The 1,096,798-nt window shown below is 42.3% G+C and overlaps 8 protein-coding genes, 1 long non-coding RNA gene, 4 other non-coding genes and 7 pseudogenes across 57 annotated transcripts in view; 10 read left to right on the top strand and 10 right to left on the bottom strand.

Moving 5' to 3' along the window:
* Positions 1-51,169: 51,169 nt before the first annotated feature.
* LOC118633724 lies at positions 51,170-64,413 on the top strand. The gene is made up of 3 exons (XR_004960257.1): positions 51,170-51,280; positions 62,732-62,858; positions 64,348-64,413. It is a non-coding gene; the product is annotated as an uncharacterized LOC118633724 (long non-coding RNA).
* Positions 64,414-92,970: 28,557 nt separating this feature from the next.
* Positions 92,971-93,752, top strand: LOC118634058 (annotated as a pseudogene).
* Positions 93,753-148,476: 54,724 nt separating this feature from the next.
* Positions 148,477-174,250, bottom strand: TBX4 (T-box transcription factor 4). 2 transcript variants are annotated; one of them, XM_036269270.1, is made up of 8 exons: positions 174,047-174,250; positions 173,195-173,289; positions 165,031-165,150; positions 163,727-163,874; positions 154,282-154,434; positions 153,306-153,394; positions 152,975-153,207; positions 148,477-149,522 (listed from the first exon to the last, which is right to left on the bottom strand). In XM_036269270.1, the coding sequence occupies exons 1-8, from the start codon at positions 174,230-174,232 to the stop codon at positions 148,906-148,908; spliced, it is 1,641 nt and encodes a 546-aa protein (XP_036125163.1). In that variant the 5' UTR covers positions 174,233-174,250; the 3' UTR covers positions 148,477-148,905. The 2 variants fall into 2 exon arrangements, with proteins under 2 accessions (XP_036125163.1, XP_036125162.1); XM_036269269.1 differs by having other exon boundaries at positions 148,906-149,522; positions 152,972-153,207; positions 174,047-174,232.
* Positions 174,251-186,960: 12,710 nt separating this feature from the next.
* On the top strand, positions 186,961-191,408 carry LOC118634059 (histone H3.3A-like). Its single transcript, XM_036268373.1, has 2 exons — positions 186,961-187,455; positions 191,242-191,408. Exons 1-2 carry the CDS (start codon positions 187,050-187,052, stop codon positions 191,406-191,408), a joined length of 573 nt encoding a protein of 190 aa, XP_036124266.1. The 5' UTR covers positions 186,961-187,049.
* A 24,330-nt stretch (positions 191,409-215,738) lies between these two features.
* TBX2 (T-box transcription factor 2) lies at positions 215,739-225,119 on the bottom strand. The gene is made up of 7 exons (XM_036268551.1): positions 224,403-225,119; positions 223,041-223,308; positions 221,909-222,055; positions 220,648-220,724; positions 220,382-220,545; positions 219,312-219,946; positions 215,739-217,129 (listed from the first exon to the last, which is right to left on the bottom strand). Exons 1-7 carry the CDS (start codon positions 224,795-224,797, stop codon positions 216,674-216,676), a joined length of 2,142 nt encoding a protein of 713 aa, XP_036124444.1. The 5' UTR covers positions 224,798-225,119; the 3' UTR covers positions 215,739-216,673.
* A 7,602-nt stretch (positions 225,120-232,721) lies between these two features.
* Positions 232,722-750,355, bottom strand: BCAS3 (BCAS3 microtubule associated cell migration factor). 14 transcript variants are annotated; one of them, XR_004960281.1, is made up of 28 exons: positions 750,302-750,348; positions 748,522-748,609; positions 745,160-745,214; positions 740,096-740,171; positions 729,813-729,919; positions 697,361-697,442; positions 671,663-671,735; positions 643,860-643,925; positions 638,338-638,445; positions 636,788-636,864; positions 625,953-626,029; positions 619,733-619,816; positions 611,519-611,689; positions 606,437-606,530; positions 587,905-588,038; positions 572,475-572,739; positions 547,251-547,401; positions 533,098-533,187; positions 529,948-530,072; positions 527,834-527,999; positions 525,204-525,304; positions 496,546-496,646; positions 493,905-494,101; positions 489,532-489,629; positions 352,372-352,428; positions 349,315-349,636; positions 348,276-348,400; positions 346,914-347,123 (listed from the first exon to the last, which is right to left on the bottom strand). XR_004960281.1 is itself a non-coding variant. In XM_036268039.1 (26 exons), exons 2-26 carry the CDS (start codon positions 748,590-748,592, stop codon positions 232,782-232,784), a joined length of 2,841 nt encoding a protein of 946 aa, XP_036123932.1. In that variant the 5' UTR covers positions 748,593-748,609; positions 750,302-750,349; the 3' UTR covers positions 232,767-232,781. The 14 variants fall into 14 exon arrangements, 9 of the variants coding, with proteins under 9 accessions (XP_036123934.1, XP_036123935.1, XP_036123932.1 ...); XR_004960283.1 differs by lacking the exon at positions 349,315-349,636 and adding an exon at positions 400,963-401,066 and having other exon boundaries at positions 346,917-347,123; XR_004960282.1 differs by lacking the exon at positions 346,914-347,123 and adding an exon at positions 347,985-348,153.
* Positions 411,403-411,950, bottom strand: LOC118633874 (annotated as a pseudogene).
* On the top strand, positions 460,627-460,689 carry LOC118635124. Its single transcript, XR_004960464.1, has one exon. It is a non-coding gene; the product is annotated as a U7 small nuclear RNA (small nuclear RNA).
* LOC118633977 lies at positions 500,949-501,372 on the top strand (annotated as a pseudogene).
* Positions 686,178-689,549, bottom strand: LOC118633979 (annotated as a pseudogene).
* Positions 750,356-778,334: 27,979 nt separating the features above from the next.
* On the bottom strand, positions 778,335-812,249 carry PPM1D (protein phosphatase, Mg2+/Mn2+ dependent 1D). Its single transcript, XM_036268912.1, has 5 exons — positions 811,997-812,249; positions 806,695-806,819; positions 791,632-791,822; positions 783,810-784,052; positions 778,335-779,793 (listed from the first exon to the last, which is right to left on the bottom strand). The coding sequence occupies exons 1-5, from the start codon at positions 812,206-812,208 to the stop codon at positions 779,236-779,238; spliced, it is 1,329 nt and encodes a 442-aa protein (XP_036124805.1). The 5' UTR covers positions 812,209-812,249; the 3' UTR covers positions 778,335-779,235.
* A 50,058-nt stretch (positions 812,250-862,307) lies between these two features.
* Positions 862,308-862,452, bottom strand: LOC118635159 (annotated as a pseudogene).
* Positions 862,453-864,860: 2,408 nt separating this feature from the next.
* On the top strand, positions 864,861-864,997 carry LOC118635191. Its single transcript, XR_004960518.1, has one exon. It is a non-coding gene; the product is annotated as a U4 spliceosomal RNA (small nuclear RNA).
* A 2,304-nt stretch (positions 864,998-867,301) lies between these two features.
* On the top strand, positions 867,302-867,364 carry LOC118635120. The gene has a single exon (XR_004960460.1). It is a non-coding gene; the product is annotated as a U7 small nuclear RNA (small nuclear RNA).
* Positions 867,365-883,833: 16,469 nt separating this feature from the next.
* Positions 883,834-938,266, top strand: APPBP2 (amyloid beta precursor protein binding protein 2). 2 transcript variants are annotated; one of them, XM_036268416.1, is made up of 13 exons: positions 883,834-884,262; positions 899,784-899,872; positions 904,272-904,423; positions 908,690-908,813; positions 914,824-914,992; positions 919,172-919,261; positions 922,089-922,156; positions 922,234-922,339; positions 923,198-923,322; positions 925,964-926,049; positions 928,990-929,180; positions 930,384-930,549; positions 933,366-933,918. In XM_036268416.1, the coding sequence occupies exons 1-13, from the start codon at positions 884,125-884,127 to the stop codon at positions 933,617-933,619; spliced, it is 1,758 nt and encodes a 585-aa protein (XP_036124309.1). In that variant the 5' UTR covers positions 883,834-884,124; the 3' UTR covers positions 933,620-933,918. The 2 variants fall into 2 exon arrangements, with proteins under 2 accessions (XP_036124309.1, XP_036124310.1); XM_036268417.1 differs by lacking the exon at positions 883,834-884,262 and adding an exon at positions 893,964-894,049 and having other exon boundaries at positions 933,366-938,266.
* Positions 916,620-916,726, bottom strand: LOC118635210. The gene has a single exon (XR_004960533.1). It is a non-coding gene; the product is annotated as a U6 spliceosomal RNA (small nuclear RNA).
* Positions 938,267-945,006: 6,740 nt separating the features above from the next.
* CUNH17orf64 (chromosome unknown C17orf64 homolog) lies at positions 945,007-954,750 on the bottom strand. Its single transcript, XM_036268375.1, has 6 exons — positions 954,700-954,750; positions 953,241-953,342; positions 952,786-952,961; positions 952,233-952,332; positions 948,413-948,605; positions 945,007-945,092 (listed from the first exon to the last, which is right to left on the bottom strand). The coding sequence occupies exons 1-6, from the start codon at positions 954,748-954,750 to the stop codon at positions 945,007-945,009; spliced, it is 708 nt and encodes a 235-aa protein (XP_036124268.1).
* A 12,539-nt stretch (positions 954,751-967,289) lies between these two features.
* On the bottom strand, positions 967,290-968,841 carry LOC118634061 (annotated as a pseudogene).
* A 14,861-nt stretch (positions 968,842-983,702) lies between these two features.
* Positions 983,703-1,096,798, top strand: part of USP32 (ubiquitin specific peptidase 32) — a 160,951-nt gene continuing 47,855 nt past the window's right edge. For 6 of the 30 annotated variants that reach the window (XM_036267902.1, XM_036267906.1, XM_036267909.1 and 3 more), the window contains exons 1-17: positions 1,014,746-1,014,824; positions 1,020,047-1,020,174; positions 1,024,581-1,024,686; positions 1,030,988-1,031,106; positions 1,033,384-1,033,426; positions 1,037,334-1,037,449; positions 1,038,000-1,038,159; positions 1,054,560-1,054,691; positions 1,056,961-1,057,068; positions 1,058,556-1,058,671; positions 1,059,534-1,059,596; positions 1,064,273-1,064,356; positions 1,065,606-1,065,667; positions 1,082,400-1,082,502; positions 1,092,819-1,093,014; positions 1,094,712-1,094,887; positions 1,095,441-1,095,581. In XM_036267902.1, the coding sequence (XP_036123795.1) occupies positions 1,014,761-1,014,824; positions 1,020,047-1,020,174; positions 1,024,581-1,024,686; positions 1,030,988-1,031,106; positions 1,033,384-1,033,426; positions 1,037,334-1,037,449; positions 1,038,000-1,038,159; positions 1,054,560-1,054,691; positions 1,056,961-1,057,068; positions 1,058,556-1,058,671; positions 1,059,534-1,059,596; positions 1,064,273-1,064,356; positions 1,065,606-1,065,667; positions 1,082,400-1,082,502; positions 1,092,819-1,093,014; positions 1,094,712-1,094,887; positions 1,095,441-1,095,581 (1,917 nt within the window). In that variant the 5' untranslated portion in view covers positions 1,014,746-1,014,760. Of the gene's footprint in view, positions 983,929-1,000,978; positions 1,001,024-1,002,904; positions 1,002,946-1,014,745; positions 1,014,825-1,015,732; positions 1,015,854-1,017,313; positions 1,017,394-1,020,046; positions 1,020,175-1,024,240; positions 1,024,328-1,024,580; positions 1,024,687-1,030,987; positions 1,031,107-1,033,383; positions 1,033,427-1,036,841; positions 1,036,946-1,037,333; positions 1,037,450-1,037,999; positions 1,038,160-1,054,559; positions 1,054,692-1,056,960; positions 1,057,069-1,058,555; positions 1,058,672-1,059,533; positions 1,059,597-1,064,270; positions 1,064,357-1,065,605; positions 1,065,668-1,071,840; positions 1,071,865-1,075,203; positions 1,075,269-1,082,399; positions 1,082,503-1,082,767; positions 1,082,832-1,092,818; positions 1,093,015-1,094,711; positions 1,094,888-1,095,440; positions 1,095,582-1,096,798 lie in introns of those variants that run through there. The other 24 variants (XM_036267914.1, XM_036267918.1, XM_036267922.1 and 21 more) reach the window with 21 other exon arrangements.
* LOC118633834 lies at positions 1,062,004-1,063,617 on the top strand (annotated as a pseudogene).

Here is a 1,096,798-nt window from a genome sequence, read left to right on the forward strand (position 1 = left end):
GAATCTAACCGGCGACCTCTTGGTACAACGTGGGTTGATGCCACAGTAGCCAGGCAAAAAAATGCATGCATTTTATTTTTTATTTTTTTATCCTCACTCGAGGATATTTTTCCATTTTTTTGTACAGATAGAGTGGGAGGGAGAGAGAGAAACATCGACGTGAAGGGACACATCGAGTGGCTGCCACCCGCACGACCAACCAGGGCCGGGGACAAACTGCAACCGACGTACGTGCCCTTAGCGGGATCCGAACCTGGGTCTCTCTGGACCGCAGGCCGACGCTCTAACCACTGAGCCAAACTGGCCAGGGCAAAAAAATGCATGCATTTTAAATTGACATTGTTCTACATTTGTTTGTTTGATAAACTAAAATCAAGTATATTTTAAACAAACTTATGCAAAGTTATAAAGTGCCAATTGAAGGAGTTCAAATTTTCCATTCTAATTATCTAGCTTCATCATCACTGGGGGGGAAGTGACATCTTCTAGCATAAAGGCTTTATTTTGCAGCTGTTAAAATAGAAAACTTCATATGCAAATTTGATAAGTAAATGTAAACATGTAACTGTAGCTGGAAAAATGTTTCCTTAAAACTCACTAGGTCTTTCTGTAAGTTTTGACAATTTTTTTTTTAATGAAGCTATACTTATCAAAAATGATTGTAAAAGGTATTCTTCTCTGACATCATTTCAAAATTACATTCACTAATCTTTTAAGAAACATGTTATTTTATGGACATTTAGGCTTCTTGTGAGTTACTGGAATTGAAATTTTATGAGCTGTTCAAGTTATGGATGTGGTTTATTATTTTCAAGTCAGAATTCCCAGCAATCAAGTTTCTATTATATTTATTTGGGTAATGAATTATTATATGTGTATATGTTTACTGTTATTTTGATGGTATTTAGATTGAATACAGCTTAACTGTGTCTATAGCATTGGATGTTACACTGTAAGCATAGTTCAAAGAAATTTAAATTGATAATTTTCAGTTAAAGAAGTCATCTGTAGATTTGTATGTATTATATCCCACCTAGTATTACATATTTTTTGAGTTGATCAGTAAGTAATCCTACAAAACATTACATTAGAAGATAATTTCTAAATTACCTTTTTGAAAGAGTGTAACCATGTCTTCTCTCTGGTATATTTTTAAATTCACAAATAAGAGTAGTGGGGTAGTAGAAGCAATACCAAGGTGGAGGAAGAGATTTTGGCTCTATTCCTGGCTCTCCCACTAATTCGCTTAATCATGTTGGCAATTACTATGCCTTTTGGGGAATGTTTTAACTGTGAAATGCAGAATGTAGTACTACAAAATCATGAAAATCTGTCAGCTTTAAAAATCCATAATTTAGAGGTATTTTACTCTAAATTCATCTTCAATTACTTGAGTAAAGTAAAGCAAACCATTTTATAGAATAGGTGAAATGACACTCATCTACCTTCAGGGAATAATTATATGACTATATCCATAATAACTTGAGAAGCAGGATATTTATTTGAACAATGCTGTGATTAAAACACTTTCTGGACCCTGTGATTAAAACATTTTTTGGATCTACATGAAAAAAAAACAAACATTCTGGTTTTTAATCATATCTTAGTGTTATTATCCAACTTGATCTCAAGTACCATCCCCTCTCCCTAAGTAATATTTATTCCTTCCAAGCTCTGTCCAATGCTAAAAATTTCTATCATTTGGAATGTATGTAGTGATGTACCACAGCTTTTAGTAATTTCAAAAATTTTGTACAATGATGTCAGTTTTCAATCAGGTATATGGTCTCCTTAGATCATAACTTTGACCAGGATAACATTGCAATAAGTAAAGTACTAGCCTTTATAATAGGGGAGGAGTTAGAACATTTTCATTAGTGATTACATACTTTTTAAAGAGCTCTTTTAGAGAGTTAAATAAGTTAAAACATGTAAATGCATTTAAAAGAATATCTGGCACATGGCAAGTTATCAGTTATTAGTAAATCAATAATGTATCTGGAGTATACCCTTTCTTTCTATGGAGCTTTTCCTAATGGTGATGATAAAGATAGATAGATAGATAAACCAACAATAAAGAATCTTGTATGTGATGGCCAGAGGGAAGGGAGGGCAGGATCTGGGTGGAGGTGAGCAAATGGGGCATGGGGTGGGGACATCTGTAATAGTGTCAATAAAAATGAAGTTAAAAAGTGAATAAATAAAATAATTGTTATATGGTAGGAAGAAAAAATTATTTGGTTTATCCTTTACGACTTTTGAGATATTTAAGATAGAAATTGCTTATCAGGTAATTTGCCTTACCTATTTAATGCATATGAAGTAATTGTCCAATACTGAATTTATTTAAGGGCTGAAAGTATATAGAGCATACAGGCCACGAACCAGGAAAACTACCAGTTAGAAAAAGTGCTTTATTCATGGAAGAAAGGTACAATATAAAGCGTAGATGTTTCCTTTCTTGACTTTTGAAATTTAGAATCATTTAAAACTTGTTATAGCTATGTTGGAAATTAATGACAACTCTTACCAACTACTATGCCTTTAATTATTACATGGTTTTTAATTTGGCACTGTTTCAGAGTTCACATAAGGCTTTGTCTTATGATCTCGCAAGACATTAATTTCTTAAAAGGCTTTCCCATATTATTTTCCCGCAATATGACCATGTCATGTTATTTTCCTATAGTAAAACACGTTAAAAATATTTCATGCTTTAGGATTGCTTATCAAATTTTACAAAAACAAAGTGCTTGATGTAAAATCACTGGAAAGACTGGTTATTGTAGTTATTCAGTCTTAGTGATGTCATTTTTTGGTGTGTGTATATCTTTACCTTAACAATTGCTCGCGCTCTTAATCTCAGATTTATTAATGAGCTAAACAAGATTTTACTTTAAACTTTATGAATTCTTGGTAGTTTTTTGTCTATTTTCATAGACAAATGCAGTCAATCTTTTGTATATAGAAAGTATTAATACTGAAAATTTTCATACTAAAAAGTAAACTTAATATTGTTATCAGACAATGAATGTGTAAGGAAGATAAAACCATAGCATGAAGTATCGGTGCAGCTGTTAAGCATACCATAGAGGCTATCACTTTAGGAAATGGAAATTTAGACAGATGACCTAGGCTTATTGATTCTCTAGCCTTAAATGATTTTCATGCCTACCAAAAAAATGGAATTTTCTTTCTTAAGCTTTCACTTGAAAGAACAAACCATTAGCTGCCTGGCTTCCTGTACTCTACAGTGGAGCCTTGTTATAATATCCAAAGGATCTGAGCCAGTGGATCACCGTATTGGTGAAACCTCCTAATAATGAAGTGCTTTCAGTAGCTAAACTATTGGACTAGGTCCAGAACAGTCCATCTTATACCAAATTCCACTCTATAGTAAACAATCTTCAATGTATTAGAAGGAAAAGCTGTATGAAACTTACCATTTCCAGAAATTAACCTTTGAAAATCTAATGGTAAATATTGATTAAAAGGAATACTTATTAAGAAGGCATAGTCATGTAGATAGATATCTTAGTAGTCTTCATAATAAATTTGTAATTTTTTTTATCTTGGTCTTTTCTAAGCAGTTTATATGATTTTTGATTCTCATGTTTTTTCCCAGAATTTCATCACTTCACATTAAATTATTTTGTATCAGTATTTACAAAACTCAATATTAAAATGTTTATTTTAATTTGGCTTCTTGCTATTATAAAGTATAAGATTGTATATGCAGAGTATAATTCATGCAAACTAAGTTAGATGCCATCATTTATATATTATTCTTAGTACTTGAAAAGATTTAAGGATATTAAATACTAATTATTATTATTATTTTGTATCAAGTATTACCCTGGTATATTTTCTCTTTTTTTTCAAACTGTCTTATGGTATTCATACCTAAATATTAACCATTCTTCCAAACATTGACTGTGTAAAAGGACCCAAGTAACCCGACTTGCCAGTCAGGACTTTATTGTATTGCTTGTGGAACTGAATTAATACCTAAAGCAGAAGGAGGTAGGAAATATAAAAATTACTTTGTTCATCCTTAGTATAGGTTTGCCTAAATTGCAATGAAGTAGACTGATGTATTATTTTCATATTTTAGTCTTTAAAGTTGATTGTTAATATACATGGACCTTGTTATCATTAGACTAGGAAACATCTTCCAGTTCCACCTGCTGACTTACTTCGGGCAAGTTACTTCTCGGAATTTCTTTGTTTTTCATTTTAGAATGAAGATTAATTTCATAAATAAATTAAACATTATAAATATGAAAGCTTTTTTTTTTTTAACATCAGGCAAAGAGAAAGATTTACAGAATTTGGGGCCAAACGAATGAATTTGAGTTTTGGCTCTGCTCTTTATTGGGTGGCCTTCTTCATTGTATTTTACTTTATTGAGCCTTAGCTTTATTTTCTTGAGGGGGAGAGGTGAGCAATACATACATAAGAAAATTATTGTGGGGATTAAATGAGGTGATATACAATATGTGAAAGTGCTCTATAAATTTTGAAGCACTGTCCAAATATTAGTTGTTATGAAACTGAAACAATAATCTGTGATTGTTATCAGCATTGCACCTTCTAACTTGGTTCATGTGGCTGAAAAGTACTTAGAGCTTCTTTGAAAAAAAATTCTATATAGTAATTCTTTTACTAGCAAGATTTAAATATTATAAAATTTTATTTTCTGTTTTTTACATTTCCTGTTTATATCTTCAAATGTATGCCCATTGCAAACAAAAATGTTACCAAAGGAACACTGAAATCCATTGAGAACATTCTATATAATATTCATATGGCAGGGCAGATTTTTTTGTTTGTTTTTTGTTTTTTATTTATTCTTTTACTCCCAACACTATATTAACTGACTATGACTAAACAAATTGAATGGAGCATTCTATTAATATATTCGTTTTCTGTCAGGACTTTATCATATGATACTTGGCCCTCAAATACCTTTTTCATTTGACTAATTTCTATTCTAGTGACCTTTTTCTTTCCAAATGTTTTATTCTTATTACCCAAACAGCATTAAATTCCTCATACTTTATTCCTTCTGTTGTGGGCTAGAGATTTTCTTATCTCTCTTTTTTACTCAAAAGGGTGTATTTTTACCAACTCTACCTATAGTGTTGAACTTTTGCAAGTTTTGTATGAGATGTCCATAAACAGCATTATTCTGACCCAGTTGGATTCTAAAAATGAATTTCATATTAACTGATTAGCCAAAATGTTGCTATTTTGTAAGCTTTTCAAGCCCATTATCCCCCTGGAATAAAAGAATTTTTTCTGTCTGTTCCCAATGTAATATTGTATGATATTGCAGTTAATTGTGTAGAAATCTATTTCTGGCACACTGAATATGGACAGCTTTCCATATTACCTAGTATTTATGCATCCATCCACTCATTCATCTAACATTTTGAGAGCCTGCTTTCCAGTAAGAGCTGCGCTATGCTCTAGAGATACCAAAGATGAGTAAGACAAAGATCATATCCACCAGGAATACATAGCCTAATTCACATTCTAGTAAACACAGGGTACAATGTGATAAAAGCTGTAACAGTGGCGAGGCACACAGCAGCGTTTTTTTAGTATATGCATACTGGTACATAAAATTATGATTCTAGTTAGAGGATCTATAAGTTAATGGCAAAATTTTTTTAACACAGGAAGCAACTTGACAGATTTTTTCTTATTTTTTAATCTTCACCCAAGGATATGTTTTTATTGATTTTTAGAGAGAGAGAGAGAAACATCTGTGTGAGAGAAGACACGTCAATTAGTTGCCTCCCACATGTGCCCCAACGGGGGCCGGGATTGAGCCTGCAAACCAGGTATGTGCCCTTGACCGGGAATCGAACCCACAACCCTTCAGTGTGCAGGCCAACACCACTGAGCCACACCAGCCAGGGCAGTGATAATAGATTTTATTTTATTTGTTTTTTATTTAATTAATTTATTTTTGTTACAGATGTTTCTCCTTTTTCCCCCACTCATTCCTCCTTCCCCCTCCCTCCCCACCCTGTCCCCAGCTTTGTTGTCCATGTCCATTGTTCATGCATACATGCATATAGGTTCTGTGGTTTATCTCCGCCCCCCATCCCCTCTTCTGGGGATTGTCAATCTGTACCCCACTTCCACGTCTCTGGGTCTACCCCATTCCTCAGACTGTTATGTTCATTATATTCCACAGATAAGTGAGATCATGTGATAATTTGTCTTTACCTGCTTGGCTTGTTTCATTTAGGATAATACTCTCCAGGTCCCCCCATGTCGTCTCAAAGGATAAGAGATCTTTCTTTCTTACCGCTGCATAGTACTCCATTGTGTATATGTACCACAGCTTTTTTATCCATTCGTCTACTGATGGACACTTGGGCTGTTTCCAGATCTTAGCTATTGTAAATAGTGCTGCTACGAACATAGGGGTACATATATTCTTTCTGATTGGTGTTTCAGGCTTCTTAGGGTATATTCCTAGAAGTGGAATCACTGGGTCAAATGGAAGTTCAATTTTTAATTTTTTGAGGTAACACTATATTGTTTTCCATAGTGGCTGCACCAGTCTGCATTCCCACCAGCAGTGTACTAGAGTACACTGCTTTTCTTCACACCCTCCACACCCTTACCAACACTTGTTTGATGATTTATTGATGGTGGCCATTCTGACAGGTATGAGGTGATACCTCATTGTTTTAATTTGTATCTCTCTGATGATTAGTGATGTTGAGCATTTCTTCATGTCTCTTAGCCATTTGTATGTCCTGTTTGGAGAGGTGTCTGTCTAGTTCCTCTGCCCATTTTTTAATTGGGTTCTTTGTCTTCCTTTTGTTAAGTTGTATGAGCACCCTATATATTTTGGAAATTAACCCCTTATCTGATGTATCGTTGGCAATTATGCTCTCCCGTAGAGTGGGTTGCCTTTCCATTTTGGTGGTTGTTTCTTTTGCTGTGCAGAAGCTTCTGAGTTTGATGTAGTCCCGTGTGTTCATTTTCTCCTTTGTTTCTGTTGCCTTAGGTGATGTATCAGTGAAAATTCTGCTGCATATGATGTCTGAAATTTTGTTGCCTACATTATCTTCTAAAATTTTTATGGATTCATGAGTCACATTTAAGTCTTTTATCCATTTTGAGTTTATTCTTGTGTCTGGTTTAAGTTGATGGTCTAGTTTCATTTTTTTGCATGTAGCTCTCCAATTTTCCCAACACCATTTATTAAAGAGGCTGTCTTTACTCCACTCTATGCTCTTACCCCTCTCCTAAATATTAATTGAGCATATTGTCTTGTGTCCATTTCTGGGTTCTCTATTCTGTTCCATTGATCTATCTGCCTGTTCTTGTGCCAGTACCAGGCTATTTTGATTATGGTGGCTTTGTTGTATAATCTGAAATCTGGTAATGTGATTTCTCCAACTTTGTTCTTTTTCAAGATTGCTGTGGCTATTCAGGGTCTTTTTTGGTACCATATGAACTTTTGAAGTATTTGTTCTAGTTCTGTGAAGTATGTCATTGGTATTTTGATGGGGACTGCATTGAATCTATAGCTTGCTTTGGGTATTATGGACATTTTAATTATGTTAATTCTTCTAATCCATGAACAAGGTATATGCTTCCACTTTTTTTATTTCTTCCTCTATTTCTTTTTTCAATGACCCGTAGTTTTCTGTGAATAGGTCCTTTATTTCTTTGGTTAAGTTTATTCCTAGATATCTTAATTTTTTTTTGCTGTGATGGTAAATGGGATTTTTTTTTTAGTTTCTCTTTCTGTGACTTCATCATTGGTGTATAAGAATGCCGTCGATTTCTTAACGTTAATTTTGTATCCTGCTACGTTGCCAAATTCATTTATTAAGTCTAGTAAATTTTTATGAAGTCTGGAGTTTTCTACGTATAGTATCATGTCATCTGCGAATAATGACAGTTTCACTTCCTTTTTTTCCAATTTGGATCCCTTTTATTTTTTCTTCATGTCTGATTGCTGTGGCTAAGACTTCCATTACTATGTTAAATAAGAGTGGCGAAAGTGGGCATCCTTGTCTTGTTCTTGTTAAGGGAAATGCTTTTAGTTTTTGCTCATTGAGTATGATGTTGGCTGTAGGTCTTTCATATATGGCTTTTATTATGTCGAGATATGATCTGTCTATTCCCAGATTGCTGAGCGTTTTTATCAGAAATGGGTGCCGGATTTTGTTGAATGCTTTGTCAGCGTCTATTGATATGATTATATGATTTTTATCTTTCAATTTGTTTATGTGGTGTATCACATTTATTGATTTGCAAATATTGTACCAGCCTTGCATCCCTGGGATGAATCCCACTTGGTCATGGTGAATAATTTTTTGAAGTGTTGCTGGATCCGATTTGCTAGTATTTTGTTCAGGATTTTGGCATCCATGTTCATCAGGGATATTGGCCTGTAGTTTTCTTTCTTAGTAGTGTCTTTTTCTGGTTTTGGAATTAGAATTATGCTGGCCTCATAAAACGAATTTGGAAGTCTTTCTTTTTCTTGAATTTTTTGAAAGAGTTTGAGGAGAATATGTATTAGTTCTTCTTTGAATGTTTGCTAAAATTCCCCCGTGAAGCCTGGGCTTTTGTTTGCTTGGAGTCTTGATTACATCTTCAATTTCTTTTGTTGTTATTGGTCTGTTTAAGTTTTCTATCTCTTCCCAGTTCAGTTTTGGGAGACTATGTGTTTCTAGAAATTTGTTCATTTCGCTGAGATTGTCAAATTTGTTGCCATATAATTGTTCATAATATTTGTTAATGATCTTTTGTATTTCTGTGGTGTCAGTTATTATTTCTCCTCTTTCATTTCTGATTTTGTGTATTTGGGTTCTCTCTCTTTGTTTCTTGGTGAGTCTAGCTAAGGGTCCATCAATCTTGTTTATCTTTTCAAAGAACCAGTTCTTTGTTTCATTGATTCTTTGATTGTCTCCATGTCATTTATTTCTGCTCTGATCTTTACTATTTGCTTTCTTCTACTTGCTCTGGGGTTTTCTTTTTGTTTGCTTTCTAGTTCTTTAAGTTGCGAGGTTAGGTAGTCTATTAGAAATTTTTCTTGCTTCTTGAGGTAGGCTGTAGTGCTATGAACTTCCCTCTCAGAACTGCTTTCGCTGCATCCCTTAGATTTTGTGTTGTTGTGTGTTCATTTGCATTGGTTTCCAGGAAATTTTTTTTTTCTCCCTTGATCTACATGGTAACCCATTCGTTGTTCAATAACATGCTATTTAGCCTCCATGTTTTCAAAGGTCTTTGCATGTTCTTGTTGCAATTGATTTCTAGTTTCATGCCATTGTGATCTGAGAAGATGCTTGATATGATTTCAATCTTCTTGAACTTCTAGAGACTTAGTTTGTGCCCTAACATGTGGTCTTTCTTTGAGAATGTCCCATGTGCACTTGAGAAGAATGTGAATTTTGCAGTTTTGGGGTGTAATTCTCTGTAGATATCTATTAAATCCATTTGATCTAGCGCTTCATTTAGAGTCTGTGTTTCCTTGTTAATTTTTTGTCTAGAAAATCTATCCAGTGATGTCAGCAGGGTATTGAAGTCCCCTGCTATGATTGTATTGCTGTCGATTTCTCCTTTGAAGTCCTCCAAAAGATTTTTAATATATGTTGGTGCTCCTATATTGGGTGCATATATGTTTACCAAGGTTATATCTTCCTGTTGGACAGATCTTTTCGATACTATGTAATAGCCTTCTTTGTCTTTAGTTACGGCCTTCATTTTGAAATCTACTTTATCAGATATGAGTATTGCTACCCCAGCTTTTTTTCCCTTTCTGTTTGCTTGAAAGATTTTTTTTCCTGTCCTTCACTTTCAACCTATGTGAGTCTTTTGTTGTGAGGTGGGTCTCTTGTAAACAACATATATGTGAATTATGCTTTCTTATCCAGTCAGCTCCTCTATGTCTTTTTTTTTTTTTTTATCCTCACCCGAGGACATTTTTCCATTTTTTGTTCAGATAGAGTGGGAGTGAGAGAGAGGAACAGAGAGAGAGAGAGAAACATCGATGTGAAAGGAACACATCGAGTGGCTGCCACCCGCACGACCGACCAGGGCCGGGGACAAACTGCAACCGAAGTACATGCCCTTAGCGGGAACTGAACCCGGGTCTCTCAGGACCGCAGGCCGACGCTCTAACCGCTGAGCCAAACCGGCCAGGGCTCTCTATGTCTTTTTATTGGAGCATTCAAACCATTCACATTTAAGGTGATAATTGATATGTACTTATTTATTGCCATTTTTGTTTAGTGTGGTTCTATTTTTTTCCCCTATTTCTTCTACTAATTACAGCAGTCCTTTTAGCATATCTTGCAGTGCTGGTTTGGTGTTAATATATTCCCTTAACCTTTTTTTTTTTTTTTTTTCTGTCTGGAAAGCTCTTTATTTGACCTTCTATTTTGAATGATAGCCTTGCTGGATAGAGTAGTCTTGGATTCAGATCCTTATTTTTCATGACCTTGATTACTTTATGCCACTCCCTCTGGCCTGTAGTGTTTCTGTTGAGAAGTCAGCTGAGAGCCTTATGGGGTTTCTTTGTAGGTAACCCATTGCTTATCTCTTGCTGCCTTTAGGATTCTCTCTTTGTCTTTAATTTTGGGCATTTTAATTACTATATATCTTGGTGTGGGTCTGTTGGGTTCTTCTTACTTGGGGCTCTCTGTGCTTCTTGAACTTGAATGCCTTCTTCCTTCGCCAAGTTAGGAAAGTTTTCTGTCACTATTTCTTCAAATATATTCTCCAATCCTTGCCCATTTTCTTTCTCTTCGAGGACTCCTGTGATGCGAATGTTATTACGTTTCTAGTTGTCACATAGTTCTCTTAAGCTATCTTCCTATTTTTTAATTGTTTTTTCCTTTTAGTTTTCTGATTGGTTGATTTTTTTCTACCCTGTCTTCTAATTCACCATTCTGGTCCTCAGCTTCCTCTACTCTGCTGGTTAGTCCTTCCAATGTGTTCTTTATTTCTGCTATGTCATTCTTCATTTCCACTTGGTTGGTTTTCAATGTTTCTATATCTTTACTCATGGTGCTGATGTCCTTACCCATGCTGTTGAGCTTCCTCATGATCCTGGCTCTGAACTCTACCTCTGATGATTTGCTTAACTGAATTTTATTTATCTTATCGTCAATAGAGTTCTCTTGTTCTTTCATTTGGGATTTGTTTCTTTGTTTCACCATTTCGGCTATCTCAGTGGGTTTTGGAGCCTGCCAAATTTTCCCCGTGGGTGTTGGTGTTCTGCTGTTTGTGGCTCCCTCTACTGGGTTTGGAAGGGGCCTGTGCGGGCCCACGTTAAACACCACTGTCAAGTCTTATTTTCCTGTGTAGATTTGCAAGCCCTGGAAAGGTTCAGTTATCCTGTACCTTTTTCCTGGAGGCTAGTAGTCTCAGTTACTGAGTGCCTTGGAATGTAGCCTGGTGTTCTGCATAAGAGGATTTTCAGAGGGTGAGATAGATGCTGGTTGTTAATGAGCCTCAATTTGCATTTCTGTGCCTCACCTGGGAAAGGCTGACTATCCTAGAGGGAGCTGCTGCTTTTCCCACAGCTCTGGGAAGGAGCACCCTGGCCACCGTACTTTGTGGCTGCAACTCAGCAAAAACTCTGAGTGCCCTCCAAATCCCGGTTGTCCCCACAGAGTTCCAGCCCAGTCTGCCCTCCCTCTGCTGTAGCCCCCAGGTGAGTGGCTGTGGCTATTTTAGTGCTCTGTCCCAGGTCTCTGCACTGTGGAGCTGGCTTGGTCTTTATTCCCCAAGGGCGCTGCTCACAGCTAAGACTGCTGCTGTCCATAGGCTCCCAGCTTGCCACCCTGGCACCTCTGCAGATCCTACCAGTGTCCCTGGTTATATGGTCCTGTTCTGCTGCTTTTCTGTTGCTTTTTTTCCGAGGATTTGTCTTTATTTTAGTTGTAATTCCTGTTTGGTCCTGGGAGTTTGTGTAGCTTCCATTCACTCCGCCTCCATTTTCACATCCTCAAAGCCTATCTTGTGCGCAGCTGGGTCGCACAGGCCTCTCTGGTGCCTCCGCACCCTGCAGGTCCCGCGGGTAACTAGATCACACAGTCCCTTTGGGGACCCAGCTCTATGCCTATGTTATGGGCTGCTGGGTAGCACAGGCCTTTCTTGGTGCTTCAGCACCCCACAGGCCCCGCGGGTCACTAGATTACACTGTCCCTGCTGGGTTGCACAGGCTCTTTGTGCTTCAACACCCCACAGGTCCCATGGGTAACTGGATCACACAGTCCCTGCTGGGTCGCACAGGCCTCTCTGGTGCCCCCACACCCTGCAGGTCCCGTGGGCGGGCAGCTGGATCACATCAGTCTCTCTGGGGCTCAGGCTTCCCACTGCTCTGGTGAGCTACCGGACAGCACAGGCCTCTGTGGAGCCCCAGGTCCCACAGCTGGCGGCTGGGGAGTGCTGCTGCCCCGTGGGGCTCAACTCCTGCTCAGCTTTTGCTGTAGTTTTGGGGGATGGGTCTCAGCTGCTGGTCTGTGCTTCTGTTGCCTGGGGAGGGTTGTCTGCTCCCCAGCCTCTGTTGTTGGGGGCATATCTCGACTCTGATCTGGCTGCTACTATGGGGGATGGTGCCGGACTCCCAGCTGTCCGCGGCTTTCGCAGCCAGCACCTTGGCAGCTCCACTACTGTGCACCGTTCTGTGTTGACACAGTGTCCACTTGTCCCAGGGTGCCAGGTGCTCTGGTGGGCTCAGGTTGGTGGGCCCTTGCTGCTCCCACTGCCTCCTCCCAGGGAAGACCTGGGATCTTCCCAAATGTTGGGACCTTCCCGTGGTGCAGGGAGAAGCGCCCTGAAGAGCCGCTCACCGCGGTAGCCGGTGCTCCGTCCACAGCACAGGAACCTCTGCTCCGCGGCTCTGCACTGCTCGGGTTTGGTCGTCCACCTTCACGTCCACTCACACTCCCTCACACTAGCTCACTCTCTCACACTCACCCTCCCCCCGGTCCTGCCCGCCACCATCTTCCCTGATTATAGATTTCAATACCAATATATTTATTTGTCTTATTGTTACCGCTATGAGCAGTAATTCTCCAGTGAGTTGTCTTCTGATCGACTAACATACATGCACAAACTTATTACTACAACCAGCAGTATATTTCTAGAAAATTAATATAATTGTTAGTGTGATATTCCTTCCATAAATCATTTTCACCTTATTTTTTCATAGGAATTTTTTAAAAAATTTTTTCCAAGAATGCTGTGCTTATAAAAATCCAAAGAATCTTCCTGAATGTTAGATTAAGTCGCACAGAATCCCTTTTCCATTGCTTAACTGAGTCCGAGTACCATTCAGAAGAAGAAACTTTCACTGGGGACAGTGCTGCCCTTAACCATTTAAAAACCACATTAATGGTTTATCAGACGTCAGTAAAGAATGAAGCTAAACTTATTTAATAGCTACGTTGTTTTCTTGTCACTTTCTAAACCCCTCAAATGTAAATAAGGCACCTTTTTATTTTCATGTGAATTCTCAAATAAAATGTAATTTTTAAATTGCTTTTTAAAATATATTCCACTGTCTTAAGAATTGCAAAGGAAGAAAAATAAAACAAAATCTCAAATTCTGTTCAAAACAGAAAAATGTATAAATAAGAAATGTCACACTAGGACAAATGAGGCATTGATCTATCTGTGTCTGATAATGACCAAAAAAAAGCATTGCAAGGCACACAAATCCAGATCCCATGCATACTTTCAGCCTTGACCTGGGTAAAGGATGGGCAGTAACTCCTGGGAGCAAGCTCCAGGATAAAAGCAGTTTAATCCCACCAGCTCTTCCTAAAAAACAATGGGGTAGATGCTAAGAGACAAACAAATGACCCATAAACCCAAGTGTTTTTTCCTTTGCATAAATATGTCTCAGATTGCTGACTGCCCTTGTACAATTCCCCAGCTACTTTCAAGTATGCTCATCATGTTCATTTTTATGCTGCCAATACCTGTTTCTAACGTTGGATAGAAAAGAGTAGGCCAGACATTATTTATCCCAGGCACTGCACTCGCCTAGAAATAAGTCTAAGTAAGCTCTACTCATCCTAGAAGCAGTAGGACAAGGAGAAGCATATTACTTCTAAAATGCTGACTTCAGATAACCCAAGCATCCATTATTTACATCAGTGATTCTTCTACACTCTTCTACCCATTTAAAACCTTAAGGTAACAAGCTCTATGATAATATCCATTCACTCAATACTTAAGCATAAAAGACCCTTAAAACTAAAACTTGGGATTTCTTTTTGTTGCTACCCCCTCAAAGGTGGACCATTCATGACAAGTCTGAATGTTTACTTTGGTTACAAATTTCTGCAGAAACATATGGTCAGATCATATGGTTCTAATAATGTTCCCGTTAGTACTTTGCAGCTTTGACCAATTTCAATATTTTTTCTGGAATTGGAAATTCTTTCTTGTGGGAATGTACTCATTTATCAAAAAATGAATATGTAGTTGTTAAAATTTCTTGGCCGAGAGCAAAATGGAAGATTGTAAGAAGTTTTTTTTTTGAGAACTACAACTTTGCATAGATTCATTGTCATCTTTTACACAATTCTTCCCAGTTCAACTACATACACTTGAGCTTGAAGTAAAAAGCTGTGTTGTTAATTTTTTTTTTTTTTTCTAAACTGCATCATCCAACGTCTCCTCATTCTGAGTTTCCACTCCCTTATTTTAGTGACTTCCAGGCACAAATTAATTCAATCACAAAAGAGATTGGGGAGTGCACTGTGTAAGAGGCTCTCTCTTGGTCTGTTGTCTCTTCTCTGCCATAACTCTACACCTTTGTCATCTAGTACCATTACTTCCTACAGAAGGTGGCAAGTACTCATTCAACACCTGTAACTCTCATTTCCTCCATGAAAACTTGGAGTTTTACTCACTTTATACAAAAGGCAGTCCAATGCAAAGATTGTCCTTGCATATTTGAGTTTTGTTTGATGGATTTTTCAACTAAAGAATGTGGAGAAACTTTTTGTCCTGAAACCAGATATATAATAGTGATATCTATTATTGTTATGAATGCACTGTAAAAGCAATGCTACTGCAGATGTATTACAATATGAAAGCCTGAACAAAATTACTTTGATATGTTAATTGTGGGAAATTACATTCTCATACGTTTGTATGATAAACAAATTTCTGTTTTAAACTAACTGGTGTTAAGTTTCTGAAAAGTACCATTTCACAATTAATCTAGATAGGTTTTTTTATAGTAGAATATGGAGATATATAGTATTCTTAATTATACATAGTTTTTTGAAAACAAAGAATTATGTTTTCCTCTTGAAAACCCTCTTGATTCTTACGAAGGCACCAAGCCAAAGGGACTGGAGCATGAGTTTTGGATTTGGACATTTTAAATCCCAGCCTACTGCTTTCTAACTTTAATGTATACTCCCTGAGACAGTTTCCTCACCCATAAAATGAAGACAATAATACTTACCTCATAGAGTTGCTATGAGAATAAGATAATGAATTTACATAATGAGCATTAGCAAATGTAAGCTATTACTCTTTTTTTAAAACGTATTTTCTGTACTCTGTTAGACTAAAGATTGTAAAAGTTAAATATGTTAAAGTAATGGTTTTCAAAAATATTGTCCAGTCTTCACATCCACTCCACTTTCTGTTAGACCTTTATAAGTGAAATTGAGATGTTGAATCTGGTAGTTCAGGGTTTATGAAAGGCCTTTTTTAAAAATTTTTTTGTAGGCATGGAGACAGGTTTATCTTTAAATGCCATCTGGAATATGAAAGAATGTTCTTTAACCAGCTACTTACAGTGTAGAAATTGTATCAACCAGTCTCTATTCCCATGTCCTTTAATTGGTGCTGAAATAAGTGACCCTAGAAACATTACTGAATCAAGGGTAAGTTTATGTATGTTTGTTCTTGAAATTTAATGTGGAGCTTGCTTATGCATAACTATGCTTATGATGAAGATATATAAAGTATTGCTAATGCTGCACATAAACATATTACTAAGGCCTATTCTCTCTTTTAATAAAAAAAATATAAAGTATGATATACTATTAAAGACTATTCCTAGATATAGTGCTTTAGTAAATTTGGCATTGAAACCAAAACTAAAAAGCCATTTTGTATGGCTGCATAGAAAAATTAGATACATTGTTTCCACATTGCAGTGAAATTATACTTTAAGAACTTGCACTGTTAAAGTAATTTTATCTTACCTCTTTGTGTGTTTTTTAATCTGCTCATTTAAGCCTAATCAGGATTAAATATACATTGGAGACAGACATGACCCAAAGATTAGCCTTGTAAAATAAGGATCAGATTTCCACTCAATGTAAACTGCTGGTGCACATCCCTAAACCAAGTAGATTCAAGTTATCATAATAATGTAAACAATTTGGTTATAAATACAGCAAATGTGTTCTAGGAATAAGACTAGATATGTTCTTAAAGAACTATGAATAACTTCACTTTTAAAGACATCAAATTCCAGGTAAATACATGTAGTAAGATTTTTTAAAATGTTTTCTTAGTGTAACACAGTGTGGCAGGTAAGAATGTAAACTGCAGTGAGACCAGTTGGATATCAGATTTTACTTCTGCCTCTTTATTAGTTCCATGAGCTAGAGCAAGTTACTTCTCTGAGATTTAGTTTCCTTTTGTGCAAAACTGGGGAAGTAATAATACCTAACCAATAGGGTTGTTATAAGGATTAAATAAGTTAATTCCTATAAACCACATAGAATAGTGCCTGGCATGATGCACGAGCTCATGCAACAATAATCATATTGATGATAATGCTTTATTATTGTTATTGATACTACTTTAAAAGTAGTTAGTTTTTAAAAAGTACAGGATCTTTCATTATCCTAACATTAAATAAGGTAATTAGAGGTTAGAATATTTATCTGTTTTAGTATTTAAATTGATGATAGTTAGGCACATGAACAATTTAAACTATAATGTTCCTGTTTTAGCATCATGAAAGTGTATCATAGTCCCTTAGCAACAAGAAATGCTCTACTGTTGTGGATTTTATAAGGTGAGTTTCAATACACATTCAGAGGAAATGCCATTTATAAGCATACAGTTAATTGAATGCTCACAGGAAGAGTACTGTTCCTTTGTGGGCTGGCGAATTATGCCTTACAATGAATACTTCTCTGTGGGGAAGGAAAAAAAAGCTTGTCTTTCTTCCAAGGAAGGTAAAATTGGCAGTATGGGAACATTGAAAAGTTCTGGCAGGATTATATATTTTATTTTTTTAAATTTACTCTTCCCAATTGGAAATGTAATAAAAATTTTGTAACAAGGTTTTGTTACATTGTTTTGCCTGATAAGAAATTTAGACAGTAGGGTAAGAATAACCTTATTTTGGTTGGGACAACTGGGAATTAGCTTTCAAATATAACTTTCATTTTTATAGTTATGCCCATATCATATCCATTCATATCACACACTCTTATATTTGTGAGTTAGGAAATTACATCATTTATCCTAGTACACCAAAATTCAGATATTATATTTTGTTTTAATATAATGATTGTCTTTAAATAGTGAATTTATTTGGAAATCTAAAATCTGAAATGACTGCACATGCAAATGTACTTTTCAAATGAAGGATTAGTTTGGCTGTTTCTGGTTTTGTGAAGATGGTTTTTATAGCTATTGTTGACATTCTTATTGATGAAATAAGATGTGTTTGGAGATGTTAATATTTTTAACCCAGATACATCATATGTAACTTAATAAATAGTCAGCTTGAAGAAGATACTGTTTTAATATTTTTATTATCACCAGAGTGAACAAACTACATTTTCTCTGATTTATAGTTCTTTTTTTTTTATCCTCACCCGAGGACATTTTTCCATTTTTTGTTCAGGTAGAGTGGGAGGGAGAGAGAGGAACAGAGAGAGAGAGAGAGAAACATCGATGTGAAAGGGACACATCGAGTGGCTCCCACCTGCACGACCAACCAGGGCCGGGGACAAACTGCAACCGAGGTACGTGCCCTTAGCGGGAACCGAACCCGGGTCTCTCAGGACCGCAGGCCGACGCTCTAACCGCTGAGCCAAACCGGCCAGGGCTTGATTTATAGTTCTTAACATATCTCCTTTCCTTTTATATCTTTAAACACACCCATTGTTTTAAATTTTCTATAAATTTATTTTTTGTTGTCTTATTTCACTCATTTATGCCTATTTATACCCCCCTCTCTATTTTTGCTACTTATTATTTATACCAAATTAGAGTCTGCTTAGTGCTCCTTAAATGACTGCATCAATTGAAATTATATTACTCCATAAAAATATTTTGTATATTGTAGAAACCTAAAATATTATGGAGAGCACCTTTATCCTATTTGACAACTATTAAAAGAGAACGTTGTATCAACCCAAAACAAATCTTCCTCGCTTAAGACAGCACTTCTGCCTAAGAACTAAATATACCCTGGGATTATTATGTCACTTCCATAACAATATCTCTAAAGTGTGATGAAGGATGAATTAAAAATCTCGGATTGCATCCTAAGATTGACAGGAGTAACAGTTCAATAGGTAACCAGTAAAATCTTTCTTTTACATCTCCCATGATTTTAAAATGTTCTTTTTAGCTCTGGATGAGTGGCTCAGTTGGTGGAAGCTTTGTCCCATACGCCAGAAGGTTGTGGGTTGGTTCTCCTCCTGGTCATACTTAGGTTTTGGGTTCAATCCTTGGTCAGGGCATGTATGTGAAGCAACTGATTGATTTTTCTCTTTCTCCCTTCCTCTCTAAAATTAATAATGACAATAATAACAAACATATCCTTGGGTGAGGATAAAATGTTTTTATTTTATTTTGTTTTCAATTTTTATTAATTTTTGTTACAGATGTTTCTCCTTTTTTCCTCCTAGAGACCCTCCTCCCCATTCTGCCCCCCACCCCAGCATTGTTGTCTGTGTCCATTGGTTCTGCATACATGCTTATAAGTTCTTTTGTTTATCTCGTCCCTCCCTCTTGCCCCTCTCCTCTGAGGTTTGTAAGTCTGAACCATACTCCTTTCTATGTCTCTGGGTCTATTTTGTTCATCAGCCCACCTTGTTCAGTATATTCCACAAATAAGTGAGACCATGTGGTATTTGTCTTTCTCTGATTGGCTTATTTCACTTAGTATAATACTCTTGAGATCCCTCCATGTCGTCTCAAAGGATAAGAGATCTTTCTTTCTTACAGCTGCATAGTATTCCGTTGTATATATGTACCACAGCTTTTTTATCCACTCATCTATTGATGGACACTTGGGCTGTTTCCAGATCTTAGCAATTATAAATAGTACTGCTATAAACATAGGGGTACATACATTCTTTCTGATTGGTGTTTCAGGCTTCTTAGGATATATTCCTAGAAGTAGGATCACTGGGTCAAATGGCAGATCAATTTTTAATTTTGGGGGGAAACACCATACTGTTTTCCATAGTGGCTGCACCAGTCTGCATTCCCACCAGCAGTGTACTAGAGTCCCCTTTTCTCCACACCCTCACCAGCGCTTGTTGTTTGATGATTAGTTGATGGCAGCCTTAAATGTTCTTTTTAATCATTCATTCATTTCATTAAAGCTTCAGAAATTTTGTTGTTATGCTTAGAATTTATCATTTTAAACTTGTAGATTCTTTAGAAGATACCTTGATACTATTGAGAAACCATTCACATACTTTTAGTGATCTTTAGTGAAAGGATTAAGCAATTATACTCTATTATAAATTGATCATCTAAATTTTTCAGTAATTATTTTAAATAATTACCTGATTCAAATTTGTTGGGTATGTTCTCCAGTTAGTTAAATTTTTACATATTTGTTATTATGCAAACCTTTTAGTACATTTCTATTTTAATCTTGAACTCTAACACTAACACCATAATTTTAAACCAATCACTTCAAATCTTTCTTAATGAGTATATAACCTATGTTTAGATTATAACTCCTGCCTTTTTGTAAAACAATATATACCTGTGACAAAAGCCATAATTAAAATAACTTCTATCCAAGGAGGAAAGAACTGAAATAATTAATATTCAAGATAAATTTTACTTTTACCTTTAGTATTTAAGAATGTGTAAGGCTATTTAGAGGATATCAGGAATAGTAAATTTCTCATACAAGATGGAAAAGTCCATTGAAATGTAGAAACTATGTGATGAAAATTATAATACTTTTCTGAAAGATGTTAAGCAGTGATTCTCACATGGAAGAAAGAGTAGGAACATCTACTCCCAAGAACCCTGCATAATGAAAGCTACTACTGATGGAAGTTTATACACATGTGAATGGCATGGATGCTAAGAAGAAATTTGAGAATAAAAACTTTAAATGCTGTGTTATAGGATGAGAAAAATATTGTAAAGATGTTCACTTCTTTACAAATTAAGGTATAAGTTTAACTGATTTGCATGTAATGACTAATGAAGGGATCTCACCTTATCAGATGTTAAAAACATACAGCAAAGTTAAAAATTAAAACATAGGAGATCAACTTCTGGAAGGTGGTATGAGGATCTTGGTGAAACAGTCTCCCACAAAAACAATGAAAATACTGGCAAAATGACTAACAGCTATGTCAGAACTCTGAAGATGAACCACAGTTACAGAATGAACTGAAAAAGCATCTATCCAAGAGAAACTACTGTACTGTAGTAAGACAACACTGCCGGTGACATTTTAATGTGGAGATACTCCCATCCCCCCCACCCCTTCCCTACGCATAAGTATAGTAGCCATTAGAAGCAAACAGTTTCACAGTCAGTAGAGAGGATTGACTACTTTGGAAATCAGTTAAAAAACAGTATGACTCCTCAAAAATTAAAAATAGAATGGTGGATCATATAGCAATTCCACTTCTGGGTATAGCCAAAAGAATTGAAAGTAGGGTCTCAGAGATGCTTGTATACTCATTTATCATAGGCTCATAATTCACAATAGCTAAGAGATGGTGGCAGCCTAAATGTCCATTAGTGGATGAATGGAAAAAGAAAATGTGGTTTATATGTACAATAGAATATAATTCAGCCTTAAAGTAGAAGGAGATTCTGACACATGACCTTGAGGACATTATGCTAAGTAAACTAACCCAGTCACAAGGAAAAATGTGTCGCGATTCCACTTATATGAACTATCTAGAATAGTCAGATCCATAGGAACAGAAAGTAGAACGGTAGTCGCCAGGGACTGGGGGAGGAGGGAAATGGGGAATCTTTTAATGACTATTAAGTTTCAGTTTTGCAAGATGAAAAAGTTCTGGATATTGGTTGCACAACAATGTGACTGTATTTACTTCTGTGGTTATGTGCCATCTAACAACAGGGATATGTTCGGAGAAATGCATCGTTAGGTAATGTCATCATTGTGTGAACATCATAAAGTGCACTTACACAAACCTAGGTGGTATAGCCTACTACATAACTAGGTTATATGGGATAGCCTATTGCTCGTTAGGCTGCAAACCTGTATAGAATGTTACTAGACAAAACAACATGAGATTAAATCAAGCATCAGTAAAAATGATACCATCAAGAGATAAGGTAAACATGAGATATAAGAGACTGCTGCCAGCGGAACATGGCATACTCTTTCACAGCAAACCTTTTTTTTTTTTTTAATCCTCATCCGAGGACATTTTTCCATTTTTTGTACAGACAGAGTGGGAGGGAGAGAGAGGAAGAGAGAGAGAGGGAAACATCAACGTGAAAGGGACACATCGAGTGGCTGCCACCCGCACGACCAACCAGGGCCGGGGACAAACTGCAACCGAGGTACATGCCCTTAGTGGGAACCGAACCCGGGTCTCTCTGGACCGCAGGTGGACGCTCTAACCGCTGAGCCAAACCGGCCAGGGCAGCAAACCTTTTTTTATAGAGTATTCACCAAAATGATGATAAAAGTGTAGTACAGTAAGTACATAAACCAACCAGTAACAGTCATTTATTATCATTATCAAGTATTATATACAATACATAATTGTATTGTTACACTTCTATCCAACTGCAGCACAGTGGGTTTGTTTACACCACCACCACCAGCATGTAATGCATTGCGCTACAACATTAAGATGCCTATGATGTCACTAGGCACAGAGATGTTTCAGCTCCAATATAATCTTACGGGACCATAGCCATATATATGGTCCATCACTGACTGAAAAGTTAAGTGACACATGACTGTATTAAACTGTACACTTAAAAAATTGTTAAGATGGTAAATTTTATATATTGTGTACTTCAGCACAATTTTAAAAAGTAAAGCAACTTCCTCACGGAATAGTGAAACTTTTGTCTGAACTTGTAGCCCCCTAGGAAATTCTCTATTCCCAGAATGTTGTAGCTATTGGATTTAAATCAGAGTGAAAATAAAAATTTTAAAAAGCCCCACTGTCAGGACATTACTGAAACAATAGCAACCTTCTGGCAACCTCAGACTTACCTAAGGCTTTGATTTCATTTGGTGCAAATGAGTCTGGCCAGGAATTTAACAGGAAATCCTGGTGAACTAGAAAGTCTTAGGGAACTTTGAAAACTTCTGATGTATTCCTGGGGATTTAAAAGTCTGCATGCATGAATGTGCATGTTCACGAAACACAAGGAGAAGGTCCCAGTTAATTACCTCTATCTGACTTTGAGGTCTTACAAAAGAAGGAAGTGAAGGGTTGATCTGTCTTATAAACTGCCAGAAGTTTGAAGGCATGCCTTCTTCCACAGATGCTCTTGGCAGAGGGTGGAAACAAAAAGTCGAGATATTTAACGAAATCTTCTAACTGGTTATTAGAGGACCACTAAATTATGGTGACTTATAAGTGACCCCCAGGTTTAAAAAAATTTTTTTTAAGAACTTAAAAAAAAATAGCTAGAGGAGAACTCAGTGACAGAGAATACAGAACCTACACAATTAGTCCAAGAAATTGCTAAACATATAAACAACAATTACACAACAACAAAACCTAAAGGGGAATGGATTAAATCCCAGAGTTGCTATAGGTATTCTCTAAATTATCGAATTTTCAACCAAAAATAATTACTGGGCATGCAAAGAAAGAGGGATTTATGCAAAACATACATGATTAAAAAAAAAAAAAAAAACAGCCAAAGAAAATGTCCTTGAGCTGCCCCTGATTTTGGATGTAGTAGACAAAAGACTTTAGATCGGCTATTATTTATATACACTTGACTCTTGAGCAACACAGGTTTAAACTGCACAGGTCCGCTTATGTGTGATATGTTTTCAATATCTATACTGTTTTTGATCTGTGGTTGGGAGTCCATGGATGCAGAAGGCTGACTGAGCATTTGTCCATGCCATTTTATATAAGGGACTTAAGCATCTGTGTATTTTGGTATCCACAGGGGGCCCTGGAACCAGTCCCTGTGTATACTGACAAACAATTTAACTTTTTCGGGAGTCAAATTATTGACTATATTTCCAATGCCATACTTTACATCCCCATAACTATTCTGTAACTACTAATTTGTACTTCTTAATTCCTTCACCTATTTCACCATCCAACAACCCCCTTCCTATCTGGGAACTGGCAAAATGTTGTCTGTATCTGTGAGCCTGTTTCTGTTCTGCTTGTTCATTTATTTTGTTTTTTAGAGTCAAGTGTTGATAGATATGTATTCATTGCCACTTTATTATTTTTATCTTTTTTTTTTTTTAAGGAAAACCCTTTACCATTTTATATAATACTGGTTTGGTGGTGATGGACTCCAGCTTTTTCTTGTCTGGGAAGCTCTTTATCTGTCCTTTGATTCTAAATGATAGCTTTGCTAGGTAGAGTATTCTTGATTCTTGATCAAGTAGGTCCTTGATCTTCATCACTTTGAATATTTCTTGCCAGTCCCTTTTGACCTGCAATGTTTCTGTTAAGAAATCAACTGACAGTCTCATGGGAGCTCCCTTGTAGGTAACTAACAGCTTTTGCGGATTTTAAGATTCTCTGCCTTTAACCTTTTGCATTTTAATGAAAAGTCTTGGTGTGGCTCTCTTTGGGTTCATCTTGATGGGGACTCTCTGCGCTTCTTGGACCATGTGTCCATTTTCTTCACAAGGTTAGGGAAAATTTCTGTTGTTATTTTTTCACATAGGTTTTCAATTCATTGCTCTCTCTTTTTCTGGCACCCCCATTCTAGGAGAGTTATGGTTTCAGGTCATACATGTGAGTCTTCAGTCCATTAAAAACATTTTTTTTCTTTATTGATTTTAGAGAGAGAGGAAGGGAGGGAGAGAGAGAGATAGAAACATCAATGAGAGGGAACATCAATCGGCCGCCTCCTGCATGCCCCCCACTGGGGATTTGGCCCACACCTGGGCATGTGCTCGACCAGGAATTGAACTGCATGGGTAGACGTTTAACCACTGAGTTGGGTCTTTAATTCATTTTGAGGTTGTTTTTTTTTTTTTTTATAAAAGTGGTCCAGCTTCATTTTCTGCATATATCTGTTCAGTTTTCCCAGCACTATTTATTGAAGAGACTATCTTATCCCCATTGTTTATTACTGCCTCATTTGTTGTAGATTAATTGACCAAGGAAATGTGGGTTAATTTCTGGGCTTTCTATTCTGTTCCATTTATCTATATATCTGTTTTTGTGTCAGTACCATACAATTTTGATTTACTTAGCTTTGTAGTATAGTTTGAAATCAGGGAATGTGATAACTCCAATTGTCTTCTTCTTTCTCAACATTATTCTAGGTATTCAGGGTCTTCTGTGGTCTTATATTAATGTTAGGATTATTTATTCTACTTCTGGGAAAATGCCATTGGTAGTTTTATAGGTATTTCATTGAATCTATAGATTGTTTGGGGCAGTATGGACATTTTAACAATATTCATTCTTCCATGCCCTGGCCAGTTTGGCTCAGCAGTTAGAGCGTCAGCCCAAAGACCAAAGAATTGTGGGTTCGATTCCAGTCAAGGGCATGTACCTTGGTTGCAGTTCTGTCCCCGGCCTTGGTCAGGGTCCTTTGGGAGGCAGCCAGTTGGTGTGTCTCTCTTACATTGATTTTCTCTTTCTCTGTCTCTCCCTCTCTCCTTTCCTTCCTCCCTCCTTCCCAGTCTGTCTGAAAATAAATGGAAAAATATCCTCAGGCAAGGATTTAAAAAAAAAATTAATTCTTCCAATCCATGAGCATGTATATCCTTCCACTTATTTGTAGATTCTTCAGTTTCTTTAATTAATGTCTTATAGTTTTAAGAGTAGAGGTACTTTGCCTCTTTGGTTATTCTTTTTTATGTAATTATAAATGAGATTTACTTAGTTTCTCTTTCTGTTTGTTATTGGCATATAAAAATGCAAGCAATTTCTGAATATTAATTTTGTATCCTGCAACTTTCCTGAATTCATTTATTAGTTCTAATAGTTTTCGGTGGAGTTTTTAGAGTTTTGTGTATATATATATATACATACATTTCATCTGCAAATAGTGACAGGTTCACCTCTTCAATTTGGATGCCTTTTCTTTTTCTTGACTGATTGCTGTGACTAGGAATTCCAATACTATGTTGAGTAAAAGTGGTGAGAGTGGGCATCCTTGTCTTGTTCCTGATCTTAGGGGAAAAGCTTTCAGGTTTTCAACATTTAGTCTGATGGTATCCATGGGTTTGTCATATATGGCCTCTATTATATTTAGGTATGTTCCCTATGGACCCACTTTTTTGAATGTTTTATGACAAATGGATGTTGAATTTTGACAAATGCTTTTCTCATATCTAATGAAATGACAAAATGAGCCCTGGGCGGTTTGGCTCAGTGATTAGAGCATCGGCCTGTGGTCCAGAGAGACCCGGGTTTGGATCCCACTAAGGGCATGTACCTCGGTTGCAGTTTGTCCCCGGCCCTGGTTGGGTCGTGAGGGTGGCAGCCACTCGATGTGTCCCTTTCACGTAAATGTTTCTCTCTCTCTCTCTTCCTCTCTCTCCCTCCCACTCTATCTGAACAAAATATCAAAGGTGTCCTCTGGTGAGGATTAAAAAAAGCAAAAAAACAAAACAAAACAAAACAAAACTGAAATGCCCAAATGATTTTTAACCTTTGTTTTTTTAATGTGGTTTTTTACATTGATTGATTTGTGAATATAAAATCATCCTTATTCCTTGGCCGGTTTGGCTCAGCGGTTGGAGCATCAGCCTGTGGTCCAGAGAGACCCGGGTTCGGTTCCCGCTAAGGGCACGTACCTCGGTTGCAGTTTGTCCCCGGCCCTGGTTGGGTTATGTGGGTGGCAGCCACTCGATGTGTCCCTTTCATGTCAACGTTTCTCTCTCTCTCTCTCTCTCTCTCTCTCTTTATCTCTCTCTCTCTCTCTCTCTCTTTCTCTCTCTCCCTCCCTCTCTCTCTCTCTCTCTTCCTCTCTCTCCCTCCTACTCTATCTGAACAAAAAGTGGAAAAGTGTCCTTGGGTGAGAATAAATTAAATTAAATTAAATTAAATAATCCTTACATCCTTAGAATAAATCCCATTTGATCATGGAGTATGATCCTTTTAATGTGTTTTTTACTTTGGTTTGCTAATATTTTGTTGAGAATTTTTGCGTCTAATTCATCAGAGATATTGGCCTGTAGTTTCTTTTTTCATAGTGTCTTTGTTTGATTTGGGTGTCAGGGTAATGCAGGCCTCATAGAGAATGAGTTTGAAAGTATTTCTACCTCTTAGATTTTTTGGAATAGTTTGAGAAGGGTAGGTATTAATTCTTCTTTAAATGTAGAATTCAACTGGGAATCCATCTGGTGCTGGACTTTTGTTTTCTGGGTTTGGGATTTTTGGTTCTTTGTTTGTTTTTTACTAATTTGATTTTGTTACTAATAGTTGGCTTGTTCATATTTTCTGTTTCTTTCTGATTCAGTTTTGGAAGAATTTATATTTCAAGGATTTTATTCATTTCTTCTAGGTTGTCCAGTTTGTTGGCATATATTATTTGTAGTATTCTCTTATGATTCTTTGTATTTCTGTGGTGTCAGTTGTAACTACTCCTCTTTCCTTCCTGATTTTATTTATTTGGGTGCTCTTTTTTTTCTTGATGAAATTGGCTAAGGGTTTATACATTTTATTTATCTTTTCAAGGAACTAGCTCTTTCTTTCATTGATCTTTTCTATTTTTAATAACTAAGTTATTTCTACTCTGATCTTTATTATTTCCTTCCTTCTACTAACTTGAGGCTTTGTTCTTCTTTTTCTAGTTTCTTTAGGTATAACGTTATTTTTTGAAATTTTTCTTCTTTCTTGAGATATAACTATAAACTTCCTCTTAGAACTGCTTTTACTGCACCGCACAGATTTTAGAATGTTGTGTTTACATTTTCTTTTGTCTCAAGGTTTTTTTAAAATTTGCTCTTTGGTTTCTTCAGCAACTCATGGGTTGTTTAGTAACATGTTGTTTAGCCTCCACATGTTCGTTTATTTTTCCTAGTTTTCTTCTTGTAATTGATTTCTAGTTTCATACCATTGTTGTCAGGAAAATTGGTTGGTATGATTTAAGTCTCTTTAAATTAATAAATATAATTGTTTTGTGGCCTAACATGTGATCTATCCTGGAGAATGTTCCAGATGCGCTTGAAAAGGAGGTGTATTCGCTGTTTTTGGATAGAGTGTTCTATAAACATCTATTAAGTCCATTTGGTATAATGTGTTATTTAAGGCCAATGTTTCCTTGTTGATTTTCTGTCTGAATGATTTGTCCATTGTATGTTGGGTGTTAAATTCCCCTACTAGCACTGTACTACTGTCAATCTATCGCTTTATGTCTGTTAATATTTGTTTTATGTATTTAGGTGCTGTTCTGTTGAATGCATAGATGTTTACAAGTGCAACGTCCTCTTCTTTGATTTGTCCCTTTTTCATTATGTAATGCCATTTTCTCTTGTCACAGTCTTTGTTTTAAAGATTGTTTTGTCTGACATAAGTATTACTATCCCAACTTTCTTTTCATTTTCATGAAATATCTTTTTTCATTTTTACACTTTAAGTCTGTATGTCTTTAAATTTGAAGTGTGTCTCTGATAAGTAGCATATATATGAGACTTGTGTGTTTTTTTTTAATTTTAAAAATATGTTTTTATTGATTTTTAGAGAGAAAGAGACAGAAAAATCAATGTGAGAGAGAAACATCCCATTTATATTATAGATATAAATGATTTTACTACCTTAGATTTTAACTTTTATACTAGCTTTATAAGTGGTTGATCTGCTACTTTTACTAAATGTTTGCTTCTACCAGTCAGATTCTTTTAATTATATTTTCTAATTTATAGTTTTGGCCTTTTCTTTTCTGCTTAAAGAAATCCCTTTAACTTTCTTATAGTGTCAGTTTAATGTTGATGAACTCGTTTCGCTTTTACTTGTCTGAGAAACTCTTGCTTCCTTCTTCACTTTGAATATATTGTGCCATTTCTTTATGGCCTGCAAGGTTTTGTGGGTTTTTGTCTTTTAGTATGCCTAGTAGTTTTTCATGATGTCTACTTTATAAAGTGATACTGTATTCTTCCATCAAGAGGTATATATTGGTATATCTCTCTTTTTTTTTTTTTATCCTCACCCGAGGACATTTTTCCATTTTTTGTACAGATAGAGTGGGAGGGAGAGAGAGGAAGAGAGAGAGAGAGAAACATCGCTGTGAAGGGACACATCGAGTGGCTGCCATTCTCACGACCAACCAGGGCCGGGGACAAACTGCAACCGAGGTACGTGCCCTTAGCGGGAACCGAACCCGGGTCTCTCAGTACCGCAGGCCGATGCTCCAACCGCTGAGCCAAACCGGCCAGGGCATATCTCTCTTTTGATGATGTTAACAGCCATTCATGTTCAACCCTTAGGGCCATTAATTCATTATGGGATGAAAAATGATGATATTCCAATTCTATCATCCCTTATTCAGTTTTTATATAAAGTACTTTTAGGAAGAGGAACATCTCCCTGTCTGCTATTTGGTTACTCAGAAGTAAGTTGAAATAGGAAAGTCAGAATAAATACTTGATGTCTTTCTTTACAATAATTATTATAAGAAGTTCATTTCCTAGCATCCTGTAGTAGTGATTTTTTGTTGTTGTTGTTATTTGTTTTTTAGTTTCACTGTGAGCTGAGAAGTTTAAACATAGTGCTATATTTAAACTCCTTTCACGTTTAAACAATAGAATAAAAACTCAACTTTTATTTACATGCTGGTTAACAAAACCACTTTCAGGAGACATTACAGTTTGCCTTAGAATACAAAATATAGACCAAAGAGTTGACTAGCAATTCACAAAAAGAAAGTATTCCATGGCCAATAAATATATTATTAGATGTTCAATCTCTTTAGTTATCAGTGGAGTGCAAATTAAAAACCCTAATGCAACACCACTGTACAGCTACTAGAATGCTAAAATGAAGACAGAAAATGCTAAGGATTGGTGAGAATGTAGAACAGCCAGAACACTCATTACACTGGTAATGGGAATGGGAATTGGTAGAACCATTTTGCAAAATTGTTTTTACGGCATCTAATAAAATTGAATATAGATGTATCCTAAACCCCAGAAATATTCCTGGTATATGCCCACCAGAAATGCATACATATGTTCACCGAAAGACATTTACAAGATTGTAGCAGCACAGTTCATTAGAGCTGGAAAGTGGCAACCACAGTGGAAAGGATAAGTAACCCAAAATCTATCATCAGCAATAGAAAGGGTCTATATTGTGGTATATTTGCACAAAGAGAATGAATGAACTATAACTATGTTCAAAAAGAATCTCACAAACATAATGTTGGGAGAAAAAGACAGACACAAGTTCATAAACATGCCAAACTAATTGATGTTGTTTAAAGCCAGGTTAATGAGCTGGCAGGGAGGGGTCTGGGGGCTGAAAGGGACGTCCAGGATGCTGTTTCTTGAAGTGCAGTTTTTAAAATCCAGTTATTGGTTAATGGGTGTTTTCATTATGAAAATTTAGTGAGCTCTTAATTTATTATTTGTAAACTTTTCTAGATGTATGCTCTTCTTAAATAAAACATTAAAAATATTTTGTGATATCCTCATCTAACGTCTTTCATACTTTATTAATTAGTGCTTACTTAGATAAAAAACAATTATCAAACCAAATTGGATCCAAGGCATTTTAGGAATAGAAGTATGAGTAAAACAGAATCACTTCAAGTTATTCAGAAAGGCTCATTGGTAGAAAAACTTAAGCAATGGATCTGCTAAATGTCCTATGGCATGATTTTATCATGTTTCCAGAGTTGGGAGATTAAACCAAATTGATTTAAAACTTCTCTAAAAAATTAAGTACATATAACACATAAAGAAGGTTGGTCTATTATTTTCCTAACTGATCAGACAAGTCAGTTGTTAAAAAGGTGTCCTTTGTGTAATAGGGATTTTGTGTGTGTGTGTGTTGTGTGTGTGTGTGTGTGTGTGTGTGTTTTTAAGGGGATCCATGTTAACACATTTGATAAACATTTTTATCTTAATGCGCCTTTCTGGAATACCAGTCTGACCTCAATCTGAACAAAGCCTTAGTTGATGTTTGCAGGAGGTGCTTGGTCATTTTCTCAGCCTGTATGTTTATTATTGAATGTTAATCAGATTCATCATTAAAGATTTCATCCGCCACACAAATGCATAATTGGCTATGTCTGAGTGGTCACCTTTGTCTTGAGCAGATTGCTAAAACTGTATTAAGCATCATTAAACCAAATTGTGACCTTATTAATTTGTCCTTTATTTGTTTTCTAACAGATTGGATCTTATTATGCAAACACTATAAAGTGCAATCTTAGAAAAACCTCATATGAAGTCCTCTTAGTTCAAAACAGGCTTTTATATTGAAGAATGCATGAAATAATTGCTATTTATCTTTATTAAGCAGTTTCCTTTTATGTATATTATAGAACACCATTCAGAATCTATGCATTAAAAGTATATAAGGGTGAGAATTTTGTAAGCACTGGTCTTCTATGTTGATATATTTTATCATCCACTTTAATTGATGAAATGATAGAGAGGGGAAAATATTAAATATATTAATTAAACCTACATGTTAGTTTTCCCTTAAAATTAATCAGTGAGATAGAAATAAGCAGAACATAATCATAAAGTATAATTTATAAACAATATATTTATAAATTCACATTTTCCCTACAACATATTTTCTTAAAATCATATTTGCTGACCCACAGAATTTTGTTTGTAAAATATTCATCTAAGGTTTGATTTTCCAGAAGATTTATATGTGTGACATCTTTCTTGTTCAATTTATATTATTGTTGTGATTAAGCGAATTTAATGGCTATAAAATGCATAATATTGGCTGTCATGGGCAATCTGACAATTTCATCATAATTGGTTTAAGCAGAATGTGCTTCATACTGATCTCAGGATGTCTTTGGTAATCTGTCTGCTCCTGGAACTGAGACTTGGCCACAGATGAAATTATTGCAGCCTTAGAAATAAAATCCTCACCAGATAAGGATTAAGGTGGGCTTAGCTGTTTAATCTGGTTTAAAAGTTTTGAATAGATGGAATTAGATGGTTGTCCTTCTTGTTTTCTGACCAGTGAGTTTTAGGGGAAAGATATTTATTATTTTATATTTTATTAAGGAACTGAGTTTCTCATTCATATATTGCAAATTATATTAGGAATGAGTCATTGTCGAGCATCTTATAAATAAAGCAATTATTATAGGCTGTAATAAATATCTCTCTTTAAGAGTGAAAATACTCACTTTAAGAAAATTGTCTGGTACCTTTATTGTTTAACTACTCTCATTTAGATTTACAATGCATGTATCCGGGATTTTTCTAGCTTTCTGAAGTATAATTGACAAAAGTTGTATATATTTAATATGTACAACATGATGTTTTGATATTTGATATATTGTAAAATGATTACAACAATCAAACTAATTAATGTGTCAATCACCTCATAAGTAAGTAACCTTTTTTTATGTGTGGTGGCACAATTAAGATCTACTCTCAGCAAATTTCAAGTATGCAATAAATTATTATTAACTACAGTCACTATGTTGTACATTAAGTCTCTGGAACTTATTCATCTCATAACTGAAAGTTTGTACCCTTTAACCAACACTTCTCCATTCCCCCCACGCCTGGTAACCACCATTCTATTCTCTGTTTCAATGAGTTAGACTTTTTTAGAGTCCACAATGTCAGTGAGAAGTATTTAGTTTTTGAGTCTGGCCTATTTACAACTGCCTCCTGCATGCCTCCTACTGGGGACCAAACCCACAATCTGGGCATGTGCCCTGACGGAATTGAACAGGTGACCTCTCAGAGCATGGGACAGCACTCAACCAACTGAACCACACTGGCCAGGGCTACCCAGGAGTCTATTTTAAAATGTTTGAGGAACTGCCTTACTTTTTTCCACCATGGATTCACTGGTGAATTTTACCAAACATCTAAGGAAGAAATTATACTGGTTCTCTATAATCACTTTCAGACCATAGAAGCAATATTGTGTGAAGCCTAATTTCTGTAAGGCCAGTATTAGTCTAATATCAAAACTAGATAAAATCATTACAAGAAAAAGGAAATACAGACTAATATTTCTTATGAACACAGATGCAAAATCCTTAACAAAAGATTATATTAAATTCAATAATGTATAAAAAGAATTATTTACCATATCCAAGTGGGATTTATCCCTGCTATGCAAGGACGGTCCAACATTTGCAAATCAGTTAATGTAATTCATCATATCAAAAAGCTAAACATTAATAATCACTTGATCATATCAATAGATGCGGAAAAATATTTGGCAAAACCCAATAGCCATTTATGATAAAAACTTTCAATAGACTAGAAAGAGAGGGGACTTTCCCAACTTGATTAAGAGTATTTTTTAAACTCAAAGTTTTTTTTACTAAGATCATATACAAAAGCAAGGATGTCCCTTTTCAACATTGTACTGGAAGTTCGGGCTAATGCAACAAGACAAGAAAAGGAAATAAAAGGTAGACAGATTCAGAAGAAATAAATAAAACTGTTTTTTAAAACCATCCCCCCCAGACCTGGCCAGGTGGGTTAGTTGGTTGGAGTGTTGTCCCATATACCAAAATGTTGCAGGTTCGACTCCCAGTCAGGGCACATACATAGGTTGTGGGTCAATCCCTGGTCAGGGTGTGTATAGGAGGAAACCTATTGATGTTTCTCTCTCACATTATTATTTCTCTCTCCCTCCCCCTTCCTCTCTCTCTAAATATATATATATATGTAGGATATGAGGTTAATATGCAAAAGTTAATTGCTTTCCTATATACCATCAATGAACAAGTAGAATTTGAAATTAAAAACACTGTACCATTTACATTAGCATTCTCAAAAATGAAATACTTAGGTATAAATCTAACAAAATATGTATAAGATCTATATGAGGAAAACTACAAAACTCTGATGAATGAAATCAGAGAACTAAATGGAAAGATATTTCATGTTTATGGTCAGGAAGACTCAGTGTTATCAAGATATTTGTTCTTCTGACTTGATCTATAGATTCAGTGAAATCCCAATGAAAATATCAGCAAATTATTTTATGGATATTGACAAACTGATTCTAAAGTTTATAATAATAAGAGACAAAAGACTGAGAATAACCATTGAAGGAGACAGTATTGAAGGAGTTACTATACCAGACTTTAAAATTTACTATAAGGCTATAGTAATCAACTTAGTGTGGTATTGATGAAATAATAGACAAATAGATTGATAGAACACTTTAAGAGCCCAGGAACAGATCCCCCCCCCCCCCAATAAATATAGTCAACTGATACTTGATGAATAAAAAAAAGCAGTATGATGGAGCAAAGATAAATTGTTCAACAAAGGGTACTGGAACAACTGGATATCCACCTGAAAAAAAAAAAGAAAGAAAAGAAAAGAATCTAGACCCTTCACAAGAATTTGTTCAAAATGGACTGCAGACCTAAAGGCAACCCCAAAGTATAAAATTCCTAGAAATAGCATAAGAGAAAAATCTAGAAGACCTTGGGTATGGTAATGACTTTTTAGATAAAACACCATGAAAGAAATAATAAGCTAAACTTCATTGAAATTTAAAACTTCTGCTCTGTAAAAGACAGTGTCAAGTGAATGAGAAGACAAATCATAGCCTGGAAGAAAATATTTGCAAAAGACACATCTGATAAAGAACTGTTATCTAAAAAATATGAAGAACTCTTAAAACTCAACAAGAAAACTAACAATCCAATTTAAAAATGGGTCAAAAACCTTAACAGACACGACACCAAAGAAGGTATACAAGTTTCAAGTAGCATATGAAAAGATGCTTAACAGCCTATGTCATCAAGGAAATTTGTATTAAAACAACAATTCCACACATCTGTGAGAATAACAAAATCAGGAACACTGACAATGTCAAATGCTGGCAAGGATGTGGAGCAACAAGAACTCATTCATTGCTGGTGTAATGCAAAATGGTACAGCCACTTTGAAAGACAGTTTGGCAGTTTCTTACAAAATTAAACATATTCTACAATACAATCCAGCAATTACACTGCTTGATATTTACTCAAAGGAGTTGAAAACTTATGTCCAAACAAAAACCTACACATGGATGTTTATAGCAGCTTTATTCATAATTGTCAAACCTAGTAAGCAACTAAGAGATAAGGAAGAAAGATACTGAAGGAAGCCTTATACCCTTTAGAAAGTGAATGGATAAGTAAACTGTGGTACATCCATTCAATGAAATATTATAATGGAATATTATTCAGCACTAAAAAGAAATGAGGTATTAAGCCTTGTAAAGATGTGGAGGAAACTTAAAAGCACATTACTAAGTAAAAGAAGCCTATCTGAAAAGGGTACATATATACTGTGTGAGTCCAACTATATGATATTCTGAAAAGGGAAAAACTATGGACACAGTAAAAGATCAGTGATTACCAGGATTGGAATGGGGGATGAATAGGCAGAGCACAGAAGATTTTTAGGACAGTGAAAAATACTCTGTTGGTATTATAATGAAAGATACATATCATTATACGAACTTTAAGGTAAACTATGGATTTTGAGTAATTATGATGTGTTGTGGAAGGTTCATCAGTGGTAACAGATGTGAATGATGGTGATAATAGGAGAAGCTATGCATGTATTGGGGCAGGGAGTAGATGGGAAATCTCTGTACCTTCCTCTTAATTTTTCTGTGAAGCTAAAACTGCTCTAAAAAGGTCAATAATAATAATAATAATAATAATAATTACAGCCAGCAATATACTGAATCAAAGATCAAATACTTTTACCTAAGAATAGGAACAAAATAAAGATATATGCTCTAAACACTTCTATTCAGCACTGTACTGAATTTCCTAGCTAGTGCAATGAAGGAGGGGAAACTAAAGCAGATTGTAAAGGAATAAGTAGGACTTTTTATTCATAGACAACACGATTATCTATGTAGAAAATAATAAAGAATCTACAAAAAGTTACTAGAACTAATCAGTGTGTTCAACAAGGTCTCACAATACAAGATCAAAAATATTATTTATTGTTTTATTTTATTTAAATTATGTTTCTATATAGTTTTTCTTTTAGTTTTTCCTAGTGATGAATTCTTTTTGTATTTAGTTGTCTGAAAATTTATTTTTTTACATTCATTTTTGAAGGATATTTTCACTGGGTATAGAATTCTAGGTTGGAGTTATTTTCTATAACCACTTTGAAAATAATAATCTATTGTCTTCTTACTTTGATTGTTTTCATTGAAATGTCATATGTACTTTCTTTCATCTGGCTACTGCCAAGATTTTCTTTGTCTTTGGTTTTCAGCTCTTAGTCTTTGGTTTGATGCTCCTAGTATACTTTTCTTTGTTTTATTGTTCCTGGGGTACGGTTTGAGGTGTTTTGTGAGTGTGGGAAAATTCTTAAGCATTATCTCTTCAGATATTTTCTGTCATACTCTCCCTCTCCTCTTCTTCTGGGACTCCAAAAAGAGTTTCAGAACTTTTGTACTCAATGTATATTACATTACATTTTCACTGGAATAAATTGGCTCAAAATGCCCTCATCTATGTTAACATTTTTAAAGAATGTTGTACTATAATTTTGTTGAATATTATAATGAAAATAATTTCTTACTTAAGAAGAGCACCAAAATTTCTGAATAGCTCTCAAAAAAATATATATATAATCTTTCTTTCTTTGATTTATACCTTCTTATGAAGTAAATGGGTATTTTGGCTTTAAAAAAAGAAACATCAATCTCAAATACTGTTTTGGTACTTACACTGATTTTATAAACATTATCTTCTATTCACCCATTCTTATGGAAAAAGTCTGTATCCTTCATTTATTACTACCAGCCAGGGATATATGATTGTGGATGCATATTTCTGTTTCAGCTTTTGTTTGAGCAGCTTCCAAAACATCACCCTATAGGTTTTTAGAATCTGTGCCAAGTTCAGCTCAGATTAAGTTTCTTTGTTAGAACTGCTTTTTAAAGCATCTGGAGCAGAAATCATATACTTCTGCTGCATAGCAAAGAAACATTTGGAAATCATCAGGGACATCATAATAGAGGATGTTAGTACTGTATGTGTTTTCTCAAGGTAGGTAATGGCTACAACAAAAAATAATTTTATTAAGAATTTAGAAAATGCTGGGTTGATATTATTAAAACATTTTAAGCAGCTGATAGCTTGCTTTGAAAATAATATTATTCTACATATTATTGCACCTAAAGCTATCATGAGGAGACTTCAGTTTCTAATGTAGTAGTACAGTACCATTTTCATAAATGGGCCAGAATTTCAAAAATAGTCTCAGAACTTTTGTATCTATGAAGTAAACTTAAACTATGGGTTTTAGGCTTTCCAATAGTTTATAAAATGATTGATGGGTTTTGGAGAGATCATTTGATTATCCTGTATATAACCACGAGAAGGTATATTTTAGGTTGTGGTCTGGAAAACCCAATGATTTCGTGGATAAGCTCCAGGCTATGGAACCAGAGAAAATAGTGATTTCTCTGGTTGGATTGTGACTTTTGTCTTGCTTCTGTCTGTGCTATTCTTAAATTTAGAAATATTTTTTTCTTTATGTTTATTACAAAGGATAATGTGAGCCTTTGAAGTCATCAAGGTACATCACAACCTAAATGTACCTTCTAATGGCTATATATGGAATAATCAAATGATCACTCCAAATCTCATCAATCATGAAATCATACTACTTATAATTAGTATGACCATCTTGGTACCAATTAAAACCTGTAGTTTTTATTTTTGTGAATAAGATCCTTCATACCGGTAGAGCTGTTTTTTCAAAATCCCTAATACTTGTTTCTTGTTTCTTATTTCTCATCTCATTAGCCAAGGAAGATATTGGAGAAAAGGTGGGCAGATCCTTCAGGGAGTAAGGATATACACTTTTGCTTCTTTACAGCCTACCTTATCCCCACCTAAAAGACATGGCTAAAATGTGATGTCTGAAATATGTGTAGCAATGAAGTTTTTATTGACTGATATAAATATGGATGGCTTTGTTCAGCTGAATACTGGTGGTAGGAGTTACTGGCGTATGTAATACATTATCTTATTACACTCATTTTATGGAAGCTGATCCTGATGGGACAGTGGAAGGAGAGCTTACTCCAGCTTTCTGGAAAAGCAATTAATCCTACTGCTTATGTAGCAACCATGTCTTGGATTGCATTGGTGTGCTGGCACCTTTTCTCCTTTTATTAAAACAAGAATGCAGCTGCTGACCAGAAGTGCAGTTCTACAAGTGGGGCTTTCATCGTGTTGGTCCGAGATTCATATCCAGGGTTGACATCATTTCAGTTATGGCCTTTTCATTATTAAAGTTTGGAATTTCGAGTTTGTTTATTAAAGATTTAAAGCTATAGGTTAAATCACCAAATTGAAATTCATGTATTTTCCTATACTCTGATAAGTGGATAAGGTGTGCTGGGAAATGCATTTTTCAGATTTTGCCACCAGATGAATTATTTTAATTGTGAAATGCATTGTATCATAAAGAAACTGACACTTTACCCCCACCCTTAATCTTTAGCATTTCTTCGTTGTAAGTAACTCTCCACATACCTCAGTTTCTAGTAAGTAAATTTAGCAAATGTTTTTAGAATTATTGACTATTAAATGTTGGTAAAAATAGTGGCCAAGACTTTTACTTAGCCCTTGTGGCAACTTTACCGTGTACTTCATCTGTTTCTCATCAGTCTCTAAAATTGATAATTCTGTAAAACACATGGCATTCACCAATGTTTACAAAGATTTTTTTTTTTAAATTCAGTATGGTCTTGTATATAAGGGCTCTCTTAATTTGTAATTCAATATTTTTCCTGGCAGTACATCTTTTATTGCAAAACAAAAATTAGCAAAATGCTTTTTATCTAGGGTTTAATATAAAGTCTATTTTAAATTACATAATTAACACTGTATAGCTCACCAAGACATTAATGAGACAGAAAGTTCCAACTGCAATATATTTTATATTTTAAAATTGCTAGTGTTTGGGGTTTTGGCATTTTAGCTCTTTTTCATTAAATCAAAGTCTATTGGGCTTCAGTTTTGACTGCTATAAAAATCAATGTAATAAAGACCATTTACTATATATACAATGGATTTTATGCTCATCCTGTGTGTGTTCTGCATATGTATTAGTAGGTTGGGTTTTTAAATTTTAAAAATTAAAAAAAAATTTTGTTTAAACACAAACTCTTTTTAAAATATTTTTTAAAATTGTTTTTTAGAGAGAAAGAAAGGAAGAAAGAGGGAGAGAGAGAGAGAAACATCAATGGGAGAGAAACATCAATGGGCTGCCACCTATGCCTCCCACTGGAGACCGAGCCTGAAAACCGGACCTGTGCCCTGACCAGAAATCGAAATGGTGACCTCTTGGTCCATGGGTCAATGCTCAACTACTGAGCCACACCAGCTGGGCTGATGGTTTTTTGTTTGTTTTTTAAATTATCTGTTTTGTTATTTAAGATACAAATATTTCAAAGAAGCAAGTAGAGTAATGGCTGTGACATCACACTGACATACTTTCTTTAAAGGCTATTTAAGCCCTGGCCAGTTTGGTTCAGCGGTTAGAGCGTCGGCCTGCGGTCCGGAGAGACCCGGGTTCGGTTCCCGCTAAGGGCACGTACTTCGGTTGCAGTTTGTCCCCAGCCCTGGTTGGTCGTGCGGGTGGCAGCCACTCGATGTGTCCCTTCACATCGATGTTTCTCTCTCTCTCTCCCTTCCTCTCTCTCCCTCCCACTCTATCTGTACAAAAAATGGAAAAATATCCTCGCGTGAGGATAAAAAAATAAATAAATAAATAAATAAAGGCTATTTAAATTTTTTGGTTACATATTGCAGGAGTCAGAGAAGAAATAAATCCAAAAGTTTACAATTCTTAAGATAAAAATGTTTGTTGGTATGTTCCAACACCAATCCTCTGACACCACTGGGTGACCTACAGATTAATTTAGTTCTGACACCAATTACCCAAAGTTAGAGTCAGACTCTTCAGGTTTGGAACAGAGTCCACTTCAAGATAACAGTCACATATTTTGGGTGTCACCCAAACACCCACGCTTTGTTTGGTCTGGCCTACTACAAATTCAGGCAGAACTTCCCACAACCTCCTCAGGTTCAATAATTAACTAGAGTAACTCACAGAACTCAGGCAGTGCTATATTTATAACTGCTGTTATATTATAATGGATACAAAAGAACATTCAGATGGAGAGGCACATAGAGCAAGGTCTGAAAAGGTCCTCAGTACAGGAGCATCTGTCCCTGTGGAGTCAGGGTGTGCCACTGACAGGCTGAAATGTTCACCAACCAGGAAGGTCCCCCAGGCCTGAGTGTCCAAATAGTTTTGTTGCGTAAGCATGATCGATTAAATCATGGGACCCTGTGATTGAACCCAGCCTTCCTCCTTTCCCTGAAGGTCCAAAATTCCAGCTCTCCAGTAATGTGATTGGTGTCTCTGGGGACTAGCCCTCCTCTGAAGCTATCTAGGGCCCAGTCTAGAGTCACCTTGTTAGCATAACAACAACGCTCGATGACTCAGGAAATTCCAAGGGTTTTGAAGCTCTGTGCCATGAACTAGGGACAAAGGTCAGATCTAGTTTTTCATTATACCACAGTTGCCTATTATAATCATTATAATTACAAATACCTATCACTGAGATTTAAAAACACACACAAAGGCCCTGGCCAGTTTGGCTCAGCGGTTGGAGTGTTGGCCTATGGACCAAAGAGTCTCGGGTTTGGCCCCCCAGTAGGGGCATGTACCAAAAAAAACACAAAAAATAAAAAATACGCAAAGAGGTATTTTAAAAGATGATTCTGATGAAATTTCACCTGCAGAGGTAATCAGTTAATTGACAGCAGCGTGTACTAAACAGTTTCTTGTAGTTTTGATGTTTTATTGATTTATTTTTATCCCCACCTGAGGACTTTTTTTTTTTTTGCATTTATCTTCAGATAGCGCTGGAGGGAGAGAGGGGGGAAGAGAGAGAGAGAAACATCAATGTGAGAGAGACACATCGAGTAGTCGCCACCCACACGACCCCAACTGGAGCCGAGGACACACCGCAACCCAGGTACATGCCCTTAGCGGGAACTGAATCTGGGTCTCTCTGATCCGAGGGCCGGGGCTCTAACCTCTGAGCCAAACATGCCAGGGCAAGTTTCAATGTTTTAAATTTGACGTTTACATTGAAAGTAGGTGATGATATATCAAATAAGTAACCAGTTATTATAGATCTTTAAAATAATCATGAAAATAATGTTCTGATTCCAGTTTTATATTTTAAGAAACCTTAAACTAAACAAAGTAAATGCCAAACACTGTTTGGGGTACTTGAAAATGAAGTTTCTACCCACTGAAAATTGTTATTATTTATCATAAGTCAACTTATATTTATGACATCCATATCATTGCAGTTTGCTAACTTAAAGGTCAACTTATTTCTTCAGCCACACATTGTTAGTGCCAGAAACTCAAATTGAATACTAACTTTCCATATACCTATTCTCAACATGCTTATCCACAGTGTGATTCAAATCACTAAATATAATTTTCTGTAAAATATTTTGATGTTCACATGGTGGCATAAGGTAATAATGATTGCATTACTAGATCTTATTTGTCCTTTTGTGGATATCACTTCCAATTGACACAATATGTTTCCTTATAAATAATGGAAAACAGTGTTCAAATTTAGTAGACACAGACACTGAGCAACCTACTTTTCTTTATTTTTAAAAGGGTAAGAATTGAATTTAAGTTTCCTACTAAGTTTCAGGTCAGTGTATCAATTACCATACTAAATGTACCTTCTTTATTCTCAAATAATCATAAATCACAAAAGATAAGAGGATTTATAATCTAGACATGACCGACTGAGCATTAGAGCCGAGATAAAACTGCTAACACCACCATGAGAAGAAATCAAGAATTAGTTTCTAATCCCCTTTTATCAGGAACAGCCATCGCTTTCTTCCAGTGGAATCAGCAGATGCAGCAAAACACACGTTTATCAAGAAAGTAATAAAATTAAATATTTTAGGTAGGGAATGTGACATTTGACTGAAATCATTGCTGTGTTCTGAGATCATGAAAACCAACCATTAGAGAGAGGACCAGTGATTTTGGTGGGAAAAAAATCAATTTAAGATAGCCTAAAAAAAATCATCTTTATTTAGTTTTCTAGATTTCTTTTAAAGCAACAGATAGGAACAAAGTATAATCATTATGATGAATCAATTACATAAAATTATAATATATTTTATATATAATTTTGGTGAGAATATTTTATATTTTGGTGTGTGTGTATGTGTGTGTGTGTGTGTGTGTATCTCCTGGCAGGAGGACGGCAAAAAAAAGAAAGATCGGGAGTAATAAATAGATAAAATGAAGGAAAAGTCAGACTCAGAATTAGTCATAAGCAGAAAAGGAAGACAAACTTATTTAATAAAATTGGGTTTGAGGTACAAAATACATCTAGATTTTTTAACAGGTAAATATTGCTAACATTTTACAATCAAATATTGAATACCTAATCTGTGCTGAACACTAAGCTAATAAAGGGAAAGAAGGGGAAGTTTAAGACATGGTCCCTACTTTCAAAGGATGTCAAATCCAATGGGAGTGACTGAATTAACATACGTGAGACTGGACACTAGAGGAAAAAGCTATGTGGTACCGGTGTGAACTGAGTCAGTTTCCTAAAGGAGGTAAAATTTTCAAGTTTTAAACAAAGAACGTACAAATTCCTTCCTTAAGTTTGATACAGTCATTCCTGAAATCGGGTCTTCTTTGTTTCCATTAGGAAATTATAACTTCTTTGCAAAGAAAAATTTGATGACTACAATCCCTGTTGCTGAGAAGCAGGTCTATTTTAATGCTATAACATCACTCTTTTTTTTTTTTTTTGTATAAAAGAAATTTTATTTATTTATTTATTTTTTATTATTTATTTATTTAATTAATTATTTATTTATTTTTTTGTTACAGATATTTTACCTTTTTACCCCATTGGCACCCCCCTCCCCACCCCACCCCCGCCCTGTCCCCGGCTTAGTTGTCCATGTCCATTGGTCATACATACATGCATATAAGTTCTGTGGTTTATCTCTTCCCACACCCCCACACCCTCTTCTGAGGGATGTCAGTCTGTGCCCTACTTCCATATAACATCACTCTTATGTTTTTATAGAATGTAGCTGCTAAAGATTTAGAGCCTTGCTTTTGCAACCTTTCCTGCTCCAAGAGCCAGCTAAAAAGTTAAGCTGATGGGTTTTTTTTTTGTTTGTTTTTTTTTGTTTTTATCCTCACCCGAGGACACTTTCCCATTTTTTGTTCAGATAGAGTGGGAGGGAGAGAGAGGAACAGAGAGAGAGAGAAACATCGACGTGAAAGGGACACATCGAGTGGCTGCCACCCGCACGACCGACCAGGGCCGGGGACAAACTGCAACTGAGGTACGTGCCCTTAGCGGGAACCGAACCCGGGTCTCTCAGGACCGCAGGTCGACGCTCTAACCGCTGAGCCAAACCGGCCAGGGCTAAACTGATGTTTTGACTCAAACCCTGATATGAGGCTGGAAGTTCTCCTTCCTCTGTTGCCCCTCCCCACTGTACATTAGATAACGAAAAAATATTAACAGAAAGTACCTTCAGAAACATGTTATCAATGGGGATAGATTTGGAAAAAATAACTTTCTCATGTTATTTCAATACTATTATAATTATTTCAGAAAACATCAATATTTGATGTGAAGACTTTAAAATTAACATTCATTTGGAGAATGTCTTTGCTACTAAGATTGTATACATCAAGACTGTTTTACAATAGAGAAGTCATTTGTGGTCAGTGGCGCATAAATTGTGGCTTTAGATGCCAGACCGTAGTGAAATTAAATTTATGCCACTCTATTTTTGCTTTCTTTTCTATTGACGAATCATTAATCTACTCTGTCACTTGAGTTTGCTTAACAGCTGGTGTTGATGAAAAGATACTGGTCTTAATATATAGTCAGGGTGGTTATAATAAACCTAGTACAATATGCTGAAAATTTTTATGAGTCGATTCATAATGTACATGTGAACTTGTCAAAAAAAAAATCACTGCCTTAGTGAAGGATCAAGTTGGGGGATAGTGGCTAAGATCAGAGTTTTTAGATTATTTTACCATTTATTTTTTTTAAAGTAGGTATTCTTAAACTAGATATGGATTACATTTGCATATTTTTAGCTAGCTATTTTGCCTCTTACATTAGTAAGCAAATCAAAGAGACCTTACTAGAAATTTTGTTTCAATCTGATAGCTTCTAGATATTAAGAAAGATTGGGTATGATGATATTAATTTGCTGTTAACTAATGTCGTACAACATTGCTAAATGACAGTCCATCTGTCAAATTAACGTCATGACATCCTACTTGTTATTTTAATATGTTATAAGGATGAAATGTGTTTTTTAGATATGTTTTACATTTGCACTAAGTAATGGAAAGTACAATATATTATGTGCCTGTGCCCTGAGGAGCGTTTTTAACAAAAATAATTGAAGGTAATAAATCTTGCCTCCTTCCCCTCTATGTTGCCCCTGCCCCGGTATACCTTCTACATTATTGTATCTCCTCAACATACCCAGCTTCCTAGATAGAGACAAAGGCTGAGCTCCATTGTGCGTGTTATAGAAAATAACCCTCAATACCTGCCAAAAATTTGCTTTGCCCTGAAATACTGATGTAATAAACACTCTCTATGATCACTTTTATGGTGATTTGATCCCCTTTCCTAAGATTGAAATGTGCTCTTGAAAGATGTTGCTATTGAGCATAAGACACGTTTTTCAAATAATTAGGACCATCTACAAGCTAATAAATCTCTCCTACAGTTTTAATTTGATTGTGTACCTGGTAGGTGTTTTTGCTTAAGAAGGTGTGTGTGAGGGTGCATGATTTATAATGTGTTTGGGTTTTATTGTTTAAATTGTCATAGGCAACAGTGATAAAATTTGGTACAGAGAAGTGATACAATGCATATTTGATGTATAACTTATTATTTAATCATGTCTTGATCTTTCCCTGATGTGAATATTTTAAATTTGAAGATGATTCATTTTGAGACACATTGCTCTAATAACTGGTGTTTCTCATAGTGCTTTGTTTTCATGTACAAATATATAGCATAGATGATTATTATACAGTGTCTTTTCAAAAATAATTGCAGGGTTTTGTAGATTTTGTGTAACACTATCCAGAGTATTTTAGTGTATATTTAAATGTGACAATATATTGGGAAAAGCGAATTTTTAAACTGTTTTATGTGGAATACTTTTCAACAAGAAGTAATGATGTGAATGAAAACTAATCCAATATATATGAATGTAGCCCAGGCTTGCAATATTGGTTTATCCATTAATTTTCTTAGCCCAGGTGTTTGTTTAGTGGGAAGTCATCTCACAAAGTGATGATAGATGTATTTTACTCAGAGCTGGTTATACAAGTCCAACATCTTGTACTTTTCATGCTCAAAACAGCTTGGTTAAGAACCGTTGCTTGTAAATGTTTAAAAATCACAATTCAAGAAAATTGTTTATGATCTTTCAATAGAGGAAACGCTTTCTAAAAGCTTTCAATGAACCAGTTAGAATATTCAAAACCTAGGTTGGAATGGATTTTATTCATAATTTTATAAAATTCTTATTGACTAACAGAACAGAATTTTTTCAAAATGGAAATTTTTTACTAAATTTTAATACTCAAAATACACATTTATTATAAAAATCGATATAAAAATCTCTAAACTGGAAATTCTATTTATAATCTTACCTCTCAGACAAAACCATTGTTAATCCTCTGCTGTATATCCTTCTACATTTTTTATTTGCAAAGTACTATTTTTGTATTGCTGTTTTCCCCGTTATTTTATTATTATTTTCCATCAGCATTTATGCCTCATGTACCTTCTTCTACCTCCATCCAGCCTCCTCCCCAGCGCAGTCACCACACTGTTGTCTGTGTCCATGAGTTCTTTCTCTTTTTTTTCTTTTTTGCTTAATCCCTTCACCACCCCCAACACCCCACTACCGTCACCGGAGCTGGATGCCTGCTCTCCATCTGTGAGTCCGTCTCTATTTTGCTTATTAGTTCAATTTGTTCGTTCGATTCCACACATGAGTGAAATCATATGGTACTTGTCTTTCTCTGCCTAGCTTATTTTGCTGATAGCATACCTCCTAGGTTCATCCATGTAGTTGCAAATGTTAAAATTTTCTCTCTTTTCATGGCTGAGTAGTATTCCATTGTGTAAATGTACCATGGCTATTTTATCCACTCATCTACTGATGGACACTTGGGCTGCTTCCAAATCTTGGCTATTGTAAATAATGCTGCATTGAACACAGGGATGCATATATTCTTTTGAATTAGTGTTTTGGGTTTCTTTGGATATATTCCCAGAAGTAGAATTGCTGGGTATAGGACATTTCCACAAAATAGTTTTTAAATTTACTTATATTATGCGTAGTATTTTGCCAACTGCTTTTTTTTTTTCTCACTTGATATATCATGGGTACATTTCTATGTCAATACATGTAGATATCAATGATATTTTAATGATATGGTATTCTGGTCATAGTTAACTCCCAATAGGTAAACCATAATTTATTTAATAAATCTCTCTATTGATGGCCATTTAGGTTGTTTTCAATTTGGGGCTTTTATATACAAGATTGAATTTGTTTAATGATGTCCTTGGATAAATTTCTAAAAGTTCAAATGATTGGGTTGAGTGTTTAGATGTTGTAACATTTTACATATTTTTTCAAATTACTAATCAATATAGAAATTTACAGTGCCACCAACAGTGTATGAGAGTACTCTCTGTTCTCACCTACTCTATGTATAGTCCATGTTTGTAATATTTGCCAATTAGATGCAACAGAGTAGCACATCTTACACATTCATTGACAGTTTTAGATTTATTCATTTATGAAGTACCAGGAAATGCATGCTTTTTTCTCATTTTTTCTGTATAAGTATTTATCTTTTTCTTATTGATTGGTAACAGGCTTATAGTGAAGATATTAATCATGTTGAAGTTTATCCTTTAACTTAATTTATGTTATGTGTCAATTTGTGGTCAATTATGTAACCAATTTTATTAGTCTTTTTTATTGATAGTTTCTAGATTTAGTGCATGCTACGAAAGGTCTTTCTCACCCTGATTACGAAACTATATTATATCTTTTATTTTCTTCTTGTGCTTCAGTAGTTTTCTTCCATTAAATTCTTTTTTATTCACTTTTAGTTGATACATAATTAATATGTAATAAATTACACATTTTAAAAGTGTACAATTTGACAAGTTTTGATATACAGATGATCTTTGACTTACGATGGGGTAATATCCTAATAAACCCATCACAGTTTGAAAATTTTGTATGTAAAAATGCATTTAATACATCCAACTTACCAAACATCATATCTTAGCCTAGCCTACCTTAAATATGCTCAGAACACTTCCATTAGTCTGCAGTTGGACAGAATTAGCAACACAATGAATGTACTCTAGAGTATTGATTGTTTACCTTCATGATTTTGTGGCTGACTGGGAGCTGCTGGCCAGAATCCTGAGAGAGTATTGTACTGTACATCACTAACTCAAGAAAAGATCAAAATTCAACATTTAAAGCACAGTTTCTACTGAATGTATATATATATATGGCTTTGGCTATATCGTAAAGTTGAAAAATTGTAAGTTGGCAATTATAAGTAGGGGACTGTCTGTATTTATAACCCATGAACCATCAACACAATCAAGATACTGAACATATTCGTCATCTCAAAAAGTTGTCTCCTGTCTCTTTGTAGTCTCTTTTTTCCACCTCTTTCTCCCCCACCCCTCCCCCCATCCCCAAACAACTACTGATTAGCTTTCTGTCAGTTTAGATTGGTTTGCATTTTCTAGAATTTTGCATAAATGGAATCACTTTTTGTCTGACTTTTTTTTTTTTTTTTTTTATTATCCTCATCCGAGGACATTTTTCCATTTTTTTGTACAGACAGAGTGGGAGGGAGAGAGAGGAAGAGAGAGAGAGGGAAACATCGATGTGAAAGGGACACATCGAGTGGCTGCCACCTGCACGACCAGCCAGGGCCGGGGACAAACTGCAACCGAGGTACATGCCCTTAGCGGGAACCGAACCCGGGTCTCTCCGGACCGCAGGTGGACGCTCTAACCGCTGAGCCAAACCAGCCAGGGCTTGTCTGACTTCTTTAACTTAGTCATGAGTATTTTGAAATTCATCGATGTCGTATATAACAGTAGTTCATTCCCTTTTATTGCTGAGTAGTATTCCATTACATATGGATATGCTAAAATGTGCTTATTTGGTCAGATGTTAATGGATGTTTGGGTATTTTCAGTTTAGGGCTATTACAAAGAAAGCTGCTATAAACATTATTCATGTCCAAGTTTTTTTAATGGACATATGCTTCCATTTCTCTTGGGTAAATACCTAGGAGTGAAATGGGTGGATAATGTGGTAGGTACTTGTTTAACTTTTTGAGAAACTGACAGACTGTTTTCCAGAGTCATAGAACCATTTTACATTCCTACCAACAGTGTATAAGAATTTCAGTTCCTCCATATCAACACTTTGTATGGTCAGTCTTTGTAATTTTAGCCATTCTAGAAGGTGTGTAGTGGAAGCAATTGAAGAGTAATTAAATGAAGAATATAATGATCGCATTTGAGTTTTAAAAGATCATCATGGTTGTGATATGGAGAATGGATTATATCAGAGTGTGTGAAGAGTGGAAGCATTAGAGCTCTCGCAGTGGCCTGGGTAAGAAAGGATGGTAGCTTGGATTAGGAGTGATGTCAGAGTATCTGTATAGAAATGAATAGATTCAAGATCTATTTTGGAAGTAGAATTGACAGGACTGAGTAATGATAAATGTGTGGGAAAAGGGATATTGAATGAGTTAGAGTTTTGGTTGCAAGATATAAAAACCAACTCTGGCTGACCAAAATGAAAAGGGAATTTGAAAAATAAGGATATTGGTTAGCTTAGCTCATAAGATTGATTAAAATGTTAGAGAACGCCCTGGCTGGTTTGACTCAGTGGTTAAAGCATCAGCCTGCAGTCCAGAGAGACCTGGGTTCGGTTCTCTCTAGGGGCACGTACCTCAGTTGCAGTTTGTCCCTGGATCCAGCTGGGGTTGTGTGGGTGGCAGCCAGTCAATGTGTCTCTCTCACATCAATGTTTTTCTTTCTCTCTTCCTCCCTCTCACTCTATCTGAAGATGAATGCAAAAATGTCCTCGGGTGAGGATAAAAAAAAATGCAACAAAAACAAACCAACAAAATAAATAAATAAATAAATGTTAGAGAACAAGGATTAGAAATGACGGAGCAAGGTCAGCAGGAACTAATTGACAGTCTGGAATGAAAGAAATCCAACTGACTTTTCTCTTTTTCTCACTCTGCTTGTGGCTCACAGTCCTAGAAAAGGCACTCCAACTAGCTGAGCTTAAGCCATATGCCTGGCTCTTGATATACCAAAACAATAAGAGTATAAAATCTAATGGAAGAAACCTATACTTTCATCTGGGGACACCTTTAGCTTTCATAGTGGGAGGGCAAGTTACCTTGACTTATAGTCCTCAAGATTGCACAAAACTTAATGGAAGAAATCTCTACCCCGCCCCCCCCCCCCCCCGCCCCATTAAGGTGATGTTAGGAAGGGAAATTGAATTTGGGATAGCCAAAGAAACATCAGATGCCCACTATGGGGGCGGGGTTAGGTATCAAGGATGATTCCCTTTTTCAGACAAGAGCCCTCAGACTTGAAAAACAGAAATGTCTGGTTAACCTTCTTCAGTGGTTAAGAAGGTCTAAATGATAAGAGGCCTCTTCACCCAAGGCCCTGAAATCTTTACAGATTCTCTCTAACTTAAACAAAAAATTAAATTGTCAGGGGCATCCTTCTACAAATGAAAAAAAAATGAGGGAATAGATAAACTGCAGTCCCTAGGGTATATTAATGGGCTGAAATCCAACTACTTTTAACCATCTTATAGTCCTCTTCAATCCTCTTAAAGACCAAAAAGCATCGTCTTTAGTTCTATTATCAAAATGATTAACTTCAGCTTCCCAATGACCTTTAAGTTTAGACAGTGTTTTCCTGTTTTCTTTTCTGCCTCACCAAACTCAGTATTAAGCCTTTTTCTTCCTACACAATGTCCTCCCTCCCTTCCTCCCTCCCTCCCTTTCCATCATTCACTGATTTAAATAAGCAATGCTGTGGAATTCGAAGTCTGAAGCATCTAGTATTTCTTCGGGATAGTCAATGGAAAGGAATAGTTTTAGACTTGGGGACCTGCTATCTGCCACCAAACAACACCCAGAATTATACGCATCTGATATTCTACTTAGTGAGCATGAGGGAGAACAGTATTGTTACTCTAGTCTAAAGCCCAGCTATTAGGACTTCCAGAGAGCAACTTCCATATGGAAATTCCTGGCGTCTTTAGAAAATTGGAATTGGTCTTTAAGCAACGATTATATCTGTGATCTTCTTTGAAGAAATAGCACTACTGTCTGAACATAGCTATGGAAAACACAGTCCTGAAGATGAACCTGGGTAAATGGGGACCATTCTAATAAACCATTCTGAGATCCTTTAACAAATATCTTGTGGGCAGAACTAATATTATAGAAGGACTTATCCTTTGTAGTTAACACGCTGTCGTCTTTTTATCTCTTATCCCACAATCACCTATTAATGTGACACTTGGAAGCCATTTCAGATGCTTTCTTTAGATCGCAGCTTCTCTTTCCTACCTATGTAGGAGGTCTGGACCATGCTTCAGCCCGCCCTCTTTACTTCGCTAAATCTATCCTTGTGCCCAACCTTGTCTCAGTCTGTTTGTTGCTTTACTGAGTTTCCGTCCAAATTAATTCCATTGTTTGTGCATTTTATTGTTGTTGTTTTGCAGTTACCTTTTTCTGGTCCCTGATATTTGACCATGCCATTTGCTCAATCTTATTTCAATTTCAACTTATCTGCATTAATACACTAATTTGGTGTGTATCTATTTTAAGGCAGGTCTAAGAAAGAAGCCTACTCTGGTTGGTAGCTTCCCACTGATTTGGAAGGTCGTCATTACAATTAAATCAAAGAACATTTTTTTAAAGGGTGTAATGCCTGAAAAGCACCATGTTAGACACTGGAGAAGAGGCCAATACAAAGAAAATCCATGGTTCTTGCTCTCAAATGATTTACTGTTTATTGAGAGAGAGGGAAATATAAACAGTTAAGTTGAATATAAGTTTAAATAGGAAAATAAGTTCCCCAAAGCATATGGTTGTACAGGGAAGAGAGGCCGGATGAGAATAGGGAGGATACAAACAAAAATAAAAACATATAAGAGTAAATGTTAATATAGTATTATGTACTAGGTAATGTTCTAAGTATTTTAAATGTATTGACTCATTTTCAAAAGTATAAGTAGGTTTTTAATATATAACTGTAAAGGGAAAAGCATAAGTCAAAGCATAAAAGCCCAACCTTTAAGTCCTTTCTTGCAAAAAAAAGAAAGATTGGACTAATACTACTGCATCTCATTTTCCAACTTCAGAAGAGGATCCAGATTGGACTGAGTGGAGACGAGGCCCTGTGGCTGAATAAAGGTACCTAGAAACAAGATCTTTCCCTAGGTGTACTCCTGCGCTACGGAAAGCCAGACTGTGGAGGTACGTGATCTACTCTAATGTTGACCTGGTCTTACTTTTCTTTTTATAAATCTCAATAAATAGTAAAGGACTTTTTCCCATTCAAAGTAAAGTATGTTGACGGTGTGTTGATACGGACAATTTAAAACAAGGAGAAGTACATGAGAAAGGAAGGGCTTCCATCCCAAGCCACGAGCACAGGAAGGAACCCCAAGCCCGTGGGCAGTGGCAACAAAAGCGGGAGTTTCGTCTGTCATCGCAGAACGCAGGAGCGTGCGCTCCGTTCAGACACGTAGAGAAGGCGGGACATTCAGGCCTTTAGTCTGTCTAATACGACTAAAGGGGTTTTTATTCAACAATGGATTAAAAGAAATTCAGCTAATATATTTGACCAGAGGCAGTTAGAATAACCTTTCAGGTAGCTAAATAAGCAGAAGGTAGAATATATAGCTCTGTTAATGCTGGTTAATTTCAAACTACTGTATTGTGCCCGTCCCCAAGCAAGCTGTTATTTTAAGACCATTGATAGTGCTGTGAATCCCTGAGGTGTGTAAATTAAAGCTGGCCACGTAAGAGAGATCTCTTTGGGACCATTTATGTGAAATGAATAATAGGGTTAAATTTTTAAAAATTAAATCTAGAGAGGTTTCCCAGAGGTTATGTATAAACCTTCATTAGGGTACATTTTCCATTTGGAGTTCTGGTGGATGGGAGCCAATAATAGGTTGCTGAAGCCACCACCACATACTGCAATATACTCAATATTCAAACTCTTAGTACTTGAATCTTTCATATTTTTGGCTGTGTATAAAGCAGCATCTTTTTATTTATTTATTTTTTTATTATCCTCACCCGAAGATATTTTTTGTTCAGATAGAGTGGGGGGGAGAGAGGGAGAGAGAGAGAGAGAGAGAGAGAAACGTTGACGTGAAAGGGACACATCAAGTGGCTGCCACTTGCACGACCAACCAGGGCTGGGGACAAACTGCAACCAAGGTGCCCTTAGCGGGAACCGAACCCGGGTCTCTCTGGACCGCAGGCCAACGTAAAGCAGCATCTTTTAAGCCAAGTGAGAATAATGAAAGAGAGAAAGCTTTTGTAGGTTAATAAGATATTAGAATCTCATGGTGTTTGGACACTGATCCCCAGTTTGAGTGCTTGAGAAGAAAATGTCTTTATCTTTGATGGCTTTGGAGAAGAATATAAATGTATTCTCCTTTGAGAATTAACATATATATTTATTCTCCCTTGTTTTTGTTTTGAAATCTTTAGACTTAAGCAGTTTGTCAAAGAGATCATATTAATGCCTGCATACAACAGCTAACAAGCCAGTTCAGAAAGCCAGTGGTATAAACTGGCGTAGACAGAAACCTGATATGTCATTTTCCACATTGCTTCGCTGTCGCTCTCGCGGGGAAGTGATGCATTCCTAATGTTCTTGGAAGGGTGACAAATTGAGAACAATTGTCTTGTGCGATTCTGGATTTCAGGGTAATCATCCTCGGGTTAGGGGAAGTCTCACATCAGCAGTCACTTCACAGACCCAGCAGCTTACCAGGACATAAACTTGGGCATTTTCTTTTCTTTCTTTTTTTTTTAATCCTCACCCGAGGATATTTTTCCATTTTTTGTACAGATAGAGTGGGAGGGAGAGAGAGGAAGGGAGAGAGAGAGAGAGAAACATCGACATGAAGGGACACATCGAGTGGCTGCCACCCGCACGACCAACCAGGGCCGGGGACAAACTGCAACCGAAGTACGTGCCCTTAGCAGGAACCGAACCCGGGTCTCTCTGGACCACAGGCCGACGCTCTAACCGCTGAGCCAAACTGGCCAGGGCATAAACTTAGACAGAGAACCAGGAGACAATAAGCAAGAGATGAAGAAAAGGGTGCAATTTCTTTGGATGCCAATGACCCCTGTCCAGTCTATGTTTATATTCTTCTTCACTGGTTACATTAAAAGGAAAAACTTTGGAAAACAAAATCCTCAAAACCTTCATAAATTTATAAATAGAGGAGGAGATTTCTGACCAATGACAGGAGTTTTTTTTTTTTTCAATCCTAACCTGAGGATATTTTCCCATTTATCTTCAGATAGAGAGGGAGAGAGAGAGAGAAACATTGATGTGAGAGACACATTGACTGGTTGCCTCCCACATGACTGACCAGGCCCTTGGGACCTGGTACCTCGGGACCGACCAAAACCAAGGTACGTGCCCTTGACTGGAATTGAACCCGAGACTCCTTAGTCTGTGGGCCGATGCTCTTACTGCTGAGCCAAACCAGCCAGGGCTGGAATTTTATTTATTTATTTTATTTTTTAATCCTCACCCGAGGATATTTTTTCTATTTATCTTCAGATAGAGTGGGAGGGAGGGAGAAAGAGAAACATCGATGTGAGAGGGACACATCAACTGGCTGCCTCCCACACGACCCAACCAGGACTGGGGACGAATTGCAACCGAGGTGCGTGCCCTGGACCTAAATCGAACCCGCAACTCATTGGTCCACGGGCTGATTCTCTAACTGCTGAGCCAAACTGGCCAGGGCCAGGGCTGGAATTTTAATATAAAATAGAATACCAAACCAGAAATTTGAAAATCGAGGAAATCCTCGGTGTTGCTGAAAGGTATGGATATGAAGATTAAGGAACTGAAGGGACTTATTTTCCAAGGAGAGTCTTAGAGCCTCCTGGAAGCATTCTTTCCCTGGCATTCATATTGAATACAATTTCATTTATTTTCTGTTCTTGAAATTTTGGCACCACGTCTCCTTTGGCAACTGGGACTAATTATATTCTCTTGTTCATTGCAATTAGAAAACTTTGTTCCATTTGAAACATAAAATTTATGTTTATTCAGAATTACTCTTTTGCCACTCTGAACCAATTTGCTGTCATTAGGTTTAAATCAAAATTTATAAAGAGTTATGTAATTTTAGTCCAAATAGAAATTCCATGACTAAAATTTAATTTCTCAGAAGATGATGGTGCCAATTAGTTCTCAGCTCTGAGAATTCAAGAAGTAGAGAATTCACCAGATCTGTCTTCAACTCACTGAAATATGCTGGGGGATTTCGATTCGTTTAGTTTTCCCCTTACTTTCTCATTTGTCTAGATCGAGTTAGGTAATACGGTGTAGGAAGAAGAGGCAGAAACAAGGAGTGAGAGAAACCTGGTTTCTCATGCAGAGTTTGCCCCTCATTAGCCAAGTGACATTGGGCAAATGATTTAACCTTACTGAGCCTTATATTTCACTGCATATTTGTGCATGCATTCCTACAATATATAGCTCAGTTTTATCTGTTTTTGAACTTTATAGAAAGGGAATTTTACTTTATGTATCTTTTGTGCCATTTGATTAACAGGGACTCCGTCTTATTTATTTCTGCATTCTCCTCCCATTCCAGCTCTGTTCAACCCAACACATAAGACAGTGCTTATTTGTCAGTGAGGACTTCTACACTGAGTTCTAATCCTACTGCGTTTGTAGGGATCATTTGCTTCCTCCTAGGCACCAACTATTTCTAATATTTTTCATCGTCCTAAACCTGAAACTCGCTTGCCTTCCCCTCACTCACTTTCAGCAGATCACTCCTCTGACTTCTCAGAAAAAGTAGATGTTATCAGATATGAACTCCTTTGACTGTGCTACCAAACTTAAAACCTACCTGCACCCCTATGCATCTTTTCCTCCTCTCTTTTTATTTTTTATTAAATAATTGTTTTCTTTATTGATTTTAGAGAGAAGGGAGAGGGAGAGAGAGATAGAAACATTGATGAGAGCCCGGCCAGTGTTGCTCAGTGGTTGAGCGTCGACCCATGCACCAAGAGGTCACCAGTTCGATTCCCGGTCAGAACACATGCCAGGTTGTGGGCCCGATCCCCAATGGGGGCATGCCGGAGGCGGCCAGTCAATGTTCTTTCTCATCGATGTTTCCATCTCTCTCTCCCTCTCCCTTCCTCTCTCTCTAAAATCAATAAAGAAAAAAAAAAAGAAACATTAATGAGAGAGAACATCGATTGGCCGCCTCCTGCTTGCCCCACACTGGGCATCGGGCCCACAACCTGGGCATGTGCTCTGACTAGGAATCGAACCAGCAACCTCCTGGTGCACTGAGCCACACCAACCGGGCCCTTTTTCTCTCTTATTACAGTGAAGAAAGATGCCTTTCCTATCATTCAAGATTAAGTATTCTGTGTATACTGGATTCTATTCCTGCTTAATTCTCAGAGCCTTTATTGAATATCTTATTTCATTCCTTTGTATTGAGCTATTCCTTCTAGTATTTAAACTTGCTCAAGTCTCTTCTGTCTTAAAAGAAAAATACGTATTTATCTATCCATCAACTGTAGTTGTGTCTTCAGATACTACACTGTCTTCTCCGCCACAATCAAACTTCTTGCAAGAGTGGTCTAATTCAATCTTTCTATTCCTCCAACTTCTACTTACTCTTCTGCACTGCAGTGTGACTTCCTCCTGATCATTCTCTGGAACTATGTAGAAACTCTTGAAACTAACCTCTATTTAACCAACATAATACCAATGAACTGGTACTCTCATTGCCTCTATAAAACATCCTGGCTGATGCCCACAGCACACTGAACACATGCAGGTAATATGCTACTGCCTAGTGTACACTTGGATTTTTGTTTAATATTTACCTTCCTGACTAGATGACGTTTCTATAAGAGTAAGTGGTCATGTCTGTCCTATTCACTGTTGGATCGACAGCCCAATGCCTATTACATAATAGGTATTAAAATAAATACTTGTTGAGTGAATGAATGAATAAACAATTTGGCAGTAGCTTTCAGTAATGGTTTGTTGAATGAAACAGTCTTCTTTTAAAAAGTACACTACACTGGCCGGTTTGGCTCAGCGGTTAGAGCATTGGCCTGCAGTCCAGAGAGACCCGGGTTCGGTTCCCGCTAAGGGCATGTACCTCAGTTACAGTTTGTCCCCGGCCCTGGTTGGTCATGTGGGTGGCAGCCACTCGATGTGTCCCTTTCACATCGATGTTTCTCTCTCTCTCTCTTCCTCTCTCTCCCTCCCACTCTATCTGTACAAAAAAGAAAAAAAATAAAAGGACTTAAAAAGTACACTACAACATTTTATTCAGAAGAGAATTGTCTTCAGCAAGCACATTGCCATGAGAGATGTTATTCAAGCATCCGAAACTCCGGAATTCTTTTTTGAGATTGCCTTAAAAACATGACATATTCTCCTAAATGCCCTAGATAGTGACAACTATTCACCCCTAGAAATTATATTTTATTTTGGAAGCAGCAAAACCACTCAGAGCCAAAGTGGATAATCAAGCTAGGTAATACTGTCACAGGCAAAAAATATGTGTGACTGTAAATTCATGAGTCTGACTTTTTGTATGTCTCATAAACTGGATCGTAAGGCGGTTTCAGTAGAGAGGTTCCAAAAGAGCTTTCTCGCATGGCAGGGCTGTGAAAATGTTTGTACAGCTTCCCAAGGGAACTCCCTGCAGGGGGCACTGTTCATTAAGAGTGTACAGTTAGAAATGTTTTGTTTTGTTTAATAATTCTTGTTTCCTTTAGACACAGTTTCTACATACATATGAGCCTTACTCACAGCTTCAAGGAGAGCATGATTTGGTAGAAAGAGCCCAGAAATGCTAAGTAAATGTTATTTATCATCATTGTTATTGTGAACATTTAATAATGTGCAAAGCACTTACAGATTAATTATCACCATAGTTTGGCCACGTATCACCAAACATAAAGCTACTGGAGCCCACCTACTCTAAATACCTCCGCCAGCAAAAAATGTTATGAAATATAGAATAATCTTTGCCAACTCTCTCAAGGGTACCAACTACTGTGAGGTTTGGTTGGCTCAGCTTAATGAAGTTAATGAGTGAGCCCAGCTGCCACAGATGGTGCATTTAGACCCTGGTCCAACATCTCAAAAATATGTATTATTGATCACAAGGGAAATCACGAGCAAGAACAGAACTACAGAAATAAATCTATCTTTCCTATTAAGAGCAATAGATCTCATTAAGACCTCCCACTATGTGCCAGAAATTATGCTAAGTAATATGCAAATATTATTTTTTTATTTCATAAATCAAAGCTAACAGAGATGAATTCATCTTCCCATTGTCATACATCTAGCAATTGGAAGAGCTAGATTGAGAACTCCTGGTCTACATAATTCCAAACCCCAAGTCCTTCCCACTTCACTCAAAGTACATAATGGACTAAAACCAGGTCATCATCATATACAAAGATGGCACTTTTTTTTTTTTTTTAAATCCTCACCTGAGGACATTTTTTCATTTTTTGTTCAGATAGAGTGGGAGGGAGAGAGAGAGAGAAACATCGACGTGAGAGAGACACATCGAGTGGTTGCCACCCACACAGCCCAACCAGGGCCGGGGACAAACTGCAACCGAGGTACGTGCCCTTAGCAGGAACCGAACCTGAGTCTCTCTGGACCGCAGGCCGACGCTCTGACTGCTGAGCCAAACTGGCCAGGGCCAAAGATGGCACATTTTAAATCCCTTCTCTGTCACTGTAATTCTTCTTGTGGCCCATCTTTTCACCAGTGTCTCAGTCTTCTGAGAGCTTTACTTTCTTCAAAATGAATATCAAGAATTTTCTGTTAAGTATTTTTTTCAGCGTTTTGCTATAACATTGAGCATTTCTGGCTGTGTTCTCAACTGTCCTTGAAGAATTATGCCTGACTTCTAATCTTATTGCCCATAAAGCTGTTACTGAGCTCAGATCTCGCCTCTGATGACCTGCCCTATGGAAACGAACTTTCCATGAGCTTTGCCGCCCAGAGAATGGCAGTGCACCAATCCTGCCCTCTGGGGAATTTTTCTTGCCATTTGATATTCAATCTTATATGGGAGAAGAGAGTGTTGATGGAATATTTCCAGTTACCGAATCTGATACTTATACCTTGTCCAAGCACAGACTCCAATCTGGGTGTGACCCTTGCTACCAAGACTCTGTTAGTCTCCCAGAGAATGCATGGACTGTCATAACATTTTGGTCATATTTCCCTTCATTGTGCCATTATGTAGATAGTACCAAATTTGGTTACCACTTAAAAAAAATTTTTTTTTCTTTATTGATTTTAGAGAGAAAGGAAGAGAGAGGGAGAGAGAGATAGAAGCATTGATGAGATTAGCTGCCTCCTGCATGCCCCCCACTGGGGATTGGGCCCATAACCTGGACATGTGCCCTGACCTGAAATTGAACCGGTGACCTCTTGGTACATGGGTCAACACTCAACCACTGAGCCACACCAGCCAGGTGGTTACCACTTTTAACTTGATGCCCTTGATGAGGCGCTCGGAGGGGAACCTGGCTTGTCTTGGGTACTGTGATGCCAGAGCCTTGAGTACCCAGTCACAGGGAAACATCCAACAAAAGGAAATGTGAAAGAACTCACTAAAGCTTTGTGTCATAAAATCAATAATACATTAAAATATATACCAAACTATAAATCAAATTTTTCGACCTGTGTACAAACTAGCACACTTTAACCAACACCCTTTTATGTTTCTCCTTTTGTCTATATTCCTGATTGATTTTTATGGGTTTATTTTAAGAAGGGTGGAGTCTGTTTCTAGCTCCTCATAAATTTTAACTTTTCAGCTGTCCTTCATTGCTTGTCATGATTTAATTACTAATTACAAGTATCTCTTAAGTCACATCTGTTCATAGAGCTCTTTTCTGAGCCTTAAAATCATATTGAGCCCTCTAAGTTATGTTCTATATTCTTTAAAAAAAAAAAAAAACCTCTTAGATTATAATGGGAAGATTAGACACATGAAAAAAAACTTACCTAAGAGAAATAATTTAAGGATATAAGGAACATATCAGAAAGAAAATACTCAATGGAAAGAATTAATAGGGGTCTTAAAATTGCTGTTCTTGTAGGTCTCCCTGTTCATGTATTTATCCTACATGTGCTCAGAGCAGTCTATAGTATCATTAGTCTGCTAATACTAATTTTCCAAGGGTTCTGGAAAGTAATTTAGCAGCAGGAATTATTCTCACCAAATATAGAAGTGAACTAAGTCACAAAAGGACTTACTTGTACAAGGTCTTATGACAATGATAGCAACAATATTTAGATGTCCTGGCTCCTAGTTAGTTATTTACTAAAAATAAGTTGAGCCCTGGCCGGTTTGGCTCAGCAGTTAGAGAGCCAGCTTGTGGTCCAGAGAGACCCGGGTTCGGTTCCTGCCAGGGGCGCGTACCTCAGTTGCAGTTTGTCCCCGGCCCTGGTTGGTCGTGTGGGTGGCAGCCACTTGATGTGTCCCGTTCACGTCGATGTTTCTCTCTCTATTCCTCTCTCTCCCTCCCACTCTATCTGAACAAAAAATAGAAAAGTGTCCTCGGATGAGGATAAAAAAATAAAATAAAATAGAATAGAATAAAAATAAGTTGATTTCTAGGGAGGTTTAGCTACATGTTTCTTTGTTATCTTAGTATACGTTATTAGTATACATTAGAATACTAATATATATGTTAGTACAAGAAGTCCTTAGTTAACATCATTGATAGGGTTAATGCCTATGACATCTCATCAATGTTACCATGAAATAACGTTGAAGAAACGATGTTATTTGAGGACTTGCTGTATGTCTTATCTATGAGTATACATATTTCTTCCCTCTGCAAAGCTTTTTTAAAAAATTCCTCACCTGAGAATATTTTTCTATTTATCATCAGACAGAGTGGGAGGGAGGGAGAGAGAGACAGACAGAGAGAAACATCAATGTGGTAGAGCCACATCGACTGGTTGCCTCCTGCTTGACCCAACCAGGGCCGGGGACAAACTACAACCGAATGTGCCCTTGACTGGATTTGAACCCGCGATTCATAGGTCCGCCGATGTTCTAACCTCCGAGCCAAACTGGCCAGGGCCCTTCTGCAAAGCTTTAAGTGTGCAAAATAAACTCTAGGATATGATCACTGAAGATGTAAGAGTCAAGAGTTACCAAGAAGAAAACTGTAAACAAACAAACAAAACATAACAAAAGCCATGCACAAAATGTTGAAGAAAACTAGCAAAGTTTTACTCTAAATCAGTGCCTTTTAAACTTTTAAAACCAGGATTCACAGTAGGAGATACATTTGATCTCAAATTGCTTATCCCCACTATGTGTAATGCACCTTTGATGCTATTTTTATTTTTAAAAATTCTGGTCAGGACCCAATAAACTGGTCAAAATTTATCCTCACCCGAGGACATTTTTCCATTTTTTGTTCAGGTAGAGTGGGAGGGAGAGAGAGGAACAGAGAGAGAGAGAGAGAAACATCGATGTGAAGGGACACATTGAGTGGCTGCCACCCGCACAGGGCCAGGGACAAACTGCAACCGAGGTATGCGCCCTTAGCGGGAACCGAACCCGGGTCTCTCAGGACCGCAGGCCGACGCTCTAACCGCTGAGCCAAACCGGCCGGGGCAAACTGGTCAAAATTTATAGTTAGAAAATGACTGCTTAAAATTGTCCACAGTTACCAGAATAAGAAGAAGGTGAAAGAGGAGGTGGAGAAGAAAATGATGACATAGGCTAGTCCAAATCAAGTTTAGTAAGAGATATTATTTAACATGATCCTTTTTTTTCCTTTGCTGACAAATATGTACGTTTTCTTCCAAAGAAACCTAGTGCACTTGAATTCATATTTTATTATAAGACTCACCTTGGAATGTAGAACATTTTGTTTACCAGATATAAATCATACAAGAAACATCTTTTGTGAATTTTATACCCTATTTTTAAAACAAAGGAAATTATACAACTGGTATTCTAATTCTATATTTTAAAAAGAAACTTTTCAAAAGAAGAAGATATATGTGCTCAACGTTGCATATTTGTAGGACTCTGAAGAGTTTTTACTTAGGTTGCTTGTTCTTGATTCAAAGTAATAGTCCAAAAGCAAAGAGGTATTTTTTTAATCAACTAGTGTGAATTTTAAATAGCAAATTTCTGCTTTCATAGATAAATCATTTTGATCAAATTCATCTGTTCCTCTTCACATGGTCTATCACAAGTGGGCTGCAGCTGGCTGCCTTACAAACTGGAGTTTGGATTCTATTAACAACTCCAATGAAAGATTCCTCTCTAGTGTCTGGGCTCCTTCGTCGCTGCACACGCTGAACATGGCTTTAGCACAATTGCTTAAAGCTCCTTCAATTAGAAATTGCAAGATAGCTGTCATCAAACGTATGTAATGTGGATCAGCCAAGCATCTGGCAGAATTCGTACGTGCAGTAGAGTAAATACCTACAATGTTTTCTTGTCTTGGAGCAAATACATTGCCTTTATAGCTAATAGAAAAACTATAAGTGTTTCCATTTTCCTGGTTTTTAAATGCACATGTAACAAAGCAAATCTCAAAATAAAATGCATGTTTAAAAAAACACACACTGCAATTAGAACACATAAAATAGGTTCATTTTCATCACGGTGAAACTGTAGTATTACATTTAAGACATAAAATATAGAAATCACAAGAGATTGATAGCTTTTGAATAAGTTGCATAGTTGCTTAACAGAATGAATTTTGCTGTCTGGAAAGCCGATTTAAAATTCACTGTAGCCCTGGCCGGTTTGGCTCAGCAGTTAGAGCGTCAGCCCGCGGACCAGAGAGACCCGGGTTCAGTTCCTGCTGAGGGCACGTACCTCGGTTGCAATTTGTCCTCGGCTCCAGTTGGGGTCATGTGTGTGGCACCAGTTGATGTGTCTCTCTCACATCCATGTTTCTCGCTCTCTTCCCCCCGGCCCCCGCTCTATCTGAGGATAAATGCAAAAATGTCCTCAGGTGAGGATAAAAATAAAAAATAAAAAAAATTCACTCTACTTCCAAGCAATATTGTATCATGTAGTAGAATGAATATAAAAGGTATATAAGGCCTGGGATTTGGTCTCAGCCATTGACTGATAGTGTAACTTTGGGTTATTTGCTTAACCTTCTTAGGCCTCAAATTCCTAATTTCAGAAATAATGATATTAAACCACATGGTTTCTAAGTTCTGTGACATGTTGGGAATAGTTAGGTTTAAGATAGTTATCTAGTATATAAATGTTAACAAACAGTAATTATCTACTTTTTTCTTTCCATATTAATTAGTGGGCATCTCTCATCATGTAGGTAGAAAATAAAACAGTAACTTTGCTTGAATGTAAGAGAATTTTAAAAATCTCTGATCTACTTAGAAACTAACAGAAAAGAGGTTTAAACAAAGTCTATTCTGGTTATCTAGGCAACGTTTGTAATCATTATACTTACAGAATAAATCATATAGAAAAACATTAGCAAAGACTGGAGAGAATAATAAGATAAAACACAATAATAATAATAAGATGTGCTCATCTATCCATATCAGTGAGAAAAGCAATGTGGTTTTTTTTGCAATGTGTTTTTATGTAATTGAATTGAACAAAAATTATACTAGCTTATGAATACTAGGGCTACCAGAGAGAGAGAATGGTGACCATCTGGAGCTAAGAAGTTTCTTCGTCATGTAATCACCGTGATGACATCATTCACAAGTGGCAGAACATAGGAAAGCCTTTATCTTTTACTCCACAAGGTGGTATGTTTTATGTATAAACTATTTGGGGTAGTATTTTTACTCTGAATCTAATGAAGTGCTTTTTAAATGGTTTTCTTCTTTTTGCCTTGTTAGTACATCACTCAGAATCCTGCCTCTGGGTCTAACAAATTGCCTGATGCCAAAGTAGATACATGTACTTGTTCCCAAATTGATAACATATGCCAAGATTTTCTGTATTGCCCTCAATAAACACACTTCTGGGGGTATCCTTGACCCTGATCTCAATGAGAACTCCAAAAGTGTTCCCTCTCAGCAAGAGGATCAGCTCCCCTGTGCTTTTCCCTGTGGTTATGACTTTAAAAATTAAAGAGACTTCAGAAGAATAATATGATTCTTTACCTATGAACATTATTTGCATATAGTATAGGATTGAATGAAGTTGTGAAATGTTAGAAGTTATTTAAAACAAAAATTGAAGAATTGTTGGCAATAAAGTTCACCAATTTTAACCTAAAAATCTACTTAAAGCCTTTCCAAGTACCTAGGATGGTGCCTTTTCCAAAATGACTTCTTCAATCGAACCCTCTCAAATACTCTCAAATGAATTTGAGATCCCAAGTAAGAGGTGTTTGATCTCTGATTCTTTATGTTCGCTTCCTATATCTTTGTTTCAGAAACATCCATAAACAACATCAGTGGTAAGGTCCAGGTGTGTGTATAAACTGTAGTATATACTTAGAGTACATTGGCCATTTATTCATTCATTTATTCATTCTCTCATTTGTCAAATATTTATTAAATGCCTTCATTGTTCCAGGCATTGTGTTAAGGATTGAGGATACAAACTGGGTGAATTCTCTCTTGAGAGTCATATTATAGTAATGATAGCATTAAACCTACTACTATTCAGCAAGATAAATAAGACTTTGTAATTTTTATTTTAAAAATCTTTATTTCTAATGATCTTCTGTATTTTGTCTATCATTGGTTTGAAATTATTGTTTTATTTATCTTTTGCTTACCTGTCTTCAATATACTTTAAGCTAAGAGTGACTTATGGTTTAAACATCACATCTTGCCAGAGGAAAAATATCGATAAATGCATTTAAACATTTTATGAATTTTTAGTGGCTCCTAATTGTCATTTTACTCTAATCGTTGCTTTAAATATTTTAGATTCTCATCACATGCTTGGGTCCTAGAGTGCTAGAAAAAAATGGAGGGAAGTAGTCTCTGCCAGTAGATTGGAACTTGACTGTTATTTATTTAGAGGGGATTATAATAGGTATGAACTCAGAGATCAGGAAACAGTACACATTGCAAAGGCAAATATAATTATTAATCGGACACATAATAGAAGGTTTAACTGTGTATACAACAGAAACGAGTATTCGCTTTCTACCCTAGGAGGGGTTGGTTGTCTTCTTAAAGAGTGTCCTTGTACAAACGTAAAGCAAAGCCAGTGATCAAATGCTTTTCTAACTAGAGATTATCTCACGTGTTTACCTTTAATGGTCTTTCTACTCAGGGCATAACAAATGGCATGTTAAAATGAAAACACATTCTGTACACTGAGAGAAGATGCTGCTGCTAAATACTAAGGTAATTCTTATGCAAACGAACAATGTCTCTTTCTCCACTCAAATGGAGTCATCACAATGTTCAGTATTATGCTTAAGCCAATAAAAGGAAGAAAGAATAAAATATTCAGAAGTAAAACATGCCCATACTTACACAGCTTCAAGTTAGAAATGTTTGGTGAGTTGCTCCCTGCTGCAATATTGACTATGTGATTTCTGAAGTGCTGCCCAAGCCTTAACCAGTTGATTCCATAACACTTTTTAAAGTCTGCTCCTGTTGTCACCGAGATTTCTAAGGCAAAGAAAGAAGAGATCGTTTCAATAAATGTACTTAGGGTTGGAGGGACCACAGCACATTCATCACACCCCTAAGTAAGTCCTGTTTTGGAAAGAAAATATGTTGGACATGATTATGTGCCAAAGTAGACAATACGTGCTCTAGATCAGAGTAGAGAGGTAGAAAACTAGACCTATAGTTGATCCTAGAGCAAAGGGCTATTTTGCTCCTTGGGAATAGGGGCATTAAAACACCATGATTTTGTCTTACACCCTAACTACTTCAGTAGTTTGAGACCAGGGAAGGTAATTGCCCTTCCTCAGCTAACTCTGAACACATATGGAACATACTACCTTTACAGTCAAAGGCAGTTACGTTAGCATCCAAGATGGGTGCAACCCTGCTTGTCAAATTTTCCCAAAGCAAGAAATAATAAAAACTAGCCATTCCCCAAGGAGCAGATCTTGAAATTAGAAAAGTGACTGGAAGTTTGGAGGAAAAAAGAAAGCCAGGCAACACTGCAATTCCCTACCTGAGCTCTCCCCCTTGCTACCGCCTTCAAAATAAAAATAAATTAACTCATCGTGAGATTTCTAAATGCATTCTTTTAACATATGGTAAGGAGTGTAAACATACTGGATTTATTTTAGGAGAATAAGTAACCTGATTGATTTGAACAGTACCTCGGAATTTATTTAGTAATGTCAGAAGTCACAACTTCTTTTTATCACTTTGGATTCACAAAATTGCATCAGAGGAAGATATATGCTTGAGTGTGATTGCTCCCAGACATGCATTTTTCCTCCATCAAGGATCTAAAATAATAAGCTAAAAAGCCAACTTGCATTTGTGTGGGTTTTCGTGGCATTCATCCAGAGTGATTTCCCACCGAATGTTATGCCAAACCTGTGAAACTATAAGGATGTGTCTTGACAACAGTAATTTTCTCCCGGGCGTCTAAAATTTGGAACCTTCTGTTGATGTAACTGTTCTCCAAATTTAACTGGCTACTTTGCATTGCTTTTGCGACGGGAGAGTAGGGGCTGAATAGGCCAGAATGGCAATAAGCATATACAAAATTAAATGATGGTGAGAAATTGCTTGATAATAGGAAAGTTCTTGTACCAGAGATCCTGGTATTCTTACACTTTGAAATGAGCAACGCAAAACTCAAAACACAGTTGAACTGAATGTAGAGGAAGTATAGACTGGAATGAAGTCCAGTGCTGCCAAGGATGAAGTCTTCATTCTGTCTCGGGAGGAAGAGTCCCTCCATGCACGTGCGTCCCCGTGCTCACGGGCAGCAGGAGACACTGTTGTAGCGCTGTCTTCTTCCCAACCTGAGGGCCTGAGGATGAACTCAGAGATCATCTGCTTGTGAATATGGGGAAAAGAACCCATTTTTACTGCAAGGATTTAATGTGATGCTGATGGTAAGTGACATGATCACTGAAAACAGATGCCACATGGAGTCTCATTGATTGATGCGCAAATCTCTGACAGCAGAAACCCAGGTTGTCAGCTCGCCTTCGTGGTCGTCCTCCTGAGGTCTAGTCGGGAGAGGATCCTCTTCATTGCCAATGTCGGGACATGGCAGAAATGAAAGGTTCTTTTCTCTGGCCTTTTTATTCCCAAAGTGTAAGCAACAAAATCCCCTGGAACAAATCGTCTTCCTTAAAGGAAGAGCGTTTTCATTTGAAAGTTCATTAGAGGCTCTTTTCTTGTTTAAAACAACGCTCTGTTACCCTTTTAGTTGGTTGCTAGCACCTTTCAAGCGTTTGGCATCCTTCCAGATCGATGTGTGACAATTTGGGGTAAGTTGGGATTTTGTGAAATGAGGAGTTACGGCCCCTTGTGCTTTGGTGTGAGATTGGATGCTGTCCTAGTACAAAGAGAAAACATCTTGACCATGTGCAGGAAGAGAGGGACTGACTTGAATTAAGAGACCGCTCAGGAAGCAGCCAGAGGAGCCGCCGCACCTGAACTAGTTTGGGAGACATGTGCAGCTCGGTTCTAGTTGGTGCAGTCTGATCAAGCAAATCAAAGGCATGGGGTACTTATAAGCTCTGGAGTGAATGGTATTCTTTAGAATCTCAACAAACTATATATTATGTTAGATGTTAATCGTACGTGATTCTGTAAAGAAAAGCACAAGGCAACAACCCGAGAAATGACGGCATTGGATGATGTGAGGTAGTGAAAAGGCATCCGGACCCAAAGCCTATAAATACTTCATTCCGATGGTAGATTCTAATGATATTTTCTGAATTAGTTTTTGACTGGTTGACTCATGTTATGTTTAATCATAACCTCTATTAAAGACTTTTAAACTATAAAAGCAGTACATAGTTTTATATAAAAATTGGATAAGAAAATCCACCAAAATTTTTCTACCCAAAGGCAACCAATATATTCTTCTATGTATGGGTTTTTATATTTTTAAAAATATACAATCGATGACTTTTATATATTTTGCTTTTTAAACTTAACATTGTATCACATTTAAATGTTTTTGTTTTTGTTTTTGTGTCTATTCTGAATTTCCTTTTATTAGCTATAATGATAATCATCAAATGAGTATACGATGGTGTTCTTAACCATTGCGTCTTGGTATTTATCACTTCTTTTCATGATAACTAATGCTGTAATGAACATTTCTCTGCAAAATTGTATCTCTGGATCTTGGTTTATATTTATATAATTGGTTCCCAGATACAGAATTATTAAGTTAGACTATAAAAGCTTTTTAAAGGCTTTTGATAGAAATTGTGAAATTGTTTTCCAGAATGGTTGTTTCAATTTACATCCTCTCTAGCAGAGTGTGACAGTATTCATTTCATGGCTCATTCAAGTGGCTGATTTTTAAACTCTTGGGATTTCAGGAGGCAGGCTCAGTGACATTTGGAAAGAGATGTGATTGCTGTCTGACCCTTTCCTTCACCTCCCTTAAACTCCCCATGTACAATTTTCTTTATTATGAGGTGACTTGCAAAATGTCTCACAAAGCTGTTGTGTGAAAAACAGTAAAAATAAATGAAAAAAATAGCTCATAATTGAAAAATAAGCTCCTGCTATGCATGGAATTACTCTACATACAGATTTTTTTAAAACTGGGAACACCTAACACATTTTGTTTAGGGAATTGAGAGGCCCATCCATCCTCCGGTTTACTCCTCCCCCCCACGGTGTGACCCCGCACAGATTACGTACCCTCTTTGCGTCTCTGTTCCTTCATCAAGGAAGGCAGCGGCTTTAACCAGATTATCTCTAAAGTGCTTCTGACTCTAAGATTCTTTGATACTATTAAAACCATTTTCCCCCTCAGAAAAGAATGACCTTCTAACTCCTCCTTCTTTCAAAATCCAAATGGAAAGTGCCTGCTATATTTATTTCCAAAAACTTCCAGTGAGTTCAAATCTATATGGCTATACTGGGTTAACTTTCATGTTTCTATCTAGATTTACTTTAAAGAGATATCATGACAAGAGCATAACTTTTGCTTGATCCTTTTGTCAGTTAAACAAAAACAGATGAAAGTTGTAACAAAGAATCCTTTAAAAATATAAGTATATGGCAGAATGTGCCAAATTATGCCCTAAGCTTTGCAGTATAATAGTCACTGGTTTCAGTGAGAACTTCCCACACATCTTTGAGATTTAGAATTTGGGCTTTGTAACTATAGCACAGAAGATATCCTACTCCAAACGATAGCATCTGTATCTGAGCTGCAGTGAAAACTTATTTTGCTTATTCCACTTTTGTATATAGGCTTAACTACGATGCTAACAAGGAAAAAATCGTATATTATTTCCTAGGATGATTTTGTTACAGGACATTTGGTTATATATTATTTTAACTATTTTTTATTGAGACATAATTCACATGTCATAAAATTAACCCCTTTAAAGTGTAATTTAGTGGTTTTCAGTATATCCACAGAGATGTACAATCATCACCATAGATTGTATTTTAAAAACAAATGAAAGTATGTAGACAATATAACAACTGTTTACTTCTGTTTAGTGGATTTGGTATTATGTATAGATTTTTTTTCATTCAGGTATTATGTATAGATTTTTTTCATTCAAGACCTTGTTCTGTTGTAAGAATTTAAACTATTCAGAGTTAATAGAACAATTGGCTGTGTTATGGGCACATTTTCAGTTTAATTTGAAATCTACCATCTACCAAATCGTACTTGGAAATCTTTTGTTTACATAATATAAAAAATTAAAAGTGTATGTTTGATGGTTTTGCAATACAATGAAAGATGAATAAGAAGCTGAGAAGAATTCATGTTTCTGAATTTATTTTAAATATTTAGAGTCATTTAAAATTTTTCCTCCCTCTGTTGACTTAGAATTTAAACAGATGATTGTATATCATGCCCAGACAAAAAAACGTCTGAAGGCTATAGAGGGATAATAGTTGTCTTTTCTCTTTAAGCTATGAAAAAACAAAAAAACAAAAAAACCCACAAAAAAGTGCTTGTACTTTGAGAACGCATAGGTATAATTCAAAGTGATAAATAATTATAGCTGAGACATTTATGTTTTATCCTAAGTATTTCATAAGATTGATTGTGGAAGAGTTAACTGGATGTTTCTACTTAAGCCTTTACAATAAGCTTGCTAGTAATCTTTTCTTAACTATTTTATAAATAAGCTGAATAACTCACTCCTGCACTGAATGACTTATTATTTTTCTATATTGTTGAAAGTATTACAGATGCCCCCCTTTTTTCCACGTTGACTCCTCCTTCCCGCTCCCACCCTTCTGCTTTCCCCAACCTAATGCCTGTGTCCATCTGTTGTGCATATATGCATGTAAGTTCTTCGGGGAAGAGATAAACCACCCCTCCCACCCTTCATCCCTCCAAGGTTTGTTAATCTGTCCCCTACTTCCATGATCTGGGTCTCTTTTGGTCAACAGCTTATTTTGCTCATCACGTTCCATAAATTAGTGAGATCATGTAGTACTTGTCTTTCTCTGACTGGCTTATTTCACTTAGCATAATACTCTCCAGGTCCATCCATGCCATCTCACAGGGTAAAACATCTTTCTTTCTTATAGCTGCATAGTATTCCATTGTGTAAATGTACCACAGCTTTTTTGTCCATTCATCTACTGATGGGCACTTGGGCTGTTCCCAGATCTTAGCTATTGTAAATAGTGCTGCTATGAACAAAGGGATGTATATATTCTTCCTGATTGGTGTATCAGGCTTCGTAGGATATGCTCCAAGAAGTGGGATCACTGGGTCAAATGACAGTTCAATTTTTAATTTTTTGAGGAAACTCCATATTGTTTTCTATAGTGGCTGCACCAGTCTGCATTCCCACCAGCAGTGTGCTAGAGTAAATACACTTTTCTCCACATCATTGCCCGCACTGTTATTTGAGGATTTGTTCAGGTGTCAGGTGATAACTTATAGTCGTTTTAATTTGCATCTCTCTGATGCTTAGAGATATTGAGCATTTTTTCATATGTATCTTGGCCATTTGTATGTCCTGTTTGGAGAAGTGCCTGTTCAGGTCCTCTGCCCATTTTCTAATTGGATTGTTTGTTATCCTTTTGTTGAGTTGTATGAGAACTCTATATATTTTGGATATTAACCCCTTTTCTGATGTATCATTAGCAAGTAAGTTCTCCCTTTTCATTTTGATGTTGGGTTTCTTTTGCCGTGCAGGAGCTTTTTAGTTTGATGTAGTCACATTTATTCATTTTTTCCCTCTGTTTCTCTTGCTCTAGGCGATGTATCAGTGAAAATTCTGCTACATATGATGTCTGAGATTTTTCTGCCTACATTTTTTCTAGGATTTTTATGGTTTCACAAATTACATGTCTTTTATCCATTTTGAGTTTATTCTTGTGTACGGTGTAAGTTGGTGGTCTAGTTTCATTTCTTTTCATGTAGCTGTCCAGTTCTCCCAGCACCATTTATTGAAGAGAATGTCTTTACTCCATTGTATGCTTTTGCCTCCTTTGTTGAATATTAATTGTCATACTGTCTTGGTTGATTTCTGGGTTCTCTGTTCTGTTCCAGTAGTCTATAAGCCTGTTCTTGTGCCAGTACCAGGCTGTTTTGATTATGATGGCTTTGTAGTATAACTTGATATCTGGACTTGTGATTCCTCCCACTTTGTTCTTCTTTTTCAAGATTGCTGTGGCTATTTGGGATCTGTTATGGTTCCATATAAACTTCTGGAGTATTTATTCTAGATCTGTGAAATATGCCATTGGTATTTTAATTGGGATTGCATTGAATCTGTGGATTGCTCTGGATAGTACGGACATTTTAATGATGTTGATTTTTTCAATCCATGAACATAGTATATGTTTCCACTTTTTTATATCTTCCTCTATTTATTTTTTCAATGTCCTATAGTTCTCTGAGAACAGGTCTTTTACCTCCTGGGTTAAGTTATTCCTAGGTATTTTTGTTGTTGTTGTTGCAATGGTAAATGGGATTGTTTGTTTAGTTTCCCTTTCTCAGTGTTCATTATTGGTGTATAAGAATGCCATTGAGCCCTGGCCGGTTTGGCTCAGCAGTTAGAGCATTGGCCTGCGGTCCAGAGAGACCCGGGTTCGGTTCCCACTAAGGGCACATGCCTCAGTTGCAGTTTGTCCCTGGCCCTGGTTGGGTCGTGCAGGTGGTGACCACTCGATGTGTCCCTTTCATGTGGATGTTTCTCTCTCTCCCACTCTATCTGAACAAAAAATGGACAGATGTCCTCGGGCGAGGATAAAAAAAAAAAAAAAAGAATGTAATTGATTTCTGGATGTTCATTTTATATCCTGCTACTTTGCCAAATTCATTTAATAAATGTAGTAGACTTTTTATGGAATCTTTTGGGTTTTCTATGTACAAGATCATGTTGTCTGTGAATAATGACCATTTCACTTCCTCCTTTCCAATTTGGATCCCTTTTATTTTTTCTTCTTATCTAATTACTGTGGCTAAGACTTTCAGTACCATGTTAAATAAGAGGGGTGAAAGTTGGCATCCCTGTTTTATTTCTGTTCTTAAAGGAAATGCTTTTAGGTTTTGCCTACTGAGTATGAAGCTGGCTGTAGGTTTTTCATATATGGCTTTTATTATGTTGAGATATGATCCCTCTATTCCCACTTTGCTGAGCATTTTTATCAGAAATGGGTGCTGGATTTTGTCAAATGCTTTTGCATCATCTATTGATATGATCATATGGTTTTTATCTTTCATTTTGTTTATGTGGTATATCACATTTATTGATTTGTGAATATTGTACCAGCCTTGCATTTCTGGGATGAATCCCACTTGGTCATGGTAATTCTTTTAATGTATTGCTGGATCTGATTTGGTAATATTTTGTTGAGGATTTTGGCATCTATGTTCATCAGGAATATTGGCCTGAAGATTTCTTTCTTTGTAGTGTCTTCATCTGGTTTTAGAATTAGAATTATGCTGACCTCATAAGAAGAGCTTGGAAGTCTTCCTTCTTCTTGCATTTTTTGGAATAGTTTGAGGAGAATGGGTGTTAATTCTGTTTGAATGTTCGTGAATGACTTTTTAGTAACTTGTACTGCTGAACATATAAAAACAAGACACTATCATTGTAAATTTAGATAAAAAAACTTTTCCCTTAAACTTTCCAATATAGCCTCTCATTTTTCTTCCCCAGTCTATCTCTTAGGAATTGTATGGGCTGCCATAAATTATTCCCTCACTGTTCAATTTGAGAAATTGACACCTATTTTACAGATGGGAAGTATGAAGTAAAAAAAGCAGAGGTCTAACATTCTTGCTAGGATCTCAGTACAGACCTTAATGTAAGACCCTCCCCTCTAAGTGCTTGCTACTTGAAATGACCTTGAATAAATCATTTAACCTCTACTTGTCTTATTTCTCCCATCTGCCAAATGAGAGTAAAGAACGGTCTGGTTATGTGGCTGTTTATGATGACCAAAAATAGTTGTATAACTTCAAGTAATTTTATGTACTCTATCCCTTGGAAAGATATCGACAAACTAATATTTTTGATATGACCTATACATTTTTTGACACCTTAATCCACATTTGGGAAGCTAGTTGAACTCTTAATCAAAAAGAGAGAGATTATGAACACTGATTTTTATTTTGTTTTTAAGTGAGCATTGAGATATATGAGAAGTAAACTTAGCTTGAGGAAAATAAGATGACTCATAATGAGACATAAGAAACTTTCATAAATAAAATGTGGGACAGTGAGCAGAATCCAGTTACTTACGTGAAATCAAACAAACTTGTGAACAAGACAGAGACTAGAAATAGTGGGCATGGTTTTCATTTTTGTAAAATGGGTTGGTGATTTCTGAGAATGTTCCGTGTTTTAGAAACGTGATTTATATATTAGTTGGATGCCACTTACTGAGGCAGCATTGTTCTCTAGGAAAAAGACTGATGCCCTCTGCTGTCATCTTATTTCCTTCTGTTTGCTGTCAAAATAGGAGGGAAAAGGCAAAACCCAAGCAAGGTGGTCAGGAGCACTGCTGGGAGGGTCTGGAGTCAGCACCCCGTGGGCCTGCCTGTGTGACCGATCGATAACTTCACTCCAAAGTGAGTTTACGTAATCGTTAGAGCATAGGAACATCATTTAAAAAATATCTCTGGAGTAATACCATCTGAAAGAAATGTGTGCTCTGGAAATTCAGAAAAACTCGTATGAGGTGGAAGCATCTACTCTATGAGATTTCTCTTGAAGAGAAACTAAGTTCCTTGTTAATCAGAAGAAACCTCAGCCAACAATTCTTTTGGAACTAATGAGCGCCTCCTTATTCCGCTAAGCCACCTAAAAGATGATTTAAGGTGCGTGCCGACTGGACAGGCCAGGAACCGATCTTTTTGTTGTTTTATTGAAGCAGATGGGAAGCCGGGCTGTAGGTGGCAGCATCACACCAACGTGTCCTCTCTGAAGCCTCCCGGCGCGGATCCCAGAAAGATGCTGAGAGCTCTCTGGCTCCTGGAGAGCTGCAGCCCGTTCGCCACACACCAGCCACGGCGTTTCTTTGTTGAGAGTGAAAACTTTCCTTCACTCTGCAAGCATCCACCTCTAAACCCACGACATTCAGAAAGCTCTGAGCGGGTTCTTTGTGTTGTGGCGTTGGGGAGACACCATGAATGTGCACTTTATTAGAGCTTCTAAAAATACCAAGCGCAGGGCCTTTGAAAGCGCAGATTTGTCAGCATTTCACATCAATGGCTCTTTTATTTGTTTGTTTTTCTTCCTGATTTATAGACAGCACCCCATTATGGAGGCAGTATATCTTCATTTAAATAACTTTCAAGTTATTTATGACTGGCAATGACTTTGAGGCTGGGAGTTTTACTTTGTTTTATTTTTGTTAACAGATTAATTCTGGTGCTAGTGATAACAGTTAGGACCTGAAATAAAAGCAGTTTTACAGAGTTCCCTGGCTGATTGGAATAATCTAGTTAATTGCATGAGAGACCCCAGTTTTTCCCGAAAAGGTCTTTGTCATATCCAGCTATCTTCTGATGTAAATTTTTAACAAAAAGGAGTAATCAATAAACGATGAAGTCTTACTATGTGACAGATACTATGTAAGGCTCTCTTCTGTCTCACTCATTTAGCCCACGGGACAAACTCCGAGCTGCTGTGGCTGAGCAGGGGCGGACGCAGGGCGAGGGGACTGGGCGACTGGCCCAGCGGTGCTCAGCCGGGTGGGCCGGGCAGCCGGCTGCCTCCCGCCAGGAGCCGCCTCTCCGAACAGCAAGACAGACTGGTGGGTAGGACATGAGAGATTTCTACCTAATTTGCAAGCACTTGGGAGGGGTGGTGGGTGATTTTTAACATTTGTTTTCTTGATTAAGCAAATATTTATTCAATGCTCGCCATGCGCGGCCCAGGATGGGAACAGAGGAAGCCCCGACCCAGGCCAGAACACAGCGCTTACCCTTAGTGTTTAGGGGAAACAAATGTACAGACAGGCAATGAGGACACCGTGTGCTCTGTCACTGCACCGACGCCATTGGTTAGTACGGGAACACGGACACGAGGGTGGAGGGGAAGAGCCTTCCCAAGGAAAAGGTATTTCGGTTGCGTCTTCTGGGGAGACCGCCGTTGGAAGGGAGGGAGGGAGGAAGGGCACCCAGAGGGGCAGCGTCAACCACAGCATGACATGCACATGACATACTGTAGCTCTAACACTAAAATGAAAAACTTAGAATATGATTTTGTTGAGTTCAAAGCGAAGAGACAGGGCCACTATTTTCTCATCAACCCTTAACTATAACCTAAAAAAATAGTTTCCTAATGCGAAATCTCAAGGACAATTAATTACACAGCAATCTCGACCATCAAAAATAGAGTGAAGACTCTGGGAAGGGGCAGGAAAATGAGGACGCTGACCTTTATTGAATAGCATTCATGTTCTCTCAGTGTCCACAGGAGCTCTGTGAGATTAGTAGCAATGTGTCTGTTTTCTGATAGGACTTGGAGACGTTAAGGAACGTACCCAGAGCAAGCGAGGGAGCGGTGGAGCCGGTGGGTCTCTACCGAATGGAAAGCCTGCGCCCTTCTTGTGCCTTCGTAGGGGATGGAAATACCTTCTCCCCGATCATTCCAAGATCTCGGCTGGGCTCCTGCAACAAAAGGCAGTTTAACAAGAGAAAATCATGCAATTTATTTAATATAAATTTTACATGACATGGGAGTCTTCCGAAGGAAACGAAGACCCAAGGAAGCGATGAAATCGGAGCGATCTTATGCCAGGTGTGAGGTGGAGTGGAAAGTCGTGGAGAATGTGATAGGACACAAAGAGCATATGCTGAGGGCAGTAAACTGGGGGAAACGCAGGAGGGTCTGTTTATTCAGACTCCTCTCTGTGTCCCTCTGTCTTCAGAGAGAAGGGTGCGCCTTGCTTCCAGGTACAGGGAGGGTGCCACTCTTATGACCTGCTTCAAGGGAAGGTCAGAACGTTCTTCCTGCACGTGCTCTTTCTCAGGTTCCTTCCACTTACATAGTCATTGTGCCAAGGGGCCTGATGGAGGGGAAGCCCGTTATGACCCTGTCACTTTCTTCCCTCGCGTAGTCAAAGTTAAGCATCACAAAGGCTGCACACTATAGCTTCCTTATGCACTTGACCTGCAAGAAATTTCCTGAAATTGTGACTCAGATGGTTTACTTTTATAAATCGCAAATTCATCCCCTTGCTACTCCTCCTCAATCTCATAGATAGACTAAAAACTAAATTCCTGACTCTGCCTCGGTCTTTCCACCAGCACCACTCTGCAAAGCGCTTATATTAGTTTCCTAAAACAAAACTAGTCCCATCACTTATTCAAACAAAAACTTTTACTGCCTTCAGAATAAAGTTCACATAGCCCTGTTTCTCTCTCTCTGTCAAATGAATAAATAAAAATATTTTGATAATTGAATTTATTTCCGTGTACTCTGAGGGCAAATTGATACTAAAAGCAGTGATCCTGTATCATTATGACAACATTTACAAGTTGTTCTCCAGAAAGCCTGGTGCCGTAAGGACAGGCTCACAGATCAAACAGAACTGAGTGTCCAAAAATCAGTCCATATGTCCACGGTCGACTGATTTTGATAAGAATGCCAAGATGAGGAAAATATGATCTCTCCGACGAATGGCGCTGGGACAACTGGATGGCCACAGGCAGGAAGATGATGTTGGTCTCCTACCTCAAACCATACACAGAAACGGATCAGGGAACTAAATGTAAACTATAAAACCCTTAGAAGGAAACTTAGGTGTCAGTCTTTATCACCTTGGATTTGGCAATGGGTTCTCAGATACGACACCAAAAGTACAGGCAACAGCCCGGCCGGTGTGGCTCGGTGGTTGAGCATCGACCCATGCACCGAGAGGTTGCTCCACCCCATCTGGCTACTTTTCATACCTTGTGTATGTGACAAAAGCAACCTCTCCTGTGACTCAGGAAAGGCATTTGTTCTGGCCTGGAGTCTGATGCAAGTTTTGGATCCTCTCCTCCCCTCTCCCACTCTGCCTCTTTTTTGTGCTCACATTGTCAGCTACAAAAACTCAAAGATGGACCAGTGGTTTGGCTCCAATTAGTATCCTCTGGCGCCTGAGCCATATGTTGGCAATTCATTTGCACATCTTTCTGACTAACTCATGATTTCACTTAATAATAGTATTTTCCTGGGTGGTATTTTCTGTTGATCTTTATGCTTCAATATGGGTTCTTATTTTTCTCTGAATCATTAAGTCAACATAGGTGTGGTTGGTTAGGTAAACAGAGAAGATAAATGGGTTCATCTGAACCTGCAGAAGCATTCTCTTTTCAGTGCTTATGGTACTGACTTGCACATTTTTAATATTTCCCTCTGGCTTCTTTTCACAGTGGCTATTGATTAAGTCTGGAAGAAAAAAATAAAAAATAAAAATGGAGCTAGGTAGGGAATACTCCTCACCAAGAGCTCAAGACAGCTAAAGGAAAAGTTGTCTTTGAGTAACAAAAATGCACCCTCTTTGAGTAACAAAAATGCACAGGTAACACTTAAAACTAAGACACCTAATAGTTCTTTGGTAGAATTAGTACCATAACTTGGTAATACTTTCCAAAGTGTACTTCTTTGAACTTTTACTGGAAAAGAAACCTATATTAATTAACGTGCAATTTCTTGTCTTGGAGATCAACATGTTTAAAAATCAGATAAAGAAGTCAATTTCAGTGTTAATCTAGAGTTATTTGAAACTTCTTTTAGCTTAAAAATAACCAATCTTCCAGCTCAATAGTAAAATGGATGTTTGTTAAGACATTTTCAGCTTGTTTCTGCTTCGTTTTTGCTGTTGGTTTTCATAGAGACAATAGTTCTTGTAATAACTGTTTGCAGTGAAAAGAAGTTCAAGGCAAATTGAAAATATTTTTGAATGAGCTCAAACAATTTACAAATTATATAGAATACAGTACTCTCTTACTCATAGGTAATATTGTTTGGTCATTGTTAACATGTTAGGTACAAGATCAATGATTTCTGCTTGATAATACCTTGCACTTTAAAGTGTATTTAGTGTTTATTTATCATCTGGTTTTAATGTGGTGGAGTCATAATACATAAAAGGGAATATTCGCTAGGCCCATCTTTTGAGTTACACCCATTAACACAAAAGTTGTAATGTTTTCTAAAATGGCTTCATTTAATTACCAGTTATGCCGAACTTTTCACAAGTTGCATCAATGGTGAGTCACTTCAGTTAAAATCCACCAATGTGTACAATAGAACAAAAGGAAGGGACAAAAGAAGTTTCAGCCTCTAGATAAAAGTAGAATTTTCAAAAGGTATAAAGAATAACCTTTTGTCAACTTTCCATTCCATAGAAGAGCTGTAAGAAAAATACTAAGGAGTCTAGTACCATGTAAACATTAATAGAAAAGGAATATTTCAGCAGGTGTGCAAGTTGCTCTTTAAGTCGAACATGGTAATCCTTTGATCATGTCTCCGAAAAGGGTTTCTTTCCCAGATGTGTTGCAGCAACTTTTCTTAAAGGTATAACTTCCTTTTCTGAGAAATTCTTGATATTATTATTAATTTTTTATTTTAAAAAAGTCCATAAAAGTAATTTGGAAAGTTAATTATTGACCATTCTGAGAATGTGTTTTACTTTTAGAATTTCTCATATTTAGATAAATTAATAACTTCTGTTATTAGCCATGTTACTGATATTAGGCGTTATTGTAGTCAGATTTATACTTTCCTTATAAGGTCAAACTATATTCATATAATAATTAAAATTCACGAATCAAGTATTTATAATATGCCTACTACATATTTAGGAATGAACTAGACTGTATTAGATAAATATAAGAAAAGCTTACTACCTTCAGGGAGCTTACAGTCTAGTTGAAGAAATGACATAACATATATTAATATAGTATGTGTGGGATTAAACATATACATAGCACCAAAATAATAGCCAGGTAAACTGTCAACAATCAGAAAAGTCATTAAAAAAGCAACTGTAAAATTGGTGCTATATTAATGTCTTGATAGTGTCACCGCTACAAAATGTTTTCACCAGCCTCACTTTTCTCCAAGTTTTGTCAATGCCCTAGATGTCGCCGAAGGACAAACCTCTTCATCTCTGCTACTCACAGTCCAGTTCAAACCTGCTTCCTAGCCAGATTGCCTGCCTCTCTCTAATCTTGCCTTCTGCATCGCCATACATATTGCATCCAGAACAATCTGCCAACAGATTCCTGCTTAAAACTCCAGTATTGCCAACTAAGTAGAGCCCAGTTTCTTTAATATGCGTGTCAGACCCCTGGCCCGTCACTGCTCAATCTCATTTTCTGCATCCCTCCATCTAGAATGTTATGCTCTAGTAATACTGGATTTCTTTTATTGTAAAATACACACATGTGCTATTTCATACCTCTGGGGCCTTTTTTCTCATTGTTTCCCCTACCTGGATTGCCCTTCCCATGAATCTGTGTTTGGCTAATTCTTACTCATCTTTTAAGACCACAACTGAGGCATCATTATCTCCTGAGGTCCTAGGTTGCACTGAAAAAGTCCCTTTCTCTGTGACCCCATAATGATCTCTGCAAATCTCTATTCAGCATATTTTATTGAAATAATTTATGTGTGTGTATCGGCTGTCTTCTTTTTCTGTCATCGGTGCCTAACACCAAACTGAATGCATCCACATGTATGTTTTCTGGAGTAAACATAATGGTTTATGGGAGTTTAGCAGGTGGTATTGTTCTTGTTTATAGCTTCATTATGTGTTAGCTGATTGCCCTCAGGCAAACCAGTTGCCGCTTTGAAACAGTTTTTTCCATCTTTAAAATGAAGGTAATGATTGCTAATATTTATTAAGTATCTGCTGTGTTACAGGTATTCTCCTAAGTACTTTGCATGTGTGCACAATAATGCTGGGAGGTAGATACTATTGTCACACCTATTTTACAGATAAGAAAACCGAAGCATTAGAAAGGAAATTTTAACCATTTTGCATAGTTAGTAAGCAGGGAAGCTACACTTCTAGCCGAAGCAGTCTGATTGCAGAATCCACACTTCTAACAACTACACTGCGCTGCATCACAGGGGCAGGTTGTGAGGAGAACCACGTGAGATGCTAGGGAGAACATTTTTAAAGCGCGTAGTAGTACGCAAATAATAACTACCCTTCTGGAGCACTAGAATGTGCATACTACAGAGTAATTTGCACATATTGATTCATTTCATCCTAGGGGCTAGTTAATCTCCACTGAAGATAAGATGGGCAAGGTAAAGAAAGATTGTACAGCGGCAGGTGGCAGAGCCTGGCTTCAAGCACAGCAGTGTGAGTGTAGCCAGCATGCGTCCTCACAACGCTATGCTGCCTCTCGAATACTAATCACAAATATCGTTTCTGGTGCTCCCTGCCAGTGAGTTTTACCCATACATCTTTGCACTTGCATTGTATGCATCTGAAACTATATGTTTTAAACATAGTGGGTTTATTCTATTTGGCAGCAAAAAGAAGTATCACAAAGCAAAACTAGACCTGTCGTGCAAATGAGGACGTTTAGGACTGGAGCCTAGAATTAATGTGCTTACCTCCTTAACAGGCATGTATTTAAAGATAGAATCACACGTATACTAAACATACTTACACATATGTTGTAATTAGTAAAGGAAATCAATGAAAAATTCAATTGTGATTTAGAAATCAAAGTGGCCAGTTCATTATTATCTAATTCATTACTTCCTAAAAAAGAAATACTGGCATTATATCCTCTTCTGAAGAATTACCGCATATGAACTAGCCAGAGACTTAAAAAAAAATCCTGAATTGGGATCTAGTGTTTCATTGAAATGGGGAGATATAAGCTCCAAGTACCCTGACTTTGGTGGGGTTAGGCGAGGAAATAGAGTGATATCATTTTTGTGCTGGTTTTTAACTTTTTATTTTTTTAAATTTATCTTTATTGTTGAAAGAGCTACAAATGTCCCCCCCTAATTTCTCCCATTGACCACTCCCCCACCCGCCTTCCCCACACTGTTGCCTGCATCCATTGGTTATTATGCATTTAAGTTCTTTGGATCATCTCCTCCCTTCCCCCCTCCGCCCTTCCCTGTGAGGCTTGTCAGTCTGTTCCATGCTCCCACGTCTCTGGAGCTATTTTGTTCGTCAGTTTATTTTGTTCATTAGATCACACATATAAATGAGATCATGTGATATTTAATCTTTCTCTGACTGGCTTATTTCACTTAGCTGGTTAACTTTTAATTTCTTTTTATAAAAGATGTTTGACCTTTGTGGAACATGAGAAATGCAAAAGGACTGGGGAAAAAAGCCCAGTGTTTTTCCCCATCTCTCTAGAACCATCTTCTCCAAACGATCCTTACACCAGACCACCTGCTTTGGTATAACTCCGCTGTAGTCAGATGAACAGGCTTATATCTTCCAACCGCAAAAATGCTAAATGAATCTCCTGCTTGAAAGACCTGCAGGATGCCCTGGCCGGTTTGGCTCAGTGGTTAGAGCTTCGGCCTGCGGTCCAGAGAGACCCGGGTTCGGTTCCGCTAAGGGCACGTACCTCGGTTGCAGTTTGTCCCCAGCTCTGGATGGGTCATGCGGGTGGCAACCACTCAATGTGTCCCTTTCACATCGATGTTTCTCTCTTTCTCTCCCTCCCACTCTATCTGAACCAAAAATGGAAAAAAAAAAATGTCCTCGGGTGAGGATAAAAAAAGAAAGACCTGCAGGATAATGTTGTCCATAGTAGTTATACACTTGGCATAATGCGGGTTGTTTACCTCACAGCTTGCTATGTGCTTAATATGTGGAGTTCCTTTCCATGGCTGTTTGTGTCTGTTGGACTGTATGTGTTAAAAATAATATAAGGTCAAATTCCATAGGAAAGCATGGTTCTGATTGAATTTCCAGTTCCACACTCTGGACCCCAGCCAGCAGGATCTGGGAATGTGTCAGGGATAGTATGCCTTACACTGCAGCACTCAAAAGTGACTACTGAGCTTGATTAACTCATGGTGAGGATAGGTTTGAAAAGATATTTCAACCTGGCTAATTAGCAAGCAGTCAGACGCGGCAGAAAAGTGAGTAAAATATGCGCCACCTCTCTGGAAGGGAGCTAACAGAATGTAGTGAGGGAAATGGCTAAGGCAGGGTGCTGGAGCCACAGGGAAAAAGTTAGCCCCGCTGCATGGCCCATGGCTCATGGCTCATGGCTCATGGCTCATGGCTCGTGGCTCATGGCTCATGGCTCATGGCTCATGGCTCATGGCTCATGGCTCATGCTGTTTAAAAATAGAAGTGCGAGTGCTTAAACTTGATTTGAGTTAGACTAGGCCCGAAATATATGTAGTTAGCTATATAATTTTTGGTGCAATTTGTTATAGGCTATGTTGCCTTTAAGCCCATTTTCAAGTTCAAATTAAGACATGAAATCTTTAAAAAAAAAGGAAGGGAACTGTATGATGCCCCCAAAACTGCATTCATCTACATTTTTAAGCTCTGAAAGGATTATTTTCTTATTTTATAGATTTCCTTTATAAGATGCCCAGCAAAACATGATATTTATGTGGACACTTTTTGGAGTTAACAATGCTTTTATATAAAAAATCTGCCTGAGAACACAACCCTTTACAAAATGCATTGTGATTGTGAAGATGATGACTTCTCTTATGTCTCAAACAGTTAAAACTTTGACCATAGTTTAGCCGTGCTCATATTCAATTTTTGTCTCTTGGATTTTGGTTCTCACTTATATTTCCACTCTGAAACACTCCGTCAGGCATCTCACCTTTTTAGCTTAATGTAATCCTATTCTGTCTTTCAAGGAATATTAAATATTATCGCCTACAGAATCTATTCTTCGTTACTTACCCTTCATTCTTCCCAAACAGAATTGTCCCCCCCTAATTTATAGTTCTATAGACTCTAGTACAGTCATGTGTCACTTAACACAGGGATACATTCTGAGGAGTGTGTTGTTAGACAATTTCATCATTCTGCAAATATCATAGAATTACTAACACAAACCTAAATGGTATAGATAGCCTTATACACAGCTAGGCTATATGATATAGCTATTGCTCCTAGGCTACAAGCCTATATGGCATGTTACTGTATAGAACAATAAGAGTTAAATCAAGCACAAGAGAAAATGATGCAATCAAGAGGTGCAGCAAATACTACAAGATGGATAGAGTTGATGCTGGAGTGACACAGCCTACTATTTAATAGCAAACTTAAAAAAAGTTTTTAAATATATTTTTATTGATTTTTAGAGACAGAGGAAGGGAGAAGAGAAAGAGATAGAAACATTGATGTGAGAGATAACCATGCATGGGCTGCCTCCAGCACACCCCCTACTGGGGAGCCAGCCCACAACCTGGGCATGTGCCCTGATCCGGAATTGAACCTGTGACCTCTTGGTGCATGGGTCGATGCTCAACCACTGAGCCACACTGGCTGGGCTATAGCAAACATTTATATATGGATAAAGAGTATACTCTAAAATAATGATTAAAAGTATAGTATAGTAAATACATAAACCAGTGACATAGTCATTTTTATCATTATCAAGTATTATGTACTGTACATGATTGTATGTGCTCTGCTTTTATATGACTGGCAGCGCAGTAGGTTTGTTTACAGCAGCAGCACCACCAACCCTGGCGTAACGTGCTGCGCTCGGATGTTATGACGATTACAGTGTCACTAGGTGACAGGAATTTTCCAGCTCTATTGTAATCCTGTGGGACAACCTTTGGTCAGTTGTTGACCTAAAGGTTATTATGCTGTGCCTGACTATTTAAAAATAGAAGTGAAAGGTCTCACACGTGTAGTAATCTGTTATAGTACTTGTCACATTCTATTATAGTTAGTATGCATTTGTCATTCTTCCAAATTAATTGTAAGCTGCTCAAGGGCAGGAACTGTCTTGTTTATCCTAGAACACCTACTGTCAAGTTCAAGAAGTGAACGCAGCCTTGCACATAGCTGACACTTAATGTTTTCTGAAACCAAAGAATCTTCAAGGTAGAAAGTCTAATGTGGGGGGGAAACTAACAAACCCAGAGCACCCCCCCATATTCTTCCAAACATTATCCTGCTTTGTTGTTGAACTCGGCTTCCTATTTGCCCACGTTCTCCACAATGTTTATATGAGCCTCCCCCCTTATATCTGCACGTCAGTTTGTCAGTTGTTCTCATTATGAGACTATGTATGTTACTTTGAATCCATTATTTACTCAGAAAGTATGTGTTGACTTCCTACTGTTGTACTGCTGAAATTTTATCAACATTTACTCCTCATTTTTCTAAAATGCTGATGAATAATAATATCCGCTCCCATCATTTATATAGCATTTTGCAGCCCACAAAACACTTTTACAGTCACCATTTCATTAAATTTCCAAAATGTATGACGAGGATATTATTATTATCTCAACTTTTAAGGCCTTTCTTAGATTCTCGGCTAACTTTAATTAAGAATGCTTTTGTTTAATCATGTCAATTTATACAACTTAGGATCTTGAAGGGAACTTAAAGATGGAGTCCCACAGTTCTCTTACAGGTAAGTAAAATAATATCTGGACAGGTGATGTGACTATCACATATTCTTGTTTGTTTGTTTGTTTTTTATCCTCACCTGAGGACATTTTTCCATTTTTTGTTCAGATAGAGTATGGGGGAGAGAGAGGAAGAGAGAGAGAGAGAGAGAGAAACATCGACGTGAAAGGGACACATCAAGTAGTTGCCACCCGCACGACCCAACCAGGGCCGGGGACAAACTGCAACCGAGGTACATGCCCTTAGCGGGAACCGAACCCAGGTCTCTCTGGACCGCAGGCCGACGCTCTAACCGCTGAGCCAAACTGGCCAGGGCCTATCACATATTCTTAATAAATGGCAGTCTAAACTGGGATAGAATTTATCTTCTGCGTCCTTGCTCAGTGTTCTAGCCACTGCCTGCTTGTCTCTAAGACAACAAAGTGTGAGTACTTCACCCTCATTTTTAAGAAAGGGAGTCAAATATAGGGTGACGGAAGAAGATTTGATGTTGGGTGGTGGGTGCACAATCTGATATACAGATGGTGTAGCATAGAATTGTACACTTAAAATCATACAAAAAATCATACAGTTGTATGATTTTAAGTGTACTGAAACTGTTTTAACCAATGTCACCCCAATAAATTTAATTGAGAAATTCTGTCTATTCATTTTTGAGAAGTGTCATTTCTGTTATAGTTTTGTAAATCTTATTCTTATCAGAGTCTCCTTTCTGGAGTTGTATTCTCTTTTTCTCCTCCTACTATTTGCAGTGGAACTTGTGCATACCTGTACTATGTACAACTTCTCTACACAGCTTTCTCTCTCTCTAGATTGTATCTGTCTAGCTTATCAACCCCCCCCCCCCAAATATAATTTCTTGGCCTTTAGTTCTTGTTTTCAGTATTCCGTTGGTTGGGTGGTTTTATAGCATTTACCCAGAGGTCTGCTGAGAGACCCGGATGCTGTGAAGTGTGGGTCCCGTTGTCTGGTACTCTTCCTTTGCTGAGAACGCAGAGGTTTAAACTGGAATGAATTCTTAGAGGTTCTAATTCCGTTGTTTTCCAGATGAGGAAAATGAGCTCCAGTGAAAAGGAATTTGCCTAATGTATGTAGCCTGGCCCCAAATCCAGGATTCTGACGTGGTCTTTCTGCCACCTGTCTTGCTGTTGAATAGAAGTAAGATCTCTGCATCAGCACAAGTAAGTCGACTGAGTACCGAGAAGGGAAAGCAAGGAGTTCATGCTAACGAGGCCCCCAAACTTGATCCTAAACTGGTTAAAAATGGAAACAATCCAAGGATTCCTTTTGTAAAAATTTACTTTAATTTGCAACTAACCTGGAGAGGTCTTCGGAAGGGCCTCACAACCCTTACCTTTCTGTTCGACTTTATCAAATTATTAGAAATGTAATTTTTTTTAAGAAAAATAATCTTTTGTCTGACAATCTCCTAGTACTTGATGCCATTTTGTCTTTAAATATAAGCCCTATTATTTTTTTATGGCACCTTATAGGGAAATACTGATAGTGTCTCCGCTGGAACCAGGTGAGTTAGCCATAGTATGTAAACGCTTTATAATTTACTAACAAGATTTGAGCATAGGGGCTGATTTTAGTAAGATTTGGTTCTGCGAGACAGAGTCTTTTGCATTGATTTAAGATACCTGAATTCAGACTGAAACTTTCCAGACTTGAGAGTGTTCACGTTTTCATAGCTTAATTGTAAATCATCTTTCATTGAGAAGATTTAAAGACAGGCTAAAGAACTAAATCTTTTCAGTCACCTTCCTAACTAGGAAAAGCCTTCAGATGAGCCTCACGGTTCTTTCCAACGGATTAGAACAGTTTGATAATGTTCAACTAGAACAAATACTAACACAAGGAAAACAACTTTTTTCCTCCAAGAGTTAAGTGTAAAATTAGGTGTCATTACAGGGCATTTGGAAGACGTTTGGAAGCAGTCTAGCCCAAGCAGGCCGAGCCGCCCCACGGTAATGGGCAGCAAATCAAAACCAGAGAGGTAGGCTTGTTGTTCCCTATTTGTTTTGCCTCATTCTGCCTGATTATTTTGGCAAAGTGAAGCTGAAACAGCAATGCTCTGAAGTTCTGCAAATGTAAGCTTTTAATTAGGTGAAAGACTCTCTCGCTGCTCTCGCTGAGTGCATCGTGTGTTTGAAGGCTTTATCCCCACGTTGCTGGGTTTGGACGAGCTGCCGGACTCCCAGCCGACCCTCCCCTGTAGTCACGGAAACGCGGAACCCTCGCAGGCCCTTCCCCAGCGCTAACCCCTTGGACGCTGCTGCTCTGTGTTCCGCGTGCTTTGAGCGTCTCTGGGAATTCCTGTGCATCTGCACGGTCAAAGGAAAACAATTCTGCTTCAAGTTTGCTCTGATGAAAGAGTTTCCATTTTAAATGACTTTTCAATTTAAAAATGTTCATCAGCACTGCCTGGAAATGGTAGATTTTTCTCAGAAGAGAGTGTTTTCTACTTTGCTTTTTCACTGATATTTTCTCAGATGTTTAACTGATTTGCACATGGCTTTGTATCTTTGGTTTTAACTAAAAATGGGACGTAAGAGAAAAACAGGTGTCAAATGATGGTACAAGACTGGCTGTGTGGGTTTTTTTCAGATAAAATTTAAAGTCTTTAAATGGACATATTTCATTTAGATAAAAAGATATTTAAATAATACTCATATATACTAGGACTTTAAAAGGTTAGCGTCTGCCTTGTAATGAGTTTATTTAAACAATGTAAGAATCATGAGGAAAATTGATCAGAATCGAATAGGTTAAGTGTGTGAATAGAAACATAAGTCACTTTTAGTGTTTCTGATGCAGTTAGTAGCAATCTCTAAGTTGGCTTCCTTGTGAAATAGGAAATAATATTGCTTATGATTTAGTAACCACAGTTAGAGGATGCTTTTGGCTTTCAATTAGAATTGGGTCCGCTTTTTACCTGAAATATAAGTTGCCTACATTACAGAAAAAGCAATAAAATGAATCCTAAATTATTTGTGTCAAAAATCTTAAGAATGTTTACAGAAAAAGAAATTGCTATCCACAGACAATCTTATCCCACTCATGTCTGAACTGATGTGGTGGCTTTGGTTTTATTTTTGTCAGTGTTAATTTCCTGCCATGCAGACGAACTTCTTGCGAAGGGATTAACGTGATTAAGTGGCAAAATGACACACAAGGTTGTCTGGAGCTCATCTTCCCTCCTTAGCTGGTTAATCACCTTTGGATTCTGGGCTCTGTCGATGAGTGAGTCCCTTCCACAAGGAAATCGCATTTATCAATCCAAACATTTGATCTGCACATGACCACGTGAGTTAGAGGTGACGTCTAAGATAAAAGTTACAATCTGGGTTTAGAAAGACATTTTCTAACCCTAAGCTGGGAGTGGATTTCTCCGTTGTGTCAACCTTCCCTCCTGGCCACGCTGACAGCACAGTCCAGCCCACGGACTCCTCCCTCAGTGGGGAGCACAGCACCGCCACCAAGATGTAAAGCCTCCAGAGAGGCAAACTAGTCAAGATCATGTCTCCTTGTAGCAATGAGGTTACTTCGAATTCAGAATCATTTTCTGAGAAGCAAAATGTTCACAGTGAAGGCTTGGGGCTTGTAGAAAATCGTTCTGACGCGGGTACTATAGTTTGCATATCCCTCACTTGTCCTTGACTTGACACACAACTGGAGGGATTTGAGGTGATTAGTAGCTTATTCTCTCGACAGGGTGATGATTACCTCCCTGCAGGTACTATCATCCGAGCGTATTAGTGGTTGTAATGACTGGGGTTTATGTAACATGGTCTTAAGAAAGATTGCAAAGTATTCTATGCTTATTATCTTTTCCCTTTGAGATGCATGCCAGAATTGTTATTTAGATCATTCTGGGGACACCTGGGCACTGTATTTAGAGGACTTGACCCAGGTCTCACTGATAGGCAGTGACTGAAGCAAGGTTTAGACCCTTGACCTCCTGATGGCTAACCCACTCTTCCTTCATTTGCAAGATGAATAGGAGCCATTAGCTTTCACATTTCACCCCCAAGCATTGAAAATAACAAAATCTGCCTTGGCCAGTTTGCTCAGTGGTTAGAGCATCGGCCACTGGACCAGAGAGTTCCGGGTTCAGTTCCCGCGAAGGGCACGTACCTCGGTTGCAGTTTGTCCCCGGCCCTGGTTGAGGTCATGTGGGTGGCAGCCACTCGATGTGTCTCTCTCATGTCGATGTTTCTCTCTCTCTTCCCCCCTCTCTCCCTCCTGCTCTATCTGAAGATAAATGCAAAAATGCCCTCGGGTGAGGATTAAAAAAAAAAAGAAAATAACAAAATCTCCGAGTAGGATGAAAATGTATTTCTATACTAGCTTTAATTTGTATAATAGCATACGGTTCTCTGCATATGGTTCGTGATATCCTTTTTTAAAAAAAAAAATTTGTGACGGGATGACCTAACTATGAGTCCTCAAGGGTGAGGCACGGAGCTGTTGCGCCTCCTCTGGGTAGCGGACTAAATGCACACGCTGCAGGCTGCAGACGTGAGTAAATGGGGGCAGTGGTGGTGAGGCCTCCTCTGGGCTGGGCCTTCCGTCGCTCATTTTGAACTGTCACAGGACGATTCCCCTCATCAGCCCTGTACCACCCGGCCCGCTCACATGCGGTCATCAATGCTAACTAAACTCTTGAAATTCTATTGAATTCCTTATACAAAATGGATTATGTCTTTGGTACTGGATGGGCACAACCAACCCTCGAACACCCGGTTTCTTTTGTCGGTATCGGCCCTAATTTCACTGTCTTTCTTGTGCTAAAAACACAATCCGTTAAAGAGAAGAATTTGGTTTGACTCATGTTTGGCTTGAAAACATGATGTTGATTAAGGACCCCACCTAGGCGTGTTTTAGAACACAGATGACTCTCACTCTGAAGTGATTATTTATTGTGCCCTTTATAAAGGGAAGGAAAAGGAAGAGAAGGGAAAACTGATATATTGAGCATTAATTTTTTGCTAGTCTCTGTCATGTGTTTTTTTTTTTTTTTTTTTTATATCCTCACCCGAGGACATTTTTCCATTTTTTTGTTCAGATAGAGCGGGAGGGAGAGAGAGCAAGAGAGAGAGAGAGAAACATCGATGTGAAGGGACACATCGAGTGGCTGCCACCCACACGACCAACCAGGGCTGGGGACAAACTGCAACCGAGGTATATGCCCTTAGTGGGAACCGAACCCGGGTCTCTCTGTACCGCAGGCCGACGCTCTAACCGCTGAGCCAAACCGGCCAGGGCTGTCATGTGTTTTTCACAAATGTTAACTTATTCATCCAGAAAACTTGCAAGATAAATATTATTTCCCCCCATTTTAACACAGGAGAAAATTGAGAATCAGAGAGATTAAGTAACTTGAACAATAAACTAATAAATAGCAGAGCCCAAATTTAAGCACTAATGTGTCTGATATTTATGAGCCAAACTATACCTGGTGAGGCCCTAGGGACCGTGTAATTGCTATCAGTGAATATCATGGACACAGTGGAACTAAGGCTCCTTAAAGGGAAAGCTCACTATATACAGAGCCATACCCATGCATATATTAAATATAATCACAAAAGAAATCTTTCCCAACCCTGTAGTTTGTGACATTTGAGAAAATCTTCTCACCAAAACAAACAACAAAACCACTTTAAAAATAATTGAACTGTTTAAAACTATTTTGAGATAACTATAAGGAAATCAGAGAGAAATGTGTGCCTTAGGCTCAGTCGCTGGGCAGACTCAAACACCTTTTGGATTCAGACTTTGTAGGGGAGTAAAGTATAGGAGAATCCGGTGCTTTTAGTCAACATATCAGCATCTGGGTAGACTACATAAAGGAGAAATGATCTGGAAAAGGGAATGTTTCTATCGACCATTTTGATTTTCTAAGCACTAACCATTTTAGATGGAACTCTTTTTCCTAGAGGTAGGGTTTGGACAGAAAGAAACACTCTCTTCCCTTTCTAAAGGGGTCTAAGCACAGACTGAGAGAAATTAAATAATAGATTACTTCCACCTCTTAGCATCAGTGGGTTTAAATAGCATAAGAATTAAAGTTGTTTTGTAATTGTTTTTCAAAAAAGACTCAGTAAAACTGTAAGCCTCAAAAACCAACCAACCAACCAACCAACAAACAAACAAACACAGTAGTAATCAGGCCCAGTACAGACGCATAGGCCAGAAGACAGCACTACTAGAATGCTGGGCGCCTGGAAGTGAAATATTCCAGGAGGTGGGAGGAGACCTAGATTTCACCCTGGTGGCATTTCTGTATGGGCTCCAGTGACAACTATCCATGTGCCTCTGCAAATAATTTCTGAACTTCGGGCAGACTGTAGATTGCCGGTGTCTGGCTGATGTTTTACGGACGTTTAATCCTAATAGTGAAGCTATTCATATTCCCAACAGTAGAGGTCCTCAGTACCATAGTTCTTCAACTAAGATGCTGAAAAATTGTCCCACCCTGGAATTATTTGGCCTTCATGTTACTTGTAGAACTTAGCCATTTTATGGATATAATGATCAATTAATATATTATTAATAAATGAAAAAAATGTAGTCCTTGTCTGATCTTGACTTACAATTTTACAATCTTGTGTTAAGCCAAAATAATGTGTCAAAAATGAGTTAACAGTGGGATATTTGAAAAAATTCATATATATATAAAATTTTCTACAAATTTTGGAGTAAAAAGACCACGGGGAAGTGTTTTTAAAATACTTTAAAGTTTCTCAAGATACAAGACGGCAAAGATTTTGGAGGAGCCTAGGGGGTCGGTTCTGGTTTTCCAATAACAGCCAATTTACATACCTTGTGTTTAGAACTGTGGACTTACAAGATACTTAGGGTGGGTTTTTGTCTTTTATTTGAATTTCCTGCCTGTCAACACAATTCACTAAGAGCATTCCCGCTTACCCGGTCTTTCACCCGAATCTGACACTGTCCTTACCTCCTGTCAATTCCTTACTCTCCACAGCGAAGCAATCGCTACATGGTATCAGTTCCACCTCCTATACATTGGTTGTGCATTTCCCATCCCTTTAGCCCTCATGGCCCTGGTTTATGCCCTTAATTGAGCTATTATAATCATCTTCCAACTAATCTCTCTATTTCCAATCTTATCTCCTTCTAAGCCATTCCCTGATTATTAAAAAAAAAAATCCTTTCCTAAAATGCCATTTTCTGGCTTAATACTTTCAGTGGTTTACCTCATGACTCCATAAAGCCCAGCTTTTCTTCGCAGAGCCTGCAAGTTCTTTTATAACCTTGTCTCTAACTCAGCTTTATTGCTTCCTTCTCCCTTCACCACAGCCCTCAAGTCTATGTTCCGGCCTACACCGAACTAGACTTCTCCAGGCACATCACACTAGTTCAGCCTTTCTGTTGTTACATGCTGTTTCTCTCTCTAATATTACTATTAATTCTTCTGTCTCTCTTTGTTTGCCTGTCAAGCACCTAACTTTTTCTTTACGACCCAAGCCCAGTATCTTCTGCTTCTTAAAATCTTCCCTAGCCCTGGCCAGTTTGGCTCAGTGGTTGGAGTGTTGGCCTGCGGTCCAGAGAGACCCGGGTTCGGTTCCTGCTAAGGGCACGTACCTCGGTTGCAGTTTGTCCCCGGCCCTGGTTGGTCGTGTGGGTGGCAGCCACTCGATGTGTCCCTTTCACATCAATGTTTCTCTCTCTCCTTCCCACTCTATCTGAACAAAAAATGGAAAACATGTCCCCGGGTAAGGATTTAAAAAAAAGAAACCTTTCCTGAACCCCAGACAGGGTTAGCTATTACCCTCTTTGTATCAATACTATATTGTATATATTTTTCCACTAATGTACTCCCCATATTAGATTAGGTATTTCTCCCATTAGACCAGTGCTTTGGGGGAAGAGGGGCAATTCAGCCCCTCAGGGGACATATGACAATGTTTGGAGATGTTTTTGATTGTAACACAGGGGGGTTAGATTGGCATCTAGTGGGTAGAAGCCAGAGATGCTGCTAAACATCCTATAATACCCAGGACAGCCTCCCACAACAAAGAATTATTCAGTAAAAAATGTCAGTAGTCGAATGGATAAAAAAGCTGTGGTACATATACACAATGGAGTACTACGCAGCTGTAAGAACGAAAGATCTCTTATCCTTTGAAACTACATGGAGGGACCTGGAAAGTATTATCCTAAGCGAAACAAGCCAAACAGAGAAAGACAAGTATCATATGATCTCACTTATTTGTGGAATATAATGAACATAACAGTCTGAGGAATGGGGTAGACCTAGAGATGTGGAAGTGGGGTACAGACTGACAATCCCCAGAAGAGGGGGTGGTGGGAGAGATAAACCACAGAACTTATATGCATGTATGCATGAACAGTGGACATGGACAACAAAGCTGGGGACAGGGCAGGGAGGGAGGGGGTGGGGGGACTCAGGGGGTGAAAAAGGAGAAACATCTGTAACAAAAATAAATTAATAAAAAAAATAAATTAAAAAAAAAAAAATGCCAGTAGTACCACCGTTGAGGTTGATGGAGACTCGGATATGGTGCCTGCCTGCTGGCTCTGTGGGGAGGGCTCAGCAAAGGAACAGGGGTCTCCGCCAGCATTTCTGTCTGGGAGAAAGCTGCCCTCCAGCTCTCATCCTGAAGCCAAACAGTGCCCCCTTCGTCCCCCCCACGTGTCCCTGGTGCCTTTTGGGTTGCTGCCCCAGCGCGGGAGCTCGGGGAGAATGAGTCCGAGTCCGTGGACCAAACAGAGAGTCCTGGGCCAGCCCCTTTCCATCGCCACACCCCAGCCCAAGAAGAAAAGGACATCAGTGAAGTCGTTCTTTTCCAAGATCTCTTGGAAATCGAGGTTCCAGAAACGGGAGCCTCTGAAGAATATGTTTTTCATCTTGGCAGAAAGAGCCCAGGACCCCAGTGCTAAAAAGCGTCGCAGGACAGTGACAGGCCTGGGAACCAGGGCCTGTGAGAACCCGCCAAGGTGAAGAAGTACAGGAAAGTTGTCCTGGACCCGCGTGGACTGTACGATCCCATGAGTCCTGAAGTCATTCACAACAGTCAATCTGACCATCATCCTGGGCACGATCCAGGGCAAGGTGTGGCTCCTTCGCAGACACCACTCTTCAGGACAGGACTCCGTTAGACGCTGAGAGTGACAGCCCGGGATACTCGGCCTCCGTCCTGTTTGGGCGATGGGCTGCCGTTGCTGGGTGCAGATGGAAGACATTTTCCACCAATCACGTTAAGCACACTCAAGATTCCTGCCTGATTCATTTGCAGGACAGAAATCCCCAGGTTGCTAAGGCTTGCAGGACCACTTTTCAGCCTGTTCTCCCTCTCTGAGGCAAAGGAAGGAACACAGCTTCCAGAATGAAGATCAAAGGAACCTCAAGCTCTGCGGCAGCTGAGCCACTGTCACCCCAAGCTCCTGCAGTACTTCTACCGAAGAAAATTCTGTAAAGCAGAGCCCAGGGAAGGGCTCCCACCCGAGCACATGCGGGAGGGCTGATACCCCCTGGCCTAACTCAGGTGCTTCTGCCTGCCTCTCGTGATTGTAATAGAAGAGGGGAGGTTGGCAGAGCAATTGATGGCAAAAATAATACTGCGGAATCCTATAGTTATATACAAAGTAAAATCTAAATTGCTTTCACATATGTCAATTTCTCCCCATACATATTTGATAAGAAGGTACATACTTTCTTTGAAATATTGAAAGTTTAGCCCTGGCCAGTTTGGCTCAGCAGTTGGAGCGTTGGCCTGCGGTCCAGAGAGACCCGGGTTCGGTTCCCGCTAAGGGCACGTACCTCGGTTGCGGTTTGTCCCCGGCCCTGATTGGTCGTATGGGTGGCAGCCACTCGATGTGTCCCTTTCATGTCAATGTTTCTCTCTCTCTCTCTTCCTCCCACTAAAAAAAAAAAAAGAAGAAAGTCTGTCAATTCAGTGCTTTTTTCTCAGCTTTTTCTTTAAGTTCAACACTGTTACTTATCTTCTATTTTTAATTTTATCTTAATTTCTGAAGCTTATAAGAATAACTATTACCTTAAGTATTTTTTAATCTACTATTGATACTTTGCTATTTGCTACTGATACCTTTTCTTGGTAAGACCTATTTAAAGTTGGTCAAGGTACCAAGAAGATGGTTTGGAGGGTTATCTTCAGCTTCTCATAATTTTCATATTCTTCTCATTATCTCCAATATCATTCCAAACAAGAATTAATAAAGAGAAAAAAATCTATAAAGCATTTGTTGAAAAACCTCAGGCTGATGGTAACGTATAGAATAATAAGAAGTAACATTTATTGAGAGTGTTTATAATTTATTAAGTGCTAAGTGCTGTGCAAGTATTATTTAATACAACAACCCTATGAGAGAGGTCCTATTATTATCCTCATTTTATAGATAGAAAACTAAGTCACAGGGAAATTAAGTAACTTGCCCAAGATGATCCAATAAACGATGGAGCCAGAATTCAAACCCATATGGTCTGACTTTTGGAGCCAACATCCAACCACCATGTGGTACTGCCTTATTGTGGAATAATTGATGGATAGGTTAGAAATGTAAAAAAATTGTACCAAGGTCGAGGAACTATGCCAGACTATAAACTTGTGCCTTTTTTCAACTTTGGATTCTCAGGACCTAGAACAATGCCAGACAAAAATTAGGCACAAAATAAATTCTGGTCAATGAGTGAAAAATTCTGAAGGGAATCCATCCAAAGGTAGACAAATAAGATTCTTTGAGGAAATAGCCAGAGCTCAATTCAATAAAGGTATAATTTGAAATCTATTTTTAAATTTCCTTCATAATGCATAAAGAGATTGGATTAAAATTGTAGTCTGACTATGTGCCTACTTCCTCTTCCAAAAAAAATTATAAAATGCAAGAAAACATATAAAGAATGAAAAGTTAACCAGGTTACACATTTTTAAGAATCTCTGAAAGAGAATACAAAGGATAAAAGGAAATAATCTAAGAAATAATAGAAGAAAATTTCCTAGCTCTAGAGGAAATAGATTGGTATTCTGAATACCAAAGATGAGGTGAGGAATAGACAAAGGAATAGATATCAACTTGGCATTGTATGTTTCATTACTAAGGCTAGATGCCAAAAGACAATGAAACAACATCGCAATATAATCTTGGATTGCCAGACCCAACATTGTAAAGATGTCAGTTACCCTCGAATTGCCCATAAATTTAATGCAATCCCAGACAAAATCCCAGTGAGTGTTTTTACCTGGAAACTGACCAGCTGTTTTTCAATTATTTATTGAAGAGAAACTGAGTGAGACCATAAAAAAACTATTTGATACATGAGGGGGGTACAGCCTTGCCAGATATGAAAATATGCTGTAAACCTATGATAATTAGACGTTGTGACACTTAACGCAAGAACAAACAATTAGGTTAAGGGAACACATACAGAGCTCAGAAACAAACACATTCATACAAAGAAACTTAGTTTATGATACCGATTGTATTTCAAATGCATGAGAAAATATTGCTGCAGTAATTACTGTCAATTTAGAAAAATAAAACAAAAGCGTATCACAATCTCACATCAAATACAAAACTAAATTCTAAATAGATCAAAAAGCTAAATATAAAAATAAAAAATATCAGAAAAGTATAAAAGAATATTCTAAATTTGGTCTGTTGAAATCTTTTTTTTTAGCATGCTAAAAAATTTAGAAGCCATAAAATAGATCAACAGTAAATAAAAACTTCTGTATAACTGAAAACACACTTTTAAAAAATGACACAAAAATAAGCTTCTATAAAATTGAACTGTATACTCACCTTATGTAAATTATACCTCAATATTTTATGAAAAAGGAAAGAAAAAATGACGGAGAAATATTTGCAACATATGTAATAAATAACAGGGACATTCAAAATATAAAGAGTACCACAAAGCAATTAGAGAAATCATAGACCAAGAGTAAAAGGGCAATGACAGAGGGTATAAAAATGACCAATTAAGATTTGAAATGATGTTCAAATGCACTAGTAATCAGGAAAAGCAACAATGAGATACGAGCTTTTGGCTCATCTGATTGACTAAAACGTTTTTTAAAAAGATAATATCTATTGTCAATGAATTCGGCAATAGACAGGCACGCCCATGAATCACTGAGAATTGCTGGATTTTGGAAGACGATTTTAAGTTCTCGTTAACCATTCTCATCAACCTATAACTTCAGTTTCTTGGTGTTTATCCTAGGTTAATATTTGCACCTGTATATGTTGAAATATGCATGAAGCTGTTTATTGAAACCTTGTTTATAATAGCAAAAAACAAAAGAGAAATATAGATATTCATGGGGCTAAATAGACATTGGTTTGGTGGATTCATGAAATGCAATTTCCTTTATAAACAAAATACAAAATAAAAAAACATACACACATATGTAAGATAAAAGATGTAGGAAAATGGTCAAGAAGGATACACCAAACTATGAATAGTAGTTACATCTTGGAAAGAGAGTAGAATTGGGCATAGTAAAAGGAAGAAAGAACTTTTCAATATTTATGTTATCTGCTTACATATTTAAAATATTTTTTGAGAATATATTTCTTGTATAAATAATTTAAAGTTTACATAAGTGTCTGTAATGATACCCTTATAAAAGCAATCGTGTTTATTATAGATAATTTTGCAAATTCAGAGAAGAAAAATAAAACAAAAATTGGCCTGTAACCCCATAAAAACCACTGTTAACATTTTGGTATATAGCCCAACTTTTTTACTCACATATGTGCATATTAAAAATAAAAATGGCATTTTATATTGTGGTCATCTGCCCTAACATAATATTTGTTTACACTATTCCTTTTTAAAAGATATATACCTTCATTTGCTCAATAAATACAAGGGGTATAACGGTGAGTAAAACTATAATCTATTTAGTCTTCTGTTGTACTTTAAAATTTTTCCTAATATTTCTCAGTGTTGAAATACTTCTATAACAAAATTCTTATTGTGATTATTTCCCGAGACTACATTCCTAAATTGCTAGAAGTGTGTTGCTGAATCAAACATATGTGTATTTTCTAGGTCTTTGATCAGTACTTCCAAAACCCTTTCAGTAAACTATTATTCAATACCCACCAGTAGCACACAAGAGTACCAGTTGTAATTTTTAAAAATACGAATTTGATAAGTAAAGTCTGGGATTCTGTTTTTATTTATATTTATCAATTCTTTGATTGTGAATAAATTAATATTAAGGATATTAACCTTATGACAGTATGTTGCAAATACACATAACCTTTCTAGCCCCGAGCCATCAAATGGGATTGCACTTGATTGCCTTTAGAGGTCTCAGTAATATTAGTTGCTAAAACATGCTATTAAGCATGTATTATGTATTGTGTGGGTGTATGTGGAATACATCACATACAAAAAATAACATTACTGTCTTGGCTTGTGATGACTCGCAAATCCCTTATAGAAAAATAAATTTATTTTCAATCAGCTAACAATGTTTTAAAAATTAAAATATTTTCTAGAAAGCTCCATTTTGGAGGAAAGCTTTCTCCGAGAGAGATTAAAATCTGCCTTAGACTTTTACATGGATTAAGTTTTAAATTAGCATAGAAGAATAACAATATGAATCAATTTGATCAAAGAAAAAGTGTCACTAATTATTTAAACAAGACACTTATAACAGGGATTTAAAGGCAAAGAAGCGGATTTCCCTTGCATGTGGATCAAATCAGAAGTATCCCATAATTGACTCTTTACAAGACCCTGCTTCAGTATAATGGACTAGATATTAAAGCTCTAAGTATTTAAAGCTAGTTTCCGTCTTTCTCTGAATGGAGGCCCGCCACTAAGAGCTATTTTACAAGTCTGACACATTAGCTGCATCACGGGGAAAGACAGGCTCTGCTTCTAGGGTCCGGAATTTCAAGTGCTTTCAATAGTTAAATGGTGTGAAATGGGTAACATTGAACCTGTGAGAAGCAATGAGTGCCTAAAAAATAAATTCCAGATGGGAAGGTTGATGGCAAGGGATATGGATACTGTAATGGTTCTTTCAATGAATTAATCCCAAAAGAGCTCATTTTTTTTGTATTTTTAGCTAACTTATTTATACATGACTTGGGGAGGGGGGCTAATTTTCTCCCTCTATTACTTAACATTGGAAACAAAGGAGGTTTTGCAAATTATGGCTGTCAGATCAAACACAGGGGTAGAATAAGAGGAGTCATATAAGTATTTTATAACTTTCTTAGAGCAGTAAAGTCAAAGGGTCAAGTCAAGACCACAGCTCTTCCTTACACTGTAATGTTGAAGTAAATAATGAACTGCTTCATACTTTATTCCTACTACAGAATGGAGGTTTTGGTGCCTCCCACTACCGTATATTATTCAGAGAAACATAATGTGTTTTAACGTGTTCAACTGTTTTGATTTCACAGTATCTTCAGTAGCTCACATACAAAATAGCCCTAAAGAAGCATTATAGTGCAGTGAAAAGGGGTTTAATGTTTGACTAGATGTGGATTCCAATTCCAAATTTGCCACCTTAGTAAATTCGTGATCTGGATCAGATAGATTACTTAATGTTGGGATCTCAGTTTTCTCATTGATAAAACAGATAATAGTCATATTATTAGAACTGTTAAGAGGTCTGAAAAGCACTAAGCAGAGTAGCTAACTTGTAAGCCCTTAAAAAAATCATGGCTATTATTAGTCATAGTAAATTCTTATTGAATTAATTTTCTTGTAATTTTTCTTCCCAGTAATCAAAAGAAAAACCAGTTGGTACCAAAAAGAGGTCTTATTGCCCTGGCTGGTTTGGCTCAGCGGTTAGAGTGTCGGCCCACTGACCAAAGGGTCACGGGTTTGATTCCCAGTCAAGGGCACATACATGGGTTGTAGGTTCGATCCCCGGCCCTGGGGGTCATGCGGGAGGTAACCAATAGAAGTCTCTCTCACATCAATATTTCTCTCTCCCTTCCAGTCTATCTAAAAAATCAATGGAGCCCTGGCTGGTTTGGCTCAGCGGTTAGAGCATCAGCCTGCGGTCCGGAGAGACCCGGGTTCGGTTTCCGCTAAGGGCACGTACTTCGGTTGCAGTTTGTCCCCGGCCCTGGTTGGTCGTGCGGGTGGCAGCCACTCGATGTGTCCCTTTCACGTCGATGTTTCTCTCTCTCTGTCTCTTCCTCTCTCTCCCTCCCACTCTATCTGTACAAAAAATGTCCTCGGGTGAGGATAAAAAAAAAAATCAATGGAAAAATATCCTCGGGCAAGGATTAACAACAATAAAGAGGTCCTATTTTGACACTCAAATAGTGGCCATTCTTTCTCTTGTACAGAATACAGAATATTGGAAAGTATATATAGTTGCTTCCATCATCCAGTGTAACAAATGGAAACGAGTCAAAGCAACACCCTCAAGGTGGATATTTTAAGTTCTAGCTTCATATCTTAGCAAACACAACTGCGAACACAACAGCGCCAAGGTGCCGCAGGTTCCCCCAGAATGAGTCGGTGGCCGGGACTCCCTCTGCAGCCCTCTCTGCTCCCTCGGAGTAACTACTCACAAGTGAAAGGTGCTGGAAGAGTCAGGGGAGGGATCTGGCTCTGACTCTAAAGTACTCCCTGTTTTCATTACCATCCCTAGTTTTATGGTTTCGATCTTGGCTATAGTAAACTCCAGATTGAATAGACGCCTCAAATATACATCTAAGACCAGCATTTAGCCTTAAATAGTAGTCAAGTTGCCTGCAGATGCATTTTTTTGAAATGGGACATAGGAAGGGATTTTTTTTTTTAAATGTCAGGCATCAAGCGGCCTCGCAAATCATTTTTACGTGGCTTCCTGGAACTTTGTTTTTAGCAAATCCTTTAACAGGGGATTGACTCATTTGTGTATTTCTTCAAAGGAAGGGTCTTGCAGGTAGCTCTTCACGAGGTCTGCCACCTTCTAGGATTTGGGAGAAAGAGAGTTTTAAAAGAGTAGAGATGTTTACTTTTGAGAAGTCATTGTTTGTTACCTGCAGCCATTAACTCAGTTACTAAACTTCTGGCGATGTCTGGAGTGCAAGTATGTGTCTGTGTAGTTCTGTACTTAGCCTTTACGGGTCTGAATCCCAGGGCTGAGCTGGGTCCTAAAACGGTGATGTTTCCAAATCTCATGAGCATTATTAATAAATAGATGCGGTTCCACGTTAACCTCAGAGCGGATTCTGGCTCATTTTATAAGTATGAATTCTATTGTATGATGTCTGCTTTGAAAAGCAAACCATTTAAACATTCTGGCATTATTTGTCCCTTCATGTTGGCTTTTTGAAATAAAAACATCTATGTAATGTAGATGGCGTGTGCCTCTAAGTTAAAACATAAGCAAATCTACTTAGCCAAAAAGCCAAATTTATTCTCATTTTATTAGGCAGGTGGTGTACATATTAGATGATTTCCCTCTCGGGTTTTACATTTATTTCATGTGTTTTTCTCCAAAGAACAGGAGTTATTCTGTCAAAAGTGGGGAGGTGAAACCTCGGTTAAGGGGATACTGCAAATTCTACCCTTTCAGCAGAAGTAATTTATAGTTTCATAATATTCCAGAGTTTCTCTTTGTCTTTTACATGACAATTTATGACCAAGGTATTTTCATGTTTCCCTTACTCCTTGCTACAAGCCTGAGCAAATAAACTGTGTGCATCCAGGGTCTGTTTCCTCGTGCTATTCTCCAGGTATCCTTATTTTTTTCTTCCCCTGACCTCACGTGACATAAGCTGGATGTCGCACTGCATTGTTTTAATTCAGAAGGCACATAATGTGACAGTTAACTAGTGGGGATGAGGTTTTGTGTTATTTTGCCCCAAGTCATTCTTGAATGCAATTCCATTGTTAAAACCCAATATTCTGAATATAGAAAAAAAGTTCTTGGCTGCCTAGAGAATGTATTTATATCGTTGGTACACCTAAAGAATGATTTTTTAGACACTTGCTCTTGGCTTTTAAAAAATGGATTATGAGATATACAAAACCATGTAAAAAACTATGCAACAAACTCCTCTTCTTACTGCCTAATTTCAGAAATGAAACATTAGCAATGAAGTAGAAGCCCCCCGTGTGCCCCCCTCCTCAGCTGCATCCTCCTTCCGGTCCCCCAGGAGAAGGAGTCTAGTGTTGATCATTTCCAGGCATTTCTGCATATTTTTAATATACATGTATATACCCCTAAACAATATATAGTAGTAATATCCATTTTTAAGTTTTTATATAAATGTTATGCCACGTGTATTCTTAGGAAACGTGCTTTTTCTCGCAACATTTTGTGTCTGAGATTTGTCCACATTGATGCATTTAGCTCGGACTCATTCATTCTCTCTGCTGTGTGGTATGACACTGCCTGGTTATACCACATTTATGAATTTCCTGATGGACATTTAGCTGTTTGTTACTCTTTGCTGTTATTAACATCGCTACTATCAACGTTCTTGTGCATGTCTGTGCACATGTGCAAGAACTTTCTGGAGCGTATCTCAAAAGTAAATTCACTTTTTCTATTTATTGCCAGTTGATTCTCCAAAGTGGTTGAACCAAATTATACTCCCACCACCAGGTTCTGCATCACTATCTCATCAACACTTCCATTATAACACTTTTTAATTTTTGTTAATCTGTTGGATGTGAAACATCTCATTTCCCTGATTACTTAGAGAGGTTTAATATCTATTTGTTTATTGGACATTCACGGTTCATCTTCTGTGAAATATAAGCTTATATCTTTTGTCCTTTTGGGGGGAAGAGGGTTGTGTTTTTCATACAGATTTATAGAAAATCTTTCTGTATCCTGAACACTTACTCTGTGTTGGTTCTGTGTCTTGCGTCTCTTTTTCTAGTTTCTATCTAGCCTTTTCACCTTTTCTATGGCATGCCATTTGATAAACTGAAGTTTTAATATTTGAAATAGTCAAATTTAGTAATCCTTTCTTTGTAGTTTATGGTTTTTGTGTGTCTTCATTACTATAGCTTTATAATAGATCTTGGCTTTTCTTGGGACAAATTTCTCCACCTTGTTTTTCAAAATTATGCCTTTGGATTTTGAAAGTGTAGTTATTCCTGGCTTTTCTAATAGTATGGCTTTACTTTGAGTATCAATTTCTAGCCACATGATGATTTCAACAAATGGGCTGAATATATCGTTCCTGCCTCTGCTCCCGCCCATCCCATCTCCATGTCAGCCTTCTGCCCTCTCTGGCTTTCAGCAAAATGTAAAATATTATGGTGATCTCTACACAGATTGCCAAATAAATGATCAGTTGCTCTGTAAGAAGCCAAGGTTCATAAATTAAAATGTTTTAATGCCAAAAGAAATCAGAGATTATTGATTTAAACCTTTTCATAAATGATAAGATGGGGAATTTTTAAAACTAAATCAAATTTCTCTAAGCGATAACAAAAACGAAACCATGGTCAAGTACAAAGAACATCTGCTTTGGATTCAGACGGTTCTTCCTCTTACTAGCTACGTTAATTCAACCTCTCTAAACTTTGGTTTCCTCATCTATAAAATTATTTCACAAAGTTTTTGTAAGCATCCAGTGCTTAATATCCTTCCTGTTGACTGATGTAAGTGGGCCCTTAACAATGTTATTCTCTCCCCACCTCGACCCTAACCCTTCCCCTTGATGGTAAGCATAACCCTATGGGAACACGATCTTTGGGCATTTGGTAATGCCACAGCTGCAACTTGAAGAATATGTGGTAGTTAGGGGTAGGGAAGGGCCAAGGAATATTCTACGCCCAAGAAACACGTGTTCGGAAGCAGTTCACAATCTAGTTTTCTCCAGGTAGGCCACAGATATCTTTGGGTAAATTGGAAGGAAAATGACTTCTGAGGCTTCTCTGCAGGTCATGTACTTGGGTGATGAGTTGGAACAAAGGGTTGGCCCTCGTAGTGGGTTTTGGACTTAATGAGTTTCTTGCTAAGCATTTTAATTGGCTGGGGTGTGTTAGAGCAAAGATGATGTAGAGCAGAGGTTCTCAACTTGGAGGGACCCCTGGGAGCCCCTCAGATCCTTTCGGAGGTCCGTAAAACAAAACTATTTTTTTTTTAACAACGCTAAGACATTGTTTGCCTTTCTCATCATGTGAACACGTGCACTGACGATTCCAAAGCAGGGGTAGACGAAACTGGTCAGGAGCCGGCAGTGGTAGCCATTGCATTCTTCACCCGCACATTCTCACAGTGCAAAGAAAAACTAAAACACAACAGCAACAAACACAAACATCCAGGGTCATCTGAGAATATCCTCGATGAGGCAGTAAAAATGATCACTTTTATTACATCTCAACTCTTGAGTACAGGACCATTTGAATGGTCTGTGTAACAAAAAGTACCTACAGCACGTGTGCAGTGGACCGAAGTACGACGGCCATCTCAAGGAAAATCACTGCAGTTTTTCGACTTGCAAGTTGAACTAGCTGCTTTTTTTCCACGAAACTTTATTTTTACTTGAAAAAATTACTGACAGACAAGTTATGGTTACTCAGATTTGGTTATGGTTATGGTTACTCAGAGACATTTTCTCAATGATGAAAAAAGGGAGCCAACAACTAACACAGTATTTGTTGCCAATGATTAAAGTCCAGCTTCCAAGTAGAATAAAATTTTGGAAAACTTTAAGACTTTTGCCCTGGCCAGTTTGGCTCAGCGGTTAGAGCGTCGGCTTGCGGTCCGGAGAGACCGGGGTTCGGTTCCCGCTAAGGGCACGTACTTCGGTTGCAGTTTGTCCCCGGCCCTGGTTGGTCGTGCGGGTGGCAGCCACTCGATGTGTCCCTTCACGTCGATGTTTCTCTCTCTCTCTCCCTTCCTCTCTCTCCCTCCCACTCTGTACAAAAAATGGAAAAATGTCCTCAGGTGAGGATTAAAAAAAAAAAAAAAAGACTTTTTTTTTTTTATCATGTCAATAGTGATATTAACACCTGTGATTTTTTTTTTATATTGTATAATGAAATGTGCCAACATTTGGAAGCTCTACTTGACTCAGTGAACAAATATTTTCCAAATTACCAATGAATGGTGGTACAAAACCATTCATGGGTAAATTATCCATTCATGGTGCACGAGGGACCAGTGGTTTTAATGTAGCAGAGTACAAAAAGTTTATTGATAAGATTTCAGATTCTACCTTGAAACTAACATTTAAGAAACTAGCACTTATTCATTTTTGGTGAAGCAACAAAGAAAGGTAGCCACAGTCATCTCAAAGGTTATGTAAAACACTTCTCCCTTTTTCAACTACATGTCTGAATGAGGCTGCTTTTTCTTCATATACTTTAACCAAATTATTTCACAACAAATTATATGTAGAAGCAGATATCAGAATCCCCTGCTGTCTTCTGTTAAACCAGACATCAAAGAGATTTGCAAAAATATAAAGCATTACCACTCTTCCTGCTATTTCTTTGTTTTGGAAAGTAGTTTTTGAGCAAAATTTTGTTCATATTCACATGTAATGGGCTTATTACTTTAAAAATAATTACTAAATATATATAATTTTTTCTCAATTTTAGTTTCTAGTACAGTAAAAATTGATAGACATAACTCACATCATAAGAACTCTTTGGGGTCCTCAATTATTTTTAAGAATAAAGGGTCCTGACACCAAAAAGTTTGAGAACTGCAGGTATGGAGGGAGAGGAAACTTTGGGATTTAAAGAACAAAGTAACAGACTTTAGAATAAGAAAATTTGAATTAGAAGTGGGGGTTGGGGATGCTAGGGATTCAGAAAATGAATAAGTATGGTTGATGGATTATGTTGAATAAGGGCAGGACTATGATGTATTAAAAGATAGCACAGTGGCCCTGGCCGGTTTGGCTCAGTGGTTGGAGCGTTGGCCTGCAGTCCAGAGAGACCCGGGTTCGGTTCCAGTTAAGGGCACCTACCTCGGTTGCAGTTTGTCCCCAGTCCTGGTTGGGGTCGTGTGGGTGGCAGCCACTCGATGTGTCCCTTTCACGTTGATGTTTCTCTCTCTCTCTCCTTCCCACTCTATCTGAACAAAATATGGGAAAATGTCTTCGGGTGAGGATTAAAAAAAAAAAAAAAAAGATAGCACAGTGTATTTTTTTTGAAATCACTAGAGTCAGAATTGATTCTTCCTAATTCTACCATTAAGCTACAGCTATTTCAAGTCAAGTAATAAAAGTCACTTCTTTTTTGGGTTGCCAAATTTAGCAAGTAAAAGTAATACAGGACACTTTGTTAAACTTGAATTTCAGATCAACAATAAATGATGAGTATAAGTATGCCCAAGTGTTTCGTGGGTTCAGATTTAACTGGGTGCCCTATATTTTATCTAGCAGCACCGATTCCTTTTCCAGGTCCTAATTTCTCATAAGTAAAATGAAGACATAGGCTAAATTCCTGTATCTTTCCTTGTATTTTTTATTTTTTTTTTATCCTCACCTGAGGACATTTTTGCATTTATCTTTGATAGAGCGGGAGGAAGAGAGGGGGGAAGAGAGAGAGAGAAACATCAATGTGAGGAGACTCATGGAGTGGTTGCCACCCACACAACCCCAACCGGGGCCGGGGACAAACTGCAACCAAGGTACGTGCCCTTAGCGGGAACCGAACCCGGGACTCTCTGGTCCACGGACCGATGTTCTAACTGCTGAGCCAAACTGGCCAGGGCTCTTTCCTTGTATTGATGCTTATCTTTGAAGATAAAAATTAGAAATATATAGTGTGTTGATGTAAAGTTGCAAATTACCAAAGTTGCAAAGGTCCTTTATTGAGGAAGACTATTCTTTATTTTGAGGTTGTTCTTTTACTGCACTAATTCATAGCGTAGATACCTACCATCTTCAACCCCACTTGAAATTCTAATTTTAATATATTCCAAATTCTATTACTTCTTCTTCTTCTTTTTTTTTTTAGAGCCCACAATTTCTTCTCCCTCTCTACCAGGTGTTATCAGATTTTTTGGTCTCAGAGTGTTATCATATCTTTTTTTCATGAGATGATAGGTATTGTTTTTCAAATGTCCTTTTTTGGGGGACATGCATTGTTAATTCTTAAAATTGTTTTTAAATTTTATTTGTATATAGCATCCAAAACATTGGAAAGACTGCAGTAGGTGTGGCATCTAAAGTTTCTCCCAGCTTTCACGTTCTATGGACTTTGCTCACCTTTGCAAGTCAGGAGATATGAGAGGCACACAGACTCTTCCCCTTGAGCTTCTGTGCAACTCTAACATCATTTCTTTTCTTAGCCATGTTTTCCTCAATATGTAATATAAAGAGAATAACTTTCCTTTTCTTTAACTCATCTTTATTGTTGAATGTATTTCAGATGTCCCCCTTTTCTCCCCATTGAACCCCTCCTCCCCAATCCCACCTCCCTCCTGCCTTCCCCACACTATTGTCTGTGTCCATTGGTTATGCATCTATGCATAGAAGTTCTTCGGTGTATCTCATCCCGCCCTCCCTCCCCTCTTTCCTTTGAGATTCATCACTCTAACAACCAATTTGTACTTCTTAATCCCTTCATCTTTTTCACCCAGCCCCCCAGCCCCCACCCATCTGGCAAGCAACAAAAAGTTCTCTGTATCTTTGAGTCTGTTTCTGTTCTGCTTGCTCATACTGTTTGTATATTCAACCATTGATAGACATGTATTAATTGCCATCTTATTGTTCATATTTTTGTTCTTCTCCTTCAAGAAGACCCTTCAATATTTCATATAATAACGGTTTGGTGGTGATGAACTCCTTTAGCTTTTTCTTGTCTGGGAAACTCTTGATCTGTCCATTGATTCTAAATGACAGCTTTGCAGGATAGAGTAATCTTGGTTGTAGGTTCTTGCTTCATCCCCTTGAATATCTCTTGCCACTCCTTTCTGGCCTGCAAAGTTTCTTTTGAGAAATAAGCTGACAATCTTATGGGAACTCCTTTGTAGGCAATGGACTACTTTCCTCTTACTGCTTTTAAGATTCTCTCTTTGTCTTGAACCTTTTGCATTTTGATGATGATGTGTCTTGGTGTGGGCCTCTTGGGATTCATCATGTTTGGGACTCTCTGTGCTTCTTGGACTTGTATGTCTGTTTCCTTCACCAAGTTAGGGAAGTTTTCTGTCATTATTGTTTCAAATAGGTTTTCGATTTCTTGTTTTCTCTCTTCTCCTTCTGGCACCCTTAAGATGCAAATGTTGGCACGCTTGAAGTTGTCCCAGAGGCTCCTTACACTATCCTCGTATTTTTTAATTCCTTTTTGTTGTTGTTGCTGTTCTGATTGGGTGTCTTTTGCTTCCTTAGATTCCAAATTGATGGTTTGCTTCCTGGCTTTACCTACTCTAATGTTGATTCCCTGTAAATTATTCTTTATTTCAGTTAGTGCATTCTTCATTTCTGACTAGTCCTTTTTCATGTTGTTGATGTTCTCACTAAGTTCCTTGGAGGTCTCCTTAAGTTCATTGAAGGTCTTACCAAGTTCCTTGAGCAACCTTATAACCTGTGTTTTGAACTCTGCATCTGACTGATTGCTTATCTCCATTTTGTTTAGTTCTTTTCCTGGAGTTTTGTTCTTTTCTTTCATTTGAGACATGTTTCTTTGTTTCCTCATTTTGGCTGCTTCCCTGTGATTGTTTCTATGTATTAGGTGGAGTTGCTATGTCTCCAAGGTTTCACAGGGTGACCTATTGTTGTAGGTGTCCTGTAGGACCAGTGGCACAGTCTCCTTGATCGCCCCAGCTGGGCCCTCGAGTTGCCCCCCCTAGCACGGACTATACACCCTTCTGTTGTAATTGAGTCTTGACTGCTGTTGGCACATCAATGGGAGGGATTTCCTCAGGCTGATGAGCTGCAAGGACTGGCTGTGCCCACTGACCACTGGCCTCTGACTACCTTGGAGGGTCAGCTGTGCAGGGGCCCACCACATAGAGCAAGACTTACTTCATTCAGCAAGGCTCTGGTACCCACTGAGTCCACTCATTGAGTGTGTCACTTGTGGAGGTGGTTGGGTGGTGGTGTTTTGATGTGGTCTGAAGCTGTCCACTGGGTGTGTTGGCTCTGGGGCAAGGTCAGCCACTGCCTGTGTTCTATCCAGGGCCGCCCAGCAGAAGCTACAGAGTGATCTGCAGACGGCTGCTTCTTGTACTGGGCTTGGAGGTACCTAAGAAAAGCCAAGTTGTGAACCAAGGCTGGCTGCTTCTAGTGCCAGGCCTGGGGCCACTTAACGAGAGGTATGGGGCTCGCTGAAACCAGATGCTGCTTGTTTGAGAGATTTTGGGAAAACCTGAAGCAGGATCCAAGACAGGCCAATCCTATGGTTAAGCAAGTGGCAACAGTTTGGGTGGGCCTGAAAGTTGGGTGGGGCGGGGCCTCAGGGAGTCAGCAGGGCGGGGCTACCAGTGTGAGCCCGGTTGCTGGAGTCCCAGATATGGCGGCTGTCTACCGCCCCAGGAAAGGGCTCACCAAAGGAACAAAGGCCTCTGACAGCACTTCTGTCCAAGAGAAAGCCGCCTCTCCAGCCCTCGTCCTAAGGCCAGACAGCTCGGTTCTTCCCTGTATGCTTCTGGCGCCCCTCAGGCTGCCTCCCCTCCAAGCTTAGAGGGAACAAGTCGGAGTAAGTCTGTGCGCGGGCCCTTTAAGGAGCTGCCTGGGGCTCCAGCTGCTGCAGCCTCAGTTTCCGCTGGTTTTCCAGCCAGAAGTTATGGGGACTTTTCTCCCTGGCACTGGAACCCTGAGCTGGGAGCCTGGTGTGGGACGGGGACCCCTCACTCCTCAGTCCTCAGGGAGGACCTTCCCAGCCGAGGTGTCCCCCTGATTTTTATCCGCCACACGTGGGTGTGGGACCAGCCCGTTCCCCCCGCCCCTCCTACCAGTCTCCATGTGGCTTCTTTAATTTTGTAGTCGTAGGACTTCCATTCAGCTCCATTTCAGGCGGTTCTGAAAGATGGTTGTGTTGTAGTTTAGTTGTAGTTTTGGTGCGGGTGTGGAGGAGGCAGCACCGCGACTACCTACCCGCCATCCCAACCGGAAGTCGGAGAAGAACCCTCCGCCCTCTCCTGCCCTGCTGCGCTGGGGGAGGAATGACGTCATGCCTGGAGAGTGCTCCGAGCCCTGCAGAGAAGCATGGGGGGGGGGCATCACCCTGTGTTGGGAGCCATAGTTGGGTTTTTAGGATGACCTGAGAAGCTGAGCGGTTTGGATTTGCACATCTTCAGTTTGTTCCTTGGCAATATGTTTGCTATGATTTCAGGAATATTGTGATGTTAGTTCAGTGTTGACATGTTCCATCCATCCCAGGACTCTAAGTGTTCTTTCAGGAATGCGTGGTTAATGCAGTAGAGAGAAAAATCCAAAATCATACTGTATCTAAGAGCCAAAACGTCCAGCCTTTTTTATTGGCTTCCAATACTGGCCTTAAACAATATGACTCATTTTTCTGGAAACACCTGTCAACTTAAAACAAGCAAAAAAGGACAAAAGCCAGAATCCTCTAGATTCACTGAATAGTTAAGTCAGACATCATTTCTGTTCTTTCAAATTTATCATTGCTTCTTTTTCTATACAATTTCTTAGACTAGCCTTTCACCAAAAATAAAAGCTGGCCCTGGGTGGCTCAGTTGGTAGGAGTGTCATTCCATACACCAAAAGGTTGCAGGTTCTATTCCCTGTCTGGGCACATACCTAGGTTGTGGGTTTGATCCCTGGTTGGGGCACATACAGGAAGCAGCTGATCCATATTTTTCATTTGCGTCAATGTTTCCCTCTCTTTCCCCCATTCCTCTCTCTCTAAAAATCAATAGAAACATGTCTTCAGGTGAGGGTTTAAAGATAAATAAATAAAAGCTAAATATGATGCATTATGGACAGAGAATTCTTAATCCCAAAGCCCCAGAGATTATCTGACTTGATTACTACATATACTCTGTATTCTCAACCAAAAGAGACTTCTTTTTTGTTTTGTTTTGTTTTTTGTTTTATCTTCACCCGAGGACATGTTTCCATTTTTTGTTCAGATGTAGCGGGAGGGAGAGAGAGAGAGAAACATCGATGTGAAAGGGACACATTGAGTGGTTGCCACCCACACGACCAACCAGGGCCAGGGACAAACTGCAGCCGAGGTACGTGCCCTTAGCGGGAACCAAACCCGGGTCTCTCCGGACCCCAGGCCGACGCTTTAACTGCTGAGCCAAACTGGCCAGGGCGAGACTTCTTTTTAAAGGGAATCCAATTGCCAATGGGTCTAACCTAGAAAAACAGCAAAAAGCTAATAAAAGTTTGGAGGCTGGTCCAAGGAAAACGTTGTGGCTGCTACAGGTTTGGAGGCCCAGTCCCGTAGAGAGGTTTGGAAGAGCTGCCAATTCTAGTGAATTTGCTGTGCTCGAGGATGTGGGATGGGGCACCTGGTAGACTCCTGACAAATTCTCGTCCAGGAATAAATTATCCTAGGCTGTGTTCCTGTATTAGCAAAACTTGGAATAACTGAGATATTGGCATTGTTAACAGACTTCGTTTTGGGAAAGAAAGAGAGTGTGGGGATTAACTTCTTCTCTAGCTTCTCCTACTTCCTCTTCACCACCCAAATGAGGTTTGTGGCAAATTCATATTTTGTGGCACATCTGAGAACCAGGTTTCTTCAGAAAAACATATTTTAAATGCCTGGAGTAATGCCTATCACTCCCCTACCCATTCTCTATCATAGTTTCCCACACTAAAGGTTTTGGGGTATTTTACCCAAGAGGTATAAACTGCAATCACTATTCAAACTTGAGTTGATTTTTCTGTTATCAGTATCTGGGGACTCTCAGCAAGCGTCAGATGGTAATAACCTTTCCCTTTCCCCCTCATATTTGTGGATCTCTAAATCTGGTGCTCTAAGTTCTATTGTCGGGTTTAGCCCCTTGTCGGTACATATACATGGTAGGTTTTACATCTACATATAGTGTAGGGTTCTGATCAGGAATGTCTTCTCTCTGCCGGGTTTCAACCTTGTTTTCCTCGTTCTCAGCTGGGTTGACTAAAGACAAGGAGCTCATACAAATTTGGCTGCTAAAACTAGTAAAACAAGAAGGTATTTTTTTTCTGGATTAGGGCCTAGTATGTCCTAATACTTTTACAAGTTCCAGGGGGTTTTTTTTTGTTGTTTTTTTTGTTTGTTTGTTCTCCTTCTCCATATCTTAGAAAATCAATTGCACACCATCTAGGAGAGAAGTTCTGCCTATGTAACTATAAAGAAAACAATTATGAGGAGGAAAATAGACATCAAGTATAAAATAGTAAACATCACTATGTAAAAAAGTCTCTTCGAAGTTCAGGTTGATTCTGCCATGAGATGTCTCATTTTTAGTATATTATACACATGGGATCCTAACATAAGTCAGTGGCTTGGGAGGGCAAAAGCCAAACAGAGATGTTTTTGTGTAAGATGAACTCAGCCTGTTGGGCTAGGGTAGACCTGGACCACTGGAAAAGACAAGTGATTCCAAACCAACTTCTAAACCAGCTTCAGAGAACTTGCCTCTCTGCTGCCAGAGTGAGTCTATCAGACCTTTCACCTGGACCATTGAAAAAATCGATTGTTATCTTTAAAACGAAAAACACCTCATTTATTGAGGACCTACCATGTGCCGGTAATTATGCATATATTATTCTGTTCTTTTTTAAAATTTTTATTCCTCACCTGAGGATATTTTTCCATTTATCATCAGACAGAATGAGAGGGAGGGAGAGAGAGAGAGAGACAGAAACATCGATGTGATAGAGCCACATCGACTGGCTGCCTCCTGCACAACCCTACCAGGGCTGGGGTGGATCGCGGACTGAGGTACATGCCCCCGATTAGAATCGAACCCACAACTCATTGGTCCACAGGTCGATGCTCTAACCACTGAGAAAAACAGGCCAGGGCTGTTTTTCTACTTTTAAGACAACTTGGCAAATTAAGATATTGTCTCCATTTTAGAAATAAGGAAACTTGCTTCAGAGAGATTATAGGATTTATTCAAGATAGTGAGGAAACTAGAACTTAAAAGCAATCCTATGGCCTTATAAATGCTCTAGTCTAAACCAGACACCTTTATACAAATAGGGAAACTGAATACTAGAGAGAGAAATGGACTCTCCAAATCCATATTGTTGGCAACTTGAAAAGCTGGACTTAGAATCCAGTTGGATAGTGTTTTATTCTCATATTCAGATTCTTTATGATCTAAGAATTCTTTAGCTACAGCTTAAGAAAAGAAGACCAGGGGAGACCATATGGTAGTCATAAAACAAACTTCGATACATTTAAAAGGAAAAAAAATATACAAAGTATGTTCTCCTTATGATGAAATGAAATTAGAAATCAATAACAACAAAAAAATTGGGCAACTCACAACTATGTGGAAATTAACACATTTCTAAGTAACCAATAAGTCAAAGAAGAAATCTAAAGGAAAATTAAAAAATACTTTGAAATGAATGAAAACGAAGATACAACATACCAACATATGGGATGCAGCTAAAGCAATACTTAAAAGAAAATTTATAGCTCTAAATACCTATATCTTCTTTTTTTAAATCCTCACCTGAGGATACTTTTTACATTAATCTTCAAATAGAGCTGTAGGGAGAGAGGAAGGAGAGAGAGAGAGAGAAAAACATTGGCATGAGAGAGACATATCAACTGGTTGCCACCCACACAACTCCAACCAGGACGGGGGTCGAACTGCAACCGAGGAATGTGCCCTTGGCCGGAATCAAACCCAGGACTCTTTGGTCCACGGGCAATGCTCTTACCACTGAACCATACCAGCCAGGGCAATATACCTATATCTTTTTAAAGAAAGAAGAATCTCAAATCAATAAACTAAACTTCCATATTATGACAAGAAAAAGAAGAGCAAACTAAACCTAAAGCAAGTAGAAGGAAGGGAATAATAAAGATCAGAGCAGCCTGGCCAGTGTGGCTCAGTGGTTGAGCGTCAACCCATGAACCAAGAGGGCACTGGTTCGATTCCTGGTCAGGGCATATGCCCAGATTGTGGACCAAATCCCTAGTGGGAGGCATGCAGGAGGCAGCCAATGGATGTTCTCTCTCATCGATGTTTCCATCTCTCTTCCTCTCTCTCTAAAATCCATAAAGAAAAAAATACTTTTTTAAAAAAAAGTTCAGAGCGCCTTGGCTGGTTTTGTTCAGCGGTTAGAGCATCAGCCTGTGGTCCAGAGAGACCCGGGTTCGGTTCCCACTAAGGGCACATACCTCAGTTGCAGTTTGTCCCCGGCCCTAGTTGGGTCGTGTGGGAGGCAGCCACTCGATGTGTCCCTTTCATGTCGATGTTTCTCTCTCTCTCTCTTTCTCTCTTTCCCTCCCACTCTATCTGAACAAAAAACGGAAAAATGTCCTCGAGTGAGGATAAAAAAAAAAAAAAAGATCAGAGCAAATTAAGAACAGAAAATCAATAGCAAAAATCAATGAAACAAAAAACTGTGTTTTTAAAAGATCAACAAGATTAACAAAACTTTAGCTGAATTTAAAAGGAAAGGGGAAAAGAGAAAAGACTCAAACTACTAGAATCTGAAAGGAAAGTGGAGATATTACACCAAACTTACAGAAATATGAAGGATTGTAAAGGAATACTATGAACTATGAATTATATGCCACTAAATTAGATCATCTAAATGAAATGAATAGATTCCTAGAAACACATAAATTACTAGAACTGACAAAGAGATTGAATTAGTAATAAAATAAAAAAAGAACTACCCACAAAGAAAAGCCCAGGACCAGATGTCTACTCTGGTAAATTCTATCAAGGATATAAAAAAGAATTAATACCGATTCTTCAACAACTCTTCCAAATAATGGAAGAGGAAGGAACACTCCCAAATCATTGTATAAGGCCAGTATTAGCTTGATACCACAACCAAAGACATCTCAAGAAAATTATAGACCAGTACCTTTTATGAATATAGACATAAAAATCCTCAACAAAATTCTAGCAAACTGAATTCAGCAACTTATAAAATGCATTATGGATCACAGCCAAGTGGGATTTATTTATTCCAGGAATTCAAGGTTGGTTTAACATTTGAAAATCAATTAATGTAATACACCATATTGATAGAGTAAAAAAAAAAAATACCACATGACCATCTCAATAGATGCATAAAAAGCATTTGAAAAATTCCAGCACACTTTCATGATAAAACACTCAACAAACTAGCAGTAGAAGGAAAGTACTTCAACCTGATAAAGAGCATCTACAAAATATCCACAGCTAACATCTATACTTAATGGTGAATGATTGAAAGCTTTTTTCCTTCAAACAAGAGTGAGACAAGAATGTGCACTTTTGCCACTTCAATTCAACAGTGTACTGGTGGTTCTAGGCAGGGAAGTTGTAAGAAAAAGATATTAAGTACCTCTAGATTAGAAAGGAAGAAATAAATCTATTTGCTAATGACATGATCTATGTAGATTCTGATGAATCCACTAAACAACTATTAGAACTAATACATGAATTTACCCCGGTTTCAGGATACATGGTCCATATACAAAAAGTGGGGGCTGGGTGGAGGCGGGCGAAGGAGGGGGAAACGGGGACATCTGTAATAGTGTCAACTATAAACACTTAAAATGAAAGAAAATAAAAATAAATTGTGCATATAATTTGCATACATTATAAAAATCCATTTTAGTTCTATACATTCTCAATTAACAATTTGAAAATTAAAAAATTACGTTTACAACCTGGCTGGTTGGCTCGGTGAATTGAGCAACATCCCATGGACTGAGAGGTCCCGTCAGGGCACATACCTGGGTTGCGGGCTTGATCCCCAGCAGGGGATGTGCAGGAGGCAGTCCATCGATGTTTCTCTCCCATATCAATGTTTCTATTCCTTTCTTCCTAAAAATAATCAATAAAAACACAATTTTTAAAAGTACATTTACAATATCACCAAAAGGAATAAAATACTTAGGAATTAATTTTTTTAAAGAAGTACAAAGCTTATACTCTGGAAACTATAAAAAATTGTTGAAATTAAAGAAGACCTAAATAAATGGAAAAATATCTCATGTTCACAGGCCAGAAGACATATATTTAAGAGGGCAGTACTCCCAAAATTGATGTACAAATTCAGTATAGTGTCTATCAGAATATCACCTGGCTTCTTTGTAGAAATCAACAAACTAATGCTAAAATACATATGGAAATTCAATGGAACCTGAAATAACTAAAACAATCTTGAAAATAGTAGAACAAAATTGAAGGACTCACACTTCCCAATTCCAAAACTTACTACAAGCAAGTTATCAAGACAGTGCGATACTGACATAAGAAAATACATCTAGATCAATGGAATGGAATTGAAAGTCCAGAAATAAACTCATGCATCTATGGACAAGAGTTTCAGGACCATTCAGCAGGGAAATGTGCTGGACAGTTGGATTATAGCCACATGCAAAAGAATGAGGTTGCACCCTTACCTCATACCATGTAAAACATTAACTCAAATGGATCAAAGAACTAAATATAAGAGGTAAAATGATAAAACTCTTAGAAGAAAGCATAAGGGTAAATCTTCATGAGCTCAGATTTGGCTATGGATTCTTAGATATGGCACCAAAAACAAGCTTCAAAGCAAAAATAGATACAGTGGACCTCGTCAAAACAAAAAACCTTCGAAGGACACTATCAAGAAAATAAAAAGCTAATCCACTGAATGGGAAAATTTAGATGCAACCATATTTCTGATAAGGAAATTGTATCTAGAATATATAAAGAGTTCATACAACTCAACAATAAAAAGATAAATACCACAATTTAAAAATGAGCAAAGGGTCTGAATAGACATTTCTACAAAGAAGATGTACAAATAGCCAATAAGCACATGAAAAGATGATCAGCATCGTTAGCCATCAGGGAATTGCAAATCAAAACCGCAGTGGGACACCACTTCACACCAACTAAATAGCTAGAATGAAAAAAAGTCAGATAATAACAGGTGTTAGATTGGCGAGGTATGTGGATAAATCAGAACCCTTGTACACTGCTGGTGGGAATATAAAATGGTGCAGCAGCTTTGTCAAACTGGAAGTTTCTCAAACCATATGTTATTATACGACCCAGCAATTCTACTACTAGGTATATACCTAAGAGAAATGAAAACATATGTCCACACAAAAACTTGTACTCAAATGTTTATAACAATGTTATTCATAATAGCCAAAAGGTGAAAACAACCCAGATGTCTATTAACTGCTGAATGGTTAAATAAAAATAATACATGCATACAATGGAATATTATTTGACCATAAAAGGGATGAAGTACCTGATGCATGCTACAACATGGATGAAACTTGAAAACATTATGCTAAGTGAAAGAAGCCAGTCACAAAAGACCATACATTGTATGACTGCATTTATATGAAGTGCTCAGAAGAGGCAAGTATATGGAGATAGAAAGCAATTGGTTGCCTAGGGCTAGAGAGTGTGGGGAATGAAGGGGTGATAGCTGAAGGATACAGGGTTTATTTTTGAACTGATGAAAATTTTCTGAAATCGAATATGGTAATGGCTGCACAAACTCTGTGAATATATTAAAAATCACTGAGTTGTACTCTTTAAAGAGGTGAATTACACGGTTCATATATTTATCTCAACAGAGCTGTTAAAAAATGCATCGGTGGCAGGGAGTATTATCATTAGAGCACTTACTCTTGTTACTACGAAGCCAAACAGAAGCATCAAGTGAAAAGTCTCCAAATGTTTAAAAAGAATAAAGAAAAAAGAGGAAGCTTAAATATAAATGAACAAACAAATCAGAAACAGACTCACAGATACAGAGAACAGACTGGTGGTTGCCAGAGGGGAGGCGGGGTGGAGGATTGAGTGCAAAGGTGAAGGGATTGAGAAGTACAAATTGGTGGTTACAGAAAGTCATAGGGACATAAAGTACAGCACAGGGAATATACTCACTAATATTGTAATAACTATGTATGGTGCCAGGTGGGTACTTGAAATATCAAGGGAAGCACTTTGTAAAGTATGTGATTGTCTAACCACTATGCTGTGCACCTGAAATTAATACAAAATAATACTGAATGTAAACTGTAATTGAAAAATAATTTAAAAAAGAAAAAGAATAATAGTTAAGTGAGATACAAATCTCACAAAATCGAGATTAGCTAGAATTAAATCACCTAACATCTCATGTATAGGGATCTTTATATCACAAGAGCTCCATTGTCAGTTTTAAGTCCTATGTGTCTTTACACTTAAAAACATTTCTTTTGACCAGAGGTAAAGAAAGGGTTTAGTCAATGATGACAATGAGTACAGTGCGGAGGGAAATGGAGAGGGTGGTTAAAAATCCACAAACATTCATTGAGCACCCGCCGTGTTTTATGCCAGGCTTTGTAGGAGAAACAAAGATGAATGAGAGATGATTTTCTTGATCCTAAAGAGTTTACATCTAGGAGAAACGTGATAGAGTAAATGCTCCAGCTATTTGGGCTGAAGAGACAGAGGGAGAAAAGAATATCTATCCCAGAGTTTCTTGGCAAATTTTTATGTTTCACAAGGTTAAAAACATTGAAAAAGACTAACCCGGCTGGTTATGTTCACAACACTGTGTGACAGATGACTCTTCTTCCCTTCTCTGGTCAGGTCTATCTGAACTTTTAGAGTTTAGACCCTCCAACAAATGTAAACATCTGTTTATATTATGCAGTTCTTTCCTTTTTTCCTTCATCCTCAAGTGTTGATCTTCCACATCTAAATGGAAGGCTCAGAGTCGAGTTCCTCCTACCCTTAATGATATCCAGCCCTATCTCCTAGGACAATCACAGTTTACCCAGTGGCATTCCAAATTGGCCACTTGTACACAAGGCTTCTGTTGCCTTTTTTTTTTTTTTTTTTAATAGAGCCAGTAATGTTCTGGATGACTGTGCGGTTAACTCTGGTCTGACCCTGCGGCTCAGTGGTTTTATTAGCTGTGTGTTTGGCTCTGGGATCCTCTCTCTAACTATTGTCGTTCCTGAGACTATTTGTGTCTCCAGTGAATCTCGCCTAAATCCCTGGCTGTTATCTGGCCCCGGTATGTGTGTCTACGAAGTGAGTGCATTCTTGTCTGAAGTATGTCCCGACCGTCTGTGAGAGCAGCCATTTCTGACCTGACTTTACTGGGTGCTCAGATTGATATGATTAAGATGAATGAGGCTGACTTTCAGTCCTGAACCTATTCAGGGATAAACTTGTAAAGCCAATGAGTTCTGAAGATGACTAGTTACTACTTACCTTTCAACCTTTAGGGGATTTGAGGAATGATTTATAAGCATTCCTTTCCCCTCCAACAATATCACTACAAAGCTATCATGAAAAATAGGCCACTCACATTATCATTCACAAAGAATATCTTTTTATTAATAACAATTCATACATTATATGAATGGGTTGTTTTCACCTTTTGGCTATTATGAATAACATTGTTATAAACATTTGAGTACAAGTTTTTGTGTGGACATATGTTTTCATTTCTCTGAAGTATATACCTAGTATGTAGAACTGCTGGGTCGTATACAAGTTCTGCTAATGAGTGGTGGTTCAATACAGTAATTGCCAAGAAGGCAGGAGAAAAAACGCCCCAAATGAAAGGGGTACAGTTCTCATGATTACAATGACAAAATCCTCTCTGAACTGGACTTGCTTCAAAATGTCCACTGAAATGACCACGTAAGATGGTCTACACGAAAGAGAGACACGGAAATTACAGAGCTACACTAATGTAAAGATCAAGTTGGGAAAGGTGTAGGGATCCTTTTGGTGCAGTAGCTCCTCTGTTACTACGTATCTACTAGAGTACCCAGTTCTCCAGGTAACGGGGGCTTGCCATTAAGTACACTTTTCCATTACTTTAACCAATGCGATTTCCCTGGCTTTTTAAATTGTGTAAGTTAACCTTCTTCTAATGACTCCGCGCCCTGCCAATGAGTGTGGAGACAGCGTGACAGTGGGAAGGACACAGGCTCCGAAGTCAGCAGACCTGCGTTTGAATACCGGCTCCTGCCCTTAACAGTTATGTGACCTTGGCAGATTTCTTAGAAAAATTTGAGTTTCAATTTCTCATCTATAAAAGGGGAATGGTAGAATCAAACATTAAGGGTGATGATTTGAGGATTAAGCGATAGAATGCAGTGGTTTCTATGTATTTTTTCACCCGAAATTCTTTTTACAAATGAAATGTGCGGCAGAGCCCCATTATTAACAACCCGAAGTGGACATGCTCTGAGTTTTTAAAATCATTGCATTTGCCCAAAGCCCGACACTCAGTGGATACGATTTAAAGGACAGCAGTTTAGTATTAGTATCACTTAATGAGAAGCGCTCATTCACATTTACGCTTTTATTCTTATATCTGCTTTTTAATGTGGTTTTCTGTCCTCTGTTCAGCTGTCATTTATCTCCTCTCCCTGGAATCATTGTAGCTGCTCACACTAACCCTTCTCCCATCTTTTAGTTTGCTACTTTTTTCCAATCTGCTCTGGACTGAGAAACCGAACAACCATGACTTAAAGGGACGCGTCAGAACTACCAAGTTGTGATTAAAAGTTTCACTCTATGTGTGTGAATAAAATACGTGATCACATACTTTGGGCTGAAACTTTGAAACACAAGTCTTGGCTATTCAGAGACCTTTTCAGAAACTAGTGTGGAAAAAATACAAGTTTGGGAGTTAGAGAAATTAAGTCTGAAGCGTAACTCCTCTACTTGTTAGCTGTGGGAACTTGGGCAAGTTACGTGATCTCTCTCAACCTCAGACTTCTAATCTCTAAAATAGAGAAAATAAAACCTATATCATAGAATGAAAATGATTAAATGAAAAAATATATATAAAGTATACAATGGAGTCCTAGACACATTGTAGGTGATACATAAAGTTTTATTTTCTTTCTTTACCCTTCATTTTTATTTTCTTCCTGAGTCTTCACTGTATTTCTGGATGATTAAGTCACCAACTGTCTCAGGTGAGCTATATGCTCTCGTGATATAAATTTTGGAATTTGTTCAGATAGCGGTAGTGCTAACACCATAGAAGACAGAGACCATGAGAAGCTGAGAGATGAAGTCTGACTATAATTTTCCACTCACAAAAGACAAAGGGAAGAAAACTGCCAAGATGATAAGGTAGTTATGTGAGGACTATCGCATAAAAAAATCAACACGAACATTAATACAGTATATTCACGTACAAGGGTCACCATCCTTAACCGGGCACTATTCTGAGCCCTTTATCTTGTTGCCCGATTTCTGACAACATCTTGATGATATTTGTAAGCTGGGATCCAGTGGTTTCAAGTATCATCAGCAGTTAAGGCTATTGTCTGTTTGAATTTCATAAGGGCTTTTAAAAGGATCATTTGCTAGTGACTAAATACATATTCTAGAGCGAACTATATTTTATCAAATAGCTAAATTACACCCAAATCTAAAACTCATCTATAGTAATGAATAATGCCAGTAAGCACTGGTGGGGTGCCCCTTCCTGGTCCTGCGCCCCGTCTGGCAGTTCAGTGTCTGCCCATCTTCTGGGTCCCGTGCTGTCCCATAGGCCTCACTGTTCCACCTTGGTCAGTGCTTTCCACTAATCGCAGAGACTTTTCAGCTTCTCTGTCTGCAATTGCTCAAAATTGTCTTTAATTACAGACTTTGGAACTGGATTTCCATAGCACTGGCCAAACTGTTCTCCGTCTGCTGACAGGAGCATGCACGGCTGTGACGTTGGGGAGGTTCTGCTTTCCCAGCACCTTGCAGAATGCCTGCCGCAACCACGCGCTGTCTGCCTCGATGCCCTGTTCTCCCTGCTGGCATCTCTCCTTCCTCTGCCTCTCTGTTTCTTGTTTTAAGTAAGAAAACGGTTTTCAGGTCGGAACCACCTGAAAAGTCTCCTCCACTATGCAGAAGAAATAATAGCTCCCGCGTCACACCGTATCTTTTTTCTGACCATAGCAAACTAGTTTTGTTGTTTAATTATTGCAGAACCCTATCTATGTGGACATCAAATGTCTAAGTACATTTTACTGAATTATGTTTATTTATATGTTGTTTTACTGTATTGTTTTCTAATTAAATTCTGATCAGGAACTGAAAGGTTTTATAACGATCGCTGAGGAAAAGAAAATTACTAAAGCTAAAAATTGGAGAAAGTATAAAAGAAAAAGGAATTAAGTTTGACAACTCGATTTGATTCCATTTTATTTATTTTTTATATGTTTTATTGATTTTTAGTTTTAGAGAGAGAGTTGGCGCGAGGGAGAGAGAGAAACATCCATCAGCCGCCTCCTGCAGGCCCACTACTGGGGATCGAGCCCACAACCTGGGCATGTGCCCTGACTGGGAACTGAACCAGTGACCTCTTGGTGCGTGGGTCGACGCTCCACCACTGAGCCACACCGGCCGGGCTTGACTCCATTTGAAAACTTCTTTGTTCATTTGAACCTAGACTGCACAAATTCAAAGGTACTTTTCTGGGGTTCTCAGTGATAAAGAAATGAGATAAGCTTTCTTTAGAAAATGAATCTTTTTAAAGGTATTAAATTAGTCTTTTAAATGAAGAACCCATAAGGCACCCTGGCTGGTTTGGCTCAGCGGTCAGGGCGTTGGCTCTCGGAACGAAGAGCCGCAGGTTTGATTCCAGTCAAGGGCACGTACCTCGGCTGCAGTTCAGTCCCCGGCCCTGGTCAGGGTCATGCAGGAGGAAACCAATTAATGTTTCTCTCTCTCTCTCCCCCCTCCCACTCTATCTGAAGATAAATGGGAAAAGATCCCGGGTGAGGATTTTTTAAAAAAGAGAACCCATAAGGTGATAGACTCCACCAACATCCCAGCCCTTCCTTCTAGCTCCATGCAATCCATGGAATAGTGAAAAAAGCACCCAACTTGGTGTCAGAACATGGTTCAAGCCTTGGCTCTTCACTCACCAGCTAAATATCTGTGGCCAAGTCACTTAACCTCGCTGCCCCTCAGTCTGTCAAATGGAGATAACCTACCTTATAGGGACAATCTGATCAAACTGTAAGGCCATAAACTGTAAAGCACCATGCAAATAAAATTCTATTTCGAAGGCATCGGTTTCCATCCTTCTCTCTCTTGAGCTCACCCACGTGCAGACCTCCCAGAACCAGGCCCCTCAGCTCTGACCCTGCCTCCGATTCAGGCTCCCCTCCCCCAACACACCGCGAGAGCGTCAGGCACTGTGCGTATATTAGCTCATGTAGCCTTCGTCACAAATCTGTGAGTAGGTACTTTGAGGATTTGCATCCAGGTTGTCTGACCAGGTCAGTGTGCTTTTTTGTTTTTATCCTCACAGAGAGCATTTTTCCATTTATTGTTCCGATAGAGTGGGAGGGAGAGAGAGGAAGAGAAAGAGAGAGAGAGACATCGACATGAAAGGGACACATCGAGTGGCCACCTCCCGCACAACCCCAATCGGGGCCGGGGACAAACTGCAACCGAGGTACATGCCCTTAGCGGGAACCGAACCTGGGTCTCTCCGGACCGCAGGCCGACGCTCTAACCGCTGAGCCAAACCGGCCAGGGCAAGGTCAGTGTTCTTAAAGCCATGTTGATTAGAGGAAACTTTCAGGCAGCCTCCAATACCTGTCACTCTTGCTGCCACGAGGGAAAACGATTCTGAAAGGTTTGCTTGCAGGAGGGTGCAAACTCAGCGTTAGCCAAAAGCCACTGGCCAGTCCCAGGGGGAGCCCCGCACCTCAGGAGCGGTGCCCTTCTGCATGGTGGGAAGGATGCACAGAGGTGGTGTCTGGGCCTGCAAGGCATCGCTTTAGCTCCAGCAGTACCTCTGGGGGCCACTGGAGAGATCTGAGGCGAGGAGGGCCTGGTGACAGCGGTCCAGGAGCCCTGGAGAGCTATGAAACCAGCCAGCCTTCCGGGCTGGGCTCTGCCGCAGGCCAGGCCTCCCACTGAAGCCCTCCAGGCGGGCCTTCCTTTCCTGGCGGGGCCAGGGGGCGGCCTGGGAGATCCGAGGGGAGAACAAGAGGCCCCAAAGTGCAGAAAGGGGCCGGGAAGGCCCGAGCCCCGCGAGGCCAGGGCAGGGAGGGCACCGTCTCCACCCGCACTCCGTTCTCCGAGGTGCACGGACTGCGTCAGCGTTTCCATTCTAAACCCCAATTTCATAGGCTTACAGCTCAAGTTATAAAAATTCACTCTGGGCTGAAGCTTGGCATCCAGTCTCTTAGTCCTTAAGCTGTGTGCTCAAAAGTGGAGACCTTTCTAGCTTGAGACATTTTGAGGACTTCCGTAAGCACCCCCAAAACTTCATGTGGTAGAAATGAGTTTCTAAGTGGTGGGTCTACAATGCAGTAAAAGCCTGCCTTCGTAGGCTTGCAGAAAATGTGTTTTGAAAAAGCAGTATTGTTCCCCCAGAAATGGGGATTTCCTGCGGCTGAGCTAGGGCAGGGGAGCGGGGGTCAGGGTTACTGCATGGTCGGAGGAGCACGGCATTGACCTTCGCTGCCTCTCACCACCGGGGCTGCAGCTGTTCTCGCCCCAAAAGACATTGAACTTCCAAGTGGAGGTAGCTTTGCAGAGGGTTGAAGTCAGCAATTGATTTAGGTTCTTACAAGTCGTATGACCTTGACCAAACAGGTATCCAACCCTCAATTTTACTTTCCATGAAGATTTGGTAGGTCAGCACAGCCTGACACGTAACAGACTGACCTTGATTGGTAGCGACATACTGTAACTCAGAGACGTGAAAGTATAGTAATTAATAGTGCAAATTCGAACCTCTTCATTTTAAGATTTCCACTCATTCTGCCCTTCCCCTAATACCTCTCACTGGCCACTGAAGCTAGTGAAGACATTCAAAATATCAGCTAAATTGAAAATTACCCCCCAAGAGTAAACTCTCAAGAGTGACATCGTGAACCCCAAATTTGAGAAACCAGACAAGTGACACAAAGCTAGTAATTCTGGAGGGATGGCAGGGGTCACCGGGAGTCACGGGAAGTGGAGTCCGGCAACTTCCTCAGCAGCTGGTCTCCCGGGGGCCCTCCGCTGCCCCAGGGGAGCCTGGAGTCGGGGTTCTCGAGTGCCGAGTGCCGGGCTCTGGCAGCGAAGGGAGGGGCGGCGGCAGATGCCGGCTGAAGGAAGGGCAGCGCAGGGGCTGGGCAGCCACCATACAGGACTGCCCGTCCCTGGTTCCCAGGCCATCGGGAGACTGGGGTGGTCAGGGTTACCCGGGCAGAGGCCAGGTCTGCCTGTGGCGCAGGAGAGGAGTCCACGGCCCTGAGCCCCAGCCCAAGCCACCCACGTGGTTTTTGTCTCTAGAAACAAGATTTCTTTCTATCGACAGAGGGATTTTCAGAAAAAAGTCTTCTTCATTAACGGAGGCACTACTGAAAGGTTCATGGAACACCTCGGGGTCAGTCAAACCTGAAGTTTCACTTTTACTTTTTAAACGTCCAAAGCAAACTGCGGATCTACCAACAGTTAACAGTTTTACCTCTGCTGTCTAATCCTTTCACCCACTGTAAATGCCATTCCAAAGGGAGTCATTAAGGCCACGTAAAAGTGTGTGACGAATACTAACTGGTTAGGGAGGGGGAGTTAGTAAGGGTCCTATGAAAGCAAACGCATTTCTAAGCCCTTAATACTATTTCTTTCTTCATATTTTTAAATTATGCATTCAAAGGAAAGTATATATGAGGCACAACAATAGTAAGGTAAACACTTATGTACCAACACACAGGCTCAGAGAAAGCACACCGACCGTGCGTACCACCAAAGACCTGGGTGCTCCTTCCCCGTTTCAAATTCTCCCTGTCTCCTGAATGCTGCTTATTACTCCTGACCGTCTCTTCAGCATGGGGCTCACCTATGTGTGTACATATCCTTAAACTGCTCAGTTTTTCATTTGAGCTTTAGAAAAGTTGTGTCACACTGTATGTATTATTCCGCAGCTTCTTTTGACGCGGTATTCACGCACGTCACTATGCATGGCTGACTTTACTTTCACTGCAGGGTAAGGTTTCATTGTTTGTACTAAAATATGCTTAACCATTGTTCCCTTGATAGGTTTACCTGTCGATCCCAATGTTTTGCTATCGCACACATTTCTGCTTTGAACATCACAGGACCTGACCCCGGGGAAGATGGCGAGAGTTTCTCTGGGGATTTATTTCTTCTGGGTCCTAGAATTTGCACATTTTCATGATCCCAAATAATATCAAATTGTTTTCCAACCACCAATATGCTCCAGTTGTCCCATATCCGTTCTAACTCTTGGTTTTATTTGATACTTTAAGTTTTGGCAATCCAGTGAGTGTGAAATGTGATCTTTTTCTGATTTTTCATTTCTCTGATTTCCAGTGAGGTCAAGCCTCTTTCCTTGTTTATCAGTCAGTCATAGCTGTTCTTTTTTTTTTTTTTTTTTTTTTTAATCCTCACCAGAGGATATTTTTCCATTTTTTGTTCAGATAGATTGGGAGGGAGAGAGAGGAAGGGAGAGAGAGAGAGAAACATCGATGTGAAGGGACACATCGAGTGGCTGCCACCCGTACGACCAACCAGGGCCGGGGACAAACTGCAACCGAAGTACGTGCCCTGAGCGGGAACCGAACCCGGGTCTCTCCGGACCGCAGGCCGATGCTCTAACCGCTGAGCCAAACTGGCCAGGGCAGTCATAGCTGTTCTTTCGTGACGTTTGAGTCTTCTGCCCCGTGATCTATTAGACTGTCTTTTTCTTATTAATTTGTGGAAATTGTCTATACGTGGAATATCTTTATCACTTGATGTGTTGCAAATACGTTACTGACTTGTCTTTTCAGTTCTTTATGCTGGCTTTTGGTAAGCAGAGGTTCTCATCCACTTTGTTATTACTATCTTTGTTCTTTTCTACCTAATTGTTTCTCGGAGGAGGGAAAATAAGCTGGAATTCAGTGCGTCTTAGTGAAGGGCTTCCCTGGCGCCTCCTGGAGAGCATTGGTTGGGATGAATCTGGAGTTGATTCACTTTATTTTACACATATTTTTTTCCCGAAGCAGGAGTCTGTCTCTAGAGGCTCTCAAAAAGTATAGGCTTTTGTTGATAACTTTCACCTGTTCTGGGGGAATTCTGCTTAGTGTCAAACAACCATTCAAGTCTCGAAAAGATTTTTTTTTGTTTCTGAGAGTCAGTAAGAAATTGTAAAAAGGAATCCTTACCCTTGTGTAGGGTTCATGGTGGAGTGAAGGCCGGTGCTAACCAACCTGGTACCTGAACCAAGGTCCTTATCCTCCGTGTGAGCTCTCGGGTTCTGTCTCCTTTCTAACATGTGAAGACACTTGCCTCACTCTCTCGTGAGAATCAATAAGGTGATAAGATCAAGTGCCTCCGTGACACAGCTCTCACAGATGCTTGTCCCCTTTACCCTAAAGGGCAGTCCTTCAACAGCCTGTCCCGCCCTCTGCCACTGCCCCCAGACTTGCGTCTGTCCAGCTGGCCTCTGTGAAGACTGTAGTAGAGAAATAATTGTTGGCCAGAGCTGCTGATGTTTCCCTTTCCTTTAAATACTCAGGAATATCAATACCATATGCTTACCCATTCCAACTCAACTTACTCATCATGCTTCATATAGTTGTCAAATGAAAAGCCAATATTATTTTTATAAGCATAGAATCTTAGGGACCACTTAGGACAAAGTACAGTTGGACATTCTGGTTTTCGTTTTGTGAATCACAAAGATTCACTCACAAATGCTGCATGGACTTTCATTCATATATTCTCTCTCTCTCTCTCTCTCTCTCTCTCTCTCTCTCTCTCTCTCTCACACACACACACACACACACACACACCTGCTCAGGTATTTCTTATTTACTATAATCTACTCAGAATAGCCAGGAATCAGTAACAGTGCACTGGTGTTTCGGTTAAAAGCCTCCGATCCTATCTTTTCTGCTCTTTATCACACTATAAGAAACTCCCTGTGGCTTTCTCATCAACTGTCCTCGCCCTGGCTAGCACCAGGATGTCTGGCCTTGGTAGCGTGACGAGGCGCCTCAGCATCTGTGCGGCTCCTTCTTCCTATAGTCAAATTGACTTTCTAGAAAACATACCAACCACCTGGTCACCTAGAATCTCAGATCATTTTTATAAGTCATTTGTTCCTTTAGTTTACAGTCTTTCCGGCTTGATCAGTTGCACCGGTTCATTTATCACGTCCCCCTTCTAAGTTACTTTAACACATTCTTCATTCACTCATGCAATCGAGCAACATTGAGTGCTAAGTTTTACTTTTAAAAATGTGCTCTTAATTTACTCGCGCAGAAATTATTGTTACAGTTTTAGAAACTCATAGCACATTCATCTGTGTGTTGTTGGTATGCACACTGCTTTTATTATATATACATTCGGATACTTCTGCCTCATTCCACTTTCATTAATATCAAAGTCCTCCCCTGATATGGTGATCTTCAGTGTTTCCGTTTTCCTGTTCAGAACTCCAGTGGTTCTTTGTGTGTACAACTCGGTGGCATGCATCTTACACTGCTTTGTATCATAGTCAGGATTTTACTTGTGTTAACTCCTCTTCTAGACTGTAAATGCAACCTAAGTGTCTGCCTGCCCCCTGTCAAAGATCACTTTCTTCTGATACCCTCGAGGAAAGGGAGTTGTGTTTCAAGGGCACAATCTTGAACTGTCCTTCCTCCACACTGCTGCCCGCCACACTGGCCTCGAGGACGGGGTGTGGAGACGTTTATTTCTTTTTATTGCCCACACCCTTAGTTTTCTTCAACACCATTTATGCAAGGCTCTTATGGAGTGTGTGTGTGTGTGTGTGTGTGTGTGTGTAAAATATGTTTGTATTGAATTTTTAGAGAGAGAGGAATGGAGAAGAGACAGAAACACCAATGTGAGAGAGAAACATTGATTGGCTGCCTCCTGCACGCCCCCTATTGGGGATCCAGCCCACAACCCGGGCATGTGCCATGACCAGGAATCGAACTGGGACCTCTCAGTTCATGGGACATTGCTCAACCCACTGAGCCTCCCGGCTGGGCAGGAGAGTATATTTTTGTGGGAGTCATAGGAGAGCTAACATCATAGCACAGCAAACAACTTGGACCTGAGCATCACTGGCCTAGAGTCTTCGGGCCATCCCTATTAAGGAGAATCATTCCGGGGGGTGGGGGGATCTCTCTTTTCTTCAGTTCTAACTTACTGCCATCTTCTTAGGCTCTCTTTTCTCCCTCATCCTTCCTCATGTCTCCACACAGCTCTGTCTTGTGGCCCCAGCCCCTCTCTTTCCCGTGACTCTGCAGAAACCCGCCTCTTCCCTTCCTTCCCCAGAGAAACGCAGCTCTCTCTTTGTCCAGCACATCTAGGCTGTGCTTTCCCAGCCAAGAAGTTCCATCGACGTGTTTTCCCAAACAATACTGTTATCTGTCCTGAAAATCCAGTTTTCAACTTTCCCATAGCAGAAGTGGCTGCAATCAGGTTTTTCTTAATATAATGTTTTTCTTACCACTGCAGACATGAAGACCATATCTTATTTCACATCATTCATAGCACCTTGCACATGAGAACTTCTAATTTTGCTACTGCACCCTTTTGGCCTTCCTTAGCAAGAACACCCACATTTCAACATACGCAAAAGGGAAGGGAAAGAACAGGAAGGAGACAGCATCGCCCGAGGTTCCCAGCCTAGGTGACCAGGTGGTTGGTGAATCATCAGAGATGGTTTAGGACACACAGGAGGAGGAGCTTCATTACGGGGAAAGGAGTTCACCTTTGAACGTGGAGAGCTTGAGGGATCCAAAGGACATCAGGTAACAACACCCGGGAGGCAATAGAAATACAGATGTTAATACTCAAGAGAGAAGTAATTTGTCTCTTCACTTCTGAGTCATTAGTGTGTAAGCAGTAACAGAAGTCATGCAGAATTCCAAGAAAAAACATACTGAGAGAACATGATAGATGTAGAAGTCAGTGGATAAATGAGGCTCTTAAAAGGAATAGAACACATGGGAACAGATGCAATAATCAAATAGATAATAAAAGAAAACGTGAGGATAAAACACTGGAAGGTTTTCGATAGAAGTTGGGGTCAAAACCAGAAGGTCCACTATCACCACACTTATTTATCATTGTTAAAGTCAAGTCTGTTCAACGAAAAGATAAAACGAAAGAAGGGTGGGTGGGGAGAAGAAAGGTAGCAATATTATCAATATTTGCACATGATAAGATTATCAAACTAGAAAACTCAAGAGAACCAAATAAAAATTACTAGAACCGAGAAAGTAATAGTACACATTTACAAAATAAAACTGTTTTCCCCTCAGAAACAACCACTTAGAAAATATAATGTAATGTATTCATATAAATACCACCCGAAGGAAGGAAGGAAGGAAGGAAGGAAGGAAGGAGAGGAAAGTAGGAAGGAAGGAAAGAAGGAAGGAAGGAAGGAAGGAAGGAAGGAAGGAAGGAAGGAAAGAAGGAAGAAGGGAGGGAGGGAGGGAGGGAGGGAGGAAGGAAGGAGGAAGGAAGGAAGGAAGGAAGGAAGGAAGGAAGGAGAGGAAAGTAGGAAGGAAGGAAGGAAAGAAGGAAGAAGGGAGGAAGGGAGGGAGGGAGGAAGGAAGGAAGGAAGGAAGGAAGGAAGGAAGGAAGGAAGGAAGGAAAGAAAGAAGGAAGAATGGAGAGAGGGAGGGAGGGAGGGAGGGAGGGAGGGAGGGAGGAAGGAAGGGAGGGGGGAAGGAAGGAAGGAAGGAAGGAAGGAGAGGAACGTAGGAAGGAAGGAAGGAAGGAAAGAAGGAAGAATGGAGAGAGGAAGGGAAGAAGGAAGGAAGGAAGGAAGGAAGGAAGGAAGGAAGGAAGGAAGGAAGGAAGGAAGGAGAGGAAAGAAGGAAGGAAGGAAGGGAGGAAGGAAGGAAGGAAGGAAGAAAGGAGAGAGGAAGGGAAGAAGGAAGGAAGGAAGGAAGGAAGGAAGGAAGGAAGGAAGGAAGGAAGGAAGGAAGGAAGGAAGGAAGGAAGGGCGAGCTAAGTTTGGAGATGCAGAGGAAGGAAGTTAAGGGAACGCCTGTCTTTGGCCCACATTACGGGTGGTACTTACACCCCACGTTTGCTGTTCCTGCACGTGAGCCCGTTTGGAGCCCCCAGTTACACGGCACGCTTCCTGACCCCAGGAACACGGACTTCCTTCCGTGGCTCATCTGAAATCCACTAGAGACGTACCCACAGAGGAGGGGGCCTGAAACTACCTGATTCACCTGGTTTTTGTGGATTTTTCCTAATTTGACGTAAACTTTAAGTAGAGACTTAACAGAAGGGAATAAACACTGGGTGAGCTAATGATAAAATATCACTATATCAAAATTATTCATCTAACTCCCTCCCCAGAACCTGAGAACTAACTGTTCCAGAAGACAAGATTTAGTGCCCACTTTCCTGTATTATATTTCCTTGCTCCAGCTAAGCCCACTATATAAGGACACCTTTTAAAAATGAATCTGCCAGAATAGCCATAAGCACCAGCATCTCAAATAGACTAGGATCAAGGGGAAGAGAAAGCAAACTTTTTCAAACCCGAGTTTTCTCCCGTTAGTTCTCTCTCTTCACCTTATGCTACAGGAAGACAGGTCACTCGTCAACCCAGGGTGATGTGTGAAGAGTCCTTTGTTCATTTAAGACCCTTCTAAATCACCAGTGTCTTCTGCCTTACTGTTAACTGAGCCTAGACTCCTGCTTCAATCAGAACAGTTGCTTGAGAATTTACGGTGCTTATGGAAATTCAAACAAATAGGGGTATAAAAGTATGGTAATGCGGTTATAATTTGCATTTCCCTGATGACTATTAAAGTTGAGCGCCTCCTGGTTTGGACAATATTGTGACTTAAATAACCTGGAAATTCTCCTACCGAAAAACCACCTGAAAGATGGATAAATAGAGCAATTTCTACTTAAATACATAGCTGAACTTCTAAGAAAATGAGAAAAAGCTTTAAAGACAAAAAAAAAAAAAAGTAAGAATTAAGAACAGTTTAAGATGATCCTGAAACAATTTAGGAGTAGAGAACCTGTCTTATTAACCCAGGGGCTTGAATTTTGTTTTTCTTTTTAATTGCTTAAAGATTATATTTTTGATAAGCTTTTTAGTAAACTTTTTTGAAGTATAACATGCATACAAACATTTGCACAAATCCTAGTTGTACAGTTTGATGAGTTTAGCAGAGTGAGCACATTCATGTAACCCTAACCCACACCAGGAAACACTGTTCCCGGCTCCCCAGCCTCCGCCCTGTGCCCCAGCCAGGCACTGCCCACCTCTTCAAGAGAAACCTCTGTCCTAACTTCTAGTGGCAGCAAATTAGCTTTGCCTGTTTGGATTTTGTATAATGAAAACACATGGTATGTACTCATTTAAGTGTAGCTTTTTTTGCTTAACATTATGTTTGTAAGATTTATTTATTCTTTTGCATTAAGTTGTAATTCATTCATTCTCATTGTTCTGTAATAGTGCAGTGTTTGAATATACCACAATCTGTTTATCTTTTCCACTGCAAGTGGACATTTGGGTTGTTTCCACTTCTGAGTGATCGATAGTGCTGTTAGTAGTCCTACTGTGCATACCTTTTTGTTAGCATGCATTTCTTTTCTATATATACCTAAGAGGGGAATTGCATGGCCATAGCATATGTTTCTATGTTCCCACTGAACATAATTGTAGGATACTGAAAAACAGTTTAGTAGATACTGACTAATAATTTTCCAATTTACATTCTCACCAGCTGTATATAAAAATTCCATCAACTCTTAGCATTGTCTTTTTTTAAATCCTCACCCAAGGATATTTTTCCTTTTTTTTTTTTTTTTTTTTATTTTTTTAAAATTTTTTTATTAAAAGAATTCCCCCATTGACCCCCTCCTCCCCACTCCCGCCCCCCTCCCACCTTTTCCCATACTATTGTCCGTGTCCATTGGTTATGCATATAAGTTCTTTGGTTTATTTCTTCCCACCCCCCCAACCCCTTTCCCTTTGAGGTTTGTCAGTCTAGCAATGAATTTGTGCTTCTTAATCCCTTCACCTTTTTCATCCATTCCCCCAACCCCTTTCCCAACTGGCAACCAACAAAATATTCTCTGTATCTATGAGAATGTTCCTGTTCTTCCTGTTCATTTTGTTTGTAGATTCCATTGTTGATAGATATGTATTCATTGCCATTTTGTTTGTTCCTACATTTTATCTTTTTCTTTAAAAAGACCCTTCATCATTTCATATAATAACGGTTTGGTAGTGATGAACTCCTTTAACTTTTTCTTGTCTGGGAAAGTTTTTATATGTCCATCGATTCTAAATGACAGCTTTGCAGGATAGAGTAATTTTGGTTGTAGGTTCTTGGTTTTCATCACTCTGAATATTTCTTGCCACTCCCTTCTGGCCTGCAAAGTTTCTTTTGAGAAATCAGCTGACAGCCTAATGGGAACTCCCTTGTAGGTAACTAGCTGCCTTTCTCTTGCTGCTTTTAGGATTCTCTCTTTGTCTTGAACCTTTTGCATTTTGATGATGATGTGTCTTGGTGTGGGCCTCTTGGGGTTCATCTTGTTTGGGACTCTCTGTGCTTCCTGGACTTGTATGTCTGTTTCCTTCACCAAGTTAGGAAAGTTTTCTGCCATTATTGTTTCAAACAGGTTTTCGATTTCTTGTTCTCTCTCTTCTCCTTCCGGCACCCCCAAGATGCGAATGTTGGCACGCTTGAAGTTGTCCCAGAGGCTCCTTACACTATCCTCATTTTTTTGGATTCTTTTTTCTTTTTGCTGTTCTGGTTGGGCGTTTTTTGCTTCCTTATATTCCAAATCGATGGTTTGCTCCTTGGATTTACGTACTCTATTATTGAAGCTATGTAAATTATTCTTTATTTCAGTTAAAGCCTCCTTCGTTTCTAACTGTGCAGCGATCGTTTCTGACTGGTACTTTTTTATGCTCTTGAGGCCCTCACTGAGTTCATTGAGCATCCTTATAAGCAGTATTTTGAACTCAGCATCTGTTAGGTTGCTTATCTCCATTTCGCTTAGTTCTTTTCTTGGGGTTTTGTTCTGTTCTTTCATTTGGGACCTGTTTCTTTGTATCCTCATTTTGCTGCCTTCCTGTGTTTGTTTCTGTGTATTACTTAATGAGAGGTATGGGGCTCGCTGAGACCCGATGCTGCTCGTTTGAAAGAATTTAGGAAAAACCTGAAGCAGGACCCAAGACAGGCCAATCCTATGGTTAAGCAAGTAGCAACAGCTTGGGTGGGCCTGAAAGTTGGGTGGGGCGGGGCCTCAGGGAGTCAGCAGGGCGGGGCTACCAGTGTGAGCCAGGTTGCTGGAGTCCCAGATATGGCGACTGTCTGCCGCCCCAGGGAAGGGCTCACCAAAGGAACAAAGGCCTCTGACAGCACGTTTGTCCCCGAGAAAGCCCCCTCTCCAGCCCTCGCTCCAGTGCCAAACAGCTCAGTTCCTCCCTGTATTTCTCTGGTGCCCCTGGAGCTGCCTCCCCTCCGAGCTTAGAGGGAGAGAGTCCGACCAGTCTGTGCGCGGGCCCTTTAGGGAGCTGCCTGTGGCTCCAGCCAGGTCAGCTTCCCTGAGCCTCAGTTTCTGCTGGTTTTTCCAGCCAGAAGTTATGGGGACTTCTCTTCCTGGCACTGGAAACCTGAGCGGGGCACCCGGTGTGGGACGGGGACCCCTCAGTCCTCAGGAAGGACCTTCCCAGCCTCGGGAGCCTCCTGATTTTTATCCGCCACACTTGGGTGTGGGACCAGCCCGTCGCGCCGCCGCCGTGCCGCTGCCGCCACCCCTCGCGCCGCCGCCCCTCCTACCAGTCTGGATGTAGCTGCCTTTTTTTTAAATTCCGTAGTTGTAGGACTTCCATTCAGCTTGATTTCAGGCGGTTTTGGATGATGGTTGTTCTGTAGTTTTGTTGTAACTTGGATGTGGTTGTGGGAGAACGCGATACTGCGTTTCCCTACGCCGCCATCTTGACCGGAAGTCTCCATTTATTTTTAGATAGAGTGTGAGGGAGGTAGGGAAGGAGGGGGGAGGGGAGGGAGGGAGAGAGAGAGAGAGAAAGAAAGAGAAACATCGATGTGAGAGAGACACATAGGTTGCTAGGTTGCCTCCCTCAGGACCCCAACCAGGGCCGGGGACCAAACCAAAACCAAGGTATGTGCCCTTGACCAGAATCAAACCCACAACTCTTTGGTCCATGGGTTAATGCTCTAACCGCTGAGCCAAACCAGCCAGGGCACATTGTTTGTCTTTTTTTTTTTTTTTTATCCTCACCCGAGGACATTTTTTCCAATTTTTGTACAGATAGAGTGGGAGGGAGAGAGAGAGAGAGAGAAACATCGACGTGAAAGGGACACATCGAGTGGCTGCCACCCGCACGACCAACCAGGGCCGGGGACAAACTGCAACCGGAGTACGCGCCCTTAGCGGGAACCGAACCCGGGTCTCTCCAGACCGCAGGCCAACGCTCTAACCGCTGAGCCAAACCGGCCAGGGCTTGTTTGTCTTTTTTAATTTAGCCATTCTGATAGGAGTTTAGTAGCACTACATTATGATCATGATTTGCATTTTCCTGATCACTATTGAAATTGAACATCTTTTCATATGTTTCTTGGCAATTTAGGTGTCTTCTTTAACAAAGAGCCTGTACAAGTCTTTTGCCCATTTTTCTATTGGGTTGTCTGACTTCTTTATTGATTTGTAGGATTCTTTAAATGTTCTAGATTTGAGTCCACATGATACCAAAAAATATCTTCAATTCTGTACTTGGCTTTTTATTGTCTTAGTGATATCTTTTGATAATATGAGTTGTTTTTTTTATTAATTAATTTGTGTTACAGATGTTTCTCCTTTTTTTCCCCATTGACACCCTCCTCCCCATCCCCGCCACCCTGTCCCCAGCTTTGCTGTCCATGTCCTTCAGTTATGCGTACATGCATATAAGTTCTGTGGTTTATCTCTTCCCCCCCCCTCTTCTGAGGGTTGTCAGTCTGTACCCTACTTTACGCCTCTGGGTCTACCCCGTTCCTCGATAATATGAGTTTTTAATTTAATATAGACTAATCTATCAGTTTCTTCCATTATGGTCAATACTTTTTGTGTCCTCTTTGAAGAAAAATTCAACTAGCCCAGCTGGCGTGGCTCAGTGGTTGAGCATCTACCCATGAACCAAGAGGTTCCCCATTTGATTCCCAGTCAGGGCACATGCCTGGGTTGTGGGCTTAATCCCCAGTGTGGAGCGTGCAGAAAGCAACCTATCGATGTTTCTCTCTCGCATTAATGTTTCTCTCTCTCCCTTACTCTCTCTCTAAATAATCAATAAAACATATTTTTAAAAATTCAACTATATATTTGCTTAGCCCAAGGTCATGGAGATATTCTTCTGTGTTTTCTTTTGAACATTGTATTGTTTTATGTTTCCTGTGTAGGTCACAGTAACCCATGTGGAATCTATTGCGTGCGTGGTGTGAGTCAGGTGGATGTCCCCTTGACAAGGCAGCACCCTCTTCCGCCTCAGCACCATCTTTTTCATCATTCAGGTGTCACACATGTGTGAGTCTGTTTCTGGATTCTCTGTTCTGTTCCACTGGCCTAATGGTCTGTCTTTGCATTAGAACCACACTGCTTTAATTGCTGCAGTTGTATGCTGTCCTTCTCATCTTATAGTATGAGCCCTGTAGTTCTATTCGTCTTCAGTGCAAGGGGATTGAGGTTAGCTGACGCATCAGGACAGGAAAGTAGAGGAGTTGACACCGAGAGTCATGAGTAGGGAACACTGTCAAAAACTCCCACCAAACACAGACAAACGTTGCCCTCCTTTGGGTCTGAGGTCTGAATTTACTCGTCCTTCATAGTCTAAGAACACTAAGCTGAAAAACCAACATAGAAGCTAATCTCCAAAAGCAAAAACAACTGTTTTGAAGGGATCTGACCAGAGATAAAACCTTATTAGGATGAGATCTTACAAAATTATAGAACACTAGAAGGAAAAATCTGTTCTGAAACAGCAGTAGACCCAATAAATGGTGTATATAGAACTCCCCCGAACCTTAAATAACATAATTATCATCCACAGATTATTTAAAAATACATTTTAGATAATTAAACACATAAAAAGAAGAGATCAGCCCTGGCTGGTTTGGCTCAGCGGTTGGAGCGTCGGCCTGCGATACAGAGAGACCCGGGTTCGGTTCCCACTAAGGGCACGTACCTCGGTTGCAGTTTGTCCCCGGCCCTGGTTTGGTCGTATGGGTGGCAGCCGGCAGCCACTCGATGTGTCCCTTCACATCGATGTTTCTCTCTCTCTCTCTCTTCCTCTCTCTCCCTCCCGCTCTATCTGAACAAAAAATGGAAAAAATATCCTCGGGTGAGGATAAAAAAAAAAAAAAGAGATCACAGAAAGACTAAATTGAAATAAAAAGGAATCAAATAGAATTTCAAGGAATGAAACATTTCTTAAAATGAGAGTTTTCACTGATTCTTTGAAAGTGGAACATATTAGTTTAAAAAAAAAAAGGTTTTAGCTCTAGAAGCATAAACATGACCCCTGATTATTCTCCTGTCCAGCTGCAGCATCGGGCCATCTTCTGTCTCCGGGCGTGACAAGCTTCATGCCAGCAGACACGGTACAAGCAGGACATGTTCTGAATGAGCTGGGCACTCCTGTCAATTCATCTCCAGGGCATTTGTCTGTCTTAGATGTGAAATGTGGCATTTTTAGTGAAACATCACGAGGAGAGAAAGGCTCAAAAATGACCCAGTGAAACAGAAATTCAGAGGGAGCTTCCCCGGTGGCTCAGCAGTTAGCCCTGGAGGGGATTTTTCATGCCAAGTAAGCAAAATAAGCCTCATTTTGATGATTCAGTCTTAGGTTGTGTTGCAGGCAGCTGACATAATTCTCCATATTTAATTTCTCCAAACTGAACACTGGAACCAGCACAGGTTTTGGGAGTCCGATCTGGATTTAAATTCTGGTCCCACCAGTTAGTGCTGTATGTGGCCCAGAGTGGGCCTCCAGTCCCTTGGGCGTCCCCCCACCTCCAGAACCCTTACCAAAATCAGAGTGCACACCAAAATTGTGCTTTTGCCCAACTGAGCCCTAAGGACCCTCATGGCATAGTAATGGTGGCTATTTACAATCACTTGTCAGTCGCTGCTCTAGGTGTCTTGTGCACCTTACTTCATTTCAGCCTCAACGTAACCCTGAGGTAGACATAGACAATTGCCCTCCTTTTATTTGCCCAAGATCCCGTGCTAAACTATACTGGAAATGAGATTTGAACCTTAGTGTGTTCTAGGTTCTTTCCACAACACCAAGTTCCTGACTTGTGGTTTATTTCAATACTTTTCTACCTTCCGCTTGCCTCTGAACAACGTGTTTTCGTAAACTGTAAAGACTAACACGTAAACAGAAGGACTCGGCTGATTTCCTTCCAGGTGGCCCTGTGGTCCTCACGACCCCCGATTTCTGTTGCAGGTCAGGCGGCTCCCATCAGCTGTTCACTGCTGCCCGCTCTTACATAAGCCCCGCATCCAGGACAGGCTCTGCCGATGCTGTGGCCATCGGAGAGGACAGAGGACACCGGTGAAAGATGGGGTTCTGGGGAGCCGTCCCAGGTAGAGCTGTCTCTGCACCAGCACATTTGTGGTTAAGTTCATGAGAACAGCGAAGTCCGGTGCTTTGTGTAAACAAGGGCGCGCACGTGTCTGCGTGTAATTCCAACTGCATCCAGGTCATTTTCGAGCTGGTGGAGCTCTATTTGTCTTAGGAAATCTCGAAAACTTTTATAGGGAATTCGGAAAATATTTTCAGCCAGCAGGAAAGATAAAATCCCTGCACACAAAGTACAGGCATGGGCCAGAGACTGAGCAGACAGACTGCTGTAAAACTTCCCGTTTAATAAGGCATTAAAATGCCATGGACCTGGACACATTAAAAAAAAAAAAAAAAAAGAGCTATGAAAACAAATACCATTCAAATAATTAGGATCTTATGCCTGAGGCCAGCCCTGATGCCAAGCAAGGACTTCCCTGATCCCCGAAGGAAAGAACCCACTGAGACAAAGACAGCTCTGCGCCCGGGATCGCCCCCAGCCGCCTTCTGTCTCCTGACCCTTCCTGCGGAAGGTATTGCATTCGAAATAGTTTCCCTCCCCACCAACATCTTGGGTGACTTCGCAGTCTAGCAGCTCCAGTGGGGGTTCTGGGCACGTGCGGGGATTTGCTGACTTGCCTGGGGAAGGGCCGCGCGGTCCCTAAGGTGGCCCCGAGGCTGGGAGGCCAGGAGCCGGAGCGCGCGCTCTGTCCTCCAGGAAGGACTAGGAGGCATCCGAAAGCCTTCTCTATCGGGTAACTATGCTCCGAATTGGGGTGAGGGCTGGAGAGTGAACATTTGAGAACGTAGCTGCGAGGGGAAAAAAGATGTCTTTTCACTAGCTCCTGCACATACGGAAGCTGCCGTGGGGCGATTTCCTGCCGCCCAAGCTTCTGAGTTGTTGAAGGCCAGGTGCACAGCAGCACGTTTCATTACCCCGCCTCCCCCAAGGGCTCGGCCCCAGGAACTGGAAAATAGAGGACTTGCCTTCCTAGTATTCTTGGAGTCACCACTGGTTCGTTTGGGGCACCAGTATCGTGCAGCGTGGCCTGTTATGAAATGATGCTTAGCAGGTCTAGCTGACCTTTAAGTCACATTACGTCTCTGGTACACATCGAGAGGACCTCGTATGTTGTGCCTTTTTATTTCTCTTTTTTAAAGTTTTTACATGAATTGGTGTCACTTACCAGTAAGTTTTCTTAAAGAAGTCTATAGAGAAACTTGTGACTACCTGGATATGTTTCTCATATCTTATTTCTTCTTCCTCTGGTACATTTCCTTTTCTTTTACTGGAGTCTAATCACCGGTAAAATTTGAAAATGAGAGAGAGGAGAAAGGGAGAGAAAAAAAGAGCGAGAAAGGAAAAAAGAATGAAAGAAACATAATTAAAGTCTATGCATTTTCTGGGGTTAATTTGAATTGGACCAGTTGGTTTCGTTTTGCAACAAAAAGAAAAATTCAGGCCTTAGGGCCTAAAACTTTCATTAAATTCAGCTTTGGTGAGTTCTAATAATACTGCGGTTTATTAAAAGCGTGAAAAATGTCATTGCTGAGGCCTTCTCAAGGCAGCAGCCTCACGTCCTGGGTATGACTCACGCTTCCTCCATGGCTGCCTGAGCTGTAAAGTTGTGGGCAGGATATTTAAGGTCCAGCGTTTTGACTCTTTCTTGCCATTTGGCTGGGATCATGTCCCAATTAGCCATCTTGCCATCCAGAGCAGTAGCTGGACAGCAAAAGTGAGAGAGGTTGGTGCTTAGGGCTGTTGTAAATGATCAGTTCAAAAGAGCAGTGTAAAACTTAGACCTTAGTCCGCTGCAGGAGTCTGCTGGAGGAAATGAAAGGATCAACAACCCGAGAGGAGCACTGTGGCCGATTGTTCCTGACCACAGCGACAGGCTTCTCTGTGTGTACCGGAAATTGACCTCGTCAAACGGGGAGGATGCAGGCAGGGCGAGGATAATGATAAGGCAGGTGATGATGCTAAATCATCCGCCGCTCAGAGCTGATGAGATTGTGCAATACCTTGGAACCATTCCCCATTTTTAGTCTATAAAAAATAGTGTGTGTGTGTGTGTGTGTGTGTGTGTGTTTTCATGAACATGCAAAAATTAGCATGGACTGGTACTAATTGGGCCAACAGAAGGCTTTAATTGCAATCCCTTTCATTTCTTTCTAAGTGTTTTGATGCAGAGCATCTCATCTGGCCCAAGGACCACGCCTAGGAGGTTGGCAGCACAGATATTACTCATCCCTTTTTATAAATGAGGAAATCGAAGCCAAGAAAGACCGAGGGACTTGTCCAACGCCTCCGAGAAGCCAGTGGCAGAGTTGGGACTTTCAGCAGTAGATTAAATCCCACTATCACTGAGTTTGGCAATGGGTTTTGGACAGGGGAGTGGAAAACTCAAGCTGTCCCTTCCTGGAGGCACTGGTGAAGATGGCCGGCCTCTCTGTGGCGGGATACCTTCTCCTAAGTGCCCCTGACGGTTGTCCTCGATCCCGGATGAGCCTCAAGCCCCTGGGAGTGTGAGGTGCTCAGGGTGCTGGGCAGACAAAGTGGGGTTTGCCCCAGCATGCCCCCCCAACCATGGCATTGTACACCTAACTGCACATCGATCTAGGCTTTGGCATCTGTAAAAGGAGGCTTAACTGTGAGACAGGAGAAGCAATAAAGTCCTGAAAAGCAATAAAAGGAGCTTCCCAGGAAAAGAAGTCTCACATCTTTTAAGCATCTAAAATGAAACCTGTGCAGACCTGGCATCCCATGTTGGGGGAGGGGGCAACTTGAATGGAGCACTTTATTACCCCTAATTAACGTGGAGAGATAGGGGCTCACAGAGCTCAGGGACACATCCATGGGGCGGGAGAGCGCCAGGCCCGTCCCTACACCGCCCGCCCGTCTCCAGCCAGCGCTCTGGTGACCGCCCGGGTCAGGCTGAGCCCAGAGCCTCAGGGTGGCTTCTCCGTCACCTGCTGTCTCCCTGCCTTCTTCTAAACGTTCAGCTCCCTTCAGCAGCAAGCTTTAATGCACGCACTCCCGTTATACTGTTTATGATTTATAAATGTACTTATATATGTACCACTGTACTAATATAGACATTAGATATTGGAAAAGGATGAGATTGAAATAAATAAAGACGCTCTGGTACTTCCTTCCATCACCCTGCTTTGGAGAGAGCCCCGCTGCGAGGCAGACAGGGTCCCCTATCGTGGGGAAGTGCACAGCACGGACATCGCCCACGGAGTCAGACCTCCAGGGCCGCGGGGGCGACACTGAGGGGGAGGGAAAGGAGGTTCAGGAACAGGGCAGGTCGCAGGACTAGGACGGGGACCGGGGCCCACGTCCCCTCACGCCCAGTCCCAAGCTCTTTTCACTACTCCACACGGATGTCAGAAGAAGTCCAAAGCTCGCGTTGGGGTCTGCAGTGTGACAGGCCAGACGGCAGTGGCAGAGCCTTCCTCACCGCTGTGTCCGGAGCAGACTTCGTTCATCGACGGCCGGAGACAGCGGGGCCTCAGGCCGGCGCAGCCCGCGGCCAGGCGCGAGCACGGGCCGAGGAGCGGCTGTGCTATATTTGATCCTATTAAAAGCAGCTCGCATAGTTTCCATAATTCCTGACGGAGCCACGTCATTTTACAGACCCAGCCCTTGCTCCGGGCACCCCAGCTCGGCATTCTTGGTGGCAAAGAAAAGTGGCTCCAGAGCAAGCCTCTCCCACGTCGTCCGAGGAAGCACATGTGCCCGGGGTGGAGAAGCGGAGAACGGCCCGGCTCTGCGCCCGCGCCAGGCAGGGCTGGGGGCCCCACCACGCTCTCGGCCGTCGTTTTCGAGGTGCCTGGCTTACCCGCCGACTCCCGAGTGTGGATCACACTGCCCAGCCTCATGGAGAGGATGAGACCCCATGACAGCCCCTCCTTCGATCAGCCTGCCTGGGGGGGTGGGGGGATAACTCAAGCGCATGCCCCAGTTGTGGTAGGTGGTTGTGGTTGGTGGCGGTGACTGTAAATCTGAGTGCCACAGATTATTCACTCACGTTTAGAGGAGTCTCCCAATTCCTTAGACCCTAGTCCAGGAGGGTTCCGAGCAGAGCGTCGTGAGGAAGGAGCTCAGCGAGCTCACTAGCTTGTGTGCAGGGAAACCCTGGTAAGGTCTCAGTGCCGCTGCCCACCGCTCCCCGGGCACCTGGTAGCGAGCTGGGAAGGGACACAGGTCTAAGGAGCACTGTCATTTCCCAAGCGTGCACCCTGGCCTGGGTGCTTGACACCGGGAGCCATGTTCGGGGGCTTCTTGTCTTTGGTTCAGTTTGGTTTTTCCCTTCTTAAGAGAGAGACAAGGCTAGTCCTGTCTTTGTCGTAGGCTGAGTGGGCTCCCGTGGATGAGTTGGGGGAGGGCACAACTTGGAATCCCTGAAGGAAAAAGAGATGTAGGGACAGGGAGGGCAGATGCTGGAAACGGCCCGGATCTAGTATCCCTGCAGCTCACTTGCTCCTGGGAGGTAGCTGGATAGACACCAGAGAGCATCACACCCAGGATGCAGACCTGGGGGCAGGAGGGCTCGCTAGCTTCTCACCGGGGAGCCTGCAGGGGAGCAATGCCCGCTTCCTCGGCACAGCGTGGCAGGCACAGCAGAGGCTCAGGCCTCAGGCCACAGCGCAGGCCCACGGACGGACGTGCTGCTCTGGCAGACACTGTCAGGCCTGATGGGACAGGGCAGACCCTGTGCATATGGCAAGTGTTTGGGGGCAGCAGGTAGGGAGTGGAAGGAGTCGGCACAGAGCTCAGGTTTCTGCATTGAGCAACCTTGGTTGGTGGTGCCATTCACCAAACAGAACGCCAGGGGCGGTGGGGCGGGGCTGATGGGTGCAGGTTCACACAGGGTGTGTTGGAGATCTTGACATCCCTTAAACAGAAATGTCCGGGAGACAGTCTGGAGAGGGAAACGAGATTAGACTTGAGATTCGTAGTGTATGTTAGTGAGAGAGGCCAGGGAAGACATGGCGTCCCCCAGGGAGCAGAGAAGGCCAGAGCCCCAGACCTTGAGCCACAGCGGCCCTGACGGCCTGGGCAGCACAGCGGACGCCGTGAGAGGGGGACGCAGGGCCAGGGGCCTGGAGCCGGTCTCCTCCCCTTGACCAGCAGCTGCCCTTTCCCCAGAGCCGCTGCCGCAGCATTTGGGCACGGTTTCTTCACGCTGCTTCTTTCGTTTCAGGCACTTCTATCCTCACAGCTCCTGTTCCTTTTTTATTTAATTAAATCTTTTGGTTACAGAAGTAACACATGCTCATTGTAGCCAGTCAAACTACACAGCGATAGAAGTATGAGGGACTATCAGAAACAACTCCTCCTCGTCTTCTCTGTGCCCCTAACACACACACACACACACACACACTCCCACAAATACATGTCACAGGCTCACACAGACTCACATCACACACATACACCATACACACACATATGTGCACACACACACAGTGGTTTTTGCTTTGCATTTTACATCCATGGGAGAACATACCTATTACTCCTGGACATATGTACTTACATATTCATTCTTTTGTTGACTGCTATTTAATGATCTATTGTTTGGCTACCTCAATAGCTTCTTTTCCTCTTCAAATATTCTTGAGATCATACTCTATGTTAGGATCTTCTTTTTTCACTTAGTTTCAAATTCTCCACGTCATTAAGCGCACTTTGTAAACATAATGTCAATGACCATATCATGTTCCAGAATATGCGTATATCATCATTTACTGAACCATAATTTACTTTCTGCCAATCTGGGGCTACTAAAAATAATAGCACAATGCCCTGGCCGGTTTGGCTCAGTGGTTAGAGCGTCCACCTGCGGTCCGGAGAGACCCGGGTTCGGTTACCGCTAAGGGCACGTACCTCGGTTGCAGTTTGTCCCCGGCCCTGGTTGGTCGTGCGGGTGGCAGCCACTCGATGTGTCCCTTTCACATCGATGTTTCCCTCTCTCTCTCTCTTCCTCTCTCTCCCTCCCACTCTATCTGTACAAAAAATGGAAAAATGTCCTCGGGTGAGGATAAAAAAAAATTTTAAAAAAATAATAGCACAATGCATACGACAGCATTAGGCTGTGTTCACAGTGCTGGCACTTTTCTTTGGGATTTGAATGCTTTTTTTAGAGCCTTTGTGCAAACTACCAAATTGCTTTTTCCAGAAAGACTATCCCGATCTCAGCAATGACTGAGAGAGCTCCCCCCCCACCCCGTCTCTTCTTAAATGTTTGTTAATCTCTTAGACAAAAGTGGTATTTTATCACTTAATTAGCATTTTAGATTGTGAGTGAGGTTAGTTTTATTCAGGTTAATCAACCATTTGTGATTGTTGTAGGAATGATCTGATCGAGGGCACCCTTCACTCTCCTCTTCTCGTCCCCCTTCCTCGCCAGCAGCCCTGCCCCAGCCCTGAGCCCTCCTGCCCTGATGTGCACCCCCCCCCCCCGCCCCCGGCTCCGGGACAGCCCTCTCCCTCTGGTTCTGCATCCCTTGCCTCTGTCCTCAGCCTCTCTCATTCCCTCTACAGCCCCATCACCGGTCCCTCACTGCTTCTTCTGTGCCTGTGGGTGCCCCCTGCCCCGCCTCCCTGGATCCCCAGCACGGGAGAACCAGGCTGGCTGCCAGCATCCACCACCAGTGGCTCAGTGCTGGCCTCAGGCTGACACAGCAGGGCCCAGGTAAATGGCCACAGTTGGGGCCTAACCTGCTGGGACTTTGCACGACTCTGTCTCATCTGTTGCTTTCCCATTTGCCTCCTCTCCCCATTATTCGAACTCAGGCTTTAATTTTCACAGATGATGCAATTTGGAGGTTCGGGGTTCTGCAGGAGAATTCCTGCGAGCCTCAGAGCACAGGGCCCTGCTTGCCCTCGTTAGCCAGGAGGGGCTCTGGACGCTCTGCAGACCCCGCCAGGCCCTGGCAATCAGCAGGGGCCGTCTGAGCTGCAAAGTGCAAACCTGGTCCTTCTTAGTGAGACTTTGCAGAAATCCCGCTGGAGATTTTTCTGCCCCTGCCCTGTCTACTTTCTTTCATAATGATAAATGGCTGAAAAGAAAACTATCTAATCTCCAAACTGCTTGCTTTTTCCCCCCTACTCTCTCTTCAAGGAGAGAAGGAAGAACACAGTCACATAAAACAGAGTCCTTCATCGCCTGCTCCTCCGGAGACATTCTCTCCTTTTCATCCCGGGCCTGTTTCTGATCTGCGATGGCCTCGCACCGAGAGCTCCAGCCAGGCCCTCTAATCAGCTGCGACAGACGCTGCAGCTGCTTGGGCTGCCCATCGCCATGGAACTGATTACCTGGCCCCTTTGCCATTTTGTTCTGCACACAATTGCTTAATAGCTGTCACCTTGGCTTTCGGTCCCAGCCGGCTTCGGGCTGACTGGTTCCCATTACCCAGGATGGCCAGTGCAAGTTCACCACCTTCACAGGCCGGCCCTGATTGATTCCGTGTGCCTCGGAGACCCGCACGGTATTTGCAGAGGAGGGAGGAGGGCCCTGTCGGGGGACAGGGCAGAAACCTCTCGGCCGCAGGAACTGCGGAGCTCGCCATGTTTGAATCATTACCGGGGCTTCTTGTCAGGGGTCTGGCCTCTGCTGACATAGCTGCTAATGAATGTGTGAATTTTTAAAAATATAAAACAACCCAGCCTGTCCTAACCTTCACTGTCGCCACCTGCCACCTGGGTGGGGGCAGCAAGCAGAAGCAGGGCTCTTCTGGCCCGAGCTTGTGCTGATCTTGGGGATGACAGTCTGGCCCTCCCTGCCCCCTCCCCTGCCCGCCAGGCAGGAGGACTGGGGCTTGGAGGGAGACATCTTTCAAGTGAAATCCTTTGCACTGGGAACTACTTCAATTAGACAGCAGGGGGAATGTTAACATGCCCTCCGGCCTTTTAAGTGGGTTTTAATTTTATGTTGTAAGATAAGACACTGCGAGGCCGGGGCTGCTACTCCTCCAGCAGGCTCCATTAGTGGGGCCAGCCGAGGCCTCTTGACCCCCTGAGGCCCCGCAGAGGCTTGAAGTTGGTTTGGTTTTTTAACAATTTGTCAGTCTGACCCAGCTTCTCTTTTTCCTTCTCCCTTTTGTTATTCCAGGCTCCTCTGCTGTGGGAGAGCCAAGGGGTGGCCCGGCGGCTCAGGGCCCAGGGGCTTTCCCCAGCGGCCTGGCCCTGGGCTGGGGGGCAGAGCCCCGAGTGGCCGGCCTCTGGCCTCGCAGCTGAATGTTCGTAGATTTTCTCTGCCTCCCAGGCAGGGCACGGCAGCAGCAGACACTCTCCTGTGGCAGGTTTCTGGCCCGATGATGTACGACCTGTTGGCGCTACTGAATAGTGCCCTTTGTTCCAGGGTATCCCATGTGCCCCCTTTTTATTGACGTGTTGATTCAGAGGGGCCAGAAAGTTCCACAAATCCCACCGCAGGCCTGGCTGTAGCCATACCCAGGTGGGGAAGACCGAGGACCTCCTGCTTCCCAGGACGCTGGGAGGAAGCGATGGGCCCACAGGCGAAATATCCCTGCAGGAGCAGCTTCCTGTACCTGGGACTCCGGCACCTGTGTCTGGACAGAGCCTGGGGACGAAGGCACAGCTAGCTCCCCGCCTCCGCCTGCTTCCCAGAAGGTGCAGTGTCCCAGGATGAAAGGGGCAGAGCAGGTGTGTTAGGAAGAGACCCCTTCCCCCAGCCAAGTTCAGTGCACTTTTCCTCTGTGATCCACAAGCCCTAGCTGGGAGCCAACAGCGAGGGAAGAAGGAGCGGGCCTCCTGCAGGAAGAAGTCCAGCTGGACAGAAACCCTAGAGCCACAGGGGCAGGAGTCGGAGGAAACAGGGGAATAGGTTGACTTTTTACCCAGCAGGAAATCGCATCTTACTCCTGATGAAGACTGAAAAGCACCCCTGACCCTTGCCTCCTCTCCTCCTGGCTTCCCGGACCAGCCTGCATGGGGGATGGCGGACGACAGTGAGCAGCTTTGGAGCAGGAGCCACGAGAGGAGGGCAAGAGGCAAGGGGTTGTCAGGAGGGAGACCCGACAGCACCTCTGACACCAGCTGCTCTCCTGAGCTAACGGGGTGAATCCGCACTGGGTTTCCTCTCCTTTCTCCCCCCGCCATGTGGCCAGGCCTCCAGGCTCCGACAGAGTGGGCAGGCGGGGGCTCCGTCGGGCCTGCAGCCCCTCTCTGGGTGCAGGCGGCTGATGAGCTCACCTCCGCCGCTCCAGAAAGCCCCAGCCTCCTGCTCCTCAGCTCCTTCCCTGGAGCAGCTGCACAAACCCCGCTAAGCATTCCCCACGTGGGGGACCAGCTCCCTCAAATCGCCAGGTTGTGTGCCGACTGCTAAAAGGTAACAGTCTCGCGGGCTGCCTACCCTGCCCTTCTGGGCCCTGGGGCCTGCAGTGCAGACCGGCACCTGAAGAGTGGCAGGAAGTCAACCGTCCTGACGTCCTTCTCCGAGCTGAGGGGCTCCATGGTCGGTGGCACCGAGGGCTCCGTCCGGCCCTTGAGAAAACACGCGAGCGACAGGGAGGCAGAGACCACTGCTGAGCCGAGAAAGGACGAGTCCGGAGTAAAGAGCACCCACACACTTCACAGTTGTAAAATGGCTTTATGTTCCGATACGTAAAATAAAACGTCCATGCTATATAACAAAACACTTGCAGTTCCATAGCCCTGTTCGCTAATGTGTCTTCTAATAAAGTTTCATCTGTACTGTGTGTTTATATATATATATATTTATTTATTTATTCATTTATTTATTCATTCATTCATTTATTTACTTATATGTTTTTCTAAACCATTCTTAGTTTTTAACATCAAGTGTGTAATAAAAATTTAAATAGCTGTCTTTCCAAATACCCCTTCCAACGTTTCATTTTTTTTTTTAAGTTTATTCATTTGTAGAAAGCAAAGCTGAATTTGACATGTGGCCTGCATTTGTGAGATAGATAGATAGATATATTTCTTTATTTATTTATATAATATATAAATAGCTATTCAGCATGCAAAGGGTTTAGTGATTCCCCAATTTGATTACAGAGCTCACACCGGCCGCGCGGAGGGCCTGGGCGGAGACCCGGAGACCCGCACCCTGGGGAGGAGCACGCTGGCTGTCTCCACTGGAAGACGTGCATGTTTTCCCAATTCTCACTTTTATTTCTGCTGGGCTTTCTTCACCAGAGGCAAGGGTTTTCTGGGAGCAGAGCAGGCTCCGGAGATGCCGGGCAGCAGCCCCGGTGGAGTCTCCTGGGGACGCAGCCAGGTGAAGTGTGTTCGTAACTGCCAGTCACAGGATGGTGCCTGAGCGGCTGCGTCCTGCGGGACAGGGGAGGGCTGTGCGCTTTGTCAGGAAACCTGAATGACCACAGGGATGCCGCTGGTGGCATGTCCCCACCTCTTGAAGAAAAAATAAACATCTTTTCATACCCATCAGGTGGCACTTTGCACAGGACCCTCTCTGAAAACTAGCTCTGCGACCTCGGAGCTCCAGGGATGACTCTCCAGGCCACGCGGTGCGCAGCCAGCTCCACTCGGGACGCTCTGCGGCTTCGCTGCGCCCACCTCTCAAGTAGTGTCACAGAATCTCCAGAGGCACGGAGTGGGCCTCCCGCTCCCACTGAGGCTCTCGGCCCCCTTGCAGAGAAGGCCAGGAGCTCTCGGGTGTGCGGAGCCCTCCCACCCCCGCGACGAGCCTCCTCCCGCCACGTTCCCTGTGGGAGAGACCTCACCACCCGGCCCTGAGTAAATCAAATATTATATTATAAAATATCTAAATAACTCACATGAACTCCCCACTTCCATCCCACCCACGGGCATGTTCAGGAGATGTCAGATCACAACGGACCCAGGTCCTGCAGCCAAAATCACGTCTCAGACAGTTGTGGTTTCTCCTTGTCGTGGCCTCAGTTGTGTGGCAGAAGACAGAGGCTCTCCAGACACGTGGGCACACACGCGCACACCCCACCCTTTAGTACCTTCCTGTGTTTCTTGGTGGTGCAGGCCACCCACAGAGCTCGCCATGGATCAGCACGGGCCTGGGCTGTGGAGGAGACCTGGGGGTCACCCGTCGGTCCAGTTCTCCACAGTCCCCATTCCCGAATGGTACTGCAGGGAGGCTTCCCGGGACAGCGAGAAGCTCTGGGAGTACAGGAACTCGTTGGCAGCGTTGAGGTGCGGCGAGGGCGGCTTCCTCTCGCACACGGCCGGGAGGCCCCGCTCCCTCGGGAAGGTGGCGCTGGGCCCCCGCTCCCGGCCCTGAGACTGGGAGAGCTGGTTGTAGACACTGAAGTGGGTGTTTCCCGGTGGCTGGGAGCTCTGGGCAGAGATCGTGGGCAGCCGAGGCATCATCGTGGTGGCGGTGAAGTGCGTGGGGAAGGACTGGTAAGGCACAGTCTCCATTGTCTGAACGCTGTAGCTCGTGTACGGTGACACTGACGTCCACATGTTACAGCTCAGCGGGGGCGGGGGCAAGTCGTCCACCCCGGACACCCCGGCAATCTCGGGCCCTGAACCCGAGTACATACAGGCTTCCCTGGGGGTCACCTCACTGCAGTAGGAAGGGCTCAGCATCTGCTGGTCATAGGGAGGGGGGGAGCGGAAGTAATGATCCTCCCCCACGGCAGAGGGAGCGTCCAGATAGGGGCGCTTGCAGGGTAAGTCCAGGTGGCGGGCACTGTCTGCGAAAACAAAGACACCTTCAGGAGGAGCCATTTCTGCCGGCGCACGGTCAGCCCCAGCCAGCTGCCTTTGTCACTCAGGGCCCACCCTGGCCCAGAGGTGCCATGGCACACCCAAACCCATTTTACTCAGCCGCAGCTCTGACAAGGTGGCAGCAGCCAAGAAATGGTAAGAGTGTGGACCCTGCTCACAGGCCTCGGGGGACACAACATCACTGGTCACTGAGTGATGTGTCCAGCCAGGAGGTATGCAGCTTCGATGCTTTGCCTGACTAGGGAATGGGAAGAGGCTTTAATATGCTGGCATTGTTACTATTATTATTTTAAATATGTCTTTATTGATTTTTTTGAGAGAGAGGAAGGGAGAGAGATAGCAACATCGATGAGAGAGCAACATCGCTCAGCTGCCTTCTGCACGCCCCTCACGGGGGATCGAGCCTGCAACCCAGGCACGTGCCCTGACTGGGAATCGAACCGGACCTCTCCGTCCATGGGACAACACTCAGTTCACTGAGCCACATCGGCGGGGGCTACGCTGGCATTCTTAAACCAGACCCACCCTGGCCAAGGAAAGGAGACAACCGCCAGACCGAACCAGGCCCAGAGGCCGCATCTGTCTGAATTAGCCAGAAAGTTAACGCCACCGATCCACTGTTTCTGCCTCGATCCTCAGCTCCCAGGGAGGCCTTGGGAAGCCAGACCCGCCTGCAGGTGCCTTCCTGTTGCTTTTAGAAGTAAACCCTACACATGTTCAAGGAAGTCCCACGACATTGTCACCACACAGATTCCAATACAACACTGTTCACACAATTAAGAAACGGAGCTGATACTAGCAAAAGGCCACATGTACTTTTCCGCCTAAGCTAATACTCTGTTTGAGGATCAATAACACCAGCTGCCCCAAACCATCCTCAACCGTGAGGGTCTGACTACCTGGAGGGGCACGTGCCCCCTGGGACCTGGGCGGCAGCCCACTCAACAAACTTAACAACACTTGTCCAGCGGCTTGTCTTGGCTTAACTCCTTCTGGATTCTCTAGGGCCTCTGTGTGTACACAAGGCAGGGGGCCCGGAGGAGTGGCCAAGTCTGAAGGCCTGTGCCCACCTCCGCCCCAAGTGGAGGGGTCTGCCTGGGTGAGGAGGCACTTGCCTATCCGCTCGCCCAGCTCTCTGGCTCATCCCTCACCCATCCCTCCTCTCCATCTCCTCTCCAAATCCCTCCTTTCTCCCAAGAGTGCTAAGCTCACGAACTGGAAAGTGGCCCCGTCACTCGGGTCCGGAACGAGCAGACCTTCTGCAGAGGGCCAGACAGTAAACATTTTAGGCCTCATGGGCCCGGTGGAATCCCTGGCAACCACAGTAGGTCTTTGAATAACAGTTTCATTCAACATGGTTTCATTGTAATGTTGATGAGGAAAAACAATCCATTCTGGGCGGGGCCTTGTCTGCGCGGGTTTTCTCTGGTCATCTGGTTTCCTCCCGCATTCCACGGATGAGCACGTGAGGGGAGCTGGCAGGACTACTGTCCCAGCCTGCGGGACTGCACCCTGTGATGGAGGACGTCCCGTGTAGGGTGGGGTCCCTGCTTGCACCCTGAGCTGCTGGGATAGCCAGCCACCTGCCACCCTGAACTGGAGTAAGCAGGTTGGAAAATCATCATCTTACCTTTTTTTTTTTACCCTCACCCGAGGACATTTTTGCATTTATCTTCAGATAGAGCGGAAGGGAGAGACGGAGGAAGAGAGAGAGAGAAACATCAACGAGAGAGAGACACATCGAATGGTTGCCACCCACATGACCCCAACTGGGGCCGGGGACAAACCGCAACCGAGAGGTATGTGCCTTTAGTGGAACCGAATCCGGGACTCCCTGGTCTGAGGGCCGACGCTCCAACCTCTGAGCCAACCTGGCCAGGGCTGTCTTGCCTTTTTTTATTCACCTTTCTTAAACGTTTGTCTAGTTCGCATTTATTTTAATGTTTAACATTGAAGTGTTTGGGGTCTTTAGTTAGAATTTTGGCGATGTTTCTGCGGTAGGGACTTGGCTTGTGTTTGGCAATCCGCCTGCGGCAGCACAGGTTCTGTTGCACACGGTGTTGCCTGATGTCGCGGAGGACGCTGGGACTCGCTCTGCTGTCCCCATGGAAGCAGCCACAGGCGGTGGAAGTAAACACGCGTGGCTGTGCTCCAGTGAGCCTTCAGCCACGAACACTAGCATTTGAATTTCATATGATGTTCACCTATCATGAAATAGTCTTTTGCTTTAAAAAAAAAAAAACTATTTAAAAATGTAAAAACCGTTTTGTATGGCTCACAGGCAGCAGGTCAAACTGAGTCCCGGGCCACACTTTCTGACTCCTGGTCTAGTCACGCGTTCTAATGGGGCTGGTACAGGGGAGCCATGCCCCACAGCCCTAGGAACTGGCTGAGAGAACATTCTGGATTGCAAGCAAAAGTCCTCAAACTCATTCCCAAGAGAATGTCAGTGACCCTGTGATGTCTCTCGGTGTAACACCACCAATCGCCCCTCGCTTAGAGATGAAGAAATCAAGACCTGGTACCAGAGCCCAGGTGCCGGTTCCAGCCCCGGGCTCTGCTTCCTCATCACGAAGCCAGCACACGCCGTGCTGTCGCCCGTTGTCCTGGCCCCCAGACCACCTCCACAGTAGCTCCTCTCCACTCTCCAGACGCCTGTCAGCCCCTGCTGTGATGAGGCAGAGAGCCTGTAGTCATGCCTCTAGCTTATCCCCGTTCTAGGCCTGAGGTCGCTTTGGTAAATGACAGCCCCGATTCAGAGGCCCTGGGCTGTGACCCCTCGGCCTCCTGCCATGCTCAGAGGCAGCGCCCAGCTGGTTTGGGGCTGTCTGCCCACCCCGTGGAGGCTCTCAAAGCAGGGGCTCCAAAGCAACACCTGGGACTGGGGAGGGTACCAGTGTCTGGGGACCCAAGGCACGTGCTGTCTGTGAGGATTCTGAAGTTTGCGTTAAAAGCAAGAACCGCCCTGGCCGGTTTGGCTCAGCAGTTAGAGCGACAGCCAGGGAATCAAAGAGTCACAGGTTTGATTCCGGTCAAGGGCACATACCTGGGTCGCAGGTTGGATCCCTGGCCCTTGTTGGGGTCTTGCAGGAGGTAACCAATCGGTATGTCTCTCTCACATGGATGTTTCTCTCTCCCCCCACCCCCACTCTATCTGAAAATCAATGGAAAAATATCCTTGGGTGAGGATGAAAAGAATAAAATAAAATAAAAGCAAGAACCAGCATCCTTGCACTGAGCCTGGCCATGGTCCCCCAGCCTTTCAGGCGTGCTCTCCCAGGCCACGCGCGCGTGTGTGTGTGTGAGTGTGTGCATGTGCGTGCACACAGGTGTGTGTCCATGCATGCTCCCATGTGTAGTGAAGAGGGTGTCGCCCCTGCTCCGACCCTCTGGAGCTCCTAGACCAGGAGAGAGCTACCTCGTCTTTTCAGGCAGTGATAGAAGAGGCTGGAGTCCCGCTGGGCCGGGAAGGCGTTCAGGGGGAGGTCCTGTGGCTCCGCAGCGAACTGCATGTGAGCCCCGTTCTCGTACTGGTAGTGCTGGAGCGCCTGGTGGGGGCCGTGCAGGGGGCTGACGTCCGGCTTGGCCGAGAGCTGCGTGGACACGAGCCTCTGCCTCATGATGCTTTTGGAGATCACGGGATATTCTTTGCTGGAGCAGTGAGGACGACAGTCAGAGGGAGACAGGAGGAGCGAAGACACTGCCTGAACCCGGCCTGCCCACCCCGCCCCTGGCCGGGGAAGCCCCACCTCTGCAGCCGGGCCACACGCAGGTCACTGTCATCACTGCCCCGGAATCCCTTGGCGAAAGGGTTGTTCTCAATTTTCAGTTGTGTGATCTGTCAGAAGAGGACAGGCAGTGGGGTTGCTGGGGTAGAGGATCGGGCCCTCTTCCCGCCCCGGGCACATTCAGAAGTCATGGCAGCGTCTGGGGACGTGGGCGCCCCAGCCCTGAGCCGGCCAGGAGCCGCGCTGGGTCCTCCTGGCCTCGCCAGGCACATCGGCCATGGGCTCCCATCCACTGGACTGGCTGCTGAGCTCCCTGCTCTCACCACGCTCCTGGCTTCAGTCCCTCATCGTTCTCTCCTGGGGCCTGTAACCGCTTCCTGTCCCTGTCACCCTGTCCAGTGCAGCTGCTGTCGGGTTCCCAGTGACTGGACTAGATGCAAACCTGACTCTGTCCCTCTCTGCCTAAAACCCAGCACAGCCGTGGGCCTTCTGCAATGCCCCTGCCCACCTCACCAGTCCAACATGCACGATGTGACAAGCACCCCGAAGTGGCGAAGGCGGAGGGCGGGCGAGTGGCCGGGCAGGGTTTGGAGGCAGTTTGGTTGGGCTGCGTGGGTGAGCGGTGGGAGGCAGCCGGCCCCCCGACCACAGCTGGCAGGGCCACAGGACCCCTCCCCGCCTTGCAGGCCCAGAATCCCACCTCTGAATCCCAGCTGGGAAAGATTCTAGAGGAAGGGTCCTAACACTTGCTATGGGGCAAGCTCCATACCCCAATTTTTGTAGTTGCCAACTGTGTCCAGTCCCCCGGACAGACCGTAATCCCTGTGCACCTGAGACCTAGGAGTCTGGTCTCCCTTCCTGCTCACTGTGTGCTCTGAGGGCCACACGGGTTTCTGAGGTCCCTGCACCGGCCTGCCGCGACCTCACTGCCCCCCGGAGTGCCCCCCGAAATGCCGCAGGGTGTGAGTGGCGGCGGCGGTGGGAACCGCAGCAGTACCTTGTGGTTCTGGTAGGAGGTCACGGAGATGAAGGAGGTCTCTGGAAACACGTGGGTGCAGAAGGCTGTGTTTTTAGAGCCAAAGGCATTGTTCTCATCAGCCTTCACAATGTGTAGCCGTGGCTGGTACTTGTGCATGGAGTTGAGGATGATCTGGAAGACAGGGGCCTCGTGCTGAGCTCCAGGTCCCGCCCTCGGCCCTCGGCCCCTTCCTGGGCTGGCTCTCCTCCCCCAGAAGCCCAGGCCCAGTGCCGGGCTACGTGGACTGAGCCCAAAAGGTCCTAAAGTGCCCAGTGGAGAACCAGGCCCCTGAGCCCCAGACTCAGCCCCCGTGGCCCCTCCTCGGCCCTGCTCCAGCCCAGGCCTCCCTGATGGTAGACGCTCCACGGTGGCCCTGGAGGACGTGGCCACCCCAGCGAACTCAGCTCGGTAGGTAGGGGGACTCTGAGTTGAAGACAAAAGTCCAGGGTGCCACTGACTCACTTCCTGACTCGGCCAAGTCGCTGGACGTCTCTGAGCCTTGGTTTTCACATTTGTAAAATGGGATCATAATTCATAACTTACTTCCTTCAGGTTTTCCCTCTAGGCTGACTCCTCCCCTTGCTTCTCTGTCTTTTCTCCTGCCTCTTCGCCCTCTGCGGACCCCTCCCTACCACTTATGTGTGACCTGCCTTCCCTAGAAATGCCCACGGGGGGGGGGGGGCTCGGCCCCCTCCTCCCATTTGTCAGCAACGAAAGCAGCTCCCAGCCCAAGAGTCTGGGGAATGGGGGGTGGGGGGAACTGAGGAAAACGTTGCACTCTGACCTTTGTCATCTAGCCACTCCTTTGTTCATTCATCCTCAGCATTCAGCGAGGCCTGCAGGGCAGCTGGAGACTCGTGCACCCTGTCCTGAGACCTGCCCGCAGGGAAACTGCAGAGCCCCTCAGGGAATGCCAGAGGGAGCCGGAGGCCGGGATGCCTGGGGTGGGGAGGTGGGTCACCCCACGGCCAAGGCTACAGAGAACCCAGGAGGCGTGGCCTGGCCCGGAGTGACACACAGTAGTGGCTGCTCCAAACCTGCTCCATTCGGCTGCGCCTCACGGTAGCGGCTGCATCATGTGCCATTAAAATGTATTTTTTATCGTTGACATTTGCCAGACGCACTCCCCACTGGAGGCAGGACCAGGAATTTGGGGCATTTTATCAGCACTGCTGCTTTTGTTAACCCTTTGGCTCCTGTCCTGGCTGGGCCAGGCTGGCCCTCAGGTCCCCGTCCCCTTTGAGTTGGCTGCTTTCTCCCCGCCTGGGGCTGGAGCTCAGTGAGAGGTTCACCGCTGCGTGACCAGGGTGCCCGCAGAAGGGCCAGAGCCAGCTGGGAAGGCTCCGCACTCGTCACACCCCGGGCACAGGGGCAGCCCAGAGCCCAGGTCCAGCCGCGGAAGTGGGTGTCCGGGGCTGGGCTGGGGGCTCTGGCTGTCCCTGGGTTCCCCGGTTCCGGCTGAGGAGCTCCGTCAGCAGGACTGGCTTGCTGCCTTCTGCACCGGCCACTCCCCTTAGCCCTCAGTGACACACCTCTGGACCCCCTTGGGCAGGTACAGAGCTTCCCAAACCCCAGACCAGGTCCCGTGGCTGGAGACCCACTGGCCAACTGGGGGCTGCCAGACAAGAAACAAGACAGGCAGAGTGAGACGAAGGACACAAGTCCTGCTCAGGGCGGGGCTCGAGGGACGTCCCTTCCCAAGAGGCTGGGAAGGTCCCCTGGGGAGAGGAGCTGGGTCTTGGGAAACACCCCCAGTCCCTTCGTTACTGTCACCCTGCACTCGTCCCCTGAGCTGCAGAGCTAACAAAGGACCTAAGTTCCCAGAGGCCCAGCTGAAAACTCAGAGGTGGTCTAGATGCCTCCAGAGATCCCCAGAGTCCCACCTCTGCGTCTCTGCACATGCAATTCCCTCCGCTGTTTTATCTTCCTTTCCCATCCTGTCCCACCTCCCAGGCCTGTCGGCTCCTCCGGGAAGTGTCCCCAGAGGGCTAGGGCCCCTCTGAACTCCCCGTTCTGAAACCTCTGGGCGTTTGCTGCGCGGGTGGTGCAGCTCCCCGCTGACTCCCGTTGCTTCCTGTCCCTCCCGTTAAACCACACTCTTCCCAAGACAGGGCCCTGTCTTCTGTTCCTTGCCTGCTTCCGAGCTCCTTCTGCCCCAAACAGGAACCAGGACGGCAAGTCAGGGCTGCAGGGGGGCCCGGCGTGGCCACAAAATCCCTGTGAGTCCTCTCTTGTCTCTCTGCTCACCACAGACCAGATAGCCGCGAAGGCGGTTTTCGGGTCAAAATAGTGATGAACCGCGTGCGCACACTGTCTCTGAGGCACCCCCGGCTCCCCGCAACAGGACCGCCCTGTCACTCAGCTCTCCTGGGGGGCGGGGCTCACGGGGGCCAGACCCCTGCGCAGTGGACACCTTGGGGCCGACGCAGCAGTCACAGGCTGGAACAGTCCCCACTCCGGAGCCAGTCAGCGCTGAACAACTCTGGGACCCCGTCTGTAAGCAAGAGCCTCCCATCCCTGCTGTGCGACCCTGGCTCGGACCCCACTGTCTCTCACAGGGTTTGGGGACACCCCTCCCTGTCTCCGTCTACTTCCTCTCCATCCCACCTGTGACACAGCCGAGGTCCCTCCCCTGCTCGGAACTCAGGGCTCACGCAGGAAGGGAAGCGGACAGGCTGTCAGGGAACCGGGAGGAGAGAAACTGCTCGGCCCGCACCGGCTGGTCGGGAGCGCCGGGGGTGCCGTCCCACCAGAGAGAAGTGAAGAAGGGCCTGGAAGCGTCCAGGGGTCTCTGTTCACCAGCGGCAAGTCCTGAGCAAAGCTCTCGCCCTCCCGTCACCAGGGTCCCCATCTACAAAGTGAGGCCTTTGCCGAAGCGGTCCCAAATACCCTCCTGACTCTGACAGTCTGGAACCTGGACAGGTGTCTGCAAGGAAGTCCCACCCACTGAACCAAATCTAAACTGGAGCCTCAGCCCCATCAGCCCGAGAAAATGAGAAGCCAGCTCAGTGACTCACACACCTGGCTTCACTCGGAAGTTCCTCAGGCGTCACATTAAACTACTTCGCCAGAGTCTCACATTTATATTTGCTGTAGAGGATATTGGGCCAAATGGGCCGGCCACGTCAACAAGCCCCACTACACGACTGGTCTCGTCATCATCGCTGTTTTATAGAAATGGGATTCATTATGTTCTGGCCACGGCTCAGAAGCCTGTTCTATTTTAACAACCGCGATAGCGCCAAACATCCATCTCCTCGAGAGATGGCCGTCGCATGCGTGGCCAGGGAGGCCCAGCTTTATCAGCTTAGAAGCACAGAACATTAGGACACGGAGAGGCAGACCTTGGAGATCATCCTAGTCCAACCTCCTCATTTTACAGATGAGGACCAGGAGGCCTGTGGTGGGAATGTGACTGGCCCAAGGACACACAGCTGGCTGGAGACAGAATCCTGAGAAGATTCCAGGGGGCCTCCGAGAGTACACGCTGCTCCCCACGAGCTCAGAAACCGCGGCTGACCCTGGAGCAGCACGGTACGAGCTGCGCGGATCCGCTTATGCGCGGAGTTCTTTCAACTGACTCACGCCATGCAAATGGTATTGTTCAAGGGTCAACCCCGATGTTGGGAATCACTTCCGGGGCAGCAACCCAGGGGCCCAGAAATGCCCCTGCCTTCTCTCCCAGGCCCAGCAATAGTAGCCAATGCGTACTGAGCACATCCCGTGTGCCAGGCCCCGTGCCGAGTATTCTGCGCACACCATATCATTCATCTTTACAAGAGCCTGTAAAGTAGGCATTATTATTAGCCCCATTTTAACAGAGGCCCAGGGAGGTGAAGGCATTTGGCCCACCTCAGACAGCTGATGGGAGGCAGAGCCAGAATCGGTACTAATTTCTGAGCCTGCGCTCATACCTGTACCTGGATGGTGATCTGGAGTCGTGTGGGGCATCTGTGTGTCCCACAGCCCCCCGGCAAGGGCTCAGCACGTGGGCGGGGCTCAGCAAGCAGAGGAGGAAAAGAGAAATAGCTCTGGGTGCCCACTGGCAAGTTCACAGCATCAGGTTTGGGGTGATGCCAGCCCCTGGTGGAGGAAGCCTTCTCTGTCTGAATGGCACCCCTACAGTGTGTCCACTCATTCACTCCCTGCTGACCAGCACCCACTTTTTGCCAGTCAGTGCTAGGCACTGGGATGTCGTGGTGATCAAATGCTTCATGGTTTCCCGTCTAGTGGGAAGTCACACAGTAATCCAAAGTCGAGCAAAAGTAATGGTGAGAAAATGCAGCGGGAGAGTGTGCATCCAAGACAGTGATGAGATGAGAGACCGAATATAGAGTCTAGGACCTTAGGAAGAAAACGTGAATACACTTTCAGAGGACACAAAGCAGACCTCAACCAAGACAGAGGCGCTCCTGCCAATGTCCCCAAGTAAACTGGCCACGTATAGCGATTCTAATAAAAATACAGAGAAAAGGGGAGGCCAGAGCGGGTCACCCGTATGGTGATGGAAGGAGACTGGCCTTGGGTGGTGAGCACACCGTGTAGAACACAGACTGAGTCATAAAGCTGCCCTCCCGGACCCCACGCGATGTTCTTAACCAGTGTCAGCCCAATACATTTAATTAAAATAAATAGATAAAAATAAAAAATCAGCTTCGTTCTTAACACGGCCAGCTTATCCTAAAGTTCATGTGAGAAAATGTACGCGGCAAGCCCAGACAGCTGAAAAAGAGCAAGGGAGGGCAGCCCCGCCAGGCTCTGCACCGCCGGGAAGCCTCCGCAGTTAAGTCTCTGGCACGTGAACAGACACGGAGTCAATTGGGGATTTCGTCTCCTGAAATCAGCATCCAAAGCAGGGCGGGGAGAGCACCAGTCAATTACTGGTGTCGGGACAGCTGGATAGCTCTCTAGAAAAGAATAAAAAAGTTGGATCCACACCTCACATCAAATGCCAGAATAAATTCCAAAAGAATCAATGGTTGAGATGTAAAAATAAATCCATAAAACACTAAAAGAAAACAGAAGAAAATTCCCTTATAAGTAAGGAGTGGATAAGGGCGTGTAGTGACTCACCATGCAGAATGTGCAAGGCAAAGTCCAGCGCATCCACTGGGACCCTCCTGCGCAGGGACACCACCCCAGGCACAGGCCAGACGGGGCACCATATGGGCAGCTCATGTCGCAGACAGGAGCTAAATCTTCCTAGTTCATAAACGCTCCTAGACTTGATACGGGATCAAAAAGCTAAGAGACAAACGAGCCAAGGATAAGGACAGCAGTTCACGGAAGAGGAAATACATATAAAAAAGATGCTCAGCCTCACTCATAATAAAGGAAATAAAAACTAAAACTGAAATTGATAGCTACATTTCACCCATCAGACGGGCAAAAACCCAAAACTCTCCTCTCCCACCGTGGCGGTGAGGCTGCAACAACGGCGGGAATGGACGTCCGTGTGACTCCAGAGGAGGGAAGATAACAAATCCAAATGCCCTTTGAGCAGGCACTTTATTGCACAGATGTACTTGGCACAGGTATACAATGCCATATGCATGAGCTTAGTCAAAAGAGTAAAAATCTAGAAAACCATCCGAGTCCTTCAGGAAGGACTAGCTGCCTCATTTACGCAACAATCAGCCGTGACACTCTGCAGCTGTGAGAGAGGACACGCTCTGTGTGACGGGAATGGCCACCGTGACATGCTCGGTTGACAAAGTCCGGTGCAAAGACAGGTTTGTAGTATGTTACCATTTGTGTCTAGAAGGGATCTGATGTTCTGGATTTGCTTGTAGGTGCAGAAACGCTGAGGAGAATTAGTGACATTGGCTACTGGTGGCTGGGATTGGAAGAAACTAGGTGGATGGAGAACCCATAGAGGAAGACATCTCATTGTAGACATGTTGGGTTATTCACTGGTTTATTTTTAAACCCTGTGAATGTATTTCCTATTCAAAAGCAAATATGGGCCCTGGCCGGTTTGGCTCAGCGGTTAGAGCGTCGGCCTGTGGTCCAGAGAGACCCAGGTTTGGTTCCTGCTAAGGGCACGTACCTCGGTTGCAGTTTGTCCCCGGCCCTGGTTGGTCGTGTGGGTGGCAGCCACTCGATGTGTCCCTTTCACATCGATGTTTCTCCCTCTCTCTCTCTCTCTGTACCTCTCTCTCTCTTCCACTCTACCTGAACTAAAAATAGAAAAATGTCCTCGGGTGAGGATAAAAAAAAAAAAAAAAAAAAAAAAAGAAACTGCTAAAGTTAAAAAAATAATAAAACAAAGAAACAAACAAAAATGTGACCAGTGAGTATAAAAGTGTAACTGTAGTGAGAACCAGGAAGGAAAGTGTTGGGGGTCTGGGTCTGAAAGCCTACGGTGGGGACCCTGAACTGTCCCCTGGGGAAGTGGCATCTGAACCTGGAGCCCAAGCTCGGAAGGAACGAACACGGTGAAGAGGCGTGTGGCCGAGGGGGCTCAGCGAGGGCTGTGCCCATGTTACTTCGTGGCCCAGGAGCTGCAGCCCACAGCCCCAAGCCCAGGAGGAGCTCGGCCGGGAACAGACTCGAAAATCAAATTCCTGTCCGAAATCATACTGCCCTTCCTCCTCGGGAATCTGGGAGACTTGAGACAAGAAAAGGAGGACCTGTGTGCAGCCACGGGACGAGGGCCCTCCCTGCGAGGCCCTCAGCTTCCGGAGCATCTCTTTCCACCACAGGGGCGTGTGGCCCAGGAGCCTACTGGGCACAGGTCGGGTGGCGGGTGGGAAGGAGCCAGGGGCCGACAGCCTACGCAGCCAGCAGGACCCCAGCCGGGGAGGCTGTTAGGAAGCGGCTCCGTCCTGCCCTGGCCCCTGGGCCTTTGTGCCCCACTTTCCCTGGGCCTTGAGCTGTCCCCCAGAATCCATGGGTCGTACCTGAACCTCCCCCTCAAGAACAGAAGTCTTTCCTGGACTCCCAGCAAAGACTCACAAGAAATTTTCTAGTCAGAACCCTGTCCTGTCTTTTTGGAACATGTGGCCTTGTGGTCAGAGGGGTCCCTGCCGCTGCTGGGCCCCAGCCTCACCTGAGCCCTGGCCCTTCTCCGGGGAAGGCAAAGCCCTGCGTCCGTCAGGCCGGAGCGAGGCACCTGAGGTTTGGAAGCTCCTGGGAAACGAAGTCTGAGCTCTGCAGAGGGAAGGGCTGTGTGGGGCGAGTCCGGGGGACGGGCCGTGGGGACGGGCCAACTTCCTGCACACATCAGGGCACGGGGGCCGTCTGGACCCTGGCCTTCTGCTCCTCAGCCCGGGCCCAGGGAGAGCGAGCCCCAGGTCACCCTTCTTGGCTTCTCAGTGCGGGAGCTGGTACAGCGCCACCGCCTGCTGTGCTCCAAATAGCTGAAGACTCGACAGCGGGAGCCCTGGGCACAGAAAGACAGGCGGAGGGGCCGAAAGAGCGCTGGGCTGGAACCAGAAAGCAGGGGTCCGAGCACTGCTCCCGGGTCCTGAGAGGATCACTGTGCCTCTGAGCCTGCCACCCACGGGGGGTCTGACCAACCGCACAGGCCGGGGGGATGTGGGCATCGGGGAGAAGGAAGATGCTCTGCACCCCCACCCTGGAGAGAGCCGTGTCAGTATGGGGAATATCCCCATTGCCAAGGGGAGGGCAGCGCCAGGCAGGCCTGGCAAGTGTCTCAGGGGCTCCCCAACATCACTAGCCCATCAGGCAGCCCCGCTGGCCCAGACCCAAGACTATATGCAGAGTCAGTGCCAACCCTGTGGACCCCAGTAGAGCCACCAAAGAGGCGAGCCCGGCCGGGAAAGCCTATTGCTGGCCTACCAAGGCCAGTCGGTCTCCCACTCCGAAACAGCCGAGCTTTTCAGCCACTTCCTGCAGGGGTTGGGCGGTGAAGAGTCCTCCGAGGCACCCCTACAGCTGCGAGCCATCGTGGCAAGCTATGCATCCAAAATCCTTGCCAGAGCTTTGATCCCTGGGTCCTCTGGCCACTCACCCAAAGATTCAGCTCCTGCCGAGCTCTGTGCTCACCCCAGGGGTCTGTCCATGGGGTCTGCATGTGTGTGCAGTTGTGGGCAGAGGCGTGGCTGTCAGTGAGTTCCCGGCCTCCACCACGATAGCCCTAACATTCTGAGGCTGGTGCCACAGCCTGGCCAAGCACGGGAGGCCTGGGAGGGCCCTCTCCCCTCAGCTACAGGCCCTGTGCTCTGGGAGGTGGGGGCTCAGCTGACCTTTCCCATTGGATCGCTGGCTTGTCTCTGCCCCATGACAGGTTGGGGCAGCATCGGCACACGCCACTGTGCACGCACACCTGCTCTGGTGTGTGTCTCTGCCACACACCCAACAGCAGTGCTGCCCCGCGTGGGAAAAACCCCGGCTGCTTGCGAAACAGATAAGTCAGGAGTTAATTATGTTAATTAGGCATCCTCCTAGCGCCTTGGCTACATCACGGACTCAGTAGAGAACGGAACAGACTGAGAAAATCAGAACTAAGAGCTGCTTACTCGTTACATCCCTGTCAATCAACAGGGCAGCATTGTTGGCATTTTCCACGGGAAACTATGGTTCATGGGATTCGGATGTGCACGCAGATCCCCAGAAACAGAACTGAGGCATGAAAGAGGCGCGTACCTGCCTGCACACCCAGGACCTGCTCTTAGGAGCCTCTGGTGCACCCCACCCCGCACTGCCAGGGTAACCATGGGTAGGGCCTGTGGCCTGGCACATAATACCAGGTCCCCAGACTTCAGTTTGCCCCACGCACTTGAGCTAAAAATTTCCACATAAAAAACTTTTTGTGGGCCTGCCAGGGCCAGATGGCGAAAGAATAAGCTTCGGCAGCCTGGACGGGGCGCCGCCAGCAGCCTCTGCGGGGCTCCAGAATCTCTCTTGGGACAGCCAGGTCCCAGCAAGGCCAGGAAGGAGCTGCCACGGGGCAGGGGCAAGGCCTTCCCTTCCTTGGGCCGGCGGCCGCCAGGCAGGTGGACGCGCCAAAAGAGGCTTCGGCCTCATCGTAACTCTTCCTCAAGACTGGTCTTATGCCCCAGCAAGGCCACATCTGGGGAGGCTGAGGCTGGGAGGTCTGACCCATCATCACCGTCCTGTCGTCTCGGTTGCCTTTTATTAGAGCCTCCTGTGTGCGCGGGCTGCTTACATAGTCCCGTAATTCTCACAGCCACGAGAAGTGCACGTGGTCACTCTCCTTCTAGACAAGGACACGTCAGCTCCAAAGGCTAAGAAACTGGCCCAGAGTGACCCAGCCAGTAAGCGCTAAGGGAAGGATGTCCAGCTGTGGGCCTGGGACCCTGTGCTCCGGCCACAAACCAGCCTGACCAGTGCTGCAGCCTGAGCTGGGCCCTCAGAGTGGACTCTCCAGACCCCCGCCCACCCGCCCACCGCAGCCCTGCGCGGGCCTTGCCCTCAAGGCCAGGCCGTCCCTGCTTACATGGCCGAAGGGGTCCAGGTGGTTGTTTGTCAGCTTCAGCTTCTGGAAGGAGACCAGCTGCCGCATCCAGTGGGCCCCCGTGGCGGGAGAGTCCGGGTGGACGTAGAGCCGTCCTGGCATGGCGGGCTCAGCCTTCCCGGCCACCATCCTGCGACAGAGCAATCGGGCCACAGCAGGTGGTTACCAGGGTCTGGGAAGCCCAGAGTCCCTGTCCCCTCTCTGAGAACAAGTCCCCACAGATCTGAAGGGAAAGCATCAGTGCTGGTCCGTCACACGGACAACGCAGGACTTGGGGGCAGAGTGAGGGACAGAGAGAGCGAATACAGAGAAATGTCTTCATTAACGAGAAGGAGCGGGGCGAACCTCAGCTGTATTCTGCAGAGATTTAGACAGCACTTCTCTGTTATTATAGGTAATTTAAAAATGTTATAAATATTATGTGGAGGGAGCATCTCAGAGGACCTAGACAACATTCAGATTTCTTGCCCCCAAAACAATGCTTGCCCCCAAAGAAATTCACTGGTAGCTGCCCCCCAGCCAGAGCAGTTCTGAGTGCAAATCCAGCGCTGACAGGGAAGCAATAGAGGCACAGCCCTTGGCAGGACCCGGCTGCTGAATCGATCAGCCTCTGCTGGCCCTGCACCCCCCCACCACGGAGCCCACAGCCCGGGCGGCTGCCTCACTTCACCCCTCGCTCTCCCTGACCTCTGTCCTGGGCTCTGGGGGCAGACAGAGCACTTAGGAGGCGGCCCCAGGGAATGGAGTCGTGTTTATTTACCTGACCCCAGTCTGGTTTGCCTTTCAACCCAGCCCCTTGTCAAGGTTCCCATCATCCAACCACCAGGCAGCGGCACACTGACTGGGTGGTGGACACACATTGTGGCCAAAGAGGGGGCGAGTGGACAAACAGGAGAGAGACACCACCGAGCAGGCAGCTGGACCCCTAAAAAATGGCTCCCGTTCTCCTCCCCATGCAGTATGGCCAGAACCTAACCCCCTCCCCCAGGTGGGTGTTCACCTGTCACCCCACAGCATAGCCACCAATCCTGTTTGTCCACAGCTGTGGGGATAGCACAGACCCTTGAAACCCACAAAACGCCCCAGCACCGCAGCTCATTCTCAGCCCCAGCCCCGCCCTCCTGCAGCGGGTGAGCAGACCCTGGCTGCCCACAGCCTCTGCAGATCTGGGCAGTCTCTGGTACTGACTGGTGAGTCCCTGGCGCAGACATCGGGTGACGATGGGTGTGGTACTTGGAAAGAGCAGGGTAGGGAAGGCAGGTGATGTGAGGGTCTCAGGTTCCTACCATTTGTTGTCACAGAACTTGTAGCGGTGGTCATCCGCAGGGACGATGTCAATCAGCAGGATATACTTGGTCTTGGGGTTCATGCCCGTGACTTTGACCTTGTAGCTGGGGAACATCCTCCTGGGGGAAGCCACAGAGTGAGGCAGAGGCACGGAGAGAGCACCAGGAGAGACAGCACAGGGTGAGCGAGGGGACAGAGGGCCTCAGGGGCATTGCTCCTCTACCGAGGGGTCTTGGCACCCGCCGGAGCTGTGTGACCTTGTGTCAGTCACTTCCCTCTCTGGCCTCAGCCTCCCCCTGCACAAGGAGAGGGATGCACTACCACTCTCAGCCCCTGCACCTGTCAGTCTGTGAGCCGAGAAAGAAGGTTTACACGGTTTCCCAAACTGAAACCCCACCCTCTCCCGCTCCCCCAGGATTTAGGCCTAGTGGCTGTGGGCAGCTAAAGCACAGAGGCCTGGGCAGGTCCTGGGAGAGGATTTTGACATCAACCTGTCTGCCTATCTTCCCTCCTGTCCTTCACCAGTCCGTGGGCAGCTGAAGTGCTAGGGTGCCACCACAGGGCCAGAGCAGAAGACCTGCAAGTCCCTGCCGGCTGCTTCCAGTCATTGAGAGCCCTCCTCTGGTCACGTCTCTGTGGAGACTCTCAGGCCTCAACCAACTTGCAGGAAGCAGAGTTCTGCCAGGTCTTTGGATTCCTTCGCGGTGTTTAGCAGAGGTGCTCCTCCCCGTGAGAGCCTGGCCTGGGCCTGCCCCCGCTAACTGGGCACCAGGGGACAGCGGTCCAGGAGCTCCTGGAGAAGGGCCTGGGTTCGAGAGCCACTGCGCTGCGGTTCACGCCTGGCCCCACAGGACAAGCCGGGAGGCTGTTTCCTGACAGGCAGAGGTTACTCCGCCCCTCAGGCTGCTGTGGGGACGACGAATCCGCGTACAGCAGTCACCACGGACCCCTGCACGCCTCCCTCCAGACGGGGGATGACCTACCTCTATGAAGATGGATTCCCAAGAGACAGAAAGTTTTCCAGTCTCTGCAGCCCATGCTGAGACTTTCCAGGACCCAGAGGCTCAAAGAACATTCTGGAGAACAGCTTCCCCAGGCCCCTGGGCACATACACACATACCACGGTATGTGCCCACACCTGCAGGGGACAGCTCCCTCCCCTGGTCCCCAGAGGGGCCGACAGAACTTCCTCACAGCTGTCCCCTCATACCCCATCCCTCCTAGATGGTCTCCCACAAAAGGGCCCCCTGAGAGAGGCAGGATCCAAACCTAAATGAAGACACAAAGGGCCCCCAGAACCAAGTCCCCTGAGCTGGGAGCTTGCCCTGCCTGCCACTCCAGGAAAGCCAGCGGCTGGTCCTCTGCCTCGCTGAGCTCAGAGACAGTACAGGGGCCCTCAAGAGAAGCTGTCCTGGGCACCTCAGATGGTTGGGGTCCCCGTTTTGTCGACAGGGGCACCAGCTTACCTGAACAGGGCAAGCCTTCCAGAAGGGGTCAAGACTTCCATAAGCTGGCAGACCCTACCGCAAGCCGGGTGAGGCCCCTGAGGTGGAGGGCTCACCCCTCCCAGCCCGCCGTCCTGCCCCCTCTTGCTGGAGGAGAGGCAGTGCGAACCTGCGGTGGCCGGGGTGTGGGAGGTGTGTGACCATGTGTGTGCACCGGCGCATGTGACCTACAAGGTGGAGTGCGCACGCGTGCCTGTGTGCGTGCCTGGAGGGAGGAGGGAAGTTCTAGCTGCAAGTCTAGGGACTTATAAACCGTGTGGAAGAATTTGTCTCAGATGTCAATTGAAAGCATTTTCAAATGTCCACCCCACCCCCTCTCCAGGACTGGGGGAAGCCAGCGAGCTCAGGAACCCAATCCTGCCTCCTGCTCACCAGCCCCCCTGCCTGGCCTGGGGGCACAGCTGGAGCCTGCACCACCCTTTCCTGGCCCAGCTCTCCCCTGGTGGGCCCGGAGGAGAGGGAGGGCGGCAGCTGCTGCACCCCCCTCCCCGGGGGAGGGCCGAGCATCCCGTCCTTTCCAGGCCACCATTTTGTAACTGCCACAGGAACAGCCACAAAATGGGGCCTGCACGTGGCCGGTGTCTCCTGTAACCAGGCCAGGTGGCAACAGCAGAGGGCGGACGTGGCTTCCCCTGGCCAGTGTCCACAAAGGGGCCAAGAATCCCGCTCACTGCCACAGCCGGTCTCCATAACCTGGGCTGAGGGGCAAGGGGCCTGTCCTCCCCCTGCTCCCACTCCCTGCTGTCCACCGCCTGGCTCAGCCTCCAAGGTGTCCTGTGATCTGGCTTCTAGACACTGACTGCAGACCCGACTCCTGGCCCAGGTCTCAGGGAGGCTCGGGGGCAATGGGGCTGGGAAGGAGGGTCTCTCAGCCTCTGCCTCCGCCCACCAGTGCCCCTCTGTCAGGACAGCAGCCCTCAGGGGCAGCGGGAGGTCGGCCCGCTGGTCTGCATGGGGTTCAGAAGTCCTCCAGGGCTCAGTGAGCTCCATGCCACATGAAAATGCACCTGCTCTCTGCCAGGGCCGGCTGGTGACTGTCCTGGGCCCTGGAGAACACACTCTGTGGGGATCCCAGGCACAGCCATTGCCCCTCTAGGGGGCTCCAGAAGGGTGGGCGCTGCCCTGTGTGGGGACGAGCCTGAGTGTGAAGGTGAAGCACGCTCCACCCACCCCGCAGGCTCCTGCCCAAGCGGAGGGCATCGGCCCCTGCTCTAGAGGTAGCTCGGCCTGAGGCTGGGTGTGGGAGGGCAGCAGGTGGGCATCACCGGAGCCAGGAGGATGGCTGGGTGTGGGAGCTGGGCTTCCTCCAGGCTCACCCTGCACTGGAAGGGTCCTCTCTGAGACAGATGAAGCGATGGAGTGGGTGTATCTTGTTTCTGTGATTTAGGACATGAAGTGTACCTGAAAACCAACACCAAATTCTCTCAGTTGGAGGGGGTGGGAGAGCCAAGAGGGGGGTACCTGCTCCGAAGCAGCCTGCAGCCCGCAGCCCACCGGCCCTGCCACCAGCCTGGGCTCAAGTCCTGGCTCACCTTGCACACCCCTCCCCCGAAGTCTGAGCCCGCAGCGTCTCCCTATCCCCTCCCAGGGCCACACCAGCCGGCCCCCCATCCCCTCCCAGGGCCACACCAGCCGGCCCCCCATCCCCTCCCAGGGCCACACCAGCCGGCCCCCCATCCCCTCCCAGGGCCACACCAGCCGGCCCCCCATCCCCTCCCAGGGCCACACCAGCCGCTCCCCATCCCCTCCCAGGGCCACACCAGCCGGCCCCACATCCCCTCCCAGGGCCACACCAGCCGCTCCCCATCCTCCCCGCGCTCTCCCAGACCGAGGGGGCACCCGCACCCGAGGAAACAGCCCGCCGGGGAATAAAGAAGCCGCCCGCCCTGCGGGCCTGGGGAGAGATGAAAGCGGGGGTCCCCCCTCTGATCTGAAAGGGTACGGGGCTGGAGCCTTTATCTGCTTCGCCCTCGGAAATGGCTTTAGAATGAACTGCTAAGATAAGCTTCCTTGGACAGGGCGCGGAGAAACGGTTTCGGGGCATTTTGATTTTGGCAACAAATCCTTAAATGCAAACTGGCGGCTGAGCGGGAACACGCATTACAGCTGCGCTCAGAGAGCCGCCAATTCAAAGCTGACCCCCCAGTCCCGCCAGGGGGCAGGGGACAGTGAGGCGGGGCCAAACCCACCGCAGCTCCGACCTCCTGGTGGGGGCCACAGCGGGACCCCAGGCGCAGCTACCTGTGCTTTCTCTTAAATGCAGGCACAAAACCAAACTGAAGGGGGTGAGAAGGCTGGAAAGAGGTTCTGAGGGGGCCGGTGGTGCCTGGGAGGGATTCTGGGGCCTGGTAATGTGTGTTTCTTTATCTGGGTGGTGGTTACACAGTATGTTCACTCTGTGAAAATCTACAATTAAGAATTGTTCACTTTTATGCAGGAATGTTCCACTTCAATAAAACTGACATTAAAAATTACACACACACACACACACACACACTCTCACACACACCCTGCAGCCCAGAGTCTGAAAGGAACAGGCTGCAGGCAAAAGGCCGGGGGTCCACAGAACCCCACTGGTCTTTCTCTCCCTAGTGTCTGGGGATCTTCAGGAAGAATTCTGGGTATGTTGGGAAGGGGCCAGGGCCCAGCAACCAAGGCGGAGTTTGGGGGCTGTTGTGGAACCAAATCTTGTGTAGCCAAATGATTTCTGAGAGCTATAACACAGCTATGTAATTTATTTCCACTTACACACACACACACACACACACAGTTTTCTAATTCACTCAAAGCATTTTTGAGAAATATTTTCCCTGAAGTTGGGGCAGGAGTGAGGGTGTGTGGAATGGATGCTGTTTGGGAAGGTCAGTTGCTTCTCTTAGATTTTTTTTTAAAAAGACATTTCCTTCTGATAGACTTTTGCTTTCAGAAAATACTTTAAGAAGAGATCAAAGCACTCTCTCCCCAACCCACTTTCCCAGTGTCTTCAGCTCTTCTCTTATCACCCGCCACTGAGGCTGACGCTCTGTATACAGAGCCAGGGCAATTGGCTTTGAAGGCCCGGATTAAGCCAGGCCAAATCCTTGCCTCAGAATAACAAACAATACAGGTTCAACAGGAGTTCTCATCGGTAGTTCATTTTTCAAACGCAAATTCACTGTCACTAACACAAGCAACATTGAACTCCACAGCCTATGAAGGCTGATAGTGGAGATTTATCTGGTGGCACAACCATGACCTAGGAGGAGGGCAGTCAGGCGGTTAGGAAATTTTCATTTTGGGGAGGTTTATATTTAAATTTTTGTAGAGCTCACTTTTATCTGTGCTTGGGAGAAAAATGCAGTTTCTAACTTGTATCAAGCTCGGCAGGGATATAAGGAGGCAGAGAAAGGGGTCTGCTCTCTGCACTCAACAGCATAAACCTGTTTGCAGGGGCCTGAGAGGGACAGAGACAGCTGGGGAGGGGTCTGGCCACATCTTGTACCGGACCTCAGGGTTCCTGATCATTCAGAAATTGACGTATCATACTGTATGGGCATTTTGTTCACCGTATCAAAATTCAAGAATTCAAACTCACTCCTGTGGCCTTCGAGAGGCTTAAGGCGAGAGACTTGTGACCCAAGGATTCAAACTGACTTAGAACATTCTGTTCCCTGTCCCCAGAGCCGGCCCTTCCATCCGCAGACAGCAATGATCATGCCCCCACCAGCAGGGTCTCTGGGCCAGAGCCACGCCCCATTCAAAACACTGAACTGGCCCTGAAAATAAGCAATCAAGGAAGTGTCTCCAAGCTGAGGTTTTGTCCTGGGGGTGGGGTATCATCTGCTTGGCTTGCGTAGACCTGGTAACTGCCTAACTCTGCTTCTATCTACAAGAGCCAAGTGCCTTTCTTTCTGTGGGGTCGGGTTTATGTCCAGCTCCCAGGCTAGGGATCTAGGAGTCTAGGAATCTGGGAATTTAGGAGAAGGTCCAGGTCATCCGCTGAGAAATGAAGTTTCAGGAAGGGTGCTGGTAGAGACACAAAGAAGCGAAGGGGGGGGGGGTGCTGGACAAGAGGTTGAAGAGCCACCAGCCCAAGCAAAGCTAACTGTCTCCTGAGGCTGCCCCGGGGAGGGAGGCAATAAAATAAGAGGGGAGGGGTCACAGGGATCAGAGCGGTGAAAGTGGTCTCTCTGAAGGCAGTGGGCAGCTACGCAGGAAGAAAAGGGGTCTGTGAGAACTGGGGGGGAGGGGGAGGCTAGTGACTTTCTTAAGGACTAGGACCTGGGGCGAGGAGAACTTTCTGCCAGAGAAATGAAAGACTGTGGTGAATCCATAATTGGCCAACATCATCACAACAGGTTTTAAATTATATCATTCCCTGAAGCCCATCTCCCAGCCTCCACGAGAATCAGGCACAAAGTCTGCCCGAAACCAGTCACTTTTAGAAATGTGTGTGTGTGTGTGTATGTTGGGTGGAAGGAGGGAGGAGGACCCAAGCAGATGCAGGAAACCCCACTGAGAAAAATCACAAATGCCTTTTGTTTAAAATGGCAGAGGCCAGGCATGGCCAAAGAATTGCTGGCCATTTATTTTCTAGAGACAAGGTTATTTCTGCTGACTAAAAATGGAAGTTCTGAATTTTTCCCTGTCTTCTCTCCTTCTGCCCACCACAGCAGTCGCAAGAAATAAATCCCCCCCTTCACACCTGTAATCCACTCAACAATGTGCCATGCACTGCTCACACGGTCCCTGGTTTGAGTCTCACAGTAACGGGAAAAGGAAGGAGGGCAGGTAGGTCTGCAGCCGCCATCTCCGTGTTACCGACACCACTGAGCCACAGGGAGCTTAGGCCTTTGGCCAAGTGCGCTAAGCTAGGAAAAGGCAGGGCTTGAATGCCTGGCCCCCCACTGCCCCTCAATGACCACTCTGTGTGGCACTCTCTGCCAGCCTGCACTAATGCATCCTCCTTCCCCATCCCCCAAATGCAGCCAACTCAGGCCCTGACATCTAACTACTGCTCCCTCTCCTGACAGAGACCCTGGTAGCCAGGCTGCCTCCCTGACTTAGGTAAGAAGGCAGCCAAGTGCCCAGACCCCCACCCCCAACACAACAAAGGAAACCTCACCAGGCTGGCCAGTGAGCAGACAGGAAGGACCGCGACACCCCGACATTGCACACCACCAGCTTTTTGAATAGCCTAAGCAGTTCAACAGGGTTCTCTAGAAAGTAGGGAGGAAATGCTGAGTGGATACCAGACATTTCTCTTAACTATGGTTCATATGATTAGCATGTGTTATATTAATGTTATAGCTGGCGTTTATTGTGTGCTTACATGTGCAGGAGGTGTGCTAAGTGCTTTGCATACAACTGTGTGAAGACGGACCTATTATTTTACAGCTGGAGATAAGGAGGGGCAGAGACCCTCGCCTGAGGGTTGCCCAGATGGGAGCAGCTGAGCTGAAACCGAAGCCCCGGCCGGCCGTGGGCACCAGATCCCTGGCCCTCAGTGCTTCACCATCTTAGTCTTCAGAAAACCCAGTTATGGGCCCACAGCCAGGCCAAGGGACAGTTTCACGCCTAACCTGACCCCCAAGGATCACAATCAAGTGTGAGCCCTGGCCGGTTTGGCTTAGCAGTGAGAGCTTCAGCCTGCGAACCAGAGTCCCAGGTTCGGTTCCCACTAAGGGCACGCACCTCCATTGCAGTTTGTCCCCGGCCTGGTTGGGTCATGTAGGTGGCAACCAGTCGATGTGTCTCTCTCATGTCCATGTTTCTCTCTCTTCCTCCCTCTCTTCCTCCAGCTCTATTTGAAAATAATGCAAAAATGTCCTTGGGTGAAGATTAAAAAAAAAAAAAAAAAATCAAGTGTGAGTTTGTGGAGGTGAAGTGGGGGGAGAGGAGCGGGAGGCAGGGGGGTTCCTGAACCTGAACTTTCCAGCTTCTGTCTGCAGCCCTCTCCCTTCACCTGATAACAGCTCCTTGCTCTCCGGCGGCCCCACCCAGACGCGGCCCAGCCAACCGCTCCGTCAAGCCCGGCTGCATCTTCCTCCTCTCACCCTCTCCTCCCGTTCTCTCCCACAGACACCAGCGCATTTTAAAGATGTTTCCACTTTATAAATCATCCCTCTCTGGCAGCCACCGAGAGCTGCTCCCCAAACAACACACACACACACACAGGGCCCGGCGGTGCCTTCCCCTTGGCGGAGGAGGGGGCTGGCAACAGAATGCAGCACCCCTGGGATGAGAGACTTGGGGTTCATGTTGTCCCCCCCAAACGTTATGGAACTAGGAAAATATGGTGCCGTCCCCTTCCTCTACTTGTTAAGGGGCATCTCCAAGTGCCCCATCAATGCAATCCTGAGAAACCCTGCAGATCCCCCAAAGGAGGAGGACAAAGCAGCCTCCCAGGGGGCCAAAACTGCAGGAGCCGGGACCCCCAGCGTAGCTGCGATCCTTATTTGCATCCATTTACATAGTGCTGCCCCCGCCTCCTTCCCTCCAGACGCTCCCTTGCGGGGTAGCCCTTGCGGTTTACTGGGGCTAGGGCCACAGCGGTGGAGGAAACGCCCGTCGCTCCCCCACCCCAGGTTGGAGACCCAGAGGGCTGAGGGAGCCCCTGGGGATCCCCACTGCTCCACCCCCCACCTCCCCCACCCCAAGTCCGTCTCCCAGAGCTGACCTGCCCGCCTTGGTGATGATCATCTCCGTGCCCGCCTCGTGGAACTTCTTCCAGAGCTCCTTCTCGTGCAGGCCCACCTTGATGTTCTCGATGGTCTGAGGACGGAGGGAGGGGAGCTTGTGTGGGCCTGCCCACGGCCCCAGCGGAGCCCTCAGGCCCAAGGGACTATGCAGAAACACTGCCAGTCCCCGGAGCCCCGCTACAAGATTTTGTTTCACGAAATTATTCCGTACCATTGATGATTTTTTGAAAAACGTAATCAGTGGCTGAACCCCCCTTTCGGAGTTGCACCTGTAGAAGGGCCGGCAGAGGACACACAAACTGCCCGTGCCACGGTGGGTGACCCACTCGCACACAAGGGTAAACATCCACGTGCCGGGACATAGCCGCAGGCTGGCGGGCGGCCGCGGACCCAGGAGGGCCCCTCCGCTGACTCGCTCTCGCAGACCCGGCTGCGGACCCGCACAGGCCCAGCGCAGTCGGCTCACTGTTCTCAGGTCACCACCCGACCCTCCGGGTGAAGTCCCCGCGGCTCTGAGCTCCGCGCGGCTCCCGGCACACACCCAGCCGGTCCCAGGCTTTCACCCCCGGCCTCTCCGGGTCGTCGGAAGCGAACCCTTGGCCTGGGCCCCCTCCGCTGCCGCCGGTGCCCTCCCCTCCCTGTCCCAGAGCAGCTGGGAGGGATCCAAGTGGCGGCAGGACGGCAGGCAGAGCGCGAGCCCCTGCCCCACGAGCACCAACGCAGGGCAGCCAGGTCCCCCAGGAGTGAGTCGTGCCCTCCGTCGGGCTGACAGACAGGCGGCCCGCAGACAGATCGACGCCGGACCTGTGCCCGACGGCGGGCGTACCTACCTGCTCAGCGGCGGAGGCGGCGTCGGCTCCGGCTCCGGGGCCCGGGGAGCTGCCGAGCGCGGCCCCGCCAAGGTCCGGCGCGGCCAGCGCGGGCTCAGGGGCATTGGCGGCGTTCGCCTCCCCGAGCGCTGGGCCCGGGGCCCGGAAGGCCTCCTCGCTCTCCGACAGGCCCTTGTCCTGCAGCATCTCCTGCGGGCACAGCACACACCGGTCACATGCCCAGGTCCACACTGGCCAGAGGCCCCCCGCAGCCCTCTCGAGCTGAGCGGGGTGGGGAGTGGGGGGTCTTTGGGCCGGGTGGGGAGGCCGCCCCGGCAGGTGGACCCCGCCCCCTCCTGAGCTGGGGGAGGGAGAATGTGCCAGGGCAGGACCCTCGCCTCCTCACACTGGGTTCTGGACCTGAGAGGGTCTGCCTGCGGTGCAGGGTCTGCCTGCCCAGGGTGTGGGGCTGTGTGATGAGTAGGTCTCGGGGAAGGACCGCCCTCTCGGCATTGCCCCAGCTGTACCCCCAGTCCCTCCCTCCTGCTGGACTCCGGGGGAGCCTGAGGCCTGGGTCTTTGGGCTGTTCCCTAAGAACTGGAGTCCAGGCTCACTTTGGGGCCAGGGCAGACAGGAGAGGAGAGCCAGGCCAGAAGGGCAGGCCCCAGGCTCCTGAGGCTCCACACCTGCAGAAAGGCCGGGCAGCCCCTCAGCCCTTGCTCACCCTCTGCCACTCTCACAGACCAGCCAGGTGGAGACGTCCTGAACCACAGGCCTTTACTCCTGCACACTCCCACTCCTGCAGGCACTTTATGTCACCCACGCAGCACACCCGGACACAGCACCCTGGCACAGCCTCCTAGTCACCCAAGCAACCACTCTCCTAAGGCTGGTCTGTGTCAGTCCCTGAGCTCAGCCAGGAGCCTCCCAGCCTTGCTCTCACATTTACAGTCACTGGCTCACTCACACTTTTGGCTCCAAAGGACTCTGCTCTGGGGCAAGGGAGCCAGACCCTTTCCAGTTAAGGACCAGGTCATTTGGGTGGGTCCCCTTTCCAGGCACAGCCTAGTCCTGCCCCAGGGCACAGCTATCCTTCCCTAAGCGTCTAGGACTATTCAGCAGTCTGCCCATGTGCCTGCTGGTCCTGGGATATCAGGATGAGAGTCCAGCCTGCAAGGACCTGCCTGTCCTGCCTCCATCATGGGTGCAATCCTGCATTATCTCTGCATCTCCTTCCCACCTCCCTGCTCTTCTTACTTCTTCTGGGTCTGGGCAAGTTCTGGTGGGGCGTTCTATATGTCTGCCTGGCTTTTCTATATGTATGTCTATGGTGGAATGTTCCCCCTTCCTCCTCCTACCTTTTTTGTTCTCCCCTGGATCTACTCTGGGCATTTCAAGGCCCAGGCCCCTGGCCCCTCCTGTCCACTGGCTCCTCATCCCAGGGCCTAGACATCGGGCTCCCGGGGCCTCACAAAGTAAATAAGCCAAGTGCAACCGAGGAGATAAAAAAGGGGCTGGGGCCAGTTGGGGCTCGAAAAAGCCCTTAAAGATAAGGCTGACAGCCGGGCTGGTCCCCAGGCCTCAGGCAGCAGGGAGCAAGGCGCGACCTGCTTGGCCAGCGCCAGAACCCGCCTTGGGCCACATGCGGGGTCCAAGGCTTCTGCACGGAAACCCAGAAGCCTCTGGGCAAGAGGATGCTACGTGGTGAGGGCAGTTGCGCGCTCTGGGACAAGACACTGGATTCGATTCTATCTGGTGCCTGTCGGGATAGGTGCCCAAGATCGGCTGGTCCAAGGTGCCGCGGCCCGCATGGGGCCAGGAGGAGGGGCCGCCTGGCGCGGTGCTGCCTTGGCCACTAGGTCCTCTGCTAGACACTTGTCACACCCAGAGCTGTACACTGGTGCCCCTCAGCTCGCACCCAGGGCTCTCCGCAGTGCCCGGTGCCGAACACATCGGGAGCCCGAGTCCACTGTCGCCAATCCCCGCCCCGACTGGGGACGAGGGCTTCGCTCCAGCTCTCCTTCTCCTCGGGGCTCACCTCTTCCTTTCCTCTTGGTCAGGGAGCCAAACCCCGACAGCTCGCCCTCGCTGGAGCTCCCGCTAATTTCCTTTTCTTCCCGCCCGACTGGCCCAAAGTGCAGTCCCTGCGGTCCCCTCGGCAGAGCTGGGTCCGCACCCAGCCGAGTCCACGGCCCACACTCGCCTTCTCTATGGACCCTCTGCGGGCGAGCTGGCTGCGCGTCCTTTGCTTTCAGCTGCCTCGTTTTCCAAGAACAGCATTTTTCTTTTCACTCTAGATTACTGGTGATATTGTTCTTGCACAGAGGGAATTGTTACATTCTAATGACCTCTATGATCAGAGTTGTAGCCTGTTCAGTTCAATAACATTAGGAATATCCTATCACAAATTATTTCGTACTTTTTATTTTTAATACTATATGGTTAAAGTATTGGTCTGATTAATTCATCATTATTAAACATGGCAGGGCTTCATCATTCTGGGGCCTAGTGTTCCAATAGGTCATGTCAATCTAGCCTTATTTTAATTTTTACTTTGTATCCCTGAAACGTTTTCTCAGTCTCTGTTTGTACTTTGTCACAGTTTCACAAACTTATTTACCATACTTGTAATTCTCAATATTCACATCAGTTTTCTTCCCATCCTTATACTTAGTGCTGCCTGTTATTCTGCCATTGTTTTGTTAGGATTGCTCATAATACTCCAAGTATTCATCACATTGTTACAATATCTTGTTATTTTGTCTTTATTGGTAATGCTACAGATCTTAATTAGCTAGTTATTTTTCATCACATCAGGACTTGTTGCTACTTTGTCATAATTTGTAATACTGCTGTAGCTCTTAATATTCTGGTTATTTTCATCACATTGGTTCAAACTTCTTATTACCCTACCATTATTTATAATGTTGTTGGGACTATTAATACCTTTGTCATAAATTGTCATATCATTCCAGTAATTCTACTTGCTGTCTTTATTTGTATTACCATTGCTCTTAAGATTTGGGTTAATATTTATTTTAATAATTCATTGTAGTATCAACAATAAGTTATATGACAGTATTCTGTCCATTTTACTAATTACCTTCATAGTACTTATTATTCACATTTTCCTACATTTTTATCATTTGTTACTCTATTACTGTTTCTTATACTATTGCTATTTGTTTTCATACAATGGTTCTTATCACATTGTTCCTATATTTGGAGTTACTTTGTCTATGATCGTTTTAAATTTGTGATTACAATTTTCACTTGGCTCTTAAAATGACTAGTATTGTTTTGGCGTTTTCAAGTCCGAATGCTGTACTAATTATGCCGCTTAGCCCTGTTTCTTTGGTAATTGCTTGCTCACATTCTGACAATTCTTGATCATTATTTACGTATAATGCTCCTTGCTTTAATTTTGACGAGCCTGTTATATCAAAGGCTCCGAAATCCAGTGTTCCCACCACACACATTTCTACACTGATATTCACGGTAAGGAACCGGGACCTCTTTCCTGGCCTTTCCTATTCTGCAAATACCAATTTCGAGGCTACCGCGGCTTAACCTTGTTCCTATGCTATTTCTATGCTCCTGGGTCGCTCAACCCAATTCGTCGGTTACTCGGAGCAGAGGAGGGCTCAAGCCCCAACTGCTGGGAGCCGGCCGAGGCCGTAGCCTGATCTGAGGCACTTCTCGCCGCTCTCCTGTCGCCTTGACCATCAGAGAGGTCCTTACCCGTCTCGTTACTCTCCCCCTTTCCAGCTCACCCTCCCCGACCTTGCAGCCTAACCCTGGGCTCGGGTGGCCCCCGTCCGCCCGCCTGGCTCACCCCCATCCCGGCCAGAACCCACACTCACCCTAACTGCGCTGCCGCATGCGGAGGCGCCTGCGGCCCGAGTCCACTGCAGGCTCGGGTCCAAGGAACACTGGACAGCCGGGCTCCGATCTGGGGCCGCTGGGTCAGGATCCCTCTGCCCGCCGCGCCCTCGGGCCGGTCACATCCCGGCTCTGGAGCGGGCCCTTGATCTCCGAGGCTGCACTTTGGGGCCTCAGCTCCCTCCTCCTCCCTCCCTCCCTCCCTGAGGGGACGCCCCCCCTCTGACGTCGCCGCTGTCAATCAGTCTGCGCCTGACGCCCCCGGTGGCGGGGGGCCTCAAGGGTCCCCGGGCTCCGCGGCCCCAGGACCCCGAGCCCGGAGCGGGCCGCCGCTCCCCCGCCGCGGCCCACGCCCTCCCTGCGGCCCTCGGGCCCGCGGCGGCCGGGCTGGGAGCCCGCATGGTTTAGATTAGAGGGGCGGGAAGAGCGGGCGAGAGCCCGGCCGCCGCGGCTCCCACCCGAGGCTCGACATCCAGGACGTGCGGCCCGCACACGGGGCCCCACCGCGGGCCTGCCCGGCCGGGCGCCCTCAGACCGCCGCCCTCCACCGGGCCCGGCCGCGGGCTGCACGCACGCCCGGCCGAGCCGCTCCCGGCCGCGCACGCTCCCCCGTCGCCGGCACCCAGCGCACGGCCCGCGCGCGGCGACCGACCATGCCCAGCACACATTCTCACACCTCCGCGCCGGCCGCTCCTCCTGCTCGGGCTGCGGCCCGCCGACGGCCAGCGGCCTTTCCGTGCGCCGCCCTCTGCTCACCGCACCCAGCTCGTGGGGCCCAGCGCGCAGCGGGCGCTGGACCGGCCTGGCGCTCCTTGGAGTGGCCGCGGAGGTCGCGGGTGAGGGCAGGCCCTGCGCTCCGACAGGGAGGAGGCCTGGAGCGCGCAGGCAGCGGGGAGGTGCTTCGCCAGCCTCTGAATCCCAGCCGAGGCCAGGCTCCAAGGTGCCAGGCTTGGCAGAACCTCTTGGGGAAATTGCGGCGAGGACCAGGACTCAGCCAGCAGCAGCTCCCCGAGATCCCAGAGAGCTGAAGAGGAAGCCCAATGCTTCCCGTCTAGGAAGCGCTGCTTGAAGCCAGCCAGCCTCCGTGCCTCAGAAAGAAGTGAGGGCCCATCAGCTCCCTAGACCTCCCTGCACAGCCTCTGACTCCCAGTCTCCACTTAACTCTATTTCTCTCTGTGTGTGTCTGGACCCCCCCCCCCCCCAGACCCTTCAACTCCACAGCAGACAGACCCATGTGGACCTCAGCCTATGCCCAAGCCTCACAGCCTGACACATGCCAGAACGCTAGGTCAAGGATAGGCCTGCCCACTTACCCCAAAGGCCCCAGAGTGTTCTGTCAACAGGATTCCCAGATTAGTCCCTTGAGTCTCAGCATGAGCTGCATCCCTCCCGCTACTGGTGTCCCCAACCTTTCCTTTCCAATCAGCCTGTTCCCTTCCAAATCCTGACCTCATATTCGGATTGAAGAGAACAGGAGGGGGATGGGGGATGGATCTGTTCCTTTTCGGATGCTAGGAAATGGAAAGCCAGCACCAGCGCCTCCCCCACCCTCCTGCACTCAACGGAGGAAGCAAAACACCAACTCAGAACATCCAATTGCTGCTGTCAGGCCTGTACCCGGTCCACAGTGGGCCCACTGCTCAAGAATCTCTCTCTCTCCCAGCAGTACCAGATACTGCTACCCCACCTTGTCTCATGACTTGTCTCCTGGACTCCCAAACTAGGAAGGGGAAGTAAGATCTAAGCGGGTAGGGGGGGGGGGGGGCTTAATGCTCCCTGCATCCCGCATCCCGCCTCCTCCTGAAATGAAGACAGGGAAGGCCCTGGTGTTTCAGGAGACGCCTGGGGAGTCATGTTTCCTGCGTTATGAAGCACTGGATGACACGCCTCAGCTTCTGCTCCATGACCCCTCCCATGTCCTCCCCAACAGCCTGTAGGGAAATCCCTTGTAAATAAACAGTATACAGACTAACCAGCCAACCAGTGTGTTGGATGGTGAACAGGGAGGGCAGCGACACTGGGTACCATGGAAAGACTAGAGTTAGGCCAGATTCTGGAAAGAATTGGAGGGAGTTCATAATGAGACCATCTAGTGAAGCTCTTTAAAGAAACTAAAGTGGAGCTTTTCTATAAGTGCAGGGCTTTCTGGAGGCTGGTGGACTCATAGTCCAAATCAATATCAACTTGTTCACGATGGCATGGAGAAAGAGACAGGGAAGGGACAGGCGAGGTTTTGGTGATGAAAAGGAAGGAGCAAACCAGCCAGCGAGCAAATGAAAAAGGGAGGTTATGTGTACACATTCCCCATTACTAGAATGGAATACCTCATTCCATTGATTCTAAGACACACATTTAACATCTCTGAAATTGGAATATATCTTAAAGTCAATGGTGTATCATAGTTTAGTGTTCTTCCTTCTGAGTGGTACATAAACTAATAGAGCAGCTGACAAGTGATGAAGTATAATATTTATTGATAAATGGCTTATGGGGAAAAGAAAATGATCACTTATTTTCCAAAACTGATTTGAGGAGTTCAAGGTACAAAAACTCTTCTCAACTAGGTAAGCAAATAGTTGAACATAACCAAATATTTATCACACCTGCTTGTGTTGGCTTAGGGGAAAGCCCTCAGGTCTGGTGTCAGACTGACCATGGTTTTGAAACCTGGCTCTGACTCCTGGCTCACCATTCAGTAGCTGTGTGACCTTGGTCAAGTCCCTTAATACTTACATAAAATCAGGATCATCATACCAACCTACTAGCTTATAGTGAGGCTTGGCTAAGTAAATGCATGTACATGTCTGGCATGTGGTACATAGTTAATAAAGGTTAGTTCCCAAGTATTTGAAAAATTAATTTTATCTCATCTCTTTCCCAAAAAGGCTTAGGTGGTTTATAACCAAAATAAGCTAATAAAAATACAAATAGAAAGTCAAAATAGGATCAAGCAAGAAAGAGAAAGAATTATGTTATCACTGAGTGTTGACAAAGTTGCTATTATTGAGAGCAAACTCTGGCTTATCAACAGCAGGGCAAATGGTAGTTCTCCACTTCAGAAATATGAAAACAGTATTTCTTTGGTGAAGTGTTGGGGAACAAGCTTTGTCCTGGCCCTAAACTTTAAAGTAGTTTCTCAAGGAAATGTTTATTCTTACATCTGTACAGTGTATTGCCATTTACAAAGTGGTTTCACAGATACTATTTCACTTGGTGCTGTATTAATTCTATTTTATCTCCATTTTATGGATTCATTACCCAGAGAAATATGTATCAAGTGCTTAATATGTGCCAGACACACCAAAGAGGAAAGGCCAACCAACCATTCCATGAATGAGTCAATTGATTGGTTAACTAGTTACTTATTGCAAATTCACTAATAAATGACCTGCATACTTACTAGTTAATTGCCTAAATAATCAATCCCAAAGGGAGCAGGGCCTACAGGATGAACTGGAGCATCCCCATCACTGCAGAAAGACCGCTTGCTCAATGCCCAGGATGAGTTGGGTTGAAGATAACTACTTGAGCTGGCCCTGTAATGAAAAGCCATTACCATTTTTTTTTTTTTAAACCTAGGTTTTTGGAGCATTTGATAAATTCCAATGTCAAGCCACACCCCAAACCAAGTGAGTCAGAATCTCTGAGAACAGGGCCAAATTTGAGAACCACTGTTCTATGCCAAATAATGGAGATCCCATTTCCTGCTCACAGACCTCCCTTGTAGCTAGGAAGGGTCATGTGATCCAATGTTGGCCAACGAGGCCAAAGCGGAAGACAAGAGGGGAGGAAGGTTGGGAAATTTTTTGCCTTCTTGCTAAAGGGGAAGACACAGTCTTCTTTTCCCCTGTGGATGAGATCCTTGGAGTTCTCATCCTCTAGAGACCTTGAGGCAAGAAGGATATCAGAACAAAAAGAGCCTGGGTCCCTGATGGCATCACTGAGCAGGTAAGCCAGCCTGCTTCTTGTAATGAGAGGGGATAAAACCCTATTTCTTCACATCATTGTTAGCCTGGATCTCTATTACTTACACTCCTGAGACATGGGTCCAGCTTAGTGTTGAGTGAGTCCTTATCTCCCACAATGAAAGCTACTGAGTGTCTGTACGTGCCCTTGTGCATGTGCTTGAGTCTTCCCATTCTAACCGAGAAACCCAACTCCCTCCACACCCCTTCTCAACCTTGCTATTCTGTGTGTGCTCTGATCTAAGGCCAGGGATCCTTATTAAGCCCCCCCACAAAGGAAAGGATGGGTGAGGCAGCAGGGAACTTACCTGTCCCCCGTGGCTTTATTGTTACCCAGTAGCCCCCAATCTTTGTTCTGGGATTCCCAGCCCATACCCCACTGGGTCTGGCTCAGGACAACTGCGTGGAGGCAGGAGTTGGAGGTGGAGCTCCTTCTGGAAGTTGGAGGATGAGCAAGGGGGATGGGCAGTCAGTGGCAGCTGCTGCTGCAGGTGCTTTTCTCATACCACAGACCACAGACACAGGTCTGTTTACCTGCCCTCTCACCCTGGCCTCCCAGGCCTTCTCCCACAGAGAGAATTAGGAAACTTCCAGTTAGAAGGAACTGAGGCCGGGGCTGATCTGACCCCCGACCTGGGTGAGGTAGGCTGGTCTGAGCCCCCTCAAGCCTGAGGGCAAGGCAGTGAGTCACCAACACTCAGGTGGATCCCTGCTATGACTTCCATCTGAGGCACTACAGATCAAGGAATGATCAAGTCTCGGTTTTCCGTGGTCGGGGCTAGCAATCTAGCCTTCTGCTCTAGAATCCTTATCTCTAGGTGGAGTCTCTGCAGATCAGACTTTCTTCCCCATTACATGACACGTTCCTCCAGCAAACTTCTCTGACACTGAGGATGGCATAGCTGTGAGAGCCAAATAAGGTTAAAAAAAAAAATGACAAGTCAGAGAAAGTACTTAATTACCCAAACTCCCTTTCTTTTCTTCTCTTTCTCCCCTCCGTTCTTCCTTAGTATGCAATATCCAAAATTGCCTTTTCATTTGGATCCTCAAGGATTTTTTTGAATGAGGGACTAAAACAAATTAGAATTCAAAAATGAGAGGGTATGAGATAGCCCTTGTAGTTTGAATTTAAATAACCTGAATTCGGGTCCTCAGCAGGCTGTTTGCAGAGGGACCTAAAACACGATCAGCTTTAAGCCTCTGTTTCCTCATCTATAAAATGAATTTAATAATAACAGCCACCTCATAGGTTAGTAAAAAGGATAAAGTGATATCGTAGATAAAAGTGCTTTAAGGGCTCACAATAATAGCCAAGATTTACTGAGCACCATCAATGTGCCTGGCAGGATTCTAAGAGTTATACAACATTCTCTCGTTTCAACCTCACCACCCTAACCGACGGGTGCTATCGTAATCTCCATCCCACAGATGAAGAAATTGGATAATTTGTCCAAGGTCATCCAATCAGAAAATGAAATCGGGATTTGAACCCAATTAGTTTGGATCCTCAGTGCCCCTACTTTAAAATATACCATTCTATAGTCACTGAACCTAAACTGGTTTCACTTGTTAAACAAGGTTAACAGTACCTTCCCTACAGGGTTGTTGTAAGAGTGTAAAATGCTGCCAGACACACAGTAACACTGGTATCATTATTGTAAATAGGACTTGCCCAAGGTCTCAGAGGAAGAAAAGAGGTCATTGGACTTATAAGACTCCAGAGCCCAAGATCTTACTTAACTACTCCAATTGTTCATTTTCTAAAAAAGAAAATGCTCACCTGGAGACCAAAGACATAACCGTCTCTCTCTTTACACTCCCAAAAGAGAGAGACAGTACACCCTTCATATGCCAAGAAAATCATGCTCTGTTTCCCAATGATTTCTTCCAAGCTGGCCACGGGAAGAGTCAGCAGGATCCATGGGCGTGCGCTGCTCATTCACCAGGGCACGTTGATGGTGGAATGAAGAGTATTCCACACAGACTCTACCACAAGCTTTCCATGTGCGAAGATGGTGCTGATGGCCCTCTCCTGCTGGTAACACTGGACTAACCCAGACACCACAGGATAAGGATAAATGTGCTCTCATCTGGAATAAAATCCTGTTATTCCTTACCTCCAAGATCCGTAAGCTCCGTCTATCCACTGTTTTGGAAGTGCCTCCTAACATCTAGCTTCAACCCTTATTGCTGCAGTTGGTCCTTTCTCTGTCTCTAAGAAATCAGAGAGAGACTTGCTGGGGTTCTGTTAACTGGTCAGACCTCCAGTAAGAGTTTCCATTCCCTCATTCAGCCCCCGAAGCTGGGTGGATGGAGCTGTCCAAGAAACCGTGAGCCCAGGACCTATGCCAACACTGGCACTGAACGGGCACACACCCCAGTCTGTGCGGTCTTGGAAGGCAGGGCCGGAGGCTGTGGCTCCTCCAGAATCCAACAGGCCCTAGAAGGGGAGGACAGGAAGAAGTCCCTAGGCCCGACCCTCACGTCCCTGCATTTTCTGAAGTTTATCCTTTGAACACGGTGTTTTATTTATTGGGCTTCATTTAACCTCAGCCATGTCCTCCTGGGATCATTTATTTGGTAACTGCCACTCAGCCTGCTCTGGCATTAACCTCATAATCCTACCGATTTCCTCCAAGCTAGTTGGGGGTTTTTCTCAACTTCTTCCTGGGCAGGTAGGGGCTGATTCCAGTTCTAGTCATTACTGAGAAGGAGGCCACAGACTGGTAAGGGGCCTGCCTGGAGGACCATCTGGGGCTCCTTGCTCCCACCGTGGCCCGTCCCAGGCTGCCAGGGATAGATTGAAGCCGCCTTGGTTGCATAAGTGGAAGGTAAGGCGGCTGAGTGCCCACCACCACCACCGGGAGCTTCTTGAGTGGCTACTGAGGCCGTCCTTCAGCTCAGAGAGCCTGAGCTTCACCAATCGCATCTTGGCTTGGCCTGGAGCCCCGCCCCCCTCCGCCATCTTGGATTCCAGAGCAGTATGGGGCCCAATCACTGAATGGAAAGTGGGGGAGGGTGGGGCCGAGTCTGCAGCCCGCGCCCACGTGGCTGCCTGGCCTGGGCCTTCCCGCCACCTGCGGCCGAGCCCGGCCCCTGTCGAGCTGCAGCTGCAGCTCCCAGACACCACTCCAGCCAGTCGCCAGGGGATTAGTGTCCGTCTGTTGGTTGGGACAGCCTCAGTGGGGGTTGTCCCGGCTCAGACAAGGGCCTCCCCTTCACCTTTCCCCAGGACCACTCCCGCAGAGTCCAGTTTGGGCAGCGGGGATTGTGTTGGGGGGTCCGACAGCCTGGGGTGCTGATCTATCCCAGAGCTGAGGTGTGGGGTGACAGGGGCCCCCCTCCCCACCAAGCCTGAGCCACATGTGCTGGGAAGTTCATTTCCCCTTGTTTTGCAGAACGGGCTCAGGGATTGACCCTAGGAGTGACCCCAGTGTCAGGAGGCATTAATGATCTCCATACGGGCAATAAACAGGCAGACCGGCTGGCTTGGTGTGGAGGTGCCCTGGAAGGGGCCGCCTTATTAGCCTCACATTCGCTCATGGGTAGAGGCTTAATTAGCGAAGGCTCCCTCATCCTTCTCCCCTCCCCCAAACATCCTTGAGCTCCATGGGAACATGGCTGGAGTCACTGGAGTCCTCTGGCTGGTTCCTCTGCTCCTCATGGGCCTTCTCAAGAGGCGGCCTGTTCAGGTGTCAGCTCAGCCATTTGTCCACCTCCAACAGGACTTGGTCCTGATAAAGTTGACATTTTTAAAAAGCCTCCATTGGCCAAGTCCATACATTCTGAGTCAGCTCACCTTTTTGTCTACAAGAGCCAGGGAACAAGGAAGAAGGCCTTCCTCATCTTTAACTTAAATATCTCCTGACTATTTGAGCCCCATTTTCCCAAAGAGCAAAGGAAATGAATAGGTGGATAGGTGGTTATCAGCCTTGGGGGGGGGGGGGGGGTTAACAACCTTTAGTAACTGCTTAGACTGTTAAAGCACAATCTCATTTATTGCTTATCTCTCTCCAAACCCATTTCCATCGGGTTGGTTACTTGTTCTAGGCATGGGCTGCAGTTTCCTTATCTGTATAGTTCATTTACGATTCACCAAACACCACACGCTGGGCACAGTGCTAAGCACTAGGAGGGTGAAGCTGAGGAAAACCCAGGTCCTACTTTAGGGGAGACAGACTTGTAAACCAATGCAGTAATAAAATGTGCTCCGGGCTATAATCAAAGTCCATATTGAATGTAAGGAGAGTACAAAAGAGGTAATAACCCATCATGTGGCCTTGTTGAGGAAGGTTCCGTGAAGAGATGACAGCTGATGTCCTAATCCATCTTTGGAAGATGACCATGTATGGGGATCCTGAGACAGAGGCTGTGGAAAGGGCGCAGAGGCATGTCTGAGGAGCAGTGGGCTGCGGTGGGCCCTGTGGAAAAGTCAAGTTTGGAAAGGGCTTTGTCAACCATGTTAATACAGCCCTTGAACTATGTTGAGCTCCACAGAGACAGCCCCAGGGCAAGTGCGAGCAGGGCACTGGGCGACTCGGAGCCTTGCTGAGGAAAAATAACTAAATATGGGCAAAGGAGATCCTAAGAAGCCGAGAAGCAAGGTGTCATCATACACATTCTTTGGGCAAACTTGCCAGGAAGTGCGCAAGAAGCACCCAGATGTTTCAGTCCATGTCTTAGAGTTATCTAAGAGGTGTTCGGAGAGGTGGAAGACCACATCTGCTAAAGAGGAGGGCAAATCCGAAGACATGGCAAGGGCAGACAAAGGCTGCTCTGAAAGAGCATGAAAGCCTGTATCTCTCCTAAAGGGGAAACAAAGAAGTCCAAGGATCCCAATGTATCCAAGAGGCCTCTTTCAAACTTCTTCTGCTCTGAGCATCGCCCAGTAATCTAAGAACATCTAGGCCTGTGCATTTGTGATGCTGCACAGGAACTGGGAGAGATGTGGGGTAACCTGCCTGCTGCAGGACCGGCGGCCTCCAGGCCGAAGGAGAGATACATTAGGACATTGCTGCACACTGAGCTAAAGGAAGCTGGTGTTGGCAAGGCTGAGTAAAAGCAAGAAAAGGAAGGAAGTGTTCGCAGCCGCCGTCGCTCTCTAATGCCTGCGCCGCCTCCAGCTCGCCGAGCTCCAGCCGAAGGAGAAGGGGGGTAAGTAAAGAGGTCTCTATACCATGGCTGGTACAAAGCAGACTGCCCGCAAATCCACTGGTGGTAAAGCACCGAGGAAGCAACTGGCTACCAAAGGGGCTCGCAAGAGTGCGCCCTCTACTGGAGGGGTGAAGAAACGTCATCGTTACAGGCTTGGTACGGTGGCACTTCATGAAATGAGACGTTATCAGAAGTCCACTGAACTTCTTAGCCCCAAACTTCCCTTCCACTGTCTGGTGCGAGAAATTGCTCAGGACTTCAAAACAGATCTGCACTTCCAGAGTGCAGCTACTGGTGCTTTGCAGGAGGCAAGTGAGGCCTATCTGGTTGGCCTTTCTGAAGACACCAACCTGTGTGCTATCCATGCCAAACGTGTAACAATTATGCCAAAAGACATCCAGCTAGCACGCTGCATACGTGGAGAACGTTGTAAGTGCTTAAGAATCCACTGTGATGAGAAACATTTCATTCTTTAAAAAAAAAAAAAAATTCTCTTCTTCTTGTTATAGGTAGTTCTGAACGTTAGATATTTTTTTCCATGGGGTCAAAAGGTACCTAAGTATATGATTGCAAGTTGAAAATAGGGGGCAGAAATCAGGTAATTGGCAGTTTTTCCATTTTCATTTGTGTGTGAATTTTTTAAATATAAATGCGGGGACATAAGGCATTAATGCAAGTCAAAATGTTTCAGTGAACAAGTTTCAGCAGTTCAACTATATAACAATATAAATAAACCTGTTAAATTTTTCTGGACAAAAAAAAAGAAAAGGAAGGAAGATAAAAATGAAGATGGTGATGAATAAGTTGGCTCTAGCACGGTTTTTATTTTTCTGTCTACAAAACATATAAACACCCCCCATACAACTCACTCCTTTTATTTATTTATTTTTATTTTTTAATTACTTAATTTATTTTTGTTACAGATGTTTCTCCTTTTCCCCCATGGTTCTCCCCGCCCCCTCCCTCCCCACCCTGTGCCCACCTCTGTCACCCATGTCCATTGTTCATACATACATGCATATACGTTCTGCAACTCACTCCTTTTAAAAAAAACATTTTAATGTAAGGCTGAGTGGGATTTATTTTGAAACTGTGCAATGTCTTTTTTGGTATAGTTAACACTACTGAATAAGTCTTCAGATGGCCCCGTCTTGGTGGTATTGCCAATAGCTACTAACCTTGCCCGGCACAGCAAGGGGTTGTAAATGGACTCGGATATTTAAAGCAGGTTCTTGTTGGCACGCAACACAGGTTAGTTCTCCACAGGGAGTCCTCCCATGCCCCCACTGGGGACCGGACCCACACCTGGGCATGTGCCCTGACCGGGAATCGAACCGGAGACCTCTTGGTGCATGGGCTGACGCTCAACCACTGAGCCACACCGGCTGGGCTAAGTACATTTTTAAAAATCAGTACTATTGTCCTTTCCATAAGTCTGAAATTTCTTTTCTTTTTTTTTTTATTCACACCCGAGGACACTTTTTTTTTTTTGCATTTATCTTCAGATAGAATGGAAGGTAGAGAAGGAGGAAGTAAGAGAGAGAAACATCGATGTGAGAGAGACACATTGAGTAGCTGCCACCCACACGACCCCAACCAGGGCCGGGGACAAACTACAACCAAGGTATGTGCCCTCAGCGGAAACCGAACCCAGGACTCTCCGGTCCGTGGGCCAAAGCTCTAACCATTGAGTAAAACCAGCCAGGGCTGAAATTTCTTTTCTTGAAAGGAAACTTGTCTTTTGCCTTTCCCCGTTTTGGGTCACACGGACTATGACAGTGTTTGCCTTGTCACATAGCGAGCTGACAGAAGACTGACATCTATACACCCTGCGTATGATGGGGGTAACAGAAGTCCAACTGAGGCCCTCCAAAAAACTTTATCTAAGGGCAGTGGGAAGCCACGCAGAGTTTTTATCGGGCAACGGGGCTGGACTGATCACACTATGTTTGGAAAATGGCTGGTAGTGAATGGGAAGATTTGGGGGTGTAGGGTGCCAGCAAGGAGACCAGTTAGGAAGGCAGGGAAACTATTAGAAGGATGTTTAGGAGAAGTGGAGTAGGAAAGAGACAGACGTCAGGAGTGTCTTAGGCAGGAATATAATAGACATTTGTGATATTGCACCTCCAAGGTCCACTCCTCGTTTTCCGGTTCAGAACCCCAGTTTAGGTTGAGGGGAAAGAGTCATTCCCATTGGGCACCATTCGGTGGGACTGTCAGCCAAGACCATGCTGGATGCTCTCCTTCTAGAATTCTAATCTTGAGCACAAAGGCAGGAAGAAAGAACAGGTAGGAGTTGAACCACTCTCTTTGGGCCTAAGCTTCCTTACCTACAGTGCATTTACTATTCTATAAACAGTGCATGGAGGACACGTTCTTGTGATACTATGTTCTCCTGTCTTCATTCCCTGCAGGAGCTGCTCGCCCGCCCCGACTGCTCTGGCCTCCATCTCCCAGCCTGGACCTTCAGCCTTTCCTTCAGGTCGGTGAGTTGTTCCGTCCTTCCAAAAAATCCCCTCTGTGCTCAAGCCAGTGGGGCGCATTTCAACAGCTTGGACAACAGAACCCCATCTTGTCATGATGGCGTGAGGTGAGACAGAGGCAGTGGGGTGGGCGGAGAGCAAACTGAAGTTGGATACAGGGGCTGGAGAGTCAGAACACATCGTGCATGTTGAGGATCATACTGCTAGTAGGTGGGGACACTAAAGGAGAATTTGTAGCAAGAGAAAAGAGGAGACCAGGAATAGAATCTTGGAAGGTGTGAAAAAGAATAAAGCAAACCAGCAAAGTGACCCAAAAAAATTCAGTTGAAGTGTTGGCCAAGCGAGAGTCCAGCCCTGGCAGGAAAAGAGCGTTTTCTGAGCGAGCGAAGGTCAGCACTGTAACATGCTGGCAAGGGTGTCAAGAAGGAGAAAGGAAATGATTAGGGGAGGGAGGAGCTGGATGTCACTGGGGGGCTTCTGGAAGAGCAGACTACGTGCAGGGGAGAGACCAGTTCACCTACTTCCCAGGCAGGAGGAAGACCAAGCGGGCTGGCTACAGTGAATCAGGAGGCGCCATCCATTGAGAGGCTCGGACCCCGATTCCCCGGGTTTCTGGGAAGAGGCTAGCGCTAGCCTCTGCACCGCCCTTCTCTCCCACAGTCAGGTAGTCCCGACACATCGCTGGAGCCTCAGTCACCCAGACGGCCTGGCCTTGGGGACCTCTGCTCAGACTCACTTGGGAAGCCCGAGGCCCTGCTGAGAGCCTGAAGACAAGCCCACCGCTGTCCTGGATTCCCACAGTGGACTCCCTTGATGGTCCTCCCCTCCCAATGGCCTTCACAGTCCTGCCTCCGCACCTCTGTTCACACGGCACCCCCTCTCCCTTGATGTCCTGCCCACATGCACACATCCCGGGTTCCGAAGGAGCTTCACATACCTGAGCTCACAACAGCCCTAAGGAGTGGGAAGGAAACTGAGGCCCGGGGAAGTTAGGGGACTTTCCCAAGGTCACATAACTAGGCCTCTGCAGACTTCCAGATTCCGAGGGCTTCCAGATGCCAGGTCCCAGAATCACAAGGCTTAGTACAACCGTTGCCCGTTGCCCACGTTGTGGTATTGTTGGCTAAGTGCAGTTTGGCCCAGAAGGGCCTGGGGGGCAGTAGGTGCAGTGGGTAAGGGCTTGGCCTCTAGATCCATATGGCTTGGGTGTTATTACCTTGGGCAACTTAGCCTCTCTGGGCCTCAGTTTCCTTAACTGTAAATGAGCAAAATAATACTCATTTACTTCATCAGGTATTAAATATTTGGGAAGCATTTAGGACACTACACAGTAAATTGATTTTCTGAAAAGCAAATCAGTGAACCCGGTGATTTCGGCAAGGCAGCAGTGGCTGAAGGTAGCAGAGTGAACTCTCTGTGGTCCCGCTGCCTGTGGTGTTGCTTCGCCTCAGGGTAGATCATCCTCTTGGGAATCAGGCATCGCAGCCGCGGCAAAGGAAGCAGGAGAGCAGGCTCCGCCACCTGCCAGAGTCCCTTCTTTTTTTTCTTCACTTTAAAAAAATATGTTTCTAAGTTATGAAATAAAACAGATCTGGATTAGAAAAGCCAGTCACCAACCTTTCAGATGAGGGTGTTAATGAACCATGTGCCCACGCTTTGTGCATATTTAAGCCTTGGTGTCCAATTTTTATAATTTTCCAGGGTTTTCTTTTTCTTCCTAATTGATGTTTAGTCCATTACGTGTGCTCTCGACTACTTGCAGGAGCAGCGTTGGAACAACAGAAAAGTGACTTAAATTACAGCGACAGTCGTCCCTGCCACTCGCGCTTCGACTTCCGCGGCTTCCCTGTATCACGGTTTTTTCAAATATGTTCATTAAAAAGTCGATCGAGACAGTGACAATGATACAGTGCGCGCTCGGTCGTCTGAGTCAATTATACACCCCTGTATTACAATGAAAATGACTGTACGTATGGACTGTAGGCCTAGGAATTCGAGCACCCCAGGTGCAACCGCGAGAGTCTGGAACGGACTAACCGCGATACACAAGGGACACCTGTACTTGCCAGCGTGGCTGTGCGTGGGATCCGGGCCTCCCTCAGCGTCGGCTGTATCTCCGCAGCGGCCGCCAGGTGCTGAGAGAGACCCCGGCTGTGGACTTCTTCCTTGTTTTCTGTGGCTCATCTGTGCATTTCCTATAATGGGTTTGTATTGATTGCTATTTTAATAAGAAAAATAGAACTAGGAACGATAATGATAAGTGATAGCTGACCTTAAACATTTACCATGTGCCGGTATGTAAATGCTTGATATAAATCCCCTTACTGGATGCAACAGCATAACACAGGCACTATGTCCACTTTTTAAATAAACTTTTTATTTTAGAATCCATTTATAGAACAGTTGCAAAGCTAGTACATAGACTTTCCACATGGCTCACTATGTTCCCCGCTGTGAACACTTACATCGCTGTGGTGCATTCGTCACAGCTAATGGGTCAGTATCGATACAACGTTATCAACTGAGTCCATGCGTCCTTCATTCACATTTCCTTAGTCCCTTTTCTTGTCTGGGATCCCATCCAGGAGGTCACCTCACATTTCGCCATCATGTCGCCTCAGGCTCCTCTTGGCTGTGACGGTTCCTTGACAGCTTTGAGGAGCACCGGTCAGGTATTTATAGAATGTCCTTTGGTTGGGGTTTGTCTGAGGTTTTTCTCAGGATTAGAAGGAGGTTTTAGGTTTGGGGAAGGAAGACCTCGGAGGTGAAGCGTCCTTCGCATCACATCCTAGCAAAGGTGTATGTTATCAAGTTGATCACAGCACTGCCGATGTTGATTGATCTGGACCAGCTGGCTGCGGGGCGCTTGCCATGCTGCTGCAGGCCGGAGGAGGTCACTGTGGGCGTGGGGGACCTATTCCTGGGGGAGGGGGTAACTACGTACATTATTTGGAATTCTTCACAGTAGATTTATCTGTTATCCACAATTTATTTGTTTATTCAACATTTATTTATATCAGTACAACCTCATGGATGTTTATTTTGGGTTAAAATCCAGCATTATGTTATTTAATTTGTCACTCAGCTTGTTCCAGTTTTGGCCACTGGGTGCTCCTTCAGCTGGCTCCTGTGTCCCTTGGACATCCCACGGTCATCGTCCACCTTTTACAAGCGGATGGAAAAACTGGAGCTGAGACAAGGGGACACAGCCCAAGGGTCTCACTGTTGTAAACAGGGGTCCTTTCTAACTTCTGACGGCGAGGTGACCACTGCACCTCCCTGCCTCCACAGGAAAACTGTGCAAACACATACATATACATCTATATGCCTGTAGAAATTTAGGAGTTTAGATAAGGTTTTTCCTACTTACAAAACTTTTCTAATTTCTCTCTCTTTTTTTTTAATCCTCACCCAAGGATATTTTTACATTTCTCTTCAGACAAAGTGGGGGAGAAAGGGAAGGAGGGAGGAAGGGAGGGAGGGAGGGAGGGAGGGAGGGAGGGAGAGAAAGAGAGAGAGAAACATTGATGTGAGAGAGACACATCGATTGGTTGCCTCCTGCAGGACCCCAACCGGGGCCAGGGCCTAACTGCAACCAAGGTACGCGCCCTTGGCTGGAATCAAACCCGGGAACTCTCTGGTCCACCGGCCGACGCTCTAACCGGCCAGGGCCTTTTCTAATTGCTCTTAATCCATCATCTTTGGCTATGTTTTCTTTACATGCCTGTATGAACATCTAGTTTGTTCCCACAAATCCTTGTTGTTAGATATCTAATTTTATTCCTAGAAATGATTTATTGTCAGGCATTTCAGTGATTCCAAATTTTTGCGGATATATACAACATATGCCAGTGGCCGTTCCACCCTGGCACGCCGATCTCATCTAATGTACACAACACAGAAGAAATCATTAGCTGCGAAGGAATTCGAAACTTTGAAGTAGACTTTGAAACGCCTTGAAAAGCTGGGCACAGATGCTTAAAGATACCTAAGGGATGCAAAACCCCTGCGTGAAGAACTCCATATGAAGACTTTCAGAACGCCCGCAGTGGGTGTCGCGTCGTCCCTTCACAGGGAGCCCCTGCTGCCTGCCACCCTTGCCCCCGGCCTGGCGCACTATGGACCGGGCACAGCTGCCCCTCTGTCCAGAGCTGCAGCAGAGAGCAGGGCCCCGGAAGGAAGGCTGCACCACTGCCAGGCCCCCTCGAGGCCCCCCAGCCGGGGCTCGCACCCCAGGTCACACACTCCTTCCTGGGCCCTGGGAAACCTGGCTGCACGCAGATGGCGCTCTGTGGGTTGCCGCTGCCTGACCTTTGTTCCTTCCCAAACCCTGTCACATCCTTCCCCTCCCCAGACCCTCACGACAGCCCTGTGAGGAAGGCAAGGAAGGGAACTCTGCCCACAAGAGGAACTGAGGAAACTGAGGCATAAGGTCTAGTGACCGAGTCAGTAGCAGAGGCAGAGCTAGAACCCGAGTCCCCCTGAACCCAGCGTTCCCCCCACCCTCCAGCTGCAGCCGGTCTCTGCTCTGCCATTGACGTTTGGGGCCGCATAGTGCTCTGTCTCGGGCTGTCCTGTGCACAGCAGGATGTTCAGCAGCATCCCTGGCCTCTGCCCACGAGGTGCCAGTGTCCCCCAACCCCAGGCTGTAAGAACCAAAAATGTCTCCAAACATTGCCAAATGTCCCCTGGGCTTCAAAGTCACCCCCGTGTAGAACCACTGGCCTAGAATTTTCTGCCTCGATGGCATTCTTTCCCGTAATATTCTGTGTAACAACTGTGACTTGATTTGTGTACCTTTAAAGCGCTTTTCACATCCATTAATCTACAGTTTATTTTTTATCAGGCATGATGTTCTGATTTGGGATTTAAAATACGGTCACTGTGGCATATTCTCAGAGAGGACAGTTATCCTCTCCCAGGGGGAGGGAGGAAGCGGCTACCCCTGAACTCTTGCCCTCTGCCCAGAGTCCTGGGGTCCGGGGAGGAGCCCAGCCAGCGTGGGAAGGGCCTGGAGGCTGACTCTGAGTCCTGGGTGATCTGTAGCTGTGACACAGACCTTGCCCAGTGCTGTTCCTGCAGCCACCACACACCTTGTTCCTGTGCGGGGCTTTGCGCCTGAAAACAGACAGCTGCCTGCGGAGTAGGAGGGCTCGTGGCCATGACTGCGTCCGGGGCCTGATCACACGCTCACACGGCGCCCCCTCGCACCACCACCCAGCGTGGGGAACGTGTTCTCTAGGTTCACCAGGTTAGCACTGAGTTCTCCGGCCAGAGAAGCAGAAACACCGGCTCATCAAAGGGCTTGTGCGTTCGATCGAAGCTGCAGAATCGCCTAATAAAGCCTTGACCTCCCGAGAGGTGGTGGGATTGGAGGAGGGGAAGCTGCTTTGGGTTTTTCCAGGATGAACAGAAAGGTCAGGAGCTTCTGAAAGAGGAGAGTGTTAACCAGACAGGGGATCAGGGATCGGGGGAACATCTGGCCCATGTGAGGCTCTGGGAATGGAGGGAAAAAAAGTTGATTGGCCACAGGCAAGTGCGTGGATGAATGACCCTTCACACTCCCTCCTAGTTCCAAGTCCTCAAATTAGCTCTGATAGTGGTTCCCACCTATGCCGAGATGGAGATCCAGTCAAGCACTTTCTCTAAACTTACCTGATTTGAAAATGTACCTGGGGCCACTTTTTAGAATAAAGATACCTTGGCCCTTTGAGTGGTTCTGTCTCAGGAGGTCAGGGCTGAGCCCAGACGTTTTTAATACTTGTAAGAAGCACCTCAAGCGAGTTTGGAAACACTGAGGAGGCGAGTTTGTATTCTTTGCTCTGGGCATATTCTTTTCATCCTGACTCCTCCCTGAGAACTTGGCAAGCTGTCAGAGTCCTGGGCCTCCTGAGCCGCAACCTGCATGATCGCCCTCCCGGTGCCAGCCAGATGCCGGCACCAAGTTGGCATTCAATGCATATTTGTGGACTAAATAAATTCTCAAATAGACCTCTCCACATGCAAGACACATATCCTGTTTTTATTAAAGTAGAGGATGCCGTATTTAGGGTCCAAAGCGTTACAGAATTTTCTTTTTCATTAACTTTATTGAGATCTAATGTACATGCAATAAATTGCACCCATTTAAAGTATTAATTGGGCCCTGGCTGGTTTGGCTCAGCGGTTAGAGCTGGTCGGCCTAGAGACCAAAGGGTTCGATCCCCGGTCAGGGGCATGTACCTAGGTTGCACATTCCATCCCTGGTCCCGGTCAGGAGGCAGCCAATTGATGTGTCTCTCTCACATCAATGTTCCTCTCTCTTCTTCTATCCCTCTTCCCCTTCCACTGTCTCTAAAAATCAATGGAAAAAATATCTTCAGGTGAGGATCAACACAATAAAAATGTATTAATTGGATGAGTTCTGACAAACGAAAACGGTGGTGTAACCACAACCACCATCGAGATACAGAATATTTCCATCCCGCCCGAGTCCCCTCCTATCCCTTTGCAGTCAGTCCTCCCTCTACCCCAGCCCCAGGCAACTTCTGGTCTTCCTGTCACTACAGATTAACTGACATTCTCTAGAATCCCATGTGAAGAAGACCATGCAGCATGTATTCTGCAGTGTCTGGCTTCTTTCACTCCGCACAGACATTCTGAGATTCATCCACTGTGGTGGGCAGATCAGTACTTTTTCTTGCAGAGCAGTTTTCTGTTGTATGGATGTTACCGCGGTTTGTTTGTTCAGTCACCTGCGGATGGGCATTTAGACTGTTTCTAGACCGAGCTATTGACAATGAAGTCTCTATGAGCACCCATGGACAAGTCTTTGTGTGGACAGATGTTTTAGTTTCTCAGGGAAATTTCTAGGACTGGGATAGAGGTAGCCAGGAGTGGGGCCATCAGCAAACCCGCCCTCATCTATTAAATCAATAAACAGTCATTAGGACGATGATGTGCCAAGCCTGCCCGACAGGCTAAGGAAGCCAGGATGGGCAGGGCTCTCGCGGCCATTACGGTGTGGTCAGCTCGTTGGCAGGAGTACCCGTGCGGAGGGCCTGGCCAGCCAGGAAGGCCGAGGGGGCCCCACGCGCCTCAGACCACAGTCCACCACGAAGGCTTCGTTTGGAATGCAAGTGTGTGAGGGAAGCTTTTTAAGGGCTCAGAGGAAAAGACTTTTGAACTAAATTATCATATTTTTTTCCACTTAACACCAAGGTAAATTTCCCTGAGAGTCTCCACTGGGCGGAGAGAGATGTGGACAGGCCCTTCCAAGGGGAGCGAGCGTGGGCAGGGCCTGTGGCCCTTCAGAAGGAAAGGTGTCCTAGCCCCTCCGTGTCCACAGTTTCTCTTTCCGTGGCTTCAGTCACCCACGGTCAACCATGGTTTGAAAATATTCAGTGGAAAATTCCAGAAATAAACAACTGATACGTTTAAAGTGGTGCACCATTCTGAGTAGCGTGATGAAGTCTCCAAGGTCCCACTCCATCCCACCAAGGGTGTGATTATCCCTTTGTCCAAAGCTGGGGGAGATGGTCGATGCATCTGGTAACAGAATGAGGACCCACGTGGTTTTGACCAACCAGAAACAGACGGAAATATAAAATCCCACGCGGTCACCTGCATGGCTGTGGCCACCACCCACGCGCGCCTTCCCAGTGGGACCGAGTGGAGGCCGAGGTTCAGCCAGCACTCCCGGCGCCTCCCTCCAGATGCAGGGGAGCCTCTTGAAGGTTCACATGGAAGGTGTTTTTACAGACTTGCAGCAACGCTGACCCATTGCTTTCTTATTGTGGTAAAAGACATATAGCATGAAAGTTGCCGTATTTATCCTTTTTACAGTGCAGTGGCATTAAGTATATTCACACTGTTGTGCGAATGTATGTATTTCCAAACCATTTTCATCACTCTAGACAGAAACTTTGTATTCATGAAGGAAAAACTCCTCACTTCCCTGCCCCCCAGCCCCACGTAACCACTTTCTGTCCATGAAAGTACCTCTAGTCCACGTGCATGCAGTCATTCGGAATCGGTCCTTCCATGTCGGCCTGTTTCACTTAGCATGACGTCTTCAAGTCTTACCCGTGTTGTAGCCTGGGTCAGAACTTTATTCCTTTTTATGGTTGAACAGTATTCTACTGTATGTGTACACAGCAATTTATTTATTTATTTTAATTTTTAAATTCTTACCTGAGGACATCTTTACATTTTTTGGTCAGATAGAGTGGGAGGAAGAGAGAGAGAAACATCGACGTGAAAGGGACACATCAAGTGGCTGCCTCCACACGACCCAACTGGGGCCGGGGACAAACCGCAACCCCTCGAGGTACGTGCCCTTAGCGGGAACTGAACCCGGGTTTCTCTGGACCGCAGGCTGACGCTCCAACCGCTGAGCCAAACTGGCCAGGGCCAGCAATTTATTTATTTACTCACCTATTGATGGATACTTGGGTTGCATTCATCTTTTGACTGTTGTGAATAATGCTGCAATAAACACTGGTGTGCCCGTACCTGTTTGGGTCCCTGATTTCACATCTTAGGGGCATATACCTAGGCCTGAAATTGCTGGGTCCTTTGGTAATTCTATGTTTAGCTTTTTGAGGAACCGCCAGACGGTTCTTCACGGTTGCTGCACCAGTTTACGTTCCCCACCTGATGAACAAGAGTTCCAGTTTCTCCTCATGTTTGTCAACACTTGGGTTTGTTTTTATTAAAATTCTAGCCATCCTCGTGGATGTGAAGTGATACCTAACTGTGGTTTCGATGGGCATTTCCCTAAGGACCAATAGTGTTGGGCATATATTCATGTGCTTATTGTTTATTTATACATCTTCTTTGGAGAAAAATCTATTCGAGGTCCTTTGCCCATTTTTTAAATTGGGTTCTCTCTCTCTTGTTGAGTTGTAAGAGTTCCTTATGTATTCTGGATATTAAACCCTTATCAGATATATGATTTGCAAAAAATTTTTTGTTTGTTGTTTTTTCACTCTCTTGATAGTGTCTTTTGATGCACAAAAGTATTTAATTTTCTGGTCTAATTTATCTATTTTTTCTTTAGTTTCGTGTGCTTTCGATGTCATGTTTAAGGAACCATTGACAAATTTAAGGTAATGAAGATTTTCCCCTATGATTTCATCAAAGAGTTTGATAATAGTTTTAGGTCTTAAATGTAGGTCTCTGATCCATTTTGAGTTAATTTTTATATATGGTATAAGGTAAACTCTAACTTCATTCTCTTGTGAGTGGATAGCCAGTTTTCCCAGCACCACTTGTTGAAAAGACTGTTCTTCCCTCATTGAATGGTCTTGGCACCTTTGTGCAAAATCAATTAACCACAGATGTGAAGATTTATTTCTGGGCTCTCAACTCTATTCCCTTGGTCGGTATGTCTATCCTAATGCCAATACCACACTGTTTTATTCTTTATTGTTAAAAGTATTAAAAATGTCCCTCCCTCCCGCCATTGTACACTGTTTTGATTACTGTAGTTTTGTCAAATGTTTTGAAATTGGGAAAAGTGAATCTTGTTCTTTTTTAAAGTTATTTTTGGCTATTTAAGTTCCTTAAAATTCTATGTAAATTTTAGGCTGGATTTTTACATTTTTGCAAAAATAACATTGACCCATCACCTTTGATTTTTTTTTGTTTTATTTTTATCTTTATTGTTGAATGTATTACAGGTGTTCCTCATTTTTTCCCCCATTGACCCCCCTCCTCCCCACTCTCATCCCCCTCCTGCCCTTCCCCACACTGTTGTCTGTGTCCATTGGTTATGCATATATGCATATAAGTTCTTTGGTTTATTTCTTCCCACCCCTAACCCCCCTTCCCTTTGAGGTTTGTCAGTCTAGCAATCAATTTGTACTTCTTTTTTAATTTAATTAATTTATTTTTTTAAATTAATTTATTTATTTTTGTTACAGATGTTTCTCCTTTCCCCCACACTGAGCTCCCCTCTCCCTCCCTCCCCACCTTGTCCCCAGCTTTTTGTCCATGTCCATTGTTCATGCATACATGCATATAAGTTCTGTGGTTTATCTCTCCCCCCTCACCCCCTCTTCTGGGGATTGTCAATTTGTACTTCTTAATCCCTTCACCTTTTTCATCCATTCCCCCAAACCCCTCCCCCCCATCTGGCAACCAACAAAATGTTCTCTATAGCTATGAGAATGTTTCTGTTCTGCTTGTTCATTTTGTTTGTAGATTCGATTGTCGATAGATATATATTAATTGCCATTTTGTTTGTTCATATTTTTTATCTTTTTCTTCAAGAAGACCCTTCAACATTTCATATAATAATGGCTTGGTGGTGATTAACTCCTTAGCTTTTCCTTGTCTGGAAAACTGTTTATATGGCCATTGATTCTAAATGACAGTTTTGCAGGATAGAGTAATCTTGGTTTCATCACTCTGAATATTTCTTGCCACTCCCTTCTGGCCTGCAAAGTTTCTTTTGAGAAATCAGCTGACAGTCTTATGGGAACTCCCTTGTACGTAACTAACTGCTTTTCTCTTGCTGCTTTTAAGATTCTCTCTTTGTCTTGAAACTTTTGTATTTTGATGATGATGTGTTTTGGTGTGGGCCTCTTGGGGTTCATCTTGTTTGGGATTCTCTGTGCTTCCTAGACTTGTATGTCTGTTTCCTTCACCAAGTTAGGGAAGTTTTCTGCCATTATTGTTTCAAACAGGTTTTTGATTTCTTGTTCTCTCTCTTCTCCTTCTGCCACCTCCAAGATGCGAATGTTGGCACGCTTGAAGTTGTCCCAGAGGCTCCTTACACTATCCTCATTTTTTTGGATTCTTTTTTTTTTTTTGCTGTTCTGATTGGGTGTTTTTTGCTTCCTTAGATTCCAAATCGATGGTTTGCTTCTTGGCTTTCCCTACTCTACTATTGAATCTGTGTAAATTATTCTTTATTTCAGTTAGTGCCTCCTTCATTTCTGACTGGTCCTTTTTTATGCTCTTGAGGCCCTCACTAAGTTTGCTGAGGTTCTCACTAAGTCCACTGAGCATCCTTATAAGCAGTGTTTTGAACTCAGCATCTGTTAGGTTACTTACCTCCATTTCGCTTAGTTCTTTTCCTGGGGTTTTGTTTTGTTCTTTCATTTGGGACCTGTTTCTTTGCCTTCTCATTTTGGCTGCCTCCCTGTGTTTCTTTCTGTTTATTACTTAATGAGCGGTATAAGGCTATCTGAGACCAGATGCTGCTTATTTGAAAGAATTTAGGAAAACCTGAAGCAGGATCCGAGCCAGGCCATTCCTATAGTAAAGCAACTGGCAACAGCTTGGGTGGGCCTGAAAGTTGGGTGGGCCTGAAAGTTGGGTGGGGTGGGGCGGGGCCTCAGGGAGTCACCAGGGCGGGGCTACCAGTGTGAGCCAGGTTGCTGGAGTCCCAGATATGGCGACTGTCTGCGGCCCCAGGGAAGGGCTCACCAGAGGAACAAAGGCCTCTGACAGCACGTCTGTCCCGGAGAAAGCCCCCTCTCCAGCCCTCGCTCCAGTGCCAAACAGCTCAGTTCTTCCCTGGATGTCTCTGGCGCCCCTCGAGCTGCCTCCCCTCCAAGCTCAGAGGGAGAGAGTCCGATAAGTCCGTGCGCGGGCCCTTTAGGGAGCTGCCTGGGGCTCCAGCCACTTCAGCCCCCCTGAGCCTCAGTTCCCGATGGTTTTTCCAGCCAGAAGTTATGGGGACTCTCTTCCTGGCACTGGAACCCTGAGCGGGGCGCCTGGTGTGGGACGGGGACCCCTCAGTCCTCAGGAAGGACCTTCCCAGCCGAGGTGTCCTCCTGATTTTTATCCGCCACACGTGGGTGTGGGACCAGCCCGTCCCCTCCCCCCTCCTACCAGTCTGGATGTGGCTGCTGCTGTAACTCCGTAGTTGTAGGACTTCCATTCAGCTCGATTTCAGGCGGTCTGAGTGATGGCTGTTCTGTAGTTTAGTTGTAACTTTGACGTGGTTGTGGGAGGACGCGATGCCGCGTTTACCTACCCGCCATCTTGACCGGAAGTGTCTCACCTTTGATTTTTTTAAAAATCAGTGTCACAGGTTGCAGTGGCGAGAGGTTCTAGCTAAAAGCAGACCTCATAGAACCAACTTGAGCCAACAGTGCTTTGTGGCTGCCAATAAGCAACTGATGATGGTTTCTATTTATTTTATTTAAAAAAATTTTTTTTTAGATAGAGTGGAGTGGGGGGGCATTAGGAAGGTTGATGTGAGTGAGACACATCATTGGTTTTCTCCCACACGACCCCTGACCAGGGCTGGGGATCGAACCGGCAGCCCATGGACTGTATTTAAACCAGTGCAGGAGGAGAGAGGCCCCTGTCTTCTGTGCTCTACATAGTGAGGCCCACATTTTTCTAGGGGGCTCCTTGAGACCACAGGTGCTATTGCCAGGGACAGAATAATAGATATGGTGAATAAACCTCATTAGTGGAGAGCAGCTGAGGAACTTGGGAGATGACTGGATAGGGGAAAGGGAGGGGATGCATAATAACTGTCAAATATTTGGATGGCCCCACCTTCTCCCTTTCTCTCTCTTCTTCCACTCGCAGAGCAAAAACGGTTCACAACCTGTGGGGCGCGACACCTTTGGGGGTCGAAGGACCCTTTCACAGGGGTCGCCTAAGACATAACAGTAGCAAAATTACAGTTATGAAGTAGCAACAAAAATAATTTTATGGGTGGAGGTCACCACAACATGAGGAACTGTATTAAAGGGTCGCGGCGTAGGAAGGTTGAGAACCGCTGCTCTAGGTGAATGAAGACAAATGGTCGGGAGCCTGCCCGAGCTGCCCTGTTTCTAACCAGTGGGGATGTTTTCCAAACACTCGGCCAGTTCAGATATGACACCAGCTGCCTACCTTGTGACGGGGTGAGCTCCCTGCCAGGGGCAGTGTTCAAACAGAGGCCAGGTGATGACTGCTGAGTCAGTCCAGCAACAGGACCAAGGCCCTCGGAGACTCTTCCAACCACGGAGCAGGGCTGGTAACAGATGTTGTCTGAGAGTGTGGCTGCACCCTCCGCCTGGGCATCCTCCCTGTGACAGCTGCTGCGAGGCGGCTGGAAATGACACGGCTGTCAACAGGAATCCTCTTCTTCAAGTGATGTTTCAATATCACTCTGAAAGGAGGCAGGGTCATGTTCTGGGAAGAACTGACAGACACGGGTTTGAATCCCAGCTGTGTCCCCAGCTATATGGCCCCAGTAAGTTAGCTAATCTCTCCAAACCTCAGTTTCCCAGTCTGTAAAACGGGGGAACAATACCAACTGCAGCTGTGCATACGCAACCTGTCTGCCTCTTCCCCATTCTGGTAGCACCAACCCCCACAGCTCTGTCCCCTCCCCTCGCTGCTAGGTAGGCATGGGACCTGCCCTGGCCCATTATGGCTGCCCTTCCCCGTCCACGAGAAGATATATGACCGCCAAGGAACCAGTCAGTCTCCCCAAGTATTAGCTCTGCACACAAAGAGCCGGCCTCTCCCCTCTCCTGGGACGGAGGGCGGGGAAGGCCATCTGGGCCTCGCTGCCTTGGGCATCTTTCCTGCTGTTTCGGGGGAATGTGCCTGAGCGCCCAGCCAGCACAGAGGGAGCCAGGTTCAGAGCTGGAGCTAATGAGACACAGCCCGGGCTAATCTTCCTCCCGGGCCCGGCTGTGCCCACAGTCCACTCCTGCTTTTATCAATTATGTGAGCAATAAATTCCCTCTTTTGGCTTAAGCTAATTTGAGCTGGGCTTCTGTCAGTAGGAACCAAAAGGGCCCTGACCAGTATGTCTTCCTGCAGGGCAGTGTGTGGATTTAAAAAATCGGATTGCAGAGTACCTGGCACTTAGGGGGCACGTTGGGAGAGACCGGCAAGCCCGTCTGGCGGAACCGAGTGGACGAGAGGGGAGGGTGGGGACGGCCCGTTCCTACGGGTTAGGAGAGAAGTGAGCATGTGGTCCCTGCTGGGCCCAGCAGAGTGTGTCCCGGGTGGTTCTGAGGGGAGCAGCAGGGCAGGTTCCCTTCCTCCTGGGCCACTGCCTGGGCTTCTGCAACCCACGGCAGCCCAGCTCCCTGTCCCAGGAGGAAGCCCGTCCATGGTAGGAGACACAGCAGACAGAGTGGGCGTGAGAGGGAGGCAGAGGGTGAGAGAGTCCGGGACACCGGTGTCCCCGGCCCCCAGCTGCCCACCTCTGCTCTGCCAAGTACCACAGGATCCAACGAACTGCTCTTTTTCTTGCGCTCGAGCTGGACTTCTGTCCCCGGCCAATGAAGGGCTCCTGCCTAATGGGCCCAGAGGCCGGCTGAGGTGAGGCCATGAAAGACCCACAGGGTGGCTGTGCAGCAGGGCCGGTCTGCCCCTCGTTCCTGGTGTGGGGAGAACAATCCATTCCTGTCAAGCAGCTCTCACAGCTGGTGTCAGAGACATGAGTCCTGCGGCGACAGGGCCGAAGAGGGCACCGATGCCACTCCCAATGCCCTCTCCAGCTGCCACCTTCAAATCCTTTGACCGAACTATTGCCTTGTCTACACACGTGTCCTCTCCACTCGGTGGGCCTGTTGTGATGACTGTGTGGCTAACAAACTTGCTTCTCTCACTCTGCCACCTGCTCCCAGCTGTGTAGGGAACAGGTTGGGTTCCTCTTCACCCCTGGTTGGTGAGGGTGAGCCCCCATGACAGATTTGACAGGTGGAGAAACACACAGGCAGGGGACCTCAGTGACACGAGGGGCACCCCGTTGCCTGTGTGCCGAGCCCAGCCCCTCCTGTCCTCACTCACGCGTTCCTCAACAAACGCTGAGCAGGCGCTCTGTGCCAGGCACTGTGCCAGGGAGCATGGCACAGCGATGGACAAACAACGCTCCCATTCCTGGGGCAGAGACAACAAGTAAAATGCGTAAAAAATGCCTAGGATGTCGGAGGTTAACAATGACGATGACCAGAGGAAGGGAACAGACAGCGGGGACGTGAAGGGGAGTTACTATGTCACAGGATGTATGAGCAAAATGCAGCACATACATACAGTGGAGTGTTTCTCAGCCACATGAAAGAATAAAAGTGCTGACCCATGCGGCACCGTGGGCGAGCCTTCAAACCGTGGCTCAGGAGAAGCCAGTCATGAGAAACATGCTGTATGAGTCCATGTCCATGAAATGTCCGGAGTGGGCAAATCCACAGACAGAAAACAGATTAGTGGGCGCCAAGGGCGGGGGGCAGAGCAGGAACTGCCAGTGGGTCCAGGTTCTTTCTTGGGGTGATAAAAATGTTCCAGGGTGGAGCCTGTCGCCCCCGTGGAAGGCCCACCAAACCAACACCAGCTGTAACACCGCGCCTCACATCAGCCCGGCCAGAGAGAACAGGCTACCTTTTCAGCTGATCATTTCGTATGACCCTCGAGTGATGTTAGGAATATCCAAGTGGCCCTTGGCAGAAGAAAGGTTCCCTACCCCTGATGGTTGCACAACCTCATAAATATATTGAAAACCACTGAACTGTACATTTTTGAAGGATACATTTTATGGCGTGTGAATTATATATCAATTTTGGAAATAAAGAAAAACAACCAGGGGACCAGTGCTTCCGAGAGGGTAGGATAACCCCGCAGGATCGTGAGCACGTTACTCAGTACTATCGTTGAAGTCGCCTGGACACGGGAACGGTTAACCCTTCACGGTCCTGCTTCTCACGTGGGAAAGAGACCTCGGTCCCCAAGTGCCGAGGGCAGAGGGCGGCTCCTGCGGGCCTCACTGGCCCGGGGTCTCAACAGGTGCGAGTCCTCGCTCGGGTCCCTCCTGCTTCTGGAGAAGACGGAGTCTGGGGAGAGGGGCAGCGTTAGGAGGCCAGCCCCACGCTCTGCCCTCTGCTTCCCTGGCCTGCCCTTCACTCTTCCCCACGCGTGCAAGCTGCGCTGGGCTCTCTGAACCTCAGTCTCCCGCCTGTCAGTGGGCGAGGGGGCAATTATGCCTCCGCCTCTGCCCAGGGCCCGATGGAGGCAGAGGCGGCGAGGGTCACTGCCGTCGTGGGATGGGAGGGGTGCTGAGCCTGGCGGGATGCCCCGGGACCCAGACCAGAGTCCGATGCCCCCGACCCGGCCCCTGGTGCTGGTGGAAGCTGCAAGAGTGGTGCCCAGCGGCCCTCGCCCAGCGTGGCCCCGAGGGAGGGACTATGACGGAAAGTCTCCACCAGCGAGGCGGGGAAGGTTTGGAAAACAGGGCACTACCCGGAGAGACGGGTGCCGAGGGAGCCCTGGGCACTCAGGTCAGCATGCAGGACCAGCGCAGGCCCCGAGGATGCCCACCGGATGCCACAGAGCAGCCTGAGGCCCGGCTCAGCCAGGAGCAGGGCCCAGTGGGAGGCAAGTCCCGCCCAGCGCGCAGGCAGCGGCTCCCCTGAAGACGGCGCTGTAGGGGGCACAGTGGGAGGGAAACTGGGGACCCCTGTGGGAGGCATTGTGCGGGGCACTGTCGGGGCAGACAGCATGAAACTCGCCCACTCCTGTGCCCTCAAGGGAGGAGAAAGAGACAGCTGATTGCGGTAAAACACATCTGTTCCTTAAACCTCGGACAGCCTGGGGCGGGAGTGCGCTCCTCCCATTTCACAGGCGATGAAGCCAGCTCTGCTCAGAGAGGTGCAGCCCCTTGGCCAAGGGGACCCAGCTGCGCGCCATCACAGGGTTTGGCTCCGTTGTTGACCCCCAGGTGTAGCTGAGGAGATGGGGCACGGATGGTGCCGTGGCCCCTGGCCCTGCCCCCACATGGCCGCCAAGCTGCAGGCTTTGGATGTGGGGCTCCATGAGGCCTTCTGAGGAGCAGTTCCCCTCCTCCCCAGGTCTCCCAGCCGCCTTCACCCTCCTGGACCTGCCCCCGTCTCAGAGCTGCTGGCCCTGAGCACAGCTCACAGCTTTTCTTGAACTAGGGATGGTGCCCCACTGCCCATACAACCCAGTATTCTGCCCCAGGCCTTCGAATGTCCTCTCATCTGTTCTAGTTCCCTCTCCATGAAGTCTTCCTCACCTTCAGGACGTTCATGTATGTGCATTAAGGATCTCCTCTGTGACAGACCTGAACTCAGTCAAGGTTCTCTGATCCCTGAGCTGGTGCCCGCAGAGAGGGACAGGCCGGGACTGCAGGAGCCCAGGTGGAGGGAGGAGGAGCCAGGTAAGGGGGAGGGGCCAGGTAAGGGGGAGGAGCCCAGGATCAGAGGGAGGAGGAGCCAGGTAAGAACCCAGGATAATGAAGGACTTTTGACTTGAGCCTTAGAAAATAATGATGCGTTTAGGAGACAGGAGAGGAGGGGCAGCGGGCATTCCAGGCAGAAGGAACATGGGGTTTTCCCCTTCCATGTTCTAACCCCATTTGTCTGTGGGCACCCTGAGAGAAGGGAACTGGCCATGCTTCCTTGGAACCCCACAGAGCCCTGAGAGCAAGGGGCTCTGGAGGAGTGTTGGATGGGACAACTGGAGACTGTCCCATGTTTAGATCCTCCTCCTGGGTCAGCTTGTCTTGCCTGCGTGTGAGCCATCAGGACACTGCCCCTTCCCACTACTTCGTGGCAGTCTGGCCAGCCACATACGCTGTGCCCTTTGTGGAATAAGGGGACATGAGTCTATTTTAAAGATGAGGCCATCTAAGGCTCAAGGGTCAAAGCCACAGAGCTGGGGTGCAGCTGGGATCTAAACTCAGGTCTCTGCACGAAGTCGGAGCTCCTATTCACTTCCCCAGTGTCCTGGTCATAAATTAGGACGCAGGCACAGAGAGCAGGCCTGCATCCCCCAGAGGCGGCAGCCAGGCAGGCTGGGAACCCCTGACCTGAAACAGGCCTGAGGCAGGAGGGGCAGGGGCTCCAGGAGGAAGCCCAAGCCCCAGGCTCCGGGGTAGAACAACTCCAGATCTCCACCTGGTGGTCAGAGGGAGTCACTGCCACAGCTCAAAGCAACACTGATCAGGTCACCTGCAACCCACAACCAGCAGGAAATGCCTCCTCCCTGGGCCAGAGTTCCTCAGAAGAGAGAAGAGGCCCCATCAGTGGGCAAGTGCACTGGGGTTCGTTGTGTTCAGGATTTCTCTGCACCAGTCCAGTCGTCTGTGGGGACTCTGTCCTCAGCTGCAGACACCCCAACACACAGGTCCCTTGGGTCACCCCCTAGCCTAAACCTCCTGGTCTAGGTCAGGTTCCTCAGCCTCAGGGACTGGCAGCCTGTCACCCCAGATGGCAGGGTCCCATTGGCCTGCACTGGCCTCCAGGGCAGGAGGGGCCACCAGCTCTGATGCTCTCAATGCTGGCTGCTGCCCAGGCAGAAGAGAAGTTGCCCTGTCGCAGATGGCCCCCAGGCCTCCATCCTTGGGCTCCTCTAGGCCCCTCTGAGTGGGCAAGACCTCTTCGGGAGGGGCAGGAATCCAGCGTTTACTGAGCCAGGAACTCTGACAAACAGCATCTTCTTCCACCTCAAACAACCCCATGAGCTAGGTACCACTGGCACCTGCATTTGGAAGAAGCAGCCGGGGAGGGGCAAAGTAACTTGCCGAAGTCACACTCTCATTGAGATCTAACCACGAAATGATATGCTGGGGCCTCCTCAGAAGGGACGCTTCCTGGAGAAGAGGCCGATGGGCTGTTTTGAAGGAAGAGATTCCAGATGGAGAGAAGAGTGTGAGTACGAGAAGGCCCCAGGGCAAGGTCAGTAGGATGAACCTGAACGCGTGGGGGGTGGACAGTGTGGGTGGAGACCTGGCTGGGGAGGAGTAGGCCCCACAGCCAGGCTAAGGAGTGTGGACTTGGAGGGCTGTAAACAAGGCAGCAACGACCCCATCTCATCGGCGTTTCGGGAGGTCTTAGCTGGCAGGAGAGGCCGGTGGGCAGACGTGCTGGGAAGTTCCCGATGGTCCTGGGTGGAGAGGCTCACCCTGGAGTTGGGGGGAGGGGCGGTGTTGCTGCTCAAGGCAGGACTCAGTGGCAGCGAAGGCTGAGAGACCAGAGGACAGCAGAGCCCAGAGACTCAGCCCACACCCCAGGAGAGCAGGGTGAGGGGTGCGAAGGCCTGGTTGTGGGTGGCCCTTAGTCCATTCGGGCTGCTAGAACAAAATGCCACAGACTGGGAACCTTATAAACAGCAGACATTTATTTCTCACAGTTCTGGAGGCTGAAAGTCCAAGATCAGGGCGCCAGCAGGTTGAGGACCCGCTTCCTGCCATATCATAGATGTCTCCTGGTATCCTCGCGTGGTGGGAAGGGAAAGGGATCTCTCTGTAACAACTGCATCCCACTCATAAGGGCTCTGTCCTCGTGACCTAAGCATCTCCCAAAGGTTCCACCTCCTAATACCGTCACCTTGGGGATTAGGTTACAGTATGAATTTTGGGGGGATACAAACATTCAAACCCTAGCAACCTGGATACTTCTCCTGCAGAGGCAAGTCCTCAAGCAACATATTTGCCCTCCTTGGGCCTCAGATCCTCAGGAGAGAGAAGACGCCTGGTTGGGACAATATCCTTGGCCCCCAGGGGTTCTCTGCAGCGGTTTGCAAGCGGACTTTGAGCAGGGGCTCTGGTCCAGGGCCTGGGCAAGCATATTATGGAGGGACCAAGAGTGGGCCCCGCTTCAGGGGGGAGCAATTCATTCATTCATTCAGCAACTGCTTTTTTAAAAAATGTTTTTATTGATTTTTTTTGAGAAAGAGGAAGAGAGAGAGAGACACATCAATGTGAGATACATCAATCGGCTGCCTCCTTCATGTCCCCTACTGGGGTTGAGCCTGGAACCCAGGCATGTGCCCTGACCTGGAATCCAACTGGGACCTCAGTCCATGACACGATGTTCAATGCCCTGAGCCATGCCGGCCGGGCAGCAAATGCTCTTTGGCACGCCTGCCATGTGTTAAGCAGTTTTAGATCTGGGCACCCAGCAATAAGCAAAACAGACACCAGCCCTAACTTGAGGGAGCCAATGATCTCCTGGGACATGAAGACCTTAAACAAATAGATCTCCTTAAACAAACAGATGCGGCAAAGCAGAGGAGTGGGGGTGGAAAGGGCTTGGCCCCAGCAGACTTGGGACTGTGTGTGTCTGTGTGCATTGTGTGTCTGTTTCTCTGCATTGTGTGCATGACTGGGTGGGTGTGTGCTTGTCTGTGGATTTGTATGTGTGCCTCTGTATGTGGTTAAGTGAGTGTCTGAGTGTAAGGGGTGGTCCGTAGGTGTAGATATCTGTGTGTCTGTGTGTGCTATGCATAAGCTCCATGTGCATGCATACATGTATGTCTGTAGGTGAATCTGTATGTGGGGGTCTGTGTGTAAGTGGTAGGGCGAGCTGCTGGGAGGCTTATTCAGAAATAAATGGTTTCTCAGTGAGCTATCAATACTAAAACCAGAACTGCTGCGGCACACGGGGCCAGGTGTGGGAGGCCCAAGCTGGAAGGGTGGACTGCCCCTCTGAGAGGGGAGTAAGACCCGAGGTTGGGGCAGGGTGAAGGAACCAACCAGCCAGTCCAGCTAAACAAAAACCAGTCCCACGAGAGCTTGCCACAGGGGCCGGGCCAAAGGCCAGGGGGACTGGGAGGCTCGGATTGTACTGGGAGCTCCAAAGGATCCAGAAAAGAGCACAGGTTTGCTGTTGGCCAGACCTTGGTGTGACCATGACTGCTTCTTAGCAACTCTATGACCTTGGGCAGGTCTGAGCCTTGGTTTTCTCCTCTGTAAAATGGGGATAATATACCCACCGCCCAGTGCTGAGAATTCAGTAAGAAAATGTATGCCCAGTGTTAAGCACACCGTGGGTGTGCACAGCTCCTCCGGCGAGGCTGAGAAGGTGCTGTGGGGCCCGAGGATATCATATTCTCTCTGGGATGGAAATCATTAATAAGGAGAGCAAACATGATCTGTGCCCGAGCTCAGCACATGCCATGTGACATCTCAGGTAACCCTTCAACACCCTGCTATTGTTTTACACAGTAGTCCCTCCCCCCACCAGGGGTCCCTGGCTGCCTTGCTTGGGTGAGGAGGCCACCCTTCCCCTGGTCTCCCAGACTCAAGCTGGGTCAGGCTGCTTCTGCCATGGGCGCACCTCCTGGCCCTGCCCGCAGGACACCCGCTCAGCCGTGAGGCTGACTCTCAGCCATCATCACTTCATCGGCTAACATCTGGAAGGGCCCAGGGGATTGTGAAAGCGCTCTTCCTTTATTTACTGGAACCCTGGGGCCCTTCGCTTCCTTTCTCTGAACATGTGTCAGCGGCTGTGAAGGGGGATTCGTAACCAACACCTTGCCAGGGAGGGTTCGGTGAGACCCCTATGTGACAGTGCTTTCAACCCCACAAAGCTTTCCACATAGGTAAGGAATTAGCCCGTTGGGTGCCCCAGATCTGGGGGGCACCCTTAAATATGGGACCTAAGTGTGCTCCATCCGTACCCCCTTCTCTCTTTGGGAGGAAGTCACAATCAGTCAACAGACTGTGGTGCTGGTGCCAATGTCACCCTCCACCAGTCTGCGCCTCCCCTGCAGTTTGCTGGGGGCTGGGGGCTGGGGGCTGGGGGTAGGATAAACACATTCCATAAAGAGTAGAGAGGGCAGGAGCCAGCCAGTTTCTAGGGTTTCAGGACCTGGAATGTGATCTTATTGTGAATTCATCCTGGCCACCAAGAATCTCAGCGACAACAGCCTAGGTCTGTGGATGACTCTGCCCATTCCCCAGGCTTAGGTTCCTCAAACCTTAAGTGAAAAGTAGAGTCCCTGCCTCTTACCTGCAGAAGTTGAGGCTGGGAATCACCAGGAACTGGAAAAGGCCAACTGGTCACTCACAGATCAATCTGATTTTAGTCCAAAGCACTTATTTTCAGGAGGAGGATTCTGGGGCCCAGAGAAGACAGTCACATTGTCCAGGGTCACACAGCTAGAGCCAGAGCTTGACCTGTACCTGCCTCCCTGCCTCAGCAGTAGGTGGATGTGTAGACAGCTACTAAACCACCACAGGTTTGATCCTACCCTGCATAATACACTGAAGGCAAAAGAGCTGGAGGCCTAGTTCAGGGAAGACACCCAGCGGGGTCCACCCGGCAAAGCTGGTGACTGTGTTGCAGTGGAAAGAGGGACGCTGCTGTCTGGTGCTTTCTAGCTGTGAGCCTTTATCCATAATAACGGAGATCATCTCCAGGAATGCCAGGGCTCACCTGGGAACCCGAAGGGTCGGCTGCAGTCAGGCTTCCAAACCCCGCCCCCGATCCAACTGGCCTGCCAGCCAGGCCACAGGCCTCACAACCCCTGCTCCCATTCAAACCTGTCCCGGAGATTCTCAGGCTATCCCCACCCCTCACCCCCCACTGGAACAATGCAGATCCCAAGTCTCCCCACGGCTTCTGTCCCCCACCCCGACCCCAGGTATGCAGTGCCCAGGGCTCGCCCCAGGGGGGCCCACCCTGCATGCCCCACGCTGGACCTTGAAGACAGGGATGGGGGAGTTGAAGAGCTGGAGGAAGGAGCCTAGTTGGACCTCCCAGCCACCCCAGCCCCCTCAACCTCCTATCCCCACACCCCCGCACCGCTGTGGGCCCCTCAGGCCAAAGCAGTTCCTCTGGCTCACGGCGGATCCAAACCCATAGCCCGCTTCTGAGAAGCCAGGAAGGCGGACTAGGCGGCCCCTCTGCCGTGAAAGGGATCGCGAGGACCCCAAGCCCAGCTGGGAACACAGAGAGTGGCGGGACGGGGCTTGCAGCCGGGGCCTCGCAGGTGGGGTGTTGGCACCGCAGGGCAGCACAAGAAGGGAAGGAACCACCACCCTGAGCCTCGGGTACTCCCGTCCATGTGTCTGCAGTCTCGTCCAGAGTCCAGCTCGGGCTCGGCGGAGCACCTCCGTCCCTCGGCTGCCTGTGCGGTCCCTGGGCCTGGATCTACATCAGTCTGTGGGTTTGTCTCTGTGCCCATCTGGCTGTGTGGGTCTCTCTGTCCACCTCCGGCTCTCTCACTGGGCGGGCTGGCCCGCCGTCCGCCCCTGGCCTGGAGCGCCATCTCGTGGGCACGTGAAGAATTGCCGCGGACAGGGCCAGCTCCAGGTTAGCTCCTGGCCGGGAGCTGGGGGAAGGTCCCAGGAGGAGGGGCGGGGAAAAGAGGGGAGGCCGTCTTCTGTGGGACCCTGGTGTTTGGGGAGTGGGCGAGGTTGGGTCGAGAGGATCTGCTCCTCCAAAGAGACCAAAAGGAGCTCCAGGAGCAAATCAGAGTCCCAGGCGCGTTCGGGCAGAGGCATCAACGCGCTCAATGAGGGGTGACAGCTGCACTCCCGCGGGCGTTCCCCGGGGAGTGCCCAGAGAGCCCCCAGAGCGCAGGACCCTTTCCCTTTGCCTCTTTCCCTGGGCGCACACCGGTCCCCCCTCTGTTGCGCTGTCCCTAAAGCACGGAGCGCCCGGCCTCTTGGACCTTGCCTGCCCGACTGGTACTTCAAATTTTGGTGCCTAGGACCGAGAAGGAGGGGACAGAGTGGGATTGCATTTGGAGTACTTCCCAAAGCGGGGCAGGAAGGCAGGTTAGGAGTTTAAACCTAGGTCTCATAGAGACTGTGTCTCCTGAACCGTCCTAGGCCCGGGAAATTGGGGGTGGGGGTACGAGACGGGCTCGAGTTGGGCGTTGACCTGTGGGCGTCCTGGGTGTCACCAAGCTAAATGCGCCCCTCTGGCTCCAAGGGGTGTCCTGCGTGGGCGTTTGCGTTCCGCTGGGGAGGTGGACCCCAGTTCTGCGCCCTTCGGTACTAATGCTCAAGATTTTCTCCGCTGCAGCATTTGTGTAGGGGGTGGAGGGTGGGAGAGGAAGGAACTGGCTTGAGGCCTCGGATTAACCGAAGAGGAAATGAGGTCTCCAAGGTCTCGAAAATCCTTCCTGCCTAGCCGCTAGGGGTCCCACGGAGTCCCCACACCACACCTCCGGTCTCCAAGCTCCCCAGTGAGTCACAGTCATGACCCCACATCTACACGCACGTTCCCTCTCAGACCGCACCGTCCCGACGCAGAGGCTGTGACACATCAAGTCACCAACAAGCCTCAGCGACCCGTCAGTCTCCATCACCCCCAAACATGCCCTCCACACACGTCCGTGCGCGGGCTCCTCTGCCGTCTAGGGCCCCTGGTGCCAGGCCCTGAAGGGTTAAGGAAGCCTGGACGCACCGGAGCGGCAGGACGCGGGGAGCTTGGGCTAATTGGCGACCTCGCGAACAAAGAAGGCTGAAAGGCGGACGGCTTAATTGGGCCAAGGAGCAGCCTGGCCTTTGTCTGGGACTAGGCCCTGCCGCCGGCCCCGCTGTTCCCGCAGCCGAACTCAGGCTCGCAGCTGGGACCCAGCGGAGCGCCTCGAGAGCGACCCCGGGAGCAGACGTGGGAGGTGGGAGGTGGGGGAAAGAGGGGACGAGTCTGCAACTGCGCTCGGGCCGGGGCCTCTCGACGCCCTGGAGTATCACTTCACCCAACCCGGGTTCTCCCGCTCCGATGCCGCCCAGCCCCGCCTTTGCAGCGACCCTACTCGGGTTGGTTCCCCACAGTGCCCACAGCCCCTTCCGTGGCTCCAGCTCGGTGCTGCCCCCTGGTGTCAGCAGCACCAGGCTGCTGTGAGCCCGCAGCCTCTTTCCAACTCCCCCTAGACGTACCGTCAGTGAGAAACTGGAAGAAACGAATGCGCCCTTGCTCTTTGAATCTCAGAGGCATTTTTGGCCCAAAGCCTCCTCGAATGAGCACACCGTCCACGGGGGAGTCCATCTGAGCTGAGAAAGGGGTCTCTCTACCACATCCCGTTCTTGGACTGCTTCTTCGCCGTTCCACCCGCCTGAGGGTCAGAGGCAGGGAAGCGGGAGCCCACCCTCTGGGGGCTGGGACAGTCTCCGGCGCCCTCCCACTAGTTCACTGACCCAGACCGTAGCCAAACTCAGCACGGCCAGGGGCCAGCTGCCTCCCGGGAAGAGCTGGCATAGTTCTCTTTCCTTGCAAATGTGTCGCTCCAGGAAGGTGTCCTAGAAGCTTGGAAGCCCGGATACTGTCAATTCCACCTCCACCTCCACCCTTTCTTCATTCATATCACTGTCCCCTGGTGTCCCTGGTGATTTGAGGGCCAGTGCCTAATGCCCTCCAAAGTCCCAAGGAGGACAGCCTGTTCGTCCAGGGCGTCAGGGATCCCTAAGGCTTAAAGAGGAGAGAACTGGGACTCATAGGTAAAGAGGTCAGACTGATGGTTGCCAGAGGGGAGGGAGTTTGGGGGGCTGGATGAAAACGGGGAAAGGATTAAGAAGTACAAATTGGCAGTCACAGAATAGTCAGGGGATGTAAAGTACCGCATAGGGAAGTAATGCAGTCAATAATATTGTAATAATTATGTATGGTGCCAGGTGGGTACTTGAAATATCGGGGGACCACTTTGTAAAATATGATTGTCTAACCACTATGCTATACACCTGAGACTAATGGAAAATAATATTGAATGTAAAAAAATTAAGTCACAACAACAAAACAAAAGAGAAGAGAACTGGGAAGGAGGTGGAGGGACTCAGGGAGAGACCTAGGGTGGACTGAGGAAGTGATGCCGTCTCCTACCCCTTCTCGCTGTCAGTATTTGGGGCTGCAGACGCCTGTTGGCTGGGTGAAGAGGAGAGAAGAGGCTTACTGGATGGGGCGGGAGGCAGTGTCCTTGCAGGAGTGGGTCTGGGGAAGGATGGCCTAATGGAGGCTGACACAGTGGAACTCCCAAAGGAATCTCCAGCCGAGCCCATTATTACACAGAGGGAAACTGAGGCAGGAAAGGACTAGCCTATTGATCCACACTCCCCACACCTCCAAGAGAGATTAAGATGAGTTACACGGCAGAACTTTCAGGCTCAACTTTGCCAATCTAGTCAACCCCCCTGTCAGGGAGAAAATGTTTCTTTTTGAGGCTCAGAAAGCATAGAGATGGAAAAAGTTCTAGGGCCTGCGGTATTTGGGGGACCGTGGCCAAACCCCTCCTTGGAAGGGAGAGAGGGATCACCCACCTTACCAGCCCCACCTACCCAGAGGCGCTAAAAGGGGATGCGTTTCCTCTAGGGTACCCCAGAAAGGGAGCGGGGAGTCTGCGGAGTGGCTGGAGTGGCCAGCAGAGGGAGCCCGGCCCCCGGCCAGGAACGCGGCGGCCGCCCTGGGTGCAGCTGCCGCCAAGCCGGGTCCAACCTTTTGTCCCCGCCTCCAGTCCCTCCTAGCGCGCTCGCAGCGCCCCAGCCCCGCGCGGCCCACAGAGCGCACAGCGCCTTCACTTCGCTTTGTAGCGTTTTATTGTTTTCTCGAGTTTTATTGTTTTCTCTCGTTTTTTTTTTGTCGTTTCGTCTCACTCCGGAGCGAAAAGTGAAAACCTGAGGTGGAGCCCCCGGGCCAGGCGAGCAAAGCCCGGGCAGAGGGGCCGAGGGGGTGGGGTGGGGGTGGGAGCTCTTCTGGAGGTCGGGGCCTTCTCCTGCAGCCAAGAACCCCCCCAGCCCTGTACAATATAGATGCTCATGTAAAATGAAAAAAAAATTAAATGCTATGAGTTAATCTCTAAATATTATGTACACAGCACTGTACACCTTTGAATAAATTAATACCAATTTGCATATTCTGGGAATCTTAAAGCTTATTTACACAAATTACCATTTATTTCATAAATATCTTTTTTTTTTTTCCCCTGGGGACTCAAGGCAGAAGTGCCACTCCCTCCGCTGACCCAGGAGTGGAAGGGGCATCTGTCTCTTGGGGGAAGGGGGGGAAGGACTAAAAGAACAGGTCCCTCCCAGCTCAAATCTACACTGACCCCAGCATCCCTCATCCCAGATTCTCAAGCGGTCCAGACAGGAGGCCAGAGCATCTGGGGCTCCCTCCGAAGCTCCCACCCATAACCCCTGCACCTTCTGGCTCCTGAAGAGACCGCTGGGCACAGGATGAGGTCTCCCCACTGCGCTGGAGGACCTGGACGATGACCCCGGACGATGCCACCTTGACACTGGAGCAAATCTGGACCGAGTCCAGTGACTCCAAAGCGACTGCGATCCCGGGAGCGGGATTCCTTGTGAGGCCCAGGGAAGCATCCCAGGCCTCCCGCTGGCTGGTCAGGGCTCTATTCTGGCTGCTGCAGCCCGCTTTTGCTCCTTTTCTTAAATAAATACCCATTCTGTGCTGTACAGGTCCCAAGCAGCAGGAGCCGGGAGGCCAGCGTGGCAGCGGAGCAGCTGGGCAGCCCCCTCACTTGGGAGACTCCCTGCCGGGGGAGAGGGCTCGCTGGCTCTCCAGCCCACTCACCAGTCTCTGGATGCTCTGTAGTTCACTGGCCACCTCTTTGGCTGAGCCGCTGGGCGACAGGGCACCGCGGGGCGGGGCCCCCACTTTACGGAGAGCCAGCTCAGGCAGCGGGCTGGGCTCCCGGCTGCCGCCGCCTGCAGCCTTGGAGCCCTCCGCCGCCAGCCCAGTGGTGAGAAGACTGGTGCTAGGCGGGATGGTGACCGGGATCTGGTAGGGGCTGAAGCGCAGACGGGGCCGGGCACTGCCCAGAAAGGGGCTCCGGGAGAGGGAGCCAGCGGCGGCAGCGGCGGCGGCGGCGGCAGCACTGGTGGCTGGCAGAGCGGAGGCAGCTGCCGCAGCGGCTGCCATGTAGGTGTAAGGGTAGGGGAAGAGGCCTCCAAAAGTGGGCATTGGGATTCCCTGGAAGAAACAGAACAACACGAGGGTTAGGCTTCCTGCCCGAGGTGTTCCTTAGGGTGGGCTGGGTGCTGGGGATGGGGCTACAATGAAGACTCCCTGCCCTGCTGTGTTAGGAATAGAAAGCCAGAGCTCACATAACTATAACCTCGAGCAGCCCAGTTAGGCAGGAGCCAGTATGCCTGCAGCCAAACCAGTTAGAAGGGGAGCTCACTTCAAGTTGACACAAAGGCCAGGCACCATCAAGCCCTGTGCCAGTGGGAGTAAGGGGAAGGACATTCTGGTGGCTGAACTAGCACAGGCGAAGGCCTAGAGGGAGGAAACAGGGCAGGCCTGGCTCCAGGTGGCAAGCAGGCAGCTTTCGCTGTCTTGGGAAGTTCTGCTCACTTAGAAGAGTGTCCTTCCAGCCCTGCTATCGGCAGGTGCCCCAAAGGGCTGAGGAAATACAGACGGGGGGGCTTTGTAAATTCTCCCTCTGCCTGCCCACCTGCTCAGAGGTCTCTGCCTGGGCCAGGAGAAAGGCACAGATGCCAATCAGTTTATAAACTGGCCTGAATATTCTATAAAGAACTCCTGGCGGCACCTCAGTGGCAGCTGAGGAAGGAATGCAGTCCTTGCCTGTGGAGAGCACAGTAGCCAGGAAACCCTGGATAAACACCGCCTGAGTCCATGAGGCCCGACTTTTGGATTATCTGACCTTTGAAATAATGGCTCACTCCCCAGAGTATGTGGGTATGGGGAGGAGGGCAGGGAGCTGACTGTGCTGGGCTTCTAGGGAGACTCGGCCCTGGCTCAGGCAGGAAGAGAAAAAGAAGTAGCTTAGTCAAAAATGAAAAAATATCCTTCCTAGAAGGTCAAGACCTACTGGGCATTCAGACCTGGCATCCCAAGTTGGGAGGAGGGAGGTTGGCGTCAGATCTCCTCTTTTGGCTCTGCCTGACTGCCAAGGGTGGGCTACCCTCACTTGGGTACTTAACCACTAGCAGTATACCAAGTGATGCCCCCTGGGTGTTGGATACTCTCACCCTGGCCTTGCACCTGTTGAACAGGTTGTGTCTAGAAGCCGTGACTTCCCCATGACCTTGATGATGCCCATGATTGTTACTAGAATTTGTCTGGGGAGGAGGTATTCACATACATACAGAATCAAGAGTTCAGATTCCACCTCCAGGCCCTGAACTCCATTTTCCAGAAGCTTCCTTGCCAGCTCAGAGCCCTAGGTATGTGATGTTAATGCCTTGAACACTCACTACACACACTCCCACTGACCTCTGTTTAAAACGTATTTCAGAATCTCCTCCTCCCCACTTTAAAAATATTTGCTTCTGAACCAAAGGAGCCTTCTCAGACCTGAACTCCGATTTTCCTTCCCGTAAGATATGATCTCAAGGGTTCAATTTGCCAGAAACCTCAGAGGGAAGAAAATGAATGAAGAGAATCCAAATCTTTCCACAGGGAATATTCCACCCAAGCAACCAAAGAGGCCGCTCTCCTCATCCGATCTCCTTATTTTGCTGCTGGCCACAGTTTAATAAACTCTCCCCTGGGAGCTCAGAATTTCAACCTGGGCCTGGGGAACTGAGCTCCTTTTCCCTGTGATGTGTGGCTGAGGCGGTTAGGAGACCTAAGGTGGGGGGAGGAACTTTGTCAGGTCAGAGGACTTCCTGGAGGGCCTGAAAAAGACATCTGGAGGTGGGTCATTTGGGTGGTCAGTTGTCTAGAAAATATTGCAAAAATGTCCTACTTTCTTTGTCCAGCCATTTTGGCCTTTCAGGGACTGACAGTGAGCCAAGGGTCTTTGTTCCCAAGAAAAATTGTCCAGAGTTTAGGAAAGTGGACCTCACAAAAGCCATGGGCAGCCCCAGTCTGTCAGAGCAGAAAGAATCTAATGGGTGCCTCATTCTATTATATGGTTATAGGCAAAGAAACAGGCCCAGAGAGGGTCAGGGACTTGCCCAAGGTCACACAGGAGTCAGAGGAATGCCCTGGCCAGACCCTGGACCTACACTCTTAGTACCCCTAAACCTAGGTGTACTAGAGAGTGTACATCAGGTCTTTCCAGGACAGAGTCCTTGTCCACTAGAATCTCAGAACACCTACAGCACCCTTAAGCTCTGTGCCCACCCCCGCCACCCACATTGCTCTTCCGCCCTCCATGGTGATGCCACCAGATCACAGGCCTTACCTGAGATGCCAGCATATGCTGGGAGAGGTGGAACGGGAAGGGTGCAGCGGTGCTTGCCGCACTGACGGCGGGGCCCAGCCCGCCTGCGTCCAGCCCGGCGGTGGCCCCGGGCCCGCCGCCTCCGCCATTGCCACCGCCTGCCACCGAGGCCAGCAGGTGACCCATGCCCATGGCGGAGAAGGCTCCAGGGCCCATGGCGAACTGTCCCGGGTGCAGAAAGAGCGGCTGGCTGGCCCCCAGTGGCCCGAAAAACTGCTGCCCATGCAGATGGCCAGAGAAAGCCAGTCCGGGGAGGTGGCCGGCGCCCAGGGGGGATGCACTGTCTGTCTGTACCACCAGCGGTGCCAGGCTGGGCTCCTTGCCCTCACCCGCCTCCTTGCGCCCCTCGTCCTTCCGCCGGGCTTCGGCCCGCTCCTTCTCTAGGCCCCGCAGACCAAACGGGCCGTCCCCGCCGCCCTCCGCCGGCTCCTTGCCCCTCTCTGGGCTGCGCCGCTCCCGGGAGCGCTCAGGTTCGGTCAGGCGAGGGGGGCTGCTGCCGTCCAGGGCCGGGCTGCGGCCTAGCGCTGGTCCCGCGCGCTCCTCGCTCAGCCTCTCGGGTTCTGGGTCGCTGTCTGCGGTGAATGACTTATCCTCGGCTGCAGGGAGAGAGGACGCGGGGTTACAGGATCCTGGGAACACAAGCGCCAAGGCTCTCCCGTTGTCTGGGGCGGGTCCGAGAGCCTTGGAAAGGCCTGCTGTCCGGGAGGGCAAGTCTAATGCCTCTAGATCCTCGTCGGGCAAGGGGCAGTGGCAGGTCACCTAATCCAAGACCCCTTACACACAGTGGGAGAAACTGAGCCCGTGGAATTTCCTTTGCTGCTAGAGTCACCCAGCACAGGGCCCGGAGCCCAGCTCGGAGTCCAGCAGCATATTCGGGCTACAAGGACCATTCGCGGGGGCTCCAGACTGGCAGCCGGGTCCCAGACGCGCTGCTAGCGCTTCCCCTGCCTTAAGGTTAGCCTGACGTCTGCAGAACCAGCCGGTCGCCGAGGACACCCTCCCTTTCCCCTTCCCCTCGGCCCGACCCTCACCTCTGGTCCGATGCAGGCGGAGGGGACTAGTCGCTGCCCCTGGGGACGGCGGCGGTTCCCGCGCGGGGGGAGGGTCGCAAGACGAGGCGTCCGACTCGGCGCCGTCGCGCTCCGGCTTGCAGTGTTCTTCATACAAGCGCAGGGACGGCAGCGTCAGTTGCTTCCTGGGGTGAAGCGGGAGCAGGTCAGAGGGGAGCGCACCCACCCCCACGTCCACGTCCTGCTCTTTCAGGTACCCCCGCGAAACGCGCAGGCGCACCCCTCACCTTTTCTCCCTCCTGCCGTTCCCCGTGTCCCGGAAGCCCTTGGCAAACGGGTTGTTGTCGATCTTCAGCTGTGTGATCTGAGGGGACCGAGGGGGCGGCACCAGGTCAGGATGCGGTTCCTCCAGCCTGGCCTGCGGCACCCTGAGGTCGGTGGCTGCCGGCCCAGAGGAGGGCCTGGGAATGTCCACTTGGTACCCTCCCGCCTGCAATGGGCAGCTCTGAGCCCGATGTGAGGCCGGCGGGCAGGCCTCGAGGAAAGCGACAGGGTCTATCCTCCTCCAAAGCATTCAAGACAGAATCGCTCAACTTGCACACACAGGCCCAAAGCTGTGCGCACAGAGTCCAACTCTGTCCCAGCATGCATACAGGTCCAGGCGCGCAAACAAACCCGGCACCTGAGCAGACACGGACAGACACAGCAGAGCACACGCAGGTCCGTGACACATAAAAGACAAGTCGCACTCACGGGCCCGCACACACACAAGTTCACACAGACAAAACAAGTGCCACAGAACAAACGAATAAACATGCCTCCACACATATCTCGGGCGCCCCAAATGGTGCACGCAAACTTGAGCGTACACATCGGTTCACAAAGACAGAAAAAACTACCATCAGGAAACTTCGGCACTCTCATTCACCAGAGAGTGGTATGCACCGCACCGACCGAATAGGTGGTGCTTTGCTCTTTAGAAAAAGGGAGTAGAAAGGTAGAGAGCTTTGGCTTGAAGGAAAAATCTCTAAGCACCTCCCAAGAGGTCCAGGGCCTGGGCTGGCCCAAAGGCGGTTTGCTTTAGGAGCTGTTTCACCTGTCCCGAACTCTGGCTCCCCCGGGAGACTGACAACTGGGCCCCAGGTTCCTAGCGTAGGGTTCCTAGCTCGGGAGAGCCTGGGCACATTGCCTGGGGCGCTCTCTCTTCATTTAAATTCCCATCCCTGAGCCAAGAAATAAACGAATGAAATGCAAAATTGTCAGCGCGGCCCAGAGTCTCGGCTAATTGCTAAGTAAACATCCCCACCCCGACCAGCGCCCAGCTGTTGCGCGCCCCGGGGAGCGTGTGTGTACACGTCTTGGAATTGGGAGGGAGCCTGGGGGATTTCGGTGCGTGCTGCGTTTACAGAAGAAAGACTTGGTGCTGGGGAGTGGGCTGTGAGGGAGCGGCTTGGGGGCAGAAGTGCGGGAGGATGTGAGTGCAGCGTTGGAGCCTGCATATGTGTGGGGGCGTCGGTCCAGGGGCTGGGCCCGCCACCCACCCCGCACCTTGTCGTTCTGGTAGGCAGTGACCGCGATGAAGTCGGTCTCCGGGAACACGTAGGTGCGGAAGGTGCTGTAGGGCAGCTTCAGGATGTCGTTGGCTCTCACGATATGGAAGCGCGGTTGATACTTGTGCATGGAGTTCAGGATGGTCTGCGGGGAGGTTGCGGGTCAGCCGGCAGCCCCCAGCCTTTGGCCAGCATTTCTAAGCTCTGGGGACCCTACCTCTTTCAATTTCTGTCTCTCACACGGTCTGCTTTCCCTAGTCCTCGCCACCCCCCCCATATTTTTCTCCTGTCTTTTTTGCTTTTTCTCGTTTATAATTATTTTTATTCTATTTTTCCTTTCAATTTTATCATGGTTCCTCTTTCTTTCTCCATTTAAAAATATTTACCCCGGTTGAAGACAAAAATAAAACAAAATAAATACCCTCCACAACTCCACTCTTAACCTCTCTTCCTGGGCTCATTGCTAAGGGCTCCCTAGTAAACCCACAGAGATAGGATTGGGAACTTCTGGGGCTCACCGACTTCCCTAACTATAAATAGGCAGTCCCCATTTGCCCCATGAACTCCTCTCTCCCATTCGATGGGGCCCTGGCTCAGGCAGAAACGGAGAAAACCCCCGACTCCCTCCCTGGTCGGCAGCTGCCTGTGGGAGGAGGGAAGGGAGTCTCAGCCAGGGTATGAAGGGGGTGATTTAACTTTTAAATCTAGTTTGGGGAGAAGAATGGGGACAGGGGTCTTGGGGAAGGGTGAAGACAAGCTGAGATCATGGGCAGGTCTTCCAAGCTCAACACCTAAAGACCAGTGGCTGTACTGTGTAGTTCCAGCCGCACCTGCATCCACTGGTCACCAGGAAGGCCTTTTAGAAGGCCTGACCCAAACCGAGCTGGTGAGCAGCCTGGAACTTACCGCCCCTACCCTGCCATTCCCCAGGATTACAGAGCAGAGCCCTTTGGGCCTGGGCACAGGCCCAGCCGACTTAAGCATTGACAGGGCATTGACCTGGGCAGGGGCACTCTGGGGATTCTGCCAGCGCTCTCCTCTGGGGAATACCCCTGCCTCACTCTTCACCCTGGGCTGCAGTGCTAGGTTGGGTCCCAGGCCCCCCATCCCCAAGCCTGCCCCACACTCACAAAGCCATGTTTGTCGGAGATGTTGTTAGTCAGCTTCAGCTTGTGAAAGGCCACAGGTTTGGCCATCCACTGCTCTCCTGTAGCCGGGCTGTCCGGGTGGATGTACATGCGTTTGGGCATCTCTGGGTCAGCCTTACCGGCCACCATCCATCGAGAATTATGGAATTTATACCGGCAATCATCAGCGGCCACAATGTCCATCAGCAGGATGTATTTGGCTTTCTTGTCCAGACCGCTGACTCGAACCTTGAATGGAGGGAACATCCGCCTGCGAGGAAGGGAAAGGCAAAGAGGTGGTGGGACCCAGCTCTGTCACTGAACTCTCTCCCTGGGCACCCGCCACTGCCTGGGGCTTCCTCATCAGTGTTTCCCTGTGGTCACTGTTCTGCCCTCTTATTGCTGCCTGGGAGACCCCACCTGTGGTTGTTACTCCTGGAAAATCCCATTTCTGCTTGTCAGACCCTCTGTTGTTAAAAGACTGCCTATGGCCCAATGCTCAGATCTGATGACCCTCTTTCACTCTCCTCTGAGAGGAAAGCCAATGTCCAGGAAAGAAATCCAGACCCTCTGAAAAGACAACTGCTCGTCTTGACTCTTTCAGAAATTCATTCAGGGGGTAGACCCACTTGGGACAGAAGCTTCCAGAAATAAATTCGGAGGATGTTTGTTTGGGGAACTGCCTCGCAGTGAACAAGGACCCTGACCTGGAAACTCCAGGGAAGAGGGTGAGACTGAGGCCTGGACTCTGGGTGGCTAAGTCGAAGGGTGGAGGGATGGGGACTGTAGTTTTCTTTTAGCTTTAAGGCCTGGGGCAGTGTGTGCCTCCGGAGCTCCTTGCTCCTAGGCCCCGATGAGGCTCCCGGCCGGGTCAGACCTACGGCTGGGCCAGCTCCACGTTCTCTGTCGGGAACGGAGCGGCCGGCGGGAACCAGCGGGAACCGGCGGGTTCCATTCTGGGCTCCGGGGTCGGAAGAAAGTCCGGGAGACGCTGGATCTCCTCGGAGCTCCAAGCCAGACTGGGAGGCAGGAGAGAGCGAGGCCTCGAGGCTAAGAAGTTGCAGCCGAGACCTCCGAGACCCGCCAGGGCGGAGCCGTGGGGCCTTCTCGGCTTTGGGACTCATAACGGTTGGAACTATTCTTTAGAAGAATGTTTCGTTTTACTTCATTCGAGAGATTTTGATGTTTTAGTTCTTAAAATATCGTTCGGTGGCAAATGAGAAAAATCATTTGGTTGTCTGTGGGAGCTAAGCGTGGCGCCGGGTCGGAACCGGGAGAACCGAGCGGCAGTCTCGGCGCTGGCGGGTGCTGTCGGGTCCCCCAGCCCGCCCGCCCGCGCGCCCTCCGGCCAGCGGGCCGCCCTACCTCCCGGACTTGGTGATGACCATCTCGGTGCCCAGCTTGTGGAACTGGTCCCACAGCTCTTTGGCTTCCAGCGTCACCTTGGGGTCGTCCTCCACCTCGTCCTCGGGCTCCAGGCTCTTAAGCGAGCGCAGATGCGCGGCGGGCGGGTGCGGGCCGAGTGCCGAGACGTGCAGCCCCGCCTCGGCCGCCGCCGCCGCGGCCGCGGCCGCCGCCGCCGCCCCCGCCAGGCCCGGGTCGGGCAGCGGCTTGGCCAGCGCGCCGGGCGGCAGTGCGAGCGCGGGGAAGAAGGAGGGCTGCGCCGCCGCCAGGAAGGCGGACATGGGGAAGTCGGCCGGCCGTGGCGCGTGGAACGGATGGTAAGCCATGGCGCTGGCCGCCAGCGCCGGCTCTCTCATCGGGACATCCGGCCCAGGCGCCTGGGGGCCGGGGCCGGGGGCGCGGGGCTCGGACCCCCGGCCCGGGCGGCGGCGCGCGAGTTTGAAGGGCGACCCGGGTGGCAAGCGCGGCGGCGGCTCCTCCCGCTCCCCGTCCGGCTCACGGCGAGGGGCGCGGGGCTCTGAGCGCGGGGGTGGCGGGGGATCTACGCGGGGCTGGGCTGGGCTGGGCTGGCCCGCTCCGGCGCCGGTGACCACGCGCGACTGGTTAGATCTTGTCGTGATCTCTGGAAAACTGTGACTATCTCACATGTCCTGCCCTGCTCGGATCCCCTGCGCTAACGAGCCAGGCCCCCCTTGATTGCTGATTTTACGCTTTTTGGACCAATTGTGGGTCTCCGGGGGCGGGGTTTTGACAGCTCAGGCCAAGCTCCGGCCGGGAGGGGGGGCCGGGGAGAAGGTGTCGGAAGCCTCAGCAGTAAGAAAACATGTCAACAGAATAAAATATTAACCAATGACGGGCCAGCGGGCCCCGAGACCCCTCCCCCTGCCCCGGCCCCCACCCGGCGCCGGTGCCTGAGGCTGCCTGCGCCGGGACAGGGAAGCGCGGCTGGCCGACCCGACCCGCCGAATGGGCCTGAGGCGGGGGGCGCCCGGGTCTCAGGGCCCTGAGGAAGGACCCCCAGCCGCATGCCAGCCCCAAGTGCAAAGCATTGACACGTCCCGGAGAGGAGAGGGGGCGCCCTCCTCCTGCGCCCGGCAGCCTGGACGCTCTGGCCCGCGCCCCAGCTTGGCCTCCGACCCCGCTCCCAGCCGCGGCGCCGCCCGGGGCCCCTGCACTCCGGAGGGAGGCTGCGGGTGCTGGAAAGAGAGGCCGGTGGGCGGGCGAATCGGGAGGCGCGGGCGGCCGAGGTCCCGGAGCGGAACCCAGGTGGCGGGAGCTGGTGAGTGGAGCGGTGGCAGAGCCCTGGTGGGGCCAACGAGGGCGGGAGCGGGACGCGGGGCCTTGCGCTCGGGAAACGCGGGGACCCCTTAGCCCGCGCCTCCCGTTACAATGGACTCAGGAAGAACCTGGAGTTCTGGGCAAGCCCTGAACTCAGCCTAGTATCGGTCTGTGTCCCGACTCAGCCCTGGGCCTTCTGAGACCCCGGAGATTGAGTTCTCCGGGCCAGGAAGGGAGCGCACCATTCGTCCAGCACAAGGCGGCAACGTGCTGGCCGATCCTTGCGCCCAGATTCTTAACCCGAAACTCAACTAATTTTCGCCGCACCCGGTACGGAGACACAAGTCTCCCTCATCCTAAACACAGGCATCCTCCATCCGCTCTCCGCCCCTTTCCTCGAGTTTCCAGCTCTCGCAAGCTCACATCTCCAAGTCCGGTAGTACAGAGTAGTGGGGGTTGGAATGTCTGTGCGCACCTGTGGTTGAACAACCCCCCCCACCAGGTGGTTGAACCCACTCTTCCTATTCAGTCTTCGTTTTTCGGCAGCCCCAGTAACCTTCACCCCCGCGTGATGTGTGTGTGTTTGTGTGCGTGTGTGTTACACCCTGTGTGGTGGTGCCCTCTGTGCACAGCGGGAACGGCAATTTAAGGTGTGCTCCTAGAGAGTGAAGAGGCCACACACCTGCCTTGACTCGAGCTTGGGCGCCGACACTCAGGCTGATTCCTGGCCGTCTTGTCTCGAAGGACAAGATGGACCACTCACTAAACGTGGGGGACACTCCTGCCCGCACAACCAATATAAGTGCGGGTGAGTTCGGTGTCCCTGTGGTGGGTGCGTACAGCCCACATCCAACAGTGTCCCAGGCAACCCTGCCCATCTGCTGCGCAAATCCAGTCTCAGGGCACCTTGTCGCTGCGCACTTGGGTCTGCACCGTAAAGCCTGATCGCCCCTAGTATTTAGGGTTCAGGACCCGCTGGCGCTGTTTGACCTCTGCGACCATTTTTCTATTTTACCGATCTGGCCCTGGCGCTCTCATGACTCCCCTACCCAGCGTTCAAATGTCCAGAACGAATCTTCGATTTCGAGCTGTGCAGTCTACGCAGCCAGGGTAGGATCCGTTGCAGCTTTGAACAGGAAAAGCCCTGCCGGGTCCAGTTTAGGCAGGATGTGGCCCCTCAGGGAGGGATGTGTGTGGACAGGTTTGCGCAATCCGTGAGGTGACCAGATAATAGCCAGGGCCGCGTTCCTTAGCCGGGAATCTAGGCACGGGCCTGGAAGTCCGTAAATACATTTACAAAGTGGTGTATGTACAAGTATATTTGTACTTGTAAGACTGTGTGTACACAGCTAACTGTGCAATTGAGATATTTTCCTGGGGAAGGTCCGTAGCTGGTCTAGGGATTCAAGATCCAGAGAGTTTGATACAAGCTGGCCTGGGTTATTTGTTTAGGAAACCCAGTGGCGACAGTGCAGCGGCTGCATTTGGGGACCACGACCCCACCTGGCCACAGGAACTGGACCACGGGACCAGCCCTCCAGTGGCCACAGGCTCTTTCTGGGCCGGGGCTCCGTCGTCTGTCCTGTCCTGCCCTCCCGCAACGAACCCAAGTTCTGCTACAGCCACTCTCAAGATTCTGAATCTACCTCCCAGCCAAACTCTCCAGCGAGAAATATTCTTGGCTCATCGAAAACCCGCTCAGGAGACGCTCAGGCGACCCCCGAGCTGCACGGTGCGACGCCATCTCCCGCTCGGCCCCTCCCCCACCCGGGTCTACCCCTCTTCCCAGTCGGTGGAACTGGAGCCTCTGGGGGGTCCCCAGGGCTGAGAGTGCGTGTCTCTTTAAGAGGCCCCGGGGGGCGCCTTGCGAGCCGCCCAGGGCTGGAGGGGGAGGGCACGGGCGGGGGCGGCTGGCGCCAGGCGGCCGAGGCTCCACAACAAAGCTCCGGCCCCTGTCACTTCGCATCGGCCGGGCCCTGCAGACGGGCGGGGGACGCGCGCTCAGCGGCCCCTCCCTCTCCCGAGTGCTCCTGGGCCCCGGCGTCGGGCGGGCGCGGGCCTCCGGCCTCCAGTCCGTTGCACGCGCTCTGTATGTTCCGCGCTTCCGCAATAAGGAAATCCGGCAAAGGCGGCCTGGGTCCGGTGGTGCTGCGGTCCGGAGCCTGGCTGGGCCGCCCGGCAGTCCTTGGCCCCTTAACCTTTTGCGAGGTCAAGAGCCACTGCTAGGACCTTCCCCGGGTTGGTTCCTGCCTGTGTCTTTAGTCTGTGTGACTGGACGTGGATCTGCACGAGCCTGCATGGATGGCTTGAGGATGTGCAGTGGTGTGGCAGAGGGACGTGCGTCCAGGTGCTGGCGCGAGACGGGTATCAGTGCGCAGTCGTATATGGTTGTGCCCAGGCTAAGCTCGGGTGATGTGTGTGGCCCTGAGTGTCACCAGTAGTGGAGGTGCCGTCCCGGTCTTAGCGTGTCGTGTGTGTATGGCGGTGGGGACGGATATACAGAGTTGCTTCCCATCCCAGGTTTCCAGGCTGGACCCGCGCGTCCCAGAGCCTTGGCGCCAGCCAGCCCCGCTTAGCGGCCGGGCCTGGCTCCCCCGCGGTCCCGGGTCTGGCTGGGGTGGGGGCCGCGGCCTTGATGACCCGGGCCGCAGTGGCCGGGCCTGTCCCGTCCACTTAGACAAATTGCGGCTGACAGGCGCGTAGTCTCTCTGGAGTCGCCGCCCGTCCGTCGCCTACCTCCCGACCCAATTACCCTGTGCAGGGTTGGGCCGAGTGGCTGGGGTGGGGTGGGGTGGGGGGCGCGGGCGCGGGGAGAGCGGGAGCCGAGACCTCTTCCCCGCCACGGCGCAGCACCGGCCTTAAGCCAGGATAGGCGGCGGGGCCACCTCTTCCGTCCGGGTTAGTGCCTGAGCAGTCAAGGCCTGTGTGGCGGAGTCTCCAATCTTCCAGGCTGATGCGAGGGCGAGGCCCCAGCCTGGCAGCACAGGCCAGGGACATACCTGGCCCTCTATGGGCGTTGCTCTGCACCTGAGGACGTGTCCTCGCCGGACTTTGGACGACTTCCACAGAGTTTTGGGGATCCTGTAACCCTGGAAGCTCCAGACTATTTGCAGCTCTGGGGTCCTGGTCCAAGAGTCCCAGCTATTGGGTTGGGCCCCCCGGGGTCAGCAAAAGTGAGGTGCACATCTGTGAATCTGCGTGTGCATGGACGGGCACAGGTGTGACATCACGGTGTGGGTGTCTGGCATCTTGGCAGCGTGAACAGACCATGGTGCCTTGTGGCTTCAGAAAGGTGGCAAGGCACAGGAAGGACCCCTAGGACCAGCCCACCTGCTCAGAGAGGGCGGGGCTGGTCTGCAGTAAGTGCTCACTAGGCTCTTGATTGTTTTCTGGCTTTTGAAACCCTTTCGCAGGGAGCGGGCTGGGATTCCTTGGGCAGCTGGGCAGCGCACCACAATCCAGGTTCCAAATGCTTGGAACCCGCCCTCCCTCTCCCTGCTGAAGAGCTACCTGGCCTGTCCTATCAGCCTCCCCGCCTTGAATCATTTGCCCTTTTGACCTGCAGCCCCCCACCCCCACCCTCCAGATGAGGACCCTGAAGCCCAGCGGTGCAGTAATTTACCCAAGGCCACACAGATAAGGGTGCAGAGACCCTGGGATCTTAAAAGAGAGCGAGGTTGAATCTATTCCTTAGAAGGCGCTGATGTCACAGCTGTCCCAGTAGCTACTCCTGCTCACAGAGGAAGGCAACACTGAGACTCCAGGGCACCACCCTCAGGCTGGGCTCTTGTTTTGAATACAAGGTGTACAAGATGCTCTCTCCGTTTGCCCCTAGTTTCCTGCTCTAGGTCTGCAGGAAGGTGGCTGCCTTCTCTGTTACACAGGGACAAGGAACAGTCGGAGGCCCTGGCCATTGTGGTTCAGTTGGTTGGAACATCCTCCCATACACCAAAAGGTTGTTGGTTCGATTCCCCATCAGGGCACATTACCTAGGTTGGGGGGAGGGGCAGGGCAGTGCTCACACATTGGAAGGCAACAGATAGATATTTCTCTCTCTCTCTCTCTCTCCTCTTCTCTCTAAAATCGATAAACATATCCTCTGGTGAGGATTTTTTAAAGCCAGTCAGGGGCAGGAGCTGGAGGTTCTTAGGGCTGGGGCTGGGGGTGAGTGGATTCAAAGGCTTGGATCTTAGGGGCACAGCGCAGAACGGGGCCCTCGAAGGAACCAGCCAGGGCACGTGAGGCTGCAAGGAGGAGATAGGTGTCAGCAGGTTAGCCGTGTGGCTTGGTGACCTTGGGCAAGGCCCTGGCCTTCTCTGGGGCTTGGGCTTCTCCTCTGCAAAATGAGGACCAAATAATGCTCTTTTAGGTACCTTCTAGTTGAGAGATTCTCTAATCTGTGAAAATCAGAAAAATCAACACTGAGAAACCATTTCCAGTTCCAGACGGGCAGCTGCCTGCTTTGGCCTCCACTTGCTTCCAGAGAGGCGGGCAGTAATGTCTGACCCAGTGCTCCTGCACCTGAATCCGCCCGGGGACCGCGGGCCCTTCCTCCAATCAATCCCAGACAGTGCCCTCCCTTCCTGGAGCTGCCACCCCGGCTCCCATCAGCCTCCTGGAAGACCATGAAAGTATTTTTTCCTCCATCAAACTGACAGAACGTCCATAGTAATTTGTCCGCTGAGCAGGTAGTGCTGTGAGAATCAGGGAGGTCACATGGCTTCCTCAAGGTCACGGGGTCAGGCCACAATTAGATGCATGTTCTGATGGCCTCCTAGGTGATGCCATCGTGGAGGTCTGCTGGGGGCGAGGCCGAGACTGCCCTGGGTGTTATCTCTAGAGAAGAGGAGGCTGGCTCTTCCATGGCCAGTGGACAGTAAGGTCTCCCCACCCTGGGACCCGCCTCTCACTTCCAGCTGATTACAGGCTGTGGCAAGGTCCATAACCTCCCCAATTAGTTGGGGGCCAGGCCCCAGGCCCCTCTGATAACCCGAGCTCCAGTGGCAGCCGCCATGGGGCCAGCTTATCTGGCCTCTCTTATCCTTCCCTCCCCCCACATACTCAGAGTTGCCCTGGCTGTGAGCAGATGAATAACCAGATTGTCCTGCAAGCTCAGCCGGCAAGTCCAGCTCTACACCCACCACTTTCCCTGACTGGAGGAGGCCACAGCTGTTTTGCACCCCCTGGAGGGAAAGGGCTGAACCAGGGAGGACTCCTGACTCTAAGCTGCCAGCCAGTTCCCTGCACGGTTGGAGAGGCCCTGGCTCCCCATCTTTGCCCCATCCATGTGCCCTAGGGTGGGTTCAGAGGGGCTCACCTTTCCTAGAGCTCCGGACTCACCCCCAGTCAGCAGCCCGTGGGACGTATGCATGTGCAGCCTGGTGGCACCGCTCACCCATCCCCTTCTGACAGAAACACTGCTCTGGCTGGGGGTGGAGGCTGGGCCTGACACAGCGTCTCCAGTTCAGCCGAAACGGGGGAAGCTGCTGCTCCTCCCGCAGCCCCGCTGGCTGTGCCCAGGCCTCCTGACCTTCCGGCATCCGCACGCTGCCGCGTGGTTTCTCCCCCTGCAGGTTCCCAGGCAGGAGGGACTGGCCTCAGCCACCCTACGCAGGGCCATGCACTCAGCCCACACAACCTGGTGTGATTCAGGTCCCCCTTCTCCCAGCACACCCAGCTGATCAGGTGGGGGAACTAAAGAGTAAATCTCTTCTCAGGTGCCAGGGTTGGCGAGGGTGCCTGTGAAGGGGCAGGGGCCCCCGGAGCTGCGCTGGCCCCTGCTGGACAGTGGGATGGGGAGGCCTGCTTGTTTGTGAGCTCAACTCTTCTGCGGCTGTTACATTAAACTTCGCCCCAAACCACACCTGGCTCCGTGGGTTTCCTTTGATCCTCTCGGGACTTTCTGGGCTCGCAGGGAAGTGGGGACTGGGGCTTATTCTCCTTCCTTTTTGCTCCCCCTGCTCCTGTCTGCTTCCTGCCCTTCAGTTTAGGTCCAGAATGGGGAGAGGAGGGGGCAAAGGTTCCAGCCGGGCTTCATGACCTTCCTTCCATCTTCTGGGTTTGAAAAGCGAGGCCATCAGAAGATGCTGCCCTGAAGAGAAGGCCAGTCTTCATCAGACTCTCCCTCCCCGAACAGCCCACCTGCACATGCCAAGGCCCTGACTGTCCCTAACTGCCACAGCCAGGGAGTGTTGGGCCTGTGGTGGGCCCAGAACTCACTGGCTCTGTAACAGGAAGGAAGGCTGGAGAATGGATTTAAATAAGGCCCCACCCAAATTCCAAAGCAAACATTCCCCTTCTTCCTATCCCCTCAGTGACTCCCCTCCAGCTGCGCCGTCAGGGCCGGGGTGTTGGGAGCAGGGACACATGGTCAGGCCCACAGGACTCTGCTTGGCGCTTGGAGAGGACCCTGACCCCAGCAACTCAGGGATGGACACCAACTGCAGCGTGATTTATTGGACAAGACGTGCACTTTTTGACAGGGCCTCAGTAACCACCGTTTCCTTCACTGAACAGTTCAGGACCAGGGCAAAAGGGCTTACAGACAAGAAAGACAAATCCTTCCCATGAGCCAAAGGGGAAGAGAGAGGAAGGAGGGCTTCTCCTTCCTTCTCTTTCCCTAATACTCTGGGCCTCCGGTCACCCCGTTCCAGAGGGAGGCTGACCAGGGAAGCCGGGCAGTGTGCAGCACAGCCGGGAGTTGGCCGGGGCTGGCCGGTCAGGGTCAAATGCCCGGCCAGGCCATCCATCCTCTCCCCACCCAGGCCCCCCGTGGGTATGGTTAGAAAATACAAAAGCGGATCCAATGCAGGACGTCATGTGCAAACAGAGGAGGGGACGGAGCTGCTTCAGTCTCTCGGCCACAGCCCTGCTGACGGGGGTCAGAGTGCACCAGGGTGCTTCGGAGAAGGGTTTCTTCTCATTCCAGGGAGGGGTGGCTGTCGTCACTAAGCTTGGGGAAGGTGGCTGGTGAAGGAGCAGAGACCGAAGGGGAGGGCCGGAGGAGGGCTTCTTTGTCCAGCAGGTGAGTGGGCCGGCCAGTCAGAAGCAGGTAGCTGGTACCTAAGAGAAGCCGGTAGGGAAGAGGCTGAGGGGCTGACTCTCATTGGTGGGCAGCGGAGATCGGTAGCCGTCGAAGTTTCTTGGGATGCTGCCGCTGGTGGATCCTGAGCTGTTACTCAGAGTCTCGATGCTTCCCTCTCGCTGTAGTTCTGCAAGACAAGGAAAGGGACAGGCCCGGTCAGAGCGCAGTCTGGGACGGGGCTGGGCTGCCTGGCTGGTGGCACCCATCTGGGTCCATTTACCTCCTTCTGCAGGGGGATCCCCACATGCTCCCCAGATAGGACAGGTGGCAGCTGGGGTCCCAGGGAGGCTCAGTGGAGGAGGGAGGAGCTCCCTCGGCTGGAGGGCTCCAGTTGTTCCCCCACTGTGGGAGCCTCTTTAGGCCAGAAGTATGGCCCCCCTGACGATTTGTCCGGACCACACTGTGGACGTGGGCCACGCCTGCGCACATACTCATGCGCAGTCAGCACACGCCCGACTCCAAGAGCCGCTCCTGTCCTGATCTAAGGTCGGGCAGGAGGGGAGGAGCCAGGACACAAGAACGGCAAGCGCTTCCCTGCCTGGAGTGTCCCTACCTCTGCTCCCCTGCGACGCTTCCACCGGCTCAGCCACGCGCTTCGCACTCTCTCTCACCCACACCCTGCACCTGCCGGCCGCCCCGTTCACCTTTGGCACCTCCCGCAAAATGTCCTGTTCTCCTGCAGGAGGGACCTATTCCAATGGAGAGAGGGTTCCTGCTTGCCTGGGGGGCCTCCTTTCTTGCTTCTTCCGAGCCCCCAGGTGTCCTGGAGGCCCCCCATCATGTACATGCTCAGAGTTGGCCTGGGAAGCAAACAGGGAGGCTCCCACCTCCATCTCCACCTCGCCTGGCGGCTGGGCCCCTCTCATTCAGCTTCGGGCACCTGACTTAACTGCCCAACCACCTCTGGACCCAAGACAGGTGCTGGAGTGGTGGGCTGTGAGCAGACTTCCTTGGATGCTGAATGCAAGGAAAGAAGAGGAACTTCTTGGCTTTTTGGAAGTGGCCAGTTCTATCCCCTGTCGGTCCCTCGGAGTGAGTCTGAGACGTGGTGACGCTCCTTCTCCAAGGCACACCTGTCTTGGACTGAGGGGATCTCGCTTGTCCACCTTGGGAGCTCATGATCTCAAAGCAGTCATTTGAAACACAAGGTGTGCTAGAATGTTCCACGTATCAGGTCGGGCTTGAGACCTTTACCTCCAGCCTGCACCCACTCTCAGGCCCCTCCACCACACACGCAGCACAGCTGGCTTTGGTTAGGGACCGGGTCACAGCCTTTACTCCTGGGCTGGCCATTACCAGCCAGCCAGGATCAAGCACTGACCCCCACTCGCTGCAGGCTACCCCCCGAAGCACGGAATAGCAGCAGCTGCAGAAGGGGACGCGGGGGCCTGTGCTGCCCTCCAGAGCAGGCACCTGGGCCCAGGTGTGACGGGCCCCAGGCTGCACCAGCCATGCTGGGAGGGGTGCGCCCCGACACCAGAACCTCTCAGCAGACGGAGGGTGGAAGGAGGGGAGTGTGGATACAGGCTGGGGGCCTGACCGTGGTCCCTGATCTCCAAGAGACCTGGCTGCCCTGCTGGGCCCATTTCTGGGATGATTAAGAGTTATCTAGATGCGGACAGAAAACAAGGTTCCTGCGTGGGCTCTCGCCTTCCTTGTCTCACCCTCTTGGGAGTACAGGCCACTGTGCCAGGAGAGGGTGAGGACGGGAGAGCAAAGGACAGACCCTGGGATTTCCAGATGGAAGCTTCAGACTCCGAGGAAGCTCACTCCATGCCCTTCTTCCCCAGAAGCAAGCAGAGGAGCTGGTGAGAGATCTCGGAGGCCCCATTCGGCTGCAGAGGCCCTTGCCCTCATGCACAGCCATCCCGGCACTAGGGGGCGCTGACAGCAGGGCCAGGAGGGCAGGAGAGGAGCACAGGCAGTAAGTAGCAAGAAAAGCAGGAGCTTCCTTAGGATCTGGACACCAGGCCCAAGGAAGAAAGTCCCCGATGAAGGAGCAGGAAAGGCCACTAGAAAGGGGAAGGTTGGCCCGTTTCCAGAGCTGGGGGACAGGCCCAACGTTCGGATGCAAAATGCCGACACATCCACACTGCCAAGGAAGCTGAGGAGACCGAGCCCGGGGCCCAGCATGGCACCCCCACTGCCCCTTGGCACAGGCCCATAGCAACCCCACCAGCAGCCTCAGTGACCCCACCCCCGAGTCCGAGTGGGCGCACCCATCCCATCCCGTGACAGTGCAGGGACAAGATGAGTTCGCTGCTCTTGGGGGCCAGTTGCAGCCTGGGCCCGTGTTTTCTCTGCACCAGCCAGGCCTGGGCAGATGGAAGTGGGCAGGCTTCGCCCTGGCCCCATGTCCCAGGGTGACCAAACTCTCCTGCATGTGTCTCCCACATGCCTCCCTGGCCTCTTCTCTCCTCTTGGTCAGGCTGTACTTCCCACGTGGATAACTAAGAGCTCCCGTCGATCTCCTGACCTCTGGACACCCCTCTGGACCCACCACCACACCACGGCCAGAGTGGTGTGTCTACAGCACAGACCTCATCTTGCGTCTCCTCTGCCTAGAAGCCTCCACTCCGAACGGTCTGAAGGACAGGTCTAAACTCCTCAGCACTAGAAAGTGGCCTTCCCGTGACCTGCCCCTCACCTCTCTGTCACTTGTCAGTGAACTCGAGGAACCAAAGTGATGAACTTGAGCAGTTCTTCCATCTCTCCAGGCTCCCTCGGCCCCAGAACGCCTGCTCATCTTCCAGAGCCGAGCGCAGTGCCCCCTGCTCTGCCCTCGTTCTGTGGCCCTGGCACAGCTGGCCAGGCCCCACCACACTTGGGACCCGCTAACACACTGCGCCCGTGCGTCCCGTCCAGGTGGCGAGCCCCTCGGGGCCGGCTCTGCCTAGCCTCTGTGTCCCTGGCGCGCAGGGAACGTTCTGGAGGAATGAGTGGCGTGCTGGGGAGAGGTGGTTTCTTCAGCGTGAACCGCTAGTACGAGAACCAGGGTCTGGCTGGTGCTGGCCTCTCTGCCACTGTCGACCCCTCAGACAGAACAGTGGGCGTGTGTGGGCGTGCAAGTGGAGGAGGGGGGCACACACCTCCCGAGTCACCCAGCCGCCCAGCCCGAGCAGCAAGCGGCAAACGGAAATGTGCGCCTTACCTTCCTCCATCCCGAACGCACGCTTTGTTACTGTTGGGTTGCTCACGGACGCTGGGCTGTTGGCATTGTTTTTTTTTTCCTTTTTTTTTCCCTTGTGAAAAGAAAAGCATTGAGGAATCTTTTTGGAAAAGATATGGACAACGATCAAGAAGTACACTGGTCTCTGCAAGCAAGTGGAGAGGGGTACAGAGGTGTGGGGGTGTCACACTGGGAGGAGGGTAAGCTTGCGGCAGAATTCTGCAGTCAAGGGGGACAGTGACATGCATGTGTAGGGGGTGGGGGACCAGTCAGACTTGGGGGAGGTCTCAGGGGTGGAACTGTTGTGACAGAGCCAAGACCCTCCAGCGCGGGGCGGGGAGGGGAGCCGCATACGAGCGCGAGGAGCAGCTGTGGGAGGGGAGCGGGCCTCTGGCCCATGCAGCCGGCAGGTGCCCCGTGCAGGTGGGTGCCAGGAAGGGAGGGGACAGAGACAGGCAGCAGAGTTTTCAGGGACGACTCAGGACCTGTTGACTCAGTGGCCCAGCTTCAGGGGCCCCTCCTCCCCCACTCCCAAGACCCCGGTCTGGGCAGCTGCCCTGCAGCTGAGGTGGATGTAGGGAGCCCAGCAGAAATCTGCCCAGGCTGCAGGATGAGCTGACGCTCTGTGTGGGGAACTAAGAAAGCATCCCCAGAGCCCCCCAGTAAGTCTGTCGATTCTGGCCGGAGAACAGAGCTGGCTGTTCTCCGGACTCGGAGCTAGGCAGGGGGGGAGGAGCTCCCCGAAATGGCTGACCTCAGAAGATAATCCTATTGTGACCTCACATCCTCCAGTAACTCGGTGCACCTGGGAGGGTCCCCACCCTGCAAGTGGCAAAGCCAAGGAAGAGTAGGAAGCCACTGGCCCTGGGGACAGTCCCAGGAGAGACAACTACTGCTGGTGCAAACCCCAGGATGGACATGGCGACAGCCGGGCATCACTAAGACCGGCTCCCAATGCCACTGTGGCTGTGTTCACCCGTTCCCTGCTGGCTCCAACAGGACATGGGCCTGCTGAGCCATGGGCCAGGGTGCGCAAGCCACAGGGGTCGGAGGACAATGGCATGAGCCGCAACTACAAAGGAGGAGCCTTGGCTCTCGCGGAATAAACGAAGGAAGGAGAACTCGATCCTCACACCGCCCTACTCTACAGGGAGCCTGGCCGAGTTCACAGGTGTCAGAGAGGTGGCTGATCTTCTTAGGGAGACGCCACCCTGGGCACGGGGCGTACATGCGGAGGCCGACCCAGGGAGGAGCGGCTCAGTCTGGGCGAGGAGGCGGGAGCGGGGCTGCCACACAGAACAAGGGAGCATCTCCTGTCACCCGCTCCCCGCATCCCACAGTGGACACCACGGCCCTTTGCAAAGCCAGGAGCAGCAGAACCGGCTCCTGGAGCTGTGGTGGGTGCTGATGAGCAGAGCGGGGCTCCACTCGGGGAGGCGGAAGGTACCCCTCTCTGTGGCCTTTCCCTTTGGAATGCTGGTCCCCGAGTGTGCTGCACCCTTGAGGTTCTCCCTGGGCTTGTCCTCTCCCCCAAGCACAGACCCGTCCCTCCCTCGAGGCCACCCTACACCTCAAGGCGGGGGCTTCTGGGGGCAGACTGCCTGGGGGCCTCTCCATGGATCAGTCACTTCGTAAGCACCCTGGTCTCGGTCCCCCAGTTCTCTGGGGAGGGGGTGAAACACTGAGCACACAGGGCCTGGGTGAGCCTTGGGTGGAGCTGGGTAAGCCCAGGTGGGCAGGAGATCCCCATGGAGGGTCAGAAGCAAAGTCCTACATTGGGCTTGACCTCCAGGCCTCTTCCAGGCCAGAGGGCAGTGGGGGCAGATGGCCAGAGACCCCGAGGAAGGCCCTCTGGCCTCTGGTGGTGGGGGAGGGGCCATTGCCGAGAGCCCAGGTCTCAGGACTCAGGACTCAGGGGGAGGCCTGTTTGTGGGACCGGCAGGGCCGGCGAGAAGAGGGTCCCTGCAACCCCTAGTTCAGCCTCAGGCAGCTCGGGCACCTCCCTCGCCACAAAAGGAGCACCTACTGCGGGGCCGCTGGTGCTGCGGCTCCAGCCAGCCCTGCTCTGTGCGCTCAGAGCCTCGCCATGTTGCTCATTAAAGGGATTAGCAGAGCGCTTTATGGGGTCCTGGCTGCAGGCACACACCACAGTCCCAAGCTAACCACCCAAGTGACTGGACCTCAGGGCCAGTCTTACCCTGCTCCCACAGCCTGCCCACTGTGGGCAGGGAGAAGGAGGATGTCCCCACCCGCCAAGGGCCTGAGAAGAGGGAGTGGCGGGGTCTGCCCAGACTGGGGAGGCAGCTTATCCACACGGAGAGGAGCACAAGCTCCAGCCTCTGCCTCCTGGGAGACGTTAAGCAGGTCACTCAGCATCTCTGTGCCTCTGTGTCCTGCGTGTGAGAATAACGAGGTCCGTTTCATAGTGAGGGTGTAAGAATTAAATTCAATAATGCATGTAGTCTGCGTCCGAGCGCAGCTTCCAGGCAGCAAACTGAGTTCTGTTACTGTTGCGATCGTGTTAGTGATTGCGATTATCCACAGGACCTCGGGTCCCTCTCCACCTTCCCTCCCCAGCAGGTGTCTCTGCCATCCAGCCCCCCAGCAGCTTGCCCTCCACCGGACCTTGCAAAAGATTCTTTTTAATCAAGAAATGGCCCGTGGAGGAAGATGGCAGATATGTGTTTATAGCTTTTTATTTCCCTGCTTGCCTCTTTGTAAATACCCTCTTCCAAGCTGGAAAATAAATTTCCAACCCTGTCGACGTGCATCGATTTTTCCCTCCTGCGTCCACCTCCCGGTCCTCCCCTGTCAGCAGAGTCTGTGGTTAAACCCCTAGCTTGGGCTGGGCTCCGTGGTACCCCAGGGGAGTGGGTGGTCCCAGGGCACAGAGGAGCTCCATCTTGCCCAGCGCCTGGCTCAGAGGAGGTTTGCAAACAGAAACAGTTTCTGCTGTGAGGGTTCTTGGCCAGGGAGTCAGGTGGGGGTGGGGGTAGGGTCGTCTGACCAGGTTAGGAATTTTCAGCATCTTCCCGGGATGGGCTATCTGGAGAGGAGACCAGAGGACCTCGGAATTGCTGCAGGTTCAGCAAATGGATCCACATGGGGTCTGCGCCAAGCAATGAATTTGGCCGGCAAGGGGCCTGCCAACAGGGCCTGGGATCAGCTGTGCAAATGGCTTGTGGAGAGAGCTGAGGAGGGGGCTGGAATGCACCCCACAGGGCTCAGCAGGACGGGCCGCTCCCTGGTGCCAAACCGGAAAGATGGCCCAGGTGCCAACTAGGAGGTGGCCCTGGAGGACAGCAGCCCTGGGCCTGGCAATGCCACCCTCTCCTGCCGAGTGTGGCTGAGGCCACAGAGGTCTGTTCAGGGAGACAGAGTTGGAGTTGGCCGAGAAGGCTTCTAGAAACCTGGACAGCCCTGTCGGACCACACTCTGGGCTGGAGGCACCCTCAGCCCAGGGCTCTTGCCAGAGGTTAAAAGGGCAGCGTTAAAGGAGGCAGCCTGTGGGGAGGCCTTGCTTTTCTTCGCACACAGGCTCGCACGAGGCCCACAGACCAGGAATCCTCTCTGCCCAGCATGGAGGGCTTGGGGGCTGGGCGCTGGGTCCGCCCAAGGACCACTTGTCCCCTCCAGCAGGGTTTCTGCTTCCTTCCCAGGCAAGCTTGTGGAAGGAAGGAGGGCAGTTTCTCGAAGCTGAGGGGCTGAGGATGAAAGGCTCCTCCACACTCAGATCACAGGAGTCCTGCTGGGGCTGATGGAATCTGGGAGCCGATGAGAAGCAGGGCCGCTCTGGCCTGGTTATCTCTGGGCTTAACACCTACGTCTGAGCACAGAGCCCTGGCTGCTGACGCTGACGCCACCCACTTCTGGTGATCTCACCGAACACAGCCCGGGGCTCCTGGGAGCAGGGCCTGGCCCACACCTCCCTCCCCTCTGGAGTCTCCTTCACCCCCAAGGGATCCCTCAGTGTGCCTCCCTTCCTCCTTGCCCAGCTCTTGCTCCTGACCCGCAGGTACTGAGACCACTTCGCCTGTCCTGCCCCCACCCTCGTCCCCTCTGCAGGACCTGGCTCTGTGTGTGTGTGTGTGTGTGTGTGTGTGTGTGTGTGTGTGTGTTGGGGGCAGGAACAGAGCATCTGAGTTCCCGGCAGAGCAACCCACAGCACAGGTCAGTTCCTTCAGCCTTGGAACAGCTGATGGCAGCGACAACAGGTAGGGTGTCCGCGGGAGGGCACGCTGGCCTGGCTGGTCCCTCCTACAGCAGCTATGATGTGACACCCATCCCAGGCAGGAAAAGGACTCCGACCAGAAATGCTGCCACACCCCACTCCCAGGAAACCCTGGGCTCTCCCAAGTCTCGGCTTCAGAGAAGAAGCAGGATCACCCACCCCGACGACCTGGACCAGTACCCCTGCGCAGTGACCTTCTCAGTGCCACTTTATCAGTATGACTCCCAACCCTGACCAAGACAGAGTATGTCCTGTCACAACGCATTACACGTGGGCCGGCGGAGGCTGAGCAGGCCTGGCTCGCGTTTCCCTGGTTCTGAGGTATTTGATAAGTCTGGCCGAAGCCATGCTTAAGATCAGCCAGATGCAGGAGCAGCCCTGAGCCGACACTCCCTGTGGACGGCGAGAAGGGGGAGGACTGTGGCAGGAGGCAGAGGGGTCAGCGGAGCCCCGTCCCGCCGCAGATGTGCTGAGTGACCTGGGCGAGTCCCTTCACTTCGCATCTGCTTCCTCATCCGTCAGGCAGGGCAGGGCGCTCTGGCAGCCTCGCTGGGCGTGTGAGGCTCTCAGAGAACAGGACGAGGAGAGGCTTTACGAAGCAGAACACGCAGGGAACACGTGTCAAGACCACGATGGCAGCGGTGCGCCCTGGCTGGGGGATGGGCAGGCTGAGCCGCTGGAGAAGTGCTCCTGACCCAGGAGGGCCTACACGCCCTTCCCAGCCCAGGTCCTCGGCGCGGCGCCGGGGCAGAGCTGCAGCAGACGCCCGCTGGGGTAGTCGGGGCTGGGCAGCACGGCGCCGTCTTTGGGAACAGAAAATGCCCAGCCAGGTGCTGCGACCTGATCTTTGTGTGTGTGTCTGCACGTGGGGTGGGGGTGGGCGCGAGCGAGGGCCCCACAAACGTGCCCACTCGGCACGGCGATGGAGAGACAGGGCTTGGAAACGCTCCCGTGGAACCAGGTGTCTGGCAGCCGGCCTTGACCTGCCCATTTCCTAAGTCCAGCCTCGGAGCTCCACGACCCTGCCCAGCTCCCAGGTGGGCCCTCCCGAGCTGCCCTCCGGCTCCCAGGCAGCGCAGGGCTGCAGACCACAGGGGAGGCGCTGCTGCCCCACGGGCTAGAGCCACATCTGCTTCTCATTCAGACGTCCAAACGTAATTAAATTCCCCGCGACGCAGCGGAAGAGTTTGGTAAGATGTGGCTTTCCCCACTTTCCATCGAGGTTAGGAAATCCAAGTCGCTCACTCCGCCAGCCTCCCTGTCCTGCCCTGTCCTGCTCTGCAAGGGCCCTGGCCCTACCTGCTCCATGTTCCAGAGCTGGCAGGGCTGGGCCCACTGTGGGGCGCACAGAGTCCCCTCCCCCACTGTCCCACTTCCCCACCTGAGAGGGTTAATGGCTGAGGCTCCCGATGAGCAAGGTGGGCTGGGCGGGGCAGGGAGCCCCAGGCAGCAGCTGCTGTAACCAGGCTCTCCTGTGACACCAGTGTCCCCCCTCCACTGCCTGGGGTGAGGTGCTTAGGACACCCTGCCAAGATCCCCTCTGTCTCTCCTTGAAATAGGAAGCCCCTAGAGTTATAATTCTGGAGCCTCTGGCCCAGCTCTGCAGCTCCTGGGTGGGAAATGCAGCTTCCCACAGGCAGGCCAGGGTGAGGCAAACACCCGCCCCTCTGCCACCTCAGCCGACAGCCACCACCTCCCGCCCTCCCCCATGAATGCTGGAGGGATGGAGAAGGCCAAGGGCAGCATCTGAGCCCTCTCAGGACCCCTGGGACCGCAGTCTCACGGGATGGCGGGCACTTCGGGCCGGTCGGGCTCTGCACCATCTGAGGGGCAGCGGGCCCACGGTGCCGTGCTGGCGGGAGCTCCGCTCAGCAGAACGAGGCCTGTGCTCTGCTCCGCCTCCAGAACGTGCCCTAGACGGGCTGCTTTTTCCAGCTTCCATTCCCAACTGAGTATCTTGTTTACAGCTTCTTTTTACTTCGGGATTTACGACTTTCATAGTAATGGGTTCCATTCTACTTCCTCTACGCCTCTTTTTCTAATTACTGTAGTACAGGCTTTATGAGAGTTTCTTAATAAGCCAGGGTATTTCTCCTTAGAAACAAACTGTCCTGCGAGTTAATGACTTCTAGTGGGTGTGGATGCTACCCAGAGACAAACGGGGGCCAGGAGGGGAGAACCAAGGTGGGGGTAGGGAGAATCTTCTAGATTCAATAGAGCTGTGTGGGAGTCCCTTTAAGAATCGTGGCCAGCTCCCATGCCAGCTCCCCATGCTGCCCACCAGCATCCCTCCCACAGAACTAGGACCATGGTCAGGTGGCGTGCATGGCATTTCTGTGCCAAGACCGCTCGCCCGGGAGCAGGCCCACGCACAGAAGCTGGTGTGAACCAACCAACCCCAACGTCACCGACCTGACTCTCAGCGGGGATCATCTTATGTGTTTGGTTCGCAGTGGGAGACTTGAGCTTGGTCGTGGGTTTCATGTAATTTCTGGGCAGCATCAGTGCCAGGCCCTGCGTCGGGCACCTTCCCATCGGTAAACCAGGTTTTAAGGAAACGGACCCAGTTCTTGGTCCAGTTGTCCGAGGCCAAGCCTAGCCAAGGGAATGGCGGTGGGGCCCAGCCTGGGCCCTCGGACCCACACTCCACGGCGGCAGGGAAGCACAGGCCTCCACTAATGGCCGCGGTGCCGCCGTGCAGATGGGAACCGGGCGGGCGGCTGCCGGCTGAGCCTTTGTGCTCCGTCCACAGGCCGCTGCTGGTGCCGGGGCTCTATTCATTATTCAATTCAACTCGCTCAGAACAGCCTTTCCATTTGCTTCTCCGGGAGGAATAACAAATCTAGAAATGCAATTCCACTTTGGTGTATTAAGATATTGATTTGCCTGTCGCGTGGAAGTGCATTTGTTCTGTCAGCCCTCCCGTGGGTAGGAAGGGGTTAACCAAATGTTTATCACAAGGCTGGCTTCAGAGTTGAAAGTAATGTGATCAGTAATGAATTTTGTGTTACATTAGGTTGTATAAATGGACAGACAAGCGCAGACAACAAGTGGCCAGGAGTCGGGGCTAATCTAATGATGTAAAAATAGAGACAGCACCAATTATACTAGGGGCCAGCTCCAGGCTCCTGCAGGGACTGCAAATGAATAGGTACAAATCAAATTACTCACTAATAGACGCACTACAAGAGGGGCAGTCAATGGTAAATGCATTAGAGCCTAGTGACCTCTCTGCTCTGCACAGCAGAATCCGAAAATTTGACTTCCAGCTTAAAAGTGGGGGGCAGGGAGCGAGATTCTCAAAGAAACTCTTGTTGGGCCAAGGACAGCAACTACTCCCATCCCAAACCAGTCAGCCCCATTGCCAGAAGGTGTCTCCTGTCTGGGCTGACCTCTTGCCCTCACTCCAACGCCTCCTGAGGCCTGAGCACCAGGGGGTAGGGAGGGGACCTCTTGAGGGACAAAAAGAGCAGCCGGACAAAGCCTCGCACATGGGAAAACACAGGAAGTTACATACCAACACACTTCACAGCCATGTGCCTCTCAGGGGTGGTGGTTTTTACTGCTACATCAAGGGCTGTGTCTGTATCGGAAATAAAATATTCCTTTAAAGAGTATCATAACATGGACCTTTAAGAGAGCTGCAAGAGCCGAGATCAAAGGGAGGAGACATCAGAGTCTGGTTGGATCGCTGAGAGCTTTGCGGGGGGGTGTTCATGGTCTTCTCCATGGCACAGCATGGAGGGTCTCACATGTGTCTCGCTGGGTTACACTGGTATCATCCTTCCCTCTACTCCACCACCCCACACCTGCTGGCTGCGCAGGGCTGGGAACAGGGAAGGAGGTGGAGGTACAGCCAGCATCTTGGGTAGCCCCTCAGGTTTTCTTCCGACTCTTGGATGTAGAAACCAGGCCCGAAGTTCAAAGCCGCTTGGCAGTGTGGCCGGGCTGCTTAGGCAGGATCATGGAGACGTGCTCAAAGGCAGGAGCCGTCTGCTCATGTGCAGCTCTCACTGGCTCAGGGGATGAATAAAGTATGAAACCGAAGACTCTCCAAGCCTTCCAAGAACCCAGCCCATGCCCAGATGGAGGCGGAGCGCTGGTAGGCTTAGCTTCCCCCACCACCCCAAAGGCCTGCACCAGTCACACACATCAAAGTGGAGATGTCACGCCGGTCCTGGCCAACTGGAGCCTGGAGAGGATGGGAACATGCCAGTAAAATGAGCACAGGGGGCCCAGGATGGAAAAAGTCCCACACAAATGAAGCAACTGGATGTCGGTTCTCCCCACACTCAATTAAGCACATGGAGGGGTGGGTGGGATCACAAGCTATTGAGCTCCTCTAACTTAAACACGTGTGTGTGTGGGGGGGGGTGTCAGGGGAGGTCAGTGAAGTAAATGTAAAAATGTCTTATGCAGCCCTGGCTGGTTTTGCTCAGCGGTTAGAGCGTCGGCCTGCAGACCAGAGAGTCCCGGGTTCAGTTCCCGCTAAGGGCACGTAACTCGATTGCGGTTTGTCCCTGGCCCCTGTTGGGGTCGTGTGGGTGGCAACCAGTCAATGTGTCTCTCTCACATCGATGTTTCTCTCTTTTCTTCCCTCTCTCCCCCCTCCTCTATCTGAAGATAAATGCAAAAATGTCCTCAGGTGAGAATTAAAAAAAACCTAAAAAAAAAAAAATGTCTTATGCAGTGGGCCTGCAGGTCCGGGGGGCTGGGGGGGGGGTGCTGAAAGAAGTCAGCAAAGGTCAGAGGGCGGACAGCTGATTCGGCTGTGCTGACTTGGAAATGCTTCCTTCTGTTCAGTTTGACCAGACTGGCCTGGCTTGGTCTCCGTACAGCTTTCTCTCTGCTTCAAAGCCAAGGCTCTGGACTCCTCCAGGGTCAGAGGGCCGTTTCCAGCTTTCATTTTCTGTGTGTGTGTGTGTCTTTCCTGTTGCCAGCCGTCGCATCTAGGGGTGGTCCGCATACCTCGGGCCGTCCTCGGAGGAGTCAGGGCGAGGCGGGGGCAGAAATGAGCGATGGGTATTTAACCATCCATGACTGTGTTCAACTTTGTTCAGATCTCACACCTCAGAGGAAGGTCAGTGGTTAAAGGTGAATTTGCTGGCGGAGGGGGAAGAACAAAGAGAAATCCTCCCTTTTGTTAACTATTTACCTATGTTGATGTCTCCAGAGGAGGGCCCTTACCTGGGGGGCCCCCTGCCTCCCCCCCCTTCTGTTCAGGCCGACACACTTTCCACAGGAGTTCCCTCTTCTGTGTTGGGGCGACACCTGGAAAGGGGACTCTGAAGGGTCACCAATGAAGTCACACTGCCGCTTCCTCCTTGTTGACAAAAATCAGCAAGCTTTGGTTAAAGAGTTCAAAGTAGACTTTGGGCAACTACAAAATGTGCAGAAGAGAAGGAGAGAGAGAGAGAAACTACCTTGAATCAGTTTTGAGAACTGGCCAGAAAATAACAAGTGTGTCTTTTAAACACAGTAATTTCCCCAGTGCTCTGGCTGGCTTTCATTTACCTCTGAGGAGCCACAAAACCCCATCCAGTCATTCAACAAACATTAACTGGGGCTCAGCTTGGCCCTCATCCCAGAGCCGGGTGCTGGGCGGGGAGAAGGCTGGTGGTTGGAGGTAACAAAGATGAATCGGACTTGCCGAGGACTGGAGTGGGTTCGGAGAGACAGTATGGGCAGCACGGCCGAGGGAGGGGCGGAGGGACCACCAGAGCTGAGCCTTCCCCCAGTGGCACATAGAATGGAATCGGCCATTGCTAGCTAATGGAAAAGGCAATATTCGCTATTTGTCTGGGGCCAAGTGCCCAGAGGAGGTGGTGCGGAATCTTGGAGCAACAGAGAGGGCCTTCGGCTGCACGGTCAGAGGAAGCTTCACAGAGGAGCTGAGATTTGAGTTTGGTCTAAATAGGTGACTAAGCAGAGGGGGAGGCCACGGGTACTTTACCAGAGCCAGGTGAGCAGGCATGCGCTGGGGATGACTGGGACACTGTGACAGGTGGGGATGTCTGCATGAAGGGGTGGTGGAGAGACAGGAAGAGGGTTATTGCGGAAGGGGAAGTGGGAGCTCAGGCCGGAGGGAAGGAGAGAGGGCCTGTAAGAGACTTGAAATGTCGCAGCGAGGAGCCTGGCTGTAACGTGTGTCCTGGCCATCCGAGAGGAGGGAAATGGGACAATCGTCAGAGTATCCCCTCCAATTTGGAATGAAGGGTGGAAGTAACTAAGACAGCCTTCTGCCCAGGTGAGACTGATGGGCTCTTAAAGAGCTGGGAACTCGTCCTAGATACCTCAATGTAATCCCGCATCTTTCAGTTATGATGTGACTTCCGATCTTTCATCGTTTCTTCTTCGGACTTGGAGACAGGAGTGTCTGCCTGGCAGCGATGCTGTGAGCAGCGGACGCCCCTGTGGCCACCTGGGAGGAGGGGCCGTTACTCCGCAGCGGCGGGGAGTAGATGAGATGCCACACAAAGTGCTTAGCACGGTGGTATGGAGGCCAGGACATAATAGGTGCAGCCGGTAAACACTGACTGGATTTACTGGTTTCCCTGTCCCATGGTGTTAGAGAAGAAACTGAACCAAGAACGGGAAAGGAACCAGCCCAAGGTCACGGGCTTCCCCGTTTCCCGATGAGGACAGGAAAGAAAAACAGGACAAAACGTTCCTGTAGCAGCAGGAGCTGGGCGCTGGGGGCTGCCTTGCCTACCAGAGGCAGAGCAGCTAGAAGAGGCAATCCGACACGAACAGAGACACAGATAGCAACAGCGCCAGTGCCACCCCGTGCAGGGGCGCTGTGGGTGGCACTGGGCTGTCTGTCTGGGTGCTCCTGTGCCTCTGGGGCTCACTCTCCTCTGCCCACCCTCAGCCATCATGGCTGTAACTGGGGAGCTGGTGCATTTGTCTTCCAGTCCTGGAAAGAGCTGGACTGTGGGCAGGGGACCAATCTGGCTTTCTGCTCAGTCCGGCTCAGTGAGGGGGGCCCCAGCGGGCGGCCGGGGACAGGAGCCAGGGAGGGACCGACCCACAGTTCAGCACTGCTGCCTCCTCCAGGGCTTTGGTCTCTTGGAGAGTAGCAACCACCTCTTCTTCCTCAGATGTCCAGCCTAGTGTGGAGGGGGTCAGAGGTGCCTACAGATAGCCCGCCCGCCCGCTGCAACCAGACAGGATGTGCGGGCCCACCGAGCTCTCTGAACGCTCTCTGAAAAGGCCGCAGAAGATCCCAGGGCCCAGTTAAGTGAAGCAGAGACAAGGACCTAGGAGACTGGCTAAGCTGCTTGGGTGACAGTGTTTGCCTGAGAGCAGGGGCGTCTAACAGATAAGAGAATTACTGCGCTGATGCCTGCAATGTTGTCACCTGACCACCGGGCACCTTGCGACGTGAGGGGCTGAGAGAACCCCTACTGGAAGTGTAACCTTCGCAGGAACACATCCTAGCGCTCAGGAGCGGGCAAGCAGGTGCTCCAAGGCCCTTTGGAAGAGCTAGCCCTAGAGGCAGGATGGAGGGTGCACACACCGTCCACATCTGGCCAACCCCCATAATGACAGCTAACATTTATTGGGAGCTTAATTCCTACAGTCCTGCAAGGGAAGGTGTTATTAGCACGCGCGCGCACACACACACACACACACACACACACACACACAGTGCTTTTAGCTCATCTTCTGCGAAACACAGGCAATCAGCAGATATTTGTTAACTAACTTATTGAAATCTCGACCACTTAAAAACTGCGTATAACATTCCAAATGTGCCTTCACTGTTAAGAAGGAAAAAATGCACAGCCCTTTCAATAAGTAAAAGAAGTTTCCGAAAGAAAACTTCAGTGGAAGAGTCTCACAGCCTTTTCTGCCGAGGGAAACTCAGAGGATTTAGCGGAAGGAACCGGAGCTCTGGCTGCCCGACTGGAGAGGGCCATTCGTCCATGAGATGTGAATCAAGTTAGTGGGTTGTGACCGCGTTGCAAAAAAAAAAAAGAAAATAGAAAGTGCTAGAACGCATTGCTTATAATATTGTCTTGTGAACGTCTTACACATTTGGGTAAGGGAATAAGTGTGTTTCTGACAGAAGGCAAAGATTGAGCCCACAGATTGAGCCCCAAGAGGACCCGCTTCTGGACTAGAAGAGTCTGTTTGATAAAGAGACGGCAGGCAGGAGAGAGGACACCCCTTTTCTCTCTTTGGCGCTGCAATGGTAAAGGAGAATGAAACTTCCCAGGACTGCGGGAAGCCACAGTCACGGGGAAGAGACCGTCCCCCTTGACCTTGAGAAGTGACTTTGTGGGCTCTTAAAAGTCAACAGCAGCAGAAGGAGGCAGCCTGCCACAGAGATATGTCAGGGACACTTGGCCCAGCGGTCAGGACCTGGGACTCAGGCTCGGGGCTCTAGCTGCTGGGTATGGGCGAAAGCACACAAGAAACGCAAGGTCTGGCTAAACAGTGATGGGAAGAGTTAAAATCGAAAGAGAAAATGTACTTAATATGTATCCAGGTGTGTATTAAAATTGTTTCGGTATTAGGTTATATCTTTACCTAGACCCAAGACAACTGGAAAAAGTAAACGTTTTGCTTATTTTAAAAATTCTACTTTTCTAGAAAGGGCAATTTTGAAAGGAATGTCTGCTAAGCAGGAATTAGGTTATTTTGAGGGGGGTGATGGAGCGAGGAGGGGCTGTGGGGGGCGGCATTCCAGCCGGGGGGAAGTGTGTGCAGGGCCGGGCGCAGACAGCACGTGGGCTCGCAGACCCTCGGGGAGCCCGGCGAGGCTGGAGCCTGGGCAGAGAGGGGGCAGCAGCCGGCCACCATGGGCCTTGGGCACAATGAGATGGGGCGAACCAGGGAGAAGGACAGGGTTGAGGGGAGAGGAGGCCAGGAGGTGACTGTTCAGATGGTCCTGGAGATCAGGAGAGAAAGCCAACAGGGAGATTATCTGGACGAGGTCAGTTCGGAGACAGTATCCGAGGCTGCAGCAGCAGCGGAGGCAAGGCCCCGGGGACCGCGGGGTGTGGCTCACAGGCCAGCGCTGGTGTAGGGAGACTTCGCTGGGGTACGGGACTTTGTTGACAGTGTTGAGGTAAGCGTGTGAGTGGCCGCTGTGGTTGGGCGGCCTGGGGGCAGGGCCAGGAGGCAAAGGGAAGGCCAGGGACATGCAGGGTCTGAGTGCAGGACGTCAAGAGGTTGTTCAGATGACGGCCGCCACTTAGCCGCTTTCTGAGAGTGGGAGGCCAGACGGCGGGGTCAGAGATCTGAGAATGGGACCTTCAAAACCGCGTCCATGCAGAAGAGGAGAGACTGATTTCCAGAGGATGGAATAAGCCTATGTACCCACTAAATGAATAGCACATTACGTCATACTAGAGAATGAGCAGTCATATGAAAACATAAAATAAAAAATAGAAAACAAATGCGCAGAGGACCAGAGATCTGGGAATCTCAGAGTGAAAGCAGACGGCGAGCCCAGCAGCAGGCGGGGCTGGGACGGAGCCTGGCGGCTAGGGCGAATGCAGGCTCCTCCGTCCGTCCGTCCGTCCGTCCGTCCGTCCGTAGTTGCTGCACACCGCAGGGTGCCACACTGCTGTAGGCACTGGTTCTGCTGCAGAAGACGGGTGCAAACAGACCTGCAGAGGAGGGCAGAGGAGGGCCTGCCAGGCCTCACTGGAGAGCAGAGACTTTACATTTGTCGGGGCACCAATCCGAACAGCTTGTGATGGTTCTGCAGCACCCCAAGTGGAGGAGCGGAGTTAGACTGACCTCGATTTGGAATTTTGCTGAACGGGGACAACGGAAGCGTAAACAGGGGCCGGGGGTGCGACAATATCGGCAGGAAAGCAATCTAGCCGGTTACTTTGGGGCCCGGGCTGGGAAGTCGCACGTGATCCAATCAGACTGACTGGTCAGCAGCCACCATGGAGGCCAGAGCTCGCACCTCCTCCTCGGCTCACGGCGTCTGAAAACAGACCCCCTCACACGCCGAGGTGCACGGAGGTCTTGTGAAACACAGGCGCCCATTCCGTAGGGCTACCTGGGTCTGAGCGCCTGCAGTTGTGACCAGCAGCTGGGTCTGTGTGCTGCTGCTGGGTCACAGACCACTCCGAACAGGAAGGTCTGAAGGGGTTGGCCATTCTGTGGGGAGCTGAGCGGCACCGTGTCCGGCTTCCCAGCGGGGTGCTGGAGTAATTAATAAGTCGCTAAGCTGATGTCGCGTTCTCAGGAATTCTGCTAGATGGCTGACATCATGTTGATCGCCTGAAATTGGCCATAATGAGTCTTTACACTGCGGAAATCCCCAGATGCTACAAACCAGGGCTTTCCTGCTTCCCTTCGAGAGCTGGGTGTTAAACACTGACCAGCACGCCAGTAGCTGGACCTGTGCAACAGCGAGGCTTACACGAGGCTGCAGCGTAGGGCTCAGGAGAGCGCGCCCCTCTCCTACCTTGCTTACAGACCAGCAGGCCCGTGGCCACACGGAACACAGTGCCTCCTGGAAGACACGACAGGGACTGGCCATCTCTGGTGCCAACAGGCAAGCACTGGATGGCACCCTGACCTGTGAGCCACCCACAGAAGCAGGGTTGGGGGAAGAGAGAGAGAGAGGGAGAGAGAGGCTGATGGGCCGAGGGCGACTCGCTGGAGACGCTCACCCAGCGTCGCACTGTCCCCTGGCTCTCTGGGGACAGCAGGCGGCTCCGCGTGGGTGTGCTCGGCCGCCCTTTCAGGCCCGGGGCTGACCAGCAGGCCGATACCCTCTCTGCAGTTCTCAGCTGGGAAAAGCGACTCTCAGCAGGGGCAGAGGAAAGCAGGTTCACTTCCACAACATCGGCTCGACTTGCTGGCCTTGAACACGGGGGCAGAGGTTTTAAAAAGTAAGATACGCATTTCCTGTGGTCAAAGGAGACCGAGAATCCCTTTCGGTGACAGTTGGGGGAGGAACATGAAATCCCTCTGCTCAGAAAGGGCGTCTCCTATTTTCTGACCAGTGGGTCACGCAGTTTTAATTTCCTCCCTCTTTTTTTTTTTTAAATTTTATGAACCTGCTTAAGGCCACAGTCTCTCCTGAATCCCTCAGCTGTCTGGCACATGAACCACTGCCAGTTTTGCTCAGGTTACTAACTGTCTGTGCCAGGCTGAGGTCCCCGACCCTGACCGAAGGCACCTTCACGTCTGCTTGTGAGATGACGCTGAGCCGCTCCCAGCGGCTTTGGGGGACACTGACCCCTGGAAGGGCAGCTCCTGGGCAGTGAGGCCGGTGACCCCAGGCCCTGGCTTATGTGAGCTGGGGCTGGCCAGGGTCCCCGAGATTCGGGGGAAAGGCCGTGCTCTGAGCAAGGTTCAGAAAGGGAACCATGTTTCTGGCCTCGGACAGTTGCCAAGAAAAAGGGGGTCAAACCCCAGCAAACAGCAGAGCTGCTCCTCGTCTGGGGACCCAGGGGGGAGAACAGCACACGATGACCTGCCACCCACAGCTGGAGAGCTGGGGACAGAGCGACGGTGTGCAGGAGTCTGCCTGCACGGGGAGCGGGACGGGGTGTGGCCGCTTCCTTCCCTTCCAGGGGAGCAGGGGTGTGGAAGGAGGCTGGTCCTCCGACCGCCCTCTCCAGGGGCCCGAGAAGGCGTGTGGGTGTCTCGTGCACGGCCTCCCTCCCTCTCTGGCGTCCCGTCTGTCCTCTGCCGCTACCCTGCAAGCATGGCGGCAGGCACAAAGCTGGCACCGTGGGGAGAGAGATGAGTGCAATGTCTGTCCTCTTAGCGTAGAAACACAGGGACTAAATGGGGTAGGGGAGAAGAGAGGGAAAGCTGAACTGCTGAACCCCAATATCCAAAAGACCAGACGATCCGCCGGGAAGTGAGTCTGTGTGACAACGGCAGGCATCTCAAGCCCCAATGGTCTGGCTCTACATCTAGCCGGTCCTGATTCCTGCCCCAGGTGGTAAGCTCCCCTCTGCGGATCCTCTCTGCAGGCAGGCACGGGGCGCCGCACGGCCTGCCGCCTGGCTCTGCTCCACCCCGCATGTTCCCGCTGCCCTCAGGAAGCCGGGAAGGAGCCTGGGGCGCGGTGTTCCTCAGGCATGGAGGCTGGGCCAGAGCAGCCACTAGCGGCATGCATTTCGAGACTAAAGAGGAGCTTTGGAAAAAAGAGAGCAGGCGGTATTGTAACTGTGTAGAGATGGAGGTCTTTCCTAAGCGTGTGCTCTGCGTGTGTGTGCACGTGTGTGCGTGCATGTGTACACCTGCTTGCTGGGCAAGGCTCACCCATCACCTAAGGATGTCTTCTGATTGCTCTGTGGACGCGAGAAGCCGCCCAGGCCCCAGATGCTAGGCCCTCGCAGAGGCAAGACGAGGGCGAAAGGCAGCAGAAGAGAAAGCTGTCTGGCGGGCTCACACCATCCTTGCCTGCTCCATGTCGGTTCTCTCCCAAGTGACAGGCCCCAGCGATACTCGCAGTTCTTGGAGCCTCCCGCAGGACAGAAGCAGGTGTGTGACAGCTCAGTGCCTATGGCTGCTGAACACCTCAGAGACCCCGAGGAGGTCCCTTCCCCTGGAGAAGGTGTCCTGGGAGCCACTTACAGAATACAGCTGTGTTTATTACCTTTTTGTATGCGTAATTCCACCTAGGGGGGGTCAGTTCCACCGGGAACCCCCCTTCACACAGGGTTCCCATCACTAGAAGCTTCCACAGTGGACGGCAACCAGAGAGCTAACTAAAGCAGCAAATGGTCGGAACAAACAGACACCCTCTCCCGCCAGAGAAGCTGCACACCAGCAGGTGCAGCCGTGCCATGTTGGAGGCGCGATGCCACCGTTACCTGTTCCGGATCCCACCACGTCCCGGCTGGGCGACTCGGCCATGGCGTCGGCGAGCCGCTCCCGCAGGCCCTCCTCGGTGTGCTCCACGGAGGACATGTGCCGCAGCCCGAAGCCCTCAGGCCAGCTCCCGCACACCTCCAGCAGGGTCACGCTCCGGTCGAAGGTACCTGCAGCACACGGGGACATGGGACACTGAGTGCACGCTGCCAGGGCCGTTCATTTTGTCCACCCAGCACCAACTGTCCGCCCCGCCCAGGGGCCACTTTCGCTCCTCTAAAGACGGACAAAGGCGCGAACACTACAAAACACAATGTGGGCCTTGCTCGGGTGGCTCAGTTGGTTATTGTGGGTTCGATTCCTGGTCAGAGCACATGAATACATAAATAAGTGGAACAATAAATTGATGTCTCTTCTTTCTCTCTCTCTCTCCATCTCTCTCTCTCCCCGTCTGTCTCTGTCTCTCCAGGAAATGATCTCTGTGTTGTTGGGAGTGTTTTTTCAACAGTTTTCTGAGCAGTGACAGGGTCCCTCTGAAGTCTTCAGGGGCTGCTTCAGGAACTAGGTCAAAGGCAGGGAACCTCCTTCCCAGTTTAAACCAAAACACCTCTACTTTTCTCTGTTTGATACAACAGGGCTTTGCCTTAAAACTCATTTAAAACAGGGGTTATAAAGCTTAAACTTAAAACATTTTTTTTTCTCCCTAAACCACTATATCCTATAACCCATACCACACCTCCTCATTTTACATTTGGACTTCAGAGAAGGTATGGCCCCAAATCCAACGGCATGTTTGTGGCCGACTTGGTTTAAGAACTCAGATCTCTGTTATTACAATGTAATAATTATGCACGGTGCCAGGTGGGTACTGGAAATATCAGAGGGAACGCTGTGGAAAGTATAGATTGTGTAAGCACTACACTGTACAGCTGAAACTAATACAAAATAATATTGAACGCAAACTGTAACTGAAAAAAAATAAAAGGACTCCAGTCTCTGATGCTCGGTGCAGAACTCACTCGGCTTCACCGCTGAGCATCCCAGCCGCCCAAGGGCCTGTGCACAACCGGGGCCCCATTGGTGGTGGTGGTGGGGGGGTGCCAGCAAGAGTCGGGTGGCAGCATCTCCAGCAAAGACCGTCCCCTAATCTGAAGCTGTTCCCAAATTCCAAAACATACACGGGGCTCTGCGGAATGCCAAGGTTAGATTTTACATGCGAGCTCACTTAGAAGTCTCCGTTTAAACTATTCTGCTTTATTATACAGCAAGTCTTCTGTGAAAGCTTATTTCATCCACTCTCTCTGGGAAGGAGATTACAGTCGTGCTCTGTTGCTTGAAGCACATACCATTTCCCCAGCGATTAGGTAACCGAATCCACTGCATTTATTGGGCTTGGTTCCTGCCAGCACCAGGACGAGGGGGAAAAAATGCAAATGCCAATGCTTCCCCGAGTTAAAAGTACACGCAACACACACTCTTTATCAGGCCTTGCTTCTGCTCTTTGATCAGCCGTCAGAAACTATCTTCCCCGGGCCGCGAGGGCTGGGCAGCATCGGCGCACACTCTCGGCCAATGACAGGTGGTAATAGAGAGGGTGCGAGCCCCGGCCCCGGCAGGCGGCCCTGCCTCTGATAATGGCCGAAGCACCGAGGTGATAACCGTTAGTAAACACTCCGACAGCCAGTGACTCCATACATCAGCAAAGAGGGCCAGATAATCCCGAGCTCTCCAACCAGACAAAGGCCCTCGGCCAGCCTGCGGGGATTTATATGTGTGGCAGGGGTCACCACTGGCTCCTGAATGTCATCAGCCAAGTTGGGCTTTGATTTATCTCTTGCCTAATTGTAGGGTAGATTCCTGGTGCTGGGAGTGAGCTGCCGGGGATCCGCCCCTCGGGGGGACACAGAAGTGGGGAGGTGCCCTGTGTCACCGTCTCCCTCCATCAAGCAGGGTCAGGCGACGGGGTGGGGTGAGGCGACGGGCTGGGGTGCCCTGTGCTGGAGTCACACGTTGGCAGTGCCGAGCCCAGAACCAACACTCAGCAACAACCCAGAGGTGCCCCGTCCCCAGGGACACTCAGGGATGGACGACATACGTTTTGGCTTCAATGACCCACTCACTAAGTGAGGTTAGGCAAGTCCCTCTACCTCCGTTCTCCATCTCCGAAGTAGAACCAGTAACTCTCTGCCTTGTCTCCAAGGAGGGAGGAGATTCAGCCCGGTTTCTGCCGGCGTCTGCGCTCTCCACCGCTGCTCTTGGTCGACAAGTTCAAGATCTACTGCATCATTGTTTCTCTGAAGGGTCTGCCTGGGCACCTACGCCCAGGGATTTCCACACGAGGGGATGACAATGAAACGTGGGCGCTCCTCCCCTTGGTACAGTCGGGCCCCAGCTTTCTTACGGACAGAGGTGTCTCGGAGCCCGGGGCAGGGAAGGGAACGGCCTTTCTTTCCCTCAGTTCACAAGAGCAGGGCGTCTGCTCCGAGAAAGGTGCCCGGTCAGCGCTGGTGCCCACTGCGCTAGCAGGTCAGGGCAGGTGAGCGGACAGCAGGGCCCAGAGGAACGCGGGAGCCCAATCACTAGGCCGACAGAAGAAATCCAGCAAGATGTTACAGCAAGAAGGTTCAGGTGAGAGGGTGGGCCCTGCTCCATGACCGGTGGTGAAGGCCAGTGGAGTCTGCAGTCATTGTAAGGGACAAAGCAACGGTCTGGAGGAAGAAATCATGTTAAGAGACAGAGCCACGCAGGAGAGAAGAATCACGCGCTAGTGGAAACAGGCCTGGACTTAAATACAGGCGCGAACACATACAGTGATACCTCGGTTCTCGAACATAATTCGTTCCAGGAGGACGGTCGAGAACCAAATTGTTCGAGAATCGAAGCAATGAAACCCAATAGGAAATAATGGAAACTGGATTAATTCGTTCCAAGCCCCAGAAAATGCCTATTTACTGGCCTAATTTGTATATAATATGTAGAAAAACATAAGTCTCAACAAGAAATAAAAGTGTACAGTATGTCTAAGGGTTAAATTCAGTGTAAAGCGTGACTCTCTCCACAAAGCGTGACTCTCTCTCTGCACTCACACTGTGACGCAAGCAAGGCGCGCTGGGCCGAATGAACGCCATTCGGCTCAACTCGGCTCATCTCGGAAGTTCGAGTTCCAAATATTTGTTCGGATTCCAAGACAAAAGTTTCTCGAATCTCCTGGTCGAATACCGATTTGGTCGAAATCCGAGGCGTTCGAGAACCGAGGTATCACTGTATTCACTGCGTGGCTCTGGGCGGGCTGTTTACCCCTGAGCCTCTAGTTCCTCACCCGGGAGCCCTGTGGCTGCTGTGCGGATGCATCAGGTGGGTGGGAAGGCACCCGGCGCGCGGTGGGGGCCCTGCCGGCAGGCACTGTCCCCGTCACAGTGATCCTGCGAGTACTGCAGGTGCCCCCGCAGTTCCCGAAGCTCAGTGATGACACACGGGCTCCGGTCTGGAGTAGGGGATCTGGGACCAGGCTCCCCATCCTGAGCCCGGAGCAAGTTCCCCAGCTCTGCCTCCCTCTGGCACCTGCAGGGAACCGTCAGACGGGGACTCGCCTCGACTCTCCCAGCTTGTTCTGAGAACTCTTGTCACCTTCAGGCAGAGCCGGTGAACACCTCCCCCTCCCAGCCAGCCCACGCTCCCTGGGGGATCACAGTTTATGGATGAGTCGTGCTGTCATTGGGTGGCACACAGGAGAAAAACATTGATAGATCTGTTCTCTCTAAGCACGGGCACTGATAGGAGGTTGTGGGTAAGGGGTTGGGGATACAAAAATGTCCCACAAAGGAGCATTCGATTGTTTCTACCATCCCAAGAAGTCACAGAGGGGTTACAATCAGTGGTCCCCACAGAGCTCTGCAGGGCCCCCTTCCCGACTCGCCGTCCACCCTGGCCAGTGCCCCGAGGACAGCCGAGGAGCTCCTGGAGCCGCCCCGTCCCGGGGAGCAGGGCTGCAGGTGTGTGTCTGCGGCGGCTGGGGTGAAAGAGGCCAAGCCCCTGGAGGGTGAGGTCACCTCTGGGCTCTTAGGCAACTGCGCATCTTGTCAGTGTTGTCGGCACAGCTGTCACTCACCCGGCCAGCCCAGAGACGCCCCATCAGATGGGCTGGCCCTCTGAGTCCCCCGTCTCACCCGGCCAGCCCAGAGACGCCCCATCAGATGGGCTGGCCCTCTGAGTCCCATTACGGGGGAAAGGGTCAGTTTCAAGGGGAGAAGACACTTAGCGCGTGCTGTTTGCAAAGCGCAAAATCTGCGTACTTATAAACAAAGATCTTCGGTTGAAGCTGTGCTCTGCGATTTACAAAGCCCTCTCACGTTTATTATTTCAGTTAACTCGCACATTCATCAAATATTGATTAGTGTCCACTGTGATCCGAGTCAAGCACTGTACAGGGGTATGGGAATACGAAGGAAGGCACACACACACAGAAAAGCAAAGAGCATAGTTACAGTCCTCCACGAACTCTGGGACGCTGCGATTATCACCACTTCCCAGATTTACTTTATGAGGCCAGAGAGGTGAGGAAACGTAAGGTCTCTGGTTCTAAGCACAATACTCCTTCCTGAGGCCTCCCGGGAACCCACCCCTCCGAGGGCCGCCTCCCACTGTGAAACCTCGAGTGACTCTCCCGGTTAAAACAAGTGCTCCTTCAGAAAGTCTGATTGTCCGAAAAGTTATTTACCTTTCGAGGTGAAGCTGATGAAAGCTATGAACTCACCCCCCAGAATGTGTGATTATATACATAAAATTATGTAAGCAGTGTTGGGGTGTTCCTGGATCCCTCTGAAATCCAGGTTAGTAGACCAGTCCCATGATCTGCTCTCCAGCCTAGTTTAGAAGCTCGGTGTGGGCTGCCCACCCCCATCATCCACGCGTCTGTGACAAGCCCAGGGCCCGGCACGCGGTGCCTGCTCAAATCATGTTTGTTTATGGACTGACTGAGCATCTGAGATCTCCGACAGCGACTTTAGAGCCAAGGCCCAGTGGGTGGGGCCCCAGAGCCCAAACGTCGAGGGCCAGCATTGGAGGAATGGGATGGAGATAGGCAGAAAAAGCAGCTAAAATTAAACGAGAGGAAGGAAGGAGATTATATGTGAGCAGAAGACAATGTCACGATATCATTCCAGGGCCTTCTGTGTGCTTATTTTAGATTTGCGATTCTGGGAATAGGAAGAAGCCAGACAACCCGCCTTGGGTGGGCACCGAGCGCCCGTCTAATACAGGTGAGCTTCCCGAGTCCTGCCTCCCAGCTCGGCAGCCTGCGGTCCACTCTCCCCGGGGAGAAGCGGGTCAGGTGATCGGGTTGCACACGCCCACTGAAGGCATGCGTGACAGCTGGTAAGCGGGCAGCTGCCGGGGCTGCCAGGGGAACACGTGCTCTGTCTTTTGTGTGCCATTGTTGAGGGGCAAGGAAGCCCGGAGGGTGGAGGTGGCACGGGGGAGATGGGACGTGTCCTCGGAGCTGATAGTGTCTAATCGCACCCGGGCTATTTAGGAGACGGTGGCACAGCCTCCGTTTCGCATCCATTAGGTTCAGCCCAGGGTTTGGACTTGCCGAGAGCCTGTTGATCAGATTTCCAGCCACCGGGGAGGCCAGGTAGCAAGGACAAAACTTGTCATTAAACAATGCTGTTCAAGACGTAAGTCCTTCGAGGTGAGCGCTCACGAGAATAATGAAATTATTATCCACAATAACAAGAAATGATCCCAGGCATGATGACAGCGACCCCTGGAGCTCCTGATCGCCAAACCGGCTCACCAAACGGAGCTGGGGGGCGGGCTCCTTTCTCTACACTACAGCTCGGGTCTGACAAGCCCAGGCCGAGGACATTAGGTTTATTTGGTTATTGGATGTGGCTGTAGGCATCTTCCACTGTGTCAATACACACGCTGTCATGGCGAACTTTGGGAGGGCGAGAAAATATGAGGACCCCACACGTCCTTCTAGGTTCTTTAGGGTGGTTCTCAAGATGACCATAATCCCAATGATGGACATGGTCCGGAGCAAAGGGGCCTAGACCCTGGCAATGACCTCACGTCAACCTGACCTGTGACAATGTGCCATGTTTGTCCTCTTGTCATCCATTTGGCTCTGGGGTTTGGATTTGGGGCTTAGGTCATCTTTAAAGGATTTACTACTCTAGCTTGGAAGCAAGAGAAAGGAAAGGTACCAACTAAGAAGAAAACGCAGATGTTGGCCAGCAGGCAGATGCTGGAGTTCCAGGTGTGGTGATGTCATGCACATCTGTGCTTTCCGGCCCTCAGGGCCAAGGTGGCAAGCGGCTATTCACTGCTCGTCAGAGCCCGTGAACAGACAGCCATCGGTGCCAGCGTGTCAAAGGGTCCTGTGCCAGGGAAGAGAATCCGGTAGTGGAGAGACCAAGAGTTTCTTTGCAATTCAGCGCAGAGCAGTTGTGCCGACAACTTCCACAATGCATATTTTACAGGTTAGAATGTAGACGATAAATCAAGACATCTAGGTTATTACTGGAATTCTCCCATTTACTCCTCTGGTTACCCTAAGTCTTAATTTCCCCATGTATCACGTGGAGAATAAACGGGTGGCTCTCACTTAGGGTTCAATGACCTTGGGGCTGACAGTCTCAATGTAATGAACAACAACACACTGACAGGGTAGAGGTGAAGTTGTGTTTGAGGTGTCCTAGGGTAAAGAGAAAGGAGGGGAGGGGCCATGTGAAGACAGGGCGGAGACTGCACCTGTGCTGTGACAAGCTGTGTGCCACCAGGAGCCACCAGAAGCTGCAAGAGGCAGGGACAAATTCGCCCCTAGAGCCTTTGGAGGGGGCGTGATCCTGCGGACACCTTGGTTTAGAAATTCTGGCCTCTGGAACCATGAGAACAGATGTCTGTCATGTGGCAGTTTGTTTCAGCAGCCACACGAAAGTGACACACCTGTGGAACCGGGAGACAGACGCTCGCCTTCCGGGGCCGACAGAGCACCCATCAGACGCACGGGAAAGGGTGCTTGGCAGAGGAACAGGCCCCTCACGCGGAGCACTGCCCTGGGTGCTGTGGGCTGCTCTTCCCTCCGCGGGGGCCGTGGGTTCTGTGACAGGGTTAGAATGTGAAGAAAGTCCCCGGGGACACCATAGGCTAGATGACAAGCAGCTAGAGGAGCAAGGCTGGGTGAGGGACAGTCAATTGGCTCCTAGTTTGGGCAACTCCATCATGACAGCTGAGTGGTTCTGTGTCACTCCATAGCAAGGGCCGTTGATGGGGAGTCACAACATCTCAGTGGGTAGGCGTCCCCCACTTCTCCTAGGATGCCTGAGGGGGCACAGGAGAGCAGGGGAAGTGGCCTCTTAGCTTTGAGGTTCAGTCCCTTCTATCCCCTGAGCTCCCTCCACAGGGTGGGGGTAGGATGTTTCAGCTCCCTACATCCTATCATGAATAAACAGAATCATACGCACCACAAGTAAGGATGACATGAGAAAACTGCTGTGGACAGGAATATTACTGGTAAAAATGAGCTAAAGGGCAATTTGGCAATATGTATTAAGAGCATCTGAAAAATATACCCACTACTGACCTAGGAATGCCAGCCATTTCCAGAAGTCTAGTCCAAGTATATAATCTAAGACGCCAACAAACTTTCTTCATGCATAGAGACATTGACTGCCACTTTAACATAGCTTTACAATAAGGTCTTTGTTAAGTAAAGGATATATCATTCCAACAGTGGAATATTAGGTAGTCATGAAAAATGAAGTGTATAACAGAGGGCCTTTTTAGAGATAACGTTAAATTTAAAAAAGAAAAACAAAATTGTACAGTTAGTATCACTGAACAATGTAAAGGAAACATAAAAAACATTTTAAATGACTCAGGACGAAAGGTTATTAACCGCAGCTCTGCGGCCCATATTTGACTCTTTCCCCGGTGGCCACGGCTGGCTGCAGGTGATGCTGACTCACCCCGTGAACGTCTGACATATTTCCTTCTACCCACATCAGGAATGTGCTCCAACTTGCATGAAAAATGTCACAAACAGTTCTACCTCTTCAAATTTCACACATCAGATCAGAAAGGGCCAAAGAGTAGCTCTGGAAGAAGTCAATTTTTAAATCAAGTCCCTTTGCCTGTCACCTTTGTCCCTGCCCTTCCCTTCCTCCCTCCCATACCTTCACTATCCTTTGGTTAAACAGGACACAGTTTTCTAGGGACACCCTTTTGTGACTGTCAAGAAAGGGCTGAGTCCCTCACACATCATTAGGTCACTGGACAAGGCCCCTGCCTTTTGCTTGGGAGCCCAGGAGGTCAGTTGCCAATGCAAGTCCCAGGAGCAGAAGGTCCACCAGCTCCACCCTCAGACCTGGCCTGGAGGTGCCTCAGGACAGTTTTCCAAGCCAGGCAGACACTGTTGTTTCCCCGACAAGGTCCTAGAGACCCCTTTCCTCCTCTGCTTTAAACCTGGCACGATCAAGATCCCTGCCCATCCAAGTGGGAAGGGAACAGTCGTTTTGCAGCTAGACGGCGATGAGAATATCCCCTCCGGGACGCTCTGGCCTGCTTCTGGGGGCGGAGAGAGTCCACACACAGCACTGTCATCGGATCCCTACGCCCGGCTCAGGATACACTGCAAGGGAAGCTGTGTCCTCGGAACAGCAACAACTCCTCGGATGGAAAAACTTCATGGAACAGTATCTCTCAAGACAAGCAGGCACACAAACTGGGTTTCCTAGGACAGTTCCAATTCCCAACGATTACTCCTGTGGTCAGATCGGGTATCAGGAAAGGCAAGAGGACATTCGCTGAGCGTCTATTCTGTGCCAGGCATAGCCGCGTCGTGCGCATCACCTCGTTGAAACCAGCCCGAGTCTATGAAGTGGGTGCTAATGTTCCCATTTTACAGATCAAGAAACTGAGGCAGAGAGGGGCCAACTTTTCGCTCCAGATGGCAATAGCAAGGAGACTGTCAGGATTCCGATTCCAGGTTCAGCTGGCTCCACACCCAAACATGCTTTCCCCCATTAGAATCCACGCTGAATTTCGATTTTGAAAATATGGCTACAGGTACAGTACCAGGAAGGGACTTGTCAGAATTTTGAAGTGGTTCTTGCTGTTGGGCTGTAAGAGGCCTGTGCTTGTCTTTAAAGGAATTTCGGTGCTCCACAGATACGCCAAATCTGGGGCTCTCAGTGGAGAAGAACTTGGAAGTCTGAAACACAGGGCTAAGAAGTCCGTTTTTATTAATTAAAGAAGATGTTTCAAAACCACCAGACTTATCAAGACTGGATTTCGGATGTGAAGTCCGATCTGTACAGATGTGCAGAGCCTGTCCTTCCGGGTTGTTTGCGATCCTCCCCGAAGAGCTGCATTTCCAGGAGACCTCCTGCTCCCTGGGCTGGCCGAGACGTCTGCAGGCCACGGAGGGTGGGTGGGCAAAGTAACTCCTAATGCTATTTGCTCCTCTCAAGCCCCTGGGGCAGCAGCTGTGGGGAAGAAGGGGGAACCCACCCTGAGCTGAAGAAGGGTCCTGCACGTGCCTGCCGGTCCTGGAGCTGACTGGCTTGACACCGCGACCATTTCTGGTTTTGCCGTTGGGAGTCGCCTCGGTGGGCAGAGCTGGGCCTGCAGACGGCTCAGGCAATCGGCATGCCCATTGGCAGTTTGTGGGCAGCTGTCACCAATCTCTGCCATCAAACCACCAGCTCTCACTCTAAAGGCAACTTGAACCCGATTTTCAGCCACAGGGGTCTTGGAACGAAGGTCCGGCGGGGCTGCTATTCTGACGCGGGCGCCCCGCTCTCCAGCCCCTACAATGAAACTGCTCGGCCTGAGAAGAGCAAGATGAGAAACAGGCCGCCGAGACAATGGGGGATGCCCACCGGAGCTGGGGTGCGGGGACGGTTCCCATGAGGCATGGGGGGTCGGCGGCAGGGGACACCCGCTTTGGGGAGGCGGGCTCAGCACTGACCCCCAGGCGGGCGTCCTCAGGGGGCAGGGAGTGCGCGCTGCTGGAGAGGTGGTCTCTCAGGAAGGCTCCCCCCGAGCCCACAGCATCCCCGCACATTCGCACACACACGTGATTGTGGGAACACAGCGAGTAGTCCCAGAGGCAGGACAGACGTGCAGAGACTCCGTTTTATAGATGAGAATACCGAGGCTCAGGTGGGTGAGGGACCCGCTCGGTCACTCAGCTCCCTGCCTCCCGGGGGGCTGCGGGAGTCCTGCGAGGCTGCTCAGTGAGCAAACCACATCCGATGGGAACGGTCCCACGACCTCCCAGCTGGGCACAGAAAGGGGATGACCTGGGCACTGACGGACCTTGTCGAAACCTGACTGGAGCCTGCTCGGGGCCCTGGTCCTTCAGGGACGTCCCTGACTTTTGGCCTCATTCCTGGTCTTGCAGCCTGTGGGACGGGGTGGGGTGGGGGCTCGGCGGGGCATCGCTCGAACTCATCTCACAAGGTGTGTGCGGGGCTCGCTGGAGCCCTGAAGGAGTGGGCGCCTGGGCACTGCCATGTCCTGCCTCGGCACGCCCAGGTGTCTGTGCAGCCTTGGCTGGTCGCCCTGACTCAGCAGCCCAGGCGTGGAGACCAGGGAGGCCGCAGAGAAGCTGAGGAGCTGCAGGAACACGGCGGAGCAGCGAGGCGTGGAAACCCCAACAATGGTGGGCCCTTCACACTGCTCCACCGAGGTGCCCTGCTGGCCCCGAATCCTCACAGCAGCCCCGCAGTGGCCGAGGGAGCGGTCAGGGAGTGAGCGAGGCAGGGCGGAGCCCGAGGGCCCAGTCCTGCTCTCTGCTCGGGCCCCTCGGCCCCGCGGCCCCTCAGCGTGGGCCCCCCTCAGCGTGGGCCCCCCCTCAGCGTGGGCCCCCCCTCAGCGTGGGCCCCCCCTCAGCGTGGGCCCCCCCTCAGCGTGGGCCGGACCGGCGGCACCTGGACGGAATGCAGGCCCCGCCCCACACGGAACACATCAGAAACCGCACTGGATTCAGATCCCCCGGGATCCGTGTGCACCCTGAACCTGGAGGGTGCTCTGACACTCCCCACCCTGGCCTGTCCCCCAAAGCATTTTTCCGATGCGGGTCCCTGTGAGTACAGCTGGTTCTAGCTACTCATTTAAAGACAAGGAGGGGACAGAGATGAGCTGGGACAGAGGGAGCAGAGGACACCGTGGTGGTGCCAATCAGCTCCATCCCTCCCGTGACTCTATCCAGCTACCATTCAGATGCTGTCTGCCCCCCCCCCTTCAACCCTCCAGCGCCCTCGCTGCCAGCGCCTGGCCTCTCCCCTCAGTTAGTTCCAGCCTCGCGCTAAGTGTTAACACAAGTTCTAGGGCCTGGGGTTAACACTCTATTAAGCAAACCAAGTTCGTACCTCCTGCTAACAGTCTATCAGCCAAGTGGGAGTGGGGGGCACCCCGAGGCCTTGTCTGCAGGCTGCTGCGGGGTGTCCCTGGCTGCCTATAGGAGAGGGCTGGAGACTCCCAGCTTGCCTTGGAGGGGACTCAGCTTAGGCCTTGTAAAATGGCCACTTCATTACTAAGTGTGAAAATGCCCAAATAACTGTTAATCTGGTAATGGTTTTCCTCCACTCCCTGGTTTCCCTGTGTGCCAAGTTTGGCGCCTGTGGGTAAAGCAATTCCTAGGCAGTGGCTGGAGCCCGGGGCCAGGGCTCCCCCTCCTGCTCTCCACTGAGGCCAATCAGGATGTTATTCATTTCCCCAGCTGGGCAGGAAGCTCAGCAAGGCCAGGGGAGCCTCTGCCCGGCCCTGCGTCCGAAATGCCAATCCCTCCCGGAGGGGGAAGCGATCTGTTTTGTTTCTGCTGCACCCCTGCAAGGAGCAGGTTCCCAGGCTGCCCAGAAGGAGCATGTTGGTGTGTGTGCAGGAACCTGTCTTTCTGTCTCTGGACCGAGGGCACAGAATGGCTTAGAGGAAGATCAGAGTCACCCACAAGGAGAGGAGGAAGAAGCCCAGGCGCCATGGGCCCCGAGGAGGGGCCTGGAGACCTCATGTTTCTTTGTCAGACAGACATGAGCCTGTCACCCAGCCTTGAGTTAGGGGTAACAGCTGAACGCAAGAATTACGTGCTCACTGTGCTTCGTCTGAGTTTGAGAAATGCCTGTAGGCTGAGAAGCTGCTAGATAGAGCTTTCTCATATCCCTCAGACCGTTAAGGAAAAAAGTAAATTAAAAAAACAACAACTCCAAGCGGTGTTTATTGCCTCAAACACCTACCAAACAGCTCCATGAACTTGCGAATTCACCAGAATTCTCCTGGGCAAGTCATTAACCCTTCCTCGGCCTCCCTCGGAAACAAAGAGGCCTGGGTCTGAGCTCTACTACCCTCCAAGGTAGGAAGGGACTCTCCCGCTCTCGAGATCCACAATGGGAGGTGGCCCCCTTTATTGGGCCAGCCACCCCTCCTCTTTCTACCCCTGCCCATGGTGTCTACCTTCAAGGCCCAGCAGCCCTCTGAACCACTTCTACACTCAATAAATATCTTTGGCAGAGACAAAGGCCTTATTTACAAAACTGCTCCTGAGAACAGATGCATTCAGCCTGTTGCATGAATTTTACTGCTGGAGACACTGAGCAGTGTTAGGTCTTAAACATACAAACAAGTAGAACCAGCTCCTGCCTTGACATTGACTAAAAATGTCTTCTTGGTCTACACAGGGTCCCCCTTCTACACTTTCATAGTCAGCTTCTTAACATACGGTGTTATTTTTTTTTCTTTATTGATTTTAGAGAGAGGAAGGGAGAGAGAGATAGAAACACTGATAAGAGAGAACATCGATTGGCCGCCTCCTGCATGCCCCTCACTGGGGATCGGGCCCACAACCTGGGCATGTATCCTGACCGGGAATCGAACCGGCGACCTCTTGGTGCATGGGTTGACACTCAACAACTGAGCCACACCGGCCGGGTGGGTGTTATATTTTTAATCGCTGAATTGGATTACCTTCAGGTCCATTATTCCACAAAACAAAGTGGGCAATCAGACTGTCTACACCAGAGGGCAGTGAGGGGGCCCCAGTCTGAATGCTTCCAGAGACGGGCGCTGGACCTGTCTACTGCCAGATCTCCGCTGAACTCTCAAACAGTTGCTCAGCAACTCTCCTTTAGATCAGTGGGTCAGCCTTTCTACCCCACATGTCTGAGGAGTCCCACCAGTAACGGGCTCATAACTACGGGAGTCTCCAGAACCTCAGGTCGAAATCTGTCTGCGTGGAGGGTGGGAGGGCGGGGGTGTGACTTGTGTCGTCGGAAAGAGTCCCCGGGTTATCAAGGAACGACCTGTGGTCTCCCAGGTCTCTCTCATGACAGGGCCACCTGCACTGCTTATTAAACACTGACCCTCGCACCCTGTCCGCAGAGCCTTGGCACTTTTAGTCCAGCGCAGAATTTGTACCTGGGTTCTGAGGACGGGTTTGCGTCTTAGCTGGGAATCGCTGCTCTAGAGCAGCATGTCCTCAGATCCAGCCTGAAGAATCTCTCGATGGAAAAGCACGTGACCATCCCCCCCGCAACCACGGTGGGTTTTGTACACCATGTGGCCCTGGTGGCAACCCCGGTGCTACAGAGGAGAGTGGACTGTGCTGGAAAACAGCCGACTGTTCCCACCCTTCCTCGGTCCCCCTGCTTCTCCCTCTCTGACTACCCTCAAGTCTTTCCCAAGGCCTTGCTTTGCTCCCTCTGCTCCTCAAATCTTGGTGCCTTTAAGGGTTCTACCCTCAACCCTCTTCTCTGCTTTCTCTGTCCAACGTCCTGGGTGAGCTCAGCCAGGCGCGTGGTGACAGCTACCACCCACATGCTACTGATTGCCAAACTGCACTCCTCACGTAGTCCTCTCCTGGCCTCCAAGAGCACTGTCCGCCCAAACATCTTCCCTCGGCTGTTCCAGGCACCTCCAACTCGACATGCCCCAAACCCGTCCATGTTCTCCAAACTGGCTCATCTGGAATCCTGTGGGTTCGCTTCCTAAGCCCCCCGGCCCTCCGCTCCACAGGCACTGGGCTTAGGCCCTCGTCAGTTCTTGCTGGGGTTATTCCACTAATCTTTAAACTGGTCTTTCTGTCCCTTAACAGAACTTCCTGCCCCAGCCGCTGGGGCTCAGTTGGTTGGGCATTGCCCCATGCACCGAGGGTTGTGGGTTTGATCCCCAGGCGGGCCGTGTGCGGGAGGCAACCAATCGGTGTTTCTCTCTCTCTCTCTCTCTCTCTCTCTCTCTCAAATCAATAAAAGCATACCCTCAGGTGATGATTAAGTAATAATAATAATGATAATGATAATAATAATGAAAGAAAAGAGGGAACAAACTGAGAAAAGGATGATGCAGCTGCAATCTCAGTAGTCACATATCTAGAGAGCAATTTTGTGGAAAAGGGGGTCACGTGGTTTTTTGTGTGTGTTTGTCTGTTTTGTAGCCCCAAGGGGCACGACAGGACACAGGGAGAAGACAAGGAGCTGCCCCATTTCACACCAAGACAAGCCGTGCCAACCGGCCCGGCCCTGCACACCCTCTACCCGGCGCGTACGGGACCGTCACAATGTGGTCTTCGGGAAGTCTTCTCCTCAGCTTAGCACCGTGAGCATTTGGCCTTATTTTTGTATCCACAGAGTCTGGGAGGCAACAGAGGAACTGGTGAAGGTCTCAGGCTTTCGGGCCCCTTTACTGCCACTTAAGAGTTGTGTCATGTTGGGCAAACCAGGCAGCTCTCCTGCTTCAGTTTATACATCTATAAAATGGGAATAATACAAAATGTTAAGGCTGCAACAACGTGTTCGGCACAGTGCCTGGCACACGGTAAATGCTGAAAGGCACTACTGTCCCATCGACCCTCCCAACGCCCCTGCGAAGTTCTCCTGCTTCAGAAAGAAGCTGAGGCGCAGAGAGACCTTGCCGAGGCCGTGAGCAGGACGCGGGGCTGGGGTTTCAGACATCTCGTACAGTCTGTTCCTTTCCGGCGCCTGGAAAAAGTTTTGTCCCTGATTTTTCAATCATGCTAAAATGATCTGACAATAAAAGGAAGCACTTTCTTCTCCAAGAGAAGGCAAATGTTCTTTGTGAGTTACATCACTTCTTCCGAAGGAATTATTTTATCAATCGTGAAAGCAGCTCAGAGCTCACAAAATCTGCATGGAACAGTGCTCCCCATCCTGCCACGGGGCTCCACGAACCTTCAAAGGGGATTGTGGCACCACCCCACTGTCCCCTTCTCAACGACACTGCAAGAGGCTAAGAAGGTGCGACGCGCAGGTGCAAACCACACACCCTCGGCCTCGTACCTCGCTGACCTCCACACACCCCTGACTTTCACCTTCATGCCAGCAACTCACTCGCCTGGAGCTTACAGTGGGCACTTCCAGTATTTTAAGCAAGAAACCCTACATTTTAGTCGTAAAACTTCCGATTTGTCTATTTTCCTTACGTCCTTGTTCTTACTAAGGAAGCCCCTGGGGCCCTCCCTGTCATCCCAATCCACCAGCTTCTCTGGGTGACGCTTTCTCATCATCCATCCCAGTGTCCAGGCCCACAGGTCCAACGACACCCTCAGCAGCCCCCATCACCGCCCCCCGCTCCCCGCCTGCCTGCCATGCCCGCTTTGCCCGCCCGCCCAGGACCATCCCTGCCGCCATCCGACGCCTCTGCTCCTACTCCTGGGCGCTGAGCTATGCTGGAGAAAACCACGCACCTGGACAAACCTATCAGCCGAGGCCCTGCCTGCTCCTCAACCTTTTTTTTTTTTCCATTTGTTCCTCGTCAGTTCCCTCCGGGTTCCCCCTTTTCTCACGCTCCCCACACCCGTCACGACTCTCTCCGCTGTTCGCAGCAGATGACTGCCAACTACCTGCCTCTGGGATTTCCTTTCAGTTCTTTCTCTGAAAGAGTCAGAAGTCCACGCGTCTTAAAAGTGACCCCAGCGTGGGAGTGACAAGCTCGGAACGCAGCCCCCGAAGACTCGCCCAGCCGGCCAGGCAGGCACAGGGGGGGCGAAGGCTCCTGGGATAGGAGGACCCAGGGTGGGGGTGTGGGCGGGCACAGCTCTTCCTGCCTTCGGTTTCCCACTGAATGCGTTCCGGAGGGTTTCTGATTCTGCCCTTGTCACTTCCACTCTTCATCAGAGAGCTGCCGTGTGAGGCTGAGTGGCCTCCAAAGGTGGAAGGAGGATGACCACAGGGCCGAGCGAGCTTCGCCCCAGGCGGTGGGTTATAATCCAGATTACCCTGTGCGACGGCAGACACAGGGCAGAGCCGTGGCCATTCCGTGAGATTTGCACACACACTGTGTGGTGTGTGTGTTTCAGTCATCCCAGGAGTCAGAAAACACCTGTCCAAAGTGATAAGCAAGGTGCTAGCGATGCCACGACCCTCGGCCTCGGTCGCCAAGTTCCCGGAGGACCTGGCCCCACGCACGGCTCCAGGTTCCTTTCCCCCTCTCCCGCCCTTGTCCCTTTCCTTGAGCGGAATGGACCTCTTTAGTGCCTCCAACGCGCCATGCTCCCTTTCGTCTCCGGGCGCTTACAGCGTGGCCTTGCTCTTGCTTGATGACAGCTTGAACAGAACTTCCGGAAGCCCCCCTGACTCGCCCCTCCACCAGGTCCGTGCCCCTGCCATGCTCGCCCGGAGCACCGCCCCGAACCTGCCTTATCACAGCACACTTCCCGGGACTGCGGTCTGGCTGCCTCCTGCTCTAGAATACAAGCCCCACTGGGCAGGGAGATCACCGTCTTGTTCTCTGTGGGATCCCCACCCTCCCTGGTGTCTCTACGCTGGCCGGAGAGAATGGGAGATTTTAGATCCGGACAGAGCCTGAACACCCGCACAGAGGGAAGAAGTCCTGGTGAAGAATAAGTGGGCCTGGGAGGGGATGTCTCGGCAAGAAGACCCAGAGTCGCCGCCACCGGTTTCACAACGCGGCGGCTCCCACTCACAGCACAGGGTCTTAGACAGACAAGCCCGTGTCTCTGACAGAGTAGAAGCTACTGGAAGGAGGTTGGCCCTTTCCAACCAAGGGGATTTAATGTCTAAGGAGGATGCAGGCAGGTAAACTCAGGTTTCTCTACGTGACAAGGGTGCACGTGGTCCAGCTCCTGAGACGCACTCGCCTGCAGTGCTCTAGGCTGGGACTTGGGTGCTGATCGGCCGGCACCCTCAGCCTGCCCTCCAGGCTCCCGGCCCCGCTCGCCGGCTCTCTGATCTCACTACTGACATTTGCCTCTCTCGGCCCACCCAGGACCTTCTTGCCAACCAGACTTCATCTGGCCAACTACACCCAAGCCTGCGTCTAGCCAGGCCCCCAGTCCTGGAATGAGCCAACTTCACCAACCAGGCACCCAACGAAGCCCCAGGAGAGAAAGGGGGGAGACAGGGCAAACCCAGAGGGTACCCCATGGAAGCTGCGGAGCTGAACTGAGCAACGAACACGGCCACACGTTTGCTTCTCTCGCTCCAGGCATGATGCCCAACTGGCACTGTGTTCAGAGGAATACAGCTGCGTTGACTTAGACTGAGGCTAAGCACAGGTTCCTGGAGGACAGCAAGGGGAAGGAACGGTCAGGAGAGACAGCTGGTCACACTCGGACCTGGGAGAGGACTGGCCGTGGGATGTGGGTTCCCGTGCCACCCAGTTGTGGGGCACAAACCTCTGCACACACCTCCTCAACCAGGACTGGGCGGCACGGCAGGTCAGCTAGGGAGTCTTTGAAATATATGGAGGGGCAAGTCCTGTCCCAGATCATAATCCGAATTTCTGCAGCACAGGACCTGGGCATCTGCATCGTTAAAAGCTCTCCAGGTAACTCTAAGGCACTGGTGTTGCTACTGACCATAAACAGATTGCTGCTCCTGGTGAGGGCAGTGTGCCCGCCTTGGCCAATGTGGCCATGAGGGACCATGGCAGAGAGAGTGGATGGGGACAAGGCAAGCAGAAAGGGTGCCCAAACCCTCCAGTTTGCTCAGTTCAACTGTTGCCAACCCTCCATGAATCGACCCACCCCAGGGGCCTGGCATGCTGGGAAACCCAGGGGAGGTGGCTACGAAGAGATTACCTTTTAGAATGTGAAGGAGTCTTCTCACTTCCCTTTCAAAGACAAGAAAACCCAGTGCCTGGTCAAAAACGTCTACCCTTTGCTGCACTTATGTCTGCAGTGCAGCACTCCCCTCCTGGGCCAGCACCGTCCAGGTGACCAGCACGTCCTGCTGAGACCTCCTTGCGGCCTGGGCTCTTTACCCATGCGAGTGGCGGGCCCAGCGAGGAAGAGGGATGGGGAACTCCATGCCCCATCCCATGCCCCATCCCATGCCCCATCCCCATGCCCCATCCCCATCCCCATGCCCCACCCCCCACCTACATGCCCCATCCCCACGCCCCGCCTCTATGCCCCATCCCCATCCCCATGCCCCGCCCCCATGCCCTGTCCCCATGCAACCCACCCTCCCTCCTTATGTGGTTGAGAGGCTCACTAAAAGAGAAAGTGAATGCAGATTTCCTCTCTCCAGAGATGTGTTTTGAGAAAGACCAGGATTCCCCGAGGGTCCGCCCAGCAGTCCTCTCTGGCTGGTGTCTCTCCCACACCCCTTCCACCCTGCGGCACAGCTGCCGTCCTGTCCTCACAGGTGCAGACCCCTCTTCCTTGTTCCATCACCCCAGCCCCTGGCTCGCCATCCGTTCCCTGCCTGTCACACCTCTCCTCCTCCACGAGCTAGTGCTGACCCCGGCACTCCCTCCAGCACGAATCATGTCACAGTTCACATTTCCCAACAGCCCGGCTCCTCGGGTGCTGAGCCCCCTCACCCCAGCTCTCTTCTCCTGTGACTCCGCCTCTCACAGCCCGGCCGTTCCCAGCACAGGGGTGACAGCAGTCTCTACCGCCGGCCCCATCTCAGTGTCAGATAGTCACTCTGACCGACTCCAACAATTCTTCCACCCCACCAACGACTTGAATCCATGGATCTTGTCCCGCTGTGTCCTCTCCTCCCATCGTATTGATTCGATAGAATCAATTCCTCACCCATATCCTCAATGTCTGCACCCCTTTCCCTTTGCTGTATCATCCTGGTGAAACTGACCCTGCTGAATACAACTCTCTGCCCATGTCCTGTCTCATGCCTTGTCCCCATGCCTTGTCCCCATGCCCCGCCCCCATGCCCCGTCCCCATGCCCCGTCCCCATGCCCCGTCCCCATGCCCCGCCCCCATACCCCGTCCCCATGCCCCGCCCCCATGCCCTGTCCCCATGTGCTGCCTCCATGCCCCATCCCCATGCCCCGTCCCCATGTGCTGCCTCCATGCCCCGTCCCCCTGCCCCACCCCCATGCCCCATCCCCATGCCCCGTCCCCCATGCCCCGCCCCCATGCCCTGTCCCCATGTGCTGCCTCCATGCCCCATCCCCATGCCCCGTCCCCATGTACTGCCTCCATGCCCCGTCCCCATGCCCCACCCCCATGCCCCGTCCCCATGCCCCGTCCCCATGCCCCGTCCCCATGCCCCGTCCCCATGTGCTGCCTCCATGCAGCATGGAAGCCACCACCACCATGCTAACTGGTCTTAATTGACTTGTGATCACTAACTCCAAGTGGGCCTCCACGCGGCCCTCGATCACTCCACCCGCCCTCTCACTCTCCTAGATGATGACTTCATATTTGCTCCTCTAGCCTCACACCTTCTTGTTGTTAATCCTCACCAGAAGATAACTTCCCAGTGATTTTCAGGCAGAGTGGAAGGGAGGGGGAGAGAGAGGGGGCAGAGAGAGAGAAACATCACTGTGAGAGACACATTGATTGGTTGTCTCCCAAATATGGCCCCGGGGCTGGGGATCGAACCTGCAACCCAAGTACATGCCCCTAACCAGGAATTGAACCCGCAACACTTTGGTGTGCGGGCCAACACTCTAAGCACTGAGCAAAGCCGGCCAGGGCCTGTAGCCTCAAACTTCCGATACCATTCTCGCATCGGACGAGGACTATATTCCTTCATCAAGCGGACCGAAGCAACGAGAAGGGGACTGAAAGTCCCGCGGCTGCATCTACCCATGCGTCTGACTCCGGGTGCGCACCTCTCCCTTCCCCGCCAAGGCCGATCCCTACGCCCTAGACCCCGTAGTCTCTCGTCATCATTGTCGTATTCCTTCCACTAAAAGCAGAAAGAACCTCTTGACCACACAATCTCTAGATGCCACCCATTCCTCCCCCGTAAGACTCCGGGAAGGGAGGCCAGGACGTGCTGCCTACCAGGGCCTCCCTCCCTTTCCCTCCGAGCCCACGCCTCTCCCTGGAGCCGCTCTTCCACACCTGGTGACCTTCCGTGACGACATGCCACGGCCACCTCTCAGTTCTCCTCCCCCGACCTGCCGCAGGTCACGGTGCAGCCGGCGGAGCTGGGTCGTCCCCCGGGCTTCCAGACGCCCGCTCACTTGGGTTCCTCGCGTCTCCCCAGCTGCTGCTTCTGTCGCGGGCTGACGCTTTCCCTCGTCTCCACAGCCTCTAAGTGTGAGACCCCCAAGGTCACACGCAAAGCCATGGTCTGGTGGGGAGAGGGTCGGACGCCAGGGGAGTCCTTCCAGCCCGAACTTCCCTGTCTTCCCTTCGAACCTACGGCCTCCTGGGGGCCTCGCTCACAGAACCCAAACCTCTTCTTCACTGTCTCGTCAGGGGTGACGCGGGGACAGGAGAGGGGGACACCGGGGGCAACGGCCGGGTCAGAATCGGCATTCACGACTGCCACCCCCGCTCTGCAACCTCCACGCACGACCTTCCCGGAGGCCACGCGCTGCTCCGGAGTAGGCGGACGGCGCAGCAGAGTCCAGAACGCGAGAAAATGGGAGAATCAGATGGTTTTCCAACCCTTTTTTTTTTAACCAAGATGTTAAGCTGTGGCTCACTGAGAAACAGAAAGAGGGGCGTGACTACCACGAAGGAGAGAAACTAGGGTTCACTTCATGTGTTATTTTTCCTTTTTTTTTTTCCCCTTGGTAAGGGCACCAGAGAGGCTTCCCATTTGAGGATTGATAAGGATTTGACTAGGGACACTGAAAAAAAAAAAAAACTTTCTCAGTGTCACAGGGGAACATGTATTCTTCCTGGGAAATGGAAAAGGCATTAATCAGGGCGAGAGCAGAAGGCCCTGCTCCCACACAGGCCTGTCCTGCCAGCCAATGGTGACCGCCGCCTCCTGCCCTGGGCCGGGCCCTCTCCTGACAGGCTGGGTTCGCCTGACTCACCGCTCCAAAGGCCCCTACCTCCCCTCTGCAAACAAAGCCAGAAAAACATCTGCTACCCCTAACCCTCCGCTTCCCCAAAGAAATGATTAAAAAGTTAAAGAAACACTTCCATATGGAAGAATCCTATCCCAACAGGTCACCACAAAGATACTTCAAACACAATAAAACAGGAAGAGCTAAAAAAAGCAGAGGAGTTCACAGAACCCACACAATCTTTTATATAAGAAAAAAAAATAAAAAAATAAAGCCACCCCGGCCTTCCACAGTCAGGACTGCACACAGTTCAGAGCCCCATTTGGCAGTTAGTATGTCCTTAATCTGCTCAATTTGCTTATTATAGTGAAGGTTTAGAAGAATTTGAGAGTGGTGGCCAAAAGTACTGCCATAATCTCTATTCCTAAAGTAAACTCAGAAAGTGAATTAACTTCTTCAACTGAAATATTTCAAAGTTGAAAGCTCCCCTCCCCAGCCCATGCCGAGACCGGCCACCGTCGCTTCAAATCAGAACGGCTCGAGCGCAATTCAAACATCTCCTGGGCACCTAAAACCAGTCGGGTCCAGAACTAGTCACCAGGATTCAGAACGAAGCGTGACATTCAACCTGCCCGCGAGGGGCTTGCAGCAGGGAGATGCGAGCTCGGAGCTCAGGTGGGAGCGGGGACTGGGCGAGGGCAGAGAGCAGACGCGGCCCAGCGCGGGCACAGCACTGGCGTCCCACAGACCTGGCTGCTCAGATCGTAGCCCTGCGGCGGCGGGTGACACTGGACGAGGCCCCCACTGGGCCTCGGTTTCCTCACCTATACAATGGGGCTGGAACTTTCTCCCTGGCAGGGCTGGTATGAGGATTCACAGAAACACACAGTGGCACATCAGCCGGGAGGCTTTTTCGTCCCTAAACCTTCGTGCAATGCTGAAAGGCTTCAGCTGAGAACCCTGTGGATATGCAAGGCCAGGAGGGAGAAATTGGACCCAAAAATGACCTGGAAGGAGTGAGAGTAAAAAACAGACAATGGAAAAAATAACACCAACAACAAAAAAATCCCCCCGATTTTTCAATTTAGGTGGACTAGAAATAGTCATTTTCTTTGGAGAGTAACAAAAACAGGCCGTTCCTACAGAGCTTGGCAAATCGAAGGCCCAGGGAAGCCTGTCATGAGCTTGGCAGAAAGACCACAGGAGCACTTGGGGAGACCAAGGGGAGACCCCGCCGAGGGCGCGGGCAGAGCTGAGCCTCCCATCCAGGAGGCTGCAAGCTGACTTCTTCGGCTGCCTCCCTTGGGCCTTAAATTGCTTCCTGAGGGGAGGACCTGGCTAATGGTTTATTTACAACAGGAAGAAGTAATTACCTTGGAGAACACGGACTCATATACCTCGCCATTAGCCAGGAACACCGGCACTCTCCACCAATAACCCCCAAAGATATATGAACCAGCAACAGCCCCCATTCAAAAACACAGCCATGGCTCTGCTCCCTACGCCCCCCAGGGAGGGGATTTTAAATCACATCTGAGAAGGGGCTCTGGGGCAGCAGTTCCAGGCTTTGAGTTGGGAAAGCATCTAGTTAGTTTTGATTCTGCTGCTGCCTTTTTCGTGTGACGTTGGACCCTTTCTGCGAGACCCTTGTCCTCGACAGGCAAGATGACATGATACATTCATGCCTTCAATCTAGCTTCCCCAAGAGAATGCCGCCAGTAGCATTAGGACAAACCACAAGTGGAGAGAGGAAAGTCCTTGCGGGTGAACGAAAGGGCCAGCAAAGCACCCAGGGCCAGCAGCGTGGGGCAGCCAGGCTTGGAGTGAACACCTCGCATCTCCGAGCTGATAGGGAAAAACGGGCAAGGCTGCTGGCTGCTGGGCTGGGGGTGGGCATAGGTGAGTAAGGTTTCTAGAAAGACGCACAGAGAACGAGCCGGAAGCTCTCCGTGGGAGGAGGCTGACAGAGACGATGGGAAAGAGGCCGCAGGGAAGGCAGGCTGTCTGTTCTGATACTTAATATCCAAGAACTAAAGGCAGAAGAGGTGCAAAAAGCTTAATAGTATTTGTAGTTCAAATTAAAGTGTTCAAAGCCCCGTTATAGAGCAGGGTAACGTATGCAATGACATCTGGGACTGTAATCAGCACAGCGCTTTCAAGAGCTGCCAAAGCAAACAGCCAAATAACAAATCCACTTTACAGATCATCAATCTGGCCCTGGACTCGCCAAGGTAAATAGTACAAGGCTGAAGTTTGCTTTGCAAACCAGGGAACTGGGAGTTGAGCGAGGCCTTGATCCAGTGCAGCCCCGCTGGGGCAGGGCCTCTGGAGCTCCTCCCGTGGAGGGTGGCAGGGAAGTCCACAGCCCTACCTCGGAGCAGAATGCACGGGGCCAGCAGAGGAGCGGGCTCTCGGGGAGTCTGCGCAGCCCTGAGCTGCAGCCTGAAGGCATCTGTCAATCTGGGAGGTCGCCACCGCGGCCAGGCTGGGCGGTGCCCTCTCAGGTGCCCAGACTCCAGCCCAGACTCTGGCCAGACTGAAGTTTGTGGGTTTCTGAGAAGAAAATCCGGCCCACAGTGGCTTCTTCTCCCTCTTTTAGTCACTGCGAGGTGCCAGGAATTCCCAATGCTAGAAAGGCGCCGAGCACTCAGCACCCAGAGGAGAATGGGGCCCTGGGCCAGGAGTCACGTGGCTGCTCTGGGGACAGCAGGTTCACAGGGACCCTGTCTCTGAGGCTTCCGAGCCTGGAGCAGCCCTGAAGAAGGAGCAACGGCAGAGGGACAACCCGTGGCCACGGCTCAGTCTTATAACTGGAGAAAAGGGGCCAGACCTTTCGGTCAGACCCAGTAGACCCCAGCCTCACCAGCCTAGAAATATGGGCCATTTCTCTCCTCCACCTGAAACTGTCTTGACTTGAGATGCCACAGTCCCTGAAGGGCAAGATCAGGGAGATTTGTAATCACGTATTTATTTATGCAATTATTTGTTTAATGTCTGTTCCCTCCTAGACTGGGCTAATAGCTTCCTGATTGCCGGGTCTCTCCATTACGATATCCCCAGGGCCCGCTTCAGTGTCTGGTCCACAGGAGGCCCCCAGTAAGTATTTGGTAGCTGAAGGGAAAATGAATGAGAACTAGCATGTACCGAGCACCTAGCATGTGCTGGGATGCTCATCTAGACACATCGTTTTTTTGTTTTTCACTTTTAATATTTTATATTGGCTTCAGGTGTCCAGACAGCATGGTGGTTTCTCAATAATCTCCTTTACATAGTGTTCCCCTAGATATCTCCAATACTCAACTGGCATCAGACATAGTTATTGCATTATTATTATTATTTACATTTTAAATAATTTTTTTACTTTTCAGTTACAGTTGACATACAATATTAGTTTCAGGTGTATAACCCAATGATTGGACATTATATAACTTACTAAGTGGTCATCCCAATGAATCTAGTACCCATCTGACACCACACACAGTTATTACAATATTATTGACTATATCCCTATGTTGTACTTTATATCCCCAGGGCTATAGGGTATCCCCCTAAAATGTGTACACAACTTTGAATAATTATAAAGCCAGTGTTCATTACAATACATTTCATTTTCTTTTTTAAAAAATATGTTTTTATTGATTTTTTAAAGAGAGACGAAGGGAGAGATAGAAAGATCAATGTGAGATAGAAACATCTATCGGCTGCCTCCTGTACGCCCCCTACTGGAGATCGAGCCTGAAACCTGGGCATGTGTCCTGCCTGGGAATCGAACCAGGACCTCTCAGTCCATAGGCTGACGCTCAATCCACTGAGCCATATCAGCTAGGCAAACACATTTCATTTTCAAAATGTAATAGAATCTACACACACCCTGTATACATTTTGGGGGGATACCCTGTATTTTGTATCTACCAATTTGTACTTCTTAATCCCTTCATCTCTTTCAACCGGTCCCCCAACCTGCCAACCCTCTGGTCACCACCAGCCCACTCTCTGTGAGACACACTGATTCAACCTTAACAAGAGCTGTATGAGGTAGTGCTACTACCCCACTTTCCATATGGGGAAACTGAGGCCCGAAGGCAAATACTCATTTAATTAAACTTCCTTCAATGTGTCAACATGAATTAACTGGCAGTAACCCTGCTTGGGGAACACAGCTGCTTGGATGGTCCCCACACCCTGCATCTTTGCATTTCTCATAGTGCAGCTTCAGTGAAGCAACTAAAGAAATACCTTTTGAACAACAGCCAAGAATAGGCTCACCCCTGACTGTGTTAAGGACAGAGGGCAGGAACATCTGTTTGGGTGTGAGGGGAAGGAGAGGGAGCCCCGAGAACTCAGGCGCTTTGACTCAGCACAGGCTGTGACCCAGCTCTGGAAAGCAGGGCTCCGGGCTCCGGGGGAGGGCAGAGGGGCACGCCCCCTCTCTGCAGCTGGGAGGAAGACCACGTGAGGACAGTGGGGCCTCCTGAGGGGGCTTTGTCTGTGTCGACGTGATGGGGAAAGAAACGGGTCAGAAAGGCTGCAAGGCTATGAGGGAGGTGGTAGTGTGCCTGTCCGAGGTGCCCCGGGGAACAACACCGCCGGGGCCATTAGACCTTTGTTCTTGAGGGGCAGAGGCCCTGCGCTAGGTGCCCGGTCAGGGTCTTTCTACCCAGAGACCGGCTTCTGCGCAGGAAGCCAGATGGCAGTAGAGGTCTCGGCCTAAGGTACTGGGCCACGGCCCATAGACAGGTCAGGCATTTACTGGGCACTAATTAATACCAGTTGTTGTTTTAATGAGCTCTCCTGTCCCGGTGACACTTACTTTTCCAAAAATTACAATTCAATATTCTCTGTAGCTCCTTTGCTCTCTTACACTGTGTTATGGGTAAGGCATTGGCTCAACACTTGAATACTTTCTGCATTATCCTCACAAAACTCTGCAAAAAAACCAAACACAAACAAACAAACTCTGTAACATAGGCATTATCACCCCATTTTATCGATAAGGAAGTTGAGGCTCAGATAACTTACATAGCTTTCCCAAGGTCATCCAGCTCACCCTCGTCTCCCACATGCTCCTCTGTGACTTCTAAGGAATGATCCCCACATTCTCTTCCCTCAACAGCTCTCAGGGAGACAGCTCTGACGTGAGTTGGGAAACATTTTGTTGGTTTCCTACTGTATCATGATCATCTGTTTACACATCTGTCTTCCTTTCTAGACTATGAACATCTGGAGGGCAGAGGGCAGAGATGGTCTCTGATTATCTTTCTGACTCTCTAGGGCTTGGGCCCTCAAATCTAAGTCTTGAGGGCTCATCAAATTATATGTCGAATGAACAGTAAATGAATGAATGGATGAATGTGTGCATGTATGCTGACTTCGTTTCTCAATCAGGGAAACAAAGGACCAGAAAAGTTCAGAAACTTGATAAAGCTGGGCAGCTAGTCTAATGGGCCAAAGTGGGGCTCGTGGGCTCAGGGAGGAAGTGAGGGCTGGCATACATTGTGTGGTCTGCACGGGACTGGCTAGGACTTGGGGCAGCCGAGCGTGGGCCGAGGAAGGCATGGCATTGGCGATGAAGAGGCAGTTTTGTCCTGGGTCTGGCTTGAGGTCATGGACAACGACTGCTGATGAGATCTGGTGCCCGCGGGAGACTACAGGTGGAGATCGGCGGCCGAGCACCAAACCCCTCTGAACACGGGGCTTTTCCAAAAGCAACAGCCACAGCGACCGTGGCTGACGGAGCCTGAGGGGCCCGCAGCTCCCTGTGCAGTAACTGGGCTTGTTCCCGTCACAGGGGTTGCATCTGGGCTCACCCAGGTGTCCCTCATGCCCACCACGTCCCGAGACAGACTTGAGGCGGTGCCGGCGAGATGGAAAGAGCCCCGAGAAGCACCTTGGTGGGTCCGCGGGGAAGGGCTGCATGCGTGGCCGTTTGGGGAGGGCAGTATTCCAGGGGTGCGGGGCTTGGAAACAGGACAGCCCTGGCTCTCTCGGCCTCTTGTTTGCAACAGGACTTCCCGAGCCGTGGACAGGTGGGGAGAATTCCTACTGCACAGGTGGCTGTGGGGGCTGATAACGTAACGAATTTGAAAGAACTTTGTAAAAGTGTAACATACTCTTTCTGCGGTGGAGGGGTCCCCCTCCTTCCCATGGGTAGCCATAGGGCCACCAGCTGTCTATGGGCCTGTCCGGCAGCCCGGAGGGCGAGGGCACCACCCTGCTGGGGGCGCAGGGAGGGGGAGGGGCTGTGGGAGTCGGAGCAAGAGGCAAGGCCTAGAGGACTCCTTACCGGAGAGCCACACGCACACCTGAGGCCTGGGGAGCCTCTGCTCCAGGTGAGGCCCCGGCCGTGGCTGTTCAAAGAACCCCTTCTTCTCATGCCCCACTAAACCCCAACGAGAAGCCCATCTGGGCGTCTCTCCACACAGCCTTTCCAGAAAGAGAGCGAGGAGGCCCCAAAAGGGCGGCCTTCTTCAGAGAGCCAGCCAAGGGCCCGGCTCCAGAGCCTGGCGGGCTGGGCGGCAACTCTCCACACTTGTCTGAAGCAGCCTCACCCTCCTCATGGGAGGTCGGGATAAACCAGACACACATATGGAGGGGATTAGCTCAACATGCAAAAGACAGACCAGCACAGGATGATACATGGAAAAGGCCGGTTTGGTAGAAGCCAAAATAAGTACACCACCCAAAGCCATCATGGGCTCAATTATGGGCGGATGAAGGGCTGTCAGCCCCACGTCAGGCCAGGAGCACAGGCTGTACACCTGCTCCGTGCCGAGGACACACCGACAAGCCCACACCAGGTGGAAACGACAGAAATAGCACTGAAATGTGTCCTTTGTTCATGGTTTTCTCGACAAGAATTCCTCTTTCACTTTCTCGTCCCCCTAGGGGTAGGATATAAGGAGGGTTTGGACCTTCTCTCTCAGCCCAGGGGCAAGGCTACTCTGGGATAGAGGGAGAGGGGGCCCCCAGCTGCTTTCCAACCCTCCCCCACTCCTAAGGACACTCCAGAAGCTCTGGTGTCACCATCAGAAGCTGAGTCAGGGAACAGGACGTCCTAAGGGAAACCAGCCAGTGTGGCTGCCACATGCCTCATGAAAGGGCCATGTCTCTGGGGATCGGCAGGAACCTCTGGGTACTGACCAGCCAAAGAACCCACCTCTCACTCCCAGCTGCCACCATCTCCATCCCTTCACACCTTTGTCCCGAGGGGTCTCAGGGTTGCTACGGTCTCGCCCATATTTCTCTTGCCTTTCAGGAAAGGTTGGAAGCTCCTGGAAGGCAGGATGAAGTCTTACAAGCTTCTGCGGCACCCAGCACCCGTAGGAGGTTGCCCACGAGTGTGTGAACACCTACTGTGTGCCCGGCACTGCAGCAGGCTCCCCGACAGGACAACAGTGCACACCCCACCCGAGAGAGAGGCCTTTGGGGGTGGCTTCATCTGACCCATCAGGGAGATGGCAGAATTGTTTCACCATGACCACGGATGGCAAAGGTAGCAGAGACCATTCAACACCACCTGCTGATTCTGCAAACAAGGAAACTGAGGCCCAGAGAGGGAAACTAGTTTGCCCTAGGTCAGTGGTGTGAGATGCTGCCCCCGGAGAGTCCCCTGTGCGCTGTCTCCCCTGTGTGCGCACTGGCGTATGGGGCTGAGGGGTGGCCAGGTAGGGTGAGGGACTCTCACAGGGCAGAGGCCTGAGAAGCCATCGGGTCATCCACTCAGCCAATCGGCCGCAGACTCCTGTGCCCGCCTCCCCCATCAAGCCTTCCACCGAGGCACAGCTGGCGGCCCAGTGAAGGCAGGTGTGCACGTGGGTGCCCGGGCCACACCAGGCGTGGATACTGGGGAAAGTAAGAAACTGTGCCTGGAGCATTCCTCCCAGCCTGTGAAAAGCCAGAAATTCCGGCCCTTCGTCATTGAGCTGAATGCTTTTCAACTTGGAAGAGACCTCAGGGCACCTAGACAGCAGTCTGGCTCCCGCCGTTCGTGTCCTCGGCTGTTTCTCCCACTCAGCAGTGGGCCCCGCTAGGTCAGGGACCCTGTCTTATCACTTTCGTCTCTCCCGTGCCCAACAGTGCCTGCTGTAAGGAATTCTTAATGACTGCTCAGGAACCAACGCCCTGAATTTGAGCATCAGGAAGCGCGTGGTCTGGCAGGATCTGTGGGCAAGTGCAGCTGAGTCCCAGCGGAGCAGCGAGCAGGGAGCGGAGGGAGGAAGGAGGGAGGAAGCCCTTGGCCCTCCTTGTTTGCATCAGCCCGAGTTGCTGTTCCACAGCTAGTGGCCCCTCACCTGGGCTCTCTTCTGAACAGTCTGATAGTTCTGATTAGAAAAGTAATATACGTTCATTGCAAAATATTTCAACTATGTAAAACCACCTAAGAGAAGTCTCTGTACCATTAACTGAGTTGTGTTTACGCTGGCCCCGTTCCCCCTACAGAATCCTATTATCCACATAGCTTTCCAAGTGTTTTAAAACTAGAAAATGTTCTTTGTCATACCTACGTGCGATTCCACGACGTGTACATGCCGCACTGACGGTTCCGCACACCTCTACCGGCCGACCACTGTTACGGGGTTTTTCTTCTTTGCTATTTTAACAGTGCTTCTCCCGCTACCTTAGTACTTTCACCTACAATTTTGTAAGATAAATTTCTAGAAGATAAACTGCCGCGTCAAAAAGAATGAACCATTAATATATGATGGTTCCTACCAAACTGTCTTCTAGAAAGGGTGTACCGATTTACACCCCCCCGACCATGTCTGAATGAACACTACAAACTCTGGAGTGGAGCTCCAGCCCTCTCTCCACACTCCACCCGGCTGGCACCTGACAGCCCAGTCTCACCACGTCCTCAAAATCATGAACATTTACATTTATTACATTAATTTGTAAATGTCTCCTCGGCTGTAGTCCTGTTGCTTCTCCGACTAGACTGTGGGATGCCTGAAGGGAGAGAGCTGTCTAGTCCATCTTTTTATCAGCTCCCATCCCTTTCTCTCCTCCGTCTCCAAGGGAACACCTAGTCCAAACATTTTTTCTGTGCTGAAGACATGCAGATGGGGAGTCAACACCTTGACATCGCCATGGAAATGCCACATGCCCGTGCCTTCATCTCCACGTGACTGGTCATTCCCAGTGAATGGAGTAAAAGGAGTCAAGTCAGTCAGAAAACTGGGGACCACCCTTAACATCGGCTCTCCCACTCACCCCTAGTGATGCCATCACAAAGTCCTGTTGATTCTACCTCCTAAGTAGCAATTGCACGTGTCCACTTCGGTTGTTAGGGATACCAGGCTCGTCCAGGCCACCGCCTCCTACTGGATTTCTGTGACAGTCTGTCTTCCAGACTGATCTCTGCAAAGCCCAAATGTGACCATATCACTCTCCACGGAAAACACGCCGCCCATTGCTTTTAGGGTAGGACGAAACTCCACAGACTACATCATATGCTTCATTATCTCTGCTAAAACTGAGATTAGAGAATGCCAGCATTTTTTTTTTTTTTTAATTAAATCCTTACTGGAGGATATTTTTCCATTTCTCTTCAGATAGAGTGGGAGGAAGGGAGGGAGAGAGAGAGAAACATCGATGTGAGAGAGACGCATTCACTGGTTGCCTCTCGCATGTCCCCAGCCCTTGACCAGAATCAAATCCACCACTCTCTGGTCTGCAGGCCGACGCTCTAACCGCTGAGGCAAACCAGCCAGGGCAAGAATGACAGTATCTTTTTTTTTATTTTTAATCCTCATCCTAGGACATTTTTCCATTTTTTGTACAGACAGAGTGGGAGGGAGAGAGAGGAAGAGAGAGAGAGAGAGAAACATGAAAGGGACACATCGAGTGGCTGCCACCCGCACGACCAACCAGGGCCGAGGACAAACTGCAACCAAGGTACATGCCCTTAGCGGAAACCGAATCCGGGTCTCTCTGGACCGCAGGCGGACGCTCTAACCGCTGAGCCAAACCGGCCAGGACGAGAATGACAGTATCTTTAACATAATTATTAGAAAGAAGCAAATTCACCCCTCATAAGGTGTTCCTTTAGCATCTAAAATGGAAACTTGACATATACAAGTGTTAATGGTGTTTGTGTATTTCATCATCACTAAACATTCTGACAAACTAAAAAAATAAAGCCTAAACTCTGTCACGTGAGCAGCTGGGCCCCACAGCCTCACCCCCGCGGGGTCCCTTGGGCACTGAGCTCCAGCCACACAGGCCCTCGTTCCCCTGACGATCCCCTCATCTCCGTGCCCCTGCCCCCTCTGCTGCCTTAACTCTCCCCTCAGAGCTCAGCTTAAATGTAACTTTCTCGGGGAGACTCTCCTCAAACACCCCTTTCAGATGCTCTCATACCACATGGAACTTTTCCTTCATAACACCTCACACAATTTGTAATTGCCTTTATTTGTGAGATTACGTGATTAATGTCTTTCTCCCTCCCTGGACCATAGATTCACAAGCTCCATTGTGTCCATGTGCACTGAATAGTACACACACTAGCATTTCATAGACGGGTGATGGATGTCCACCTAATGCATGGTGGGTGCTCAGTAATGTATGAAAACACAGTTTTTCTTTTCTTTCTTTTGGTCCAGGTTTCCTTGCTGAGTCTTTTAGCCAGGCTTCATCAGATATTGTGAGTCTTTTGGTGGGAGAGGCACTCAGCATGACTGGTTCCCAGATGACAGTCCCTGGCGACCACCCTCTGCTGTTTATCTTGCCACAGAGAACAGCAGAAATGGAGACACTCTTTTCAAAAACACCTCCTTAAAAGAGCCCCTGCTTTGTAGAGTTGGCCCATCTCTCTCTTGCTAGTCAGGCCTGTTACTCCTGGAATCCAGCCAGTCATTCTTTGAAAAAGAACCCCTGTCACTTTAAGAGTTTAGTCCCTTGCTTGGGCCCATATATCAATGTTCCTTGCTGCAGTGGCCATGCTGCCTGCTGTTCAAATTTGTCCAATTAGACACAGCCCCACGGGGTGGAATTCAGTGTGAAATGCGCCTGCCACTGACCAAGAATGAACTGGTGTGTAACCGGCTGCTCAGCCGAGCCCTCGGGGCAGCCAGCGCCCGGCTCGCCCCCTCTGGGTGGTGCCCAGCGCCCCGAGGCAGTCACCCTTCCCACCTGGTGAGGCCCAGACCTGTGCAGGGCAGGGCGAGGCCGCCCGGGCACCTGTGGGACAAAGTGTAGTTGGGTGTCAGGCCCACAGACATGAGCCAGTTGGGGTGCTGTTTATAGGGCTGGGGGCTCCTCACCACAGTCTCTGTTCCGCACAGAAACCAGGATTCTGCCCTGGCTGGTTTGGCTCAGTGGTTAGAGCGTCGAGTGCAGACCAAAGAGTCTCGGTTAGATTCCGCTCAAGGGCACGTACCTCAGTTGTGGTTCGTCCCCGGCCCTGGTCGGGGTTGTGCAGGAGACAACCAGTCGATGTGTCTCTCTCACATCGATGTCTCTCTCTCTCTTCCTCCTTCTTTCCCTCCCACTCTATCTGAAGATAAATGGAAAAAATATCCTTGGGTGAGGATTTAAAAAAAAAAGAAACCAGGATTCTGCTCCCTAAATGTGACTGTGCTGCACAGTGGTGGGTGCTGGGTCCGAGGGACAGGGAGTCCCACCTTCAAAGACCTCCCACCAGCAACTCAGCCGGCAATGGGAAGAGGGCGGGTGCCCTGGGGCACAGGCCAGATGCTCCTGGTGACACCTGAATGGAGACGGGTTTTAAGATAAGAATTTTTTTTTTTATTCTCACCCGAGGTTACTCTTTTACTTTTTGTTCAGATAGAGCGGGAGGGAGAGAGAGGAAGAGAGAGAGAGAAATATCAACGTGAAAGAGACACATCGAGTGGCTGCCACCCGCACGACCCAACCAGGGCCAGAGACAAACTGCAACCAAGGTACATGCCCTTAGCGGGAACCGAACCCGGGTCTCTCTGGACCACAGGCCGACGCTCTAACCGCTGAGCCAAACCAGCCAGGGTTTAAGATAAAAATTTTTAACAAAAAACTCTTTTGCAGTAACTCTAGCTTATTTTTAAAAACGTTTCTTTCTCAAGAAGTTCAAACTTCTCTTCTAAAAACTCATGAAATTCTTAGACCATCAGACTTCTGAATAAGGAGAGACTTTAGAGATCGTCTCGTGTGCACCCTTACTTTATAAACGAGGCAAACGAGATGAGGGAGAGGGAAGAACCAGCCCAGGCCACACGCCTGGCCCCGGCAGGTTCGGAGCCCGGCTCTTCCCTGATGCTCGGCGCTGCCTTCCCTTCCGGGCCCGGCCGATCAACTTCTGAACACACAGCCAACTCGCAGTCGGGGTGCCTATAAATATGCTGGAGTCAGGGGACACTAGGGCTGAGATTATGTGTATATATCATATATAATATAGCATGCAAAGACATATATAAATAGAAGCATTTATTATAAATATATCTATTTAATCTCAGTTTTAGTTTTCTCTGTACGATCAATTCACATAGCAGCTACGGGCTTCGCTTTCACCAAGGGGGACAATGAAGGAGCCTGGGTATAAGTATTCCAGGTCCCTTTTATCTCGAATTCATCCATCCATCCATTCATTCGTTTGTTCACTGGTCATGGAAACACTTCCTGAGCGCATGGCGTGTGTCGAGCCTGGGGACAGAGGTGCAGGAAGGAGCCAGAAAGGCTGCGTGCGCAGAGTTCCAGCAGCGGCTTCCCCGCAGGGCCCGGGGCACAGGAAGGAGGCCCGGCCGAACAGGTGCCAGGGTTCTAGCTGGAAGCGAGGCTGAGCATGATGGAAAGACCCCAAACGCCTCACACAACAGGTCCGATCTCGTCTCTTACCCAAGCCTTGACGAGTTACCATTTTCCTGCAGGAAGAATGTGCAGACGACAAGGGAAAAGGTAGTCTGGGAAAGAGGAGAAACAAAGAGCCAAGTAACCCACACAGGCCCAGGGGCCCCGGGCAGGCCAGGGCGGCTGCTGCTGGATAGCTTAGGGGCAGGGAGCCGCGGACGCCGCCGGCTTCCTGGGGACTCCGCACCGCAGTGATGAATGGTCCCTGAAGGAAGTGGGCCTAGAAGGAAACAGAGACCCACTTTTTGACTGAGATGCCATATGGAGGAAGCAACTGGGGAGCTTGGTCACCAATTCTTTCCCCAAACTCACCTCCCTCGCACACCCTCAAGTTCATAATTTTGCGAACATCTAAGATATTTCTTAAAGCGCTTTTACATGCTCGAGTAATTTTCTCTTCCAAACCAATTCTCCAAGGTCGGAAGGATTCGTTTTACTGCTTCACTTTATAGAGTAGAAACCCCAAGGCAGTCAGGGCCACTCCTGTGACTACACAGCTGTCCAGGGAGTCGGAGCGGAGCCCGGGGCCCGGAGCCCGGGGCGGGACCCCGTGGGCCGACGTCTTCCCACGGCGCTGACTGCTCCACAGACACTCATATTCCACCAGGGGGGCCGAAGAAGGGAGTGTAACCCGGGTGGGCTGTGTGAGGCCTTCCCCTGGGGAAGCTGGGGCTCTAGACAAAAGTCTTCTCATCTTTAAAAGGCCCCCTTCTGTGAAATGAGCAATCTGGCCCGTGGTCGTCAGCTGTCTAGATTGTCAGGTTCCAGCACATTTCCCCATGTGATGCTAAGCCCACGTGGCCATGAGCCTTTCTCTTTTTCCTTTTTATTTTTTTTTAACCAAGGGCTTAGCAGCTCACATTAATTGTGGTGTTTTCAAAAGGCATCAAAATAGCCACAACGCTCCCCGAAAAGAAGGAAGGCGCTTTGTTTTCAGGAAAAGATGTAAAGTCTTCACTCGAAGGGGACTCAAACAGATACTCATCCCACGACAAATCCCCCCTTTCTCCCGGGGCCTTTTGTGAAAAAAGAGAGACTTAAAAATATCAACACCAATAATGAGACCATCTTCTCAGCTTCACTTCTGGCCAAATTTTATTTTCAGCTTCAAGTAACTGGGAGTTCTTTATGGTCAAGGACAAAAAAACAAGAGGCTGGAAAAACCTCATTAAAAAACTAACCAACACAACTCACTTGTTTGAGATGAAGTGAGGGCTGGAGGGGCGGGGGAGGAAAGAAGAGTGGGAGGCAGAGCCGGGTGAGTTCTTGGCCAAGCCTCAGGCCGGAGGAAAGTTCCCAGCCGGACTGCGGCGGGGGTACAACCTCGCTCCAAGGAGGGATGGGTGGGACCTCAGCTGCCGTCCGGGTCCTCACCAAGAGTGATGAGAGACAAGAATACTTTGTTCTTTTTTAATCCTCACCCGAGGACATTTTTCTATTTATCATCAGACAGAGTGGGAGGGAGGGAGAGAGACGGAGAGGAAGGGAGAGAGAGAGAAACATTGATGTGAAAGGGACACATCGACTGGTTGCCTCCCACACGACCCAACCAGGGCTGGGGATGAACCACAACTGAGGTACATGCCCTTGACCGGAATCAAACCTGCAACTCGTTGGTCCACAGGCCGACGCTCTACTGCTGAGCCAAACGAGCCAGGGCTACTTTCTGTTCTTCAAAGCTGCTCAGTTTGGCAGCTCCCCTAAAAGGCAGTCTTCCAGAGAACAGCACCTCCCCTCGGAGTGAGGCCTTACATTTGAGTGGGTGATAGAATGAGCAACATGCATTAACACATGAGCCCATTCTTGCCTCATAATAATACACTGAGGAAATAAATGGGACTCGGACAAACTAAGGTGATGCTCAGAACGGCCACATAACGTGCCCAAGGTCACAGAGACGGCAAGGCCTGAAATCCAGCCCCCCGGGCTCCTCCCAATGTTCCCAGCCGCCTCCTCGCCAAAGCAGGGGCCAGAATGCAGAACGCTAGGCTAGGTTGAGTCTCAGTCCCGAGCAGCCATGAGGACAATGTGCTGGTCCTTCCTTCTGGGCTTGCTCCGGTGTGAAGAATTCCTGATGACAAGGCCCCGATGATAACGGAAGTGACCCTCAGCAGAGCAGGGTTCTCTGAAAGTACCGGGCTGGGGGGTGTCTACGGGGCCCTCCACATGGCCAAACCTCCTGCCACCCTCAGCCAAATGGCCTCTTCCTCCGGGTCCCCAGCCGCTCACCATCCTGCCCTTGCCAGTGCATTTCTTCCTGGCCCAGGGACCACAGCTAAGCTCTTTGAATAGGGCCCTGAGCTCCCCAGGAAGCCTGAGGATGAATGGGGCAGGGAGAGGAGGGCGGGGAGGAGCGCGTGGGTCCACCTCTTGGTCAGATAGAACCAGCATCTTTCATTTTTATCTTCTGCTCTGTCTTTCCTTGGGTGAGGGACGTGTGGCCATTTAATGTCATGCCACATCTATCCAGAGGACTGGATGCTAGAAAGAATCCAAGAGCCTACTTTAAACAAATGAGCAAAGACTGGAAATTGGAGATACCACACTTTTAGTTATGTTTGCAAAGCTCATCAGACAGAAAGGATAGGAAGCTAAAAGACAGACTAAAGACTCAGGAGACATGAGTTCTAGTCTCTGCTTTACTGCTTACTAATTGTATGATACGGAAAAGTCTTAAATCCTCTGGGCCTCTTTTTGAAAAATCTGTAAAACGAACTAATAGAAATAATCCCTGCCTACATCACGGCATGCTTTAAAAATCATCTGAGATAACGTATATGACAGCCCTTCGTAAAGGCTAAAGCATTGTGCACGTGTGATATATTATTATTATGACTGAAGCGATTATTACCCACGTTTCAGGCAGATTGAAGAAATCCTCTTTGCCGATTAGGAAAACATATGAAATGTCCAAAGCAAATATTAGAAAACGTCTAATTATACCCTCTGGGTCCTGTCACTAGCGCAGGTAAATGTTTCATGACTTAAAAACGGCAAAGGGGAAGGGGGCTGGGGAAAGAGCTGGAGTCAAATGTTTTCCTTCGCCAGTGTTCCTGGCCGAGCCCCAGGGACGAGCGAGGAACCCAAGTCTTTGCGGTTTGAAGTAGAGCTGCCTAGAAAGAGACTGCCCGACGCAGAAGAAGACAGTGAGTTTCAGAGTCAAAGAGACCTGAGTTCAAATTCTGACCCGACCAGTGACTAGCTAAGCACGTGGGGCACGTTCTGTAACGTCTCGGGGCCTCGGTCTCTAGGTCCGAAGCAGAGGAAAGGAACCGCCCCCCTGGGGCAGAGCTGCCTTCAGGATGTGGACTAGGCGGGCACCGTGACTGCACCAGACGCCTGATAGCAGACGTTCAGTGGAAGTGATCTGACATTTTATATCGAACACAGCTCCTACAATCTCATCAAATGCTAGCGGATTACTGAAGTAGAGAGGCGAGAAACAATCCAAAGACAATAGTTATCACAGCATAGAGAGCCCAGGTTTTGAAGACCTGGGTTATTAGCTGCGTAACAACCGAAATTTCCTTATTTGTAACCCAGGAAACATATTGTACGGACAGTGCAAAGAAGACAAGAGACAAACTATAAACAACTCTAGAATGTCAGCATGTAATAAGAGATCAATAAATCTCAGTTATTGGGCGCAATTTGTTTTCTCAATTTACCTCCCTGTTCAGTTCCCTACATCTGAAATTTCCCTGTGCCAGTGTCATATAATACTTTTAAATTTCATTTGCTACTTGTTTTTCTAGGCTTAGAAGGCAAACTGTATATGTACAAAAGTGGCCATTTCCCCCACCCTGGCCCACCACACAGAAAACACCTAGGTTTTTCCTTCCTTTGGCAATCATCTTGAGCCTTGGATTTTAAACAATGGACAGATTTAGCATAATAAGAGCAGAACAAACATTTCAGAAGCATCCAAGATAGGAAAACACCAGACATACAGGGGCGTCATGTGTGTCTCAGAGAGTTTTCCCATCTGCCTCTCATTTCCTAGTCCGACGCTGCCGAACACGGCCTCTTTTTTTTTTTTAATTGATTGTAGGGGGTGGGGAGAGGGAGAGAGATAAACATTGATTTGTTGTTCCAATTATTTATGCACGCATCCACTGATTCTTATATGTGCCCTGTCCACGGATCAAACGGCAACCTTGGGGTATTGGGACCACACTCCAACTCACTGAGCTACCCGGCCAGGCCATCCTCGGCCTCCTCCACTCTTGGACATTTCTGCACCTTTGCTTCCGTCCTGTTCTCATACTCTAATCCAGAAATACCTCTCTTCTCTCAATTCCTATCTTGCCTATTTATCATCTTACTACACTTCATCTCCTTAGCTAACCTGGGTCTCCTTTCTAGTAGTCTGAGAAATATAGTAGTTGATTAATAAATGCATGCTTCTTTGTTACTTTTTTATTGGAAGAATGAACTAAAGGCTAGACAAATTGTAAAGATAAACTCTTTCTTTTGGAAAATTTCTCATAATGATGGCATAGAAAGAAAAGAGACTGTTGCCTGAAAACTGAGTTCATGAAGAACAAAACATTTACAAATCTGCCTTCTATGATACAGATTGCTTTTCCTTCTAATGGAATTATGGCTATTTTGTCTGACTGAAGGCTCACAAAGATCCAGTACTGAACTAGAGAGGAAAGAGAAATAACTGTAGTCAATGTCCAAATGACAAGCCATCAGAAATTTGTGGTTTATTAAGAAGAAAAAAATACAAGATCTCTTAAACAGACCAAGATGGCCTGGCAAACTTTTGAATTTAATCTTGTGATACACTGTAACAACAAAAGGCCTCTATGGCCTATCAAGCAAATTTATAAGAATATGATCAATACCTTTGACATATTATTTAATTATAATCTTTAGTGACAGAGACAATATGAAAACCTAGCGTCGACATTCTGACGGGGACTAAATAAATAGATATAATTAATTATTCCTTATACTAATCCCCGCAGAACTGTAAATTATTAGGCCAGACTGCAGATCTGAATTCTAAGGTTTCCTTAATAGGACAGAGTTTGATGTAGGGGGTGTCATATTGCCAATATTATGCCTTCTTATTAGAATAAAAAGCTCTCGGTGCATTTCGGGTTCAAATGGTCAGCGTGACCCTGGGTTCTGACATTTTACTAGCATTCCTGGATCATGGCTAATAACTAGGAGATGACATGGAAAAGACCTGTGGGGAGGGAAGGGGCCTGAGGCAGAGGCAGAAGGAGCTGAGAGTAACTGCATTCTTCGACTCTTGGAATCTCAGACTTAAACGTGGAAAGGCTTGAGATCCAGGATCCCTTCCTATCATTTCACAGAGCAGGACCATAACCAGAGAAGAGAAAGGACTTGCTCAAGGTCACATGGCTTCCTGCAGACCAGGTCCAACCCCAGGTCTCAGGACAGATGGTGCACAGCTCTCTCTACGGTGGAGCAGGGAGAGGCCTCGCCCAGGTGGTCAGCTCGAACGCGGCCAGCATAGCTGTGGCTACTCTCACCAGCAGCAGCGGGAACCTCTCTCCCGCAAGGGCCGAGAGAAATTACAGTTAAGGTTCCCGGACCGACATCAAAGGCGCTGCAGCTGGGCTCCGACGTGGGAGATGAAAGTGCTAACGCCGGCGGAGTGCTGCAGGTGGACGGCTCCGGCTGGCAGGGGCCCACGTCCTCAGAGCAGGAGTGGTCCTCAAACCCCACACGCGGCGGCTGCCTCACCGCAGGGCGGGGAGAAATATGGGAAATAACTTTTCGTCCGTTTGTGGTCCGATGTGTTATTAAGCCGTCCAGCCCGTGTTAATGCCACAGGACACTGAGACGTGGCCACGCTGGCCCCTCAGGGGAGGGGAGCAGGGTGTGGCTGCTGATGCAGCAGGAACTCGATGGTGCTGCGACAGGACAGGACAGGACAGGGGAGAGGCTGCTGCTCAGACACCACCAAGGGGCCGAGACCGGACGCTGCTCATCCCGCAGCCCGAGAGGGAGATTCCAATTTAGAAAAGTCTCCTAATTCTGGAATCCCTACCCCTGCCTCGAAAAGGAGCGGAATTCAGCTGCGGAAACCTTACGAACTCTGGCCACAGCCATCTTCTTACACAAAGGGCTGGTTCCACCCGTGGGGAAGTTCTAGGCATTTTTTAGTGGGTGCTAGTCCCTTCCAGCAGGGGCCTGATCCCAGTGTGGCTGAGGAAGGAGAGGCACAGAGGGCGGGACAGAGCTGGCAGCTTCCGGCACGTGTCCTGGGCGCCGGCGGCACTAACTCTGCCTTCGCTGTCCCTTCGCCACTTGGGTTGATACGTCAGGCCTGCAGAGCCGGCCTGGCCGGGGCATTCTGGTCTCCGTCAGAGGGAGCTGGCACGCTCCGCCTGGCTCTTCCCGGCCCTCAGACCTTACCCAGGCTCTTCTTCCAAGTCTGCCCTCAGGCGGGTGGAGGGGAGGAGATTCAGCATCAGGCCCCCACCCACGGCAGACCACCTGGCTGGCTCCCACCCTGCGCCTCTGCTCGAATACCGAGGCTCTGTCCTATCCCTGAACAAGTCCACCAAGCTGTGCACTGATCCTGCCTTCATCGGCCTCAGCCGTCAGGGAATGAGAGGGTGCGTTACCCTGTCAACCACCACTGATTCCCCACTACTACTCTGTCCACCCAGACGTCTGCACCCGGCCATTTCCCAGGGTCCCCATCCCTCCACCGTGCCAGGAGCGGTACCGCCCTGGTCCACGGCCCCAACACCAGAGACTGTCTAGTTCATCAGGCTGAACTCTCAGCACAGGCCCACACATACGCAGGTGTTTGAGAAAGGCTTTTTGCTGACAGTTAAAAACAATCAGTAGCTGAATGAACGAAAGAATAAAAGCACATAAACCTATTACTTAGGCAGTGTTGCCTGTACGCTGGCTTATGACATCCTGTGATACAGGGCACCCCTGGGTGGGCTCTGGAGGAATCTCCTCTCTCACTGGCCCGTCGGCTTTGTCCTGAGCTGGTGAGGGCAGGAAGACAGGGAGCAAAGGCTTCGTAAAAACCTGTCTACAAAATGCATAAATCAATCAAATACCTGGAGGAAAACCACAAAATACACTATAACGGACATAATAATATATATATAATGTAAAGAGAAGACACTATACTTAGGAAACCCGGACTTGTTAGGAAAATAGAGCAGAGAAAGGCAGTGTTCGGCGCAGTAAACCCATCTCAGGGCTGGTACACGAGCCTCCCAACCCCGTGGTATCGGACGGGCGGCTGCAGAAAAGGACTCTTGGATTGTCCGGCAGCACAGAGGACAGGCAGCGGCTGGGGTCAGCTTCTTGCACAATCGATCGCATACGTGAGGGATTCCTTAGGGGGAAACAGCAAAACATAATTTAAGTTGAAACTGTTAATTTAATAAACCTAAATGGCAGGAATTGTTGTATATCACCCAGAGGAACGGAGCGCCGTGCAGTCTGGTACGTAAGCCCGAGCAGGTGTTTGAGAAGGGGAAGGGGCCACCCTCTTCAGAGAGGCTGGATCTCTTTGCTGAAGAACTGACCTCTTCTTTCTATTTATTTCCTCCTTCTCCTTCCCTCCCTCCCTCTGTCCCTTTCTTCCTTCTAGGGGACACGCAGTATTACAGCTCAGTGACCGTATCTCCGCGGCTCTGAGAAGGACACCTCGGGCTGTCCCTCAGAACACATCTCCATTCAGCACATGTCTAAGCACCTGCTAGACATCACACACTGTCCTAAGCTGGAGGGAATCACAGAGGAGACCATGTCCAACTCCTGAAGCTCAGTGAAACAGAGAAACGGACAGGTGAACAACACAGGTGGCCAAGGGGACCTCGGAGCCCACCAAGGGCTGAAGGAGAGACAAGGCAGTGCAAAGGTGTTGCCACTTGAAAGGACTCTTGAGGGAGAAGCAGGCGGCACCTAGCAGATGGAAGGGAAGAGAACACAGGGTGAGGAGGTGAGTAAGAGGACGTCGCAGGGACTTGGCCGAGCGAAGACAAAGGGGCATGAGACGGTCCGAGTCCAGGCCCACGTGGGGAGAGTGGGAGGGTGAGGCTGGAGTGCTCAGAGCTGGCTCGTATCCCTGACTCTGTCACTAACCGGCGACTCTGAGGAGAGAGCACGGGCACCCAGACGGAGGGTCAGACCCTCCTGGGCCTCAAACGGGAGCGCGCAGGGCACAGCACCAGAATGTTGGGGGGCGGATTAAAGGCGTTTCCTAAGCAAATTGTTCCTCAGATGGGCGCAGAGCAGTTCCAACATCAGACAAACACAGTTACTGCTAATAGCATTCAAATCTGGAATCCCCTCTGGTGGCTGAAATCAACATTTCTCACAAAGGCGCCCGGGACACGCACGGCCTGCACAGCGCATCACCCACGCCCTGCGTACACTGTACTGGCCCCGAATAGCAGGTTAGCGAGCTGAAATAATTAAACATCAGGCCAGCTGTTCTGGGCAATCAGGTCACATTTTTCATTGGGGAGACCACACAGCAGAGAGGAGAGAACAGAGAGATAAGACCTGTGTTTTGATTTACGGAGCCTCTGCTGCAGATAAAGCCTGGCTTTTTGGAAGCCTTCAGGCAATTACTATTTCAGGCTTGGCAAGAACTCGAGTCTGAAAGTAACGCGCGGGCTCGTCTTGGCAGGGCTCGAAGTCACTGTAGCTGTGCGGTTGTCCCAGGCAGTGGCAAGGAGAAGCCAGGAGCGGGGAGCCATGAGGGCTGCCTCGGATCTCGGAGGAGGCCAAATTTGGTCCTCCCACAACATGTTCTTAGAGAGGGAATGCGGTCAGAGGGTGAAGGCCCAGGACTTTTCGCTGGGATTCTGTGGTTCCCTTTCTGGCAACTGTTCTTGTCAGTTCTGTGGGCACTGCTTACAGCCCCTGCCGGAGCGTCCTCTCCTGCAGAGGCGGAGGACGGCCGAACCCTCGCAGGTTTGGGGGGAGGGGGGCAGTGTGATGGCAGACCACCAGCTGGGGCCGGTTGAGTACACACGGCGGGTGGGCGTGTGGATATGGACAGGGGGCCCCTACACTCCAGTCTCCTCCCTGCCACTCACCTGGCTGACACAGTGACTTTGGTCAAGTCACTTCCCCTGTCTGGGCCTCAGTTTCCATCACATTAAACCAGGGAGCTGGACTGGACCAGAGGCTCTCGAAGGAGCCATCAAGTCCTGAGAGTCCACTCTTCTCAGACGACAAATAAGATGAATCGCCGGGCGGAAGGCAGGCGGGTTTTGTTTGAATGGGACAGAGCGGAGGGGCGTGCTGCCAGCGGCCGCCCCCCACCGGCCCTGGAGCCGCCACTAAGTGTGGGGCGGGGACAGCGGGGCCGTCTGAGGAGACAGCAGGCCCGCGTGTGGTCACTGGCGACACTGGATTGAAACGTCTCTTGCTCGAGCTCGTCCACTTAATTGGGAGCTTGCCTTTCCAGTTGTGTATTTTTATCCTGTGCCCTGGAACCCAAACCATTAGGTTTGGAGCCAAAGGCTGCTTCTTGTTTAATCGTTAACTGCCTCGGCCCCACGGAGCTCGGCGGCCGGAAGGTGCCGGTCCAGATGCCGCACCTCCTGGCTCCAGGGGGGATGCGGAGCTGGACCAGGAGCCAAGCTCTGTCCTCCAGCTTTGCAAATAAATCCCCTCCACTGTCTGGCCCACACAAATCCCAGTTCAGCCGGGCCTCTCCTGTGGGGTTATTCTGGTAACGAAATGCTTGAGATCAGCAATTTTTTGCTCCTCTTACCCACTCTCAGTGAGGAGCCAACGGGGCTATTCCTTGGGCTCCACTTTCTGTGTCTGAAATGTGGTTGAAAACGAATATTCCAGATGTTTCCTCGTATTTTAAGTGGAACCACAGACGGAGCTCCGTGGAGGAAGGCAGAATGGCACAGTGGAAGGCCGTCTGTGGCGTCAGACAGGCGTCCGACTGCGGCTCTCCCCGGCCATGCTGTGTGGCCCGGGAGCAGGATTGTCTGAACCTCCGCTTCCTCTTCGATGGAAATCACAGGTCTACTCTGGAAACCACACCTCTGCTCCTCGGGGGCAACCTCCACGAGGACAGGGACTTCATGTTCATCTTTAAGTAGTCTGTGCCTCACACAGAGTAGGCTTCTCAACGAATCCACGCGGAGCCAGAGGTGAACAGCCTCACAGGGCCTGGGGGAGACCGACAGGATCCAGAGGGGAAGTGCCCCCCCTCGGGTTTGCACCTCAGGGCTCGGAGACGCGCTTCTTCTACCTGAGCACCGCGGATGCTCCGAGAAGGACACGCACCCCCGGGGGTGCCCACTGACGTACTGAGAAGCAAAGACAGGCACTTAGAAAGCTTTGACTTGGGGATATTTCCTAATAAATTCAGCGCTGACCCTTAAGCTCTCGCTGAAACTCACCCCCTGGCAACGGAAAAAGAAGCCACTCAGATACAACGCCAGTGAGGTCACTGGTGGTGGTAGGAGGTCCTTCGGCAATACCAGTGGCTTCCTGGCCCTCGGGTCTTCCGAGGAGATTCACAAAACTAGGCCCGGGCGTGGAAACCCGATTTTCGAGGGGCCCTGGTACACTGGACTATTGTTCCAGGACAGAAACAACTCAGAACAAAATGATGAGTGGGATTTTCCTTGCACTGGCCACAATACATATGTTTGTTCAAGAAAAAAAAGTTGGAGCAAGAAGACATGGATGTCTGCTGCTAAAGAAAAGCCTGTTTGTGCCAGCCACAGTGGTGGGATTGTTCGGGGGGTTCATCTTGAAAGTCCCATTACCCCAACAGCATGGCCAAGGTCAGTGTCACGCTGGGGTGTGCCGACACTCCAGCCTCTTCAACCAGATGGGAATTACACAGGGTACCGGCCTGGGGGAGACCTGGCATCCACTACCCGTGCTAGCCCACCTGGGCGGACACCACCTGCTCCCGTTCCCTCCCCTGCACTTGGACACACCTGTCTAATGGATACATCCCCAGATGCCAAGGAAGCAGAAAGTGGAGAATCCTGGGCGTGGATGGTCCCACTGTTCCGAGGGGATGATTCGGGGAGAACACTTCTTAATGACGGCCCAGCCCCACATTTCAGGGGCAAGAGACCAAAGGATCCCCCCGTTTTGATTTTAACAGAACTACCAGCAACCACAACAGTCTAAAGAAGTACAGGTCTTAACAAGGCTTGAGTTGTGAAGTGACCTATTTATCCTAATAGTTGACTTAAAAATGTGTCTTTTAGCCCAGGCCGGGTTGGTTCAGCGGTTGGAGCATCGGCCTGTGGTCCAGAGGCCCAGGTTCGGTTCCCACTAAGGGCATGTACCTCGATTACGGTTTGTCCCCGGCCGGTTGGGTCCTGTGGGAGGCAGCCACTCGATGTGTCCCTTTCACGTCGATGTTTCTCTCTCTCCTTCCTACTCTGTCTGAACAAAAAATGGAAAAATGTCCTCAAGTGAGGACAAAAAAAAGTATCTTTTAAACACAGCATGCCAAGTTCCTTCTGCCCTTTATTTCAGGGGGATTTAAGAGCAGCAATTTACCTACAAGTTCTTCAAGCAAACTAGAAATTAGTACACGCTGACTTCTTCAAACAGTGAATAATCTGTCCTAATATGGATTTTAAAAACAAATATCTAACATTTTCACAAACCAAACAGCCTGAATAGAGACCCCAGATTTGGACTTTGAAGGATGTAACTCCATCAGCCACAGTAAGATCCAATCCACTACACAGAATCTGCAGTCTCTGATGGGGTTAGTTATAAAAATTTCTCAAAAGAAAGTTGATTTTAAATCAATGTCAAAAGATAAATCTCTATATGTGCTGATATGTAGAGCAAGTTAGGCGCTCTGTAACTAGTATGAGTTTAAATAAGAAAAAAAAAATAGATATACATATATCACTTTTACATACATTCCCACAAACTATGTAACAATAGTAATGGCAAATACGTACACAGCATTTACCATCAAGCAGTTATTTGTCGTGTGGTGGTCAGGTGGTGTGTTAAGTGTTCTGCAAATGTCAACTCACTGATCCTCAAACAACCCTAGGACGTAGGTGAACTATTTGATGGACAAAGCATCCGAGGCACAGAGAGGTGAAGTAACTTGCCCAAGGTGGCACAGCGAGGAGGCAGAGCGGGGAGCTGGAGCCAGTGAGGACTACTCTCCACTCCATGTTCTTATCTGCTGAGCTAAACTGTCGTGAGCAGCTAGATCCTTAGATGCCACTTGGAACAAATCTTTCCCCCTTCTTCATTCTACCTGCTTCCCAGGCGCCCCGCCACACACACACACACCCCAACAGAACTGGGAGCCCCTTTTCTCTCACGGAATTCGCCACTAGAATATCTGTTTAGACAGCACAGACTTACCCTTGGAGGGCAGGACCGGGAGGCCTCTTTCTCCTGATGGCTCTCACACCCCTAATTTTGGGTTCACAGCTTAGCTAATGCCAAGGCTCAGGGGAATACTGGTTTCTGAGAGAGGGTTCACATGTAGCCCAGAGAGAGATTGGAAAGTTTGAAGATGGTCTCAATCCAGATTATTCAGAAGTCCCCTCAAAATAGGGGTGTGGGGGTGGGTCAAGGACAGGGAAGGTCACACAGAGCAGGGACGAGGGGCTGGGAATCTGGAAGAAGAAATGGGGTCTCTTTGATCCATTCACCCGGCATACCCGTGGCAGTTCCCACAGATAATTGAGAACCAGAACTAGGTTCATTAACCTCGGAATTCTTATATGTATTATTATTCACCATATGGACGGCAATGACTAAGTCCCGCCACATGGCTGGGACAGGGCTTCCTTATTAAGGTGGTTACCTAAATGCTGTCGTTTTTACAAGGAAAACTGCTTTAAGCATAAGCTTTCCCTTAATTTTATACCTTCAGCTTTAACCACCGACGTTCTCATTCGCCAGTGCCCATGGCTTCCCTTTCCAAATGCTCATTCGACTCGAGAACACTTTCTCACAAGGGCGTGTGGACTCCAGGGAGGCTCCGGGTTTCCCTTGTCATCTTCTCCTTCCGCTTCAACCCATAAACCCCCAAACTGGCCACCGCGTTCCCCCAGCGGCTGCTTCACAGTCCAAAACCACGTCTTGGCGGGGTCGGCTCCCCAGCTCCACACGTCGCCCCGAGAGCTTTGCGAATGTCTCTTGCTGGGGAGTGGGGGTGCACTCGGGCAGAGGGGGCACACCTCTCTGAGATGAGAGCTGTTCTTTTTCAGGGGAAACAAGCACATCAGAATATTCCCCGTGAAAGGAGGGTGAGCGAGGCAGGGAGGGGCCGCGCCCAGACTGCCGGACCCCCCTCAGGCCTTGAGTGGCTCCCTGCTACCTCTCCCAAGAAGGGCAATCTGGGAGCGGTGCTATGGGGTTCAGTATTCCTGTGCTCCCTGCTCCCCACACCAGTTCTCTCAAAGTGCTTCCACCACCTCTCCATACTCCCTCATTATCCGGAAACAAATGAGAAGGAAAAAGAAAATTCTGGATATTTTTTCCATCTTGAAAATTTTGAGAGATAGTTGCAAATCAGCAAAGAAAAAAATTATCTAATTCCCCTGTAAACATTCTCACAGGCTAAACCCGGGGCTGAAAGAAGCATTCCTGCCGGGGGGTGGGGGGTTGGAATCAACCCTTGTTTGGGTTAAGAATCATGGACTCCAGAAGGAAACAGGATTCCACGCTGAAAACACTCAGAGGAGGGGACAGACAGGTCCTTGGCGTCTCTGCCGGAGGAGTGCACACGGCGGGATGGAGGGGACACATTTAATACTCCCCCGGCTTACTCAGACTGTGGTACACAAACTTTATAAGTATAATGTTGCCAGATTCCGGTGCATAAAAAAAGTAGCTGAAAAAAACTCAAACCATAAATAATGCCAAGTAATAAAGGAGGTGAATGTTTCTGTTATTAGATTCTTTCATTGTATAAATCTGTTTAATAAGCTGGCTAGGAATCACTGATAGAAAACAGACTTAGTGTGGTGTTACAGACCAACCCGTTCTAAGAGGCCAGCACGGGAACTCGAGCCAAGTTCTATTTTTCTGTTCTTAACCAATGCAACTTAAAATGTAATTGTTGTTTCCTTGTTCAAAAATGGAAAATGTCTTACGAGGCTGTGTTTAGAGGGAGTAGGAGGCGAGCTCTGGGTCACCCCCCCACACACACTCATTTGAACTCACTTTACCGTATTTATAGATCACACTGCCTTTTGTCTTACTCACTGACCAGGGCTGGGGTCTGTGTGTGACTCCTACTTCGCAGAGTCCTATTTCTCAACATTTATATGTGTGTGTTTAGAGAAATCCCTCCAAATATCCTCCTTTTGACCCAAGAGCCATGGCAACCACTTTGGTTGAAGAAATTCACTGAACACTGAAGGGGGTGGAGGGGGTGTAATGCGATGGGGGGTGGATGGAGTGAAGGTCTCCGGGGTCACATTCATCTTCCAACACTATGCTTTATAACAGCTTGTTGATGTTTTCCTGGGGTTGGTTCCTATCATGGTGATGGGCTGTAAAATGAAATGCCATCAGCTCACTGAGGGCTCGAGTGGAAATATTTACCAAATGGCATAAACAACAACACCGGGAGTCCCCACAGACTCAGCCACGCTCGGGGCTCGGCCCGTGGTACCCGCAGGGCTGTTTATAGCACAGCGATGCATAAACCTCACCCCTGGCCAGTCCAGTTCCCGACCCTGGTTCCCAGGCCCCTTTTTCGGAGGCCCACACACAGCTGAATAGATAAAACAGACGGTAAGTGGATGAACTGGGTTCTTTATCTGGCCAGTTTAATTCGCGTTTGGAAACCAAGTCCCAGCAGCATAGAGGGAGCTCATCGGGAGTGCGCCGGCGTCCGGGCTCCCCACCCCTCACGCAGGCCAGGGGCGAGCCTGGTTCTTTCCCAGCAAGCTGGCCATGAAGCCCTCATCAGAAACGTGGCCCTTCTAGAACACACTGAAAAAGGGAAACGCAACTCGACGCAGAGCACGTGGGCCGAGAAATCAGAGGCCTCGCTGTCGTTTCTGGATTTATGTGGTTCCTTTGTTTCTGAGTGCTCTCTTTCTTGGACAAAATCTCATTGAGGGAGACTGGGGTGGTCGCTGTGTTACACAGGCAGACCCCAAACACGGAAGATGAACCTGAACGGGGGCCATTTAGCAAACTAAACATGACAACTATAGTTAACGACACCGTATTGTATATTTGAAAGGCGCTAAGGGAGCAGATCTCAAACGTTCTCATTCAAGGGAAAAACTGTAACTAGGGGGCGGAGGATATTCACAAATCTCACATGGCAACGACTTCGTAATCTATGCATATGTCAAACCGTTATGTTGTCCGCCTCAGGCGCATACGATGCTCTATGTCCGTTATGTCACAGTGGAACTGGACAAGCCATCGAAAGGGGCTGCTTCCATGTTGACCAGAAGCTAAAGGAAGTTAACTGAACATTTATTACTAACAGCTGTGGGAGACGCCAAGGGAGACGGAAAGGATGGGCAGAGTCTTCTCTCTGAGATTCCTCTCCAAGAACTTCACTAAACGGCACATAAATGCTAGTAAAAGTAGAGGGGGAAAGGGAAAAATGACAGGATGTATTTTTTGTTCCCTGAAAAGCAAACCAACAACTGACAGAAGTTTCTCCCTCCGGGAACAGTTGGGGGAAGTAGGTGGCAGAGAGAGCGTGTGGTGCAACACACGCGCGCACACGCGCGCACACGCACGCACACATGCGCACGCACACATACACACGCACACAAGGACTCAGCAGGAATGACCCTCTGTGAGCACCGTCAGGCGTTGAGAGATTCTGAAGCTGGGGCCGCTGGCCCAGAGGCTCGAGTGCCACCCCGGCCTGCAGACCCGAGCTGTTCCTACCAAGAGCCGATGCCAGGAAATAAGAGTTAGAAATAACCATTCTACTGAAACCTGGGGAAAAGGCCAAAATCCCATTTAGAGATGATTAATAATAGTGAAGAGCTAGGGGCTTGTTTTCAAAGAAATGTTTAAAGGGAAAAAGCTTGAGCTATCTTTGCAAATTGATATTTGGCGACACTGATTTGGTTCCAGTTCTTAAGGTGAGTTTTCATTTGAAAACAAAACAAAGCCCGCTAATCTCGAAGAACTGCACTGAAGGCTGAAGTTTGGTTACTGAATAATCATAACCAAACCACTACAATAGTGCCACAGTACTTGTATCTTAAACCAAGCATCCAGAAGGAAAGAAAAAAGCACATCCAACCACAGAAAGTTCCATATATGTGTCCACCTCATGGGATCTTCCGCCCAGGTGCAGAGATGCTGAGGGACATGCCCAAGGTCACCTGGCAGGACCCAGAGTCAGGCGAAGCACATTTCAAACTGCTCTTCTTGTCCACGTCCAGGATTGGGGGCTTTCTCAGGTTCTCATCAACTGTTTGAAACCAGAAACACACACCAGGCTGTGGTCTCCTCAGCCCGAGCCACCAGCGCTGTGGCCAAGGGCACGGAGGTGAACCTGGGCCGAATTCAGCGACGCTGGAGGGGAGCACACAGACCTTAAGGGGTGAGCTTGTTCTCACTGCACAATGACTCCTTCCTGACAGGACCCAGACAGGGACAACATGACCAAGGTCTCCATCATTACTGATCACCAACTATGTGCGAGTGACTCTTCTAAGCATATGACACGGATCACCTCACTTAATTCAGTGTGTAAGGCGGTATGCACATTTAGCGGATGAGCAGGGGTGCAGGGACGTGCGTGGGTTTACCCAGGAGAAGTGCCCAGCGGTGGGCTGGACTCAGGTCCGTCTCTCTCAGAGGCTGTGCTCCTCCTGGTGAGCCAGGCTTTCCTTCTGGGGGCTCGGCGCTGCTCTGCCGTCTGTGCCCTCTCCCCACACCGCGCCCAGAGCAAAGGGAACCGGGACCCCGGCTGAGCAGCTGTCAGGCTCCACGGACTCTCCCCAGCCATGGGGGTGTCGGCAACCCCAAGACGCTTCCTACTTCGCCACCGTCACAGGGACAGAGCCTGCAAAAACGGTGATCCTCCTAAGGGGCACACTTACGTGTCACTTTTACCCTACGGTGAAGACAAACGTTCGAAGAAGATCATGAAGGAAAATGGAGAGCACCTGAGGCTATGAGGCACCTGAAGGGCATGTTGGAAGCTCAGCAGCCATGGAAGTGTCTGCCTGTATCAGGCACCTTGAGGTGTGCACAGAGCTTTACGAAACCAAGAGGAGGTGCCCCCCCCCCAGCTCTGCCCCCTTCTTCCCTCCCTCCGTCCATCGGTGGCCTGTCTGACACTCCCTCGGACAGGCTTGTGGAGGAGGCCTGCAGTATGACTAAGGAGACAACAAGCAAAAGTGGGAGGGGCCTTCCAGGCATCAAATGCTATGACTCATGGGACACTAGCAGCCTCGGTGATGCTGAAGCGGAAGACCCGAGGCAGGAAGTGGTCAGAACCGGGGACACAGAGGGAGGCAGGAACGGACCAAGCAGAGGCCCTGCAGGCCCAGCTGGGAAGCTTGGGCTTCCCCCTGGCAGACAGGGGGCGGCGGGGAGGCTGCGCCAGGCGGTGACAAGGCCAGGGCTGCAGTGTCACAGGGCAGGTACGTGGGGAGAGGAAGCCCAGATAATTAGGCAATGAGCCAGGTAGTGGCAACAGGAAAGACAAGGAGAAAGGACACGTTTGAGGACTCGCTGCTCTTGGTGTGGAGAAGGAGCCCCAGTGAGGACGGGCCCCATGTTCCTAGCTGTGCTGCCACGTGGCGCTGCTGCCACAAGCCCTGCCCGGACAAGCACGGCGACGGTGTTGTTGGGGATGGAGCAGGACCGGCATGCTCAGGCTGGGACAGTTATGCCCACGCTTCATCCAGCCATCCAGCAGGTATTACTGAACACCTACCAAGTGCCAGGCACAGAACCTGGTGCTGGGATCACAGAGATCACTTTTCAGCCTCTGCCGTTCAGGAGGGAGGCAGAAGCATCAGCAGAACACTACAGCCGGGGTGATCAGTGCCCTATAAAGTGGGGGAAGAAGAGGGTGGGAAACAGCGATTCTGCCTCAATCCACGCAGGGACAGGGACAGGGAGGGGCAGAGGGGGGGCACCTGGGCCCTCCTTCTGGGGGCTGGTCGCTGCCCACTGTCCCCGCTCCCCGATAAAGAAGTCAAGGACAGTAATAAGCAATGACAGCAGGAAGAGAAAGCACCAAAGCCCAATTAACAACAGGTGGTAAGGCTGTCAGTTCAAATCTCCATCCTGGGAGGAAGCAGAGATGGGGCTGAATCCAGATCGGTATTCAAACTCCATTAAAGCTGCAGCACTAAGTGCTCGGCGAGGCCCGTGTGTTCCTCCTCACCCACTGGAGGCTTCCCCGGCAGTCCCGAGGCTCCAGGCTGCCGCTGTGTCCCCACTCACGGGCCCTCGTTTACATTCCTTCCCCACGTTCCGAGACAACGGACGATTTTTATTTTTATTGTTTTTGAGGCAGCTCAGAAGATACCCACAACCCGGGCCTCCTGTAGCAGTGAGCAGCTCTGGGTCCCTGTACCTCCTCTTCGCTTTGTCTCCATAAGATGACCTGCAAGTATTGCTGGAAAAATCAACGCGAGCCCGGCGTCGCTGCTCAGCACACAGGACGGCGGCAGAGCTGGCCGACCGGGTTCAGGGCCCTGTCGCTGGCCAAGCCCCTGCCTTGAATGGCCAATGTGAGAGCTGAGGCGCGCACACACGTTGGGCATCCTCAGCCATCCTTTGCCTTGAGTGCCCAAGAACCACAGAGGGTTGCGTGGTACTGATGGCTTCTTTCTCAAAGCCCTTCATGTGTAGCTGAGAAGCACGGGAAGTGATCTAGATGCTAGACCCCGAGTCTACAGTCAGAACGATTCCACCCCACTGGCCTTCTGTACAAAGTTTAGCTACTACAGGATTCTCTTAGATAAAAATACACGCAGGGCCCATAACGGATCCTATAAATAAAGGGTCATAGAAAGTATGTCTTTTCTCTCAAAGCGGGGGGAAAAAAGGAATTCTGGAATCCTGCCACTTAGCAATGTAACCTAAACTCTCTCTCTCGTAGTTTTCTTAGCATTAAAATGGAAAGGACGATGATACAAACTTTTTGAGTCTGTTGTGAGCATTAAATATGCTAGCCTAGGGCCCTAGGTAGAGAGACGGTTTAAAATTAGTGTAAGAAAACTCTGCATCTTTATTTCCAGTTCCCAATTCCTAATAAAGAGAATATTCCATTCCTCAAGAGTCTAAAAGCGACCATACTGAAAAAGAAGACAAATTTGCATTTCATCATTGGAATGGTGTGGTGAGCATGTCAAAGATTCTATTAGATGGCACCAATTTTCACATTAAGGGGACATGAGTTATTGCGGAACACTGGAAGCTGACTCTGGAGAATAAGACATCACAGCCACATAAATGGACAAGTCAGCTCCCATGATATGTCTTGATGTCACATTAAGAGACAAGACGAGAAAAGGCGAGTTGTACACCAGAGAGGACAGGAGAAGCCAGGGAGTCGGGAGGGGAAGTTCTGGCTTTTCTTCCTGGGAAGGCAGTGGTGATGAGCTGGCTGAATGTGCAGGGAACCTCAACTTTTTCTTAGCATCAGTTGACAGAAATAACATTTCCCCAGCAAGATGCTGGGTGGTATTACCGCGGCAGGATGGCAATAAAGCCCCAAGTGGCTCTGATTCACCTAATTCTAGGGATGATCTGGCTTCTTTTTCATTTACCTCTTAAAAATCCCTTCTATGAAAATATGAAATTGCAACATACAAATTTGTGAGAGGGGTGGAAAGGGAGCAGATTTTTCACACTATAAAAAAAAAAATCATTTCTTTCTGCGGAAAGTCCTTTAAAGTGTAATCCAATTCGGAGGTTACTAACCCGGGATCCACATGTCCCTAAGAGACCTACGGTTCTGGTGGTCCGTGGAGTTAAATGGAAAAAAATTCCACCTATATTTTCACTAACCTCTAACTGAAATTTAGCACTTACGTCAATTATGAATGAAGGCAACAGTTAGCAGTACCTGTGACTGTCACCAAGAGAAATCAGCATTTTTATTGCCTTTACTATTGCTGCAATTTATGCCAGGAATTGGGAAACTTTCTGTAAAGGACCAGATGGCAAATATTTTAGCCTTTTAGGGCTAAATGATCTCAGTCCAACTATTTCACTCTGCTGCTAAAACATGAAAGCCGGCAGAGACAATATGTAAGTGAATGAGCATGGCTGTGTTCCAATAAAACTTTATTTACAAAAACGGTTTGTGGGCTGCAGTTTGTGACCCCTGGCATAAACACTTCCAGACTTTGAAATTACAGTACTGATTAGTTTGGGTTACTTAATGTGTTAAAAAATAAGTATGCATTATTATATCATAAATTTGTGAACATAGGAAAATAATATATTTTTAATCCTCACTCGAGGACACGCTTAGACAGGGGGTTGGAAGAGAGAGAAACATTGATCTATTGCCTTCCACATGTGCCCTGACCAGGGATCAAACCTGCAACCCAGGTATGTGCCCTGACCAGGAATCGAATCAGCAACCTTTCAGTGCACGGGACGATGCTCAATTAACTGAGAAAACATTTTAATAATTATGTTCTACACATTGAAAACTATTCATAGGCTTTACTAGGTTACCAAGGTCATGGCAGGAAGGCTCAGATGCCCTGTCCTAGTGATGTGTGCCTGTTTACAAATGACTCTGGGCAGACTAGAAGTGACGGGGAAGAGAAGGCTGGAGACAAAGTCACAGTGGTAGAAGACACTGTCCATTGAAGCCACTCAGATGTGCAGTAAAATAACTGCCTGGGCTTTCTATGGCAGTGGATAGAACAAAGGCATTTTTCCCATTTACAGTGACTGCAGAAAGCGAGTCCCACTTTTTATAAATTTCTTCTCTGTTTACGACAGCACTCACTGTTTCCATCCTGCCCTCCCAAGCTATTACTGGGTTTTGTTTTGCTTTTTAATCTTCACCCAAGGACATGCTTAGAGAGAGGACGGGGGAGAGAAAGAAACAGCAATGTGAAAGAGAAACATCAATCGTCTGGACTGGGGATCGAACTCACAACCCAGGTATGTGCCTGATCGGGAATTGAACCCACCACCTTCTGGTGTACGGGACGACCCTCAAAAAACTGAGCCACCCAGCCAGGGCCCAGTGCTATTCCTTTTTGCCACTACATGTTTTTCTAAAGCATTTACAGTGAAAATCTGTTACTTACACACCATGCGTTTATAGACCCCAAATAGAAACTTGCCTTCCTGATGATTTCCTTCCCCAAATGTCACCTGAACAATGCCTTCTGGGCTATTAGGGGGCAAGTTTTCTCCTTAGAAACCTGAAGCTGAAGGAAGGGGGGGGCGGTTAGGAGGTGGTGGCGGAAGTTGAAGGGGAGGAGGGGACATGGGGACCAGGCAACTCTGTGCCTGATCCAGGTTGAAGCTCTAGGAAAATATCCCTAGGGTCTCGGGAAAGTGAAACCAACAGAGAATATATGTGGCAAGTTACATCTTTCTCATGGAAGACAGGCGGTTGTGTCCTTTAAATATAAGCCCTCTCTGCTTCTAAGAATGCAACAGCAAAATATAATGCGAGGGGAAAGCACCTTCTGCTTAGTACTGTACTAAACAGCTCTGGGTTACATTTACAATTTTAATAAACTGATTTGTCAAAACTGTCAGAATCAAGGGAGATCATCTGGATACCAGATGAACAAAAATATCTGTAATTATAAGTTGTCCATTTTTCTCTTTCATCTTCTATATATGTATCTGTGAGCAGCTACATATTTTCATGCACATACATACACATAAATTTTAAATCATTTTTTAAAACCTGTCATAATAAAATTCAGGAGAGTGGAAAATACAGTTCTCATGGGATAGCAATGGGACTTGAAGGCTAAGCTGCACTCCCCGTCTCAGGACCAACATCTTCAGGCTAAACTATTCTGTCAGAGCCCAAACATTTCAGTTTCATTACCACCTGGATGGTTCCCAATCCTTGCTGATCACTCAGCTGCTGTGTGACCATCGGCAAGGAACTAAACCTCTCTGGATCTCTGATGTCTGTGCGAGAAATAAATATATGAATACGTGTTAACTGCCCTACATCAGTGGTACACGTATTAATGAGATTCTTTTGGTAAAGTAGCCCAAGCCCTCTGAAGAATGCCATGAACTTGTCATGAAAGAATGAATGAATTCAAGGATGTATCCCAAGTGTAATCAGAATCTCATCTTTTGCAAGTTAAGTGTTACAGTGTGGCAAGTGACTGCTTTGAACTGGAAGGTAGCCCGCATTTAGGGCACTGAAATCTGTTCCCATGGAAGGGGTGAGAGAGGCCACTGGGGAGGGGGGGTACAGCCTGAGACACAGAAATTGATGGAGCGTGAGTGCCACCCTGTAGGTTGTAGGACAGCCCCGCTGGGGCCCTGGATCTGACTCCCTGTTGGAAGGAGCCTGGGGAGGCAGCGGCATGGTCAGCTCCTTTCATCATGGTTCTCAGGGTGGAGAATTGGAGCAGGAGTCTGAGCTCACCTGGAGGACGAGGTGCCGAAGGGAGCCAGCGTCAGCATGGACAGCACACTTGGGAGAGTCTCCACATACTCGAGCTCAACATCCTTTCACTGTATTTTATTTTTATCTGAGGATCAACGAGGAATGCAAGCTCCAGACGGGGCTCGCTAGGACGCTGACTCTTGGGGCGGTGGCGGAGGTGGTGTGGATGGCTGGTACTGAAACCTGACGTTCCAAATGAGCCCTGCTGGGCTAAGAGCTGCCTGAGTGTCTCTGCAGCCACGTCCCCGTCCTGCCACACACCAGGCTCCACGTGCACAGAGAAGTGCCACTTACTGGAGCATTTTGCTGATGGCCAGGCCACCGTCTTTGGTGACGGAGAAGAATCTGCTATACTGAGCCAGACTTGTGGCCTTTTCGAATCAGAAATGGACACATATAGAATAATGGCGCTTGCAGTGACCCTAAAACCTGTTAGGTTACATCCTTCACCATCAGGAGGAGAAACCTAAGGTCCAGAGAGGGTGAGTGAGTTGCTCGAGCTCCACAGGGAGCTCCAGATGAAGCTGGAGGGTGCAGCCGGGTCAGTGTCCCAGCTCCCAGTCTGCATGCACACACCAGCGTCATGCTCATCAGTGGCCCTTCCGTATCATTCTCTCTGGACAATCTAGAAACAGCCTTTTAAAGAGGTGAAACACCTGACCATAAAGAAAACTGGGAATTGGTTTCTAACAATGGATAGAATAAAACCTTCCAGGAAGCCTAGCCACCAAGCCGAAGTTATTTTCAGAAGGAACACAAGCATCTGCAGTATTTCTAGACTCCCATTTCATGTTCAGTCCGACTCGGCTCGCCCTGTTTTCTCTCTGTCCATCAGGCGCTGGGGACCCACATCACAGGACCTTCCAGCAGGAACACCTGGCTTGGCTCCCCTGCCTGTCCCTACAGGGGCCCAGGTCTGCCGACTGCCGCTTTAATCATTTGTTAATTTGCTTAAACATCTGGTCAAATTTGGGAAATATCTCAACAGGAGGGCTTGTGCTAACTTCTCTTGCATGTTGAGAGTTTCCACATGCCCCCACCCCCAACCCCCCAAAATGACCAAGGATGGTGAGACAGGCCAAGCCGAGAAAGAGAAAGTCAAAGGGTATGATGTTGGCCCCTTTCTTGGTTGTTCTTTGGGTTCCTCAATGCAATATGCTCCCCTCCATCCCCACCTTCTTTCTCTGTGAATGGTACCACTCTGTCGCCCAGCCAGACCCCGAATCATCATCCCAGACACCACTCTCTCTACTACTTCCCGGACACTACATGCTGGTCACCCTCCCAGCGCCCCTGAACCTGCTCTCACACCCGCATCCCCCCTCGTTCTTACTACCTTCCTTCAGACATGTGTCGCTCACCACTGAGACAAACACAGCCGTGCCTGCTGGTCCTCCTGGACCCCGTCTCCCATTTCAATCACCTTCCCCACCGTAGCCAAAGAGGTTTTCCCGGAGCACACGTGTCATCGTGCTGCCTTGCTTGACATCCCCCGGGAGCTCCCCACGCCTGCGGGCCTCCCCACGCCACCCAACCTGACGCCGGCCTTCTCCCTCGCTCCTCCGCTCCCGCGGATGCCCACGGCCCGGCCCTTCCGATCTGCAGGGAGCTGCCTGTGCTCTGAGCTCCGCGCCTGTGGGCTCTGTCCGCACTGTCGCCTCGTCCCTGCTGCCCGGCTCATTCCCACTGGTCCTTCAAGACTTGGTTCAAGCAATCATTTCTCGAGGAAGGCTCCCCGGGCACATGGTCGGCGCTTAATACATTTGCTGAATAAATGGATAAATCAAACAAAAGGGTGGAAACATGTTCTCGTAAACACGTCCCTTTCCTACAGAAGCACAGTAATGACTGCAAAGGGACAGGAAAGCATGCCGGCTGGGAACAAGAACCTTGGCAGAAGGTGACGTCAATGTCAAGGCTTGGGCAGAAGCCCCGTTTCTGGTGCCGTCAAAATTGCCTTTTCAAAAGTGAGACTGAATCCGACAGAACAGTCTCTCCACAGAAGACCCGAAGCTTGGAACACAGCTGCCTGTCTGGGACCATCAAGTCGTGGTGGCTGGGCCTTCACGGACCTTACCAGTAACTGTCCGACCAAACTGCCCTGAAGTCTTACTCAAGCGACCTCTGGGTGGAGGCTGTTTAATCTGATTGGGGAACAAGGGAGTGGAGGAGGGAGACATCTCCTGCCTCGTATGGTGATGACACACGTTTAGCTTCTGCGTCCCGGTGGGAAGGAGGGGGTGGTGGAACCACACCTCATTTTCAGAGAAGGAAGAGAAAGTGTTCATGATGCTCCTTAGGCCAGTGCAGGAGCTGGCTGAGCAACCATTACGTCGAACACTGTAATGATCTTTGGATATTCCAAATGGCAATTACAGACATCTCAGTGAGACTAGTCTTGCACTGAGTGGCATCAGAAACAGACAAAAGAACCACCACCTAGAAGCCACTGCCTTGGAAAGGCACTCCGTCCACGAGCTGAGACGGAGAGACAGCCACCCTTCCCACAGGCTCTCTCCGTCTCCGCGGCCTCAGGACAATGCCGGGCCTTGTTAGTTTCAGAGATAGAAGGTCTCCACTCCTTCCTCCCCCCAGGAGCCAGACTGCTCTCTGGCAGAGTCTCCATCACCAACACCTCCTTGCCGCCATCACCTGCTCCTTATAAACCACTTCACTGGAGAATTCAGTTTTAGGAAGGAAGAAAGGGGTTTCTAGCCAGGCTGCCTCGTAATCCAGCACGATCATTCCAGATGTTTTGACTCACTGAAAGGGAGTTCCTTGTCTGGACCGTCCATCTCAGGCAGCTTATCAGGGAGCGTGCCCTCCAAAGGGTGAGAGATAAGTCTGGGGGGTGGGGGGAGCGCATTCCCTAATCAAGACTTCATCACCCAGCAGGGGCTATTTAGGAGCTGGGCTTCTCAGCTTGTCTCCTCCACAAAGTGACACCAAGCCCTTCCTGTCAGCCACAGTCTTGAGTAGTGATGTCATCGCAGCTCGGCCACGTGGGTGGAGGCATTTCGGAATTGCTGAGGTGCCTAAAAGCTTCACTGACCTGCCGCCCTGAAGACACCACAGGAGCAGAGAGAACTGTCTTGGGGCAAAGACCTCAAGGGTAAGCACCGAACCAGAATTCTCCGGAGAAACTGCCTCAGGACGTTTGGAGAAGGCTGAGCTTGGGCCCAAGCCCGTCCACATCAGAAGCAGGCTCATCGCAGGGACAGAGACCGGATGGCGCCGGTGGCACAGGGAAAAGGAGCTGCCCAGCTGTGTTCCAGCACCAACACCGTCTAGAGAATCCTGACAGACACAGGGACAGGAGAGGCGGAGAAGGGCCCAACGGGATGAGGCGTTCCTGGCGCAGGCTGGCGGGAGGCGTCAGTGACTCAGGCCTTCCAAAGCCAATTTGCCCACCAACACCTGACGCAGTGCGTTCAAACGGCATCGGACAAAGCTCTCTGTTTCTCATCCCTCCTCGGGCCTCCTGAACCCAGACTAAGGAAAGGAGGCCCAAATGCCACGCTGCGGGTCGCTTAACTCTGCTTGCTCCTTGCACGGCTCCATCAGACATTTAAAGGGACTTAGGAGGGGTGGTCCTTCCCAGGCTGCTGAAAAGTTCTGGGCCCCTCAAATGAAGAGGTGAAGGGCCAGGGAGTGTGGGACTTGACTGGACTAACTACCTGTGGGTCTGGAATAAACACAGAAGGCATTACATGTCAGGTCTCTTTTCTTGTTTTTTTTTAATCCGCACCTGAGGACACTTTTTCGATATTTTGTTCAGATAGAGTGAGAGGGGGAGAGAGAGAGAGAGAGAGAGAGAGAGAGACATCGACGTGAAAGGGACACATCGAGTGGCTGCCACCCACACGACCCAACCAGGGCCGGGACAAACTGCAACCGAGGTACGTGCCCTTCGAGGGAACCGAACCCGGGTCTCTCCGGACCGCAGGCCGACGCTCTAACCGCTGAGCCAAACCGGCCAGGGCTCAGGTCTCTTTTCAAACACACGAGGACTCATTCCATTATGAGTTTAACAGTGGTAGCTGGGCATCTCTTCTATCTGTTTCTTTTCGTTTTTAATGACAACTTTTCTTGGATGACTGGAAGATACAAGAATGAAATGCTTTAATCCGTCGCTTAATTACTTTGACCACTGACACCACCACCTGCTTCCCAGCAAAATGAGTTGCTGCTTCCACAGAGCTCTGGGTCCCCCCGCACACAGTGGCATCTACGTGATGACCACACGTGGTTCCTCAGATCGCCTGGCCGATGACCGGCGGTGATCCCTGGTCACCTGGCAAGTGCATGAGGGTCGTGATGTGATGTCTTCGAAAAGCCTGGTTGGGATGGTGACAGACTAAGGAGACCTTGTTCTGTCTTCTACAGGAGTTCTCTGAGCCTTATGTTTCTCACCTTAAAAATTAGTCAAGAAGCTTAAATTAATGGTTAACTTTTTTCTCCATCTCAACATATCTGAAAGATAGGTCCCTTTCCAAGTAAGAGTGGGAACACTTTTCAGATTGGAGAGGGGAAGGTAAGAAAGAAAAGAAGATATCAGAATCTCCTGGATTGGAAGAAAAAGGGATTTTCTCAAATTATAAGTGAGATTTCCAGACTAAAGGATCTCTAATATCCCTTCTAAATATAAAACTATGACTACCTCCACAAGCAACCATCCCTTAATTGTCTATTTATTTGTCCCCCAGTGAGTTGGGGCCGCATCCCTTTCAAGATGACATCAGTACGATTGTTTGTAACCCAGTGGTGGGCTCTGAGCTTGCTCACAGAACTGAGTTCACAGAAACCCTTCTGGTTGCCAAATCTTAGCAGTAATTGGCGTTTATACTTTGAGAAATCTATATCAAAAATATTATACATGTATCAAATACTACATTTGTCAAAAAGTAACTGCCCATAAATTTTTTTTTTCTGGTGCATATGATCACAGGTTATTGCTTAAGTTTCTATGACTTAATTGGAGATTTTTAATCACTGAGGGTTCAACTTTGCAAATATTCTGTATGTACTGATGATGAAAAACAGACATCCCTGGGCAAATTAAAAAAAATGAAATCCACATACTTTGTTACTTACATGACATCACGTAAGTGATGGTTTGCAAGGCTACGGTAACTCATTCAGCAAGCACAAATACCGGGCGTGCGGTGAGGGGACCCCCTGATTTCTCCCAACCTGGCCTCACCTACTCAGTTCCCAAGTATGCAGGAGCCCCCTCCCCCCAATTTCTTTTCAATCAAACTAGGGAGCTGTCCTTTTCTCATGATTCTCTGCAAACTTACCTGGCAAAGAAAGAGAGAGAAATATAAGAACTGCTGTGAGAAGGTTCAGTGGCAAAGAAGTGGGGGGTCGGTGGGGTTGGAACCCCTCTAAAGAAAACATGGGGTGATCCTAGAATCCTAGCCCCTGGAGGGGCGAGTGGGTGCCAAGTCCTGCATTTCTCCTAAATGGCCCCAGCAGCTGCAGCGCGTTATATGTGGCGACTCTTTTAGGATCTGAAAGGGTTTTCAAAGTCCTGCTGGCAGCTGCCTCCTGTCGCCTCACTCTGTAATGATTGAACCTCTTGTTCCTTTTATAGAGTTGTTCTCTCCTAATAAAACACTAAATGCTGGTCCGAGCAACTGTTCCAGGATCACTGGGTGCAATCCTCCCTCCCTCTTCCTCCTCGCCCGACATGCCTTTTCTTTTCTGGTCACAATGGACCCCTGTGTGAGTTGCTACAACAGTGACTTACCGCGGCACAGGCACGCACACAGGCTTAAAACTGTGCGCACGCACACACACACTCACACGCACACCCAGGCACCACCCATCCCATTTCAACCAAACCTGAACTCCACATCCATTTCCAGCTATTTTAAGAGCTGCTACTTTAAATCTGGGCAACCGTCCTAAACACATGAAAGCGTGCACGGAGCACAAACTGCCATAAATGAAGAACCGCAATTCATTGTGTCAGGAGCCCGCAGAGGTGACTCCTTCAAGCTGTTTGTCAGAATCAAAGCTGTGGTTTGTCAGCTTTTGGATGGGAAGTTCGGCAAAACAAGCCGTTTTTTTTTTTTTTTTTTTCCTGGCAAATATGAACCATATTTTAAAGGTGTGAACTCCTTCCAAACATCAGGACGCTGATGGAAACAACCCCGATGCAGGAATCAGCTTGAAGGGGTTCCTTGCTCATCTCACATGTCGCTGTCCTCTCTCCAGGCCCCGGTCTGGGACTCCCAGAAAGCACGGTTCCCCTCCCCGCGTCCGCTGCAGCAGCACTGATAGGTGGCCTTTGTTTTTAAGGCGTCGTGACTATTTGATATATTTCCACGCAGGACTGTAAGCGTCTCGGGAGTGGGAGCCCAGGTTGTTCGGCTCGCTGTCACCGGCGGCCAGGAACAAGCCTGGAATGTAGTAGTCGTTCAAGAAATGTTTGCTGAACAAACAAACAAAACCTCGAAAACAAAATGGACTTGGCTTGGGTGGCTGGCTGACATCGGCAAATGGAAAAAGTCCCCCACTTGATCACATGTGTTCCCAAGATTTTGAAAGCGTTTTGCTGGGCTTTTAATGAGAGAATCTTAACCTTCTTTGTGTTTTTTTTTTTATCCTCACCCGAGAACATTTTTCCATTTTTTGTTCAGATAGAGTAGGAGGGAGAGAGAGGAAGAGAGAAAGAGAGAAACATCGACGTGAAAGGAACACATCGAGTGGCTGCCACCCCCACGACCAACCAGGCCCAGGGACAAACTGCAACCGAGGTACGTACCCTTAGCGGGAACCAAACCTGGGTCTCTCTGGACCCCAGGCCGATGCTCTAACCGCTGAGGCAAACCGGCCAGAGTAGAATCTTACCTTCTTAAAACAATTCTAGTGAAATAATGGCCATTTGAGAATAAATAATAATAATAAAGAAAAACACAGGAAGAGGCTTCCGGCACTCATGGACAGTAAACAAATTAGAGGCACCCAAATTCTCTGCGCAGCTTTTCTTTATTGTAAGATCTCTCTGAAAGGATAAATAAAAATGCTATAGCTGGTGATTTAATATTTTAGCTCACATTGTTTTGTGTGTTCTTTTACTGAGTGCTAAGCCTTTTATTTAAACTGATGTATTCATTTTGTATTATTAAAATATATTTAAAAAGCAGAGAAAATGGTGTAACTAACCGTACATACCCATCACCAACTTTAACAATGATCAGTTCAGGGCCACCCTCATTTCATCTATATAAATCTGATTTACACTTAAGTTTTGTGACAGACTTTTGCCCAGCGTTCCCCAATTAGTTTATAATTACTACCAACATTTTAGTTTAGAGAAATGTCCCACTCAGAAGGTAGAAGTATTGAACCCCAAATCAGACATTTGACATGGGTGCAGCTGCTTAAAATATGTCTTCATTAAAGTCAGATGAAGGAGGGAAGTCTCGGCCTCCAACGGAACACAGTTAGCATTTTTTCTTTTAAGTATCAAGTAGAACTCCAGTCCCTCCCATGCCCCCTTCATACACATGCACCCCCACACACGTGTGCACACGCGTACACATACACACACACACACACAAGTAAATACCCTACTCTCCATACAGTTTCGTTGAGTGTGTCCCCAGACCTTTTGGTCATTAGCACTCACACCTCCTGTTCACTCTTTGAAGCAACCTGAAGGCAAGAAACCGGGGTAAAATAAACGTTCTAACAAATTGATTTTAAAGAACAGACCTTTATACATCTTTTCATTTTTTATGGCTTAAGATGGTGCAAAAATGTTACTTACTCCCTAAACAGTTATTAGTCTCTGTAATGTAACATAGCAGATACTTTCTAAATCCTTTTAGCCTTCTCCCCCTTACTGGAAAGATCATCATTTTTTTTTTTTTATTTTATTTCAAAGTGGATTTAATAAAGAAAAGGAGTGCTGTTAAAGTAATACGTGAGGCTTTGACATTAAGCAGTGCAACCCTGCGGAGTCGGCAAGAACAGGGTCTCTAATCTCCAGTGATTTATGGAGGCTCTTCCTTCATCTCTGTACTTGGGGAGGGCCAAAAAGTTTAGAGACAGCCTGGCGTCCCTCTTACTCCACACCACTAACTCCTGCTGGCCAGTCTGCCTGCTAAAACTGTTAACCCTTCAGCTGCCGGCCGACAGCACACCCATTAAAGCCCGTTTATTTGCTTTCGGAGGACAGAGTGGTTTCATATTGCAGTAATGCACATGGAGGTAAACATCCATGTCTGATACTGGGAAAGTGTAAGCAAAGAGCAAAAATGGAAGCTAAAAGCCAAATTGGGTTCATCTAAAGATGTTTGCAAATGGTCGGAAGAGTAAATGAGAATTTGGTGGGCGAGCACCCCCACCCTGCCTTGGAGGGAGCCGGCCGAGGCACAGTGGCTGCCTTCTCCCCTTTGCAATGCACAGCACTCGGAAATGTAGCTCAAAGTTCCAGAATACGATTAGAAGGATCAGGCAACATTGAGTCTGAAAGGAGTTGTTCCAGAGAGTGGACTGAGGGGTGGGAAGGAAGGCCCCCTTTTCCTGAGCTCTCCCCAGGTGGAAATGTGCACAGAGAGGGCAGTTGGGCCTGTGTGGCGATTTGTCCTTGTCAAACATGAGGGGCTGAAGGATTGATGCTATGAAGCTGATGCTGGTCATTTAAAACATCTTATTGATTGATAGATAAATACCATGAGCATATTTCCTCACCCTCTACTTCTAGCCTCTAAAACCCAAATCTTCTGGTCCAAGGCTCCTTTGAACACCAAGGTACCTGCAAAACACCAGCCACCACGGGGCCCTGAGCAGGGCGGGGCAGTGCTCAGGACGGCCTCCCAGCCAGGGCTGGGGACACTCTTCTCCAGAGGATGTCAGAGGAGGTGGCAGCTCCCTCCCAGCACGTCTGCTTTGAGAACTGTCTGGGAATCCTCGGCCCTCCGGTAGGCCATATTTGGTGGGTGCCTCAGACTCGGTGCCTCTGTAACAGACAAGGAGGTGCCCCTCCTAACCCACCAGCAGTGACGGAGAACTCAGCGTCAAGGGCTTGGGCTGAGCTGCCTCAGTAAAAGATCGGAGCACGGCATTTGCCAACAGGACCTCCCAGGGGGTCTGAAGTGGAAAATACATGCTGATCGAAAGCTGGGACAGTCGGTGGTAGGCATGGCCCTGGGACGAAACCTTTGTCCTCAAGCTCAGGCCCCTGCTGCCGGGCCACTGCTTACAAAGAAAGACGCAGAGCCCTGCGTGAAGGCACTTTCTGGAATCAAGTCCCCGGCTCAGGAAGACTGGCAGCGATCCTGTCACTCTGGGGCTGGAGATGGCAAGTCAAGGTCACGAAATTCACAGCTGATAGCAGTAACAGCAAACAGCACAGGACCTCCCCCTGTCCCTAGCCACCGCTCCTGTGTTTTCTGCGGTCAAGAAATTGGCCGAGTGTCTCAGTGGGTGCGGGGACTCGGGAGGGAACTGAGGCAGAGGCAGGGAGCAAGCTGCTCAGGAGCTCGCGGCCGTCGGTGAGAACGTTGGCACCAGAGCCCGGGGCTTCGGACCCGCGGTCCATCATTTCGCCCTCGGACACGCGCCGGGGCTGTGGAACTGTGGGACCTGAGTTCGAGGCCTGCCTCCTGTCTCTGGCAAGTTACTTAAAGTCCAAGCTTCAGTTTACTCTTCTTAAAAGAGGACTAGTAACTGTACCCAAGGATTCCTGTGAAGAGTCGACTGAGAGAGATCAAAAGCCCTGAGGATGAGCGGTACCTGGCACACAGTGCACGCGGGACGAATGTTCTCAATTATTGTTGTTGTTGTCATCGCTGCTTTTCTGCAGAAATTCGTGCTGGCCCCACTCGAGGGGAAGGGCCAACAGTACCCTCCCGTGGGCCAGCACGTGGCCCTCAAGCCCACGCAAGCTGCTCTGAACCACAGCGGTGTGGCAGACGGGTCCCCACAGCAGCCACCCCCACGTGCTTCCTTATTGCTGCCACATTTGGTTGTCATTTAGCTGATGGGCCTCAACCAGAGGTCCTCGGGGGCACAGTCCGTCCATGCCTGGTCACCCCTCCGGTCGGCCCGCAGGCGGGCGGCCCGCAAGCACGTGCTGAAGGACGTGATGAACGGTGTGGACAGGGCCTCGGGAGCTGGCTCTCTCCTTCTCCAGCCGGGACTTCTAGGGTGACTTGTCTCCACAGGCCGCCTTCTCTCTCGCAGGCCCAGGGCAGGGCTGAGATACCAGACACATGTGTGGTCCAACCTTCTCTGAAGGTGCCTTGCTCCAGGCGTGGCTCTGGGATGCTCTGGGTGACTCTCCCAGGCTGCGAAGTGAGCCTTTAACACTCGGCTTCACAGCGTTCCCACAACCCCGGCAGAGGACTCTGCGTGTGAAAATCCCAGCACCAAGCAACAGCACGCTGATGTGAGAATGTCTGGAGACACCCCTTCTAGTCGAATTGTCGTCGATGGCCTGAGGATCATAAACACCACTTCGGTGGCCCCTTTACTCGGCTCACACTCACCAGAGGCCTCTCCACAGGCCAGACGTCCCGGGCCGGGAGTGGGAGCCCATCAGTAACCCAACTGCTGCTTCACCTCATCACAGTGGCTCAGATGCAGATTCAGAGAATTTATGAACCAGGAGGAACATCACATCCCCCATCCGAGCTCGCCAAGGGCCCACTGTAAAGACCTTCCCTCTAAACACAGCAAAGCAATCCCGGAGGAAGACATATGTCGCGTTCAGAGCTTAGTGGCGATCTGGTGACCCCTCCCCACCCCCCCACTGGGAACTCTTTGGAGGAAACTTCCCACCAGTTGTTTTCCTTTTATGAAACATTTCTGGTCAACGACCAACAAAGGTGCCACAATATTCTGACAGGCAAAGCCTGCTGCTGGTGTTAGGTCTCAGGTTCCACAAGGCAAGCCCCAGTACTCGCTTGATTTTTTTTTTTTTTTAAGACAAGCTCCCCAAGTCTTGAAAATCAGAAAATAAGTGGCGGAGCTCCAGGAAGTAGAGGACGAGGCCGACTAGCCCAAAGTCGGGTCCAGCAGTGGGAAGGAAGGTCGGAACCAGGAGCCTCCGCCGCAGACTCCTTACCTTGGGAAAGTGCATGTCCCAGCTCCCAGCTCCCTCCACTCCTGATAAACAAGCCTTATCGGCCACCCACACTACTTCAGTTAGTAAAAGCGTTTAGGAATGTAAATCACACTGGAGTGAAGTGTGATCCTAATTTGCACTTAATCAAAGCCAATTAGAAGTACATTATTTACACAAAGCCCATGCATCTCAATTATGCCTAGCTGCAGCCCAAGACAGTTTGAGTCCAGACCTTAATTCTGCTTAATTAGAGAAGTAAACATTTTCACTGAGTCAATCCTCCAGTCTGGTCCGGGGCCTATGGGGAAACCAAACCAAGCACGCAGAGCTGCTCACTCGAGGGCCAAGAAAGTGGCACTTGCTGGAAAGTGACAATCAGCAGGAAATAATGACAAGCACTACTCAGACCTGGGGGTCCTCTGGGCTAGAGAAGTAGCCCTGGGTTCCCCCTTTTACACCTACTCAATAGCATATTTGTTTCTCTTCCTTTTCTGTGTTTGAGCAAGATAAACCACAGCCTAGGAGGATGGGACAGCAAAGGACCCCAACTCGACTCTCAGCTGAGACTTTTAATTTCTCTGGTTCACGAGGTTCGTGATGTACTGGGGTGAAGGCGGATTCAAGGTAGCTGATTTGAGTCAGAGGGGAGCAGAAGAGGCCCCAGGTCGGAGCTGGGCAGGAGACTGGAGAGAGCCGCGTCGTTTAAGTAGAGATCGAGCTCAGGAATTTGGGGCAGTGAGGTTTCCAGAGTCTGCAGACCAGACAGCCAGGAGGGGGCCTTGGACGGCTGCCTGAGGGTGTCACTCACCCATCCATTCAGTGAATAGGAGCTAGACACTAGTCTGGGCGTCAGGAAGGTTTCTGCTGGCCCTTCTGGGGAGGCCTCAGGTCACTGTGCTATGCCTTACCTTGCAGGGCCTGGGAGAATCCCCTCCTCACTCTATTGGTGAGCAGGGTCCAGCATAGGGGCTGTCGCAGCAGAGACCCCGATGGCTCATCTAAGGGTTGTCCTCTCCAGGTTGACAACAATCAGCATGGCCTTATGGGGACACAAATGCCCAGGCAGATGGAAAATCCAGTTGTACAGTGAAGCCTAAACAGCATCCTCCAAAGCTCGGCCAGAGAGAGAAAGGTGTGCAGAAAGCAATGCAGCGGTGGGCTGCTGGGCTGATTCCAAGGGGCCCAGGCGGCAGAGCGGCAGCCCCAGACGACCCCACGCTGTGAGCGCGCTCGGACCGACCACAGTTCAAGGCCCGGTTGCTGAAAAGCCAATGACTTTAAACGTCACATCGGTGCCCATCCCGCTCTGTCACTGCTGCCTCCTCCAAGGGAGAAGGAAAGAAATACAAGATGAAGTACTCGGCGTGATGTGGGCCGAGTACATGTCTGGGGGCTCAACTGCAGGACCCCAAGACTAATGAGATGCACTCGTACTTTTCCAGCACAAATGGTCCCACTTGTATTTGAAAAAATAACTAAAATGGTAAAGTTTCTGACAGGACCAGGAAAAACCACTGAACATCCTGAAGGCAAATTGTTTTCAATACATAAAGATAACCCAACAAAATGATGCAACTATCACAACTTCTAGTGTTACAACATCACACATGGTATTATTTAGATATAAGGTACCAAGGGCTGCTTTATTTTGAGGTTTAATGAGGGGGGGGAGTTATAAATATATACATTCCAATTGTTAAAATTAATTTAAATGCACACTTAAGATCTCTACATTTCACTTATGAAAAATGTACCTCAATAAAAAATGTTTAAGGCCCTGGCCAGGTGCTCAATTGGTTAGAGTATCATCCTGATACGCCAAGGTTGTGGGTTTGATCCCCGGTCAGGGCACATACAAGAAGCAACTAATGAATGCTTAAATAAGCGGAACAACAAATTGATGTTTCTCTCTCTCAAAAAAAAAAAAAAAAAATCAATTAAAAAAGTAGCTTAAAATTCACATTTTAGATAGTTGAAGGGATGATATCCTTTGGCCAACTCGTAAACCATAATGAAAACAACACTATTAGTGCTCAATTCTGCTCAAAATGAGGTACAGAAACTTCTAGAAAGGTTTGGTCTACAGTATCTGTGTTCCCCTCTTTTCATTACGACGAGCCCTTGTATTTTATGAGCAGGTACCGAACACAACTTCCCCTGACTTGGCCGCTGCACACGTGGGGCCTCCTAGGGCAGCAGAGGACGTCCCCTTGCGGACACAGGAAGTCACCTCTCTCGGAGAGCAAACCAACCTTCCTTCCCAAAGAGTTTGGCTTTGAACTCTTTTGGCACAACCCGAACAAACTGGCCTCTCTGTCCTTGCATATCAACCAAATGCCTCCCCACTTTTCCCAACCATCCAACTCACAGAAATGACTAATTAGGACACTTAGGGAGAACTTCTCACTAAAGGTACAGTTCATTTATTTTAGGACAAATAAAATGCTAATTTGCTTACTATGGAGAAAGCCTTCTTCAAATCAATATGATTAAGACTAAAAACCCAATAACCATAGAAAAACGAGCAAAGAACATGAATGAAGAGTTTAAAAATTCAGAATTTAAATATGAGAAAAGATGCCCAATGCCATTCTGAGATAAATGCAAATTAAAATCACAATGAGCCCTAGTTGGTTTGGCTCGGCTGTTGGAGCATGTCAGCCCATGGACCGAAGGGTCTCGGGCTCGATTCCCAGTCAAGGGCACGTACCTAGGTTGCAGGTTTGATCCCCGGCCCCAGAAGGGGTCATGCGGGAGGCAACCAATCGACATGTCTCTCTCACATCTCCCCCCCCCCCCCTTTCTCCTTTCCACTCTATCTGAAAAAGCAATGGAAAAATATCCTTGGGTGAGGATTAAATAAAATAAAATCACAATGAAATATCCTTCTGATAGCAAAACTCCGAAAAATCTGATAACACAATGTTTTGGAACAGTATCGAGAAATAAGCACTCTCATATGTTGTTGGTAGGAGCATAAATTAGTATAGCAACTATGATGGAAAATCTGGCATTAGATAATAAAATTACAAGTGCACATACCCTTTAACTCGGGGATGTTACTGCTCAAAACCAACTGCATAGCTCTAATTACACAAATGCTCAGAGATGTAAAGGATATTTACTTTAACATGGTTTATAATGACAACAGATTGAAAAGCAGCTGTGTCCAACAATAGGGGTTCCAAGTAAATTAGAGCAAAACCCTACAATGAAAAACTATGTTGTCTCTAAAAATAATAAGAAAATTCCATAAATACTAAAAGGAAAAATCTCCAAGATATATTGACAGATGATAAAACTAAAGTACAAAAGAATGTGCTTAGTAGGGTGTCCTTTTGATGTAAAGAAAAAAGGATGTTTGTATATACACAGAATGTCCTGGGAATGACACACAGGAAACTGGCAACAGTGTTACCTCTGGGGAAAGTCTGGGACATGGGGTGGAGACTTTTCACTATATGTGATTTTGTGCCTAATTTTCTGTTTTAATTGCATGGTATGTAATGCCTATTCAGAAAGATGAAATACAATGGGAATAAAGTAGGCCGATGAGTTGAGACTTGCTGGAAAAAGCCTTTGATCTGTTCAAGGACCAGATATACCCATATGGCTTCACCTTTGCTGCCTAAATGAGCAGCGGTGTGTGAGGAGAGCTGGCAGAACCCTTGGCTCGGGTACTACCCATGTGAACACTTACCTGTCATAAGAATGTGCTTGGAGGGGCCACGTCTTGCTGGGTGCACACACACACACTACTCATCTTTCATGAAACTACACCTTTTGTTCCCAGTTATAAGAAGCTTTCAATCAATCATTTCATCAAATCTTGACACGTTCCAGGAAGGTTCTCTGGTTCCTTCCTGAGACACAGGCCTGTACACTGAAGCCCAGGGAACGTGTTACTCATTCTAGACGTAAAATCTTAAGTTGGCAGAGCTGTGACTCAAACCTAGATCCCCCCGCCCCCCCCGTGCCAAATGAGATTCTCCTGCCGCGCCGACCACTGCACATTGCCTTCCAAAGGGAAATCTGCGCGATTCTGTCCCCAACATGTGTGGATTATAAGCAATAAAGGATGCATTTCCCCGTACAGCTCCCTGGATTCGTGGCATCCCACAGCCTCCTGAACTTGAACCAACTATAACGCCTTTCTCTGGATACCCAGGGCCCTCAAGCGTACAGTGAGGGGCTTGGCCTATGAGAACTCTGCTCCCTTACAACTCGACTCTTCACTGAAATGGAGGACTTGAGTTCTGCTGACAGAGAGAAGAGAATTACCCCAGGGATGAACACTTGACTAAAAAGAAGCGTTCAAGACTTGGAGCCAAGCTCAGTAAAGAGTTAATGTAGAGAGAGACTGGGAGGGGGACAAAGGGTGAGCCCAAGGAGGCTTAGCAAAACGCCAAGGGCACAGTCCCCCAAGCAGCATGGGGCAGACAAGCCCAATGTGGTTTGTGCCACCTCACCATGGAGGCCCATGGTGTGGCCCACTATTTGTATTTTTTTCTCCTTTGATTTTTAGAGAGAGGGGAAGGGAGAGGGAGAGACAGATAGAAATACTAATGAGAGAGAACATCGATTGGCCACCTCCTGCCTGCCCCACACTGGGGGTTTAGCCCACAACCGGCGACCTCTTGGTGCATGGGTCGCTGCTCAACCACTGAGCCACACCAGCGGGGCGTGGCCCCCTATTTGAAACATGGTCTGTGGTTTCTACCAAGATGGACTGAACAACTCTGCCTCCAAGGGATTAAGATCAAATGTATGTAACATATGCCTGTCCCAGCGGCAGTGATGGGGACAAGTGAACAGACACTGGGCCACATCAACATTAGACCAAATATTTTTTATAATATCCTTTATAAGGCCCCAGGGAAAAGTCTACAAAATACTAACAATACTTAGCGACTCTTAGTCACAGCAGGCTAAGCAGAAGCTGCTACTGAAGGACCCAAATAATAAGGAATGGAACTCCCTCTCTGCTCACGGGTCTCCCCACAAAGGGAATCACCAACCAAGGAAAAGAGAAGAAATAAGCAAAAGCTTCTGTTCTGTTAAGTATATCAGTCCTGGTTTGCCTTCCTTTTTAAAAAACAACAGTTCTACGAAGATAGAGTTCACTTCACAATCATTTTACCCATTTAAAAGGGTACACTTCAACAGTGCTTAGCATATACACGAAGTGTGCAACCATCACCACCATCTAATAAGAACATTTTAATTACTCCAGAAAGAAACCCTGTACCTTGTAGCCATTACCTCCCAAACTTCCCATGTCCCCAGCCCTAGGCAACCACTAATCTACTTCTTCTGTCTCTGGATTTGCCTACGCTGTACATTTCATATGCCTGGAATCATACGATCCGTGGTGCTTTGGGACTCACTTCCTTCAGTCACAAATGTTTTCAAGGTTCATCTGTGTTGCCACATGTATGAGAACTTCACTCCTTTTTACAGCTGAACAACAGCCCACTGTATGGACATACTGCATTTTGTTTATCCTGTTGATGGTTACAGGTTGTTTCCATCCTTTAGCTCCTGTGATAATGCTGCACTGAACATCATGTAAAAGAATCTGTTCAAGTCCGTGCTTTTAATACTTTGGGTATATCCACTGATCAGTCGATAGACATGTCTCCACATCTTGGCTATTAGTACTATTAATTATTATTTGGGGTTAACATTACCATGAACATTTGTATATAAGCTTTTGTGTGGATATGTTTCTTCTGGGTACATACCTAGGTGTACAATTGCTGGATCATATTGTAACTCTGTCTTTAACTCTCTGAGGAACTGCTGGACAGTTCGCCAAAGGAGCTGCACTATTTCACATTTCCAAGGGTAGTGTATGAGAATTCCAATTTCTCTATATCTCAGTGTTTACTATGATCTGTCTTTTTGACTATAGCCATCCTAATGGGTAAAGAGTAGTATTTCATTGTGGTTTTAAGATGTATTTCCCTGATGGTTAATAATATTGAGCATCTTTTCACACGATTATTGGCCATTTGGAGAACTGTCTATTCACATCCTTTGCCCATTTTTAAATGGAGTTAAATTGCCCATTTTATTATTGAGTTGGAATAGTTATTTATATAGTCTAGACACAAGTCCCTTATCAGATGTATGATTTGCAAAGATGTTCTCCCATTCTGTCAGAAGTCTTTTCCTTTTGCGATATTGTCCTTAGAAGCACCAACATTTCAAATTTTAAGCATGTTCAGCTTCTCTATTTTTCATTTGATGTTTTTGGTATCATATCTAAGAAGCCATTGTTATATCCAAGGTAACAAATATTTACACCTATGTTTTCTTCTAAGAGTTTTATAGCTTTAGCTCTTATATTTAAGTCTTTGATCCATTTTGAGTTGTTTTGTATATGGTACTCTTTTTCATGTTGATCTATAACTGACTGTCCCATCACCATTTGTTGAAAAGATTCTTTCCCCAAAGAATTGTCTTGGCATCCTTGTTGAAAATCAATTGACCATAAATGTGAGGGTTTATTTCTGGACTCTCAATTCTATTCCATTGATCTATATGTCTACTCTAATACCGGTATAGTCCCTTGATTACTGTAACTTAGTAAATTTTAAAATTGGGAAAATTGAAGACTGTAACTTTGTTCTTCTTTTCGATATTGTTTTGGCTAATATGCATACCTTGAATCTATATATGAATTTTAGGACCACCTTTCCAATTTCTGGAAAGAAGTTGGCTAGGATTTTAAAAGGATTTCACTGAATAATGTAGGTCAATTTGGAAGTATTGTCATCTTAACAATATTGTCTTCTAATCCGTAACATGTCTTCTCATTTATTTAGGTCTTCTGAAATTCCTTTCAACTCTCTGTATTTTGCAGAGTATAAAGTTTACACTTCTTTTGTTAAATTTATTCCTAAATATTTTAAATTTTTTTTTTTTTTTATCCTCACCCGAGGAAATTTTTCCACTTTTTTATTAAGATAGAGTGGGAGGGAGAAAGCGGAAGAGAGGGAGAGAGAGAAACATCGATGCGAAAGGGACACATCGAGTGGCTGCCACCCGTACGACCAGCCAGGGCCGGGACAAACCGCAACCAAGGTACGTGCCCTAAGTGGGAACCGAACCCGGGTCTCTCTGGACCGCAGGCCGATGCTCCAACTGCTGAGCCAAACTGGCCAGGGCTATTTTAATTTTTTGATGCTAATATAAAATAAGTGGAATTGTTTCCTCAGTCTCATTTTTTTTTTTTTAATCCTCGCCCAAGGACACTTTTGCATTTATCTTTAGATAGAGCAGGAGGGAGAGAGAAACATCAACATGAGAGAGACACATCGAATGGTTGCAACCCACATGACCCCAACCAGGGGCGGGGACAAACTGAAACCGAGGTACGTGCCCTTAGTGGGAACTGAACCTGGGTCTCTCTGGTCTGCAGGCAGACACTCTAACCGCTGAGCCAAACCGGCCAGAGCTCAGTCTCATTTTTACACTTGCACATCACTACTGCATAGAAATACATAGGAATATTGTTCTTACATTCTGCATCCTTGGTGAATGTGTTGCTGTTTACAAGGTTTTGTCCCTAATAAGGTTTCTTCCTAACATCAGCCCGATCTGTACTCAAGCCAACCATGAGACTCGAAGGCCACCTACTTCAACAACTACCACAATCGTATCAGGTCACATATAGGTCTAGTCCCTACAATGAATCCCTCACTCTACAGAAGTGATTCTGTGATCAAAACTATGCCAGTTATTCTGAATGGTACCACTCAGGTGGGGGATGTTGATGGAAGACCTTGAACATTTGTCAGGACAAGGGGTATATGGGAGCTCTATGTACCATCCATTCAATTTTTCTGTAGGCCTAAAACTTCTGTAAAAAAATTAAGTCTAGCCCTGGCCGGTTTTGCTCAGTGGTTAGAGCATCAACCTGTGGTCCAGAGAGACCCGGGTTTGGTTCCCGCTAAGGGCACGTACCTTGGTTGCAGTTTGTCCCCGGCCATGGTTGGGTTGTGTGGGTGGCAGCCACTCGATGTGTCCCTTTCACGTCGATGTTTCTCTCTCTATCCCTACTATCTGAACAAAAAATGGAAAAATTGTCCTTAGGTGAGGATCAAAAAATAAAAAATTAAAAAATTAAGTCTATAGAACATATATAGTTTTAAAAGGAGATATACTGCCCTGGCTGGTTTGGCTCATCGGTTAGAGCATTGGCCTGCAGACCAGAGAGTCCTGGGTTCGGTTCCCACTAAGGGCACGTACCTCGGTTGCAGTTTGTCCCTGGCCCTGGCTGGGGTCGTGTGGGTGGCAATCAGTCGAAGTGTCTCTCACGTCGATGTTTCTCTCTTCCTCTCTTCTTCTCTCTTCCTCTCTTCCTTTCTCTCTCCCTCCCCCTCTATCTGCAAATAAATGCATATATGTCCTCAGGTGAGCATTTTTTTTTTTAAAAAAAGGATATATACTGCACGATTCAACTTATTTTAAGTATTTAAAGTAGTCAAACTCAGAAACAGAAAGTAGACTGTTGCCAGGAGGCTGGAGAGGGAGGGAGAAATGGGGGTTGTTTTCACTGGGTACAGTTTCAGTTTTTTCAATTTTGCAAGATAAAAAAAAAAATCTAGAGATCTGTTGCAAAATAATATGCATGAAGTCAATAATACGGTACCGTACACTTAAAAATAGTTAAGGTAGTAAATTTTATTATGTGTTGTTTGGTTTTTTTTATCAGAAAAAAATAATAATTTGAATCTGGTAAAGGCACAAAGCAAAAGAAAACCAAAAATGTTGGTAGTGGAGGTGGTGCAGATACGAAGGGAGAGAGACAGACAGACTGCACTGTCGTTTACCATATAATTTCATCTTCCCAAGTGGAGCGGGGGAAGACAGACGCTAGGTCCCATTCATTTTCATGTCTGCATAGTCCAGAGAATCTTTTGTTAACAGAAGCACTGGATGAACAAGTGACCGCAGACCAGGAAGGGGTGGGACACGTAAAGGTGCCAACTGTCCCCGAGATGGCCTGTGACCAGGGATCCCGTCTCTTCCCTGAGTGACAGAAGACCTGTGGCCTGAGTGACATCACGAGTAACAGTTTCTCTCCAGGCACAAGATGTAGGGCACGAGATGAAATATTCAAGAGACACATGACCTAGGTTTTTGGGGGGCTGGGGGGTTGGGTTTTCAGCAAGCTCTGAGCAGCCATGGACCTAGATAGGACAGGTTCATGGAGGCAGAAAGGAATGAAACAAAAGAGAGGAGTCTTTCCCTCCACGGTCATGTTTCAGGTCAAACAGTCCTTTCTTACATAGCCCTTCCTGGCTATGTTCTGGAAAATTCCATGTTTCGCCTCCTTGCCACCACCGACCTCGAATTCAGAACGAGACTGTAAGCCTGTGGGCAGCCCATGCTTCTGGCCAAGGACAGCACCCTTCGGCAAATGGCAGTCATTCATTTGTGGTTGCACGCACGCACACATGCACACACTGGCTCCCGGGTCAACCCCAGCTGCACGCGGCGGGGCGCAGCGCAGGAGACGCGGCCCTGGCACTGCGGCTGTGGGTAAGGGCCCGAGGATTCCGAGTGGCCAGCTCATCTCTTGTTTAACTTTCTGAAGAAATAAAAGCCTTGATATCAGTACTTATTATTTTTTTAAGCTACCAACCATCGTGGCAACTGAAAAATTCACTTTCCTCTCCTAGTAGACAGGGGACAAGAAGGGGCAAACCTTGCTTCTGGAGGCCTGGCTTTGGGAAGAAGATCCGGAGAGGCCCTGTTCGGATGTCTCTGTGGCTGGAGACAGTTAATCTCTGGCAATGGAGGGTGTGCGTGTTGAGGACACTGTTTATTCCGGCCTCACTGCAATTTACAAATCGAAACAAATAATGGTGGAGACATTTGCAACTATGGAAAAAGGGTGTTTACAGAGTGGGAGAAAATAGACTAAATAGGCTTAGATTACAGAAAATTTCTAACACGCCACGGATGGACTCCCCAACAACACAAGGTGCAAAGGGCGATGAATCATACTTATTGCAGCAATTAGATCTTTTGAAAGATTTCCTAAATATGCCGGTTTCAGAAAAGAGTATCTGGGTGCAAGGTCATCTTGGTAAACCCTGGGGACGCAAGACGGGAAAATTTTCCTAGGCCTCTGGTTTCACCTCTCCACCCTGAGATGCAGCTTCTCAGATACCAGGTCTGAGTTCAGTGTTAAATCATTCAAGCTCAAGGTGCTGCTCACACTTTCCTTTGGAAACTAATTCTCCTCTCCCAAACCTTTCCTTAAATGGCATTGCTCACAGTTTCCTTGGGACAGGGATGTAGCAAGAAAGAGGCTCTCCTTTACAAATCCACACACAAATCATTTTCTTTGTCTACTAATGGGCTTAGGGGTCTCTCTCTCTCTCAAACTATTCATGTCCTTTACCTATTGCATACCTCCTCTTCTTAGCACTGAATGTCGTATCTGACTCCCTAAATATTAGAGTTAAAATGAGGTCAGATCCCAAACTACAGTCCTTAATTTGCTATCCCGGTTGTTACAGAAGTGTTCATCTGAAAAAACATCACATCGCTGGTTAATGATCCAAAGGGGTCTGTCTGTCTAGAACAGATGCAATTTTAATGAAAGCGAAGACAAGTTTCCCCATGTTGAAACGGACCCTGACTCCAGGGTTTTCATATGGATTTCATAACTTTATAAAAACAATAATCAAACAGCAACTCATTAGAGAAGAGGAAGGGGAACAGTTTAGTATCCAGGAAAGGTGACACTGGGTTTTCAGAAGATAAAAACACTCATCTGTTCTGGGGGGGGCGGGGGCTGGGGGAATAACTGTTCCCCAGCTCAGCTAGCAAGAGAAGGTGTACGTTCATAAGTGCGCATTACAAAAATAGAATAGTCAAAGATTTTTTAGGAGAAAGACAAGGCCTGTAATCATTTGCTCTTTCTTGCTCAAAGCCCAAGACAGCCCCACACACCCAAACACTGGGAAATACACGGCTTGATGGGAAAAAGAACGATGATTTTTTGCAGTGAAACCTTGCAGTTCACTTCTTTATCAAATGAGCTTGTTTCAATAAGTTTAGGCATGAATTGGCAATCCTCACTTAAAGTCAACATGAATCGAAGCCAAGACAAGATTGTAGAAACCAGGTCCACAGAAGCAGAAATTTGGTCTAGAATATTTTCCAAGGAAAATGTTGATTAAACATTTTTCTTCCTTATACAAGTGGGAAAGAATGGAACAATTATCTACTATTTATCCGGCACTACGCTATGTTATAAACAGTATCTCACTGAATCCTCAAAATATCCCAGTGACATTAACTAATGTTAAATAATTCATTTAAGGTTACATAGCTAATTTAAAAAAAAAAAAAAGCAGAATGGAACCCAGGGTTGTTTGTCTCCAAAGATTATACCTTCCCTCCCCAAGACAGTTTCATTCTATCATACTTCTAATACCTCTTTCATATTTTTAAAACCTAACCAGAACTTATTGCTTAGCTCTCTTTTTGGTTCGTATTTTTAAAAAGTGTTTTCAAGGATATAAAATATTACAGCTGAAACCTCTGTAAACCTTTCCCCAATCTGATCCTCCTTCTATCCCCGTGTCACACTGTTCTGAGTCCTCTACAGTCCTTTTTCTTCTAACTTGTTTTATTTATTTATTTTTTTCTTTATTGATTTTAGGGAGAGAGGAAGGGAGAGGGGAGAGAAATAGAAACATCGATGGGAGAGAACATCAGTTGGCCGCCTCCTGCATGCCCCCCATTGGGGATTGGGCCCACAACCTGGGCTTGTATCCTGACCAGGAATCGAACTGGCGACCTCTTGGTGCATGGGTCGATGCTCAATCCACTGAGCCACACTGGCCAGGTGATATCACGATATTTTAAAAAATCAATTCTTACGAACATTAGTGTGTAAGTCTTCTTTTATACAAGTCAGACTTTCCATGGATTACCTACCTAGGGCTGGAACTGCAGGATCCCAGAAATAATGACAATAACTGATACTAAAATAGTGCTTCTTGTATGCCAAACATTGTTCTGAGGGGTTTATACATATTGGTTCATTTAATTTTCACAATAACCTTATGGGATTCGGTTATCTCTACTTTTCAGATGAGAAGTCATCTGGCACTAGAATCTATGCAACCTGACTACACATTGCATATTACCTTCTAAAACGGTCACACCCACGTGTACGTCTACCATCAGCGCGTGTCCACATCCTTGCCAACACTTGTGGTCACAGTTTTTAAGTTTTGCTCTCCTAATACGAAGTATTAAATCTTTCCTACATGAATAACCCTTTGCCCCAGCACTATGTATTGACCAGTCCACCTCCAAGTACTGATTTGTGACACTATTCTAGTATATTTCGTTTCTACACAGACGTGGATTCCATTTCCTCTGTCTATTTCTGTAACAATACCATTCTGTCTTATTATCGTTGATAATGCATTTTAATATCTGGCAGGACAGGAATTAAATAAGATTCTAATAAAAATCATAACAGGTCTATTGTTCTCCAAAACTGTTCTTTGCTGTTTGTGACCCTTTGGTCTTTCCACGTGACGTTCAAGATCACTTGGACCATTTTTACTGAAGAAGCCAGTCCTGGATATTCTCTGACTGCTCCTTCAGATGCACTTTCCCTGTTCTCCATGTTCTGTGTCCCCAGGAGTCTGCCCCCCAGATGGACAGCATCCACTGAGGGTCCCTTCATCCCAGATTCAGCCAGTGGCTCAAGGCAAGAGAATGAAGACTAGAGGAAAGAGAGGTCAAGATACGCCCCCCTCCCGGCTTCCTCGCCAGCAGCTCCTCTACCAAAGCCCTGTCAGAAGGGCTTCCCCTAAAACTAGCCACAGCAGTTTCTAGGTTTTTTGTGTGTTTTTTTAAATCCTCACCTGAGGATGTGCTTAGAGAGAGGAAGGGAGAGAGAGAAACATCCATGTGAAAGAAACATCAGACACATCGATCAGATGCCTTCAGCACACTCTCCAACTGGGGATCAAATCCGCAACCCAGGTATGTGCCCTGGACCGGGAATCGAACAGGCAACCTTTCGGCGCATGGGGTGATGCTCAACCAACTGAGCCACTCCGGCCACTCTCTAGGTTCTGACGGCTGCTCCTGCCCTTGCTGTTTTAGGCCCAGGGGTGCTAAAGGCTTTGCTATTAGTTTCTTCGTTTCCCTAAGCTTTGTCCAAACCTTTGTAAACAGGCCATTCATTAACTCCCTTCAGTGAACACTTTTTGTGTGTGCCCTGCCAGACTGATTTAAAACCTATTATGATTCTGATTGAAATTTCATTTACTTTCTTGATTAATTTGAGGATAATTGACAACTCTTAATATATTGAGTCTTCTTATCTATGAACATGTCATATCCATTTATTTAGGTCTTCTCTCATCCCTTCAGTTTACATTGATAACTTTTCTATAAATGCTTTGTGTATCTTTTCTCAGCACTATCCCTGGCTTCTTTGTGCTTTTGATTGTTACTGCAAAGAGGAACTTTTCTGATTGGTTATTGCTGGCATGTGGGAACACCACCAATTTCTGTATCCAGCAACCATGTTGCACTCTTCGTAATTCGAATAGTTTGTTGATTCTCCTGTATTTTTTATGTTGTAAATCATATCATGTGCAAATAGGTCAGCTATTTCTTTCTTCTCAGTTCATGCATCTCTTACTTCATTGTATTGCCTAGAATTTCCACACTATGTTGAATAGAAGTGGTGTTAATGAGCACCTTTGTCTCGTTTCTCTTCACTAAGTAAAACCACCATAAATCCTGAAACTCTGCCTCTCAGCTTCCATTTACTTTTAAATTATAATATTCAAATTAAAGTGCTCAGGGGTCCCATTAGTCAGTTACTACTGGAGAGTGTGAGGTAACATTGTTACAGAAATGGCAACAATCACAGGCGGCAGGGAGACAGCCCTTCCGTGAGCTGTGAACCTCAGTGTGGGTATAACCTCATTTCAACAACAAGGCTCAACCAATTTCTGTGTAAGCAACCATAATTTCCTATTCTAGATCCGTGGAGATGGTCCCATCAAACATCACATGATTTACCATTTTAGCTTTTGAAACTGGGGGAAAACATGCTGAAAAGAAATAAACAGCTCTTTTTTTTTTCTTTTAATGAATGTAATAACAGAAGAGTAATGAGGTTGGAAAACAGATGTGGACAAAGGGAACGCGCGTGCTACAGTTGTGGGCCACACAATCTGGAAAGGAATGATAAAAAAAACTTTACAAGCTGTTTTGAGTCCTGAATTAAAAGGAGTAATCAAGCAAGGCTGACTTATAAAGGGTCAGGGGGGAGCATCCTGCAGCAGAGAATAAGCAGAACTCCTTTCCTTAACTGTCCCCTGCCCAGCGAGGTCGGGAGGGAGACTTTTCCTGGGCATCCGCCTCTCTGAACGTATTCTTGATTCAGTGTTTAAAAACGGCCATCTAACCTCCTTTCCCTGTGCCCCCGCTCCCCAGGGACGTACTTCCCTAATGGGGTGGCCCTTTTTAGTCTGGTTTTAGTCTCTGGCTCTTTATACTCTGACGGGGCACCTCAGTCTCCTTCTATGACTTCCAGGCAAAATGTGTCAAATTAGATAAATGTGGCCGATGCCGGTTTGGGAGAGCTCTCATTCTCTAAACGATTCCTTCCCACATACCCTGTTCACCGAGTTTGCCTCCTAGCGACCATCAGAACACGCCTAACAGAATTTCAACCCGAGTGTCTAAATCGTCAAACAGAGGTCTGTTCTTTGAAAACTTGAACAGCATGCACGGAGGAGGCCGGCGTCAAGAGGTCAGGGCAGCACACTGGTACAAGGAAGCTAAGCCGTATCCCGTTTCCAGGGCGATGAGCCGCACAGAGATCGTTTCTCCCGCTCGCTCCTGTGGGCATCGTTACTAATGTGTTTCAGGGCCAACACTCCTCCTTTCCCAAACCGCGTGGTCTGTACACAGCGGCGCTGGGAGGACGGAGCTGCCTCCGAAGGCTTTCAAACTCGGCTCCTGAAGCCCAGCCAGCATCTAATTTTACCCGTGAGTTCCAGGAGGGAGGAAAGCTGGTGGGAAGATTACAGAGTTCCTTGAAGCTCTGACCTACAACAGGAAGAGGGTTGTCAGCCTTCATGTCTCTCGCCCTAAATCCCAAGGAAAACAACAGGGGTGGCGTTTTCTAACACGTTCCCATTGTAAAACGGCATCTTTCAGAAACGGGATGCCAGCTCCCTCATGTTCCATGGCCCTCGCGTCAGGATAAACAGATGACCTTAAAATAAATATTTTTTTGACTTAGGCGTTTCGATTCCAATTCGTCCAGTGTACTTGGGCTGCTCTGGGTTTTCCTGTAAAACAGTAGAAATGTACTGTTTTCACGTTGGCTGATGCCTCTGCACATGCGACTCTGATCAATGCAGTAAAGTCCCGGGGATTTCTGGTGATGTCCATGTGACAAACCACAGTGACTGCAGTTTCAGGCACATTTTGAGCTTCCTGTAAACAGTGGAAAAAATAGGGCTTTGGGGGTAAGTCTAGGCTTTGGTGTGTTGTAACTTGGACAAGTTATTGAACGTCTCCAATACTTATCTGTGAAATGGGTAAAATAGTACGTACCTTAAAGGGTTGTTGGGAGGCCTCATGAAAATGTATGTTAAGCAAACTGCATGGTGCCTAATTCACAGAGCCATCCAATAAATAGTAGGTATGGCCGGTCCAAGTGATAGAAAGCAAACCCACAGTTCTATTCAGTAAAGATGCCACACAGTGACACCCCCTAAGGAAAAAGATGACCTCAGGTGCCCCTAAAAGGACTAGGAGGATCAGCCAACAGGACAGCCGTCATGATAGCAAGTGTCCGGTGTCCAGGGAGATCTCCAATACGATTGTCCCAGGCCAGCAATGGACAACCGCCTACTCTGAGGCTGGCGCCCTGGGAAAGAACATGAGCCTCTTCCTGGAGGTAGGCTGCTGACGGGAGGGGGCGGGAACAGCCCAGCAACAACAAGAGAACCCGCTCGTGTGGGTGGAAAACTTAAAAGCTTCATTAAAATTCTTCAGCTGACCAACTTGCTTCTGGTAGAGTTCACATAGTAGCCAGCAAGCTAAGAAGTGATCAGACGTCGGCAACCTCGACCTCTCCCGTTAGACTGACGATCTGCTGTGCGCCACCTCTGGACAGGGACTGACAACCGCTCTGCTAGAAATCAGTGCTGGACTCCAGCAGGAACAAAGCACAAGCTCTCCCCGAACACTGTCTGCAGCTCTGGCAAAATGTCAATGTTTCCAAATTCTGTGTGCCCTTGAGAATAAGAGAGAGCAACACAGATTCGTTCTGTAAGTTCTGCTTACTACCCACATCCCCTTCCAGACAAAAAAAACAAAGTAAATGAAAAGTGAAGCTCGTACTATTATTTATTAAGCAACTAGCAAGTACCAGGTACGACTGCTCATCTGTCCCCATACACCACTCTTCTGCCTACTGGAGGGAGACCTTTTAGAAGGGGCTCAGATACTGGGAAGCTTCTTTAGGATCCAAAGAGAATAACAAGTTTACTTCTGACATTGAAATAAGCTGTTTAGGAGAGAGGGGCAGTGTATACTTAGACCCTTGGGTTTAAGAAGGAAACTCATCTTTTAATCAGAATGAAATAAGCAGCCCCAGGAGCTCAAGGCTCACCACAACATCTGTCAGTTTAGAATAGATTAATAAAATTAAGAGGAATGGTAAAATCTCATGAGGTGGAGTTACAAATACAAATCCATATGCTAGAATGGGATGGAATAGTCAGATGTCAGTATTTAGCTAGTGTTCTGTGTGTGATTATTCCACAGAATAACACCCGGCTTTCCAATAAATTACAGAGGTCCCCATTATATTAGACAAATCTACTAAAATTATTATCAATAAATCCCCTGTTTAGAAAATCATAGCACAAAGGGTGAGTATCCTCTTACTTAATCTATTTTTTATTACAATCAAGGGAAAGAATCTAACATTTATTAAGTACCGATTCGGCGCCAGGCACTCTGCTTTATTTCATTTAATTCATACAGTGATACCATGAAGTAGATATGATGGTCTACATTTTACAGAGGGTCAAAGGGCAAAGGAAGTAGTCTCAGGCCACGAGCTGGAGAGGAAATGGCAGACCCAGGGCTCAAACACAGAGACGCCTGCCTCTAACATGTGTGTTCTTTTGGCTGCACCATGCAACCTCCCAGTAACCATGATACATATTACAGTAGATATCTAGAGGCAGGAAGTTACAACCACTTTCCACAGTGAGTTTCAAGTCTGAGGAAAAGATAATAAGATCTAGAAATAAAAACAACATAAAACAGAACATGGTAAGTGCCACAGGAGGACAGTGATTATTAATAAAGACACACACACTCAGAGACGGTGTCTGATGGGAAGGACCAGGAAAGGCTATGAGGAGGACTGGTACTTGATCGAACCCCTGGTGGATGCACAGAAAGTCTACAGGTGGCTAAAGGGGAGTGTGTGAAGGGACGCTGATAGCAGGAGGGATTTTCAGAGGAAGGGGACAAAAATACAAAGCTGGGAAGGTAGAAGCTTGCCCAAGAGATGATAAATCATTAAATTTGGCATCAGCAAAGGGGTCGCCTGAGGAAGAGGTGGCAGGTAAGGTAGAAAAGACTGGTTTGACCCAAAGCCAAAGTGGGAAGCGAGACTTCAGTCTATTAGCGTTAATGCCAGGTGCCGTGCCGTTGAGGCGACCGGTTCATCATCTTTGCACAGAAGAAACAGGCTAGGCGAAGTTCCTACGTTCACTGAAGAACAGAGTCGAATTTGGAATTACTGGATTGTTCCCAAATTCCAGGTTCCTCCCACTACACTGTTACCCTAAACGAGAAATGAATGAATGAATTTAGATTGCATTCCATTCCATTTCATGCCATTGAAGGTGGCAACACACCATTAAAGTTTTTAAGGAGGAAAATATTTTGACATGATCAAAATATTTGCTCTGTGGGGATAAATACAGACTCTCCTGGGTCACTGAGGTCCTCCACTCAAAGGACAGGAACGTGGTAAAAAGTCTTCTTGAAGGAATGACGGGGGACGGGGTTGGATGCCAGAGCCCCGCCCCCCGGCAACGTGATTCTGTCTCTAAGCGTACTGGTAGAAAGGGGACGCAATCGTGACTTCATAGTGAGGTTTAAGAGTATATGATGTGGGTAGAAACGCTCTGTGAAGTATCGAGCATAATGTAAATTTTTTAAAAATCCAAAATTCTTGATTTGATGGAGAAAAGACCTCAAAAGGAACCTGAGTTCACCCCTGGGAATTTCTCAGAGCCATACTGGTGTGGGGGTAACGTCCACCCCTGCCGCACAGGTAGCTCAAGGTGACCTGGTTCGGGCTGAGGTGGAGGACATTACGCTGGGTTCCTGTGCCATGGGATACAAACAATCCTAATACCCGGAGGTCCCTTTGGAAATGGCTACATTTAATGTGGCTCTGCCTCTTGTGCACCTGGGTATCCTACTCACCCCTCACTGGCCCAACGCACCGTGGTTTTAAAGGTAAGAAGCAGACATCAACCTTGGGTGTACCACTCCACGGACAAAGACATTCTTAAAAAATCAACAAAAAGAAACTCTCCCTTGGATTGAAGATGGAAGGCTCCACGGCCCATGTAGTCTAATCCAGCTCAGAGCCTCTCTGAAAGCGCGTTGAAACACAGCACCTTCTTGGTAAAAAGGAGGCCTGTTATGTGATGAACCAGGAGAGGTTGACAGCAGGTGGGAAATATTAACTACCTGTCAAAAGCAAAGATCCAAGTCAGAAAGCAAATATGATATAATTGTGACTTGGAGTTGCAGAACATAATCTCTGGTTGACCGGACTTACTTTTTTAAAAATATGTTTTTATTTATTTCTTAGAGAGGAAGGGAGAGAGAGAAAGGGACATTGATCGGCTGCCTCCTGCACACCCTCCAGAAATGAGGATCGAGCCCAAAACCCAGGCATGTGCCCTGACCAGGAATCGAATCAGGACCTCTCAGTCCATGGGCTCAGTCCATTGAGCCACACCAGCCAGGCCATCGGACTTACTTTTCTGGGGAAAAGGGTGATGGGGCCTCTCCATCCCTAGTCGAGGAGCAAAGCTGCATACAGTAACCTGGAGAGAACACCGTGAAGGCCCCAAACCTCCCGAGAGTCAAACCCCACCTACTTATCGTGCTATTAGGTGTCACTGCACATCTGAACCAACTGCCGGGACTGACCACAAACAGCTCAGGGAAAACAGAGCCGTGGTGAGGAAGGTTCTCGCGTGAGCAGCTCCGTCCGGAAAACTTCAGTCCCCAAACCGTGCACACAGTATGGTCAAGCAAAAACGTGTTTATAAAAGTCTCCCAAAGAATGAGTATTCTACCAGAAAAGCTTCATACATACACTGCCCTGAGCCCGTTGCCAAGGGGGAGGCACAGAGCCAAGTCCACTCTGGCGTCAGGGCTGACGCTACACCACCCCCAGGCCTGTCCGCTGTGGTCTCGGAGAAGGATGGGCAAACCTACGGGTACTGATGACATTTATTTATCTTTTCATTAATCCTCACCTGAGGGTATTTTTCCATTGATTCTTAGATAGAGTAGAAGGGTGAGGGGGTGGGGAAGGAGAGAAACATTGATTGGTTGCCTCCTGCATGACCCAACCGGGGTTGGGAATCGAACCTGCAACCCAGGTAGGTGCCCTTGACTGGGAATGGAACCCTAGACCCTTCAGTCCATGGTCCAATAGTCTAACCGCTGAGCAAACTAGTTAGGCAGTACTGATGACAGTACTGAAAGCCTTGTCAGACTAAGTAGAAACAGCCCTGGCCAGTGTGGCTCAGTTGGTTGGGCTGGTCCCGTGCACCAGGAAGTTGCCGGTTCGATTCCCAGTCGGGGCACATAACGGGGTTGCGGGCTCGATCTCCAGAGGCGGTGTGCAGGAGGCAGCCCATCGATGTTTCTCTCTCACATCGATGTTTCTGTCTTTCTCATCCTCTCCCTTCTTATCTAAAAATAAAAAAACAAAAACAAAAAACTAAGTAGAAACAAAGGAAAGTGGAATGTGGAAGCTAAAGAAAGTGTATTCTGGGGGCTGTAAGGGAAGGACACTTAGGCACATTCTCCCAGGCTCTCTCTTCACCTTGTCCGGTGACCTTGAAGTGAGCAGTTACCTCTGGAGCTTTGGTTTTACTCTTGGGGAAATTGGGAATGTGATTAGTTGAAAGGGGTATTTTTGACAAGCACCAGAGAAGAGGAAACTGACATTTTCATCCAAGTCTGTGGTAGAGATGAGGATGGAGGCTCTGTTCCCATCTGCAGCAGGCTCCGAACCAAGCAAAATCTGAACCTTCAATAAGTCACTGTGCTCTTGCTGTGGCAAGGACAGCCCTTCGCCAGTCTGCTCCAAAGCCTTCGGAACACTGGACACAAACCCAGGGTAATGAGGCCGGAGAGCATCCCAAAGAGGACGGCGCCAGGACAGACGGAGGGAGGACACCGTAGGGCCGTTTCAACGTGCCCAGCCAACACCAGAACGTAACGTCTTAAAATGTTCTCTGGGAAGGTTCGGGTGACTGTCTGGTCGGTTTTTGCAGGTCAACAATGGCTGATGTTGTAGCCGTGTCGTCGGTAAGTGTGCATGACCTTTCCAGCAAACAAACGCTCCACTTCTCTGCTACTGAAAACAGCACAGTTACATTTTCTAATCTCACCACCTGCTTGATCAACATTTTCGAAAAGCAGGTAACTGATATGATACTGGGGAAAAGGAGAGAGAAAAAGCTCAAGGAAAAGACAACGAGGCATCAACTCCGACGGAACGTGACTTTCCAAACGAGCGAGCCTCAGGCTCAGCAGAGAAACGTGCTGGTCCCAGTCCCGAGCGGGTCTTCCCCGAGGGGCACTGTGTGAGGCGGGCCAGTAGCAGCCCAACAGCGCTAAATCTGTTCAAGGTTTTAAATAAAAAACAAACATCCACTTAACTTTCATAGGGGATTATTCTCTAATAATACCAAAGGAAGTGGCTGGCTCTCTTGACTTGTTCCTTGGGGCTGTCTCTATGCTGACTAAGGAATAAGGTCACAACTGGGGTTTCAGATGGGGCGGCAGTGGGCCTGCGGGTGAAGGACGGAGAGAGGATGCGGGTCTTGTGGGTCTCATCCCAAGACTCCTTCTCCTCCAGTTTCCCTTCTCTCTCTAAAGACAAGCGCTCCAGTCGATTCTGAAATTAGGGAAGCAAGACATAGGCAAATCCCTTTATCAGTCTGAGCCTCAGTTTTCCCACACGTAAACTGAGAAGACTGGACTATACTATGTAATTATGCAATCATCTCTAAATCCCTTTCAACCAAAATTACACGATGAAGTTGGAAAAGCAGCCCCTCGCCCCAAGAACACCAGCACCACACTTCTGCCCCTCTGCCCCCGGCAGAGTCTGATGGCCCGGGGGTACTGGAGACTCTCAGCCCCTTTATTCTGCCCTGCAGTGCTGGGGGTGGTCTATGGAGACAGAGGGAACACCTCCTTCACCCAAGCCCAGATGCCAGAGGATGACTGTTGATATAGCAACTGTAGAAACAGTAGCAGTAATAGTAATGACAACACAAATAACAATACTGGTGATGATGATGGGTAACATGATTGAGCCTTTCTTACGGGTCAAGCACTGCAATTGTTATTTTATTTTATTCAGTCAATCCTTACGACACTGGTATCTTTTCTTTTAAATTGATCTTAGAGAGAGGGAGAGAGAGAATAACACCCATGCGAGGGAGAGACATCGACTGGTTGCCTCCTGCATGTGGCCTGACCCGGGATTGAACCCACAACCTGGGCATATACCCTGACTGGGAATCAAGCCTGCCACCTTCCAGGGTACAGGACGATGCTCCAATCAACTGAGCGCCCGGCCAGGGCTGTTATCTCCATTTTGCCGATGACAATGCTGAGGCTTAGACACAGAGCAGGAAGTAAATAGTACAGCAATAAATCACGGGCAAGCCAAAATCCAAGGAGGGCTCCCACGCAGTACAGGATGCTAGGGACAGCAGAGCTCCTGAGGCAGAAGGCCGAGCCCACTGGGGTACAAACGCCAGCGGGTTTAGCAAGCCGACAGATCCGGGTTCCAGCACTGCCCCGCCACCACGCGAGGGCTGGTCAGTCCCCTTGTCTACTGCAGGGCAGAGGATGAGATAACCTTCAAGGCCCCTTTCCGCTCTGACATTCTCCATGAGGGGCCATGTTTCATAAGGACTCAGCAACAGTTTGATTCCCAGGCTTTTTTTTTTTTTTTTTTTTTTTTAGTTCTTCATTTCTATTTTAAAAAATTGCATGTTCCTGTGGCCCTGGAATGCCTGCCTCCGGCCCCTCTGGAGCCCTGGGTTATGTGAACGCAGCCGTGCCAAGCTGGCCCATGGGCGGGGCTGAGTCTTCCTGGCTGGCTTGTGACATGTTCCTGACGTACTGTGTGGTCAAGGAGCTGGAACTGGGGGGGCTGAACAAGGGCCAAGCCTTGCACTTCAGCTTCCTGACCTGGCAGCCATTCAGAGAGACCCTGCTAAGTGCTATTTCCTAAATACACTCTCTTTTCATAACAATCTTACCACATTGCTTTCCTTTACAAGCGCTCTTAAAAAAGGGAACTGGACTCCTTCTGGTTAATCTACACAGACTACATTTGGAAACCATCAGAAACTGAACTCTAAACAAAACGTTATTAATGTGTTGTAATCTGCCCTCTATGTTGCAGATGAAAAGAAAATGTTTTATAGTTTCGGAGCATACGTTTTAATTGCCTTTTAAGAGTGCATATACTTTTAGTACTTAGTGTTAGAAAACTGCAGTATCTGTTTCTTGATAACTGTTGAGTGATCTCAGCTATTTTTATGAGTTTTTTCCCTTATCCTTTTCTCCCTTTTTCTCCTCCACTGCCACCCATGCAAAGTTCCTTTAGATGCAGCTCGATACAGCGCTCACATATTTGAGATCTTCATTATAAATAGCTTCTTAACAACCTCCACCTCGCCATAAAACACTTGTTCCTGAAAACGAGTTCTATAAACAAAGATGGAGTGGAGAGCTTTGTCTAAGAATCCCACAGAGCTGGGAACCGAGCAGTCTAGCCTTTTCCCAGTGGCTCTTGCTTTTTTATGGGGGCCAGATGACCTGCCGAGATCTGATGCTTCTGCTACTTTTCTCCACTGTACGGCCCTGTCCCAAGAGACTAAGATATCAGTCATCAACCCAGACGTCTCAAGGGCAGAGCCGAATCCCGAATTCATTAGGATCGGGCCCGACGTTAACTGAGGGATTGGACGCTCCTCCAGCTTGTCACCAGGCTGACAAGGCGCAGGAAGACCAGGTCACCTGCCAGCGTCTGCAGGGCTGAGGTCTCCACTGTCTCACCTTCCAGTTGGCCAGACAGTGCGCAGCTCATGGGCCAGCGATATAAGACTGAACCCCAGCTCCCGGGAAATGAAAGGACCTTCTTAAGCGAAGGGTTTCTTGGGGCAGGGATGGAGGAGGGTGTCTGGCCATCAGAATGACTGGCTAGGAGATTGGGCACTGGTCTCCTGAGTGGTCCAAGCATTAGGTGCTCACAGTGATAGCAAGCAGTACAGCCGCAGCCATAAATGATCAAAGCTTTCCAGGAGTATCCATTGCAGGATAATGTTAAAAAACCAAATGCATAGGCTCCTTGGACCAGAAGGGCCCGTGGAGATGATGTGGTTCATGACTCATTTTCAGGTGAGGGAACTGAAGCCGAGATGGGCAATAACCTGCCCCAGGACTCAGGTGAGCGCCGACGCCTGCTTCCTGGCTCTCCCTCCCGGCCGGTCATTCCCACCGCCGGGGAGGGAGGACAGCAGGCCTACCAGGAACTCCCTTCAGTGGTCCCACGCCGGGCACTGCGCCCCTTCATTCCAGTTTCTTTTCAGAGATAGTCCTCTTCCTTATCTCGGACATTAACTCCAATGTTTCTTGTGATGTCTCCAGTGTGTCCCTGATGCCTCATGACTCACTGGATGTTACAGCTTGATAAAGCACAGAGCAGTGCTCAGTTACAACGCTAATTTCGAAAGTGCTTTTCTACGGAAAACAAGCGTCTCTTGCCATGAAAACTTGCCCAGTCTATTAAGAGTTCTTCCCATGGCTCAGCAGGCTTTCACCATATAGTAGAATTCACACTGTAGGCAGGGGCACTTGTTCACAAATCTACTCCTTTAAAATGATCAAAACTTAATTTTACACGGGGTTTCCTTCCCTACCCTCCCTTTAATACATAACCTTGTACTTCATCTAGGTGCTGAGGAAGTAAGTGAACTAACTAGGAACACTGAGGTCTTCCTGTGGACAACCATGAGGCAGATTCTCTACTGGGCCCAGGGGATGAACTGTTCTAAAGTGGCCACCAACCACGCGCAATGAAAAGACCTTCCCTATAGAAGAGCGAGGCCATTTCATAGCCCTCCTTGTGCCACGACGGCTGCTGTGATTCAGTAACTTGTTTTTCTGTCCTCTTCAGGCCTGCCTCATTCAATTTTGGATTCTTAATCTCCAGGGCAGGTGACATTTTAATACCCTAAAAAATCAGCTCAAAATAAAGCTTGAAAGAATTGGGTCATCACATTTTTGTTTTCCACGGGTCTACCAGCTCAATACGGCACGTCCTTCTTTCTTCTAACAGATCACAGATTAATGGGTGGTAACTGTAAAAGTGATCCCACTTTTAGGAACATATCCTAAGAAGCCTGAAACACCAATCAGAAAGAGTATATGGACCCCTATGTTCACATCAGCACTATTTATAATCACTAAGATCTGGAAACAGTCCAAGTGTCCGTCAGTAGATGAGTGGATAAAAAAGCTGTGGTACATATACACAATGGAGTACTATGCAGCTGTAAGAAAGATATCTTACTGTTTGAGATGACATTGGAGGGACCTGGAGAGTAATATGCTAAGTAAAATACACCAATTAGAGAGAGATAAGTATATATGACCTCACTTATTTGTGGAATATAATGAAAAAAATAAGCTGATGAACAAAACAGATCCAGAGACTGACAAACCTCAGAGGGAAGGGGGTTCAGGGGAGGGAAGAGACAAACCAAAGAACTTACATGCATATATGCATAACCAATGGACACAGACAACAGTGCGGTGAAGGCTGGGGAGGGAAGCAGGGAGGAGGTGTCAGTGGGACAGCTGTTATACTTCCAACAACAACAATAAAGATTTTAAAAAATATTGGGCAGAGGACGGCTACTTAAACATCCTTGGAAAGAACGTGTACCACCATCTTACAAACAAGTCCAAATAACACTGCTCTGAGAACCCAAAACAACCCGAACAAAGAGGTTTCCCTCAGACAGGCGAAGGGAGGGCCCTTCCATTCAGTCGTTTTGCATTAATTGCTACTAAAATAAATTGTTTCTTCAGTCAGGGACATGATTCTATGTTGGGATACTAGCCCCAGAGCCGTCCTGCTGCTGAGACCTCACTCCTTAAGTTTTCAGCAATCGAGCTCTTGGGTGTATTTCATGACCTTTTGTGCTAGAAAATAAGCCTTTGGAGGATTAAAATTAACTTTTCTCATCCTAGTTTAAGGAGTGCACTGCTCTGGGAACATTAGAAAAAAAACACACCCCAGTCCTGAGCCAAGTGCCCAGTCTAGTAGTGCTGATAACTCTTTCGGTGCTCTTATTTAAAAAACTTTTCTTTTTTTCAGTAGTAGTAGAGGAGGTAAGGAAATATACATTAATCTGAACAAGTTCTTCTCTTAAAATCAAAGAAGAATGAAGCTTTATGTTACGAGAGTTTGCAAGTACATGACTACTTTAAATTACTCCGAGTGGTTTAAAGTATTAGAAGTGAACATACTGCTTCCAACTTCTTGACCTATAGCCCTCCAGTGGTCACTCACCTTGCCCTATGTATCCTAATAGGGGCTCAATAGAATATTCAATGAAGTCCTGGTATCGTATGTGTCAGGAGCCTTAAAGCCAGGCTATCAGAACTGGCCATCTGCCACGAGCTGGCTAGATAAATTCCCACAATGACACACTCCTGGGATGACTACTGATGGACTCAGGTCACTGCCACGTCCTCCCAGCCGAGGAGGCACAAAGCGGGCACTTTCTTACCCTGTGGCCTTGGCGCTCTGATCCTGTATCTTCCCTGTCCCCTAGGCCAGAGCTCTGCGGGGCTGCACGTCAGGCTGGGGCTCAGACCCTCCAGTGCCATGATCTTTGTGAGTTGTTTCCTTTGAAAGGTCCCCGGGAACAGGCTCTACCCACTGAAGGGAGTAATCCTTCAGATTTCTTTTCTTTTCTTTTGTTTTTTAAGTAGTATCAGCTGTAACTAGAAAATTGTTCCTTTACGCTTGGACAAGGAACACGGAGAGAAATTGTATTAAATCATCCATTCCAACTCAAAAGCAGCCCTGGCCGGTTTGGCTCAGCGGTTAGAGCGTTGGCCTGTGGTCCAGAGAGACCCGGGTTCGGTTCCCGCTAAGGGCACGTACCTCGGTTGCAGTTTGTCCCCGGCCCTAGTTGGTCATGTGGGTGGCAGCCACTCCATGTGTCCCTTTCACGTCGATGTTTCTCTCTCTCTTCCTCTCTCTCTCTCTCTCACTCTATCTGAACAAAAGATGGAAAAATGTTCTCGGGTGAGGATAAAAAAAAAAAAAAAAGCCTTTAAAGTGCTTTACTTCTCAGACTCAGATACAGCACCGTCCACAACAGGTACACAGAGGTGGGCTCAGAAGTTTCCCTGCCGCCTCCATGGGGACAGGATCCAGGAAGTGCTCAGGAAGGCAGAAAGTGCTCCCAAAAGAAGCTAATTCCAAAGAGATTTCCAAGTCAACCTCCAAACCAAAGAGATGTGGAAAAATTCAGAAAAGCATCCTAACAAAACATCCCAACACAGTACCCTAACTCCTCTGTGCAAACCCACAACTGGTAGGAGCAACGTACCCATGTGACCGCCCTCGCAGCAGCAAGTTGCGACCACAAGTGCGGTTGCTCTTCCAACATCATTTTCGTGGAGAAAATTAAATGGGTGGGTAGGAAAGCAAACCCAAGAGGACTGTAGTTTACAAGTTCTGAGGCCTGGGAGGTCAGATGTGTGGAACGTGGGAGTAGGGGCCGTGTGGTAGGGAGGAGAAATCGAACCTTACTGCATAAGGTGGCTAGGATCTCTGGTCACTCACCAGGCAGAGTATATTGCTCTGTATGTGCAAAACTGCTCAATAAAATTTACTGGCAAGGCAAAGGGAGAAACATCTGCTTTAGTCAAGAGCAGCTGTGGTCAGCAATAAGGCGGCTGGCACAGGGTCAATGCTGCTCTTGCTGGTAGGTGGTATTGTGGTCTCCAGTAATTACTTCGGAGAATTTCATGGAGTCAAGGATAACTAAATGGACAAAGAACATTTTATTTTACTTTCTATCTTTAGCCCAAGAGCAAAATCGTGACATGTTGTACAGAATTCAGAAGCCCACAGCAGTCCTTATTTTTCATGGAAGAACTTCATACCTCACAGACTGGAAACCCGTAAAAGTAAGTATTTCAAACAATGCATTCTTGACAAGTGACCTCTTGACTCATTATTTCTGATTGAATAGTTCCTGTAGATTGCATTAGTCTTTAAGTGTTTCCTTCTGAAAGATATATTATAGAATACGATAAAGAAAATGTGAAAATTATATTTAGCAAATCAATAATAAATGGTTCAAAATTTTAAAAACCTCATCTTTATCAAATTTGCATGGTATCTTCAAAGTTGAATAACTACATCAAATAGAATTTGGAGTGTAAATAAAAATCTGTGCAATGTATCCAGTTGTAATAATTTTTCACAGAATGATGAATATCAGAAAGTAGCAGTTAAATTAATATACGCTGTACTTAAAAAATTAAGCACTTGGGAAATAACCTTTTGAGCCACCGGAAAATGACAAAGTCAAAGATACATCAATCTAGTTAATTTCAGTACCAAAGCAATGCATTTTTCCCACTAGAAACTATATGGAAAAACAAATTAACTAAAATGGGTCTCCAAATGATGGGATGACATCAAGCTCAAAGAGAACTCCATGATTGCTTGTCAATTAGGTTATTCTACACACACACACACACACACACACACACACACACACACACTCAAAGGCAAAACCAGCCATATTCATTTTAAAAAAGAAAACGGAAATTCTGTTACTGACCACGAGAGAAGACCTGCAACAATTCAGGTACCCAGGCCACAACAGGGGAGCCATGTCCAAAACGTTAGTGAATATGCTATCCCAATATGTTAAGTCCACCCCCTGACCCCTGGGACTTTTAGAACATCCTTAGGTGGTGTTGAAAGTAGAGGGAGAGACCCAGGGATCAATTTCAATCTACAGGGTGTGGCAAAAGTAGGTTTACAGCTGTTCGTAAAGAAAAACAACACACTAATTAATAAACAGTAATACAAGAATAAACTCTTATTTCGTGTACTCACAACTGTAAACCTACTCTTGCCCCACCCTGTATTTTAAACCTGTTCCAGACTCAACCATATCCAGAATGCTACCTTAGACAGACCGGTGTGGGATCATGACAGGCACAGGGCTGTCCCAGGACAGAAAAGAATCCCTGGTCAGTATGCAAGGCAGGCAGAATCGGGGCGTCCTGGTGAGCCCGCTCGGTCACTGCGGCACGCAGGGCAGATCACTTGAACCCTCAGAGTTTCGTTTCTGTTCACATGTCAAAGAGGAGCTTTAACACTACATCAGGTCCACAAAGACTAGGTCTCTAGACCCTAAAGAGCTGCCAGGCCCGCCCTGCAGCCTGCTTCAGGCAATAAGAGGAACAATCTCCTGTTGAGTTGTCTTGCGATGAGAACTTCACTGTCACTGAAAATAAGTACAAAGTTTAGGTGTTGCCTTAGAAACTGCTGTTTCTGATAAGCCCACCAGCTGAAATCACTGAGTTGCAGGTGGGGGACACTGTGCAACTCTGATGTGTGCACATAGTTTCTACCAGAAAGAACAACTGTTTGACATCAGATTGTTTGAAAATGATTTTTTTCACTTTTTAAAATAAGCGATGTTATGCCGGTCAATAATATTTGCCTAAGGACTGCCTAACATTAGCCTATTACACTGTATTTAGAAAGATGAATAGTGAAATCACAACTCCTACGCAATTACAGTTAAGTCTGAAAAGACTTCTATCCTTCCCTGTATATCCCATTTTGTAAAATATCAAGTAAATGGAGCCTGTGAGCATTAGGCAATTTTAACATTAAAGTAAAATACTCTTCTAAATTTTGCCTATTCTTAATTTTTTTTATGACATATTTTTGCTAATGTCTAGTTGCCCTGTTTCCAAACTCATGCCTTTGCTCATGTTAGTTCCATAGACTGAGTGGACTTTCCTTAGGTTTTGTGGTTTTTTGTTTTATCCATTGAAAGCCTCCTTCTTTGTCTTTTAAAGACACTACCTTCTAAAGAATTGGCAAAGTAAATCCTGACCTAGCCAATGATAGAATAGTTTGCATCCATTACATGAGATTATAAATGAAATTGTCAAGAATCTGTCCGAAAGAAATTAGGATTCATTCCTAAAGGCAGTGATCAACTCTATTCCTCCTGCTTAACAATGGCTCAAAAAAGGGGAGAATACGCCCTCTGAAAAAAGTATGTTGGCTGGTAGAGGAGAGAATATGAACACGAACTCTCCCTTTAGCTCCCTGAATTCCAGGCTCTCTGCAGCTCATGAGATTGTAACTACAGGCTCCGCCACAGCTCTTCCCAAGAGCTGGCATTCAGTGATGTTCTTCCCATTGGAGGAAGGGTCTAACCATCACTGGCCCGTCAGGGAGGAAGTTCTTGTCATGTCTAAAGCATCAAATATAAAAAGAGGAGGGCTGGGGTCTGGTTGCCAACAGCACTCAAATGTGGATCGGCTTTAAAGTAGATATGAAAGTTACTAAAACACCACCGAAAATATAGTCATGTGTTTTCAAGAGTAGTGATTTGGGCAAGGGCTAGCCAGGCCGTATCTAAAGATCTCTTTTAGGTCTCCTGATATTTATTCTGTCTTCCTCGGGTTCTCGGCTTCTTCCTGTTGGATAACAGGAGTCATTCTGGTCCTGGATATGCCATCACCGGGAAACCATTCCCCTCTCCTCAGAACACACACCCCTCCTGCTCTTACTCCGTTATTATGAGGGTGCTTAGGTTTCTCAGAAAGATTAAGCGTTGATTCAACAAACATTTGTTTTAAAACACCTATGTGTTAAATGCTGTTAGTAGGGAGGGAAAGTACAATTTCGAACTGGTTTTCCCTAAGAACTGTTACTTCATTAGGCTTATTTACTTTCTCTTCTCTTCCATCATTAGCATAAAGAGAGAGCTGTTGTTCTGTGTGTGCACGTTTTAAATCACAACATGACAACAAGCAGAGAACAACAGAGCCACAGAAGAGAGATGCAGAGGCTGGGTGGTCCGACAGGCTTTGCCGATGCCTCCCATGTACCAACGTTCTAACCAGTAATGATAGCGAATAAATTCCTCATTGACTTTCAGAGTCACTTTCAAACCTCAAATGCCAAATCTACGAATTCAGTGTGTCAACTGTATTGAGGGTCCCCCAAAAGACAGCCTCACCGGATTGTGATTTCGGGTTGGATTCCTCCGAAGGGTGCGCAACGGGCGGGGGTGGAGAGCGGAGCGAGAAGGAGCGAAGGTTTCTCAGGGCAAGGTTTCTTTCATGCCCAAGCAAAGGAAAGTTCCCAAGGAAGAGTGGCATATTGAAATCTAATCAAAAGCCTAACCTATTTTTGCCCTCGAATTCATCAAAATCATCTTAAGAATAACAACCCTCCGTGCCTTTTACAAATGCCTCTTTCGGGGGACCGTTTTACTTAAGATAGACTTCAGCGTGTTTGGGGTTAATGTAGGAGAAAGGGGCCCTTTCGTCACAGAGCTCAGCAACGCAGTAAAAGAAAGAATCTGGTCGACTGAGTGAGATAAGATCTGCTTTGAACTTCTCGGGCATGTGTGCTAAAACTGGTGAGTTTTAAATGAGCAGCAGCTACACCGCATTCCTTTTCATATCATGGTACAGTGGAAAGAACGTGGACTTTGGAGTCAGAGAAAACTGGGTTTGAAGACCATCTTCTTCTCTTAGGCTGAGTTGTCTTATCTGTGAAATAAAGATTTGATTCTCCCTGGCAGGATACCTGTGAGGACAAGACGTTATGCATATAAAGTGCCTGAGACGTGCCTATCACAGAGCAGGTATTCAGAAAATGGAAGCTCCTGTTATTATCATCAACCTCATTATTACTATTGTTTGAGTGACACGGTTACAGTTCCCAAACGTCCAGAAGATGCTTTCACCTACACCAAAACACCTGTCACCACGACAATGTAACCGCCCTCACAGAACACTCCAATCACAATATTTTTATCATGGACAGATTTCAAACTCAGGTATGAGACTTAGGCTTGTGAACTTCCAGCAAAGCAGTTATGGCTTCACATACCTTAGTGTTCTTTTAAAAAAATATATTCACATTTAAAAGGTCAAGTTGTAAAGCCATTTGATTAAAATAGTAATAAAAGAGTAAACATTAACTCACAATTTCTCCTTTGGTCTTTACTATTCCAAGTGGTATCACCTCCAGAATACGTTGCACCTTAAGACATTTTAAGATTATCTTGATTAAAATCTTTAAGTTCTTAATTTTAAGTAGGGAAACTTAATCTCCAAAAGCCACGTTTAATACTTTTAGCATGATCTAGATCTTAACAGTAGCATGTTATCCTCTGCTACTCCTGAAACATTAACACATTGAAACATGATCACCCAAAGTAAGGGAAATTCCCTCTTTTTATTAATTTTAGAGCCACTGACATAACGCAAATAATTAACATCAGAAAGGGAAAACAGCTCATCATTAGGCCACCCTAATTTCCATAAGCACCATAAATTATAGAAAGCTTATCTCTAGAATTTCCACAGTTTCCCCAAAGGTTTCAGAGCTATCTGCTCACGGTCTTGCAAATGGAATTAAAAGACAAAGCAAACCAATTCTCCAACACCCCCAGTCCCCGCCCCTGGAAATACGTACAGCTGTAGTCGGGACTTCAAACCCAGGCTGGCCTCTTGGGTATGTAACTATCCTTAACGGTAATACCTTTCAAGCTGGTATCTCTTCTCCAAACTCACTACTCAGAGAATTTGTTTGAACCCAAGCTAAATAATGATGTCGGGCCTAATGAACTCCCACTATCTATAATCTGGTAACCTGTTATTTTCTTCACTCTTGCTTTTGCTTTTCAAAAATAAACTCTCTAAATCAGCACCTAATCTCCCCCTACGAACTGTAAACCCAACCCATATACCCTACATAGGAAAAACGGACACACAGATATGCTATATCGCTTCTGCTGTTTAAAATATCCACTAATAAATGTCAACATCAGAAGTATGCAAGCATTTGGATTTCTTATTTGCTTGTCTGGACTATCTGCAATATCCATTTCGATTTTTGCTATTTGCAGCCACAAAGCTATCACAGGAGTTGGCCTCGGGGCCCTGAGAGGAAATCTGGCTTCCACCTCTGGGACGCACGTTTCAGTGCTTATGTCTGCCTGACCCTGCCAATCACCCCTCCCAGAAGCCACAAGCCTGGCTTACAATAACAGAGTATATCAAAGAGGACAGGAAAGAAAACAAGACGGTGGCGGGGTCAGCAGAGGATAAGAACACGGCGAAGATGCCCTGTGGAAACCGGGAAGTGGGAGCCATATACTTACTAATGGGACCAAGAGTGTTTCTCAGAAAAGGCCATGTCATAAATGCACGTAGGACCTGAACTGCCAGAGCCAGCTCTGCACTCCCGTAAATCACTGTCAGAAGTAGCCGGGAGAGCACCCCGCCTCGGAATGATGGAACTGGTCAAGGAGAAACACTCTTGTTCCCATGAACTTATTAGGACCCGCACACTTAAATCAACTCAGAGCGGCGACCGTCGTAACTGTATATTGATCCCCAATATAAAGATCATGCATGTAAAGCAAGTCTGTTCCCTATAACCAGAGAATTCAAGGGCAGTGAGATCCCATTAGAATCAAGTTTCTTGCCTCCCTATAAAAATATGCCTAATCCATTCTGCATCATGATCATCAGCAACTTTAAAAGACACAGAGAGGACACCAGAAAAGTGGTTAAGAGCTGGGGATCTGTGGCCAGTTCTGGGGTTGAATCTCCACTCTGCCACGTCATGGGCTGTGTGATCTTGGGAGAGTTACTCAGTTTCTCTGAATCTCAGTTTTCTCAGAGAATTACTACAAGGACTCGAGGTCTCTACATATGCTAAACATTCAATATATGTCAATCTATTATTATTAAAGGTCGCCAAGTAAATGCTAAAGATAACGTGTAATTGTTTCTCGGTTTACCAAGCAAAGCCACTCCCTTAGGCCTAGATTCTCCATCTCTGAGTTCTGGCTTCTCTTCCTACTATTTCCCTTCCCAACCGCCACCCAACTTTCCTGCCTCTATTTCCTTCCCTGTGCTGTTCCCGCGGCATGAAATCCCTTTGAGAACCACTGAGATTCAAGCCTACCTTCCTTCAAGGTGAGTTCAATGACACCTTCTCCAATAACCTTAATGTACCGTCCCCACCCCCTCCACTAAATTACTCATAATGTAGAGTAATAACTGACTATTGTAGGCCATCTATTAGACCCATTTATTGTACCTAAATTGAATATAGCACAGGGCTTTGTCCATAGCAGCACTTAATAAACGTTGGGTAAAGGAATAAACGCGTAACCACGATTAATTCTCTAATATAAGTTCTAAGAAAACTTGCCGGCCCCCAGACTGGCGGGACGGGACACAGCAGCTGCCAGCATCGAGCTGTGACAGTTGGCACTTTACTCTTCGCATCCAAGGAGTTAAAATGGAGTCCCGGGGAGATAAAAATCTCTGGTTTTACTGTTTCGTGAGGCTGCCTGACAAACGAAGACCCAGCTGCAATTGTAACATTCCAGGCTCACAAGGCGCCAAGTTTTACTAACTATAATCGACCGGTCCGACTGCTGCAAACCAAATTCTTGTTTGGATAATCAGCCTTTGTTTGAATATGTTCAAAAACAGCACAGGCTAGCATTAGCCTCTGGGTATGTCATGTGAGCTGATTACCCTGTGGCTCCCAGTAGCAGAAACTCATACACAAGAGGAGGATTATTTTCCTAGTATTACTGTTACGCTAACATATAATCAGACCGTTCCCTCGGTCTCCACATCTCCTCCACGGCCTCCCCCAACCTTTTTACTCCTGTCTTTCTTTTTTTTCTCCTTTTTCCTTTTTAAATAATTCAAAAGTCTTCTTTCCAAGTTCAAACAAAGTTTAAAGGTGAAAAGGTCAAGAAAGTTTCATGGCGGAGGCTGTTTAGAAAGGGGTAGGACGGACTGGGGTCCCTAGCTCAGCCTCAGCTCCAGGCTCAGAATTCTCATATTTCACTGTATTTCTGCAGCGCCGAATCGCCTTGACACAATCTGTTTGGAATGAAATTAAGCCCTTGTTAATCATTTTTAACGTAATAGAATAATAATAACTCTACCTGCCAGACAGTCATTTCATACATAAGCAACTCAAGTGGCTCATTGGTTTGTTTAAAAAAAAAAAATCCAAATTCTCCAAATTGTGCATTTTAATTGAAGGACACTCATCTGGGATCTGTCTGCCAGCCTGCCTGCAAGTCATTTGGCTACAAGGAACCAAGGGGGATTCTGGAAACTCTGTACCGACCGCTTCATCTGGGCCTTGTCTCGCTCTTCTTCAAAAGTTCAAATGAGTTAACACACTAAAAGTGCTCAGGATGGGCCCTGGCCGGGAGCTCAGATGGTTAGACTGCCGTCCCAATACTCCAAGGTTGTAGGTTTGACCCGGGTCAGGGCACAGACAAGGACCCACCAATGAATGTATAAATAAGTGGAACAACAAAGCAATGTTTCTCCCTCCCTTCCTTCCTCTGGCTCTAAAATCAATCAATCAATACAAAATTAAATGTGTTAAGGGCAGTGCCCAGCTGACAGAAAATGCTAAACTTATTTGCTATTATCATTTTGGGGGGAGAGATTCTGACTCAAAGGTACACTTCTAACACACAGAAGGAGGTTGAAGTGCTGGCGGGGGAAGGCGGCGCGTGGCGCGGCGCAGACAGGCCGGGGGATCCGGCGTCCGCGAGCGGGTTAGCGCGAGCGGAGCTGAGAAACTGAAGTGCGAGCTCTAAACTGGTCTGGAATTGGAGGTGTAAATCGGGGCCCAGCAGCTCCTGCATCGCTAGAGGGAAGCCCACCAAAGGAGAAGGAAACTCCACTCCCTGGGAGGGAGAGCTGTTTATTTTGCAATTAACAACAGCAAAGGAACTCTCTCTGAAATTTTTTCCTGGAAGGCTCAGAATTTAATCCTATACAACAGTGTGGTATTGAATCTGCAAGGTATTAGCTGCGATGACAGGTAGGAATGAGAGGACTTCTGAGCTGACTCCAGCGAACGAGAGGGATGGGGGGGGGGGGGGCGGCGGACCAAGAAATACCCATTTAGGGCCAAAATTCCAAAGTGCAGCCATCTAGGATTTGAGAAAGGAGAAGTAGGAAACAGAGGGAGCTGTACACCAGTGCTCAAAGTATTTCAGAAGCGAGGTCTAATGATCGAGGTTCATCATTTATCTGCTCCTCTGTGTTCTGGCTCCATGCATTCTGGGGCAAAGGATGAGGGTTTCTAGTGTGAATTTCCACAACTTGTAACAGTCCAATGTTTAGACCTGTGCTTGTCTTTCACATCAGTGAATTATATCTTCTACTAACTTAAGTCATACTGTAATTCAAGACCCTTTTTCCCCCCTCCCTGATGCAGGTACTGAATGAAAAGAAGCAAAAAACACCCAGTGATTTTAATAATACTTAATTCAGATGAATTACAATTATAGGATGCCACAGCTGGGGCACTCTTAAAGGTCAAATAAGGTAGCCGTGCCTCTGGGGCCAGAGCTGGGGCCAGAGCTGGGGCCAGAGAAAGACTTTCCTGGTACCCTCCATTAATGAGACATTTTCACTCAGATCTGTTTTATATATTGGGGTCCTGTACAAAGTTTCACTAGAAAAAAGGCTCAGCTGTTGAACAGGAGGTGTGAGAGGGAGGTCTCTCTCACACCTAAGGGCTGGTCCAATCCTTTCATTTTCAAGTTGAAAAGCATGGGAAGGAAGTTGTGACTGGTCCAAGGTCCCTCAGTGCGTGAAGGACGGGGTTAGAATTCCTCTCCGGCCTGCCCGTTTGACATCACCTTCAACCAAGTCTGCTGCTCCACTTTTTAGGGGAGCCGTCCTTTTACTGTGTTTTGATCACAAGACTGCAACCTTTTAAAAAAGAAACCCTTCTTAGAAATATTGAACTAGCACAGTGAGTCAAATGCACCCTCGTTTTTTGATGTGGACAATGAACGAAGACAAGCCTGGTTGATGGCCACCTTTCGTTGTAAAATCACTTCTGCGAAAGCCATTAGCCACCGAGGGTTCTGAGAAACTTGGATTTTACAACAAAACCTGTAAAAGCCCGGGGTCAGCGCTTTTCCCTGGGGCTCCAAGGTGTGAAGCTTCCGAAATGAGAAATGAAACTCGGGCGTTCAGATCCTTCCCAATGAGCTCTAATCCTCTCCACCTCTTATCCCTTATCCCTCAAAGGGTATTGCTGGGTAATAGGGAGAAAAACAAACAAACACAAAGAAAAAGCAGCATTTTTAGCCTCTTGTTAAGTAGTAACAAAGTTTATCACACTCCCACTCCAATTAGTCACACAGGTGAGTCCCAAGGGACAGCAGTCCGGCTACAGGTCATTGCCAAGGAGCGACTTCGCAGAGACCCCAAACCCACACTGAAGCACATGGGTCCATCTGCAAATACAGTCAAATGGAAGCACATTCCATGAAATTGCAAACCGACGCAGGCAACATAACTTTGTGTCTTACAATAACAGCTCGGGCAAGCTGCTATGATCTCCTGACTAGGTGTATGAGTGGAAGATAATAATGCAGAACATAATTATTTTAATAATGGTAAGAACAATTATTTCCACTACACATAATCACAGGGCTGAAGATACGATAAAATAAAGTAGCAACGGAGAATAGAACAGCTGAGAATACAATAGGACCTGCAGAGAATTTCCCACCATTTTGTACCCCCTCCCATCCCTTTAAGAGAAAATGGGTCCTGGATCCCCAGGATGAAACTCAGGACTTAGGGTTCGTGAAGACTTTCTTCATAAGTAAGAGGGTTCTCAGGGCAGCACTAGGGCATGGGCCAGGAAATGAGCTACATTCAAGGGTCTGCCAAGCTGCTGTAAATACAACCAAGATTCCTGGTTGAGACTGTTTTTCTGTCCATAAAAGAAACCCCTACTCCTACCAGATCATGATTTTGAGGGACATTAGACCCCTACTCACACTTTTGTAAAGTTTTTATTTGTTGATCTGAGGGAGAGATCGATTCGTTGTTCCACTTATTCATGCATCATTGGCTGATTCTTGCAGGTGCACTGGCCGGGAATCGAATCCCGAGCCGGGTGCATCAGGGTGACGCTCGAACCAACCGAGCTATTGGGCCATGACCCTACTTACTCCCCTCACGACCCTGACCAGGGCTGGGGATCGAACCTGCAACCTAGGCATGTGCCCTGGACCGGGAGTCCAACCCTCGACCCTTCTGTCTGTGGGCTGATGCTCTCACCACTAAGCCAAACTGGCCAGAGCTACTTTGTGGAATATTTTTAAACCCACCTTCTTATTTCTTTTGTTGTTTTAGGGTTTTTGTTTTTGTTTTTTAATCCTCACCCGAGGACATTTTTCCTTTTGTTCAGATAGAGTGGGAGGGTTCTTATTTCTTTTGAAGACAGGACTCATTAACGTCCACATGGTTTTGAGTTATAGATTTGTAACCCAAGGAAGACATGGGATAGGTATAGCTTTGCCACCTCCTGAGTTTATGACCCTGATCAAGTCCCTGAACTTGATAAAACTTGTTTCTCATCTGTAAAATGGGAATGGAAGAGAGCGATAAAAAATATAACCTCTACCAATGTCTGTGCTCTTGCGGTATTTCTGGGGGTATGTAGTGTTGGGCCAGGGAAAGTATTTTGCGTCAAAACTTTTAGGGAAAAAAGTTAATTTGATAGGCAAATGATTTATATATCAAAACAAACATATGCATGTGGACGAGCTTCTAATAGTAACGCTAATTTTAAGATAAAATCCTAGCTTCAAGAAAAGATGTCTCCAGAGTTGGGGCTGAGGCCAGAGACACCCATAAGCCTCTCTCCTCGCTCAGGAACCTACTTAAATTGAGAAGTTCAGAAGCATAAGAATGTGCTTCACCACTTGGACTTGGGCTGCCTAAAAGAAAAATTACTGTATTTAGATACAGAAAATTGGTCTGTGATTTAAAAGGTGACAGCTTTCGTTCTTTAGGATAACATTCAATGATTCTGGAAAATACTGGACTTACTGGACCTTTTACGTTAGTGCTTTCAAATCCTTTAAAAAGATACAATAAATTATGGTTTCCTGTTAAGGCAGTTTCTCCAGCTAAAGATTTCAATGTGTCTACAGTCTCCTTGATAACTTCTCAACACTACTGGGGCTTAAAAGAATCTCCAAGCAAAACGATAAGGGATTTTCCTGCCTCTGAACCGGTTCAAGGCTTCAGCTGAGGGTCAGGTCCTGCAAACAGGAGTCACACTTTTCTACACGAGGAAGGTCCTACTGCCCTTTCTACTGGGCCTGGTGGGGTGAAGCAAGAATGTGGAGAAATAAGCCCTTAGAAAGAGGCAAGTTTACAAAAACAAAATGCAAAACTCTTCAGGGTTGAAAATCTGAAAGTCTCCAAGTGGGAGGGAGTCCCGGGCCCCACCTGTGGCCCCGCCTGGGCACTTACTTCCCTGGGGGTTCCCTCCGGAGTGAGAGGAGAATGCTGTCCACAACCCTAGGGGATGTCCTCTGTATAAAGCTCAAGGATGTATTTGCAAAACTCCCTTTCCATGTGTGATCTTGGTGCAAATACTACATAAAACCATGGAGACAGCAAAAGAGAATCATCATAGAAAATATCAACAGCAGAGAGAGTTATATTTCCCAAGTGCAGGTTTCTGATTCCGAAGACCTGTCCTCAGAGCACCAAGAGCTTGCCTGAGCTTAGACCAGGGAGCCTAACCAGACCCACTGGTATGACGACTGGACCTTTGCCTGATTTCTTCTTTCCTGGCTTCTGGCCCTTCTTGCAGCCACATGACCTCAGGGCACGTAAGGTCACCCAGCATCCAGACGGGCTCCACTCTACCTGCTCGTGTCACCTTAATCAATGGCAAACACAAACTCCCTGCAAAGCTAAAGCCCTTTTTTTTCTGAAATCTCCCACAATCCCTAGGGTTCCTCTGTCCTCAATTATAACTGTGGTCTGAGGGACAGACATGCTTAGGTTACAATAGCATTAGTGACTAACACCTATCACAGAGATCAAATGAATTTTCTTAATCTAGGATCCAGGGGATGGATTTCAGAGGGGTCCTGAATCCCCTGAAAGTATAAACAACGTTCTCTTGTGTATAAGAACCAATGTAGACTGCACATCTTTTCTGGAGAGGAGTCATAAATTTCAGTAGCTTCTCAGAGCAGCCTGTGAGCCCAAAATATTAAGAACAACTGACTTAGCCTTTCTAGGTTTAGGGTTGGAACATGCACCCCATCTAGGACAGTCTGTGAGGGCTCATTCTGGTAATCCCTCTACCTATAGATGAAAAACTGCTCTAGCCAAAATCTACCCATCCTGCTAACAGTCTACATTGGTAAACAACAAGGTGACCGTAGCCCATATAAGGGGCTGAAAATATATGGGTAGTCTCCATTATACCATATATAAAGAAAATAGATCCTTTGAACAATCACTAATAATTGAGCTCCTACCCTCCCTGTTTGGTTGCACCCATTAAAACAGGAATAAATATCCCCTTCATCGCCATACAAGATCATGCTAAGGTCTTAGGTGGCAAAAGAAGCTGGGAGAGTAAACTGATTACATGTATGTATGTATGTATGTGTGTGTGTGTGTGTGTATATATGTCTATATATATCTCAAGTACAAGCACATATAAGTGTTTCTGGATTGTAGGGATAAACTGTTCTGGGCTTATTATTGCTCCTTGATCCAAAGAGATTTAAGGATCTGGTTTCAATTAGATGCTTTAAGCTAGTAAAACTGCATCCATAAAGACACACTTATAGATGAACTTAAAACTAAGATAATTAGGATGCTGATGAATTCCATTCTTTTCCTTTTTCTTTATCATCCATTTGAAAGAAGAAAAAAAGGCTTTATGATTTTGTGGACCACTGGTGGCAAAATTACACAAATTAATCTAGAAGGATCCTAACCAACTGTTCCTGATACAGTGAATCTTTGGGGAGGAAGTGTACAAGTTCATGACCTTTGACACAGTGGCCACTGGCTAAAACCAACACAAGTGTAAAAGGTAAACTTCAGAAGGAACTGGAATTAGATCAGTGCTGGCAATTCAGTCAGCCACTCATTAAGTGAAAAAGGGTCACTATTCTACTTAGCACACAATCTGTGTTCTTCCAAGGCTGTTAGACCTGAACACAAAGGCAGCCTTAGTCGAGAAAGAATAAAAGGGGCAATGAATCGCACGTCTCCAAAAAAATGCCAGCGGAAGACTCACGTGTCCACCAGGATGGACTTGCTCCCAGCGACTGCTTCCATTCTGTATCTGCTAAGGGATTTCTGTGGCTGACAGAGGGAACATGTATTTGCATTGACCTGTGGCATGTCTAGGACACCTGTAGGTGATAGCTCGGGCTATCAGCATGGAATGACTCCAGAGCTCAGTTCTAAGGTTCCCTTCCCTCTCTGCTCCTAAACGCCAAGGTTGCAGATGGAAGGGTTGGGAGCTGTGTGCGGGGAGCTGTGTGCGGGGAGCTGTGTGCGGGAGCTCCGTGCGGGGAGCTCCGTGCGGGGAGCTGCGTGCGGGGAGCTGCGTGCGGGGAGCTGCGTGCGGGGAGCTGCGTTCGGGGAGCTCCGTGCGGGAGCTCCGTGCGGGGAGCTCCGTGCGGGAGCTGTGTGCGGGGAGCTGTGTGCGGGGAGCTGTGTGCGGGGAGCTCCGTGCGGGGAGCTGTGTGCGGGGAGCTCCGTGCGGGGAGCTGCGTGCGGGGAGCTGCGTGCGGGAAGCTGCGTGCGGGAAGCTGCGTGCGGGAGCTGTGTGCGGGGAGCTGTGTGCGGGGAGCTGTGTGCGGGGAGCTCCGTGCGGGGAGCTGCGTGCGGGGAGCTGCGTGCGGGGAGCTGCGTGCGGGAGCTCTGTGCGGGGAGCTGTGTGCGGGGAGCTCCGTGCGGGGAGCTGTGTGCGGGGAGCTTGGTGCGGCGGGTGTGGCCGAGCACTGGAAAGGTGGCGAGTCTGACTTGAGACGTGCTGGAAGGATAAACTCTGCGGCACATTCTGAAGACTCCGCACGGAAAAAAGAATGTGAAATCATTATAAAATTAATAATCTTTATATCGACTGAATCTTGAAACGGCATTTAGCTGTACTAGGTTAAATAAAACGTATTATTAAAATTCTTTTCACCTGTTAGTTTTTATAGGCCAGGAACCTGAAGAACAGAGATGACAGAAACAGATATGCCGAAGGTCACAGAGGTAAGTGGGTGGAAGTAAGATTCAAATCCGACGGACCGGCCTGGGAAACACATGGAACACTGCAGAGCTCCGAGCCCTCCACCGTCTACACACTCCTCAGATGTCCTCTCCCTGGCACACCCTGTTCTACGCAAAGCAGAGCACCCCTTTCCCGTGCGTACACCTTGCCTCCCGAGCACCATGCTCCCTGCCTGGGGCCACCCCGTCCTAGTCCCAGGTAACAAAGCAGGGCTCCCCGACACGGCTTCCATGAAGCCTTCCCTGAACTTCAAGTGGAAAGGGCGCGTCCCCTCCACTTCAGACACGGGAACTGACTCCAGCTTCCCACGAGGAACTTTGCTCTGCGCGTCTTAGGTCACCTGTGGGTCCTAGCACAGAGATGCATGGAATAGGGGCTCAAAACTTCCTTTTATAAATGAGTGAGTAAACAACAAAGATACAGGATAAGAGGGGAAAAAAACCTTCTTTCTGTCCTCAATAGGCTTATACTCAAGTCCCGGAGGAAAGGTGGACAATCAAATTGATATAAAGCAAATGCTTTTTTGTCCCCCAGGTGGCTGAGGATATTGAAGAATGACCAGTGCACACTCATCCCCCTACTATTCAAATCCTAGAACATGATGATCCCTGGCAAACGTCCTTCAGACACGACCTGGCTACACGTGAGTTCCAGCTACACTTCCTGGTTGACGTCTGTAGCAACAACTTCACACGCCACCAGGAGCCCAGGTTTCGGAAATCAGCCGTTTTGAGAAAACTTAAGCCGAGTCTTTCATTACATGGCTACCTCCCCGAAGGTCCTCAGAGATGCAAATATAAATTGCTCCGTATGGTGTTCTAAGAAGTCAGAATATATTCCTCCTTTCAAGTGAGTACTAATTGCTAGTTTTTAGTTTTGAAAAACTTCACATCATGAAAAGATACTACGCAGCCCTTTACAATAACTCATATTTCAAGACATTGTTTAGCTGGATGCTGGCAGGTGGGACATAAAATGAGGAAATGCATAAACATGAAGAGAGGCAGGACCCGGGCAGACAGGAGAGGGGCTCGTCGGGCAGTCGGCAAAACCTCTAGGAGCTGATTAGAGGGGTTTCCACTGAGTTTTTAATTGGTTCGAACATTTATTCAAAACACAGCTCTGCACTGATCACAAACTGAAAGCAAAATCAGTGTGTGCAGAAAACACATCCACACGCACCACCTGCAGGTGTGACTAAGGACAGGGGCGTTTAAACCCCTGAGCCTGGGAGCAAGCAGCCTGGCAAAGGGAACAGTCCAGCGTGGAGCTGCACCGTCACTGAGGGAAGCCTGGCTCCTTGGCGGCTACCCCATGACCTTCCCCATCTTTCAGAGGAGCGAGCTCGAAAGGGGGAGCAGCAAATGATTTACTCAAGGCAGCTGCCTGAGGCACCAGGGAACTTCAAAGCAAAACCCCAAAGCCAACAGGCCTGGGGACGGGCAGAGTTCAGAGTAGCCATGGCCCGCCACGACTGAGGCCACTGGTCAGGGAGCAAAGATGAAAGACCACGGAAGTAAACATTCCCACTCGCCACATGATGCAACTCACCCAGGCAGCCACAGAGAGCAAGCTAACACGCTTCTTCTTGGTAAGGTGCAGACACAAGGCAGGTCCAAGATTTCTCAAAAGGTCTGCCAGGGCAGATCCACACACACCTTCACTCAGGGACAGGAGAGCTGAGCATGCGTGGAAAGAGGGCTGCTACGACCTTTTTCTGTCCATTAGACGTATACAGGTTAACGACAGATACCCTGGAGACCACTATTCCACCTCTCCATGTCGCGCAGAAAACTGAGGCCCCAGACCATGGTAGGTAGTCAGGCCGAGGTTTCTTCATTTCCGACTGGAAAAGACAGCAGTCTCTCAGCTCTGAACTGTATGGTGAGACAAGCCCAGGGACGCTCTGTCTTTCATGAATGCCGAGGCCTTTTCACCATTTATTACAGCCCCCACTGTTCTTTCATGTCTTGGTTGACTGATTTTATTCTGCCCCTGAATGGCCTCCATTTTTGTATCTATGTCTCTATGACAGCTAACAAATACCCTAAAATCAGGCACTTTTAATATATGGGGAGGGAGCCCTGGCTGGTTTGGTTCAGGGGTTAGAGCATCAAACCACGGACCACGGACCAGAGAGTCCCAGGTTCGGTTCCCAATAAGGGCACGTACCTCGGTTGCAGTTTTTCCCCAGACCTGGTTGGGGTCATGTGGGTGGCAACCACTAAATGCGTCTCTCTCACATCGATGTTTCTCTCTCTCTCTCTCTTCCTGCCTCTCTCCCTCCTGCTCTACCTGAAGATAAATGTAAAAATGTCCTCAAGTGAGCCCTGGTCGGTTTGCTCAGTGGTTAGAGCACCGGCCTGCAGTCCCGAGAGACCTGGGTTCAGTTCTCGCTAAGGGCACGTACCTCGGTTGCAGTTTGTCCCCGGCCCTGGTTGGGTTGTGCAGGTGGCAGCCACTCGATGTGTCCCTTTCACATCGATGTTTCTCTCTCTCTTCCTCTCTTTCCCTTCCACTCTATCTGAACAAGAAAATGGAAAAATGTCCTCAAGTGAGGATTAAAAAAAAAGTCCTCAAGTGAGGATATGGATATATATACATATATATATATAAATGGGGAGGGATCCTATGTTTATTGAGCACAAGGCATGTGTATACCGAACAGAAATAGTAACATCGGCCCCTTTCAACCAAGCACTGAACTCTGTGCCAGGCACTGTGCTATAATACAGTATATTTGATCCTTGACACTCATATAAGTAGGTTATAATTCCCATACTAATTTCCATTTTAGAAGCAAGGACGCTGAGGCAGAAGGAGGTAAATCCATTTGGCAGTTAGTGATGTAATCAGCTTTCTAACCCCACGTCCGTAGCTTCACCATCAGCCTCTCCCACAGGACATGTTTGCGTGGCTCTTCCTTTATGTTCTGAGGAACTCCTGCAGCTGTCTTTATTTGGGGCCTTGCAGAAGACCCCACGCACAGGCACGTGTAATGAAGCCTTTGTACAAATAACCGTGTTGGGGTAACAGTCCCAGCAGGGGCACAGAGCAGCAGCCAAGGCGCCCCACTGAGAGAGAAGGGGAAGCGCCCGGCCCCGGGAATCCATTCTGAACGTGTCCCAGAGGTGCACGGGCTCGTTTCCTTCCAACCTCGATAATCAGATTTACCCCCTAATAGCTAAAGTCATGCCTCCGCTGGTGACGAGAAGTTAAGGATCTCACATCTCTGAAGGACAGATGATAACCTAGCACTATCAGTCTGATGGGGAAGAGAAGGCTGTGAAATGGCCTTAAGTGTCTGATAGGAGGTTTGTCTCAGGCAGCCTGAAAAAAGAAACTGTGAAGGGTGATAATGATAAAAACCAATTCTAAGTAGGGAGACCTCCAGTGAAGGCAGTCTCTCTCTGACATTAGAAGGAAGTATTCTTAGCCCTCCTGTACACAGCCAGACGACACTGTCCCCGAGACAACTTTCCTGAGAAGGGGAATTGATGGAGAGAAACAATTATAGCTGCTGATGTCTGCACTGATACTTCTAAACACTGATTCTACGATAAGCTACACTTTTTAAAATTATTGTTTATTGAGGTCACTGGCTAATAACATTATATAAGTTTCAAGTGTAGAATTCTATAATACATCATCTGCATATTGCAGTGTGTGCTCACTACCCAGTCTAGTCTCCCTCCATCATCCTCTTCATCTCCCCCACCTTCCCTCCCGGTGACCACCCTTCTGCTGTCTGTGTCTATGAGTTTGTTTGTTCATTTGTTGCTTTCTGTTCCATAGCCCACATATGAGCGAAATCATAAGGTTTTCGTCCTCTTCCGTCTGACTTATTTCACTTAGCGTGATATTCTGAAGATCCATCCACGCTGTCATGAATGGCAGTGTTTCATTCTTCCTTAAGGCTGAGAAGTATCCCATTGCATGCACAGGGTTGGGCAACAGTAGGTTTACAGTTGTAATACAAATCATACGGTAATTAATAAGTAATAATACAAAAATAAAATCTCTGTGTTGTGTACTCACAACTGTAAACCTAATTTGTCTGCCCCTGTATGCACCACGTCTTCCTGAGCCAGTCATCCACCGAGGGACACTCAGGTTGTTTCCATGTCTAGGTGAACCACACTTTCGAAAGGGAACACAGACATCTTTCCTCGGGGGAGCCTCCGGACTGGACTGGGTGCCTGGATTACAGTAACGACCGCAATGTTGTCACCACCTCTTCTTACTTCCCATTCTGATCAGTTCCCTCCTAGGTACCCTGACGACCACGGGCGCAGGTATCAAGAACTGTCTTTGGCACCAGAGCGGGGAGGTCAATATAATATCTTTTTTCCACCTCATTTCACTACCTCATTGTCTAGTAAAGAGGATTCTGAGAAGGGTGGATATCCATCCCCTTTCATCCTAAGATTGGAGGTTTTCAGTTACCAGCGGGGAGGCATGTCACGTTGTTACATCTGACAACCGAGTAACAGAACCAAGCACACGCAGAGCACTGACTCACTGTGCTTCAAACCTTGAGATGGATTTCATGGCAGGAGAGAAAAATCCCAGGGTATCACAAAACCGTTACAAACTGTCCCCAAGTGTGGAAAGTTACTGTCCTCAATTCTGTGTGCCTGTGGGCCGTCACATAAAACTCTACAATGTGGGAAAGCTACAAAACAGGGGCTCTGGGCACAGTGTTCTCCAAATAGATCTCTGTGACTCCATCAAATGAGAATACTTCAGTTTTAACGACTCACCAGGAATTTTCTCTGAAAGGTTCTGGGAAGGGCAGACTTATTCCTGGTGAGACCCTCTCTCTTGCTCCCCCCATCCCCCCTCCGCCCAATCCGACTTCTTTTTCCTGCTCCTAACAGGATGGGAAGAAAATGTCCTTAGGAGACCTTTCCTTTTTTATATTACACAATCTCATCTCTGGAATTCAAGTCCTAGGCCTGCTCAGCCCAAATAAGAAGTGCTTGTCACCAGGACGGCGGCCCTCCGAACAAGCAGCAGCTGGAGGAGGGAAGGGGGCCTGCGGCCCAGAGCGCGGCGGGCTGTCGCAGGCCGCTCTGCACAAGCCTCCAAGGAGCTAGGGAGGCTGCCCATTAAAACGCTGTTAAAACACTTCTGATGTTGTCAGCGGCAGAGCTGAAATAGCACAGTGACCGCGGAGATGCTATCTGCCTCCAGCAACGCAGGGGCACTGTCAATACTATGAGCAAAAAGGTACAAGACAAGCAACAACTTCATTCCGACATCAAAATTTCATAAAGTGCCTGAGCGGGCGGCAGCCACAAGGACTCCACGCCGGCGGACGAAAGGCCTTTCTGCTGAGCCCCGGCCCAGGTCCTCACGCTGCACACTGCTCGACCCTCAGTACGCCCCAGGAACTCCGGAGTGTCCCTCTGCAGGGCAGCCCTGGGCACCGCTCGAGGCGCGGGTTCGGGACGGAGATGATCCGCTCCCCCCAGGAAGGAGACCCCGCTTATTGAAAAGGCTCCGCCCCGGCTCCATCCTTTCCATCCTTCGCTGCTCTGGTCCGATTCCCCCCCCCCCCGGCCTTGCGCAGAGCCCGAGCTCGGACCCCCGCGCACACGGAAAGGCACTTTACGCCCTGGCGGGTTCCGGTCGCGAACAGCAGGCTAATTCTACGGTTTAGAAGCACAGGCCCGGCCCTCGCTCCACTCGGCCGTCCCCGTGGCCCCCTAAATCTGACCTAGGGAGGAAGTGGGGAACATCGAAACGGGCACACTTCTCGGGTGCAATGAGCCCCGCTGAAAGGTGAACTGGCACACGTGAAAATGGGACCGGGGCGACCCGGGAGCGACGGTGCGGCCTGCTCCGTCCCTGTCCCCGCAGCACACGGAGGCCTGAAGTCCTGTGTTGAGTCGGGAAATGAGCAAGTGCTCTGTCCTCACAGAACGAGCCGCCGGACGGAATGGGGACGCTCAGCCCAGCAGCGGGACGTCCTGGGGCCCAGCAGCACACACCAGGCTGTTCAAACCACAGAGACCACGCCGCCCAGGGTGCGGCTGGGCCCTGACCCCGGCGGAAGGACGCCTGACAAGGTGATCACAGTGCAGATGCAGCTGCTCACCGCGACTTGACATGCAGGGTCCGAGGGCAACCAGCAACACGTGCCATGAAATTTACCGGGAGCCAAGGGCTCGCTGGTCTCAGGCTCCTTTCTCTGGCTCTAAGACAGATCCTAGAGGACAGACAGATGGGTTCTGGGCATTTTCCACTTTGATAGGAAGGAAGAGAAAATTTAAGGTAATCCCAGCAATAGAAGAATTCAGACTATAGTCTTTCAGGGAAAGGAGTATTACTAAACCTTTTCAATGCTTCTCATCATTGTGATAATGAGCTCATAGCAGCCTAGGGATGGGGCAGTAGCACAGGGACTTCAGCCAGTGCCTGGGGTGCTCAGCTTAATTTCTCAGGATCCAACATTTAGCATTTCCTCATTTAACTGTCTCACTTCTCCTTGTTGGGCTGGATCAAGATTGTGACAGCTTAACTAGATTGTAAGCACAGTATTATTCAATAGACAACCCAGAGAAGACCTGATAATCCCAAGAACTCTGGTGGGAACTACTCCACATAAATTAGCAGTGGCCAATTACAGCCCTGTTCATGCAAAAGCATAAAGTCCTCCCAGGGGAGCAATAAACTCAGCAACCAAAACTATTTTAGAGGAAGTTCTGACACTTTTCTTTTGTAGCTTATTTTGTGCCTGGCATTAGGGATTTTTAAACATCATTTTGAGGGAGTGAACACGGCTTAGAGAAGGATAAGACAGTGCATGATCAAGAAAAATATTCCTCAAGCAAATGGACAAGTCAGAGGAATCTGACCAATGACATCAGGTCTATAAAACCTAACTTGGAATAAAAATAACTTGGAGTGTGCCTAGGTACTGGGAACACGCCCTTCACTTCCATGTCCATTCATTAGTTCCAAATAACCATGACAGGGACAAAACCATTCTGCTCTTAGTTCCTGCTTATCTTTATTTCAAGAAAGGCTTCCTACAATCTACATTACTACGGCAAGCCAAACTCAGCCACAATGATTCTTGGCTCACAACATGCTTACCAAATGCTCCCACACCAGTGAAAGGACTGGAAATCACTCAGGTGGGAAAAGAACCTCTTCTTTTCAGGAATCCAGACTTTTCTCTATTGCAAAAGGCAGAGGACACTTTAAAACCAGAGCTGAGTTTAGGCTACACGTGGCAGACAAATGACTTTGTGGACTGCGGACCTGGGACTCAGATCAAGGAAAACCTGCATGAGCGTGCGGAGCGCCTTCGCGAGCAAATGCACGTTGCAATTCTGTATCTTGGTGGGACTCTGTATTTGAAAATTTCTTACTTTGTACAGAATAACTATCTACTGACTCAATTAGTTCATCGGTACAATAACATGTGCTATAGTCCTAAATGTGTTTTAATTCGGTATCTGCTTTCTAAACCTTTTTTTTTTTTTACTTCTTCTGTTTTGGGTAAAGCCAATTCTGGAAGAAGAAAGATTCCCCTTCCATACCTTGCATACTGAGTTAAGGCAAATGTGATAAAACGGTGACGTAAATCCCAGTAGTAGCATCTTTTGTTGTAAATAAACAGAGATCAACACCACCCTAAATCTGCTCATGTGTCGCAGGCCATGCGCAGTTTCGAGACATCCCATGATGCACAAAGTCATTTCCTTTCTAGATTAGAGTTTAATCGTAGGAAATGGGAGCAGAAGATTCATGTTGGGCCCCCTCATCTGAAATGCTGCTACACCTCCAAGGCAAGGGAAATGACAAAGAGATTAGTATGAAATAAAAAATATAGTCAGTAAAATATTCAGCAAAATGTTCTGAAACATAAGAGATCTACTATTGAAGGAACCAACATATAGATGATGATGATGATGGTTTTATTGTGCTAATCCTCACCAGAGGATTTTTTCCCCACTGATTTTTAAAGAAAGTGGAAGGGAGGGAGGGAGGAAGGGAAAGAGAAAGAGACGTCTATGTGAGAGAGACACATCGATTGGTTGCCTCCTGCATGTGCCTGGACCAGGGTTGGGGATTGAACCATAGCAACCCATGTATGCATCCTTGACCATGAATCAAACCCAAGACCCTTAGGTGCACGGACCGACGTTCTAACCACTGAGAAACACTGGCCAGGGCTAGATGATTATTTTTTGATATATTAGATAAGTGGACTTATATATTACACTCTGAAAAGCAAAGAGATCCAACAAAGACAGAGGTTTTCAAATTCAGCTGTATACTGGAATCATCCGGGGAGTCGGAAAAATACTGATGCCTACACACTGACTGCATCAGGTGAGGCCCAGGTATAGGGACTGTTAAGAGGTCCCCCAGGAATTCTGATGTGAAGCCAAGGTGGACACTCACTGCACCCAGAGTCATTGATGTTGACCTCCGATGGGGCCTGGAGGTCATGATCCAAGGCGTTAGCAAGATAAAGAGGTGGATGTGACAGAGACGGACATTGGGGAGGTTAATGGTCGTCTTCCACATTTCTTTTAATTCTAGCAATTGTAATGGGAGCTCAAGGAGTTTTAAAAAACATGTAACAATATGCTCCTCTGTATTCTAGCCTCAGCAGCATAATGGACATTGGTTCCCACTCCATGCGGGGGGGGGGGGGGGGGGGGAATCACTGTGTGCAAGTGTTTGGAGACTTCCATTCAGATGTTGTCTGTATTTCCCAAGTGATACATCAATAGCATTTCCACTAGAGAGGACCTAGAGGGGAGGTCAGGAAAAGTAGTATACAGACATGAAGGTCAGAGGACAGAGAGCTAGTTAGTAAGTAAGAAAGACAGGTAAAAACGCAGACTTCCAGATTCCCCATCCAGAGCAAGGAGAACAAACTCAGCACGATGATCAAGGACTCCTAAAGTATCTGCGCTAAGAGACTGTTTCCCTCCCCAAACAGTTAAAGCACTAGACAAAGAGGAAATGTATCCTTGTTCTACACTCTCAAGAAGCTAGCGCCCTGAATGGAAGAAAATTAGATCAAGCCAAGGAGTAGATGAAGAGAAATTCCAACAGATTCTATGGGAAATGACTTCTGGTCAGTTACCTTCCCTGCTGATCTGCTCCAGCTATCGAAAAAGACCCTGATTAGCTCCTTCAACTTTATCTAGTGGGTGTAAGAGATATGCAGGCGATATTTCTATTTCTCAGAGGGTAAGCCTGTGCATTAAATATATGCAAGTATTCAGGGATGAAACAAACTTGTTATTGCTAGATACATCTATATGGTACATTCACAGTCAGCATATCCTCTTGAACAGTTAGCTTTCAGCATTTCCAGGAAAGCCTCTGTTAAGGCCTATTCCATCCAAGCATCCCTACAGTTGGAGTAAGCTTTGAAAGCAGTCCCCCGTGAGGTTGCGTGGGGTCCCCGGCCCACTCCAGCCAGCCTTCCCTTGCCTTTCACATTAGGAAGCATTTGGTTGCCAGAGTACCTCACCCATCCCTTTGTACTACATTATTCCAGACCTTCCTGGGATAATTACAAAAAGGCAGAAGGCAGAGTTTAACATCTCATTCGATTCTTCCCGGCCTGTCTCCCTTGCAGTCACATACTAGGGGCTGCTATGGGTTGGTCTCCTGCTGTACTAAACCACATCCAGAAAACTCAAAATCTATGAGTTCTAATCTAGTCTCTGGCACATGTCCATCTGCCCATCTGTCTGTCCATTCATCCTTCATCATTCTTTCACAACTTTCAGAAACAATTGTGATTATTGAAAAAATAAACATAACTCTAAGAAAGTTAAAGGTCAGGAAGAGAGAGGAGCTGACAACGTAGAAAGAATCTCCCAGGAACGTGAGGTAAGGTGAGGATTGAACCACTTTTGCTTTAAATTTCCTGTCATCTAAACAAAAAATAAAATTCTCTTCCTGCTTCATTCTTCTCACATGGAAAATGTATGGGTCACAATTAAACAGGGAAAGAACACTAACACCTACGTACACACTGAACAGTTTGTTGGATTCCAAGGAACGCAGGACAGGTGTGACGTGGGTCCATCCTAACTCAAAGAGGGTAACAAACTGGTTGGGGTCAAGTTCTGAAACACAAAAGTTTCTTCACACAATATAATAAAATAGGTATTGACTAAATAAGGAATAAACTCTCAGGAAAGGAAGGAAAGACAGGAAGGATATCCTAATATGGGCAAAACTTCCCAAGGGAGCCCATAGAAACAATGCTAAGCAAATGCTATTGCCTAAAATGGGATGTCCACAAAGGTCACGTCATTTTCTAGCGTGATTTTCAAACCTAGGCTAAGAAATAAAAATTGGAAACTAGCACTTAGGCGTCTAATAAGGCTGGTGTAATCTCACTGACTAAACAAGGCAAAAATGAAGGAATATTATTTCCCTCCATTGACTTGATTAGACATATATATATTTTTGTATTTTTAAATATTTTTCTTGATTTTTTAGAGAGATAGAAATACTGATGTAAGAGAAAAACAGTGATCAGCTGCCTCCTGCACGCCCCCTACTGGGGATCGAGCCCACAATCCAGGCATGTGCCCTGACCGGGACTCGAACCAGGACCTCTCTGTCCATGGGACGATGTTCAATCCACTGAGCCAGAGAAGCCAGGCATACTTATATTTTATATACATATATGTCATGTTTATATACATTTATACATAGATCGTTTTTCTCTCTATATATAACTTTTATATATTTAGGTAATATATAAAAATAAAGTGTATATATGAATTTTAAAACTTTATTCCATGCCTTGTCTTTTGCTTATATAGCAGACTTTAGATAGCTCTTTGAAGGTGTAGACAAATGCGATGCTTCAGACAAAGACTTCAGGAGTTTACTACACATAGCATCTTATTTTAAAACCGCTTGTGCTTCAAAAGAGGATATCCTTCCCATGGAGTAGATCTCTCCACAGGTATGCTTGTTGTAGGAGGACACGGGAAGTCTTTAAGGAGCAACAAGTTGAGGACATGAATTTGTCAAGTGCAGAATATTCCTATTGAGGTTTACAAATGACAGAACACAATGGCGCACCAGTTCTTTCTAACATTAGCTGCTTTGTTCCTCCTCACAGTCTTACAGAAAAGATTATTTGCAACTCTTCACATCCTTACAAAATATTCAGATTCTTCAATGAAATGTGGTTCCCACATTGTGGAGACACCCACACAGCGAACTGCAACAGTGAATGAAACAGATTATAGTCAGATCTTTGACAATATTAACTTTATGCTAAGGCCCGGCTCTGGTGGGTAGCTTTCCCTCCAAATCTATTCCTGAAAATTTTTACCCAGTAAACACACTCTTGACCTTCAGAGGAGCTGCTGAGTGGTAATTTGAGTCATAACATTTCATGTGTGGGAACAGACTGGTATAAGTACAATGGTGGTTCCCTGGCTGAAATGTCAGAGGCATTTTCTGATGGAGAAACGACCTGGACGCAAAGAAAAGATCCTGAGTCTAATGATGCATAATTCCTGCTAGACCAATGCACAGCTGCAAAACCACCCTCAGGAGAGCCTGCCTACCTTATGTGGCCACCTCTGCTGCTCTGGATAGTGTTCCTTTCAGCCAATAGCTCTTACATGGAGCAACACTCACTTTACATCAGCCTTCAAACAGTTATTCATCCAAGGGAGGCCTACTCCAAAGGGCTCCAATTGGGCAGCTAAGAAATGTGCGGCCAGAGACATGATGAAAGAGGTCAGAAGGGACCCACTGGGAGGGGGTCTCTCAGGGAAGTGTCTTGGATGTTGAAATCCTTGTTTGAAAAGTCTTCCAGTCAGTAAGTAAGCACAACCCAGAAGGAGAGCCAATCGAACTATCGTGTGAACTGGCCAGACACTGACTACTGATTATAGAGGGGAAAGGTGAAGAGGAGCTGGTTCCAGCATGTTTTTTTGGAGAGTTTTAATGTCATCTCATTTCTTCTGCAGAAGTGAAAATACTTCATTCATCTCCCCCCCACCACCAGCACCCTAAGGCCTTTTCTCCTTTCCTCCACCCAGGACGCGGACCCTGGCTCAGAGAAAGCCGTGGGCAGCGAGGACTCTCGCTCACGCCACCCTCTGTGGGTGTGGGTCAAGCCTGGTCTGAGACAGACGGGAGACACAAGCCTTTCAGTTCTGCAGAACGAGGCTCACGCGCTCCTCCGTTTCCCCATGATAACCCACACCTACGGAAAAGAAAACGCCCGTGTCAAGTGCATTCCCTGTCGCTTTCGTGGCACTCCCGAGTGCAAGACGGGATAGTGTGTCCCTTCACTGCTCGGGCATTGTTTCAACTCGGGTTCGGGAAACGCGAGGATCCTATTGAACAGCTGCCCCGGAATGGCCTCCACCACTATTATTAGCACCACACCGGGAAGTCTGTGCTTAGCACCACGTCACGGAATAACCGCAGTAATAGGCCCTCGATTAGAATTTGGTGGATCCGAGGCCTTCACTGACACGATGTTACTCCTGGCCACTAGATAGCAACCAGGGAAGAGGTTCCGAGCCCTCACTTCTTAGTGCTGGCCCTATCTTTCAAGACATGACTCCTTTAGGAGTTCTGACTATCATTTAATAAGCGGTAAAGGGAAATTCCTAAATGGTTCCGAAGAAAGCCTTCGGAGTTAAGAAGCCACTCCACCACCAAAACTATGAATTTCCTTATTGCACAACAAGATCAAATCCGCTGGGTGCCTGTGGCCCGAAGGGGGCAAATCACTCCCCTCCTGATGGGACGACATCAGCTTCCAGGCAACGATGTCGTCATCGTGGAGCAGGTCAGTAGGTGCTGATATTCCTCACAAGATCCGGATCAATTATAACCGTCCCCACATTCTATGCGTTTGTGAACCTCTCTGCAAGGGTGGAATCAACTCCCAAACCTGGGGCTTTTCGTGCCTAATCAAAGCTCTCTCCAGACCTTCCTGCATGGGCGGGAGACTGGCCTTCGTCCAGTGCATTTCTGTCCAGCCTCTCCACGAAGCAGCCCCGGGAAGCCACCTCCGAAGGGTGGGTGAACTTCGTAAATGGACAGGAAACAGAAAGGACGAACCCTGGGTGGATGACAGATCCCTTAACTGGCCTTCAAGACACGAGCTGTTCTATTAAACATAGGGCCATTATGCTGGCCGGCCGGCCACTTTCAACCTCCGAGTGATTAAAATGCTGGCAGGAAATGAAAGCTCTCTATTGAAGGTCCTTCCCCGAGGTCCTAATTTCAAACCAAATTTCACAGCGCCACACAGGAACAAAGGCCGCCCAGTCTTCCAAGTCTTCTTTTTGTCACTTTGGACAAAGACACCCCCTCATACTCTTCCAAGAACAATGGCCTCCACAGAGCCCCAGCCATGCCAAGAATGGGCACAAACCATACAGAAACACATTTTAAAAATACATTTTACACTGCCCTTGACATTTCGGATAAATAGAAACCACGGCACTGAAATTCCAAATATTTCGTCCTTTCCCCCCCATCCCTTCGCCTTTCTAATGAGAATTTTCCTCTTCTCTCAATCTACTTGATCTTTGACATTTTGGCCTCTGTGAATGGAGGACACAGTAAAGGAGCCAAATAAATTAATTATTCAGATAATTGCATTTTATTAAAATAATCGCGGTGGCTGAGCCAGTCATGGGGTGTGCGCCCACGGAGGGCGAGGAGGCCCCCCCACTGTGCTCAACGGCAGACCCCCCCCCAGCCATTCCCGCTTCCCAGGAAGACACGCGATGGGAACAGGGGCGCCGTTCCCTGCGCCCGCTGCTGTTTCGGGGTGGCCCTGTTTTTCCGCCTCCTCCTTCTTCTTCAGCAAAAACAGCTTTTATGTTTTCACTGAGGCACTTCAGACTCACTCTTCCACACAGTGGATGTTTACTCGGACTCGGCAGGCTGAGAACAGCTGGCTGTCTCCTAACGAATGCAACATGAGCCCGCATGTTTCAACGTTTCGGCAATTTGGAACCAGAGGGACAATGCGGAGTGTCCTGTGTGGAAGCTGTGCATTAACTACCCGAAGGATCGGCGCTATCAGAGATGCAGCCCCCTCTACCTCCATGTTTAGCACTTTTCTCTGAGCAACAGCACCCCTGCACACGGCCTGCATCCCGGGCCTGCACCCCAGTTTGCACAGGGCGCCGCTGAGCTGACGACGGCTCGGCTTCGGGGGCAGCTGTACTTTAAACAGGAAAAGACAGCTAAGCAGACTTTTTCCTTCCAATTCTGTTTGGGAACAAAATGTGTCTGAGGCCCTCTCTAGGGAGCATCAACAACATGGGTACCTGCTTTCGTCACAGAAGCAGGCCTAAGAGTTTTATGAAGGGGAGTCTCTGATGCGAGCATTTAGGAAGACCATGCCCTTTGTTTCTCCCTTTTCCATTTTTAAAATTTATTTATAATTTGAGAGAGACAGACAGACGGACAGAGAGGGACATGGATTTGTTGTTCCACTTGGTATGCATTCATTGGTTGCTTTACGTGTGTGCCCTGACCAGGGATTGAACCCGCAGCCTTTGGGATCACGCTCTAACCAACGGAGCTGCCCAGCCAGGGCCTGCTTCCTTTTAGAACAACCGTAAATTAAGCTGGACTGATGAGATTCAAGTTAAACTCAAGCAGAGGGTAAGAAATGTCGTAAACACAAGCACTTTTCATGAAACTTTACAGTCTCTGCCCTAGAATGAAAATATCACATTTCCTTTTTTAAAAAAATTAACTTTGAGCCCTGGCCGGTTTGGCTCAGCAGTTAGAGCATTGACCTGCGGTCCGGAGAGACCAGGGTTCGGTTTCCACTAAGGGCATGTACCTCGGTTGCAGTTTGTCCCGGCCCTGGTTGGGTTGTGCGGGTGGCAACCACTCAATGTGTCCCTTTCACATCGATGGTTCTCTCTCTCCCTCCCACTCATCTGAACAAAATATGGAAAAATGTCCTCGGGTGAGGATAAATAAAAAAAATGAACTTTGAGAGAGAGAGAGGAAGGGAGAGATAGATAGAAACATTGATGTGAGAGAGATACATCGATTGGCTGCCTCCCACATGCCCCCTACTGGGGATCAAGCCCACAACCTGGGCATGTGCCCTGACCTGGAATCAAACTGGGACCTCTCAGTCCATGGACAACCCTCAATCCACTGAGTCACATGGGCTGGGCAATATTTTTTTTTTAATTGATTTTAGAGATAGAGAGGGAGAGAGAGGGGTGGAGAGAGAGAAACATCGATCAGTGGCCTCCCACACACCCCGACGGGAACCGAACCAGCAACCCTTCAGTGCACAGGACGACGATCAACCAATGGAGCCAAGCTGGTCAGGGCTCACTTTACTTTTCACTGGGACTTCAACATTAATCATAAATAATGTCAGAAAACAAAGCTGGATTTTAAGACAGGCTGTGTCGGACCACTTAATAAGGTGTTAGTAAAGCATCAAGAAGAAAATTCTCTTATTCCTGGAAGAAGAAGCAAGCTCAGCTTTAGAAAAAATGAAGGACAGTGAAAAGTCCGATATATATGGGTGGGCAAGACAATAACTGAACACCACGCCCAGGGAAGCTGCAAAGGCAGACCAGCCTCTGCAAAGTCAGAGTCCACGAAACCTCCCCATCTTGAATTTAGACTTGAAATTCTATATTGAAGACAAGAAATTTTCCAAAGGACCATTTTCTAATGGTGCTATAAAAAATGAGAGTCATTTATTAAGATATAACAGGTCGAAGAGGCATGTTTAGGAACTTGTTTTGGAGTTCCTAAATGTCTCAAGCTTTGTAAGTTTCTGCACCTGTGGCTGGATATAGATATTGAAGAGAACTTTAAAAACAGCCCTATGGCCCTGGCCGGTTTGGCTCAGCGGTTAGAGCGTCGGCCTGTGGTCTGGAGAGACCCGGGTTCGGTTCCCGCTAAGGGCACGAACTTCGGTTGCAGTTTGTCCCCGGCCCTGGTTGGTTGTGCGGGTGGCAGCCACTCGATGTGTCCCTTCACGTCGATGTTTCTCTCACTCTCTCTTCCTCTCTCTCCCTCCCACTCTATCTGTACAAAAAATGGAAAAATATCCTTGGGTGAGGATTAAAAAAAAAAAAAACAGCCCTATGTATTATCATTTCTGAACACTTCAATAATAACAGACATAACATAAAGAAGCAATCTATATCATTACTTCCTCGGTTCCTCCCCCCCATGCAGGTTCTTATATGAAAGTAAGATTAATAATACTAAGAATATTTTCCTTCCTCTGATTCTACTTAAAGCCAAAGATCTTACAGATAATTTTACAAAGGCACTGTTTTTAGTCACGTTACTAAGAAAATCTCAGCAAAGCCCAAAACATTATCCCGTCCCGCCACTTCCCATCAAACAAGATGCAAGAATGTATATACATTATTTCTGACTTGGTTTAAATCTTACAGCTCCAAGAAAACGTTGAGAAATGGCTTGTCTGCCAGCTGAACGTCCTCGAGCCCTGGGAGAGGGCAGGACTACTCTTGTGGGTTCTGGGGCAGCACAGGGACTGCGTGGGGTAGAGGGCGGAGGGGGCAGGAGGAACATTCCAGATGCTACGCAGTGCACAGAAGATACACAGCCATGTCCACTGCAGCTTTGTTTGTAAAGCAAAAATTCTTAAACACCCTCCTTAGGGGAGCAGCTAAACAAATTGTAATACCGCCATACAACAGAATACCATTCGAAAGAGCTGGGTGGGCAGGATTACAGGCTAAGGAGCCAGAGCATCTTGGTTTGAATCTAGTCTAGACTTTGACTGTCTCTGTGACCTTGAGCACACCTGTTCCCTTTCTTTAACTCAGTTTCCTCATCTATCAATACCTGTACCTAAAGTGACGGTAAATGAATTAATCCACACCTGCCCCTAGAAATAGTATCCATTATTATTAATCATATGCAGACAGTAGAGAGAGGAAGGCAGATACTTACAATATGTGCTGACAGAGAGACAATATCTACAGCAGAAACTGGCGTGAGAAACCCAGGCCGGAGGGCAGTCAGTAAGGCGGCACGAGGATAGGGAAGGAAAACCCGTTTCTGCTCTTCTGCTCACGCAGCAGATGGAAGTGTCAGGGACATCCCTGCTGCCTTGCACACTCACTGTGAGAGCCGACGTGCCACGAGCTCGGAAGGACTGGGAACAGACAGTCCTGGGTCTTCACAGAGACAGATGTTCAGAAAACACACGCCTTTGGGAGCTTACCTGAGACCTCTGCTCTTTCAAAACAAAGTTATTTTGGATCTATACAGAATTCTTCAAGTAAAAAAAAAAAAAAGAAGTAGGTAGACTCAAAGGAAAAACTGGTACATTCATAGCTGAAAACCTCTCCATAATTTTCTAATACAAAAATGTAGTTTTAGTTCGTATTATAGTTATTCACAGTGCCACAAAAAAAACTAGGAGTGTGTGTGTGTGTGTGTGTGTGTGTGTGTGTGTGTAAACAAAGATAAAACATGGTGTTGCTCGCTGTACAACACAAAGAAAGCTGTCCCCAGCACTCAGGAATCACCTCGACAGCTCTGATCCGGACAATGGGGACAGTGTGGACATGATGAACAGCAAGGCCACAGGGGGCCTCGGGCATGCTGGCTAGTCACACTCCAGTGTGTATATCAAGGTGTACAACAGCACAGAAGTTAATGTATCGACTTCAGGCTAAAAAACAAAGGTACAGTTTAAAATCCTGTTTTAGCCCTGGCCGGTTTGGCTCAGCGGTTAGATCGTCGACCTGCGGTCCGGAGAGACCCGGGTTCGGTTCCCGCTAAGGGCACGTACTTCAGTTGCAGTTTGTCCCCGGCCCTGGTTGGTCGTGCGGGCGGCAGCCACTCGATGTGTCCCTTCACATCGATGATTCTCTCTCTCTCTCTTCCTCTCTCTCCCTCCCACTCTATCTGTACAAAAAATGGAAAAATATCCTCGGGTGAGGATAAAAAATAAATAAAATAAAAAAATAAAATAAAATCCTGTTTTAGAGGCAATGATCTGATTGTGTTACGTAGGCTGTGGCCAAGATTACGACTTGCCCCACACGTCTTGAACTGTGAAGGACTCGCTCAGCCATCCACTCACCATTCACTAAGCGCCTGCGTAACGAGAGTGCTAGAACCTGAGGAGCCTGCTCTTGCTGGCTAAAACCTACGCTCCCTAGGCCAATGAAACACCCAAATAAGTAAAAGAAAACTGTAAACCGAAAAGAATATCTCATCTCAGTTGAGTCTTTAGGTGGGAAAGAGAGACCACCATCAATTCTCGAAAAGCTCCGATTCTCCTGGTCTGGAGAGTACGGAGAGTGGAAAGAGCTTTGGGGCAAAAATGACCTTCCGGACTGAGCATCAAGCCTCCCTTTCTGACTGTGTCTGCCTAAAACTCTGCTCCTGAAACAGCTCACACCCTAAAAATACAGAGACTATTCATCCATTAAGTACGTGAGTAAAACAAGGTACAAGCCACAGGCCCTACGAAACGTACAACTTTAAACCAGCCATTTCCAGACTGAGCAGAGTGGAGAAAGCATGCTGGGCTAGGGTCTAAAGAACATAAAAGAAGCATATTCTCTGATGAGCAGCCCTTTCCCCAGCCCCCTCCGCTCTAGACCAATGGCAGGGCTAGAAGGCGCTCCAGCATGTGGTAGCAATCACAAAGACCAATTTGTTCTGAGCATGTCAAGGTCAATGACATTATGGCTGAGGAGACGGTCTTGAGCACTGGAAGTCTGCAACAGTTCCTGAATGTCACCCAGGATCACCTATGGTGTTTGTTTGCCATTTCCTTCAGACCAGCTCTCTGAACAGTTATCTTTCCTGTGGACTGAAATCTGCAGACGTGGAATGCCCCGTTCTGGTGGTCTTCTGTTGGTCAACAAATAAATGCTATTGATGTTGACAATGTGGGAGGCCCACCAGGAAGTCCAGCTGGATTTGTTGAAATAAAGCAATTTTTCCTTCCTAAAACACATTTTATCAGGAAACTGGTTGCTGGCTGTATCCAATTTACAATACACTCTGTTCTGGCTCTAAAACACAGAAGAGGAGGAAAGTAATGCCTGTTTGTTTGTTTTTTCTTTTGGTTTCAACCTTTTTTTTTTTTTTACAGGTAGAAAAGAGGGAAATAATACTTCTTGTAGTTCCCAGATATACAAGTTTCAAAGAAAGTCACTTTTCCCTGAGAGAGTCTTATAACTCTGCCTCCGTTTAACAAGGGGCCAGGAAGATGGACAGACAGGGGTGATCGGATCCACTTCCCAGTTCTCACACCTTTCTACGTAATTTCTTCTTGGTGGGAATCAAAACGTAGCCTTTGGGTGCAGATGGGCTTGGACTTCCTAATTTCTTTTTTTATGCTATCACTCTTCAATTCTTCTTCGAATTGTCCTTGATGCTGGACGAGACATTTTAATCTCCTCCTCAGCCACTGTGAAGATTAGCCCTGCCGTGGAAGTCAGGTGGGCAGAAAAAGGCCCTGTGTTTGCAAAAGGTGGTGCTATTCTCGAAATGTTTCATGGAAGGGCCATAGACTCTGTTTCTAATAAAGTTACAACGATGAAGCGACAACGCATTTTGTTATTTTTAACATGGGTATTTTCGTTTTAAAAGATTCCACTCAGTGTTTCCCAAATTCAGCGTTTCACATAATGGTCAGGCTAATATGAATGTGGGAAAAAAAGACAAATCCAAACATGGAATATTATTTTAAAAAAATAGTGAACTAAATGTAAAGGTCCCGTAAAATCTGATATCTAGATGTTTCTGACCTCGTTCACATGACCTTCGTGCTATTTATAGAAATGCAGCAATTCCCATTTGAATATAGAGTAATACCTTGTAGGAGAATTTGCTTGAGCACAAATAAACTTGGGGAAAGTGTTGACTTAAAAATAAAACAGTGGAAGAGGAGGGAGGGTTTATCCCCCCTCTGAAAATTTCCGGCAAAGTTGTAAACAAAGGCAGGTTTGGCTCAGGCACTGAATGACTCTGGTGAGCTGAGGAGGACGAAGAGTATATCAAACCTCCCAGAGTGAGGAAATGTTTGTAAAACAGTTAGTAAATCACAGGCAGCCAAGGTCACCGAGCTGAGCAATCCCAGGGACAAGCAGCCAAAACCCCAGCTGTGAAAGAAGGGGGCCTGACGCTGTTCACAGCTTGAACCCCATTTGAGTGATCTCTGGTTCCCCTCCCTGCCCTTTCCCCTCTGGCTCCTGAGCTCTGTGGCTGGCGGTCCCTTCGCTCAGGCCCTGTGGCCGGGCTGACCGTCCTCCCTGAGCCTGAGGTGAGGACGCGCACATGGGAAACCGACAGCCTGGGGTCCCAGGGACCGAGCTGCAAGTTCCAGCTGCAAAGAAAGAATCACACTCAACCTGAGAAAAAAAAGTTTGCAGAGAAGAACAGAAGGCAAACGATGTAGCTGGAAGTTTCCAAGAATTTTGAAATATCTTTTCAAGCTCTCTTTGATCACCAGACTATCAGTGATACATCTGTTAATTATTCTTTTTGTAATTTTACACAGATGACAATGTGGAAACTGTTAAGTTCTTCATCGACTCTCTCTTCTGTGCCCCAGTGTCCCCCAAAAGTCAGGAAGACAAAAAAGGAAAATAAAGTAAAAGTGCTCATGAGGAACTAAGGGAGGGAGCAGGAATAAGGCTCTTCTGACCGGGTAACATCAGCTCTTACCCCAGGAACGATTCTGTAAAACTGCATATTCCTTCTCTACAGCAAACTCAATCTGTCCACACAGACTGCCACTATGCACTTACTCTGGTATGAGTGAAGGATAATTATTAATGGCTTGAAATCTCCTTAAAATGAGAAATGTAATAGAAGATGAAAATGTTTATTTTTCAAATAGTGAATGAACAACAAGAAAGGGTGGCACAGAAGCGTGTGCCCGCTGATTACGAACAATGAGCGATCACAGGCAGACAGGAAGGTGCTCACAATTCTAAAAGAGAAAAAAGTCGTCTTGAAATTGTAAGAAAAATTCTTCCTTTTTAGATCTAAAAGGTACAAAAAGAGTTTTTTATTTTTATTTTGGAAGAGCAAAGGCATTAGTCAATTTCTCCAGCCATCATACATAATTTAATGTGAGCCCAGATTCACAAGGGGACTCAGACCACCTTAGTGACGCCGATACTATAAATATAAACACACTCGGGAAAACGAGGGCCGTGATTGCCGAAACTGAAACAGGGCAGCTACATACGAATCAGCTTCACTGTGGAAAGGCTACTGAGTTGTTTTTAAGCTACGCAGGCTGTTTATTTCTACAAGTGATGCAGTCCCCATATTCCTTTTGAATACTCAGGGCATGTCAGAGCGACAGAAGATGCACTCTGGAGCTGTTTTTCTGGGTTGGCGTGGAGTCAGACACACTTTTAGCTCATCTCTCACACTTTTGTCATCATGGCAGGCCCACGGTGATGCCATACGATCTTCAGCTTTGCTTTGCAAAAAATTAACTTGGTCTATCCAAAGATCAAACAAGATTTTGAGCCCGATGCATTCCTATTCTAACTAATGGAGTAATTAGCCCAGACAGCCTAGAGCGGAAAAACAAGGAAAATCAGAAGGAAAGTCAGCTCTGTTGAGAGTTCTGGTTATGCTCTGAGTGATGCTTCAAGGCAACTGAGAAAAGCATGGGACTTTGGAGCCAGATCTCGGATCAAGTTCTGACCGCAAACTTACTCTCGGTGTTAGACTGGTCAAGACTTTTCAGATATCGTCAGTCTCCTGATCTGCAAAATGGGATGAAAATCACTACCTAGTAGGAGGGTTGTTTTTTTTTTTCTTTTCATTTATTTTATTTTATTTTTATCCTAACCGGAGGACATTTTTGCATTTATCTTCAGATGGAGTGGGAAGGAGAGAGAAGGGAAGAGAGAGAGAGAAACATTGATGTGACAGAGACACATCAACTGGTTGCCACCCACACAAGCTCAACTGGGGCCGGGGACAAAATGCAACCGAGGTACGTGCCCTTAGCAGAAACCGAACCAGGGACTCTCTGGTCTGCAGGCCAGGGAGAGGGATTTTTTTTTTCTTTATTGATTTTATTTTATTTTATTTATTTATTTATTTATTTTTATCCTCACCCGAGGACATTTTTCCATTTTTTGTACAGATAGAGTGGGAGGGAGAGAGAGGAAGAGAGAGAGAAACATCGATGTGAAAGGGACACATCGAGTGGCTGCCACCCGCGCGACCAACCAGGGCCGGGGACAAACTGCAACCGAGGTACGTGCCCTTAGCGGGAACCGAACCCGGGTCTCTCTAGACCGCAGGCCGACGCTCTAACCGCTGAGCCAAACCGGCCAGGGTTCTTTATTGATTTTAGAGAGAGGGAAAGAGAGATAGAAACATCGATGAGAGAGAACATCGACTGGCCACCTCCTGCATGCCCCCCAATGGGGATCAGGCCCACAGCCTGGCCATGTGCCCTGACCGGGAATCGAACCTGCAACCTCTTGGTGCAGGTCAACGCTCAATCACTGAGCGTTGATAGAACTAAACATGATACTTCTTCAAGTACCTAGAATGAGATCTGCCACATAAAAAGCGGTAAAAAATGTCAGCTACCTGTCCCCTGCCACCCCCCTCATTTCACGGAAGGCTGAACGTGGGACATACTCCCCGAAGGGTGCCACACCACGCCCCCATCAACCACCCCTGGGCACACTCTTGGGGCTTCAGGTCTCTCACCTCCTCTAGCACCATCTATGTTCCAGTCAAAGTCGAAAGCATTCCTTTAAGCCTCAAAGACGAGTGTGTACCCGCAAAAACAAATGGACTTGACTCAAACTTTGGATATTTAGCTATTTAAACATGTTGCTCACAGCTCATGTTCCCGGCTTGAGAAACTCCTCTTGGCTCCTTTCTCCATTGGAAATGGATGCTTTCCACACTACATTCTTTGCCCCCATAGTCAGCTGGCAAATCAGATAAAAGAAAAATAAATTCAGAACCAACACACACATATACACATATTTCAGGGCTCTGGTGAGTAAGACAAGTATGTGATTCATAAGGGGTAGAAGCATGATTATCGATCACAGGCCTCCTTGCTCTGATGACGCCTTTAGTAGATACGTGCGGTATCAGGCACGCCTTTGAGAAGCATTGATGTCATTGCTTGTTTTAAACGTGGGTGAAAATTTATCTTTTTTTTTTCTTTTAAAGCAAGATCTCATCATTTTAATAAGACTAGAAGACAATTGCCCTGGCCGGTTGGCTCAGTTCGTTGGAGTGTCGTTCTGTAAACCAAAAGGTTGAAGGTTCGATTCCTGGTCACAGCACATATGGGAGGCAACCAATCAATGTTCCACTCTCGCATCGATGTTTCTCTCCCCTCCCCCCTCCTGTCTCTCTAAAAATCAATGAAAACATATCCTCAGGTGAGGATTTAAAAAAAAAAAAAGACTAGAAGACAACTGAATAATACGTATAATTTTTTACCATTTGTCCTTTTTTGCTGTCTGGTGATGGGTAAACTGTACTTCCAGAGTTAAAATAGAAGACAAATACCTGTCCTGCTAACATGACTCAGACCTTTTAACTTGGCTTTCAAATCCTATGTGAGAGGGTTTTGCTTTTTTTCTTTTCTTTCTTTCTAAAGGGGGGATTCTTAAGCTGAGGTAGGGAGGGTTTGGGAGAGGTATTCTACCAAAAAAATGCACTTGCTGCCCTGGCCAGTGTTGCCTAGTGGTTAGAACGTCAGCCTGAGGACCGAAGGGTCTCGGGTTCAATTCCCAGTAAAGGGCATGTAATTAGGTTGCAGGTTTGATTCCCACCCCCAACCAGGGCATATGCAGGAGGCAACCAATCAGTGTGTCTCTCTCACAGCTATGTTTCTCTCCACCCCCCACTCCCTCCTTTCCATTCTGTCTAAAAATCAATGGAAAAAAAAATAATAACCTTGGGTGAGAATTTAAATACAATAAAGTGAGTTGCCAGTTCTTTTTGGAATTTCAGTACTTGATTATTGGGCTCAAAGAAGTTTCTTCATTTGAAGAACTGTAAATTCTGTCTAACTAGTTCTGGCTCAAGGGGTGTGGCAAAGAAATAAAACCCAAAATACTGGCTGAAAGAGAAGAAAAGAGGAAAAAATTATCAATATGAGAGAGGCAGCCAGTCGGCCAAACAACAGGGGCTCTCGTACCACCACTGGAGTCAGAAGGAATTCACTCCACTTCCAAAGCCTCTCCCACCAACCGGCCGGCTGCAGAGCCCAGATCCCACAGGTGCGCATCCCAGACCAGAGCATCCCAGACCAGAGCATCCCACACCAGAGCATCGCAGACCAGAGTATCCCAGACCAGCATATCCCAGACCAGAGCATCCCAGGCCAGAGCATCCCACACCAGAGCATCCCAGACCAGAGCATCCCAGACCAGAGTATCCCAGACCAGCATATCCCAGACCAGAGCATCCCAGACCAGAGCATCCCAGACCAGCATATCCCAGACCAGAGCATCCCAGGCCAGAGCATCCCAGACCAGCATATCCCAGACCAGAGCATCCCAGGCCAGAGCATCCCAGACCAGCATATCCCAGACCAGAGCATCCCAGGCCAGAGCATCCCAGACCAGCATATCCCAGACCAGAGCATCCCACACCAGAGCATCCCAGACCAGCATATCCCAGACCAGAGCATCCCAGACCAGAGCATCCCAGACCAGCATATCCCAGACCAGAGCATCCCAGACCAGCATATCCCAGACCAGAGCATCCCAGGCCAGAGCATCCCAGACCAGCATATCCCAGACCAGAGCATCCCAGGCCAGAGCATCCCAGACCAGCATATCCCAGACCAGAGCATCCCACACCAGAGCATCCCAGACCAGCATATCCCAGACCAGAGCATCCCAGGCCAGAGCATCCCAGACCAGCATATCCCAGACCAGAGCATCCCAGGCCAGAGCATCCCAGACCAGCATATCCCAGACCAGAGCATCCCAGACCAGCATATCCCAGACCAGAGCATCCCAGACCAGCATATCCCAGACCAGAGCATCCCAGACCAGAGCATCCCAGACCAGCATATCCCAGACCAGAGCATCCCAGGCCAGAGCATCCCAGACCAGCATATCCCAGACCAGAGCATCCCACACCAGAGCATCCCACACCAGAGCATCCCAGACCAGAGCATCCCACACCAGAGCATCCCACACCAGAGCATCCCAGACCAGAGCATCCCAGACCAGCATATCCCAGACCAGAGCATCCCAGACCAGAGCATCCCAGACCAGCATATCCCAGACCAGAGCATCCCAGACCAGAGCATCCCAGACCAGCATATCCCAGACCAGAGCATCCCAGACCAGCATATCCCAGACCAGAGCATCCCAGACCAGAGCATCCCAGACCAGCATATCCCAGACCAGAGCATCCCAGACCAGAGCATCCCAGACCAGAGCATCCCAGACCAGAGCATCCCAGACCAGCATATCCCAGACCAGAGCATCCCAGACCAGAGCATCCCAGACCAGAGCATCCCAGACCAGAGCATCCCAGACCAGCATATCCCAGACCAGAGCATCCCAGGCCAGAGCATCCCAGACCAGCATATCCCAGACCAGAGCATCCCAGGCCAGAGCATCCCAGACCAGCATATCCCAGACCAGAGCATCCCACACCAGAGCATCCCAGACCAGCATATCCCAGACCAGAGCATCCCAGACCAGAGCATCCCAGACCAGAGCATCCCAGACCAGAGCATCCCAGACCAGCATATCCCAGACCAGAGCATCCCAGACCAGAGCATCCCAGACCAGAGCATCCCAGACCAGCATATCCCACACCAGAGCATCCCAGACCAGCATATCCCAGACCAGAGCATCCCACACCAGCTCCCCAGACCAGAGCATCCCACACCAGCTCCCGGTTATCTCTGTCTGGCCTTGGGCAAGTCCTTTTGGGAAGCTCCGGTTCCTCTAATGTGAAATAAAAATAATCTCTCTCTCATTAAGTTGATCTGGCTCTTGAATGACAAATACTATGTTTTGTTAACAAGTCAGTGCCACATGCGTGTTCATTGTAACTATTATCAAATGACATTCTAGCCAGGAGGGCAAGAAGAATCTGCTAGCTAACTGTATCAATTCACTTCCCATTCCCTCAAACCACTTGGACTCTGATGTTGTACGCAAGTTGTGTTGTGGCCTAAATAAAAATGTGATCACTAAGTCAACAGTACATTCTAGGTTTTTGTTTGTTTGTTTGTTTTTTAAAGCGGATAAGTAATTAAGGGGATCTACTTCGAACGGCCTGAAACAGGATGCTGTAGTTCGTTTTGTTCATTTTTTTCCCAAGCATGTTTCTACTTAAAACCATCTTTTTGCATGATTCTGGAAGACAGGGTGACTCTTATCTCGTCCAAAGTTGGTGTTTCCAATTTCCTTACATAACAAGGCTTGAATGTTGTGGAGGAAGTAGGCAAAAGCGAGGTAACCACAAAAGATCAAAAAGCAAGAGACCTATAACCTGTAAGGTTCAGAGGTTATGACCCTAGGTCCCTGAAGTAAGGTGGAAGTTTAGAAAGACGATTCAGGTACCTTTAAGCACTAACTTTACAGGGCTTTTGAAAAGGGATAGAGATAGGATCTAAGGCTGAGGACAGCATTACTGGCATGAATACCCTTAGAAAGATCATAGGGACCCCATCAAAACGAACCCGTCACTGTGTCTGAGAAAGGAGCTATCGGATTAGTCATTCATTACTCTTTGCATTCACTATTTAAATCCAATTGGTCCACCCTGAAAGTATTTCTTTGGCCTTGTTCATCACAGGTATTTCCCTAGTCCTACACCCATGGCAAAGCACAGTCAGGCTACAGACTAGAAGGAAACATATATGTGATTAGATAACCGCATTGAATCACACACACCTAAACAGTGGTGTCAATCACATCCTGTATTTGGTTGTGACAGGTACCATTTGCTGTTAAACTGAGAGAGGAGAGGCGAGGTCAGTACAATGTCAAGATCTCATTAATGTATCACTATGTGCTTTAAAAAATATATTTTTTCATTGATTTTTTTTTTTTAGAGAGAGAGGAAAGGAGAGGGAGAGAGAGAGAGAAACATTGATCGGCTGCCTCCTGCACGCCCCCCACTGGAGATCGAGCCTGCAACCTGGGCATGTGCCCTGACCGGGAATAGAACCGGACCGCTCAGTCCCTGGGACGATGCTCAATCCACTGCTGGGCAGTACGTGCTGGTTTCGTTTTGTGTTTCTCTAATGTTTGATAGGGAAGCATATAGCTGTGGTGGCAGTGTGGAGAGGGAAGAGTCAAGCTGGCTGATGTCATATACATTCTATAAAATAGAACAGACATAAACGTACGCACTGCATGGTCATACATGGTATACAAATGGCTAAAACGAGGAGAAGAAATGGAAAGAAGAACTATCTTCTTGGTATATCCTAGCAAACCATAATGCATTATGGATTGTGAATGTTTAAAAAAAAAAAAAAGATACAGAGCTGCTATAACAAAATTCAGAAGGACAGCCTCTACTGAATACTATTTTTTTCCCACAAAGAATTACAAGATAGAGAAAATGTTTGTTTCAGTTACATATTATTAGTAATCAGACTATGGTAAAATATATTAAAAGTCTTGGGAGCTTGTAAACATGTATTAAAGACATTAGTCATCAAGGAAGAACCAACGATTTCTAAGTGTCATTATCTTAAAAGCTCTGGAAACACGCACCTTTCAAACTTCCAATTGTGTGGGACTAATCTGCATCAATCTAAGGAAACAGTCAGACTTTCAGGGACAGGAATTAAACCACTAGTTCTTAAATTCCAAGCACACCTCGACGCCTCTGTCCTGCTTTTACACTTGATGTTCACAGATAAATGCTAAGAAAACCTTTGAGACGAACTAAACAGTGCATTCAAATCAAACAGACTAACCAAAAGTAAGTGTACAGAAATGAAAGGAGGGCCTGGAAACGAAGAGGCGACAGCAGGGACAGCAATGACAACCTGTCAGAAACGTCTGTCAGCCTGTCACTCTCCTACACAACACAACTGATCTAGTGTATAAATCGAGGTAAGAAAAAGTGCCTCCCCCCAGCTTGCAAGTATGATAGAAGAAAACATTTCAATGCGTGATTTCAAAATCAGCATTTCCCGCACTTTACTTTCACACCGTCAGACATCTAATAGACGCTTGTCATCTGTGCAAGACGGAACGGACACGAGCGTAGGACCTAGTTTTCCTGCCCTCAAAATGCTTCAAATCTAGTACTACACAGATAAAGGGGATTCGTAACACACTCCCCTTACTATTCATCTATGGAAATATCCGACTAACACATGATCTAGAAACCATCAGAACAGCTAATAAGATGTTGAGGCTTGAGTGACACTTGCTTGGATACTACAGGGCCACCGAACAAAGGAAAGGGGGACGTCTGTGCAATCAAACAGTAAATCTGAGTTTATCTGGGATCAGCAGATCACGCCGATAATTTCGTTCTTCTGCAGGTCTGTATCCAGCCTGGCCTCCAGCTGTTCCTCCTCAGCGGAGCGTACTCTGTATGTACGGCTGGAAAATGTGCACCAGATTAGGAGTCCACAGAATCCTCCAGCCGCACAGCCCATCTCTGTGGTCCCCATGATGGGGTACCAGGGACGATCACTAAAGATCCTTCTAGTTATGACATTCTACCAGAACCGCTCAAATGTTTGTTTCCGACAGATCATCACAAGAAGGAGAATGCTTTACTTCTGTGTCAGATCCGCACATTCTCGAAATCAATGCCTCAATTTTGGCAAACGACCCTAATTTATGTCTCTTTATGGACTCCAGCATCATGAGCTCATCCTACACCTTAAAAAATGTATTCATTATGTAAGCATTCCCTTCGGCAAACAGGGCTGGAGCGGAGGACAGTGCTGCCTGCCATTCCATTTGGCTTCAGCAGAACTTTCCATTATTGGGAAGAGGCTGCACATTTCTAAATAATGAGAGCAAATTTTTCGTCATCATGGTGGTGTCTTTTATTTCACTGTCACTCTGGAAGAGTTTGAAAGTCACAGACTCTCCACCTTTGGCTCTTGCTGCATCAACAGGTTATAAAAATAATACTCTGTCTCATGGAATGCAACCTTAAGATGAACTCAGGAAAATGGTATTCGTTTTTCTGTTGGATATATTAGATGTGCAATAACGATGTATTATAAAGTAAATCAAATTACAAATATGAACCCTATCCCTTGGATAAAGTTCTGGGAGCAGGCCAACACCACAATTATTATCTTCTCTACCATTGAATGTTCTACATAAGTGTTTGGAAGATGTAAACAGGACATAAATCTGAGATCGGTTCTTCAATCTGTCTACAAATAACCATGACATTATATATAAACTGGAGTTTAGAGCATATATGCTTTCTGTTTAAGCAGTTAAGAAGTGTATCAGACACTATGATAAACAGAAAAAACGGAGCGTGAATACCGATAAATGGAAGCCTTCCGTCTCGGAAAGTCTTCACTTATTTGATTAAGTTAGGTGAAAAACAGAGCAGTCATGCTTGTAGCCTTTCTTCCTTTTCCCTTTCCTCTCCTCTTTTCATTTCTAATGCGAATCGGAAGTCTATGTGGAGCAGTCTGGCTAGCCCCAGTCTAACCTCCCCATCTGGAAGGGGACTAACCAGCCTTGGGGCTACTTCCAACCCTTCCCAGCTGTTAGGTTGGGGTTTTTTGTTTTTGTGGGCTTGAGAAAGCATATTTATATAAATGATTGCCATATCCTTTGCCAGCTGTTGACCCTGCTCTTGTCCCGGTTGGGGCATGGTTTTCATTTTTAGCGGCCACAGACTGGAACTGACCCTGATAGAGTTAGCACGCTATGCAAACAGCTTTGCGCGCTATTGCTGTGACAGTTCAGACAATGGATGCATAGTGTAATCCGAGGGACCGGTGTTTCCCTTTGGGCAACTGTCACAGAATCCAGAGCTGGAAATATCAGTTGAAAAAATAAATTCTGAGATTCCCTGTGTTATGGAATAGCTTCTCTCCAACGGCAGTGAGTTCAGCTAGCTCAAGAATTTATCAGCAGCAACAAATGAGTTTTCCCTTGTACATATATGGACCCGAAAAGTTCTCTAGATAAATCTGCAGAGGCAACTGTCTCTATAGTCATATAAGAGGTGAAAAGAAGACATATTTTCAGTTCTTAAACTATGTATATATGCTTCTGATGTGGATGTCCATAAATAAAAAAATTTCATCCTTGTACCTTAGGCAAGACAAAAAGATAAAAAATCAGTTTGGGCTGTGATCATTCCTATAGCTTACCAATAATCATTCCTAGAGATCCAATCAGATCACTTCTTATGCTCATCACCAATCAAAAAAATCTTTGATTAATCTGTGGATAACCCTAGTCACAGTGAATTAGAAAGTTCAGAAATATTCTTAGAGTGAGAACGGTTGGGGGAGGAGAACCCACAGAAATGGAAGGAATAATCCCTTAAGGACAATTTAACCTGAATAAACAATATTTCATCTGCAGTTAAATGGGAATAAGAGAATAAATAGCAAAATTTTACAACTTTCATAAACTATAGTAAGTCCTTGTGGCCAAAAGCACAAATGGCACATGTGAAGAATAAAGAAATTCAATTAAAAAGAAATTGATCATTAATATTTAAAGTGATACTCCTATCAAAACTGAAGATTTGTACTATTTGATCCTTCACAGGGTCATTCAGTCATTGCCAACAGGTTATCACTTAGAGTCTAATTGTAAAGGGAAAACAGCAAGATAGCGTGTCAAAAAGAAGTCGTCTATTGGGCTCTCTCCCCTCCTCCAGCCTGCAGGCCGGCTGGCTACGGCAGATGGAGTCTCCATAGATGACCATAATTAAAATGGGAGCCTCATCGTAGAAGTCAAAATAGAATAGCTGACAAATAGGGAAGCTGGGAGATGGAAAGAAAAAATATTTCGTGACACAGGCATTTTCAGTCTTTGAAAAACAATCCAAAAGGAAATTTAGCCTATGAATTTAAGCATCACACACTTCGTCTATCTTTCAAAAACCCTCAGAAGCTTGAGGTCTGAAATTGCTTTAAAGGCAGCTCAGAATTCCAATCAGCTTTAGCACAGTGAAGATGTCAAGTGCCGGGGGAATTAACCGATGGGATCTATGAAGCTTCTTGATTAACTAATGATTAACTAATGACAGAATCTGTGCCATTACAAGGCAATATTTTCTTTCTCTGATGCAAATATATTTGTAATAGCAAAGAAAAGAAATTGAAGACATTTGTGTTTATAGCATGTCCTGACTGAAAATTTCATACTATTGATACAAGCTAAAGGCACAATCTCCTGACATACATTTTTTTGGTAAGCATCACATAATTCAATTTGTAAAAATTCAGTATTTTATCCCTTGTCTTTTATATTTACTTTGGTTATTGACATGGTGAGGCTTATTTCTACCATTTTATTTTGCATGATCTGCTTAGAATCTATGGATTGCAATTTTATTGATTTTTTTTTTATCCTCACCCGAGAACATTTTTTCCATTTTTTGTTCAGATAGAGTGAGAGGGTGGGAGAGAAAGAGAGAGAGAGAGAAGAAAAAAAAAACATCCATGTGAAAGGGACATATCGAGTGGCTGCCACCCGCACGACCCAACCAGGGCTGGGGACAAACTGCAACCGCGGTACCTGCCCTTAGTGGGAACTGAACCCAGGTCTCTGGACCGCAGGCCGACGCTCTAACCACTGAAGCAAACTGAACAGGGCCAATTTTATTAATTTTTATCACACTGTGTGTAAGCATAAATTTCCCTGAATTATTCACTATCACAATATTTGTCCTAACTATGCTTTAACTGCCACTGAATGTGCCATCTTCCTTGTCATTATTGTCTGGGGTTTTAGTGTCATGCAAATAAATTATTACACAAAAGATACTATTATTATATTATTATTATAACATTCAAAGTTAATTACCAACATAATTCTGTATCTTGCATATCACTTTATCCCTCTACATTCACATTTTCATTATGTATTACATCTTTTTTTTTTTATCCTCACCTGAGGATATTTTTCCATTTTTCGTATAGATAGAGTGGGAGGGAGAGAGAGGAAGGAGAGAGAGAGAGAAACATCGACGTGAAGGGACACATCGAGTGGCTGCCACCCGCACGACCAACCAGGGCCGGGGACAAACTGCAACCGAGGTAGATGCCCTTAGCGGGAACCGAACCCGGGTCTCTCCAGACCGCAGGCCAACGCTCTAACCGCTGAGCCAAACCGGCCAGGGCTGTAGTACATCTTTAAAGGATTTTTTTTTTCCCAGCAAGAGCAAGGCAGTGGTAAACCCTTACTACTGTGTGAAAGTACTAAATGATAATTTTAGCTGGGTATAGAATTGTAATTTAAGAATTACTTTTGCTCAGCACTTTGGTGTATTACTCTATTGTCTTTTGGTATTTCTTTTTTTTTTTTTTTAATTTTTTTTCTTTATTGATTTTAGAGAGAGGAAAAGAGAGGAACAGAGAGATAGAAACATCAGAGAGAGAGAACATTGACGGGCTGCCTCCTGCATGTCCCCCACTGGGGATCAGGCTTACAATCTGGGCATGTGTCCTGACTAGGAATCGAACCGGCGACCACTTGGTGCATGAATCGATCGATGCTCAACAAATGAGCCACACCGGCCACAAAATCTTCTGGTATTTCTAAATGTCACCAAATAGAAGTCTATCTATCTAATTTTCATATCTATGTAGATAATAGATCTTTTCACTCTGCTAGTTTTTAAAAAAACCAATGCTCCTCATTTTTACTATAAAGTATGTAGATATAAATTTATATATATTCTGCCCAATAATCAAGTTATTAGTTTAATCTGAGGACTAAATCTCATAAATTATCTTATGTGAATATTATTTTTGATGCATTCTCTGTAATTACTATAGAACTCTTATTAGATATATATTGAAGTTTCTAAACTTGTTTCTTAACTATTTCACATTTTTATCTGTTTGGGCTGCTTTTTGAGAACTACTACTCAAAACCATAGTTTAAAAAATTGTTACCACGTTTTAAAATTTCAATGTCATTATTTTATTGCTAATATTTTGAAATGATTCTTTTTTGTAGCCACTTGTTCTTGTTTTGTTTCATTTCTGCTGGCATTTATTTTATAATTTCTTGTTTTATAAAGCCATTCCTTTATCCTTTTTTTTTTTTTTAATCCTCACCCGAGGATATTTTTCCATTTTTTGTACAGATAGAGTGGGAGGGAGAGAGAGGAAGGGAGAGAGAGAGAGAGAGAAACATCGACGTGAAGGGACACATCGAGTGGCTGCCACCCGCACGACCAACCAGGGCCGGGGACAAACTGCAACCGAAGTACATGCCCTTAGCGGGAACCGAACCCGGGTCTCTCCGGACCACAGGCCGACGCTCTAACTGCTGAGCCAAACTGGCCAGGGCTCCTTTATCCTTTGAAGGATCTGAAATATAAAGGTGTTTTTTTGTTTGTTTGTTTTTGTTTTTTTCAGATTGTTCTATATTTTCCTTCCATTTGCAGGAATTCATCTGCTATTTGCTGACTTTATTGTCTGTTTTTCTTGGTATTAATGTATTGCTTTATTTTAAATTTTTTCACATTTTATTTGTAGGCACATGTTAAGTGGGAGTTACAGTTAGAGAGAGAGAGAGAGAGAGAGAAGCATTGATGTGAGAGAGAAACATCAATTGGTTACTTCTCATATACTCCCCAACCAGAGATGGAATCCACAACCTTTTGGTATATGGGGCGATTCTCTAACCAAATGAGCCACCTAGCCAGGGGTGAAATGATTTCTTTTCATTTATAATTCTAATTGTAATTAATTTCTTATATTTTTAATTATCCAAATAATGAGTGGGAAACACTCAAATTAAAATACATTCTTTTGTTTTTGTTTTTTGTTTTTAAGTAGTACATAGTCACTTAAAAGATATACCCATACATACAGAAGAGAGGTGAAAGATTAAATCAAAAAGTTAACTCTGGAAGTATGTTAACGGTTAACCTATATTTTCATTTTTATAGTTATGGCATTAGAATTTTTATTGCTACAGGACTATGCATGTATATCTCTGGAAAGAGTACAAATTAAGTAGAGATGGGAGAAATGAATTACTCTTACGGCAAGAGAAGGAACAGTATATGAGCTTGATCCTCAGCTGACTGTTTCTAAATGCAAGTATATCCCCATACTACTGGGATTATCAGGGGATCACATCATAAAATTATGCAATTGAATAAACTACTATGCTGTACACCTGAAACTAATAAAAAATCATACTGAATGTGAACTGTAATTGAAAAATGAAATAAACATTAAAAAAATACACATTCCCATTCATCTAGAGCTTTTTCTTCCTATCACATAAATCTGAGCTCTCCTTCCTTCTTTTCAAAGTCTCCAACCCAACCCTCCTGCTGGCTCGAGATCTTGCTCCGTCAGGCATCCAATCTCTCTTCGAATTCTAACTCATCCCTCATTTCTGCACTCTTCTTTTCAGACTATAAATATGCTTAAGTTTTTTAAAAGGAAAAAAAAAAAAAAAACCCTCTCTTGAAAATGACATCAAAGAAGAGATACCCCGTGTTCGGTTTTCTTGCCTCCTACTCATTTCTGCTCGCGCCCTAATTTGTAGTAGTAGTATGGCTCTTCCCTGCACTGCTGTGCTTAGACTGTTCTTGCGAATGCCTGCAATGCTTTGCTAACTGCTAGATCCGATGTGTATTTCTATCATCGTCATCCAGGACCATTTAACTATGCTATATTTAATGACATTGCTAACTGATATCCCCACCCCCACCCACCATGACTTCTGGTGGCACTAGACGTCTTTGAGTTCTCATTTTGATTCCTTGACAGTTCCTTCTGAATAACTCATCCTTTGCAGGCCTATAATATTTTGTTGATTTGCAGGGTCTTCCCTTGACCCACTATTTTTCTCACTCCATACACTTTCTCGTACATCTATACTAATGATAACTCCCAAATTTTTACTTAGGGCCAGGTGGCCAGGTGGTCTGCCTCTGTTGTCTAATAGGTACATCAATTTCAACATTCCTACAATTAAAAGTATTCCATTCCCATTAAACTGTTTCTCCCTTTATAGCCTTTCTTCCCTTCAATTAGTCCAGACAAAAACTTGGGATTCATATTAAGCTCCTCCCACTTCCTCATGCCTGACCTCCAATCACCATTCCTGAAAATGTTTACTCTTGAACACTGCTCAGTGTTCTATCCCTCTCTTCTCCACTCACTTCCACTCACCACTGCCCTAGGCCAGGTGAACACTGTAAGTGGTCTCCCTAAATCCAGTCTTATCTTCCGCCAAATCTGCCTTTTCTCTTTTTATTTTTTAAGAACCTCCACAGAAGGAAAGCTCTTTATTTTTACTTATTTATTTATTTCTTATCTGCACCCGAGGACATTTTTGCATTCATCTTCAGACAGAGGGAGAGGAAGAGAGAAAGCGAAACATTGATGAGAGAGAGATGCATCAACTGGCTGCCACCCACAGGACCCCAACTGCAGCTGGAGACAAACCGCAACCAAGGCTCGTGACCTTAGCGGGAACCGAACCCGGGACTCTGGTCCACGGGCCGACGCTCTAACCGCAGAGCCAAACCAGCCAGGGCAAATCTGCCTTTTCTCCAGCTATCAAATTGCATTTGAAATGCAAGCCTGACTATATCACTTCTCTTCTGCTTAAAACCCTTCTCCACTCCTTACAAGATAAAGTACAAATTCCTTCACTAATACACACAATGTTCTGGGTTCATCTCTTACAGTTCACTGCCTAGGAATTTCTATTATGGCAACATCAGCCTCCTACTGTGCCCACTGAATATACCATGACTTCTCTTGCCTCTATACCTTCATTTATGCTCTACCTGGATTGCTACCAAATCAACACGTCCTAGTCTTGGAGAATGCTTTCTTTAAATATGCTCCACCCACCTCAACTCCAAGCAGGTAAAGGAACTTAGCAACAAAGACTATACCCTGTGGAGTTTGCTATTCTGTAATACTATTAAAAATACAGTTGATTTTAATCTTTCAATTATAGTATGCATAATATATTTGAAATTTTTATGTATAGACTTTACTTTCCTCGGCTTTTGACCCATCAAGGTCACTTTGCACTCTGAGAAGTCTGCACTAAGGACCACACCCCTAGGATATTCATTATGTGCTCATTCACAGGCTAAGACCGACGGGCTAAGGTTATAGAAATGAATGAATGAATGAATGAATGAATGGATGAACAAACGAACAAAAGAAAGAAAGAAAGCAAATGACCAATAGCAATAAAACATTTTAAAGGCAAGTAAAATCTCTTCCTAGTAATCAAATGGGCGAAGATGTAAGAGAAACAATGTAGGTACAAAAGACCTAGCATCGACTTGGCTCCCAAAGCAAGCTGTGGTTTACACAGCAAAATAAACTAGGAATTGGGGGGAAATTCTAGGGGGAAATTCCACAGAGGACACTTGTTAGACAACAACTAATGATACTACATTATAACAGGTGATTCTTTTTGCTGAAGAAGAGTAAAAAAAAGAGATTTCCAATATCAGGACACCAAATAAATAGATCCCTAAAGTTAAACAAGAACAACAATAAAACTTGCTGGTTTAGGAGCTGGACATTGTTTAATATCAAGAATAGCAAGGAGAGAGATGTTGCCAAGGGAGAATGCATCATGGAAATCCTAAAATTCTGCGGTGTATTTGTTAGTATGGTATGTAAATACGTGGAGGATAAAAACCTCAAAAGTATAGAAAACAGCATTTGTACATTGGGAAATGGATGTTAAAGATAAGAAATTTTTAGATCTTAAAAACAGTTAACATTGCTTCACTAACTTGGAAAAGGGGCTAGTAAGAATCTGGGTAGAAAATAAACCCCTTTGTAAAAATTGAAATAAATAAAATTCAGATCAGAAAGAAGGAATTCTTCTAAAATTGAGCAAGATTAATTTGGCATGTTAAACAAATAGGAGGAAATCAGCTAAAGAGGAAAAAAAAAGGAAAAAAAACTTAGCTGCTAATCTTAGGTTAATAGCAAATGACCCCATCCACTCTTAACCTCAAAGACTGACCTCCTGACCCACAGCCAGTGGCCCTGTTCAGAAACATGTTGCCACCAGAGTAAATAAAAAGAGAACATAACGTGCTGAAATTGTTACTGCTAATGACAAGTGACACACACTTTATACTGCCAATGAGCAAAGCCATCAATAAATAACCCTAAACATGTTTGCGGATACTTTTTCTAGATTTTCGTTTCCTGTCCTGTGTTTTAAATTATTTATTTATTTATTTATTTATTTATTTATTTATTTATTTATTCGTTCATTCGTTCATTCGTTCATTCATTATGGAAGAAGGAAAGAAAAATTATTCTCAGCTCTTGGGAATTTTAGAAGGAATTTGTTAAAGTAAGGGGAACCCACAGGGGTAGATGTATTGGTGATCAGCACTACTCAATAATTCATATCCACGCTCTCATTCTCTGACAGTGTCTACACGAAAAGACAAATGATAAAAGAGGCGTTTCACAGACATACCACAATTCTAGCTTGGAACACACCATGGACATGAAGTCCAGAGATAGAAAACACTAAAACCCTGAAAGTCAGAATATTTTAAGTTCTTAAAAATCTTAGTGAAGGGTCTATGTTGATGTCCCTGATCATGTTAAAGTCTTGGATTTCACTGATGTTGGCAAGTTGATTCTATAAAAACTCGACATTAAAAAAATCAACAAAGTGATAGCTCTTCAACTCCCAACTTACAAACAAGGTTTGCTTCAGTACAGCCCTCCCCCCACATATGTTGCATAAAATATTTCTGGCAGGATAAAGGAACTGGTAATATTGTTGGCCCTCGAAGACAGGAACAGGGCACCCATTTGTGTGTTTTTAATTTTGAACCTATTAAACATAAAACAATATTAAAAATAAAACAAAAATTAAAATGAAGAAGTAACACAAATTATGAACCTAAGATAAAACTCAGAAAGCAGAAAAAACATATTTAAGAAAGAAAAGGTCTGCATTACAAACAGGAAGCAGGCTGACTTCGTGTGCATGAAGCACTCCGAAAAACAAAGATCAACTATAGGGAGAGATAACTACTTTTAATAAAACACACCTTACTACACAGTTATTTCCGAGAATGTGAATGAATCCACATAGAAGACATAGTAAAAATAAAGAATGATTTAATGACATAGAAAGAGCAGGAACACTACATTTTTCCAAACAGCTATTATGTAGAAAAATAAAATATTTCGCCGTCCGTCCCACACCACTACCCAAGTAAATGTTCAGACGGAACCAAATTGTGTATACACACCTGTGAATTGCACAGTTTCTTATAGCTCGTATTTTCTTATGATTAGGAGTTTCCAACTTGAAGATGAAATGAAAAATGAAGGCTTTTTATGACAAACTTATAATCTGTAGGCAAATAGAATCATATAAAATTATATCATGCACAATTCTCAAAGATAAAATTAAATTATGTTTAACTAACAAATAACCAGTTTCTCTCCATTTCTCACTCAAATTTTTATTTTTATAAAATGTTTTCTGCTCTTAAGTTGGTCACGAGTAAAAGATGCATGCTTTTAATTGATTCGTTTTACACGCACAGGGAGGGTAACAGCGAGATGTGAAAGGAGTTTTTTCTGTCTTGCACACATCTCTCATTTGTCTATCTTAATTCAATTAAGGGAAATAAGGACAGTTTGACCGATGAATGAACCATATTTTAACCAAGGACACTTCTATTTAAACTGGAGTGTATCAACCACTGTAATTGTCAGTTAGTTACTTCCGATCTCGAACTTTTGTTTTGAGAGGTCACAGCATGGTCATGGAAGAGAAGAACATATTAGAATATGGGTGAGTATTTAAACCACTAGCCCATTAGCCATTCAAGGAAAGAAACATTTTAATTATTACTGGCTTAAATGGAGATAACCCCTTTTGTTGAGCTCAAGGCCTATAAATTCAAATACAATAAAACTTTTTTTTAAAAGTTAAAAATAGTAGGCACAAGTTTTATTATGCTGGGCCTTGTAGGTGTTGGTAAGGTGTTCTGTTGTTTTAAAAAGCTTTATAGGGGTATTAACTTACCTTTAGTTAAACTTCCCCATGTTAAGTGTGGGTTTGATGAAGTTCTTTAGTTAATATCTACAGTATGTAATCCTCGCCATAAACAAGACAGAGAACATATCCATCACTCCAAAAAGTCAGCTCATGCCCCTTGAAGTCAATTCCTTTTCCCCAACTTCTGGCCTCTGGCAATCACTGATCTGCATTCTATCTCCACAATTTTGCCTTTTCTAGAATTTCATATAAATGGATCATGCATTATGTAGTGTTTCATGTCCGACTTCTTTCACTTAGCCTAATGCTTTTGCGATTCAACCATGCTGCTGCGTGTATCGATCACAGCCCCTTTCCTTGTGTTGCTAAGTAGGGAATCTAACAATTTTTTTTGAATCCCCTCACCAACTGATGGACATTTGGTTTGTTTCAAGGTTTTGGCTATTATGAATTAAACTGCAATGAACATTCAAGTACAAGTCTTTGTATAAACATATGTTTTCATTTCTCTTGGGTAAATACCTATGAGTGGAATGATGAGATCATATGGTAGATGTATGTTTAACTTTATAAGAAACTACCATACTATTTTACAAAGTGGCTATCGCATTTTGCATTTCCAGCAATAACATATAAGGGCTCCATAGTTTCTCCGTATAAGGGTTCCATAGTTTCTCCACATCCTCAACACTTGGTATTATTAGTCATTTAAATTTCAGCCATTCTTGTAGCATATGGTATCGTTTCTCTGACAACTAATGTCAGCATCTTTTCATATATTACTTGTCACTTTTTAAATTTTCTTTGGTTAAGTGTCTGTGCAAATGCCCATGTTTTACCTGGGTTTTTTTCCTCATTATTAAGTTATAAGAGTTCTTTCCATAGTTTGCATATGATTTTATTATCAAATAGCCACTTCATGTTATTTGCAGTACTTATGCCCTGTAAAGTCACTGTGAATACTGAAACTTCCTAGGGGAAAACAGAGTGAGGTTCCGTCAAGCCTCCACTCACAATATTTCTGTCAAAATGCCAATTACATTATGTGGTTCATTTGCTAATATCTCACGAGCACTGAAAACTAGTCTCAAAAGCATTGAAAACCTGCTCATCCGTCTTTTTCTAACACATGGCAGACATTGTTAAGATTCTTCCAGAACCTCCTGACCTGTAGAACCTGCCTGGACGGCAAATTTAGCATTTTTCATGCTGTTATCTTTTGAAAGGTGCAAGCCAGCCAGCACTTGCCAAGGCGGGTACAAGGTTCTCCTGACTCTGGGTAACGTGACTATCAAGTTCGGTGATTTCAGCCTCACAACAGTGCTGTCCACTACCATTTGTACCAGGTATCATCTCCTCAACCCACACATTCGGCAGCGTTTCCAGATAACTTTGTCAGATACTCTAGCCTTTTCCAGAGCAGCCTCATGTCCTGATGGGCGACTTCCCTCTTCCCTCCTCAGCATGCACCCCGTTGTCGGTTAATCCACACTGCACACCCCAGGCCCACGGCGTTCTACCCGTACCCGACCTCAGCCTTGGAATTCGCACGTGTTCTCCCAAGGACAGCACAGCCTTCCTGCACTTCAGCACTCTGCTCGGGGCCATTGTAAACAACGAAATCACCAAGAAAAAAAGCGCAAAAATTGCAAACCAACGCGACACTAAATAGATCACAAAAGGGACGTTTGTTTATGAAAGCTGAAACAAGAAGACAAAGTGAGTGCTGCCCCTTTCAAAGGCAGTTGGGAGAGGTTGTGTCAGGCAACTGAACCCTTCTGGAGCCCTGTCCCTGTCTGCACACGGACGCACAGCGAGCATTGATTCGGGTTACAAATAAAGTTTAGTGAGTCGGTGAATTCACAAATAGGGAGTATGGGAATAAGAGGGTCAACTGTGTACGTTCTGCAAAGATTTTCTTCCAGTCTGCGGCTTGCCTTTTCATTTTCATAATAGTGGTTTTCCAAGGGCAAACATTTAAGATTTTTTATTTAGTCCAATATATCAATAATTTTTATTGGTTCAAGGTTTTGAATTCTATCTAAAAATCTGTGCTTAATTTAAGAACAAAGAGTTATGCCCCTATTTTTTTTTTCCTTTTTAAAGCTTTACAGTTTTAGCCTGCTCTTGAGATTTATGATCCCATTTAGAATTAATTTTTGTGTAACTTTACCTGTGATTTCCCAGGGGCAAATTACTTTTTAATTATTATTAATCTCACCAAACTTCATGTAGGAAAATAACAAACATATGTTTATGGCATTCTTATGAATTTGTTATACAACATTTAGCTTGAAGCATATGAATTAACATATAGTATTTATCAATATAATTAAATCAAAATATACTTATTTTGAACTACAGAGATAAGGAGAATTCTTATTTGTAACAACATATTGAAAACACATCTGTCTAAAAACCACACTTAAGACCAGGTTTGGGACTTTGTGCTTATTCATGGCCTGGAGCCCCTGGCAACTGACATAGGAAGCAGCAAATTTTATTTTATTTTTTATTTTTATTTATTTTTTTATCCTCACCTGAGGACATTTTTCCATTTTTTGTTCAGATAGAGGGGGAGGGAGGGAGAGAGAAACATCGACGTGAAAGGGACACATCGAGTGGCTGCCACCCGCAAGACCCAACCAGGGCCAGGGACAAACTGCAACCGAGGTACGTGCCCTTAGTGGGAACCGAACCCGGGACTCTCTGGACCGCAGGCCGACGCTCTGACCGCTGAGCAAAACCGGCCAGGGCTAAGCAGCAAATTTTAGAAGAATGTTTTCTTGCCTGAATGCAACAAACCATACATTTTAAAAGGAAAGGGAATTTCTTCGTGGAAAACAATAATGTCAAAATTTTACTAATTACATTTACTACTTGAAAAGAAGGTTCTTCTTTTAAGGAAACACATCCTTCAACGAGTTACAACCAGGATGAACACCCAGGAAAGGCTGGTTCATTAAAACAAAAATAAAAATGAACCGACCAAAAAACCCACCCCTCTAAAATGAGGGTGGTGTTCCGCCCAGACACACACACGCAAGCCCAGATAACAGCTCAGACGAAAGGGGTCCACAGCCACAAACCTCAAATACACACGAAGTGCGGTGCTTACCACAGGGAGGGGTGGTGGGAGGAGGTAGTGAAGAGGGGTCAAATACATGGTGATGGGAGGAGACCTGACTGTGGGCGGAGAACACGATGCAGTAGACAGATGATGCAGCACAGAATTGTACACTTGAACCTACATAACTTTATTAACCAATAGCACCTCAGTGACTTTCACTTAAAAATATTTTTAGATAATAAAGTCTTATAAATAAGTATTAAAAAATAGTTAAAGGAATGAAGTACTGATACATCGATACATGCTACACCATGAGTGAACCTCAAAAACATGCTATCAAGCTTGAATCCAAAGACTACGCATTGTATGACTTCATTTACATAAAACATCTAGAAAACACAAATAATGCGCCAACACGGAAATCTGATCAATGACTGCCTCGGGCCGGGGGAGGAAGCAGGGTTTCACTCTTACAGGTTAGAAGGGATCAATCCTCTCCCTCTTAACAACCTTCTACTTCGTATCCTTTTATCTCCCTTTTCTTTCTCAACTACCTCACAACTTTTCTCAAATTTTATGTTTCATTCATCTCTCAAGGCATCTTCTCAACTCTGTGGGTGTGTGGTCTACACCACAATGGGTCCCCTCTCACTGAGCAAATACCATGGTGCAAGGAGCTCGTATCTCAGACCGGCAAGGATGTCCTCGGCCGATGCACACTGAACTCCCAGCTTGACGACCAGCTGGCAACTCGAAAAGAAACACCAATTTGCTGATTTTTTTCCCCAAAGAGAAAAGAAATTACTTAAGATCATCATAGAAAAATGATTAAAATATTTGAGCTTTTGGGTGTACTGGTCAACAAATGGTTGAGTAAAGGTTCAAAGATAACACCTCCCACAGCAATGAGGAGCTTCTGAGTCCTCTGAGTGGCTGTCAGAATGATCTCACGACAGCTCGAGGCTCTGGTTCTGCCTGCTTAGGGTCCCCACGTGACACACCCAGGGGGCCTGCAGCGTTCCCGGCTGCGCCATATGAGCATGGGCTCCGGCCAGGATCGAATCTACAGTTGTTCCTTATCACTCATGTAATTAATTAATTACATTTTTATATCAAATTCCCATTTTTTTGCCAGAGACTGTTCCAACTGCTGGAAATTCAATGACAAAAGAAAGCCCAGCCTCATGGAGCTTATATTCTATCCGAGGGCTCTAAATAGTGATCCTGTTTATCCATCATTTTCTTCTGTGCCTAAATAACAAAGTCTCCTACAGGCAAAGCCACCTGTGAGGTGAGACTTTGCTCCACGGCACAAGCACACAGCACAGGCACACGGAACGGATACACAGCACGGGCACACGGCATGGGCACACGATACAGGTACACAGCATGGGCACACGGCACGAGCACACAGCACGGGCACACGGCACGAGTACACAGCATGGGCACACAGCATGGGACACATGCTGACAGACGTAGCATGCGTCAGCCAGCACTCACCGCCAAGGCCATCACTGGCTGTGACAGTCCCCAGGCTATTTCCTCATACTTATAAGGCACACCTGTTCTTTAGGTACCCTGACAGTCAACTCTGGGATATGCCGGGGACAAGTGACAACTTCCAGTGTTTAGCTCACATCCCATGACAACACAGGGTCAAACTTTAAGTAACATAGCCATGGCTGGTTTGACTCAACGGTTAAAGCATCGGCCTGCAGTCCAGAGAGACCCAAGTTCGGTTTGGTTCCTGCTAAGGGCACGTACCTCGGTTGCAGTTTGTCCCCGGCCCTGGTTGGGTCATGTGGGTGGCAGCCACTCGATGTGTCCCTTTCACGTCGATGTTTCTCTCTCTCTCTTCCTCTCTCCCTCCCACTCTGTCTGAACAAAAAAATGGAAAAATGTCCTTGAGTGACGATTAAAAAAAAAACTTTAAGCCACATTAATTCAACCCAGTGGCTCCCAATTTAACAGTATATTGGCTCAGTATTTAGTTATTAATGCTTGTTGGCTAAATAGTTTAATCTCTTCTCTGTGGCCATAATCATTTCCTTAATTTGTCTTCCAAGATTGAAAAAAAAAAAAAAAAAAAGAAAGAAAGAACATATACCTTCTCAGACTACTTATTAGAAAAAGAAAAAAGAATGTCATATAGTTCTGGGGATTGATATAAAAATGCACAACAGCTTCTCTGAGCTTTTTGTTGTTGGTGTTCAGAGAGAGTGGGAGGGAGAGAGAGAAAGAGAGAGGGAGAGATATTGACGCAAAAGGGACATATCGAGTGGCTGCCTTCCGCAGGCACAACTGAACCAGGGCCAGGGACAAATGACAACCGAGGCACGTACCCCCAGCGGGAACCAAAACCGGGTCTCTCTGGACTGCAGGCGGACACTCTAACCATTGAGCAAAACTGGCCAGAGCTTCTCTGAACTTTTAATCATTTCTTCACAAGTCGCCTACACTAATGACTTAATGCTGTTTGGCAAAACAGGGAGCACAGAATCTGGTCACAGACACTAGGATATTTTCAATACTGAGAACTAACTTCATAGCAACTCTGTGCGAGTATGTCTCCAAAAAATCCCAGAGAGCTACAGCTTGCAAACATACTTGTAATGAAATTTCATAGCAATTACCCAGGGCTCTCCATGAGATGCAGCTGAACATCCTGCTCAGAGTACCCAAAGTGGGTTCCAGATGACGGGTGCCACCAGCCCTGGGACAAGTTGGGATGGGGGGAAAGGACAGCGACATTTTGGCGAAACATTTCTAGGAAGGACAGACATTCCCTCCTGCCCTCTGTAGCTCATAAGGTTATTCTCGTGTTAATGACCTCACCCAGCAGACAGCTCCTGTCTCTCTGCTTTTCTTTCTTGGAGAATGATTTCTCTAAAGCCAGTGTTGGGCAAAGTGCCACTAATACCGCCATAAAGCCCCCAGTGCTGGAAGGGGGAGGAAGGAGATAGAGGGTCAGGTGGTCATCGAGTTTACAGATTAAAGCTTACCCGAGCTACAAGATGAGCACGGCTCTTGGTGTTTATTAACTCTTCTAGGACTGAGCCCTCCTCCCCCACCCGCATGACACAGAACACAAAGGTCTTTTCATCCATGAACCTCAAAGGCAGGCCTGCTGTAACTTCATACTTCCAAGAACAGCATCTCCACCGGAGTCTTCTTTGATATCGACCACAATCAGGTAATAGTTCCCACTTTACTACGTAACCTTAAAATTATTCACACTTGCACACAATGAATATTTTCTATCCATGTACTGACATCTCTGAGGGCCAAGTATTGTAGGCAATATATTATAGATGGGGGGGGGGGGCCTTTGTCAGTGATAATCGGAGGCTAGAACAGAAAAAAAATAAAATAACAAAAACAAAGGCTATTTTAAGAACAACTAAAAGACCAAATTTGATTGTAATTTAATAGTTTATAGCAGGACCTTCTCTACTAATCTACCCCCATGGAGGGATTCTAAGGATTGATTTTTCCCCCCATAAAACATGCTAATGTTAGGCTGGTTGGCCCATTTTGCCAGTAATGCATCCCAGTCACTTAGTGCATTAAACCAAACCCAACAACTCCATTCTCCAGCTTGAATTCCCCAACACAAGCCCAGGGAAAACAGCACATTAATTCTTAGAATTTAACAGCTATAGGACTTCTGAAATGAGCTAATGGCCCGGAGTTGCAAACCTCCAGCATCTTCATGTAGGGTATATACACTTCACTCATTATTTCTACTTTTTGACATCTTGAAGGGCTATCCCCAGGTTGTTAAATTTGGGGGTACTAATCCTGAGGGATATTCATTTAATTTCAAGCCATAAAATTTCCCACCGCTATTTGATCAATTATATTCCTTCGCCCTCACATCTAACTTAAAAGTTATGCAAATTACCCAGATGAACAAAAACAATCTACGATGATAACACTGTTAAATGAATTAGATAACAATGACTACAGCTTCCCAATTATAGTTTGAGACAGATAAATTTATACCTTATTGATAGCGGGAGCAGAAAGCCCTAATCGCCAGCGCAGTCTGGTTTCTGTAGGGTAATGACCCATCTCTATATTCATAACAACAATCTCATTCATCATAATTCACATTAAAAAAAAAAAAGAACTCTAGTCAAGCTAATGGAGGAAACGTGTGAAAAGTGATTGGCTGGGTAAAACTCTGTACGCAGCTGGAGGGTCCTAATTGATTCTATTGTGCTGCAACTAAGCTTTCTGCTCAGCACAACAGATCTTTATCTAACTGCATTTCCATTGATTTTTACTGATAGTCTTCTTTCTTATGTCTAAGGCTTAAAGTACTAAACTAATAAAAGGATAAAAGACTTCGTAATACAGATTTCGAAATACGACGGAGTCCAAGAAGGACTTCCATGAAATACGATGGCAGACCCAGGGTGCATAGCCCACCAAACACTCCAGAGCCAGGAGCTGTCAATTTGGGAGGTACTTTTTTAAATGTTTAGGATTTGAGTCTGCATTTGAGAGTCCAGAAGCAAAACACAAACCTAAATATTCAAAGATACAAGGATCTCGTGTTACTTTATGATGTAGAAATGTAAAAGGTGATCCATTTAGTAGCTATTACATGTGTTCGTATGTAATATATCCATTCGACTGGGTTAGTACAGAATCAGAATGCTCTGGCTTTGGTGTTCTCACTACATACTGATGGGTTTGAAAACAAGGTAGGTACAATGGTTAGATAATGTTAAACTTCCAGGTGAAAAGCCTACTGAATTAATAGGAACACTAAACCAAAAATCTCAAAATAGCACTGCTGAACAGAATTTAGAATAAATGTATGCAGTGCCATCCTTGAGAATTCAACAGTTTAGTTGACATACAATAAACTGTGCATAAAGTATAAAATTTGATGCTTTGGAATATGTATACACCCATGAAACCATCACCACAATCAAAATAATGGAACATATCCATCACTGCGAAAGGGATCTTCAATGCCCCTTCATAACCCCTCTCTCCCCTCAGCCCGCCTCTGTATTAGGAAACCATTCATTGGCTTTCTATTATCATGGACTTATTAGCATTTTCGAGAATTTTATACACATAAACCATACAATATGTATTTGTTTGGTCTGGTTCCTTTCACTTAATTATTTTGAGATCTACCCATGTCACTGCATTTACCAAAAATTTATTTCTTTTGCCTTGGCCAGTTTGGCTCAGCGGTTAGACTATTGGCCTGCAGACTGGAGAGTTCCGGGTTCAGTTCCCGCTGGGGGCATGTGCCTCGGTTGCAATTTGTCCCTGGCCCGGGTTGGGGTCATGTGGGTGGCAGCCACTCGGTGTGTCTGTCTCAAATCGATGTCCCCCCCCATCTGAAGATAAGCAAAAATGTCCTTGAATGAGGATTCAAAAAAATTTCATTTCTTTTAATTGCTGAGTTGTATTACACTTTATAGATGAACATCAACTTGTTTATCCATTTACCCGTTGATGGACATTTGAGTTGTTTCCCATTCTTGCTACTACAAATATAACCACAGATAAATGTCGATGCATGAGTCTTTGGACAAACACATGCTCTCCTTCTTTTTGGCTAAATACTTAGGAGTGGAAAGGCTGGGTCATATGGCAGGTATATGTTTAATGTTTTAAGAAACTGGCAAATTGTTCATATGATTCCATATTTCCAACAGAGCTTCAGGTGCTATAAGTCCTTACCAAGACTTGGTAGGTCAGTATTTTAAATATTAGACAATCTAATAATTATGTGGAATCTCATATGGTTTTAACTTACAATTCCCTAATGATTAATGACGTTGAGCATCTTCGCATGTGTGTATTTGCCATCGGTATTTCTTCTTCAGTGAAACCTATTCAAACCACTTGCTCAATGTTTTTATTTGGCTGTTTGTTTTCTTATTGAGTTTTTATATATTTAGATACTCTGGATAAAAGTCCTTTATTAGATATATGGTTTGAAAATATTTTCGCCCAATGTGTGACTTCCATTAATATTTTCTTCCAGGGTGCAACATTCCATTAACAGTATCATTGTAAGAACAGATGTTCTTCACCTGGACGGTTTGGCTAAGCTGCTGGAGCATCAGCCATGGACAGAAGGGTTAAGGGTTCAATTCCAAGTCAAGGGCACATACCTGGGTTGCAGGTTTGATCCCTGGCCTCAGTCGGGATTGTGAGGGAGGCCACCAATCGATGTGTCTCTCTCACATCAATGTCTCTCTCCCTCTCCCCATCCTTTCCACTCTATCTAAAAATCATGGGTAAAATAGCCTCAGGTGAGGATTAACAACAACAAAACAAGGTGTTGTTAAAGTCCAAATAATCATTTTCTTTTATGAACCACATGTCGGGTGTTGAAACTAAGAAACTAAACTTTCACTGATTTTCTCTACTGCTTTGTTTTTCTTTATTTCCACTTTGAATCTTTTTCTACTTTGTTCAGGTGGGAGCCGAGGTCACTGATTTGAGACCTTTCTTCTTTTCTAATATTAGAGGCACGTGGTGCTATAACTAGCCCTCTAAGTACTGCTTTAGTGCACCCCACAATGTTTTTTTTTGTTTGTTTGTTTGTTTTTTTTACTGAGAACAACATTTTATTTACAACTGAAACTGTGGGGATTCAAAGTGAACATCCTTGCCCTTATAGACACCAGAAAAAGTTTCTGCTGGGCTTTATCCACATGAACCTTTATAAGCTAGCTGCCATCCAGTTTCCTGTGGAATCACTTGCCCACAATTTCACCTGGGAAAATCAAGTCCTCCAGGACCACATAGTGCAGAGCTATCTGAATGCTACACCTGGGATGCTTCTGTTTCTTCGTACTGTGTTTTTGAGTTGGCTTATAGAATTCTCCTCTGAGCAATAAATACAACATGCTTCCCACTGGACTTTTTCTCCAACTCGCGTACCAGCCAGACTTGCATTTTCTGGAAAGAATTCGGTTGAGAAGAGGAACAAAGATTATAATAGCTTTCCAAATGCCACCAACTTCAATTTCCTTGGCTGCTATGATATTCAATTCCTGAAGCTGGGCCTTGAGGTCTGACTTCAAATCCAGCATCAGCAGAGCCTGGGAGATGCTGCACGTGAACTCGTCCAGCTTCTCGCATTTGGACTTCACGACCTTGGCACTTGAACTGAACATGGCCTTCTACTTGGTGAGCATCAGCCGAGGAAGAGCTGCATCCACAAATTCTTATCTATTGTGTCTCAGTTTTAATTTTCAAAACAATTTTTAATTTTATTTCTTCTTACATCCATGATTTATTTAGAAGTGCTTCCAAATACATATTTGGGCATTTTCCCAAATATCTTGTGGTTATTGATTTCTAATTTAATAGCAGTTTGGTCAGAGAACATATTTTATATGATTTAAATCCCTTAAATTTACTGAGGATTGCTTTATGACCCAGAACATGGATTATCATAGTAAATATTTTGTGTGCACTCGAAATGAAGATGGTTCAGCAGGTGATGGGAGGTTTATACATATATATTTGTAAACAAGACATATATGTCAATTATACTAAGTTGATTATTAGTGCTATTTGAGTCTTAAATATCCTTGATGATTCTTTGTCTATTCTTCTATCAATTATTGAGAAAGGAATGTTGAATCTTCAGCAATATTGTGTATTTACCTAATTCTGTTTGCAGTTCATTTTTTGTTTCATTTGTTCTGAAGGTCTGCAATCGGGCATGGAAACATTTAGGTTTGATAGGTCCTTTTCATGAATTAACACCCTTAACATTATGCATGACCCCTGATTCTGTAATAATATTCCTTCCATTAAAGTCTACTTTGCCTAATAATGTAACCAATGGTGCTTTTTTTTGATTCGTGTTAACATGGTATATTGTCATTTCAATCCCTTTACTTTTACCTGATTTGTGTCTTTATTTTTAAGTGGTTTTCTTGTAGGCAGCATATAATTGAAACTTCCTTTTTATGCAATCTGACAGTTTCTGTTTTTTAATTGGGTGTTTAGGCCACTTACATGTAATATGATTGTGTATATGGTTGGGTTTTAGTCTAACATCTTGCTATGTTTTCTATTTGTCTATATGGTTTGTGTTCCCTTTTTTCTCTTTCTCCCCACTAGCTTCTTTTGAATTAATATTAGGATTCCATTTTATCTAATTTGTTGGCTTATTCGCTACATAAATGTTTGTTATATTAGTGGTTGCTTTAGTGTTAATATCATATATCTTGTAACTTATCAAAGTTTACCTTTAGGGAATATTATAAGACTTCATATATAGTATAAAAAACTTATGTTTTCTCTTTATCACTGGCTTTAAGCAATTTGATTATGATGTGCCTTGGGTCTTGCTTTTAAGCTTTGTGAGGCAGTAGAGTCCAGGAGAAATTTTGCCCCACTGTAGAGACAAAAAAACTTCGGGATGTTCTCTCCATTTGCCTGTAAATTATAAGACTTTCCACTTTGGTCGGAAAAGGAACTATTTCCAGCCTTGAGTTTCACTGAGTTCCAATGATTGTGCCCTCCAATATTTTGGGATGATTCTCTCCTGGACCTTGGGTAGTTTCACGTGCTGATGGGTACTCGGCTGAAGGCTTGTAGGATACCCTCCGCAGAGCTCCAGGGCTCTCGGTGCCTGTCTCCTCTATGGCACAGTGCCCTGTGAATGCTACACACCTTGGCCTCCCCAACCTTCCAGCTGCATCTGCTCCACTCGGAAAGACGGCTGTGCCCCACCTGGGCCCCCTCCCCACAATGTGTACTGGCAGTGAGCCAGGACCATGGGAGAACACACTTCATTTGTTTCCCATCTCTCAGGGATCACTGTCCTTAACTGCCTGATACCCAATAATGTAAAAACTATTGTATAATATAATTGCTCAGAGTATTTGTTTCAGGAGTAAGGGTAAGTCTTTTGCCTGTATTCACTGAAGGCCTGGGCCTATAAAAGTCTATGTAGGGAGTACCAATTAATGCTTAGAAAATGAATGTTAATTATTTCCCCTTCATTAAATCAACTTAGAGAAATCGAAAGGAACAAAATCTATTTTAAATGAAATTAGTAGAAAATTGTTCAATATCCACAAATATCCTTAAAAAAGCTACAATTTATCCTGTTATCACCGACACAACTGTCTGCGTCTCAAATGGCCTTTAACATCTGTATAATGAATTTATTAATTCTGAGTTTTAATTTATAAAAGTATATTAATTTTTATGGTTTTGTGTTTGTTTATGAAGTTTGGTATCACGGAGGAATGCGGTCTCATCACATAGTCAGGGTATCCGTGTACAAAACTCCAAACTACGTCCTTATACTTCTGTGCAAAGGGTTGGACACATACGATTGTATCTTCAGTCAAGATTTCATAAAAATTGTTAAGTTTAAAGTGATTTACCATTTTGCTTCAAGAGAAATACGTTCAGCCCTGGCCGGTTTGGCTCAGCGGTTAGAGCATCGGCCTGCGGTCCGGAGAGACCCGGGTTTGGTTCCCGCTAAGGGCATGTACCTCGGTTGCAGTTTGTCCCCGGCCCTGGTTGGGTCGTGTGGGTGGCAGCCACTCGATGTGTCCCTTTCACATCGATGTCTCTCTCTCTCTCTCTCCCTCCTACTCTATCTGAACAAAAAATGTCCTCAGGTGAGGATGAAAAAAAAAGAGAAATACGTTCAAAGTCATCTAAAAGTAGGCTTATTAGCAATGTGTGGGCAAAACAATCTAAACACAGGAATGAAATGGGTATTACAATTGTTGCGAAACGCATTTCTTCTTAATTGTATGGTCTTAAGAATTAAAATGGACTATATTCCAAGTTTTAATAGGGTGTGAGCTGATCGCACAATGGGAATCCCTGTATACAGCTCCCTAACACAGATGACGGTGTTTATATGATAAGGTTAAGAACAGGCCCTTTCTAATATGCCTGTGGGTGATGACATCTGTATCCACACACATCCTGAGGGGTGAGATTTTCCACTTTGGGGCACTAGGAAGCTAGGCAAAATGACCAGAAATCAGCTTACACTACTCAAGATCTTTCAACATCATATATTATTACATTAGGACATTAACTGAGGTAAATAAAAGTCATCCCAAAGTCATGCTATATTGTAATTAGAATATAAGGCATGAGCAGCTCTATTCGCAATGACTATCTGCCCTCGGAAGTTAATGAACTGAGGCTGACCGTGATCACTGACGCAGATCCACCAGCGCAGGGCAGTACCTGCTCCCTCTCCCACATTTGCCAACCTTTGCTACAACAGTAATAAATTTGCAGTCTTGATCTCTCAAGCATATCATACATTTTTTGATCCATCATTAAGCCTCAAACTTGTGGCCTAATTAAATTACTGAGAAAAGACACTTTGGAATTCCAGACATTGGCAGGAGAAAAATTAGAGATAAACATTTGAATAAGGTGAGAAAATTATGACCTAATCTCCTCGCAGTCATCAATGATTCCAAGTCACTGTTCAAAAGAAATTAATTTTTATTTGATTGCCTTTTATATTTTTAAACACAAAATGATGTCCAACCAATTTCTGCAGCGTGGTGATTAAATGCTGAACACAAAATGTAGGAGAAGGGAGACACAAAAGAGGCTCAAGGGACAGGACAGCCCCTCGTGACAGGTGTAAACAGATCTGCAATTAATGTCTAAGTGTCATCGAGATCTTCCAGAGCGCAGACGCTACACAGAAAAGCTAAACAACACTGATGGCCAGATTTCATTTCTCTCTAAAAAATCTGAGTGTCCCACGTCAGAAGGAGACTAGCAATGAAAAGATCTGAACCTAAGTCCGTGTACTGCTGCAGACATTTAAGCCTGTATATTAAGTTTGCTGAATTTTACCTTCTCTTAAGGTGGTAGGACTAGAGAAAGACTCTCTCTGTCAATGTTACTATTCAAAGACTGTGTTTCGCCCTTCCCTGAATACAAAGCATTTTCTATCCGCACGATTAATTTTGTAATTGATAATGTAAGGCCTCGTGGTGTTTCTTCATCTTTTAAGTACTTATGCATTCATGCCTCACCTTTCCCAACTAGAGCTCCTGGAACGGGGAAAGGAAGACGGTTTTCTCATCTCCCACATGGCTAAGAACACAGTAAGGATTCCATCAACCTATACCTGTTTCGCACGCAGACTACGAAAATGCCCTGAGGGCTGTAACCTAGCATTTTGGGGCCCTAACACAAACTGCCTTTTAGCCTAGAAGTCGTTGGGAAAGAAGACTGATGAAGCTATCAGTTGTATAAACTTCTTTATAGGACAAAAAATATGGCATGAAAGAATCCAAGCTTGTTAACAACCTGCCAGGAGGAGCTCCTGGGAAAGTTGAGTTTCGCAAGGATGAAGAGGAACGAGCAGGGCCATCTCCTAAACTAGCAGTGATGGAAGGAAACCTAGCAAGAGACTCGGTTTCCTTTGCTCATGGTGAAGCACAGGTAGCAACTGCCTGCTTCAGCTGTGATCGTTACCATCACAAAGAAAGAGGCCACGTCACGTGGTAGAAAGTATTTGGATTCACAGAACACGCAGGCATTAAGCTGACATTACTTAACATCCCTAAGCCTCAGTATACTCATGTATAGAATATAAAATATTACCGCCTGAGTTCTTTCAAGGATTGAGGAAATGTAAGTGAAGAGTTCTCTATAAATTAGAATTTCCTTTTTAATCACATAAATGTACCCCGAGGAGGGTGTGTCAATAATGGTGGACAATGAGGATAAGTTATTTTCTGGTGAGCATCTGAGTTCTTCGGTGAGTTTGTTCAAATTCCTATGGATCCCAGGGCTTCCTTTGGGGAAAAGTCTCTAATTTAAGCATTCTGGGCCCAAATAGGGCTTCGCTTGAAAAACATCAGATAACTGAAGAAACTTCAAGGAGAGGAAAGGGCATTGAAAGGATTAAGAATCCAATGGGTGGAAGTTTTCAGGGCATGCATTCTCCCGGCTCAGCATGCTAGTTCTTGGACAAACAGCTCCATAGAGAACCAACTTGGTAACTGAGTGAGCATGGTAAGGTTTCTGTGGTTCAGCATCCTCAAAACGGACTCCGAAAGTGGTCCAAACAGGATGGAACAGGTTGGGGTTAGAAGAACATTCTTATTAATGAAGAGGTGGCACCTCTATCATAGGTTGAGGCTATCATAGGAACTAGAAACTAAAGAAGCATGCTTCATGCAAAAACGGTACTGAACATCATTTGAAATTTCTTTGATGACTTAGAAGACAGTTCAATATTGTGCCACTGTTGCAGAATCACTATACACATGATTCCGTGGTACTTTTATTGCCTTCTATTAAGGGTTTTGTAAATCTCCCAATATTGATATCACCAACGATAAAAAAGAAAAAAATTGCATCCTTATCATTAATTTCAGTGCCTAACAATATGATTCCATCAGTTTCCTTTAGTTTTCTGTTGGTTTCTTTGACTCCCAAATACACGGACTATTATCACAATGAAATATTTTTCACCTATCTTCCAGAAAGGACTCTGGAATGAAAGCTTTAATCTACACTAAACTATCCTGGTCGAATGCTAGGATTAAAGAAACAATGCCATCTCCTGATAGATGAGCAGAGCAGATGCCCTAGATGTTCATGGAGAAGGAATGTCCTATTCAGTACTATTTATCATGTATGCTGCAGGGTTTCATACACATAATGGGAACAACATCTACTCTGGTAAATACATTCTAGGTGTTCACTAGTAACTGAACAAAATGATGGTGTCCAGCCAAAATGTGTTGAATGAATGTGAATACAGTGTTGCCTTGGTCTTTCACAAGGTAAAACTAACTGTCCAGGACTATATATAAAACTTGAACAAGATAAGTACGTATGCAATTTTTAAGACAAAAATCCCAACACCATGTTGGTTCTCTTGGATTCGCAGTGAGAAAAGGAAGGACGGTCGCGAGCGTAAGGAACGCCTGTTCTTTCTCACACTCCACCCGGGTGGGTGCTCGGCTCCGCCTTGGCTGGAGAGGTAGCTCCTCCCCACGCAGGGCACCAGGCCACGGAATCCTGAAATATGTCCCTGAACTGGTTTACTTATTATTTCTGTTTTCAACAACAAAAAGCTGAAAACTGCAAAAAGCTATCAGAGAAGTCTGCTAAAATAAATGCAGAGTCCAAAAAAACCAGTGAACCATACCCCCCAGGTTTATTACCGGGATCACCGCAGCCGTGCTGCCGGGCAAGACTGTCGCGTGGGAGAGGCAGTGAGAATTCTGTCGGGACACTGCCAAATAAAATACGGCGTGTGTGTCTGTCCTTTCCCCACATCATGAGAAAGCCCCCTTTCGATGGAGGCAAATGCATCTGAAACACCGATCTGTAGGGGATAAAAAACCCAGCGGTCAGGAGCACGGCTGCCACTCCACCGAGAACCCTCCCTCGTGCGATGACTCCCCAGCGGCCTGGCTCCCAGACCACTGGAATCTGCACGGGGCCTTCCCCCTTTCCAGGGATGGTACACCCTCCTCTAGGAATGGCTCCCCCTACACTGCAGTCTGTTTATTTAACCAGGATGTTTCCCAATAAGAGACCTTCCATTTCTACTTAAGGAAAAAAAAAATAGTGCAGGACCAGGACTATACACATATCATTCGGGGTAGGAACCCCATCCACATCCAGACCAAACTTTCTAGTCGATCCACCAAATTCTGCAATCAGCCTGCACATGTAAATCAGCTCTATATTTATCGGGCTATTAAACACCAATTTAGGATTTCTTAGTAGAAGGAATCCAATTTAGCCACAGCAGGAAACGTGTGCCTGTTACCCCGACGAGAGAGGAATATAATTGAATTGGGTCCATCACACCAGATCAGCGCTGCGCATCTTTGTCCAGCACTGGCGTTTGCAAAGGACAGGGAAGGCAGCACTGATACTTTTCCAGGACAAGCTCCTAGTTAAATATCAGCTGAGGAGAATGAGTTCAACCAACCAGACAGTGACTCAGGCACCATGAAAGTGGATTTGCGGAGGTGGGTGTGTGTTGTGGGGGGAGGGGGGACGTCTCCCCTCACCAGCAACCACCCTTGCCACCAGCTGACATCACCTTTCCAGATGGCTTGCTCAACCATTCCTCAGATGGTCTCAAATAAAGATATCACCTATTTTTTCTCTTAGAACTGTGTACCCCGATGTGCAAAATGAAAGAAAGAAAAAAAAAAGACACAGGTATAATCACACGATCAATCAAATGTGGCCTAAACCTATAGGCATATTTGATGCCACTGTCTCTGTCTTTTAAAGAATAAACTGAACACACCGTGTTCTGTGAGAATGGAGTAAGGACAACTGTTTCAAATGAAATGCAACAGGTAGACCCTGCAATGCGACCCAAATCCATCCCAGGCATATTCTAAATTCCAAGTGCACCAACTTCCTCTGCAACAATATTTGATAAGAAATGTTTAACACTTTTCTTTTCCTATACTTCCTGTAATTACACATGTATAACAAAATGTGGATTTACTTGACAGCCAAACCAAAATGTTCCATTTTGCTCTTAGATTGCAACCCTCGCTGCTGAAATACAGTATACTAAAAATGAAATAACTTTTCCATTTTAATGTGGTTATAAGCTTCCTGCTAGGCAGCGACCTAATTGAGACTTTTGATGTTAGCTTTTTTAAGACATGCTATCCTTCATCATCTGCAGAGTATTTTAACTATAGATCTCTTTGCAGTCTTCCCAAAGTTGACAGAGGGGAGGGGGAGAGGGTGGGAGGAGGAAGGCCACTTTATCAAAGTCTGTGGAAATACAAGGTATTAATTATGTTAAATGAAGAAATATGGGCATTTGGTTACTTTTGTGGGTCAGCAATGTTTTAATCTGTCGCTGCCAGCCAGCTGCCTCTCCCTGAACCCCTGAGCATTTATATCAGTTGCAGGAACACTTCAAAGCTGCAAAAAGTGAGGAAAGCAGCCACCAGTAGAGACTTTCCCCATCCCCCACCAAGGTCACAATTTTAACTGGAGCGACCACAGTCTTATCCACTATAATCAGTAACAAGACCGTGACCCCCTCCTTTTTTTTTTTTAATTAACATATATTTTGGAGTTATAGAATTTAGAGAAAATGGTAAACATTTAGCCCAAAGGAATGATTTTTTGAAAAGCCCTAGTGTAAGGAAAGTAAAACGTGCGTGATATCTAGAAAGGAAAAGCAGCGTATCCCTGCTCGGGTGAGAAGAGCAGACTTGGCTCACACTCCGGAGGCGGCCAAGCACGGTCAGCGGCAGCACAGGGGGAATGGGGCTGTCGGCCTCGATGCCTGAACGCGTTTCATTAAAACAACGCTGGGAAACTCGAGATAGGAACAGCCACGGCAGCCAATAGCAATTACATAAACGCACCATGTTGCCTGTATGACCAGGGTAGGGACTTCTACAAGGTCACGGAGTGACATTTTAAAAATCCACTCTTTAATCAAGTTTTTCTGACCCAGGAATCAGAGCACGTGTGAGGAAATCGGGCCACTCTCATGTGCAAGAATTGTGCAAAAACAAAATAAAGCAAACAAAAAACTACGACCCTGCTTTAGACCGTAAAAAGCAACTTTTACGGAACTGTACTTCCCCTTCGTTTATAATTTTCAATCGAGTAGAACAGAGAAAGTTTGGACAAATGTATTTGTAGATGATTCTGTTTTCAATATGTTTTTTCTTTGAATCAAAGATAACTAACACATCTTTCTTCTACTTCAACTGCAGAAAATTTCCAAAGGAATTACTGTAATTGTGCATACTAATTTAAAGAAACCAACCCTCTGCTTACAAAATACAGGCAAAAGAATTTATCTGTTCTAGATTGGGTTCTGAGAGTTCTTATGGTAGATATTTTTAAAAAGGGAATTAATCAGAATAAGGCACAAATAACCCGTGTTTGTTTTGAATCTTACATTACAGGTAGAAAGGGGGACATCCTTTAGGTCAAAACACAACAAACAAAACACAATAACTAAGCCCACAGGACTGAGAAGACAAAGCCCTCCCTCGCCTGCCTCTGCAGCAAAACAAATGAAACCTAGACCCTTCTCTCTGCTGTGGAATCATCCCAACCACACTCAACTGTGTGCGCTTCAGCCCAGCCCCCTCCCCCCAAGGACGCCGAACACGCAGGGCTTTCGTGTCAAGGTATCCATTCCCCAGCTGCCTGCGCTCGCGCTCATCTTAATTCAGCAAAGTCCACACATCAGGCGTCGCTTTAGCAGCTGGCTGTAAGTCAGGAATAAAAGGATCGAGACATCCACTCACCTGCAATCACCTCTCAGTTTTCTTCCTCATTTCACATACTATGTCTTGTGATAAAAATGCAGTGATAAGAAATTTTACTTTTGTTTGATAGTTCACTGCTGTTCGAGGTAACAACTACCACCACTAGGCATTTAAAACTAAACCCAAGGAAACGGCTCTAAACTGACACGGGGTACGCCTTCCCTGATATTAAACCACAGCAACATTCAATCTGGAAAATAAGCAGAGGTAAACAAATTGATTTTCTGTTCCTACGTGTCACTCTTACTGAGTAATCCAAGGCACAAAAAGTCCTAGCTGAGACGGTGAAGACTGTAACTCTATTCTCAGACTTTACAGGGGGAAATTTATGAAACATGTGGATGCCTAAGTTTGTGCTTTAAATGAGAAAAAATTATGGTGACGGATATTTTGATCTGTTGATGTTAAATTGTGTCAAGAAACGATGCAAGCTGATATGTAAATAATCCCTTATATCTGCAACACAAAAATAGATTTCTGACAATAAAATGTAAGTGTTGTATTAGATTGCTGTGCTTTTAGCATGTTTGCTATTTGCTAGCGTTTGTATTTGTTAGTATTTTTTAAGCGTATGAGACCTTTATTGTACACAGATGTAGCCAGACTGGTCTGGCTTTTCCACTGATGTCTAAAGAGAATTCCTTCACTGCCTTCCTTACGGCCCTGCACTGTCCCTCTCTCCCTTTAAGCAAACAGCAGCTATTTGTGCAACTTGAATCTCATCGTTAAGGCATGAACATTGAAATTATTCAAGTCTGGATGAAGATAGTCTGATATCTGATGAAATATTAATGCAATCTCTCTCATCTTAGTTAAGGTTTCACTACCAAAATTACCAACACTTAGAATAGCTGCATGAATTCAGTAAAATACGTTTGAAAAAGGTCCCAACCTTGAGGTCTCAGATGGATTTTTTAAAATGACTCAGAGATTTTGCTTAACTACATGAACTCAGCCGATGTTGGATTAAAACAAACACCAACCCCGGAAACACACACATGTATTCTAGCACTCTTTCTAAAAAAAAAAAAAAAAAAAAGACCAAAAAACTTGACATAAAGGTACAGGTATGTCAGGGTTACAAGAGATTTGATGGGTCATGTAAAGAATAAGAAATCATCTTCCAGATGTTTGAGGGACGAGAGAATAAATCTTTCTGTGAATGTAGAAAAAAAGATCTGAGTATAAACAAAATACCTCTGATTAAATAAAAGTTTAAGTGATTGAAACTGACTAGCATTTTACAATATTAATGCTAATGGTTCATCACAGTCTTGTTTGCATGTTTAACAGCTCCCATTAAAAAAGAAAAAGAAAAAAAAAAGACTTGTATGCAGGAAGGAGCAGCAAAGGGAAAACTAAAGTCATACATGGTAAGGATGGAGACAGAAGATATATCAAATCAGCCCGAAATATACAATAGCAGTTCCCAGTGTTGAATCAGGAAATAAGGTAGTTGGAGAAAAGTTGCAATCTAAAGAGAAAACGCTTTTAGGAAATGGCAAAATTAAAACAGAAGTAGATATGTAAAATAGATGAATGAAGACAAGGTCTTCCTGCACCCAGGGAGTTGTTTAGGAGAAACAGTGTCCGTTTGTGGCCAGCGATAATACTTTCCATTCAATAGAGTTTGCAGCTTGCTGATTCATATGATTGCAGGCTGGCGCCCTGCTGGCGAGCCTCTCCACTGAAATTAAATCCACTCTCTTCAGTTATAAATTATAATGCTCTATAAACAACACTCCCATTGGGAATGGAGAGAGAGAGAGAGAGAGAGGAAGAGAGAGAGAGAAAGGAAGAGAAGGAGAGGGAAGAGTAGGGGGAAGAAGGGAGGGTGGGAGGGAGGAAAAGCGCCGGCGAGGGAGAGCGTTTCTGCATGGTCCACTCACTGTGCAATGCTCTGCTCTTCTGTAACAAGCAGGGAGAGTGAGTTTGCACAGATAGCACGCCTACACTGTTTGATGTGGAGCCCAGAAAGCAAAGTGGGATAGTAACGTGAGTCTAGGATAAAAAGCACTCAGGAATCAATGAGTATGCAAGAAGAAGAAAAGATAAAATAGATTTTATATATGGATTTTTTTTTTTCCAAATACATGATTGAAGGTATCTTTGGAGTCCCAAGGGAAAAGCAAAATAAAATTCCAGATTCAGGTTAGATAAATTAGATCTACACATTGTACATCTTTTGATACCCAAATCAATCAGAAACCGTCCCTCCAAATGTATGGCAAAGCAACGCAAACATAGAAAGGTAAAAATTCAAATGATCAGGCCAAAATAGCCATGGACAAGGTGTCCAGAACAAAAAGAAAGTTCAAGGATTGGATCATCCACAGGACTCAGAGATTAGCCACACATTTTGCTTTTTATGAATATCTATTTCAGAATTCAATGTTAAATTCGTAGGAAAGTGATAACTTCAATTATTCGATGTTGAGGGTTTTTGTGTGTGTGTGTGTGCATGTGTGTGTTTTAAAGGTGGTTTGAAAAGGGAGGAGAAAAAGCAAATATTCAGTTTTGGCAATTAGCTAAATAACTCAGGAAGAGTCCATCATAGAGTTGGTGTGTATGCACCAGCTTCTGGGCCTTCACGTTTATCTGTATTTTAGGTTTCTTTTGTTTGTCGGAGGGGTTTCTGCCCAGAAGCAGGGTAGAAACAATTATTGTGAGATGCCAATGAATATTCCAAAGACTCATATCCACGGGTTACTTATCAACTACAGAAGGACACAGTTCCCTATGAAAAAACACCTCTGAAATTTCGTACCAAAGGATGAGCCTGGACGTGGGATGGGCGGGCGGGCCGAATGGGGGGAGGAGGCGGGAGAGCCGCCAGCCCAGCAACCCGGGTCGGAATGTGACTTAGGAGAGGCAAACCCAGAACAGCCGAGATGCATTTCAGGTGGGAACACCCAGGAACACAGAATCCTCTGCACACATTTCCCTCCTCTATCTCAGGTTGAAGATTATTCTAATTTACCTCCCCAAGTAACAACGTAAGAGAAAACTCCAGACTTCTACTGAAGTCACAGAATGAAGAGGACACCGAAAGGTGACCGGGATTCTGGTTTCAGACCTAAAGTCATTTTACCAGGCTAAATGCCAAAGCCCGGGGGGGAAAAAAAATCCTTAAAATGAAAACACTGACCCCAACCTTAACCAGAGGTTTAGGTACAGAAACAACTCAGCTTTGACTCTCCCCCACCCCCCCTTTTTTTAATGTGTCTGGCTGACTGTCTCTGTCTCTCTGCTTTGGGTTGTGGTGCATACCAAGTAAATTAGGTGAATCTCAGCAAATGCTTTTCTTCCTTTGAATGCCTGGTGAGCTTGTTGGGAAAAGTCATTTGAGTCACTTAAAACAATCCCATGAAAAGTAAAACTCAATTCCGAAATAAGAGTATAACTTAGAGCTTAAAAATAAATTAAATAAAGGAAACATTAAAAGATAAATGGAGCAGGATGCTCTGCGGCTGAGGTAATCTGAGTGGAAAGGGAAGGAGGGTTACGTTAATAAATGATTAAAAGGCCTTAACAAGGGCCTATCAGGTTGACCAGGAAAAGCATTCTTCTCCCGGCTCCTCCTCGAGACCACCTTTTTCACATTTGTTCTCGATGCCGATCAATGTGGTTTTCATTTGCTGATTTCCATAATGCCACATGCGATCTGCCAGCCGGCATCGGGGAGCTGGAAAGAGTCGGAGCCATTTGAACACTCGCCCGCAGGACTGTCGCCAGCCCACCAAATGCCCGTTATCTGAAAGCCAATATTTGTCTTTTGCTTATTGACAAATCCCAGAGGTGTTTGCCTCGAGACAGATGTAAAAACTCAGACTTGGGTGGCAAATTTAAATTAAGATTCAAGTTGAATGTTACACTTTTTCTGTAGAGTTTTTTTCTTGTTTGTTTGTTTGTGGCCACCGCTCTTCACCTATAATTTAGGCTTGATTAAACAGAGAACACAAGATTTAAGTGTGAATTATCCATTGCTGAACACAAATGTTCACCTCTGTTGATAAAGCAATAAATCACCAAGAATAAGGCACAAATATTTTATGATGCCACCAAAACCTAAGGACATATTTATTGCTCCAATTCAAGTTTTCCCATAAATATATCAGTTTAGCTGACCCACTACTATTTGTCTCTGATACCTTTCGCCAAAATTCATATCAAACTATGTTTATTAACTTTTTACCCTATCAAAGTTTCTTTAGTCCATGCTCCAGGGTGGAGAAACATTTTTTATCATCTGTAAGCTTCTTACACTTTTTTTTCTCGGTGTTTAGTAAAATGAGCTTGTTGGGACCATCTAACACAAGTGAGCCAGCACCCACCTTCCATGATGCCTGAAATGTCTCATTAAAAATTCTTGGTATTGTTTATTGGTTACTTTTCCAAACTCAAAAGACTATTTCAAGGAAAAGTACAGAGAGGAACATATTTCTGAAATGATTATTTTGTCTTTTGCAAGCCAATCACAAACAAACAAATAAAAAAAGTGGCTTGCAATCAAAAGAATGTTTCAAATTTACATCGAAAAAAATAAAATTATATTTGGTGCCAGAACCTTCATTCATAATAAATTTTATTCCTTTTTACATTGAACAATAAACATTCTGGTGGTTAATCCCAGTCATACTTTAATTCCTCAAGAATATTGTGCGGTAGAGAACACACAGTACAGTATACAGATGATGTATTATAGAACTGTACACCTGAAACCTATATTATTTTATTAACCAATGTCACCCCAATAAAATCAATAAAAAGTTTAAAAAAATAATAATAAGCTCCTTGAGACACGAATGCCAAGTGTTTAATTTAACACCATTCCCAGAATCTAGGATAATTAACCACAATTAATTTTGTGGTTTGACTAACTTGCGTGATGCTCAATAAATAGTACTACTTTCTCTTATTTCTTTCCTTTAACTTTGTTCAGCATTTATTTGAGAATAATTTCTGTTGGCAGGCACTTTCCTACAAACAAAATACAGATGCAAATCTACATGGTAGAAAAGAGTCATTATCTTGTTGGTCTTGAAGATGAGTATATGTTTTCCAAAAAGATAAATATGTTTTCCTGGTGTATTTTTCAAGACCCATTTAGCTTAGTCAGTCAATAAACCAAAAACACTTAAAAAAACAAACAAACAAAAAAGAATATTAAACAATATTAAAAGAATATAAAGAACCATGAAAACAACATCACTGAATTTTGCCCCCAAAAATCTCCGAGTTCTCCCAAAAAGGTGAATGTGTCATGGCTGAGTCAGCACCCAAAGTTTTATAAGTAGTTATATCACCAATATCGCGTTTGTTCCAACTCTCATTTCACAATCTCTGCTTTATTACACAAGTGTTCCTTTTCTCCTTCCTTTCCTCCCTCCCTTCCATCCTCCTCCCCATTTTATACGTGGTCATCCAGCAAAGGGAATGGCTGGTTCAAAACAAACTAAAATAAAACAAAGCAAAGCGAAAGTCGGCGGAGGGATGCGATCTGAGGGAGGGGTCCTCCAGCACAGGCGGTCTGGGGATGACCCGGGCCGCTCACTCAACCCTTTTGCTCCCCTCCTCCTGCAGAATGGCTCGTGGCCTGTTTCTTCTCCTTCCTCATAATTCTTCATTAACAGTGAAAGGACACTAAAACTATGAGACCTTTAAACTGTCTAGTTTCAGAACATGGGTTGTTCAGTGTTGTTGGTTGGTTGTTAATTCCTCCGGAAAACAGTAGCGGATCTACCAACAAACGGGGAGACAAAAGTTCAGACATCACTGTGCTCCTAAAGAATCTTAGAAATGCTGTTCCGTTCTGACATAAAAGTTAATAATGAGGTATACAGTGAAGTTCAGCAAAAGAACAAGAAAACAATAAACCAACACAAGGGTTCTCGGGCATATAATGGTGGAGAGAAAGCACCTCGGGACCCATTCTCTGGGGCTCTGAGATTTTTGGATTATGGTAAACGGAAAGAATAAGAGTATCAAGCTACTTTCTCTTATGAATTTCAAATTAAGTAAATAGGAGATGTCCCATTATATTGGGGGGGGGGCTGGGGAGGTCAGATCTTTTAAGCGCACAGTCATGTTGCCCTGTGATAGTCATAATAACAGAAAGGGCGATCTTGCCTAGACACGAACCAGGGAGAGACAGGAGTGATACTCTCCAAGTCCAGTGGAACTGCTGGCCGACTACCCTACAGAAGATTTAGCTACTAACATTTTGCTTTACTTGAACCATAATTACCACACTGAGAGACAGGTCAGATTGACACTGTCCTACATGATGACATTATGGTAACAACAGGTTAGCCAGAATAGCTGAGAAGACTCTCACTCCCACAATAGATGGATTCACAGTCAGAATAGACTTCATGGGGGGCGGGGCAGGGAAAAGCCGCTCCTTTGCAGAAGCTACTGGAAGAGGAGGCGGGTTCCACGGACACTTGCCGGGAGGGGAGAAAATTATTAAGGTTCTATTGAGCTTTAGTGAGCTCAGGAGGGTGAGGGAAACTGAGTTACAACAGTGTGATAGAGGAGACATTTTAATAGAAGGAAGAAGGAAAGTCATTATCTCCAGAGATGCCCAGACAGTAGATGTAACAATGGTTCAGCAGCAAGTGGTTCCCTCACAGGGCAAAAACAATCTCCAGGAGGCTGTGTGTAGATCATTTCCCTCAGGTGGGGCAATCTCTGTTCCCTTGTAGAGGGAGGTGTACCCAGCAAAGTAACTAGAGGGCACCTTTCTCTCCAAAAGAAGGCAGCTACAAAATTGGGATAGCTGGTTTTTTGGTTCTTTAAAAAATAAATAAATAAATAACGGCAAGCTTTTACACTTTCCAGAATAAAATGAAACTGAAGCTTAGAACTGGCCCCCCCCGGCCCTTGCTCTTATCTCCTCCCGGTTCACACTGCTCCCCGCCTCTCCCGGGCCAGCTTCTCTGGCGTCTGCAGCTGGGCTCCATGCTTTCCAACCTGGGCACCGGCTTCTGTGCAGACTCAGCCCTTCTCGATAAAAATCCACTTGGTCTACCCACCACAGCCCCTCCAGGTCTCGTCACACACCGCTTCCCGTGGGCACACAGAGGATCCTAGCCCTGTGTGGGGTTAGAGCCTGCCACAATTCTGCCGGAAAGTTCGCTGGGTCCCAGGACATTCGTTCACCACCTTTTCCGAAGCGACAGCCGTGGTCAACAGTCATCACAACTGTATCCACAGCACTTGCAGAAGTGCCTAGAACAGAGCAGTCATTCAAAATATAGATGCTGAATGAAGGAGATCTTTAGAAGCAATGAGAGGATTTGCTCAAGTCCTTCACATGTTGTGTGTTTTTAAGTAGTAGTACAATGTACAAAGCAGGAGAAACAGGAAGACGCAGCAGCAGTTGCAGTAGGAGCCGTGGTCACATGGCCTTCGGGGACACGTTGGGAGTGGAGGTGAAACCCAGTGGCTGGAGGTGGCTCCGGGGCCCATCAGCAGCAGAGATTTACTCTCCTTCGACGGGCTCCCAGGGAACTCTGAACTACAAAAGGTTTGAGCAGGGGTGGAAAACCAAGATCTCGAGTAATGGAAGGATTTATAGTCAAGGTTAGCAAGTAAGAAATGAAACGGCAAGGTAAGTACCTTATTAGTAAAGTGAAGGTCAGGACCAGGTCAGGATGGGTTAAGACAGAACAGCCTTGGCAGTCAGGATGGTTCAAGATGTTCTAGGCAGGCCTCAGTTTCCTTAACTCAGAAACACGGGCGACTACATTTAATGATGAGAAGCGAGGAAATCCAAATGTAATCACTAAGTGTGAATGAATGAGGAAAGTGGAGAAACGGGTCTGTGGAAGGCAAATAAAGAAAGGACAACTGATTTTCTTTCCTGATCTATTGTAAAGGTGACGCTGGGAGCAGGCTGGCTATTTCTAGAGCGAGTAGGGCTCTAACACACGTCTCGGACGATTGTTCCCACTTTTCAGTCCGCGTGGGTGGTGGTTATTATTTTTAATGTATTCCTACTTCAATAAGTCATAAATAAGCTTACCTATTCAAATGACCACAATAAATGATGAGAAATAGCACACCGTCCCCATAAGCAGCAAAGACCCAGAAGGCAACACTTAAAACATAAATTGCCAACAGCAACCTGATCAGGTTTCATAAATCAGGGCAGCAATGGCCCTAAAGAGTGGGAATGAGAGCTCCAGTAATTGCAGCCTTCTGTCTGGGAGCATACTGTAAAAATAGCCACAGTAAGCACTCCTCCTGACCAATCAATAGACTCCTATTAACCTCCTGGCCAATTACAGGATGATTGGCTAAGCAAACAAAGAATTATTGGCTGTTTAGTTGGGACTTTATTCAGGCCTCTCTCTTCCCCTGTTTCTCATTCTGTTCCTCCTCTCCTCCCCACCCCCTTTCCTGTTAGGAAAAAACATCTGCAAACACCTGATATTCATCTAAGTCTCTGCAGTTGTACAGTCTTGTTAAATTGTTACCACCTTTTCCACAAGCAGTTTTGGCAATTAACCTCATGGCCAGGGACTTCAAAGAAAACAACTGCTGAGTTTAACCTCTCGGAGCTACCATAGATTCTTTTATGATTTTTCCTGAAACACGTTCATCCAGAGAGGAAAAAATAGGCTGACTGATAGAATTAACGTTTATTTTAATATTTGGTTAATTTATTAAGAAGACAAACGCCTCAGACATTAGCCGTCACGTGGTGCACGGACTTCTCCAGGTCTCCAGAAAGTGAAGTTTTATTTTAATTTACATTCCCCACACATGTGTGCTTCTCTGCTCGTCCACAAATCCTACATTTGCTGGAATCCCAGGATTTGATACATTTGACCCTCTCCTGCCCCTGTTCACAAATCTCTCATGTGTTTCTCAAAACTGTTTAAAAGTTCAGAACGAAAAAGGCATGTAAAATTAATGCTAAGAACCAAAGTTGCCATTAAAAATCTATTTTCATTTTATATTTTTACCCTCATAGATACACTTTTTACATTAAAAGCAAGGCTAATCCCCAACTCTCATGAGAATAAACTACTAGCAATAAAGATCAAAATATATGACTGAACAAGCAATACAATTCTTCTTGAGTAATCTTGTGGCCTAAGTGTTTCAATGCAATTTATGCGATGTAACCAGCTTTTTACAGCTGTATATAATAATAATAATGGGCCCGATCTCACCAGCTGAAGGCGGGTTTGTGGAGGTGTGTTAACTCCTTCAGGCCACAAAGTTCATTTAGAATTTTAACAAAAGCGATTAAATATTTAGTAGAGCCTGAGAACTACTGGTTTCTCCTCTCTCTGGCAAGGTCAGGCCTTGTAAAATTGCCACTAATACTTTTGCCACTCTCCGTGAAACCTGAAGAACTCTACAGTCAACTTAGAGTATTTGTGCAGCTTTTCTAGAAGTACCATGAGGTTGAAATAATAAATCTGCAGCGCAGGCAATAGAGCTTTCGTTTGATATTTACAGCCAGCAATACCTTCATGTTATAATTAATTCCCCCAAAGCCATAAATAACTGTTCTCTGAAGATGACACGCTACAGTCCAGTCTACATGATGAGATAATTTTGTTAAGGGCCTGGCTTTAACGGAACAGCACTTTCCTGCCAATACTTTCCCAGCCCGACTCCCACGAGTCTAGGGGGGCTCGGGGAGCACAGCAACACCGTCGTTTTGGAAGTGAGACAGCTCTGGGGTAGAATTCCACTTTTGCTACTTATTAGCTGTGCTGAATGTGGGCAAGTACTAAGAATTCCACCTATCCTATTGGGATACTATGAGGAAAAAAGGGGGTTGAATATATAATGTAAAAGTCACCAACTTTTATTTGGTTTGTACTGCTTTAAAAAAATATATCAGAAAATATCCATAAAAATATGAATTTCCTGTCCCTCCTGACTACACGGAAGGCCTGGCAGTGGTCACGTGGCGGAGCAGGGGCCACAAGCTAAGCGCAGGTGACGTGCTCCAGCCCCACGTACGTTGGGGACCCCGAGTTTCTCAGTCCTCTATGGACTGTTTAAAACAGAGTTTGGAACAGTGTCTGGCACAAAATATTTGGTACCTAGTACTCAATAAAAATAGGTATTATAAGAGCTACCTCACCAAATAAAATCAGTTGAAGGAGGTTTCATATATATCACCTAAACATTTTATGCAGCAGAGACTATATCAAGCTCTGGAAATAATTTTTAAAAAAATTCCTTGTGTGTGTGTGTATGGAGGGTTCAGAGAACAGCATATATAGATGTGCTTTCAAATCCTTCCGAATATCTCGACTGATCTGAAATTCCTACAGCGCTTACTGTCCCTAATGCTTTCCCGGGAACTGAGCACCTACCATCTTGTCCTGGTATTGACATCCCCACCAACGCGTGAGCCCCGCTAGTATGTATCCACAAAGCACTATTGAGAATAAAAATACCTCTCTGACAAGAACCATATGATTTCACTCATATGTGGGATATAAAACAGAAAGGGACAAACCAACAAAACAAACAAACTTACAGACACAGACAACATATGTGGTTACCAGAGGGAAAGGAGTGTGGGGGGAGCTGAAGAGGGTTAAGGGGGTCAAATATATGGGGACAGAAGTCTCACACAATGAGTGCCGAGCACACAATGCAATATTACAGATGATATACAGATAGAATTTTGCACTTGAAATGTGTATAATATTAACCAATGTCACCCCCATAAGTTAAAAAGCAACTTATGAGAAAGACGATTAAAAAAATACCTCTCGTTCAGACAATTAGGGAACCGGCCAGCCTCAAACAAGGAAATAGATGAGTTATACTGAAGAAGAAGACTTGGTGAGCGGCAGAATTCTGTTTCATCTACTCTGATATAAGAAACGCCCGTAATTAGGAAAGTTGTATACAACTAACTGTATGAGTGAAGGTGCTTGCAATGTTTTTGTTTTCTTTAGTAAGTGAAGGCTCTCCTCTGAAATGTGTTTTAAAATACCAATTTTCATAACAAACTTTACAGACAGTTCAAAGACCAACTTCAATTGAGGGTAATCATACATTCTGAGTTAGTGGGATCCAAATTCGGGGCTTGATTGTGTTAGCACCCATAATCTCATCCTTTTACTGTGATTGTGAGGGTTACAGAGAAAGAAACTGAAAAACACGGTCAGCCAAAGGCAAAGCCTAGAATTCAAATCCGCCTCTCCAGCTCAGGATTCTATCATCGTTACTTTAATTACAGTTCCACGTTCAAAGCCATGAAAACAACCTACCAATTTGATTAAGTCGGTTTAGACATCTGGGGAGGGAGCGGATAGAAATACACCTAAGATGTCAGTCATTTTAAACAATCTGTATTTGAGTGCAATTTTCAGACGACCCAAACTGGCACACCAAGTACCTAAGTGACCTTGTGCCACGGAACAGCGACGCGCCAGGTGTCTGTCTGGGGTCAGCTGTGCGCAGGGATGGGCCCTCTGCAGAGGAATCTCAGGGCTGCAGAGAAAAGGACAAAAGTATGTCCACCGAGAAGATAAAAGGCAACCTCAAATTCCAGGAGTATCTTAGAAGCAGCCAGGGAAGGCTTGGCAGTTTCTGCAATCAAGTGGCCTGGGTTGAATTTTGGGAGCAAAGAAAAAAATGAAATATGTCATGTACATGAAGTTCAAATCAAACCTAAAACTTCCTCTGTCCACTCTCGTTAAGAGGACTTTCATACTAAACAGAACTCTCCAGAGAGGAAAGCGATTTCTGGCCATTCTCATTGCAATATCGATCTTTTTATTTCTTTTTAATTTTGATACTCTTTGTCAACTTAAGTAACCAAGAGGGGTGGGGGTGGGGGGACACTTGTGCTGAACGTTTAAGGACAATTTGAAAGAGTAACATTAACTGACACGAGGGCCTGGTGCTACGCTGTACAGTTCAGTGAACTCCCGCACAGATCAGCAAGATGGCTGGAAATGCCTCTCTCCGTCTGTTTTTCATCTCCAAAGTCTGTGTACTCAGTAGAGTGTGAAGAGAGCCTCTCTTCTCTTCAGAACATTCTCCCAATGGTCCTGCCCCCGCCCCCACCGCCTCTCCGCAGCCCCTGCAGCAGAGAACAGGAACTAGAGCAAATGCTTTTGTGAATTAAGAGATCTTGTGAGCGTAAATTTGGTCGGGCTGCTCCTTTCTGCAGGCCAGACCCCGCTGCTGCCCCAGGATGTGAACTGTCAGTTTGCATAGCTGGTGATGAGTTGCAGAACCATCAGCAAAGGTGAAGACGGCAGAAACAAGAAAGATTCAAGACTGGTGGAAATCATTTCACAAGGAAAATTTCAGCCATCAGTGGGAGGAAGCTTTGAAAAATGCTGCCATTTCCGAGTCAGAATGAAGGAAAAATTAAATTACTGCCGGTGAGACGAGCCAAAGTTGCATCTCCCTCCAGGGAGGGTTTTGATAATGGTAAACATTTGACAGCTGGCCCGGAGTTGTTATCTTGTTCTAACAGTTGTTATGGTCTAAATGAATATTTCTGATAAGGAAACAGAGAGCGAAATTTAAGCACTTTGATATTTTGATGTTTGAAGCCTCGCGGTGGCGAGCCAAACAGGTTTACAGCAATCTGTCACCGAGGGCCTGCGCAGACGCTGTCAGGGCCTGGTCTGGAAATCTTACCCGTGTTATTATTTCCGTTCATCTATGTGAAACGATTCTTTGATGTAAATCAACTTAGTAAGAAATTATCTTTAACCTCTAGCTTCGTCGGCAACTCGGCAACAACGCCGGTGTCGACTCGGAGAAGTCAAGGAGATGCGGGTCGGTACCGCAGGCGGAGACGCCCGAGGGCAGCAGGGAAGGGCGCGGGGCTGACGGGCGAGTTTTTGTTAGCTGTTGAGGATGAACCATTGTACGGTTTTAATCTTTCACAGGTTTTATTATTTAGTGAAGAATATCAGGCCAAACATTAACAAAAGGTAACAGGAATGAAATAGTCACGCATTTTAAACTTGAAAAGGACCACTCGCTGGGTGCCTAAGGGTTCTGCATCACCAGGCGATGTACAGTTAGTTGCCTGCAGGGATGGTTCATTATAAAACACTTGCTCGAGTCCTGCAGAGAGCACGAGAAAACAAGCATGAGCTATTGCCTGGAACGTTCTAGGTCTTCACAGACCCTGCATCTATGGTGCCTAGACACACGGGAAGGCTCAGAAGAGATGGGAGGGCGTCCCATGGCCTTAGATGGAGTTGCTGGTCCAGAGAATACTATAACCTTCTCTCAACCTACGTTTTTTTAAATGAATTTATTGGGGTGACATTGGTTAATAAAATTATATAGGTTTCAGGTGTACAATTCTAAAATACATCATTTGTATATTTTATTGTGTGTTCACCACCTCAAGTCAAGTCTCCGTCCATCACCATTTATCCCCCTTTTCCCCTCTTCTACCTCCCACTAGCCCCCTTTGCCTCTGGTAATCACCATACTGTAGTCTATGTCTTTGCTGAGTCCCTTCATCTTTTTCACCCAGCCCCCAAACATCCCTCTATTCTGACAGCTGTCAGTCTGTTCTCTGTATCTATGAGTCTGTTTCTATTTTGTTAGTTTATTTTGTTCATTAGATTCCACATATAAGTGAAATCATATGGTACTTGTCTTTCTCGGACTGGCTTATTTCATGTAGCATAATACTCTCCCATCCATGCTGTCGCAAAATGTAAGATTTCCTTTTTTATGGCCAAGTACTAGTCCATTGTACCACAGCTATTTTTTTTATCAATCTGCTTTTAAAAAAGAATATCTACACTCCTCAATTTCCTCTGCCTCTCACATTCTCCTGGATGGCAGTGGCCAAAAAAATAGGACAGTGGCAGAAAGCAAAGAGAAGAAAGAAATTAGGAAACTGTCCTCCTCTGGAACAAACAAAAACATAGAACTTACTCTCAGAAAAAATTTCTTTCTAACTTGAGCTTTACACTTGCCTAAAATGTAATTGGTATAATGTTATGCAAACTCGGTATTTAGCATTTAGAAACAAATTCATTGAGCATCTACTTGTGCTACAAGCAGAGGATTCAGTCTAAATCCTCAAGCAACAGTAAGGGACACAGGCCAAGGGCGTCAGCCCGTCTGATTTGCAGGTGCCCAGTCTTTCTGCCACTTACATACTTAGAACGCAGCTGCAAGCATCATGCCCGAACCAAGGGAAAACTACCAAAGTCTTTACCTAGATTTCTTTAAAAAATTTTTAAATCAGAAAAATCTACCTTTATTCCTGTATTTGTGGGAAGTAAAAGTTTCATTATTTTTTTCCCCAGGGACCTTGCCCTGCCTTAATATGAAAGTATATAAATCGATATTAAAGTATGGTATTTTGAGAATGTTTCAAAGTAAGGTCAAACTGGTGTTAAAAACCCTACTCTTGGAGGCTAAAATAACAGTCTGGCTGAACAGTCTTAAGTGCAGCTGACTCCAATTACTAAGGACATCCTAGCGATTTTTTTTTTTTTTACTAACAAGAACAATGCCGGCATATCTTTGAGTTCAAAAATAACGTCAAAGAGAAGTTACTCATAAGAGAAATTAGGTAAATGGTACCAACACTGCAGCCATATCGGCCGCTGACAGTTAACTTCACCTTCAGCATTGGAGAAGCTGAGTTTTCTCGAACAGATCATCAGAAAAAGAAATGAAGGACGTTCTAAGAGGGAACAAATGCTAAGGGCAAAATGCTTCTTTTGACTAAAACATCCAAGGGAATTTTGCATAAGAAAACATATACATACTCAAACCACTATGAAATCATGAAAACAGTGCTTTCAAATAAAAATTTAAAACCATTATGGAGAATTCTGAGCATTCACCAAAATAGACAGAAAAATATAATACACCCCAAGCACTCATCATACAATCCCCGAACCATCAAACCATGGCCAGGTCTGTCCCTTCCACCTCCGTTCCCTCCGCCTGCAGTATTTTGAAGCGAATCCCAGGTGTCATCGCACCAGACACAGTACACAAAAAAAGCAGAATTCTTCCAAGCACATTATTCCAGACTGATGGCCTCTGTCTGCCTTCCCCTCTACCCATAATATCAATGTTTTCTGATGATCAACTCCCTGCCCCTTACCCTGATCAGGATGTTGTTACCGGTACTATTACTATCCAACCCATTACATAAATCCAGTTAAGTAGAGACCCTTCCAGATACACAGGACTTTTGTTTTCCATGAGGGCTGATGACCTCCATATACCCTTCCATTCTTAAAATTCTGAGTCTCTATGCAAACTTCCACTTAAAACGAGTGTTCATCTGTTACCAAAACTGGGGTCACATCACCTGACATCAAGGAAGGCACACTGATTAAGGAACTATGGTAAGTCTTATTTAATGTCACTGATAGGTTCTTGGAAACCGACTTGAAGCAAAATGACAAGTAACGAGACCAGTGTTAGCAGAGACCAACTGGTGTAAACAAGAGCTAAGTTCCTACTGCATATTTCTGGCCACAAACACATCACCATTTCCTAAATAAAGACCCCAGACACTTCTACTATGAAACAGGAAATAAATGTGAGCTATATATACATTTAAGAAAGATGAATGAAAACAAGATAATTTTCCAAGCCGCTTATTCCAGTTCAAGGTCACGGGTAGCCAGAACCTATCCCAGCCGCTCAGGGCACGAGGTGAGAACCCACCCTGGGCAGGATACACTTCTGTCGCAGGGCACACTCATACCCACACCCACACTCATCCACACTGGGACAGTGTAGACACGCCAATTCACCTGCCATGCACATCTTTGGGATGAGAGGAGACTGGAGAAAACCCACACAGACAAAGGGGAGAAGTGCAAACTCCACACAGACAGTGGCCCCGACAAAGAATAGATGTTATTTTTTTCTCATCAACATTATAACCAAATGATGTTGAACAAAATGACATTGGAAATGGTGCTATCCAACCGCAGGTAAAGACATCCGCTTTAATCACACAGGTCTGGTTTGAAATGTGGCTCTCCCAATGACTGTGTGTCCTTGGATAAGTTACTTAACATCTCTGAGTGTCTTTCCTTCATCCCTAAAATTGGAATAATAATAATAACTGCCCCACAGATTTGTCATGAAGATTAAAGGAAATAATATGCAGAGAGTGCTTAACCAAGCACCTTAAAAATGAATGGTAGTTGTTGTTTTTTAATTTAGCAACGGAATCTTACATTGATAAATCCCATAATGACAAGGGCTATGTATATGGATGTAATGAAAAAGGAAATGGGAGCAAAAATGGTCCATTTTTATAAACTGTACCTTCAAGTAACTTCTTTTAAGAACTTGGGTGGGTATCTCAGTGTAGCTGTTTAATAGGAACTTTCAATAAGCTCATCATCTAAAACACAGGTGATTCAACGTGGTCACAACTGTCAATTCTTTAAACAAAATCAAATGTCTCATAGGCAAATGAAAAGGGCCTTGGATGAAGGATGTAATACTTATATACCAGCGCAGGGACACAGGATAGAGGGGGCTGAATGCTCACTGCTTGTCCAGATGGACCGGCCCAGGCCATGTGCACAGGTGAGCCAGACAGAGGAAAGCAAGGAGAAAGGACAGTACCCAGAATGAAAAGTGGCAGTGGCAGCAATGGGTCTGGCCCTTGGCTTCATGCCTGCACCATTTCAGTATTACACTTTTGAAAAAAATCACTCAAATGACTCAAGGACATGGGGAGGCATGCTTTTTGCTGAATGTTTGTCAGGACAAACATTCACTTGTGGATTAGGACAAAATGTACCTTAAAATCATGCCTATCAAACCACAGCATCGTTGTCTGCAATGTGCCCGGGGTCATTCATAAGGGAAAGAGCCTATGTAAAAATTGTATGCAAGAACTATATGCCTATGTATTCATTTAAAAATCACAAACTAGCCCGGCCGGTGTGGCTCAGTGGATGAGCGTCGACCCATGCACCAAGAGGTCGCCAGTTCAATTACCGGTCAGGGCCCATGCCCAGGTTGTGGGCCAAATCCCCTGGAGGGCATGCAGGAGGCAGCCAGTTGAAGTTTTCTCTCATTGATGTTTCTATCTCTCTCCCTTCCTCTCTCTAAGATCAATAAAGAAAAAAATGAAATAAAAAAAACCTTTTAGCCCTGGCCAGTTTTGCTCAGCGGTTAGAGCATCGGCCTGCGGTCCAGAGAGACCCGGGTTCAGTTCCTGCTAAGGGCATGTACCTCGGTTGCAGTTTGTCCTCGGCCCTGGATGGGTTGTGCGGGTGGCAACCCCTCGATATGCCCCTTTCACGTCAGCGTTTCTCTCTCTCTCCCTCCCACTCTATTTGAACAAAAAAAAAGAAAGAAAGAAAAAATGTCCTCGGGTGAGGATAAAACAAAACAAAAACAAAAACAAAAAATCACAAACTAGATGCTTATCAATGATTTTTAAAATACGTATTCTTTTCTCTCTTTTGCATTTTAAACTTTTATAAAGGTTCTGCTATGATAGCCAAATACCAGAGTTCTATTTCATCAGGGGAAAAAAAAAAGAAAGATTAATAATTTTTTTTATCCTCACCCGAGGACATTTTTTTGATATTTTGTTCAGATAGAGTGGGAGGGAGAGAGAGACAAACATCGACATGAAAGGGACACATCAAGTGGTTGCCACCCACATGACCCACCCAGAGCCAGGGAGAAACAGCAACCGAGGTACGCGCCCCTAGCGGGAACTGAACCCAGGTCTCTCTGGACCACAGGCTGACACTCTAACCGCTGAGCCAAACCGGCCAGGGCGAAAGATTAGTAATTTTTATGTGGCTTTGCAAATCAAGTCACTGTTGGTGTGATTACGGGGCAAATGTCTGATTGTGATAACCACTGAACGGTTACTTTTGTCTTTCCACATTGATTCCATCCTGCTGCTAGAACAAGCTCCCTAATCGCATCACTCACCCCCAAACGTTCACTCCCTGTCCCCCCCTCCGACTCTTCCACCTGCACTTCCTTTCACAGTCTGGCCCTACGCTCCCTAGAGAGTGGGTCTTCCACAGCTTCTCACATTTCCTTTCCTGTATATTCAAAGCAGATTCCCTTGTCCCAGAATTAGTCCAGGATGTGTGCCTTTATTTCTTGCCTACAGGAGTGCCTTTCCTCAATCTTTGACTATCAAACTCCTACCTATTCCTCAAATTCTAGCTCAAAAGGCATTTCCCACACAACATTCTCTGATCACCTCAGTTGGGATTGATCTTTCCCTCCCGAGTCCTCTAAGGGGACCGAATCTGCCTTAAACTATGGTCACTACAGTTTTATTTCTATCACCTGAATCCCAAGATTCTGGGGATCGGGGAGCATGCCTTTGTCATTTATTGTACCCCTTAGAACATGGAGCTTGATGACATTGACTCACCCTGAACTGCAATGCACATTTGAGGTCTAGGAAGACGTCAATAATGGCATTTACATCTTTTTTGATAAGCGGTCCACACAGGAATTCTTTGAAGGACATTTCTTAATTAGCTCACCCGCTCCTGGACATTATGGTTTCCTTCTATAGACAAAGCCTCCACACGATAGATGCACAGAATACAAACGGAGCAGCCAGCTCTCTCTCTGACAGAGTGAGACACTGAAGAAGGAAGACGCACGTGTAAGGGGAAACACCAAAACCACAGATATGGAAACAGTATCCGTGAACCTCTTTCAGCTACATCACAGACATCTTCAGCCTCATCACACATCCTTACAGGCAGCAAGGAGGGAAATGGGGAGGGGAAAATATCTTAAAACTTCGTTTTTAAAAAGTCATCCACAATTTTAGATGAAATCATACATAACTCTAAGGAGAAGAATGTAAAATCTTTAAGAGTGCATCTATTGCTTCTTGGCCTTTGGGCTAAGATCAAGGGAAGAAGGCATGTGTATTTTAAAACTTCAGTCACTAGCAATTAATACAAGGTAAGTGCAGGGGCAAAGGAAATGTAAGTAAAAAGTCAGCAATAACTCTTGAAGATCCAAGAATAATAAAACTCATGTCTGTCTCCATTATAACTGAGCTGCCTTCTTGGAGATCTAATAGATGTAATGAACACATACAAGCAAAGGCATAAAATGGGTTTAACTAGAACTTGCCAAAGATTACAGCTAATTTCGGATAGCGTTTGAAACGAAAATATTTCAACCTAATGCCATTTTTATTTTCATCATCAAAATTAAAGTATTACGGGTGTGAAAAGAATATTCCAAAGCATTTGAATCTCCTGAAAATACTCAGCAATCTACCCAGGGGAGAAATTGTGTTAGTTTCTTGCTGGATCACTGAATGCAGCCATCATTTGGACCAAGAGCAAAAAACAAATGTTCTAGTAATAAAATTCTAGAATTTCAGCAAAGCAAGTCTCTTACGCAAACAATAATTTTTAAACATCTAAAACAATCAAATATGCCCAGTCGATGTGGCTCCATGGCTGGGCATCAACCCATGCACCAAAACATCACCGGTTCAATTCCGGTCAGGGCACATGCCCAGGTAGTGGGCCTGATCCGGAGGTAGGGGTGCATGCACGAGGTGGCCAATCAATGTTCTCTCTCATGGATGTTTCTAGCTCTCTCTGCCTCTCACTTCCTCTCTCTCAAAATCAATAAAGAAAAAAAATTAAATAAATAAATAAAACAATCAAATACACCACCTTTCCGACTTTATTCCTCAGTGTCTCAGCATTGCCCCTACATGGATAATTTACTCTATTACTTAACAATCAAGTCAAGAGAAAAATACCAAATGGCTTACTAGATGTTCATAAATGTTGAAGTAACACTGAAATATAAGTTCACCTCCCGCAGAGTAACTTTGACCTTCTACAAGTCACACAGCTGAGGTATACCAGTAATCTTTTACACTATACTGTGAAAGTAGATATCCCTACACTTTCTATGTATTCAACACCAGGAATTTATTCAATCTGAAACCAGGGTCTCTGAGCCCTAAGACATTCACTGGGGTTAAGCTTAGGCTGGTGGTTTTGTCAAAGCCAAGATGTCTCAAGTTGTGTTATTTACATTTCAACAAATTGGAACAGAATCCAAAACTCAGTTCCCCAGGTACATACATCTGTCCAACTCCCAGCGCTCAGGAGCTCCCTGCGGCCCCCACGCCAGCCCAGACCCAGCGCAGCCGGTCACCCCGAGTTCTCCTGCCCGCCCATTCGGTCACCCCGAGTTCTGCCTGCCCATTCGGTCACCCCGAAGTTCTCCTGCCTGCCCATTCGGTCACCCCGAGTTCTGCCCGCCCATTCGGTCACCCCGAAGTTCTCCTGCCCGCCCATTCGGTCACCCCGAGTTCTCCTGCCCGCCCATTCGGTCACCCCGAGTTCTCCTGCCCGCGCCATTCAGAAGGTCACCAGGTTCCCAGGTCATGCACACTGTGGTGCCACTGTTCCCAGACAAAGTGAAAGAGAACCGGTGATGCCATTGTCAATTCTCTTTTTTTTCCCTAAGGCTGCAAATTAGATTTTTATCATGTTTCAGACTAGATTGCCCACCACCTAAGGATCTAAAACATGGAAGGGAAAAAACAGATGGCCCCCTTGGTGGACTCAAAGAAAACAAACCAACCAGAACAGCTACAACTACAACAAAACAAAACCCACCACTGTCCACAGAGCATGTAGGCTGTTGCACTGAAAAGAAACTGAGTTCAGCATTTCGAACAAAAAGAATGCCCCTGCTCTTTAGAAACTGCTCACATCTGCCGTGCACACACGTTGTCTTTGACAGGTACATGCACTGTCACCTAACCAAGAACTTAGGCTGCTGGCGGCTAACATCTGGCTTGTGGAAGCAACGGGGTCAAGGGATGTGAAGATAGGCTCTGAACCAGGCAAGAGCTCAGTCTTCCATCCCTTCATACACACTCACTAGTGATGTGACTTTTGAGTACGTTACTGAATCTGTTTTCGTGTTTGCATTCACCAACCAAGAAAGAAGCCAAGAGGAGGTCAGCTTCCCAGGTCTGAAGTCAGTATTAAGTCAGATCATAATCTTTGGCATCGACTAGTTCAGTACATAACACAGCTGCTCTGGGAATTACTCTGCAAGACGAAGAAAACCACAAAAATAATGTCACTAATAATAGCTGTTAGTAAACCAAGTCTTTCTTATTGAAAACAGCTTTGTAGAGATATAATTAATACATCATACAGAGCATCCATTTGAAGTGCACAACTCAAGTGAATCAAGTCTTTTACTATGCAATTCAACATTGACTAGGTGTCTATGATGGGCCAGGGACTATGCAAGATGCTAGGGCAGTGGTTCTTAAATGGGGACAATTTTGTCCACCAGAGGACATTTGGCAATGTTTGCAGGCTTTCTGGTCACGATTGGGGGAGGGGGAGCAGTTAGAATTTAATGGGTAGAGGTTGGGGATGCTGCTAAACACCCTACACTGCACTAGACCGCTCCCACAGTGGAGAATTGTCCAGTCCAGCCCTGGACGGTTTGGCTCAGCGGTTAGAGCGCTGGCCCGAAGATCAAATGGTCTCGGGTTTGATTTCAGGTCTAGGGCATGTACCTGGGTTGCAGGTTCGATCTTTGACCCAGGTTGGGGCTCGTGCAGGAGGCAGCCAATCAGTGTGTCTCTCTCAAATGGATGGTTCTCTCTCTCCCCATCCCTCCTTGCCACTCTCTTTAAAAACTTCCCAGGGGTTCTCAGGATGGAAAGGAATGATTTCATGTAAAGGGAATGACATGGGAAAACACCTAGATCTGTAGAAGGCAGGAGGGAGCCTAGGAAGTTGTAGGAGTTCAGAGTGGTTAGCTCAGAGTGGGGAGAAGCAAGCTGTTCAGCAGAGAGGAGCAGAGATGATGAAGCAGACAGATGCGCAGGAGCCCGGTCAGAAAGGATTTCTGTGCCATGCTAGGACCAAGTTTGGACTTGATCTCCTTGTCAGAGGCCGACAAATTGTCTGTAACGAGTCAGAGGGGAAGCATCAGTAGGCCATAGGGTCTGAGTTCTGACTACTCAATGTGATCACAGGGACAACCCCACGGACAACACAGAAACGAAGGCACGCAGCTGCGGTCCATTGCAACGTTCTTTACGGGCACTAACACCTGAACTTCAGATACTTTTCAGGTTTCATAAAATAGTCTTCTTTTGATTTTAAAACTGTGAAAACCATTCTTAATCTGTGGGCTATCCATAAACAGATGGTGATAGGACTTTGCAAGCCCTGCTATCGCCAATTCACAGGGCTTCAAGGTGACAAGGTCGCTGGCCGGCTACGAAGCAGAACAGGTCATGTCTCCCCAACTCGGGGAGAACAGGCCATCATCTAGCTATTCCTGCTGAAGAACCAACAGACCTGGGCCTCCACTTTGCCAATGGCTCGTATCACTTACAATAAGGTGGTTTGCTAACTAAAGGAACAAAAATCTCAGTTCAGGCTACTGTGGTGAAGTGACATTTACCTAATGCAGCTACAAATTTAATCATAATTAGTGGGCACTCGACACTAATATAATCTGATTATTGTGGCAAAGTCGTCCTTAAACTAGGTCCCCAGTACTAACAAAGTGTGTCCTTGAATTAAGGAAATTAGAGCTAAGTGGCTAAACGAACCAGGTGTGGAGAAACACCCCCGCATTTATAATCATCTGTTACGACGAAGATACAGTGTCAACACGAGAAGTGCTTGGCTCACAGGTGTTCCCATGGTCTCAGACAGTCCTAACATTCCCCCAAGTCAGATTTGGGAAACTTCGAACTACTGGAAACTTCTCACCTTTCATAAGACACTATTTTCAAGAGAGAAGTCTAAAAACATGAATTCAAATCATAAAGAAAAAAAGATCACTTTTACTAATTTTTAAAAAATGTTTTATTTTAAAAATCGTGTAAGAAGATAAAGATAGTCATCTGGAGAAACTTTTCTTTTTTTATTTATTTATTTTTTTTTTTTATCCTCACCCGAGGATATTTTTCCATTTTTTGTACAGATAGAGTGTGAAGGAGAGAGAGGAAGGGAAGAGAGAGAGAAACATTGATGTGAAAGGGACACATCGAGTGGCTGCCACCCGCACAACCAACCAGGGCAGGGAACAAACTGCAACCGAAGTACGTGCCCTTAGCGGGAACCGAACCCGGGTCTCTCCGGACCGCAGGCCGAAGCTCTAACCGCTGAGCCAAACTGGCCAGGGCTGGAGAAACTTTTCTTTAAAAAACGTGTTGCTTCGCCCTGAACAGTTTGGCTCAGCAGTTAGAGCATCGGCCCGTGGACCAGAGAGACCGGGGTTCGGTTCCCACTAAGGGCATGTACCTCGGCCTGGGTTGGGGTTGTGCGGGTGGCAGCCAGTTGATGTGTGTCTCTCTCATGTTGATGTTTCTCTCTCTCTCTTCCCCCCTCTCTCCCTCCTGCTCTATCTGAAGATAAATGTGGGAATGTCCTTGCGTGAGGGTTTAAAAAACAAAACAAAAAACTTGTTGCTTCATGATTCCCCTTTGTATTACCTCTAAGAGCCACAATAGTATTCTATGATGGCCCTTTGAAATCTAAAGCCCTTTGAAATCTAAGTGAAGTCTTTAATGTCTTCGATGTGGCTAACTCTTTATGAGTAATTATGATATTTCTTTGGGATAATAAACATATGACAAAAGAACTGTTTTGAGGATTAAATGATCTGTTTTTAATTAATTTTAAATTTTTATTTTAAAACTTTTTTTTTTCTTTATTGATTTTAGATAGAAAAAAGGGAGAGAGAGATAGAAACATTGGTGAGAGAGAAGAACATCAACTGGCCGCCTCCTACGCGCCCCCCACTGGGGATCAGACCCACAACCTGGCATGTGCCCGACCGGGAATCAAACTGGTGACCTCTTGGTGCATGGGTCACTGCTCAACAACTGAGCCACACCAGCCAGGTGATCTGTTTGTAAATTAATCGCACAGTGTCTGGTATACAGAATGTGCTCAATTGATGTTAAGTATCATTAACTTGAAATGTCATTATCATCACTATTTCAGTTTCTCTCTACATGTCTCACCGTCATTGAGTCCTCCCAACTTTACAATACTCTTCCACAGTTCAAGAACCAAAAGAACCTAGAAATTGCATGGTCCAACTCTCACATCCTGTACATGAACTGATGACTGAGACACATAGCAAGACAGCAGAGCCTGGTATAAAGAGCGAGCCAGGGCTGTGGAGTTGGACATGCCTGGTTAACCAGCCTGTCAGCTGGGTTGATTCCGCCAAAACCTCAATTTTCTAATTTATAAAATAGGGATTAAATGAAATAACACTCATAAAGTACCGAGCACAGAGCCTAACACATTTTTCATACAGTTTCTGAGCTGCACTGTTTATTCTGTTGCTTGAACCCTGAGTGACAGCGTGCCTCTGCAACTATGGGGTTTCCCCTAAACCCCGACTACACGGCAAGCACAGAAAGAGACGAACGCAGTTTTGGAGAACTGACATTCCGCAAAATGCGCGAGAAAATGAAGTGTTCCAAAGGGTATGCATTTCAAGTTATTGCATGTTATTTGTGAATTTCTGTAACACATACTTTTGAAAAATCAATGAATTTTTCACTATTATTATTGATCTTAATCTTCCTATTATGCAATTATATTTCCTTTGTTCACCTTCTGAGGAAGTGTGTGTAAACCAGTCCCGGCTGTTGTGGCCTTGACGCCTAGCGACCATGCTGGCCAGCCGCACAGGCCCGCAGCAGACGACCCAAAACACTTCTTTCCAAATCAAAAAGTCTGCCTCTCACTTTCTGTGGGTGATTCCTTCAGCAGGATCTCCCTCAATTTCAAATTACTTTATAATCTTCCAATGCTTCAGTCCCTCCAACTCTGTTCCACAGATCCTGGGAATACATATGAGAAAACCGTGCTAAATACGTCTGTGAGATACTTTGTTGAAGTTTATACAAGAAGAAACAAAAGGTGGTGTTTTTACAGATTCCGGGCAGTTGTAGGCCCATGAACGTCACAGAAAGAAGCCTTCCAATTCATTTGCTTCAAAGGCTAAGGAAATAGCCTATTTCCTCTTCCCTCTTTTCTATCTGGTTTCTCTGATGTGTTCCCAGATACTCAAGAAAGATTCAGATATCCATGAAATCTTAATATGCCTTTCTGAAGCCAGGAAAAAATAAAGAGCCGTATGCCAATAGTTAAGACAGGAAGAGTCCATCAATACTTGAGGGGAAATTTCGTTCAGTCTTGGAAATTACTGAGAGTCTTTCTTCCCCAGTTAACAGGGAAGTAATGTCAAATGGCTCAAATTTGCATGGAATTCTAATACCCTGGAGCATGCTCCTGAAGTAATCCTACAAACTTGGCAATTCATCTGTTTCCAGACAAGCTGCTGCAATTTCGGGCCTTGCCTACAGCCCTTGTACTTGACATCAGTTAGCCTAGACTCAGCCTTTGACCTTGCCTTTATAGTTGGAGGAGAGTTCAGAAGACCAAACGTCAGTACAAAAAACCTAAGTGTGAAAGGCTCTACCCAAGTCTTCTCTCAATGAGTACTCTTTAATCTTTAATCTCTTTGATCCATATGCTCTTCAGAAAGGGGTAACTTCGAATTCTCCCTGTTATCTGAAATGCATTAAGCTCATAATTTGTTGTTGCTTTTGTTACTTGTTTTTTTTTAGTTTTTTTTTTTTCCCTTTATTGATTTTAGAGAGAGGAAATGAGAGGGGGAGAGAGATAGAAACATGGATGAGAGAAAACACTGAATGGCCGTCTCCTGCATGCCCCCCACTGGGGATCAGGCCCACAACCTGGGCATGTGCCCTGACCGGGAATCAAACCGGAGAGCTCTTGGTGCATGGGTCGATGCTCAACCACTGAGCCACACCGGTGGGACTTGTTACTTGTTTTTGTTTTGCCTCAAGTCAGAAGCACAAGTGCCAGGAAGGCCATAAGGATAACTTCTCGGTATCAGGTTTGTTCATCGGAGTGGATTAGATTTCCATTTTCCGTTCATTTTGGATATTTGACAAGATTCTTCAAGTACACTGAGACCTTTTCCACAAAAAGAAAACCCACCTGATTGGATCAGAAACTACTACCTGCTTCTGGAAATCAAAGATTTCAGTAGGTCAGATGAATCGGAGGTGGTAGCACTTTCTGAACTTGCAGGGATTCTTCGATATGTTCGTGCAAATCTGTGCAGCATTGCTGGGGGCTTCTGGTTCTAGTCCTGCCTCCTCAGCACTAACAAAGCATGTAGCACACTAACCAGGTACATGCACCGTGGTTTGCTCCTGCTCAACAAATACTTCATCCATAACTTCCATAGTCCTTTTCTTTCTCCATCCATTTGAATATGATATTCTGAACATTGAATGTCCTTCAGAGACTCATTGTATAAGCCTGTCACAAACAATCTATATCTTTAGCATTAAGTCCAAAGTTAGGGAATCTTCTGAAAGAAGACAGTTTTGGTGAGGTTTGAGCAGGGCCGTGGATAACAGCTCACGGAGCCAGAGATGTCAGGACTACTGGCGGGCAGATGGCCAAACACCCAGACCAAGCCATGGCAGTCGACTCAAGTGATGTCAGAATGGTGTCCTTACTATGGACGTACACTAGAGTTGAAACTTTTGACCGAGTTGTGACTATAATTACCAAGTGAGTGGGAATTTGTTTTTTTCTCCTGGCATTCTGTCTTGTGAAAACAAGAGGAAAGGAAAGCGATTATAGGCACCTACCATCAAATTCAGTAAAAATCACTGGGCGGGAGGGGGAGTGGGTTGAACAGAAGTGTGATTTAATGATCTGAGAAATTAGGCAAAAGTGTCAAGTCTGAAGAATTTAAAAATGGCTATAGGTCAAAGTATTAAAAACTTCTTTGGGGATGGAGTGGCTATGAGGGGAACCTGGTGAGGAATCCGCCAGGGGTTAATTGCAACCCTGCATGAAAAGCAGTTAACAAGTGAGAATTAGAACACCCAGGAGGAAAAGAAAAATGTTTCCAGTGCCATGAGAAATAAACAACAAAGGGGAAATATTTCGTTTGGCTACCACCACCTCCTTCTCCAAAGCTCAGAGGAGCTGCGGGGAATGCCAAGCACTGGTTTGCTCTCAACTCCCTCCGAAACATTTGTCTTCATTACCACTCTTTTTAATCAGGGCTCCTTCATGAGTGTTTCTGCTCAGCCCCTGAGGGGCCGCTCTGGTCTGCGATAAATCAGAACCCACACCGCAAGGCACTAATCAGCACTCCCAGGGAAAGGAAAACAGAGGAGCGCAGACCGGTGCGGGAGGGCCCGGGGCCCGGCCTCCAGGAAGAAAGACCTTCATGTTGAAACAAGTTAGAGGAGGTGGAACGGGACTCCACTGCCTAGAATGTGTTTTAAAATCGCAAACAAATTTTTCACACGTAACTCTTAAGAATCGGGCATACAATTTCATTCTCACAATGTAAAACAGATTAGGAGCTGGCTTTCTGAACAGTAATTTGTACCCCAACTTCAGGAGTTTGATACGTACTTAGTAAGACCAAGGAGGGGGAGAAATATTTAAAACACTCAAAGTCAGAAACTGTCCTTATTTCAGTGATGTCATGAAGATGTAAAACCAAAAATTCCAGGTGAGAACTAATGTCTATGCCAGGGCTGTCACTTTGCTTAAATGTAATTGGTCATAAACTTATAAATACATTATATTTTTTTTCACTAGAAATGATCTTAGAAATAATCTAAGAAAAAGATTAAGTGGACTTGCTATAAGTCAGCATAGTGGGGAGTAGTAGAGGTTACTAGGACCTAGCACTCCAAACATCTTATACAACTGTAGGTCTTACACAAGAGATAAATACTGAAAAGCGCCCCTTACAGAGAGAGAGCAAAGAGAGGGGCGGGATGAGTCGGGAAATGTGGGCTCCACATACTGGTTTACCTTGGCTAAGTCGCCAAACAGTCTGAATCTCAGTTTCTTCACCTGTCGAATGGGATTTACATCTTTCCTGACTAGATTATAGGGTTGGTGCAATTCCCCATACCGTCAAAGTGTTGTTAAATGATTATAAATAAGTTTTCTGAGAGCATTAATGAGCTAAAGAGCTAACAGGATTCAGGCAACACATAGAAGAATCATTTTTCATAGGAAGATAGATGGAAATTATGGCAAATGCTTCCAGGACCCTTGGATACGAGTTTACATATGAAATCGGCCCTATGATATACAATCAGACCACAGCCTGGCGAGCAAATTAACGCAGAGAGTTGAGTTCATGACTCCCAAAACTGATGCTAACTTTTCTGTGACAAACAGAAAACCTACCTTATATCTACCTGCCCAGACAGAGTGTGCATGGCATGACTCCAGAGAGAAGCCATGGCTGACACTCAGCCCCATCCATGATGGACACAGATCAGGACAACGCTGCGGCCGAGGCGCCACAGCCTGCCGCTGCGTCAGCTCTGCTGCCGTTGTGTTGCTTGTTGACTGTGAACGCTGAGGGCGTGGTCAGGTCATCTCACGAGGGCCGACAGACAGGGACCTCGTCCTCGCGAGGGGCAGAGTCACATCTAACTGAAAACACGAGTTTCCTGCACTCCGGTTTTGTGAAAATATAACTGTAAGACATAACTACAGAAGGAGCATCCATCAAAGTGCTGAACGCTTCCTGACTCTGACTGCATCAAACAGCCTCCTGCTTTTCCCGTGTCAGCCAGAACCCTCGCCTGTCTCTGACCTCATGAAGAAAAACTCTCGTGAGACCTCAGGAGAAATGTTTCTGGATGCTGACGTTAGGAGCCCAGATCTGAACTTGGAGCCTGACTCAACTGACAAGGTCCATGCGCTAGGGGGCAGCTGCCTATAGACGGGGCTGCACAGGACACAGGGCTAGAATCGCGAATCTTCAGTCCAAATCCTGAGACCTCATATTGTACATGGGAAACCCTCAAGGGTTTGTGAAAACCGGACCGATGGCGTATAAGCAGTATTTGAGGAAGAAGATGTGACCAGAGTTGTGCAGGATAAACTGGGGGAGGAGGCAGGGTCAGAGAGACTATTTGTGGGACCAATTTGGACGCTGCTGCAGTGTTCAAGGCAAGGGGTCATCAAAAATCAGTTTTGTGGTTATTCTGATAAATGGGGTTCCTTGGGGTGTATTGATTATTCTTTTGGATACAAGAGAATTAAGGATAGTAACACAATTGAACCAGGTGAGTTTCTCCAAGTTCATTAGGAAGATATATTTTTAATTGTTGGTTTTTAAGGAGCTCTGGAAGTTAGAAGTGAGAGAAATAGTTATGCAATTATTGTTAAGTATTAGTATTTGAAAGAGCTTTAGATTAAAAAGGTGTTTATAGCACACTTAGAGTCAGCCATATACACTCAGGACAGTTGCGTGTGGGTGTGTCAGCCGTTCACCTAACATGTGACCAGAACACTGGACGGTGGCTGTCAGGGAATCTTCCATGGGCTCCGTCGGCCGCCAGCTGCCTGAGCCACAGAAGCCGTATGGTGACATGCTGTGGAAGACAACACTGTCTTTACAAACAGCAACAAACCGAGGATCACTTAGGGTCTAGAGAAAAGTGTTGACAGCATTTGTTAAATGCAGGTATGGATATAATTTAATGATCTGCTGTGACAAACGAGGACGTCTGCCACACACAAAAACAGCTTCAGCAGACCTTGGAGAGGGGCTCTCCAGAGACACAGCGCAGACTGTCGTTTTTAGAGACGGGCACAGAGACGCTGGGGGGAACGGAGGTGGTCAGACAGGCTCTGAAACCGAGGACCTCAACTCCCTACGCGGGACGCCAGGTTCCTCCCACGTCACCCGCAAGAGCAGCAGGCTCATCTGAGGGCTCATCTGCGGTTCCCCGGGTGCTCCAAGGAGACTCGGAGCCCTGGAAGTTGAAAATCAAGTCTGGCTGCTACGAAGCAGCCCCTCCCGGACAGATTCCCAATCCTGACAAACACCCACCCACTGGCAGGCCTGGGAGACACATGGCGACCAGAGCAAGTTGTCAAAACGTATCATTATAAAACGTCCATCTTCCAAAAGTACAACCTTTGCTCGGTGCAGTGTTTTCCTTGGGAGACAGCTCTGCTGGGAGTGATGGGAGGTGGTCAGGATGGATGGGCCCAGCTCTTGCAGGCTGTGCTAACAATCATGTTAACAATGTGAAGAACGACGGTGGAATGTTTGACCAAAAACAAAAAACAGTAACAACTAAATTCATTAATCAAGTTCCTCTACTTCCAAGTATCGCATCATTTCTAGCATGCCTCTTGAGAAGGAAAACAGCACACGAGTTAGACGGCTGTCCTTTAATTTCCTCTGGAGTCTCTACCCCCCGGCGCCCAGCCTCCCGCTGCATGGCCTGGGCTACATATAAAGTTCACAGCTCTTTGCCTGATCTCCTGATCCGCTATCAAAACAGCTCTTTCAAATGTGTTTCCTGTCTGTTCTGCGACTGCGTGAGTGTTTCCTTGGCCGGACCAGCTGCCAAATTAAGTCCCTTTGGTAGGGAACTGCCGAGAATTCAGTGTAGCCCCGTCTCCCTCCACCTTAGGCTTGACATCGGAAGTGACTTAGGAAGTACTCTAATAGTTACCAAACTTTTGGAAACTGATTTAACTTTTCTGGGCTAAACATGTGTTTAGGAGAGACTGCATCACTAATCATCACTTGACCTTGTGACAGACCAAAAGTTGCTGATTCTTTTTCCTAAAAAAATAGAAAGCAAAAACAAAACAAGACAAAAAAGCACCCAACTTTTACCAACTCGCACAATGATGTAAATGCAAAACCACGCTGCGAGCTGACTGCAAACATGCTGACTTCCAGATGTTTGACAAGACAGGGTAGAAACCCCAAAAAAAGAAAGAAAAAGGAAAAAAACGGTTAAGAGTTTCCGTCACAAACTCTGCTGGGTTACTGGCTTTCTGGGGATTTTACGTAGCGATTTAGAAGAGAAAGGTCTGTCGAATTCCAATCCATCAATTATGAGTTAAGGGAACTTTGTCTCAGAAAGCACAGAAAACTTCCCAAATGTATTATTATTATTATTACTGTGATCTGCTTGGACATATATTTATTGTTGCCCCCCCCCATCCAGTTAAATAAACTTGTACACCAATCCAACAAGATAGGAATCTTGAACAGAGCCGTGCACATCCCACTAAATATCCCCTCTGTTTATCAGCCGCAGATAAAATCTGATTTAAGTCAAAACATAATACTGCTCAGGCTGTCCCTGCTGCAGGGACTTCTTTCTTATGTACTCATCCTTGACTCTCACTATTCCTGGTGGAAGTCTTCCAAAAATAACTAGATTTAGTTGTCAGATTTACAGTATCAAGGAATCTCTAAAATGAATGGGTTCTTTAAAAGGAAAGCCAAACTCTGGGTAATTACATTCAAATTCCTTAATCACATTTTCTGAGCTCAATGGGAATCCTGGTGTTTCTTCCCTGAGCACCGTCTGCAGAACTGCACACCAGCAGGGCAGATTCCTCCTTCACAGGGGCACTCACAGAAGCTCCCCTTGGGCGAAGCGTCCGTTTCAAGTGCATGCTTCTTAAGGTTTCTCTTTCATTCGGGTAAAGTATGTGTGTACACATCCATCTACCTATATATCATCTCCCTCACTTTTATACCCCCACCTCGCCCACCTCCAAAAAAGAAAAAAATAAATAAATTTTGAGCACCTCAGGAATATCTGCAAGAATGTGTTTTACCCGACGGTAGGCATTACGCAGTTCTGTAACATGGGCTTCTCCCTCCCTCTGGGCACACAGGAGACTGTCCTTGCCCGTCCCCTTGACGTTAGAGCCCAGCTGTGCCCAACAGGACTTCCCAGGACAAGGGAAACGCTCTCCATTTCGCTTTGTCCAATACGGTAGACTTACAATGTGGCCCGTGCGACTGACAAGCTGAATTACCGATGTTATTTCCTTTTCATTCGTTTAAATTTAGGTAAGCCAACGTGGCCGGTGGCTACCATATTGGACGGCACAGCCCTAGACACAGTTCAGGCATGGCAAGCAGAAGTGACCGTGTGAGCCCTCCAGTGTCCCTGTTCCCTGCATGGTCACCTGCAATAGCGGCATGGCGAAGCCTTAGTGAACCGCGGTCCCCACGTGGAGACACACAAAACCCTGCAACGGGACAATTTGGCCAGAAAAATCATAAAATGTGCAAGTAGAAAAAATTGAGCAAGCACCTATTTGTGAAGACACTCTGGGTCAAACAGAAGGTGTGAAGGTGTGCGGACGCGCCTCCTGCACCAGGGCAGGTGGCCTGCAGGTCCCGAAGGTGGCCTAACAGGACCGCCGTGCGCGAGCGAGGCCAACGCAGGGCGCGGTGCTAGCCGCTGGGAAAACCAACTCCACGAGACCTCCTAACTGATTTTATGTTCCTGTTGCCATGGAAGACATTCCTGTGTTCAAAGCAGTAAAGATCTGTTTGTTAGCAATATTTTTCCCACAGAGAGAAAAATCCCCTAGCTGTGAAAGAGTTAAAAGAGACCAAAATTAGACACAGTTCATGTTAAAGGTTAGAAGAATAATCAGTCATTTGAAAAACACTACATAAACATTTTTCCGGATGCAATTTTCAGTCCAAGGATACATTTCCCAGTAGAAATCAGCAGCTAAAAAGGAAATCATTTCGTCTCCATAAGTGCCAAATTGTATCCTGATTTTTCCTGGTCTGGCTCAGCTTTCAAAACTAGTGGTTCAACTTCTGCAATCTTTCACCCAATGACTATGTAAACACATCTTTATAAGACAGACATAATCCTTGGGTGGGCCAATTTATGTTGGATTATGAAAATACTTAAAATACAAAATCGTATAATGATTGTTGTCCTTTGGTTTTTCACTAAAAGGAAAGAAAAATCCAGTTAACATAGGCTTCATGTGAAGATAATACGACACATATACGTTGCTTTCTCCTTTTCCAATCTTTGGAAATAAATATCACTGACAATTCAGTAAAGGCTTGCCTCCTATTTTGGCAAGTTGATATGTAAATTAAGAATCTGCAAATACACCTCTGACATACTCACATCATATACCACACAACTGGAATGAATTCAACTGCTCACACGAGGCCAGGAAAAATTCTCACCCTTGGAAGTACTTTGGATCTTCTGTGTTCGGTCAGAGGTTATAGAAACATTAGTTTTAAGGATAAAGTAATCTTAAGTAAAAACCAAAATTCATTCAGAATTTATTACTGCCTCCGATGCATATATATCTCGCGTTCTTCAGAACTCTCCATAACACAATTCCAGCAGAATCTCTCTGGCTACGAAAACCCATAAATTTTACATCTTCACAGAAAGGTAAACTCTTTCACGTCTCCCTTGAAATTCTAGGCTTTAACAGTCGACTACAAAATACATCATGAAAAGCCCACCTTCCACATTTAGCATGGAGAGGAGGAAGAATTTAAACTTCTCCGATGGATAAAGTGATGTAAAAGAAGACAGTTCGGGAGACTTTGGAGAGTGCAGAGTAAACTACAGCGGAAAAGTTTGGGTGAACGTTAAGAGTTTTTACATCTGTGTCTACACGACCATGTCTGGGGAATAATGTGTCTAAAATCCCTTCACAGGAAAATGTGGTAAGGTATTCCCTCTTTCAGGAACTGAGCCTCCAGACTTACAATCACAGACATTTCATTTCATCTTAGGTTGTTGGGAATTACATCAAATAGTCATGATTATATGCAGAAAATGATTCTTAGCTATATTATTAAAAGTTATAACAAAGCAAAGAACTGAAAGAAGCTTAATTCTACACTTTTCTTTTAATTTATTAGTATAAGCCTATGAATAATTTTCTCATGGCTGCATTAGTCCTTCATCCTTGCTCTGGAGAAAACAAGCAAGTATGTCGCGGAAGCAGCACGAACAGACTATAGCAATGAACACGGCACAAAGCGCATTTTCTGTCACGCGCTAGAAGCAGCTGATCAATGGTACACTTTCGAAATGCACAACATTTTAACTCAGTGCAAGGACATGTCAGGATTGCAGGTTCCTGTTCAAATGACTGCTTCTGCCCCAACCAGCATGGAGTGTTTAATGAAATACTTTCCTTTAAACTCTAATTTGAAAGACATACAATTTTTAACCTCTTTGTGAAAATATTAAAAATCTTTAACTCTTCTCAAAACATATACTTATATAGGTATTCGAAACAAAAAATTGAAGGTTGATTATTTAAACCTAGCTTTTCAATGGAAATATTTTGCATTCCTTTCTGATTTAAAACACCCTCCAATGAAAGCCACCATTATTTATAAGTGAAGAAAGAAAAGGGAATCTGTCTTCCTTCTTCCCACTCCTCACTTTGCCATTGTCACCTGTATCTATTTCCAGGAAGCCAATATTCATTAGGGTTAATCTGCCTACTAAATGAATAAACAAAGGATTTCTCTGTCACTAAGAGGCCAGGTGAGCCGATAGCATCTTCTAACACAGAAAATCATCTGTACCATACAGCTCAGGAAATTACCTGCTGCAACCCCACACCTGGGATCATTTGGCAGGCAGATCTCTAATGTTGAGTAATATATGGAAAATGGACTATAACCATTTTTTCAAAGGACTGAAAATCTCCCATATTTAGAACAGAACATTTTTATGTAATCAACTATATAACTCACAAGAAAAACTACTTTAAAAAAAAAATCAAGAAAACCAAAAAGATACTTTTCCATATTTTTCCCCTAAAAAACCCAAGGTAGATATAAAAAATAATGCCAAAGTACCAACATGCAGTGAAATGAGAACTGATACAGCAATAACAGTATTTCTGTGGATCACACGATCCTAATAGAACAGTTCTAGAATAGAATGCAGTCGACAAACTAAGTAAGAAAGATAGATGGTTACAGACTGATATAAATTCAGAGCAAGTAATGCTACCTGCCTTGGTGGTTCATTGAAACGTCAGGAAAAGAACCAAGTATCTGTTACTATACCAAACTGATAATAGTGCCTCCCTGGGTTTCCCTGTGAGGAACAGACTTCGCTTCCCGATAAGTCATTTTTCCAGCAAAATAATCCAACAGGAACCCATTGGTGGTAAATAAACAAACACCAAATAAAAATAGGAGAGATGAGGTCAGAGATATATGACTTCCCTCCAAAGGTGGGGGGAAAAGAAATACATCCTAGATGCTAGTCCTAAAATACACCTGACAGCCTGGAAACCATGAGGTACAAGCAGACACAAGAACTGGCGGACAGACACAGACACAGCAACAACAAAACTCCTTTTCAAACACAGAAACAGAGCGACCAGGGAATGTCACCTCGAGCTAGTTGTGACACAGAACAAAATGAGACCAAATCCATCAGCTTGTGCATCAGAAAGAACCAACCAACGTGCCTCCGTTGACACGGGGGCCATTAAGTAGCCACAACTGGGGCTATCTTTATTCAGCTTTTAATAATATACTTGCAGAGAAAAGAAGCCAACTACCAGGGAGAATGTCTCTCATTCTCTAGAGCAGCGGTTCTCAACCTGTGGGTCACAACCCCTTTGGGGTCGAACGACCCTTTCACAGGGGTCGCCTAAGACCATCGGAAACACATATTTCCTATGGTGATTCATAACAGCAGTAAAATTACAGTTATGAAGTAGCAACCAAAATAATTTTATGGGTGGGGGTCACCACAACACGAGGAACTGTACTAAAGGGTCGCGGCGTAGGAAGGTTGAGAACCGCTGCCCCAGAGGGACTGGAGACTGGAGAACAAAGAGACTTGGGGAAAGGGTTAGTCAATGTCTGATGTGTGCCTACTGCGTGTCAAACCCACACGGGACAGGACTGCGGTTGCTCGGTCCTGGGGATTAAATAAAAGGTACGGTCTTCGTACACAGTGCGTGTTATCTTCATTATTATACTTGAATTTCGTAGCATCACAGGGCTCCTTGCCTGTTTTATACTGAAGATATCACACCCAGATCAGATACAGAAAACTGTCGGGAGGGTGTCCTGTGGGGGAATGGTGCCATCACTGGGCAGGGAGCGACAATGAGGGACCCTGGCCATGGACACTGCACCCCAGGAAATGCAGAGCAGAGAATCTAAGATGGACGCAAAACGTGGGCTCTTTGGGGCCAGGTTTGTCTCTGTTGGGCCAGGTTTTCAGAAATCTGCCATTTCAACCTAAATGGAAGTAAAAACAAACTGTACGCGACTCCCAATAGCCATCAGCTTATATCGTATTGACAACAGATGCTACCTATAAGCATGTCGTCCAGACATATTTCAGGATTTATTCTTGCTGAGAAGGTTTTTTGGTGCCTGTCAGTTTAGGGAAATGTATATGATTTCCCTTTCAAGATCCTACAAAAACATATGGGAGCAAGATAATGTTTGTCCTGACCTGCCAACATCCTGGGGCGCTCCTCTCGGATTCGCACCGCATTCCTGGGGCCGAGCGCCCCGCGCCTGTGCACCAGCAGATGTGTGAAAACGCGTGTCCGCAGAGACCTCCCCCGAGCCCGCACAGCCGAGGAAGCGCCTCGCAACTGTCACTCCCGCCAAAGGCTGGGGGATACTGCCAAGATCAGTACACCTTCATTTAAGCCGGTGTCTGGACAGAAAAATTCAACTGACGGGTGTTATTTGGCTCCGAACCAAGAGGAGGCCGAGCGAATGTGAGGCAGATTTCAGGAGGCCTCCCATGTTCCAGTCCTCAAACTCTATGGAAGGCTCGGGCACATTTCTCTGCACTCAAGTGACAATCTCCAGCAATGAAATGTTCCCATCTCCAGCACATCACTGCAAGAGGCATGTGTATCATTTTAGTTGTGATGAAAATGGGGGTGTCTTTGTTCAACAGTGTACTGAGTTCACCATTTAGGTTGTGGCAGAAAAATATGCTGAAAACATTAAGGAAACCAAATTACCTCTGCATACTTTCTTTAACATTTCCTTTTGAATAGAGAAAGACTCAGACATAGAGAACAGGCTGACAGCTGCTGGAGGGGGGCGGGGGAGTTGGGGGCCTGAGGCTGCGAGTGGAGGGATTGAGAAAAAAAGGAAGAAAAAAAAAACCCCTCATGGACACAATGTGGTGATTGCAGGGGGAGGGAAGGGGGTACAGAAGGATAAATGGTGATGGAAAGAGAATTGACGTGGGGTGGTGAACACACAATACAGTGTACATATGATATGTTATGGAATTGTATACCTAAAACCTGTATGATTTTGTTAACCAGTGTCACCCTAATAAATTCAATTAAAAGGAAATATATTTTAAAAATTCCTTTTGTAAAAGTAATATATTTTTGAGCCTTGTAACAGTAACACAAGCTTACTGTAAAATACTTTGGAAAAACATCAAAGACAAAAATAAAAACTGCCCATAATCCCATCATTCAGAGAGGTTAGCCAACTGTTTACATTTTGGTTTGTTTCCTTCTAATTTCTTTAAAACACACACACACACACACACACACACACAACATTGTGTATACGCATAACTACATTGTTCTTATGTAAAACTTAAACAGTTTTGTATCCTTCTGTGTTTATAACGGCAAAATGAAAAGCAGTGGTCACAATCTTAGATAAAAAGAATTAAGCAAGGAAAAAGAGAACCCCTATAAATGTTCAAAAAGGATGCCTATGTATATTATATTCTACAATAATATCACATAATAAAAAATTGATATTATATAGCAAAACTACATAATATAAGGAGAAATAGAGAAAAATATTAACACCATGAGATTTTAATTCCCATTCCTAAGTCCATGATAGATGTTTATGTATGTTTGCATGTGCGCATGCGCGCACGCACACGGCATCAGAAGACACACAACTATCATTAATGAAGTAAATTGATAAAAACATAATTTATATCCTGAAATCAGAGGCTACACTTTTTCAGGTGCCAATAACATAAAGTCACAAAAAGTAAGTATTTTTGACAAACAAAATTTGATCTAAACAATCTTCTAAAAGTAATTAACATGTTACAGGAAGTTTTAGCAGCAAAAGCACACGACGGTGATGCAATCAGCAGCATCCTATTGGGGAGAGGGGAATACTGCAGGGTCAATGGCCTAGTTTCTTCAACACCTGCAAAGAGGCAACAAATGGAGATAGAAGAGAATCCTACATATTAAGAGTCTTATGAAATATACCCACCAATTGCAATGTATGGGTCTTACTCAGAACATGACTTTCTAAAATGAGATAATGAGGAAATGTAACATGGACTAGAAATATGATATCAAAGAAGTATTGATCATCTCTTTCAGCATGATAATACTTTGCTTTTTAAAATGAGTGCTTATTTTTTAGGGAAAAGCACTGAAATATTGATAGATAAAATAGCATGATGTCTAAAATCTGCTTCAAAATAATCTGATGGGGCAGTGGGGTGAGATATAAAACTAGTTGGGCCATGAGTTATTAACTGTTGACACTACCTGGTTGGTAGGTGTTCATTATGTGATGCTTTCTATTTCTGCATATATTTGAAATATTTTATAATAAAGAGTTAAAGGGAAAAGAGAGTGTGTGTATAGCAAGCATAGATAATTCTTTTGAGGAGCTTTGCTTTAAAGTAAAGAAATGGGCCCTGGCCGGTTTGGCTCAACAGTTAGAGCGTCGGCCCCCAGACGAAAGAGTCTTGGGTTCAATTCTGACCAAGATCAAGTACCTCGGTTGCAGTTCTTCCCCGACGCATGCGAATGGCAGCCAATCGATGTGTCTCTCTCACATTAAGGTTTCTCTCTCCCTCTCTCTCCCTCCCACTCTCTAAAGAGAAATGTAAAATATCCTTGGACGAATTTAAAAAAGGAAAGAAATGGGTCTTTAATGATAGCACTTTTAAAACAGACTTCACTGTTCCTTCATTTTTATTCATCTTCTATTCTGCATACACAAATATCACAAAATGTTAGCAGATGTTGAATCTAGTGAGACTTTAAATATTTTTATCATTATATATTTAAACGTTTTCTGTAAGTTAGAAATTTTTAATAATAAAAAGCTGTGAAGTACCTACTCATTGCCAAGTTAAAAAATTATCTAGCCCAGTAGGTGTGGCTCAGTGGCTGAGCATTGACTCATGCACCAAGAGGTCGCCAATGCCCAGTCAGAGCACATGCCCAGGTTGTGGGCCCAATCCCCAGTGGAGGGCATGCAGGAGGCAGCCAATCAATATTCTCTCTCATCGATGTTTCTCTCTCTCTCTCTCCTTCTCCCTTTCTCTAAAATCAATAAAGGGGAAAAAAATTATCTAAGCAATTTCTGCGGGTTTATACTTTCAAATTTACCAGAAAATAACTGTATCAAGTTAGGAAACATCACATACAAAAAACAGAACTATTCATCGATCTTACATTTGAATTTAGATTTGTACATCTCAAAACAAAATACCAACAAACCAAACTGAATATTACAGTATTTTGATTGGGATTGCATGAAAGTTCTGGATTAATTTTGAAATACTTGCAGTTTTTGTAATACTCAGTTTCCTTATTCAAAAACATGACACATTGTGGATTTATACAAATCATCTTTATCACTAAATATTTTCAGTTTTCAGTGCGTACAACTCTTTTTGAATTTGTCTAGTAGGTCTTCCAGTTTTCACGGGAAGGCCCTAAAAAAAAAATTTCAGTTTTCTTTATGTAGGCTTTCCTTATTTCTTCTTAGGGTCATTCCTAAGTATTTTATGTTTTGTGATACTATCATGAGTGAAATTTCTTTAAAGAATTAGGTCAGCTCATTAGTTTTTATTGATTTATAGAAAGAGTATATATGTTTTGTATGTTTACCATGTATCTGATCAGTATGAGTTCTTTAAAAGTTGATGCTCTTGAATTTTCTATAAAAAAAATATGTTGTCTGCAAAAGATGATTCTGTAATTATATCTCTTCTCTACATTTTATACATTACTGCATTGTCTGGAAATTTCAGAGTAACTGTATAATAATGGTCAGGCTTGACTGTCTTTATCCTGATTTTAGAAGGAAAGTCAATAGGATTCACATTAAATGTGATGCTGGTGTTTGGGTTCAGATAGCTATTCAGCTCTGGCCGGTTTGGCTCAGCGGTTAGAGCATCAGCCCGCGGACCAGAGAGACCCAGGTTCAGTTCCCGCTAAGGGCATGTACCTCTGTTGCAATTTGTCCTCGGCCCCAGTTGGGGTAGTGTGGGCGGCAGCCACTCGATGTGTGTCTCTCACATCAATTTTTCTCTCTCTCTCGTCCTCTCTTTTTCCCTCTCACTCTATCTGAAGATAAAAATGCAAAAAATAAAAATAAAAAAGATAGCTATTCATTGCTATTAGAGGAACTTATCTTTCTACTTCTATATCTCAGAATAAGTCTCATAAATAAATGCTGAATTTTAACAAATGCCCTTTCAGCATCTACAGAGCTTATCATGTTTTCTTATCGGACCAATTCATGTTATACATTACAATAATAGGCTTTCTAATATGGGATCAATCATATTTGGTCATGGTAGATGATTCTCTTACTGTAATGTCGAGTTTGGTTTGTTGGTATTTTGTTTGAGCTTTACAAATCTAAATTAAAAAGAAATGTGACGTTTCTTTGGTTTTAGTTATTTATTTTTAAAATATCCATTTATAGGGCATTAGAAAACTCTTGTCCTCACTAGGTGTTACAAAGTCCCCGAATGCTAATGCTATTTATGATGAAGCAGGAAGAGGCGAGAGGCCACAGGCTGCCGGCAAAGGTGAGATAATGGGTTCCACTTCGCTTAACTGTCAGCCCGACTCAGTGTGAAGTGTTGTGTCTAGAGACACCCAACCAAGCAACCATTTAAAAATATATAGAATAGTGAAGCAATTGACAGACACCAGAACTGCCAACTTTTGGAAGATAATTTTAAAACCATAATGCTTTTTTTTATTATTATTGGAATGTCAACAGGAATAAGAAATAAGAAAGACAGATTATGGGGCAAAAAAACCCCAACAATATGCATTTCAAATAGAAGTATCAGAATCCTGAGAAGTTAGTCCCTACTCTGGTGAAGGTTATTAACCATTTCCAAGCTCGTGGGTATCCTTAGGGTCAGTATCAGTCTGCAGCAGATTTTTTTTTTTTTTGCGTTTGTGAGAGAATTTATATAGTGACCTGAGAAAAGAAGATACTCTGGTCTTTGGGACAGGTTCTTTATTTTATACGGTGTACTACATCTGTAAGTAATAAAACTTCAATTGCAAGATATTCAGAACACAAAGGAACTCAATGGAGGCAGTAACTCAAATCACCTACCATATCAGAGATGATGCCAGATTTTTTTTATTCTCACCAAAGGATACATTTTTCACTGATTTTTAGAGAGAGAGAGACATCAATTGGTTGCCTCCTGTATGCACCCTGACCAGGGATTAAACCCACAACCTAGGTATGTGTCCCGACAAGGATCAAACCTACAACCTTTTGGTGCACGGGACGATGCTCCAACCCACTGAGCCACCGGCCCAGGCAAAAGCAGCTTAATGACTTCAGTGCTCATCTCTAGCTCTTTCTGTAGAGACCAGCTCCCGAGAAGCCTCAATTTGAGATCTCTGCAGGTTTCCCACTAAGGTCTGTAACAGAGAAGAGACTGGTCTACAGACTGTGCTCATGAAAGAATGAAGCCAGGAAAACAAGATGGAGAGGAAGCAGAGCTGTGGCCACACCGAGCAAGACTCCGGATTCCACAAACACAGCCAGTCTCGGATTCTGTCACGGCACAGTCTAAGTCAAAGTCCGTTTCAATGTTTCTCCTTCCCAGTTTTTTTGCAACATGTTTAAAAAAGAAAAACAGGGTTGGCAAATGTTAGCTCACTCTAATGTACACAACATATCTAGCTTGGTTTTAAATTCGTGTAATGCTGAACATGATGCACTAATATACAGGTGCAGTAAAAGGAAGAAATGAAAAATTCAAATGTACCGACCATTACTGTATGGCTCTCAACGTCTAAAATATTTACTATCTGGCACTTCAGAGAAAAAGCTTGTTGACTCCTGACACTGAAAAAATCAAGGACAAACTATTTACTTGTAAGGTAAGTTATTTTTCACATACATACAGTCAGACACAGATATATCTTTTTTAGCTGAAACATTGGGTAAATTGCAAAGCTAATTCCAGTTCATGAAAAACAGAAGAAAAGCGTTTTTCAGGCTAAATACAACCCCAAACCTTAAACCTGACATACAAAGCAAACATGAGATGACTCTGAAATGTGGAGAAAAGAAACAACAGCTAGGCCCTTCAGAACACAAGGAACACGAGTCCTTGGGACTCCGAGGTCCGATTCCCGGTCAAGAGCATGTACCTGGGCTGCAGGTTTGATCCCCTGCAGGAGGCAACCAACTGATGTGTCTCTCTCATATAGATGTTTCTCTCTCCCCCTCCCACCCTTCCATTCTAAATAGCAATGGAAAAATATTCTTGGGTGAGGATTAATAACAACAAAAAATATTAATATTCTGTTAAAAATAATAATAAAAAGGACTTCCGGTCAAGATGGCGGGTAGGTAAACGCGGCATCGCGTCCTCCGACAAGCACATCAAAGTTACAACTAAACTACAGAACAACCATCATTCAAAACCGCCTGAAATCGAGCTGAATGGAAGTCCTACAACTACGGAGTTAAAGCAGCAGCTACATCCAGACTGGTAGGAGGGGCGGAGGGGACGGGCTGGCCCCACACCCACGTGTGGCGGATAAAAGTCAGGAGGACACCTCGGCTGGGAAGGTCCTCCCTGAGGACTGAGGGGTCCCCGTCCCACACCAGGTGCCCTGCTCAGGGTTCCAGTGCCAGGAAGAGAGTCCCCATAACTTCTGGCTGGAAAAACCAGCGAGAACTGAGGCTCAGGGAGGCTGAAGCGGCTGGAGCCCCAGGCAGCTCCTTAAAGGGCCCGCACACGGACTTATCGGACTCTCTCCCTCTAAGCTTGGAGGGGAGGCAGCTCGAGGGGCGCCAGAGACATCCAGGGAAGAATTGAGCTGTTTGGCACTGGAGCGAGGGCTGGAGAGGGGCTTTCTCCGGGACAGACGTGCTGTCATAAGCGAAATGGAGATAAGCAACCTAACAGATGCTGAGTTCAAAATATTGCTTAAAAGGATGCTCAGTGAACTTAGTGAGAACCTCAGTGAACTTAGGGAGGGCCTCAAGAGCATAAAAAGGACCATTCAGAAATCATGGATGCACAGTTAGAATTGAAGGGGCATTAACTGAAAAAAGATTAACTTACACAGCTTCAATAATAGAGTACGTAAATCCAAGGAGGAAACCATCGATTTGGAATATAAGGAAGCAAAAAATTCCCAATCAGAACAGAAAAAAAAAAAAAAAGAATCCAAAAAAATGAGGAGAGTGTAAGGAGCCTCTGGGACAACTTCAAGTGTGCCAACATTCGCATCTTGGGGGTGCCAGAAGGAGAAGAGCGAGAACAAGAAATTGAAAACCTATTTCAAACAATAATGGCAGAAAACTTCCCTAACTTGGTGAAGGAAACAGACATACAAGTCCAGGAAGCACAGAGAGTCCCAAACAAGATGAACCCCAAGAGGCACACACCAAGACACATCATCATCAAAATGCAAAAGGTTCAAGACAAAGAGAGAATCTGAAAAGCAGCAAGAGAAAAGCAGTTAGTTACCTACAAGGGAGTTCCCATAAGACTGTCAGCTGATTTCTCAAAAGAAACTTTGCAGGCCAGAAGGGAGTGGCAAGAAATATTCAGAGTGATGAAAAGCAAGAACCTACAACCAAGATTACTCTATCCTACACAGCTGTCATTTAGAATCGATGGCCATATAAAGACTTTCCCAGACAAGAAAAAGTCAAAGGAGTTCATCACCACCAAACCGTTATTATATGAAATGATGAAGGGTCTTTTTGAAGAAAAAGATAAAATATATGAACAAACAAAATGGTAATGAATACATATCTATCGACAATGGAATCTACAAACAAAATGAACAGGTAGAACAGAAACATTCTCATAGATACAGAGAACATTTTGTTGGTTGCCAGTTGGGAGGGGGGTTGGGGGAATGGGTGAAAAAGGTGAAGAGATTAAGAAGTACACATTCATTGCTAGATTGAGAAACCTCAAAGGGAAAGAAGTTGGGGGGGTTGGTAAGAAATAAACCAAAGAACTTATATGCATAACCAATGGACACAGACAATAGTGTGAGAAAAGGCGGGAGGGGGGCAGGAGTGGGGAAGAGGGGGTCAATGGGGGGGAAAAGTGGAACATTTATAATACATTTTACATTCAACAATAAAGATTTTTTTAAAAATAACAATAACAATAATAATAATTTAAAAAAGGAACCACCACAATACACCTGGGCAATGTCGGTGCAGAACAAACAGGAAGTTTGGATTAGAGGGACCCGTGCTCCTCCCCACTCGAACAGGTGCTGTCAGAGGAACAGGTGCTGTCAGAGGAACAGGTGCTGTCAGAGGAAGCCTAGGGGAAAGCTAGGGCTTTTGTCACCAGCCAGCAGAAACGGAGCCATCCCACTGCTTTGGTGGTGGAGACCAGAGAGGGAGTTGGCAGGGCATCCCACTTCCCCTGCAATAATGGTGCCCAAGAAAGCCAGTTAAAACAAAGGTATAACATCCAAATCTCACGACAATGCCCAGGTTTCAACGGAAAATCATTCAACATACCAAGAACCAGGAAGATATCGAAGTGAACAACAACAAAAAAAGACAATCTTATAGCCATCAACACCAAGATGACAAAGATGTTAAAATTATCTGGCAAAGATTTTTAAAATTCCATGATAAAGATCTTTCCGCCCTGGCCAGTAGCCCTGTTGGCTGGAGCACTGTCCCAACAGCCCAGATAGCCCAGGGCTGCGAGTTCCATCTCTAGTCAGGCACATGCAGAGGTCAACCGACGAATGCCTGAGTGGGTGGAACAACAGATCTGTTTCTCAGCTCTCTCACCCCGGCCTTCCTCTCTCTCTAAAATCAACACAAATAAAAACATAAATCTTCCAAAGAACCACTATGAACGCTAGAAACAAATAAAAAAACAAAAACAAAAAGCATCAACAAAGAAACATAAACTCATAGCAAAGTAGATGTAAAGAAGAATCATTAAATAAATTTTAAAAAGTGACTAAAATTATTGTAAAGTATACAATTGTCTAACCACTATGCTGTACACCCGAAAATAATGTAAAATAATATTTATTTTTAAAAGAATCAAATGGAAATTTTAGAACTTAAAAATACAATAAACAAAATTTAAAGTTCAGTGGATAGATTTAATAGCAGAATGGAGAAAGAATAGAAAAGAAGTAGTAAACTATAAAAGAACAATAGAAATTACCCAATCTAAATAATAGAGAAAATAGACTGAAAGATTAACAATCTCAGAGATTTGTGAGATTATTAAAAAAAAAGTCTAGCGTTGGGTCATAGCCTGGAAGGAGAGAGTAAAGAGATAAGGCTAAAAAGTACTTTTAAAAAAGTCTAAAAACTATCCAAATTTTGCAAGAGACACAGATCTATATATTAAGGAAGCTGTGTGAATTACAAATGGGGTAATCCCAAAGAATCCCCTGAAAAAAAATTGAAAGCAGCCAGAGAAAAAACTTCAGCTATTTAGAAAAAAAAAAACAACACTTCAAAAAAGCATGGAAGCTAGAAGAAACTTACATAATATATTTTTAAGTATTGAAGGAAAAAAATTGTCAACCCTGAATTCTGTACCCAGAGAAAATATCTTTCAGAAATAAAAGGGAAATCAAGACATTCTCAGATGAACAAAGACAGAGAGAATTTGTTGTCAGCAGACTTACTCTAAAAAAATGGCTAAAGGAAGTTCTCCTAACAAAAAGAAAACAATGAAAGAAGAAACTTAGGAATATTGTCAAAAGAAAGAAAATGTAAACAAATCTATGGGTAAATAGGCTTTCTTGCTCCCCTTGAGTTCTCTCAATTATGTTTAAGAGTTAAAGCAAAAATGGTGTCAAAGATAATTACATTACAAATAAGGAAAGGCTTCCCTGAAATTGGTAAAATGACAACACAGGACTGTGATGTTATATACAACGAACTTAAGACACCTAGAGCAACCACTCCTAAAATGATATAAAGTCATGTAATAGAAAACACTGTAGGTATGTCAAAATAGACTTTTCTAAAATGTTCAAGCAACCCATAGGAAGGCTGGGGGCAAAAAACAAAAAAAATTAAAAACACAGAGAATAGAAAATAAAAAATAAAATGGCAGTCTTAAGCCCTAACATATAAATAATTATATGTCAATGTAAATGGTCTACAAATACCAAATAAAAGACAGACTAGCAGAGAGAATTAGAAACAGAACTCAACTATATGCTGTCTATAATAAAGTCACTTCAAACAAATAATATACACAGGCTGAAAGTAAAAAATTGGAAAAGATCTTAAGTCAATGAAAATAGAAAAATTCCTAAAGGTAATGGTAAATGACTAATTAACATTTTTTCAATGTTCAACCTCTAAAGCAATCGAATAGCTATGTTAAAATTATTTTTCCCCAAAATAAAACTTGTTTATTCTTGTTCTTTGGTGTGTGTGTGGTAATACATATTTTAAAACTTGGCATTTCAGCCATTATTTTACATTTTAACAAGTGGAATATCATTGACATAGCATTATATTAATTTCAGGTGTACAACATAATGATTCAACATATGTATATATTGTGAAATAATCAGCACAATAAGTGTAGTTTAATATCTATCACCACATATAGTTACAAACATTCTTTATCATGATGAGAACTTGTAAGATCTCTCTTAGCAACTTTCAAATATATAACACATACAGTACTATTAACTATAGTCACCAAGCCATACATTATACCCCAGAAATTAGTCATTTTGAAACTATATGTTTGTACCTTTGACCACCTTCATCCATTTCACCTACTTACCACTGGCAACCACCAATCTGTTCTCTGTATCTGAGTTCTTCTTAAGATTCCAGTTATATATGAGATCCTATGGTATTTGTCTTCGTCTTTGACTTACTTCACTTGGCATAATGCCCTCAAGATCTATCCACGGTGTCTTTTCATGGCTGCATAATATTCCACTGTGTGTATGTATACGTGTGTATATATAAAACAATTTTTTTCATTCATCCACCGATGGGCACTTAGATTGTTTCCATGGCTTGGCTATTGAAAATAATGCTGCAATGAACATGTAGGTGTAGATATCTTTTTGAGTTAGTGTCTTGTTTTAATCCTCACGCGAGGATATTTTTCCATTGATATTTAGATAGAGTTGGAGGGAGAGTGGGAGTGAGGAAGGGAGACATCAATGTGAGATAGACACATCCATGGACCAGGGCTGGAGATCGAACCCGGAACAGAGACACGTTCCCTTGAACAGAAATCAAACCTGAGACTCTTCTGTCCATGGGCTGAGCCAAACCGGCCAGGCCTGAGTTAGTGCTTTGCTCCTTTCAGATAAATACCTCAAAGTTGAATTGTTGGATCATATGGTAGTTCTATTTTTAATATTCTGAGGAATGTCACAGCGTCTGCATCAATTTACATTCGATTCCAATTTACAGTGCCCTAGGGTTCCCTTTTCTCTTCATCCTTGCCAATACTTATTTCTTTTCTTTTTGATGACAGTAATTCTAACAGGTATGAGGTGATGTTTCATTGTGGTTTTGATTTGCAATTCCCTGATGATTAGTGATGTTGAACACCTGTTCATGCACCTGTTGGCTAATTGTGTATCTTCTGTGGAAAATGTCTCTTTAGATCCTCTGCCTTTTTTTCTTTTTCTTTTTCTTTTTTAACAGATTGGCTTTTTATTGAGTTATATGTGTTCTTTATATATTTTGGATATTAACACCTTATCAGACATATACTTTGCAAACGCTTTCTCCTTTCCATTTAGTTGATGGTTTCTTTTGCTGTACAGAAGCTTTTTAGTTTGATATAGTTCCACTTGTTTATTTTTGCTTTTGTTGTTGTATTTTTGGTATCATATCCAAAATACCACAGCCAAGATTAATGTCATGGAACATTCTATGTATTCTTCTAGGAGTTTTATGATTTCAGGTCTCACAGTCAAAACTTTAATCCATTTTGAGTAGATTTTTGTGTAGAGTTTACTATAGTAATCCAATTATCCTAAAACCGTTTATTGGAGACATTATCCTTCCACCATTGTATGTTCTTGGATCCTTGTGAAATTAATGGAGCGTATATGGGTGGGTTTACTACTGGGCTCTCCATTCTAGTCCATTGATGTACTTTTATGCTATATTGTTTTAATTACTATAGCTCTGAAATATAGTTTTAAATCAAGAAACATGGTGCCTCCAGCTTTATTCTTCTTCCTCAAGATTACTTTGGCTACTTGGGGTATTCTATGATTCCATACAAATTTTAGGATGGTTTGGTCTATTTCTGTGAAAAATGCTATTGGAATTTTGATAGGGATTGCCATGAATCTGTAGATTGCTTTGGGTAATATGAACATGGTAAGCATATTAAATCTTCCAAAAATGAGCACACAATATCTTTCCATATGTGTCTTCTTCAACTTCTTTCATCAATGTCTTATAGCTTTCAGTGCACAGGACTTGAACTCCCTGGTTAAATTTACACCTAGGTATTTCATTCTTTTTGATGTAACTATAAATGGGATTGTTTTATTAGTTTATATTTCTGTTAGTTCATTATTAGTGTATAGAAACACAACTGATTTTTGTATATTGACTTTGTATTCTGCAACTTTACTGAATTTGTTTATTAGTTCTAATAGTATTTTGGTGGAGGTTTTTAAGGTATTCTACACATGTCATGTCATCTGCAAATAATGACAGGTTTACTTCATATTTTCTGGTTTTATTTCTTTGTCTTTACTAATTGCTCTGCCTAGGACTTCCAGTACTATGTTGAATAAAAGTGGCAAGAGTGGGCATGGACATCCTTGTCTTGTTCCTGATATTGGAAGAAAATCTTTTGGCGTTCACCACTGAGTGTGATGGTAGCTGTGGGCTTGTCCTGAATGGCCTTCACTATGTTGAGGTACGTTACTTCTTTGCCCACTCTGTTGAGAATTTGTGTTTTTGTTTAAATCATAAATGAACGCTAAATTTTGTCAAATACTTTTTCTGCATTTATTGAGATGGTCTTCTTATTTTTATTCTTTATTTTGTTAATGTGGTGTACCACACTGACTGATTTGCTGATGTTGAACCATCCTAGCATCCCTGGAATAAATCCCACTTGATCATGGTGTGCGATCGTTTTCATATATTGTTGTGCTTGGATTGTTAATATTTTATTGAGGATTTTTGCATCTAAGTTCATCAGGGATATCGGCCTGTTGAGTTTCTTTTCTTGTAACATCCTTTTCTGGTTTTGGCCTTGTAAAATTAATGTGGAAACATTCCCGCCCTTTCATTTTTTTGAAAGAGTTTAAGAAGGACTGGAATTAATTCTTCTTTTAATGTTTATAAACATATAAACCAAAGATTAAAATATAGGACAATTTATTTATTCTTAATTATTATGGTAAAAAAAAAATTAGAAACCAAACAGCTTAATAGCAGACTAGACAAATAAAAGATTCAGAGAATATAATCACTAAAATATCTATGTTTCGAAAAAAAATTTAGTGACCAGAAGGAAATCTGCTGATATTAACAGGCACTAAGAAGTTATATATCAAAATGTTAAAAGAATTATATCTATGGAACAAAATTCATTTTTAAATTATATTTATATTTTACTGCATTTTCAAAAATTAGTAGGAAGATCATATATACATAGAAGCAGGACAACCTTGTAAATAAAACACCAGTAAGTGACAAGTGAATTGACCGAACTCCCCTTCCTCCCTTCCTCTCCCAAAGTGGTCCCTTGCCCAAGGTCCTCCTCCTCTTCCCGCCAACACTGCGAGCAGAGTCAATGCTGTCAGCTTCCTCGGGTGGGGGCCCAGTCCTGGCTTTTCACGGGTCTGGTTTTCTAGCCACACTCCACTTAACTTTTATTAAAAACCCCACAAATGAAGCTAGGCTCCTCCTCAGTTTTTCTGTGATCATTTGGTTTAAAGAAATTAAAGGTCTGAGGCAAACAAAGTCCAGGTCTGGGGTAGACCACGTGGGTGGAACACCCGGCCGGGCCGAGGAGCTCTTCAAAGTGCTATGCCCTGCAGCAGGGGAGTTTTCAATAAACATAAGTAGGGAATATTTAAATAGCACCCAATTTACTTTTTATTCTCATAAAAAGGGAGGGATGAAAGCGCCGAGGTGCAGAGACGGCTCCATTAAAAGCCACAGCTGAGCCAACAGCAGGGCGGAAACCGAGGAGGCACCTGAGTGTGGATCGCACCGCTTGTGATGGTAAAAACTTCACGGCTCTTCCTCTCCTCAGCAACTTCCAGGTTTATGATCAAGTCTGGAACCCTCTGGAAGGACACGACTTCCCTGGGCCAGGAAAGCCTCAAGTTTCTGCGGTGATTCAGTGTCTACCATCAGAGGCTCAAATCAGGAGTTCTCTCCTCCAGTGCTGGGCACTTAGCCTGATAAGCAAAACATACGCTCAAAGTTTCAAGTATTATTTTTATGGAAAGGGCAAATATGTTTCACTTCATTAAAGGCTTAAGATATCTTGGGGCGCGGGTGGAGATGCTTAAATAAAGTCTCCTAATGAAGCAGGAACAAAGAAGGCAATGCAGAGAAGCCCTCGCAAGGGGACATGGAACACCTGGTCTGGAGCTCAAGGCACCAACATCCTAGGGAAATGAGACTGTTCGTTGGCCCGATAAATGGCGAAGCATGATATTAAGTGTAGATCTGAAAAGCATAGATCTCAATCCCCCAAGACGGCTTGACAGTAATTACTCAGGTTCCAAAGCATTTGTCCTGCGTTTTACATATGAAGCAGTCAAAAACAAGCCTGTGGTATTTTCCCCTTATTTCCATTTGGACTGAAAAGTTTTTTTGAAATCACAGCAGAAAAGTGTGCCTTGGTTACTCCTTGGTCAGTAATTTGTCTCCTAGAAGCCTGGAATTATGCTTCAAGCTCTCAGCATCTCTGCCATGAGAGGGCGGGTGGGGAGGTGGCGGGGGAGGGAGGATGTCAAGCCCACCCAACTCCTGGAAATTTTAAAGAAATGACAAAACTTTCCAAGAGAAATAGTCATTTTGGTAAATGAAACCATTTGTAACTTTAGAAGAGTTTTTTCTTTCCCTCCAACATATCATAAAAAAATCCACACGATGCTCTAATAGGCTATAAAGCTTTGGTTTAAAGAAGGGTCAACAGAGCTAAAACCACTAATGTCATACTTGAAGAAGGAAGAGTGGAGGGCAGTGACGCCCCAACACTTTCATGATCCCAAAGAAAAGTCTCACCCAGGCTAAAAACTATCTGCCAGATGTATGCCAAGGACAAGTTTTATAGCCGCTCTAAAACCTTCTGTGCATATAAGGAGTGCTATAAAAATAATGACCCAGTCAGCATCCTGGGAAGAGTCTTTCACTTACAGATATGAAAGGGAATTATCAAAATGGAAAACTCGAAGCTAGGCGGGAGAGAGAGAAACAGAAGACAAACGGAAACAGAGACAGGGGGGAAAGACAGACAGACAGACAAGGATGTACCAAGACAGAGTCAACAACAACTGTGAACACCCAGTGGCACAGAAGTGGAGTAGAACAAATGCTCCACTTCTGCATCTTTTGGAGCCTGAGCAAGCTGTATTTACAAGACCGAACGAGCTGGTGGGAGTCTCTTCCTTTTTAAGATCAGTAGGAGGAACGAATTCCCATTCTGTGTCCACCACTAAGAACCCTATGAGGTGGTTCATTTCAGTTCAGCACAGTGATGACTACCATTCCTATAAAAGACTGTCAGAGGTGCCTTAAAATACTACGAATGTACCCAAACAGTATTTTTGAATCACAGATTTTTGAATCAACAGGGTCTTTGAACATCGAATCTAATAAACTTACTGGAGAAATCAACTGAGGGTCAGGAAGTATCGTACCGTTAAAATCTAAAAATGGAAGAAGTGAACGGTAGAGAAGGAGGAGACGGAATACTAATTGCTGGGATTTAGATCATCACCTGAAATATCAAAATCTAATCCGTTAGAAAATATTCCCGAAGCAAATCACATATTAGTTACGAATACAGGACCTGGCCTCCAAGCTGGGACCTACCACGTCTCCAAGCCTGTTTCCTCAGTTACAAGGAAGGACAACGTATGGCTGGACTCAATAGGGCGGCCACGAGGAATAGCCAACATACATAAAGAGCCACACAAAAACTGGGATATAGTCAAAGCTATTATCATTATATTGAAATAAAGGAATAAAAAGTGAACTAACATTTAATAAGCCCTAGCTACGTACCTGAACTGGGGTCAGAAGCTGTATAAATACTTATTAATTTTCACAACACAGGAGATGGGTGTTTTTGCATTCTTAAGGGCAAAGACTCAAGGTCATATACCTGGCAGGCTATAGAAACAGAAATCAAGCTACATTTGACGACAACGTCTGTGCGTTTCTACTACACACCTGTCTATTCTAAAAATGCATTTATCTAATATATATTTTAATAAAGATCTACATAAAAATTCAGATGGCACTGTCAGAGTGGGAAGTAGTATCTGTATATGTATATGTATAATTTCTCTGAGCCATAGCTGCTTATTCTGAAAAAAGGAAATTAAAACAATACCTTTACCTCATAGGATTTTTATGAAATCTAAAGAGGGGCAATACATGTGAAATGCTTAGCACAATACATTAAGCAATCAAACGTTACCAAAACCCACTATTGTTCATTATATATAAAATTTAATATGCAACACAGACACTGTTATGGGCTGCATGTAACATGGAATTTAAGTAGAGATGTTAAATATCGTTCTTATTTCCGCCCTGGCCGGTTTTGCTCAGTGACTGAAGCATTGGCCTGCAGTCCGGAGAGACCCAGGTTCGGTTCCCGCTAGGGGCGTGTGCCTTGGTTGCGGTTTGTCCCCGGCCCTGGTTGGGTTGTGCAGGTGGCAGCCACTCGATGTGTCCCTTTCACGTCGATGTTTCTCTCTCCCTCTCACTCTATCTGAACATAAAATGGAAAAATGTCCTCGGGTAAAGATTAAATTAAAAAAATATATATATATATATATATATATATATCGTTCTTCTTTCCTTTTTAATTCTATAACTTTCCCAGAATACCTGGTCTAGTTAGGTTTCCTTCATAAGTAAGGAAGCACACAATTCAAAATTATATTAATTTACATTACTTTTCATGATCACAATTTCAAAATAATTCTGTCAGCCAAGAACACCTAATTTGCATAGAGCTCTCTTGTTAATGTTAATGGTCTACATTCATTGAGATTCCTTAGTATTTTTTTTAAATTCTTAAACCATCTGTTAAAAATAAACCGTAGTGTTCATTCTTGAAACCACAGTTTTAAAGCAAACTGGAGTGAAAATTCCACCATCAATAGTAGGAGGTGACAGAAGTATCACCCCAGAGCCTTTTACTTATTAGTATTTTGATCATATCAACCAAATAGAAGGCAACATTTAGATACCACGTTACACATGAAAAAACAGAGGCATGAAATGAGCCGGTTAAAGACCCCACAGGCCCTGAGCATTAATGGACAAGAAAAGCAGAGCAAAAATATTCATCTCTCAGGTATACTTTCATATCTGAGCGTTTTAAGTTTACTGAAAACCCAAATATTATTATTCAGAATTTGAGGTGGAGAGGTATTTCTGAGTAAACTACACAAAAAAGATACAAAAAGGAAACAGTAACTTTAACATATGAAAACACAGGTCTGGTGGGTGGGATCTGAACAGCTCTCACAATTTTCGAAGCTGCTACGAACTCTTAGATCTTTACAGGAATAAAGGCCGGAGTGTACTAAGGCCCGTTGGGAATCCCCGCTCATGTGTTTTGCCATGATAGGAGATCAAGCTGTCAGGTCCGTTTAGATTCAGGGCTTTTTAGGCTTCTTTTATGCTTTAATCCACATTATAAAAGAGCAATTAACAGTATTTCTAAGAGAAATATAATCACATCTCCCAGCCCCCAAATATAGAATAAACTGTGTGTCCCAAACAGCAGTATTCCGTCAGTTTGCGTTTTCCCACAAGTAGGTGGAAAGGAAATGTGACCTGGGCAGTCCCCATTCTTTAGTGACAGCCTTCCTGCAGCTGAGAAAGCTTCACCTGACTGCTGGTGGCTTTCCCAGCGGAAAATCATGTCTCTGAGCTGCGGGGATGCCCAGGTGAGCCACGAAGGCAGCAGGCTTCCCGCATCACCATCTCATCGAACAGGTTTGTCACTGGCCCCTTAAAACAGAGGTGCGGGCGCTATCTCTGGTGACTTCTATGACGCAACTATCAGTCACGTGATCTAAGGAATGAATAAGGATGGTTCCTACCTCCGATACACACCCTGCTGCCGCGGGCTGTAGGAACAGATCCGGGCAGGCCAGCGCGGCCACTACGCTCAACCCAGCGACAGTTGCAGATGCGAATCGTTACTCTAACACCTGCTAGCCGTGTGACAGCAGACAAGTTACTTAACAGCCCTTAGCCTCAGTTTCTTCATTTGTACAAACAGACAGGCTAACAGTACCAGCTTGCAGCCGTGACCTCTCAAATCCTGCAGAGTTCTGTTAGGTGTCAAAGAGTTTCCTTTCTGTTGTGCGTGGATAATACACGCACGCGCTCTAAAAGCTTAGCGTGGAAAAGGAATCCTCGCTTCTCTTCCCTCGCCACTCGATCGCCTCCGAGGAGGCCACTACTATGTCTAGTCAAATGCAGAAATTTGGTTTCAATATTCCACGCTGAAATGTTGAATTCATTAACATTTATTGAGTGCCTATTATGAGCCAGAAGCATTCGGGGTGCTGAGGGGAGTACTGAGATGCGTTCACAGTCCAGAATGGGAAATGGTCCCCAACTAACTTTAATATGAGGTGATAAACACAACAGTAAAAGTTTAAGAACAGAGGGGAAAGTAATTAATTGAATCAATGGGGGTGTATTGGAATAAAGAGTAAAATTAGGAACAGGTTTCAAGGCAAATGAAAAGTTTCAGGCACCGCACCGAAAGCCCACTAAGGTCTCTCTGGCTTCGGCTCTCCGATGCAGGAATTGGGCCCCCACGCAGCTACAGAGACACGGATGAGAAACATTCGCTCGTGGCTAAAAATTCCAGACCCTGGAGAAGTCAGCTTGATAAGAGAATGGCAAGGGTCACTGTGGGTGCTGCGTCCTCTGTAGGTGGAGAGAAGCAGAGGGCCAAGCAGATTTTTCTCCTCCCAATCATGCAAACATTCTTTATTTGAAATCTATATAAACTTATCTAACGGAGGGATTACTAACCGAGAGGCTATTCAAGGTTCAAGGGCAACTTTTGGGATTTTCTACAATCTTCACACTGAGCATTTTCAGAATATCAGTAGTCTTTCCAATATTCTTAGAACACCAAAATAAGACAGGTTTCAGATTCGAGGTACCATGTCCTGTGGGGCTGCCTAGGGCATCAGCACTAGTCACTCAAGGGCTGTGACACTACCAAAATGGTGGCAATTCGTCCACAAAACATTCTGGCTTCATGGAAGTGAGGTCACATCCCTACATGCCGACATCCGAGGCCCACGTCCGAGATGGGCTAGCTTAGCAGACAGCCACAAATAGCCACACAATATGTCTGAGCGTTAGCACAGTGTGACCAGAAGACAAAAGCAAGTCCATTCCTTTCGGTGGAACTTTGCCAGGCTTGACGCCGGACCCCAGAAAGCAGGAATTTGCTCCAGCTACGCTTTCTGAAGATAAACCTTCGAACACAAATTTCCACGCTGGCCTAATAAGGCCAAAAAGTACAACTGAGTTGAGGGTCATAATTCCTTTATTTTTATTACCTGATTACATAAAAGCTATCAAAGATAAGAAACATACTTAAGAAATAATAAAAAGAAATAATAATGCTTCTAAAAATTAACATAAAAGATTTCACCTTAGCACAGTTTGCCAAGGGCCCAAACAAAGGAACAGGGATCGTAAACACAAGGGCAACCCTAGACGCCATCTAGGCCAGGATTGCATTTTCTAGGTTTAAGTGAGGGAATGGAGATATCAGGATGCACCACTGTTCCATTTTCATCACTTTAAGGTATATTCAAAGCCTCCTTTTTATGAGACATCAACAAGGCAACAAATATTATCTGCTCACAGGCCCCGACTTCAGGCACACGGAATACAAAGACAGCCTTTGTTCTCAAAGAGCCCTCTGGTCCCAGGCACTACGTTCCCCCTTTATCAAAGTGTCCCCCACAGGGTGATCCAATAATCATGCCACCCAGAGGTACCTTCCGCCCAGCAGTGACAGGGCACTCGGGCTCCAGGTACTGGGAAATCACCTCCTGCCTGCGTTTTCGCTCGTTTCAGGTGGCAGGTTCATCTGCATCAAGAGAAACATCACCCCACTGGTAGGAACAGTGACTTCGGAGCTGCTCCCTGTGTCACCCCTCCTCACTGGAGCCCGTGGGCCCTGGACGCCGGGAATGTCGCTTACCCTGTTTCTTTTCTCAGCATACATCGGGCTGCAGGAAAAGATCAAACTCAAAAGTGTTATTTGGGCTGCACTTCAAATCCACACATTTGGATCAATGGAAAGAAAATCGATTTGGGTATTCAGGAAATCGCAATCAGAAGCTGCGTAACTTTCAAGTCACAACTTCTGCAGGGTATCTGGATCGCATCAGAGGTGAGATTCAGACTTCAGCACCCCAGATCCTAAAGATACAATGTTCTAATCCTATAAGAATACCCTGTTCTGTGATTATTATGATAGCCTTCAAAATACTGTCAAGTAGAGCGAGAGGGACAAAGCCTCTATTTTTCTTCTCTCCATTCACTACTTAGCCCCGAAGTTCTGAAGATAAGCATTTTCTGTAACAACAAGCTACCTTTATAACGTCCAGATAATTATAGGTTCAGGTCGAGAACTCTAGACCGTATTGATTACATCTCTATCCAAAAGGAGCCTCCAGCGCTGTTTGTATCCACTATAACAGGGACAGCTTTTAAGTATCTGTGACACTAAGAATTTTCAGGCCTATCAATGCCAGAAATGGAAAGCCAATGAGCAGTCAGGCCTGTCAGTTGTTGCCTGAAGCAATAAGGACAAGCTGGGAATTCATCAGATTGGAACTTCATCTGCCAGTTGCATTCACACATTTTCACCACCTGAATAGTTGATTCTCTTGAACTCCCACGAGGCTCATTTCAGTATACAGTGTGTTGAAATGAATATTTGATCAGGCAGGGTAAAAAAAAGGTCTGGACTTATCTGAGGGGTCGCCATAATGTACTTTATGTAATTCCAAGTATCAGGAGCGAGGTGTCTTAGGTCCCACTCCTTGCGTATTTCTGAAATGGACCTGTGCTCCCAATGAAATATGATTGAGTGACACGAGCCATGTGAAAACGCCTAGCACAGTGCTGGGCTCTTAGATGTGTATCAGTAAATATTGGTTTCCCATATCTTCGACTTTTTTTCTTAAAACAAATATCCGGAAGAGTCCTCATGGATCATTGGGAGACAGGGATCTCATCCTGGCAAAGAAACGTAAAACTCATCCTAATTTTGTCAAAGCTCTAAATCCTCACCCAAATATAAACCTAACAAGAAACATAGGCTTATTAAAGTTGCTGCATGGTTTTTAGATTTCAATAGTTTGACTCTGATATGCCTAGGTATGGTTTCCTTAGTGTTTATCCTATTTGGGGTACACTGAGCTGCTTGAAACGGAATTGATAGCTTTGATTAATGTTGGAAAATTCTCGGCCCTTATTGTCTTTTGCCCTGTCCTCTCCTTCTTGTCATCCACGTGTAACAATTATACATGGTCGTTTAATATTAACCCCAGCCTTCTCACGCGGAGTTCTATTTTATTTCATTATTATTTCTGTCTCCGCTTCAGTTTTGATCATCTTTGACTTGGTTTTAAGTCTCTGATCCTTTTTCCTTCTGCGTTCAGTCAGCCGTTAAGCCCATTTAATTAATTATTTAAGACGTTATATTTTTCAGGTTTCGAAGGTCAGTTTGGTTCTTTTATGGATTTTGCCATCTTTCCCTCATTCCAATATGAAAATGATAGAAGAATGTAGGCATTTCCATATAAGAATGATACAATATAGAAATGGAGGTCTTCATTATAAAAACTTGTATCTAACATACTATTTAATAGTGAAATATTAAACACTTCCCTCTAAAATTAAGAAGACAAGGATGGTCCATGTCATTATTTCTAGTCAACATTGTACTAGGGATCTAAGTAAGTATAATAAGGGATAAAAAGAAATAAAAGATATAAAGGTTGGAAAGAAATAAAACCATCTTTATTTGCAGATAACATGATTGCATAGTAGAGAAGTCAAAGGAATCTACCAGAATCAATACATGAACTTAGTAAGGTTTCTGGATACAAGTTCAACATGCAAAAAATACCGCATTCTATATACTATAAAAAAGCTGAAATAAAATATACCATAATAGCATCAAAACATCAAATAATTGAAATATATTGTACAAAATGTTTCAGACTTCTACATGGAAACTTAACAAATATTAGGAGAAATTAAACAAGGCTAAATAAATGGGTAGCTATAAAAGGTCCACGCATTGGCAGGTTTAATCATTATAAGATGTCAATTCTTCCGAATTTGATTTACAGATTCAATGAAATTATAATCAAATCTCATCTAAATTTCTGTAGTGATGAATATATATTTAATGTATATGTATATGTATATATCAATGATTTTCAAACTTTTTTTTTTTAAACCAGGACCCCTTTGCATTCTTGAAAACTGAGAACTCCAGAGCTTTGGTTTATGTGCATTATATCTATCAACATTGAGAACATTTATTTTTAACTCATTGAAAAACACCAAGAAACCCTTCATGCATTAACATGAATGACATTTTTACTTTGGGGGTAGAAAACTTCGTAATAGACAACAGGTGGATTGTCATATCAGCTTATGCATTCCATCTGTTGCAATATGTTGTTTTGGTGAAATATGTGGACAAGTTGGCCTCACTCAAAAATGTAACTGGAAAAGGATGGAGCATATGCAGATTCTGAACCTTTTCAGATTCTCAGGATATTTTTCTTTAATATGACACTGTAACAAGTTAGCTGCAATGATATCTGAAACCCTTTCAATTAACTTTTGTCCTCTCATATTAAAATCCTTTTTTTCCTATCTTACCCTTGGAAAGAGTCCATTACCCATACATAATTGTATAATATCATAAAATTGGTCATTTGGAAAAGACTCCAGATCGTCCAAATGTCGATATAAAATTGTCACTCTAGTTAATATCACCACCAATTTCATCCAAAACGTCTTTAAATATTAGAAACCTGTTGAGCAGACAGTGGTGGACACATGTGAATACACGGTTTTCACATTTCTAACTTTCAATCGAAGACTAGAGTTTGATCATTGGTAACAAATAAGTCAGCTGTTTTCTTTGAAGTGTCTAGCGTACTCGGCTTATTTTTGAGAAAATGCCTGCCAAATGCCTGTGTGTGAATAAGCAGTGTGTCCATTGTTCTCTGTGGTCAATCCATGAGTGCATTTCCTCAGGACGACTACCACCCACCATGAGGCACAGATGAGAAAGGACACGAGCAGCAACATTTAATAAAGTTAATTCATTAAATGTTTTAAAAAATTAAAAATTTATAATAAATGCAATAATTTTCACTGTGTCAAAGACATTCTTAAACCATAGCTTTTTTTTTTTTTGCCTATTTTTTACATGTGAGTAGCATCCACTACAAGTAGTTGGTGGCGCTGCTTTTACTGTGCTCGGATTCCAGCAGTTTTCGCTACCATCGCTTCTGCACCATCTATACTACATGTCAGAACAGTATTTTTTAAAAGGCAAATAATGACTTCATATTATTATAAAAATCTTTTTTTTAATCCTCTCCCGAGGACATTTTTCCATTTTTGTTCAGGTAGAGTGGGAGGGAGAGAGAGGAAGAGAAAAAGAGAGAGAAACATCGACGTGAAAGGGACACATCGAGTGGCTGCCTCCCGCACAACCCCGACTGAAGCCAGGGACAAACTGCAACCGAGGTACATGCCCTCAGCGGGAACCGAACCCGGGTCTCTCTGGACTGTGGGCCAACGCTCTAACCGCTGAGCCAAACCAGCCAGGGCTATTATAAAAACCCTTTTTGTGCACAAACTTCTTGGAAGTGTCTCAGGGACTTCCCAAGGTCCATGGACCACACCATGAACCGCTGGTGTATATGTACATATACATGTGTATGGGGATGGGAAGAACCTAGCATAGCCAAGATATACGTGAAAAACAAAAAAGGAGACATTAAATGGTTAGATTTCAAAATGTACTTAAAAGCTACAGTCATTAAAATAGTATGATACTGGGCCCTGGCCAGCTTGGCTCAGCGGTTTGAGCATCGGCTGGCGGACCAATGAGTCGCAGGTTCAATTCCAGCCAAGGGCATGTACCTCGGTTGCGGTGTCCCTAGCCCTGGTCGGGTCATACGGGAGGCAACCAGTCAATGTGGCTCTATCATCAATGTATCTCTCTGTGTCTCTCTCTCTCTCCCCCCCTCCCTCCCACTCTATCTGATGATAAATAGAAAAAGTATCCTCGGTGAGGAATAAAATAAAATAGTACAATAATGGTGTAAAGAAAGAATAGAAATCAATGGAACAGAACAGAGAATCCAGAAAAAAATGTGATTTTTTTTTTAAAGACATCACTGGCCCTGGCTGGTTTGGCTCAGCAGTTTGAGCGTCAGCCTGCACAGCAAAGGGTCAAGGGTTCAATTTCCAGTCAAGGGCATGTACCTCGGTTGCGGGTTTAATCCCCAGCCCCGGTCGGGGTCGTGTGGAAGGCAACCAGTTGATGTGTCTGTCTCATCACCCCCCCACTCTATAAATGAATGAATGAATGAATGAATGAATGAATGAATGACAGCATCACTGAAATTCATTGGAGGAAAGGATGTGTTTATGATAAACAGTGTTGGAGCACCTGGGTATCTGTATGGAGGAAACTAATCCTTGTTCCTTGCCTCATATCAGAATAAAAAATAATTTGAAAAGGATCCTAGATGTAAATGCAAAGGCAAAAACTATACAATTACTAGAGAAAAGCAGCACTTCAAGACTGGGAAAATATTTTTGTGCAAAATATAAAAAGAAAAACACTGGAAAAATTGGACTTTTGCTGGTCAAAAACACCAATAAGAAAGAGAAAAGGCAATAAAATGAAAAGGAAATATTTTCAAAATGTCTGACAGAAGACCTGTACCCAGAATATTTAAAGAACACTTGACAAGAGATCCAATCAAGTGAAAGACTTCACGTCATTACAAAAGATGACATTCAAATGACCAGCCAGTGTACAGGATGGGGCAAAGTAGGTTTACAGTTGTTCATATGGAAAATAATGTAGTAATTAATAAATAATAATACAAGAATAAACTGTGTGTTTCCTAATCCCAACTGTTAATCTACTTTTGCCCCACCCAGTATTCTAGCAGCTCCATATAAGGATTCATTAAGAGCAAAGCAAATTACAGTCACAGTTCAAATTTACTGGAATGGCTCACGCGCTGCTGTGAAGAGTGAAATGGGTATAGCAATTTGGAATACTTCCTTGGCAATTCCTAATAAAGCTAAACATAAGCCTACCTTGTGAGACAATTCCAGGCCTAGGTATATGCCCCACAGACATGAATGCATATGTCCAAAAAATAAAAGACTTATACAGGAAAGTTTAAAGCAGCTTTATTCATAATAACCTGAAGAAAAGAACAGGATAATGGATACATAAACTGTGTTATATTCATACTACACTGCAGTATTTTAAAACATGAACCAGTGACACATGTAACACCTGAATGAGTCTCGAAAACATTGAGTAACAAAAGCCAGACACAAAAAAGTTAGGTACAGAATGATTACACAAAGTTCAATACAGACAAAGCTAATCTATGATGATAACAGAGTGGTGATCTCTAAATCCAAGGCAGCACTGGCTGGAGGGGGCAGAAGGGAACTCTCTGCAAGATAAAGATACTCTAATTTTGATCAGAGTGGTGATTACATGGGTATAAAATTCAGGCTGTATGACTGAAATACATACATGTTTCTTATATGTAAATTATACACTAATTTTTTTCTTTAATTCTTCAAAGGTGAGCCCTGACCAGTTGGCTCAGTTGGTTGGAGCGTCATCTGTACACCAAAAGGTCGCAGGTTCCATCCCTGGTCAGGGTGTGTACTGGAGGCAACCAATCGATGTGTCTCTCACTCTCTCTAAGTCAGTGGAAACATATCCTCAGGTAAGGATCAAAAAAATAAAATGAAGTATTTTAAAGGTGAGCCAAAGTACAAACTTAACAACTGTTTAAGCTGGAAGGGAATCTGGAAATAACCTTCTCCGATCCCCTCATTTCACGTTAGAAAGCCTTGCGTTTCGAAGCCGAATAGGTAGTTACAGGCAGAGCTGAGACTAGAACCAACGATTCAACAGTTACCAGTCACTATTCTTTCCACTACACTTAGCTTCCAAAACAAGACTTTTCCCAGGCACAATTATTTTCACTTTGATTATTTGCTTTGGCTTTTCGCTGACAGTTATCAACAATATGCAGGGGAATATCGCAAGCTCTGGTTCTGACTAGTTGCCTGGGTGAGGTCCCAGGCTGCTTTTTAATTGCTCACTGGGCTTCCATATTCAATGGATCGAGGTTCTTTTGTTTGTTTCTAAGTTTATAGATGACACCTAGAAGCCTAAGCCTCTCGGGCTCTTGGACACAATTTAAAATAGTGTGGCACTAACAGTTTGACACGAATGTCACTAAGACAAATGGAATTCCCGGTTCAGACTTAAACAAAGTCTAATACTGCCCCCAATATTGTCCCTCTGCCACCACAGTCTCAGGCAACAGACTACATAAACAGTCCGGCCTTGTAGTGAAGATGGAGTAATAAAGGTACAAAAAAGAAACGTTGGGTCTCTTAGCCAAAAAGTCCCGTGTAAATATGTGGTGCCGTGCTAGACCAACAGCGGGAGAATTCCATCAATTCCTTCTGCAAGTGCTTAGGAAAGACATAAAGTCATGACAAGGGCTGGTGCTTGCAATAGAGAAAGCAAAGGCAAGGTTTTAGTTGACACAAAGATTTATTCAAAGAAGCAATGTGTCATCAGAAAAAACTTTCCCAACAGCTTCTTCTACTTCTGTTTACAGTGTCTTCATCTTCGAGTGGGGCAATCATTTGTTTCTGAATTGTGCTGAGCTAAATTTTTCCACACTGTTAACTTGAATGTCATCTTCTAACATCCTATAAATATTAGAAAGAAGAACGAGAGGAATATTTAAGTCAGAAGGACAGAGATGTGGCTCAGCCCTATCCTGATGGGCTCATCAGGTCTTTTCTCTAAGGTCTTAATCTCTAAAACATATTTTTGACTCCATGCAGACCGTAGGTGTTCGTTAGAGTTAAAACAGGGCATAAACACCCTCATTTCTAATAAAAAAAAAAGCTACCCTTAATATGGGAGTTTGAATATTTACTGTTTCAAGTATGAATCGTGTCAAAGTAAAATTACTGACCTCCTTTCCCCTGTCTGAGGGGCTGTTCACAGGTCAGGACTAAGCCTTCTTTTAATTCCACCCTCATCCATAATCCTCTTACTGATCCCACACGGGCCTAGAATACCCACGGTACAAGAATGCTGGCAGTTTTCGACACCTGATAATCACAAAGACTATCTGGAACTCCATTAAATGAAAACCACATCATTTATTCAAAGAAATATTTCAGTACTTCTAAAGAACTTTATGCCCTTTATATCTGGAAATTATTTTAGGCAACACTTTAAACACATTCCTGCCAAAAAAGGTGAAACAAATTTTTGCATAGGAAACCTTAAATTCCTTTTACAGATGGAGAAGAATAAATGGGTACTTAAACCTAACTTGTTGAAGGTGTTAGCAAAGGTTCAAGGCCACAGTTATAATGTCCTGGCTTCCGTCACTCAGCTTCGGTTTTCAAGTCGTGGAGCTCAGTGGCCTCACCGTGGTAGACTGAGTGAATGGTGTTTCTTAAAAGATCTTTTTGCTCCTTATCACCAGGATCTCGTGTGTCTCTGGTGGCTTGAAGGTACAGTGACTATGTCTGTCTGCCGCGGACTGGAACGGCAGCAGGAGACACAGTGAGATCTAATCGTTAGGCACATGCTTCCCTCTGGGTGTCTGGAAGGTGGAGCCTGTCTCTGTAAGAATGTCCCTCCAGCTGCGTGGCCTGCTCAAAGAATCTCCTTGTCGCCGGCCCTATCATACTTCTCTAGTAAATATCATTTGTTTTACAAAAGGTCTCATGTACTGAATGCCAAAAACAGAGAGCAGGGAAAATAACCATTATAAAATCAATCCAGTCAAACCAGTTTGGATATTCAAGTATATCATGTCTTTCAGCAAACAAATTATTCGAATGCTGGGAAAACTGGGTGCTATAAAATTGTCTCCCGAATTAATTCCATAAAAATTATTTAGATTCTTTCAGTTGTACAACAAAAATAATATTTCTCTCGAGTCCAGAACAACAACAAATACCTTTTGTTGCACCTTTGTCCCTATTTATGGAACGCTCGATGTATCACGCTGACCGCCTATGTGACAAACAAAGCCTGCTTCAACAGTGAGAACTCACTGCTCGTCCGTCACCTTCCTCAGGGCTGTACTCAGAGGCTGCCCCCCTTTTCTCTACACAACGCTTACTTCAGTAGAGTTTGACAAAGATGTCTTCTCTTCACAAGAACCAGGAATGAACCTGTCTTTAAATCTCAGTTGCTTTGAGTTCTTTCTAGGTAAAATAAATATCAGTTCCCATAGTGAAGCTAGGAACCAGGACAATCAAACTTCAGATATCTAGGTTCTCTGTGTGGGCGACTCCGAAGCAAACAGAATTGTTATCAGGCTACCCATCGGGTGCAGCCTACAAGGTCTGGAACGAGAACGTCAGTCACCAGTGTGGGAAACAGTTTCAACAGGACACTGATAGCTATATCTAAAGGACAAACAATGGGGAGCAAAGGCATGACCAGGAAAGTACAGGGGAAAAAGGTAAGCAATCCATGCAGTGCCTTGACTAGAAATACAGTCTACAATTCCGAGACATCGATGTTAATTAGCCTGACGCAGGAGAATGGAGCAGGTCCTTCAAATCCCCTTTGTTCTAGGTAGCTTGTGTTAACGGTAAAATCCTATGAAGTCTACTTCCAGAATGGTCTTCTCCTCAGTCATGAAGGGAACATCGAACAATGATCTAAATGCAAAAGCTTAGGTAGGATAGTGTCTTTTGAATCACAAAGATCAGATGAAACATGTTATGGGAATAACACCTATGTATAAAGCAGTTATAAATCTGAGTCTAAAAGACACATATTTATATAGAGACAGTAAGAAGCTGGTATAGAGGCGTCAAAAGGCATAGAATTTATGCTTTGCCTAAGTCACCTCAGTTAATAACTTAAAAACACAAGTTTCAGGAAATGTGCTCTATGCGAAAGAGTGAAGCTCAGATAGAATACACTAGATGAGCAAGACATTGTGGGTCAAATTATGGGGGGAAAAGGAGAAACATCTGTAACAAAAATAAATTTTTAAAATAATTGTGAAAAAAATATTTCTTAGCAAAAGTGGCACAATTCTGCTGATCTCTTTTGGTTTCAACAGAATAGTATAACCAGATTAATATATTGATATCTATTACCATCAGATTACTATATAGATATCTAAAACATCACACGCAGAACCAACGTTTAAATAAAATATTTTCACTCTGAAAACTGTTACAGTTGTCAAAAGATTTAATCATGTCACAATACATATTTTAATTCTATGCCTCTGAAAAGTGAGCGTATGAAAATTACCTCACCCCTAGGTTAGACAGAAAGAGCAAGAGTTGTCACTAAAACAGAGAGCTCACTATGGAATGTGCCACAGGAACAATTAAACAGATAACACGTTTCACTGTCCAGATTCCATGGAGGTGATACAAAGCAATGAGGTCCCATGAGAGGAGGCGCCACACCGGTCATATCTCTAAGCAAAGGCCATCAAAACAGCAAACTGATAATATGCAGCTGACTTCAATGCATGGGTCATAATCAGGGAAGCGCTTCCTAGTTCAGGAGATGTTACAAAAATTAATTAGACTCTTTTAATAGAAGAATCTAAATCAGAACTTTCCCATAAACTTTCCCTAAAGGATCCAAACCACTTAGCCTCTAACATGTTAAATATCAATAGAAAAGTAAGTCTGCTACATCAGAGGTCCTATCAAATTACGTAGATAAAGTTTCCCCCCCAAAAACCATTATTAACTCAGTAAAAAAATGTGTGGAACAAAAGGAGTCCCAACCATGTGAGAGGTAGAGAATTATTCATAAAAGTCCAACGTAGCTCACAGGTAGAGAAAGCACACACATTCCGTTGCTCTGTCTCCTTCCACCAAGGAACGGTGGCTTTCTGGACAGCCCCACAACAGTAGCAACAGAGCTCAGTCACCACGAAGCCCTTTCTCTACTCAAAAGACTGGTGCGTCCAGACAAAAGCTCAGCGCTGCTGAACAATACCCAAGACACTCCGACAAGGTGTCTCTGATGAAATGTAAGTCAAGGGCAACAATCTAATTCCTTATTCGAACATCAACTTGAAATCTCTTCTTGTGACAGAGTTCAACAAACCCTGATGCTAATATTCCCCGGCGCTCCTCTCTGCGGCACGAGACAACTTTATGAAGAGCTGAGACTGAGATTTGTGCTGCATGATCAATACGTTACCACCTCAGACGACAGCGCTGCACAGGGCGACTTTTAAACGCATACCTAATAACTGCTTTAGGGACATGCATTTCATTTGACTGGCAGCTTAGTCACTTGACTCTAAAACAGTAACAATATGACCATTAAAGAATGTTTAAAACAAAAACAAAAACAACAAAATCTACTACTGCAATCTTGAATAAAGACTTCAGGTTAAAATACATCATTTCCAGGATTCACGATTATAACTGGTAATTTCGATGGACAGCGGCAAGATTTACCAAGTCACCTATCTCAACGTCCCAGTCAATGCAGGGAAGCGAGGACAGAGAGGCACATCTCTGTGCTCGTGTCCAGGGCACAGCCGTGGCTGCCAAGTTAAATCGGGGAACAAGTATGAGTCCTCTAAAGGAAGAGTCTACATTAAAAATCCAGGCTCAGCCCCGGATGTGGACAGCTCAATCAGACACAAGGTGCAATCCACAGACACACAAAAATCAGAAAGCCAAGAAAACGTACAAAAGCCATTAGCTTTCAAAATTCAAAATCCACCCAGAGACAGAATCAGAAATGGAAGCTTTGGTCTTTGAAAAGTGACCTTCACAAATCAGTTTTGTGTTTGTTTCCATTTTCTTTCACAGTTTAAGCCTCAATCAAATCAGTAGTCTCTGGGGATTTTTAAATTGCTGTAGATTAAAATCCTCTCTGACTCAACTGCCTTGCTAATGCCAAGTATTTAATAATTCTACTCGTAAGGGACTTTTCTGATGAAACCCTGCTGCGTGCAATCTTCAGATGCTCCGCAGCTGCTCCGTAATAGAAAGCATCACTGTCCTTATTTTCTTTATCACTCCGTTTGGAGATGAGAAAATTATTACAAACAGTTTCTCTATTTGGCAGCACTGGTAGAAAACAGTTTTACCATACTAACGTAGCAACTATCACCTCACCAAGGCAGAGATGGACTTCCAGGTACTAATGATACATATTCATGGCTTGTTTCCAAGGATAGGAAGTTAATAACGGTGATAGATAGACTAGAGTTAAGTTAATGAATTTCTAAACTTTATGCTTTCAATAATAGAACCATTTAAGCCTTAGCATTTGGACTCTCTCCTTCCACAGATCAGGCACTTTGATACTCAACAGGTTGAGTAAATTGAATCCATATATTGTATTTACGTTCTCTGTCAAGGTTGCTTCTCCACATTTGAGAGATCAAAGGCAAAGCAGTCATCAGCCCTGTAGCCTTCAATACTGTGCTCATTACATTTAATCAAGTGCCAACTCCACCGCATCATTCACCAACCTTAACAATATTTAAATGCATGGCATTGTATAGCAATAAATGTAGGCATAGTGTTGTTTAAAACACACATGCACACGCACACACACGCACACACACACACACACAGGCAGACACACACATCCTAAAACAAAACTAAACAAAGAGAGAAAGGCAAAAAATTATCATCCTTTACACTGTGCAAGAAAAGAAATAAAAAATGCACTGAACTACCAATGAAAATTTTGGAGGTGGTTTTCTACCTGAGGCAGCATCAATCACGGTGGAAATTCCCCTTCGATCAGAGACTGGACGGGATGACCCTGGCATGCTGACTGGGTCAGAGCGGACCGGCTGGATCCTGCAATGCAATTTAATTTAATTCACATATGTTACTGGCATCAAAACTGTCGCTTGCTACAACAGACCTTAAATCAGGAATGCTGGAATAACCCAATCCATTAAAGACCCATTCATTCTAAAAGAAGACAAACAGGAGAGCTTCAATCCCTCTTCTGTGCAAGGCTAAGGCACAGCAAACATTTTCTACACTCTGGATCCCCTCCTTCCCTTTGTACGTTATTGAATAGATTTTAAGTAGATGATTGGAAATTTGATGTTAATTAAAAGAAATAAATTAAGTAGAATGAGAGAGGAAACAAAATACTTTCTACTGAGACCTTCAGCTTTTCCAAGGGGCAAATATGAAGAGCTTTGAGAATCCTCTAAATCACAAACAGTGCAACAGCAATACCTTCTCTATAAAAAGCAGCAATACTAGATCCACGTTTTTTCATAACTACCTTAAAGTCCTCAATGAAACTTACTTTATTATGACAATAAGCACATTATGACAATTGGAAAACTGTTGGATGTGACTGTCAGCAGTTTGGCTAGGATCACTACTACCTGAGTTACGTCCAAAAAATTACCAATTAGCATGGAAGAATCGGTTAGAATCCAGGCAAAACTGCAAATAACTACATACAACTTCAAGTTGCTTAATGAACGGTCAATCTATAAATATCAAGGGTCTATTTCTACCTGTATTAGGTTAATATTATGAACATAAAAATATACGCGTGACTAAAAGATCTGAGCGTTCCAAGCGTTCAATAAGTATTTGCTGAATATTAAACATGTATCCCTGTCATTGTAGGAACAAGCAGAAACACACATGAAAGACAAGGTCTATGTGCAGATATGTGGTCCAGCACACAGACATTCATGACTGCTGCGAAAGAAGACGTCAAACGAAGACGGTAACAGAAGCTCAGAATTGGGAAGCAGAGGAATGGATGAGGGGTCACAGCAGCTCGAGAAGACTTTGTGGAGCGGAAATAGGAACTGCATCTGGATACAGAAACAGGACATGTAGCTCTGGCCAGTTTGGCTCAGTGGTTCAAGTGTCGGCCCTCGGACCAAAGGGTTGTGGGTTCGATTCCTGGTCAAGGGCACGTACCTGGGTTGCAGGTTTGATCTCATGCCGAGGTTGGGGTGGTGCAGGAGACAACCAATCGATGTGTCTCTCTCATATTGATGTTTTTCTACCCCCCCTTTCCACTCTATCAAAAAATCAATGAAAAAATGCCCTCAGGTAAGTTCTAACAAAACAAAACAACAGAAATAAGATGTGTATATATGCAGAGGGGCAAGCAGCACCCTGTAGGCACAGAGATGGAACAAACTAACCCTTGGATTTGTGGCCACGCAGGACAAATGCAAGGCGCTAGGAGGAACACAATTTGGCTGAAACACAGAGTTCGTCGTGGATACTGGGGGGAAGAGAAGAGGTTGGTAAGCACCATGGAACCGATTACAGAAGTCTGAAATGCCAACTACGGACTACAGAAAAAGAGTAGTGATTGAAAGCACAGTTTAAACGTCTGTGTATTTGTTCTCTGAAAGAAAGAAATGGGAGGGAGGTGAAGGGCAATCATTTGACCCAGTGCTAGAAGGTAGAGATGCTGACATCCAATCACTGAGCACCATTGCCGCGGACAATGTGGTGTGTGCCCAGCGCACTTCTCCGAAGCTGTCACGGTAATCCCATCATCTCACGGCAGATTAATTCGCTCCGGGATGGGCAGGCCGAAGCAAATTTGGGCCAGTGAGAAAAGAGGAAGAGTTCATTTGAAATTTCTGCAAAAGATGTTTTCTGGTTCTCAAGAGGAAAAAGAAGCTAGCCTGTTAGATATGGTCAGTTGAGGCAAAGCAAAGACCCCTCCTGATCTAAACAACTTATGTGGGATTCCTATTACTAATTCAATTTATAGTGGAGTTTCTAAACACTCCAGAGTTGTGAGTGAGTCTGCACGGTGCTATAGATGAAACAACAGGGGCCAAGAACTGACGTGTTGAACCTGGGTGACAGACCCGTGGGGTTTCTTCTATTATTCTCTTTAACGTCACACATGTTTATATGCTTGACGTTTTTCATAAGAAGAGAGAAAAATAAAAACATACTGTAAAAAGTAAGGTCTTGAGCAAAGGATCTCTGTGCTCAAATGTTAAATATAACTCACAAGTGCAATCGAAAGAAATATATAAACCTGCGACACAACATGACAGTTTCTAAAGTTTGTATGTGTCCAATAAACAAGATTATATTCTAATCAAACATAAACAATTTAAAATCGTTTAGATAACAAATAGTGTGAACTCTTCTGTGTAAGAAAAAGAAAGGTCCCCACGGGCAATTCTGGAAGGATTTCCGGAAGCGGCACTGTCTGAAGGAGTCAGCTGTGTCTGAAGACGAAGGATGCTGAAGGAGGCACAGAGCAAAGGAACAGAGCTGTGTCCTCCACAGAAAAGGGACGGGGCCTTATCAAAGCAGCAGGTAACAGTCATCAGACAAAAAATAGGGTCCTGTGAGAAGTAAAGAGAATAAATATAGTCTTCTGGGTCATCTACTTCAAATGCCTTAGGATTAACATCTAAATAACTAAATGACCTCAACATGAATGACTATGCATTGAGTCACTAAGCTGAGGAATAACTAAACATGACTTCCTGAAAATGGACAGATAAGCCAAGCTAGACCATATTTTACCATTGGTAACAGTGAAAACTGGTCTAGCACCCACTATATTGTCAATTATTGCCTAACATCTTAGGGAAATTTTTAGAAAACAGAAGAAAATATTCTAGGGGAAAAAGCATAATGTATGGAAGAAATAAAATATGAAGCAAACTAAAACACTAAAAAAGGTATTAAAGGAGACATATTCAAATGACATGAATTATGCTCAAAGAAAAAACATCTAGGTCTGCCCTGGCCAGTTTGGCTCAACAGACAGAGCATCAGCTTGCGGTCCAGAGAGACCCGGGTTCGGTTCCCGCTAAAGGCACGTACCTCAGTTGCAGTTTGTCCCCAGCCCTGGTTGGGTCGTGCGGGTGGCAACCACTCAATGTGTCCCTTTCACATCGATGTTTCTCTCTCTCTCCCTCCCACTTTATCTGAACAAAAAATGGAAAAATGTGCTCAGGAGAGAATAAAAAGAAAAAAAACATCTAGGCCTAATCCACCTCTGCAACAGCCTTTGCTTGGCCGTGAAAATATGTTACCAATGTTGACAAAGAGGTAGTAAAAAACATGTCTCCAACTTCAGATTGGGATACATTTCTCCACAATTTTAAAAAAGATCCCCAGAAGAGGGGGTGGGGAGGAGAGATAAACCACAGAACTTATATGCATGTATGCATGAACAATGGACATGGACAACAATGCTACGGACATGGCGGGGAGAATGGAGGAAGGGGCTATCAGTGGGGGGGAAAGGAGAAACATCTGTAACAAAAATAAATAAATTGGAAAAAAAAAAAGTTCAGACTAAGAAAGGGAGATTACAAGTTAAACTGCTAAGCAAACCTGAAGTGCAAAAGTCAAAGTTTTCAGCTGCATTGAAAAGCATACGTGGTGCCCTGGCCCGTTTGGCTCAGCGGTTAGAGCGTCGGCCTGCGTTCCAGAGAGACCCGGGTTTGGTTCCCGCTAAGGGCACGTACCTCAGTTGCAGTTTGTCCCTGGCCCTGGTTGGTCGTGCAGCCACTCAATGTGTCCCTTTCACATCGATGTTTCTCTCTCTTTCTCTCTCTCTCTCCCTCTATCTGAACAAAAAATGGAAAAATGTCCTCGATTGAGTGAGGATTAAAAAAAAGCATACTTGGTAAACATTGTATTATGATTCTTACAAGTGGGAATCAGAGAATATATATGACACAGAGACAGATAAACTATATGTGAATTTATATCAACACTTTCTCATTCAAAAACTCTTCAAATCTTGAAAGAAGAATCGGCAGGGTTGGGACAGATGTCGCGCAGCTGAAAGATGAAACACCGAGAGATGAGGGAGATGCTGGGCGGTCAGCAGTCGGAGAGGCAACACACAGTGGGACGAGTTTAACGTGTGATGAACATTACATGTTGGGAAATAGAATCCGAAACACAAACATTGATTGCATGCAATGAGATCTCACATCCGATCCCAGCGACAATAAAGAAGCACAAATTACAGCACATGTATTCTGCATCGGGAGACTGCGCCCGCGGGGACATGTAAATACTGCCTAAAATGCTCATTACAATCAAATATATTAACCCAGTCAAATGAGTCCCCTAGGTCTTATTTCTTACCTGAGACTGTTGAGGTCAAGATCATCCGTATCAAAATCCAGAAGGGGCTGTGGAGTATCACTCGGCCCATGAGACTGCAACACGGACGAGCTGGACGATATGACTGTGGTCTGGCCTGAGGGATGGATGGTTTTGAACTGGAACTGGGGGCCCATCCACAGACGCCTGTGGGGTCCAGTGTGCGTTACAATCTCTACCTGAAACAGATCAGGAATCATGACTTAAACGTGCTGCGACTTTTGAGAGGCTTTCACAATCCCCGCATCCTGTCTCTGAACACAAACGTTCTCCAAGAAGCTCATTTTAACCAACTGAAGGAGGGACAGGGCACCCACAAGCAAAAGGTGATGATAATCACAGCCTACGTAGACATTCGCTATATCCCTCCTCCAGGTTTTCACACAAATAAACAAAAATTTCATTTTGTGTATTCGCACACAGAGACATACCAATATACATACATCTGTAAATACACATGCACACACACATACACACAAAACCACACATATACAAAACGAAAATCTGACTAGCGCCAGCTCCCCATGGACTGCCTTTCCCATTCGTTCTAGACAGTACTTACCACTCTGTGGGCCTGCACTGAATATACTACACCTACAATTCCACAGATTAAAAGTAATTCCTTCACTGGGGACCAAGCTCATGACAAACTTGAAGTTATTCTTGAACTATCCAAGGGAAAAAAATCTAAAATAATTTTCAACACCCAAAACCCCATTTATTTCCAAAATCAAATATTATAATAGTCACTATACTGCCCTCAAAATACCTCATTATTCCATTTTAAATTTAGAGAGGATTCTGTTGTCTAATTTTGTCTTCGAAACACCATTACTTATTTAGAGTGTTTTCTCAATGACCATGAACAGTGACACAGGTATTTTAAGGGCTGCAGAACAGTAAAACCGAAATGCTTTACGAATTTCATGCTTAGTCGATGAAGGGGGTTGGGAATGCTTCCAATATTAAATGAAACATGTTACAGACACAGCAGAGAGTAGAAGACCCTGGGTCAAACTTGAAAACAAACGTATTATATAATTTTACAAATGAGCAACGTGAATGAGAGACTAAATATGCAAACCTGTGGTGAAAGACTACGTCTCAATGTCTAGTAATTGCTACATCATGTCTGCGAACGTACTCTATGAAACTGACTTGCACGTGCCTTCCTCTGCCCTGAGTTCCTTTATATTTAATCACATGTCTCTGATTGCAGTGATTAATTCTTAACAAAACATAACGGAAAAGGTTCACAGAGTGCAGCTCCGTGTCTGTAAGTGACTGAAGGGCAAAAACAGCATCGTGGTCTTGGAACAATATTCGCATTCCCACCAATCACGGGGAGACGACTCAGATGTAGGACAGTGATTTCTGCTTCAAGTAGCTGTATTCAGCAATGTAAATTAGGCCACAGAGAAAGCATTCTGTGTATTTTGAGCTGCAAACCATCAGTGTCGCAGAGCCGAGAGGTAAACAGATGCCTGCGCAATTTCAGAGGCGATGGCCAGATGTTCCCATTCACTCTCCTGTTGTGCGCACTACAAACATATTGTGTGGACGTTCACACTGACAGCACACATGACCCCTTTTCCTAACTGGAAAGTCGGAGTGAAGGACAGTGGTTTGTTTAATGGCCTTTTTCGTCGTCTTCTTCTTCTTTCACTTTATTGTATTATATTCGAGAAAGGATGTCCCTCTACATGCCAGGGACTGAAGCACAGACCCTCCTTCAAGGAGCTTTCTGTGGGCATTGTAGGTGTGATGAGAGGTGTCACCTAGATGGAATCCGATCCTCCAGTGTCCAGATTCCCTTGGTTTTCCAGGCTCCCCGCCCTGAGAAAGCAGTAAGACGGCACCGGCCTCCACGGAGGCACCTGTTTGCTGAAAAGCCACTGGATTGGTAACCTGAGACAGGTCGTTAACTTCACCAAATGATGTCAGCTTTGAAGCAGACATAACAGCATTTGTAATGAAGTCACATGTAATCTCATCATTTTGAAATCTGCCCAAGTATCTTTTATTTCAAAGCCCTTGAGATGAAGACAGCTTCACCTGGCGGGAGGCAGGGTCTGCTGCAGCGGCTCAGGATGGCTCGAAAGCGCGCCGGCAGCGGCCCTGCGCGGCCTTGGAGACACCCAGTGCTGCACCCCAGGGCGCGCAGGTGAGAACGCGGCAGGTGAGGACGCTGGTCTGCCCGAATTGAAGCGCGGGCCCAATATTCAGAAAATGTTGGCTCCTCAAAACAAATCCTAAAGATTACTGAATGGATTCACTGTTTTAACAAGGCCAATTTTTATTTTAATCCAAAGTGTCCATCTAAAATCCAAGGTCCTAACAGATAAAAATTGGAAGACAGGCAATTTTTATGCTCATTGATTGAAAAGTAATGTACACACACATGTGTGTGTATAAAATATATGTGTATGTATCCCTGCAACAGTATTTATGAGAAATTCTTAATATGGAAAGACAATTGATTAGTTACTAATAATCCTAAAATGAGGTCCCAGTTCTGTCGATTTTCCTTTAAGGAAAATCATTTTTAAAATGCAAGAATAGAAACAGACAATGAATTCCTATTTTCTTTCCATCTTACAAGCCAAATATTTCAAAGTTTTACCTGAGAAAGCCATTCTTCATCTTCCTGCCCACTGTGGTCAGAAGCTAAACTATCGTAGGACCCGTGCCGAGTAATGGGCCCAGGACTTCCAGGGGGAACCACTGCAGGAAAAAGAAAACATATTTCAACAACCTGAATCCATGCAATGGAAACATAAATGTGGGCACAGCCATCCTGGATACTGCTGGATACTGTGGTACTTTACAGGATAAAATATGACATTTAATGCACAAAAGCAATTCAAATAATTAATCAACAAAAAAGACTGAATTTCCTAATAATAAGAAAGATCTTCAATTAAGAGTACACTTTGGCCCTGGCCCGGTAGCTCAGTTGATCATAGCATTGTCCCGATATGCCAAGGTTGTGGGTTTGACCCCAGGTCAGGGCACATATAAGAATCAACCAATGAATGTATATATAAGTGTAACAACAAATCAATGTTTCTGTCTCTAATAAATCAATAAATTTTTAAAAAATCACACTAAAAATATCTGCAGGAATTTAGTCATGACATATATCACTGTAAAAGAAATAAACAACTAACTATATCTTAACAGCACACATACATTTAAAAGCAGGGACAATTCCCTTACACATGCATCAGTATACATCCTAGAGTTCAGGATTTGGGACATTTAGATCACCTCTAATAAAAAATTAATACAGCCCTGGCCGGTTTGGCTCAGCGGTTAGAGCATCGGCCTGCGGTCCGGAGAGACCCGGGTTCGGTTCCCACTAAGGGCACGTACCTTGGTTGCAGTTTGTCCCCAGCCCTGGTTGGGTCGTGTGGGTGGCAACCACTCGATGTGTCGCTTTCACGTAGATGTTTCTCTCTCTCTCTCCCTCTCACTCTATCTGAACCAAATATCATAAAAAGTCCTCGGGTGAGGATAAAAAATTTTAAAAAATAAAATAAAAAATTAATACAATGCAGTTCCTATAATTCAGGAAGACATCTTTAAAACAAGTGTCAAACATGATTTCAAAAGAGTTTTTCATATAATTAGAAGACATATTTAAAAATGATTTTTAGAGAGAGAGGAAGAAGAGGGAGAGACAGAAACATTGATAAGAAATAACATCAATTGGCCACCTCCTGCATGCTTCCCACTGGGGATTTGGCCCACAACCCAGGCATGTGCCCTGACCGGGAATCAAACTGGCAACCTTTTGGTGCATAGGGTCAACACTCAACCACTGAGCCACATCGGCCGGACAAAAAGGCATACATTCTAAAAAAAAAAACACTTATAAGTCCTGAAACATTTCATTTGTGGGGAAAAAATTCATTTTCTTGAGACAGGCTTAGCCTTTCTGTAAGGGATGGGAAGGCTCTTCAGTTCATCTTTAACATCTTTCTTAACATCGAGTTCAAATTTCTCTTCCGGCACACTCCAAAGAGCTCTGCCCTGTGCCTGGGCTGGTTGACACCAATCCTCCTGGGAACCTGGAAAGCAAAGCAATCTACTCTGCGACTGCGTGAAGAAGCCAGCGCTGCATAGGCCACAGCCCAGCAGCAGATTGGGGAGCCATGTGTGCTCCCTTGATATATCAAGCTCCCTCCACCTTGTTTTCAGTAAACCTCTTCTCCTGAAAGTTTCGCCTCCTCTCCTGATTCCTCTCTTCAGGTGGGTGGAGCAAGAAACCCTCCGCCGGTGGCAGCAGGATACAGGCTTAAAATACAAAGAGTCTAGCCCTGGCCAGTTTTGCTCAGCGGTTAGAGCGTCGGCCTGCGGTTCGGAGAGACCCCGGTTCGGTTCCCGCTAAGGGCACGTACTTCGGTTGCAGTTTGTCCCCGGCCCTGGTTGGTCATGCGAGTGGCAACCACTCGATGTGTCCCTTCACATCGATGTTTCTCTCTCTCTCTCCCTTCCTCTCTCTCCCTCCCACTCTATCTGTACAAAAAAATGGAAAAATATCCTCGGGTGAGGATTAAAAAAAAAAAAAAAATACAAAGAGTCTACTTTCTCATACAAAGAGCAAATGTTGCTTAGGCAAAAAATAATTCAACAACGATTTACTGAGTTTCTACTATGAATCAAATGGTACCCCAATAGAGCACAGGCTCTTCTTTTTAAAGTCCCATACTATTATTTGCTCAATTTTATTATAAAATAGATCATTTTTAGACCAATTTTATAGTCACAGCAAAATTAAGCAGAAGATACAGAGATTTCCCATACACTCTTTACTTCCATAGATCATTTTAACAGTAAGAGAAATAAAGCAATAGACTGGAGGGAAAGAGAGAAAAGAAAAAGATGGGGAAAAGGAGAAAGAAAAGTAGATACAAACTAAAGAAAATGTGGAAGAAATAGAAAGGAATGAGAAACAGAAAATAATCTCATCATGTCTACCACCCAGAGGTGTGTGTATATACGTCTACTCAAGCATTTTCCTTAGGCTACATTCCTAAAAATGATGTCCAAGGATATGAACCTATTTAAATTTCCTAATGTATATTCCCAGAGTTATACACTTCCACTAACAGTGACTGAGAACGCCAATCTCACTGACTTCTTGCCGGGAAAAGTTATCTTGAACTAAATCTTAATGTAACATATAGAAATGAGGCAGCCAGAGTTGAGCCTACAGCAAGATTTTAAAGGAGCCCTGGCCGGTTTGACTCAACGGTTGGAGCCTCGGCCTGTGGACCAGAGAGTCCCAGGATCGGTTCCCGCTAGGGGCACGTACCAAAAAAAACAACAGCAACAAAATTTTAAAGGATACATACTCACAAACACCTTACCGTAACCCACTGGGAGAAAAGAAATAGCAGCTACGACAGTCAGGCATCAGAAGGGGGAAGAGTATCCTAGCATAAGACTTGCAGCAGTGACAATGATCTGATACTGCTCTTCAGATCGGCAGTTCTACAGCTGACAGGCATGTGGCACAAGACACAAGTGATCATCAAAGCACAGTACCCAAAGCCCTGTGATTTTTTTAAATTGCTATTTTAGAGAGAAAGGGAGAGAGACAGAAACATCGATGTACGCCCCCTACTGGGGATGGAGCCCGCAATCCAGGCATGTGCCCTGACCAGGAACAGAACCGGGACCTCTCAGTCCATGGGACAACGCTCAATCCCCTGAGCCACACCAGCCGGGCGCCATGATATTTTAATCATATCAGGAAGAAAAGAATACCATAACAATCATCTATTTAATATGTAAGCATCCTCTTGGAAATAATTTTGGTGTATACTGCAAAACTGATAAGCAAAAAGTCAATTGTTCCCAAACCATGTCATTTTTTAAATAAAAACCTTGTATATTAAATTATTAGTACAGAACAAGAAAAACCCTCAACCCCTGATCCTTATATACTAGTCAAGAAAATGACTAAGGATAAATACCTAGAGGTCAGGACAGACTCTGGTAAGCAGCTGAGGGCACAGAAGACTTTACAGAGGCAGGGAATAGGTCACGCTGGTATTTGATGGGAGAGTGTTACAAAGACAGTATCAAGTACAAAGATTCTGAAATGGGAACAAAAAAATAATGTTTCTACAATATCAGGAGGCCAGTGTGGTTGTGAACTGAGGCAGTTTGAGAGTAAAGGTAAGTCAGTAAGGCAAAGGGGGCAGGAAGGAGGACCAGCAGGTAGTTCAGGGCATTCAAAGGGAAAAAAGAAAAAAAGTGAGGGTAATGTGATAGAAAGATGTTAAAAAGTCTTAAAGAGAAATAAGAACTTATACCCTTGTATAACAAACTAGTACCTAATGTGAATTTTTCCAGGAGTTTACCTTGCATTCTATATATGCCAAGCCTAGACTAGTACCTGTCACCAAATAAGCACTCCCTAAGTATTAGTAAATGGATGGAGTTTTGGATTCTGGACTAGGTAATGACACCAGAATGGTTAGACTCTTACTTATCCATCATCAAAATGGGATAAACTTACAAATAATCCAGCGGCAGGCATGGGACGAAGAGTAGTTACGAGTGGGTGAGACTGAATGACGAGTACATGGACAGGCATTCTAGTATTGTTTTCCAATGTTGTACATTTTTGGAATGTTCCACAGTGAAAAGTTAAATAAGAAGAAAAAGGAGAACCTTCCTCCTCCTAGCCTTCCTCTGTTTTCCAAAGAAAGTGGTAAAAATACCAAGTACAGATTTATGAAACATTAAATCTAAATCTTGATTTCTAAACAGAAATTGTAAGAAGAGTTCCCATACCCTATGTTCACTTCAAAATAGTTTTCCAATTAAGTGCTCTGAAGCATTGGGAAGTACCAAAATATAAAAATGCAGGTCTGGTGAGATATAATTTTTCTCAACATGAAATCAATATCTTTCCTTCTCCCTCAGATTACATTTAAAATGTCCCCAATACAGGTAGGAAGAATATTCCATCTCCACCCCCTTGGGCAAGCAATGATATACCAGGTCACAATGAAACAAGGTTCAAGACGACTTCCTGCGGCTCCTCTGGGGTGCTGGCTGCTGGCGGCTTTGAGGCTGAGCTCCTGTGTGGTGACGGTGTCGGCGGCAGCTAGAGGTTGGTGTGATGTCTCGCATCATTTTACTCTGCAGACTACCAAGAGGCCAGAAGGCAGAACGTATGCTGACTAGGAACCAGGGCATGAATGCATGGAAGGCGTTTGTAAGATGTATGAAGAACATCTGAAGAGAATGAATCCCAACAACCCCTGTTACATAAGGTATCAGCCAGCTGTTTGAGTTAACTGATGATCTGGCAGACCTCAGCTGCATAGTTTACCGAGCCGCTACCCAGACATACCAGCCTCATAACAAAGATTGGATTAAAGAGATCTATGTGCCACCTCGTGGGCAGGCCCAACAGGCTGGGAAATAGCTGTGTTGGAAGCACTGGGGGTTGGGGGTGGGCTTGGAACACAGGTGTGTCCAGCGATCTGTAGTGGAAGGTTTGTGTTATGGTAATCCTGTTTCCGTTTTGGGACATTCTAGCCAGCATTGAATGTGTTGGATGAAATGTAAGGCTCTTGTTCAATCTGCACTTCCATCACCCCCTTTTTCCTCCTTTTTTTTTTACTTCAACATTATAATGATGATTTAGAAGTTTTTCTTTGTCAGTTAATGCTGGTTCCAACCCTTTAAAAACTGTTCATATCTGCTTTATATCATTCACTGTATTAACCCTTCTTCAATTTGGACTGGGGGGTGGTAACACAGTTTAATTATGTCCTAAGATAAAGTCTTAGTGAAAAACAAAGAAATGATCTTCAGAGATATATATATATATATATATATATATATATATATATATATATATATTTTTTTTTTTTTTAAAGTTCAAAACCTTGATCCTGGGATAAGGAAAAAATATTGAATGTATGACAAGAGCAAAACTTCCATGCTCTGACCACTCAATTATTAGGAAAGATATTCTGAAATTGGAACAAGAGGACCCTCAACAGAAAGGCGGCGGGGGGAGAGATTCCCAAGGAAGAGCAGGAACTGGCAGCATCCCAGAAGGAGTGTTAGGGATAAACAGCTGTGAAAAATCACATCTCAGAGTTCAGGAGGCAGCAGGAGATCCCGCGGCGCAGAGTAGGAGAGGTGTGCACGCACAGTACAGCCAAGTCGGTGACGACCTCTCCAAGTTCCGCGCGAATCCGTTGAGAACACTGCTTTGTGTCTAAGAGTAGTATGAACACGTGCCAGAGACCTGACAGGTTTTGAAGTAGAAACAAGGATGAATGCTGCAGAGACCTATATGAAACAGTAACCAAGGATCAGGTAGGGAATTGGGACATCTCAGTGGTTACAACAAGAATAAAAAGTCCCCAACTCTCCCATCTCATTATCTTTGTACTCTGTGAGCCCTATCAACTTTAGATGCAGTTCTGGATGGGGTAATAATGGACTGAGATTACATTTTCCACACTGGTTAGAATGGAGGTGCAAAAAAGAACTTGAGAGTTTATTTATAGAAATATGAGTTATGTATCTTGCAAGCCTGAGTTTAATGAACAAACATACATAGCTGCCTTCTACCTAATGAAAAATGTTTAGTATGTTTTACGTTCCAACTGTTCTTAATCATTAATAAACCTGAGACGGGAAAAGTATGGAATTCTGAAACAGAAACTTCTGCCATGTCCCATCCTTACCTCTATCCCTACGAGTGAAATAAACCTATCCATCTAACTGCAAAGGACACACTGTCAATTGGCTTGAGAGAATATACAGGCATGGGATCAGCGAGCAACGGCAGGACGCGCAGATCATCGTGAGGTAACTGTGAGCCACGCTTTGTTTACACTGTTCTCAGGAAAACAGATCATGCTACTAGTGAGTAAATAAAAGCTAAAAAAAAATCACTTAGTGTATTTTGCTGTCTTACAGTGATATATTGGGGGGGGGGGGTGTACACGTGTGTTTCTATATATATATATTTTTGTTTATGTGCAAAGCAAACAAAAACCAATCTGCTTCAGTGCCAACCTTTGCAAACTGTCCTGTTGCTCTAAACCCACAAAGAATTCCAAGTCAGCACAACAACGTATGTAAAATTCTGAACAAAAAAAGTAAATGGTCTCTTGATAATGCTTTTAAATCTGAATTCTACATAACAAAATTCTCAACATGCAAAATGTAAAACATTAATTCATAATATTACTTCTCAAATCTATAAATAGTTTGCATGAGTTGTCCAGTTTTGTATTTTTAGATGTCTTCTGCACTATAATGTAAGTATCAATGGGTATAGAATTTTTACAAATTATCCACATAAATTACAGCATTTATGAATTAGAGGAAGTTAAAAGCATTGATTTAGATGCTGTTAAAACTATAGGTATAAAGTATACGCTGTTCAAATAATGCTAAATTAAAGCATTATAAACATTGTATTAACAGACATTGGAAATAGCTCTGAAGCCCCCTTTCTGACAGGGGTTAATGGATAATGGAATGGATATAGATTAACACTTATAGGTTAGGATATGTCATTGTCAAGTTTCCAAGAATGAGTTAGTCCTGGGAAAATTTTAAACCTGTTTTCAGGGTGTTTTCTCCAAAACAATGGCAGTATACCCTCAAATTTCAAGGAGTCAAATTCTTTATAAAATACCCAGAATTTTACAGCTGCCTCTCAGCAAAGTTCATCTGCAACAAATTTAATCTTCTGGTTAGAAAACAAAAGATGAGTTTTTATCATTAGTGTATTGACTATACCTTATATTAGGGCAGGTAATAACTTTTCTTAGTGTATTCGACATGGTTTAGGTAGTCAGGGGGGAAAAACAAACTCCTAACTATGGAGTTTACAACAGGGTACACAGGGTCAAGGTGTTCCATTAAGATGAAAGAATGAAAAAAAAATAATTATTTGCTCCCAGCACCATTGGCTTTTAAAGCAATGAAAGAAAAAAGATTTGACAGTGCATATCAAAGTTAAAAGACTAACCACATCTGGATTATAAGCATCCTTTTTACATAAACTAACACAAAACATAATATTGAACACAGGGCAGTGCTTATTTATAAAACCAAAAAAGGGGAAATCCATTTGGTTCTGTTCTGTTCTTGTTCTATTCTTCCCTACCTTCCTTGAACTCCCAGTAATAACTTCTCTTAGCTGGAGCTCTGGAAGCTTCAGAGGACACAGCTAATGAACTACAGGTTCTGCTGCGAGTGAACTCCGTGCTCCCAAATTTAGGAGACGTTATAAAGCAGTTCTACTCCCTGAAATGAATCTCAGCGCTATTGCATCAGGGAAATCTGCTTCGCAAATAAGAGGGAAAACGCTGATCCAAATGCTACCTAGTTATATATACCCAATATAAGACTCTAGACCAACTATATTTAATAAAAAAAGAAATTGAAAAATGGTATCTAGTTTTTTTATGTGAGATATAGCTCTGGGCTTTAGCTTCTGTTGAAAACCCTAAAATACGTTCATATGCTGAATAAATAGACCGGGAAAGAAACTTAGAGTCGTTCAATATGAAGAAACAAAGATGGATGTAAAGGTTTTTATTTGGAGAACGGAGTGCGAGCTGGGTCAGTGGAATCAAGTGTACCGCAGGTTCAGGACCAGACACAGCTTTTGTCTTCCCCTCCCCACAATGTCCCCACAAACCCTCCACAAACAATACTGCTCTTACCATGCTGAAGTCTTTAGTGGGGACCTGAGAGGTGAATAATGTTGTGCCAGCATTATTCGGTCCTTTAGGTTATTTAGGGGAACATGCTGCCTTTTTCTAGCAACAGAGAAATTTGTGAGTTAAATGACATCATGCTGCCTTGAATGAAACAGCTCAGGCTCCAAGTTCACCCAAAGGCCAACAGTGATAAACTCTCATCCAAGGACAAACTTCAATATATTTTGGGTACTTATTAAAAACAGCATTTATAAAGCGGCCATACAATAAGAGAGGGCTCTTGACCAAACTCTGTTTCTGATCATAAAGCACTCAGAACCTGAGGAAGAAATTCTGCTTGGGAATGTAGTTTCTTAGTGCAGAAATGAAAATCTGCCTTTTAAAAGGAAAGGCTCAAAAGACCATCCAAAAGCAAAACAGTCTCAGGCAATTTCCAATGAACAAGCAATTCACCAAAGGGAACACACCACAGCCAACAGACAGATGTAAGTAGCAGTAATTAGGGATTTGCTCATTTAAAGTTATGCTTCCACACTATCAAACCGGCAACAATTAAACCCTGACAGTTTTTAAAAATAAGTTTTTAAAAGTGAGAAGGCTCTCGCGTAAAAAGTAACACACGTAACAACCCTAGGAAATGGGCAGCACTCTCCTTCTTCCTGAAGGCCTGCCTCCATCTCTACTGAGGTCTAGAAGGAAGTTCTCTCTCTGATCTCTACCTGTCTCGACTTAGACGCAAAGGAATTCACTAATTCCACAAGAGAAGTTAAGCAGCAGCACTACACGTTACTGGCTATCTGAGGACCCAGTGCCGAGCCAGCTGAAGACTTACAACCCACGCTTCACCTACGTGATATGTTAAATGATCAATGATGATCTTCCTCGCACCCTGACCACGTGGCACCACAGATGTTCTCCAATAACGTTTACCAGCAGTCAGTCATTGTACATCTCTGGTTCCACTTTCTTTTTATTCCACATCCCAGAACAGTCACAGGCAATAGAGAGAGAGAAAAATGACATGTCTGCATTGCCTGGAGATCACAGATTTCACTGGGTGGCTGAAACACTGGGTGCATCTCTTCACCGCCCTGCCCGCCTACCCTACCCTAACCCCAAAGTCCTAGGTAAGAGTCTCACAGAAGACATAAACTAAGGAGCTTTGACCTGTTATTCCTATTGCCATAATGGTCATTGGACATTTAGCATCTGGACAAATTGGACCTGGAGGTAGTCTGGAAGGCTTCACAGTTTAGTTTGGCTCCTCCCATAGCCCCAAATACCATAAAACAATGGCTTCACACTACAGGCAATCTGTCCTAATATACTAAGAACTGAACAGACTGCAATAATCCCTTCAGAACATTTTCAATGAAGGTCAAGGTGGAGACTATTTACCTGGAAAGATGTACACAATGACTATTTGATGTGAGTTACAGCCACTCAATTCATCGTACAACTGCATTCTACAGACATTAAAACAGCAGCAGGAAAGCTAAAAAGTCAAGCCAGCTTCCTATTTTAGAGGATCGTATTATGGGTACATAATACCTTCCATGTAGATTATGGATGACAACTTTTTCTTACCATAGTTTATATAATCTACGCAGACACCGAAATCTAAGTAAGAACCAACCCATTCTTATCAAAGCTCAACTGCAGTTACAGCGGTACCTCTTGAAAGGGGATAAGATGGCCAAGGACGATGGATTTTCCACTAACTAGTCCTTGGTACCTACCTTTTCATTGTGCAGGCCATATACCTGTTTAAAAATAAACGTTTATTTTAAACGTTTTTTTGGGGGGGGAACCCACTCAAAATTTGGTATGGTTAGTGTAGCCAACCCAAGAAATCAAGAAAAGAAAGCAAAGCAATCAGATGCATATCAATGAACGGTGGAAACAAACCAGTGCACAAAACAAAGGCTGAGCTTACTATACGTTGATTCAGGTTTAAGGCCCCCATTTTCTTTTCTTTAAAAGGGGGTGGTGGTGGAAGTGCTTATATACACACTCTCGCACGTATATATATCCATTTATCACGGTCTCCGTGTTTACACACACATGAAATACAGGGCCAGCTTTTAGCAACTACTCAAGTACACATGGTAGTATGTGTTCTTTTGAGGGAAATGACTATTTTCTGGAAAAGAGAAGCTCTCCTGGTACTGATTGTATGTAGAGATATGAGCTGTAATCCTCCAGTAATGGCAACTGTATTCTCACAGATAATACTGTAGTTTAGATGCATTTCTTCCAGAAATAATCGATTGTCCAACTCAATTTCAAGGAACAATCCAAAATAGAATATCCTCTATCAGAGACTAAGATGAGTAGAAGATATGCAGAAATTATGGCGAATTGATGTCTTGAAGATAAGAAATCACTGTTTTGGGTCATTATACTGCACTCAGTCATCAATGTATCGAGTAGGCAATAAGCCACTTACTGCAAAATCGTTGTTCTTGATCCCACCTACAATGACACAGTTGAAGAGCAAAGAGTCTAATGGGCTTAGTCCAGCCTCCAGAATAAAGTCTGACAAACAAAAAATAAAGGGGATGGAATTGTCTGTAAGTGGAAAAATGGCAAAAATTACTTTTTGCAAAGAATTAATGCAGCTTCTTCCATACTCCACTTACTCATTATCTAGTTCCAGACTAGATACGTCCAGATCATTATACAGTAGGATGAATTAAGTAGATTTTCTCTTGCCTAAGCAAAAGAGGCAAAGTTCTCTTGGCATGGAGAGTTAAAAGCTTTTAGATGTGAAAGACATCAACATTTTCAACCTATGCTTAAGAACATAATTTAAAATCTTTCTAAATAATCATTAAGGATCCATCATAGGTTCCATATAATAAAGAAACTAAATGTTCAAGATTTACCTCTCAACAAAACAGAAAAGCCAGAGAACCAAGATGGGAAAGAGAGAAAATAGCCCAGAACCAAACATTTTCCGAGGCTTGCTCTCCCCTCTGCTGACTCACAATGGGAAACTACTGAAAAGACTTATCTCCACAAACCACTGCCACTGCATCACCTATAAATTAGGCAATGGCATGAAGTTACTTTTTTTAGGTCCTTATCCTTAAATGCATATTCAAGTACTCAGGTATGAAGATGTAACAGTGGGTAGCTTTCTCACAATACTTTGGCTGCCTTACATTACAGAGAGGCAGAGACAGAGAGGGAGAGATCTTAAGGAAACAGAAGAATCAATAGTGGCAGAAAGCTGTTCACTATCAAAACTGGGTATCAGGTAGATTTGTCTTACTATTCACTAAAATTCTGTGTATGTTTGAACAATCCCATAATAAAAACTTTTTTAAAAAACTGTTGCGTGAATGTTTGGGAAAAAACTGAGCAAATATTTCTTGGTCTGCAGAGCGACAGAGTCAATTCCTGGCCAGGGCATATGTGTAGTGTTCAGGACTGTGTTGGGTTCATGGAGCACTATATATGTGAGAATGATCCATGTTAATACCTTTAACTCTGATGTACTGTATAACACTTAATTTCTGGACTCTATAACAAATTGAAACAGTGTATCCTTCCTTCATCCCATTTTTCCTTCCCTTTTTCACTCCCCCTCCCTCCCTTCTTTCTTTTCTTTCCTTCTCTCTCTTATTGATTTCTAAAAAATGTTTTTGAAAAATCACCTAATTAATATTATATGAATAGATTTTACTATAAACAAAAAATATGGAGTAAAAAATGAAAGACTCACTGAAATACTGAACAATAATTCCAATGATAACCTCAGAAAATAAAATGTTCTTCTGGCATTTCAGAAGCCTTAAGGTTGAGAACCTTTTTTTTGTCCAGATAGAGTTGGAGGGAAGAAGAGAGAGAGAGAAACATCGACGTGAGAGAGACACATCGAGTGGTTGCCACACACACAACCCAACCAGGGCTGGGGACAAACTGCAACTGAGGCATGTGCCCTTAGCGGGAACTGAACCCGGGTCTCTCTGAACCGCAGGCTGACGCTCTAACCGCTGAGCCAAACTGGCCAGGGCAAGGTTGAGAATCTTTTTAGGTGCAAGTTTCAGAGTCTTAAGGCAACACTCAAAAAGAATTCCCCGAGTAAAGCTTTTCAGAATGCAGAAGAAAAATCTCTCTCTCTGTAAATGACTAAAGGAATGAAGATGCTCAAAACAAAGAAGTCTAAGAGAAATGTTCCATTTGCATCAATGAATTAGAAATGGTAAGTGAAATTCACTTCTACAGGGTTGAAAATGCACACATTAGGACAGAGCCACACTTGTCTAGATGACCATTTAAGAACAGAGGAGATGTGATCTAGCACAAATGTTTTCTCATCACTGTTGTTTGTTAACAACAAAGCATCTTTCACTGTGCCACCTGGTAACTTCTCAGCCACGAAGCACCTGGAATTGAGAAAGACAAGAAAGATCCCACAGGAGAACAGAAATACTATTTCTATTAACGCCACCTACAAACAATGGCTATCTTTAGTGAGTTTTTATTCTATTCAAGATAGGTTTACATCAGATACTAACTATATCATTATCACTCATCTGGAGTTTCCATTATTTCTGTATTCCATGTCTCCTTAATATAATCAGTTTTCTCATCTTAATAAATATCTATGTATCCTGATCAGAGATACCACACATAAAGCTATCAAACAATGGAGAAAAATTACTTTGATCAAAAGTCACAATACAAGGAAGTTACAGACATTTCAGGAAGCTTTACATGTAGTGACAGAAACAAAGTACTTTGGGCCTCAACTTTACATTCTCTAAAATACCCCTGATGAATTAGATTTGATTTTAGAAAAGAGTGGTTTGGCTGCATATATGAAGATGGACACAACATAACCATGGAAATCCTTGGCACCTGAAAAATAGCCTTGGAGGGCCAACAGAGTGCCCAAGGGGAAAAAAACAACAACCCCAAAACACTAGCCTCAAAATAATCCTTATAAATCTCAGCTCTGACCCAGACTTGACATCATATAAGGGTGGTTCTGATGCTCTTCATGTGGTCTCAGAAGACAAAGAAAGCATAGTAGCAAAGGCAAGAAACTGATGGGACTAAGGCAATGAAGGCAATTCAGTATATTTTGTCTCTTGACCAAGTTCCACAAAATCACATGGCAAAAAGCCTCCCATCATATGACAATAAGGAGAGCAGATTCTAACTGTAGAGACAATGTATGGCATTCACCCAACTCCCTATGCCTCAGTCACTGGGTTGGTACCTTCAGTAAGAAAGATCATGAGGGGGAAAACTTTTTTTTTTTTAAATCCTCACCCGAGGACATTTTTTTCCATGTTTTGTTCAGATAGAATGGGAGGGAGGGAGGGAGAGAGAGAGAGAGAAACATTGACGTGAAAGGGACATATCAAGTGGCTGCCTCCCGCATGACCCAACCAGGGCCGGGGACAAACTGCAACCGAGGTACATGCCCTTAGCGGGAACCGAACCCGGGTCTCTCTGGACCGCAGGCCGACACTCTAACTGCTGAGCTAAACCGGACAGGGCGGGAAAACATTTTTAAAGAGAATTTCAGTAATGACAGAAGGTTATACACAATCAAAAAAATAAATAAATAAAGCTTTTGACTTAATGTAAGAACATAAGTGCAAGATGGACAGAGATGCAACTATGAATTTAGCAGAAAGGCTGAACTACAAAGTTTCCCTGGTACGTTCTACTTTTCTTAAACAGTAACGAAAAACTATTATGCAGTCAGGAAAGCCTGACACATAAAACACAGCAGAAATTACTTTTTTTTTTTATTATTCAAAGGACAGTGACTAAGAACAACCCTTCTATTACGGGTAAAGAGGTGTCGGTACACATATAAGCAGCACTACCATAAAGTAGAGATTTTTCTTTTAACCAAATCCATATTTATATAATTATATTTCCTATGATAGAGAGCGGCTATAATTAATGGATTTCCCTCCTTCTCCTAATGCAGCCATTTGTCAATTCAAATAGAAAATGTCCAATCAATTTTGATGTATTTAGTAAGCAATTTGTCAAATGGTGCTATAATCCAGTTAATATATTAATTCTTGTCATAGAGAGAGTTCTGAAAACGATATGGTTTTCTAAAGCTGGTTTCTTTGGAGATAACACCTCTGTGTGCCAATATCTGCGAATATGCCATAGTATAGACATAGCAATGTACTTGTCTGCATTAAAGACACCAGGGTTCTACCGGACAGTGTGCGTGCTCATTCATTAAAATCAACTGGGTTTCTCTGAATCCCTGTATGTCTCACATATTTTTAATAAAGTGACAAGCCGATGCTGTGACACTAAATGCAACATACATAAGCTCGCCCCTAGCCATCTTGCTCAGTGGTTAGAGCGTTGGCCCGCGGACCAACGACTCACGGGTTTGATTCCAGTCAAGGGTAGTTTGTCCCCAGCCCTAGTTGGGGTCGTGCAGGAGGCGGTAACCAGTCGATGTGTCTCTTTCACATCAATGTTTCTCTCTCTCTCCCTCCCACTCTATCTGAAGATAAACTGAAAAATATCCTCAGCTGAGGATTGAAAATCAAAACAAAACGTAAGCTTCTCAGATAGAAAGAGGGCCTTACTAATTAAGTGAATGCCTGTTAAACTTAAATAGTACTTTTTATAAACACTGACCCCCATTCTCAAAGTTTCTTCATATGAACTGCTAAACAAGTGGCTGTCAATCTTGCACTCTTCCTATGCCAACACCCCTGGGGGCATGACTGACTGCGGGCACTGTGCCAGGGCGCCACACTTAGCTACTGGTAGTCAACACACCTGGAAGACTGGCCTTCGGTTTACACAGTGTAAAGCTCTGGACATACAACTCTTTTACTTTGGAAATACATTTCATCCTCTAATCACTATGCTATCTCCATCTCTTCCCAAGTCTAACCACGTACTGGGAGCTGGAGAAACAACCACGAGAGGTGCTAAGCTTTCTGGTAGGTGGCCCAAATTTACATCAAAGAAGAAATCTGGACTATAGTAACCAAGGAAGGGTCAAATCCTTTCCCAAACTCTTCAGTGGGAGATTTGACCACCACCAGTTTGGCCAGAGCAGAGGCCTAGAAGACAGGCCTGGCTGGCAACCACTGTCCATTTGCTATTTCCAAATCTTTCTGTATTTCTCTATCAGGAACTGCAAAAGCAGAGATGAAGGCAAATCCCTTCTAGAAAACAAAACTGCAAAAAAAAAAAAAGGCAAAAAAATTTTTTAATTAGAAGAAAAAGAAAGGAAATGGGAACACTACATTCATCTTCCAGATATTAGGTTCCCTCAGCGCCTTTATGAACCATGCAAGAGCAAAGAGAAAAACCTGTCAGCGTGATTTGGCACAAGACTGTGTATTTAAAAACTGGCACTGTGTATAGTCCTCCAGACTACCAGACGTCCCATTGTTCCATGTGTCTGCTAAGAAGGTGCCCTATGTGTCAGAAAAGCACACTGAATATTATTCCGTGACCTAGGGGGCAGAGGTCACGTATTATAAATGGATAATGAGACCTAATGCAGTGCTCTGAGCATGGACAAAGAAAGGGTCTATCCATAGCCCCTGGTGGATTGGTCATTCAGGCTTTTATTTCCTCTGCACACTTAATGGAGTCAACAATTGACAGAAATTCTATAGAGAAGGCTGAAACTGAGAGAAACAACTGTATTCTAACTCCAACAGACAGATACAAATGGTGAGGCTGAAATGGCGCCAGAACTCCTGTTACACTAACAGAGCAGACAGCTGTAGCATCCCCAGAATTCCCATTGAGTCATCTGCTAGCAACTAGCCTTACTGATGGAACCGATGACACAGCAACGCATAAGCTCCTGCCAACACCAACCTGGCCCAGTACTGCAGGGAAGCAGACACGCACCATTCTGCTTTGGCTCCTTATTTTTGGAGCAAAGGGCAAATAGATATCCCTGTACCCTCCATCCCATAATCCCACCACCCTGCTGACAAAATGCACACTCAGGATGTCAGTTTCTTTACATAAGAATCTCAAACTCAGGAGGGATAAAGTGAATGACATCAGAAGCAGAGGTGCTCATGGACTAGAGGCTTTATGATCAATAATTCCTTTCCTTAATCTATCAGAATCAATGTCCTATCCCAGTCTAATCTGCCAATCCAATGGCAGTAAATTATTACTAGCATCAATGAAAAAGATGTATACTCTCAACTGTACTAGAAAAACACAGGTCATAAAACAACCTAAAGAAATATCAAGCTACTAATGTTCACTAGAATTTTGTAAAACTAAGTATGAAAGACATTTGAAAGTACAAAATAAGCCATTTTATTTGTTTCATTTTAATTTTAAGAACAATTAGGACAGGAAGGTGGTTTGACATATAAATTTTTATTTATTTTCCAACCGAAATACTAGTAAATAATACTCTTGGAAGTACTAAAACAAATGACAGAAAAGCAAAGATTTACTTCAGGATAAAGTCTAGATCATTATATTGTAATAATAAGGACATCTGATGATGAAACATCTCAAGAATAAATCAGCAATGACACACACAAAAAAAACAAAAACAATCAACTATTCCACAGGTGTGAAGATCTATGTAAAGATATGGTAGCAATAAGAAGCATATATCCCATAAACACGAAGGGAAAGAAGAAGGAGAAATGGGTAATTAATCTAATCCAAACTTTTCAGTCCATCATTTATAAAGCTTGCAGACTGCTAATAATACTTCAACTATATGACATATTTTCTTTGAAGAAGAAAATGTATTTAAATTTCATAATGTTCCCCAAGTTGTACAACATGCATATGGCTATATTCAGGGTCAATATGTCTCAAGCTTTTATTCTCTTAAAGAAAAACACCATTCATTTCACTAAAATCACTTCTCTATGGAAGGACACTGATACAATTCAATACAAAAGAAAAACTATCAAATATCTGAAGTGGTTTCTGAACTACCTCAGATATTTAGACCTGGATAGAGTAAGAATGACACACCCAATGGCCAACAATGGACTATAAATACTCTTTAAATAAGTCCTACGTTACAAGTTTCCTCTGCAAGAGAAAAACATTTCATTCTTCCCCTTCCACCCTTACCCACTCTTGGGCAAATATTTATTATGGACAATGCAAGGAAATATTGCCGAGTACCTCCATCACACTTGGTACATACCACAACAGCGATGCAATCCAGGATGTTAGGTTAAATCTAATGTGACATTCAACAGAGAGAAGCTCAGAAAATTGCTGCACATTTAATCGCTTTTCCAGGGCACTGACAATAACCATGGAAGAGAAGACCCATTTTTTTTTCCTTTTTGTATCAATGTGTTCAAAATATATCATCATTGTGTTGTAAAACCAATAAAACAACAGGAAAGTAAAATATTCTAAAATGACTCCATTCTAAACCCAAAAGAGTTAGTATTTCTATTCTCATGTTTGTAGCTAGTAGGCCAGCAACACAAAACGCACTTGGGACTCAAGAACTCTAGAATCTAACCTTAACTGTGCTGCTGACTGGTGAATGCCGTACTTGTGTGTCTGTACGACAAATCTCAATAACGGCTTTAGGTACACTCTACTTCATTACATATGTAGATACACTAGAAGTGCTAGTGAAGTCCAAGAGATTAGTAAAGCAGACTATTTTTAAAAAGCAGATATAGCCCTGGCCGGTTTGGCTCAGCGGTTAGAGCGTCGGCCTGCGGTCCGGAGAGACCCGGGTTCGGTTCCCGCTAACGACATGTACCTCGGTTGCAGTTTGTCCCCGCCCCTGGTTGGTCGTGCAGGTGGCAGCCACTCGATGTGTCCCTTTCACATCAATGTTTCTCTCTCTCTCTCTCTCCCTCCTGCGCTATCTGAACAAAAAATGAAAAAGTGTCCTCGGGTGAGGATAAAAAAAATAAAAATAAAAAAAATAAAAAAATAAAAAGCAGATATATCATAGGCAGCCCAGCTATTCAAAAGAAATCCAGAACTGAGTTCTTGTTGGTATGATAATAAGATTTTTAAAATAATATATAATAAAATTAGGATATCTGAAACAACAGTGAAATGACAAGAAAATATCCATGATTGTTACTGGTAACAAGGTCATAAATATGACTAAAGCGTCACTAAAACTGATTGAGAAGTATTTCTCTGGAGAGAGAGAAGATCGAAAGGCTATGTTCCAGGTTCAGGATGGCACTCCTGGTCCTTGAACTTTAGCTTGTATAGCTGAGGCATCAAGTTCTTTGTTGTGTACTATATTTGGTACATGTTTGTCTTACTGTTTCTCTACTAGGAACTCTTTAAATGTGGTTTGTTACTGTAGCACTTTTTACAAAGAAACTATACTTGAACAGTTCCAAACTGTACATACTGTATGAAGCTTCTCCTCTCAATAGGTTTCTTATTTCTATGTGGAATTTCATATCTTGCAGTGTCCTGTAAATAAAGATTAAATTCCACCATAAAAAAATTACTAATACTGTTGTGGCTTGTTTCCTACATTTGTGATTAAAGGAATGCTATATTTCAGAGAATAGCAAAAGTAAAGATGTGATTTCTTTTTATTCCTAAAAAAAAAAAAATACTAAGACATTTGTCTAAGCAGCACTAATACTTCGAACTGAGGTTCCAGTTGGAACTTTGAGAATTACTGTCTTCGTCCCTGTCATGCTGCCGAGGGTACCATAATTGAACCTCATCTCTTCTTTATACATTCTCTCAGGGATAAACTTACTTCATAGAAAGCTTACATCAATTACCAATTATATACTGCACCACCAAAAAAATCTCAAAAGGGAGTTCACATCTATAAATACACATAAGGAAGTTTTGGGGTTATTTCCAGAATCCTACTGAACATTACTACCAGGATACAGGTACCAAAACAGAAGAACCACTGCCATCACCAATTTTCTCTCCGACTCCAGGTAACCTATTTCTTAATGTTTCAATGACATAACCTATTACCCAAGCCAGTCGTCCACTCCTCCTCACTTACCTTCAGTCACCTTCTCAATTTCTCTGAAATTCAGCCACTTCTCTCCATCCCCACTGAACTTATTTCCACTAATAAATAACTTCTTCAATCTTTGAGTTTCTATACCAATTAATTAATGCTATTAACAGAGCACTTATAACAATGTATTATAGATACTTATATACATGCTCCTTATTTGTATGTATGTTGGAGCAATGAGTTAAAAACAAGGTCACCACAACTGTTAAAATGCAAGATCAAGAAAATACATAGAATTTAAGCATCTGAAGTTTAAAAAATAACTGCGATCACACACTTCCACTACTGGCCACGAAACAAAGATAGATTTATATTATCTCTTCAAATAACTAAATTAGCCTTAAGCAAAAGGCTGTTGTGAGCCCTAAATAACAATGCTTAAAAATAATAAACATAGAAATATGCAAATTACGTGAGAATAAAACAAATGTAAATTTCCCCAAATCAAATAAGCATAGGAAAAAATCAAGTTTATTCCAATTAACTTGAGTGCAGCCTAGGGATACAAAACAATCCACCACTCAACAACATGATATTCAAAATGCCCAGCATCCTTTCAAAAATCAATAGGCACATAAAAACAAACAAACAAACAAAAACAGGAAAACACAACCATATCAAGAAGGAAAATCAATCAACAGAAAAAAGCCCCAAGAAATACCAGGGTGAAAAGAAATAGCACGCTGTGGAGGTTGAGGGGTGGGAAAATGCCTTAGAGGGGATAAGTGGTGATGGAAAAAATAAATAAAATAAAGAATTAGCACACAGGGACTCAAAAACATCTATCATAAACTAAACGTTCCATATGGTCAAACACTAACATCATGAGGAAAGAGGAAAAAAGATTCAAATGAAAAATAGAATATTCAAAGTGAAAAAAAATGAGTAACATGAATAAAAGAATTGATATATTTAAAAACACAGACATACAGCCCAGCTAGTGTGGCTCAATGGCTGAGCGTCGACCCATGCACCAAGAGGTTGCTGGTTCAATTCCCGGTCAGGGCACACGCCCAGGTTGTGAGCCCGATCCCCAGTGAGGGGCATGCAGGAGGCGGCCAATCGATGTTCTCTCTCATCTATGTTTCTCTCTCTCTCTCTCTCTCTTTCTTTCTCCTTTCCTCTATCTCTAAAATCAATGAAGAAAAACTATTTTTAAAAAATATAATGATTAAAAATAAATAAATATAAAATAAAGGAGAAATACAAACTATACAAAATAAACAGAGTGGGAAAAAGAATTTTAAAAATTAAACAAAAAAAATCAGTGAGCTTGGAAAATATTAAGTAATCAACATACATATAGTTGGTGTCACAAAAGGAGAAAAAGGCACCAACAGAAAACATATTTGAAGATATAACTCCATAAAGGTTTTCAAATTTGACGAGAACTATAAATACACAAATTGAGGAATCTCACAAGCCCCAAGCAGAAGAAAATCACCAGAACATTATAGTTTAATTTGTTTTTTTTCCCATTGTTTTCGTGTTTTCTATTTCAATGATTTTTTTTTTTTGTCCTCACTGGAGGACATTCTTTTGCATTTTTTATCTTCAGATAGAGCAGGAAGGAGAGAGGGAGGAAGGGAGAGAGAGAAACATCAATGTGAGACACATCAACTGGTTGCCACCCACACGACCCCTACAGGGGCCGGGGACAAACTGCAACTAAGGTACGTGCCCTTAGCGGAAACTGAACCCGGGACCTCTCTGGTCCGCAGGCTGACGCTCTAACCGCTGAGCCAAACCGGCCAGGGCTATTTCATTGATTTTCCACTCAGACCTTTATTATTTCCTCTTTTGTTCTTTAATATGCTCAACATTTTCTAGTTCTGAATGTGGAAGCTGAGCTAATTGATATCAGAACTTTCTCTTATAAAACAGGCATTTAGTTCTATAAATTTCCCCTTGAGTGCTGATTTAAGGACATCCCACAAATTTTCTACTTTCCTTTAAACTTTTTATCTTGAAATAATTATAGATGCTTAACAAGTTGTACAAATAATACAGAAAGGTCTTGTATACCCTTTACCTAGTTTCCAAACCCAGAAACTGCAATTGCACAATCCACAGGCCTTACTCAGATTTCACCAGTTTTACAAATACAATTTTATAAACATACAGTTTGTATGACAGAGAGTGGGAGTGAGTGTGTGTGTGTGTGTGTCTGTGTGTGTGTGTGCAGTTCTATTCCATTTTGTCACTTGTTAATGTGTGTGAACCCTCCTACAATCAAGATACAGAACTGTTCGCTCACCATAAAGAACTACCTCACCATTTACAGCTGAAATCAACATCCTCTCTGCTCCTCTTTCTCTAGGATCTGATCAACACTAACCTCTATAATTGTGTCATTTTAAGAACGTTATATAAATAGAATCATTTTTCTCTTGGTGGTTTTAAGATTTTTAATATGCAAAATTTGAGATTGGCTTTTTTCGCTTGTCATAATGTCCATAAGATGCATCCAACTTGTTGCATGTATTTATACTTTGATGAACATTTTTTTTTTTGCTGAATAGTATTCTAAGATATGAATGTTCTTTTATATTTTCAGTGAGTTCAAAATAATTTCTAATTTCTCTTCTGATTTCTTCTGTGAACCATGTATGACTTAGAAGTTTGTTGTTTAGTTTCAAATATTTGTGGATTTTCCAGAGATCTGTTCTTCATGTCTTATTTAATTCCTCTGTGGCCACAGAATATACTTTATATGACATGAACATTTTTAAATTTATTTTTTTGTTTTGTACCCAGAAGATAGTCTACATTGGTCAATGTTCCCTGTGCACTTGAAAAGAATGTTTTCTCTCCTGTTGTTGGATGGAGAGTTCAACTTAGTCTGATATTAATGTACCAGCTCAGGGTGTAGAGTATATTTCTCCTAAGCAACATAGAGTCGGAGCTTATATTTTTATCTAATTTGACAACCTCTAAATTTTTATTATGATGTTTAGATCACCTATAACTGAGTATTTATAATGAGTATTGATATGCTTTGGGTCACATCACCTTGCTGATTTGTTTCCATTTCATTTCCTTTCTTGCTGTAGATGGCTTCTGATTGCATTATGTAGTTTTAACATCACTGTTTACCATTAAGGGATGTCATACCACTCACATATACTATAAAAGTTTACACTACTAACGACCCATTTCCCACACTCCTGGCCTTTATGCTACTGTTGCTATTGTGTTTGTGTGTGGATCACACATTCATACACAGATGCATACGTTTTAAATATCACAATACATTCGTATATATATAAATATGTGTATATACAGACACATATACACACATATATTTTAAAGTCTCCAATGCACTAATACTATTTTTGTGTTCACTGCAAACTGTATTTTAAAAAGACCTGAACTACCCTTCCCCCCCAAAAAAAACCCACATATATATTCTACCCATTTTCAGTGTTCTTCATTCCTCTCCATCTACTGTCATTTTTCTTCTGCTTAAAGGATTTCCTTCAAGACTTCTTGTATAGCATGTCCGCTGCTGATAAATTCTTTAATGTTTTGTATATCAGAAAAAATATTTTATTTTTCCCTCATCTTCAAAGATATTTTTCAGAGGACAGAATTCTAACTCAGCAGTTGTTTCCTCTCAGCACTTAAAAGAAACCTGTCATTCTCGTCATTGTTCCTCAGTATGTAATGTCTTTTTTTTTTTTTCTAAACCTCTGGCTGCTTTTAAGCTTTTTCTCTTTCTGAATGACTTTGAGCAGTTTGATAATTATGTACTTTGGCAGTTTTTCTTCATGTTTCTTTGTGTTTGGGAATTTTCTGTTGGATCTGTGAGTTTATATGAGATTTAAATAATTTTGGCAATTTCTTCTTTCTCCGCCCCCCTTCCCCAATCATACTGATTCAGGGACTCTGATTTCAACTACATGTTATCCTACAGCTCAGCAAAACCGCTTTTAATTTTTTTTCTTTCTGTGTTTCATTTTGGATAATTTCTCTTAGTCTATCTTCAAGTTCACTAACAGTTCTTCTGCAATTTCTAATTTATTCTCACTCTTATCCAAGACAGCATTCACATTGAGGTTTTCATAGCTAGGACTTTAAGTCTTTTTAATATTGCCACATCTCTAATTTCTTAAACATATGAAAAACAGTTATAATGAATGTTTCGGTGTCACCATTCCCGACCTTTTGTGAGCTGCAGGCACTGTGCCCTCTAAGATTCTCTGCAGATGTTTCCTTGGCTTTGGGTAGTCGCCCACACCTGTCAGTACTACCTCAATACTAGAAGATGACCCTCTGCAGATGTTCAGAGTCCCCATTCTATGCCGACCCATTATTCTCTCTAAGAACCTGTCTAGCTAATTCTAGGTCAGGACTTAACAAACAGTAAATATTTAGGCCTTTGTGAGTTATATGGTTTCTGCACTGTTACTTAACTCTGTGGTTATTATTTTAAAACGGCCAAGGGCAATATATAAATGAAGTCACGAAGTCGCTGTGTTTAAGTAAAACTTATTTTACAATAATAGTTCGTGGAAGAATGCTGACAGGTACTCTTCCTGGACCCTGAGGGCTGTCTACTCTGTATTCCACTTCGGTTTCCCATCATGGCAACACTAGTCTAGAAAACTCTTCAAGGCGACAAACAAGCAGTCTAGAGCTCGCCTCATTAGTTTCCCGTCTCTCACGGATCACTGTCCTTTACTCCCTGATGCTGTGTACTATATTCTGGTTTTCATTTCGTTTTGTTTACTGGTTGTTTCAGGCAGGATGGTAAATCTGATCCCTGTTATTCCACCTTTGTGGAGAGCTACTACTGAAATGGAACCTCAAGAAATATTCAGTGAAATCAAAGCACATTATTTTCACACATAAATCCAATTGAAAGACATGTGTTTGAAGGTATCTATCTGCTTTAACCATTTTCAGTGTTCTTCATCCCTTCCATCTGGTGTCAGAGGTTCTCCAGGCTCTCCCCCCTTCACTGTAATGCTTTTAAAGGTAGAGGAAAACAATTATATCCCCAATAAAACACAGGAAGGTTCTATAGATCCTCGTCACCTTTCTATTGTGTGTCAACACTAGATTTCTGTTGAATGGTCTTTTGTTACTATTTAACAAAGAAAAGTCAGTACGCTTAGGGAGGAACTTCTCATATATCCACGGATTATTTTAGAAAGAAGTTCAAAGTCTGACCTCCCCTCCAACAAAGCAAGCTAATGTCAGCAACTTAAAAATACTGCTGCTGCCCAATTACCTGAAAGAAAAGGAGGAAACATTATTTTCCCCGTGAATACAACTTTTACCAGGTCAATTCAGTAAGCACTGCTTTTAATTTACAATTTGGGAAGATCTGAAGCAAAATAATAATAAAAAAGAAGTTATCTACTTTAGGATCATAGTTAAAATTATTATTTTAGAAAAGAAATTACAGTATATAAATTTTTGAAGGAAAAAAAACACTAATCTCTGCTATAATATTTGTATAAACTATTCCCAAGATTACTTATGACTGAGGAAAAACATTTTTTGATAATAAATTCTCAACTTTTACCACTATTGAGCTATATACCAAGATTAGACTGCCCTCTTACATCCACTTGGCACATATAAATTAATCGATTTTGCTGATATTTAACTTTTTAAAAAACTGACACGAAAATCAGCAATTCCTACGGCTCAACCTAATAACAAAGAGTTCTCCCTGCCTCCACAGGGACCTCTGCAAGGAGCATCTAGTATGATTCAATGACACACCCAATTCCTCAATTTTATAGCATTCGATTCAATTAGTATAGGTAGGAAATGTGACTACAGTTACAAATGCAAAATTTGGCATTTTTACTTCCTTCATTTTAAAGTTAGGTAAGACAGAAAAAAATAAATAAAAAACAAACAAACAAACAAACAAACAAACAAAAAAGAATAATAAAGTTAGGTAAGGTATTTAGTGTTTCAGGAAGGCTCTCTTTCCTTTCCCTGCCCTGCCAGCCACCCTTTGCCACAGACGCAGAACTGTTTATCCATGAGCAGTGTATCTGTTACGATTACAGGACTGGGAGCGGACTGGGGATTCCTTGCTAAACATCCTGCTCTCTCTTTCCCTTTTCCATTCCCATCATTCTTTGTCTATGACTATTATTATAATTTCTGGAGTTTGCACAAGTCTGCTTCACTGGATCCACAGACTCAAATGCAACCAAAGAAAATGATTGCAACGTTTGTGAAGGTAACATTCGAGTTTTACCCCAAATGGTTATATTTGAAAATACTTTTAGTAATATAGTTATCAATCGTCTTCAAGTTAGGAAAGAAGAAGTGATTTTCAATATGGTTTAAGTAAAACAAAAAACTTCCCAGCATCAGCTATGGGATACTTGTGTTTCAGGAGGTCACATTGTTTCAACAGGCTTTAGTAATTAGCACTGGAGAGAAGGCAAGAAGGTAGTAAGCAAGTTTCCTTAATGAGGCTCTACTTGCATGAAAGGCTCAGTAGATGGGCAGGTAAAGGCATTCTCTCTAAACTGGCTCCAGCATTGCTTTTACCAATTGTATTCCAGGCTTTCATGGCTCTGATGCAGATGTCCATGTTTTGTATATTTAATTGCTTCAATCATGTACTACACTGGCATGTTCAGGACTCTCTCTCAATCAAATAGCCTTTCTTTATGTAAGAAAACATGACTTCAAAATCCAGATGAATTCTGGACTCTCAATCAAATGGCCTTTCTTTATTTAAGAAAACATGACTAAAATCCAGATGAATTCTGTGTCTCTGCTCTCAATGTAAAGTAACAGTATAATAATTATTACGAAATTACCTGTCTTTTAGGTATTTTTTTGACCTATTAGATTACATCTGTAGTAACAGTTCACAAGAAAAAGCATATTAATTCTGGTCCATCACTTAAATAAAGAGATTTTACACCATGGTCAAATCAGGTGCCCAGGACAGGTATTCCATTATAAGGCCCGGAAATCTACTATTTGAAAATATGCACTTTTGAGATAAGAAACAAAGATACAGAATGATGTTTAAATGTATATACTATTTCACTATGTTAAAAATGTGAGTATATTTATATCATTCTTCAAATACATTGCTTAAGATTTACAAAATATTTTGACTGCACAGAGATGTTTATGTTTATTAGTATATACCTAATTAGGGGCAACCTTGAGGCCAGGGGCAGCCACCATGTGAAAAAAATTCCTGCCCTCTTATCTTCTCTCAGCAGCCCCAGGAACAGATTAAAAGGTCCATAACTTTTTAAAATATTATGGCGTGCTCATTTTATGTCATCATGCCATTATTCTCTCTGTGAATACAACTTTCCCAGGTCAATTCAGTAAGCATTGAATGTATCAAGCTATTGAGAAATGGTTTGGAACTAGAACCCAGGCCTTTTCATCCTTATCCTATTGCTAGCCCATCTGATAGTCAAACGGTCCAACATGAAATGCATTATCTTATATTTTTTAATTAGAAACCATAGAATCATCAGTGACTACATTCTTTCAAATTATCTCTAATTTCTTTCTATTCCAACTCTGCTCTGTCTCACAGATTTGTCCTGTCTTCTCTGTAATACAGCCTTAATTAGAGCCCTCTCATCCTGCTCCAGGATCAGCCGCCCCACCCCCCACCCCCCACCCCCCAGCTCTTCTGAACCACCTATCACAAGACTGCAGAGTGATCTTCCTAAAATGCAGTCTGATGGGGCCATATCTGATGGCTTGCTACTGCCTACAGTGGTGGTTCTTAAACTACGCACCTGGGGATTTTTGTAGTTCTAAGAACTGTACTAAGGTGATTTGAGCTGCTAAAATCAAGTAATATCAACCAGCTTAATTGGCTGGAACAAAAAAATTAAAGGATAAAGATAACTGCATTTATATTTTACCCATATCTTTTTCTCATATATTTGAGACTTGTTTCTCTACTGAACAGACCTATCAAAATGATTAAACAAATAAACCAATATTAATTCTGAAAGAGTCTTTTAACAATAAGTCATTTTCACCCATGAGGAGAGGGTAGAGGAAAATGTTCTCATTATTTTAATTAGACATTCTATAAATGTCATGGCTTTTTTTCCCCTTAATCCATATGATAGAGATGAATATACACTTAGATAACCAGGCTGGTGTGGCTCAGTGGTTGAGTGTCAACCCATGCACCAAGAGTTCGCCAGTTCGATTCCCGGTCAGGGCACATGCCCAGGTTGTGGGCCCAATCCCCTGTGGGGGTATGCAGGACGTGGTCAATCGATGTAATCTCTCATTGATGTTTCTATCTCGCTCTCCCTTCCTCTCTCACTAATATCAATAAAGAAAAAAAAATGTGTGTATGTATGTGTATATATATATATATATATATATATATATATATGCTTAGATAACCTAGAACCTAACAACTTCTACGTACTCTGCTTCTGAGCCAGAGGACTGCTTACATACTACCCCTCTCTGTAAAGGTTTCGCCACGTTCACCGCCCTCAGAGTCCAATGTTAGCCCAACTCTTCCTGATGCGCCCATCTCTCTATTTCACTTCTTCATTACACACCTATCTCCCGAAAGAGTGAATTCACTGAGGGCAGAGGCAACATACTATTCCCATTTACATCACAAGTGCCTGACACACAGAAGTCGCTCAATAAATACAGACTAGAATAATCAGTGAGTTCAATTATATAAGCGAGCAAGTCTGCCAACTTTACAGCAAAGTCAATAAATTTTCTCTGTTTTCAGTATAATACATAACACATTATAAACATAAAATAAAATAGTTTTAGAAATATTTCACTTCATGCTGCATAAAGACAGCCAAGTGAGATAATAAGTTCAATACAACGAAACTCCATTAAAAACGTGTCAGCGTTGATTTTTAGGAAGTTACAGAGAAACGGGCACTGCTCAGAGCCACGAAGTTAAACTAAGGATCCAGCCAATTCTATAAAATTGAATTATAATTGTGAATAATTTTTCTTCTATGACCAAAAACTGTATAATAAGTATTAAATCCCCCCCCCAAGGCTGTTTCTGGCTCAATGTACATTTTCTCCTTAATTAAAAAAGAACCTGGATGAAGCTCCACAAATATAAGGGCTTAGATATGAAGTACACAACCAAAAACCCAACGGAGTTCAATCATAACTTCATCATTGCAAGTAAAACTCTACAAAAAAAATAAAATAACTGCTGATACAATTTTCACAGTGAAAAGTGCTTAATTCTTTTCATGTCAGCTCTAGACACTAAGTTTTATGAATGCTTATTATATCCTAGTATCTTCTTTTCGTTTTTACACTTTGGAGCCCTCCAGACATTCCCTATCAGCTTATATAATGGCAGGGGTGAATCGCACGGCCAGGAATGGGAACAGCCAGAGGCATGTTAATGCGTGCTAAGTCTTACGGTTCAGATTTGTAGTAAATATCTTACTGCGTCCATCGCACTGTTTATGGCCTGTGGACAATGGATCAGTGGTAATATGCATGGTTGCATTAAAAGTCAGCATTTTAAGATGAAATCTCAAAATACTGTACGAAAGGAAGCAAAGAAGATCTACTTACGGCCAGCAAGCAGGAGCTGATAATACTGTACAGCATCTGCCGCGAGGAGCAGAGGGTGGTTTGCATTAAATGGTGGCTGCAATTCATTCCACTGAGGAGTTCTAAGGAAACAGCAGACGAATATTAATATTTAAGCTTAATAGATGGTATGTGAATCACCATCACTGTCACCACTTACAGACATTGATATAAACTCACACTATCTTTGTAATCATTAAAATGAACTTGTTGGAGTGCTGAAACCTGAAACATAAGGCCATCTGCTTAGAAAGAATAAAAAGGTGGCAGTGAGTTATACAAATTACATCGAGCCAATATTAGTTTAAAGCAGAAGACCCTCCCGCAGGACAGACAGGACATTCAAAATACCGGACAGACAGGAAGCGTGGACTTCAAATGTCACAACTAAGTAGTTCTAATTTTACCTAATTTCTGATCATTGTTAACATTCTCTATTCTTAGAATATGTGTGTATTTTCAAGTAGACTAAAGCAGGTAAAATTGGTTGGGAAAAAGCACAGTTATGTTAATGGTTGACTTATTATAGACTTAATTAGCATCTGAGTTCTAAAATAAGCCACTTATTTCAACAATGATGGTGCAGTAATTTTAATTAGATCTGCCTGCTCATGAATAACTTGATAAATAAGATATTGATCAGATCAATCTAGAGCAGTAAAGTAGTAAAGAATGCTGGAGCCTTCAAAAATCAATATAAGAATATTTTAAAATGTCAAAAGGGAAGGGATCATTTTCATATCCATTTTTGTGTGTTTCCTTCCATACATGTCAGGTCCAATATTTCTGTCTCTCCTGTACCATTCATTGTGCACTATACTGAACAGGTTTTACTCTGGATTTCACTTCTCTATCCTTATTAGCTTATAAAGAATCTAACAATTATGTACTTTTAAGAAGGACTCTGATTCTTAATAAACACTTCTACAGTATTAACTCATATCTTGGGGAATCACTTTAAAGGAAACCTTCCAATCTATTTATGTTCATTTCTATTCCCTTTCATGGTTGCCTCAATGTACTCTCTATTTTCACTGAGCATGAGAATGGAAAAAAAGGGGAAGAACTAAAGCTCTGTATGTGGAAAATTAAAAACAAAAAACAAAACCCAAGTCCTAGAAAATGTAACACAAAATGCAAGGAGAAAAAAGTTCCAAAGGAGGTAATCTCCAGGGCAGCCACCAAAGACAACTGAAAACACGTGCCCATACAAAAATCTGTACACGACTGTTAAGAGCAGCATTATTCATGACAGGTAAAAAGTGGACATGCCCAGCAACTGATAAATGAATAAACAAAATGTGGTATGTCCATGCAATGGAATATTATTCAGACATAAAAAAAGAACAAAGTCCTGATACATGCTACAATGTGGATGGACCTGAGAAACATTATGCTAAGTGAAGGAAGTCAGATGCAAAAGGTTACATTTTGTATGATTCCATTTATATGAAATGTCTTGTGTAAGCTAATCTATGGAGACAGGAAGTAAAATGAGTGACTGTTAATGGGCATGGGGTTTCCTTAGGGGATTAAGAAAACTGACTGGGGCCCTGGCCGGTTTGGCTCAGCGGTTGGAGCGTCGGCCTGCGGTCCAGAGAGACCTGGGTTCGGTTCCCGCTAAGGGCACGTACCTCGGTTGCAGTTTGTCCCCGGCCCTGGTTGGTCGTGCGGGTGGCAGCCACTCAATGTGTCCCTTCACATCGATGTTTCTCTCTCTCTCTCTCTCTTCCTCTCTCTCCCTCCCACTCTGTCTGAACAAAAAAATGGAAAAATGTCCTCCGGTGAGGATTAAAAAAAAAAAAAAAAGAAAGAAAACTGACTGGGGGTTATGAATACAACCTGGTGAAAAGTCACTTTAAATGGGTAGATTGCATTATGTGTAAATTATGTCTCAATTTAAAAAAGGAAACAATTATCAATACATGCCACAACAGGGATGAATCAAAGTAATTCAGCCAGGTGAGAAAGAAGCAAGACAAAAAAAGGGTACACACTCTATGAGTCCATTTATACAAACTTCTAGAAATCATTAAGTAATCTAAGTGACAGAGAGCAGACAGTGGTTGCTTGGGGCTCCACAGGTGAGGCACAGATAAGGAGGGGCAGGAAGAAGAGGTTAAAAAGAGGTACTAGAGCCCTGGCTAGTTTGGCTCAGCTGTTAGTCACCCTTGGACCAAAGGATCTTGGGTTCAATTGTGGTCAGGGGCATGTTGCTGGGCTACAGATTCCACCCCCCCCCCCCGCCCCAGTCAGCCCCATATGGGAGGCAACCAATCGATGTTTTTCTCTCTCTCCCTTCCACTCAATGTTTAAAAAAAAAAAAATCAATAGAAAAATATCTTCAGGTGAGGATTCACACACAAAAAAAGAAGAGGTATCAGACATCTGCAGGTTATGGATATATTTATAATGTTAATTATGGTGATGGTTTCCACTATCACTTGATAGCTATATACCGCTATCAAACCTTATCAAATTGTACACTCTTAAAAGTTTATACCTCAATAAAGCTGTTAGGGAGAAAAATGAAAGTTGTATATTGCTGTTATTTTCTTTTTAATTTTATAAACAAACGAACAAAATAAGAGAATAAAGAAAGGAGGTACTACCTAACCAGAGTCCAGCTGGCTCGAGGTGATGTCATCATTTCCAGTGGGGTGTCATCGCTAATCTTGGGGGCAGTACTAAGCGGTCGCGGCTCGATCATGTGCTCTACTAAGGTCCCGTAGCAGCTAATAATGTAGAGAGATTCAACTACAACTTGTTTGGACTGATCTACAAACAGAAATACAGGTGTTTAACAATGACATACAATGAGCGCGTCATATCTTTTAAAGTTATTGACCTTTTAGTCTGTTTCTGAGGCTGCTGAGAGAAAATAAGAGAGCTGGGATTTTTTTCACATGGTGTCTGCCCCTTGCCTAAAGGTTGCCCCTTATTAATGAACTAATAATTAATATACTAATGAACATAAAAATCTCTGTGCAGTCAAAATATTCTATAAATCTTAAGCAATGTATTTCAAGAATGATATAAATATACCCAAACTTCTAATATAGTGAAACAGTATTTTTCGGTCTTTTGTATTTGTCTGCAATACAATTTGTCCCATATTATGAACAATGCATGCTCTCAGCTGGGGCAGGGAAGGACTGACTGCAAAGGGTCAATGGATGGGCTGATTTAGCAACACCTAACTCAAGTGCATGAGAGCTCTTCGTATGTCCAAATCAGCTCAACTTCTCATCTACTCTCTCTCAGCAAACTTTCTCTTTAGAATTTCTGGATTCAAACAAATAAACAAATGAAAAACACACACATCCTCCTCTCCCAAATCCTCCTTCTTCTTTTCTCTCTGGCCTCCCTGGTGAATGAAGACCAGTCATACTCTGAGGTCAGGTGCTGAATATGGATCTAATCAAATGACTTTATAAGGAGTACACATGTCCTCAGTACCAAAACAGGTCCAGTCCTCTATCTCGGTTTTACGGTAAACCTAGGAGCATATAAAATCAGTCCTGAATGCTGGGTGGGTCACCTTATCTCCGTGCCAGAGGAATTAATTACAGCTGATTTGAGAAAATGGCTAATGACCAGTCAGTGGGACACAAAGGAGTAGCAAGTTAAAAGGGTAATTAGAACAGAAGGGAGAAGCATTTGAAATTGAGCTTCACAGAGGGTTTTAACTAGCAACAAAAAGTCATCTCGATAGCATCAGTAAAGCTAAGGAGGTAACAAAAAAATAAAGATGGGATAAGAAAATGGAAGGCTTGCATACTGTACTGTATCCTCTCCCACTCAGGTAAGGAACCTGCTGTGCCTGAGATCCAATTTCCAAGGAAAGGGGCTCTGAAAGGTGATAACAAGGGAAAGGCTGATGTCTGGCTGCCAGTACTAAGCGCAAAGGAGAGCCATTCTGCCACGAACAATACAGCCTGTGGACCTCTGCAAAGAGGTGCCGCACCAGCACTCAGTTTGTGACCCACTTTAATAAACTAGAATAAGGGGGAACCTTACTCAAAATTAAATACTTGGCCCATGAGTGTAGGAATTCTCTTCTACACAGAATTAATTAGCAATCACATATTAAATAGTAAGTACATAAACATTTTAGGTATGGATCCTGATGCTCAAAAAAGGGATTTTAAAAAACTATATATAGATATATTCAAAGAAGCAATGGTCACCATAGAAGATGACCCTTATTTCTGAGTGGCAGCCTGTTTTTATCTTTTAATTTGTAACATGACAAAGTTGTTGCTGATTTTTCTTTTTGAAGGCAAGACTTTGCATTAGAAAACCCAGTTTTAAACTCTGATACCATCACTTACTACCTAGTGCTTTTAGCTAAGATATTTAAACGTGCTGGTCTCAACTTCATCTCTAAAGTAGAGATAACAAGGTTTTCCTCTCCACACCTCAGAGAAGGTGTGAAATTAGCTCGTCAAAAATATAAAAACTACATACTTATAATGGACTGGAGTTGACAGCATTGAGAACCCCTGTACATCGTCGAACAAAGCAAAATAAAAACACTCCATGGGCAATCTAAGGAGAGCCTTTCTCCTTGATGAGGCTTGAGCAGCTGGGAAGAGACATGCTTAGTGAATGGAAAAATCGGATTCTAAAATGTTGGCTTCAAGATGATTAGAGAACAGCTACGATTTTTCCTCAGGAAACAAACATTACAAATGTCCGGGTTAAGCCTCAGGAGAATACGCACCTTTTTCTCGTTTCAGACCTGCGTTATTTGCAAACCACGACCTGGACGCCCCGAACACTGCAGCCACGCAGAATTCTCCGCCCATCGACTTGCTGGGGGAAATTTGTGGAGGTGACTTAACTTTGCTTAAAAAATAAAATGATAGTAAAAAAAAAGAAAAAAAAATTACCATGAGGAACTCACAGTCCTTGAGATAATGACAACTCTTTCTTAAAATTCCACCACACGTATTCCAACCCTCTAATGTGGACATGCATTTTGCCTTAATAACTGGTGGTGTGAGGCTGTGTTCCATAGTAAAAGTATAAAATTAGTTCAAGGTTCCAGGGCATTATCAGAACAGCAACTTATAAGACCAATAAAAATTAACTCCTTTCTAAAGTATGTGCTGGTGAAATCCAAGTCACTTCTTTTCAGATGGGTAACAATTCCCCAGAGATTTCAAAGGGGAACAACAGAACCAGCATACACATCTCACGATGATAAAATAGTTTACCACTTCGTTTTGATGTATAAGATGTGGGATTGACAACTCAGTTGAATGGAGACAGCACGATGAAAAGAATGAGGTGATGCAGAATGAAACCCTGAAAATGCTCTCAGCCACAGTGCTGAGAGGCAGACAACGTGTGGGAAGATCTAATGACGTAATGCAATTAAATTCACTGATCTTCCTTTTGTTTTCTTCGTAGATTTGTGAAAAGGTCTATTTTTGTTCTGTTTTTCACATGTTTGAGAACACATTAAGTAACTGCTGCTATTTTCAAAACTACCGTTAAAAAGCACTTGCTTTCCTGTTTTCTCCAAATTGGCTTTCATACCATCAACTTCTAATACCAACCTTTCCTCTTCTTTCAAATCCTGTATGTTCGTTCTTTAGATGGGTCAATGGTTTCCCCAGAGCTCACTAGCAGTCTTGCCTTCGATAAACGGCGTTATTTCCTCTGACTCACAGACCAGAAAAGAGGCTCGCTGCACACTGGTCAGGATCGCAGCCCCGCTGGCCAGAGGACGGGGCTGGATGGCCGGCTCTGCCGGTCACTCTCCAGTGTCAAGTAACATTATTTCTACCTTGTGTTGCTCACTATCCTTTCTCTCTTTCTCTTTTAATGAAGTATGGTTGGGTGGAGAAGGATCGGTTTTTGGAGTCAGGAAGAAACCTGAATCTGAATCCCAATGCTACCACTTATTAGCCGTGTGACTTTTGGTTAAATTATTTCACCTCTCAGAGCTCAGACTGCCAGTATATAAAATAAAAATAGTAATGCCTCCCTCATAGGGATCTTTGAAGGATGACTGTGTTTGTTCCCAAAGCGTACTCCCTGGCTAGTAGTACCACCTTGGGACTTCCGAACATGCAGATATTCATCCGGCCACACCCCAGACCTAGAGTCAGACAATTCTGGGGGTGGGGCCTCAAAATGTGCTTATTTTAAGGAGCCCCCAGGACACTCTCGTGCACGCTCGGGTGCAGGAAGCAGCGTCGGTAAAGTGCACAGGCTCCAAGGGCAGTCCTCTCCCTTACCATCATACTCGGCCATGCTACCTCTCTCTTCTACATTAGGCCTCGTTTTTTCAAAATTAGACTTTGCTTCGGTAATCTCAGTTTCCAGGTCCTCATGACACCTGAAACGGCCTCTCTCATATTTTACTGCCAGGCCTTCTGTTTTGCCATCTTTCTGACAGGAAGAGCAGGAAGTCTGGTCCGAGGCCACTGCGATTGGTCTTTTTGGTCTCTGTCTTGCTACCACATCCACGGTACGCACACCGCATACATGAACAGGCCGCCTCTTCCATCAACAGTATTTCTTAAGCACACCATATCATTACCCATTAAGATCGCATCCATGCCTACATACCAACACCAGTCACAATCACAATTCCACTGCCAGGGAATAAAGACATTTTTTTTTAAGTTTCTGTGAGGAAATGAACCTGATCCTACAAACAGTTTCACACAAGTTCAGTTAATTTTTGCACAACTGCAAAGGAGCTACCAACAGAAAAAACGAGCCCCCCCCCCCCCTTCATCCGAACAAAGGTGCACCATCCTGAGCACCGGGCATCAGCACTGTCCTTCCTGGTTAAGATGCTCTGCTTGTACTACATTAAAATGTAAACTCTCCTTCAAAGCCTTTATGTCCATCCCTGAACTACTAGCAGAGAGCTGTTAATTCCTGTTAACCCTTAAAAGCTTAGAGAGGTTGGAGGGGAGAGAGAGAGAGAAAACCCTTTGCAGAATTTTTTGAAAAGTGCCTCCAATTGTGTGACCAGGTGATTTTACTAGAATCACCATCAGGAAACAGTAAGACTGCAACGAACAGACAAGCTTCACAAGGACATAATTCAAAGCTCTTTGCAAATTACTGAATCTTATTTTTGTTTTTTTCAATCATGTGGTAAGCAACAAGGTCGAAAACAAGTGAGCACACCACTTCTTAAGAGCAAGCATGGAGAGTCTAGAGTATGCGTCCTAAACAGACTGAAAAACAGCTGCTCCTGTGCAGAGAGCGCCCTCTATAACAACAATAAAGAGGAGGGATATGACAGGACATCAGTTTACTCTCTGGCCATGCAAAAATATATTCTGTATGTTTATTAGCTTACAGTCTAATCAGCCAATGTCAAAAGCTAAAACCTCATATGCTTCTTTGATGTTGCATATAACTCAGCTTCTGAGCACACAATTAAAAAGCATCAAAACAGTATCGTTTTACATAAACTCCTTATCTCCTGCAGAGAATATATAATTTATGGTAAAAGTATGCTTAAAATTATGTAATTATCATTTTTATTCCTATTCCTCAGATGGGGCCTTAATAAATCACACTAGTAAAAAACGTTTGTGTTCAATATGTAGTAAAAGGAGTTTTCATCCCTGAAAATAACTTGCTACCTCCTACGTGACATAATGCTGTGAGTTAGGTACGGGAGCATAGCTGATGAACATATTCATAACAAGGTATCTCTATCATCAGCCTATATTTTGGAAGGAATATGGTAGTTAAGCAAAATAGAACATAAACATATGTGCGTGTATAGATGAGACTTCTAGAAAAAATATAAAGGAGAAATTATCTAAAGATTACTATTAATAAAGTCTTTTCTATGTAAGATAACCAATGGAAGAAAATTTAACTTGGACTCAACTTGTCCTTCATCCAAAGTTTTAAAAAGACCAAGTCAAGGAATGTGGGGTGGAAGCGAAATTGAACTTCTCCGCAATGACCCAGAATGTATCTATTGCAAAAAAAAAAGTTTGTTAGCAGAAAGATAAAACACTGAAAAATGACATGTATGTGAAAGAAATAAAAGTGAAGAGAGCTAGCCTTGTAAATCTTGTTCACCTGTAGACTGGAAAGCATTCCAATGCTAGCCCTTTTTTTCTTTCTTCCTCTCAACATCTCCATTTATCCTCTGAAAGGGACTTCATAAATCCCATCACAAAACACGTGCAAGTTTAAACAAAAACAACCTCTGGGTATTTGGAGGCCTTCTCTCGTTTATTTATTATTTTATTAAATTAGGAATATGATATAAAAAATGAAATGTCAATGTATATGGGTGTCCAGAGTTCAACTGTGCTGACTGTGGTTACACAGGAGAAGGAAACATACTAACAGTGCTGATGGACTCCTTCCTACTGAGAACTCATGCTCTTTACTCCCTGGAGCCCATCATAAATGACCCTACGTTCAAAAAGAAAAACAAATATTTGGCTTAACTGTGTGCAAAACGCAAAAGAAAAATGAAGTGAACTCAACTGTCACCATATCAGGCAAAATAATGATCATTAAGACATTGTAATTACTAACCTTGACACACAATAGCAACAAAATCAAAAGTAAAAGAAACAAAACAAATAAGTTGTTAAATTAAAACCCAGGAGTTTAACTTCTTGTCATCTCTTCTAGGAGACTTGACCGGCTAGTCATACAATGGGAGTCATTTTTACTGCCATCAGGAGTTCTGAGGACATTACCATTACAACATCTTGAAAATTATTTACAAAGACTATTGAAGTTAACCATGGGCTTTTACTGTATTGTGTAATCCAATCAGATTAACATACTGAATTTCTCTTGCATGTTTTTTTCCTCCAACATTACTGCAAAGAGAAAACCAAAAACGAGTAAAACTCTATTGATACCTGCTTTAAAATTACAGTAAAATGATGCCCGTGTGGATAACTTCGCCGAGCAGTACAGAACAGGGCAGAAGCCGTGCCTCTGTGGATGGCACGAAGAGCAGCAGAGGTCTGCTGCCTCGTTCAGGACACCAGCATGAAGAGGGCTAAACGGAGACAGAAGCACCGTTTCTTTCCTTTTCTAAAACATAAGGGCACAGTCAATATTTCAGCTGAAAGGCTAGATACAACACTGATGTAAGAATTACACGTGGCATCATGTCTTTGTGATAAAGAAGTCATTTTCCTTCTATTCCTCACTGTGATTAAGCTTCAAAAGGAATTTAGAAGTTTTCTCTCACTTTCAACTTCATTTCTCTAAAAGAAGAACTAAGAGGAAAACTGAAAGTATTTTAAAGATAGTAATACTATATCTAAAATTATTCTATCACAAATTGTTCTTAAAGAGCTAACAGATTTATGTGAATGTTGCAGATAAAAGATTCTCTTCTCCATATAAATCTTTCCTTCCAATAATGAAATTATATTTTTAATATTCTCTAAAGAACAAAATAGTTTAAAGGATTTATATAAAGATCAAATGAACATTCTCAGATAATGCTAATTAAAACTTTAAATATAAGTTGATATGTAAGTTTTAATTTTTCTTTAAAATTCAGCTTATATAATACAAACACAGGTTATATGTAACGGAGATATTCAAATGGACTACCTTTTGTCCACACTCTGCTGTGTGAGTGTGTGTGTGTGTGTGTGTGTGTGTGTGTGTTTTCTTTTGATTAGCAATTCAAAAATAGCAGGAGCTTAGACACAATACTCCATGCGCATTAGGTGCTCAATAAATGTTACTTGTAATATTGAAAGCAAAATTCATAGTGGTATGTCTCTTAAAATTTCTGTATTAAAAAGTCTGTCCTGTGATTATTTTACTTTATGTTACACAGTCATTGAAACTCAAATAGTCTAGAGGACACACAGCCCTTGATCAGATGGGACAGCTGCAACGCCGAAGATGCCCACACAGTGCCGTTTCCAGCAGTTTGCTTTGTTATCAAAAGGAAAGACATTCTTTCCACCTGACTCACCTGCAACTGCATGAACTTCAACAATTAAACCAGTTTATCATGGAATGAAAAATCAGTAGATGTTGTGATCTATCCAAAGCAAAATCTTAAATATAAATGTTGCCACTTGACTATAATAAAAATTTTGTATGAAATGTAACATTTTTAAGAGCAACTGTAAAAATTTCATATTCTTCTAAAAGACAAATATGACCCTACAACTGGAAGTGCTATAAACATTTAGTTAGCATGTTTTCTTTCAGAACAGTAAATAGAATATTCTCAAGTTGCATGCTAAATATCATGGAAAAATAGTAAAAAACCGTTAAAACAAAGAAGCTCTTATAAACAACATGGAAGTTGTCAAATTTATATTCGTTTTGCTGCCTTAATTTGAGGTTTCATTAAGACCTTAATGGGAAAAACATGCACCCTCGCGAAGGCACGCATGTGAACGGAGGGTCTTGTAGGCTAGCGTAAGTGACTAAAAACGACTTTCTTGTGAGCTAACGATGGCATCAAACAAACCACAAAGCAGTCTTCTAAAAGACAGGCAATGATTTAAAAGTCTACTATATTTCATATATCCCTTTCTTTAATCTGGCTCTTTTAATCTTGTTTCAACCTCAAATCATTTCTGGTTGACAAGTGCTTTTGCTTAAATTTGAGGAGCACATAAGCTGTTGAAGGAATGGACTTTTCTTATTTAACATACAACATTTGTTACTCCGTCTTTACTTCTATGCTAAAACTTCAATCTTTATTAACATGCTAAAACTCTTTTCTTTGTACTTAGAATGAGACATTTATCTTAAGATGGAATTTAATTCTAAGTTTAGTCTGCAAAGACATTTTGTCATATGTTGAATCTGGCATTTAAAAATCGACTGCTCACTGTGAGCTCCTAAGTAAGATTCATGTATCTTATTTGTTTTTTTTTGAAGAAATCTCTTTAACAAAAAGGATGAAGATGGACTTTCACGGAATTTTCATTCATTTATGACCTGAATTTGTTTACAATTGTTTCAAGATCTGTGTCCTAATTTTGATGCTACATTTCACGAAGGAAATTTTTATCTTTGTCACCCTATTCTTATCTATTAATGAAATTTTCAGATGTTCCTGTGGCATATGAACACTGAAATTAGCTTGTGTCTAATTATACTGTACCTTAAAGTGGTAGTTAAGCTTCCTTTTGTCCAATAAGAGAAAATTTTTTGAAAGATTTTTTTTCTAATGTAATGAGACAATATGAACACCTCCCAGTAGCAGTTATGAGAAATATATAAATATATATATATATGCAGAACTCCTTTAAGTATTCTGAGTAAATCTATAAAATGGATATAACTTACATTGCCCAAAACTTCCTTTTGCCTCACTTACTCTTAAAAGCAAAAAGCAAAAAAAAAAAAAAATCTGATTTAAAGTGTCTTTTCAAAAATGATATTTTCCCTTCAAATAAGGAAGAGAATGATAATAGTAGCAGCTAACATTTATTGAGCTCTTACTGAGTTCTTACTTGTTCTAAGCAATTTACATTGGCAGTTCACTTAATCTTCACAATGAACCTATGGGGTAGGTGCTACTGGTAACTCCATTAACAGAAAAGAAAACCAAGACACAAAAAGGTTTCGGAACATCACCCAAGCTCACGTCAGTAGAAAGTGCACGAGCTGAGGTTTAAGATCTAGCAGTCTGACTCGGGAGCCCTGACTTTTAACCATTATGTTAAGCACAGTATTCCAGGTTCTAAACACATCCTACTTTACCTCTTTTTATCAAGTGTTCATCGTGTCTAAGACTAGGTTGTAGTTTATGCATTGTTGTGTAAGAATTTTCCAAAGTAAGTAAGTTATGGTAAGTAGGGGCTATGAACTCAAAATAATAAATTATTTAGGAGTTTTCATATGAAACACAAACTTCCTCATTTTGTAGCTCCTTAAACACCAAGAGTACTCAGACCCGAAGTGACTCTTGTTCCTTTGGTACCAAATAAAATGCAGTAAAACTGTATAAGGTATTTTTAGCATACTTTAAATATATTTATATTTCAAAATAAATCATGTCTTCCAATGTTCAGCATGATATGTAGGGAGCTTCTATGACTATAATACTCAAAGCCTTGAACTTGGGTGTTAGTCTTGCCTCATACACTGGCATTATGAGAGAACTCTTCCTATTTTTCTTTCATATCAATTTGTGATTTTTTAAAATTAGACTTAACAAGAACTGAAGTAACCCAAGAAAACTGTTCTTTTAAAGCGTAAACATCAATATCTGTGTCCCATCTCCAGATTATTCAGTACTTCGGTGCATCTCTGTGACCAGGCCATGCAACTGGAAACAACAGTACAGAACAGGTCTTTTCCGAGAACAACAAATGAAGTAGGCATGCGGGACTGAACTGGGACTCACCATGGAGCTTTTATGGAAAAACACCCCGCTCCAAACAGATAAGGCCTTCGTGGAAAAGGGGGGAAAATGCACAACAAATTAGAGGAAAACTCATTTAACATTAACAAATACATGTATATCATACTGTTATCGAGTATGGATCAAATAACTGAAAAAAAATTAGTAATCACTGGTAATTCTGCTGAAGAAACTAGTGAGCCTGATAGAACCCATGAGAATGATGTGTAGTAGCACGCCCGTTCATTTTCATAGGCTTAGAGATTTCAAAATGTTCTGTTTCTCCCCCTTTTCTGGAGCAACCCTGTAGGGTTCCAAGGTAAAATAAATGTCACTTCTGAAATCCTTTAAAAGAAAGTACAAGTTAAATGGAATAATCGAATGGAGAAAGGAGTGGGATCAGTAGCAACAGATGTGTGGTTGTGTGACACATGTTTAAAACGAGCTAAAGATAACAATAAACAATTCTGTACGCATTGTCCACTCTTCACAGGTTGCCGTCTCAGAGCCACTGAAAGGAGGCGCCTATTTCTAAGCTGCTAATTTCTAATAACTTGAACTGCATATTGCTGGTCAAAGGAACAAACACTAAATACAAGTAGCATGATTTATTTTCATTTAGGGTCACACTCCAGGAAACTGGCCTTCCTCTTAGTAGTAATACTAGAGATAAGCTTCCTCTACCTGGCCTCCATTGGCCTAGGCTGCAATCCATAAATGCAAGCCAAACTGTACAACAGGGGATTCAGAGTCAGACTTCAGTGTTACACATATTTCTTCTTAATACTCTGTTCACAGTACTTAGGCCGTGCTATGCCTATTTGCACACAAAGAAGACTGATTTAATTATACCCAGAACACAATGTGGCAGTAGCCTCTGGCATTTGGGAAGAGGACATAACAAATCGAAAAGGAAAGCGCACTGGCAAAACTTAGATATTTTCTCCTTCAATTTTGGTGGAGGTAGGGACATTTCAAAAACCCTGCTAATTGGCATTAATCTCCCAGTGAATTGTGTAAATTTGACTACAAACTGAAACCTGAGGATAATGTTTTCACAACACTAATTACCATTCTGAGGACAGAAGCACAGAAGACAGGAAGGGAACAAAGGAGTCGTAAGAGATACTAAGGAGAAGAAGAGTGAGATGAAACAACTGAGATACTGAAGAAAAAGAAACTTTCCAGATGATGACAATGCAAAGCAAGGAGCTCTCTCTCGAAGTTAATGGAAAGACCACAACCAGAGACACAGTGTCATCATTCATTTAAAATGATAGATTTCAAACTTCTGTTGTTACTGTGACCCACAGAAATGTATTTTCAGGTGCAAGTTGGTGTGTACATAAAAAACACAAATTGAAACAACAATTAATGAGTGTGTTTTTGTTTGTAATCAACTTTATTTTTTTCTATGCCAATGTTTTGTAAACATTCACGTTAGGATTTAGATACAATGAAGATGAATGCATATTCTAACAGGGCAGGTCTGGGTGGGGCTTAGCACCAAATTTCTGACAGGTAATACCAAAGCTATGTTTGCTGAGCCAGTAGCAAAACTGCATTCTATTCTATTTCCTTAATGAAAAAGTAAGTTATAATCCCCTTTTCTGAGTTCATGAGTCATTAATAACATCAGAAACAAAATGCTACTGCAGCCCTGGCCAGTTTGGCTCAACGGTTTAGAGTGTCGGCCTGCGGTCCAGAGAGACCTGGGTTCAGTTCCCGCTAAGGGCACGTACCTCGGTTGCAGTTTGTCCCCAGCCCTGGTTGGGTCATGCAGGTGGCAGCCACTCGAAGTGTCCCTTTGACGTTGATGTTTCTCTCTCTCACTTCCTCTCTCTCCCTCCCGCTCTATCTGAACAAAAAATGAAAAAATATCCTCAGGTGAGGATTAAAAAAAAAAAAAAAAATACTACTGCAGCGCACTGGGCACCAATACAAACACGGATTTAAATAGCTGAGACCACGTGAAGATTCCGATCTCTCAACAACATGGTGATGCCATGTAGAAATGATCAGGAAATGCAAGGTTCAATACGTTTCCATATGCCCGCAAATACCTCCCAAATGAAGAGGTTATTACTGGCTCATAGGACCCAACTTCCTTTCGTTTTCTTCATGCCACAGAACACCTGAAATAATCAAATAGTTCAAACAACTCTGACAGGAGGGCCTGTGATCTGGAACATCAGGCACAAGGTGCTCTTTCATGTATACGGTACTGACGCTGGACAGCCTCCCTCTCGTCCCAGCTATCAGACCACAACTCATTCACTGTAAAGAATCTGAAAGTTTTATCTTAGTTCTTTATGACTTCCACAACCAACCAAACAAAAATAAACCAAAACCTTAAAGTTTCTACATTTCAAAAGACCAGCGGATGTTCTCCACCTAGACAGCCAGTAAATACCTTTATCCAGGTTTAGATGTCCTTATATATAAAAAGGAAATATATATTACAAAAACAAATTAAATACAAGCTTTAAATAATCTTCTAGCCTGGCTGGCGTGGCTCAGTGGTTGAGCATAAACACGTGCACCAGGAGGTCGCCGGTTCAATTCCCAGACAGGGCATACGTCCAGCTTGTGGGCTGGATCTAGGGGGGGCGGGGGAGGGCATGTAGGAGGCGGCCAATTGATGTTCTCTCTCATCGATGTTTCTATCTCTCTCTCCCTCTCCCTTCCTCTCTTTCTAAAAATAAAGAAAGAAAAATAGCCCTGGCCGGTTTGGCTCAGCGGTTAGAGCGTCAGCCAGCGGACCAGAAAGTCCCGGGTTCATTTCCTGCTAAGGACCTGTACCTCGGTTGCAGTTTGTCCCCAGCCCCAGTTGGGGTCATGTGAGTGGCAACTACTCGATGTGTCTCTCTTATATCGATGTTTCTCCCTCTCTCTTCCTCACTTCCTCCTGCTCTATCTGAAGATGAATGCAAAAATATCCTCCGGTGAGGATTAAAAAAATAAAATAAAATAAATTTTAAATAAAATAAAATAATTTTTTAGATTCCTTTCTAGGCAGTAGTTATGTATTATTAACAACAAGATATCTATAGCCACGTTCTTTCCCACAATCCCAAAATTCAGTGAACTCTCCAGACACTGCAGTAAACAGGCCTACACCACAAGCAGCATTGTTAAGTTTAAAGAAAGTATGGTTTGCACAGTTCACAACATTAACCCAGGTGCGCATTTAATGCTATCCTTCTTCAAGCAAGAAAGACTCTACTGGGTAACACAGGAGAAATCAGAGGGCTGGGGAAACAGGGTGAGAGCCCGCTGTAGAATGCACACTTGGCATGTTCCCAGTCCATACTCACCCACGTCTGACCCATTCCTACAAACTGGACCTCTGCCACGTACATGCAAAAGCAGAGCCACAAACGCCAAGGAATTAGAGTGACTGACGTAATTACTGACTTTGTATGGGGAGTGTCAGCTGTTCCTTTGAAATGTGTCCGCTTCATCTTTCCTCAACAGCAAAAGAATGAAAATAGAGTCACAAAGGACAACTCCATGATCCAGCTGTCTTTACCTATGACTGTCTCCTCTCCCTCCAAATTCCCAGTTGTAGTTTTATATGGGGGTGATTAGAAGGAAGTAGAATAGGAGAGTGAGAGTCAACGTTGAATTAAAATGGTCTATAGTAACACATGCAATGCAAGGTATCAGTCAGATATTAAGAATCTGTGTGTTTTCCAAACACTGTAAAGATGTAGCAGATTTAACAATCCTGCTATGTAAAACCTATTCACGTTGTCATGAATATGTCCTTTTAAAGCTGAATTCTGACCAAAAAACACCAGGACTGGCCAAGGGACTAAATATCAAGAAGTATTTATTACAGGCTTATTTATTGTTCAGCGTGAAATGACTTAGCCATTGGTTCTCAAAAGGTTTTCTTCTGGAGATTCCCAGATTACAGAAAGGAACTGCGTTTCACATCGTATCATTCATGCAATGTCAGTCTTTAAACTCAGATGCATTTTGTGGATGCCATAGAGCACCACAAAAGCTTTGGTCTTATTAGCAGAAAACAAGGCAAATGTGAAGATTTCTTAAATGTGGGTAAAAAGTAAAACTAGATTAGGGTTGAAATCCTCTATAACCTGACTCTCGTGCTAAAAAGGTATTAGTAGTGATTAGGGTTCAATCATCCGCTGAGTTCAGGAAAGAGTAGAGTTTAAGAGAAAAATTCTATGAACATGCTCTGCAGGTCCTATTTACGACTGATGGCGTTCTATGAGAATCCAGGCACCATCACTTAACAGACATCAGAACGAGCATATGTAAATATTAAATGTGCTGAATAGAAAGAAAGCAGAAGAAGGGCTACACAACATTATGTGTAAGATGGTAATGCCATAACCTCTGACATTCCACGTGCCCCCTGCAGCAAGCGACAAAAATGAACTCGCAGTCCCATAAACTCGTCCTCGTGTCAGAGCTACTTTTAATTGTTCAGTAATTGTAATGGCTCCTAAAGAGACCTGTGGCATTGTTGGCTCTCAAATGATTGATCTGCAGGGTAAACTGAAGCTGAAACAGACAGTAGACGGTCCAATTTGAGATGTATTCAATGAGCATACTTAAATGACAAACTCAAGACTTTCAGTAGAGAAACATTAGATAACGTTCAAATTCTGGAAGATGTGGCAGAAAAGAAACTAGAACAGCATCAATAGATTGTCAAATCACTGTAGCAAGTTATTTGACTTTTAATACAGCATATAATACACGTCATCCCCCACTCCCAAATCTACAGATTTATAGTAAAATGGAAAAAACTATGATGTGGTCGAAGTACTCAGCACAAAAATTAAATCGCAAACCATGGTAAGTAGACTGCACAAGTAGAGATATCCATGTCCATTCTAGTGAAAGAAAATAAAGAGTCCATAATTTTATATCATAATTTTATCAGTCTTTCTCCAGAGCTTTCCCATTTAATTCCAGGAGTTCGTCTATAAGGTTTGGGGCTCAGGCCAACCTGTCTAGACAAGGTGGGCCTGATGGGATTAGAAGACGGGACAGGCCGTCTTCCAGGCCTATTATACGCCACTGTCACGTACTCACCCTCCCAAGCTCAGAGGGCCCATTTGGTCTACAACTGTCAACTAGAGATAATCAGAGAAACGCTAGGAAATGCTGCCATTTCCAAATTAGTACAATCTGGACATTGTCACTGAAGCTCCTGCTGAGCCCTGGCAGAGGGCACAACAGTGGGTGAGGCCTAGAAATCAGTTCATGGGATGGAAGGCGTGGTGGGAACTCATCCACTGGAAGGCGGAGAGATTGTAATCTATACCTATACGTTTTGATGGTTCAGATGGAGAAACTGACCTACGACACACTGGTGACAGGGTGGCAGAACCACGCTGCGAAGAAGCCAGGGCTTCAGGTTCCTAAGCCAACTTTCTTCCCCTACTGTTACCCAACCTCATCCACCCCGTCAGGCCCTGGCCTAACACCCACCTCTGACTACTCACAAAGGAACGAGTCCATCTAAAGGTGGGGGAGGGGAAAGGAGCAGCACGCTGCTCTGTGTAAGAAAGCCAGAACACCACCACGTCACCTCAGGTTTACCTCACTGAAACTGGTCAGCTAGTTAAGAGCAAGAAAGTAAAATTCATTCCCAATTTCTATTCTTTTTATTCCCATGAAATTACTCAACCTCTTTTGGAAATTTACTATTCTCTGCTTGTACCCATAGAGTGATGTGTCTATATTAATAATTTTCAGCTTAATGCACATAAAATTAAGCATACTGATAAAAAATTACTTAGTAAACTTTTATATAGGTAGGAAGCATTTAAAAAATTTTTATGTGATTCATTAATTCTGTATCTATAAAACGCTGCTTAATAAATCCCTACCACAAAGACTTAACACTCCCCAAAAAGACGCAAGCCCTTTTAGCACCTGGTTTCACTTTTAATAGATGAGAAGAATGATTCTTATTTACATGTGATAAAAAAAAAAACAAAACAAAAACGTGATGGAGGCCTTCAGTGGCAGCCTGATGAACATGGCTCCTGTCTGCCTGAGTGCGCGTTGAGCCAGTGCTCGCGCGCACGTCCCTGGCCTTCGTCGGGTGCACTGGACCAGGGCTAGGCAGCAGCTGTTGCCGAAATAGGCCTCATTTCCTCCAAGTGCTGCTTCAAGGTACAGAACATGAAGGTGTAAGTACATCTGTCTTTTGCCATTTGTAGTTCTCCTGGCCTCGTGCATGTCTTGGAGTCGGACAGATGGCCCCTGACACTGCACAGGCTTTCGGGGAGATATATTCCCAAGCTAAGAGGCAGATGTGAAATATGTAAGTACATGTCTCATCCCCTGAAGGTTCGCGCTGAGGCTGCCATCTCACTTTGGTTACTTAAATACTGGATCCTCGGTAATCCTTGGAAATCCCCATGCTAGAAATATAACTTTTTATGCTTATTTTATGCCTTTATAAAAATATCTAAGACATGGAATAAATAAATGTTGATCTAACCTAAGGAAGTATATAATTTTTCTAGATAAGTTTTCAGGTAAATTGGAAGTAGTGATAGAACTTTCATACCTATAAATGAGAGCGCTGTGTTCTCTTTCTACGTCATCCATGTCAGATACATTGTATTAATTTTATTTTTTAAATGCTAGGAAAGGCATTTCATTGAGGCAAAGTTAAGAGTAAACTAGAATTTTCAGAATAAAAAGAGACCTGGAAAATGAGAAGCCCATTTGCTCATCACTCTGGTGACCTAAATGTGGCAATCAAAATTCTCAGCACGTATAATGAAATTGAATGGGAATAATGCAAACTAGCGAAGTGCAGTCTTGAGAACGGATCATAGTAAAAAAAAAAAAAAAAAATTTTAATAAAATCGAGCCTTTCCAATCTAATGGAATGAAATGTAATAATACAAACTGTCTAGGAGTTGTTTCAAATCTCTGCCTATGTTAAACATGAAAATTCAGGGAATATATTTTGATCTTGCAAAACAAATATTACTTTTGGTAAGGCAAATATATGTATTTCGATGTAAATGCTAAATGTTAAAGTGATAAAACCACAAGTTATGTTCAGAAATTTCTACGATCGTTCGGGGGAATTCTAAAGAATTATAAGGAAGTCACAATAGCAATTTCTGAATGTAACCAACAAACCCTTCAGAAAGTAGCTGAGGGGTAGTAAGCCTATAATCTAGCGATAGCCAAGTTATAAATACTGTCATCAAAGTGTTCACAGGTCACTGTAGTCTGTTCTGATAGGAGGGAAGGAACAGCAGGAGGGGAGGAGGAGAGGGAAGAGTACAGTGCGAGGGGAAGAAACAGTCGGTGGGTCATGGCGGTGCCCTGCAGCCCTATCACAATTCATCACAGACGCGACATAAAAAAACCAATAAAATGAGCTCAAAAAAATCTCTTCTCTTGATAAGGTACAATGGTTACATGAGAGAATACCCTTGCCTTTACAAATCACATGTTGAACTATGTAAAAATAAGGGGCTGGCAAGTCTCCCAATGACTCTGAAACAATTCAGAAAAGAGCTGGTGTGTGTGAGTGTGTGTGCAGACAAGACAGATGACAGAATGTGAATAATAAGGCAAATATGTTGGACTGCTAACATTTGGGACATTTGAGTAAACAGGAATTTCTTTTAACTTTTTGTAGGTCTGAATCTACGTTGAAATTTTTAAAATTTGAATCTAAGTACTCATTGTAGGAAAAATATTAATTATTCTCTCTAAATACTTCAATACAGGACATGCTAAAAAGAATTCAAAAACTTGGCAAAAATAAAATGATTTCATAATTGAGATAAAGTCTAGTAAACAATAATGATTCATGCATTGTGAATATTCATTTCAAATCATGTAACTCAAGTTCATATTAAGTAATCCACTAATAACGGATTATTAAATTATCTAAAGATATAAGGGAATCTAATATACATGCTCTGAAAATCTAGAAACACTGCCCACGTTTTCAAAAACAAAAGGATAATAGACTTATCGGGGTGATCATTTTGTAACTTATGTAAGTGTCTAACTACTGTGCTGTACACCTAAAACTAATATAATATTGAATGTCAACTGTGATTGAAAATAAAAAAGTTTTAAATAAAAGGAAACAGAATGAATCTCAGTTCATAAAGTATGGTACCATAGGAAAATAGCAGGTGATTCATAATTTCTACCTATCTGAGGGCAGAGAGAGACTGAACAAGAGTGAGTGAGAGATATTCTCTTTTCATTAGAAAAAATTATAAATTTATACAAAAGTAGAGTCACTTTCCACCCCTCCAACAAGTATTTTGAATTAAATTCTAATATCATATGACTTTATACATAGAATTTCAGTCACTATAGAGCTTATTTGAAAGAGAGCTCACATTTCATTATAAAATAGCATAGCTCTTAAGTTTTAAAAATAATAACCATGAACATTAGAAATAACACTAAAATTAATTTAAAGAACAATAATTTTGAATATTCTTTCACTTAGATTGAGGACAGACAAAAACTACTAAGCAGAATTTGTACAATGCTGATTTGGGACCTAGTTTTGCTATATTTTTCCTTTTAATATGCAACAAACTCAGTTTTATTTCTGCATTCAGCAAAAGGGTTATTTATAATACGAAAACCACTCTACTAGGGAGAGAATCAATTTCTGTGTTATGGTAAAATCCATTGTCCCTGAGAATGAATATTTCTTCTCACAAAACTGACCTCTGCAAACACTTTCCCACCTAGCAAACAATATTAAGACAGCCAAGTAAATAACCTATTCCTTTTGTTGGCAAGGCCCCAGAGACCATTTGAAGCCAAGACAGGGTTTTTTCCTGACAAGGTGAATACAGAATTTTAAGACAGTCGTTCTATTTCAAATTAGGTTAAAACTCAGGGGTGCTTATTGATGCAAACAGGTAACTTACCTATAGACATATGTATTTTCCGGTACAAAAGGAATTTCAAAGTTATTACACAATTAAATATCTAATGATATGTTAGACACAGCCCTTTATTTTCAGGAACCAAAAGAGGTGATCATTTTATATTTCAAAGAGGGAGGAATTTTAAATATCTAAAATACACACAAAGATATGAAGTGAACCATCAAGTCTCTGAGGATGTTCATGACCAATCTGGAGTGAAGGCCAAATCTTAGGGCTCTGGCTTCTGAAAACTACCCAGTTTTTCCCACTGTCCTGACACTAAAGGCAGATTATTACATATAAATTACACCTCAATATAGATGATTTTTAAAAATGTATTAGAAGCATGGGTGTCACCTCAAGTTCTCCTTAGTGTTTCTGTCCGTCAAAAGAGGGGAGTCATTATAAATCCAGACCATGTCCACAAAAGCAAGAAAATGAAACTGGACTTTCAGACAAAGCCACAAGGCAGCAAGCATAAGACTAAGTAGCTAGATCTGGTTTTTATTAGCCAACACTCATTTTCACAACTTGTCACTGCTTTGTTTCCTCTCTGACTGTGTGTGTACAGGGTTGTGTGGAAGGACGTTTGTGCATGTTCTATGCTTTGTACTTAATCTGCTGCCATTAAGTATCATATGGGCTGGAAATGAAAAACATAATCAAAACCATCCAAACAAAAAGTACGTTTTATTTTATGTAGTCAATCCTCTAACACAGTTGTTAAGAAAAGTGTCCAGCCTGAGGCCTTACCCTGTTCGTTTCGTGATGGTCCCCAATGTCATTGGCTGTTTGATTTGTGCAAGAGGCATCAAGACCATCAAGCTGGGGAGAGGAGAGAGCCGAGGGTTGCCAGGGTTGTTGTTGGCAAAATTATTGTAGGAGTCTTGGCTGTTTAGTTTCCCTACAAAAAGAAAAATAAAGAAAAACATCACCATGGGAAGTCTCCTTTTCTCATAGGGTTTACACTAATTCCACTATCCACTTAAGAAATTTATCAAAGACAGAACTGATTCTAAAAGAATCATGACTATATGAAGGGGGTGGGGCAGGAGGACAAGAATACTGGTTAGGCCAAGTGTGACTTGATTACAAATAGAGACTTTTAGTCTTTGGGGATGGAGGAATAGAGGGCAGCAAATTGGATGGAGGTTAAATGGTTATACCAATAATTAGTAGAACACTTAATTATAACGTTATGGTGTTAAAAGAAATACAGAGCAATTTTTTAAGGTATGAGACGTGATTTTTAAAAAAGGGTATAAAAATGAAATCAAATACTACGAATCAAAGCAGATGATGCAATAATCTCTAAGGTCTAAATAGAGTCTACCATAATCTGATAAATAATGGGCTTAGGATTCTTTTCCTCTTTGTTTTTTAACCAGGGCCCTCAAAATATTACCTATCATAACTGTTACTCCAATACTATGGTACTTGAAGCCTGAAGCAAGAAAGGATCCATGAGCTCCTTCATTTTCTGCATTTTAACAGACATCCTGGCCTGATAACACGTTTTGAGCTAAATTTTGTTGACCTGAAGTGTTATGTCAAATTGTACCGCTTTCTTAACATAAAAACAAATCAGGCATAGTCACTGAAAAGAAAGAGACCAGACTATCAGAAGGGAATATACTATATTCTGGAGAAGAGCTTCCTATTTGGACACTTACTGTTCCTGTGTTACTTACTGGTTCTGTGTTACTTGGCGTCCCTACCTTGCAGCCTATCACTACACATATCTCAGAGAGAGAAGGGTGTAAAACACAAAGGCAGAACTTGTTTTCACATCATCAAAAGTCCTCTTTAGACACAAGGCATATAGAATTAGAAAATTTGGATCATTTTATTTGATTTTTCTGAATTTCCATAATGCTTTGAAATGCTACCACATTGGAAATTAGGTTCCTAAACAACTGAGGATTCCCAACATAGACACTGCACAGACCCCTGCCCAAAAACACGCAGGACTCACTAAGGGCGAGATTTTAAATTTCCAAACTCTTATAACCCCATTCAGTCACCTTATCCCAAAGAAGCATCTCTGTAACAGTAAATAGAGGTTTTTCAGAGGGACTTGAGGTAGAAAAAGGAGAAAAATCATATCGAATTCCTTTCCTTTCCAAAGACAGCGGTGATTTGTTGCCTTTCCTCCATGGTGCATGATACCTAACGACACGTGCTGCTTCTGCTTACACCTTGTCATTGTCTGCAAAACCATCAGCTGGGACCCTGATAGGGCTCTGTGGAATCTGTAGATCAGGGAAGGGAGTACTGCCCTCTTAACAATATTAAGTCCTCCAAGTCATGATCATGGAATGTCTTTCCACTTATTTACATATTCTTTCATTTCTTTGAATATTGTTTTGTAGATTCCGGGGCAAACATTTACACTTCTTTTGTTAAACTTATTCCTATTTTATTCTTTTTGATGCAATTTATTAAAAGAACCATCTTTTTAATTTGCCCTTCCAGACTCTTCATTGCTAGAGATGTACAATTCATTTTTGTACATGGATGATGTATTCTACAACTTTGTTTCTTAGCTCTACTGGTTTCTTTTGGATTCCTTAGGATTTTCTATATACATGATCATGTCATCCTCAAAGAAAAGAGTTTTACTTCTTCCTTTCCAGTCCAGACGCCTTCTATTTCTGTTATTGCCTAGTAGTCCTGCTTACATCGTCCAGTACAATATTGAACAGACGTGGCAAGAGCAGACTGATTCAGTTCGACTTAATTTGTGTATGTAGAGTGAGGTATGTATTTATCGCTTTGAAAATGGATGTCCACTTGTCTCATTATTATTTATTAAAAAGATTATCCTTTTTCCATTAAATTTGCTTTGCATCTTTATCAAAAATCAATTGCCCATATAAATGTGAGTCTATATCTGGATTCTGTTTCATTGATCCATGTGTCTATCTTTTCATCAATACATTTTCTTGACTACTGTAGTTTTATAGCTATTCTTATAATTCATGCACTTATACAATAACTTTATAAAAAGTCACATTTCCCATGTTATATAAATGAGTTCAATCTTTATAATCCAACAACTCTTACATACAGAAAACACCTTACTGACCCAATATTATTTACAAATCATTGTTCTTGATTTTTCATAAAAAGAATCTGTACTAGTTATACAATCAGCAATAAAAATGGTATTTTATAAATAATAGTGACAGTAAACACACATAACTTTTACTAATTTGAATTAAGGAGACAAATTTATATGAAAAACAAACGAATCCTCCCAAAAGTGTCCTAGCGATATATTATTACTAACAGATATCCTGAGGGACATTCACTCTTCAAACAGAATGAATTCAGTACAGGAGAACTGCCACACTGTAGCTTCAGAGGTAGTGGAAAGGTAAGAGGCCCCTTTTCCAAAGTCATTACAACATGGTGTCTTCAGAATTAAGATAATGACTTAACCAATGTGTCTTCTTTCTTGGACACAAATCTATGGAATTATCAAGTTAAACACTTTTATGTCTCTTTACAAAATAAAGAGAAAGACAAGAAATTCACACAAATAAAATATTTCTCTCTCTCTCTCTCTCCAATTTCCAATTCAGAATCCACATTAAAGTTAACTGAAGCGACCCACACCTATCATAGAGATAATAAAGGACAGCATTTGGCCCTGGTCGGTGTGGCTCAGTTGGTGCACCGAAAGATGGCGGGTTCCATTCTAGGTCAGGACACATACCTAGGTTTCTCGTTTGGTCCCCCGCTGTGGTGAATACGAGAGGCAACAAGTGGATGTTTCTTTCTCTCTCTCTCTCTCTCTGCCCCTCCCTTCCCCTTGCTCCAAAAAAAAAAAATCAACAAACATATCCTAGGGTGAGGAATAAAACAAACAAACAAAAAAGATACCACACAGAATATGCACAAGATGCTTTGGACCATTTAATAAATCACACAATAATATCTACACTCACACAACACTGAACCAGGTAATAAAAAGAGTGGAATTCCATTACAATATTTGATATTCACGGAGGAATAACAAAAAGTTTTATAGTTAAGTCATTCAATGTGATTTATGATGATACTTGTAGACCAATATAAATGTAAATAGTTTCAATATTCACCATTAGACAACTATGGTAACACTGATTTAGATGTGAAATCAGACCACAACCATTAGACATGTCACAGGCTAATGAAATTCAAGGACGGTGTATAACACACATTTCACAGCAGCAGTCAAAGTGTTTGTTAAGTGCCTTCGCCCAAGATTACAAGCTGTGAGGACTGCGTTCTCTGTTGTCACGAAGCTTACAGTCTAATGTGCACGCAACAGGGATAATGAAGTTCCGATTGCTCAGTCCTAAAGACAAGTATGCATGGGATCAATTACCTGGAGAAGAGGTCGTGAAGCATGTGGAACACAAGCTACACTGTGAAGGGTGGGCAATATGAATGAGAGAGAAGTACCCTGAGCATGAAGGATAGCATGAAGAGCAGAGGGGAGAAAGAGATGCGCCGTATGTGAGCAATAGTAAGGAATGTAACTACAGGACATTAAAATGGAAAGCGGTGGGACAATAAAATGATCATTTAGTAAAACCTTTCAATTGAAGCAAAGGAGTAAAAACCTAGGTAAGTTCGTCAGCAAGGGAACAGTACAAACTTTGAGATCACGGATCTTTATAGGTACGATGAGTGGTCTAGAAAAACGAAGTGATTCACTTAGAAGCCCCAAATCTTGTGGTTTAGTTAGCCATAACTGGTCCTTCCCTGGCTCCCCAGGATCAAGGGCAGCCTCGGAACAGTATCTAAGGTACTTCAGACCGGCCCCTCTCGACCTGTATTTTCAAGCAACACCCAAGCATATGTGGGATTTTACACTTGAGGTCTGTGTTCATGATGTGGCCTCTGAGATCCAGCCCAACTAAAAGAATCAAGTAAGTTGGGTAGATTTTATGTTCATAAGAACAGAGGTAGTGTTTGTCTAAAAAATAGTCCCCCCTGCCCTGGCCGGTTTGGCTCAGCAGTTAGAGCATCGGCCTGTGGTCCGGAGAGACCCAGGTTCGGTTCCCGCTAAGGGCATGTACCTCGGTTGCAGTTTGTCCCCGGCCCTGGTTGGGTCGTGTGGTCGTGTGGGTGGCAACCACTCAATGTGTCCCTTTCATGTCGATGTTTCTCTCTCTCTCTCTCTCCCTCCCTCCCACTCTATCTGAACAAAATATCAAAAAATGTCCTCGGGTGAGGACTAAAAAAAAAAAAAATAGTCCCCCCTGCCCTGGCCAGTTTGGCTCAGCGATTAGAGCGTCGGCCTGTGGACCATGAGACCTGGGTTCGGTTCCCGCTAAGGGCGCGTACCTCGGTTGCAGTTTGTACTCGGCCCGGGTTGGGTCATGCCGATGGCAACCACTCGATATGTCCCTTTCACATTGATGTTTCTCTCTCTCTCTCTTCCACTCCATCCAAACAAAAAATGGAATAATGTCCTCAGGTGAGGATAAAAAAAAAACAAATAGTCCCCCCTTATCCGAGGGGGATACATTCCAAGACCCCCCAGTGGATGCCTGAAACTGGAAACAGTACCAAACCCTACATATACTATGTCTTTTCCTATACATACATACCAAAAATAAAGCTTATTTATAAACTAAGCACAGTAAGAAGATAACAGTAATACAAAATAACAATGATAAGAATATATATTATAATCCAAGTTCTGTGACAGTGGTCTCTCTCTCTGAAAACATTGAATTGTACCGTATGTACATCAGGAGATGCTGGACAGAGGGAATCTTCTCATCCCAGGCAGGGCAACGTGGGACAAAGTGAGAGTTCATCACACTAGTCGTAACGGCACAAAGCTTAAAATTCACCAGCTTAAAATTCACCAGTTGTTTATTTCTGGTACTCTCTGTTGAACAGTTTTGGACTGCAGTTCATTGCAGGTAAGTGAGGTCATGCAAAGCAAACCCGCAGGTCAGGGGAGACTGCTGTGCTCTACTGGACCTGGCAAGTGGTTGATAAAAAACTGCTTTAATGAGAGAATAAATGCGTTAATAAAATGGTCAATGATGACAAGGTTGAAGGAGGCAAACTGAGATACAAAGCTACTAACTCTGCTCATCTTCAGAAGGGCAGTTTCAGTGAGGAGGTAAAAGTTCAGACAGAAAGGGATGAGCAGAGGGAACACTGATAAAACGATAACGGCCCTGGTGTGAAACGCCAAGTTAAGGACTTGGTGGCGGAAGAGAAGACACCGACCGGAAGAGATGCGGCACCCTCATTCTCTCATACTTTAGTCTACTGGTGTGAGGCCTGTTCTGGTCCTGAATGAACAGGTCCAAGGGACTCCTAAAAGGTGCATCACATAATGAGACAGAAAGATTATTTAAAAACAAACAAAATTTTAATGGAAGAAAACACTGATAAAGATATCTGCAAAAGGTCTTGGGAACAAATAGGAAGGAGACATTTCTTATTGTGTTAAAAGGGAACTTAAGAAGGGAGATATGGCAAAGAAATTTTGAGCATAGAGGAAAAACTCTTATCCCTTCCCTTTACTTTTCTAATAGCACATTAGGGGGTAAGATGACATAGGTAGACAATTACATCAGGAGTTAGGAAATCAGGGAATTAGCTTAGACGAGAAATCTCATTAGTTGATGCAAATGATGCACAATGACCTACATGTACGAAAATACATTTTTAAAAAAGATCAAATTCTGAAAGTCCACACACAATAAATCAAATTCACAAAAATAGTGTAATCCTTTCTTCTTATTTCTAGTGCTCAAAGTCTTTGGCTAAAAATGATTATTCACTATCTCTTGTGATACAGATTTTCTTTGAAAACGTAGCTAAGCCCTGGCCAGTTTGGCTCAGCGGTTAGAGCGTCGGCCTGCGGTCCGGAGAGACCCGGGTTCGGTTCCCGCTAAGGGCACGTACTTCGGTTGCCGTTTGTCCCCGGCCCTGGTTGGTCGTGCGGGTGGCAGCCACTCGATGTGTCCCTTCACGTCGATGTTTCTCTCTCTCTCCCTCCCACTCTATCTGTACAAAAAATGGAAAAATATCCTCGGGTGAGGATAAAAAAAAAGAAAACGTAGCTAAAACCAAACAAACCCCCAGATGAACCCCCAGGGATACCGAAGGCTCCTGGGGAGTGGGGCAGTGTCTGCCTAGCCACTGCAGGTCAGTAAAGGTGTGCGGAATACATGAAGGAAAGATATTCTGTTCCAGCATCCTGTGAGCTGTAGCAAAGTTAGCCCTGTGAGCTACAGAAAAAGAATTAATTTTGGAGGGGACTCAAAGGACTTCAGAAGACAGCCAGATGCTGGAATCCGTGCCTTTCCCGACTTTTAGTTTCATGTTGCCTAGGCCAGGAGCCTAGTTTTTGAGAACTTTAAGAGTATATCTTCAGACACTTCCCTATGGTTATATCAAGGCTAAATTTCCAAGCCAGAATTTTTCATTAAGCTCTTAAAATAATAAGGTTCAGCAGGAAGAATCTTGCAGTGTCCCAAGCCTTGCATGGGATTAAGCCTGACCCTCTGTTTTATGCATCCATTTCCCTTTAGACAAAGAGAGATAGTCGCACCTCCCAGGTATATCTACCGTAGTAACAATAAAGTTAAAACTGTTTCCAATCGATGAAGAGTCACTACATAAATTCTAAATGTAACCTTCACTAACCGTTCTTTACTAGATTTCATTTTATTGTGCAAGTACACTGAAAAATAGCAGAGGTTCGTTAATTGCAGTTTTTTTTTTTTTTTAGTAGTGGGATTCACAAAGCCTTAAAATAGATATACTATTTCACACCCCATTATACTTTCAAATTCCAGCTGGGAAAAGACCTGTAAGTGACAAATGCCATGAGAATGGATATTCTCACAGTATTTCTGGCGCATCCAAACAGAGGAAGTCCCAAAAATCTCATGAGAAAATAAGCTCTTCTAAGACTCTCATCCCAGTTTTTTGGGCTTACTCTATATAGATAAACTTTCATAAGCCTTCGGGCTTTCGGGTCTTTATCCAAATCCACTAGAGCTTTGATTCTTTAGAGGTTTACCAGTCCCCCAGATAGACAGGGTTCCTTGGGGGGGGGGGGATCCAAGTTTCAATAAAACAGTTTCTGAATAAATTAAAGCAGCAGTTCTATTTAGGAATAGGAAATCATGGAAATCATTTAAGAGTCAGAATTTATAAAGCATCCCTTGATGTTTAAAGCTATGAGAGTTTGTTTTAGTTTCAGTTGTATGTTTACGTTATTATTGTTTTTAATGTTACAACAAAGCACTAAACCAGAACAGTTCACGTTGGGGTTTAACCACTGACTTTCTGTATTTACTTGAACAAGACTGCATTTTAGAAAAACGAATTATGAAAACAACCTCTTAGGCTTTTCAAAAGAATCCTTTTACCTTTTAGATGAGGAATACCTGTAGATACCTTATACATTAGGGGGCAGGAACCCTCAAGCGCCATATTCATGCATACACGGTACCGCCATGTGTGTGTGAGGCTGACATGGTATGATCTGTTTACTGAATGTTTTGGCAACTCCAAAATACCATCTTTACATTTACCTAATATCCCAAAGTTTGTTTTCCAAGATCTTCTATACTATAAAAACACGAAGGAAAACGGGTTAAGTTGAGGATAAAAGTAAAGAGAGAGAATCACAATGGGCTTTGTTGCTGCACGGAGGGACAGCCTGCCGGGCCGGCTTTGCAGAGAGGCCTATTCCCAAACCAGTCATCATTAACGGACTCACTTCCACAGGAAAAAGAGACAGAGTCTGAAAACTCCGGACAAAAGAAATCCCTGCAGACAAAGTAAAAACAAATTAAAAGACCCATTATAAAACACAGATGCTACAAGGAAAATAAACTTTCTAAGATTTACTGGGCTTTGACAAACTTGAACATTTGTGGAAAAGACATCAGCAACAACTCCCAGGTAATGCGGCTGCAGAGCTGGACTCCTTTCTGTTTTATCTTTGCCCTCTCCGCAGAAGCTGCCAGGTTGGTATTCTTAGCTTCTGAATGCAGTGATGTGAGAACATGTGCGTGTGGCAAACTGCCAGCTACAAGACACTTCTGAAGCCAGCAAGATCCGACATTGTTGACCGTTTCAGATTGTGCTAAGTATTCAAGTGAGTATCAGTGTGCCTGTGTCTATGTATGCCTTTCTTCTTAAGTGTAAACACGAAGAGGAAAAATAAGACATAAATGTAATTATATGCCTCCTGCCTCTTCTTCCCATTTAAAAAAAGGGCCCTGACTTACCAAATGGTGAACTAGAAGAAATAAAAGGAGTGAATACATCATTCAGCAATCAAGGGGTCAGAGTTGAAGATCAGAAAGTAACCTTTAAAAAGTACATCAGTGACAAAGATAAAGCATTTTGTTACAGGTGTCCAGGCACAAGAAACAGATTGTTGCTAATGGGAATCAAAGGAAGATTATAGTAACACAAGGTTTAAGAAACTAAAGACTATGATGGAATAAAATGGACCGAATGGCACCTTTGTAGGATAAAGGAGCATTGTCTTATGTGGTCATCAAGAATGCAGGGATAAGTCCAAAACTGGCAAAGGTTCATTTGTAAAAAAACAAAAGGACCCCAAGTAGTGTTGACAGTGCCCTACAGGAGCAATAATTGTCTCACTATTTTTTTTTATCCCCATCATGGGCACAGACCAAATAAACTTCAGGCGCTCCAGTTGTCTGAAGCTTTATAACAGCAACCTAATATATGTATATGTATTAGACTCCTACAAGAGTATCACATTCTGTTCTCATCGCCTCTCCAACACACTCATCCACAAGATGCAGGCTTGTTCTAGGAATGAAGCCTCCCAGTCAGTGCCCATGGGCTGCTAACACTTTGAACTCTCACATTTTGAAATTGGATTAATGAGACCCACAGAAAGCCAGTGTTGATGTGACAAGCGGTACTCCTGAGAAGGTATTTCTATAGGAAGAGTGCTGTCCCAAGGATCCCAGTATTGCCCTCCTTCTGTCGGTTTCCTACTCTAAGCCCCTGACATGATCTCTATTCCCTACATACCTTTCTCAAATAAAACCCATAATGTGTTCACCCGAAGCTTTTCTCGTGCTTTTTGCTTTTCACAGAAGACGAAAACTTTTGGCCTGCTTTTAACATCCTGCTGCGGAATTGAGAGAGATAAAAATCCAAAATACACCAATGAGCTTAACTAAGTTCACTCTTAGTCGTAGAAAAGCTCCTGACTTCTTGACTGTGAAAAAGAGGACAAATGGTCGCTGGTTTTGAAACAATCAGTGGAAATCGAGTCTGTGAAAAGTTAGAAACACTGCTTTAGCTCTTGCTTCCCATCTAATTTAACATTAAAGCTTTCTCAGCCAAACACTCAATAATTATTTAATCAAAACCAAATAAAATCCTTTCGGAAAATACAGAAAGTATCCCGTGCAAACAGAAATTTCCTGAATGGGGGATGTTTTGAGTTGGGATGGGAGTCTCTATTTCTCTCTTCTTCTGTATTCCCCGCCAACCCCTTTTCTAGATGAGAATGACAAGCTTCCCAGCTGCAGTTCCAAGAGAGTCACCGTCCTTTTTGACCTTTTCTCAGGCGTATTCCAGTATAATCTGTAATTTACTCAAGTAGGAAAAGGAAACAGCAGCGCCCTGGTGAGAAACAGTGCCTTCTGACCCACATACCAAACTGGGCGGAAGCAATGCTTGTTCACAGGAGCCAAGGAAGTAGAACATGCAATTAAAAGAAAATGAATAATACATGCATACTTTGTAAAAGACTGTTAACACAACAACCCAACAGTTTAGGTGACAAAGTTCATGATGGAAAGAGCTCAAGGACAACTCTGACTAGGCATTGGCTTATTTCTCCCTGGAACTTAGGGGGAGTGGTGGATGGTGAAGTAAAAATTCTGCAAACCTTGCCCTGGTCGGTTTGGTTCAGTGGTTAGAGCCTCCCAGTCAGTGTCCATGAGAGACACTCTGCAGGCCAGAGGGACCCGGGTTCAGTCCCCGCTAAGGTCATGTACCTGGGTTGCAGTTTGTCCCCGGCCCTGGTTGGTCGTGTGGGTGGCAGCCACTCGATGTGTCCCTTTCACGTCGATGTTTCCCTCTCTCTCTCTCTTCCTCTCTCTCCCTCCCACTCTATCTGAACAAAAAATGTCCTCGAGTGAGGATTTAAAAAAAAAAACACTGCAAACCTTTATGCATTTCAAGCAAAAACACTTGTTGCTTTTTCACGTCAACAGTTCATGGCACTATCGACATTACTGTAAAAACTTTGGTAAGGAGGGATGGGATGGTAGGAAGATAAATCTCCCACAAAATCAACCTGAAAACGAGGAATGAATCTTTTTTTGGGGGGGGAGACAGGGGTTGAGGTTTTTATTTATGTTGTCATCACTTCTTCCCACAACACACAGACTAGGCTGCGTGGCACTTCCCACTCGTGCTCACTCAGTGTCAGCAGAATTAAAACTTCGTGTTCTGGAGAACTGACACTACACTAATTATTAAATAATCATAAATGTATATATGTTTGTGAAAATATTTACATATACTTACATAAATACATACAACTTGCTAGGTGGTTTTCCTTTTCTAGCCTGAATACCTTTTTTTTTCCTTCACCTGAGGACATTTTTCCATTTTTTTGTCCAGATAGAGTAGGAGGGAGGGAGGGAGAGAGAGAGAGAGAAACACTGACATGAAAGGGACACATTGAGTGGTTGCTACCCGCACAACTCAACCAGGGCCGGGGATAAACTGCAACCGAGGTACGTGCCCTTGGTGGGAACCGAAACTGGCCAGGGCTCGCCTGAATACATTTTACCAGTTAATTAGTATCTTAATGTGCTCACAACCATTACATGTAAATATGGATATTTTTCTTTCTTTAATTCTAAAATAAACTCAATAAATTTGGAAAGTTCATACATAAAAATTAAAAGGCCACAGGAGCTAACTGTTCTTGAACCTGTATGTAGAAAGGACTATATACACTACTCCAAAAAGATACCAAGCAAGAATAGAACTAGGAGCCTTGGGATGGAAAAATAAGCCTAGAGCCCTGGCTGGTTTGGCTCAGCAGTTAGAGCATAAACCCTCGAAGTGAAGGGTCTCAGGTTCGATTCCCAGTCATGGGCACATCATACCAGGGTTGTACGTTTGATCCCTGGCCCCAGCGGGGTTCGTGCAGGAAGCAACCAAACCATGTGTATCTCACATCGATGTTTCTCTCTCCTCTCTCCCTCTCTCCTTTCTACTCTATCTAAAGAGCAATAAAAAAAATCCTCCAATGAGGATTAGGAGGATGGGGGAGCGGAGCCTAGAAAGGGAGATGGGAGATGAAAGCAAGAGTTAGAAACAATGCTTCTAAGATGCCAAGAATAAAATCAGGGGGAGGGAAGCTGTAAGAAATATGTCCAAAAAATACCAATGATAAAAGGTGTCTAGGGACAGGCAACAAAACATACTGCAGGAAAATCTCTTGGCTACATTTCCTCTCCACTATATTTGTGCCACAGTGTAGGCTTGATCACACAGCCAACCCAAATTTACAAAATGAATGAACAAAGTCTCCCTGTAAGTGGGAAGTTCATTACCGTAGTTTATTTTTCTTAGAGCACTGCAAGATGTGGGATAAAGGAAATTTATAAGAGTTGGTGCTCTTAATATTTAAGTAATTTTAGCAGTTTTTCAGTTCATTTTAAACATTAGTACTGTAGTTTGCCACGCTGTCAACAATTAAAAATCAAACGAAATAGTAAAAAGACTATATTTAACAACAAAGGGGACAAAGCAAACTCTTTGAATAAATTCGAAGAACAAAAGATCTTGGGCCTTTTTCTTTAAGGCTGAAGTTAATAACATACATAAGTACCTTCAACTCTTCCCTGTTTTCTGAATCCAGCTCCAAAAGACTTTAAGGACTAAGTGCTCAAAAGTGAAGACTTTTACCTTAGTAAAAAAATCCCCAGTTAAAAACCCCGTAATCTGCCCTGGCCGGTTTGGTTCAGCGGTTAGAGCATCAGCCTGCGGTCCTGAGAGACCCGGGTTCGGTTCCCGCTAAGGGCATGTACCTTGGTTGCAGTTTGTCCCCGGCCCTGGTCATGCGGGTGGCAGCCACTCGATGTGTCCCTTCACGTCGATGTTTCTCTCTCTCTCTCTCTCTTCCTCTCTCTCCCTCCCACTCTACCTGAACAAAAAATGTCCTTGGGTGAGGATAAAAAAAAAAAAAAAAAAAAACCCCGTAATCTAGCATCTCTTAGACCACATTTGTGATTAAATGAGCTCCCCAAAGTACAAATAAATCCTCACTGAAATTCTTTTTTTGAAAATACCCTCCACCAAGATCTCCCATACTGATCTCACAATGAATGTTGTATCATGTCCACAGGACAAACAGAAGCACTTCAATGTTCAAGGAAAAAAACATGGAAACTTATCTACATCACTCAACAAATACAACTTTATTACTTATACTGTTAAACATATAAAGATGTGGAAGAATTGAGAGTTGGTTCTGAAGAAAACAATTGGACACTTTATAAGATAAAATAGTAAATAAATCGTAAGATTTTTAAGGTGTCTTCTTTTTAGACTTGAAGGACTCAAATTTATTTAATTTAACATTTGCAGAACTTGTTTTCTCCAAATATATTAAACGTTATATACTTAGGAAAAATAAATCAATGTTCAAGTCAAAGTCTCTTCTGCTGAATAACAGCTACGGTAGTAAAATGCAAACAACTCACTAAAGACACTCTCCTCCCGATCCCCAGCCCCAGCCCCACCCGCGGGAGGCCTTCCTCCTTCGTACCCATGACTCTTAAGGATATTTTCTGGCTCTATTTCAGCATCATGACCCAGGTCATGAGAAGTGTCAAAGATGCATTTCCTTCAGATGGGAAAGAGCAGCAGATTTTAACAACCCTACAGAGATGGGAGCACAGCGCAAAAGGCCCCTTCTGCAGTTTAGACAGCAGGGGACAGAAAACCTTTCATATTCACATACAATGTATTTCCAGCTTTTAAATGTCTATCAAAATTTGCTCACATCTTCGGCTCTTGAAGAAAACAGGAAAGCCATACCCCATTTAGCTGCCTAAAGTATCAAATATTTGCAAAAGAGAATTGTTCACACACTCAAAAAAGGGAAAGAAATCAAAGTACATCATATGAATATCAATAAATAGTAAGTCCTTGTTTTCTAAACCAATTTTCCAAAAGCCAAATCATGAATTTACCAGTGGATATAAAACTCCGTTGATAAGAAGTCCATGAGAGTGTGACCCACGAAGAGGAGGAATACCATATTCATATCTGGGCACCTAAGAAACATTGACTCAGCTTCCCTGTAATTCTGCTTAAGCAGAAACACTTTCTCTTAATCAGCTGGAGCTTTGCCAGAAAACCAAATTCATTAATCAGTATTGTTGTTTTATATATTTCTCTCACCCATGATTTTATCAAATGTGAATACATTTCAATCCACTCCAAAATTAGACAAGAGTGAAATTTTATTGAACATTTATTCATTAAGCATTCCCTGCTAGAGATGGTTCTGAACACTGCAAATGAAATGATCTCTTTTCTGAAGCTTTCAACAACAATGTCCACATTAATTCCACTGTAGCCATCCTGAGATAGTTTTACCCTTGTGCCTCATTCTAGCTTCAATATTCTCACCTGCAAAAACACGTCATCCAATGTTAATAACTTTTTCAATGAACCTTAAATCCTTTTCCTTTTCTCATCTTCCTCCAAATTCTAAATGTCATTTTACGCTAAGAGCCTATTACGGTAAGAACTATAATAGTTTCTATTTCTCAGTATGTGTAACCCTGGCACAGCCCTGACCCCACTTTCCTTACCCTTTGTAGTTTACAAACTATAAGCCAACAGTCAGATTCGTATTTCCTGCTGCGATTTTAAGTTCAAGACTACTCATGGCTGTTACTCTCAAGTCTGAACACTTCTAAATCTGTTTATTAAGGTCATTCAGATACTGTTCATTATGTATCCTAAGAAGACTAATTCCTACTTTCTTCTCCCTCTCCAATTTTTCTAAAATCAAATTTTGAAAAAAATACATATATATTTCAATGGAATTTAACCAGAACTTTGTCTTCCTCCCTGGAAAAGTAAGAGATTAGTAACATGCAACTAGATCAACCAAATGCTCTTGTTATTCTAAACACTAAACAAAAATAATGCCTCCAACTCCTTGAAAACTAACTTCTAAGTTTATCGCCAGAAAGACTCCACCACCCCAACATCACCCCAAACAGAAGATTCCTTTATGGGGAAACTGACCAGTATAAGTGAAAAGAGAAATATAAATTGTATTGATCCGGGTACCCTAATAAAATTGCCAGTTCCACCTGATAGACTAGTTGACCTACAAGTTGGGATGATCTACTCACACTCAAACAGCTTCCAATCAGTTTAGTACAGGTTTGTTGATTAGCTAAATAAAAATAAAAGCATGCAATAAATTAATACATAATAAAATTTTAAAATAAAGTAAAAATAAGAATGATCAGCCAAGGATTCCTAGATAGTCAGGTCAATATTTTGGTTTAATCAGTCTAAGATTGGGCCTGGATATCAGTACTTTTTAATAGGTAAATTATACTTTCAATTGAGAACCATTAATATGAAAAATAATGCTCACAACTATGACAAAAACGAAAAAAGAAATCAGAGGAAATAAGAGATGATACAAGGAGCAAAATATGCTTCAAAAATTATAACTCTCTCTCAAAAGATAAACTATATTATGTCTGTCAAATAAGAAAAAAGTATGATACTATAAGAAGCAGTCAGAGTAAAGAATATTAAAACCACATTGCCAAAATAAAAATGCAATAAAAAGGTTAGAAGATAAACTTGGGGACACTCTGATAAAGTGAAACAAAAAGATAAAGTGATAGAAAACAGAAGAGAAAGTTAGGGTCCATTTCCAACTAACATGATTTCCAAAAGGGAGCAGACAAAGGAACACAGCACGGAAGACCGCATGAAGAACTGGAAGAAGCCTCTGGGGAATGGCACCCGAGACCGGCGCGGAGTGGGCAAGCAGGTGCCATTCCTCATTATAAATTGGTGGTATTATTTGTCTTCTATAAGTGCATATATTACTTAGATAAAATTATATTACATAGGTAAACAAAAACAATAAAACTCTAATAAATGTTAACAGAGAAGCAGAGATTAACTATAAGCCCTAATAATGTCTCGATAGTAGAGTTTAATCACTCTGGTCCCATAAAGTAGAGAAGTTAAGTCCTTGAATAGCAACATAGAGAATCAAAGAAAGGAATTTTTAGAACATGCAGACATCACTTACTAAATTGATTAACTAAAAAAGTTGCCTCCATTCAACTGCCTAAATTTATTCATAGGACCTAGGTAAATGGATGGAGTACTAAAATCAGATATTAACTGGTAGTAATATAGTTCAAAAGTCCAATTCTCTAAGAAAACTTTGAGAAATAAACCATAGAAAACAGAGTAAGAAGGAAGCTGGGTTACTGTAAGACCTAATAAGACAATGTCCATAGTACACCAGGTTCATGCCAGGGTTACCATGATCACCACCACAGGAAAGTTAGAAAAGATTGCCCTCTAGAGGCATGTCTCATTAACCATTTAAAATCAAAACCACTGAAACCTTGAGTCTATGATTTGCCAATGTAAAAAATATAGAGAAAATACAAAGTATTTCATGAGCAATAAAAGGCAAAACAAAAAATTCCAGGTTGGCTTCAATTGCTAACTACTTCATCTGGCATTTGTTTCAAAGAAAAGCTTTCAGAGAAAAAAAAATGTGGCATATTCCAAATGAAACAAACAAAAAGATAAAATATTTAAACAGAGTTTAAACAGTTTTTATAGCACTAAATTTTAAACTATAATTGAGAGAGGATGTAAGAATTTTTTAAAAATACTCCACAGGTAATGTTATTTCCCTCAAAAATTATGCTATCTGCACTGCCCTCTCAATTTTGCTGTGAACCTAAAATTGCTCTATAAAGTAGTCTATTAAAAATTATGCTATTTTTATTTAATCGATTTTTTTCTCAGTCAGTGCTTCTTAAATGAAAGCATCTTGTGGCAGGTCTCTACGTCAATCCACATTCCCAAAGAACTCATCTGTTCTAAGGAACAATAGGAAGTGACCAAGATAGTTAAATGTGTATGATTTTGGTGTATAGTATAGCATAATGGTATAGCAACATTTTTTAAAGGATGGTAAAAAAATTTATAAGAAAACAAATTCACTAGGGAAATTTTATTAGACTTGAAAGCAACCCATTAAAAACAAAACTTCATCTGAACTAAAACAATCAAGTACATGTAACCAGTAGAAACCCAGGTACTAAACTAACAGAAGATTTTTATCCATTTAACATGTATATACTATGTATATATACGCTGTGTCATATGAGGCATAAAATTTAAAGCAGAGCTACAGTGCACATGATTGACTTTTCTTGGCAAAAATTAAAACATACAAATGGAACGTTCAATCCCCAAGTAAACAGTGATGTGGAAAGAGAAGTCAAGAATCACATCCTTATTGATTGTCTTAAGTAGGTGAAACTGTATAAGGCTGAAATGTTTGGTTGCTTTGTATTTACAATTGTGACATGGTCTGTATCAAGAAAAGTACTGATCAACAAAAGTTAGTAAGTACAATAAACCATCAAATAAAGGTAATAAAGGGGGTGAAAAAGAATAATTCAGATGCTAAAAAGAGAAGTGGTACCACCAGTAATTTAAACGCACTTTTACTAAAACATGAAGGTCTCCAGTCCAAGAAGGTCTCAAAGTCTCCTCAACTATTTCCATTCGGAAGAAGCAGAATCTGGGATTCAAAGGCCAGAGGCTGTGACTCAAAGATGACTCCTCCCCCGAGGATCAGTAAGTTAATGGGAAAGGAGACACTTCCAGGAACTCTGGGGAACTGTAGAAATGAATCCGAAATCCCTCTCTTAAGTCAATGGAAATAGCAAGAAAAAACGAATTCCTGAAAAGCCCTATCGCAGAGTAAATGCCAAATTCTTGAATCTAAACTAGAAAACTAATTTGCAAAGGTTCCAGAATAGGTGGAATAAATTATAAAACTATGTTTCCTGAAGTATTGGATTTAAAATGAGCAAAAACAGATGAAAAAGAAGAAAATTATATCACCTCCACGTCTCAGTTTTATGTTGTCTCCATTGCAGAAACAATGTCGGAAGTGAACTTATCAATACTGAGTCCAAAAGGCTAAACCATATGCCCCAGCCAGGTGTCTCAGTGGACTGAGCATTCTGTGCACCGAAAGGCTGAGGGTTTCATGCCTAGTCAGGGCACATACCTGTTTTGGGTTTAATCCCTGGTGGGGGAATATACAGGCAACCGATCGATGTTTCTCTCTCTGTCTCCCTTCCTCTCTCTCTAAAATCAATAAAAAAAACATATCCTCGGGTGAGAATTTTTTTTAAAATAATAATAATAAATAAAGGCTGAAAAACAAATACACAATAAGGTCACAATTATATTTTTCATTCACTCATTCTTCAGTGACTTATTCATTTATCCTGTTTTCTGGATAAGAGGCACTATGCAAAAACGTGAAAAATTACTCAATCCTATATATCTCCTCCATGATAAACAATATTAATAATGATACTAACCGTCACAGTTAATCTTTGACTGAGGATTCGACATGTGCCAAACACTACTCAAAGCGCTTTCACCCTCCCAGTAACTCTCTAAGGGAGGTAATACAATTTTCCCCATTCTACAGAAAGAAAGGTAAGGCTCTGGTAGATTAAGATTACATAGTGACAAAGTCATGGAGGATAGACTCTACCCCAGGCAGTGTGACTCCTGGTCCTCCAACTGCTTCCCCAAGCAAGTTACAACTTGGTAAGGGACAGCCTCAAAAATAAGGATCAAATACATGAAGTTCGAGATTTAGGTTAAAAGGGAGAGAGCTCATCCTAAATTAGCTGAGCTTGGAAGGTGCATTCAGAGTTCCCTGAAGAAATGAAGGGAACCCATTCAGGTGTAGGAACAAGGTACTGACAGTTGAAAAGCAAAGGCAAGTAATTAACATGGCTTGAGGCAGAAATAATAGTGGGGAAAAACTGCTTCTTCCTCCAGGCAACATTACTGCCAGGTAAGGGGCGCCTGTTCTCCGAGAGGAACCTTCGCCTTTCTCTGGAGAGCTCCCACCACTGCGCCATCCTCACTTCCTCTCGACTGAGAACACAGAAGCGTCTCCTGGGTGCCCTCTCCCTGCCGGCTTCCTGCTCCCCGGAACAATGCTCCTTGAAAGACTTGTCAATGCCGGACCCAATTTCCCTCTCCGGCTCCATCAGGGCCCCACCACTCCACCAAAACTGCTCGCGGCAAAGTCACATGTCCTCTATGTCACTAAATTTGATGATATTCTCTCCTTTTCCACAGTCCTTATCTTAATTGGCCTACCAGCAGCATATCACACATTAATCACTCCCTTCTCTCAAGAAAAAAAAAAAAAAAAAGGTGTTTATTTGGCCTCCAGGATTTCTCATCCATGGTCTGCCTTCCATGTAATGGCTACTTAATGTAGAGAGGCCCCAGGGATCGGTCCTGGGGCATATTTACCTTCTCTTTCTTCATACTCAGTCCCTCACTAGGTGACCTCATCCAGCTTTGGGCTCTATCTGTGCCTTCCGAGCATTTATCCTTAGCTTAGTCATTTGCACTAAACTCCAGACTCGTTAAACCAGCTACCTACTTACCAACTACCTACTTACTACCGCTAAGAGGTCAAAGATACAAAGACAAGGAAACGTTTCTAAAACTCCGATGCCTTGTCCCCAAACCTGCTTCACCCCTGTGCTTCTCATCTCATTCGACAGCAAAGCCTGCTTCCAGCTGATCAGACCAAAAGCCTTACCAGTCACTCTGACTCCTCTTTTCTCTCATACTTGACGTAAAATATATCAGAAAACCATCAAAATATAGCAAGAATCCAATTACTACGCAGAATCTCCACTATAAACAACTCAGTCCAAGCCTTGCCTTCTCTCATGTGGACTTGAGCAATACTCTCCACTGGTCTCACTAGGCTTCTACCCTTGACAACCTACAGACTGCATTCTTAATACAGATCTCCACTGTTCCTGCCAACACAGTCTCACCGTGTCGCTCTTCTTCTCAAAACTCTCCACAGCTTCTCCATCGCTCGCTACGTAAAAGTCAAAGGTTGGCATGATATGGCCACATTTCCTCTCTGACCTCATCTTCTACTTCTACCACTAGGCTTCAGCCACACTGGCCTCCTAAGCCTGGAACACTCCAGCACATTCCCAGCTCAAGGATTTTACACTAGCTCTTCCTTCTGCCTGGAACATGTTCCCCAGACATCTGTATGACTTTCACCCATACTTTCATCGCATTTTTGTTCAAATGTCAACTCATTAAGGTCTGTGGGAAGTATTCTAATTTCCAATTTCGATCCTCTCCAGGCATTCCCTAGTGTCCCCTTCAATTCTTTATTTTTCTTCATAGCACATAAATCTATCTATCTATCTATCTATCAATCAATCATTGTCTTTACATTCATATCACTCCACTAGAAAGTCAGCTCCCTGGGAACAGGGCCATGCTCCTCTTGTTCACTGCTATATTCCTAGAGCTCAGAAACAATGCCTAGACATCATAAATGCCAATTAATAGTTGTTGAATAAATAAATATATCTTAAAGATGTTAAAATGAACAGCAATGTTACCACTTCATTCAGACAAGTAATGATTAAAAGCTACATTGTTTTATTGGGGATGGGAAGAGGGAGGGGGCATGCAGGGATTGAGCAAAGGGGGGGGGGAAAAAGACCAAGATTGTAGAGGGGTGGAGGTAGAAGAGGGTATGGGGGGATAAACAGTGATAGAAAAATATAAAATTTAAAGTAAATCAAAAGAAGAAATAATAAATTGTTTTATTAGAAGAACTTCTAAAGATGTTTGGAAACTTGACTCGAAGCATTAGAGTCTACATTTTATCAAAGATACAAATACAAATAAGACCCTGTCTTCATGGAAGTCAACCTTACAGGAGAGACAGGCATGTCCACAAGCAATCAGCGTGTAGTGATATAACAGAGCTGCTACAAATAATACAACATCAAGAGAAGTCAAAGGGACAACGTGATAGTTTTAGCTAGATCACAATGAAGAAGCGTTTTAGCAGGCATTCAAGAAAGTAACAATTATTTCAAGTAGAGATAAATACACAAATAGGAAAGGCGCCAAGAAATGAATACACGTGGCATATTCAGGGAAGGACGCAGTGATCTAGGTGTGACGGAACAACAGCTAGAAATAAGATGGGAGCTCCTCTAACATTCTACAAGGATGGTCAGACACTGAAGGATTTTAAGGAGAAGAGTGGAAAATAATATTGATGGTTAACAAAGAAAAGATTAGTGATAGTAAGAGGCTGGAGGCTACTGAAACAGATGAGGTAAGGAAAGGTGACTGGGGTTCTTAATCATTTTTGTGCCATGGACTGCTTGGACAGTCTGGGAAAGCCTGCAGACTCTTCCTCTGAATAATGCTTATAAATATATAAAATATAATACATAGAATTAAAAGAAATCAATTATATTATAGTTATTGTTACATTTAAAAATTAAGTTTTGCTATAATAATATATGTAATAAATACTTAAAATAATTAATAGTACATCATATACAGTAATTCCAAAGATATGATGAGCATAAACAATATTCAAAGTATATTTCAGTAACTCAAAACATTTTAAGATACATAGTTCATATGTCTGTGATATAAAACATCTGCATTTTTATTGGTGACAATGTCACAAGCACTACTAATATTACTGTCTTGTGTTGTCTATAGTCATAATGAAAGGAAATACTTTTCATTAGAGGAGAGCAAACATAAAGATGTAAGTTTTCTTTTGTATCCATGTCCATGGATCTTAAGTTAAGAACCCCTCACATAGACTAAGGTCAAGGCAATATGAAAGGAAATAAAAAAAATATTTAGAGAGAATATATTTCAAATAAATAAACGTCCCCTGTTATGTAAAATAATGGCAAGTAGATAAAATAATCGTAACCTACACTGGACTGATTCCAGAGCATAAAAAGGAAATATCCCTATATCAACTGTTATTTAACAGTTTCCTTTACTTTGCTAAAAAGAGCACAAACAACGGTAATACCACCAAGCATGATTCATTTTCAAGATGAATCCCTCCCTGTTCAAAGTTTACATTGTTTTTGACCAGCATCAGACTGTTTATCCACACAAACTGTAAATACATCCTTTTTAGAACTAACCAACAACAATGCCCATTTTGTTTTGACATGTGAAATACAAAGAGAACATGAAGAAAAATGACCATCACTCTAATGTCAGTGCTTTAAAAACTATGCAGCAGAGTAATGGGGTGAAATTCCAGCATAATAAAATTTTAATAAGTGTTATCAGGAGGAAAATGCCTTCTGAAATTCCCTGCTTGCAAAAGAGAACGTTAAGCATAGCAACACTGTCAAACAGTCTATAATCTCTCTGAGATGTCTTCCGATAGCTTTATGCAAAAATATGAAGAGAACTGTGAGCAATAAAGCTGAGAAAAATAGTATATTTTGACTCAGAAATTCAAGTATTGCTCTTCAACTATTTGTTCTTTTATAAATGACAACTCCTTAATTGATAGGCACTTTGCACTCTTCAGCAAAAATATATTCAAAAAAATATGTTCACAGTCATTTAATATATATCTTTTTTTCCCCTGTACTAGAAGGTACACAAAGCAGAGATGACAGTTTTTGGGTACATTCTGCCCAAGCCTAGCCTGGAACCTGGTATGTAGTATGCTTAATAGGGAAGAAAGAATAGGAAGAAAAGAGAAGCTCAAAAGAATACTCTCTGAAGATGAATAAATGTAAGAACTATAAATACTAATTTTTCTACAAATATATCTGGTTCTCTGGTCACCTAGCTACCTCACATGCACACTGAATGCCTTTCCATCAAGTGTTTAGCAAAATTTAAGTTAAAAAAAAAAATCAACACAAAGAGAAAGGTTCTCAAATTAGTGATACTATCACCTAACTACATGACAAAATTTGCATACCAAAATATGTAATTATTTAAGTAAAATTTATTCCAAATGAAAACAAAATTACAAATATCACATAGCTTTCAACTTCTTTTGAAATTTTAAATACTTTTTTAAATGGCCGTTTTATACCTGGAACTGATTCTGAAAGACTTTCTAACTTAAGTTAAATACACATGAATAACAGTGTTATAAAAATAATAGAACCAGAATATAAAATATCATGTGAGGAGAAAACAGAGCTCCCAAATTTTTTTATTTTAATTTGTTTTTCTTTATTGATTTCAGAGATAGAAACATTGATGAGAGTGAACATTGACTGGCCCCCTCCTGCACGTCCCCCACTGGGGATTGGGCCCACAAACCTGGGCATGTGCCTTGACCAGGAATTGAACCGGTGATCTCTTGGTGCATGGGTCAATGCTCAACCACTGAGTACATCGGCCAGGGGAGGCCCCAAATTTTTTTAGTTACAATGCAATTTCTCCCTGGGAATTCCATTTACCTATGTTTTTCAGGCTATTTTAAAACTTCCTATGGAAACTCCATACCTAGAATTGGCTAAGTATTACAAAGGGATATGTGTTAAAGCAAAAGCCAAAACAAATAAAGATGGGTGTATTGCCAAAGAATTGCAAAGAAGTACTCAAAGTAATACCTGTACACACTTGGATATATTAGCACCATTACTAAAGGGTGGAAAGAACTCAAATGTCCATCAGTGGATGAATGAAGGAAAAATTGTGGTATATACATACAATGGAATATTATGCAGTCATATAAAATAATGAAGTACTGATACATATTACAATGTGGCTACACCTCAAAAACATTGTACTAGGAAAAGAGCCAGAAATAGAAGGTCTCATATTGAATGATGGAAGTTATATGCAATATCTAGAACAGGTAAATGCATAGAGATAGAAAGCAGATTGGTAGTGACAAGGGGCTTGGGAAGAGAGGAACTAGGAATAACTGTTGAATGAACGTTCAGTGTTCTTCTCAGATAAAGAAAATGTTTTTGAACTAGGTAGAAGTAATGGTTGCACAACTGAATTGTTAACATTTTAATGGTTAATTTTATGTTATATGAATTTCAGACCAATTAAATATTGTTTTCTGTAGTAACCATAATCTCTCTATATATAATTCCCTATTCTTAAAAACTTAAAGCAGTCATCTGTCAAGGAGAATCTCCGATGCTGTAGAAAAAGAAAAAATGTCATCTAATGTCAACAAATATTTTCTGTCCTGGTGGGAGTGAAATGGTATAGCTACTCGGGTATTAACTACCAAGATCAAGGTTTACATACATTATAACCCAGCATTTCCATTTAAAAATGAGTACATATTTGAACCAAGTACAGAAATTTTCACTGCATCATTATACATTATAACCCCACACTGGAAAATACCCAAATATACATCAACAACAGGAGAAAGGATAAATAAACAAGTAGGAGTATAATTGTACAATGGAATATGTAGGAGCAGTGGGAATAAATTAAGTAAACCTATATAGGAGTACATGAATTAATCTCACATACATGATGATAAAGAAGCTGAATATACCAAAATATACATACTCTGTAATTCCATTTCTATGAAAGTGAACAACAGTATTTAAGGATACTTCCTGAGGAGAAAACTATTTTTAAAAAGTAAGAAAATGAGCCCTGGCCAGTTTGGCTCTGCGGTCCAGAGAGACCCGGGTTCAGTTCCCACTAAGCGCGCATACCTTGGTTGCAGTTTGTCCCGGGCTCTGGTTGGGTCGTGCGGGTGGCAGCCACTCGATGGGTCCCTTTCACGTTGATGTTTCTCTCTCTCTCTCTCTCTCTCTCTCTCTTCCTCTCTCTCCCTCCTACTCTATCTGAACAGAAAACGGAAAAATGTCCTCATGAGGATAAAAAATAAAAAAATAAAAATATAAAGTAAGAAAATGAGCCCTGGCCAGTTTGGTTCAACAGTTAGAACATCAGCTCTCAGACCAAAGAGTTGTGGATTTGATTCTGATCAAGGGCACATACCTCGGATGCGGTTTGCCCCTGGCCCTGGTTGGGGTCATATGGGAGGCAACCAAGCGATGTGTCTCTCTCACATCAATGTTTCTCTCTCTGTCTTTCTCTCTCTACCCCTCGCTCCTGCTCTATCTGAAAATAAATGGAAAAATATCCTCAGGTGAGGATTTTTTGAAAAGTAAGAAAATGAGTACCATAAAGTCAGATTCATGGTTGTTTTTTTTATGGAAAAGGAGCACAAAAGGGGAGTTCTAGTAATGCTTTATTTATTGGTTGGGGTGACAGTAACACAATTATTTGCTGTAAGATGAATTATTGAGCTATGCAATTTTTTTGTTTTTCCTACATATATTGGTAGAAACGCCACAGAGATATATTTTAAAATAAAATACAAATGCTGCTCTAAAATACATATGACTCATGACCATTCTTCTCCAACAATGAATATGTAATGAACTATATATAATGTTGGCTTTTGTTAAAGACGAAGTATTCTGGAAAAGATCTATGCATATGAGATTCAATATCTAAATGTATTAATATAATCTCAAATATCATAGTCTATAAAAATGCCAGAAGGAAGCCCTTACATATTGAAAATGTTAGGGAAGTAAAGTAGCATGATAAAGACTGCCATTACTCTAAGGCTTCAATTAATTAAATTATTTAATAAATTAAGACTGTCCCAAGATGAGCCTAAGACCTTGTCTTTGCATGAACAGATTAGGAAAGTGGATTTATTTTTGCCCCAGAGATTGAAAATTAAAGATAAAGGGAAGTAGGACAGTAGGGTTCGGTGGAGAGGAAGAAAATGAGGTTTACCATGCAGGGGCGATCCAGAAGGACTGCTTGATAGACCTGGAACAGGGCTACAGCGACCTCCTTGCTTGGATGTCAGTTCTTGTTCAATCTCCTCCAGCCCCGCACTTTTCTGGAAACGGCTCATACGATTCACAACTCGTGGAGACATGTGTGTTCGAACGCAAGGCTGGCCACCATAAGGGTTGATTGGAAAAACATGGGACGTACCCCGAAGCGTACTGACCACAACCCAGCGACAGTCATGGCTGAAGCAGATGTCTTGTACCTAGAAATGAGATAAGGGAAACACACATGAATTGAAACCACTTGCATTGATCTAAGAGCATCATACACACATCACCAAATATGAACAGAAATGTGTATCTTGTTACCAAATTTACCTAAGATCAAATCATACATAAAAAATTTTATTCTACAGATGAGTTTCATGATGAATAGTGATCAAAACGCCATATCGGGGATTTGATAAGATTTAGAATAGGAAATTATATCTCTTGCTGCATACAGTGTCAAGTCAGAAAACAGGACCTCCATAGTTGTACTCTATAGAGCTATAAGAAAAGATATATGAGTCAAGGTATCTGCCTTCTAAAAAGCAAAGACTAGTTAAAATAAAAATATACATCACACAACACCAAGGAGGAAATTAATCCAATTATTTGCTCAGCAGATATTCATTGGGTACCATGCTAATAGGTACTAACAACAAAGAGGTAAATAAGCAATGATTCTTGGGCTCATAGCTTACCAAGAAGAAAAGACATATAAGAAATTTTTGAAAATATAATATATAAAAGTGAAGTAACTATCTTATGCATAGGGCACAGAGGTAACAAAAAGAAAGAGAAATATAAAATCTCCTGGTGAGACGTGAAAAGGAGTTGGTGAACGTGGATGGTTAGAAGTGGCCCCAAAACATTATCCTAATGAGTGTAGATTATGAAATTGATTTTTTTTTTTTTTTTAATCCTCACCCGAGGACATTTTTCCATTTTTTGTTCAGGTAGAGTGGGAGGGAGAGAGAGGAACAGAGAGAGAGAGAAACATCGACGTGAAAGGAACACATCAAGTGGTTGCCACCCACACGACCAACCAGGGCCAGGGACAAACTGCAACCGAGGTACATGCCCTTAGCGGGAACCGAGCTCGGGTCTCTCGGGATTGCAGGCCGATGCTCTAACCGCTGAGCCAAACCAGCCAGGGCATGAAATTGATTTTTGAAGTAGGATACACTTACAAAGACAAGAGAGAACGACATTCCAACTGAAATATATCAGATATTCCATTTTAGACACAAATGCCTAGATATAAAATGGAAATGATGGGCAAGCAGTCCAGTATATCAGAAACAACAGAGTCAGCAAAAGCGAGAGCAGGAGGTGCTTGCATTTTAAGAAATAATGCAGTCAAGCTTTCAATTTTGGAAGGATAATTCTGGGAGTGAAATCTCAGGGAGTGGATCTGCAGTGGAGATGAAGATAGCTGAAGGAAAACGAGGCAGAAGCTCCCTCGACTGCCAGGAATCCAGGTTCCTAAGGAGAGGTGGGATGCACCAGAGAAAAGTCCCTAAAATACTCTGATAACCCAAATGCCCACCAGGGGATGAATTTGTAGAAAGATGCAATACATACACAATGTAGTATTAGTCAGCCTTGAGAAAGAGGATATCCTGCCATTGGTGGCATGGATGAACCTTGAGCACAGAATGCTAAGCAAGATAAATCAGAGAAAGATAATTACTGTATGATATCACTTATATGTGGATTCTTTTTTTTTTTTTTAATCAAACCTGTGAAAAAAAGAGGGTAAAATGGCAGCTACCAGGGAATAGGAGGAGGAGATAAGGCTGACAGTTTTTAAGGCTATGAACTTGTGATGCACACTAAATAAGCCAGAGTTCTAATGCACAGTATAATGAATATAGAAAATAACAGTGAACTATTATTATGTAATGGGAGAAACATGGCTACAATGGCAATCACATCAAAGTAACATGCTGTCCAATACTCTAATGAGAACACATAAGTTATGTATCGGCAGTGATTGGCAATCACTGCGCATCACATGGTCTCTGTTGGCTGTTGCAACTACTCAGCTCTGCCTTTCTCATGTCAAAGCAGCCATAGAAAACATGTAAATCAATGAGCACAGCTACATTTTTTTAAAAAACTTTATTTACTAAAACAAGTGGCTGGCCACAGATTTATCTAGGGAAAGTTAGTCACTAATTTTCATGACATTTATCTGGCGCTGAATACAGAAGTTGCAGTATTTTCAAATGAGCAAACTGAAATGACCAGTTTTATCTGATACCAGGCTAATGGTGACAACTTGAACAAAATGTCTCTATTTACTTCTATGATTGTACACTTGAAAAAAAAGCCAAGCCCTGGCCGGTTTGGCTCAGCGGTTAGAGCGTCAGCCTGCAGACCAGAGAGGCCTGGGTTCGGTTCCCGCTAAGGGCATGTACCTCGCTTGCTGTTTGTCCCCGGCCCCGGTTGGGTCGTGTGGGTGGCAACCACTTGATGTGTCTCTGTCACATCAATGTTTCTCTCTCGTCCTCCCTCTCTCCCTTCCGCTCTATCTAAAGATGAATGCAAAAATGTCCTCGGGTGCGCCCTGGCCGGTTTTGCTCAGTGGTTAGAGCATCGGCCTACGGTCCGGAGAGACCCGGGTTCGGAGAGACCCGGGTTCGGTTCCCGCTAAGGGCACGTACCTTGGTTGCAGTTTCTCCCCGGCTCTGGTTGGGTCATGCGGGTGGCAGCCACTCGATGTGTCCCTTTCACGTCGATGTTTCTTTCTCTCTCTCTCTCTCTCCCCCTCCCACTCTATATGAATAAAAAATGGAAAATGTCCTCGGGTGAGGATTAAAAAGAAAAAAAATGTCTTCGGGTGAGAATTTAAAAAAAAAAAAAAAAGCCAAGTAAAATTCAATACCATTTTAACTATTTTTTAAGCATACCGCTAAAAGGAAGGCAAGTCATAGATACTTAAGATTTTTCTACATTGACTTAATAATAAACTAAAATAATTGTCCATGTTAATTTGTATTAGTTTCAAGTACACAACATAGTAGTTAGATAAACATATACTTTAAAAAGTATATGTGGCAGGTTTGGCTCAGCAGTTCAGAGTATTGGCCCACGGACCGAAGGGTCACAAGTTTGATTCCTGGTCAAGGGCAGGATCGTATAGAAGGCAGCCAATCAATGTCTGTCTGTCTGTCTGTCTCTCCCCCCACCCCTCCCTTCCATTCTACCAGAAAATCAATGGAAAAATATCCTTGGGTGAGGATTAACAAAAAATATAAATAAATAAATGAATAAATAACTGGTGTCCCCCCAATATTCCAGTACCCACCTGGCACCATTGATAGTTATTACAATATTATTGACTATATTCTCTATGCTGTACTTTATATCCCCAGGGAGACTGGATAAAAATAGATGAAAGCATTAAGAAATAATTGAAAAATAAATAATAACAACTTTTTTTTTTTTTACCACATAAAACAACAAACAAACAGTGCTTTTGAAAGAAGAACCCAGACAATGTTAAATTATGGTAGAATATAAGATGTATGTGGGTGGGATTTAACAGAAAAAAATGTCTGTATGCCTGTGTACATATATGAATATACTAGCTTCATTATAAAACTTCTCTAGCAGTCAAAAAAGCCAACTTTCCCAAATATTAGATCTTCAAATAGCCTAAATTCAGATTAAAATCTTGACTAATATTCCAGAAATGCTCCACAAACAAAATTTATAAGTATTCATCAAAGTACAAGTTTCTATAAGAGCCTGAAACCTTTAAAATAAAATTTAAAAAATTAGTCTGATATACCAAGACAAGATACTTCATTGCTAGGCTATTGCAATACAGGGATAAACCCGAATTAAATCACATGCCTGTCTATTTCAATTACTTTGATAAACAACACATTAACATTATAATTAAAAAAATCTCCTGAGAGCTGGTAAATTTAACTCCCAGGAATTCCAGAATTATGAATAAATAGCCATTCCACAAATGTTCTACCTCTGTACTGTGCCTATGATAACTTTCAACTAAACTGACTTTAAGAAAAGCAAGAAAAAGGGAAGGGGCAGGACAAAGAAAAGTGTAAATAGCAAAACAAGAGAAAAGAAACACAGTACCAGACAAATTTAATATCATAAGAGCAAATGCATTAACACACACCAGAATAAAATATATAAAGAAAAACATCTTTAGGCTTATTGAGTAATTTATGTTCCATCACGGTGGAACTTGAAGCGTGTTATCTAAAACCCTTTTCCAAAACACTTATAATCAAGACCACTTCCTGATCTGTCAATGAAAAGGAGTTTCCTCCTTTCATTTTAAGAATACTTCTGATATGAGGTGGTGCTAACAAATCAGTATCAAGGCAGGAAGACAGAATTCCACCTAAATGCTTACTTAGAAAACTGCTGTTAGAGCACTGAGTCTGCTCTATGACCTTGAACACACATCAGGGACATAAATGAGCAGCGAATGGTCGCTAAAGATATTAGCTGTCAAGAGACTAGAGAAATTTTAATCCTTTAAATAACATTACAGGAGATAACAAGCCATCTACCCACAAAATACAAGATGATATAACTGTTGGTATTATCAAGCAAGCTGGGTGGTTTTTCATACCTCATTAAAAACAAGAAACACTAGACATAATGGCACAATAGCAATAAGAAGATGACATCATCTGCATTATTTTTTAGACTTCAACTTTAGAATATTTCTAGTTAAGATATTCTCATCACAAAACAGGAGAGCTATATGAGAGTTGTATGTCTGATTTAGTAATAAGTATTAAATATGGCAAATAACACTGACCAGGCCAGACAATTGTTATAATTTTTTGTAACATTGTTCTACTAACGAGAGGTATGGAATCCTTCTTGTATAAGATAGTATTTTGCTTATTTGGGACTCCAAGCTAGTATTATCATCATCAAGTAGATTCCAATGCTCATCTGTAAAAACCATTCTTAGCTTGTGAGATGTCAAAAAACAGACACTTGCTGACCCATTTTATATCATGATCATGTGGTAAATGTAGACTTTTTGTGGCATGATAGACCTCAAAGCAGAAAATACCTCGGAATTCTAAAGACAAAGTCAAAAACACGGTAAGACTCTCAGATCAATCAATATTATTCTTATAGTTTCCCAGACACTCCACAGTATGGAGAGAAAACACTGTACACAAAGTCCATGCTGGCTCACTTCACATCTAGGGTTGGGTTAAACAAGTCACTTCAATGTAATATGGGTAAAAGATATAACCAGATGTTCTTATGAAGTTTCTCTTCATTCCACATAAAATTGTAACATAAAAAGACAAACAGAAATCAAGCAAAGAGTACCTTGTTTTGTCAAGGCATCCTCATTAGGTCATTCATTATCATCAATTGAGAGCTTTTAAATATACAAATGTCAGAAATTTGAAGTAATAAAATTCAAATAAAAATACATAGTGTTTAATTGTTTTGCAAATGTATATTAGTGTATATAATTTATCGTTCTTTAAATGGTTCCTGTTTCAAAATGAAGTAACTCCTGAAACTAATGTCACATTGACTGTCAACTCTAACTGAAAAGTAAAAACATGGAGTTACATCAATGATTGCCGAGGGTGTGAGCGGGGCGGAAGATCTGCCAGGAGAGGGCAGGAGGAAAATTTTCTGGGATGATGAAAATGTTCTATATTTTGGCTGAGGTGATGGTTATACAGATGTACTGAGAGGATGGCGAATCGAACACCCATCTCCAAATTTCACTCCCTCACCTGACACCACCACAGACAATTCATACAAGTCTGCCAGGCCTCTCTCACAGTAAGTGTTGACATAGTTGTAATCAGTCTGACAAAAGCAGGATGCCACTGCAGGATTCTGGGAAAATATCCACCTTCCTGATAAAAGGAATTAACTTCAATGATGCTGCCTTTTTCTCCCCATCTTACTGCCTGGAACTCAGTAATTATGTCCAGGGCAGTGGCAACATAAAACAATCATAACGGAAAGAGCAACAATATCAGAGACATTGTTGAGGAACTGTACCACCAGAAGCATCCTTCTTGTAACAGAAAAATAAACCCTGATTTTTTTAAAGCATTGGTAAATATGATCTTGTTTCGGTAGCCAAATACATGCCTAATGACTCAAATACCAATTCCCTCTCCAAATCTCTTTGTAAAAAAAGAAAGAAAACCCAAAAGCAGAGAGAACTTGGATAAGAATTCTAAGCAAGAGTGCTATACTTTCAGAAGCCTATAAGAATGACAATCAAAACCATAAACACAAGTCCCACATAGCAGCATTATTTACAATAGGCAAGATATAGAAGCAACCTAAGTGTCCATCAATAGACGAATAAAGATGTGGTACATATATACAATGGCATCTTACTCAGCCATAAAATATAATGAAATCTTGCCATTTGGGAAAACATGAATAGACCTAGAGGGTATTATGCTAAGTGAATAAGTCAGACAGAAAAAGATAAATACCATATGATTTCACTTATATGTGAAATCTAAAATAAGTAAATAAATGAACAAACAAAACAAACTCATAAATACAGGTAACAAACTAATGGTTGCCAGATGGGAAAGGGGATGGGGAGACAGGTAAAAAAGGGTACAAGATTAAGATGTACAAATTGCCACTTATAAAAAACAGTCATGAGGATGTAAAATACAGCATAGGGAACATAGTCAATAGTCACTGATATTGTGATAACTATGTGTGGTGTCAGATGGGTACTAGACTTATCCGGTGTAAGTTATACAGATGTCTAATCACTGCAATGTGTCTCTCTCACATCAGTCTCTGTCTGTCTGTCTGTCTGTCTCTCTCTCTCTCCTTTCCTCCCTTCTACTCTATCTGAAGATAAATGAAAAAATATCCTAGGATGAGGATTTAAAAAGAAAACTGAGTGTGATGCCTTGCAAGCACCACAGAGCCGGCAGTGCTAATGCAGCCGGCTCCTGCTGCAGCCTGAATTTGAGTGGAGACAGATGAGGATGAGGAGTGACCAAAAATGCCAAAGACTTATGGGTTAAACGGGCCGGGCCATGTTGGGAATAGGGGCAGAAAGAAAGGGAGCTGTCGTGCCAGGACACTCACTGGAGGCCACAACAGTATCATTGCCTATGGAGAAATAACTGACACCAATACTGGACCCAACACTTGGCCAAGGTGAAAATAAAAAGGGAGGGGGCAACACTTCTGTCTGCCCCCATAGTATCTGCAGGCTAGTCTCCCCTGACACCAAACAGGGGATATTGTGGACACCTGGCAGCTGCCGTTGGAACAAATGGCATGTACACATGAAACACACTGTTAATCCACGTTCTCATAGGAGGAAAAAGAGCCCAGAGTGAAGTGTGAGCAAAGTTCAGCGGGGGAGAAGCTCAAGTGATGTGAATGTATAATTGGCATGAATGGCTGAATTGATTGTATTTACATGCCTGTGTCAGAGGTGTCCTCTGCCATGAAGACTATGGGACAAATACACAACTGACCCCCTACTGGGCTTCAAGTCCCTTCCCATGTTATACAACAGAAAGAACAGAACCCCAGTAGGAAAGTTTAGGTGAAGACTTAATGGCTGCTGAAGTGCTGGGAGATGTTATCCCTGTACAACACCGCCACCTGCCTGACCCAGAAGCAAGTACACTTCCGTTTGTAGAGGGCAGCGACTGAACAGCTGGCTGGCGGAGGCTTCATGATCTTGCAGATCCACACTGGGATGGGTCAACTCAAATTTGATGATGAACATGGTGGGAAGGCCCAACAGGGCTTGCTGGTCAAACAGAAAGGTGTGTCCCAGAATATGTTCCCGCCTGGCCCTAGCAGCATCTTGTTTTTCCAGTTACCTTATCACCTACTCCACTGCCTGGCAAAGCAACGAGGCTCAACAAGCCCTTTTTTCACAGAGCTTCCTTAAAGGAGGAATTCCCTGATGGCTAGAATAGGATGAAAGGGAATGGTGACAACAGGCCCCAGGCAGCTGTACAACCCCAACAGTAACTCTGGAGGGACAAATGTAAGGACCAGTCAGCACAGGAGACTGGAAAGCTATCACCTCTACTTTAATTGAGGGGTCACTGTAACAGTGGTCCAACCACAGCCATTTGTTAATGAGTTATTTTGTATGTATTTTTGCTATGATGAATTTTATATTATAAGAATTATTACAACTCAATAAAGCCAATGTTTAGGGAAAAAACTGACAAAAGTCAGGATCAAGGGGTTGCGACTTTAACAAGTAAAAATACAGAAAGTCCAGTAAAATTTTCATTTTGGTAAAAGCATAAGTAGGCATCATTTGGGACATTCTCATACTTCATGTATTTGTTTTCATCTGAACTGACCATCAAATACTATCAATTAATAATATTAAAAAGCTTTTCCCCTTGAAAATTAAACATATTAATCCTATCATTTTGCAGGATCGCTGGGATAAAGTAAAAGTAACACTACCCTGATGTGCAGATGTTTCAAATGCAAGTTTACCGTTTGTAAAAATTAGCATGTTAAGTACAAAATGACTTGTGTCTGCTTGAGTAAGACATTACAGAAGGATATCAACAAAATATTTTAAGGTTTTACAACATATGACTTTACTGCTGAAAACTAGGAATATTTTTCTAGCTACACATGTGCTTTATGAGGAAAATTACTGTCAGATGCAGAGGATATCCCAAGTCATAGATCACAAAACAACTTAATTCAACATAATTAGATCCACATACTTGAGTGTTTTTTCCTTGCCTGATTAAAGTATCCTCAGAGTTCTTGGAAGAATCCAGAATGACATGATTCTGAAGTACTCAAAGATGGATAGACAGATTACATGCCACATAGATTTTATCATCAGTGTTAGATTGTATATATCATTTCAAAATATGGCTTTCAGTAGAAGCTTATAAAATTAATTTTATGGTCATTAACTGAGTTTTCCTTAGATCTTGATGCTTAGTGTTTAGAAATACCCAAGCTTTTAAATTACAAGCTGTGACATAGAACAAAATAACTTTAATAATTTCTATGTGGTTTTCCTGTTAAATAGGAATAGCACTGAAAGTATCAAACATCTGTACCTATAAACATTCGTCCATGTGCAGGGTACTTTTCAAAGGGTTAGAGATGCAAACAAGCTCAAGTATGATCTCTATTTCCAGGTGGACATGTAGGTAATCTGAATGATAAATAATGCTAAAGCAAATGAGGTATTAAAAATAGGTGTAATTTTTATTTTATTTTAGTTTTTTTCTTTATTGATTTGAGAGAGAGAGGAAGGGAGAGAGAAACATCAATGAGAGAGAACTTCGATCGGCTGCCTCCTGCATGCCCCCCACTGGGGATTGGGCCCACAACCTGGGCATGTGCCCTGACCTAGAATCGAACTGATGACTCCTTGGTGCATGGGTCAATGCTAACCACTGAGCAACACCAGCTGGGCTATAGGTGTAACTTTTTTAAAAATCAGTATAAATACTTAAACTATTCAAATTCTTTGAGGGAATTGTGGAGGTAGAGCATACCAGTGACTACTGAGGACAGGATGGGGATTATAAAACCAGAGTTAAGAAACTCAGAATACATATGTGCCCAGCAGCATAACAAAATATTAAATCAGTACGTAAAATGCTCATATAGTAATTGAAAACTTCCATACAAAAGGAACAAAAACAAATGGTAACTAACCATGACGGTAAGCAAGTTCGCTGTGCCAGTAAGGCTCTGTCGAAGAATAATGGAGACGTGTCAAGAGGACACAGATGCCAAGTTAATCAGCTCCAACTGGCCAACTAGGATATTTTGAACATTAAAATAATTATTGAATGATATAATCCATTGAATAAAAGAGGAAGCTATTAAACCAAATGATATATGTAAATAAAACAGTATAGAGTTTGATGAGGAGTGGGATATTTATATAGTTCAAAATTACTTAACCTGCATTCCACCCAGGGCCCAGCACTGTAGACTGAAATGCCCATCTCCCAGTCCTCCCATGAAAGAGGCATATTTGTATACTTATCAGCACATACCTCGGTGCTGACCAATATCCACACCACATTAACAAAATGAAGGATAGAGAGTATATAATCATTTCAATAGATACAGAAAAATAATTAGAAAAAAATCACATCCATTATAATAAAAACTCCCAACAAATTGGGAACGTACCTCAATATAATTAACACCATATATGACTAGCCCACAGCTAATACCACCCTCAGTGGTGAAAAGGTGAAAGTTTTTCCTCTGAGATCAGGAACAAGACAAGGATTGCCACTGTTGCCTCTGTTATTAAACATAGTCCTGGAAGTTTTAGCCAAACAATTAGGTAAGACGAAGAAATTAAAGGGATCCAATTTGGAAAGGAAGAAGTAAAACTGTCTCTTTTTCAAGATGACATGCTATTATATACAAAAAACCCTAAAGACTCCACCGGAAAACTTTTAGAACTAAAAAAATCAATAAACTTATGGGATACAAAATCAAACATACCAAAATCAGTTACATTTCTGTACACTAATAATGAACTATCAAAACAAGAAATTCTAAAAACCAATCCTAGCCCAGCCGGTGTGGCTCAGTGATTGAGCATCGACCCATGTACCAAGAAGTCGCCAGTTCGATTCCCGGTCAGGGCACATTTCCAGGTTGTGCGCCCAGTCCCCAGTGCAGGGCATATAGGAGGTGGCCATTCAATGTTCTCTCTCATTGATGTTTCTCTCACTCTCAACTCAATAAAGAAAAAAAATTTTAATAAATAAATAAAAACAAATCCTAGTTGCAATTGCATTAAAAAGAATAAAATACTTATAAAAATTAAACCAAGAAGGTTCAAGACCTGTTCACTGAAAATTGTAAGACACTGATGAAGGAAAATGCAGAAGATACAAATAAATGAAAAAATATTCCATAGTCATGAACTGGAAGAATACTGGTAAAACATTTAAAATACCCACAGCAACCTACAGATTCAATGTAATCCTTATGAAAATTCTATTAACATTTTTCACAGAAATACAACAATCCTAAAATTCACACAGAACCACAAAAGACAATGAATAACCAAAGCAATCTTGATTAAAAAAAAAAAAAAGAACAAAGTTGGAAGAATGACACTTCCTAATTGTTAACTATATTACAAAGCTACAGTAATCAAAACAGCATATTGACATAAAAACATATGCTATAGAGCAAAATGAGAAAAATTTCAAAAAGGTATTATTAACAAAGACTGCAGCTATCACTAATATTGTTACTTATGAGAGTTCCTAGCCATGTAGTAAAAAAATACGACTGAAAAAAAGTAAAAAATTATCATGATTTTCAAAAAATATGTTCTACTTACAAAATCCAAGAAAAATTACTAAAAACGATTTGATCTTACAATATAGTCTAGCAAAGAAGGAAGATAAAACCAGACCCAGCCAGAGAGGCTCAGTGGTTGAGCGTCAACCCATGCACCAGAAGATCATGGGTTTGATTCCTGGTCAGGGCACATGCCCAGGTTGTGGGCCAAATCCCCAGTGAGGGGCATCCTGGAGGTGGCCAATCCATGTTCTCTTTCATCAATGTTTTTTTTCTTTCTCTCTTTCTCTCTCTCTCTCTCTCTCTCTCTCTCTCCCTTCTTCTCTCTAAAATCAATAAAGAAAAAAAATGTTTTAATGCTACAAAACAAATAATAGCTTTGTCATATCACAGCAATAAGTAATTTTAAAACATAATTCCTAGATGTAAAATTTCTATATTGTAAACATGTGATTTTTAACTGTATTAAAATGTATTTCAATGCAATTCAAATTTTTTAAGAACTCCAAAAAATTCTTTATACAACTCAATAAAGTTACTCTAAAATGCACCAAAAAAATAAGTCCAAGAATAGTTGGGAAAGCTTTTGAAAAAGAACACTGAAAAGTATTGTTTTATTTTCTATTAGACAAATTTCTAAACATACACAAAGTATAGATGGCTATAATGAACCAATAATATTGACATCACCCAGCTTCAATAATTAACACTTGGAAAATCTTGTTTAATTTAGCTCTTAGTTTTGTTATGCCAGAATATTTAAAAGCAGATTAGAGATGTCATACGGTTGCACTTCAGTATAACTTAGAAATATATGCCTAACAGACAAAGACTTTAAAAAGAAAAACACCACAATTGCAGGCCCAGAAAAGTTGACTAATATCGTATAATACCCAGTTCAAGGTCTATTTTCTCCAAATCTCTCAAAAATATTTCTTTACACTTTGTTTAAATCAAGCTCCAAACAAAGTTTACACATTGCATTTAGTTAATGTTTCTTAAGAATCTTATAATCAATATAACCATCAACCATTTTCGCTTGTCATTTATTTGTTCTTGTATCTAACACTCTCCTACTGCTAGATCATTTTTTTTTTTATCCTCACCTGAGGACATTTTCAGATACAGTGGGAGGGAGAGAGAGGAAGAGAGAGAGAGAGAGAGAGAAACATTGACGTAAAAGGGACCCACTGAGTGGCTGCCACCTGCATGACCCAACCAGGGCCAGAGACAAACTGCAACCAAGGGACATGCCCTTAGCGGGAACCGAACCTGGGTCTCTGTGGACCATAGGCTGACACTCCAACTGCTGAGCCAAACTGGCCAAGGCCTGCTAGATCATTTTACATAAATTCTACAAATCTGTGAAGACTTTTGTTGCATCATAAGAAAATAAGCACATTTAATTCATTAATAGTATCTACTAAGACAAAGGTTCAAATATTACCATTTGCATCAAACAGGATTCAAACAAGGTCCTCACTCTATACTTAGATAATATTCTCTAAAATTACTGTTAAGACCCACCACACATTCATTTTTATTTTCCTATAACAATTATTTGTTGTAAAAGCCAGGTCATACTTGTAACGAAGAACTTCCCACATTATAGACCTGGCTAGTTGGATTCTCATGGTATTGCTTAACTTTTCCCTCAATCTCTGTAGTATTTGTTTAAAGTGCTAATTATATCTAGGGGCTGAATTAGACTCAGGTTTAAATGGGAGGGCTGGATAGGAACATTTTCATAGGTGATGCCACACACATATTATTGCATCATATTAGGAAGCACATGATAACTAATGTTCCACATTGGTAATGTTAAGACTCATTAGCTGAAACTACACACAGATGATTATTACGTAAGCCCATTGTTTCATCAGAGATAGCAACACAGTGATTCTTAAAACTCTAACATTTTCTAGGGGGAGGAGGGAATCAGTGGGGGAAAAAGGAGAAACATCTGTAACAAAAATTAATTATTAAAAAATAAATAAATTTTTTAAAAAATATTAAAAAAAAACTCTAACATTTTTTTCCAAGGACATAAACTGACATGCAACATTATATTAGTTTCAGGAATACAGCATAATGACTTGATATTTATACATATTGTAAAATGATCACAAGAATAAGTCTAAATTCTAACATTTTGAACTAGAATTCTTTTTTAAAAAATATTTTTTCTGTACTGATTTCAGAGAGAGAGAGGAAGGGACAGGGAGAGAAACATTGATGAGAGAGAACATCAGTTGGCTGTCTCCTGCATGCCCCCCACTGGGGATCAGGCCCACAACCTGGGCATGTGCCCTGACTGGAAATTGAACAGATAACAAAAATAAAATTAAAAAAGAAAAACATTTCTTCATTAATTATTTTGTTATCTCATTAAATTGATACAAGAAATGTAAATGCTGAATACTTTCCCTTTAATTATCAATTTTCAGAATGGCTAATAAAAAGCAACCTACAGTAATATCCAATGCTTCCTTTTTAAATATCATTATAGATCCATCATGTGTTTCTATATATTTAAGATGTTTTAATCTATTACAGAAATTTTTAATGGAAATTTATGACGAACATCATTTTAAACTATTGGGAAAAGATGGACTAGTAAATAAATGGTGTCGGGTCAATGAGCTCTCATGATAAAGTACATGCAGAAGTATACTAATAAATGCAGACGTATACTAGTAAGTGCATAACCGGAGGTTCTGTGAAACAAAAACATATTGGGGATTTTAGGGTATTAAAATAATATAGCCTAATTTTAGACTATTAAGATAGTATTCCCCAGGCCTATGTGTCCATGGTTACAGCATCAACCTGAACATTGAAGGGTTGTGGGTCCAATTCCTAGTCAAGGGCGTGTACCTGGGTTGCAGGTTTGTCCCAGCCCTGGTTGGGGCACATGCTTGAGGGAACCAATCAATATGTCTCTCACATTGATATTTTTCTCCCTCTCCTTCCCCTGTTTCTCCCTCTCCCCTTCTCTCCCCGCTCCATTTTGACTCTCTCTATAAATCAATGAAAAAATATCCTCAGGTGATATTTATTAATAAAGACTAATAACAACTAATATTAAGAATATTAAATACATGTAAAGAATATAGAATGATGCCTAATACAAGGCTTAGTAAGCTATATATATGGATGTGTGCGTGTGTGCATGCATGTGTGCCCTCATGCATGTGTCAACAGTTGTGTGCTGTTAAATGTTAAAAACTGGCTCCCTGCCCTGGCCAGTTTGGCTCAGCAGTTAGAGCGTCAGCCTGTGGTCCCGAGACACCCAGGTTCGGTTCCCGCTAAGGGTATGTACCTCGGTTGCAGTTTGTCCCCAGCCCTGGTTGGGTCGTGCGGGTGGCAGTCACTCGATGTGTCCCTTTCACGTCGATGTTTCTCTCTCTTTCTCTCTTCCTCTCTCTCCCTTCCACTCTATCTGAACAAAAAAATGAAAAAATGTCCTCGGGTGAGGATAAAAAAACAACCACTGGCTCCCTAAGAAAAATGATTTACTGATTTGTAGTGTTTGCTGATTTCTATTATGTAACACATCTAAAGTGAATGATTTCACACCAATGTAACGTCACTACATCCAGAGTTGGGGACAGAAATATATAACATTCTCATTAGCCACTGTGAACTGGCTCCAGTATACCAGTGAATAACATCCATATAGTCAATTTGTGAATATGTATGTGTTTCCATGTATATGGCTATGTATATATATTTATATGCATGTATATAAAATCAAAATGCCTAGAAAAAGTTCTGGAAAGATAGATATCAACTGGATGACAGGTCTGCTCTAGAGGAAGAAATGGTATTAGAATAGAAGAAAGATAAATGGAACTTTTGTCTTAACATTCATTGAATTCTTCACCTACAGCTTATTTATTTATTAGGTAAAAATAGGATAAATATTTTTTTCTTAATTATATGACGCATTTGATCACCAAGTATGTTCTCACTAACATTAACATGAAGTTCTAATATGATATAAACAACCAGATTAAACATCATATTACACAAAGAAAACACCTTCTGAGAAATGTACAACTTACTTTGGCTTCAGTTTCTCCCCTGTGAAGAGTATACAGATGATGGACAGCACTTTGTGATGAGGACCAAGGATGGGTCAGAATTTGGAAGACATGGAAGTCATGGCCAAGGGTATCTGTTGTGACTAGAAGCATTCCTGAAGGACACACACAAAAAAAGGGTAAAAATAAAAACAATTATGTATGTGGATGAAATATTTTCACAAAGTACTCATCATCCTTTAAAATATTATCAAAGAAAAAAATGAACAATGGTATAAGTTTTCACAATAAAAAACATTAAAACTATCTTTTTCCGATGTGAATACAAAAAACCTTAATGCCACATCATTATACAATAGCAAGAATACTAGTTTTATGATGTTACCATATGTCTAGTAAGAAATAGTTTTATTTGCCTGAATTGACAGAGTTCACAAGCATTTTATTTTATATTATTATTAATTTATTTTTGTTACAGATGTTTCTCCTTTTTCCCCCCATTGACTCCCTCCTCCCTATCCCCTCCCACCCCATCCCAGCTTTGTTGTCTATGTCCATCGGTTATGTAAACATGCATGTAAGTTCTGTGGTTTATCCCTCCCCACCTCTGAGGAATGTCAGTCTATACTCTTGAAGAGACTATTCTTTATCCACTGAGTTCTCTATCCTTTATTTGTTATCCATTGTCAACATGCCAAAGATCAACTGGCCATATTTGCATAGGTCTTCCTCTAAAAGTACAATTCTTTTTTTTTTTTTTCAGGTTCTTTTTTTTTCCCCCATCAGCATAAAAGTACAATTCTATTTGATCAATTTCCGTGTTTATACTTTCCTTAATGATTTCTGTAACAATGTAAGAAATCTTGAAATCAGGTAAAGTGAGTCCTCCTTTTCTGACCTTTTTCAACATTACTTTGGCTATTCCAATACCTTTGCCTTTCCAAACCCAGAATCAACTTTTTGTTATCTACTAAAAATAATTCCTAAGATTTGTGGGAGGACAGAATTAAGTCTATAAATTAATTTGGGGATAATGGACATCATAACAATATTCAGTCTTCTGATCTACAAACACATTATATTTAATAAATTTCTTGACTTTTTTTCATCTTGTTCTGCACACAACTTATAAATATATTTTCCTACATCTATTATAAATGGTACAAATTATTTATTTCAATTATATTTTCCTACATCTATTATAAATGGTACAAATTATTTATTTCAATTGTTAATTTTTCTTTGCTGTGATACAGAGATATAATTGACATTTTTTATATTGACTGCCAGGTGCAGGAGATTTGATGTAGATTACAAAGAATTTTTCTTTACAGGCAATCATGCATCATGTGGATAGACATAATTTTACTCCTTTCTTGTCAAACTACATACCTTCTTTCTTTCTCATGAATTATTACATTACCTGGGCTAAATAGATGTGGTGAGAAGCAATATTCATGTGTTGTTCCATTTCAGGAGAAAGCATTCGATCGTTAAGTGCAATGCTAGCTTAAGTTTGTATTAATGCCCTTGATCAACTTAAGGACATTCCTTTCTATTCCTTATTTGTTGAGAATTTTAATAATGAGCCAATGTTGAATTTCATTCAGTGCTTTCCTGCACCTATTTGAAACTTCTGTGCTTTTTTTCTTTAGTCAATTAACATGAATTTTAATAATAAATGATTATCAAATGTTCAACAAGTCTTGCATAAACTCCACTTATCAAAACCCTTTTATGCTGCTGGATTAAATTAGCTAACATTCTTGTTGAATTACCTCTTTCATCACAATGTCCCATTTTAACCCTGGTGTTTCCCTTGTTCTGAGGTCTACTTTTCTGATATCGATACCACCACTACAGCTTTATTTTGATTGGTGTATGCATGGTAAATATTTTTCCATTCTTTTAATTTTATAATCAATATAACTATATTTAAAATAAACAACTGGGAATTAGTTGGCCTTTTTAAATTCACTTGTAGATTTTTAATTGGTGCTTACAGTTTATACACATGTAATGTAATTTAATGGTAGGGTTGAATTTATATCTACTATTTTATTCATTTTTATTATTTTTCTGACTGTCTTACTGTGTTTGTTTCTCTGCTCTTTAATTCCTTCCCTTTTGGGGATAATTTTTTTATTTATAATATCCAATTTTAATTTATCTAATGATTTTTTGGATATATTTCTAGGTTTTTCATTGTTGTTCCAGGTATTATAATAAACATATCTAAATTTGTGCTGTTTATATTTTGTACAGAATTTCTATTTTTCTGTGGGAAGAATGGATTATTAGCTTATTCTGATACACCAGAAAGGAAATTACATTTTTTTACTGTTAAAACTTTTCTTTGATGAAAAAGAAAAGATTAAAGAATATTAAGCACCTGTGGGAGGATAAGATAGGGAGGATAAATGGAAAGATGAAGCATATTTGAGTTTGTTATTTACTTGGCTAATACAAGATACAGCTCTGCTCAATACATTCAATTTTTAAAATAACCAACTAGCTCGGCTGCTCTGACTCAGTGGTTCAGCATCAACTCATGCACCAAGAGGTCGCCAGTTCGATTCCCCACCAGGGTACATGCTCAGGTTGTCGGTCAAACCCCAGTGGGGGGGGGGGGGGGAGGCATGCAGGAGGCGGCCAGTCGATGTTCTCTTTCACTGATGTTTCTATCTGTCTCTCCCTCTCCCTGTCTCTCTAAAATCAATGAAGAAAACAAATTTTCTTTAATAATAAAATAAAATAACAGACTAGATGCCAATGCCCTGGTTACTTCCAGGAGAACACATTTTAAATGATGAAAAGTGTTATTAACTGAAGTCTACTTCAAATCTGTCACAGTTTATGTAACATTTCCTCCCACTCTGCACCTAGCTAAGGTCATGATGTCACTGACATGCTTTACATATTGTTGTTGTTATTCAAACAATAAGTTTCCAAGGCTGGGCATGAATGCTTTGTTTTCCTTTAGTGGACAGTATTTCTTCACTGCTATTTTTTGCTGAGTTATACTAAGTTTGCATTATCACAATTCCACTACTAGGTTTTGAGTCTACTTTCTTACAACAAAACTACTTTCTTCACATGACAACCCATCCAATGGATACATCGTTCTGACAGAAACTATGATGAACTTGCATCTATAACAAAAATATATTACTCAACTACTGAAGGTAAAGTTCATTTCATTTAGAATCACAGATCAGTATTTCACTCAAAATGAGCATTCAAATAGAAGTTCCTATTAGCCAAATCAAGACTAGTATTGTTCTGCATATGAATGCTTACAAATGGACACTTTCAATATGCTCCTAGCTTTTGAAATTGACATCAATATCTACGTTTCTAATATGAAAATGTATCCTTATTATCTGTGTATTCTATCTCAAATTTTTCTTTGTCCATTTCTCCACACAAACGTGGTTTCTGTAATCCAGCAATTTGCTTAATATTTTTTTGACAAAACTTTAAAAATGATGGGGAAAACTTGAAAGAGCAGAGAAGAAGAGAAGAAATAGCTTGCACAGCACTGTACAATCACATGCTTTCTTTTAATTTATCATTTCCTCTGCTGCACACGTTCTGCTGAGAGAAATGACAAGCCTTTTTTTTTTTTTCTAGAAAACAAGTTAAAAAGCAGATATACATAAAAGGAAAAACTTGTACAGAGTAGACTGTGGCTTGAGGAACTATTTATGCAGCATCAGAAGACTAAACCAGACTAGCCTGGCCATAAACTAAACCTACGCCCCAAATGAGGTGCCAGGCCACAAAATGCATTTGCGTCATCTGGGAATACAAGGAAAAGAAGGACTTCTAATTATAGGGCCTGGAAGCGGAAGCCTCGAGTGATTAGCTGTTTAGGCGCTGTTGTATGTTTATCTGGAAGCTTCCTCTCCCTCACTCTCAGCCTCAAGTTTGATAGATGAGCGTTAGCATCAGAGGGTGGAAACTGAAGCTGCTGATGGTACATGGCGTTCTCCAAAATCTGAGACTGGAGACTGAACATTAAGGCTTTTGTGGCCTCATAAGAACATAAGTCTCTTCAACTGGGCGTCAGCTGGTTAGCCCAAAAGGCAAAATTAAAGAGCAGCAAACCTCCACTGGGCATATGCTATAAAATCTTGGAAACATGAGTAGGTATGTCTTTTTGCCATATCCTATTTATAACACCTACCTAATTGTATGTTTTATCACATGCACACATATGAACGGGAAGACAAATTACCAGCTATTCACACTCTCCTCCAAGAAGAGGCACACACTGATATTCTGCATCAAAAAGAAATCTTTACAAAAATTCAGATTATATTACTCATAAAATAATATTGTTTGGGTATTAATTCTTGTAAACTTAATACTTTCTCATCAATACTTGTATAGATGGAAACTTACAAGTTGTTTAATTATTTTTAAAGTTATTAGTCAAATTTGTAAACACAAAAGCAAAGAAACAGAATCCTAGTACTGATCAAAATCTGTTAGGTCTTCAGATTACATAAAACCACAATAACATCATAGCCTATTAAAGTCTGATAAATAAAACCTTTAAAATGAACATGAATGCCTGAAAGCAATGGTCTCAAAGTCTCTCTATGGGCATTATCAATGTTGGCACATTTCTTAAACAGATTAAAGATGCTAATAATCAAACTCTATATTATATTCTTCCACATTTGTGGTCCAGGATATATTAAGACTTTATTGTATTTATGCTCAATAATACCATTAAAGGCATTGAAATAAACACTACCACAGAAACAAAGTACACGACTTATTTGATCCCTTCCCAAAGCTGCACATATCCAGAACCAAGATAAATTAGAACAAAATCTCTGATGTGGCTCTTATTCATTTGTTCCATGTGGGAAAGTCTAAAATCAACAATCAGCTCACTTATTTTATAACTCCTACATTTTTAGGAGGTTTTTTTGTTGTTGTTGTTTTTTTATCCTCACCCGAGGATATTTTTTTGTTTTTTGTTCAGATAGAGTGGGAGGAAGAGAGAGGAAAAGAGAGAGAGAGAAACATCGACGTGAAAGGGACATATCGAGTGGTTGCCAACCGCACAATATAACCAGGGCAGGGACAAACTGCAACCGAGGTACGTGCCCTTAGAGGGAACCAAACCCGGGTCTCTCTGGATCGCAGGCCAGCGCTCTAACTGCTGTGCCAAACCGGCCAGGGCCAATTTTAGGAGTTTTAAGTTAAATGTCCTAACATCTTTATTTAAATAATTAATTTGCTTTTATTCTTTCATTTTGCATCAAGAAATTTTTTAGGTTCTAAAGACATCTTTAGCTACATCCAATGGGATTTCATATTGAGTAGTCTATTATTTTGAACAGTCTGTTCATCCAACAGACACCTAGGAAAGTGCTATATGTCTATATGCTTTTTTTTTTTTAATCCTCACCCGAGGACATTTTTTCCATGCATTTTCAGACAGAATGGGATGGAGGGGGAGGGGGAGAGGGAGGGGGAGGGGGAAACACCGATGTGAGAAAAACATAGCAATTGTTGTCTCCCGCATGAACGGCGGACTGAACCACAACTGGAATCAAATCCACAACTCTTTGGTCCATGGACTGACACTCTAACCACTGCACCAAACTGGCCAGGGCTCTACATGTATTCTTACTTGTCCATGTGGTTGAATATATTTGACAAATGCCAAAATATTTTCAAAACTGTATTAATCTCTATTAATCAATATTTTATATACAGTAAGTGCACTTGTTAGATATACAGTTTTAAGAGAACATGTGAAAAAATTCCCTTGTGTCCACTAGCAGCCCATCCCTGCTCCAGGCAACCACTGGGCTTCCTATCATTATGAATTAATATCGCCTGCTTTAGAATTCCTTGTAAATGGAATCACACACAGTTTTGCTAATCCTATGTGCTGGGGCTAACAGTAGTCCATTCATTGATTTTTATTATGGAGCAGTGTTCCATTACATGAATATATGAAAAGTTATATATGCAGTCAGCAGTTATTTCTAGATTTTGACTATTGTGAATCAAACTCCTATGAAGATTTAAGTCTATGTGTGGCCATGTTTTTTTATTTCTCTTAGGTGCATATTTATGAATGGAACTTCTGGGTCTTATCTATAACTTCGTAAGAAACTGTGAAGATGTTTTTCCAAAGCAGCATGTAACATGAGCCCCCAGTCTCATCAACATTTGGCATTGTCAGTCTTCTTAAATTTTGATCATTTCAGTGCATATTTGGTGATTTCTTAGTTTTACTATGCCATATTTTTTTGGTGATTAAGTGATAAGTAAAACACATCATAGCCATCATTTTACAAGATGACAAAACAAGAGAGTTACTACACACACAAACACACAGAAACATCACCTTCCTAGGGGTAAAAAATAGCAATAAACTCTTCAAATTGCCTTTGCATTATGAGTGGGGCAGTGTAAGTGACTGGCAATGATAAACCAGAACTGTTAGAGGAAAAATCTGACACCACATAATTCTGTAAATCTGTGAGGCATTATAGATGTTCATAGAAATCAAGACATGTATTTTTCTGACCACCTGCTGTGATCAATGGGGTTGGGCAGGGGGAGACTATGCATATTTTTAAAAATCCAACTAAATTTTTTTAATAATTAACCCAAGGCCACCATCACCTTTCAATATACAGCATTTAAGTAACCAGGAAAATGTCAAGTTGGTTAAAGATACAGTCAAGCACGCAGAGGGGTACATGTTTAATCTATTTTAATAGAGACTCGACATTCATTTTCAGCTTATTAATGGGTGGAAAAACAACTTCCCTGCCAAGGAAGGGGAATTATTTAAAATGTAGATGTGTTGCCCTTCACAGCTCTCAGCTACTGGGCTGGCAGAAGTAACACCTCTGGAAAGCAGATCAATTATTTACTGAATTAAAGACAGGTCTGTTGCGGAAAAGTCAGGCTTACTACAGAGTTGAGCATTTCTCTCTTATGTTTCTAATTTCCATTTTTTTTCTTATCTTTATTGTTGTATTACAGATTTCCTCCTTTTCTCCCCCACTGACACCCTCCTGCCCGCTCCGGTCCCCCTCTGCCTTCACCGCCCTATTGTCTGTGTCCATTGGTCATGCATTAAGTTCTTTGGTTTATCTCTTCCCACCCCCACCCCAATTTGACTGTCAAAGGCAATATAATTAATAATATGCCAACCTAGTGTACTTAGTTATATAAATATGATGTAGTTTCTACAAAATACTTTTAATAAATATCTGTGACATATTTCTATCTTAATTATGTGTGATGCGTGTCTGCATTTAATATAATTTGGCATTATGGATCACTCCCAAAATTTAGGGAGGGAGACAATTTTTATTCAAACCACAAATGAGAAATAAGTTGGTTTTACTCAATAAATTACTCATTACATTGATTTAATGCCTTACTTCTGCCCTGCCATAGTTTCTCCATGAATATAACGATAGAAGAAAGAAAAAAAACCCACACAATGAATTAATGTAATTATTCAATTACTCACTATCAACTATGTGAAAATTGCCAGGATGAAAATGCCTGAAGACAAAATAAAAGCTCATATCTAGGAGAAAACATTTTGAAAGGATACTCTTAGGGGTATAAGTAAAGTAAAAACTAGGATGAAGGGATTAATAATAATGAGAATAACAACAGCTAATATTTATTGAGGTCTCAGTATGTTTTAGGGATTGTTTAGGTACCATTATTGGCCCTCATTTTATTGGTGTGGAAAATATAGTCCTGGGAGTGATCCAGGTCGATAAAGTAACTCGCCCAATCAGGTGGCAAGGTGAGAGGGGGCCGGAGCTGGGGTGACGTGTTATGTAGGGTCAGGTACGTCTTCACAAATAATATTTAAAAATGGGACTCAAGAGATAAATAAGAGTTAGCTATGTCAAAAAGGATTCTAGGCAGAGGGGAAATGATGTAACTTGTTTAGGAGCTGAAAAATATCTACTGTGGCTAAATGTTGGAGGGAAACCGTAGAACAAGGTGAAGCAATCACTTGTTTCAATCCTTTGGGCAACGAATTCCGGGCATTAAGGAACTTGTTGAAAGATGAAAGTACCATTAACATTTAACATGTCTTACAAAATATCTAAATACCTTAAAATGGAAGTAAACACGTGGAATTAACTATGATGCAACAATCATAGGAACACAGAATAACCTAGAATTGAGTTGTGATTAAATAGGGTGTTTTGAAAACTAAGAGTAACTAACTGATTCTCAAAAGTACTGTAATGGTCCTGGATAGTTTGGCTGAGCATCAGCCCACAGACCAAAGGGTCGCAGGTTCAATTCCTAGTCAAGGGAACATTCCTAGGTTTCAGATTCAATCCCCTTTCCCTGGTCAGTGTTGTGTGGGAGGTAACCAATCGATGTGACTCATATCAGTTTCTCTCTCTCTCTCTCTCTCTCTCTCTCTCCCTTCCTCCCTCCCTTCCACTTTATCCCCCCCCAAAAAAAAATCAATGGAAAAATGTCCTCGGTTGAGGATTAACAACAATAAAAAATAAAAGAAATAGAACTGTTATAGATTGAATGTTTGTGTAGCTCCAAAATTAATATATTGAAACTCAAAACCCAACGTGGAAATACTGGGAGGTGAGGTCTATAAGGAAATTATGAAGTATATATGCAGTCATAAGGGAGAGGCTCTGATCTGATTGCATTAATATCCTTACAAGAAGATAGCTAGCTCTTCTCTCTCCCTCTCCCCTTGCACCAAGAAAAGGCTATGTGAGTTCAGATCAAGAAGGTGGTCATTTGCTAGCCTAAGAGAAAGAACTTACTAGAAACCAAATCATCTAGAACTTTGATCTTGAACTTCTACCCTCCAGAACTGTCAGAAAATAAATTTCTGTCATCTAAGCCATCAAGTGTACAGTATTTTGTTATGGAAGCCCAAGCTGACTAATGCATGTACAAAGGTTACTGTCTAAACACCAGTCCTAAAGAACATTTTACATGCTCCAATGAGCAGCACGGAGGCTTTTATACTGAATTTGTAAAATCACAAGAAGTTGTTATTCTTGCCCCATAACAAAACAAACGGAAAAACAACAAAAATCAAAGCATTTTAAAAATCTATTTGAGCCCAGCTGGTGTGGTTGAGCATCAACCCACGCACCAAGAGGTCGCTGGTTCGATTACTGGTGAGGGCACATGCCTGGGTTGTGGACCTGGTCCCCAGTGGGGGGCATGCAGGAGGCGGCCAGTCGATGTTCTCTCTCATTGATGTTTCTGTCCCTCGCTCCCTCTCCCTTTCTCTCTCTAAAATCAATAAAGAAAAAAAAATGTTTTAATTAAAATAAAAAACTTACTTGAAAGTTCAGTATAAAAAATCCTAAATAGAAGTAGCTGATCTCATCTCAGACAAAACAGCAGGAGGAAGAGCAAACCACAATAGGTGAGGATGAGGAGAGTGCAGTAACCTTCTGAAAAAGTTCCAATGGCTCCATTTGAGCTGAAAACACAGATTAGAATTCTGTCCCACAAAAGGGCAACTGTGTGTGCAAGCACTCAAGAGGATCAGATTAATAACGCCCAAAGCTGTGAACAAAGAAGGAGAGCTGAAAGCTACTGAGAAAAAATAAATGTCAAACTTAAATATCATCTCTAGTAGAAATATTCTTCAAAACCATGGGCAAAATACAGATATTCCCAGACAGACAGCTAAAAGAGGTCATCAGCAGCCCAGCTGCTGTAGCTCAGTGGTTGAGCATCGACCCATGCACCAAGAGATCACCAGTTCGATTCCCAGTCAGGGCACATGCCCAAGCTGTGGGCCCAATCCCCAGTGGGGGACATGCAGGAGGCAGTCAATCAATGTTCTCTCTCATTGATGTTTCTCTCTCTCTAAAATCAATAAAGGGGAAAAAAATTTATTTAAATAAAAGAGGTAATAATCAGAGAACCCAGAAATATTGCACAGAAGTATAGTATTTTATTTTTTTTTATCCTCACCCGAGGACATTTTTCCATTTTTTGTTCAGGTAGAGTGGGAGGGAGAGAGAGAAACAGAGAGAGAGAGAGAGGGAGAAACATTGATGTGAAAGGGACACATCGAGTGGTTGCCACCCACACGACCCAACCAGGGCCGGGGACAAACTGCAACCGAGGCACATGCCCTTAGCGGGAACCGAACCCGGGTCTCTCCAGACCTCAGGCCAACGCTCTAACTGCTGAGCCAAACCGGCCAGGGCGATAGTATTTTTTTTTTTTTTTTTTTTATCCTCACCCGAGGATATTTTTCCATTTTTTTTTTTGTACAGATAGAGTAGGAGGGAGAGAGAGAGAGAGAGAAACATCGATGTGAAGGGACACATCAAGTGGCTGCCACCCACACGACCAACCAGGGCCGGGGACAAACTGCAACCGAAGTACGTGCCCTTAGCGGGAAACGAACCCGGGTCTCTCCGGACCGCAGGCCGACGCTCTAACCACTGAGCCAAACTGGCCAGGGCGATAGTATTTTTTTTAAGGAGGGTCTAGCAATGGGCCATTATCCATAGGCAAAAAATAAACTACGAACTAAACCTGATATGCTATTAAAAAAAAAAAAAAAAGATTGCCCACAAATGAATCATAGATTTAAATATACAATGTAACACTATAAACGTTATTATAAAATTACATAGGAGAAAATCTTCAGGCCTCAGATTGGCAACCATTTCTTAGGTATGAACACAAAAACAAAATTGATAAAAGAAAAATGGATTTAATGAAAAATAAAAAATTTTGCTCTACAAAAGACCATGTAAAAAAGATAAAAAGAGATGCCCTGGCTGGTTTGGCTCAGGGGTTGTGAATCAGCCCACGGACCAAAGGGTGGAGAGGTCGATTCCTGGTCAAGGGCACATACCATACCTGTGTTGCAGGTTCGATCCCTGGCCCCTGATCAGGGTCAGAGGCAACCAATCAATGTCTCTCTCTCATATCATGTTTCTCTCTCTCCCCCTAATCCCTGTCTTCCACTCTATCTAAAAATCAATGGACCCTAGCTGGTTTGGCTTAGTGGTTAGAGCGTCAGCCCACAGACCAAACAGTCTGGAGTTCAATTCTAGTCAAGGGCATGTACTTCAGTTGCAGTTCAGTCCCCAGCCCTGGATGGGGTCGTGCAGGAGGCAACCAATTGATGTGACTCTCTCACATTGATGTTTCTGTCTCTCTCTTTCTCTCTCCCCTACTCCCATTCTATCTGAAGATAAATGGGAACAAAAAAGTCTCAGGTGAGGATTAAAAATCATTAATAATAACAAAGAATAAAAAATAATAAATAAAAATAAAAACTCCTTGGGGAAAAAAAGATTTCCAAATCACCTATCTTACAGAGGACCTATAGCTAGTATATATGAAATTTAAAAATGGTGACAATACTAAGTGCTGGCAAGGATGCAGAGAAAACCCAGTCTAGAGGATTAAAAGAAAGTACGAAGACAATGTCTCACCAAGGAGATGATACCACTACAGAGATAATATTATAAAAAAGAAACACACAAAAATTTTGGAGTTGAAAAATACAATAACTGAAATGAAAAGTCAAAAGAGGGACACAATGAGCACATTTGAACTGGAAGAAGAAATCAACTGAGATTACCTAACTTGAAAAAAAAGAATGAAGAAAGGTTATCCTTGTGGGATACCATCAAGGAAATGAGCCTATGATTCATGGAGAGAAGAGGAAAATAAGAAGAAAAAACAGAATGTTTAAAGAAATCATGACTGAGAAGTCCCAAATTTGATTCAAAAACAAAAACAAAAAACATTTAGGGTAGTAAAACTATTCTATATGATTCTGTAATGGTAGACACATATCAATATTAATATGTCAAAACCCACAGAAGGTAAAACACCAACAGTGAACCCTAATGTACACTAAGGACTCTGACTGATAATGATGTATTATTAATATAGGTTCATGATTATAACAAAACGTACACTGTGGAGTGGAATGTTGGTAGTGTGGGAGATTTGGTGCGTATGCATGTGTAAGTGTGAAGAGTTCTCTGTACTTTCCACTCAAGTTTGCTGTGAACCTAAAACTGCTCAAAAAAAAAGTGTGCTTATTTAAAACAAAACAAAACAAAACAAAAGTTCCCTAGGAAATGTTATTCATGGTGTATCTAAATAATTGAAAGCAACAGTCTTACACCACCCATACTGAATATGCCCAGATCTAAGCATGGAGGCCTCTGGCATTTCTAACCAAATCATAAATGTTGCCATTAAAATATTTGTTTAAATTTTGGAGACAGAGTCAGAGCTAATAAACAAGAATGGGAAGGAGAAATTGAAAAACAAACTGAATGCAGCTGCTGAACTGAAGTCTCACAACCCTCTTTAACGGCAGCCCTTGGTTGCTTTTCTGATAGGTCCCGGACAACAGCGAACCCCGTGCCACCAAAGCACGCCACCTACACTTTTTTCCTTAATTCACTGTGCAGTGTTATTTCATCATGTACACTTTACATTGTTTTAAAACGTTCTCAGGAGGTGGACAACAGGTCTAATTTGTTCAAGAATTTTGATGTTCAGGGCCTTTAAAAAATTCTGTCACCTAAAAAATATTCTCCACTAAAAAAAAAAAAAAAAAAACAAGAAATGTATTTATATTCCTATTATAGTGATATATACAAGTAAAGTGGCTAGAGAAAGATTAGGTTTTTTAAAAAACTTTTTTGGTATATTTTAATTTTCTTTTTGTTTTAATGAACTTCCCTAAACTTATAAAAATAGTATTCTAATAAGCACTATTTTTATTATCACCCATACTACAATCTCCATGATAAACTTTTAACCAAATAAAGAATTATTAGGTCAAAACAGTTAAAAACTGCCCTGGCCGGTTTGGCTCAGCGGTTGGAGCGTCGCGGAGAGACCTGGGTTCGGTTCCCACTAATGGCACATACCTCGGTTATAGTTTGTCCCTGGCCCTGGTTGGTCGTGAGGGTGGCAGCCACTCAATGTGTCCCTTCCCTCTCTCTCTCCCTCCCGCTCTATCTGAACAAAAAATGGAAAAATGTCCTCGGGTGAAGATAAAAAAAAAAAAAAAAAAGTTAAAAACTTAGAAATATGAAAAAAAATAAATAAACTTACAAATATGTATGGATACATGTAAAGAAAAACTGGAGAATGTAATTGTAGAATTTACAAGTTATATTTGAAATAGGCCAATTTAAATAAAAAATCCTAAGTACTGTATAAATGACCACTTCAATTGCATACCTTTATATAAAATACCAATTAATAAAAGTTCAGAAGCTAACAAAAATAATTCAGCCGGAGAACAGAAAAAATGCTTCATTTTATAATATAAGTAAATTTATGGAGGCCTTATACAAACATTGATAGAAAATTCATCATTTGAGCTCCCAAAAATACTTTTGAAAACTATAACATAAATAAATGGAAAAAAATAACATCCACTAAGGTATCCATGCATTTACAAATGGCAATGCACCCTCTTGCCTCAAACATTTCATATGTATGTATTTATATCTTAATCTGGGAGGGTTAGGATAAAACAAGAAACATGATACAGAAACCTGACAAGCAAAATAAATGTCACCTAACATTAGGAGCTGGATAACAGTTGGCAACCATAACCATTCTCTAAGAAGCTTTAAAAAAAACCAAAGCTTTCAAATCACTGAGAATTAAATATTTTATATACACTTGTGCCATACCCAAGCAATATTAGTCATATTCTGAATAGCAAAAATACTCAGACCTGAACAGTAAATAACTAAGATGAATTGTAAGCAATTGCATGAAATCTCTGCCTACCAGCTTCTATAAAGATTTTGCAAACCAATTTTGTGAGTGGCTGCTGAGTTATGAACCCTCCATTTAATTCAAATATTTAAACAGGTACAAAGCATTTATAAAATGTTGCAGAAATGATGACACATTGAAAAATATATCTACCACATAATAAACTGTTCAGTCCACGGTATGGACTCAACTTCAAAATCTATGTCGAAAGTGTGATATTTTTCTTGCCTTTTTCACTCAATTAATATTTATTTACATGCCAGCCACTGAATCATTATGTCCTAGCTAATTATCTTTTAGGTTCCAGTTTAGAACTCAAGTCCCCTTGAAGAAGGGTCCGCAGTAGTCAAAGACCAAGTTAATAACCATGTCCTAGCAGGCTGTCCTAACTCCACAAAGGATTCTCCTTCCTTCAATCCCTGTCACACCAGCAAACTCCATGGGTATCAACTGAACCCAGCGATGTGAATGGAGTCTCTGATGAAACAGTTAGCTTCCAATGTGTTAGCTGAAACGAATGAAAATCAAACCTAGGACTAATCTTTTGGATAACAAACTCAAACATTGTAGTGCCATCAACTCTTTAACAAGATGGTGAAGCCTAGAAACCTCTCTCTTTCAAAGACGAATGTTTTTTTAAAAGACAAAGTAAACTACTTAGAATTTCAAAACTGACAATATGTGGTTTCTGTTCACATATTAAAATATAGGCTCCACATCGGCCCACAGACCAATGAGTCGCGGGTTCTAATCTGAACAAGGGTACATACGTCGGTTGTGCCTGGCCCTGGTCAGGGTCATGTGGGAGGCAACCAGTCGATGCATCTCTCTCACATGGATGGTTCTTTCTCTCTCCCTTTTTCTCCCTCCTACTCTATCTGAAGATAAATAGAAAAATATCCTTGGGTGAGGATTTAAAAATATATATACATTTATATAGGCTTTACCATAATTTTGAACCTTAAGCAATGTTTAGAGACTAATATAAATAACAAAGAAATGATATAAAAATATCCATTATTTTCACTGCTCACAAACTCATGCATACAGCTAATACTTTGGTGGTTTATTGTACATATTCATAAGTGAAGGAAATATGCATTAAAGATTAGGGAAAATAAAAATGTCATTTTTTCCCTGAGTTCACATACTCTGTGAATTCTATCCATAGACCTCTCAAGCTTGAACCCAGGTTAAGAAGTCTTGTTTTAGATTCAAGAAGAAATGTATGAGATCCTAAAACTCATAAAATAGTTTTTGTATAATGATCTTCCCTCTAAGAAAATATAAAATTCACTGTGAGATTGAAATAAGAATGTGACTGGAGAAAAATGTCAATTTATATGTATTTAAAATGTTCCATATAAATGTTATATATACACCAAAGAAACAATCCATGAAAGAAATAATTGATAAGCTGGATTTCATTAAAATTCAATACTTATGATCAAAACCACTTTTAAGGGAATGACAAGACAAGCCACAGACAGGGAGAAAATATTTACACAACACATATCTGGTACAGGACTGTTATCCAAAATATACAAAGAACTCTCAAAATTCAACAATAAAAAATAAACAAACCAATTAAAAATGGAAAAAAGATCTGAAATGACACCTCAACAAACAAGATATATAAATGGCAATAAAACGAGATATTCGCAAAATGGGACGTTATTCAGCACTAAAAAGAAATGAGCAATCAAGGCGTAACAAGACATGAAGGAACCATTAAGTGCTTACCAGTAAGTGAAAGAAGCCAATCTGAAATGCTACATGCTGTAAGATTCCAATATATGACATTCTGCAAAAACTAAAACTATGAAAACAGTAGAAAGATCAGTGGTGGTCAGAGGGGTGAAGGAAGGCGGAAGGAATAGGCAGAGCCAAAGGGATTTTTAGGGCAGTGCAACTATTCTGTATCGTACTATAATGGTGGATACATGTCATTATATATTTGTCAAAACGCATAGACTACACACCAAGAGTGAACCCTAATGTAAACTAGAACTCAGAGGACAGCTAGGCGAACATATTTTAAAAGAAATGATTACATCAGAGTTATACCACTAGTCATCCATAAATGCAAAAAAGTAGGTATAAATAAAAAGTTTTGAATCATCATAGAAACACAAATTGGGGAGTTCAAACAGAAATCAAATGGCAAACATAGATGAAAATTATGAAACCATAGGAAAAAAAACTATGGTTTTCTAGAATTAATTGCTAGACAATGACAGGGATAACTACATTCTTCAAGTTATATAATATGTTATTATAATAGAAAGTCATAGACAGGAAAAAATACAGCTCCCAGTATCTGACGCATTCTGACTATGGTAATGTGAAATATACATTAATACAATGGAGATCTGACATAACAGATGGCCTATCAAAATGAGTCATACTGGTTACTCCAAGTGGAGTGCTGTAAGGGACATAACTTCCAGACTGTTTCTTCAAATTTAACTTAATTCCCATAACATTCAGAGCACTTCAATAAATCTTTGTCTTCATTAATTAAATCAATCTCACTGATCAACAATCACTGCAAAAGTCTTCCTCTCTATCCAAAATGACTAATTAAGATATTAGAAGGAAGATTATTCAAAGTACTCCATATTATCCTCTTACCATCATTCTTTATTTGAAAAGAAGGGAAAGATGGGTCTTTCCATCAATTTTAACTAATAGGATCATTTCTGCAGAAGAAGATAAAAGGGCAGTCTCTTCAGACCCAGCAACCAAAAAAATAAGATCTGAAAAGACTGTAAATTTATGAAGACTATTTCAGTTCTGAAAGCATAAGAACAATTTTATTTATAAACACATTATTTTTAAAACAACTACTGGAGTGGAATTCCACGAGTGGAAGTATTAAAGTAATTCCTAACTATGAAAATTGGGAATTAAAGAGAAAGGATTCAGCATCTAATCTTTGCCTTTTATATACAGGATAACTGTAGTTCATTCCTAGTTGATGAGAAAAAAGGTTTTGTGTTTCTTTTTTTGATAGAAGAACAGCTGATATTCAATGCAGAAAATACAATTAGAAAAAACACCATTATTCAGCCTTCAATGCAACAAAACTATTAAGTAAACAGTTGTTTCAGATATGAGGCCAAAATAACATTCTACAGATTACTTGCTAATCTCCACAAGTGAAATCGAAGTCCAATATGCAGACTTTTGATGGGTCACTAACTTCTCCATGTGATCAAACAGTATCGGAAATTGCAAGACAACCTGATGTTATGTGTCTCCTGCGGGGGATGAAATAATGTAGACAACAATACTTAAGATCCTAAGAAAGATCCTTAGCCTGAATGTTGTTTAAAAGCCTCTTTAGGGAATAAACAAAACATTATTATAATGAAAAAATATGACAAGTGCAGAATTTGCATAAGAGAACTGGTCTGGACACTGCAAAAAAGAATAGGCGGAGCTATAAATTGGATTAAAAGGAACTAAAGAAACATAACAAAATGTAAGAAGTGAACTTTAATTAGAACTCGGTCTGAAGCAGCTAGAGAATTCATTTTTGAGACACTTGGGGCATTTTTTTTTAAATCCTCACTGGAGGACATGTTTATTGATTTTAGAAAGAGAAGAAGGAATTGAGAAAAACATTAATGTGAGAGAGAAACATTGATTGGTTACTTTCCATATGCTCCCCAACCAAGGATCGAACCCACAACCTTTTGATGTACATCCAGGGCCAATTGGAGAATTATAAATTATAGCTTGGATATTCTATAATATAGTGTGTTAGTTTTCTGAAATAATAAATAACTTTTGGTTATACAGGAGGGGGTCCTTATTCTTAGGAAATGCATAGTTAATTTGTAGCAGGTGAAATGTTGTAATGCATACAACTTAAATTCAAATGGTTTGGCAAAATACACATACACATATATATATATTAAAATGTGAATGGCCCTGGCCAGTTTGGCTCAGCGGTTAGAGCGTCGGCCTGCGGTCCAGACAGACCCAGGTTCGGTTCCCGCTAGGGGCGCATGCCTCAGTTGCAGTTTGTCCCTGGCCCCGTCGTGCGGGTGGCAACCACGCGATGTGTCCCTTTCACGTCAATGTTTCTCTCTTCTCTCTCTCCCTCCCACTCTATCTGAACAAAAAATAGAAAAATGTCCTCGGGTGAGGATAAAAAAATAAAAATGTGAATGAATACCTGTTTAATCATGGTGGTGGTACATTGGTCATTACTATGCTATCCTTTAAATCTATGTTTATGTTTGAAACTTTTTCTAATAAAAAGTTTTGGGGAAAAACCAAAACGTAATAGGGCATTCCACATTGTTCTAACATCTCTCCATAAGAAGTGCTTTAAGAAGAATCAGAAAAACAAAACCACCACAAAGAAAGGGGAAAAAAATTACAAGTAAACTAGTTTATAAAATGTTACAAAGTTAAAAAGAAATTTGACATTCTAAAGAAAATTCCATTCACATACATTAATATGTTCATTGAAATACTGAAGTTCTTAATGCAACTCAACAGCATTGTTTAGGTACGGCTTCTTTCACCACTTTATTGTGAGTAAAGCTAACATTTAGAGGGTTTCTAAATTTTTACTATATTCATTCATTCAATAACCAGTTACGGAAGACTACATACTTTTTGACATACACTGACAGAGTAGAAAAGCCAGATTCAGTATTTCATATTTTCCATTTCCAAAACAATCAATTGTAAAGTCCATGATATAAATGGAAAAACATAAAAAATAAAGACATACCACTTGTATTAAATGCCATACAGCACACTGGTTTTTCATGAGCTGGGAAGTGGGCCACAATACCATCACTGTCAGAATCTTCGCTCACAAGCACCTTTACCAAAAAAAAAGAGGCAAATGGAAGTTAACCTTTGATCACCAAGTACTGAGCTTGAAGATATACACAGTTAACCACATGCGCCTGATCGGATCCCATGCTTCCACTCTGCTGAAAGATGACTCTTGTGGATTGCCAGTTCAGCAATGTGGAAAATATATAAAACAGCCCAAGCATATCAATCATATAGACTCTAAACAGTTGGTTAACTTGACTGTAGATGGCAGAGACAGTAATTTCTTCAAGTGTAAGTTCACAAAACAAAACAACAAACAAAAAAAACCCATAAAATCAGCTGTGTAGATCTTTATCCAATGACAGAAACATATAGTTCTTATTGTGTTATGGCCTGCTGAAAAATTCTTGCCCGTAACTGGAATAAAACAAGGAAAAACAATATAACAGGTTAAACACAAACAGCTACATGTCAGAGGAATTACCCATAAAATTCTTATTTTAAGCAAAATAGTTCTAGTCTTTACCTCCTCATTTTTTAGATACATCACCTCTTTGAAAATATTGCCAAGCTATAAAATCAGAAATATATTAAAGCAGATAGTTTTGCACCTCAAATTTATTCCACTTAATTTTCTGACAAGCATTTTAAAATATAATTTACACATTCCATTTGCCTAATAGTGAATGTACTGTTTGATGACTTTCAGAAAAAATTTGTATTAACTAAAAGTAAAAGCAAAAAGTTTCACATACCTAAAGGTTCAAACTGAAAATCTATATCAAAAGGTGACCATGATAATCAGACAAAGGACTTAGTCTGTAGTCCTACACTGGCAATGTTAATTTTGTTTTAGTGTGAAAAGCGTTACAGGTATAATTTACATACCATAAAAGTAACCAACCTTATGTTTACAATTCAATTATTTTATACAGTACTATAACCATTACAACCATGTTCTCAAAGTTCATCCATGTTGTAACATGTGACAAAATTTTCTTCTTTTTTAAGGCTATATAAGATTATTTTACATTTTATGTATATACATTTTTCTTTATCCATTTATCTGTTGATGAACATGTGGATTCCTCTTACCTCCTGGCTACTGCGAATAATACTGCAATGAACATGGATGTTTGAATATGTCTTTGAGATGTGGCTTTTAATTATTTTTCATAGAAACACAGAAGTAGGATTCCTGGATCAAAGGGTAATTCTATTTTTAAATTTTTAAGGAACTTCTATACTGGTTTCCATAACTGCTGCATCATTTTACATTAGCACCAAACAATTCACAAGGATTCAAACTTCTCCGCATCACTGACAACATTATTTTCCATTCTTTTGACATTGGTCATCCTGACAAAGTGAAAGGTGGTATCTCACTGTGCGTTAAAACATCAAATCAATAAAACCAGAGCTATTCCAATACAACTGTCCTAAGACAGGTAATTTTTACTCACTACTTAAGTAAGCAGGCTGAACCCCTAAATATATGCAGTAAAAACATGACTATATTAAAACAAAGCAAAGCACTGTAATTGACATAAATTGAATACTCCTTTATCATATGAACAAAAAGACAAACACCTATGGAACCATTAAATTATTATGAATAACACCTGTACTAAAAAGGCAAGATAGCTCAAGTTTATGTCATCATTCAGGATCATTTTTCTTTGATTAGAGACTTTGCCACATCGCTGACTTCAATTATATAAATGTGTAAAGAAGGATTATACCGCTCAACTTACCCTAGGCATGAAATGCTTTTAAATAAAACATAAAAGTAACAAAGATGAATATATACAAGAAGTCAATTAAATCCATTCCTCCTTAATGCAGTTACCACACTATGATCCTATCACCATAAAATCAAACTAATCAATTTAGTGTCAGAAAGATAGTGAACAAAATTTTATGCATCACCACTATAAATATGAAAATATCCTTATTAAAGGCTCAATGGATTTAAACAGCAAAAGTGAACCTAACGTCAACTTGAGCTCCTGTGATATATATGGAAAAGGAAAAACATTACTGCTAAGGTCAAACATCAGTGGGAAAGGGCTCAAAGTGATAAATCTATGACACTAACCACTGCAGTTTTTTTAATACAATCCAGCATAACCTAAAAACAGCCCTGTACTCCAACTGAACTATTTATCAGAGACAAAAATGTCCCCTTGACAAAAAACAGATTCGCATTAATAAGAGAAAGGAGGACAGTATTATACTGCGGAAATCTTGTTGCTTTAAAAAATATTTAAATTATTTCAAAATGCACATAGCAACTTACCATTTATTAAACATCAATTTATCACCTGTCTTATAACAAAATTTTTAAATCAAGTTGAAATTTTATAATATGTTATAAGTAGGACTAAAAAGATTATGTTGCCAGAAAATAATATAAAATATAAAATTTCAGGTTGAATAACACTTAACTTAAAAGCTAACATTTCTATGTTTGTTATTTCCTAAACAACTTTACTTGTTTCAAGTGTTAACAATTTATCACAGAAAAATTAACTTTTGCAACTCCACAATCTATAATCCATTTCCATATTCCAAACAGGAGAATTCCGTTTTAAAATTACAAAAAGTTCCTGAAGAACAGGGATTGGGGGTTGGGGGTACACGCCAAAAATTCGAAAACATAAGGCTTGTTGCTATGCATTTTACAAAATTAGTTTAATTTTTTTCTTTTTAACATGTTCCTACACTTAAATATAATAAAATAAGCTGCATCTCTATTTCATCAAAGATAATAATAAGAGATAACATTTCCTACTTTTAAATGACCACAAATCTGTCTGTCAACAAAGGCTGGATGTTGAACAGACGCACCAAACTAGACAATGCCGAGAAGGGCTGTTACTACTCTCAGTAAACTTGGGTGGCCTTGGAGGTGAATTAATTAAGAATCAAAGGACAAAATAAAATAATTTTTCCTTTAACACTCATAAAACACTAAAGGATTTATATATTTAATTGGAATTAGAAAACAGAACATCTGTATGTGTCCACCAACTTGAGCTAATTAACACCACTTTTTTAAAAATGCCATTACACTCAAGTGAAAAGTTCGCTAGCACTTCATTAAAGAGAGTTTTAAACAAGAATACAAGTCTATAACATATTTGGTTAACCACAAAGTGAAGATGGGTGAGGTGGAGAATTATTATTACTCAGACTTCAAATAAAATAGAATAGCCAAATGCAGTAGCCAAAAATTTCGAAGATTTTTTGGTCTTTTAATTGCAGTAGACCCCACATGGTGGTTGTTGTTGAAAAGCCACTTGATCTTACTATAGGAATGCGTACATCAGGAGCTGACAAATGAAATCTTTCAATAAAATGTAAAAACATATATATTCGAAGCAGATTTTTCTCAAAAAAATATCCAATGTTTAGGGTTAATACTTAAAGGCGCACATAGTTTCTAAACATTATATCCTGAAAACAGAATTAAGTATACAGGTATAATCTATGTAAAATTTAAATAATTATAATTTCAAAAATGTTGCTCTACTATCTTATTTAGTAATAGACATTGGATTATACTTTATGGCAATGATCAAAATCTAACTGAATTTTAAAATTACTTCCTTTCAGAAATGTATTTAAAATCCAAAACAATGATACAAAAAAAAAAAAATGTTTACGAGTACATGGAAAAAAACTAAACCAAATTGGTTTTTCTTTTTAATTTTTTTTTTTTAATTTGTTTTTGTTACAGATGTTTCTCATTTTTCCCCCATTGACACCCTCCTCCTCTTCCTCCCTGCCCCATCCCCAGCTTTGTTGTCTATGTTCTCTGGTCATGCATACATGCATGTAAGTTCTGTGGTTTATCTCTTCCCCCACAAACCACCCCCCTCCTCTGAGGCTAGTCAGTCTGTGCCCCACCTCTATGTCCCTGGGTTAATTTTGTTCAGCAGTTTGTTTAGTTCATTATATTCCACAAATAAGTGAGATCATGTGATATTTGTCTTTCTCTGCTTGGCTTGTTTAAATTGGTTACTTATTAACAAGATTTAAATGCCAGCATAACTTATTTTCCATGCTTATAATCACTCCTTCTAAATGTTTCTGAACCTAGGTTTTTAAAAACTGTTTCATATGAAGATATAGGATTTTACAATTAGTTATTATCATGTATATATTCTAACATACACTTTGAGATTTCATGTATTTTTAATATGTATAAGAAAATACCTGTAGTAAATTTTGATGTTATTTATTCACATTGTCACTTATAACCATCATATTCAATTACTTTTTTTAAATTCCTCCAAATATGTCAGATCCTATTGATCTTCTATGAGCAAGCATCTACCTTAAAAACTAATTATTATTATTCTGATTTAGGTTCTAAACATATCTCATTCAAGAAAAAATAAATAGTGCCCTGGCCAGTGTGGCTCAGTGGTTGGAGCATCAGCCTGTGCACAAAAGGGCTTCGGATTCAATTCCCCATCAAGGGCACATACCAGTGGTGCCAGGTTCAATCCCCAGCCCCAGTCTGGGCACATACAGAAAGCAACCAATCAATTATCAATGTGACTCTTTCACATCAATGCTTCTCTCCCTCAACGCCCCCTCCTTTTCCTGCTCCCTTCCTCCCTTATTCTCTCTCAAGAAATCAGTGGAAAAAATATCCTTGGGTGAAAATTAACAACAAAAAGAAATAGTATTGTAAACAGAACATAATAAAAAGATATAATTACTTATTTGTGAAACAAATGTTCTAATGAAGACATAACGAGAATCTCTTAGAACCTGAGTTTTACCTTCAGGTTTGATACATTAATAAAATTTGAAATAACAAGTTCCAACATATTACTCAACATTTTGGGGGAGGCACCAAAAAAAAAATCTAACCTGATATAACATCAATTTCTCAAAATCCAAATTAACAACCTACAAAGTCAACTACATTGTAGCTAATCTTTATCCCAAATGATATTCTCAGTCAGCCCATCCTCTGCAGAAAATGGATATTGCATGCATCAGAAGTTCTTACCTGGCCCTCTCCAACTGTTTCAGTGTCTATTACTGTGATGATGCCCGGGACCAAAGGACTCCGCCTCGAATTACTATGGATGGCAATATCATCTTCTGTCACACCTGAAGGCAGTGTGCCTGTCAGCTGAGTCACTACTTTCCCAACCATTGTCAGGCCACTTTTCAAAGTCTATAAAATGAAAGGTAAAATTTATATGTAAGTTCATATCAGTATTTGGATTCCAAATAGAAATATGCGTTTATTATTCTCCTACTACTAAATTATTTATTCTCTTACGAGATTATCTGTAGCAGTGAACTGTCACAGAAATTCAGTATGACTTTTCATGTGATCTTAAATTCAGTGTCAGTTTGAGTGAATGGTATCAGCATAGTCCCCAAAGTCGGCATGGTAAGAATAAAGCCATAGGTAAATAATTTAAAAGTTTTGTTTCACATGAGAACACAATTTTACTTTTATAAAAATTATTTGCCACTCCTTAATGTATATAGATTAAAATACGTGACACAGTAAGAAGTAGGAATATGATATTCTATTTTTTGAAATACTATAAATCTAATTTTAAATCTATTTTCTTAGCATGAAAAACACTGCGATGCTGGTAGAATCCCTTTGTGAAAAAAGACCATGCTTCCAAAGGTAATCTGTAATAAGCTATTATATAATAATGTACATCAAGATTTAGCATGTGAAAAAGACAGTCTCCATCCAACATACTAATTACTAGATGAATTAAATACATAAAAATAGCAAAAAAGGTTCTTTTCTCTCTGAAAACAGAATGCAATTCAATATAATGCTTCTAAAATGCAATTTCAATTAAAGAAAACTTAAGATGCTTTATAATTACATTTTAGTTCCACTTCATTCAAAGCAAATAGATAAAAATAACTGTTGTGTGAGTATTTTTTATTTTACAGGAATCTCATCTGATTACTCTCATATGCATTAACAAGCAATAATGTTAAGGTAATGTTTGGGGGTGTTATCTGAAAGGAAGAAAACTAAAGCAAAATGAAAATTATGCGATAAAAAAACACTGAAGGTCTTATCATTACAGCAAAATAAGTAGTCTAGACTATACAGATGTATCAAAATTTATGTGTAACAAACACAATCAGAAATATTTTTTCAAATTCTCATGCTGTGAAAAAAGTTTTTATTAAAATACTTCAAATTAATTTTTTGTATGGTGACTTTCTCTTTTAAAAATAATTAACCCTTAGGACGAAGGACCCAGTGCATTCTCCCTCCCAGAGCATGTCCACACCTTTCCCTTCCCCTTCAACCCTCCTACCCAAAAAATAAAAATAATAATAGAAAGATAAATGTGTCTTAAACAACAATTAAATTTCAAAAAGGAAATGTATTTTCCAAAGAAATTTCCCATTAAAACACCATATGATTAACATTACTAATTTATGAATTATTTTATTGTAGCTATAATCTATAAAACCTTCACTATAAACGTGGGATTGGATAAGGCTCCAAACATAAATGATCACTATAGATTTCGTCAAACACCTCAGTTTAAGAGAAAACTGAGGCTACAGAAGTTAAGTAAAACAGCTAGCCAATGACAAAGCCAGAATTTAAAACTAGGACTATTTTTCTCCAAGGCTTGATTTTAACCACTATCCAGTATTTCCCTGTAATCTATTCCTGTTACTACTTGTGATCTCACACTTCATGAATTCAGAACACACACACACACACACACACACTGGGGAGAGGTGGGGGATGAAGTCCATAATAGTGTACCTTAATAAACACTTAAATAAATGACCAGCAAAGCCATTCGCTAAATTCAAGCAAAAAGATGTAACTTACAGCTGACTGAAACCAGAAAAAAGCCACAAATCAATTGCAACTGTTTTGTTTAGTGCTAAAAACGCAAACTGCGGTGATTATAAAACACAGTATCGTTCCTCAATTAGCAGCCAAACATTCGTTTCAATAATTCACAAGAAATGACTTACACAGAGTCTGTTAAGATTGTTGTCAAGAAAGCCTCTGAAGGACCAACAAAATCAGGCGCCACTGTGTATTGATGTCAGTAGCTGGCCAGGAAGCCTTATTAACCTCTGAGATGCTTCAGCTGATGCGCTTTCTCCATTAATGCTAATGGAGATGCTCCCACTTAAACGGAGCTACTGCCCCTTTATCAAAGAAATGCCTTTCAGGTTTAAAGTCTTAGCTTGTATATCTCCCCATTTGCCCTTGAGCCTATTATTTCATGCTCTTATACCAATGAATAGAAATAAACTAAAATAACTAGAGCACACAGAAAGTGGGAAATAATGTACCAAAGCAAACCACAAGATAAAGGGAAAAGTTAATATAAAAGAACTAGGGAAAACTCAGGGGTGGAAAGGTCAGGGGGCCGGGTAGTGTATTTCATAGTCAAAAGCTCATATTACATGAAGAGTCATAGATATTTCTCATAAAAAAATAAATAATGACTACCAGTGGGGTCATCTTATTAAAATTTAACAGTCATCAAATCTGCACTTTGTATAGTAAGTGACAAGATAGTCCTATCTATCATAGCTTACTAACTTCCAAATAAGGTCTAATGCAGGAGGTGAGAGAGGGGTACCAGACGTTCTCTACATTAGTAAAGACCCTTGTTTCCAGGAGAAATTTGTTTCCATGTCATATTGATAAGCACTAGTGTCAAGAAGCAATACAGAATATTATATAATAATTTTCATACATCATATTTAGATACCTAAACCACCTCACTGGGTCGTTAGCCTTTTCACTACATTTTAGTAGAAAAGGTATGTGCATACAGGATATCCCCAAATACATAGAAAAATGGGTGGAGGCTAAGAAAAAATTAGGAATAAAAAATAATAATCTAACTAGGCCAAATGGAGATGTTGACTTAGATGGAATGTCCTCGCAATCTGAGATATCTAAATTTAAAAGTTCGTTACATATGTGAATAATCTTAAGAGTAGTCATAGAACTATCTGTAAGAAAACTGAAAATAAGTTTATGACAAATGTGCGGTAATCCCCTAGGACTGCAAATTCACATCAGCATGGTACTTATTCTGTTCTGTTGCAGGCAGACTTGCCAAAGGGTCACTAGTCATCTTTAACCTTTCTCAGGCCATATCGGTTGTCCTCCCTGTCCATTAGTGTTAATGGTGCTGCTCTCACAAAACCTGTTAGTTGTCATTAAGAACTTATCAGATAACAAGAGAAAATAGAGGCATTTTTATTAAATCAATTTACCACATCACATTAAAAGTAAAACTCAAATAGGACAGTTATAGGCTAACTAGAAAATATGGAACAAGACCTGATAAATGTATGAAAATAATCCAATTTGAACAATTTCAATATTGATGCTTTTCCTTTGTCACCACCACAGAGAATGCATCACTATTATATTATGAAGGAAAGACAAATTATTTTGAAATTCAAAGGGAAAAAAAATCTAAAAGTATAAACATTAATTTTAAGTGCTATTTGAAAATCTAGAAACTGTACCCAAAAAAAGTGCTTTGCAGAGGAGATCCAAGTACATATGCAATTAATGTACTTATATTTACAATTGTATAGTGAAAAAGTAAAAATTTAAAAATTAATCCTTAAATATAACAAAGTGTTTAAGTGTCCTCTATGAATCCACATAAGAAGTTGTAATCAGAGAGAGAAAAAATTAATCTCCCCAAGTAATCAATACAATAATGAAATGAATGTGAATTTAAGATAAGCATCTTCTTAAGGAACACATACATTCTACATGGCTTTTAAAATGATTTCCAGCCCAGCCAGTGTAGCTCCGTGGTTGAGCATCGACCCATGCACCAAGAGGTCGCCAGTTCAATTCCCAGTCAGGGCACATGCCTGATCCCCAGTGGGGGCCATGCAGGAGACAGCCAATCAATGTTCTGTCTCATCAATGTTTCTATATCTCTCTTTCTCCCTCTTCCTTCCTCTCTCTCTAAAATCAATAAAGAAAAAAAATGTTTTAATGATTTTCATGTTGTATCACAAAAAATATATTACCTAGAAATGATTAAAATATTAAGAAATAAGAAATTTTATTATCTATTTTCTTTGTTTTTAACATTTTTTTTTCTTTATTCATTTTAGAGAAAGAAGGGACAGGGGGAGAGAGAAAGAAACATCGATGAGAGAGAACATTAATTGGCCACCTCCTGCATGCCCCCTACTGGGGATTTGGCCCAAAACCTGGGGCATGTGCCCCGACCAGGAATCAAACTGGTGACCTCTTGGTGCATGGGTCAATGCTTAACCACTGAGCCACACTGACCGGGCTGATTTTCTATTTTCAATGACAGTCTAGGTAAATCAGATTAATCCTCCCAATGAAAACAGGTAGGAAAAATGGAGAGAAAAAAACTTTTTTAATTCTGGTTGAAGGTATTAAATATTTAACAAGACAGTGAAGAGTTACTAAGTCCAAATCCAAGAAAACAAGAAACCATACAGGTTGGCAGAATATTATAGACCTTGATGCATTGGATGATTCCAGAAAGCATTGCTAAGAGACCAAGTGGTGTTTTCGATAGACTAGTGGTCATGTTCGAGGGGTCAGCCTGGTGGCCTTCCCTCCATGTTTTGGGTTGGAACATAAGAGATATACAATAGACATAACAGTGAGCCTGTAGTGATAAGGCTCTCAGAGCTACTTCAGGTAAGCATTTTTTAAATCATTTCAGTCGCCACAATCCCTGAAACTGGACTTAGCTAATCCAAGACTGGCATTGCTGCAGAACTCTCGTATCACCTCAAACTCAAAAGTGTCTCTAAAGATTTCTGAAATACTTTGGCAAACCAGGAGTCAAGACATCATAAATGAGGAACAGCCAAAACAAACAACAAAAATACACTGAAAACTAAACCAAATATTGGAATTATCAAAAACATACTTAAAAATAACCATGTTTACTGTACTTGACCAATTTGGTAATTTGAAAACAAAAAAACTGAATTCTAGAGAATCAGAAATTATCACTATTTACTAAAATATTTCATCAATGCATAGTTTTACCAAGCTGTCTTTGTGCATACATTGAGAAATCATATCCCTTTTTCCCTTTAATCTGTTAATATGGCAAATTACACTCATTGATTTTTTTAGTAAAAAACCAGTCTTACAATGTGCAATTTCCCAACTGAATTGTGCCACATTATCCTTACCATATATTTTTTCCTTTTTCTGCTAGCTCTTTGTTTAGGATTTTTCACATCTGTGTTCATGAGTAAAGACAGGACTACAGTTTTCCTTTTTCATAATGCTCTTGTCAAGTTTTAGTATTAAGGTGACCTTGCATCATAAAACAAGATTAGGTATAATGTGACTTTCACTCCATGGGAGAATACTGGTAATATTGCCATTCTTTATTCTTCAGTGTTAGAAATCTCTGGAAGTTTCTTGGTCTGAATACATCTTTGTGAATATTTTCTTTTATTGGTAAACTCTAACACCCCTTTATACAGCAGAGTGCAGGAGCTATAAAGGTACGTCATGACAAACTGTCACAAATGAGCACATGAACAGGAGTATAATCCATAATGTAATAGTTACAAAGACAAAAGAACAGTCTGACAGGTGTGGCTCAGTGGCTGAGCGTTGACCTGTGCACCAAGAGGTTGCCGGTTCGATTCCTGGTCAGGGCACATGCCCAGGTTGTGAGGGTCATGTTGTGGGGGTCACGCAGGAGGCAGCCAATCAATGTTCTCTCTCATAGATGGTTCTATCTTTCTCTCCCTCACTCTAAAAATCAATAAAGAAAAAAATTAAATATATATATATTTATAATGATAGCACTTAGAGAAGTAATTTTGATGTGCTTACCATGTGAAACTAAAACTGCTTTATACCTCAGGAGACTAATTTTCCCACAAACTTTCTAATATCCAATAACTGACTAGGAGAAGTTAATACCTAGAAGGGGAGATCATCCCAGCTCTCCAATCTTTCCTATATAAAATACCCAAGGAAATGAAGAATCATTCTATTTCTGGTAGGACTTTAAGAAAATAATTTAACAGTATTTTTTTTAAATCTCAAAATAGTCATGCTCTCTAATGCAGTAGCCTCTACATACACAGATAGGCATATAAATATAAGAAAAAATATATTTCCTGACATTTAAGAATAAGTTAAAAGCTCAGTGGACTAAGTGTCGGTCCATGGACTAAGAGATCCCGGTTCAATTCCCAGTTAGGGCGGATGCCAAAGTTGCCTGCTCGATCTCCAGTAGGGGGCATGCAGGAGGCAGCTGATGGATGTTTCTCACATCAATGTTTCTATCTCTCTCTCCCTAAAAAATCAATAAAAAACATATTTTAAAAAAGAATAAGTAAAAACAGCAGGGTACAATATACTATTGGATTGAATGCATTAAGACGATTAAGAAATGGGTGACTCAAAAATATTGTAATAACTATGTATGGTGCCAGTTGGGTACTGGAAATAGGAGGCGAACACTTGTAAAGTATGATTGTGCTGAACCTGAAACTAATACAAAATCATATGGCATGTAAACTGTAACTAAAATAAAAGTTTAAAGAAAAAAAAATTTAAAGAAAAATGGATGACTTATGTTCATAGTTATATTTTTTCTTCATTTTATAAATTTACAAACAAGCATATAAATAAGTATTAAAATCAGGCAAAAGCAACAAACAAAAATAAACATTAACCACTCTCTTCCAATGTTCAAGAAAGAATTTTACCCACTGCCAGAGCAAACAGTGAATTTCAATTAACACTTTTTCATTGGTGACCAATGGTATACTGGAAATTGGACGGTGTTATCATCAACGTAATTTCTCACTATTTAAATGTGGAAGACACGAGTATATTCCTCACAGTTTAAAATGTTGGAGTGTAAAAAGCAGGAAGTTCGAGCTTGTTCTTTTCAAAGCATATTTAGTCTAACCTCATTTCAGCACGCCCACTTTCAGCTAAACAGCTTAACAGTTCCTGAATAAAGCCGGTCACTTTCCTTTTATGTAGATACACAAAAACATAATTATAGCAAAGAGCTGAAAATTGTCCTCCATCACATAACTGAAAGTTATTCAACATGCTAGTACAATGAGCTATCCAAATGCAAGTGTATGGCTGATAAGTCTAAAAAGAATCCAATATTACAGAAATGGATTTATCATAAACCAACAGAATAACACTAATGCTGCCTAATTACTCTGTCTCAGATTTCTCGTCACTGAAATAACCATCATAATTTAGCATACACAATGGAGACCGGTGATCAATTTTTAAAATAAATATTCTGAAATTCAAAATACATGGTGCTATAAACATAAACACATTCGGTATTTACCTTCTGAATGAAAAACATTTAAAGCTTCTCTCATCAAACCAAGGAGCCCATTCTAAAGCACATCATATAAGCACTTGTGATCAATCTTGAAGTGTTTTTGTATTTGTTTTACACAAAAACAGTGTGACCTTTGATTCCCTCCCTGTGGTTTGCTTTAAACTGTTGTTCTTTTCTGAATAGTTGTGCTTTTTATTACATGCTGTCATTTAGATTCACTATGTCATCCCTATTATTAGAATTGTTTTGTTGTATACTTCAGAATTCGAAAGGTTAGTGATTATAAAAATGCCTTATAATCAGCATACAGTTTACAAGCCATCATCAACATGGACCCTAGCACGCACAAAAGGAGCTCGCGTGCCAGACATGAAAGGGGCAGCCTGTGACGTAAAGAAATCTTTAAATGTACCAGGGATCTGCCTCAAGTTTTCTAAAGGAATACTATTTCTTTTAGGTCAAAAAGATTCATAAATGTTCAAAGATGCAAAGGGATGTCAGTATAGGTAGAATAATGCAAACCACACAAGAAGAATCCAGACGTCACTACTTAAGATATATGCAGCTTCTTTTAAAAGTGGGATTAATTAGATAAAAGGCTTTCATCTAGCTAACAGACTTAAATACCTAGAACTGGATAACTATAAACCCTATCATCATTACAACAGAAAGTGAAGTATTGTTTATGAACCTTAAGAAATTAAATACTTGATCATCTAGGCACCAATTCTCCTGAATGACAAAATAAGGCCGACTTATTTCTTAGGTTTATTACACTTGTGAATGAAAAGGGAAGAGACCATCTCAATCCAATTCAGGACAGAAACCTGACAATTACTCCACATAATCACAACTCCCAGACACTACTGGATACTCACTTTAGCAGCACTAATGACTGTGGCCGTATAAGACTGAATGTTGTCTCCACAGGCTCCACCACGGGACTGATGACATCGAATCAACTGGAAAAAGAGAGAGAGAAAACCAGAAAGTCATTTCTACTAAACTGTTTAACTCTACAGGCTATTAGGACAGAGCTTATTTACCATGCATAATGACTGTGGTGGGTGGGAATGTTTGCATGAGTGTGTTTCATACAAACAGCCAAAAGCCTGGCTCAGACACTTTTAGCCCGTTTTATAATCTACTGGTGCCATTCAGGCCGTTTCATGCTCGAATACAATTTTTAATTACAAGATGAATAGTCTCTAAGAATTCATAAACTCTGAAATGGTAGAATTTGGGCTCTGGCAGCCTTTCCACAAATAAAATTTAAAAACATAATCAAAGGACTTAGACATGACTTCCTAACATTAAATATTTAACATGCTAGCAAATTAGAGGTTTTGTCCTCTTAATTCCTACATAAAGATTGTAAAGGAAACTTTCAAAAAGATAGACTAAAGATTGTGCCATATTTTCATTTCCAACTGTGTCGGTGAAAAAGTGGCACAAATTATGCACGAGTCAACTATAACACATACGTAGTCGCGATCCACTTCAGAGGGCTTACTAGTTTTACCATTAGAATGAAAAAGACATGCCCTTGTTCATGTCTGATGTAAATATAGCAACCTGCCAATTTTCAAAGTGAATCACTAGTTTGATAAACATGATTCTCTCATGTGCTGAGAAATAAACTGAAATTTGATTCTCTCATGTTCCCACATTTCCTAAATTTGGTAAGTACATATAGATAATGTGCCAAAATTTCACATTTAAATTGTAAATAAAATAATAATAACCAAGAATTAGAACAGCTCCATGTTGTGATATGAATTATTACAAGTCTACAGAATTCAGAAAGAATAAATCTCTATCAAAACATAAAAACAAAAATGCTTTATATAATTTGAAACCAGGTCATTGGATAAAGATTGATTTGTAAACCTTTTATTCTAAAATCATAAATTTTACCCTAGCAGGTTCGGCACAGTGGTTAGAGCGTTAGCCCAAGGCCCAAAGAGTGGCAGGTTCGATTCTGATCAAGGACACGTACCTCAGTTGCGGTTCGGTCCCCGGCCCACGTCGGGGTCGTGCAAGAGGCAACCAATCGATAAGTCTCTCTCTCTCTCTCTCTCTCTCTCTCTTGCTCTCTCTCTCCCCCCCTCCCTCCCACACTATCTGAAAATAAATGAAAAAATATCCTCAGGTGAGGATTTTTAAAAAATTGTTTTTTCTTCTTCACTGACATTGTATGAAAAAACTATCCCTCAAAGCAATAACAATGTATATGTTATAATGAAATAGCTTTAAAAGTCTGATGCCACACTGAATGGTTGCTTAAGTAGAGTTCAAGATCAGTGGAGAAAAATTTTCCAAAAGACAGGTGATCAGCAGCAAATGTGGTTTCACAGAAAAGAATATAGAAGTTTGAAAATGATTGTTTGACTGAATGAAAATAATCTATTTCACTCATTCACCACCTCCCTCCCTCCCTCCCCCACTCATTCATTCATTCACAGACATTCAAAAACTTAAGAAAATTGTCCCTCTGAGGCCTCCTGAGGCAAATGCAAGGAAAGATATTACCTTAGAAATACCATCTTTTTTCTCCCGTAAGTAATTATTAATGATCAAAGACAAATATATGAAAACAAGCAATACTATCAACCTTTTCAAATTCAACTAAAACTAAATTCTGAGTCAGCATTTCTATATAACTCAGGCAGAAGTTTTAATTTCATTTTTTTATTTTAGCAAGAAAGAGGAAGGGGAGGAGGAAGAGAGCGTGAAAGAGTGAGTTAGTGAGAGAGAGAGACCGAGAGAGAGAGGGAGAGAGAAAAAGAAAGAAAGAAACAAACAAACAAACACTGATTTGTTGTTCCACTTATTTATGCATTCACTGGTTGCTTCATGGATGTGCCCTGAAGCACAATCTTGGCATTTCGGGATAATGCTCTAACCAACTGAGCTACCTTGCCAGGGACTAAACCAGAAACTTTTGTTTAAAGCTTAGAATCATTAAAAAAGTACATTTGCATACCAGTTTACAATTATAGACAAATTATAAATTTATGTAGTGCAAAACTCTATCAAATGGACTAATTTCCAGGAAATATTAGTAAGTGGGGGAGAGAAAAAGCAATATACAAGAGTGCATATATTATGTAATCTTCTGGGGAAAAGGGGAACAATAAAAACAGGGTATGGCAAAAGTAGATTTACAGTTGTGAGTACAAAAACAGTTTATTCTTGTATTATTATTTATCAATTATTGTAATATTTTCCATATGAACAACTGTAAATCTACATTTGCCCCTACTTTTTATTATAACATAATAAAATGTATAAGCTTATAAAATAAACAAATGTAGCCCTGGGCAGTATTGCTCAGTGGTAGAGCGTCAGCCTGCGGACCAATGAGTTGTGGGTTCAATTCCGGTCAAGGGCACGTACCTCGGTTGCAGTCTGTCCCCAACCCTGGTTGGGGTTGTGCAGGAGGCAACCTGTCGTGCCTCTCTCACATCGATGTTTCTCTCTCTCCCTCTATCTCCCTCTCTCTCCCTCCCACTCCATCTGAACGAAAAAAAAAAAGTATCCCTGGCTGATTTGGTTCAGCAGTTAGAGTATTGGCCCAGGGACCGGAGAGTCCCAGGTTCAGTTCCCACTAAGGGCACATATCTTGGTTGCAGTTTGTTCCCGGCTCTGGTTGGAGTCATGTGGGTGGCAACCAGTCGATGTGTCTCTCTCACATTGATGTTTCTCTCTTTCTCTCTTCTCCCCTCTCTGAACCGCCCCCCCCCCCAACTCTATATGAAGATAAATGCAAAAAATGTCATCAGGTGAGGATAAAAAAAAAATGTAGACAATTATATATCAAATGAAAACTGTAACAGCAGTAATGGGAAGAGGAAGCATGAAGGACAAACTAATCAAAATAAATCATGAACAGAACATTTAACTGAATGCGCACATTCAATGTTAGGTAGCGATGGGACCATAGAGAACTGCAAGAAAATACAAACTTTTTGTTTGGTTTGATTTGTGTAGCAGTGTGAGCAAGCATTTTTGCAATTATTTTTCATATTACAGGCTGAACAAATGAAGACCATGTTTCTTATGTCATATTTATTCTCCATCCTGTTCTTTCTCTTGATTTATCCTGTATAGGGTCTGCCATGCAAAACAAGGGGCACACAAATTGCAAATGGGGGACAAGAAGAAAGAATCCTGAGGAAGTGCAGTAGCCATGTGAACTCTTCATCTCCAAAATAATGTGTGTATCTGTATAGGTGCACAAGTATACATATATGTATATTTCCCTATTTATGTACATATAGAAGTATATGTATATAATATGCATATTTCTGAACCTTGGCCATATTGAAAGGGTTTAGAAGCAAAAACACCCCAGTAGCAGTGAGCACACCTACTGGACAAAGCTTAGTAGCTAATAACACTGCTCATTAAAAAGAAGCAGAAATATCAGAAGTAGCAGATTCCAGGGCTGAGACAGGGCAAGTACTAGATGAACCTGGACATAATCTTATGATAGCAAGTAAGAAAATAGATTTTAAAAGTATTTGATAGAGGCATGTTACAATGTCACTGGAACTGTCCCAAAGGGGCTCTCATTGTTAAACTCTGTAAGAACTTGATACATTCAGAAAAAAAATTGAAAGCCATTTAAAAAAATAACAGAAATCCATGAGTCCATATCAAAATTATACCTACAAAAAAAGAAGAGGGGAAATACATAACTTCTATATAAATCAAGAGAAACCATTAGAAAACTCAAAATAAATATAATTCTTTTTTTTTTAAGAGTGGAGATAGAGAAGAGGGTTTGTTTTTTTTTTAATTAATGTTGTAGAAAATTATGTAATATTTTATATTAAAAGAGTCTAAAGGGACATGCCAAGAACACCATTGCGGTGGACGGGGGAATCTACAAATCACGATACAGTTAACTGACAAAATTGAAATACGGATGTTAAATTAGATAAAAGTACTTTATCAATATTAAACTGGCTGATAACTTAACTATTTAAAGGTAATGTGCCCGGCCAGTGTGGCTCAGTGGATTGAGTGTCGTCCCATGGACTGAGAGATCCCAGTTCGATCCCCAGTAGAAGTGTGCAGGAGGCAGCCAATCAATGTTTCTCTCTCACATCAATGTTTCTCTCTCTCTTCCTTAAAAAAAAAAAAAAGAAAAAGAAATCTTTAAGGGTAATGTGATATATTTAACTTACTCTGAAATGGTTCAGAGCCCAATCTGAGTAAGGGGTACATAAGTGTGCTTTGTGCTATACTACAGTTATTCTTGTAAGTGTTCTGAGTTAAAAATACAGTTAAAAGGAGGCATTGAGCCCTGGCTGGTATAACTTGGTGGTCAGAGTGTTGGCTCCTGGACCCAAGGGTCACAGGTTCAATTCCCAGGTAAAGGCATGTACCTGGGTTGCAGGTTTGATCCCCAGCCCCAGTCAGGGTGCATGAGAGAGGGAACCAATTGATGTGTGTGTATGTGTGTCTCCCCCTCTCTACCAAGTGTGTGTGTGTGTGTGTGTGTGTGTGTGTGTGTGTGTGTGTCTCCCCCTCTCTCTCAACCTTCTGCTCTCTCCAAATTAAAAAAAAAAAAAAAAAGGAAAAATTATCCTCGGGTGAGGATTAATTAAAAAAGATATATGGCCTCTTGCTCAAAATTTTAATCAAAGAGCACTTTCAACTCTTAGCCCAAAAGCTAAAACAATGAGAAACTGTAAATTCTATGGAAAGACAATTATCTGGAAATAGTTCTTTCAAAGGATGGAACAACAATGTGATTATCAAACTCCTTGTGAATGCCACTCAACTTTCCTGACTATTTCTGTAACACTCAATATTATTGACATATATCTCTACAAAGGCAAGACAAGTGGCACACATCCAGCCTATGCATCTACAAAGAGAGTTGTTTCCACATGAAAAAAATATGTTACTATTTGCATAACACCTGCATTCTAAGTGGGTAATTTTTCACACGTGAGAATACATCTATAAGAGCCAACGACAATTTATACACCTTCTTGGATATCTCCAGCACTGAAGGAAATGTATTACAGATGTAAACATTAGAACACTGCATTGGCACCACAGTGAAGTGTATGCCTCTATTCTTGTTTAAAAAGAATACTTTGAAAAGAGGTACTTTTCTTTTTTTAAAGATATTCTGAAAAATCAAGAGAAATAAAAGAATGGAGCATAAAAATATGGCATTCTGGCTTTCAGTAAGAGGAAAAGTATCCACCTGAAGGAGACAGCATTTTGGAAAAAAATATCAACAAATTCATCCAGAAAAGTAACTTTCTTCAGTAGTTTCTTGATTTTGTAAATTCCAGAGGCTAGAGATTTACTTGCTCTGTGGTTTCACCAAACACTCAATGTACTTACCAAATCCAGACTAAGGTAAAAAACTGTTCAATAAAAATGTTTAAAAACTAGCAAAAGTGAAACAAAAAATGATGATCATCTTTGAAGTCTAATATTTTTTAGGTTTCATTCTATATTCACATGCGGGGAAATAAATAGCAGAAAAAGGATTTCACTTTTTCTTTCTGAAAATTCAAATTTGCCTTTTGCTTTGATTTGGGCGTAAACAACCCTTTCAGTATATAAATATAATATATTTACTACGATGATCTTAATAGAGGAATGAAATTGATAACTGGAAATTCAACAAAATGTGAGCATCTGTGATTAGATTATTAAGACAAATGGCTGAACCCCTGTTTAGATTTAGTTGTAGACAAATAGTTAAAGTAAAGTAAATCATTCTATGCCTCAGGTTCCCAACTTGCCAGTAAAGACAGAAGTCATTCCTGCCTCCTGATTTCCAGCTCCACAGAAACTACTCTCGTAATATCAGTGCTATGCTTTAAGATTGATGGAGTCAAGATCTCTATAAAAAACTAACCATGGATAAGTAAGGTTGAGTCTAAATAATGATCTTAAGCAAGAAGGGAGATAAAGACAATTATAGTGTCCAACTAAAATCAAAATCAAATCAAAGAAAACAAATTAGTAATTTAAACGTTCATCATTGGTTGGTAATCACTTTGGGAAAATTCTAGAACATTTGCCCCATTGCCAATAATCCAAACATGGGCCCTGCCATACCTTGTTTTCTGCATAAGCCAGCCAGCGGCTCCCAAGAGCAATAGGATTCATGTTGGGCCCCGGACAAGGGTAACAGCCTGAAAAATTTCAAATAAATTTCTTAATAAATTTTCTGTTGGTGAACCATATTTTGATGCCATTAAAACAGAACAAAAAAGTGCATTTTTTTTTGCAAGTTTCACATAAAATTTCCATAATACTAGTCATTATTTGAATAACTAAATGAGGTTCTTTTAGTTTTTTCCTCTGAAGTTTCCCTTTGGTTTTGACTGTATTCAAATAAGAAACAAATCTGGGAACAACTAGTAATCACATTTTGCAAACATTGACCATTTTATATAGTTCTTTGTAGAACAAGAGAGAGAATCTAAGAAGAACCATTTAAAATTCATATGTAAAACTTCATAAGCCAAGCAACAGTGTTTGAAGAGGAAAAAAGGATACAGTTGGTTCATGAATTTAAGGGCAAAAGATGAAGAAAACATACTCATACTCCTAAAAGGAAATGAAGACATACTCCTTCAAGAAAATGAAGATAACTATGGTGGGGGTGGGGGGCGACAAATACTCAAGAATGGGGCCAAAGAGAAGTAATCCGCAAAGGGTGCCTCATTGTCACGATGTCGGGGAACTCTTTACATAATCCTACAAGTTTACATTAACTTCTCAATTAAATTCTTCTTGTCATCAGTACAGCCAGTAACAAAACAATTAAAAGGATTATTTTGAGGTTCTCTCCTTTCAACAAGAATAAATCACCCCGCCAGTGTGGCTCAGTGGTTGAGCGACATCCCAGGGACTGAGAGGTCCCGGTTCGATTCCCGGTCAGGGCACAGGCCCGGGTTGCAGCCTCGATCCCCAGGCAGGGGGTGTGCAGGAGGCAGCCAATAGATCTCTCTCTCTCACATAGATGTTTCTATCTCTCTCTCCCTTCCTCTCTCACTAAAAATCAATAGAAACATAAAAAAAGAAGAAGAAGAAATCACGTATTCCTGACAGGGGACACCTTCTATGCATGGAAACACCTATGCCATCACGAACTCTACCAACCAAGACACACAAATTTTAGTCAAGTAAGTGATGCCTGTCCCCCTAGAGGCTCTCTTCTCCCCTCCTGACTATGCCAATAAAGTGTCCTGAGGCTATCACCCTCATCTATCAACCACACAAAATAATATTCCACTATCTCACAAAACTGCTTTTTAAAATGTTTAATGTTTTCCAATTACAGTTTACATTCAATATAATTTTGTGTTGGTTTCAGGTGCAGGGCATAGTAGTTAGACAATCATATACTTTACAAAATGTTCCCCGTGATATTTCCAGTACCCAACTGGCCCATACAGAGTTGTTACAGTATTACTGACTGCATTTCCTATGCTGTACTTTACCTCCCTGGGACTACTTTGTAACTACCGATCTGTACTTCTCAATCCCGTCCGTTTTTCACCCAGTCTCCCAACCCTCTCCCCTCTGGCAACCAGTCTGTTCTTTATATCTACGAGTTTCTGTTTTCACAGAACTGCTTCAAAGGAACTAGTCAGAAGAGACCGCAGAATCAAAGAATGCAAAAAGCCTAACCTAAAGGACTCCTGCTTTATCATTCCAAAAGTATCTGGTTAATATTTTTACAAATGTTTTTCTCTATAAAATACACTACAGGATCAAGCTCAGGTTATCTATTTCATAGGCAAACAAGATTTTACAATAATAACCTTTTCATCCCATGGCCAAAAAAAAAAAAAAATTTACATGAAACACATGAGCATAATAGCAAAAAAACAGCGTCTCTAAACTGCAAACTGCTCTGCTCACATACATACTACCTAGCAGAAAGTCCAGCCTATGTATGATAGTTTATTCAAAATTATATGTATTAATTTTTTAAAAAGAAAATAATTAACTACTTTGACATTTACTATCAAAAATAAAAATAACTTGCTCTGGTTGGTGTGGCAGAATTAGTTAGAGCATCATCCCGTACACCGAAAGGTGGCAGCTTTGAATCCCAGTCAGGGCACAGGCCTAGGTTGTAGGTTCAATCCTGATTCGGGGCATGTACAGGAGGCAACTGGTAGATGTTTCTCTCTCACATCAATATCTCTCTCTCTTTCTAAAAAGCAATTAAAATATATCCTCAAGTGAAGATTTTTAAAATTTTAATAAAAATAACATATGTTCTATGATATATTTATTATTTATTTTCTATCATCCTCTCACTTACTAGAGGGATATGTAAGGTCAAGGACTACTGTCTTTTTTGTTCGCTATGGAATCTCCACTACCTAGAACAATGGCTAAAAAATAGCTTAATACAGCCCTGGCTAGTTTGGCTCAGCAGTTAGAGCGTCGGTCCACACACCAGAGTCTCGGGTTCAATTCGAGTCAAGGGCACATACCAAGGTTGTGGTTCGGTCCCCAACCCTGGTGTGGGTCGTGTGGGAGGCAATCAATCAATGTGTTTCTCTCACATCAATGTTTCTCTCTCTCCCATTCTATCTGAAGACAAATGGAAAAATATCCTTGGCAGAGGATTAAAAAACAAAAAAGCTTAATACAGATGTTTGAATAAATTAAACAGTGCACCTAAATTAAAGCATATTTATAAGGTACTGGCCAAAAAAAGTCATCTACATAAGAAAATTTTTCAAATATTCAAATAGTTTGCTCAGCAAACAATCAAAAATTTTATTTTAAAGCCATTTTTAATAGAAATCTTTTTGAAATGTACATTTGAATTCGGAAAGCCGTCCGAGCAGCAGGGGTCATCATTCTGCAAGGCCAGCGGTGCCGTGCTCACTTCACTGAGGACGCACATGGAGGCTGCTGCCACTATACAGTGTTTCTGCTTCACCTCCTCAAGTGCCAGCTATTTCAAGATTTCGTTTTTAAAGGTTTAAAAACTTATAAAAAACAGAGTCCTGGCCGGTATGGCTCAGCAGTTAGAGCATTGGCCCGTGGACTGAGGAATCGTGGGTTTGATTCTGGTCAAGGGCACATACTTCAGTTGCGGTTCGTCCCGGCCCTGGCCAGGTCTTGCAGGAGGCAGCCAATCAATGTGTCTCTCTCACGTTGATGTTTCTCTCTCTTTCCCTCCCTCCCTCCCACTCTATCTGAAGATAAATGTAAAAATATCCTCGGGCGAGGATTAAAAAAAAACTTACACAAAAGACAATGACCCTAAAAGAAAGTTCACATTTTGTAGATTTCAAAAAGAATAAATAAATAAAACAGATGAGCTTTCCAATTTTGCACATTGTTTTAAAACTTTTTATTTAACGGTTTAAATGGGTGTGTTTAGGATATTTGGGGATTTTGGAAAATTCACCTCTGGGTAACTGTATTACTGTATTCACTCAATGCTAATTATGGATAAATATTATGGACACACACACAGGACAAAGGCCCACTAAAACAGCACAAAGAATGCACTCTAACAAATAATATGTAATATTTAGATTATAGATTTCATTATTATACTCATATTAAGTAAACTAATCGTACTTATACAAAAATGTACTTTTATATACGTGTGTGTGTTTGTATGTATATATATGTGTATATATATATTCCACAGATATTTTTAGAGCTAGAGAAATAAGTATAAATATGGTCTATAAGAAAGTTTCCCCCTTTTAAATGTTGTAAAAAATCAAAGCCCGGCCGGTGCAGCTCAGTGGTTGAGGGTCGAACTGTGCACCAAGAGGTCACTGGCTTGATTCCCGGTTAGGGCACATGCCCAGATTGTGCGCCTGACCCTCAGTGGGGGTCATGCAGGAGGCAGCTAATCGATGTTCTCCCTCATCGATGTTTCTATTTCTCTCTCCCTCTCCCTTCCTCTCTCTCTAAAATCAATAAAGAAAAAAAACACTTAAAGTCAACAGAATCTAATTCTCAATTCTGAAAACCATTTTGCCTCACTAGATCCTAATAAGTATTCTACTTTCTAAAATAAAAAGATACTACGGAAAAACAGAGTTAACAATTCTTCATTCTACTTTTTGAGTCAATGTTTAGAGACTCAGTGGACCTCAAGAATTATAGTGTATTGGAATAAAAGCAAATTGTTTTTCTGCTCTTCAAAAACATTTTACAGCTGGAATTAGCAGAACATCAGCCACTCAGCACTATCCCAACTTTATAAGCATGACTCCTTTAAAGATTAACTGTTGCCTCCAGCTAAACTTTGAAAACAAGTGAAGGGGAAAAAAACCCAAACCACTATATATTAGGACTAATTCTAACATGTTTACAATGTTTGTGAACAAATTAAAAGAGAACTAGAGATTTCCAAATTTAAATCAAGGTAAAATCCAAGAATAGCACACTAAACAAGGCTTCTTCCATTACTAAAGTAATTAAAAAGGCACATGAGACTGATACAATTTAGATGACATCCTCCCAGAATCTTGATCCTAATGGAGAGTTGACCTAAACTCATTTCTGCCTTATTTTTCTTGGTAAGGGTAACTCAAAAAAAAAAAAAAAATCCTGATGTCTGGATTTAGGGTCAACCGACTTTCAACAAGGGTATCAGGACAAGTCAGTGGGGAAAAAACAGTCTTATGAACAAATGATGATTAGTCAACTGGATATCCACGTGCAAAAGTACAAAACAATCTTGACCTCACATAGAATGTAAAAATTAACTCTAAATAAATCAGACTTAGAAATATATATACATAACCCACAGACACAGACAACAGTGTGGTAATGGCCAGAGGGAAGGAGAGGAGGGAGCTGGGTAAGGAGGGAACATCTGTAATAGTGTCAACAATGAAAATAAAGTTTAAAAAAAATGGAAGGCTAACAAAATATTGTGGTAAATCATTCTAACCTTAAGTAAGGCCATGCTTTCTTAGATATGACACCAAAAATAACAAGTGATAAAAAAAAAAAAAAAGATAACTCGGACTTCATCAAAACTACAAGTTTTATGCCTCAAAGGACACCACCAAGACAGAGAAAAGACAACTCACAGAACTGGAGTTTTGCAAAATATTTACCTGATAACTGATTATATCTAGAATATAAACAGAGCTATTACAATAAGGAAAATACAACTCAATATAAAATTTGACAAAGAAGATACACAGTGGCAAACAAGACAGGAAAAGATGCTCAGCATCACTAGCCATCAAAATGCAAATTAAAACTGTAATCAGCCCTGGCCAGTTGCAGGTTCAATCCCCAGCCCTGGTCAGGGCACTGCAGGAGGCAACCAACTGATGTCTGTCTGTCTGTCTGTCTGTCTCTCTCTCTCTCACATTGATGTTTCTCCCTCCCTCCCTCCATCCCCCTCTATCTAAAAAACAATGGAAAAAGATCCTCGGGTGAGGATTAACAAAAATAAATAAATAAAACTATAATCAGATATCACTTCATAAGACACTAATAGGATGGCTATAATCAAAGAAGCAATAAGGACCATCAACTAGAATGTGGAGAAACGGGAACCCTCATACACTGCTGGTGACAATGTAAAATGGTGCAATCGCTCTGCCTGGTAGCTCTTCAAATAGAGAAGGATAGAATTACCATGTGACCCAGCAATTTGACTCCTAGGTACATACCCAAGAGAAATGAAAATACATGTCCACACAAATACTTATACCCAAAAGAAATGAAAATATATTTCCCCATAAAAACCTTTCATTCAAGAAAGCATTATTCATAATAACCAAAAAATTGAAACAAACTAAATGTCTATCAGTTGATGAATAGATCAAATGTGTTCTTCAGCAATAAAAGAAAGGAAGAATGACTTTCATTTTCTGGACATACCAGTTTATTTCATCACTCACCCACTGAAGGACAACTTGGTGGCTTCTACATTTTGGCAATGGGAATAACACTACTATAAATACCATACACAGGTTTTGTATTTGTTTGTTTTGTGTTAATCGTCACCCGAGTAAATTTTTCCATTGATTTTTTTTTTTTTTTTTTTTTTTTTAGGTAGAGTAAAACAGAGGGAGGGAGAAAGAATGTGAGAGAGACACAGCAATAGGTTACCGGGGCCAGGGATCAAACCTGCAATCCAGGTATGTGTGCTGACCAGATATTGAACCCGTGACCCCTTGGTCCTTGGACTTGTGCTCTAACTGCTAAGCCAAACCAGCCAGGGCCATGTGCAGGTGTTTTAAGTGGATATAATTCTTCAACTCCTTTGGGTAAATAGCAAGGAGTGAAGTTCTGGATAGTTATAGAACGAGTATGTCCAGTTGTTAGAAACAGCCAAACTGTCCATTAGAGTGGCTGTTCCATTTTGCATTCCCACCAGCAATGTATGAGATGTCTTGTTGCTGTACATCTCTGCCAGCATGTGATGCTGTCAGGGTTCTGTATTTTGGCTTGTCTAATAGTGTGTGGTGGAATCTCATTGTTTCCATTTAAATTTCACTGATAACCTACCATGCTGTGCATCTTTTCATATGATTATTTGCCATCTGAATATATCCTTTGGTGAGGTGCCTGTTAAGGTATTTGGCTCATTTTTCAATCAGGCTGTTTTCTTCCTGTTGAGTTTTAAGAGTCCTTGTATACTTTGGATAACAGCCCTTTATTACATGTGTCTCTTACAAATATTTTCTTCCAGTCTGTGGCTGGTCTTCTCATTCTCTTGACAATGTCTTTTACAGAGTAGAAGTTCTTAATTTTAATAAAGTCCACCTTATCAATTACTTATTTCATAAACTGTGCCTTTAGGTGTTGTATCTAAAAAATCACCATACCCAAGGTCATCTAGGTTTTCTCCTGTTACAGTCTACAAATTTTATAGTTTTGTGTATTACACTTCGGTCTGTGATTAATTTGAGTTAATTTTTTGCAAAGGATGTATGGTCTATATCTAGATTCATATTTCTGCACATGAATGTCCACTTGTTCCAGCACCTTTTGTTGAAGATAGCTTTGCTCCATTTTACCACCTTTGCTTATTTGCCAAAGGTCTATTTCTGTACTCTCTAGTCTGTTCCATTGACCCATCTATCTCTTCTTTGCCAATGCCACACTGTCTTGACCAATGTAGCCTTATGGTAAATCTTAAGACAAAAAGTGACATGGAGGAATTTTAAATGCACATTACTTACTGAAAGAAGTCTATGTGAGAAGTCTACATATTACATGATTCTACCTATATGACATTATAGGAAATGCAAAATCATGGAGATAGTTCAAAGATTTGTGGTTGCTGGGGGAATGTGAGGGGGCAGAGGTAACAAATAGGCACAGGATTTTTAGAGCAGTGGAAATACTCTATCATTAAAATAAATGAAGAACACATACTAATATTAAGAAATAACATTAGAACTATAAGAAATAAATTTTCCTCCTCCAAGTACAAACGAGGGCCAAAGAAAAGAGTTACTGTATAATCAATCCTTTGGTCTCTCTGGAGACTTCCTATCTACTTTTCAATTTAAGCACACTGGAAATGACTGCTAATGACATCTATCAGTCCTTGTCTTTTGTTTTCTTAATCATACATGGGTTTTAGATTTCCACATCAGACAGCTGCTCAACGCCACCTTTTTAGTACAGCCGAAGACAAAGGTGTCTCCTTTCTCATCATACTAGCTGCGTTCCCTTTCCAGTTCTCTGTCAGCTCTCTTTACCTGATCCTTCTACCCTTTGGTATAAATTCCCAAGATGCTTTCTCTGATGAACACAGCTGCCTCTACTAATTTTACAGTTCCGATTCATACATAACTAAGGTATTCACAATTGTATTATACAAGAGCTTTTCAAAGTATTTAGAAATCAAATGCTTGCACGATCAAAGCACTATCCGCACAGAGCAGTGGAACAGAATTGAGAATCCAGAAAAAAAAAAAAGGTGGCGTTGGGCAACTAATTTTCAACAATGGAGCCAAAAACACACAATGGAGAAAAGAAAGCCTCTTCAATAAGAGGTGCTGGGAAAATTGGAAAGCCATGTGCAAAAGAATGAAACTAAACTGCTATTTATCACCATACACAAAAATTAACCCAAAATGGATCAAAGTCCTAAATATTAGATCTGAAACAATAAAATACATAGAAGAAAACATAGGTACTAAACTTACGGACCTTGGTCTCAGAGAAGACTTTATATATTTAACCCCAAAGGCAAGAGAAGTAAAAGCAAAAATAAATAAGTGGTACCATATCAAACTAGAAAGCCTTTGGTACAACAAAAGAAACCACCAACAAAACAAAAAGACAACCAATCAAATAAGAGAATATATTTGCAAATAATACTCCAATAAGGGGCTAATTTCCAAAAAATATAATAAACTCTTATAACTCAATAATGAAAAAATCAAGCACTCTAATTTATAAATGGGCAGAGGACCTGAAAAGACACTTTTCCAAAGAAGACATACAAATGGCCAACAGACATGTGAAAAGATGCTCCACTTCACTAGCTATTAAGGGAAATGAAAATGAAAACCACAGTGAGATATCACCTCACACCTGTCAGAACAGCTATTATCAAAAAGTCAACACACAAGTTGCCTAAGATGTGAAGAAAGGGAACTGTCATGCACTGATGGTGGGATTGTAAATTGATGCAGCCCCTATGAAAAACAGTATGGTGGTTCCTCAAAAAATTGAAGACAACTACCATAAGACCCAGCAATGCTACTTCTGGGCATTTAGTCAAAGAAAACAAGAACGCTAATTTGAAAAGCTATATGCACCCCTATGTTCCTTGTAGAATTATTCATCATCACCAAGGTATGGATGCAACCTAGGTTTCCATTGATAGATAAATGGATAAAGATGATACACCACACAAAACACACACACACACACACACACACTGGAATATTATTTAGCCATTAAAAAAGAACAAACTCTTGCCCTAGCCAGCGGTTAGAGCATCGGCCCGTGGACCAGAGAGGCCCGGGTTTGGTACCCGCTAAGGGCATGTACCTGAGTTGCTGTTTGTTCTCAGCCCCGGTAGGGGTCATGCGGGTGGCAACCACTCGGTGTGTCTCTCTCACTTTGATATTTCTAGCTCTCTCTCGTCCTCCCTCTCTCCCACCCGCTCTATCACAAGATAAATGCAAAAAAAATGTCCTCAGATTAGGATAAAAAAATTTTTAAAAAAAAGAATAAACTCTTGCCATCTCTGACAACATGAATATTATGCTAAGTGAAATAAGTCAGAGAGAGAGAAAGACACATACCATATAATTTCACTTATATATAGAATCTTAAGAGAAAAACACACAAAACAGATTCATAGATACAGAAAAAAAACTGATGGTAGCCAGAGTAAAGGAGGAGGAGAGAATGGGTGAAAGAGGTGAAGAGGCATTAGAATTACAACCTTCTAGTGATAAATAAATAAGCCACAGGGATGTAATGTACAGCATAGGGAATACAGTCAATAATTTAATAACTTGGTACGGTGACAGAGGGTTACTAGACTTATAGCAATCACGTCAGACGGTATATAAATGTTGAGTCACTATGTTGTACACCTGAAACTAACATAAAATTATATGTCAACTATACTTTAATAAAAATAAATAATAAAAACAATGCTTTAATAGGTCAGAGTTGATGTAATTTAAATTTTGGTACACACCATCAAATTGCCTCTTATAGAGTTTATGCCCGTTTATACTGAGTTTATACTGTCACGAACAGTAGATAAGAACACCTGCAATACCACTCACAGCATAATGCACTGTAAAAGTATTCATTCTCTGCCAGAATAAATTAAGATCTATTGTATTTCAATTGTTAATTAAGGTGGACATCTTTTCATATTGAATAAACATTTTACATTTCTGTTTTTAGTAAATGATTGTTTAATAGCCTGCATTTTAATTGGATTCATTTTTTCTGTTAATTTTAGAAGCTCTTTTAAAATTAACTAGTCCTATAATCATCTGTATTATAATTCTTGTTTTACAATTTTTGCTTTTGTCCTGACTGAATTTATGATGATTGTGCCTTGCAGATGTGTTTTATTTTTGTATAGTTGAGGTGATCAATCTTTCTTTTAGTTTCACATAAATTATTTCATATTTTCTTTTAGTTTTTTACCATTTCATATCTTACATTTACATCTTTGATCTCTTTAGCATTTAAGAAATAATAAAGGCCTGCCTGGCTGGTGTGGCTCAGTGGTTGAGCGATGAGAAGTCACCGGTTTGATTCCCAGTCAGGGCACATGCCCAGGTTGTAGGGCAAATCCCCAGGGAAGGGCATGCAGGAGGCAGCCAATTGACGTTCTCTCTCATTGATGTCCTCTCTCATCAATGTTTCTATCTCTCTCTACCTTTCCCTTTATCTCTCTAAAAAAAACAATAAAGAAGTTCTAGCCGGTTTGGCTCAGCAGTTAGAGCATCGGCCTGTGGACCAGAGAAACCCGGGTTCGGTTCCCGCCAAGGGCATGTACCTTGGTTACAGTTTGTCCCAGCCCTGGTTGGGTCATGCAGGTGGCAACCACTCAATGTGTTCCTTTCACGTCAATGTTTCTCTCTCTTTCTCTCTCTCTCCCTCCCACTCTATCTGAACAACAACAACAAAAAAAAAATATTTATATATATATATATATATATATATATATATATATATATATGAAGAAGAAGAAGAAGGAGAAACTGAGGCAATCTGGTACAAGGCTTACTTAGTAACATGCAGAAAATGTGGATTGAAAATATGTACCATAATATTATAGTACTAAATAAGATATCAACAGAAACACAAGAATATCCTAATAAGTGAATGCCATGAAATACTGATGCTATGATTACAATGAGCTTGCTGATTCTATCAAGTAAATAGTATAAACTCAAATGCTATAATAGAAAATGCAGTGAGTTGGTACATACTTGTGACAAAAAACTTTTTTGTGAAAGTACAGCTATCAAAGGCAGCGATTTTCTCCTGCAAGACTACAACGAGGATCCTAAAATTAGAGAGAAAAAACATTTTTTAAAATGTGAGTGTAAAAGTCTGTAAGTTGAATCATAAATAAGTAAATCATCTAGATTGAAACAAGTATCTATCCTTACAACTTAAGAAAATCCAGTATTTCTTATACTATTTAGGCTAGAAACATCTGCCTAATAAAATGCAAAAATATAATCACAAAATCCTTAATAATCAACACAGACATCAGAGAAATAAAAGTAACAGAGAGCAAACTACATCTCAAAAAAATTTTTCCTCTGAAGCAAATTTTATCTTTACTCATTATAAATCAAATAAATCTATCTTCATTAAGAATGTATAAGATCAATAAATTGCTGGCTATTTACTAAAAGTGTTTTTCCACTTCTGGCTCAAAGTCATGGAATTGAACATAAAATGGATTTACATAGCTTGTCACTTAAAATTATTGCTGAATTTCCCAATATAAAAACAAAAAAGGAAGAGAAGTCAGACAACTAATTTAATCAGACTCTATATGACTTATATTTCTCCCAGAGCCCAAATTTAAAAATAATTAGTGAAATAATTTATTTATAGGTTATTTTTTATTTTTTTTATCTTCACCCAAGACCTTTTTTTTTTTGCATTTATCTTCAGATAGAGCAGGATGGAGAAAAGGAGGAAGAGAGAGAGAGAGAGAGAGAAACATCGACTGGTTGCCACCCACACGACCCCAACTGGGGCCGGGGAAAACCTGCAAATGAGGTACATGCCCTTAGCGGGAACCGAACCCTGGACTCTCTGGTCAGTAGGCCAACATTCTAACCACTGAGCCAAACCAGTCAGGGCAGTTATAAAATTCCTATAATACATCCCAAATAAAGTTATTTTATAAATTACATTTAGAGCTGCTCCTTGCAAGACATTAATATAACAGACAAATTGCAGTTATTTTTAAAAACCAAATAAAGCTATGCTGGTGTGACTCACTGGTTGAGCATCGGCCCATGCCAAAAGGTTGCCACAGTTCGATTCCCAGTCAGGGCACATGCCCAGGCTGTGGGCCAAATCCCCAGTCGGGTACATGCAGGAGGCGGCCAATCAATGTTCTCTCTATTTGATGTTTCTATCTCTCCCTCTCCCTCTTCCTTCGTCTCTCAAAGGCAGTGAATGATATTGGTAGAACTCTACATGCCCAGGAGGTATGTTGCTTGTACAAGAAACACATTAAAAAACGCTTGCCACCCTGGCGGGTTTGCGCAGTGGTTGGCGCATCGGCCTGCAGTCCAGAGAGACCCAGGTTCTGTTCCCACTAAGGGCACGTATCTCGGTTGCGGTTTGTCCCCGGCCCTGGTTGGGTCATGCAGGTGGCAGCCACTCAATGTGTCCCTTTCACGTCAATGTTTCTCTCTCTCTCGTTCTCTCTCTCCCTCCCATTCTATCTGAACAAAAAATGGAAAAATGTCCTTGGATGAGGATAAAAAAACAAACAAACAAACATGCTTACCGCTTGTTGCAATGAAGATCATAGATAGGAGTTTTAAACTGAATGGACTTGACCATCTCCCCAGTACGAAGTGAATACAGATCCACACAACAGTAAGGTGGGCTAGTACTAAAAGAAGACAAATGCCATTAGTTTTCAAATGGTGGGAGGGCCAGTAAGCTATATTTTCTTATTAAAATAATCTTAAAACCCCTTCTTAATATAATATAAGCAAACTTATTTGAGCTATTGAAAAAAGATCATAATATATCCCAAGCAACTCACATAAGGAATGTACAATTAGGGAAAGAAAAACCGGGGGGGGGGGGGGGGGGAGAGAAAAAACAGTGAAACTCATTCACTAATTTAATACTAGTAGAAAAGGAAAATCCTAAGATTACCTCAATAAGTACAGAAAAGCATGATAAAATTAAAAACCTATTCATTAAAACCTGATAAAAGATAACAACCTTAAAACTGACAAATAGAAACTCGCAGTCGCATATAAAGGTAAAATATGGAAAGCTTTCACCCTAAAATAAGGAACTAAACAAAAATACTCAATATTGACACTTCTGTTCAACACAGTTTGGAAGGTCCTATACATAAGGGACAAAAACAAATTATTAATAAAGAAATAAATAAAGCTGTCATTATTTGCTGATAACATGATTGTGTAAGTATAAAATCCAATAACACAAATTCGTACGTAGAACTATATATACAGACAGCCCCACAATAAAGACAAACCATTAGAATTAGAATTAATATATGAATTTACCAAGGTCACTAGATACAATAGCACCTCTATTTTTATAAACTAAGACAAATAATTATAAAATAAAATTTTCAAACAATATTATATACTGAGTATATTAATATACTGAACACCTTGGAATAAATCCAAGGAAAGATTTCAATATATAAACAAAATAAGAACAAAACAAGACCAAAAGAAGTGAAAGTAAAGTAAGTCAGTCATAGAATGACAAACACCATATGATTTCACTTATATGTGGAATCTAAAGAACAATATAAATGAGCCCTGGCCGGTTTGGTTCAGCGGTTAGAGCGTCGGCCTGCGGTCCTGAGAGACCTGGGTTCGGTTCCCGCTAGGGGCGCGTACCTCGGTTGCAGTTTGTCCCCGGCCCTGGTCAGTCGTGCGGGTGGCAGCCACTCGATGTGTTCCTTTCACGTCAATGTTTCTTTCTCTCTCTGTTCCTCTCTCTCCCTCCCACTCTACCTGAACAAAAAAAAAAAATGGAAAATGTCCTCGGGTGAGGAAAAAAAAAAACTTTTGCCCTGGCCAGTTTGGCTCAGCGGTTAGAGCGTCGGCCTGCGGTACAGAGAGACCCGGGTTCGGTTCCCGCTAAGGGCATGTACCTCGGTTGCAGTTTGTCCCTGGCCCTGGTAGGTTGTGCGGGTGGCAGCCACTCAATGTGTTCCTTTCACATCGATGTTTCTCTCTCTCTCTCTGTTCCTCTCTCTCCCTCCCACTCTACCTGAACAAAATAAATAAATAAATAAAAATAAAGAACAATATAAATGAATAAAAAAAAAAAACAGACTCATAGATACAGAGAACGGACTGATGGTTGCCACAGAGGAGGGGGTTGGGGAACTGGGTGAAAAGGTGAAGAACTTGAGAAAACAGATTGGTAAGTAGAAAAGAGTCTTGGGAATGTAAAGTATAGCATTGGGAGGAGGGTGTCAAGGGGGAGGAAGAAGAAACATCTGTAATAAAAATAAAATAAATAAAAACAGTTGTAAAAATAATAATAATAATAATAATAATAATATTGTAATAACTATGTATGGGGCCAGATAGGTACTAGAAATTTTGGGAAAACACTTTGTAAAGTATATGTTTTTCTAACCACTAAGCTATACACCTGAAACCCATACAAAATAGTAATATGAAATATAATTTAAAAAAACATTATTTATCTTAAATAAAGAATAAATGTTAGTGAAAATGTGGAGAAAAGGAAGCCCTTTTGCATTGTTGGTGGGAATGTAAATTCGTGCAGCCACTATGAAAAACAATATGAAGGTTCCTAAAAAAATTTGTAATTTGCTGCCAGAGGCTAGGGAAAGAAGCAAACTATAGAGTAGAAAGTAGCATGAGAAACTTTTGGAGGTGATGGTAATGTTGTTATGTCTTGATTACATTGGGTACTTACACGACTGTATACAACTGGCAAAACTGGGTGGGGGAGAGGGAAACCTAATAAAACCCAACTTCGATCTCTAAAATTAACACAAGGCAAAAATTCTTTTCATAATGTTCCCAACTAATTAAACCAGTCCTCTGCTGAGAAGCAATGAGTTAATAATGAACGAAATTTAACATTTTGCCAGACCAGCTGGGAAGTGAAAAACAGCTTGTCACCTTCAATTAGCAGCTCATTACAGCTACTGGTACACTAGAAACTTAAATTCTGATCATTTCAGGGGCATCCATACAATGTCACAACTGAGATTCTTCCTGCGGAAACCCTTCAATAGAAGTAGACAAAACAAATGCAATTGAAGGCTGTTTAGAGTTGACTGAACAAGACTTAAGAGCACTAAAAACTCTGTGCCAAAAACCTCTAGAAAAAGATAATTCTTTAGTTTTCAGAAAGTCACACATTCATAAAGGAGTCACGCTATCTGCCAATAACACAATTGTGTACACGCCTGGCATATCCTTTTGTTCTCTGCTTTCTCTCTTTTTAAAAGCCTTGACCAGTTCCCTGGACACAGCAAGACAATCTTCATTTTCCCCATGGGTTGGCTGATGAGAAAGCTCTCCATAACATCAGCAGTATGCATGCCCCATAACAGGAAGGGCAAGTGTTATACTAAAATAAACAGACTTGAAATAAGCTTTTACTTTGTACTCTAGTATATACTAAACAGTGCCACAAGAAAAAAATGAAGAAAAAGTAAAACAGCTTATAATCAACACTATAAATCCATTAAAGTCAACCAACTTATAGAAGAATCCACCTTACAAAAGCAGAATACACTTTCCTCTAATGTGCCCAAAATTAAGAATTATAAGTGTTGGGACTTGTGATCTATTCCATTATATCACGCTTAAGAGCTACTAACTTTAAAAATATATCTTGTTAAAAATCTTCCTGAATGATATATCTCTGATCATTTATTCCTGTTTCAGAATGTCAATGACACCACGTTGCCACAGAATAAAGTCCAACCTTTTATCTAAGCAAATAAAGCCCCACATAATATTGACCCAATTTTTTAAGTATTTAGTTTACATTTTCTTCTTTCATACAATCTTGTCCTCTAGTCCATAAACCACTAGTGACTTTTTTTACTCACGGTCCTCTATTCCTTTTTTTTTTTTCCAATTTTATTCTTTATTGATTTTAGAGAAACAGGAAGGGAAAGGGAGAGAGAGAAACATCGATGAGAGAGAACATCAATTGGCTGCCTCCTGCATGCCCGCCACTGGGGATTGGGCCCACAACCTGGACATGTGCCCTCACCAGGCATTGAACCAGCGACCTCTTGGTGCACGGATCGACACTCAACCACTGAGCCACATCAGCCGGGCCATGATCTCTATTCCATGCCCATCTCCAGACTTCTAAATCTCAACAATCGTTAGAATGACTACAGTGATAGCGTCCCAGCTTGAAGTATACTATCTTCTTCCTTTGAAACCTCACAATACTTTTACCCATCGACTCAATTAAAGAATCTGCCAGCCATAATCGACTTAATGAGAAATGTCCCATTCACTATCCCAAGATAAATCGGCAGTCTTAAAAGGTCATGCTCTTTGCTACACAGGCTCTCCCTTTTAGTTAGACCAGAGGAGATAAAATATGTAAGTAGATGTAATTTACAGATTGGCATGAAGTATTAAACTGTACTCACATAGAGACACACCACCGCACTTAAAAAAACAACGAGAGAAAAACTATATTCAGAGGATAGAGGGTTATAGGTGATGGTGGTATATCCTAATACCTCATGTATCACATATATAAGATGGTCAAATAAATAGATGAAGAGCAATAAAATTATACAGCAATGTAGAAATAAATAATGAACAAAAAACAAAAAGTCAAAATTAGGTTCTATTCTTAGAATTATGAAAGAGAATTATTGCCTTTTATCTGTGTATTAATCTATTGCTTTGATAAATGGATAGTTTTCTGAGTCCTGGGCGCTCTAAACAAAACAAGCCAAATTCTTTCCCTCATTGATCATGTTCTAGCAGGCAAAGACAAACATAAACATGCAAACAGGTAAAATGAATACATGGATAGGTACTGATGAATAAAGAAAAACACGGTAGGGAAAAGGATAAGCCCAGGGAACGAAAGGGTATGCAGCACTGCCTGGAGAGTTGCGAAGATCAGAGAGGAAGGATTAAAAAAACTATGAATATTAGTTTCTTTTGGTGACGGATATAAAACTGTAAAGAGTGCACAGTCAGTGACGATGGTCACAAGTATACAAAGGCAGGGTGACTAGGAGGGTAGGGAGAAGCAAGAGAGCACAAAAGCGGGAGAGTCGGAGAGGATCACATTCCAGAGTATGTGGAATATCGGAAAATAGAGGGTAAGGCCTTAGAACCAGCTATGTTCAGGATTCTAAATAGAAAGCTGAAAAGAACTGTTTTAACATACTTTGTATTTCTATTGTCACACAGGTAGGTGGTCTCAGGCCCAGAAGTTAACACCAGGATCACAGGACCCCATACCACTACAGATGATACATCATGAAGTAGTATCCTTACTTTATCAATAATTACAAGTTTCCTAATGATTTTACCCAATGCACCATGGTTTCCAACAGCAAAAATCTGAAATTCCCTTGCACACAAAAGCTTTCCCCCATTATAAAAGGTTATTACTCAATGATTCGTGATTGAAGAGTGGTAGGATATACATAGGGATTGCTCACATCGTTCAACAGTCATACTGATCAAAGAACTGGTTCCAAAGTCGAAAAACATACATTGAGAAGTCTAAGCCATTGGCAGCTGTTTTACATTTTATGATTATTTTTAAATAAAGGTATACTAAACATACATAAAGAATGTACACATCTAAGGTGAACACCTCCATGAATTTTCATGAGGTAGATAGATGTTTATAACTCCACCTAGATAGAAAAAAACATTTCCAGTCCCTCAGAAATGCTCCTCATGCCCCCTTCAATTCACATGAGTCCCCATCCTCCCTCAAGTCATCACTAGAGACTTCCCGGTGGCCTGATAAAGTGAGCAGCCATGTGGGGGAAGCCTCCATGCCAAACAAATACAGATGGCCTTCAGCACATACCCAGCAGTACACTGGAGCCCTCAGCCCTAAATCTGCAAAGAAATGATTCTCTCCCAGTCAAGCCCACAGATAAAAACCCAGTTAGGGTGACACCTCAAAAGCAGCCTTGTAAGACCCTAAGCTCAAGGCCCAGTGCCTGGACTGCTGAACTATAGAAAATAGGAAATTGTCTATTGTCTCAAGACATTAAGTCTGCCCTCAACTGTTACACAGAAATACATAACCAATACATACCTTTCTCCCTCTTTGCACACAATGATCTTTAGATTCAAGTGCAATCCCAAAGGCTGGAAGGATTTTCTAAGGGAAATATAAAAGGCCATTGCACTACTTCCAAATAACATGATTGCCTTTTCACCCACTATATTTGAAAACTAAATTTCAGCATTGTAACTAAAGTTATGATTTGCTGTTTATATTTTAATTGATCAAATTAATTTCTTTCCATGAAGTAGTGGACAATTACATTAGATTTTTAAATTTTACGAATATAAACTATTCTAAAATAAATCTGAGTGGGCAGCCGTTTCTCCAGTTCTTCTGTTAAATACTAACATTGCTAGTATCCTAACTTACTTTTATTAAGGCAATAGAGACAGTTTACAAAATAATAAAACTGGAATACTACTGAACATTAAGCACTTTAAATCAAAAAAGTTATTTTAATTTTCATAAGTAATATCAGTAATTTGTTCTTAATGAATTGAGGTTACACAGTTAAAAGGTTTGACCAAATGTATATAACCACATAATTTGGTTGAGTGATCATCAGAACTCTCTCAATCCACTACTTCAGAATTTTTTTATATACAAATAATACTATACATGTTGTAAACATGGGAAAATATTCTGACAGTCTGTTTCAGATCTAACAATTACTACTTAAGGAAAAAGTCAACAATACAATGAGGTCGAGTCAAATGAACCCTGAAAAGACGATGAATTGGAATAGAAATTAAGATTTTTGGGGGTATATACAGTTAAGTATTGCTGTTGAAGGATATCTTTTCATGTTAGAGTTAATAATCCCTTTTCTGTGTCAAAAACTAGGTTATTAGCATCTAGAGAATGATAAATGACCTAGGCATCTTGAGCCTTTTGTGAAGAGTTAGCATGATGTTGAGTACTTTAACATTTTTTTAATGCATAAAGAAATAATGATGAACCTTATGCTTTATCTTTGAAATTTAAGCACTGCCTAAAAATGGTATATTAGATCATTTTTTGTGCTTTATGAAAAAACGGAGTTACAAAGAGTACAATATTAAATTCAACTTCTATACTTAAATTTATAAATCTCTATCAAACATGTTTAAATTTTGAATCTCAGTGTCCTTTTAATTTTTATCATAATATGCTTTTTTCTTTATATTCACATATTTTATTAGGATCATAGGTATTTCTTACCCTAAATAATGTTTTCAAAATAATATTTTATAATATAATACTATGAGCATCATGTTAAAGCAATGTGAAATATGGCTTTTATGATTTGAAAATTCTAAACATTAATATCATTTCCCTTTACAAAGAATTTTATTATTTTTATTCATGATATTTAACAGATTGAACTAAAATTAGGAAAATCGGAACAAAGTATTTGAGAAAGTGACATTTTCCAAGAATGTGCATGTATAAGTGAAACACAAAATAGCAAAGACATTTTAAATCTACCACAAATTGCAAGAAGCATGGAAACACTTATTTTTAAATGGGAAAAAGCTGTACAACCTTCAACATGTGTTACTGAATCTAATCCTTTAAATATAAGAGGAAAATTTTTGATAGAATTACATTATTTGTATTCTTATTCAGCTCCCAAAGAACAAAAGCCACTTGGTTGCATTTTTTATTAAGAAATTAAAAAGAAAAAGCAAAGAAAATGGAAACTTAGCCATATTAAAAGCTAAATTTGTGATTAGCCTAGTTAATAATAACATTTTTCTTCTGCAAAGTTCGGAATAAACACTGGATAATTAAACCTTCCAACACTCCCACAAGATGAGAGAGTGGCAGTAGTGAAGCCTTTACTTGGGGAGGTAACCAGGCAGGAAGGAGTAAACATCTCCAAATAAAAATAGGAGGTAATGTTAGAATTGGGGGTGGAATCAGATGTTCTTCAATAGGCATCCTCATCTGACTTACTGCATATAGCAGGCAGCCAAAGACATACTATATTCGATTTTTAAAAATAAGTTTCTAGCCCTGCTCTGTGTGGCTCAGTAGTTAAAGCGTCGGCCCACAGACCAATGAGTTATGGGTTCGATCCGGTCAAGGGCACATACCTCGGTTGCAATTCATCCCCAGCCCCAGTCAGGGTCAAGTGGGAGACAACCAGTCAATGTGTCTCTCTCACGTCGATGTTTCTCTTTCTCTCTCTCTCTCTCTCTCTCCCCCCTTTCCTCCCTCCCTCCCTCTCTCTCCCACTCTCTCTCTCTCCCTCCCACTCTATCAGAAGCTAAACATAAAAATATCCTTTGGTTAGGATTAAAATAAATAAACAAGTTTCTATTATTTGCACTGAAATTTTAAAGTTAGAAATACTCTACTTTTAAGGATAAATCAAAATAATTACTTGTTTGTTTGTTTGTTTGTTTTTTATAATTTTTTTTTTTTTTTATTATCCTCACCCGAGGACATTTTTGAAATTTTTGTACAGATAGAGTGGGAGGGAGAGAGAGAGAGAGAAACATCGACGTGAAAGGGACACATCGAGTGGCTGCCACCCACACGACCGACCAGGGCCGGGGACAAACTGCAACTGAAGTACGTGCCCTTAGCGGGAACCGAACCCGGGTCTCTCCAGACCGCAGGCCAACGCTCTAACCGCTGAGCCAAACCGGCCAGGGCTGTATGTTTGTTTTTTAAGGGTAGAATATAAAGTTATCATACAAGGAAATATGTTTAATATATCACAGTGAAAAAGAAACGCAATGAAATGCCAAACTATGAAAGATATGTTACAAGGGACAAGAAAAAACTGCAGTTTACTTTATATATCCATACATGAGTGATACAAACGCATATATAATTTATATATATTTATGATACCATTTTCCACTATGCCTACACAACCTTTGTCCAGTAAAAATCATTCCTAAATACAGCATTTACAATTTTCTTTTCAACTTATCTTCAGATAGAGTGGGAGGGAGGAAAAAAGAGGGAGTGAAAAGAAACATCAATGTGACAGAAAAACATGGACTGGCTGCCTCCCGCACAACCCCAACCAGGGCCGGGGACAAACAGAAACCAAGGTGCATGCCCTTGACTGGAATCAAACCCACAACTCACTGATCTGCAGGCTGACGCTCTAACCACTGAGCAAAACCAGCCAGGGTAGCATTTACAATTTATAAGGAAATTTTTTCAAATATTTTACTGTATAGCAGACATCAGCAAACTATGTCCCAAATCCAATCCCCACTGCTAGTTTCATTGGAACATAGCCACACCTACTTTTTCTTTATTTTCCATCGCTGAACTGAGTAGTTGCCACAGAAACCATATGGTCAGCTAAGCTTAAAACATTTCTCATATGGCAAACAAAACTTCACTGACCCCTGATCTATAGTGTTGTTGCTCTTTCCTAATGTAATTGGGCTGCTTTACACTGTCTTTGTTGTGGGGGAATATGAGGTGAGCCTGAATTCCTGAAATACAGGAACTCTACAGTAATGTATCTTGGGATTAACTATTCTGATTTTTGACATTTCCTCCATTACATTACTTTGCCTCTCTTATTTAGTAACTATGCATATATTCTAATTTCTTCCCATTTTGCTCAAGCTCTAATTTTATTCAGTTTCCTATCTATTCTCCCTTTGGTGCCTTCCAATTTTTGCATCAATTCTGTGATGTGTTTATGGGATTCTTTCCCATTGACTTTTTCCCATAGGTCTCATCTCTCCTATTATATCGCCTTGTCTTCCCTGAGTTCTTGTATTTGTGTTGTGCTTTTCTTTCAGAGAAAAAATTTATTTATTAAATTATAAAAAGTTATGGTGAAATATTTGTTTACAATTATCATAGTCTGCATAGCAACAGTATTCTGACTGCTCTTTCCTTATGAATAACATTTCGCTGAGTTAGGTTTTCCCTTTGTCATTTCTTGTAAGTTTTCAAAGATCAAGTTCATAATATTGATTATTATCCTTTAATGACCATATGATCTGTAGTAATGCCCCTTCATTCATTCTTGATATTGGTAACTTAGGTCTTCTGCTTTTCTTGATCCGTCTCACTAAAAGGTTATCACTTTTATTAATGTTATCAAAGAACTAGCTTTGGGCTTAACCAACTTTCCCCGATTTCTTTCATTGATTTCCACTTATTTTCTTCCTCTTACTTATTTTAGGTAAAATTTCTCATAATTTTTAGCTTCCTGTGGTGAAAAGTTTTTAATCTTTTTTTCCTTTTCAAATGAAAGCACTTAGCTCTATAGCATCTCTTTGTCCCTTCTTTGGTTACATCCCAAATTTTTGATATGCTGTTGTTTTAACAATTCTATTTTCTTGTTAATTCTGCTTGGCCCATAGTTAATTTCCAAACATTGTACAGATTTTCCAGAGATGTTCATTTATTGATCTCTAATTTTGATTGCATTATGGTTATAAAATATACTCTGTTACTGAACTTTGCTTTATCTGCCAGCATATGATCAGTCTTGGTGAATGTTCCAAGTGCACTTAAAAGTATGTGGATATAGCCCTGGCCGGTGTGTCTCAGCGGTTAAAGCATTGGCCTACCGTCCCGAGAGACCCAGGTTTGGTTCCCGCTAAGGGCATGTACCTCGGTTGCAGTTAGTCCCCGGCCCTGGTTGTGTTATGTGGGTGGCAGCCACTCGATGTGTCCCTTTCACATCGATGTTTCGCTCACTCTCTCTTTCTCTCTCTCTCTCTCGCACTCCCACTCCATCTGAACAAAAAAGAAAAAATGTCCTCAGGTGGGGGGGGAGTATGTATATATAATATTCTATAAATATCAACTGAGTCAAACTGATATTATAGTCTCGTCATCTATATCCTGACTGATATAGTACTTGTCCCATCTGTTATTAAAAGACGAATGTTAACCTCCAACTTTAATTGTTGATTTCTCTATTCCCTTTCATCTGTAATACTGCTCAATGTATTTTGAAAATTCATATATTTTGAAACACATATCTGAATAGTCACTTTTTAAAAAGATTGAACATACTCAAAAAAGGTCATGTTTGCTAGTCATCTCCCCTGCAGAAATGTTAGGTAATCAGATCCATTACACATAAATAGATATTCCTTTCTAATATAGGCATATGTAAGATTAGAGTCAGAGGAGAATCTAAGGTAACTCCAATACACTGGAATAAAGTTCTAGTGAAGTAGGAGGCTGAAAATAAAAGGGCTTAAACAAAGTTATGAATGTCTGGAATAGCTAGTTTGCCAGCTTTTGTAATATCTATGAAATACATATACCTACTAATATCAGTTTCTCCACCAAAATCCAAAAGTGCAATTTTTCTGACAACTGCAAACAAAGAAAGGTAAAATCTCCACCAGATAAAAGACAAACAAGGTTAATGTGCAAGCATTTGAAAATGGAGCAAAATATCCCCCCACTTCCAAGAAATTAACAAGTCTCATTCTCATTTCCCAATAACACAAAGTACAAGTTTATCAGCTTATCAATATCTCTAAATTTAAAAATCCAGGGATCTGCCCCTTTAACCCCAAATAAATAAATCAATATCAGTAAGAATTCAAACATTTTAAACCTCTCAACTGGTTTTTATGCTAATGAGGTACAAGTGAAACATATTGTAATTATTTTTCTACATAACCTGATCTAACATGAGTAGTATATAACTATGTTGAGGTTGTTATAACTAAAACCCCAACATATATAGATTTTTAAATTATTTCAAAGCTATTACCAGGACATAACTCTAAAAATAACATATTAAAATTCATAACATGTCAATACATGTGAGATATTTGTAAATAACATTAATGATTTAAAAATTTTTAAATAAAAACAGAAAAACATACAAGCCTGGCTGGTGTGGCTCAGTGGTTGAGCATCAACCCATGCACCAAGCGGCTGCCAGTTCTACTCCCAGTCAGGACACATGCCCAGGTTGTGGGCCCGATCCCCTCTGGGGGGGCATGCAGGAGGTGGGCAGTCAATGTTCTCTCTCATCAATATTTCTATCTCTCCCTCTCCCTCTCTCTAAAATCCATAGATGAAAAAAAAATTTTTTTAAAGAATTTAAAACATATAAACAATGAGTTTATTCTAACAAATAAAGAAAAGAGCTGTCCACTAATCCTCTCAAAATATTTTCCATGTTTCTTAAAAATCATTTGGAGATACCAAAACATTCTTAAATGAAGAAATGCAAAGATGCTAAACAAATCTACTTAATGTCATCTGTATATTTCAGACTTAGAGGCCCTTTAATTCAAAAGAACTATAAGCTTCTAGAGGGCAGGGACTGTCTTGTTTATCGTTGTACATTGAACAAAGTACTATTAGTTAAAAAGAATCAATTAAGAAGAGAAGAATTAACCAATGTTAACTACTTGTTTTCAATAAACTTCTCTGTATGATACTATCTATAATGGTGGATACATGTTTTTATAAATTTGTCCAAACTCATAACATGTACAACACCAAGAGTAAAACCTAATACAAACTATGGACTTCAGGTGATAATGACATATTAATATAGGTTCATTGAATTTAATAAATGTACCACTCTGGTGGGGGATGTTGATAATGGCGGAGGCTATGCATGTGTGGGGGAAGGGAACATATGGAAAAATCTTTGTAAGGCCCGCTAAAATCTGCTGTGAACCAAAAAAAAATTAAGTCTATTCAAAAAATAAAGAATTAAAGACTAAATTCAAGAGATACCTGGCAAAATTCCACTTCTGAAATAAAGACATTAAAACATTTTTTACATTCTACCTTTTGTGAATCTTACTTTTCTATTAAGTCCCATGTCTGTGGTGGCTCTATAATTTTGATTATTGTGCAGTTGATGAATATCACCTTTGCTGTAAAGACGTTAAATGTATTACTTCATTTAACTTTATAATGATCCTATGACAGTTAAAATTTTACAGAAGAAAGATTTTCTTTAAGTATTTAATTCATTCTTCACAATTTTTAAAAATATACAGCAATAAAATATCTTGGAAAAGTATTTCATTCAACAGCAATTTCAAATATTTAATATTTTAAGTTGCTGATATTTAGTCAATAATTGATTAGAAAAGTGATTTTGAATCACAAAAAAGCAAAGACTGAAATAGCATCAGGTTTCTAAAATCTGCCTCTGTGTTTATACAGTAAATATTATAATTAGCCACAATTATAGTGTAATTATTATACTGTATTCTTTTAAATTAGTAACTTGGAATACCAAAATCTCACTATATAAAAGAACAATAAGTTTTATTAATAATAGCAGAAATATTAATAAATTGCTCACTAGTTTGTAATTTTGAAAGACATTAATTTAGTTGAGTCTAAATTCATGTACTAGAGGAATACAGAAGAACAGAGACAAAACAGATAAGTTAAAAGTTAAAATTTTGCTTAATGATTAAGAAATACTTCATGAAGTTCCCCTAAAAAAATAGTTAATTTTAAGTCATGGTATTATAAAGGAACTATGAATATTAAACAAATATATTTTTTAAATTTATGTAGTTTGTGGTAGAAGCTATACCACTTCAACAAAACAAAGAAAAATCTTGCTTGGGTTTCCCCCCCACCAACGCTGCCCCCCCCCACCCCCAGAAAAAAAAAATCAACCTAATTTATAATTGCGTATCTGTTATGATAAACAAAGTATATACGGAAACATTTTGCATATCAACCGATACTTATAACCACAGTTTAACTGAGAAACATGGGATACTTGAAATGAGAACACTAAAAAGTCTGGCTCTATTCACAAAAAGATGGTAATTACACTAACTTCTGCCAAGCAAGCAGGGGGCCAAATACACTACACTATGCAAAAGCATGTGTTTTTATTATTCCAAGTTACCCTAAAACTTCATAAATGTGCACAAAGATTTAGTATACATATGACATCAATACAAACCAACTTACAAAACATGTCAAAGAAACCTACAGTTCATTACAGCATTTGAGCCACACTGAGAAATGAAGAAAAGCTCAAGTTAATAGATTATATGAAATCTACTTCTCAAAATCAAGGAATACTAAAGCGTACTGCGAGAGTATCTAGAAAGGAATATGTATAAAAATCTATTACTTTTACTAATTCTCTTCTCAATTTTTAAAATTACAACAGAAAAATTAAGCATTTATTTCCTTTTTTTTTTTTTACAGGACATTTAAATATACTGTTCTAAAATAATTCCTTTAATGTGACTTATTAAAGTACAAAAAAAATAATTATTTTTACACCACAGAATGCGTTTGTTTGCAAGTTGGGAGGACTATTTACATTCATATTTGCTCAAAGTTTTCACATTCCATGGCATGTACTAAAGCCACATTATGTCATTTCTTTCCCCTCCTTCACCAGCAGCTGAGCTGTTCACAGTCTTCCAGGCCCACTGAAACATCCTCCTCGGGACACAATTCTAGGCCTGTGGATTTTGGAGATTTAAAACGGAGCTAACAATAAAATATATAAACTGTCAGAAACATAAAATTTTTATACAAGTAATATCCACTTACAGATACACATCAATTTAGCTAAATCACGGTATCAGAGGTAGAAAAAAAGCAGATGAGATTTCAAATACTTCTCTCATAATAATATGCAAAGTTATTTCAAAGCAAAGTATAAATTAAATTGCAATAGCACCAAATGCCTAAAAATATAGATATGATTAAGACATAAGTATTTTTTCAGTTTTAACAGCATTATTATCATAAAAGATTATTTTTCACATAGTAGTTAGAAGAAAAATGGTTTTCTTATTTGGCTGCTCCTATAAATCTATAAATGTAAGTGGAATTTGGGGGGGCGGGAGCAAAAGTTGTGAAATGCATATATTACATCCAATGTGGATAATCACAATCTGAAACAATATGCTAGAAGTGAAAATGTATAATTGCCTGGCACTGATCAAAAAGTTTTTATAAACATATATACTGAACCAATTAAATTATTTGTAACATAATTTTGAAATGTGGTAATTTAAAGAAATAACTCTTATTCACAGTTCACAAATAAAACTACTTTATGAATGGTCATCGATACAATGCAAAAGTATAACTACACAAAATACTAAGGTTATATTAGAGCAATTTGTAACCACAGCTTAACCACAGCAAGTTGTGTCTTTCTGACACAACCTTATAAGAAATTTTAAATTTCATTATGAGGAATAAAAATTCTCTTCATTATCCAGAAACAAAAAAACAAATAACATGCTACCTTTACAAACTAATGCTATTTCCATACAATGCCTAAATAAAAGACTGCCAAAATAAATGTCTACCCACGTGAAGCCATGAATTTATTTGCATTTCAAAAGAGTGAAATTTGTTTTTGTTTCTTTTTCAATAATTATCTAAAAGGATTTAAGAAGATTAGTAATGGGCTGGAGCTGAAGATACAACTTAACACAGACATTCATAGGAAACAAGGGCAGACTAACTGAAATCTGGATTGTTTTAGAATACTATATAACATGCACAACCAACGTATTTATGCTATATACAGTATAGAAACACTGATTCTAACAGCAAAGGATGAAAAGCAGGTGCTTTTCCTGTTTTTCACAAAAGTTATTCTTTTTTTTCCCAAAAATGTATAGAAGCCAGAGTTTTTATGACAGATAAGTGGAATGATGTGAAGCTACAGAGAAATGTCTCTAAGATTCTGGTCCCAGTCCAATGTAAGGCTGAAATGGGAACTGGAAATGCCCATTTCAACTTCCAGGATTAAGCAATTTAATAGTTATCAGTTTGACTCTACAAAAGTGGCTCGACTTCATTTTGAAAAGCATACTTTAACATCCAAATTCTCCGTAAAAATGGGCAGAATGTTTCTTCTCACTTCACAAAAATAACTTCTTCACATTTTGAACCTACATTTTAAAATAAAGATGAAACTTTACAAAACAAAAAAACAAGCCTACCTCGGGCAAGCCTCAGTTCACTGGATCTATGTCACATTGATTTATAACAGTTATTTCTTGGGGGGGGGGGTAAAAAAGCACACACAGATGCAAACAATTACTCTATTTTTGTAGGCAACAAGTGAGGTGGGTGGTAACTGAGAAATTTTTTTTAAATCCTGTCACAATATTCTGCTTTTTCTTAAGAAACCCTCCTCACACAACAAACGTTTGCCACATCAGAGAATTTCCAGGGCCCGAAGCACCACTTTGATTCCAGACCGCTGCAGGCATTAGCAGGAGGTAATTAGGGTAAAAAGTTCAGCCACAGTTCCATGTCTAGAGTCCTGCCAGAAATAAATTTCCTCTCTAGTCACTGCTTTCTACTGTACCCTCCTAAGAGTCATATTGAAAACACATTTATCTTTGTAGAGTTTGTTCCTCTTGTAATTAACGTTATGGCGTTTACAGTGTTTAATAATTTGAACCGGCCCAGCGGCCGCCGTTTGGTCTTGGGGAGCGGAGGGCGCATTATCATTTTTCCGACTGTGCTGCTGCGTCTGCGAAGCGCGCACACAAGCATGCGCTGCAGCTGTTCCCAGCCAGCTCCCTGGCCAGCACAAACTGCAGTTTTATTTCCCTGCGTGAGGACGGTGCAGGGGCAACACTGACAAACAGATGCATGCACGATGTGTCCCATGAAATGGTTCAAGGAAATGAAAAAGACTACTATGAAAACAGTTTAAAACAGAAAATGTTCTTTTACAACATACAAATTTATTATAAATTATTGTTTCCAAAGAGAAATATGAAGTGTTATATTTAAATACGTGGTAAAACCGAAATATACCACACATTTAAGCACTTGGAAGTTTTTAAAAAATCTCCCAAGGTGCGCTCAAAATAACCCTCTGGGTCTGTGTCCCGGCTTTCATTCCCCTCCAGGAGACCTTCACCCACAGCCACACCAGGAGGCTCCAATCAACACGCCAGTTATCTCACAGGAACTGTTTTAACCTTTGGATACTGTGTTTGAACAACACGATGTTAATAAAATTACTTGAATGCTAAGAAAAACCACTTGTTATAACAAGTCGTTCCAACAAGGAATAAAATCAGTTAATACTAAAATATATATTCAAATAACAAAAATAAAATCTTGCCTCTAGAATTCTATGGTTGTGACACTACCTTATTAAGACCAGAAAGCTATTTGTAAAATAATACTGTTTATAAACATAAAATAATATTCAAGTCGTTCGTAATTTTTTCAGATATTTTAGCAAAGGATAAGTCCAAAAGATTTTTTTTTCATCTTTTCAAATTCTCTTCAAGTATTTGGTCCTCTGTAACCTAAGATATGACTAACAGCCTTACACATAAAAATAAACAAGGAAATTGTGGCCCTCTGTACCACCCTGCACAAATACAAAACCCCAAATCTTTTAGCATTAAAAACAAAAACAACAATTTCCTCTACCATTTCACTTAGCATGACCTTTCCCACAAAGTAACTATCCAAGGCTTCCTATTTGTCCTTTACCCTCCCTCATGATCTGGGTGGCTTCAAGGATTTCTGCCATCTTTCAGGGAAATTTTCCAACTACACTTGTGTAACAATATCATGTTTTGTACCATTACAGTTGGATTTACATTTCTCAAGCTTAAAGAAATCCTATTTAAATGTGTTCAATTATTGGAATACTAGGAAGATACTGTAACAACAGTTGAAATGTAGTCAGTACCCATATATATTCCTTGAAAGAATGTAAAACTCCTCTTAGAATGAAAGAGAGAGAGAAAAAAATTTTTAATAAAGCATTTCTTTGAGATGGCAGCCTAGGTAATTTAAAGCAAATATTTTAAAATCACATACACAGCTATGATTTATCCAGTAGCAAGCAAGGATTCTTTACATCTTCACTGAACTGTGTAGTAATTTACTGTCCATTATATCGACATAGTCTTTGATTAAAACATATTTAAGTCTTAGTTAAAGCAAATGACCTTTCTCAAATCCCAATACTTTGATTCATGAAAATCATCAAGTTACAAAACTGGTGACATTTAGCAAGATTTTATTCTGTCTAAATACCATATAGCTACATCAACAAAATATTATCCACCCAAAATTGTGAAATTATACTTGACTGGGAAACTGCCACAGATCTCCATAATGAATTACCTCATTTACATCATCAGTTTTGTATTTGGATTGTCACAATACAACTGATCTCTTTTCAAGGCTTATTCACGGTGCACATGCCCCGTCCCACCAGAAACGGAGTAAGTCTGCCTGTATGGAATTCCACAAAGTCAGAATCTATGCAGATGTTCTTTCCCTTTTGGTTTTCCTTTTAATTTGCAAATCTTGTAATCTAAGCCTGAAGCTGACTGAACGAACATTTAAACCAGTATAGCAATATCAGCCAAAAACTCAATCTGTTTTCTATTTATATGTCAAGACTGTATCCTTTAGGTGGCTGAAAAAACTGTTGTTTTGAAATGATTACACAGAGAAACTGCAAGCCTGTTAGTAGTTTTATGCACTGGTTCTAGATGGAAAGCTTCACTTTTGAAAGGCCTGTAGTTTAAGATGCAGAGCAAAAGAAAAAACAACTTTGAACTCAAGACTCCCACCTTTATGTTTTTAACTATATAACTAAAGTCACCTTAAACTACATGACAGCGAAGTATCTCTCAAAAAAAAGAATTCAATGATACTCAGAGACGCACTTACTACATAAAAATATGCTGCTTCTACTGAATGCCAGGAAGGGCAGAAGGGATGCATTATAAAGGTACATGAGAAAACTATTGTGTGTGATGGATATGCTCATTATCTTGATTGGAGTGATGGTTTCATGGGCATATACAAATGTCAAAATGTATCACACTGTACACTTTAGGTACAGTTTGTCATGTTTCAATTATATCTCAATAAAAACATAAATATGTAAATATAACGCGAGGGTCTTTGAGGGAATATAAACTAATTACCATTTTCCAATGAAAGTCAAGGGCTCCTATTCATCAGAGACACGACTAGATAGGGTACTGGGCTAGAACACAGAGTCAGACAACCCTGTAGCACAAGCACTGGATAAGCCATATTTCTTATGGCTGGATAGCCACATTTCTCCAACAGTCACACAGGATGGCTTTATCTGCCCTGATATGTATTTCTTCTTCATACGTACAGGAAAAGACGTCTTTGGTAAAGAGTGTTCCCTGGGTACGCTTCGGTCTTTCTGACGCAAATAATACAAGGTGCACCTAAGGTGGGCCTGGCACTTTACTAAACACTTGAAATATTGCCGTATTTAATCTCAAAGGAACTCAGGGCAATAGTTACTTATGAGCACACCACTTCACAAATAAGGAAACTGAACCTGATAACTGTTGAATAATTTGGTTTCTACTGCTAATAATTCACATCCAGGTCTGTGTGTCTCCAGTCTTTGGTCTTTCCATTATTCTATATAACTCTACCCCTGGGTTCAGGAGGATCAGAGAATATTACAGAGTATCAACATTAGGCTAAATGCATACCAAAAGAAAATAATAGAACCCAAAATGAAAATCAGATCAATTAACCATAAATATCACTATAGGTAGAGATCCTGTTATAGTTAAACACTACAAAGGCTGCCACTGAAGGCCCAACGTCATCCAGAATATCTTAGTGTCCAGATCTGCCTGGAAGCTTACACACATTCCTTACGTCAAACTTCTAGAAAAACCTGTAACATTTCCTAACTTATAGCCCGGGAGAGATGAACCTACAGACCTGTACATGTAACTGGAAACTGTGATGGTCTACAGCACAGAAGGAGTCGGAAAGAGTTCAAATGTTTACCTACTGAGCCCAAAGCAAGGCTAGAGCGACACAGTTCAACAGAAAGAGCGAGTTACACATGTAATCTTAAATTTTCTAGTAGCCACATTTTTAAAAATTTGAAATAGCAGGTGAGATTAGGTTTTAGATAACTAACATAATATATCCACAACACTAGCATTTCACATGGCACCAACCACATTTCAGTGACTCAACAGTCATTATCTTCTTAAAAAATAATATTTAGGTGTACAGATCCTAAACACATGAAATACATCCAAGAAAAGAGGTGTATCATTCTCTCAATTCATTGTTATGATGGAGTTTCAACACTTACTTTCTGAAGAAAGGTTTCAAAATTAGTGTGGGATTTGTTCCCCCAAGGACTTCTGTTAAAATCAGGTAGAACCACGTGACGAGAATAAGACATATCTCTTGAAAATACACTTCTTGGCAACGCCACTACTATAGCAACACACAGGAGAGATGGTCTCATTTTCATAAAAGTTGTGGCTAATTTTTGTTCTCAACAAGTTTAGCGTTAGGAAACAAGTCTTTCCCAAGTGCTTTCTTCACCTTCGCCTTGCCAACATTCTCCCATACAAGTCTTGTGAAGCTGAACATCAGATCCTGAGATCTGTTGGCAGCACTTGAGGGCCTATTTTAAGCTGTAAGCTTTTCCCTCTTATCATCAATATTTTAAAATATATATTAACATGATACACATATTATAGGATAATGTACATAAGATAGCACTAATATTCATTGTTAAATAAAACCTAACATAATATATGAATAAGAGGCAAAAGTAAGCAAGATGCAGATAAAAAGAATACAACCCAAATGTTTCAACCAATGTGTATGTGTGTGTATGGTCACCTAACTCTGAATCTCCAAACATCTTTGAAAAATAATACATAACAACAAGGAAAGCAAATGAAATCAACCCTAAATCATATTGCAACATAACTAGAGAGAGAAAAGCCAACATGGGGAGGAGAGGCTTAAATATTCAAAACTGGCAGAGCCTTCTCCTGAGCTGGCCCAGAGCTGAGCAGGGATTACTTGAAAAATAAGGAGGGAGTGCAATGTTTCTAATACTGGCAGAGCATAGACAAAATCACCACGGATTTACTCCCAGAAGCAAGAGAATAGGGAAATGCTTAAAAAAAAAAAGTCTGATATCAGTTGGATCAAATCCTCAGCTACTAATTATTCAAAAGTCAGGGGATGTACAGGACCAGAGATGCCTATCAGAGGAATCACATCAGACATGCGGTGTATTCTTGGGAGTTTACTGGTAAAGAAAAAATAGAAGAAAGATCTGAGGCCAAGGAACTTATCAGAAAACCAGAGGAAGAACTGAAGCCATTGCCCCAAACTACCATTTATTAAAGAAACCCTATACTTCACTATACCTACAGAAAGACACACTCCTGCTAGGAAACCAGGTGAAGCACCCAAACCTCTCCATCCACAACCCCTAATCTCTATAAAACTGATTGTTAATGCTGCTCAGAAAAATCATACTGAGTTTATTATGAACCAAAAAAAAAGGAATAAAAACATTCACACAAAACTACTGGGAAACCAGTTTTATCTTAATTAAAATAGCCCCCAAATTCCCACAAAATAAAAAAACTTAACACAATAGCACAACATAATTACCCGAACATGCATGCCTCACTTAGTAACTTTAATTTGTTCCTGAAAACTCTGCCGCTAAATGAAAAGGCATTATGTGGAAAATCATTTCCATTACTCTTAATGGCAAAAACTATAATGAGTTCTATTCCAATCCATATTTTCACAGGGAAAGAAAAATATGTTCATTGAATACTAAAAATAAGTTTATATAATAAACATTAATTTGAAAGTAAATACAGATTATAGGTCACTACTAAAGTTAATCTACTTTCAGGTAGACATTCAACATCAGAATCATGAGAATCATCTTTTTTTTGATATTATGAAAAAAAAAAAACATAACATAGCCTTAAAGAGAAATCTTCATATAAAAAAAGTACAAAGTTGAAGACTAACAGCTATCTCCTGGTTTTATAATATTAATCCACCATTGGCTTCATTCTTCACTTAATACACTATATACATTTCCGGTATCTCAAATACCATGATTATTTCTCATGGCACGATGCAACTTCCTAGAATATACAACCAGTTCAGTAGAGTAAGCTAACTCAAAAGAAAATACACTTCATTTTATTCTGTTTGTTTTCAATCCTCTTTATAAGAGCATCATTAAAGCCTTTTTTCCTTTGCTTCACTTGTATCTGCACCATTTCTCCTCACCAACTGTTTAACCTTTTTGGTACTCATGAATCCCCTGCTCTCCAAATAACCACTAAAATGAAGTTATAGTAGAGAAGAAAAAAAGGAAAACTGGGACAAAATAAAAACTGAAATCAAAAGTGTTCCAGAACACATGGAAGTTGTGACCGTAAACGACAGACTAGTCATGAAGGTGCTACCACATCATCCTTCCCACTAGGTATACACAACAATGACTAACGTGGTTCATGTGCCTATTGCTGTATGGAGACTAGAAATCATACTGGCCTAGAACTATAACCACTTTATTTCTCATGATTCTTTGGATTGGGCAGGTGACAGTTCTGCTATTCTCTCCTTGGCTCGTATTACACAACTAAGTTGGCTGAGGGTTCGGCTCAGCTGGGAAAGCGAGGATGGTCAGGTCTCTTTCCATAGGACTTTTGCCCTCACATGATGTTGAGGGTGGCAACTAAACAAAGGAAGCCACAGTATGCAAATGTTTGTGGTATGTTTACTGATACGTCATTGGTTAAAGCAAGTCACACAAACAACCTGAGAGTCAAATGTGCAGGGACTACACAAGAACATCAAGAGCTGTGACTGCGAAGAACGAAGAACGATTCATTGTAAGACATCTCTGAAATACCTCGAAACAGTGTACATTTCAAAGTTGTTGATGCAGTATTGTGACATAATATTGTTCTGATATTAATAATAATAATAAACTGGTGATGGTGTTTTGGCCTGAAACCACATGTAGAAATATTACTCTTAATTCATATCCAATTACCCTGTTTTATGCAACAATCTCATTAAACCAAAAAGAAAAAAATGGTGTCAAATTAGGTCTATCTTTTCAACAGCCATTATGTAAGGTAATGCGTCTATAGCTAAATAAACAATTAGAGATATGAAACAAAACTACGAATCAGAAATCCACAAACTCAGAATGGTCAAATCATACGAAGGTATGAAATAAGAGTTAACTGAATTGGCCCTGGCTGGTTTGGCTCAGCGGTTAGAGCATTGGCCTGTGGTCCAGAGAGATCTGGGTTCAGTTCCCGCTAAGGGCATGTACCTCAGTTGCAGTTTGTCCCCGGCCCTGGCTGGGTTGTGCGGGTGGCAGCCACTTGGTGCGTCTCTTTCACGTCAATGTTTCTCTCTCTCTTCCTCTCTTTCCCTCCCACTCTATCTAAACAAAAAAATGGAAAAATGTCCTCGGGTGAGGATAAAAAAAAAAAAAAAAAAAAAGAGTTAACTGAATTGAGGACTGAGAATAAAAAAATTGTAACATGCAAATTAAAACCATAATGAGAAACCATTACATATTTATTCGAATGTCTAATATTAAACAGACTGACAAAGCCAAGTGTTGGTGAGGAAATCTCATATAATGTTGGTGGGAATGTAAAATGGGACAACCACTTTGGCAAAACATACACCTAACGTATTTCTACTCATAGGTATTTATGCAAGAGAAAATAAAATCTGTCTCTTCAAAGACTTTAATATTATGTTCATAGCAGAATTCTTTGTAAAACTCAAAACCTAGAAACAAGCATAATATCCACCAACAACTGAATGGATAATCAGATTACGATATGCCCATGTACTGTAATATTCAGCAATAAAAATGAATAAACTGTTTTGATAAACGCAACAACAAGGATGAATCTCAAAATAAATATAATGCATGACACAAGGGAAAATGAATACTGCATGATTCCATTTATACAAAACTCTAGAAAAATGCAAGTTGATCTATAATGACAGAAAGTAGATCAGTAGTTACCTAAGGAAAAGGAGCTGGGAGTGGCGGGGTGGATTATAAAGAGACATGAAGCATCCTTGGGGGGTAATATATAAAATTGTACCCTTGAAGCAAACACAGTTTATTGTATGTCAATTATAACTCAAACTGTAACACACACGTTAGAGTCTTATCTGCTATTTCTGCTAAAATATATTATTCTGACTGGGACATTATGTCAATAAATCAAGGAAAGTGTTTTAATAAAGAAAATTGACAGCATTTTAACAGCTGTGCTACAATATATAACAGCAACTAAATATAAAGTATACAATCTCAACTGAATGCCAAAAAAAAAGCAGGAAGAAACCAGGTCCTTCAAGGCATGGTATGACCATGTGCTCAGGCTACAATGTATTTAGAACTTGTTTCTACCTGGTCTTTGTCCATTTTGTTCTTTTCTCCCTAATTTAACAGTCTCAACTCTCCCTTCTACCTGCAGCCAAAGTACCTTTGCTTCCTTTTAAGGTAAAATTCTATATTTACTAATAATATAAACATTTCCTTCCATACTCTAATTTTTAATAAGGATTACTGCGATGGCTGCAATGTTGCATAAATTTCCTCCACACCTTTTATCCCCATGACCTGTTTTAGTTTGAAATTTGGCAGAATATAAGGTGCTACGCCTCCAAATGCACTCTGCATATCTGTACCCTGCTCCTTGCCTGACCCACATAACACGAATAGCATCAGTGGGCTCCCCCCACCTTCAGAACCCAGTCTCTGGTTTCTGGCTGGGTTTAACTCGAGAGAGAGCCATCTGGAGAAACCAGAGTAAGGTTGGAATGTCCTGGCTGCTCCAGTGTTGGCTTTATTGCAGATAGAATGAAGCCATCTATCAGAGGACACAGTTTCTGTCAAATAACCCTCTCGATATGGTTCTCTGTACAGGTTCTAATGGCTCTCTTCCCTTGCTTAGAAATAGTAAAGGATCTCAGCCCCCACGTTTCACTTTATCTTAACTCTCTTCAAACTATCCCATATGAATATGTCCTCTGTTTCCAGCCAGGACCCTAACAGCACAAGCTTTCAAGAATACATAATACATCACAGCTCTGGCCGGTTTGGCTCAGCGGTTAGAGCTTCGTCCTGCGGTCAAGAGAGACCCGGGTTCGGTGCCCGCTAAGGGCATGTACCTCGGTTGCAGTTTGTCCCCAGCCCTGGTTGGGTCGTGCAGATGGCAGCCACTCAACGTATCCCTTTCACGTCAATGTTTCTCTCTCTCTCTCTCTCTCTCCCTTTCTCTTCCTCCCGCTCTGCCTGAATAAAAAAAATGGAAAAATGTCCTCGAGTGAGGATTTAAAAAAAATACATATATCACATAATAGTAACAAAGACAGTTCTTTAAAAAAAAAATTAAACCACCCTGGCCAGTTTGGCTCAGTAGTTAGAGCATAAGCCCATGGACCAAAGGGTGGCTGGTTTGATTCCCAGTCAAGGGCATGTACCTAGGTTGCAGGTTTGATCCCCGGCCCCAGTGGGGATCACGTGAGAGGCAGCCAATCGATGTATTGCTTACATTGATGTCTCTCTCTCCACTCTATCTAAAGAGCAATCAAAAATTATTCTCAGGTGAAGATTAAAAAAAAAAAAATTAAACCAACATTCCTTAGGTCTAGTCCCCTACATATAGCAATTTTTATAGGCTATTTGAAATCTGTACCAATTTCAGGATCACAAGGAAATATACAACAATGTCTGTAAACATGATCTTACAACACACCACTTGTCCATGTGTCAGATACTATATATTTTTAAACAAATACATTAAAAAATGTTCTGATTAAAATTTTACGAGATGTGTATCACTTTACAGATGTGTCCAGCATGTATTTTATTTTATTTTATTTTATTTTTCCAAGCATGTATTTTAAACTGTATGAGTCAAATGTAAAAAATCCTGGCTCTCTGCCTCACTCCTACAGGAAAACTAAAATTTGCTTCAAGTGAGTAAGTGAACTTGGTAAATATTCCATAATTAACATTCATGGGAGTGACTCTTCTTTACTAAGATCAGTGGTAACATTGCTAGATATATAGAGATATATAAGATCAATAAGCCACACGAGAAAAAGTAGATAAAAATTATTAGTAATGTCATCTTATTTCCTCAAGATTTAGCATGCTCTGAGGCCTCTGGTGGTTCTATGATAACGTTTAAGTCAAGAGACCCATCAACCATCCATAAGACTAGATACTCTAGTATGCTGACCCATCTCTTTAAAAACACCTTTGCCGAAAGAATTCACGAACTTCCGGTCAAGATGGTGGCGTAGGGAAACGCAGTATCATGTTCTCCCACAACCACATCCAAGTTACAAGAAACCTACAGAACAACCATCATCCAAAACTGCCTGAAATCAAGCTGAATGGAAGTCCTACAACTACGGAATTAAAAAAAAAAAAAAAAAAAAAAAGCAGCTACATCCAGACCGGTAGGAGGGGCGGCTGCGCGAGGGGTGGCAGCGGCGGCGCTGCCGGTCTGGTCCCACACCCAAGTGTGGCAGATAAAAATCAGGAGGCTCCCGCGACTAGGAAGGTCCTTCCTGAGGACTGAGGGGTCCCGGTCCCACACCAGGTGCCCCGCTCAGGTTTCCAGTGCCAGGAAGAGAAGTCCCCATAACTTCTGGCTGGAAAAACCAGCAGGAACTGAGGCTCAGGGAGGCTGAGGCGGCTGGAGCCCCAGGCAGCTCCTTAAAGGGCCGGCGCTTATCCGACTCTCTCCCTCTAAGCTTGGAGGGGAGGCAGCTCGAGGGGCACCAGAGAAATACAGGGAAGAACTGAGCTGTTTGACACTGGAGCGAGGGCTGGAGAGGGGGCTTCCTCGGGGACAAACGTGCTGTCAGAGGCCTTTGTTCCTTTGGTGAGCCCTTCCCTGGGGCGGCAGACAGTCGCCATATCTGGGACTCCAGCAACCTGGCTCACACTGGTAGCCCCGCCCTGCTGACTCCCTGAGGCCCCGCCCCGCCCCACCCAACTTTCAGGCCCACCCAAGCTGTTGCCAGTTGCTTAACCATAGGATTGGCCGGTCTTGGATCCTGCTTCAGGTTTTTCCTAAATTCTTTCAAACGAGCAGCATCTGGTCTCAGATAGCCCCATACCTCTCGTTAAGTAATACACAGAAACAAACACAGGGAGGCAGCCAAAATGAGGAGACAAAGAAACAGGTCCCAAATGAAAGAACAGAACAAAACCCTAGGAAAAGAACTAAGCGAAATGGAGATGAGCAACCTAACAGATGCTGAGTTCAAAATACTGCTTATAAGGATGCTCAATGAACTCAGTGAGGGCCTCAAGAGCATAAAAAAGGACCAGTCAGAAATAATCGCTGCACAGTTAGAAACGAAGGAGGCTTTAACTGAAATAAAGAATAATTTACATAGCTTCAATAATAGAGTACGTAAATCCAAGGAGCAAACCATCGATTTGGAATATAAGGAAGCAAAAAACGCCCAATCAGAACAGCAAAAAGAAAAAAGAATCCAAAAAAATGAGGATAGTGTAAGGAGCCTCTGGGACAACTTCAAGCGTGCCAACATTCGCATCTTGGGGGTGCCGGAAGGAGAAGAGAGAGAACAAGAAATTGAAAACCTATTTCAAACAATAATTGCAGAAAACTTCCCTAACTTGGTGAAGGAAACAGACATACAAGTCCAGGAAGCACAGAGAGTCCCAAACAAGATGAACCCCAAGAGGCCCACACCAAGACACATCATCATCAAAATGCAAAAGGTTCAAGACAAAGAGAGAATCTTAAAAGCAGCAAGAGAAAGGCAGCTAGTTACCTACAAGGGAGTTCCCATTAGGCTGTCAGCTGATTTCTCAAAAGAAACTTTGCAGGCCAGAAGGGAGTGGCAAGAAATATTCAGAGTGATGGAAAGCAAGAACCTACAACCAAAATTACTCTATCCTGCAAAGCTGTCATTTAGAATCGATGGACATATAAAAACTTTCCCAGACCAGAAAAAGTTAAAGGAGTTCATCACTACCAAACCGTTATTATATGAAATGATGAAGGGTCTTTTTAAAGAAAAAGATAAAATGTATGAACAAACAAAATGGCAATGAATACATATCTATCAACAATGGAATCTGCAAACAAAATGAACAGGAAGAACAGGAACATTCTCATAGATACAGAGAACATTTTGTTGGTTGCCAGTTGGGAAGGGGGTTGGGGGAATGGGTGAAAAAGGTGAAGGGATTAAGAAGCACAAATTCATTGCTAGACTGACAAACCTCAAAGGGAAAGGGGTTGGGGGGATGGGAAGAGATAAACCAAAGAACTTATATGCATAACCAATGGACACGGACAATAGTTTGGGAAAAGGTGGGAGGGGGGCGGAAGTGGGGAGGAAGGGGTCAATGGGGGAAAAATGTGGAACATCTGTAATACATTTTACATCCAACAATAAAGATGTGGAAAATAAATAAATAAATAAATAAATAAAATAAAAACACCTTTGCAAACGTGGCAGGTCTCTGCATAAATGCTTTACCAAAGATGTACTTAAAGCCCATTTTGAAAGCAGAAAAGAGTCACAGATAGCTAGAAGAAACTGCACAGGACTCACAGAAGTGAAAAATACCAGCGATATGGGCTAGTGACAGACTTGGTGCTTGAAGGCAGGCCAAGGAATGTGTTGGAGCACCAAAGGCTGGAAGAATGACATAAATCTTTGTGTGTCAATGAAAACCAGCCCAAACTATGATTCCATCATACATCACAAACACAACAGGATGATAATTGGTCAAAATTGAAAATACTTTGTATCATACGTGAGGACTCCCTGACATTTCATGACAAAAAGAAACATTGTATCCCTATTATCCCAAGCAATCTCCCTTCCAGTACTATTTAAAATAATCCTTATTTACTTTAGATATAAATTGAAATTAAGTCTCTTTGGTAGGAGGTGCAAGTGTGCTTAAGCTCCTCCCAGGTGACCACTGCTCTGGGGCTGTGGCTCCAAACACCCCTTGGAATTCTACCAATCCAAACTGAGCTTCTGGGCAGTTTATAACAAAATTGAAAAAATATTAATACTGTGAATTAATTGTATTTATTTAATAAACAGTCCTTAAATTTGAAATTAAGTATTTACTCCTACTTAGTTATAAAATAATTCTGCTTTTCTAAAATAATTTTAAGATAACAGACATTTATGTATGGGTGTGTCTTTGGTTGCCAAATGTTTTTATTTTTCCGATTATTAAAATTCAACCTTGGAAATACAACCACAGAAGGTGTATTGAAATAAAGGGTAAGAGATCCCTAACCAATTGAAATAAAGTAATGTTCTCACTCTTACAAGAACTTCCCACTACCAAATGGATATATGAGGGGAATCTCTGCAATTAAATTACATATCTTCAGGGTTCTTTCTACTTCCAATATTCTCTGTTCTCTATGTAAACATCACATCTCCAATCCATGCATTGTGTGTAACATGATGGTAGTACACTGGAGTAACCATTCTTCAAGGTCTGCAGTCAGCTGTTGAACAATATATTACTCTTTTGCAATTATTTATAATACGCAATAAGATCCTAACCACAAACAGCTACATTACTGGAACTGTTTAGTATACTATATACAATGAACTTTAGTTTCATAAGAGAGTGTATATTCCTTAGTATACTGTCCATACTTCCTCTCCCTTCCTCAAATTGTTACTCGAGGCACTGACTTAATCCCTGGATCAGTAGCAAAATAAACATTATCTCCATCCAAGACCTTAAATGGCTTCTCTAGAATGATTATGGAATTGCCTCTTACAAACACACACACACGCACACGCACACACACACGAAAGAATTAAAGAACACATCACTAGAATATCAAAATAAGTGGCATTTTAATGACTATCATGAATGCAATATGAGCCAGTATTTTTTTTTTTAATCCTCACCCGAGGACATTTTTTGATATTTTGTTCAGATAGAGTGGGAGAGAGAGAGAGAGAGAAAAACATCGACGTGAAAGGGACACATCGAGTGGTCGCCACCCACACAACCCAATCAGGACCGGGGACAAACTGCAACCGAGGTACATGCCCTTAGCGGGAACCGAACCCGGGTCTCTCCAGACTGCAGGCCAACTGAGCCAGTATTTTAAATTGTGGGCTAACACATAATGTGTTTATATCTAAAGAATAAAATTTGAGGAAGAACTGGGATTATTTCCATAAGAACTCCCACTTCTTTGAGAAGGTACTATAAATTTATAAAAATGAAAATTATATTTCAAAAAAAAGTTTGGCTTTCCCCAAGAATCATTTAATAAGCATTAATAGTTGTGAATATAAGTAACTGACAATGTCCGTTACTTAACTGGTACTCAATTAAGCATTTGCCAGGGAAATACATGGTAAATGACATGTCTTGTACTTCTCCAAAGGGGGAAGAGGTCCTAAAATTTTATGCACCGCTAGCTTTCAAGATGTCAACAGGCTGGTTCGTTAACATATGGTTCCTCAGTTTAAAACATTTCCCCAAAATCTGGAGATGCAAGTGAGGCAAAGGCCTGGGCCCACAACTGGCAGGGACTGAGCCTCTCCTGGAGGCAGGTTCCTTGTAAACAAGATGAAGATAATCCAATCTCCTTCACAGGCTTACTGCAAGATTAAATGATGCTATACAATGGGAAAAAAAGTTTTTTTTTAATCCTCACCCGAGGACATTTTTCCAATTTTTGCACAGACAGAGTGGGAGGGGGAGAGAGAGAGAGAGAAAAACATCGACGTGAAAGGGACACATCGAGTGGCTGCCACCCGCACGACCAACCAGGGCCAGGGACAAATTGCAACCGAAGAACGTGCCCTTAGCGGGAACCGAACCCGGGTCTCTCCGGACCGCAGGCCGACGCTCTAACCGCTGAGCCAAACCGGCCAGGGCTACAATGGAAAATATTTAACAGACCTGGTACAGAGTGGACATCTGAATATTTGCCTCCAATCCCTATTAGGCAAACGCTATTTTAATCAGGACTATATCCATTGCCGCTGTGCTGATTAATTTTATGTGTCACTTGGCTAGGCCACAATAACCAGATTTGGTCAAATATTATTCTAGATGTTTCCGTGAAGGTATTTTTTTAGATAAGATAAACATTTAAGTTACTAGAATTTGAGTAAAGCACCTTTCTTGGAGGAAGTGGGAACTCTGCCACCTGGCTGGAACTGCAACTCTTCTTTTGGTCCCCAGATTTTGCACCTGCCATCCTTCACAACTATGTGAAGCCAGCTTCTTTTTTTTTTTTTTTTTTTTTTTTTAATTGATTTGAGAGAGAGAGAATGTGAGCCAATTTCTTAAAATCTCTTCCTCTCTCTCTCTCTCTCCACACACACACACCCTATTGGTTTTTCTTCTCAGGAGAACCCTGATCAATACAACACACATGCCATCAAATTCACCCCTCAGTAAATTATCTCATCACTAAATATCTATAATCACCTTACCCTGTTTTTTACATTATTTTTTTATAAAATGATATCTCAATGAATAGATCCTACAGAAATATAAACAACCTCCTTAAGAATTCAGTTAGCAGGGTTGATAAGAAACATCTTTCAAAAACTACATGCCAAGCACAGCAAGTAGCTGAGTATTCCACAAACATCTCTTTGAGGGGCTTCCAAGGGTCTTCATGCACCTGAATTACAGAGGGCTAAATAAACATCAGGAAAAGTGAAATGAACTGTGTTTCCCTTAACCATGGCAGTTTGTCCTCCTCTGTGGCTTTTTCTCTTTCAGTTCCCTTGTCAACACAGCAGTTCCCTGGTTATTCTGCTGACTTGAATATGGTGTTGAGTTCCTCTAGGAAGTTTGATATTTCTCTTTTGGTATCTCTTCATCTCCAGAATTTCCATTTCTAACTCCCTATTGAGATTCTCCATTTGTTGAGTCATCATTATCATGCTTTCCTTTAATTCTAGACACATGGGTCATTTAGCTCTTAGAATATATTTATAATAGCTGCTTTAAAAATCTTTGTCTGTAGAATTTAACATTGGAGACCATCAGAACAGCTTCTATTGCCTCCCCCCCCACACACACCAATATATCACACTTTCCTGTATTTTGGCATGTGTCACAATGTAACAATTCTGGAAATCTGTCTTCCACCACAATGTGAGGTCACTAATGCCTCTGTTTAGTTTTACTTTTAATTCTTATTTTTATTTTATTGCCCCTGTGTCCATGTAGCTTAGTGGTTTAGCCAATGATTCAACAAAGAATTTGCTCAAATACTCTAAGTTAATATAGGCTGTCATCCATTCCAAAAGAATCTATGTGTGGACAGGGGAGCACATTCAACATTCAGAACATTTTCAAGCCTCCCAGATTTTAGTTTCCCCTGGACCCTTTGATGGATTCTCTGCACATACAGGAAGCCACCCCCCTCACAACTCATACACCCCCAAAACCAAAACTCCCACGGACACTGCTGCTAGGCATGGCAACACCTCATCCAAGTTCAATGAGCATCTTCCAACCATAGAAGGGACAGTGCCAGTCCTCATGACCTTCCCCACCCTTGAAGAATCAACCAAGTTGAAAGGAAAAAAGGGTGGAGTGTGATGGGAGCAACTCCAGGCATGAATGCCACAGATTACCACTGTTCATACTCAAAGTTTACCAGTTTCTCCAACATGAACACTCTTCAGATTGTTGTAAGCCATCAGTTGAGTTCCAGAGCACTGAAATGGTTGTTTCTCCTATTTTGCAGATGACCTTAGTTCCAAGTCACAAACTTCCATTGTTCTTAAATGTATTTATACCACTTTCTGTTCTACTGCTATCACTTTATAACCTACTTTGGAAGTCCTTACTCTTCCACATGTACTGCAAAATGTTCCATTCCTTTAGATCCGGCATATTGTGCACATTCTGCCCTTAATCCACGCCTTCTGCCCTTAATCCACGCATCCTAATCTCTACCTTTGCTGAATTCCTATTAGACATCATTATTTCATAATTATTTTCTGTGCTATACATTTTTTCCCAGCCACATCCTTAATCTTTGGGGCAAGGAATTGGGTTTTCATGCTTTTTTGTATGCTGGCATAGTGCTAAGTACATGATAAATTTTTACCTACTTCAACCCCAACATTTACATTTCTAACACATGTAGTCAAACCATTTCCCTAGAAAGCACAATTAAGACTCTAAGATCTAATCATGTTACACCATTAACACATTCTTCCCTTCGCCTCTGTGTCCACGATCTAAAGTGCACACTATGGCCCGGCCAGTGCGGCTCAGTGGTTGAGCATTGACCCATGCACCAAGAGGTCTCAGGTTTGATTCCCGGCCAGGACACATATTCAGGTTGTGGGCCCAAGAGGCAGCCAATCGATGTTCTCCCTCATCGATGTTTCTATCTCTCTCTCTCTCTCTTTCTCTCCCTTCCTCTCTTTCTCTAAAAATCAATAAAGAGCCCTGGCAGGTTTGGCTCAGCGGTTAGAGCATCGGCCCACAAACCGGAAAGTCCCGAGTTCAGTTCCCACTAAGGGCATGTACCTCAGTTGCAGTTTGTCCCCGGGCCCTGGTTGGGGTTGTGTGGTTGGCAGCCACTCGATGTGTCTCTCTCACAACGATGTTTCTCTCTCTCTCTTTCTCCCTCTCTCCCTCCCGCTATATCTGAAGATAAATACAAAACTGTCCTCGAGTGAGGACTAACAAAAAAAAAAAAAATCAATAAAGAAAAAAATGTTTTTTAAATAAAATAAAATGAAGTGCACATTATGAGCTGAAAGCATGTGACAGGGATTACCAGTTGCCAAGCCTAATGTCCATTTTAATCGTCTTCCTTACTGATAAAACTTTAATCATTCCCAGCTTTCCTTGCAGTTAGGAGTTCAAAGTGAAGAGATGCATTAACTGAAAAGACAGTGGTCATCTTAAGATCATTCAGCAAATGGGTCATCAAAGTTCCCCTCTGAAATCACAATATAAACGTTTAATAAGGGTTCAAAGAATTTTAAATTTCCCTTACCCAGAAGATCCAGTGCTCTTACAGACACCAAGGAGGGGCCTTTTTTCTGCAAAGTTGTCACACTTCTGAGCACCTGATAAGGACATAAAATGTAAAATAAAACTTTGAGACGTATTCTTACATAATGCCCATTATTTTCATGCTCTCAAAATGTTCACTAATTACCTAGGAATAGTATAATCTTGGTATCAAAAGAAAATAAAGGTAGGTCAGGACAGGAAAATTATAAAATAATAGGCCATTCTCAAAACACAGAAACATAAAAATCCTTTAAAATATTATTAAACTCAATAGTAATGTTTGGCTCAGCGGTTGCGCGTCGGCCTGCGGACCAAAGAGTCCCAGGTTTGGTTCCCGCTAGGGGCACGTACCACAAAAAAAAAAAAAATCAATAGCAATGTATTACAAAAAACAAAATCTTATAAACAAATTGAATTTACTAAAGTAATAGTAATACTTTTACATTACAAAACAAGTTAATGTATTCATCATATTAACATTTCAATAGATGCAGAAAAAGCATTCAATTAAATTATTTAGTCATGATTAGAACAACAACAACAAAAAAAATTCTTATCCTAACAATGCCTATCTACAAAAGACCTACAACAAATGCCACCACTAATGTTTCACAGCATTCCCATTAAAATCAGTAATAACACATTCAACCTTATACCGAAAGTCCTTCTCAGGATCATATAATAAATAAACTCAGAAATATTACTGGATATGAAACCAATATAATAGCAGCAACAGGCAGAAAAACAAACTCAGGAAATGCAAACATATCTAAATCACAAAAAAAGATAGGCTCAAGCTCTGGTGGGTTGCTAAGTGGTTAGAGCACCAGCCCTCGGACTAGAGGGTTTCAGGTTCAATTCCCAGTCAAGGGCATATGCCTGGGTTGCAGGTTCGATCCCCACTGGTAGAGGTCGTGCATGAAGCAACCAATCGATGTGTCTCTCTCTCCCTCTCTCTCTTGCCCCACCCTACCCCTCCCTTCCAATCTATCTAAAAATAAGTGGAAAAACATCCTCAGGTGGGGATTAACAAAAACAAAACAAAAAATGAAGTTCAACCTTACACACGAGAGAAAGTCCACTTAAAACTATATTGAAACTTGCTAATTTTTAGAAGTGATAAATGGTACTGTGGTTATATTTTTATCATCCCTTATCTTTTAGAAATAAGTAATGGTATATTAACCAAGAAACTGGTATGATACCTGGGATGTGGTTCAAAATATCCTGGACGGAGGGAAACAGATTCCAATGAAAGAAGATTACCCATAAAATGATGAGTGATGGGTTCTCAGAGATCGTTATACCATTTTCACTACTTTTAAATAAGTTAGAAATTTTCTATTTAAAAATTGATATATGTTGACCTTTACCTAAAAGATTCTCACAAAATCCAAAACTTTTGTAACATTCTCTGACTATATAAATCAAAATTGTAAATGCAAATATCCTTTAATCAAGAAATATCATTGCTAAGATTTCATTCCACATATATACTCAGCCAGGTGGAAAAAAACTTGTATACACAATTATTTACTATGGCAATGTCTGTATTAGCAAAAGACTAATAAAATCTAAATATATAATGTAGTATTTCCTAGAACTGTAAAAGAATAAAGACATGCTCTAAGAAAACATGGAATGAGATCCACAACATAAAATAGAGAAAGGAAAATATACAATGATAGGAAGATAAAGAATAATATCTCAGCCCTGGCTGGTTTGGCTCAGCAGTTGGAGCATCAGCCCATGGACCGGAGAGTCCCGGGTTCAGTTTCCACTAAGGGCACAAACCTCGGTTGCAGTTTGTCCTCAGCCCTGGTTGGGGTCATGTGGGTGGCAGCCAGTCGATGTGTCTCTCTCACATTAATGTTTCTCTCTCTCTCTTCCTCCCTCTCTCCCTTCCGCTCTATCTGAAGACAAAAGCAAAAAAAAAATGTCCTCGGGTGAGGATAAAAATAAAGAAGAATATCCCATATTTTATATAACAAGAGGAAAGAAAGACATATTTTTGCATATATATTTGCATATATACATATTACACACACTACAAGAATACCTAAAAATATCTTAACTAATGGCTACCTATGTGGGGAGGCTGAAAAGCAGAAGATAGGAAATGAAAATGATAGAAAAGTTTTCATTTTATATATATTACATTACACTTTTTAGTTTTCTTCTTTCTTTTTCTTTTTTTAAATCCTCATCAGAGGATATTTTTCCATTTTTATCTTCAGATAGAATGGGGGGGAGGGGGGGAGGGGGGGAGGAAGGAAGGAAGGAAGGAAGGAAGGAAGGAAGGAAGGAAGGAAGGAAGGAAGGAAGGAAGGAAGGAAGGAAGGAAACTGGTTCACTGGTGTCATTGACTGGTTGCCTCCCACATGCCCCAACCAGGGCCGAGGATGAATCACAAACAAGGTACGTGCCCTTGACCAGAACTGAACCCATGACTCCTTGGTCTGCAGGCCAATGCTCTAACTGCTGAGCCAAACCGGCCAGGACTACACTTATTAGTTTTCAAATCATATAAATTCCTGTTACATTTTGCTTTGTTTTTAAATAAGGAGTCAAATGCCAGAAGAGATAGTGGTTAATTCAACTCTGAGATAAGCAGGTAACTGAAGACAGGCATTTCACTTTATTCCTTCTAAAACTTCCAATAAACGTATATTAAATCAAATAAGGTTTTTTTTAAAAAAGACGCAATAACACCAAGAAATATTTAAAATAGATGACTGATGACTAACTTAGCAGTGCTCAATAAGTGTTCGAGGCACTCCTGGGGAAAAATAAAACCTGAGACAAACTCTTTGACACATAATACTGGGTACACCCAAGATTTATCCTTGTACAGTTAAAAACTTGTAAAGGAACTTTTAAGTCATCTCTGGATAATTTAACAAGTTGGTCCATGAAGATGAACTGAAAGACACTTTCAATTAGAAAGCTCCAAACAATACAAGCAAAGCACCAAACAATAAAGTAAAAAAAATCAGTGGTTATCAGGAGCTTGGGGGAAGAAGGGATTAATAGCTAAAGCACAAATGTTTAGGAAAGTGAAAGTACAATGATGGGTACATGGCATTCTTCATTTACCAGAACCCACAGAATATACACCACCAACAGGGAACTGTAAGGTAAAATACAAACTCTGGATGATAATGATATGCCAATATAAGTACCAATGTGGAAAAATGCGAATAGTGGGGGAGGGGTGTGGGAACGGGGGGTGGGGGAGGGGGGTACAGGAACCCTCTGTGCATTATATTCAGTTTTGCTGTATAACTAAAACGGCCCTTAAAATATTAACTTTAAAAAGATGTACCTACCTACTGAACACCCCATGTTCACTACAGCATTATTCACAATAGCAAATAATTGGAAGCAACCCAAAGGTCCAATGATGGATGAGTAGAAAATTAAAATGTGGTATATACACATAATGGAATATTATCCAGACTTTAAAAAGAGGTAAATCTGGCCCTGGCCGGTTTTGCTCAGCGGTTAGAGCATGGGCCTGCGGTCCACAGAGACCCAGGTTCGGTTCCCACTAAGGGCCTCTATCAGTTGCGGTTTGCCCCCGGCCCTGGTTGGGTTGTGCAGGTGGCAGCCATTCGATATGCACCTTTCACGCCGATCTTTCTCTCTCTCTCTTTCTCTCTCTCTCTTTCTCTCTCTCTCTTCCTCGCTCTCCCTCCCACTCTATCAGAACAAAAAATGAAACAAATGTCCTCGGGTGAGGATTAAAAAATAATAATAATTTAATAAATAAATAAAATAAAAAGAGGTAAATCCTGTCATGTGTCACATGTTACACATGAATCATGAGGACATTATGCTAAGTGAAATAAGCAAGTCACAAAAAGACAAATACTCTATTATTTCACTTATCTGAAGCTTCTAGTCAAACTCATAGAAATAGAAAGTAAAATGTTACTAGGGGCTGGGGGGTGGAGGGAGAAATGGAGAGCGGTTGTTCAATGGGTACTGAGTTTCAGTTTTGTAAGCAGTAAAAGTTCTAGAGATCTGTGAATGTATTTTTTTTTTTTTTTTTTTATCCTCACCCGAGGACATTTTTTTTCCATTTTTTGCACAGATAGAGTGGGAGGGAGAGAGAGAGAGAGAAACATCGACGTGAAAGGGACACATCGAGTGGCTGCCACCCACACGACCAACCAGGGCCGGGGACAAACTGCAACCAAGGTACATGCCCTTAGCAGGAACCGAACCTGGGTCTCTCCGGACCGCAGGCCAATGCTCTAACCACTGAGCCAAACCGGCCAGGGCTGTGAATGTATTTTAACACAGCTGAATGTATACTCAAAATTTTGTAAAGATGGTAAATTTTATGTTATGCAATTTTCACTACAATTAAATTTTTTGAAAAAGGTAGGAATAAGTTGTGTGTATAGTTACATACATACACAGATATTTAGTTACATTGAGCACTAACTGTATAAACACATAAAGATAAACACCAATTTCAAGATAGGGATATACCTCTTAGGGAGTCAGGATGAAGATATTTGGAAGAGATATCCAGAGGACTTTAGCACTTTTCATTTTATTTTAGAGAGGGAGAGAGAGAGAGAAACATCGATGAGAGAGAACATTGACTGGCCTCCCTCGGCATGCCCCCCACTGGGGATTGGGCCCACAACTTGGGCATGTGCCCTGACTGGGAAACGAACCGGCAACTTCTTAATATTTATGAATAAAGTTCTTAATAACTATTTGAACTTTTTAGGAGCTGTAACAATCGGTGTTTAAGTCTTGACAACTCATTAATAACTATGGATTGTGTGCTGTTACTCCTGCGAAACAAATATATCAGATTTCACAATTAACAGAATAACTTGAATGAAGCATAAGTTAAAAATTAACTGGTCCAAAGCCCACAATATTTATGTTCTAAATTGAGTATAAGTGAACAAGCCCATCTATACAAGCCCATCTATACTCCTACCTATTTCACCATCACCTTTAACAATAGCTTTTTTCCTTCTGCTTCCTGGTGTCTCCAAGGTCTTCACAGCTTTTGAAGTAGTATATTAAATATACCACTTTGATATGTTGAGGAATGAAATATCATGGCCTTAAAATGCAAATAATACTGGCAAGAATGGTTTGATTGTTTTGGGTTTCTCAAACCTGAATTCAAGAACTCCATTGGGCTCGACCAGTATGACTCAGTGGTTGAGCGACGACCCATGAACCGAGAGGTCGCCTGTTCGATTCCCAGTCAGGGCACATGCCTGGGTTGTGAGCCTGATCCCCAGTGGGGGGGCATGCAGGAGGCGGCCAATCGATGTTATCTCATATCGATGCTTCTATCTCTCCCTCTCCCTTCCTCTCTCTAAAATCAATAAAGAAAAAGAAAAAAGAACTCCATTGGTTTAGCTGCCTTGAGCTGACCTGATATATTACACATTAGTACTGCCAACATGACTCTATGGAAGGTCAGCCACCTAATACTTACAATAGACTTATACTCTTCATGGATATTCAGTGAAGGAATCCAAGCAAAAAAATGTATCTACAAAATAAAGTCCTAACTTGAGAACAGCATAACCACTAATGTACCTTCTAGTAAAACCATGCACGTAGAAAGAATCAGAGTCTACAGTAAGCAAACAAATAATAAACAAAATCTCCAAATGTATTTGAGGCATGCTCTTCAATTTAAAAAAAAAAAAAAAAAGTAATTTCAGAGCTGAAAACCTATGTAATAAAACCTTAACTCCACTTTAAGTAATTTTATTGTGGACAGTTTGAATAAATACAATTTTGGAAGTGTTAGTATAAAAATTCTACAATCTCATGAACACTGTAGCTATTAACCTGATTTTTCATGCAGTATAAATAGTAGCATGAACTCTCCATGATGCCTAATGGAGTCATCACCCTCCCATAATGTAATCCTCCAAATTGTAGAGGATTAACTTTTTATATATAAAATTGTGTTTATTTGCATGTACAATAGACAGAATGACGTTACACACACCTGTTCTACCGCATTTAACAGAATGTAGCATGATGATTGAAATGAAAAGCGGCTAGTCAAATCCATCAAATATAAAAACTATTGCAATCCTGTTGCAAAGTCCTTTTGTTAAACTCCTTTTATGCTAAATCCTTTTAATTCTGCCCTATAACACTAAAACATTTATAAAAAGCTTAAAATCTTAATAAATCGCACAATTAAAGTAATGAAAATGGGCTTGCCTACCAAGTCACAACAACTCTCCCCCTCAAAAAAATTCAAGACAGTTTGCATGTCAGAAAATGTTAAATAATATCCCCCACCATACATGCCATTGTAAACTCATTTAAACCAACGAGTTTAAGCTCATAAATCAGCCTTAAAGATTTCAAGATAGCAAATAGAAACCATTTCTGAGAGGACCCAAAAGCAGATCCAGATGCAAATAAAAATCCAACTGATACTGAAATCTTCTAACTCTACTCTTTTGATGTCCTGGATGATGCCTTAAATATAAATATTTTACTCTAAAGTATATTAGTAATAAATTTTAACTGAGGAAAAATGTTGCAGTTAAAGCCCACCGAATAACTTAATGCATTTTATCATTTAAACCATTTCCAAGTTTTTCATTCCAATATTTATTTTACTAAAATAATTTTCATTTACAAAGTATTTAACTCTGTCTACGTCTAGTTTTCCTCAGAGATTCTCTTAATGTGAGCTTCAAGTTGTATTCATGTATTGCAGATCTAAATTTTAGCTGGAAAATATGATTCTGTTGTCAATTTATAGTCAATTAAGTTTTATTATGTGTAATTTTATATACTGTTCGGGTTTTTTCCCCACTAAAAATTTTTATTTTTCTCACGAAAATTTTTATTGTGCACAATAGAACAATCTCCATTATGATAGATAATCTTCATATAAATTTCTTACCTAAACAGAGGGCTATGTGAGGAATTCTTAAAGACAGATGAAGTAAAAAATGAGATGAGGAGGGAGAACTAGATACACACAATGCAGGTGCCAACAACCAACCACAGGAAAGACAACACAGGGCAGAAATCTTACTGCCTTGAACGGTTGGACCTAAATGCGATCACCAAACACATCTTTGCCATTTGCCTCAAATAGGCAAAATGAGTGTACAGGTTTTAGCCTCTATAATGACTTCAAATAGGTTAAAATATTAAAGACAATATTTTTTCATTATTGCTAGTTCTATTACCTTCTTCCGTATATTAAAATATTCCATGAGTGAAGTATCTCTTAACATTTAGCAGCATCAAATTATTTTACTCTGACGATCAGAATCCTTGTGCTCTCTCACAGATCAGTCTCATCAGACTTTAAGAAGCAGAAAACTAGAGACCATCTATTTTACAGAGGCGTAAACTGATATTAAGGAAGGTTAAATAACGTGCCCAAGCTGTTGTAGTACTAAATGCCATATGCGACCCTGAAAGCCCAGAATTCTTCCGTCTGCTCACTAAAAAAACGTACTGTTATATAAAATTATGATCAACTTCTCCACGTACAAACAAAATTATTGACAAAGGCCAATGTATTTAATCCCTTAGTGCTTTAATCCTCTCATCTGCAAAGCAGGGATAAGTACCAATACCTTACATGGGATTGTTGTGAGGATTAAAAATAATAAATGCAATGGACTGAAAGGTGCTGCAACATGTGAGAACTCAATACACTGGATGCAATTATTTGTTGCTGGCAACTCTAATATGGTGAAGCCATTCATCTACTTGACTGGTCAAAAAAAAAAATGCTGTCCACACCCGTGACTCTTCTCTTGCTCTTTCTACCAGGACGCCAGTACCTCCCCACCTTGCTCACCCACACTGGACTATTCCAAGCCACTCCTGCCTCAGCAGTGCTGCACCTTCTGCTTCCTGCTAGCAAATACCCGGTTATGCCTTAGTTACCTATATAGTTCATGCGTATACTTTTTTAGGTCATGCTAAAATATTTCGCAATCAGAAAGATCATTCGCAGTCATAATCTCACTCCCTACCTGATTTACTTTTCGTCAAAGCACTTAAAAGAACCTCATATCATACACATTCTAGTCATTTATGTCTCAGTGCATTCAAACGATGACTCAAACGCCATGACACAAAAAGACTTGTGTGTATGAGAACCTTCACGACAGCTTTATTCATAATAGCACAAAACCATATTCAGCCCTGGCCGGTTTGGCTCAGCGGTTAGAGCGACGGCCTGCGGTCAAGAGAAACCCGGGTTCGGTTCCCGCTAAGGGCATGTACCTCGGTTGCAGTCTGTCCCCGGCCCAGGTTGGGTCGTGCGGGTGGCAGCCACTCGATGTGTCCCTTTCACGTCGATGTTACTCTCTTTCTCTCTTCCTCTCTCTCCCTCCCACTCTATCTGAACAAAAAATGAAAAAATGCCCTCGGGTGAGGATAAAAAAAAACCATATTCAACCCAAGTGCCTTCAACAGAAGAGTGGATAATTTAGTATATTCATACAATAGACTACAACTCAACAATTAAAAGGAAAGATACACTGATACAACACCATCAAGAACAGGGAAAACTACTCCCTCTAAAATCAAGAAATCAGACAGAAGATGCCACTGGAGGAGATAAAGGTGATTGGTTTATAACCTTAATTCTGAACTTTAATTGCCCTATCTGTTAACTGGAGATTCTAACTTGCACATAGCAAATGATTAATAGAAGGTAGCTATTATAATAAACTAAAATAAAATGAAGAAATTCTGGAGGAGAACTGATGTTAAAAAAATTCATGAAATCACACAAATCTTTAACCATAAACTAAACATAGCAGGCAATTATTAAAAACGATTATGAGCCTTGCTTGGTGCTGTAGAAAGGATAAACAGATACACAAAAATAATATTAAAGTCACCCCTCCTCAGTAGGAATTTCTGGACTACTCAGAAAACTAGTACACATAAAATAAGAAGAAGAAAAGTAAATGACAGGCATTAGGTTCTCTTTTGAAGAACCCAAAAAGTTCATATAGATCATCTTTGCTTGGTTGATCAGGTTTCATAGAGAATGCCAAATGGGAATCAGGGTTTTGGGGGATAAGAATATCTGGGTAAGGGGAGGAAACAAAATGAAATATTAAAAAAATACAGCCCTGGCCGGTGGGGCTCAGTGGTTGACCATTGACCCATGTACCAAGAGGTTGCTGGTTCGATTCCCAGTCAGGACACATGCCCAGGATGTGGGCCCAATCCCCAGTGTGGGACATACAGAAGATGGCCAATCGATGTTCTCCCTCATCAATGTTTCTATCTCTCTCTCTCCCTTCCTTCCTTACTCTCTCTAAAAATCAATGAAGAAAAATTTTTTTAAAGAAAATACAAATGAACAAATGTACGGCTGAAGTCCAGAAAAAGTATGTCTAGTCCAACTTGGAGAAGGGCATAATTCAATTGACTAACAGCAAATATAATTGATAAGGCAAGATAGCCTTTGGTTCATCATTTAGTTCTCTCGTCTATCTCTTAATACCCCTCACCCACTCCACCCCAGCCTCACTGGCGTCCTCTGGCCACCGCCCAAACACGCAATGCCCCGACCTCCTCAGGGCTCTGCCCTCTGCCTGGAAAGGAGGGGATGACTCATTTTTGACTTAAATTCCTGACAATGATTTGACACTTAAAACTATACACATAAAAAATAAAATAAAAACTATACGTAAGGGATATATAAGAAATAAAACTTAAATTTCAAAAACGAAGAAAGTTCTGTTGTTAAATGAATACACGTTTAGGGTTATCCTATCCTCTGAGGAACTGATTATTTCATCATTATGAAATGTCCCTCTTGCCCTGGCTGGTCCGGCTCAGCAGTTAGAGCGTCGGCCCGCGGACCAGAGAGTCCCGGGTTCGGTTCCTGCTGGGGGCACGTATCTCAGTTGCAGTTTGTCCCCGGTTGGGGTCATGTGGGTGGCAGTCACTCGATGTGTCTCTCTCACATCGATGTTTCTCTCTCTCTCTCTCTTCCTCCCTCACTCCTCCTGCTCTTTCTGAAGATAAATGCAAAGATGTCCTCAGGTGGGGAGATAGATAAGGAAGGGAAGGAAGGGAAGAAAGGAAAGGAAGGAAGGAGGGAGGGAGGGAGGAAGATGAAAGAAAGGAGGAGAGGAGGGGAGGGGAGAGGAGGGGGAAAAAGAAAAAGGAAAAACTGTTATCCCTGGTAACAGTTGCTCTAGTCTTTACCCAACATTTATACAGCCACTCGTTTTCTTATTAGTATTTGCATGATGTAAATTTACCATCTTACTATTTTAAATACATTGGTATCTTTTTTGGTAATGTTTTCATTGATTTTTTTTTTTTTTATTTTTAGAGAGAGAGAGACAAACATCAATGTGAGAGAGAAACATTGATCGTCTGCCTCCTGCACGCACCCTACTGGGGATTGAGCCCATAAACCGGGCATTTGCCCTGAGCAGGAATCCAACCAGGACCTCTCTGTCGATGGGACAACTCTCAATCCACTGAGTCATACCGGCTTAGCTAAATGAGTCTTTTTAATATTCCGTTTTATCCCTTCTATTGGCTTATGAACTACACGTTTGGTTTTAAATTATTTTTTGTTTTTATTGATTGCTCTAGAGTTGCAGTATGCATCTGTTACTATACTCTATTTTCAAATAATAGTACGGTTATTTCACATATAATGTTTAGACTCTTACAACAGTGTATTTGTTCTTTTGTTCTTGTTGTTAATCCTTAAGGGAGGATATTTTTCCATTGATTTTTGATAGAAGGGAGGGAGGGAGAGAAACATCGATGTGAGAGAGACATGGATTGGCTGCCTCTCACACGACCCCAACCAGGGCCAGGGATGGAACCTGCAACCCAGGTACTTGCCCTTGCCTGAGAACTGAACCCTCGACCCTTCAGTCCTTGGGCTGACTCTCTAACCACTGAGACAAACCAGCCAGGGCTGTACTTGTTCTTTAAACCATTGGTTGTTCTCATGTGCTGTTTAATTTTTGTTTCTCATTTAAGGTTTAAAAAAAACTGGACAGCTGATCTGAATTTCTTTCCCTTTTGTGAAGGTTAGCCTACTTTGTAGCTACGTTATTCACCTGGTGTTGGATTTCTGAAAGAAAGTTCTATGTGGAGCATGGTGAAGGCAATGACAGAAGAGGACAGAAATAATTTAAAATATGCTATCCAAAGAGGTAAATGGCAGAGAATTTCCCAGAATTGTATTAAAGCAACAATCCTGTGATCCAGGTTGTTCAATGAGTCTCTAGCAAAATAAAGAGAAAGTCACACCTAATATAAAGTCTGGAAACATGTACACAACTGATAATATATTAACAAATGATGAAAGAAATATAATTAAGGAATAACTGTGTAAAGAAATATACATCATGTGCTCTGGCCGGAGAGACCCGGGTTCAGTTCCCGCTTGGGGCACAAACCTCGGTTGCAGTTTGTCCCCGGCCCTGGTTGGGCCCTGCTGGAAGCAGCCAGTCGATGTGTCCCTTTCACGTTGATGTTTCTCTCTCTCTCTATTCCTCTCTCTCCTTCACACTCTATCGAAACAAAAAATGAAAAAAAATGCCCTGGCCAGTTTGGCTCAGCGGTTGGAGCGTCGGCCTGCAGTCCAGAGAAACCCGGGTTCGGTTCCCGCTAAGGGCACGTACCTGGGTTGCAGTTTGTCCCCGGCCCTGGTTGGGTCATGTGGGTGGCAGCCACTTGATGTATCCCTTTCACGTTGATGTTTCTCTCTCTCTCTCTCTTTCTCTCCCTCCCACTCTATCTGAACAAAATATCAAAAAATGTCCGCAGTGAGGATAAAATAATAAAATAAAAAATGTCCTCGGGTGAGGATAAAAAAAAAAAAGAAGAAATATACATTACATGTACATATATAATTCATTTTTATAAAAATGTGTTCTTAAATTTGTTTAAAGAGTAGGATGAAAAATGTGTGATTTAAATACAGGCAATAAAGGAAAATGTGATCAAATCCAAATAAGTATAACATATACTAAATTGAAGAAGAAAAACCCTTTGAGAAAGATGGTTTAGAGTTTAAAAAAAAAAAGCCAAATGGTGGTAAAATTATCTTAAAGGATCAACATTTAAACCATTTCCATGTATGTTTAACAAAATATCTAGAGACAGCCCATAATTACCTTAAAGCAGTAGCCCAAAAACTGCAATACTACATTAGCCACAACTCTGAGAGATATCCAGAGGACCTCGACCTGGAAATTAGAAGCAACAAAACTGCTAAAACGCACCCATCACAGTCATACACCATCATTTCATGCCCTGAGGGAATAAAACTTAGGAGGCTATAGGCCACAGAACATAGGAGGAACTATTTTCTAAATAAATTCTCAAAAACCTGTATTAAAAGGTCTACTTTCAGCACCAATAAATCTCTGTGTATGAGAAGCAATGTAAGGTGCTGAAATGACAAATATCAAATTTTTTAATATATGAGTATATTTCCAAAAATACTGTAATATCCCATGTTCCAGGACATAGGAACTTAGTCCTCATGGTCTCAAGACAGTGATGGCCACAGCTGGATTAGTGTGGAGGGAAAGAGGGAGCTGGTGATGGGAAAGGCATCAGACATCAGAATTCTGGAGCCACGTCTTCCCTCCTGCCCGTGGTGAAGTGGAGGTCCCGGGCTCCCTGTTGACACTCGCCTACTTTAGCCACTTTATCAGTGAAAATTCCAAAAAAAAAACAAAACACCACAGTTTACTTCATTTGTCTTCAATAGTTTGGTGAGGCCCGGCTGGTGTGACTCAGTGGATTGAGCATTCTCCCATGGATTGAGAGGTCCAGGTTTGACTCCCAGTTAGGACACATGCCCAGGTTTCGGGCTCCATCCTCAATAGGGGGTGTGCAGGAGGCAGCTGATCGATGATTCTATCTCTCTCTCCCTTCCTCTTTCTCTAAAAAATCAATAAAAACATATTAAAAAAAAAAAAAAGTTTGGTGAAGTAGGTCGGAGAAGGATATTCTTTGCCTTTGAAAAACTATAACACCATAGTATACAGGTTAGATCAGATCACACTATAGTGGCTCTTTCAATAGTATGAATAAAAATACCAAGAGCAGCACTGGCTGGTGTTGCCAAGTGGTTAGCACATCGGACCAGGCACCGAAGGGTCGCAGGTTCGATTCCCACTCAAGGGCCTATACCTATGTTGCAGGTTCAATCACCAGTGCTGAAAAGGAGCATGTTCAGGAGGCAACCAATCAATGTGTCTCTCACACTTCGATGTTTCTCTCTCTCTCCCCTCCCTCCCTCCCTCCCTCTCTTCCACTCTCTCTAAAAATGAATGAAAAAAATATCCTTGGGTGAGAATTAACAAGAAAAAACAAGAGCTGATGTAGCTCTATATGTGCAGTCATTGTTGTGATTAGAGAAATATATACACACACATAGGAGAGGACTTTAAAATGTAGAACTGATTTAATAATGTTAAATTTAAAATGTGAACAAATTAAGGAGTACATCTTTATATAAAACAAAATCTCATACAAAGAAATAAATATCCCTACCTTTTATTTACTGATTTTAGAGAGGAGAGCCAGAGAAAGAAACATGGATTTGTTGTTGCACTTATTTATGTATTCATTGTCTCACTCTTGTATGTGCCCTGACTGAGGATCGAACCCACAACTTTGGTATATCGGGACGACCCTCTAACCAACTGAGCTACCCGACCAGGGGCTGTCTTTAATAGCTTTTTTTTTAATCCTCATCCAAGGAAACTTTTTTGTTTTGTTTTTTTGTTCCAAAAGAGTGGGAGGGAGAGAGAGAAAAACAATCGACATGAAAGGGACACATCAAGTGGTTGCCACTTTTAAAAGGCATCCTTCGCCCTGGCCAGTTTGGCTCAGCGGTTAGAGCGTCGGCCTGCAGTCCGGAGAGACCCGGGTTCGGTTCCCGCTAAGGGCACGTACTTCGGTTGCAGTTTGTCCCCGGCCCTGGTTGGTCGTGTGGGTGGCAGCCACTCAATGTGTCCCTTCACATCGATGTTTCTCTCTCTCTCTCTCCCTTCCTCTCTTTCCCTCCCACTCTATCTGTACAAAAAATGGAAAAATAACCTCGGGTGAGGATAAAAAAATAAAATAAAAGGCATCCTTCGCCCTGGCCAGTTTGGCTCAGCAGTTAGAGCATTGGCCCGAGGACCAGAGAGACCCGGGTTCGGTTCCCGCTAAGGGCACGTACCTTGGTTGCAGTTTGTCCCCAGCCCTGGTTGGGTCGTGTGGGAGGCAGCTACTACTTGATGTGTCCCTTTCACGTCGATGTTTATGTTTCTCTCTCTCTCTCTCTCTCTCTCTCTCTCTCTCTCTCTTTCCCTCCCTCCCTCCCACTCCATCTGAACAAAAAATGGAAAAATGTCCTCGGATGAGTATAAAAAAATAATAATAATAAAATAAAAGGCATCCTTCCCTTTTATGTCTTCACTATAAACGCCTACTCTTTTTTTTTTTTTTTTTTGTTCCTAAAATTTATTCAAGAACTCATATAAAATATGCCAGATAAATGTATTTAAATCCTCATCTTCCTCCTCTTCTTCGTCCTGGATGATCTGGAAGCAACTCAATTTGTAACTCCCTTTGCTATTAGTAACTACAAGAAACCAATCACAGGTTATTCTTCTTCAAATATATTTTGGTGAGATAATTCAAATACTTTTTGGGGAAAGGCACCTCAGAAGTTACAGTGACCTTGCTCTTGTTTCTATCAGCTTTTTCATTAACTCTAATTCCCTCCTGCTCAAAATGGTAGCACCTATGATTCCATCGTATGCAGGGTGGGTGCAGTCAAGGGCAAACTTCAGAACCAACTTTTTTTTTTTTTTTTTTGGCCTCCCTTTGCCACAAGCTTTTTCACAGGTGCAATGGTGGCATTGGAGGCAGAAAAGGTTCCCTATCAACTTCTAAATGCTCATTTCTGATTTCCATTTTTGACCCGGTAAAAACCACCATATTCCGTTTCTCTTGCATTTTTTTCTTCTCCACGTAGGGCCCTGAGTACAAAGAATGAGACCACTAATAATCCTTGGTTCATTTCTTTTCAATGATGTGAATCTATTTTTTTCTATTTTAATAATATAATAAATACCTATGAACCCATCACCAAAGATGAGAAGTTAAACATTACCAATACTTTCCATTTACTTACATAGACTCATGCATCATAAACCTTGTCACCCAGTCACCCACCTACTGCCAGGTAGCCACTCTCCTAAATTTTGTACTTCTCACTGCTTTATAGACACACACACCGAGTTAATTTTTTTATTTTCCACATTTTAAAATAAGAGTTTTCATTAGGTCATGAATCTGTGTGTTGCTATTAAGTATAAAGCTATATAAATTCACTTGGCTTTTAATTATATTCTCTCCATATCTCACATATGAAAATTCCAAAATATTAAAGTAAACCCACATATGCATAAATCGGGCAAGACGCAATAACAGCAACAGGTGGAAAAATTTCAATGAAAACTAGGTTGAAAATCAGGTGCCAAGAAGACACTTCAAATGATAATAACTGAGGCCCAATCCTCTTGCTTTTAAGACTAAAAGAATCACAGGCAAAGGGGAAAAAAAGATGCCATTCACTGAAAGGCAAGAATCATAGTAGTCCCTTGATGACAGTAAGAGGGCAGGGCAAGTTTAAGCCTTCTTTACCTATTCATGAGATCAGAAGAAATAAAGGAATCCCTTGGTGTTTTTATCATTTTCTTTTGCTACTACATCTGACACCAGACAGAAAACGGTACAATTAAAGCTACAATACCTCTTAAAATTCCTCTATAATGCTTGCACCTTTTAAAGGATCTGTAATTCAACTTCTCCAAAGATACATTCAATTTTAAACTACCCTACAAAATCCAATCCCAATTTTTTTTTTACAAAAATTCGTACAAAACTTTTACTATATATCAAGTGCTGTTCTAAGCAATCTTAAAGAAAAATTAGCAAAAATTTAGAATTAAAGCAAAGTGTTAAACGTCTGCATCCAGCCATAATGGATTAACAGAAATTAGATTTACCCTCCTGCTGGAAAACTTAAGAAACAGACCAAATGTATGGGGGTTTTTTTGTTGGTTTTTTTTTGTTTGTTTGTTTGTTTTGTTTTTATCCTCACCCGAGGACATTTTTCCATTTTTGTTCAGATAGAGTGGGAGGAAGAGAGACAAAGAGAGAGAGAGAGAAACATCGACGTGGAAGGGACACGTCGAGTGGTTGCCACCCGCACGACCCAACCAGGGCAGGGGACAAACTGCAACCGAGGTACATGCCCTTAGCGGGAACCAAACCTGGGTCTCTCTGGACCTTAGGCCAATGCTCTACCGCTGAGCCAAACCGGCCAGGGCCACACAAAATGTATGAAAAGACAGTTTCCAGACACTGAGCAACAGGTATCTCAGGACAGTGATCCCTGAGACAAATGAAACAACTGATATGACCCCTATGAATGCCCCAACGTACTACTCATTTATTTAAGTATTGTCAATGGCTGATTTTGCACTATGATGACAGAGGTGAATAGTTGAGATGGATGCTATATGTCCCACAAAACTGAAATATTTTCTACCTGGTTCAGAAATATGTTTGCACACCCCCGCCTTAGACTAAAGTCTGTTCCCAGTATACCAAGCAAAGAGTCAAGTATATTAAATGCATACCAGAACAAAGCCCAAAAGTATTTAAAAGAATACAAAAGACCAGTCCTGAGCAACATTAAATGCAAAATGTGTGGCATCCAAACAAATATTTCAAGGCATGTAAATAAGCAGTGTAATTTGATCCATGTTAAGGAGATAAATCAGTCAACAGAACAGAGTAATATTTAAACTATTATGAAAAGCTACTCCATTTATTCAAGAAAGTAGAGGAAAGTACAAGCATGTTAATAAAGACATTGGTGATCTCTCCATACACACACATGCACATGTGTGCGCACACACACAATTACTAAATATGAAAAACGCAGTGTTTGAAATGAAAAATATATTGAATAGGTAAATGATATATTAGATATTGCAGAAGAAAACATTTGGAAACATGAAGAGGCAACAATAGAAGCTACTAGAAACACAAAGGGGAAAAAGTGAACAAACCTAAATAATTTTATTAAACAATGTCACCCCAATAAATTCAATTGAAAAAATTTAATGGCAGAACATTAGTGAGTTGTGGAACATTATCAAGTGTGTTAAAATACATATAAAGACAGCCCTGGCCGGTTTGGCTCAGCGGTTAGAGCATTGGCCTGTGGTCCATAGAGACCTGGGTTCGGTTCCCGCTAAGGGCACATACCTCGGTTGCAGTTTGTCCCCGGCCCTGGTTGGTCGTGCGGGTGGCAGCCACTCTATGAGTCCCTTTCACATCGATGTTTCTCTCTCTCCCTCCTGCTCTATCTGAACAAAGAATGAAAAAGTGTCCTCGGGTGAGGATAAAAAAAAAAAAAATTTTATTTTAAATAACTCACGCGTCAAGGACAAAAATCACAAGGTAACCTCAAAAATATGTTTAAATTAATAAAAAAAGAAAAACAAAAATCACAAATTACTACGAGAAAAAAAATTGCAATTTGGAAAGTAAAGTGAATTTAAAAATTAAAATTTAAAAGCTTCTGAAAATTAAAAATGTTTGCTTTTGAAAAGCCCGAATGTACTCTCTGTGGGAGGGCGCTGGTTATGGGGGAGGATTTGCATGTGTAGGGGTAGAAGGGTACAGAGGAAATCTCTGTATCTTCTGCTCAGTTTTGCTGTAAATCTAAAGTGACTCATATTTAACATTTTAAGAAATTGCCAAGCTGTTTTCCAGTGGTTGTTCTATCTTACATTCTCATAAGTCATGTGCGATAGTTCCAGTTAGTCCACATCCTCACCAACACTTGTTATTACCTCTCTTTTGTAGACAGCCATTTTAGTGGGTGTGAAGTGCACATGGGGCTTTTTCAGTGATAGAAAGGCTTTCTATTTTGATTGTGGTCATAGTTACATAACCTTATCCATCTGGCAAAACTCATCAAATTATATACTTAAATGAATGAGTTTCCTTATATGTAAAATTATTTCTCAATAGAGGCGAATGTTTCTAGAAGACAAACTTAAAATAACTATGACTTAGAAAATAACCAGTTTTCACTTTCACACCTAGGAATGTGTTATGACAAATGAACACAGATTTCCAAGACCACAACTTGTGCAATGCACTAAGACACCCACACTATGTTTTACAGTTCTACAGTAAAAGGCATTTAAACTGTACTGATAATAATCAGCATCTCCATTACAAGTCTGTTTATTTGGGTCACAATCATTAAGCTCACATGTAATTTAGTTGCTTCATGTTACACCCTTGTTTTTATCTGATTCAGATATCCGTCACTAACCCTTTTGAAGTCCTTTTCATAGTTTATACAGAGTCCTGTAAAAGGGAAGCGACGTTTCTTTAAAGGGCTGATTTAATTTAGGGTGAACGTAACTTGAATAGACTGTACCTGTCTTTGTGACATACCTTATCCTGAGAGCTGAAAATTTTAAATGTAGTTATGTCGGATAATGGCTGTCCTATATACGGGTCCCCATATTGACTATTTTTAGTGCTCTTCACCTTTAGACTAAACCAAAAACCCCAAGTACAATGAAAACACTAGGGCAATTGAAGATACTTTCGACCTTCAAAATGGGAGAAAAGATGGAGAAAAAGAGCTACTTTTTCTATATTTCAGTGAATACACAACTGTTTGGTTTCTGTGGAGACATAGCCTAGAAACACCTAGGTTTGGTAAATACTGTAATACTGGAAACATCAAATTCCAGGAGACAGTGAGAACTAAGCGATCAAGAGGCAAGCTTTAAAGTTCTAATTCCAGCTCTATCACTTATCAACTACGAGTCTTTATGCCGGTCGCCTAGCGTCTAAGAGCTCGGACTCCTGACCGGTGGACTAGGGTAATGGACTCATCCTGCAGAACTGAGGTAAAGTGGCGACAATGATATAATCAACCTAGCACTCGTGTGGAAAATACCAAGTATTGTTATTCACTTGATTTACAAATTTACTTCCTTTCCTTTCTGTGCAGTATACGTCCCTCTCACTACAGCCCTCATAGGGAAAGTCCCTAATTACAGGGTTCACACAGGTATAAAAAGAATACACTTAGATCAGTTCTACAAATTCAACACCATGACATCAAAAACACTAAAACACTAAAAAAGCAACACTTCTAAAACCTTCTACCCTAGAAATACTATTTCTCTAACCAAAAGAAAAATAAAGAAATTGAAGATGAACAGAAAAGAGCATTTGAGATCTTGCTCCCTGGCACATGTTGTCAGTTTGGTTCAAATAAACTCTTTCAAAAATTCTCTACAGGTTTGAATATTTCATACATGGACACGAGAAGCCTGGTGCTTCTTGCCGGTCTTTGACCAGTAGAAATGGGCCATCACTAGCCAGTGTCTCGTCTTAAGCATCAGCATCCTTCTTGGAAAGGGTCCCATAGGCATCATCTCTTCAGAGTACCTGGAGCTCTCTGACCATATCCAGGTCGATCAGCATCACATAGTGAAAGAAATAGGTCTAGGGAGATTAAGTGATTCTCCCGCATACATGCATGCACACACACACATGCTATACAACTATCAAGTGGCAAAGGCCTACACTAAACGCAGGCCTGGGTGCATGCTTCTCTCCATGTGCCCCAATGCCCTCTCTCTACACGCAGACCCAGGAGTTAGAGGTCTGTGCAGGCTGCCCAGTTACATGAGGACGACAGAAGTTCTGGGGAGACTGCTCCACAACAGAAACGACTGGAAATACAACAAGCATAGGTCTTGCCAAGTGAGAATAAAAATACTATATTGAGGAATAATAAACTTCTCATTTCACAGCTGGTCTGCGTGAAGAGTTAATGGTTTAGAGTTTAGTAACAGCCGAACACCACAGTCAAACAGCAGGAGTTCTCAACATAGCTCAGAAACAGAAACCCACCCCAAAGGATGTGGAGAGTAAAAACTTAAAACTCAGCCCATTCACATGGCCAACGATAGGGAAAAAATAAACCACGATATCCTGTTAGAAGAGGATTCACAGAAAAGAAGACTGCTGGGACTAGAAGGGGAAAAAAAGATACAAGACATAGCCCTGGCCGGTTTGGCTCAGCGGTTAGAGCGTCGGCCTGCGGTCCTGAGAGACCCGGGTTCGGTTCCCGCTAAGGGCGCGTACCTCGGTTACAGTTTGTCCCCGGCCCTGGTTGGTTGTGCGGGTGGCAGCCACTTGATGTGTTCCTTTCACATCGATGTTTCTCTCTCTCTCTCTCTGTTCCTCTCTCCCCCTCCCACTCTACCTGAACAAAAAATGGAAAAATGTCCTCGGGTGAGGATTAAAAAAAAAAAAAAAAAAAGATACAAGACATAATAGACACAGGCTAAGTACTGAACCAATGTTGTATAATTAAGAAGCTGTGTATCATTCTGACCACTGTGGCTCAGTGGTTAGAGTGTCAGCCCACACACGGAAGGGCCGCAGGTTCAATTCCCAATCAGGGTCACATACCTGGGTGGCAGGTTCAATCCCTGGCCCCAGTTGGGATGTTGGGGTGCAGTCGGGACATGTGCAGGAGGCAACGAATCAATGTGTCTCTCTCACATCTATGTTTCTCTCTTTCTCTCTCTCCCCCCCTCCGTCCCTCCCTTCCAATCTCTCTAAAAAAAAAATAAAAAATAAAAAAAATCAACAGAAATTGTATCTTCAGGTTAGGATTTAAAAAAAAAAAAGCTTTGGCCCTGGTCGGTTTGGCTCAGCGGTTAGAGCGTCAGCCAGCGGTCAAGAGAGACCCGGGTTCATTTCCCGCTAAGGGCACATACTTCGGTTGCAGTTTGTCCCTGGTCCTGGTTGGGCCGTGTGGGTGGCAGCCACTCGATGTGTCCCTTTCACGTCGATGTTCCCCCCCACATTCTATCTGAACAAAATATCAAAAAATGTCCTCAGATAAGGATTAAAAATAAATAAAATTAAATAAATAAAAAAAGAAGCTTTGTATCTTCAGAATGACTCTGATAATAAAAATCTGACACTAAAACAAACAAAAAGAGATGAACAGAACATATGTTCCCCAGTTATAATTTATCTAAGTCACAGGCTTAGCCAAATTTTGTAAAAACCTAAATTATACCAAGTAATAAAGGCCCCGATGATAAAGACTAAGTGTTATGAAAAAAATACAGAAGGCAGCCCTGGGTGGTTTGGCTCAGCAGTTAGAGCATCGGCCTGCAGTCCAGAGAGACCCGGGTTCGGTTCCCGCTAAGGCCATGTACCTTGGTTGCAGTTTGTCCCCAGACCCGGCTGGGGTCATGCGAGAGGCAGCCACTCGATGTGTCCCTTTCATGTCCTCTCTCTCTCTCTTCCTCTCTCTCCGTCCCATTCTACCTGAACAAAAATGAAAAAATGTCCTCGGGTGAGGATAAAAAAAAATACAGAAGGCAAACTGGGAAGTTATTAGGGCAGAAAACATTACAAAAGACTAAATCTCATAGTTTGGTCATTTAAAATGTGGGTAAGCCTGTTGGTTCCCTCTTTGCAAGATGCTGGTGATGACTGTAAGCAAATGTCAGTTGGCCTACTTTTGGAAGGTTGCTAGTATTTTGGCTGAGGAGACTGTGTGTGTGGGGGGGGGTGCCTATTTTTGAAAGGTTGCTAGTATTTTGGCTGAACAGACTCTGTGTGTGTGTGTGTGTGTGTGTGTGTGTATAGGATTTATTTGTCTAACCATGGTCATTAAAATTTTACAGGAAAATAATATTTACAACAAACCTTCTGGAGAAGTTAATAAAAATTTCTGATTTCTTACAATTGAACAAATCAAACAGCTCTGGCTTGAACATGTTAAAAACCACACTTAAAGTTGTTTGAAAGGATGAAACAGGTGGTTGTACCATAAGAACCGTAATGAAAACTTGAGACCTATTTGAAATTTGACAAAAAATAAGCAAATGAGAAAAAGTTTAACTAACAACTCTAAAGTCGTTCTACTCATGTTTGTTTCTAGAAAAATAATTTCAGCATTCACATCATTAAAAACCAGCAACAATTAGTATTTTTGACTGCATAGCTGAATTGTTTACAGATTACAAGCTTCAGAAAATACTTGGCATTTGTACACCAGTAGAAAGAGGTGGGTTAAATCTTATGGTTTGTTTTTTGTTTTGTTTTTAAATGCTCACCCAAGGATATTTTTCCATCAATTTTCATATAGAGTAGGAGAGAGGAAGAGAGGAATGAGGGAGAGGGAGAGAAAAACATAGATGTGAAAGAGACACATCAATTGGCTGCCTCCCGCATGACCCCAACCAGGGCCAAGATTGAACCAAAACCGAGGCATGTGCCCTTGTCTGGCATGGAACCCGCAACTCTCTGGTTTGAGGGACTACGTTGCAACCGCTGGGCCAAATTGGCCAAAACCAGCAGTAAAGTATTTAATATATCACTATTGAGTATGATGATGGCTTTATATTTTTTTATAGATAGTCTTTATCATACTGATGATGTTTCTTTATATTCCTAATTTGCTAAAAGTTTTCTTTTTTTTGTCATAAATGGCTACTAAATTTTGTCAATGGTGATTTCCACTTCTATTGAGATGATCACATGGGTTTTCTCCTTCATTCTATTGATATGGTAAATCAAAGTGATTGATTTGCAAATGTTATCCAATGTTGTAGTCCCAGAATATCTGTTATTTGGTCCTGAAGTATTTCTATTTGGTAATATTTATATGTAAATTACACCAAGAAAGAAAAAGAAGGAAGGAAAGAGAGAAAAGGAAGTAAAAAGGGAGGGAAGTGTTGGGTGTGAAAGGTGCAGATACAAAAATTACAAAAAAAAAAAAAGACATGACAGCAGAATAGAATTATTTAATAGACGAGTTAGTAATACACATTGAGACAATGTCCCCTAAAGAACAGGAAACAAATTAATTTTTAATTATTCAGTCTAGGGGGTATAACAGACAAATAATACAAGTACAAGAAAGAGAGGACCAAAAAAAAACCTTAGAAAAAATTATCAAAAAAACAATAGAAGAAATTTTCTCAAAATTATGTACAGTACTGCTCTGGCCGGTTTGGCTCAGCAGTAGAGCATCGGGCGAGGATCAATGAGTGGCGGGCTCAATTCCAGCCATGGGCACGTACCACGTACCTCGTACCTCGTACCTCGGGTGCGGTTCGTCCTGGCCCTGGTCGGCCCTGGTGGAGGTCATGCAGGACACAATCAGTCGATGTGTCCCTCTCACATCGATGTTTCTCTCTCTCTCCCTTTCTCTCCCTCCCACTCCATCTAAAGATAAATAGAATAATTTCCTCGGGTGAGAATTTTTTAAAAATTATGTATAGTATCTGTATTTCCACATTGAGGGGTCCCCGAAACAAAACTGCAATTTTTCAGAACACTCAGAAAAAAGCCAACATTCTACTGGATGCCAGAGAGAAAAACAAGCCATATACAAAGAAAATGGTATCAAAATGGCTTCAGACTTTTCAACCACAGTACTAGACCAATACCTTCAAAATTCTGAAGTAACATTATTTACAATCAAGTATTTGTTTTTTTGTTTTTGTTTTAATATTTTTTTCTTTATTGATTTTTTTTTCTTAATTGATTTTAGAGAAAGGAAAGGAGAGGGAGAGAGAAATGGAAAGAAACATCGATGAGAGAGAACATCAACTGGCCGCCTCCTGCAAGCCCCCCACTGGGGATCAGGCCCACAACATGGGCATGTGCCCTGACCGGGAATCGAATCGGCAGCCTCTTGGTACATGAGTCAATGCTCAACCAACGAGCCATGCTACAATCAAGTATTTGTTACCTAGACAAATTATAAATCAAGAATATGTAAGAATAAAGACATCTTCAGACACACAAGATCTACCACACATCCTTTTTCAGGAAACTTCTTAAGGACTTATTCCATCAAAATGAGCACATAAAGCAAAATGGACAAGAGAGGGAAGGAGTACTCGTTTTTCCATTACAAATTTTATGTGATCGTTTGCATATATAACATTAATAAAAACAAATCTAAGAAAACTAAGCAAATAAAATAAATGAGATGTAATTTTTGCAAGTAATAACAGAATATTTAGCTATGTGAAATTATATTTTAAATCTAATATTTTTAAAGCATATTATAGAAGATGGAGGAATCTTTTTTAGACAAAATAAATTAAACATACTCAAATACTACTAGCAGTATTGTTATAGCTTTATACTCGCTCATGAAGTATCTGCCCAAATCAAAAGTTGAGAAAAGTTGAACATTAATAATTGACATAAACAAAAAATCTTCATAAATGAAATGAAGGGGAAGAAATCTGCCTGTCAATTACATACAAAAGAAACAAAGACGTAGCACAGTCCTTTAAAGTTCTTGATTCTAACCATCCAAAGCAAAAGCTGACTATTCCAAAAAACTTTCCAAAAAATAATGTTCTACACTCATCTTTCCCAAAAGATTTCACCAAAACATAACTACAACAGAAAATGGAGCAAGACAGTGTCAGTGCAAAGGAGAGAAGGAGGGAAAAACAGCTGAATCTGTGTGTGTGACACAGTTCAATAACAAGGAGAGAAAATCCTCCACTCGACTGCAGGATACTGTTGCCTTACTACCTCCACCCTTCCCATTTCAATTAAGCAGATTTAATCATTACATTAATCCCTAACAGTATTTATGTACACAGTAGTTTTAATAAAAATCATTCTCATCGATTTAGAGAATTTACTGCTTAACGAAGTATTATAAGGAAGATTTCCCAACTTCTCGATAAACTTTAAAAACAGTATAGAATTCAAATATTTTAATATCCTCTTTTTACAAAGATTTTAAAGTATGCAAATAATATTAATAGGATTGTTTTTAGTGCACACGTGAAAATATTGAGTGAACACAGACAAGTGAATGAGAAAACGCAACCTTTAGAAAGCTCAGATTAATAAAAAGTCAGTAGTTACTTAGGCACCCAAGTAGCACATTTAATTTTAAAATGTACTTGATTTTTTAAAAAACAAAAATGAAACAGGATGTTTAAGTACAACATTAAGAAGTATTCATTATTAAAGCAGAGATCCAAGGTCCAAAGCAAGTAACTACTTCTGACATAGCTAGAAATACAGAGAGCGGACTCATCTAGAATCAAGATAATGATGAAAAACCAAGCTCCCCAAGGCAGTAAGTGTAACTGGGAAGAAGAGCAAAGACAAGAACAGAGACTTGGGGACTACCCAGAGAAGAAAGCTAAACCAGAAACATAACAAAAGCAGCACAGTCAGCAAGGAAGGGACCTGAGAAGAGCGATGCCATGAAAACCAGGAGAGAAGAGGCTTCAAGAAAGAGCCAGCCAAGTGAGAGGCTAAATCAAGATCAAAGAGGATGAAGATAAATCAAAAACACAGCAGAAAGTGAATGGCCATATTGAATTGGTTAAGATTACCTATTTCCATTTCAACTGACAGGACTGAGTTTATCTTAGGGGGAGGAGAAGAAGGGTAAAGACACTTGGGAGAAAACAGACTTTAGTTATCATTCTTGCTGTCTGTAGTCCAAGACCAATAAAAGAGAAACTTTCTGAATGATTTGTTTCTTCTTAAGGGCTACACTCACCAAACTGTGGAGCAGGCAAGATTCTGGCTGCTCGGATTGGGCCATGTCGAACAGAAAAGAGTTCCTGTGCTTCCCCACTGATCTGCAAGAGAAGACAGAAAAAAATTTCGGTAAATGAAAACACAGGTCAGAACATTAATATCTGAAAACGAGATCTCCTAAATGTTATCATAATTTATTGTCTCAAATGTAAAATACACACACATTCATATACATCTATGGTTAATCATACACAATAAATATATTCATATCTTAAGTTATCATTAGTATTTTTAGAAAACTGTAAGAGCGTGCACTTAATATGAATAGGAGAATAAATTGGTCTGCTCTAGAAGTCTATAATTTTTATCTTTAATAAACTACTATAAGTCAGCTCAGTTCCTGCATGACTGCCTTCCATTTTAAAGCAAAGCAAGTGTAATTTATTAGTATTCAGTTTTCCATGTAAAAAGAAGATAAATAGTCTTAGTTATTTTTAAAAGAAGACATTAAATGTTATAGTAAATTTCACAAATATGTTGTAAAAGAGAAAAAGCAAAATATTTTGCAAAGAATACTGACGTGAAATGTCAATGAGTCACTGGACGTGGTTCTGCAACTAAACTAGCTGTTAATCGCCTTGAATAAATCATTTAACCTCTATAGACACTTTTTATATTCATTTTATCTTTCTAAAACATATTTTTAATAAGAATGGTATATATTCAAGCTATACAATGAGATGGCTTGATATACACAGTAAAATGATTATTGCTGTCATCTCCTCAGAGTTACCTTTATTGTATGATGAGGGTACCTGCAATCTACTTCTTAGCATTTTTTCAGTATTCAATACAGTATTGTTAACTACAGTCATCATGCCACAATTTAACATTAGATCTCTGGACTTATTCATATTACATGACTACAACTTTGGACCCTTTGACCAACATTTCCCCATTTCCCCCACCTCCGATAAGCTTATTCTTTTGCATTTATAAACTGAGGAGATAAAAGTGTTAAGACAGCCCAGCCCTGGCTGGTTTGGCTCAGCGGTTGGAGCGTTGGCCTGCCGTCCAGAGAGACCCAGGTTTAGTTCCCGCTAAGGGCATGTACCTCGGTTGCAGTTTGTCCCCGGCCCTGGTTGGTCGTGCGGGTGGCAGCCACTCGATGTGTCCCTTTCACGTCGATGTCTGTCTGTCTGTCTGTCTGTCTGTCTCTCTCTCTCTCTCTCTCTCTCTCTTTCTGCCTCCCTTCCTTTCACTCTATCTGAACAAAAAATGTAAGAATATGTCCTCAAGTGAGAATTTTAAAAAAAAAGGAGTTGTTTTTAAAAAAAAAAGCCCAGCCAGTGTGGCTCAGTGGTTGAGCATCCACCCATGCACCAAAAGGTCTCTGGTTCGATTCCAGTCAAGGCACATGCCCAGGTTGTGGGCCAAACCCCCAGTGGGGGGCATGCAGGAGGTGGCCAATTGATGTTCTCTCTCATCAATGTTTCTATCTTTCTCTCCCTCTCCCTCTCCCTCTAAAAATAAAGAAAAAATAATTTTTTTAAAGTGCTAAAAGGCAAAGATACTTTTAATTTCTATATTATATGAATATAAAAATATGTAAGCATCATTAAATGTCATCATCTTCATCTTACAACATAACACTATATGAATGACCACTCATTTTGAGTCTATCAGATTTATTCCTCAGATGCAAAGAGTACAGGAATCTATGTATCCAAAGGTAAAGGGATATGCTAGTATGTGTGTCAAGTGTGGGGAAAAAAAGAACTCTTTTTCAAGATTAGTAATTCAAGAGAAAAGTTTGCGGTTAACTGAAATACTGAGTAGGTTAAATTTGAAGTTAGTTAAAAAAGGCTTTACAAACTACTTTAAGTGGTAATGTAGTTCCCAATACATTTTCATTTTTTCCCCCAGTACATTTTCATAATTGTCAAGTGTTTGATGGAATATGTAATATCAGATAGGGAAAATGGCAAACATTATACAATTAGTTCCAAATACTCAAGAACTTTAAACAGATATAACAATGATAAACATTCAGTAGAGGAAACATGCTGCTGGTCTTTTTTTACACAGGCCTGCCAGACAAGCAGTTTAAAATATCAACAGTGTATACATTATAAAATAAAAGGCTTATAAATCTTCCAATATTAAACTATAAATCTGTAGAGCTGCCTTTTAGATTAACTACTTTTTTAGATCTTCATCTTCTATCAGAATTTAAGTGCAGCAACCTATAAATATTTTTGTTTCTTATAAATGTTAAATTATGGTAATGCCTAAAGAGCCATCATATTCATTTTGCTTATAAAAAGTATTACAACTTATTCATTGGCCACAATGACAAATCCCTCTAATAGCACCTGAGATGCAGAGATAGAGGAATGCTGGGCCCTTTGGACTAACTATGTAATAATAGCACCACCTATCACCAATTAAACACAAAGGCTACAAAACTTAGCTTAGCAAATTATAAGAATTTTCCCCTCTACAAATTCCTTTGTGAATATTAATTCTGAAAATGAAAACCATGGCCATTATATACTGCAGCTCTTAAGTCCACATTTTATTATTATAGAATGAAATTTAGAAAAAGCCTTTAAAAGTCATTTTTTTCGGCACCCAAAGCAACAATTACACATTCTCTGAAATATAAAAATCACCATCTCTGATTTTAAGCACACTTTCACTGAAAGGCATATCACTAATGTAACCCAATTACAGAATGGGTGCATCATTGGCTTTCTCCACCAAAGTTGTCAAGTCATTTACTGTTTGAAAATAAATTGTCTGTTGGAAAATGAATAATATTCTTCTTTAACACAAATACTATTTTATTAACAAGGAAATAAAAAATAGAACTTGCACTGAAACTATAATTAGAGCAATGAAAAACACTTCTCACTGTCACAAATAAAGTTTATACTCATAACAAATCATAGTATTCTAACACAAAATCTGCTCTATACTATTATTTCCATGTACCACTGGTCTACCACTTAACTTTTGGTTCTATCAAATAAAGCTCTAAAGTTTAACAGAATTAATCATATTTAACTGAGCTGCTGTACTAAATTACACTAAACAGTATAGAATAAAACCAATCTGTCTTGGCATACTCACAATATAATAAACGGTTATTATCACTGAATTAATACACAAGAGTTTACTTTGATATAAAAGAACATTTTGAAATCTGAACACGTTTTTCAGAGTAATGCCTTTCAAAACAAACGTAAATGCCAGCTTCTACTCTAAATCCCTCTTTAAATGTACAGCAACAGGTAGAAAAAAACAAAGAACTTATACGCATATATGCATAACCAATGTACATAGACAACAACAGTGTGAAGGGGGGATGGGAGCAGGAAGGAGGGTGTCAGTGAGGGATAACAGAGACACATCTGCAACAAAAATAAATTAATTAAAAGAAGAGCCTAAAACAAAATGAACAAACAAAAAAACATGAGGACTGATTATAAAAGGCTTCCTCCCATTCATTACCTATCTTTTACTGACTCTAAGTTAAGGTCCTAGAAGCTAACAATTACAACATAAGGGAAGAATGAAAGAAACATTGCCACTATTTATAGATAGTTGTGAATATGTTAAAAATCAGAATTGTTACAAGCATAATTCTAAAGTATCCTAAGTGAACCACAAACATCAAACTTCCCAGAGGAGAAAACGCTCTAGTATGTGTAAATTCTATACTGTACTACTATTTCAGAACAGAGACTGTACTAAGGAAGTGTACACAGGGATGGACACACTTTAGAAAGGATACATATCCTTACAGGCTCTGCTTTAGCTGCCATTTTCAATTGCCTCTAATATTTTATACAGTATGTTCACTTGTAATTTTGCTCTCAAATAAATAAGTGTCAAAACTGATTACATTTATTAAAAGCTTTCAAAGTGATTTTTAGTTTTCTTAAAAAGAGCTCATTGAAAGTGGCAAAGAATCTCAGAGATGAGGACTTTATAGATCCTGAATAGAATTACCAGGAGCTGTAAATTCACTTTTAATCCAACAATAGTAATAAATGCAAGGGCAGAAGTACAAGGAAGGAGTGTACCAAGCAATGTTCCACCTTCCTGGCAACTGCAGTCACTTGGGGAGAGAAGGAAACTTCTCCAATAGCTCCTCATGGGTCTCTGCCTTTGTTCTTACTGGCATTTTAATTTCTGATGACAGACTTTTGTTGTTTGGACCATAAACCGGACGTACCAGTTTGGAGGCACAATAAGGAGAACAAAGAATGATTTGTTCACACTGTAGGAAAAAAATCTTTTCCAACCATAGAAAATAGCTTTCGCATGGTGAAAATATGCAAATTACATACCAAACCAAATAAGATGGGGGGAAAGTACAAGTTTAGAATCTCACAACTCAATCTAAGGCAAAAGGGAATTATAACAGCCGAGACAATAATACATACAGAGAAAACACTGTAAAAGTTGTGGGAGAGTTTTATATGTGCCTTTAGAGAAATTCTAAAAGCAAATGAAGATCATCTAGCCCTCAGAACCAAACTTTTTCTGAAACCGTGATGACTTTTCAGACATATCTTACTACAAAACAGAAAATTCAATCAAATACCAAGGACAGTAACAATAATGTTTTAAAATGACACAGAATTAGGACAAGAGTACATATTTACACCCCCAACTACCCTTTTAGACAATGGTCAAATGGAAAATTGTGGTCTGCAATTGATTCTGTTTAGCAAATTTTATTAAAATATAACAGTCAGAGCCCTGGTTAATTTGGCTCTGTGGTTAGAGCATCAGCCTGAGGACCAAAGGGTCAAGGGTTCAATTCCCAGTTAAGGGCATGTACCTGGGTTGCAGGTTTGATCCCTGGCCCTGGTTGGCATTTAATTACACTACTTCATGAATGACTTTTAAAGTCTCTTGCCCAATACATTTGCTTTATATTTTTTTAACGCATGGATTTAAATATATTGATCACAGTGAACAAAATGTATAAATAAATCTCTGGAAAAGCAATGCTGCCTCAAACTACATAGAGAAACAGTTTGTATTACAGTAGCCCTCCATTAGGGCAAAGGACATAAGACATTTATCCTAAAGGCCTTTGATTTCCAGAGGTATGTGTGATAAACAGTAAAGAATATGAATGAGCCCAGCTGGTGTGGCTCAGTGGATTGGGTGACAATCCATGGACTGAGAGGTCCTGGTTTGATGCCCGGACAGGGCACATGCCCAGGATAGGATGCAGGCTTGATCCCCAGTAGGGGGCATACAGAAAGCAGTCAATCGATGTTTCTCTCACATCGATATTTCTAGCTCTCTCTCTCTTCCTTTATCTCTTAAAAAAAAATCAGTAAAAATATATTTTTTAAAAATACTTAAAAAATAATATGAATGAGATCCAAGAACTCATTACTGCAGCTCTGGAAAAAGGTAGATCTTTTTGTACCTAATCAAATTTGTATTTTAATTCCAAATCCAGTCATGAGCAATCTTTCCACCCAACTAAGGTACAAATGGTTGCCTTATACAAAAATGATATCCCTTGACATAAAAAATTGATGTGTAAGTATTCATACAAACATTCAAAGCAAATTCAGTCACTGCTAAAAAGTGAACACATAAAAAAATCACGGTTTCTCCTATAATTCAAGCAGTTCAAACAAAAGCATGATGATTCAGAAAATAGATATTTAGCCCTGGCTGGTTTGGCTCAGTGGTTAGAGCGTCGGCCTGTGGTCCAGAGAGACCCGAGTTCGGTTCCTGCTAAGGGCACGTACATCGGTTGCAGTTTGTCCCCGGCCCTGGTTGGGTCGTGCGAGTGGCAACCACTCGATGTGTCCCTTTCACGTCGATGTTTTTCTCTCTCTCTCTCCCTCCCACTCTATCTGAACAAAAAATGGATAAAAAGTCCTCGGGTGAAGATAAAAAAGAAAAAGAAAATAGATATTTGACAAGCTTTAATCTTTAAAAGAAAAAATTTCAAATCAAGTACTGATTTACCTATTTCTCAAAATGGCTACATCTTATGTAGCAAATCACTTCTAGGCTGGAAATATATATTTTTTTTAATTAAAAAAATATTTTTTCTGTATTGATTTTTAGAGAAAGAGGAAGGGAGAGGAAGAGAGAGAAACATCGATGAGAGAGAACATAGACTGGCTGCCTTCTTCATGCCCCCCCCCCACTGAGGTTCGGGCCCACAACCTGGGCATGTGCCCTGACCGGGAATTGAACTGGCGACCTCTTGGTGCATGGGTAGACACTCAACCACTGAGCCACACCAGCTGGGCAGCCTGGATATATGATTTAAAAGACCAAGCCATCAACCCTGGCCGGTTTGGCTCAGCGGCTAGAGTGTTGGCCCAAAGATCTTGGGTTTGATTCCCAGGCAAGGGCACATACCAGGTTGCAGGTTTGATCCCTGACCCCAGTTGGGGTCATGTGGGAGGCAACCAACTGATGTTTCTCTCCCCATCCCTTTCTTCCAGTCTTTCTAAAAATAAGTGGAAAAATATCATCGGGTGAGGATTAACAAAAAAAAAAGACCAAGTCACTAGACATGATAGACAATATAAAAAATAATTCCTCAGGTGTATCTTAAACACATCAATTTCAGTCAAAAATTTTCATGTTGCCCTGGCCAGGATGAGGAGATAACCAATCAATGTTTCTCTCTTTCTGTCTCTCTCTCTCTCTCTCAAATCAATAAACATGTCCTTGGGTGAGTATAAATAAATATATATATATATATCTTTCACATCAGAATTCTCTAGACAAGCAATAGCTCTGATTCCACCTAGGAAGTCTAAGGGAATTAAAGCAGTCAACAGGTGGTACCCTGGAAGTTTGTTGTTTGTTTCCAAAATAATGGCGTATGGCAACAATGCCAAATATGTACAACATGCCAGATCATCAGTTACAAATATCATACAGCAACAACATCAATGATTCTAACAGTTTATAAATCTGACTTGTGTTTATTAACTACACAAATTTGCTAAATCTGAGTTTGGCTTTTAAAATAAGGGTGATGACATATCTATCTAACAAGGCAACTGTGTCAAATTGTATATTTAAAATACGTAACCCGTAGTTGGCACTCAAAAGATAACTCAAGTCATGAAGATCTTTGTTGAATGAATTAGCTGATAAATAAATGACTGAGTCTATATGGCATCACCATTCAATCTCAATGGTATTGAGTATAATTTGTCATTGCCCCACTGTTTTCAAAGCATGTTAATATTTAATACCTGGAAATTTCTTAATACCGTATCATAAAACACAATGTGGTACAAGTCATTCTTGGCGTGTTTTACAGCTCTCGAGGAAAGGACTGCCCCCTCACCCATGCAGCAGTTTTTACCTCACTATCCTCCCACTTCTGCTTCAAGACCAAGGCAGTCTCTCCACCCCCCCTAACGAATACACCACGCTCACTCCAACCTTTAAGTGTTTTTATGTTTTTACCTGCAACAGGTTTTCTTACCAACAGTGATGTAAAAACAGCTCATTTATATAAACAAATGTAGAGTTATCCATCTTTTCTAATTGTTTCTCACGTACTAACCATACAAACACAACTGAAAAGAAGTTCCTTGAAAAGATCATCATTTGGCCCTGGCCGGGTAGCACAGTTAGTCAGAGCATATTTTCCCAGACAAACCAAGGTTGCAGGTTGATCCCCGGTGAGGGCACATACAAGAATCAACCAATGAATACATAAATAAATGAAACAACAAGCTGATGTTTCTCGTTCATATTCTCCCCCCGCCCCTGAAAAATCAAAAGATAAAATTTTTTTAAAGATTGTTATTTATTGCCCTGGCCAGTTTGGCTCAGCGGTTAGAGCGTCAGCCTGCGGTCCCGAGAGACCCGGGTTCGGTTCCCGATAAGGGCACGTACCTCGGTTGCAGTTTGTCCCCGGCCCTGGTTGGTCATGCGGGTGGCAGCCACTCGATGTGTCCCTTCATGTCGATGTTTCTCTCTCTCTCTCTCTCTCTCTCCCTTCCTTTCTCTCCCTCCCACTCTATCTGTACAAAAAATGGAAAAATATCCTCGGGTGAGGATTAAAAAAAAAAAAAAAAAGATTGTTATTTATTAGTTTTAAAGTTTAAAAGTAGCACCAAGTAAAATTTTTTCATTAAGGAGAAAAATGTTGACTATGGACTTCAGTTACATACTGAATCAATTGACAAATGCACCTTTCTAGAGTAAAATGGTAATAGGGCAAAATGGGGAAGAAGGGGTGCATGGCAATTCTCTATACTTTCCACTCAATTTTTATGTAAAACTAAATCTGTTCAAAATATAATATATGTAGTGGGATGGGGGGTGCCAAAGGGGTAAAAAGGTAAAATATCTGTAACAAAAAAATAAATAAAAATTCATAAAAAAAAATAAATAAAAAAAATATATATATATATAATATATGTCGATAAGGCAAAAGTAGGTTCACAGTTCTGAGTATGTGAAACACAGGTTATTCTTGTATTATTTATTTATTATTGTTTTATTTTCCTTAAGAACTGTAAATCTACTTTTGCCCCACCCTGTATATAAATTTTAGCATTCCCTGATACCCTTGCCTCCCAAAATAAGGATAAAAAGTAAAGACATTTAGAAATGGGGTAAATAAATAGACCATGATGTCTTATACTATGGAATTCAGTTTCTAAAGCACCAAACAGACCTAACTGACCCTATTTAAATATACAAGTATATAGTTACCACTTTGCTAACTATTTCACATGTATTAATCATACAGACAACAAAACTAAATTGATTAAGTTCCTTAACAAGATTTTTTCATTACTTTGTTTTAACTTAAAAAAAATCCCATGAATTTTTTTTTTAATTAGGGAGAGAAGATAAAAGTAAAAAAAAGATATAGGGGAAGGGGTGGGAAGTATCCTCCTAAACTATAGTATTTAGTTACTAAGCAACAAAAGGACCTCACCTGGGTACAAGAGTGGCTATTACAACTACAAAGCAATCTCTAATAAGGGCTGATAAGTCTCTCTCTAGAGTCACCCTGTGAGCCAATTCAGTGATATATTTTCATTTCAGACATAAATAAACAAAGAAAAGTATTTCCAAAGAATGACCAAAGTGGCATCAGAATCTCCTATTAATACACTGTATTCAAAACTGTTTTTAAACTCCAGCCTTTTATTCTCTAACAAGTCTCACTGCCAGGGGTTATTTTCCACAGTGCAGCTCTGCTCCAACAATTTCAAAACCTTAAGATAGCACAGTTTGAGGAAAGTATTCCTAACAGTAAAAAGTAATTCTTTTGAAAGCTCCCAAAATTGGGAGGAAGAAGGGGACAAGGCTTTTGTTTTATTTTTGCCTACCTAACCACAAATGATCCGGTTAGAGTGTCAGTATCTCTATAACCTGCTCTCTATGCCTTCAAGAAAAAAAAAGGCAAACCGCAAAAACCACTTAAAACACATATTTGTGAGGACTAACAACTTATACAACAGATATTTGCTAACCACATAAAGCGGACAGCAACTGAGTCTATTTTCTGGTCTTGACACTAAATTCAAACTACAAAACTTGATGCAAGAAGGAAGTGAGTTTCAAGAACAATATGAAAAGCACAGAGCACAAATAATGAATGGAACTTGTAATCACAATTTCATACTCCCAAATTTTTGCACACAAAGAGAGAAGCATTTTAAGTCGACTTTAACCTTTCCCCTTCCGCCTGATTTTCGAAAGGAAGATCAAAGAAAAACAGTTTAAACTCACACAGTCCTCCAGTTATGCAACACAGATTTAGACATTACACTTCAAAACACCAGCCATTACTTCAGCACCACCAATCCAAATACCATTCTGAGCTTTGAAGCAGCCCTAATGGTATCTTCCATTTGCAAGTAACACTTCTGTAGTCAAAAGATCTTACTCAGGGTAGATGTTAATGTAAAACCACTCAGACTACACAGACGCACACGCCTGGAGGGAGACTGGAAGGTGTTCAGAAGTCAATGTAACACCATTACAGAGAGTGTCAGCCTAGCAGCTGTCATAAACACTTCATAATCACTCAGAGACACAAACTGGATTCCCTTTAACTCGTTATTTATTTTGTGCCGAATGTGTCCAGTTGAAAAGAGAAAGAGAGAAAACAGTGCTACAGATAAGCCAATTTTGGCTTATAGCCTTTTTCCACTTTTAAAAGACTTAGTCTGTCATATTTTATTGGGATTGTAAACCTATCCCGATAGGATCCGTTGACTGAAGATGGTTTTGCAATAGATATCTAACCAAGGAGCAACTAATTACATTACATGAAAATCTAAGGATTTGGAGTTGTTTTTTTTTTTTTAAAATAGATCTCATACTAACTTGCAAGACTGACAAGATGAACCCTAGCTGGGTAGCTCAGTTGATTAGAGCAGCATCCAGATACATCAAGGTTGCAGGTTCAATCCCCAGTCAGGGCACATTCAAGTAACTAATGAATGCATAAATAAGTGGAACAACAAATCAATGTTTTTCTCTTATCAATGTTTCTATCTCTCTCTCTCTCCCTCTAAGATTAATAAAGAAAAAATTAAAAAAAAAAAAAGATTGACAAGATAAAAAGTAATTGACAATACCAATTGTAGCAGGAAGTGGAGCAACTAGAACTCTCCTATTGCAAATAGAAGTGTATAAAGCTAAATCTCTTTGGAAAACTCTAGGCAATTTCTAATAATATATGCCTAACCTAGAACCCAGCAATTCTACCCTTAGGTACTTACTCAAAAATACAGTGCAACCCTGGCCAATTTGGCTTAGCAGTTAGAGCGTAGGCCTGTGGACCGAAGGGTCATGGGCGCATACTTGGGTTGCAGGTTCGATCCGACACCCCAGTCGGGGTTGTGCAGGAGGCAACCAATCAATGTGTCTCTCTCACATTGCTGTTTCTCTCTCTCCCTTCCTCTTTTTTCAGTCTGTCTAAAAATCAATGGAAAAATATTCTCGGGCAAGGATCAACCACAACAAAAATACAGTGCATGTATCTACTATTATGTTCATACAAGCTTTAGTCACTATAGTCACTGTAGTCAAAAGCCAGAAACACAAATGCCCATCAAAAGAATAGCTAAACAAACTGTGACATATCCAATCAGTAAAATAAAACACAGTAATAAAAACAAAATTAAAAAAATACGAACAGGCACCATAGACAAATCTAAAAAATACAATGGGCAAAAATGACACACAAAAGAATGCATATTGTGTGCCTCTATTTATATAAAGTTCCACACAGGCAAAACTAATCTATGGTCAGAAGAGTGATGACTTTACCTAGAATTAGGGGGAATACTAACTGGGAACTTCCTAAGAAAATTTTTCATTTATTTATATATGTGCATACCTATGTACACACACTTATGTAAACATACATAAACACAGTTATCAAACTATAGACTTGAGATTTGTATATATTTATGGTATGTTATAATTTTTTCAAAGATATCTATCACAAATAAACTGTGATAAATCAGACAAAGGAATATTATTCAGCACTAAAAACAAATAAGCTATGAAGCCATAAAAAGACATGGGGGAACTAAAATGTGCATGACTAGTAAAAGAAATCAATCTGAAATGGCTACACTGTAAGATCTCAACTATATAAATAACATGCTGAAAAGGCAAAACTATATAGACAGTGGCTGCCAGGGGCTGGGGAGAGAGAGTACAAAGGATTTTTAGAGCAGTGAATAGGCAAAGTAGAGAAGATATTTGGGGCAATGAGACTATTCTTTATGATACTATAGTGGTGGATACATGTCATTATACATTTGTCAAAATGCCTAGAAAGCACACCAAAAGTGAACCCTAAAGTAAACTATGGACTTTGAGTGATAATGTGTCAGTACAGGTTCATCAATTATATCCAACGTACCACTTTGATGTGGAATGTTGACAGTGGGGAGAGGCTGTGTTAGTGGAGGCAGGAGATATATGGGAACTCTCTGTACTTCCCATTCAATTTTACTATGCATCTAAAACAACTCCAAAAAATAAATTCTATCTTTTCAATGGTATCTACTAAAGAAACTGAGCTAGTTAAATATAAGCTTTAATTTTTTCACCTATAAAATGGGAATATCACTCACTAGTAAAATTGGCAGAATAGGCAATGTGCCTAAAATAATGTGTGGTATATTCTGATTATTCAAATTATATATTTTTTTTTCATGCAATAAACTTTTAAATGGACTCGGATGAGTTCAATTGAACTGTTATTCTTTTTTTTTATCCTCACCCAAGGACATTTTCCCATTATTTTTTGTTGTTGTTGTTCAGGTAGAGTGGGAGGGAGAGAAAGAGAATCATCAACGTAAAAGGGACACATCGAGTGGCTGCCACTCACACAACCCAATCAGGGCCGGGAAAAACTACAACCAAGGTACATGCCCTTAGCGGGAACCGAACCTGGGTCTCTCTGGACCACAGGCCAACGCTGTAACCACTGAGCCAAACTGGCCAGGGCTATAGATATTATTTATATTAGTATTATGAAACTTGACTAGGTAGTACAGTGTCAAAACGTCCTCAGGCATCCCATCACTCCTCAACGCTCTTTGACACTCTGTTCATGTCTCCATCATAACATAAATCTCATAGGCTAAGGTTTCTCAACCTCAGCATTATTGACTTTTGGACTGGACAATTCTTTGCAGCGAGAGGTTGTCCTGTAACATTATGGGATGTTTAGCAGCATCTCTGTCTTTTACTCACTAGATGCCAGCAGCAACTTCCAATTGTGACAACAAAAAAAAGTCTGTAAAGGTAGCCGAATGTCTCTGTGGGGGCAAAATCACTTCCATTTTGGAAGCACTGACACAAGAGTATAATTATGTAGTGACATTTTGCACAGTAGAATAATCTCCTCAAGGTCTTAAGGTACATTTGTATCTCCTAACACTTGACATAGACCCTGAAATTTCAGTGTTGCTGAAGGAAAAAGTTATGGTGCTATTAATTACTGAACACAGAGATTTTAGAAAGGGATAGATTGCAAATGGGATGAAATGAAAACAAATAGCAAGATTACGAGGCTTTCTGAAAATGAGTCTCTAGCACACTGAGATGAAAACATCCACCAAAAGGTCGAAATCTGAAAACAAATTTATTAAACATATATGCACATATACACCTATGTGTGATATATATAAATATATATCCTACTAGTTGCCAGACAATGTAGTTGCTACAGGAGAGACAAGGACCGTTAAACATGATCACACCTCCCCTAAACTCCCAGCCTTTAAAACCCTCAAGCTGATGGACCAGGTTCCTTCCCTTCCCCCTCTTCTTCCCTCCCTGGTGAGCACTGCCTAAACTATAAGGGTCCCCATGAGACTTGCAACCAGGGAGCAATGGACAGTGGCATCTCATCCAAGGCTAACCCCTGAACCTGTCCCCAAGGCCCCTTTTCTCTGTCAGTGAGCTGTCAGCAGCCCCGTGCTGACTCACTTCCAGAGAGCCAAAGTAGGCCTGCCACCCTCCTGGTGCTTCTTCTATCCTGGGCCCTTCCTTGTTTCACTGTTTCCAGCTTTAATATATGTACTCTCGAAATAAAAGTCTAAAAAAGACATGATCCCAGTTCTAGGGAGGCTTACAAAGAACTTTCCCAACTGCTCACATAAAATCAAGATTTCCAGAAAGTACTGGAATATATAGACAAAGTGAATCAAAAATTAGAAAATCAGAAATTCTTCATTTAATTCTCTTGGTCCTATGTCCAAAATTTAACCATTAAAATGAATATGAGCACAATTTAGAAAACAAATACTAGTTTAATTTTATTTAAAAATCTCCTGAAAACTAATATTTCCTATTATTTCATTCTTCTCAGAAAATTGAGACAACTGATTACTGACAATAAACTTGAATAAATGTTGAAAAAATAGGTTTATAATGGATAGCACTTTAATATTTAAAAATAACAAAGAGCCAGGCTTATGCGGCTCAGTGGAATGAGCGTTGTCCCATGCCCCAAGAGATTACTGGTTCAATTCCCAATCAGAACATAAGCCCGGGTTGTGGGCTTGATCCCCAGTAGGGGATGTGCAGGAGAAAGCCAATAGATGTCTCTCATTGATATTTCTCTCTCTCCCCCTCTCCTTTACTCTGTCTAAAAATCAATAAAAACATTTTAAAAGATAACAAAGACATTTCAGTCACATTTAAAAACAATTCTTACTAAAGTGTGTGTGTGTGTGTGTGTGAATGCACAGTAAATTTCTGATAATCTTAACTGTACACAACAACTTTTCACATCAAATTATACATATCTAAGCCAGGAGTTTTGACGAGAATTTCCTCTAGACCAGTGGTTCTCAACCTGAGAAGTTTCTCAGTCAAATAACATCTGGCAAAGTCTGAAGACATTTTTGCTCTGTCACAATTAAGGGACTTGCTTTGGGCATTTAGTAGACAGAGGGTACAGATAAGGCTACCTATCCTACAGTGTATTTGCATATTCATGTGCCTTCTTATATAACTTTAGATAATTTCCTATTTAAAATAGTATTAACCCTTGCCCGGCCAGTGTAGCTCAGTGGTTGAGCAACGACCCATGCACCAAGAGGTCGCCGGTTCGATTCCCGGTCAGGACACATGTCCAGGTTGTGGGCCCAGTCCCCAGTGGGGGGGGCATGCAGGAGGCGGCCAACTGATGTTCTTTCTCATTGATGTTTCTATCTCTCTCTCTCCTTTCCTCTGTCTCTAAAATCAATTCAAAAAAATTTTTTAATAGTATTAACCCTTTAAAACAATCATTTCTTATTTTTTATCACTTCTTGATAGCTCCCATCAAGCTGTCCATTATCCTTTAAAAACCAGAAACATACACAAAAGAAAAAGGATAGAAAACAAAGGCATAAGCAAGATGAGAACCACGTAATCAATACACACTCTCTGTGTAGCTGTAAATGCCCAGGCCAGAGTGGAAGAACACTAATATCTATGGCCAATTTTTTTTAAATGGGACTCAGCTTCAAGATTAATCATCGTGTCTACAGAGGAAAACCTAACTGGCCCGGCTGGTGTACCTCAGTGTTTAGCATCATCCCATGGACTGAGAAGTCCCAGTTCGATTCCCAGTCAGGGCCCAAGCCCTGGTTGCCAGCTCCATCCCCAGTAGGGGGCATGCAGGAGGCAGCTGATGAATGTATTCCTCTCATATTGATGTTTCTATCTCTTTCCCTTCCACTCTTTGTTAAAAAAAAAAATCAATAAAAACATATTTTAAAATAAGAAAAAGTAAAGAAAACCTGACTGGATTCGTATTCTGTAAATCCACTTAGAAAAAGTTCAAAGCAGGCAAAACAATCATTCATTTATAGTGTTAAAAATCAATATAGTAGGTCAATTATATCTAAATAAAACTGAGAAAAACAAACTACAACTTTTCTTCAAATCAATGTAAATGTCTATTTCCTGGTGCTGATACTGCACTACAGTTAATATATGATGTCCCCTTTGGAGACACTGGGTGAACTGTACACAGCACTCTAAGTAATACTCTCTAACTTCCCATGAGTCTATAATTATTTATAAATAAAAATATTTTAAATCAATTCAAAACAACAAAAAAAGCAAAAACTACCTACACATATATGGTGTTACTGCAATTAAATGGGGGAAAGAATGGTCTTTTCAGGAAATGGTAATGAATCAATTAGGTATCATTTTTTATTAATTTTTTAATTTAAAAAAGCCTTGGCTCCTATCTCATACCATACACAAAAATTATTTCAAATGGATCATATACCCAAAGGTGATAACAACCATCTAACAGAAAACAGAGTATTTCCATGGCCTTAGAGTAAAAAAGATACACAAAGCATTAACAATAGAATAAAATGCTTAAAATCTGAACCTGATTTCTTTCATCAAAAGTCAATAAGAAAGTAAAAATATAAGCATAACAGTGCAGTGAAGGCAGTGTGGGGGGTGGCGCAGGAGCAGGGAGGAGAGTGTCAATGGGGGAAAAAAGGAGGAACATCTGTAATGCTTCCAACAATACATTTTTTTAAAAGAATGCCTATAAGGGAGAGTATTAGGACAAATGATGAAATCAAAAGACAGACTGGGTTACACAATATTATATCAAATGTAAGTGTTCTTTTTTTTTTTATTATCCTCACCCGAGGACATTTTTCCATTTTTTGTTCAGGTAGAGTAGGAGGGGGAGAGAGGAACAGAGAGAGAGAGAGAAACATCGATGTGAAAGGGACACATCGAGTGGCTGCCACCCGCACGACTGACCAGAGCCAGGGACAAACTGCAACCGAGGTACATGCCCTTAGCGGGAACTGAACCCAGGTCCCTCAGGACCACAGGCCAATGCTCTAACCGCTGAGCCAAACCGGCCAGGGCAAATGTAAGTGTTCTTGTTTTGATAATGTTATGGTTGTTTAAGATAATGTGCTTATTTTGGAGAAATATATACCGAAGTATTTAAGGAAAAGGGGGACATGATTTCTCCAAGTTGTAAATGGTTCAGAAAAAACTGTGCACAATGAAAAAAATTGAGAGAATGATAAAGTAAATGAGGTAAAATCTCCATAATTATCAATCTGGCCAATAGGTAACAGGAGTTCCTTGTACTAATTATAACATTTTCAGGAGGTTTGAAATTATTGCAAAATAAAACCCCACCATGAGATGCAAGCACATACCCACCAGAAAGATTAAAATGTAAGACTGACAAAAACAAAAGACATAGAGCAAATGAAACTTTCCTACATTGCTGGTGGGAGTACTATTGGTAAGTCACTTTGAAAACTCCTCAGCAATACCTACTAAAATGAAATACACATCACACTATGACACAGTAAATCCACTCCTGGGTCTATATCCAAGAGAAATGGGTGTATATATCCACCAAGAAATATACAAAAATGTTTACAACAGCTTTATTCATAATATTCAATCACTGGAAACAATAAATACTTCTATTAGTTGTATAATGGATTTTATAAAATGTGTTGTATTCATGATAAAATACTACACAGAAAAAATATGAACAAATGACTGCTATCCGCAATAACATGAAAGAACTTCACAGCCATACTGTTAAGAGAAAGAAACCAGACACAAAAGAATACAGACTGTATTATCTACAACCATATTTACTTTATGAAGTTCAAGAATAGAAAAAACTAATCTCTGAGTCAGAAGTCAGAACAGCGATTACTTGGAGGTACAAGGAGGTCAGTATTGACAGGGAAGTTGCATGAGGGACTCTTCTGAGTTGTTAGAAACGTTCTATATCTTAATCTGAGTGATGTATAGAGTTATATACATTTATACAAATTCAATCTGGGTGCTTAAGAAAGATCTGTGAACTTTACTCAATATATTCAATAAATTTCCTAACAAAAGAAAAAAACTGCCTTCCACAGACACGTAAGTCAGCTTATATCCAACGAATATTAGTTTTAGAGTAGAAAAACATCAAACATATTTCAAGCGAGAAAGGTACCAATTCACAATAAATTTCAAACTCACTTGAAGCAAACTGCCTATATTAAATCAATAAAAATCACATAACTCCACTATTAAAACGTAAATTAAGATTAGGCAATGTAAGTTAAGATTAAACTTCAGATGCAAGCCCTCTCTAAAGTGACACCTTAAGAAACATACTGTAGAAAAAAATATATATTTTCCTCCACTAACATGGGTGGATTCCACAAGTTATTTCAATAGTATTCTTCATTTCTGCTTTTGTTCACTTCATGACAACCAATGCTCTTCTACTGCAGATGACTAGAGAACCATCATTACTTCTATTTCCAGTAATAAGAAACTGGACCAAACAAAATAAAACCCTATTCTCAACAAAGGAAATTTTTTAATTGGGGTTTATATTCAAACTTTTTCAGCTTGCCAGTTACCCAGATCACTGACTTGATACTGTTCCCAAAAGAAATCCATAAAAATTGTTCCTGGCTAGCAATCTTGACATGGCAAGGTCTACTGACACCCAACTTTAATAAATAATAAGCTAATTGGTATTTACCTCAAATATGCCTTGCCTGTTTTCTCTAAAGCTTTTAGTATAAAAGCTACACTAAAAGCTTTAGGACAAATATTTCCTTTCCAAGGTGGAAACAGATGCATTTCTCTTAGCTCAATGTGTTAGCGACATCTAGTGTTACATCTTTGAAATATATTCAAAGTTCCAAGAAAACACTGCGAATGTTAACTTACTGGACCTATAACAGTGTCATACAACGCAGCTATTATCTTCTAGGTGATGTAATGAATACATTTTCCAGTTTTTTTAAAAAAGTATTAAGCATTTCCAAGGGTGATGAAAAATCTAAGTAGCCACTTAAACACAAATTTTAAATGAGAACGCTTTAGCCCAACCAGTGTGGCTCAGAGGATTGAGTATCCTCCCATGGACTGAGAGGTCCCAGTTCAATTCCCAGTCAGGGCACAGGCCCGGGGTTTCAGGCTCAATCCCGGGTAGGGGTGGTACAGGAGGCAGCCAATCGATGTTTCTCTCTCACATCAATATTTTTTTCTCTCTCTCTCCCTTCCTCTCTTAAAAATAAATAAATAAATGAAAATGCTTTATTACTTATGACACAGTGCAATTTTTGGCTTATATAATTGTTTTGTTACGACTTCATTTTACTTATTAGTAATTCAAAAATAAGAGGAAAGCATATATTACTGTTTTAAAGTATACAATGATTGAACTACCTTATACAATTTTTAACAGAAGTTTAAGTCTAATAATCAAACGCTTTCTTCTAAAACTATGCCACCTCACATACCAGACAGCACCCATTTCAGGTCAAGATTTGGAACCATCTTTGACTTTTTTCTTCTGAATATGTTATCAGTTACCATAACAACAAACTGCATTCAGGCTCTGACATCTCACATTAGACAACGTTGGAACTGACTGACTCCTAACTGGCCTCATAACTTTCTTTTCTCTTTATTCATCCTGCTGCCACTACAAAATCAATCTTTATTAAATATGGATTTGGGAATGTATCTCTGTTACTCAAAGATTTTTAATGAGTTCATACTGGCTGAAAGATCAATAGATCCAACTCCTCATCCTGCACTCCAAATCTCCTTGAAATTTTTATATCTCATTCCATGTCCATGGAGAGAGTACAACCACTAAAATGAATGTTAATGATCACACACAGAGATGTTATTTGTGCTAAACAAAATAATACATGACTGCACAGTATCTAAAACATTCTCGTCATAAACAGCTCCTCCTGCAACTGGATCCCCTGTTGATAGTGCTTGTCAAACCATGTTATAAAGGCGCGATTAGTTTTATTTATTTCCATTCTGACACAAACTGATACTTCTGTAACTACAAACACATGTTTGGATGATGTGCAACTGGCAAATCACTGTAAGTTTCTATGACTTACTGTCATATTCTCTACTTACCTTATTGCATCTCGTAATAGACACTTCAGTGACCAGCACCAGTCCATGGTCCACAAATTTAAAACCAAACTCCCTATCTTTCCACCCAAATCTGCTCTTTCCTATTTTTACAAGAGCCGTCTACCTCTATTCAAAGTCCTCCAAATAGCTTCTACAACTCAAATTTTTAACAGTCAAAAAAAGCGTACAGAAAATTCCTAAAAGATTTTCAAATGTTCAACAAATACATGAAAAACTGCCCAACCTTATTAGTCATAAGAAATGCTAATTAAAACCACGAAGTATCACCCATCAGAATGGCTAAAATTTAAAAGATGAGCAACTGACATTGGCAAGACTGTGGAACAACTCCCACATTGTTGGGGGAAATATAAAATGATCCAACTACTTTGGGAAAGGTTTGAAAGTGTGTTATAAAACTAACCACCCTGCTACCCTATGAAGCAGCAGTTTCAGTTATAGGCATTTACCTAAGAGAAATAAACACGTGTTTACAAAAAGATTTAAAGAAACATCTTCACAGCAGCTTTAGCTATAGGCAAGAGCTATAAAAAGCTAACTATCACCCTGGCTGGTTTGGCTCAGTGGTTGAGCATCGATCCATGCACCAAGATGTCGCCAGTTCGCCCAGGCTGGTTTGGCTCAGCAGTAGAGCATCAGCCCGCGGACCAATGAGTAATGGGTTCGATTCCAGCCAAGGGCACGTACCTAGGTTGCAATGCATCCCTGGCCCTTGTCGAGGTCGTGCAGGAGGGAACCAGTCGATGTTGTCCCTCTCACGTGGATGTTTCTCTCTCTTCCTTTCCCTCCCTTTCTCTCCCTCCCACTCTGTCTGAAGATAAACAGAAAAATATCCTCAGATGAGAATTAAAAAAAAAGAGGTTGCCAGTTCAATTGGGGGTCAGGGCACAGGCCCGGGTTGTGGACCAAATCCCCAGTGGGGGGCATGCAGGAGGCGATCAATCGATGTTGTCTCTCATCAATGTTTCCATCTCTATCACCCTCTCCCTTCCTCTCTCTCTAAAATCAAAACAGAAAAAAGCTCAAAATATTTACATACTAAGATTTGTGTATTTGTGTGTAGTTTACTTAAAATATATATATATATATTGAACTCCCTTTAATAATTTACACACAAAAGCAGTTAAGGGAAAGTATGTAGATATTTGCAATCTATGTTTAAATGTGTCAAATAAAATGTATAGATGGATGTGAACTAAAGCAAATATAGAAAAATTTTAATGGTACAATCTAGGTAGTGGGTATATGTGTTTTCACCATAAAGTCTTTCAACTTAGCTCTATATTCAAATTTTTTTTTTTAATCTTTATTGTTGAATGTAAAATGTATTATAGATGTTCCACATTTTTCCCCCATTGACCCCCTCCTCCTCACCCCCCCCCCTCCGCCTTTTCCCACACTATTGTCTGTGTCCATTAGTTATGCATATAAGTTCTTTGGTTTATTTCTTACCACCCACCCCCCAACCACTTTGCCTTTGAGGTTTGTCAGTCTAGCAATGAATTTATACTTCTTAATCTCTTCACCTTTTTCACCCATTCCCCCAACCCCCTCCCAACTGGCAACCAACAAAATGTTCTCTGTATCTATGAGAATGTTTCTGTTCTACCTGTTCATTTGGTTTGTAGATTCCATTGTTGATAGCTATGAATTCACTGCCATTTTGTTTGCTCATACATTTTATCTTTTTCTTCAAAAAGATCCTTCATCATTTCATATAATAACGGTTTGGTGGTGATGAACTCCTTTAAGTTTTTCTTGTCTGGGAAAGTCTTTATATGGCCATTGATTCTAAATGACAGCTTTGCAGGATAGAGTAATCTTGGTTGTAGGTTCTTGCTTTTCATCACTCTGAATATTTCTTGCCACTCCCTTCTAGCCTGCAAAGTTTCTTTTGAGAAATCAATTGACAGCCTAATGGGAACTCCCTTGTAGATAACTAGCTGCCTTTCTCTTGCTGCTTTTAAGATTCTCTCTTTGTCTTGAACCTTTTGCATTTTGATGATGATGTGTCTTGGTGTGGGCCTCTTGGGGTTCATCTTGTTTGGGACTCTCTGTGCTTCCTGGACTTGTATGTCTGTTTCCTTCACCAAGTTAGGGAAGTTTTCTGCCATTATTGTTTGAAATAGGTTTTCAATTTCTTGTTCTCGCTCTTCTCCTTCTGGCGCCCCCAAGATGCGAATGTTGGCACGCTTGAAGTTGTCCCAGAGGCTCCTTACACTCTCCTCATTTTCTTGGATTCTTTTTTCTTTTTGCTGTTCTGATTGGGCGTTTTTCTTCTTTATATTCCAAATCAATGGCTTGCTTCTTGGATTTACATACTCTACTATTGAATCTGTGTAAATTATTCTTTATTTCAGTTAATGCCTCCTTCATTTCTGACTGCGCATCCATCACTTCTGACTGGTCCCTTTTTATGCTCTTGAGGCCCTCCCTAAGTTCACTGAGGTTCTCACTAAGTTCACTGAGCATCCTTATAAGCAGTATTTTGAACTCAGCATCTGTTAGGTTGCTTATCTCCATTTCGCTTAGTTCTTTTCCTAGGGTTTTGTTCTGTTCTTTCATTTGGGACCTGTTTCTTTGTCTCCTCATTTTGGCTGCCTCCCTGTGTTTGTTTCTGTGTATTACTTAACGAGAGGTATGGGGCTATCTGAGACCAGATGCTGCTCGTTTGAAAGAATTTAGGAAAAACCTGAAGCAGGATTCAAGACAGGCCAATCCTATGGTTAAGCAACTGGCAACAGTTTGGGTGGGCCTGAAAGTTGGGTGGGGCAGGGCCTCAGGGAGTCACCAGGGCGGGGCTACCAGTGTGACCCAGGTTGCTGGAGTCCCAGATATGGCTTCTGTCTGCCGCCCCAGGGAAGGGCTCACCAAAGGAACAAAGGCCTCACCAAAGGAACAAAGGCCTCCAAAAGCATGTCTGTCCCGGAGAAAGCCCCCTCTCCAGCCCTCGCTCCAATGCCAAACAGCTCAGTTCTTCCCTGTGTGTCTCTGGCGCCCCTCGAGCTGCCTCCCCTCCAAGCTTAGAGGGAGAGAGTCCGATAAGTCCGTGCGCAGGCCCTTTAGGGAGCTGCCTGGGTCTCCAGCCGCCTCAGCTTCCCTGAGCCTCAGTTCCCGCTGGTTTTTCCAGCCAGAAGTTATGGGGACTCTCTTCCTGGCACTGGAACCCTGAGCGGGGCGCCTGGTGTGGGACGGGGACCCCTCAGTCCTCAGGAAGGACCTTCCCAGCCGAGGTGTCCTCCTGATTTTTATCCGCCACACGTGGGTGTGGGACCAGCCCGTCCGCCTCCGCCCCTCCTACCAGTCTGGATGTGGCTGCTGCTTTAATTCCGTAGTTGTAGGACTTCCATTCAGCTTGATTTCAGGCAGTTTTAAATGATGATTGTTCTGTAGTTTAGTTGTAACTTTGATGTGGTTGTGGGAGGACGCGATGACGCGTTTACCTACCCGCCATCTTGGCTGGAAGTCTATAGTATTCACATTTTTGAAGTCCTTACAATGGTTGACAGAGAGCTCTGGCCCACCACCACCTCTCAAACATCACTTCCTAGCATTCTTCATCTTGCCCACCCAGCTCTAGCTAAACTGCCTCCTTGATGTTCTTGAATATAGAACACATAATCCTACCAGAGTACTGGCTTTAAATGTTCCTCCCTCAAACACCCCTAAGAATCACTCTTCCACACGTCTGCTCAGAAGGTCCTTGTATAATATGGTTCCATCAACCACTGGCCGTAACACTTATCACCGTCTAGCATGGTACATGCCTGTCTATCCTCTTCACCACCCTCCAAACCACCTACCCAGCATGGCAATTCCATTAAAAGGACAATTTTGTCTTGCTCACTGTTATTTTCCCAGCACCTTGCACAGGCTCTGGCATGTACAAGGCAATAAAGCTTTGCTACATGACTGAACAAATGAACGAGGTAAGTATAATGGCATGGCTTTGTAAGAATGCAATTTGACAATTCTATCAAGAGCCTTAGTAGATATAGTTTTATTGATCTCTCAAATTTTTATGATCATAGATATTTATATTAATATTCTTTAAGAGAAAACTTAAGAAATCTAAATCAATGTCCAACTATAGAGAAAAGAACATTTTACCTAAGAACCTGACTTTGCTATTTCTTCTTACCCTAGCTAACTCTTGACTTCTATGCTACTCCCTTATTATAAAATTTTATTATTTTCTTCACATTACAATTTAAGCTGTAAATTAACTTATTTTTATTTAAACCCATCTCTCCTACAAGCTCTATTAGAGTCAAGATCATTTATTTTGCTCAAAAGACACATTTTATCCATAAAGAGTTTTCACGTTAGCCCAGCTGATGTGGCTCAGAGGCTGAGCATTGACACATGCACCAAGAGGTCGTGGGTTCAATTCCTGGTCAGGACACATGCCCAGGTTGTGGGCCAAATCCTCAGGAGGGGCATGCAACAGGCAGCCAATTGATGTTCTCTCTCATCAATGTTTCTATCTCCCTCTCCCTTCCTCTCTCTAAAATCAACAAAGAAAAAAATTATTTTTAATTTATTTTTATTTAAATCCATCTCTCCTATGAGCTATATGAGAGGCAAGATCATGTCTATTTTGGTCAAAAAACACATTTTATCCCAGTTTTGTTTTGAATAAATCCTCACTTTAAGGACTTGCCACTTAAGTCCTCATAGTTCTTGGCATCAAATCAATCTATGTGTAAGATTGGGAGAGGGAAAAAAACTGAAAATGTAAGTATGATACTTTCAAATAACTGAAACACTTGCTAAGATAACAACAGGTAACAGAAATGAAGGAATTAAGAAATGAAAGGTACAGAACAGCTGTTCTTTTCTTTTTTTTTTTACCCTCACCCGAGGACATTTCTCAGATAGAGTGGGAGGGAGAGAGAGGAAGAGAGAGAGAGAGAAACATTGATGTGAAAGGGACACATCGAGTGGCTGCCACCCACACGACCAACCAGGGCCGGGGACAAACTGCAACCGAGGTACGTGCTCTTAGTGGGAACCGAACCCGGGTCTCTCTGGACCGCAGGCCAACGCTCTAACCGCTGAGCCAAACCGGCCAGGGCATGTTCTTTTCTTATGAATACCACAAAAGTATTTGGTTTTTAGTCCATATACTACATGTATAACTTTTTTTATAAGATTTTTTTTTTTTTATCCTCACCCGAGGAATTTTTTTTTTTTTTTGCATTTATCTTCAGATAGAGCAGGAGGGAGAGGAGGGAGAGAAATATCGATGTGAGAGACACATCGAGTGGTCGCCACACACACGACCCCAACCGGGGCTGGGGACAAACGGCAACTGAGGTATGTGCCCTTAGCAGGAACCAAACCGAGGACTCTATGGTCCGGGGGCTGACACTCTAACTGCTGAGCCAAACCGGCCAGGGCTTTTTTTTAAGATTTTATTTTTTATTTTTATTTATTTATTTATTTTTAACCTCACCCAAGGACATTTTTCCATTTTTTGTTCAGATAGAGCGGGAGGGAGAGAGAGGAAGAGAGAGAAACATCGATGTGAAAGGGACACATCGAGTGGCTGCCACCCGCACGACCAACCAGGGCCGGGGACAAACTGCAACCGAGGTACATGCCCTTAGCGGGAACCGAACCCGGGTCTCTCCAGACCGCAGGCCGACGCTCCAACCGCTGAGCCAAACCGGCCAGGGCTTTTTTAAGATTTTAAACAAAAGCATAGATATTTACTAAAAAGAGGCAATGACATTGTTAGGCATGGGTGTGAATAGGGCTTGTTTATCCAGGACATCCACATAACAAATAATCATTATTTCTTGTGTTTTGTCAGAGGTCTTGCAAGAAGGGGCCTGACAGCTTGGGAAAGCTAAGAGAACTGGGGTATTCCTGCAGTCAACTCATATACCAGGTGGTAGGATTGGGAAGTACATAAAATACTTCCGCACACTTCTGCTTCTGAGCTAATTCGACTTAATTAACTTGACTGAACATCACCTAAACTACGTTCTTATTTGTGCACTTCTTACATACACCATTTTTTTAATGTCTAATGAAGGCTTGCCAGTTTGTCTTGGTGATTAGAGCATCGATCTGCGGACCAAAGAGTTTATAGGTTCGATTCCGGTAAAGGGCACGTGCCTCAGTTGTGGTTCTTCCCCAGCCCAGGTCGGGGTTGTGCAGGAAGCAACCAGTCGATGTGTCCCTCTCACATCGATGTTTCTCTGTCTCTCCATTTCCTTCCCTCCCTCCCACTCTATCTGAAAATAAACAGAAATATATCCTTGGGTGAGGATTAAAAAGTAATAATAAAATAAATAAATGTTTAACCAAGATATGTTTATCTATATAAAATCTATAGAAGGGAGCCCTGGCCAGTTTGGCTCATAGGTAGAGCATCGGCCCATGGACAGGTGAGTCACAGATTAGATTCCAGCCAAGGGCACATACCTTGATTGTGGTTCGCCCCCAGACAAGGTCGGGGTTGTGCAGGAGGCACCAGTCGATGTGTCCCTCTCACGTCGATGTTTCTCTCTCTCTCTCTCTCTCACCTTCTCTCTCCCTCCCACTTTATCTGAAGATAAATAGAAAAAAAATATCCTTGGGTGAGGATAAAAATAAATAAATCTACAGAAGGGAGAACCGTGCACAAAATTTAAGCAAAACTGTGCTTGGACAGAGATCGATGTTCTGCTTAACTAGACTTACTCAAATGCTGGAGCAATTATGTTACCTGGTATCAAACAATACTACAAGGACTTAGTAATCAAAACAGCATGGTACTGGCATAAAAATAGACATGTAAATCAATGAAACAGAATAGAGAGCCCAGAAATAAACCCACGGCATTATGGTCAATTAATACTTGACAAAGGATTCAAGAACATACAATGGGATAAAGATAGTCTATACAGTCCTGGCTGGTTTGGGTCAGCGGTTAGAGCATTGGCCCGCGGAACAGAGAGTCTGGGGTTCAATTCCAATGAAGGGCATGTATCTCGGTTGCAGTTCAATCCCTGGCCCTGGTCAGGGTCGTGCGGGAAGCAATCAGTCTGTGTGTCTCCTTCATATGGATGATTCTCTCTCTCTGAAGATAAATGGAAAAATATCGTCGGGTGAGGATTTTAAAAAATAAAAAAGATAGTCTATACAATACGTGGTATTGGAAAAATTGAACACATGCAAAAAAATGAAACTAGACCACCTCCTTACACCATACACAAGAATAAACTCAAGCCCTGGCCGGTTTGGCTCAGCAGTTAGAGCATCGGCCCGCGGACCGGAGAGTCCTGGGTTCGGTTCCCACTGAGGGCACATGCCTCAGTTGTGGTTTGTCCCTGGCCCTAGTTGGGGTCGTGTGGGTGGCAACCACTTAATGTGTCTCTCTCACATCAATATTTCTCTCTCTCTCTCTCTCTCTCTCCTTCCTCCCTCTCTCCCTCCTGCTCTATCTAAAGATAAATGCAAAAATGTCCTCGGGTGAAGAAAAAAAAAAAGAATAAACTCAAAATGAATTAAAGACTTAAATGTTAAAAGAAAACATAGGTATTAAATCTTGAACAATTCTCATAGCAATATTTCTGATATGTCTCCTTGAGCAAGGGAAACAAAAGGAAAAATAAACAAATGGAACAATAAACAAATGGAACTAGTACCTCAAACTAAAAAGTTTGCACAGCAAAGAAAAACATCAACAAAATGAAAAGATAACCCACTAAATAGGAGGAAATATTCACCAATGATACCTTTGATAAGGGGTTAATATCCAAAATTTATAAAGAACTCATAAAACCCTACACCCATAAAACAAACAATCCAATTAAAAAATGGGCAAAGGACCTGAACAGACACTTCGCCAAAGAGGGTATACAGATAGCTAACAGACATATGAAAAGATGCCCAATGTGACTCATTGTCAGAGAAGTGCAACTTAAAACTACAATGAGATATTACTTCCCACTGTCAGAATGGCTATCATCAATAAATCAAGAAACAAGTGCTGGCCAGGATGTGGAGAAAAGGGAACCCTAGTGCACTGTTGGTGAGAATGCAGATTAGTGCATCCACTGTGGAAAGCAGTATAGAATTACCTCAGAAAATTAAAAATAGAATTGTCTTATGATCCAGCAATTCCACTTCTGGGACTATATCCAAATAAACCCAAAACACTAATTCAAAAGAATATACGCACCCCTGTGTTCACTGCAGCATTATTTACAATAACCAAAATTTGGAAGCAGTCCAAGTGCCCTTCAATAGATGAGTGGATAAAAAAACTGGTACAGCCCAGCCGGTATGGCTCAGTGGTTGAGCACAAACTCATGCACCAAGAGGTCACCAGTTCAATTCCTGGTCAGGGCACATGCCCAGGTTGTGGGCCAAATCCCTAGTGGGAGGCATGCAGGAGGCAGCCAATTGATGTTTCTCTCTCTCTCTCCCTCTCCCTTCATCTCTTTCTAAAGTCAATAAAGAGAAAGATTTTTTAAAAACAAACTGTGGTACATTCACACAATGGAATACTACTCATCTGTAAAAAAAAGAAGGGAATCTGCCCTGGCCGATTTGGCTCAGCAGTTGGAGCGTTGGCCTACAGACCAGAGAGGCCTGGGTTCAGTTCCCGCTAAGGGCACATAACTTGGTTGCAGTTTGTCCCCGGCCCCTGTTGGGGTCGTGTGGGTGGCAGCCAGTGGATGTGTCTTGCTCATGTCGATGGTTCTCTCTCTCTCTCTCCCTCTCTCTCTCTCTCTCTCTCTCCCCCCCTCCCTCTCTCCCTCCCACTCTATCTGAAGATAAATGCAAAAGTGTCCTCAGGAGAGGATAAAAAAGAAGGGAATCTTACCTTTTGAGGCAGCATGGATGAACCTGGTGAGTATTACACTAAGTGAAATAAGCCAGTCAGAGAAAGACAAGTACCATATGATCTCATTTATATATGGAAACTAATGAACACACAAAATAGAAACAGACTCATGGATGCAAGGAACAGAGTGACAATGTCAGAGGGGAGGGGGGGTTGAGGGGCTGGATGAAAAGGGGAAAGGAATCAAGAAAAAAAAAAACTCATAGACACAGACAACAGTATAGTTAACAGAGGGAAAAGGGGGGAGGGGGAAAGTGGAAGAGGGTAAAGGGGGAATAATTGGTGATAGAAGGAGACTTGACTGGGGGTGGTGAACACACAATACAGTATACAGATGATGTATTATAGAACTGTACACCTGAAACCTATATAATTTTATTAACCAATATCACCCCAATAAATTCAATAAAAAAATTTAAAAAGGCAAAATACAATTTATGATCTGCAAAGATCCCTAAAAGCCAGCATTATTTCTAGGTTGACCAACATTAGCTCCCCACGGTCTAGCATATGGAAACACTTAAATAATTACGGAATAACTGACTAGTGATAAACAAGCTTCAGAAGGGTTTAGTTAGAGTAATGCATAACAGTCACAGTAGTCTATAAAAGATGAATATTTGAAGGTATATCATAATCTTTTACCATGAAAACTGAAACTGCAAAATTATCTGCAAAGTATTATCTTCTGCGATCACATTTGGGAAGTAATGAAGTATAGCTCATGAACTCTGAATTTGAAGTCAGACAGAATTGAGTTTGTATTCCAACTCTACCTCTTACAATTCATGTGGCCTTGCCACCTGTAAAACAGGGTAACTGCTACCTCACAGTATACAGCAGATGAGATAACGTATATATAAAGCTCTCTGAACATAGTATGAGCTCTGTCAATGCAACAGAAGGAGCTTGCTTTCCCAGATTCCCCCTAATTTTTAAAGCAGCACTCACAAGGCTACAGTACTGCAATAGTTAACAACTAGTCAATGAAAATTCCAAGAATAGGTTATGCAGCTCTCTCAAAATATAATCTGGGAATAAGAACCACTTTAAAGAAGTAACTTAAATTACTCAGAAAACCTTTAAGTTACTCAGAGCTAAACAAGAGTTACCTTTGTAACTATTAAAGTGATACCTCTAATTATAATCAAAACAAGTGGGTAGCCTGAGTACCACCAAAGGAATGTGCTCAATCCAGTCAACACCCCTAACCAAACAAGGTTCAACCTTCTCGTTAAAGCTTGAGCTTCCTTTTTGCCTTTAAGTCTGCCAACAAAAGTGTAATGGATTTAAATGTAGTCTCTATTAGTAAGAACATTTTCATTTACAAAATCCTTTCCTCTGATCACCACCTAGAAGTAGTTCTCTTGGTGGGAAGACAAAATTTTAAAAACCACAGGAAAAGTTTAAGTCCTTTGCCCATGCCTTTGGCGTGGTCCTTAAATTGTAAACAATATTGCAGGGCCTTGAGAAATGTCAACTACACATCCCAAAAGGCTAAAGAAGGAGGACACTAACTCCATATCATACCAGCAGGAATCTTCTGCCTCTGCAAAGTAAAGCCAATCTTTAAAAGCAAGAAGTACAACAGACTGACAAGCCTCGGGGGAGTGGGGGGAGATAAACCCTAGAACTTACATGCATATATGCATGGCCAATGAACATAGACAACAAAGCTGGGGATGGGGCATGGGGCGGGGGGTCGTCAATGGGGGAAATATGAGAAACATCTATAACAAAAACAAATTAATAAAAATAAATAAAAGCAAGAAGTACAAAACCCCATGTCCTAAATACCTAGTAATAGGATACATAATTATATGATTAGGCGGAAGACCAAATTTCATCATAAGTGATTCATTAAAGAACAAATACTATTTTACTTAAAATCCTGCACTCAAGAATATCCTGATTTCCAATAAATTTGCAGCAATGTACGTTTTCTTTTAAATATTTTAAGTAACCATATTACCCAAAAGAACAACAATAACAAAAAGGCAGGAAGAATTCTAGCTGAAACACACACATACCCACACACATGGGCTTCAAAAAAATTTGGTGAACGCATTTATTAAAAGTACAAATTAAAATTCTATTGGCCCCAAACCTCCAACTGCAAAAGAACCCACAGAAGTCCCCTGTCCGCCGCTCCCCCATCTTCTGAGGACATGTGATATTTAGGCCATTCCCAAAATCAGACTGAGCTGTGATCCTACTAAGCTTCTTCCTCTTCCAGGACATTTTCTTTTCGGTCATCCCAAAGAGGAATATGTAGGATTTCAAAGGCAAACTGGGCCCAGCTGGTGTGGCTCAGAGGATTCAATTCCTGGTCAGGGCACATGCCTGGGTTGTGGGCTCGACCCCTAGTAGGGGATGTGCAGGAGGCAGCTGATTAGTGTTTCTATCTCACATTGATGTTTCTACCTCTCTCCCTTCTTCTCTTTCTAAAATTTTTTTTAGAAAACCACATTTTTTAAAAATAAATAAAGCTCTGGCCAGTTTGGCTCTGCCAAGGGTAGACCCATGGATCAAAGAGTCTCAGGTTCAATTCCAGTCAAGGACAGGTACCAAGGTTGCAGTTTGGTCCCCGACCCTGGTCAGAGTCATGCAGGAGGCAGCCAATCAAAGTGCATCTCTCACATCAATGTTTCTCTCTCTCTTTCCCTCCCTCCCTCTCTCTTGCTTTCTCTCTCTCCCCCCCTTCCGTCTTCTTTCCTCCTATACTATCTGAAAATCAATGGAAAAAATATCCTTGGTTGAGGATTTTTAAAAAATACATAAAATAAAAAATAAAAACATTAAATAAATAAGTAAATAAAAGGCAAACTGGGACCATATTAGACAATTAAAAACATTTATCAAAATTGGAATTTACCCTACAGATACACAGATATAAAATAACTTTGTTCGAGTTCATGTATTACATTATTGTTTCTAATTTTAAAAAAGGACATTTATGTTTTTCATTAGGGAACAAGTTACATAAAAAGGAAAGCCAAATAGATTATACGCAGTTAGCTATAAAATTCAATGAAGCACCTCTCAGTAGACTGACTTTATGAGTAAAAAACAGCAAGGTAAAAACTAATACGCTTCCATCTGTTAGGAAAGAGCAGAGTGAAAGAAATATATTTATATATATTTTTGCCTAAAATATAGCTATAAAGATATATAAGAAACTAGAAAGCCTGGTTACCTCAAGGTAGGGAAAATGGGGAACAAGAATGGGAGGGAGATTTTTACCCTGTTATATCTGGTGAATTTTGTATGAAGTGAATTTTTAACTACTTCAAAACACTGATTTTTTTTTTTCTACTTTTTATTTATTGATTTGAGAGAGAGAGAAAGGGAGAAGGCGAGAGAGATAGAAACATCGATGAAAAACAACATCGATTGGCCGCCTCCTGCATGCCCCCCACTGGGGATTTGGCCCACAACCTGGGCATGTGCCCTGACTGGGAATCGAACCAGCAATCTCTTGGTGCTTGGGTCAACATTCAAGCACTGAGCCAAACCGGCCAGGCCAATGATTGCTAATTTTTTTTTTTTTTATCCTCATTTGAGGACATTTTTCCATTTTTTGTACAGACAGAGTGGGAGGGAGAGAGAGGAAGAGAGAGAGAGGGAAACATCGATGTGAAAGGGACACATCAAGTAACTGCCACCCACACGACCAACCAGGGCCGGGGACAAACTGCAACCGAGGTACATGCCCTTAGCGGGAACCGAACCCGGGTCTCTCCGGACCGCAGGCGGACGCTCTAACCGCTGAGCCAAACCGGCCAGGGCATGATTGCTAATTTTTAAAGAAGTTTTATAATAAGCCTGCTTAATCATCTGTAAAATGGGAGGAAAAAATAATACCTACTTAATAGAGTTACCATGACAAGAAACGAGATCTTGCATGTAAAGTGATTCCCACAATTCCTGGCCCACTTCACAAATCATTTACAACACCCCTGATCTCCCACCTGCTCCTTATTCCTTGTGCCTTATATGTGTTTCACACATAGTAGTATGTTAAGCAACTGCTGTGAAATCAATGGACAAGATGTTTCTGAAAGCATCACCAGATTTGACCTCAGTTAGTATGCTGAAAAGTAGCATGTTTTAGGTAATCAACCATCTTCATACTTACAGGGATGCTCCAGACCTGCATTCCATCACTGTAGCCAATCATAATCAGTAAAGGCGGCTCATTCCCAGTGCTGTGTATTTCATGAAATTCCAGATTTCTTGATGTATCTACATTAGAATTAAGTAACAGAGAAAAAGACACAATGTCGGTCAAGAAAGCAACAGACTTCTTTAATGACACTAGTGCTATGACTGTTTCAATTGTTTCTCAATAAAACATGAGGGCAGAAGTAGTTGGAAGACATCATTTAAAAGAAAGTGAACAGGAAACTGAAATGATAAAAATAGTTTTTCATTTAAACAGAGTACCTATAAGTACCAGCACACGAAAGGTTTTAAAAAAAAGTCAAACTCTTGCCCTGGCCAGTTTTGCTCAGTGGTTAGAGCTTCGGCCAGCAGACCAGAAAGTCCTGGGTTCGGTTCCCACTCAAGGCATGTACCTCAGTTGCAGTTTGTCCCTGGCCCCAGTTGGGGTTACGTGGGTGGCAGCCATTCGGTGTGTGTCTCTCTCACATTGATGTTTCTCTCTCTCTTTTCCCCCCTTTCTCCCTCCCGCTCTATCTGAGGATAATGCAAAAAAAAAAATCAATGGGCCCTGGCCAGTTTGGCTCAGCAGTTACAGCATCGGCCCACAGACTAAAAAGTCGAGGGTTCGATTCTGATCAAGGACATGTACCTCGGTTATGGTTCCATCCCCAGCCCTGGTCCAGGTTGTGCAGGAAGCAACCAGTTGATATGTCTGTCTCACATCGATGTTTCTCTCCCCACCCCACTCTGTCTGAAAATAAATGGAAAAATATCCTTGGGAGAGGATTTAAAAAATAAATAAATATGAAAGATAAGTCATTAGAAAAATAGGCAAGAGCACTTCAAAACCAGGATATTCAAATGATAAATCAACATGAAAAGTAGTTCAACCTCATTTGCTATAATCAAGGATATGGTAATTAAAACCACAATGACAAACCAAGTGTAGGGAGGATGTGGTTTCTTATTCACTGCTGGTGAATGTAATTAGTACAACCACTTTAGAAAACATTTTGACAACATACTCAAGTTGAAGATACCACGTCCTTTGACCAAGCAGATTCACTCTAGGTGTACATGCTCATTAGAAGCATGAGCCCTGGCCGGTTTGGCTCAGCGGTTAGAGCGTCGGCCTGCGGTACAGAGAGACCTGGGTTCGGTTCCCGCTAAGGGCATGTACCTCGGTTGCAGTTTGTCCCCGGCCCTGGTTGGTCGTGCGGGTGGCAGCCACTCGATGTGTCCCTTCACATTGATGTTTCTCTCTCTCTCTCTTCCTCTCTCTCCCTCCCGCTCTATCTGAACAAAAAATGGAAAAATGTCCTCGGGTGAGGATAAAAAAAATAATAATAATAATAGAAGCATGAGCACATACATATACACTAAGAGACATGCAAAAAAATATTCATAACAAGATTATTTAAAAAGAGCCAAAAGCTGCAATCAATCCAAATGTCCACCAACAGAATGGATAAGCACAGTGTTATACTGATACAATGGAATATTACTCAGCACAGAAAAAAGAATAAACTACAACCATACACCATAACATGGATGAACCTCAGACATAATGAGCAAAATAAGCCAGACATAAAAGACTATATACTGAATAATTCCATCTGAGACAGGCCAGTAGCCAGTACAAGCAGAATAGAGAAACTGAGAAAGATAGTTAAACAGCAGTTTGCAGCCATCTAGTAAATCCTATTGTCCCTAAACCAGGGACACAGAAGAGTAAATAAATGGTTTACACTTCTCCCCAACCAAAGGGTAAACAGCTTAAATTACCCTATTAGGGAGACAAATAATAGAAACCCAGTTAGGGCCATTTGCCAACCACATCCAAGGACAGATGAAGTTAAGAGAATAAATATCATTTTGGTACATCGGCATAAAGCTGATGAATATTCTACTGAGATCCTCCCCTAAATGCTTCCTGCTCCTCCCAGGAGCACACATGTGTCTGCCCCCCCACCTTCCCCCACAGGCATGCATCTCCTAACCACTAAGGGAGCCCAGGAGGCTTGCAACCAAGCAGCAAGGGGCAGCAACAGTTCGTCTCAGACAAACTCCCTGACCCTGCCCACCAAGCCCCTTTTCTCTGACCTCTGAGTGAGCCAAAGCAGACCAGCCTAGGCTCCCTTCTGCAGCCCTTTCTTGTTTCACTGTCGCTAGCTTTAATAAATGTCCTTTGAAATTCACCTGGACTTGTGTTGTGAAATTTTTCCTGCACAAAGTCAAGAACCCACACACTATCAGCTGGCCCTAGGCAGACGCATTCAGGGCCAGGTCTCCTTTCTGATAACACATCTATATGAAATTCAAAATCAATAGGCAATTAGCAATATTCTGTTTCTTACCCTAGGTGATGGTTACATAAGTGTTGAGTTTGTAAAAATTCATTCACTGATCTATACTTTTGTGTTATTTACCATGATATATCTGCACAACAATGTTTTCTAAAATCATAAATTTAAGCAACAATATCCCTCTCTCTTTATTTGATTTCATCACTCTCTTCTCCTTCTAGAAGCTAAATTCCTTGATTGAGTAGTTTATAACTATTATCTATTTTTCATATTTCATTCACCCAAAAAAACATTTCAGGATGATTTCTGCCCCTAGCACTCCTCCCTAGAGTTGTCAATAACCTCCAAGTTGTTGTTAAAGAGAAAACCACAGGCACAAAATGACATCCCTCAGTGAAAAACAAAAACAAAACCCCCTAATATCAAGCCTAGATTTAATACCTGATCTGCAGTTTCAACCTCTCCCAGAAACGTATCAGTTGAATTTTATGGTCAAGTACCCACCCTGTCCACCCCCTAAGCCACAAAGAAAGAGAGATCTGAAAAATAAAACCCCTCACCAAAGAAAAGATGTCCCACCCAAAAATCCTTTCTTTTCTTTTGTCAATACCTCCCTTGCCCCACCCTTCATCCTAAAACAAAACAACCTTCCATTTTAGACAGGTCCTTGGAGTAAAATGTGAGTCATGATGGGCAGTCCTATCCTAGACAAAGGTCTTCCTGACAAAGGTCACTTTACCTTAAGTGAATCTATTGTCTTTTTGCTTCTAAGATAACCTATCTTTGGAATGTCAGAGTAATCCCCTTTTACCAGACCCCTCAGGACACAATCTCAGATAAGAGCAAGAGTTCAGAACCCCACATTTTATGATCATATTGTCAATTATTAACAATCAAGTATGTGTCCATCTCTTTTACTTTTTACCCAATCTGAGATTTCACCACTATGCTCTCTCCTGCCTCCCTAATCTATCACCAGTGAATTTCATGTAACTCTCTTATGTCTTCCCCTTTGATTCTGATGTGTAAAATAAGTGGTAAAACTGCCACTTTCAGGAGCATTTTCTCAATCCATTGAGATTTTGCTTCCCGGCAACTGTCAGTTTGGCTCAGATAAACTCATAAGAATTCTTTACAGGTTTTGACATTTCTTATGTGGACAATTCCTAAATTTCCTTTTCTTCCCACAGTATACCCTTCTCTAGGTGATACTTTGCTTCAGTCAGTCTCTGTTGGTGACTTCCTCAACATGGGTTTTTGGGTGTCTCAATAGAAGAGCGAATTCCACAAAAAAATCATTATTTTCTCCCCAAACCTGATCTTCCAAGGTTCCTTCTTTGCGTGAACAGCAATGTCAAGAACATCCTTCTTCCTCCCCTCTGGTAATAAATCTATCACTAATCCCTACCTTCCTAAACAGCTCTCTTCTAACAGCAACACCACCCTGGCCCAGCTCTGCCTATTCCAAAAGCGTAACTACCTTCCTGTATCCATCACTGATTGCCCATCAAACGCCATCCTGAAGTTAGAATGCTCTCTTTAAAATAAATGACATACCTCCTCACCTGCAAACCCTACATTAGTGGCTTCCTGCTGTCCAAATATAAAGATCAAAATCTTTAGCATAGCTTATAATCAATAATTTTTTTCCTTTTTTTTTTTTTGCATTTATCTTGAGGGAAAGAGGAAGAGAGAGAAACAATCGACGTGAGAGAGACACATGGAGCGGTTGCCATTCACAGGAACCCAACCAGGGCTGGGGACAAACTGCAACCAAGGTATGTGCCCTTAGCGGCAACTGAACCCTGGCCTCTGTGGTCCATGGGCCGACGTTCTAACCACTGAGCAAAACCGGCCTGGGCTCATCAGTAATTTTTTAATGTGGATTTTCTTTTTATAGAAACTCACTGGTGTCAGGTAGGAAATACTCGGAATAGTCAACAGAAGAGCCCTGGCCAGTTTGGCTCAGAGGTTAGAGCATCAGCCCACAGACCAGAGTCCCGAGTTCAATCCAGTCAAGAGCATGTACCTTGACTGCAGTTCATCCCCAACCCCGGTTGGGGTCGTGTGCGATGTGTCTCTCTCACATCAATGTTTCTCTCTCCCTCTCCCCCTCCCTCCCTCCCACACTAACTGAAGATAAATGGAAAAATATCCTCAAGTGAGGATTAAAAAATAAGTAAATTTGAAAAAAAAGAAATTCACTGACATAAAGTTAATAGCACATGATTTTATTTCCAGCAAAATTCAGAATTATAAACTTATCTTCTTAGGGCATAATTAATTCTCTTTATATCTAACATTTAATGGTCTTTTCTAATTCTATTGTGTTTTGGCATATATACATCATCTAATTTGACATACAACAATACTGTTTTAAAGGCAGAGCTGGAGCCTGGCCAGTGTGACTCGGTGGTTGAGCATCGACCCATGCATCAAGAAGTCACTGGTTCGCCCTGGCCGGTTTGGCTCAGCGGTTAGAGCATCGGCCTGTGGTCTGGAGAGACCCGGGTCCGGTTCCCGCCAAGGGCACGTACCTCGGATGCAGTTTGTCCCCGGCCCTGGTTGGTCGTGCGGGTGGCAGCCACTCGATGTGTCCCTTCTCGTCGATGTTTCTCTCTCTCTCTCTACCTCTCTCTCCCTCCCGCTCTATCTGAACAAAAAAAAAAAATGAAAAGGTGTCCTCGAGTGAGGATTAAAAAAAATAAATAAAATAAAATAAAATAAAATAAAGGCAGAGCTAGAGCCAATTTCATTTTCTTTCTTTTTTTTTTTTTTTTTTTATCCTCACCCGAGGACATTTTTCCATTTTTTGTTCAGATAGAGCGGGAGGGAGAGAGGAAGAGAGAGAGAGAGAAACATCGACGTGAAGGGACACACTGAGTGGCTGCCACCCGCACGACCAACCAGGGCCGGGGACAAACTGCAACCAAGGTACGTGCCCTTAGCGGGAACCGAACCCAGGTCTCTCTGTACCGCAGGCCAACGTTCCAACCGCTGAGCCAAACCGGCTAGGGCCCCAATTTCATTTTCTCATTGACAAGAACAAGTAAGGTATAACTTACCCAAAGCTGAAGGGAAATCTCTTGACTCTTGATACACAATCCAGTCATCTTTCTACTACAGCTACCACCTTGATCACAGGTTGTTACTTTTAGAAGGGCTCCAGGGCCACATATAAAACCCCAGAGGTAATTATTTGAACAAAATCTCCTTTCTCTTAATTTAGATTATGCTTAGTCACATGTGCTATTTTTCTTTCTCTGGATGGAGGTACAGCAGACTTACATTATTCTTGTTTGGAATTCTTAATTTTGTAAAAATTTTATACTATTCTTCAGAATTGTTATGGGTTTAAGTAATCCTTATTTGTTGACTTTTCTTTATATCTTTGATCATACCAATGAAAGGCGCAGGAGAGAATAATGGAGAGCTGATCATAGTGGGGTGCTAGCCTTAATAATAAGAAATGTTGAGCTCTGGCCGATTTACTCATTTGTTAGAGTGTCGACCCAAGGACCAATAATTTGAGGGTTCAATTCCCATCAAGGGCACATACCTCAGTTGCAGTTGTCCCTGGCCCTGGTCAGGGTCCTGCAGAAGGCAATCAGTCAATCTTTCTCTCTCTCTCCCTCTCTCTCCTACTCTCCCACTCTATCTGAAAATAAATAGAAAAATATCCTCCGGTGAGGATTTAAAAAAAAAACAGAAATGTTGAACATCTTTACTCTATTAATCATGATTACTTTGTTCTGATTAAAGAAAGCCCATTCTGACCTGGCTGGGAGCTGTATGCCCTGGGAGTTCACCTCAGGAATGCTGCCCATTCCCCATGCTGGAGAGCTGAACCATCCCGCCACCACCCTCCCCCACCATCATGGAAACACTAACAACCTTCCAGGCTTGGAGTCCAGCACTAGAGAAAGCCCACATTCCCCAGTTCCCAATACTTCCCCATTCCTGTAATCTGTAACTGCTTTACCCATTGATATTCCCTTTGCCTACTTCCCCAACCATTTTACCCATTGATATTCCCTTTGCCTACTTCCCCATGACCTCCTATGGAGGGAGTGCAGAGCAGATTTTTGCAGAATGACCTGGCTGCTTTCCCACACTGCCAGCAATATTGGAATGAAAGCTCATATAAGATTCAAACTTGTCTCTGCTTAATAGGCTCAAGTAGTGACAGGCAGCCTGGACCCATTTATTGTCTGGTTTCACCATCACCACTGGTTAGTCAGTCCATAACTGATCCTTACCTTCTTTACTGGTTTCTGTTCTCTTATTTAACCCCTAAATAATGGACTTTATGGTCTTTTTAATAGAGATAAGCAGCACTCCTTTGTGGTTTTGCCAACAACAATGTTCTCCTTCAATTCATCCACCCTTCAAAACCGGGTCCTGTCCTAAATTATCTGTGAACCACCCCTGATGCTGCAGTTAGTATATTTTCCTTCCTTAGAAAAATGTTCGCAATTGAGGAGAGGACGGAATACTGGGTTTTCTGCTTACCTTAAAAATCTAGGTGTAAAGTAAAATTATATCTTTCCTCCCAAACCAGCTTCTTCTGTATTCCAGGCATATATTAACAGCAGCAACATACTGCCAATACCCAGTCTCAAAACTGTGGGGCCATTTGTAGCAGATGCTAATAGATGAAAGAGGATTAAGGCAGAAAAGAACAGTTCAGCCAGCAGGCCCCTGTACACACATCCTGAGGCATAAAAAGTTCTGTGCTTCCAATGATCTGAAAGGCAAGTGGGATTGATGTACAGCTTGTAAAGGGACAGTTAGACTGGAAAAGGACTAAGGCTGAGAGGCATTTGTGAGACATTTAAGTGAAAATATCTAGAAGGTAGCTGAAATGGGGACCCAAGCACACCAGAGCAACAGCACCTAAAAGTAGCTATTATCTCTGTATACCTCACAAATCCCCACTCTACGCCTCCCCCTTTTCTGGTAACTGATCTTACCTCTCGCCTGTCCCCATCAAGCACAGAGATAAGCACGTAACCAGCTGATCCAATTCTAGTACTACATTCTTGGCTACTGCAACTATTCCAATAACCAGAAGGTGGTCCAGATTGAGCATTCTGAATTTCCCAAAGAATACTTTTTCTCCTAGATCACATAGTGTGATTATAAATGTATGAACAGAGAGTTTGAGCAATCACTGCTCCAACCTCGTTAGAAGCCAAAGAAGAGAAGAATCATTCAGGGGGAAAAAGAAGCGACAACTAGTGGAAGACTAGAAGTATTTGTTAGTTCTTAACTTCCATATTACTGCCCTAAACCTCTCATTCCAAGAAACCAAAATCCATCACTCCAGGCAGGAGGAACGAAATGATGGAACCACCCTAACCCACCCAAAACTGCAAACGGTCCCTGGACAAGAAAAACAAGTTTCACTCAGGCCCAACCAATCAAAGACGACCATATCTCCTCCGCTGAATGACCACCCCCCAGGGCCTGAGTTTTAAAATCGCTAGTCTGTACAAGCTGGTTGCTACTCTCTTCTTAGAGGTAGTCCTGCAGGCTGATTCCCAATAAACCTGCACTTCTGGAAACCCTGCACCACCTCGTTCCGCCTCGTTCCACCTTATTCTTACAATATTAAGCCACTTTCCTTACCAGTGCAGACAAAAAAAAGGGGTTCCATGAAATGTAATTTCAGGGAGTGATCTAATCATATGCTCATAAATGGGCAGATCAGAGTCCCACCCCAGTCATACAATTTCTTTACTAAAAGGCTTATCTTTGGTTTAAGCAAGCCCTGTCCATTGTTTCTGTGCATCCAGGTTTGAAATGCTCAAACTATAAGCGCATCTTTAGGGAATCTGATAGAAAGATGTAAGGATGTTAAACAGCTTTGGCTACTTCTTTTTCAGTACGGTACCTTAAGAAAAACAAGCTTAGCCCTGGCCAGTTTGGCTCAGCGGTTAGAGCGTCGGCCTGCGGTCCGGAGAGACCCGGGTTCGGTTCCCGCTAAGGGCATGTACCTCGGTTGCAGTTTGTCCCCGGCCCTGGTTGGTCGTGCGGGTGGCAGCCACTCGATGTGTCCCTTCACGTCGATGTTTCTCTCTCTCTCTCCCTTCCTCTCTCTCCCTCCCACTCTATATTTACAAAAAATGGAAAAATATCCTCGGGTGAGGATAAAAAAAAAAAAAAAAAAAAAAAAGAAAAACAAGCTTAGGCATAAATCAGACTGTCTGAAAAGAGAAACAGAACAGTGATCATGATAGAAAGGGCCCTTGTCCTATTCTCTAAGGAACTGCAAAAGTAGTCATCTCTACCTAACAACAGCCAAAATTAGAATATTGATCAGGAACGGAGATACCTAGGAGGATCCAGGACTGGACCCCACCCCCAACCATGATAAAACATATCAAACAAGATGCAGCCTAGAGGCAAGGGGCCAACTGGCAGTACTTTATAATTTCGAGCAGAGCTTCTAGGACTGTTGGAAGACACAAGACAATCACCAGAGCAGAGTTTAATTCAAACACTGTATTATAGTTATTAATAAAGAAGGAAAGGGTAGGATATGCTAGTAAACAAGGAAATCTGAATCAGAAAATTAAAAATACAATAAGCTCTCAAAATAAAATACAGAAAAAAGTTTATATATAATCACCCCTAAAAATGATTTTAATCCCCATAAAGAGGACCCAACAGTTTGTCGTTATTTGAACAAATCGTCTGATAGAGAACCCAAAATTCAAAAGAAATCAATTTGCAGAGACAAGACTTAGTCTCTCTCATCCTGGATAGTAGCTTTGAAAGGAAAATATGGCATAACATTCTAGAGGAGACAATTATCAATCAAGGTCCAACTAGGAGATTAAAAAAACCCAGTGTATTTATCACTGGGAATTTAATGCAGACAACTGGTTAGCTGAGAAGTCAAAAAAGGAACTGTGAGGCAACCTAACTGAATTAGCAACAGCAAGAAGTCATTGCTACCCCTAGGCTAGGGAGACACAGAGTGCAGGGTACTGAGGTGACCCGGCAGAAACTTGACTGCTAGTGGAATTGCCCAAGGGAACCCAGAACCACAGAGGAAATGCAACCGCTGACAGAGGAGAGGGAATAACACTCTCCCCTCTCTCCCACCCTCCCAATTCAATTGCTCACCAGTGCCTCCCAAACTCAACCAGATGTCAGACAAGACAAGGTGGCCTAGGAAACAGACAAGGGGCAGCCGCCTCTCACTTGGACTTTGAGTTTTGTTTTTGTTTTTTGTTTTTTATCCTCACCCGAGGACATTTTTCCATTTTTTGTTCAGGTAGAGTGAGGAAGAGAGAGAGAGAGAGAGAGAAACATCAACATGAAAGGGACACATCAAGTGGCTGCCACCCGCACGACTGACCAGAGCCGGGGACAAACTGCAACCGAGGTACGCGCCCTTAGCGGGAACCGAACCCGGGTCTCTCAGGACCGCAAGCCGACGCTCTAACCGCTGGGCCAAACCGGCCAGGGCTGGACTTTGAGTTTAAGGCTAGGCATTATGTTATAATTACTTTCAGACTTGTAGAATACAATATTAGTTGTAATGAAGTTTCTGTAGTGTAGTCATTCTACTTTTTAAATTAAAAATAAATTTATTTTGCCTGGCTGGTGTGACTCAACTGTTGAGCATCAGCCCATGCACCAAGAAGTCACTGGATCAATTCCCAGTCAGGGCACATGTCCAAGTTGTGGGCCCAATCCCCAGTGGGGGACATGCAGGTGGCAGCCAATTGATGTTCTCTCATTGATGTTTCTATCTCTTTCTCCTTCTCTCTTCCTCTCTCTCTTAAATCAATAAAGAAAAAGAAATTTTTAATAAATTCATTTTGAAAACTAAAAAGTTTCTGAACAAGAAAGTAATCTGACTCAAGAAAGGGTTCTTTTTGGAATCCGGTCAACCTCAAACATTTAATTCATATGCCCCAAAAAATTAAATCCATACCATTTAAATCTGCATTTTCAAATCTGACCCAGACTATTTTCTCCTTTTCTTCTGTTAGAGGTGTTCCACTGTAAGCCTGCATAAAAACAGAAACATTTGAATAAAAATATTTTACAGATCTAATATTACTGATGTTTAAAACAAAGAGGAACTTAAATAAAGGCAACCCTATCCCTCTACAATTTCACCAATCTACCTCTTGGAAACTAGCACATTTCGTAATATTTTACTCCCATAGAAAGTTATCCAGGAGTCTAATAACCTTGATCCAACAAAAAAAAAAAGGGGTTTTTTAATCTACTAAAGAACTGCAGAAGCCCTGGCTGAGTGGCTCAGTTGGTTGGAGTGTTGTCCTAACACCAAAAAGTTGTAGGCTCAATTCCCAGTCAGGGCACATACCTATGTCCAGGTTCAACTCCCCAGTCGGAGAACGTATGAGAGGCAACTGATCCATGTTTCTCTCCCACATTGATCCCTCTCCCTCTCTCTTTCTCTAAAAATCAATAAAAAACATATCCTTTGAAGAAATTCTTATTTAATAAGAAATTTTTAAAAAATAATTGCAGAATCTAAAATATAGTCTTTTAGGAAATATCACTATAATTCAAAGGCACTCAAAAAAGCTAAGTCATCCCCTATATTGGTCAACAAATAGGAAGGCTAAGAAATCAACAAAACTACCACAAGTATGTATTTAGTTCCCATGTATTTATTATCAGGCAATTACACTCTACCCATAATTTTCAAGAGTATTACTTTCTTATAGCATAGGGAATATAGTCAATAATATTGTAATAACTATGTATGGTGCCAGGTGGATACTAGAATTATCAGGAGTATTATATAATTGTCTAACCACTAGACTGTACACCTGAAACTAATATAAAATAATATTAAATATCAACTGTAACTGAAAAATAAATTTTTAAAAGATAGCCCGACCCGTGTGGCTCAGTGGTTGAGCTTCGACCTATGCACCAAGAGACCGCCAGTTCGATTCCCGGTCAGGGCACATGCCCAGGTTGTGGGCTTGATCCCCAGTGGGGGCATACAGGAGGCGGCCAGTCGATTTTCTCTCTCATCGATGTCTCTATCTGTCTCTCCCTCTCCCTTCGTCTCTCTCTAAAATTAATAAAGAAAAAAAAATTGTATTTTAAAAAATAAAATATATACTTTCTGAAATTATAAATAGAATGATAGGCTAGTATATGCATATTACATCACTTTCCTAAATTATAAAACAATTTAAAAAAAAAAAAAGAGTCCTATTTCCTGCCTGCCTCCAGTTGGCGGGCATGGATCAGTATTGGGGGTAGGGAAAAAAGTATTACATTTTCAGTCTCTGATCTGGCCTTTAGCCGCAACCTATTAACTAGTTCCTACAAGCTTGCAAGGATCACAAAGATAAAACATAACTGCCCTGAAGTCATAGGAAAAGTGTCAGTATTCAAAGGGAATCATCTCTCCATAAAGCAAGTGTTTTTATTTAAAAAATGTTTAAGATTATATGTACTTAACAAGTATTTAGAACGTCAACAAAAGAGCTGCAACATTTTCAATTATAAAGTGGTTCTCGGTTCAGAGAATTACTATTTAATATGGTATATCAAAAGCATACAAAAACTACCATCCCATATATAATTTGTGTTATACATGACCAGCTTTAAATTTCCATGCCAATTTAGAGCCTCTGTACTTACCATACAAAGTTAACTACCATTGAAAATACCATTAAGACACTTACTTTAATGGTAGACTAACTATACACAAAAAAAACTTATGATTTGAATTGTCTTTTTGTTGTTGTTAATCCTCACCTGAGGATATTTTTCCCTTGACTCTTAGATAGAGTGGAAGAGAGAGTGGGAGGGAGAGAAAAACATGTGAGAAGGGCACATGGATTGGTTACAGTTGGAACCTTCAACCCAGTCACATGCCCTTTACCCTTGATGGCGAATCAAACCCATGACCCTTTAGTCCACTGGCCTGCACTCCAACCACTGAGCCAAACTGACCAAGGCTCAATTGTCTTTCTTTTTTTTAAAATAAGTGAGATATGTATAGGGCAGTTAATTCCTTTGGAGAAGAGAAAAGCCCACACTATAACCAACTTTATCTTCAACCATCTCATCCTTATCACCAACTTTATCTTCTCATCCTTATCTTCTTCCTTTTTCCTTGGTCTAGCTCTTATCATCCTTGAAAACTCTCTTTTTAAAAAATAAATTTTATTTGAGAATAATTTTAGATTACTAAATACAGTACTGAAAGATCTCATACGCACCTCAACCAAATTACCCTAATATGAACTATCTAATCTAACCAACTCTTACCCACCTATGGTACATTTATCAAAACTATCAAACTAATTGATGTATTACTATAAATTAAGCCCCACATTTTATGGGATATCACCCATCTTTCCATTTATGTCCTTTCTCTGCTCCAGGATCCAATCTAAGACACCATATTACATTTGGCACAACTTCTTTTTTCCTATCTCGGGCTCTTCAATCTGGTAAAGCAATAACATTTTTTCAACATTTCCTTCAGTTTAGCACACTTATTATAAGGCTGCTTATCACCTGCAACATTATTCAACATTCTCCCCATTCCTGTTCAACATCTAAAGATGTTGTCCTGCCCTGGCCAGTTTGGCTCAGCGGTTAGAGCATCAACCTGCAGTCCAGAGAGACCAGGGTTCAGTTCCCACTAAGGGCACGTACCTTGGTTGCATTTTGTCTCTGGCCCTGGTTGGTCGTGCGGGTGGCAGCCACTCGATGTGTCCCTTTCACGTCGATGTTTCTCTCTCTCACTGTTCCTCTCTCTCCCTCCCACTCTACCTGAACAAAAGATGGAAAAATGTCCTCAGGTAAGGATAAAAAAAAAAAGATGTTGTCCTTTGCTTCCTGGGCCATATGCAGGACAAACAAGGATGAAAGCAGCCTTTCAGTATACTGGGATTCCTGAACTTCCTCTCTTTCCTCCCCAGAGAGAAATAAGATTTTCATAGCAAGTACACATCTATGTCTTCAAGTTTTCCTCTCCTTAGTTTTTTACTAAGCATTCCTGAGAAAATTCTGGGAAGCTAACTGGAATGTTGCTTCTTGGGTGCCTTCCTGCAGGTCGGCACTAAGAAGGTAAGTGACATCATGTCACTTTGCCTCTCAACTTGTGATATCCTTTGCCCATATTTAGATATTTTATTCCCAGTGAGGCAGACTTACCCAGTATCTACCCATCTTTCACCTGCTGTCTTAATGTACCACCAAAGTGATTATTAGCTGCCCTTCTTCAACTAAGATCCAACTGCCTCAGCCCTGTTAAAATGTAGAGTCCATTATTGACAGGATTTGTTAATTTCTTTTTATTCCTTATCTGGTTTCTAACTCATCTACACATTCATAAACACAAAGTTTTTGTTGAATTTTAAAAGACACAGCTACAGCCCTGGCCGGTTTGGCTCAGCGGTTAGAGCGTCGGCCTGCGGTCCCGAGAGACCCGGGTTCGGTTCCCGCTAAGGGCACGTACCTCGGTTGCAGTTTGTCCCCGGCCCTGGTTGGTCGTGCGGGTGGCAGCCACTCGATGTGTCCCTTTCACATCGATGTTTCTCTCTCTCTTCCTCTCTCTCCCTCCCACTCTACCTGAACAAAAAATAGAAAAATGTCCTCAGGTGAGGATAAAAAATAATAATAAAATAAAAGACACAGCTACAGTCCAGCCAGTGTGGCTCAGTGGTTGAGCGTCAACCCGTGCACCAAGAGGTCGCCAGTTCGATTCCCGGTCAGAGCACATGCCCAGGCTGTGGGCCCAATCCCCAGTGGAGGGCATGCAGGAGGTAGCCAATCGATGTTCTCTCTCATCGATGTTTCTCTCTCTTCCTCTCCCTCTCCCTTCCTCTCTTTAAAAATCAATAAAAGAAAAAAATAAATAGAAAACACAGGTACAATCACTGTAGATATGTTGTGGTGTTCTATTTGTTCATTGCAGAGAAAATAACTTCCATTGTGTGCTTCTGTCAAAAGCATAATTTTTAGTAACAGAAAATTATTCTATAAGAATGACATATCATTTGCTTGACTGCTTTTGACATTTGGGCTGACTACAATTTTTTATACTGAAAATGTGAAATTTCAAAAACACTGCAATGAAAAGATCTTTGTTAAATTAGTTTCTTTGTTCAATTATTTTTTAATAACTTTTCATAAGTACAGTCATTAGATCAAAGGGTACAGCTAAGAGCTTCTACCAGCCATCAATGACATTTCTTGAACACAATGGGAATTCACTTTATTTGTGATAGCTGAAGAAGCTAATACCAGTCTAACACATTTTCTCCTTTTGCGGGTTATCTAGAGACCCTGAGAATAATTTCCCAGCTCCCAGAATGATTCCCAGAATAGAGCAGGAGTTGGAACATAATATCAACAGCAAAAAATATCATTTTCCAAATGGCTGACTGCAAAGTACCAACGGGGCATTCCAGATTAAATGTGAAAAAAAGATTATGCTGTACACCTGAGACCCATACAACATAATATGGAATGTAAATTATAGTTGAAAAATAAAACATTATTTTTTTTAAATGAGACCATGAGTCACCAGATCTGGCCTACCACCTGTGTTCATAGTTTTTTGGGGGGTTTTTTTGGTGGTATGTGCCCCTAGCGGGAACCAAACCCGGGACACTCTGACCCACAGGCTGACACTCAACCGCTGAGCCAAACTGGCCAGGGCCATAGTTTTATTTTAATACAGCCCTGCCCCTTGCTTTACATAAAAAGCAGTGCTGAGTAGTAGCTACAGAGATTATGTGAACTGCAAAAGCCTATCCGGCCCTTTACAGAAACAGTTTGCCAAATGCTGAAGCCTTAAGGATAGGTACAGTATGCCCTCAACTTGACATTGCCAGCACAAAACTAAGGCACATCTAATAACAAATATAGTTCCACCCTACCAATGTGAAGTTGATGATACTAGTATCAACTTTAGGAAACAGAACATTTCACACGCTCCCTGGTCAATGGGAAAACCTACTGTTTCTGAAACCACACAGACACTTACCTGTGGCACAACATCCTGTAGAAAAGTCACAACACTTTCCATGTAGGACTGCTCCCTGAAAAGGGGTGAATTGGTTACAATTTATCATGACAGCTTAAGACAAACATGGAAAAGCTCTTTCTATAAGCCCTAAGAAAGTCACTCGTAATATTTTTTAAAAGGGTGGGAAAAAAACAACTCACATCACCTGATAATACTGTTAACCTTTCTCGTTTCATTGCATGTTATTAAATGCAAATGAGCTCTTAACATTTTTAAACATTTTCTCTCCTGAAACGTCATGCTCTCTTACTTTGATATAGATAACTTCTAACTCATACTTGAAGGAGTGATGACAGCAGACTTGGCTAAGACAGGACTCTCCCTCCTCTTGAGTCAGGGCTGAATGCCCTAATTAGAGCCCGAAAAACTGTTGGTGATGACTCAGTTTAGGGACCTTCTCTTTAAATTGGTTATGAACCTAGTCCCTTATCTGTGTATAGAAAAATGAATTTATATTTTTCTACAGGTAATTTTTGTCACGGACAAGACATGGGAAAGTATTAAAATAAACAAGGACACTAAGATATTTTAAATGGCCCTGGCCGGTTTGGCTCAGCGGTTAGAGCGTCGGCCTGCGGTCCGGAGGACCCAGGTTCGGTTCCCGCTAGGGGCACATACCTCGGTTGCAGTTTGTCCCCGGCCCTGGTTGGTCGTGCGGGTGGCAGCCACTCGATGTGTCCCTTTCACATCGATGTTTCCCTCTCTCTCTCTTCCTCTCTCTCCCTCCCACTCTATCTGTACAAAAAATGGAAAAATGTCCTCGGGTGAGGATAAAAAAAAAAAAAAAAAAGGTATTTTAAATGGTAAGTATATAGATATCAGCAAATAGAGAGAAAAAAAATTCTTCAAAATACCAAATCAAATTCATTCCAGAGAGATGTGAAAAACTATGTTTAAGAAAAGAATGAGTCATTCTAAATCCTATTTTTAAAACAGACGGTACAGCCCTGGCCAGTTTGCTCAGTGGTTACAGCGTCAGCCTGTAGCCCAGAGAGACCCAGGTCAGTTCCCGCTAAGGGCACGTACCTTGGTTGCAGTTTGTCCCTGGCCCTGGTTGGGTCACGCGGGTGGCAACGACTCGATGTGTCCCTTTCACATCGATGTTTCTTTCTCTCTCCCTCCCCACTCTATCTGAATAAAAAACGAAAAAATGTCCTCGGGTGAGGATTAAAAAAAAAAAAAAAAAAGAACAATTTACTTAATTTCTCTCTGTTCTGGCTTCCTCACCTATAAAATGAAGAGTGAAATAGCACCTAACTCATAACTAATAACATGCTTAACTTATTAGCATAATCCATAGTTAGCAAAGACATATAGCCTTGGGAAATACAGGAGAAGAAAAAAAGTTTTGTGGTAAAATAACAGACCTCACATATACTTCTATTATTCTGAGAAGGCGACCTCTATGTTGTGCTAAACTTCCCAAGAAAAATAATCCAAAATGCTACAATTCCCTTATGAACATTTTAAAAAGCAGTTTTGTGCAGCGGTTAGAGCATTAGCCCGTGGACCAAAGGGTCTCAGGTTCGATGACCAGTCAAGGACACATAACTTAGTTGCAGGGTCAATCCCTAGCCCTGTCAGGATCATGCAGGAGGCAACCAACCACTGTGTCTCTCTCACATTGAACTTTCTCTCATTCCCTCTCTCTCCTTTCCTCCTTTCTACTCTATCTTAAAAAAAAACACAAAAAAACAATGGAAGCCCTGGCCGGTTTGGCTCAGGGGTTAGAGCGTCGGCCTGCGGTCCGGAGAGACCCGGGTTCGGTTCCTGCTAGGGGCACATACTTCGGTTGCAGTTTGTCCCCGGCCCTGGTTGGTCGTGCGGGTGGCAGCCACTCGATGTGTCCCTTTCACATCGATGTTTCTCTCTCTCTCTCCCTTCCTCTCTCTCCCTCCCACTCTGTCTGTACAAAAAATGGAAAAATGTCCTCGGATGAGGATTAAAAAAAAAAAAAAAAGGAAAATATTCTCGGGTGAGGATGAACAAAAACATAAATAAAATAAAAAGCAGAAAACAAGTTTCACCTCCTTAGCTAGGTCTTGTAGGGTCTTAAATGTTCACCTCAAACTACTTCATATAATAAGTCAACTTTCCTATGTTTCATTCAGGAAAATAGCTTGCCTTTCCCATATCTGCTCACTCTATTTCCTTTACCTAAAATGTACCCTTGATTCTAACTGCCCAAACACTATTCTGCCTTTGAAGTACACTATAAATGTTAACTTCCTTTTTTATTTTTTAATGTTTTTTATTGATTTTATAGAGAGGAAGGAAGTGGGAGACAGAAACATCAACATCAATCTGCTTTGTCTCTGCTGTCTCCTGCACACTCATTGCTGGGGATCTAGACCGAAACCGGGGCATGTATTCTGATCAGGAATCAAACTGGTGAATTCTTGGTACATGGTTCGACTCTCAATCACAGGACCACACAAGCCAGGCTAAATGTTAGTTTCTTAATGAAATCTTTTCGGATCTAAAATACTAAAATACTCCCACTATATTATCATGCTGTTTTGCTAGCATCTTTTTTATTGATTATAGTGATTTCAAGCATACATATCTTAAAACCACATTAGATCATATGCTCCTAGATAGTATGCATATGGCTCTGGCAGGGTGGCTAAGCTGGTTGGAGCACTGTCCCATACACTAAAAGATGGTAGGTTCAATTTCCAGTAAAAGCACATACCTAGATTCTCAGTGGAAGTGTGTACTGAAGGCAAAAGATCAATGTTTCTCTCTCACATCAATGTTTTTATCTCTCTCTCTCTCTTCCTCTCTCTAAAAATCAATAAACATATCCTCAGGTAAGGATTTTAAAAAAACAGAAAGTATACATACGCTTTGTGAAAGAAGGCTTAAAATACAGAAAAGTACTCTTTATGACACTGATTTTGAAAATTTGACTAAGATCTTAGTGTAAGAAATACATTTTACATTATGTTCTAGTAAACATACATATGAATATATCTATGTGTGTCACAAAACAATACTAACTCTTAAATATATTTTCTATTGCTATTTTCCTTTTTGAATAATGGTCCTGATTCAACAACTTGATTTAATAACCCACCAGTTGTTAAACCTGGAGTATGAAAAAACATCCTCTTTAGGATTTAGCATAGTGCTTTTCATGTGCTGAATACATCAACTTGACCCTCCAGTTATTGCTTTTATTTGGCCTTGGCAATATTTATCATCCTGTAAAGCCAAAATTAAATAGATTCTACAGAAGTAATCACTGTTCAGCAAGGAAACCTGAAAGTCACTATTCTGAGTAATCTTTTCATCAGGCTTATCTGAAATTTGCTTACGTGACAGCCTGAGGGCGAACCACAACTCCACCAGTACAACGACTGGGTCTTCTGGGGGAATCTGTAGCCATAGCTTCATTCACAAAACCTGTTTCCAGAACAAAAAATAAAAAAAATGGATCATTATTGTTGGGAGTAGGAGAAAGGTTTATGGTTGCTCACTAGAGATCCCTTGTCAAAAGTGCCTAAAATGCAGCAAATGTTCCCAGCAATTCCTATTATACCAGAAAAGAGGGAGGACAGATTAAAAATATATATTTTTTTAAATTACCAAGATTGGCCCTGGCCGGTTTGGCTCAGCGGTTAGAGCATCGGCCTGCGGTCCGGAGAGACCCGGGTTCGGTTCCCGCTAAGGGCACATACTTCGGTTGCAGTTTGTCCCCGGCCCTGGTTGGTCGTGCGGGTGGCAGCCACTCGATGTGGCCCTTCACGTCGATGTTTCTCTCACTCTCTCTCTCTTCCTCTCTCTCCCTCCCACTCTATCTGTACAAAAAATGGAAAAATATCCTCGGGTGAGGATAAAAAAAATTAAAAAAAAAATAAATTACCAAGATTGTTTTTTATTTGAACCAAACCTCAGAACCACAAAACTAGTTAAGACTCTTACTGGACCCATTGATCTACTGTTAACATAAATTAAAAAGGTAAGAGAACCAGATCATGAATGGGAAGTCTAGCACAGGACCACTTTATAAAAACAAATGTGCTACCTTTGTAAGCCAAAAATGTAAAATTTTACTGAAACCTTGTTGAGATAGTGAAAATACACATAGTACAATATTTCAAGACCAAATGAAACAATAGAGTAATATCATCCATCTAAGACTGTTGGTAATCTGTAAGAAGACATATTGTATAGTAATAGATCTTAACTGGACTTAACTTAAGTGATCATTTCACAATATATACAAATATCAAATCATTATGTTGTACACTTGAAGTTAATATTATATGTCAACTATATCTATTTTTTATTTTAAAAATAATGCAGTCATAATTTAGCAAGATTTTTTAAGTCAATTTTGTTAACCCCCTGCTACTGGAACCTAATCACCAGAGTCTAAATAAGTAATAAAAACTTATGACATTAGAAGCCCCTTATCCTTTTCTGTCACATCACTGAATCCTGATCCTTGAATGTCTAATAAGCATCTGAATCACTGGAGAGGTTTTAAGAGCATGGAGTGTATTTGGATGAAGTTTAAAGGAGGACTGACGACAATATTAAATATCTCTTACAGGGCTCAGGAGAGCCCACAGCCTGGAACTGATCTTGAAAGCATCTAAAACCCTCATTTCTAAGTAGGCAGTATTCTACCACCTTACTTAACAACTTTGAAACTGATGAGTCCCATCTGCTACAACCAAAATAACCTTTTACCCAACTAGCCCAGGTACCCCTTCCTCAATGGGTATCTTCCACCTCCAGCCCCTCAGCCCTCTCATTTCCATGCCACCCTTTATTTCCAAAACACTGCCTCCCAAGAGCTGTCCTATGAGGGCCGTGTCTCCTGAGACCACCCTGGCCAGTCCCTCAGGCCCCGCTCTCCTGAAAGACACTAGCACAGCGCTACCCACTTAACCTCCAGCGCGGAGCCACCGCTGCCACCGCTGCCCCCGGCCGCCCTCTGGCCCCTTGCCCTTCCTCCCTCCCCTCCCCCTCCAATCTCCAGAGCTCTTCCTCGCCGAATTCCTGCCAATCAAGCCCTCTCCCCTCACGCTGCTTGCCCCGCGTCCTCTCCAAGCCTCCCCAAAGCCACAGCCCCGCCAGCCTTCTCACCGGCCGCCCCGCCGGTAAACGCTGTTCTCCAGCTCAAGCCTCACTGTTTGGAGTCTCCCTCGTGATTGACGGCTACTACTTCCTACCACGCCTCAGCGGAACTACCTTTCTAGCCAATCCCAGAAGCAAGCTGCCTACGGCCGGGCACCGCCCTTAGAGGTCAGCTTCACCAACCAGCAAGTAGAGAAAAAGCGGACCCGCCTCCTGAAATTATCCAATCCGCTGGAGCTCGAGGAAAAACAAAACAGTACGTAAATTCGGATAAAACCAAGGTGTCAGGTTCGGTTGCGAACGCCGGCACGTGGGGAGGAATTACAGACATGTCTATTTTCCATTGCAGAGAGCACCTTCGTGGCTTTGTCAAAAAGCACCATGTCCCATACTCATGTACACCTCACCTGAGCGTCTCAGAGGCTGGGAATCCGAGGACCCGGGACTGGTCTGTTTACATGGAATTCTCGCGACAGCTGGTTAGAAGCTCAAAGCACGTGGACATGGCAGCTGCCAATCACTTTTAGCGGGCCACTCATCCATTCTGCACCCGCCTTCTGCCCCGCCCTTGTAGATGTGTTTACCTTCCGGGAGCCTAGGCTGGCTGAGGGTGGTGGGCAGCCCTGGAGCCTGGGAGGTGTTCTGTATCAGGGGCGCGGCAAGTAATCGTGTCAATTTAATCTAGGGTTTTGGACCACGCCTGACTCCTTCCTTCCCCTGCTTCTGCCTCCCCGTAAGGAAGAGACAAAAATCTCACAGGTGTTTTTCGTCATTTTTCTACATAATAATGATAACACTTGTCGATTGAGTGAACAAACGCTCAGTAAGTACAAAGGCTCTAAGAAAGGAATGAATTTTGAAGAAGAACGAGAAAAATACTGTGGTTCAAGCAGAGTGAACTAAGTATAGAAAACTAGTCAGGAGAGTAAGCAGTGACCAGATGGACTATGGTCTTGTAGAGAATTATAACCAGTTTCAATTTTATTCTAGGGTAAGAATATATGAGAGGACTTACCGGGAAGGGAAACCGGCCTTGAAGGGGTCTGCCTAGGGCCATCTGGTAGTGTGTGGGTTCTTGACTTTGTGCGGGAAATTTTCCACAACAGTCTAGGTGAATTTTAGAGGACGTTTATTAAAGCTAAGAACAGTGAAACAAGAAAGGGCTGAGGAAAGGAGCCTAGGATGGTCTGTTTCGGCTCACTAAGAGGTCAGAGAAAAGGGGGCCTTGTGGACAGATTCAGGGGGTTTGGCTGGTATGCACTGTGGCAGCCCATTGCTGCCCTGGTTGCAAACCTCCTGGGCTCCCTTAGAGTTTAGAATATGCATGCCTGTGGGGGAAGTTGGAGGCAGGCACAGGTGTGCTCCTGGGAAGAGCAGAAGCTCGATGGTGGTTTTGAGGGGGTTTAAAGGTTGGGCATTTAGGGGAGGTCTTAGGGGAGGATCTCAGTGGAATATTCATCCGCTTTATGCTGATGTACCAAAATGAGATTGATTCTGTTAACTTCATCTGTCCTTGGGTGTGGTTGGCAAGTGCCCTAACTGGATTTGTGTTATTTGTCTCCCTGAGTAGGGTGATTTAAGTTATTTACCCTCTGGTTAGGGAGAAATGCAAACCATTTACTCTTTTTATATTATTATTGATTTTTTAGTGAGAGAGGTAGAAACATTGATGAGAGAGAAGCATCAACAATCAGCTATCTCCTGCATGCCCCCCTACTGGGGATCAAGCCAAACCTGGTCATGTGGCCTGATGGGGAATTGAACCAGCGACCTCTTGGTGCATAGGTCAAAGCTCAGTCATTGAGCCACACCAGCCAGGCCTATTTACTCTTTTTTTTTTTTTTTTAATCCTTACTCGAGGATATTTTCCATTGATTTTTAGGTAGAGTGGGAGAGGGGGAGGGGGAGGGGGAGAGAGAAAGAGAGACATCCATGTGAGAAAGACAGGTTGCCTCCAGCACAACCCTGACCCAGCTGGGGATGGAACCTGCAACCAAGGTATGTGCCTTTGACTGGGAATCGAACCCGAGAATCTTCGGGTCAAGGCTCTAACCGCTGATCAAAACCGGCCAGGGCCAAACCATTTACTCTTAAGTGTCCCTGGTTTAGGGAAGATAGGATTTACTGGGTGGCTACAAACTACTGTTTAACTATCTGTCTGTTTCCTTACTCTGCTTGTCCTGGCTTACTGGCCTGTCTCAATGGGACCTGGAGAAACTTCAACAACCTGTTCCTGTGACTGAGCAATCCCAGCTAGCAACCTCATTTTCAGTGTAAGAGAGTGAATTCAAGCAGGAAGTCTGTTAGTATTGCTATAATACCCGCCCTGGCCGGTTTGGCTCAGCGGTTAGTGTGTTGGCCTGCGGTCCAAAGAGAATTGCTACAATATCCATTACATTAAGTCACTAATGACTAAAATTGCCTTTCCTAAAGTCCCCAGGGAATTGTCAGGGAACTATGCATAAGCAAACCAAATTTTAAGGTCACTTTATGTTTTATTTTGTGTTTGTTTAGATATTTGATTCATTTTTTAGACTCAAGCAAACCACTGCCTCACTTACCCTGGCTACCAAAAATATTTGAATAATAATCACATGATTTAAACAGTGGTGAAATAATCTAATTTCATGGAGAACTATGGTGAACATTTATATTTTAACTTTCAGTCAAGTAAAAGGAAAAACAAAGGTTTAGAAAAAGGTGGCCATATAATTTATCATGCTACCAAGGAAACCTTGAACTGAGGCTCGATTAATAAACCTTAAAAAAAAAGAGAGGGCCCTGGCCAGTTCGGCTCAGCGGTTAGAGCTTCGGCCCGTGGACCAGAGAGTCTCCGGTTCCTGCTAAGGGCATGTACCTCGGTTGTAGTTTGTCCCCGACCCCAGTTGGGGTCGTGTGGGTGGCAACCAGTCGATGTGTCTCGCATCCACGTTTTCTCTCTCTTTCTCCCTCTCTCCCTCCCACTCTACCTGAAGATAAATTGCAAAAATGTCTTCGGGTGAGGATTAAAAAAAAAAAAAGGTAAAGGGTAAAGTAGGACTGTCCCAGGCAAATTATGAAGTGTGCTTGTCCTTTATATCTCACTCATTAATACTACTTAGTAGCTGTTCTCTAGTTGGTTGATGTATAATTCTATTGTCTATTTAGCCAAAATGTACACTCTTCAACAGAAGGAATTGTTTCATTTCTATTCTCCATAGTGTTCTATTCACTAACAGGAAAAATCACGTCAGAACCCCAACAATTTATCCCGAAATCTGGAGCTGGTGTTTATGATTAAATATACCAGAAAGTAAAATTATTGACAAAGACCAAAAATTAGTTTTGAATCTTTTAATGATGCCCAGCACATAATTTACCTTCCCCATATATTTCCTTCCCCTTTTATCTCTGGATAAAAATTGCTTTAAAACCTGAAAAAAAATTGTGACACAGGAGAGTTGGCTTTACAGTTGTGAATACATGTAACGCAGTTTATTCCTGTGAAAGAGGTGGGAGACAATAGAATAATAGAGAACCAATTATAGTGGGGCAATAGCCATAGTTATAAGAATGTCAATCATCCTTGCTCTGTTAATGGTCATTGCTTTGTTCTGATTAAAGAAACCCCATTCAGACCTGGCTGGGAGTTGTTCGCCCTGGGAGTTTTTCTCAGGAATGCTGTCCATTCTCCTTATCTGAGATCAAGGGAAAACTGCTCTACATCATGGAAAGACTAACAACCTTGGAGCCCTGGAGGCGGTGCACTGGAGACAACTCTTCCTAGTCCCCAGTCCACATTCCCCAGCCCTCATTGCTTCCCCATGCCTGTAATCTGTAACCTTTTTACAAATTACTCCTTTTGCCTACTTCTCCATGTAATCTTTGTCCTTCTACCAACGAGCAATCGGCTTATGTGGGAGAGGCCGGAGCAGATTTTTCAGGGATGACCTGCTATTCTCCCATACTGCCAGCAATATTAGAAGAAACACTCATATACTATTCAGCCTTATCTCTGCTTAATTAGCTCAAGTGGTGACAGGCAGCCCAGACCCATACATTGTCTGGTGTCATTTTCTGACTACTCTAGTGGGACCACAAGCAAGACTCCTCTGCGGTGAGTAACGGGGATCCTGCTTGCTGCCTGGACTGGGTGTTCCTGAAACTGAGGCCTGGACTCTCTCATTCCCAGCACTGCCAGGAATTTTTCTGTTTTGAGTCCCGACCGCAGCCTCAGCAATCCCTGTCGTCTCACCCCATTTGAATTGAGTGTTCTGTAACTCGAACAAGAGCCATCCCTTGTCTGTTGTCCGTTGCCTCCCATCTGATGTGAACTTGATCATCTCCTGGTTGCAAGCGACCTCTCACAATCCTTGCCTGGTCTCTGTACCCGAGCCTGATCAACTTAGGGTTGAGACGTGGCCCTGCAGGGCATATGGCACTCTGTGTGGTACTCTGTCTGGCTGTCCATGGTAAGCCACACGCAGTTGTCTATCTGTTGTGCGCACTTGTAAATATTGTAGGGTGGATTTTGGTTTTTGTCTTGTGTAACTTTGCCTGTAATTTTACTTAATTTATTTGAAGATGGGGTCATATCCTGCTTAGCTGGCAAGTGGGGCACAGCAAGCCACCCAGGGAACTGGGGCTCAGAAAGCCAGCCAGACAAGTGGGGTACACTGAGCAACCCCGACAAGGGGGGGAAGAGGCATCCAGGCAAGTGGTGCACAGCGAGCGATCCAATCAAGTGGGGCACAGCGAGCCACCCAGGCAAGTGGGGCACAGCGAGCCACCCAGGCAGGTGGGGCACAGAGAGCCACCCAGGCAGGTGGGGCACAGAGAGCCACCCAGGCAGGTGGGGCACAGCGAGCCACCCAGGCAGGTGGGGCACAGGGAACAACATAGGCCAGAGGCATGTGAGGCAGAGCTGAGCTTATCTGCTTTGTTGAAAATTCAACATATTCACACTGGGTTCTGGAGTTTTGACTATCTCTGTTTAAAAATTTGCTGTGACTTCAGTCAAGGTTCGCCGCTGAGCCTGAACAGACAGTGGAGGTGGAAGTGTCACCCAAGGGTGCTTTGGAGGAGCTGTAGTCTGCTGCAGGGCTGTAGCATCAGCTTCCAATGTAGGGTCTGGAGTGATGGTCAGCTCCAGGTCCAAAGGTTGAAAGGTTGGCTGCTGAGCCTGCACAGACTCTGGAAGTGGAAATGTCACCTCTGGGTAGTTTGGAGGAGCTGTGGTCTGCTGCAGGGCTGTAGCATCAGCCTCCAAAGTAGGTTCTGGAGTGATGATCAGCTCCAGGTCCAAAGGATGAAAGGTTGGCTGCTGAGCCTGCACAGGCTCTGGAAGTGGAAGTGTCACCTGAGGCTGCTTTAGAGGAGCTGTGGTCTGCTGCAGGGCTGTAGCATCAGCGTCCAAAGTAGGTTCTGGAATCATGGGGAGCTCCAGGTCCAACGGCTGAAATGTGACTTCAGACATGGTTGGCTGCTGAGCCTGAACAGGGCGGCTAGCCTGTGCCGTGAGTCATAGGAAGCAGTTCTGGACCCAGAAGCTTCAGAAGCTCTCTGACCCCTGGGTAGTTGAGACAGTTGTCACCTTGGATAACCTTGCCATACTTCTTGTTGGCAACCCCTTTCCTTCATGCTACTGAATAAGGAAACCTCTCTGATGCCTTAGGCCTTTCCTTGGTTTTAAGATATTATTCTTTTTCTGTATTTATAAAAGACAAAAAAAGATAGTAATATGTAATTGCCAAAATATAAATAATCACTAACAATTAAGGCCCTGCATTAAATAAAGAAGTTGAACATGAATGCCCTCTCCTCTCAATAATGTATTAACTTTCCTTCACTATTCTGTTGGTGATGGGCTTTATGCTGTGAGAATCTTAAAACCTAACCCTTATGAAATGGTCTAAATGCCCAATGAGAGAGAAAAAAACTCATTACTCACAACTGATACCAAGTAATTGTTTCCTAATCTGTCCAGTACCTGAGTGGCTATGCAGATGGTTGCAGGCTAGAACCAGATAGATCGTAGTCTGCAAATTAATGTCTGCCGGGCAGTCTTTTCACTGACAGGGAGTGGAGCCAGGATACAGCAGTGAAGGTAGTGTGCCCGAGTCACATCTGAGGAGAGCTGTCAGCTTCGGTCCAGGGTAAGACAACGAGGAAAGGAATATAGGTAACAATAGGCAGCAAGGTCAGTAAAGAGCCAGATCAAGAAGCCAGTCAGGCCCTGGCCGGTTTGGCTCAGCGGTTAGAGCGTCGACCTGTGGTCCTGAGAGACCCGGGTTCGGTTCCCGCTAAGGGCACATACCTTGGTTGCAGTTTGTCCCCGGCCCTGGTCGGTTATGCGGGTGGCAGCCACTCGATGTGTTCCTTTCACATCGATGTTTCTCTCTCTCTCTCTCTGTTCCTCTCTCTCCCTCCTACTCTACCTGAACAAAAAAATGGGAAAATGTCCTCAGGTGAGGATTTAAAAAAAAAAAAAAAAAATGAAGGGAATAGGCAGTTTGAGAGTGATGAGTTCCAGTCTCTCCATCTAAACAGTGGGAGCCAGAGGCTCGGCGTAGCGGTGCATCTGCAAGCATTCTGTACACCAGAGCGCTGTGCCGATGGAGCCCGTCATTACTGAATTCAGTACTTCATTCCAGTGGAGCTGGCAGGTCTACATTTGGGCCACCTTCACTGGAGATGTCTGAGAGAGCTGCCTCTGGTCTCATGCCTTTTGGGCTCTGTGGGCATCCCTGGCTGGGTAAAACCTGGTGATGGCACAGAAACCAGGACCGGCCCCTGTGGCGTTTGGGAAGACTCAGACTGAATACAGAGGGCCAAACTGGGAGAACACCATGAACAGGATGCTGTGGGGTGGTCCCATGACAAGTAAGTGCATGAAATTCCCCACCCAGAAAACAAAATAAAAGGAAAACACTTAACCTCCAGTGAATAAACATTTTTAAATCTATGATTTTAGAAAATTAAGCTAGTAACATCAACTAATGTCTTTGCATCATCAATAGTTATGTTACCTACATAGATGAATGAGTTATTTTATTTTTTTGGTGGTACATGACCCTAGCGGGAACCAAACGCGGGACTCTCTGGTCCTCAGGCCGATGCTCAACCGCTGAACCAAACTGGCCAGGGTGAATGAGTTATTTCTTATAGTAGGCATTTAATATGTTAGTACTTAATCCAACATTCTAGTCTACAAAAATTAATCTGAAGTACTAACAAAGTATGTTCCTCTTTCACCCTTGACAATACAGAAGATCAGATCAGCAGGATTCAAATTCATAAATCCTATATTTTGTTGTTGTTGTTGTTAATCCTCACCAGGGATATTTTTCCATTCATTTTTAGATAGAGTGGAAGGAAAGGAGGCAGAGGGAGAGAAACATTGATATGAGAGAGAGACACATCAATTGGCTGCCTCCTGCACGACCCCAACCAGGGACTGAACCTGCAACCCATGTAGGTTGACTGGGAATTGAACCCTTGACCCTTTGGTCGGTGAGCCAATGCTTTCATTGCTGAGCCAAACCAGCTAGGGCCATGAATCATATTTTTTTATGTGCTTGTGGAATATCTTAAACTAGCCCTGGAACATGTTTACTTCCAAAGCATATATGCATATACACATTTACCTGACAGCCTTCTTCCCAGCCTTTATTGTCTGGAAGTACATATAAAAAAAAACTAATGAAACCAGTGCTTAGCCCAAACAACTCACTGCCATGCACTGTTACTCGTTCTAGACCAGTGGACATATTCTACTAGTTTATAACACAAAATGTATCATCCCTTTACTATAATCTTGAGAAAAATGTACAAAGCGTCCAGCCCTGCCTGGTGTTGCCCAATGGTTAGAAAATCGATCATCCAGTGCACTAAAGGGTCATGGGTTTGATTCTTGCTCAAGGGCACAATCCTGGGTTGCAGATTCCATCCCCAGCCCCAGTTGGGGCATGTGCAGGAGGCAACCAATCGATGTCTCTGTCTCTCTCTCTCTCTTTCTCTCTCTCCCTCTCTCCCCCGCCCAACCCCGCTTTCCACTCTCTAAAAAAATCAATGGAAAAAATGTCCTTGCGTGAGGATAAGAAAAAAAAAAGTAAAGTATCCAACAAGTCAACACCACATCCAATAAAGAAAGGAAAATGCCTGGCAAACAATATGAAATAGCAGCTCAAAACACACTAATTCTGCTACTAAAAACATTCACTGGTCAGATTGCTTATCAAAATCTGATTAGACCAATTTTTAGTTTCTCAAATCCAAATTACTTAGAGTTATGGCACCCACTGATGAATTATCAAAACTTCATCGCCCTGACCAGTTTTGCTCAGTGGTTAGAGCATCACCCCACAGACCAATGAGTCGCGGGTTTGATTCCAGTCAAGGGCACATACCTCTGTTGCGGTTCATCCCTGGTTGGAGTCCTGCAGGAGGCAACTGGTCTGTCTCTCTCTACATCAATGTCTCTCTCTCTCTCTCTCTCTCTCTCTCTCTCTCTCTCTCTCTCTCCCCTCTCCCTCCCTTCCACTCTATCTGATGATAAAGAGAAAAAATATCTTCCGGTGAGGATTTAAAAGAAACGATTTTGCCCTGGCCAGTTTGGCTCAGCAGTTATAGCGTCAGCCTGCAGTCCAGAGAGACCCGGGTTCGGTTCCCGCTAAGGGCATCTATCTCAGTTGCAGTTTGTCCCCGGCCCTGGTTGGGTCGTGCAGGTGGCAACCACTCCATATGTCCCTTTCATGGCGATGTTTCTCTCTCTCTCCCCTTCACACTCTATCTAAACAAAAAATGGAAAAATGGCCTCAGGTGATAATTAAAAAAAAAAACAACTTCATCTATTACAAGTTCTCACCTACTGACAATTGTTTATCCAACCAATCTTTGAGGAGCATCTGCTATTGCTACATGCAAGACACTTGGCTAGGAAATGCAGTGTATATAAGATTAATATAAGCATATATAATTCTAATTTCATATAAAGATAGGATAAATATACACAAGGTAGACTGTCATTAAGAAAACCAAAATGGCCCTGACCGGTTTGGCTCAGCGGTTGGAGCGTCAGCCTGCGGTACAGAGAGACCCGGGTTCGGTTCCCGCTAAGGGCATGTACCTCAGTTGCAGTTTGTCCCCGGCCCTGGTTGGTCGTGCAGGTGGCAGCCACTCGATGTGTCCCTTCACGTCGATGTTTCTCTCTCTCTCTCTTCCTCTGTCTCCCTCCCGCTCTATCTGAACAAAAAATGGAAAAATGTCCTCGGGTGAGGATAAAAAAAAAAGAAAAGAAAACCAAAATGTCATGTAAGTACATAAATCTACAAGGTTTTTTTAAAGAAAACCCAACCACAAACTGTAATTTAACTCAACGTATACACAGCCATCAACCCTAAATATCATCTGCTAGGCCTTCAAAGAGAACGTTAGCTGACCAGCCAAAACACCCTGGGACAGTGTAATCAGCCTCCATGGGTCTTTCAATTCTGGGCTCTTGGTAGAGAGGACCACATGTGATTGATTGATTGATTGATTGATTGATATTAGAAAGGAAGGGAGAGGGAGAGAGAGAAACATCAATGAAAGAGTATATCAACTAGCCGCCTCCTGTATGCCCCCCACTGGGGATTGGACCCACAACCTGGGCAGGTGCCCTGACCAGGAATCAAACTGGCGACCTCTTGATGCTCAACCACTGAGCTACACCAGCCCAGCCCACATGTGATTTCTTAAAGTAAAAACGAGAAGATGTACTAAAATCAAGTTGGCAAGAAGTGGCATAGTCCACTATGTCTACATATAAGACATAAATACTTGACAATTCTTTTCATTCTCAAGCCAGTCACTCCCCTCCCCCACCCCACACCACCCCCTCACTATACCAGCAGAAGTTCTTACTGTCAGGCAAAAGTTGTTACCATTGTCATTTGCTGTTAGGGCAATCTAAATGGGATTATACATGACTTAATAGGTATACTCCACCAAAAAGCTTTCCTTTGTGAGAGCAATAAAATATATTTAGTCCAGTTAGGTGCTATGCTACTGTTTGTTGAAAACATGATAATTAATTTTATTTATTTATTTTTTTTAATTAATGTATTTATTTTTTTTACAGATGTTTCTCCTTTTCCCCCACTGATTCCCCCCTCTCCCTCCCTCCCCACCCTGTTCCCAGCTTGGTTGTCCATGTCCATTGTTCATGCATACATGCATTGATAATAAATTAATTTTAAAAGTCACTTAAGCCCTGGCCGGTTTGGCTCAGCAGTTTGAGCATCGGCCTGGGGACCAGAGAGTCCTGGGTTCAATTCCAGTCAAGGGCATGTACCTATGTTGAGGTTTGCTCCCCAGCCCTGGTCAAGGTCATGTGGGAGGCAACCAATCAATGTGTCTTTCTCACATTAATGTTTCTATCTCTCTCTTTTCCACCCTCCTACTCTGTCTGAAGATAAATGGAAAAATATCGATATTTTTTTTCTTTTTTCCTTTTCATCCTCACCTCAGGACATTTTTGTATTCATCTTCAGATAGAGCTGGAGGGAGGGAGGAAGGAAGAGAGGAAGAGAGAGAAACATCAGAAACATCGACGTGAGAGAGACACAGAGAGACACATTGAGTGGTTGCCACCCACAGGACCCCAACCAGGGCCGGGGACAAACTGCAAGTGAGGTGTGTGCCCTTAGCGGGAACCGAACCCGGGACTTTCGGGTCCAGGGGCCAACACTAACCACTAGCAAAACCAGCCAGGGTTCCTCAGGTGAGGACGTATTTTTTAAAGTAACTTAAGCTAAGTGGCTTATTGGATTGACCATCGTCCCATGGACTGAGAGGTCCGGGTTCCATTGCAGGCTCTATCCCCAGTAGGGGGCATGCAGGAAGCAGCCCATTGATGTTGATGCTTCTCTCATTGATGTTTCTCTTTCTCCCTTCCTCTCTCTCTAAAAAATAAAGCCCTGGCTGGTTTGGCTCAGCGGTTGGAGCGTCGGCCTGCGGTCCAGAGAGACCCCGGTTCGGTTCCCCCTAAGGGCATGTACCTCGGTTGCAGTTTGTCCCTGGCTCCAGTTGGGGTTGTGCGGGAGGCAGCCACTCGATGTGTCCCTTTCACGTCGATGTTTCTCTCTCTCTCCCCCCCTCCCACTCTATCTGAACAAAATATGGGAAAATGTCTTCGAGTGAGGATAAAAAAAAAAATTAAAAAATAAATAAAAACATTTTTTAAAAGTCACTCAAAAGTGTCATATCTACTTTTATAAATGATTTCTTTAGCACCTAAACATTTTTGTACCTTTCTAACCAAACATTTATTTTTATTAAAAGTAATTTCTTGCCCTGGCCAGTTTGGTTCAGCGGTTGGAGTGTCAGTTTGCGGACCAGAGAGTCCCAGGTTTGGTTCTTGCTGGGGGCATGTACCAAAAATAAATAAATAAATCAGACAGCCCTCCCCCAAAAAAGTAATTTCTTTTTGTTGAAAAAAATCAAAATATATTTGGAATGCCAAAAAAATTATTTTGTTTGGCTCAATGGCAGTTCAGTCCCAGGCCCCGGTCCATGTCGTGTGGGAGGCAGCCAATTGGTGTCTCTCTCTCACATTGATGTTTCTCTCTTTCTTTCTCTCTCTGTCTCCCCCCGCCGCGCCCCCATTCTATCTGAAGGTAAGTGGGAAAATATTCTCAGGTGAGGATTTAAAAATAATAACACATGTGCTCATCTTCTATTTCACTTAAAACTTCTGTAAGAACTGCATGCCATGCCAGGCCTGAAATATTCTAAAGCTCACGTTTGCGATTAAGTAGCAACCAAGATTTCTACAAAAACAGGTACAAGCAAAAGAAGAGAAAAAAATGTTCTCTCAGATATTTATCCTTTAGCAATGATTCTAATTTGTATATGATAAAACAACCTCAATACTCCCTTTCTCCACTAAATCAATCTCACTGTGGGAGATGTTTGCTTATGAGTCATGCTTCCATGTTCACACATGTGGCATTAGATACAAACAGTACGTGCTCCAAAACACCTGTACTAAGTGATCTGCATTTCTCTAGAACAGGGAAACACAACTCCGACTCTACTGGCATGTGGGCTAGATAACTCTGTTACGCGGGCTGTCCTGTGCCCTGTAGGATGTTGAACAACAACTCTGGTCTCTGCCCACTGGGTGCCAGTAGCACATCTACAGTCCTGACAACCAAAAATGTCTCGCCTCTTGCCAAGTTCACCTGGGCGCAGCATCACCCTGGTGAGAACACTGCTGTGGCATGCTTCCTTCCGGTCTCAGACAATTCTCACACGAGTCTGTGCTAGAGACAACAAGGATTTGCTGCAGAACCTAGTAGCTTTCTACCAATAAAATTTTAATATATTTCAAAATAAATAAAGAGGTTTACAATTAAGTTTTATAAAATTTCTAAACACCCCTGCTGGTGTGGCTCAATGGATTGAACGTGTCCTGTGGGCTGAGGTCCCAGTTGGACTCCCTGTCAGGGCACATGCCCTGGTTGCAGGCTCCATCCCCAGTAGGGGGCCGGCAGGAGGCAGCTGATTGATGCTTCTCTCTCACATCTATGTTTCAATCTCTCTTCCTCTTTCTCTAAAAAAATCAATTTAAAAAGTATTAAAATTTTTCTAATCACAATGAAGTTATATTCATAACTTACTATATTGCAAAACAGTGATTCAAATGCATTCCTTCAATAAATTATATTTTATTACACGATAAATCTCTAGAAAAATTGAGAGAAAAATATGCCTCAATTAGCTATTAGATATCTAATTAAAAGAAATAACTGTTAGAGGTTAGAAACGGTAACAATGAATACACACCTGGCATATGAACACATAACAAGGTTCATATGGGTGATATAATGACTCAGATCTCATTATCACATTTGCTCGACAACTAAAAAGTTTTTCCTACCTATATCTCACCTATATCGTTACAAAACTGAAAATGCATAGGAGATAGTAAATGCAAGAGATGGGCTGGGGCCCTAAACACTTACAGAACTGTAGAATCACTGCTGGGAGAAATTGTAGAGGTTATCAAGTGTGAACCCCTTATTTATTTTATAGATAATATAGCTAAAAACTCATAAATAAGTTTAATTAACTTACAAATACGGTAGAAACCGCAGGCTTTCAAATGAATCCGTATGCAGTGCTCTGAAATCATTTCCACTGAGATATGTAGAAAGTAACAAAGTTATTTTCAGATCGAAATGCAAAATAACGACAACTATTTACTGCACAGAACCGTGTATGGGTTGCTGGGGCCCATTTCAGGCCGCGGGTGAGGGAGGCCCTGCGGGCCTTGTCGGGGGCTTGCGGGGCGGGCACCGGGCTGGGGGCGCGTTGGGGGCCCTGGGCGGTGGTGGCAGGGCCCTGGAGGGCGGGCTGGGCGCCGCCTTCCCTGTATCCCGGGCCCGGGCCTAGGTGAGCTGGTACCCGGCAGGGCAGCCGTCAAGGCCGACCCCGGGGCTGCCAGTCCGGCCCGTGGCTCACAGCTTCTCTCCCTAAGGAGTCGTGTGCGTAGATCCCGGTTCCATGCTAAGCTCCTTCCCGGGTTCCAGGACCACCCGGCAGCCCGGGAACCTCCAGCCTCATTCAGTGTGTGGGTCGCATGTCTTCAGCCTCCTGCGCTCTGCAGTGGCCTGCGGTGGGGACAGGTGCGCCTAGCCCTGCTGTAGCTCGGAGCGGGCCTCCTCGCCCTGGAGCCGGGATCTCTCCACACCACGCTGGGGAAATGGCCTGGGCCTTGAGCCTCCTCCTGCAGGAGGAGATGCGGAGCTGCACCTCCACAAGAGCGGAGGGGAGACGCATAACAGAATTTCCTCCCTCAGCCTGAAGGAGAGCTGCCAGCTGGGGAGAGGGGTTTGGCTGCGCTGCCCTAGCTCTGGCCTGAAGGTTCCCTTTCCCTAGCTGTCTTCATCAGTCCCAGTGGTCACCTTTGATGTCAGGGACATCACACTGACTGACTACATCGTGGTCCTGGGGGCCTCAGGGCCTGAGATTTCTTTCCCAAGGATGCTAGCGGGAGGCAGTCTGTCTGCTGAGCTCCAGGGCACTTCTTCCCCTGAGGTCCAGTCCCAATGAACCACAGAAGGATGCGAGAGATGCCAGTCTAACCAGGTTTTCAGGCATAGCGCTCCTATCCACAGAGACGGGACTTTCGTCCCTATTTCAGCTGTACCGTGGTAACCACAGCAGCCCTCTCATGGGAGCTGCAGAGGGAAATGGGGAGGAGTTGCTGTGTCTTCACAAGCCCCCACAGGTGGCTCCAGTCTCTCCCGGAGTGAGGTGATTGACTCCGGACTCCTGGCAAGGTCTTGGGAATGACAGGGAGAGGGGCAGAGCTGAGAAAGGCCACAGCACTCCTGAGCCAGGCATGGGAGGGGCGGGCAGGGGAGTAGCTGGCCCATGACAGGGCAGGGCCTTGGAGGCAGTTCAAGGAGCTGCCAGGCATGTGCAGTGCTGCCCGGGTCATGGCAGAGGCCGGGCGAAAGGACACTGGCCTCGTCAGGAAAGAAGAAACTGGTTGGCGTCCCTGGCAACCTGGGCGGAACCCAATTCTTATTGGGTGTGGCGGGAACAGGAGAAGTACTAGCAGTTGGTGTGGCCTGAAGCAAGTCTCCTCCCTGAACCTCGGGGACGGTTGAGAGGAGAACAGAAGAAAACGGAAGCGCGTACCAGGTGCTCAGGGCCGTCATCACGCAGTGGCAGGAGCTCAGCCTGATGGCGGTGGCCGCCGAGCGCAGGCACAGTGAGTGGTGCAGGGTCTGGAGGAGCTCCAGTCCGCCACTCACTGCGGGGCGTCTGCTCTTCTTTTCTGGTTCTTCTCAAGTCTGAAGTGCACCTTCCTGCTTCCTTTCCTTAGGCCGCAAGCAGACAGTGACTCTGACTGACCTGGGGCCCAGGGCTGTAACGTCCCTTTACCAGTGCGATGTGAGAATTGTTTCTAGTGCCTCTGGGGTCTGGCTCCGGGTCTGAGTGGGGAGGCCCTGGGGTGGTACCAGAGTGACCCAGCCTGTGGTGGTGGAAGCAGAAGGCCCATCCGAATTGCTGGGCCCCACTCTGGATCCCCTCAACCGCCAGCTCCTTTCTGTCCTCTTGCTGGATGGGTGGGGGAACCAACTGCCAACTGCCAACTGCCTGCCAACTGCCAGCTGCCTGCCAACTGCCAAGCAGAGGCTGCTGCAGGCCCCCAGTGTGGTCACTTGAACTGTGCGATGACTCTGTATCCTGCTACTTTACTTAATTAGTAGTCAATCTCTATGACCTTGTATTAGGCCAATAGTTTTTTAGGTATGATGCTAAAAGCACAACCAACCAAAGGAAAAATAGATAAATTAGACTTTATAAAAATGAGAAACTTTTGTGCCTCAAAGGATACTATCAAGAAAATGAGCGTTGCCCTTACCGGTTGGCTCAGCGGTTAGAGCGCCGGCCCGCGGCCCGACTCCCGGTTTCGTTCCACTAAGGTCACGTATAAGCGTTTGCCGTTTGTCCCTGGCTCCACGTGGGGGTCTGTTGGGTGGCAACCAGGCAATGTGTCTCTCTCACATCAATGTTTCTCTCTCTTCCTCCCTGTCTCCCTCCCACTCTATCTGAAGATAAATGCAAAAATGTCCTCAGGTGAGATAAAAAGTAAAATAAAATAAAATAAATAAATAGATAAATAAATAAATAAATAATAAAAACACAAGAATAGGTGAGATCAATTAAAAAAAGAGCCGCTGCCATTTGGCTCCAGCATTATAGCGTGTCGGCCTGCGTCCGAGAGACCAGTTCGGTTCCGCGAAGGGCATGTACTTTTTTTCGTTGCGTTTGTCCCCGCCTGGTTGGGGTCGTGTTGGCGGCAGCCATGCATGTCCTTCTTTCACATCATGTTCGCTCATCTCTCCCTCTCTCCCTTTCTCTCCCCACACTCTATCTGATCAACAACAACCAAACATGTCAATAAAAACATTCCAGCATTTTTAAATGGACAAAGAAGTTTTAAATAAGACCATTCTCAAAACAAATAGTGGCATAAGCATAAAGATGCTAGTGTCTTAGGTCATTAGGGAAATACAAATCAAAGCCATCATAAGATACTACTTTACATTCACTAAGATGGCTGTAACCAGACAGACAGTAACACATGCTGGCAAGGGTGTGGAGGAACTGGAATCCTCACACATCACTGGTGGGAATGCGAAATGGTGAAGCCACTGTGAAAAACAGTTGAAAGAGAGTTAAAATCATATGTCCATAAAAACTCTTTTTTGTGAATGATTCATAATAGCCAAAAAGAATATAAAATCACTTGCAAAGCTCATAAGTGGTTCTGCCACTTCTTAACAGTTATCCAACATCTCTGAGTTTCCATGGCGATAGTAATATCTACATCACAACACTTGTTGGGAAAATGAGAATGAGATACAGTGTGAGGTAACATGTGATGAGCATTTACCATGTGCCAAGCACTATTTAAGAGCTTCAGGCACAATATCTTACTTGTATAATAAGTAAAAGTACTAAGTATAGTACCTGAAACATAATAAGCAACTAATAAATGTAGGAATTAGAGAAACTTTATGGAGCAGAGGAAGAATGTTTTTGAGAGAAAAAAGACACCTTGTCATACAGATGGGAAGAATAAGATGCAGTTGGAAGAAGAGAAGTATCATCAAGCTGCTGGGTTTGACAATCTCAAAAACTTTGAACCATCCCAATCCATATTTTGTTTCAGTAGAGTAGGGAGAGAGAGAGAGAGGAAAACATCGGACTAAAAGGACCCTCGATGGTTTGCCCCTGCACGACCCAACAGGGCCGGGGACACAAATCAACTGAGGTTCAGTGCCCTCAGCGGGAACATACAACAAACCGGGTCTCTCTGAGACCGCAGCCAATGCTCTAACCGGGAGCCAAACCGGCCCAGGGCCCAGTGTTTTTTTCTCATCAATGTTTGATGCCTTTCAGATCAGAAAGAGGCTCCAGGATTCCAGTCCATACCAAAAAAGTATGCAATGCCCTGTGGTGTCGTTGTATGCTCACAGCTGTCCTACAGGAACCAATCAATGCTGGTTGACTAGGGGAACATTAGGGTGTCTGCTGTGACCGCAGCTCCCTTGGCCTTCACAGTGGTGGCCTGACCTCCCTCACTGATATTCTCACCAGTGGGGTAAATACTTCCACAGGGATAGACTTGGTTTTCCTCTCTTCTCCCTTAGTGCCTATGTTCTGTCCCACCATCGCGGCTCACCACGACCAACTACGAGTGAATGTGCTCCACCTGACAGGCCTAGCCTTTCTACAGCGTAGAGGTCCCCCGTTTCCTAAAATAATGGGGGGGCTTCTATGTTAGCATCCATGAGGTGACCTCAGTAAGTGGTGTTAAAATAAGACCATCAGTCTGGACCATGTTAGGCAAATTCAGAGAAGCGCTTAAAGTCAGACAAAAAATAAAGGAGACTACCTTAGGATTATCAACACTGCTGGTTTTACCTATACTTTTCACTCCTGATTTTTATGGAAGAATATGAGTATGGACTACCATTCAAACAGTGTTACCTTATTACACACTCTTGGCCTGTCTTTGGGTGGATTCACATTCATAATGGACTACTCTATCCACGCTAACTGAAATCACTGAGTGTTTCACGACATTAGATACTTCATTAAGAAACTTACTGAACTATAATTACCTGAACCCAGAGTGAATCACGGTTTATGGAGCCCTGCAAAGCGTCCTCCCCTAGTTTTGGGAAACTAATGGAAAACATAACAAACTACAAATATTGAAAGTTATAGGCCCCTCCCACTTGTACCCCTAGAATTTAGGGAAGGGGGCCTATGCAAGTGAAGAGCCCTGAAGCTAAGACTCATTCGTTTCAGATAACCCACCTCCCTTATTCCAAACTATAATTAATGCATGAGAACACCAGGTGTCAACTTAAAAACCAACAGAATACATGATAAGATTATACAATGACTTAACTCGAGGGGGTGCCATCCAACCCTTGCACGCTGCCCTTTTGGAAGAGATGCGACGAGTTTTATATCTCACGTGGCAATGTTTCCTGAAGCAAAAATTAAGTTTTGCCCATGAGAAAGTCGTGGCCCCAGACCAGGCGCCAGCCCCCACCACACTTAAGGTTTCTGACATGCTTTTGACAGTACTGTGTAGTATTTTAGAGAGTACAGCTCTAGTCAAAATCACGTGATAGGATAAGCAATTTTCATATTTCTAACACCACACAATAAACATCTGATTACTTCATTACACCAAGGGTTTTCTGTCATTTAAGATGCAACCAGAAACTCCAACTACATGAAACAAGATGCTGCCGGGTCACTCCTTCTGGTCAGGATCTTTTCCAACCACACCCATACCGGCCCTTTTTGGCTCCCATCCTGTCCTACGTCGCCTCTGCATAGATGCTGGCACGGCTCTCGGAATGTTTTCACCTCCCCGATCAATCATCCTATCCTACCTTTCCACATCCCGTTCTTGGGAGAGTCCCTGCCCTCCTTCTTCTTGTACCCCCAGCACTTAGTACATGCGCTGGCTCTGACAGTGGGCACTACACCCAAATCATGGTGATAAAGGAAGAGCCTGAATTCCTTCATGTTTTTACCCACTTGTGATTCCACACTTTAGTGGACTAGATTCTAGGGTGACTCTAGTGTTCACATGCTTAGAAAGGCGTGAGTTTACACACTGTATTGGAAATGTATGCGCCACAGAACAAGAAAAGAAATTACGTTGAGCAAGCCGAAGTTCACTACCAAACTCTTGGTGAGGTACCTCCCCAGCCTGCTCTCTTGACGCGGGCCAAAGCAACTAACCCTCAGTGTCCTTCCCCAAGTGAGGCATCAGCTACTTCACGCCGGGAAGGAGAGGAGGCCGCTGCGGCTGGGGCGTTGGCATAACTGCCCATGGGGCGCAGCTCCCGAACGGCCGCCCTGACGCCACGTCTAACCGAAATGAAACCGTGTAAATGAATTGGAATATTCTGAACCCAAGACAGAAGAAGTCCTTTTCCTAAGACAAGTTATAGACATCAACGATCTTCACCTTGCGTCTCAAATCCTTTCAGCCACTGAACGACCCCTACGATTTGCTTTGTATCACAGAGAATCGCAGAATTTTCGAGCTGAGAGGGAATAACACCCACAACGGCATATTGAGGAGAAGGGTCAGGAAAGGAAAGTCTGTGGAATGAGGCACACTATGCAGTTTTCTCGTGAAATAGTAAAATGTTCTCCCACCACACCTTCACATAACGCTTATTCTCCCACACCTCGAAGGTTTCCCTTTGCCACAGAGACTTCACTGCAAGGGCACATACGTTTCTGTCGCAAATAACTTTAGTACGATAAGACAGGGTGGCCCTGTGGCAGGTTAGGAATTCTTCTGCTTCACCATTAAGAGACTCTTGGCTGAAGAAGCACCCACATGAAAACCTTTTTGCCCCGGGTACCTCGGCGCTCGGACTTAGTGATTTTTCATTCTGGTGCGTACATTTAAGCAGCTGGGAACTGGGCCCATGAGCCAGAATCACAGTTAATTCAGAAGTGAATTTCAGGACGATTCATACAATCGGAGCACAGCACACCACTGGGTTCCCATGACAACGCTACTTTGTTTATGGGCCTGGCGCATTACGTGCCCTGCCACAGAGCAGACTGTGGAGGCAGAGCATTGGCATCTGTGAGTTAGAACCGCCTCTCGGCCATCTTTGTGCCTTAGTTTCATTTGAAAAAAAAAGGGGGGGGGACTTGCCAGTTGGCGTCATTGGTTGAGCATCACCGGAAAAAAGCGGACCAAGAGTCCCGGGTTCGTTCCCGCGAGGGGCATGTACCGACAAAAAAAAAAAAATGTTCTTAAGCCAACTTGGAAATTCAGAGTCGAAACTATCAGGCTTACACATCCAAACATCATGCCTGATGTTTTTGTTTGTTGTTTTGGTTTGTTTTTTTTGTTTTTGTTTTTTTTTTATCCTCACCCGAGGACATTTTTGCAATTTTTCGTACAGATAGGAGTCGGGGGAAGAGAGATCGAGAGAGCACCACGACGTGAAGGGACAGCATTCGAGTGGGCTGCCACCGCAACACCGACCAGGGCCGGGGACCACACGCAACCGTAAGGTAACATTGCCCTTAGCGGGAACCCGTCGCGCCCGGGGTCTCTCCAGACCGCAGGCCAACGCTCTACCGCTAGACCAAACCCGCCAGGGCACTGTACTAGATTTTATTTACCCATAGCGTTGGGACATAAGTGCTCATCTCTAGTTAATATTCTTACAACAACTTGCTAACAGCTGCATTACATGCCGACGGGCCTGAAATGTTCCAAAACTACTTTTTGATGATAAAATTTCACCCCAAGAATTTCTACAAAAAAACCACAAACCACAAAGACAAAAAATATTCTCTCATCATATTGTATCACGTTTAGGCAATGATTCTCAGTTGTATATGATAAAAACACCTCATACCCCTCTTCCCTAAATCAAGCCACTGTGGGAGATCTTTAGCTTATGAGTCATTGCGTCCATGTTCACACGTGCATTAGATACAACGTACTTGCTTCCAAAACACCCTTTACTACGTGATTGCAATGTCTCTAGACCAAGGAAACACACTCCGACTCTACGGCATGGATGGGCTGGTGATAAGCCATTCTGTTATCGCGGCTGTACCTGTCCTTGTAGATGTTGAAACAACAACTCTTGTCTCTGCCCCCTGGTGCCCGTAGCACATCTACAGTCCACTAGACACCAAAAAATGTCTCGCATCAAAAAAATTTCCAAGTTCACACCTGGGCGCAGCTCACCCGGTGAGAACATGCCTGTGGCTATGTGCCTTCCGGTCTCAGAAAATTCTCATGACGTCTGCTAGGACAAGATTTGCTGCAGACCTAGTAGCTTTCTACCAATAAAAATTTAAATCACTTCAAAACAATAACAGATGTTACAACATTGAAGTTTTTGTAATATTTCTAATTACATGAAGTTTATATTATCTAACGTACCAATTGAAAACACAGTAGTGATTTCAATCATTCCTTCAATAAATTATATTTTATTGCAGGATAAATCTCTAAAAAAAAGTAAAAGAAAAATAGTGCCTCAATTAGCTGTTAGATATCTAATTAGAAGGAATAACTGGTAGAGGTTAGAATGGTAACATTGAACACACACTTGGCATACAAACACACATAACAAGGTTCATATGGGTGTATATAATGACTCAGATCTCATTACCACCTTTGCTTTACAACTTAAGAGTTTTTCCTACCTAATCTCACCTACATCGTTACAAAACTGAAAATGCATAAGAGATAGTAAATGCTAGAGATGGGCTGGAGCCCTAAACACTTACAAAACTGTAAAATTTCACTGCTGGAAGAAATTGTAGAGCTATATTGGCAGGTGTGTGACCCCCCCTTATTTATTTTTAAGATAATATATCTACAACCTCATACCTAAGTTTATTAGACTTACCAAATACGTAAAGGGAAAAAAATAATCAGAGCTTTCAGATAATCCGTATGCAATTCTCTGAAAGCATTTCCACTGAGATTTAGGGAAAGTAACAAGGTTATTTTCAGATCAAAATGCAAAATAACGACAACTATTTACTGCACAGAACTGTGTATGGGTTGCTGGGGCCCATTTCAGGCCGCGGATGAGGGAGCCTTGAGCCTCCTCGTGCAGGAGGAGATGCGGAGCCGCACCTGCCGCCAGGGCGGAGGGGAAGACGCATGAACAGAATCTTCCCTCCCCTCGGGCCTGAAGGAGAGCTGCCAGCTGGGGAGAGGGGTTTGGCTGCGCTGCCCTAGCTCTCGCCTGAAGGTTCCCTTTCCCTAGCTGTCTCCATCAGTCCCAGTGGTCACCTTTGATGTCAAGGACATCACACACCAACTACATCGTGGTCCTGGGGGCCTCAGGGCCTGAGATTTCTTTCCCAAGGATGCTAGCGGGAGGCAGTCTGTCTGCTGAGCTCCAGGGCACTTCTTCCCCTGAGGTCCAGTCCCAATGAACCACAGAAGATCCGAGAAGCCAGTATAACCAGGTTTTCAGCATAGCGCCCCATCCACAGAGAGGGACTCTGTCCCAGTGCAGCTGTACCGTGGTAACCACAGCAGCCCTCTCATGGGAGCTGCAGAGGGAAATGGGGAGGAGTTGCTGTGTCTTCACAAGCCACACAGTGGCCCGTCTCTTCCGGAGTGACTGATGACTGGAATCTGGCAAGGCCGTGGGAAGGCAGGGAGAGGGCACCTGAGAAAGGCACAGCACTCCTGACCGGCATGGAGGGGCGGGCCAGGGAACTACAGGCCCATGAAGGGCAGGGCCTTGAGGCAGTCAGGAGCTGCCGGCATGACAGTGCTGCCCGGGGCCTTGGCAGAGGCCGGGCGAAAGGACACTGGCCTCGTCAGGAAAGAAGAAACTTGTTGGCGTCCCTGGGCAGAGCCCTGGGCAGAAACCCAGTGGCCATGGGGTGTGGCGGGGAGGAGGAGAAGGCATAGCAGTTGGTGTGGCCTGAAGCAAGTCTCCTCCCTGAACCTCGGGGACGGTTGAGAGGAGAACAGAAGAAAACGAGGGTAACAAGCGCCCGGAAGGCAGGGCCGTCATCCGCAAGGCAGAGTCAGCCTGATGGCGGTGGCCGCCGAGCGCAGGCACAGTGAGTGGTGCAGGGTCTGGAGGAGCTCCAGTCCGCCACTCACTGCGGGGCGTCTGCTCTTCTTTTCTGGTTCTTCTCAAGTCTGAAGTGCACCTTCCTGCTTCCTTTCCTTAGGCCGCAAGCAGACAGTGACTCTGACTGACCTGGGGCCCAGGGCTGTAACGTCCCTTTACCAGTGCGGATGTGACAACCATGTTTTCTAGTGCCTCGCACCTGGCCACCCTAGAGCCACTCGGGCTGCTCACGGGTCTTGCTCCCAGGTTCAGCTCCTGCTTCATTCCCTACACTGAGGATTGCCCATCTCTCTCTACATCAACTGTGCATTTAGACCATTCACGTTCCATTGTATCCTGCAATTTCTGTATGTTATAACCGAAATGTGAGCCATGTTAGCCAGTATCTATCTGTCTGGTGTATTTTTACTTTCTTTTGTTCATTTCATTCAGGTTTCTTTATTTTTTCTCTCTCTATCTCTTTTTTTTTCTTCATCAGTGAGGTAGATGTGGTTCATTCAGTTTTCGTTAAATGAAAGAGTATCAATTTAATTTTTTTTATTTGACAGAAGAAAAAGGAGCTAAGCAAGAACTGAAAGACTGCTAATTTTCAGGTGAATGTTTATTCAAAGCAAGGTATATTTTATTTTGAAAACTACCTCTAAAGTTAAAAAAAAATTATGAAAACCAGTTTGGCTCAGCAATTAGAATATTGTTCTGTGGTTCTCAGGTTCGTCTCCCAGTCAAAGGCACGGACCTGGGTCGCAGGTTTGATCACTGGCCCTGGTCAGGGTCGTGCAGGAGGCAACCAGTCGATGTGTCTCTCTCACATCCATGTTTCTCTCTCTCCCTTCCTCCCTCCTTTCCACTGTATCTGAAAATCAATGGGGAAAATATCCTCAGGTGAGGAACAACAACAACCAAATTTGTGAAAACAATGAAGAGGAGCATACATATATTTAAAGTTCTATCCCTGTAAGCAGAGGCAAGCTGTTTTTAGGTAGTAATGGAGTCATTTTAAACATAAAAACCAGGCCCGACCCGTGAAGAAAAAAAAAATTTGAACATAGAAACCAGGAGATATCACTGACTTTCAAAACAAAAACCAACATCCTAATTCCCTTCTTTTAAATTAAGAAAAATAACAAGGTTTAAAATGTAAGCTTCGTTTCATAATACTCATTCCAGCTGATCTAAGCTAAAATCGGGTAAAAAGAACAGCTCACACTTGGGAAGGGAAACAAACTTTTCACATGGGAGTGGGCACTGGAGGCAGGCAGACCTGGACTTGATTCTGCCACTTTACTAGGTCAGTGACCTAGGGTAGCTGACTGTCCCAGTCTGTTTCCTCATCTGTAAAATAAAGTAAAAAGTACTCCCTGCCTCGTCAGGTTTGGAAGAGTGTTGGAGATGATGCAAGTCTGTTGTTGAGCACTGTACCTGGTTCAGGTTTGAGGGGCCCTGATACATAGTAGCCCGCCGCCCCCCCAGTTCTGAACCAGTGAGGCACATGAAGAATGAAATGTTACCTTTCTGCTGGTCACAGGCTAGGATGGAGCACGGACTGGCTGAGCTGCAGGCTGGTGGGAGCAGAGCGGACCTCGCCCTGTGGAGGAGGAGGAGGTGCTTCATGCGTACATGTGCCCCACACCTTTCACCTGGCAAACTCCTCAGGACACCAGAGGCACAGGGATGAATGCTCCCTCCAGTGGCCATCCAAAGCACCGGTACATCTATGGGATGAGCTTGAAGAATGCCAGGGTAGAAATGGGGAGGCTTTGCAGGTGGATGGGCATAGTGTGATCCCATCTTTGTTTTTGAGAATTGTATGTACTTGCCCGGCCGGTGTGGCTCGGTGGTTGAGCATCGACCCATGCACCAACAGGTTGCCGGTTGGATTACTGGTCAGGGCACATGCCCAGGTTGTGGGCCTGATTCCCAGTGGGGGGCATGCAGGAGGTGGCCAATTGATGTTTTCTCTCATTGATGTTTTTATCTCTCCCTCTCCCTTCCTCTCTCTCTAAAATCAATAAAGAAAAAATACTTTTTCCAAACTTCGCTCAAAGCACGGGAGCAGCTCCCAAGTGCTGCGCTACCGGAAGCCCTGGAGCGCCCTGCAGGGGAGTAGTCGGGACGCTGCAGCAGGAGCAGCTGGCAGCACTTCGCCCACCTCTGCCTCCTCGGAACCAGGCACCAGAGGGTGTGTCCCTCCAGGGCAGCAACCAGTACTGAAAGCGGCGGGGTACCAGAACCATGGAGAAAGGGTAGGCACCCACTGACTAACCCCCAAAGGCACACTCCACTCTTCCCGATTCCCAGGGGAATCCACGGGACTAAGAAGCCCCAGCAGTTCATTTCACCTCTGCCCTGGAGCCGGAACAAGGAAGCAGTAGGGTTGAGAAAGCCAACTCCATTGAGGACAGAAAACAAAAACAAACATAGCTTATGGCCAATGAATCAGAGTTAACAGAGAAAGCACCAGAGGACTTCAGAATAGCACAATGAACATCCTCAGACAGGTAAGCAGCCAGTACATCCATGAAAAGAATCAACTCAAGACTATACAATGGCCCTGGCTGGTTTGGCTCAGTGGTTAGAGCGTCAGCCTGTGGACTGAAGGGTCTTGAGTTTTGATTCCTGATCAAGGGCATGTACCTGGGTTGCGGGTTCGATCCCCAGGCCCAGTCGGGGTTGTGTGGGAGGCAACCAATCAATGTCCATATTGGTGTTTCTTTCTCTCCCCACTCTCCCTCCCTCCCTTCCACTCTATAAAAATCAACAGAAAAAATATCCTCAGTGAGGATTAAAAAAAAAAGTGAGAAATATATCCATGAATTACAAGGGTTTAAAAGAAGCTGTTGAATTCCTGAGGTTCAGTTTCAACCACTAACTCTGTGGATGACTTAGAATCTTTACCTTTAGCTTTGCCCTCTCTCAGCAACAACTTAACTAATCAGTTTACATACATTTTTCAAGAAAATCAGAAAAAGTCAGAGACTCTGCCAGAAGCCTCTGGTTGCTTTATGCTCATCAATAAAAGCTGCCCAAACTGAACTCGCCTCCCTCAAACTGGCCCTTCTTCCCAACTGCTGTGTGTCCACCTGTTATACCATCACCCTTCTCATGGCTCAGGACAGAAATTTCCCAGGGTCATAGCTGATCTCTTTCCTGTACATTTCATCCCCCAGGCTCCTGGCTAGAGCTCCTAAATCCTTTGCAATTTCCAAGGTAATTAAAAATGTTAGGAGCATCTTCGCCTTTGATCATCGACCCCTTTCTGACACAGCTCCTAAATCCCTTAAAATTTTCTGATAGGAACATCTTTTGTGCTTATGAGGCCAGACTCTTAGTGGGCTCCTGGATAGTTTCAGGATGGGGACTGTGCGCCAAACCACTTCCTTCCAGAAGGGGAAGAGGCTGGAAATTGAGTTAATAATTTATTATGGCTATATGATGAAGCCTCCATAAAACTCCCTGAGCTATGGGGTTCAGAGAGCTTTCAGGTTGGTGAACACTTACATGCCAGGTGGGTGGTGCACCCCAAAAACAGAAGCAGTAGGGTCTCAAATACTTGGGATGCTTTTAAACCTCGCTTGATATATGTCTTCATTTATGTAATAAACCAGCAAATGTTTGCCTGAGTTCTGTGAGCGTTCTAGCAAATTACCAAACCTGTGCAGGGGGTTGTGGAAACCCTGACTTATAGCTACGTGATCAAAAGTGTATGTGACCTGTAACTGCGGTCTGAAGTGGGGGCAATCTTGTGACTGAGCCCTTAATTTGTAGGATCTGATAACTCCAGGTAGATAGTGTCAGAACTGAAATGAATTGTAGGACATATAGTTGGTGTCTACAGAATTTAGGGAACTGCTTGGTGTAGGGAAACCCATACAATTGGTGTCCTAAATATTGTGTGAATAAAGAAATAGTGTTTTCCTTTTAGTGGACATAGTTAAGTAATGGCAAAGTTATATATCCACAGGCTAGACAGAATACTAAAGAATGAGGAGTTTCTGTAATGTCCTGATATGGAAATAATGTTCAAAAGATTAAGAGAAAAACACATGTATTGTTGCATGTCTGTGCATAAATTATCACTGAAAGAAGACAAATAAAAGGGGGGGGGGGATGTTGGCTGACTTGGGAACTGAGATGGGGTTTTTTCCTTATGTACCACTTTATACATCATGAATTTTCTATCATTCAGGTCTGTTACATAGGCAAATAAAATTTAATAAAAATAAACATTAAAACATTTGTGATTACATACCATCTTCAACTCCTTAAAGAATAGGTGTGAACGAACATACATAACCCAAGGAACACATACAGAAAAGAGCTAATTTTAGCATTTGCAGTTATGTGTGTCAAACCAACAATGTTCCCAGTATTAGATAGCTATTAGTATGGTATATAATTGGACTCAATTGCACTACAAGTGTGATCTATGAAAGAAATAATGCTGTGGCATTTTTGCATTAATTATTACTTAATCTATTACTCTAGTCAAATGGAAATTTTAATTTCATATAGATATAAGATTAGATTATTTTCTTTAAAACCACTGGCAGAAAAAGTGAAAAGTATCTAAATGGATTTTCCTTTCTTTTAATATACATTCAGATTTGTTGAATTTCTACTTGGTGCAGCTAACATGGTATCACAGGTCTAAAAGAGGGAAAAACCCTTCACACTAAATTGACTCCAAAAGTGTCTTCTAGTTGCTATCTCTCTCTCGCAAAGATCTGAAAAATAAACTATTATCCAAAAGTACCCTCCCCCCTTTTAAATTTGAGAGAGAGAGAAATATCAATTTTTTTTCCCACTTATTTATGCATTCATTGGTTGCTTCTTGTATGTTCCCTAACTGGGGATCAAACCCACAACCTTGCTGTATGGGGATGATGCTCTAACAAAGTGAGCTATCTGGCCAGGGCCCAAAAATTCTTTTTAAAAAGTAGCCACAATGAATGTTTTACCTAGACCACTGGTTCTCAATTTTCTTATGGAAAACTGGTATGCTTCCAATGGTGCAGTACCTAGCTTACTGTAGGTACATAATCAACTCTTCAACCTTTTAATGAGAGGTGTTGTTCTAATAAATTTAAAAATTTTCTCATTGTACAATTTACCACACCAAAATGACATACTCTTAGTGTTTCAGTATTAGTTCCTTTTAGTTTTTCCTATACCATCAAAGTACAGTTCCATTCATTTTTAACTGCTACATATGTCATCAAATGCTTACATGCCATAACTGACTTAGTCACATTCTTACTGTTAGATATTTAGCTTGTTTCGAGGAACACTGAATTTATTTTAAGTTACTCTAAAAAGAGCATGATCATGGCACAACAGAAAGTTAACTTGTATCATTAAAACCAACAACAAAAATCCTGCAACATCATGAACAATTCACTGATTTATTAGATGAACAAACATATATCCATATAATCAATGAAAACTGTATGATATATAAAATAATTTAAGAAATGTTGGGAATTAGCAGCACCATCCATTATTGAAATAGCAAGAAAAAGGTCACATATCTTATGCAAACACTAGAAGAGGGTAACTACTTTAAGATCTAATAATGCCACTGAATGTGTGGGATAACTGAGAAGGGCATCTTTTTAGAGAAACACACCTCTTTCTATTCCAAAGATTTAATGAGTATATTTGATGATTAATTTTTTTAGAAAAATGCTACCGAAATAAGATAGTGCATAGTATTTTAATCAGGACAAGGAAACTAATACCCAGCTACTTCTGCTTCTATGAAAAATTTAGTTCTGAATTATGAAATTAGAAATAAAAAATAATTTTTAAAAGACAATAGTTGTCACTAAGAAACATTAAGTGGGACACAGGTCACTATGAAAATACATCACTTTTCCAGTTTGCTTAATAATTTACTTTAAAAATTTGTATAGTTTCATCACAAGTGACTTAATAAGCATTTTTAAAAGTTTAAATGTATTTCTAAAATCTAATAGATTCTTTCGATTTTTTAAAAACCTTTAGCCCTGTTATATTTACTGTGTATCAGAGTAAGAGACTGAGTTTGTGTGAAGGATACAAATTTACACACATTTTACAGCAACGTATACCCTAACATCTACAAAATTCACATGTATAATACAAGCAAGTACAAGGCCAGGATTAAACTGCTGAATTCCAGAAAGTCAAACTGTATACAATTTTTATTTTGTCCCTTTAAAAGATGTTCAGCTTCAGTACCATCTTCAAAAAGCCTTATATCCTACATTTGAGAAAAAGCCATTTTCTAGAGACAGTTCAGCAAACACACACAGTTTTTCTGTGCTGGTGAAGTAAAGGATTTCCAATTTTCTTCTGGCCCCTAAGTCTGCGCCGCATGGTAAGTTTAACAGAGTTCTTTCGCTGTGAGGTTGTGGGGAGGCTTGTAGGCTGAGTACTACTACTTCGACTTAAACCATTTCGTCTATGCTTCTTCATAAGAGGGCCAGAATTGGATTCTTCTAATGTCCTTTTAAAGTTTGCTGGAGGGGTTCTTTCAACTTCTTGGGCTTTCATTTGACCCGGAGTTGACATCTTTAAATTTTTTTGGTCCATGATGGTGTTTGTTGAATTGGTAGGCACAAGGCCAACTGACAGGCTATTATTCAAAGAATCATGTATCCTTAACGTCAGGGCTTTAGGGCAATTTTCTTCAAGTGGCTCTGGATCTTTTGAGGGTATGACTGCAGCCTGGATAGTCCCTCGAGCTATCTCAGCTGGGACTTCTAAGTAATTCTCTGAGAAGGCATTACTACGAACAAGGGCAGGTATATGGTCCTTAGAGTTCAGCCTTGACCAAGGGTCCTCCTCCAATGACTGAAAAACAAGAAAGCAAACCAAATAAGAAATAATTTGTCCTAGAACTCAGGCTGACCCTCGGGGAGATGAAGGGGTTTCATTAGAATAGGTGACAAATTTGGCTTTTTCCTACTTTCTGTAGTCTCATTTCTGAATATTTAGTAGTGTGGAAAATGTGAAGTGCAACATTAAAGCAACTATGTCATAAGGAAACTCACATCATTACTTTGCACCCATCTCCCAAACACTAGATGCTGTTCTGTGATTTGAGAAAAGCAGGACACACAGGAACCTACTGAGCATGGCTGGGGCAAGTCTCAAAGAAATAAGTGAAGATTATATAGCAACTCTCAGGTATCGTTTTTTTCAGAAGCATAACAGGTGACTCAGATATACAACCCTTTGGCTGTACTGCTCTAGATCTACATATACTCAGAATATTCTCTCATCTCTGGACAGATAAGAACATTCTTCCTATCAAACCCAATCTTCCACTATAGTAATACTTTATAAATTCATTGTCTTATAGTTTCTCAAGGACAGAGTTTAAGCATAAATACTATCTCTCCCCCAAGGTATGTAACATTTCCCTCAATTGCTTCCTCTCTTCATCAAAGAAATTATTAAACTATTGATAGATTATTCTTTTCTGGGAAAAGGTATCATTTTTATGGAACATACCTAGGGGATTAATATATTGTGAAAAGGCCAAATAAACCTTTTTATAGAATGGTAAATGAGAACATATTACCTGGCCTCCTCTGATATAAAATCCCCTAGGAATAAAATACCTTTCAAAAAAGTGCTATATAAAAAGAGCATATTCATAAAAAGAATGTTCCCTTTGTTTCTATAATTAAAAAAAAAAAAAAAAGGGAAACTGAAACCACCTAAAAGCATTTCCATCTAACTATAAACATGAACATGTTTTACTGAAAAAATATATTTGACTTTAGGTCCAATGGAGACTAAAGATGAGAAACCCTACTTCTTAATTTGGTACTGCCCCAAATAGATTGCTTCTTCTAAGAATATACTTTTTCATTCTGGGGTCATTGGTTCTTTTATTTATTTTACACTGCACGGTTTATTAAAAGTTCAATTCTTCTTATGTGTTTTAACACTGACTAGATGGTGGGCAGCAGCCATATTTTTAAAGTACCAGTGCAGAAAAAGGATAACAAGACAGTTTCTGTTCTAGAATATTTACATGTGACTTTCAATAATATAAAAAACAAAAGTTGTAAGTGATTTTATCCCTTTGTATTAGGTTGATTCCAATACCTACCCTGGTTACAAGCATGTTCTAGCTGACCACAGAAAACTGTATCTATTCATAAGTAATTGTTGACCAAGAGTTCATCCTGCTTAAATATAGAAAAAGGATTTGCAACAAGACCAAGCAGCAGTAAGTTCTGTAGACAGAAGGCTTCCTACTACCAAATAATTACATTACTAAATTAGGCACAAGGAAAAGGTACTAATCAAGTCATTTATAGAAATAAAACAAATTGCTCTAGTTTGTATAAAAATGTCAGAAGTTAAATGGAATTCCTTTATATATATATATTAAAAAAAACACCAATGGAACAATTTCATAGTTAACACAATTTATTGTAATTTCTGTTGTGCTGTGTCTTTTTCATTTCACAGATTATTATTCCTTGAGAATTTTCTTTTCCTTCTCTTTTTATCAGCATTCTGTGGCAATACATTGGATCTGTTAGCACAGGCAACTGCTTGGACTTCTTAGACTCATCCCAGATTTTTTTTTTTTTTGGTACGTGCTCCTAGCGGGATCTAAACCCGGGACTCTCTGGTCCGCAGGCCGATGATCCAACCACTGAGCCAAACCGGCCAGGGCTCATCCCAGATTAATTTAATATCACTAAGCCTTCTTACATGTTCATAAAGCATTTGTGATATTGAGATATTACCTCCTAACAATATATACTTTCACAGTTTCACTACTTCAGAGATCAACTTTCTCGCTCCATCTATCAATCCAACATTAAACAACTAATTAGAAATTGTTCCTAGATAACAAATAAAACTAAGTGCTAATTTTATGAAAGAATTATCTTTCTCATTCCTACTTCCTATAGCTCTTGGTTGTAAAAACAGGTAAGTTTAGTCCTGCCCTAAAGATGGATGGAGAAAGAAATGCGTGCCATAGTAATATATCATTAACCAGAGGTATTTCTACTAATTCATCCCAAAACAAAGATCTGACTACTGATTTACCTTAGATTCAAACAGAAGTTGACATATCTATAGATAGATAAACCTACTCTCAAATGCCTAGTCTAAATGTGGGTCTTAAAAATCATTCAAAATGAACCAAAATGTCATTATATTTAGCTAGATGTTACCAAACATGGGATTACTATAACAATAAAATAAATCAGAGATACTTGTGAGTACTCATGGTTAAACCAATTATTATTATTATTATTATTATTATTATTATTATTATTATTTTATCCTCACCCGAGGACATTTTTTGTATTTATCTTCAGATAGAGCGGGAGGGAGAGAGAAAGGAAGAGAGAGAGAAACATCAATGAGAGAGAGAAACATCAATGAGAGAGAGACACATTGACCGGTTGCCACCCACACGACCCCAACCAGGGCCGGGGACAAAATGCAACTGAGGTACATGCCCCTAGTGGGAACCAATCCTGGGCCTCTCTGGTCTGCGGGCCACGCTCTAATTGCTGAGCCAAACAGGCCAGGGCAGGTTTTCTCTTTTACACAAAGGGAGATGCCCTGCCCAGTGTGGCTCAAGTTGGTTGAGTGTTGTCCTGTGCACCGAATAATCGCCAGTTCGATTCCCATTCAGGGCACATACCCAGATTGCGGGTTTGATCCTAAGTCAGGGTATGTGTAGGAGGCAGCAGATCAATGTTTCTCTCTCACATCGATGTTTCTCTCTCTGTCTCCCTTCCTCTCTCTCTAAAAATCAGTAGAAATATTTTTTTAAAAAGGGAAACAGAATAAAACACAATTTCTTGAGCAGAAATTAATTAGCCTTTGTTAGGTCAGGGCCAATAATAATTATTCTGAATAGCTCTAAATATTTTCCCAAAATTGAGTGGAGCCAATTGGTTCACAAAAAAACATGCCTGCAGCCCTGGCCGGTTTGGCTCAGCGGTTGGAGCATCGGCCTGTGGACCAGAGAGTCCTGGGTTTGGTTCCAGCTAGGGGCACATACCAAAAAATTAATTAATTAATTAAAAAATACACGCCTGCATATAAGTTAGTACATACACAAATCTCATCTTTACTTTAGTGTGATTATTAGATCTTTATTTCTGAGAACTTTAGGAATAATTTTAAAATGTATTTTATGTGCAATCTATGTACAATTTTACTAACTCCAACCAGCAGACTACAATCATTTTTATTTTAAATCAATATTAAGAATATTTATTCCTATCAAAATACCCTCTGTCCCCTCACAGTTACCTCTACTCTAACACCCCCTTCTCTATTCTGCCTAAAAGTCAGTTATTTAAATACAAATACATTAGGGAACACAAAAGTGATGAATACATTCAAATTCAGAAATAGTATTATGTTCAAATACTCAAATAAACATAAGTTCCTTTATAACTCTCAAAAGATAATGAAGAGCCTTTAAAAGGTTTTAATCTGCATTATTATTCAAGGGTTTTCAAAGGAAAAAAATATTACAAATGTAATAATACACTGTTATAAGGGGATCAGTAAGTTCCAAACATTAATATTGTTAATATCCTTTTTTGAAAAATATTGCTTATATTCTTCAGGGGCCATATCTAACCACCTTTCTATTAGGTGCTGTGCACACAGCTGGCGTCCAGATTAGTAAGTAAGTACTGGTATGAAAATGGCTCACTGACATCAAGTTATATGACAAAGATTCATCACTTTCTTGAAACTAGTTCAAATCCAAAATCTATTATATAAGAAATCTGAAAACTGTTTTCAGGCAACACTAACCAAAGAAACTCTGTTTATTAAAACAACTTAAATACTATACAACTATATACCTTGACTGGTGGTGTAGAACTTGGGGAAGGAGTCCTCAGGCAGGTTTCTTGACTATTATAGGAAGGGCTATCAGTTAGGTTCAGATAGAGCTCATCTTCATTGGTGAAATTTCCCCGAATGTCCACTCCTGGAGAGATGCAGATTACTATGGCACTGGTATTATCTGCTCGAAGCATACGCTGCCTCCAGCGGCCTAGTGCTCTATTCACAAGCATTTTGGCACAAGATTGTCCATGCTCACCCTGTATTTAAAAGAAGGAGAAGGAAGGCAACAACTTAAATTTAGTCACCACTACACCTGAATTAAAAATTAGCTGTTCAATACAGCCTAAATAAATTAATTAAATTTCCAAAACTTTAAACATTATCCACAAGTCCCCAAACTATGTTTAAACATTATTACTCTAAATTTAAAAAAATAATAAAATAAGGCCTTTCCTGAGGTTAAATTTCACCTGTTTATTTGTCTTTTTGGTAGCAAGAAATAACTGTAACATTAATTACAGTTATTAAGGAAAAGTTATATAGAAGTTATCTAAAAAGTGGAGTAAATATCAAGTTATTATCGAAAAACAGTTCACAAATGAAATAATCAAGCATGGCAAAAATACTCATTGCAAAGGGCAATTTTTCTCCTAAATTAAGTGCCTCTGAAAAACAAAGACAGTGACCCAAAATAAAAATTGTCAAAGGATATGAACAAAATTCAGAGACAAGGAAATATAAATGACTCTTAAACACATATTAAAAAATGGTCACTATCATTTATATGAGAAAAAAGCCAACACAATAAGTTGTTATGGTATAGAGATCAAATACATACCAACAGAAAACATAAAAATAAAAACTTAAATGACTTCATGTTAAGCAAATAAAAGTAGCTTGGAAGAAAAATTTCAGCATCATACATGGATTGAGTAATTGCCAAGTTTCAGAGAACAGAAGTGAAAATTATGTGCTCCAGAAAATAGGGCTACATGCCTTAAAAAGTACCTCTAGAAATAACTGTATTATGAAAATTAGCGGAATTGGTTGAAAAAATATATATTATGAACTACAAATATAAAAACATCTTAAAGTTAGTTTATGTAATGCAGTAAAATATATTATTGTACTCTTAATTACAAACATATTAATGAACTATACTATAAAGTATACTTTATAAAATAGTATATATTGTACCATAAGCATATTACACACACACACACACACACACACACACTCTCTCTCTCTCTCTAAGTCATTTGGTTGTCATCTGTATTCCTGAAGTATATATTCAAACTAGATAAATAACTGGGCTTTTTTTATCCTTTTCTTGAAAAAACAGGGAATCATCTTTACTTGAGGTTGTCTGAAATGGGTATTTTGACACATTAATAATGGCAAACTGCAAATAACTCTTCTTAGGTGCTTTGTTTAAAACATTAATATTAAGCCATCCTTGCATTCCGAAGACAAGTGCCATTTGGTAATGCTTTTTTTATTTTTTTTATTTTTAAATCTTTATTGTTGGATGTAAAATGTATTACAGATGTTCCACATTTTCCCCCCATTGACCCCCTCCTCCCCACTCCCGCCCCCCTCCCACCTTTTCCCATACTATTGTCTGTGTCCATTGGTTATGCATATAAGTTCTTTGGTTTATTTCTTCCCACCCCCCACCCCACCCCTTTCCCTTTGAGGTTTGTCAGTCTAGGAATGAATTTGTACTTCTTTTTTATTTATTTATTTATTTTTTTTATCCTCACCCGAGGACATTTTTCCATTTTTTACTCAGATAGAGCGGGAAGGAGAGAGAGGAAGAGAGAGAAACATCGATGTGAAAGGGACACATAGAGTGGCCACCACCCACATGGCCCAACCAGGGCCGGGGACAAACTGCAGCCAAGGTACATGCCCTTAGCGGGAACCGAACCCTGATCTCTGTGGACCGCAGGCTGACATTCTAACCGCTGAGCCAAACCAGCCAGGGCTGAATTTGTACTTCTTAATCCCTTCACCTTTTTCACCCATTCCCCCAACCCCCCTCCCAACTGGCAACCAACAAAATGTTCTCTGTATCTATGAGAATGTTTCTGTTCTACCTGTTCATTTTGTTTGTAGATTCCATTGCGTTAGATATGTATTCATTGCCATTTTGTTTGTTCATACATTTTATCTTTTTCTTCAAAAGACCTTTCATATAATACAGTTTGGTAGTGATGAACTCCTTTAACTTTTTCCTGTCTGGGAAAGTCTTATATGGCCTCGATTCTAAATGACAGCTTTGCAGGATAGAGTAATCTTGGTTGTAGGTTCTTGCTTTCATACTCTGAATATTTCGGCCACCCCTTCTGGCCTGCAAGTTTCTTTTGAGAAAATCAGCTGACAGCCTAATGGGAACTCCTTGCAGGTAAACTGGCTGCCTTTCTCTTGCTGCTTTTAAGATTTTCTCTTTGTCTTGAACCTTTTGCATTTTGATGATGATGTGTCTTGGTGTGGGCCTCTTGGGGTTCATCTTGTTTGGGACTCTCTGTGCTTCCTGGACTTGTATGTCTGTTTCCTTCACCAAGTTAGGGAAGTTTTCTGCCATTATTATTTCAAACAGGTTTTCGATTTCTTGTTCTCGCTCTTCTCCTTCTGGCACCCCCAAGATGGGAATGTTGGCACGCTTGAAGTTGTCCCAGAGGCTCCTTCCACTATCCTCATTTTGTTGGATTCTTTTTTCTTTTTGCTGTTCTGATTGGGCATTTTTTGCTTCCTTATATTCCAAATCGATGGTTTGCTCCTTGGATTTACGTACTCTATTATTGAAGCTGTGTAAATTATTCTTTATTTCAGTTAATGCCTCCTTCAATTCTAACTGTGTATCCATGATTTCTGACTGGTCCTTTTTTATGCTCTTGAGGCCCTCCCTAAGTTCACTGAGCATCCTTATAAGCAGTATTTTGAACTCAGCATCTGTTAGATTGCTTATCTCCATTTCATTTAGTTCTTTTCCTGGAGTTTTGTTCTGTTCTTTCATTTGGGAACTGTTTCTTTGTCTCCTCATTTTGGCTGCCTCCCTGTGTTTGTTTCAGTGTATTACTTAATGAGAAGCATGAGGCTCGTTGAGACCAGATGCTGCTCGTTTGAAAGAATTTAGTAAAAACCTGAAGCAGGATCCAAGACAGGCCAATCTTATGGTTAAGCAAGTGGCAACAGCTTGGGTGGGCCTGAAAGTTGGGTGGGGCGGGGTGGGGCCTCAGGGAGTCACCAGGGCGGGGCTACCAGTGTGAGCCAGGTTGCTAGAGTCCCAGATATGGTGACTGCTGCCCCACGGAGGGGCTCACCAAAGGAACAAAGGCCTCTGACAGCACATTTGTCCCCAAGAAAGCCCCCTCTCCAGCCCTCGCTCCAGTGCCAAACAGCTCAGTTCTTCCCTGTATGTCTCTGGCGCCCCTGGAGCTGCCTCCCCTCCGAGCTTAGAGGGAGAGTCCGATAAGTCCGTGCGCCGGCCCTTTCGGGAGCTGCCTGGGGCTCCAGCCGCTTCAGCCTCCCTGAGCCTCAGTTCCCGCTGGTTTTTCCAGCCAGAAGTTATGGGGACTTCTCTTCCTAGCACTGGAACCCTGAGCGGGGCACCTAGTATGGGACGGGGACCCCTCAGTCCTCAGGAAGGACCTTCCCAGCAGCGGGAGCCTCCTGATTTTTATCTGCCACACGTGGGTGTGGGACCAGCCCATTGCGCCGCCATCGCCCCTCGCGCCTCCGCCCCTCCTACCAGTCTGGATGTTGCTCCTGCTTTAATTTTGTAGTTGTAGGACTTCCATTCAGCTTGATTTCAGGCGGTTTTGAATGATGGTTGTTCTATAGTTTAGTTGTAACTTTGATGTGGTTGTGGGAGGACACGATACCACGTTTATCTAAGCCGCCATCGTGACCGGAAGTCCTAAAATTTTTTCTGGTAATGCTTTTTTAAATACTGCTTTTCCCCCACTTTCTCATATGAAAAAACATGTACCTTACAGCTGATGAAAGGCAACATTAATTTCTAATTCATGAATCTATAACATTCCCAAGTATGTTTATTACTCCAAACAGTAGCTCACTGAGAACTCCTTTACTTTTCACTTTTTCAGTGTGCCTCTATTTCCCTTCCAAGAAAAGCTCTATGAAAAAAAAATCTGTATAAACCATTTCTACTACATTACTTAAAATTTGCCTTCAGCTCATTGTTGCTGCTGATTTGAATCTCCCTAATATTGTGTCCTTTTCTTTCACCATACAGTTTCATTAGAGGATCTCTTAAATTGACACAGCTTTTCTTTTGTGTTAGCACTCAAATTTCAAATCTTCTCTCTCAAATGTTTCTAACTGCCTACTGACAATATCCAGATGAACCACAGGAACCTACAATTTAACATGCCTACAACTAAACTAATTATCTCCCCTCTCCCCCAAAATAATGTGTTTCTTCTTGATAACAGCTACTAGTCACCAGTCCGAAATTTGGGTATCATATTGTCCCCTCCTTAAAAACCCACATACTGTCAATTCCAACTACTCATGTTATTTATTTTGTCCTTGTGTATATATGTTGTTGTTGTTATTTATTTATTTTTACCATTGCTCCCTTAAATAAATCAAGCTTGAAAATGTTTTATTTGGAATATAACAGCAGCCTCAAAAAAGAATCAAACCAGTTACACTGCCAATAAGCATCATGAAAATGTGAAGAGAGGTGGAGATAAACCTTAAAACTATGACACCCCTCCCCAGTCAAAACTGACCTCCTCTCAAGGATTCTTCACTCATCATTGTTGCCACCCATTCTCTTTCATTGCCAACTTTGCTTTAGTTTAATTTTGTTAAGGGGCTCCTAATAAATAGAATCTTCACATCCATTATCATCAAACCTCTATTTTATATTCCACCGTGCAAATAAGCAAGGTTTCAAAAGCACAGTTTTTCAATAACTCATCACTACCTAACAATAAGACCTAACTTTACAACAGACTATTCAAAATCTTTTTGTCTCCTATTCTCCAGTGACCTCAAGCTCCTTGTAAAATCTGAATATGTCATATTTGTCTCTCCTCTTTAACTTTACACATCCTATTTCTTTGCCTGGGAAGCTTCTCTCTCTTTCTCTAATTTATTACCAGGTAAATTAAACCCCACTTTAAGACTTGCTCAAATATCACTCTCATCCATGAAACTTCTTATGCAGTTTCCTATCTTTTCCCTCTGTATTGTTTATGGGTTTTTTTTTTATCCTCACCGGAGGACAACTTTGTACTATTTATCTTCAGATAGAGCGGGAGGGAGAAAGGGAGGAAGAGAAACATCAACGCGCGAGAGACACATCGACTGGTTGCCACCCACATGACCCCAACCAGGGCCGGGGATAAACTGCAACCGAGGTACATGCCCTTAGTGGGAACCAAACCTGCGACTCTCTGGTCCAGGCTGACGCTCTAACTGCTGAGCCAAACTGGCCAGGGCTCCCTATGTGTTTTGCTAACACTTGTTCTAAATATTGTTATATTCATACTTCAATAATCATTCTAAAAACACTTTGGCATTTATAAATAGGTTCTCCCATTCTACTACCAACTGGCTTTTGGTCTCATTATGCCACTGAAATGTGTCTCTCTCTCTCTCTCTCTCTCTCTCTCTCTCTCACTTTCTCTCTCTCTCTCTCACACACACATCATTAAAGAATTCTAAATCCTGCCCGGCCAGGGTGGCTCAGTGGATTGAGCATCATCACAAGGACTAAGAGGTCCTGGTTCAATTTCCGGTCAGGGCACATGCCTAGGTTTTGGGTTCGATCCCCAGTGGGGGATGTGCAGGAGGCAGCCAATTGATGTTTCTCTCTCAAATCGATGTTTCTATTTTTCTCTCCCTTCCTCTATCTCTAAAAAAGACCAATAAAAACATATTTAAAAAAAAAAAAAGAATTCTAAATCCAAAAGAAAAACGTCTTTATTTTATTTATTTTTATATATATATATTTTTAATTCTCACCCGAGGACATTTTTGCATTCATCTTCAGATAGAGCGAGAGGGGGAGAGGGAGGAAGAGAGAGAGATAAAACATCAACGTGAGAGACACACATTGTCAGGCTGCCACCCACACAACTTCAACTGGAGCTGGAGACAAACTGCAACCGAGGTATGTGCCCTTAGTGGGAACTGAACCTGGGACTCTCTGGATCGCAGGCCGATGCTCTAATAGCTGAGCCAAACCAGCCAGGGCAAGTCTTTACTTGAATCTTCCTTTTACAACTGGTATCAATGACCAAATGGAACACGCTAGCCTCAAGTTTGTAAAAATGAATCAAGACACAACTCTTATCTTTAATCAACTCATAATCAAATGGTATTGATAGCTATTTACATATCCTATTTGAAATAATGTGGCAAATGCTGAGTAAGGGCCATATTCTATTTACCTTGCATTCTCTATACTTAGTACCTAATGTTAGCTGAGTAAATGAATGGAGGCAATTTAATACAAGTTCTTTTATTTTGCCTCCTTTTCATCCCCCAAAATAGTTTTATCATTCCTCCCACATTAGAGAAAGATCATCTTTTCTTTTTGTTTTAATCCGCACCTGAGGATATTTTTCTATTTATCATCATACAGAGTAGGAGGGAGGGGAGGAAGGAAGGGAGAGAAACATCGATATGAGAAAGACCATTGACTGGTTGCCTCCCGCAGGACCTGACCAGGGCTGGGGACTGCATCACAACCAAGGTACATGCTCTGGACTGGAATCAAACCTGGTCTGTGGGCCGACGCTCTAACCCCTGAGCCAAACCAGCCAGGGCAAGATCATCTTTTCTAAGACTAGCCTATACCCTTGAGCCATTGATTTCAGTCATTTCCATGTGCTCTGGACTTGCATTCAATCAACATCCCCTTCTTCTCTTAACTGTCAATCTTTCTCTTAAGACTACAACATCTCTTGCCCTGGCCAATTTAGCTCAGGGGTTAGAGCATCGGCCAGAGGACCAAAGGGTCGCAGGTTAGATTCCCCATCAAGTGCACATGCCTGGTTGCAGGTTGGATCCCTGGCCCCAGTCGGGGTTGTACAGAAGGCAACCAATCATTGTGTCTCTTTGACGTTGATGGTTTTTCTCTCTCTCTCCCTCCCTCCCTTCCACTCTATCTCAAAATCATTGGAAAGTATCCTCGGGTGAGGATTAACAACAACAAAAAAACAAGAGCTCAGCTGATTAAGTATCATCCCACACACCAAGAGGATGCTGGTTCAATTCCTGGTAAGGGCACATGTGGGACTCAATCCCCAGTAGAGGGTATACAGGATGCAGCTGATAGATGTTTCTCTCTCTCTCTAAAATCTATAAAAATATATGAAACAAAAAAAAAAGCTTGGCCAGTGTGGCTCAGTGGTTGAGCATCGACCCATGCACTAAAAGGTCGCCGGTTTGAATCCCAGTCAGGGCACACGCCCAGGTTGTGGGCCTGATACCCAGTGGGGGGCATGCAAGAGGCAGCCAGTTGATGTTCTCTCTCATTGATGTTTCCATCTCTCTCTCCCTCTCCCTTCCTCTGTCTCTCTAATATATCAATAAAGAAAAGAAAAAAAAAAAAAAAAAGAATTGGTGAGGTTTCAAAGGCCAGTAAGTCGAGGGCTATTCATAATGAAGATAGTGGTTATGTGTTTTGTTATTTAGTTTTATTTATTTCCTGTCTTGTTCCACTAACGAGCTGCAAAAGCTATGTTTTACTTACTTCAAGGGCCAGGCAAATGAAAAAAATCTACGTAAGGTGAACAAAAGCACCAGAACAATGTGTACACAATAATATCAAATTATGGAGTCACTTCTCACCATCATGTATTTTTTCTCCTCTTGGTCCTGGCACATTGAGATGGCATCTTGAGGTGGAATCATATTCCAAAGTCCATCACTCCCCAAGATAATATACTTGTGCTTCTGGGGATCAAGAGTATGAACACTTGTGTCTGGTTCAGGTGACACTACAAATTCACCACTGAAGAAATCATAGCTCCACAAATCACCTGCAGGCAGGAAACGGAAGAAGCAAGAAGTATTATTTCCAAACTAGTAGTATCACATTAACAGATTAAAGAAGAAAGTCTGCATGTTCATCTCAATAGGTGCAGAAAAATATTTGATAACATTCAAAATCCATTCATAATATTTAAAAACTGCCCTGGCCGGTTTGGCTCAGCGGTTAAAGCGTCGGCCTGCGGTCCGGAGAGACGCGGGTTCTGTTCCCGTTAAGGGCATGTACCTCAGTTGCAGTTTGTCCCCGGCCCTGGTTGGTCGTGCGGGTGGCAGCCACTCGATGTGTCCCTTTCACATCGATGTTTCTCACTCTCTCTCTCTCTCTCTCTCTCTCTTCCTCTCTCTCCCTCCCACTCTATCTGTACAAAAAATGTCCTCAGGTGAGGATGAAAAAAAACATAATATTTAAAAACTTCTTAGCAAATTAGAGAGTTAAGGTAACTCCCTTAACCTGGTAAAAGTGCCTTCTACCACCACTTCTCTTCCAATATTATATTGGAAGTCCTTTCTAGCAAAGATAATAAAAATAAATCATATATAGCCCTGGCCGGTTTGGCTCAGCGGTTAGAGAGTTGGCCTGCGGTCCGGAGAGACCCGGGTTTGGTTCCCGCTAAGGGCATGTACCTCGGTTGCAGTTTGTCCCCGGCCCTGGTTGGTCGTGCGGGTGGCAGCCACTTGATGTGTCCCTTTCACGTCAATGTTTCTCTCTCTCTTTCTCTCTCCTTCCCACTCTATCTGACCAAAAGAAATGGAAAAATGTCCTCAGATGAGGATAAAAAATAAAATAAAATAAAATAAAAATAAATCATATATAAATCAGGAAGAAGAAAATGAAACAATCATTATTTGCAGATAATTTCATTTCTACATGGAAAAGCAAAAAGAAATTAAATTATCAGAATAGATACATTTAGCAAGGCTGTTAGATACAAACCCAATATATAAAAGTCAACTGTATTTCTACACAATAGCAAGAAATAAAAATTTTTAAACAATTCCATTTAAACCAAATGTAAAGGTCACCAGTTCGATTCCCGATCAGGACACATGTCCAGGTTGTGGGCCCAATCCCTAGTGGGGGGCGTGCAGGAGGCAGCCAATCGATGTTCTCTCATAGATGTTTCTATCTCTCTCCCCCTTTCACTTCCTCTCTCTCTCAAATCGATAAAGAAAAAAAAATATTAAAAAAAAAAAAAAAAAAAAGTAAGGCCCTGTTCAGTTTGACTTAGCGGTTAGAGCGTCAGCCTGCAGACCAGAGATGCCTGGGTTCAGTTCCTGCTAGGGGCATGTACCTCGATTTCAGTTTGTCCCTGGTCCCAGTTGGGGTCGTGTATGTAGTGACCAGTCAATATGTCTCTCTCACGTCGATGTTTCTCTCTCTCTCTTCCCTCTTTCCCTCCCGCTCTATCTCAGGATAAATGCAAAAATGCCCTTAGGTGAGGATTTATGGATAAGATTCTACAATCAGATTCTTTTTGGAGATGGAGGAATAAACTATATTCATAGATAGGAAGATAATATTATAAATATGTTAATTCTTCTAAAAATAACCTACAAAGTCAATGTAATTCAAACCAGAATCCCAAAAGGATTTTTATTTTTTATTCTTCACCTGAGGATATTTTTCTACTTATTATGAGATAGAGAGGGAAGGAAGGAAGGAGGGAGGGAGGGAGAGAGACAGAAACATCGATGTGATAGAGCCACACTGACTGGTTGCCTCCCGCACTACCCGACCAGAGCCAGGGATTGAACCACAACCCCACAACCAAGGTACATGTCCTTGACCGGGATCGAACCCGCAGGCCAATGTTCTAACCGCTGAGCAAACCGGCCAGGGCCCAACAGGATTTTTAAAAACCGATTTTTAGAGAGAGAAGAAGGGAGGGGGGAGAGAGTTAGAGAAACATCCACATGACAGTGAAACATGAATGGGCTGCCTCCTGCATGCCCCTTACCAGGGATCGAACCCACAACCTGGGCATGTGCCCTTATCAGAAATCAAACTGGCAACCTTTTGGTGCTCAGGATACCCGACCAACTGAGCCACAGTGGCCAGAGCCCAAAAGAATTTGTGTAGAATTTGATAAGCTCATTCTGAACTGTACAGAGAAAAGCAAAGAGCCAAGATTAAACAAGGTAATTGTGAAGATAGGAGAACTTATACTACAAATAAAGAGTCCTAGAGGCTATCTGAAAACCTCCTTGGGAGAAGGTTAGCCCCAAGACCAGTGGTTCTCAACCTTCCTAATGCCATGACTCTTTAATACAGTTCCTCATGTTGTGGTGACCCCCAACCATAAAATTATTTTCGTTACTACTTCCTAACTGTAATTTTGCTACTATTATGTCTTAGGCGACCACTGTGAAAGGGTCGTTCGACGCCCAAAGGGGTCATGACCCACAGGTTGAGAACCACTGCCCTAGACCAAGAATGTACCTACACCAATACTTACAAAATAAGTTCCAGTTACTGAAAGTTCCATATAACCACACTCAGGAAATTTCATATTGATCCAGTATTGTATAACATAAAATCCCTGTTCAAATTTCCCTACTTGTCCCAATAATGCTTTTTTAATTATCTAAGATTATTAATTGCATTTAGTTGTCATATTTTTTAGTTGTTTTTAATCTAGAAAAATTCTCTAGGTTCTTTGGTTTGTTTTTGTCATTCGTGACATTGACAATTGTGGAGTCCAGGTCAGTTGTTCTGCAGAATGATCCTTAATTTGGATTTGTCTGTTTCGTCCTGTTCTCATGCTAGATATAGAGTTTGTGTTCAGGGTAAAGCTTGTCTTGGCCAGCACACTACATTGCTGAAGTGGTATCCGCCTCAGTTTGTTATATTATGAGGCACAAAGTCTGTCCCATTATTGGCAATGCCAAGCTTGATCATTTGGTAAAAGTGCTGTCTACCAGCACTGTAAAGGTGAGCTTTTATTTTTATAACTGGTGAGTAATCTGTGGTGCCAGTTTGAGACTGTGTAAAGTATCCTGTTTTCCACCAAAACAGGTCATATTTTAGCATCCATTTAATGATTCATGCATAAATCAATTGTTACTGTGATGGCTATAAACTGATAATAGAATTAGAACACTCTAACTACATTTATTAGTTGTCTCTCTTTTTTTAAATGTTTTCATTGATATTTTAGAGAGAGAGAAAGGGAGAGATACAACTATCGACTGCTTCCTGCATGCCCCCTACTGGGGAACGAGCACTCAACCAGGGCACGCGCCTGACAAGATATCAAACCAGGACCTCTCACTCCATGGGAAAACGCTCAATCCACTGAGCCACACCGGCCAGGCATTAGTTGTCTTTTTTTTTTCCCCCTCTTTATTGATTTTTAGAGAGAGAGAAGAAGTGAGAAGGGGGGAGAGAGAGAGAGAGAGAGAGAGAACATCGACTGGCTGCCTCCTGCATGCCCCCCACTGGAGATTGGGTCCACAACCTGGGCATGTGCCCTAACCAGGAATCAAACTGGTGACCTCTTGGTGCATGGGCTGACACTCAACCACTAAACCACACCAGCGGACAATAGCTGTCTTTTCTTTTCATCCTTACCTGAGGACATTTTTGCATTTATCTTCAGAAAGAGTGAGAGGGAGAGAGGGAGGATTAGAGAGAAACATCGATGTGAGAGAGACATATCGAGTGGTTGCCACCCACACAACCCCAACCGGGGCCAGGGACAAACTGCAACCGAGGTATGTGCCCTTAGCAGAAACCGAACCCGGGCCTTTCTGGTCCACCAGCTGACGCTCTAACTGCTAAGCAAAAACCGCCAGGGCTCTTTTTAAAAAAATCTTCACCCGAGGACATTTTTGCATTTATCTTCAGATAGAGCAGGAGGGAGAGAGGGAGGAGGGAAACATCAATGTGAGAGAGACACATGGACTAGTTGCCACCCACATGACCCCAACAGTGGCCGAGGACAAACTGCAACCAAGGTATGTGCCCTTAGTGGGAACCAATCCCGGGACTCTCTGGTCCCTGGGCCAATGCTCTAACCACTGAAAAAACTGGCCAGGGCTAGTTGCCTCTTCTAAAGAAGAGCTTTCCATTCCTCCTCCTACTTATTTATAATCTTTTTAGTATCAGTATGGATTTTTTAATTTCCTCAATATGTGATAACTTATTCCTGTTATTTTTGTTTCCAGGCTCAAGTTGCTTTAAATTTGCCAGTAAAAATCCCTAGAATTGATTTGTGTCTAGAACCAGATTTGGGAACATAAGACATAGTCAGTTTCCTTATCTTAGTAGCTCAGAGGATCTATATGATTTTACCTGAGATCAATTGAGGAAGGATCAAAATTGGGCCTTGAACTAAAAGTGTTTACACCAAAATAGGATCAGAATCTCATTCCTCTATATACTTAAGGGAGGGGCTTTGGGTACTGTGGCAGATATTGTTGGTTGCTTGCTCAATGGTCATTTCCCTTTTTTCCACAGTAGGCACACTGGAGGAACAACAGAGGAGAAAGAGGCCTTTCTTCTGACTTCAGTATGTTCTCTGCTTACTCCTGTGATATGGCAGCCAGCCAGTGCACAGGAGACCCAGTGGTCCTTACCCCTAGTGAATTTTAGCACCTCACCCCCTCTGTGGTTAGCTTCCCATAAATAACTTTCCAGCAACTGTTGCCTCACCTAGTCCATTCTCAAAACTGCAACCAAAACCATCTCTTTAAAAAAACCACAAATTTAAGATGAATTGAGTAATGATTGCACAACAATGTAAATGTACTTAATACCACTAAACTGCACACTCAAAATGGTTAAGACAGTACATTTTATGTTGTGTATTTTGCTAAAATTAAAACATAAAAACCCCACTAATCTAGTTACATATTTCCCACTCCAACTGTGTAATAGTTTACTCTTGTTCTTAAGATATCCACAGATGACAGAAATGCAATATTTTCTCATTTTATCCATGCTTCTTTTTTTTTAATCCTCATCCGAGGATATTTTTCCATTTTTTTGTACAGATAGAGTGGAGAGATAGAGTGGGAGGGAGAGAGAGGAAGGAGAGAGAGAGAGAGAGAAACATCGACGTGAAGGGACACACATCGAGTGGCTGCCACCCGCACGACCAACCAGGGCCGGGGACAAACTGCAATCGAAGTACGTGCCCTTAGCGGGAACCGAACCCGGGTCTCTCCAGACCGCAGGCCGACGCTCTAACCGCTGAGCCAAACTGGCCAGGGCTTATCCATGCTTCTTATTCCCATATCTCTGTTTCAGCTACACTGGCCTTCATTAGAGTCACTTATATTCACCATGCTACCTACTATCACAGAGCTGTTCACAAATGCAGTTCCTATGCTTGGAACACACTTTCTTCCTCTCTTAACTTCTAGTAATTCTTCAGAACTCTTCTGGCCTCTCCAGCTAGGTAAAACACCCCCTTTTAAGTTTTCTTTAGCACATATACAAGTACTTAAGAGTTGTAATTTTAAGTTCTTTTTGTGATCGTTTGATGAATGCCTCTACCCTACTCTAAATGTGAGCTTCCATGAGGGCAAAGACTATGTACTCAGCACATATTGCACTCAATAAATATCTGGGGGACATCTCTAATAGTATCAACAATTACACAAACAAACATCTTTTCAAAGCGTAAATGACTTGTGCCTTAGCTGGGTTGGTCACTTGGTTAGAGCATCACCCCAACAGGTTAAGGTTGTAGGTTCAATCACCGGTCAGTGTGCACACAAGAATAAACCAATGAATGCATAAATAAGTGGAACAGCAAATTGATGTTTCTCTCTCTCTCTCCCTTAAATCAGTGAATTTAAAAAAAAAATTTTTTTTAAGCATAAATAATTGTGCCCTGGCTGGTTTGGCCCAGCGGTTAGAGCATCAGCCCATGGACTAGAGAAGCCCAGGTTCGGTTCCCGCTAGGGGCACGCACCTCAGTTGCAGTTCGTCCCCGCCACGGTTGGGGTTGTATAGGTGGCAACCAGTTGATGTGTCTCTCTCACAAAGATGTTTCTCTCCCTCTCTTTCTCCCCCTCTCCCTCCTGCTCCATCTGAGGATAAATGCAAAAATATCCTCGGGTGAGGATAAAAAATAAATAAATGATTTGCAAGACTCATGTGCAATTCCATCAGGTAGCCACTAGAAGGCACCTTTGCTACATTTGTATTCAAGTAATTATGTTCATAATCAGTGCTTAAATGGTACCCATTTTTATATGAAAACTTCTTTCTTTCACAAAAATAATGACCATAATTCATAATAATGGTGCTAAACACTACCGTTTAATTTACTATGGGTCAATAAGTATTATCATGCAACAAGTTAAACTTAAAAAGAAAAACTAGAACTGTATTTCTTTTTTTTTAAATTTCCCCTAGTGCCAGAATAAGAACTGAAAAAGTAATGTGACAAATGTTTTAGCTTAAATATTCAAATATGAAAGGTATTATTATTTTTTAGGAGAAAATGTGGCAGCAAGTAAAATAATGAGAAAAAAACAAGGCTTTTTCATAATTAAAACAATTTCATCTGTCCCACTCAAGTCTTTTACTTCTTTTTTTTATTTCTTTTTTTTTGTTTTTTTATCCTCACCCGAGGACACTTTTCCATTTTTTGTTCAGATAGAGTGGGAAGAAGAGAGAGGAAGAGAGAGAGAGAGAAACATTGACGTGAAAGGGACACATCGAGTGGCTGCCACCTGCATGACCAACCAGGGCCGGGACAAACTGCAACTGAGGTACGTGCCCTTAGCGGGAACCGAACCCGGGTCTCTCTGTACCGCAGGCCGAGGCTCCAACCGCTGAGCCAAACCGGCCAGGGCGTATTTCTTTATTGATTTTTTTTTTTTTTTTTAATCCTCACCCGAGGACATTTTTCCATTTTTTGCTCAGGTAGAGTGGGAGGGAGAGAGAGGAACAGAGAGAGAGAGAGAAACATCGATGTGAAAGGGACACATTGAGTGGCTGCCACCCGCACAACCGACCAGGGCCGGGGACAAACTGCAACCAAGGTATGAGCCCTTAGCGGGAACCGAACCCGGGTCTCTCAGGACCGCAGGCCGACGCTCTAACCGCTGAGCCAAACCGGCCAGGGCTATTGATTTTTTTTTAGAGAGAGAGGAAGGGAGAGAGAGAGATAGAAACATCGATGAGAGAGAACATCAACTAGCTCCCTCCTACATGCATGCCCCCCATTGGGGACTTGGCCCACAACCTGGACATGTGCCTGACTGCGATTTGAACCAGCAACCTCTTGGTATATGGGTGGATGCTCAACCACTGAGCTACAATAGCCAGGCTACACAAGTCTTTTTATATCAAGATTCATTCATGTCCATGTATTTGTTTACAAACTTAAGTTAAAATGTTGTAAGACATTACTGTGGCAATTACCCTTTACCTCCTATGTGGAGTTTTCACTGTTCTAGTGAACCTTTCCTATCAACTGCTATTATCCCTTCCCATTTAAAAATAACAGCAGCAAGCCCTGGCCAGTGTGGCTCAGTGGTTAGAAGGTCGGCCTGTGCATGAAGGGTTGCAGGTTAGATCCCCTGTCTGGGTGCATGTGGATGGCAACTAATCAATGTGTCTCTCTCACACTGATGTTTCTCTTTCTCTCTCTCTTTTTCTCCCCACCTCCCTCACTCCCTTTCACTCTCTCTAAAAATCAATGGAGCCTGGCCAGTGTGGCTCAGTGGTTGAGTGTCAACCCACGCACCAAGAGGTTGCCAGTTTGATTCCCGATCAGGGCACATGCGCAAGTTGTGGGCCCAATCCCCTGTGGGGGGTATGCAGGAGGCGGCCAATTGATGTTCTTTCTCATCAATGTTTCCATCTCTCTCTCCCCCTCTCCCTCCCTCTCTCTCTCTAAAAGCAATTTAAAAAAAAAAGTTAAATAAAAATCAACAGAAATATATCCTTGGGTAAGGATTAACAAAATGAAATAAAATAGCAACAGCAAATCCTCTCTGCTCCAGCTAAAACCTCATTTCTCTCCTTTCCTTTATAATAAAACTAGGAAGAGTGTCTAAACTTGCTATATCAACTTTTCCTCTTGCTCTTTCTTGAACCAATTCAAATAATGACTGGAGCCTCACTATCCTAATAAAAGATAGTTTATTAAAATCACCAATGACCTCCACATTGCTACTAAACCCAATGGTCACTTCTCAGTTTCCCCTTAGCTTAATCAACAGTATCTGAAATACCTTTTTTTTTTCTCTTTAAATTGAGGTAACATTGACATATAAAAACATATCTTCGCCCTGGCCGGTTTGGCTCAGCGGTTAGAGTGTCGGCCTGCGGTCCCGAGAGACCCGGGTTCGGTTCCCGCTAAGGGTATGTACCTCGGTTGCAGTTTGTCCCCCACCCTGGTTGGTCGTGCGGGTGGCAGCCACTCGATGTGTCCCTTTCACATCGATGTTTCTCTCTCTCTCTCTTCCTCTCTCTCCCTCCTACTCTATCTGAACAAAAAATGGAAAAATGTCCTCAGGAGAGGATTAAAAAATATATATATCTTCTTGAAACTTTATTACTTAGCTTTCAGGACATGCTCACCTGAATGTCATTTTATTTTATTTATTTATTTTTATCCTCACCCGAGGACATTTTTTCATTTTTTGTTCAGATAGAGTGGGAGGGAAAGAGAGGAATTGAGAGAGAGAGAGAGAGAGAGACATCGACGTGAAAGGGACACATTGAGCGGTTGCCATCCACACGACCTAACCAGGGCCGAAGACAAACCACAACTGAGGCACGTGCCCCTAGTGGGAACCAAACCCGGGCCTCTCTGGTCCACGGGCTGACGCTCCAATCACTGAGCCAAACCCGCCAGGGCTGTTTCTAATTCTTTCTCCTTTCTCTCTCTCTAAAATCAATAAAGAGAAAAAATAAAAAAAATGTGTACAAATTCTTTGATACTCTTTTTTTTTTTTTAATAAAGGGAGACCTTAATTCCCTCCCCTCCACTCAAGGACAGGCTAGACTTAGTGACACAGTGCTATCAAATAAAATATGGAGGAGGTGATATTTCACTAAAACACTAGATCAAAAACATTGTTGCTAAAACAACAGGGTATCACCTCACATCTGTCAGAATGGCTGCCATTAACAAATCCTCAAACAACAAGTGCTGGCAAGGGTGTGGAGAAAAGGGGACTCTAGTACACTGCTGATGGGAATGCAGACTGGTGCAGCCACTATGGAAAACACTATGGTGTTACCTCAAAAATTTAAAAATTGAACTGCCATTTGATCCAGTGATCCCACTTCTAGGAATATATCCTAAGAAGCCTGAAACACCAATCAGAAAGAATACATGTACCCCTATGTTCATAGCAGCACTATTTACAACCGCCAAGATCTGGAAACAGCCCAAGAGCCCATCAATAGAAGAGTGGATTAAAAAGCTGTGGTACATATACACAATGGAATATTATGCAGCTGTAAGAAAGAAAGATCTCTTATCCTTTGACATGACATGGAAGGACCTGGAGAGTATTATCCTAAGCAAAACAAGCCAATCAGAAAAAGATAGATATCACATGATTTCCACTTACTTGTGGAATATAATGAACAAAACAAACTGATGAATAAAATAGACCCAGAGACATGGAAGAAGAGTACAGACTGAGAAACCTCAGAAGAGGTGGTAGGGGGGAGAGATAAACCACAGAACTTATATGCATAACCAATGTACATAGACAACAATGCTGGGGACGGGGCAGGGGGCGATCAGGAGGAGGCTGTCAATGGGGGAAAAAGGAGAAACATCTGTAACAAAAATAAATTAATTAAAAAAATAAAATAAAAATAAATACACACAAAAAAATATTGTAGCTGATCTCCCTCCCCCCCCCCCCCCCTCTCTGGATCACTCATTCTGGGGAAGCCAGCTGCCATGTCATGGAGACACATCATCAAACAGCCCCACCGAGAGGCCCACAGGGCAAGGAACCAAAGCCTCCTGCCAAGATCTACATAAGTAAGACATCCTAGAAGTAAATGTTCAACACCATTCAAGCTTTCAGATGATCACAGCCATAGCTGACATCTTGGTTGCAATCATGTGAGAGACCCTGAGCCAGAACCACCTAGCTAAGCGACTCCCAGGTGCCTGAGCCATAGAAACCATGTGAGATAATAAATATTTTAAACAGCAAATTTGGGAGTATTCTGTTAGATAGCAATAGATAATATAGTGGGATTTTAATAACCTGACATAATCACTTTGGGGAGAAACTCAACAATATCTAATAATGCTGACGAGATATATATCTATAAATTACTGAGCTTTCTAAGTGGTATGTCATGGATGAGTGGAGTGTAACCTTGGGTCACCAGGGTGGGACCCAGGTGGCAAGAGCCTTTAAGTCAGTTAGTTACCTCCTGCTTCAAGTAGCCTTCCCTGTTTACTGTAGAAATATTATTATATTGTATGTGTCCCTTAAAGACATCTTATACATGTATGCAAGATGTTTATTGCAGCATTTTTCATAACAGCAAATGCATGGATATAACCTAAATGTCAACCAATCAGGGCAGTGGAAGAAACCAGTTTCATATTGCAACTGAACGTACAACAATTGATTTGAACTAGAACTGCATTTATAAACAGGGATAAATCTCAAAAACAATGCATAATGAAAAAAGCAAGTTGAAAAAAAAAGATATTTTGATTATGAAGAAAAGCTAATCCAAAGATCAGCAATTTTAACATTACCACAGACTCTGAGAACGATAAGACCCTCAAAGTCTGATATTCTCTAGATTCCTACCCAATGTAGAAATCTATGCTAGCCACAATGGGTAGCCATTTAGCCACTTGAACACTTCTTATCAAGGAAGGCCTCACTACAGTTCACAAAATAATGTTATTTATATTTTATCAACTACCATAATTTTTGTTTTACTAAACTAAAATTTGCTTTTCTTTTTTATAGCTCTCTACAGCTACTTCTTAAAAAATCAGGCTAATTCTTCTTCTAGATGAGAGAACTTCACAGATATTAAGCCAGCTATAAGTGTCCTCAGTATTTCTACTCCAGGCTATACCTTGTCAAATTATGCTGTGTAAGTTTAGAATGGCAGCATTATACAGTGGGCGAGTTTATACTCTTAAGTTGGACAAAGGTGCATTCGAAGTGCCAACAATGTGTTCTTATGACTACAACTGCTAAGCAGTTTCTTGACTGATGAACTACACCAGTCCTACCATCCTGCCATTTTATAAAGTGTAGAAATGAAAGAACATATAAAGTGCTTCTACAGTACCTGACACATTATTAAAAAAAAAAAAAAAAAGCCCACTCAATTTGGTAGTTTTTTTTCTATTATAGTATGATGTTCGAAACATCTCCAACATGGCCAACTTCCTCTGGATAAAGTAGAGAGTATAGTGGCATAACCATTTCCTTATTCTGAATATTCTACTGTATCACTGCATTATTTTTTATGACTAAATTATACTTAACATTGTTGGATTATTGGTAATGCATGAGTAATCACCAAAAAAAAAAATCTCTAGTTCTTTTTCATGTGAAATGCTGCTATGAAAACAGATGTCTCCCAAATAATGCTCTTAACTTTAGTCCTCTATATTTATTCCTATTAAATTTTATATTATTACTGTCAGTCTATTTTCAATAACATTTTATTTGGAGATCACTTCAAATGTACTGTTACGAAAATATAAGTGGGACAAAGAATACCTATATGCTCTTTTACTCTTTAACCAGATTCACCTTTGACATCTTAACCCATTTACTTTATTTTCTATCTACATATATAATCACTTTTTGTTATATGAGCCAAACCAGCCAGGGCTCTTCAGCCTCTTTTAATCTGGAATGAGTTATGCATTCTTGGTCAGAGTTTTTTTTTTTTTTTTCACGCACCAGAGGACATTTTTCCATTTTTTGTTCAGATAGAGTGGGAGAGAGAGAGAGAAACATTGACATGAAAGGGACAAATCGAGTGGTTGCCACCCGCACAACCAACCAGGGCCAGGGAAAAACTGCAGCCGAGGTATGTGCCCCTAGCAGGAAACAAACCTGGGTCTCTGGACCGCAGGCCAACCAGCCAGAGTATTACATAGGGGCTATTGTGTCTTTCTCAGCATATCACACATCTGGAGGCACACAATGTCCAACTATTCCTCATTAGTGATGGTATTTTGATTATCCAGTCAAGGTGTTGCCTGATTACTCTCTACTGTGCAACTAAAAGCACTCTGTGGGAAGACAATTTAAAACAATTCTAGCCCTGGCCTGTTTGGCTCAGCGGTTAGAGCGTCGGCCTGCGGTCCGGAGAGACCCGGGTTCGGTTCCCGCTAAGGGCGCGTACTTCGGTTGCAGTTTGTCCCCGGCCCTGGTTGGTCGTGCGGGTGGCAGCCACTCGATGTGTCCCTTCACGTCGATGTTTCTCTCTCTCTCTCCTTCCTCTCTCTCCCTCCCACTCTATCTGTACAAAAAATGGAAAATATCCTCGGGTGAGGATAAAAAAAAATAAAATAAAATAAAACAATTCTAATATCCTGCTGCCTAAGTACTTTTTTTTTCATCCTTACCCGAGGACATTTTTGCATTTACCTTCAGATAGAGTGGGAGGGAGGGAAGGAGGAAGAGAGAGAGAAGCATCGATGTGAGAGACACATAGATTGGTTGCCACCTACCTACACGACCCCAACCAGGGCTGGGGACGAAACGCAACCGAGGTACGTGCCCTTAGTGGGATCTAACTTGGGACTCTCTAGTCCACAGGCCGACACTCTAACCACTGAGCCAAACCAGCCAGGGCTGCCTAAATACTTTTTAAAATTTATGTAATATACAGAATTGAGAAATACATATTCTATTTCTTTCTCCAGGGAGCTAACAAATTTTGAAACAAACAAAGGAAAAAATTATAGCATTACATCAATCAATATTTCTCTCTCTCCAAATACACACCAATCTAGTAAGCAATACCTTTTGCACTAAATAATACATTCTGTAGAAATCTCATCGAATGCTGCTATTATTCAGTCTCTATCTCTCTACCCTCACACCATCCCAATAAAAATCAACAGGGTATAACAGAGAAACTTGACCTGGTAGCAGTTTATTTAAAAACAAAACAAAAAAACTACAGATTTGAGCTTAGAAGCCAACAACTGTGGTATAATTACTAAAAGTAATTATAATTACCACATCTTGAAGAGTGTCTTCAATTCCGGAACACATTTATTGAAGGCAACATCCAGAGGAAAATGACAAGAATAATAAAGAGTCTAAAATTCACCTAAGAGCAAAGATCAGGGAAACATGCTAGCCAATTCTGAATAGGTAAACGAATGTCATTATGCAAAAGTCAAAATAAGTACACAGCCCCGTTTTTGTTTCAGCACATAAAACTAGAGCCAATGTCTGAGTTACAAAAGCAGATTATAACTCACAATTAAAGTTGTCCAATAATGCAAGATTTTGTTTATACTTTGAAACAATAAGTAAAGATTACTGAAGGTATGTAAGTGGGGCTGAATTACTTCTTGTCTGAATTACTCTAGAGGAAATCTCTGAGCTGAGTAGGAGTGTCTCAAACAGAAAAACAAGTTGATTTTCCTGTTCTTTCTGCCAGTAAATTCACCTGTTCATTTTCTTCCTCTATACAGTCACTTAAGAGTTTCAAGGCCTACTTGAAATGTTGGGTACATACACTTCATATATACAAAATAATTTGGCATCTACTTTTTTAAAATTGAAGAATCACCTTACTTTTGAACCTAAAGTAAGATCTTGCCTCAGTCCAATGAGTTGTTCCCCATTTTAAAAACTCTCTATTCTTTTTTTTTTAACATGTTTTTTTTTTTTTTAGAGAGAGACAAACATCCATCGGCTGCCTCCTGCATGCCCCCTATTGGAGATCAAGCCCACAACCTGGGCATGTGCCCTAACCAAGAATCAAACTGGGACCTCTCAGTCCATGGGATGATGCTCAACCCACCGAGCCACACAGGCCAGGCAAATACCCTCTATTTTCTTTCTTTTTTTTAAATCCTCACCCGAGGATATATATATATATATATATTTTTCTCTTTATCGATCTTTAGAGAGAAAGGAAGGGAGAGGGAGAGAGAGACAGAAACACCGATGACAGAGAACATCAACTAGCCGCCTCCTGCATGCCCCCCACTGGGGATTGGGCCCACAACCTGGGCATGTGCCCTGACCAGGAATCGGTGACCTCTTGGTGCATGGGTCAATGCTCAACCACTGAGCCATACTGGCTGGGCAGAGGATATTTTCCATTTATTTTTAGATAGAGTGTGAAGGGGAGAGAGAGAGAAACATCGATGAGAGAGAGACACATTGATTGGTTGCCTCTTGCACATGACTCCCAGAGACTGAGTCTGCCCTTGACTGGGAATCAACCCTCTGACCCTTCGGTGCATGGGCCGATGCTCTAACCACTGAACAACACTTGCCAGGGCTCCCCTCTAATAGGCTTTCTTTTTTTTTTTTTATCCTCACCCAAGGACATTTTTCAATATTTTGTTCAGATAGAGTAGGAGGGAGAGAGAGAGAGAGAAACATCAACGTGAAAGGGACACATTGAGTGGCTGCCACCCACACGACCCAATCAGGGCCAGGGACAGACTGCAACTGAGGTACGTGCCCTCAGCAGGAACCGAACCCAGGTCTCTCCAGACCGCAGGCCAACGCTCTAACCGCTGAGCCAAACTGGCCAGGGCTCCAATAGGTTTTCAAGCATTTAATATACTATCATCCTATTCCTATCCTCATTACAAGGCAAATGAGAATTTGAATTTTTTTCATTTTGCCATCATATATTATAGAACATCCAATATGATTGCACCAAATGTAAGCTGTACTTACCAAGTGCTCTTGCTACTGCCAGAAAAGGAATCTGGTCAATAACCGTGCTCCTTCTAACAGGTCCATTGTGAGTGAGCCGAGGTCTTTTCCAAACTACACGATTCACCCCAGATTTGTTCATCACACTAAAAAACAGAGTTCATATATTCTAAATGATTAAAACATAACAACTAAGGTAGTTCTATGTGTTAAATGACTAATAAAATCAGATTATATTATCAAAAAACAATAACATATCTGTTTCAGATACAAAGATAAATAAGCCAAAGTTCCTGCTCACATAGGAAAGATAAAATAGGGCAGATTAAGATTACTAAAGTAGATTAAAATGAATAGAAGTTATGTGAAGAAAAATGAGTAGATATCATGTAAAAAAAAAAGGAAGATAACTTCATAACAAACAAAAATTGAGGGGCCCTGGCTGGTTTGGGTCAGCGGTTAGAGCGTCAGCCTGCAGTACCGAGAGACCCGGGTTCGGTTCCCACTAAGGGCGCGTACCTCAGCTGCAGTTTGTCCCTGGCCCTGGTTGGGTTGTGCGGGTGGCAACTACTCGATGTGTCCCTTTCACGTCGATGTTTCTCTCTCTCTCCCTCCCTCCCACTCTATCTAAACAAAATATATATAAAAAAAATAGTGATAAAAAAAATTAAAAACAAAAGGTTACATACTTTTTGAGGGGTTTGAAGGTACTCAGTTTAATACGTATTTTTTAAATCCTCACTGGAGGTTATTTTTCCATTACTTTTCAGTTAGAGTGAGAGGAAGAGAGAAAAGGAGAAACATCGATGTGAGAGAGTCACATCAATTGGTTACCTCCCGCATGACCCCAACTAGGGCCAGGGATGGAACCTGAAACCGAGGTACATGCCCTTGACTGGGAATCAAACCCTTGACTCTTTGGTCTATGGACCTACACTCTAACCGCTGAGCCAAACCAGCCAGGGCTAGTTTTAATAGTTTTGATTTGAGGAATAGGAAATGCTTCAATAGAAATATTTATTTATTTAGATATTTCTGTAATTAGAAGTGTAAGATCAGACTTTAGAAACAGATCTGTAAAAATGTAGATTTAGGAGTTAACAGAATAAGAAAAATCATCCTAGAAATCTGGCATAGGAGCAACAGAAATCTATAATTAGTACCTTGTAATTATTACTCTAGTTTGCCTAAAACCTGAAAATATGGTCAAGTCTTGGAGCAAAAAATATATATAATCGAAAACAATAGAGATGGGAGAGAAAAAACAATAAAGATGGGTCTCTCAACCTATGACTGATATTACTGAAATGGGAAACAGACCCTTAAATCAATTTAACCATAATCTGCCTAAATATTTAAAAAAAACCAACAGACGAAAAATATTCCTCTAGAAAGCTAGAAAAGTTGGGATGCAGAATGGCAAAGAATATTTCCAAGAAACAATATTGGGTCCATCTGCCAGATACATGCATAAGACAGAATGAATCATTTCCAAGGCTGTCAAAGACACATGACATTAAGATAATCTAATTTTTTTTTTTTTGGTCCTCACCTGAGGACATTTTTCCATTTTTTTGTTCAGATAGAGTGGGAGGGAAAGAGAGGGAGAGAGAGAGAGAGAAACATCGATGTGAAGGGACACATCGAGTGGCTGCCACCCGCACGACCAACCATGGCCAGGGACAAACTGCAACCGAGGTACGTGCCCTTAGCGGGAACCGAACCTGGGTCTCTCGGGACCGCAAGCTGACACTCCAACTGCTGAATCAAACCGGCCAGGGCAAGATAATCTAATTAAGTATTCTCACTCATGTCCCATGTGCATCCAGAAATCCTTTGATTAGAATCTGAAATTTTTTTTCTTCCACAGGACCGAGGACAATAACATGTAGTCTTCTTGTCAGTTATTTTCTCAGTAACAAGTACTATAACATCCTAACCTATGAATCTCTTATTAGTTCCCCTAAACTTTATGAACACTGAAACTAAACTGGCTTCAAGATACAAAAAACTGAAGGCAAGACAAATAATGGTGACCACCTCCAACTGAATGTCACTATGAAATGCCTGCTATAAACCTCAGCAGCATTCATCTGGTTATCCTCCATGTATGATTTTTATATCTCTGCTCTAACTTCAAAGGAATAAAGATACTAGAGAGAGAAAAGATAACAAATGAAATAAAAGTTCTAAGAGAAGTAAAATAAAGGCATAAACCTTATAAACAAGAAAAAAACAATCTTCCTCTGAGCAAAAAAAAAACAACAACCCAAAACCATGAATATGACAAAATAAGAACAGCCTCAATCTTTTTCCTAAAGTAGAAAACAAGCTCATCTGATAAGAGCAGGCCAGGACATTTGAGCAGCTGTTTCATGAAACTTCCTGCAATGATGGAAATGTTTACTCTGCAATGTCCAAATACAGTAGTCACTAGCCATGTGTGGCTATTAAGCACTGTAAATGTGGCTAGTGCAAATGAGAAATGGAGTTAATTCTATTTCATTTATATTTAAATTTAATCAGTCATATGTGGCTAGTGGCTACTATACTGAACAGTACAGGGTAGGAATGAAGCAAGCACAGAATAACCAGAAAATATGGTCAATGTTAACACAGAAGAGAAATTCAAGAGAGTTGCTCATTTACTATCCCTTTTGAGTTTAATTCACAATTCTAAAAACAATAGTATTCTAGGTCATAGAAGAGTAAGAATATCAAAGGCAGTCATTTTGTTATTTAATGCTTTCTTCAATGCTGATCCTCAGAAAGCAAATCAGAAAAGAAAAAAAAAAAAGAAACCTTAAAGAGATAAAAAAATAAATAAGAAGAAATTTTTAGAAAAGCAAATCAGAGAATAAAGACTAAATCTATCATTCAGAACATCTATAAGACATAAGAGTTACAGGAGAAGAGATATCAACATTCTACCTTCCTAGCACCTTAAGCATTATTTGCCTTTCCTAAAAATAAGGCTTAAATTTTTTTTTTTATCCTCGCCTGAGGACATTCTTCCTTCCATTTTTTGTTCAGGTAGAGTGAGAGGGACAGGAAGAGAAAGAGAGAGAGAAACATTGGTGCAAAAGGGACACATTGAGTGGCCGCCACTCGCACAACCCAACCAGGGCCGGGGACAAACTGCAACCGAGGTACGCACCCTTAGCAGGAACCGAACCCAGGTCTCTCCGAACCACATGCCAACACTCTAACCACTGAACCAAACTGGCCAGGGCATAAGGCTTAATATTTAAGTAATTAGAGTACCTACCCAGATTGCTTTCCACATAACTACACTAGGAACTCTCTTAATACTTACTATTAAAAAATATTATGGTCTCTATGTTTCTGACAAACAAAAGACAAAATAATGGTACTGACTAAAACAAAGTTTTAAATCCAGAATCAAAAAAATCGAAGCAATGGTATAAGAAATGCTTTTATTATACTCCTCACCCTTGCCATGTATGATTGAAAGGCAAATACAAAAGATCAGCCTGATATGCAGAGAGCTGACTTAGCAGCAACAGAAGGCTAGAAAAACAGAGCACTGGCCAGTTGCCTAGGGTGAGATAGAAGGAAAGGAGGAAATAACTTATAATAAAACAGCTCAATTTATGCAAAAAGACACCTGCTCCCAAATAGCAAACAGCATCTGTCCAATTATCCAGATGGCATTTTAAGAGATAATACAAAAAAAACATAAATTCTAAAAAAAAGTTACAAAAAAAAAAATCAAAGAAAATATAATTTAAAAATTCATATAGAAAAATAAAGAATGGTGAAGAAAAATATATTTTAAAGATTAATGAGAAAAGATCAGGCTTACCAGTGTTAAAAACTATAATAAAGCTTCAATTTATTGTTTTTTTTTTGTGGTACGTACCCCTAGAGGGAACCGAACCCAGAACTCTCCAGTCTGCATGCCGACAATCAACCATTGAGCCAAACTGGCCAGGGCTAACGCTTCGATTTAAAAAGTAGGTACTGGTACATGAACATACAGTATAAAAAATAGAAAGCCCAGAAAAAAAACAAATATATACAGGAATTCAGTTTATAATTATAAAGCCCACTCTGCATGACTACCAGCAGTGTTATGCAACTTGTCATACAGACTGACCTTGATACTCAAAGAATCAAATAAATTATAGTATGAAACCAGGCTCATTTAACTTTGTGGGATACAGAACAGAAAACAATAAGCAAGGAGACAGCTTCAATCATGTTGTTTTCAGCAATGACCCTTACAGAAATCTAGGAGCCATTCTGTAGCCTTTCACCCCCAAGTGAGCTTCATATGCCTCAAGAATCAGTCTTTTTTTAAAAATATTTTTACTGATTTTTTTATTTTTATTTTTTTTTATTTTTTTGGTGTGTGCCCCTAGTGGGAACCGAACCCGGGACTCTCTGGTCCGCAGGCCGATGCTCCAACCACTGAGCCAAACCAGCCAGGGCTTTTTACTGATTTTTAAAGAGAGAAAAAGAAGCATCGATGTGACAGTAAAACATCGATGGGTTGCCTGCTTCCTGCATTCCCCTCACCGGAGATGGAGCCCACAATCTGAGGTTGTGTCCTGATCAGGAATCGAGCTGGCAAGGCTTCAGTGGACAGGACAACACCCAACCAACTGAGCCACACCAGCCAGCACAGGAATCAGTATCTTTTAATAGCCCAGGACTTCCTAGTCCTGCACAAATCAAACAGCATGCACACAGGGTAGCTAAGGTCTTGTAGGTGGAGGGGAACTGGGTGGCCTATGGGACAGTAGTAGTTGAGAGACCTTCTATAATACATCACTTTATACTACCTAAAAAAGTGTATGCCTGTGTATATATAAGTCAATCATCATTCAGCAAGTTGTTGATTAGTATATTTCTACACTATTTCTATTTCTCTGCATAGTTGAGATTACACTACAAATATCATTTTATATCCTACTGTAACCAATAGGCACTCTCCTATTATTAAAAATTCTCCATATAGCCCTGGCCGGTTTGGCTCAGTGGTAGTGTCGACCCACGGACCAAAGAGTTGCTGGTTCGATTCCACTCAAGGGAACGTACCTCGGTTGCGGTTCGGTCCCCAGCCCTGGTCAGGGTCACGCAGAAGACAACCAATTGATGTGTCTCTCTCACATTGGTGTTTCTCTCTCTCTCCTCCTCCCATTCTGTCTGAAAATAAATAGAAAAAATATCCTCAGGTGAGGATTAAAAAAAACCTATAATACTGAGAAAATCACTTCATTAAAAGGGAGAATTAGGGCAATGTGGTTAATAAAGCAGAAAAGAATTAAAAGAGGAAAGACAAATAGCATAATATTACCTCCCACCAAGTCCTTCAATTCGTTCTCTTTCCTTTGGAAGTTCTGGCTTATGATCCTGTGTTACTTCCACAGCTCTGACAAAATCATCCTTTGGGTCGTCCTGAATTCCCAGAACCACGCCTGAGTCACCCACGTGAGCTACATACATCTTCATGCCCCGTATGATGACCACACTGGCCGTTGTCCCTGATGTACTGGGAAGACCCGTCATAGTCTTTGGCCATTCTGCTGTAATAAGAAATAAAATATTAATCTAAGTTTTACTCTGATACAGTTTATATATCTGAATTAGCATGTTAAAATTTTAATTAGTATTGGGGGGAAAAAAATTTTTTTTATCCTCACCCAAGGATATTTTTTCTATTTATCATCAGATAGAGTGGAGAGAAGGACAGAGAGGGAAAGAGAGAGACAATGATGAGAGAGAGACACATTGAATGGTTGCCTCCCGCATGACCTGACCAGGGCTGGGGATGGACCGCAACCAGGGCACATGCCCTTGACCAAAGTCAAACCCGTGACTCATTGGTCCGCGGGACGACTCTCTAACCACTGAGAAAATCCAGCCAGGGTAGAAAAGAAACTTTTTTTTTTTACTGTTTTCTTTATTGATTTTAGAGAGAAAGGAAGGAAGAGGGAGAGATGGAAACATCCATGAGAGAGAACATCAATTGGCCACCTCCTGCATGCTCCCAACTGGGGATTGGGCCCACAACCTGGGCATGTACCCTGACTGGGAATCAAACCTGTGACCTCTTGGTGCATGGGTCAGTGCTGAACCACTGAGCCACACCAGCTGGGCAAAAACTTTTTAATATTTTGAAAGCTATCAAAACTTGTTTTAATCTTTTCATCAATACAGGGTCAGGCTAAAGTAGCTTTATAGTTGTTAATATGTGAAACAAGAGTTTATTCTTGTATTATTATTTATTACTGTAATATTTTCCATACAAACATCTGTAAACCTACTTCTGCCCCACCCTGTATATTAATAAAAATTAATTTTATAAACAATGCAATTACCTTACAACCTTCAAATCAATCCTAGGAGAAAAAATATTACAGGACAGATTTACTAGTTACACATAACTCTTAGTCTTAAATACATTTAGTGGCAAGCACGTGTCAAAAATATTGATACCACAGAACCCGTAGCTTAGCATCTTTACTTAATCTCTCTGAAAAGATTTTCAGAAAAAGCTATCTGATTTATTTTTGAAATAACTATTCTGAATATTTACAAACTAACAAATAGCATTTATTGAGTACTTATTGTGTACCAGATTCTGTGTTAAGAGCTTTACATGTATTATCTCAAATAATACTTGGAACAAATCCGTGCAATAGATAAAATTATTCCCATTATTTTCATTTTGCAGATGAGAACATCAATACTATGAATGGTTAAAAAACTTGTTCAAGGTAACTCAAATGTCAAGTGGCAGAGACCCCATATATTTATTTCTAAAACATACTGACTAGTTAAATCCAGTGGTTAAAACTTCTGAAATATTCAGTAATATTAAACTACAACTTATAGTTTATGATAGCAGAATGAGTCCCAACACTAACATATTCCCCCTCCAAAATCCCACTGAGAGGACAGGATATAAATATTAGAAAAAGCCCATAATAGTTATGAAAGAGCCCATAATAGTTATGAAATAGTTATGAAATAGTTATATAAATATTAGAAAAAGCCCATAATAGTTATGAAGAGTCATAAGCAAATCTGAGGAATTCCTAGAATTTTAAACAAATGAAAGTATATTGAGAAGAAAAAAGTCAAAATGCAAAATTTGTAATGCAACATAAGCAAAAGCATAGTCAGTAAAGAAGGTAGTGTATCAGCTTTCCCTTTTGTTTTTTTCCCCTCACCCGAGGACATTCTTCCATTTTTTGTTCAGATAGAGTGGGAGGGAGAAAGAGCAAGAGAGAGAAACATCGACGTGAAATGGACACATCGAGTGGCTGCCACCCGCACAACCAACCAGGGCTGGGGACAAACTGAAACCGAGGTATGTGCCCTTAGCAGGGACCGAACCCAGGTCTCTCTGGACCGCAGGCCTACACTCTAACCGCTGAGCCAAACCAGCCAGGGCTCAGCTTTTCCTTTTAACAGAATCCCAGAAAAGCTCAAACTCAGAGGCAGTGGCAAAGACTAAGTAAGGGGCAGGAATGATGGTAAAAACATAGCAAATTAATTTAAAACTGTAGGAGCTAGGTCAGTGCCTAAACTTTCTGCACAGTAAAAGGTGAAATATTTTGGTTCCTAAGCCTCCAGTAACTATAATACCTCTCTTCTAAGAAAAGTGATATATCGCCCTGGCCGGTTTGGCTCAGCGGTTAGAGCGTCAGCCTGCGGTCCTGAGAGACCCGGGTTCGGTTCCCGCTAAGGGCACGTACCTCGGTTGCAGTTTGTCCCCGGCCCTGGTCGGTTGTGCGGGTGGCAGCCACTCGATGTGTTCCTTTCACATCGATGTTTTTCTCTCTCTCTCTGTTCCTCTCTCTCCCTCCCACTCTACCTGAACAAAAAATGGAAAAATGTCCTCGGGTGAGGATAAAAAAATAAAGAAAGAAAGAAAGAAAAGTGATATATCTGTTGATAGGGACACGGTCACAATGAGGATGAGGGAATAAGAAGAAAAATAAGGGACTAAAAATCTGGATGGGGTGCCACAACTTTCACAGCCACAAGGCTTTGTTAATCTGTTCAGATCAACTAGTTTTTCTCTTTTTCAATATTATATATACTGAAAACACATCTCGTGAACCCTATAGCACATCTCCCTATCCCATCTCACAGACGGGACACACCCTACAGAGTGCCTTGTCACTCACAGCAGAGAGCTGCTTGCAGTACAGGGTGGAGCAAAAGGAGGTTTACAGCCCTGGCCGGTTTGGGTTTGGTTCAGCGGTTAGAGCGTTAGCCCGTGGACCAGAGAGACCCGGGTTTGGTTCCGGCTAAGGGCACGTACCTTGTTTGCTGTTTGTCCCCAGCCCCCGGCTGGGGTTGTATGGGTAACAACCAGTTGATGTGCCTCTCTCACATCAGTGTTTCTCTCTCCCTTCTGCTCTATCTGAAGATAAATGCAAAAATGTCCTCGGGTGAGGATAAATAAATTCCTATAAAAAAAAAGTATATTTACAGTTGTTCATATGGAAAATACTACAATAAATAATACAAGAATAAACTCTGTTCCAAGTACTCACAACTGCAAACCTACTTTTGCCCCACACTGTATATGAAATAATAACCTTCATGGTTGCTGAATGAACCCAGAACAGCTACCAATATTGATGAAAATAGATATTCATATGCACACACATATATACATTTGTATACATATGTAAAACCGACCAGACACATAGTAAGTGTTCAATAAATGTTATTTTTTGTTGTTATAACAATTATTTAAGAAAGGCAAATAACCTGAGAGGCACCAAGAGGAGCATGCAAAAAGAAATGGCCCCCACCCTGGCTGGTTTGGCTCAGTGGTTAGAGTGTTGGCCTGCGGACCGGAGAGTCCTGGGTTCCGTTCCCGCTAAGGGCGCGTACCTCAGTTGCAGTTTGTCCCCCTCCCTGTTGGGGTCATATGGGTGGGCAGCCACTCGGTTTGTCTCTCTCACATCGGTGTTTCTCTCTCTCTCTCTCTCTCTCTCTCCCTCTTTCCTTCCCGCTCTATCTGAAGATAGATGCAAGAAAGGAAATGTCCTCGAGTGAGGATAAAAAAAAAAATTAATGGCCCCCAAGGAAACATCTGTAGAAAAAGCAAAAGAATCTATAGATAAATTATTGACATTGATAAAGCTCATTAAGGTTACTGGATATAAATACTGTCATATATAATATCAATTCTAGCCCTGGCCGGTATGGCTCCGTTGGTTGAGCATCGTCCCATGCATGGAAAGGTCACAGCTTCGATTCCCTGTCAGGCACATGCTGGGGTTGTGGGCTCAATCCCCAGTAGAGATAATGATAGTACCTACCTCCTGAGAGTTAAATTACCATGTATATTAATTGGTACATGGTAAGTATATAAGTATCCTAAGTTTCAAATTTATCAGAGAACATTCTATAATTTATAATAGCTTTACTTCATTCAAAAATTTTACATTTTTGTTATAAAATTTATTAGTCTTTGTATTAATGACTCATGCATATTTTCTTGCTTATAATACTTTCCTTAAGTTAGAGTTCATATACTATCTGATACTGTCCTTTTAATATTCTCCTAGTTTTGTCATTTTAAAAAATTAAAAGACTCAGATGTAAAATAGAAAACAAGGAAGACTAAGGAAGACAAATTTTAAATGTGTCAATTCCTTAATATATAAATGGTATAATGCAGCTTCAATCAGAACTTCAACAGGGTTTGTTTGTTTGTTTTTTAATTTTGCAAGGTACTTTGAAAGTTTATCTGGAAAAATACTTGAGAGAATATTGAAAAAGAAAAATAATTGGGAGATACTTTAAATTCCTATTTAAGTACCATAAAGATGATTAGGATGAGTTCAGAAATAGATCTGAGGCAAAATGTAACATGATAAAAGGTGACATTTCAAATGAATAGGAAACACATTCAGTATTTTTAGATCACTGCAGCATATCTCTTTATATGTATTAGTGCTTTTGACCAAAAACGTAATTTTTTTTAGCAAGCAAAAATGTATTGACCACAGCAAAAATACACTTAGGACAGTGCAACAAGGAAGGGCACAAAAGAAGCAACAGGATAGCCTAGGTTGGGCTGCTTTGGCTCACTGGTAAGTCAGAGAAAAGGGGATCTTAGAGACAGGTTCAGGGGGTTAGCAAGGGAGGAGCTGCCACTGCCATTGCTTCCCTGGTTGCAAGTCTTGTGGGGTCCCTTGGAGTTTAGGATGCCTGCCTGTGGGGAAAGGAGAGGGGAAAGGGAATGACAAAGGCATGCTCCCTGGATGGAGAGTGCCCAAAAATGTAACTGAAATAATGTCAATATTGTGTCTTGGAATATCCTTTCATTTTTTAGCTCTTTTTTTATCCTTTCCATTTTGTTTTAGGTGCTTTTTGCAAACAGCTGAAGTACTTGCATACTGTAGGTATCTGTTTTTTTTAAATGTGCTTAACTCTTCTTTCAGGGAGTTCACCTCATTTACCTTTATTGTGATGATAGATTTTTTAATTTTATATTCTTAGCTGCAGAAAAGAGAATCTACTCTAGCTTGTTTGAAAAAAAGAAGTTTTAGCCCTGGCTGATTTGGTTCAGTGGTTAGAGCATTGGCCCATGGACCAAAGAGTCATTGGTTCAATTCCGAGTCAAGAGCATATACCTCAGTTGCTGTTCAATCCCCAGCCCTGGTTGGGGTCGTGTGGGAGGCAAACAGTCGATGTGTCTCTCTCACATTGATGTCTCTATCTCTCTCTCCCTCTCCCACTCTATCTGAAGATAAATGGAAAAATACCCTCGGGTGAAGATTTAAAAAAAACACTTTTAGTCCAGCCAGTGTGGCTCAGTGGTTGAGCACCAAGAGGTCACCAACTCAATTCTCAGTCAGGGCACATGCCTAGGTTGTGGGCCCAATCCCCAGTGCGGGACATGCAGGAGGCAGCCAATTGATGTTCTCTCTCATCGATGTTTCTATCTTTCTCCCTCTTCCTCCCACTCTCTCTCTAAAAATCAATAAAGGAAAAAAAAAATTTTTTTTTTTAGCCCTGGCTGGTTTGGCTCAGCGGTTAGAGCATTGGCCTACAGCCCAGAGAGATAGGGTTCAGTTCTTGCTGGGGACGTGTGCCACGGTTGCAGTTTGTCCCCAGCCCTGGTTGGGTCGTGCGGGTGGCAGCCGCTCGATGTGTCCCTTTCACGTCAATGTTTCTCTCTCTGTCCCATAAAATATGGAAAAATGTCCTTGGGTAAGGATTAAAAAAAAAAATTTGTTTTAAGTTTTAGCAAATGCTATAGTTACAACCCATAAAACAATTGAAAGGGCTAAAAATAAAAAACACGCAGTATATACTAGGCTGAGCTTCTAGGAATGACTTCTATAATCAAACCTCAAAACTGGCTGGGCTATGGAGCTGTCTGCTGTGATCTATGCCTGCAAAATTGATGCTTTATTTGTTTTCTTTTTTAAAAAACATTGAGATAGCCCTGGTCAGTTTGGCTTAGAGGTTAGAGCGTCGACCTGAGGACCAAAGAGTCATGGGTTTGATTTCGGTCAAGGGCACATACCTTGGTTGTGGTTCATCCCCAGATCTGGCTGGGGTCGTGCAGGAAGCAACCAGTCGATGTGTCCCTCTCATGTCGATATCTCTGTCTCTCTCTCTCTCTCTCCCCCTCCCTCCCAGCCTACCTGAAGATAAACAGGCCATAAAACATAAATGTACACTTTAATGAATAATTATAAAATGAACACCATCTGGTTAAAAAAGACATAACATTGTCTACACTCCAGAAACCCCTGAACATCCTTTCTGATCTCATATTTCTATCTTCCCCCAAGGGATAACCAGCATCCTGACTTTTGTGATGATAGTTCTGTAGTGATTTACTTTCTTTTTTTTTTTTAAAGTATGTTTTTACTGATTTCTAGATAGAGAGGAAGGGAGAGGGACACAGACAGAAACATCGATGAGAGAGAAACATCGATTAGTACTTCCTGCACATTTCCTATTGGGGATCCACTCCAAAAGCCAGGGATGTGCTCTGACCAGGAATCGAACTGGTGATCTCTTGGTACATGGGACAATGCTCAATCCACTAAGCCACACTGGCTGGGCAATTTACTTATTTTCTTTTTTTTTTTTTTATCCTCATTCGAGGACATTTTTCCATTTTTTGTACAGACAGAGCGGGAGGGAGAGAGAGGAAGAGAGAGAGAGAGAAACATCGATGTGAAAGGGACACATCGAGTGGCTGCCACCCACACGACCAACCAGGGCCAGGGACAAACTGCAACCGAGGTACGCGCCCTTAGCGGGAACTGAACCCGGGTCTCTCCAGACTGCAGGCGGACGCTCTAACTGCTGAGCCAAACCGGCCAGGGCTTTACTTATTTTCTTAATTGTTTATTTATTTATTTTTTAATCCTCACCCGAGGACATTTTTCCATTTTTTTGTTCACATAGAGTGGGAGGGAGAGAGAAGAACAGAGAGAGAGAGAAACATCGACGTGAAAAGGACACATGGAGTGGCTGCCACCCGCACTACTAACCATGGCCGGAGACAAACTGCAACCGAGGTACGTGCCCTTAGCGGAAACCGAACCCGGGTCTCTCTGGACCGCAGGCCGACGCTCTAACCGCTGAGCCAAACCGGACAGGGCCTTAATTGATTTTTTTAATCCTCTTCCAAGGATATTTTTCCATTTATCTTCCGATGGAGGGGGGGAGAGGGGCGTGGTGGAGAGAAACATCAATGTGAGAGAGACACATTGATTGGTTGCCTCCTGCAAGACCCCAACCTGGCCAGGGATGGAACTGCAACCCAGGTACATACCCTTGACCAGAATGGAACCCAACAACTCTGGGTTCCATTATGGTCCATAGGCCCATGCTCTAACCGCTGAGCCAAACCGGCCAGGGCTGTTTTCTTAATAGTTTTACCACTTATCTGTAAACATGACAGTTTGATTTTAAAGAAAATCATGCTGTATGTATTATTTTATCTCAGGCTCCAGTGAGATCTTATGCATCACATGTAGTCTACTGTCATGTTGAAGGATGTCTGGGTTGTTGCTCATTTTAGCCCATATTAACAGTGCTGCTATGAACATTCATGTGTATTGTGTGTATTATACATTAACTTATGGTATGTATCTAGGGATAGTGTGTAGTTAAAGAGTATACATATCTTTACCTTTAATGGATAATGCCTAGATGTTTTCTGAAGTGGTTGTACCAGTTTATACTCACCACAAGGTGATGAGAGAACACGTTGCTCCACATTCCTAGCACATGTACTATCATTGTCAGACTTTAATTCATGCCATCTGATAATTATATAATGATATCTCATGGTTTTTCATTTGTATTTCCCTGTTGATTGAAGAAGTTGTACAACTTTGCTTGTTTTTTTTTGGCTGTTTGTATTTCCTCTTTTGTAAGAGGCCTGTTGAAGCCTTTTGTCCATTTTTTGTTGGGTAGTCTTGATTGATTTGAACTCTAGGAACATTTTATATATTCTGGATACCATTTTGGGGCATGTAAATATACTACAATCTTCCAAGGCTGAGTCAAGAAGAAACAGAGCCCTGGCCGGTTTGGCTCAGCGGTTAGAGCGTCAGCCCACAGACCAGAGAGTCCTGGGTTCAGTTCCTACTAAGGGCACGTACCTTCATTACAGTTTGTTCTGGTCCTGGTTGGGGTCGTGTGGGTGGCAACCACTCAATGTGTCTCTCTCACATCGATGTTTCTCTCTCTCTCTCTTCCTCCCTCTCTCCTTCCTGCTCTATCTGACAATAAATGCAAAAATGTCCTTGGGTGAGGATAAAAAAAAAAGAAGAAGAAACAGAAAATCTAAACACACTGATTACAAGCAACACAACTGAAGCAGTAATAAAAAAAACTCCCAACAAACCAAAGTCCTGGACCGGATGGCTTCACAGGTGAATTTTACAAAACATTCAGAGAAGAACTAATAACTATCTTTCTCAAAGAGAAGGGAATTTTACAAGGCTAGCATTACCCTGATTCCAAAACCAGATAAAAACACTACAAAGAAAGAGAACATCCCTGTTGAACATAGATGCAATAATCCTCAACAGAGCCCTGGCTCAGTTGGTTGAGCATCATCCTTTTCAAAGAAAGATTGGTGGTTTGATTGCCAGTAAGGGTACATGCCCAGGTTGTGGCCGTGATCCCAGGGGGGCATGCAGGAGGTGGCCAATCGATGTTCTCGCTCATCCATGTTTCTATCTTTCTCTCCCTCCCTCTTCCTCTCTAACATCAATAAAGAAAAAATAAAATTAAAAAAAAAAAAAAGATTGCCCTGGCCAGTTTTGCTCAGTGGTTAGTGTTGGCCCAAGGACCAAAGAGACACGAGTTCGATTCCAGTCAACCACACCTGGGTTGCAGATTCGATCCCCGACCCTGGTCAGGGTCGTGTGGGAGGCAACCGATCAATGTATCTCTCTCACATCAATGTTTCTCTCTCTCTCCCTTTCTCCCTCCCTCCCTTCCACTCTAGCTAAAAATCAATGGGAAAATATCCTCAGGTAAAGATTAACAAAAAATTTTAAAAATATAAATAAATAACTCATATACCTTGATCAAATGGGATTTATTCCTGGTATGCAAGGTTAGTACAATATCCACACATCAACTGATGTGATACACCACACACACACACACAAATGAAGCATAAAAGTCTTATGATCATGTCCGGCCAGTGTGGCTCAGTGGTTGAGCGTTGACCCATGCACCAGGAAGTCGCTGGTTCGATTCCCGGTGGGGGCACATGCCCAGGTTGTGGGTCTGATCCCCAGTAGGAGGCATGCAGGAGGCGGCCAATTGATGTCCTCTCTCATCAATGTTTCTATCTCTCTCTCCCTCTCTCTAAAATCAATAAAGAAAAATATTTTTAAAATCTTATGCTCATATCAATAGATGCACAAAAAGCAGCTAACAAAACCCAACACCCATTCATGATAAAGACTCTCAGTAAACTGGGAGTAGAGAAATCATACCACAACATAACAAAGGTCATATATGACAAACCCACAGCTAACATCATGTTCAATGGAAAAAAACTGAAAGTGTTTTCCTTAAGATCAGGAACAAGACAGAGCTGTCCACTCTAACCACTCTTTTTTTTTTTTTAATCCTCACTTGAGGACCGTTTTCCATTTTTTTGTTCAGATAGAGTGGGGGAGAGAGAGACAGAGAGAGCGAGAAACATCGACGTGAAAGGGACACATGGAGTTGTTGCCACCCGCATGACCCAGCCAGGGCTGGGGACAAACTGCAACCGAGGTATGTGCCCTTAGTGGGAACCGAACCCAGGTCTCTCTGGACCGCGGGCCGATGCTCTAACTGCTGAGCATACCGGCCAGGCCACTTTAACCACTCTTATTCAACATAGTACTGAAAATCCTAGCCACAGCAATCAGAAAATAAGAAATAAAAGGCATTCAAATTGAAAAAGAAGTATAACTTTCATTATTTGCATATGACATGACACTGTATATAGAGAACCCTAAAGGTTTCACCAAAAACTACCAGAACTAATAAATGAATTTAGTAAAGTAGCAGGATACAAAATAAATACTCAAAAATCAGTTGCATTTTCATACATCAATAATAAACTATCAGAAAAGAAAACTAAGAAAACAACTCCATTTACAACCGCATCAAAAAAATAAAATACCTAGGAATAAATTTAGCCAAGGAGGTAAGAGACCTGGTACTCACAAAATTATAGACAACGAAGAAAGAAAATAAAGGAGATACACATAAATGGAAGCAATTACCATGCTCATGGATAGGAAGAACTAGCATCATTAAAATGTCCATACTACCCAAAGCAATCTATAAATTCAATGCAATTCCTATCAAAATACCAATGGTGTTTTTTTCACAGAACTAGAACAAACATCCTAAAATTTATCTGGAACCACAAAAGACCTCAAATAGCCACTGCAATTTTGAGAAAGAAGAACAAAGTTGGAAATATCATGCTACCTGACATCAAACTATAAGACTACAGTAATCAAAACAGCATGACCCTGGCCGGTTTGGCTCAGCTGTTACGAGTGTCGGCCTGCGGTCCAGAGAGACCTGGGTTCGGTTACCGCTAAGGGCTAAGGGCACGTACCTAGGTTGCAGTTTGTCCCCAGCCCTGGTTGGGCAGGTGGCAACCAGTCAATGTGTCCCATTCACATCGATGTTTCTCTCTCTCTCTCTCTCTCTCCCTCCCTCCCACTCTATCTGAACAAAAAAATGGAAAAAGTGTCCTCAAGTGAGGATAAAAAAAAAAAAGCAGCATGGTACTGGCATAAAAAGAGACACATAAATTAATGAAACAGAACAAAGAGCCCAGAAATAAACCCATGTCTATATGGTCAATTAATATATGACAAAGGAGGCAAGAACATAGACTGTAAAGAGTCTATTCAGCCCTGGCCGGTTTGGCTCAGCAGTTAGAGCATCCACCTGCGGTCCGGAGAGACCCGGGTTCGGTTCCCGCTAAGGGCATGCACCTCGGTTGCAGTTTGTCCCTGGCAGCCACTCGATGTGTCCCTTTCACATCGATGTTTCCCTCTCTCTCTCTTCCTCTCTCTCCCTCCCACTCTGTCTGTACAAAAAAAAAATGGAAAAATGTCCTCGGATGAGGATTTAAAAAAAAAAAAAAAGAGTCTATTCAGTAAATGGTGTTGGGAAAATTGAACAAATACATGCAATAATATGAAAATTGACCACCTTTTTACATCATATACAAGAATAAATTCAAAATGTATTAAAGACTTAAATGTAAGACTTGAAGCCATAAAACTCCTAAAGGAAACACAGACAGTAAAATCTCTGACATTTTTTGTTGCAATTATTTTTTCTGATATATCTCCTGAGGCAAGGGAAACAAAAGAAAAAAATAAACAAATGGGACTACATCAAATTAAAACCATAAAGCAACAACAAAAACCATAAAAAAAAGAAGACATCTACTGAGTGGGAGAACACATTCGCCAATGATACATCTGATAAGGAGTTAATGTAAAAATGTATAAAGAACTCATACAAAACCAAAACACACACACACACACACACAACTATCCATTAAAAGCAGAGGACCTGAATAGACACTTCTCCAAAAAGGACATATAGATGGCCAAAAGACATATGAAAAGATGCTCAATGTCACTAATAAACAGAGAAATGCAAATTAAAACCAGGAGGTATCACCTCACACCTGTCAGAATAGCTATCATCCATAAATCAACAAGCAAGTATTGGTGAGAAGGTGGAAAAAGGGAACCCTTGTCCATTGTTGGTGAGAATGCAGACTGGTATAGCCAATATGAAAAACACTATGGAGGGTCCTCAAAAAATTAAAAATGAAACTGTCTTATGATTCAGTGATTCTACTTATGGGTATATAGAAAAAACTCAAAACAGTAATTCGAAAGAATATATGCACCCTATGTTCACTGCAGCATTATTTACAATAGCCAAGATATGGAAGTAACCCAAATGCTCATCAATAGACAAGTGGATTAAAAAGCTGGGGTACAGCCCTGGCAGGTTTGGCTCAGCAGTTAGAACATTGGCCCACAGACCGAAGACTCTCAGGATAGATTCCCAGAGGCACGTACCTCGTTGTAGGTTAGATCCCTGGCCCTGATGGGGGTGGTGCGGGACACAATCAATCAATGTATCTCTCTCACAGCAATGCTTTTTTAATCTCTCTCTCTCCTTCCTTCTCTCCCACTCTATCTAAAAATAACCAATGGAAAAATATCCTCAGGTGAAGACTCAAAAAAAAAAGGTTGGGGTAAATATATATAATGGAATACTACTTGGCCATAAAAAAGAAAGAAATCTTACCGTTTGCAGCAGCATGAATGAACCTAAAAGGTATTATGCTCTCAGTGAAATAAGTTAGTCAGATAAAGACAAATACCATATGATTTCATTTATATGTGGAATCTAACAAACAAAATAAATGAACAAACAAAACTGAAACAGAATCATATACACAGAGAAGAAATCAATGGTTACCAGAGGGGAGTAGGGTTGGGTGAAAAAGGTAACTAAGTGAAAAAGGTGGAGAAATTCAAAAATACAAATTGATAGTTACAAAACAGTCACGGGGATATAAAGTACAGCAACACTGTAATAACCATGTATGGTGTCAGGTGGGGGGGAACACTTTGTAAAACATGACTGTCTAACTACTATACTATACACCAGAAACTAATACAAATAATATTGAATATTAGGGAACCATTTTGTAAAGTACATAATTGTCTAACCACTATGCTGTACACCTGAAAGTAATACAAAATAATACTAAACGTCAATTGTAATTGAAAAATAAAAGAAAAAAAAGTATTTTCTGATGAAATCAGTGATATTAACAAATGTGACACTTTGCTACTATATAGTAAAATGCATGCCACATAATCACACGGGTAAAAAAATCCATTTTGAATCTTGCAAGAGAAACCAATGAATTTTTTTTTTTTTTTTATCCTCACCCGAGGACATTTTTCCATCTTTTGTACAGATAGAGTGGGAGGGAGAGAGAGGAATGGAGAGAGAGAAACATCGACGTGAAGGGACACATCGAGTGGCTGCCACCCGCACGACCAACCAGGGCCGGGGACAAACTGCAACCGAAGTACGTGCCCATAGCGGGAACCGAACCCGGGTCTCTCTGGACCGCAGGCCGACGCTCTAACCGCTGAGCCAAACCGGCCAGGGCGAGAAACCAATGAATTTTAATGTAAAATGACAAAAAGTTAATTCATATGGTTTTAGATTCCATCTTGACTAACCTTAAGAAACGAGTACACAATACCCACAATTATCTAAAAAGATTAATGAACTATTATTCCTCCTTTCCCTACTACATATGTGTGTGAGGCTTCCTTTATATGCTTAACTAGACAAGACAGTACAACAGATTGAATGCAAAAGCAGATATAAGAATACTTATTTCAATATTTCTCATTTGGGGAGGGAAGAAGGTAATTATCCATTTAAAAATATATTAACATTAGTGTATTTTTTCAATAGAGTAACAATTTTTTTTTTAATTTCTCATATACAGTAGTAAATACAAAAGATGTAGCCCACATAAAAGCTCTTTGGGGTCCTCAATCATTTAAGAGTACAAAGGGTTCAGAGAGCAAAAGTTTGAGAACCACTGCTATAACCCAATGAGTACTACAAAAGTAGAAATAAAGCTCTGGCTGGTTTGCCCAGTGGTTAGAGCATCAGCCAGTGGACCAAAGAGTTGTGGGTTTGATTCCAGTCAAGGGCACGTACCTTGGTTGCACTTTGGTCCCCGTTCCTAGTTGGGGTCATGCGCGAGGTAACCCCAATTGGTCTCTCACATGGATGTTTCTCTCTCTCTCTCTCTCTCTCTCCCCCTCCCTCATCCCTCCCTCCCACTCTGTATGAAAATAAATGGGAAAATATCCTTGGGCGAGGATTAAAAAATAATTTTTTTAAAGTAGAAATAAAGGATGGATGTTTCATTCCAAAAGAAACAAGAGTGAAGAGTATATTTTTCAGTTTTTTTTTTTTTTTTAGGGAAAAGGGAGAGAAAGAAAATGGAATATTTCACTGTACCCTGGCATAAAAGGTAAGTAGACTATGATAGGAATGTATGTAACAGATATAACTGAATAAGGAGTCTGAAGTTGGACTGGGAAGGGCTTGGCCTGTAGATTATAAACTAGTTTGTTTATTCTATTGAAATGAGGACCCATCTATGAATTTGGAATTGAAGTACAATTTTTATAACAACCTGCATCTCCTGTGTCAAGGTTTCCATATACTCAGCATGCTGAACGAAGCAAACTAACATTTGTCTTGGTACATAAGGCTCTGAAAGCTTGAATCAAAAGGTAAATGTACATCAAAAAACATACACATTCACATTTAACAAAATGGTCCCTACTTTATTAAAAACTGCTCAAGTAACTGGGTTTATATTTTATCCTTTGAGTTCAAACATATGGCAAATTCATGTTGCTTCAAGTGTACTGCTATATAAACAGGACTCTAAATAGTTCTTTGCGAATAATCTTCCTCTACCTTGTCCCACTGCCCCACTCCTAGTTGCACTGTAGACAACATAATGACATATTCCTGGAATATACTGCAGTGCCTTGAGCACTGCTCTGCCTACACAAAAACAAAACAAATCCATAATAGGGGCCTCTGGGGTTGGATGGGGAACGCCTCCAACAGGCGGACTGGTGGTTCTATGAGTCAATCAAATTATTCTTGGCAGAAAGCCAGGAAATAGAAGCCTGAAAGAGAAGCTAGTCTACAATTCTATAGTAGCATCTTTTTAAAAATGTTCTTTATTTGACCAATCTTTACACTTCTCTATGTCTCTGTCCCTCTGCTAAAAATAAATTATGCTACCACAAACAACAGGGTTTTTTAAATGACAAATATTTTCTCTAAAAAAAATGCATGCCATTCATTCATAGCAATGGAAAAGCAACTATAACTCTGTATAATATGTTGGGTACAGACACTTGCTGCTTTAGAAAACATTTAAAGCTTAGGTAAAACTACAACTAAACCAAATTTCTAGATATTAAGGTCCCTATCTCCTTTTAGCATACCAGCAAATTCCCCTTATCTCTTGCTACTTTGACAGGTTGTCACAATTTACAAGTACTTTTAAGTAGGAACTGTTGAGAACTATCTGACAGCAAACAGCTAACGCCAACTACCCTCAAAACGTGTACTGTACTTTTTTAAAGCCCTGAAAAAAACTGAATGCGGGGACAGTTTAAGATGTAACAAGGCATTCCGCGCTTTTGTTTTTCAGAAGCAGTCCCAAACATAAAGGTCCTAAAGACAGCAAAGCCTAATTCCTTCCAAGACTCAAGCGGCGGGAGGACTACATTTTAGCCTTCCTAAATTAGACCACAGTTCACTCCAACCACCAGCGACCTCGGGTCATTCTGGATAATTGACACCATGATAGGAGGCAACCGATAGGGGCAAGTCCTTCAGGAGCCAAATGATGACAGATTCTAAAGGAACGCTCTCATTTTTGCCATCCCCCACGTCCATCGCGTGGGCCAGAGAGCAGCCGGTCTTCTGTTCATCTTTTGGGGAAAATCTGGCGCCAGGTTTCAAACGCGGCGCCACCAAAGTGAAGGCGCGGAGGGCGCATTAATCCGTGGAGGGCGGAAACAAGGCGAGGAGCGGTTGCAGGGACGCAGGGACGCAGGGACACAGCAATCCTCTTTGCCAAGGCCACCTCGCTTGCCGGGCGCCCACCCTGGAAAGTGCTGTTAGACCGAGCCCGCATTTCCAGCGAGGTGCACTTTGAGGGAGCTCTGGGCGCTCGGGGCCCGCGCGGCGCCGGTGCTATAAAAGCCCCCAACTGCCTGAAAAAGAGGCGGGCGCGCAAGAGCCGGGGAACTTACCCAGTTTCTTCCACATGGCGAGGTGACAGGCGAGGAAGCCCTTGCGGATGGCAGCGCAGACCTTCGCTGGCTCGGACGAGGTGAATCCCTTCTGCTTCTTGATGAAACCCCATAAGTGCTCCCGGGCAAACTGTGCCGCTTCCCGCCCGCCGTGCCCGTCGCACACGGCAAAGAAGGCCACCGAGGAGCGGCGGCGGCAGCAGCGGCCGGGAGCCGGCGAGGCCCCGGCGGCCGGGAGCGGGTTGCGAGGCTCTCGGGCTGCCGCCGCGGGGCCTTTCCCCGAGACTTCGCCGCCAGGAAGAGCCGGCGGTGACGGCTGCGGAGGCGAGGGCTGAGAGAGCGACCGCCGAGGCGAAGGCTTTTCTTCAGCCGTCGGCTCGGGCTCCACCACGATTTGAGTAACGTCCTCCATGTACTTCCTCCCGCCCTGGTCGGAGAAGACGCTCACTCCCAGCGAGTACAGCCCCGCCATGGCCGGCTGGCCGGGATCCCGCCGGTCCACGCAGCCCGCCGAATCCGGCGGCGGGAGACACACTCCACGATCGCCGGCCAACTATTGTTTACCTTCGACAACGCCGGAAGGGGGGAGGGGGCGGTCCCGGAGCGGGAGCGGGGGCGCGCGCTGTCGGGACTTGTCCGCGAGCGCTGGGCCGGAGCGCCGGGGCGAGAGCAGCCGAGCCGCTGCGCCTGCGCAGAGCTTTCCCTCCGCCTGCCCGCGCCCACCACACAAATCAGACGTTCTCCCAGGCTGTCGTCACTCGGCTCTCTGGGCCCGCCTAATCCGGACTCGAATTGGAGCGAGCCCGGCCTCCGCCCCCAGCCTTGCTCCTCCCCTCAACGGCCGCGCTCCCTGCTCCCCGCGCGGGCCCGCGCACAATCGGGCTCGCTCGCAGCTCGCAGCGGGCGATTTCGCCTTCGAGTTACCGGGCGATTTGGCCTGTCACCTCTTTGCTCAGTCCCGGGGATCGTCAGACAGCCGCCTGGCCCTGGGGCTCCGCTGCTCGCCTGGCGAGGAAAGCTGCGTAGGCTGGGCCTCCCGCGAGTCTAGGGGGAAGGACCTTCCCTTCCTTGAAGTGAAATGGCGGGAAATCGCACTTCGGAAGGGCGTTTGTGAACTGGCTGGGAAAGTGTGCCACTCACGCCCTGGCCAGTGTGGCTCGGCTGGCTGGGCGTCTCCGTGGGCCAGGAGGTGTCCAGTTCACTTCCCGGTCAGGGCACGCGCCAGGGCTGCGGGCGCCATTCCTGTGGGGGGCGTGCGGGAGGCAGCGCACGGATGTTGCCTCTCGCAAGGATGTTTCTCTCTCCCGAAATCGGTATACTGTTCTCTTCTGTGTGTTTGTTTTTTATTACTCCTCACCGGAGGATATTTTTCCATTGATTTTTTTAGCTAGAGTGGAAGGGAAGGAGAGAGAGAGACATCCCTGCGAGGACACATCTATTTGATTGCCTGCTGCAGGAGCCGGTGGGTGGGGATCCCCGCCGGGGCGGATGCTCTAACAACCGCTGAGTCAAGGGGCCAGGGCAATAAACCAGTCTTGAAAGAAAACAAAAGAAGCGTCTCTCCGGAACTGGATTTGGGGAGGGTGTAACCACCTGGGAGTTGAGGGAGGCAATCCAGTTGGTGTTGTGGAGAAAACACCATCAGCTGTACAATCTAAAATGGTTTTATTTTAACTAATTGTTAATAGATCTTGTCAGCTTTTTTTTTTTAATCCTCACCAGAGGATTCCTCCACCCCACCCCACCCCATGTATCTTTAGATAGAGTGGAGGGGAAGCGGGGCGGGGTGAGAGAGAGAGAAACATCAATGGAGAGAGAGACAGCAATTGGTTGCCTCCTGCAGGACCCTGGTGGCCAGGGCTGAGGATGAACCTCAACCGAGGTTCGTGCCCTTGGCTGGAATGGAACCCACGACTCTGGTCCTGGAGCCAACGCTCTAACTGCTAAGCTAAGCCAGCCAGGGCTAGCTAATATGAAATGGAGCAGTACTTTTTCTAACAGCGTGTTACTCTTTGGGCAGTATCACTTCAAGTTATCAATAACACAAAAACTGCCAAGTGCTCTAACTGTTGGTTATGTTTCCTCCTCTTTGCCAAGTAGTTACCATCTAAGGACTAAAATCTTTGCACGGATTTCCATGGAACTAAAATAAGCCTCAGAGTGGGCAGGTTAGTAGGTTCTCAGCAGCAAACGTTCCTGTAGTGAATCTGTTTAAAGTTCACTTTTGCAGTTTTTGGCCACTTCACCATCAGATCTCCTGTGTGCCCCTTACTGCCCAGCCTTGGAGATTTCAAATGGAAGGATACTAGTACAGAAAAGGAAATGGGGAAAATGATTGTACAAATATTTGACACAAGAAATACAAATAGGAAAAATCATTTTGCCAATAAAGAAATAACTAAGCAAAATCAGCTCAAAATGTAGAAACTCTGAGTAGATTAATTTTTTTTTAATGTAGTCAAGGATATCTCCTACACCAAAATGGACTAGACCAGCTGATTCTAGACTGTAAAAATACTTGAAGAAAAATCTGTTTGTTTTAAAATATGATTAAAATCCTGTTATTAAAACCTAACTATTGGGCCCTGGCCAGTTTGGCTCAGCGGTTAGAGCGTTGGCCTGCGGTCCGGAGAGACCCGGGTTCGGTTCCCGCTAAGGGCACGTACTTCGGTTGCAGTTTGTCCCCGGCCCTGGTTGGTTGTGCAGGTGGCAGCCACTCGATGTGTCCCTTCACATCGATGTTTCTCTCTCTCTCTCCCTCCCACTCTATGTGTACAAAAAATGGAAAAATATCCTCCTCGGGTGAGGATAAAAAACAAAAAAAAAAAACAAAAAAAATAAAACCTAACTATTGGCCCTGGCCGGTTTGGCTCAGCGATTAGAGTGTCGGCCTGCAGTCCAGAGAGACCCTGGTTCCTTTCCTGCTAAGGGCGTGTACCGCGGTTGCAGTTTGTCCGCAGCCCTGGTTGGGTGGTGCGGGTGGCAACCACTCAATGTGTCCCTTTCACATCGATGTTTCTCTCTCTCTCTCTCTCTCTCTCCCCCCCCACGCCCCCACTCTCTCTGAACAAAAAATGTCCTCGGGTGAGGATTAAAAAAAAAAATTTAGCAAAATTTAGCCCTGGCCGGTTTGGCTCAGCGGTTAGAGTCAGCCTGCGGTCCAGAGAGACCTGGGTTTGGTTCCCGCTAAGGGCATGTACCTCGGTTGCAGTTTGTCCCCGGCCCTGGTTGGTCAAGCGGGTGGCGGCCACTCGATGTGTCACTTTCACATCGATGTTTCTCTCTCTCTCTCTCTCTTCCTCTCTCTCCCTCCCACTCTATCTGAACAAAAAAATGGAAAAATGTCCTCGGGCGAGGATAAAAAAAAAAAAAATTAAACCTAACTCTTGTAACACTAGAAGGAAATCTTTTGTTTTCTTTTTTTTTATCATCCTCACCCAAGGACATTTTTCCATTTTTTGTTCAGGTAGAGTGGGAGGGAGAGAGAGGAACAGAGAGAGAGAGAAACAGCGACGTGAAAGGGACACATGGAGTGGCTGCCACCCGCACAACCAACCAGGGCAGGGGACAAACTGCAACCGAGGTACGTGCCCTTAGTGGGAACTGAACCCGGGTCTCTCCGGACCACAGGCCGATGCTCTAACCGCTGAGCCAAACCAGCCAGGGCTAGAAGGAAATCTTTAGGCTGTATTTTATAACTATAAATGCAAAAATTCTAAATTAAATATTAGCAATTTGATCCAGTAGCTGTCATACCACAAGAGAACAGTTTGTGTAACAACTTACCCACCTTCCCTCCCCCTCTAGGTGTTAAAGGAAGATAATTTCATCATTATAATCCTTTTCACTCAATCACAACCAGTAACTCCGTCCATTAGCATCTCCATGCCACCCTCTACTTCCATTAATCTGATTCATTACTGCAACTCTCCAAACCATTTCATTCTACACCTAGATTTCAACATCTGTTATCAGCCATTTCCTCTTTATTGTCGCCTCTTCTCCAAATGCTCCTATCAACTTCCTGTTCCAACTAAAACAAACTGGTTTCTTACCTAGCAAAACTACCTTCCTTGCAACTTGTCAAGTACAGGAGATTACTTTTCCTCTCACAGGTATTATCTTCAAACCTCATCCTTATGCTGCCTCCAAATCATTTCTTTTCCTTCCTCCAAAAATCCAAGATCTTTAAAGTTAATGTGAGCCCGGGCAGTATGGCCCAGTGGATTGAATGTCATCCCATGGACTGAGAAGTCCCAGTTTGATTCCTGGTCAGGGCACATGCCCAGGTTGCAGGCTCGATCCCCAGGAGGGGGTGTGCAGAAGGCAGCTGATCAATGTCTCTCTCTCACATCGATGTTTCTCTCTCTCCCTCCCTTCCTCTCTCTAAAATAAATAAATAAATAAATTAATTAATTGTGAACTGCCACTACAAGAGACTGTACCTTCTGATCCTTGGTAACACTCCCTTCATTTGTTCATGGCTTACTGTGTTCATTTCTTCCACTATTTTTGTCACTTCTCAGCCATTTTATTTTTCATACTTTCCACATTTTCTGTCCAACATCCACCCTGGCTTCTCAGTTCCTCATCCTTCTCTTCATGGTGAAATGGCCTTGCTACTTGCTTTTAAAGACAAATCCCTCGCCCTGGCCGTTTTGGCTCAGCGGTTAGAGCGTCCGCCTGTGGTCCGGAGAGACCCGGGTTCGGTTCCCGTTAAGGGCATGTACCTCGGTTGCAGTTTGTCCCCGGCCCTAGTTGGTCATGTGGGTGGCAGCCACTCGATGTGTCCCTTTCACGTCGATGTTTCTCTCTATCTTCCTCTCACTCTACCTGAACAAAAAAGTGGAAAAATGTCCTCAGGTGAGGATAAAAAAAAAAAAAAGCTATAAAAAGTTCAAATCTAAAAAAAAGACAAATCCCTCCAGCCCTGGCCAGTTTGGCTCAGCGGTTAGAGCGTCAGCCCGAGGACCAAAGAGTCTCGGGTTTGATTCTGCGGTCAAGGGTTCGGTCCCCAGCCCTGGTCCAGGTTGTGTGGGAGGCAACCAATCTATGTGTCTCTCTCACATTAATGTTTCTCCCTCTTTCTCTCTCCTTCCCACTCTATGTGAAGATAAATGGAAAAATATCCTTGGGTGAGGATTAAAACAACAAAAACAACCTACTGTCTTTGTGCTTGAAAGGCCTTTTTGGAAAACACACACACACACACACACACACAACTGCTGCCCTGGCTGGTTTGGCTCAGCGGTTGGAGCATTGGACCTTGGACCAAAGAGTCTTGGGTTCGATTCTGGTCAAGGGCACGTACCTTGGTTGCAGTTCGGTCCAAAGCCCTGGTTGGGGCCTGGCAGGAGGCAACTGGCCAATGTGTCTCTCTTACATTGATGTTTCTCTTCCTCTCTGTGTCTCTGTACCCTTCCCACTAAATGGAAAAATATCCTCAGGTGAGGATTTAAAAAAAAAAGACAAATCCCTCCAGCCCTGGCCAGTTTGGCTCAGAAGTTAGAGCATTGGCCCACCGACCGAAGGGTCACTGGTTCATTTCCCCATCAAGGGCAAGTACCTGGGTTGAGTTTTGCTCCACCAATTATCCTTTCTTGCTTATATTTAATCAATTTCTCCTTTCCTACTGGTCATTTCCAAGTGTGTGCAACATATTGAAGTTTCTATTTTAACAATAACAAAAACTATCTTAACCCTTATGCTACCCCCTTTCTCTGCTGCCCTTAACAGGAAAAACTTTTGAAAGAGTTGATTCTGTGTAGATTCTACTTCCAATTCCTACCTCATAACTTCTCCTTAACTCAATCCAATCAAGCAACCATCCCCATCATGCCACTAAGAGTGTTCTTACGACATAAACAGACCTGTTTCCAAATCTAATGATGACTTTTCTGTTCTTCTTTACTTCTGTCCCAACTGAAGCAGAAAGTGGAACCATTGTTTTCTTTTTGAAACTTAATAGCAAGTTAAACCATTGCTTCTTTCTTGAAACTCTTCTCTTGGTTTATGAGACCACACTATACAGTTTTTTTTCCCCCCCAACTTCATTGACTGACCACCCGTTCTCCCTTTCCTTTGCTAATTTCTCCCCTGCTTAACTTTAGATTGTTGGGAGTACCCAGGGCTTTGTCATGGGCTCCTTTCTCTATCTACATACTCTAGGTAACACCATCCAGGACCCTAACTCTAAAAACTATCTGGGGATGGCTCCCAAATTTATATCTCCAGTCTTAAGCTTTACCTTGAATCTCAGATCCTATATGCAACTGCACAACTTGACAGTTCCACACTGATGTCTGATGGGCATTTCATCTTAACATGGTCAAAATAAACTCTGATTTTGTGATTGGAGAACCAGCTCAAAATGTCCCATTTGTTTAACATGATGCTGAGTTACTTTTCAGAGACAACAGACCAAAACCACATGTCTTGGAGCTGAAGCATGCCCAGAGGAGAGAATTTTGACCTACACCTACACCTGGAATCAAGCTCATGCCCTCCTCTCCAACCACATACAGGAAACCAAAGGACTGGGACACAACCAGAACTTGAACACTGGAATCATTTCAGAAGCAAAGGGTCCATTGTTCAGGAATATCCAGTGTTGACTCCCCTTTACCATAAATGGCCAAGTTCCAAGGTCCTCCGATTAAAACTTGCCTCACCAGCACTGCTGCCTACCTGTTCCCCTAGCCCCTTGAAAACCCTTAACCTAGTCCAGTGAGCAAGATAGATTTGAGGCACTATTAGCACTCCTATCTTCTTGGTGGGTGCCTCCTTGATCAATAAAGCATTCCTTACTCCAAACTCTGAAGTTTTGAGTTTTGGTCTTTCTAAGTATCAGGCACCGGAACTTGGGTTTGCTAACAATGTCTTCTTCATATCTCCTCCCTCAGTCTTACCCTTATCCGTAAGCATCACCATCCATCATGCTTGTTCAAGCCAAAAAACATTAGTTTTTTTTTTTATTCCTTTTTCCTCTACTCTCCTCCCTTCCTCCTCTACTCAATTTCCAGTGTTTCTAATTCATGAGCAGGTCCTAATTAAATCTTCAAAATAATATTGAACCCAGGACTTCTCAATACCTCCACCACTATCATCCCACTCCAAGCCACTATTATCTCTCACTTGGACCATTACATTAGCCTCCTCACAATCCTACTTCCTTTCACTCTTGACCCTCTGCAGTCTTTTCCACTAGGTACTATTATGCTCTTTCAAACCCTTAAATCAGATCAAGTCAATTTCCTACTCAATACACTCCATGACTTCCCATCACATTGAAAATAATATGAAAACTTTATGAAGGCCTACATTATCTATTTGATCCCTAAATGTTTGTCTAACATCATTTTATAACAGTTTTCCCGGTCCCCACTCACTCCAACAACACTGGCCTTTCTGTTCCTTGAATAGGCCAAGCTATTAGCAGACTTTTTGCTATAGCTATTGCCTCTCCTTAGACTTCTCCTTCCACCTCTGGCAGCTTTACAGGGGTGGATTGTTTTTGCTATCAGATCTTGGTTTAAATATTAAGGAACTCCTTAATCATCTAGTCTAAAGTAGTTACCCAATATCTATGGTATAACCTTGTTCTAATTCAGAGTTAACTATTTTTATCCACTGATTTGTTGATTTGGAAGTTATATCTTGCTTTTAATTATCAAGTTCAAAATTTTCTTGCTTTTAATTATCAAGTTCAAGATTTTCAAACATACACTATAAGAATTAATTTTAGAAGCAAAATAAGAACCTAATTAATTTGCTGTTTGTTTGTTTTTTCCTATAGTTAGAAAATATGAGTAAGATCTATTAAGTAGTAAGTAGTCCATTGTTCATCTATTGGAGCAACACTGTGTATTTTGAACTTTGAGATAATGTGTTTTAAGAGGTTAAATTCTGTAACTCTGCCTTCACTCCTGACCCTGTTGTTTTTCCAACTCAGTGAGTATTTAACAAAATAATCAGTCTAGTCTGGCTATCTCTGTCACATTCATTGTGTGCAAATGTAAATTGGTAAGAGACACGAAATTAAAATCACTGCTGCCAGAGTCCCAAAGGTGTCAAACCTGTATGTGTTCTTAATTAGCCATGGAAATTCAATCTGTCATGTTTTCTGCAGTTAACTGGTTTTAGAGTCATTAATGTGGGAAGAATATTTAGACCTTTTCTCTTCAGATACTTGCACACTTAGCTTAACCTTTTTTTCCTTTTTAATCCTCACCTGAGAATATTCTTCTATTTATCTTCAGATAGAGAGGAAAGAAGAGAGAGGGAGAGAGAGAAACATTGATGTGAGAGGGACACATCAACTGGTTGCCTCCTGCACAACTCCAGCCAGGGCCAGGGACGAACCGCAACCGATGTACGTGCCCTTGCCCGGAATTGAACCTGCAACTCATTGGTCAGCGGGTCAACGCACTACAACTGAGGCAAACCAGCCAGAGCTAGCCTTGTTTTCTTAAAGAAATTTGGCCTACTCTTGAATTTATTGCTTTTCTTTGATGAAAAGCTCAACTTTTCTCATTTTTTGAAAATTAAACAGTTACTTGTTTAAATAATTGGAAAAACGTGTTGTTGTTGTTTTTCTTAAATTACACTGTACTTTAGTTTTCCTTAGCACTATTGTTTGCTATGCTTATGTTGGAGAAGGTTTTAAGCCCCAAACAGTGTATTCTTCAGAAATAGAGACAAAATCAGAGAAGACCTTCTTTAAGAAAGAAACTAGTATAATTTAAACACTACATTTGTTTTTAGGTGCTAATAAGATAATTTTGGTTTCTCAGCTAGAGTTAGAGCATATTATTTTAAAATTTTTTATTGATTTTTTTTTTTAAATGCTCACTTGAGGACATTTTTCCATTTTTTGTTCAGATAGAGTGGGAGGGAGAGAGAGGAAGAGAGAGAGAGAAACATCGACATGAAAGGGACACATCGAGTGGCTGCCTCCCACACGACCCAACCAGGGCCGGGGACAAACTGCAACCGAGGTACGTGCCCTTAGCGGGAACCGAACCTGGGTCTCTCTGGACCGCAGGCCGATGCTCTAACTGCTGAGCCAAACCGGCCAGGGCGATTTTTTTTTTTTTTTTCAGAGAGAGAGGAAGGGAGAGGGAGAGAGAGAACCAATTGATGTGAGAGCAAAACATAGATAGGCTGCCTCCTGCACGCCCCCTACTGCGGACTGAGCCCAACACCTAGGCACATGCCATGAACAGCAATCCAACAGCAACATTTCAGTTCATGGCATGATGCCCAACCAACTGAACCACAGTGGCCAGGGTGGAGCATATTATTTTGGAATACTCACTTCTTCTTCTTTGTTGAGCTGTAAGGCATACTTCTTTTTTTCACATTATCTTCCTCTTTTCAGTCTTTGGGACTTGAGTAAACTTTAAAGGGACTTCAGAACTGACTTTTTTTGTTTCTAATATTTTTTATTTATTTTATTAATTTTTTTTCATTCATTGATTCTAGAGAGAGAGGAAGTGAGACTGATTGGCTGCCTCCTGCATGCCCCCCACTGGGGATCAGGCCCACAACCTGCGCATGTGTCCTGACCAGGAATCGAACTGGAGACCTCTTGGTGCATAGGTTGATGCTTAACCACTGAGCCACACCGACTGGATTCCTTATTGATTATAGAGAGAGAGGAAGGAAGAGGAAGAGAGAGAGAGAGAGAAACATTGATGTGAGAGAGACACATCAATTTGTTGCCTCCAGCATGACCTTGACCTTGGACAGAACCCCAAGCGAGGTATGTGCCCTTGACCGGAATCAAACCCAAGACTCTTTGGACTGTGGGCCGACACTGTAACTGCTGAGCCAAACTGGCCAGGGCTAAAGCTTGTTTTTTAAATTAATATTGGACACGTAGCAAGAAAACTTAATAATTTATAGCTTGCTTTTTATTTAATCCTTTTATTTTTCCCCCAGGATAATCTCTTCATCAGAAAAATCCTGTGCTTTAACAGAAAAATTTATTTCATTTTCTACTTGCTTAACTTAGCACAAGGTACTTAATACCTACCTCTTAAGTTGTAAATTAAAACAATAGTGTATGGAAAATGTCTAGGAGAGTGCTTATGTATAATAAGCACTCAATAGATGTTATATATTATCATTATTATTAATGATTTATTTCTATTAAGGTTCTTGATTACATTTTCTCAATTTTATTTTTTTACCTTACTCTCCTGTAACCTGGCCTCTATTATATTTACCTTCCTGGATTATCCACTTCTTACCTCCAAATTACCAAAATTAATTCCAATTCTTTTGCTCATTGACTTCTCTGCTTGACTTATAGCTTTCACCACACATATAAATCTGTACCTTAAACATTTTATTTTAACTTACATTAACATGTATTCATGTGCCAATCTTTTGATGTAGGGTTAAGACCTTTACTTTGAATATGAGTCGACTGTTTGGAGCTTAGAGTCCCTCTTTTTTTCACAAACCATATCAACAGTGCATCACCTATTTCTTTCAGTTTTGAGTTCTTTATTTATTTTAATTTTTTATTGTTTTACTGATTTGAAAGAGAGAGAGAAACATCGATGTATGAGAGAAACATCTTATGCACCCCAACTGGGGACCAAACCTGCAACCTAGGTATGTGCCCTGACCGGGAATCAAACTGGCAACCTTTTGGTTCATGAGACAACACTCCTACCAACTGATTTACACTGGCCAGGGCTCAATTTTGACTTCTTTAAAGTGGAATAAGAACTCAAGGCATATGCAAAGTGCTCTCAAAGCAGAATCCTTCTGGATTAAGACATACCCAACCCACCATCAATCTCTTACAGAAGTCTCACTCGTAGCCAGTTCACAGCAGGTTTTTTTTTTTTAATTGCTTTGCCTTTTTAAATCTTTCTAAAGCATTCCATTTACTTTAATTATGAGAGAACTTTGAAATTTTCCTTTACTCATACTTTATTATGTTATGTAACATTTAATTAGATATGTAATTAAACAACAACTCCAACAAACAGGTTTGTGAGCCAGCATTAACTCAACATGTGGGAGCAGTGGTGTGTGTGGATGTATCAGAGAACTGAAGTCTAGTGCCGAAGGTTCAGCATGCACTGGGCTTCAGAGTGTCTTTTTTTGAGGCAATGGAGAGCACTAATTAGGTAAATCATTTAGGTGGTGACTGGTAGAAAGAGCTTCTAATTGTGTAGTTATTCTTGGAAAGTGCTTTAATGAAAAATGAGATAAAGTCAAAGAATTTATAGGAAATGACTATATTTGTAATGAGAACAATAAACTAACATGAAATGAAATATGCTCTGATACTCTAGTGGACATTTTGTTTTTTCCTGTCCAGCATCCATTCACCCTTCTTTTGGTATAATGATACAATTATTTTCTTCTAGGAAATCACTCCCTTTCTCCCCCACTCTCAAGCTTTTTCATTTGTCCCAAACCCACCTCTAAGAGAGGTCCTAGATTGGAGTAGGCCAGTAAACATATTCTATCTCTATGGCCTAAGTGATGGGTTCATTAGTGAACTCATTGTCTGATCAGAAGCCAGTGACTTATGAGGAGACATTGCTGCTGCTTCTGGGAAAGAAAAGCTTCTCTCTAAGAACAGATCTACTGGAAGAGACTTGAAAGAGACTCACCTCGGGACTTAGTGCCTACAGAAGTGAAGTTGGGACTGCTGTAGCCGTTCTGCTACCAGGGAGGGAACCAGCCTGGAGATGACGCTAACACTAAGAGGAAGAAGAGCTGGGAGACAGGTCTTGGTGACATTATTTGAACTTTGAATAAGGTCATAACCACCCCTGGAAACTACCAACAGTCTTTTCAGTTACCCTTTCTAATGAGACCAGTTTGCCTTAGATTTTTCTTTACTTGTGACATAAAGAATCTTTATTAACTTTATATGATGTCAGATGGGTACTAGACTTATTGGGGTGGTCACTTCATAAGTTATATAAATGTCTGGTCACTCTGTTGTACACTGAAACAAATATAATATTGTATGTCAACTGTAATGAAAATTTTTTTTTAATTAATGGGGGAAAAAAGTGAATCTTAAAAAAAAAAGAAAAGAGCCCAGCCAGTATGGCTCAGTGGATTGAGCATTGTCCCATGAAATGAGAGGTCCCAGTTTGATTCCTGGTCAGGGCACATGCTGGGTTTTGGGCTTGATCTCCAGTAAGGGGTGTGCAGGAGGCAGCTGATCAGTGTTTCTCTCTTCCTTCCTCTCTTGATAAAAAAAATCAATGAAAATGGCCTCGCTGGTGTGGCTCAGTTGTTGAGCGTTGACCCGTGCACCAAGAGGTCGCTGGTTCTAGTCCCCATCAGGGCACATGCCTAGTTGTGGGCCAAATCCCCAGTGGGGGGCATGCAGGAGGTAGACAATAGATGTTCTCTCTCATCAATGTTTCCATCTATCTCTCCCTCTCCCGTTCTCTCTCTCTCAAATCAATAAAGCAAAAAATATATTTTTATTTAATAAAAACATATGTTAAAAAGAATCTTCATTGACAAAAATATAAATTTTCTCTTTCTCCTCTGTAGGGAACTGGGAATGGCCTGTAACTAGTATAGTTGGTCTGGTTTGTTTGGGCTCTGAACTATTGTGTGTTTCAATGGTGCTTTCCTCCCAGGTGGTCTGTTCTGAGATTTCTGCTTCTTTGTGTTCCTTTTTAATAGGCCCTAGTTTTTGCTTACTCAGTTTTTATATACTGAGACTTTACTTATTGATTTATTTGTGGCTGGAAATTATTTTCATGTTTATTGGTTTTTCACTCCCAGAAATTCCTATTACCTCCTGACCCTTCCTTCATTTATAAACTCATGAACTCATTTTGAGTTTTGTGTTTTTTGTTTTGTTTTTATTCTCACCCGAGGACATTTTTCCATATTTTGTTCAGATAGAGTGGGAGGGAGAGAGAGAGAGAGAGAGAAACATCTACGTGAAAGGGATACGTCGAGTGGTTGCCACCCGCAGGACCCAACCAGGGTCAGGGACAAACTGCAACCGAGGTACGTGCCCTTAGCGGGAACCGAACCCAGGTCTCTCCGGACTGAAGGCTGACGCTCTAACCGCTAAGCCATACTGGCCAGGGCTCATTTTGAGTTTATACTCAGTTTGAGTTAGAGAAAAAAAAAAGTTAAATATTCAACATTTTTGTTTCAAAAGGTTTGATATGCAAAAATATACATTAGAGCCAGTTATTGTGCAATGAAGTTATAAAGACTTTACAAATGCCCTGGCCAGTTTTGCTCAGTGCCTTTACCTCCAGCATACAACCATGAAGGAAATACCAAGAGAAGTACAGATATTCTGGTCCTCACACCACTGAGCCATGGAAAAAAAATGCCAATAGCTATTAACCCCAGAGCATTTGTTATGTGAGGAAAAAAATTCCTGTTTCCTTAAGTTATTCCTGGTTGATTGTATATTGTTCTCAGCCAGAAGCATTCCTAATTGGTACACTGTGTCCATATGGAAACATCTCAAAAATGTTACACTATATTAAGTGAATAATGTTAAATTAAAACAAATTGATATGGCCATAGCAAATTGTTTATACAAATTGAAACACACTTAAGGTAATAATTTATATTGCTAAACTAATATCATTTGGGTAATATGTAGTTAAATAAAATAATTTAAAGTTCTAAAATCTAAAACGTGTACTGGAAGAATACAAACATTATGGTAGTGATTACTTTTGGGTAGAAGAGATGGGTCATGGGACTATGGGGTGTGGAGACAGAGGTACAGGGATGTCAAATTTATCTGTGATATCTTATTTCTTCTATTAAAATAAGCTAAAGAAGTATGGCCCTGGCCAGTTTGGCTCAGCGGTAAGAGCGTCAGCTTGCGGTCCAGAGAGGCCCGGATTCGGTTCCCACTAAGGGCACGTACCTCGGTTGCAGTTTGTCCTCGGCCCTGGTTGGGTCATGTGGGAGGAGCCACTCAATGTGTCCTTTCACGTCGATGTTTCTCTCTCTCTCTCTCTCTCTCTCTCTCTCTCTCTCTCTCTCCCCCTCCCTCCCTCCCTCCCTCCCACTCTATCTGAACAAAAAATGGAAGAATGTCCTCGGGTGAGGATAAAAAAAAAGAAGAAGTATGACAAAAATGTTAACAATCTTCAGTCCTTGGTAGTGAGGGCATATGTGTTCATTTTATTTTTCTCTATATTTTTCTGTATTTAAAATTTTTTTCTCAAAGAGATAAAGCAGATTCCAAAGGCTGTACGAAGAGAACCAAAGGAGAAACTAAAGAGCTTAGACACTGGTGTGTGCCTGACCCTCTCTGCAGGCTAAGCCTGGTGGGGGAATTGAATGACTTCCACCAGATGGATTGAGAATCAGATGCAACAGGGGGTATGCCTCATTTTCTTGGGAAGGCAGTCGTCATCTTCTAAGTCTTCCATCCACTTTACCCAGCATGGTGAGGCATCAAGAGAGTAGAAATAGTTGCTTTGGCCCTGGCCAGTTTGGATCAACAGTTAGAGCATCGGCCTCCAGGCCAAAGAATCATGGGTTCGATTCCAGTCAAGGGCACATACCTCAATTGCGGTTAGGTCTTCGGCCCTGGTCAGAGTTGTGTAGGAGGCAACCAGTGTGTGTGTGTGTGTGTGTGTGTGTGTGTGTGTGTGTGTGTGTGTGTGTGTCTCCCTCCCACTCTGTCTGAAGATAAATGGAAACAAGATACCCTCTTGTGAGGATTAAAAAAGAAAGAAAGAATGAATAAATAAATAGTTGCTTTGGGGATTTGGGAAGAGGCATCCAAGGAGCCTCATGCTCCCCACAGGACCCAGGGTGTCATGAGAAGTAGCAGAGAAAGCAATCTCAGCTGATGCCAGACCACATGAGTGATGACATATGACCATCTGTCCCTTTTCACCACTCAAGTTAAGTACCCTGAATGGGATCAGACCATTGAAATTATTTGAAAGAACATTCAACTTATTAAAATAAAATTTTCATTAACGTAGTGGTGGAGTACTAAACATAAACTTAAGCCCTGGCCGGTTTGGCTCAGCGGTTAGAGTGTCAGCCTGCGGTCCAGAGAGACCCAGGTTCGGTTCCCGCTAGGGGTGCATACCTCGGTTGCAGTTTGTCCCCGGCCCTGGTAGGGTTGTGCGGGTGGCAGCCACTGAATGTGTCCCTTTCACATCGATGTTTCTCTCTCTCTCCCTCCTACTCTATCTGAACAAAAAATGGAAAAATGTCCTCAGGTGAGGATAAAAAAAGAAAACTTAATTATAGCCCTGGCTGTTTTTGCTCAGTGGTTAGAGAAATAGGCTTGTAGATCAGAGTCCTGGGCTTGGTTCCCGTTAAGGGCATGTACCTTGCTTGCAGTTTGTCCCTGGCCCTGGTTGGGGTATGTGTGGGTGGCAACCACTTGATGTGTGTCTCTCACATTGATGTTTCTCTCTCTCTCTCTTCCTTCCTCTCCCCCTCCCACTCTATCTGAAGATAAATGAAAAAAAAAAAAGTCCTCAAAAAAAAAAAAGTCCTCAAGTGAGGATAAAAAAACATAAACTTAACTATAGAAAATAAATTTACGTTGCTTGCAGACCTGAGTTTGTGGACTCACAATATCTGGATGTCTTTATTCTATCCAGGACATTAAAAAACATATATTAGGCAAGGCTGTATTATGTACTATATAAATTCTTGGGGTGGGTTTTTGTTTGTTTGTTTGTTTGTTTGTTTTTGAGGAGGGTTGGGGAGATGCCATCTTAAGCATCCTTTGCTCTTATTTCTATATTTATTTTAATACGTGTTTTTCTTTTAATCCAATTGGATAGAAATTCTTGAAACTCTTTTTGGGAATCACTGTCTGAAACAGAAGGCCAAAAAGTTATCTATCACTTGGATAAATCCTCTATAGTGGTCTTCTTGCTTTGAGGGGATGGCATACACATACAGAGAGAAAGAGAGAAGCTAGGCACTATCTCCTACTCAGATAGCCTTTCCTTCTCTAAGGTTCTGTGAGAACCACACTAGAGATATATTGTGTAGACATAACACAAAGCCTATTGTAGGGAAAGCCCCCAAGCTCTGGTTATCCCAAGGAGAGGCTAGCTTGGGTCAGGCACAGCTGGACATTCTACAAATAGTGCTCCAGGAAGACCCCTGCCCCCAAGCTGCTCTATGTGTTCACAGGGAAAGAGGAGGCAGTGGGGAACACTAATCAACCCGAGTTTTCTAGTTTGAAGAATGGCCATGAATACAAGAGGGACATTCTGTGGGACAGTTGTCTGAAGGGGTTCAAATACCAGAGCGGGTATCTGCCAGTAACGCTGGAGCCCTTCCCGCTCAACCAGCTCAGTCCTGCTGAGCCAGCTTTTTGCTAGGCTACTCAAGGGTAGAGGGAATTGCTTTAGTAATCCAGCAGATAAAGAAAGGGTTTGTCTCCTCTCACTTCTACATCTGGGGTTTAAACTGAAGGCAATGATTAGAAAGAAATGAGCCATTCATGGAGGATAGCATTACAAATTGATTGGAAATGATTGGTATAGTGGGGATTGGGTCAGGAAATAAAATGTGCCACTAGGAGGACCATGTCAGATCTATAAAAAGGGCTATCGCTGTGATAAAATCCCTGGTATTCTGGAAATGTTTGGTTACCAGTCTCTTCATTTGTTCAGAACCAGAGCTTCCCAGGTTGGTCCTTGAGCTAGGCACAGGTATCCTAAGTGTGGTCAAAGACATCTGTGTCTTGTGGAACTGCCCCAGAACAAATAGGAGGAAGCAAGGTGAGTAAGCAAGTTTGGAAGGTGTATTATTCAAGATTAAATCCAGAGGGAGGGCAAACATTAGAACTGGCTGATCCAGTGATTCAGTGATGTCATGAGACCCATGTCTTTCTTCATTCAGAGATTTAGGATGCCTGCCTGTAGCAATAAACATTGCATGTTTCCTACAGGTGGTGGTGGGGGTGGGGGGTGGGGAATGTCTTTCCATAGCTTTTTCAAAAAAAGGACTTTCCTAGAAACATTTAGCAATTCTCTTTTAGTATTTATCAGAACGAGGTCACACGGGATTACTGTCAGACTGGAGGTTCTCAACCACATGCAACCCCACACTCCCATCCCCACCCTACCCCCAGGAGACACTGGCAGTTATCTGGAAGCATGTTTGGTGGTCACAACTGGGGGAGGGGGTTGCTACTGGTTTCTGGTGGGTAGAGGTCAGGGATGCTACTAAACATCCTACAATGCACAGGACAGCCCCCACAATACAGAAGTATCCAGCCCGGAATGTCACAAGTGTGGAGACTGGGTGGCTCTTTGAGAGCTAGCAGTCCCACCCCCCTGAAGCACCCTGGTTAGGCGTGGGAGGGTAAATACCAAAGAAAGACTTATAATGAGTGGTCAGGGAGGTAGGAGAAGATGGGGAAAATGTCCAGTTCCAAAGCCAAAGAAGGGGGATTTTAAGAAATCAAACATGGTTAGTAGTGTCAGGTGCTGTAGAGAGGTCAAATGATTTTATGACTGAAAATCATCCATTGGATTTATCCATAAAGGGGTTACTTGTTACCTTTACCCAAGAAGTTCCAGTAGAGTGATAGGGAACACAGGAGACTGATTATAGTGTACGCAAGTCATTCAAGAAGCTTGTCTGTAAATGGAAGGGGAGAAAGAAGGAAAGAAAATGGGAGAGAAAACTAAAAAAATCAAGGGAATACTTTGTTTTTAAATAATGAAGGAACAGGATTTATTTTTTTTTTTTTACCCTCACCCGAGGACATTTTTCCAATTTTTTTTGTACAGATAGAGTGGTAGGGAGAGAGAGAGAGAGAGAAACATCGACGTGAAAGGGACACATCGAGTGGCTGCCACCCGCACGACCAACCAGGGCCGGGGACAAACTGCAACCGAAGTACATGCCCTTAGCGGGAACCGAACCCGGGTCTCTCAGGACCGCAGGCCGATGCTCTAACCGCTGAGCCAAACCGGCCAGGGCGGGAATACTTTGTTTTTAAATAATGAAGGAACAGGATTTTTTTTTTTTTTTTTTAATCCTCACTCGAGGACACTTTTTTCCATTTTTATCTTCAGATAGAGTGGGGGAGAAAGAAAGAATGAGAGAGAGACACATCAATTGGCTGCCTCCTGCATGACCCAGACCAGCGCTAGGGACTGAACCACAACCGAGGTACGTGTCCTTGACCGGAATCAAACACGAGACTCTGGTTCACCAGCTGGCGGACGCTGTACCATTGAGCTAAACCGGCCAGGGCGGGACAGGATCATTTTTAAAATGCTGACAGGAAAGATCCAGAAGAGAGGGGGAAATGAGATGGTCCTTGAGAAGAGAAAGCACTGGAGAGCAGTGTTTCTCAAACTTGAATATGCTTGTGAATCACCTGGGGGATCTTGCCAACACCTGTAGAATTCAAATGAATGCATATTCTGATTCAATAAATAGGGGTGGGACCTAAGATCTTCAAACTTAAGTGTGTATCAGAATTATCTTGTGGGCTTGTCAAAAAAGAGGTTACTGGGCCCCGCTCCTAGAGGAGAGGAGAGGAGAGGAGAGGAGGGGAGGGGAGGGGAGGGGAGGGGAGGGGAGGGGAGGGGAGGGGAGGGGAGGAGGAAAGAAAAGACAAGACAAAGAAAAGAAAAGACAGGACAAAGAAAAGGAGAGGAGAGGAGAGGAGAGGAGAGGAGAGGAGAGGAGAGGAGAGGAGAGGAGAGGAGAGGAGAGGAGAGGAGAGGAGAGGAGAGGAGAGGAGAGGAGAGGAGAGGAGAGGAGAGGAGAGAGAGAGAGAGAGAGAGAGAGAGGAGAGACGAGGAGAGGAGAGGAGAGGAGAAGAGGAGAAGAGAAGAGAAAAGAAAAGAGAAGAAAAGAGAAGAGAAAAAAGAAAAGAAAAGAGAAGAAGGAGCCCTGGCCAATTTGGCTCGGCAAGTAGAGCCTCGGCCCATGGACCAGAGAGTCCTGGATTTGATTCCTGCTAAGGGCATGTACTTTGGTTGCAGTTTGTCCCCTGCCCTGTTTGGGGTCGTGTGGGCGGCGACCAGTCAATGTGTCTCTCTCACATTGATGTTTCTCTTTCTTCCTCCTTCTCTCCCTCCTGCCCTATCTTAAGATAAATGCAAAAAAATGTCCTCTGGTGAGGATAAAAAAGAATTTTTTTTTTAAGAGAAAAGGAGGAAAAGGCAAAGATAGACAGGGTTGCAGATGGTTTGTAGGTTTGGGGCCAGGTAGAAGGAGGAAGAATTTATTGCCCATTGGTCAATATCTTCTCTCTGAATTAGGAGTGAAATCATCAGCTGAGATGAAGAGAGGGGATGATGAGGAAAGGAACTATAAATACTAGGTGAAGGCTTATTACCTTTCAAAACACCATACAAAAAGTCAATTTGTTTTGTTACTTATATTATTTTTATTTATTGATTGATTTATTGATTTATTTTTATCCTCACCCGAGGACATTTTTCAATTTTTTGTTCAGATGGAGTAGGAGGGAGAGGGAGGAAGAGAAAGAGAGAAACATCAATATGAAAGGGACACATCGAGTGGCTGCCACCCACACAACCCAACCAGGGCTGGGGACAAACTGCAACCGAGGTACATTCCCTCAGTGGGAATCAAACCCAGGTCTCTTTGGACCACAGGCTGATGCTCTAACCGCTAAGCCAAACTGGCCAGGGCTGTTTTGTTATTTATTAAAGGAACATTTTGCTATCAGGATAAGTGCTGCTACAAATTTCTGAATCTATAGGCCTAGATAATATTCAAGAACCTTATTCCTTATCTTGTCAATTCCCTTTCCCTTCTCTTCTTCTCTACGGCCGTTCCAAGCTTCCCCCAGTCATCTCAAGCCACCTTAAATTCAAAGCTACTCACTCTGCTGCTCACTCTTGACTGTTTGTTTTTTTTTAATCCTCATTGGAGGACATTTTTGCATTTATCTTCCGATAGAGCGGGAGGGGGAGAGAGAGAGAGAGAGAAAAACAGCGATGTGAGAGAGACACATCGAGTAGATTGCCACCTACATGACCCCAACTGGGGCTGGGGACAAACTGCAACCAAGGTACGTTCCCTTAGTGGGAACTGAACCTGGGACTCTCTGGTTCTCGCCAACGCTCTAACCACTGAGCCAAACTGGCCAGGGCTCTTGACTGGTTTTTAAATCACTTTATGTTATACTTTTGACCAGATCTTCTTTCTTGGTCATTTTTGGTCATTTTCATTTTTCCCAAATTTTTTGCTTAATCCTTCCAAAGAATACATATTTCTTTAAAAAAAATTTTTTTTTTCTTTATTGATTTTAGAGAGAGAGGGAGAGAGAGATAGAAACATCAATGAGAGAGAACATCGACTGGCTGCCTCCTGCATGCCCCCACCCCCACCCAGGGATTTAGCCCACAATATGGGCATGTGCCCTGACTGAGAATCAAACCGGCGACCTCTTGGTGCACAGATTAATGCTCAACCACTGAGGCACACTGGCCGGGCCATATTTCTTTTAATTTATATCTGCAGAATGAAAGTGACTGAATCATAAAGAAGAGCCATGATAAGGAATAGAAAAAAAAAAGAACATATAGCTCCCCTTTATGATCCACCCATGCATCCTCAGTTATTTGAGCTAACAATTTTTTTACTTAACCTAGTTTGAATTAGAGTTCTGCCATCACCGAAAGTATTTTAACTAATATATCTAACTCTTGCTTATGCTGTGTTTACCTTTATCTTCTATGTTTCATAAAAGTTACAGACCCAGTGTTTTTCCTCATTCATATTTGAGTAAGGATAAGTCTAGATCAGCAAACTATAGCCCAGGGGTGGTATCTGGTTGGCCACCTGTTTTATTTTTACAGCCCATAAGCTAAGAATGGCTTTTACATTTTAAATAATGGTTACATAAGTGCCTGCATAATACCCTTGATTGTGTCTCTTGGCCCACAAAGCCTAAAATGTTTCCCTTCTTGTCCTTTAAGGAAAACCTTGCCAATCCCTTATTTAAGTAGATGTGATAAGTGAATAAAAATATTGTGTATTTATTTCCCTTGGGTCCCTCATTATTTACTTGGCTGCTGTTGTAGTCCCTCATTATGTGGGTTTAAATAATCAGTTCAGCATTTAAGCATCCTGCATGGGGTTGAGAGCAAGTCAGAGTCATGGGTCATCTTATCTACAAGTTTGTCTTAGTGGACTTTTTCCCATTGTTTGTTCATATTTCTGCCACAGGTAAGTTTTTGGTATCTGATTTTCTGTTTGGCCTGGTTGCTGCTTTAGGTGTATAACTTCCTTCCTCACTTTTATAAGTTGAGTTGGGGGTAGTGGCCTCACAGGGTCAGTGCCCCTAAAAATAAGGAAAGTTCTCCCAGTGTTGAGATAAGCTACCTGCTCTAATGAAATATATGGTCGGGGAAAGACTCCTCTAAGGTTTTCTGTTTTCATGGCCTCATTTTCTTTTTTTTTTTAATTTCTTTTTTTATTTTTTATTTTTTTTTATCCTCATTCGAGGACTTTTTCCATTTTTTTTGTACAGACAGAGTGGGAGGGAGAGAGAGGAAGAGAGAGAGAGGGAAACATCGATGTGAAAGGGATACATCGAGTGGCTGCCACCCGCACGACCAACCAGGGCCAGGGACAAACTGCAACCGAGGTACATGCCCTTAGCGGGAACCGAACCCGGGTCTCTCCGGACCGCAGGTGGATGCTCTAACCGCTGAGCCAAACAGGCCAGGGCTTCATGGCCTCATTTTCTTTCCTAAACTCTGTGCAACTGCCTTCAAGTACTGTAAATCTGTAGCATCAAAGTAATTCCAAGTAATAATGGCCCCATCCTTCCAAAATACAGCTTTTTCTAGAAGATTTTATTTGTCTGATTAGTAGGTATTGTGGGGATCTGCCAGGATTTCCTCTACTTAGTTTTCACGATACAGCATTATTCTCTTAGAAATGATACATATATAGGTTTTAGCCTTACACTGAGTCCCAAGTGACCATTATCTAGCAGAAATTCTTGTAAGACTGTGGTATATATCTATGTCTTCCTTCCATCATTTTATTACTGATATAAACTTTCATTATTGATGTTAATTTTCCTTTGATTATTTAAATCAGTTGCATGGAGATAGGGGAGTAGGTGCATATTTCTTTCACTTATACTAAATCATTGGAGGATAACAAAAAAAAATACTCATTAAAAGGAAGGGGAGCCCTGGCTGGTTTGGCTCAGCGGTTAGAGCATCGGCCTGCGGTCCAGAGAGACCCGGGTTCCATTCCCACTAAGGGCACGTACCTCGGTTGCAGTTTGTCCCCAGCCCTGATTAGGTCGTGTGGGTGGCAGCCACTCGATGTGTCCCTTTCACATCGATGTTTCTCTTTCTCTCTCTCTCTTCCTCTCTCTCCCTCCCACTCTATCTGAACAAAAAATGGAAGAAATGTCCTCAGGTGAGGATAAAAAAAAAAAAAAAAAAAAGGGAAGGAAGCCCTGGCCAGTTTGGCTCAGCAGTTAGAGCGTCGGCCCACAGACCAGAGTCCCAGATTCGGTTTCCTCTCAGGGCACGTACCTCAGTTGCGGTTTGTTCCTGGCCCTGGTTGGGGTCGTGCGGGTGGCAACCAGTTGATGTGTCTCTCTCATGTCAATGTTTCTCTCTCTCTCTCTTCCTCCCTCTCTCCCTCCTGCTCTATCTGAAGATAAATGCAAAAGTGTCCTAGGGTGAGGATAAAAAAATAATTTTTTTTTTTTTTTTTTTTATCCTCACCCGAGGACATTTTTGCATTTATTTTGAGATAGAGTGGGAGGGAGGGAGAGAGGCAGGAAGAGAAAGAGAGGAACATCAACGTGAGAGAGACACATTGAGTGGTCGCCACCCACATGACCCCAACCAGGGCCGGGACAAACCACAACTGAGTTATATGCCCCTAGTGGGAACCAAACCCAGGACTCTCTGGTCCGTGGGCCAACACTAACCACTGAGCCAAACCAGCCAGGGCTTAAAGTTCTTTTTTAAAAACATATTATATATAAAGCAATGTACCAGGCACTAAATTTCAAAAAACTCTAATGTTCAGCAATTGTCTTCTATACAATTATTCCAAATATCTACTAAATTGATCCATACACTAAGAGACTGCCAGTTCAGTTCCTGGTCAGGGCACATGCCCAGATTGTGGGCTAAGTCCCCAGTGGGGGGCATGCAGGAGGTGGCCACTCAATGTTCTCTCTCATCGATATTCTCTTTCCCTCTGCCTTCCTCTCTGTCTAAAATAAAGAAAGAAAAAAAATATTTTTTTAAATTATTTTGATAAGTGCATAACAGTCTAGAATCCATGTTTATAAAAGACTTCAGTATTTTATTCAATATCTATTCAATATTAGTTTTACTGTTTAAAAAAAAATCATTAAAGCCCAGCCAGTGTGTCTCAATGAAATGAGCTTTGTCCCATGGACTGAGAGGTCCTGGTTCAATTCCCAGTCAGGGCACATGCCTGGGTTGTGGGCTCAATCCCCAGTAGGGGGCGTGCAGGAGGCAGCTGATCAAAGTTTCTCTCTCACATTGATGTTTCTATCTCACTCTCCTTTCCTCTCTCTCTAAAAAATCAACTTAAAAACTATTTTAAAATTTTTTTTGTCTTCATTGATTTTAGAGAGAGAGGGAGAGGGAGAGAAAGAGAGAAACATTGATGAAAAAGGACACTGATTGGTTGCCTCCTGCATGCCCCCACAGTGGATTGGGCCCACAACCTGGGCATGTGCCCTGATCAGGAATCAAACTGGCAACCTCTTGGTGCATGGGTTGATGCTCAACCACTGAGCCACACCGGCTGGGCTTAAAAATATTTTTTAAACTCATTAAAGATAGAATGCTTTGGTCAGACTACCACCTGGGACCCCAAAAAGGCACAGCAGTAAAGATATGAATGACTGAGAAATCTGAAGAAAAGAAATGGTTGATTGGCTCCACTAATGCCAGGGGAAAGATCCGGAGCTAAGTAGGAAGAATTAGCAACTCATCCCAAATAGCTCATGATGCTTTCCCCATTCTTACATTTAGCAAAGGTAGATGTCAGGATGGATAAAAAACAGAAGCAGAAGAATCTATTAGGATTTATTCCAGCCAGGGTACTTGCACAGAAAACTTAAAAGTACTCAAGTTATCACCTTCTGTCCAGGGTGCTGCTGTAAGTAAGTAATCTTGTATTGCACAGCAAGCTAGTGGAATATATATATATATTTTTATCCTCACCTGAGAACATTTTTCTATATTTTGTTCAGATAGAGTGGGAGGGGGAGAGAGAGAGAGAGAAACATCAATGTGAAAGGGACACATCAAGTGGTTGCCACCCACACGACCCAACCAGGGCCGGGGACAAACTGCAACCAAGGTATGTGCCCTTAGCGGGAACCGAACCCGGGTCTCTCTGGGCCACAGGCCAATGCTCTAACCGCGGAGCCAAACCGGCCAGGGCACTAGTGGAATATTTTTTATAAAATATGTTCTAGCCCTGGCCAGTGTGGCTCAGTTGGTTGAGCATCGATTGTCCTGTGTGGGAGGCGACTGATCCCATCGATGTTTCTTTCTCTCTCACCTTCTCCATTCCTCTCTCTCTAAAAAACCAATAAAAACATATATTTTAAAAAAGGAAATATGGCCCTGGCCGGTTTGGCTCAGCGGTTAGAGCATCGACCTACGGTCCTGAGAGACCCGGGTTCGGTTCCCGCTAAGGGCGCGTACCTCGGTTGCAGTTTGTCCCCGGCCCTGGTCGGTTGTGCAGGTGGCAGCCACTCGATGTGTTCCTTTCGCGTTGATGTTTCTCTCTCTCTCTCTGTTCCTCTCTCTCCCTCCCACTCTACCTGAACAAAAAAAAATGGGAAAATGTCCTCGGGTGAGGATAAAAAAAAAAAAAGGAAATATGTTCCAGTGACCTCTGGATCATTCATTTAAGAGACCCATACACTGTCCTGGCTGGTTTGGCTCAGTGGTTAGAGAGTCACAGGTTCAATTCCTGGTCAAGGGCACATACCTGAGTTGCAGGTTCAATCCTGGCCCTGGTCAGGGTCATGTGGGAGGCAACCGATCGATGTGTCTCTTTCACATCGATGTTTTTCTCTCTCTTTCTTCCCCTTCCTCCCTTCCACTCTACCTAAAAAAAATCAATGGGAAAATATCCTCAGACGAGGATTAACAAACAAAAGAGAGAAAGAGAGAGAAACAGAGAGAGAGAGAGAGACCCATACACTTTAAGGATAACTGGGGCATACCACATCAGAATAAGTTTAAATCACACTGGGATAAAGACTCACAGTCTGATCTTGAGTTTCATGGAAGCAGGACAAACTTTAAATACTCTGCGGCAGAGATGTAAGATATATGAGAACCATGTTTTTTATTTTATTATTATCTTTTTTATCCTCACCCAAGGACATTCTTCCATTTTTTTGTCCAGATAGAGTGGGAGGGGGAGAGAGAGAGAGAAACATCGACATGAAAGAGACACATCGAGTGACTGCCACCCACATGACTCAGCCAAGGCTGGGGACAAACTGCAACCGAGGTACGCGCCCTTAGCGGGAACCGAACCTGGGTCTCTCCAGACCACAGGCCAACGCTCTAACCACTGAGCAAAACCAGCCAGGGCAAGAAGAACCATGTTTCTGAATAAGCTTGACTAAAGATCAACTTCCAGAATGACAGAATGAAGACCATGGTGAACTCGCTTTCCCACAAAAACATGAAAATACTGGCAAAACAACTAACATCAGCCACTTTAGAAGTTTGGAAATTAACCAAAGCCACAGAACAAACTGAACATCATCCATCCAAGAGAAACTATTGAACTTTGGTTAGAAAGTGGGATCTATGATATTTTAACTTGAGGATGAGATGCTATTCCCATCTACCCTCTCTCCTTAGCTCAGTTTCATGGTAGCCACAAAAAACCAGCAGTCTCATGACCAATGGAGAGGACTGACCTCTTGTGGAGCTCACTTAAAAGCAACATCCCCAGAGCACAGTCAATATTTTGTCCAAACCTGTAGTTCTCTGAAAAAAGTCTATTCTTAGGAAATAGTGGCTATTTGATTTGATTTATAATTCAGCTTGGCAGGAAAAGAAAAGTCCTATTCCCTGCACAATATGAAAATGTAGCCATCTACTGACAACATTGCAGCTGCCTAAGGCTGTGCTTTCGCTTGGGGTTAGTGAGAGACAAGCTGGGAATTTGAGTACCGCTTGGAGAACTAGATAGCCATAGGGAACTTTGAAAACCTCAGCATAAGTAGGGAACAGACTGACAAACCAGTGGGATGGTAAGACATAAACCAAAGAACTTATATGCATATATGCATAACCAATGACCACAGACAATAGTTTGGGGAAAGCAGGAGGCATGTGGGAGCAGGGAGGAGGGGGTCAATGCGGGGGGGAAAGGAGGGGACATCTGTAATACTTTCAACAATAGAGATAAAAATAAAATAAAGTAAAATAAAATAAAATAAAATAAAGAAAAGCTCCAGCATGTTGGAGCTGGGGGTTGAGGGGATATTTAAAAGGCTGGGTCAATGCAAAAGGCTGTGCACATGCCAAGGAGAGACATGGAAATGGAGAAGGTCCTAATCACTAATTTCTGGCTGACTTTAAAACTCTTTGCAAGCAGAAAGGGAAAGCTAAGGTTGTCTTGCAAACTGCCTGAAACGTGAAGGCATGCCTTCCTTCTCACACAGATTCCCTTCCCAAACAGTGGAAGACACAAAGACATCAATAGTAACGAATACCTTCTATTCCGAATGGATCTTAATTTTTCTTCATAAATGAGTAACAAGATCAAGAACCCTATCCCCAATAAGTGTGAGAAGAGGGGAATTATTCCTCTGGATACATGAGGAAAGTAACATAATAGTGTCATCTTGTAAGGGTACTAAAGTGACCCTAGCACTCAGGCTGGGCTTGAGATAAATCCTGAACTTGAGATAAAATATACAGGGTCAAAGTGAAGAGTCAGTGGTCTTGGCTTTAATCTATCGGGAAAGTATACCTTATAGCCAGCTGAGGTTATCAACAAAATCAGGGAGACAGGGAGCTAAGCAAGGGTGGTATTGAACTAGGGATCCTTGAGGATAGGGCCTGAACCATGCATTTCCTTCTCTCCTTAGAGTTTTTGTTTGTCATACATCACCCCTGGAATGATGACAATAGCTATTACTGCATGCTCCTGCATGTTTCTGAGGCTCACAGACTCACTGAAGTAAGAATTAGAGGAAGAATTGGAAGAGGGGTCAAATTCTCAAAATAGCTTCAGCATAGTTTTAAGTTAGTCTCCTCCCTAGCCTGATGATAGATGCTCTTATTTGGATGGCCCAGGATCTCCATTCCATCAATCCCATTCTTCTTCAGCCTTGTCCAGGTCTGGATTCTTTGCTTCTTTTTTTTTTTTATCTTCACCCGAGGACATTTTTGCATTTATCTTCAGATAGAGCAGGAGGGAAAGAGGGAGGAAGAGAGAGAGAGAAACATCATGTGATGAAAGACACATCGAGCTACCACCACCCACACAACCCCAACTGGGGCTGGGGACAAACCAAAACCAAGGTACATGCCCCCAGCAGGAACTGAACCCGGGACTCTCCAGTCCTCGGGCCAACACTCTAATCACTGAGCCAAACCGGCCAGGGGGGTCTGGATTCTTTTGTCTCCTCCCTTATCTGTTTCTGTTCTCTCTCATACTCACAACCATCATGTCCCCAGCCATAGTTCCCTAGAGGGACCAGGTGCCAAGATATCCAAGTCCCTCTACAGACAGCTCAAGTATCAATGACTGTTGGATTCACCCAAAAGCCTGAGACAAGGAACTGAGTGGAGGAAGTTTATTTGGAAGATGATCATAGGAAGAACAGAGGAGAATAAAATAGAGAAAGAGCCCTGGCCGGTTTGGCTCAGCGGTTAGAGCATCGGCCTGCGGTCCCGAGAGACCAGGGTTCGGTTCCCGCTTAGGGCATGTGCCTCGGTTGCAGTTTGTCCCCGGCCCTGGTTGGGTTGTGTGGGTGGCGACCACTCGATGTGTCCCTTTCACATCGATGTTTCTCTCTCTCTCTCCCTCCCACTCTATTTGAACAAAATATCAAAAATAAATAAATAAATAAAAAATAAAATAGAGAAAGAAAATATCATATAAGGGTTATTATCTAGGCTGCTGTGGACAACAGAAGTTCCATTGACCTGGGGCCTCCTGAGAAACTATAGAATGGTCCACTGAAGTACGGGAGGCTGGATCATCATCAAGTCTCATTCCTTTGGAGGAGTTGGCCCAGATGACTTGTCTATGGGTCTAGCAGACTCCAGCGGCATTGGAGAATATCCTGAGGTAGAATATGCAATATGCACTATATATAGTCATGGGCACTATCAGTGCCAGGCACATCTGAGTTCACATGGAACTATCCATCCACCCCAGCTGTGTCTAAAGGCAGAAATGAGCCAAAAGTATATAATGTGGGAGTCCACAGGGTCCGCCATAAGCCCTTACCCTGATTTTTAAAAGTCTCTCATCAGTAGCCATTATTGATTACACAACTTGTAATGGGTGTTGATTTGTGGCACTTCCTCTAGCTGAAATTCAAATGTGAAATTCCTGGTTGGCAGAAAGGGAGAAATTTCACTGAATCCAGAATGGAGCAATAGGAGGGAAGAAAGAGAATAGGGCTGCAACGGGCTGTCATGTGACCCAATAAAAGTGGAATTGCAGATAATATGAAGTCTTAAGCACTTGCATAAGTTTCAGGTAATTTTTCTGTCTAAACCCAGACACTGGATTTCAGTTTTACGCTGACATTCCTCAAGAGAAGATTTCAAGGATCTTGTCTAGAAGTGTTCTATGTCTGAAATCAAGGAATGCTTCTTACCTTTGTTTAACAAGTTTTCAGATATTTTAGTTGCTACTCTTATAAATGGGGAGAGATAGTCATAATTTATACTTTTTGTGAATAATAAGGCATCTACTGAATTCTCACATGATATATAGGATTTTTGGTTTAGTGATTTTCCTGTTGGGTATGAGTATTCTATGCTATTGGAGACTGGGCATACTAATTATTAACTGCCCATCATTGCCTTGTACCTGAATCTTTATTCCATATACTTTCCCAAAATATCTTGCTATCATAATAGCTAACAACTTGCAAAGCATGAAAACATGAATTGGAACAACAAATATTTTCTTCTTAATGATTGTATCGTGATTAATTTGGAAGGAAGCAGAAAAGACTAGAGAAAAGAGAAAAAATGACTTTGGAGTCATTAATGGCCATTTTAGCTGGTTTGCATGGTGAGTGGAACAAAATGGAGGGGTTGCTTACACACTGGGCTCACTCTATTATCCGCAGTGACTTTCTTATAACTACTTGTTATCATGGAAACCATACTAGTTCTGTCCACCAGGGGGCATTTTCACAATAGAATGTAGAAAATTATGTTGCAAGATTTGCTCTTGCCTAACTGGGGAATGATCCAAAATTATAAAGTTGACATCCAGTTTCAGAGAGGGTATGCCCTTTTTGAAGAAACCAGGCCCTTTGAGGACACTTGTTAGTAGAAAACAAAGATATTACAAATTGCCAGTATGTAAGAGATTTCTGTTGCCAGTTCACAGTGAAACGCAATTGTTACCTGAATTCCAGGTCTTAGTACAGGATAGACTTGATAATCCTGATTTTTTTTTAGGATACCAGGCAGGTTTTGTTTGCTTAGGAGTACCTGAGTTCCTGCTTCTCTTTTGGACATTAGGTCTAATCTTTTATTCAAAACAGGCAATTTGCTTATTGCTCATAGAAATCCTCACCTACCCTGAAAGGACAGAAAAGTACCAACATTGAACTTTTACTTATTTCTAGCAAGTCAACAAGAAAACAGACACACAGATCAACTTTATCCAGACTAGATGAGTTGTTTATTTGTGAGATCCTCAAGTTCTAAAGTACTTATTTGTTTTTATCTGCTTGGTATCTCTGCCAACACTTTCCTCAGATAGCAGACTCACCCTCTGTGCAGAGAGAAGGCATATGTCAATATTAGGCTAATCCTAACACCTCACCCACAGGAAGTAGGCCACCAGTGGTCCTGGGAATGTGCAGATTCTATTCCCCAAGAACTGCATTCTTGAATGGAGACATGTAACAACAGTTTAGAATGAAGATAGTTTATGAAAATATCCTAAAAAGAAGTTCTGTGAAGTGCCTGGGCTGTTCTAGTATCAACTCTTTCCAATCTAGGGAGAGTAATTAGGCAAGAAAAACAAATAAAAGATACCGAAATTGGAAAGGAAGAAGTAAAACTTTCTCTATTTGCAGATGGTATGATCTTATATGTAGAACAACCTAAATAATCCACAAAACTGTTAAAGGTAATAAATGATTTTAGTAAAATTGCAGCACACAAAATAAACATGCAAAAATCAGTTGTATTTCTACACACAAGTTATGGACAATATATAAAAGAAATTAAACAATTTCAATTATGTCATGGGGATGTAATGTACAGCAGGGTGACTATAGTTAATACTGTACTGCTTGCTTGCTTATTTATTTATTTATGTGTGTATGTATGTATGTATTTATTTATTTTTATCCTCATCCAAGAACATTTTTTTTTTTTTTTTATCCTCACCCGAGGACATTTTTCCATTTTTTGTTCAGGTAGAGTGGGAGGGAGAGAGAGGAAGAGAGAGAGAGAGAAACATCAATGCGAAAGGAACACATCGAGTGGCTGCCACCCGCACAACCGACCAGGGCCGGGGACAAACTGCAACCGAGGTACGTGCCCTTAGCAGGAACCGAACCCGGGTCTCTCAGGACTGCAGGCCGACGCTCTAACCGCTGAGCCAAACCGGCCAGGGCTCATCCAAGAACATTTTTGCATTTATCTTCAGATAGAGTGGGAGTGAGAGAGGGAGGAAGACAGAGAGAGAAACATCCATGTGAGAGAGACACATCGAGTGGTTGCCACCCACATGACCCCAACCAGGGCCAGGGACAAACTGCAATCCAGGTACATGCCCTTAGTGGGAACTGAACCCAGGACTCTCAGGTCCGCGAGCCAATGCTCTAACCGCTGAGCCAAACCAGCCAGGGCACTCTACTGCATATTTATTTATTTATTTATTTATTTATTTATTTAATTTTTTTTTTTTTCCGTATGTGTCCCTAGTGGGAACCGAACCCGGGACTCTGGTCCACAGGCCGACGCTCCAACCACTTAGCCAAACCTGCCAAGGTGTGTACTGCCTATTTAAAAGTTGCTAAGAGCCCAGCTGGTGTGGCTCAGTGGTTGAGCATCGCCCATGTACCAAGAGGTCGCAGGTTTGATTCCTAGTGGGGGTACGTGCCCAGGTTGTAGGCTGGGTCGTCAGTGGGGGGCATGCAGGAGGTCGATGTTCTCTCTCATCAATGTTTTTATCTCTCTCTCCCTCTCCCTTCCTCCCTCTCTAAAATCAATTTTTTAAAAAACCATTAAAATAAAATAAATAAATAAAAGTTGCTAAGAGAATAAATCTTAAAAGTCCTCGTCATAAAAAAAAAAAAAAAATTGCACTGGCCGGTTTTGCTCAGTGCGTTGGCCTATGAGAGTCCTGGGTTCAGTTCCTGCTGGGGGCACGTACCTCGGATGCAGTTTGTTCCCGGACCCGGCTGGGGTTGTGTGGTAGCAACCACTCAATATGTCTCTCTCACGTTGATGTTTCTCCCTCTCTCTTCCTCCTTCTCTCCCGCTCGCTCTATCTGAAGATAAATGCAAAAATGTCCTTGGGTGAGGATAAAAAAAAATTAACCGTGTATGGGGACTTATTGTGGAGATAATTTCATAATGTATACAAATATCAAATCATTATGTTGTACACCTCAAACTAATATAATGCTATATATTATACTTCAATAAAAAATTGCTTGTAGCCCTGGCCGGTTTGGCTCAGCGGTTAGAGCGTTGGCCTGCGGTCTGGAGAGACCCGGGTTTGGTTCCCGCTAAGGGCACGTACCTCGGTTGCAGTTTGTCCCCGGCCCTGGTTGGGTCGTGTGGGTGGCGACCACTCGATGTGTCCCTTTCACGTCGATGTTTCTCTCTCTCTCCCTCCCACTCTATCTGAACAAAATATCAAAAAATGTCCTCAGGTGAGGATAAAAAACAAAACAAAACATGTAAATACAAGTTACAACATAGATGAACCTTGAAAACATGCTAAGTGAACTAAGCCAGACACAAGAAGAAAAAATATTGTATGATTCAACTTATATGAGTTACCTAGAGTAATCAAATTTATAGAAACAGAAAGCAGAATAGAGGTTACCAGGGGTTGGGAGGATGGGAGACTGGAAACCTATTACTTAATGAGTACAGATTTCTGTTGGAATTATGAAAAGTTTGGGAAATAAATAGTAGTGATGGTTGCACAATATGGTGATTGTGATTAGTGCCACTGAATTGTATGCTTAAAAATTGTCAAAATAGGCCAGGCTGGTGTGGTTCAGTGGATTGAGTGTTGTCCCATGGACTGAGAGGTCCTGGTTTGATTCCTGGTCTGGGCACATAGCAGGGTTGTGGGCTTGATCCCTGGTGAGGGGCGTGCAGGAGGCAGCCGATCAATGTTTCTCTCACACATCAGTGTTTCTCTCTCTCTCTCTCCCTTTCCCTCTCTGAAAAATCAATTAAAAATTTTTTTTAAAAGATAGGAAGTTTTATTGCCCTGGCCAGTTTGGCTCAGCAGTTAGAACGTTGGCTTGCAGTCTGGAGGGACCCAGATTCGGTTCCCACTTGGGGCGTGTGCCTCAGTTGCAGTTTGTCCCCAGCCCTGGTTGGGTCATGCAGGTGGCAGCCACTCAATGTGTCCCTTTTACGTAGATGTTTCTCTTTCTCTCTCTCTCTCCCTCCCACTCTATCTGAACAAAGGATGGAAGGGTGTCCTCGGGTGAGGATAAAAAAAAATAAAATAAAAAAAAGATACCAAGTTGTTTTTTTCTTTATTGATTTTAGAGAGGAGGGAAATCTTGGTATATGGGTTGATGCTCAACCACTGAGCCACACCAGCTGGGCAATTTAAAATTAAAAAAAATTTTTCTTTTTCTTTATTGATTTTAGGGAGAGAGAAAGGGAGAGTGAGAGAGAGATAGAAACATCAACGAGAGAAAGCATCGATCAGCCGCCTCCTGCATGCCCCCACTGGGGATTTGGCCCACAACCTGGGCATGTGCCCTGACTGGGGATCAAACTGATGACCTCTTGGTGAATGTGTTGATGCTCAACCACTGAGCCACACCGGCCACACTAAATATTTTTTATAAAAAGGTCAAAATGGGAGGAAAAAAAGACTACTAATTTTTTGAAGATTTGTAAGCTACTTCAACATCTAATTCCCTTTTCTTCCCTTATCATGTAGCAGTCACCCTCTATTTTTAAATCCAAAGGAATTTAACTCAATACACCACCTCCACTTTCCCATTTAAGAATGGAAAGGAATCCTGAATGGTAATTGGATAAGTCCTTATATTTGTAGATAGAGATCCAAAATATTTATTCAGCAGTTTATGTTTTTGTTTATTTTTTTATTTATTTTCTTTATTGACTTTTAGAGAGAGAGGAAGAGGGAGAGAGAGATGAAAACATTGGTGAGAGAGAACATCGATTGGCCGCCTCCTGCATGCCCCCCACTGGGGATTGGGCCCACAACCTGAGCATGTGTCCTGACTGGGAATTGAACCTGTGACCTCTGGGTGCAGTGGGTTGATGCTCAACCACTGAGCCACACCAGCCGGGCTGTTTTGTTTTTGTTAATCCTCACTTGATGATATGTTTCCATTGGTTTTTTTTTTTGAGAGAGTGAAAGGGAGGGAGGGAGAAAGAAAGTGAGAGAAACATTTATGTGAGAGACACATTGATTAGTTGTGTTTCACTTCCTTATATTCCAAATCAATGGTTTGTTTCTTGGCTTTACCTACTCTACTATTGATTCTCTGTAAATTATTCTTTCTTTTTTTTTTGATATTTTGTTCACATAGAGTGGGAGGGGGAGAGAGAGAGAGAGAGAGAGAGAGAAACATCGATGTGAAAGGGACACATTGAGTGGTTGCCACCTGCACAACCCAACCAGCGCTGGGGACAAACTGCAACTGAGGTAGGTGCCCTTAGCAGGAACCGAACCCAGGTCTCTCGGGACTGCAGGCCGATGCTCTAACCACTGAGCCAAACCGGCCAGGGCTGTAAATTATTCTTTTTTTTTTTTTTTTTATGTTCCTCAGGCATGAAACAGCTCTGGCCACCAATACAGGCATCAAGCTAGGATGAACTAAGGACTATACCTCTGCTTTGCCCCTGATTGATATAAGACCAACACCACCAATCAGATGTCTCCTTGCCCAATACCAGGGAGTGTAAATTATTCTTTATTTCAGTTTGTGCCTCCTTCACTTCTGATAGTGCTTCCTTCATTTGTGACTGGTCCTTTTCTATGCTCTTGAGGCCCTCATTAAGTTCATTGAGCATCCTTATAAGCAGCATTTTGAACTCTGCATCTGTTAGATTGCTTATCTCCATTTCATTTAGTTCTTTTCCTGGAGTTTTGTTCTGTTCTTTCATTTGGGACATGCTTCTTTGTCTCATTTTGGCTGCCTCCCTGTGTTTGTTTCTATGTATTAGAGTTTCTATGTCTTCTAGGCTTTCTAGGGCGGCCTTTTGTAGTATGTATCCTGCAGGGTCCAGTGGAACAGCCTCCCTGATCACCGTAGCTGGGCCCTCGACATGCACCCCTTGTGTGTACTGTCCACCCTTTTGTTGTAATTGAGGCTTGATTGCTGTTGGCATGTCAATGGGAGGGATTTACTCAGGCTGATCAGCTTCAAGGACTGGCTATGCCCACTGCCCACTAACCTCTGACTACGTTGGAGGACCAGCTGTGCAGGGCCCACTGCACAGAGCAAGACTTACTTCAACTGGGCTCTGGTACCCACTGAGTCCACTCTTTGAGTATGTCGCTTGTGAAGGTGGTTGGGTGGATTGGGTGGTGGTGCTTCGCCATGTTCTGAAGCTGTCCACTTGGTGTGCTGGCTCTGGGGCAAGGTCAGCCACTGCCTGTGTTCTACCCAGGGCTACCAGGTATAAGCTACAAAGTGATCTGCAGATGGCTGCTCCTAGTGCTGGGCCTGGGGCCACTTAGTGAGAGGTATGGGGCTCACAGAGGCCAGATGCTGCCTTTTTTTTTTTTTTTTTTAATCCTTACCTGAGGATATTTTTGCATTTATCTTCAGATAGAACAGGAAGGTGATGAGAGGGGGGTAAGAGAGAGAGAAACATTGATGTGAAAGAGACACATCAACTGGCTGCCACCCACACGACCCCAACCGGGGCCGGGTACGAACTGCAACTGAGGTACGTGCCCTTAACGGGAACCGAACCTGGGTCTCTTTGGTTCACAGACCAATGCTCCAATCGCTGGGCCAGACCAGCCAGGGCCAGACCAGCCAGGGCCATATGCTATTTTTTTGAGAGAATTTAGGAAAATCTGAAACAGGAGCTAAGACAAGCCATTTTTATGACAAAGTCTCTGGAAACAGCTTGGGTGGTCTTGGAAGTTGGATGGGGCTGGGCCTCAGGGAATCACCAGGGTGAGGGAAAACAGTATGAGCCAAGTTGCTGGAGTGCCAGATATGGCAACTGTCTGCCTGCCCCATAGGGAAAGGGCTCACCAAAGGAAAATACGGTCTCTGCTAACATGTCTGTCTAGGAGAAAGCTGCCTCTCTAGCTCTTGCCCTGCTGTGAAACAACTCAATTCTTCCCCATTTGTCTCTTGTGCTTTTCAAGCTGCCTCCCCCACACGGGAGTCCGGACAGAACAAGTCTGATAGGCCATTTAAGAGGAGCTGCCTCGGGCTCCAGCAGCCTCAGCCTTCCTCAGCCTCAGTTCCTATTGGTTTTCCAGCCAGAAGTTATGGGGACTTCTCTTCCTGGCGCTGTAGCCCTGAGCTGGGGGCCTGGTGTGGGACGGGGACCCCTCTGTCCTCAGGAAGGACCTTCCCAGCCGAGGTAGCCTCCTGATTTTTATCCGCACCTCCTCCCCTCCTACCAGTCTCGATGTGGCTTCTTCTTTAATTTCGTAGCTGTAGGACTTCCATTCAGCTCAATTTCAGGCAATTTTGAATGATGGCTGTTCTGTAGTTTAGTTGTAACTTTGATGTGGTTGTGGGGATAGGCGATACCTCGGTTACCTACGCTACCATCTTGGCTGGAAGTCCCCCCAATTGAGTTTTAACTACACAGGTGGTGTGCTCTGAATATCTGGAATAGACTGATAAGACTCATAGCAAATCTAAATCAAGGAAGCCCCTTCTTGACGTCTCTACTCTCTGTCCCCAACAATGCACAAATTCTGCTATGTTGGAACCTAGCTTGTGGACTTAGATTGCTTTAGATTATGGAAAATCACTATTTCCTAGGAAATGAAGTTTTGTGGACAAGGGACTCATGCCAAAGCGTTTTTGTGTGTGTCCTAAACTCTAATTAAAAAAGCTTTGTTTAGCCTTGGCTGGTTTGACTCACGGGTTAGAGAGTCGGCTCATGGACCAGAGTCTCGGGTTCAATTCCCAGCCAAGGGCATGTACCTGGGTTGCAGGTTTGATCCCCAGCCCCAGTTGGAGTCCTGCGGTAGGCAGCCAATAAATGTGTCTCTCTCACATGGATGTTTCTCTCTCTTTCGCTCTCTCCTTCCCTTTCTTCCACTCTATCTAAAGATCAATGGAGAAATATCCTCAGATGAGGATTAACAACAAAAAATTTTTTTTAAAAAAGCTTTGCTTAGTGGTAGTATTGTAGCCAATGATGTTTATCCAAGGTGCTATTATTGCTAACTAAAAACTTTCCCAATACCCCGCCCTATATTGAAATATAGTGGGCAGTGTCAATTTTTGACAGTCTCTATGGAGACTAAATAAAAAAAATAAAAACTCAGGAAAAGTACAGAAGAATTGGATTAGAACATTCTGGGAGGAGCTGGAAAAGTCACAGTGGGTTTAATAGAAGATAAATAGAGCTGCAGTTGTCAAAGAAAGAAACTTGACAATAAGCTGGCCCCTGAATTAGACCTCTCCAGCTAGAACCCTAAATAAGAACTGGGAAAGGGGAAATTGGGGGATTTTAATTTTTCTTTGGGAGTAAGAGAGGGAAGATTTATTTTGGAAATATCAATTTCTCTTAAAATGTAAGGGAAAGGGCCCTGGCCGGTTTGGCTCAGCGGTTAGAGCATCGGCCTGTGGTCCAGAGAGACCCAGGTTTGGTTCCCGCTAAGGGCATGTACCTCGGTTGCAGTTTGTCCCCGACCCTGGTTGGTCGTGTGGGTGGCAGCCACTCAATGTGTACCTTTCACATTGATGTTTCTCTCTCTTCCTCTCTCTCCTTCCCACTCTACCTGATAAAAAAATGGAAAGAAAAAAAAAAATGTCCTCGGGTAAGGAAAAAAAATGTAAGGGAAAGGGATGATGACTTTGTTAAATTTCAAATGTTATGATTTTTTGTTTTTTAAAAGTTGGTATAGTATTACTTAGGTGGTATCATCCAATAAACTAGATTTTAAAATATAATTGAGCAAGAAATAAGGTGTGAGTTCTCATGTAGTATATAATGTGGCTGTTGAATAACAAGTGAGTGTTCTGCTTTGACCCATTTCAAAAGTTTCAGAGGCCAGTATCAAAGAGGCATTCATAAAGACCTTGAGGAGCTAGACTGCTTGTCTTAACTGCTTTAGACCAGTGTCTGGGAGGCTGGCCCAGGATGTGTGGGCAAGCCTTGACTAATATTACCTTGATCTCCCCTGGAACATCCAAAGGGTACACTGTGTTCCAGGAAAAAAAATTATACAAAATGGTCAGCACAGAACAAATTCTGAAAAACTTGCCTACAGGACTGCAAGTCTGACAAGATACTAGAAAACGTTAAAAGCACAAAATTGAACACGTAAAAATTTAAGCTACTTACTCATAAGGCTAAAAATCACCATAAATACAAACTCCAAATGATAAATCAGGAAAAATATTCTGCATCATTTGATAAAGGGTTAGTATTCTTAATATATATTATTAGAAGTAAGTCATTCCCTGGATGGGGGTAGGGGAGGATAAAAATGTAAACAGGCAGCTCATTAAATGGCTAATAACATGAAAAGCTTTTAAACTTTACTAATAATTTAAAAGTAAAAATAAATGCAGCAGTGAGAATTAGAGAAGCAGCAATGTAAAAGACCAATTACATCCAATGAAGTTCCAGGTTATGGAAATTAAGCAATCACATCCTGTTGGTAAAAATGCAAATTGGTACAGGTTTTTTTGCAAGGTTATATGACAATGCCCATCAACCTTTACAATGCGTATTCCTTTTAAAGCATCAGCTACTCTACTAGAAATGTACCTTACAGATATATTCATACAAATGTTAAAAGATATGGACATAGACAACCATGCTAGGGGGGTGGGAGTGGGTGGATGAGGAGGTGAGGGTCTAGGGGGGGACAAAGGAGAAACATCTGTAACAAAAATAAATTAATAAAAATTGAAGAGAAAAAAATAAAAGAAAAGAAAAAAGAAAAAATATATATACAAGGTTGTTCATTACAGCATTATAATAGGAATAAAAACCTAAGTTCAATGTAAATATCCAAACAAAAGAGAAACATTTAAATAAAATAGTGAACATCTCTCTAATGGAAGACTCTGCAGCCATTAAAATAATGAGGTCAATATCATTTTACTGCATTAATGTTCAACTTAATAAATTATCACAAAGCAATTACACCCATTAACAGCCCAGAGCCCTTAATGCATTCTCCTAGTGCTCTCCAGAGGTAACCACTTCCTAATTTCTATCACTATAGGTTAGTTTTGCATGTCTTGAACTTTAAATAAATGTAATCATACAGTATATTTTCTATTCTGTCCTGCTTCTTTGGTCATGGTTATTTGTGAGATATATTCACATTGAATGTTGCTATTGTTTGTTAATTTCTGTTGCTATCTGGCATTTTTATTGAATGTTCTGTGAATGTTTCTTTTGTATATATATTTTAGTTCACATATGTCTACATTTTCTTAGTATATACGTAGGAGTAAAACTGTTGTGTTTCTATGTATATATTGTTTTAGTAGATGCTATCAAACAGTTTTCCAGAATGATTATGCCAATTTATATTCCCACCAGCAATGAGAGTTTCAGTTGCTTATATAAAATGTCCAGAAGTAGTAGTGTTTACAGCTCTTTTTGAATTTGTCTAGCAGGTCTTCCGGTTTTCACCGGAAGGTCCTCAAAAAGTAAAAAAAATAAAATGTCCAGAAGTATATTTACTGTGCTTAACAACAGCTACTTTTGGGGAGTGTGATGAGGGAAGAATGGAGGGCTATATAGTTTATACATTTAAGTACTTACTGTTTTGAAATAACAACATTGTTTCTTTTTATAAAACTAATAATATTTTTCTTCTTTTCTATATTCCATTGATTTTCTAATTTAAAAAGTAAAGTCTCAAAGGACAGAGATCTGGTCCAAGGAAATGGAAAAGATAATCAGGTTAATAAGAGTTAGTAATAAGAGTTCAGTAAGTAGGCCTGGCCGGTGTGGCTCAGTGGTTGAGCGTCGACTCATGCACCAAGAGGTCACTGGTTTGATTCCAGGTCAGGGCACATGCCCAGGTTGTGGGCCAGATCCCCAGTGGGGGGCATGCGGGAGGCGGCCAATCAATGTTCTCTCTCATTGATGTTTCTATCTCTTTCTCCCTCTCCTTTCCTCTCTCTCTAAAACTCAATAAAAAAAAAAAAAGAGTTTAGTAAGTCGGCATCAAATTTAACTTTGAGCCACCTGACAACCCAGGCAGGATACATTCTGATTAATTCAGGGTAAATATATATTTTCACTATTGATAAGATGTGTCAAGAGCATGGGAAGCATAATGCATCATGTGTTGCCCAGTTTTTTTGGCTTAGTTGAAGACCAGATTTCAAGAAATAGAGGAGTGGGGTAGAGGGTAGGTTAGGAATAATGAAAAATGTGGAAATGTAGGTTTGCATTAGGTTGTAAAGGGCTTTAAAAGCCAAATTAGGAAATGTAGACTTTATAATTTGGGCAATAGTAAATCACCAGAGGACTCAGGAAGTAAAACGATATATTTATACTTTAGAAATATACCCTGGTATTAGTAACTGTATAACAATAAGCCAAAACCCCACCTTTCGAACTACTTGCCCCAAGAAATATAGCTTAATACAACCACTGGAACCAGGGATCAAGTCTCTACTTCCCTACCCATCCAGTGGACCAAACAGACCAATAGTGAAGCAGAGATGAGCTCTTCCAGTCTCCAGGAGCTGCTGTCCCCTCATATACTGACATCATTTTGATAGAACACACATCATTTACTTTATGTAAATGCTTTTCTTATTCAAGTTGTATTATACTATGATTACTTTTTTTCTTTCATATTTTTGCCTTTGTGGGGTTATGTTGGATTTTCATGTATTTAGTTTTCTAATTATTTAATTAATTTAATCGAAATATCCTCTAGTTATATAAATCTGCTCTTGATATGCTGAAAAACATTGGTATTCTAGCAATAATATTTTTTCAATTTAATCTCTTTTAGACATCTCTTACAGAACCTTCTGATGGACTCCAAACATCCCTGATTCCTCTCTAGGCCTGTATGTACCACTACCATGTTGGTATCTGCCTTTACTATCATTCTAGGGTTTTATTTTAGCTCAGTTTTGGTTGGGCCCTCAATTCTGTACCATATTTTTACCTCCTTGGTTTACTCCTTCATTTGGGTGCAGTCCTTAGTTTCCTAGTTCTTTTGAGAAAGGGTAAATGGAGAGCAATTTTTTTGAGATGTTTTATTTCTGAAACTATTTTTATTTTACTTTCACATTTAATTGATAATTTGGCTGAGTAGGACTTCTAGGTTGAAAATAATTTCTTTTTCCCAAAGGAATTTCCTAAGACCAGACACTAATAAACATTTTTGCATTAGCTACTGAGAAGTTTGATGTCATTTGATTGTTTTCAAAAATCCTGTTGAGGAATCAATTGTCTTTGGTGTTCTGAAATTTCAGAGTGATAAACCTTGGTGGAAGTCCATTTTCTTCCAGTTTGCTAGGCATTTGGTAGGATCTTTCTGTCTGAAAATTCCTGTCTTATAGTTTGGGAAAATAATTGTAAATTATGTCTGGGTTATTTTCCACACCTCTTATTTTCTCTGTTTTCTCTCTCTCTTTCTCTCTCTCTCTCTCTCTCTCCTGATATTTGAAAATGTCATTCCTCTCAGCCTCATCCTCTATTTTTCTTTTTTCTTTTCCATTCCCTCTATTTCCTGGTTTTTGGTTTTTCTTCAACTTTCTGGGACATTTCCTCAACTTTGACTTCTAAAATTCATATTGAAATAATCATTTCTGTGATATTTTCATTTCCAAGAGCTCTTTTTAATCTCTAAAATTTAAAATTTATCCCGGTCAGTGTGGCTCAATGGTTGAGCGTTGACCCAAGCACCAAGAGATCACTGGTTCGATTCCAGGTCAGGGCACATGCCCAAGTTGAGGGCCCGATCCCCAGTGGGGACGTGCAGGCCAATCGATGTTCTCTCTCATCGATGTTTCTCTCTCTCTCCCTCTTCCTTTCTCTCTCTTTAAAAACCAATAAAGGAAAAAAAATCTGGCATCAGAGATAGTAATTTATTACTAAAAAAAATAGGTAAATAAATAAATAAAATTTAAAGTTTAAATTCCCTTTTTAAGTTGCATCCTGTTCTTGTTTTATAGATGAAATAATTAAGGACATGAGAAATAGTTTTGTTTTCTTCTCTCATATCACACAGGTTTCCTCCAAGTTAATTTTTCTATTTGTTTTGGTTGTACACTGTTTTATTTTAGATGCTTTAATCTAATGTCTGGTGGTGTGTGGCTGAATGCTCATATTTAATACTGAGCTGCCTCTAGGCACTGTATGCAGCTGTGAGTTGTTCACTGTGGCCTTTACTATATGGTAATCTGACTTAGTTTTTTTTTTTTTTTTTTTTACTAATCTTTTTTTTTTTTTTTTCATTTATCTTCAGATAGAATGGGAGGGAAAGCGGAGGAAGAGAAAGAGAGAAACATCAACGTGAGAGAGACATATCGATTGGTTGCCACCCACACGACCCCAGCTGGGGCAAGGACAAACTGCAACCCAGGTGTGTGCCCTTAGTGGGAACCAAACCCAGGACTCTCTGGTCTGCAGGCAGATGCTCTAACCGCTGAGCAAAACTGGCCAAGGATGTTGATGAATCTTTGATGTCACTTTCTTTAGTTCTTTTGGGCTGACAGACTCCCTAGAGAAGCCTCTCCTCCATCATTGAGAGTACAGACTTGACTGACAGCTGAGGCTAGAAGAAGGCTAGGGTCTAGAGGCAGTATCTTCACATAATGAAAATTTTCACTTAGAGTACATGTTATTAGTATGGAACCCCTACTTTCAACTGAACCTGGTTTCCTCCAGACCAGAGACCTTACGTTGTATCCTCCCTAAAGAATAAGCTTCCTGCCCAGCCACTGTGGCTCACTAGTTGAGCGTCAACCCATGCACCAAGAGGTCACCAGTTTAATTCCCGGTCAGGGCACATGCCCAAAAGGGGGGCATGCAGGAGGTGGCCAATTGATGTTCTTGCATCGATGCTTCTATCTCTCTCTCCCTCTCCCTTCCTCCCTCTCTAAAAGAAAATCAAAAAAGGGAAAAAAAAGAATAAGCTTCCATTTTTTTTCTGCCAGGATGGAAGAACCAGAATTTTGTCAGCATGTGTGGGCAACTGGGAGCCTAACATTTTCTAATCATATTTTCAGTTAATCTTCCTATTTTTAGCCCCTTCCTTCCCCACCAATTCTAGAGGTACCTGGTGCCACCAATTCCTGAGTCTTTTATGATGGCTAAGTTAAGATGGGGTTTATGGTTACTTATTTCTGTAGCTGTATTAATTTAATCAAGCATCCGATTTATTTGGTCTATCTGATTTACCATCCACAATATTATATTCATTCTAAAGTTGGCTTCCTTGTCCTGGCCGGTTTGGTTCAGCGGTTAGAGTGTCGGCCTGCAGACCAGAGAGTTCCAGGCTCGGTTCCCGCTAAGGGCATGTACCTTGGTTGTAGTTTGTCCCCACCCTGGTTGGGGTCCTGTGGGTGGCAACCACTTGATGTGTCTCTCGCACTGATGTTTCTCTCTCTTCTCCCCTCCCTCCCACTCTATCTGAAGATAAATGCAAAACTTTCCTCAGGTGAGGACAAAAAATAAAAATACATAAATAAATAAAGTTGGCTTCCTTTATGATGACAGGATTGCTGCCAGTTATAATCTGAATATAAGTTTTCATGTTTAAGGGTAGCAGAAGAGAGATACTCACCCAAATATTAAAAAAAAAAAAGCAGCAGCAGCAGCAGCAGCAGCAGCCTGTCTCATTGGTATAATTGTGACAGTTTAGGAATATGCCTATTCCTAAAATTTACCTGGGAATGCCATGTTCTGATTGGCTTAGGTCTGGATTCCTAAACCCATCTTGTTTGTATTGGTTATCTATTGCCACATAACAAATTACTCTAAAACAACACGGATTAAAACAACAACACACATTTATTATCTCTCAAGGTTTCTGTGGGTCAAGAACAGCTTAGCTAAACAGCGTTGGTGTGGGATCTTTCATGATGCTTCATTCAAGATGTCAAGTGGAGCCCTGGCCAGTTTGGCTCAGTGGTTAGAACGTCAGCCTATGGTCCAGAGAGACCCAGGTTTGGTTCCCGCTAAGGGCACATATCTCGGTTGCAGTTTGTCCCCGGCACTGGTTGGGTCGTGCGGGTGGCAGCCACTCGATGTGTCCCTTTCACATCTATGTTTCTCTCTCTCTCTCTTTCTTCCTCTCTCCCCTTCCCACTCTATCTGAACAAAAAATGAAAAAAAAGTCCTTGGGTGAGGATAAAAAAAAAAAAGATGTCAAGTGGAGCTGCAATCCTCTGCAAACTCAACTGAGGCTGAAGGATCCCCTTCCTAGGTGGCTCACTCACATGGCTGATGCCTCAGTTCCTCTCTTCAGTGTCCTTTCCACAAGGTGGCTTGAGTATCCTCACAACCTGGTGGCTGGCTTCCCCCTGAATGAATGATTCAAGAAGGAGAGTGTCAAATGAAAGCCATGTCCTTGGATGTAACAGCATCATTTCCACCATATTCTATCTGTTAGGTGTGAGTCACAGTAGAGGAAGAGAATTCCTCTTTTCCAATAGTTTCTATTTCCTGTGCCAGATTAGGGAAGTTTTCAGTCATTATTTCTTCAAATAGGCTCTCAATCCCTGGCTCTCTCTCTTCTCCTTCTGGTTACCCCTATAATGCAAATACTGTTATGCTTGATGTTGTCCCAGAGGTCCCTTAAACTATCCTCATTTCTTTTATCGTTTTTCTTTTTGCTGTTCTGTTTGAGCATTTTCTACTACGTTGCCTTCCAAATCACTGATTCAGTCCTCTGCTTCATCTAATCTGCTGTTGATTGCTTCTAGTGCATTTAAAATTTTTTTAATTTAATTTTTTTCCATCACCATTTATCCCCACTATGCCCACTTTCACCTCCACCCATGTTTCTCCCCCCACTTCTAATGCAGTTTTCATTTGTTATTTTATTCTTCATTTCTGATCTTTTTTAATGTTTTTTTAATGTCCTTTTTTTTTAATGCTTACTATCTCTTTGTTTAAGTTTTCACTAAGTTCCTTGAGCATCCTTATAACCAATGTTTTGAACTCTGATAGATTGCTTGCCTCCATTTCATTTAGTTATTTTTTTGGAGATTTATCCTGTGCTTTCATTTGAAACATGTTCTTTGTCTCCTCATTTGGGCTGCCTTTCTGTGTTTGTTTCTGTGTGTTAGGCAGATCTGCTACATTTCCTACTCTTGGCAGAGTGGCCTTATGTAGTAGATGTCCTGTGAGGCCCAGTGGCACAGTCTTCCTGATCACTTCAGTTGGGTGCTCCAGGAATGTCCCTTGTGTGGGTTGCATGTGTCTTCCTGTTGTAGTTGAGCCTTGATTGCTGTGGGCACGTCAGTGGGTGGGACTGACCCTAAGGCTGACTGGCTATGAGGATTTGTCATGGCCACAGCACACAAGCTGCTGTGTGGGGGCTAACCCCAAGAAGCAGATTTGCGTGTCACATTATTTCACTTATGTGTGCAACCTAAAAAACAAAATACAGAAACAAGCAGAACAGAAACAGACTCATATAGATACAAAGAATATTCTGACAGTTGCCAGATGGAAGGGAAGTTGAGGGGATAGGTGAAAAAGGTGAAGGGATAAAGGACTATAAATTGGTAGTTACAGAATAGTCATAGGGGTGTAAAGTACAGCATAGGAAATATAGTCAACAATACTGTAATAACTGTGGGGTCAGATGGGTACTAGATTACTGGGATATCACTTTGTAAGTTATATAAATGCCTAATAACTGGGTTATACACCTAAAACTAATATAATATTGTATGTCAAGTGTAATTCAAAAATGAAAACTTATTTTAGAAAATGAAAAAACAACACTAACTCTTATTTTATGAAGGTTAACATTTGTCACTATAACAATGAAAATAGAATGTAGTAGTTCCTAAAAGCAGATTAAAAAACTAATCTATGTAGCCAATGTCAAGGACAGGGAAAAGAAAGAAAACAAGAAAATGCAATGAGTGCACAATGTGAACCATGATGGTTCTAATAAAACCAGATATACCAGTTATTAATATATGAAATATATATATTTAAAGGTGAGCCCTGGCCGGTTTGGCTCAGTGGTTAGAGCGTCAGCCTGCGGTAGAGAGAGACCTGGGTTCGGTTCCTGCTAAGGGCATGTACCTCGGTTGCGGTTTGTCCCCAGCCCTGGTTGGGTCGTATGGGTGGCAACCACTCAATGTGTCCCTTTCATGTCGATGTTTCTCTCTCTCTCTCTCTCTCTCCCTCCCACTCTATCTGAAAAAAATATCAAAAAATGTCCTCGGGTGAGGATAAAAAAAAAAAAAAAAATGTGATTTGCAATATTGCCCTGGCCGGTTTGGCTCAGCGGTTAGAGCATCCGCCTGTGGTCTGGAGAGACCTGGGTTCGGCTCCCGCTAAGAGCATGTACCTCGGTTGCAGTTTGTCCCCGGCCCTGGTTGGTCGTGCGGGTGGCAGCCACTCGATGTGTCCCTTTCACATCGATGTTTCCCTCTCTCTCTCTTCCTCTCTCTCCCTCCCACACTGTCTGTACAAAAAATAAAAAAATGTCCTCGGATGAGGATTAAAATAAATAAATAAATAAATAAAAAATAAAGGTGAGATACAGCTATATTCTGTATTGACTTTGAAAACTGATGAGTTAGCCCTGGCCAGTTTGGCTCAGCGGTTAGAGTGTCAGCCTGCGGACCAGAGAGTCCCAGGTTCGGTTCCCGCTAGGGGCACATACCCCCCCCCCCAAAAAAAAAATTGATGAATTGTTGAGAATAAAGTAGAAATCACAACTAATAATACTGTCTTTCTGGGAACAAAGCGTGTCCTCCCTTTTATATCCCTTTATTGATTTGTGGCTTTTTTCACATAGGTCTTTCACATTTCTTATTGATTTTATTCTTCAATAGTTTGTTTTTATTGCTTGTATAATCTTTCCTTTCCATTATACTTTCTAAGTTGCTCTGATTATTATATCAGAAAATCACTGCCTCTGTTGGCAGGAATGTAAATTAATGTAGTATAAAATACTTAAAAGTTTGGTGTAAAAAATGATTGTATCTTTCCAAGTAGTTGGATCTACAGGAAGGAAGACAAGAACATCAGAAGTTGTAAGCAGGAAAATATAAAAGAATGTTTTCTTTCTCCCTATAATATACTTAAAAGACCATTTAAAACAAACAAACAAACAAACAACAAGGAGAGGCTTATAATGAAGGTAGAAAGAAAAGATATGACAACAAAGTATAGGAGGGCAGGTAAATTTATTTGTAAATTTTTATTTGCTTGAAAGTTATTTAATTGTGAAGCAGAAAGAGTTAGATAAGTAAGGATATGGGTTAAATAGAAAATGAGAAGTATGATGAGATACAGTATTGACTCTAAATAGACTTTGATAAGTTAAGAATATATATTATTAGCCTTAGAGAAAATATCAAAAATAATAATAAGAGGTATAGCTAAGAAGCTAATAGGAAATAAAATTAAATATTAAAATAGATTATCCCTGGCTGATTTGGCTCAGCACTTAGAGCGTCAGCCTACGGTCCAGAGAGACCCGGGTTTGGTTCCTGCTAAGGGCGTGTACCTTGGTTGCAGTTTGTCCCCGGCCCTGGATGGGTCCTGTGGGTGGCGACCACCCGATGGGTCCCTTTCACTCGATGTTTCTCTCTCTCTCTTTCCCTCCCACTCTGTCTCAACAAAAAATGGAAAAATGTCCTCAGGTGAGAATAAAAAACAAACAAACAACAAAAAAATAGATTATTATTCCATTTACATGACATTCTAAAGCAGACAAAAAATAATCAATAAGGTCAAGATGGCGGCGTAGGTAAACGCAGTATGGCGTCCTCCCACAACCACATCCAAGTTACAACAAAACTACAGAACAACCACCATTCAAAACCGCCTGAAATCAAGCTGCATGGAAGTTCTACAACTACGGAATTAAAGAAGCTGCATCCAGACTGGTAGGAGGGGCGGCTGCGCGACGGGCTGGTCCCACACCCACGTGTGGCAGATAAAAATCAGGACACCTCGGCTGGGAAGGTCCTTCCTGAGGACTGAGGGGTCCCCGTCCCACACCAGGTGCCCTGCTCAGGGTTCCAGTGCCAGGAAGAGAATCTCCATAAATTCTGGCTGGAAAAACCAGCGGGAACTGAGGCTCAGGGAGGCTGACGTGGCTGGAGCCCCAGGCAGCTCCTTAAAGGGCCCGCACACGGACTTATCGGACTCTCTCCCGCTAAGCTTGGAGGGGAGGCAGCTGGAGGGGCACCAGAGACATACAGGGAAGAACTGAGCTGTTTGGCACTGGAGCAGGGCTGGAGAGGGGGCTTTCTCCAGAAAAAATGCTGTCAGAGGCCTTTGTTCCTTTGGTGAGCCCTTCCCTGGGGCGGCAGACAGCTGCCATATCTGGGACTCCAGCAACCTGGCTCACACTGGTAGCCCCGCCCTGCGGACTCCCTGAGGCCCCGCCCCGCCCCATACAACTTTCAGGCCCACTCAAGCTGTTGCCACTTGCTTAACCATAGGATTGGCCTGACTTGGATCCTGCTTCAGGTTTTCCTAAATTTTTTCAAATGAGCAGCATCTGGTCTCAGCTAGCCCCATACCGCTCGTTAAGTAATACACAGAAACAAACACAGGGAGGCAGCCAAAATGAGGAGACAAAGAAACAGGTCCCAAGTGAAAGAACAGAATAAAACCCCAATAAAAGAACTAAGCGAAATGGAGATAAGCAACCTAACAGATGCTGAGTTCAAAATACTGCTTATAAGGATGCTCAATGAACTTAGTGAGAACCTCAGTGAACTTAGGGAGGGCCTCAAGAGCATAAAAAGGGACCAGTCAGAAATGATGGATGCACAGTCAGAAATGAAGGAGGCATTAACTGAAATAAAGAATAATTTACACAGATTCAATAGTAGAGTATGTAAATCCAAGAAGCAAGCCATTGATTTGGAATATAAAGAAGAAAAACGCCCAATCAGAACAGCAAAAAGAAAAAAGTGAGGAGAGTGTAAGGAGCCTCTGGGACAACTTCAAGCGTGCCAACATTCGCATCTTGGGGGTGCCGGAAGGAGAAGAGAGAGAACAAGAAATCGAAAACCTGTTTGAAACAATAATGGCAGAAAACTTTCCTAACTTGGTGAAGGAAACAGACATACAAGTCCAGGAAGCACAGAGAGTCCCAAACAAGATAAACCCCAAGAGGCCCACACGAAGACACATCATCATCAAAATGCAAAAGGTTCAAGACAAAGAGAGAATCTTAAAAGCAGCAAGAGAAAGGCAGCTAGTTACCTACAAGGGAGTTCCCATTAGGCTGTCAGCTGATTTCTCAAAAGCAACTTTGCAGGCCAGAAGGGAGGGCAAGAAATATTCAGAGTGATGGAAAGCAAGAACCTACAACCAAGATTACTCTATCCTGCAAAACTGTCATTTAGAATCGATGGCCATATAAAGACTTTCCCAGACAGGAAAAAGTTAAAGGAGTTCATCACCACCAAACCGTTATTATATGAAATGATGAAGGGTCTTTTTGAAGAAAAAGATAAAATATATGAACAAACAAAATGGCAATGAATACATATCTATCGACAATGGAATCTACAAACAAAATGAACAGGTAGAACAGAAACATTCTCATAGATACAGAGAACATTTTGTTGGTTGCCAGATGGGAGGGGGTTTGGGGGAATGGGTGAAAAAGGTGAAGGGATTAAGAAGTACAAATTGGTTGCTAAACTGACAAACCTCAAAGGGAAAGGGGCTGGGGCGGTGGGAAGAATAAACCAAAGAACTTATATGCATAACCAATGGACACAGACAATAGTGTGGGAAAAGGCGGGAGGGAGGCGGGAGTGGGGAGGAGGGAGTCAATGGGGGAAAACATGTGGAACATCTGTACTACATTCTACATTCAACAATAAAGATTTAAAAAAAAAAATCAATAATACTAGAAATCACATCAGTGGTTGCTTAGGGTGGGGCATTTGGGGAGACTGACTACAAAGGGGCACCAGGGAACTTCTGGGGAGATGAAAATGTGCACCTTGATTGGGATAGTAGTTATATATATATACATGTGTACATTTGCCAAAAGTCATCAACCTGTACACTTAAAATGCATATCTTTTATTGTATGTGTTACGCCTTAGTAAAGTTGATTTTTTAAAAACGTATTGTATCTTTGACCCAGTAACTACACTTGGTGCATTCAGCTTTGGGAGACATCTGTAGTTTTTGCTTGCCAGACATTCCTGACCTCATCTTTTGGTAACCCCACTTGATTTTTTTCCCCTTAGGTAACTATCCCTTTTCTGTTGGATGTAATGTACCCAATGAGACTCTCTACCCCTAGAATTTGAATATTTTTAAAAAAAATATTTTTTTCTTTATTGATTTTAGAGAGAGAAGGGAGAGGGAGAGAGAACATTGATTGGCTGCCTCCTGCATGCCCCCCACTGGGGATTGGGGCCACAACCTGGGCATGTACCATAACCAGGAACTGAACCAGTGACCTCTTGGTGCATGGGTCGATGCTCAACCAGTGAGCCACACTAGCCGGGCAAGAATTTGAATCCTGAGTCATGTGGTCCAAGGACCAAAACTGGTCCATGCCCATCACTGCTGTGCTTTTCACCTTTTTTTTTGGATATTTTTCCACTTTTTGTACAGATAGAGTGGGAGGGAGAGAGAGGAAGAGAGAGAGAGAGAGAAACATCAACGTGAAGGGACACATCGAGTGGCTGCCACCCGCACGACCAACCAGGGCTGGGGACAAACTGCAACCAAGGTACATGCCCTCAGCGGGAACCGAACCTGGGTCTCTCCGGACCGCAGGCCGACGCTCTAACCGCTGAGCCAAACCGGCCAGGGAGCTTTTCACCTTTTGGATCTGAAGATGTCCTTCAGAGATAGATTTCTCTTTCCTCCCTCAAAGGCACTCTCTGGTATATTGAAACTTTCAGCCCCTGTGACAGGCTGTCAGTAGCCATCTCTGGGAGGCTGTTTAAGGCTCTTGGGCACACAGAAATGATTCTGTTGTCCTGAGCAACTCTTGGGCTGCTCAAAGCCCTTCACAGATGCTGGTTACCCCCACATAATTAAAGACAGCTATTCTATTATTCCCATTATCATGCTGGGGGGCCCTGTGATGTTGTCAAAGGCCCATCTGCCTGGACCCATCAGGCAGCTGTTGCCACTGTTCATTCTTACTGCCTTTCTGGACTGGACTTATGAAAGGTAACCCACATCTATTCATTCCTACTCTAGGACCCATGCAGAGGTGTGGGGGTAAGGGGCAGTGGTAGTGAGGGGACAGGGTGTAAGGCACTTCCTCTATAATCACATTTCTACATTTTCTACTTTGGGCTTTCCCTGTTCTTCCTTTCTTCTTCCCAGGGAAACAGGCTGCTGTAAGGGATGGGGAAGCTCTTTTCACCAAATCTACAGTATTGTCTATGGCATAAGAGTTCTTTCTGTTTCCCTTCAGGGCCTAGACGTTTGAAATGCAAAAGCAAAGAAAAGGCTCCTTGTTTTCCTCCTCTGTGTTCTCTCACTTAAAACAAATGGGCATAGAACCATTCTATCTGCTGCCTCAATGGGGGGAAGGGTTGCTATTCATATTTTAAAACTGGTATCTTACCATATAAACAAGATGTATACAGTCATCCCTGGGCTTCACTCTATCGTGGTTTTTTTCAAATATTCATTAAAAATTTGACCGAGACAGTGAAAATGATACAGCACGCGCTCGGTTGTCTGAGTCAATTATACATTTCCATATTACAATTACAATTAAAATTACTCTACATTGCCCTGGCCGGTTTGGCTCAGCGGTTAGAGTGTCGGCCTGCGGTCCTGAGAGATCCGGGTTTGGTTCCCGCTAAGGGCGCGTACCTCGGTTGCAGTTTGTCCCCGGCCCTGGTTGGGTGGTGTGGGAAGCAGCCACTGGATGTGTCCCTTTTTTTTTTTTTTTTTTTTATCCTCACCCGAGGATATTTTTCCATTTTTTGTACAGATAGAGTGGGAGGGAGAGAGAGGAAGGGAGAGAGAGAGAGAAACATCGATGTGAAAGGGATACATCGAGTGGCTGCCACCCGCACAACCACCCGGGGCCGGGGACAAACTGCAACCGAAGTACGTGCCCTTAGCGGGAACCGAACCCGGGTCTCTCCGGACCGCAGGCCGACGCTCTAACCGCTGAGCCAAACTGGCCAGGGCTGGATGTGTCCCTTTCCTGTCGATGTTTCTCTCTCTCTGTCTCTTCCTCTTTTACCTTCCCACTCTAGCTGAACAAAAAATGGAAAAATGTCCTCAGGTGCAGATAAAAAAAAAAAATGAAAGACTTCAAAAAAAGAAATTAATGAAATTCTGATCCATGATACAACATGGATGAACCTTGAAAACATATGCTAAATGGGACATGTCTTCCCTATCTAGTCCTGCTGCTGGTGGTTCAGATTGCATGCCTCAGGACCTGGTCCTTTTTCTGGCTAGCATATGGCACAATAAACCCTTTATTTTAGGAAAAGAAAAGAAAACATGCTAAATGAAATAAGCCATATACAAAAGGACAAATATTATATCATTCCACTTATTTGAGGCACCTGGAAAAGACAAACTCATCAGAGGTTACCAGGGTCTGGGAAGAGAAGAAAATGAGGAATTATTGTTTAATGGGTACATAGGTTTTGTTTGAGAAGATGAAAAAGTTCTGGAAATGGATAGTGGTGATAGTTGCACAACATTGTTAGTGTACTTAATGCCAATGCATTATACATTAAAAATGGTTAAAATAGTAAACTTTGTGTTATGTATATTTGACCACGATTTTTTAAAAAAAGAAACAGTATTTTAGCCCTGGCAGTGTGGCTCAGTTGATTGGAGCGTCATCCTGTACATCAAAAGGTTGCCGGCTACGTTATAGGTTTGATACCCGGTGGGGGCACGTACTGGAGGTAGCCAATCAATGTTTCTCTCATACATCGATGTCTTTCTCTTTCTCCCTTCCCCTATCTCTAAAATCAGTAAAAACATATTCTCTTGTGAGGATTTTTTTTTTCTTTATTGATTTTAGAGAGAAGGGAAGGGAGAGGGAGAGAGAGATAGAAACATCGATGAGAGAGAACATTGACTGGCCACCTCCTGCATACCCCCCACTGGGGATTGGGCCCACAACCTGGGCATGTGCCCTGACCAGGAATCGAACTGGCGACCTCTTGGTGCATGGGTCAACGCTCAACCACTGAGCCACACCGGCTGGGATCTGGTGAGGATCTTTTAAAAAATGAAACAATATTTTAAAGTGTGTTTTAAAAATTTGTTTAAAGGAAGTAAATATTTCGCAATACAGAAAACTTTTTTTTTTCTCCCCATAGAAAGATAGGAAGGTCTATTCATTTATTAATCCAATTCCTGAATGCTCACCCTATGTCTGCACTAAGCTTAGTATTGGAAATGCACAATATTTATTGTCCAGCTGTTGGGGAGATAAGGCATCCACATGGGATATAATTAAATTATAACATAAGACATAATTTTTTTTTTTATGCCCTGGCCGGTTTGGCTCAGCAGTTAGAGCGTCAGCCTGTGGTCCGGAGAGACCCGGGTTCGGTTCCCGCTAAGGGCATGTACTTCGGTTGCAGTTTGTCCCCGGCCCTGGTTGGTTGTGCGGGTGGCAACCACTCCATGTGTTCCTTTCACGTGGATGTTTCTCTCTCTCTCTCTCTTCCTCTCTATCCCTCCCACTCTATCTGTACAAAAATTGGAAAAATGTCCTCGGGTGAGGAAAAAAAAAAAAAAGACATAATTTTTAAGAGATGTTATAGGGCAGATTATAATATGATTCCTTAACTTTTTCTTTTCTCTTAAGTTACACATTCTTTTTCCTTATGACACCTTCTCATGTCTTCAACTATCATAAATAATTATCAAGGTTTTATTTTCCACTTTTGAAACTTCCAAATCTCACTGTGTATCTTATGTATCATCCTTAAAAAATCCAAAATTGGACCCAACTCCTCAGCATGTTATTAAGCAAGTAATGGCCTTGCCATTATTTTGTTTTCTAAGTTAAAAGTTGGTATCTTTTGCATGGTCTAACTAAAATGATTGGTGGGGAGTTGGAAGTGGGTTGGATCCACTTAGAATAATTGTATTTCTATCAGATGGCTCAACAATTATTATTATATGACTATATCATTTTGCTTATGGTTTATCTTGTCCCCACTTTCTATTTAATTGAAAAAGTCATAACTTTTAACTGTCACAAATAAAGAACCACAACTTTGTTTCACAATTTTTTATGTTGTTTTTACATTCTGATTATTAGAATATTTCCCAGAAGCTGGAGGTGTCATGTCAAGGTAAAATGAACCCACTTATGATTGTTCAAGTAAATCTTTTCAAGTGTTATTTTCCTATGAACTTTATTGCAACTAAAAATACTTTGAGAATTGACTTATATTAGGACTGTTAGAGCAGTATTACATCCAAAACCACCTCATTATCTCCTCCTCAGTACTTTCAAAATATCTTGTGAATATTCTACCACAGTGTTTCTAGTATTACTATTGATTGATCCTTAATAATATTTTCCAAGAATGATCTTTACACTTTTATTCCATACACTGGGCAAGCATTAGCAGTACATATCCAAAACCACTTAGACCTTCTATGCTGATTCTCTACTTCTGATTGTCAGTTAAGTAGGCAGACTGTGCAAATGTGGATAATGGTAATGAGAGATGAGAATCGGGCCAGATTTTTCTATCTGCATTGTTTCCCCAAGTGACAAGAACTTGTTGGCAAAACCTTGTTCTGCTCTTTGTTGGTTTCAAGTTACAGAACCCAGTCATTTTGCCTAAATGGTGTGCGGTGCCATAGGTATGCCTTGACAACTCTATTGATGAGATCCATGTGATGGTTGGTCTGTTGGGTGTTGAATACTAACTTCCTTGTTAAATTACTAGAGCAGAAAGATGTTGCATCAAGTTCTTAAAATCCAAGACTTGGAAAATTAGGTTACATAAATAGCAGATGTTCAGGCTGAGAAAGGAAGGAAGGAAGTTGAAACAAGTATTCTTAATTATTCAACAATCCCCTGAAGCAGGGACTAGTATGGGAAAAAAATTGAAATCTTCACTTTTATCCTACTACCAAGTCCTATGACCACTATTCTTTAAAGAGATACTTTTATTTATTTTTATTGATTTTTAGAGAGAGGAAGAGAGGGACGGGGAGAAGGGAGAGAGGGGAGGGAAGGAGAAGGGGAGGGGTAGAGAGAGAGAGAGAGAAGGATCGAATTATTTTTCCACTTATTTATGCAGTCATTGGTTGATTCTAGTCTGTGCCCTGCCCCGGACCAAACCGCAACCTAGGCTTACAGGCAACCTTGGTTTATAGGGAGGACGCTCTAACCAACTGAGTAACCCGGCCTGCGCGCCACTATTTGTTAATTCCATAATCCAAGCTATCCTCCTACTAAATTCTTCTAAAGAGAAGTCCTTTTCCTTTTTTTTTGGTAAATTTTGTTCGGAAAAAGAAATAATAGTTTTAAAAAGTTAAAACGGTGCGAATGGTTAAGTCTCCCTTCCATCCTACTAATCCCTAGATCCTGGACCAAAGGTTCTTAACTTGGTTTAGGAATCCGAGTCTCAGGAAGGGTTTCTAGAGTAATATGAATTCTCTGAGTGCATCATTTTCAATGTGCTCGTATTGTGCATTTGTGTGAGAAGAGGATCCAAACTTTTACCTGAGCCACGTAAGGATCAGTGCCTAAGGCAGGTTCTGATGCGTCAGACTGACTCGGAACGTGCAGGTAAAAGCGCTGCAATAACTCGTCCCAGTGTAACAAGTCTAGCCGCATCCACACAATCGCGGCCCCTTGGAAAGGACGTTCTCTGTGGTAGGGATCATCGCTCTTTTCTTTCCAAGTTTTCCGCCTGCCGCATTCCTTCCCTCCAGCGCGTCGGCGTGCGCTGACGTCATGACGGCGCACACGCAGCCCCGCCCCTGCAGGGATCCGCGCTGGGACGGAACCCGGGTTTCTCTTAAATCCGAATGTGAGGCCTTGGCCCGCCGTGCCCAGCTCCTTGGCTCGCTCTACCCCTGGGCCTCCGTCCGCTGCCGCTGCCCCATAGCTCGCTCCGGAGGAGCCAGGGCAGTCGTGCCGTTCTGCCGTGTGCCCGCGTGGCTGCCGCCGCCCCTCCGAATCCACCGGGGCCGCAGAGGAGTTCGCTACGGAGGGAGGCGGGGGCCTTCGGGAGGAGGAGGAGGCGGAGGCGGAGGAGGCGGAGGAGGAGGGAAGGAAGATGGCGGCCGTGGAACTAGAGTGGATCCCAGAGACTCTCTACAACACCGCCATCTCCGCCGTCGTGGACAACTACATCCGCTCCCGCCGAGACATCCGCTCCTTGCCGGAGAACATCCAGTTCGATGTTTACTACAAGGTACGGACCGTGGGCCTGCTCTCTGCTCGCCTGCCGCAACCCGTGCGGCCGCACCCCCTTCCACGTTTGCGAACCCCGCGGTTAACCCCTCACCCCGGTAGCATGAAGGCCTCCCGAGACATCTGGTGCGGCTCGGGGTTGCTAGTATAGAAACAACTTATATCCATATTCTTTGTCTTTCAAGCTCTTGGGCCTTGACTGGTATGTCTTCCAAGGGAGTCTTTCCCCATTTTGGTGTTCCTCCTACACTGTGCCCCTGTGGGTAGGCCTTTGCGTGGACTTCCTCTATTTTGCCCCTGTCCCACTCAGTCCTTCCCTTCTAGCTTGTGTTTTGGGATATTTTCTGACCTCTCGTCCCAATTAATGTCAGCATCAGCTGGACTTTTTGCTCTGCTCCTCCCTACCCCCTGCCCCCCCCCCCGTCCCCTTTCCTACTTTCTCCTCTCGCCTCCCTCCTTTCCACGTATTTTTTTTCCTGCTTCGTGTTCTTTGCTTTCTCTATTCTCATCCCAATTGAGAGGCAGTTGAGGAATTATTGGAAATAGTCGTGTGCCTTATTCGCCTATTCTTTAAAGCTTTGGTTTTCGTTTATACTCGGAGTTAAATTGGGGATTTTATTAATATGGGAGTGTTGGTAAACTATTTGAAAGGAAGGGGGGAATCCTTCCTAAAAAAATACTTTGGAATTTAAATTGTGTTCATGTATTTGGAAGTTGCAATCTTGCAGCATTCCTAAATCACCCCCCAATCTCAACAAAAAGTCTCCAAGGAGTTTCAGGGTAAGAGTCTTTAGACGTGGACAATTTTTCAGTGTTTAGAGAGGGAGGAGAACTTTATGGACTTGGTGCCTCCCTTTTCCTCTTCCCCCACATCTGAATGTGAACAGTGGGTTTATTATTCAGTTCTTGCCTTGAATTGGCATGGATAACTCCAATTCTCCAGTAGCCACCAATACAAAATTTAACCAAAAGTAGAGTATGATTTATTTTTTAGATCTTAAATATTTCCTCTTGCTTTGTAAGTTGGCTGGAACAGTGTAAACTGATATTTAACAGATGTGTATGTTCTTATATATATATGGCAGTTGTTTTATTGGGAAGATTGCCTGCTTTCTCCACCCCTGAATAATTTTTCAGAAAGCAGCCAACTTGCTGCATTCTACTAAATCCAATTGCTTTACACTAATTCTAGAAATTCAGATGTTTTTCCCCCTAAATATTTGGAGAAGATTCATTTTGATCATTCATATTATTATTTGGGGAGGGGAGTTTAGAGAAAAACCTTCATTCCAAATCCTGTTGATACATTGACTTTTGTGTATATCTAAGGAAATATTGTATATTTAAGATTCATTCCTCTCAGGGAACGGGTGAGTTAGAGTTGTCTTTCTCCATTGAGAGACTTCAACTTTGTGTGTGTGTGCTAACTGTCCATTTTATTAAATCATGTGCAATCTTTTACACTTTTAGAGGAAAATTATTGGAAATTTTATCAAAGTACATTTAGTAGTTAAATTCCCTCAAAATACTTGGATATCGTCTAGTAACTTGCTTCTAATTGAAGCTTTTCATTTGAAGATTATTAGTGAGTATGAAGAGATGGTGTTTTGGCCACATTTTCTGTTTCACATAGTTCATAAAGTTTTTTTGTTTTTATCTTCACCTGAAGATATTTTTACATTTATCTCCATATAGATCGGGGTAGAGGGAGGAAGAGAGAGAGAGACAGACAGACAGACATCGATGTGAAAGAGACACATTGATTGGTTGCCACCTGAACGATTGCAACCGAGGTACGTGCCCTTGGTCAGAATTGAACCTGAGACTCTCTGGTCTGTGGGCCGATGCTCTAACCACTGAGCAACCGGCCAGGGTCAGAAAGCTACATTATTTTAAAACAGCATAGCACTGCCTGGCCAGTGTGGCTCAGTGGATTGAACATCATCCCATGAACTGAGATGTCTCAGTTCAGTTCCCGAACAGGACACATGCCTGGGTTGCAGGCTCCATCCCCAGTAGGGGTGCAGGAGGAAGCTGATCGATACATCTCTCACACATTGATGTTTCTCTCTCTCCCTCCCTTCCTGTCTCTCTAAAAAACTGATAAAAACATATTTAAAAATAAGTAAATAAAACAGTGTAGCACTGGCACAAGAACAACACAAAGAAATTGATTTGTAGAACATACTAGATACGAGCATTTGAGATCTTGCTTTCCAGCAATTGTCATCAGTTGTAGCTCAGATAAACTCTTATAAAAATGAAAAATTTTAAAAAGAGAACAAAATAGACAGTCAAGATAGAAACCAAAGCATATTTAAGAATTTAGTGTAAGACAAAATTATGAGACAATGCTATATTTTATTTATTTTTTAATTAAAAAAATTTTTTTTCTTTATTGATTTTTTGAGAGAGAGGAAGGGAGAGGGGGAAAGAGAGAGAAACATCAATGAGCGAGAACATCAATTGATCACCTCCTGTATGCCCCACTCTGGGGATCGGGCCCACAACCTGGGCATGTGCCCTAACCGGGAATTGAACCGGTGACCTCTTGGTGCATGGGTCAACACTCAACCACTGAGCCACACCAGCCGGGCACCATGCTATATTTTAAATAAATGGAGTAAACATACAAAAATACCTTGGGCAACTGAGTATTTGGAGAAGAAATGAGACCTCTACTGTACACTGCATACCAAAATGAATTCCTAGTGGTTAAAGATTTAAATATGGAAAATGAAATAATAAAAGTACCAGAATAAATTAATGGGTCAGAGGGAAATGACTGAAGTTTTTTGTCTTTAAATAAATTAATTTTAAGGTAATTTACAAATTTAATTTTTTATCCTAACTTGCGGACATTTTTGCATTTATCTTCAGATAGAGCAAGAGGGAGAAAGGGAGAGAGAAACATCAATGTGAGAGAGACACATCGAGTGGTTGCCACCTACACGACCCCAACCCGGGCCGGGGACAAACTGTAACTGAGGTACATGCCTTTAGTGGGAACCGAACCCGGGACTCTCTGGTCTGTGGGCCAACGCTCTAACTGCTGAACCAAACTGGCCAGGGCAGTAATTTACAAATTTTTATTTTTTATAATATTTTTTCCTTTATTGAGTAGAGAGAGAGGAAGGGAGAGAGAGGGAGAGACAGACATCGATGAGAGAGAACATTGGTTGGCCGCCTTCTGCATGCCCCTCACTGGGAATTCAGGCCCACAACCTGGGCATGTGCCCTGACTGGGAGTTGAACTGGCAAGCTCTTGGTGCATGGGTCGATGCTCAACCACTGTACCATACCAGCCAGGAGAGGTAATTTACAAATTTTTTAAATGTCAAACATAAAAATAAGTAATGTTGTAAAAAGTAAAGGTCCTTGTCCTGGCTGGTTTGGCTCAGTGGTTAGAGCGTTGACCTGTGGTCCACAGAGACCCAGGTTCGGTTCCCGCTAAGGGCATGTACCTCGTTTGCAGTTTGTCCCTGGCCCTGGTTGGTCGTGCGGGTGGCAGCCACTTGATGTGTCCTTTTCACGTCGATGTTTCTCCCTCTCTTTCTCTCTTCCTTTCTCTCCCTCCCACTTTATCTGAACAAAAAATGGAAAAATGTCCTCAGGTGAGGATAAAAAAAAGAAAAGTAAAGGTCCTCTGTTACTTTCTTTGCCAACACTGGAATACCGTCTTGGCATGGGGAAGGCTTTTCTAAGCATGAATTAAAAATCTAGGAGGAAAAAGAGAAATTGATACTTTTGAGTACATAAAAAATTATAAGCACATTTAAGAAAAAATTATGCAAATGGCATATGACAGATACGGGGTGAATTGCTTAATACAGAAAGATCTATTACTAATGAGTATGTAAAGGATAACCAACTCAGTTCCAGAAGACCTGAACAGCTAGCACTTAGAAGGGGAAAATATGAATGGCCAGTAAACATCAAAAGATAATCAACTGAGTCCTGGCTGGTTTGGCTGAACAGAGCGTCGGCCCACGGACCAAAGAGTCTCGGGTCCAGTTCTGGTCAAGGGCCCGTACCTAGGTTGCAGTTCGGTCCCTGGCTCTGGTTGGGGTTGTGTGGGAGGCAACACATACACTGTCACCTGATTTATAAAAGAGTTACACAGCAATACAGTGGGTAAAATAAAATTTAAAAAATGGTATTAGTCAATTAGGTATCCATATAGGGGGAAAAGTAGCATGACTTTACCTTACACTAGTGATTTTCAACCTTTTTCATCTCATGGCACACATAAAACTACTGAAAGTCAGTGGCAAAACAAAAAATAGATTTTTTTGCTGATCTGACAAAAAAAAAAAAGGTATAATTTTGATTCATTCACACCAGATGGTTGTTGTTGGCTGTTGTAATTTTTTATTTGACAGTCTAAGGGAAAAGTGGTCAGTGCCTTTGCAGACAAACAAAAACCCCACCACCTTTAGATACTTACTTGGATATATTCAAAGAATTTAGTTGCCCTGGCCGGTTTGGCTTAGCGGTTGGAGCATTGGCCTGTGGTCCAGAGAGACCCGGGTTCAGTTCTCGCTAAGAGCACGTACCTTGGTTGCAGTTTGTCCCCGGCCCTGGTTGGGTCGTGTAGGTGGCAACCACTTGATGTGTCCCTTTCATGTCGATGTTTCTCTCTCCCCCCCCCCCCCCCCCACTGTATCTGAACAAAATATCGAAAAATGTCCTCAGGTGAGGATTGAAAAAAAAGAATTTAGCTTGTTCTAGACCAACCTAATTCTTTCCAAATAAAAAAAGAAAAATAGGTTGCCCTGGCCAGTTTGGCTCAGCAGTTGAGTGTTGGCCTGCGGACCAGAAAGTCCTGGTTCGGTTCCCACTAGGCACACGTACCACAAAAAATAAATATAAAAAAAAAGTAAAAGAGGTCAACACAATACTGATACCTAAATCTAAGATAAAAAGAAAGTCTCTAGCCCTGGCCGGTTTTGCTCAGTGGTTAGAGCGTCGGCCTGCGGTCCTGAGAGACCGGGTTCGGTTCCCGTTAAGGGCACGTACCTCGGTTGCAGTTTGTCCCCGGCCCTGGTTGGGTCGTGTGGGTGGCAACCACTCGACGTGTCCCTTTCACGTCGATGTTTCTCTCTCTCTCCCCCTCCCACACTCTATCTGAACAAAAAATAGAAAAAGTGTCCTAGGGTGAGGGGATAAAAAAAAAGAAAGTCTCTAGAACACCTCATTTTTGAGCCATGAGGCAAAAATTCTAGATAAAATAATTGCGAATGCAAGTCAACAAATCTGTTCATATAATTTACCATATTAATAGGACAGAGGAAAACTATCATTATATTTTTCTTCCATTGAACTTAAGGAATACACATTGACATTCTAAACATACACCTAATCAAAAGGTAATTTATACACATACCTAAACAAAAATTCATAGTGTTAAAACACTTTAAAGCAGTCTGATTAAAATCAGGACTATAAGAAGTTATCTTCTATTATCAGTATCATTAAATTTTTGTTGTTTTTAATCCTCACCCGAGGATATTTTCCATTGTTGTTGTTGTTTTTTTTTTAAGATAGATGGGGGGGTGGGTGGAGAGAAACATTGATGTGAGAGAGACACATTGATTGGTTGTCTCCTGAACTACCCCAACTATGGCCGAGGATTGAACCTGCAACCCAAGTATGTGCCCTTGACCCGATCGCCCTAATGAGCTAAATCAGCCAGGGCTCATTAAATTTTTTTAAGTAAAAACTTTCATACTTAGTTCAGGAACTATATACTGCATATTCAACATTCTTGAAGTGCTAACCAATACAGTTAGAATAAAGAAAAAGCCAGCAAATCAACTGAAAAACCATAGCAATGAAATAATTCAGTAAGGGGAATGATTACGCATTTGTAATTAAAATTCAGTTGTTTTTTTCCTAATCCTCACCTGAGGATATTTTTTTCCATTTATCTTCAGATAGAGTGGGAGGGAGGGACAGAGAGAGAGAGAAAAAAAATGTGAGAAACATCCATGTGAGAGAGACACATCGACTGGCTGCCTCCCACATGACCCTGACCAGGGCCAGGGACTGAACCGTGACCGAGGTATGTGCCCTTCACTGGAATCAAACCCACACACAACTCTTTGACCTGTGGGTTGACACTCTAACTGCTGAGTCAAACTGTCCAGGGCAGAATTCAGTTTTTCTATATGCGGTATAGGAAATAATATATGTTACTCAAAATAACAACAGAAAACACGCCACAGGGTAAATCCAAAAAGAGGTGTACAGAAATACAAAGACTTTAATAAATGTCAAAAAGACATATTTTGTTCCTAGATTGGAAGATTTAAGGTTTTCTGCTGACTTTCTACATCTTTACATTCAATGTAGACTTAATCAGAACTTAAAAAGCATATTTTGGAACCACTTTTAATAACTTAAAAATTCATAATGGGGGGGAAAGTTTGTTTTTTAATCTTCACTTGAGGATATTTTTTTCTATTTATCTGCAGATAAAGTAGAAGGTAGGGAGAGAGAGAAAAAAATCTATGTGAGAGAGACACATTGACTGGTTGCCTCCTGCATGACCCTGACTAGAGCTGGGGACAAACTACAACTGACGTATGTGCTCTTAATCGGAATTGAACCCGTGACTTGTTGGTCCATGGGCCGACACTAACCACTGAGCAAACTGGCCAGGGCACATTAGCTTTCTTTTAGCTTTATCTCACCTCATGACTTATGCACAGACAGGTAAGTTGCTCCTCCACATAAAACACTGGTACCATGATTCTTTACCTGGATAATTTGTAACTCATCTTAAAGGTTTCAACTATTATGTCATTTGATTCCCCAATCTAATTTCTGTTTTCCTGTTAAACTTTCTCATTCCTCCATAGTAGGTAGCATCAAGATGTGTATGCACACATTCCCTTAAATAATAATTTATTAAACATGTCACTGCATTACATTCTGCAACCTATTAGTTGACCGTTGTCACCACTGTATCCCCAATACCTAGCTCAGTGCCTAGTGTTAGATATACACTCAGTGTTTCCTGAATGCATAATCCAAATTGGTAGCGATCTACTTTGGATGGAACTCAGAACCTAAGGATAAAAAATTTGAGACAGTCTCTACTCTGGAGTTTATCATTATTTATTGAAACTGCTCAAATTCATCTGATGAATTTGACACTAAGAAAAACCCCAATTTCACACACAGTTACTTATTGTCTACTCAAGCACACTGTGAACACCTTAACTAGAAACATTTACTAGGCAGTCTCATACCCTGTCTCTGCAGTACTCTATATAGAATAACACTCATGCAGTAACTCTGAGAACAACTTTGAGTACAAACTTAATAACCTAGAGTCATGAAGAATAAAGCGCCAGCCCTGGCCAGTTTGGCTCAGAGGTAAGAGCATCGGCCTGCGGTCCAGAGAGACCTGGGTTCGGTTCCCGCTCAGAGCACGTACCTCGGTTGCAGTTTGTCCCCGGGCCTGGTTGGTTGTGCGGGTGGCAGCCACTCGATGTGTCCCTTTCATGTTGATGTTTCTCTCTCTCTCTCTCCCCATCTCATTCTGTCTGAACAAAAAATGGAAAAATGTCCTGGGGTGAGGATAAAAAATAAAATAAAAAAAGAACATAAAGCTCCAGTGTCAAAATGGAAAAATCAAGAACAAATTCTAGCCCTGGCTGGTTTGGCTCAGCAGTTGGAGCATCAGCCCGTGGACCAAGGAGTCTCGGGTTTGATTCCGGTCAAGGGCACATACCTCGGTTGCAGTTTGTCCTTGGCCCGGATCGGGGTCGTGTGGGTGGCAGCCAGTCGATGTTTCTCTCTCTCTGCCCCCCTCTCTTCCTCTCACTCTATCTGAAGTTAAATGTAAAAATATCCCTGGGTGAGGATAAAAAAATCCAAAAAACAAAGTCTCAATAATAGCTGCTTAAATTTATACAGAAAAGTGAGTGTTTCCTATTTTAACATAAAATATTTTACCAACTTAACTCTGCATATTCATTACGTGAAACTCTTAGCTTACTGAACCTGTTTTATCTTTGTGATTTTCATATCAAAGGCAAGATATACCAAGGAACATTCTACTTATAATTTGTTTCGTTTTTTTTAATCCTCACCAGAGGACATTTTTGCATTTATCTTCAAATAGAGCTGGAGAGAGAGAGGGAGAAAAAGAGAGAGAAACATCGATGTGAGAGAGACACATCGACTGGTTGTACCCGCACAAGCCCATCCGGGGCAGGGACAAACTGCAACTGAGGTACGTGCCCTTTGCGGGACCTGAACCTGGGACTCTCTGGTCCACAGGCCGACGCTCTAACTGCTGAGCCAAACCGGCCAGGGCTATAATTTGTTTTTATTAACTTAATAAATATCAGGAACATTTGTATAAAGCACTGTATTAAGGATATGGTGGTGACTATGATCACCACAATAATAAAGTCAGTAGGAATTATTCTTTGATCTCAAAAAATTTAGAATCTGTCAGAGCAGACAGTGTTCACAGATTATACAATGGAGGTAGACAGGGTGTTTTCTTTTCTTTTTTATTTATTTATAAAAATATTTTTTCTTTACTGATTTTTAGAGAGGAAAGGAGAGAGAGAGAGAGAAAAATAGAAACATTGATGAGAGAACATCAGTTGGCTGCCTCCTGCATGCCCCCCACTGGGGATTGGGCGCATAAACTGGGCATGTGCCCCAACCAGGAATTGAACTGGCGACCTCTTGGTGCATGTGTCGATGCACAACCGCACAACCGCTGAGTGACACCGGCCCATCTAAGCAGGGTGTTTTAAAAACACAATAAAACACTCTTTCTAAGGATAAATTTCAGCTGAATTTTAAAGAACAGGAGTAAAGCTTCTAGCAATATGGTAGATGACACACTTGAAAACCTTTCAAATGTCACAAAATAACTTTTAGATAGTCAAGTTTAAAACCAAGGGCAGAAATTCCACAGCTGCCAAGAATTAAGAAAAGACAAACTCGCCCTGGCCAGTTTGGCTCAGCAGTTGGAGCGTTGGCCTGCGGTCCAGAGAGACCCGGGTTTGGTTCCCGCTAAGGGCATGTACCTCGGTTGCAGTTTGTCCCCGGCCCTGGTTGGGTCGTGTGGGTGGCAGCCACTCGATGTGTCCCTTTCACATTGATGTTTCTCTCTCTCTCTCTCTCTCTCTCTCTCTCTCTCTCTCCCTCTCTCCCCTTCCCTTTGTATCTGAACAAAAAATGGAAAAATGTCCTTGGGTAAAGATTAAAAAAGAAAAGACAAACTCAAAAATGGCTAGAAGGAAGAAAAACAGAATAGTTTATACCACTGAGTGGTTTTGGGCTAGAGTGCAAAGACCAGATGGGAACATGCCCAGGCAGCAGATCCTTGAAAGAGAAGGGACCTGGGACTAAACTACCTGCTTAAAGCAAGGAGTAAACAAGTCTAGAACATCTCCTACAGCCATAAAGTCGTCTATGAAAAACAGAAACCTCCAGCCTGAGACATACATAAGTATGCAGTCCAAATTCATGCTACCTAGAGAATTTACTAACCCCAAACTCAGAATCTGACATTAAAAATTGACCTGAAACAGTGAAATCCATGAAGACCCCCACAGAGACAAAGGCTAGAGGAATGATAAAAATGTTTTATATCTTTGCCACCAAAATCTAGATTGCAGGTAACTGTATTGTCTATAGGACAAAAAAAATCTCATTTCTTCAACAGATAAATTACAAAGATATGAAAACATACAGGAAGAGAACCAACCTGTAGATCAAGAGAGATTTAAGAGAGATGTCAACCAACAGCCAAGGTTTAATGACATTCTGGATTCTTATGTTATCACTTATCTCTTCATGATTTTTTTTATCCTCACCCGCGACCTTGTTTTTTTTTTTTTTGCATTTATCTTCAGATAGAGCAGGAGGGGGAGAAGGAGAAAGTGAGAGAGAGAAACATTGACATGAGAGAGACACATCGAATGGCTGTCGCCCACACGACCCCAACCAGGGCCAGGGAAAAACTGCAGTTGAGGTGCGTGCCCTAAGCAGGAACTGAACCTCGGACTCTCTGGTCCAGGGGCCGACGCTCTAACCACTGAGCAAAACTGGCCAGGGCTCTTTATGATTTTTGCCTGTGGTATAATGCTTAGAAAGGCAATGTTACCAGGTAGCTTTTAACACTATGATTTAATTGTTTAATATTTAAAACTTTCATAAATCTGGAATTTATTTTTGTTATACTTTGTTAGGAGGCATCTTTGTTCCTTATTTTTATGCACTTTTTTTTTTTAATCCTCACCGGAGAATATAGTATTTCTGTTTATCATCAGATATAGTGGGAGGAAGGAGGGAGGGAGGGAGGGCGAGAGAGAGAGAAACATCCACTGTTTGCTTCCTGCATGACCCTGACCAGGGCCGGGGTGGACTGCAACTGAGGTACTTGCCATTGGCCGGAATCAAACCCGGTACTTATTGTCCCTGGGCTGATGCTCTAACCACTGAGCAATACTGGTCAGGGCACTATATTGTTTTAATTGTATTTTTGTCTGTTTTCATATCTTAGGGAGTTAATTTACCTATTTTCTTATTTTCCTCAAGGTGCCAATAGCTCAAAGTAGTTGATAGACTCCTTTAATAGCCTCATTAATCACTCTTGTATGTTTTGCTCAGTGGTTAGAGCGTCGGATCTCGGACCAAAGAGTTATGGGTTTGATTCCAGTCCCATACCTCAGTTGCGGTTTGTGCCAGGCCCTAATCGGGGTCTTGCGGAGGCAGCCAGTTGATGTGTTCTTTTCATGTCGATGTTTCTCTCTCTCCCTACCTCCTGCTCTATCTGATGATAAAATAGAAAAATATCCTCAGATGAGGATTAAAAAATAAATAAAAAGCTTGGTCAGTATGGCTCACTGGTTGAGCATCGACCCATGCACCAAGAGGTCGCTGGTTTGATTCCCTGTCAGGGCACATGCCCTGATTGTGGGCCAGATCCTCAGTAGGGGGCATGTGAGAGGTGGCCAATTGATCTTTCTCATCATGTGGGAGGTGACCAGTTGATGTTCTCTGTCATCAATGTTTCTGTCTCTCCCTCTCTCAGTAAAGAAAAAAAAAATCAATAAAAACATATTCTTGGGTATTTGTTTATTTAAACATTTTTTTTTCTTTATTGATTTGAGAGAGAGAGGAAAGGAGAGGGAGAGAGAGATAGAAACATCAATGAGAGAGAACATTGATTGGCCACTTCCTGCATGTTCCGCACTCAGGATTGGGCTCACAACCTGGGCATGTATCCTTACTGGGAATTGAACCAGCAACCTCTTGGTGCATGGGTCGATGTTCAACCACTGAGCCACATCGGCCGGACTCTAGTGAGTATTTAAAAAGAAAAGCACATGGATGTAAGGACCAACTTCCTGGGTGCAGATTCTTACTTTATTTGTGTGATTTTGAGCAAGTTATTTATTATTATTATTATTATTATTGATTTGAGAGACAGAGAAGGATTTGTTGTTCCATTTATTTATGCATTCATTGATTGCTTCTTGTATGTGACCTCACTGGGGATCAGACCCTCGACCTTGGCATACCTGGATGATGCTATAACCAGCTGAGCTACCGGGCCAGGGCTCGAGTGGGTTATTTTAACTTTATTTGCCTCAGTGTTCTCATCAGTATAAGAATAGAATGAGTTATTGATAAAAAGCACTTACAACACTGCTTGGCATATGTATAAGATTTCTGTAAAAATTAGATGCTATTTTTATTCTGGATCAGAATATAAAAATCCCATTCATAAAATATATACATTTGCATTTTTAAAAAATTTTTTTAATTTATTTTTTTGTTACAGGTGTTTCTCCTTTTTTACCCCATTGGCACCCCCCTCCCCACCCTACCCCCACCCACATTTGCATTTTTTTGATAAACCTGATAAAGATGATTTGAAACAATTAAATCATAATTCTGCCTCCATAATTTAAATGTGAATCCATTTTTAGCTAGAAAAATTGAACAGCTGATTTAAAAAAAAGATGCTTGTGTTTGTTAATATGGTATATTTACAGTCCTAACAAGGATAGCAACTTTTCTGAGTTTTTGTTTCAAATCTCATTTAATAGGATATACCAATTTTCAGCTCTGGCTGGTTTGGCTTAACAGAGCATCAGCCTGCAGATCAAAGAGTCACAGGTTTGATTCTCGTCAAGGGCACGTACTTCCGTTTCAGTTTGATCCTGGGCCTGGTCAGGGTTTTGCAGGAGGCAACCAATCCATGTGTCTCTCTCACATCTATGTTTCCTTCGCTAGCTTTCTCCCTTCCTCCCTCCCACTCTATCTGAAAATCGATGTAAATATCCTCGGGTGAGGATTTAAAAAAAACCTATAAAGGATATACCAGTTTTCAGTTATTAAAGAGATACTATGAATTGTAGAGCATATGAAATTTAATTTAATGTCTTTATTTGACCAGTGAGCACAAGCCAAAAAGTTATACAACTTGTATTGTTTTGTTTTGTTTTTCTTTATAAGAAAAGTTCTAAGCCCTAAATTTGCCAATGATAAGTTATTTTGGTAAGAAGGTAAGATTTTGTACTATAATGTTTTTGGAGTATGTGCTTATATTTATTTTGACAACTGCATTTGTTTTTCTGCCCCAAGTCAGACATTTGCCACATTTTTAAGCCCGTAAATAGGAATTTGTAGTAAATCCTCAGCTTTATTTTTCCTGATTTATTCTCTATTGGTTAAAAGTCAAAGTAAATATAACAGTGATTACTAGTGGTGAATTTTACTGTATACATTCCTAGGAGCTCTTTTTTTTAATTGTATTTTATTTTTTTATCCTCACCCGAGGACATTTTTTTGCATTTATCTTCAGCTAGAGTGGGAGGGGGAGAGGGAGGAAGAGAGAGAGAGAGAAACATTGATGTGAGAGAGACACATTGACTGGTTGCCACTCACATGACCCCAGCCAGGGCTGGGGACAAACTACAACTCAGGTATGTGCCCTTAGCGGGAACCGAACCCGGGATTCTCCAGTCTGCAGGCTTACGCTCTAACCGCTGAGCAAAACTGGCTAACGTGAAGCTCTTTTTTTTATAGCAGAAAATATAACAATCTCAAAAAATAGCAAATCTTTCCTTATAAAGGTTTATTGTTAGTATGACAATCTATTATATGAAGGTAACATTTCTGGCTCCATTTCCTGAGCATGTTGCTTCTCCTCTCCAGCAGTCATTATGAATTTTTCATAGCAGTCATTATTGATTTGCATTAATATATCTACCTAATTTGACTTGACCTCCATTGTGACTAGTGACTTTTATGCCCAAGAGTTTGCTAAGTTTAGGGTGTGTTTTCCCTGCACAAAGTTAACTGGCCCATTTGGCAAATGAACTCCAAATCGTGTCCTCTTTCTGAAATCCATGTTCTCATCAACTAAGCTAAGTGTTAAGTGACTATAATATAAAGTAAATTAATTAAATAGAAATTCTAGCCCTGGGCAGTTTGGATCAGCGGTTAGAGCTTCAGTCTGCGGATGAAAGGGTCGTGGGTTTGATTCTTGGTCAAGGGCACGCATCTGGGTTGCAGGTTTGAACCCCGGCCCGACGGGTTGTGCGAGAAGCAGCCAGTCATTGTGTCGCTCTCACATCAGTGTCTCTCTCTTTTTCCCCATCCCTCGCTTCCTTCCACTCTATATAAAAATCAATGGAGAAATATCCTCGGGTGAGGATTAAACAAAAAAAAAAGAAGAAATTCTAAAAAAGTTAGTACTGTGAATAAATGATTTTGATAATGATTAAAAATCTTGCTCTCCTCGCCCTGGCCGGTTTTGCTCAGCGGTTAGAGCGTCGGCCTGCGGTCTGGAGAGACCCGGGTTCGGTTCCCGCTAAAGGGCACGTACTTCGGTTGCGGTTTGTCCCCGGCCCTGGTTGGTCGTGCGGGTGGTAGCTACTCGATGTGTCCCTTCACGTCGATGTTTCTCTCTCTCTCCCCCTTCCTCTCTCTCCCTCCCACTCTATCTGTACAAAAAATGGAAAAATATCCTCGGGTGAGGATAAAAAAAAAAAAAAATCTTGCTCTCCTGCCCAGCCATTGTGCTTCAGTGGATTGAGCATCATACACTGAGAGGTCCCAGTTCCTGGTCCGGGCACATGCCCCAGGGAGGCAGCTGATTAGTTTTTCTCTCTGACATCGATGTTTCTATCTCTAAAAAAATCAATAAAAACATATTTTATTTTTAAAAGTCCTGTTCTCCTAAGTTACTTTATTATTATTTTAAAATATTTTTTTTTTTTTTTTTTTATCCTCACCTGAGGACATTTTTTGATATTTTGTTCAGATAGAGTGGGAGGGAGAGAGAGAGAGAAACATCGACACATCGAGTGGTCGCCACCCACACGACCCAACCAGGGCCGGGGACAAACCGCAACCGAAGTACATGCCCTTAGCGGGAACCGAACCCGGGTCTCTCTGGACCGCAGGCTGACGCTCTAACCGCTGAGCCAAACCGGCCAGGGCTAAAATATTTTTTTATTACTGATTTATTTTAGAGAGAAAGGGAGAGGGAGAGAGAGATAGAAACATCAATGAGAGAGAACATCAATTGGCCACCTCAGTTTGATGATTTTACTTTAAGTATCCAGTTTTGTTTAAGGACCAGAAATTAATTTGAAAGTTTCTTCAATATGCCTTTGTAATGTTTATTTAATAAATACATTACCATGTACCTGATACTGTTTTATAAATACTAATTTTTTTAAATTTAAGTTTTCAGTTACAGTTGACATTCAATATTACATTTCACGTGTACAGTGTAGTGGTTAGACAGTCATATATTTTATAAAGTGATCCTCCTAATAATTCACATACCTACCTGGCACCATACATCGTTATTACAATATTATTGACTGTGTTTTCTGTACTGTACTTTATATCCCCATGACTGTTTTGTAACTACCAATTTGTGCTTCTTAATCCCTTCACCTTTTTAACCTAGTCCCCACAACCCTCTTTCCCTCTGGGAACCATCACTTCTATGCATCAATGAGTCTGTTTCTGTTTGGTTTGTTCATTAGTTTTGTTCTTTAGAGTCTACCTATATCATATATACAAATAGTGATTTTTAACTATCATATAAGACTATTAAAATGTTTTTATAGGGGAGGGAAGAGAAAAACCAAAGAGCTTGCATTCATATATGCATAACCAATGAACATAGACAACAATGCTGGGGGGACAGGATTGGGAGGAGGATGTCAATGAAGGAAAAAGGAGAAACATTTGTAACAAAAAATAAATTAATTAATAAAAAATAAAGTGCATTAAAAATAAAAAATAAAATGCTTTTATATGAATTACAGAAATTAGTTAATTTAGTGTTACATTTCTCTTAGCATAAGCATCTTTCCTGATATTGCTATGTAATCATACCAACTTTTAGTATTAAATTAATCAAATATTAAATTTATCAAATTCGTAAGCATAAAGTAGAAATTAAAATTAAATAAGTAAGTTTTTAATGATTTTTTTATTGTTTTTTTATTTCAGCTTTACCAACAGGGACGCTTATGTCAACTGGGCAGTGAATTTTGTGAATTGGAAGTTTTTGCTAAAGTATTGAGAGCTCTGGATAAAAGGTAATTTTATTATTTTTTAATTGTGGTAAACTGGTCCTGGCCGGTTTGGGTCAATAGTTAGAGCATCAGCCCTCGGACTAAAGGGTCATGGGTATCAAGGGCATGTACCTCAGGTGCAGGTTTGGGAGGCAACCAATCGACGTGTCTCTCTCCTGTCAATGTTTCTCTCCCTCCCCTCTCCCCTCTCCCCTCTCCCCTCTCCCCTCTCCCTCTCCCCTCTCCCCTCTCCCCTCTCCCCTCTCCCCTCTCCCTCTCCCCTCTCCCCTCTCCCCCTCTCCCCTCTCCCCTCTCCCCTCTCCCCTCTCCCCTCTCCCCTCTCCCCTCTCCCCTCTCCCCTCTCCCCTCTCCCCTCTCCCCTCTCCCCTCTCCCCTCTCCCCTCCCTCTCCCTCCTCTCCCTCCTCTCCCTCTCCCTCTCCCTCCCTTCCTCTCTCCTCCCTTCTATTCTAAAAATTAAATGAAAAAATACCCTCAGGTGGGGATTAACAAAAAATAATAATTGTGGTAAACTGTAAATAAACTAAAATTTACTATTGTAATAGTTTTTAAGTATACAATTCAATGGCATTAAGTACTTTCACATTGTTGTGAAGCCATTAATACCACCGTTGCTTTCTGTGTTCAAGAAAGGGAAACTGAATTCATCTTCCCTGTTGTGGTTATTATCATGTAGTTACTACATTGTAGTAGAAACCACATGTAGGTGTAGGTTATATGGCTTTTGATTGTACTTGCTGTTTAATGTTCTTCCCTAAATTTGCTTTAAATGCATTTTTTTTTTTTTTTTTTATCCTCACCCAAGGACATTTTTCTATTTTTTGTTCAGATAGAGTGGGAGGGAGAGAGAGGAAGAGAGAGAGAGAAACATCGATGTGAAAGGGACACATCGAGTGGCTGCCACCCACACGACCAACCAGGGCCGGGGACAAACTGCAACCGAGGTACGTGCCCTTAGCGGGAACCGAACCCGGGTCTCTCTGGACCGCAGGCCGATGCTCTAACCGCTGAGCCAAACCGGCCAGGGCTAAATGCATTTTTTTCTCCTAACCGACATTTTTAGGAAAATAAGAGTATAGTTTTATAAAATCCTGCTAATCTCTAATATGAACCTTGTGAAGTTTCATTTGTTCAACAAATTACATAAATAGTTGTTGAATGCCTACTATATGTCAGGTACTATTCTAGATGCTGGGGTTACGGCACTGAGAAAGATCTATGATACCTTTTCCTCGTGGATTTTGTATTTTATTTTTTTTAGCCTTTTTTCTTAAATCCTCACCCGAGGATATTTTTTTTATTTATCATCAGATAGAGTGGGAGGGAGGGAGCGCGAGCACGAGAGAGAGAGAGAGAGAGAGAGAGAGAGAAAGAGAGAAACATTGGTGCAAGAGAGACGCATCGACTGGTTGCCTTCCTCGAGACCCAAACAGGGCCAGGGACGACCCGCAGCTGAGGTACGTGCCCTTGACTGGAATCACACCCGCGACTCATTGGTCCTCGGGCCAACGCTGTAACTGCTGAGCCAAACTGGTCAGGGTGGATTTTGTCTTTAAGAGAGGGATGGATGATAGACTAACACAAGTAAATAATTGATATGATTTCACTTTTCAGGGATAACTTTGAAATATGGTCTGTGTATGAAGCATATAGTGAAACTTCTTGATTAATTAAAATTAATCTATAAAAAATAATACGTGTACCCTGGCTGGTGTGGCTCAGTAGGTTGAGCATCAACCCCTGCACCAAAAGGTCACCAGTTTGATTCGTGGTCAGGGCACATGCCCAGGTTGCGGGCTCAATCCCTGGTAAGAGGTAGTACATGAGTTAGCCATTTGATGTTTTTCTTTCTCATCAGTGTTTTCTCTCTCCCTTTCCTTCCTCTCTCTCTCTAAAATCAATAAAAACGTATTTTAAAAAATAATAATAGATAAGAACTACATTTTAGTAAAAGAAAGCTGTAGAAAAACTAAATTTTATTTATTTGCTGATGGGTTTTTTTTAGGGAGAGAAAAGAAGTATTGATTAGTTGTTCCACTTATTTGTGCATTCATTGGTTGATTTCTGTTCCCTGACTGGAGATTGAACCTGCAACCTTGGTGTATCAAGACAATGCTCTAACAACTGGGCTACTTGGCCAGGGTGGCTATAGAAAGACTTTAAAAAGCATTCTGTAGGAAAAGGTTAGCTTTCTGGGATTTGAATTTTGTTACGCCGTTCTAAACATGGCTGTTGTAAATATTTAGTGAAATATCTCTCTTTCATCTCTCAGGTTATCTTTCACCAAGTTCAAATCCCTTGTTAAATGCTTAATATACCAGGTAGGGCAAGAAGAGTAGGTTTACATTTTGCATGGAGAATAATACAATAATTAATAATAATATAAAAATAAACTCTGTTTTATGTACTTACAACTGTAAACCTACTTTTACCCCACCCTGTATTGTGAAACTAAAAGCATATAGTTTGACAATTTCCCCCTTCGTGCAAAGCAGTGACCCAATTATGTAGTACATTTTCATTACCCCAAAAGAAATCTTGTACCTATTAACAGTCACTCTTTATTTCCTTTTACCCCCAGTCTCTGGCCTACTGTTAATCTACTTTCTGTCTCTGGATTTACCTATTCTACACAATCATACAATCTGGAGTCTTTTGTGACTAGCTTCTTACACTTCCTATAATATTTTTAGGTTCATTAATATTGTTGCTTGTATTGGTACTTTTTTCTGTTTTATGGTTGAATAAATTTCAGTTGTATGGATATATGGTTTTGTTTATCTGATCATCTGCTGATGAACATTTTGGTTGTTTCCCCCTTTTGGCAGTTGTGAATAAAGCTGCTTTGGATGTTCATGTTCAGGATTTTGTGTGGACATAGATTTTCCTCCTTTTTTTTTATCCTCATCCGAGGACATTTTTCCATTTTTTGTACAGACAGAGTGGGAGGGAGAGAGAGGAAGAGAGAGAGAGGGAAACATCGATGTGAAAGGGACACATCGAGTGGCTGCCACCCGCACGACCAACCAGGGCCGGGGACAAACTGCAACCGAGGTACGTGCCCTTAGCGGGAACCGAACCCGGGTCTCTCCAGACCGCAGGCAGACGCTCTAACCGCTGAGCCAAACCGGCCAGGGCTGGACATAGATTTTCAATTCTCTTGTATATAAAACTAGAGTATAAACATTTGATAGCCCTATGTTTAACTTTTTTAATAACCTCTAAACTGTTTACCACAGCACCTGTACCATTTTTGCATTTCTGTCACCATTGTATGAGGGTCCCAGTTTTTCTGTATCCTTGCCATTACTTAAAAAAAATTTCTTTTTCTTTATTGATTTAGAGAGATAGGAAGGGAGAGGGAGAGAGATAGATACATCAATGAGAGAGAACATTGCTGCCTCCTGCATGCACCCCACTGGGGATTTAGCCTACAACCTGGGCATGTGCCTGACCAGAAACCGAACCAGCGACTTCCCAGTGCATGGGTCGACGCTGAACCACTGAGCTACACCAGCCTGGCTGCCATTAGTTTTTAAACAAAATTATTATAGTCATTCTAACAGATGTAATGTGGTATCTTATAATTTTGATTTGCTTTTTCCTAATGATTAATGATGTTGAACATCTTTTCTTGTGCCTATTAGCCATTTGTATATTTTAGAGAACTATTAAAATTCATTGCCCTTTTTAAAATTAAATTTATTGGGTTGATATTGATTAATAAAATTACATGGGTTTCAAGTATACGAATCTATGATATACCATCTGTATATTACATTGTGTGATCACCTCCCAAAGTCAAACCTTTCTTCACCATGTATTTGACCTGTTCCTCATCCACCTGTCCTCTGGTAACCACCGTACTGTTGTCTGTGTCTGAATTTTTGTTTGTTTTTCTTGTTTGTTCATCTGTTGCTTTCAGTTTTATATCCCACATATGAGTGAAATTATATGGTTCTTGACTTTTTCTGTCTGACTTATTTCGCTTAGTATGATATTTTCAGATCTATCCATGTTGTCACGTATGGCAGTGTTTCATTTTTTCTCATCATTGCTCTTTTTTAAATTGGGTTGTTGTATTATAAGACAATTTGGTTTTTACAACTGATGTTAAATGTTAGTTTTATTCTTTTTGCAATTTTTATTAATTTATTTTTGTTACAGATGGTTAGTTTTATTCTTTGTTGCCATCAACTTAAACACAGGATCACTGAGTGATCCACTGAGTAAAGATACTAGGCTAAATTGTGAGTTACGGCCTCATAATTTGCAAGGCAAAAAGCTTTTTGTCTTACTCCATCTTGGAAAAGAATGGTACTGTTATTTTAAAAAGTTACCTAGCACTTTCTAAAAGAACAAGATACATTACCTTTGTAAAATAACCTTTTGCTTCTCTTTCAGACATTTGCTTCATCATTGTTTCCAGGCTCTGATGGATCATGGTGTGAAAGTTGCTTCAGTCTTAGCCTACTCATTTAGTAGAAGGTGCTCTTATATAGCAGAATCAGATGCTACAGTAAAGGAAAAAGCCATTCAGGTTGGCTTTGTTTTAGGTAAGTAATGGTAAAATAGAGGAGTGTTTTGTCCTGTGACATGATTTAGCAGGATACTCCCAGGACATTCCCAAAGTCTACATAAGGAAGCTGTGAGAAAAACAAGGTGTGATTTATTGAGCATTAACTTTGTGTCAAACACTGTACTAGGCACTTTCTAAATCCTCATGACATTCCAGCAATGTGTTGGTATTAATAGCGTTTTACAAATGATGAAACAAACTAGAAAAAGTTAAGTAACTTGCTCAAGTTACATAGCTGGTAGTGGAGCTAAGTTTAGAATCTTGTGTCCATATGATTTTAAGGCACATATTTTTCTACCAAGTCATGCTGCCACCAGCCTCTCTCACCAGCTTACTATATGCTGTGACATGGGACTTAATTCTTTGGGAACATCAGTTTTTTCATCTCTAAAATGAGAGTAATTCTGAATATGTTCATGGGAGTGTTATGAGACTACTGATAACAAATGGGAAAGGATTTTGAAGTTTTGTATAATATATGTATACATATATATAGTTTAATGTTTGTATAACATGGTTTTCAGCAAATAGATAAATATTTCAGCCAATTATTTATTGAAGTTGCTACCTCTTTTACTTAAAAGTTTGTGTGTTTTTTTTTTTTTGAAATGATTGTAGATTTACAGATAATATCAAAATCAGGAAGTTGACACTAGTTTAATGCAGTTATAACTAGACAATAAGACCTTATTTAATCTTCACTGTTTTTTTCATTGTGCATATTTTGTGTGTGTGTGTTTCTGTGCAGTTGCTTCCACGCAAGGATTCATATAACTATCATTAACATCAGGATACAGGGCTGTTCCATCACCACAAGCTACCTTTCATTTTTTTTTTTTATCCTCACCCGAGGACATTTTTCCTTTTTTTTTTTTTTTTGTTCAGGTAGAGTGGGAGGGAGAGAGGAAGAGAGAGAGAGAGAAACATCCACGTGAAAGGGACAAATCAAGTGGCTGCCACCCGCACGACCAACCAGGGCCGGGGACAAACCGCAACCGAAGTACGTGCCCTTTAGCGGGAACCGAACCCGGGTCTCTCGGAACCGCAGGCTGATGCTCTAACCGCTGAGCCAAACCGGCCAGGGCTCATTTTTAACTTCTCACATTAATATGTGCATGTGCTTGTCATCATCGCTGCCTTCACCACCACATACACACACACGTGTGCACAAGCACTTTCTTTGCCAGCAAATTTTCATGGTCATTTTCTTCAATCTTAGAATAGTTCTTTGTAGTGGTCATAGACATTTTGCTGCAGGAACTTCAGAACTTTTTTTTTTTTTGGGAAATCCTCACCCGAGGACATTTTTCCATTTATCTTCAGATAGAGTGGGGGGAAGGGAGAAAGAGAGAGAGAGACATCGATGTGAAAGAGACACATCAACTGGTTGCCTCCTGCACAACCTGTACCAGGGCCAGAGACCGAGGTACGTGCCCTTGACCGGAGTTGAAACTGTGAGTCATTGGTCCACGGGCTCATGCTCTAACCGCCGAGTCAAACCGGCCAGGGCAGAACATTCTTTTTTATAAAGAACCATCAGCATTTATCCTTTTATAGTCCTGTGGAATTTAAATTGCAACAAAGAATTATGAACAAAAAATGTCTAACAATAGAGTGTTTGTGATCTTGATGAATGTTAAGGTCCTTTAGTCTTTGATGGTCATGTAAAAATCTGTGGGGAAAATTTAGTATTAAGGAACATGAAAGGCAGGCAGGCTAGTGTTCATAAATACATATAACAATCTGGTCATTGAAATGATTCAGGTTGAAGAAATATCTTGGAGAAGAGCCAAGTCCTAGCAAACTCAGATATGTTATCAGTCTTCATGTCAGAATTACCAAAACAAGCCCTGGCTGGTTTGGCTCAACGGTTAGAGTGTTGGCCTGTGGTCCCTAGAGACCCGGGTTTGGTTCCCACTAAGGGCATGTACCTCGATTGCAGTTTGTCCCTGGCCCTGGCTGGGTTGTGCGGGTGGCAGCCACTCGATGTTTCTCTCTCTCTTCCTCTCTAACCCTCCCACTCTATCTGAACAAAAAAATGGAAAAAATGTCCTCGGGTAAGGATAAAAATAAATAAAATAGCTCTAAAAAAAAAATTACCAAAACTGAAAAAACTTCATACCAGAAATATACAGTGGTGAAGATAATTTTTAAAATAACGCCTTTATTGAGGTATAATTCACATACTATGCAGTTCATCATGGGTTTTTAGTATATTCACAGAGTTGTGAAAACATCACAGTAAATTTTAGAACATTGTCACCACCCCCAAAAGAAACCCATACCAATTAGCAGTTATTCTTCATTTCCTTCTAATACTTCTAGCTCTAGGTAACCATCAGTCTTATTTCCTGTCTATACATTTACCTGTCCTAGACATTTCATATAAATATGGACTCATGAAATATATGATTTTGTGACTGGCTTGTTTCATTTAGCATAATGTTTTCAAGATCTGTCCATGTTGTTGTATAGAGATATAATTTAATATAAAGACTTTTTAAACAGGTATTAAAGAAAAAGATAAAAAGGGAACACCTGGGTGTTGTGGACATAACAACTGCAAGAATCAACATCCACACCTAGAACTTAGGGAGCTAGGGGATGGGGTTGGGATTACTAAAATTTAGAAGATTAATGAGGTGCCTCACAGAGCTGGGATAATACTAGGATTACAGGTGCCTCAGAGCTCTGAGAAGTGAGGCCTGTGGTTCTAGAACTTAGACCCCCAGGAGCAGACCTGACTGACTGGTGCTGGTGTCTCTGACGTGAGCGCTGTGAATCTAGTTCTGTAATTATTAGAAAACTGCAACTGGAACTGGCTTATTGGAATGAATTGCCACTGCCAGAGGAAAGAGCATTACCCGAGGGGCTTTGCTGTCAGCAGGGGCCTTGCTGACAGAAACTGGAAGCAAATAGGAAGGAGTGTCTCTTGGTACCCCCCTCCCACTCTAGTGCTGCCTCTTGACAGAGACTATAGGGAGCCTAGGAGAAATCTGATTTCTAGAGTCCTAGCCCCAGTGTAATAAAACAGTCTAAAAGGGTTGATTTGAAGTTGAGAGACAATAGCCTAATAACCAGCACCACACATAATATATCAGGTGACTTATTTTCTGATGCAGGCTGGTACAGTGATGCTGAGAAAGCTTTTCTGTCCTGTCTTCAGTTGTGTACTCTACATGATCAGTACTAAACAGAAGGCTGTTTAGTATGAATATGTATAATAATATTATTTAGTCACTTTGTGAGGGCCATAAAATATAAAGCATCTTCTCTACAATTAAAATATTTGCTTGATTATACATGTAGCTTTAATTAAACATAAACCATGGGTAGAGGTAAAATAGTTTCTTGACTCAAACACTGTTGACACTATTAAGACTATTGACACTATTTGAAATGCATTAAACTTTTATGAGGGGGCCAGGAACCTCTAAAGCGATGGCCAGTATTCTGAGGAAATAATACCCAGTGCTGTAGGAGGACAGTATTTTAATTATTTGCCAAAAAATAAATAAAATGAGCAAGCACTACCATCTCTTTTATTTGTGTATCCTCAGTAATGTGTGCTGCTCCTATACTAAGAAGGTTAAGTTTGTTCAGATTTCTTTATCTTCTTTGGGATTGGATATGGAGAAATTGAAAAGTTATGTTTAGCCTGCAAGGTGAAAATATTAGAATTGTTAGAATATAGTGGCTAATTAAGTGGAAAATGTCAACTCTTAGGCCTTGGAGTATTCTTACAGGGTTAATATTCTTTTTTTTTGGTTTTTGTCAATGCTTACCTGAGGATATTTTTCTATTGATTTTTTAGACAGAGTGGAAGTGAGGGAGGGGGAGAGAGAGAAACATCAGTGTGAGAAAGACATTTCAATCAGTTGCCACCTGCACCACAACTAGGGCGAGGGATGAACCTGCAGCCCAAGCACGTGCCCTTGACATGGGATCGAACCCGAGATCCTTTCATCCGATGTTCTAACTGCTGAGCAAAACTGGCCAGGGCAAAGACTTAATATTCTTGATTCCTTATTCAAGGTCTTAACTTTGATCTATTTCCTTTAGTTTAATTGTATTTTTTTATTTTATTTTAATTTCACAATTTGTATATTTGTTTGGGGCTAACCACACGACTCTAATATTATGGGTTTTTTCATTTTAGATAATATTCATTATAAACATGTTATTTTAACTTTCAAGTGATTTATTAAATTATCTAAAGTTACTGATTTTTCTTGTCCTTCAGGTGGCTTCCTTTCTGATGCAGGCTGGTACAGTGATGCTGAGAAAGTTTTTCTGTCCTGCCTTCAGTTGTGTACTCTACATGATGAGATGCTTCATTGGTTTCGTGCAGTAGAATGTTGTGTGAGGTAAGTTAGAACAGATCCTACAATTTTCCCTCAGGTTCTAAGCGTACATCACCATTTGAATTAACCTCTGAGGTGATGTTTATATGTCAGAGTTTCACTAGTCTGGCCTCCTGTCTGTCATCTCCAAAATATAGTTAACTTGTTATAGTTAGCTTAGCTTAGATTTGAATATTATGAACCAGACTGTGTATATATATTTTTGTTTTGTCAGAGAACTTGTTTATTCATTCACTCAACAAATATTTATTGAATGCCTATTATATACCAGGAACTGTGCTGAGCATTGGATGTTAGGAAAAGAAACACATGTTTTTCTTGGGTGGTGGTATTATTATTATTGTAATTTTTGTTGTTAATCCTCACCTGAGGATATTTTTCCATTGATTTTTTTGATAGAGTGAAAGGGAGGGCAGGGGGAGAGAGGGAGAGATAAACATTGATGTGAGAGAGGACACATCAATTGGTTGCCTCCCACGTGACCCCGACCAGGGCCAGGGATTGGACCGAAATCGAGGTACGTGCCTTTGATCAGTATCAAACCTGAGATTTTTTGGTCCACGGGCCAGTGCTCTAACCAATGAGCAAAACCAGCCAGGGCTAAAAATACATTTTAAACAGATGTACTTAAAGGAAAGGCAGGCAAATGTAGAAGTAACTACTTTTATTGTCCTTATCTTGTCTACACATGTAACATTTAGTTTTAGTTATTTTCACATAGGCTTTCATTTGACTTTTCTTAAGAATTTTTAAATTAAAGGGAAATCAAAATAAAGTATTAAAAAAGCTTAGAAATTACCCTTCCTAAGTTACTTAAAATGTTCGCAATTTACTGAATGTATAATCTTCTATTCTTATTGAATATTGAATAAAGGATTGTATTTCCTTGGTATCTTAGAGATGAGTTAATTAAATCTGAACCCTTTGAGATCTAGCATATAGATTCCATGTAAACCATATTGACTTAAGCAAAAATTGAGTAAAACTTACTTAATTGTTTTTTTAACAAGTCAGAGTTCAGTCTTTTGAGGTTGTCATTACCTGTCTTTTAATTATATTAGACAAACATTCAAGTCCTGAAGTTAATTTTGTAATATACAAATTTACTTACAAATAATAGGTTAGAAGCTTATGGTAATTTCCCACAAATATTTTAGACGTATATGATAAGTTATAGGAATACTTGTGTGTAGAAACTATAAAAGGATTGTTATTTGGGCCTGTGGTTTGTAGTACTGATAAAAATAATCTCTGTGTCATCTTTCATTCCCTTTTCTGCCTATTATATCTTTGTGAGAATGGGAGACTAGATTGTCTCATGGAATTTGAGGGAGAAGTTAAATGTTTGTATGTACATGAACCAGTTAATTCAGAATAGAAAAGCCATTTTGTATTCCATTGTAGATTCCTCTTTAAAGCAGTCTTTTGACCAAAAGGTAAAACATTTTCTTGTATGTACTTGCTTTTTATTCATAGAATCAGAAGATTTATTTTACCCAAATAACTAACGTTTCTTCTGTCTAATTTTAAGACTATATAAATTTTGCTTTAGTGTAACCAAAAGATTTACTTTTTTCACAGGACCAAGGCTCCTTCTCTCTTTCCTATTTTGTCATCTTTAGCATGTAGCTTACATCGTTATATTTTCAAGTGTTATAAGCAGTGTGAAGGGCAAAAACCTCATACTAGCTGAGCCTACTTTTTCTTTTTCTTCTTTTTGTCCCGTCAGAAGATATAGCTTCCCAGAAGCCTAGCCTTATGTCTTTGCTTACCTCTCTGAAACTGGTAAACTGGGACACATTCTGCAAATCCTCCAAACCATATAAAGTGGTCTGGGGAGAAAAACCTTTAATTGTGCATAGTTTTGCCCTGAATGAACTCATGGATCTACGTTAAGGGAGGAAGGGAAGGGAATCTTGGATAGGTAAATATCAATTCAGTGGCTGTCCTCGCTGTCTTTAGAACAGGCACATATGAAATTAGAAAAATGTACGGACCAAGAAACAAAGCTATTTATAATACCAGCTCATTGACCGTATTCCTAGACATTTTGTTCTTGTGAATATGAAATTTCAAAATAAAATTTGCTTCTACAAAGCTATACTTGCCAAATTCTTGATCATTACAGGTGAATTTAATATAATTTTTATATAATACATAGTTTTGTGATCCCCTTAGTATTATTTGGAAAATAATTTTTTTTCTTACTTTGCTTTTTCTAAGGCAGAAAAATTTGAGGTATTAGTTGACCATGTGTTGAATTGAATTGGAAAAGAAGTGTTTTGCAGAAGAGATACTAATGAAATCCTATGGCCAATCCCAGGGGCTTTGAGCCTGTTGCAAGAGTAAGAGTGTGTTTTTTTAATTTAATATTACAAAGCCAGATTTGGGAGAGAGAGAAAAAGAAAGATCGATGTGAGAGAGAACATTGACTGGTTGCCTTCTGTAAGTGCCTGGACCAGAAACTGAACCCACAACCTTTTGGTATAGAGGATGAGGCTCCAGCCAACTGAGCCATATCAGCCAGGGTGTCTTTTCGAATATTACTAAGAGGAATGTCAGAGTTTACTGCCTGTGTTTTCTTCTAAAAGTTTTATGTTTTTTTCTCTTACACTTACGTCTTCAATCCACTTCAAGTTTATTCTTCTATATGGTGTAAGAAGGTGGTTTTGTTTCCTTTTTTTTTGCATGTATCTGTTCAGTGTTCCCAACACCATTTATTGAACTATCTTTACCCCACTGTATGTTGTTGCCTCCTTTGTCATATATTAGTTGACCATATAGGCATCAGTTTATTTCTGGGCTCTCTATTCTGTTTTGTTGATCATGTGTTTTTATGCCAGTACCATTCTGTTTTGATAAATATAATCTTGTAGTAAAGCTGTTACCAGGTGGAGTGATTCCACCAATTTGTACTTCCTTCTCAAGATTGCTGTGGCTATTTGGGGTCTTTTGTGGTTCTATATAAGGCTGAGGATTATTTGTTCTAATTCTGTGAAAAATTACATTGGTATTTTGATAGGAATTGCTTTGATTCTATAGATTACTTTAGGTAGTATGGACATGTTTTATTCTTTTTTTAATTCTCACCCGAGGATATTTTTTTATTTATCTTCAGATAGAGTGAGAGGGAGGGAGAGAGAGTGAGAAGGAAAGAGAGAGAAATATAGATGTGAGAGGGACACATCGACTGGTTGCCTCCCTCATGACCCCAACCAGAGCTGGGGATGAACCACCCTTAACTGAAATTGAACCTGCAACTCTGATTTGCAGGCTGAGTCTCTAACTGCTGAGCCAAATTGGTCAGTGCAGGTAGTATGGACATTTTAATTTTAGCAATGTTAATTCTTTCTATCCATCAGCATGGTATATATTTTTTTCTATTTGTAGCTTCAATTTCTTTCTTCAACACTGACTACACATTTCTTTAAACAAGACATGTAAATGGCCAGTAAGCACATGAAAAGATGCTCAGAATCATTTGTCATGAGAGAAATTCAAGTCAAACACAATGAGATGCCACTTCACACCTACCAGGAGGACTGTAAAAAAAAAAAAAAGCCCTGGCCAGTTTGGCTCAGCAGTTAGAGCATCGGCCCTGGGACCGGAGAGTCCCGGCTTCAGTTCCCACTCAGGGCACGTAACTTGGTTGCAGTTTGTCCTCCGCTCCGGTTGGGGTCCTGTGTTTGGCAACCACCCAATGTGTCTCTCTCACATTGATGTTTCTCTCTTTCTTCTTCCCTCTATCTCCCTCCTGCTCTATCGGAAGATAAATGCAAAAAAAGAACAACAACAAAAAAACATAAAATGGGGGAAAATTAGAATCCTTGTGAATTGCTTATGGGAATGTAAAATTGAGCAGCTGCTATGGAATGCAGTTTGGTATTTTCCCATTTCAAACAATGAGTACTTTAACCAATCAAACAGTAACTGCTTTAACCAATCAAACAGTAATTTTGCCAGGTGTGTCTCAGTGGATTGAACATTGTGCCATGGACTGAGAGGTCCCAGTTTGATTTAGGGCACATGCCTAGGTTGCAGGCTCAATCCCCAGTAAAGGGCATGCAGGAGGCAGCTGATCAATGTTTCTCTCTCACATCGATGTTTCTCTTTCTCTCCCTAAAAAAAAATAAATAAAAACATATTTTTTTTCTTTTATTCTCACCCGAGGACAGTTTTCCATTTTTTGTTCAGATAGAGTGGGGGGGAGAGAGAGAGAGAGAGAGAGAGAGAGAGAAATATTGATGTGAAAGGTTCACATCGAGTGGCTGCCACTGCACGACCAACCAGAGCCGGGGACAAACTGCAACCAAGGTACATGCCCTTAGCGGGAACCAAACCCAGGTCTCTCTGGACTGCAGGCTGATGCTCCAACCGCTAAGCCAAACCGGCCAGGGCTCAATAAAAACATGTTTTTTAAAAATTAATAAATACATTTTAAGTATCTTTTTTTTTTTAATACTCCTGAAGAATGCTCCCTAACCACTCTATACTTAGGTTTGTTTGTTTTTTAAAGTGATTTTTATACCTTGTTTCTTCTCAGGGCTGACCATTTTCAGAAAATTGTATTGGCACGATACATGGACATAAAGTTCTAGCCAGCATTATAGTCGAAACATAAATAGATGTCCAGTCCTCACACTGTTCTTCTCTCTTGTATGTCTGTCATTGCTATCTACACCTCAGTATGACCTAAAGTGTTTCACTACTCTTGCATCACATTAGATAGTCAGCATAGTTCTACAGTTTCTTTCTTTTTTTTTATCCTCACCCGAGGACATTTTTGCATTTATCTTGAGATGGAGAGGGAGGAAGAGACAGAGAGAGACATTGACATGAGAGAGAGATATCAAGTGGTTTCCACCCACACGGTCCCAGTTGGGGTCGGGGACAAACTGCAACCAAGGTACATGCCCTTAGCGGGAACTTAACCCTGCTTCTCTGATCTGCGGGCCATTGCTCTAACCACTGAGTCACACTGACCAGGGCTGTACAGTTTCTTTGTGTAAAGAACTCTGGATAGCCTGGCTGGTGTGGCTCAGTGGTTGAGCATGGACCCATGCGCCAAGAGGTTGCCGGTTCGATTCCTGGTCAGGGCGTATGCCCAGGTTGTGGGCCCTGTCCCCAGTGGGGGGCATGCAAGAGGCAGCCAATTGATGTTCTCAAATCAATAAAGAAAAAATACTAAAAAAAAAAAAAAAAAAAAAAAGAACTCTGGATAAAGGTTATAAAGGAAACATCTGAAAATACCACTATTTTTAATGAACTTGTATTACTGGAAAGATAAACAAAAATGAGCATTTGTGAAGCAACATGAAATGAGTGGTAACTGATCAAGTGTTGCCCAAATATATTAGATAAAAGAATGGAAGGTAATGATAGGTAATAGTATTTTACATTGATTTTTATTTTCTTGTTGTCTTCCAAAATTTCATTTAAATTTTTTTCTTTATTGATTTTAGAGAGAGGGGAAGAGAAAAGGGGAGATAGAAACATCAATGAGAGAGACCATCAATTGGCCACCTCTCACATACCCCCACTGGGGATTTGACCCACAACCTGAGCATGTGCCCTGACCAAATATCAAACTGGCAACCTCTTGGTGCATGGGTTGATGCTCAATTACTGAGCCACACCAGCCGGGCCCAAAAATATTTAGAGAACATAAGGAATCAAAGTTGCAATAGATTAATCATGAGTAGCTTTCTAGTAGGAGCATACACTTCATATGCATTAGTTGAATTCAGCTTGACCACAGAACTGTTTTCCAATGCCATCTCATTTCTTATATATAGTTAACCTTAAATCATTTGGGTGCTACATAATGATCTATAAAGATTATCAGGTCAGCCCTGGCCAGTTTGGCTCAGCGGTTGCGCATCGGCCTGAGGACCAGAGAGTCCTGGGTTCGGTTCCCACTAGTGGCACGTACCACCAAAAAAGAAAAAAAAAGATTATCAGGTCAGCTATGCTGGAAGTATAAAAAATAGAGGAATGTTATTGTGCTTTGCAGGTTACTTCATGTGAGAAATGGAAACTGTAAATATCATTTGGGTGAAGAAACATTTAAGTTAGCTCAGACATACATGGATAAACTCTCAAAACATGGCCAGCAAGCAAACAAAGCTGCACTCTATGGAGAACTGTGTGCACTCCTATTTGCAAAAAGTCACTATGATGAGGTGAGTATTTTGAAGTGCATTTCACTGTGACCAGTAAGTATTTATATAAAACAGGATAAATCATATACTCTTGTATTTGTCTTAATAGACAAATTTGCAATGGAATATTTAAAATCAGGCAAAAGATTTATTCTGTGAAGTGGGTTTTCAACATATACATGTATGATTTAGGGCCTGTTTTGTTTTTAATTTGACCAAATGTATTTCACCTAGGTTATTTTGATGGGCATGCTCTGCTAAATAGACCTTCAGGAGATGCTTTTTATTGGATATGTAGCTCTGGGTCAACTCTCATCATTTGAAAGCATTCATTTCAGTGGGAAGCTAGTTTTTATTTCTACTTTATTGCATTGTTTTGCTCCTTTCTCTGCCTTATGAGAAAGATAGCTTCACTCCTGCCTTTATACTCTAAATTAATGCTTTAGTGGTAATGAATACATAATTGAGAAGTGATCTATTTATTAACTTGGTTGCTTTATTTATGGAAGAATATCATAATTTCATGCTGTCATTTAGCTTTCATATTTTAAAATTATTCTTATCTTGATTTTTGCCCCATTAATATATATTCCACATTTAAAGGAAAATTACAATTAAAAGTAAAACTAGAACATTCTAGAATAGATACAGTGATGTTATGCAACTCCAGTGCTCCTCTTACTTTCAATATCTATATAAGAAGACATTGAACCCATTTATAAAAACTTAAAATTTTTATCAGCATGCCTGTAATTTCTCAGGTGGTTTATGTATGTTCTTTTGATTATTATTGTTCATTTATTGGTTTTGGAGAGAGAGGAAGTGAGAGGGAAAGAGAGATAGAAATATCGATGAGAGAGAACATCGATTGGCCATCTCCTGCATGCCTCCCGCTGAGGATTCGGGCCCATAACTGTCCTGACTGGGAATTGAACCGGTGACTTCTTGATGCATGGGTTGATGCTCAATCACTGAGCCACACTGGCCGGACTCTTCTGATTATTTTATTTTTATTTATTTTTTTATCCTCACCCGAGGACATTTTTCCATTTTTTGTTCAGATAGAGTGGGAGGAAGAGAGAGAGAGAGACATCAACGTGAAAGGGACACATTGAGTGGCTGCCACCCGCACGACCAACCAGGGCCGGGGACAAACTGCAACCGAGGTACTTGCCCTTAGCGGGAACCGAACCTGGGTCCCTCCGGATCGCAGGCCAACGCTCTAACCGCTGAGCCAAATCGGCCAGGGCTCATCTGAATATTTCTGATGCTGAACTTCTCTATCTTCTGAATTAGTTTTTTTTATTATTATTAATTTATTTTTGTTACAGTTTCTCCTTTTTCCCCTTTAGACACTTCCCTTCTCATCCTGCCCTCCCCCCCAGCATCGTTGTCTATGTCCATTGGTTACACATGCATGCGTAAAAGTTCTTTGGTTTATCTCATCTATCCCCTTCGCCTCCCCTCCTCTGATGTTTGTTGGTCTGAACCGTACTCCTTTCTATGTCTCTGGGTCTGTATTTTTTTCATCAGCTTATTTGTTTAATTATATTCTACAAGTGAGATCATGTGGTATTTGTCTTTCTCTGATTGGCTTATTTCACTTAGCATAGTGCTCTCCAGGCTCATCCATGTCATCTCAAAGGATAAAAATATGAAACGCTTCATGAATTTGTGTATCATCCTTGCACAGGGGCCATGCTAATCTTCTGTGTGTCATTCCAATTTTAGTACATGTGCTGCCAAAGCAAGCACTGAATTAGTTTTTTTGATGGGTGTGTGCAGCATGCAGTGTGCGTTCCATAGCTTGTTGATGTAGGTATAGAGCTTGGACCCTTTCCATGATTTTCATACACCTAAAACAAAGAAAAAGAACTCCATTCACAGAAGGCCTTTGTGTGAATAGCCTATTTACTGGAAACGAAAGAGGTAAACAACAACAGTTTGAACATTAGAAATGCCTATCTTAAAAGCAATTCAGATGACCCACCATGTTTTTATATCTTTACATAGGAACTCAGTCATCTCTGGTGCCTCTTTCATCATTTCTTTTTTTTTTGTTTTTTTATCCTCACCCGAGGACATTTTTTCATTTTTTGTTCAGGTAGAGTAGGAGGGGGAGAGAGGAACAGAGAGAGAGAGAAACATCGACGTGAAGGAACACATCGAGTGGCTGCCACCCGCATGACTGACCAGAGCCGGGGACAAACTGTAACCGAGGTACATGCCCTTAGCGGGAACCGAACCGGGGTCTTTCGGGACCGCAGGCCGACGCTCTAACCGCTGAGCCAAACCGGCCAGGGCTCATCATTTCTTTTCATCCTTATTTTTCATACTCTAGAACTCTACTCTGTTCTTGTGTTTTATAGAGTGATTCAAATCTTGACCTTTTTAAAATGTTTTTATTGGCTTTTTTAGAGAGAAAGGAAGGGGGAGGAGAGACATAGAAACATAGATGAGAGAGAAGCATCAACATAGATCGCCTGTCTCCTGCACAACCCCTACTGGGCATCGAGCCCTCATCCCGGGCAGGGCAGCGACTCTTGGTGCACAGGTCGATGCTCAACTAAACAGCCACACCGGCCAGGCTAATCTTGCCATTCTTTACTCCCATATTCAGTCCCAGGCCCATTTTAGTATAGTAAGTGGAACAAAGTACCTTTTATTTACCAGTTTTCACTTTCTTTATTAGGCAGCTACTATTTAATTGACAGTAATTTTTTCCCCCTATGTTTGAGTTGGGAGTTTATGCTGTGCCATATGTTTATAGATGTTTCTTGGATAATTTTGATAGTTTTTTGTTGTTATTGTTGAAAGTGTTACAGATGTCCCCCTTTTGATAGTTCATTTTAAATATAAATAAATTTGTCAATGATATCTATAGATATACATTCTGATATTAATTAGAGCAGGCTAGCCTTTATTGAGGTAATATCAACCCCAAAATAGCAGTGGCTTGGAACAATGTAAGTTCATTTTACATTCATGCTATAGCCTGTCTTGGGGATCTCTGGCTCTGCTTAACGTTATGGCTACACTTTTTCTTTCTCCCACTAAGCATTAGGAGAGGAGGATCATTTTATATTTTGTTTCTCACTAGATACTAGCACACTGCCTGGCACCTAACCTCTCTGCACCTCAGTTTTCCATAGTAATATTACATATTTCATAGGACTGTTGTGTCAATTAAATGTGTTTATGCACATAAAGTCTTTGGAAAATAGGTGGCACTCAACTGAACAGGCAATTAAGATATAAAATAGTAACAGCTCATAGACATAGACAACAACATGGTGATTACCAGAGGGGAAGGGGAGTAGGGGGATGTGATTAACAAAGGCAAAGAGGGGTGAGGGGAATTTGGAAAAGGGTAAAGGGGATAAATGGTGATGGAAGGAAACTTGATTTGGGGTAGTGAACACAATACAATATACAGATTATGTACTATAGAATTGTACAGCTGAAACCTATATAATTTTATTAACCAGTGGCTGCAGTAAATTCATTACAAAATGAAATAAAATATATGTTAAAAAAAGATATACAATAGTACGCATTACAGTAGTACAGTAGAGAGGAAGTACAGGAAACCTAGTCTAGGATTGAAACCTGAGGGACAGGTTAGATGGGTTAACAGGGTGGGGGAAGGGGGAATGTATTCTAAGGCAGAGGAAACAGTCTGTACAAGGCTTCTGGGCAAGAGAGAAGAGAACATGCCTCTGAAATGCTGAATATGTGTCACATATTCAAAGAACTTAGCCTTAGAAAATTTTAAGTGTAAATATTTTTTTTTTTGTCCTTACCCGAGGACATTTTTTGATATTTTGTTCAGATAGAGTGGGAGGGAGAGAGAGAGAGAGAAACATCAACGTGAAAGGGACACATCGAGTGGTTGCCACCCACACGACCCAACCAGGGCCCAGGACAAACTGCAACCGAGGTACATGCCCTTAGCGGGAACCGAACCCGGGTCTCTCCGGACCGCAGGCCGACGCTCTAACCGTTGAGCCAAATTGGCCAGGGCTAAGTGTAAATATTTTGTATGTTCTTATTTAAGTACTTAAAAGCTTGCAGGAAGAACTCGCAGTTATTTCATTAAATATTGTCATTTTGTTTTATCACAGTTTTTGCTCAATTATATGTATATATGTGTGTGTATGTGTATATATACATCTGTATATCTGTATGTATGTTTTTTAGGCATACAAATGGTGCATTGAGGCAATGAAAGAAATCACAGCAGGCTTACCAGTCAAAGTAGTGGTGGATGTTTTAAGACAAGCTTCTAAGGTGAGTGAGTATAATGTTAAATTAATTATAGGATTTAGCAAGCTTTAGGTTTGTTTTAACCTGTTATTTAACAAATTAGTTATTGCATAGTCTGGACCAACAAGATCTATTTTCTAAGTTTCTGTTTTCAGTTTTAGAAATCTGGTTTCTAAAACTGTCTCACATACAGACTTTAGCTAATTTTACTATACCCAGAAAACCTGTGAAAATTTTTATTTTCATAATTCAGCTCTCTGAAGTACAGATCGAGATAGTATTTTGATGCTGTTCTGTGTGGATTTGTTTTTGTTTTTATTAAACCTTTACAGTGACCTGAATTCCTTATGCCATGGTGGAATGGGCTTTGGTCACTTTTCTCCTAAAGGATAACCAACCTCATATTAAATCTTTTGGTCATTGTATTGCAGTGTCATAGTATGACAGTTTTCTGTAATTGACTTGATGGGAAGTACATATTTGGTTTTTCCTTTACTTTCTTTTTATTCTGTAAATAAATGCACTAACTCTTTGAGGCCAACTCTTTGAGGTAATATCTAAAAATTGCTGCTTTGGATGGAAAGACCCTGTGGGCCTCTTCCTTTCCCATCCACAACTACAGTGGAATCGCAGCCAAGTTGCAGATTTTCATGAAAACCCTTAGGGGGGAAGACATGCATTCTAAAGGAACTCTCAGATACAATAGAAAATGTAAAGGCCAAGATCCAAGATAAGGAAGGAATTCCTATTGATCAGTGAAGACTAATCTTTGTTGGCAAGCAACTGAAAGACTGACGTACTTTGAAACATTCCAAAGGAGTCCACTCTTCATCTTGTGTTGAGACTTCGTAGTGGTGCTAAGAAAAGGAAGAAGCTTACACCACTCCCAAGGAGAAGCATAAGAAAAAGAAGGTTAAGCTGGCTGTCCTGAAACACTGCAGAGTGCATGAAAATGGCAAAATCATTCAACCTTCGTTGAGAGTGGCCTTCAAACTAATGTGGTGCTGAAGTTTTTATGGCCAGCCACTTTGACAGACATTATTGTTTCAAATGTTGTCTGACCTATTGCGTCAACAGATCGGAAGACAAGTAATTGCATATGGGTTAATAAAGACATAAACTAACGACGACAACAAGAATTGCTGCTTTGGTGCATTGAGGCTTTAAAAGCATTTATGTACATTTCAGATATACTCTGTATCCAGAGGTTTTTCAGTTTTTGGTTGGTTTTACTTCGTGGAAATTTCAATTAGAAGAAAGATTCTAAAATTATAGATCTAGAAGAGTGAGATTTCTGTGAAATTTATATAAAAGTTTATTGATTTTTTTTTTATTTTTAGAGAGAGAGACACTTTGATTTATTTCAGTTATTCATGCATTTTTTGGTTGTTTCTTGTATGTGCCCTGACCAGGGATCAAACCCTCAACCTTGTGTTGTAGACCAACGAGATAGACCAGATTCAGACTCCGAACTGGGTTCAAATTAAGAGAGCTTTATTAGCCACGCTGCGACTGTCCCATCCTATGCAGAGGAGAAAGCAGCCCCGAGGTCAGGGGGAGGGTTACTTACATAGTTGTCTTAGCTCCTGTTAAGGAATTTGGGCTAAGGGTGTGCGAGCAAGCAAGCAAGCACTTACAGAAGCAGATATTTGCGGTTAGCTGTTATGCCTGAGGGAGCAAGCAGTTTCGGTGTACACAAAGCAGTGGTTATCTATACAATGCAGTGGTTATCTGTTAACTCTAGGAGCTAGTTCTTGCCATTCTCTTAAAATTCAGGGGGTAAGGTTTGCCTAATGGAAAACTTTTCTGTACATTTACATAACATGTGTTTGTCCTTTACAATGGTGTGTGGGTATGATGCTTTAATTAACTGAGCTACCCAGCCAAGACATATATTTAATATAAAGACAACTAAATATATGTGCAAGATTTATATTTCTATATGTAAATGATATTTAGAGTTTTTTAACTACTAGTTATTCTCGTAAATTAAAATATTTTAAGAAGTAAAAGGAAAACTCAAAATTCTGTGCATTTAAAAATTGTTAGATGAGCCCTGCTGGTGTGGTTCAGTGGATTGAGCATTATCCCATGGGCTGAGAGGTCCCAGTTCAACTTATGGTCAGGGCACATGTCTAATTTTTGGGCTCGTGCAGGCGGCAGCCAATCGATCTTTCTCACATCAAGCTTTCTCTTTCTCCCTCTCTCTAAAATAATCAATGAAAACATTAAAAAAAATTGTTAGATGAAAATTACAAGATAGTTGTAAGCTAGTCTAGAACTGGACTATAAGTATCTTAGAAAATAACATAGTGCTCTATACCCCCCACCATTTTATTTTAATATTAAAAGATGAGAATGTACCAACTTTGTAAGGTAACTTTGTTATAGCAGGTTTGTATTGGGCATGGTTGTCAACATTTTAATCTTTTTTTTTTTCTTTACTGACTTTATAGAGAGAGGAGGGAGAGGAAGAGAGAGAGAGAGAGAGAGAGAGAGAAACATCGATGAGAGAACATTGATTGGACACGTCTTGCATGTCCCCCACTGGGGTTGGACCCAAAACCTGGGCATGTGCCCTGACTGGGAATTGAACTGGTGACCTCTTGGTGCATGGGTCAACGCTCAACCACTGAGCCATACTGGCCATGCAACATTTTAATCTTTATAATTTCACTGTATATATACAGATCTGTTTATAATATAATTTTCAAGTTGGAAGGAAAGAAATTACAAATAGAACACTTCTACTTATGTTTGAAGGTGTTTTTGACTACTATAATTTGAATATATAAACGATACTTATTTTAACACAGTAACTGAGAGTTATTTAATAATTTTTTATTTTTAGGCTTGTGTTGTAAAACGTGAATTTAAGAAGGCAGAACAGTTAATTAAACATGCAGTGTATTTGGCACGGTAGGTGATTGTTATTTAAAATACCATTTCAAATGATCTGTCTCTATATATTCTAATAGTTTTGTGTCTTTTTATAGGGATCATTTTGGATCCAAACACCCAAAATATTCTGATACACTGCTAGATTATGGGTTCTACTTACTCAATGTAGATAATATCTGTCAGTCTGTTGCAATTTATCAGGTATGTTAATACACTTTTTTTCTTTCAACCTAAATTGATTTGCTGACCTGTACTTGTTTGCAGTGTATAAACTACTCTCAAAAAAGTAACTTTTAAAAGACCCTCCTCTTATGTGGCACACCATTATTTAACTAAATAATATCTAGAAAGCTTAAAAGTTAATGTTTTAGGAATTAAAGAGAATCATCCAGGAGAAGAGTTGTTGGATTGTGGGCTCCTGTTTAAGACCACTCTTTCATTTTCATTTTTCTAGATGGTGACTTGTCCTTGGTATTGATTTAGGCGAGTCATTATAGCTGCCTTTGCATTAGCAAGAAGGGAGGGTCAGTAGTGGCTATTTTAGGCCTAATCTGAGCCATTCTCAGTAAATGATGTGTTATGTTCTGGACAAGGTATTCTTGATTTTATAGATCACTTCTAAGAGACACAGAGAGAAAAATACTGATGTGATTCTCAAGATACATGAATGGTTTTTATTATAAGTCATTGCCTTTTGATTCAGACTAGTCTTCAGAAAATCAAGCCTTATAGGTAACTTTTATGTTCTATTGTGATTTATTTATTTAAAAAATTTTTTTTCTTTATTGATTTTAGAGAGAGAGGAAGGGAGAGGGAGAGATAGAAACATCTATGAGAGAGAACATTGATTGGCTGTCTCCTGCATGCCCCCTACTGGGATTGGCCCACTGAGCCACACTGGTGGGGCTGTTCTATTGTGATTTAAATAACAGCAGGACTTTCCTGCAAAACTGGTGGTATTGAGTAAATAGAATATATATTTAAATTACTAGGATGCTTAATTTAACTGGGTAGTGGTTTCTAAGGATCTACAGTATTATTTATTTTGATGACTTTCAGGCAGCCCTTGACATTCGGCAGTCGGTGTTTGGTGGCAAAAATATCCATGTAGCAACAGCTCATGAAGACTTGGCTTATTCTTCTTATGTTCACCAATATAGTTCTGGGAAATTTGACAATGCACTGTAAGTTCCATGTTCCTTTTCAGTGAGGGATTGAATTTTGTTGCTATTGTTTTGTTTTGTTTTTCCTAATACAGTAGTATTTAATGTACTTTATGCATTAAATATGTCTTCCTGGAGCTTTAACATGATGCCTAAAATGTTCTTGACGTTTTTAAAAATCATACCACTTTATAAGCCATCTGTTTAGAGTTTACATGGTTTAATATTGAGACTTGCATATTTTCATAAAAATATAACAACTTTTGAATATTTTTTTTTAATAATTTTTTTTTTTAGTAAAACAGTAGTAGCCTCTGGCAAAATGGCAAACTTAACCTAAAAAATTCTTGCCCAGAACACACAGAAATACTGAATAATACAGTTATTTTGTAAAATGTATAACTGAGCTTGCAAGGGAGAAGAAATCTCCACAGGCCAATAATGGACCTAAATCCAAACTGGTGTAACTACTCTGGGGTCGTGGGAAAGTTTACAAGTTTCTGTAAATCTTCCTTGAACAGCAGTCCTGGTGTTTTAAGAGACAAAGTATTTAGTCCACAGGAAGCTGAGTTAGAACTGAAATCCTCACATGAAGCTAGGATCAAGGCTACACCCTCAGGGAAAGGGTAGACTAGGGGGAAAAATTTTGCCTGCTGGCAAGAGAGATGACAGGGAAACTTGTCATAAATTCCTCAGGGGAATTTATAACTACAGACATGTAGCACTCTTGTGATGGGGCGTCCCCAAATTCAGAAATACATTGAAAAGCACTCTGAGACTACTATTTCTCTTGGATTGCCTTTCAGGAGAAAATGTATAACTCTGGGAAATAACCCTTAACTCAAACCATATAGACTTTCTATAGATCCAGTTCAACCTAAGATGAACTCACCATTTAAAAACAATTAAAAATAAGTAAGGCAGCATTTCCTTATGAGTGAGAGTCAGCAGACATAATGAATAGGATTAATACCCTAAAAATGTCGTTTAACAGAACTTTTTGGTTGATACCATAATAAAGTAAGTATTCTCGAATGATTAAAAATATAAATGGATTGGCAAACTACGGCCTGCAGGCAAAATAAAGTTTTATTGGAACAGAGCAATGCTCCTTTGCGCATGTATTGTCTGGCTGCTTTCACGTTACAACAGCAGAGTTGAGTAGTTGGGATAGAGTGTGTGGCCCATGCAACCTAAAATATTTACTGTCTGGCCCTTTACAGAGAATAATTGCTGACCCTGATATAAAAGAAGGAATCAGTAATATTTTGGAGGGAAAATAAAGAAAAGGCAGATTTAAAAACAAAACATCTGTCTGATACATGCTACAGAATGGATGAACCTTGAAAACATGTACTAAGTGAAAGAAGCCAGTCACAAAGGACATTTGTATGATTACGTTTATGTGAAATATCCAGAATAGGAAAATTCATAGAGACAGAAAGTAAAGGTGGGTTGGTTGTGCAGGGCTAGGGGGTTGGCGAAAAAGTAGGGTTACTGCTAATGGGTACAGGGTTTCTTTTTGGGGTGGTGAAAATATTCTGAAATCGTGGTGATGGGTACACAACTCTGTGAATATACTAAAAACCACTGAATTGTACACTTTAAATAGGTGAATTGTGTGGTATGAGTTACATCTTAATATAAGAGCTGTTAAAGGGAAGGGAGGGAGGGAGGGAGTCAATGGGAGAAAAAAGGAGGGACATCAGTAATACAACAATAAAGATATAGATTTTTTAAAAGAGCTGTTATGAAAAAGAAAATATAGCTAGACTTCGAAAATAGTAATTGACATTAAAACTCAGTAGACAGGTTAAACAGCAGATTAAACACAATTAAACAGACAGTTGGCAATTAGAATACATTTAATGTAATGAAAAAGTAATGATTATTTGGAAGATGGATATAGAAGTCTTAGTTTTTGAAAGGAACTGGTGGTTAAGATAGACAAAAAGCTTACCTTCTGCTTGGTGAGATGGGCCATAAACAAATAACCAAACCTGCCAGGTGAGGATGCATGCTGTGAAGGAGGATCAAGTAAGCCGAGTTTAGAGAGTGATGGTAGATGATTTAAGGACTTTTGTAAAGGCTAGTCTAGAAAGGCTTTTCAGTGAGGAGGGAGCCCTGTGGATATTCAAGGGAAGAGCATTTCCATATAAATGGAGTGTAAGAGTTCCGGTAAGAACATGATTTGCATATGCAGAGAACTGCTAGGCCCTTGTGACCAGAGTGGGGAGGAGAAGGTTGTTTTTGAAAATGTCAGGAGTTGAGGTTAGATAGGTAGCCCAGTAAAAGATAGTTTTGAACCTTATAGACTCTAATAACAACCTCGTAGTTTATTCTGAGGGAGATGTAAATCCATTGGATGTTAAAAGTTTAGTCCACAAGCAGATGGAAATTTAAACAAAAAACTTGTTTTTACCACAAGAGTGTTAGAAATTCTGTCAGTATTATATATTGTGGGGTTTTTTTAATGCTTAAATCACTTGTAACTAAAAAGAAATACCAGACTATACTTACCTGTATTGCTCATTTCTGTCCAAACGGTGGGCTGAAGGTTTAATTTTGATGACAGTGTTGAAGGGAGGGAGGGAAGTAAGAAAGCCTGAGAGGGAAGGCGGGGTGGGGAGGAAATGCCAGAATATATCTATCTGTATTGCAGATTTCATGCAGAAAGAGCTATTGGTATCATTACCCACATCCTACCTGAAGATCATCTTCTTTTGGCTTCTTCAAAGAGGGTGAAAGGTACCCTTTGTAATTTAGTCTCCAATAAATGTCTATCTATATCCATATCTTTATCTGTATCTGTATATATACATATATTAGATTTCTTTGGCTATCAATTGTAATAGATATCTCTGATATTTTTTAATTGATTCTATATGGTATAAAATAGGAGTATTTGTTTATTTCTTCAGGGGTAGTGCTTAGGATTAGACTGTATCTATATATTAATAAGATAGCCGATTCACTAATTTAAGAGTATTAGCCAGCAACTCTGCATAAGAACTTCCAGTGGTTCATAATGAAAGGCTGTTTGCTTCTCTCATATAACATTGTTAATGAGTGGCAGTGTCTAGCTCCCCTCCCTCCCTCCATTTACATGGATTCATTCATGTATAACACAAAAGATTATTGTACAGTAACATGGATAGCAAAACTGAAGATGGGATTTTCACATACCTTAGCTTTATAGTACAAGATTCTGTCAGCTGCCTATAACATTATCCTTAATGTTGCAAGGCTCTTAAATACCACTTTCTTTTTTAATGTTTTTATTAATTTTAGAGAGAGAGGGGAAGGGAAAGGTAGAGAGAGAAAGAGAAGCATCGATTGGTTGCCTCCCGTATGCACCCTGATGGGGGATAGAACCAACAACTTGGGTATGTGCCCTAACTACGTATTGAACCTGAAACCTTTTGGTGCATGGGACAATGCTCATCTAACTGAGCTGCTCTAGCTAGGGCTACCACTTCCTTTTTTTTATTTTAACTTTTCCTGTATTCACTACCAAGCCCCTTTCATTTAAGGCATTTATTTTTCCAACATAATTGGGTCACCCTTGTGGTAACTCCATGCATGTGGATAAATTTTACCTTAATCCTGGAACTGAGTGAGTTTCCCTTCACCCTCAGTTTGCATTTTTTAAAAAAATTATTTATTTATTTTTAAATTTGTTTTTTATTGATGTTTTAGAGAGAAAGGGAGAGGAGGTAGGAGAGAGAAACATCAGTTGGCTGCCTCCCACAGGCACCCCGGGACCAGGGATTGAGCCTGCAACCTGGGCATCGGCCCTGACCAGGAATTGAACCGGTGACCTTTCCATGCATTAGACAACTCTCAACCAACTGAGCCACAGCAGCCAGGGTTCAGTTTGCATTTTTAAAGTTACATAAGCAATACATGATCAATGTCAAAAATTAAAATACAGAAAAGAGGAAACAAAATTAATTAAATCATCCGAAATATTACCAATCCAGCATCAACATTTTGGTGAAATATTTTTAGACTTTTTTTCTTCATTCAATAATGAAATAAATGAATACATTTTTTTCTTAGTTTTATAATCTTCTTTTTGTTTGTTTTGTTGTTTTCTGTTAATCCTCACCTGAGGATATTTTTCTGTTGATTTTTAGATAGGGAGGGAGGGAGGATGGGGAAAGGGGGAGGGAAGGAGAAATGTAAGAGACACATTGACTATTTGCCTCCCCCATGGCCCCAGTCAGGGCTAGGAATCGAACCTGTGACGGGACCCTTTGGTTTGAGGGCCAGTGCTCTAACCACTGCGCCAAATTGGCCAGGACTATATAATCTGCTTTTTATACTTACTATGAACATTTTTCCATATTAGTACATGTAGGTATGTATCTTTTTCACTGATGTTTTTAATCTCACCTCTGGTTTTGGACCTTCATATTGTTTTTAACTTTTTGTTCTTTAAAAATGCTGTCGTGAAGTAAATCTCTTAACTTTTGTGCACATGGACAGTTTTCCTAGAAATAAAATTACCTGGTAAAAGACTGATTTTTAAGACTAAGTGAAATTTGAAAACCTTGAATGTGACTTTGAAATCTTCATGCCTGATTTGATTGGTCAAGTGAGTAGGAAGAAACCAGTTCTTATAGTTGTATTTGGTTAAAGGTTATATTTTATAGAAGTGTAGTTTCAGAATTTTCAACTGTGCTTAGGTTCTTCTTGACACAGTTTCATAACTTTAAAAATTTTGCCTTTTCCTTTAAAAAACAAACGCAAAGTATTAACAGTCTACTACGATATAAATGAATTCTGCAAAATAATTTTATGACACCTGTTTTTTTAAGTAATGTTTTCCCCCTTTATTGATTTGAGAGACAGAGAAAGGGAGAGGGAGGGAGAGATAGAAACATTGGTGAGAGAGAATATCAATTGGCTTCCTCCTGCATGCCCCTCACTAGGGATTTGGCCCATAACCTGGGCATGTGCCCTGACCAGGAATCAAACCAGCGACCTCTTGGTAAGTGGGTCGATGCTCGACCACTAAGCCACACCAGCGGGAGTAAGTTTTTTAAATTGATTTTTTAGAGAGAGAAGAAAGGAGAGAAAGATAAAACACTGATGTGAGAGAGTTACATCAGTCGGCTGCCTCCTGCACACTGCGGATCAAGCCGCAACCTGGGCATGTTCCCTGACTGGGGATGGAACAGGGACAACACACTGGCTGGGCACCATTGTTTTTCTTTTTCTTTTTTTTTCAAATCCTCACCCGAGGATATTTTTTCATTTATTTTCAGATAGAGTAGGGGGTGGCATCTATGTGAGAGAGATACATCCACTGGTGGCATCCCGCTTGACCCTGACCAGGGCCAGGGCCTGAACTCCGACCAAGGTACATGCCCTTGACTGGAATCAAACTCGTGATTCTTTGGTCCGCGGGCCGATGAGCTAACCGCCGAGCCAAACCGGCCAGGGCACCATTGTTTATCTTAAATTTGAAATTCATTATACTATGCAAAATGGAATGACCCCCACCCCCTCACTGTATTTTTTTAGTAAAGTGGAATACTTTTCTTCTTTACCAGTTTTAAACCATATCGACATATAAACATATGCAACAATCATTTATAGCATTTAATTTTAAATTATATGCTCAGATTAGTTTAGATGGATGGTTTGGAAGTATACTGATATCATTGCTTTCTTACTCAGCACTTATTTTAGAGGAGATTGCAATTGACTGTCATAATAAAGAAACTGAACAGAGGCTGCTTCAAGAAGCTCATGATTTGCACCTATCTTCGCTCCAACTAGCTAAAAAAGCTTTTGGGGAATTCAATGTACAGACTGCAAAACACTATGGAAACCTTGGGAGACTTTATCAGTCAATGAGAAAATTTAAGGTAGAAGCATGTTTTACTATATTTTTCTTTCTCTAAATAATGTTAAGTCATAAAGTATAATCAAATAATACACCTTTAGTAATCTTAATAAAGTGCACATTTATTTTACTTCAACCTTATTTCATTAAAAATTTGAGAAAATATCTAGTATAAAATGTTGTCAAAATATAAATAAATTTTAAAAATCCAGACCGTGGAAAAATAAGAAATATATCAAACCATAAAGGTGAATATGCTTATTGTAGTTAGCCTTAAAACATAGCTTTTAGGTAGGTTAAGTACAGCAAGTAGCGGAATGCCTGGTACATAGCGGGTATGCAAGAAATGTCAAATATTGCAAGTATTATCAATCATAGCAATAAAGTTTACTGAATTTCCCTTTTAGTATTTTGGGTTATAAATTTCTTTTTTTTTTTTTTTATCCTCACCTGAGGATACTTTTCCATTGATTTTCAGGTAAAGTGGGAGGGAGAGAGAGAGAGAGAGAGAAACATCGATGTGAGAGAGACACATTGATTGGTCGCCTCCTGCACGACCCCAACCAGGGCCGGGGGCTGAACCACAACCAAGGGATGTGCCCTTGACTGGAATCGAACCCGTGACTCTGGTCCACAGGCCAAAGCTCTTACCGCTGAGCCAAACTGGCCAGGGCTTGGGTTATAAATTCTGAATAATGTCCATTTTAGGGTCACCATGTGGAAAGGATAAGAGTAGCTGCTTCGTTAATTTTACCTGAAACTCAATCTACTTAACAACCTCAATTAACCTGAGTTTAGTTTGTCAGAATAAAAATTGACAAAACTCCAAAAAATAAAAGAGTATACATTAACATGCTATAGTATGAAATTTAAAACTTCACAAGTTTCAGTTAAATTTTAGAGTGTGTTAATTGAAAGAAATGTTTCATTTTAGAATGTTTTGATGGTATTTTCGTCTAACAACTTTTTATTTACCATTTTTCTTTTGTCATTTTTGTCATAGAATGCTATTACTACCATAAGGTTATATACATAGCTTCCCCAAATCAGTAATACTTCCCATAGTTAACTTTTGGAATAGCATAGTATATTCTCTGAACTGATTATCTTATAACATCCATAAAATGCCTTTGGCATTTAAAAGAATCTTGCTCATTGGGTAAGAATTGTTGACATAAGAAAATATACAATCTAATGATTTGTATGGCTTAATGATTTTTTTTAGGAAGCTGAAGAAATGCACATCAAAGCAATTCAGATTAAAGAGCAACTTCTTGGTCAAGAAGATTATGAAGTAGCCCTTTCAGTGGGACATCTGGCTTCTTTATATAATTATGACATGAATCAGTATGAAAATGCTGAGAAACTTTATTTGCGATCTATAGCAATTGGTATGTTATTTTAAATTTTTCTTGGTCAGTTGATTAGAGATCAACATGTCTTAAATGTTATACAACGGAAGTGTTGTTACCAAGACTTAAATGAGTTTGGAGCTGCCCAGTATTTCTAGAAAATACCCAAAAATCATCTGGAACATTTTGCTAAACATGATTTATTGATGTTAAAACCAGTATAAAGTATGATACAGTGTCAAATATAGGCAAAAGTAGTTTATTAAACTATTTGTGTAATTATTACCCCTTCCATTCTTCTGGATTTAATCATAGATCAGGTTTTTCTTTTTCTTTTTTTTTTTAACTTGATATTAATGGAATCATACAGTATATATTTTTATATCTCTAGTTTCTTTTTTTGTGTGGTGCGTGCCCCTAGCGGGAACCGAACTTGAGACTCTCTGGTCCACAGGCCGATGCTCAACCACTGAGCCAAACTGGCCAGGGCTCTAGTTTCTTTTGACGAACATGAATAATAAAAATCATCTATGTTCTAGATCACTATTTAATGTGCCTGTTAAAACTCTTCATTTTTCTATTGACTTGTCTGTCGTTTTCTAATTGGCTTGTAGAGTTTTTTTTAATAGAATATGGACATAACAAACCCTTTGTTGGTTATGTGTGTTGTAGATCACTTTCACTTTACTGCATTTTGGGGGTGGAGGTTAATCTTCACCTGAGGATATTTTTTGCATTGAATTTTAGAGAGGAAAGGAGGAAGAGGGAGACAGGAGAGAGAGAGAGACATCATGTGAGAGAGACACATCAATTGGTTGGCTCCTGCACTTGCCAAGCAGGGATCAAACCTACAACCCAGATATGTGCCCTTTCAGGACTCAAACCCAAAATTCCTTCAGTCCATGGGCTGACATTGTAACCATTGAGCCAAACTGGCCAGGGCTCCCCCTACCCCCCGTGTGGATATGCAGTTGACCCAGAACCATTTGTTTTTTAAATCCTCACCTAAGAACATGTGTTTTTTGTTTGTTTGTTTTTTTAGAATGAGGAGGGAGGGAGGGAGAGAGGGAGGGAAGGAGGGACGGACAGACAGAGAGACAGACAGACAGACAGACAGTGGTTGTCTCTGATATGTGCCTCAACTGGGGATCAAACCCAAAAGAAAACCTAGTGTGTACCCTGACTGGGAATTTAACCTGAAACCTTTTTGGTGCAAAGGATGGCGCTCTGACCAACTGAGTCTGGCCAGGGCAACCCAGGACCATTTTTTCAAAAGATTGTTTTTCTCCCCCTGCTGTAATACCTTTGTCATAAAGCATGTATATCTGTATATGTGGATTCCCCATTATCCGTAATATTTTACTTGCTCAACCCTAAAATACACATAAAGTAGTTTTAGAATTTTTAACCTACAGTACTATGAAAAACAAACCTACTACTTAGAGTTCTTTGTTTCCCGTTTTATTTGTCTTCAGTATGAAGCTACATACTCAGAATTCAAAATTTACTTGGGTTATTACTCCTCCCCACCCCACCTGGTCAGTATAGTTATTCATTTGAAAAATAATTAAGTTCATATGTTTATGTTTGTATAACATTTATTTTCTCCATCTGTATTTACTTGGTTAAATTTTTTTAAGTATGTGAAATATTAATGTTCTTTAAGTCAGGACTATAGAAAAGTATGTTCACAGATGTGTGATTTTCCTCTATTTTTTAAATTAATTTTAAAATTTATTTTAGAGAGAGGAAGGGAAGGGGAGAGAGAGAGAAACATTGATGAGAACGTCAATTGGCTACCTCCTGCATGCCCCCCACCAGGGATTTGGCCCACAGTCTGGGCATGTGCCCTGACCAGGAATTGAAGAGGCGACCTTTTGCTGCATGGATCAACGCTCAACCACTGAGCCACACTGGCCGGGCTCCCCTAAATTTTTTTTCTCACTTTTCACCCACCCACTATGGGTAAACAATCTTACTAGTTTCTCATTTACCCTTTCTGTGTATCTTTTTACACAAATGTTAAGATACATAAATATTTTGTTTTCCCTTTCTTATACAAAGATAGCATACTGTAGGTGTTTTTGTACTTTGCTTTTTTTTTAAATCCTCACCCAAGGATATTTTTCTGTTTATCATCAGATACAGTGGGGGAGAGAGAGAGAGAGAGAGACATTGATGTGAGAGAGACACATCGACTGGTTGCCTTCCGCACGATCCTGACCAAGGCCAGGGACAAACTGCAACCAAGGTACGTGCCATTGGCCAGAATCAAACCTGGGACTCATTGGGCCATGGGCCAATGATCTGCCATTGAGCCAAACCAGCCAGGGCTGCTTTCTTTTTTTCTTTTTCTTTTTTTTTTTTACCTTAGCATTATACCCTGTAAGTCACTCCATTTCACTTCATAGAGAGTTAAGAGTTTTCTCCTTTGTGTACAGATGGATAATACAACATTGAATGGATGTACTATGGTTAATCGAACCATTTCCTGTTTATTCTCATTTATTTCTAATATTTTACAATCATAAAGAGTGCTATAATGATTAGTCTTGTGCATATATATTTTTCTGTTGGAGGTGCTGCTGTTTTTTACTTTTTAGATCTCTTCAAATCCATCCTTCAAACTATGAAATTATATTCTGGTGAAGCCAACTGCTTTAGACAGAAAAAAAAATTGAAAGTCTTAGCGATAAAAAGAAGTGAATTTATTCCTTTTAAGGCAATAAAACCAAACCCACTATTTAAAGAACTGAACTTATATTGTCTTGTAGAAACCACTTGTTATTTCATTGTGTGAACTTTGTTTTTCTTTTCTTTTTTTTTTTTTTGTTGTTGTTTTTTGTTACTTTCAGGAAAGAAACTTTTTGGTGAAGGTTACAGTGGACTAGAATATGATTATCGAGGTCTCATTAAACTTTACAACTCCATTGGAAATTACGAGAAAGTGTTTGAATATCACAATGTTCTGTCTAACTGGAACCGGTTGCGAGATCGACAGTATTCAGTGACCGATGCTCTTGAAGACGTCAACACCAGCCCCCAGTCCACTGAAGAAGTGGTGCAGTCCTTCCTGATTTCTCAGAGTGCTGAGGGACCGAGCTGCTGAGGCATGACCTCAGTTAACTAATTTACCTTTCCCAGATTCCAGGGAATTCATACTGTGAAATCAAAACCATGTTGTTTTTTGGGGGCTGGAATTTGCATTGAAACACTGGTCCAGTCCATTGACCCTATTTGGGTGATCCCTATCTTGCAGAGTGTCCATAGGAATAAGCATATATTCAGTTATATTCAGCATGTTCCGCATGTATAAGTAGTCTGGCCCATATTTTCAACTTAGTAGAACAGACAACAGGAAATCTTTTTTTTTTCTTTTTAAAAAATAATTCATTTTGCAGAAAGCCTAAAAGGAAAAACCCCTAAATAAAACTATTTAAGAGTTTAAGAGTTGCATTCTTATTATGTAAGGATGATTTTAACAACTTTTTAACATATAATTCTTCCTTGTGGAGGTATTTAATAATGTACTGTAAAGAAATTTCATGGGGGAAATCTTTATATGCAGTATAGAAAAGTTAACAGAAATACTAGTAGAAGAGGGACATCTGACTTGGGTTTGGCTGCCTGACCCAGGGAAGTGCATACAACCACTCCACAGCTCTGTTACAAGGGAAGGGCTGTCAGATTCATCTGTACTGGACCAGTGTTGATCTGTAAGTAATAGAAAAGCTGATAGGCCAGCAGTTCTAACTCTTGGTTTTTCTTTTTTTCCCTTTTCTTTTGGTACAACAATGCAAGATGCTCTGATAGCATTTGCTAACAGGACCAGGAGGATCTAAAGAGGACCAGCCTAATGTGGAAAGGGTTATTTGGACCAGAGGCTTTAGATTATTATTTTAGCCCTTGCATTTACTTTTATCAGTAGAATGATTTCATTTAAATGTATAATGAAAAGTGATAATGCAAAAAGTATAGTCATGTAATAGACACCAAACTAAAGAAATTTGGCAATTTAAGTGGCATAGCTTTAGTCAAGGTACACAGACAGATAGCAATGCCAGGAGAAAGTCTATAAATATCTGCTGAAGCCATCCCCTCATTTTAAATGCTACCCTAATAATCAATGCAGTTAACAAGTATACTGGCTAAGAGTCATGAAATTTCTCTTGTCCAGATGGGAATTTTAGGTTACTATATGGTTTGTGGGGATTGATAGAAAAATGAATGCCCCAAATAAACAAGTCTTAGAAATCTTTCGTTTTTATGGTAAATAATTAGTACAACTAGGCCATTTTAGTATGACTGGGTCATTTTATTTGAAATTCAAGAGTCAAATGGAAAAATCCCCTAATATATCTATTTCACTAACTTGTCTTTTTGTTTAGAGTTTTGATTTTTTTTTTTTTTTTTTTAAGTCAGGTTATTTAATGTTGAGGTAATCAAATTTTAGAATGTGAGATGTAGCAATCCAAGAAACAAAAAGGTCTTTTGCTGTTACCTCAGTTCTTACTATAGTGGCCTCTTTGGTGCCGCTATAGTTAAGAATCAGGGTTTTCCCCCCTATTTTCAGGGGTTCATGACTTGGCTGTTGGAGATGTTATTCCTGGCTAACTGCCTGGAGGAGTCTATGGGTGAATGGATGTGTGTTGAATTTTGGTTTTCTTTTAACATGCATGTTGGGGGGGGGGGGGTGTCTAAACTGTCCGCCACATTCAATACAGAAAAATTAATTGGAGGTTTCAGATAAATTTGATTTTAAACACTTTTTGAACTTCCCAAATACAACCTTATTGAAAGCTGTTATTTGTAGTCTTGTTAGTTATGAGCCAGTATTTTTAATTCCCCAGGAGAGGATTGACTGGGGGAGGTACCTAAAGAGATGACACAAGCCCAGATCCTAAAATTATATCTGTATGATTTCAAAACCAGAGTTTATTTGTTAAATTGAATTATTTTCTTTTTAATTTTGAAAAGAGTACATTGGCACACCTGTACCTCACCCCCTCCCAGTTAATTGCAATCTAATGCCAAGAGGCACCTCTTTATTAATAACCAAATAGTCTGTGTGACCAATGACTAACATTTTTAAGTTACTCAGCTCTATCCTCATGGGCCTATATATTTTAATACCTCCAAAGATATTTTCAGGATAGGCTTTGTATACTTTTGTTGGTTATTTAGAGTCCTGTGGTATGTTTGTGGTATAGGAATGTCATGGTAAACTGTTTTTCAATAAATATTTTGAAACTTATGTTTCCATATGAAGTTTTTTTGTTTTGTTTTTTTTAATCTCTATTTTTGGTTTTGTGCACATAACATTTCCTACGATAAAATCAAATGACTTAAGGCCTCATTCAATTTGAGCTTAACTTAGCTCACACTCTGTGATAAAGCAACATGCTATTAGGAGCCTAGGATCACAGGGCAATAATGTTACGTGGCAGCCAGCTTCATCTTTAAAACAAAAGTTATTATTGGTAGTTTTTCCTTATTACTGCTACTTTAATGGAGTTTTCTGTAAATCCTTACACTTTGATTTAATGCAAATACTCTAGATTGAGAAAAAAGACTGCCAGTTTCCATTAGCGATGTAACATAATATGCTATTATTTATGGTTTTAATGCTGACTAATACCCTAATAATTTATAGTGTTGGATTTATCCTTTCAGTAGGAATGTTTAGGATAAGTTAGAGATAAACTGTCACCATGATTTCTGGGCTTAAAAAAAAAATCTCCAAGGGGAAAAAGAATTAAAATTAACCTCACAATAGCCAGTATCTTTCACAACATTTTTTTATATGGTAGGGTTGTGGGTAAGAAAACTTAGATCAAGTTTAAAGATTTTTCTGGAAGTTCGGCGAAGTAATGTTAAATAAGACGCCTATGGTCTCATCCTCTGACTTTCTTTTCTCTTACCCAGTCTTTTCCTCAAGTTCTGTGCTACTCAAGTTGGGTGCATCAGGAAGCTCTGCGACACTCATGTGCCACACAGGTGGTCCATCACTTCTGTGTTCATTTTAATGGAGTCGGTTGGGCTTCTTAGACCATAATTTTTATGGGTCCCCATAGCTGACTTTGCTCAAAGCATTAGGACCTTTATTACCATCAAAGCTCTATCTCTGCTTAAGAAGGAACTCACTATTGCTTCGAGTAACCCCAGTGTAGTAATTCCTGTATGCTTTCATCTTTTAAAATAAAAAATTTGACAAAGACCTTTGTTCCTAGGCTATTGGGGAAGAGTTTGTAATATGGTGAAGATTAAGTACAGAGGCTGCAACCTTATGAAAAGATTGCCACTTGGCTGCTCCTTCTAGTGCAAACAGAATGCTGAACAGTAAACACATGCCTAAGACACGATGGAAGCTTTTGGCCATACTTTAGAAAGAATCATTTGCTAAGTAGCAGGTATAGTTAACTGCCAGCTGGTATTTATTTTTTTCCCCAGAATGTGTAGCCCTGATGCTTCCAAACTGTTCTTTTTCTGGATAGCAAAGTTACTACTGGAAAAATACTTATTTATAATCAGTGCAGACTTTAAGAGCTTTATTTTTGCTTTAAAAAGTTAACATATTTCATCTCTTGGCTTTGGAGAATCTCAGATCTTGCTAGGAAATTTTTTGGGTTTTTTTAATCTGACATTTGGATTAATCTCTAGCATGAACACTAGTAGTTGTCCACAAATCTCAGGAATGTTTTAGGCAGAAAACCAGTTTTACCCTGTTGGTGTTCTGAAGGAGCATACTTTAGGATTTATTAAATAATACCCATCTTTAATTGCAGTCCTAGGTATCGATAGCATGAGTGGCCTTAGTGAGTTTGTTGAAGTGTACATTTTTTTTCAAAAGTAAAATTTAAGATTAAAAATATATGCTATATATAGATACTTAGAAAACTTGGTTTGTGGTGCACAAGTTAAGTGTTGGATCACTAAACAACTGTTGCAGGTACCATTTGTGTAACATTACTCATTTATGTATATTCCTTTTATGGGAAGATATGTTGCCATGGTAACTAAAACTTTTCAGTTTAGTTCTACTTTTATGATGTGAATGAATGCTACATTTTATTAAATATTACCAGGTCAGTACTATTTTTATACTTTATTAAGCAACAGGGGATTTTAGTTTAATAGATTCAGAGTAAAAAGCTCTTAATGAAACAGAAGCAAATCACTAACAATTCTTTACATGAAAATCCCCACTAATAGTGCCACAGTAATTTCTATAGAAATACCTAAGGTCATTGATAGATTTTTTAAGACAGTTCTTCATTGTGTCAGAATGACCCTTCATATCATCCTTGTCACAGACTTGTAGTACCCACCATTATTTGTAACCATTAAACCATACTAAGTATGTTTGTAACCAGCATTGTGATATATTCTGTACTTGTATTGCTAAAAATGAATTATTGACCTAATAAATACAGTGTTCCTGCATTCATGTTATATCTGTTTTCAATTTATTTTGAACACTTTGATTGAGACTTGGAATTATTTAAACATCGCAGACTGTTTTTATGAACGAACAGTGGGAGAGAAACTGTTGGAACCAGAACAGAAGTGTTCTTGTTCAAAAGATGCGAGGCAGAGGAGTCTCACGGTAACAGCATTCGGAAATGGTGCCCGTGAAAGTACTATGGAAAAGACAAAGCACTACGTTAGTGCAGGGGACTGTGAAGACTTGACAAAAAACTACACTGTTCTTTCCCCGAGTCTTTTAGCTTTAAAAAGCTAAAAATGGGCGATGAGACATGGTGAGATTCTGCTGGCCTTCAAAATGGAAGGGACCCTGGATTTGGGTTGCAGTTCCAGCTCCGCCTCTGAACAGTGGGGATTTGAGATACGAGTTGAGTTTCTCTGTGTTTCATTTCCTCCTGAATGGTGGGGTCACATTCGGTCTTTCAGAAACAATCCACCATGAAACATCATGAATCTTAAGCACTCTAAAAACAGTTACAGGAAAATAAACCAAATTTTTAAAATTCTAAAGAAAAACATTTAGACAAAAAAATCACCTTCACTTGCAACAGCCAGCACTGGCTTTGTCACCCGCCATCCTCAGTGATACCAAATTTTTACATTTTCCCCTAAACCTCGTGACTTGGAACATGCTGTTCTCACATGGAATGCCACTTCCTGTGTAAAGTCTTATCTGTTAAGCTCTGGACAAGAGAAGCTTCCGTTAGGGCTTAAGTTGCCTCTTCTTGGTACTTATGCAGCATTTTATTTAAAGCTTTGTTAAAGCCATTACCATATAACTTACAGAATTAAGACTATTTGCAGCTGATGAACTTTGGTGATTTGTGCATTTATTTAACATAAAGTTAACATACTATTTTAAGTGTTAGAAAATTATACCCACTTATTTTATACACATTTCCACAGTTTGAGAATTCAAGGCAAACTCATACTCAGTAGGATGGCTATTATCTGCATTATTGGTGGGAATATACTTTGGAAAACAGGTGGTTCCTCAAAAAATTGAAAACAATTACCATGTGATCCAGCAATACCTTGTCTAGGTATATATCTAAATGATTTAAGCAGGATTCAAACTAATATTTATACACCAGTGTTAATAGCATTATTCACAACAGCCAAAAGGTAGAAGCAATAAAATATCCATCAATGGATGAATGGACAAAAAAGTGTGGTATATACTACATACAATGAAATAACCTTAAAAAGAAAGGAAATCCGACCCATTCTGCAACAGGGATGAACCTTGAGAGTATTATGCTAAGTGAAATAAACCAGTAACAAAAGGAAGTGGGGAGAGAGTAAATACTATATGATTCCACTTATGTGAGGTTTCTGAAGTAATCAAACACCTAAAAACAAAGTAGACTAGTGGTTGTCAGAGCTAGTAGGAGGGGGAAATGGGGAGTGGTTGCTTAATAGGTACAGAGTTTCAGTTTTGCAAGATGAAGAAGTTAGGGAGATGACTTGCACAGCAATGTGAATATAATTAACACTACTGAATTGTACACTTACAAATAAGGTGGAAAAGTTGAGTTACCACCATTTTTTTAAAATTTCAGGGCAAAGGTGTTTAACATGCATAAACAGTTAAATCAGACATGATGCATAAAGTTTGATAAAGCTCAACTGCCACTTATTTCTGAATTAGAACACTGATGTAACTAGTCAAAGTTGATTTGCATTTAAATTCAGCTCAGCACAGAACCAGGCTGTTTTTCCCTCTTGGTGCTACTTAAAAACTGGGCGATGCGTGGGGGGAGGAGAATAGGTTTACAGTTATGGGTACATGAGAGTTTATTCTTGTATTATTATTTATTATTTTCCATATGAACGACTGACTGTAAACCTACTCTGTAGTTTGTGTATTTTTCTTTCCTGTTATTGGCTGTGACACACATTCTGCATCTGTTATGTATGTGTTACATGTTTCCCCGGCCAGGTGGCTCAGTTGCTTGGAACATCATCCCCAGACACCAAAAGATGGTGGGTTTGATCCCTGATCAGAATGAGTATGGGAGGCAACCGATCCATCTCTCTCTCTCCCCCTTCCTCCATCTCTCCCCCTTTCTCTTTCTCTAAAATCAATAAAACATATCCTTGAGTAAGGATTTTTAAAAAATGTCTGCATGTACAAAGGAAAAATCAAAATCAAAACAGAGTATGGAGTCAGAAAACTGGAAAGTCAAGATCTCATTTCAGCTGTGCCAGCCCCTAAAACCATGTTTTCTTCTCACTAATGGGGAGGAGTCTCCCTCAAGTATGACGAATATCCAATGAGAACAGACGCAAAGCCCTTTGCAATCTCTCCTGAGTTACACACATCTGTGGCAGTGTTAGTTTGCAGAGGAGCCAGGTGACTCCTATAACCTGGGATGGGAGTCAGTCAGGCAGCGGTCAATCATTACACCTGTGGTCAGGAGTCTCTTCCATTTAAGGCTTTAGGGCAAGTATCCACTATCCTCAAGGAGAAAGACCCTTCTTGAGGGATGCCTGGTCTGGCCACCCCAAAGGCATTTTCCCTAGGGTAAGCTCACCCTTGAAGTAGCATAGGTCGTGGTGTGATTTGGGGGTTTCAACCAAGGCTCCCCCCCTCCAGAAAGCCTCCTCCAACCATCTGCTTCTGGTTTTCCCAAGTCCACCTTAGACAGTCATACTTTGTTTTTTTACTCACCCGAGGACATTTTTTGATATTTTGTTCAGATAGAGTGGGAGGGAGAGAGAGAGAGAGAGAGAGAGAGAGAGAAACATCGACATGAAAGGGCCACATCAAGTGGCTGCCACCCACACGGCCCAACCAGGGCCAGGGACAAACTGCAACTGAGATATGTGCCCTTAGCGGGAACCCAACCCGGGTCTCTCTGGACCGCAGGCCAACGCTCCAACTGCTGAGCCAAACTGGCCAGGGCGACAGTCATACTTTGGGTAGAGGTATCTTAACTAAGAAAATACAAACGATCCCAGGAGAAGTAGTACATTGAGTCTTGTGGGTTATTTACCTTTTGTGGAAAATGTTTTGGCCACATGTTTGTGTCATTAGTGTGTGGGAAGTGTGCTGGCCTGGGGGTCATCAGGTCTGAGTTCTAGTGCCACTTCTGGTATTGACTTCCGGTACAACCTTGAAGAAGTCACCTTTCTTCTTGGGCCTCTTTTTCCCCCTTTGAACCAGGGGGTGGTTGGATTAAGTGCTCTATTTGGGTTCGTTTATTCACTCATCTATTCATTCTTTCATTCAATCAATCATTCAGTCTACAAATGTTTGTTAAGTACCTACTATGTGCTGGGTACTGTTGCACATACAATACCAGGATACAGCAATGAACCAAACAGATAATAGGCTCTGCCCTGTGGAACTTATATTTTAGTGGGAGAAGACCATCAATAAATAAGAAATATAATCATAAGTGAAATTATCTAATATTTGAGGGGTTATAGTGCTTTGGGAAACAAAAGCAGAGTAAGGAATATTTAGAGTGTGTCTGGGGAGCTGGAACTTAAAATAGGAAGACATGCTAGGCTGCACTGAGGAGGTGACATTTGAACAAAGATTTGAGAGCAATTAAGGAGTTAGCTGCCCTGGCCAGTTTGGCTCAACAATTAGACCGTTGGCCTGTGGACCAGAGAGTTCCGGGTTCACTTCCCGCTAAGGTCATGTACCTCAGTTGCAGTTTGTTCCCGGCCCTGGTTGGGGTTGTGTGGTGGCAACCACTCCATGTGTCTCTCGAGTCGATGTTTCTCTCTCTCTCTTCCTCTCTCTCTCCCTCCCACTCTATCTGAGGATAAATGCAAAAAGTGTCCTCGGATGAGGATAAAAAACAAAACAAAACAAAAGGAGTTAGCCACGTGGATATCTTAAGAAAGAACATTCCAGACAGAGGAAACAGCCAGTGAAAAGGCCCTGAGGCAGGAGTATGCTTGGCAAGTATGAGAACACAAGAATAGGGCAGAGAAGAAACACAGTGGACGGTAGGGATAGATTTTAGAGGGCCTTATAGGCCCTTGCAAAGAATTTGGCTTTTAATCTGCATGAAGTAAAGAGCAGTTGGTGAAGGGGTGTGTGTGTGTGTTTCTTTCAATACTTTAGGTTCACAGCAAAATTGAGTATAAAGTATAGAAATTTCATGTATACTGCCATGCCCACACATGCATAGCCTCCTCACCAGCCACATTCCCCACCAGAATGGTACCTTTGTTACAACTGATGAACCTACATTGACGCATCTTTATCACAGTGTTCATAGTTTACATTAGCATTCACTCTTGGTTGCACACATTGTCTGTATTTAGACAAATGTATCGACCATTCTAGTATCATATAGACTGTTAGTAGTATCCTGTGCTGTTAGAAGATTTCAAGCAGAGCAATGTCAAGTGATCTACCCTTACAGAATTCTGAAATCCTACTGAATTTGAGGAAAGAGTTAAGGGTGCCAAAACTATGCCTTAACTGTTGCCCATTTTGCCTTCAGGCCACCTGATTGTCCCCAAAGTCCATATGAAGCCCCCCTACTTCCATCTCTCTGAACACACCTGCCTTGGTTGGAAGAGAAAGTAGAGTCCCACACTTCCTCTAGGTGGCAGTGCTGCCTCACACACAGGGGACACCTTCCCGGGACCTTGTAAGAGAAATCTCTCAGGAGCAGAGAAAATTGGAGCGCCGCCAATCACCGGGATCACACACCTCCAGCCTGCTTGCCCTTGTCTCAATGTCGGGGATCACCCAGACAAGGCAGCTGGGCCGGTGCTGTGGCTGTCGCAGTCTTATCTTGCCTCTTCTGGGAGGTAATGGTGTAAGGAATAGAGAAAGAGTTGGCTGCCCTCCTCTGTTTATGCTTCCCTGTACTTGTTCAAGTCTAAATTGATATTCATTTTACATTTTTTTTGTTAATCCTCACCTGAGGATATTTTTTCCATTGATTTTTAGAGAGAGAGTGGAAGTGAGGGAGGGGGAGAGAGAGAGATTGATGTGAGAGAGACACATCGTTTGGTTGACTCCCACATGCACCCTGACTGGGACCAGGGGTCGAACCTGCAACCCAGGTACATGCCCTTGACTAGGAATCCAATCTGGGACCCTTTGGTGCACAGATCGACACTCTAACCACTGAACAACACTGGCCAGGACTTACTTTACAGTTTAAACCTTTGACGATATTCACTCCTGAATAAAATTGAGGGGAGGAGAAAGGGTCACACGTGTTTGTTCTGGTCCTGTTCATTCCAGGGCAGCACTGAGCACTGTATGCGCTGCCTCAGGCTGAGTCCTATTCTCCTGTGTTTCTGGAAAATGATTAGACCTCTGGAGTTGACCACCAGCTACCTGGTCTTTCTAGGTAGAAACAGTGTGTCATCATCACTCCTCCCCTCCTTCCTTCCTTCCTTCCCTCCCTTCCTTCCTCCTCTCCCACATCTATCACTGAAAACTGTCAATTTTACCTTATTTATATCATCACACAAATTCATTCTTCCCCCTTTTATGCACATTTTCCTTGCCTTTGTATACCCAAGGGTAGAAAATACTAAAGGCTAAAAGGGTCAAACAGGTGTTGACTGAGTGGAGAAGGCCAGTGTGTAAGGCAACAGGGAGGGGTGGGAACTGTGATGAACCGGAAAAAATATCATTGAAACCTAAGTAATTGCTTCTCAGTCCCAGGCAGGTGGGAAGGCAGGTTCAAGTGTGGCCAGTTTTTAAAAGCCAGAAATCTGTTGTTTTTCATGTGAAATGTACTGAGTTGAAGTGTACAGAGTTAGCCTTGACTGGTGTGGCTCAGTGGCTGAACATTGTCTTACGCACCCAAGAGGCTGCAGGTTAGATTCCCAGTCAGGGTGTGTGCCCAGGTTGTGAGCTCCTCGATCCCCAGTAGGAGGCGTGCAGGAGCTAGTCGATCATTGTTTCTCTCCCCTTCCTCTCTCTCTCTCTCTCTTTTTTTAAAATTTTTTTTTTCTTTTTATTGATTTTTACAGAGAGAGGGAGAGAGAGATAGAAGCATTGATGAGAGAGAACACTGATTGGCCACCTCCTGCATGTCCCCCACTGGGGATTTGGCCCACAACCTGGGCATGTGCCCTGGCCGGGAATCGAACCAGCGACCTCTTGGTACATGGGTCGACGCTCAACCACTGAGCCACATCGGCCAGGCTCCCCTTCCTCTCTCAAATCAATAAAAACAGACTTTGAAAGCTGTACTGTACTGAGTTAATATTGGCAACTAACCCTTTTAAAAATGTTTTAAACAAGTAGAACACTGCAAGTGGCAAATAAAACACATCAACGGTCTGAATTCAGCACATGCAGGCTGCTGACTTTTGACCCCTGGTTTGAATCACAGTCCTAGTGAAGACTATTGATGTTTCTTCTTTGGTCTGCCACTGTCCTCTCTCACTTCCGTGCATTTTGCTCATAGTCTCCGGAGCCTCTCCCCATACCCAAGTCACAGCAGCCCATTCCACTGCCTGACATCTCCCTTGCCACTGCCTCCCCAACCCCCACCCCCAAGTTCCCCACAAGATGGAGTCCAGGCCATTCAGGGAGGCTGCCAGAGTTCTCTCTCTGACCTCAGGCCCACTCCACGCCTCCTGGGCTCTCTGCTGGCATCAGCTCCTTTGTTACTCCCAAGGTCTTCCCCAGGCCCCTGTATTCACCCCAATGTAATGTCTATTTACACGTGTCTCCCCACTAGACCGTGATGGTCCTTAATACAAATGACCGCCTCTTATTCATCTGTGTTATGTGTGAGGCACCTGTGCTCAGAGGCTGGCAAATGTTTTTTAAATAAATAAAATGAAAGAAAATAAACACATGAATGATGATTGTTAGCCAAGTAAATTTGAGCTGTCTTAAGGATGTTTACTTCCCACCCCATTTACACATAATTAAGACCCAAGTGTCCTTTGATAAAGACAATCCCCCACCCCGTGAGTCCCCCTCTCCCCAGGTGCAGAGGTGTTGAAGACAGGCAGGCGTGCTCTGGGACCCAGGGCAAGCTGTTCCTCTGCCCCAGCCAGGTCTTCTTACAGGCAGGTCTCGGGGGTTTCTGTGGCTTCCTTAATCCTCTTTCTCTTGAGTTTTGTTTTTTGAGGAAGTTTCTTTAAAGAACCTGAAAAAGGAAAGGTCAGAGACAGCCCGATGACATCACAAATACTAAGAGAATCTCAGCCTGTAACATTTGGGAGTGTGGTAGGGACCTAAAAGAAGGACAACTAAATCTTACTTCCAACCTATATCCCTTCTTCTTTTCTCATAGAAATCTGTAGGGTAGGGAGATGTTATCACCCAAGTTTACAGATGCAGGGTCTCTCCTAGCCACAGAGTAAGGAATGTCCTGCCACAGCCTGAGGCAAGTTATGAATGCAGTCCAGACCAAACCCACATTTCTTGTGTGTCTCTTTCTTTCTCTTTCTTTCTTTCTTTCTTTCTTTCTTTCTTTCTTTCTTTCTTTCTTTCTTTCTTTCTTTCTTTTTGGTTCAGATAGTGGGAGGAAGAGAGAGAGAGAGAGAGAAACATCGATGTGAAAGACACATCGAGTAGCCGCCACCCGCACGACCCAACCAGGGCCGGTGACAAACTGCAACTGAGGTTCGTGCCCTTAGTGGGAACCAAACCCAGGTCTCTCTGGACCACAGGCTGATGCACTAACCACTGATCCAAACTGGCCAGGGCAAAACCCACATTTCTTGACATCTGGCTTCAGACTCTGATTCCTCCCCCCACTCCTCTCTCTGTTTCATGCCCCAGTTCCCCATATTTTGCTGCTGGACTCTTGGCAAACACCATTGCCATTATTTTCCTTGAGAACTGACTTATAAACATAGTGCCAAAGAAAGAGCAAGCACATTACTTTTAATTGCACAGCAAGAACTCAGCTCATCATGGTGGGCCCACCAGATAGTACAGTATGTGTTTTCTTATGTAACACACATGGGGAAAATAAAACTTTATCTCTAATGTCTCCCAGCCCCCCCCCCAAATTGTTTAACATGAATTCATCCAGACTTTTGATCTAAAGTCCTATTTACAGATAGAGGAGCAAGCTTAAAAGAAAGAAACAGGAGAAAAGCAGGCAGTGGAACATTCTGCTGAACAATAGCCTGATCTCTTCAACAAGTCTGGGAGTCAAAAGGGGTCTTGTTAGGGTAAAAGAGACTTAAAACACATAACAAGGTGAGAAGTGTCAAGTTTGGGGAAGCAGGGCAAAATATATCTTTTGAATATGGAGTATCGAATCCAACAATTAGATGACATGAGAATACTGACATGGAAAGTTGGTATAATTAACTGGAGAACACACATTCAAATGAAAAGCATGTACATTGTAGCCCTGGCCAGTTCAGCTCAGCAGTTAGAGTGACAACCTGAGGACCAGGGAGTCTCGGGTTTAATTTCAGTGAAGGGCACGTACCTCGGTTGTGGTTAGTTCCCCAGCCCTGGTCATGTGGGAGGCAACCAATCGATGTGTCTCTCTCACATCGATGTTTTTTTTTCTCTCTCTCTCCCTCCCTTCCTCTCACTCTATCTGAAAATCAATGGAAAAATATCCTCTAGTGAGGATTGAAAAACAAAAAAGTATTTACATTGTAGCCCTGGCCAGGTAGCTCGGCTAGTTAGTGTCGTTCTGATACACCAAGATTGCAGCCCCAGTCAGGGCACATACAATAATCAACCAATGAATGCATAAATACGTGGGACAATGAATCAGTGTTTCTCTCTCGCTCTCAAAAAAACCCCCCAAAAAACAAAAAAAAACCACGTTTATACATTGTGGTCTCATTTTGGTTAAAATACATGTTTTACATGCATAAAAACATTTGGCAAGTGCTAGCAGTGGTGGTGACAATGTGATGCTTATGTTTCTTACCTTCGCTTATCTGTATTATCTAATTTTTAATGATATGCTTATAGTAATAAAATGTTATTTAAGAATTACATGAAAGGCAAATTTCTTAACCTATCATCCAAGGCTTTCTCCTTGTTTCCCACACCCTGCCCTTCGCCAGCCTGCTCTGCCATTCCCCGCTGGACCGACCGACCGTCTGCTCGCTGCCCCTCACCTTTGCACGCAGCCCGCCTCCCACCTCTCTCCTCCTTCCCATTCCCTCTCCTTATCCTTTCCTTTCAAGCCTGTCCCAAATGTACCCTCCAGGCAGCCTGTCTGACCCTTGTTGCCCTAAGGCCACAGATTGCTCCTTGGTAAAATAAGGAGAATAATACTCACCTCATTGGGATGCTGCAGGGGTTAAGTGAATTTATAAGAGACAAAGCACCTGGTATAGGGAGCGGCTGGCCTGAAAGCTTGGAGCTCACTTTCTTCATCTGATTCATGGACTGCTTGGCCTACAGACTGGTCTCCATTCCATTGTAGGTTTCACTTTACTCAACTTCAACTGTAGGCCCTGGGGCCAGGGGCCCGCACAGGGCCAGGCAGGATTCTGGGTCTCAGTAGCTGCCTAACCTGTGCCCACTGCACCTGACTTGTTCTCAGCCCTGCTCGCCCACTCGGTACAGCTGTGACTAGTGGACGAAGCCCTGAGGGTTGCTGGTCTGCGTTAGCCCTTCAGAGGAAACACCTGAGTCCGATTTAGGACCCTCCCCGCCCCTGCCCGACGCTGAGGTCCTAGGCAGCCCTGTTTGTCTTTACTTTCTACCCCAGTAGCTATACGTATAAGAACAGCCAGCTGGCCCCCGAAGCCAGTTCCAGAAGGTGAGGGTGGGTGGTCCAACACCTCTCTGTACCTCGGTGCACAGAAGGGGTCTTCATAGGTTCCAGCCTTGGCTGAGGCCCCTCCCACTGAAGAGCCTCCAACCTGGCCCCACAGCTCCCTTCAGAGAGGCGGGCCGGGCAGATCACCGAGGCCAAGCTGCTGGGACGGTCATTCCCAGGCCATCTGGATGGACTTCTCCACCCTGTGGTGATGAACCCCCTCCCTTATCCCACCCCCACCCGACACCTAGAGTGGGTGTCCCGCTGCTGCCAGGGCACTTCCTGGGAGTTCCCACTTGCAGCCACTAGAAATAGTCTCTGCTCGAAAGTGCCTTCCCTTAAATATTAACTGAAAAATACATAATTCAAAACTGTACGTATCATGAGACCTCAAGGGAAAATTACTCAGAACACAAACACACCAGAACATTAATAGTCATGGTCTCTGGGTGATAGGCGATGTTCCCTCTTCTGATTTATACTCATCTGTGCATCTCAAACTTTCTATAATGAGCATACCTGCTGGGAGGGGGAGGAAAGAAAAAAAACAAACAAGAGTGGAAAAGGGAAGGAAAATGACTGGAAAAGGAAGTGCAGGGTGAAGAAAAGATGGGAAGGAGGGAAGAGGCAGGTGTCGGGCTGCTCCAGGTTGGTCCACGTAGCCTCAGCTCGTGCGCCCTCTTCTCCAGGCACCCCCCTGCACACCTTGTGGGCATTACCTCTCCTGAAGTGCACCCCGGAACTGGGCTCCACCAGCAGGGAGGCCTCGCCTGGGGCCTGCATCTTGGACAGCCTCTCCTTCATGCCGCTGATGTTGCCGTGCAGCCCCCAGGCGCTGCAGAGCTTGGGCAGACCGTCTTCCTGGTCGGCCAGCAAGGAGCTCTCTGGGGTGTCCAAGGGGCAGAACGCTGCCTGCAACAGGGCCTCAGTGTTAAGCAGAGTGTGGAGAGGAGAGGGGCCCGAGTTCCATAGCGGCAGCCAAGCCCTTGTTGGGAACCGGCTGCAGTCTACCTGCACCAAACACCTGCCTGGCCAGAAGGATGGAGAGTCATGATGTGGAGAGAAAGGGTCCTGAAGACATGGAGGCCAGTCTGTCAACTGTCTGTTCTTGGGCGATTCTTTGAGGTAGGTACTCCATTTCTGTTTTTGAGTGTTTTATGTGTTTGTCATGAAGCAATTTTTTTAAAAGTCCTTTGCAAAATTAAAATGGAGGGCCTTGAAAACAATCTTATGAAATTTTCCTGGCCAGTGAAATCCAGGAATCAATAAAATGACAGCTCTTAGTATTCAGAGGAAGAATCACTGAACTGATCTACCCATTTGTGTTTAGAGGAAGAAACGGAGACCCAGCGAAGGCGAGGATTTGGTTAAAGCTGTGCAGTAGAGAGTTTGGGGATGGGGTGGGGGACTCAGGGCATGGTTAGAGCAGGTCTTCGCTCTGTACCAGATTGCTTGAACCCCACTTGCTGTGTGGTCTGGATTAAGTGACTCTACCTCCCTACATTTGGCATCTTCATTTACTCACTGTGGACAATAATTCTAATTAACATTTAGGGTTACTTTTTTTTATCCTCACCCAAAGACTTTTTTCCATTTTTTGTTTAGATAGAGTGGGAGGAACAGAGAGAGAGAAACATCGATATGAAAGGGACACATCGAGTGGTTGCCACCCGCACAACACAACCAGGGCCGGGGACAAACTGCAACTGAGGTACATGCCCTTAGCGGGAACCAAACCAGGGTCTCTCTGGACCGCAGGCCCACGCTCTAACTGCTGAGCCAAAACGGCCAGGCCTAGGGTTACTTTTGAAGATTACAGGACGGAATATAAAGTATCTGACCCATAGAAACTATTACCTATGATTAGTATTTTGGACAAGGTTCCCAAAGTGTGCTCTGTGAACCCCCTGGAGGTCCCTAAAATATTTTGACCTCACAGACCCCCTGCAAAGTGAGGTCCACTCAAAAGTGTAAGAGAGAAACCAATGGATTCTAATGTAACCTAGTGTTGAAAGTTCATTGATACAAATCTGAAAAGGCTACATACTGTGTGTTTCCAACATATGGCATTCTGGAAAAGGCCAAACAATGGAGACAATAAAAAGATCAGTATCTGCCAGGGCTTTGCGGGGAGGAAGGGAGGGAGAACAGGTGGAGCACGGGTGTGGGGGTGGTGGGTAATGAAACTATGCTATGCCCTGGAGGTTTTGCTCAGTGGTTAGAGCGTCGGCCTGCGGTCCAGAGAGACCTGGGTTTGGTTACCGCTAAGAGCGTGTATCTCGGTTGCAGTTTGGCTCCGGCCCTGGTTGGTTGTGCAGGTGGCAGCCACTCGATTTGTCCCTTTCACGTCAATGTTTCTCTCTCTCTTTCTCTCTCTCTTCCCCACTCTATCTGAACAAAAAATGAAAAAAAATGTTCTCGGGTGAGTATTTAAAAAAAAAGGAAACTATGCTATATGATACTGTAATGGTGGATTCATGACACATTTCTTATACATTTGCTGAAACCTATGAAATGTACAACAGAAAGAGTACACCCTAATGTAAACTATGGACATTATAAGTTAATGATGTATCAATATTGGCTCATCAGTAATAGCAAATGTACTACTTTAATGCAATATGCTAGTAAGTAGTAATAGGAGAGAGTGGTATATGGGAACTCTCTGTAGTTTCCACTCAAGTTTTATGTAAACCCAAAATTGCTAAAAAAAAAGTCTATTTTAAAATGTTCATTAATGGCACTGGCCAGTTTGGCCCAGTGGTTTGAGCGTCGGCCCACGGACCAGAGAGGCCCGGGTTCTGTTCCCACTGGGGGCACTTACTTCAGTTGCAGTTTGTCTCCTGCCCCCATTGGGGTTGTGTGGGAGGTGACCAGCTGATGTGTCTCTCTTACATCAATGTTTCTCTCTGTCTCTTCCCCCTTCTCTCCCTCCCACTCTATCTGAAGATAAATGAATTTTAAAAAAGTTCATTAATGCTCAGCCGGTGTGGCTCAGTGGTTGAGCTTAGACCCGTGCACCAAGAGGTCACTGGTTCAAGTCCCAGTCAGAGCTCATGCCCAGGTTGTGGGCCGATCCCCAGTGGGGGTCATGCAGGAGGCGGCCAATCGATGTTCTCTCTCATCAATGTTTCTATTTTTTTGTCATTGTTGTTCAGATAAAGTGGGGGGGGGGGAGAGAGAAACATCGATGTGAAAGGGACATATCAAGTGGCTGCCACCCACACAACCCAACCAGGGCCGGGACAAACTGCAACTGAGGTATGTGCCCTCAGCGGGAACCGAACCCGGGTCTCTCTGGATCACAGGCTGACGCTCTACCCGCTGAGCCAAACCGACCAGGGCTGTTTCTATTTCTCTCCCCCTCTCCTTTCTGTTCTCTCTAAAAATCAATAAAAAAATTTTTTTTAATAAATAATTTTTTTTTTATCCTCACCCGAGGACATTTTTCCATTTTTTTGTTCAGGTAGAGTCGGAGGGAGAGAGAGGAAGAGAGAGAGACAGAGAAACATCGATGTGAAAGGGACATATCAAGTGGATGCCTCCCGCATGACCCAAACAGGGCCGGGGACAAACTGCAACCAAGGTACGTGCCCTTAGCGGGAACCAAACCCGGGTCTCTCTGGACCACAGGCCGACGCTCTAATTGCTGAGCCAAACTGGCCAGGGCTATTATAATTTTTTATTTTCAAATTTAGTTGACATACATCATGATATTAGTTTCAGGTGTACTTAGCTTTAATTTCAAATAGAGAAAATATCAATGGATATAACCTACATAAACATACTTTTGGGAGGTTCTCAATTTCTTTTTTTAAAGATCTGGACTTTTAAAATAATACATTTTATTGATTTTTTTTTTTTTTTTTGGTACGTGCCCCTAGCAGGAACTGAACCCAGGAGCCAAACCAGCCAGGGCCATTTTTATTGGTTTTTAAGAGAGAGGAAGGGAGAGAGAGGAACATCAATTGGCTGCCTCCTGCACGCCCCCTACTGGGGATTGAGCCCTAACGTGGGCATGTGCCCTGACTGGGAATCAAACCAGGACCTCTCAGTCCATGAGACAACACTCAATCCACTGCGCCACACTGGCCAGGCTTCTTAATGATTTTTAAGAGGGTGTAAGTGACCCGAGACCAAAATGTTCGAGAATCACTGGTTTTGACAAAGCCAGGCCACGCTCTGGGGATAGTCCTTGGAGCCTTTCCCAAGCTGGCTATGCCTTTCTGCCAGGACCTGACCATCCCCACCCATGGCGCTGAAGGCATGGGTCTTGCTCCTGCTAACATTAGTGTGTGGGTGTGGAGGGTCAATAAACATCAAGAACTGGAGTCTCTGTCCTCTTCAGCCCCACTCTGTGCTCACTGCAGGGGTAAAGTTAGGGGCAGTGGGTTGTCCTCAGGCAATGGACCGTGGAAATGACTGGAGGGGTGCTGGTTTTATCAGGAGGCCCCTCAGTCCCAGGCCTCCCCCCACAGTCCAAGGACACACCAACCAACCCTCAGCCGGGCCCAGGAGGAGCTTTGTCGAGTGTCTCACCAGGAACTTGGTGTTCTGGTTCTTCTTGGTATACTTGTAGAGCCTGAGAAGTTGCTTTGCCTCCAACTCAGAGAAGAGGGAGACAAATCGCCAGAGCATCCTGCAGAGGAGAAACCTGAGGCTGAGGGAAGCAGAGCACAGCCCCTGTCCCTCCAGCATGTGTCTTGTGGCCAGAACCCACCAGGGAGAATTGGGACACATGCCACCTCCTTGGTTTTTGGTTGGGGTCATGGAGAAAAGGGAATTTTCCAGACCTTGAATACCCTGTTCTGGTGATGAGCACCCACACCACACAGACATTGTTCAATCAGAGGTCATTGTCCTCAGGGTCAGGAGAGTCTTTTGTCCACTCTGTGTGCAGCCATAGTGAATCAGTGCTTCCCCAAGTGACCAGAGAACCCTATTCTCTCCACCCTGTCTTCCCCATTCTTACTCCGGATCCTGACTCACAGCAAGGTGAAAGACTAGGGGATCTTGACTGAGGTTTGACTTGGAATTTAGAGGGAGTGACCCAGGAGTGGGTGTAGTGGGAAGGGCAAGGAAGCTGCCCTACTTCTTCCAGTGCTTTATTTCCCAGGCTCGGCAGTAGTGCTTCAGAAAGGTGTTGATGTGGTCACCTAGGACCACCAGGCTCTGCTTCATGTACTTTAGCTTCTTTTTCTGGGGAAGGTCCTCGGGCAGGTATAACTTTCTTAGGCACTTCTTTAATGGTCTTAGACATTCTTTACACTGAGGAGGCAACAGGTGAAGTGAGGGGCCATAGGAGAAAAGAGGAGGCAGAAGGGCAGTCCCAAGTAACCAGCACATTGGTCCCGCTGCAGCCCTTAGGACCCAGGAAGGGTTACGCTTGTTAAGTGAGGAAGTTCCAGTCAATGTCTTGCCCCCCTTCTTTCCCAAGAGTGTGACAAATGGGGCAATGAGCTATGGGTGTGAGGCCTGCCAATTTCTAACCTCGGTTTCCTGACCTGTGGGGTACGGGGGAGGGTCCTGGGATGGCCCCTTACTCACAATTCTGAAGGTACACTGGTCCAGGCCCTTGGCGTGGCGCACGAGTGAGCCTCCAGCAGGGATGGGGCTGGAGTTGTTCTCCAAACAGGGTACATCCATCACCTGGGAGGAGGCGGGGCAGAGGTCAGCTGGGGGCCAGGCGACTGCTCCTGAGGGGCAGCGCTGGTCAGCCACTGACCCAAATGCCAGCCAAAACCCTTCTCCATTTTCCTTATGACCTTTCCCTGACCCAGCACCGAGACGAGTAAGTCCTGGGCAAAGAAACCCATCTCCAAGAATCCTTGCTGAGAAAACCTAGAATGCCCAACTCATTTTTAAAAATAATAATTATAGCCCTGGCCGGTTTGGCTCAGCGGTTAGAACGTCAGCCTGTGGTCCAGAGAGACCTGGGTTCGGTTCCCGCTAAGGGCATGTACCTCGGTTGCGGTTTGTCCCTAGCCCCAGTTTGGGGTTGTGTGGGTGGCAGCCACTTGATGTGTCCCTTTCACATCGATGTTTCTCTCTCTCTCTCTCTCCCATACTACGTGAACAAAAATGGAAAAATGTCCTCGGGAGAGGATAAAAAATAATAATTATTATTATAGCATAGTACACCAGCTAACTTTTCAAATCACTAAATTAACATAACTCACTTAATTTGCCCACAAATTCTGTGAGCTCTGATATTATTATACCTGGTTACACACAAGAGATCAGGGATTTAAGTAACTCCTTGGGGAAATGAGCAGGGATTCATCTCATTCCTTCAGCAAACAGGTATCGAGTGCCTAAGTCCCGGGCCCACCTCTTTCTATCCCTAACCCTGAGAATCATGCCATGCTAATGGGCACTCAGAAAAGTGTGTGATGGTGATGGTAATGATGAGAAGGAATTTTCTGACAGCAAAGGTGGGGCAAAAATCTAATTAATGAAGACAAATGACTGTGAAATAATACTTGAAGTCAGAGCACAGAATTTAGATTGACATGGCTGGTTTGCACCTGACCTTTTCAAAGCCTCTCAGAAAAGTTACCGTTAATTCCTGCCTGTGTTCAGGGGTTCGGAACAAGAACGATCCAGGCCAGACCCTTCTGAAGGAAGAGAAGGGGAGGGAAGTAGATGGAGAGGGTACGGGACATAGGTCCTCCAGGCCCCAGGGAGAGGGGACTCTGGCTGATCAAGTTTATACACACCCCCCCCACACACACACACACACCAGCACCCTTGTGTCTTCATAACCAACAATCATCTTACCAGGAATCTTCCCATCATCTTGACAGTAGTATATGTCCTTGATAAACATCTATTTGAATGACTTAACCTTCTCTTATTTTTGGTTTCTTGCTAACTCATGTTCCTCACCAAATTTCCCTCTTCTCTTCCTTGAATTTCATATTCTTTGCTTTCAAAACCAGCCCCTCAGGGACCTCCCTTTCCTCCCTCCCTTCCTCCCTCCCTCACATCCCTAGCCCCACTTCACCGTCTCTAGAGGCTTGTCCTCTTCACCCCCTTGCCCATCTGAGGACCCCATCTCAACAGGTGTGCTAGTGGGCTCCAGAGTGGCACTCCTCATGTCCCCTCAGTCTCTGACCTACTGCTTCTGTGACTTCAGTGTCTCAGAAGTGTGCAGGTTGGCTCCAGAACCCAGGGTAAAACCATGGCAACTGCCAACAGAGCCCAGCGCCCCTCCCCATCCCGTGCCCTCATCCTAGGGGCGGTCACCGGCCCTCTCCTTCCGCTGGGAACTAGACTAGGGAAGTGAGCACGATGTTCTGGGAAGCCCGAGGACCTTGTCAGAGTGCACAGCTGGCAGGAGAGGCCGGCACCCCTTTTCCCGAGAGACAGTCAGATGCTGTTGATTTGAAGTAACTTCCCTGCGTCTGTACCACTCGTGCCTCCTCAGGTACACCGTGGGCGCCCTGGAAGTGAGGACGAGTTTGCAACGTTCCTTTGGGGATTGGGAACAAAGGACTGGAAGGTGCCCCGAGAGAATGGAATACAGTAACTCTCTACTGGGCTAGAGCTTCTTTGCATCCCGGGAGCCTCCAGAAAGTTCATCGGCCCATTGTGTCGGGTGTTGGGTGGATCATGGTGGTGTTTTTAGGGGTGTGTACAAAAATACCAGCCGCCACGTGTCTCAGTGAACTGTCACAACAGTCCTCCCTGGTGTAAGGTACCAGTAGTGGCCCCATTTCTCAGAAGAGGAGCCCCGATGTAACTTGCCTTAAGTCCGCAGCCACCAAGTGGGGCGGCGGTTTGTGCAGACGCCGCCCTGGGGGATGGGGTGAGCGGTTCCCTGGCCTGCTCGCCGTGGGCCTCGGGGGCGCTCCCTCGAGCACCCAGCAACGGCGGCCCCACGCGTCCTTCAGCGGCGCACCTGGCGGGGTGCTGAGACCGTTGCAGCCTCCCTTTACTTACCTACCCAGCATCTTCTTCCCTGGAAGGCTGGACTCCATCTCCTGGCCCTTGACATCGTGCCCTCTGGGTCCAGGCTCCCGCTCTTCCCACTCAGTTTGGCTCTTTTTCTCCCCTGCCTTCTCGGGCACCGGGTGGGACCCACGGCGGCGGCGACAGGAGCGGAAACCCGGGTTTGGATCCCACGGCTCTGTCGTCCCTGGCCTCCTCTTCGCCATCCGACCACGGTACCCTCACACCATAGGGACATTGTAGCTCTTGACATACTTACAGGACAATGTGGCTTTGTCTCTAAACTGGGAGGTCTGTTCTCTGACCATTAATTCAGAATTATTTTGCAGCTATTAAAGACAATTTTATTGGCAAGGCTGAGGGGAAGGGGGCTCTCTTACACACTTTATTGGGAGAGATAACGGGTAAAGAATCCATGTGGCAATGCGAAATGTTAAATGTGTATTCCCTTTGATCCACTTCTACCAGGTAGTCCTGGGGAGAGATGCATGTATGAGGACTGTTACAACGGTGACAATGTAGAAACAACTGAGATATCATCTATGTGTGTGTTGCATACCACTGAGTCATCTCGACTCCTGGTGACCGTATGAATGAGTGATGTCTGCAATGTCCTGTCCTCGACTTCCCTGCTCAGCTCTTGCCTATGACTTCTTTTATGGAGTCAATCCATCTCATATTTGGTCTTCCTCTTTTCCTGCTGCCTTTTATTTTCCCCTGCATTCTTACCCTTTCCAAGGAACTCTGCCTCCTCATGATGAGCCCAAAGCTTCAGTTTTGTCATTTTGCCTTCCTCACCCAAGGACATTTTCCTATTTTTTTTTGTTCAGGTAGAGTGGGAGGGAGAGAGAGGAACAGAGAGAGAGAGAGAAACATTGATGTGAAAGGGACACATTGAGTGGCTGCCACCCACACGACGGGCCGGGGACAAACTGCAACCGAGGTACATGCCCTTAGCGAGAACCGAACCCGGGTCTGTCAGGACCGAAGGTCGACGCTCTAACCGCTGAGCCAAACCGGCCAGGGCCGATGTTTCAGTCTTAATTTGCTCTAGGAGCCACTTGTCTTTCTGCCCGTCTTGGGTATCCACAGAGCTCTCCTCCAACACCATATTTCAAATGAATCAACTTTCCAACTCTCACATTCATACGTGGTAACTGGGAATACCATGTATGAATGAACTTAACCTTGGTTGCTAGTGACATATCTTTGCTGATCTTTCCTAACTCTCCATTGCTGCTCTCCTGAGTCTCAGCCTTCTCGAGGTTCTTGGCTGCAGTCTCCATTTGAATTAATGGCTGAACCAAGGTAAACAAAATCTAACAATTTCAATGTCTCCTTTGTCTATGTTAAAGTTTTTGTATTTCTTCTGTAGTCATTATTTTTGTCTTATTGATGTTCAAATGCAGTTCTGGTTTGGCACCTTCTTCTATCAGTCTCATCGGAAATCATTTCAAGTCAGGGCTACTTTCTGACAGTAATATGGTGTCATTTGCATATCTTAAATCATTGATATTTCTTCCAGCAATTTGTACTCCATCCTTGAGTCTAGCCCAGTTTTTCATATATGTTCTGTGTACAGATTAAACAAATAGATAAAATGCACCCTCATCTGACACTTTTGTCTACAGGAAACCATTCTGTCTGTCCATATTCTGTCTGGCAGTGGCTGCCTATACGCAGTACAGGTTACACATCAGGACAACCCAGTGCTGAGGCACACCCTTTCAGAGCGTCCCATAGCTTATCATCATCCACACAGCCAAACCTTTACTGTAGTCTATAAAACATAGACTAATCTTCTGAAATACTTTGGAGCAGTCCAGTACCCAACGAATGTTTGCAAATTTTTTTGCATTTTTATTTTTCAATTATGGTTTACTTCCAACATTACTTTGTATTGATCTCAGGTGTACAACATAATGCTTAGACAGTCATATACCTTAACAAAGTGCCCCCTCCCCCAGATATTTCCAGTACCCATCTGGCACCTTATATAGTTATCACAATATTATGGACTATATTCCCTATGTTGTAACTTTACATCCCTGTGACTAATCTGTAACTACCAATTTGTACTTTTTAATCCCTTCACCTTTTCACCCAGTCCTACCAACCCCTCCCCTCTAGACACATTCTGTGTGTCTGAGTCTGTTTCAATTTTGTTTATTTTGTTCTTTAGATTCCACATATAAGTGAAGTCATATGGTATTTATCTTTCTCTGACTTATGGCACTGAGCATGTTTGCAGTTTGATGTCAAGGGCCTCTTTTCTGAATCCAGCTTGAACTCCGGGTACTTCTTGCTCCATATAAGGTAGAATAAGCCTTTGTTGCATCACTTTGGGCATCACTTTATTTGCATGGTAAACTAGAGCAAATAGTTTCGACACTCCTTGGCATCTTCTTTCTTGAAGATTAGATGTATAATGAACATTTCTAGTCTGTAGGCCATTGTTTTTTTATTTTTTTAAATTTTTTATTTTTTATCCTCACCTGAGGACATTTTTCCATTTTTTGTACAGATAGAGTGGGAGGGAGAGAGAGGAAGGGAGAGAGAGAGAAACATCGACGTGAAGGGACACATCGAGTGGCTGCCACCCGCATGACCAACCAGGGCCGGGGACAAACTACAACTGAAGTACGTGCCCTTAGCGGGAACCGAACCCGGGTCTCTCCGGACCGCAGGCCGACGCTCTAACCGCTGAGCCAAACTGGCCAGGGCTGTAGGCCATTGTTTTACATATTTGTTGATTTATTCTTGTTAGGATTTTGTCAGATTCAGTTTCTGTGGCTTGAAATAATTCTATTGGTAGCCCATCTACCCCTGGTAATTTATTTCTTCCCAATACTTTCTGGGAAGCTTTCACTTAGCTTTCTAGAATTACAGGTTCTTCCTCAGAGGAATCTTCTTCAAAGATATGTCATCCTTCTGTCTTTTCTGTGTAGATTTTCAGTGTACTATTTCCACTATCCTTTTATTTTCTCCTGATCAGATAATGTGCTTCCTTGTTGGCCATTTGGCATTCCTAGTCTAGGTTTGATTTCCCTTTTATTTCTTGAATCTTCTGGTAGAGAGCTCTTATTTTTCCTCTTTTGTTGCTCTCTTCCATCTCCTTACACTGACTATTGTAATTGTTCTCTTTATTTCTACATGATAGTCCTTGAAAACTATGTTTCAGAATTCTATCCCTGTCGTAATAGGAAAGGGTAAATAAACCCTGGTACCCATACTTAAAAACACTACTCTATTAAATATTAAAGTTAAATTTATTTTTAAAAAATACTTTATTGCCTGGCCAGTGTGGCTCAGTGGATTGAACATCCTCCCATGGACTAAGAGGTCCCTGTTTGATTCCCAGTCAGGGCACATGCCTGGGTTGCAGGCTGGATCCCCAGTGGGGCTGTGCAGGAGGCAGCTAATTGATGTGTCTCTCTCACTATCAATGTTTCTCTCTCTCCCCCCCTTAATCTCTCTCTCTCTAAAAAAATAATTAATAAAAACATATTTAAAAAATAAAAATAAAAATGCTATCAAAATACTACTAGATATTAAAACATTACTCTATATCTATATAATAATTATTAAAAATTAAAAAGTTTACTGCTCTATATTTAATGACATGGAAAACAGAACCTAAAACCATTTATAGTATGATTCCATCTTTGAAAGAATGTATTTAGCCCTGGCCGGTTTGGCTCAGAGATTAGAGTGTCGGCCTGCAGACCAATGAGTCGAGGGTTTGATTCTGGTCAAGGGCACGTACGTTAGTTGTGGTTGGTCCCTGGCCCTAGTCGGGTCATGTGGGAGGCAACCAGTCAATGTGTCCCTCTCACATAGATGTTTCTTTCTCTCCCTCCCTTCCTCCCTCTCTATCTAAAGATAAATAGAAAAATATCCTCGGGTGAGGATTAAAAAGAAAGAAAGAAAGAAAGAAAGAAAGAAAGAAAGAAAGAATGTATTTATATGTGCATAAAAAAAGTCTATTTTTTTTTTTTTTTGGTACGTGCCCCTAGCAGAAACCGAACCCGAACTCTCTGGTCCACAGGCCAGCGCTCCAACTGCTGAGCCAAACTGGCAAGGGCCATAAAAAAGTCTTAAAAGATACAATTCAAAATATCACGTGTGATTTTTCTTTTTTTTTAATTGTTAAAAGTATTATAGATGTCCCCCTTTTTCCCTATTTCCCCTCTTTCCCACTCCCACCCCCCTTCAAGTGTGATTTTTCACTTTCTTTGTGTATTGTTTTCATTTTAAAAATAATGAATATGCTTCACACTTATAATCCAATAAAAAGGAGAGCTGTGTCTGTCTTTTTTTTTTTTTTTAATCCTTACCGAAGGACACGTTTTTTTTTTTTTTTTAGAGAAGGAAGAAGAGAGAGAGAGAGAGAAAAAAAAAACCTAGAAACATTGATGTGAGAGAGAAACATCAATCACCTCCCACACACACCCTGACTGGGGATCAAACCTGTAACTTTTTGGTGTACAAGCCGAGGCTGCAACCAACTGAGCCACCTGGTCGGGGCAAAAAGCAGAGCTGTGTCTGTTTTTAAAAGCTACTCATAAGGTCCCTGGTGGTGTAGCTCAGTTGGTTGAGCATCATCCCACTGCACCAAATGGTGACCGATTCGATTCTTGGTCAGGGCACATGACCAGGTTTCAGGTTTGGTCCCGGTTGTGGTGCATACTGGTGACAACCAATCGATGTTTCTCTCTCACATCGATGTTTTTTCTCTCTCCCCCTCTCCCTCTGCCTTCCTTTCTCTTTAAAATCAATAAAAACATTTTTTTTTTTAAAAAGCTACACTTAGGAATAAATAACATCATTTGAAATGTTATATAATACGAAGTGTAAAAAGAGTATTGCATTATAATAGTTACATTTAGGTGAGTAGACATGAATATGAACCAAGACTGGAAGAAACACAGTAGAAAAAAAGAAACAAGGAATTGAAATAATAGATGGACAGATTTCTATTTCTCCCCCTGCCCCAAATAATATCTACAATTCAGAAGTGGAGATAAAGCGCAGAACCTCAAAGCTTGTCTGTCCCTGCATGCTTCCTTACCCCCGCCCCTCCCTTTCAGAGTCTCCAGCAAGTCCTAGACTCTGGATGCCTGCCCTATACCCATAATGGTTTTATTATCAACAGCTGAACCCAACAGCAGCCAGGAATAATGGCTCAACACTCAATTGTTAACTAAGACAAAACAAAAATCCATTGCCTTTGGGAGACATTCTTCAAAATCCAATTGGTCAGCATAAAATTACAGGGTGAGTCAACTCATTCAACAGAGTCATTCTTCTACTATTAAAAAAATAAAGAACCCTATATACCATATACTTTAGGCAGGTAGGGGTGGAGGGGGGGGGCCAGTGGGAGTGTTCAATCGTCCACCCGCTTTATGCAGGTCGACATGTTCCTTGATTTGTTGAAACTGGTTTCACAATCATTTTGTCTCATCTCCACTCCTCAGTGCACATGATAGAGCTCACAAAATTTTGTTGTATGCCCTGAATTCAGCGGACATGGAAAATCATCCTTAGCATCTACTGTCTTCACTTCCTCTCGTAGACTTGAAGATCCTTCCTTCTCTCTCCAGTCAAACAGTGTCTCAGAGCCTTTATATCTCCAAAAGAACTCTCCTCTATCCCTTTCTCTGATAAGAAATCCAAGTGCATCTAAGCACTGCCAAAAGAAGCTAGCTTCTCGATCTTTCTCTGAATTACCCAATTATCCAATTAGCATTGCATCAGGACTCCAAGGAAAGAAGGGCTATTCAAATTCTTGTCATAGCTGAAGTGCTGGGTCTGCAGGGCTGTGACAGTCCCCAGCTGAGAGCCAAAGCATTCTTTCTCCAAGGCCAGCAGGGTTGGCATCATCGAACACAGAGTCTCTTAACATGGGATTCATTGTGGGGCTTGAGGAAGCCAACAGACCCTTGGAAAGTCTAACTAGCAAATTGTATGTGAGGGCCCTCATACAGTTAATCACAGAAACCCTTCATCAGTTAATCACAGAAGTTAGGAACCAGTGATCTCAGGAGGTCTCACCAAAGGGTGTGGACTATTTTCTCAGTAGTGGTTTTTCAGATGGGTCTTTAAATCTGAGCTCACGGAAGCCTTCAAATAGAGACACTGTGAGAAATACCGAAATAGGGCTAGTCGAGGGAGAAGCAGGATGGAGGAAGAAGGCATGGGGGTTTTAGGCCTTACTAACCTTATTTCAGACCCAACTCAAGAAGCGAGGGACTAAGCAAAAGGCCGGTGAGATCCTTGTCCATGTCCAGGAAGGCTGAATTACTGTGCCCCGGCCAGCAGCCTGCATCCAGCCCTCACCAGTGGGAAGGAAGGGATCTCCTGCACTAACGCAAGAGTGAGAGCCTGCCAGGGTGGGACCGACAGGCATGAGGCCTTCCCCTCCCCACTTGGCAGGACACTGGCACATCTCTGCATGCTGATCAGGACCATCTCTTTGTCTCCAATCCTCTCAGAATAGTTCTCCAAGCCCAGCTGGTGTGGCTCAGTGGATTGAGCATCGTCCCATGGAATGGGAGATCCTAGTTTGATTCTGGGCACAAGCCCAGGTTGTGGCCTTGATCCCCAGTGGGGGTTGTGCAGGAGGCAGCTGATGGATGTTTCTCTCTCACATCGATGTTTCTCTCTCTCTCCCTTCCTCCCTCTCTCTAACAAAATCAAAAAATATATTTAAAAAAATGTTTGGTATTCTTTTCTTCACTTCTGTCTGATATTTATTGTAGTTTTCCCTTTAATGGAGCCCTAGCTTAATTTCACTTTTTTTTTTTTTCAGTAGCAATGTTTTAATTTGGGCTTCATGTGCTCTAAAAATATCTTGTCAGGGCATCAAAATAACACTGTAGGATGGCATCCTCAGAACCTCAGGGCATGTTTCTAAATAGTCTAATGATACATAAGCTTCTGCAATCGTGTCAAATTGCTGGGCCTAGTGATTTCCACTTGGCTCTTTCTGGAAGGTGGTTCTTTCTAAAACGGGATTTGGGGAGATGAGCAGGAGAGTATAGTCAATGAGTATTGGAACTGGGAAGGATTTGGGAGAGAAAAAAATGCCACTTCCAAATTTTCACAAAGGTCTTCTCAAAGGAGCTATCGGAAAAGAGAATGGCAGTAACTTGACAGTGAGCAAGGTTGGTAGACATTACGTTAATGTAGTGATATAAGGTCATGTTACTAAGGACGTCCTATGAGTGTTATGTACTCCTAGATATAATGTGTGATTAGAAGGGCAGTGTTTTTTTCAAAACACCCATAACCCTAGTCTAGTAATGAGAAAAACATCAAATTCAGATTGGAAGACATTCTACACGATATCTACCAATATTCCTAAAGACCATCAAAGTCATGAAAAACAATGACCAAGAAACTGTCACAACTTAGGGAAGACTGTCAAGGCCATGAAAAACAAGCAAGGACCAAGAAACTGTCACAACTAAATGCAATGTGGAACTCTGAGTTGTATCTTGGAATGGAAAGTGAGCATCACTGGAGAAGCTGGTGAAATCCAGTTTCATCAAGCCTGGAGTTTGGATATTAATAACATACCAATGTCAATTTCTTAGCTTTGACAAATGCACCATGGTAATATAAGATGATAACAATGGTGGGAGTGAGGAATATACAGGAACTCCATATAATTTTTGTGACTTTTCTGTATATTTAAACATATTTATAAATAAAAAAATGTATTTAAAAAGAATCTTCCAGTCCTGGCCGGTTTGGCTCAGCAGTTGGAGCATCAGCCTGCAGACCAGAGAGTCCTGGGTTCGGTTCCTGCCAGGGGCACGTACCAAAAAAAAAAAAAAAAAAAAGAATCTTCCAGCTGATGTGCCTCAGTGGATTGAGCATCATCCCATGGACTGAGAGGTCCCAGTGGGATTCCCAGTCAGGGCACATGCCCGGATTGTGGGCTCAATCCCCAGGAGGAGGCGTGCAGGAGGCAGCTCGTCAAAGTTTCTTTCTCACATTGATGTTTCTATCTGTCTCTCCCTTCCTCTCTCTCTGAAAAATCAATAAAAACATATTTTAAAAAATAAAATAAAAATCAATTTTAAAAATGCCCTGGCCAGTTTGGCTCAACAGTTAGAGCATTGGCCCGCGGACCAGAGAGTCTCGGGTTTAATTCCAACCAAGGGCATATACTTTGGTTGCAGTTCATCCCCGGCCCTGGTCGTGGTCGTGTGGGAGGCAACCAATCGATGTGTCTTTCTCTCTCTCCCCCACTCCCACTCTATCTGAAGATAAATGTAAAAATATCCTCGAGTGAGGATTTTGAAAAATAAATAAAAAGAATCTGGATGGTCTTTGGTCTGACCCAGTCAAACCACTTATCCTTATGTTCTGAGATTTTCTGCTTAAGGGAATATAATTGTATGGTTTATTTGTGCCACTTGGCAGAGTATGTTTCAAGGAATCTTTATGCCCACTGGCAAAGAAACAATAACACCTTTTCTATAGGTTCTGCCAGCACACAAAAAAAAGAGATGCATTTGGGAATCTGGGCCCAGGAAAAATATTCTCCCTTATGCTGTTTCGATAGGACTCTGTCCTGAGTAGTTGCATAAGAAAGGAAAACAGATACAAGGGAAAGAAGCAAAGAGGTACCATTTGGAAGGAGTTTATAGTTAGCGGAAACTACCATAACTGCATAAAAATTCCATCATGATGGTACAAGCGGATGACATTTCCATAAGTACAAAATCCCCATGCTTCAGGTTGAATCCCAAGGATTAATAAGAAGCAGAGCTTAGAAACTGAGAAGTGTTAGGCAGGAATGGTGTCCTAAAATATAGAATCGATAGGCCAAATTTGATAAGTTGGCAAGAAGAGATTAGCATTTCTCTCAGTGGAAGGAATAGCATGGGCAAAGTTGTGGAAATTTTTTTTGTTGTTGTTAAAAAGAAAGAATTGGGCCCTGGCCAGTTTGGCTCAGTGGTTGGAGTGTAGGCCTGCGGACCAGAGAGTCCCAGGTTCGGTTCCCGCTAGGGGCACATACCAAAAAAAAAAAGGAAGAATTGTGTGGAGGAAGGAATCACATTAGTTTGAACAAGAGAAGTCAGACTAGAGAGAAGAGAATGTCAAAAAAGGCAGCCACCCAAGCCAAGGGCAGCGTCTCTGACATCATCTAGAGGTAGAGAAATGAGTCACATGAGAGGAGTGGGAAGAGAAAAGGAAGGAGGAGGGAGCTCTCACAGGGTCATCACAGAGTGAGATGTTTGAGGGCATGGTTTCTCTGCCCACTGGGTCCAGGGAAAACAATTCCTCACCGGCAAAAGATCTAGACTCTGTGTTTATAGCATTGGCCTGTACCCCTGGAGTGAAGTAGAAAGCTCATTTACCAAATACATACTGAGCACTTACACTGCGCCAACCACTATGCTAAACTGGGATACAGAAGTGAACAGTCTCTGCCCTCGGGGAGCTTACTGTCTAATGGAGGAGAAAGACATCAGTCAGTTTCTCTCAGAAATGTGTAATTATAGTGACAAATATGGCATCAGGCGTAATAACTATAACAAAGGGGGCCTGCTGGTCAAAAAAAAATCTTCAGATTACTAAATTAGTTTCCCAGGTTCTCTGATGCTGGAAAGGGGGAATCCGTAGTAGGGACCAAGATTATTATATATCCTGGAAGAAATTTCTCCTATGTAAAAGGCAATAACCATCTAGATATGTGTATTTGTTGCATGGGATATTTTTTCAGTTTAAAATTCCACTCTATTGAGATAAATTTTATGTAAAAACAATTTATATGAAATGAAACCATTTTAAGCGTAGAGTTCAGTGAGATTTAACAGATACACGCTTATAACCTGAATAGCTGCGATCGGGATACAGACCATTTCCATCACACCCCAAAGTTCCCTTGTCCTTTCCCAGTCGCTCTTCCCTCCTCCCTCCTCCCTCTGCCTCACTCCCAGCTCCAGGCAACCATTTAGTCTACTTTTCATTATCATCAAGTGTCTTTTTTATAGTTTCATATGAATAAATCATACAGGGTATACGTTTCTCTGACAGACTTCTTTTGCTCAGCAGAATATTTATGAGATTCATCTATGATGTGGCATGTATCAAGAATTCATTCCTCACTCTGGCAGGTTTGGCTTAGAGGTTAGATCGTTGGCCCATGGATCAGAGAGACCCGGGTTCAGTTCCCACCAGGGGCGTGTACCTTGATTGCTGTTTGTCCCCAGCCCCAGTTGGGGTCGTGTGGGTGGCAACGGGTCGATGTGTCTCTCTCACATCGATGTTTCTCTCTTTCTCTTCCTTCCTCTCTCCTGCTTTATTTGAAGATAAATGTAAAAATGTCCTTGGGTGAGGATAAAAAAAAAAAAGAGTTCATTTCTTTTTATTTATGAGTTGTATTCTGTTGTATGAATATACTAGTTTTGTGGGAGTCTTTGTTTTTTTTTACACTTGGCTATAGAGTTGTTCCAGCACTTTTGCATGAGTTATTCACTGCTGGGAAACAAATTGTTTTAAAATTTAATGGCAAAGATCAATAAATACTTATTATTTGACACAATTTCTGTGGGTCAAGAATCCAGCAATGGCTTAGCTTGGTAACTGAATTAATGTTTCTTTGAAGTTGCAGTCAAGATGTTGGCCAGGACTGTAGTCATCTGAAGACCTGACTTGGCTGGAGGATCCACTTCCAAGGTGGCTCACTTGCACACTTGGCAACTTAGTGCTAGTGGTTGGCAGGAGGCTTCAGTTGCTCAGTACCTGGACTTCTCCATAAGGCTTCTTGAGTCTTCTCACAATGTGACATATCAGATGTTTAGCTTGCAGAACTGTAAGATAATAACTGTATGTTGCTTTAAGTCACTAAGTTTGTAGCAATTTATTACTGTAAGATAAAGCAAATATACTAGGTCATACAAGGTGTATGCTTTCTTTCTTGCTCCCCCTTTAAAAAAATTTTTCCTCTGATCACTTTCTCTGGGGGAAGCAAGCTAACATGATGAACTTTTAATTTTGGATACTGCATTTTTCACCTCTAGAAGTTTTGTTTGGTTCTTATATCTTCTATTTCTTTCCTCATTATATTAGTATTTTTATTTATTTATTTATTTATTTATTTATTTATTTATTTATATTTTTAAAATATATATATTTTTCTTTATTGATTTTAGAGAGAGAGGAAGGGAGAGGGAGAGAGAAATAGAAATATCAATGAGAGAGAAATTGATTGGCTGCCTCCTGTGTGCCCCTCACTGGGGATTGGGCCCACAACCGGGGCATGTGCCTGGAATCGAACTGGTGACCTCTTGGTGCATGGGTTGACACTCAACTAGTGAGCCACACCAGCTAGGTAATTCCTTTAAATACCCAAATATAGTTGTAATAGCTGTTTTATCATTCTTTTTTTTTCAGTGGAATTTAATCTTTATTTACAGGACACTGCAAGATATGAAATTTCACACAGAAATAAGAAACCTATTGAGAGGAGAAGCTTCACACATATACAGTTTGGAACTGTTCAAGCATAGTTTCGTTGTAAAAAGTGCTATAGTAACAAACCACATTTAAAAAGAGTTTTTAGTAGAGAAACAGTAAGACAAAGATGTACCAAACATAGTACACAACAAACAACTTGATGTCTCAGCTGTACAAGCTAAAGTTAAAGGTCCCAGGAGTGCCATCCTGAACTTGGAACGTATAGACTTCAGAGGTAGTTTCTGGCAGGACATTTTGATCTTCCTCTTCCTCTACAGAGAAATACTTCTCAATCAACTTTAGTGAAGCTTTGTACACAGACTCATTTTCATGGTTTTGCAGAGCTTCAATTTTGTCCAAACCTTCACATTCTTTAATCATTATATTGAGTTTCTCAGTTTCACCTAGTTTCTCAGTAGCCTGAAAGATACTTGAAATGGCATCCAAATAACCAGAATCATTTTGGTATCTTTCACAGCTAAGAGGTTCATCATTGGTTCTATTATGCCACAGTGAACGAGGCCCATACAGCTTCCTTTTGCATCTTAAAGTTTGCCTTGGAGAGAACAACAGTGAGGAAAGGGACTAATCCATGATTCACAACTTGCTGTATTTGGTCCTGGCAGCCAGCTGTGATGTTTGACATTGTCCATGTAGCTTCTTTCTGAACATTAGTTTTGGAATTTATGAGCAGGCTGGGAAAGACAGCAAGTGCTCCTGCATCTATTACAATCTGAGTCTGTTCATCTGTCCCAGTGACAATATTTTCTATGGCTCTTAGCACAGGAGTCACAATTGGCAATTCAGTAGCTCCTAGGAGCTTTTCAAGTTGGGGCACAACTCCTGTTTTCACAACCATTTCAATCCGTTCATTTAGACCATCAGTAAGGTAAGAAATGGCCCAGCAGTTGTCTGCTAATACTTCTGGATCATCATGATGCAGGAGACAAACTAAAATAGGAAGAATCTGCTCAACAGCATCTAATAGGGGTGCAGGATTCTTGTTGCAACAAAGGTTTGAAAGTGTCCGGGTAAGATTATGTAAGTAACCACATGCTAAAGATGACATATCAAGAACTGCAAGAAGAGCCAACAGTGGGTCAGCTGCATCATACTTGATAACCAAGTCTCAGAAAACTGAACCATCACCTGTGATGTTTCCTAGAGCCCATACTGCTTGTTCACTGATGTGAGCATGGGGAGATGCCAACAGAGAAGTGAATGCTGGGACAGCACCTCCATCTACTACAGCTTTGGTCTGTTCTGATGTTCTAGAAGCAATGTTAGTGAGGGCCCAAGCAGATTCAAACTGGATGGGACTACAGTCAGTTCTTCCTAAGAAGGACCCAAATCTTGGAATCAAACCAGCCCGAATTATGTTGTCTATGGGGGGCTGTTTTTCTCTAGAAAGCAGTTTCCTAGCAGCCTAAGCAGCTTGGAGCTGGCTTTCCAAATTGTTGCTATTTATGCCTTTAGCAATGTCTTCAACAGACCAGTTTATAGTGCCCTGGTGTTGTGGTTTACCTGCAGCGGAGAACTAGCATCATCAGGAAACAAGCTTATGTTTCTCCTTTTCAGCACCTGGTCATCCTTCTTAGCTTTCCTTGTTCCACATTAACTTCCGTTCGGCGACGCCTCTTTTCTGTACTGTCTTTCTCCTTGTTCTTGAATCTGCTTAGTGCACAGCTGGTGAATTAGCATTCTCGTTGGTGGACATGATTACGAGACAAAGGGAGAAAGCTATATAGCTGGCTCGGGCTTTCACACGAGACGGTACGGGGAAGACAGACTGCGGTTCGGTTGCTCTGAAAACGTCCACCATGGATCAGCCCTAAGATGGTGTGTATCATTTTTTTTTTTTTAATCCTCACCCCAGGATATTTTTCCATTTATCTTCAGATAGAGTGGGAAGGAGGGAGAGAGGAAGAGAGAGAAACATCGATGTGAGAGAGACATCGATTGGCTGACTCCCGCATGATCCCAACCAGGCTGGGGAAAAACAGCAACCAAGGTGTTGGCCAGAATTGAACCTGGACTCCTTGATCTTTGGACTGACACTCTAACCACTGAGCCAAACCAGCTAGGGCTGTTTTATCATTCTTATCTGCTACTTCCATTACCTCTGTCATTTCTGGGTCTGTTTCTGTTGACTAATTTTTTTCCTGGTTATTTTTTTCTTCCTGCTTCTTAGAATGTATGGTAATTTTTTTTTTTTAAATCTTCACCTGAGAATATTTTTCTATTTATTTTTAGACAGAGTGAGAGAGATAGAGAGGGAAAGAAAGGGAGAGAGAGAGAGAAACATTGACATGAGAGGGACACATCGACTGGTTGTCTCCCGCATGACCCTGACCAGGGCTGGGGGTAAACCGCAACCGAGTTATGTGCCCTTCACCGGAATTGAACCTGTGACTCTTTGGTCCGAGGGCCAACAATCTAACCACTGAGCCGAACTGGCCAGGGTGAATATATCATAATTTTTTATTGGATGCTAGGATGTTATATTGTTGAGTGTCTGAATTATTTAGTCTTCCCTTAAAGAATGTAGGTCTTTGTTTTATCAGTTACTTTCAGATTAGTTTGATGTTTTTGTAGCTTGTTTTTAAGCTTTGTTAAAGCAGTTCTATAGTATACTTTACCAGGGCTAGGTTAGACTTATTAGTAATGTTTGGTTCTTATGAGGTCTGTCTTAACCATCTTGGGTGGTCAATGAACTTCGGGAATTGTCCAGTGACACTCTTTGATTATTCTATGCTTATCCTCCTGGAATTTAACTATGCGTGGCCACATTAGTATTTAGCAAGGACTTGGGGCCTGATGCAGATTTGTGGAGCTCTTTTTTTATATACTTTTCTTCATTTTGTTATTCTGTGTAGCAACTTCCAGCTGCCTCAGAGTGCATGAACTCCAACCTCTGTCTCCTTAACTCAGTAAGACTGCTGTGTTCTTCTATGTTCTGAGTTTATGATCCAGAATGTGCCTCTAGGCAGAAAGCCAGGGCAAGTGTAGAACTCACCTCATTTGTTTTTCTTCTCTTACTGATGTCAGTTCTGCACTGCCTATTGCCCAATGTCTGAAAACAGTCATTTTATATATTTTGTCTAGGTTCCTAGTTGTTTATGGCAGCAGGGTAAACCTGGTGCCTTTTACTCCATAATAGTTGGAAACAAAGGTCCTCCACTTCCTGGTAATTTGATTAGCATGAGCCAGTGCTTGAAAAACACTGACAAAATGGAGTTCATAAACCTAAAAGTTCCCCAACGCAGATGACTGCATTTAGATTAGTGTCAACCTTGGACGCCTTTTGTGGGCAGCCAACAAGCCTGTCCAGGTGACATTTCACACTCCAATTTCTTATACAAAATGGTTGTTTGACAAATGTTTATGGAACAAGTGAATTGCTGAATGAACATAATTAAATTTAAGTGTGTTTTGTTTTTTTTTCTAGGCTCCAAAAGAATGGCTGAGCTGATTTGTTCTATCCTAAGAATTTACTAACTCCTTGATCTGTGAGTCTTATGGCAAAGAAGTTGTCTAATCACACTCATCATGAGAAACAAGGCTTGTTTGCCATATGTGTGGGCAGAGCTCACCAATGTTCTCACAAAGGAAAAATAACTCACAAAGTAGCAACACACTTCAGTTCATACTTTATTTAATTAATTAATTAATTAATTTATTTATTTATTATTTAATTTTTTTCTCTTTATTGATTTCAGAGAGAGAGAGAGGAAGGGAGAGGGAGAGAGAGAGAGAAACATTGATGAGAGAGGACGTCAATTGGCTGCCTCCTGCATGTCCTCCACTGGGGATGGGGCCCACAAACTGGGCATGTGTCCTGAGCGGGAATCGAACTGATGACCTCTTGGTGCATGGGTTGATGCTCAACCACTGAGCCACACTGGCCAGACCATACTTTATTTTTTAATTCATAGTGTAAGTACAGTTGTCCCTCTCCACTTTGCGCTTCAACTTGTACGGCTTCACTCTATCGCAGTTTTCAAATATAATATATAGTATAGTATTTGAAAAAACTGCGATAGAGTGAAGTTGCGCAAGACGAAGCACAAAGTGGCGAGGAACGACTGTATAAATAAAGAATCCTACTTCGTGGACATTCATTTATCGCGTAGAGTCTGGAACTGATTAACCGCGATATACAAGGGCTGACTCTATGGGTTATGAGTGTGATTCTAGATCTAGATGGCCTGGATTCAAATCTTGGTTCTATCATTAACTAATTATAGTTGTATGACTTTGGGCAACTTATTTAAGTTTGTTGGACCTCAATTTTCTTCATGTATAAAATGGAGATAGTAATAACATAGGGCTGTTGTAAAGATTAAATAATTTAACAATATATGTAAAAGGCTTAAACCAGTGTCTGACACATATAAAAGTTCAATAAGTACTAGTGATTATTATTAAATTGTTTAAGAGCATTTTCCTTGATTAATTTATCTCATAAATAAACTCTTTATACATCTTTAGTTTGGCTAATATTTATTTTTTAGGCAACAAGTGTTTCAGAATAATCAGCTTTGAATGAGTAAAACTGTATACATAATAATCATGAATACATTTATTAAATGGCCAGCATGTACCTTTTAGAGGTACTAACAGTTCCTAAACTAGGACTTTTGCTAGTGATTATTCTTTGTTTGGGGACTGTGACACTGTAGCTAAAAAGACCCGCCTTCTATTTAAGTGTCCTTTTCAAATTAGAAACATGAGAAGGTTGTTTCTTGGCAGCCACTATTTTTAGAGTTGGTGTTCTGGGAGCACAATGATGATGCTTCAAGGGAACTAATCCCAGTCTCTTTTGTTACAAGGAGGCTGATGCGCATCCTTTTCCTACAATTTCTCTAAAAGCCATACCACATTTCCAGATGCCTTTATAGTATGGTTGGTAACACAAAACCATTGAAACGCTGAGGTTCATTCAGCAATGCTAAATCTCGCCTCTCAAAGAGGGATCTTTCCCAGACTTGTTCTTTAGGGAAATGGGATGTGGAGAAATGTGGACTAAAGTGTGGAGGTAATGATGTTTTCTTTTCTATTTTTTGTTTTGTTTAAATTTTTTTTAATCCTCACCCGAGGACATTTTTCCATTTTTTTGTTCAGATAGAGTGGGAGGGAGAGAGAGGAAGAGAGAGAGAGACATCGACATAAAAGGGACACATCGAGTGGCTGCCTCCCGCACGATCAACCAGGGCTGGGGACAAACTGCAACCGAGGTACGTGCCCTTAGCGGGAACCAAACCCGGGTCTCTCTGGACCGCAGGCCGACGCTCTAATGGCTGAGCCAAACCGGCCAGGGCAATGGTGTTTTCTTATAGACATCTGGGCAAAAGAAGAACTAAAGTTTTCTATTAGCCCCCAAAAGTTAATAGAAAGGTCAATTTAGGACTTGTCCCTGGAATTAAAAATATCAAATTACTGCCCTGACTGTTTTGCTCAGTGGTTAGAGCTTCTGCAACCTTGGACCCAAAGGTTGCAGTTTCGATTCAGGTCAAGGGCATGTTCCTGGGTTGCAGGGTTGATCCCTGGCTCTGGTCTAGGTCGTGTGGGAGGCAACCAATGAATGTGTCTCTTTCACATCAAGGTTTCTCTCCTTCTCCCTCCCTTCCACTCTATTTTTATTTTTAATCCTCACCTGAGGATATTTTTCTATTTATCTTCAGATAGAGTGGGAGGGAGAGAGAGAGAAGCATCCAAGTGAGAGGAACACATGGACTGGTTGCCTCCCACAAAACCCTGACCAGGGCGGGGCTCAACCATAACCAAGGTATGTGCCCTTGGCCGGAATTGAACCCACAACTCATTGGTTTGTGGGCCGATGCTTTACTGCTGAGCCAAATCAGGCAGGGCTCCACTCTATCTAAAAATCAATGGAAAAATATCCACGGGTGAGGATTAACCACAACAAAATCAAAATACTAATAATGCTCAGGACCTATTCTGTGTGCATCACATTTTGAAAAACTTTTTATCTGGAAACAATTTCAAGCTTACGAAAAAGTTGCAGAAATAAGGAGAGTACAAAAAATATTTGTATACTCTTCGCTCAGATTCATCAATTGTTAACATTTTACTCAATTTTCTTTATTATTTGCATTCTCTCTATTATATGTATATATAAAACACATATGTATGCAATACATATATATGGATAAATTTTATATAAATTATATATATATAATTCCTAGCCTCAGATATAGCACATTGCCATTTCTGCTGCATTCTATTTATTGAAGCAATCACAAAGTTCTGCTCAGGCTCAAGGAGAGGGGAAATAGTTTCCAGAAGTGTGTGTGTGTGTGTGTGTGTGTATAAAAATACTTTTTTTCTGAACCATTTAAAAGTGAATTTTTTTTTTCTTTCACATTGATGTGAGACTAGAACAGTGATCGGCTGCCTCCTGCAAGCTCCCTACTGAGGACTGAATCTGCAACCCAGGCATGTGCCCTAATCGGTAATCGAACCTGAAACTTCTCAGTGCATGGGATGATGTTCAACCGAGCCACACTGGCCAGGGCTAAAAATAAGTTTTATACATCAAGGTCCCTTGCCCCTAAATGACTCCAGTATGGATTTATTAAGAACAGGTACTCAAGTCAAGAGATACTGTATTGGAGAGAACACACCCAAGAAAACTTAATCACACCTAGACCCAATCTAGATGATGAGGTCCAAGCTTGAACCTGATACCATAATGGGGATTTTGGAGACAAGGGTGAATGTACAAGCACACTTCATTTTATTGTGTTTCGCTTTATTAAGCTTCATAGATGTTGCATTTTTTACAGATTGAAGACAAAAGGCTCTACCAGCAAAAAGATTACAACTCCCTTTATTGTGATCTTTGTTTTATTGTGGTGACCTGGAATCTAACTTGCAATATCTCCCTGGTATGCCTATATATTGCCTCTGGGAGGAATATAAATTGTTGTGACCAGAGAGCTGACTGTGGCACAGCAATATTTCTAGAGATTATTTCCCCTCCCCTTAAACCTGGGAAGAACTCTGTGACTGCTTAAATGATTAGAATGCAGCAGAAGTGTCATTGTGTTACATTTAAAGCTAGGTCATAAAAAGCGATACATCTTGCCTGATCTCTCTCTCTCTCTCTCTCTCTCTCTCTCTCTCTCTCTCTTTCTCTTTCCCCCTCCCAATCTCTCTGTCTCTCTCTCTCCTCACCTTTGGAACCTGGCCACATGCTGTGAAGGAAAAGGAAGTACATTACATGTGCAGTTGTTCCAGCTGACAGTTCTAGCTGAGGTCTCAGCCAGCCAGCATCAACTGCCAGACCTGAGCGTGAGCAAGCCTTCAGAGGATTCCTACCTTTCAAGCTGTTGCAGCTCACACTAAACGGAGTAGAGGGTGGCTATCACCACTGAACCTTGCCCAAATTGCAGATTCATGTGCAAAATAAATGTCATTGTTTTACGTTACTCGTTTTTGGGGTAATTTCTTGTGCAGTAATAATAACTAGAATCACATGCAGTAGCACTTGTGTAAACAAAAATATACATTCTTGACCAGCTGGTGTGGCTCAGTAGATTAAGCGTCATCCAATGGACTGAGAAGTCCCAGTTCAACACCTGGTCAGGACACATGCCCGGGTTGCAGGCTCAATCCCCACTGGGGGCTGTGCAGGAGGAAGCCGATTGATGTTTCTCTATCTCTCTCCCTTCCTCTCTCTCTAAAACAAACAAACAAACAAACAAAAAAACAATAAAAACATATTTTAAAAAAATGTATGATAGATCTCTTCTCCATTCAAAAACTTGCAATAGAGCCCTGGCCAGGTAGCTTAGTTGGTTAGAGCATCATCCTCATACGCCAAGGTTGTGGTTTCAATATCTGAGCAGGGCACATACAAGAAGCAACCAACAGCCTGGCTGGTGTGATTCAGTAGTTGAATGTAGACCCATGCACCAAGGGGTTGCCAGTTCAAGTCCTGGTCAGGGCACATGCCCAGGTTGTGGGCCAAATCCCCAGTGAGGGGCATGCAAGAGGCAGCCAATTGATGTTCTCTCTCATAAATGTTTTTATCTCTCTCTGCTTCTTTCTTCCTCACTGTCTAAAATCAGTAAAGAAGAAGAAGAAAAAAAAAAGCAACCAATGCCTGGCCAGTGTGGCTCAGCTGGATGAGTGTCATCCTGTGCACCAAATGGTCACCAGTTTGATTTCCAGTCAGGGCACATACCCAGGTTTTGAGTTCCAGATCCAGTTGGGGTGCATATGGGAAGCAGCCATGGATGTTTCTCTCTCCATCTCCCTTCCTCTCTGTCTAAAATCAATTTAAAAAAATCAAGTTACAGAACCCAGTCATTAAAAAAAAAATCAATGAATGAATGCATAAATAAGTGGAACAACAAATTGATATCTCTCTCTCTCTCTCTCTCTCTCTCTCTCTCTCTCTCTCTCTCTCTCTCTCTCATCAATAAATTAAAACAACAAAACACCCTGTATTAGCATACCATTTTCCAAAGACTAAGAGCCAAAGTTTTTAGGGAAGATTTGCCTCTATCCACTTCCCTCATTCTTGCAGTCACACTCTTAATGGATCCTGAATGCCTGAATGCCAGGTTTTTTGAGTATCAATTTCATAGAAATGAGCACCGAACTCAGTACAAGATCAAGCAGATAGTTTATTGAAAAGAGTTGTGCATAAGGGAGTCCATCCACCTTGTTGCCTCAGTGTCTAGGACAATTTTCCCTTGAGTATCCACAAGGTTTGCTCTATGACCTCCTTCAGATTTTGTCTTAAATATCACCTTTTTTAATATATTAATTGATTTTTGGAGGGAGAAAGGGAAAGAGAAAAACATCCTGCACACCCCTTACTGGAGATCGAGTCCACAACCTGGGCATGTGCCCCGACTGGGAATTGAATTGGCAAACTTACAATGCCCAACCAACTGAGCCATGCCAGCCAGGGGTGATCATCTTATGTTAAATTGCAGCTTTTATCTCAGCACTTCCTGTCCCCCTTCTCTGAAAATTTTCTCCATTAGAACTTATTACTGACTTACCATTATTTTACTTAGTTTACTCCTTTTCACACTAAAATGTAAATTTCATAAAAACAGAAATTTTTCTTTATTCAGTTCTGTATCCTCAGTGTTTAGGATAGTACACACATTGAGTTTGTTGAAGGAGTGAATGAATGACTGATTTCTCACTCATCTCTCAAGGTTCCCACCCGCCAAGGCTCCACTCCTTCCCCTACCCCTTCAGTTTGGACTAATACCTCTCCATACCCACAGTTCCCGTAACATACTATATTTATCATGATTATAGTACTTTCCAGAGGCTTAAAAAAAGTTTTCATTGTTGTGTTCCCTAGGGTTTAGCACAATCCCTTACACACAGATAATGCTTAATAAATGTTAAAATGAACTATTTTCAGCATTTATAACAAATGTTGGGGCAGTGAGAAGATTTTAAATGGGTATAAGGGATTTCTCAACTTCCTCTTTAAAAAAAAAAGTGAATTTCCTTCCTCTTTCAAAGAAACCCAGATTTGCTTCCACCCCATCCCCACCCCCAGAGGATCACTAATTAAACATAATTGCCAAATACATTTTGATCAAATGCTATTTTAGTTTTCAAATTTCTTTGAAAGAAATTATTTGGATTGTAAAAGATGTGTTGGATCAGCACCACCAGGCAAAACGTTTTACCTAAACCTAGAATCACAATCACATACTGTGTATCTAGTTTCCCCTCCCAACTCCTTTTAAGTCTCTCATTATTTACCCCATCCTCATTCCCACTGTATAGCCTGATCATTAAAAAAAAAAAAAAGCTGTTTTTCTTTATTAATTTTAGAGAGAGGGGAAGTAGAGGGAGGGAGAGAGAGAAATATCGATGAGAGAGAACATCGATTGGCCACCTCCTGCACGCCCCCCACTGAAGATCAGGCCCACAACCTGGGCATGTGCCCTGACCAGGAATCAAACTGGTGACCTCTTGGTACACGGGTTGATGCTCAACCACTGAGCCAGGTGCTGATTACTTTTAATTGTAGCACAATTAAATATTTATATGTAGGCAAGCACATCCCTGTATCAAGATATTTTGATTATCACACTTTATTTTTTCAAGCAGTTCACAGCAAAATTGAGCAGAAGGTACAGAGATATCCCATATAACCCTAGTCCACACGCATACATAGCCTCTCCCATCAAAATAATAGGTATTGATCAAAAGGAAGTCCAGAGTCAAGAAAGGGAGGACAATTAGACAAAGAGCAGACTGGTAGTTCAGTAAAAGGTGGGAAACAGAATAGAAACATTGCATTAATAGCCAGGTGAGAAAAAAACTCAGACTGGACTAAAAATGAAAACCGTTTTGAGCTGGCAAGAGAATGTACATTTCAAGAGATAATAATAGAATTTAAGAACTGGAAAAAGCCTGATTGAGTTTGAATTTCTCATCTTCTAGATGAAAAAAATCAAAGTCAAAGGTACACAGCTAGAGTTAGCATTTATCAAATATTTAAGAAAGCATATTAGAACAATAAGCAGACTTTATTTTTTAATCGTCACCTGAGAATATTTTTCCACTGACTTTTTTTTTTCTTTTTAGATAAAGTGGAAGGGAGGGTGGGAGGGAGGGAGAAACACTGACGCGGGAAAGACGCATTGATTGTTTGTCTCCCTCAGGAGTCTGACTGGGGTCAGGGATCGACCCACAACTGATGTACATGCCATTGACCAGGAATTGAACCAGCATCCGGGACACTTTGGTCCTGGGGCCTAAACCTTGAGCCACACAGGCCAGAGCAATGATAACTGGACTTTAGATGACTTGACAAAGCTATTTAGAACCTAAAAACTGATGTAAGCTATAGCTTATCTGTTAAGATCTGGATTTTGTATTATTCTATGTTTTAATTGCCAATTAGTCTTAAATTAATGTACTTGTTCTCAAACTTGTAGTTTCTATTATTTCTGGAAAAGACTGGCCTAAGAGTACAATACAGTTGCCACATTAGAAGGAATAAGGAGACTAGGAGAGGACTAAAATGAAGCTGCTAACAAGAAAAAGATGCTATTGGTGGTACAGACCATAAGACCTATCCCCTAACCTTTGTAAACTACTAATTTGAAAGGACATAAATACAATTTCATTGCAGTTGGGGTGGGAGAGGGCAATATAGGAATGTTACAAAAAGAAAATGTTTACTCACGGTTCAGTGGGTAGTGTAAATTGTGTTTGCCAGTCATGGATTGTGGTAAGAAAAAAAAGGAACTTCTAAGACAGGTGTAAGTTAAAGGCTCTCACTCTGAATGTTTTGCTTCTTTCCCATCATAAATTTTAACTTGGGCCCTGGCCGGTTTGGCTCAGTGGTTAGAGCGTTGGCCTGCGGTCCAGAGAGACCCGGGTTCAGCTCCCACTAAGGGCACGTACCTCAGTTGCAATTTGTCCCCGGCCCTGGTTGGTCGTGCGGGTGGCAGCCACTCGATGTGTCCCTTTCATGTTGATGTTTTCTCTCTCTCTCTCTCTTCCTCTCTCTCCCTCCCACTCTATCTGAACAAAAAATGGAAAAATGTTCTCGGGTGAGGATAAAAAAATATATATTTTTAACTTGGGTATCTAGTAAGTTGGAAGCTTTTAGAGAATGGGCCCTGTCGAAATTTAGACAATTTTAGGAGTCTTTTCAAGAATGATAAACGGGAGAAACATCTTAAATTGCAGATTAGAAAATGACATCTTTTTAGTCATTTTTTTCAAATATTTTGTTCAAGTTTAAAATGAATTTTATGTCTAGAAAAGCAGGGATTCGATTCTTTATTGGTAGGATTTGTAATAGGTTAAGGGAAATGAAAAAATTCAGCTTAAATTGTTAGCAAGTTTGAAAGGAAACTGGCTTTTTTATTACAATATAAATTGATCCAACTTCTTAGACTGGCAAATTGGCAATATCTATTAAAACTTTAAAAATACATACTCTGCAATTTTACTTCTGAAAATCCCATCTAGATACACTCATATATGTAAAGAAGGATATATATACTAGGATGTTTATTGCAACATTGTAATACTGAACCACTTGAAACAACCTAATGTTCATCAATAAGTGATTAGTTAATGATACATTAAATACATAAAACTGGCATACTATGTATCTGTTGAAAAGAATAAGTAGATCTACATGCTGACATGAAAAGCAGTCTGAGATACACTATTGACTGAAGAAAGAAACTACATATCAATATGTACACTATGAAAAATGTGGGTAGAAAGGAAATATAGATGCACATTTTATTTGCATGAAAAATACTGTGGGTGTAGCCACAGAAAACTGCAAGGATACATATCTCTAGGGAATGAGACTGGGTAAAGCAGAAAGTGTCTTCTTTTACTTTATACACATTTTTGCACTGATGGAAAATTTCTTTTTACAATGACTATGTATTATTTTCATTAAAAATAGTTTATAACCTCCCTGACCAGTTTGGCTTAGCGGTTAGCGCATTGGCCTGCGGACGGGAGAGTCCTGGGTTTGGTTCCCACTAAGGGCACGTACCTTGGTTGCAGTTTGTCCCTGGCCCCGGTTGGGGTTGTGGGGTGGCAACCAGTCCATGTGTCTCTCTCACATCGATGTTTCTCTCTCTCTCTTCCCCCCTCTCTCCCTCCCACTCTATCAGCGGATAAATGCAAATAAAATGTCCCTGGGTGAGGATAAAAAAAAATGTAAACAAACAAATGTAAAAAAAAAAAATTGAAATAGTTTATAACCAATCCTCAGAGACAATAGCGTGGGGAAGGCAGGAGGGGAGTGGAAGAGGGGAGGTGGGGAGTTAATGGGGGAGAAAAAAGAGGGGTCATGTGTAATACATTCAGCAACAAAGGTAAGTTTTAAAAAATAGTTTAAAGAACTTTAGACTAAATAAAAGTGTAATACAAGTGACCACATTCTAATATTATGTCACTATAAGGTAACAAGTCCATAATGCTGGAAAATAAATTCTCTTATTGTATAGTCACACTTCATACACTGTTGGCCTCACTTTGTGGCAATCAGGTTATACATAAATCAGGTGTTGTTCCACCTCTTCTTTATTGTATTAACCTCTCTACCTATGACCTAAGCTTCTTTGGCAAGTACTAAAAAGACTCTATCCTATTCCTATGTCATTTCTCTGGGAGTACAAACTGACGAACTGTCATTTAGGTTGCCCAACTCGAAGTAGAAATTACATATCAATCTCTCATGCTTTAAATCTTTGTACAGGCAACTCTTTCACAGGCATATAATTATAGTTAAAGCAATGGTTCACTAAGTACAACTAATGCTTAAAGTCAGGTGGCTGGCCAACTCTTAAAGTAGGTTAGTGAAATATAATGAAACTAAACAAACTAAATGATTACTACATGTCCTTTCAGCATGAAAAATTAGATTTAAGATTTTCTACATCATCAAATTTAAGTACTGTATCAATTTCAAGTTATAGAGGGATGTTTAACATTTGACTTGCCTGATACTGTGTAGTATAAACCAAAAGGCAGGTTTTAATCCCAGTTTACCATTTGAAATTCCCATCAGACAACTATCTGCTTCATTGCCTTCAATAATAGTCTTACTTTTTTAAAAAAATCACTTTCTATCTCAACCCACAATTTTGAAAAGTGTTTTAATCCATGGTAAACTTGGTGATGGGGTGGAATTTTTATGGCTCTGGGAGAAACCAGGCCTGAAACCAACAAGGAAATTTTAAAAGTTTCTATGTAGTAATACTGCTCTAAATTTTCATTATAAACTTTCTATTTTATTCTTTCCTGGGTTTTTTTTTTTTTTGGTACCTGCCCCTTAGCGGGAACTGAACCAGGGACTCTCTGGTCCGCAGGCTGACGCTCCAACCGCTGAGCCAAACTGGCCAGGGCTTTCCTGAGTACGTAGTGTTTTTTTTTTTTCTTTTTTTAATCCTCACCTGAGGACATTTTTCCATTTATCTTCAGATAGAGAGGGAGGGAGAAACATCAACGTGAGAGAGACACATCAACTGGCTGCCTCCCACATGACCCTGACCGGGGCCAGGGAGGAACCACAACTGAGGTTCTGGAATCAAACCCGCGACTCTTTGGTCTGCTGGCTGACGCGCTAACCACTGAGAAAACCGGCCAGAGCTTTCCTGAGTATTTTGTAATAATTTACTATTTCATGAGATAGATTAACTTCAACTCTAGTCCCGCCTTTCAAGTGGGGCAAGAACTACAAGAAGATTAAACAATTTGCTTCCAATTCCACTGTAAATCAGATGGGAAGATCTATCCTTTGTACCCAGCTCTATCTTTTGTACAGAAAGGCCACCTTTAGGTGCTGATTATTTAGGACAGTAATTATGCCTAGGTATGTGGCACTTGACTCCTGAGGGTCTTTTCTCCCACAGCTGAGCCCTGAAGATTCACTTCCCATTAATTACTATAATCTAACTGCAGGCTGAAGATGACTGAGTTGTTTTGTCTGGAGACTTCTGTCTACACCAAACTAATGACCTGGAAATTAAAGGCTTTGAAGTACATTCCCAACCCCCTTATTCATGGCCTTTTAGTAATGAAATTAATCTGCCATCTTAAAATGAACTGCCTCCCAGTGAACTGGAAAGGGCAGCACTATGATTAATGCCATGCTGCTGATCTGGTCTACCAGGAAAGGTAAGTAGAGAAACAGTATTACCTTCTTTCTCTAGCAGGACATATTATAATCTGTTGGCTGTAGCAAACTACAAACCTTCTGCTGGTTTTGAATTACCTATCTGGGACCTTGAGTCTAATCTAATCCAAATAGTTATTTCTCAAAGTTACTTCCTTATCCAAAGGCTTTATACTGTGACGTTCAGGATGAAGACAAACGAAAGCAAATGGAATAGAGTTCGAAAGCGAGGAACTGAATAGTATCCCATTGCATGTATATACATTTTATTTCTCTGTCTGCTGACACTTGGGTTGCTTCCACCTTTTGGTTATTGTGGTCTATAAACATGGGTGTATAAATGTATTTCCCTGCTTTCAATTCTTTATATGTATATTTTGTCCTTCACCAGAGGATCTTTTTCTATTTATCATCAGATAGTGTGGGAGGGAGGGAGAGAGATAAACATCCATGTAATAGAGCCACATCGTCTGGTTGCCTCCCAGAGGCCCTGGGGTTGGGGATTGAACTGCAACCGGGGTAGTGGCTTGGCTGGACTCGGACCCACTCTAACCGCTGAGCCAAACAGGCCAGGGCTGCTTTCAGTTCTTTTAGCTATATAACCTTCTGGGTCATAGGGTAACTCTGGGGAATTCTGACACCTGGTACAAACATGGAGGGACTTAGAGGACATTACTTTGGGTAAAATAAGCTAGCCACAAGAGAAGTAAACAATGATTCCACTCACGAGGCACTTAAAAATGGTTAAAATGGCCACTCAGTTCTGGACAGGGTGGGCAAAAGTAGGCTCACAGTTGTTTGTCTGGAAAATAACTACACGAATACATTCTGTGTTTCCCGTACTCACAACTGTGAACCTACTTTGCCCAGCCCTGTACATTTTACAATTAAGAAACTGCCAAGCCTGGCTGGTGTGGCTCCGTGGCTGAGCATCCACCCCACCCCTGCACCAAGAGGTCGCGGGTTCGATTCCGGTCAGGGCACGTGCCCAGGTTGTGGGCCGATCCCCGGTCGGGGGCATGCACGAGGCGACTATCGTGTTTTCTCTCATGATTTTTTATCTCTCTTCCTCTCCCTTCCTCTCTCTCTCTAAAATCAATAAAGAAATAAAAAAAGAAAAGAAATAAGAAATAATGTTAAAACAGGAACTGTGTCATGCATGTCTGGTACCCCTGCAGAGCAGAGTCTAGGACTCGAACTCGCGGCGCGCTCAGAGCGGGAGGGGGGCCGCCAGTCCGCCGCGGAGGGGCTGGAGGAGGCCCCAGGAAGACGCCAACTTCGTCGAGGGTTCACTTTCTTCAGGGGTCTCCCCGCCAGGAGTAAGGACTCCTTCGTCGCAGAAATGTCGGAGTCTCCTGTCCTTTCCCAACTCTCTCGCAGTAAACATTTCTCTAACGTGAGGAGCTCCTCGCCTGCCCGCACCCTTCTCAGGAATCGCACACCTCGGACCCCGGTTCCTAAGATTTCACATCTTTCCCAGAACGGGCCTCGGACCAGGCCGGCCAAGCCGGCAACTGCCCCGGCCCAGCCTGTGCAGCGACAGAACTTGCGGGGGGGGAGGGTCGGCCTCGAGCGCCCCGGAAGTCACCGCCCCCGGGCAGGCGGAGGTCCCGGCCTCGCGGCTTCGGATTGGCGGGAAGGTGGGGATGATGCGTTACCGCGGGCCCCGGCCCCGCCCCTACAGCCCTGCGAGCGGTTAGCGTGGGGCGGGAAGGAGTGTGTGGCCCTTGGCGGCCATTACCCGGAACAATCCCCGGCCGCGGTGGGGTTGGCGGGGGGGTCGGGGGGAGGGAAGTGGGCGTGAGGAGGGAAGGGAAGGGCGGGGAGGAGAGGCAAGAAGGGCGGAGTAGGAGGGAGGGGGAAGGGGCGGGGTGGAAGCGGGTCACGTGACTCGGCATGGAGGCGGTGGCGGCGGCCGGGAGGAGCCGCCGGGGCCGAAGCCGCACTTGTTAGTGTGGGGGGGAGAAGGGGTCGGGGGACGCCGACACCGTCACCCAGGGACGCCGAGTGGAAGGCGGGAGGGGGGGTGGGGGCGAGATTAGGCTCCGACCCCCGGCCGAGGGGATGAGGGGAGCATGGGCGCCAAGGAGTCACGGATCGGATTCCTCAGCTACGAGGAGGCGCTGAGGAGAGGTGAGGGGGGAGGGGTCCGGGCGAGCTGCCGGGAAGGCCAGCCACGGGCTGCCCAGAGGGTGGGTGACTGGGAAAGGGGAGGGCAGGTTGAGGGCGTGGGGCGCCTGAGGCGGAAGGGTGAGGAGGCCAGTGATGGGGAGTGTTCTGGGGGAGAAGGGTCGGGGGGAGCGGTGCTGGGCAATTGGGACCGAGTGCAAGGGGGCGAAGCTTTCCCGGAGAGAGCGGTGTCTGGCGCTGGCAGGGCTGTGCCCGTGCCCGCTGGTGTCGTTATCCAGAATGGGTCCAGGGAAGTCCTCCTCTCTCCCCTTCTTGGGTGACACCAGCCCTTCCGACCCCCTCATCTTTCACAGCCATTTTCTCCTATCAGTCCTTCATAAAAATTGCCAGCAACATCCTAACCTTATACCTAACAGCCTTGACTGGTAGGGAGAGAGGCGGCGGCTGCAGAGCCCCCTTCTCTTTGCTGGTCCAAGCCCCTTCCAGTCGTGGATTCCCTGCCTTTTCCGAGGGCCTTTGCCAGTCTCTGGGGGGCTGTCACCATCCACACCCTTTGAGCAGCTGACTTTGCTAAGAACGACCTGAAATTAAGTTGTGTTTGAGGTGAGATGAGACTGGACAGCTGGTGTAGCCACAAGACCTTGTCTTAGGTTTCATCTTCTCAGATGTTGGCCAGAGCCTTTTATTGCACTTGATCCACAGTGCTCGCCCCCTCTCCCCATAAAATGGCATTCGGAAATCCAGCATTCTGATACTGTGCTCAGCTCCCTGTAGAGACTGGCCTTGCCAGCCCCAGCCGCTGCTCATTGGCTCTGAGCACAGTGTGCTGTTAACAGCCCAGCCCCCTACCACTCTCAGATGCCACTGTCCATCCCTGATCACTGAAGCCCAAGCTAACTGGGTGTCTGTTGCCCAGGTTATGGCTGGAAGGTGACTTAATTTTTCATGCCTGGGATTTGAGTGTGTGTTCGTGTCTGTCCCTCTATGTGTGCTTCTATTTCTTTTGTGACATTGCATGGGTTTTTTGGTAAGAAGTGACAAACATTAAGTAGGATAGGTGCTAGGTATTGTTTTTAACTGATTTCCGACTCAACCGGCCATGCTCCAGGTGTCGGTTTTAATAGCTAAGGATATAAAATGGAAATTAGATTGAAAGGCATTCAAAACAAGACTTTATTAGTGAACTCTTGTTACTATGTAGGAGGAAAAGGGATAAGTTCACAGGGTCATCACCTGAAAATAATTACAGAATATAAAGATATTGTGGACTGACCAGAATTATAAAAATATGCTTTTTATGTCTTTTCCTAGGGAACAGTATAATGATTGTTGTAGGGGGCAATTTCACTTGAACTTTTTTTCTTGCCTCAATATGAGAAATAGTCCAAATTCTTGATGTAGTTCCAGCTCTAGTAGGCTAGTCATTTCCGGGATGCTGTTGAGCCTGGCAGGTCTGGCCTCAGTTAGGCAATGGCTTACATGGCATGAGAGAGGACATCAGTCAAACTGATTTACAGCTTCAGAGTTCAGAAGTGTTTAGTTTCTTAAGTTTGAAGGTGATGTACCTGGCATTTAGGAAATCTAAAATTAAACTTTTATCCACCTCTAGCCTGATTACTTTCATATCAAAGTAAGATTGTAACTTTGTGTGTAAACGAAATTAATAGTTGGTGCGTTTTAAAGTGATTTGACTGAAGGTCTTTGTTAAATTTGTTATCAAGTGTATGCCTGCTGAATTTTAAAACATATATTTGAAGAAGTAGTAAAATGTTTGTTCAAACCTTATTTGAATGAATTTATATTTTATCAGTTTTGCTGCAGAGGAAAATTAAAGCAAAAGAGAGAAGCAAATTGATAAAATAACATTTCTAAATGTAAACCAGAAGCTATTTTTTAAATGGGTAATTTTTTAAATATGATACTATTTAGTATAATGTCAGAATTTAATTTAGAATTTCTTAGTAAGGTTATAGAAAGTATTTATAAAGCTTTTGATAGAGCTAAGAAATAGTTTGAGAATTTTGGGGGGGCAGTTGAGTAATCTAAATAGGCACTAAAACCTCCATGTATTAGTTTTATCTGCTTGTTTATATTGTATAAGGTGAGAGGAGGGAGATGTGGAAGGTGGATTGGGCAAACACAATGTGTGTTATACGAATCATTGTATAAGTAAAAAGCAAGCTTGATAAACTACTGAGATAACCTATCCCCTTGGCTTTACTTAAAATTATTGAACACTAAAATAATGCCTCACCATAATTAGACAGTATTAAAATAATAGTCAGGTATATATTGCCTCATGCAAACTGGACTTGTAGGCAGTTTATCTTGCAGAACGGGGCCCTGGAAATGGAGTGTTATGTTAATGACAGATAACACTTATTGGACTTGAGTGAAAGGACAGTCTAGTGACTTCTTATTTACATTTCAGAAGTGCTAGAAATTAGGAAGATTGGTTTTGACTACTATTTTGGCTACACTGTATGTCAGTTATAAAATATTAATAGTTTTCTGGAAGTAAACCTTAACATTTTTTTTTTTAAGGGAGATGTATTAGTGGTGACTTTTATTTTTGACTTGCATCGGTTTTTCTTGAATATCTTCTGTAGAACACAAATAAGCCTTCCCTTGAAGGCTTGACTTGTTTTAGATTGCATGTATTTTCTAAAGTATAACAAGTGCAATTAATGGGTACTGAGAATTTTAGCAGCTGAATTCTTTATTTCTTCATTTCTAAGTTTGCATCTAAGTGTGTAGTTTGTGTATTCCTAAAAATTATTCTAAATGTTTGGAATGTAGCATTAAAAAACATGGAGGGATGAATTGCAGTTTAAGAGCATTTCAGAACTCCAAGAAACCTTAAAAATTTCCTCCAAGTCTTTAATTTTTTCCTGCTCCTCTCACCTTTTCATCATTTTGGAAACAGAATTATAAGGCTTTTTTTCTTTTTCAAGAATTGCTTAATTAAAATTATTCTTAGCTTTTAAATTGTGGTAATAAAATGCAATGGATAAAATTTCTTCTAATCCCTTTGTTTAAGTAGAATTTGGCACTTCTAATAGATTAAATAGCTGGGTGATGAACTATTAAATGTCAAAAAGTTAGGAACAAAGATTCCTAAGACCCTCTCTCACTGAAGTATATATACCTCAAGGTGTATACAACAAGACTATCCATAGGGAGGAGGTGGAAATAAAATTTTAGAACTTCCGTTTAAAGTTCCATTTTGTGTATGTTTGATTATGTAATATTTTAAAAAAGTAGAATATATGTATATCATTTATAAATGATTAAATTTAGTATATTAAGTGCGACAGTACTGTGGAAGAAAATGCTAGTGGAATGCAGTGTGTGTGTGTAGGTGTATTTGGTGGCCTGGAAATGTCCTAACACCGTACTCATTTCATATTATGTGCTCAATAATTGTGTTAAAGAATTTACTTTCTTAGTCACTTAAAGGTTGTTGTGTTTGTAGTGGAATAATTAAGCATGTGATAGTTGAAGATTCCATACTTTTCATTTTGCTTATCCACCAACCCTAAAATGCTGTATAACATTGACTCCCCAACCAAGATTTTATTCCCCAAGTTTCATAGTATTAATATTAATATTTCACTAGTATTATACCACCTATGATGTGATGTTAGCTGGTTTAATGTAATATACCATAGTATGAACTCAAGGTGAATTCACAGTTGGTACCTTCTGGGATGCACTGCTCTCTCTTATTAAAACACTTATTTGTCTTCATCTGAGTTTATTAAATTTACCAGTGAACTTTCTAGTTAGTGTTAATTTGGAATTGTAAGTTTTGGTTAAGCCTTGAAGAATATACTTATCCAGCTATTACTATATGTAAAGGAGAAAAAAAGGGTCATTTTTGAATTAGTCTGCTTATATGTAGTCACTTAAGTAGTTACAAAGGTGCTGTTATTCATAATCTGTGGTTTGACACGCCATAATGAGTGTTAGTGATGAAGAGGAGAGAAATATACCAATGAACCCTGGATTTGGGGGGATGAGCAGAATGAGGCGATATCACTTGATGATTAATGGCCTCCCCATTTACCAAATTGGACAGCTGTTGTTTGTTTCTTACTTTAAAAAAAATGTTTATTCTTGAAAGTATTACAGATGTCCCTCCTCTTTTTCTCCACTGACACCCTGTTTGTTTTTTATTGTTTGTTTCTGTGCTTGGTTAGTAAGACTTAACAGTGAAAGCATTCAGGGTTACCTTCCAGAAAGATATGTAAGTAACCTAGAATTGGGAATGTGGTGACCAACCAGTAGCCAGGTGTTTTCTCAGGAGAAAGGGAAGATTTTTGGCTCTTGATTATAAGATAGGTCACAGGAAAAATTAGGGTAGTAATTCTTCTTCTTTTTTTTTAATCCTCACCTGAGGATATTTTTCTATTTATCTTCAGGTAGAGAGAGAGGGAGAGAAAGGGAGAGAGAGAAACCTCGACGTAAGAGGGACACATCAACTTGTTGCCTCCCTCACAACCCCGACCAGGGCCAGGTACGAACTGCAACCGAGGTACATGCCCCTGACCAGATTCGAACCTGCGGCTCTTTGGTCTGCAGGCAGATGCTCTACCGCTGAGCCAAACTGGCCAGGGCGTAATTATTATTCTTGCTGTGACTATAGAAAATCTGGTTTTGGAGCACTTGAGGTTAATGCTGAGAGTTCAGATTAGAAGCTTTAATGTTAAACAGCTGCAGGAGTGGTGGGATTTTATTTATGAGTTAAGAACTAGTGGTTTGATAGGGTACTGAGAAGACTAACATGGAACTGACAGTTCTTTTAATACTGTGTCCTGGAAGCATGGCTTCTCTTGTCAGGGCTTGTTCATGTTTCTGCTTTTACCTTTGGGCTTCATGATATTTGTGTTTAAATTGAGACCCTCTTCCTCATTCTGTATGCCAGTAAGTTCTTTCATCTAATAAAGTGCTCTTGGAGGTCAGAAGTCGATAGTTAATTACTGACTTCAAAACCTGATAAAACTAGCTTTTTGGTCTTTACTGTTAAGTCAGAGATATCTGTTAGAAGACTTATCTATTCAAAGATGAAGGCCTTCCCTTTCCATGCCTCTTTATTAGGGATTTAATATTAATTAACATAAAGCTCCATTTTAGGGAAATCCCAAGTTTGTCACTAGCTTGTGAACAAGGTTCAAGAAAATTGATATTATGGAACCTTGCTATAGCATGGTTCTTGGAGTCCTTGATATTGGACTGCATTAAAAGCAAAAGAAGCCTTGGCTGGGTAGTTCAGTTGGTTGGAGCATTGTTCCGATATGCCAAGATTGCAGATTCATCCCGGTCAGGACACATATAAGAATCAATCAGGGCCTGGCTGGTGTGACTCAATGGCTTGAGCGTCATCCCATGTACTAAGAGGTCTTTGTTCGATTTCTGGTCAGGGCACATTCCCAGGTTGTGTGCTTGATCCCCAGTAGGGGGTGTGCAGGAGGCAGCGGATCATGGATTCAATTCCTGTCAAGGGTACATACCTCGGCCCTGGCCGGTTTGGCTCAGCGGTTAGAGCTTTGGCCTGCGGTCCCGAGAGACCCGGGTTCGGTTCCCGCTAAGGGCATGTACCTTGGTTGCAGTTTGTCCCCGGCCCTGTGCAGGTGGCAGCCACTCAATGTGTCCCTTTCACATCGATGTTTCTCTCTCTCTTCCTCTCTCCCCCTCCCACTCTACCTGAACAAAAAATAGAAAAATGTCCTCAGGTGAGGATAAAAAAAAAAAAAAGGGTACATACCTCGGTTGCAATTTGGTCCCCGGCCCTGGTTGGGGTTGGCAAGAGGCAACCAGTTGATGTGTCTCTTTCACATAGATTTTTCCCCGCCCCCCCCCCCCCCTTTCCATTTATCCTCCCACTCTATCTGAAGATAAATGAGAAAAAGTATCCTCGGGTGAGGATAAAAAAAAAAAAGAATCAGGGAATGCATAAATAAATGGAACAACAAATCGATGTTTCTCTTTCTCTCCCTAAAAAAAAAATCAGTAAATAAAATGTTTAAAGAAAGCAAAATTATGCTAAAATGAGGTTTCACAGAGGAAGTTTTCCAGCTTCTCTTTCGTTTAGATAAAGAAGTTAAATTGTCTCAGCATCTTACTTACCCCTTATAAGGTTTGCTATGGTTTCTTTCTTGCCTTTTCATAATGACTTGTGAGTCTAAAGAGATTCCATTTTGAAGGGGCCCTTTATCAAGGTAGGTCTCCCCTAGTCTGTCCCATGACAGTAAATGGTACCACTATTCCAACCCAATTGCTAAAGCCAAAAATATAGAGATTCTCACTTCCTTTCATCGTCTGACCTATCCTTGTATCTCCAGTTTGAGTCTGTTACCCAGCCCTTTTTGGTATCCATTTCAAACTGTTAATTTCTGCTCATCTTCACTGCCACTACTCCAGTCCCAGGTGCCATGATCTCTTGCTAAGATACTGTGCAGTGATTTTCTTTTTTCACACAACAGCCAGTTGTGTATTAAAAATCCAAATAAAATCCTGTCATTCCTTTTCTCTCAGCTCATTTTTTTCTGAGCAAGAAGAGGTTATTTACAAATATTCACATGTCTGGCCCATTCTTTATATCTGAAGTCTCAGCTCTGATGGCCTTAGTGAGACCTTCCTTTATCACCTTATATGATGTTATCTTCTGTCACTATTGCTCTATACTGTATAGTTTATAGCCTTTATCATAATATGTAATTATGATGTTTATTGTCAGGCATGATGCTGAATCCCCATTGCAGAGCTTGGTGTATTTGGAGTGCTCAGTAAATATTGGGTGGCTGAGAGAGAAGGTTTGGAGGATTTGCATAATGTTTGTAAGGTTGGGGGTTAAAGAGTAGACTGCCCTGGCGGTGCTGTTCAGTGATTAGAACATCAGCCCTTGAACCAAAGGGTCATGGGTTCGATTCCAGATCAAGGGCATGCACCTGGGTCGCAGGTTCCATCCCCATTCCTGGTGGGGAGCTTCCTGGAGGAACCATTTGGATGTGTCTCTCTCACATCCATGTTTCCCTTTCTCCCTCCATTCTTCCCTCCCTCTCTCTCTGAAGATTAATGGAAAAAATATCCTTTGGTGAGGATTAAAAAAAAAAAAGAATGGACTGCTTACAGGGATTAACTATACTAAGCAATGTGTCCATTTCAAAATTCTTTTTAAAGGTTTTGAGTGATGGTTAAAAATATGAGCCTTAAATGTAATATGTAATTTTGTTTGCTTAGTTTAATTTATAGTTGATGTAATAATATAAATTCTTGAGTGGACATGACAGACTAGTATGACAGTAAGTATTGTGCTTATGAACACTTGAGAGTGCCTTTTGGTAATATGTAACATTTAATAATTTTATGCATGAAATGATTTTTTATACAATGATCTTCATGTACTTTTCATTCATGATGACAAGTATCATTCTACTGCCATATTTGAGGTTAGAGTTGGAAGCCAAAGTGTTATACAGAGTTACTTTGGAAGCTAAGAATAAAATTCACATCAATATTCAGAGCGCTGTCTCATTGGTTCTAAATAACACAGGTGATTTTAAACTAAATTTTATGAATATTTTTAGTTTTTTCTTTTTGGTCTAAGATTCTTTTTCTCATATTCCATGACTGATGCTTTCCCCTCCCTTCTCAGTCTTAGTTTTAATTTTTATTACAGTGATATATGAACATAATTTATAATCAAATGGTTATATGGGACTTTTAATGAAAATAATAGTACTACTGTTATCCTTTCTCCTTCACCAATATTCCTCAACTCACTGACCAATACTTAGCACTTTATTTATTTATTTATTTTTAAATTTATCTTGAATGTTGAAAGTATTACAGATATCCCTCCTTTTTTCCCACATTGACACTCTCCTCCCTGCTCTTGCCCCACCCCCTGCCTTCACTGCACTGTTGTCTGTGTCCTTTAGTTATGCATATATGCATGTAAGTTCTTTGGTTTATCTCTTCCTGTGCTCCCCCCACCCCCTTCTCTCTGAGGTTTGTCAGTCTGTTCCCTACTTCCATGTCTCTGGATCTGTTTTGGTTGTCAGCTTATTTTGTTCATTATATTCCACAAATAAGTGAGATCATGTGATAATTGTCTTTCTCTGACTGGATTATTTTGTTTAAAATACTACTCTCCAGGTCCCTCCATGTTGACTTTATTTTTTATCCTCACCTGAGGACATTTTTCCACTTTTTGTTCAGATAGAGTGGGAGGGAGAGAGAGAGAGAAACACTGATGTGAAAGGGACACATCGAGTGGCTGCCACCCGCACAACCCAACCAGGGTCAGGGACAAACTGCAACCGAGATATGTACCCTTAGCGGGAACCGAACCCGGCTCTCTCTGGACCGCAGGCCGATGCTCTAACTGCTGAGCCAAACCGGCCAGGGCGACTTTAGCACTTTAATTTTTTTTTTTTTAAATCCTCACTCGAGGATATTTTTCCATTGATTATTAGATACAGTGGGAGGGAGGGAGGGAGAGAGAGAAAGTCAGACACATCGATGTGAAAGAGACACGTTGACTGGTTGCCTTGCGCAGGACTCTGACCGGGGTCCTTGATTGGGAATTGAACCCGCTACCCTTAGGTCTTTGGGCCGATGCTCTAACTATTGACCTGAGCCAAACCGGCCAGGGTGACTTTTAGCACTTTAAATTTATTAATTTGGTCTTTACCTTTATATCTTGAAATAATATGCTTATAATATGCTACTTTCCCCCCCATTTAAGGAGTATTTACTATAAAATACTATAAAAACTGAGGGTTTAGCTCATCATTACTTGCCACCAGTCCCCTAAACACTTGTACTCCTCCTGTCCTTCCATTTCTGCATCTTGGTATACGTGTATTATAATTTTCGTTAGATCATTATTCAGTGTTTACATAATTAGGCCTCTCTGTAAATACTCTTCATAGCTAAGCCATTTAATAACCAGGATTACTTTTTCTTTCCTGTATATGTAATTTACTCCTAAATATTTCCTTTAATAATTGCCTTTTATTTTAGTTGCTTACATTTCTATTTACTGTAATTCAACTCTGAAAATTCCCACCAGTTGTTAAGTCTACATATACATCTGATGTCACTCAATTGATTATATTGAGAAAACTCTTTCTGGAGCCTTCCGGCTGGCTCCAATCCATATTTATTGCCTTTGTGCTCAAAGCATAGCTGCCATCCTGGGATCTTCCTTTTCTACTATCCTGGCGATTCCTTTTGCTGTCCTGTGTTGGATCTTCTATTTTCTGTATCTCTTATTTTCTTCCTCTTTCTTTTTCTTCCTCCGTCCCTCCTTCCCTCACGTAAGGATTTTTTCCCATTAATTTTAGGGTAAAAGGAAGAGGGGAAGTGGGAAAGAGAGAGCGGTGAGAGAAACATTGATGTTAGAGAGACACATCAAGTGGTTGCCACCCACACACTTCAGCCAGGGCCGGGGACAAACTGCAACTGAGGTACGTGTCCTTAGCGGGAACTGAACCTGGGCCTCTCTGGTCTGTGGGCTGACGCTCTAACCGCTGAGCCAAACCGGCCAGGGCAAAAATTTTACATATTTTGATATGTGCTCCTATTAAAATGTTTAACCTTTTCACCACAATAAGCATTTATGTGGGTTAATTGGTTCTCTTTGTTTTATATTTCTATGATTTACCTAGAGTGACTTTTTCTCTGCTTTCATCTATTATTTATATTGTATTCAGAATATAGGACAGGTAAGATGAAGCTAGATTATGAAAAGGGTTTATTCTCATTTGATTCTACTCATCTTTCTAGAGTTCTAGACTTTGCCTCAATTTTACCTCCTTCTCTGGACCATTCCTGGTTTATCCAGCACTTATCTCCTTAGAATTTCTTGTGACTTTTAATTTGTATCCTTGGTATTTTAATACTTTTATATACATAGAACATTGTTTTGTGTGTATTTAATCCCACACCAGATAGCAAGTTTCTTGAGGAAGAGTCTTTTATTTAAAAACCACTTTATACTGTTTGAAACACAGATAGGTGTTCAGCATATGCTTGATGATCAAGAGAACCAGATGGTTATACTCATTACTGTCTTTATATAATTGTGATATGTTGCTTTTTAAAATCAATAGTCATATCTTATTTAATTTTAAGGTATACCTTTAAATTTTAATTTCTATGTCTTCTTCTCTGTTTAAATAACATGCGGCTTATATATCAGACTCCCACCTTGCAAGTTTATGTGTCTATGACTGAAGGTTACAGTTATAGGTCTAAGAGAACTGCATTGCATGGCAGGTTATATATGTTAGAATTTATCAGAAGATGGACAGTTATAGGCTGCACTGGAATTTACACGACTTTTGCTCATTTTATGTATTTGTGTCATTTTGAGAATTTAAAAATGCAGCCAAAACTGAAAATAAAATAAAATAAAAATGTGCCCCAAACATCTACCTCTCACCAGGGACTCTTGTGATTCTGGCAGAGATATGCTAAGCTGAAAGGGTAAACTTTTCTGTTTATCTTACTATCCCAAGTCCCTATATGTGAACTAATCAATGTTAATGTATTTCCCTGTGCAACTGAAAACATTACAGGTGATTTTTCAGCTTTTCAGAGTTTTCACATTAAGTTCTTCACAGTTATCTTCTAATAATTAAAACAATTATTTTCCTTTTGCCAGAGCTAATCTGACATTTGTATTTTTGTAAAACCCTTTCTAAAAGCTATACAAATATTTTTTTCCCAATATTAACAAATGAATGTATATTTTTTCTCATATATATGAGAGAAAGCAAAAATTGCACTAAATTAGGATTTCTGATAATAGTAGGAATAAAGCCTACGATCAGTGTTGTATTTTCAACTATATGTTTTAGGATTATTGTAAGGGACTTCTGAGATGTTTCATGTGAATTTCTGTTTGATCTTCATAAACTCAGCTATGTATACTGTTTGTCTTTTTTTCTGGCTTCACCAATTTATTATAATGTGTAACTATACATAATATGAAATTTACTGTTTGAACCATTTTAGGATGTATAATTTGGTGGCATTAAGTACATTCACAATGTTGCGTAAACATTACCAATATTCATTTCTAGAATTTGTTCATCCTCCCACAAAGAAACTCTGTATTCATTAATTAATAACTCCCCATTCACCTCATCCCGCAGTCTTGGTGACCTTCTTATTCTAGTCACCCTATATGAGTGGAATCATGCAATATTTATCTTTTCATGTCTTATTGTTTCTTACTATCTTTTCAAAGTTCAGCCATGTTATAGCATGTAGCAGAATTTTATTCCTTTTTATGACTGAATAATATGTATATGTACATTTGATCTTTTTAAAAAATTTATCTTTATTTTTTAAAGTATTATGATGTCCCTTCTTTTTTTTCTCATTGACACCTTCCTCCCCACTATATGCACCCCCCCCTTCACTGCACTGTTGTCTTTGTCCATTGGTTATGCATATATGTATATAAATTCTTTGATTTATTTCTTCTCACCCCCCATCCCCCACCTCCGCCTTCCCTTGGAAGTTTGTCAGTCTGTTCTCTATTCCCATTTCTCTGGATCTATTTTGTTTGTCAGATTATTTTGTTCATTGTATTTCACAAATAACTGAGATCATACGATACTTGTTTTTCTCTGACTGGCTTATTTCACTTAGCATAATACTCTCCAGGTCATCTCAAAGGGTAAGAGATTGTTCTTACAGCTGCATGGTATTCCATTGTGTAAATGTACCACAGCTTTTTTATCCACTCATTTGCTGATGGACACTAGGGCTGTTTCCAAATCTTAGCTATTGTAAATAGTGCTGCTATGAACATAGGGATGTGTATGTTGGTGTTTCAGACTTCTTAGAATATACTCCTAGAAGTGGGATTGCTGGGTCAAATGGCAGTCATTTTGTTTATCTTTTATTTGTTGATGAACATTTGGGTTGTTCCCACCCTTTTGCTATTGTTAGTAATGCTGCTTGAATGATGATAAAGTTAGTGTTTATTAACATACAGTTCATTTTAAAAATTTAAAAGAATGTACAGAAATGAATGATTTTTTTTTTTTTGTCATGACTGTTATGCTCCAGGCACTGCTGATTACACAAAGCAATGGAATAGCAAACATCAATAATCATTTCATTCAGTATTTGTGTGCATTCTCTTTCAATAGCTGCCCTCAGTTAGTCAACTGTTGTTGTTGTTGTTTTTTTTAATCCTCATCCTAGGACATTTTTGCATTTATCTTCAGATAGAGCCAAAGAGAAAGAGGGAGGAAGAGAGTGAGAGAAACATCGATATGAGAGAGACACATCGACTGGTTGCCACCCACACGACCCCAACCGGGGCTGGGGACGAACCGCAACCGAGGTACATGCCCTCAGCAGGAACTGAACCTAGGACACTCTAGTCCGCGGGCCGATGCTCTAATGCTGAGCCAAACTGGCCAAGGCCTGTTGTTGGTTTTGTACCGTTTTGTGTCTCTATAAAATAGTCTAGTAGGGCCCTGGTGGGTTTTGCTCAGTGGTTAGAGCATCAGCCCCAGACCAAGGAGTCTCAGGTTCGATTTCTGGTTAAGGGCTTGTACTCAGTTTTGGGTTTGATTCCTGGCACCAATTGGGATTGTGCAGGAGGCAACCAATTTATGTGTCTCTCTCTCTCATCCATGTTTCTCTCTTCCTCCCTCCCTCCCACTCTATCTAAAAAAAATCAATGGAAAAATATCCTCAAGTGAGGATAAAAAGAAAAGTGTAGTGGATAATTTTTTTTATTGTTGTTCAAAGCTTAGTCTGGCTTCACGGATTATTTCAAATCATTTAAAACTGAAAAGGAGTGAAAATTAGGTGAGTTATCAGCTGTTATAGTGTGTATACATTTTTTTGGGGGGGACACCCTGTACAACTAGAAGTAGAATTGCTTGATCATATGACAACGTGATTTCTTTTTTTTTTATCCTCACCAGAGGACATTTTTGCATTTCAGATAGAGCAGGAGGGAGAGAGGGAGGAAGAGAGAGAGAGAGAAACATCGATGCGAGAGAGACACATTGACTGGCTACCACCCACACAACCCCTACCGGGCCGGAGACAAACGCAACTGAGGTACATGCCCTTAGTGGGAACTGAACCCGGGTCTCTCTGGACTGCAGGCCGACGCTCTAACCGCCGAGCCAAACCGGCCAGGGCTTAACAAAAGCTTGAGGAACTGCCAAACTTTTCTCTAAAGTGCCTGCACTATTCCTACCAACAGTCTACAAAGATCACAATTTTTCCACATCCTGCAACCTTGGCATTTTGGGATGATGCTCTAACCAACTGAGCTACCTGGCCAGGGCAGAAGTGTTTGTGTTGTCAGAATATGATCAGATAAATAACTGTAGATCTTGTTGATCAATATAATTGAAAAAAAAGTTTTTAAATAATATAAAACATTCTTTTCAACATCAAAATTTGGAGAACTGTCTGATAACTGTCTCCTTTAGCTTATAAAGAATTGAAGATATTTTGAGTTTATCTTTAAGGTAATCTAGTTAAATTTCTAGTAAATATTTGAATAATATTTTCCCAATTGAGTTATATAGAGAAATTAAAGATAGATTATTTAAAAGTGTTGAAATAGAAAAAATGAAATTTAATGAATTATATTTCCCTTTTAAATTAAAAATTTTTTTTTTCTTTTATTGTTTTTAGAGAAGAAGGGAGAGGGAGAGAGAGAGAGAAACATCAGTGAGAGAGAACATTGATTGGCTGCCTCCTGCATGCTGCACACTGGGGATTTGGCCCACAACCTGGGCATGTGCCCTGACCGGGAATCAAACCAGCTACCTCTTGGTGAATGGGTTGATGCTCAACCACTGAGCCACACTGGCGGGGCACATTTCCCCTTTAGAAGTCTCTTGTATGTGTAATTATTAGTTCTTTTTTCTTTTCTGTTTTTAAATTTATAGTTAGTCTGGCTGGTGTGGCTTAGAGGTCAACCCATGCACTAAGAGGTCACTGATTCGATTTCTGATCAGGACACATTTCCAGGTTGTGGGCCAAATCCTCAGTGTGGGTCATGCAGGAGGTGGCCAATAGATGTTCTCTGTCATTGATGTTTCTGTTTCTCTCTCCCTCTCACTTTCTGCAATCAATAAAAGAAAAAAATATATAGTTAATACATTGATTTGACAAAAGCATTTAGATTTTTTATGGTTATTGGAATAAATAACATAATTGAATGATTAATTATGTTTTAAAAAAGTGTTTCTATTGATTTTAGTGAGAGAGGAAGGGAGCAGGAGAGAGGGAAACAACAATCCGTTGCCTCCTTCACGCCCCCTACTGGGGATTGAGCCCACAACCTGGACATGTGCCCTGACTGGGAATCCTACAGGTGATCTCTCAGTGCATAGGATGATGTCCAACTAACTGAGCCACACTTGCCAGCGCTAGATTAATTAATTATTAAATGCCTACATACTGTTCTAGGCTCTAAGCTGAGTGCTAAGGATATCAGCACAAATAGGATATGATACTACCCTCAAGGACCTTATTATCTGTATAAGATAGAGCCAGGGTCATGAAGGAAAGAGTAGTCTGGGGATGAAAACAAAGAGGAGATGATATTTTAAAAGAAGATTAAGTGTTCAAGTGGCAATGCAAGAATTAGGGGGGTGGGGTGGGGTGGGAGCATTGGAAGCAAAACCAAACAGGAATGTCAACTAAAAACACTTTTGTAAAATTTGTTTAAAATTATAAAAACACTGCAACAACATTACTGAGCTATTGGAAAGGGGAGAAATTCCATGATTCCCACCATTTAAGAGATAATTATTTGCTTTTGCTCTATTTTCAAATAAATGTTTTGTATTGTTTTAATTATAACATACATGCAATTTTGTATCTTGTTAATTTTCTGAAATGTCTCAATTTTATTTTTTCCACTGATTTTTTTATTTTGAGAGAGTGGAAAGAGAGGGAGGCAGGTGGAGAGAGAGAGAGAGAGAGAGAAGGAGAAAGAGAGACAGAAACATAAACATCAGTGTGGAAGAGACACATCGATTGGGGTGTGTCCCAACTAGGGCTGGGATGGAACCTGAAACCCAGGTACACGCCCTTGATGGGGAACCAAACCCTTCAGTGCTGAGGCCAATGCTCTATCCACTGGGCCACACCAGCTAGGGCTGAGATGTGTTTTTATCAGTGTTATGCATGCATATAGTTTAAAGTGTTAAATAGTTTGTGAACTGCTTGCTGAATAAGAAGCAGTTATCTAATCTTCCTTGGAATTTTTTTATTTCCCAGAAAGAGACCACTTTATATTCTCTTATTTGATTTTGGTATTTGGTATAGCTTTTTTAGTTTTAGGCATTATCTGTTGACTTCTCACTTCTGAGCATGAGATTTTAGCCTTCTTCCCCCTCCTCTCCCCTTAGCCACTTCCCTTTCCCCTTTCCCTATTACTTCATTCTACCACAATAGTTGTGGCTGTATGCTAATAACACTTAGATAGATATTCAGTGTTTACCTTATGACCATGTACATATGATTCATAGCTGAAGTTGTGTAGTAAGCTATGATTTTCTGCACAATTTTTTGTTTAACTTGGAGCTAATAATTGTGGTATCATTTGTGTTTGTTTAGTATTTGAAGTATTTAGCACTAATTCAACCCGACACCACCTTCACTTGCCCAAGTATCCTCTCAAGATTTTCAAAAGTCAGTTTTTTCTAATGTTTTCATGTAGCCTTTGGACTGGCTTCAAACTGGACTGGTTGGGTTGCTCTTTGAACCTTGTCCATAATTATGAGCTTGGGATCCCTTCACCCTTATCTTGGGGATTCTCCTATACTAGATCTTTTGTAACCTCTATCCCATATCTTTTGCTTTCTGAATTTTGTTTTGTTTTGGTGGATGATTTCCTCCAGGAATTTTTTGAGGAAAATAATGTATTTTCTTTTCGTCTTTTTGACATTTGTATTTGTCACCCCCGCCCAAATGTTTATGTTTTTATCGATCTTTTTTTTACAGAGAGAGGAAAGGAGAGAGAGATAGAAACATCTATGTGAGAGAGATACATCGATCAGCTGCCTTCTGCACGCCCCCAACTGGGGATCAAACCCACAACCCTGGCATGTGCCCTGACGGGGAATTGAACCGGCACCTCTCAGTCCATGGGACAACGCTCAGTCCACTGAGCCACACTGACTGGGTGACCTTTGTTCTTGTTTAATCAATATTTAAAAATCAGTTTGTAGAACTCATCTGACAGATTTGCTACAAATAATTTCTTCATTTGGCTTACTATTTTGTTGCTATTATTTTTAATGTGTATGAGCTTAAAATTTGTATATAATAAAATCTGTCATCTGTTGTGTTTTTTATCACTTCTGAAGTTTCACAATTTTACTCTTAACATATGTCTTAAAAATAACTGATTTTAATTTATGACTACATATTTTTAGTATTTAACTTTTTTTTTTTTAATTCTCACCTGAGGATATTTTTTCATTGATTTCTAGATACAGTGGGAGGAATGAAGGGGAAGGGAGAGAGAGAGAGAGAAACATTGATGTAAGAGAGACACATTGATTGGTTGAACCTGCAACCCAGGTAATATGCCCTTAACCAGAAATCAAACCCATGACCCTTCGGTCCTTGGGCCGACACTCCAACCACTGAGCCAAAGTGGCTGGGGCTAGTATTTAACTTTTTGTTATTCACCTGAATAACAAAAAAGCTATGATCTAATTTTACGGGATTTTTTTTTTTTTTTTTTAGCTTTTAAAAAGCAGCTAAATTTTTAAAAATTGAATATGTGTAATAACTCCTATTTTGCCTCATACATTCTATTTTAATTATTCTTTCATTTAGTCTTACATCAGAAACTTGTGTATTTCTCATAGAAATTTGCATTGTATTATATGAAGTCTAGACTTGCTTATTTTAAATAATTTTGTTTTGCTTTGGTTCTTTGGGAAGTGTTTGTACACTTCTGTTTTTATGTAATAAAACTTTGGAATGTTGCCTCTTGAGGTTTTTTTTTTTTTTTTTAAATAAAACCAGGTATGGTTATCAGGAATCGCTGACAATGATGAAGTGTTTATTATGAACAGTAAGGAAAATTAACTCTTAGACTTATTTTACATTTACATTTTTGCTGTCTAGATTCAGTTCTTCTTGGTTTAAAAATAATTTTATTGTTTGTTTGTTGTTTTTAGAGAGAAAGGAAAGGAGAGAGACAGAAACATCGATTTTTTTTTAATCCTCACCCGAGGACATTTTCCCTTTTTTTTTTGGTTCAGATAGAGTGGGAGAGAGAGAGAGAGAGAGAGAGAGACATCGACGTGAAAGGGACACATCGAATGGTTACCTGCACAACCCGACCAGCGGGACAAATAGCAATCGAGGTACATGCCCTTAGCGGGAACTGAACCCGGGTCTCTCTGGACTGCAGGCCAACGCTCTAACCTCTAAGCCAAACCGATCAAGGCTGTTTTTGTTTCTTAATTAGGGCCTCAGTTTAAAATATTTTTTCTTCAGCCCTGGCCGGTTTGGCTCAGCGGTTAGAGCGTCGGCCTGTGGTCCCGAGAGACCCGGGTTCGGTTCCCGCTAAGGGCATGTACCTCGGTTGCAGTTTGTCCCCGGCTCTGGTCAGTCGTGTGGGTGGCAGCCACTCGATGTGTCCCTTCACGTCGATGTTTGTCTCTCTCTCTGTTCCTCTCTCCCCCTCCTACTCTACCTGAACAAAAAATGGAAAAATGTCCTCGGGTCAGCTTAAAAAAATGTATCTTACAATAGCCCTACAACTAGTAGCCTTGTTTTTTTTTTTTTTTAATCCTCACCCGAGGACATTTTTCTATTTTTTGTTCAGATAGAGTGGGAGGGAGAGAGAGAGAAACATCAATGTGAAAGGGGCACATTGAATGGCCGCCACCCACACAACCCAACCAGGGCCGGGGATAAACTGCAACCAAGGTACGTGCCCTTAGCGGGAACCAAACCCGGCTGTCTCTGGACTGCAGGCCAACGCTCTAACCGCTGAGTCAAACCGGCCAGGGCAGCCTTGTTTCTTTTGAAGCAGGGCTTTTTGGTGAAAAGATTTTCCTCTAGTAGAGAAGCTCCTTTAAATTTTTATATCAGAATTTCTTGTTAGCTATAAGCAATAGGACTCCCCTCCTTGATTTCTATAAACAAATTATACCTTCGAATAAAACACAATTTAATCTTTATATTAACTGTAGCTTTAAAAATTTACATTAAATAAATAAGCAACAAGTGGTACACTAGTACTGTAGTACAGCATGAGTGCTTTATTTTCTCTACCGTATTTCTCTTGCTGCAGGAAGGATGGAATTGTGTTTTATGAAATGGTGAATTTGGTTAGGTGGAATTCTTACTTAGTGTTAACCCTTGCATTTTATTTGTTTGTTTATTGCCTGTTAGCTTATATGGTTCTTTGAGGTATATGGGTTTCTTCTAAAAGGTGGGTTTAAGATTTTTTAAATTCATTTTAATAATAGCAGTGTATTTTTATTTGGGAGGAAGCAGTTTTCAACAATAGACTAAAATTAGAATTTTTTTTGAATTACAGAAATTAAGACTCAAAAGCAGACTCTTTACTAAATCTAACTAAATTCTATTTATTTTTCCTAAAGTGCAGTGAAATATTCATTTCAGTTTTAAATGTCAGAGTACTAGAACTATTACTATTAAAAACATGAATTTTTCATGTCATTTTGAAGCCTACCCTTTGCATAAGTTTGGATTCAAGGCTAAACTCATTTTGATAATTTTGCTTTAGTTTTTCTGTTATATTTATTCTGTGGCATTATTTTTGGTATTTAAATAAAATAACGTAAAATTTTATTTGTAAAATTGTCTTCTGAATGAATCCTGTTAGTAATTACTTTGTTTCCTGGTGACTTTATAACCATTACCATGAAATCATAGTGTAGAATAATGAAAAAGTAATAACATTTTTGTGTATAACTAGGACAAGAATTCCTTGGGGAAATATTGAGTGAATGATTACAGGAAGGTATTTCTTTAGTTACAGATTAATTGTCTTGAAAGTTAAATTCAACTTTAAAATGCAATCATTTTAATTTTTATTTATTTAATTTTTAAATTAATTAATTTTTGTTACAGATGTTTCTCCTTTTTCCCCTCTAGACACCCTCCTCCCGATCTCCCTGCCTCCAGTGCGGTCATTTTAAAAGACAAACTCATAAAGAAACTAGATTAACTGAATAATTAGAGCTTGGTTGATAAGGAGAACTGGAAAACAATGATCATTTATTTAAACAAAATTAACTTTCACTTATTGAAATAACTTTTTTTTTTCTTCAAATCATAGCTGGTAATGTATTGGCTGTTTACGTCAATGTTTAGTAGAATAGTAATGACTTTTTTCCCGAGCTTGTGGGTGAACTATTGCCATTTATGCCAATAGTTTTACAGTTAGGTACCTGTCTGAAAGGTGTAATTGAGAGTTTAGGCTAAAAAAAATATATATCATTAGTTATAGAAAATTTGAGATCAGGGAGCTAGTAAGGAACAATAACTATAGTACTCATCAAAATTAAGTCATTTTGATACAGGAATCCTTTCTACAGAAATTTGAAGTTCTTAGATTTTATTATAATTTTAATTTAAAAATTTCAGATTAAAACATCATTGCCTTGGCCAGTTTGGCTCAGCGGTTAGAGCCGCGGCCTCCGGTCCAAAGAGACCCGGGTTCGGTTTCCGCTAAGGGCACATATCTTGGTTGTGGTTTGTCCCCAGCCCTGGTTGGGTCGTGCAGGTGGCAACCACTCGATGTGTCCCTTTCACATTGATGTTTCTCTCTCTCTCTCTCTCTCTCCCCCTCCCACTGTATCTGAACAAAATATTGAAAAATGTCCTCGAGTGAGGACAAAAAACAAAACAAAACATTTATCATTACTAGGATGATGTGCACTTTCTAATCATAAAGTATTGGTAAATGTTCTTGAGAAAATATAAAGCAAGAACTCAGTTTGGGGAGCATTTGAGATTTTGCTCCTGGCATATGTGATTAGTTTGGCTCAAATAAACTCTTATTTAAAAGAAACAACTTGCCCTAGCGGTTAGAGCATTGGCCCATGGACCAGAGTCCCAGGTTCAGTTTTCGCTAAGGACATGTACCTCGGTTGCAGTTTGTTCCTGGCCCCTGTTGGGGTTGTATGGGTGGCAACTAGTCGATATGTTTCTCTCACATTGATGTTTCTCTCTTCCTCCCTCTCTGCCTCCTGTTCTATCTGAAGATAAAAGAAAAAAAAAAAAAGTCCTGGGGTGAGAATGAAAAAACAAACAACTTGGTAAAGATGTGAATTTCTTTCAAGAATTCAGAATTGTCCACACCTGACTCTTACCATTTGTATTTTTTTTTTTTTCAGAATTGCTTTTGGTATTTGAAGGAGTAACATGTGGAGGTTTCTCAGATATTATATGTTGTTGCCATTAATAATGCTGAAAATGACATTTTCCCTAACACTTGTTAGGTGTAGTGGTTGTCAGTACATCAGTTTGTTTTCAAAGTGTTTCTTCCCAAATGACAGCAGCACTGAGAATAGAGACACTATATGTGTTCTTTTTTACCAGTTTGCCAAGAATATTTAAACATTTCAATTATTTCCACTCTGTATGGAAAGTAGAACTATTCCAAATTTCATTAAGTTGTTTTCTTCTAAGGTGATTTTTTGTAGTACCTTTAGCAAGGATCTTAGTGACACATAAGAATAAGTGAATTCTCTGCCCTGGTTGATTTGGTTCAGCGGTTATAGTGTCTGCCTGTGGACTGAAGGGTAGCGGGTTTGATTCCCAGTCAAGGGCATGTTATCTTGGTTGCATATTCGATTTCTTGCCCAGTTGACGCGGTGAGGGAGGCAACCAGTTGATGTGTGTCTCTGACATCTATGTTTCTCTTCTCTTTCTCTCTCTCTCCTCTCCCTCCCTCCCACTCTGCCTGCAAATCAATGGAAAAATATCCTCAGGTGAGGCTTAACAAAAACAAACATACAAAAAGAATAGGTGAATTCTCATACAGCTGTAGGAAAAATTTTATGATTTATTAAAAGACAAGAAAATAACTTTCAACTTGAATTATGGGTCTGTGTACAATAAACCCATTTTTATTAATAGAAACCCGTTTCTATTATGTAGAATGTAGGCAAACTATTTTTTTTTTTTTAGTTAAACATCAGCCAAGGATATTTTCCATTGATATTTAGATAGAGTAGAAGGGATGGGAGAGAGAGAAAAACATAGATGTGAGAGAGACACATTGATTGGTTGCCTCCCACAGGACCCTGACCCAGGCCTGGATGGAACCTGCAACCCAGGTATCTGCCTTGACTGGCTATTGAACCCTCCACCCTTAGGTCCTTAGGCAGACACTCCAGCTGCTAAGCCAAACTGGTCAGGGTAAGGCGATCTGACTTTTAATTCTGTAATTATTTGATGAAGAAGATATAAATCTGTGTTGTTGTTTGTGGCTTTCTTTACAAATTGAAGCATAAAATATAAAATTTGACTTTTAATTGAAAGATGAATCTCATTGGAGGATTGGGCTTTTTTTTTTTAATTAAAATTTTTTTTTTTAGAGAGAGAGGAAGGGAGAGGGAGAGCGAGATAGAAACATTGATGAGAGAGAACATAGACTGGCCACCTCTTGCATGCCCCCCACTGGGGATTCGGCCCACAAAACCTGGGCATGTGCCCTTACCAGGAATTGAACCGGAGACTTCTTGGTGCATGGGTTGATGCTCAGCCACTGAGCCATACCAGCTGGGCGGAGGATTGGGCTTTTTAAATTTATTTTTAAAAATTTGTGAACATATTAGCGAATAATAAAGTTTCTGGAAAGGTGAGGTTTTATAACATAGGATATATTATGTTGTAAAAGAGTGCCCTTAAAGTGAAATAGAATGGAGGTAATAAAATTGTTTCAAATTCATGAATTTTAAATGTGATTGGCTCAGTAGATTTTGGACAATGGTGGTAAAAGAGAAACTTCACTGGTTTTTTTAGGGAGCCTGAAAATTTAAGTACTTGTGTGTAAGGCATCTTTTCCCATTCTCTCCTTCCCCCCTGTCGCCCTGCCTGTCTCCCTCTCCCTTATTCCTTCCCTCCTTGCTTTTTCTGTCCCTTCCTCTCTCCCTTCTTTCCCAAACAGGGAAGAACCAACACAGAGATGTGTGTTATTTTTATAAGACTACTGTAAGACTCTTGTGAGATAGTGTCTGTGAAATTGCTTTTTAAAAAGTAAAATGCTAGGTTAGTTACAACATTTAATCTTGTTTAAGGTTAAAGGCAGTGATGATAACCACATTTTGGTTAGATTTACAAATGGATTTGGGCTACTAGATGTCTTTGACTGACACCCCTCACCCTGGGAGAGTACTTGTAAGCATATATTTTAGTGTAATTGAACTGATGGGAGCAATGTTGCTGGTAAGTCAGAAGCTTATGAACCAGGAGAATGACTAATTTGTGTGTTTGATTTGAGAAACTGCTGGAAGCAAGTGAATGAACTAGAAAACTTGTCATCAACATATGTTAAATAGTCATTTTGTTATGTTATGGAGAATTTAAAAAAAGCTAATGAATACTTAAAGGCATTCTTTCCATGACATTTTTAAGACTCTCCTGTGGTGTTTAAGTATATAACATTTCTTATGGCCATAAACTAAGTGGAGTCTTTTTTGATTTATGTTCTTTTCTTAAGAGCAGATTTCAAAGACACATTCTTTCTAGAAATTATTTGAAGTTGTTAACTATATTTGGCATGTTTCAAAATAAACTATTATTCTTAGGAAAAAACTTGAACAACTTGCATTTTTCTCCATTTGAGCTCTAAGTTTATAAGTTGTTAATTGGTTTATTCATTAACAAAGTAGCTTTGTTGTCCAGCACATCGATTCCATTCATAATATTTTTTTCACATTTTTATGCTTGTTAATTAAAAAAATTAATAGGAAGGAGGAAGCAGAATTTTCTCCTAGACCACTTTAATTTTTTTATGCAGTGTAGCAAAGCTCAGGGATACTATGGAACAGAAATAGTGACAGATGGTCCAACCTGATGCTCTGCAAAGTTACGGAGGTTCGTTTTGATTACAGATACTAGCAGTCTGTGAAGTAAAGATATGAAGCCACAATCTATTCTGCAGTCTGCCCTAGCCATGTGTGTTGTGGTAAAGCCAAGAACATAGTAGAAGAGATGACTAGATCCACATTTAGTTTCCAGGCATACACCCACATATAGCAATACTGTCAACATTAAATCTTTGAACACTAAGGCCAATTGGTATCTACATTGCCACATTGTTTTCTAGTTTGAATTATAGATAGAAACTAGGCTATAATAGCAGGGAGCTAGGTTTATACCTTCTTCTTTTTTTTTTTTTTATCATCCTCACCCAAGGACCTTTTTCCATTTTTTGTTCTGGTAGAGTGGGAGGGAGAGAGAGGAACAGAGAAAGAGAGACACATCGATGTGAAAGGGACACATCGAGTGGTCGCCACCCGCACAACCAACCAGAGCTGGGGACAAACTGCAACTGAGGTACATGCCCTTAGCGGGAACTGAACCCGGGTCTCTCCAGACCACAGGTCGATGCTCTAACCGCTGAGCCAAACCGGCCAGGGCGGTTTATACCTTCTTAATAACAAGAGAAGTGGAGATTTATGTATTTTTTGTTCAGGTAGAGTGGGAGGGGGAGAGAGGAAGAGAGAGAGAAACATCGATGTGAAAGGGACACATCGAGTGGCTGCCACCCGCACGACCAACCAGGGCCGGGGACAAACTGCAACCGAGGTACGTGCCCTTAGCGGGAACCGAACCCGGGTCTCTCGGGACCGCAGGCCGACGCTCTAACCGCTGAGCCAAACCGGCCAGGGCTATTTTCTCTGTTATTTAAACTGCTACCCTTAGATAGGTCATGCAGGCTAGATTATTTTAGACATTTTTGTTTGAGCCCTGGCTGGGTAGTTTAACAGGTTAGTGTTATCCCAATTCACCAAGGTTTCAGGTTAGAACTCAGATCAGGACACATACAAGAACCAACCAATTAATGCATAAATAGGTGGAACAACAAATCAATGTTTCTCTCTCTTTCCTCTCTAAGAAAAAAACATGTATTTGGAAATGTAAACATTAAAAAAAAATTTTTTTGTTTGAATTATAGAAACTGAACAATAGTGAAGAAAAGGCTAAGAAAAGCACAATGTGGGAATGTAAATTGGTAGAGCCACTTGGAAGTTTGGCAATATTTATTCAACTAAAAAATGTGAATGACTTAGTGCTCACACACACACATATATTTTTTCCTTCCAAAGAGTCATGCAAATGATTTTTTGTGGCAACTGTTTTATGAAGAAAAAAAGGAGAAACAGCTTAAATATCCCACAATAAGTGAATAGCTAGATAATCTAGTATTGTTATATAATGGAATGCTTAATGCAGTACATAAAGGCTTGACCTAGATTTATATGTAATAAGTTGCATTATGATATGTATAATATAATATGATGCTACTATAAGTTTCTATGAATATTTTTTATAAAAGCATGAAAGAAGATCTGAAGACGAGAGACAGGCCAAATATTGATTATTTCTTGGGGGCGAGGGATCAGGACTAGAGAAAGGAAGAGACCAGGATTTGGTAGTGGTAATGTCTTTGTTTGTTTGTTTTGGGTAGTGGTGATGTCTTTAGCCTTATCTGTATGTACTGTTTGAATTTAAAAGAAGAATGCAGCCCTGGCCAGTTTGGCTCAGCGGTTAGAGCGTCGGCCTGCGGTCCGGAGAGACCCGGGTTCGGTTCCCGCTAAGGGTACGTACTTCGGTTGCAATTTGTCCCCGGCCCTGGTTGGTCGTGCGGGTGGCAGCCACTCGATGTGTCCCTTTCACATCGATGTTTCTCTCTCTCTCTTTTTCTCTCTCTCCCTCCCACTCTATCTGTACAAAAGATGGAAAAATGTCCTCAGGTGAGGATTAAAAATAAATAAAGAAAGAAAGAAGAATGCATTTATTTTTTACTTGTGTAATAAAAAAACTAATTAAAACATTATCTCCACTAATTAAAAAAAGTACTAGTCAATGTTACCACTTTTTTTTTTGTGTATGTATTGTGTATAATTTTTATATCTCACAAATAAGTTTGCATGTTCCTATGAAGCTTATATTACTATCTTTAATAATGCTCTTAAATTATTTCTTTAAATGAAATTCTGCCCTGGCCAATGTGGCTCAGTTGGTTGGAGTGTGTCTAGAATACACCAGAAGGTGGTGGGTTTGATTCCCTGGTCAGGGCACATTCCCAAGTTTTGGGTTCAGTATCTGGTGGGGGCACATGTGGGAGGCAACTGATTGATGTTTCTCTCAAATCAATTTTAAAAATAAGTGAAATTCCTAGGAATGAGCCACATGATCAAAGGATATGAACATTTCTGGCTCTTCTTAAGTATTGTTATATTACTTTACAAAAGGATTTTACCTATGTATCATGCTACCAGCAATGGTAAAGTACACTAACTTGACCTCACCATAAAAATTTCTAGGTTTTTTTTTTTGTTGTTGTTGTTAATCCTTATTTGAATATGTTTTTTCCATTGCTTTTTTAGAGAGAGTGGAAGGGGGAGAGAAGGAGAGAGAGAGAGAGAGAAAGAGAGAGAGAGAGAGAAAGAAACATCGATGTGAGAGAGACACATTTGTTGCCCCCCTCATGTACCCCGACTGGGCCAGGGATTGAACCTGCAACCCAGGATATGCCCTTCCATGGGAATTGAACCCAAGACCCATCAGTGCATGGTCGACACTCTAACCTCTGAGCTACACCTTCCAGGGCTCAAATACCTTTTTAAAAGCATAACAGAGAGTAAGAATATGGACTCGGAACCTGACTCGGGTACAAATCCTGCCTCTGCCACTCATTAACTGTGTGACCTTGGGCAAGCAATATAAATTTGTGCTTTAACTTCCTCATATGTAAAATGGGAATAATAACAGTATCTACTCTGTAGGATAGTTATAAGGATTAAATGAAATAATAGTTCTAAAATACCTAGAATAGAGCCTGGCATGAGGTATTTGATAAAAAAAATTTTTTTTTTCAAGGAACTTTAGAGTTAGACTGTGTTATATACAGTTTATATCTTAGCTGCCTCATTTGATACTATGTGATTATTTTCTAAAATTTATCACTTGTCATTGGAGGCAAAAACATGCTACGTAAATGTATAAGTACTTAATTTTTGTACAAGGTATTTGTTTTTAGTGATAAAGAAAAAGGTAAGAGCCCTGGCCGGTTTGCTCAGTGGTTAGAGCATCAGCCTGTGGTCCAGAGAAGAAAAAGGTAAGAGATTTTGAGAAAGTCATTATCTGATTTTCCGCCTGTGGGCAGGTACATGTCTAAATTATACTTATTCCAGCACTTTTATTTATTTATTTTTGTGATACGTGCCCCGAGTGGGAACCGAACCCAGGAGTCTCTGGTCTGCAGGCCAACGCTCAACTACTAAGCCAAACAGGCCAGGGCTATTTCCAGCACTTTTAGGATTACCATACCATATTTCCTACTTGGGTTTCATTTAGTAGGTTACTAAAAACTTGATTCCACCCAGCTGGTGTGGCTCAGTGGATTGAGTATCATTACGTGGACTGAGAGGTCCCTGTTGGATTCCCAGTCAGGGCGCATGCCTATGTTGTGGGCTCGATCCCCAGTAGGGGGCATGCAGGAGGCAGCCAATCAATGTTTCTCTCTTGCATTGATGTTTCTATCACTCCCTCTCTAAAAAAAAATAATAAAAACATTTTAAATAAGTAAATAAACCTGATTCCAAATTGGATCTTAGGCTAAGGAAGGATGTGAGGAGGAGATATTTAGTGATAACAAACAGGTATAGGATAATGAAAAAAACATTTTTATTGAGCTCTTACTGTGAGTCAGGTATTGTTCTAGATGCTATGGTCCAGAAATAAGTGGAAGGCTGTGAATGAGAGAATAGATAGGACATTTATTTGATCATTTAAAAAATATCTTTATCCAAAAATGTATTGAGCATTAGTAATACTTTTTTTTTTTATATCCTCACCCGAGGACATTTTTCCATTTTTTGTTCAGATAGAGTGGGAGGGAAGCAGAGGAAGAGACAGAGAGATAGAAACATCAATATGAAAGGGACACATTGAGTGGCTGCCTCCTGCACGACCCAACCAGGGCCGGGGACAAACTGCAACCAAGGTATGTGCCCTTAGTGGGAACCGAACCTGGGTCTCTCTGGACTGCAGGCTGACGCTCTAACTGCTGAGCCAAACCAGCAAGGGCAAGCATCAGTAATATTTAAGGTTCTTTGTAGGTATTGGGATACAGATTAAATAAGATCATTTCTTTGTTCTCAAAGAGCAGAGGGGAGATACACAATTATATCATCGAATGTAGTGTAGGTTGTATTTATTTTATTTTTTGGTTAATCCTCACTGAAGGATATTTTTCTGCTTAACTTCAGATAGAGTGGGAGGGAGAGAGAGAGAAACATCGATGTGAGAGAGACACATCGACTGGTTGCCTCCTGCACTGCCCCAACCAGAGCTGGGGAGGAAACGCAACCAAGGTATGTGCCCTTGACTGGAATTGAACCTGCGACTCTGGTCCGCGGGCTGATGCTCAACCAGTGAGCCACACCGGCCGTATTCTACATTTAATGTTAACTGTTTAAATGTTATCATTGTTTTTCTCTTTGGTAGGTATATTAGAAACTTTGGAGGAATGGTTATTTTTGGCATTACCTTCAAAAGCTATATTACTTTGTTTTAGTTTAGAGTCAAAACAACGTATTGTGAATGCTTAAAGGGATTTGTGAAAATGTCATTTTGGTAGACTAGTTCGCTATCAAAGTTTAGATTTGTGCTATTGAATGATTTAGTAGCACAAATTGAGTGGGGTTAGAGAAACATACTGGATTAACCAATCCATTGGAACACTTTTTTTTTTTTTTAAATCTAAGCATAAGCCTAGTTTGTTTTTTTTTAAATTTTTTATTTATTTGTTTTTGTTACAGATGTTTCTCATTTTCCCCCATTGACACCCCCCTTCCCTTCCCCCCTGCCCCATCTCCCATTTTGTTGTCCATGTTCTCTGGTCATGCATACATGCATGTAAACTTTGTGGTTTCTCTCTTCCCTTCCCCCAAACCTCCCCTCCTCTGAGACTTGTCAGTCTGTACCCCACTTCTGTGTCTCTGGGTTAATTTTGTTCAGCAGTTTGTTTAGTTTATTATATTCCACAAATAAGTGAGATCATGTGATATTTGTCTTTCTCTGCTTGGCTTGTTTCGGTTAGCATAATATTCTCCAGGTCCTTCCATGCCATATCAAAGGATAAGAGATCTTTCTTTCTTACAGCTGCATAGTATTCTATTGTGTACATGTACCACAGCTTTTTAATCCACCCATCTACTGATGGACACTTGGATTGTTTCCAGATCATAGCTATTGTAAATAGTGCTGCTATGAACATTGAGATACATACATTCTTTCTGATTGGCGTTTCAGGTTTCTTAGGGTATATTCCTAGAAGTGGGATCACTGGGTCAAATAGAAGTTCAATTTTTAACTTCTTGAGGTAACACCATAGTGTTTTCCACAGTGGCTGCACCAGTCTGCATTCCCACCAGCAGTGTACTAGTGTCCCCTTTTCTCCACACCCTGGCCAGCACTTACTGTTTGATGATTTGTTGATGGCGGCTATTCTGACAAGTGTGAGGTGATACCTCATAGTTGTTTTAATTTGCATCTCTCTGATGATTAGTGATGTTGAGCATTTCTTCATATGTCTCTTGGCCATTTGTATGTCCTTTTTGGAGAGGTGTCTATTTAGGTCCTCTGCCCATTTTTTAATTGGGTTCTTTGTCTTCCTTTTGTTGAGTTGTATGAGCACTCTATATATTTTGGAAATTAACCCCTTATCTGATGCATCATTGGTGATTATGGTCTCCCATATGGTGGGATCCCTTTTCGTTTTGATGGTTGTTTCTTTTGCTGTGCAGCAGCTTTTGAGTTTGATGTAGTCCCATGTGTTCATTTTTTCCTTTGTTTCTCTTGCCTTAGATGTTGTATCAGTGACAATTCTGCTGTGTATGATGTCTGAGATTTTGTTGCCTACATTTTCTTCTAGATTTTTATTGATTCATGAGTTACATTTAAGTCTTTTATCCATTTTGAGTTTATTCTCGTGTATGGTGTAAGTTGGTATTCTAGCTTCATTTTTTTGCAAGTAGCTGTCCAATTTTTCCAACACCATTTATTGAAGAGACCCTTGACTTCAGGATAAGCCTAATCTTAAAGTACTCTGTAGATTTATTTATTTTTTTAAATTAATTTTTTTTTTGTCCTCACCCAAGGACATTTTTGCATTTATCTTAAGATAGAGCGGGGGGAGAAGGGAAGAAGACAGAGAGAGAAACATCAACATGAGAGAGACACATCGAGTGGTTGCCACCCACATGACCCCAACCCGGGCTGGGGACAAACCGCAACCAAGGTACGTGCCCTTAGTGGGAACTGAACCCGGGACTCTCTGGTCCGCAGGCTGACGCTCTAACTGCTGAGCCAAACTGGCCGGGGCTAAAGTACTCTGTAGATTTATTTCTCTATAGAAACAATGTTATAAATGATGATTAGATTCATAGGGAGGTGGCTTTTAGAGATTTAAGTCTTCGATTAGCTGAAATATATGTTTGCACACACAAAAAGTAGTAGGAGTAATACTGTGGGAATACTAGATGAAGCACAATAAAATTGAAAAAGTTGTTTGAAGTTGTTTAAAAATGTATATAAATCCTTATGTTTGTAGATATGGAATACCCTTCCCTACTAGGCCAGTAACCCTTTTTAGATGTTGCCTCAGAGTCTATCAACTACTGTTAGACGCACTGAAGGATAAGTGTATCCTTAGGGATTTTTTGTCCATTTGTAAGGAACTGGTGAGTTGTCAGTAAGTCAGATATTTGTACTACATTTTTTTTTTCCCTTGTGCTTGGACATTTGGGTCATTTCCAGTTTTTGGCTATTATCAATGAAGTTACTGTGAATATTTTGAAAAAGTCTTTTGGGATCATATATTTTTCATTTCTCTTGGACAAATACCTTAAAAGTGAAATTGCTAGGTTATAGAAAATGTATTTGTTTAACTTAATAAGAAACTGCTAACCCAGCCGGTGTGGGGCTCAGTGGATGGAGCGTTGTCCCATGGACTGAGAGGTCCCAGTTCTATTTCCAGTCAGGGCACACACCCAGGTTGCAGGCTCAATCGCCAGTAGGGGGTGTGCAGGAGACAGCCAATTGATATTTCTCTCTAACATGGATGTTTCTTTCTCTCTAAAAAGGAAAAAAGAAAAAAAAGAAATGGCTAAGTCTTTTCCCAAAGTGGATATACTATTTTATATTCCCATAAGCAATGAATAAGAGTTTCAGTTTCTCTATATCCTTGGCAACATTTGGTGTTCTTAGCCTTTTAATTTTAGCCACTTTAATAGTTGTGGTAATATTTCATCGTGGTTTTAATTTGTATTTCCTTGATTACTAATGAAATTGAACACATTTTCCAATGTTTTCTCTCATGAAATCCTTATTGTCTTTTTTTTTTTCTATTTTTCAGCTGGCTCTCTGTTCTAATACATGCTTTAAAGGAAGATAAGAGAGTCTAGTTTATAGAACAGATATTAGTTTAAGAATTTCTAATTTTGTGCCCCTTGATTTAAGATTACAAGTATGTGTAAGAGTTTAACCCTTCCACTTTGATTTGCCCCTTCTTAGCAGAGAAAAAACTCTTATGACACCATTTAACATTAGATACATACATTCTGAAACTCTGCTGGGGTTTTGTTCTCAACAAGGTCAGTAGTGGCAAAAAAGACTTGGTGACTGTAGGCTGTCTCTTGTCTGAGATGTTCCATCTAGGATGCCCTTTATTATCTTCCTGAAGTGGCTTTGTAGTAGCCTTTGCTATAGGTTGCCTGCGAGACAGACTTTTAGTAGGTAGATTCGCTTTAGATCAGTTGCACCAAGCACATTTATAAATTAATACTGTTGTGATGTATTTACTACATCTGATGCTTTGCTTCTGTGTTTGGAAATTCTTGCCCTACTTTGGCAGTGAAAAGCATGTTTCCTAGTGTTTGTCTGCCTCATTTATGCCTTTGGAACCAAACTGTTTAAATAGCAACTCCTATTTTTCGGCAAAAAATCTGAATGTATGATAACTGCCTTTGCTCTATGAGAGAGTGGATGAAAAAGGGGCTTTGCCATAAATCTGACTGAAAGTAACCTCACAGGGTGATCTGACCATAAATTCTAGCTGGGCAAATGATGGTGGGTAGTCTATATAAAGGTCTATAAAAAGGTTTACTTTTGTCTAGGTTATCCACGATGTATATGCAGTTACAATAACATTTTTTTTTTTTTTTTTGAGGGGAGGTACCCATTCATATAGATTTTATTACAGTATATTTTAATAATTGTTCCTTTTCATTATTGTTGTTAACTCTTACTGTGCCTAATTTATAATTTGAATTTTATCATAGGTACGTATGTATGGGAAAAGCCAGTATATATGGCTTTCACACTATCCATAGTTTTAAGCATCTGCTGTGGGGTCTTGGAGTATATTTTCCAAAGATACTTTACTTTTATTTTCCCTGCAAGGATTATAAATTCTAATCTCTTCATAGGACCCTGCAGAAGCCATTTTAAAAAGCTTCTCTACATTGGCAAGGAGGATTTGGCCTGTTTATTATCTGTACTATAGAAATTGGATTAGTTTGCTCAGGCTGCTATAAGAAAATACCAAAGAGTGGGTGGCTTAAAAAACAGAAATTAATGTTTTCACAGTTCTGGAACCTGAAAAGTCCAAGATCAAGGTTCTGGTAGGATTTGGTTTTTGGTGGTGATTCTCTTCTTGGCTTGCAGATAGCCACCTGATCTCTGTGCCCTCAAGTAGCCTTTTCTCTGTATGCCTAAAGGCAGAGCAAGAGAATACTTTTTTAAGTTCTCTGGTGTTGCTGCTGCTGCTGCTGCTGCTTCTTCTTCTTCTTCTTCTTCTTCTTCTTCTTCTTCTTCTTCTTCTTCTTCTTTATTTTAGCTAATTGCTTGCTTCCTATTATTTATTTATTTATTTATTTATTTATTTTTTTATCCTCATCCGAGGACATTTTTTCGTTTTTTGTTCAGATAGAGTCGGAGGGAGAGAGAGGAAGAGAGAGAGAGAGAAACATCGACGTGAAAGGGACACATAGAAATGGCTGCCACCGCACAACCCAACCAGGGCCGGGGACAAACTGCAACCGAGGTACATGCCCTTACCGGGAACCGAACTGGGTCTCTCTGGACCACAGGCCGACGCTCTAACTGCTGAGCCAAACCTGCCAGGGCTGGTGTTTCTTCTTATAAGGATGCTAATCTCATCCACTCAGGACTTCACCCCTATGACCTCATTTAACCTTAATTACTTTGCAACTGTAAATACAGTCAGCACTGGGCGTTAGGGTTTCAACATAGGAATTTTGAGAGACATGTACATTCAGTCTATATATAACATTGCCCCTGACCCCCCAAAATGAATGTTCTCCTTGCGTCAAAAATATATTCATTATGTCCCAACAGCCCCCAAACTCTTAATTCATTCCAGCATCAGTTCTGAAGTCCATAGTCTATCATCTGAATCCAGATAGGGGTGAGACAGGAGATACATTTATCCTGAGGCAAAATTCCTCTCTATCTGAACCTGTGAAACCAGTCAAGTTAATGTGCTTCCAAAATATAATGGTGAGACAGAATAGGATAGTCATTCTCATTCTAAAAGGGAGAAAACGGAAAGAAGAAAGAGGTGACAGGTCCCAAGCAAGCCCCAAATTTAGCAAATCAAATTCCATTAGATGTTAAGTCTCAAGAATAATCAATCCTCTGTGGTTCGGTGCACTGCCCTTCAGGCCCACTGGGGAGGCAGTGTACCCCCATGACTCTGTGGGGCAGCCATGCCCCTAGGCACTGGGCCATGGCCTTGCTCTTGAGGCACTGTGTAGTGGCATCCTGGTCCCCTATCCTAGAACCAAAGAGACACACCTTTTGAAACCAGCCCTGCCTCCTGGGCCTATGGTGGGAGTGGCAGCCTTGCCATCTCTGAATTAGTTTTGCAGTCAATCTTTCCTTTTCTTGAAGGACATTCCTTCTTATAAATACTTTAAAAAGCTTGTTGTACATTTTCTTGTAATAAATTGCTTTTTAAAAACATATTACCAAACAGTTTTTCAAATAATTTATAATCAACAGTGTGTGTGATTATTATTTTACATACCCCAGTGATTGATTTTCTTGTCTCCTCCACTAGACTGTGAGCATCCTAATTTGTTAATAAAGCCATTAATGAAAATTAGGCATCTTGAAGAAATAGATATTCCAGTAGCTGAAGTAATTTCTTCTCTATTATTGTAATTTATTCGATGAGTTTTGTTGTTTTTCACTTCTGTGTTCTAATGAAAAAAAAAAAATATATATATATAGGGAATGTTAATGAGTCCCATATTTAATGAATTAAGTAAGCATCTAGTTTCACACTTTAGCTGCTTATTCAAGCATTAGCTCTTATCGTATATCATTGCTCAACATGTTGTTGAACACATGAACTTTTCCTCCCTATCACTGACACTTATTAGATGATAGATAATCTATGTGCCAGACACTCTTTAGTCTTTTATATTTTTAATCCTCACCCAAGGATACTTTTCTGTTTTATCTTCAGATAGAGTGGGAGAGAGGGAGAGAAAAGGAGAAAGAGAGAAAAACATCCATGTGAGAGGGACACATCAACTGGTTGCCTCCCACAGGACCCTGACCAGGGTGGCGGGCAAACTGCAAACCAGGTACCTGTCCTTGACTGGAATTGAACCCACTAGTAATTGGTCCACGGGCTGATGCTCTAACCACTGAAAACCAGCCAGGGCTTCAGTCTTTATCTTGCTGGTCTTTTGTGCCTTACTTCAGACTGTAGACCAGTCCCTTCTTCCTCTTGTTTGGAGATCACACTCATGTTTTTCCTGTTCTAACTATTCCTATCAACATTCATTAAGTATTTTCTTTTCCTCTGCATGCACTGTAAAATTGATCTCTTAGTCTACGGCCATACCACCCTGAACGCGCCCGATCTCGTCTGATCTCGGAAGCTAAGCAGGGTCGGGCCTGGTTAGTACTTGGATGGGAGATCTCTTAGTTTTGTCTTTGTCTTGTGCTTCTTAGTCATGTTAAGTGCCACCTATATGCTGATGACTCCCATTAAACCTTTCCTAATTTCCTAAGCTTTACACTCATTATTGTAAAAACCTAATGAATCTCCCCAAGCTTCCTCATATTTGATGTGTCCTTACCAGAATTTATCACCTTTTCTTCATCACATACTTGTTTTCTTATATTCCCTTTCTACATGATAATGCCATCTTTCAAGTTTCTCATGATAGAATCCTGAGTATTACTCTAGATTGCTTTCACTGTCATTCAGGGTCCAAGTTCTGCTGACTTTTCTTTCTAGATATTTCCCAGATTTAGCTTCTCCTTTTTTTTCCCTCTTGAAGTAGCAGTCTGCTTTTTTTCTTCCAGGCTTGTTCAGTTCTCTACACTACTGGTAGAATAAATTTTATTTTTGTCCTATTTCCTATCTGCCTGGAGTTTTTTTTTTTAATCCTCACCTGAGGACATTTTTTCATTTTTTTGTTCAGACAGAGTGGGTGAGGGGGAGTGGGAGTGGGAGTGAGAGAGAGAGAGAGAGAGAGAGAGAGAGAGAAAGAAATATTGATGTGAAAGGGACACATTGAGTAGCTGCCACCCACACGACCCAACCAGGACTGGGGACAAACTGCGACCGAGGTACACACCCTTAGTGGGAATGGAACCTGGGTCTCTTGGGACTGCAGGCCAATGCTCTAACTGCTAAACCAAACCGGCCAGGGCTGACAGAGCATAATCTTGGTCAATGACTACCTCTCTAGGTTTATCATTTACTACTCCCTGCCTTGTTTATTTAGTTATAGTAATATACAATTCTACATAATCTCTGTCTGTACATCATTTTACTTTGAAACAAACTGTTAATCGCTGCCTGGCATGCCCTAGTCCTGTTGCTTGGATTAGCCTTTAAAGTTTTATGTAATCATTTTTGTCCAGAAGTCTTCTTTTTCTTCCAGCATGGGCTAACAGTATCATTTCTGTCTCCATTGTGATCATTGTACTGACTGCCTAGCATTAAGGGTGTTTATTTTTCTGTCTTTGTAGACAGAGATTGTTCTATTCAATGAGAAAAAGTCTTCAATGCCTAAAAGAAAGTAATGGCTCAGTAGTTATTTTTTGATAGTGGGTATCTAAAAATTTTAGGTTGTTAGAATCATTGTGTATGGATTACTTTCTCTGTAAACGATGACAAAAATCTAAGTTAAACTTGGGGCTATCTTCCACATGGATGGGTACATGCTTAAGAAGTACAAATAATATAATTTAAAAAAATAATTTTTCTGTATTGATTTTTAGAAAGGAAGGAAAAAGGGAGAGAGAGATAGAAACATCAATGAGAGAGAACATCAGTTGGCTGCCTCCTGCACAACCCCCCACTGGCTATTGAGCCCACAGCCTGGGCATGTGCCCCAATCTGAAATTGAACCGACAACCTCTTGATGCATGGGTCGACGCTCAGCCACTGAGTCACACCGGCTGAACCAAATGATATACTTTTTAACTCAAAGGAAATGAGTGCATTGCTGCCGAAAACAGAATCTAATGCCATTTAATTTACCTGCTAATTTGAAATACTTGTTGCCTCTTCCTTACCCCTGCTTGAAATGTATGCATAATGTTCTGTTGTTTGAAGATAGTGGATCAAGAATTTTCATATTTATTTACTAGATTACATTAGAAAATATTAGAATTATGACTAAGTATCTTTGGGTTTGTTTTACTTATCTGGAAAGAGAAGTAATATTTGCCAAACTTTATTAGGAACTGGATTGAATAAAATGAAGATTTGATAGACGTCTTTTCTCTTCTAGTTTCTTATCCATCTTCTATTTCTGAATTGTAGTTACAGATGTAGAGCTGAAACGACTGAAAGATGCCTTCAAGAGGACCTGTGGACTCTCATATTACATGGGCCAGCACTGTTTCATCAGGGAAGTGCTTGGGGATGGAGTGCCTCCAAAAGTTGCTGAGGTAATCTCTGTGTTCTGGGTTTTCCTTTGAGATAGTTATCCACCAGCCTGAAGTTTGAGGGGCCTGGTGATCTTAACAAATGTAACCTCTCCCGCCCTGCTTTGTTTTTCTTTCTATGTAGGTAAGTAGGTCTTGTTTTAGATGTCAATGTGGCTGTGTTCTTAGAGGCCAAATAGAAGTACTGCAGAGCTGCAATTCTGCCTCTTTTGTACTTCTGAGCTTTAATAGCCACTGATTATAATCATGAAACCATTAGTATGGCTGGCTTCTTATTCTTTTTTTTTTTTATCCTCACTCGAGGACATTTTTTTTTCTATTTTTTGTTCAGATAGAGTGAGAGGGAAAGAGAGAGAGAAACATTGATGTGAAAGGGACACATCGATTGGTTGCCACCTGCACAACCAACCAGGGCTGGGGACAAACTGCAACCAAAGGTACGTGCCTTTAGTGGGAACTGACCCGGGTCTCTCCGGACCCCAGGCCGATGCTCTAACCACTGAGGCAAACCGGCCAGGGCTGGCTTCTTATTCTTATAAACTTGATCACTCTGGCCCTGGCCAGTTTGGCTCAGTGGTTGTCGGCCTGTGACCCAGAGAATCCCGGGTTCGGTTCCCGCAAAGGGCATATACCTCTTGGCTGTAGTTTGTCCCTGCCTTGGTTGGGGTTGTGTGGGTGGCAACTACTCGATGTGTCTCTCTCACTTCGATGTTCATCTCTCCCTTTTCCCCATCTCTTCCTCCCACTCTTTCTGAAGATAAATGCAAAAATGTCCTTGGGTGAGGATAAAAAACAAAACAAAAGAACTTCATCACTTTGACAAGTCTTTATGTTGGGATTATGTTTTATTTATTTATTTTTTTGTTAATCCTCACCCGAGGACACTTTTCCATTGATTTTTAGATAGAGTGGAAGGGAAGGAGAGAGAGAGAGAGAGAGAGAGAGAGAGAGAGAGAGAGAGAGAGAGAAAGAAAGAGAGTAACATTGATATGAGAGACACATCGATTGGCTGTCTCCTGCACGACCCAGACTGGGGCCAGGGATGGAACCTGCAACCCAGGTAAGTGTCCTTGACTGGGTATCAGACCTGCAACTCTTATGGGCCAACACACTAACTGCTAAGCCAAACCAGCCAGGGCTATTTTAAGTATCTTTTAAAGATAGTCAGGTCAGTAGATAGACTTCATCAGCTTTACTATGTATTTGGGAAAGGGAGAGAATTTATGAGTATAATTCACATGTGCAGAATGCAGTTTGCCTAAGGGGAAATGGTACATCTTAAATAAAATGGAAGTATAGGTTTGGGCAGGCAGTTTTGAATCTTGAATTTAGTTTTAGTGGTTAGGTAGACTCATAGAATAGGATTTGTATTCTACTGCAGGGAAATCAAGTTAAATGATGGAATTTATAAACAAAGTGATTATATGTAGTTGCAAAGCTTAAGAAAGTAATCATTCCACTGCATATGGCCTTTGTGAGACCTTTTTTAAAATCTTATAGAGAGCTTGGGCCTTACATCTGGTGAAGAGGGTTACTTACTCTTGGTGGGATTCTGAAATTAATGTTTTGAGACACAATGGCATTACTTTAATGTCAATGTCTCTCTAAGAAAAGCCCCAGGAACTACTTAAGTTGCCAATTGTAGGTGGAGAGAGAACTTTATTCCCTAGTTAATCAGTCCTTTTCTTTATAGTGTAAGTAGTAACATATATCTTTGATGAGTAAGAAAAGGTAATTTTGGAATCTTAGTGCAAAAGATTGATGAATTAAAAAAGTCAAAAGTTTTGGCCGGTTTGGCTCAGTGGTTAGAGCATTGGCCTGAGGTCCAGAGAGGCCTGGGTTCGGTTCCTGCTAAGGGCGTATACCTCGGTTGCAGTTTGTCCCCGGCCCTGGTTGGGTTGTGTGTGCGGGTGGCAGCCACTCGATGTGTCCCTTTCACGTCGATGTTTCTCTCTCTCTCTCTCTCTCTCTCTCTCTCTCCCTCCCTCCCTCCCTCCCTCTCACTCCCTCCCTCCCTCCCTCCCACTCTGTCTGAACAAAAAATGGAAAAATGTCCTCGGGTGAGGATAAAATTAAAAAAATAGCTACTACATAGTACTACTGACACCAAATATATGAATTTTTATCTCATATCAGTTCTCCGATTCCCTGGACACCAACTGGGTGTCCTACCAATCAGTTCAATTCTGATACTGACTACTTTGAGTTAGTACAGACCCCATTTCAAGATGCCAGATGCAGGTTTTGGACCTCCCATACTTCTAACCAGTTGGCTATAGATTGAGGCTTCCCATGACCTCCTCCTCAGGTTCGATACTTTGTTAGAATGGCTCACAGAACTCAGGCAGGCACTTTAGTTACTATTGCCAGTTTATTTATTATGGAATAGTGGAAATGGAAAGGGATGTATTGGACAAGGTATTGGAATGGAGGTTGGAGGTAGGAGAGGAATGGTGTACAGAACTTCCATGTCCTCTTTGGGTACTCCACTCTTTGAGTACCTTGATGTGTTCACCAACCCAGAAACTCTCCAAATCCCATAGTTTAGATTTTTAAAATTTTTATTTTTTTGTGGAATCTCCATTACATAGGTGTGGTTTATTAAATCATTGGCCATTGGTAATTGACTTAATCTCCAGCCCTATCTCCTTACTAGAGATTTGGGAGTAGGTCTGAAAGTTACAACCCTCTGATTATATTGTTAGTTTCTCTGCCTACTTGCTCCTATTCTGAAGCTTTATAAAGATCCCAAAGGGCCCAAGAGTCATCTCATTAGCATACACTTAGGTATGGTTGAAAGCGGCTTATGGATAACAAAAGGTATTCCTTTCACCAATATCAGGAAATTCCAAGAGTTTTAGAAGCTCTTGTGTCAGGAACCTAGAGGAAGATCAAATATTTATTTCTTATTATGTTACAATATCACACTTACAGCTTTTCTTCTTCTGATTACTATAATACCTATTTGTAAGAGTTTAAAAAATGTCTTTTGGAATCTCTTTGTATTTTCTTTTTTTTTTTTTCTTGGTACGTGCCCCTACCGGGAACTGAACCCAGGACTCTCTGGTCTGCCGGCTGACACTCCAACCGCTGAACAAAACCGACCAGGGCTATATTTTCTTTCCTTAAAAAAATATATGATATTTATTTATTTTTAGAGAGAGAGGAAGGGAGAGGGAGAGATAAACATCCATCAGCTGCCTTCTGCACACTCCCTACTGGGGATTGAGCCCACAATGCAAACCTGTGACTTCTTGGTGCACAGAAATGCTCAACCAACTGAGCCACACTGGCCAGGGATTTTCTTATCTTTTTAATTGAATATATTTGACGTATAACTAAATGTAAAAACATGTTAATTTGATACATTTATATATAGTAATATAATTGCCATTGTATTTCTGAACATTTATTACCAGACGAAAGGGGTCCATTTGCCTGTACCCATCAAAGCCCAATAAGACGCCAACAGGAGTTTGCAACAAAATAAATAAGGATTTATTACTTGATGAGGTGGCCCACACCTAGAGTCCCTGATGAGCTAAATGCTCAAAGACCTGGCTCCCCGATGGCTTCTAGGGGATGGTTTGGTTATATAGGGGGAAAATCATTAATCATGGTAACTAAGGAAGTTAGAGTTGTGGTCTCTACTGTTTGGCTGGCATCAAGGCAGGGGGTAGTTGATAATTGCATCTGGTCCTGATGTTACCCATGGCATCACTTTGTCTGGTTTCAAAGGATGTGGTTGGTGGGATCAATTTGGAGCTGAACACAACTGAGGCCTAGATGTTATCTCTAGTTTGATTGAAACTCTGTCTCTGTGGTCAATAGACCTTTGTTCTGAGAGGCTTTGATGCTGACTAGAATCTCATTGTCCTAAGTGCTTAATGATTAAGGCAGTGAACTTGCAAGGGAGAAGGTGGCAGGTAAGTCAGGGTGCTGGATGAGGCCAGTTTGAATCAAAAGGAAAGAAAGGTGAAAAGGTCATATTAAAGAAATGAATTTTTTGCATGGTTCAATTAGAGAATGTCAGTCTTTCAAATCAAAATGATGTGTATACCTTTTACAGAAGTTGAAGGAAGTTCTGTATCACATAAAATCCTTATCACATTATTGGGGCTGTTGAGGAAAAGGACCTTTATCTTCCTGGACCTTGGTAAGGACTCCAAAGAGAAAGAATAAATATTCAGTGTGTGAGCCAGTGATACATATACTTGAGAAAAGGTATAGTATATTCTTGGCTCAGTGCATTAACTAGGTGTTAAAGAGGAAGAAGAGGGAGAAACTTATTATTTCACTAAAGTTTATAGGGACTTTGGTGATAGAGACAAGATTTGTTTAAGGTGTTATCAGCCTCAAATTCTTTGCCAACTGGAGCATCTAAGATTGGCTTTATCATTTTCTCCTAGGTGATTTACTGTTCTTTTGGTGGTACATCAAAGGGACTGCACTTCAATAATTTAATAGTTGGACTTGTTCTTCTTACAAGAGGCAGAGATGAAGAGAAAGCAAAATGTAAGTACTTTTAGTATCTCAAAATGATAGTATAGATGTGTGTGCAGAATTATTTTACCTCAGATTTCTGATGACAGGCAAGGGATTTGAATGGACATTTTTTCTTTTTTTATTTTATTTTATTTTATTTATTTATTTATTTTTTAATGAATTTTTATTTATTTTTTTGTTTCAGATATTTTACCTTTTTACCCCATTGGCACCCCCCACCCCCACCCCCCTCCACCCTGTCCCCGGCTTAGTTGTCCATGTCCATTGGTCATGCATACATGCATATAAGTTCTGTGGTTTATCTCTTCCCACCCCCCCACCCCCCATCCCCTCTTCTGAGGGATGTCAGTCTGTGCCCTACTTCCATGTGTCTGGGTCTACTGTATTCCTCAGACTGTTATGTTCATTATATTCCGTATATAAGTGAGATCATGTGGTATCTGTCTTTTTCTGCTTGGCTTCTTTCACTTAGGATAATACTTTCCAGGTCCCTCCATGTCGTCTCAAAGGATAAGAGATCTTTCTTTCTTACCGCTGCATAGTACTCCATTGTGTATATGTACCACAGCTTTTTTATCCTGAATGGACATTTTTTCAAAGAAGATAAACAAGTGTCCAATAAGCACTTCAAAGAATGCTCAACATAATTAGTTTTTAGGGGAATGCAAATTAAAATTACAATGAGACATTAATTCATACTAAAATAAAAAAGAAACAATATTAGTGTTAGTGAGGATGTGGGAAAAGTGCAATCCCTACATTGCTGTTGGAAGTATAAAATAGGACAGCCATTTGAAAAAACTGGCAATTCTTCAAACTTTTGTTAAAAATTGAGTTATTGCCCTGACCAGTGTGGCTTGGTTGGGCGTTGCTCTGTGCACCTAAAGGTTGCCAGTTGGATTCTCAGTCAGAGCACATGCCCAGGATTTGGACTTGATTCCCAGTAGGGGGCATGCGGGAGGCCGTCGATCAGTGTTTCACTCTCACATCAATGTTTCACTCTCATATCAATGTTTCTCTCTCTTTCTCTGCCTCTCTCTCTCAAAACCAATTTAAAAAATTTTTTAATTGAGTTGTTACATGATCCAGCAATTCCACTCCTAATTATATACCTAAGAAAATTGGTAACATATTTAACCCTGGAACAATGCAGTGATTAGGGGCACCAACCCCTGTGCAGTTGAAAATTCACATATAACTTCTGACCCATTTAAAACTTAGTTTTCCATTAGTATCTGGGAGGGATTGGTTTCAGGACCCCCTGCAGATACCAAAACCCACAAATGCTGAAGTCTGCCTATATAAAATGGCATAGATCAGTGCGTATAGTCGGTCCTCTGTGGATCAAAAAACAATACAAGCATTTATTGAAGAAAAAAAAAAATCTGTGTATAGGTGGAGCTGCATGGTTCAAACCTGTATTCATTAACAAAAAAATGTACATGAATGTTCATAGCAGCATTGTTCATAATAGTCACAAATGAAAGCAACCCTAATGTTCATCAACTACAGTAAACAAAAATGTGCTATTTTCATGCAATAAAATATTACTCAACAATAAAAAAGAAGTAAAGTACTGATACATGCTACAACATGGTTGAACCCGAAAATACTATGTTAAATGATACATGCCAGTCAAATTAGGTCATATATTATATGATTTCATTTATTTAAAATGTCTAGATTAGACAAATTCATAGAGCCAGAAAGTAGAGTAGTGGTTGCCAGAGGGTGGGGGAGAGGGAAATGGAGAGTGACTGCTAATAAATATGGGGTTTCTTTTTGGGATAAAAATGTTCTGGAATTAAATAGTAATGAAGATTACACTGAATTGTATACCTTTAAAGGGTGAATTTTAAGAAATGTGCATTATATCTCAAAGGTTTTATTTTAAAAATTCTGATGGCATAGATTTTTAGCAGTCTATTCTTGCTTTACTTCACAAATAGAAACAAATGTTCATTTACTTGATAATGTTTATGTGGATTCTTGGTAAAAGGTTTAATTCTTTGTAATGGTTTTACTTTAATTCCAGAAATTAATTTTACTAGGTGAATTATGTAAGCCCAGAAGGGGATGGCACCTCATCCATGACCTTTAAATCCCACTAAGCAAGCAAATATTATAATGAGAAGGCATCATTTATCCCCTTAATATGAAAAGGAAGATAACTTTAATTGATCATTGTCCATCTGTGTTTCCTAGGATATGCCTTTATTTCCTTTTCTACAGTTTCATTCAGGTTTAATTGACACTGAATAAAATCCACATGTATAAAGCGTACATTTTTATATCTTTTGAGATTATACTCACATTATGACAATCAAGATAATGAATATATCCATAAACCCAATTTTATATATTGAATTTAACTATGATCCTAGTTCTGTCAGTAGTATCCCACTATCAGCAAACCTATACTCTGGATCCAGGCAGCCAGTAATTAAAAATTTTTGAGTCATAAACACAAACATATTATTTGAAAATTTTTTTCATTTTTATTATACAATTTCATTAGTTTCCTAGAGTTATGTAACAAAAATATCATGAACTAGGTGGCTTAAAACAACAGAAGTTTAATATCTCACACTTCTGGAGGTTAGAAGTCCAAAATTAAGATCTTAGCAGGGCCTTACTCCCTCTGAAATGTGTAGGGAAGAATCCTTTCTTCTTCCCAACTTCTGGGGGTGGCCATCCATCTTTGGTGTTCCTTGGTTTACAGCTGCATTACCTTAATCTGCCTATCTCATCACATGGCTTTCTTCTAACCATGTCTTCTCATCCTATAATCCGTCATACTGGATTAGAGTCCATCCTAATGACCTCATCTTAAGTTGATTACCTTCATAAAGACCCTATTCCAAAGTCACATTCATAGGTACCGGAGTTAGGACTTCATTATCTCTGGGGGGCCACAATTCAACCCATAACAGATGGTTGGAGCCCTCTAGTAATATATATTCCCTCTAAGGCGGCAATTTTCAACCCAGGTGCTGCAAGAATTTTTAAACATGTAATACCTGACTATTTAGTCAGGGGCATTGACCTCTTTTCCCTTAGATTGTCAAATGAAAAAATAACAACAGCCAATACAACAATAGCTGTCTGGTGTGAATGAATAAAAATTATACCTATTTTTTTGTCAGATTGGCAAAACATATAATATATTTTCTGGCGTGTCACAGAATTTTAGTGATTAGTTTATGTGTGCCATGAGATGAAAAAGTTTGAAAATCACTGCCCTAAGGGAATCGGCTTTGGGACACAGGAAGGCAGACAGTGGAACCCACTGGGCCTTTAGAGGGATGGAATGTCTCTTCTATCTTTCTGTGATCTCCCTTTCCAAGTAAGGTACACATTCACAGGTACCCAGAGGTTAGGATTTCAACATACCTTATTTGGGGATGTAGATCAACCCATAATAGCAGTATTTCAAGCATATATATATAAAATATATATACCTCTACCCAGCTTTATTATTTCTTTTTTATTAAATATATTTTTATTGATTTTTTAGAGAGAAAAATAGAAACATTGATGTGAAAGAGAAACATCTATCTCAGTGGTTCCCAACCTTCCTAAGGCTGCAACCCTTTAATATAGTTCCTCATGTTGTATGTGGGCGTATCTGCATGTGGGCGGACCCACCTGGAGACGGATAGAGGAGCGGTGTCTCGGTTCCTAAGACCATTGGAAATATGTCGTTTGACCCCCAAAGGGGTCACAACCCACAGCTTGAGAACCACTGATCTGTCAGCTTCCTCCTGGCATGCCCCATCCTGGGATCGAACTTGAAACCCAGGGCACATGCCCTGACCAGGAATCGAACCGGGACCTCTCAGTCTGTGGGACAACGCTCAATCCACTGAGCCACATCACCGGGCTATTATTTCTTAATATTATATTATATTTGTCCCAGATCTAGTTTTTAAATAAAATATTATAGCCAAGGCAAAGTTCTCTCTTTGTATCACTCCATGGTCCCATTTCCATTCTTCTCTTCACAGAGGTTATTATTCTCATGATTTTGGTGATGTTTCATTTCTTATACATGTATACCATTTTTATATATCCTTAAACATATCTTTAACTCTTTTGCAGATTTTAAACTTTTAAAAAAAATTCTAACCCAAGGATATTTTTCCATTTATCTTCTGATAGAATGGGAGGGAGGAAGGGAGGGAGAGAAAGGGAGACAGATAAAGAAACATTAATATGAGAGAGACACATTGATTGGTTGCCTCCTGACTGACCCCGACCAGGGCCAGGGATGGAACCATGTGCCCTTGACCGGAATCGAACCTGGGACTATTTGGCCCTTGGGCCTCATTCCACCCACTGAGCCAAACCAGCCAGGGCACAGTATTTAAACTTTTAAATCTTTTTTATTGATTTTTAGACAGAAAGAGAAACACCGACTTGTTCCACTTACTGATGTGTTCATTGTTTGCTTCTTGTATGTGCCTTGACTGGGGATCAAACCCGCAACTTTGGTGTATCAGAATAGTGCTCTAATCAACTGAATTATCTGGCCAGGGCCTACAGCACTTTTTATTTTTTAAATTATTTATTTATTTTTTGGTACATGCCCCTAGTGGGAACTGAACCCGGAACTCTCTGGTCTGCAGGCTGATGCTCCAACTGCTGAGCCAAACTGGCCAGGGCTTAATTATACTTTTATCAGTTTTTGGAGAGAGAGGAAGGGAGAAGGAGAGAGATATAGAAACATTGATGAGAGAGAAACATCTGTCAGCTGCCTCCTGAATGCCCCCTACTGGGGACTGAGCCTGCAACCTGGGCATGTGCCCTGACCAGAATTGAACCTGTGACCTCTTGGTGCATGGAATGCTGCTCAATCCGCTGAGCCACACTTTTTGGGCCTACAGCACCTTTATTTTTTTTAAATCATCATTTGAAGATGTTTTTTTCCACTTATCCTCAGATGGATTGGGGAGGAGGGAAGAGAGAGAGGGAATGAGAGAGAGAGAGAAACATCGATGTGAGAGAGACACATCAACTGAGCTATGTGCCTTTGACCAGAATGGAATCCGTGACTCTTTGGTTCGAGGACCAATGCTCTAACTGCTGAGCCAAACCAGCCAGGGCATAGATTTTAAAGTTTTAAAATAAACGGTAGGCTGGCTGGTGTGGCTCAGTGGTTGAGCGTTGACCCATGCACCAAGAGGTTGCCAGTTCAATTCCTGGTCAGGGCACATGCCCAGGTTGTGGGCACATGCCCATGTGGGGCATGCAGGAGGCGACCAATTGATTTTTTCTCTAATCTACGTTTCTATCTCTCTCTCCCTCTCCCATCCTCTCTCTCTCAAATTAATAAAGGGGAAAAAAATGAAAATAAATGGTATACTACACAAATTATTTTGCAGTTTGCATTTTCCCTGAATTAAAAATATATATATATATATTTAACTTAACTTTATTGTTGAATGTATTACAAATGTCCCTCTTTTTTCCTCCCTTGACCCCCTCCTCCTTAGTCCTTCCTCCCTCCTGCTTTACCCACACTATTGTCTGGGTCTATTGGTTATGCATATATGCATATAAGTTCTTTGGTTTCTCTTTTCCCACCCCACCTAATCCCCTTCCCTTTGAGGTTCATCAGTCTAACAACCAATTTGTACTTCCTAATCCCTTCATCTTTTTCACCTAACTCCCCTCCCATCTGGCAACCAACAAAAAGTTCTCTGTATCTATGAGTCTGTTTCTGTTCTGCTTGCTCATTTTTTTTGCAGATTCAGTTGTTGATAGATATATATTTATTGCCATTTTATTGTTCATATTTTTTTATCTTCTTCAAGAAGACCTGTGAACATTTCATGTAATACTGGTTTGGTGGTGATTAACTCCTTTAGCTTTTTCTTATCTGGGAAACTCTTTGTATGGCCATTGATTCTAAATGATAACTTTGCAAGATAGAGTAATATTGGTTGTAGGTCTTTGCTTTTCATCACTTTTACTATTTCTTACCACTCCTTTCTGGCCTGCAAAGTGACCAGAATTGAACTCTAGACTCTTTGGTCCGCAGGCCAACGCTCTAACCACTGAACCAAACCAGCCAGGGCCACACCTGAACATTTTTGCAAATTTGGTATGTTTGTAAAGATATCACATTGTTATTTTAATTTGCATTGCTGGTATTTTTTTAAAGGAATAAGTAAACAAACGTATATGTGTTTATAAAGTGCTTGGCACTAGGAATAACTCAGTAATTGTTACCTGTCTCTTTCCTCCCTACTTCCACCAGGGTATATTTGATCTATGATAAGATTAATTTATTTTCCCTTTCTCCTAGATATTTTTAGTCTTTTTGCAAGTGAGTCTGGAAACTATGTTACACGGGAAGAAATGGAAAGAATGCTCCATGTGGTGGATGGTAAAGTCCCAGATACACTCAGGAAGTGTTTCTCAGAGGTATATTTAAAGATTTACATTTTATCCCTACCTATTGACTCTTAGTTGTATAATGAATTTAGCTATGATGAATAAATGTTTATGTGCAGCATATTCTTGACATTTTTGTATTTAACAGTTGATGTTTCAACCATGTTTTATGCTTAAAAGTCCACAGCACTTATTACTTCTATATTTGTGAATCTACAATCCAGTTCTACTGCAAAGGCAGCTGTCTGTATTTATGGTATAATGAAACATACTCCCACACTCTCACACCAACACACACATGCTTTCACAGGTGATCCTGCAGGAACCTGAGCATTGCTCACATTGTAGTGCCATTGCTTTTCATCATGGACATAAAGGCATATTCCTTGTTTGCCTTGAGCCATTCTGGTACCTCTATGACCTGTCAAGGCCTATTTTATTTTTATTTTATCACTTAGTTGATTTGCATTGTGAAATATTTGGGTTTAAAAAATTAGTAATTTTTTATCTTTTCATAATTTTTCTATTTTCACTGTATAAAAGTTAAACATTAGAAAATATGTGTCTTTCACGGAGAAAATTTTCTTTTTTCTTTTCAGAGGTCTGTTAATACGGGGAAAGTCCCTAGAGATGGTAGAGTGAAACCCTTTTAGAAGTTTCTGAACCTTCCCTGCAGCACTCAGTGCTGTATGATTTCTTAAGGGTGGCTCTTTGATCTATTTTTTTTTCACAGATATGACAATCCTTCACTGCTCTTGGCTTTATTGAGGGAGTTTTTATTCAGTTTAGTTTAGTCACCTTCCTAACTATATAGGCATTGATTGTCAATACTGCAGCCATATGCATACACCTGGTTCTAATATCTCTTTGGACTCTCTGGCTTTAGCTGTTTACCACTCTGGCTTTGAGCTTCCTCTGTGTTGATAGCACTTGGAGATTTCTCTTTCTTGCTTTTGAGCTTGGCTGTGCAGTTTTTGGTAGTGGTTATGGTGTTACATTTTACTTAGTATTTCTGTGTATTTGGTGCAAAGGATTGGCCTCTTGCATTTTTGCTTCTGATATATTGACTGGAAGTTGCGTGATAGTATTGAATATTTTTATTTTTTTATTTTTATTTTTTTATCCTCACCCGAGGATATTTTTCCATTTTTTTTTGTTCAGGTAGAGTGGGAGGGAGAGAGAGAGGAACAGAGAGAGAGAGAGAAACATCGACGTGAAGGGACACATCGACTGGTTGCCACCCGCACAACCGACCAGGGCCGGGGACAAACTGCAACTGAGGTACGTGCCCTTAGCGGGAACCGAACCCGGGTCTCTCAGGACCGCAGATCGATGCTCTAACCGCTGAGCCAAACTGGCCAGGGCAGATTAGCTATTTTTTACCTCCTCCAATAACAAAATTTGCTGATCAGAAAAAAGGTAATCTTATATTTTCAGGCTTGATTAATTGGATTTCCAGAGATGTCTAATGTGTTAATACTGTGCTCATTTTGGGGGAAAATGTATGTATTTTAAAAATTTTAATAAGATTTAGCTCAGCTGGTGTGGCTCAGTGGTTGAGCATCGACCCATGCACCATGAGGTTGCCAGTTTGATTTCCGGTCAGGACACATGCCCAGGTTGTGGGCCAGATACCCAATGGAGGACATGCAGGAGGCGGCCAGTCAGTGTTCTTTCTTATTGATGTTTCTGTCTCTCTCTATCTCTCCCTTCCTCTCTCTCTAAAATCAATAAAGAAAAAAAGCATTAAAAAAAAGAAACTTAAAGAAATAGATTTTAATACATAAATTTATAGATGGGAATTAAATGAGGTTCTCTAGAAAAAAAAAGCAGGTACATATATTAGATGATAATTAGTGCAATAGGAAAAAATAAAATAGAATAAGGAGGATAGGTGGTGATAGGGAGGCGGTGACTAAGTGTTAGTGTTTTGTATAGAATAGTTAGGAAAGGTTTGCCAGATAAAGTGACATTTGAACAGAGAATTTAAAGGAAGTGAGAGTAAAACCAGATATCTGGGAGAAGCATTTTCCACAAAGAGAAGTGTGCTTGACATGTCTAAGCAGCAACAAAGAGGCCGATTTAGCTGGAATGGAGTGACCAATGGTGTAGTAGGAAATGAGGTTACAGAGATTGGGGGTTGGATAGAATGGATCAGGAGTATTATATACGATCTTGTAGGATAGTGTCAGTTCTTTGACTTTCACCCTTAGTGAGATGGGAAAGCATTAGAGGATTTTGAGCAGAGGAGTACATGAGTTGTATTTTTATTTTTTTAAACGTGATCATTTTGGCTTTTATGTGTAGGGCAGTCTGAACAGAGTCCCATTGAGGTATCTGAATGATCCAGGTAAGAGGTGATGGCCATTTATATCATGGTGTGTCAGTGAGGTAATGCGAAGTTTTTATTTTATTTATTAATTTTTGTTAATTCTCACCGGAGGATATTTTTCCATTGATTTTTTGAAAAAGTGGAAGGGAGAGAGGGAGAGAGAAAGAGAGAGAGAGAAACAGAGAAATTGATGTGAGAGGGACACATTGATTGATTGCCTATTGCACAACCTCAACTGGGGCTGGGGATCGAACCTGCAACCCAGGCACATGCCCTTGTCTGGGAATTGAACCTGCTACCCTCTGGTACTCAGGCTGACGCTCTAACTGCTGAACAACACTGGCCAGGGCTCTGCATTTATTTCGAATGTGTAGTTGACAGTATCTTTTCTTATATTTATTATGGGCTGTGACAGAAAGAGAAGAGACTAACTAAGTTGTTTGGCCTGATATAGTAAAAGAGTTACCATTAACTGAGATGTCTAAGACTACTGGAGAGGGAGGTTTGAGGCTTCAATATCAAAAAAGGTTTAGGACAGCCTGGCCGGTGTGGCTCAGTGGTTTAGTGTCGACCCACGCACCAAGAGATTGCTGGTTCCATTCCCAGTCAGGGCACATGCCCAGGTTGTGGGCCTGATCCCCAGTAGGGGGGTGCAGGAGGCGGCCAGTACATGTTCTCTCATCAATGTTTCTAGCTCTCCCTCTCCCTTCCTCTCTCTCTCTAACATCTATAAAGAAAAAAAAATTTTTTTAAAGGTTTAGGACATAATTAAGTTTGAGAATCATATTAGACATTCAAGTGGAGTTGTCAGCTATGCTTTTTGTCATAATAAGTTGGAGTTCAGGGGAAAGGATTTGTTGGCTTATAGATAGAAAACTAATTGAAAGACTGAGTCCTGTACTCCAATGTTTAGAGATTGACAAGATGAAGAGGAATCTAAAATTGGAACCTAAGCAATAGCCTGTGAGGAGAACCAAAAGTGAATAATATCGTAGAAGCCAAGTGATAAAAAAGAGGAAGCAGTGTTTAACTAATTTAAATAAACTGAAAGGTCAAGTGAATTGACCTCTCTGATCTCTGAGAAATCATCATTAGATTTGGCAACATGGAGGGTAAGTCATTGGTGTAGGTCCTGTGGAGTTAAACAATGACTGGAGTTGGGCCTGGACCAGTTTGGCTCAGTGATTAGAGTGTAGGCCCATGGAGCAAAGGGTTGCAGGTTCGATTCTGGTCAAGGGCACGTACCTGGGTTGTAGGTTCGATCTGTGGCCCTGGTCGGGGCTGTGTGAGAGGCAACCAATTGATGTGTCTCTCTCACATCAGTGTTTCTTTCTCTCTCCTTCCCTCCCTCTCTTCCACTCTCTCTAAAAAGTCAATGGAAAAATATCCTCAGGTGAGGATTAGCAAAAACAAAAACAAATCACTGAAGTGGGAAACTGGAAGGTGTGTGCACATAAGAGGAAATTGTGTTGGGGAGGTGCTTAAAATTGCATATATGGGAAGGGCAATGGTTAGTATAAAAAAAGATCATAAGACTATAGTAGAAAATAGCTCAGTCAGGGTTTTATGAAGGATGAGCTTTGAAGAGGGAAGATCAAAGGACTGATAGGTTGTTTGGAATATTCATGTGTAAGGTTATGCAAATTATTATATACATATAGGCCATGAAAATCCAACACTGTAAGTGAACTAATTTGAGCTGATTCAGTTATTTGCTGTATTTAGCTGCTGTAATTTCTTAGTAATGTGTCTGATGATTGTATCCAAGACCCTAGCTTTTCAAATTATCATGTTTCAATATCAGTTTACTTATAATAGGCTTATTTGGCCCTTCCATAACAATTTTTTTTTTTGCATTTATCTAGAGATAGAGTGGGAGGGAAGAAGGGAGAAAGAGAGAGAGAGAGAGATAGAGAGAGAGAGAGAAAGAGAGGGAAACATTGATGTGAGAGAGAGATATCGACTGATTGCCACCCACACGATGTCAACTGGGGCCGGGCAGAAAGGGCAACTGAGGTACATGCTTTTGGCGGTAACCAAACCCAGGACCCTCTGGTCTGTGGGCCGATGCTCTAACTGCTGGGCCATACTGGCCAGGGCCACAACAGTGTTTTGTATGTTCTTGCACTCCTAAAAAATAACAAAACCCAAAACTATAAAAAGAAGCACTTTAGCTAATAGATATGGACCTAGCACCTAGATTTGAGTGAGGTGAATTGGGTCTCTGCTTTTTTTGTCTTGGCTTTATTAGTCTTGACAGATAATGTTATAAAGCAAATCCACATAGGAGATAGGAGTTGTGTTGTTTTTTTCTTACTGAATAGTTTTTGGTAGTTGATTTTTGAAGTCAAAATTCATATTTTATATTGTTCTTTTTTTATTATCCTCACCCGAAGACATTTTTCCATTTTTTGTTCAGATAGAATGGGAGGGAGAGAGAGAGAAACATCGACGTGAAAGAGATACATTGAGTGGTTGCCACCCACACGACCCAACCAGGGCCGGGGACAAACTGCAACCAAGGTATGTGCCCTTAGCAGGAACCAAACCCGGGTCTCTCTGGACCGCAGGCCGACGCTCTAGCCGCTGAGCCAAACTGGCCAGGGCTATATTGTTCTTTAAAGATGTATCAGTTTCAGGTTCTGTTTTATTATTGTCATAGTTAATCCTCACCCGAGGGTAATTTTTCCATTGATTTTTAGAGAGAGTGGAAGGGAGAAAGGGAGAAAGAGAGAGAAACATCAATGTGAGAGAGACACATTGATTAGTTGCCTCCATCACAAACCTCGACCAATTTGGAGATGGAGCTTGCAACCCAGGTATGTGCTCTTGACCAGGAATTGATCCTTTGATCCTGTGGTACAAAGGTCGACTCTCTAACCACTGAGCAACACTGGCCAGGGCTCCGTTTATTTTTAATTGCCTTTTATAGTGTTGGAATTTTTTTTCTAGACCACTATTATGATGATTTATAAACGGAGACTTTCCTTTTGCTTCCTTTTACAACAGATAAATGGCTCAAAAACATAAAAACTTAGGTTTGACAGATGGGATTTTGGTGCTCCAGTTAAGTTATGTGGATTGATCCCAATGGGGAGGTGGATTTCAGAGGTTACTTTGTATTTCACTAAGTCCAGGCAGTGTGGTATATAGCTTAGACATGGAAACTTTGGAGCCTGGACTACCTGGGTTCAGTCCCGTCTGTGCCACGGTATAACCTTGGGCAGATTACATAACTTTTTGGTGCCTCAGTTTTCTCATGTGCAAAATGGGGATGATAATTGTATTTCCTATTGAAGGTTGCTTTAAATATTAAATTAATATGAACATGTTTAAAATGGTACTCAGAGTATTATAAATACTCAGTAATAATTAATTATATGTAAAGATGGTAGAAGTGCCTATTATAGTTGGCAGCTTTTCTCTTTCTTAGGGTACACAAGGTGCATCTTATAACATCTGAGCTGCCCATTGTAATTGAAGGATACTATGATTTTATGACTTATTCCAATGTCAGAGATGTTAACCTGTGTAAAAGTAAGCATTAGCTTATGGAATTTATATTGCTAATACTCTTTCTAGACTAAATATGGTATAGAGAAGAAAAATATGGTTATGATTCCCTAATTTCTAAACACTTAGCAATGTCTTCACATGTAGGAAGTCTGAATGTTTTATTCTTCCATTCAGAAAAACAAGACTGTCATTGCTATCTTGAGTGTTTGGCTTGCACTGTTAAATGTTTAGAAACTACTAGACTAAGCATGTTGCTGTACTTGGTAGGATATTACTAAACAATGTAGACTATATTTCCACTATATCTCTTTTAGGTTATAAGTTATTTGTATCCCTTAATATCTCTAGCAGCATTAGACCTGCTAGGCTCCTGAATGTCATTCCTGATTGTGTTCCCTTTTTCTCATAGCAACATCTGGCCCTCACTCAACCTATGTCCTATTGTCTTCCAAAGAGATTGACTTGCATAGCCATGTGATGTCCTTTCTCATCCTGGATACAATTTTTCTCCAGAGATTTAGCAAGGCAAGGAAAGAATGCAAAGAAATAGAAATCTTGTTTCTTTTTTTTATTCTAGTTGACTTGTGAATACATGTTTTCATTGGTGCTTTCTGGTTTAGGACTCTGGAATAGTTTTTAATTTGCCAATGAAATTTAAAAGAGCACTTAAATTTTATACATATTTAATTAAAATATGCTAATTTTGACAGATTGAGGTGCTAAAGAAGAGGGATAAGGCAAGTGAAAATTGGATTTATTAAATATTAAAAGAAATGCAGTTTACTGGTTTCAGGATATACCTTAGCAAATAAAGTGTGGCTTCTTATTAGCAGTGCACTGCTTTAATGAATTGAAGAAATAAGTTGCAATTTGCATATAGATTTCGAGCAAATGAAAGTTCTGAAGTACAATTATTTTTTTAAAACAGCTTGATTTCCAAGATTACAGCATATGGTGTTTAGTTAATTCTTCCTTTGTAGGTAAATGTCAACTAACTTCAGATTTCAAGTTGTGCATGTTCCAAGTAAGATACCTTAAATTTTGACTAAACTATATTTTCTTGTTTTAATTATAGGGTGAAAAGGTAAACTATGACAAGTTTAGAAATTGGCTTCTTCTAAACAAAGATGCTTTTACCTTCTCTCGTTGGCTGTTGTCTGGAGGTGTATATGTCACCCTCACTGATGATAGTGATACTCCCACTTTTTACCAAACTCTGGCTGGAGTCACACATTGTAAGTAATGACGTTTCATTGTTTTCTGTTCACTTTTTAATAGGATTGCCTGGTAATATGAGAATATGCCTATAAAGAAGAAATGTATTATCAGTAGTTTTTTCTCCTAAAATGTAATAAAATTAAATGCTTGGCTGAAAAGGAAAACTCTCTTTTTTTTCTACTCACTAATACTTCATACTCCAAATGTGTGGGTTTTTTTTCTGACACCAAGCAATTCTCCAATGCTCTGCAGACACCAACTGGGTGTCCTACAATTCATTTCAATTCTGACACTATCTACTTAGGGTCAGCATAGACCCCACTGGTTTAGGGCTTAGTCCCACAAGATTCTCCCTCTGTTCCCCAATCTTAAGTTCAGGTTGTCACCATGCTTCTGACCAATCCACTGTAAATTAGAGGTTTCTATGAGTCCCTCCTTGGGGTTTGATAATTTGCTGGAATAGCTCACAGAACTCAGGGAAATAGTTATGTTTACAGATTTATTATATAATACAGAATATATTAAAGAATACAAATGAATAGCCAGATGAAGAGATACCTAGGGCAAGATCTGGATGGGAGCTTCTGTCCCTGTGGAGCTGGGATATGCCAATCCTGCTGGCATGTGGATATGTTCATCAGTCTTGAAGTTCTCTGAACACCATACTTTAGGAATTTTTATGGAGGCTTCATCACTTAGGCATGATGAATTATTAACTAAATTTCCAGCTCCTTTTCCTTCTTCAGAGATTGGAGAGTGGTACTGAAAGTTACAAGTTTCTAATTATGGCTTGGTCTTTCTGGTAATCATTCCTCATCCAGGAGCCCCACCAAGAGTCATCTCATGCCTTAAAACAAAAGACTCCTATTACCCTCAAAATTCCAAGAAATGTAAGAGCTTGTGTCAGAAACTCCTGTGTCACTCAGGAAATTACAAGTTTGGTTAAAAACTTCTAATTAGCAGAAACCAGTGGCAGAGACCAATTTTTAATGATTTCACAGTGGCCTTCTACTAATTGTCTTTAGCCAACCTGCATTAGTTTCCTGGGGTTACTGTAACAAATGATCACAGTTCATAAACTGAAACAACAAATTTATTCTCTTATAGTACTGGAAGCTGAAATCAAGGTGTTAGCAGAGAGCCATGTTCCTTCTAAAAGACCTAGGGAATCCTTCCTTGCCTCTCCCAGCTTCTGGTGACTACAGGCTTTGCTTGGCTTGTGGCAGCATAACTCCAGTCTCTGCCTCCATCTTCACGTGGCCACCTTCTCTGTTTGTGTGTCTTTCTGTGTCCTTTCCTCTTCTTCTTTTTTAAATATGTTTTTCTTGATTTTTTTGAGAAAGAGGGGAAGAGAGAGAGAGATAGAAACATTCATCAGCTGCCTCCTGCATGCTCCCTACTGGGAATTGAGCCCACAACCCAGGCATGTGTCCTGACCGGGAATTGAACTAGGACCTTTCGGTCCATGGGACAATGATCGATCCACCGAGCCATACCAGCTGGGCCCTTTCCTCTTCTTACAAGGTCAGCAGTCATTAGATTTGGGACCCAACTTCAATCTAGGATGGTTTTACCTCAAGATCCTTAATTTATTACATCTTCATAGACTCTACTATTTCCTAATAAGGTCACATTCTGAGGTTCCAGGTGATCATGAAATTTTGAGGAACACTGTTCAGTCCACCACCAAACAGGCCTAAGTGTTAACATCTACTATTCTTCTTCCCTGTGGTTATATAAAAGTTACCTACACTGGGCTTTTTCTTATGTTACTTCTTAATGCTGGAATATCTTTTGCTTTCCTTCTCCTTGTAAGTGAATAGTAATCTTTGAAGACTTAAATCACATGCTCCTGTGTTTTCATGAAACCTTTTATTGTCTTTCTATGAGAAATCAACTCTCTTTCCTCTGAATTCTCTTAACACCTTTTTTGTAACCTTTTTTTTTGGTTTAAGATTTTTAAAATGATTTTTAGAGGGAGGGGAAGGGAGAAGGAAAAAGACAGAAACATTGATGTGAGAGAAACATCGTTTGGCTGCCTCCTGCACCTCTCCCACCAGGGATGGAGCCTGAAACCTGGGCATGTGCCCTGACTGGGAATGGGACTGGCACCTTTTTGGTGCACAAGACTATTCCCAACCAACTGAGCCACACAGACCAGGGATTATTGATTTTTAGAGAGAGAGGAAGGGAGAGTATACCCTTCTTGAATGAACTTACCACTTTCATTCTTGCGTTATAATTATAGCATTCTATTTATTTATACATGTTATCTCTCTTAAATCATAGATAGTCTTTATTATTCTTTCCTTATCTTCTGTGCCACACCTTAAATACATATTTGTTAACTGAATAGAGGACTTTGGGTGTCAAGTACTATTTGTATATATTGCTTTATGTAACTTATAATTTGGCTACTAATTACACACCAGCTACTTTTCCATTCATTTCATTCCATTGTTACCAGAAGTTCTGATTGATAAATTTTGGGCTGAGTAGGCAATGAACTTGATTCTACTATTCAGTGCCCTTTCTTTATTTTTGAAAGGAGAGCCTTTCAAAAAACTTGTTTTGCATATAAAAATTGGGGAATCTTTTTATACTACTATAAACTCTAACTTACATTAATATTTAAATTGTCAGTCTTAGGAATATTCTGCTGAATTTTTGCTTTCATTTGTGATTATATGGTGAATTATTTTTCTGTTGATATTGGTTAAGAGTGTGACTGCTTCCCTGAATGATTTGTGTTAAAAAAAAGTTATTCTGACACTTGCTAAGATGGTAAGGAAGACTTTATTTAAGACTTTGCGGCACATCGAGCAGAGGGAGGTACAGCTACATACAGGAAGTATTTGTCAAAGATCACAGGATCCTTAGGTCTGAATTATACCTCCTTTCAATGGGATAGAATTGGCCTCTCCCAGTACAGCAACAAATATTTATTGAAGATGTCTACAGGTGTTAGAGATAAAGCAGGAAACAAAACAAGGATGGCAGCAGCCAAACATCTGCATTATACTGGCCTGAATGTGGTTGTTCTGGAAGCCCGGGACCGTGGGAGGCAGCACTTAACACTGTTAGGAACCAGATAGTTAAATATGTGGACCTTGGAGGCTCCTATGTTAAGCCAACCCAGAATCATATCTTAAGATTAGCCAAGGAGTTAGAATTGGAGACCTACAAAGTGAATGAAGTAGAGTGTCTGATTCACCATGTTAAGGACCTCAACATATCCCAGAAATCAGTAGACCAGATTGTCCAGGCTTAATGTCTCCTTCTATTCTTCAGGTTCCTAATGTCTCCATGCCCCTACCTCCAGTTAATTTTTTTCCATTTATCTTCAGATAGAGTGGGAGGGAAAGAGAGAGAGAAAGAAAGACAGAAAAACATCAGTGTGAGAGAGACACATCAATCAGTTGCCTCCCGCATGATCCTGACCAGGGCCAGGACCGAACGGCAACTGAGGTACGTGCCCTTGACTGGAATTGAACCCATGACTCTTTGGTTCAGGCCAATGCTCTAACCGCTGAGCCAAACCGGCCAGGGTCAGCTGCTCATTTTACATGAACTGCCCGCCCACATGCCACACAAAGTCCACTGGCTCCAAGTCTGCCCTAGCTAAGATGAGATTCATGAACCTTTTCTTCTGCTCCAACCCATTTCATTTCTTCTTTATTGGAAACAAGTATGTCTTATTATCATGGGATATTCCCGCCCCCTCCCCCCCGCAAAAAAAAAACAAATGTAGAGAACAATAATTTCCTCTTTAGCAAATTATACGAAAAAAGACTTTGTGGTAGTGAGTTATAATAGGGAAGAGAGATTGGTCCTAACTTTAAATACAACAGGGGCAATTGGGTCTTTATACCCAAGGAGCAGGGTGGGGGGTGAAGAGAGGGAAAATTACTAAGAGGACTTCAAGGATAGGGGTATTTCTTCTAAAGGTAGGCCAAGGTGTTATTCATCAAAGATGGGGTACGAGGCCCTGGCCGGTTTGGCTCAGCGGTTGGAGCGCCGGCCTGCGGTCCAGAGAGACCCGGGTTCGGTTCCCGCTAAGGGCACGTGCCTCGGTTGCAGTTTGTCCCCGGCCCTTGTTGGTTGTGTGGGTGGCAGCCACTCGATGTGTCCCTTCACGTCGATGTTTCTCTCTCTCTCTTCCTCTCTCTCCCTCCCACTGTATCTGAACAAAAAATGGAAAAATGTCCTCGGGTGAGGATAAAAAAAAAAAAAAAAAAAAAAAATGGGGTATGAGGAACTTGATCAGATATCAAGGTTAGGAGGATGACTTAGCAGGATTCTTTGCTAAAAGTGAGTTACGCAGGCCAAAGACAAGATGGAGAGGTTCAAGGCCTTGTTGAAAAGAGGACTCAGAGGAGCAGGACTAAAATTTGGTCAAGAAAGACAGTCTTTGTCATTTCCTTAAAGTTAACTTAGTTCTTACATACTTTGCAAATGCAAATGTTGGCTTTGGTTGTTTTTTAAAGCACTATATTAAAAATTACAGACTTATTTAAATTTAATCAGTCAAAATAAGTTTCATGATGTTATCCCATTATCTGGTTCTATTTCTATTTGAAAATTTCTATTTAATTTTTTCAATTGAGAAGATTTTTGGATTTTTATTTTATTTTTTAAATGTTTTTATTGAGTTTTTAGAGAGAGTGGAAGGGAGAGAGATAGAAACATCTATCGGCTGCCTTCTGCACTCCCCCTACTGAGGATCGAACCTGAAACCCAGGCATGTGCTCTGACCTGGAATTGAACCAGGACCTCTCAGTCCATGGGACGACGCTCAATCCACTGAGCCACACTGGCTGGGCAAGAAGATTTTTGGATTTTTAATAGTATCTAAAAGTTTCAATGCCTTTGCCTTATTAAAATATTTATCTTTAATTTATTTGGACGTTGTGGCTCAATTGATTGGGCGCCATCCCATTGAATTGCCAGTTCAATTCCCAGTCAGGGCACATGCCCGTAGGGAGAGGAACAGGGGGCAGTCGATCAGTGTTTCTCACATCGATGTTTCTGTCTCTGTCCCTCTCCATTACTCTCTCTCTAAAAATCAATAAAGAACCTTTAAGCCCTAACCTGTTTGGCTCAGTGGTTAGAGTGCCATCCCAAAGACTGAATGGTCATGGGTTTGATTCCCAGTCAAGTGCACATGCCTGGGTTGCGGTTCGATCCCTGGCCCCAGTCGGGATCATGCAAGAGGCAGCCAATTTCTCTCTCTCCCTCTCCCTTCCTTCTACTCTATCTAAAAAAAAAATCAATGGAAAAATAGCTTTGGGTGAGGATTAATAACAACAAAAAGAACCTTTAAAACTTTTTTTATCTTGAATTATTTAAAACAAATATTAATGTGGATGCATTGTTTTACCTGCAGTAATAACCTAATTTCTAAACTGACTGGTTTCTGCTTAGGGTCACTGTACTCCTACTATCTCTGCAGCATTTTAGCACTATTAACCATTAAGTTTTCTTGAAATTCTCTTCCCCTTTTGCTTTTGAAACATTGTATGTAGTTTCCTAGATTGTTTTTTTTAATGTTTTTATTGATTTTTAGAGAGAGAAAAAGGGAAAGGGAGAGAGAGATAGAAACACTGATGAGAGAAACAGCTATTGGCTGCCTCTTACATGCCTCCTACTGGGGATCGAGCCCACAACCTGAGCATGTTCTTTACTGCTCTCCTTTTTCTGTCTACCTTTAAAATGTGAGTTCTTTCTCCTTTAACTCTATTTTATTATTGGATGACGTGCATGCTTTACTTAATTACAACCATTTCTGTTGCTTCACCTATCATATCTTTGCAGACGATTCCTAAATGAAATATTTTGTTCTTGAGGTATCTCTCAAATTGTGTATTTATTCATTCATTTATTTATTTTTTATCCTCACCCAAGGACATTTTTGCATTTATCTTCAGACAGAGTGGGAGGAAGAAAGTGAGGAAGAGAGAGAGAGAAACATCAATGTGAGAGAGACACATCGAGTGGTTGCCACCCACATGACTCCAACCGGGGCCGGGGACAAACTGCGACTGAGGTACGTGCCCTTAGTGGGAACGAAACCTGGGACTCTCTGGTCCGTAGGCCAATGCTATAACCACTGAACCAAACCGGTCAGGGCAAAGTGGGTATTCATTTAAATGAATGCCTCTTGGATATATATTATAACATCTTAATCTCATAGGTAAAACCAAATTCATCTTTCCTTGCTTTAAGCCACCTAAAGGTAATAAAAGTAAACATGGTCTTCGTCCTATCTTGATTAATATTTTTTGCAATTTCAGTCATTTATTTGGTGATTACCTTTGAGTTTTCCTTATTAAACTTCATATTAGATCCTATCAATCTTAACTCAGTCATATTTCTTGAGTCTTTCTTACTGACATTATTGTAATAGTTTTTCTTATTTCCTGGGTACATGTTAACAATAGGGAAGAATTCAGGACACTTTTTTTTAGTTTACATTTTAAAAAATATCACTCTTCATTTCTCAGAAACCTTTGAAGATTCTTCATTTTCTATAGAACAGAGTGTAAATTCCTTAGCTTTGTTGGCTCTAAAGTCTCTTAGTTTCCTATTCTTAAGTTTCCATACTGATTTCTCTTCACATATGTTCTCTGCTTCAACTGCAGAGCACTGGTCAATGTTTCATGACTATACCATGAACTTTTATTTATTTATTTTTTTGGTACGTGCCCCTAGCGGGAACCAAACCGGGACTCTGTGGTCCACAGGCCGATGCTCCAACCACTGAGCCAAACTGGCCAGGGCTGTACCATGAACTTTTATAGCTACCCTATATACCATTGCTTCTAATATTCCTTCATTTAAGAATGCATTCTAGCCCTGGCCTTTGTAGCTTCGTTGGAGCAACATCCCGTACACTGAAAGTTGGCAGGTTCAGTTCCTGGTCAGGGCACATACTTAGGTTGCAGGTTAAGTCCCCAGTCAAGGTGCGTGTGGGAGACAACTGGTTGATGTTTCTCTCCCTTTCCCTCTCCCTATCCTTTCCTTTCTCTCTAAAATCAATTTTAAAAAATGCATTTATCTTTCAGCTCTTGACAATTGAAATAGTAACTTGTCATAAAAACCCAACTCAGATGCCATACCTTCTCCACTTTTCTTTAGTTTGAATTAATTACTATTTCATTTGCATCCCTGCACACATTTTAATTAAAGCAATTAAGATGCATTTTGCCTTACCTTTGAGTCTGTTGGACATGGTTTTGTTTCTCCTCTGAAGTTATAAGTCCCTTGAGTACAGTGCTCATGTCCTATTTATCTTGGAGTTTTTCTTAGTGCAGTGGACTGAATGCATGTTATTGAACTGAACTGTGTTGAAAAATTTTCAGTCACTAAAATTCTACATTCTAAATACTGATTTAAACATTTGATTTCCCCAGCAGTGAGCAGGAGGTATATGTTGTTTTAGCATTGTAGGGCTAAACCTATACCAAAGAGAAGTACCAAGGTAAATTATCTTATTTGAATACATTTGAACAACTTCATAATATGTGAGGGTTTATATAAAGACATATCATGTTTTAGGGGGAAAATGAATTATGATATTTTACAAATTTAAGGAACTTCTCAAGGTCATAAAGTTAACTGTTCTAAGATTTTTCTTCTAAAACATTTGGTTAAATAGATGATGTGAGATACAGAAAACTGATTAGCATTAAGTTAAGGTACATGGAGGGTCAGCTTTCTTTAAATACAAGGGAATTATCTAATTAATTTATCTACTCCCATAATGCACATTTTGGCCATAGAAATAAGTCAGTAGTGTGTGGTAAAAGCTTGAAGAAATAATATGCTTTTAATTTTAAATTTAAATATTTAAATTTCAAATTATTGGCATCTTAGTTGAATTTTGTCATATTCTTGTTTCTTTTTTTAATCCTCACCCAAGGATATTTTTTCATTGATTTTCAGATAGAGTGGGAGGGAGGGAGGAAGAGAGAGAAACATTGATGTGAGAGAGAGCACACCGATTGGTTGCCTCCTGAACTACTCCAACCAGGGCCAAGATTGAACCGCAACTGAGGTTCATGCCCTTGACCGAATCGAACCCGCAACTCTTTGGTCCACAGGCCAGCATGCTCTAACCACTGAGCAAAACCAGCCTGGGCATATTCTTCTTTCTTGTAAGAGAAATACCCCCAAATAAGAAAAAAGTAATCAACTATCAGGCCACTATACATTGGTAGTTACCAGCCTTTATTGAGCATTAGAATTATTTGGAGAGTGTATTAAAAGTCCAGGTTACTGGTTCTGTTATCAAAGACATTTATTCAGTGGGCCCTAGAACTCTGTACTTTCCTAGATGTCCATGACAATCTGATGGACATGGACTGTGTATTACATTTTGAGAAACACTGATAGGATATTTAATCAATTATTAACTGATCCTGCCACTTATTGTTCATGTAGCTGTGGGAAATTTATTTAATCTCTCTGAACTTCTTTGTTTCTCTGAAGAACAGGGAAAATGATACAGCTTACCTCATAAGTGTGTTGTAAGGAGTGCCGAGAAGGAAAGTTTTTTTCCTCTATCCATCTTGGGTTCATTGGCTGGAGCCCTTTAAGTTAGACTGATAAAAGACAGATATGAGGAAAATGGGAGTTTATTAACATCCTGCATGGGAGCATTCGTTGATGAGTAACTTAAAGGAGTGGTTAGAACCTTAGCTTAAATATCATCCTAGTAAAAAAAAAAAAAAAAAAAAAACACACAAAAAAAACAGCCCTGCAGGTATGGCTCAGTGGATTGAGTTTCATCCCGTGGACTGAGACGTCCTGGTTCCATTCCCAGTCAAGGCACGCACCTGGGTTGTGCGTTTGATCCCCAGTAGGGGGCGTGCAGGAGGCAGCCGTTTGATGTTTCTCTTTCGCATTGATGCTTCTCTCTCACATGGATGTTTCTATCTGTCTCTCCCTTCCTCTCTCTCTAAAAAAATCAATAAAAATATATTTAAAAAACTAATATAAAAAAGAGACCCAATAATTTTGTAGAGAAGCGACTAGACAAAGGGAAAAGGTCTATGAACTCTATGGATGGCAAATTGTGGGAAGGCAGATATATGGAGAAATTAATAGCAGATAGGACTGGCAATAAAGTTTATGTAGATTCATTCCTCTGATGGTAAGGATCTAGAGTTGTCTCTGGTGATTAACTTCTGTTCTTCCTGGTAGAGGGGCAGGGAAGACATCTTTACAAGTTAGGAAATAGGGGGAGAGCAGAGAGCTTTTCTTATATTTGCTTCCTCTCAATTGCCTTCAACTCAAAATAATCCTTATGCCAAAATGGCATATTTGGGGTGGCATGAGATGATACTTTTTGCTTTTAAAGGACTCAGCTCTGTGCCTGGTATAGAATAGGCGCTTTACAGTGAGAATATGCTTTCTCTTGTGTGAGTGAGAGTGCATATGTACTTGGCTTGACAGTGTCAGTGAGCTTTACCTACTGTTTCTAGAGAGTTATTGTTTTGGGAGCAGGCAATTTTCTAATAGAGGGCTGTAGACCAGTACAAAAATGAACTCCTCCACATCTGTGGAAAGAATTTTTCTTACCAGTATTTAAAAAAATAATTTGTAAAAATAAAGAACCAAAATAAACTAGTGCAAGAGAAACTCAAGTTGATACTGGCTTTAGCAAATGGCTACTTTTTCAGTGGGCCTTACTAGAGAGATTATCACAAAACCAGAATTACTACTAAATATCCTATAGAAATTCCGACATGGGCAGGTTTACATTCTGATGACTGATTTTTCATTTATTATTTCTCAGCTTCTGTCTAAGCAATTTACTACTGGCATCTTTGTAGGCTCTTCTATTCAAAGCATATTTGCTACATTATAATTTTCAAATAATATGTCAGGAAAGTGAAAACTTGTAATAAAAATAGAAAATGTTATTAACTGATTTATAAGTAAACATTTATTTTAAAGCATCAGTGACTCTACTTAAATTTGTGTAATGAGCCAAGGTATCAAGGAAACATAAAAGAATTACAGTTTTTCACTTATAAATAACATTTATGTTAGAGTGCAAGTTGCCTTTAATTACTTTTTCACATACAATTATAAAGTGAAATATGAAATCACAGTAAGTTGAACATACTGCCATATTTATTCAAATTTTATTCTCTTTTATGTAAATCACAAATAAAACTGGAGAGCAATACAGAGTTCAAATAATTAAGTGATTTGATTTATACAAGATTTAGATTTTGTCGTGGCAAGTATATTTTCAGAACTGCAAATTTCAAACTATTATTATCTTATCTTTATTTAAATTTAAGAAATTGAATTAGCCCTGGCCGGTTTGGCTCAGCGGTTAGAGCGTTGGCCTGCGGTCTGGAGAGACCTGGGTTCGATTCCCACTAAGGGCATGTACTTTGGTTGCAGTTTGTCTCCAGCCCTGGTTGGGTCGTGTGGGTGGCAGCCACTCGATGTGTCCCTTTCACAACGATGTTTCTCTCTCTGTCTCTTCCTCTCTCTCCCTCCCACTCTATCTGAACAAAAAATGAAAAAATGTCCTCGGGTGAGGATATAAATAAATAAATAAATAAATAAATAAATAAATAAGAAATTGAATTAGAACTGTAGCTCAAAGTTCAAGTGTTTACACTTGAATAGATTATAACCAAACTTTTTATCAAGATTATTATATTTGTCTATCATAGTTTGCTATTTAAATACTTAAGATTAGATTTCTAAAAAATTTTTTGTTGTCTGGCCGGTGTGGTCAGTGGTTGAGCGTCCTCCCATGCACCAAGAGGTCACTGGTTTGATTCTTGGTCAGGCCACATGCCCAGGTTGTGGGCCTGATCCCTAGTGGGGGTCATGCAGGAGGGGACCAGTCGATGTTCTCTCTCATCGATGTTTCTATTTTCCCCCCCTCTCACTTCCTCTCTCTCTCCAATCAATAAAGGGGGGGGGGGGGAGTAACTCTTTAAAAAAATTTTTTTTGTGGTCAAGTATAGATAATGTTCTTAATGACAAATTAACTTTTTTTTTTTAATAGGTTTTCAGCATTTTTAAATTTTAATTATTTTTTTCTCTTTATTGATTTTTACAGAGAGAGGAAATGAGAGGGAGAGAGAAATAGAAACATCGATGAGAGAGAACATTGATAGGCTGCCTCCTGCATTCCCCCCACTGGGAATTGGGCCCACAACCTGGGCATATGTCCTGACCTGGAATCGAACTGGCGACCTCTTGGTGCATGGGTGGACGCTTAGCCACTGAGCCACACTGGCCGGATGACAAATTAATTTTTAAAGCCATTTGTAGTGGAGAGAGGCATAGACAGTGTTTATGATGATGGTGAACGTCTTGATGATGATGTTCAGAGTCAGAGAACATATAGAGAGAGCATAAACATGTTCTATATAATTAAATGTTTGAAGTAGGTTGGTGCAGTTGTTATTACATTCTCTTTTATTGATATCTGAGAGACGAGTCTAAGACCAAACCCTAGTCTTTTGGCTTTTTTTTGAAATAACCTTTCTCCATCCATTTAGCTCCACATAGTTGTTGAAGTTTGGAGACACAGAGTATAAACTCAAAATGTAACTCATTTTACATGTTTAGATCAGTGTATCCATCTCCTACTATTAAAAAAACATTTCTTTTTTCTTTATTGACTTTAGGGAGAGAGGAAGGGAGAGGGAGAGAGAGATGGAAACATTGAAGAGAGAGAACATTGATCGGCTGCCTCCTGCATGCCACCACTGGGGATTGGGCTCACAACCTGGGCATGTGCCCTGACCAGGAATCAAACTGGCGACTTCTTGGTGCATGGGTCGATGCTCAACCACTGAGCCACACCGGTCGGGCCATCCCCTACTATTGAACATGCACAGTCCTAGCCAAATTCAGTCTGGCAGCTCTCTGCTTGAATTTGATGGCTCATCTTTATCAGCGGTTCTCAACCTTTGCGTCGCAACCCCTTTGGGGGTCGAACGACCCTTTCATAGGAGTTGCCTAAGACATAACAGCAGCAAAATTACAGTTATGAAGTAGCAACAAAAATAATTTTATGGTTGGGGGTCACCACAACATGAGGAACTGTATTAAAGGATCACGGCATTAGGAAGGTTGAGAACCACTGCTTTAGATGCTAACCTTTGAAATGCCTACATTCTGTCCAAACTGCCTGCTAGTTCTAGGTCAAACTGCCTGTCATCTTTAACACTTTATTTTTGTCACTTCCTGAAAAGTAAAGTTCTTTTTTGTCTGTTATCTTGGGTACATAGTACTGGTCCTTGTATAAGTTATTCTTGTTTTTTAATTATAACAGAACACAGCAGTTGTTTTTTTGTTTTGTTTTGTTTTTCTGTGCTGTTACTACCTGTCTTGCCTACAGACTTTTTAAAAAAACTTTATCGCCCTGGCCGGTTTGGCTCAGCGGTTAGAGCGTTGGCCTGCGGTCCTGAGAGACCCAGGTTCGTTCCCGCTAAGGGCATGTACCTCGGTTGCAGTTTGTCCCCGGCCCTGGTTGGTCATGCAGGTGGCAGCCACTCGATGTGTTTCTTTCACATCGATGTTTCTCTCTCTCTTCCTCTCTCCCCCTCCCACTCTACCTGAACAAAAAATAGAAAAATGTCCTCAGGTGAGGATAAAAAAAAAACAAACTTTATCAACAGTCCCCCACCCCACCCACAACGAGGGAGGCCGGCAGCAAGGTTGGCCTGCAGCAAGTCCTGAGGAGGGAGGGGCTTCCAGGCAGCTAGATGGAAGGATGGACAGATGCACAGGGCAGCTGGATGGAGGGATGGACAGATGCACAGGACAGCTGGATGGAGGGATGGACAGATGAACAGGGCAGCTGGAAAGATGGATGGACAGACGAATAGCAGCTGGATGGAGGGATGGACAGACGAATAGGGCAGCTGGATGGAGGGATGGACAGATGAACAGGGCAACTGGATAGACGGATGGACAGATGAATAGGGCAGCTGGATGGAGGAATGGACAGATGAACAGGGCAGCTGGATGAGAGTCAGGCCAAAGCAGGCTCCTCACACCTCTGCTCCCTGGTCCCTCAAGGTCACTCATCCTGCACGGTGAGGTCCTGCTGTGTGGCCTTATCGATACTCTGGAGCTGGCAGGCCTCCCCGCTGCCTCACACGTTCTGTCACAGCCGCCAGCATCTTCAGGTCTCAGGACCTCTGTCCAGCAGTGTTTGGGATCCTAGGCAACCCCTTGTTCCCTGTCTAGCTCCCTGGGGACTCTCCCTGCCGCGCCTTTGCAATTGCCGCAGCTGCCGCCGCTTCTGCTGGGTGATCTCAGCTGGCGCAGGTGGCTCTTCCCCAGGAGCCCAGGGCTCTGCGTCAGACCCTGGCTGCACACTGGGCTCCTCTGAGGCCCGGATGGTGGAAAGCCGCCTCTTTCTGACGGGGGATGGCAGGTCCCAGGAAGAGCAGGCAGGCAGTGGGGACCCCTCAGCTGGGCCCCCTCCCTGGCGGTAGGGGACACGGCCCAGGGGGCTGCTGTGACCATGAAGGAAGCCTTCCTTAGGGGTGCTGTGCTTTGGGACTGTCCCTGAGGATGGCCGTCTGTGCACGGAAGGTGGGCTCTTGTCCTCCGAGGAACTTCACCCAGAAAGCTGCACCCCGGACTCCATCCTGCAAGCCTGGCGCATCCCCAACACAGTCCCAGGCAGGTGTCACTACAGACTTTTTATACATGCTCTTTGCCTCTGCAAGACCTCCAGGGCCTAGCTGCCTATGTGCTCCCTGAAAACTCTGTGTCTGTTCTCTCATTGTACTTTCCACATTAGATTAAAATGGCCAATTTTCACTTATACTAGAATCTAAACAGTTGTTTTGTTTGCAGTCATATCTATAGTTTTTGTCGGGCACATAATATTAATATGCTTTTATGAATATATATTTGCAGAACATTAAATTATCTTTGCTATAGCTCCTGAATACCCACCCCCCATACTTTGCTCTGTGGACTGTTCCAATTTACCACATGCAGATTGGGTACTTTCTAGAGGAGGCACTATACTCTGTGTACATTATCTCATTTAATCTTCGTGCCATCTCTGAGGTTCATTTACTCTACATTCTAAAAATAGGTAAACCAAGACAATAAGTTAAAGAAACTTTCTCAAGATCAAATGACTAATAGGTGCCAAAGTTATGATGTTTGAATCCCGGAGTGCATGCTTATTATCATTTTAGGACTTGAACACAGTTTATTGACACACAGTCATTTTATTCTTTAATCTTTTATGAGTAGCAGATAAAAGTAGTTGGTTATGTGGCAGTTGTGGTGGGTGAGCCATCTTCTTCAGATTGCAGAGAATCTTGCAGGTTCACTTTTCCAATTTCCTTCTTTTTCCCTTGGGATACTTACAAATGATTATTTTTTATTTCTCTTCAATAATTAATTTCATTTGATCCAGGAAAGATCATTAAATGATAGGCCATTTACCTACAGTGAAATAGATAATAGAGTAACTATGATTTTTAAGAACTGTGTTTTAATAACTGAGAGTTAATTTTCTTTAAAGTTGATTTTATATTTTTCATAGAATTTAGCTATATACTAAGAAAGAGTTTTTGGAGTTTCCCTAAAATGTATCCTAAGAGTGAATAAGCCTGCTTACCTGATGGTTTCTTTTAGTAATAGAATATGGATTCTGAGGTAATTAATGTAGTGATTTTGGCTAATTTAGGGCCATATAACTCATTTTGATTATTTTTCTTTTCATATCTAATTCAGATTTATATTGCCTCTACTTTAGCTGTTTATTATCTCAACTAAAAATATGTATATTATTGTATTCCCTTGCCACATTTCAGTTTGCAATGTTAAAACCTTTGAATAAGAAAAAAGTACTTTAGTGATTCTTAGATCATAAACCCTAGTAGATCTGCATGTTCCTGCTTTCTTATCCTCTTAATCTGATTGTAAATGGTATAAGGCTTATAGCCATTTTAAGTACTCTCTGAAGGTCACTGCTTTTGAGAAGGTTGCTTCCTCAAAAATGTTGAAGAACTGTGTGACTGTTAGAAAACACTTGGATATTTTGCCTGGCTTTATTTAAAAATTAGAATCAAATTCTAGCATTAAAGAGCTATTTCTTCAGCTGAAGCCTCTGGTAAGGTGGGACTTGATTAGGATGGTCCAAAGTGCAGGCCAGGAACTATTTAGAATGTTGGGAATATTGTATGCTTTTATTGTGAACCAGAAAAAATTATACTTATAGGTGGGTAATAAATTAATTTCTATTTAGCTTATAAACTATAAGTTTTGGGTATTGGTTTATGAATTGCAAATAAAGCAACTACTACAATTATTTATTACCTCTTTCTTCTTTAAGTGAAAATAAGGTTAGCTGCTTTTCCTCTTAGAAGTTCAGCTGTCAATTCATTCAAAATGTTTGAGTAATAATAATATAATACATATAATTTACTATAGCTTGTTTTTTGCAAATATTTAAATAATGAATTGCAGTGTGTAACCCAAAAGTGAACAGTTCACATGAATTTAAAAAGGAGCTCTAAAGCATGGTTTTAATTGGTAATTATGACCAATCTGATCATTTTTTTTTTCTGTAAATATGTTCTACTTGTCTTTCCACATTTGTACTTCAGTAAAGAAATTGTGTTTTTTAAGGAGATTAATAAACTTAGTCTTCAAAGTTAAAAAATTTGGGGTGCAATTGGTGTGATATTCTTGTGTTCTAATTTGGTGTATTATGTAAACACCAGTTAATCAGAAATACTTTAGTACCTTGAAGGGGGGTGGAAAGCACATATAAAATATAACCATGGTTAGAGCTTATCTATGGTTTTTAAAAAATATACCTTCTGATGACTGAGGAAAGAAAAATGTTTATGTTTTCATGATGTCCCTGTTACCTGTCACATCATAAACCCTACTCTAACTCATCTATATTTATTGAATTTGTTACTTATGATATGTTTTTATCATATCCTTTTTCATTTACTTAATCAGTGTTGAGTTTGTAAGTAGTAACCATAATGACAGGATGAATCAGACATGGATTCTGCTCTTAGAATGTTTACAGTATAACAAGGAGAGAATATGTATGTAGAATCTTTAAACCTGAAATAGGATTGAAAATTATAAAAAATAAGTACCAATAAAAGTGGTGTGGGCAGCCAAAAAGAAATATCTCAGCTGTTCTACATGTTGGATTTAAGCAATCTACTGAATGGGAAATTGCAAAAATAATTTTTTATTTTATGCCATTTTAGATATAATATATTTGTGTTTCAGAATTTTGTTTTAAGTAATGCTTATTTTTAGCAATTAAATTGGGAAATTAAATATATCATTGGAAGTTATATTATTAAGATAAACTAACTGCCCAGAAGAGAAGGCTGAGAGGTTTTATAATCTTGTTTGATGTGACTCTTAGTGGAAGAATCAGACATCATTGATCTGGAGAAACGTTATTGGTTGCTGAAGGCTCAATCCCGGACTGGACGATTTGATTTAGAGACATTTGGCCCATTGGTTTCACCACCTATTCGTCCATCTCTAAGTGAAGGTAGGAATCATTCTATTTTCTATGAATGTTTTTTGGTAAACTGACCTGAGCCCATCACTTATTTCTAACCAATACATTTTAACTCTAAAAGGCCATAATGTTACAGGTTTCTTGCAAATAGTAGAGTTTAGTGGAAAAAAAACTAAAATGGAAATTAAGATTGTAGTTTTGAGCATACTGTTCTACCTATGTGACCTTGAATAAATTAGTTTAGCTTAATTAGTTCTTCACCTGAATATCTTAATATATAAAATAAGTTTGACCAAGTCAGTGGTTTTGAAGCTGTACTCCAATGAGGTGCCACAGCAGCTAGTACAGGCATTAGGATGGTGGCCACTGAATGGGCAAGCTCGGGGTTTTTACACATAACCCCATCTCTTCCTCACTTGAGTGCCTCTACTTTTTTTCTTTTATATAAGAAGTTTCCACTGCTGTACCCTCTCCCCTACTCCCACTCCCCCAAAATTAAGAAACCACTGGACTGGACCATCTGTGAGGTCCGTGCCAGCTCTAAACGTTTCATTGCCATTACTTTTTAAAAAAATTAGAAATACAAAGAGTAATCGTGGGTGATATTACAAAAAAAAATATTTGGAATCTGAATATTTGGGTTCTGCTTCTTGTACTGACCTTTTTAATCTTTTCTTTTGGCAACCCCCTTCTGAGTTTTAGTTTTCTACTCTTTAAATTGAGGGCATGGGATTAGATTCTTAGAATATATAATCTGTATTCTTAACTTTCCTAGGGTATTTAAGTACTTGTTAGGGGAGCTAGAACAGATAAGGCCCTGGGCTTTCACTTACTTAAATAGTGCAGCTGTTTTTACCTTTTTAGAATTGCAGATTGATAAACCATTTCATTTTAAAACAAAATTATTTGATTTCTATTTTTTATAAAATGTTTGAATAACACAGGATTGGATTGTGCATCCCTTTTCTTTCTGAAATTTAAAATATTGATTTATAGTCCTTGCCAGTTTGGCTCAGCCCTTAGAGTGTTGACCTGTGGACCAAAGGGTCACAGGTTTGATTCCTGGTCAAGGGCATGTTACTTGGGTTGCAGGTTCAGTCCCTGACCCCAGTGGGATTCGTATGGGAGGCAGCCAATCGATGTGTCCCTTTCACATTGATGTTTTTCTCTCTCTCTCTCTTTCCCACCCTCCCTTCCACTCTATCTAAAAATATCAATGGAAAGGTATCCATGGGTGAGAATTAACAACAATGTGTGTGTGTGTGTGTGTGTGTATCCATTTATAAAAGATTAAGTAGTACAAAGAAGACCACAGTACAGAATTTTCTTTTCTTGTAATATAGTGTGTTATTTTTCTTTGCTTCATGCAAGAGCTTTATAGGAGCTTATTAATAACAGCATGTTACATCTTTGAGAATATAGTTAAACTTTTCTCCTTTTTTTCTTCTCAATTTTTCTAAATAATTTCTGATTTGGGGTGGATTTTTAATTTGTTAATTGATTTTTTTTTTTTTTTTTGCATCCTATAGTCATTTTTAGCTGTTAAAATTGATATAAGCTTGGCTGGTATGACTCAGTGGTTGAGCGTCGACCCATGCACTAAGAAGTCACTGGTTTGATTCCCGGTCAGGGTACATGCCCAGGTTGTGGGCCAGATCCCAATGAGTGGCATGCAGGAGGCAGCCAATCGATGTTTTTTTTCATCAGTGTTTCTATCTCTCTCCCTCTCCCTTTTTCTCTCTCTAAAAATCAATAAAGAAAAAAAAATTGATGTAAGATGGAGAGAGGCATACATAAGCAAACACCAAGTGATAATAATGTATTTTCTGCTAGGATCTTAAGTTTTAGTTATAATTATACCACAAGAAAGTGTTTTCTGAGGTAATGGGGACTACTAATAAAATATTCTTTTTAAAAAATTGATCATTCCCTGGCTGGTGTGTCTTAGTTGGTTGAGAGTCTTCCCATGCACCAAGAGGTCAGTGGTTCAGTTTCTGGTCAGGGCACATTCCTGGGTTAAAACTCAATCCCTAGTAGGAGGCATGCAAGAGACAGCCAGTGATGTTTCCCTCTCCCTTCCACTCTCTCTAAAATCAATAAAAACATTTTTCAAAAAATTGGCCAGTTTATGGGACTCTTGCCTCCTTTTATTTTATTTTTTTTTAATAATTTTTTTTTTTTTTTTTAGGGAGAGGGAGAGATAGAAACATCAGTGAGATGTTTTCTCCTTTTATAAACATGCCATTATAATATTAGGAAGTTTGGTCACTGTGGTTTATGGTGTCTTCCTATTTTATAGGTTTGTTTAATGCTTTTGATGAAAATCGTGACAATCACATAGATTTTAAGGAGATATCCTGTGGGTTGTCGGCCTGCTGCAGGGGACCCCTGGCTGAAAGACAAAAATGTAAGTTTGTTAAACATGGTCTCAAAATTTTCAGAGTATACAGTGAAAAAATTAGCATTCTTTTCTATAAAATAATTTGTGGATTAAGTCTTGAATTTTCATCACTTTGTCAGGTTGGCATATAGCAGTCTCATGTTGAGATTTTACTGAAACCAGTCTAAGAATTCAGTCATTCTTTCTTTTTCATTGTAGTAGTTTGGTATCTTTCTTATTAACATTTAATGGGGTTGATTTTCCTGATGAATTTACAGTTTATGATAAACTACTTCAGCCATAATATATTTGAAAATATTAAACATTTAGAAAATATTTTCTGGTAGTCTAGATAGAGAATTAAGTGCCTTGCTTAATTGGAAGTACAACTCATTTTCTGTATCTTATATATATTAATATTTTATTAGCAAAGTGAATTTTATGATCAAAACAATTTTATTAAATACTACATTGGTCTTTTAAATCTAGCTAAAATGTTATAGCATAATTTATAACCATCAGTATATTACATTATTTAATCTTAAATATATTTGAGATAATGTAGCAGTTTACATTTAACTGGTACCTAATTCTGATATATTTACTAGTTGTTACCTCTCTGTCTTTCTAAAATACAGCTCATAAATGTTGTCTGTTTTGAGTGTACTATTTGAATATTTTGACCTTTAATAATACTGTACTGTGATGCATTCACTTTAACAGCATAATTATTTTGGGGGTGTATAAAATAGATTATTATTTAATCTTATACATTCAGATTTATTTTTTCCCATAATGATTATCATTAGTGAAACCTAGATTTAGGACAGATTATTTGTTTCCATAAAAGTTCTAATTTTAAATAAAGAGGCTGAAATTTTTGCTTCTCACTTGATCTTAATTATGGACTTAAAATTTTTTTAAATGGACTAATTATGGACTAATGAAAGTTAACAAACTAGAGTGATTATTTAGAGGTAATTAGCAAAGTGCTTATATTTCCAAGTCTTAGCATGTTGTATATAAACTTCATTGAAGAATTGAAATTGTTCTCTGGCAAAACATTGATTGTGCATTGGTTTTATTGGAGAGGCAAAATGGAAGTAGATTTTCTTAATACCAGCTTGTTGTTATTGATTCTTAAAGTAGATGGAATATTTTCAGCATTAGAAGAATCAACTATTCATTGATCAGTTTTAAATATTAGAAATTAATTTAAGGGCTTGAATAACCTCTTCAAAACCTGTGAGGTATTGTAATATTTATTGGCCCCCTTTTATCTTTTACTTGTTTTCAAATTTGAGAGAGACAGAGAGATTTATGAAGTGTGCAGTTAGTCCTAAATGTTCAGAGGACTTGAATGACATATTTCTGTCTGCTCCAGATGAGAACTTAATCCAGACTATACTTGCTTGAGAAACTGAGTAATTTTACTAGGGCAGCTTCTAGTAAAATGTATTATATTTCAGAATATAAAAGTACTATCCCTCCACAGAGTTTCTTTCTTTTTTTAGTTTGCTTCAAGGTGTTTGATGTTGATCGTGATGGAGTTCTCTCCAGGGTTGAACTGAGAAACATGGTGGTTGCACTTTTAGAAGTCTGGAAGGACAACCGCACTGATGATATCCCAGTAAGTTCTGATTTTAAACTATTTATCTATTCATTCATTCATTCATTCATTCATTCATTCATTCATTCATTTTCTTTATTGATTTTAGAGAGAGAGATATGAACATTGATGAGAGAGAACATCGATCAGCCTCCTCCTGTATGCCCCACACTGGGGATCGGGCCCACAACTTGGGCATGTGTCCTGACCAGGAATCAAACTGGCAACCTCTTGGTGTATGGGTCAACGCTCAACCACTGAGCCACATTGGCCAGACTGATTTTAAACATTTTATTGCATGTAAACTTCCAATAGGAAAGTGGAGTGGAGAATTTTTTAAAAGTGCAAGAGTAAGAAGGATTTATTGTTACCGCTAGTGCTATATTATGCTACTCAAAATATTCATAACCAACAATGCAAAATTGGATAGAGAATTTGCCTTAGAAATTTTTTTTTATCCTCACCTGAGAATATTTTTCCATTTTTTATTCAGATAGAGTGGGAGGGAGAGAGAGGAAGAGAGAGAGAGAGAAATATCGATGTGAAAGGGACATATCGAGTGGCTGCCTCCCACACAACCCAACCAGGGCCGGGGACAAACTGCAACCAAAGTACATGCCCCTAGCGGGAACCGAACCCAGATCTCTCTGGACCGCAGGCCGATGCTCTAACTGCTGAGCCAAACTGGCCAGGGCTTGCCTTAGAAATTTTAATAAACTGGATTCATTGTATAAAGTAAGAATAAAACTAGAGGATAATTGTCTTAATTTTTTAAAAATAAATCTATTTATGGAAAAAAAAAATACTTGATCAAAATACAGTATAATTTGGCCACTGAATAATATCAACTCTTTTCTAATTCTTTGAATTTCTGTTTTTAAAGGAATTACATATGGATCTATCTGACATTGTAGAAGGCATATTGAGTGCACATGACACCACAAAGGTGAGTCTACCTAGGACTAATTTATCCTTTTCTAAAAATACCATGTACTCTAAATTGGGATATATAGCACATAATATTTGAATCTGTTCTGCATTATCCCCACCATGTGCTTATTTGGATTTATGGTTACAGTACCTCCAGGTTGACTCTAAATACCTCCATTCCATGTGTTTTATGTATAAAAAACATTTGTTATAAGCTAGGCATTTTATAAAAATGAAGTAGACACAGCCCTTGTCATTTGTAGTTTATAATAATGATTTCTCCCATTTAAATAAGTTATGGTAAGGCTAAACTTATATTGAACAGAAGAAGCCACACAAAAAATAATACATACTGTACCATTCCATTTATATGAAGTTCAGGGACAGAGGCAAAGCTAACAAATGGCAATAAGTATTAGAATAATGATTTTTTTTTTAATTCTCAGCTGAGGATATTTTTCCATTTATCCTCAGACAGAGTGGGAGGAAGGGAGAGAGAGCCAAGGATATTTTTTTGTTTATCCTCAGACAGAGTGGGAGGAAGGGAGAGAGGGAGAGAGAGAAACATTCACATGAGAGAGACACATGATTGGTTGCCTCCCACATGACCCGGGCCAGGGCCAGGGCCAGGGACCGAACTGCAACTGAAGTATGTGCCCTTGACAGGAATCGAACCCGAGACTCTTTGGTCTGTGGGCCAATACTCTAACCACTGTGCAAGACCAGCCAGGGCTAGAATAATGATTTTTTAAATATTAATCTGGTGCCCTGGCTGGTTTTGCTCAGTGGTTAGAGTGTTGGCCTGCGGACCAGAGAGACCCGGGTTCGGTTCCTGCTACGGGCACGTACTCAGTTGTAGTTTGTCCCTGGCCCGGATTGGGGTCGTGTAGGTGGCAGCAAGTTGATGTGTCTCTCTCACATCGATGTTTCTCTCCCTCTTTCTCTTCCTTTCTCTCTCCCTCCCACTCTGAGAATGGATGCAAAAATGTCCTCTGGTGAGGATAAAAAATAAATAAATAAATATTGATCTGGGTGGAGCATATATTCCTAAAATAATTTTTTGTTGTTGTTTAAATAGTATTGGTAATGCCCTATCCTGAGTTTCTTAATACTAGCCAGAATAAGCAGGTACTTTACAAAAAATAATTCCTCTGTTTTAGTTTGACAACATTTATTAGTAAGACCTATCATAGGTTTACTCCTGTAGCTTGCATCACTGTGATGTCTATGTGTCCTTGTGAAATTGAAAATAATCTGTATACTGTGAGGCATATTTGAGTTAATTTGAGCCTTTCCACTCAAACATTGACATGTACCAAGTAGCAGATTGGTTATAAAGGTTTAGAAAAAATAAGTCACATCAGTGTTTTTTTTCCATCACAATTCCAGAAGGTATCATTATAGTTTTATTAACTGATGCTCAATAGAAAGTTAGTAGAAATGAATTGTAGGGCTTGAGCTTTGTTTAACATTTCAGGCATCCTTCTGCTTTCATGCACTTCTTTTTGCCAAAACTATGGTACCTACTTCTATTTGGAATGTATAGGAACAAAAAAAACCCGGGAAACTTTCTGTTAGAAAATGCCTATGTAGAAATACAATTTCTAACACCTTTTTTCTGAGTGTTTAATAAATATGTAGGTATTATTGCTATCTATTTTTATGTAAGATGGAGTTGCTACTTTTGGCTCTGCTGTGAACATTAAAAAGATAATTTAGCTGCCCCAACTCTATGTAACCATGATAATGAAATGGTTAGCAGTTTAGAATAGAACTTTGACCATTCAACCAAAGCTAATAACCATATCCACTTGTGCCTATATTACCAATTATTTTGTACCTTTATTTATTTATTTTTATCCTCACCCAAGGACACTTTTTTTTTTTTTTTTTTTTGGTACGTGCCCCTAGCGGGAACCGAACCTGGGACTCTCTGGTCCACAGGCCAATGCTCCAACCGCTGAGCCAAACTGGCCAGGGCATCCGAGGACACTTTTATGCATTTATCTTCAGATAGAACAGGAAGGAGAGAGAGAAAGAAACATCAATGTGAGAGAGAGACATCGAGTGGTTGCCACCCACACAACCCCAACTAGGGCCGGGGACAAACTGCAACCAAGGTACGTTTCCTTAGCGGAAACTGAACCCAGGACTCTCTGGTCCACGGGCCAACACTTTAACCGCTGAGCCAAATGGCCAGGGCTCATTATTTTGTATCTTTAGATTGGTATTAACATAATAGAATTTGTATCCTGAAAGCCAGTAATGATATTTACAGTGCTTTAAAATTTTTTCTTATTATATGTGGTTATTATGTAGTGAAAAGAGAATATTAATACCATTAAATAATAAAAGCTAAAAGTATTATTTATTTTTAATATTATTTATCAAGGATCATTAGGTAATTGTTGAATACATGAAGACATTGGGTTATTTTTTGCCTGCAAGAAAAAGTATATATTGTCTTCTATATGGTGTAATTTTTGGTGCTCTTTGGCAACACAAAAATGTTGCTTTATTCAACTTACATAAATGTAATGTTAAACTATATTTTAGAGAAATGTAATTCAAATATTAAATCTCTACGAAGTCTGATAATATTGCTAGATATTTCTGAGAAGGTCTTAGAATATTGTTAGGATGAAAGGGCATAATCTGGAGAGTCTGATTTTTGCTTTCAGAATTAGCGAATAGGCCTCCTGTCAAACAACCTCACCCAGGCCTCATGCAGGCTGAGCCCTACCACCCACACAGAGCCAGACAGTTGGGGGTAGGGGAGTGAGGCCACACAGGTGAAAACGGTGTTGGTCTGGCAGACTGGAGACCTGCTCTCTGGGTGGAGGTATATGTAACACACCAACTTACTGTGACCTAGGAAAGGTTGCCAAGGGTGTCTTCAACAAAGGATATCAGTTTGACATGGTCAAAAGAGATCTGAGAACCAAGTCATGTGGAGTGGAATTTTCTGCTCCTGGTCATGCTTACACTGATACAGGGAAAGCATCAGGCAACGTAGAGACCAAATAAAAAGTCTGTAATTGAACTTACTTTCACCCCAAAATGGAACACAGACAATATTCTTGGAACAGAAATCTCTTTGGAGAATAAGTAGGCTGAAGGGTTGAGATTCGTGATACAATATTTGTACCTAACACAGGAAAGAAGAGTGGGAAATTGAAGGCCTCCTATAAACGAAATTGTTTCGGTCTTGGCAGTAATGTTGATACATATTTTTCTGGCCCAACCATCTATGGCTGGGCTGTGTTAGCCTTTGAAGGTTGGGTTGCTGGCTATCAGATGAGTTTTTATACAGCCAAATCCAACTATCACAGAAGAATTTCACTGTGGATTACAAGGCTGCAGACTTCCTGCTGCACACTCATGTGAATAATGGCACTAATTTAGAGGGTCTATCTACCAGAAGGCTGACGAGAAGATTGAAATGTCAATAAACTTTGCTTGGAGAGTAGCAACATCCTTTTTGGCATTGTTGCTTTATACAGGTTGAGTTGTAGAATTTACCTGCTAAAGTAAATAATGCCAGCCAGCTTGGACTAGATTATACTAAGACTCTTTGACCAGGGGTCAAACTGACACTGTCAGCTTTAGTCTATGGAAAGAACTTCAGTGCTGGAGACCACAAGGTTGAGTTGGGATTTAAATTAGAAGCTTAACTCAGATTTGAATAAAGCATCAGATTTCTCCCTGGAGGCGAAGAGAAATGAGCCCACTGTGTTTTCTCCTTAAAATTCTCTGAAATTTCAAAAGTGTGAACTTTTTATTCTTCCAGAGAATTGTAATCCTACCCACACTGAATTCTAGAGATTGCAAGTCCTAAAGGAGGTGCTTGAAGGCATGCCTGGAAGTTGTCCTGTTTGTGTCACATTTCAGTTCAGTTCTGCAGTATTATTTTAAATGTGTTCCTCGGCGAAAATGCACTGTCAAGTTATAAAGGAAATAACCTGACTCTCCAGTTTGTGTATCATGTCCTGCATGTCCCACACCATTTTTTCATGACCTTTTAGTGTATTTGTGTATGTGCTTTAGTGGAATCTTGGGTTTTGCATTAGAGTAAAATAAAATAAACCCATTCCATTAAAAAAAAAAAATTAGTGAATACTTCATTTTCCCTATCCAGGGCTTTTTATGGTTTTCTACAAGTAATCCTTGAAGCAGAAGATACTGTGAATTATTTTCCAGGTCTTGTTTGAAGGAATAAGATTGTTGATGATAAATTGTCCTCATTACCATTGACTGCTTCAACAGAATTTTGTTACTTCTATTTTATTTATTTATTTTTTTGTTAATCCTCATCTGAGGATATTTTTCTGTTGATATTTATGTAGAGTGGAAGGGAGGGAGGAAAAGAGAGAGAAAAATTGATGTGAGAGATACACATCGATTGGTTGCCCCCCACAGAGTCTCAGCTAGGGCTGGGATCTAATCTGAGACCCTTCGGTCTGCCAGCCAACGCAAAACCACTGAGCCAAACCAGCCAGTTTGTTACTTCTAAACTTATCCTAGCTGGCTTACTTGTCAGATGAACACATTAAAGTAGATGAGTCTAGTTTAAGTTATTGGTTTGTTTTCAGACAAATGACCAATATAAGTTTAATAAACCAGATTTTATTCAAATGCTATAAAAATGACATTCTTAGCATGAGATCTTTTTGAATATTGTTTCTCTTTCAGATGGGCCATCTTACTCTAGAAGACTATCAGATCTGGAGTGTGAAAAATGTTCTTGCCAATGAATTTTTGAATCTCCTTTTTCAGGTATGTACAGAGGGTAGTAGTAGCAGTAATTCTGTATCTTTTCCATTATGTAGTAGTTAGTGCAACTCGACTGCAAAACCATATGTGATAAATAGAACTACATTTTCCTGTATACTACCTGAAAGATGGTAAGATAGAGCACAAAAGTCTGTTGAAGCTTCTCAAAATCATCTGATGATCAGAAAGCAGAATATAGGTGATTATGTTTATTTATCTTATCACAACTCATGATAGAGAAGCATGTAGACTTACAGAGAATCATAAAAGCATCATAATTTGCTTTTTCATCACTGTTGTTTTTTTTAAAGGCCCTTCCTAACAAGTGAGGTAGTGTGAACAGAGAGATGGATCATAAGTAGGCAACTATAATTTTTCAAGTATATAGTCATTTTAGTTAGGAGATTATCTTAGCTTCAAGGCTGCCTCTTAATTTTTATTTTTATTTTATTTTTATTTTTTAATCTTCACCCGAGGATATTTTTCCATTGATTTTCAGATAAGAGTGGGAGGAAGGGAGAGAGAGAGAGAAACATCAATGTGAGAGAGACACAATGCTTGGTTGCTTCTTGCACAACCCCAGCCAGGGCCAAGGATCAAAGTACGATCGAGGTATGTGCCCTTGACTGGAATCGAACCCATGACTCTTTGGTCCAAGGGCTGTTGCTCTAACCACTGAGCAAAACCAGCCAGGGCTATTTTTATTTATTATTATTTTTTTATTCTTTAGAAGGTCGAAGAAAGATTGAGGGAGAAGGCGGGGGAGCTGCCAGAAGTGAAAAAGAAGTCATAGAGCTTGCTAGATTTTAACTATTTTCCTAGTTAATGGAGTTATTTTGCTCCAAATTAAAAAAAATAATTTATGGTGCACCAGCTGTGGTTCACTGGGTTGGGCTTCATCCCATGCACAGAAAGGTTGCTGGTTTGATTATCAGTCAAAAGGTTGCTGGTTTGATTCTCAGTCAGGGTACATGCCCAGATTTCGTGCTCCATTCCCGATAGGAAGTTTTCAGGGGGCAGCTGATCAATGTTTTCCTCTCACATCGATGTTTCTCTCTATCTTTCTCCCCCTACCTCTCCCTTCCTTTCTCTCTAAAAATCAATTTAAAAGAAAAAGAAATAGCTAAACTATAAAACTTAAATTTTCTCAAGTGACTTGTTGATAATTCACTAATCGAAAGCTCTGCAGAGGATGTGAAAAATACAACCTAGTCATTAGCACCAGTCAGTGAAATTTACCACTTTTCTTTAGGTATGTCACATAGTTCTGGGGTTAAGACCAGCTACTCCAGAAGAAGAAGGACAAATTATTAGGTAAGTTTGTAATTTCAGTCTGTGTATTTTCCGTTATATGTTAAAATTGCTAATACCTGAAATCTATCATTACTAAGGAACAGCATGCCCCATTTTAATGTAGTCATTACAGTGACTTCTCCAAAACAGTTACATATTGAAAATTTTTATTAAATGTGTTTTTATTGATTTTTCAGAGAGAATGGAAGGGAAAGAGGGATAGCAACATTGATGTGAAAGAGAAACATCAATTGGCTGCCTCCTGCATGCCCCCTACTGGGGATTGAGCCCGAAACCTGGGCATATTCCCTGAACAGGAATTGAACCAGGATCTCTCAGTCCATGAGACAACGCTCAGTCCACTGAACCACACCGGTCGGGCTGATTTTTTTAAGAGAGAGAGGAAGTAAGAGGAGGAAGAGAGAGAGAAACATTAGTGTGAGAGAGAAACATCGATAGGCTGCCTCCTGCACACCCCCTACTGAGGATGGAGCCCACAACCTGGGCATGTGCCCTGACCGGGAATCCAACAGGCAACCTTTTGGTGCATGGCATGCCTTGTTTCTCCAAAACAGTTACATACTGAAATATTTTAAAGTAATTTTCTAACCAAGAGATTGAATTAATTTCAAAATCAAATTCTATTTCACATTCAACTTCCACTAAGTACTAAATTTAATTTAAAAAAAAATTTTTTTATCCTCACCTGAGGACATTTTTGTACTTATCTTCAGATAGAACGAGGGAGAGAAGGAGGAAGAGAGAGAGAGAGAGAGAGATCAGTGTGAAAGAGACACATCGAGTGGTTGCCACCCATACAACTCCAACCAGGCCCGGGGACAAACTGCAACTGAGGTACATGCCCCCAGTGGGAACTGAATCCTGGACTCTCCAATCCTCGGGCCAATGCTCTAACCACTGAGCAAACTAGCCAGGGCTATCTCTGTTTTTCTTTAAGTTTATGGAAGAATTTAGTAATAAAATCTGTATGCCTTTGGTTAGGGGTTTATTTAGGCAAAATTACTTGAGGTAAAATTCCTGAATTGACAGGCCTGCACATTTTTATATTTATAACTCAATTTTTAATACTTTGAGTATCTGTCATTGCTTTAGAATTACTACTATATTATATTAATGTATAGAAAGTTTCAGAAAGAGGACTGCATTTCAACTTTGCTTTTAGAATAAACACTGAATATATAGCTTGTCACTCATTTTTTTCTTAAAAGCAGTGTGCACACAAATTTTTCACTAGTTTCTTCTGGCTTTGGACTACTTGATAAAAGAGTTTACTGAAATAGAGTTGTTTGGAATACCTGAGAACAGGATTACTTGTTCAACATTTAAACAGGCAATGCCAATTGAGATTCAGATTAGTTGAAGTAACAAGTATATTTTCTAACTTTTTAAACTGGATTTTAAAAATGGTTATTTCTTTTTTAAAAAATTGATTTTAGCCCTGGCCGGTTTGTCTCAGCGGTTAGAGCGTCAACCTGCGGTCCTGAGAGACCCGGGTTCGGTTCCCGCTAAGGGCGCATACCTCGGTTGCAGTTTGTCCCTGGCCCTGGTCGGTTGTGCGGGTGGCAGCCACTCGATGTGTTTCTTTCACATCGATGTTTCTCTCTCTCTCTCTGTTCCTCTCTCTCCCTCCCACTCTACCTGAACAAAAAATGGGAAAAAAAAATGTCCTCGGGTGAGGATAAAAAAAAAAATTGATTTTAAAGAGAGGAAGGGAGAGAGGAATATTGATATGAGAGAGAAACATTGATTGATTGTCTTCTGTATGTGCCCCAGCCAGATATTGAACCTAAAACCTGGGTACATGCCCTGACTAGGAATTGAACCCACCACCTTTAGGTTTCGGTGTACGGGACGATGCTCCAGTCAACTGAGCCACACAAGTCAGGGCAAAGATGGTTATTTCTTAAAGAAGGTTATACAAAATTCATTTATAAAAATCTTTTTATATAAACTCTAGTCTCATGTAGTCTTTTCAGTTTTCATACTCAAAAGACTCATTTCTTGCCCTGGCCAGATTACTCAGCGGTGAGAGCATCAGCCCACGGACCTGAGAGTCCCAGGTTCGGTTCCTGGTAGTGGCATGTACCACGGTTGCAGTTCGTCCCCGGCCCCTGTTTGGGTTGTATGGGTGGCAACCAATTGATGTGCCTCTCTTGCATTGATGTTTCTCTCTCTCTCTTCCTCCCTCCTTCCCATCCATTCTATCTGAAGATAAATGCAAAAATGTCCTCAGGTGAGGATTTTTTAAAAAAGCCTCATTTCTTGTTTATAGTTTTTAGATGTTGGCAATATGGCCTTGATTTTATCTGATTTTTAGCTATCAAAATAAAACTTAAAAATAAAATGTACAAATGAGATGATAATAAGGAAATACTTAAAGGGTTTTATATAGCTGCAGTAGCTTTTTTTCTTACCATATTACAGTCTAATTTCATGTTATACTAATCTTCTAAAGTCAATATGACAGCATAGATATTAAGAACGTATAGATATTGAGAATGTAAACTACGTATATTTTTTGACTTAATTATTTCAGAAATGCTAATAGCATCTCTATTTAAAAATATAATGTTGATATAATCTGGATTTTTTTGTTAATCCTCACCCAAAGATATTTTTCCATTGATTATTTAGATAGAGTGGAAGGGAGGGAGGGAGGGAGGGAGAGAGAAACATCAATGTGAGACACGTCAATTGGCTGCCTCCCGCACTACCCCGACAGGGAATGGGGATCAAACCTGCAACCCAGGTAGGCTCCCTTGACCGAGAATTGAACCTTTGATCTTTCCGTCCGAGGGCCAACGTGCTCAACACTGAGCAAACCATCCAGGGCTAATTTTTTATATTTTTATAAATATATTTTTATATTTTTATATATATATACATATATATATATATATATATTTTTTTAATCCTCACCTGAGGACATTTTTTCATTTATTGTTCAGATAGAGTGGGAGAGAGAGAGAGAGAGAAACATTGACATGAAAGGGACACATTGAGTGGCTGCCTCCCGCACATACAACCCAACCAGGGCCGGGGACAAACTGCAACCGAGGCATGTGTCCTTAGTGGGAACTGAACCCGGGTCTCTCTGGACCACAGGCTGATGCTCTAACCACTGGGCCAAACTGGCCAGGGCATAATCTTATATTTTCATAGAACTTTGTTCTTTGCAAAATACTTCCACTTGTATTATTTCATCCAGTCCTGAGAACAGCTGCGTGAAATTAGTGTCATCTTATTTTGTAAAAGAGGAAACTGAAGTTCACAAATGTTGATGAATTTACCTAAAATTACATAGAAGTGGCAGAATCAAGTCTAGGACTTTTTTCATTAAAAACAACTAATCTGGCCCTGGCCGGTTTGGCTCAGCGGTTAGAGCGTTGGCCTGCGGTCCTGAGAGACCCGGGTTTGGTTCCCGCTAAGGGCACGTACCTCGGTTGCAGTTTGTCCCCGGCCCTGGTCGGTTGTGCGGGTGGCAGCCACTCGATGTGTCCCTTCACATCGATGTTTCTCTCTCTCTGTTCCTCTCTCTCTCTCTCCCACTCTACCTGAACAAAAAATGGAAAAATGTCCTCGGGTGAGGATAAAAAAAAACAACTAATCTGGCCTTGGCCGCTTTGGCTCAGTGGTTAGAGCGTTGGCCTGTGGTCCAGAGAGACCCGGGTTCTGTTCCCACTGAGGGCATGTACTTCGGTTGCAGTTTGTCCCTGGCTCTGGTTGGGTTGTGCCAGTGCCAGCCACTCGATGTGTCCCTTTCACATCAATGTTTCTCTCTCTCCCTCCCACTCTATCTGAACAAAAAATGGGAAAATGTCCTCAGGTGAGGATATAAAAACAAACAAACAACTAATCTGGCCCTGGCCGGTTTGGCTCAATGTTTAGAGCATCGACCCACAGACCAAAGAGTAGAGGATTTGCTTCCGGTCAAAGGCATATACCTCGGTTGCAGTTTGTCCCCAGCCCTGGTGGGGGTCGGGTAGGAGGGAACTCGTTGATGTGTCTCTCTCACATCAATGTTTCTCTCTCTCTCCCTCTCCTTCCCACTCTATCTGAAGGTAAATGGAAAAATATCCTTGGGTGAGGATTAAAAAAAACAGTACAAATAATCTGGTGCCTGGCCACTGTGGCTAGTGGATTGAGCGTCATCCCATGGACTGAGAGATCCCAATTCGATTCCTGGTTGAGGCACATCCCTAGGTTGCGGGCTCGATCCCCAGTAAGGGGGTTTGCAAGAGGCAGTGATCGGTGTTTCTTTCTCACATCAGTGTTTCTATCTCTCTCCCCCTTCCTCTCTCTCTAAAAAAATCAATAAGAACATATTTAAACAAAACAAAACAATCTCCTGCTTTCTGTATTCCTTATTTTTCAATAAATTATTATTTTAAATCTGAGATTCCAAATTGGTTCATTGCATTTGGGTTTTTAAAATATTTTGTTTTATTTTTCTTCCATTTTTACTTCTAAAAATTTATTTAACTTTGATGATTTTTAAACAATGCATCAGGTTGGTACATATGCAGTGAGGTGAAAGGAATAGTTGTCTCTAACTTAAAGAATCAGGCCCTAGCCAGTTTGGCTCAGCAGTTAGAGTATCAGCCCATGGACCAAAGAGTTGCTGATTCGATTCTGGCCAAGGGCATGTACCTCAGTTGCGGTTTGTCCCCAGCTCTGGTCAGGGTTGTGCGGGAGGCAACCAGTCAATGCGTCCCTCTCAAATCGATGTTTCTCTCTCTCTCTCCCTCTCTCTCCCCTCCTCTCACTCTATCTGAAGATATTTGAGAAAATATCCTCGGGAGAGGAATAAAAAAAAAAAAAAGAATCAGTACATTGTTTAAACATCAGTATAATGATTTTTTTCAGTGGCTGAGTGAATCTCTACAAATCCTCTACCCTAAAAGCAACTTGACAAAATGTAAAACAGGACAAAATTGTCAACCAACCATTCAGAACCCTGTAAACTAATGAAAGCTATTCAACAAATTGAGACGCATTTATTCAAGTAAAATGACTAAGCCTTGGCCAGAATAATGGTAATCTGTAGTAATTTCACCTTGGGCTGTGCCAATTCCCTCCCATCCAACAGGTCTAAATGATATAATTTTACCAGGGCAGGCCAGAGAGGGCTGACTTGACTTGGAGTGGAACAGGGATGAATGTAAAAACTAATAGAGATCATGGTGGCAAACAGGGAACATTGCTAGCTTAAGGGTGAGATACTCAAGGGAAGTTAAAGGGAAGCAACAGACTGACAGATGAGTCAAAATATATATATATTTTTTATTAGAGAGAAAGGGAGAGGGAAAGAGAGATGGAAATATCAATGAGAGAGAACATCAATTGGCTGCCTCCTGCATGCCCCCCACTGGGGGTTTAGCCCACAATCTGGGTTTGTGCCCTGACCAGGAATCGAACCGGCAACCTCTTGGTGCATGGGTTGACGCTCAACCACTAAGCCACGCTGGCCGGGCATGAGTCAAAATTTTAACAGAAAGATCCAAAGAATAAGATAACCAAATGAGTATTAATAAACTTCCCCATGTCCCAAATGGTCTGGAAGGCTATTTGTATATACAAGGCTCAGGAGAAACTGAAGAATGGCTTAGCTATCTGTTCATTTCTGATTAAATGTGAGGCCTTGCAGGCACAGAAAGTAAAAGCCAGGGAAGGTTTGTAACCTGGATGACCTTTGTATGCATTTCACAAACTATTAGCAGATCCATCAGAGAAAGGTGCAATATTACTGGCTCAAGATGTTTAATCACAGCCTCTCACCAATTATTGAGTGACCAGTAAGTATGCCCTCCCCAAGGAAGCCAGACTTAAAAATAAATGTAAGAAATAATAATAATAAAGCAAAGTGAACATACACTGAGCAGCCTCACGCTGCAAGAGACACAGACTCGAGAGAATTAGTCTAGGAAGTCACAAGGCAAAACACACAGGGAGCCATCAGAATTCCGTGTTGTTGAAATATATTACTAATATGTCCAGTTTTCAACAACAAAAAAGACATTAAAATAGGGAAATGTGACACACATACAGGGGGAAATTTTTTCAAAGAATCTCTCATGTTACCAAACCTTGTGTTAAATGCGATGTGTATATTTTTTCATTTAATCCTTAAAATAATCCTATGTAGTAAGCACTATTTTAATTTCATTTTACAGCTGAGAAAACTAAGGCTCAGAGAGGTAAACAATTATGCAAATTATGTTGTCATATGGTAGCTTCAGGATTGAATTCGGACCTGATTCCTGAGTATTAACATTGGACTATTTCATGTTACTTCCCATGTACTTTTCAGTGTTCTCTTATTAATAAAGTAAATAATAACAAAATCATAATTATTATCACTAACCTTTATTAAGTATTTGTTGACTTTCAGGCACTGTACTAGGCTTTTTATGTACATTATTTTATTTAATACCCATATGAATGCTGTGAGGTGGGTACTATAATCATTCCATTTTGACAAAATAGAGGTCAAGAAACCTGCCCAGGATCACAGAGTTGCCCCAAATTAGTAAGGCTTTTTATTTTTTCCTAAATATGCTGGGTCCACTCTGTTCAGAACATTCTTTCCCACATCTTCACATGGATGACTTCTTTAATGTTCAGGTTGGGGCTCAAATGTCGCTTCCTCACAAAACCCCACCACCACACACACACACAAAGTAGCATTGTATGTACTTTAACCATAATATAGGTGCTCAATAAATATTTATTGAGTAAGTGAAGGCATATCATGGACATTTCCACCCTTCTAAATTTGCTGCGCCAATTCCTGTGGTTCAGAATAGCTTGTCTGCCTAGCTCAGGTCCTCTCCCCCTCCTGTCCCTCACAGTGTCACATTCTTTGAGGGAATCCAGGCAGGAGATATTGTGGCCCTGAGTTAACCAGTAATCACCATAAACATTTTTTTTTTTATCCTCACCCAAGGACATTTTTCCATTTTTTGTTCAGATAGAGTGGGAGGGAGAGAGAGGAAGAGAAAGAGAGAGAAAAACACCGACGTGAAAGGGACACATTGAGTGGCCACCACCTGCACAGCCTTGGGCCGGGGACAAACCGCAACCAAGGTACATGCCTCTAGCGGGAATCAAACCTGGGTTTCTCTGGACCACAGGCCGACACTCTAACCGCTGAGCCAAACCGGCAAGGGCCATAAACATATTTTTTAAAGTGTATAGTGATGCTGGCTTCAAATCCTGCCTCCATCATGCACTAGCTATGTGACTTTGGGCAAATTAGGTAACTTCTGGGCTCTGGTTTCCAGAAAATGATATGTACCCCAAAGTGGTGCTATGAGGATTAAATGGGATAACATCTCATAGTGTATAAACTTAATAATATTTTAAATTATTATTGAAAAAAATTTTCAGTACTGAAAAAGTTCTAGCACAAAGATGTTCATGAAGTGTTATTTATAATAGGAATTTTTTTTGTCCTCACTCGAGGACATTTTTCCATTTTTTGTTCAGATAGAGTGGGAGGGAGGGGGGGAGAGAGAGAGAGAGAGAAACATCAACATGAAAGGGACACATCGAGTGGCTGCCACCTGCATGACTAACCAGGGTCAGGGACAAACTGCAACCAAGGTACATGCCCTTAGCGGGAACCGAACCCGGGTCCCTCTGGACCGCAGGCCTACGCTCTCACTGCTGAGCCAAACTGGCCAGGGCTATAATAGGAAATTTTTTGAAACAAACTCAGAATCTTCTTGATGGAATATTATGCAGCCATTAAATTGTGAGGCTCTATTGTAGAATCATGTACAAGAGAGCACTAGACAAAACTGAATACAGATCAATAGGGATTTTCCAAATACAAAGAACAGAGAGAGTAAACAAAACTGAACAAAACATAAGAGACATAATGGAATACCAGAGACAAATATACTAATATACATAGAATGGAAGCCCTAGAAAGAAGAGAGAAAGAAAAGAGCAGAAAATATACTTGATGAAATAATGGCTGAGCCCTGGCTGGTTTTGCTCAGTAGTTAAAGCGTCCGCCTGCGGTCCCGAGAGACCTGGGTTCGGTTCCCGCTAAGGGCACGTACCTCAGTTGCAGTTTGTCCCCGGCCCTGGTTGGGTTGTGCGGGTGGCAACTACTCGAAGTGTCCCTTTCACATCGATGTTTCTCTCTCTTTCTCTCCCTCCCACTCTATCTGAACAAAATATCAAAAAATGTCTTCGGGTGAGGATAAAAAAAATAAATAAATAATGGCTGAACCTTCCAAAATTTGTTGAAAATCATTAATCCAAGAAGCTTGACAACCTGCCAGTAGTTTAAACACAAAGACCCACATTTAGACATATTATGGTCAGATTGTTAAAGATACAGAAAAAAGAAAAGGTCTTAAAAGCAGAAAGAAAAATGACTCTTCTTGTAGAAGGCAGCTGCAATATGATTAACAGCTGACCTTTTATAATTTTTTTTATTTTTATTTTTTTTTATTCTTATCCGAGGACAGTTTTGCAGTTTTATTTCTTTAGATAGAGCTGGAGGGAGAGAGGGAGGAAGAGAGAGAGAAACATTGATGTGAGAGAGACACATTGAGTGGCTGCCACCCACCCACACAACCCCAACCAGGGCTGGGGACAAACTGCAACCTACGTTCGTGCCCTTAGCGGAAACTGAACCCAGGATTCTCTGGTTCATGGGCCGACACTCCAGCCGCTGAGCCAGACCAGCGAGGGCCCTTTTTTAAAATCCTCACCGGAGTTTATTTATCTATTTATCTTCAGATAGAGTGGGAGGGAAGGAGAGAGAGAGAGAGCGAGAAAGAAATATCGATGTGAGAGAGACATATCGATTGGTTGCCTCCCGTAAGACCTCTACCAGGGCTGGGAACTGAACCGCAACCAAGGTATATGTCCTTGACTGGAATCAAACCCACGACTCTTTGGTCCACGGGCCGACGCTTTAACTGCCAAGCCAAATCGGTTAGGGCCAGCTGACCTTTTTTAAAGAAAAGATGGAGGTCAGTGGGATGGCATTCAAAGTGTTGAAAGGAGGAAAAATTCTCTATCTAGCAGGACTGTCCTTCAGAAATAAAGGTAATTTGAAAACATTCCTGTATAAACGCTAAGAGAATTGGTTACTGATAAACATGTCTTAAACACTAAAGGAACTTCTTCATACAGAAAGACAGTAATTGGAGTCCACACTAGACTAATTTGAATCCACACACGAACATACCGAGCACCAGTCAACATAATTACATAGTTAATAAAAACAGTACAAATGTATTTTTATATTTCTTTTTACTGATTTAAAATATAAATTCATATGATAATAATTTAAAAATTGTGTTCTTCTCAACTTTAAAAATGAAATAACAAGGTCTTTAGCTAGCCAAAATGAGTTTATTCAATAATGGCAGAGTAACTGCAATGCAGGACAAGCAAATAATGGCAAAGCATAGGCAAGTCCAGGGAGACAAAGGAAAGGTCAGCTTTTAATAGGTTTAAGGAAGAAATTGGAGAGGCTGTGATGGTTTTTGTTTTTTTTCAATGGCTGCAAGCTGTGGGCAGCTTGTTGCTGAGTCAGAAGGAAATCCTCTTTCTTCCTGCCTGGATCTGAAAACTGGTGAGTGATACATGGTGAGAGCCATCCCTTCATAGCTTCCTGACTCCATTTTAATTTACCTTTCCTTTATTAATTTTCATTTTTCTTTTTAATCCTCACACGAGGATATTTTTTTCCATTTATCTTCAGATAGAATGGGAAGGAAGGAGAAAGAAACATTGATGTGAGAGAAACACATCAACTGGCTGCCTCCTGCACAACTCCAGCTAGGGTCAGGGACCAAACTGCAACCAGGATACATACCCTTGACCGGAATTGAACCCATGACTCTTTGGTCTGTGGGCTGACGCTCTAACCACTGAGCAAACTGGCCAGAGCTAATTTTCACAACACAGAAAAATGTAATATGTTTGGCAATAATGGTACAATAGAGAGAATAGGAGGCAGAGCTATATTTGAGCAAAGTTTCTGTATTATACTGGAATAAATTAGTATTAATCTGAAGTAAAATATGTTACGATTCACATTGTAACTGTAGAACAACCACTAAGAAAATAATCTCCCAAGTAGTTTTTTGTTTTTCTTTTTAATTAAAATAATATACTGGAAAACATATAGCTCAAAAGAAGGAAGTAAAGGAGGAATAGAGGGACAAATAAAAATATTTGAGATAAAAAGAAAACAAACAACAATATGGTAAAAAATCTATATCAGTAATTACCTTAAATATAAATGAATTACACACTCTAATCAAAATCTAGACTGAACTTTTAAAAATCCAACTACTTGAGCCCTGGCCGGTTTGGCTCAGCGGTTAGAGCATCGGCCTGCGGTCCAGAGAGACCCGGGTTCGGTTCCCGCTAAGGGCACGTACTTCGGTTGCAGTTTGTCCCCGGCCCTGGTTGGTTGTGCGGTGGCAGCCACTCGATGTGTCCCTTTCACGTCGATGTTTCTCTCTCTCTGTCTCTTCCTCTCTCTCCCTCCCACTCTATCTGTACGGAGGATGGAGGAATGTCCTCGGGTGAGGATAAAAAAAAAAAAAAATCCAACTGAGATTCAAAGACATACATAAATTAAAAGTAATAGGATTAAAAAGATATAAGCTTGTCCCTGGCTGGTTTGGCTCAGCCGTTAGAGCGTTGGCTTTTGGACTGGAGGATTGTGGTTTCGATTCCTGGTCAAGGGCATGCAGGTTTGATTCCCAGCGCTGGTTGGGGTCCTGCGGGAGGGATTCAGTTTGTGTGTGTGTGTGTCCCTCTCCCTCCCACCCTTCCATTCTATCTAAAAATCAATGGAAAAATATCCTCAGGTAAGGATTCACAACAATAAAAAGATATAACCATGCAAACAGTAATCATAAGAGAGCTAGAGTGTCTATACTAATATTAGAAAAAATGGCTTTTATGAAAAAATAATGTTAGGACAGACATTTTATTACCATAAAAGTTTCAAATAATCAGGACTAAAACAACTGTAAGTCTGTACATGCCTAGTAACCAAAACTCCACCCATTTTAGCTGTAGAGAACATATTCAAGTGCACATGGAATATTGTCTAGGACAAATCATGTGCTAGACCATGGGTTGTCATACTGTGTGTCCTTTTGTCTAACTTTGGCCCACTACCTGATTTTATACAGCCTACAAGCTAAAAAGGGTTTTTAAATTTTCATGGTGGAAAAACATCAAAAGGGGATTAATATTTTTGACACCTTCAATGTATGTGAAATTGAAATCAGTGTGCATGATAAAATTTTATTGGAATGCAACTATATTCATTTCAAAAAAACTCAGGGGACAGAAATTCCTTAACCTAATAAAGATTTCTTGAAAGCCCTACGGTTGACATTATACCTAATGATGGAATATTGGAGGCTTTTACCATATTAGGAGAAAGGCGAGAATACTTGCTCTCACCACATCTGTCAACATTGTATTAGAGGTTCTAGCCTGTTAAATCATGCATGATAAACAAAAGGCATCCAGATTATAAAGGAAGATGTAAAACTGTCTCTAATTACAGACAGTATGGTCCTATATATAGAAAACCCTCAAAATTGATAGAAAATTTTTTAAAATTAATTAGTTCAAACAAGGTTGCAGGATACGTGATCAATGTAGTCATAATGCCACATATTGATGTTTTGGTCAATGAAGGACCATGTATATGAAGGTGGTCTCATAAGATTATAATGGGAGCTGAGAAATTTCTATTGCCTAGTGATGTCATAACCATCATAGACACCATGATATAGCTTTCATGACATCTTAGCAAAGTGCATCACTCAACTATTTTTGATGACATTGGTGTAAACAAACTTCCTGTACTGCCAGTCATATAAAAGTATAGCACATACAATTATGTACAGTATAAGATTTTATTTTAGAGTGTACTCTCTACTTATTAAAAAAGTTTTGTGTAAAACAGTATGCTGAGTTATGACAGCAACAGTCTCATACATCTCTTGTTTACTGCATTTTTTGATTGCATTATTTTCTGGTGTGCTTGGTTTAATCTCGTGTTGTTTTGTACAATGATTTGCTGTATAGGCTGGTAGCTTAGGAACAGTAGCCTCTACCATATACCTAGGTGTGTAGTAGGCTGTACCATATAGATTTTGAAAATATACTCCACAATAATTGCATAATGACAAAATCACCTAATGACACATTTCTCAGAATGTATCCCATCGTTAAGCAGAGCATGACTGTATATATATTTTTAAATCAATTGAATTGCTGTTCACAAGCACTGAATAATTTGAAAGTAATAAAATTAAGACAATAATCCATTCACAGCAGAATAAAAATAAAATCCTTTGAACAGATTTGTCAAAAGAAGTGTGAGACTTGTACACTGAAAAGTAACCCTGGCTGAGAGAAATGAAATCTAAGTAAGTGGAGTGACATTCCACATTCATGGATTTTTAAAGTAGTAGTATCAATATTGCAATTCTCCCAAATTTTTGTAGAAATTGACAACATATTCCTAAATTTTATATAGAAATGCAAAAAACTCTGAGTAGCCTAAACAACTTCAAAAATGAACATAATTAGAGAACTTGAACTTGCTGAATGCAATACTTACTGTAAGGCTACGTTAATCAAGACTGTGGAACTACCTTAAGTTTAGATATAGATCAATCAAACTGAACTGACATTTTAGAAAAAAAAATTCTTATATATTAGGTCAGTTGGTTTCCTACATTTTGGCTAAGAAGGGTCAATGAAGAAAGGGTTGTCTTTTCAACAAATGGTACGGGGATAATTGGATATGCACAAGGTTCTAAAGATTTGGACCCTTACCTCATACCATACACAAAAATGTACTGAAAGTGGATCCCATAGACTAAAATGTGAGCTAAAACTGTTGACATTTCTGGGTGGGGGGAAACATTGAAAATCTTTGCGATTTGGGGTTGGCCAAATCATTCTTAGATATAACACCAAAAGCACAATCCATAAATAAAAAGACATGATAAATTGGTCATAGTCAAAATTAAAAACTGTTTCATGAAACACCATTAAGCCACAGACTGGGAGAAAATATTTCCAAGTCATATATCTGATAACAGATGTGTTTTCAGATTAAGTAATTTAATAAAAATGTGGGGGAAAAAACGTTAATAGACATTTCACCAAATATATATAAATGAATGGCTAATACACCCATGAAAAGATGCCCAGCAGTATCTTTGGGGACGGCACGTTAAAAGAACAGTGAGGGGGCCCTGGCCGGTTTGGCTTAGCAGTTAGAGCGTCGGTCTGTGGTCCAGAGAGACCCGAGTTTGATTCCCACTAAAGGAACCTACCTCGGTTGCAGTTTGTCCCCGGCCCTGGTTGGTCATGCGGTGGCAGCCACTCAATGTGTCCCTTTCACATCAATGTTTCTCTCTCTCTCTCTCTCTCTCTCCCCCCCCCCCCCTTCCTCCCTTCCTCCCTCCCTCCCACTTTATTTGAACAAAAAAAGGAAAAATGTCCTCTGGTGAGGATAAAAAAAAAAAAAAAAATTAAAAAAACAACACAAAAAACAGTGAGGGGCCCTGGTCAGTTTGGCTCAGCAATTAGAGCGTTGGCCTGAAGTCCAAAGGGTCATTGTTTTGATTCCCAGTCAAGGGCATGTACCTGGGTTGCAGGTTTGATCCCGGCCCTGGTAGGGATTGTGCGGAAGGCAACCTATTGACGTGTCTCTCACATTGATGTTTATCTCTCCCTCCCTCCCTTCCACTCTATCTAAAAATCAGTGGAAAAATATCTTCCAGTGAGGATTAAGTAAAAAAAAAGGACAGTAAGGGAAATAACTCAGTGAAAATGATATAGTAGGTAGCTCCAAGAGCCTGTCTCGCCATAGAAACATTGAAAATAAAGGAAAAACTGTCAAAATAAACTTTGTTAGAACTCTTGAAGAGGTCAAAGGTTTATAGCAACCAAGCAAATGCTGAATAAAAAAAAAAAAAAGCCAACTTAAAAACATTTGAAAAACTCTCTGGCATTTCTGTTTACCCTTGCCTGGTTCATTGTCAGTTTTGAAGGTATCAGCCCATGTTCCCAGTTTGGGCAACTGGTCCCTGATTTTAGGCAAAACAAACATACCTTATTCATAAAGATTCGAGTTATCTGTTTTAATCTGTCTGGGTTTACCTGAAAAACTCTTGCAAGGAGCTTATCTCTGGTTCACCTGAGAACTTAACCAGACTGGAAAAGCAGTGGGCATTCCTCGAAAATATTGTAAGCCAAATGAATAAACAGCAGCTATCTGGGGCAAAAGATTACATTCGAATCATACAACAGAAAACCAAAAGTCTAGGAGTAAAAGATGGAGAGCTTCCTTGGAAAATTAGGGCATTCAAAAGTGCACTGTATACTAGGAAATTTGGAAAGCTTTGCACATACTATTGGCAAAGTAAACACTCAGAATAAACCTGAAAAGACCCCTATGTTTTCACCTCTCTATTTTCTAGACCAGTGATTTTCAAATGATATGCGCAGCGCACTGGTATGCTGCAAGAATTTTTAAAACATGCGCCCTGGCTGCTTTGGTTCAGCAGTTAGAGCATCGGCCCTGGGACCAAAGGGTCGCAGGTTCGATCCACGGTCGGGGTCGGGGTCGTAAGGGAGGCAATCAATCTCTCTCTCTCTCTCTCTCTCTCCCTCTCTCTCTCTCTCTCCCCCTCCCTCTCTCCCTTACACTCCCTCAAAAAATCAATGGAAAAATATCTGAGGATTAACAAAAAGAAAACAGGATCTACACAGATGTTCATGGCAGCACTATTCAAAATAGGCAAAAGGTGGAAACAGCCCCAAATAACTATCAGTGGATGAATAGGTAAAGCAAATGTAGTATATACATACTGTGGAGTATTATTCAGCCATAAAACAGAAAGATGTAGTGATACATGCTATAACATGGATGAACCTCACAAATGAAAGAAGCCAAACACAGTAGGTCACGTACTGTGTGATTCCATTTATGTGAAATATTCAGAATAGGTAAATCCATAGGTACAGAAAACAGATTGATAATTGTCAAAGCATGGGGAAAGGGAGTAATAGGGAAAAACTGCTTAATGTATCCCTGCTGTGTTGGGATGTATGAAAATGTTTTGAAGAAATTGATATAACAAAATTAACCATTTTAAAATGTACAATTCAGTAACAGTATATTCAAAATGTCCAACCACTACCTTATGTGAATTTTTCAATAAATACAGTGTTTTAAAAATCATAATGTGATACCACTTCACATCCACTAGAACATTTATGATAGAAAAGGCAGACATGTTGACTAGAATGTGGAGAAACTAGAATAGAACTCTCATACGTTACTAATGGGAATGTTAAATGGTACAACCACTTTGCAGAAACTTTCTGCTGGCCAGTTTCAAGTTATTAGATGTTAGATGGATAAACAAAATACTATTTAGTGATTAAAAAGCACAAACTGGCCAGCTGGTGTGGCTCAGTGGTTGAGCATCGACCCATGCACCAAGAGGTCGCCCGTTGATTCCTGGTCAGGGCACATGCCCAGGTTGTGGGCCAAATCCCCAGTGCCGGGCATGCAGGAGGCGGCCAATCTTTGTTCTCTCTGTTCGATGTTTCTATCTCTCTTCCCTCCCTTCCTCTCTGTCTAAAATCAATAAAGAAAAATAAAAAATAAAAAAAGCACAAACTAATGATACCTGCTATAACAGATGAACTTCAAAACATGCTAAAAGAGACCAGATGTAAAAGACCTGTGTTACAGCACTTCACTTATATGAAATGTTCACAAAAGGGAAGTTTTATAAGAGATAGAAAATAGACTAGTGGTTTTCTGGGTCTAACGGTACTAACACAGATTGACTAAAAATAGGTACAGGGTATCTTTTTGGGGTAATTGAAATATTCTGAAGTTGGATTGTGATGGTTGCACATGTCTGTAAATTCATCAAAATCATTGAGTTATACACTTAATCCAGGTAAATTGTATGTTAATATAAAATATTTCTCAATGAAGCTGTTTTTAATTTTTTTTTACTCCTCACCCGAGGACATTTTTCCTTTTATCTTCAGATGGGGGGTGGGGTGGCGCGAGAGAAACATTGATGTGAAAGAGACACATCAACTGGCTGCCTCCCAAACGACTCCGATCAGGACCAGGGACGATCTGCAACCGAGGTACGTGCCCTTGACTGGAATTGAGCCAGTGACTCCATGGGCTGATGAGCCAAACTGGTTAGGGCTAAAGCTGTTTTGTTTTGTTTTGTTTTAATCCTCACCCGAGGACATTTTTGCATTTATCTTCAGATAGAGCGGGAGGAAGAGAGAGAGAAACATCGATGTGAGAGAGACACATTGAATGGTTGCCACCCACATGACCCAACCAGGGCCGGGGACAAACTGCAACCGAGGTTGGTGCCCTTAGCGGGAACCGAACCCTGGTCTCTCTGGACCGTAGGCTGACGCTCTAACCGCTGAGCCAAACCGGCCAAGGCTAAAGCTGTTTTTAAAACATCAGTACGAGTGAGGCTTGACAGTGGTATTATGTCTCCCTGAAATTAGCTTATTTAATAATTGAAATTATAGCAATCTCCCAAGTATATCTATTTGTTTCATGTTTTTCCTTTTTAAAAATTGCTAATGATAATTTGTGGGTGTGTGGTCATCTGTTTTACATACCCTTTGATGTACTGAATTTCTTTTGTATGTACAGAGGATGGTTAGAACGGGAGAGCAGGTATGGTCTGCAACCAGGACACAATTGGTTTATCATCTCCATGCAGTGGTGGCAGCAGTGGAAAGATTATGTCAAATATGTAAGTAAGATTTCTGTTTATCTACATTTTTCATAGGATTTTCAGTTCTACAGACTTTGTATGTCTACTAGCCAGTAATAAAATGCTCCAACTTAAAGATTTGAAGGGGAAAGAAATGATTACCCATATGATACTTACTATTTACCAGGCTCTGTGCTTACACTTCCACATAAATTTCCTCCTTGCAGCAACTCTGTGAGGAAGGTAATATTGGGCATGCGGGTGCATGTATATACATCTTACATATCTTATTTAATCCTCATAGTCTTCGTGAGGAAGGTGGTATTATATCCATTTTACCTGTGCGGAACCTGAGGCTGGGATTAAAGGTAACCTGAATTTCTTGCTCAGAGTGGACATTCTGTGATCAAATCTAAGGACTGACTTTAAATCCAGTGGTATCTCAACCACATTGTTTACATTATCCTTCATTATTTCACTTTCTTCATCAAAAAATTGAAGGCCCTTGGGTGATTATCTATTCAAGAAAGTTAATTTCAGAACTAATATTAGAATGCAATTTCTAAATGATAACCTGCCATTTTCCAGCTAAAGAATTGAAGAAATTATCATTAGTGAATGATAATTTGAAACATAGAAGGGTTTTTTTTTAGAATTAGAAAACTGAAAAAAGTAATTTCAGGAATCAAATTCTCCATTTTTGGAGAGCCAGTTGATATATTGACTCATTGTCAGTTGCCAAATGATTACTAACCAAAATTCTAATAATTTTATTCATATTTTCCTATATGTCCTTTTCTGTCATTGTTTATCGGAATATTGGTAGATTGTTTACATTATTTACCTCATTATTCTGCCTAGTTCTTTTTCCCTTTTGCAGATTTTAGTAGTTGTTTTCACATGTAAAATATTTTAATTGGATAAGGTAGACTCGAAGTGTCACTGAAAGAATAAAAGTAGGCAAATGACTTCAAAGACCTTGTAGATAGATAATGATGGTGATTGTAGGTAGGAATATGGGAACATTGGGTATCATGTCAGCAGTCTATTTTGAAATGCTTTTGATCTTTATATTCTTAATTTGGCCTTAGAATTAATGGTTATTAGTCCGTGAATAACCTAGTTTTGTGTTTTAAGTATTACTTTTTCCTTCCTATAGGAACATGCTAGAGGTCTTGCTCTTAGCAACACATCGCTTATAAATCAGAAGTGCAGCCCTGGCCAGGTGGCTTGGTTGGTTGGGATGTTGTCCCATGCACCAAAGGATTACTTGTTTGGTTCCTGGTCAGGGCACATACGAGGGTTATGGATTTGATTCCTAGTCCGGATGCATGTGGGAGGTAGCTGATCGATGTTTCTCTCTCACATTGATGTTTCTCTCTCTGTCTTTCTACCTTCCTCTCTCTCTAAATCAATTAAAAAACAAAACAGAAGTGTACTGCTGAGAACATGAATCCAGTTTGTTCTTGACTACCATAACCCTTTGGGGCATTAAAAGAATTCGTGGAAGGTGGTAAGGGAGAGATGTAGAGGGGGAAATCTGCACTTAAGTGCCATATTCCTTTCCTCACTCTGGCATTCTATATTGTCTAGTGTCACTTTATATGGAGGGAAAGGTAGCAGAGACCTATGACAACTTACTTTATAAGAAGAGGAAAATAAATGGAATAATAGCAATTCTTTCTGAAGATATGTATTAATTAGAAAAGTATTCTTTACTAAATAAAGAGTAACTTCCTTTTAAATGCAAATAACTCTGTGAAAAAGTGACATCCTGGGCCTTATTTTCCCTATCTGTACATTGAGAGTAATAACAGTAATCTCCCTCATAGGGTGTTATGAGAATTAAAGGAGTTGATACATGTTATGTGTTTTAGAACAATGTCTGGTACATAGTAAGTACTCAATAAGTATTAGCTAATATAAGCAACCATAGGATAATAGTAGTGAGCTTGCACTTCCTATGTTGGAGTCCTAACCTTGCTACTTGCTTTATGACCTTGAATAAATTACTTATACTTTCTCTATCACAGTTCTCTCATATGAGCAAAAGAATTAATAATAATACCTATTTCAATAGGGTTGTTATGAAGATTAAATGAGTTGATAATATCTGTGAAGCACTTAGCCCCATGCCTGGCAAGTAGGAATCACCCTATATATAGTTAGAGGAAATAACAGTAGTAATAGTAACAGTAATTGTAGCAGCAGCAGCAATAGTAATTAATTACTGATTTAAATTTACCTTTCCAGTCCGGCCGGTGTAGCTCACTGGTTAAGCATTGACCCACGTACCAGGAGGTCGCCAGTTTGATTCCTGGTCAGGGCACTGGCCCAGGCTGTGGACCTGATCTCTGCTGGGAGGCATGCAGGAGGCCGCCAGTCGATGTTCTCTCTTATTAATGTTTCTCTCTCCCTCTCTTTCTCCTTTTCTTTCTCACTAAAATCAATAAAGAAAAAATATTTTAAAATAAATAAGTAAATAAATTTACCTTTCCAGTATGCTTGGCAACTTTGACAAAGGCCTTGCTTAAAAAACAAAAATCAGGCCCTGGCCGGTTTGGCTCAGCAGTTAGTGTCAGCCCCCAGGTTCAGTTCCCACTAAGGACACGTACCTCAGTTGCAGTTTGTCCCCAGTCCCGGTTGGGGTTGTGTGGGTGGCAACCAGTTGCTCTGTCTCTCTCACATTGATGTTTCTCCCTCTCTCTCTCCCTTCCTCTCTCCTTCCTGCTCTGTCTGAAGATAAATGGAAAAATGTCCTCGGGTGAGCATAAAAATAGAAAGAAAGAAGGAAGGAAGGAAGGAAGGAAGGAAGGAAGGAAGGAAGGAAGGAAGGAAGGAAGGAAGGAAAGAAAGAATCAGTGTTCTTAGCATGTTGGATAATTTGAACTTATTCTGGATTTAGTCTGCCTATTTAAGACATCAGTTAGCTTTGATGTTTTCTCTTCACAAAATGGCGTGTATTTGCTTATGTGAATCATTCATTGTCTGTAAGGGCCAGCTGTATCTTTCAGATCATGGCCTGCCTTAATGGAAAGAGACTAAGGGAGGGAGAAAAAGAAACAATCCTTTCTCAGAAGTGGTTTATCTCAAATTTGCTATGATTCACTTGAGCTTGAAGACTTGATCTGCTCATTGGATCTTGCTGATCTGTTCCCTCTTTAATGAGTCAGGTGTTTTTCTACTAAGTGAAATTTCCTTTTGTAAAAAATGTAAATGGGGAAATATGGTGAAATCTTTTTTTATCATCATTGTAATACATATGGCTTTCTTTCTGTTTGAGAAATATGAAGAAACAGCCAATTACTACTCATGTACAGATTTTACTATTTAGTTATCATGTAACTTTAGAGCTAGAAAGCACTTTAAGCACCTCTTCTCTAAATTTACAAATGAAGCCTCTGAGGTCCCTTTAGGTTTTTTAATTGCCCAAAGTTGCATAAGAAATTACTTTATTACCTGAGCTAGATCTCTTGAGCTCAGGCCTCTTGATTCCTCCATTAGTACTTTTCCCATTATTCCATGCTGCCTCCCATTTTTCTAAAAGCAGCATTGTAGACTAATAAAATATAAAGTTGGCATAACTATTACTTGTTTAAGATCACTCATAGTATACAGGGTGGGGCAAAAGTAGGTTAAGAGTTGTTTGTATGGAAAATAATACAATACATAATAAATAATATAAGAATATACTGTTTCGCCCTGGCCAGTTTGGCTCAGCAGGTAGAGTGTTGGCCTGTGGACCTGAGAGTCCAGGGTTCGGTTCCTGCTAAGGGCACGTACCTTGGTGCAGTTCGTCCCTGGCCCTGGTTGGGGTCATGTGGATGGCAACCACTTGATGTGTCTCTCTCACATTGATGTTTCTCTCTCTTCCTCCCTCTTTCCCTCCCGCTCTATCCGAAGATAAATGCAAAAATGTCCTCAGGTGAGGATAAAAAAATAAATTAAATAAATAAATAAATACAACAAAGATACAAAGAATATATATATACTGTTTTGTGTACTCACACTGTAACCCTTTGCCCCACCCTGTACATATCTGTAAAGCATAAAAAGAAATAGTATCATCACTGATAGAGAAGAAAGTGAATCCTGAAGTTTGGAATATCATAAACCATTCATATAACTTAGAAGGAATCATAAAAATTCTCAAAATAGCATATTAAAGTTCCACAAATGCCTTTTAGGAATCATTGACTCAGATAAAGAAAGGAAATTTCTCACCGTGGGTAAAATTTTACCTTTATCTATTTAGAGACCTGTCTTCCTAAAAACACAGGCTTCTAGGATAGTTTATTTCTCATTGTTCCAGACCAAGAAGTTAGTAAAAATAAAAAGATCCTTTGGTTTAAGGGGAAAAAATTTCCCAGAGCAACTGGAAATAACACTATCAAAAAGAGCCAGTGACTGCAGTATATATACAGCCATTATTGGTTTGTTCGACATATAGAAGGAAAGTGGTAATAAGATTAGTTGACTGAAAGTGTTGACAGTTTCACTGAAAGCCAAGAAGAATGGAAGCAATGACAAGAAAAATAGGGCAGAGAAGGGGAAAAAGAAAGAACCTGATTAATGGTGACGATTTCAGGCAGTGCCAGACACTGAGAGCAGTAGATTACTAGAATAGAAAAAAAGAAAAAGCCAGACTGTGAGAAGACAGACACTGTAGTTTGTTACATTGGAAAAGAAGTAAAGAAAAGCCCATTTTCTCCAAGTCTAAAGGGTGCATCATTTACTGTGCCGTGTTAAAAGCATGTGGTACAGTCTGCAGTCTAGGGGTAAAGACTGCAGCCTCTGATAAGCTATTACAACCATTCTATTTCTATATTATTGTACAACTCAACCTAACAAATGTAATGCCTAGGATATTTTTATTATCCTGCTTTCTTGCCAGTGATATCTGTACATTCAACCTATGGGCTAAGCTATTCAGAATAAGAAATATTGTAAGAATGGATTCATGTAAATTTTCTTTAGAAACATAGGCTCCATATAAGATTTCCAAACCAACGAAAGCATTTAAAATACAATTCCAAATACTTCTCCTTGAATTTCTGTTAAATACCAAACTCAGAGGAAAACGTGAAGAAAATTGTGTGCCCAAGTGGGATTAAGGAAACCTAATCTTCTTCAAATTATATTACTACAAAAATTGTAAAAAGTAATTTGTAGTGCATAAACAAACAATATGAATGAAATACAGAAGTAAATATCGATTTTAAAAAGAGTTACCTGTCAATTAAATGACAGTTATAATTTAAGTTTAAGTTTAAGAACACATAGCAAGAATAAAGTGATTTCCTGGAGGACAACAAAGTGACTTGGGAGAAGACTTAAATTTTTCTGAAAGTTATTCTTTCAAAATGGCTATGCTATCTGTCTTACTCCATCTTCATAGGAAGAAAGCAAATGACCCCAAAGCTCATTAAAATTGGAATCTTTTTCTAAAAATCAAGCTCCAGAGCAAGTAGTAGGTTTAATAAGAAATCATTTACTATACTCTCAGCATTTGAAGCACACTATAAAAACAAATGTATGAGAATGTAATCCTCACTAGGGCAATGGCTATCAATTCTGGCTGCATACTAGAATCACATAGAGAGTTTTTTAAAAAGAAAGAAGAAATGCCTGTGTTCTACTCCAGACCAAATAAATCAGAAAGCATAATTGAAGAAAAAGATTGAGTTAAGTTAAATAAGTCATTTTTGTTGGTATAGACTCAATATCAGAAAAGCTGTGAGAAGATCAATATTGTCTCTAAGAAGTTGCTATGAAATTCACAGACTCAATTCCAAACATATGATTAATAATGGAAACTACTCAGGCCTGATTTACATTTCTAAGTTTGGCTCTATTGTTCCATTGTTCATATAATTTTGATTTCTTTGGTGGATAGTCCAGTTTAAAATATGATGGCCCCAAATCCATATTTAATGTAGATTCTCAGCTTTTAGTCTTTTGTGTACGATGGTCACCATTTTTTGCCATTAAATACCCATACTACTGTTTGCTTATTATGTTTCTATAAATAATTTTACAATTTTTATGTAAATACATGTATTTTAAAAGGAAACTTTATATCACTATCTTGAATAGAAGAATATCGGTGTCACATTCCAGAAATAGAAGATCAAAATTAAAATAAATTCAATGAAAATATTTTATTTGAGTCCCATTGTCTGTTAAAAAGAGAAATTATCAAGTGTTTAGATGAGCATATCAAGTATTAGATTAGCACATTAGTACCAAACTGAGGTCATTTCCTTGAAGTAATCAGAGGATTTAAACAAAATTGAATAGGGAATATCTTTTTCAATGTGTACTAGGGTTATTTAATGCTCCTAATAATCTGATACCTTTCCGATACTTTGAGAAAGTCCATAATTGATAGGAGATGCTAACATTTGGATCTGTAATAAAAAAGGTGAATATGCTTCTGAATTGTTTGAAGTTTTAACAATAAAGCTATTTAGTTGCTTAAATTTTCTAAATCCAATTAATTAACTTAGAATTTAGAAAGAAACCTAAGTCTTTTCACATTCTTCTTGATATTCTTTGGGTTAAAGGCACTGGAATTTCTTCAGAGTTGGCTTCTGAAGGATCTACAAATTGATAGTATTCACCTGGTTTATAGATCAAAGAGAAGAAAACATCTAATAAAATGTTGATAACAATGTCTCCCTGTTTTGACTTAAAATTTGGGCTGCTATGCCCTGCTGGTGGCTCAGTGGATTGATCATTGCCCAATGGACTAAGAAGTTCCAGTTCCATTCAGGGCACATGCCCAGGTTGTGGGCTCAATCTCCAGTAGGGGGCGTTCAGAGGCAGCCGATCAGTGTCTCTCTCACGTTGATGTTTCTATCTTTCCCTTCCTCTCTCTCTCAAAAATCAATAAAAAACTTTTTTTTTAAATAAAAAAGAACACTTCTTTAAAAAATAATTAGGGATGTTATAAATGCATTAAAAGAAACTAAAGCATCCTTTATGCTATTGCTATGCTGTAACCTAAAGTTTGTATTTTAAATTTGATGTTTTTCTTGGGTTTTACTTAAATTATTTATAAGCAGTACCTTCAAGACCCACATCCATTGATCAGTTTTATCTACTAAAATTCATGTCAGTGTTTGTTGAATAAACTTTGAATTTTTTTACCCATTGTCTATCTCTCCAGATATCTACGTGATGATGTTCCATTGGTTAGTCCCTTTAGTCTTTGTCTTGACCCACTCAGTTACAAATATTCTGATCTTTTAAAAACACTAACAGATACACATTCTTATAGTACCTTTCCTCTGGCTTCTCCTCAAATCTTCTCTCTCTGTGTTTTCATCAGTAAATTTTATAAAATAGTTCTATGGTAGTGGTCTCTGCTTCTGGTACCCTACAATCTCCCGATCTCTCTCTGATCAGTCAGACTCAGTCATTCTCAGACTTCCACTGCCTATTCTGTAAATACTGTTCTCTCCTTATTCTACAGATACCATTTTCTTGTGCTTCAGGAAGTCTGTTGAGCCTCAGATTTTGGGGGTAGGGGTTGCAGTGAAGAAGAAAACTTAAATGGAGACAGCTTAACAGTGATAACAACATGGCTGTGAAAACAGCCCTATCATTGGACAGGTCTGGGGTCAGGTGGCTCAGGGGCCATGTCCCTCTCTGGCTAGCCAATTCTGTTCTGCTCCTGAATGGTTGGCTCTGTTCTGTCCAGTACTGGGCTGCTTTTTGCTGGGCTGGTCTGCTTTGCTCTGCTTTGGCAAGACATCTTTGGTGTTTCTGCTCAGCCAAGAAGACATAGTCTTCGCTTTTCTGTGGAAACGGAGAGTGCATTCTGAGCCTCAGATTTTTATACCCTGCCTCTTTCTCTGTCTTGAGCACTAGACTTAAATGTCCAGGTATCTCAAACCAGAATATCCCCAAATAAGCTCATTTCCAAAACTATTCCATTCACCTATACACCTTATAAAGGTATCAACTCCCAACTAGTCATCTAAGCTAGTGCTTCACGGTCTACCTTGGAATTAATTATCTTTGCCCCTCTTTCATACACCATTAGTTGTCTTTTTTTTTTCACTTCATAGATCTTCTAAATCCATGCTCTTTTCTCCATCTTCTCATTTCAGAATCTAGCTTTATGGTTTAGTACCTCATCATCTCTTGCCTGAATTATTATAGGAGTCTTCTGTGTATCAACTTTCAATTTCTGTCTCCAGTATTTTCTACACACTAGTTATTTTTATTATTTTAATTTTTAGTTAATTACCCAAGGATATTTTTCCATTTATCTTTAGATAGAGTGGAAGGGAGAGAGGGAGAGAGAGAGAGAGAGAGAGAGAGAGAAAGAGAGAGAGAAACATCAATGGGAGAGACACATCAATCGGTTGCCTCCTGTATGACCCTGACAAGGGGCAGGGAGTTGAACCAGCAACCCAGGTATGTGCCCTTGACCAGGAATTGAACCCTCAATCTCTTGGTCCACGGAACTACACTCTAACCGCTGAGCCAAATCATTCAGGGCTAGTTATTATTATTTTTTAAATATGTTTTTACTGTTTTTGTTTTTAGAGAAGGGAGAGAGAGAGATGTCGATTGGCTGCCTCCTGCACGCCCCATACTTGGGATCGAGCCTGAAACCTGGGCATGTGCCCTGATTGGGTATTGAACTAGGATCTCTCAGTCCATGGGATGCTGCTATTTCTCTGTTTAAACTCCTTTCATAGCCCGGCTGGTGTGGCTCAGTGGTTGAGCATCGACCTATGCACCAAGAGGTTGCTTGTTCGATTCCCAGTCAGGCACATGCCCATGTTGTGGGCCTGATCTCCAGCGGGGGGAATGCAGGAGACAGCCAATTGAAGTTCTCTCTCATCAATGTTTCTCTCTCTCTCCCTCTCCCTTCCTTTCTCTTTAAAATCAATAAAGGGAAAAAAGGATTTTTAAAAATGAAGTAAAATCTTTTGTAGAAAAATCTTGTCAATATAGTTTTAAGTGAAAGAAAAAGAAACAGTGCGTATGTTTAAAATGTGGTATCTACTTAACAATAACCAAAATGATAGGTCACATTTCCTAAATGCCAGGCACTTTCATGTGTCACTCATGTATCTTCACAATAACTCTGAGGTAGATACTAACATTATCCTAATTTTACCTATTAAGAAATAAGCCTCGTCTGGCCAGTGTGGCTCACTGGTTCAGCATCGGCCCCATCCACTGAGATCGGTGGTTCAGTTCCCAGTCAGGGCACATGCCCGGGTTGTGGGCCAATTCCCCAGAGGGGGACATGCCGGGGGCGGCCAATCAGTGTTTCTATTTCTCTCCCTCTCTCTCTCTTTTCCTCCTCCTCTCTAAAATCAATAAAGAAAAAATGTTAAAAAAAAGAAAAGAAAAGAAATAAGCCTAGATGTTTACTTGTTGTTAAGGGTCACATAGCTGGTAAGTCAGAGCCTTGCCCTTAATTCTGACTATATCCTCCAAGTTACTTACTTTTTACACATACATATATATTTTTAGTCACAAGAAATAAAGGAAACATCAAAATGTCAACTGTAGTTAATGCTAAATGGTGGGATCTGAGTATTTGTGATATAGTCTTCATATTTTTCTATATTGTCTACAATGACAATATAATCTTACATAATAAAAGAAGAAATATTATTTCATTTAAAAAAAATCTTTCATGATTTCCAATATTCAATGGAATAAAGACTGGCAGCAGGGAAAGAGGAAGACCAAATATGAGATGGATTCACTCTATAAAAGAAGCCATAGCTATGAGTCTGCAGGAGCTTCGTAAGGTTGATGCTTACAGGTTGTAAATATCACTCATTCATAGGGTTGCCAGGAGTTGGAACCCACTCAACAGCGTGTAACAACAACAAAGTCTAAATTACTTTATACAGCACAGAGTCCTTTGCCATCTGTTCCCAGTCTACATACTCAAAATTTAGTTATACATTGAAATGTTTTTTGTTTTTTTTCTTTTTGGACCTTGATCAGAAGGACTTGGGCCCCTGAAATGTTTAAAAAAAGTCTTTTTCTTTATTGATTTTAGAGAGAGAGGGAGAGAGAGATAGAAACATAGATGAGCGAGAACATCGATTGGCTGCCTCCTGCATGCCCCTCACTGGGGATTTAGCCCACAACCTTGGGCATGTGCCCGGACCAGGAATAGAACTGGCAACCTCTTGGTGCATGGGTCAATGCTCAACCACTGAGCCATACCAGCCGGGCCTGAAATGTTTTTAAATGACTGTAGCCAACCACATGAGGATAAGAAACAATAATTTTGGGATCCCTTTCTTAAGGCTACATAGTTGTCAGATTATTAAATGTTACGTTTTAATGTCTGACTTCATGATTTTTAGGATGCCAGCCCTGTTGTGATTGAACCATCATCTCTTCTGAATGGAGGAAAATATTCATTTGGAACAACAGTACATTCTGTAGAGCAGAGTGAAGATAGAATCGGAGGAAGCAGCCTCAGTTATGTGAACACCACAGAAGAGAAATTTTCAGACAATATTTCTACTGCATCTGAAGCCTCAGAAACGGCTGGCAGTGGTAAGTATGACTTGTTTTCCGTGAGATTTAGGTCAGTTCTTAAAGGAGTATATTTTGTCAGAGTGTGCTTGGTAGGATGTTGGTCATCAGGTTTCCATCCACAAAAGTAAGTTTTGAATGAAATGGTTATTCATAAAATTCTTGAAACTATTTTCACTGATTAAGCCACATTTCTCCAAATTGCTACTAAATTTTTTTGCCAATAAATTTAAATTAGGGAATTAAAAATATAAATTTCTGTTTTAAGGACTCTAACTATAAGCATACTTTCATTGGATTACATGCACCTTTGTATCAAATTCTACAGACACATCAGGTGGTATTTGGGGATTGTTTAGTTAAAATATTAAGAAACAATTCATAATGCTTCCCACAATTCCCTTCAGTCCTTGATACCTAAAACTTTGTGTTTCTACTCTAAGTTAGGGAAGATGAGAAAGATGCTTTGGTGTTTTTATGGCCCAACTAAATTGATTTCTATATTCTGCTGATACAAAGACAGGACTCTCAATCTTACTCTGTTATTTCATCTTTGAGATCTTTTATTTATTTATTTTTTGTGGAGGGAGTAGGCAAATTGGACAGAGCTAGCATTTTCTCTAGGAAACTAGAATTTACTACTTTTCTTTCCCCATCTGACATTACAAAGATCACTTAGCAGTCCTAGGAGTGCTTTCTCTGATTGGCTTTCCCACCAAGATTATTTCTTAACCTTCCTTTTGATATATGCTCACTCTATAACTTGTGTCATCTGTAGGCTGAGCAGTGCCACACTTAGAAGGTTCAAAGTGACTGATGTCTAGAATGCTTACCTCAGATTAACATGTAGTTGAGAGTTGAAATTTCTTAGAATATCATTGAAGTTTACAACTCTTAAGTTGTCATTAATCGTTTTTCTGTGTGTCTATTTCTATTGTAATGTTAAATAATGTTTTCCTTTCAAATATATTTATTAGGGAACAGTTTTGTCCCCCCAGCATTCTTCTATTGAAGTTATAATTTTAGCTCCTTCCCTTTGGTTTAGACTTCTTATCACCATTATCTACCAAAAATATTTGGGATGTGTTTACAGGTAGAAGAGTAGAATTATACGAGACTATGTTAGAGCCCAGCTACTTGGCTATACTTCTTCCTTTCCTACCAGAGGAGATATAATTCTTCTTGTGAATTATCAGATATTCTAGCCAAATATTCTGGCCAAATGTTTATTTGGCAACAGTTTTTGTTAATCCTCACCTGAGGATATTTTTCCATTGAATTTCAGAGAGAGTGGAAGGGAGGGAAGGAGAGAGAGAGAGAGAGAGAGAGAGAGAGAGAGAGAGAGAGAGAGAGAGGTGAGAAAGACACATTGATCAGTTGCCTACTGAAAAACTCTGATCGGGGCCGGGGATAGAACCTGCAACCCAGATATGTACCCTTGACCAGAATCGAACCCATGACCCTTCAGTCCACAGGCCAACACTGTAACCACTGAACATACTGGCTAGTTTTTATTCTGCCTAGTGTTATGCAAGATATTGTCCAGAAAGGAGGACATCTGTATTTACTATCTTCTACAGATTTATTAGAATCTATGTACTGACATGCCAACAGGATAATAGCATTAACCTAATTCATGGACATTGAGTTATATATCGTCAAGCCTATTTATGTATAATAACTAAAAATGCAGAGATTTATCCTCTATTTTCTTACAGGCTTTTTGTATTCTGCCACACCAGGGGCAGATATGTGCTTTGCTCGACAACATAACACTTCTGACAATAACAACCAGTGTTTGCTAGGAGCCAATGGGAATATTTTGTTGCATCTCAATCCTCAGAAACCAGGGGCTATTGATAACCAGCCACTAGTAACTCAAGAGCCAGTAAAGGTATGTAATTTGACATCTACTTAAAATCATTCTCTTTCAGATTACTAATAAATTTTACTCTAGAGGTTTTAGCGCATAGCAAAACATTAGTGGTTCATTTAATTAACCTGGATGGAAATCTCTGTGCATAGTATATTTCCATGAGAATATTCTATGATTTAGTACTTGCATAGAAGCAGTGTAGTGGTCCTTGGAAATGTTCTTATTCTTATTTAGAACAGCTACTGTGAAAATGTAGTTTCACCTGTATGTGGAGTTTTTCCCCCAAAATAATATAATATATTGTCTGAGAGAAATCTGTGAAAACAAATATTATTATTTGCAAATTATCTGACCATTTTTTTTAAGTGATTTATTTTGAGGTTCCTTTCTTAAATAGTTTATTTTGAAAATTAAAAATAAAATCTCTTGTAGACAATTTGTTTTTTTTCCCCAGAAACATGAAACTGAGTAGTGACATGAAACTATGTGTGTGTTCTTCTGTGTCTAGATTTTGTTAAAACAAAAGAGACTGTAATATTAAAAATCAACATTTATATTTTATTCTTATAAGGCTACATCATTAACACTAGAAGGAGGTCGATTAAAACGAACCCCACAGCTGATCCATGGAAGAGATTATGAAATGGTCCCAGAACCTGTATGGAGAGCACTTTATCATTGGTATGGGGCAAACCTGGCCCTTCCTAGACCTGTAAGTATAGCTAGTAGTGCCTTATATAAGGAGCAGTTATAGATAAGGTCTTCTATTAGTTTTATTTATTTTTTTAAATCCTCACTTGAAGTTATTCTTCTGTTTATCTTCAGATAGAATAGAAGAGAGGGAGAAAAAGGGAGAGAGAGAGAAACATCTATGTAAGAGGGACACATCGAATGCTTGCCTCCTGCATGACCCCGACCAGGGCCAGGGATGAACTGTAACCGGGGCACGTGCCCTTGACCAGAATCGAACCCATGATTCTTTGGTCTGCAGCCGACGCTCTAACCATTGAGCAAACTGTCCAGGGCTGTATTACTTTCATATATGAACCTCACTATCCACATAATTAGTTCTTACTTATTAGTTCTTATTTATTGGTAGCAGACTACTTAATACCTGTTCCAATCAGTTGAACACATTTTAGGTTTCTTCTCATTCATTCATTTTTTTCGTGCATTTGAGTGCTATATTAGGTAGCAGCCATACAATGATGTGCCTATGGGAGTGGGTGGCTTTTATGGAGTGGAGGTAATAGTCAGTGGACTAAATAAAATCAATGACTCATTAGCTAGGCTATTAAATAAGTCATCCACATAAATGCAGATATTAGGATAATGCAGGAGTTATGCTAGAGCAGAAGTCAGAGCCTGTGCCAAGAATGTAGGGGAAGTGGTGCATAGTTTATTTCTGAAACTGTTTTTCCCATTAACCACAAACATTCAGTGAGGAATCAGGTTCATCTTCTAGCTGTTGGTAGATTTTTGTTGTTAGTCTTTTTGAAGGAGGGGCATAAGAAAGATCATAATATATGATAACAGGAATTCAAAACTAGTGAATGAATTCTGATTGTTGCCATTACTAGGATGAGTTATTTAGAGCTTAAATAAAATCCTCTGAAGTAATTTAAATGGCTTAGAGAATATAATACCAAATTTTAATGATTTAACTATGCAGCATCATTTGATGTGCTTATATAATAAACAGCAGGTCTCGTTACCCTGAATACTTATTACATTGTCGATGCTGTAGAACACTTTATTTATTTTTTTTTTAAATCCTCACCCGAAGATATTTTTCTACTTATCATCAGATAGAGTGGGAGGGAGGAGAGAGAAGGAGAGAGAGAGAAACATCGACATGAGAGACACATCAACTAGTTGCCTCCCGCACAACCCTGACCAGAGCCAGGGATGAACCACAGTCAAGGTACG

This window comes from Molossus molossus, unplaced genomic scaffold (genome assembly GCF_014108415.1).
Source record: "Molossus molossus isolate mMolMol1 unplaced genomic scaffold, mMolMol1.p scaffold_m16_p_19, whole genome shotgun sequence".
NCBI classification, from domain to species: Eukaryota; Metazoa; Chordata; class Mammalia; order Chiroptera; family Molossidae; genus Molossus; species Molossus molossus.

Bases quoted from the DNA above. Each gene is read 5' to 3' on its own strand.
- TBX4 (XM_036269269.1), bottom strand. From the start codon at position 174,232: ATGCTGCAGGACAAGGGCCTGTCGGAGAGCGAGGAGGCCTTCCGGGCC. The intron at 163,875-165,030 runs GTAGGAACCTGA...GCTCTGTCGCAG, and splicing joins AAGTTCTGTGACAACAAATG to GATGGTGGCCGGGAAGGCTG. The intron at 154,435-163,726 runs GTAAGCAGGGAC...CCTGTCTTCCAG, and splicing joins ACCTGGACCCCTTCGGCCAT to ATCATCCTCAACTCCATGCA.
- PPM1D (XM_036268912.1), bottom strand. From the start codon at position 812,208: ATGACGGGTCTTCCCAGTACATCAGGGACAACGGCCAGTGTGGTCATC. The intron at 806,820-811,996 runs GTAATATTATGC...TCTGTTTTTTAG, and splicing joins ATTGAAGGACTTGGTGGGAG to TGTGATGAACAAATCTGGGG. The intron at 784,053-791,631 runs GTGAGAAGTGAC...TTTTAAATACAG, and splicing joins AGGAGAAAAAATACATGATG to GGTGAGCATGGACAATCTTG.
- CUNH17orf64 (XM_036268375.1), bottom strand. From the start codon at position 954,750: ATGGGGTCCTCAGATGGGCAAGGGGGTGAAGAGGACAAGCCTCTAGAG. The intron at 952,962-953,240 runs GTGAGTAAGGGG...TTGCCTCCTCAG, and splicing joins ACCAGTGTACCTTCAGAATT to TGTAAAGAATGTCTAAGACC. The intron at 945,093-948,412 runs GTAATGCCCACA...TTCCTTTTTCAG, and splicing joins CGGGGTGCACTTCAGGAGAG to GTTCTTTAAAGAAACTTCCT.
- TBX2 (XM_036268551.1), bottom strand. From the start codon at position 224,797: ATGAGAGAGCCGGCGCTGGCGGCCAGCGCCATGGCTTACCATCCGTTC. The intron at 223,309-224,402 runs GTAGGGCGGCCC...CCTTCCTCGCAG, and splicing joins GTCATCACCAAGTCCGGGAG to GCGGATGTTCCCTCCATTCA. The intron at 222,056-223,040 runs GTGAGTGTGGGG...ACCTCCCCGCAG, and splicing joins TCTCCGACAAACATGGCTTT to ACCATCCTGAACTCCATGCA.
- LOC118634059 (XM_036268373.1), top strand. From the start codon at position 187,050: ATGGCTGGTACAAAGCAGACTGCCCGCAAATCCACTGGTGGTAAAGCA. The intron at 187,456-191,241 runs GTAAGTGCTTAA...ATTGATGTTTAG, and splicing joins CTGCATACGTGGAGAACGTT to TCCATTACGTGTGCTCTCGA.
- BCAS3 (XM_036268039.1), bottom strand. From the start codon at position 748,592: ATGGCTACAGATTCCCCCAGAAGACCCAGTCGTTGTACTGGTGGAGTT. The intron at 588,039-606,436 runs GTATGTCTTTAT...TGTGTCCTTCAG, and splicing joins TATGGCATTTAATACAAGTG to GAATGCTTCTAGTCACAACA. The intron at 572,740-587,904 runs GTAAGTTGTACA...TCTCATTTCTAG, and splicing joins GGGGAGAAACTGAAGCCAAA to GTACAAGACATCTGCTTCAG.
- APPBP2 (XM_036268416.1), top strand. From the start codon at position 884,125: ATGGCGGCCGTGGAACTAGAGTGGATCCCAGAGACTCTCTACAACACC. The intron at 908,814-914,823 runs GTAAGTTAGAAC...TGTGCTTTGCAG, and splicing joins GCAGTAGAATGTTGTGTGAG to GTTACTTCATGTGAGAAATG. The intron at 923,323-925,963 runs GTAAGTTCCATG...TCTGTATTGCAG, and splicing joins GGGAAATTTGACAATGCACT to ATTTCATGCAGAAAGAGCTA.